General features: G+C 44.4%; 6 protein-coding genes, 1 long non-coding RNA gene, 1 other non-coding gene and 2 pseudogenes across 32 annotated transcripts; 6 read left to right on the top strand and 4 right to left on the bottom strand.

Moving 5' to 3' along the window:
• Positions 1-55,064: 55,064 nt before the first annotated feature.
• On the top strand, positions 55,065-156,701 carry USP47 (ubiquitin specific peptidase 47). Of its 2 annotated transcripts, XM_070425287.1 has the most exons (29): positions 55,065-55,289; positions 80,104-80,163; positions 90,697-90,900; positions 94,279-94,392; positions 96,105-96,243; positions 100,942-101,038; positions 105,529-105,674; positions 106,461-106,540; positions 109,318-109,467; positions 125,137-125,232; positions 125,310-125,462; positions 128,075-128,242; positions 130,316-130,447; positions 130,892-130,968; positions 131,510-131,565; positions 133,714-133,826; positions 134,558-134,662; positions 136,641-136,848; positions 138,936-139,051; positions 141,484-141,603; positions 143,357-144,134; positions 145,687-145,862; positions 146,195-146,275; positions 147,832-147,947; positions 148,306-148,424; positions 150,483-150,613; positions 152,599-152,646; positions 152,732-152,862; positions 153,636-156,701. In XM_070425287.1, exons 1-29 carry the CDS (start codon positions 55,251-55,253, stop codon positions 153,808-153,810), a joined length of 4,128 nt encoding a protein of 1,375 aa, XP_070281388.1. In that variant the 5' UTR covers positions 55,065-55,250; the 3' UTR covers positions 153,811-156,701. The 2 variants fall into 2 exon arrangements, with proteins under 2 accessions (XP_070281388.1, XP_070281389.1); XM_070425288.1 differs by lacking the exon at positions 80,104-80,163.
• Positions 156,702-159,710: 3,009 nt separating this feature from the next.
• Positions 159,711-204,308, bottom strand: DKK3 (dickkopf WNT signaling pathway inhibitor 3). The gene is made up of 8 exons (XM_070425285.1): positions 204,202-204,308; positions 203,415-203,656; positions 198,342-198,479; positions 197,324-197,407; positions 163,930-164,022; positions 163,058-163,202; positions 162,147-162,303; positions 159,711-161,157 (listed from the first exon to the last, which is right to left on the bottom strand). Exons 2-8 carry the CDS (start codon positions 203,622-203,624, stop codon positions 160,938-160,940), a joined length of 1,047 nt encoding a protein of 348 aa, XP_070281386.1. The 5' UTR covers positions 203,625-203,656; positions 204,202-204,308; the 3' UTR covers positions 159,711-160,937.
• A 58,837-nt stretch (positions 204,309-263,145) lies between these two features.
• On the top strand, positions 263,146-470,926 carry MICAL2 (microtubule associated monooxygenase, calponin and LIM domain containing 2). 10 transcript variants are annotated; one of them, XM_070425264.1, is made up of 37 exons: positions 263,146-263,272; positions 282,021-282,134; positions 291,496-291,566; positions 314,365-314,705; positions 351,473-351,680; positions 355,220-355,336; positions 356,897-356,998; positions 358,720-358,875; positions 361,551-361,651; positions 366,220-366,477; positions 367,675-367,790; positions 368,572-368,698; positions 369,304-369,394; positions 370,431-370,578; positions 371,562-371,761; positions 372,153-372,259; positions 379,376-379,447; positions 382,845-382,994; positions 384,751-384,873; positions 386,002-386,208; positions 386,434-386,535; positions 387,905-388,030; positions 396,854-396,961; positions 398,033-398,219; positions 399,490-399,578; positions 401,133-401,235; positions 411,986-412,169; positions 413,546-413,733; positions 418,516-418,590; positions 423,298-423,452; positions 424,667-425,936; positions 439,471-439,577; positions 443,570-443,662; positions 446,557-446,650; positions 461,133-461,235; positions 463,830-463,903; positions 466,910-470,926. In XM_070425264.1, the coding sequence occupies exons 4-37, from the start codon at positions 314,442-314,444 to the stop codon at positions 467,092-467,094; spliced, it is 5,790 nt and encodes a 1,929-aa protein (XP_070281365.1). In that variant the 5' UTR covers positions 263,146-263,272; positions 282,021-282,134; positions 291,496-291,566; positions 314,365-314,441; the 3' UTR covers positions 467,095-470,926. The 10 variants fall into 10 exon arrangements, with proteins under 10 accessions (XP_070281365.1, XP_070281364.1, XP_070281367.1 ...); XM_070425262.1 differs by lacking the exon at positions 263,146-263,272 and adding an exon at positions 281,120-281,574; XM_070425263.1 differs by lacking the exon at positions 282,021-282,134.
• On the bottom strand, positions 295,929-721,695 carry LOC139017202 (uncharacterized). 3 transcript variants are annotated; one of them, XR_011472833.1, is made up of 5 exons: positions 720,304-720,440; positions 714,916-715,161; positions 648,328-648,417; positions 642,885-645,842; positions 295,929-295,959 (listed from the first exon to the last, which is right to left on the bottom strand). It is a non-coding gene; the product is annotated as an uncharacterized lncRNA (long non-coding RNA). The 3 variants fall into 3 exon arrangements; XR_011472831.1 differs by lacking the exon at positions 295,929-295,959 and adding an exon at positions 721,192-721,437 and having other exon boundaries at positions 645,177-645,842; positions 720,304-720,375; XR_011472832.1 differs by lacking the exons at positions 295,929-295,959; positions 720,304-720,440 and adding an exon at positions 721,583-721,695 and having other exon boundaries at positions 645,177-645,842.
• Positions 400,769-400,892, bottom strand: LOC139019118 (small nucleolar RNA SNORA28). The gene has a single exon (XR_011473018.1). It is a non-coding gene; the product is annotated as a small nucleolar RNA SNORA28 (small nucleolar RNA).
• On the top strand, positions 479,618-621,473 carry PARVA (parvin alpha). 2 transcript variants are annotated; one of them, XM_070425258.1, is made up of 13 exons: positions 479,618-479,861; positions 573,964-574,053; positions 574,135-574,205; positions 575,664-575,766; positions 592,184-592,324; positions 596,336-596,451; positions 599,729-599,787; positions 601,907-601,926; positions 603,210-603,271; positions 603,960-604,028; positions 608,867-608,968; positions 609,707-609,779; positions 619,445-621,473. In XM_070425258.1, exons 1-13 carry the CDS (start codon positions 479,726-479,728, stop codon positions 619,519-619,521), a joined length of 1,119 nt encoding a protein of 372 aa, XP_070281359.1. In that variant the 5' UTR covers positions 479,618-479,725; the 3' UTR covers positions 619,522-621,473. The 2 variants fall into 2 exon arrangements, with proteins under 2 accessions (XP_070281359.1, XP_070281360.1); XM_070425259.1 differs by lacking the exon at positions 479,618-479,861 and adding an exon at positions 555,053-555,188.
• On the top strand, positions 720,803-985,925 carry TEAD1 (TEA domain transcription factor 1). 12 transcript variants are annotated; one of them, XM_070425278.1, is made up of 14 exons: positions 720,803-721,219; positions 801,171-801,426; positions 902,705-902,769; positions 905,173-905,235; positions 905,325-905,387; positions 918,370-918,381; positions 919,193-919,327; positions 920,667-920,713; positions 921,525-921,586; positions 922,502-922,626; positions 935,566-935,739; positions 955,815-955,955; positions 962,379-962,531; positions 968,362-976,116. In XM_070425278.1, the coding sequence occupies exons 2-14, from the start codon at positions 801,270-801,272 to the stop codon at positions 968,473-968,475; spliced, it is 1,311 nt and encodes a 436-aa protein (XP_070281379.1). In that variant the 5' UTR covers positions 720,803-721,219; positions 801,171-801,269; the 3' UTR covers positions 968,476-976,116. The 12 variants fall into 12 exon arrangements, with proteins under 12 accessions (XP_070281379.1, XP_070281382.1, XP_070281384.1 ...); XM_070425275.1 differs by lacking the exons at positions 720,803-721,219; positions 968,362-976,116 and adding exons at positions 721,742-721,981; positions 985,081-985,925; XM_070425271.1 differs by lacking the exon at positions 720,803-721,219 and adding an exon at positions 721,745-721,981.
• Positions 976,557-978,152, bottom strand: LOC139017610 (large ribosomal subunit protein P1 pseudogene; annotated as a pseudogene).
• Positions 985,926-1,008,436: 22,511 nt separating the features above from the next.
• Positions 1,008,437-1,015,633, top strand: RASSF10 (Ras association domain family member 10). Its single transcript, XM_070428292.1, has one exon. It carries the CDS (start codon positions 1,008,623-1,008,625, stop codon positions 1,010,135-1,010,137), a length of 1,515 nt encoding a protein of 504 aa, XP_070284393.1. The 5' UTR covers positions 1,008,437-1,008,622; the 3' UTR covers positions 1,010,138-1,015,633.
• Positions 1,015,634-1,094,970: 79,337 nt separating this feature from the next.
• On the top strand, positions 1,094,971-1,101,340 carry LOC139018368 (L-lactate dehydrogenase A chain-like; annotated as a pseudogene).
• The last annotated feature ends 52,093 nt before the right edge of the window (positions 1,101,341-1,153,433 follow it).

Below are 1,153,433 nucleotides of genomic sequence, written 5' to 3'. Positions count from 1 at the left end.
CTGTTTCTCTTACCCTATTTAAGGGTAAGACTTTGGTCCAGACTTTCCCAATTCCCTCTTTTTACCCCCTGTCTAATTCCACCCTACTTATATATCCTACTTCCAATCTACTGCTCTAAATCCTTATACACCTATTCTTTATCCTTCTTCACTTTCCAACCATTTTTTTTCTCTCTTATCTTTCTATTGTTTTCTTGATTGTCGAATATATTGGGCTTTTTTTTTTTTTTTTTTTTTTTTTTTTTTTTTAATTTGTTTGTTTGTTTTGTTTTGTGTTTTTTCTTCTTTTTTAGGACTGGTTGTGAGGTTGTTTTTCTTTTTCTTTTTCTTTTTCTTTTTTTTTTTCTGCTGGTTTTTCCCTTCCCTCCCCCACCCCACCCCAGTTATTTTTGTGCTTCTGTTTTCCCTTACCCCTCTGGATATTATTGGTGGTTTGTAGTTTGCATTCATCTCCAGGGATCTGTTGCTGGAATTTGTTGAGATTAGTGGCAGTTCTATTGGAGTTTGCTCCTCATACGGGGAGTCTCTTCCCCACTTCTACTTCATTCTCTTTTTTCGCTCTCTTTTTTTCCCCCCTCTTTTTTCCCAATTCTGTTTTTGCACTCCTTTTTTGTTTGTTTTTTTCTTATTTTTCTTTTCTGTTCTCTCTTTTATCTTCTTCTCTTCTTTCTCCCTTATCCCCTAATTCTCTTAATTCGGGTGGTCACCTTTATTTGGAGTTATTAATATTGTGAATATACTTGTGTTCAGTGCCTGGTACGTTGTGCCTTGCTCTGTTGTATTTTGTGCCTTTAAATCAACGCAGCAGATCCAAGCAACAGCAGCCCCCTGATCACCGCAGCCTCCTGATCACCACAGCCTCCTGATCACCACACCCTCTGTCTGTGGAACAGCAACTGTACGTGAAGCCTCCCCCCACCAGCCAGAAGAGCCAACACAGCTGTGAACAACACCCACCAGAGGAGCTGCTGCCAACTGGAAAGCAGCTGCTACCGCAACCGTCTGAGCAGCAACCACAACCCAAGGAGCCCCTGCCACCCAGGGAGCAGCCACTGAACATCTCAACATCTACATATGTCAGCGAGATCAAACATGGGTAGGCAAAGAAACCCCCAAAGGAAAGAAAAGGAGGACTCGCCAGAAAAGCAGCTAAGTGAGACAGAGATATGCAACATGACGGAAAAAGAATTCAGAATAAGGTTCCTAGAGTACATGCACCACATGTTCAAGAAGCAAGAAGAAACAGATGAAAAACTCAACTACTTATGCAAGAAGCTAGAAGAAACAGATGAAAAAATCAACAACTTAAGTAAGTCCCAAGAAGAAATGAAGAGTGACATAGCTTCAATAAAAAACTCCATTGAAAGTATCAACAGTAGACTGGGAGAAGCAGAGGACCGAATTAGTGAATTAGAAGACAAGGAAGCAAAACACACTCAAACTGTACGGCAAATGGAGAAAAAAATTAAAAGACAGGAGGAGAGCCTAAGGGAGCTTTGGGACAACATGAAACGAAACAACATACGAATAATAGGGGTGCCAGAACAACAGAAAGATGAACATGGATTAGAAAACCTATTCGAAGAAATAATATCAGAAAACTTCCCTGAGGTGGGGAAGAAAAAAGTCACACAAGCCCAGAGAGTCCCAAACAAGGTGAACCCGAAAAGACCCACACCAAGACACATCATAATTACCATGGCAAATGTTCAGGATAAAGAGAGAATCTTACAGGCTGCAAGAGAGAGACGGAAAGTAACATACAAGGGATCTCCCATTAGATTATCAAATGATTTCTCAACAGAAACACATCAGGCCAGAAAAGAATGGACGGAAATCTACAAAGTGATGCAAAGCAAAGGACTGAATCCAAGAATACTCTATCCAGCAAGGCTATCATTCAAAATTGAAGGGGAAATAAGAAGCTTCACAGACAAAAAAGGGCTAAGGGAGTTTATCACCACCAAGCCAGCCATGCAAGAAATGCTAAAGGGACTGGTGTAAAAAGAAGAAATATCAAGCTCAGAAAGAAAACAGCCACACACACACACACAAAAAGAAATGGCTACAAACAAATACCTTTCAATAATAACTTTAAATGTAAATGGACTAAATGCTCCAACCAAAAGACATCGAGTGGCTGAATGGATAAAAAAACATGACCCATACATCTGCTGTCTACAAGAGACCCACCTCATTAGAAGGGACTCACACAGACTGAAAGTGAAGGGATGGAAAAATATCTTTCACGCAAATGGAAAGGAAAAGAAAGCTGGGGTAGCAATACTTATATCTGACAAAGTACATCTCAAAGTGAAGGCCATAACCAGAGATAAGGAAGGCCACTTCATAATACTAAAGGGATCAATACAACAAGAAGATATAACCCTGGTAAACATATATGCACCCAATGCAGGAGCACCCACATACATAAGAAAACTTCTGGAAGAAATCAGGGGAGAGATCGACAACAATACAATCATAGTAGGGGACTTTAATACACCACTGACATCACTGGATAAATCCGCTAGACAAAAACTCAGCAAAGAAACAGCAATCCTAAATGACTCACTAGATCAGATGGACTTAATTGACATCTTCAGAACACTTCACCCCACAGCTGCGGAATATACATTCCTCTCAGGTGCTCATGGGACATATTCAAAAATAGACCACATATTGGGTCACAAGCAAAGTCTCCACAAATTCAAGAAGATTGAAATCATAAAAAGCTTCTTCACAGACCACGATGGCATAATGTTAGAAATAAACTACAATAAAAACAACCCAAAATACTCAAACACTTGGAAGCTGAATAGCATGTTATTAAATATTGATTGGGTTACCGATGACATCAAAGAAGAAATTAAAAACATCCTGGACACTAATGACAATGAAAACACAACAATCCAAAACCTCTGGGACACAATGAAAGCAGTCCTGAGAGGGAAGTTTATAGCTCTACAGGCCTATCTCAAAAAACAAGAAAAAATGGTAGTCAATCATCTAACTCTACAACTCAAAGAATTAGAAAGAGAGCAACAAGAAAACCCCAGAGTGAGCAGAAGGAAGGAGATAATAAAGATTAGAGCAGAAATCAATGAAATAGAGACCAAAAAAACAATACAGAAAATCAATGAAACCAAGAGCTGGTTCTTTGAAAGGATAAACAAGATTGACAAACCCCTAGCCAGGCTCACCAAGAAGCAAAGAGAGAGGTCCCAAATAAACCAAATCAGAAATGATAGAGGCGAAATAACAACAGACCCCACAGAAATACAAATGATTGTTAAACAATACTACGAGCAACTCTACTCCAACAAACTGGACAACCTGGAGGAAATGGACAAATTCCTAGAAAAATACAACATTCCAAAACTCAATCAGGAAGAATCTAAAAACCTCAATAGGCCAATAACTATGGAAGAAATTGAAGCAGTCATCAGAAAGCTTCCAGCAAACAAAAGCCCAGGGCCAGACGGCTTCACAGGGGAGTTCTACCAAACATTCAAGGAAGAACTAAAACCTACCCTCCTCAGACTACTACAAAAAATTCAAGAGGAAGGAACGCTTCCAAGCTCATTCTATGAAGCCAGCATCACCCTAATACCAAAACCAGGTAAAGACATCACAATGAAAGAGAATTACAGGCCAATATCCCTCATGAACATAGATGCCAAAATCCTCAACAAAATCTTAGCAAATCGGATCCAGCAGTACATCAGAAGGATCATACACCATGACCAAGTAGGATTCATCCCAGAGATGCAAGGATGGTACAACATCCGTAAATCAATAAATGTGATACATCACATAAACAAATTGAAAGAAAAAAACCACATGGTCATATCAATTGATGCAGAAAAAGCATTCGACAAAATCCAACACCCATTTTTGATAAAAACTCTCAGAAAGGTGGGAATAGAAGGATCATACCTCAACATAATAAAAGCCATATATGACAGGCCCACAGCCAACATCATACTCAATGGACAAAAACTAACACCATTTCCCCTAAGAACAGGAACAAGACAGGGATGCCCACTCTCACCACTCCTGTTCAACATAGTACTGGAAGTATTAGCCATTGCAATTAGGCAAGAAGAAGGAATAAAAGGCATCCAAATTGGAAAAGAGGAAGTAAAACTGTCCTTATTTGCAGATGACATGATATTATACATACAAAACCCTAGAGACTCCATCAAAAAGCTACTAGACTTAATACATGAATTTGGCAATGTAGCAGGATACAAAATTAACCCCAAGAAATCTGAGGCATTTCTATACACCAACAGTGAACTTTCAGAAAGGGAGATCAGAAAAACAATCCCATTTACCATCGCACCAAAAAAATTAAGATACCTAGGAATAAACTTAACTAAAGAGGTTAAAGACCTCTACTCAGAAAACTACAGGACGTTGAAAAAAGAGATAGAGGAAGACATAAACAGATGGAAGAACATACCATGTTCTTGGATTGGTAGAATCAACATCATTAAAATGTCCATACTACCCAAAGCAATCTATACATTCAACGCACTTCCCATTAAAATACCAATGGCCTTCTTCAAAGATCTAGAACGAACTCTCCAAAAATTCATCTGGAATAAAAAAAGACCCCGAATAGCTGCAACGATCCTGAGAAAGAACAAAGTAGGTGGGATCTCAATGCCAGATATCAAGCTGTATTACAAAGCCACTGTTCTCAAAACTGCCTGGTACTGGCACAAGAACAGACATATAGATCAGTGGAATAGAATAGAGAGTCCAGAAATTAGCCCGAACCGATATTCTCAATTAATTTTTGACAAAGGAGGCATGAACATACAATGGAGCCAAGATAGTCTCTTCAATAAATGGTGTTGGGAAAATTGGACAGACATATGCAAGAAAATGAAACTAGACCACCAACTTACACCATACACAAGAATAAACTCAAAATGGATAAAGGACTTAAATGTACGACAGGAAACCATAAAAATTCTAGAAGAATACAAAGGCAACAAAATCTCAGACATATGCCAAAACAATTTCTTCACTGATACAGCTCCTAGGGCAGTTGAAACTAAAGAGAAACTGAACAAATGGGACTACATCAAAATAAAAAGCTTCTGCACAGCAAAAGAAACCATCAACAAAACAACAAGAAAACCCACCTCGTGGGAAAACATATTTGCCAACGTCATATCTGATAAGGGCTTAATCTCCAAAATTTATAGGGAACTCATACAACTTAACAAAAAGAAGATAAACAATCCAATCAAAAAATGGGCAAAGGATCTAAATAGACACCTTTCAAAAGAGGACATTCAGAAAGCCAAGAGACATATGAAAACATGCTCAAAGTCACTAATCATCCGAGAGATGCAAATCAAAACAACAATGAGGTACCATCTCACACCTGTCAGAATGGCCATCATCAACAAATCAACAAACGACAAGTGCTGGAGAGGATGTGGAGAAAAAGGAACACTTGTGCACTGCTGGTGGGAATGCAGACTGGTGCAGCCACTATGGAAGGCAGTATGGAGGTTCCTCAAAAAATTGGAAATGGAACTCCCATTTGACCCTGTGATCCCACTACTAGGAATATATCCCAAGAAACCAGAAACACCAATCAGAAAGGATATATGCACCCAGATGTTCATAGCAGCACAATTCACCATAGCTAAGATCTGGAAACAGCCTAAGTGCCCATCAGTAGATGAATGGATTAGAAAACTGTGGTACATCTACACGATGGAATACTATGCTGCTGTTAAAAAGAAGGAACTCCTACCATTTGCAACATCATGGATGGAACTGGAGAGCATTATGCTAAGTGAAACAAGCCAGTCAATGAAGGAAAAATACCACATGATCTCACTCATTCATGGATAATAAAGACCATTACAAACTTTTGAACAATAATAGATACAGAGGCAGAGCTGCCTCAAACTGATTGTCAAACTGCAGTGGGAAGGCCAGAGAGAGTTGGGGGGCAGGAGGGAGGGGAGTAAGAGATCAACCGAAGGACTTGTATGCATGCATATAAGCATAACTAATGGACATAAGACACTGGGGGGTAAGGGAGGGTAGTGGTTTGTCAAGGGCGGGGGGGGGGGGGGAAGGATACTTATGTAATACCCTTTGTAATACTTTAAGAGGAAAATAAAAAAAAAAAAAAAAAAAAAAAAAAAAAAAAAAAAAGAATTCAGTTCTGTGGGCATTTATTGTGGACAAGCCTGGAGATTCAGATGTAGCAGGAGATTCCTCATCCTATTACAGGTCCAACTAGGTAGGATGCCTCAGGTTGCACTCTAACAACAATAGCATAAATTCCATGACAATATCCTCCTGGAAATGTGCCTAGGCATCCCTAGAGCTTAGGAAAAGTCCAGACTTCCTTGGTTCTGCCTCACTGTTCCGACTTCCTGGAAGGGCACTGGTGGTTGAGCAGAAGTTCCTTTTGTGGAGCTACCTTCAAACCACAAAAGTGGCTTCAAGTTCTCAGCTCCAGTAGCAGCTCTGCATTTTAGGGTGTGTCCCCTCCACTGGAAGCTAACCTAAAGGGCCCAGCAGGACCCTCAGGCTAACCCTTTCCCCATCTCCCAGCATGGCATGGGTATGGAAGCCATAATGGAAGAAAGCTCTATCCTTTGGGCACAGGGGGAGCCTGAAGGGTTGGCAGAGGAGAACCTCCAGAGGGGCCAAGTGCTATCAAAGTGCAAAGTGCCCCTCCCTTGAAGCAGGCTGGAACTCAGAGGCGAAGATGGGTCTTCTGCTCCCATGTCCAAACACAGCCCTCACACAGCACGTCTTTCTGCTTGAAGACCAGCTCAGGAATGTGCTGATCTGGGATGGGTTCTGGGGACCCCCACCTCTTGGACCAAGAATCGCCATCCTCTTCCCTCTTGGGGCTTATCTTCAAGAACTGAACAGCTTTTATTTTGAATTCTCATGCATAGGATTTTGTTATGTCCTTTTCCCTCAACCACACTACATCTCCTCTTTTAAGAAAATTTTTTTGTTGATGTTAATCCTCAGCCGAGGATATTTTTCCATTGATTTTTAGAGAGAGTGGAAAGGAGGGGAGAGACACAGAGAGAGAAACATTGATGTGAGAGAGACACATCAACTGGTTGCCTCCTGCCAGGGCCAGGGACTGTGCTTGCAACCAAGGTATGTACCCTTGACTAGAATTGAACCCTGGACTCTTCAGTGCATAGGACAATGCTGTATATACTGAGCCAACCCGGCTAGGGCAAGAAAAGTCTATTTTTAATGATTCCAAGGGCCCTTGCCTTTCTCAGAGAGATCCTCCAAAGAATTCCACTGACACTTCTCTAAGGAATGCCAGCCCCAGGAAATCACAGGTGGCTTTCTGCATCCCTTCCACTAAAGAAGAGGGAAAAATGCACAAATTCAATCTCTAGTAGGCCACCCCTCCAGGAGGGACTCCAAACTCCTGAGATAATTCTGATGCCAGCTTTGCCCGCCCCCCCCCCCCCAAAAAAAATCATAGTCTGTTGGAGGAATCTCACATGGGAAGTAATACTCTTATATGACAGGACAGACTAAGTGCTAAATACAGGGTTTAAAAAAAAAAAAACCCTCATTAATTTTGACTCAGTGGATTAGGGAGAGTTTCTCAGAGGAAGTATTTGATCTGGCTCTTTGAGGATAAGAAGGGTTTAGTAGATGGATAATAAGGGAAATGGCATTCCAGAATGAGGGTACAAAATGAGCCAGCCAAAGAAGCTTGAAAATGCAAGTTTTTGTAATCCTATATAATAAAAGCTAATATGCAAATAGACCAAACAGCAGAACAATCGAACAACCAAACAACCAAACAACCGGTAGCTATGATGTGCGCTGACCACCAGGAGGCGCACAGGGAATATGATGGGCTTCAGCAGCAGGCGGCAGAGTGCAGAACATGGCAGGCATTGGCCGCGGTGGGAGGTGGAGGTGAGTTGGGGCACCAGACCAAGGCGGGGCACCGATCGCTGTTATCAGTCGAGCCTCTGGTGGTTACTGAAAATTCTTTGCTCCTGTGCACCACGGTCCTGCCCAGCGCTCACAACTGCTGCCTGTGCTGGCCCTGTTCGTACCTGCTGCCAGCGCCGGAGCCACTGCTCACACCTGCTGCTGGCACCCGGTGCTGTCAGCGGGTGTGAGCAGCAGCTGACAGCTCCGGTTGCCCCTGAGGACTTCTCCACCTCCCCCTGCTCCTGAGGAGTGATCGGGGCAGCAGCCGCCGCTCACACTCACTGCTGGTGCCGGCCCCAATCACTCCACTCCATCAGCAGGTGCGAGCAGGGCCAGCACCATCAGCACATGGGAGCAGCAGCAGACAGGGAACCAGGGGTCACAACAGGAGGGTTGGGTGGGGGGCACGGAGGATGGGCCGAGACCTGCCCCTCACAGCCCACAGTTCCTTTCAAGGTGCACAAATTCATGCACTGGGCCCCTAGTTAAAATATAAATTAAAAACATTTTTAAAAATAAAATGCAAGTTTTAATTAAGGAAGAATGAGAGATCTGGTATTAATAAAGAACAGAGTTCATACCAGCAGATTAAGACATAAAGCTAAGTGCTGTGGCAAGGAGTTGGGTCTCCATTGTGGGGGGTTGGAAAAGCAGCACTGCCGGTTTCCCAAGAGAGGAGTGACCCAACCTTCCTTAGATGAATGAGCTTTAGGAGGACCACGGCTCATCCATGTGAAGGTCGGAGAAATTACCAACAGGCCACCAGCTCGGAAGCTATTGCTACCTGCCCAGAAATGAGAGACAAAACCAGGGTAAGGGTAGTAGGAAGCCAAAAGAGAAATGGCTCAGAGAGAATCAGTAGTTTCCGCAACTGACTAGCTAAGGTATCAGTGTCTGGGTATATGTTTGATCTCCTCGCCAGAGTGCAAGCCCCTTGACGGCAGGAACCACATCTTACTCATCTTCATATCCTTATTGTTTAACACAAGTGGCTCTCATCAAAGAAGTCTTAACCTGGAGGCTTTAGGTTGGTTTCAAGAGAGTCTGTAAGTCCTCCCTAAATTATATGCAAAATGTTGTGCCTGTACATACTAGTACGTGCACCTTCCTGTTGAAGAGAGTCTATGTCTTTTATCACATCCTCAAAGAGCTCTGTGAGGTAGATTAAGAACAACAAAAAAAAAATGGTTAAGAGCAACTACTCTAGAAATACATCACCTTCATAAATGTTTCTGACTCTCGGTTTCTATTTTCATTCCTTCTCTAAGTACCAACTTCCTATTATAAAAAAAGACAAGGTCAAAAACATTAGCTGGGTGCTGTGAGCATTATTACATCTTATTTGTAGTAAAAACTCAACATATAAATTCAGTTTTGAGTCTAAGTTCTGCTGGAACTCTGAAAGACATTTTTCCTGCCCATGCCTGACCTCATTCTCTGGTAATGCACACCTATTCAGAGCCTACTAAGAGCCAGTGCTTCTGTGAGGAGCTGATTCCATTCTAATTAGGACATAAGCCTCCGCAGCAGTGCCTTTGAAGAAGCACCTCCAGAGAAGGCCCACTTCCACCTTTCAATCACAGCCAGATAATTAGGGGGGGCGGGGGGGCTCTCACCTGCCGCCCACTCCATTTCTATGTGGATGGCGGGGGACAGATTGGCATTTCTGGGTGTCTGACACTTTCACCAAACATTGAGATCATGTCCAAACCCAGGCTGAAGAAGGAGTGTGCCACTTGTGCATGCCAGAGCGGTCAGGGGGTCACAGCTTGGATGCCAAACCATTAGACTGTCTGTGATATCCCAGTGGCTTATGGGACTACACAACAGGTTTTAGCAGTGGGACTGGACTGCAGAATCTGGAGCATGTGTTCTCTAGCAGAGGAAAATAGCCTCTGATCTCAAGAAAATATGCAGTTGAGATGGAAAGATAAGATACACACACACACACAAAGAAAAAAGAACCTACTTGACAAGGGTACAGGACGTGCATGCTCAGTGCAAGGTAAATTACTTAGATAAGGGAAAGAGGTTACAGGAATTCAGACAAAGAGCTGCTGCTGTGTAAGGCAGTGCATAAAAGAAGGGGCATGAAAGGGGGCAAAGGCAGGGGACCAGCATGCTCTGCGCCACACACTCTCACATTTAATTTCATTTCTTTTCCTCTAACAATTACGGGGTGCATGCTATGTGCCCCATACTTGTATCCTCTGTTAATCTTCACAACCATATATAATGTAGGGGTTATTATTCTCACTTCATGAGTAAGGACTGAAGCTCCAAAAGACTAAATAGCTTTCCTAGGACCCCAGCTATTAAGTGGCTGAGCCAGAACTAAAACCCAGGTCTGCCTGACTTCAAATATTAAATTCTTTTTATACCACACAGTATCCCTAAAAAGTTAGTAGGATAATGTGGATGCACCTCAATAGCTTTATGCTAGGTGAAAGCAGACAGTTGCAAAAAAGTCACATATTGTGGAACTCCATTTATATGAAATATCCAGAATGATGAATTTATTGAGACAGAAACCTAGTGGCTGCCAGGGACGTGGAGGAGAGGGGAATTTCAAGAGAATTCCTTCAGCATATTTGACAAACAGTGAGGTGCCTGAGTCAACATAATAAGCCAACATTTCCTTCTTGATTCAAGTGAAGAATTTGAATAAAGGTGTGAATCTCTCCTAGTTGAGAGTGAGAGTTCCCTGGCACAGACACCTGTGTTTATTAATCACAATAGAAGGAGCTGCCCAAGATGGTCCAAAATGCCTCTGGAAGTATTTAGGAGGGGTGAGGGCCACCCCTGCTATGGGTCCTCTAAATTCAAAAGCCACAAAATTCTGTTTGATCTTTCTCAAATGACTCTACAGGTCCATAAAATATCTTTTTTGTGGTCATTTTTTGTTTGCTTAGGAGCAACTCTGAATTTCTGAGGCTTTGAATATATGGAATAATCTCTTAGCTAATGAGTTTGATTCTTGCATCCAGCCTAGCCAGCCACCTCGCATCCCATCTCAACTGGGCTTTGTTCTTGGCATTGATGGGGGAGAAATTCTCATGAAGGGTGTGAAGGGTCACTAAGATATTTAATTTGGCTGTACTGCCTTTTATGTGGGCAATTATAGGCAACATGAAAATGGGAACTTACCAAGGCCTCAGGGCATACCCCAGGCAACGGTCTGTCATCCAAGCAGCACTAATTCTGGGCACATACCTTATTTTAGAGCTTCGGTTCTCCTTTCAGGCTCTTTGGGAAATGTTTACCTTCACTTGGAGCTACTCTCAGAAGTACCTGTACTATTGACAGTGGCTTCTGTTTTCCTGGACTTTCACACAGCAAACTGACACTTTAAAACACTTGGGGACTTTCTGGAAACAAGAAGGAGGCGGCGAGTGTGAGTGAGCTCTCCTGTGTCTGGTCTACCTTCCCCATCACCACTGTTTCTCAGGGAGCCCTGGCAGAGAGAATATGGTTGGCCTGGTGGGCTTGCAGCTGTTTCCTCCCACTGCATGGGCTCTGTTCCTAGAAGGTGTCCACTGAGTGAGCCTGGGATGTAAGAATCAAACTCTTCAGCTGCCCATTCATACCCATTATTGGGGTCACAGAAGTGCCCAAGGTGTGCTTCCTAGGGATCAGCTCAGAGTTCTGCATGAGACCAACTGTGATATAGAAAGTCACATTCTGTATAGAATCCAGTAAGGGTTTGATGGAGGGTCCAATCAGCAGCACACATAGAATTCACCCTGTGCCTAGCATGGCCCTAGTCAGGTGCTCTATATACAATGACTGCCGTGGGTCCACTGAGGTATAATGTGCTGTACAGTGAGATGACCTCACATCCCAAACATGATATCTGGTCAACAGCTCTATGCCATGTTCTGCAACATTCCCCTTGAAGTGCTCTGAGCTGTGCCCCGTGAGAGGTCTAATTGTCTAGTACCCAACAAGTGCCCATTTGATGACCTGCATGGCACCCAATGAATGGCCTTCAAAACCAGAGAGTGATACAACTAGGAATCTTTTCTCCTGCCCACAACCCCTAGGCAATTCCCTGGGACTGCTCCTGTCTGGCATCCTATGAATCCATCCCATGGCCAGTCTCTCCACAGACCCTGGGGTCTTTTAAAAGCCTCATAAAATCATTTTATCAAAACAAGAAACTTCTTCCAAACCTAAAAACAGTCAAGAAAATATAAAACCCCAAATACAAGGTAATAAACTTTTGAGATTTACATTGTTTTTTAAATAACATGCAATAAATACTCATAAAACAAAACAATAACAAGCAAATAGTATAGAAATCTATTAAATATAAAGTGAAATCCTTGCTCCTTCCCATCTCTCATCCATCTTTCTTTCTGGTATTAGTCACTGTTCATTTGGTTTGTATCCTTCAAATATGTCCCAGGTATGTTCAGATATATTACTCAAACATAAGTATAATATGCACATAATATTTTACACATATAGGATAATACTGATTCATTCTTCTGAAGCAAGCTTTTTTCATATAATGTGGTCACCTTTTTTCCATGTCCGTACATATGTCTTTACTTCATCATCTTTGACTACTGTTTTTTATTCCAAAGTACAAACATACTATTACTTATTTACCCAGCCTTCTGTTGATGTCATTTAGATCATTTTCACTGTTTCACTGCCACAAGCAACATGGCAACTAACATCCTTTAAATTTTTATAATATTGCAAAATTACCCTCCAAAAAGATAACATCTATACTTCTTAGTGACAAACACAAATCTTTCCATCGTTTCTGAAAAGCCATCAATCAACTCCACTTTAAAATTCCAGGAATTAGGAGGTTCACAATGCAAATTTCAGGTTCAGAATGGGAGCGCCCATCCTCATCGGGCTTGGGTGTAGTTCCCGTGTCTTGCTGCATGTGAACTGGAATCCAGTCCTTGGCACTCTCCCTCAGCCCAGGTGTCCGACACCTCCCAGCAATAAAGACCGTCCTCAGTGTACAAGAAGCAGGCTTGGCTCAATGCTTCCACTGCCCACACACAGGCCTGTCTCTGGAGAGCCTATAAGTGATGGGAGCTCCCTAAGTGTGCACAAAGCCAGAGCCAGAGTCATCACTAATTCCTTAGAACTCTTGCTGTCTGCCTGACAGGCCTCTCTCCCGGTCTCTGGCTCTCCCTTCAGTTCCCCACTTGGAATGGAGCACAACTGATGAAGACTCTGCCCCTGTCTCCTTGTTCCTCTCTGCCCTGCTCCCAGCCCTGCTTCCTCTAGCTCAGCCCTGCCTTGGCCCCAGCATCTCCACCACCAATAGTTATGGTGACAGTCTTGAGATGCCCACTGCCTTCTCACTGTTCTACTTGTTGTCTGGACTGGCTCAGAATCCACTGCATCCTCTAGAATCAGGGATTTGGACAATTGACCACTCTGACTTATCACAGTTGCCCAGGCCTCTCTCTACCAGACTATTCTCCCCTTTCTCCTGCAGTGCCAGGACCTCTTCTCACATTTCACTCATTCATTTAATGGAGATTTATTATATGCTATGCACATTTTCTATCAAATTGCAAAATTCCTGAAATAAATTACGTGTGCATCAGGCTCTGTATTTCCATTGCAATATGGATGACAAGTTATTGAAATTTTATGAATACATTACTATTGACTAGATATAGTTCAGTCCTTTTTCTGAAAGAGGTACACTCCTACACAGTTACCATTATAGTACTCTATCCCATCCCACCGATATTGTATAATAACAGCCAACATGTATTAGGTACTCAGCAAGTATTGGTCTCAATGTGTGCATGTGTTAATAATGCTCACCACAACAACACTGCGAGATAAATACTATTGTCATCGCTATTTTATCTTTTTCACTGCCACAAGCAACATGGTGAGGATTTGAGGCTAAATAATTTACCTAAATTCCCCTAAGCTGTAATTAGCTCAGCCAGTAACCAAACCTAGGTATCTGCTACCTAAGCCTACACTCCTAATGGTTCTACCCCTCCATTGCAGTTTTCTGCACCAGATCCTCAGGCAGAAGCCAAAAATATTTATCAGTGGCAGCTTTGGGGAAGCCTGAAAGATGAAGGGTCTAGGATAGTGGTCAGCAAACTGCGGCTCGTGAGCCACATGCGGCTCTTTGGCCCCTTGAGTGTGGCTCTTCCTAAGCCTTAGGAGTACCCTAATTAAGTTAATAACAATGTACCTACCTATATAGTTTAAGTTTAAAAAATTTGGCTCTCAAAAGAAATTTCAATCATTGTACTGTTGATATTTGGCTCTGTTGACTAATGAGTTTGCCGACCACTGGTCTAGGACCTAAAGTGAGAGTAACAGCTCTGGCTCTGGCCAATGGAACCCCTTAACAGGCTCCATGACCTACGGGCAGTGGGCAGCCTATGTCTAGCATGTTCCAGTGATGTGATGAGAGAGATAGGAGGCCAGTGCTGAGGACACAGAGCTCTCCATTCTGCCCTGCTGCTAGGAGTCCTACTGATGAGAAGGAGCCATTTAGACTTATTCCTCTTTCAACCCCAGTCATCTCCACGCTTATCTTCATGGTGGTTAAGAGCTCACTGTGAGAATTAAAGGCAATGACTCTGTGATCAGAGTGTCTGAATCCATCCAAATCTTGGCTCTACTACTTCAGAGATGGGTGACCCTGGGATAAGTTACTAAACATGTCTGTGCTTCAATTTCCTAGTGCATAGTATGGCAGAAATAATGGTATCATTCTCAAAGAGTTTGAAAATTTATATAATAGAATTCATACAAAGTATTTAAAAATACCAATAAATGTGAACTATTTTAATATCATCGGAAAGGCTGGCTTACCATGTTGGAGCAGCTGAAGCAGTGAACAGAAACCACAACAAAAAGATTTGTTCTTGTATAGGTGCTATTCAAGGTGCATTCAGAGTGGGGAAACATGGAAGTAGAATGTCACTTTAAGTGGAAATGACTGTATTGGCTGCTAGGGTTTATCTAATCTCTGTGCCCACCTCTAGAGCTCCTCTGCATAAAAGAGGACTAGCTCTGTTCACATACAGATCTCTGGGGACTCCAGGAAAGCACAAACTAGGGGAGCAGGAAGAAACGCCTGATGTCACCCAGTCCATCCCCTGCTTTACAGAGAAGAATGAGTTTCTTGCACAAGGTCATATATGAAGAGAAGAATAGTCTTGAATCTGCTCTCTACCCAACACTGCCTGAGCTGGAAGAAATCATAAGCTCTGCTGATGAATCTAACTTATTTAGCAAGTCATTTAACAGATTTAAGCCATTTGTGCAAAATCATGAGATTTATCATTTTTCATCAAACATGATCTGATGCAGTATGAAAAATAACCAAAGGTAGTAGGTCTGTCATGCAAACATCTTACAGCCTTAATTTCCAAACAACTGGAATGAAGGCCAGCCCCTCACATTGGTCACAAGAAGCATTGAACTTCTTAGATAACTTATCTTGGAACAATCTATACTAATAATAGAGGAATATGCAAATTGTCTTGGATGCCATCACAGTAACAGTAACAACTGAACAGCAGGCTGCATGGGGCGGCAAGGCCAGCAGGGTGGTTAGTGAGGGACGACCAAATGACTGAACAGCAGGCTGCGTGGGGCGACCAGGCCAGTGGGCGGGGGGCAGTTGGGGGCAACCAGGCTGGCGGGGGGCAGTTGGGGGCAACCAGGCTGGCATGGGAGGCAGTAAGGGGTGACCAGGCCAGAGGTGAGGGGGGGCAGTAGGGGCGATCAGGCTGGCAGGCAGAGGCAGTTAGGGGCGATCAGGCTGGCAGGGGGGCAGTTAGGGGCGATCTGACAGACAGGCAGATGAGTAATTAGGAGCCAGTGGTCCCGGATTGTGAGAGGGATGTCCGAGGGTTCCTGGATTGGAGAAGGTGCAGGCTGGGCTGAGGGGACCCCCCCCCCCGCACAAATTTCGTGCACTGGGCCTCTAGTAAGAAATAAAGGAAATGGTAATCTGTTCTTGTCACATGAATTGCTATATAAAAAAAGGGGGAAAAAAGACATTAAATTTCCACATCAGTTTTGCAAACTGTAAGCCTAGTGTTCCTCCATAATAGCAAGCATCTTCTCTCAAACACCAGCTCTGGGGAACAACCACCTAAATGGCATCTGGGTAAATGTCCTCTGCTATGTCCTCTTTCTGTCCCAGAATACAGTCCAAGTTTCTCGAAAACATTAGTCAGACAAAGCACTAATGGAATTGAGACAGCAAGGCTGGTAAAGACAGGTATGACTCCATGCAAAGAGTCTTCTAAAACTCAATTTCCTCATCTTTAAACTGGGAGAAATAGTTGGCTATATCCCAGGTTGTGAGAATAAACAAGAAGAGTGTTGAGAAAAGGAACAGTACAGTGTGTATGGCAAATAATTTTCTTCCCTCTGAAACGGATCTGGGGTCATCTGTTCCTTCTCATATTCATACACAAATAAGGAAGAAATTCAGGGTATCATAGGCCCTAACAGGCCAATTCTTGTTCTAATGCTGCCACCTGCTGCTGGACAGCCAACATCCCCTGCTGCTATTTCAAGTGGATGCACTGAAATAAACAGGGTGTACTAGGCAAATCCCTCCCCAGGATACTTCCCATCATCTTCATCCTTCAGGTCTGGACCAAGGGCACACCTGACTTACCTGATCCTGGGGATACAGCCTAATTTCCTTGGCAAGAGGGACTTTTCAGACAGAAGACGTTTTCCTCCTAGGTCACATTTTCCAGCATTGGGACCATGAGGACAGTGCTGGGCTGAACTGCACCAGAGGAAAAAGTGGTATGCATCCTGCAGACATGTTTTACTGAAACTACATAATATTGGCCCATACTATGCTTCATAAAATTCAAATTACCTACCAATGCCTAAATATCAGGTTTCACCTTGAAAGTGTGGATTTTCAGATTATTGAAAAATCTAAAGATATGGCAACATGTGACCCACATTTCTTCATGACAGCAGTTAGCTAGAGCTGTGAGTAGTAAAAGTCCCTTTAGCCTGAGCAGGCCTTCTCCAGTCTAACACTACCAATCCCTGCTGGATCTTCCCCTTGGCCTGCCTCACTTAGTAAGATTACCACTGACCCAGGCTCGACACAAATTGCTGTCTCCCTAAATCCCAACCACAAAGTCTAAAAGAGGGTAGGATGGCAAAATAAAGTATTAACACCTTCAAATAATAATAATAATAATTAGTAATTACCAAGCATTTAGTCTGTGTCAGGCACAAAGAAAACATTTTGACCCTAACTTCTGACCTCAAAGATATTTTCATTTTATTGTGCATTTAGATCTTTCATCTTTGCTCCATGTATGTGCTTTGTTCTCTGGGACAAAAGAATATAAAATCAGTAACACATCTAATTCATAACAAGTATTACTTGCAGAAATAATCTATACAAAGTAAAACTTGCAATGGCAAAATCTTCAAATAGTAAAATGTTATTTTAAAATGACAAAAGAGCCCTAGCTGGTTTAGCTCAGTGGATAAAGAGTTAGCCTGTGGACTAAAGGGTCCCGGGTTCAATTCTGGTCAGGGGCATATACCCATGTTGCAGGCTCCATCCCCAGTGTAGGGCATGCAGGAGGCAGCCAATCAATGGTTCTCTCTCATCATTGATGTTTCGATCTCTCTCTCCCTTACTCTCTGAAATCAATCAATCAATAAATAAATAAATAATGACAAAAGAATCACATCTTTAGGTAGTACTGAATACAGCAAAATTTGAACTCAAAAATTTATGTTAAAAAAAAACACAGAATCTTCACAAAATTTTGATCTGATAGTTTGGCCCAAAAGAATTGTACTTGTTAAAAATAATAGCAAAAGGGAAAACTCACAATAGTAAAGTTATAATTAGTCAAGCTTCATAGGGAAAAATGCTAATTAGTTGAGTCTGTCAAAAATTGTATATGGAAAGTAGATATTAATTTAAAAAATTAGTAAAATAAAAATTTTAATTGGGAAAAGAAGGAAATGTGTTGTGTAGAAAATTATTAAAGAAACTATATTGGTTTTACTAACTGCACTTCTCTCAATCCCACAAAAAACCCATGTCGATTGCCTAGCATGTATCCTTCCATATATTTCTCCATGTTTGTCATATAAAAAGTGAACCATATTACAAACAATTCCAAGCATCTTGTTTTTCTCATTTACCAATATCTTACAGAAATTCTTTCAAATTAGAATGGGTTCATTTGTATAAAAGAACGTCCATGAGAGAGATTACTAGGTTAAAGGAAAAATATTTGTTTAAAAGAATAGTTTACTGATTTTTTTTATTTTTTTATTTTTTAGAGACAGAGGAAGGGAGAGAGAAAAAGAACAGGAGAGCAAAACATCAGTTGGATGCCTCCTATTGATTGAACCCAAAACCTGGGCATGTGGCCTGACCAGAATACAACCAGCAACTTTTCCATGCATGGGACGCTGCTCAATGGACTGATTTTTTAAAAAGTTACCAGGTTTGCCAAACCGGTTTGGCTCAGTGGATACAGCGTCGGCCTGCGGACTGGAGGGTCCTGGGTTTGGTTCCGGTCAAGGGCATGTGCCTTGGTTGCTGGCCCGTCCCCAGTGAGAGGTGTGCAGGAGGCAGCTGGTCGATGTTTCTCTCTCATCGATGTTTCTAGCTCTCTATCCCTCTCCCTTCCTCTCCATGAAAAATCAATAAAATATATTTAAAATAATAATAATAAATAAATAAATAAAAAGTTACCGGGGTTCTTTCTAAAAAAACTGAAGTAATTCACATTTCCTTTGGCAAAGTATGCAAATACCTCTTTATCTGTATCTATACTTTGTATAGATTATTTCTGCAAGTAATATTTGTTACGAATTAGATATGTTACTGATTTTACATGTTTTGGCCCAGTTGATATTACTGCTTCTTTCCACCAGCCTGGTAGAGGTTATGATTAAGTATTACTTTAATTTGCATTTATCTAACTTGTGATAAATTTGGGCACCTTTTAATATGTTTACTGGCAACTACATTTGCTCTTTCAGAAAATGACTGTTTATATGACGTGGCCATTTTTTATTGGGTAGTTGTCTTTGTTTGACATTTGTAAAGAATTCTTGGTATATTTTCTTCACAAATCTTCTCACCTGCATTACCATTATGTTTTCCAAATTAGTTATTTGTTTATTAACCTTGCCTATATCCTTGCCATACAAGAATCTGAATTTTTGTATAGTTAAATATGATTAAACTTAAGGCTAAAAGGGTCTCTCCCAATCCTTCCCAATTCTTAGAAAATCTAGAAATACAGTTTTCCAAATATTCTTGCAAGATACTATTGTTTAATTTTTATATTTAATTTTTATATCTATCTTAAATTTATTCTAAATATACATAATATAGGGGGTCCAAATTTTTCTTCCAAATTTTACATCCTTTTCCCACTGAATTAAACTACCAACTTTCTAATATAGAAGATGCTTATATATTCCAGGATGCATTTCCAGAGTCTTTATTCTATTCTATTAATCTAGTTACCTAGTCCTATACCAATATAATATTTATAGTATGCTCTGACATTTGTAAACCCTCTCTCACTGGTCTTTATGTCATATTTTTCAGAGCTATTTGGGGCACTTATTCTTCTATATAAACTTTAATATCATTTTATAAAATTCTTCCTGCTCCAAGATCCCTAGGATCCTAATAAGAATTTATTTCAATTTATATATTAATTTGAAAGAATTTACTATTTTAACATTAAGTCATACAAACACATGGTATTTGTTTATATCTTGTTTTATGCTCTTCTATAAGACGTATGACTTCTAATGAATTATTTGCTTCATATAATCTTCTACCTTTCTTGTTAAATTTCTTTGTTTCATAAATTTGTTATTAAGTACCTATAAACATTTCCATTTGTACCTGTTTATTTATATAATAGATAAAAATTTGCTAATTTTTGTATATTTATCTTGCAACTAGACACCTAGCCAAATTATCTTATTAACTTTAAGAAGGTTTTTACTACAGCTTCCTGGATTTTCTATGTATATAATAATATAGTCAGAAAAAGAGATTATTTTTCTTCTCTTTCCCAGTATTTTTTTTACCAATTATTTTACTTATTATATTTGCACAAACTTTCAAGACATTAAATAATAATGGTGATAATAGGCATTTCTGATGAGAATAGGCATTCCTGTTTAGTTTTTGGTTTAAATCAAAATGGTTTACTATTGTTTGTTTTTGGAAAATAATATTTATTTTACTCAGAGTTTTTATTAGGAATAGTTGCTAAATTTAATCAAATATCTTTTAATTGATATTAATTTTCCCCTTTAATTTATTAATGGATTATGTTGCTTAATTTCCATTATTGAATTTTAATTTGTGTTCTTGGAATAAACTGTGTTTGTTTTACTACTCTTAGATAAATTACTAGGATCTATTTGCTGATATTTTGCTTAGAAATTTTACATCTATATTCCTATGTGATGATTGTCTATGATCTACACTAGTTTATAAAACATTTGAGCTATCTATTCTTTAAAAATGAGGGGAAAACTGTTATAAATCTGTCTAGTCCTGTTGTCTTTTTCAATCATAGCTTTTTAATCGCTTTTTCAACATCTTGAATAGTAATTGGTAAACTCATATTTTCCACTTCAGCTTATTTCTTTTGGGGATTGATATTTTTGTGGAAAATTAACTGTCATTTCTGTTGTCAAATGTATTGCCATAGAGGTACATGTTGTACTGCTTACAATTATTTTAATCCCTAGCATTTCCAATTTTATAAACTTTTTGCTCTTCCTCTGTTTCAGTAATTGAACCAGAGTTTGAACTCTAGTCTTTCTGCCTCCAGCCCCAGTCTTCATGCCGCTGTTCCATACAATACCCTTAGAGGTTAGTTAAGGCTGAATCTGTAAATGTAAATCTTTTCAACTGATCAGAATGAAAAGATTACTACAGATTTTTTGCAAAACTTAAATTATTCTAATTTTTGCTTAAAATAGCTATCTTGGCATAAGCAGAATCAGCAATAATATATTCATGCTTGGTAAAATCTTGGGGAATTTGAATTATCTTCAGTTAAAAAGCAGACTCAGTGTTTCCTTATCCTAAAACTGGTTTTTGACCAGCACCAATAATTTCCATGGAAGAAAGCAAAACTCTCTTTATCTGAGGCTATGAATGAGATTTAATTCTTGAAAATGGTATTCAAATTAACATGAGATTTCATTCAGTTTAATGAAATACTACCTAATTAGGAATAAGCTTTACTATTATCTCTAGAGACACACTAATATCATTTAAAAGAACTTATGGTAGAGAAAGTTGTATGTATATTTATAATTTTGTTCCCTTCTGAATATGAAAGACTATTTAATTAAGATTATTACTATCTTTAAAGCTTTTTCTCAAAGGAAATATTTTTCATTCTAAGCTACAAATCTTCTTTGGGAAAAAATATATTTTAAAAGAAATCCTGAAATTCTACAAGTTGTACCCAAAGGAGGGCTCTCTTTTTCCCTCCCTCATATTTCTATAATATAACATTAATTAGGGTTGCCTAAATATGTTTGCTTGCTTTCTTTGTGACAAGTTTTTAACAATTTTTTTCATAAGCAAACTGGAGAGAGAAACCAATTTTCCATACACTTCAGGCAAAAAAAAAACAAAAGAGTATAGGGCCTGGTAGGAGGTACAGAAAATTCCATCCATTGGACTTAGATATGGACATAAATTATTGCTCATCTATCCAGTTTGCTTTGTCATCAATATAAACATCTTTTCTGTCTTCGTGGTCAATATACTCCAATTTGTCCCCTGCTCTTCTGTTTTCCTTCCCTCTCAGAGTCCCACTATCTTACTTCTCTTGTTCTGTGCATAATCTGATCTCTGCTGAAACTGTTCATCCAAAGGCCACCTTCCTCGTTATGAGCTGAACTGTGTCCCCACAAAATTCCTATGTTGAGGTCCTAACCCCCAGTACCTCATTACATGATCTTATTTAGAAATATGGTTGTCGAAGATTTCATTAGTTAAGATGAAGTCATACTGGAGTAGGATGGACCCCTAATTGAATATGACTTGTGACTTTATAAAAAGGGGACATTTGGACACAGAGATGTACACAGGGAGAATACCATGTGATGACAAAGACAGCGATTGGGGTGCCATGGCTACAAGCCAAGGGATGCTAAGACTGCCCGCAAATCACCAGCAGCCAGGGGAGAGGCATGGAAAAGACTCTTCCTCGTATCCTCAGAAGGAACCAACCCTGCCAATACCTTGATCTTCTCGGCTCCAGAATTGTGAGATAATAGGTTTCTATTGTTTACCGTTTGTGGTACTCTGTTATGGAAGCCCTAGCAAACTAATATATTCCCCTTTCAAATCTCATGGTATTTTCTCTATGCTCATTAACTTCTTACTTCAAGTGATAATAGTAGCCACCAATCCTTGTTGGACATCTCCCTCTTCTCTGAACTCACTTTACATTTTATTTATATTTGTCTTGAATCATCACTTTCCCCTCTATTTTGGTTATTGAGCTACATGTCTTATATCCCCTACCAAGACTGTGAGTTCCTGGGGGGCAGGAACCATGATTCATCTTAGAATTTGCCACATCATTTAATACAGTATCCAACATATGGTAGGTGTTCAGTAGGTATTTGTTGGCTTTAACTTTTAAAGTCTCTAAGTAAATTAATGCAGTAGCCAAGCTGCCTATTAGACTATTTGAAATCCTCAGAGCTCAAAGCAACTAAACTTTGAACGTAGATTCAAATCACCAAAATCACCAGGAGACCTGGCTCACTTGGGTCCCACTCTGATCCAGTAAAGGTTGTCATTATGCACAGCAATCCTGCATCCCCCCACCCCCCACACCCATGGAGCACACTAGGCTAAAGAATCCCACTCACACCAAAGCCCTTCTCCATCATTCCCACCCCACCCTGGGAGGTCAGAACACGTCATTACCCTTCTTTATGCCTCAGTTTACAAGATGCTAGGTAGATGCCTAAACCTCTTGCAGTGATAACAAGATAACTGGAGCCAAAATACTTTGAACTTGACAAGTCCCTTTCACCCTGTTGCAATGACTATTCCCAAGCCACCACTAGGAGGCTCCGGCAGGACCCTGAAACTTCAAAGAGTAAAATAGGAGCAAAACTTCAAATTCTTGATTTCCAATCCCAAAACATGGGAATTCAGGGCAATCCCAACTGACCATTCACCTGTGTGTATAGCCACGAGGCATCCAAAAACCTAATGAGAAACAAGTCCATATCTTGTCCCTACATATGTGCGATTCCTGGTGTGATAGTAAGATTTCCAGGCAAGACAGTGAAGGAACTAAATCAGAGGATCAAAGAATTGCAGCTAATAGTTTGAATTTTTAACCGGATCAGGTTACTTTCCCCCAGGGCAAGCAGGTCAAGGAACTACCAGAAATTCTATACTAGCTCCATGATATTATTATTTATTGTTGTTGTTAATACTAACATTGCTAATAAAGATAGGTGCAATTTGTTGAACACATGCTATATGCCAGGCGTTGTAGTGGATTGTCTGTATATGATATCATTTGACTCTCATGCTGCTTCTATGAAAAATTATGATTATTAGGAAACTAAGATTCAGAAAAAATAAGGAATGTTCCAAGGTCACAGAGCTTCTCAGTGATAGGCATTCCAAGGCAGAGTAGAAAGTAAAAGCAAAGACATGAAAATGAGGTAAAGCAAGATACTCACAGGGACCTACAAGCAGTTGGGTGTTCCTGGAGAATAGAGCATGAAAAAGAAAGAGCATAAAAGAAGGAGGAGTTGCCCTTATATGCCAAGTTAGGCAAATGACTTTATCTTGCAGGTTAGTTGGGAGCTTTTGAAGAGTTTTAAGCAGGAAAGTGACCCATCAGACCTGTATTTTGGAAACTGATTGGAGAGGACAAGATGAAAGGCAGAGAGACCAGTTGGAAAACTGTAGAAGTAATACTGGAAAAACGACATCTTTGTGCCTACTCCATCTCTTTGATGATGGAGGGGACGCACTGGAACAGAGAAACACTTAGAAGATAACATCAGCAGATCTTGGAATGAAATATTGCATAAGGTTTTAGCTGATGACATCTCCAACCTCTTCCACTGTGCCTCAGGCTCACATATCCAATGTCTTGTAGATGACACATGAGTATTATGTCAAATGATGCAGGGGAAACAGGAATAAACAAAAGAAGATTTCTGATCGCCCCCTTTCGGGACAGACAATGCCAAATAAATAACGAATGAGTGGTGAGAGAAACCTCTTAGAGGAGATGCCATTTCAGCTTGCTAAGGCCATGTGAAGCTCAGTAGAAGGAATTGTCTTATTGGGTTGGAAGATTCCAGAGCAGTTCAAATGCAACAGAATGGCAGAGGAGAAAAATAAACAGACTAATGTCAGAGAGTTAGACAGTGACCAGATCACATAGGACTTTGTAAGTAACTTTTTCAAAAAAAAACTTAGATTTTATTTGAAGGGTCATGGGAAGCTGGTGGAAGGTTTTACTCAAGGGAGTGATCTGACCTAATTTAAGTAGCTAAGTGATCACTCTGACTTCTATATGGAAAATGTAGGCAGGGAAGTGTGAAAGTAGGGAAACTTTTATAGAGAAAAAGGAATGATTGAGGATATGTTGTGATAGGTTAAATGTGGAAGGTGAGGAAGAAAAGACTCAAGGATGAGGACTTTTAGGCTTGGGCAAAAAAGGATGGGGAAGACTGTGGAGGAGCAGTTTGGCTGTGGAAAATCAGGAGCTTTGCTTTGGACATGTTGAGTTTGAGATGCCCATGAGAGACCTAAGGGAATATGCCACATAGACCATTGGCAAATATAAGTCTGGAACTCAGGATAGAGCCTGAAGACAGAAATGTACACTTCAGAATGGCCAGCCTGCAGATGGAATCCAAAGCCACAGAGCTGGATGAGCTGTCTCGGTGAAAAAGAGCAGAGCCAGGAACTAAGCTCAGAGACACTCACATGTTTAGAAGTCAGAAAACAAGAGGAAGTGCTCAGGAAGGAGCTTGAGATGGAGCAGCCAAAAGCGAGAAAAAGCCAAAAAGACTGTGGTGTCCCCAAAACTAGTAGAAGAAAGTGGCCAAGAAAGGACAAGGGACCTCTTATAACAATTCAAGTTATAAGAGGACTGAGACCTGATCATGGGATTTTACAAGAAGGACACATTTGAAAAGAGATCTCATCTCAGGAGAATGATAGGGACAAAGATCAGTTAGATCAAATGAAAGGAAGAAATGAAGTAAGGAAATGGCCTCAATATCCGTAGAAGAAAAATCACATGGTTGTTATTTCACTAAAGGCTCTTTAGGAATATTAGTATCACGCTCGCTAGCTTTTTAAGATGAATTTATTTTTGTCTGAATACATTCTATCTTGTCTCTTTTTTTTTTTTTTTTTTTGCAACTTGACACCAACACATTTTTCCCTTCTGGCTATCATTGCTAAGAACTATGATCATGATACCTGAGACTTCTTTTTCTTTTTTGTTTTGCTTTGTTTTGTTTTGTTTTTTTCCTGAGACTTCATTCTGTCTGGTATAAGACCCACACTCTCCAAGACAGTTTTAGGCATCATCTGAACTCCACCACTAGCATCCAACATGTTACAAAATAGACTCCCAGACCCTATTAGCCATAATCTGCTGCTTCCAGTCAAACTCAAATCCAGAGGCTGTTCATCCAAATCTACTTTCTCTCTTTCTGAAGAGCAAGGAGGTAGTTATGGCTGAAGAACAAACAAACAAACAAACAAACAAACAAATAAACATAAAAAAAATATCTGAGTAGCCTTCTCTTATGTGTCCACATATCTTCTGGTTCTCTTAAAAATTTTTATTTTACTTTTCTCTCTTAGAAGATTTTAAGTTGTTCCAAGTGAGGTGGCTGTACTCTTGACCTGTTTCTCCACTTAAAGATCTCTGCCTGATTTCTGCAGAATCATAAAATGGTGACTCCCTTCCCCACCCCGATCCCTGACGTGATCAAGAATTGCTAAGGACAAATGACTACAGTGACCACTGTAACTACTGAGGACAAAACCCAATTTTTTTAAAAAATGTCTTTTGAGTTAGAAAACTCTCTGGACTGTGATCAAAACTGCTGCCTATTTTTTTCAGGGTTTGAAAGCCCCCTTATCTTTCGGGCTCTCTGCCCAAAATTCATCTTGTGAGTTACATGTTTCCAATTCCAGCACAGATGGACTGGTTGACAAAGGAAGCTCTGTGCTGTGAGAACAGCTGGTTATTGCGGGGAGGGCAACTCCTCCTACAAGGCCAACAATGATTTCCACGTGGTCCTTTCTGCTTTTTGAAATCTGCTAGAGTCCTATCATCAAAAGAGTATTAAGGCCGTTTTAAAATCTTCATTGCAATTATCTCTAGAAGTACTAGCTACCCGGTGCTCACTTTCTTCCTCTTTGATAGACCAGAGCACATAAACATTTACACAGCTCTCCGGCCTTGTCTTGGTTTCACTTTTCTGGGCGAGGAGAGAAGGTTTCTGTAAAACCTTTTGAAAGTCATATCCGACAATGAGACTTGGCTAAGACTTTTAAAATACGTTTTCTCTTCTTTAGTTTCCTGTCAATAATTGCTAAGAATGAAGATGAGAAAGATGTAATCCTGATACATATAGTCTTTGGTGGGTTTGATAGTGCCTAGATCAGCGGTTCTCAACCTGTGGGTCGCGACTCTTTCACAGGGGTCGCCTAAGACCATCCTGCATATCAGATATTTACATTATGATTCATAACAGTAGCAACATTACAGTTATGAAGTAGCAACGAAAATAATTTTATGGTGGAGTCACAACATGAGGAACTGTATTTAAAGGGCCAGAAGGTTGAGAACCACTGGCCTAGACCCTTTTTGTCATATTTAAAATGTTTATTTTTAGAAGTTTTATTCTTTTTATAATACAAGGCATCGGAAATGTTTCAGATTTTTTTTTTTAACTCACATTTTCTGAAGATAATTTTTCTTCATTTTCTTTGCAGTTGAAGCATATTTTAATGATCCATGGGAACCTTCCATTTCTTATTGGATGTTCTGGTCTTATATTTTCTTTAATAATGACTTGCTCTAAATTTTCCTTTATAGCCAACAGAGTTTTCACACTGGTGCTCATCTGGTTACAACTGATGATACTTAAAATACAACAAACAACAGTAAGTTTCATTCATCCAAATAATAAACATTTATGTGGTTTTCCCATGCACACGGACCTACACTAGATGTTATCTATGGCCATACTTCAAGGGGGCTTGTTGGAGAAGGGCAGATACAGGTCCTTGAAAAAAAAAATCAAGCTACTATATGAGCAAGTATATAATAGATGGTCAGACAGAAAAGGGTTATTTCTAAAAGTAAATCTGTAATATTAACACATAGTACACATTGCAATAATTTGATTGCAATATAAATAGTATTGGATATGTGTAGCAACACTGTAAGACAGTGGTTCTCAACCTTACGGCCCTTTAAATACAGTTCCTCATGTTGTGACTCAACCGTAAAATTATTTTTGTTGCTACTTCATAACTGTAATGTTGCTACTGTTATGAATCGTAGTGTAAATATCTGATATGCAGGATGGTCTTAGGCGACCCCTGTGAAAGGGTCGTTCAACTGCCAAAGGGGTCGCGACCCACAGGTTGAGAACCGCTGCTGTAAGGTGGTTCAGCTGTAACCTAGTGACTTGATGTGCTTTAGGTACAAATGGTTACTTCCCTCATTATTTGCTCCCCAAACAAGTACAGGCTGAGATTTTGATTTTTAAGCAGAAAAAAAAGTTTCTGTTGCCAATTTACTAACTTACTGAGGTTTGAAGAAGAGACTATTCCCATTTGATAAAAGTGTATCAAAGTGGTGTGTGATGTTTTGAGTAAGAAAGCAAAGGATGGATGATGAAACTTCACCTGGGGACCATGCCTCTAGGAGAAAAGCCATTTTAAAACTATAGGCACATCAGGTCACCAGGAGTTAAAGGTGCCAATTTATAACGACAGCTTTATCTGTCTAATAACATATCATAAAACCAACGCAGCCATGTTCTGCTGGTAAGGTACTAGTAAATATCTACATAAACTTCCTCCTACGAATCGCATATTATCTTTCATAGTAATTTACACTTGTACGGTATGTTTATATTTTCAAAATGCTTTCACATCCCATACCAATCAACGAAAAAGAGTGTTATTTGGTCTGCCAGATGCAGCTACAATGTAAAATGAGAGGGAAAATGTCTGGACCATTAGGCAGCAGCTACAGGCAGTACAGCTTTGTCTTTGGCACATTGTATTATGTGAAGATAAACCGCAGACTCTGAAGCTGGGATCCAATGAAAACAAAATCAAATAAGGCTGACAAAACTAACTAAAAGATGAGGCCAGAGAAGCACTTGGGGTATGTGAATCAGACCTCTATGCACGAACCTACACAATAACAGGAAAGGAATAGAAATAGAACACAAGTCTACATTCCACTGATTAATTTAAACTGCTTGTCATTTCATCTTTAAACCTGCCACTCCAACTTATCAGGGTTGACACCAAGCAAATAGAGTGTGGTTTACAGAGAGGACCTAGTAGGACGGAGAGAGAATAAGCTATGCATCAACATGCTCACTAAGCCACATGGCACCTCTCCATACAAAAGTGAACAAAACTGATCCCAGGAAAAAAATTAAAAACCTGTGAAGTGGGCTAAAGCAGCCTTCCTTTAGGAGTGTTTCCCCTTTCTTGGACTCTTTCTCACCTTGCCTACTACCCTCCTATTTACAGTTCTTTAGTCCCCCCACCTGAACCCCAACCATTCATACTCCCCAACAACCCCCCACTCCCAGGGCTTGGAAATAGGAAAAGGTCTTCAGTGACTCAGCTGAGGTCAGATTGTCTTAACCAAAATTTACCAAATAGAATCAGATCTCTGGAAGTAACCTTAGAAGTCTTTTTTTCTCTAATTCTTCACCGTCTGCATCAGTTCTCCTAGAATAATCCCACACATGGAATCCAACCTCTGAGTCAACACCTCCATTGATTGTAAATCAAGGCCTCCTGGGGCAGCCCATTCTATTTCTGGATGGTTCTAATCATAAAAAGTTTCTCAGTCATGTTAGCCAAAATTAGCCCCCTACGTTTTCTCCTCACGGAACATAAAACAAGTCCTTCTCCTCCTGGCAGCCTTTTATTTGTTTGAAGGCAGCTGTCACCTCCCCACTGAGTACTATGTCCCTGCAGTTCAAATATGCCCGACTGCTCCTCATATGACATGACTTATAGGCTCTTAACCATCTTGCTCACCCTCTCTTGGACGTGTTGCAGTTCAATAAAGTCCTGTTAACAGCATCGCCCAGAATGGAACAAAATATTGCAAGAATGGCCCAAGACAGAACAAAAACCACTGTCTACTGTTAAAAGAATTGCAGGCAACAAGGATCATATGAACAAGAGAAGGGTTTCTATTGTTGTTATCAGAGGGTGGTGTGTGTGTGTGTGTGTTTGTGTGTGTGTGTGTGTTGTGTTTTGTTTTTTGCAGGGGTGGAGATGGGAGAGAGAGTTCACCATGCTTTTCATTCTGTGATTCTGGAATTAAATTTAAAAACACAAATGAGAATGGGCTAAGTGTAAGGCTCACTGTTAGGGACTTTTGGAGAAACAAATGAGTGAGACACAGCCCTGAAAGGGTCCACATACTCCTGTCCAGCCCTTGCCGTGTCACCTTCATGAGGATCACAGTCACAGGGCTCTTTGATGAGGTGTGCTTGCATTAGTCAGCCATGTTAGAGCACTTGGTTGGGGATAGGGGACCCCCCCCAGGAAGATGTGCTTGACCTGGCCCCAGAACAGCTGTTCAGGTCTGTGCCCTGGAACCGCAGAAGTATCTCATATGCTTGCACCCTTGATCCACTGACAGCCCCACCACAGCAGCCTGGCTCTTGTACAGGCTGCACCCTATTCCCAGTGTGAGAGCCTTCCCTGCTTCTCCAAACATAGCCTCCTCCGCCTTCCTCCTCTACACATTTAGTATCCCTTCTCCCAGACCCTGAGGACTCTACACATCTAGTATCCCTTCTCTCAGACCCTGAGGACTCTAAAAGAAAAGGTGGGCCGCACAGTACCTTCTGACTGGGAGCTCCTGAACACAGGGCTTGTCTATCCACCGTGGTGTCCACAGCACCTTTTATGCTCTTGGACGCAACTGTTGGCTGCGGAACGAATGGGACGAGTGCAGTCACCACCTGTGAGTAAGGAAACACAAATGGAGGCTATTAAGGTACTTCAGCCTGCCTTTTATAGAATAACAAAGCTTAAAAGTCCTGGAGATCATTAATTCTACAGTGGACAAAATGAGGGAAACCCAGGAAGTTAACTGACTCAAAAGTAACAGAGAGACCCTAGTGACAGAGCATGGACTACCCCTTTTTTTCAATCACAGTTGACATGGACTATCTTGATTCTGGCTCAGGGCCCCTTTTGCTGAAGGACATCTTTAACATCGAAACACTTTCTGTGCATTTAAAAAAGGGCCTGAGAGCTCCTGGAGGGTGTGGCTGGGTGGTTGAGCATCAACCTATGAACCAGAAGGTCACGGTTCAGTTCCGGTCAGGGCACATGCCTGGGTTGTGGGCTCGATCCCCAGTAGGGGGCGTACAGGAGGCAGCCCATCAGTGGTTCTCTCTCATCATGGATGTTTCTATCTCTCTATCTCTCCTTTCTTCTCTGAAATCAATGAAAATATATTTTTTTAAAAATTAAAAGGACCTGAGAGTGTAGGTGACTATCTTTTCCTCTTAATCTCTCTCTCTCTCTATATATATATAAAAGACTAATATGCTAAGTGTCCCTCCGACTGTCCAACCGGTTGCTATGACATGCACTGACTATCAGGGGACAGACACTCAATGCAGGAACTGCTGTGACGCGCACTGGCCTTTTACAAAGAAATGGCACCACGGACCTGGCACTGACAAAGCAATACTCGGCTTCCCCCAAGTGGGACACAGGCCCCGCCACCACCCCAAAGTGACACCCCACCAAATCACAGCCAGTGCTGCCAAGACCCCCATGGCACAAAATGCAGCCCACAGCCCAGCCCAGCCTGGAAACAGTGGTAATGACATCACGTAGCAACGCCTGGCTTCCTCTCCCTAGCAACTAGCCTCCTTGCAGTTTCTTCAGCCCAGAAACACAACTTATTTTATAGCCAGGTGGAAACATTTTACAGTTTAACCAAATGTCTGTGAAACATTTTCCCATGCCTCATCTCATTTGATCCTCAGAAGTCCTGGAGTAGGTAGATAGGAGACTCGGTGGAAACCTATTTTGTTTTCATTAGCCAGAAAAGGGAGATTTAGAAAGTTTAGAAACTTGACCCGACTGAAAAGAAGTAAGAAATGGTGGAACTTGAAAATGGCTTCAGGTTTTCTCACTGCACAGAATATAGTCAAACACTGCTACAGTTCTCCCTTCATGATCTACAATAATAATCTGCATGTTGATATTTACTGCTGTGTTGCTGACAATTACCTGAAAGAGAAGTTGAGGTGCTTCACTGGGCTGGAAAAAGTTTAGCTAAATCAGAAAGCAGGTCTAATTAAGCAAGTTTATATATAAAGCTCTCACTGGCACCAATCGCACGCATGTGTTTCCATCTGTCATTGTTGATCGTGAATTTGGTTGGCACTTCTATTATAAAGAAGGGGCAAATGGCTATATTAATATATTTCTTCTAATTAACTTCCTTTCAATGTGCACTAATTCGTGCACTGGGCCTCTAGTATTTTAATAAAGAAATTTCCTGCAAACTAAATTCCCGCCATAGTTAGTATACAGTAAAAACTATTCCCTAATTGCTAACTGAGTATGAAAGGCTGCACCAGAGCGCAGGCCTCCCTCCCACCTCCCTCCCGAAGAGGGCAGGACTCCAGCTCAGAGCCTGGCTGGGATTTTCTGCTCTTGGGATCTTTGCATGGTCTGGGCTTGCCAGCCAGGACAAGGGGAGGGGGTAGGGGGGAGGAGTTGGGTGGGCCTCTGTCCTGCTTACCCAGCTGCTTTCCCGGGAGAAAGGAGCCCACACGCCCAGGAAAAAACTTTCAAGCTCTGGAGCTCGCTAGAGCCCACGGTCAGGGAAGCTGCCTCGTGCTGGGCCTTTGGTCCTGCCCCCAAAGGGGGCGGTGTCCCCTTGCTAGGCCTCGCCCTTTCTCCAGGCCCCACCCACAATTCCCTTATTCATCCTGCTATCTGCTCTTCCTGCTATCCCTTACCCCTTCCTCCCACCCCACTTTCCCTTGCTGCCCCGAACCCCCACCCCAGGTACACCACACTTCCTTCCCTCTCTTCCAGCCTCCAAGCCCAGTGAAAACTGACTCAGAGACCCCCACCGTTCGTGAGTAATGCCCTAAAAGTTCTTGATTTGAGTCCCTTAGGATAAGACATTCGTATTTCCCAGGAGTGGGCAATTAAATATAATAACATGAGCTAACAGAGAACCTACTAGATACCAGTCTTTGCTCTAAGTTACCAATATTGTGCCCATTTTACAAATTGGGAGACTGAGCCACAGGATGGTTAAAAAGTTTAAGATCTTGGCTACAACAGTAAATGGTATGTCCATACAACAGAATAGTACTGAACAATCAAAAGGAACAAACTACTGCCCTACCCGGTTTGGTTCAATGGATAGAACCTCAGCTGGCAGACTAAAGGGTTGCAGGTTCAATTTCTGTCAAGGGCACGTACCTCGGTACACTCAATCTCAAAAACATGAATCTCAAAAACATCATGCTAAGGGAAAAGAGCATACTCAATAATTTCATTAATATGAAATTCTAAAAAAGGCAAAACAAAAGCAGAAATGGAACAGGGAGGACTATTTTGGGGTGATAGAAGGTGTTCTAAAACTTTGATGGTGGTTGCACAACTGTGTACTTTTATCCAAACTCATCACACTGTAACCCTTAAATTGGGTGATTTTTGTGGTATGTTAAGTATACTCAAAAACTCAAAAAAAAATTTTTTTAAAAAGGACAAAAGAGAACCTTGGATAGCACAAGGATGAACAGACAAAGTACAAACAGGGAAAGGGGGGAGTAGTAGTTAGGTGTGAGAACTAAGAAAGAAAGACAGCACAGAAGCCAGGGGAGAAATGAGTGCCTGGTGCATTGTAGGCGTCACATAAATTCTTGTTGAATGAACGAACAGCAGTGTCCAGAGGCAGGAAGTAGTCAACATTTCACAGTGAGGTTGGGGAGGATGAGAGCTCTGAAGAGGCCCCTGGGAATTGACTGGAAAATTGGGGGAGCAGCCTCCAGAGGAAAAGTCCCCTGGTTTTCTCAGCTTCAGTGTTCTGAGACCTTCCAGGAGTGAGATGGAGCTCTGTGTGCTAGCGACAGATGATCTTCCCTAGAGTTGTCAATCATAATACAATTGTAAACAAAAACAATGGAATGTTGGGCTTGTGGTTTTCCTGTTTATAAAACCCATCCTAGTTTTTAAATGATTAAAAATGCTTATTTAATAGGGTTCAATTATATGAAAATATTTTGAAATATTTTTAATGCTGCTTGGCCAATGGCTTGAAAAGGAAGTTAATGATGATCTCTCTCATATCCTGATCTTTTGAGAGACAGGCTCCAGGCCTTAGAAGAGTGACAGTCATAGAAGACGTCCTCTGCAGTGTGAAGTTTCTGACACTGGCTTATGGATATGATTAGCAGTGTGCTGTGGTATTCAGCGAAGCCTGGCCACAGGGTAGGCTCTCCAAACCTTTTGCTCTGGCTGGCAGGGCCTGAGTTACAACAACTGATGGAAGAAGGTGTTTACCGTCAGCTAAGGGCCGGTGGGCTGATTAATGGTCTCAGCATGAAGCTTTGGGCCTCCAACCCAGATCATTAGCTCCCAGAAAATGCCCAGCCTCTGGAGGTCATGGTTATTATTACAAACTAATAAATACATGACAACATAAAACAGAGGAAATGGTCTTGTTATGTGCTGATGGTATTTAAAAACTAAGCTACGTATTTCCATGAGTAGAGCCCTGTTTGTAGCATAAATCCTGCCTTCGCTTCCACAAAGCAGGAGCAGAGACCATTAGAAGGGTTATACTTCACCATTAATGTTGCATTAAATTTTAACCACTGTAGTCATGGTTAAGGAGATATTTTTATTATAATCTGCATTTTCAGGATCTTGCAACTTAACTTAGTTCAACACTCAAAATTAATTATACTCATATTGTTTTTTTACTCAAAGGATATGGATGTCTTCAGTTTGATAAAACTTAGTCCTTACGGTTATTTAAGTTAGAAAAAATATAATTCTCAGACAGAGTAATACACAGTATATGGGAAAAATATTAAGCCCCCATAGGAAGAAAGCATTATTCAGCCACTATTTCTTTGTTTTAAGTACAATATGTTCCAGTGAAAAATATAGTACCACTCTATAAACTGACAGTATGTAAAAAAGGAAATCAAAAACCCATGGTTACATTGTCTACTTCTTTAATCATCTGGGAAAAAATACGATTTGGCTAATACAAAGAGACAAATACATAATGGGGAAAACAATCAAGGGCGGGGGAGGGCAGATTGCAGCTGTTCTAATAATAGGGGCCACTTTAGTTACTGGGATAGGGCCAGGGATCTGGGCTCCCTGGTACTAAGGCCCAGAGGGAAACTTGATAACCTGACATAATTGCCATCAGAAGGTAGAAAATGTGTGTGAGATCCTCCGGGAAAACAAACTGTTAAAGTTTAGGGTCCTGTTAGACTTGAATCATGTCTCATTTGCTTTGGCCATTAGACTGTGGCTCCTTAGTAACATTTTGCTATAAACTGAATTGTGTTTCCCCCTGAAATTAATATGTTGAAGCCCTAACCTCGAATGGGACTATATCTGGATAGGGTCTTTAGGAGGTAATTAAGGTTAAATGAGGTCATAAGGCTGAGGCCTAATCCCAAATGACTATAGCCTTGTAAGAAGAGGAAGAGATCAATTTCATAAGCACATTTAAAATCACCTATAGGTACCTTTTTTTGGAGAACTGTCTTTTATTACCAAGCTAGAGGCCCAGTGCATGAAATTTGAGCCAAGGGACCCCACTGGTGCCCGATCAGGGCTGGGGAGGGACATGGGAGGTTGGCCAGCTAGGGAGGGATGGCAGGAGGGCTCCAGGGTGTGTCCAGCCCATCTTGCTCAGTCCAATTGGCCGGACTCCAACAGCAAGCTAACCTACAGGTCAGAGAATCTGCTCCCTGGTGGTCAGTGCACGTCATAGCAAGTGGTTGAGTGGCCTTAGCATATCATTAACATATTACGCTTTGATTGGTTGAATGGCCAACCGGACGACCGGGAACTTAGCATATTAGGCTTTTATTATATGGGAGTGAGTGTGCATTTTGTTAGTTTTTGAAGATTCCAATTGTGATTAAAATTTCATTTGATTGATAATACTATCATTTTAAATAAACAGAGTCAAACATGAATAAATCAAAACAACCACTTGGTTCCATTTTGATGAAATCTGAAAGCTGCAATTTAGCTGAATACCTTCAAAAGACAAGGTCAAGATGAATGTTGTGCTGATTAGAAATATTCATCTTCTATAAATATCAAAACTGTCCAGTATTTCAAGATGAAAATGAGATGATGTTCTTTGAAAACGGAAAGCATTCCACCCCCTACCAAAGCTGACTCCTGATCGCTAAGCATGAGTGAATAACAAAGGCCTCCTACCATCTATTCATTAATTAATCAATTGACATTTACTAGTAATTTCCAAGGTAGTGATTTAAAGAATCTGCTCAGAGCCAGAGTTGCCTAGGTTTAAATCTCCACTCCATCACTTACTAGAGTTCTGATCCTGTGTATTAGCCAGCATACGTTATGTTTGCTATGGTGTCTAGACCATTTGAGCTTTTATAATAAAAATGCCATGGACTGGGTGGCTTATAAACAACAAACATTTATCTCTCATAGTCCTGGCGGCTGGGAAGTCCAAGATCAAGGTACCAGCAGATTCAGTGTCTGGGGAGAGCCTGCTTCCTGGTTTCATAGACCATAGATGGCTGGCTGTCTTATTGCTGTAGTCACATGGCAGAGGGCTCTCTTTTATAAGGGCACCAATGCCATTCATGTGTGCTCGACTCTCATGACCTCATCACCCCCGAAAGGCCCACTTCCAAATGCATCACATTGGGGATGAGGTTTCAATATATGAATTTTGAGGGGAATACAGATATCTAGTCTATAGCATATAATAACAAATCAAAACCGAAATCTTAGTGGCTTAAAACACCAAGGTTTATTTCTCACTCATGATACATTTCCATCATGAGGGAGAGGGAGTTGTTCTCACATAATCACTCAGAAATCCAGGGTGATGGAGATCCAGCTCCTTGTAGCTGTGGATGCACTTCAGCTTGTTGAGCACTGCAGGGTCTCATGTCAGCAGTTAAATGCTTTAGTGAGAAGGGATACATGTCCATTCTACTTCTAGTGTATTGATCATTATCAGTCGCAAGGCCATCTAACTAGAAGAGGGTGGGGAAAATGATCCTCCCACATGCTTAGAAAGAGAGGAGACTGCCCGGTCGGTGTGGTTCAGTGGTTGGGCATTGACCTTTGAACAAGGAGGTCACAGTTTGATTCTGAATCAGGCCATATGCCTTGGTTGCGAGCTCTATCCCCAGTGTGGGTCATGCAAGAGGCAGCAGATCAATGATTCTCTCATCATTGATGTTTCTATCTCTCTTCCTTTCTCTTCTTCTCTGCAATATATATATATATATTGAGAGAGAAAGAGAGAGAGAGAGAGAGAGAGAGAGAGAGAGAACGAACACAGGAAGGGTGAGCACTGAAAGCCTCTATGATATCTTGGGCAAATTCGTTAACTTCTTCGTGGTTCCACTTCTTCATTTGTAGATTGAAGATATTAATAGTGTCTATCATGAAAAGTTCTCATGAGGATTAAGCTAATGTGCATAAAGTACTTTGAACTGTTTTTAGCACCTAATATCCAATGAATGCTATTATTATGTACCAGTTATTGTGCTAAGCAGTAGGTACAAAATGGGGAATTAAACAGTTCTCTCCACCCTGGGAGTTCACACATTAGCAGCAAATAGAGACATATAAGTAATAATTCTTCAGGAAATCTGATTAATATCACTCTGGAAAATTATGTTAGTTCTGATGACTCAGTAATGCAGGAAGACAGGGCAGTATGAGAAGGTGGAACATGGGCTATGGAACCAGGCATTTCTTGGTTTGACTCTTGGCTCTGCCACTTACTGGCTGTGACATGGGCAGATGATTCTCTCTCAGCCTCAGTATCCTTCTCTGTAAAACAGGAACTTAAAAACATTCTCCTGCAGTTAGTTGTGAGGTTAAATGTGAAGCAGGTAGCATAATGTGCAACATGTAGTTTGATGAATAGACGTTATTATTTTGAATATATTCTTAAATATTCTAGACAAAACCTCTTTCTGCTGTTCTATTCATTTCAAGCCAATAAACATGCATAAAGCACCTTTCCTCACTGAGTGCCACCCATACTCACTGGGGAATAGAAAACATAGCTAGCTTATCTATTTAAGGTCACATCAGTTTAAAGTTAAAACTGATCTCTCTTAGCGTTTTTCTACCTCCCTGTCCCTCTCCCTTCATCTCTCTTTAAAATCAATAAAAACATAGTTTTTAGAAAGTGGGGAGGAACTTAATAAGGTTCAGAAAGTTCCTATTTAGAAAGGGTTACAGAGTTTATATTGGGACAATAAAATGTATGCAGAAACAAAAGGGTGTTAGGATGAGGCCTAAAACTTAAAATTCTGGGTTGTTGGATATATATACATTTTTTATTTTATATGAAATGTAATAGTTTATAGATTATACATTTATTTCACAGTGTATTCAAAAGGTACCCTTAAAAATGGTACCCTCCAGAACTCAGAGATGTTCTGATCATACTAGTACTCCTGTTGCATATTGGGCTACACAGATTGGGCTACTAGCTTAGTTAATTTGCTTGGAAAATAATGGAAGTAGTTAGAGAATGTGTTTATGTTACATAATTTAAATTTTACCTACACATTTAATGCTATTTTGTTTCTTCTTCCTTATTCCTGACAGAAAAAGGACATATAACAATGGAAACCATTGGTTTCCAGGGAAGCCAGACACAGACACGGACACAGCTGCTGGAGAGAAAAATCTCTAGCTGTCTTCATTTCCGTCAACTTTCTGGAATCAGATTCTTTCCTGGCTCTTGAGAAGATCTGAATAGTGAAAGATGAGCGGTGGCCATCTGGTACTTCTGGGGAAGTGCCATTGGATCGTGAAGAAAGCTCTGGGCTAGGAGTTAGGAAAGAGGAGTGCTAACTCCAGTGACAGACCTGGCTCCTTGGATGGCCTTGAGTAGATTACTTGAACAATTTGGACCTTGGTTTTTCAGCTGTGGAACTTGGACTAAATTTGGTCTGTAGTCACCATAATACTCATACCAGGATTCAAAGAGAGACTATGAAGCTTCATTCATTAATTCATTTGACAAATGAGAACCCCCTATGTGTCAAGTATTTTTGTAGGCATCAGGCTCACAACAGTGAAAAAAACAACAACAAACATCCTCCTGGAATTTATATTCTCCTGTCTGTAGTGGCTCGATACAAATCCTGGGTCACTGAGAACAGCATCTATATATATATAAAAAGCCAGCGACCAGAACGCCATAATGATCAGAATGACCGGTTGCTATGACGCCCACTGTGGCCAGTGAACCGGCCAGATCGGGGGGTGGGGCCGGCTGGCCAACTTCCCACGGCCTCTCCCCGCAGCCAGTTCCACCCCCAATTGGCTCCCCCCCTCCAATCAGGGGCGGGGCCAGCTGGCCCACCACCCATAGCCCCCCCCCATGGCCAGCCCCTCCCCCAGTCAGCCCCCACCACCCCAATTGGCCTGAGGCCCCTCCCTCCAGCCAGCTCCAACCCTGATCAGCCCCCCTACACTAATAGGAGGTAGGGCTGGCCAGCCCACTGCCCACAGCCCCTCCCCATGGCTGGGGGCAGAGCCCACCGGCTAATCAGCCGACCCAGCCCTGATCAGCCCCGATTGGGGTGGGGAAGGCCTCCAACCTCCCACCGTCTTCTCCTCTTGACAGGCCTGGCCCCAATCTGCCCCAATTGGGGCCGGGCCGGCTGGACCCCCAACCTGTGCACGAATTCATGCACTGGGCCTCTAGTCTTTAATAAACAGTAAAAGAAGGGTTGTTGTTTGTTTGTTTGTTGTTTAGCATTAATGAAGTAAAGTTTGTTCTTTTAATACTTATCCGGGCACCATCTCCTTCCTCCAGAAGCCATTCCTTTAAAAACTCAAGTAAGGCTAATTAGCTCCTTCTGTAAATTATTGCATTTTGTGCTATGAGATTTATTCATAAAGTGTATGTATTTTTACATATTAATAGACATAAATAAATAATTCATATTGAAATTCTATGTTGGTGTTAGTCATCACAATCAGATTATGAACTCCTTGCAGAAGTCACCACTTACCCTCAGGCCCATAGCACAGTGCTGGGCCCCTGTAGGTACTGGGTGAATACTTACTTGCCTGCAGCTGAGCTTTGGGAAAATGCGGGATCTGAAATCCCATGGCCTCACTGACTTGACCAGGAAAAGCTTTCTGAGCAGGATTGCCTACAGCTAAAATTCCACTCATGAGCTCTTGCCAGGTTTCCTTTCCTCTGCCTGTCCTTTCATGTCCCTGCATTTGTTTCCCAGCCCAAGGCTTCCTCTTGCTAGCGTCCTGCTTCCACAGCTGTCAGCTCTCCAAGGCTGTGGAGCTATTCTCAGCGGTGTGTCCCCTAGCACATAGGCACCCAGAGTGGGTGGGCACATCACAGGGAATTCCCTAGAAATCAACTGAGATGTGGGAAGAAAATGTTAGAATACAAACCCACTGAGGTGTGAGAAGAAAATATTAGAATACACATACGCATTTATTTGCCTTTTATTTTTTAAAAAAGAAAACCGAGAATTTACTAACATTTTATGTGTGGATTGACATCAGCACTCTCACTCAGCATGCCTGTCTGATGGCCTCTTGGCCAATACTGTACCCAGGAAACTTGAAGGGAAGGGGAGCTCCCACAGCAAAGAGAGGGTCACTGAGGGTTCAGTGGGGTAGATTTACAGATTACGTTATCTGGTTTGCCCTCAGAAAACAGAAAAGTGGCTTTAAAAGATTCCTACAAAAAACAACAGTGGACTATAATGCCAAAGATAGCAAATACTTACATAGCATGTAGTGCACACCAGGCACTGTCCTAAATGCTTCGTCTCTAGTAGTTCATTTAGCCTTCACAAAACCCTGTGAGGGTGGTACTGTTTTTATTCTCATTTTAAACATGAGAGTTTGAGTAAGTTGCCGGCCAATGGCAGAGCCTCAATTCACCTCAGACAGTGCTCTTAACCACAATATGATCCTCCTTTATAAGCACAAGGAAGCGAGAAAATGCAGGGCAAATACCTTTCCTCCTCCTGGTACAACTCAGGCACCTTAGGAAGCTAAAAGGCTGACCAGTGTGACAGTAAAACAAATTTCTATGAAACTACAAGAAGGTATTTGAAATGTGGGTTTACATTCACTATCCTTAATGGTGAACTTTGCCTTAAGTTGTTTCTTATGTCTGAGGATATTAGCCAATATTAGTAGGACATGTATTGAATTTATAAATAAATGAACCAACATACACTGGTGCTTTATTAAATAAGCACCAGGTCAAAAACAATTGGAGACCACTGCCCTAGAGATGAACAGATAAACAACTTTCTATGAGTGTCGGGAAACTTGTACTCCAAATTGTTTATAGTGGTTATTTCCTGGGAATGAGATTGTGCACACAAAAGAATTTTAAGATTAAATTCCCACTTATACTCTAGAGTTAAATAATGTTAGGATTTCCCACATTATAGAAGAAAAGTTTAAAGAACAACATGTATTCCTATGTCTCTACCAACATCCCCAAAGTGCCTCACTTCTCAGCACAGCATTTAGCTTCTTCCATGATGTTTGTGATCCTCTTCGCTAGTTCTCAAAATGTCCCCGTTGCTTTGCCTTCCAGGAATTTCTTCTCACTGGTGTCTCTATTGGGCTGTCCCCACTCAGTTCAGTCTTTGGCCATAGCCTTGGGCATGTGACTCAAACTGAGCCAATCACAAATAAAGGTGTTCATTTTTCTCACTGTAACACATCGTACAAATCATCTGAGGTCAAATGCCTTGTCCTGACAGACCCTATTTCTCTACACACTCAGGACTTTATGCACATATCTACTATATCTTTTCAACAGATTTATTTTAGTTATGGATATGGCTGCCACCTGTGATTGTGCAAGTTGTGCAAGGCATGCGGGTGCCCAGCTAAGTGTGAGTGGAGGCTGAAGTCTAGTCTAAGCACTGCTCATCAAGCCGTGACCCCCTGGAGTGGCCTTTCCCAATTCACACATTGGATAGCACTGTTCTAACTAGATTGTAAGCTCCCTAAGAGTAGAGAACATACTTGTTCATCATCAGGCACAGTTCCTGGCAGCATGCCTTGTCAGAAGACTCTCAATAAATTTCCGTTGAATTGCATTTCAGAGTACATTTGCAGACAGAAAACTCTTACATGCTCCATCGTTTAAATCTTCTCTATTCAGTTAGGCAAGAAATTAGTGGCCACACTGACTTTATGCTCTCTTAAACATCTATCACCTCATCAAACACCTTATGGATAGTCAGTGGAAATTAATTTATTATGATAAGCGACCCTAGCTCATTTTCCATTCTTTCCATCACATTTTTGTATCTACTTTATGATCCACTTTCTCAGTTTTATTTATTGTAGTTTAGCTTCCAAAGAGCCTTGTAAGATTGTAGTGCTCACACATAATAAATTTTGAATTTGTAGTAAAATTAATGAGACATTGAGTGTGGCTAAGAATTTATGATTCCTCATAAATACCAGTGTCATATATACAAAGAATTCAATGTTGATTACTGACAAAAATTATGATGATGATTGAGGTTCAAAACATATTCTGCTACTGATAAGTAAATGAGGTTGAAGCTTCTGTGTTGTTGTTTTTTTAAATAGGAAAAAGGCCTATTGCTATGCATGTAGAAAAGTCTATCAACAACTAACATAAGTTGCAATTTTATTTTTTTTTACCAGAGACTGATGAAAACTAATGAGAAAATATTCCTTTACTTATTTGTCCAAGTCTGGGAAAGGTTTTGATAGACCAATTTAGATGATAACATGCAAAGGAAACTGCCTGATTTATATAAAGATGGAAGATGAGGAAGAGGGGGGAAAATAACAACTACTATTTATCTTTTTAAAGAAAAAGTTCACTTTTGGAATACTTAGAGAGTGATTGATCATCTCCCACAAAAGAGCACCTATAAAGATTAAATAACTAAGTATATAAAAAATGATCATAAGTGGTAATATTTAGTCTAGTGAAAATCATCAAGTAATTTAAAGACCCGTTTGAACATTTAAAAGTAAGGGGTCAAGAAGTAAAAGTCATTTTGCTGAAGTTTTAAAAGAAGGCCAGAGACTTTGAATCATCCAACTTCATTAAAAATTAAAAGTGAAAAAAAAATTAAAAGTGATTAGTCTCTTTCACTGAAAATAAATTATACTGATCACATAACCATTAGGAAGTTAAAATATATTCTATGGAAATATATTCTATATGTTAAAATGTATTCTATAGCATCTATAGAGGCAAACAAGAACTTACCTATGGTAAAAGATTCTGGAGGCAGACTGGGTTCGAATCCTAGCTCCACCATTTCTTAGCCTTGTGACCCTGGCAATTTACTTAACTTCCTTATTCTTGTTTTTTTTTTTCTGAAAAATGTGGATACCAATTGTACCCAACTCAGAATGTTATTGTGGGAAGTAATGAGATATTATGTGTAAAGTATTATCACAGGACCTGGGCCATAGTCAATATTCAATAAAAATTTACAATTGTTATTAGATATATAAGAGATATTATAGAGAATATAAGGCAGAAAGTAAAAAACCATAAAAGTTTTCAAATATTGAGCATCTACAATGTGTCAGTCATCATGTTAGTCAATTTCTGTACCTTATTTTTTAAATGAGTTGTTTTAAAATTATATAAAAGGCACACATGGTCCCTGGTAAAAGAATGAAAAGAATACAGCATGGTTTAATGTGAAAGTAAAAAATAAAAGATCCCAGCTAACATCAACATTGACATTGACAATCTCTGCTCCAAGGAATATGGAGATAACCACTATAAATTTTCTTTTTTGTGATACTAGAGTCCTGATGCATGAAAATTTGTGCAAGAGTAGGCCTTCCTTCTCCCCCCTCCCCCCCCCCCCCCCCCCCCCCCCCCAGGCTGCTGGCAACAGCTTCCCTCCAGCTGCCGGCAGGCACCTGAGACTTGGGCTGGCTTTCCTCTGGCCCCGGCTTCATCAGGAAGGATGTCTAGAATGATGTCTGGTCTAATTAGCATATTACCCTTTTATTATTATAGATAACCCCCAAATGCTATATATACTACTCACCACCTAGTTTTTTTTTTCATTTACTATGTTTAGTTTTCTTTTCATATTACTTTAAGAAGTAAACTTCATTTTGGAATATTTTGGATTTATAGAAAGTTGTAATATGAATTTACATGAAATATGTATATGAACATATTATATAACCAAGGCACATTTGTCAAAAATAAGAAATTAACATTGGCATATTAATATTAACTAAACTATGAACTTTATTCAGATTTCACCAGTTTTTCTGCTAATGTCCTTTTTCTGTTCCAGGATCTAAGCCAGCATGCCATGGTGCATTTAGTCCATGTTAGTTTTTATGTTCCCACCTCACTCTACTTTTAACAACTGCATGGTATTATGGATGTACCATAATTTACATAATCCTACTGATAAATTTTCATGTTGTTTCTAGTTTTTGGTTATTACCAACTATATATATATATATATATATATATATATATATATATATATAAAATAGAGAAATATGCTAATTAACCAGGATGCCATAACACAGTGGTTCTCAACCTTCCTAATGCTGTGACCATTTAATACAGTTCCTCATGTTGTGGTGACCCCCAATTTCATTGTTACAAATTGAACATAATTAAAGCATAGTGATTAATCACAAAAACAATATGTAATTATATATGTGTTTTCCAATGGTCTTAGGTGACCTCTGTGAAAGGATCGTTCGACCCCAAAGGGGTCGCGACCCACAGGTTGAGAACCACTGCCATAACAGGTCGACTGGACAGGAGGTTGCAGGTGCAGTGTCGGGGGCAGGGTGGCAGGGGCCTCCACGTGCCTGTGCTGGGGGAGGGCCTGATCAGCAGCCGCTGCAGCTGCTTCAAGGGCCCAAGAAGGAGGCAGGGCTGGACTGGAGGGTGGGTAGCGACGCACGATTTCGAATCATGCGCTGGGCTCCTAGTATTATAATAAACATCATTATATGTGTATCTTTGTTCATTTGTGCTTGTAGTATAATTTTAGAATTAAAACTACTGGGTCAAAAGATATGTGCATTTTATGTATAATTTTGATATACATAGTGCCATATTTCCTTCAAAAAAGTTTACACTAATTCATAAAATTTAAATAAGCCATTTCCCCATAAGTCTTGCTAATTTGAGAGAGAAAATGGCATGTTGTTTCCATTTGCAGTTCTTTAATGAAAAATAATGTAAAGCATCTTTTCAGATATTTATTGGCAATTTATATTTCATTTTTTATGAAGTTCCAATTTATCTCTTTTTAGTATTCCTCTATTGGTTGTGCGTCTCTTTCTTATTGATTTATAAGAGCTCTTTTATATTAAGGAAATTGGCCATTTGTCATATTTCTTGCAAATATCCTTCCAGCTGAAATTTTATCTTTTGAGTTTATATTAATATTTTGCTAGACACAATCTAAGTTTCTTATTGTTTTATTATTTTTATTGATTAATTTTTAGAGCAAGAAAGGAAGGGGGAGAGAGAGAGAAACATTAATTTTGTTTTTATACTTGTTTATTCATTCATTCATTCGTTTCTTCTGCAACTTTGGAGTTTAGCGAGGATGCTCTAACCAACTGAGCTATACAGCCAGAGCCTAAAATTTTTAAATTACCATCTTATTCTTTACACTTCTGGTTCTTGTTTTTGTTCCATGACAATATTATTATAAAATATTCACCTTTGTATACATTATTTCTCATCCTCACAATTCTATAAAGTAATATTCCAATGAATGCTTGATAGGTAGGAATATTGAGATCTCTTCAAACACCAAATTTATAAATACTACTTTATTGCAAAGATCTTACATAATCATTTAAAAAGATTAACACCATGACTCCAACTTTGTTTTATTGGACTGATCATTATTTTGGACCTTGAAATTTGAGTGTTTGCAGAACCCTAGAGAAGGCTAGGATGAATCATGACCAATTTGCCTTTGGTTGCCCAATGCTCTGATAATTGTGTTTCCTCCTTCTATACGCTTGCTAAGGCATTCTCTGTGATGTGAGCCTCTTTTTGTGTTGAACACATTGACCTATACAACCTTTTTTAAAATGAATTTCTTCAACTCAGAAAGAGGCAAGCACATCTGTAGCAATGATTTTTATTTTTTTAGTTTATGTCAATAGAAAAATGCTATGTCAGGTCCTTGAACCAATCTTTCTTTGTGGTCAAAGTGGGTTGAGAACTCCACTAATGTCCTCCCTCTATTGCTTCATAAACATATTTGTACATGTTCCTAGGTTTCTCCTGAATTTCATTTTCTAAGTATCATGTTTCCTGTTCTTATTTTTACACCAATAGCCATCTTTTTAATATTTACTAGGTTTCTACTCAATCGATGACGTTTTTGGTAGTGGTCGAAGCACTCACTGAAATAGTTTCTTGAATGGATTTCTCTTGTTTCCTTATTGATGGTGTATTTTCTGTTACAAATATAAGCCATTAACTAATTTTACATTCTACTCTAACTTAACCAAAGAGCTTATCTCATGGCTAAGATCAGTAACTTTATTAATTTCTTCAATCTCAGTGTTAATAGTTGAATTTCTTTTCAGAGCCATTTTCAAAAAAGAAAATATTAAGCATTTTTAGGGAGATACTATGTAAGTGGAGAAGAGTAGGCACCAATGAAACAATCAAAGTGTAGTTGTTGGGGTGATTAACAAGAGTTATTAATTAGCTGAATGACCATGGGGGAACCTGGGAGGGGTATATGTGTCCTCTCTAGCTTAGCAACTTTCCTGCAAATTTAACATATCTAAAATAAAAAGTGTATTTAAGCCCTATCCAGTTTGGCTCAGTGGATAGAGCATCAGCATGCAGACCGAAGGTTCCTGGGTTTGATTTCGGTCAAGGGCACTTACCTCGGTTGCTGGCTCTTCCCCAGCCCAGGGTCTGGTCCGGGTATGTGCAGTGCAGGAGGCAACCAATCGATGTGTCTCTCTCACACGATGCTGCTCTCTTTCCCTCTCTCTTCCACTCTCTCTAAAATCAATGGAAAAATATCCTTGAGTGAGGATTTTTTAAAAAGTGTATTTAAAAATGTCCATGGTAATAAAAGTGCTTCTTTTATTTTAACTAGTTTATTTACTCAACAAATATTTAAAAGAACCTGCTATATGCCAGGTATTGTTAGGTCTGCATAGTGCAGCTCAGTCTAGCGCTGGGATAATTATAGCCAGTATATGTTGATTGTTTAATATTTGCTAGGCAGTGTGCTGCTGACATCAAAGGTTCCATATCAATTTCCTTAATGTAAGATGGGGCTAGTGGTAGTAGCTATGCATAGAGTTGAGAGAATTGAATAAGATAATACGTGTAAAGCACATAGAACAGGGCTGGAGACTATATATATATATATATATATATATATATATATATATATATAAATAAATAAAATATCTTTTTTTTTTTTTTACACTTCTGGGTTTTATTTGGTGAGATTATAACTGTTAAGGTTTTGTCATTATTATTTTCTTTACTATTTAATATAATTTTACAAAGTGGGGCTATTATTATCTTCATTTTATGGATAAGAAAAGTAAAGCTTAGTGAATTTATGAGATCTATCCAAGAAAAGCCATACAGTTAATAATAACAGAGGTAGAATTCAAATTTAAGTAACCAATTTTCAGCTATTTCAGCTATACAGTCTCCTGCATTTTGGCTAATATATACAGTTTAAACTTCCTCTTTAGCACAATTATTTAGGGCTAACAATCATGAACTTTTCTGCTCAAAACTGCAAATGTAAAATTGGTAAATGCCAAGGGTCTACTTTAATACCCCTATTTTCTAGTTGAGAAAAAAAGAGGTTCAGAGCTTGGATCTCAAAACAGGTCAGTCAGGCTCCAAAGCCACATCACACTTTATTAAAACACTGGAGGCCCAGTGCACAAAATTTGTTCATAGGTAGGGTCCCTAGCAGCTGCCGGCTGCCAGCCGGGGCTTTCCTTCATTCTGCGCCACCCCCTGGTGGTCAGCATACATCATAGCGAGCAATTAAACTCCCGGTTGGTCAAACTCCTGGGGGGACACTTTGCATATTATATATATAGATAGTCATGGTCAAAATTTATATTCGCATTAATGAAATACCATTTAACATTGTTACTAATAGTTACAGTTATAGTGGTGAATATTATTACCAGCTCTTTAAATTGTACAATATGACTGACTACATGGCTTTTTAAAGATAGTTGAATATATAGAAACTAGAGGCCTGGTGCACACAATTCATGCACAGGTAGGGTCCCTAGGCGTGGCCAGTGATCAGGGCCGATCTGGGAATGATGGCAGGGCGATCAGGGGCCCCTCCATGGCACCTGCCTTGACAGGCCTGGTACTGCCCACTCGCTGGCCCCAACCCCCGCCATTGCTGCCAGTTGCCTCCCCCTTCAGGGCGACCAGTGCAGTGATTGAGGGGCCCCCGCTGGCACCCGCCTTGGCTGACCTGGGACCTTTGGGCTGAGGACAGCTCCTGCATTGAGCATCTGCCCCCTGGTGGTCAGTGCATGTCATAGTGACTGGTCGTTCTGCAGTTCATTAATTTGCATATTAGGCTTTTATTATATAGGATATTTCACAAAGAATGTTTTTTCTAAGAACAAAGGGTCTTAAAATACAGAATAAAAGAAAGAAGTACTTTTATTAACATGAACATTTTAAAATACACATTTTATTGTATATAAGTTTTAGATTTGCAGAAAAGCTGCTAAGATAGAACAGAGTACCCCTCCTGGGTTCCTCCATTGTCAACATCTTACATGACCATCTACAGTTGTCAAAACTAAGAAGCTGACATTGAAACATTATTAGTAAGCAAATTACAGATTTTATTTGGATTTTACCAGTTTTTCCATTAATGTTCTCTTTTTGTTTCAGTATCCAATTCAGTATACCACATGGCATTTACTTTCCATGTCTTCCCAGTTTCCTCTTGTCAGTGACAATTTCTCTTTCATTGTTTTGTTTGTTTGTTTGTTGCTGTTGTTGTTTTAGCTTAACTGTCTTGAAGAATAATAGCCAGGTATCCCATAGAACAGTGGTTCTCAACCTGTGGGTCGCGACCCCTTTGGGGGTTGAACGACCCTTTCATAGGGGTCGCCTAAGATCATTGGAAAACACATATATAATTACATATTGTTTTTGTGATTAATCATTATGCTTTAATTATGTTCAATTTGTAACAATGAAAATACATCCTGCATATCAGATATTTACATTATGATTCATAACAGTAGCAAAATTACAGTTATGAAGTAGCAACAAAAATAATTTTATGGCTGGGGGTCACCACAACATGAGGAACTGTATTAAAGGGTCGTGGCATTAGGAAGGTTGAGAACCACTGCCATAGAATGTTTCCCAATCTGGTTTTATGTAATGTATTTTTCATGTTTTGATTGGAGTTATATTGTGAACATTTTAAAGTGAAGTGAAAAAGAAAAAGAATCCAAAATAATTTATAAGGAAAAGCAACAAACCTCTGATCTACACCAGTACTAGCATTTTTAAAACGGGAATCTCACCTTAAAAAGGTCATTAATTTAAAAAAAATTTATTAAGCATCTACTATGTGCCAGGCACTGTTCTTTATTCAACAAATATTTAAAAGAACCTGCTATATGCCAGGTATTGTTAGGTCTGCATAGTGCAGCTCAGTCTAGTGCTGGGATAATTATAGCCAGTATATGTTGATTATTTAATATTTGTTTAATAGGCACAGAGCATATACATTAATGACAATCAGCTTAGACTGAATGTCTATGGAAGTCCTCTCTGAAGTGGTAACATTTGAGAGGCCCAAATGACAAGATGGAACTAGAAAAGAACAACTAGAAAAGAGCAATCAAGATATAGTGGGTGGGTCATTGTTGTAAAAGGAAGAGTGATAGATAAGATGAACAAGCTAGACAGGCTAGATTACATTGGATTTTACAGGCCATGGTTAGGAATATGGGTTTTAAAAAGATGCTGTATGGAGTGTGAATTGTTGGAGGATAATAGTAGAAGCCAGGAGCCCAGTTAGGAAACAATTGCATTATAATATTTCTAGAGGCCCAATGCACGGAATTTGTGCAAAGGGCTTGGCCCTTGCAGCCCCGGCTTTGTCTGGAAGGTTGTCCGGGTGGTCATTCGGCCATTCGGTCGATTTGCATATTATGCTTTTATTATTATAAACTAGTAGCCTGGTGCACAAAATTCGTGCACATTGAAAGGGAATTAAATAGAGGAACGTAATTTGGACTCACTATCTAATATCAATAATATGTGAGTGTGAGGCAGTCGGCATTTCTGAAATTCAATGACATGAATTTTAGCTATTACTTTGCCAAATAAATGGAATTTACAGATATCATTTAAAAGAGCATTCAGCTTCATATTAAAAACTCTGGCTACCAAGTCAGGTCTGTTTTCAACTTTTTGCCAGCATTGTAGATTGTTTGCAATATCTGCCCAATTGGGGTTGCACGTCATGGTTATGAATAAATCGGGCTTGCCATACCTCATTACAATTGCCATAGCATCCTGATATTGCTGCTGCATATTTCTGGGACTACCCTCAGAAGATGATGGAAGTATTATCATCTTACCAATCGGCACATTGTCCTTTTCAGATCTAGATTTGAGATAATCCATCAAACCACTATATTTTTCAACTCTCAACTTAGATTGGTTTGCTTTGATGAAATTTATCTGATTGGCCTCCATTTTTTAATAGGAATCCATGAAAAACTGTTGAGTTAATTTTCCTGCATTTAAAATAGGATTAAACCTGTCCCGCATAGAGAGATGAAATCCATAATACTGCATTTGTGTGACTCGTGTCCTTACATTTTGTCTAGTATTATTGTCTATTATACTGTTGTCTCTGAGTCTAAATGCAATATCTGTTCCCCAGCCTTTTTCACCATGTGGAAAAAGAATAGGATCTGTCATCACATCTAATGTAGAAAACAGAATATTGATTTGTTTCATGTTAGTGGCATTTGGATTATTGGGATCTGGTTTACAATGAATGAGCAAGTCCCTTTCAAAAGGAGGTACTCTATCTTCGTTTCTGAATATGACAGCAACCTCGGTTACATGGGGAGAATTATATCTACCTGGGTCACTGTTATGCTCGTATTTAATCGCCATTGTTACATCTGTGGGAGCAATACCTTTTGCTGCTGCTTCAGATTGGGCTTCCTTTTCTACCTCAAGTAGCATCTTGTACGATTTTGTTAATTCATTTATTTCATGCATGAGGTTGTTGATGTTGATCATGAGTCTTTCTGAGCAACCCTGGTTTTCTGGCATTGCTAATCTTTTCTTGTAGCTTCGGCTGTATCCAAAATATAGAGTTGACCAAACTTCCAAGAAACACCATCTGAAGGATGTAAAGTTCCAGTACGATGATAAACTTGTCCGTATATTGTAAAACAGTATGGCCCATATCCTGATGGCGATGCAATATTTGCACCCATGGAAGCAAAAGCAAAAGAACTATTTATGGAACGAATATTTTCCATGAAATTTTTACTGTCAGAATCTTCGTTTGTCATTAATCTTTTTAAATATGCCGGGTAATCTGGAAAATGTATATCATTTGGACAGACTTTCCCTTTGCCACAACATTGAGTAAATTTCCCATCGGATGGTTTTTCATTCGAGAAATTTAGTGATAGGCAAAATTCACATTGAACAGTCATTCCACCACAACTATGCTCGAGGATTGCATCCTCATGTACTCCATTTTTGCTGAGAAGGCAGTTCCTACCGGTATTGGTAGCACTTGTTGATGACTGTTCTCTCGACATATTCTGTCATTACCACTGCCTTCTTTCAACTTTAAAGGCACGCTGGTCTTTAGGTATTTTCTGTCGATAACGCCGGTGTTTTTTGGCATCAGAGCCGCATTTTTCCAGTAGTTGGTGTTCAGATACATCTGTCACAGGTGCCGCCTTCTTTCAAGATCAGACGCACGCTGCTCTGCAGACACTTTCTGTTGATAACACCGGCATCTTTCGGCTGCTGAGCAACGTTGTATCAACACTTGTTCTTTAGACATAGTCCCACCTCTCTACTGTCCGGTCTGAGATGCAGGTGAATGAGAGTCCTGTCTATCAGGCCGCTGAGAGCTGTCTGACCAATGGCTGATTCTGGCTGATTCTGTGGGGGTGGGATTTCCTCCTCCCTGCTGTCAGTTTCCACAGCTGTGATGAGGAAGCTGGGGTGACAGAGGGAGTTGTGCCCTCCAAGCCGCCTTCTCTCTCTTGCTCTGTTCAGCAGTCTCTTGCTCAGCAGTCTCCTGCTCTGCCAAGCCCCCCAAACCTCCTGCTCTCTGCCGGCAAAGTCCCGGGAGTCCGCAGGTGTGACTAGGCGCTGGCCTCTGTGCCTCCCGACAGGCGAAAGTCCCAGGAGCCCATGGCCGCAGCCGCCTCCTGGGGCCCTTGAAACCTGTGTATGCAAATTAAATGCCATCTTTGTCGGGTAATTTGCATAGTCACTCGGATTGGCTGGTAGGCGTGGCTTTGTGGGCATGGCTTGAGTGTAGTGGAGGGATGGTTAATTTGCATGTTTCTCTCTTATTATATAGGATAGGCAAGATAAGCTGATTACTAGAATGTGATGGGCAGCAGTGGACATAAAGAAAAGTGGTTGGATTGGAATATATTTCAGAGGAGGAAGCAACAGCACTTATTAATAAGTTGAATATAAGATGAAAATTCTCTACTTTTTGCCTTGATAAACTAGATTGCACCATCCATTTAGTTTATCAAGGTGTGGGAGGCTTGAAATTCAAATGTTTTGCTCAGGTCAACTTAAATTTGAGGTATTTAGAGTAATAAAAAAGGTCGATGAATATATGAGTTTGGAGTCTATGGGAGAGGTCAGGGTTGGAGTCGAAATACAACTATAAAATAAACACACATATATGTAGTATCAGTAACTTCATTTACTAGGGAGAGTAACCATACACCTCTATTTGTTCATTTATTTCTTAATCAGTTAATGCAGTCATATTCTCTTTCCAGAAATACTTACTGTATACCCATCAACCTATCAGAGTCTAGTACAGTTATGCCACTGGCCTCTAAAGAGAAGAGTGTGTAACTAGAGAATGTGGATCATGGGAAGAAAATATTATTACTTTTAAAAAATATAGTGGATCATGGGAAGGAAATATTATAACTTTTAAAAATATTTATATTTTTCTAAGAACAAAAATAAAATATTTTACAAATATTTAATATATAGACTTACACTGGCATCTCATTATTAGAGTGAAAAGTGCAAATTATGCAATGTAGAGAATAATTCAGGCATTTCTTTATTTTATTTCCTTTCAATATATTGTGATATATTCCAGTTTATGTGTTCTGGGCTAAGCAGATTTCCCAATTACATTATTATTTCATTGAACTAACCCCCACTAAAATGAAAGTAGCTAAAAAAGATTTTGGGAAAGAAAACATAAGTTGGAGATCATAATGCAAGCATAAGCAAAAATGACAAGAATAGAGATGACATGTCTACTTCTAGCATGAGCTCTAAAGAAGTCATCTTATTAAGTAGTGGAGATGACATTTTGAAATCAGAAATTTGGAAACATTTCATTACGTGACTTTGATGCAAAAATAATGTATGTCTTCTACCCAAGGCTGGAACTACCATGAGACAAGTGAGGCATTCACCTTGGGTGTACAATTTAAGGGAGCCCCCAAAACGCAGTAATCAAGATGACCATTTAAAAAAGTCAAAATTAATGCAAAAATCTATGATGAACAAAATATCAAAATTTTATAGACAAGATTAGCACCTTAAAAAAAGCATACATGTACACTAAAACTTGTAGACAGAATTTTCTAGCCTATTTAAAAATCCTCCGAGCAATGATTCCAGAGAGTTTTGAACCCATTTGTTAAGAATATAAAAATGCAACATCTTCTGGCTGACAACAGGGAAAACAGAGAGTTACTAGTTTAATGTCTACAAAAACTTTCCACGATTGGTGGATGGAAGTGATAAAAATGGAAACGCATTAGGAAGAGCGGCTAAGGGTAAAGATGTACTTCTTCCATTAGGATCTACTTATCTTTGTGAGTTATCTTTTTCAGCTTATGATGGCCATTAAAATGAAGAACAGAAATAACCTGAAGATTGAATCAGACATTTTAATAACTTTCACAAGATATTAAAGATTTTTACAAACATTGAACCCTAGTCCATCATATTGCTTTCACTAGATATTTTTACTGAGAGTAACAAGGCTTTTTCTACCATTCATCTAAAAATAACTCTTACAGTTACTTTAAATGTTTGTTTCATCTTTATCTTATCCTTTTTAAATTAAAAAAATCATACCCAACAGGACGTGCATGTGACTTACATGAGTATATAGGCTTTTTTTTTTTTTTTTTTTTCCTATTTGGTAATAGAGTGCAATCAAAAACAGTTTGGAGGAGCACGGGTAGAGGTAGGAAATGCTGTGGGTGTTGGGAACGAGGCAGGCTCATATCTCCGCGTGCTGTCCAGTCATTGTATCCACGGGGGTCTTCATGACGGACATCCCAGTCTTCATAAAGAAAGTTTTTTTTTTTAAAGTTAAATCTATTGGGGTGACATTGGTTAGTAAAAGGAAAGTTTTGAGGAATGAGTAGGATTTGGAAAAATAACTATGGCACCATGCTTACTGCTAGAGGAGAGGCAAGTCCTCTAAAAACATTTTAAAAGCGGATCATAGGCTCGAACCGCAGCCCTACTCCCTGCAGCCATTTCAGCCCCAGGCGTGAACCTGTTGCAGAAGGAAGTAGCTTTAAAGGCTGCAGGGGATTGCGGCTGCAATGGAGGGGTGTGTGTGAGTGTGTGTGTGTGAGTGTGTGTGGGTGACACCACTGCTCTGAGGCCGGGGCTGTGGCCTCCCCAAACGGGAGCCGGCCCCTTGTCCCTCCAGCCTGGCCGTCGGGAGGGTGGGGAGAGGGGAGAGAAAACAGCCCTTTCTGCTTCGGGCCGCGTTGAAGGCGGGGTGTCGGGAGGTAACCCGGGGTGCTTTCTCTTCCCGGCCGAGGCCAGGGCGCGTGCCGAGGGGGTGACGTCCAGGCGCTTTCCTCTCCCGCCAGGACAGCAGCATCGGCGGTGCGATCGGGGAAGGAAGGGGCGTTGGGCGCCAGGGTCTCCCCGGTGGGGCAGGGAGGTCGGGGAGCCGGGGAGCGCTCGGACTCGGAGGAGGCCTGGTCCCTCCTCCGCCGGCAGAGGGAGCGCCGAGGTGGACGGCCCGGAACCCCGCTCAGGAAAAAGCGTCTGCATGGCCGCGCCACCAATTCGGTGCCCCTCGGGGCTGGGGAAGACCTGAAGTCATCAAACACAGGCGACAGCTGCCTCATCACCGCGGGCGCCAGGCTCGCAGCCCGACGGCCCGAATTCTCGCGAGAGCGGCCGCCGCCATTTTTCCATTGATAGCCGCGGGCTGGGGGAGGGGCCGACAGCTACGGCGACGGCGGCGGCAGCCGAGCGGCGGGTCGGTCTCTGCGCGCTGGTGTCAGGCCCAGGCTGAGGCCTCCGCGGTGGCAGGAGCGCGGGCGGCGGAGAGCATGACTGCCGCCGCCGTTCTCTCCTGAGCCGCCGCACCTCCCCACTCCCCCGGCAGGGCGGAGCGGAGCGGCCGGAGTCTGAGCGATGGTGCCCGGAGAGGAGAACCAACTGGTCCCGAAAGAGGTGAGGGGCCGCCCAGCGCAGGAGGCTACTAGGCCCGAGGCCTGCGGCCGCTGGAGGTAGCGCAGGCCCGGGCGAGGGGCGGGCTGCGGGCGCAGCCGGTGTGCAGGCCCAGCTCGGGTGCGGGCCCGGGTGTGGGGCCTGGAGGAGGTGTTGGGGGGGAGGCGGCGGCGGCCGCGGGGTGCCTGGGGGCGGGAGGGGGGCGGCGAGCAGTTGGGAGACCGGACTGGATCCCGGGGGCCGAGGAAGTAGAGACCTCCCTCCCCCCCCCCCCCCCCCCCCCCCCGCCCTGCGGGGTGTGGGGCTGGACACAGAAAGGAGCGAACCGGGAGGAGTCCGGTCCCGCTTTGGGGGAGAGGGTGGCCTTTGAAGTACTTACGGAACCTGTCGAGCCAAGGTCGTTAATTTCAAAGAAAAAAAAAAAATTGTGGAGCAGTTGTCGACGGCCCCGCCGGGGTGGCGGTGCTTCTGGTTTTGACAGTGGCGGTGGGTCACTTTCCGGGCTTGTGAAAGCGACACCCGACCCGAGGCGGGTGGGAGGGCGGCGTGAGCCGGAGACTTGCAGGAGCTGCTGTTGCTCGGCGGCGCGGTTGGCGGTCTACGCGGGGCCTGGGAGGCGCGTGGGGAAGTCGGAGACGGGACCGCGCGGGAAGGTGGAAGAGCTCGCTCCCCACCACCCTGTGCTATGGAGAGCGGAGCCCCTGTTGGTTAAGTTGGGCTGTGTGTGCCCGTTGGGGTGACTTCTTAAATTCTTAAAAGCGGGTGATGTGAGAAGCCTCGAGTTCTTGGCTGCTCTTGAATCGTAGAAAATGTAATGCACTGGCCAGGGAGTTTCAACATAGGAATAGTATCTCTTGTTGGCTTTATTCATGTTTTCTGCATATACCAACGTGTGTTTTTTTAACTGGTTCCACGTCAGCCTACTGCTGTGGGTGTTTCTTGCTCATATACTTACGTAGAGGCAGGTGTCTGTTGAAATGAAGTTGCTCCGCAGTAGGGTCTTGGTATTTATGAGTAACCATTAAATTGTGTGTGTGTTTTTTGTTGTTGCCTTTTTTAGTTGCTTTGTAGCAATTTGTTGCCACTTAAAGCAGGCCCTGGTGATCATTGAAATTATGTATCTAGGACAGAAATATTTTTTCCTAATTTTGTGAACATTAGCAAATATAATATAAGTGGAACTCTGCTTTAGAAAAGCCAACATTAAATTTATTTCCCTAATAATGTGATGTATAGAAAACATGAAAACTGATACTGTAATGCATTTTTTCCCCCTTTTGGATTTTAAAGGTTAAAAAATGCCTCTCCTTTAAGACTAACTCTCTTACTGAGGCTTGAAGTTTACCCCAACTTTTTTTCTACTTTTTCTGGACCATACGCCTTTATTTTCTGTTCCCTACACTCATCTTCAGTCTTTTCTTTTACCGTGGCTCATCTCATGATTTCTGGAAGCATGCACAGTACTCTCAGATCTTAAGACTGTCACTTGAACTCCTTGCCTTTTTTTAGCTAGCTAACTAGTTCTTTCTTTTTTTGATGGCCATATTCCTTGAATCCTTCCTTCCTTCCTTCCTTCCTTCCTTCCTTCCTTCCTTCCTTCCTTCCTTCCTTCCTTTTTGCATTTGATACTTAAAAAGAATACATTCCTTGATTTTAGTAAACTGTACTTTTTCTGGTCTCTTTTTCTACCTGTTTGTCCTGTCTGCCCACTCATTTAGTCAATGCCTTTCTCTTCTATTCTGTGTCCTTAATTATCACTTTCGTCTGGTGTTTATCATCTCCTCTCTGATCCTTTTTAAGTAGGAGTAGAATCATACAGTGCTAAAGCTGAGAGAGCACAGTGATCGTCCAGTAACTTACACCCCTTCCTTCACTTCACAGATGAGAAAATTAGGGCCAGAGGATTGAGAATGACTTGTTCAGGGTCACATAATGAGTAAATGACAGAAGTAGGGCTAGAACAGACAATCCCTTTGATTACACTCTATTTTACAGGTCCCGCCAAGTATCAAAGAAGCTCTATAAGAATAGTTTGTAGCTCTCTTAAATACAGTTACTATGTGAAAATAACAAAATTTAAAAATGTCTTTCTTTTGTTCTAATGGCGAATTAGAGAATTTTTGTTGTTGTTAGTTTTTATAGAGAACCTCTGACCCCTACTAGATTTAGATTTTGGTTAAGTGTGTGCATTCATGCATGTTGAATGAGTAATATATTATTCTGGTCCCTGAAGCTCAAGGACAAATGTACCTAAGGGTTGCTGAAGAAGACAGCTTAGTGTAGTACAGGGCTTGACAAACTGCTTGACACGGGTCAAATCCAGCACACAGTCTGTTTTTGTATGGCCCCTGTGTTAAGAATGATTCTTACATTTTAAAATTGTTGAAACAATCAAAAGAATACTCTGTGACATATGGAAATACATGAAATTCAAATTTCAGTATTAGTAATTCAGGTTGTTTTTTTTTTGTTTTTTTTGGAATGTAGCCATGATACTCCCTCCCCTCCCCCCTCCCCTCCTCCCAAGTACTAGTATTTACCATTGTCTATGGCTACAACAGAGCCGAATAGTTGTTACAGTTGCAGTATGCAGGATAAATTTGAAACTACTTAGCTTGATATTCAAGGCCTAGTACCTAGTACAGTTTGATTCTGGCCACAACCTGCCCTTTCAGCTTAGCTCTTCTCCCATGAAACAAGTTTTTAATGCAGCCAAACAGGTTTCTAACATGCTTTTCATTTCTCTCTCTGCTATTCTCTCTTTCCTACTTCTCTCTACCTGTTCAGAACTTTCAAACACATTTTTCCCTCCACAAGTACCTCAGATCTTTAGTCTAAAAAGCTTTTTCTGAACATTTTAACCTTAGGGTTTCTCCTTCTTAGAAGATCTTTGTATGTGAATAGAATTAATTTGGCAATGAACAAATAATGCTTTGTGATGTCTGTTATGGTCTCAAACTGTAATATACATTTTATATATTGTTATGCATTTCTTGGCAGCAGAGATCTTTGTATGTTTCTCTCTGTTGTCTTGTACTTATTATAGGTCTAGGACAGTGCCCTTCCTGGAGCAGGTATTCAGTAATGTTCATTGATGTGGTTACAGAGTTGTATGGAAACTTAAAATTCTAATTGATTACTCCTGCTTGGATGTTTTCCACAGAGTCCTTGGCAAGCTGTTTTCCATCCTTTGCTTGAATACCTTCATGACTAATCTCTCACAATATCTTTGGCTTAGAAGAAATCTCTTAAGTTTTTGAATTGAGAGAAGTCTTGATCTCTATTGTGGCCATCTTTTGATAGTTGCCTCTGGACAAGAGAGAAATCTTTAGTCATTTTCCATAGGATGCCTTCTACTCGTTGATGAAGGTGGAGGATGAGAGCAGGAGGGCAAACCCTCTCTGTTCTACAGTCTGAGCATCTCAGTTCTTGAATTGTTTCTCAGTTGCTCTCTTTTAGACATATTCAGTGTTTTTAGTATTCCTCCTAAATTATTGTGCACAGAGAAGAGCAGAGAGAGTGTGGTCTGTTCATTGTGGTTAACAATAAAGTTTTTCACCTCATTTTTTCGCTCTACTATATATCTTTGAATTGTTGTATATTGACACAGGCTTTGAGATCTCTTGCTTTTAATATCTTCACAATTTGTATTTATTGCTTTGTTGTTTTTATTCTGTTTCCTTATATGGATTTATGACAATATTTATTTAGTATTCATTGTGCATATTATTATACTTTGCCATATAGGGAAAATTTAGAAGTATCTTTTTTTGTTGTTGTTGTTAATCCTCACCTAAGGATATTTTTCCATTGATTTTTAGAGAGAGTGGAAGGGAGGGAGAGAGATAGACATATTGATTGGTTGCCTCCTGCAACCTTGACAGGGGATGGGGGGTGCAACCTTGATGGGCCTACCCTCTACCCACTGACCCAAACCAGCCAGGGTGCTTAAGTATCTTATAGTATAACTAGAGGCCCAATACACAAAATCCGTGCAAGGGTAGGTCTTCATAGCCCCGGCTGCTGGGGCTCTTGCAGCCAGCCCCCAGCTCCAGCTGCTGGGGCCCTTGCAGCCCAGGCTGCCTCCTGCCCCCCCCCCCCCCCCCCCCCAACACACACATACACACCCGCCTTGGCCTGGTGCTGCCCTCATCCACCACCACACACCCTGGGTTCCACGGAGGACACCCTGATCGATCGCCCCACAAAGGGTGGCCTGGGTCTCCCTCTTTGGGCGATCGAGGAGCCCCGCCCCCCCACACACACACATTGATCACCCCGGCTGGTGGCCGGGGCTGCCCTCTGGGGGGCCATCATGAGGCAATGGCCGGGCCCTGACGAATTGCATCGCACCTGCCTTGGCTGGCCTGGCACCAGTGGGTGTCATAGCGTGGTCGTCCGGACAGTTGTTCCACTGTTCTACCCTTCAGTTGATTTGCATATTATGCTTTTATTATTATAGCTTAGGGATAAGGTGAATATTTACTAATGCTTTTAAAATAATACTTTTCACTGCAACACTTAAAGTGGTGTCTAAGGAGTATATAAATGTAGAGAAGATGGAAAAATGAAAGAAAAAGAATTGCAGTTCCATATCTCAGTGTTGCTTTTTCTGCTTCTCTTTTCCATGTAATAAACAAAACTTCTGCCTGGAACTAATGATAATGGTAGTAATAACCAATATTTACTAAGCATTTATTATATATCAGATACTATTGTATGTGCTTTGTATGTATTAAACCATTTGAGCTTCATAGCGACCTCACAACTATATATGGGCCATTGATATTGAAAGCCCCCCAAAATCATTGAAACAACTTGTTTTTCATCTCTGTTGTGTGGTTTTGTTTTTATAAAATCATCAATATCTATTCTGGAGCATGTCAAATAAATGTTGTTTTAATATTATTTCTCCTAATTAAATCACTTGAGAAAATGTACTGCAGTAGTCATTGTTTTTGGTGGTTCTTTTAAAATTAGTCTTTTTTCTTAAATTTGGGGTATTGATTCTCCTTTATAGTAAGAGGCAAGTATGTGAGGAAATACTAATTAGTGGTTTACATAAATTGAAGTGTTTAATATAAGTCATTAGTATTTCACTTATCATTGTCAATACTTATTTAATAAAGTGAACAAAACTGAATGCAGAGTTGTATATGATTCCAATTTGTCATGGAAAAAATAAACTCTTTAGGGTTATATGCATTGAAAAATTTAGAAGGAATACTCTAAAATATTAACAATTGCTGTTTCTAGATATCTGGATTATTGGGCTATCTATAATAATAAAAGGGTAATATGCTAATTAGACCAGACATCCTTCCAGATGTCCTTCCGGACAATCTTCCCCGGACGAAGCTGGGGCTGCCAGGGAATCCTGGATCCTGGGTGTCTGCCGGCGGCCCGAGGGAAGCCAGTGCCAGCAGCTGGGGGAAGGAAGGTCTACTCTTGCACGAATTTCATGCATTGGGCCTCTAGTATTTATATATTTCAATAGTGAGCCATGTACATTACTAAAAAGAGGAAATTTAGATGATCTGATTGTAGTTTTTGACTTAGTTATTTATATAGAATTATTTATATAGAAATGTATTGCTTAGTGTGGGTAATATTAATCTCATCTATCTTTTCTCCCTGTACTCACATCGTCCTCCAACATAATTCTTTCTTTGTATTCTCTTATTCATTTAGTGTCATCATCATCTATTTATTTGCTTACATTAGGAGCATTGTTTTGACTCCTCCTTTTTCCTTTTTCACATATATACTATAGGTGGTTCATCACTTGGAAAATATCTCTTGTACCCTTACCTTTCGATCCATGGCTCTGAGTCTATCTCTTTTCTCACTCAAATGTAGCTCTTGTAATGGTCTCTCTGCTTCCAAGCTCTTCTCTTTCCTACCCATCCTTCTCACAACTGCCATAATTATTTTCTAAAACAGATGACATTAAGATTTACCTGTTTTAAAGTTTATATTTAGTACCCTCCATTGGAAATTGAACAATGGGTGCTATTTATACACACTACCATGTGCCAGACACTATACTAAACAGTTTACATATAGTATCTCATTAAATTTCTGTAACAGCCTTTTGAAATAGCTACTTTTCACTATTTGTGGATAAAGACAGTAAGGCTTAGAGAGGTTAAGTAACTTGCTTAAAGTTGTATAGTTGTTTAATTTTAAGTTCATGTGGCCTTAACCAGTTGGAAAGTCTATATTCTAGTCTTGATTGATTTCTTTAATTTAATTTTTATCAAAGTTACACATGCACACATTTAAAAGTTGAAAGGATCTATAGGACTAAACAAAAACTATAACTCTCTGCACATTCTTTTTCCACTCTATTTCAGGCTCTCCAGAAGCAACTACTTTCAACTCATGCTTTTGATATTTAGCTCCATATCTTAAAATAGCATGCTAATAGTTTTCTTTCTTGATTTTTCATTTTAAGGGACTATTTACTGACTTCCCACAGAGGAAGAAATGGTTTACCACTATCTTCACCCACACAAAGACACACTTCTCAACCCTCTCAATATTGTCATATTCAAATTGTTTGGATACATCAGTACTCACAGTTTATATCAATGAGACTTTCAACTACTCATAGTTGAGCCATGTAGTTTACTGTGATTGTTTTCCCTGAGTTAATATTTTTATAAATTTGCTTTTGTTTAGTTTTTTAGATATATATTAATTTAGCCAAGTGATTCTCAACTGGAGGCAACATAGAGGACACTTGGCAATGTTAGGTAGGTGGAGGGAGGGCAGAGTGTGCTACTGATATGTAGTGAGCAGAAGCCAGCCATGCTGCCAAATATCATTCTACACGGCACAGGACAGCCCCCCACAACTAAGAATTATGTGCCCCAAAATGTCATTAGTGTTATGGTTGAGAAATCCTCGTTTAATCCTAACTCTCTTCTCAAGTGTATAAAATTCTGTACTACGTCCAGACCTACCAGTTTTTTGTTTGAATTTCCTTGAATTCCTGCTGTTGCCTCTACTGTCATCTTATCTTCTCAGGTCTCTCTTGTTTTGGAGCTGCTGGTTCTATATCTGATGTCTTCATCTTTCTTTGCTTACCTTCTCATTTTTTGAAGGACCACTTTCAATAACTTTCTGGATGGGATATAATTTTTTCAAGACTTCACATGTCTGAAAATGTTGTTTCTATCCCCTTGCTTTATAAAGTGTTTGGCTGGGCAGAGAATTCTCCATCAGAAATAATTTTCTCTCAGAAATTTGAAAACATTGATTCATTGTCTTTTTTTTTTCTCTCTCTCTCAGTGTTGCAGTTGGGATATCAGATGTCTAAAAATTCTTTTTCACTAAACTTTTTTTTTTTCTGGAAGCTTGGATAATCTTTTTACTTAGAGTTATGAAATTTCTGTAGTATGTGCCTTGGAATAGGTCTGTTTTTAATCCATTCCTGCTGGGTTCAGGGTAATATTATCCAATCTTGAATGTATGTCATCAGTTCCGAGAAATTTCCTTAAATAATTTTTTTCCCCTTTGTTTTCTGTGCTCTCTCTTGAATCTCTATTGTTTAGGTGTTAGGCCTACAGAGTGGTTCCTCTAATTTTGACTGTTTTCATCTATTTTCCATTTCTTTCTCTTTTTCCTCCCTGTCTTCTGGGAAATTGTTCTCAACTTTATCTTGCAGTTCTACTAATGTTTTATTTCTGCTATCAAGTTTAATTTTCAAGCACTATTTTTTTTCTGGAAATAGTTTTAAATTATATCCTATTTTTGTTTTATGGTGCAATGTCTTCTCTTTCTGAGGAAATTATTGGTAGTTTTCTTTTCTGCATAGTCTCTCTTTTCTCCAAATTTCCTTCTGTTTGATTGCTTTGAGTTTTGTCTTCCTGTTGGGGGCTTTCCTTGGATGTTTGGTGATCCTTGGAAGTCAACATTTATTTAAGAGAGTACCTTAAAAAGCTGAATGGACACAGACAACAGTATGGTGGTTGCCAGAGTAAAGGGGGGGGCCTAATATAGGTAAAGGGGGTCAAATATATGGTGAAGGAAGAAGATTTGACTTTGGGTATTGGGTACGCAATGTAATATACAGGTGGTATACCATAGACTTGTACACTTGAAACCTACATAATCTTATTAACCAACTAGAGGCCCAGGGCATGAATTTGTGCATGGGTGAGGTCTGGCCAGCCTGCCCCGATTGGGGCTAATCGGGCCGGGCCGGCTGAGGGAGGAGATGCAGGAGGTTGCTGGCCAGCCCTGCCCCCAATCAGGATTGGGGGGGCCAACCAGGGGCGGGACCAGCGCGGGGAGCGGCTGCAGGCGGTTGGCTGGCTGGCCTTGCCCCCTAGTTGAACTCCTAGTCGAACTCCCGGTGGAAGCGACAATTTGTATATTAGGCTTTTATTATATAGGATGTCACCCCCAAAAATTTAATTGGAAAAAAAAAAAAGCTGAATGGAAGTTATGCCAGTAGGTGATTATGGTTTCCCCTGTAGGTTGATATGTCTGGATAATTTCCTTGCAGACTCCCAATGACATATCTTTTCTCTTGTGCTGGATTGATTTCACAGAAAAGGTGTTTGATCTTTTGCCCAAAGGGAAAAAGCTTGGGATCTGAGTAGGAAAAGGGTATGTGGGTTTCATCATAAAGTATGCAAGTACACTTTTATTTAATTTCCTCAGTGTTCAGTATAGCCCTCCTCAAATTCAGTTGAACCTGGTGTCCTCTAGTCCAGAGATACCCTCTTTTATGCTCTCCAGAGATTGCTCAGTCTTTTGCCAGGGAGGGTCCAAGAGTAGAAGAGAGGATCTGGGGTTATTTTAAGCAGACTGCAGTCTGTTCTAGTTTGAACTCCACCCTTATCCCAGCATATCTGAAACTGCCATTCTTGAGCCGTTTAGGTTATTTTTTTCTTTTTAATTTTTTTATGGAAGAGTGGCAAGAAGAATACAGCATTCCCATATACCCTTCACCAAGCTGGTTCTTCTGTTATAACATCTTATAAAAAGTAAGAGATTAACCTTACTATAATACTATTAACTCTACTACAAAATTTATTCAGATTTTATTAGTTCTTCCACTAATTTGTTGTTGTTCCAAGATCCAAATTCAGGATCCCACATCAAATCAGGTTAGTTTCCCTTTATCTGTGACCATTTCTTAGTTTTTTTTTCCTTTTCATGACCTTGACACTTTTGAACAATACTGGTCAGTTATTTTGTAGAATGACCCTCAATTTGTATTTGTCTAGTTTGTATTCGTGATTAGATTGAGGTTATGAATTAAAGAGGGATATCATAGACGTGTCCTTCTCCGTACACCATTCGGAGATGGTGGGGAGATATGATGCTGATATGGACTACTGGGGATGTTAACCTTGATCACTTGGTTAATTAAGGTAGTGTCTGCTAGATTTCTCCATTGTAAAGTTACTATTTTCCTCTTTACTAAATACTTTGAGACCATGCAGATATCCTGTTTCTGCTTAAATTTATGCCCATTAATTTTAGCATCCTTATTACTGTTGTATTCTAGTAGCGATTTTTATTTCCCTCATTATTTCTACAATAATTAATTGGAATTCTGTGAGGAAGAGTTGTCCTTTCTCCCCCGTTGATTATTTATATCAGTATAGACTTAACAGGTATTTATTTTATTCTTTGGATTGTAACACAATACTGTTGTTATTATTATTTTCTCAAACTGTTTCAATCTTGACCAAGGGGAGCTCTTTCTGATTGGCATCTGTGGTCATTCTTTCTTTTTGAGCACTCCTTACAAGTGTTACCAAATGATGCTTCAGCCCATCTTTTATTTTCCCTGCCTCAACCCTGGAACCTACCACATTTCCAAGGAATTTAGTGGTATTTTGGTATAAATGTAAAGTGATAAAACCAGGTGTCTTTGGTTTTCCTCTAGGCTAGTAATGTAGGATTCAGCTTTCTCGCGTATAACAGTCATTATCACCTGTTCTGCTTTCCAGCTTCTAAAATTGTTTCTGGTTTATGATATTTTAAAGAATTTCTTTACTCTTATTTCAGAGATATTTGGAGAAGTTTCAGAGCTAAATGCTTATATTCAATCTATCCTCTTTAACCAGAAATTCCTAACTTAATGTTTTGATGTCCTGCCCCAAGCTAATTTTGTTTTAGATACATTTGACTACATTAGTTACTGTTTCCAGATGTGCTATATGCCTTCATTTGTCACTGCTGCTCCCTTGCCCTGTGTGAATAATAGGAATTTGTTTTTATTATCCAATTTTTAAACAGGTAAACTTTGATTTTACATGAAAACTACTACTTAAGTACGTAAGTACATTCTTAGGATTCTTGCCTCTTTTTTATTTTCCACTTTTTGGATTAGTCACATGAATTTTTTGTATCTTAGTGCCCAGGTACTGTAATTTTTTTGCCAAAATGAAGGGGAGAGGGTTAGTACATTTCTAGAATACTAGTGTACTATCGTAGCCCAAATTGGAAAGGAAAGACTATATCAAAAATAGGGGGTTGTGAAAACATAGCATTAAATATAGATTTAAATACCTATTGTAAATTAAGGTTCTAGAAGATAACTACTTTTAAAATTGATTCATTGGGCCCTGACCAGTTTGGCTCAGTGGATAGAGCGTCGGCCTGTGGACTGAAGGGTCCCAGGTTCAATTCCGGTCAAGGGCATGTACCTTGGTTTCGGGCACATCCCCAGTAGGGGGTGTGCAGGAGGCAGCTCATCGATGTTTCTAACTTCCTATCTCTTTCTCTTCCTCTCTGTAAAAAATCAATAAAATATATTAAAAAAATAATAAAACTAATTCATTGGTATTAAGGACCTTCTTCAGTTCAGGCATCATGTTTAGGTGTCATGAAATCCAGAGGCATGTTCTTCTGTGAGATTTATTACACACATTTTAAAGTGTTTTGCCCAGGTATTGCTGGCTTAATTAGTTTTGTACAAATATTCTGCATTGTGGCAAAATGATTGTGTTTGGCAGTGATGGCAAATGATTGCAAAATGATGTGATCTTTTACATCAAGATTCTTAAAGAGCACATATATTTTTGAACTTATTTTCATTAGTGTAGTGTGAGTAAACAGCTATCTGCTCTCTGCTCTACTGCATCTTCCATTTACTTTGATTGTAGGTGTGGGAGCAATAATAATTGCCCTATTCTTTTGTTTAATGGAGCTAAACCGAACCAGGCATATTTAAAGTAACCATGGATATGAATATTTTCATTTACATAAAACTGTTGCTACAACCCATTTTTGAGAGAGTACTGTTTTTATGAAAATGACTAAAATAAATGTATTGAATATTGATGATTTTTAAAAAACCATACTCTTAAAAGTTCTCTTACTTTTACAAGAAACCTTTCCTGATGCTCCTCTTTCAACCTGATCATATTTTCCTAGCCTTGAAATATACCACTGTACTTTTTGGCATTTAAAAAATTATGCCCCTTTATTATAAGTTACTTGTTACTTATGTGAATGCCTTTATTAGATAAGAAGCTATTCAAAATCAGGACAGCCAGAGTACCTGGGTTCAAATACCAGTTTTGTGACCTTGGGCAAGTTACTTCTCAGGACCTTAGTTAAATGAGATACTAGTAACTACCTCCTAGGGTGGTTGGGAAAATTAAATGAGTTAATACATGTAAAGTGTCTTCCACATAATAAGCACTCCATACATGTTAGCTCCTCATTACTGTGACTACCTTCATTACTGTTATTACCTTTGTGGGGCTTCAGAATGAGTCACCCAAGATGTGCCTCTGTGGGATGAGAATTGTTTTGAGCTAATGGCAACTTTAGCTGCAGGCTCAAAAGAAATTTCTGTCCCTCCCTTAACTACCTATAAGAACTTGAATTAGGGCCCTTGCCCATAATAAGGGATTATCAGAAATAACCTCTTATGACCTATCTGTAGGATAGGGCAAACTACTAATTACTGAACATGTGCTCTCCCTTCAACTACCTTCTGAAGTCTCAAGATGCTTTACCTCATTCCTAGATCAGAATGTGATATATACCCATTTTCCCTTTCTGTCTTTGAACCTGTTATTCATGTGGTCTCTGAGTCTCTCATGTACGTGGGGTTCCCATATATACGTATGTATTAAATTTGGCTCTTTTTCTCTTGCTAATCTGTTTCATGTCTATTTGATTATTAGACCAACCGAAAGAACCTAAGGAAAATTTCTTCTTGTCTCACACCTTTATTCTACCAGTATATTCTCCCTAGAGAACAGCACAATGTGCTCTACATTGTTATCCAATAAATATTTATTGATTAAATGAAAATGAAGTCATAATGAGACATTTGTAATTAACCTAGTTATGAATAACAGGAAAGGAGCAAAGGGAAGGCCAAATATTATAGGATGTCATTTGGGTAGCTTTGTCAGGAAGCTGCAGCTTCACACTCCCTAGGGAGCCACCGGTCCATTCCCCCGCAGACTGCTAGGGGAAGGGACTGGACAGGAGGGAGAATAGACACATGGCCAGTAAAGATGGGGTGACATAGGGAAATTGCTTGCTATCATTCACACCTAAGAACAGAGGTCATTAGCCAGATTGGACATGGCTACTGCAAGCACAGGGAGATTTGGGATACTTAATTCCCTGAACAAAGAAGTATGCTCTCTTGGCTCTTGGCATGTTGTGCTTGACTCCTGGCTTGCAGGGCTCTCTCATAGACCCAGCCATGTGGATCCACACATACCATGGACTAATGGACTACAACTAGCCTGATGCTGAACTGGACCCGGCTGCAACATGGAACGGAAACTCTGGACACTGGCTTTGCTTTTAGCTTTACTGAATCCCCAGCTGCCCTTCTTCCAGGACACTTCAGAAACACAGACATACAATTCCAGGCAAATAAAAATCTTTCATCCTCATGTGCAAGTCTCAGAAAATTCTTTTTCTTAAAAATATTGTAAGGACTCCACCCCTAACACTCAGTGGGGTAGATAATATCTCAACTTCCTGATAATAATTTTTTAGTTATTAAATATGCTAGTTGAAGTTACAGTTCCAATTATGACCTTTCAGTTAAACATCGTTATGTGCATAGCACAAATCCTAAACAGTTGGCTTAATTTAGGGGATTCCGTGAGAAAGTAACATTTAACTAGGTCCCAAAGATGACTTGATTGCCATGTAAAAAAGGAGGTCAGTCCTGGCCAGATGGTTCATTTGGTTGGAGTGTCCATTCCCTGTCAGGGCACATACCTGGGTTGCGGGTTCGATCCACGGACGGGGCACTTATGGGAGGAAACCAGTGGATGTTTTCAGTGTTTCTCTCTCTCTCTCTCTCTCTCTCTCTCTCTCGCTCTCGCTCTCGTTCTCATATTAATAAACATATCTTTGGGTGAGGATAAAAAAAAGGTCAGAGGTTTTAGTTAGAAGGAATAACATTTAAAACAAAATTTGTAATGCATTTTAAGAAGTAGCGAAAGTTTAGTGCAGATGCTTAGGGTGCTGGGATTGAGTGAGAAGATAGTTCTGGCATATTGTGTCTCAAAACTCTGAAGGATTTGTATACCTATAAGGAGTTCAGATTTTTATTATGTAAACATTAGGGGGCAAGGAAATGTTTTTTTCCTCCCCTTAAACAAGTTAACAATTTGTTTATAATTGTTATAAAGTTTAATTGCTGAAATTTGTTCATTGAAACATTTTACTTACATGAATGTTTTATGTCCTAAATTAATATTAAAAATTTACACACAAATGAAAATGGGAGAAGTGGGTATTTGCTAATACTTTATTCTCTCACCTATTTTTCTTTTTTATTTGCAGTCATATAATTAGGTACTTTTTGTTTTTTAAGAATAAAATTTTCCATCATAATTCACCTTAATCTCATTCTCCACATGTGAGTTGTGCTGGCAGGATATCATTTGGCATAATTGTTACATATTTGATATGGATAACATATAGGTCAGAGTCCAACTAAATAGGCCTTATTTGCCTTCTTTAGTGCCAGTAGCTGCACTCTGGGAGTGCAGATCTGTTTGAAAGTCCCAAGCAATTTCTCACACTTGATGCTAGAAGGGAAGCTTTTGCAAGCGAGAAATTCAGTGTACTTAGGATTTTTATTGACAGCCATAGTTTTAAGCTTGTCACCATGTGGTTCCTTCACCTTTTCAGAGTGACTTTTAAAGCTGGTTGCTTTCTGAGTGATTTTCTGCTGATCTTTTTGCAGGCATTCATCTTGGAGGAGCCATAATAGAGAGACCTCCCTTTTTACCCCCTCTTCTTTTTGACAGAAGCTCAGTAGGCTAGAGGTGGCACCGGTGCTATAAAAGGATGACTCTGGTGGTGGCTGCAGCAGAGGCAGCATCTGAAAACACCACAAGGAATGTTTTTAATTAGGGATTAATGAAATCTTCCCAAGGATATTCCCAATGCTCCAAGTAAAATTGACTTTAATATTTAACTAAGAGGAGCTCTTGATTTCAACTAGTTCCAGGCTGGATTAGAAAGTGGAATTTTTGTATGACTCATGAAAGATATGTATTGCTTTAGTAAATATAAATAAACTACAAATTTATATACATTTCTTTCATTTTATAGATATTAAATGTCTACCCTTTTATGTGGTTAGGTATTTTAATTTGATTTCCTTTAATTTTAGGTTTGCACCAAATTGTATAAAATATTATTTTCTTTATAGTACTTTGAGGTATTGAAAGGGAATTGGTAAAAAAAATAAATAAATAAATACCTAACAATGAAATTTCTTATTAAAAGACATTAAAGCAATAGTAATTGCTTTAATTTTGACATTTTTAAATTCATGTGTCTTGAAATATTTACCATACACATAATATAAATATAATTTTAAGAATTCTAAGAAAAATAGACATGATCCAAAAAATGTATCTACAATTCAGCAATATGATTTAACACTGGAAAGGTAGTAGTAAGGTATTATAGTCCCCTTATTTTTAAGTGAGGCAATCATCCTATATAATAAAAGGGTAATATGCAAATTGGCCCTAATGGCAGAATGATTGCTGGACCAGTCACTATGAGGTGCATTGACCACCTCTCAGTTCCTTTCCCTGGCCGGCAGGCTCTGATTGCCTGATGGCAAATGGGGACCCGGGGGTGGGTGGTGGGGGATGCAGGTGGTGCCAGGCCAAGGCCCCTGCCCCGCCGGTCGCCCCATACACACAGGATGACCTGTGGCGGGGGCAGGGCCAGCGAGCGGGCAGGAACAGCTGGCCTCTTGGTCCTTTCCCCCCCCGGCCATCAGGCACTGATCACCCAATGGCAAAAGGGGAACCGGGGGTGGGTGGCGACAGGGGGCGGGGCCAGCTGCAGGCAGCTGGGGAAGATGGCCCTGATCGCAGGCCAAGCCTAGGGACTGTACCCGCACACGAATTTCGTGCGCTGGGCCTCTAGTAGACTATAAAAGTATTTTAACTTAAGGTCTCAGGTAGTGAAAGCTAGAATGAAGAAGAAGGTGGCTGGAGCATCATCCTGTACACCAAAAAGTTGCAGGTTTGATCTTGGTTGGGGTGAGTACATGAGGCAAATGATCAATGTTTCTCTCAAAGAGCCTACCAAAATTACAGCAACTGATCATGTTTCTCTCTCTCCCCCTCTTTCCCTCTCATTCTTTCTCCCTCCTTGATCTCTCCCCCTTCATCTCTCTAAAATCCTTGGGTGAGTCAACTTTACTAAGGTATAATTTATAGACAGTAAAATTTGCCCTTTTAAGGAGAACAGTTTTATGAATTTTGACAAATTTATACATTGTAGCCCTGGCCAAGTGGCTCAATTGATTGGAGCATCATACCATGGTCCAGAAGGTTGTGAGTTCAATTCCTGGTCATGGCATGACTTAGTTGTGGGTTCAGTCCCCAAGTAGGGGAGGCAACTGATCAATGTTTCTCTCTCTCATTGATCTCATTGATGTTTCTCTCTCTCTCTCTCTCTCTCTCTCTCTCCTTCTCAAAATCAGAAACATTCTTGGGGGAGGATTAGAAAAACAAACAAACTTAATCATTGTATAACCATAGCCACAATCAAGATACAGAATATCTCCATCACTTTAAAAAAGTTTTCTCATGACCCTTGTAGTCAACTCATTCCTTTACATCCAGCCCTTGCAACCACTGATGTGTTTTCTGCCCTCATATTTTGCCTTTTCCAGAATATTATATAACTGGAATTCATATAGTATGTAGCATTTTGAGTCTGACTTCTTTCAACTGGCATAAAACAGAGTCATCTATGTTATTGCATATATCATCCGTCTTTTTATTGCTGAATGCCACAATTTGTTTATCCGTTCACCAGCTGATAGACATTTGGGTTGTTTACAATTTTTGGTGATTCTGAATAAAGCTGCTACAGATATTTGTGTATAGTTTTTTGGGTGGCCATGTCTTCATATGGTAAATGAATGTTTAACTTTGTAAGAAACTGCCGAACTCTTTTCTGAGGTAGCTGTACCATTTTGCACTCCAGTCATTAGTTTATGAGCATTGTTGTTACTGTACATTGTTGGTACTTGGCAATGTAAGGTGTGTGTTTTTTCAGTTTAGTTTAACTTTTAATGATCTAATTAGGATGTAATGATATCTCTTTGTGGTTTTAATTTGCACTTCTCTAAAGCCTAATGATATAGAGCATCTTTTTGTGTGCTTAAGGTTTTTTTATTAAGCCTGATTAAAAAACATACCTTATGAAAGTATTACATGGTTGAAGTTTTGCTAGGAAAAGATAGGAGAGAAAAGTGCCTATTCTCAAGGAGTTTATGATTTCCATAGGGAAAACTGGTAATTATTTAAAAGGTAATGTGGCGATAATTTTGGTAGGCTCTTTGAGAGAGAGGTTTACATATTAACTGGTTTGGTTGAAAGGACAATGGTTTGGGAATCAGAAAATGCATTAGTTTGACTTTGCCCTAGTCAGCTGTGGGCAAACTACGGATCCGGCCGTTTGAAATGAATAAAACTAAAAAAAAAAAGACCGTACCCTTTTATGTAATGATGTTTACTTTGAATTTATATTAGTTCACACAAACACTCCATCCATGCTTTTGTTCCGGCCCTCCGGTCCAGTTTAAGAACCCATTATGGCCCTGGAGTCAAAAAGTTTGCCCACCCATGGTTGCTCAGTCTTTCTGGGCCTTTCTTTTTTTATTTCTTTCATCTGTGTAATAAGGGAGCTAGACCATGGTGATAAAGTATGAGGTGTGTCCCTAAATTATAAATCTACATAAACTTTTTAGTAGTAGTTTTTTCTCTACATTTTTGGTAGTAGGTTTTTAAACTTGTGAGAAGGCCATGGCAAGTGCAATCAGAAAACAAATTAGGTATGTGCAGATTTTTCATCTGATGAAATTTATATTATCCAAAAACGATTATCTTTTGAAATTTTAAATAATATAAAGTATATATAAATATAATATGTATGTATAAACATAGTTGAGGATTGTAGATTTCTTAAATCTGTTATAAGGATAGTAACTGATAATTATATAATAATACCTTTTATATGGTATTATATTATACTTTATGGAGCATTTCAAGTTACTCTTTTGTTCTTCAAAAAATCTCTTTGTGATGCCTGAGAGTCACAGATAAGTGACTTGCATAGGATTACACAGCAAAAAAAAAGTAGCCAGCCACCTTAACCTGAGAGTTCTTAGTCTAGATCTTTTGCCTCTGCAGTATATTGCTCTTTATACTGTAGCTTACTCCAATAGGAAATAAAGTCTTTAAATAGTTTTAAATAACCTTAACATTTTTAGTTGTATAATTTCATGTTTAGAGTATTATAAGAAAGTGATATTCTTATATTTAAATTATTATCCATGCTTCTAAATAAAGAGCATGGTTACAGCTTCTTTGATTTAGTAATAATGAAGAACATTCAAGACCTTTAAACAAATCAGAAGAAAACTTAACTGTAATGAAATATAAACATAACGGGAATAGTAAAGAGCATATTATTTCTCTTCCTGAGAGCAGTTTGTTTAGTTTCTAAGTTTAGACACCTACAGTACATTATTAGTGGGTTACCCTTTACCAGTAGTAAAACTACTACTATTAAAAAGAATAAGACAAAAGTGGGAAGAGTGTTAAGATAGAAATGAGAGGAAAACATTGTTTACAATTTTAATGCCACAAATATGTCAACATTATAAAGTCACTTATTTCTTTGAGTGGTCTTTCAGGCCCACCCCCTTTCACCTTTTCTTCTAGGACTTGGATTACACAAGTGTTAGATCCCTTTTTTATAGTCTTACAGGTGCTTGAGAATTTTTTTTTATACTTTTATAGGTGCTTGAGATGGGTTCTTTTAAACTTGTTTTTTTTTCCTTTATTGTTCAGATAAAGATTTCTATTGTTCTTATCTTCAGGGTCACTGGTTCTTTTCCCTGTCATCTTCATTCTGCTGTTGAGCCCACTAGTGAGTTTTAGTTTTTGTATTTTAGCTGATACTTTTTGCTGAGACTTTTTAAAAATTATTTCATGTGTGTTCATAGTTGCTTGTTGAATGTTTTTATGATGGCCATTTTAAACTCCTTATCAGATAGTTTCAACATTTACATCATCTCTGTGTTGGCATCTGTTGGTTATCTTTTCTTCTCCAAGTTGAGATTTTCTTGGTTCTTGGTCTGACACATGATTTTGTATTATATTCTGTACTTTTTGGGTATTATGATAAGACTCTGGATCTTTTTAAAAAATATATTTTTATTCATTTTAGAGAGAAAGGGGGAGGGAGAGATAGAAACATCAATGGTAAGATAGAATAATTAATCAGCTGCCTCCTGCACACTCCTCACTGGGTATCGAGCCCACAACTTGGGCATGTGCCCTGACTAGGAATCGAACTGTGACCTCCTGATTCATAGGTCGACCCTCAACCACTGAGCCACTCTAGCTGGGCTAAATGTGTGCTGACTCTGGATCTTATTTAAATCTTTTTTTAAGAGACCTCCTCTGATACCATGTCAACGGGTAAGAGGTGGTACTCCTTTGTTACTTGGAAGTTGGAGTGGGAGTCCAGTTCCTCATTCCACCTTTATTTACAATCTGGGATGAGAGGGGGTGCCTTTTTATTGCTGGGTAGCATTGAAGTTCATGTTCCCTTTAAGCTTCTGTGGACACCTGCTGGATTGGGAGTGGGTGAGGCACTTTGTTATCCCCATGTGACCTCCAGTGATGGAGAAGTGAGGAAGCTTCCTTACCACTGGGCTGTAATGAAAGTCCTTGCTGCCCATTAGGTCTTCTTTGATACCACTCTGGTCAGGGGAAAGGGAGTGCCTTGTTACAACCAGCTGACGTTGGAAATCTAAGACTTCTCTCTCAGACTTTGATGATGAAAGTGTTGGCAGGGCAACAGTTTTTTGGTTTTTTTTTCTGTGATGTTTGGCTGTAGTATATGGTGGTTAGTGTCTAAAAGTCTTCTGTTTTATAAGGCTACCCTTTCCTGATACTTTAGCTAGGGAAGGGAACTCTTTTCTTGGGGCTTTTTTAGTGTGTGCCCTCTGACCAGAATGTATTAGGCAAAAAATAAAAAAGGGAATTAACCATCATGTCCTTCATTCCTTGGGGCTCTAGCCAGTCTGCTTTCTCTTCACATTTCATAGTTGTATTTAGCAGGAGGAATAGGGAGAAGTACATCTACCCCCTCTTCCAGAAAATGAAATATTAGATATTTTAAAGAGTAGAATATTGTGTCTGGCTCTCAGCCTATAAGTGACAGTAATTCTTTTTTAACCACTACCTAAATTAGTGCTCTTTTCTTTTTAATTTCCTTTTAAGAGGCTTTTACCCTTCCTTGTTCCCTGTATTTTTCCAAGTTTATATTACCTGAAGCAAAGGAATCCTAGAAGTTGAAGTTTATTGCCTTCCTTATTTTAGGTATTCTTTGTTTCTTTAATTATATTTTTATGTAGTAACCTCAAATTGCCTAAAATCTATATATCTGCTAATGTTACCTGATCTTGATTATACTAGTTTCTATTGTTTTCTGTAGACACATCATTCTGCGTGCTGTACACACTAAGAGTGTAGTTCTTGAACTTTCCCCAGATCAAATTACTTTCATTTTCTTACTGTGCACTTAGTTGTTTTGTTTCTCTTGATAGGGTAAGAGTGGACTAACACTTAAAATTTTTTACTTTATATATGTTAACTAAATTTACAAGTTTCTTTTTTGTGATTTACATTTAAATTGTAAAAACAAATACATGTGCAGTGCCAAACATTTGGAAGTCCCAGAAAAACATAAAGAGGGAAAAAAATTACTTCTAATTCTATCCTTGAAAGACAATACTGTAAACATTTTGATGCAATTCTTTTATTCTGTACATGTGTCCTTCTCTTTCCCAATAGATTCCCTGCCCCCCCTCCTCCCAATCTGAGGATATTTTTCCATTGATTTTTCTTTTAAAGAGAATGGAAGGGAGGGAAGGGGCCAGAGAGAGGAAAGCATCAATTGGTTGTCTCCCTCAAGAGCACTCAGGTGCCCTGACTGGAGCCAAATCTACAACCCAGATACCTGCCCTTGACCATGCCCTTGATTAAACTCATGACCCTTCAGTGCTCGGGCCAATGCTTTACCATTGAGCCACACCAGCCAGGGCCCTATACAGACTTTTTTAAAGGCTACTAATTTTGTGTTGTAAGGTTTCTGATGCCCTGTGTATTAATGAGATTCTTTGCCCCCCAAACCTCCCCACTCTGGCTGGTGGAAACTGAAGTGAGTTCCAGGGATTCTTTCCTGTGGTTCTTCCCCTGCCTCATATAGTTTCTTTACATGCATATGCTGTTGAGTACTCAGCTGAATATTCAGAAAAGATCTCTGAAGTTTGCTGTTCGTGCAGCTTTCTTCTCTCTAGTATTCTGCCCTATAAATTCTAGCTGAATTGGCCTCCTTGAACTCCCCACCTCATCTCTTCAACTCAGGGAGTTTGCTGCATTGGACTCTACCTGGCTTCTCCCTCCCAGCACTGCAGCCTGGAAGGTGCTTTTCACAGGGATCACTGTCTTGTGTTGGCTGTTGTTGAATATTTGAAAACTATTTCTTTATATATTTTATCTAGATTTTTAGTTGTTTAAGGTGGGGAGGGTAAGTCTAGTAGTCTGATACTTCATCTTGGTTCACGATGCAAGTTTTTTTGGAGATAGACAATAAATAAGTAAAATGCAAACAAGTATTTCAGGTCGTTATAAGTACTGTGTAGAAACCTGAAGCAAGGGAGGGAAATGAAGATTACCAAGAGGATTGTTGTTGTTTTATCCTCACCCTAGGATGTTTATTGATTTTAGCGAGAAAGGGTGAGGGGTAAGAGAGAGAGAAAGAGAAACATTGATGTGAGAGAGAAACCTCGATCAGTTGGCCCTTGTACATGTCCTTAATAGGGATTGAACCCGCAATCTAAGTTTGTGCCCTGATCAGGAATCCATCCTGCAACCTTTTTGGAGTGGGGGACGGCGCTCTAACTGAGTCACCCAACCAATGCACCAAGAGGATTGTAATTTTATATAGGATGGTGAGAAGACTAGATTGAGAAATTGACTATTATTCTGATTATCTTGTGTTATATAACAGTTTGCCCCCGAACTTAGTGAATTTTGTTCACAGATGTTAATTTAAGCAAAGCGGGACTAGGGGAGCTTGTTTCTGCTCTGCTAGGTGTCAGCTGGGGCAGCTGAAGGGCTGGGGCTGGAATCATCTAAATCAAGCATGTCAAACTCACGGCCCGTGGTCCACATGTGGCCCACAACGAATGTTTTTTTTAAAAGAGCAGTTTATTTATTTATTTTAAAATATATTTTATTGATTTTTTTACAGAGAGGAAGGGAGAGGGATAGAGAGTTAGAAACATCAATGAGCGAGAAACATCGATCAGCTGCCTCCTGCACGCCCCCTACTGGGGATATGCCCGCAGCCAAGGCACATGCCCTTGACCAGAATCGAACCTGGGACCAATGAGTCCGCAGGCCGATGCTCTATCCACTGAGCCAAACCGGTTAGGGCCACAACGAATATTTTTGCAGCCCAGCCAATATTATGGTATGTAAGAAACGTTTTAATAAAAATTTGTAACTTATTTTTTTACAATATCCTTTATACATAATTATTAATAAACTACGACTTTCACTAATGACTGATTACTATAATCGTGTTGCATTCATTTCCTTTCCGCGCCTTCTGCGCAGGTGCACCATTTCTCTCCACTAATACTAGCACCAAATATTTTAGCAGCTGATTGCCAGATCATTAGTCGTGTACTGACTTGTTTGGTGTGCGCAACAGGAAATATTTTGGAGAACAAGAAAGATAGGTTTATTTGCATTACGCTTATTATTTCGTGCAGTTATTCAGTTAATGTTCAAGAAAAAATGTTAATTTTTATTAAATTGTTCTATTCTTTTATGTTAACAATTACTCATTTATTTCAGCCTTTGTATTCAGCATATCTCTATCTAAATAAAGCTACATTTCTATGAACATTGAAGCTTTTGTTTTTTTGCAGCCCACATAAACTTAAACCTTGTTTATTTGGCCCATGTTAGCCTTTGAGTTTGACATGCTTGATCTAAACGTTTTCTCACGCACATAAATGGTGGCTGATGCTATTTGCCAGCTGTGATCTCATTTGGGCTGTGGCTGGAACATCTACACATGACCTTTCCATGTGGCTACCTGGCTCCCATACAGCATAGTGGCCAGGTTCTCATCACTATGTGAGATGAGATGATGGATATTAACTAAAATTATTGTGATAATAATAATACAATGTTGTATGTCAATTATCTATATATATAAAGAGCCAGGGTCTATAACATCCAAAAGGACCAAATGGATGACTGAATACTGGAAGTCAGTTCTGTGGATCAGGCCTGGAGAGAGGCCTGGAGAGAGAAGCAGGGTCTGATCCACAGCCTCCATGGCAGCTGTGGATCAGCCCTTGCCTCTCTCTTTCTCTCCGGGCCTCGCCTCTCTTTCTCTCCGGGCCTCACCAGAGATAGGTGCAGAGATGCTGACTGGCATAGAAACCGACCAATCAGAAACAAGTCTGGGTGAACTGCGAGGAGCCAATGGCTGCCTAGGACAGTGATGGCGAACCTTTTGAGCTCGGCGTGTCAGCATTTTGAAAAACCCTAACTTAACTCTGGTGCCGTGTCACATATAGAAATTTTTTAGTATTTACAACCATAGTAAAACAAAGACTTATATATTTGATATTTATTTTATATATTTAAATGCCATTTAACAAAGAAAAATCAACCAAAAAAATGAGTTCGTGTGTCACCTCTGACACGCGTGTCATAGGTTCGCCATCACTGGCCTAGGAGGTGGAGCTTTTGACGCTGACTGGCATAGAAACTGACCAATCAGAACCTAATCTGGGTGAACTACAAGGAGTCAATGGCTGCTTAGGAGGTGGAGCTTTTGACGCTGACTGGCATAGAAACCGACAAATCAGAACCTAATCTGGGTGAACTGCAAAGGCAGAACCTAAGGTGGGGGCTGAGGAGGGGTTTTAAGGGCAGCAGCTGTTTGGTGTAAGGTGTAAGAAAGCGTTTCAATTTTTAAATGACCTCTTTGGCAGTATAGTGCATATGGCTGGCTATCAGTCCAGATATAGGGATTATGTATTTTTGTCTGCCACGAGCATCTCCTCCTGCTGAAAAAGGCTTCTCCCCACCCCATTTAAGCAATCCTATCCTATATAACCTATCTATACTAATAAAAGGGTAATATGCTAATTAGACCGGGTTGACCGGCCATCTTCCAGACGTCCTACTTTCTTCCAGACAAAGCCATGGTGGTGGGGGCTGAGGCAAAGGCAGGGGTGATCAGGCTGGCAGGGGAGGGCAGTTGGGGGTGAGATCAGGCTGGCAGGGGTTTAGGGGCAATCAGGCCAGCAGGGGAGGGCAGTTGGGGGTGAGATCAGGCCGGCAGGGGAGCGCAGTTGGGGGCAACCAGGCCGGCAGGGAGGGCAGCTGGGGGTGAGATCAGGCCATCAGGGGAGGGCAGTTAGGGGTGATCAGGCAGGTAGAGGCAGTTAGGGGCGATCAGGCCAGCAGGGGAGGGCAGTTAGGGGTGATCAGACAGGCAGGCAGGTGAGCGGTTAGGAGCCAGTGGTCCCAGATTGCGAGAGGGATGTCCGATTGCCAGTTTAGGCCCAATCCTTATGGGCCTAAACTGACAATCGGACATCCCTCAAAGGGTGGGCTGAGGGAACCCCCCTGTACACGAATTTCATTCACTGGGCCACTAGTATCTCAATAAAACTGGGGAAAATATTATGTGACAGAACATTTTATTTATTCACAATTTTTAAGCTACTGCTCTTTGTTGAAATGTGGTTGTTTTCCATGTTATCCTTTACAGTGATAGCACAGATTTTCAGTAACCTTATAAGAGTAATTGAGCCCTAGCTGGTTTGGCTCAGTGGATAGAGTGTCGGCCTGTGGATTGAAGGGCCTGGGTTTGATTCTGGTTCAGGGCACATGCCTGGGTTCTGGGCTCGATCCCCAGTAGGGGTTGTGCAGGAGGCAGCCAATCAATGATTCTCTCACATCATTGATATTTCTCTCTTTCCCTCTCCATTCCTCTCTGAAATGAATAAAAGTATATTTTTTTAAAAATTAATTGAGGCCTAAGGTAAAAATTACAAATATAATTTCTGAATAAAATTCTAGATGATGTGATATTTTTAATATGTATTTTGTTTGCAAAAAAATGTCTTTAGGTTAATTGTTCTCATTTCACTGTCTTACCTCTGTATTTTAAAGAAATAATTTGTGATTCATTTGTTCTCTGTATATCATAGGATGTGTTTTGGAGATGCAGACAAAATATCTTTGATGAAATGAAGAAGAAATTTTTACAGGTAGACTGCTGATGTAATTGCTTTAGTGTGATAATCAGCAGAGCATGTAACAGCATGTTAGTATTTTTATTTAATAACAAGGCATGTGTTGAGTTTTATGCTTGTTTTAACTATTTTACTTCTACCCAATTTTAATAATAAGAAAGTCACCTTAAATGAATGTGTGTCTGTCCCTTCTTTTCTAACAAGTGAATGAGGGGGGAAACTGATATAAAAACCACAAGATCCCTTTGTTTTGACTTTTGGGTATATTGTCTCTTTTAGTACAGGCATATTTATTTTCTGAAATATTAATGCTTCTGGAATTAAATTATTTAATAATTTACTGAGTCAAAATCCAGAAATCTTATTTGAAGAATTATGTAAACTGTTAACTTTCTGGAAGCCCATTATACACTTCAAACCTAAACTTTCCTGTGCTATAGCATCCCATTTTAACCTTTACTTAATACATTTTTCTCAGGTCTCTAGCTTTAAGTTTTTCCCCCCTAGTGTTCTTCCTCTGTCCTCTCCAAGTGACCTGTGGCAAGAGACCACTTAGCAACACATCATATTACATCAGAGTTTGCTGAGATGGTTGGAGTGGAGTGGTGTGGAGGGAGGAACTTAAAATAATTTTGTTTTGTGGTTTATTTTGCCATATATGTTAGGATCCCCATTACTACCCCAGGAATTGTCACTTGTTAAAGTAAAAATGCACAGTCTGAGTGAGCCCACTGAATTGAATAAATTTCAATCAGCAGAAGTGTTCACACCATCAATTCTCTTTTTTTAATGTACTACAATGTATTAAACGTGATCTGTGGATATCCAGAAGGGTATTGTGTTAAGGCCTAATTTCTTAGCTCATAGCAGCTCCTTTGTCAAGAAGTAGATAAAATCGACTTGAGTATATGTGTATTTTTTAGTTTGCAACAACAATGCTATATTATTTGTAATAACATTAAAAGGAAGAAAGTTTTGAGAGAGAATAGATTATTAAATTTGTAGGTAAAGAGGTTCCTTCTTAATTTTTTTCTGTTAGAAAAATCTGAATCTTGATAACTTAGAATTTTATTTGATACTAAGTAATGCTGTTTATTTAATATGTGGATACATTTATTTTAATTTTTTCTATCACTATTTATATCCCCTATATCCTCCTCTGCCTTCACCCATCCCTCCCCTCCCAATCGCCACACCATTGTTCATGTCCATGAGTTCTTCCTCTTTTTTTTTTTTTTTTATATATTTTATTGATTTTTTTTTTACAGAGAGGAAGGGAGAGAGATAGAGAGTTAGAAACATCGATGAGAGAGAAACATCGACCAGCTGCCTCCTGCACATCTCCTACTGGGGATGTGCCCGCAACCCAGGTACATGCCCCCGACCGGAATCGAACCCGGGACCCTCCAGTCCGCAGGCCGACGCTCCATCCACTGAGCCAAACCGGTTTCGGCATGAGTTCTTCCTCTTTTTTCCCCAATCCCTTCATCCCTTAAATCAGTGGTTCTCAACCTTCTGGCCCTTTAAATACAGTTTCTCATGTTGTGACCCCCAACCATAAAATTATTTTCGTTGCTACTTCATAACTGTAATTTTCCTACTGTTATGAGTTGTAAATATCTGATATGCAGGATGGTCTTAGGCGACCTCTGTGGAAGGGTCGTTCAACCCCAAGGGGGTCGCGACCCACAGGTTGAGAACTGCTGCAAAGTGTTTTCTACATGCTAATGCCATTCTGAATATATACCATGAATTATACACCTTGTTTTGTGTTTTTCAAAATAAACACCTAGGAAGTATTTTTTTGTGAAACAAAAATTTTGATGTTAACATCAGAGAATTCAGATTTGAAATTAAAACTGTTAAGAATGCCAAGGAGCCTAAATGACTCAAGACACAAACAAGCATGCCTTCAGCAGTCTATGAGATTTTTTAGAACTATCTGTGTCAAACACTTGTAGATGTTCCTAGCAGTAAACCTATCTTTGGAAGAAAAATAAGTTTTCAATGAAAAAATCCCAATATTTTTCAGGGATTCTTTCTTCAGACTTTTCTAGGAAGTCTAGCTTTGTTTCTGCAATGAGCATAGAGACAGAACACTCTCTTAGTGTTAATATAACTGTTATGTTTTATCCCTTTTTTTGTACTTGGCTAGATTTCCTGTGTAGAAAACTTTGTGCCCCTCAAAAGCTCACCTAAATATAATTAAACTAGAGGCCCGATGCACGAAGTTTGTGCAAAAGTAGGCCTTCCTTCCCTCTGGCACCTGGGACCCAGGCTTCCCTCGCAGCCCCAGCTTTGTCTGGAAGGTAGTCCAAAAGGACGTCCGGTCTAATTAGCATATTATGCTTTTATTGTTATAGACTAGAGGCCCGGTGCACAAAAATTTGTGCACTGGGGGGGAGGGGCGTCCCTCAGCCCGGCCTGTGCCCTCTCGCAGTCTGGGACCCCTCGGGAGATAATGACCTGCTGGCTTAGGCCCGCTCCCGGGTGGCAGAGGGCAGGCCCAATCCCTAGGTGCAGCCCCTGGTCGGGCTCAGAGCAGGGCCGATTGGGGAGTTGGGGCGCCACCCCTTGTCATCCACAGAGCAGGGTGGATCGGGAGGTTGCGATGCCACCCCTAGTCACGCTCAGGGTAGGGCCGATTGGGGGGTTGGGGCACCGCCCCCTGTCACACTCAAGGCAGGGTCGATAGGGAGGTTGCGGCGCCACCCCCTGTCATGCACAGAGCAAGGTCGATCAGGGGGTTGAGGAGCTCCCCCTGTCACGCACAGAGTAGGGCCGATAGGGGAGTTGGGGCACCACCTCCTGTCACACACAGAGCAGGGTGGATCAGGGGGTTGGGGCGCCGCCACTGTCACTCAGGGCAGGGCCGATGGGGAGGTTATGGCTCTACCCCGTTACACACAGAGCAGGGCCCATGGGGGGGGCGGGTTGGGGCGCCACACCCTGTCACACACAGAGCCGCAGGGCGATCAGGAGGCTGGGGAGCTCCCCCCTATCAGGCACAGAGCAGGGCTGATCAGGGGGTTGGGGCACCTTTCCCTGTCACGAACAGAGCAGGGCGGATAGGGAGGTTGTGGCCCCGCCCCCTGTCACACGCAGAGCCGCAGGGCGATCAGGGGGTTTGGGCGCTGCCCCCTGTCACGCTGATCCCAGTGCTGGGAGGCCTCGCTGCTCCGCTGATCCTGGTGCTGTGAGACATATTACCCTTTTACTATATAGGATAGAGGCCTGGTGCACGGGTGGGGCTGGCAGGTTTGCCCTGAAGGGTGTCCTGGATCAGGGTGGGGGTCCCCACTGGGGTGCCTGGCCAGTCTGGGTGAGGGGATGATGGCTGTTTGCAGCTGGTCACACCCCGTTCAGGGTGGGGGTCCCCACTGGGGTGCCTGGCCAGTCTGGGTGAGGGGATGATGGCTGTTTGCAGCTGGTCACACCCCGTTCAGGGTGGGGGTCCTCACTGGGGTGCCTGGCCAGTCTGGGTGAGGGGATGATGGCTGTTTGCAGCTGGTCACACCCCGTTCAGGGTGGGGGTCCCCACTGGGGTGCCTGGCCAGTCTGGGTGAGGGGCTGAGGGCCGTTTTCAGGCTGGCGGGTGACTGAAGCTCCCAACCTCTCCTTTTTTTCTTTTCTTTTTTTTTATTCTGGGCCAGCTTTAGATCTGAGGCTTGGCTCCAGCTCTGAGGCCTCCGCTGCTGAAAGCAGGTATCTGGTTTGTTTCGGTTCTATAATTGTAACACTGTTGCGGTCCTGCTCACTCCAGCTCTGAGATCCCGGCTGGCTGAAAGCAGGGATCTGCGTTTGTTCTATAATTGAAACAATGTTGCGGTCCTGCTGGCTGAAGCCCGGCTAGCTGAAAACAGGTTTCTGGGGTTTTGTTTAGCTTCTATATTTGTAACAATGTTTCTTAAACTGCAAGCTCAGAGGCCGGCAAGGCAGGCGGGGAACGTTGGCTTTCTCCGTCACTGAAGCAGGCAAGCCTCCTGTTCGCTTCACGCTCCCTGGCTGCCGGCCACCATCTTGGTAGGCAGTTAATTTGCATATCGCCCTGATTAGCCAATGGGAAGGGTAGCGGAGGTACGGCTAATTACCATGTTTCTCTATTATTAGATAGGACTAGAGGCCCGGTGCACAAAAATTTGTGCACTCGGGGCGGGGGGGAGAAGGGGTCCCTCAGCCCATCCTGTGCCCTCTCGCAGTCTGGGACCCCTCGGGAGATAATGACCTGCTGGCTTAGGCCTGCACCCGGGTGGCAGAGGGCAGGCCCAATCCCTAGGTGCAGCCCCTGGTCGGGCTCAGAGCAGGGCCGATTGGGGAGTTGGGGCGCTGCCCCCTGTCATGCACAGAGCAGGGCGGATCAGGAGGTTGTGATGCCACCCCTAGTCACACTCAGGGTACAGCCGATTGGGGGGTTGGGGCACCGCCCCCTATCACACTCAAGGCAGGGTCGATAGGGAGGTTGCGGCGCCACCCCCTGTCACGCACAGAGCAGGTCCGATCGGGGTTGGGGCGTTGCCCCCTGTCATGCACAGAGCAGGGCCCATCAGGGGGGTTGGGGCTCCATACCCTGTCACACACAGAGCAGGGCCGATCAGGGGGTTGAGGAGCTCCCCCCTGTCACGCACAGACCCGGGCCGATCAGGGGGTTGAGGAGCTCCCCTCTGTCACTCACAGAGTAGGGCCGATAGGGAAGTTGGGGCACCGCCCCCTGTCACACACAGAGCAGGGCGGATCAGGGGGGTTGGGGCTCCGTACCCTGTCACACACAGAGCGGGGCCCATCAGGGGGTTGAGGAGCTCCCCGCTGTCACTCACAGAGTAGGGCCGATAGGAGAGTTGGGGCACCGCCCACTGTCACACACAGAGCAGGGCGGATCAGGGGGTTGGGGCGCCGCCACTGTCACACTCAGGGCAGGGCCGATGGGGAGGTTATGGCTCTACCCCGTCACACAGAGCAGGGCCCTGGGGGGGGAGTTGGGGCGCTGCACCCTGTCACACACACAGAGGGCCGATCAGGGGGTTGGGGCGCCACCACTGTCACACTCAGGGCAGGGCCAATGGGGAGGTTATGGCTCTACCCCGTCACACACAGAGCAGGGCCCGTGGGGGAGGTGGGTTTGGGGCGCCGCCCTCTATCACCCACAGAGCAGGGCCAATCAGGGGGTGGGGCACTGCACCCTGTCACACACAGAGCAGGGCCGATCAGGGGGTTAGGGCTCTGCACCCTGTCACACACAGCCACAGGGCGATCAGGGTGTGGGGAGCTCCCCCCTCTCAGGCACAGAGCAGGGCTGATCAGGGGGTTGGGGCGCCTTCCCCTGTCACGAACAGAGCAGGGCGGATAGGGAGGTTGTGGCCCCGCCCCCTGTCACACACAGAGCCGCAGGGCAATCAGGGGGTTTGGGCGCTGCCCCCTGTCACGCTGATCTTGGTTCCGGGAGGCCTCGACGCTCCGCTGATCCCGGTGCCGGGAGGCATATTACCTTTTTACTATATGGAATAGAGGCCTGGTGCACGGGTGGGGGCTGGCTGGTTTGCCCTGAAGGGTGTCCTGGATCAGGGTGGGGGTCCCCACTGGGGTGCCTGGCCAGTCTGGCTGAGGGGCTGAGGGCCGTTTTCAGGCTGGCGGGTGACTGAAGCTCCCAACGGCTCCTTTTTTCTTTTTCTTTTTCTTTTTTTTTATTCTGGGCCAGTTTAGCTCCGAGGCTTCGGCTGCTGAAAGCAGGTTTCTGGCCTTTGTTTACCTTCTGTATTTGATACAATGTTGCGGTCCGGCTAGCTGAATCTCGGCTCACTAAAGCAGGTTTCTGGGGTTTTGTTTAGCTTCTATATTTGCAACATAGTTGCTTAGAGTTGCAGCTGAGAGGCGGGCAAGTCAGGCGGGGAACGTTGGAGTCCGCAGTCACTGGAGCAAGCAAGCCTCCCTGTTCGCTTCTGTGCATGGCTGTTGGCCGCCATCTTGGCTGGCAGTTAATTTGCATATCGCCCTGATTAGCCAATAGGAAGGGTAGCGGATGTAGGGCTAATTACCTTGTTTCTCTTTTATTAGATAGGAGGTTTTCCCTAATGGAGCATTCTTTAGATTTTTCTAAAACTTGGCACTTATTTTTCTCTTGTCTGTTTCCTCTTATTCATCATAGAACTCTTTTGACTCAAAAATTGTGCTTCCTTTCATAAATTATGTTCTGTCCTCAGATATCTTATTTTAATATTGGCTTTAGTGCTTAAATGGCCACCGTCCTCCTTAACCCCCTTAATAACATCACCGTCACCACCCTTCCCAACTAGAGCTTGCCTGTGCTTAAATATATATAGGTGCGTTTTTGTTATCTACTGCTATGGAATGGCTTACCCCAAAATTTAGTGCTTGAAACAACTAGTTTATTTGCTCACAATCCTATGAGATTGGATTTGAGCAAAGGCTCAGCTGGTCAGTTACTTTACTTTACATGTTGAGATAATTACTTGGCTCCATTTGGCTGGTGGCTGGCTTTGGATGGAATATACAAGAAGGCTTTTTTCACATATCAGACACCTCAGTGCTTCACTAACTGGCCACTTTCTCTATGTGTGGATTGTTAGGGCTTCCTCACAGCATGGTGGTTCCAGGCTAACTGGATTTCTTTTGTGGTGACTGGCTTAGAAGAGGAAATGTTCCTAGAAGTTCAAAAGCAGAAGCTGCTGCTTTCTTTAGGTCCCGCACAGTATTACTTCTGTCACATTCTGTTGGTCCTAGCTGGTCACAAGGCCAGCTCATATGCATGGGAAGAGGAGAAAGAAAAAAACGAAAAAGAATGGCAAAAATTTTTTAGCTATCTCTTAATTCACATCAAGATGGCAGTACTTCTTCCCCCTCCTCCATGGCAGTACTTCTTCCCCCTCCTCCCCTCCTTAAGTAGGATCAATCAGGGTTAGAACTCCAAAGAAATTAAGAAGAAAGCTACTTTATTTTTCTAATTCTAAAAAATGCCATTTTACATTTAAATGTTTTTTAAATCAGCATGTATAATATAATATAGAGTTGTTTAAAAGCTATTATAAAATTATTGGTATACTTTATTGATGATATCCTATAATTGAAAAAAATTTTTATCAGTTACCAAATTGGGAGGTAGGGATTGGGAACTGTGATTAGTGTTGGCAATAGTAATATAAAAAATTTAGATGCAATTCATGAATGTTAACCACATATTAAATTAAATTAGTAATAAACAATGGGCCAGAAGGTTGGGTATAAAATCATATAATTTACAAGTGACTATATTAGAGCTTTAAAGAAGAGCAGAGAGTTTTGTTTGTTTAAATTATCCTAGAATTGAATTTAAGAATAAAATATGATTGACTCAAAAATTCTGCGGCCGAAACCGGTTTGGCTCAGTGGATAGAGCGTCGGCCTGCGGACTGAAAGGTCCCAGGTTCGATTCCGGTCAAGGGCATGTACTTGGGTTTCGGGCACATCCCCAGTAGGAGATGTGCAGGAGGTGGCTGGTCGATGTTTCTCTCTCATCGATGTTTCTAACTCTCTATCTCTCTCCCTTCCTCTCTGTAAAAAATCAATAAAATATATTTAAAAAAAAATTCTGCTTGTAGGAATTTTAAGGAAACAGAAGTACACAAAGTGTTATGTAGATATTCATCACAAAATTATCTCTAAAAGTGTAATAAAGTCCAGCCTAAGAGTCAGTAAAATGGAATTGATGGAACAAATTATTAATTCATGTAATAAAATATTATTCAGCTATTATAATGATGAGTTTAAAATTTTTGATCAGGAAAGATTACATGATATATTTATAAGTAAAGAAAGAAATTACAAAGTAGCATTTATATTCTAACCAGTGTTTGTGTTTATAAAGCGTAGGAGTGTGTGTGTGTGTGTGTGTGTGTGTGTGTGTGTAGGAAAACTATTTCTAGGATATACACCAAAACGTTAATAATTATCTCTTGTGTTATGGGATTAACAGGTGATTTTCACTTTTTCCTTTAAACTCTTTATATTTTTTAAAAAATGGAGCAAAATTACTTATATGCAATGAATAGAAAGGAGCTTTTGTCATTAAAAAGAATAAAAGGCATACATGGGATTAAATTTTGTTTACTATTGTACATTTATGTCTTCAGATAAGATTCATTTGGGGATAATTTCCCCATATTTTTGGGGTGAAAGGTGAGGAGGCTGGAGTGCCCGTACCTTGTGCTCACGTATTTAGGGGGAAAACTAGGAACTATTCGTTCCTAGTCTGGCTATTTGATGTTGCCACATCACCATTCTTAATGCTGTGTCAGCACTTCTGATTTCTGAATTCTTAGGGTCATCTTCCTTGGATGATCAACTCCAACTTATCTGAAGCTTTAAAAATCTGGCCACCATATATTTTATACCTTGAAAACTTGAACCTACTTCTGAAGTATACTATTGAAACTGTAAAAGTGGACCTTTATAGTTGAAATTTAGTTGCTCACTCTTTTATTGTAAACCAGTTTTTTAAAAGGTCCACTTTGTGGTTCTCAGTTTTGGATTGAAATGTGTAAAATAATTCATTACATGTTCAATATGACACCTTAAGTTTATAAGTAAAGCTTTTTTCCTTTCTGAGAAGTATATTAGTAATGCTTTTTTTTGTTTATTTATAGAAATGTATTGTTCTTTTCCCTTTTAAATGGGTTATTGTTGGTAATTATTTTGATGTGTCTGAAATATATCATTAGCCAATCTGTTTTAAACATTGTACTTATTTTATAACAACTTATTTTTGTTCTGAAATAATTGGATTAAACTTAACTTCAGTAATCTTTTGCAAACCCAAAATTATATATGGCAGAACAAATAATTGTATCATCCCATCGAACAAGCAAACAAACCTTGTGGCTATTCTCTCTTTGATACTAGCCAATGATAATAATAGTTCTTATATAAAAACTTGAGGACCAGTGCACGGATTTGTGCACCGGTGGGCTCCCTCATCCTGGCCTGCGCCCTCTCGCAATCCGACATCCCCTGAGGGATGTAGTAGTGTGTGAAGCAGCAGGCGGCCAGGGAGGAGCCTGAGCCTGGGCTGGACGCCTTGTTGCTCCTGCACATCCAAGCCCTGCTGCGCCTGCTGCTGCGGAGGCAGGAGAGGCTTGTGCCACCACAGCTGCACTTGCCAGCGGTAAACCCTGCATCTGGCACCCATTGGTCAGCTGAGAGGCACTCCTGCTGTGGGAGCGCACTGACCACCAGGGAGCAGCCCATGTGTTGAGCGTCTGCCCCTTGGTGGTCAGTGCGTGTTATAGTGATCAGTCGACTAGTCGTTCAGTCATTTGGTTTATATATATAGATGGATAATATAGAAGTAACAAGAGGTTATATTGTAAAAAGGAAGAAAATAAATAAGTTCTTGCATACAGTACCAGTTTGTACAGTTCATAATTCTGAAAAGCCTGTCATGGGGATAGTGGGAGGTCCTCCAGTTAAATAACTGCTGCATTTTACTTTGATGGAAAGCACAATATTTACATAATCAAATTTGCATATTAAAATACTATTCTGGATTGACGGAGGATGACATTGGAAAAGTTAAATTTCTCAGGAAGCTATTGCCATCATCTCAGTGTAAGATTCTGATTGCAAGCAGAAATAAAGAGAAAGAATAAAAATTTGGTGATAGTGTGAAGTGAAGAGGAGGAAGAATACAAGAAAAATGTTCAGCTCTTTGGTTTCACCAGATCAGTGAAGGTGCCATTCATTGACTTGGGCATTTTAGGAGAGGAGAGAAAGAACTTCTTCCACAAGTATCCAATATAGCCTATTAGCCTGTGGAAAATGGTAAAGAAAATCAGTGTTCTTCAATAGCTTGAGGGGGACATAGCTTCTTTGAGAAAATGTCCTTTAAATTCTTTGTCTTGATAATTACTGAGAAATGAGGAAGGAGAATTCTTGACCTTAACTTTCTTCATTGGTAATTAAAAAAATGTTTTTCTTGCTTTTTAAAACTTCTCCCTCTGCTGGCTGATTTGTTTGGATAAGCTTGTCAGCTCCCAATACATTGATAATGGACTTTTTGGACATCTGGTCTATGGGTACAGTATCATAAAGGTCTGGAGGCCTGGTTGCCTATGTCCCTTAGTTATGGATTTTGCAATCTTAAACAATCCTCACTGCATTTCTACACAGTTCCCCTTACTATTTCTTCAGGAGACCTACACATGTTTGATTTGACTAGCAAGGTAATGAAACATTTTTAAAGATCAGATTTTTGTTATTTTCAATTGAAAATTGCTTAAGTATACTGTCTTCATAGTTTGTGGACCACTGATTTATATCCTTAAAAGGTAAAAGCAAATTTCTACAAGAATGACTGTTTATTTTAAAAGATGCCCCAGTTTTTCCAAAACAAACAAATATGGTGCTTTATATATTTGACATATCCATTAGATTGTTTCAGACATAAAATAGTAATACTAGAACAAACAAAATAATATTTGTGGAATTTTTAAAAAACATTTAATCATAGAAAAATTAGGCTATAAAGATAAATAATATTTGTGTGTGCTTTTTAAATTTCAGATAGAAAATGCTGCTGAAGAACCTAGAGTCTTATGTATAATACAAGATATTACTAATTCAAAGACAGTGAATGAACGGATCACTTTAAATTTACCAGCTTCTACTCCACTCAGAAAGCTCTTTGAAGATGTAGCCAACAAAGTAGGCTACATAAATGGAACCTTTGATTTGGTGTGGGGAAATGGAATCAATACTGCTGATATGGTAAAACCCTAGACTTAACGCATCTTCTTTTAAGTGGCTAATAATATTATCATAATTATTTTGTTGTTATAAATGACTATATTTAATCCTGGAGCCCTTTTTAATATAAGCAAAACTATAATATTAAGAGCCTATGTGCCACTCAATACTTGTATCCCTCTTCATCTCTTTGCCTTCATTCTGGATTCAGTATTTGCTTATCCTAAAGTTAGCACCATCAGTTTTTTATTCATGTAAGATGACTATCATATTGTGTCAACTACAGAACACTTTCAATATTTACTGAATGGAATGATGTTCCTTTTGTATTTTTTAATGAAAAACATGATATAAAATTATGTATTTTATAATCTAATTTTTGGAAAAGAAGAAAAGAGTGTATATAGAAAGAGAAATGACTGAAAGGATATACACACCAATGTTAACAGATTATTATGTACCAGATAGAGTGATAGGCCCCTTTTCTGGAAGTTTGGTGGTAACATGATGTCTACTTCAAGGTTCTCACAGTCCAGTTGTAAAGACAGATGTATCAACAAATAATTACACTAACGTGTTTTAAATACTATGTTATAAATTTGCCATGAATACAAAGAGGAGGCATTGATCAGTTTTGCATGGAGAGTGTAAATGAGACTATGGAGTTGGCTCTAACTGCACCATTAGAATGGTATTCTAAATAATCTTTTTTATTTCCTATCTCTCAGTCCAAATTCATTCTGCATACTACTTTGAGAATTATCTTTAGTTATTTTAAATTCTAGCACTCGTGTCACCTTTCGGTTTAGAAATCTTCAGTGACTGTTCACTGTCTGCCATTAAAAATCAGACTCCCTAGGTTAGCATTCAAGACAAGCTACGGTTGGTCCTTTAAGTCTTTGTAATCTTAACTCCAAAATAATGAACTAATTTATTTTCTTAACACAATTTTCCATGTCCATGTTTTTGTTTATATTACCTCTTTTCGTCCTATGCTATTGCCACTCTTAAGTTTTCCAGGAAATACCTGTAAGGGCAAATGAAATTAAATGTGTCTCCTGTTGGTATTTGGAGGGCATAGTTTTGATTGGCTTCATAGAAGAATACAAGGTATTTGATGTTACCTTTAAAATTCATGATATTTTGCTTTCTATTCTGTAATATATTTGTTTTTTTTAAATACAGAACTAATATTTTAACTTAGTCAAATTTTTCTTCTGAAATTGGTAGTCCTGCAAAGTATACAAAGAGAAATAATATTTAATCTAAAACTCGGAATACTCCATTAACCATGTAACTTCTAGTGTTGCCTCTTTTTCAGTTTCAAGCAGTGATGGGGAACCTTTTTGGGCCTAGGGCCATTTGGATATTTATAACATCATTTGAGGGCCAAACAAAATTATCAACTTAAAAATTAGCCTGCTGTATTTGATCCAACATTTAATGCCTAATGCCTTGACGGGGCCATACCAAATGATTTCTCACGCCTTATACGGCCCTTGAGCTGGACGTTCCCCACTGCTGGTTTAAAGGATAGTCTATACTGTCATATATGCCTACCCAAGCCCTGTTTGTATTTCACATTTAAGAAGAAGCCTTACTTGATGTTTCCTCATGCAACTTTAAAAGTAATATCTTTCTCTTTTTCCTCCTATTCCATATTTTCTTCTGCTGTGCCACTTATTAGTCTCTTCTTATTGTAGGTGTTATTCATTTGTGTCCTTCCATTTGGTAGAATGTATTTTGATGGCTAGGATCTCATAGTATTAATTTTGTATCCTCTATAGGTATTCCCCTTAGGTACTCAAAAAGTGTTTATTAAATTAACATCTACATAGCTTCATATAGCTCTGAGTCAGAATTACTATTTTCTTTCTTCAGCTATGGCTGATCTTAAGTACTCAATTTATATATTTGCCTACTCTACAGTTCTACAAGTAAACTTTCACCTGTTTACTGCACAATGCTAGATGTATGCTTCTCTGAAAACCTAGCCCATTTAGCTACTCACCATTTTGTACACATAGACACATTTATTGAGGTAAAACCCCTATATATTCGAGCTATATCATCTGATCTTTTATTCCCTGCCAGGGAATGTAAGGGACCCAAAGATACCTTTCCTCTTTCTATGTGGCTTCTCTTAGCTTCAGGTTTTCTATCTCCTGTTTTTCTCAATGATTTCTAGAGCCAAAGATAAGAAATAGATTATATAGTTTATTTTATTTCCTTAACATTTATTTTGCACTCACTAGGTACCTATACACTAGGCTCTATAGGTTCTAACACTAGGCTCTATACAAATATAATCTTACTTAATCCTTACAACCATTTTAAAAGGTAGGTGGTGGTATAGCTTCATATTACAGCTGAGGCAGCTGAGTGTTGGGGAAGTGAACTAACTTTAACTTGCCCGAAGTCACATAAATATCAAGTGGAAAAATCACTTAAGTTAATTTTTTTGTCCTTAACATACCTGTACTTTTATAAAATGTTACTTTCCTAAAAAATAAAGGCTTTTCCATAAAATAAGTCCTTCTAAGGAAACATTTCCATGTCTTTAAAACATTAAAAAACATTTCTTACTATAACAAAAATGTTTTAAGACAAAAGAATAGAGTGTTCATTTCATCATTCATTTTTCTTAGCAATGGACTGGAGTGTGTGTGGGTGAGCAGGGCTTAGAGCATGTTGAGCTCCATCTCTCATTCACTATCTAGAGTGAATTACAATGACAGCTGGGATTGAAATTGCCCCAACAGATAAAAGAGTTAGGTGTTTAATTTTCAAAGGAGTGATTACTTTTATCCTCCTGGGATCCTTTGGATCCTGGCAGTGGGCTTAAAATAGGTATCATTTACTAAGAGAGGATTTTCCTTAAAGGGGCTATCAAAAAGTGCCCATTTTATTATACTACATAATTATTTTGGGTTGTTTAGTGTGTTGCTTATCTGGGAATTCTAAATAATTCATATATAAAAACATGATTTTTAGTTTTTTAGTTATATAAAATTGTCTTTAGTTAATTTTCATGAAAATCCATTAAATACTATATTGCATCCATTTTAGAGAACATAAAGCACAAATGTTTTTAATTCTTTCTTTGTGTAATACTTTACATTAGTTCTTAACTTTTTCTCTTTTCAGTTTTTTAGACATTGGGAATGGGAGCATCTGGGATACCTAGTTAGTATATGCACTGTCACTGGGCTTGGCCATTCCAATACATGAGTAAATGAGTTAATTCCAAGTATAGATTGGTGGAATTCACCAGAACCTTTAAAAAAATTAGTCGAGCCAATAATTGTAGATATGTGTCCATTTGCATATTACATGTTTTGTTTTATTATTGTAATTAATGTTTTTCATAATCTGAGATATTTTACTTTATGTCCATAGGCTCCACTAGATCATACCAGTGACAAGTCTCTTCTTGATGCTAATTTTGAGCCAGGAAAGAAGAATTTTCTACATTTGACAGATAAAGATGGTGAACAGCCTCAAATAATGCTGGTAAACTATTTAGAAAGCCCTCTATTCATGATTTTTGTGCACTGTCACCTACTGCTTGGGAAGCAATTTTCCAAAAGGAAGAGGAGAGATATGTTTTATAATTTATGTATAATAAATTACTTTTCTATTTTATGTTGGTTTGTTATAAGTGTATATGTTCACATGGTTACACTGGACATCCATAGCACTATTGTTTGTCTGTTTAGTCTGTTGCCATGCTGGAAACACAGGTTACCATCTTCAAGACCACCAGGACATCAGGGACAGGGGTAGGTCTAGGATAAGTTAAAATGCTGCAAAGATCGCCTACTGTATTTCAGTGGCCTTTCCTCTGGTTAAGCATTCGCTTGATTGCTGTAAATCTTTGACAGTTTTGCTCCAGGTTTGTTGGTAATTTGGAGAAGGACAGACCCTCAGAATTCTCTACTGTCCCATTTTTGCTCCCATTCCTTGCCGCCTTTGGGAGAATGACTAGTTTGTAAATTATTTTATATATTTCTATTCTTTTAGTGTTTACTCCAATTCATATTTTGATATGATTTTCTGTCTGATCTAATAGCCTTAGAGACGATCCCAGTAACTCCAATTTGAGGAGAAAACCTGGTGTGATTTAACTGCTATTTTATGGACTAAAGAAAGGAAGGCTCCAAGAGTTTATGGACTTTTTCAGAAACCTTCTCTTTAACGAAACTTTCTTTAGGAAAAGTTCTGTTTGATGCTTTTCACTTAGAAGTCTATTATGAATTAGAATGCTTCTCTAGATAGTAGGTAATAATTAAACATAGAGCAGCCATACTGAAGCAATATCAGAATGTGCTCTCGCCAAAACCGGTTTGGCTCAGTGGATAGAGCGTCGGCCTGCGGACTGAAGGGTCCCGGGTTCGATTCCGGTCAAGGGCATTTACCTGGGTTGTGGGCACATCCCCAGTAGGAGATGTGCAGGAGGCAGCTGATCGATGTTTCTCTCTCATCGATGTTTCTGACTCTCTATCTCTCTCCCTTTCTCTCTGTAAAAAATCAATAAAATATATTTAAAAAAAAAAAGAATGTGCTCTCTAATCTGCTTTAATGTCATTATTTGTTTTTATGACATTGTGAGATTTTGATTAGTCCAACATTGAAATGAACTAAAAAATTTAGGAACCTCTGGATTCACAATTTAAGAATTCATATATTAAAATGCATAGTAATTACTCTTCAGCTTTGTCTTAATTGTTTGTGCTGTTTTTATTTATTTTTTTTTATCCTTTTTGACTTTTTTCTCATTAATGGGAGATTTCTTGTTGGAGAGAGTAGGAAACTTCATTTCATTCAATACTTACTGAGTATCCTCTACCTGCGAGGTCTACTTGGCAAGGTTGATGTAAAAATTAACGATGGACTCTGTCATCAAGGAGTTTACAACTGTACTTTTGCTTTATTAGTACCAAAAATGTCTCCTCTTTCTCATGTAATTGAAAGAGAATTAAAGAAAATTGGGAAAGTAAGAACTTTGGAAGGAGACATGAGCAACTCTCCAAAGTGTTTTCTAAAAAGCATCTTCCAAACCTCCCTACAGGAAAGTTGAGGGTATACACTCCTTTAAATGTCTTGGTGGTAAAAATAATAGTAAGGCCTCATCTTTTTCCTTTGCCTCAGCAGTTAGTACATCTTTTCTTTATTGTTTTAGCCACTTCTGCCATTTAGTAAATACTGATTATGCTGTATTTTAGGAGGATTCCAGTACTGGGGACGACAATGTGCATGACAGACTTATAGGTCCACTTCCAAGAGAAGGTTCTGTGGGCTCGACCAGTGATTATGTCAGCCAAAGCTACTCCTATTCATCCATTTTGAATAAATCAGAAACTGGTAAGCTTCATCGTTGTATTTTCATGAAATACAGGGCATTTCAAGAGCAGTCTCAAGCCTAATCCCCTCATTTTATGGATTAGAAAACAGAGACCCAGAGTAAGATCAGTAGTTAACAGAAGCAAAGTTAGAACAAGAATGTAGTTTCCCTTTTCCTCAACCCATTGTTGTTTTTACTGTTTTGTTATTGCCACTATTTAGTAATAAAGTAAAAAAAATATTGAGTTTGTATTTTGAAGGAAGATTTATTTTTGGTAAGTTCGTATTCAAATTTAATCTTAAATTTTTGATACTGACTTGCTCTGTAAAGGAATGTCTCTGCTATCTTTTGGACTGGAATAGACTACAGGGGATACATCCATTTTGATGCAGATAAACCAGGCTTATTTTACTAGATCTATTCGAGGCCCCGTGCACGAATTCGTGCACTGGTGGGGTCTGGCCGGCCCCACCCTGGATCAGGGAGGGAGCTGGGGGTGAGGCCAGCCTGGGGGAGGGACCGCGGGCAGTTGGTGGACCTACCCTGCCCCCTAGTGAAACTCTAGGTCAAACTCTCGGTCGAGAGGACAATTTGCATATTAGCCTTTTATTATATAGGATTATGTCATCTTTCATTTTAACCTAATAATATATTTGACATTGATCATGTAAGTTTAAAATTCTGTTCACTTTTTCCCAAACATGATTAAACCTAGATTTTTAACTTTTTAAAATTTATTGGCTATGAAATTGCTTTTTTTATACCAAGGCTATTCCTTTATATATAATTGGTTAATTGCCTAAAAATGTAATTTAAATACTTTTGCATCATTGCATCTTACAATAAAACTTTGCGTAGATAATATTATTCATATTGAAAGAAATGGAAACTAGAGTACAGAAAAGCCTTTCATTTTGCAGCTAGTTAATGCTAGGTATGGCTTTTGAACCTTTCGTCTTAGAACTTCAAAATAGAGATGGTTTTAAGTATTACATACAAATATTTGGTATAAAAAGAAAACTTTAGAGTTACATTGCACATTTTGTTTGAATGGGATTGGTAACCTTCCATTTACTGTATTTTTAGTTAAGATGTAGACTAATTTTCTCAGCGCTAACTATTTGTGTAGGCTAGATGGTGTATTTGTTCTGGAAATTGCAGCAAAAGCTGGACTTAGGACCATTTATATCAGTAGGACTTTTGCAGTAAACTACCAAGAATAAAAGGGAATGCAGAATTATCTTGTGTTTCAGACAATAGAAGACAATAAAGCTGTTTCTCTTTATACTGTTTACTAGAGGCCCGGTTCGTGCACTTGGGAGGATCCCTCAGCCTGGCCTGCACCCTCTCCCAGTCTGGGAGCCATCATTCAAACATCCTTAGTGCTGCCGCGGAGGCAGGAGAGGCTACCGCCACCACCACTGTGCTCCCCAGCCATGAGCCTGGCTTCTGGCTGAGTGGCGCTCCCCCTGTGGGAACGCACTGACCACCAGGGGCCGGCTCCTGCATTGAGCGTCTGCCCCCTGGTGGTCAGTGCACATCATAGTGACTGGTCATTCTGCTGTTTGGTTGATTTGCATGTTATCCTTTTATTATATAGGATAATAGTGATTCTCCAATTTTTAGTTCTTACATAATCATTTGGGATGGGATACTTGTTAAAAATGTAGGTTTCAAAGCAATGCTGATTTAGCTGCTCTGGAGCAGGCTGGATAAATTGCATTTTGCACCAGTGGGGTCCCTTGGCCTGGCCTGCGGGATTGGGCCGAAACCGGCTCTCCAAAATCCCCTGAGGGGTCCCAGACTGTGAGAGGGTGCAGGTCAGGCTGAGGGACCCCAACAGTACACGATCGAGGCCGGGGAGGGACGCGGGAGGTTGGCCAACCGGGGAGGGACTGCGGGAGGACTCCAGGGCATGTTTGGCCCCTCTTGCTCAGTCCCGATTGGCTGGATCCCAGCAGCATGCTAACCTACCGGTTGGAGCATCTGCCCCCTGGTGGTCAGTACACATCATAGCGACTGGTTGACCAATCGACTGTCTGTCCCCTGGTGATCAGTGCACATCATAGTGAGCAGTTGAGCGGCCTTAGCATATCATTAGCATATTATGCTTTGATGGGTTGAATGGATGACTGGACACTTAGCATATTAGGCTTTTATTATATAGGATGGCTTTTTGATGCCCATAAATTCTGAAAGACTAAAACATACTTTAAAAATGTTTTCTCTCTGATTATACAAATGTAATACAGATTCATTTTCACACTGTAAAATGGTCTATACTGGCAGTCAGACATCCCCCAAGGGGTCCCAGATTGGAGAGGGTGCAGGCTGGGCTAAGGGACAGGCCCCCCCCCCCCCCCCCCCCCCCGCACAAATTTCGTGCACCTGGCCTCTAATACAAAATAATATTAAATGTAAACTAATTGAAAAATAACATTTAAATTAAAAACACTTATTTTGTTGAATTTCCATTTTCCTTAAGAAATTACTGTAAATCTTGTCACCATGTATAAAATGTATTGATTGGATAATGCTCTTATGATTTCAACTTAGGACTCTAGGAACACATTTCTCTATAACGCAGTGGGCTTGGGAACTTAACATATTCTTTCCTGTCTTCTTTGCCTACCAACTCTTCTTTCGTAGCTAGCCACTGTAAATAGAAAATGATTGGGGGATGGGAAGGTATGAATTCTGAGGAATGAAGAGTGGATTGAAGGCTGAGATGGCCCCATAGGTGATTAGAAATTATGTGACTGGTTATGTTTCATTATTTAAATGCGTATCTGTCTTTGGGCAGTTACTTTAATGGTTCTTTCATCTACTCCAGGAGTATGCCTGTTTGATTTCTACTTTATTACCTATTGGTTCTGTTCAGGATTTCTTTCCGCATGTGTCCTCTAAAAAATTGCATATGTTCTTATATTCTTTCCCCTTACTGGCTTATACTTAACAATATTCACAACTATTTCAAGTATAAGACCCACTTGATGATAGTTGTCATTTGAAGTTTATTGATTTAGACAATGCATACTGAGAAAAGATTTATATTAATTCAGTAGCACTTTTAACTTGTCTCACTAAAATCTTCATATTTTAAGAAAATAGTAGTACATTCATGTGAGACATTGTTCATTCTGTTTAAATGGTGTTAAGTCAAGTACAAACAACCATAGGTTTTTATATTATTTTATTGCTAATGGCAAAATAATGAGTGATGGCAAAAGTGAATTGCTATTACTTCCTCCTTCCCTTAACCCCCCTCCTCTACCACCTCCCTTTTTTTTTTAAGCCCAGGGAAGGGAAACAAAATCAACATAAATGATACATGATTGGTCTGTAGGTACACAAAGGATAGTAGTAGTTTTAAAGGGGTAGGTACAGTGGTTATCCTTGACTGTTGAGGAATTGGGCAAAGGAGACAGAGAAAAGGAAAAATCCTAGACAGCCTTAGCTGAGAAGTTAGAAATTTCTAATTGTTAGAAAATTGAAAAGGTAATTTGAAAAGCTTTAGTGAACACTTTCAGCATCTTTTGAGAAAGGATTTGTTTCTTTTGAGACAATCAAGTCATTCAGTATTAACTTGAAGTAAATAAATGTAGTTAATAAGCAAGGTGTTTTCCACATTTTGCTCAAATAATGAGGTATAACTAAAATGATGAGACAGATTTTTTATGTTGTTGCTTATGTGTATCTCATCAATGGCCTGTAGTCTACTTCAAGAGAGAAGTTACAAAAATGTTCTCAACAGTGGTGGCCATATCTAATCTATAATAATAAAAGCATAATATGCTAATTAGACTGGACGTCCTTCTGGACCACTTTGCAGACAAAGCCGGAGCTGCAAGGGAAGCCCAGGTCCTGGGTGCCTGCTGGCTGCTGGAGGGAAGCCCAGATCCCGGGTGCCAGAGGGAAGCAGGTGCTAGCAGCTGGGGGAAGGAAGGCCTACTCTTGCATGAATGTTGTGCACTGGGCCTCTAGTTAGATATATAAAGCTAAATACTTTTATTTTTTTGAAAAGCACTTGTGAATATTTAATGAACTCCCTCAATGTGGCTTCAAGCTAACAGGACACAATCCTCACCAGCTTAAATTTTAAGTTCATATAAGTTTCTCCTTTTTTCTTTCCCTCTTCTCCCTCCCTCTGATCTTTCCTACTTCCATCTCTTACTTCTCTTCTTACTCTTTGCATAGCAATGCTGATCTATAGAGTCTCATACTTTATGGGCATGTTAAAATAAAGGAAGTCATTCTGAGTTTTATATAATGAGTTTATCTCATATGTTATTAATTCCTGGTAGAAATTGGGTTATAGGGCCTGATGACAGAGATAACTGGTTCAGTTCAGTCTTCCTACATTGGGCGTGTGTGATAAAGTGAATATGTTTGTACTTTTCCATTTTAAACCACAACTTTTAGATTATTTTTATGTCAATTAAACATAATATTAAACATATTTCTCTTAAAATTTTATTAAATGCTACATAATATCCATGTATATCTCTGGACATATAAAAAAATATCCTGACTTTCTGAGAAGCAAGGTTTGCATAGTGCACATATTTCTTAGGTGCTGTTGAAAGAATGGAAATAATTTCCAACTAAGTAACCTTAACCTCTCCAAGTATAATGTGGATTAAATTCTTATTAAGTTCTTTTTGTTATTTTTTAAATATAAATGCTGACTAATGTATATTTGTGTTTTCTTTTTAAAGGTTATGTGGGATTAGTAAACCAGGCAATGACTTGCTATTTGAATAGCCTTTTGCAAACACTTTTTATGACTCCTGAATTTAGGAATGCCTTATATAAGTAAGTATTTTAAAAATTCTATAACTAAAACTGATTAGAAATTAAAATATAGTTTTTAATGAATAAAATCAAATTTATCTTCTTACAGTTACTTGTAAAGTTTGGGACATTTTTCACTTCATAAAACACATCAGAATAATATATAAGAAAAGCGTTGTAGGAGAGATTGGCATATGAAAAACTTGTGAGGAGTGAGAATCAGAAGTTCATAGACGGCAAAGGATACAATTGATGAGATTTACATTTGGGATAAATTATTGTTTATAAGCTTCCCTTTATAGCTTTAACACGTTTATGAAGAAATATGTTATCATCTTTTTGAGATAATCTGAATATGTAAACCACTTCTTCTTTCCCTCACTTCTCAATTAAGAAGCAAAGTTATAGTTTTAAACTTATAAACTTTGTTTCTAATTAAGATATAAAGCAACTGTTCTGTGTTTTCTGTTTGTGTGTTTTTTTAAAAGACTGTATGTATATCAGATATTTTAAAATGCTTTATGAAGGCAGTCCATATGTAAGTAAACCCTAAAGTCATGCATTTATTTTTATGAATGCCTATGATAATACATTTAATACATCCTCACCGCATATGTTTTCTTTAAGTTACACATAACTTTTATTTTTTCAAAGACATTTTAAAGTACAAATAAACTGACTTCTTTCCATTTTCATGTTACTTTTGAGTAACATCTTTTAAATTATTATAAATATATATTTAAAGTATTTTGGGAACTTTTAATATTGGGCATATTGTTCAAACAACATTATTTTACCGCTGCATTCATGTGTAAGCTCAATTTACTTATAAAAGTTGACATTTTTTTTCATTCAGCAAGTATTTGTTACCCAGTAGTGTCTATATGATAGGCACTTGGTGGATAGAAATGGAGTTAGAAATAAGGTCTTTGTTCTTGAGTAAGTGACAGATTGCTTTACAAAAGCAACATGTGTATGTATGAAATAGTTTAAATAACATTTAAGAATAGCTAAGTACCATGAGAGTTTAGTGATCAGGGTGATTAAGGAAACTTGGAGAAATGGCTTAATGTAGAAAGTGGAATTTGGGGTCATGAAGGTAGGTATGGTTTAACCAGGTTGGGAAGATCAGAGACAGGTGGGGGGACTTTCGAGAGTAAAAATGAGTAATAATAAGTGTTTTCTGAATGTTAGTTGTTATTAGTTTGCATCAGACACTGTGCTGGGCACTTTACATATAGATTAATTTAATTCTTATGGTAACTGTATGAATTTCACAATGTTATTATCCACATTTTACGAAGGAGGTAACTAAAGGCACAGAGAGGTTAAGTACTTTGCCAGAGGCCACAATGCTAGAAGTACACACCCAGTAGATAGCAGAATCCCTTCCCTATTCTGCCTGTACTGTAGCTGATGCCAGTAAGGATAATATGCGGTAGGAGTCTTCTAGAGGTAGCATAATTGGAGTTTTGTCAGAGTACTAAAAGTTGCGGTTAAGATATGGAGTCGAGCCTGCCATTCAAACTAGAACATACTAAACAGTCTGGTGATGTGCCTGCTTTGGCACGTAGTGCATAGAATGGGGATTCCAGGAGATTAACCACGACTCCTAATCCTTGAAAGTGGTCTGTAAATATATAGCATGGTGGAGAAGACTAAGAGCATAGCCAGGTCTACTCATTCAACAAATATATATTGAGTACGTACTGTGTATTAAACACTGAAATGACAGTGGTGAATAAGACAAAGTCCCTCCCTTCAAGCTACCATAAGTCAGCTTATATAAATGAGTTCTTTTGCATAGTCATATATGTCATGAAGAAAATAAAGCAGGGCTATGTGGATAGAGTAACTGTCAGGAGGTGGGGTAGTAAGGGAATACTAAGGAACTACAATGTGACTAGACTTCACAGGAGCCAGTCCGGTGAAGATCTGAAAGAAGAGCATTCAACACAGAACTGCAAGTGCAAAGGCCTTTTAGAAACACAAATCCATTGTGACTGGAACCCAGTGGTGAGGGGGGGCAGTGAGACATAAGGTTAAATAGGAAGGCCAAATGCCATGGGGATTGTGAGAATAGAGTGATGTTTATTGTCGGTTGGGAAACAAAGCCTGAGAGCCTGATGATGTTTGATAATGTAGAACCAAAGAAAGGATGACTCTAAAAAGGCTGGACCTTGCTGCATTACAGACAGGGTAGCACTAGCATGAACAGATAGGGTTCTGTTTCTTTATTTTCCTCACTTGTTATATGATAGCCAACAGAGACTCTACCACTTTAGATGTTGAGGCATATAACTGATGCATTAAATACATTGTTTTAGGAAAGCTTATATATTGCAGCATGCAGAATTGATTTGAAAGATTGGGAACCCTGAAGGAATCTGTTATTAAACCAGACATGGATAGCTGAAACCGGTTTGGCTCAGTGGATAGAGCATCGGCCTGCGGACTGAAAGGTCCCAGGTTCGATTCCGGTCAAGGGCATGTACCTGGGTTGCGGGCACATCCCCAGTAGGAGATGTGCAGGAGGCAGCTGATCGATGTTTCTCTCTCATCGATGTTTCTAACTCTCTATCTCTCTCCCTTCCTCTCTGTAAAAAAATCAATAAAATATATTTTTAAAAAATAAATAAATAAATAAACCAGACATGGATAAATGAGGGTCAAAATGAAGTTGGTGGCAGTGGGTATTTCATATTGAAAACTGATATGACTTAGTCACAAATTTTATTTAGGAGTAAAGGAAAAGGAAGAATCAAATATGGCACCAAAATTTCTAATTTAGGTGACAAGAGTAACAATAAGTACCAATGAGATGAAAAAACTTTTTAAGGCCCGGCCAGGGTGGCTCAGTGATTGAATGTTGACCCATGAACCAAGAGATCACTGGTTGGATTCCCAGTCAGGGCATATGCCTGGGTTTTGGGCTCGATCCCCAGTAGGTGAAGTGCAGGAGGCAGCCGATTGATATTTCTCATCAATGTTTCTATCTCTCCCTCTCCCTTTCTCTCTCAAATCAATAAAAACATATTTAAAAAACAAACAAACACCTTTTTAAGGTATTTATACCAGGCCTAAAGAACAGGTGAGAATTCAGTTGTATATTACAGTAATTCCTCCCCACTAAGTGAATTTCCCTAGCAAGAAATTTAAGCATTCTGTATTTTGACTTCATTGTTTTTTTACAGCTACTAGGGGAATTTTAGATCCCATAATGTCAAGTATAAATCCCTTCTATTGAGAAAAAGAATAAAAGAGCGCTAGGGTTTGAATATACAAAAGTGGATAATGACTTGAGGTGTTTGCAAGGAAGCTTTGAGAAGAAAAAAGTTAAATGTATTCCACTGACACCTTCCAAACAGAAGGGAGCTTCTGTGTGTAAAAAAAGGAACAGGACTCAAAACTGCAATTTCTTAGCCCTAAATAAGCAAAGTATTGAATACTTTAACAGAAGGACATACCAAAAGAAGAAGAAAAAGAGAAAGATTTTTAGTATATATATAACTTGCATTACAGGAAAGTAAATGTTGCATCCTGCTCTGAAACTAAGAAAGTTCTAGTGAGGAAGTGGGAAGTAATAATATTATTGCCAGCTGAAGAGAAAGAGAATCATTAATATATCCTTATTTAATTTTGTCTTTGGCATTGTATTTTATTGTATATAAATTATTTTAAGGACTTTTGTGGCTACATTACAAACTTTAATCCCACCAAATTTTATTTTTTCAATGAGCTCTTAAATTCTTTGATTAGGAATTTGCTTCTTATTGAGACAGTCCTTGTAGTTAGGGCTAAAGTAATGTTTATCAGAAGTATATTGAGGATAAATACCAAATCTGGATTACTTTATCTTAATTTTTAAAACATTTTATTAAGGAAAATTTCAGACATTAAAAAATAGTGGAATGTTATTATGAATGTAACTGTACCTATCATCAGTTTTGAATGTTATCAACTCATGATCAATTTTTTTATTCTGTAATCCTCCACTCTAATTTTTTGGAAGCTCACCCCTATCATATCACCTAAATTATAAAAATCTGTTCAAATAGATTGATAAGTCCCTTAATCTATTTTTAGTCCCTTTCTATCTTTTCCCCCCCTTATAATTCATTTCTTGAAAATATATATTCATTTGTCCTGTAATTTCAACAGTTTGGATTTTGATGGTTGAATGCCATAGTGTCATTTAATTATTGTTCTATTCCCTGTATTTTTTGTGAATTAATAATTAGAACAAAAGTCTTGATTAAATTTAACAATTACTTTTAAATGTGCTTTGTCTTTCATTCATATTGCTTTCTAATGTCTTTTTTCTTACTAATGTCTAAATTTCCTCTGAATTTTATGAATTCTTGAAAGACTAGTATTTCATTAGATATTAATGGCTTCAGTTAATATCCATGGTCTATATATGATCTTACATTACTGTGATGTTAATATTAATTATGCTTTAACAAATAAAAATATTTTATAAATAATTTTTAATCATTTCTTTTCAATAGGTGGGAGTTTGAAGAATCTGAAGAAGATCCAGTGACCAGTATACCATACCAACTACAAAGGCTTTTTGTTTTGTTGCAAACCAGCAAAAAGAGAGCAATTGAAACGACAGATGTTACAAGGAGCTTTGGATGGGATAGTAGTGAGGGTACTAATTCTCTTGTAATGATAAATATTTCTAATATTCAAAGGAATTCTGGCAGGCAGTATTATAAACAAATAGCAAAATAACACAAATTAAGAACTTAATCAACTTTACCTTAAACATTTTCACTCTTTTTGCTGGGATTTAAAAATAACTTATTTTAAAATTTAAGTTCTGAGGGATAAATTTTTTATTATGTATTTTTTAAAATCCTCACTCCAGGAGTGAGAATATTTTTTCCATTGATTTTTAGAGTAGAGCGGAGGAAGGGGTAGGGGGGGGAGAGAAACTTTCATGTGAAAGAGACACATCGATTGGTTGCCCCTAATGGGGCAGGGGTTTGAATCTGCTAACGAGGTACTTGCCGTGACTGGAAATTGAACCCCTCGACCCTTTGGTCCTCGGACCGATGCTCTTAACTGAGCAAGATAGGTCAGGGCTAAACTTTTTATTAATTAAAAATTTCCTCTAAAATACACTTGGTTATACTCTATGTGTATTTAAACTAAAATTTTTTAAATTTGTCATCTTAGATTTTTCTTAACTCTATAGTAAAAAAAAAAAAGAATAGCAAATATTACACATAGCACCATAAAGCATATGTTATCTGTAAATGTTGAGATCTCTTCATTCTTTACTGTAATTGCTTTTTCATCACTATAATGTGTATTTTTTTAGCAGTTTGTGTAGACTTTTCCATGTTTCTGACAAATTTGTCTTTAAACAACAAATTAGCATTTTATTACACTAAATATATTGCTATTTTAATTAAATTTTGTCTTAAAATAGCTTGGCAGCAGCATGATGTACAAGAACTGTGCAGAGTCATGTTTGATGCTTTGGAACAGAAATGGAAACAAACAGAACAGGTAATTCATCTCTCTCAAGTTGAGGGGAGTGTTTTCTAATAAATTATTCATTACCATAAAGGGATTTTTATTCCATTGAAATGTTTTGGCTTGCTCATAGTTCAGTTGTGAAAATACTAAATGGGGAATTGAAAATACTAGGTTCTCAGTTGGCCATTAACTGAGAACCTAATAAAAAATAATAAAAATTCTCATTAAACCACTGTAGATCTCAGTTTCCTCATCTTTATAATAATGAAGTTGGGCTCTATTCTCTAGTAGAAGGTTTCTTTTTAGCTAAAAACTACATAATTCTTTTTTTTAAAAAATATATTTTATTGATTTTTTACAGAGAGGAAGGGAGAGAGATAGAGAGTTAGAAACATCGATGAGAGAGAAACATCGATCAGCTGCCTCCTGCACACCCCCTACTGGGGATGTGCCCGAAACCCAGGTACATGCCCTTGACCAGAATCGAACCTGGGACCCTTCAGTCCGCAGGCCGACGCTCTATCCACTGAGCCAAACCGGTTTCGGCAAAACTACATAATTCTTATGTATGTGAGTGTGGGGTGTGTGTGTGTGTGTGTGTGTGTGTGTGTGTGTGTGTGTGTATGCATACATGCATGCATACATACATGTGGTATGCATGATTTAAGGAGATGATTTTTTAAAAATATATTGATTTTTTATAGAGGAGAAGAGAGGGATAGAGAGTTAGAAACACTGATGAGAGAGAAACATCAATTAGCTGTCTCTTGCACACCCCCCACTGGGGATGTGCCCGAAACCAAGGTACATGCCCTTGACCGGAATCCAACCTGGGACCCTTGAGTCCACAGGCCGATGCTCTATCCACTGAGCCAAACTGGTTAGGGCAAGGAGACGATTTTTGAACAGTATTTTCAGATATTCATTAAGTACAACTTGTAATCTGTAGCACGTTACAAAATATATTCATCAAGCGTTACCTTATTTTTGACCATAGTCATATGCTTTTGACATTTAGGATCCTTGTTGTTCTGACCCTATTTTTCTTATCCACTGGAAGGAGGAATGGGTTAGAAGAATGAAAAAACCTTAGATATGTCATTGGGATAAGGAGTAAGGCTGAACTGATGGGACTGAGGACTCAGCACAGAGGATTTATACTGGGTGCAGTGATAGAGGATCATAGAGAATCTGGACAACAGCCTGGAGGGTCTGTTTTCTCATTGAAACTATTATGGTGGCTTAGGCCAGAGGTTTTAAACTAGATTGTGATCCCCTCATGGTTTATGAAATCAGCTTAGTAAATATACACCAGCACTTAAAAACAAAACAAAAAGGAATAGAATGGAAAATAAGAGAGCATCACATAAGTAAGGGTAAGTATTGTTGTTATGTAACTTTTGTTACAGTTATATTACTGGGTTGCAATGAAAATTACTTTCTTTCTGTGGGTTGCTATTGAAACTGTTTGAAAAACACTAGATTGAACCACTGCAGAATTATAGAGAAGACAAAATCAAATATGACTGGGACAGGAGAATGAAGAAAACTTCATTAAATATTAGAGTAGACAATGAAGGTGGATCCTAGTTTGAAGGCTTATTAAGTCCTAGATATTAGAAGAGATTTAAATTTATGAGAGGTAAACTATAATGTGCTTTCTTCTTAAGAGATTTGAAAATATGTTAAGTTTATTTAGTGATCTAGTTTCTCTAAACAGTCCTGTGGGGTTGTATTTTAATAATTTATATAGATGATATTAGTGGCCTTTTTTTTTCTTCATTAGTCTGAAGTTACCCTTCTTCTTATTACATCCCTCTATGGGTTAACACTTTTATTAAGGGCAGCTGGGGCATTCCTGCTCAGTTCCAAAGTTTGGGTACAAGAATTTTGAGGCAAGATATTCACATGGAGGGGTTCCTTACTTAGGGAGTTATGTGCCTTCTTTGGGCCAGGCAAGAGATCCATTATTTTAGGTGAGGATATTTTAAGGGAGATGGAATTTAAGATTTTAAAAAAATTTCTGTACATTAAAAGAAAATTATAACCTCCTTAAAAATAATTTTATATATGTTACTGAAAGTTAAAAAGTTTTGTTTGTGCTAGCAGATATTATTTTAAAAATATGAATATATTATTGTGAGAGTGGTGATATGCATATGTAAAGCTATAAAAACAGCCAGTTATTTAATTGTGTAATTATCAATGTACCTAAAGTGATAGATTAGGATATATTTTCAGCCTAATGAAAAGATATGACACTTAATAGTATAATAAATTGGTAACTGATTACAACAGAACATTGTTTAATGATGGGGTTTTTAATCTTCTATATATGTAAAAGGCTAATAGGCAAAGGGTCCCCTCGGGAGTTCGACTGGGAGACCAGGAGTTTGATTGCTTGCGGACCACCAGGGGGTGGCGTGGTACGAAGAAAGGCCCTGGCTGGCAGCCAGGGAAGGGAGGCCCCGGCCATCAGCAATCATCTCTGATCGCCAGGCAGTCCTAAGGACCCTACTCGTGCACGAATTTCGTGCGCCAGGCCTCTAGTATATGATAATTGAAATAGGTAATTTTTGTACATGATTTTTAAATTAGTGTTAATCTAATTTTGATTTTTAGTTGATTTTTATCAAGCCTTGACTTTTTTTCAATAGAATTTTAGACAAATCTTAAAGCTTTCTGAAACTTCAGTAAGAATGAATATCCTTTTGAAATTCGTATTTATAAGCATGAATTGTGTTTTCACATTTTAAAAAAAATTAGTTTTAAGGAACACTTTAAAATGTAAATGTTCTTATTTTTAGGCTGATCTTATAAACGAACTATATCAAGGCAAGCTGAAGGACTACGTGAGATGTCTGGAATGTGGTTATGAGGGCTGGAGAATCGACACATATCTTGATATTCCATTGGTCATCCGACCTTATGGGTCCAGCCAAGCATTTGCTAGTGTGGTGTGTACCTTTCCGCTGACTGCTTGTGTATCATACACAGAATACATAATAGCACAGTGGTATAATCTTTCATAAGGTAAGTATCATCCTAGATACACCTTCTTGGGTTGTTAATCATTCCTGCATTTAAACTAGCAAGATCTAGAAGATTTTTGACCCTTCAGTGAGTCCTAATAGTGCATGTATACATGTATATGAGGGAAAGTAAGTGCATATGTACTGCCTCATGGCTCAGTGTTTTATTCTTTCTGATAGTTGACTAGATTATTTCACTTTATTTATTTTTTTTACCTCTAAACAATCTGTTCCATAAATGCTATTTTGTGACCTTTTGTTGCATTGAGAAGTACATTTTGTTTTGGGGACATTTTGTTCCATATACTTTTAAAATTGGAAAAATAACCTTTGGTTTAATGATAAGCAGAGGCCACATTTTTAAAGGAGCATTCCTATGCTAAAATTTAATTTAAATCTATGCATTTAAGAAGCACAGATAATTTGAAGAATCAGAACTATATATGGTTAGTTTATTTATATATTGAGTATGTAAGTGGGAGATTAAGATTTCTTAGTCTTCCTGTTAACCATTTCTTAATTGCATTTTGTTATTATTATTGCATTTTATCCTTATGTGTGTTTACTTATGTGAAAGGAGAGTCACAGAAGGAGTTACGTTGATATTTAAAATGAGAGAATTCTGAAACATTTATTTAGAACCTATTATGAGCCAGGAGAAACTTTCTAATACATCTGAAAAAGAATTTCGTCATGATGTTGTTTGGGCCTTATTTATGCTAACAAACTGATAGTGGCTCGTAGCTAAAATAAGTGTTTTTAAAGCTAGTTCATACTTTATCTAAAATAGTGCTACATGTGTGGTTTAGTCCTCTGGTCTCTAGGAAAATTGATACCCTTTGCTGTTTTCTTCTACTTTTATATGGCTATCAGAAAATGATCAGCAAGACGTTACAGAATTTTATGAGTGGAATCCAAAGTAAAAGACCTTTCCTGGATAGTGGCAGATCAGGTCTTCTTTCTTTCCTCCACTGTTTTTTAGTTTACTTCCTGAGTAGATTTGAAAAATTTTGTGCCCTTTGTAAACTACCATTTTAGGTATGTGAGATTGGCTGTGGTTTGAGTTACTAGTTTTGTTTTTCATTTTTGTTTTGCTTTTTCTTTATTTTGGCAGTTTACGTTAGAAGTGACATACTGAAAAACCATTGGAAATTAGTTAGCACTTGTCTTTCAATGGTTTATTTTCCTAACTCATTTTTAAATATTGGCATTTCTTGAGCAAAATATACTAGGGAAATATTTGGTAGGCCCAAGTGATATAGAATATTTCTTCTAATTTGTTTACAAAAGTATTTTTTAAAAGGGATTTTTCACGTATACATTTAGTTCAGTTTTTTGATATATTCTGAGGAAGCTAGTTTTATTTGTCTTTTGCAGTGTTGAGTATTCAGCAAATATAATTGCTTAGCAATTTTTTTGTCATGCTTTATTTACCTACTGAATTGCCATCACCACTCTCAAGTACATTATAGACACAGCAGAGGAGCTATTTGGAGAATATTTTTGAAGGAGTGTAAAAAGTCACATTTCTAAGTGGAATTCTCCAAAGGTAGTATCCTCCCTTAAAACACAGATGGTGGTGGTGGTGATTCAGTGGGAACTGGAAGCTACAGCTATGAGGCAGTATGTGAGCAGGTTTATAACACACATGCGCTAATAGGGCTTGCAGAAGGCAACTTAAAACTTCCTAGACTTTGCTGGAATCTCTTGAGGGAAATAACAGCAGGTGAAACTACCCAAGATAGGGGTTCTAAGGAGGATACTACCTTCAGAGAACTTTAGTTAGAGGTAAGTGACTTCCCATTATTTTCTGAATTCAAAACTTACAACCTATACTTCTTAATCCACAGAAATCATCACACAGCATCTAAAATAATTTTTATATCACTGTTTGCCATTGTGTATTTTGTTAAGTTTATATGTTTAAAAAGAATTATATAAATGTGGATTGTAAAAATCTAGTTAAAAGAAGTGTAAAATCTCATTAAGGCTATATATAATATTTGGCCTTAATTTGAATTGAACTCTTAAATTTATTTTGTAACTTTTAATTTTGGATTCTTTTTTTTGGTGTATATATATATATATATATATATATACACACACACACACACACACACACACACATACAGACAAATACAATCACACATACATACATAGACACACACACAACATTGACAGTTATATGTTCTGTTTATAGTATGTTCTGTTCATATCAGTGAGGTTGAATAACACCTAATGTTTAATTTCAGACAGTTACATTTGAGGTTCTGTTAAAATAGAAGCTTTTAACTTTTAATCATCTAAAACATGGACTTGTGTTATCTCCATGTTCAAATAAATTATTTGAGAATAATGTTTAAGATTAAAATATGAATAAAATTAACATGTAGCTAATTTATCCTTACGATATCTATGATTAATTTTTATGGGAGTTTTCAGCATGATTGATAGACTTATTTCTAATAAGTATGAGAAATTGCCTCCAATTAAAAAAACTTTTCATCATAATATTTTCCTTGTTGAATTATATTTTAGTTATTATAACTATGATACTTATGAAATTTCTGGTCTTCATTTTACCTGGCCAAGTAGGGCATCAGTATTTAAGGGTTCTCTGACATTCTCTATCTCTCAGATTGAATTTGTTCAATACTAGTCTCCCACTGGATTTAATAGATGTTTGGGAGATCTTTGATTAAATTTGGGAAACTCAGTAACTATAATCCTTTTTGTGAAGTTCATGGTACAAATTTTTTTTTAAATGTCCCGAGAATTCCTGTAATAGGGAAATTTGTTTAACTGTATTTAACCTAGCCTTGTCTTTCTCTGTGGGACATATGTTAATATTTCAAAGGACACTTAGATTCTGAGGAATAGATTTTGGGAAGCACTGCATTAGATTAAGGTGATTTAAGGACTATTTCTACTTTGTCACATTAACATTTATGTCCTTGGGATGTTGACGGAGTGTGAGAATGCTAAAATACATGTTTCAATTTCCTATTGTTTTATATATTTTACTAGAGGCCTGATGCACGAAATTCGTGCAAGGGGCTCAGCCCTCACAGTCACAGCGGCTTGTCTTGGCCCTTGCAGCCCCAGCTTTGTCCAGAAGGTCGTCCGGAAGGATGTCCGGCTGTCCGGTCTAATTAGCATATTACCCTTTTATTGTTATAGATTCTTACTCCTAAAAAATTAGCATCAGCAGAAATGTTGTTTGTATTAGTATTTTTAAAAAATTTGTTCTTAATGATTTTTTTAGATCATCGGAACCTTTTATTTTTCACTGATTAGAGCTGTCTATATTAAAACCAGTCTTTCTGAATGTTATGATCAAAGAAATCTTGAATCTGCATATTGCCAGGCACATTTCAGAATGTATTATAAGGAGATAGTCTAGAATACATAATACATTATGATGATACATAAAAATTAGATACATAATTTTTATTGGTTAATTGTGAAAGCCTGTTTCACAAACTAAATAAAAATGATAGCGCCTCATATGTTTGACATTAACAGGGGAGGTGCTTTTCATTTTTAACAGTAAAATTTTAGACACTATATTTTAAGGGTATCTTTTGTCATTTAACATATTTATTGAGTTGCCTACTCTGACAGGCACTGTTCTAGGTCATTTCCTATTAAGATACTTTTATTCTATTTTTGGGTAAGTATATTTAAATATCTGTTTATTATAACAATATGTATTCAAAAGTCTGAAATGGGTTTAGCTGTACAGTTCCATATAGTGTCTTTGGAAAGATCAGATTATGTAAAAGAGGTTTTGTTTCATAAGTAAATATAGTTTAATGAGCTTTAAAAATATTTTTTAATTGATTTCAGAATGGAATGGAGAGGGAGAGATAGAAACATCATTGATGAGAGAGAATCATTGATTGGCTGCTTCCTGTATGCCCCCCACTGGGGATCAAGCCCACAAGCCGGGCATATGCCCTGACTGGGTTCATAAGTTGACACTCAACCACCGAGCCCAGAGCCGGGCATATGCCCTGACTGGGTTCATAAGTTGACACTCAACCACCGAGCCACATGGGCTGGGCTAACGATTATTTTTAAGTTTTGAATGATTGTTAAATTTATAACTTTAAAATTGTTAAATTTATAAGTATTCATAAAATCATAAGCATTTCAAGTGTTTACACAAGTTTATATCATAAGACATACACCCTGATTTAACAGGTGATTTGAACATTGTTATATGGCTGGCTCAGTGGTCCAACTTTGTAAGCATTACATAAAGAAAAATCTCTTCCATAGACTACCCTCATTTTTCCAGGAATTTGGTTGGATTAGAGAGAACCAATTTAAAAAGTGGGGCTTCTGCTTTCAGGAAAATGGAATAGATGTACAATTTCTTATTCCTTCCGTAAAACAACTGAAAATCTTGAACGTTATATACAAAACAAACATAAGAAGTCTCTGAAAGGTGGAGAAGAGGCATAAAGACTAGTGGACTGAAGGAATGACATGGGGTGAGTTCCTTGGGTTTTCTTTTTGCCTACTTTATCTCAGACTTGAAGATGAAGAAGTTGGCAATCTGGAAACAACAGGCACAGACTAAAAAGCCTACTCTATCAAAAGGCCAGGAAAAGGACAGCCTAGTAAGGCACAAAATGTTTATACAATAACGGCTCTGCTCCAGCCAAGCACCATGGAAATACTTTGTTCCCCAACTCATGCCAGCTGGTATGGATCCTCAACTTCTACCCTCATCAAGTTATAACAAAGTTCTCCAACTCTGTACCAAGGTGACATCAGAGAAGACTGAGTAGCTAGCCAGAAGTTTCATTTATGCTGGGCAGTAAGGAACCTTCCCACTGCTATTCTCCCTTTCCCCTGGCTCACTGTCACTAGAGACCGCATGGAGAGCCTGCCTTTAACTCCCATCTGACAGTAAGGAAGTGCTTCTTTCCCTCCCCACTGGATTGATACCTCATGGAGGAGAATCAGAACTTCCACCCTCCTCCCGTAGTAAGAAGCTTAGTCCCCTCACAAGGTGATATCAGCAGAGGCCTATTGAGCAGCCAGAATCAGTACCCTTGCCGTTTAGTAGTGAGGAGCTCCTCTTCAACTCAGGTATCAACAGAGGCCAAGTGGGAAACCTACACTTCTACTTCCACCTGGCAGTAATGAGACAGGGACCTTTTCCCCAGCTGGAGCAGTGTCAAAGGGATCAGCTAAATCAGAAGATTTTAATGGGGTCTAGAATCAATAGACAAAAAACAAAACAAAACAAAACACTGAAATGACAGACGTTAGAATTATCTGACAAATATTTTAAAGCAACTATTATAGAAATACTTCAATGAGAGATTCCAAACCCACTTGAAACAAATGAGGAAATAGTCTCAGGGAAGAAGTAGCGGATATAAAGAAAAATAAAATAGGAATTTAGAGCTGAAAAATGTAATAACAATTAAAAAAAACTCAACAGATATACTCAACAGCAGAATGGAGGAGACAATGGAAAGTATTAGTGAACTCACTTGAAGACAGAACAATAGAAATTGCCCAATCTAAACAGCAGAGTGAAATAGACCGAGGGGGAAAAGTTCCTCAGAGACCCATGGGAAAATAGTAAAAGATCTAACATTTGCGTCACTGGAGTCCTGGAAGGAGAGAAAAAAGAAGGCAACACTGAAAATATTCAGAGAAATAATCAATGAAAACTTCCCAAATTTGGCAAAAGGGATAACTCTACAGATCCAAGAAGCTGAACAAACGCCAGATAGGATAAGCCAGAAAAATTCTACATCAACTCAAATTGTAGTCATACTTAATAAAAACTAAAGACAAAGAAAATATCTTGAAAACAGCAAGTGAGAAAAGGCACCTTATAGGGGAAAGCTACTTTTGATTTTTTCAAAGTACATTTGTCATAAAAAACTATGGAGGCCCGAGGGAAGTGGCACATTTTTCATGTGGGTGTTGAAAGAAAGAACTGTCAAGTAGTCTTATACCCAAATTCTTCAGGGAAATCAAGATATTCTTGGATGAACAAACACTATAAGAGAATTTGTCAGCAGCAGACCCAACTTTAAAGAATGGCTAAAGAAATTTCTCTAAACAGGGAATGATTAAAAAGTAGTATCTTGGAACATTAGGATGAAAAAAACATGATAAGTAAAAATCTGGGTAAATAAAATCAGCTTTCCTCCTCCTCCTGAGTTTCCTAAATTATGTTGGATGGTTCAATCAAAATTATCACACTGTCTGATATGATTCTAAATATATAGAGAGGAAATGTTTGAGATAATTTTATTATAAATGGAAGAGGATGAGAAGACATAAAGGGAAGTAAGGTTTTTGTACTTCACTTGAACTGGGAAAAGGATGGCACCAGTAGGCATTATGTGTATATAATATAATACCTAGAGCAACCACTGAAAAGAAGATATGTTCAAAACAGTATGATAAAATAGAATTCAAAAAATGTGCAAGTAATCCTCCGGAAGGGAGGAGAAACAAAACAAAAAAACAACACCTAAAATAGCAAACTTAGTTGTGTATAAATGTTCTAACTATACCAACTAAAAGGTAGAGATCAGCCCTAACCGGTTTGGCTCAGTGGACAGAGCGTCGGCCTGCGGACTCAAGGGTCCCAGGTTCGATTCCAATCAAGGGCATGTACCTTGGTTGCAGGCACATACCCAGTAGGGAGTGTGCAGGAGGAAGCTGATCAATGTTTCTCTCTCATTGATGTTTCTAACTCTATCTCTCTCCCTTCCTCTCTGTAAAAAATCAATAAAATATATTTTTTTTAAAAGGTAGAGATCAGCATTTTAGCTTAAAAAACAGCAACAACATGACCCAGTAATATGCTGTCTACAAAAACGTCTCTTAAAGTACATTGATATAGGTAAGAGAGGGGCATTATGTAATGATAAAATGGCCAATTCATCAAGAAGACAGCAGTCCTAAATGTGTATGGACCAAATAATAGAGTTGCAAAACATAGGAAGTAAAAACTGCCCAAACTAAAAGGAGAAATTGACATAGCTACAATTGTCAGTGCACCTTTCTCAATAATTGATAGGTAGACCCTCTAGACAGAAAATTAGCAAAGATATAGAACTCAACAACACCATCAACCAACAGAATTTAATAGATATTAAGAAAATGCTGCACTCAACAATAGCAGAGTCTTACCTTGGTGCTAAACTAGACAAAAACAGTTAAAAAATAAAAAATTATGACCAGGCTAGTGTCCTTAAGGCATATAGATGGGATAATCCTTAGCAAAATATTAGCAGATAGAATTAAATAATACATTCCAGGTATTCTGGGCTGATCAGTATTTTTTTAAATCAATGAGTTACTCTACCAAAAGGAAAATTTACATGATCACATCAATTGACTCAGAAAAAGCACTTGATAAAATACAATAAACACTCATGATAAAAACTCAGAAAACTAGAAGTAAGGTAATTTTTACAACTTGATAAAGAACATATTTTTAAAAAACCTATAGCTAACACAATACTTCATGGTAAATGACTGTTTTCCCTCTAGAATGCCAAGGATGTCTGTTCTCAGCACTCTTATTCAATACTAGAAGCCTGATGCACGAAATTCATGCAACGGCTCAGCCCTCACAGCAACCCCCCCCCCCCCCCACTTCGTCCAGAAGATCTTCCAGATGGTCGTTCTGCTTTTTGGTCTAATTAGCATATTAGCTCTTTATTATATAGGATAGTATTGGAAGTCTTAGCCAACACAATAAGGCAAGAAGAGGAAATGAAAGGCATGCCAATTAAAGGGAGATATGAAATTGCCCCCAACCCTGTTTTAGATAACATATTTTATATAAAAATATCATGGATATAATTGAATTTAGCAGGGTAGCAGGTGATAAGATAAAGCTACAAAAATCAATTGTATTTCAAAATACTAGCAAAGAATATGTAAAAGTGAAATTAAAAACACAGTACCATTTACAGTTATGGAAAAAGATCTTAGGTGTGAATCCAACAAAATATATACTGTGACCTATGTGTTAGAAACTACAAACTCTGAGGAGAATCTATATAAAAGTCTAAGCGACTGGTCACCTGGCCGACTGGCTGGTAGCTATAATGCGCAGTACCACCAGGGGACAGATGCTCCAACTGGTAGCTATGATGCGCACTGACCACCAGGGGGCAGACGCTTAATGCAGGAGCTGCAGAGCTGCGGTGACTTGGCAGCTGTGTTTCTCGGCGGGTGACACACCCAGAACGAGAGGAGGGAGCCCAATTCCAGGGTGCGTCATCTGAGAACCGCCCTCTCAGAATCTGGGACCCCTCAGGGGATGTAGGAGAGCCAGTTTCAGCCTTATCCCCACAGGCCAGGCCAAGGCACCCCACTGGTGCACAAATTTGTGCACCGGGTCTCTAGTGTTTAAATAAATGGAGAGACATACTGTGCTAATTGATTGGAAGATTCAGCATAGTAAAGATATTTATTCTCTCCCAAATTATATAGTTTTAGTGCAATTCCTTTCAAAATTTTTGCTGATATACATAAGTTCACTCTAAAATTTATGTAGGAGGCAAAGAACTAAAATAGCTCAAATTTTGGAAAAAGAAGAATAAGGTTGGAGAAATCAATCTACGTGATTTCAAGACATATAGTGATATTAATCAAGGCTGTGTGATATTGGTGGAGGGATACACAAATGGATTAGTGGAACAGAAGGGAAAACAAACATTCAACAAATAGACCTATTTGATTTTTGAGAAAGACACAAAAGTAATTAAATGGAGGAACGATGATCTTTTCAATATATGGTGTTGGAACAATTGGGCATCTGTATGTACAAAAATTAACTTAAAATGGATCATAGACTTAAACATAAAGTGTAAAGATATAACCTTAGAAATATAATTAGGAAAGAAGTCTTCCAGATCTAAGGTTAAGCAATGAGTTATTAGATTTGATATCAAAAGTACAATCCACAAAGGGAAAAATTGAGAAGTTGGAACTCCTCACAGTTACAAATTTGGTCCTTGACAGCCATTCAAAGAGAATAAGAATAGAAGCTACAGACTGGGAGAATATACTTGCAAACCAAATATCTGACAGAGAATTAATAGGATATATAAAGACGTCTCCAAACACAATAGTAAGAAAGATACCCCAAACAATTCATTTAGTCAGTTGAAAAAAAGACAAAACATTTCATCAAAGAGGATATACAGATGTAAGGAAAAGATGTTCCTATCACTAGGGAAATACAAATTCAAACTACAATGAGGATATCATTACCTACCTACAGATGGCTAAAATAAAAAACAATGACAGCACTAAAAGCTGGTGATAGTGTGGACAAACTGGATCACTCATTTTTGGTGGGAATGTGAAATGTTACAGATATCTTCATATAAAACGAAACTTGTAATTACTATGAACTCTAGCAGTTGTACTCTTGGTTACTTATCCCAGGGAAATGAAGTTATGTTCACACAAAAACCTGTACACAAATGTTCGTAGCATCTTTATGTTAATATTCCAAAGCTGAAATCAGCCCAAATGTCCTTCATCAGGTGAGTGATTAACAAACTTGTACATACAGATCATAGAATACTACTCAGCAATAAAAAGGAATAAATTATGGATACACACAAAATCTTGAATGAATTTCCATGGAATTATGCTGGGGGGGGGGGGCCGATCTCAAAGGTTACATATGATATGATTCCATTCATATAATATTTTTGGTGTGACAAAATTTTAAAACTGGAGGACAGCTTAATCATTGCCAGAGCTTATAGATTTGGTGGGGTCAGCAGATGGATGGGTAGATGGTTACTATAAAAAGGCAACCTAAGGCATCCTTGTGGTGTAGGAACTGTTCAGTCTCTTGACTGGTGATGGCTACATGATCCAATACAGGTGATAAAACTGTAGAACTTAATATGCACACAAATACAGACAAATGACTATACCAAAACTGGGGAAATCTGAATAAGATAGGTAGAGGTATCAATGTCAATATCCTGGTTGTGATATACTATAGTTTTGTAAAATGTTACCATTGGAGGAAACTGGGCAGAGTCTATAAGGTTTCTGTCTGTATTATTTCTTATAATTGTACATGAATCTACAGTTACCTCAAAAATTGTAATTAAAATAAGTGGATGGCTTAGGTTAAAAGTATTTGGAGTCCTTTCCCTAGTTAAAACACATGTGTTTATTAAAGTATATATTCTGGGAAGATAGTTGAATTTATTTGCTGCTGTATATCAGTATCCCAAAATTGCTAAGTATATCAAAATCCGAAAATAGTTATCAGTTGTGGTTCTTAATTATCTTTGTCAATTTGAAAAATAGAATATCACATTTTAATGCCCATATCTCCATTCAAAATAAAATAGGCATTAAATGATGGAGAAAGAATTTTATATATGGGTTAAGAGTAAAGAGAAAACTGATAATTTATAGACAGTACCATTATATCTTTTGATTGCACTGTGCCTATATTTTCTGCATTAAATACAAAATTGTGATAACTGATATTTTTATTTGGAGAAATAAGGACACAAGAGTTATCTGTGTTCTGAATTGTGAAAATACAGTATTAAAAAACGCAAAATTACATTTTGTATACTATATAAGTTCTAGAAAGTAAAACTATTATCTTCACTATGGAATGAAGAAAAACAATCATAATGCTAGTTTTGATGATGCATCAATTTAACATACTCAAGATAACAGCTGATGGTAAGCAGTACTGTGTGTGTGTGTGTGCACGCGCGCGCGCGTGTGCGTGTGTGTGTGTGTGTGTGTGTGTGTGTGTTTGACTAATGGTACAAAGTTTATAATATTTTCTATTTTGTGATCCATGACTCATTTTTACTATCTAAAATATAGCTTGGCATGATTTTTAGTTATCTTGTACATCACATTAAGTGGAGGTAAATGTATACAGCTATATTAGCCCATCATTTATGTATCATTTACACAAAATTATTTGTTGAATGGATGGATAAATTGAAGCTAATTTTTATAATTGACTAATCTTGATTATAATTATCATGGTGACAACTTGTTAAAAAGCTAGGGTAAGGAAGCTGCAGAAACTTATTAATATAGAAACAAAAGTTACTAATAAGCTTTAACTGGTTTCTCAGTCTGAAGGATAATAATGGCTACCTCCACACATCCTTCCCCAAAATCATAGAAGGTATGAGTTAATTAGGTTTCATTTGTATTTCTTTGGCAATAGTGGGAGAAAGAATATCATGAACTTCAAATTACCTGTAAGTAGCAAGATAATCACCCAGTCCCAATAGAATTTCCACTGCTGCTGCAGTCTATGTGGAGAGTGTACAGTGGGAAGCTTTAGAGACTGTATGAAACGGAGGAGAGGGGATTGAAGGACTTAGGTAAAACATACAAAATCCGCTCAAAAAGAGAAAGTACAACAGTATGTGCCAACATAGACTGGACTTAGTAGTTTTTAGCATCAGCTACAGGGAATGAATTTTAGAATGAGCAGGATTAGAAGTGGCAGCCTTGGAGGAATTTTGCTTTTGGGGAAAGAGATAAACAGAGAAGAGCTGATGGCTCCAATCCATAGCAAGTGAAGAGAAGATAAGAAATAAAAGAATTAAGGTTCCTACAAAATGAAAGAAGACACCAACCTCTCCTCCCATTACCAATTCAAGAAACTGCACTTTACTGTATTGACAAAAGAAAGTACTCTTAACCTAATGAATGCTGTCCACACAATGACTAGGAGAAAAAAAAGCCACTAAACACTTTTAGAAGAAAACAGAAAATGTTTATTATCAGCTTATGAAAATCTATCCGCCGCCCCCAAAAAAAGCCCTTGGGAAAATAGCCACAAAGCAGAATAATACAAAGTAGAACAGTACTCTAGACTAAATTAAATATTTCAAACAAGCAAAACAGCCTGGTATCCAAAAATTTAAGGAGAGAAATAGATTTTTAAAAAGACATGAAATGCAATGAATATTGACCAAATTCAGGAAAGAAATTGAAGAAATGACAACACTGTTAGAAATGAAAAATAAATTTATAAAGTACTCGAAAGAATGAAAAGGAATAAAAATCTAAAGGACATCAAATGAAAATGAGATAGAAAAAAAAGAAGGACCTCAGAGAAAATTGTAAGAGAAAACCAGCAAAGGAGGTGTCCAATATAACAATCTGGAGAATAAAAACACGGTGAAACAAAACTTATAAACTATATCCCAGGAAAGCTTTCTGGGTTAAGGGAAATTTAAACCTGCCTTTTGACCCACCATTTATCTGAACACATTGGCTTTGAATAATCAACTCTGGACAAATAAAGTGTTAAATTTTAAGGATATATTGGACTGGCATCATACTTCTGAAGAGCAACCATTCAAATCGTGGCAACAGAATAGCAATTTCAAAAAACTCAATTACAAGCCAAGGAGTCAATATCCAGCCAAGTATTCCTTCAATTATGGGGATACAAAACCAATTTTGAACATGGAAGAACTCATTGAATGTTATAATCATGAGCCTTTCCTGTGGAATTTATTAGAGAATGAGCTCCATCTAACCAAGGGACCACTGGGGAAGCTTCAGCAAAAGGGCTGAGCATTTGATTTATTGAATTGTAGAATTAAGGACTAATTAAAAATGTAGAAATAAGGACGAAATTTTAAAAGGATGGGGACTGGGTAGAAAAATGGTATGAAATGTTGTTAGACAAAGTATACAGAATGCCATTCTTAAAAAAGGGGAGAGAAAGGGAAAGATCATAGACTGTTGAATAGGTGGAAACACAAGAGTACCACATATTACTGGCAGACTAGACACTACAAGTGTAAGTAAGAAAAAAGGGAAAATAAAATTAAGGGTAATAACAAAAGTATAATGCACTACAAAAAATATAGCTAACCTCCCTAAATACCAAAAGAAATTGTAAAAACAGCACAGAAAACATACATAAAGGAACACAGTAAATTTACTTAATACAGTAATTATAAAATAGTGAAATGAAACGAAACATCAGTCATATCAAATATGAATGGACTTAAATGGCCTATTAAAAAGATTTTCAAGTTGCTCATAAAAGCAAACATTGACATTTGATTTAAGCAAGAATGCATTAGTGGGTGCTAAATCTAGGGTGAAAAGTTTAAGGCTCAGGATTTGTGCCTGGTCTCCAAGAGTTGTCTTACAGATTTCTTATTAGTTTCAAGTGGAAAAAAATAACTAGTGGACAAAATGGACAACACTCTGACATTGATTGAAATTCATAATATTGCCAATAAGGATAGGGACATGGCCTGGGACTGTGATACCCTTAAAAGGACATATCCTTACTTAGTAGTCTAGAAAGGGATGCATAATCTGAATCTAATCATGAGGAACATCAGAGAAACCCAAACTGCGGAACATTTTATAAAAAAACTGGCCTCTAAAACAAATATTAATGTCATGAAAGAAAAGCTTTAAGACTATTCCAGAAAAAAAGGAATCTGAAGAGGCAGTTAGCCACATGCAATTTGTGATCCTGGATTCCATTCTGTACTGGAAGCAGAGAAATTCTATTAGGATAATTGATAGAATTGGAATGTGGACGGACAAAAGCACTTTATCATAGTTTTCTGAGTTTGAGAACTAAGAATATTCTTGTTCTTAAAAAGTCACGTTGAAGTATTAAGAGGAAAAGCATGATATGTGAACCTACTCTCAAATGGTAGTGAAAAATATATATGTGGGTGGGATGAAAGCCTGGACAATCTGAGTAAATAGTTACTGGGAATTTTCTATTCTTTAAACTTTTCTCTGAATTTAAATTTTAAAAAAAGATAAGCTTTAGGTATAAACTATAAGGCAGAGAACAATATACACATACCTTAGCCAATACACACAATACATACCTTAGTTTAGTTTAGTACGGTAGAATTTGAGTGAGATAATTTTTCACTCTCCCTCCACCCCTTATCCCCCTACCCCTGCTCTGATTTTTTTATTTTTAGATATTGAGTGTTTTACCAATTCAAATGACCTCTATTTGGAAAACAACAAATTTGATGTCATTCTATGTTAAGCTATGTTTGTAATACTCAAAGGTTCTTTTATTCTCATGTTTTTATAAAATTTGCCTTTTTATGCTTAAAATATGCTTTAGAGAAAAAAATCATTTTCTAAATGTGTTCTTTCTTATGACTTCCAGTAAAATGCTTGGTCATGTTTCAGAACCCTGTCCCCCACCTCCCAGCTGTGGTCTTCCTTGTGTTTTTGAGAACAACTAGAAGATAAATGAAGTTAGAAGCATTTTGAATATGTTTTCATAGCCTTGATCTTATTCCAAAATGAGCTAGATCAAACAATATGTGGATAGTAGTTTTATAAGCTCTGCCAGCTATTTTAAACTAAATTCATTTTGCCAGATCAAGCTCCTTTATCTGTCCTTTGAAGAACACCAAATATTTGAAAACACTTCATCTTAATAATTCCACTTTTTCTTTATGTGTAATAAATATGTATTGTCAGTAGTTCTGATGTCATATGAAATTTGAGGTTATGCAGTCTTATGTGTTGTATTAACTAAAATTCATTTTTTGATTGTGAAAAATTATTGATTAAAAATTAATTTAATGCCCAAAAATTCTTCAGCAGTATTCATACTACGTTTCTTACTTCTGTCTTAAGGCTGTATGGAGAAAAGAGAACCACCTGGTACACTAGGTGAACAGCCCAGGAGCTCTCATACACTTTCAAACGGAGCAGTATCTGACATGCAGTGAGAAGATTGCACAATGGTTTTCAGCCTTCACACTAGTGCAGTGGTGGATTACTGATTGACTCAAAATATAGTGATTCAGATTATTATTATTACATTTTTTAAGTGTATGGGTAGTGTCAAATATTCAGAGTCCTGTGTTATTTACTGTAAGTTTAAAAATGTCTCATAAGAATATTGAAATGATACGTATAACTGCTTTTCTAAGAAGTATGTAGTTACTTTTTTTGTTGTTAATCCTCATCCGAGGATATTTTTTCCATTGATTTTTTTAGAGAGTGGATGGATGGGAGGGAGGGAGGGAGAGAGAGAGAGACAGACAGACATTGATGTGAGAGAAACACATCAATTGGTTGCCTTCTCCATGTGCCCCCAACCAGGGTAGGGATCGAAACTACAACCTTCTGGTGCTCAGGCTGATACTCTAACCACTGAGCCACTGGCCAGAGCTGGTTTACTTTTTAATCTAAAGACTGAGGATTTTTATTAGATTATTTAGGCAAACACCAAAATGTAAGGACAATAACAATTAGGTAGAAATGACTAACTGATGTGCAGTGCTAGGAAAGGCAGATCTCATACAGAATGAAATAAGAATTTATATTATTTCTCAGTTTTTATAATGATAACATTTTGTTGATTTTATTTTCCTTTTTGCATTTTGAGTTCCTAATTTTCTAGCCATTCTACTTATAAGTGTTTTGGTAATTGCACTGTTGTTGTTGTTTTTCCTTGTTTGGGGGGGGTGGTGGTTGCACTGTTTTTATATTCAGGATTTTGTCGTTAGTATTATAACATCATTAAGTAATTATGAAACAATTTTTTTTTCTAATTAGGAAGAAGCATTGCATGCATTTATTCAGCCAGAGATCCTGGATGGCCCAAATCAATATTTTTGTGAACGTTGTAAGAAGAAGTGTGATGCACGAAAGGTAGATGTCATGTAGAAATTAATACTTAATTACCTGAGATAACGGTCAATATTTAATATGTCCCCTTTTCTTTTTAGGGTCTTCGGTTTTTGCATTTCCCTTATCTGCTGACCTTACAATTGAAAAGGTTTGATTTTGATTATACAACCATGCACAGGATTAAATTGAATGATCGGATGACATTTCCTGAAGAGCTGGATATGAGTACATTTATTGATGTAGAAGATGAGGTAAGTATTATATTTTCTTGTTATGTTTTTCATTAATCCATTTGGTTAGTCATGTTTAAAAGAGCTATTTGGAATAACTTAACACTGATGTTCAGACTATTTTCTTGATGGAAGCCTTTCCTTATTTTCTAATGCCAAGTCTATAAAAACAACTAACTTTGTATAAGCTTTTCCTGTCCACCATAAATTATATTTCTAATATTCTTGCTTGATCAAAGTAACTTATAATATCATTTGAAAAAACAAGAAGACCTAAAACTCTGAAATTATTTCTTTAATTGGAGAGATAATCTTATGTTTCATAACTTTCTTAGTTATTGAAAAAAACAATTTAGAGGTGAGCTGCATTTGTGGTACATAAAAAACACAGAACAAGTATATATGAATGAATAAACAAGGAAACTAAATAGGATGGCCTTAATTTCTTATTTGTCTTAATGCCTTTTTCAGGGTTAAGGGTTCTGGGTTATTCTCATTTAAGGTTTGCTTGCTCTTAAATTGGCTAGATTAGGAAGCTAGAAAAGGAAGGTATTTTGTCTCTTTTCCTTTTCTAATTAGTTTTTTTTAATTAAAACTTTATTTAAATAGTTTGAGAATGGGACTTTGAACTACACAGGTAAAGCTCTTCAATTTCTTCCACTCATTGACCTCGAATTCTCTGATTTCTTTCTCCTTATCTAGTAAAAGATTCATGTTGTCTCACTACATTTTTTTTAAATCCATCTTTTGTTTTTTCCAAATACGACCATTTTATTAAAAACTTTTATTTACTAATTTGAGAGAGAAACATTGATTTGTTGTTCCACTCAGTTCATTGGTTGATTCTTGTATGTGCCCCAACCAGGTATCTAACCCACAACCAGGCATATTGTGATGGTGCTCCAACCAACTGATCTACCCAGCCAGGGCTGTCCCACTATATTTTTTTTGTAAACTCTTAATATTTCATTATGAGGAATATTTACAATTACTTAACATAGTTGTAAGAGTGATAAATCTTTATTCTCAAAACTGTCATGAAGCATGTTTTTTCTGATTGGAACTGATTACTGTAATTATAAAAATATCTTTCCCCAGAAGCTCAAAAATAATTTTAAACATTCATCAAATTGTATTGAGTGCTGTTAAAAACTAAGAGGCAGTGTGGCACAAAAGAGCAACCTTTCTGAGCCTCACTTTCCTTGTCTGTAAAGTAAGGCTAATAAGTGAGAAGAAAGCACCTTTGATAAAGTAAATATTCATTGAATGATACCTATGACCAAATAACATTTTGAAAGATTCAATTTAAAATAATATCTCAAGCACTTGTGCTTAAGCTAGGAAATCTACTCAGAGTATACCAAACTTTCAATGGAGGTGTAATCATTGTAGGATTCCTACTCAGAGATCATTATTACTTTGGTCTTCTGCATGTTCCTAATATATTTCTTAAAAGGGAATTTTTTTTCCCAAGGGAAGAAAACCTATATATAAAGTTTGACAGGAACTTTTAGGAAGTTCGAAGTCCATTTCTTGGGAGAAGAAAAGAGATGTTCTGGCTTAGGTAAAGGAGTTTCAGGAATGATCTCTTTTGACTTAGTATAGAGTTCTAATGTTGGTTTTCACCTCCATTTTTCCTTGAACCAACTAAAGGGATGAAGACTATGTTAGATGCAGCAAAGTTCTTGGCAAAATTGGTGCTTATTTTATACTAGTGGCCTGATGCACGATATTCGTGCAAGAGTAGGCCTTTCTTCCCCTGGCTGCTGGCACTAGCTTCCCTCTGGCACCCGGGACCCGGGCTTCCCTCCAGCCGCTGGCAGGCACCCGGGACCTGGGCTTCCCTCACAGCCCTGGCTTCATCCGGAAGGTGGTCCGGTCTAATTAACATATTACACTTTTATTATTATAGATTGCTTGGTTAATTCAAGAACTTCTATGCGATACCTTAGAGAAGAATTCTTAAGTTATTTAAATAAAAATATTTTTAGGTATGTATATAAAATATTAAAGGAAAGGGGTAAAAATTGAGGATTTCTAAGAAGTAGATTCTTCCATTTAAATATGCATGAAAGGGATTTAAAAATCATAAAAGCAGGGAAAAGTATGATTTGCTCTTGTTACATTTCCACCTCCTATACACTAGAGTATAAAATTCTTGAGGATAGAAACAATGTCTGGTTTTTCTTTCTAATTGTCTAGTACAATACCTAGCACAATGATATGGAACTTTCTGTTCAATAAAAGAGATGATAATCTTTGGGAATTTGAAAACAGAAGAAGCTCGTTTTGGAGTTTAGGTTCTCTGCTTTTATTGATTTTGGTGAAAAAATTTTTTATTGTTACTTTACAACTATAAACATAAAAAGACTTTACTAGAATTCTGAATTACTAATTTGTTGAATTAGAATTTTAAGGACATTAATATAAATGCTTTTAAAATACACTTTTTTGTTCATTTTATTTTTTTGTCTCACTTTTTAAGAAAAACTAAATTTACTTAAAGTAAAATAAGTATTTATTAACAGTATATTAAATTATGTGAAAAAGCAGCATGTAGAAAAAAGTTTTACTTGACTATATATTTTTCCTTTATTTAGTTTGCTATTGTAAGATAATTATGTTTTATTAAGAAATCTCCTCAGACTGAAAGTTGCACTGACAGTGGAGCAGAAAACGAAGGCAGTTGTCACAGTGATCAAATGAGCAATGATTTCTCCAATGATGATGGTGTTGATGAAGGGATCTGCCTTGAAAACAATAGTGGAACTGAAAAGATTTCAAAACCTGGTCTTGAAAAGGTGCCTTTTATAGTTTGCGGTTTTTAGTTGAAAGAGAGAATACTGTAATCTCTGAGGTGATATATACTATATATATGTAAAATATGGTAGCTGTGTGACTGAGAAAGTTCTCTTTAAACGAAGTTTAATTTTTGAAAAGACTTTTTAAGGTGTTCATTTTTTTATGCATTTATGTGGTTATAGTTAAATTTGTGAAAAACTTACAGTGGGAGCATTGATTTCTGGGAGGCTAAACTGTGATTATGTAAGTAAGGTGGGTGATGCTGTGGAAAGGGTCCTAGTAATCAGGACTTCTGTCTGGAAAGTTGCAGCAAGCCTCTACATCTTACATCTTCAGACTTTTCTCATATAGCAAAATGAAAACATTAGGTCTTTTGATTTTTAAAATTCGGGTAGTGGAACCCTTTATCAAACAATAATAGAACTGATCTTTTTAAGGTGGGGGAAAGACAAAGCCCTCAGTCTCCTTCCTCTTCCCACCCCCACCTCCATGATAGCCCTTAAGGTACTTCAAAAATATTATAGTTCCATGGGTTATAATTTTAAAATGGAAAAGCTGAATAATCTCTAGTTTAGAATTTTTTTGTCACTGTGTATGTGATTTTTAATCAAACATTTCTTTCACAGTCATATAATCTGCTTTATTGAGGAGAGAATTACAGATCAAATATCTTAGGCATGGTGTGAATATGAATCACTGGCATGAAGACTGGTCACTAACGCAGTCTTAGAGTCATGTATATTATATATATAGTTTTTTAGGCAGTATTTGAGAATGGAGTTTCACTTGCATAAATTTATTTTTAGATGAAGACCTATATTCTCACCACCATTACCCTTTACCTTTTAAACTTACCTATTTCTTTCAGGACAGATAGATGAAATGAATAATGTAGAGGACACATTATAATTTAGTACAAAGAACATTACATTCAAGCAAGGGTTGGCACACTGTGGCTTTAGAGCAAAAAAACCCTGTTCCTGTTTTTCTGCATAGACAATTATGTCTTTCTCTTTTTTTCCTTGTCTTATTAAAACAGGTAGGACTTCCCTTACAGTGTTGCATAGGAGTGGTGGCAAATGACATGCTAGCCTTGTTCCTAGTCTCACGAGGAACATGTTCAGTCTCTCATCTTTAATTATGGTATTAGCTAGAGGTGATTTGTAGATGTTCTTTATCAATTTAAGGAGGTTCCCCTCTTCCTGTTTATTGAGAGTTTTTTATCATGATGGGTATTGGATTTTTGTCAAATGCTATTTCTGGGTCAGTTGATATGATCATGTAATTTCCCTTCTTTGATGTGGATTACATAGATCAGCGAGTTTCAAACGATGTGCTGCAAGAATTTTCAAAACATGTGTTGCCTGACTAGTCAGGGACACTCACCTCTTTTCCCTTAGATTGTCAAATAAAAACAGCCAACACAACAATAGCTGTCTGGTGTGAATGAATCAACATCATACTTTTTTTTTGTCAGATTGGCAAAAAATATATTTTTGGTGTGCCACAGAATTTTAGTAATTAGTTTATGTATGCCATGAGATGGAAAAGGTTGAAAATTGCTGACATAGATTGATTTTCTAATGTTGAACAGCTTTGCATACCTTAGAGCTATCAAATCAGTAATCACTGTATCATAGATATTACATAAATACATTAGATGTTCCAAATCATTATATCCTTCAGCTCCTCTATAAAGGAAATTGAATCTTATTTGAATAAAAAAGTTATTTGAAATTTCTTGATCTTGACTCCGCATATTAGAATAGTGTTTTATTTGGCACTTCCAAAATTTCAGATTGTTTTCTTTTTTACATAAATGAATTATATTTCTATATGCATAGTTTCAGAGATTTTAGTATAATTAAAATATGAAGGAATACACTGAGTGAAGCTTGTGTGTATAAAATTATATGGTGAATTGCCATTTTAATTATCTTAGAGGAACATTAACCTACAATAAATATATAGGACAACTAACATGTTACTTCACTATGTATTAATAGAGAATAGGAAATATACAAATAAGTGTTTTTCCTCTTCTTGAGTTACCTTTATTTTTTTCCTCTTAGAATTCCTTGATCTATGAGCTCTTCTCCGTTATGGTTCATTCAGGGAGTGCTGCTGGTGGTCACTATTATGCTTGTATAAAGTCATTCAGTGATGATCAGTGGTACAGCTTCAATGATCAACATGTCAGCAGGGTAAGGAGGGGTTTTTTGAGATTATTATTCTAAAAGACGAGCAGGGATGTTTCTATCAATCTCTGGGTTTCTTGAAATGGGAGACTAGATGTGTACAGTGAAGCATTTTAAGACACAGCAAATAATATTTTGTTTTTGCTCTCAGTAAATTTCTTGCTTTGTTAATTGTTGTTATTTCTTGGTTTTGTTTCTTTGGGGCTTGCTCAGTGTTTCCAGAGATAGATTCCCAATTTTCCTCTTGTCATGAGCCTTCATGTGGGCTGTTTGAGAGCACTAGAACTAAGTGGTCACTAGCAGCTGCTGATTATGATTAAACTTTGTGAATTGGTACATGTGGTCCATTTAACTCTGAGGTTAAAAATTTATATATTGGGTTACATATTGCCATAAAGGTAGTGGTATTATAAATTTTACCAAAAAGTTAATAATGTGACAACTTTTTAGATAACACAAGAGGACATTAAGAAAACACATGGTGGATCTTCAGGAAGCAGAGGGTATTACTCCAGTGCTTTTGCAAGGTAAATAACTTTGTAATTTTTAGTGTCTATAAATTAACAACAGCTTCTCAATATTTTTCACCATTAAGAAAGTTTAACCCAGTGGTGGGCCAAATCCAGTTTATTTCCAGTTTTTGGAAATGAAGTTTTATTGAAACATCACCGTATCATTTGCTTAAATATTTTATGTTGATCTTATCCCACTACCTCAGCAGAGTTAGGTAATTGCAACACAGATCATACTTTTATTATCTGGTCCTTGCCAGAAGAAGTTTGCTGACTCCTGACTTAATTATAGTAATCATTCTAGGACACAGGTTTTTTTTGAAGACTTTACTGTGTTACCAAGAGGAGGTATGGAATCTCCTCATAAATGTATTAGTAAAAGCAAAGTAGATTTTTTTTCTAGAATGTTTTAAATTTGAACCTATTCGAGAACAGTTTCATGATTTTTAATTGTTTGAAACAACAAAAAATATTTTAAATAAATATTTGATGCTAGGAAATGGAGTCTTTACAATCTACTTTTTGTTCCTATTAATCTTTTTTGTATTTCTACTAGCTCCACAAATGCATATATGCTGATATATAGACTGAAGGATCCAACAAGAAATGCAAGTATGTTAACATACATTAATTTGCTTTTAATCTGTAGTATTATTCGATATTAATCTGTAGGATAAACTAATTTCTTAAGCAAGTTTTCAAACCCAGATAACCACTTTTAACTGATAGGATAATTAAGTTTTTTTATGCATGGAAGAATTAATTATAAAGACTATTGTGAGATAATACCAGCTGGTAAAAACATGTGGGGAAAAAATGTATTGTTTTTGTTTTTGTTTTTTACTACATTAAGAGGCAAAACTTACTCTGCATGGAAGAAACCAGGTATTTATTTGCAGTAAGATTGTATTATACGGAGTTTGGTTTAGTGATGATAACCTCCAGACCTGTGTAGCAGTCATAACTCAGCAGCTGCATGTCCCAGACCAAGTTATTTATCTTTTCTAAGTCTTATTTTCCACATCTGTAGAATGGGAATAATTGTATTTTATAAGGTTGTATAAAAAATTAAATGAGATAACATATTTTAAGCATTTAACATCATGTCTGGTACATAGTAAAAACTCAAATGTAGCTATTTTTTTCTTTTATAATTTTAGGGGGTATTTCATAGCTATATGCTTTGCATGGGGACCATAGATGAAGTAAACTTCTCACTTACCACTCTAGAAAGATTCTTAAAAACTAGAGTTAAATGTCTTTGCTGTTTGCTTAAAAAGCAAGTAAAGTTTTACTAGTCTAGTGTGCCTCCTTTATATTTTAATTTTATTAAGAATTCCCCCAAATAATCCTGTATACAAAGCATGTGGGGTTGTCTTTTTTTTTTTCTTTTTTGTAATTATTACTTTGAAAAATTACAGTTCCTCATTTTTCTTGCTAACTTTTACTCTGCTAAAGCAGTATGCAAATAGGTAGAGATATATCTTTGTACATGAACATAGTTATATACATAGATGATATGTTTGCTTATATTCTTTTTGTAATTAAAATAGCATATTCACTCCCATTAATTTTAACATTTTTCTTTATTTAGAAACTTCCGTGCCATGAGTAAATCTATTTTCAGCAGTATAATGTTTTATTTGCATTTTTTAAACCCTCATTAAATTCTGAATTCAGTTGGTTCAAGACTTAGGACTTATTCATCTTTTCACCAACAGTATAATCCAGGGTCTATCATATAGTGGCTTTTCAATAATTTACTGTAGGATTAATGAAAAGAAAGGAAATTATAACAAGAAATCATTTCAGAACAAATATTTCTGAGTAGAAGTAATCATTCAGTGTAACCCAAAAAGTAACTGTCCAGTCTACCTGGAGGCAGAGCCAGGATTGTGGTTCATGTGTCTCTTTAGCACCCAGCATTCCAGATATTTTCAATAGAGCAATAAATAACAGCTTTCCTTTATTCACTCCCGGGCTCTAGGTTTGTGATGAAGCACCAGGGGGCGCTATATGTATGATCTGGAATATTTTTAGAATTAGAGCTCATTTCGAAGAGCAGTAGATTTTTATTTTCCACAGAGGCATGATTTTTAAGATATAAATTGTTCTAATTTATTGCTTAATAATCATTGGCTTTATTAAGTAGTGTCATAGTCTCATAATGTCACTTTTAATACTTTGAGTTACATATGAAATTCTTTGATTAGAAGGCAGCTAAAAAACTGCTTTGAGAACAAAGGAATGATAATTGTATTAGGGAATAATATACAAATAAATAGTATTTGTAGTAGTAGAAGCAGCAATAGCATTTATTACATTTTATTATATCCTGGATAATAATAAGTTAGGTGCTAGCAATATGCTGAAGAAACCAGGGTCTGGAGAAGTGCTTACACAGGGTCACATAATTTATGGTGATAATACAATTTAAAATCAGAAATAGTTTTATTTCCAAGTTTCAGAGAAGCTTTTTTATTTTAAAAATCTTAATCTACATAGAGTTGGCCTGGAGCCAAATGCTATTATGGATAAATATATGACTTTTTAAAATATGAGATGTAACCATGTGTTATTAACTACCTCTTTACCCTTGTCTAGAAGAAGCTCATGTTTCAAGTTGAGAGATTCATGTAATTGAGATATATTTTGATGAGAGTGATAGAATTATATACAATGGAAAACTAGTAGAACAAAATTAAATAAAGGAAGCTCAATTTCAGTGGCACTGTCTTACCCTGTTTTAATTATTAATAGAATTTCTAGAAGTAGATGAATATCCAGAACATATTAAAAATTTGGTGCAGAGAGAGAGAGAATTGGAAGAACAAGAAAAGAGGCAACGAGAAATCGAGCGTAACACATGCAAGGTTAGATTTTATAATTTTATTTTTAATTAAAAAGTGCTATTGCAGTTTGCTTAACTGCAATTCTCATAGCTAACTAATTGGGTTGATTCTGTAGACAACTATGCTATCATGATCATTAAGGAGTATAACCAACCATATTACTAAAGTAAGATAAGATTTTAGGTTATACATTAAAAAAAAACAATAACGTAGTAATAATACTTAGTGCTGGTGAGGTTACAATAAGATGAGCATTGTCACATTCTGCTACAAGAAGAATAAATTTGTAAAACTTTTCTGCATAGATATTGAGTGGAATTTATCAAATCTTAATGTAAATTTATATTATTTTATATATAATTCTCTTAAGGAAATAATACCTAATAAGATAATTGCAGATGCTGTAGAATTGTGACCTCAAGGATATTGATCACAGTATTTTCAAAACTAGGGAAAAATTGGAAACAACCTGAATGTATATCAGTAAGGGAATGATTATGTATAATATGATAGTATATGCTTAAAAAGAAACATATACTTGTTAAAATTAATGTCTTTCAATTTTTAATAATATTAAATATAATCACTATCAGTTATTAAGTGAGAAAAAGAGACACCAGAGAGAATGATCCCAATGTATGTTTTTTTTAAAAAATTGTAGTTTTTTACTATTAGGAAAAAATGCTATCTAAAAAAGAATTAAGCTTTGACTCATGACCTGCTGAGTTATGATGGTATTTTACAATTTCTAGATAAAACTGTTCTGTTTGCATCCTGTGAAACAAGTCATGATGGAAAATAAATTGGAGGTTCATAAGGATAAGACATTAAAAGAAGCAGTAGAAATGGCTTACAAGGTAAGTTTAATTGTACTGTTAGCATTTAATTATTGATATCTTAGATAATAGTGTTAACATATTTTCCAAAATTTTTATTATAGTCAATAGTAGTATAAGCACTTGCAATCACACTGGTAGTCCATTTAAATCTTTGAAACATAGTTGTTTTTGAGAAAGTCTCACAAAAATATTTATTTATTCTTTACATGATTTTGAGTCCATCTAGAGTTTAGAATGTTAACTTTTTTAAAACAAAAAATGTCTTTAAAATATATTAGTGCATAGGTTGTATGATTTGAGGGATAATGAAATGTGATTATTTAAAAACTAGAGGCCCAGTACATGAAACTCGTGCCCTCAGCGGGGAGAGTCCCTCAGCCTGGCCTGCGATCTCTCGAAATCCGGGAGCCCTCAGGGAAGTGAGCCTAAGCCATCAGTTGAACATCCTTAGTGCTGCCACAGAGGCAGGAGAGGCTCCCACCACCACCACTGCCACTGCTCTTGCCAGCCATGAGACCGGCTTCTGGCTGACCAGCACTCCCCCTGTGAGATGGGCCAAAACTGGCTCTCCGACATCCCCCGATGGGTCCCGGATTGTGAGAGGGTGCAGGCCAGGCCGAGGGATCCCACCAGTACACAATCGGGGCTGAGAAGAGATGCGGGGGTTTGGCCAGCCAGGGAGGAACCACAGGAGGGCTCCAGGGCGTGTCCAGCCTGTCTCGCTCAGTCCCAATCGGCTGGACCCCAGCAGCAAGCTACCTACCAGTGGAGCGTCTGCTCCCTGCTGGTCAGTGCACGGCATAGCGACTGGTCTACCAGTCAAATGTCTGCCCCCCTGATGGTCAGTGCATGTCATAGTGAACGGTTGAGCAGCCTTAGCATATCATTAGCATATTAGCCTTGATTGGTTGAACGGCCAACTGGTCAACCAGACATTTAGCATATTAGGCTTTTATTATATAGGACTAGAGGCCCGATGCACAAATTCGTGCACCAGTGGGTAGTCCCTCTGCCTGGCCTGCAGGATCAGGCCGAAACCAGCTCTCTGACATCCCCCAAGGGGTCCCGGATTGCGAGAGGGCACAATCCAGGCCGAGGGACCCCGCCAGTGCATGATTGGGGATGCAGGAGGTTGGCCAGCTGGGGAGGGACCTTAGGAGGGCTCCAGGGCGTCTCCGGCCCATCTAGCTCAGTCCCTCCCTGCTGGCCCTCAGCAGCAAGCTAACCTGGTCAGAGCACCTGCCCCCTGGTGGTCAGTGAATGTCATAGCAAGCGGTTGAGCGGCCTTAGCATATCATTAGTATATTACACTTTGATTGGTTGAACAACCAACAGGTTGACCAGACATTTAGCATATTAGGCTTTTATTATATAGGACTGGAGGCCCAGTGCACGAAATTTGTGCACTCGGCGGGGGTGGGGGGTGGTCCTTCAGCCTGGCCTGCACCCTCTAACAGTCCAGGTGCCCTGCGATTGATCGCCCTGCAGAGGGAGGCTCCCCCACCGCTGCTGGGCGGTGGCCTGGGCCTCCCTCTGCGGGGCGATGGTGGGGCCCCCCAGACCGATCGCATTACACCTGCCTTGGCAGTCAGTGCTGGGTTGCTGTAGCGCCCACAGCAGTGGCAGTCAGTGCTAGGTCACTGTGGCAACCGCAGTCAGTGCTGGTTTGCCATGGCGCCCGTGACCCAGGAGGGACCGAGAGGTCAGCAGTTCAGCCTGCCCAGTCCCCGCCCACCTGAGCCTGCTGCACACACAGCCTGGCATTTGGTCGTCCGTTTGGTCGTTTTGGAGGTTACGGACCCTGGCTCGCTATATATTAGGATAGTGTTTAACTTGTGTCTTTAACTTTGATTTCTTTGAGCTTTGATGCAAGTCACAAACATGGATTTTATTGTCTGTTAGGACCTATTAAGAGATGTTGTAAAAGAGAGCTGTAAATGTGAGTATAATTACACATCAGACTAAAATATTTTTTTGGGGGGGCGGTTTCTTTTAGATGATGGATTTGGAAGAGGTAATACCTGTGGATTGTTGTCGCCTTGTTAAATATGATGAGTTTCATGATTATCTTGAAAGATCATATGAAGGGGAAGAAGACACACCAATGGGACTTCTACTAGGTGGAGTCAAGTCAACATATATGTTTGATCTGCTGTTGGAGACAAGAAAACCTGATCAAGTTTTTCAATCTTATAAACCTGGGGGTAAGGAATTTTGCAGTATTTTGAGTAGTACTGGACTTAAATTTTTCATAAAGTTTTTTGTTTATAGAAATAAATTTAATTTTTTATGTTCTTAAAAATATTTTATATGTTCTTAAAATAAATGAGATAGGTTGGGAAGTAGTCAGCATAAAGCGAGGGATTAAATTATTGATTGCTTTCAAGAAGATAGACACAAAATTAAAAAAAAAAAAATTAAACTTCTGGTTTACTGTGTCCAGTGGGATTTTTCTTTTTCAGTATTGAATAGTCCTCCCTTCCCCCATCCCTATTTACCAAGAAGACCCTGGACCAAAAAATGTTTATTTCCATAAAGTCTTACAGGTAGAGTGTTTTTTAGAGTCTCCTTGAAAAGGTGGTTTCATAATCAATCATTGTCAACATTTTTTTAAATATATTTTTATTGATTTCAGAGCGGAAGGGAGAGAGAGAGAGATAGAAACATCAATGATGAGAAAGCATCATTCATCGGCTGTCTCCTACATGCCCCCTACTGAGGATCAAGCTAGCAACCTGGGCATGTGCCCTGACCAGGAATTGAACCTAGACCTCCTTAGGTTGGCGGTCAACCACTGAGCCACACCAGCTGGGCACTGCCAACATGTTTTATTTTTCTCCATCCTCGTCATTTCTGCAAGTCCCGGGGACTTCAGTGCTCAACCTCTGAGCCACACTGGCCAGGCTAGCTAATTGCCTTTATCTATAGATATAGGTGTAGATATAGATATAGATATAGATATAGGTATAGGTATAGGTATAGGTATAGATATAGATATAGATATAGATATAGATATAGATAGATATAGGTATAGATATAGAAGCCTAAGTGACCGAACGACCTGTCGCTATGATGCGCATTGACCACCAGGGGGCAGACACTCAAAGCAGGAGCTGCCCTCTGGTGGTCAGTGTGCTCCTACAGCCAACCTCCAGCGGCCCCTCCCCCTGGCCAACTTCCCACAGCCCTAATCAGCCTGATCACCAGCCAGACTGAGGGACCCCACCCGTGCACGAATTCGTGCACTGGGCCTCTAGTTCATTAATAATCAAGACTTCAGAATATTTTATCAGATTTAGATTAGCAACATGGGAAAAATTGAGGATTGACATAAACTACATACAAGAGATTAAATCACTTAAGCTAGAGAATAACTATCTTAAATGTACTGTTTGAAGATCATTTATTTTTCTGATGATTAAAAGTTTAGTTATATGTGATCTGAAAACAGAAGCAGAGAAGATGGGATTAAATTGTAATATGAAGCCGAAACCGGTTTGGCTCAGTGGATAGAGCGTCGGCCTGCAGACTGAAAGGTCCCAGGTTCGATTCCGGTCAAGGGCATGTACCTGGGTTTCGGGCACATCCCCAGTAGGAGATGTGCAGGAGGCAGCTGGTTGATGTTTCTCTCTCATCGATGTTTCTAACTCTCTATCTCTCTCCCTTCCTCTCTGTAAAAAATCAATAAAAATATATTTTAAAAAAATTGTAATATGAAGAATTTAAGTGAAAAAAAAACTTTTAAACCAAAACAGTTTTTCTGTAGGACTTTTTCATAGGATATAGAAAATACTATTTGATTATAGACAAGGTCTTGAATGGTTTAATGAAGGTTGTTCACAGCAAGTAGGTCTGCTGTGTCCCCTTTACTATTTGTTTTGCATTTTCTAGTTATTTATATTTATTTAGTGTTGTGGTTTGGGTCTGTATTTTGGAATTTTGGGTATATACTTTACTTAATAAATTTGACAGTGTTGTTATGTTTTATAAGGAAACAAAGCATGTATTTTTAAAAACCACATTTTTACTTTTGTCATTTTTTAAAAGAGATCTAGAACTTTTATTAGGCTCTTTTCTATATCTTTTTATATGTTTGCTTGTAAAGTGACAAATTGTGAAAGAAGTTTTAACATGTGTTATACATGTATAACATTTACATCTACCATTTTGATAACTAGAACAAATGTTATCTTTACCATCTATTAGAAACATAGTAAAAATTCATTATTCATGTGAAATACATTTTTAAAAATAACCTCCACTTATGTTTTATTTTTTCCAAATGTGACAGAAGTGATGGTGAAAGTTCATGTTGTTGATCTAAAGGCAGAATGTGTAGCTGCACCTGTCACTGTTCGTGCTTACTTAAATCAAACAGTTACAGAGTTCAAACAACTTATTTCAAAGGTAAGTTTTAAAATTGGTTAGTGACTGTTGTTGAGTGCTTGCTCTGTACAGAGCACTTTGTGATATAGTTATGAGTAAGATATAGGAATCAGTATTTACTTTAGGGAACCAGTATTTATAGCTAGGAGACAACTATAGTTAGGACAGAGGGACACTTCAAATAGAAAAAACAGATTGACCAAAGTATCGAGGTAAGAAAGTGTGAGGCAAGTATGTAAACAATGACATGTGTGTTTGGATGGATCATTGTAAAATACATGCCTAAAAATGTAAGTTCAGTTATTTCATGCAGGGTTTTTATTTTTTAATTTTTTAAATATATATATATATTTTTTAATTAAATCTTTATGGTTCAGATTATTACAGTTGTTCCTCTTTTTTCCCCCATAGCTCCCCTCAACCCGGTTCCCACCCCACCCTCTGCCCTTACTTTCCCCACTGTCCTCATCCATAGGTGTACGATTTTTATTCAGTCTCTTCCTGCACCCCCCCACACCCCTCTCAAGTCTCCTGTACTCTATCGACCACTGAGCACACAAACACGGGCAAAATTTTGCAGGGTTTCTAAACTCCAAGTTAAGATCCCTTGGTGTAGTGGAAATTGTATAGCAGTCACAAGTGAAGAAGTTGAGTTCAGTTTTCAGTCATTCATCTTATATTAACCTTGTCTTTTATTTCACCTAGGGTTTCTTTTAACAGGTTGTTGTAAATGTTAATTAAACAAACAAGTGCTTTGTGAAAAAAAATTGTAAAGTTATATATAAAAGCTGGATTTTAAATATTATGTTAAAAAAACAATGACTTCTAACATTTTGTCAGAGTAACAAAGAAAACCAATCATATTGTAAAGCCATATTTAATTATTAAATTGCTCATAAAAGACTACATTACTGTAATTGCTCTGTATTATAGTTTAATCTAAAGTATAAGTACTGAAGTAGAATACAAAAGAAACACACAACATTCCTTTTCCTTAAGAAGCTAATAATTTGCTGGGGAAAAATATGTTTATAGAGGATAAAGCAGTCATAAAACATTGTGCCAAGAAATACAGTGTTTAAACTAGACTGCCTAAGAATTGTTAGCATTTGTTGTATTGAAAACCAGTTATATTTTTTTAAATGTAAATTATTTTGATCTGTTCATTTTATGTGAGATTCATAAAATAACATCAAAAATTAAGGATATGGAATTCTAAAATAACTTTAAATTTTACCTAATTTATTAAATCTCATTTTACACAGAAAAAAATTGATTTAGTAAAACTATTAACTATTCACAGAATAGAAAAGAACCCATCAAAAGTCAAGAAGTCGAACAAGCCATAGCTGGTTTGGCTCAGTGGATAGAGCTTTGGCTTGTGGACTGAAGGGTCCCAGGTTCCATTCCAGTCAAGGGCACATGCCCGGGTTGCAGGCTCAATCCCCAGTAGGGGGCGTGCAGGAGGCAGCCAATCAATGATTCTCTCTCTTCATTGATGTTTCTCTCTCTCTCCCTCTCCCTTCCTTGCCGGGAACCAGTTCCAGCATGTCATAATTTCAAGAGTTTCATCAAAAGGTTGATGAGACTTGGGAACTCAACAGGGTTGAGTCATACATAGTCACCTGTTGGGAATGGCTAAAGGCATTTCCCCAAACCTGAATAGGAAACTGATTGTGGCTGCCAGACAGTTAAAGGACATCTTAATCTACATGTTATTGCCTCCTACTGGCCAAACAACTGAACAGCCATAGGCTAATTCCCCCAAACTGACAATGTTTCTGTACCTTTTGAAACCTTACCCTTTGAAGTGTATTATCTCCACCTTGCCTTAGGACAAATTGTGTTAATAAAAGCAAGGGTCCTAGACAAGGAGGGAGTCTTCAGTTCCTTTAGCTGAAGGTCCTCTGACCCCCAATGCCTTTCAAAATTATATTTCGTCTCTGGACTCTTTATTAGTCTCTGGATTCCTATGTCATCTACGCACAGCGCCTTTTCCAGATTCCTGAACCCTTCTTGATGCTGGGATAAGAACCCTGGCACTTCCTGTCTGAAATCAATAAAAATATATTTAAAAAAAAAAAGTTAAACAAAAAAGGTGTTGAATTTACATCAGCTCTCAAAGAGTCAGTTATTTTATTTCTTGGGAATCAATTTTCTTTATTTACTTAGAGTTTGAGAGAAATAGAATTTTTAGTGAAAAATCATTAACCTTTAAAATAGTTTCAGAGCATGCATTTATAAGGTATCCTTTGTTCTCCTAATTTATAGACTAATTAATGGATGAGACTAGTAATTTTCCATAGATTCTTTTAAAAGATGGTAATATCTACCAAGATTATTTTTCTCGTAATTTTTTTCTGCTGTTTTTAAGAACTCAGCATTGTCTTGTTTTCTCATATTTATAGTTAAGCAGAAAGAGTATTTTTTTAATTAAATTGCTTTCATTATAGGCTATCCATTTACCTGCTGAAACAATGAGAATAGTTCTGGAACGCAGCTACAATGATTTGCGTCTTCTCACTGTGCCTAGTAAAACCCTGAAGGCCGAAGGTTTTTTTAGAAGTAACAAGGTACCTCTTATTTTTTCATTATTATTTTTTATACTGGTAATAGCAAATGAAATTAAGTTTTAATATTATAAGCTCAACCTCTAGTGATATCCTTTGTAGTCAGGTCAGATCTGACTTCTTTCTGTCCTTTGAATTAGTCTTGCTGATTCTCCTTTTTGCCTCGATCATGAGCTTCGCCCACCTGGAATGTTCTTTCTCTTCTCCCTACACTTTTTCAAGCCCCCGATTATTTCTGCCTCTTTGATGAAGCCTTCATGACTATTTTTGTCCACAATGATTATGTCCTCTGAATTTTATTCATTCTTGAGCTTCTCCCATAAAGTAGTACATACTTCATTGTGAAAGTCAGAGGCATGCCTAGTATAGAGAAAATAATCATATTGGCTTCACTCTTTGCTTACTCATTTATCTCTGTTAAAAATGAGAAAGTTCATATTGATGCTTTTGTTTCATCTCTTGATGTCACTCTGCATTTCATTATTTATCATTTTTCCTATGTATTTGTTTCTAATGCCATTGGTTTTCTCTGGATAAATTGTATTCAAGTTTCCTTGTTTGTCATTTTTATTTATCACCTTTTTCAGGCTCATTTTTCTTGATTTTTTTTTATCTCATTTAACCATTTTTAGTATTATTGATTAACCCAATTGTAATTCTTATTTACCTGTATTTTCTTTTAATACTTTTGTGTGGTGTATTTGTGTGTAACATTAAAAGTTCTAATCTACCTTAATATTGGTTTAGGGTAAGGAGTGGGAGAGATCTATTTTTCTTTTCTTTAAATGGTTAACTGTTAGTCCTGATGTGTAACATTTATTGAGTAATAGTTATATTTTTATGCAAAACTCAAAACACTATTCATAATTGCCAATTTATATATGTGCATTTCATTTTCTAAGCTTTACTATGGAAAATTTCAAGCATACATAAAAGTAGAGAGAATAGTGTAATGAACCCCAGGTACTCATCATCTAGCTTCTATAATTATCAATTTTCATTTCATCTATATTCAACTACCTACTTCTTCCAGATTATTTAAAAAATATCTCTAGCATCATATCATTTCACCTAAGTAATCCAAACATATATCTTTAAAAGATGAGAACTCTTTTTAAAAACATAACTATAATTACATTATTACACCTAAAAAATTAACAGAAATGTCTTAATATCAACCAATATATATCTAGTAAGTATTCAAATTTCCCTGATTATCTTATAGCAATTTTTTTTCAATAGGATTTGTCTGTTCAAATCAGGATTCAAATAAAGTTCATAATATCTCTCTCAAGTCTATTTTTATTGTTTCCTTGCAATTAATTTGCTATAGAATCAAATCATTTGTCGATTAGATTTTTTTTCTGTAATCTGGATTTTGGCCTTGCATTCCCAAGATATCTTGATACATGTTCCTCTATCTATATTCATGCTAAGCTTTGATTTCCTAAAGAGCAAGATATGGATACAGAAATTTCCTGAAAATGGACAACCCAATAAATAAGATACCTGCATGTGTGTGTCCATCTCTTAGCACAGTTTTATAGCTAATTGTAAATACATATGAACAATATTTATTTTGTATAATCCCAAAAACCATGCATATGTCTTTTAGAAGCATTATCATCCCAAAATGTATCACTTATTATGTATGCACTGTCTGGTATTGACATGATATGATGAATGAGAATGTCACTAAAATTAATGATGCATTATAACTAATGATGCAGTATAACTCTTTTGACTTACTATTTAGGTGTTTGTTGAAAGTTCTGAAACTTTGGATTACCAGATGGCCTTTACCGATTCTCATTTGTGGAAACTCCTGGATCGGCATGCAAATACAATCAGATTATTTGTTTTGCTACCTGAGCAATCCCCAGGATCTTATTCCAAAAGGACAGCATACCAGAAAGCGGGGGGTGATTCTGGTAATGTGGATGATGATTGTGAAAGAGTCAAAGGACCTGTGGGGAACCTAAAGTCTGTGGAAGCTATTCTAGAAGAAAGCACTGAGAAACTCAAAAGCTTGTCACTGCAGCAGCAGCAAGATGGAGATAATGGGGACAGCAGCAAAAGTACTGAGACGAGTGACTTTGAAAACATTGAATCACCTCTTAATGAGAGAGACTCTTCTACATCGGTGGATAATAGAGAACTCGAACAGCATCTTCAGACGTCTGATCCTGAAAATTTTCAGTCTGAAGAACGATCAGACTCGGATGTGAATAATGACCGGAGTACAAGTTCAGTGGACAGTGATATTCTTAGCTCTAGTCATAGCAGTGACACTTTGTGCAATGCAGATAATGCTCAAATCCCTTTGGCTAATGGACTTGACACTCATAGCATCACGAGTAGTAGAAGAACTAAAGCAAATGAAGGAAAAAAAGAGACATGGGATACAGCAGAAGAAGACTCTGGAACTGATAGTGAATATGACGAAAGTGGCAAGAGTAGGGGAGAAATACAGTACATGTATTTCAAAGCGGAACCGTATGCTACAGATGAAGGTTCTGGGGAAGGACATAAATGTATGTACTTAAAAAGGAAAAAGATCCTTTAAACAGTATCAGTTTATACTCAGTGTATTTAAACTTTTAGTTTAAAAAATCAGCTAAGAGTTAGGTACTTTGTTCTAAGACCACCTGTAACTTCCTGGATTATAAGACTATTCCTATCACCTTAGTTTTCACTTTCGATGCAGTTATAGTGAACAGGGAACAGCATTCTTAGACCTGTGAAACACATTAGACCTTTGACAGTAATGATGTCAGAACTCTGGTAAGATGTTATTTTTAAAAAAGAATATTTTAAAATGGAAATAACTATGATAAAAATACTAAATAAAGCATTATGAAATAGTTTACAAAGTAAATAATATACAAAAAAATAAAAAGGACACTTTAGAAAATGCTTTACTCAAATGTACTCAATGCCCAGAAAAATGTTTGTTTCTCTTCCTTTCCTCCATCCCCCAATGCAAACAACTCCCCTCCAACACCCTAAATGGTACATAACTAATTGAAAAAGTCAGAGAAAGGAAAGGTGCTTTTGTTTTTTTAACTAAGTAAGTCCAAATAACACTGGAAACATGACATTTACACATACAACTTGCAGAAACTGAAGTGAGAAAATGTGAATTGGTGGGCCTAAATGGAGACAGAGAAACTCTATTATAATAATGCTTTAAATTTCTATGGAGTTTTTTTCCTCTCGTAAGGCTCATTGACTTACATTATTTCATTTAGTTCTCATTAGCTGCATAAAATTGATGTAGATGCTTTTCACTGATGAGGAAACTGGCTCAAATAGGTTAAATAGTTTGCCTGAAGTCACAGAGCTAGTAGGTCACACTACTGGGATCAAATTCGGGTTTTCTGATTGTAAGCCTAGTGTGTCTTCTACCACCTCGTAACTACTACCACTGCTCCTTACTTTCCTAACGTCATAGTAAAAAAATTAGCCAGTAGCTACTGTGCTTTTTTACCATTTTCAACCCTGCAAGAGCATTGGTGAAATTAAAACTAGTTTCTCTTTAGGCAAAGGTTAGAAATTGTGGGGAAGCACGGGAGAGGCAGTTACTATATATCTGGCACTGTGCTCAAAGCATGATAACGATACTACCTCATTGAATTCACTGTAAAGCTATGAGGTAGGTACTATTATCATCTATTATTATCTTTATTTTTCAAATGAAGAAATGGTGGTACGGAGGCTGACAGCTTGCTCCATATCAAGGAAGCAGAAGAGATAGGGTTGGAACCCAGCCAGAGCCCACACTTTACTGTGTAGAACTAGAAATATGCCTATTTGGAAAGAATTCCTGGACATGTGTGTTGGATTCAACAGCTGAAATAAGCACTTAAATATATCAGAACATTTAAAGCTGTCAGATTAACCTATCATATACTCAGTGTCCATGTATTTTATCCATCTAATGTTTTATATTAGCTAAAAGTCAAATAATTGAAAAGGGTGCTTTTTCCTGCTTACAGTACAATAAAAAGTATACGATCTGTTCTATTTGTATCCTGAGAGGTTACTTTTACAGTTTTGTTTATGTTTTGTTTTTTGTGTGCTTAGGGTTGATGGTGCATGTTGATAAAAGAATTACCCTGGCTGCTTTCAAACAACATTTAGAGCCCTTTGTTGGAGTTTTGTCCTCTCACTTCAAGGTCTTTCGAGTATATGCCAGCAATCAAGAGTTTGAGAGCGTCCGACTGAATGAGACACTTTCATCATTTTCAGAGGACAATAAGGTTGATTAAAATAATTTTCAATAATAAGAGTATTTTAAATGATAGAAAAGAAAACATCTTGTACTACATCCAAGTAAGGTGAACTAGACACCCTAAATGGATAATTTGATGTTTAGTGGTTATTTGTTGTTGGGTGCTTTTTCATTCATCTAAATGTTAAATATTAACTGTGTCAGTTACTGTTCTAGGTGCTGGGGAATCAGAGGTAAAAGATATATCTGTTCTCAGAGCCCATTATCTAGAGAATTTGGGAAAACAAGCTAAACAGTGGGTGAGAATGGATTGTTTGTTCTGCTGAGAAAGTACATCTAAAACATGTTTTTAATTTATAGATTACAATTAGACTGGGGAGAGCACTTAAAAAAGGAGAATACAGAGTTAAAGTGTACCAGCTCCTGGTCAATGAACAAGAGGTAAGTAATACACTTAAGAGCAAGATAAGGTCACTTTTATTAGTTATTAAAAACATACAATGCAGAAATTTTATTACTAGTCATTTCTTTTTATCTCTCTAAAGCAGAAGCGGGCAGACTTTTTCTAGGATGTCTTTTAGTTGTGCAGGCCATACTGCCTCTGTCGTAGCTACTCAGTTCTGCCATTGTAGCACGAAAGCAGACATAGACTATATGTAAAACCAATGCAAGTGGCTCTGTCCCACTAAATTTTTTTTTTTTTAATATATTTTATTGATTTTTCACAGAGAGGAAGGGAGAGAGATAGTCAGAAACATCGATGAGAGAGAAACATCGACCAGCTGCCTCCTGCACATCCCCCACTGGGGATGTGCCCGCAACCCAGGCACATGCCCTTGACCGGAATCGAACCCGGGACCCTTCAGTCCTTAGGCCGACGCCCCATCCACTGAGCCAAACCGGCTTCGGCCCACTAAAATTTTTTTTATAAAAGCAGGCAGGGGATGAATGTTGCTGTCAGGTCATTTTTTTGTTGTGCCTCTGCTCTGAAGTGTTGCTACGAACGTTGGAGTGAGGCAAAAATTTCCTGCTTTTCAAAGAGTATTTTGTTTTCTGGGAATGCTTGTATAATGCTACAGGTGGATAGCACTTTACCTGTAGAGTTTATAGGTTCTTTTTGTGTTCAGAGCATCATTTTATATTTAACAAGCATTGACCTAGTATTTATTATGCACTCTAAGGGCTTACAAGTATTAACAAGTATTAAATCTTTTAAGTCTGTAACCACTATATGTTATTCCCATATTATAGATGAAGAAATAGAGGCAGAGAAGTTGAGTAACTTGCAAAAAGTCATAAAACTTGCAAGTGGTGGATTAAGGTTCTAACCAGGCTATGTTTTTAGGGAGTAATCAATAAAATATTTTAGTTCCTATAATACATAACCAGAAAAATAAGGCAAAGATCCTATTTTCATGATGTTTATATCTTATTGGGGACCTAGACAAATGTGAAAAATACATAAGAGGATAAATTTTTCATGAAATAACTTTATTCATTCAACAAACATTTTATTGGGCACCAACCATATCTCTTACATGTGATCCATTACAATCATTTTGACTTATATGTTTCTTCCAAATTCGGGTCTTGTGGATATTATATGTCTCTTTTGAGACAATTAATGAATGTTACTTGGAGAATTAGTATGTATTTCTCTTATTTTAGTCCATAAAGTGATTCTTTTTACATTCAAAATTATCATCACTTTAATACAAAAAGGGAAATATGAATTTGTTATTTTAATCTTTACAGTGACTTAGTGAGGAAGATACTGTCCCCAGTTTTATAGATGAGAACTCTGAGACACAGGAATATTAAGTAAATTTACTCAAGATAACTAAGTTAATAACTAGTGGAGCCAAGATTTGAACCTAGGAAGATATCTTAGACACCTAAACTGAGGCCCATAATTGTCACAGTATAAAGTGTAAATAAAATGTCTTGTTAATCTTATTTTAATGTATAACTCAAGCTCTAATTATTTATGTTTCTAGCCATGCAAGTTTCTGCTAGATGCTGTGTTTGCTAAAGGAATGACTGTACGGCAATCAAAAGAGGAATTAATTCCTCAACTCAGGGAGCAATGTGGTTTAGAGCTCAGTATTGACAGGTAAAGTAAAAACACAGTGTAATTAGTGACTTGAAGAAAGAACGTGTGTCAAATTATATGGATTGGTGTGATTTTCTAAAATTAGAAGAATTAAAAATTCCTATAGTATTCAGAATTTTAGCACTGCAAATTAGTTTAATAGAACTAAGCAAAAGTGCTAGAGTTGTATTTAAATTTCCTCTGTAGAATACTACTAAATCTGAAGTATTGGGAGCATTTTATTTTATTTTCCCCAAATTTTAATAAATAACCATTTGACTTAAGCATAATTAATTTTCCTTGATGTCAGATTTATGTCATTTTTTAAAATTAAGAATTTCAAATTATAGTACTTTAAAATGTCTTATCACATTTGTAGGTTTCGTCTAAGGAAAAAAACATGGAAGAATCCTGGCACTGTCTTTTTGGATTACCATATATATGAAGAAGATATTAATATTTCCAGCAACTGGGAGGTTTTCCTTGAAGTTCTTGATGGTATTACCAATATTTTTGTGGGGGGAAAATCACTTGGAAATACTCTATAATTAATAGAAGGCTATAGTTTTTTTAATCAAATAATGAGTTCTTCTATCTTTTCTCTAGCTCCCATTTGCCTTTTAAATGTTCCCTTTGTACTCTGATTTTTTAAAATATTCCTTCTTACAGGGAAGTTGCAATTCCAAGATCGTATTTTTAGTACTTTTTATAGAAAATGTTAAAAATATTTTCTTAGCCATGTTTGTTATTTAGTTTCTTTTTTCGTTATGGCTTATTTTGTTTTGATAATTCATCAGAGATTTAGAGGAAAATGACCTGTTTCCTAGGCTTTCTTAATAAAGTACCACAAAGGGGGTGGTTTAAACAACAGAAATGTACTGCCTCCCAGTTTTGGAGGCTGGAAGTCCGAGATCAAGGTGTCAGTAGCGTTGGTTCTTTCTGAGGGCGAATTTGTTCCATGCTTCTTTCCTAGCTTATGGCTATTTGCTGGTAGTCTTTGGTGTTCCTTGCCTTGTAGATGTATCATTCTCATCTCTGCCTTCGTCTTCACATGATGTTCTCCCTGTGGGCTTATTTATCTCTACCAAAATTTCCCTATAGTATAAAGACACTAGTCACTTTAAGGCTTACACTAATGATCTGAATTTAACTTGATTACCTCTGTAATGACCCTAGTTCCAAATAAGGTCACATTCTGAGATACTGGGGTATTAAGACTTCGGTAAGTATTTGGGAGGGGGGCCAATTCAACCCATAACAGTTACCTAGAGGAGGTACTTATGTTTGTCATACCTCCTGGTGTTATCAACATTGGTATATTTAAAGTATTATTTTTCAGAGGAAGTAGTGGGAGGAAAGTTGGCTTTTAGGAGATTATATCAAGAGAAGCAACGGGTTTTCTATATATATTCTTTTGTGACTTCGCTATCACTTAGAAAGATTTTAATTTCCTTTGTTTTCCCATAGAAATTAAAATATAAGTTCTGAATGTTTCTATATATGATTGTGATAGTTTTCAGAAGGCTCAGTAATACTAACACTTCACCTATTTCAGGTCTAATTTGGTTTAAATTTTAATGGTTGAAATTTTGATTAAATGACAAGTTATGGGGAGATCAGGAAAAATCAGGATACTGTATGCTGTTGCGTGTAAGGAAGTGTTTCAGGATGTTATTTCTTCTCTGAGTGTCTGGGGCCTTAGAGAATAATTTCCGTGTCTGGGTAGGCCAGGAAGAGATCATGAAGAATGCAGAAGTCACCCTTCCTAGGAAGGATTGATTATGTATTAGCAAAGATGGGTTAGCCAGAAAATGTTACTGAACGGTGGGTGCCTGCATCAGTATCATTCCAATATATATTTTAGCATCAAATAGTTGGGTAAGAAGTAAGTCGTAGAATTAAATCTAAGAAGCATTTATTGACCTGTAATTTGCCACGCATTGCTAATCCTTGGTGCTACAAAAATGAATAAGCAACTAGTGATTGCCTTCCAGATGTACATAGTCTGTGGGTGAACCAGAACTTGAAACCTGTAATTCCAAAATGATAGGTACTAAGGACCAAATCAATACAATTTGTTCTTATATGTACAGAGAGAAAGGTAACAATTGAGGTGGGTTTTGAGAAAACGGTAAATTTTGGGGGTATAAATTTAAAGAGAAGAAGTAATGACAGCTTGAGTAAATAAAGGAGGTAGAGTGAAGATGATGTGATTACGATTTCAGATTGTGGATAGTAGCCAATAGAGAAGCAAAGATCGGAGAACCAGAGAAGAGAGTAATTGGTAGAGCAGTGCTCAGCAGGAGTCAGGAGAGAATGGAATTAGGAATACTGGTGGAACCAGAGCTTGCAGAAGAGTTAGGAATTATCTTCTGAGACTGGAGGGGAGAATAAATATTTCATTCTCAAACACTCCTGGGGATAATTGGTTTCTTTTATGCCCACTTTGTAAGAGTAACACTTGAAGTAAATCCTTTTGTTTAGTCAGGCATAGGAAAAGTCAAATTAGAAACTCTAGAGAAAATACTGTGCTAGCCTAATCTTGTACGTTCATAGGGGTGGAGAAGATGAAATCCATGTCACAGCTTGCAGTTTTGTCAAGACGGTGGAGGCCCTCTGAGATGAAGTTGGATCCCTTCCAGGAGGTTGTGTTGGAAAGCAGTAGTGTTGATGAGTTGCGAGAGAAGGTAAGTTCATTTTTAACAAAATGAGTTAGTATACATTTTGTATTTTCTCTATATTGCCTAAGAGGTATCCTAGGAAGTGAATGCCAGATACTGACACAGCAACCTTTCTTTCTTTGTCTCTGTCACATTTTATGACACCTTGAATCACACATTCTAGTTGTTTCTTAAGGCTCCCGATGCCTTGAAAAATAACATTGGCTTCTGACCATTCAGAAATGGACCCTCACTTTCTGTTATTTCTATCAACTTTGTCCTAAGTCAGTGGTTCTCAACCTTCTGGCCCTTTAAATACAGTTCCTCATGTTGTGACCCAACCATAAAATTATTTTTGTTGCTACTTCATAACTGTAATGTTGCTACTGTTATGAATCGTAATGTAAATATCTGATATGCAGGATGGTCTTAGGCAATGCCTGTGAAAATGTCGTTCGACCGCTAAAGGGGTCTCGACCCACAGGTTGAGAACCGCTGTCCTAAGTAGTTAGGATTAGTTAGAAATTACCAGAGTAAATTGCTGTATGTATTAAAAAAAAAAAAAAAAAAGAAAAGAAAAAGAAGAGGGAGGTAAAATTTGGTAGAGAATCTAGATGAAAGTCTCTTTTGAATGTAATTTATTTTTTTATATCTATTTTTATTGATTTCAGAGAGGGAGAGAGAGATAGAAACATCAATGATGAAAGAGAATCATTGATTGGCTGCCTCCTGCACACCCCATACTGGGGATCAAGCCTGCAATCCAGGCATCTGCCCTGACTGGGAATTGAACTGTGACCTCCTAGTTCACAGGTTGATGCTCAACCAGTCATGCAGCCAGGCTGAATTTTTTATTTTAAAGGTGAGAGTTCTAAGGATCTCTGGGAAAAGAGTGAATTATTTAGAAGCAATACTAGGACAACTGGCATTTGGGGGAAAAAATGATTTTGATACTTTACACTAAACACAAAAGTAAATCATAAATGTATTAAATTTATATTAAAAAGTTAATAAAGTGATAAATATACCAGATGAAAATATTTTTATAATCCTGGAGAGGGAAAGATATTTATAAGCATAATACAAAAAGCTAAAAAAAAAAAAAGATATATAAAAGTTAAATCTTCTGCACAGCCAAAAAAATTTTTTAAACAACTGATAAACAAAGTTAAAATATAAGAAAGGAAAAAAATATTTGAAACATAATATATGAAACATTATGTTCATAATTTATAAGGAGCCCACTACATTAATAAGAAAAAGATGAATAATCTAATTTTAAAATGGCAAAGTACATGAATAGGCAATTTGTTGAAGAAATACAAATTAAAACAACAGCATTTTCACTTCTTATAATTGATGAAAATTTAGAAAGTCGGTGAATACCTAAAGTCATCAAGGTAACAGGAAATATTGTACACCTTTGATAAGTGGTTAAATTGACATAATTTTTTTCACGGTTCAGTTGGGCATGATCAACATTCCACATGTGCAGTTCCACATCTAAGAATTCAGTTCAAAAATATTTGTAGAAATAGGTCAGGATATTCATGGAAGTGTATAGTATAGCAGTGTAACTGGGAAAAATTTAAAATAGGCTCAATGTCCACGTCAGTTGGAAATAAAATAGTTCAACTGTTGACGAGAATGCGATTATTCCATATCCTATTCTTATAATAGAATAATTGTTCTTATAAAGTAAATGTATTATATAGATATGTTTTATAAATAAAGTTTTACGTATTAGAAATTTTTTTTTATATAGTTTATATATGCAAAGGAAAAGGCCTAGAAGGAATATGCTAAATTTATATTTCTAGGACATGGCATTTGCAGAGCAGATAGACAAAATAATTTCACTTTCTCCTTTTTTTCTAATTTTTTTATATCACATGTATATTACTTTTTTTGAAAAAAATCCAGCTATTTCTATGTTTGTTGGATGAAAGGAAAATAACTTTTTAAAGTAAATTTATATTTTAAATGAACTCATATGATGTTTTCTTTTATAGCTTTGTGAAATCAGTGGAATTCCTTTGGAAGATATTGAATTTGCTAAGGTAAAGCCCTGAGAATGTTTGCATTGGGTGACTAGTTGGCATTAAACATGGTTAATGGCCTGGTTTGTTCCTTCATTCTCCTTAGGGTAGAGGAACCTTTCCCTGCGATATTTCTGTCCTTGATATTCATCAGGATTTGGATTGGAATCCTAAAGTTTCTACCCTGAATGTCTGGCCTCTTTATATCTGCGATGATGGTGCAGTCATATTTTATAGGTAACATGCACAATGTTTTTGTTATTTCTAGTGATATAACATTTTTGTTTTGCATAAATGTCATTTATAGAAATATAATGAGAGAGCCACACATTTCATTTTTGAAATTTTTCTAGTTGCCATATTTTAAAAAATAAAAAGAAACAGATGAAATTAATTTTAATAAAATATTTTTAACCCTGTATGTCCAAAATATTATGATTACAACATGTAATCAATATAAAGTCATTTGTGAGGTATTTTATGCTGTTTTCTTGTAGTAAGTCTTAGAAATACTGTGTATATGCTATACTTCCAGCACATTTTAATTTTGATCAGGCACATCTACAAGCAATCAATAGGTACATGTGCTTATTAGCTGACATGTTGGACAACACAGATGTAGAGGACAAAGGAGTCATTGGAGCTTGGCAGATACAGGTTTAAATTTAGCTTTGTTATTTATCTAACTCCTCATCTGTAAAGTGGTGACAGATTTTATGAGAATTAGAACTATTATTACATTTTTGAAAACTGGCACAGTGCTTGTTATTAAATAGATGTTCAGAAATGATAGCTTTTATTCTAATAACATGGAAATTGTGCCAGTTTTAGAAGTGAGTGCTATACTAATAAACACATTAGAAATCTACAACATCTTAGTATATGAGATTAATTTCATTGGTGACAGCAGATTTCACTTTCTCACTAAGGAGCATTATAGTATTCAAGCATAAATTAATAGAGGCAGGTGGCTATACTGGCCTAATGTGTCACTAATATTTTAAATGTAGGGATAAAACAGAAGAATTAATGGAGTTGACAGATGAGCAAAGAAATGAACTGATGAAAAAAGAAAGCAGTCGACTCCAGAAGACGGGACATCGAGTAACATACTCACCTCGGAAAGAGAAAGCACTAAAAATATATCTGGATGGAGCACCAAATAAAGATCTGACTCAAGACTGACTCTGCTAGTGTAGCATTTTCCCTGGGGGATTTGGTTTTAATTAGATGGTTCACTGCTACTGTGTAGTGCCATTATGGCAGGACATGGTTAGGGGTAACCCCGTGACACCAGCACTGATTGGACTGCCCTTCACCAATCAGAAGCTCAGTGCCCAGTGGGCCACTGTTTTGACTTGGAATCATGTTGTGCACTATAGTCAAATGTACTGTAAAGTGAAAAGGGATGTGCAAAAAAATAAAAACAAAAACAAAACCTGCTACTAGAAAAGGGGAAAGGGGAATGAGTAAATGTCTTTTTGCGGACAAATGTGCACATAGCTGCTAGTAAAACTAGCCTCAAACAGGATGCTCATAGCTTAATAATAAAAGCTGTGCAAAGGCCATGAATGAATGAATTTTCTGTTTATTTCACTGATACACACATTACCTCATTGACAATTTGTAAGTAAATTCAACGTGTGTTGACTCTTGGAAAGCAGCAAAAATAGCTGAAGAAGGAAATTCTTAGAACCAGCCGTAACCCAGTAAAGAATTGTGAAGTTGTGTTTTCTTGTTTCATTTTTTGCGAAGTATAAAGAACATTATTCTGGAACACCAAAACATTTCCCTTAGACTGCTCCCAGCAGATGGCAGCTCAAATTGCTGAATATTGTAATTATAACTGTACTTAAGTTATGGATGTAGACAATACATTTCACTCGTTCATTCAGCATGTAAATATAATTGATCCTATTGAGTTATCCTAATTGCAGTTCACCTATTTCCCGTGGTTGTTCTTTTCACATGTCATTCATGATGTACATTTGTGTACATTGAGAAGTATAGCAGTCTGTAAATGTACTCCTCGGTGAGGTTCCTCAGTGCTGGGTCCCATACGGTTGTATTTGCCCTTGTTAATGAGGTTTTTCTGTTCAGTGGCTTCAGTTTTATTTCTTTTTGTACATTACTTTTGAAAATATACTTCAAGTTTGAATCTTCCAGAACCCTTGTAAATCCCACTTTAATTTTTGGAGTTGATTTGTAGTTACACGTAGTTTGACTTTGGGGAAATGTCTTAACATCGTGTTGAATAAACTTGCTAGCAAGTCAGGTCATAGCACAGGCTGATGCAGTCAACATGATTTCATTGCAGAGTCGATTAGAGTTGGCAAGTTTTTGCTTTGCTAAATACAACTATTCAGTGAACACAATTATACGTACATTTTGAAAATGCCATCTAATTTATAAAAATCAATAAAAAGGTTTTGGTAAAACTTTTTCATGCCAGATGCTGTTTACAACAATGAACATGCCAATAAAACATTTGTTCATTCTGTTGTGTTATTTTAGTCATTCAACTTTTATGGATGAAGAATCTGGGTTAAGAATAGATTTGTTTTCTTTAAATATAACATTTTGTAATGTGTACTGAATAATTATCTCATTTCTATGATAAGGTATGTTTACAGTAAAGTTCCCATAAGAGATGAAAAGATGTTAATATTTAACTTTGGAGGATCCTGTCAATATCTGCAGTTTGAATATAATGACTTAATATAATATAGCTTAAAAGTCTCTTGGCATCCACAAGGATAAAAATCTTTTCTAAGGTATTTTTCTGGCTAATTTTTATTCCGTATAAACTATATAGCATTCTGATTACTTTGAAGTAGTGTTCCGGGTTTGCATTATTGGAATTGACAGTTGTCTCACAGGAAAACTGGGAATGTGGTGGTGAGTTGTCTCTCAGGATCACGGACTTTCTTTGGTCCATACAGGCCTGCTTACTTTGGACATGGGGTTAATAAATGGGGTTTCTGATTTCAGGGACTGACTGGAGCAGGGGAGACTGATTTGTAAACAAAACTGACTGTGAGCTTGTTTGATTTGGTTTCGTTTAGTGTTCCTAAAAGAGTAAATGGTAAAATTCTTCTCATTCTGTGCCTTCTGCCCTGATTTTTTATTTGTGTTTGCTACTTTTAATTGCAGGCATATCACAAATACCAAGAGTAAAGAAAATTTCATTATAGAAAATTTCTTTTTCAGTGCCCAATAGAGTGAAAACACAATGTTGCACTTAGTAATTTCAATAAAGGGGGTGGTAAACTTTTCAAAATGAACTTGGGATAGGAACAGTAATTTGTGTAAGGGTATAAGGGAGATAAACGTGTGTCACACCCGCCCCCCCCCCCCCCGCCCCCCCCATTCAAACGATCAAGTGAGCACCTCTGTAGCCAAGAGGCAGAGCATTAACTGTGGACCAACTGCCCACGCCGGGCAGGTCTGGAGCCTGGTTCGCCTGCTGAGTCTCCTGAGGCTGAGACAGGTCACAGGCAGTAAACTGACCCTGCTTCCACAGGCCACACTGAGGTTTCAAAGCACTTTTACTGTGCGGCAGATGGGTTTGTGTCAGCCAGGACGCCCGTGAGAACCAGGCACCGACATTTCTGAGGCAGATGTTGAAGGCGAGGGGTACATTCTGGCCAAAGGAGGAAAAGCTATGGTTTCAGGACCATGCTGTGGTTATCTGCTCTGTACAGAAGTTTGCTAAAAGTCCACTTCAGAAACTATGGAAGTGAAAAGACGATGGGATAAAAATGGTGAGTGAAGGAGGATCTACAATAGAATTCTACAATAGAATGTTCGGTGATCTCTTTTGTACTGTAATGGAAAATACTTTAAAATTCTGAGAGAGCAGGATGAACCTGTGCCACAGCTAGAAAATGGTCAAGTAGCTATTGGTTACCAGGCTGCACTGTTAGGAATGGCTTTGCGACACATCTCTAGGCCAAGAGAGAAGGAGAGAGCTACAGGCTTACAGTGTGGCCTGAGTTAAATGAGTGCACTAAATCGAAGTGACCTGTGAATGTATGGAATACAATAAAGTCTTTTATTCTGGTTCATTTGGCTACTGAAGTTCTCCCTCTGAATTTTGTTCTGCATCGAGACCCTACCCAGCTTTTTTGTGCTTATGACTTGCAAATTGTAGTCTAGAGTGCATGTAATAGAGGCGAATCTGAATTAGCAAGTTTTTTGTTTGCTAAATAAAACTCCATCTAAACAATTCTGTGTAGTTTTTGAAAAACAAATCAATACTTTAGTCACTAGCCAACAGGCCATAAATTCTTAAATGCAAAATAGTGTGTGTGTATAGTCTTGGGGGGGAGGGGGTGGTGTTTAAATCAGGTTTATAAAGGAGTTTGTTGTCCAAATAAAGCTTGTAACCAACTAGACTTAAGAGTACATGAAATCATGTCCCTTCAGTGTCATTCACCTGGGGAAGCAAGGTGCTGTGGTCATGTGGTTAGGTACAGTTTTCATTTTCAAAACTTGGCTTTGAGAAACACTCGAGAATACTGGACACAACCAAGAATGTATTAAAGCAAGTGTGAGCATTTAGAAAAGAATGCAGCAGTCAGTAGGGGCGAGCAAGGAGGGCAGACAACACTGGGGCAGAATGCTCGCTCCCTCCTGTCTGCAAGAGACCCTGGCCTTCCGACTGGACATGGCTGAGGAGTCACCCCTCCCCAGAGAATTACTAGTGGGCCCTGTGGCCTGGCCTGAGAGGTGGGGACCATACTCATGTGCTTTCCCTGCTCCCAGCCTGCTCCTTCCCCTGTCCAGAGGGCTCTTAGTTTTCTGCCTCTGATAATGCTGAAGGAACCCGTTTAATTAAGGAGTATCAACTTGAGATACAAATATGCAGTGTAACTGCCAGCCCTGTGTGCTCTGTCAAATGCAGTTTCCCACTGAAGTTGCTGTCATCCAGCTTAGTGCAGTCCTGTAACTTTTAAGTCACTTGGCATTATTAAAACAATCTGATCTTAGTAGTCATTCGATTTAAAGCACCCCCACCACCAAGCACAGCGCCCCTCCTTGGAGCCCCCTGCTTGGAGAGGAAAGGAGGGGGGCCAGTGCTCCGCTCCTGCACCAACTCAGACAGGAGGAGGGTAAAGACATCCCCTCACACTGCGGCCTCCTCTTGGTCATAGTGAGGATCCTGTCTATTCATTCACTGTGAAGAGGTGCTCAGCAGGTCCTACCAGACAAGGACTCAATTCCAAACAGCACTGGAGTTTATGAAACGACTTGCCAACCTCCTGCAGGCACGAGGCCTTCCTGTGAAATATGTACTATTTGTCCCATGCTGCCCTGGTCCTCACTGAGCCTTTCACCCTTATTCCATCTTCCATCCCTCCCTCTCGGGATGAGTGCTCTTAGAGTCTCTCATTTTTGCCTCTGTTCCACTCTGCGTAGCTGCTCCAGCACGCCACCTCTCGCCCCTGGTGCTGCTCTGGTCAAGTGGCAAGTCAGGACCTGCAGCTTCTGCACTGCCACCCCCACTCTCCCCCAATGTGTCAGTAGCTCCTGTACACATTTCGTGCTTCTCTTGAGTTTAGCTAAAGGAAGAAGTCTAATTCCCCTCCTTCTTGGGAGTTTGAGGGAAATAGCCTGTTTTTGACACACTAACTCCCCCAGCAGGGATTTCTTACCCCCTTTCCGGTCTATCCACAGCACAGTTGTGCTGCTGCTGAAATGCACCTCAGCAAGACCTGCATAGAGGGACCTGCTCCACAGCTGTTGGCCTCTGAACTTCGAAACCCAGTCTAGCAATCAAAGTCATCTCAGAATAATCGAGTTACGTTTCTAAAGGCGATAGACCACAGGAACACTTAATGCCCCTTTTCTGATCCCACCCCACACCACAGGATTCTCTTTTTTAAAAATATATTTTTATTGATTTCAGAGAGGAAGGGAGAGGGAGAGAGAGAAATGATGAGAGAGAATCACTGATCGGCTGCCTCCTGTATGCCCAAAACTGGGGATCAAGCCTGCAACCCGGGCATGTGCCCTGACCTGGAATCAAACCATGACCTGGTTCATAGGTTGATGCTCAACCACTGAGCCACTCAGGCCAGGCCCCTTGCTTCTCTAACTCTCATCTTTCTGCCCTGTATCCCTTTCTACTAACTGTGTCAAAAACCTAAAGAACCAGGCTCATGAGGCAGGAAAAGCCAGACAGGAGGGGGAAAGAGAAGGAGAAGGAACTAAACAGAAAGAACCCGCGGCCACTGTTTCTGTCCCATCACACTCCTCCTGCTCATTCTGCGGCCTTGTGGGTGAACAGGCCAGCATTCTCGTCTTCGAGGAAAGTCAGGACAGAGACAGAGCCTGCTCCTCACACCCAAACATGGCATTTTCCAGTCTTGCTTTTAACAGAGCCGTACACTGGGCTTGGAGACGTGGGTGGGTTGGGTTCACAAAGCTGTAATTTGTTCCCCTTTTGTTCATCATGCCAGTATCTCCTACATCAGTTAGGAATGCTTTGGGCTTCCAATAACAGAAAAAAATAACAGCACCTTTATAATAACCTTGGTGGTTCATTCAAAATGGACTCTAGATGTGGCTGATAGCAGGAGTGGCTGACGTGGTCCAATGCCATCCAGGACCCGGTCATCCCCCTGTGGTAGACAGAATATAGGCAGCCTGCCACCCAGATGACCTTAATACACAGTAGCTTTATTATTACAGTCCGTGTGATGGCCCAGAGCTGTTTGATTAAGGAACGCTACCAAGAAACGGGACATACACACTCCATGTACTCTTTCAGAAGACAGTGCAACGTTGACACTCTTACAACTCACTCCCATCCCCGAATGGTTAACATTCCTAAAATATTTTGATGCCGAAAGAGGTGTGCTTCAGTTGTCTGGAAAGTGTACTTACCTGGAAGAGATGCAGGTCATTTCTGTTTGTTTTTTTTTTTTTCTGGCTGAAAGGGTTTTTATATTTACTCAAAGTCAAAAGGAAAAAAGTCCAAGAACTACAAAAGAAGAGTTTAAGTGATTTATGTTTGATTTCTAAATGCAACATATGTGTGTATACATCCCTTAAAACTCAAAGAAAGCATGCTTATACAATCAGGTGCAACTTTAAAATTTAATAACTCTGGATGGATACATGGTGGAAACAGTCCATGACACCTGAAGAGATGGTCTGTGGCCAGCACGCAGTTCAGTGCTCGGTCGGGGTATTGCAGCCGTGTTTCCCAGAGCCGTGCCTGTTTTCATTTTCTCCATGTGGTTGGTAATGGCCTGCAGTTGCTGGTAAGTGATTTTGCAAATTTCATTTATAATCCTGGCCCCACAATTACCCAAGTATTGTTTCTGGCAAGTTAACTTAAATTAAATATTATGCTCTGATCGTGTACCTTCAGAGTGACTAATGTAACTAACTGCCACAGGGGACAGTGGCAATACCTCCTGTCTGGTAGAGATGTAGGAGCTAGTTTGACCTCCCTTCCAGATGTGCCTCAGAAAAAGAAAACTTTCATTTTTCGTCTTTGCCGGGGGTACTTGTGGTGGCACCGGGGCTGGTGGGGAGCAGTGGGGGAGCACTGGGCTTGGGGTCACACTGGGTGAAACCCTGCTATGCTTTTCACAAGCTGTGTGACGTGGGCAAGCAGCTTGACATCTCTGAGCCTCTAAGATGCTGACGGTTGGGGAGAACGACGCCCCCTTCGCCGGGCTGTGGTGACAGCAGGACCGGATTGTGGAGGTGAAACTGCTTACCTGGCACAGAGGTAGGAGCTGAGTGGCCGCTAAAAAGCTGAATGCGTGTTACTGGGAGGACCACAGGACGGTTCCCCCGAAGGCACAGCGTACCTGTGCCCATGTGAAGAACTGCGTGAGAGTTTCATTTGTTCATTTTTTGCCAGGTTTATGTTTGCTAAACAGGGCACTCTTCTCCACGTGTATAAGCATCAACATTTCCCAAAAACTCGTCATGAGGAAATTCTGCATCCTTTTCTATCCCCTCCTTGGGGGCGGGGGGGGTCATAGAACCAAATGGCATGTGCCATCTGCCAACCAGCGGCGGCAAAGCGGCCACCAACTGGACCTGTTTAGCAGCCCTGTCCCGCCTTCACCCGCACCCGGTGCTCCCCCAGGCAGCAGAACTGAGATGCGTGGGGTGCATTGTGGGGAGCTGGACAAGTGCGCGGCACCTCATCTTGTTTCAAGCCAGAGGGATAATGTTCTGGGAAGAGGCCATGGAAAAAAGCCTGGTGAGCCAACACCTAGAGGACACAGCTGGGGAAATAAATTAGCTACTTCTATTGCACGTCTACCCGCAGGACAGGCCTGGCTCTAAATCTCATCTCCCTCCAGCAGCTCAGCGGCGGCATCGGGCTCCCCGAGAGCCATTTCCACCGACAGGCTCCTCTCCAGGTCCTCCAGCTCCCGGCGCACCTCCTCAATGAAGCTGCCGTCTCCGTAATCGCCGGGGGCCTCTCTGGGCACCAGGCTCTTTCCATCCTCCTCGTGGCCCCCCACGAAGGTCGGCTTGCACACGTAGACCAGGCTGTGGCTGGGGAGAGAGGGCTGTGGCTCAGCCAAGGGCCCTGTCTCCCCAGGGGCACAGCCGGCTCTCAACTCGGGGAGCCTGGGCCTGAGACAAAGGCCTCCTCATACCCCCCAGTCTCCTCACCTACAGGACCCCTCCTCTAGCATCTCTTCAACAGCCTGAACCGCCTGCCAACATCTTGCCTTAGAAAAGATTGCTGAGGGCGCTCACTTTCGGAGAATGTCCTCGAGGGGCAGCCCCCACCTTCAGGGGCAGGGCTGGCTTCCTGCCACTGACTCTCGGGCTCAGCATCCCAGGGGCAGGCCCTGAGGACAGGGGCGTCTGAGAGTTTACAGCCCCCACCCCTGCCTCCCCCCGATCTGTGCCTCCAGGCAGGCGCAGCCCCTGACAGTGGAACAGGGCCTAACCACCTCCTCTGCTGGGCCTGGGGGAGCCCTGGGCCTGTGGGCAGGGAGGGGGTGTCTGCCCAGCCACCCAGGCCTCTGCTGGGAGAGAAGCTGGGTAACAGATGCTGAGAGGCCTGGGAGAAGCGCACTGAGGAACAGCCATGCTGCAGCCCTGGTGCTTCTTGGTCTCTCAGAGCCTCCAACAACGCTTGATGCCCCCCCCCCCCCCCCCACCTTGGGGCGGGGCAGGCCCTCCTAATTCTCTGCAGGCGCCTGCTCAGCTTGTCCTTTGTCTAATGGGCCTGGGTTCCCCTCAGCCCTCAGCACTCTTCCCTCCACACCCTCTTCCCAGGCCACCCACTTCCGAGGCTTCAGCCACCATCTCTAGATGCACCCCAATGCTGTACCCCTCCTCCCCAGCCACACCTTCTCCTCAGCCCCAGTTCTATCCATCTGACCACTACTGATCCCTCCATCAAGAAGACCAAGGACACTTCACATCAAACCTATCCTAAATGGAACCCACTTTCCCCTGCTCCTGCATCTTCAGTGGGTGGCACCTCATCCCCTCTTGGCCCCTGACAAGACGGACAGGTGGGGCCTCACCTGTGAGGCTGGCAGAGGAGGCCACTGGCGCACGGGCAGCGGTCCAAAGCTCCGTCGGGCTCCAGCTCCCAGGTGATGAGGTCCAGGAGCCGGCTGGCAGGGTCATGGCAGAGCTCACCCTCCACGGGCAGGGGTGTGCACACGGGGAACAGCAGGCCTAGAACCAGCCAAAAGTCCCCTGCGCCCCAGCACCAAGGCAGGCACCAGGGGAGGGAGAAATGGGGTGCAGCCTCCCACTTTCCACCCTCAACCCCCATGTGGAGGTTAGGCTTGAAGAAGTGGAAAGAGAAGAAATAAGATGGCAGCAGGGGCTCAAGAGAGAATGAGCTGGGAAGGCTGGAGCAGTTCAGGAGGACTGCCTGGAAGAGGTGGGCTTGTGCTGGGCTTTGAAGCCAAAGGTCGGGAGAAATTAACAGTGGAAGAAAGGTGTTCGAGGCTGGGGCTCAGCACCAAAAAAAGCCTGGGGTTGGGCTCAGGCTGGGGCAGTGAGGCTCCCAAACGGGCCAAGTAGTGCAGAGAAAAGGAGGACGGCTCAGCTGGTGCTGGCCAAGGCTTGGAAGGTGGACCGGGGAGTCTAATTAAAGTGACAGGACAGGGGTGGCTGCTGCTCCCAGAGGAGTATTATCCAGAAAGCCGTTCCTGAGGAAAACTGCAGGAGCAGCAGGTACCAGGTGGACCAGGGGATGGGGAAGGTGCCCAGGGCGAGGTTTTCAGAAACGCTTGCAGGAGGGGAGAAGGCCTGCGCTCACCTCACCGGGGAGGGGCAGTGAGCATGGAAGCCATGGAAGAGGGGGCCGGTCAGTTCACAGGACACAGGACTGGAGCCAGCGCTACCTCAGGCTGGGGACTGAGGGGGAGGGGGCGCTGGGGCTGGGACAGTGCTCAGCCTGACCCAGAGGGGAGCCACCCACCTCTCTGGAAGGCACAGCACAGCCCGGGCTGGCAGTCCCTCTGGTTGTCACAGATGGTCCCGTTGCTGCCTTTGGTGGCCGTCTCGGTGCAGTGACCCCAGACACAGAGCTGGTCTCCACAGCACTCACTGTCCCGGGTGCAGACCTGCAGGGAGGTGGGGAAGCACACAGCCCGGCTCACTGACCCGGAGAGCCCAGCCTGTGGCCGTCCAGCGGGAAAGCCTGGAGACACTCAGGTGAGCTAACCGCATGGCCCCACTGTACAGAGGAGGAAACTGAGGTCCCCGGTCGGGGAGGAGCAGAGGTGAGGGGTCAGCACACTGGGAAATGGCCCTGGGGGAGGCACGAACTCCCTCCCAGCCTGAGGTCTTGCCTTTTGCAGGAAGTAGCGTGTCTTTGTGGTTGTGCCCTGCCTCCTTCTCATTAGGTCCGAGGGTCAGGAAGGAGGTGGCTTAGGGCCGCAGGTGCAGGCAGCACTGTGAGTCTGATAACCTGATCAGATTAAGGCCCAGGCCCGGGAGGGCCAGGTGAGTGGTCAGGCATGTGGGTGCCGTGGGCCTGGATCCCACGTGGGGATGCAATTAGAGAGCAGAGCTGGTTCCCCACAGCTGTGCTCAATGATGGCGCCCAGCGGGACAGCAGGGAGGGAACGCCGCTCCAACCGTGGTGGGTGGAAAACAGAGGGCTGCCTGTTGTCCAGGAGGCCGGGTCTGCAGATGGCCTCCTGGTCACTCCAGGAGTCAGCCCACGGCACGCTGTGGCGGGGACCCGGTGGAGCTCCAGGAGAACGGGGGACAGAGGGCTTTTCCCCGGGGCTCTTTTCTGGGCCCCACGACGCTGGTGCTGCAGCCCGGAGGCCTCTGGGCACTCACTGTCTGGTGGTCCCGGCACGGCTGGCAGGTGTACTGGAAGCTGGCAAACTGGCAGTACTTGCGGGACCCGCAGTCCTCGTCAATGATGCACTCCTGGGGGGCCGAAGGGGGGGGCAGCTTCATCAGGAAAGGCCGGTCAGCAAGCCCACCTCACCCAGGAAGAGAAAGCCCCACTCATCCCCCCGCCTCAGCTCTCAGGCTCAGGCCCAGAGACAGGCTCCAGCGCCCCTCAGGCTGGCGGGCCTCACCCACACAGCACGGCTAGGCTCCTGGCCTCTGGGACGCCACACCCAGCTCAACAATCGTCTCTGTGTGCAGCCTCCGCACACACATCAGGCTGGGGAGCTCGGAGACCCAGGGCCATGCTTCTGCTCTGAGCAGATGGATTTCATAAAAGGAGTTAATGAGTTGCAGGCCCTGGTGGCGGCCCAGGAGGAGCTGGAGTTCATCAGGGCCTTGCTGACTGAGAAGGAAAAGGGTGGCCACAGGGAGCCCACATCAGGGTCCTGGGTCTGGGGCTCACCAGGGCAGCTGCCAGCTTCCAGAGGGGGGGCACGGCTTGTGTTCTCTTCCCCACCCCCACCCCACCCGCCCAGGCGCTTGCTCATGGCTGCCAGCCCCACTTGGCTGGAGAAATGGAGAGAAGGAAGGAAGGGACTCTGTCCAGCACCAAGGCCCAGAGAGGGAGGTCACGGGAGGGTCACATTGTCCTGCCAGTCACTGGTCACTGGGCTGTGTCAGCGCAGGCCTGGGCCCTGGCAGCCGCAGAGGAAAGAAGGGCAGGAGTGGGGAGGCCATGACAAGAGCCACCACCGAGGACCGTCACCCCGGCCAGCAGGCGGGGCTCGCCCAGCGGGCAGCAGTGGGGATTACTGTTTCCACACTATGCTCTGAAAGGGGAGGCTCAGAGAGGCCAACAGGCCCCAGGATCGTACAGTCGGTTCAGGGTAGGGGACTCGCTCCACCACTAGCCCTTGGGAGACCGGGCTCGGGGCTCCAGATGCAGCCTCAGAGACTGTGGAGGAGAAAGATCCGCCTGCGGCAGGGACTCTGGGCCCCAGCAAACCTTCTGCAGGTCCTGAGGGGAGGGCATACACGGGGAAGAGGCCAACTCGGAGGCCATGTACAAGTCACCACCGGCACAGGCCCCGGGGTCCCCAGGGCCTCCAGAAGAAGCAGGGGTTGACACCCAGCATAATTGAAAAGCAATTTCAATCTTTACTGTAAGTTCTTTTAAAATGTCAGAGGAGAGCACGTTGCCTGCCTCCGCAAAATGACCAAACATTGCTCTTCTCTGCGTCTCCCCAGTGTCTGACTCATCCCTGTTCCCATGCCAGCAACCCTAACATGTCAGCGTGCCACCGGCACTGTTTTCCCGCATGAGAAAACTGAGGCTCGAGTGGGGGTGGGGGTGGGGGTGGGGGTGGGGGTGAGAGGGCTGCCGGAGTCAGAAGCTGAGCTGGGGCTGGACATTCCCGCTGTCTGACCCCAGAGCCCAGGTGGCCTGAGAAGCCAGCTGGGCTGTACATAAACCTCCAGACGAGCCTTGTCTCAGCCACCACGCTCCCTAGACAGAGACTCAAGCCGGCCAGTTCAGCGGAAGCGTCCTGACCTTTCCCCCCAGGGAGAACAGCTAGGGATGCGGGGGGGGGGGGGAGGGCAGGGCACAGGCATCAGCGTCCTCTCTGACCCCAGCCACAGTTGAAGCACTGGGGTGATATGAGAAGGTCCTTGCCCTCAAGGAATTTATCATTCCTTTTTTTTTTTTTTAAGGCAACCCCATAGAAAAGGAGCCAGAGGGTATAACAGACAACTCCCAGGAGCAAAGTCGCTTTGCCTCCCCACACAGATGTTTGACCTCACCAATAATCAAGAAAATGCAACCGCCAAGAGCTTTCACTTACAATGAAAACAGAAAGGCTGGTGGTCTCTGTGGTTGAGGAAGACCACCCTCCCCAAATGCCCACATCCCACTCCCTGGAACCTGCGGACCCGTCACGTTACATAGCAGGGGGGCATGAAAGTCACAGGCGGAATGGAGGCTGCTAATCAGCGGGCCTGATGATAAGGAGAGGCGCCTGGATTACCCAGGTGTGCCAGTGTAAGCTAAGGGGCTGTGAAGATGGAAAAGGGGCAGAAACGGGGTGAAGCCACGGGGGAGGACTCCCCCAGCCATCCTGACGCCGCTGGCTTAGAAGATGGACCAGAACCACAGGCCAGGGAACAGACTCCCCTGCCGACACGGAGTTCAGTCCAGCGAGACTCCTGCCGGCCCTCTGACCCACAGAACCGTAAGATAACAAATTCCTGTTGTGAACTATGGTAAGCTGTGCAGGGGCAATAGGAAACTGATGTGATAGCCGATACTGGTAGGGATTTGAGGAAGTGGGCAGCGCCAGACACTTTGGGGATCTTAAACTTTAGCTGGATGTGTTTTTGCAGGCAATTCATCAAGACCTGTCACACATTTAAATGCTTGTCCGCTGTGACCCAGTACTTTCCCTTCCAGGTGACCATCCTCGGAACCTCTGTCCACATGTACACATACCTGAGTCCAGGGATGTTAAAGGCTACACTGTGATAGTATTTCTAGTCCAGAAGTAATGGAAATGCCCTACAAGAGGGGGCTGATTAAACTGCTGTGTGGTTATTTCATGGGAAATTGCCACCAGACAGACATGAAAAAGATGGAGGTGGTTCTTTGCTGTGGAGAGCGGCTACAGTGTTTGGACAGGTTCCAGCCTTGGACTGATGAGAAGGCACAGTCCTCTCATGGCCACGTGCAAGTCCCAGCTTGGAGGGCAGAGCTCTCCCAGCACAATTATAGCCAAAAGCTGTAGCTGTAAGCTTGCACCTATGGTCCAAACACGTGGCCCCACGTGTCTGAGTGATGTGGGCTTGATAGAGTCCAGGTGCATGTAGTTGAGTAGGATCAGAAACCCATGAGAATGTTGTAAACATCTTGACCACGCCCTTACTTTGCCTTGTGGAATGTAGGTATAAAATAAAGACACAGCTTGTAGTCAGTGGCGCTGTTGCTAGCTCTCCATTAGACAGGACAGCGTCCCACCCAGACCCAGCTTTTATTCTCTTGCCTGTCTTTTCTCAATCCTTCACCACCCCCACTCAGGCTCACCGAACCTGGCTGAGCTGGCTCGGCACATAAGGCGCCCAATGTGGGACTGAGTATGCCATGGCCGTGCCGGCTCGCCACACTTTGCATTGTGATGTTTACATCAGTAAGTAAAAGCTAGTGGGAGAACCATGAAATCCCATTTTGTGAAGCAGAATAATAACATATATGATACGTGCCTGTGCCTAGCACAGCGCCTGGTATATAGGGGCAGATACGTGTTGAATGGGTAAAACCCTTCCTTGTACGTTATTGTGGCGAACAGGCTAACAGAATGCTGATCATTAGCAATGATTGGGGGACCAAAGCAAAAAACACACACCTTCCATTAATTTGGCTTCTCATTTCCCAAGAATCCTGTCAACACAGAATTTTCACTACATGCTTCCTCTTCCAGATCTCTAATTAAAAAAGATATGAGCTAGGACTTCCCAGCACCAATCCCTGTGAGAGTTTACAACCCTCCATCAAGAAAAGCACACATTCATCCTTAGGAATACGTTCCCTTCCCTGAGCTGGCTCCTATGCATGACAGAGCATTCCCTGCAAAGCCCTGGTGAAGCAATTTTTTTTCTAGCTATGGAAATTTTTTTGGCCTGGAACTTTGCCAAAGACTTTTGAAAAATTGAAAACACCGAAGCTACTGGTTTCCTTTGCTGACGTGGTTTTGCTGCCTACAAGGGCTGGTAGGTGAGTTCAGCGTGACTTCCCTTGAGAGAGTTCAGAGCTTTTGTTCTAATAGTCTGCGGCCTGTTTACTGTGGATGCGCGTTCCCAGCATCCCCTACCAAAGCTCTTTAAGAATTGTGATCATACGGCAAACCTTGGAACTCCAAAGCATGACCCTAGAGGCCAGGAGGGCACGATCTGCGAATCCTGGTTTTGCCACTGAATAGCCATGTGGCGTCAGTGCTCTATGAATGGTGGCCATAGCAACAGCAGCTGTGCATCTTTTACACCCACCCAATGCCTGATTCCCCCGGGGAGCCCCCTGCAAAAAGACAGGTCCAAACAACCGGCTAGTGTTTCCACCGGCAACCCTCCAGCTCCCACCCTGCCCTCACTTGCGGGTTTCACATCTAGTCCTGACTTATCTGCATGCAGAGTGTGTCTGGATCCAGCAGCCTGCATGCCCAAGGAGTAAAGTGCCTGGGGCAGAGGGGCCTCTTGTTGTATGAGGACCAGGTTTTCCATACAGTAAGGTTGTTAGTTTGGGGTCTCTCCTGAGGACCCCTTACTTACACTTAGGGGCAGGGTCCCATCTTTCCTGGTGTCAGAGACCTGGGAACAGGTCAGGTCCTCCCTCCTGAAATAGAACTGAAAGGGTGGGAGGGGAGGACGTGGGTACCTCCCCCCCCCCCCCCCCCCCGCCCGCCCCCCGCACCAAGCAGAGCTGAGAAATACTGGATTTTCTTCTTTTCAGTAATCTCAGTTTTTCCTATCTGTGCTCAAGCGTTACACTCACATGTGGGCCGATGTCTTAAGGAGCCTCAGCACCCAACTGGGCACAGGGTGTCTGAGAAGGTGAGCCCTGAAGTAGGAGGCTGTGCAGATTCTGGGTTTGGGGTACCTGTTGGACCACTAGGACTAGAAGGGGGACTCCATGCTCCACCAAGGTGAAATTAAAGGCACTCACAAGGGCAGAAGGTAGGGTCACCTGAGTGCCCTGGAGCAGGAAGAGGAGGTGCCATGCTGGGCCCCTGCCCTTCAGAGCCCACGACAGCAACCCATGGCCTCCAGAGAGTCCTGGCACGCAGGGCGACCAGGGCTGCCACTCGGCACAAGTTCTCCTTAATTCCTCTCCACATGGGTCTTATTATCCACACGTCACAGATGGGGATGCTGAGGTTTAAGGTGTAGGGTCTGTCCAGAGTCAAGCCAGTGGGTCTGACCCTAAAGACAGGCTTTTCCCCCCTCTTCCTGGAAGTTCATTTCCTCTCCCTTTAGCACTAATCTGTCTCCTCAGGGGACAGGACTAGCCTGAGACAATGCCCTGGGCCCCACACATCCCCGGAGACGGCAGGCAGGAACTCAGGGCCAAGGCCACAGCCCTGGACGTCTGGGTCTCAACGTCACTTGTGAGCTGGCTCCAGCAGCTCCTCTCTGGTCCCTGTTCTCCAGTCACTTCCTGTCTGTCTGGCTGTCTGTCCCGCTCCTCCCTCCCATCCTGGGGGGAAGTCTGACGTCTGAGGCTGGCCGGGACTGAAGCCATTGGAGGACCGGTCTTTGTTGTCCGGGGAGAGCGCTATATTTAGAAAGCTCTGGCTGGAGCTGCCGGCACTCTGTTCAGATGCCGTGGGACGGGGGCTGGCGGGAGAGTTGGCAGAATGCTGGGCCTGGAAATGGCTCTGGTGCTTGGACACTCTCATGAAATAGTGGAAAATGGCAAAGGAGCTGTTCTGTATCTTTGTTTTTCCCGTTCGGAGTTTATCAGAGGAGAGCAGCTCCAAGGAGGCAGGAATTCAGAGGGAAGCAAGCAGCGCCTGACCCCGAGAGGCCGTCCTCGCGTGTAGGTGTGGGCAGGTGGGGCCCAGCCTCTCTGAAGCCCATAGGCTACCACGCTTCCCTCTCACACTGGCCACGGGCACTTTGCCACATGCCTCAGGAATCCCAGACATTCTTGTGCTCATGAGCCCAAAGGAGGAGCCACGTGGTGGACCTTCCAGGGCCGGGCCGTCCATAGTCTCCTCTCGAGCCCAAGGCTTCAGGGGAAGGAGGGAGGCCTCAGGGCTGTGCCCACTGCAGCTGAGGCCGGGAGGGCCGCCGTGAAGGTTCAGAGAGGACCTGCTGAGTGTCTGACCCCATCTCCCCCAGCATGTGCTTTGCACACAGTCGCCATCACTCAAAGAATAAAGAAGGAATGAATGGACGAATAGATGAACTCTTGACCAAGCTCCGTTTTGCAGATAAGGAAATTGAAGCTCAGAGCCCAAGGTCACTGATGGAGTTTAAGAAACAAAGAGTTAGAACAACACAGAGCAGGGTAAGGATTAAAAAAGGATAGAGAAGCTGTATAGCCTCAGAGGCCAACCCAAAAACACTGCCACCCAGAGGCTGAGCCACAAACTGACTCTTAGGGGAATACAAATTAAGGCAGACTGGATCACAAATACGGCCTGCTTTAAAATCAGGACTGTGATTTACAACACGGAGGAACAGTGTAATGCAGGCAAATTCAACACTCTCCTAAATACCTGGCAGGACTAAGGCGAACCAGGCTGAAGAGTAGAAGAACCAAAAGACCATCACTACTGCAAATTTTTTCTTTTTCTTTTTCTTTTTAATTTTTTCACCTTTTTACTAAGAAACCAATTTTTTTTCTCTTTTTCTTCTTTTTCCATCACCTGATTTTACCCTTTCAACTACCACATTTTTATTTTTAACCAGTATTATTACTGCTACCATTTTACCATTTTTTAAAGTGCCATTTTATTTTCTCTTTATTTTTTGGGGGGATTAGTGTTCTCCATTCTATTTTCATCGTTCCTTTAGCATTAATTTTCCCTATCTCAATTTCACCTCTTTGCTAAAACCCTCTTCTTTACTTTTCCCCTTTTGGTGTCCTGTTTCTCTTACCCTATTCCTGCTCCAGACTTTCCCAATTCCCTCTTTTTACCCCCTGTCTAATTCCACCCTACTTATATATCCTATTTCCAATCTACTGCTCTAAATCCTTATACACCTATTCTTTATCCTTCTTCACTTTCCAAACATTTTTTTCTCTCTTATCTTTCTATTGTTTTTTTGATTGTTGAATATATTGGGCTTTTTTTTTTTTTTTTTTTTATTTTATTTGCTTGTTTGTTTTGTTTTGTGTTTTTTCTTCTTTTTTAGGACTGGTTGTGAGGTTGTTTTTCTTTTTCTTTTTTTTTTTTTTTCTGCTGGTTTTTCCCTTCCCTCCCCCACCCCACCCCGGTTATTTTTGTGCTTCTGTTTTCCCTTACCCCTCTGGATATTATTGGTGGTTTGTAGTTTGCATTCATCTCCAGGGATCTGTTGCTAGAATTTGTTGAGATTAGTGGCAGTTCTATTGGAGTTTGCTCCTCATACCAATAGTCTCTTCCCCGCTTCTACTTCATTCTCTTTTTTCGCTCTCTTTTTTTCCCCCCTCTTTTTTCCCAACTCTATTTTTGCACTCCTTTTTTGTTTGTTTTTTTCTTATTTTTCTTTTCTGTTCTCTCTTTTATCTTCTTCTCTTCTTTCTCCCTTATCCCCTAATTCTCTTAATTCGGGTGGTCACCTTTATTTGGGGTTATTAATATTGTGAATATACTTGTGTTCAGTGCCTGGTACGTTGTGCCTTGCTCTGTTGTATTTTGTGCCTTTAAATCAACGCAGCAGATCCAAGCAACAGCAGCCCCCTGATCACCACAGCCTCCTGATCACCACAGCCTCCTGATCACCACACCCTCTGTCTGTGGAACAGCAGCTGTACGTGAAGCCTCCCCCCACCAGCCAGAAGAGCCAACACAGCTGTGAACAACACCCACCAGAGGAGCTGCTGCCAACTGGAAAGCAGCTGCTACCGCAACCATCTGAGCAGCAACCACAACCCAAGGAGCTCCTGCCACCCAGGGAGCAGCCACTGAACATCTCAACATCTACATATGTCAGCGAGATCAAACATGGGTAGGCAAAGAAACCCCCAAAGGAAAGAAAAGGAGGACTCGCCAGAAAAGCAGCTAAGTGAGACAGAGATATGCAACATGACGGAAAAAGAATTCAGAATAAGGTTCCTAGAGTACATGCACCAGATGTTCAAGAAGCAAGAAGAAACAGATGAAAAACTCAACTACTTATGCAAGAAGCTAGAAGAAACAGATGAAAAAATCAACAACTTAAGTAAGTCCCAAGAAGAAATGAAGAGTGACATAGCTTCAATAAAAAACTCCATTGAAAGTATCAACAGTAGACTGGGAGAAGCGGAGGACCGAATTAGTGAATTAGAAGATAAGGAAGCAAAACACACTCAAACTGTACGGCAAATGGAGAAAAAAATTAAAAGACAGGAGGAGAGCCTAAGGGAGCTTTGGGACAACATGAAACGAAACAACATACGAATAATAGGGGTGCCAGAACAACAGAAAGATGAACATGGATTAGAAAACCTATTCGAAGAAATAATATCAGAAAACTTCCCTGAGGTGGGGAAGAAAAAAGTCACACAAGCCCAGAGAGTCCCAAACAAGGTGAACCCGAAAAGACCCACACCAAGACACATCATAATTACCATGGCAAATGTTCAGGATAAAGAGAGAATCTTACAGGCTGCAAGAGAGAGACGGAAAGTAACATACAAGGGATCTCCCATTAGATTATCTAATGATTTCTCAACAGAAACACATCAGGCCAGAAAAGAATGGACGGAAATCTACAAAGTGATGCAAAGCAAAGGACTGAATCCAAGAATACTCTATCCAGCAAGGCTATCATTCAAAATTGAAGGGGAAATAAGAAGCTTCACAGACAAAAAAGGGCTAAGGGAGTTTATCACCACCAAGCCAGCCATGCAAGAAATGCTAAAGGGACTGGTGTAAAAAGAATAAATATCAAGCTCAGAAAGAAAACAGCCACACACACACACACAAAAAGAAATGGCTACAAACAAGTACCTTTCAATAATAACTTTAAATGTAAATGGACTAAATGCTCCAACCAAAAGACATCGAGTGGCTGAATGGATAAAAAAACATGACCCATACATCTGCTGTCTACAAGAGACCCACCTCATTAGCAGGGACTCACACAGACTGAAAGTGAAGGGATGGAAAAATATCTTTCACGCAAATGGAAAGGAAAAGAAAGCTGGGGTAGCAATACTTATATCTGACAAAATACATCTCAAAGTAAAGGCCATAACCAGAGATAAGGAAGGCCACTTCATAATACTAAAGGGATCAATACAACAAGAAGATATAACCCTGGTAAACATATATGCACCCAATGCAGGAGCACCCACATACATAAGAAAACTTCTGGAAGATATCAGGGGAGAGATCGACAACAATACAATCATAGTAGGGGACTTTAATACACCACTGACATCACTGGATAAATCCGCTAGACAAAAACTCAGCAAAGAAACAGCAATCCTAAATGACTCACTAGATCAGATGGACTTAATTGACATCTTCAGAACACTTCACCCCACAGCTGCAGAATATACATTCCTCTCAGGTGCTCATGGGACATATTCAAAAATAGACCACATATTGGGTCACAAGCAAAGTCTCCACAAATTCAAGAAGATTGAAATCATAAAAAGCTTCTTCGCAGACCACGATGGCATAATGTTAGAAATAAACTACAATAAAAACAACCCAAAATACTCAAACACTTGGAAGCTGAATAGCATGTTATTAAATATTGATTGGGTTACCGATGACATCAAAGAAGAAATTAAAAACATCCTGGACACTAATGACAATGAAAACACAACAATCCAAAACCTCTGGGACACAATGAAAGCAGTCCTGAGAGGAAAGTTTATAGCTCTACAGGCCTATCTCAAAAAACAAGAAAAAATGGTAGTCAATCATCTAACTCTACAACTCAAAGAATTAGAAAGAGAGCAACAAGAAAACCCCAGAGTGAGCAGAAGGAAGGAGATAATAAAGATTAGAGCAGAAATCAATGAAATAGAGACCAAAAAAACAATACAGAAAATCAATGAAACCAAGAGCTGGTTCTTTGAAAGGATAAACAAGATTGACAAACCCCTAGCCAGGCTCACCAAGAAGCAAAGAGAGAGGTCCCAAATAAACCAAATCAGAAATGATAGAGGCGAAATAACAACAGACCCCACAGAAATACAAATGATTGTTAAACAATACTACGGGCAACTCTACTCCAACAAACTAGACAACCTGGAGGAAATGGACAAATTCCTAGAAAAATACAACATTCCAAAACTCAATCAGGAAGAATCTAAAAACCTCAATAGGCCAATAACTATGGAAGAAATTGAAGCAGTCATCAGAAAGCTTCCAGCAAACAAAAGCCCAGGGCCAGACGGCTTCACAGGGGAGTTCTACCAAACATTCAAGGAAGAACTAAAACCTACCCTCCTCAGACTACTACAAAAAATTCAAGAGGAAGGAACGCTTCCAAGCTCATTCTATGAAGCCAGCATCACCCTAATACCAAAACCAGGTAAAGACATCACAATGAAAGAGAATTACAGGCCAATATCCCTCATGAACATAGATGCCAAAATCCTCAACAAAATCTTAGCAAATCGGATCCAGCAGTACATCAGAAGGATCATACACCATGACCAAGTAGGATTTATCCCAGAGATGCAAGGATGGTACAACATCCGTAAATCAATAAATGTGATACATCACATAAACAAATTGAAAGAAAAAAACCACATGGTCATATCAATTGATGCAGAAAAAGCATTCGACAAAATCCAACACCCATTTTTGATAAAAACTCTCAGAAAGGTGGGAATAGAAGGATCATACCTCAACATAATAAAAGCCATATATGACAGGCCCACAGCCAACATCATACTCAATGGACAAAAACTAACACCATTTCCCCTAAGAACAGGAACAAGACAGGGATGCCCACTCTCACCACACCTGTTCAACATAGTACTGGAAGTATTAGCCATTGCAATTAGGCAAGAAGAAGAAATAAAAGGCATCCAAATTGGAAAAGAGGAAGTAAAACTGTCCTTATTTGCAGATGACATGATATTATACATACAAAACCCTAGAGACTCCATCAAAAAACTACTAGACTTAATACATGAATTTGGCAATGTAGCAGGATACAAAATTAACCCCAAGAAATCTGAGGCATTTCTATACACCAATAGTGAACTTTCAGAAAGGGAGATCAGAAAAACAATCCCATTTACCATCGCACCAAAAAAATTAAGATACCTAGGAATAAACTTAACTAAAGAGGTTAAAGACCTCTACTCAGAAAACTACAGGACGTTGAAAAAAGAGATAGAGGAAGACATAAACAGATGGAAGAACATACCATGTTCTTGGATTGGTAGAATCAACATCATTAAAATGTCCATACTACCCAAAGCAATCTATACATTCAACGCACTTCCCATTAAAATACCAATGGCCTTCTTCAAAGATCTAGAACGAACTCTCCAAAAATTCATCTGGAATAAAAAAAGACCCCGAATAGCTGCAACGATCCTGAGAAAGAACAAAGTAGGTGGGATCTCAATGCCAGATATCAAGCTGTATTACAAAGCCACTGTTCTCAAAACTGCCTGGTACTGGCACAAGAACAGACATATAGATCAGTGGAATAGAATAGAGAGTCCAGAAATTAGCCCGAACCAATATGCTCAATTAATTTTTGACAAAGGTGGCATGAACATACAATGGAGCCAAGATAGTCTCTTCAATAAATGGTGTTGGGAAAATTGGACAGACATATGCAAGAAAATGAAACTAGACCACCAACTTACACCATACACAAGAATAAACTCAAAATGGATAAAGGACTTAAATGTACGACAGGAAACCATAAAAATTCTAGAAGAATACAAAGGCAACAAAATCTCAGACATATGCCAAAACAATTTCTTCACTGATACAGCTCCTAGGGCAGTTGAAACTAAAGAGAAAATGAACAAATGGGACTACATCAAAATAAAAAGCTTCTGCACAGCAAAAGAAACCATCAACAAAACAACAAGAAAACCCACCTCGTGGGAAAACATATTTGCCAACGTCATATCTGATAAGGGCTTAATCTCCAAAATTTATAGGGAACTCATACAACTTAACAAAAAGAAGATAAACAATCCAATCAAAAAATGGGCAAAGGATCTAAATAGACACCTTTCAAAAGAGGACATTCAGAAAGCCAAGAGACATATGAAAACATGCTCAAAGTCACTAATCATCCGAGAGATGCAAATCAAAACAACAATGAGGTACCATCTCACACCTGTCAGAATGGCCATCATCAACAAATCAACAAACGACAAGTGCTGGAGAGGATGTGGAGAAAAAGGAACACTTGTGCACTGCTGGTGGGAATGCAGACTGGTGCAGCCACTATGGAAGGCAGTATGGAGGTTCCTCAAAAAATTGGAAATGGAACTCCCATTTGACCCTGTGATCCCACTTCTAGGAATATATCCCAAGAAACCAGAAACACCAATCAGAAAGGATATATGCACCCAGATGTTCATAGCAGCACAATTCACCATAGCTAAGATCTGGAAACAGCCTAAGTGCCCATCAGTCGATGAATGGATTAGAAAACTGTGGTACATCTACACGATGGAATACTATGCTGCTGTTAAAAAGAAGGAACTCCTACCATTTGCAACATCATGGATGGAACTGGAGAGCATTATGCTAAGTGAAACAAGCCAGTCAATGAAGGAAAAATACCACATGATCTCACTCATTCATGGATAATAAAGACCATTACAAACTTTTGAACAATAATAGATACAGAGGCAGAGCTGCCTCAAACTGATTGTCAAACTGCAGTGGGAAGGCCAGAGAGAGTTGGGGGGCAGGAGGGAGGGGAGTAAGAGATCAACCGAAGGACTTGTATGCATGCATATAAGCATAACTAATGGACATAAGACACTGAGGGGTAAGGGAGGGTAGGGGTTTGTCAAGGGTGGGGGGGGAAAAAGGACACTTATGTAATACCCTTTGTAATACTTTAAGCGAAAAAAAAAAATAAAAATAAATAAAAAAAAAAAAAAAAAAAAAGAAACAAAGAGTTAAACCCAAGTCCATCGGACCCCCAAGCCTAGGCTCGCTCCTTCCACTGCACCCTGTTGCCTCCAAATACAAATGTGACCACATCAAACTACAGAGCTTGTGCACAGGGAAGAAACCAGCTTCAAACGAAAAGGGAGCCCACTGTATGGGGGAACATATTTGCCAATGCAACATCTGATTAAGGGGTTAATTTCCAAAATATATTAAGTTCTCATATAACTCAACAAAAGGAACACAAACAACCCAATAAAAAAAAATGGGCAGAGGACCTGAACAGACACTTCTACAAAGAGGACATACAAATGGCCAAGAGACATATGAAAAAATGCTCAACATCACTAATCAGAGAGATGCAAATTAAAATGACAATGAGGTATCACCTCACACCTGTCAGAATGGCTGCCATCAACAAATCAACAAATGACAAGTGCTGGTGAGGAAGAGGAGAAAAGGGAACCTTAGTGCACTGCTGCCAGGAATGCTGACTAGTGCAGCCACTATGGAAAATAGTGTGAAGTTTCCTCAAAAAATTAAAAATGGAACTGCCATTTGACCTAGTGATCCCACTTCTAGGAATATATCCTAAGAAACCAGAAACACCAATCAGAAAGAATATATGCACCCCTATGGTCATAGCAGCACAATTTACAATAGCTAAGATCTGGAAGCAGCCCAAATGCCCATCAGCAGATGAGTGGATAAAAAAGCAGTTGTACATATACACAATGGAATACTGTGCAGCTGTAAAAAAGAAGGATCTCTTACCCTTTGACACAGCATGGAGGGACCTGGAGACTATTATGCTAAGTGAAATAAGCCAGTCAGAGAAAGACACGTATCACATGATCTCACTTATATATGGAATCTAATGAACAAAATTAATTGATCCAGAGACATTGAAGCATGCCACAGACTGACGAATTTCAGAGGGAAGGGGGTGGGGTGAGTAGAGATTAACCGAGGTGAGCAAGACAAGCCCCATATTATAGACAAGGAAAGCCAGGCAGTGACATGAAGTCACTTACCAAGGCCTTGGGTAAGAATTAGCAGAGCCAGCACTTGCCAAACCCACCCAGTGCTCTATGGAGATAAGGGCAACCCTGGGAGCTGGCGGCTGGGGGCCCAGGAGGGGGCAGGAGGGGGCTGTGTGAGATAGGAGGCCTCTGGGGATGGCCGGAGAAGGGGGCTGTTAGTTCTGCCTCTGCGGGAGGGCAGGGTCCCCGAGGCTGAGCTCTGGACCAACGTGCCTTGAGGGTTAAGAGCGGTGCTGAGGGAGAAGAGCAGGAAGTCTCCCCTTCATCCACAAATCAAGTGGGGTTCTCAGGTTCCCTGAGTCCTTGTTGACCTTAAAAGCAGGCCAGTGGCAGGAACCTATAGAACACAGGTCTGCCTTGCTCACAGCAGGGCGCCCCGGTCCCTCCTGGAGGCTGCACTGGAACCTTTCCACCAGCTCAGGGCAGGCAGGGCCCCGAGCCTCACCACGGGCTCTGGCCTGACCCACGATGCAGAGCCCGCCCTATGGAAAAACCCAGGCAGGAGCCAGGCGCTGGTGCCAGCTATTCTTATCCTGAAGTCCGGTGTCTGCACAAGCCCGTGTCTCCTGGGGCTGCTCCAGCCAGTTCTTCCTCCCCAGTCCCTCAGCCCTGAGAGAGGAGAACGCGTCCTCCAGCCGCTGGGCATCCAGGTGTGGAGACCGCTCCCTCCCACCCCCTCAGCGCCAGGATCATTGGAGAAACAGCCCTGGAGTTCCCTCTCCTCCTGCTTCCGCCCCCGCCCCCCTACACAGCCCCCAGGTCCCACCCCTGGGGCCCCCTCTCCACCAGCCTCCTGGGGAGACCTTCAGGGATGGAGGGGGGTGCTCCGGAACAGGGCCTGTTCGCTCCTCAGGGACCCTGTCGGCTGCCAGGCCACACTCACAGGCCTTCCCCACACTCTTCTAGTCTCAGTGACGCTGCCGTTGGCAAACTTACACCACATTTAATTCCAAAGGAAACGTCTCATGTGCCCAAGGCCTTTCTAACCAGATGAGTGCTATGGCCCCTCCTGAGTTAGCGCAGTGGAGGGAGGGCGCCCTCCCTACTCTCCCCCCACCAATGTGTCCAGGGCTTTAGGTCTGCAGGGCTCCCACGCCCCATTCCAAAGGCACAGAGTGGGGGACCACTGGCCTGAGTCTGTGGTTCACCAGGCACCCAGTTAGCGCTGCATACTCAGAAGAGAGCTGCTGTTCCCGTCATCAAGAACCTGACAGGAACTTTGGGTCTGAAAGCACCAACAGTGTCCTGCAGCACCTCACCACGTGGTGCGAAGAGGCCGGGCTCAGGACACCAGCCTCTCTCCCTCTCCACCGGGCTCCCTGCTGCAGCCTGCTGACTCACATCCCTCACCGTAATTGTTCTGCAAGCTGCTCCTGCCCAGGGCCCTGAGGTTAGACTAATCTGATCAACACCTAATGGGAGGAGACAGGCTGCCCTCCAGGCCTGGAGAAGGGGCAGACTGTGTCTGTGGCCCTGGCATAATAAAGCCATGTGACCAGGTGGCATGAGTGAAAAACCAGGTGTGTCCTCAGGTGGCCTGGGAGAGGGCCTGCGGTTCCATCACTGGGGCGCTCTCTGCTCTGCCTGTACCCGGAACCCAGGAACTGCACTCACAGCATCCACCGCCCAAGGCTCAATTCTCACTCAGATCCCGCAGGCGCCCAACCTGGCTCCAAACTTGGCACACAGAGCCCTTCAGGGCCAGTCTCCAACCTGCTTCCAAGTCTGATTTCCTGACCCACCCCAGGACCCAATCCCGGTCCCTGCTTCTAGAACAGCGGTTCTCAACCTGTGGGTCGCGACCCCTTTGGGGGTCGAACGACCCTTTCACAGGGGTCGCCTAAGACCATCGGAAAACACATATATAATTACATATTGTTTTTGTGATTAATCACTATGCTTTAATTATGTTCAATCTGTAACGATGAAATTGGGGGTCACCACAACATGAGGAACTGTATTAAAGGGTCGTGGCATTAGGAAGGTTGAGAACCTCTATCTAGAATGCCCTCGGATTCCTCTTTAAGGAGCAGCACAAATGTCTCCTCCTCCGTGAAGCCCTCCCTGACTCTCCCCACTGGGCAACAGGCACCTGTCTCCTTGGTGCCCTCAGTATCCTCCCCTGTAAAAGGTGGGTGAAAATTAGAACACGTTTAGGCTCGAAGGACCAACAGCTGCCCCTAAGACTTGTCAGGACTCACTGGGAAAGCCGTGATTCAGGTTGGGGGCATGATTCTCTCAGCAATCTCGGGCAGTCGCAGGGCGAGGAGGCCAACTCTACATCCCTCTGCTTAGTCGCCATTTAGCTCAGTGGCTGATCTCATGAATTCCTTCGTCTCCACCTTGGCCCTCTCTGGCTTTGCCCACTCTACTGTCTCCTTGGCCTTCTGGCTGCTCTTCAGGCCAAGCAGGTTTGATGCCATTTTCCTTGGCCAGACAACTCTGCCCTCGCTGTTCAAGGGCCTGGCAGGGCTGGCATTCCTGTGAAGCCAAGTGATTTGTTGTAAAGTCTCAGTCCTCGCTGCTGGAGGTGTCCCTGTGGTTCTGACTGGTGTCTGAGGAAGAGGCCTCCCCCAACCCCAGCCTTGACCCCATGGGGAGGGTCTTTATGCATTTTCTCTTTTAAAACAAATGTTCTGGGCAGTGAATGGCGGGCATCAGAAGCAACATCTGGGGGTGAGGGCGGGCCCTCCTGGCTGTGCTGCATCTGAGGAGCCACGAGCCCCCCTTGACTCCAATGCATCAGGGCCTGGAAGGAGATACTGGACTTGTGACCAGCCCTCCTGAGGGAGAGGGTGGGTCTCCAAGGGGAGCAGGGTGTGGGGTGTCACTATGACAGGTCTCCTAGGAGACAACTCCAGGAAGTCCTGACAGGAATGTCTATGGGAAGGCAGGTCTTGGCTCTTATTTCTCACAAGCTTTTTGTCGCTGGTCCAAAGGGCTTCTCTGCTTTACCCCTTCTGACCTCTCATCCACAAACTCAGCCACCTCAGGAGCATCTCCGCCGACTCCTCCTCCTCTTCTAGTTTGGGGCTGAAATAGCTGCCTGGCTCACTTCTCCATCCGCATCCTGCATCCCCTCTGCCTCCAGGCTCTGCCACTTTCTCCAACACAAACAACCAGAATCGGAGCCCCCCTCGGTGCAGCATCTGCTCCAGACAAACAGCGTTTGGCCTTGGAGGACAGCAGAGCCGTTGCCATGGCAGCAGTGTCTGGATCTTTATGCTTCCAGACCAGGAAACCATGGCCTGTTACAGGCTAGGACAGTGGTCGGCAAACTCATTAATCAACAGCGCCAAATATCAACATTACAACGATTGAAATCTCGTTTGAGAGCCAAATTTTTTAAACTTAAACTATATAGGCAGGTACATTGTTATTAACTTAATTAGGTACTCCTAAGGCTTAGGAAGAGCCACACTCAAGGGGCCAAAGAGCCGCATGTGGTTCGAGAGCCGCAGTTTGCTGACCACGGGGCTAGGACGATGCTCCCATGACTATGGTGAGTGGGGTCCAATCAGGGCCTTGTGGGGTAGCCACAGCTTTGCTAGAAATCTCCTTACTTCTAGCAAAGTAATTAACAGCAATAAACTTAGTCACATTCACATCATTTACCTGTACCCAACAAGCCTGGCATTGTGCACACGATTGGCTGTGTGACTCCTTCATTCCTTCAAGGGAAAGAATAATGCAGAAGACGAAGGGTAGAGGGAAGGTAGGTTTCAGGGTTAGGGTACAAGTGTCTGCTCATGTTTTTCAGTAATTACAAACGGCTCCTGAGAATGTTCTGCTCAGCTAGATTGGGGTATATTCAGGACCCTTCCTCAGTCACTGGGGATGGAGTTTCTCCACATCTACCCAGTTTCTTGTTAACTCTTTCCTTTGAGTCAGTGAGCTGACGTGGCCTAACCCAACCTCTTCAAATTGTTTTTCCTTTGCCTTGGCAAGAAAAAGTAATAAATATACCAGTCCCTCCTTACTCTTCCCACTTAGAGATGGTGCCTATGCAAGACCTAATGTCTCAGAGTTGGATATTCTGAGACTCAGTCCGTCGGCCCACATACTGGGGAGAACTGGGGAGTGACGAACCTGGATCTTTCTTCTCTTCTTTTTCCATCCCATGCGCTTGGGCCTGGGCTCTTCGGTGGAGCAGGTGAAGTCTTCACTGAGGAAGAATAGGCTTTGGGGGTGTGGCATGTGGTCCTTCCTGACACATCAAAGACCTCCAGCTGGATGTCTTGTCTGTGTCCTCAAGCCAGGCCACTGGCAAATAGGCCTCAGAGTGAGAGGAGGTCAGGAGACACCTCAGAAGGCACCTTCAGACTCCCAAGCTGCAGCCAAGGCCTCGCCTTCCCTTCCCTAACCTACACTAGAGCCCTAAGCGGCAGGAGGCCAGAGGCTTCCCACCTGGGCCACTCGGGCGTCCCACAGCAGATCTGAGACCACATGCGCACCCTGCCTCTGAATGGATGCTGACCCCAGCATTGCTGGTAACCAGATGTGTCTTCATCATCCTCAGGACTCAAACCACCTGAATTGGAGGCTGGCATTACCTGGGAACATTGGGGTTCTAGCCCCATCTACAAGGATGGGGATTGCACTCCAGGGAATGCAACAGACAGATTCCCTCTGCCCGAGAGGCCATGTCTAAACCTGAATGAGCAAGAGGCCCCAGTGTGGGTAATGGCCACTCGCCTTTGTTTAAACCAGGGGTCTTAATCTTTCTTGTGTCATGGACTCCTATGGCAGCTACCTGGGGGCTATAGGCCACTGCTCAGAGTAATGCATTTAGATGAATAAAAGAAGACACAAGATTACAGAGGAAAAGGATTACACTGAAATACAGTTATCAAAATATTTTGAGATACAGTGGGGTTTCTTCTTTGTTTTGTTTTTCCCTATCTTCACCTGAGGATATGTTTATTGGTTTGAGAGAGGAAGGGAGAGAGAGACAGATAAACATCAATTGAGAAATATTGGTCGGCTGCCTTGTGCCCCGACCGGAGATCAAACCACAACCTAGGGATGCACTTTGACCGGGAATAGAACCCACAACTTTTTGGTGCACGGGATGATGCTCCAACCAATGGAGCCACCTGGCCAGGGCAAGATACAGTGTTTCATGGGCTTCTTTACTCACACTCGGAATAGTAAGATCTACTAGCAGGTCTGACAACGATCTTAACTTCTAAGTAGTGATGAGCATAAATGCTATTGAAGGACACTGGCAGCCACAGGAAGAGAATGTGAAGCTCTCCGTGATTGCTCCTGGGAACAAAGGCACTGCTAGGAGCACTGCGGACTGCTGCCTATGTTGAAGATTGGAGGAAGTGCTGCTTTAAAGTAAGTCAGGGAAACAAGGGTGCGTTTTTTCCCCCATCGCTCTATCCAGGGTAAGAAGGTGGCTGTAAGGCATATCCAAAGTCAGGAGCCACTGCTTCAGTGCCTGCAATTTATCACCCTCTTTTAAAAATACATCTCAAAGAATTCCTCCAATTTCCTTAAAAAAAAAAATAGGAAAAGAAGAAAGTTTAAATCAACACAAAGTTGTTTTCCCCTTCGCAGAAAAAAGCCACCTTCCCAGCCCACTGCCAGGCCGCTGGGTGGGAGGGCCCGCTGGCATTCGCCCTGCGCCTTGAAGGGACTTCCAACCCCCTCCGTCCTGGCCTCCTTCCTGCCCTTGGCAGTAATTCCTTCTCTCCCCCCAGCGCTACCCACAAAGTTCTACCACAGTGAGGACTAACAAGGGGGCTTGTGGGATTGTTCAACCTTTCAAGTTGAACCGTGTATGTTAATGAGCCTGAACAAAGCCTTAATATGTTTTAGGCACGAATAACACGCTTTGGCCTCATTTCACTCACAGGCAGCCACGTCTTATTTGCTTCACCTTGGAGAGATGGCAGGGAACACGGAAGGCTCCGGCTGCGTGCAGTGGTGGAGGGAAGGTGGTGTGGGCACACGAGACACCCCAGACACCTTGGAGCCACCCACCGTCTCCATGGCCCCGGTGCTGCCGCTGAAGTGCCAGCACCGAGAACCCACCCACACCACCCGGTCTGCTCCAGCTCTCCAAGCCCAGGCCCAGGCCACGGCTGCAGAAAGGACCCACTCGCCCCACGGTGAGCTCCCCAAGTTTGCTTCCCTCCTCGGTTCTCCCTACTGGCCGAGCCTGGGTAAGTCATTTAATAACATCGGGCTGCTCATCTGTAAGATAGGGATGATCAAACCCAACCAGTGCTGTTGCCAGGAAGGTGATAGGTGTGTTCATATACCATGGCATCTGCCGGAAGTCAGGGACCTTCGGTGACTTTCCCGTCTGACCCCGGGTAAGGTTGTGTTACACAGCGGGAGTCTGTGCTTTGGAGTCAGACAGACTTGTTTCCAAATCCCAACTCTGCTCCTTGCTAGCTGTGCGAGCTTGGCAAGTCACTCTGTGCTTCCTTTTATTTAAAGTGGGGCTAGTGCCCCCTGGTTGATGTGGGTTTGGTAAGAGTTGAGGAAATGAGCTTATCCTATATAATAAAAGGCTAATATGCAAATCGGACCGGTCACTATGATGTGCGCTGACCACCAGGGGGCAGATGCTCAATGCATGAGCTGCCCCCCCCCCACCCCCCCGTGGTCAGTGCGCTCCCACAGGGGGAGTGCTGCTCAGCCAGAAGCCGGGCTCACACCTGGCGAGCACAGCTGTGGTGCGGGAGCCTCTCCTGCCTCCATGGCAGCACTAAGGATGTCCAACCGCCGGCGGGTGCCTAAGCTGTCAGTGGGACATCCCCCCCGAGGGCTTCTGGACTGCAAGAGGGCGCAGGCCAGGCTGAGGGACCTCCCCCGCAAGTGCACAAATCTCATGTACCGAGCCTCTAGTATGAAATAATCACACTGTACCTTGCTCATAGTAGGTGCTCAATGAATATTAGTTCTCTTTCCTTCCTCTCACCCTTTAAATCCTAGCAAGACTGTCACGGGGAGGGCGCAGCTCCACCTAGACAGGCCTTTCTGCTGCAGGGTGTGTGTTCCCTCTGGGAAAGGAGGTCCCATAGACATCAAGGGGGAAAACGGGGCCCCAGAAGCATAGAAAAAGCAAAAGGGTGCTGGGTGGGAACTTGTGCAGGTGGGGTTGAGCCTAAGTCCTGTGGCTCAGGGTTTGAAAAATCTGCTGGCCCCTGCCCACCTCTAGCTACCCCCTGGGGGACCTGCTGGCCTGAGGCATGGGCCCTCTCCCATTGTCCAGTCAGGATGTGTTCCATCCTGACCCCTACTCACACGAGGTGGTGGGCTCTCTCTGCCTTTTGCACCTGCTCCCTCTTCAGGGAGGCCCTGAATTATGAGACTATGGAAAATGTGGGCTGTTTCCCCGTGGCTGTATTTGCCACATCACATCACTGAAATGTGTCAGTGGCCAACTTCTTCAGATACGAGCACAGCCACCCACTTAAAATACTCCTCCCCAGTGGCTCAGAATGTCCCTCTTAGTGGCAGCAGGTCTCATAGCTGATCACTAGCGACAGCAAAAGTGGGTGAGAGATTCCACAGTTTCCTAACCACCCCCCTCTGATACCCTCTCCCGGTGACCCCTAGGGGCTCTGCCATCCCTGGGAGGAAATAGCCCCTGTGTTTCTTGGTTTTTCATTGGGAGAATTTGGAGCGGGGGGGGGGGGGGGGGGTGACTTGATATAAATGACAGGAACAGAACCAGGTGCTGGAAGGTTCATGGTAGCATCTTTAAAACCACTCAGGATTATGGCTATAAACTTTCATGACTTTTTCTCTCAGAAATATATCTTTTTATTGAAAAGGCCAAAATTTATATCTGGGTTCATATTCCAGTTCTTCTATTTAACATCTATCATGGCTTTAACTTCCCTAAATTCCAGTGTCCTCATCTGTCAAGTATTTACCTCTCAGTATTATAAGGATCAAAAAATAAAACACATAAAAGCACCCGGTATGCATCCCAAGAAATGGTAGGTGCTCATTAACATAGACCAGCGATTTTCAATTGGAAGAATTTTTAAAATATGCAATAACTGACTATTTAGTCAGGGGCACTGGCCACTTTCCCCTTAGATTGTCAAAATGACAACAGCCAACACAAGAGCCGTCAGGGATGAATGCCCTGCCTTGAACCATAAATACTAGTATATAGGTCATATAACTGGTCATGTTGCATCTTATTGGTCATGTTGCATAATAAAGTTGTGTCTGACTGCTTAATTCTTGGTACTAGAAAAAATACATATATATGATTTTTTTAAAAAGTCACTTTGAAGCAAAAAAGATAATTACTATTATTTTTTGCAATTCAATCAAAATTATACCTATTTTTTTTAATCACACTGGCAAAATATATATTTTTCGGTGTGCCACAGAATTTTAGTAATTAGTTTAGTTTATGTGTGTGCCATGAAATGAATAAGGTTGCAAATCACTGATGTAGATAAATGAACGAATGAGAGAAAAACACAGAGAAAATCCCTTTTCAAGCAAATAAAACTCATCTTCATACTTGCAGCTCTTTGCTGAATCTTATCTTCAAGTATTTGTGCTTCTGTTTATATTCCCCAAGTCTCTCCTTGGTCATACAGTTTTCATCCATAAATTTGTTCATTCAATACTGAGCACCTACCCCATGTCAACACATTAGTCCCTGCCTTCCCAGGGCGCACAGTCTTCTAGACACTTCTCCTGGCCTCCACGTTACGAACTTCTGATTCTGCTCCCTGGGCCTCAGAATACCCTTCTCCATTGGTCTTCATCATTTCTCAGCATCAGGCAGAACATCTTCCCTGGCACTAACCTTAAGAGATGTCGCAGAGACGGTGGCACCTACACCCTGCTTCCTGAACAGGAAACTCCAAGTCCACAGCATATTAAATACTGAAATGAACTGGACATGGGGTCCCAATAGCTATGATTTGGAGAAAATTATATGCTTAACCATCTGTTTTCTCATCTGTAAAATGAGAGGTCTGGGGTGAAGCAGGGCTAAGAAATGGGTCTCAGGTAGAGTGCTCTTCCAGTTGGTTACCTGCTGGAAGTGTTGTGTTATCTCGAGTTCTGAGACTCTATCTGGGATGATCAGGAGAGAACTGCCATTGATTAGTGCTGTCTGCCATAGGCATGGCAGTGGGTGGGTGGCAGTGTGTGTGTCACATGTTTTTGTCCCTGATCTACGGGAGCTCAAAGAACCCTGTGAATTCTGCCCTTTATAATTCTGTGACTCAGTGAAATTGCTTTCCTTTATCTTTGGCAGGAGGCCTGTCTTAACACACAACATCTTCATGGATGGTCTAGCACCTTAGCCACCATCACCTGAGAAACTTTCTCAGTAACCTTACAACAAAATATGCATATTTACTGATGGGTCACATTCACAATCAATAAATGACTGCCTCCTGCCCTCAAAGGTCCAGGAAATTAGGTCAGAAAGGAGAATTTACATTTATTGAGCACCTATTCAGTGCCCGGTACCTTCCACACATTGTCACTTATTTCTAAAACATCGGCCTTGGGTCAGTCACGAAATCCTCCTGAAACAGAGCAGGAGCCAGTGCTCAGAGCCGTGAATGAAGCTGCCCACGGAGCAGAGACTCCAACCTGTGCACTTCGGACCCCAGATCTCACTGCACCGTGCTCCCTGAAACATACCCAGACGTCTCGTTTATTCTTTCTCTCCCAGGAGGTGGAGGGGGAAAATGAAACCGACAGCAGGTCTAGACAGAGCAATGAGATCTGGGCAAACATTTAGATGACTCAGTCCCTATCCATCATTTTACCTACTTTGGGATGGGACCAATGCAGGCATTCCTGCCTGATTTAGGAGGCCAGCTTAGCTCATCAGATCTGGGGCATGACTGCAAATTCTGTGAGAGCATTAAACATGCCCCACTGCATCCCAAACCCCATCCTGATCTAGTCCCCTTCCCCTGACCCTGACTTTGACCCCAGAGGAGGAGCGTGAATGACCAAGGCCTCCACTGGCACTGGCCTCTGGCCCTCCTCCCAAGAAGCCCTCCCTACCTCTGGTGGGAATTTAAAAACCACCACCACCACCACCACAAACCGTTTCCCTTGAGCCCCCCACCTGAGCCCTCAGGGGTCTGCAGAGCCTCACAGGCATGTGGGAGGCCTTTGGATTCTCCTAGGAGACCATGGTGGGGCAGGGGTTATAAGGGAGGGGTAGAGCAGGACATAGAATCTTAATGATCAAAAAAAAAATCACATCTTTGGATCTCAGAGATGAATCTCCCAGGTGCAGCCTGAGCCTGTGTACACTAACCCCAGTTTTCAGCACGTTGGCTAGAGGCTGGGTGTAGGCGAGAACTTCTGATTAGTGGTGTCAGTTATACCTCAAAGACACCCTGAGACTATGACTGCCACCTGCAGAGGCAGCCCCTGGGACCGGTGCTGAGAAAGCACTGCTTTGACCAAAGGCAGCAGAGCCCGGGGATTTTCATACAGCCCTTCAGTGTGGGTCCTCAAGTCCCCTCATGCCTACAGTCATGGAAACCAGAGGTTAAAAAGATGTCCCACCTCATGCTCCACTGGTGGGAACATCCAATGGTGCTGTCACTGTGAGACAGTCTGGCAGTTCCTCAAAAAATTGCCCAGCAATAACATTTCTGGGTATATACCCAAAAGAATTGCAATCAGGAACTCAGAGAGATATTTATACATCCGTGTTCATAGCAGTGCCATTCACAATAGCCAAGATGTGGAAACAACCCAAGTGTCCATTGATGGATGAATGGAAACAAAATGTAGTATAGATATGTATATGTATATGTATGTGTGTGTGTGTGTGTGTATCTATAATAATAAAAGCATAATATGCTAATTAGACCAGATAGCCCAACGAGGACAGCCAAACGATCTTCCGACGACCTTCCAGACAAAGCTGGGGCTGTGAGGGCTGAGCCCCTTGCACGAATTTCATACGAATTTCATGCATCGGGCCTCTAGTATATATGCTTATTTATACACACACAATGGAATATTGTTCAGCTTTAAAAAGGAGGGAGATTCTGACACATGCTACACCATGGTTGAGCCCTTGTGCTAAGTAAAATAAGCCAGTCACAAAAGACAAATACTGTAAGAGTCCATTCACATGAGGTACCTAGAGTAGTCATAGTCATTGAGACAGAAAGGAGAAGGGGGTTGCCAGGGGCGAGGAGTGGGGAAGGGAGGCAGTAAAGAGTTATGGTTTCATGAGTTCAGTATTTCAGTTAGTTCTGCAAGATGAAAAGAGATTGATTAACAACAATGGGAATGTACTGTACTTACTACTGAACTATATACTTAAAAGTGGTTGGGATGGTAAATTTTACATTATAAATATTTTATCACAACTTTTAAAAACATTTCTTTAAGAGCATGGCTGCCATGCCGGTTATGTGAGGGAAACCTGGTCAGATCCAGGCACGGTGCCTGGCACGGAGCAAGGGCCCAGGAATGGCAGTGATTATCTTCATCATCATCTGTTACTATTATTGCCATTATTACTGAGCCCTTAATCACATCGCTGATGGTTGGTCCAAACAGTTAACCAGAATGACCCTGGAAAGGAGAATGAGGCAGCTTTGGAGAGGGGGCGGTTAACTCGGTCACTTTCTGAGTCACAGTGACCACATGAGGGAACACTGTGGTCCTTGCCATTATTTTACAAACAAAACAAGATGGTCTCGCAAGCTCTGTGAGTTTTCAGAATGATGCCAAAGGTCAAGGAAGGGCGGGACCACGTGTCTCACAGCCAGATGCCAAGGCCGCATTCGCGTGCTGCCCAGGCTGGTCTGGAAGGGTCCCCAGGTTCTGAGAGCAGCGGACAGCCACAGACCCGCACAGGATGCTCCTCAACCCCGGCTCCTCAGGCACCACAGACACAGCTTGTTCTGCAGCCGTCAGCCTAATGAGACTTCAAGTTCAATCACTGTCACTCCTCTGGCGGCCTACTGGCACTACACAAACGCAGAGTGCTCTGTTTCTAACTAAAAGGTTCCCAGTTCCAAGCCCCGAAGCCAGGCCTTTCGAAGGGCACAAAGGACTCAGCAGGATTAAGCAAAACTCCGTCCCCACCAATGTATCTGCCATCCAAACCATGTCGTCCTGGCTCTCTCCCCTGGGGGCCGCTGTGTGGAGCCTCAGTGCCCTATGCATATGGTACGGGGCGTGTTAAAGCTCTTCAGATGCACGGGATGTGTTCCTAACGCAGCATGTGCTTCTAACTCCTTGGCTGGGCTCTCAAAGCCCTTCCTGAGCTAATCCCTGCCTCTCCCAGCCTCACCTGCTGCCCCCTCAGGCATGCTCCCACCCCTGGGATCCTAAACTGCAGTGTTCCTCAAACATATTCTTATTTCCACGTGCTTCCTTGACTTTGAGCAAAAAAGCCTTCTGCAAGGAATGCTCTTCCTCTTCACCATCGAGAATTCCCAGACATCATTCAAGATAAAGCTTAATTGCCACCTCTTCCAGGAAGCCTGCCAAAACAGGGTCTGTGGGTTTACTTGCAAAGGGACACGTGAGCCTTCCACAGTTTCATGGATGCCAGCAGAAGACATGAACTCCTGGGTCGGGGACACAGGACTTGACAGCACAGAAGCAGCAGGAGCTTTGTGTTTTCAACAGTTCCCCTGCCCCCAACCCCACCGTGGGGCCCAGGTGGATGCTGTGCCCGAAGTGGGGGTGCATCACAGCTGAGGAATGTCAAGCTTAGAGAACCCAGGTTGTTTCCAGTGGACCCCAGGCAAAGGACAGCTCTCTCTGCCTTCCTTCCAAGGCTGCTTGATGTATGATGGTCGGGAACAAAAGGGCAGTGTATGCCTCTGCTTATAAAATGAGCAGAAGCAGCAGAGACCTAAAGGATCATCTCCCAACAAGTCTTCCCTGGCCACCGGGTCATGCACCCGCCACGCCCTGTATCGCCTCTGCCTAAGGAATCACATTGGAATGGTCTGGTTTTGGGTGCACCACTAGCCTGGATGCTCTCTGCTGTCAGGGACTGTCTCTTACATTTATCTGCCATTCATGCAGTAAGTGCTCAATGGATGTGCAAATCAATGCATGCGTGGAGTAATTAATCCTGGGAATTTTGACAGCCATAGTTTGGGGTAATCGAATGATAACAATGACACTGATTGACTGCTTACTCTTGCATCCTAGGCCCTGTGTGGTGCTTTTCACCTGGATTATTTTACTTTATCCTCATGACAACACTGTATGGAAGGTCCTTTTTTTTTTTTTTTAACCCCACTGTACATATGAGGAAACAAAGGTCTTAGAGCAGTTAAGGAACGTAATCAGTCACATGGCTCATGAATATTGAGCTGCACCTTGATCTTACCGGCCTGTAAACTTAGCCACCCTACTGAGTGCTTCTTCGACCAGGAGGCATCTAAGCACGTGTGTGGGGTGTTTGTGGAGGTCAGGGGAGAAGGAAGGAGGAAGTCTGTCTTTTGTGTTTACAGGGGTGGAGGCAGGAGCCTGCATGTCACCGTCACCTACTCCTGGTGTGACTCACAGCCCATCAGCCACCTCACATGGACACAGGAACTTCACACCTTCCTAATCTGCCCCACACGGGGACAGATGGCATTCGGTCTTGGGAACAGCCTGGAATGCCAAGCTGCCCTTTCACCATGAGAAAGGGAGGAAGGGGTGAGATGAATCTGTGGAGAATTCTATCTTTGCTACAACTTACGATTCTCCAACCAGCTATTCCCCTGGACCTTACTAATAATCACAGAAATAGAAATAAAAAGAAGATATAAAGAATCACCCACTGTAACACCCACTGTAGGGGAGGGTTGGTGAAATAGTCTCAGAAATTGTTGCTAAGCGTAAAATTACTGGTATTACTCAATGGCTGAGTGTTGACCTATGAACCAGGAGATCATAGTTCGATTCATGGTCAGGGCACATGCCCAGGTTTTGGGTTAGACCCCCAGGGTGGGGTGTGCAGGAGGCAGCTGACCGATAATTCTCTCTCATCATTGATGTTTCTATCTCTCCCTCCCCCTTCCTCTCTAAATTAAGTAAAAATATATTTTTTTTTAAAAGAGTGAAATTACTGTAACATTTCTAGAGGAAAATTTGGCAGCATCTCTCAAAAATTTAGATATACAGCCTTTGACTCAGCAATTTAATTTCCAGGATCGGCACAAAAGAAATACCTACAAAATTGTTCAAAAAGGACAGACAGGTAGATAGATAGATGTTTATAGCAAAACTGTAAATAATTCACAAGCTCTTTTTAAAACATTAAAAAAGTGTAGACAACTATCAAGGAAAAAACCTCAGCAAATTTCAATTCCTCCAGATATACTGCTACTAATGATTTAGTATATATTTTGCCAAACTTTTTATGCAAACTTTTTTCTAAAAATGAAATATTTTTATATACTGTATATATAAGGTATATTTTACGTACTTAATATAGTATAGATACTGCTTAGCAATTGCTCTTTTTTCACTTAACATTTTTCAAGACATCCTGTTATACCAACTTATATGAGACTCATTGATTAACTTCACAATATTTTTATTTGGATGTGGAATTATGTATATTTAATGAGTTCCTTCTTTTTTAAATATATATATATATATATATATATATATATATATATATATATTATTGATTTCAGAGAGGGAGGGAGAGAGAGATAGAAACATCAATAATGAGAGAGAATCATTGATGGGCTGCCTCCTGCACGCCCCCTACTGAGGATTGAGCCCACATCCCGGGAACAGATCCCTGACCTGGTTCCTGGGTCGATGCTCAACCACTGAGCCATGCTGGCAGGGGATGAGTTCCTTCTTGGAGGAGATGGAGGTTGAGGAGAGTCCACTTTAATAGAGCCAGGTTATAGCTCAAAAGAAATGCCTACATCTACTTATTGTTTGGAGATTGTTTGTTCATCTCTCAGAATGATCCAGAGCTCTTCAATTTCCCTATAATTTTTTCCTACTGGATTAGGCATGAGGGCCTTATACCTGGCCAGATATCACAAAGTCAAATATAAATCTATAAACACAGATGTACCCAAATGTCTGGTGATAGGACTGTGGAGATGCACATTCAACCTAAGACTACACCATCACTCTCATCACTCTTAGAACCACTAGTCTGTTGTTCTCTGTAGAAACCAGCATACACCCTGCCAACCAGAGGCCCATCCTGGCATTTGCCAGCACCGATTCTCTTGTCATTCATATGGTCCACTCTTTCTTCTGTTTGTGTCCCTAGCACCCAAACAAGGACAGCAGGCGAGTCAACCCTGTGGCTAGGAACACGGAGCTCCAGGTGAAGTGCAATACTCCGAGGGGGAGGCAGAGCTCTGGAGAGCCTAGCCCAAGGCTTCGAACATCAGTGGAGGGAGCCCGTGGAGTCCTTAACCATACCCTCAGCTGCTATGCCCATTCATTCTTTTGACAGTAGGTTGCTGGGAACCAGGGGAGAAACCAATTAGAACCCAGTTTTAAATACTTTTCAATACTAATGAGCCCTACACAAAGAGCTTTTATAAACGTTGCCTAACTACATTCTCACTCAATTCTGGGAACCGGGAATTATTAGCCCCTTTCATAAATGAAGAAGCAGACTCATAATGGACAGAGCTTGTAAGGGTGAGGGCAGGGTTTTGACTGAGTTTCTCTAATAGGCCCAGGCCCTCCCCGATAGCATTTCTGTTAAACCCCCAGTGACTTGTCATCATGGCGTCCTCTGACACTCTATTAAGTTGATAACAACTCCAGCTTCAGAAATCAGGGCATAGAAGCAAACAAAGCCAGCACCCCACCTGGCTGGGGGCGGCTCGGAGCGTGGAAGAACCTGAGGTCTCACGGAAACGGCTGTCATTCAACACCCTTGCTCCTCCCACACTCCTGGACTTTGAGGGGACAGGATACTGCTCATGGGAAACCAACAAACAAGTCCTGAGACGTTCAGCCACAGTTTACCTCCTACTCCGCCCAGCTTCAGAACAAATGACAGACCGCATTATTGCAGCAGAGAAGACATTTGGTTCACACTTGCAGAGAATTCCACTGTCACCGTCCACTGTGCACTGGGTGGAGTCAAAAAGGCCCTGTAACGCCCATCATGCTGTGGGACAAGGAGGTCTCAGGGGTCACTCAAATTGCTACTATCTACATGATTTTGGTAGTGAAATTTGTCTCCCTGGAACCTTGAAAGTCTTGACCAAGATCTTGGGAGTTGGTTGTAATAGAATGGAACCCATAGGTTCAAATGAGGTATGTTCAGCTGGAAAAACAAGTGGACCTACGGTCCTATGTCATATTCTAACGCAAACATAGAAAAGGCAACAAATGTGAGCGACGTGCTAAGGTCGGTAGCTGTGAGCTGTATTTTAATGAGAGGACGTGTCCCTTCAAAATGGTGCCTTGGCTAATTGGACCGGATTCTTCATCTCTGGGGACACGGTGCTATAAATAAAAGTTTCCCATTGATGCATAATGGCTCGTCCGCGCTCCAGCTCTCCTCCTAACCTCACCCTGCACGAAAGCAGCACCACATCAGTCAGCCGCCCACTGGCCCATGAAGGGAGACAGGCGAGGGCCCCGCACAAAAGCCCCACAGAAAGATGTCGGGCCACATCGCCATCGCCAGTGCACTCGGGCGAAATAACAAGCCGCATGTCCTTTTCCCCTCTCGCGTTTGAATGTAAAAACAGACCAATACCGTGCACGTACTGTGCTAAGTTTTCTAGACAGGCATATAGTATGACTGTCTGTAACTTTCCACGGGCCTCCTCGGGTTACCATACATATTCATACACATACCAGCATTTGAAGAAAGGAAAATGGGGGTGGGGGTGGGGGGTGGAGGCTGGTGGTAGTGCTTGGTGATTATTTTTAATTGAATTCATCTGGGAATTTTAAATGCTGGAAATTTAGCCCCTGTTTGCAGTAACTGAATAATGGGACAGCGTATGATTTTCGTCCTTTTGAAAGGCAAATCTCCCTTTTCCATTTAAAAGGAAGTTTCTTCAGGGTGGAATGCATTTCAGAGCCAACTGTAGAAATCATTAAGTTATGAAACGATGGGGTGGGACAGTGGTGACAATATCGACCCTTCGCACTCCTTTGAAGGAGTCTCGTGTTTACAGCTTCCCCCTCGAGACAGGATCTTCGTGTCTCTGCAAAGTTGATGCTGAGCCCCCCGTTCCATTGTGTTAGGACCACGGGGACCCAGGAACCAGAGAGCAGCTGAATGGAAGGATGCCGTGGGCATCTGAAACTAGATCTTGCTTCTCTGACTTTCAGCAAGCCACTCTGGCAATGAATGAGGCTCTGTGGTCCAGATGTCCCTGTGTCTGCACATGACATCCCTGTCACAGGCGGCTTGAAAAGTCTATTCTCTGGAGACCCGTCGGGTTCTCCAGAAACTGGCCAGTCAAGCATCAGCTGCCCAGGTCTCCCTTCTTGCCGATCAAATGGGAATTTATTCTCATAGAGAAACTCAGTGAGTTAATACGCCAAGGGCCTGAGCCCAAATCTAGAAAAACTTGGTGAGTCTCTACCTTCTGGGTTTGGGGATCTATTTCTCCCTGCCAACCTCCTGCACCCTCAGGACCACAGGGGTCCAATCACGCACTGCACAAGGGTGCCACACAAACGTCCAGCCTCACACGGTGGACATGGGAGATGGCAACAAAGGCGTGGAGATTCTGGGCCCCCAGCTGAGCCTGAAGTAAGGACACATGGACGCACAAAGCCATGCACACTCGGGAAAGCCGGCACAAACTCACTGGGAGCAGCACTCACGTACAGGCTCTCTACCCAAGCACACTCTTGGCATCTTTGAGATCTTGTCTCTCACCGGCTCACCATGATCAGAGCCTCGGTTCCCCCATCACAGGGCTCAAAACCTGACGTAGTCGCCTCACAGGGCACCTGGGCCTCCAGCAGGTGCCGATGTGCTCATAGCCAGGGCGGCTGCCCTCTGGGGAGCTCCCTGGAGCAAACCTCTATCATTGTGCAATCATTTGCCCTTTTTTATTTTTTAACTTGAGGACAATGCTTTTTTTTTCTAATTCACAGCCCAGTGAGTTCTGTTTCCCCTGCTCCTTCCATTCCATGGCTTCTGTACAGGCCCTCCTTCCCTCATGGGGCCCCACACGGAGACTTAAATCTGGAATATCCTAAAGCTTTTTCCTCCACACCCTACAGCTGTTTGTTTTTTTTGTTTGGCTTCCCTCTCTCTCTTCCCACCTTTGAGAACTGCACTCTCTTCCCTCCTGACCTTAGTGCATCCTGTCTTCTTGTTTCTAAGACTTCTGTACTCTCCGAGTCGGGAGAGCTGGTGAAAATCACTGCTTCACTTGAAGCTGGGGGAACCGAGGTGACCCAGCTTGTAAGTGACAAAGTCATGCTTCTGGGCTTCACCGCCTGAGTTCCTTTCATTTCACCACACAGCTTGCCCCCACCCCAACCCCCAGGTCCCTTGAATGGTGGGTCACTGGCACCAACTGGACCCCCCTCCCCCACCTCCCAGACTGCAGTACATGTCTGAGCTCTGTGCCCAAATCAAAGAAGCACCCATCGACACCAACCATGTCAACGCCACCTCCCTAACTATTATGAACACACCAGTTCTCTCCTGGGGATAAGGCCAAAAGAGGCAGGGGAAATCCTTGATCCCCCCCGGAAGGCCAGGAATGCGTCGCGCACCTCAAAAAGGGAAAGATCTCATAGTCCGGAAGTTTGCATAAGGCACCTGGGTACAGAGAGGCTGGTCCTTACTGTCTCCACAAAGGGGGCACACTTCACTGTGGCCCATGCCTCAAGGCAGTGCCTTGTCCGTGCCTCATCAGGCATCTGCATCTTAAGCCAGCCACTTCTCTGAGAAGATAACCGCAGATGAGTCACTGTTGGCCTGGGAGTCTGGAGACCAGTGACTCCAATTGGGTCTTCCTTTTGTGAAATGATGCCCCTTCCAACTGCAGGACCCTGTAATTCTATTGAAAATGCCTTTGGACTAAACAACAGGCACCTCAGTAGCAGGCATATCAGGAGTGGCCAGAGCATGAAGCCTGGAGTAGGAGGACACCCTTTTCCCCTTAGGCCACTGGGTTCCACCTAAGGTTTTCTTGCTCTCAAACTGCCTGATCAGGGCTGACATTATACAAGGCATGGGCCAGGCCACAAGCGCTCAGATGCCCAGGTCTTATGAACAGAGTCTCTAATCAATGCACCCAGTACTTCCTTATTCCCCTTTCAAGGCTGAGATGGAGCCATCAAATGACAACTGAATTTAATTTCTCTGTTATTTCTGATGCAAAGTGCAGGAATGTAGAGCCTGTACTGTAACCAGAATGCATAGGTCTGGTCAGGAATTAGATGACCTTGGCCAAAAGGAGGCAGGAAAAGTGCCTGAAAGTGCCTGCCTCCTGCCCATGGTCTGGAGCCTGGGTCACCTGTGGTAGGTACACCAAGATGCGTGTGCCTTGGGGTGTGAGCGCAGGGGAGGGGACGACTCACGTGGTTCCTTCTGCCGCCTTCCTCTCCCACAGACGTGATCACTGTCTCTGAGAAGATGGTTTGTACAGTCTGGTTGTTGGTGATCTACAGTAGAACAGGCGCAGTGAGTGTGACACAGAAGGAACTCTAGGCCAATTCCACAACTTTTTTTCTTTCTTCTGTTTTCTGAAGCAGGGGCGTCCAGCCAAGCGGACAGACTGGCCCTCCCCCTTCCCTTCCCCTCAGATGAGCAGCCTGTCCTCTGAGCAGTGACCATCGGTGTCACAGAGTCTGCCTCACACGGCTGCTATGTGGAGGGATGAGGTGGTCTGTGTAAAGCACTCAACACAGAGCCTGTCGCCCAGCAAATATTCAATGTTCGCCATGTTTATCGTTCTTGGGGCTCATCACTTGAAACTCAAGGCAGACTTTCTTTTCAACGGCTACAGGTCTGGGTGTCTAATGGAATGTCTTTCATGAGAAGCAAGCAGGTTTTAGCTACAGCTGCCCCGCTCCTGATTAGGCAGCACTCAGATAAACTGAATTAGAGTCTCTGGGGAGGCGCCTTATGCATCACTAGTTCGTAAAGCTCCCAGGTGATTACATGTGCAGCCACGTGTGAGAATGAGATCAAAGCTCCGGAGAGCTCTAAAAACTACCCAATATCAGTGATATAAAACCTCCGAGGATCAGGCTGGGGTTGGGAAGTGTGACAGGCTCCCAGGTAATCCTGATGCACTACCTGAGGATTTAAAACTAGTAGTATATACCTTGCCCTACAGAGGATTATAGTAAATTAGGGAAAAAGATGACATACGTGTGAATCTATTAAGTAGAAGTCCAAGAAAGTCCATGTTTGAGTACCAAAACATGAATAAAAGACAAGGAGTGATAAGAAAATTAAGTACTAAATACTTAATGATAAGTAAAAATTATTTGTATTTTTGGCTTATGTGTCAAATATGTAAAGAAAACCTTAGGGCTTGGATGGGACTGGGCGCTATAGAAAGGAGAAGGCGCTGGCCAGGAACGCCCGTACCTTGTGAATTTCCCGGTGCACATGGATGGTGGTATTGCCAACCTTGGTTTCCATGTTGGTCTCATTGTGATAGCTGGGAGGTAAGTTTGCCAGGTTCACTTCTGACGACGTTTTAGCAGCAGCTTCTTCTGCCTCCATCTATTAAACCAAAGGATTAAATGAGCACATTTTTTCCCCTCTTGATACAAGTCAGAGTCGATTAGGGAAAAAGAACCATGGAGATGTAGAGTACAGCATAGGAAACAGTCAATAACATGTACATGCTGATATTCCTATTTCATTAATGTGATCAAGGAGGGTCAGGACATTTAAAAATTGAAAGGAATTCTGATAGTCAATAATCCTATATAATAAAAGGATAATATGCAAATTGACCCTAACAGGGGAACAACTGGTTGCTATGATATGCACTGACCACTAGGGGGCAGATGCTCAATGCAGGAGCTACCCCTGGTGGTCAGTGTGCTTCCACTGGGGGAGTGCTACTCAGCCAGAAGCCGGCTCTGCAGCAGTGCTAAGGATGCTTAGGCCCATGGGGAGCGGGCCTAAGCCGGCAGGTGGACATCCCCCGAGGGCTCCAAGGCTGCCAGATCCCCCGGGGACCAGGCCTAAGCCATCAGTCAGATATCCCCCAAGGGGTCCCGGACTTCGAGAGGGCTCAGGCTAGGCTGAGGGACACCCCTGAGTGCATGAATTTTCGTGCACCGGGTCTCTAGTATTGTAATAACTATGTATGGTGCCAGGTGGGCACTGGAAATATCAAGGGGTCCCTCTGTAAAGTAAATGATTGTCTAACCACTATGCTGTACACCTGAAACTAATACAAAATAGAATTGACTGTAAACTGTAATTGAAAGAAACTTTTTTAAAGAAAAATGAACCACTTCTCTTTTCCTCTTTGCAATTACAAATAATGGTAATAATGATAGGTGCCTTTAGCTGAGTACCCACTAGGAGAAGACCCTTCAGTCCGCAGGCCGTCGCTCTATCCACTGAGCAAAACCGGCTAGGGCAGCTTTCTCTTTCTCTGTAAAATGAGGGATGATCCTATCTTGCTGAGCAGATGTAAAAATTAGGATCACAAAATCCAAGTGCCTGGTCCAGTATTTGCCATCAAGCAAAGGGGTAATAAATAGCTACTTTCACAATACTGCCCTTTAGGAAAGCAGTTTTAGAAGCTTTCCAGGGAATGTTTGGGTAGAAGTGGAGAGAGCAGGTATCTCGCATGTGTTTGAAGAGTTTGCTAACAAATGGAGGAAAATGGAATGAAGATAGGAAACAGGCCCTGGCTGGTGTTGTTAAGTGGTTAGAGTGTCGGCCCGTGCACTGAAGGGTCTTGAGCAGAGGTCCTCAAACTTTTTAAACAGGGGGCCAGTTAACTGTCCCTCAGACTGTTGGAGGTCCAGACTATAGTTTAAAAAAAAACTATGAACAAATTCCTATGCACACTGCACCTATCTTATTTTGAAGTAAAAAAACAAAACAGGAACAAATACAATATTTGTATTTGCATGTGGCCCTCGGCCGTAGTTTGAGGACCCCTGGTCTTGAGTTTGATCCTCAGTCAAGGGTAAGCACCTGGGTTGCAGGTTGATACACAGTCTCGGTCAGGGTCTGTGCAGGAGGCAACCAATGGATGTGTCTCACATCGATGTTTCTCTCTCTCCCCCTTCCTCCCTTACACTCTCTCTAAAATATCAATGGGAAAAATATCCTTGGGTGAGGATTAACAACAACAAAGGATAGGAGACAGAATGGGCAAAAAAAAAGGATTTCATTTTCTTGTAAGAGAGAGAGGCTGGCATGTTTAGTGATAGAAAAGATAGAGCTTGCAATGTGTACAAGACTTCAGATGCTACAGAGGCGATTCCCCACAAGGAGACGGAATGTTTTCATATTTTAAAAATTCTCATGGGAATCCGAATCCTCCAGCTTGGTTTTCAAATAATTGACAAGTTACCAAGTCTAGAGTTTGCTTTGGGCTGAGCAGATAGTCTTTTCATAAAACTGCTCTCTCAACCAGTGGTTATTTCAACAGAATGAGCTAACCGTTCTTTAATGGCACCACAAACTAAAAGTACAGTTTACAATGGAAATTTCAACCACAACTATTACTGCCACTAGCAAGGAAAACTTAGGCCTGAAGCAATAGGACTTGTTTCATAGAGGAGGAATGTGAATGTTGTTTAAAATGGCATTTATGGTTGGTTGAATCTGTGTCTGTTAAAAGGGTACAGAAGGAAAAACTGGAGAGAGAAATCCAGGTTTGGTATTGGGTCCTTCCTAGGAACATTCTAAAATATGCCCGTTACAGACAAGGCAATGAGAGTGTGCAGGTAGGGAGTAGAGTAGTTTTATCCTCAAAATACATGTATCAGTAATATATAGAATAATAAGACAGAAAAATAGGAATGGCCTGGATTAAAGCATTGGAAGATTTGATTCCCCCAATAATGATATGATGAGTAGAGTTAGCTTCATCTTCCCCCCTTGGAGAAATCAACAGCTTGAGTCAGCTGGAGTATTTTAAATGGCAGGAAGTTCTCAGCAGATTCATGATGCAACTACGTAAACAGTTAATACATCTGGCCCAGTCCTTTGGTTCTTACCCTGGACAACAAGTAAACAGCAACTGTCCAGTGTTTATGAGATTTAAGGGGCCCTCGGGCAAGCTCTTTAAAAATAAATTAACATCAATAGCCACAATCTATTGAGAATCTATTATATATTGGCCATGGTGGTTCTTTATTTTTATTCATACTAGTACTATTAATATGATTATAACAAAAGCCATTATTTATTGGTAATGAACAATCTCCCTTAATCCTTACAACAGCCTCATCAGGACTGACACATTATACCAATTATACCTTTTAAAAACATATATTTTTATTGATTTCAGAGAGGAAGGGAGAGTGGGAGAGAGAGATAGAAATATCAATGATGAGAGAGAATCATTGATTGGCTGCCTCCTGCACACCCCCTACTGGGGATTGAGCCCACAACCTGGGCATATGCCCTGACTGGGAATCTAACCAGACCTCCTGGTTCATAGTTCAATACTCAATCACTGAGCCACACTGGCCAGGCCAATTATACTTAAACCCATTTTATATGGTCAGATAACTTCCTTTACTGCATCCTCTCATTTAAGTCTCTCCTTTATCCTAAGGGGGACATTTCCTCCATTCAGAGCCTGGATGCTGTCACCAGGAAGTGGCAGAGCTGGAGTCGAATGAAGGAAGGTTGGTCCCCACAGCCTGTTCTCCTGACACTAGGTGTTCAACCTCTCTCTCAACCTGTCCCCACTGCTAGTGAGGACACTCTTTAGGGAACAACCACTGAGTGGGTAGCAGTGGCAGCCAATGTCTCCCCTGGTGGCAAACTTCAGTTAGCCCATCTGCACAAGTCAGACAGAGCCACGGCCAGAGGGAGGAAGGTTGGCGTGCAGGCAGAGCCAACGTGGACAATTCCCTCAGAGTGGATCCTGCCATTAAGGTCCCGCTGAGCCCCGAACTGGTCTGATCAATGAAGAGCCTGCAGAGGCCCTGCTGCTCCCCCCTCTCCCTCACCAGGAGCTACCATCGGAGGACCACGCTGCACGGACAGGTTCACATTGAATAAAGACATTGGTGACCTAGTCAGCTTCACTGAGGATCCATGTGCAGGAGGGAAAGTTCTAGAATCCAGAGAAGGAAACCAGAAGAATCACGAGCTCGATTTAATTTGAAGGTGCAGCATTAGGAGACAGTGGGGCCTTAGGTGACTCCCCTCCCGCTTTAGTTGTTCAATGTCATGATTCTTGTGCTTTCATAGGAAACAGATGGTCCATGGGCTTAGGAACCTGGGCCATGCAGTGAATGTTCAGGTACTGATGCCCGTGCAACTGCCCCCCAATCCAGTGTCCCCCTCCCTGAAAACTCCAGGTTGACTGTTATGGAAGGAAGGGGATATATCCCCTAACTACACAGGGTGGGTGGAGAAAGCAACCTCTCCTGATGGATCAGAGCCAGCTCCGGAGGCTTTGCCCAAATGGATGTGAAGACACCTGACCCATCAGCCTGGACATCTGGTCTGTTGCTAACTCCTTCTCTCCAAAGACAGGCTGCAGCCAGAGCTGGGCCCGACAACAGTGACTGTGCCCGCCCACCCCAGGAACCAGGGATCGCTTCCCACACCTGTGCCAGGAGAGTTGGGCCAGCTGCACCTCCTGGCCTGGCAGCCCTGGCAGTATGGTGTCCCCACCACAGAGGATGCCAATCATAGTGTTTGGACCTGGGAGGTGATGGAAGAAAGAACCCAGGCAGTTTTGCCTAGGTACCTGATAGCTGATACAACTGCTACATATTATATACCAGGTGCCCACACAGATCCTGGCATTTAATGACCACAGGAAACTGAGGCACAGAATATTAAGGGATTTGTCCAATGTCACCCTGCTAGTGAGAGGCAGAAGAGGACCTGGAGCCCAGGACTGACTCCAAAACACGCTTGGGGTGGAGGGGGGTTACTTTTCCCATTCCCTCTCCTCCTCCTACCACCACCCTCTGGTAAGTCTCACTGCTGGGCTCAGGATTCCAACGTCCCTTCTCTGACCCCATGGCACTGGGGGAAGCCCAGACAGACGACTAGGAAAGCTCAGGCTCTTGGTCCCCACATGGCATCCTCGCTGTGTCTCGGTAAGATGACAGGCTCAAAGCCCAATGGACAGCTGGAACCTGAGATGCCAGGAGCTTCCTGGGCCTCTCAGCAAAACCGCGAGGTTGGAATACCAGGGGCCTGGCAAGCCCCCGTGACAACAGGGGGAGGGGCAGCCTGCCAACAGGTGGGTGGGTCCAGCCGGAGGCTCCCCGGCACAGGCTCAGATCCCGGTCTTCTGGTCAAAAGGCAGACGAGGTGGGAGTTGGGATCACCCAGAGCTGCCTCCAGATTACTCCGAATCTGCCGCTGGCCCTTCCCGGCGCCTGGGCGGAACCGAGGACCCTGGCTAGCGCTCCGAGCCTGCTTCCTCCCGCCGTCCAGTCTCCCCAGCCCCGGGTCCTGCGCTTCCCAGAGCCCTCCGGGCGCACCCACCTCCTCCACCGCGCTGCGCAGTTTGTGTTGCGTGTCCTCCATCAGTTCCTCCACCTCGCGGAACATCTCGTTGAGGGTGGCCTCCTCCTGCGGGTAGCTTAGAGCCGGGCCAGGCTCGACCGGAGCCGAAGTCGGAGTCGGAGCCGGCACGGGGGCTGTGGGGATCGCTGCCAGCAGCAGGCACAGCAGGGTGCCCCAGGGCCGCCCCATCGCCACTCTGCGCCCAGCGCCGCTGCCTCCGCCTGTGTCCAGGAACCGCTGTCAGAGTGCGCCCACCCCCTCGCCAGCCTCACCGCCCCGCCCCACCGCCCCGCACCGAGTCCCGGCCCGCCCCCGGCGCCCCTCTTCCCCGCCTCCCCCCCTCCCCTGGAACGAAACGAGTCCCCCCGGGATGCAGCTCCCTCGGAACCAGACGCAACCCCCGAATCCAGCCCAGCGCCCCAGTGCGCGGATCCCCGCCGTATTCCTACCTCCGTTCTCACGCACAGGCTGCGCTCTGTCCCCGCCCTTAGAGATGGCCCCCTCCCCAAGCACCAGAACCCGGGTCCCCTAGGCTAGCGGCCCCCAGCTCACCCCACCTCCTGGGTTCAGCGGGCTCGAGCCCTGCTCTCCTTGACCAGGTCAGAGCGCAGCTCTAGTGCGGCCACCGCAACCCTACCCCAGTCCCACTTAGGTGGTCGGCGCGCAACTCCCCTCTGGGTCGAACCCGAGTCCAGAGCCTGGCCCCTCTCCCACCCAGGCGAGCCAAGAGAAGCCATCCCCATCCTCGCCGCTGCCCCGCACCCACCCGACTGGACAGAGCTGTGCTCCGGACGGGACCTGCCAGGCCTCGCCGGAGGCCGCCGCTGGGCTGCGGGAGCTGGAGCGGCGCGGTGGGCGGGCCGGGTGCTGGAGCGCCGTGGGGATGCCGCAGCGCTGGTACCGAGGGAGCCCCAAGCGCCCCGCCCGCCAGGCCCCGCCCCCGGGGAGGGGCCGCGCCCAGCCCTTCGCCATTGGCCAGCTCGGCGCCGGCGAACCCTCGCCCCAGGCCGGCCTCCCCTGCCTCCGCGGTCCACGCTGTTGGAGGCATCGCCTTCCCTGAATCCCAGGGGCCCCGCGGCATCCCAGTCCATTGTCATCTCTGGCCTGGATTCTGGCCACAGCGTAACGCAGGGGCACGGACAAGAGGTGTTCCTGCGTCCCACCTGGCCCCCTCCCAGCCATCCTCCACTCAGCATGCAGCCCTGCAGGGTGAAATCCCAGCCCCTCAGTGTGGTGTTCAGGGCCCATCAAAGGCTGACCTTTATCAGGCTGCCATGGTTGATTCCGTACTCCAGCCAAGACAACCCACTTGTAGCTCCCGGAATAGGTCAGGAGAGTGCCAGCAGGCCTGTTGAGGAGGGCAGAGTGGTTAATGCCAGTCAGCCGCAGCCAGGCTGCCCCGTGAATCCCAGCTCTGCTCTTTGAGACCTCCTCTATCTGGCCAAGTTACCAGGTCTGTCTGCGCTCCAGTGCGCGCCAATGTCAGATGGAGGTTATAGTTGTAAGTGTATCTCATGGTTAACAAGCATGCTGCGTGTGGGAGTCGTGCGGCCCCTGTGGGTTGTGCGTTGGCTGTCATAATGGGAACAGAACTGACTTATTCACAGCAGTCTCCCCAGGACCTAGAACAGGTGGCAATCGCTATTTTTTTTTTAATTATATGAGTGCCTAGAACAGAGATTACTCACACATTTTTTGAAAATATATTTTTATTGATTTCAGAGAGGAAGGGAGAGATAGAAAAATCAATGATGAGAGGGAATCTTTGATTGGCTGCCTCCTGTATGCTCCACTCCCTACTGGGGACCGAGCCCACAACCCGGGCATGTGCCCTTGACTGGAATCGAACCCGGGACCCTTGAGTCCACAGGCCAACGCTCTATACACTGAGCCAAACAGACTAGGGCTTCACACATTTTTTTTTTAATAAACAAGTGTTTTATGTGTCAAACCTCCTCCTATTTCTTCCTATTACTCTTTCTGTCTGGACATTGCCCCAGCACCAAGTGCTTCCCCACTGCAGCCCTGCCTTGTCATGATCTACCTGGTCACTGGCCCATTTCCCCTGCTCCCTCTACCCCCCACCCCCAGGAGCCAGGAGCTTGCTCCCTTTTCCATTACCAGAGCCATTATACACACTTGGTCCCTGAGAAACGGATGGGCTTTATAACAACAGGTATTGATATATCAATACAGCAACACCATTACTGAGCACTCATGATGTGCCAGGAACAGGCATAACTCATGTAATTCTTAACCTTTGAGGTTGGTAGTACTATTTCTATTCCCATTTTGCAAATAAGGGCACTTTCCTAAGGCCGCATAGCTGGTAAGTGATTGAACTGGGCTTTGAACCTAGGAATCTGGCTCCAGGGCCTTTACCCTTCACTGTCAAATTCCTCTGCTATAAACCTGGCTGGGAGGTGTTGTGTGTAAAGATGCTGACTGAAGCAGGAAAATGGATAGCCTGGGATTTCTACAGACAACACAATACAGCAGTTAAAGTAATGAACAATATTTCTAGGCAACAACATAGATAAATCTCAAGGAAACATAATGCGGAGTGGAAAAAGGCAATTTGCAAAGTGATATGTACAGAATGCTATTTGTGCATATTTTGAAAACACAGAACAACAGTACATATTGTTTATGGATGGTACAAATATAGTAAAAAAAAAAAAAAAATCCAGAAATGTGCAGGCTGCCTCTGAGGTGGAAAGCAGGGGAAAAGATGGGGACCATCTTCAGTTGCATTTATAACTTTATTTCTCTTTAAGAGAGTGTGTGGACAAGTTCTGTAGCAAACATGTCCAAATAGTCACATCTGTTTAATCATCACAGTTGAGTAGTTACATGTGGGTTTATGGGTGTGTCTGTTGTATTGTTTCCGGTGTATTTAAAATAGTCTGTGAAAACACTGAAACAAAACAAAGTGCAAAAGGCAAGCTCCCCACCCCCCACTCACAAAACAAAACAAAAAACCTCTTATGGCCAAGCAGACTTTCCTTAGGTCTGTTCTTGACAGAAGGGCTCACCTCCCAAAGGCCCAGCAGTGGCCTCCATCGCGGTGAGGTGAGAGGCAGGAGTGGGAGGGCCCACACAAGGCTCAGGTGGAGGGCATTCCCCTTCATGAAAGGCCCTCTGTCTGCTTGAATGGTTGGGAGCTTTCCTCCTGGGTGGATGGAAGCTGGAGCCAGTTAATGGCTCTGGGCAGCAGATAAGGCTTATCTGTTCCCTTCCCAGGGGAGGGAACAGTACACAAACAAGGCAACCTCAGAAATCCAGAACTTCTGGGCACTCAGTCGGGATAGGTGACTAGTATGCACTGATTTTTTTTTTTTTTTAACATTTTAACCATTCAGAATAATTAATTAGACCAGGGGAGGTTTGCTTACACATTTCTCTCTTTTTTCTTTCCCTTCCATCTTAAATAGACTCAACTAAACATAACTTGGGAAAATGTGAAGAGTAGGCTGAAAGATAACACACCTGCACAGCTATTTGATATCTGTGTTCCCTGCCAGAGTGCAAGCCATGTGAGATTGCACGGGATGCGGGATGCTTGTCCCTGCGACCATCTGCAGTCCAGCCGGGGCTTGCAGAGAGTTAGCGTTCGATGAGGAGATGCTGAATGAATGAGGAGACTGCCAGAGGCGGGGATCCTGGCCCACAAGGAATCTATAGTCTATGAAAAAACAGAGAAGTAAGCAGGCAATGCCAGGACAGTAAGATGGAGGAAAAGACAGAGAGAAACTGGCGATAAAGGAAAACAACAACAACAACAAATGGGTGAGGAAGTACAAATGGCCAGTTATAAAAATAGTCACCGGGATGTAAGTACAGCACAGGAAATATAGTCAATATATCAGTAACAACTATGTGTGGTATCAGGTGGGGACTAGACCCCCCACCCCCCGCCCAGCCCCGGGCGATCACCTGATAAGGTATGTAAATGTCTAGCCACTATGTTGTACACCTGAAACTAATATAATATCGTATGTCAATTGTAGTTGAAAATAAATTAAAAATAAATACATAAATAAAATAAAGTAACAAAAGCTAACTCTTTCCAGAGCATCCATGGGAGTTGTCCATCCCTGGGGCCATGAGCCTGGGGGGAGTGGGGCATTGTGTGGTGCCCACATGGATGACCTACCGCTCAGTCTGTTTACATGGACTAGATTGGAGATTGGCTTCTTTCTTGACTCGTCAGATTCTTTCTTGGATTTTGAGACTGGAGCCACCATTCAGTTGCTTGAGGACAGAAGTCAATATGGAGAAAGTCAGAGAGAGAGAGGGAATGAGGGGGATGGGACATTCAGAGAAGTGAGATTCCGGGAGCCTGAGAGGGGGAGGGATGGGGCAGTGACGGGGTGGGAGGTGGGGGATTGGGGGGGCGGGCGGAGAGCAGCTGCCTCGCTCACTCCATGGGGTCATTCTGGTTCTTGGTTGTAGTCTTTTGTGAAGCTGAGACCCAGCTGCACCGTCTGCCCTTAGACTCTGGGAGATGCTTTTGGACTCTTCCCTTTCTGCCGGAGCTGGGTTTAGTAACTTTCTCTTACTGGCAACCAAACTGTCTGGGGTGGGGCCGCCTGTATTTTAACAAGGCGATCCTTTTCAAGGAAGGTTTGCCTTAGAGAAGATGACTGCCGCGCTCTGAGTCCCATGGATTAGAAACAGAGGGCCACAGATCCCGTGGGCAGGGAAATGCCAGCCAAGGCCCTCCTCCCCGCTGCCAGAGGGCCCCTGACCCCCCAGTGCCAGCCCCCGATTTCACTGAGCCTTCCCAGGTCCTGCCTGGAACGGGTGATTGTTCTGATGAAACTGGTGCCAAGATTTTTCTGAATGGAAACTCCATCTGGCTTTGGAAAGAGTGTTCACGTGGATTCAGGGTTTCCATGAGTAACAGCCACTGAATATCCAAAACACACACGGACTTTGCCAAGTTTCCGTGGGTGGGTGAACAAAAGCGACCCAGAGGACCGTATTCCTGACCATCACCCTGGGAACACGGCTCAGGAGGGATGAGCCCTGATCCTGGCTGTCTTGCTTTTTTTAAAAAAAAAAAACCAGCAGGTGGATTCATGCTCTGCACTGCATATGCCTGCATGTGTGTCGGCAGTGGAGGAGGATGACTAAGGAGCAAGAGAATTTTGGTGGATCCAGTGCCAAAAGAGGGAAAGCACAAAATTGACATTTTAGGCAACTGTGGAGGAAGAATGTCCAGAAATGTGTTTCTACCCAGTCCTCTCCGTGGCTGGGGGGACAGCATGCCGGGGCCGTCACAGAGTCTCCCGTGAAGCTCTGTCAACACTGCTGACGCCTGGGTGTCCTTTGAAGATGCTGACTCAGTCAGTGTGAGGTGGGGCCCAGCAGGCTACACTTTGGAGTGGTCCTTGCTGAGGATTCTGTTCTCATCAGGTCTCAACTACAGGCTCTCCTCCCACCCCAACAGGCTCCCCGCCCATCTGCGGACCCGTGTGGTCAGGCCGCAGAGCTTCTTTCCCAGGATGTGGTTGGAAGCAGCTGGAGGAGTGGAAAGAAGGCTGAATGGAGCCCCACAGTCCTGGGTTTAGGTTCTGGCTCTGATCCTGACGGCCAGGGCCTGAATAGGCCAGGGTTCTCTAGCTTACGGGCATGTTAGTGCCCGAGCCGCAGGGCCCCGAGCCCACACCTGCTATCGCCAGGAAGATAATCTGGGAAGTCCTGCAGGGATGTGTTTGTGAATCTGAGGTTTCCAGTCACCTTCACCACCATGATCGCCAAGGCAGTGGTGTCATCCTGGTGAGAATGAACGAAGATGCAATAAGTAGTGTTTCCAACTGCCTGACAGGGTGTTTCCAGTGAAGCAGGGTGCTGTTGGCTTCTGCTATGTTAAGATCCAATGTTCAGCAATAGGAAGGAATGAGTTACTTACACAAATGACAAAGCAGATGCATCTCTAGTGCATTATTTTAAGTGAAAAAAGCCAGACTCAAAAGACTATATGCTGATTCCATATACTAGTGTGTATATATATGATGTTCTAGAAAAGGCAAAACACTAGGGACTGCAAACAGACCATTGGTTGCCAGAGGCTGGGATGGGGGAGGGGTTGACTGTAAAGGGGCACAGGAACATTTGGGGGATTCTATGCCTTGGCTGTGGTGATAGACAGAGGGTGTTGATATACATTCATTAAAACTCACAGAACTATGTACTGAATTTAATGTATGTAAGGAAATTACAACCAGATTCAAAGACAATGGGGTAAAAAAAAAAGAGGTTATGCAGCTTGCCCAAGGTCAGAGCCAGGGATTCCAGCAGGTGTCTTGAACTCCTGGATCCAGACTTTGAATTGTTCTGCAATCTGGCCGCTCACAACCTCAGGCAGCTCCACAGGGGGAAGGAAGTGGGTCTCTGTCCGTGGCCAGGGACTTCAGCCAAAGAAGGCAGCAGTGGGGACACTGTGGTGTGGGGGAAAAACTGTTTTCTAGTCCTGTTTTTGTTATCTTCCAGATTTCTTGGATAAGCTCATTTATCTCTCTAAACCAGGGGTCCTCAAACTATGGCCCACGGGCCACATGCAAATACCAATATTGTATTTGTTCCCGTTTTGTTTTTTTACTTCAAAATAAGATATGTGCAGTGTGCATAGGAATTTGTTCATAGTTTTTTTTAAAACTATAGTCCGGCCCTCCAACAGTCTGAGGGACAGTGAACTGGCCCCCTGTTTAAAAAGTTTGAGGACCCTTGCTCTATACCATCGTTTTCCCATTTTTTAAATAATTTCTTTTTTATTGAAAGAGAGCACTAACAGCCAACCTTACGAAAGAAGTCCTCCTTGGGAGGAACCGCAGTGTCATTGTCAAGGGCAGGGGCCCTGGAGCAGCCCCCGCCCTGAGCGACTCTCCGACCAGGTGACTGGGACAAGTCTCTCCACTTCTTTGAGCCCCACTTTGTTCATCTCTAAAGGAGGACAGGAACGGCATCTACCCATGGCAAGTCTGACAAAAAAAAAAAAAAAAAAAGGTTCATTAAGGCCCTCAGCAAAGAGCCTGGCCTGCAGTGAGCATCAATGAGTGCTAGCTATTAAGATACTATCATCCTCCACACCATTACCAGGCCTGGGCAACAAGGTTCTTGAAAAGGGAGCAGGAAACAGAGCTCCCTTTGTGTGTGCTCAGCGGGCGCTCCAGGGAAGGAAGGCAGAGTGAGGGAGAGCCCACAGTAATTTCGCTTAGACCACGAAGGGTTATGGGGCGTCGTGGGGCAGGCAGCGCTTTTCTGGTTGCGCAGGCAGACCTTTTATCTGTCTTGGCGCACAGTGTCGCCAGGACGGCCAGGTCAGAAGAAGTTCACATCATAAACACGCTCCCATCCAAGCCCAGGTCCCCTTGGGGAGGCTCTCACATCTTAGGCTCCTTTTCTTTTCCCGCTCAGGGTCTGCACGTTCCTTTCTGCCATGTGAAGTCCATCCAGCCCTCTGGTCAAATGTTTGCAAGATTCAAAGGAGGGGCGTGTCCAAAGTCCTCTTACAAGACTTCCTACTTAGGAACAATTTGGATAGACACTGCTAACATTGTGTCTTATTTATATTCCTCTGGCTCTTCCTTCTCGACCCGAAGCAGACACGTGGAGTGGGTCTATTTGCTTAGTATTCTCTGCAAGACAATCACCCCTTGCTAGCTTGCTATGCTGCTTTGAAAATTCACCCCGCTGGCCCTGGGCTGCCCACTGTCAGGCAGCACAACCAGCTCCCATCACCTTTCCAGCCCGTGGCTCTCACACATGAGCCAGCATTGGAGTCACCTGGGGACAGGGGGCGTTGGGTGTTAAACACAGGCTCCTAGACTTTGCATCTCTAATGATTTCCTAGGGGAAAACATACACACAATTTCCTAGGTGATGCCAACGCTATCTGTTCAAAACCAAATAAAATTGAAGTGTTTTCCAAATTTTACATTCTACTTTCTGCCAGCAGCTATCACCAAACATTCTCGATTGGGTTTAAATGATAGAATCAAGAGAGGAGAGACTGGCCCAGCCAGCATGGCTCAGGGGTTGAGCGTCGACCTATGAACCAGGAGATCAAAGTTCAATTCCCGGTCAGGGCACACACTCGGGTTGCAAGCTAGTGGGTGGTGTGCAGGAGGCAGCCAATCAATGATTCTCTCTCATCATTGATATTTCTATCTCGCTCTCCTCCCTTTCTGTCTGAAATCAATAAAAACATTTTTTTTTTAAAGAGAGGAGAGACTGGTGAAATATTTGTGCAAGAAAATGGAGAATTGAAGAGGGGCCCAGAAGCCAGGTGGACAAAGAAAGGTGTTTATAGAATACAACTGATATTCACACCGCAGAGCTGGGGGAAAAAAAAAAAGCAGGCTGACTGTGACATCCAAGGTGAGGTGAGGTCAGAAAGAGGGAGATGATAAAAAGTGAGCAGATTAGAAACAGGTTTGGATGTGGTACCTGACACAGGTTAGGGCAAGCAGGGCAGACCCATATCTAAACAGGGCAAATGGGTGCTGGAGAGCAGCCTGCTTTAATGAGCTGATGGCTGGATACATCCTAAGTGGGAAGCTGATGGATGGTTCAAGGAAGAGAGGGAGGGAGGGAGGGAGAGAGAGAGAGAGAGAGAGAGAGAGAGAGAGAGAGACAGAGAGAATGAATTTCTAGAGCTAGGATTTAAAACTAAATGTAATCAAAGTCATAAGGACCCCTTGGCTTCAGAGGGGAAAAAGCATAGTTTTTATTTTTATAGGGAAAAAAAGAGAAAGCATTTAGTTTTGCCAATCTTCACTGTACATTAAACTAAAACAGAAACAGTGACCTTTTTTTCCATATGGAACTAATTTTTCTTGTGCATGTGGAACCCACAATCAAGAGGAGATTTTACTCAAAATTCAGGTGAGCCCTGGCCAGTGTGGCTCAGTTGGTTGGAGAGCCTTTCTGTGCCCTGAGATGTCGCTGAGGTTCCATCCCCAGTGGAGGTGGAGGAGTGTAAGGTTTCTCTCATGCGTCGATGTTTCTCCCTCTCTCCTCCCTTTCCCTTCTCTCTCTTAAAAAAAAAATCAGCAAAAACATATCCTCCAGTGAGGATTTTTAAAAATTCAGGTCATGTGTAGTGGCCATAGTTATTAATTTGGGCCAGTATTTCTCAATACTGAATAGCGCATTAAAATTTTCTGGGAAGCTTTTAAACTACCAATCTCTGGTCCTCACATAAGAAATTCTGCTGCAATCAATTCTTGGGCCTAGAGTTGTAGTTACTTTCACTTTTTTTTTTCTTTGTGGAAAAAGTTTCCCAACAATTGTCCCTTTCCACATTTTTACAAACAAGCTTAACCTTGTAATACCTTTAAACAGGTACTTCCAGTCCATGACTTGAATCCTCATAGAAAGGCCAGATATCACTTAACCCTCATTGAGAATAAGAATAAGATTTATGTATTAGAGTGAGAGCCCGGCCGGTGTGGCTCAGTGGCTGAGTCTCAGCCTATGAACCAGGAGGTCATGGTTCGATTCCAGTCAGGGCACAGGCCCAGGTTGTGGGCTTGATCCCCAGTAGGGGCCATGCAGGAGGCAGCCAAGCAATGATTCTCTCTCTCTTTCCCTTTCCCTTTCTCTCTGAAATCGATTTTATATACATATAAATAAATAAAAGAATGAGATAAGTCACAACACTTTGTTGAAGAAAGATCTGCTTTAGGGTTGGATGTTTTCCCCACTGTTTATCCAGTGGTTCTCAACCTTCTGGCCCTTTAAATACAGTTCCTCATGTTGTGACCCAACCATAAAATTATTTTCGTTGCTACTTCATAACTGTAATGTTGCTGTTGTTATGAATCGTAATGTAAATAGCTGATATGCAGGATGGTCTTAGGCGACCCCTGTGAAAGGGTCGTTCAACCGCCAAAGGGGTCGCGACCCACAGGTTGAGAACCGCTGGTTTATACTGAGTAAGAAACCATTATAATTATGATGGTGGAACAGTCTCTTCTCATACATGTTGTTTTTCTCTTTTGGCAGAGGTGCAAAATGAATGTTGACTTATTCTTATCTCTGAACTGATTTAAAAAGTAGGGGTGGGGAGGGCAACTAGATATCAAGCTATTGGGGGTTGGGAGGCTTTGGAGTACATTGCTTTGGTTCAGGGGTAACCTTAGGAACTGGGAGACTGGCTCAGCCTCGCAGGTGAGGGCAGGGGCTTCCACTTAGAAGAGCAGGCCTGGGAGAGGGGGAGAGGGGGAGGTGTTACAGAGACAGGAAACCAGGAGTCTGACATCCACTATTTTCCTGGGCACCAGGCTCAAACCTCAGTCCCTGGCTGGCACGGCCCCTCAGCTCCAGCCCACTCCCACCGTGTCTAGTCCAGGCCTGTGCTCATTATCTGCACATGAACTTTTCAAAAGGCCTCCCAGCCTCCACTCACACCATCCTTGGGTCCATTCTTTAATCCAACACCCTTTAATGCAAGTGTGACTTTACATTTTCTAGTAGTAAAATTTAAGTAAAAAGAAACAGCCCCGGCCAGTGTTGCCAGATGGATAGAGTGCCGGCCTTTGAATTGAAGGGTCTCAGATTTGATTCTTGTCAAGGGCACAAACCTAAGTTGCAGATTCCCTGTCCCTTTGGGGTGCATGTGGAAGGCAACCAATTGATGCAGCTCTCTCACATCGATGTTTCTCTCTCTCCTCTCCCCCCTTCACTCCCTCTCTTCCACTTTCTCTAATATCAATGAAAAAAATATCTTCCAGTGAAGATTAACAAAAGTAAAAAAAATAATAATAATAAATATTAAATTAAAAAGGTACCAAAAAATTTAATAATATAGTTTATTTAACCTAATACAGACAAAATACTATTGTTGCAATATGTAACCAATACAGGGGGAAGCAAAGGTAGGTTTGCAGTTGTTTGTATGGAAAATAATACAATAACCAATAAATAATAACACAAGAATAAACTGTTTCTTGTACTCACAACTGTAAGCCTACTTTTGCCCACCCCTGTATAGAACTCACCAATGAGATATTTTACGTACTTTGTTTTCATACTGAGTCTTGACATTCTGAGGTATTTTCAGCACGTCTCAGTTTGAACTAGCCACCTTCCTAGTGCTCAGCAGCCACAGGAGGCTGGTGGCTGCCCCGTTGGACAACAGTCATAATCAGCCACAGAAATGATCGTTCAGCAATTCATAAGCAATCTTTTCATTTAGGCCTTAAAGCTTACTTCTATGGGACATAAAAATATTGTGTGCCCTTTGACACACTAATTCCAGTTTCTAATATCTTAGCCTTCAGAAAAAAAGTGTATGAATCAGCACGTTCACTATCACTTTGTTCCGACTGATGGAACAGTCTGGGTTCGGAGGTCAAAATGTCTGGGTTCGAATCCTGGCTTTGCCACATGATAGCTACATGAACAACTTATTAAACCCTTACCCCCCTTTTCCCCATCGACAGTAGAACCTACACCAGTGGGCTGTTTACCAAGATGAAGTGGAATTATCCACATGAAGTGCTTCTCCTAGTTCCTGGCCCATAGTAGGTGCTCAGTAAATCTTAGCTATCATTATCCTTCCCTACAAAGAAAAAAAATCTGACAATAGAAACCTCTAGCAACAGGGAAATGATTTACTGAATTATGGTACCTTCATATGGTTTAAGTACCTGATTGCAGGAACCATGTTTAACTCTGTATTATACAACAGGCAGCATGGTGCCTGGTACAGGGTAAGCACCCAGGAAGTATTTGAAGGATGAATGCAAAGTCTTTAGAATCAATGAAACTGCTCATAATGTGTTAATATGGAAAGACTGTAGGAAAATATGTACAATAGGATTCCATTTTTGTAGGGGGAAAAGGATGCCTGGTGAGTGTGAAGAGGTTGTGCGGGATTACGTAACCATGAGTAAAAGGTCATATTGTACTTAGGTGCTTGTCTTGTCCCATCCATCTGGCGAGCTCCGCGACCCGGCTTACTCATCCTGCCTCCCCACTCACCCAACACTTGTTCTTGAACAGGTTAGCGTGAGTCGCTGCTGGACTGAATTGATAATGATTGCTTCTCCTGTCCCCACCTACACTATGAGTCAGTACTTGTTCAAGATCACACAGCTCCTTTTAAATGTTCTCATTTTAAATCGAAGTCCTGAAATATTGTATCATTCAATATGCTCTCTGACTTCTCTGTTCTATCCCCTCAGGGCCTAAGGCACAGTGACCCTTGGTAGGCGGGTAGAAAATATTAGCTACATGAATGATCTGAACATTAAAAATGTGGCAGGAGCCCAGCCCTGCATGAAGCTGCCTTTTTCTGGAAGGAACTGTTCAGACAGGAAGAAAGATCAGCACAGCCCTGTGTGCGGCGAGCTCCCCTCCTCTCGAGACATCTCCCAAAGCTTTCTGTCTGGTGGATTATGGAAATGGCATTAACATGTGCAGAATCTTAATTTCTCATCTCAGGAGCCAAATATATCTATTGACGTGTCTATGTCTCATCTATTTAATCATTCAATGGATATTTAGAGGCTTACAACATACTGGCTAATATGCCTGGCCTTGAAAATTAAAAAAAAATGAGGAAGGCAGGGTTCTATTCTTTTTATTTTTTAATGTATTTATTTTTAATCCTTACTGGAGGATGTTTTTTTCCATTGACTTTTAGAGAGTGAGAGCGAGGGTGAGAGTGAGAGCTACATCGACATGAGAGAGACACTTTGTTTGCCTCCTGCATGCACCCTGACCGGGACCAGGGATCAAACCTGCAACCCAGGTATAAGCCCTTGATCAGGAATCGAACCCGAGACCCTTCGGTGTGTGAGCCAACACTGTAACCTTGGAGCCACACCAGTCAGGGCAGCAGGGTTCCATTTTTAAGGAGCAGAGTCTCTTGTTCTCACTTTTATATTTTAGTCAGCTTGAGAACCGATACCTAACAACCTCCTCCTTTAAAAAAACTTTCCCCCCACCAAGTGTAGAATAAATCCAACTCCAGACCATTGTGTAGAATTGTCACAAGAGTCCTGGGTGCTAATCATTTCCTCTATTTTTTTTGACGCTCATCCACTGTGCTCAAAAGCAAGTCAGGTCAGTTCTCTGTGCCTTGGTTTCTCCACCCATCCCTGGGTCATTTCCTTGTCCTTCCTGTCCCTTGGGGGTCATTATGAGGGACATGGAGGCGGAAAGGGCTTGAAGCAAACAGCTGGGTGGGGTGTCATGCATTCCCTTCATTCTGCCCTGGGTGGTCACCGTCATCTGAAGACAGTCTGGATATAAGTCAGAGAAAACTGAATGGCATTTATTTTTCAGTGAAAACACCTGCCTTTGGGTCTTAGCTTGAAAACAAAAGCATGTGAAAGTGCCTGTGTGATTTTGAATAGGTCATTCCTCCTTTCTGAGCCTCAGTTTCCCCTACTACGAAGTACTGGTAAGACAGTGGGACCAGACTGATGGTTTGCAACGTTTGCTCCAGAAACTATTCTCTGGAAGATGCTTCTACCCTCACATCTGCCACGGAAGCATCCATAATTTTCTTTTTTTTTAAAAATATATTTTATTGATTTTTTACAGAGAGGAAGGGAGAGGGATAGAGAGTTAGAAACATCGATGAGAGAGAAACATCGATCAGCTGCCTCCTGCACATCTCCTACTGGGGATGTGCCCGCAACCCAGGTACATGCCCTTGACCGGAATCGAACCTGGGACCTTTCAGTCGCCAGGCCGACGCTCTATCCACTGAGCCAAACCGGTTTTGGCCATAATTTTCTTAAAAGTCCCTTTATTCTACATACTTGGCTTCAATGTCAGATTTTCTTTTGAATAAAAATTCCTGGAGCTAAAACAAAACAAAAAAAAAAGAAAAATAAAACCCCATGCTAAATAATTGGTAACATCTCTCTGGCTCTGACAGCCACGCTCACACACACACACACACGTGGACCCGAGTGCTATCTGCTTGATGCGTGTGCATGCCTCTTGTATGCGTTAGGTGTGCGGGAGGGCCTCTGGGTACAGAATTCCTTTGTAGAGGAGGACGGAGCGTGAGTTTGTAGCCTGCCTGACTTATTTTAAATGTGCACTCGGAGATGACCCGTTTTCATAGCAGAATTCCTGAGCCTGAATAGCCTTTGGCAGCTGAAAGTTGAAAGAATTTCAACAGCTGGTCCAGGGAAAACTTCCAAATGCTGGAAAGTTAGAGATGCAGGTGTGAGAGGTCGCTGGAGGGTGGAAACAGCACCACCTTGTGGTTCCCATGGTCACTTTCCTGAGCCAGGCCTGGGTGGCCCCAGAGCTAAGGGTAGGTCCCTCAAGGGTTGCACTCCTGGAACTGCAGATTCTGACTTTGCTGGAAAGGGGCTCTCTGAGACTACAGCTTGGGTTCGAGGCCAGGTCCCTGCCTGGCAGCAGGCCCAGCTGCCTTCCCTGAAAGCTGCCACACGGCTGAAGCCCGTGAAGGCTACCGGGGCCGGAGTGCGGTTGTTGGGAAGTTCGCTGTCGCTGGTGGGACAGTGTTTGGATCCGGAAGAAGAGCTCAGAGTCTGATAGGACATGGGACAAATTGCACAATGGACATGGCTGAGGCCAAGTGGGAACACTGTCGACCAGGAGGCAGAGAGAGAGGATGGGGAGGCATCATCCTGTCCAGAAGCTCAAAGCATGCGAGAACTCCCCCGCTCACCTTGACCTCACCCTGACCCCAATCAGGGCCTTGAATGAAGCCTCCTGCTCTGCACCTCACTCACTGTGCTCCCATCCTCCGCACAGGGGTGCTGGGAGGGTAAAACGGACCTAAGAGAACTAGCCCAGTGCCTGGCGCAGGGGAAGTCCTCAGAGGTTCCCTGTCTGTCCCGGCCGGCCCTCTCCCACTCCGTGGACTAGACATCGGGGTGACAGTGCACTGGCCCAGCCAGCGTCGGACCCCGCCAGGTGCAGCGCTGTCCGATGCAAATAGAACACCAGCCACAGCTGCGAACCACTCAGTTAATTTCACATTTTCTAGTAGCCACACTAAAGCAAAAAGAAACAGGTGAAATAACTTTTAATGTTTTTTAGTTAACCCAATCTATCCAATAGCTTGTCATTTCAACATGTAAATGAAATAAAAGTCAGTAAAAAGATATTTTACAGCCTTTTTTTCTGTGCCATGTCCTTGATGTTGTGTATTTCATTCTTGCAGCACGCCGCCCCCCGAGGAGGTCTGGAGATGCTCCTGTCACAAAGTTACCAATGTTCCCCATGGCTCAGTGCACGGCACTCCCTAAGGTGGGTCTCATTGTCCTTTTCTACGAAACCTGGGGCTGGACTGCTGACTGCCGGTGTTTCTTCCTGGAGGGCAGTTTTATGGCCACAAAATGAGTGCCAACCCTACCCTGCCCTGCCCTGCCCTGCCCTGGCTCCCTCCCTCCCCGTTGATAGGAGGCTCCGCTGAGAGCTCGCTGATACCCAGGAGGTGCTTTTGACTTGTTTGTTGACTGGCGACGGGATCAGCTCAGCTTCCTGAGCCTTGCCAGGAGCCGTCCTGACTTGTGCACCAGAAGGTTCCAGCACTAATGATGCTGCTGATTTTGCAGCTCCCAGAAAAGTTTCCCGACTCACTGGGGGGGTCTCTTCCCTCTTTCCGGGGCTTGGGAAGCCCCTGGGAAGAAGCCTGAGGTAAGCCCCTCTGACTTTGGAGCTAGACAGAGCTCCAGGCTCCCCCTCGACACCAGCACCCGGCAGAGGCCTCCCTCTGTGCTGCGGAGAAGCTGTGTGAGGCTGAAGCCTGAACAAGAGACCCAGACCCCATAGGCCCCTGCTTCAGCCGGCATCTAACCCTCCATGTGGGCCTCACACCCTCGGTTCTCCCACTGAGAGAACTGGAGACTCCTCTTAAGAAGGCCCATTCATCCTTCGCATGTAACTGGAGGCTGGCCTGACAGCCCTGGCCCACACACCTCCTGGGCAGGGGGCATTTCCTAGAGCAAAACATCTCCGTACCTCACTCCTTTCCTATACTTTTGGACCCAGACCAGTTAAGAGGGAGTCGATGGAGACCACCAGTCAACCCCTGCAGTGTACCAATGGGGAAACTGAGGCCCAGAGAGGAATGTCGCCAGGACACGAAGCTAGTCAGTGGCGGAGTCTCTCACCTCCATTTTGGGGCTCTTCCCTCACCTCCCCCCCCCTCCTCAGAACCAAACCATGCCATCCAGAGGCCCTGTGTCCATCCACTGCATCTGCTGGCCACGCAGATCTGTCATGGGTAGCCATGGGCAAAACCCTCAAACTCAGAAGCCCCTGAGGGTCTGACCCTGGGGGTTTGCTCGGTGGGGTGGGGATGACAAAAAAATAAGGCCCTGGGTGAGTTGGACTTTGCTGCCCCCTCCTCACCCCAGTGGCTTCAGCTCCAGCCCCTTCCCCACATGCATCCTTCACTTTCTGGGGCCCTGAGCCACTTCACTTCCCCAGTGGGCCACCCTCTTTCTCATCTCCAGGACGTGGTCTCCCAGCTGCTCCCTCCTCTGAAAACTCCTCTCTTTCCCCTGTCAATGTGTGGCCAGCTCTTCTCACCCTCAGAGACCAGCCCGGGCATCGCCCTGCTTCCTACAGTCACCCCACGACAGCCACCACCGAGATTGGGAAACCGGACGCAAAATGGGTCTGGGCCACCTGTCACTACTTGAGCCAAATTAAATTAAGCAGAGACAAGGTTGAGTCATATATGAGCATTTATTCCAATAATGCTGGCAGAATGGAGAGAGCAGCAGGTCATCTGGTAAATTTTGCTCTAACACCTTCTGCTAGCTGGCTGATTATATAGAAATAAGGAAGAAGGGCTGTGTGCAAGGGGGAAGGGGGGCAGGATAAGTAAGGGCTGCAGGGTCCGTGGTCTGTGTGTCTCTTTCCAGGATCTTGAAGTCCAATAACAAGGTAGTTAATTTCCTATGATGTTAAAACCCGGCTCAGCCCGTTTCTGGGACTGCAGAATGGTCAGCGTTCCCGAGGCAAACTCCCAGAGGGGGTCAGGGTCCAGGCACAGCAACCAAATCAAAGCGTGTCCTGTCCTTGGTCTGTTCTCAAGTTGTATTTTGTTTTCTGAGTAATGGACCCATCTGGGCTCTGAGGCATTTTGTCTTTTTACAGCCCTGTTTTGTTTCTGTGACACATCCTCCAGTTTCCCAGGGCCTGTAATAAAACCTCTTTGCTGTAGTTACAAAGTTTAATAATCATTACATAACTGTGGTCCTGTTCCTATGACATGCCCTCCCCCTATCAGTTTCTGCCTGGACACCCAGGGCCCGGCAGTTTCATGATGGAGGTGTGAGTGAGATCCTGGATTCTGCAGGGATGGAGCTGACCCAACGGCTGTGCCCCAGTTGTGCCTCGGCAACCAGCCAGGCATTCCCCTTCTGCCCCACCTGGCGGGGCGTGGGAGGTCTGAGAGCGCCCATGGCCAGCACTGTCCAGGCCTCCCTTCCTCCAGGCAAGTTTGTATGCACTGGCACTCTGCACAGTGCCCAGCAGGTGGCGCCAAAGTGCTGCCAAGAAGAATGGCCTGCGGAAGCCTGGGTCCCTTCCTCTCTGGGCACCTGGGCTCTCCTCTCACAGGGCCAGAGGGGGCCTTGGGTTTGGTTGCTGTGATCAGGGTCCTGCTTTCCAAGTATGGGGCTGCAGGCTGCGTGACCGTGAAGGCCAGGAAGGCTCCGTTCATTACCGCTGCCCTGGGCTCAGTGAGGCTGGGCTCTGAGTCACCCAGACCTGTCCAGGGCCCGGCCCTGACTGTGTGGGGAACGGATGCCACGTAAGGACTGACAAGGTCCCGCACACTTCCTATGCTGGGATTTTTCATAATCACAATGATTTCAGTGTCCTGGGCTTAGGGGCTAGAGCTGGCAGGGAACTTGGTCATCACTAAGCGCTGGTGTGCCTGGAATGGATTACAAGTTTATTATAATACTAGAGGCTCAATGCACGAAATTCGTGCAAGAGTAGGCCTTTCTTTCCCTGGCTGCCGGCAACGGCTTCCCTCTGGCACCCGGGACCCGGGCTTCCCTCGCAGCCCCGGCTTCGTCCAGAAGGTTGTCTGGAAGGACGTCCAAAAGGACGTCTGGTCTAATTAGCATATTATGCTTTTATTATTATGGATTGACCCCTGGGGAGTCTGAGTGGGGCCAGAAAGGCAGGACTCTTTGAGCCAGGTGCCCGGACTAACAAGCAGCCTTGTTCATTGTATATTATTATTTTCTGTATTTGCTCAGCATGGACATGGTTAGGAAGTTGTTATCTAGGGCTGTACTGTCCAATACGGTAGCCACTAGCCAGAGGTGGCCATTTAAATTTAAATTAATGAGAATAAAATGGAAAACCCAGGCCATTCATTCCACTAGCCACATTTCAGGTGGCTACGGTGTCCCCTGGCCGCATGTGGCTGGTGGTGACCATATTGGACAGCACAGGAATGAACATTCCCATCGTTGCAGGAAGTTCTGTGGGACAGCACTGACCTAGTGCTGACTTGGACTTCTGCTGGATAGGCTGTGCTTTAGAATTTCAGAAAGTTCTGACTCTCTAGCACACCGTCTTCCACTGATATGGCTGCGGCAAGGTCATTAAGAAGTACAGTTGAGCCCTAACCGGTTTGGCTCAGTGGATAGAGTGTCGGCCTGCAGACTCAAGGGTCCCAGGTTCAGTTCTGGTCAGGGGCATGTACCTTGGTTTCGGGCACATCCCCAGTAGGGGGTGTGCAGGAGGCGGCTGATCGATGTTTCTCTCTCATCGATGTTTCTAACTCTCTATCCCTCTCCCTTCTTCTCTGTAAAAAATCAATAAAATATTTTTTTTTTAAGAAAAGAAGTACAGTTGACAGGCTGAGGATTAAACCCTGACCTTGCCATTTACTAGCTCTGTGGCCCAGGAGAAGTCCCTTAGCCTCTCTCTGCCTCCATTTTTCTCATCTATGAAATGGGGATAATATCACTCATCTCCCAGTTAGTGCGAGGATTAAATGAGTTAGGGCAGGTGAGTCACCACACACACCTGGCATGCAATTTATGGCCTGACCACCCCCAACCCCGGCTTTGGCTTCTTGCATCCACTCACCCACAGGCCCTTATCTCTTGTTTGTACTCTGTCCAACCTGTGTTGAGTTCCACAGCTTATTCAAGGAGAGCACAGGACTTGACTCTTGCCTAGAAGGAGATTGCAATCTAGGTGGGAGGGCGAGATAAGTGCCGTGAAGCAACCTGAAAACAGTTCTTAGGTAATGCACAGGGCAGTGTGTCATCCAGTGATACAGGCCCCACGGATAAGGCAGATAAGGCGTTTTTGTGGAGTGGGAGGTTTATCTGAGAAGGCCTCATGGTGCGGGGGGGGGGGGGGGGGGGGGGGGCGGGGGTGGGTGGGCGGTGAGAACAGAACTGGTCTGAAAGGCAGCACAGGGTGTGGGCTGGCAGAGCGGACGGCAGGGAAGCAGCAGTGGGGAATGGTGCTGTGCAGGGGAGTAGCGGGAGCAAAGGCAGGCTCAGAGGCTGGTGAGGGAGGGAGCGGCCTGGCTAATGCACAGCGAAGGACAGCCTGGCTGAGGTTGTTCTGGAGACACCAGGAGGGTTTGCTAAGAAAATCACTCAGCTCCCAGAAGGCAGGCCGAGGGGCGTGAGTGTGATGAAGCAGGTGGTTCCCAGGCATGGGGGGCCTTGAGCATTGATCCTGAAGTCAAGGTAGCCTTAGCAAGACAGGAGCGCAAGTGGCTGGACCCCAACATGGTAACCAGAAGTGATCCTCAGTTGGTCTGTACAACAAGTCCATGTCTAATGGGACTGGGCAGTGGGTGGGCGCCGAGAGGAAACAGGATGGAGGAGATGCATTTACAGCATCTCAAGTCTGAACCCCAGCACCTGACTCAGGACGAGGGCTGACACTGGAGGCAGCAGTGAGGAGAGGAAGAAGGTGTCTACAGAGAGGACTGGGTGTGCAAAATCATCAGGCAGAATGCCCATCCCCCAGGCCCATGCCTGTATACACACAGATACACACAGTATACATATGTAACCCTCCCAATTTACATATAAACACTAATCATACCCAGAGACCCTTAAGGAAACATGCATATGCACATGCATGCACACATTAACACGCACACGTATATACACATGCTCTCCCCCAACCCAGCCTATCCTTCTAGGGCTGGAGCTGGGGCTGGGGTTGGGTTTACAGCAACCAAGCCAGGAGGCGTCTGTCCTGCCTGGGCCCTGAGTGCGTTTCTGCTGGAAGCTTCTCCAGGCTTTACTTGTAAACACTATTTATTTTGGAAAGCAACATCCCTGTTTTCAAATAAAAAGTTGGGACATGTGGTATTGGATTTCCCTGACCTGACATTGACCTAGAAAAATGTGTTGGCAGGAACAGACAGTGTGATGCCCCACTGTGCTGGCAGGCTCAGGCAAGCTTCACTCTTCTTGGCTTTGATCCCAAAGGTTAAGATGCAAACAAGAAGGGACAGTGCCATCTCCCTGCCTGAGCAGCACTTTCCCTGTAGAGCAGGAGGGACGCCGAGGCCCAGGCTTGGGCGCTGCCTATAGGCCTGTACGCCTTGAAGAGCAGGCTGGCAGGGAATCAGGCCGCTAGGGAGGGGCTGTGGAAGGACAGCCCATCATGGGAACAGTGACAGGGACCAGCATGCGGAGAGCAAGGACAACCAGCACATGCAAGGCATGCCTGGGGCCCAGCTATAACGGTCCCCAGAGTTGTCATCGAGGAAATGGGCAATGCAACTTCAGCTCTGGGCGAGGTCTGAAGCAGGCTCCTGTCCCCAGGAGGAGGACGGGCTTTCAGAAGGCAGAGCTGTCCAGCCCAGCTGCAGGTGAAGGTCACGGTCTACTACAGGCCTGCTGGGGGCCTGGGCACTAGTTGTATAGAGAAGGAGCAGAACCAGAGAGCAGGGTCTGAGGCAGGAGCCTGCCTCATGGTGGGAACATGAGCACTCATGGTCTCCTGGAGGGCACTGAGTCCTGGTTCTATTGGCAATGAAGGAAATTCAAGAAGCAATATGCAGGCCGTTGCCCCAGTCACCAAGCCGCCGGATGCATCAGAATTCGTCAGCTAAGTGCACCACTTAATTCCGTACCTAAGATCAGCATTTGCATTCCGACCACCTTCCTCCCGGCCTCTCATGAGGATGAAATGAGATCAGAAATGTAACGTACCCGTCCAGGGCAGGAGACACAATTCGTGCTCAATAAATTTGAGATCAGATCCCAGCTTCACCACTCACTGTGTATCCTGGGCAGGCAACTCCTCTGTGCCTTCATTTCTTCAGCGGTAGCATGTGGATAATCACAAAATTAAACTCATAGAACAGATGGGGATTAAATGAATTAATAATGTACATAAAGCACTTTGAACAGTGCCTGGCACTTAATAAGCACGATTACTGTTTACTATAATATTAAATATTATCCTTAATGATTTATTCATGTATTCATTATCTTATTTATTCAACAACTCTTTCTTGAAGGCCTACTATGTGCCAGACACTGGGAATACAGCAGTGAACAAGACATAATAGGTAGAATGATGAACCCCTACCACCACCAAAGACGTCCATGATCTAATCTGCAGAACCAGTAAATATGTTATGTTACATGGCAAGGAGGAATTAAGATTGTTAATCAGCTGACCAGAAGGCAGGGAGATTATCTTGGATGACCTGGTGGCTCAGTGGAATCAGGAGGGTCCCGCTCAACAGAGGAGGGAGGCAGGAGAGCAGTCAGAGAGGACCTGTGATGGGGAAGCAGAGGTCTGAGTGATGTGCGTGCTGGCTTTGGAGATGGAAGGGAGCCGCGGGCCAAGGAATGTGGTCGGCCGGTAGAAGCCGGAAAACCCAAGGAAACGAAATCTCCCCTGGAGCCTCTAGAAGGAATGCAGCCCTGCCCTTGACTTTAGCCCAGTGAAACTTTTGACCTTCAGAGCCGTAGGATAATACATGTGTGTTGTTTCAAGCCACTAAGTTTGTGGGAATGTGTTGTAGCTGCAAGAAAATACTAATGGTAGCTCTTCCTCATGGAGCTCATGTTCTTATAGGGGGGGATAGAAAACAAGGAAGTAAATAAAATAGTGGTGTTTGGGATGGGTGTGTCCTCTCCTTCCCATGGGGTGCTGAGCACAGAGGTAGTAGCATGAAGCAGGGGGCAGGATAGTCTGGCTGGAGCTTGTCGGTCTGCTGGCCCCCTGAGCCATGGGCACGCCCACTTCTCATGCTCCTGGCTGCTCTGTCCCAATGCTCCCAGGCTCTGGTCTGATGCACAGCTGAGGCTCCTGGCCCCTGGGCTGGGGAGGGGCAGGGATGCAGGATCTGGTCCAGGAGTGGGTGGGGCCTGCTGCCAGAAGACTGATACAAGGTGCATGTCCCCCAGATGCCTGCTGGTGGGGAGGAGGGAGGAGATGGGAACATGTGATCTGTCAGAGACAGTCAGGAGTGAAAGCCAAGGCCAGGTGGCCGCCTCTGGGAGAATCTCTCTGGGTTTCTGTAATTACAAGCTCTTGATTGAGCATAATAAGGAGCACCAAGAATCCTCCCATCAGGAGGCCATAAAACACCACTTGGGCTTGGCTTTCATCTTGCCCGGCTGCTTACAAAGCCATCCTCTTTCATCTACAAGGACTTTAATTGGCAGGTCTGAGCCCAGAGAACTACCTGGTGGCTGAGGCCGGGTTGGATTCTGCCTCCCCAGCCCCTCCCTACTCAAGTCACGGAAGTCTCTGCTCCTTCCCCCGGCTTACACTGAGCAGGGCCAGGTCTGAGGAGCTGAAGCCCACCACCAGGTGGGGGTCTCCCACCGGGCATGCAGCTCGTAGACTTGAATGAATGATGCCTTGCAGCTCATGTTCAGGAATTCAGGTTGTGCACTACCCCAAGGCACATCGAAGGGGCATCGTCTACATCAGTGATGGCGAACCTTTTGAGCTCGGCGTGTCAGCATTTTGAAAAACCCTAACTTAACTCTGGTGCCGTGTCACATGTAGAAATTTTTTGATATTTGCAACCATAGTAAAACAAAGACTTATATTTTTGATATTTATTTTATATATTTAAATGCCATTTAACAAAGAAAAATCAACCAAAAAAATGAGTTCACGTGTCACCTCTGATACACATGTCATAGGTGCACCATCACTGGTCTACATGATAAATGCACACCAATTTGTGTGAGAGCACGCTGGGTGGCCCAGAGATTCTGAGACTCCAGGTAAGTCCCAGAGAGCCATCTTAGCTTAAGCTCACAGTGGCACTCTGGCCTGTGCATAGATTCTACACGCACACCTGCGTCTGTCCCGTCCGTACTCCCCCTGCCCTTTTTGATCTTGCCTCCTGATGTCCTTTAATGCCTGATTCCCAGGCACCTGAGACTTTGAACCTGGCATAGTTGACTCACCTGTGTGTGTGTGGGGTGGGGGGGGGGGGGGGGGGGGGAGGGAGCGCTGGTGGAGGAGGGAGAGTGGAGCTCAGAGCATGTGCTACTGGCCATGAATGTGCCCATGTGGTGTGTGGATGTGCCTAGCCTTTTAGACACAATCTTTAATAACACGTTGCCCCCAAATTAACACCTGAGACAAAAAAGTTGAATGCATGTAGTTCATTTGCAAGGTGACCCCAGGAAATGCTGATGGGCAAAGAGGGGAATGAGAAAGGGAAGGAAAGAAAGCTGAAAAGGGTGATTGATCCAGCAAGTTACCATTGTAGGCAACTGGAGCCTAACTTCACCAGGGACGCTGGGAAATGGTGTAGACCAGGTCCCTCCTGCGGGCCAGGGAGCTGGGGAGTTTATCCACCACCTCCCACCCTCATTGGCTGCAGCTGCTCCTGGGGGCGTGGCTTCCCAGCACTTCCTGTCTGTCCTGCACTTGCAGCCAGAACAGGCTCCAGTGGCCAGAGAAAGCCCTGAGGGGGAGTCCCAGGGCTGTACCCCTCACTGAAGAAACCACAGCCTCTCCTCTGACCCGGATAGGAGGGACCTGCCGTGCTTTTCTTTCTGCAAACATTTCCCCCCCAGATTTTAAAATGAATACATGCTTTTGGGGGGGGGTGGGATTAGAAAAGGTAATGAAGGACAAAGAAGAAAACAGAAATTACTTATAAAACCACCAGCAGTTTACTATTTATAGGTGTCCATGAGAAAAACAATCCTATATTCATATATGTACCTGGTTATGTTATATATATATATATATACACACATACACATACAGTCACAGAACAAATTTAACTAGTTTTAAAAATGAATATTTATATATAGACTCTTTTTCCTCTTGGGGAAATCTGGCCATAAGAGCAACTTTATACTCTATCCTAGGCATTTCCCCAGGTTATGAAAACTTCTTTGTAAATGCCATTTTTAATGGCTGCATACTATTCTATCAAGTGGATCACCACTTGGTAATCATTTGTTATTTATTACTAAGCATTCATGTTTTTTTTCTATTTACTCATTAACTTAAAAAACACTATTATGAGCATACTTGATGTAAGTCTGTGTACATTTCTGATTATGCCCCTGGCATGAAATTACTGGGTCCAAGGTTATGAATATAACTTTTCATAGCTTTATTGAGGTATAATTTACACAACATAAAATTTGCCCATTGTAAGTATATAATTCGGTGATTTTTAATAAGTTCATATGGTCATGCAACCATCCCCGCGCACAGTTTTAGAACATCTTTGTCACCCCCAAAATTTTCCTCTTGTTTATTTGTTGTCAAACTCATTCCCACTCCAGCCCCAGACACTATTGACCTACTTTCTGTCTCCATAAATTTGCCTTTCCCGGACACTTGCTATAAGCAGAATCATATACTACTAAAGGCCTGGTACACGACATTCATGCACTGGGCAGGGGTCCCTCAGCTGGGTCTGTGCCCTCTCGCAGTCTGGGACTCCTTGCAGGGACCGGACTTAAACCAGCAGGCAGACATCCCCCAAGGGGTCTTAGCGCTGCCTCGGAGGCGGAGAGGCTCCGCCACTGCCGCTGAGCTTGCCAGCTGTGAGGTGGGCTTCTGGCTGAGCGGTGCTCCCCCTGTGGGAGCACACTGACCATCAGGGGGTAGCTCCTGCATTGAGTGGCTGTCCCCTGTTGGTCAGTGCGTGTAATAAGGACCGATTGTTCCCCCGTTCAGTTGATTTGCATATTAGAGTTTTATTATATAGGATGTACTCTTTTCTTTGTAGCTTCTTTCAACTATGGTACTGTTTTTGTGGTCCAGTGATGTTGTAGCAAGAATCAGACTTTATTCCTTTTTATGGCTGAGTAACATCTTATTGTATGGACATACTACATTTTGTTTATCCATTCATCTGTCCATGGAAATTTGGATTGTTTTCAGTTTTTGCCTATTAAGAACAATACTGCTATGAGTATTTGCCTATAGATCTTTGTGTGGACATGTTTTCATTTTCTCTAGGAGTGGGTCATATGGTAAATTTATATTTAATTTTGTAAGAAACCACCAAAGTGTTTTCCAAAGTGGCTGCACCATTTTACATTTGCACTAGCAATGTATGAAGGTTACACTTTTTTTTACATCCTCACCAATACTTAATGTTTGTTGAAGAGCAAAAGTTTTGAATTTGGATAATGTCTAATTTATCTTTTTTTGAATCACTCTTTTTGGTGAGTTGTTTAAGAAAGCTCTGCCCAACATAAGGTCATAATTATTTTCTTCTTTGTTTTCCCCTAAAAGTTGTTTTGAAATAATTTGGAAATGACATTTATTTGTTTTTTCATTTTGAATATAATCTATGGTAATATAAAACAACTAGAGGCCCAGTGCATGACATCTGTGCCCTCCGGGGTGGGGGGGAGGGCGAGAGGGAGGTCCCCTCAGTCTGGCCTGTGCCCTTTAACAGTCCAGGAGCCCTCGGGAGATGTCCAATTGATGGCTTAGGCCTGCTCCCTATGAGCTGCAGTTGGACATCCTTAGCGCTGCCACGGAGGCAGGAGAGGCTCCCGCCACCACCACTGCGCTCGCCAGCCATGAGCTCAGCTTGTGGCTGAGCGGCGCTCCCCCTGTGGGAGTGCACTGACCACCAGGGGGCAGCTCCTGCATTGAGCGTCTGCCCCCTGGTGGTCAGTGTGTGTCATAGTGACCAGTTCTGCCGTTTGGTCGATTTGCATATTACCCTTTTATTATATAGGACTAGAAAATACAGATGAGCAAAAGGAAGAAAACACAGGTCACTCATAATCCCACTACCCAGAGATAAGCCACTGTTAATGCTTTGTTACTTATGTCTGTATTGATTATTTATTGCTGCCTAACAACTTGTCCCCAAAACATAATGCCTTAAACAACACACACTTATCATCTCAGAGTTTCTGTGGGTCAGGAATCTGGGAGCACTTTTCTAGGTGCCTGGTCTCAGGATCACCCACCAGGCTGTGACCAAGTGTCAGAGGGGCCACAGTCACCTCAGGGCTGGACGGGAAGAAAACGCCTTTCCAGGCTCACCCTGTGGCCTCTGGCAGCCTCGGGTCCTTGCTGGCTGTCGATTGGGGACATCAATTTCTTGTCATCTGGGCCTCTCCATGGGGCAACTTGCAACATGGCTTCCCTGAGAGCGGGAGGAGAGAGGGTGCCAAAACAGAAGCCACAGTCTTTTTGTAACCTAGTGGAAGTGACATTCCATCTTCTCTGCCCTGTTCTAGTCATAGAGGCGAGTCGTGAGGCTCAGCTGCTCTCAAGGGGAGGGGATCACACAAGGAGGTGGGGGCCACTGGGGACCAGCTCAGAAGGTTGCCACAATGTCCTTGCTTATTTTCCGTTTTGCCTATGAACCAGGTAGTGGGCCTTTACCTGTGGAACACACAGATGCAGGGCCCCTTTCTAGATCCTAGGTCAGTGGTTCTCAACCTTCCTAATGCCGTGACCCTTTAATACAGTTCCTCATGTTGTGGTGACGCCCAATTTCATGGTTACAAATTGAACATAATTAAAGCATAGTGATTAATCACAAAAACAATATGTAATTATATATGTGTTTTCCTATAGTCTTAGGCGACCCCTGTGAAAGGGTCGTTCGACCCCCAAAGGGGTCGCGACCCACAGGTTGAGAACCGCTGTCCTAGATGCTACTGGGTCAGAAGCTCCGTGGGTGGGAACTACGTCTCTCTGTAAGTCTTTTAAATACTCCACGGGTCATTCTAACGGGAGCCAGAGTGGAGAGTCACTGGCAAATAGAAATGTAAGTGGACACTTCCTCACATGGTTACAGCTGTGCCTATTACTTAGCAGTGTATTTTCCCCTCGGTCTTGAACACAAATACGCCCTCAGGTCCCAGTGTGGGGCTGCTGTCTGTCCCCCTACTCCAACGGGAGACGTGTTCAAGAGTCACGTTGCAGGCAGAGCCCCGGCCACCGGGCCTGGCAGTCGCTGCCTTCAGTTCTGGGGGCTTTGGAGGAGCCAAGCAGGTGGTGGAGGCTGCTGGCCCCGGGTTTGGCTCCAGAGCAACAGCGCTGACATCCATCCATCAGTCAGAGGACACTTTTAGATGCAAGGCTGCTGGCGTGGGGACTTTATGAGAACAGGAATCCCTGGCTGTGAAATTGCTGGCATTTCATGATGTGAGAAGAGATTTACAAGCTCCATGCCGCGCTGGGCTCTAAACCCAGCGCCAGCAGTTATACAATCAGGCCTGTGAGGCAGGCAGGACGCACAGAAGTGTCAGGTGGCAGGCAGGGGGAGCCACCATCCCACTGTGCCTGGGACCCCCGCCCCAGCCATGCACCCATGGGGGCTTGGTTCAAGGTGTCTTCAGCCATACCCACCCTCTGGGGAGGAGTCACCTGACAGTCGTTAGTGAACAAATTGGCGAGGAGTGTCGTGTGAGATCGTAGAGCAGAAGGGATTTCAGAGGCCCCTACCTGATGCTCCCTTCACACCTTTCTTGCTAAGAGGCCATTCTGCTTCTTCTTGGTATTCCGCCCCCCCCCCCCCCCCCCCCCCCACGTATCCAGAGGAGACCCCGGCATGTGCTCTCCCATAACCTTTTGATTTATTTATTTTTGCATAACCCTGTGCCCTGCCTCCTTGGTGGAATGCTCTGAGGAGCCCCGGGGGAACCACACGCAGGGGCTTGATGAACCAGCAGGGCCCAGGTGGGCAAGGCTGGTGGCTGCCTTGGGGCCTCTGGCTCACATCAGCCACTGCTCCGGCCTGAGTCCCAGTCGCCCCCAGTCCCTAAGATGGGCCTGGATTCTATTTTGCAGGTGACAAGAAGGGATGAACTTTTATTCATCCATTCACTCCCTCAGGTAACACATTTTCTGGGTCCCTGCGGCCAGGCCCTGTGCTGGTTCCTCCTCCGATCCTTCCCTCTTCTCTAAGGAATTTGTGGAAATTCTGAATAAAATATTCGCTAATAATAGAAAAAAATAAATGCCTCAGAAAAGGCAATTGTGTATAAATGCTATTTAATTTTCAAAAATTTACAAATAATAAAGTCTCAAAATTAGTGTTTTGTAGAAAAGTCCCCATTCTTACCAATCTCCAGTCTAATAAAGTGCCCCCACGTCATTTTTCAGTGAAGTCCATGCACTTCAGGATTATTCTGGAAATCGCTGTGGCTTGACATATTTTATAGGGAAGAGGTGAGGGGAAAGGGGCTTGGGTGACAACTTTATTAAAGTAAAAAACATAATGTTTTTGTTTTTGTTTTTTTCATTCGTGGAACCCTGGTTGGGCTGCTGGGACTCCAGTAACTATCAGTGTCACTTAGAAAGAAAAGGAGCCATAGAATCACACAGCGTCACAAACACACAATGAACAAACACGTACCAGGCTGGTTGCTTGGCGACTTAGGTACACCAGCATCTGCCGTCCCAGGGAAGAGGAGCCCCATTCTGTGCAGGCGGCCAGGTGAGTATGGGAGGGGCCTATTCTGGCAGGTGAACCACTGGGTTTGGGGAGTGGATGAGGACCCTCTCTACCACCAGTCACCGCCTGACACCCAGAATTCTCACTGCCATCCACCCGCTGCTCACCTGGTCCATCACTGGCGAAGGAATTGTTCACTACCACAGGCCCACCAGCTTGTCAGTTCTCACTAGTGTCTGAGTCTCCCCACGTCCACCCTGGGCAGTTGCACAGTGATGACCCTGGGCAGCTTATGGCAGCCACTGTGGCGTGAATGATGAGTGACTCGGTGTTCTGAGGGCCCGGGCTGTTCCAGGAAGGTCTGTGTCACTGGGCTGGTGAAATCTGAGGCCCCAAAGGCGGTGAAGGTGGGAGCACCTTGTGCCCGCCGCCCTGTGCCTGCGGTGAGCGCACGCCATGTACCCTGGCTTTGTAGCTCCTTTTCACCCCCTGGTCACATTTATAGCTCTAACTGTGCCACTGGGGGCAACAGAGCCTCCCTCCCCTGGTCTATTTCTGTCAGAGCCGAGTCCCGAGGAAACAGATGGGCAGCTGTGAACAGCCTGCCGGTGCCACGGAGCCCTCTCAGCAGGTGTCTGAGCTCATGGGCTGTGGCTCTGGCAGCACCACACTGGAATGCCAGCTCTGCCATGACAGGCATGGCCGGGAGCTCCTGGGGCTCATGTTCCAATATTGCTAAGACCCAACCCCCATCTCTAAACTGGAGAGGAAATGTACCTGAACTCTATGTAAAGGGCAGAGCGTAGAGCTTGGTGCAGATGTGTGCGTGGTCATGAGGGTGTCCTTCTTCCCCCAGCGGGGCCTTGCGGTGTGGGCTGCCCAGCCCAGCCTGGGAGAAGCTGCCTTCTACTCAGCCCTGCCTCCACAGCGGGGCCACTTCTCAGTCTTGCCTGGCCTGCTTGTTGTCTGGGCTCTCAGAACCGCCTACTTCTTTTGATGCCGAAGGGAACAGGGGCTCCTCAGGACTCACCTTCCACCCAATCCTGATGAAGAATAGAACCTGCAACCTTGGCACATCTGACCAACTGAGCTTCCTGGCCTAAGCAGTTTGTATGGGGCAGGCCTGCAAGTGGGGCCCATCACTTCTGCTTACACCTCATTGGCCAGAACTCAGTTGCATGGTTGTCACACCTGAATGCAAAGACAATAAGCATGTGTCTAGTAAGAAGAGAAGATGAATATGGGCAAGGAGCAGTAGTTTCTGCTACAAAAATAACCTTACCCACATGTGAGCTCTTTCAAAGAGCTTGTGGTAGGCAGAATGACGGCCTCCCAGAGATATACATCCTAATCCTCAGGACCTGTGATTATGTCACCTTACATGCAAAAAGGACTTTTCGGATGTGATTGAGACCCTTGAGTTGGGGTAATTTTCCTGGGTAATCTGGATGGGCCCAATCTAATCACAAGAGTCCTTATAAGCAGAAGAAGGAGGCAGGAGAATCAGAGAGTTTTGATGATGCTACACTGGTGGCTTTGATAATGGGGGAAGGGACCATGAGACAAGAAATGCAGGCAGCTTCTAGAAGCCAGGAAAGGCAAGGGAATATATTCTCTCCCAGACCCTCCAGAAGGAATGCAGACACCTAGATATTATCCCTGTGAAAGATTTCAGGCTTCCAATCTCCAGGACTGTAAGATAATTCATTTGTGTTGCTTTAAGCCACTAAGTTTGTGGCAATTTGTTACTGAACCAGAGGAAATGAATGCAGAGCTCATTCTACTTTGTATCCCTACTACGTGCCTGACCCACAATAGGTTCATATAATAGGTGCATTTTCACATGGAATTTGAGGGGGAGCAAAGCAAACCTGTAAATAGGAACTAAAATCATTAAGGAAGGTGGGCTGTTTCCTAAAGGTAGGGATAGTATTGTCATGGAGCCAAGGTAAGGGTGGGACTGAACTTCCAAAAAGAAGGAGCCTTAGGAGATGGTGGCCTAGAAGCAGCAGAAAAAGAAGCAAGCCTGTTCTTTTCCTCGTCACCCGTTGACTCCAGCAGGCGGGGATGGAGTGGTGGTGTCAGGGGAGCCCAGCTTCCGTTCTGGGGATGAAGCTAAGGAGCATAAGAGTGAAAGGCTCGCCAAGGGCGTGGTAGAAGGGTTAGCGGTTAGGTGTTCAAGCTCAGCAGTCAGACTGCTAGGGCTCAAAGTCTGACCTCACTTCCCTTCCTATTATCCAGTTCAGTAACCTTAGGTGTCGTATTACTGTCACCATACCAACCCATAGTGGTGTAGAACAACCATGGCATTATGCTCATGCATTTTGTTGGTTGGACAGGATGCAGTAAAGATAACTTATCTCTGAACTGTGATTTCTGGGGCTTTGGGTTGAGGTGGAATATCTGAAGGCTGGGATGACTCAACAACTAGGGACTAGAGTCATCTTGAGTTTGATGTGGGCAGGTTGTCTGTCAGCTGGGCCCTCAGGTGGAGTTGTCAGCCTGAACGCCCACAGGTAGCATGGGGACCTTATGTGGAAGCTGAGTGCTTCAACGGCAAGTGCCTGCGATCATAAAGTAGAGCCTCTGTTTTTTTTGTGGCTCAGCTCAGAAGTCAGGCAGTGTTTCTTCTGCTGCATTCTGTTAGTTTGCAATCAATCATAAGCCCACCCAGATCCAAGAGGGGAATTAGATTCTGCCACTTGGTGTGAAGTGGTAAGGTTCTAATAGATTTACCAGACAGCAGATACTGTTGCAGCCATCTTTGAAAAATACAATCCGCAGCATTTGGTGATTTCATTACTTTCCCTGAGATTTGGTTTCTTTCTTTCTTTCTTTCTTTCTTTCTTTCTTTCTTTCTTTCTTTCTTTCTTTCTTTCTTTCTTTCTTCCTTCCTTCCTTTCTTTCTTTTTCTTTCTTTCTAGATTTGGTTTCTTTAGCAGGAAGGTAGTGGTGATAACTATAATATTCTCATGTGGGTAAATGCATCTAAAAGAGCCTTTGGCACCGTGCCTGGCATGTGGCAATGTCACAAGTACTCCTAAGAGAGCAGGGACAAGGTCAGTTGTTTGTCATGATTGCTTCCATAGTGCCTGCCACGGGGCCTGGCATATGAATGAGCCCGAGAGTATTGTGCCAGATTAGGGATTTCCAATCAGTTTATCAGGTAGCTATGGCTGTGTAACAAACCACTCCCAACATTTAGAAGCTTAAAAAAATAGCCATTTTACTTGCTTGTGGTTCTGTGGGTCAACAATTCAGGCTGGGCTCCGCTCAGTGGATCTTCTGCTGGATCATTCATGTGGCTATAGTTATGGGCAGTTCACTAGGGCTGAATGATCCAAGATGGCTTTACTCACACCTGTCCGTGAGTGCTGGCTGTCAGCTGGAGTGCCTCAGTGCTCCTGCATGTGGCTTTTGTAGCAGGCTCAAGCCCAGGCCCATCTCCATCATGGTCTCAGGGTTCCAACTGCAGCCCAAAGAGCAAGCCCTAATTCACAAGTGCTTCTGAAGCTTCTGGCTAATTCCCATTGGCCAATGCAGGTGACACGGCCAAGTCCGGATTCATAGGATGGAGAAATAAATTCCGCATCTTGATGGGAGGAGCAGCATAGTCACATTGCAAAGTGTGCAGGCTGGGGGGAATTATTGCAGCCATCTTTGCAAACAGTCTAGTACAGTCAGTACTGAGATGCAGAAAAGAGGTTGGGAGGAGGCTGAAGGCCCAAGTACCACAAGGGAGGTGGGCAGGGAAAGTGCTGAGCAGAAGTGACAGTCGATCCACACATGGTGCCAAAGGCTCTTTTAGATGCATTTACCCACATGAGAATATTATAGTTATCACCACTGCCTTCCTGCTAAAGAAACCAAATCTAGAAAGAAAGAAAGAAAGAAAGAAAGAAAGAAAGAAAGAAAGAAAGAAAGAAAGAAAGAAAGAAAGAAACCAAATCTCAGGGAAAGTAATGAAATCGGCAAATGCTGCGGATTGTATTTTTCAATGATGGCTGCAACAGCATCTGCTGTCTGGTAAATCTATTAGAACCTTACCACTGCTGCCTTAAACCACGGGGAAATGTATCATCTCACATAACAGAACATGCACGGACTGGGCACACTCCAGCTTCGCTGAGATGGTAGCTCAACAAGGTCAGCATTGAGGACATCCTCTGTTTGCCCCTGCAAATCTACTTCTACTCCTGCCCCGCTCTTGGCCCTGGGGGCTGACCTGTGTGGACCACGACAATGGCCTCCCTTGGATTCTGGTCTCTGGTTGGTTTTAGCTAATGGGGAACACTGGCAGGAGGTCAAAAGAGAACAGTGAGGTGGGATCTTCACTCTCACTGTGGAGTCATCCCAACCAAAGGCCACCGCTCCTTGCAGAGTTAGCTTTGCATGACTCACAGCCACTGCTCCTTTCCCTCACCCCTCCTGCCGAACAGCCCCAGTGGTGTAACATTATGCTTTATAATTTTACTACCCACTTCTCAAGCCTTAGTGAGTAGCTCCTTCATTTAACACCCCTCAAATTATCCTCATCGAGTGTGCCTTCTCTTCCCGCTGGGTCCCTGGATGATTCAGTTCTCCTACTCAAAACCCTCAAGGGTTCCCACAGCCTTTAAAATACAGTCTAAATTGGTGATCTTGGGATTGAAGGTCCTTCATTATTTAGCCACATGTACCTTTCCAGCCTGATTCTTGCCTTCACTTACTCTAGAATCAAATTAGAAGAAGTCATTTACCCTCAGAGTCCACTGTTCCTTATGCTCCAGTCGCCTCTTTCTCAGCCTCAGGGAAATGTGGCTCTCTTCTAAGGCCCAAGACAAAGGTACCAGAGGTCTACCCCAGCGCCTAGGATAGGATCAACTCTCAGTGATTATATAGTGAACGAATCAAGAGATTCTTGAGAACCTCGCACCTTTCTTCCAGATCCAATGTTCTGCAAAGACATGTGTGTGGATGCACATGACTTAATGCTTGAGAAGGATTTCATACTAATGTAAAACCCAGCACAATTCAGTCTTCTTCCCTCCGTTTTGGGGAGAGGTGACCAGGGGACAGTGAGGAGGCTCCGAAGCACAAATCAGCACGGGGTTGTATAACCCTCATCAAAGCTTGGGAAGAATGAGGACATCATCCCCAGCAGCATGTCTCTGATGATCCCTGGATGAATCACCACGGAAAAAAGAGAAAGATGTTCTAGGACACAGATGTGGGATCAGTAGGAAACTCTTTCCCTTTAGGGCATTCTCGCTCAGTAAGTATTCCCTGCTGTGAGCCTCCTCAGCGCCTAGGCAATGGTGAGGGTGGGGATGGGGGCAATGAGGCTCAGCATAGCCAGCCTATTGGGGAGGCTACCTGGCGCCAGGTAGCTGAGGTATCTCCTCTGGGGCCAGGGCAGCGAGGGAGGAGGCCAGAGGGCCTGGAATGCTTTGGGTCCCCCCTCATTTAGGTGGGCAGCTGACAGCATTCTCTAATCCTCCTTTACCCTGGATCTGGCTGCTGAGGAAGTAAGTTTGTGGGATGTGCCTAAGAAAGTCTGACTAGTGGGTCCCTGTGGGAAGAAGGGAGGCGTGTGGCGGTGCTAGGGAAGGGGATTTAGCTTTTTTCCGCTTTATACCTTTCTGCAATGAATAACATGCGGGGGTGTTATTTTTTGAAAAAGGCCAAAGAAGTGATCTCATCAGTGGAATTTTAAGCCAATTGGTTTTTACTTTTCTTTATTAAATAAATAAATGTTAAAAAGCAATGTAGCTACTGTACCTCTAAGATTTCCCAGATACTCTGTCCCTTTGCTCTCATACACCATGCAAATGTCCCAGAAATTCTGACTGTATGTGGAACCTAAATTTCCTGATCTACCTGGACATAGTGCCCAATCTCAATTCAGACCCCCGTCCCCAGTTTCTAGTAAAGAAAATATATTCAAAATTTTCATGTCTAGTAAGAACATTTATCTTTTTCCTTTCCTCTCTGAGAGCACCCTCCCAGATGCTCAGAATAGTAATACATTGTTGTTTTTTTTTCAGGAATCTGAGGATACAAACATGCCTTTATAGTAATGTGCAAGCCTGCCAATCCACACACTTAGGGAAGTGGTTTACTAGGCTCTAGGGACACTCTGGGGTACCCACTGGATCCAGACATAGGGGTCACTTCCTGGGTTGTCCTTAGTTATAGATCCTGCTGAGGCCAGGCCTCTGCCAGGGCCACTGATTTCCATTCCTGTTCCAGAATTTTCTTTTCTATGGCCCGTCATCTTACTACTTCTTAAAAAAATTACACACACACACACACACACACACACACACACATAACTTTATTTTTATTGCTGACACTATTACAGATGTCCCCATCTCCCTGCCCCCATACACACATACCTTTGTCCACCTCCAACCAGTCCCAGCCCCCTTCTCTCTGGCCATCACCACAATGTTATCTGTGTCCATGGGTTTTGCATATATGTTCTTTGGATACTCTCTTCACTTTCTTTCATCCAGTCCCCTCCACCATCTTACCACTTTTCAGCAACTACTGACTCTCCTACAGCAGAGGCGAGCTAGTCCATTGATAGTCCATTAGAGCTTCTGGATCAAGCTTCTCCTGAAGGCAGACCAATCCTTTTATTTTGTTACAAGCCAATAAATTCCACTTTTTGTTTAAGAGTAGTCAAGTTGTTTTTGCTGTATCTGTAGTTTCATAAGTAATAGGCTATGCTGAAGGCAGTCCTGGGTCTGCCCCAAGTCTCTGGGCTTAGTGGGGATCTTTAGGTCTCCTCCTCCCTGCTGGTTCCAGGATTCCAGAAGGAACCATCATGCCTCGGGTCCCAGACATGACAGTTCCATCCTGCCACCAGCCCTGCGCAAGCCCCTGCCCTGTATAATCTCCTCTGACTCCTTGTCTACTGGGCGGGGTCCCACTACCCTTCAGATGTCAACTAACCTTCAGAGGACAATTGCCCACCATGTCCCTGACTAGTTTAGTCTGGTGAGCCTGAGCTGGGGAGTCCTGGGCTCACCATGGGGAGTGAGGCAGTGAGACAGGGGAAAAAGCAAAGGTGCACATGGATTGATTTCTCAACAGATGTTCTTCTCCTGGGCTCCCTCTGTGGGGCCGGCAGTTCTGAGCCCGTGGTCTCCTTTCCTCCATTGTGCCCCAGGGAGAGAGAGGGCAAGGGGCAGTGCAACCACGTGGAAGCCATCGGCTCTTATTTTGTAAAGGTGAAGGCATGTATATCCTATGACCCAGCATTCCACTTCCGAGAATAAACCCTGGAGAAACACATGCCTACATACATACCGAGAACGCTCATTGCAGTGTTGCTCATAATAGTCAAAACCTGGAACCAATCCAAATGTTTATCAACAGAAGCATGCATTCATAAACATGGCATATCCATGCAGTGGAATACTGTACGGCTATAAAAAAAAAGAACACACTACAGCTACACACGGCAACATGGATGAATCTCATAAACATAACTGAACCGAAGAAGCCAGACACACAAAACCCTCAAAACGCTTTATTCAGATAAAGCTCAAAACAGACAAAGTAAAACTATTTTCTTGAGGGAAGCAAACTTGGGTGGTAAAACTAAAAGAAAAGGAAGTAGATACTATAAAAGTCTAAAGGAAAGGGAGAGTATGGTGAGGTAGGGACATGCAGGGGATTCAGAGTATGAACAATATTTCATTTATTGATATAAGTGCTGAGTATATGGATGTTTGCTTTATAGTCAGTTCTTAGAAGGTATAATGTTCTATGTACTTTTCTGCATGTGTGTGAATTTTCATCATTTAAAAATATGGAAGAGGGAGGGGGCCTCATTTTAACAGGAGCTTGCATGAGGCTCTCACCCTCTGGTGCTCTCTGCTTCGAAGTCTACCCTGTGGTCCCAGAGGAGAGATGTCCATGCTTGGTCCTCAGGTCCCGGCCCAGCTCCTGGATCACCCATCCCTTGTGAGTCAGTCCCAAGGCCTTAAGCACTGGCAGAAGCAACCTTATCCTTGACTCAGCCTGACTCAACCCTCCCTGATTGCATCTCCTGGGCTCTTGTGCTCCCAAGGATGTAATTGAGCATGTTCTGTGGGGAGACAGTCTAATAAATTTCCTAGGACGGAAGCAGAATGGAAATCAAGATAGTGTGCCAGGTTGCCGGTGTGCATCACAGCTCAGGGTTTGCTCTGATATGCGTGGGCCCAGGCTGGTGCCGGCATGCATGACTCACGGTCCGCTCCCTCCTCCTCCAACCCTCTCCCCCCTCCTCCTCCAACCCTCTCCCCCTTCCTCTGCTCAGGACACTGGTGTGTATGCCAGCTCTCTGAGCTAGATAGGAGGGTTGTGTTCAGATCAGGCACTCTCGCACCAAGACTGTTTCTGAGTGTTTGGGATGTTTGTTTCCACAGCACTTGGCAGGCAGCCTGGCATAAAGCAGGTGCTCAGGGACCGGCTGGTATTAGGTGGTCCTTTGCCTGACACTGGACTGAGAAGGCCATGACCCTAGAGTGAGCTGTCTCTGAAACCCTTGGGAGCTTTGTTTGAGGCACATGAATCCTTGGGTCTGAGGCTTGGGGAGTGATGAGGCTACGGTGGGAAAGATCTTAGTCCGGGGCTGCTGGCCACCTGATGACTTGCTGTGCAAACAGAAGCTCACACTTCCCTCTACCTTTCCCTCCTTTGTCCCCAGCAAGGTGGAAACCTGGCTCTCAACTCCTTCACCAGGGATTCGTAGACACTGTTCAAAGCAGTCAAGGTGGCCAGGGGCCCAGCATCCTGCCTCCTGCTTGCCCCCTCCCCACAGGGACCCACCCTGAGATGTTGATGGACTGCTGAAGATTTCCAGCAATGGATACATTCACCCTGTCCATGAACATTCACCCCAGTCCAAGGCATGCGTTTCAGGCGAGGGAACTCCATGAACAAAGGCACAGAAAGGTGCAGGAAATAGAAGGCTTGGTAATGACCCCCTCACCCACTCACTTGCCTGAGGTCTCCTTTTCCTCCCCTGGGCCTCAGAGGTCATTGCTCCCTGGGCCTGTGGATACAGAAGCTCAGCTCAGATCAGGGGCCTTCCCTTCAGATGAAGCTGGTTAATTCCTGGGACCAAATACCCTTGATGAGACCTGGGCAGCTTCGGTGGGGTAAAAGGGAGGGATGTAGGGATGGGCAGGAGGGAAAGTCAGAAGGAGCATCTATCACTGACTTCAAATAGAAGCCTCTTTGTGGTGCAATGAAATCACCGTATATGGCTTGCAGGAAGTTCTCTGCAAGGAGCTGCATGCAAATAGGTCACCAAGTCATGGCAAAAATATGCAGCCAAATGGAGGTGCCTGTCTCCAAGGGCTAAGTAAACTCCAGGAAGCCATCAGGTCTCAGGGCTTCATGCCAGAGGACAGAGGACATGAGATGCTCCCTCTGCCTCGCTGCCCAGCCTCCTGCCTCCTGCTTGTCCCCTCCCCACCGGGACCCACCCTGAGTCTGAGCAGCATCCCTGTTCCCTGTTGCCGAGATCAGGCTGGGACTCGGAGATTGCTGAGACACTTTCTGGTGACTAATGCAGTACTTGAACAGGAAACAGACTGAAAAGGGCTTAGGAGGAGCTATAAATAGCCCATGTCCCAAAAAAACGAACTTGGAAAGAAATGGAATTAACACACTGGGAGGAGAACAAGAGGATCACAGGCTCTAAGCAAGAAGACCAGCCACTTCTCCTTGGAAACGAGCGTTCCTTCCTGATGGAGAGCCATCTGCCCTTGTAGGAGTCAACTCTACCACGTGTACCCTGCTCCACCCTAGGGCTGACCAGCCAGCTCAGCTAACATCATGCCCTTGAATTGTCTGTGGTTCTGGGGATCAAGTCTTGTAAGGTTCATGTGAGGGTATGTGTGTGTGTGTGTGTGTGTGTGTGTGTCTGGGGATCATTGAGACTCCGGGCTCAAGGACTATGAGTGGTCTCCTTGTTGGAGGAAGTAGAGAATTGAAAAAGTGTTAGAATATCCTGCTACTTGCGTCAGTGCCCCCCCCCCCCCGTCCCGATCCACCACGCTACAGCATTCCTCTCCTGTGTTGAACACAGTGAAAGGAAGGGAAAGTAAAGTAGGAGAACTAGCCTTAGATTGAATGACAGGTCAGCAGACCGATGTTCTAATACCAGCCAAGAGCTCCTTTGCTGAGTAACTTGGAGTAGACACGCAACTTCACTAAAGACTGCTTTTCTACACAATGGAGGGGTTGGTCTAGTTCAATGGAGTTTAACTCTTTTTCTTTTATTTTTTTCAAAGCTGCATAACATTTCTCCAAAGGAAGTCATAAGAGAGAGCAGAGCTGCCCTAGGTAGGGTGGGGACCTCGCACTTATACACACCACTTCCCTCCTGGGAGCCACGGAGAAGCCACCACACAAGGGCAGGGCTTCACAGAGCACCATTTAAGACCACTAGACTCCAGTGGGCTGGTCATTTCAAAGCTCCTCCTTGTGGTCCCTTTTCTCCTCACTCCGTGTACAGGCTAGTAAGTGGAAATAATGAAAAGTTACATTGAGCGATGGAGATTTAACTAAAGATGTCAGTCAGAACAAGAAGAGGGATTTAAATCTCCCACGTCCCAGAAGATTTCCTAATATCCTCATTAGTTATTGGGATAGACTGAGTGCACAAGCAGCCACACTTCTCCACCCCTCCCAGCATCCACACCCTCTGTAATGTGACTTTGTACCTCTTCCCACCAAGAGATAGAATCCATTTCCCTGCCCTTTGAATACATGCTGGCCTTGAAATTTGCTTTGAATGATACTTAGCGGAAGTGATGGTGTGCCATTTCCAGACTTAGGTCTTCAGAAGCCTGTGTCTTCTACTCTGTCAACCCCCTGCTATTGCCATGAGAACAGCCAGGGGCAGCCTGCTGGGGAATGAGAGGTCATATAGAGAGATCTGAGCTGTCCAGCTGAGGCCACCCCAGACCAGCCAGACCATCACTAACCTGCCAACTGATTGAAAACACATGAGCAACTAGACTAGACTCATGAGAAATAATATATGGTGGTTGTTACCAGCAATAGCTAGCTGGGGTAGTCTATTTCTGTTCCAGGTAGCTATTGCTGAGTAACAACCACCCCCAAATTAGTGGCTTATAACAATTTATTATATACTAATGTATTATGATCTCCCATGGTTCTGTGCATTGATTGGTCTCAGCTGGGCAATTCCCACTTGGAGTCTTTCATATGATTACAGTCAGATGTCAACTGGGGCTGCAAACACATGAAGGTCCAACCAGTCTAGGCGTCTGAGATGGCTCGTGCAGATGGCTGGTGCTTGTTGCTGACTGCCATCTTGAGGCTCAGCTGGGGCTGTTGACTTTTCTGTGTGTGTCATGGCTTCTCATAACACAGCTTCTGGGTTCCAAGAGGCAGGAAAAGGAAGCTACAGGGCTAATGAAGGGCTATGCTAGCTCTAGTATGGCATCACTGTCTCCACATTTTATTGGTCAAAATAGTCACAATATCCTCCCAGATTCAAGAGGGTAAAGAAATAGATACCATCTCTTGGTGGAGAAATGGCAAGATCATGTTTCAAAAGAGAATGTAGGGTGGGAGATATTGCCGGGACCATCTTTGGGAAATAAACTCTACCACAGCAGCACACATCATTGTGGCAAAGGATAACAGAGACACACACTTTTGGTTCCCATGACCCCTCCTTCCCTGCAGCCCTGCTTTTGGTCTGTCCTCTCTAGCTGCTCTTATAATCACACAGGGTTTGGTAAAAGCCAAGCAATTGGAGAGGAAGCCCTGCAGGGCCCTGCTGGGCCTGTCAGCTCCTCTGGGCTCAGTGGGATCACTGCCTGCCAAGGGCCAGCAGGGGAGGAAGTGGTCCACCTGGTATGGATTAGCTGGTACTCAGATTCCTCTTTTTCATTTTTCTAAGGGTTCTTCAGTATGGGAATGAGGAAATGCAATTGTCTAATTTCAGAAGTAAACAGATAGAGTCAACTCCAGTCAAGTGCTTTGTCAATACCAGCTGCCGTGGAGGGTAAAGTCAGATGAATAACAGGTTCAAGTTGAGTTTACCACTTCATTATGCATACAGTGACGGTGCCGGTGTCAGTCTCTGCTCACCCCAGCAGGCCTACCTGCAGGTCAGGTCTTAAACCATCCTGTGTAGCTCTGCCCAGGCCCATGACCCAGCAGAGGGAAGCCAGGCCTGACCATAGTGGGAACCCCATCCGTGCAGTGGGAGAGGGAGGAATTAGATCTCCTTGGGCTCCTGCCTATCTTCTCAGCACCTGCCTTTTTCCAGCCCAATCTGAGTGGTGAGCTTCTGCTCCAGTTCTCACAGCTTCCCCAGGAACAGGGAGTCTCCTGGGCCCCATTTGGCTGGGATTCTAAGGTATTGCTAACTCTCCCATCTTTTCTCCTGTAAGCCAGATCCTGTTCCTGAATCTAAAATGACTTCCTGTTTCAAACAGGAAGTTTCAAACAGAAAGTCCCTCCAGCAGCAAGATGCTGCTGCCCACCTGAGGACAAGTAATCTTGGCAAATGCCAGAGACTCTTCCTGTCAGAGCCCCACCCACATGCCCAGGAGCCCCTACCAGGTCCAAAGCCAGCCAAATCCCTGGAGAACCTGGCCCCAGCTACTCCTGTCCCAGCAGGCCTTGCAGCGGAGCCTAGGCGGGTCAGGACAGGAAGCTGGTGGATGCCTCCCACACTGACTTGGGTTTTGGCTTGCTTTGGCATCAGCATCCTGTCTGCCCTGTTTCCTATTGGGGGGAAACTGGACTGGTTTGTAATTCAGCCCATACCCCAGAGAGCCTGGAGGAAGCGAAGGCCTCAGAAACTCCTTCAGCCGCCATCAGAAACAGGAGGAGTTCTGGGGAGCTGGGAGTCGGAAAAAGGGAGGTGAAAGTGAAGTCCCCAGTCCCGAGTGGTTCTTTCCTGGCTGGGGTAATGCCCCAGCAATGTGACATGTCATGGGTAGCTCACCTGAGCATCTGTGCTCACAGGAGTGCCAGCCCCTCCCTGCACTGGCCTCCCCAGACCCACAGCTAAGCCCTCTGTACGTGCACACCCATCCCGTCCATCCATCCAGAGGTGGGGATGATCTCTGAACATCCTGCAAATCAAGCAAAAGGGAATGATTTCCACTGTAATACATGCATATAATAGACTATTTGAACAGAAAAAAATTTCCAGAGTTCCACCCCTAGAGAGAAATAATTTTTATATTCTGGAGATTTGTTTGAATGTTTAACCAAATTCTGCTCATCGGACCATCTCTGGTGCACCCTATGGTCTTTAGCTGAGTCCCTCTCCCAGGCAACAGAGGTCATGAGGTTGCTATGGCTTTCCTGTCCCCATCACAAAGGGCAGGGCTATCTCAGGGTTCTCCCCTCCACCCGCCAGACTTCAAAGAACTGTGCCTCCCCCTTCAGAGGATCCTCATCTGTGAAAGTCTGACCTCCTTCTCCCTTTCCTCCAAGGGACAAACAGCAGCATTCTGGCAAGACTGTTGTCATGGGGTTTCTAGACTCACAGGACGCCAAGATGTGACTCTGGGAAAGGGAAGAGAAGTTCTGGAGCCTTCAACTCCACCAGCCTTCTCTCCTCACTCTCACCTTCCTCCTTCCGCTTCTTTCTTCCATTGCTTCTCCCTGCCCCTCTTTCTCCTCTCTCCCTTTCCTTCCTCCCTCCCAGCCTCCCCCCTTCCATAACAGGCAGTGTGGGTACTGGCACTGGACCTGAATTCCACAGCCACAGGTAGATAGACCTCTGCTCATTTGGTCATTGACTGTCTGTGTGACCTTGGTTGGATGAGTCACTAGCTCCCTGAACCTTGGTTTCTCATCTCAAAATGCAAATGGTAATGTCACTGCAGTGAGGACAAAATCTCAATAAGAATTTTTCTATCAGTGCCTAACACACGATAGATACTTAATGGATGTTAACTGACTCTAATCTGCATTAGGCAAGCACCTACTATGTGCGGGTGCAAAGGTCCAGAAGGGAGCAAGGCAGAGACCCTTAAGCCTCTCTTGTAATCTTTTTATAGTATAATGATTTGTTTCCACAAAAAATATGGGGAACCAGAGATCTTCCACTGCCAGACATTCAGGGACCAGATTTCAAGGGCTTCTGTACACTTAGAAACAGAGAAGCTTGGTGGCTGGAATGAAAAGCCAAAACCAGATCCTGCAGCATAGTATGTCTCCATTCAGTCTACTCAGCTAATTGGTTGGCCTATGATCTGACCCTTTCTCCAGGGGGAAGCGATCTCTAAAATGGCAGGACGTTACATGCCTGATGTGCCTGCACTTCCGTTTATGGAAGACAGCAAGTTCGGAGCCCCACGCAGGCCTGTGAAGTCCCTCGGAGCCACCAATGTTGGGCTGTCATGGTGTCCCAGCAAATGCCTGTCTGCCTGGAGAGGTTTGGTTTGGTTTCACTGTGCACGCCACAGGTTGGGAAAGAAGCTGAGAGCCCCGGCTTGGAGGACCTGTTTTGGGGACTAGCAGTGCCTGCCTCGGTGGGATTAGGAAGTGGGAGCTTGCTTGCCATCCTCCAATTAGCAGAACTTTTGCAACCAGTTTAAACAGCCTGCCTTCATTTCCTGCTGGCTTGGCTCTGCTCACACCCACTGATAGCTTTCTCAGATGCTCTTTACTCTCTGATCAGGGGTTGGTTCCTTTGGAATGATGCTCTGGGGTTCATTGTCAGGTCCTACACAAAAGGAAAACAGAATAGACAGACGAAGGGCTTAACCTGGTTCGTGGATTGGAAGACTCAGTACCATAAATATGAGAATTCAGCTTAAATTAATATATAATTTAATAAAATGCCTATCAAAATCTCAATAAGAATTGTTCTAGACCTTTACGAGCAGATTCTAAAATTTACGTGGAAGAGAGAAGGCCAAAGAATGGCTTCACTGACTTTGAAGAACAAGGAGGGGGGAGTAACCCTTGCAGCCATTAAGGCCTATTGCGGAGCCATTGATAGGAAGGGGTTAGTGTAGGAACAGGCAGATAGACCAGTGGGATACAACAGAGGGCCCAGAAGAAGACCAACATGTATCTGAATTCCTGGTAAAGGACAGAGGTGACATTAATAAGGAAAGGAGAGACCATTCAGTAAACAGTGTTGTGTATTCATTGTCCACGTGGAAAAGTTAAAATTCAAGGTGGAACACGCATGGCAGTAAAATGTTGAGACTTTTTGGAAGAGAATGTAAATGTAAGAGACTATATTTATGAAATCGGGTTAGGAAAATATTTTTTTTTCCTAACAATAATAGCAAACCTACGGGACATAAAGGAAACAAAAATGTGCCTATGTTGAGATGAAAACTTTTGTTCCAAACAAGACACAATAAACCAATAAAGAAGACTAGTCGTGGACTATACCCAGATTATATGAAGAACTCCTGTAATCAACGAGGAATAGGCCACCCAGTAAAATATAGAACAAAGGGTATGAATTGGAAATTCACAAATAAATGGCACCCGAATGTCCAGTAAGCCCAAGAAGCTTCACCTCCACAGTTGTTGGGGAAACGCAAATTAAAGTCACAATGGAAGATGGTTTTATCTCCATCAGATTGGCAAGACTTTCAAAGTCCGACGGTACCGGCTGTGAAAGGCAGTGCTGCGTGCTGGATTAACAGCGCTGATGAGAGGAAATGGGTACCATCACTTTGTAGACAATGTGTTTTACTAGCTAGTGAACCCGAAAATGAAGATTCCCTAAGACCCAGAAATACCAATTCTAAATCTATAGGATAAACTCTCTTACTTGTCTGCAAGGAGACATACACAAGGATGTTTAAATGTCTGCCAACAGGAAAATGAGCAAATAAAATGTGGAATATCCACCTAATAGAATGCTATTCAACAGTCAAAACAGCCCAGCCGGCGTGGCTAGGTGGTTGAGGTCGACCTTTGAACCAGGAAATCATGAGTTTGATTCCTGGTCAGGGCATATGCCTGGGTTTCAGGCTCCATCCCCAGTGTGGGACATGCAGGAGGCAGCTGATCAATGATTCTCTTTCAGCACTGATGTTTCTATTTCTCTCTCCCTTCCTCTCTGAAATAAAAAAATAAAAATAAAAAAACCAGTCAAAACAAATTAGCATATTCTCATGATTAAATCTCAAATACCAACATGGGTAAATCTCAAGAACACATTAAGGGGGAAAACAAATTGTGATTTCATACACATAGTATGAATCTCTATCAAGTTAATGTTTCAAAATATGAAAAAAGTACAAAACATTGTTTCGAAACATATGCCTATGTAGTCAAAGTGCAAAAACGTACATCCGTCTGAAAAATATCAAATTCATAAGGAAAGAGACTGGGTCCCTTTGGGGTACGGAGCATGCATTAACTGTAACTTATCTTTAAAAAAGAAAAAGAAAAACATCTGAAGCAAGTATGGCAAAATGACAAGATGCGTTAAACTGTATGGTGGGTACATGAGTGTTTGATGTTGAATACTTTGTTTCCTTATGTTTGAAATTAAAAAACAAAAACAAAAACAAATGTGCCTGGTCGCTGGGATTCCTCCAAATGCATGGCTATGGCTTGGGAAAGCAAAGGGCAGAATGCTTTGCCCTTATATTTATATCCAGCAATTTTTCTGGGTATTGTGCCTCTCTTAACACGCATCTCACCTACGACATTCGATGACTTCACAAGCATTGCTTCAGCACCAGCTAAGTGCCACGCACTGAGGAAACCAAATAATTAGGGTCTGTCCCTCCCCGATATGGTGTTGTAGGCTATTAGAGGAGACAGACAGGTACATACTCTGATAAACGCTAAAACTAAAAATGTGTGGGCTAGCACCGTGGGAGGGAGCCATTCATTCTGCCAAGGGGGTGGGTACAGAAAAAGCAAGGCGGTGGGCCAGGAAGGTTGCCTGGGAGTTTGGAAGACACTGAGAATGAGGAGAGTATGGCATAGCTAAAGAAAACACGGCATGCGCGCCTGTTGTGTGATGGGGCTGAAGAGCAGCACCCTGTTTGGATCCACGCTTCAGAAACATCCCCCGGAAGGGGTAGAAAAAAATGAACAAAGGCAGGGAAACTGGCTGGGAAGCTGTTGAAAGTGTTTCAATGAGAGGTGATGAAACCTGAACTACAACACAGTGATTTGGGTTGTAGTTTCCCTGCAAAACTGCAAATTAACTGAGTGTAGGGAAATGGTTTAATCAGGTTTTGTTGATCTCTGTGTACCCACTGAGCCTCCAGGTGTACCCTGCACTACTGGGAGCTCCAGGCACGTATGGTGATGGAAGGGAGGGAGAGAGGGAGCAGGCAGGCCCCAGGTCCACTCCCGCCTTTTACAGATAAGAACTGAGAGCTGGAACGGGGCAGTGGTACTTTTAAGAAAGTCCTTAGCTGGATGCTTACTGCCTCTTAAACAGCAAAGAGTCCTGCAAACCCTCTGCTAACAAATATATAAGCACATAGGTTTTTAAAGACAAAGCCTGACCAGGTGAAGTTCCGTTACAGCGAATCCCATTATAAATCTGCATTCTTCATAAGGAAGTGCTTTCTCTTCCCCTTAGGCGGAAAGAGTTCCTTTAAAACAACCAAATTCTCTGAGATGAATAATACAAAACAATAGCCCTTCACTGGGCCTCGGTCCAAGTAACAGGCCCTATTCAGGTGGCTCTTGTGTGCTGTTGGCTCTGTGGGCAGGGCCAGCCCAGCCTGAGGACTTTTGTTCTGCCACCATGCAGTAATGGGCTCTCCACCCCTACATAGTAAACTTCCAGCCACCTGAACAAAATTCACCTAAATCAGCAGACCGCACGCACGCACGCACGTAAAGCAAAACAAGCTCTGTACCCATCCTCTCTGGGATTCCCTGTCCCAGGGAGACCGTCCCCTCTGGTCCATGGCTCCCTCTCCTGCCTCCATCTCTAGCAGGTGTTGAATCTGCCCCGCTTGACACTTCAGTGGCTCTTCTGTCAGCAGGTAAGCAAGGCTTTCAGCCTGAAGATGACAACACCAGAGACCACCCCCCAGCCTGCCTCTTCCCTCTGTGTGTCCTCTTCCAGTCACATGAGATTTTGCAAGGAGCAGTTGGTATTCATCGTCTGCCCTGCCTCACCTCCCATTCATCTCTTAGCCAACCCGGGGGTTCTATGCTTAATATTCATCTGGGAAGGAAGGATGGAAGGAAGGAAGAAAGGAAGGTAGGAAGAGGCTAATATTTTTTGTGCTTATTATGTACCAAGAAATGTTTTAAGAATTGTGCACGTGTTAACTTAAGAAATCTAGACATCAGTGTGACGTAAGTGCTTGTTATTTGCAAGTTCCAGGTGAGGAAAGGAGGCACTGAGCAGCTGAGTGCTGCCTGAGTCACACTGAACCAGGATTTGGGCAGGGGCAGTCTCATTGGTTCTCAGCCTTGGCTGCACAGTAGAATCACCTGGGAATCTTTTTAAAATCCTGATTTCTGGGCCTCATCCTCCGGAAATTCTGTTTCTTTGTTACTAATGTGGCCCCAACCCATAACAAAGAAACAGAATTTCTGGAGGATGAGGCCCAGAAGTCAGGATTTTAAAAAGATTTCCAGTTGATTCTAATGTGCAGCCAAGGTTGAGAACCACTGGTCTAGAGCCTGAGCATTCTCATACTTTGTACAAGGTGCCTGGAAGGAAAAAATGTACAAGAAGATGGCATGGCCTGTCTCATTCATTCATTCATTCATTCATTCATTCATTCATTGCCTACTGGTGGCTTATCATGTGCAGGGCAGAGGGATAAAGACATGAATCTTCCATTAAAATGCTCAGAATCCCAAGAGGGAGGCAGGGCAATAATATGGTGTGAAAAGAGGTCTGGGAAGTTGGTGGGCGGGGAGCTGGGCAGCCCAGAAAAAGCTGCTTGGTTTGCTTACAGCAGTGGTTCCCAGTCTTCACTCTGCATTGGAATCACCTGAGATCTTAGATACTGCTGATGCCTACCTCCCACCCCCAGATGTTATGACTTAATTGGCACTGGGAGTTTTCAAAGCTCCTCAGGTGATTCTAATGTTTGGCTTAATTTGGGGAACACTGCCTTAAATGATAATGAGCAGGGAGTTTAGTTTGCAAGTAACACAAACCCAACTCAAACTGTCTTAAGGGGGGAAAAAGTGTGTGGGAAGGAATGCATTTTGGGGTAGGGTTTGACCCAGGTCTCAAAAGATGTCATCAGGGTGAGGTTTTCTTCATGTCCAGTGCAAAGCTCAGATAAAAGCCCAGAATTGTGTTTCACTGGCTCTGACTTGGGCCTGAACCAATTACTGAGGCCAGAGGGATGGAGACTGGCACATCTGATTGGCTCAGCTGGGTCATGTGCCCCACTTCTGGGGCCAGTAATTGGAGGCGAAAGCCTGTGGAGGAGAATGGAGGAGGGTTTGTGAAGGGTCCTGGTATGTCTGGGGGCCGAGGGTGAGGGGCAGTCAGGCCAATTGGGGTGAAGGTGAGGAGTCTGTTTTCTAGGAGATGGAGATATTTAAATAGGAGAACAACATGGCCACTTTTGTGTTTTAAGAATATAACTCCAGCAGTTATGGAAAGGTCATATATGACTAAAAAGAAATGATTATTGCAACTGTTGAGAGAAGAGATGTTAGGACCTGAACTAAGAGAGGGCCCATAAGGTGGACAGGAGGCAGAAGACTTGAGATGTTTCTGAATTACATTGATAAGGTTTCTTATCCAGTTGGAAATAAAAATTTAGAAAAAGAGGAACCATGGACAACAGGAAAATTTCTAGTTTGGGAAGTTTGGTTGTTGGTATGCCACTCGAGAGGTTAGGAATATAGATCATTAAATGGGTTGTGGACAATTTGGCTTGGCCATGTTGAATTTGCCGTGTCTTGAGGACATCCAGGAGTCCAATGGGCAGGTGAACATTTGAATCTGGAATTCAGGAGGGAGCTGGAAGTCACCGTGTTCCTGTGGTAGCTGAAGCAGGGGCGATGGATGAGATCCCACAGGAGAGACGTGAAGGGAGAAGAGCCTTGAGGAGCGCTTACCAGGACTAGAGACTGAGGTGGGGCGTCCAGAGAGGGAGGACAGATGGCTTTGGAATCAAAGGAAAGAAGGTTTCAAGCAGGGGGAGTGATCCACAGCCTCACGTGGTACAAAATCATTAAGGAGGATGAAAGCTGGAAATACAACATGGATTTGACAACAGGGAGTTCCCTGTTACCCTAAAAAGCCAAGCTATAGTGTTTATGGGCAGTGAGCCTGGGGGATGCAAATAGACCAAGCATGGACCCACCACTCTTCAACAAGTTTGCTAATGAGACGGTTAGGGCAGTGGCTCAAGGAGATGTGCGGTATGGGAAATGGGAACACGGGCACCTTCCCACTATATTCCCTGTGGGAATATAGTGAAGGCCACCTGTGAGCAGGCTGTGGGACCTTGGGAACCTGGCCACAACCCCATCTCAGAAAGGCCAAAGAGAAACTGTTTCTAGATGTGATTGTAAATAGCTAGTGTACGGATCTTACACAGCTTTTGCACGGCACGCCCGCCTCCCCCTGCATGCCCTGTTTTTCTCTGTTTTCTGTACTCTATAAAACCGTGTGTTGGCAAAGTCTGGGTGGAGGTAAAACAATAGCACTGCCCGGTGTCGCCTGTCCACAGGCCGAGGGGGACTTAGTGGCAGCTGGTGCAGTGGTGAACTCTGGGGGCACCTAAGTCCTAATAAACCCATGTCTTTCACAGCCAGTCCTCCAGGTTATTTCTTTGGAATCCACCAACAATACACTGAGGTTTTCTGGGACCTCAGTCACATGTGTCAAATCATTTTTACACACATTTGTTTTGTAGTTTTTTTTGTTTTTATTTGTTTCCTTTTTAAAATTTGACTTGGTTTGTTTGATGAGAGACAGTTGACCAAGCTGTCAGGAAAAAACTAAGAGAGGAAGGCTGAAGAGAAAGTGATTTTCCACAGAGATTAAAAGCAGATTAGTGGTTGCCAGGAGCTGGACAAGGGAATGGAGAGTGACGACCTAATGGGTGTGGGATTTCCTTTTGAGCTGATAAAAATATTCTGGCCCTAGCTGGTTTGGCTCAGTGGATAGAGCATCGCCCTGTGGACTGAAGGGTCCCAGGTTCGATTCTGATCAAGGGCACATGCCTGGGTTATGGGCTCGATCCCCAGTGTGGGGTGTGTAGGAGGCAGCCGATCAATGATTCGCTCTCTTCATTGATGTTTCTATCTCTCTCTCCTTCTCCTTTCCCCTCTGAAATCTATCTACCTATGTATCTATATCTATCTATGTATCTCTCTCTCTCTCTCTCTCTCTCTCTCTCTATATATATATATATATATATAAATTCTGGAACTAGGTATATTGATAGTTGCATGATAGTGTGAATTGATTTAATGCTACTGCGTTTTACACCTTGAAATGGTTGAAACAATGAACTTTTTATGTGTATTTTAAGTTCAGAGAGACTAATTAATTTAAGCTCACACAGCTAGATTTGAGATTCCAAGCTGATTTAACTACAAAGCTCATGCATGCTCTTAACTCCTCTCTCATATTGCCTTAATGGTTTCATAGGTGCGTGTATTGATAATGTGAGAAGATCCATACCCACCCAGCTATGGGTGCTACAAATCTCAGGGTGATGAAATTATCTATATATTTTTATATTCTTTTTGATTTGGGCATAGCTTTGATTAAAATAGGGTAAAGCCTATTTTCAATATACAGAAGGAAAGCATTTGAGAGGTATGGTCCTCTCTGGAGGAGATGTTATAGGTGTGTGAGAAACCACCAGAGAGGATGCGAACCTTCACAGGTGAGTGCAGAGGGTGGAAGGAGCATGAACCGAGGCAGGAGGAAGACTTCTTAGGGTGGTGACTTAGAACACAGTCTGAAAGGAAACGCATGGAAAAGAAGAGGGAGGGTCTTTGGAGGGGAACAGCAGGCATGATGCCCTGGAGCCAGGAGAGATGGGGGAGGAAATGGGAGAGATAGGCTGGATGCAGTGGGGCGATGCTTCACGGCCCCTCTTCCCTGGGCCTCCCTGTGCCCCTCTCCGGGGGTCCTCTCCCCTCCTCTGCCCTGAGTGAACCACACAACATAAATTCGCTTTGGTGCATGCTGTCCACAGGGCAGCCACAGCCTTGTTCTACGACACTTCCCTCGGTCCTCAGGGAAATAGAAAACCTCGAGGGCTGGCCTCTCAGGCATTCTTAGAAGGCCACTGCGGCCATGCCTTCCCGCTTTGTCCTGGGATCCTGTGACTCTCGGGCACCAACCCAGAGCAGCCCTCACTCAATCACTTCTTTGATTTTTCTCCCAGGTGGACTGTCAGGGAGTGTTGGCCAGTGGGAGGGTGCTGACTGCTGAACTGTGCAGATACAACTATTGCATTTCTTTCTGCCAGAAGTCAGATTTCTTTTCAGATATGCCTGCACAGAGAGGGATCAGTCCCATTCAGTGGAGACGTGGCCTAAGCCAGTTTGCCTCATGGGTGACTTGCCCGATGACCGACAATTTATTCCCTTTTGACAGTGTTTTCACATCTTTTGAGATATGTCCATCTCTTTTTTTGCCACGTCCCTGGCATCTTAAACATTTTAAACTGATGTGTCTCAGAGTCTTTCCTAATCCTAATAAGTATTTACTACATGTTCAGTACTTTTATAGTTGATGAGATATGTGTCTCTGATAGGTTTCAGACTGACTAAGTGACAAGAGCTTAGGCACAGCAGGCTTTGAGTTTTATTTCTGCCAGTTACTAAGACGTGGTATTTAACCTCCCAGATCTTTGGTTTCTGCAAGTGTGGTGGTTAATCTTATGTCAACTTGACCAGGCCACAGGATGCCCAGGTATTTGGTTAAACATGATTTCTGGGTGTGTCTGTGACGGTGTTTGTGGATGTGATTAGTGTTTGAATCTGTAGACCAAGTCAAGCAGATGGCCCTCCCCAGGCGGTTGGAAGTCACCCAATCCTTTGAGTGGTTAAATAGGTCAAAAAGGCAGAAGAAGAGAGAATTCACTCTCTCCGCCTGCCTGCTTCAGTGAACATTGGTCTCCTTCCCTGGGCCTGGGGCTCACAGGAGTGGAAGGAGGAGCACCTGTTCGAGCTGGGGGAGGCTGGGTCTAGGTGCCTGGCACTTGCCTCACACCAGCAACATGCGTGCACAACAGCGGTGCCAGAGCCCTGCACTGACCTTCTGAGTGCACAGCCCACGGTCACTGCCACCTTTCTAATCCCATGCAAATGCCCCTTGTGGCCAGCGCTAACATGGCAGCATCCAGGAAAGGGGGTTCTGGGAAATCCAGTTCTAGCTCAGTAAGTTGCTACAATACAGAACCACTGCACTCACAGGTAGGGGGGAAAGCAACTAACATGTAATCGGGGCCAATAATATGCCTTCTCGTATGTTCCCTCGTCTGATCTTATGCTCTCTTCTCACAAAGTAGGGTTATTATCTCCCTCGCCTGGCTTGCGCAAAATCACCCTGTTAGGGAGAGCAGAGGCTGAAACCCAGGTTGTACAGGAACTTCACCCATGAAGGCGATGTGGGCTCCTCTGCAGGGCCTCCAGCTCCATCCCCGAAAAAGTCCGATGCTCCTGCAGACCCCACTCACCTGACTGGGGGAGAATGCCGCCTTCTGAATGGATTAGAGGTTGGGCACTGGGTGGTCTCTTGACACCTAAGCTGCCTCTAGGGCAAAGATTTGAATAGAAAAGCAGTTGGACAGGAATTTAATTTTAATTAAAATGTATTTATCTGCTACAAAATGCACGGCACTTAGAGAAAAGCTTAATGGGGTAGGGGTAGGGGGAGTGGGAAGTCAACAATAGAAGAGGAGGTCAGGATAACTTTCTGAGAGGGGAAAGCATACATTCCTTCTTTGAGTTCCCATGGGCCCGTATCTGCAGCTCTGGTCCAGGCTCCTTGGAGAACAGTGGGTGGGGGGAGGGGTGTGTGTGGATGTGAAGGAGCCATTTACTAACCCTGACAAGCTCGGAGGGGGCCTACATGGCAGTCTTATAAACTCAGAGACCTAGAGTCACCAAGTAGTAGGATCTAAAATGAAAACTTCTTAACTAAAAGCAGTTCCTGGTGGGTAGGCATTGCCTAGGGCAGTGTTTTTCCCTAACAAAGCTCAGTCTTCACCTTAACTGAGCCCTTCTGTTTGCATCTAGGATAACATACCTGATAAACATGCCTTTGCATTAGCAAAGGTTCCCCCCTCCCCCCACCCCTCAAAACAAAATCAGGCCCAGAGCTGAAACCACAAATCCTCTCATTGTTATTGAGTGAACAGTTGACTGTTAACTATCCTGCACCCACCTAAGAAAAAGAAGTATATGTCTATCATTTTACTTTTTATCTAACCTCAAAGGTTTCCCCACTTTGCTTTCTCCTGTTTCCCTAATCTATCACCAATGAATTTCATGTAACCCAATTATGCTTCCTCTTTTGATTGTAATGTATAAAATATGATGCAAAGCTGCCATTTTCTGGAGCATTTTATCCATTGAGGTTTTGCTTCCCAGCGATTTGTCGTCAGTTTGGCTTAAACGCATAAAATTTCTCTACAGGTTTGAACGTTTCTTACGTTGACAGCGGCACAAACTCCTTGCTTAGCAGATTGTTTGTTTTTAAGCAGGTTCCTCTCTTTTTCCTCCAACAAACATTTACTGAACCCTCCTATATGCTGGGGACTATGCAAGCAATGCACATTGATGATGAAGGTCAGGGGCTCAGGTGAGCTGACCCTACTGTTTTAGGATGGGTCCCCCCAGAAGTAGACTCTGAGATAAGAATTTGGGTGCAAGCAGTTTATTTGGGAAGAAATCTCACGAAGCGCAGCCTGGGACTGGGGATGTGTGACGGAGAAGTGACCGAGGGACCCAATAGAGCAGTGATGGCGAACCTATGACACGCGTGTCAGAGGTGACACACAAACTCATTTTTTTGGTTGATTTTTCTTTGTTAAATGGCATTTAAATATATAAAATAAATATCAAAAATATAAATCTTTGTTTTACTATGGTTGCAAAGATAAAAAAATTTCTATATGTGACACGGCACCAGAGTTAAGTTAGGGTTTTTCAAAATGCTGACACGCCGAGCTCAAAAGGTTCGCCATCACTGCAATAGAGGGTAGGTTGATGAGCAGGTTACTGCTGGGGGCACCTGGGGCTCAATCCTGCTGGGGATCTTTGGGACAGACAGAGAGATGGCACACACCTCCAAGATACCCTCCTGCGTGGCAAGACATTTGGGGCATGAATCCACCAACTCTTGCCCACCCTTGTTTGAAGGTTGCTCCAGTATCTCCGATACTCTGGCCGGCCCTGTGCATCATCTGAGCTGCTGGAGCTAGAGAAAACCCGCAGGCAGAGAGTCACAGGTGCCTGCAATAAAGAGCCAGGGGCACGTATGGACACCAGGGCATCTGCTATTCCTCCCCAACATATAGTCATCTCTCCCTCCTCCTCCCGTCCTAACCGCTCTCAACTTTCATTCAGGTGTGCACCTCTCTGCCCTGCGGCCCGTGAGTCTCAGAAGAAGCTGAGCCCACCCCCGGTCCAGGCAGGGGCCCTGACAGGCATGGCCAATCAGCACATTCCGGTCCTCTGGCTGTGGCGGGGGTTCAGGCAGGCATTGAGCCAACCCGTTCAGAGTGGATCTTGAGACTCCTGCTTGGAATGCTTGATCAGATACGTTCTCTTTTGGGTCAGGTAGCTTGTGGCAGCAAGAGCTCTTAGCAGTGGCTACATCGAGGAAAACCAGCCTGAAGACAAAGCCAACACAGAGGAGGGCGGAGCCAAGGGCATCGCAGAGAAAGAGAACTGGGGCTTCTACTTCTATCTAGACTCTTTCTCTTCTGCTACAGTCTGGTCTCCTCCATTGTGCATGGAGCACGTTACCTGGAAGCCCCGACTCCTATGGAAAGAGAGAGCTTCTCTCACAGGTGTAGCTACACGCTGATCCCGAAGAAGGAATCTGCTTGGACCATATGCATGTCTGTTGGACCCATCACCACTGGGTGATATGGTTGGTTGGCCGGCCAGGGAGCAATGCCCAGTCATAAGTGAGGAGGGTGTAAAGATCACATTTGGAGTCAGCCAGTTAGATTCACCCCCCCCCCCCCCCCCCCCCCCCGCCACCCGGCCATATGCTGGCTCCTGGGAGACTTTGGGCCAGTGACTTCACTTCTCCAAGACTCCATTTTCTCATCATTAAGGTGTGGGTGATGATAGTATGCACCTCAAAGTGTGGTTGAGAGATATACACACAAGGTCAGTAGTGGAAGTGGCCATGTCCCTAACCTGGAGTTGATCAAATAATGCCTCTTATGAACTCTAGTTTGTTTTTATTTTTTTTCTTAAATCCTCAACCAAGGATATTTTTCCCCATTGATTTTTAGAGAGAGAGTGGAAGGAAGGGAGGGAATGAAAGAGAGAGAGAAAGAGAGAGAGAGAGAGAGAGAGAGAGAGAGAGAGAGAGATTGTTTGCCTCCTGCATGCACCTCTTCCAGGACTGGGAATGGAACCTTCAACCCAGATACTTGCCCTTGACTGGGAATTGAACCTGTGACCCTTCGGTGCATGGGCTGACACTCTAACCATTAAACAACACCAGATAGGGCTCAGACCCCTATTTTTTTAATTCAAAAACTCTTCTATATCATTTACTATGTCCCAGTCACTGTTCTATGCATATATCTCCCTCTTGCTATGCCGGTATCACAGGTGAGGAACCTTCTGCACAGAGAGGTTAAGTCACTTGCCCAAGGTGACCCAGTAAATGGCAGAGCTGGGATTCAAACTCAGGCATCTTGACTTCAGAATCTGTGCTACTAATTACTCCGTCATGATGTCTCTTAGAATAACTGCACTGTACATATTTGCGGGGTGGATACATGATGGATAGACAGACAGATGAGCTTGAGTGAGTCCCCTCCACTGGCTATCACAGAGAAGAGTACCCCTGGCCTTGCCCCTAGACAGCTGCTCTGAGGAGGGTTCAGGAGCTGGTTCCCTAGCTCCATTCAGTTACCGCAATGGGTTCTGGAATGGGCTTCAGGTTTGCATAAGCAAGAGTCTGCCTAGGTTGCAGATGTGGCCCAGTCTGCCGTGAGGGTGCAGTGTTTTTTGTGGCATCGTTTAGTCTCTTGCATCTAGAATTATGCCCTTGGATTTGACAGTTAGCTTTGAGTGTGTGTGTGTGTGTGTGTGTGTGTGTGTGTGTGCATGCGTACATGTGCGTGCATCTCACCAGGCTATTTGAAGCGGGGGCTAGAGTTCCTTCATGACCCTGTGTCTCCTCCTCTCCGCTTCTGCACACCCACTCTCTGCGTCTCTCTCTTTGCTCTGGTTGGCACATCACCTCCTGCCTGTAACCTCAGCTCTCCAGCACTGACTTTCCCATCACTGCTGCCAACACGCCCACATTCCCCAAAGTGCTGTGGTGCCTCTGAGGGTATTACTGATTTCGACAGGTGCCCTTTCTTCCCCCAACTGCCCCTGGAAAGCCCACTGTGAGTGTGGTAGGCCTGGAAAGTTCCTAGAGACCTTTTCTGTCTTATTCACAAAAAATAGTGCATTCCGGGCCTATCCGGCTATCAGACTGGAACGAGGCCCCGGGGATCTCGCTTCTCACACATTCCTGAGTGTTTTGGGGAGGTACCACTGTTCCTACTTCCTGGCTTAGAAAGTCCTTCTCCCAAGATAATTCCCAAGGTGGCCTGGGGCCAGTCAGCGAGGTCACTGGACTCTGTGGCTACCAGCCTCTCTTCATTCTGAGAGCCCAGAGCCCTTGGACAGCAGCTTGAGGAGGAAGCTGGTGGGAACCGCTCACTGTTTTACCCCTTCCTGGTGGAACGTCTGCATGTGAGGAAGAGGTCCCAGGGCATGGGCCCCTTTTCACTTGGAGGGAGTGAGGCACAGGTGGCAACTCTTTTCCCTGCCAACCAAACACTGTGAGAAGCACCCTGGCTTCTCTACAGAACATCTTCGCATCAAGAATCCACTTAGTTCAACGTTTACCTTCCTTTAAGTAAAGTGCTGGGCTGCAGATAAAAGGAAGCCAAGCCCAACACCCCATGCGTCCCTCCTGGAACATCGTGAGGTGGGTAACCAGCGTTGATGATAAAGATTTCATCCCCCCCTCCCCCCAACCCGGAGTTCTTTTCCTGGGGAGGAGCGCAGAGTGGCATCGAAGCCCGTTGCTTCCAGCCTAAGATGAAGATATTTTTAGGGATGAATCTGTGCCTTCCTTCTCTCCCTCCTCCCCTCCCTCTGATGCGAATGCGGCCATCTGCACCTCCCAGACAACCTTCACAGGCATACATTCACCATCCTAGAAGAGTGGGCTGGGGAAGAGGTTGTTATTAAGTATAGACTCCTGAGTCGTGGCATAAGGACGCGGAGTTTGCCTGGCATGCTAGGAGTGGGGCAGAGGCGCTGGGAACCTGGAGCCCATTCCTGTACTCTGTGGTCCTCGCAAGTGCCTTCCCGTTTCTGGGGCTCCATTTATTGTTATTTCTTTAATCTATTAAGTGAAGGGCCTAGGTATTTTCTCTAAGGTCTGCTCTCACATTGCATGATCTCAGTTGTATAAATTCCCACAGTCAGAGACCAGCAGGATATCCTAGGGTTACTGCTTTGTCCAGAGGCGGGGCCTTTGGGACCTCCTGTCTCCAGGCCTCTCCACCCACAGGGAAATGGCCAGGAAGGTGGCTTGTGTGTGGTGGCGACAGGTTCTGACCACTGGCTCCAAGGTCCCAAGGCGTATCTCCCTCTATGCAGTTATTTCCCCATCACCTCCCAGCTTGCCCTACATCTATAGAAAAGCTCACCTCTCAGCCCTGAGACCCACCCAGCAAGGGTCTTTCTGACCTGAGCCCCCTGAGTTAAAAATATTGGGAGTGGAATGACAGAAAGAGGCAGAGGTCCTAGGAACCCACTGATACATATGAGTTTTTGAGCTGTTAGAACTTCTGTGCTGAGCAGTGCTATCTCTACAAAATTTGGTTGGGTCACAGTGTTCCTAGAATAGTCTTAAATTTGTTTAATTTGGAGAACATTGTGCTATAGACAAGGTGGTGGGGGTTATAAAAACTAAAAGTAATATAAAAAATACAGCTAGCTCCATAGCACCATGTACTTCTGATTATTTATCAGCTGCATTATAGGTTATAGGAACACAGGAACCACATCCAGCTCACAGTAGCATTTGTGCAATGAATGAATAACCTGTCTGCATTTCCATCGCCAACATGCTTATCTCAGGCCCAGGCCAGAAGCAAGAGGCTTTGTATCCCGTGAGGCCTTGTGCTGGGGGCAGAGGTAACACTTTCCTACAGCTCCTCTCTGTCTCAGCTTTCCTCTATCACTCTGTAAATAAGGCAGGGCCATGCCCATCTCAACTCCTGTCTCTGACAGTGCCCAGCCCTGAGCTCAATAGTTGTCTGGGCAGCTCAGGCCCCAGAGTGTTTCTTTCAGAAATAGACCTGGCCTGCCCAGCACTCTAGAGGTATGGGCAGGGCTGTAGAGGGCCCAATGGCACCACGGTGAGACATACAAATGGTGGAGTCAGATAGCTCCTGGCTCAAATCCAGAACCTGATACTTGTTAACTTGTGCCCTTGACAAGTTACTGTACTTTACCCCATCTCAGTTTCCACATCGGTAAAAGGGGATGATAAGAATGCATGCCTTACAAACCCATTGTCAGGATTAAGTGAGCCCCAAAGGCCTGGAATAGAATCACTTGGTAAGGAATCGAAAAAAATATGCGCCCCAGGTTTGATAAAGGCAAACTGCTCTGTGTGTACTTGCCCTGCAAGGGCACATAGTCTTTCCACAGGGTGGTCTGGTGCTATGAAAATTCCAGCAGCCTGGAGTCACAGTACCTTCTCCTGCCCAAAGTCTGCCTGTTCTTCTTCCCACGGCATCAGCTCAGTTCCAAGAACATTTATTGATGCCTACACTGGGCCAAGCCTGTGATGAGCCCTACTCCCAGAGGTGAGTAAGACATGACTTCTGCCCATGGGAGCCTTGCTTCATGAATCACTGCAAGGTGTTTGCTGTATTTACAGTGTGCAAAGTTGCTTTACACCCCTCATAGGCCCCACACCATCTGCACTGTCCTTCCTGTGAACGATGCTCCTGGAGCTGTGGGAGTATGGGCAACCCCGGAAGGGGCAGAGCAGAGATTAAGGTAGCCACTTGATGGCCAAGAGAAGAGGGTTCTTAAGTAGTATAGGTGGTCTGCACCCCCCCCCTCCCCCGCCCCGCTTCCCACCAGCGTTATTCTAAGCAAAGGCAGTCAAGTGAGGGGAAGAACCTATCAGCTAGCAAGCAGGGCGTTCGCTGAAGCCCACAGTGGTCAAGAAGGAAAGCAAGGAGGAGGCCCACAGCCATTCCCCAAGTCCAAAAGGGGACGATGTCGCTTGCTTTCCAGCTGCCTAGGCTAAGGAGCATGAGGCCAGCTCTTGCCTCTCCCTTGACAGTAGAACACCAGCACCTGTGCTTTCATTTCGCAGCATCTCTACACCCCGCCCACATCGGACTCTCCACTGGTCTCAAACCTGTGCAGGTCCGGGTGGGAGCGCCGGTCGGCCGCTCCCTGAGCACCGGCCCAGCTGCAGCCCACGTGCGCCCACAGCTGCCGCGGTGACAGCTGGCCCCACAGGGGCGGAGACGGCCGGGAGCGGGGTGGGGAGTGGGGGGCGGGGCTGGGCTCCGCGCCGCCCTGCTATTGGTCGCAGCCCTCGGGCCGCGGGCGGGGCCGCGCCCCCGGCTGCCTTGTCATAGGCCGCAGCGCCGATGGGGCGGCTCCCAGCCCAGTCGGCCGCGAGGCGCTGAACCGCTGGCGCTCGCCGGGCTAAGCCTGCGCGGGGCGTCTTGCTCGCTCCCAGCTTCGCGGGCGGCCTGCGAGTCCTGACCGCTGCGCCGGAGGCCGAGGTGAAGGCAGGAGCTGGCCCTTGGCTCCGTGGCCAGCAAGGCTGTCGGTAAGGCGGACGGCGCACGGCTCCGAGGTGGGCGGGCGGACAGGCGCGGCGCGGGGGACCGTGCCAGCCGAGCCTGGACTCGGAGTCCTCGCCGGCGCCCGGGAGGGTCAGGTGCGGCCGCAGCATCTCCTGCCTCAGACCCACTGGGCAGCGGGCGAGCAGGTGGCGCTGCCCAGGAGGCCGGGGCTGCACCGACCCCTCTCTGAACGGCTTAGAACGAAATAAAAGCCTCCCATCGTGCCCGGAACTACCTCTTACTCTGCTCGCCAACACCCAAACCCGGCCATTCTAAGCCTAGCAAAACCCCAGCCGTCAACACGGAGTGGGCGCAATGCGCCGGCGGTGTTGACTGCCACTCGGGCGGGCGGAAGATTATCCGCAAACTCAGCTTCCCACGATTTGGGCTCCGCGCCTTTCACGCTCTCCCCTGGCTTTTCACTGTCTCCCCGCCGCCCCCCACCCCCGCCAAAGTTCCCCTCCCTCCTTAACAACAGGAAGTTAAGTTGGGCCAAATGTCAGTGGCCCCGCCGCCTGCGGGCTAGGACCGGGTCTGGGGCCATGGCGTGGCCCAAGGGGCCGCGGCGCTGTCGTCCCCAGCAGCCGGCGCTCACCCCAGGCCCAGGAGGACCCCCGCGCGCGTCCGCGGCGCCCGCCTGGCCTGCCCTTGGGGAGATGCAGGGTCTTGCCCGCAGCCTCAGCCGCCGCTGACCTGGTTTCCAGGCTGGAGTCCGCGGGGTTAACTTTATCCTGGGCTCGTCTCGTGGCCAAGCTGGGAAGGGCTTTTGCTGGACGGGGAAGAGGCGTGTTGAAACCAGAGTAAACGTGTGCCTCCCTCCACATTGTTTATTCTGAAGCCTCGGTTCTGAAAGCCAAAAAGCTTTCATTCCGAGGTGCGTTCGGCTCGGCGGGGGCCCTTCGGCTGCACGCGGCCCCTCTTGCTGTCTGTCAGTCTTGCCTGCCCACTGCAGTCCTCAGTGGTTCAGGTGAAGGGCGAAGTCACTAATCGGCCCCTTTCTGGGGAGGTCCCTGGGGAATGAAGCCAGGGGCGGGTTGGCCCTCGAATGTTTGCATGTAGGGGGGCAGGGCAGTGCCCTGGCACCTGCACCAGCTCTGCTCCCGTCCCCTTCCCCGGGGAAGTGAGCCCAACAAGTGGACCTCAATCCTCCAGGGCAGCTCACCTGATGCTCCGGAGACTAATTGCAGCAAAAATGGACCTTTAGGCAGACAGAAGAAAGATTTATTAAGTCCTGGCTGGGAGACAGGCCCTGCCCTGTGGTGCTTGGTGCAGTCAATTTCATGATTACTCTCCAAAAACTCAGAGTTTTACCCTCCTCATCTTAGAGATGGGGAAACAGCCTCAGGTAGGGTGAGTGCTCATGGTCACACAGAAAGCGGCCGAGCCAGGATTCAAACCCAGCTTAGCTTTGCCAGAGCGAAGACTAGTGCTCTTGTTGTTGCCCCGTGTCTGTGGAAGGTGGGCGCCCTGCTGCATGGCCATACTGTGTGCTGACTGGAGGCTCCCGGCCTCTGAAAAGGTTCTGCCAGCGATTCAGGGGATGCTTCTTTGGTGAAGCACTTGAACTGACTCGGGTTAGCCCAGATGGTTCAGCCTGCAGATGCCTTTGCCCACCCTGTCCTCCAGTCAAGGGTGAGGGCTGGTGTTTGTCATGCTGTGATGGGAAGGGATTGACTGGTGTTCGGAGCTATCTGGGGGCAAAGCTTGCCTATGCCATGGACGGGTCTCACCTCTGAGAGTTGGCTTCTGGGATGGTCTAAGAGAATTGTGTTAGCTGAAATAACCTCTACCTTAGGACTGATTCTAGTTTTGTTTTTATTTTTATTTTTTTTTGGGGGGGGGGAGGGCAGGTGTTGGAGTATACCAGTTATGGTTATAAGGTGATTGAGAGTTACAATCTGAACAGACCTTCATAAAAAATGACATCACTTTTTATTTCTATCTCCTTCCTTCTTTAGGGCTAGGGCTCTGGCTTGCTGCTTATCTCTCTTTTAAAAGAAAGTCATGATTAGCTTACTACCAACCAGTTACACTTTATTTATTTATTTATTTATTTTATATCTCCAGGGAGGGGCCTGAAACTAAGAGCGTGTGTGTGTGTGTATGTGTGTGTATGTATGTATTAGGGGTGGTGACCTTGTGAAAGGCTTTTTATTTTTTAAAATATATTTGTATTGTTTTTAGAGAGGGAGAGGGAGAGAGAGAGAGAAACATCAATGTGAGAGAGAATCATTGATTGACTGCCTCCTGCATGCCCCCTACTGGGGATTGAACCCACAACCCAAGCATGTGACCTTGGTCAGAATGAAACCTGGGACCCTTCAGTCTGCAGGCCAACGCTCTATCCACTGAGCCAAACCGGCTAGGGCATGAAAGGCTTTTTAAAATTTTAATTACAGTTGACATACAATGTTATATTAGTTTCAGGTGTACAACATAGCGATTAGACATTAATATACCTTATAGAGTGATCACCCCAATGAGTCTAGTACCTACCTGACACCATACATAGTTATTGCAATATTATTGACTATATTCCCTTTGCTGTACTTTTTAAATAACATGGCTATTTTAATAACCCAAACAGTTACACTTTAGCATACATCAGCTTAGGGACTAAGGCTGGTTGTAGCTCTGGTCATTGGAAGCCCATTCCCTGCAGCTGTAAGGAGCAGAGGAACAGGTTCAGGCAATCCCTCTCTGCCTAGGATTGGCTTGTGTTTCTGTTCTCTCCACCATGTCTACACCCCCATCTGGGTGTGCCTCCCAGTCATGGGCCTGGCCCTTTTACCCCCTGCCACTGAAGGGTAGAGGTTCTGCCATCTTGGTGGAGAGACTGGACCCTGGAGAGAGGGGTGGGATATGGGTGAAAGAAGGTTTGGACTGAACATTGCTAATCTGTGAAGTCCTCCCCAAGCTAAGGGCCACTGGTGTTTAGAGAGTCAAGAAATGGAATACTGTTCATTGTGCTGGGACTTTTTATCCTTTATGTCATTAGATCCTCACATTAGCCCTTGGAAGAAGTAAGTAGGGTTATTCCCATTTTGCAGATGAGGAAACTGAGACTCAGAAAGGTTAAAACTTGCTCCTATCACACAAGCTAGTGAGCAACCAAGCTAGGATTCTGGCCTGGTCTGTTTGAGAGAGGCCTGTGCGGTGAATTAAACACTAAAGGGAAGCAGGAACACTTTGTGGCATCCTCTGGGTCCATCCTCTGGGTCCATCCTCTGGGGCCATCCTCTGTGGCCATCCTCTGGGGCCATCCTCTGAACTTGGAGGTTTGGTGAGTACAGCTCCCCTGCTGTGCTTACTGTTTCCCACCTTATATTGTCAGTCCGCACTTTACATTGTTGATGAGTTCTGCGACCTTACGTGAAATGATATATAATGAAGCCAACTTACCATAGGCTAATTGATATAAGTGACAGTTAGGTTTCTCCGTCATCCCATCAACGTTATAATGAGCTAACTTTTAATGAAACGACATTATTCAAGGACCTGCTGCAATTATTTGTGAATGTGTCATTAAAGATACTCATAAACTTGGCAGGTTTATTTTCTGGTTCTCACTAATCCCCTTTGCTCTGTATTCCCTCAGTGTTTATGCGTGTCTTTATTAGGATATCCACCATAAGGTATTGCAGTCCTCTATTTAAAGATGTTATGAATATTTTCAAACAGAAAAATGGAGAGAATAGTACAATGATCCCCATATGAACATTACCCAGCTTCAACAGTCATCAAGATTTCAAGATTATGCCAAGCTGGCGCCCCCCCCCCCCCCCATCTCCCCTCCCTTTCTCTCCTTCCCTTTCCTCTTTTTTTTTCTTCCCCTGTTCTTTCTTCCTGAGGTATTTTACAACAAATCTTTGATATCATGTCATTTTGCCCCTAAATAATCTAGTGTATATCTATTTTAGAAAAAACAACCTCTTTCATACCACATTGCCATTATTGCATGTAATAGAATTAGCGGTAATTCTTTGGTCTCACCTGTCCGTACTCAGATTTCCTTGGTTGTTTGAATCAGGATCCAGACAAAGTGTGTGCTGCATTTGGTTGTTAGTCCCTTTATGCCTATTTTAACCTGGAGCAGCCCCCACCCCCCTTTTAGTCAGCATTAGGCTTTGCTCTAAGTGCCCATCTCCTCCACTGGACAGTGAACCTCTTGTGAGTGGAGTTGGCTTCTCTGCCATGCGGATCCCCAGCACCCTGTCTGAATGGGGCAGAGGCTGCCTGAGCATCTATCTGCCCAGTTGTGTCCGAGCCACTCAGGAAGTGCGTTTCGAATGAATGAACCCCGTCATGGTTTTGTGTGGCTGCCTGTGTTTAGATAAGCGGTTAAAAAAAAAAAAGATGACTTGCTTGCATGTGGACTTTCCTCAGCATACATCAGTCTGTAAACATCCTGAAACAATAAAATGATTTGCTGTGCTCACCCGAGCCCTTCTGGTTTGTGGTGGGGAGCCCAGGCAGCCACATTTGTGCCCTGATCAGCAATGAGGTCATTTCCGCCTGAGCTATGAATCCTGACTTACTCAGCCACAGGGATTACCACGGCCTGACCCAGGCCCTTGGCATTTGAGCTGCGGGGAGAAGGCTGTCCACTTCTCTCTTTGTCCTCTCTCTGGACGGCACTCCTTCCCTGGTGCCTTCAGGAGCCATCTCTAACCTGCCTCACACCTGGGCGAGTTGTGCGGCCTTTCTCAAATCATTCCGCACCTGCAACCAGCAGGTCATGACAGAAAATGAACGCCTGACCTTTCAGTGTGTCGTCAGAATTTGAGGCGAAGAGATAGTACCAACGCTGGCACCCTTGTGGGAGTACTAATGAAGGGGACCAGAGGCTCAAGAGGGGAGGGAAAGGTGTGCTTCCTCCCCTTGATACTGAGCTTCACACCTCATTCCCTGGGTTCCAGCCCTCAAGGTGCTTCTGACCCACCCACCAGGACCTGTGTCTGCAGGCTGCCCTCAAATGAAGAGGTTCTTTTTCTCTTCCCCCTCCTCCTCCTCGTCCTCCTCCTCCTCCTTCTCCTCTTCATCATTTTTCTCAACAGTAGACAGTCTTTCCCACTAGGCAGAAGTAGAACAAAATGTTTTGTCTTTCTCTCTGGATGGCAAGGCTAGAGTTGGACTGAACATTGACCAAGCCTTGGAAGAAATGCAAACGTGTGGTATGTGTGGGTGCATACATACCACACACCTGCATAGATGCATGCACCTTACCCCCACACAGCTTGTCATTCTCTGAGAGTCTGGGTAATTCCCCCCCCCACCCCACCCCTTTATCTTTTACTTCTCCAGTACTTTTCCAAAATTTTTATAATAAAAATATTTTATTTTTCTAATGGAAAACCCAAATACTTGTGTGTGTGTGTTTCTCTTTTAAAAAATAGACCTTCCTTCAACTGATTTGGATGGTAGACAAAATTATACATGCATTTGGCACAACTTATAGTGTGGATGAGGTCACATAGCCATTGGAATTTTGATATTTACTTACTTTATTGTGTGATATTATTTTAAAGAACATCACTGGCCTTCCTAAAAGTTAGGAAGTAAACAAAGCTGCGGCGTAGGAGATGGGAAGCTATGATACCCATGAGGCCTCACCCTCTCTCCCGTTCTACTTCCTCCCTTTTCTTCCCGAGAATTTCATGTTATTTCCCCAACATGAAATTGCTCTAACATTAGGCTCCTGATTCTGATTTCTTTTTTTATTCAGGGAGGCTGAGATTCAGAGGAAGACAGTATGACATGCTGTGTTAAGACAAGGCTGGCAGGACCAAGCTTCCGGCTCTGAGGGCCCACCCTCTCCTCTTGGGCAAGTGCCTGAGAGCCAACCAGCCAGGTCACCTCACTTTGGGGGGCTCTGACCCCTCCCTCCACCATGTTTTGTTTTCTTCCCTGCGTCCTCCCCAGAGGTAGAAAATATGGCTGTGCTGGGCTGATAAGGCTCCTCCTTTCTAAAGCGCAGACCATCTGGTCTCGGGAACTCAGAGCTGGCGGGGTTGATAGGAGACGTGGGCCCTCCGGTCACAACCAAACCTCGTTGCATCACCATGGAGTCTGGCGTTTGAGACGTTTCCTTTCTCTGTCAGCTACTGAGCAAGCGTCTACCCCTGTGTCCCAGATGAAGAGCCTTTCATAGATATCAGGTGTGGTATCATTTCTTAATTGCAGCTGCTCTGTACCCATCCATGCATCTAAATATTACTACAGTTCATCTCAGAAAAACCTGCCCATCTCCATGGCAGCTCACAGGGAGTGGTGCGGGTAGATGCTGCTGATGGTCTTAGGGTTGGAATTTTTAGTGTGTTCCTTTAAAAATTTATTTATTTATTTGAGAGAGAGAGAGAGAGAGAGAGAGAGAGAGAGAGAGAGATTTGTTGTATCACTTATTTATGCATTCATTGGTTGATTCTTGTATGTGGCCTAACCAGGGATGGAACCTGCAACCTTGACATATCGGGACGATGCTCTAGCCAGCTCGGCTTCCTGGCCAGGGCTTTTAGTGTGTTCTTTATTTGCACTTGTGTTTCTCTTCTCTGAGAGTCGGGGTAATTCCCCACCCTAACCCCCTCCTCCCAAGGGCTGTGTAGCATTTGCATTTCTTCCAAGGCTTGGTCAAAATTCTCTCTGGGGAATCCAGAGGTAAAGGCAGGCCCAAGAACAGGGCCTTGTTTCCTGCTGGTTTGGGACTTAGGTTTTGCTCCTTCCTGGGCAGTCAGGGATGTCCAGTGCAGATGCCCGTTCTGCTGGCTGCAGGAGGAGCGTGGCAAGGAGCTGGACGACGGCTCCTGGTCCCTGAGCTGCCAGAACAGCAGGCCTCGGGAACATTTGCAGGCCTGAGCTTCTGACACACCCAGTCCAGAGGCCCAGGAGACAGGAGTGGGAGTCCAGGGACATCCCGTTCTGGCCTTGCCATGTGGTGTCAATGTGTTAAGATATGGCAACGACTGTTTTGCTCTCATGACTCTGAATGTCTGGCCTTGGCTACTTATTTGAGTTCTGATTGTATCTGATAAAGACTTGCAGGATTTCAGGGTTTAGCCTGTGCTTGGGGCCAGGAAGATGAGGTGTAGTGGCAGGAGAAGAAGTGCCTGGAAGAAATGTAGTTGGGACTTTTGGTCACTAAGGAGAGTTGCTCCCTGGAGCAGAGTAGGCACAAGGTCTGCCGGGAGCACTCTGTTGGACAGCTGTTGTCCCCAGAGAAGCAGAATGAGGGGCTGAGGTATGTTATGCAGGGTTCATGGTTGCTATGAAGTCGGGGTGCTGACACCCACTATCAGGACAGCCGGGCTTTTGCACAACTTGATGTGAAGGTGATAAGAGTCAGGAGCTCCCTGCTTGGAGGAGGGAGGAATCTGACAGCCGGATGAAAGGGAAAACAGAATAGAGGAATAAGCAGGGGGTCTGGAGGGCCTCTTTCCAGACCCTCAGGGAGAGGAGTCATTCTCTTTCCTCAGAAAATGTCCTGGGGGGCTCCTGCAACCAGATTGGGCCTCGGGGACTGTGGGGTCCATGCTGGGAGAGCTCAGCCATCTGCCTGGAGTTGCAGCACATTCCTGTTGTGAAGGAAGGAAGAGGCTCTGGATGCAGTCTCAGACTTCCTCTCGATTCCACGCTTGCTGCAGCCAGGAGACCCAAACATTCCTGCTTGGTCCAGGTTTTCACCTCCAGCTTGGGTGGGTCTGTTTACTTATATCTGACATTTGGACTCTCTTAAAAAATGACTCACCTACCTCCACACACAGATGCATGGTACTCACCTCACACACCTGCATAGATGCATGCACCTTACCCCCACACAGCTGCATAGATGCATGGTACTCACCCATGCACAGCTGCATAGATGCATATTACTCACCCCACACACCTGCATAGATGCATGGTATTCCCCAACACACAGTTGCATAGATGCTTGGTACTCACCCTCACACAGCTGCATAGATGGTTGGTACTTACCCCACACACCTGCATAGATGCATAATACTCACCCCACATACCTGCATAGATGCATGGTACTCACCCATGCACAGCTGAATAGATGCATGGTACTCACCCACACACAGCTGCATGGATGCAGGTACTCACCCCACACACCTGCATTGATGCATGGTACTCACCCATACACACCTGCATAGATGCATGGTACTCACCCACACACACCTGCATTGATGCTTGGTACTCACCCATACACACCTGCATAGATGCATGGTACTCACCCCACACACCTGCATAGATGCATGGTACTCACCCACACACACCTGCATTGATGCATGGTACTCACCCACACACACCTGCATTGATGCATGGTACTCACCCACACACACCTGCACTGATGCATATTACTCACCCACACACACAATACACTGATGCATGTAAAGAAGTCACTAAATACAAAGGGAATTCAATGAAAAGTAAATGTTCTTTCTTCCCATGTCCTCCAGCCCTCAGTCCTCTTCCTCAAGTGGCATCTGGTGTCCCATTCTGCTGTGGATGCTTCCAGAATGAGTTGAGACATATCTTTATACCTGTGTTCCCCTTTGTGCCTCTTCAGGCCTCCTGGGGAACAATCAGGATGTGAAACAACAGGGCCCACAGGGCTGCTGAGAATCAGCATTTGCTTGAATTAGCCAAAGCTCAATCATCACCCTGCTTTGTCACTGCTCCCCTTTGGGAACATCCTTGCGTTAGATTTGTGGGGGTAGAGAGTCTGGGTCTGAGGAAAACCTCAGAGGAATGTTCTGGATGCATGTGACAGAGGCAGAAGCAAAGAAACCAATGTGCTGAGAGAGACCTGGCTTCACATCCAAGCCGAGTTGCCTTGGGCAAGTCAGTGAACCCTGGTATTTCAGTCTGTAAAAAGGAGGTGTTTATACCGATCTCAAGTGCAGAGATGAAATTAAAATATTTGTGAAGTGCCCGGTTTACGTAGGCACTGCAAAACATCAGTGGTTTTTGTCTTGTCTTTCCCTACGTCTAAAGAGTGACCCATTTTCAGAATAAATGACATTGGCATGGAATCCTCTGGATGACTTCCCGGAAGTCCTCTCAGGGGGTCCCTAAGCTTTATTCCCTTGCGGAAGGCAGCCAGTCCTCCATTTTCTACCAAGTTTAACTCTTCCCCATCACCTCCTCCTGCTTGTGGGGAGCCCAGCCTCCATCCTCCTCAGCCTCTCAATACCACCTCCTTCTCTATCCCTCTGTCCTCCCAACCCCCAGCCGCATTGGTGAGCAGGATGCTGTGGCCACTTGGGGAGGACTCTGGGCTGTTTACAGCCGTCTCTGGGGTGTTTATGTTGTAATCTCTTCGGAAGCTCCTAGCAGATGTCTGTTTATTGCTGCAACTTCATTTTTATCTTCAGCATGAAAGAAGAGAGGAGCTGTTTCTCAAAACCTTTCTTTGGCATGGCCACACAATACAGCCTAGACTGCCTCCCCGAGTTTCATTCTTCATCATTCTTGCTCTCTACCCATTCTGAAGCCCTTCAGATCCGGCAGAGAGACCTTTTATGTCCTGATTTTAGGGCAGCACTTAAATTTGGCAGGCAGTTGTAATCTCTTAAAAAGGTAGGTCAGAGAAGCAAACGCAACCAGCTGACTTGTCTTTTTCTGGGCTGGGACAGATGGTGTGAATGAGAGTAGCATTTCTGTGTCCATAGAAACCAACACCTTCCCCCACGTCTGCCCCTTCCCTCCACCCTGCATGCTGCCTGCTGATTGGCTGGGAGATCTTTAGCGGTTCCTTTCCCTTTGGACTCAGGGAGGCTCAAGGTAAGGAGGGAGTGGAACAAGGGTAGTTGCAAACGTGCTGACCTCCCGGGAGTGAGGAAGAGGTGAGGCCCTGAGCCACAGAATCTTGATGTCAGATTGGAAGGGGCCTCCGGGGTCCTCCAGATCTCACTCCTGCACCTTGTTGTACTGTACCTACAGGGAAACTGAGGCTCAGGGTGTTCTTGATACTGAGCAGAGGCCTGGGAGGTGCAGTGCCTTGTTCAAGGTCACCCAGCCAGGTCTCAGTCAGGTCTTTTCTCCATCTACCATTTCTGCCCTGCCAGGACCCTGTGATCCGTCTCCAGCTGCTCTGTCTGCAGTTCTGAAGGACAGAGCCCACCCCCTAAACCCCTTTCTAACTGCTCTCCCATTCTTTGAATTTAGGGTGTATACACTTGTAGCACTTGGTTTGTACAACAATTTGGTGCAAGGTCTTTCCTTATCGAAAATACCATCCCCAGAGCCTTGGGGTCTGAAATTCCTATCTTTGTTTTTAGCCATTGTTTCCAGAGGGCCTTTTAAAATATATATACTTTAACTAGGAAGGACAACACATAATAGTGTATTTCTGACTGTCTGTCAGCTGAGAGCTGAACCCTGAGAGAATGGGGGATGCGTTCTCTGGGAATAGGTGGAGGAGGGCATGAGAAAAACTTGTAAATAGGGCGCTGTCAGGGCAGGCATGGAGTACCATGGCCAAGGCTCCTTAGCTCACAATGCACAATGTCCATGCTGGGGGCCTGTGATGAATGGCAGGAACAGAGTTAATCTAACGCACAGAGGGAGGTGCATTGGACGAGCTCACTGATGCCTGCATTTCAAGGCAGAGTATGCAATGTGCTTTGGAGAGTTGCATAGTGTGGGGAATCAGGGGAGACTTCCTGGAGGAGGTGGCACTTGGTCATTGAAATGAGCCTAGAGGATGGAAGGACTTCCATAGGCACAGATGGGCAGAGGTACAGCACAAAGAGATGTGGGAAAGTGAGGTAGGTTCAGGGTGCCACATGGTGAAAACATGGGTCTGCCTAGGGAACCTGTGGGAGCTGAGGCTGGAATCAGGCCAGCCCTGAGTGCTGGGTGGGGACACGGCCCTAACACAGCAGGCAGTGGGAAGTCATTGGAGATGGGTGGTCAGAGCTGTCCTTCAGGCAGATCAGCTTGTGGGGGAGTCAGGGTGAGGGATCTGTCAGGAGGTCTGCATTGCCCTCCATGCTTTGGATGTGTCCATCGACCAGACAGCAGCTGTTGATCGGGACCAAGGAGGGAGTGGGGAATAGGGGCTGGGCATGGGGGTCAGGTAAGGCTGGGTCCCAGTAAGGCCTCATCTGTGTGCTGGTTTTGCCTGCAGCCCTCTGTGTGAGGAGGGTCAGAATGGGCAGTCCTGTATTTCAGTTTAGAAGGAGGACAGACCACTTGGAACTCCTCAGTTAGGGTCTTAGAAGATGGGACATCTGTCCCTTTCTGTGCCAACAAGGGTGCCTGCTCTGAGCTCTGGCAACTCTGTCCTCTGTAGAAAATGGTTACTGCCCCGCCATTCATCATCTTGCTACAGGCTGAGCCTTCCTCGATGATCATTCCCCTTCCTCAAGGTCAGTTTGAGGGGAATGAATAGGGCAGTGATGGCGAACCTTTTGAGCTCGGTGTGTCAGCATTTTGAAAAACCCTAACTTAACTCTGGTGCCATGTCACATATAGAAATTTTTTGATCTTTGCAACCATAGTAAAACAAAGACTTATATTTTTGATATTTATTTTATATATTTAAATAAAACATTTAACAAAGAAAAATCAACCAAAAAAATGAGTTTGTGTGTCACCTCTGACACGCGTGTCATAGGTTCGCCATCACTGGAACAGGGAGTCAGGTGCTGAGCCGCAGTGGGGGTGGGTACCCATGGATCAAGAGCAGGAGTTACCTGCCTGCATGTGGATGAGACACCCACCAAAGCTAGGACGGGACAGGAATCCAGGGGCCTCCCTCTTCCTTTGTCAGAATCGGTTCTGCAGGCACCAGATGCTCCAAGCATTGTGGGCCATGATCTGAAATGACGGATTCTCCCGTCTGTGGTCTCATAAGTACCCGAGTATCTCCTGCAGGGGGTCCTGCCCTGGGTCTCTGGCGCACACGTGGAGTTCATGTCCCCTAGGAGGAGACTTGAGCTTACCGGTGGACTGGGCTGGACTTGATGTCACCAGGCAGCTGGAACACATTGCAGGGGTCGAGCGTGTCTGTCTCCCAGCGTTTTCCCCAGCCCTGTGGACACCTTGGCCCTGGGGAGGGCCCAAAACCTGAGCTCAGCTTCCGCTTGCACCAGTGTGAACCTGGCAGGTGGGAGGCATGGCAACCTGGTACGCTTGCGGCTCTGACATTTGAGCAGGGCTGCTGGCACCTGTTCTCTGCCATAGATGCCTCAGAAATACCCTTGCTTTCTGTGAGGGAATAAATTGCTCCTGCAAGCAGCAAATGTCATGAGTATAGTGCCTGTGGGAGCTGTGTGTGTGTGTGTGCGTGTGCGTGTTGCGGGGCGGGGTGGTTACTGCAACAGCTTTTGTCTTTGTTCTCCTAGCATCAGTTCTACCAAAATGAGACCAAGTTAGTTCACTGAGTGACTGATCAAGTGAACGCTCCATTCATTCTGCCAGTCAGGACTTCTGGCGTTTCTTGTATTTGCAGCCCATTATGGCTCAGAGTCACTAGGAAAGCTTGGGCAAGCCGCTTCTTTTCTCTAAGCCTCGAGTTTCTGTTCTGTGGCCTCAAGTTTATCTCACAGGGTGTCAGTGAGGATTGAATGGGGCAATGGGCTTAGCACCCCCGACGCAGGGCCTGGCACAGAGGTGGCCTCTTCCACTCTGGCCCTTTCCCGAATTGGCCCACAGGAGGCTCAGAGCACAGATGTGGGCAGGGTTCCTCTCAAGCTCCCGTTGGGCACTGTTCCCTAAATGGCTTTTACCCTTAACCAGTGACTTTTAAGAGAATGTCTCAGTCAAAGCACCTGTGTGTGCAGCCGAGAAAACACGATGCCTTTCTCTTCGTGAGAGGTCCTCTCAGCCAGACCTTGGAGCTGCAGGGCCGTGCCAGCCTGGGCTTGCACATGGGGGTGGGGGGGCCTTCCATCTTTGGACGGCTCCTCCTGTCACCTCCCTGATGGCTCCCCATGGCTTCTGGCATTTGGTTCCAGTGTTTCCTCCTTGAAGCCACCGAGACTGAGTCTAATTTCTCCTCCACATGACAGCTCTTTGGACACTGTTTTTAAAAATCAAATCTCTGATACCATCAGTTAGAAGCTGTACCATTATTTTATTTGTAAGAAAGAAAAAGTGCTTCCAATTCAGTTGTGCAACCATGCCTTGTTATCACTTAACATGTTTATTTTGTATTTACCGAAAGCGTTCTTTTAGAGCTTAGACCTACGTCGGTGGTTCTCAACCTGTGGGTCGCTACCCCTTTGGCGGTCGAATGACCCTTTCACAGGGGTCACCTAAGACCATCCTGCATATCAGATATTTACATTACGATTCATAAGAGTAGCAACATTACAGTTATGAAGTAGCAACGACAATAATTTTATGGTTGGGTCACAACATGAGGAGCTGTATTTAAAGGGCCAGAAGGTTGAGAACCACTGACCTACGTCTTCATTCCATATCACTCTTGCATGTACATAAAAAAGGAAAATAAATTGGTTACGGCATTTCTTAAAACTTTTTCACTTTCAGAACCCAAGTCTTCCAAATCACTTTTTGACCCAGAGTCACCCATGTGTGTTTTGTACATTCTTATGTTCTGGTGAAGTAGTGATGTCTGTCTTAATCTCTATTGTCTCTGGATTTTTTTCTAACTTCTGGTGCTCATTCTGTAAGTTTCGATGGTGTTGCTTTCTTTACTTTTATCAGAAGGTATCCAAGGAGGGTTTTATAGTCAGCAGCCGGGACTCACATTCCTTCCTGACATCCTTAAATGCTTGGCCTCCTGAAGTGTGGAAGGCGGCAGTTGTCTAGATTTGTCAACAGTCAAATTTCCACACGACAATGGAAATGAGGCAATGACAACTGCGCCACAGCTGCATCCGGGCCCCGAGGGATTGTTAGGGGTCGGGGGGATTGTGCGATACAGTCTGCTTTCAGACATTTTATCACTGAAAAAAGTTGCATCTTCTCATTAGTGAAACATAATATTTAAAGACAGCCCTTTTGTTCTCTCTTGAGTCTTCTTTCAGATTAACAACCTATGATGTAGGCTCGCTTGGGTCTTTTGACCTTTCCTTGGTTCTCCTCTGAACAAAATCCAGTTTGTTCATATTCTAATACAGCGAGGGCAATACCCAGACCATATATGGTATTTGTGGTGTGACCACAGCAGAGGAAGGGAGCTGTCACCTCCCTAGTTTAGGTCATTCTACTCCTCTTAATGCAGCCCAAGATTGCATCAGCTTTTCTGGCAGCCACACCACCCCATTTTTGCTGACATTATTGCTGACCAGATCTATTTAGCACGTGGTGTTGTTGGGAAGCTGCTTCTCCCCTGGCCTAGAATGTGTGTGGCTTTAGAATTTAAAGGCAGAGCCTCTGTTTTGTTCACACCTGACTCAGAACAGCCATGCCTGTTGAATGTCAAGTTGTTCACTTCAGTGCAGCCCTGTTCTGTTGAGCTCCTTCAGGATCCTATTTGTGTGCCTTCCATAGCATCACCCACGTCACTGATAGAATGCTTATCTGGAGCGAGGCCTCTGGCATGCTGCTCGTGTCCTCTCCTCAGGTGACGTGATCTTTGATCGGCTTACTTTTGGAAAGGTAGTCCCCTTGCCTAAGTCTCGGCCCTTTTGCTTTTCTGACCTGTGACTGGACGCCTTCTTATATCTAGGTGTGCCAGTTCCCATGGACCACCAAGCGTCCTATCACAGAATGAGGTGATGTCCTTGACCCCACATGCTCTGTTCCCAGAGGCTCTGCAGCTGCTTTCAGGCACCCCTGCTACCCCGCAGGGATTCGGTAGACACTTCAGTCACACCTGCAGGGTTCCACACCCTGGACCAGGACACCTGGTCACTGAAAATATCTAAATCTCCTTTTTAAAAAACCAAGCCCCTCCCCCACCTCAGCTTCCGGTCTCCTCTCCATGTTGGATCTTTACTTGTCAGTCTAAGAATAGCTCTTTTTTTAAACCAATGTCACCACAATAAATTTAACATTTTTTTAAAAATGTATCTCTCTCTTTTTTTTTTAAATATGTATTTTATTGATTTTTTACAGAGAGAAGGGGAGAGGGATAGAGAGTCAGAAACATGGTGAGAGAGAAACATCAATCAGCTGCCTCCTGCACACCTCCCACTGGGGATGTGCCCGCAACCAAGGCACATGCCCCTGACCGGCATTGAACCTGGGACCCTTGAGTCCACAGGCGGACGCTCTATCCACTGAGCCAAACCGGTCAGGGCAAAAATGTATCTCTTTTTGACAAAGGCCACGATGCACCCAGAGTGGGAGCTGAGGCCCAACTTCCCAGGATCCTTTATGCCTCTAGACCACTTGGATCAAGACAACCCCCCACCCCAAACCTTCCTTCTCCCTGGGGCCTGGGGTGCAGCCTCAGCACCCAGGGCTTGCCTCTTCCGGTGGACACTCTGGGGTGGGCCCTGCATCACTGTCTCGGGCTTCCTTGGCTATGCATCCTTCTCCTGGGGATGAGACTGCTCTCTAACAAGGCTTTCCTGTGCAACCACGTGGCTCCTATTCTGTGCCACCTACAGAGCAGTTACATGAGCCAGGACTGGGGTAAGGGCTTTGTAAACATGAACTCATTCAATCCTTGGGCCAACCCCATGAGGTAGATATTGTCATTATTCCCACTTACCAATGAGGGAATTAAGGCTCAGAGGGTTTAATTGACTTGCTCAAAATTTCATAGCTGGGATGGGGAAAAGGGTGAATTAGAATCTAGTCAGTTTGCCCCTGAGTCCAACTCTGAATCATTATGGTCAGTTGCCCACTTCCTGAACTTCCTTCTCCGTCCCCTTCTTCTCTTCCTCCTCCTCTTGCCTCTCCATCCCATCCCCCTGCTCCTCACTCCCCCCTCTCCCTCCCAAGTGTATAACTAGAATTGCATTTCAGAGTCTGAATCATTTATTTTCTCAGTCTCAGGTCCCAGAGCCCTTCTATTCCCCCAGCCATCTGAGTCTGTTTTCTTAGAGCCTCAGGCACCCACTTCCCCTTCTTTGATCTCACAAACTTCAGAGGAAATGATTGCTTGTCCTCCACAGTTCCTGTGTCTCCTGGTCACTACCCATCGGCCATAACCCATAGCCATGGGAATTAGGTTAGTTGTTCCGTTTTTAGGGACGCATCCTCTGTCTTCTGGAAGATGAAATGCTCAGCAAGGCCAGTCGGAGCTTTCAGCCCGCGGGGCTTCCACCGCTGTCAAGGGTGGGTGATCCCCCCAGCCCCCGCCCCCAACCACCAGAGCTCTTCTCTGGTTGGCCTGGCATCTGGGTCAGCAGCAGGCCAGTGGTGTCCATGGTGGCTTGACTTTTGCACCTCAGTTCTCTCTTCACACACGTGTTCTCCAGAATTATTCCCTTGTCTTTGTTTCATGGGCTTGCCACACAGACACACATCTTTTTTGTTATGTAGGCACTCCGTCTCCCTCTCAATTCCAAGTCCAATTCTTTATTTTTTAGTTTTTAAAAAATATTTTTATTGATTTTAGAGACAGGGGAAGGGAAAGGGAGAAAGAAACGTCTATGTGAGAGAGAAACATCAATCGGTTGCCTCCTGTATGCACCCTGACTGGGGACTGAACCCGCAACCTGGGCTTATGCCCTGACCAGGAATCGAACCAGTGACCTTTTGGTGCATGGGATGATGCTCAGCCAGCTGAACCACACTGGCCAGGGCTCAAGTCCATTTTTGTTGTTGTTGTTAATCCTCACCCGAGGATATTTTTTTCTATTGATTTTTAGAGACTGGAAAGGAGTGAGAATGGAAAGAGAGAGGAACTTTAAAGTGACAGAGACACATTGATTGGTTGCTTCCTGCATGCACTCAGTCAGGGCTGGGGACCGAACTTGCAGCCAGGTATGTGCCCTTGACCAGGAATTGAACCCATGGCCCTTTGGTGCCAGGCAATGCTCTAACTGCCAACCCACAACAGATAGGACCCAAGTCCATTTTATAAGAGGATAAAAGCGGGTCGCCGAGAAATGTGTATATGTAAAGAAAAGAATCCGTATTTATATTTGCATGTATATGCGTAAACATCATCAGGGACAAGACACAGCAACTGATACTAGTGGTTGCCTGTTTCAGAGTTGGGACTGACTAGGGAGACGGGGCCAAGATAGGGGTACAAATTTCCTATGTACTTCTGTGCTTTTTGATTTTTGAGTCATGTGAATTCATTTTCCTATTCCGAATTTTAAAAAGCATAGATCATCTGGGAGTCCGGACTGTTGAACTGTGGAAGGAGTAGGACTCACCTGGCTGAGTCATCGCTCTGCCTCCTGCTGCCACCTGGACCTCAGTTCTCAGGCATGCACAGGCCTAGGCGCAGCCTACTTACCGTGCAGTGCGGACACAGGAGACCCTCCTCTGGTGGCTGCATGGCCGCACACAGGGAGGGTCTGCAGTGAACAGGCCTCCTCCCTCCTCCCTGGTTCACCTCTCTGAAGCTCAGCAGTAACTTGAGGTTTTGCTACCTTTGGTGGTAATCTCAATTTACTGAGAGCTGGTGCACCTAAAACTTACACCATGGTTTTTTCCCCCTCTGTTGAACTCCAGTATTTAAGGAAATTGAAGCACTCTGAACGTCTGGGTTTGCCTGGAACTGTGTACTTTTCTTTTCCAGACCTGTAGGACTTGACAGGTCATTTCTCTCCCAGTCATACTCACCTGCTCAGCACAGGGAGTGCCCTTAGAATGGGCCTAACACCCTTTGAAAACACAAGCCCATGACTGGGTTTGCAGATACCCGAGGTCAGAGCAGGCCCTGAAGGAAAAATTCAGGGAATTGGGAGAGCCAGTTCAGGTACCCATAATTGAGGAAGTGACCTGCTTAGGAAGGTGACTTGTTTACCTTGGGCAGTTCATTGAGAAGCACAGGTATATTGAGCACCTACTGTGTGTCCTAGGCCCTGTGCTGTGGGAAGGACAATGTGGCTAAGGCTCAGCCTTTCCTCCCTAAGTGTTCACAGTATACTTGGGAAAACAAGACACACGTGTTTTAAAAAAATAACAGGAGATTTTGGTAATAGTTCAGTTCATAGAAGGCAAGTCACATGGTAGTTCATGACTAATTTCCATATGACTGGTGGAGACACCTTCGGGTGTGGGGGGTGTTTTCTAGGGGCTGAAGAGGACCTGGAAAGCTGCCTAGTGGAGGAGGAGGAGGAGGAGGAAGAAGAGGGGAAGGAAAAGGAGGGGAAGGAGGCACATTTGATCTGGATCTCGAAGGAAAGATGAAGGGCCGATGGATAAGTAGGAGGAAGAAGAGAGCATTCTAGTGGGCGTCAAGGTCAGGAGGAATGGGAAATGGCCTGGTTTGAAGGTGGGTGGAGGGAGCTGAGGTTGGGCAGATGAATTTAGGACTGATGCAGATAGCTTTCAATATGACAGAGAGCCGGAGATTGTGTGTGTGTGTGTGTGTGTGTGTGTGTGTGTGTGTGTGTATGTGTGTATGTGTATGTGTATGTGTATGTGTAAGTTCAGAACAGAGGTGGGAGGATAAGGGCCCAGGGTCTCATAGGGAACTCTTGTAAATCCTAGGGAGGGTGGACAAGAAGAGGTTTGGCCTCCAGACATTTTAATCTGGGCATCTCAGCTTGTCCTCCCGAGATGTCCTCAGGAGCAAAGAGGGAGGCCGGAGGCATGCTAGCCCTTCCCCCATCGTTGTACTGTTTGGACATTTTCTTCTTGGGCATTTTAAATGCCTATTCATTCATTCATTCATTCATTCTGCAGATGTTTATGATTCTTACTGGGTGTCAGAACCTGTTCTGCGTAGCTGTGGTTACAGCAGGGGAAAAAAACCCCAGGGTGAAATCCCTTGCCACATGGAGGGGAGACAGTAAACGGGTAAGTGAAGCGTATGAGGCCAGGCGATAAGGGGTGGGTGAAGAACACTGCTGCGGGGAAGACAGGCTGTGCTGGGTGGGGCGGAGGGTGGCAGTTGGGGGGAGGGCTGTAATTTTCAATAGGCTGGTCAGGAACAGCCTCCCTGACTCACCCTGTTGCTGGGACTGGTAAGCCAGCAAGTCTGGGGCCATAAGAAAGGGGGCCAGGCCAGGCAGGGCAGGGACCTCGAGTCCCCAGGGGATCCTCTTCGACCCACTGGGTCTCAGCTCGAGGCAGCAGGGAGCCTTTGAGTGTTCTTGAGCAGAGGAGCACCATGTCTGGGAAGATGTCCCTAGTAACTCTGTGGAGGATAGACCATAGGGGATGAGGCTAAGGTCCCAGGAGGAGATGACCAGGGCTTTGAAAAGTCCACTGATTTGGCACTTCCTGCCTGGGCATGGTGGGGCAGGGCGAGGAAGCAAAAGTAGTGGGGCATGGTGAGGGTGAGAGCAGGTAGGGGCAGAAAGGGAATGGAAGCAGGGCTTAGGCTGGACGGGTGACAGCACACTGGAGTTCTTAGAATTTGGCGCTTGGGGGTGGTTTACACATAGTTGCCGTGAGTTTTCTCTCATTGGTTTAGTGTAGTGTAGTGCTTAAGAATGTGGGCTCTGGGTTTGAATCCTGCCTAAGTGACCTTGGGCAAGTTACTGAACCTCTGTGCCTCAAGCTCTGCATCTGTAAAATGGGTGGTAGAATAATAATTACCTTACAGGCATGTATTTGAGAGGGTGAGATAGGTTGCTGAATGTAGAATACTGAATGTAGTAAGTGCCTGTTGAGTATTAGCTTGTTCGACCGTCTGCTCTCTCTCCACATATATGTGTGTGTGTATGCGAATAAAATTAATGTGTTGGACATATCCTTTCTGTTGTCCCGAAGCTAAGTCAAAGGAAGAGAATGATGCTTTTAAGGATGAAATGAGGTAATGGATTTGGCTTAGTGGCAGATGAATACTAGTTAAAAGTACTACTATTACCACCAGATATTCTCATGAAGAAAATGATTGAAGAGTGGAAATGCTCTGTAAGGTCATCGGATTCATTCATTATTTATCGAGCCGATGGTGTGCCAGGTGCTGCACTAGACATGTTATTTCCTTTCATCTTTGCAACAATTGCCCGAGATAAGCCGTTAACCACATCTCACAATGAGGAAGCTGAGGCTCAGAGAGGCTAAGATTTGTCCGAGGTCACAGAGCCCATAAGTAGCAGAGCAGGGATTTGAGGGGTTTTTTTCCCTTTAACACTAACTACCTTTTATAATAAGAACAATTATTCCATGGATGTTCTGTTATGTAAATGTACATCCACGTTTAGGTTCTTACGTCAGTCTCCCTGGGTATTGGTGCCCACACGGAGCCTTGAGAGTTAGAGGCATGGCCAACCTTCAGGATGGACAAGGGGCAGTGTCAGGGAGTGGCAGGGCCCAGAGTCAGCAGCCCATGGGAGGAAGAGGCCCGGGTGAGTCAGTGCCTTCCCTCAGTGACTCATCCCGCAGGCCTTATCAGAGCCTTTCAGCCAGACAGAGTCGGTCAGAGACCTATCTTGGTTGACCCAGCCCCTGAAGTGCTGGAGGAGCAGAGCCTGATGGGTTCAAATCCCAGCTCTACCACTTCCCAGGTGTGTAAGGCCAACACAGGAGTGAATTTCTTTGTGCCTCAGTTTTGTCATCTGTGAACCCATTCATAGGGCTTCATGAGAATTAAATGAGATGCGCCATGTAAATACTTAGAACTGCCTAGCCCATAGCAAGCACTCAGAGTTATTATTATGCTAACAGTCATTACGCATAATATTATTATAAAAGCCTGCCCTGACCTCGGAGACCAGAATAAAATGTCTCATCCTCTGCATAATTCCTCCCGTAACACATGTGGTTTTGCCTTATTATGGAAATGTGGGTGGAGCTCTTTTCCCCTTACCAGACCAAGTGTTTGAGACCAGGGAATAAATAGGTCTCCATCAGGCGCTTTTTAAGTCCCTGGAGACTTGTGCCTTGTCCTAGAAGGTGTAGAAAGACCTTGGAGGCATGGAATGGATTCCTAGTTCTCCTTGTCCCTTCAAGCCACATTTTCTGACCTGTGTTCCCCACCTGCTAGGATTGTGGAAAATGCCTGCTGTTTCTAAGGGTGCTTGACAGCTTGCAAAACATGTCCTCATCCACATTTCGCTCTGTCCTCACAATCGTTGGTGTGGGCATTGGTTATTATCCCCATTTAGTAGCTAAGGAGGCTGAGGCTCTGTAGAATTAAGTAATTTGCCCACAGACTCACAGGTGGAAGGTAAGGAAACAGGTACCCCCCGTCGTCCATCCCAGGAAGCAGTGGTCTGGAGGCTCAGATTGGCCATCTGCCAAAGCCTTTTCATGATTTCCCCTTGTCCCTCTCCTGCCGAGGCTTGGGAGGAGCCCATGTCACCACCAGTTCTGCTTCTATCCTCCTCCCTCCTCCAGGTCCTGTTACTTCCAAGTTAGCAAACAACGGTGGGCTTGAACTGAGCCAATGATCCTGGTTGCCTAAACCATCGCCACTCAGTTTTCCCTTCTCTGCGGGTCTGAGGCCTAGCCTGGGACTGCACTCTGGGCTTGGTGGGGAGCTGAGGCAGGGGAGCTCTAGCATTTGGAGCAGTGCCTGACCCCAGCGGTGCCCTGGGGAACCTGCAGTCGGAGGTGGAGGAGGCTGGCATCCATGCCTTCACCCAGGAGGAGCCCAGAACCATGTCCAAGGTGCAAGGAGTTGCTGGGGGTGGGGGTGAGGGGCGTAGCAGAGACTGTGGGGTGTGGAGAGGTGGGGTGGGATGGTGGAGCACTTTCTCTCCAGGAGGCAAGCAGGCAAATGATCCTTCCAGCTAAGGACTAAACCACAGGCTCCAGGGCTTATCAAACTAGTTCCTTAAGCATAAGACTCTTCTGTGTAGTTCAGCTCAACAAGAGGTCATTTAGAAAATGTGTCCCGGCAGGTGTGAGGAATGAGACCTCAGGTGAGATAGGGACCTGGCTATGAAAGCTCATGTCCTAAGGCCTCATTTTTACTTTTATTTTCCCCTCTCCTGGAAACCTTGCATGCCAGGGTAATGGTGGCGATACTGTGTGCCTAGGGCAGCACGCAGCTTCCTGGCATCCTGGAGCTTGGGCTAGAATCTGCGGACGGGGAGCTGACCACTCTGCTCATTGAGTTGGGTTCTAAGCCTACTGTGGGGAGAGAGGGGGGATTGGGCCTTTCCAGTCATGGGTCTCAATTCCCTCCGTGGCTATTCTGTGACCAGAGGAGCAGACACAGTAGGGTCTCCAGGGTGTAGGTGAGAAAGATCCCAGGTGGAATGGCCCCCACGGTAATGGCTCAGGGGGCCCATTCCTCACTCAAGCCAGTCTCCCTTCTTCCTCCCACCAGCCTGGCCAGTCTCCACTGCTGTTCTCTGCCCACCTGCCGGGGCCACCCCTGCCTCCAGTTCTTTCTTTGTCTTTCCCAGCATGCAGTGCTTTCCTTCTCTTTTGCCTTTATCCATCCTTACCCCGCAAGACCGAGAACCAGCCCTTCCTGCTTCAGAAAGGCTTCCTAAACTCTCTCAGCCAAATGTCCCCTCTTCTCCATATGCCTCCTGGGTGGAGAGCCAGCAGCCCCCAGCTCCGCATTTACGTGTCATGTAGCGTGTTTTGAGCACCTACCAGACAGCAGGCAGTCGAGCAGAGACCAGAAGTGTGGAGTCGACGGGCCTGGGGGTACTTTCTAGCTCTGATTCGCACGAGCTGTGTGACTTTGGGGAGGTGCTTTGATTTCTCTGACTCTCAGCGCCCTCATTTGAACTGGAGGACCCCTGCCCTTCCCTCCCTCACAGGGAGGTTGTGAGGACCTGGTGAAATACTCCACGCAGTGCACTTAGCACGCAGTTCCTAGCTCATAGCAACACTAACACGCCAGCCATGACTGTCCTTGGACATGTACTCTCTGTCGAATCCACACCCTGGTTTTATAAGTGAGACAGCATCCCCCAAAGGGGAGCAGGGGCGCCTCGGAGCCTTGACCTGTCCAAGGTCTCAGCACTCTTCTCTCCACCACCTCTGCGCCCCAAGTCCAGGCTCCTGCTCCCCAGGAATTCTTCCCAGTCCCGGTCAGGACACATGGCAAATGCTTAGTGAATGGTCTTTCCTGGCTGGTTTACGGAGAACTATGTTGGGGCAGGATATGGGACCCCTGAGCATTCCATCCCTTTCAGATTTCAGACCGATCAGCTTGCCCACGGATCCCTGCCAGTGCGGTGCACACCACTGCCACACCAGGAGTGCTGGGCAGCGTGGCACCAGCTGCACCCCAGCCAGGGAGTGTGGTCCCAAATCCTTTCCCCAGGGGAAGCCAGCCAGTTCCTTTTCATGTCTTTATGTATTGTTAAGTAGCAGAGCATACAGTTATACAAAGACAAAGAGAAGCAAGGGAAATACCTGTCTGGATAATCCCCCACGACCGGGCGGCCTTGGCCTGAACCCCGTTGCTGGGAGACAAAGAGAAAAGCCACTAGCTGGCCCGTGGGCTCTGGACAGTGTGTGGCTCTGCGTGTGTCCTGCGGGGTTGGTGGGTGAGGCCTCTTTGGAATGGCTTCCTGCGCACCCCCGCCCCCACAGGTACAGCCCGCACCCTGCCAAGGGTGGCTGCTCTTGACATTACTGTGGTCAGGATGGTTTTCACAGCGTTTCAGGTCACTGTTTCCAATTTTTCTCCAGCAAATGTTGGAAGCTGCCACTTTCTTCTCCGGCTGAGTCTCTTTGTACGAGCTGAGGTTTGCGTCTGCAGGGTCCTCGCCGCATGGGTTGTTGAGTTTAGGCCTGTGCTGACCTGGGTGCAGCCCCCCTCCCCCCCAGTCCCCCTGGGGATGAGTGGAATAATGCGTGGGCTCCTTCTCCCCTTCACCCATGGCTAATGCTGCAGGAGATGGGGAGGTTTGGTTCTTTGTTTTTGTTGCCAGCCAGGTGTTTGTTTTTGTTTCTGTTTCTCTAAAACCCTTTAAAACACATCTGAAGGTAGAGCTCCTTTTCCTAAAGGGAATGGCAAGGGGCTGTTAGAAGACCTGGAGGTATGGGAATAGACCACCTTTGGGTGGTGGCCCAGAGGTGGGGAGAAAATGAGACAAAGCAAAGATAACAGTTTAGCTATGTGTCAGCCATTGTAGTTGTACTTGTTAAGTCAGAATCTTTTAGTAAAGCTGTGTAGAAATAAAAACAAACAAAAGCCCCCCCCCCCCCCAAAAAAAAAATCTCTTCATGGGATTCCGACAGGCATATCCAGTTAAAACGCATGGGTAAATGCCATCTCATTAGCATTGCACTGATGCTCTTGGAGCTTAAAATAGCCAATGTCCAGAGAAGGAAACATGCCCACAGATGCACTGTGGGTATCCACCGGCTGCCTGTCCCGTCAGGGCCTTAAGGCAGTCCCTTTCCTGAAGGCTGTCTCTAGGTGGGGTGGAGGGCCCATTGTAGATGAGGGGGCAGAGAACAGGTGACCTCAACATCCCCAAAACAGTACCCTCCCTGCTTAGTGGCCTGTGGCTGCAGACAGCTCCCAGCTGACCCCACATATCCCTCCACCCTCCCCAAGAGGACTAGGCCTCCACTATGATTTTTCAGATTGGATATTTTCCCAGCTTGGAGCACAGGCTCACCCTTTGTACCCATGAATATGCCCGAGGAGGAAAGAAACTCTGATGAACCTATCTTGAGTCCCATGACCACCTTTTTGTCTGGGGAGTAGAAGATGGGGTGAAATCTGTTGTCAGAACAAAGGGAGAAAGATACTAGTACTACTAATAAATAAGAATAATACTAACTTTATTAAAAATATATATTTTATTGATTTTTTACAGAGAGGGAGAGGGATACAGAGTTAGAAACATCGATGAGCGAAAAACATCAATCAGCTGCCTCCTGCACACCCCGTACTGGGGATGTGCCCGCAGCCAAGGTACATGCCCTTGACCGGAATCAAACCTGGGACCCTTGGGTCCGCAGGCCGACGCTCTATCCACTGAGCCAAACTGGTTAGGGCTAGAATAATACTAACTTTTATTGAGTGCTTATTTTGTGCCAGACATTCTAAGCTCTTTCTCTTTACCTATATAACTCATTAATCTTCAAATCAACACCATTTTACATACCAGGAAGATGAGGCACAGAGAGGTTAAGCAATTTTCCCAGGGCCACATAGCTCATAGGAGAGCTGGAATTGAACCCATGCAAAGGACTCCAGATGTGCTTGTAACCACCCACTCTGATGCAGACAATAACAACAGCTGTCAGCTGCAGGCACTTACTCTGAGCGACACACTGGGCTATGTCCTTTACAGCAGAGGTTCTCAACCTGTGGGTCGCGGCCCCTTTGGCGGTCGAACGACCCTTTCACAGGGGTCGCCTAAGACCATCCTGCATATCAGATATTTACATTACGATTCATAACAGTAGCAACATTACAGTTATGAAGTAGCAACGAAAATAATTTTATGGTTGGGTCACAACATGAGGAACTGTATTTAAAGGGCCAGAAGGTTGAGAACCACTGCTTTACAGCATTCTCTCATTCTGTCTTCAGAACAGCCCCATGAAGTAGGCACTAACATTATCCCTGCTTTCAGATAAGGGCTTGAGGCTCACGTAGATTATGTGGCTTGCCCAGGGGTCACCTGACTCATGCAATGTGACAGAGCTGGGATAGGAAGCCTGGTTTTCCTGAATCCAGGGCCTGAGCTCAGGACCACTTCAGTGGGTAGCCTTTATGTCAGACACTTACCTTGCTCTGTCAGAAGCTCCCCTGGTGACTGGGACGAAGGGCAGACCTGGCTCAGCATCTGCACCTCCATTCTCTGTCTGGGAGCTTGGAGTGTGGAGACCTCTGCTCGGTGCACGTTACTGAGGCTTTGTGGCTCTAAGCTGGGTGTGTTTCACACTAACTCACACCAGAGGGTCCTAAGTAAGTCTTCAGTGCATCTAAGCTCTGGATTTCTTCATTCCTCCATTCATCACATATTGACGGAGTGCCCAGTGTGGAGGCCCTGTTCCAAGTGCTTGGGGTCCCTCAGTGAAGACCTGGCCTCTATGGAGGTAGGCTTGGAAAACAGCAGAGGGGAAAGTTCCCGAATTGTTCTTAGGCTCCTCGAGATCCATGAGGCCACTCAAGCTCACAGGAGACCTTTCCTGCACCACCCAAGTCAGGCCCACAGGGGCCTGGAGACCTCATGCTCCTTTGCTTGGGACTTGCGTGATGGCAGGTCCAAGAGGAGACTTGTTTCTTCATTCTGATTAAAGACTTTGTGTCAGGGAGTGAGCGTAGGCATGGAGCCAGGCCAGCTCACCTGTGAGTCCCAGACTGCTGTGGGCAGTGCTGAGTGAGTCTCCAGGTAAGGCGACACTTGGCTGTACCTTGCTTCCGTTTCCCCCTCTATGACATGACTTTACTACCTGACTCATTGGGTTGCTGGGACAATTGTCTGAGATAGCAAATGATAACTACCCATGGATGAATCTCTCTCCTTCCTTTAAAGGACTAACTAATTTTTACAGATGTCTCTAAAAGTCAGGGCCCATGGAGGAGTCAGCTAGAAGGCATCCTCGGTGAGGAAATCACCCATTAGGTCAAGCTTCTCATTTTACAGACAAGGGAGCTGAGGCTCATGTAAGGGAGGAATGATGCTGGGCTCCAGGCCTTCTGACTTAGTGGAAATAAAGGCAGCTCAAAGCATGTTTGGCTATTGGTCAGAGAGAGGGTATGAGTTGGTACTCGGAGTGGCTAGATCACAGTGTGCCCAGGCCTGTGTGGGAATCTGACTGGTGGTCAGTCTTTGTAGGCTGGTCCAGAAGTGCCCACCTACACCCGCCATGCAGACAACACAAGCAGAACCTCGGAGAACCCCGCTTCCCTGCTTCTGGTCTCAGCAGCGTTCCTGGGTGGGCAGGGCCTTCTGTTCCTGAGATCTGGGGAGCATGGGAAGTTTCAAACCTGGGAAGACCAATGGTAGAAATCTCTGCCAGGATGTCCCGCTTCCCCACCCACTGTACCCAGAAGCTTCCCTTGAGAAGCAGATAAATGGAGACTCCAGCCTTTCTGACTTCTGGCTCCAGATGACTCTACAGGGCCCACAGCTCATGCTGATAGAATGTGGCCAAGGCGGGCGAGCCTGTTTGTCAGCTGCCACAGGCAGGGGAGGTGTGGCTTAATAATGATGATGATGATGACAGAGATGATGCCCAGGTGGCTGCTCTCGAAGCCTACCAGCACGCAGCTGTACTAGCACACCTCTTACCTGGTGGCGGGATCGACCACGAGCACGCGGTCCCAGTGCGGCCATGCCAGGGCCTTCTGCTCTGTTAGCCCCTGTCCCTGTCTGTGAGGAGCCACCGAGACAAAGTAGGTCTAGTCCCTAACAGTGCCCATCCCATGCTTGGCCGGTGCTCAGTCAGTAGTAGCTTCTCTCCCATGAATAGTCTGAGAATTCTGAACAGTGAGTCCCAACCCCCGGCTCTCAGTGCAGACCCGTGTGTATTAAAGAGAACACCTGTGTGTTTATGTGCACACGTAGGCCTACTGCCCTGCTGAACACGTGTGTGCGTCCAGGGAGGATGGGGATTGGCTTTTGGAGATCTCAACATGCACACCGGCATTCACTTCTGTCTTCGAGAGGCTGCCTCTTGTGCACAATTTAGAATGGTGAAAGTACATCTTCAGAAATGCCTGCGACACTGGGCTCCGTTTTCCAGACAGGTGCAGAGGCATGTTCTGCAGAAGCAGTAGATGTAATCAAATCATTTGGGTGGCCATCGGAAGCCAAAGTAATAATTTGGTTAGGAAGCCCAGCCACGGTCAGGTGGCCTACTTTTATAACTCCCTAGTGTATTTAGCATTTTGGTCCTTTCCATCTTAGGAAATGTAACACATTTCACTTTGGTGACTTGTGACGAGGTGTTTATATCAGCTTGATTTACTTTTGTCATGTCCTAAGCTTAGGAATCCTGGCATTTTTTGTTTTTACGGAAGTGCCTAATAAAGCGTTTTTCCCCAGACACACCTCCCTTTCTCTGCAAGCCTTTGTGTGGAGATGTGATAAGCCCATGGGGTGCCCAGACAGTGGCAGACAATAGCATTTGTGTGAGCATCTCACAATTCCTTTCTTCACATGCAAGATTGGGAGCACAGAGAGGAGCTCTCTGTCCATTTCCTCCTGTTGGGTAATGTGTTACTAAGGGGCAAAGTGCACAAGCATGCGGAGCCCTCTTGGCAGGGAGAAGATAGGAGGCTGTAACGTATGATAAAGTAACGTTCACTGTTGGGCTCTTGTTTTTAAAGGGACATGGCAATCTGTGCGGGACTCGTCCTGGGAGGGAGCCACTTGAGTCACTGCGATGTCTAAAAATCAGGTGAGTAAGCCACAGTGGTGGGTCTCCTTCACTGCACCACTGAGTAGCTCTTGCAGGGCTGGCTTCAGGCTTTGGAATGTGTCGGGGTGCTTACACTCTTTCTACAGGCCCAAGTGAATGTGAGCCCATTTGAAGAAACAATGGCTAGTGAAAGCTCTCTGTCTTTGCCTACAACCTGTGTACTCGGTACACAGTGTACAAGTGCAACCTCCCACTTGGTCAGAGGAGGGAGGGAGGCAGGATAGAGACTGAGATGTGTGTGAGGACCTGACGGACCTGTCTAACTCAGTGGTCTTTGGGTGGGTGGGGTCTCTGCCCCCTCTTTCCCGGAGGAAGACCAGCAGCCCAGCTGTCCCAACTCCAGCCCCAGCTCTGTCGATGCTTCCGTCTCTTTCTGGCTCCGATCGGTGCCAAGGCAAGAATCTGGCTGGGCAGCTTCTGCGGGAGTGCCTTCAGGGCACCGGAGACCATTTGTCCAAGATTTGAAAATGTGATTGCAGCATCTTCCTCTGCTTGGGTCTCATTCTGAGGAGAACCAACCTGTTTACATCTCTATGTGTTTTCTGCAGGTCCATGGAGGCTTAGGGTCTAGGACAGTGATGGCGAACCTATGACACGCGTGTCAGAGGTGACACGTGAACTCATTTTTTTGGTTGATTTTTCTTTGTTAAATGGCATTTAAATATATAAAATAAATATCAAAAATATAAATCTTTGTTTTACTATGGTTGCAAATATCAAAAAATTTCTATATGTGACACAGCACCAGACTTAAGTTAGGGTTTTTCAAAATGCTGACACGCCGAGCTCAAAAGGTTCACCATCACTGGTCTAGGAGGCTAAGGTATAGGCAGAAATCAATAATGGCATGTTTTTCACAGTCACCCTCATGCCCTGTTATTGTAAGAGCCTTCCCACTGTTCTCGCGGGCTCCTTCCTTGAAGACTTGCCTGACCAACATTCTGCTGTTGGCCTTCAAGGCCTCATCCAGTCAGACCTCAGCCTCATAGTCCAGCCTTGTTTTCTGCCTCCCCTCTTTGCCTTGGCTCCAGTCCACCTGCTCCTGGAATAGATCCCCACTTCTGGGACTCACTGTTCCCTCTGAGAAGCTTCCCTCACTCCCCAGGGCAAAATCGGCGTCTCTTCCTCCTCTACACTCCCATAGTGCTTTGTTCAGACCTCAGGCACATCACTGGCTGAGGTAAGGTTTGTTCACTTGTCCGTCTCACCCACCAGCTGTGAGAGCCTTGAGGGCAAACACCTGTCCTGCAGCCTGCCTGTCTGAGCTGGGCAGCCCCATCCCAGTGGTACAGTACGGGCCAGCTGTTAGTTGGCTCAAGGAGTTCAAAACCTGAGATTTCTTCAGGGCTTATGGCTAACAAAGTTCTACCTCAGTGTCTCATGAGAGCCTTGCCCCCTGGGAAGGGTAGTCACACCATTCTTATTTATTTTATAGACATGGAGACTGAGGTGTGCTCAGTCAGCTAACTTGCCCCAGGCGGAAGCCTAATATGGACCAGGACCCAGTCTCCTGTGGTCCAGGCTAGGGCAGTTTCTGTAATACCAAATTTTATAATTAGAGAGCACCCAAGAGATAATTTAGAGCAAACCCCTCATTACTGGATAGGGAAACTGAGGCCTGGCCTGAAAATACTTTCTCAAGATTACATAACCAGCCAGGGCCACATGGTGACTTGGAAGGCAGGCTCTGGACTTCTAGTCCAGCCTTCTCTCCACTTCTCCCTACACTGCCTCTACCTCCCTCTGTATACAGACACCAGAGACCATCTGGGGACTATCATTCTGCATCGACAGGAGGGTGAAGAACTTAATGAGTGCCCTGAGTTAGAGGGGATGTAGAGGAAGGAGAGAAGGGGCCGAGGGGAAATCCTCAGGGCCCCACTCAAGAGGCTAGCCCGGTGGGCGCTGCGGATCCATGGGGGTGAGGAGTCCATGGTGAGAATCCTGATCAGCAGAATGAGAGGGGTTGACTGGACCAACGGGAAAGCTGCTCTAGTAATTCTGATTCTTAGTATCTGAGCAAAGAGGTCCTGTTCAGGGACCTGAGCATCCCTCCTGTCTCCTGGAGAAACACAGAATGTTGAGTATGTCCACAGAGAAGGGTGGAGCAACAGACAGTGAATCCTGTCATGGTCTGAAATGTGGATGGGGAGGGAAGTGCATAAGTTTCTGGCTGGCTTATCCCTGTTGTGCCTAAGTGAATTTTCGTTTTGTTGTTTCTGATTGAACGCACTTCCAGTTGGTCTTCCATCCCCCTCCCCCTCCAACCCCTTGAATCTTGGGGCTCTCCTGGTCATTTGCTCAGTCCAGGTATGCTACTGGACCACGTAGGTGCTGGCTACCCTTTCCATTTTTATTCTGCCCCTTCTTGGGCATACAGACCGTGGGTCCGGGACTGACTGCAGGTTCTATCCCCACAGGCAGGTTGAAACATACAATTTGCCCAAATTACAGAGAATGTGATGTTTCCCTAATAGGTACCTTGGATTATTTTCCTAAACATGATCAGGTTGTAAACATCTAAACTTCTAGGGCAGGGAGAGTGTGTGGTGTTATATCATCATTGTTTATACCTTAGGTTTAAATTACAGTTTACATTTGTAAAAATTATTTCATCTCATAATAAGTAGATTTACTCCCATTTCACAGATGAGAAATTTGACTTAGGCTGTAACCTGCCCAGAAAAAGGGCTGAGATGGGACACCGTCCAGGCCTCCTGTTTATGAACTTGGTGCTCTTTCTACTCTAGTATGCTCCAACCATAGCTACGTACATAGAGGAGCTCAGTAAATATTTGTTGAATGAGTGAACTTTGGCTTTTCTTTTCTTTCCTTTTTTTTTTTTTGCCACACTTAACCATAAATGGATCCTCTTTGGCAGCAAAGGAACACTACTCTGTGAAGTATTTGAATTTCTTGCCACGATAAGGAACTGGTGAGTTCTCTTCTCACCCAGCCTCACCTCCCAGAACTGGGTCATGCACACTAAATAATTAATGCCTTGAATCTTTTACTCAGAGCTTTCTGCTCCTGGTGCTGAGATGATCCTCCAACAGGGATCTTTGAAAGGCAGATCCTATTGCTTGTTGTCATAAACCTTCAGATGACCCATCTAACTGCCCACAATGGATACTCTTGGCCTAATCAGGTCAGACATCCAGTGGGTTCATTTGATCCCCTCCTGCCTGTCTTCCCCACCAGCCTCCTCCAGCTGGAGGAAGAGGATCCTGTGGGTTATCTCAGATATTTAGGGTTTTGTAGGGACAGGAAGACCTATCTCTCCCTTCTCACTGACCTCTGAACTCCCCAAGATTTTTTGGCGAGGGCTGGAGAAAGAACAAGTGGACCATGCCAGGTTGGGAAGGAATGCATGGGGTAGGGGAGGCTGTTATCAAACTATCAGCTGGGCCTGCTCTTTCCCTAAGTGAGGCTTGGGTCATGTTGCGCAGAATCTGCAGGGGATCCAACCTAAATAGATTCTTGAGGTCAACGGAGTGGAGTGGAAAAAAAAGAGTCGGCTGAAACCAGAGAGCCATGTTCTAGTGTTGGTTGTTCACAGTTTAGCAGCATGACCTTGGGCCAGTCACTGAATTTTACCTGCCCTCAGATTTCTTATTAAGGAAATAAGGGGGGCATTGAGGGACGTGGCATTTAAAGGAGCCTCTTAGATTTCTGTGGTTGTCTGAGCTCACTCTGTCTGTCCTCTTGATTAGCGTGGTCTCCTCCTCCCTGTCTCCTCCTCCTCACGTGGCCAGAGCTTGCTTCCATAAGCACTTTTGTCCCGGTCTTTGTAGCTTTGCCACTTCTGCCCCACCCCTCAGATCAGCCAGTGTGCAGATAAGAACTGCCTTTGTTGCCCTGGTCTGCGCCCAGCAGCATGGGGGAAGGTTTAATGTTTGGATAGATTTGGATAGTGTTGGGGGCCTATGGTGTATGGATTGGAATAGGAGGGGAGTGGGGAAACTCCTTGGGTGGGAAGAAGCCAGCCAGGTGATTAGGGGTTGTTGGTATTGATGTGTGAATGTCCAAACCTGTAGAGAATTACCATAAAAATTTATTTGAGCCAAACAGAGGATACGCCTGGAAGCAAGATCTCAACAGATTGCGATAAATGCTTCCAGGAAATGACAGATTGCAGCTTCTTTTATGCATTTGGAATCATGGAGGGAACAGAAGCCATATTACACAAAGGTGGGAGAAAGCAAGGCGGGTGGGGGAGGGGGTGGGATTACAGGAGGGTTAAGAAAGATGATGCGCTCTCTTGCCGGTGGTTATGCTTTAGAAGGAGGGGTCTGAGAAGGGGCATTTCAAAGGTGTGTTGACTTGAATGCACAGAAACAGTGGACAGGGCTTGCTGAAGGCAAAGAGAAGCCTTTTACTAAAGAAGTTATATGCCCTATTAGGAATTTATAATCAGGTCACCCCTGTGAGGTTAATTTCTGTAGAACCCTTTTTTTTTTTTTTTTTTTTTTTTTTGTCCACATTGGTGTATCTATCCAAGCTCTTGATGCCCCAAGGTCCCTGGACTCTGAGTCACTTGACCAGAGGGTACTAGTTAAGTTCTTCAGAATATGGTCCCAAGTTTATCCTCTTCTTCCCTGGCCAGGCTTTGTGCTCAGGGATGACCAGACACTGGAGCAATGAAGGCCACAGTGTTGGTAGAGGCTGCGCAGTGAGAGCTAAAAGGTATCTCACAACTAACACAGAAAGGGAAGGAGTTGAGGAAGGTAGATCTGGCTCCAAGACTTATGATTAAAGCTGGAAGGAACTCATCTAATCTAACTCTCCTATTTTATGGGTGAGAAAACTGAGGCCCACAGATGTGACTTAACCAAACCATAAAGCAGGCTAGTGGTGGCCCTGAGGTGGTAATCAACCTCCCGATTCCCAGCCAGGGGAGCTGTAAACATCCCATGAAGTGGCGACAAGTTGCCTCCTCACGTGGGTTCAGCCACCACACTTTCCACTCCTCTCTTTGACCCTGAGCTTGATTGTCTTAGGTGTGAGCAGGGCCCCGACTACTCCCACCTCGTTGTTCACTGAGGCCTAATAAAAGTTGGGTGCAGCATCACAGAGAGGTCAGGCTTCTCATGGGCAGGCTGTTTGGCTTGTGCTTAGTGACTTAACACTGTTGAGTCAGCAGTATTCTGTTTTATGGCACGTCTTGTGGTGAAAGATTAATTCAAGACAGAAAGGTGAGGGCTGTGAGGGCCCAGCCTCTGAAGTAGTGGCCTCTTGTGGGTTTGCCATTAAGATAAAAATCTCCTTTGTTGCTAAGCAAGCCTTGTGCTGAGACTCTCATGCGGAGGGCCTGCATTGTGTGCCGCCCGCACTGTCCCTTGCTCTGAGAGAGGGCTCTCGGGTTAGAGGCCGGCCATCCCTTCGCTGTGTTGATGGCATGTGAACCAGACAGAAGTCACACACTTTTTCCAATAGGACTCCATTTGGCTCAGCATTTCCCACTGAGCTCAAGGGAAGGTGTCTTGAGCTCTTTCCAAAGGGCAAGCACTAGGTTTACATATTTTACCTTGCTTGTTCTTCACAGGAGCCCTCTGAGAGTTGGGCATGGATACTTATTGTAAAGAAGAGAGAACTGAGGCAGATACAGGTTAAAAACTTGTCCGTGTCCCACAAGATACAGGGTGTCTGACTCTAAAGAAGCGGTTCTCAACCTATGGGTCGCGACCCCTTTGGCGGTCGAACGACCCTTTCACAGGGGTTGCCTAAGACCATCCTGCATATCAGATATTTACATTACGATTCATAACAGTAGCAACATTACAGTTATGAAGTAGCAACGAAAATAATTTTATGGTTGGGTCACAACATGAGGAACTGTATTTAAAGGGCCAGAAGGCTGAGAACCACTGCTCTAAAGCCTTTTCTCATTGCACAGAGAAGGGAGGGCTGGGGCGAAGTGAGCCAGGCATTGATTGAGTCAGGAACCAATGGACTTTCAGGTGCCAGGCCCTGGGCTTGGTTGTGGAGCTTCAAAGGTGAAAAAGATCTAGTCCCCATAGAGAGACACACCAAGTGTTCGGGAAGCACTGAGAAGGGTGTGTCACAAGGGAACACGGCACCGAGCGGGTGCTGTGGGACTTGGGTATTGAAGGACGAATGGGAGGTTGCTAAGCCGAGAAGGAGACAGAGGGTCTTCCGAGCCGAAGGTATGGTGGTAGGAAGAGGCTGGATTCGGTATTTGGGAGTCAGGGGGAGTTATGTGCATGCTTTCCTCTCAGCAAGGGTAGAAGGAGTGGAACGTTCAGTTGAGAGACAAGCTGGGGTAGGAGGAGGAGGTTGGGAACCTGACAGAGTCCTTCTGAAATGCTGATCATGTGCCAGACCTTGAAAGAAACATCAATTGAGACCAGCACAGATTCTCCAGGTAGAATTCTCCAGGCACCTAACGTCCCTTTCCTGGGAGAAATGTGGGTGGGGCTCATTTTCAGACGGTTTGTGCTCCTCTTGCGTGCCCCCCCCGTACCAGTGGGAGTGTTTATTGATGAGGCTAAGGCATCGGAGTGGGACAGACCATGCTGCCAGGTCATGGTTAAAATGTCTTGGATTCCTCTTGCCAAATAAGCTGATAGCAGACACCCTTGTGAGTTCATGCGCAGACTATCTCTCCAGGGAGGGGCTTGCGTTCCAGACAGGGTCAGCTATAATTCTGTGGGAGTTGGGCGTGTGGGGTGAGAAGGCTACTTAAAAATAAAGACCAATGAAAAGATATAACTGTTTTTAAGGATAATATTTACAAGGCAAAAGTATCCGGGAAGTGAATTATGTGCAATAAGGGTGAGCCAGAATCTTTAAAAAGATCAACTCTTTAGAGTGGGAAGAGTAATAATGGTGAAGAGAGGAGCCCTCCAAAAAACTCTTCTCTCTCTCTCTCTCTCTCTCTCTCTCTCTCCCTTCTAAAGTATATTTTATTGATATTTATTTTATTTAGAGAGAGAGAGGAAGGGAGAGATAGAAACATCAATGATGAGAGAGAAACATCATCTATTGGCTGCCTCCAACAGGGGATCGAGCCCACAACCGGGCATATGCCGGGCATCGAACCAGAGGCCTCTTGGTTCCTGGCTCAATGCTCAACCACTGAGCTACACCAGCTGGGCTCGCTCTCTCTCTCTCTCTCTCTCCTTGAATGAACTCCTTGCCGAGGTCTGTCCCAGGGAATCAGTTTTGGAAACTGCACTCTGAGTTGGGCCTGTGCTTCATGGGAAGGAGGGCACAAAGAGCCGGACAGTGACTTAGAGTCAGAGGCTTTTAGGTCTTGCATCACAGTCCATCTCTTCCAGCCCCTGGCGTTCATTCCTTTTCGAGGAAAGAGAAAATCCTTCTGGGACAGCTGCTGCTTATTGTAGTGAGTGCATTTTTTTCAGAACGTAAGCCCAAGCTCCAAGAGGGGAGAGAGGCAGCATCTTCATTCGCCAACACAATGTTTTGCAGAGGGATGAATAGTGGAGACTGTCTCCCTAACCTTACAGGGAATTCACCAGCTCGCTCACACCTTGGGTGGCCATCTACCCCGTGGCTGCTTTTTTTGGAGGTTTGGGTCAGTGACGGGGGTTTTGACTCCCTGAATGGGGCAACGGCCAAGGCAGTGACCGGGTGTGCAGTGCTTGTCCAAGCATCTCTAAGCTCATGGAGCATGGCCTTTGAGTGAGGCCTGAAGAGCAGGGCATGCTTCTCCTCAGACCTCTGCTGCCTCCCACACAGGTCCACTGGCCCTCAGTGCCAGCCTCGCAGCCACTAACCACAGGCTAATGTCCAGGACGGCCCAGCCCCAGGCTCGTACGCCTAGTCCTGGAATGTGAAGTGCAACCTGTCAAGCCAGCAATCTCTCCAGAACTGAGTTCAGCAGAGGGGAATATTTTGGGGACTGGTTCTCCGGTGTCTTATCAGCAAGGCCTTTCTGTATTTACTGTCTGGAATCTTAATTGGCTTCATAGAGCTTTTGGGAAAACAGTTCCAAGAAACCTTAGTTCCTCTGGGCAACAAGGAAGTGGTTCAAACGGCCGTCTCTCTCTTCTGCTCAGCCCTCTGCACTGCCTCCAGGTAGCAACATGCTTGACTCGGGCAGAGATTCCCTAGGGCGGGTCCTGGTGAAGGGAAGGAAGCTTTCTCAGACCCACCTCACCTGGCGGTCTCTGGCCTGCTCATTCCCAAGTCGGAGCGGAGCACCTTGTCTGACACATGGAGATCAGAAGCTGGGGGACAAATAAGTGAGCAAATAAATAGCCAGCAGGGCCATCCTCCTGTTTCCTAGCAGAAGCAAAACGAAGTGAACAGGTGCCACGCTGAGCTGCCATGCGTGCTGTCCAGGACCTGCATGCACCCCAGGAAAGACCCTGGGGCCCTTGGTGCAGAGGGAGTTGCAGATCTCCTATCTCCTAGGTGGGGGCCCGAAGGGAGGGCCAGGCTATCTTTGATGCACATCCAGAAAGTCTCCTCCTCAAGACTGAGTCCTGTTTTGGGAGCTTAAAAGAAACACACATACACACACACACACACACACACACACACACACACACCAACATCAGCAAACCGCTGGGAATGTGGCCCCAGTGAAAACAGGGTGGAGTCCATTCTGCCGGCTACCCTGGCTTGCCCTGCTCACCCGCTCTTGGCTGAATGTCCCACCCTTGGCCATGTCTCTTGGGAACCTCCTGGTGGGTGTTCTTGCTTTGCCGTGCTGCTTCTCTGAGGAATAGGGGATTTTTACATTGAGGTCAGAAGTCTTGGCTTCCTAAGTGTGCTGACACTTGTAAAGGCTTTGAGCATGAGGCTTTTCTTACTCAAGCAGGACTCACCTGCCCGTGCAGGTGCACATAGCCGCTCATAAAGGCTGGATGCAGTTTACAGGCCCTTGTGTAGAGGCTGGGGTGAGGGGCGTGGCCGACTGGACTGCTGGCTGGGTGGGTGGACGGCTTAATGGGAGGAATGGATAAGCATCTCCCCTCCTGCCAGTGGCAACCCCCACGCAGAGGCCCATGGACTGTGGAGATTCAGGGGTATTATTTCCATTGCTAATAACATTAATGACACTATAAACAGCAAAGCCTGTATAATTTCATATCAGGAAATTAATCCTGAAATTAAAGGTCTATAATTCAAAGGATACACTTGGAAGTCGCCTAAGTGAACTCTAGAGGTGGTGCAATATAAGCTGTTCCATTCCTCCTGAAACAGATTTTTACCGGTAAACACTCATTCATTCAACCAACCAATACTAACTTCCTCCTAGGAGCACACACACACCAGCACTGAACTTATAAAGGTAAAAATCAGTAGACAACTTGTTAATGGGTGAATTGGCCAAAACAGGGACGTAGTACAAGAAGTTGAATTATTTGTATCTTAAATATTGATTGAGCTCCAACTGCTCACCCAGAACTGAGCTGAGTATTCAGGAAATAGGAAAGACAAGATACCGGACTTTTCCTTAAGTTTACATATAAGTTGTCCAGACAAGACTGATGCATAAAAAATGAGTTGGGTTCAAGGCTAAATGAAGTGCCAAATAGTCTGATCCATGTCCTGTTTGACCCCCCTGTTATAACTCTGCCTCCCTACCAGATGGTAATTTCTCAGAAGCTGCAGAGACAGAGTTTGTACACCTGGTACCTACCTGCTGTGCCTGGCAGCATCCTGGGTCCAATATAGGTCCTCAGTGAAAGCAATGAATGGAATTGAATGTGGTTAGTAACTTCCAAACCTGGCTGGGCCACGAATTCCCTGGGGAGTTAAAACAAAAACAAACATTTTCCTCTTGGCCCTCAGGCTGCAGAAATTTGGTTTGGGAGTGGGCCCAGGAACTTGTCTTTTTGGACACTTCCCGGTGCATCTGCTGTAGAGCCAGATTTGGTGACCTATGTCATAGATTCCAGGAGATAGATGAATGTATGGAGAGAAAAGGTCAGGAGGGATGTGGAAGCTTTGTGCCTGAGAACTCCAGCTCATTCCTTAAGATCCAGCTCAGGTGCCACTTCTATGAGCTGCTCTCCAGGCTGTAAGTCACCCCACCTCCCATCTCTGTGCCCACACGTCTTGGTACCCTACTGCAGTTCTTACCAAAAATTGTTAGTTGGAATTTGATTCCTTGAATAGACTGTGATGCTCATATGGGAGCCAGCACATAGTACGTCTTCAATTTACTATGGAGCCTGATTTTGCTTGAGAGGATGGGTGAAATTTGAATGGGGTAGAAGGGGGAAGACAGAGACTGGATGTGGAGCACTGAATGGCAGCCCCAGGGGATCCTGAATACCTTGGAGAATTGAACCTATCAAGGAAATAGGGGCTGCATGGGAGGCACCGATGAGCCCAATAAGGGAGTCCAGACTTCTGCTGTGGGATGGAGGGAGCCCTGAGGCTTTGTAAGCAGGGTGGAGGCGGTGCCTGAGACATGGGAAGTGGAGACTAGTTAGGAGGCTCCTGCGGCAATTCTTTTATTTTTTTAAAAAAATAATTATATTTATTTATGTTTTTAATTCTCACCCAAGGATATGCTTTTAATTATTTCATTGATGAGGGGAGAGAGAGAGAGAGAGAGAGAGAGAGAGAGAGAGAGAGAGAGAGAGACATTGAACCTGCAACCCTTTGGTGCACAGGATGACGCTCCAACCAACTGAGCACCACCAGCCAGGGCTCCTGCAGCAATTCTGGCGCTGGTTAGAGACAAAGGGCAGTCACAGTTCAAGCCACCACAAAGCCTGAATTTCATGCTGGTCTTGGTTAGATTTTACACACAAGCACAGCCATGAGCATCCACCTTTGCCAGAGAGGCACAGGTGCTAGGCCCTGGGACATGCAACCTCTAGCATCAGAAGGCTCACTGGCTGGTAAGGCAAAGCAGGCAGGCCCACAAAGTTGATCAATGCAATACTATGTATGAAGCCATCGTTAGTAGCTCCACAGAGTACAGTGTGGGAAAAGGGGGTGAGGGGAGGCCAAGGTGAGGCTTCAAAGAACAGTGCAGCCAAGAATACTGCCTAGCCAGGCGTCATTGCACTTCATCGCCACATAACCCAACAGGGTCAGAACTATTATTATCCCCATTTTATGGATGAGGAAACTGAGGTTCAAAGAGGTTAGGTAACTCGTCCAGGCTCACATACCTAGTAAGTGGTGGGTCAGGTTTGCAGCCAGTCTGTCTGACTCCAGAGGCCACACCAGGACCCCTGACACTCCAAGCCTTTGATGTTTCAGCTCTAAGGTCAACTAGGATTTCACCAAGTGAACATAGTCTAGCTGGGCATTCTAGACAGAGGGCACAGGGAGGGAGGCATGAAGGAGTTGGGTTTATCAGGGAACTGCGGCTGGCTCGGTAAGTCTAGAGTAGGAGGCGTCGGCGCAGTGGGGAGAGGGCAGAGGGCAGGCGGGAGAGCAGGGGAGGCGGGGATCATGGTGTGTCTTGTTTGCTTACTGAGATGTTTAGGCTCCACCCTGGAGATTGTCAGGGAGCTGTTGAAGGATTTGAAAGGGGAATGGAACCTGACCAAGTGTGCATTTTTGATATGAAGATCTGGCTGGCAGCAGCTCAAGGAGTAGGCTGGTGGATTGGAGGGCGGTGACCTGGAAGCAGGAAAGGCATGTATGAGATTTTGAGAGTTCCAGGTGAGAGCAAGAAGGAGGTAAGGGATGGGGCTGCTGAGGAGGCAGCACTGGTGACTGGCTGGCTCTGTGAGATGCGGGAAAGGGGCCAGAGAAAGTGACTCCACGGGTTTGGCTCAAGAATCGGGATGCAGATGGTGCTGTTCCCTGAGGTGGGGGTGTGGTTGAATTTGTGCACATTTTTAAGGAACAGGTTGGGGGGGAGGTAAATGGACTGTGTGTGTGAGTTCTACAGGAGAGTCAAGGAAATATGTCACTGGCAGTTGACATAAGGGCCTGGAATGTAGCAAGGAAATATATGTCAAGGGATAGCTTGGGGGTCATCCGGACATAGATGCTGGTTGAACTACAGGTGTGTTTAGGTCCTTGAGAGCGAGAGGAGGGTGAAGATCAGAACCTTGGGACACAGCAAAAGTTCAGGGGCAGGTGGAGAGAGACAAGTTTGCAAAAGCTGACAATAGGCAGAGACCAGAGCAAGATAAGGTCCTATAAGTGATGACTGGATTTAGCAACAGAGAGGGTTGCTGGTGACCTTGGGCATGGTGCCTGGGGTGGGCTATGTGTGTGAGTGGAAACGAGATTGTGGTGGATTGAAGGGTCAGTGGAGGTGAGAAAATGGATGGCAGAATAGACTCCTCCGTTGGGAAGCCAGGCTGTGAAGAGAAGGCGGGAGAGCGCCGTTTTGTTTTCTCCAGGCAAAGTGAATGTGGCTCTGACTGTGGTTGAATTTGTGCACATTTTTAAGAATGATTTCACTTGGTAAATTCACAAATCAGAAAGAAACTACACCTTTATCAGGCAATGAATCCCCCCCCCCCTTTTTATTTAATCCTCGCCCAAGGATATGTTTGTTGATTTTAGAGCGAGAGGAAAGGAGAGAGAGGGGAGCGTCAAATCAGGGATCGAATCACAGCCTAGGTATGTGCCCTGCCCAGGAATCGAACCCTCAACCTTTTGCGTCACCAACCAACTGCATCACCCGGCCAGGACCCCCATTTCTTAAATTTGAGAAATGTGGTCACTTGGCACAATTCTTCAAAATGGGGGTGCTTTTGGAAGACAGAGTCCATGAGACATAGCTGGGCTGTGAGTTCCCAGGTCCACTGTTCTGCAGCACTCCCGGCTCCTGGGTGTGGTGCTGTGTGCAGAGCGAGCAGGTGGCGGCGTTGAGAAATCCTTTTCCAATTCACTTTGCCATGACTTCTATACCTCCTCCCCAGCATCCCTCTCTACCCTCCAGACTAATTACTAGAGTTCAAGTCCCTGAGGCCTAATTTCAGCAAGTTGGGAGCTGTAGTGCCGTCCCATCCAAAGGTTCACCTGGGGAGTGCCTTTAGTGTGTGCTGCGCAAAGACTTGGTGGAAATACCAGTAAGCTCTTAGCTGTCTCGTGTCAGCATAAGGTAGCCCACGTAGAGAATGAGCCACCCTCGCCATCCATGTGAAAATGCACCAATTTCTGCAGTGGCCGAGCTGGTGCTATCTCGGGGCAGTGGGACTTGTCCCCAGAGCACTTAATGACACATCTGTGAGCCTGACCTGAGAGGCGCCTCTATTTAATCCTCACAGGACTCGCTGTTGTTTATGACTTGCTCAGGGAGTGCTCAGTGACTCAGAAGTCCACGTTCTTTCCATCACAGCACACAGGCTTCCAGGGACTCCCGCAGGGAGTTACTGAACCCCAGGAAGTGCCCTAGCCTCTTCGTCCTATTCTCCTGTCTTATTCCATTTTCAGATAGGGAAGGGATGTGCTTTCCCAGCCTGGGGTGTGTGTGTGTGTGTGTGTGTGTGTGGTGCTTAAGGTCAGGAGTGGACAAGTTTATTTCCGAGGGTCAACAACTTTTCCGAGATATCGAGGTCCTAAGCGAAGGGAAGAGAGAATAAGACAGAACTGGTGGTTTGGGATGTTAATCCCTGTGTGGTCAACCTTCTTCTTGGAGGGAGCTTTCCGACATAGGCCACATTGACATGCCCACGGTTCACCAACTGTGTCAGTTAATGTGGTGCTCCCTGCCTCACAGACACATCCTCGATTCTCAGTGACTCCACATACATTTAAGTGTATTTCTCACATATGTGACGTTCAGGTGTTCCTGGTCATAGAGGGCTTTCCTCCCAGGGGTCTGGCTCCTTTCTGCTCACGGCTTTGCCATCTTCAGCTTGTGGTTTCAAGGCTGCTGTGCCCTGGCAGAGTGGGAGGGGCAGAGAGGAGACCAGGGGAGGGTCTCATGGTTTGGCCCTAGAAGTGTTATAAGGTCGATTCCGCTCACATTCCATTACCTAGAACCTGGTCGTGGGGGATCACACAGCTGCAAAGAAGAGCCCAGTGTGTTAGCCTGTCTCTGCCACACCCACCAAGGCTTGAATGTCACCTCTCAGCTGAGCGTTATTGCTGTATTTAGTTGCCACCGTCCTCATCTGATTCTGCATCGCAATCTCATTACTCCAGATCCTAGCATTTTGAGTTTAATGAAAGAAAGGCAGGCGAGTCTCATGAATTAAAGGGTCTAGAGCAGAGACCAAGTCCTTGATGTGGTGTGCGCGGGAGCACTTGTATCCCGCCATCCACTTGGCGGGGGAGCAGGATGGGTATGGTGGTTTAGGGTGTGGCCTCTGAACTCTGGCTCTGGGGCTTCAAGTAACAGGTTCACCAGTTCTGGCCATGTGACCTGGGCGAGTTGCTACTTTTTCTAATTCTTTGAAAAAGGGGGATAATAGTATATAGCAATGCCTTGGTGTGTTACAAGGATTCACTTAATACGTATAAAGCTTTTAAACATTGCTTGAGACTTCATAGATGCTCATTAAATGTCAGTGATGATTATGTTCCCTGGGACGGAACAGCCATTCATTCATTTAGCACACACTACAGACAGAGGGCCTTGTGCTAGGAACTGGGAGGAGGGAAGTAAAAAGTAATTTCAACACAGAACTTGTAGTAGAGGTAAGTACAGGATGCTGCCTGTACCTATGAATTTGCTTATTCTGGGTACCTCCCACCATTCGTTTTGAGATAGGCTGGCCTCCTGGAGCTGTAAATTTCAAGTTCATAGTTTCCCTAGGCACCCACTGTGTGATCAAGATGATTTGGGGCACTTGCAGAATAGACTAAGTTTTGTGGGTAGGCTGGGCTCAGTGTGTGTGTTGAAATGTGTTATTTTGTCACCTCCTGGCCCATAACCTGGTATGCAGGTTTCTTTCTTGTGGGTTCACTGGCGAAGGGTATCGGCCTACAGCTGAGATTGGGTCAAAGGGGTCATCTTCCCGTTCACCGGCATGGCTCCCTGAAAAGGGGTCTGGCTCACTAGACTGGGGGGGCCTGTGGTCCGGAGAGCAGAGCAGCCTCGGGGGCCCATCCCTGACCTGCAAGAACTGGGAGGAGGGAAGTAAAAAGTTATGTGTGGCCAATCCATGGAGTTAGCACACGTCGGGGCTTCTTGCAGGGTGACCCTTTCTTTTCGGGAGAAGAGTAGCACTGCTGGTGTGGTGGGGCCACGCGGGCCGAGCCCCTCCCAGGCCCGAGGAAAAGACAGAAGCCCACCTCCTGTGCCGAGACCCTCACTTTAGTCAGGGAGAGAAGACCTCTGGCCTGGGAATGTGTATGGGGGAGAGGGCCATAAAAGTTTTGCATGCTTCTGATAGGAAATTTGGGAACTACAGAAAGGCATAAAGCTAAAAATAGAAATCATCTGAAATACCATTTCACACACATAACTGCTGCTCACGGTCAGCTCGTTCCGTTCTCCTGTGGATATTGCTTATGGAGCTGGGTCACATCGAGAGCCTGGAATGGTATCCTGCTTTTCCCTCTGCATCGGGGCATGAGCATTTTCCCTGGGTCAGATGTCTTTATAAATATTATTGCTAAAGGAGTGCCTAGTACTGGATTGTTTGGGTGCACCATAACTCATGAAGCTACGCCCTGTCGTTGACAGTTTTGGACTCTGGGAGCCTGAAAGAACCTCAGAGACTACAGGCCTGATTCCATTGAAGCTGCCCAGTGGTGCAGAGCAGGCCGGCCGGGCCGTTTCCATCCACATGGTTCACGCTGCCCCGTGACTAAGAGTGAGATGGAACCGGCTCATTTCACAGCACCCCCCTCGCTACCTGTGGAGTATTGGGGAGGTTACTAACCTCTGTAAACCTGCCTTCTCTTCTGTCAAACACTGGTGCTTAAAGGAGCTCATGGATGTAAAGGGTCTGGGACAGGGTGCGGCCCAGCAGGGCGGCTGTCAGTGTCCTCATGAGGGCGGTGAGAGAGACAAGCTGTCTCCTTACGCCCAGACCAGACTTCTGCCACCTCAGAGGCTTTGGCTCTCTGAGAAGCTTCTTTGAAGGGAGGCCTAGAGGAACAAGTGGAAATGTGGAGCACTGGCTAGATATCCTTATGGAAAATGTTTAAAATATGTGTGGACACACACATGCATATACACATGCACACATGCATGTACACATACACATGTTTATACACCCACACATAACTATATACATATATGCACACATGCATACCTATACACCACACACACATATGTACATATATGCATGTGTACACATGCATGCATGCACCTATATACATGCATGCGTATATATGCACACATGCGTGCCTGTACACACTGCAGACACACATACAAATATACACATGTATATACGCAAATACAAATATACACACATGCATATATACACATGCATATATATATATATATATATATGACAAACTTATACTTGCATTAAAGAAAGGCAAGATGGACAAGTTCTGGGATGATTTTATCCCCAGTGCCTTTCTTACAGACCAAAAATGAAGAGGGGGGCGGAGAGAGAGAGAGAGAGAGAGAGAGAGAGAGAGAGACTCTCCCTACCCCATTCCACTGATTTGTTGTGATGACTCCCTAGGACAGTGATGGTGAACCTATGACACGCGTGTCAGAGGTGACACACGAACTCATTTTTTTGGGTTGATTTTTCTTTGTTAAATGGCATTTAAATATATAAAATAAATATAAAAAATATAAGTCTTTGTTTTACTATGGTTGCAAATATCAAAAAATTTCTATATGTGACACGGCACCAGAGTTAAGTTAGGGTTTTTCAAAATGCTGACATGCTGAGCTCAAAAGGTTTGCCATCACTGGACTAGGATATGCAGGTGAAAGAGCCTGGCCTGTTGTGGGCCTCTGATGGTGTGGGCTTCCCTCCTGGCACTGTGACTGGTCAGCATGCAGGTCTCTGCCTCACTGCGGGGGCTGAAGGTGGTCTTAGGATCTGTTACTGTGAGTGATTCCATAAGGAATGGGTGGAGTTGAGGGAGGAGAATGTATGAGGTCGCTTTAAGCCAGCCCAATGGGGTCAAGTCACTGTTGAGAAAGAGGGAGGAGAGGGCTGGGGCTGGAAGGGCAAGGGCCACATGACCCTGGGTTCTCAGTGGAGGAACGGCACAGAGGCCCAGGCCTGCAGCAGAACCGGAGCCTCTTTCCTGAGTTCCCTACCCTGGGGCAGTGACAGAGAGCAGTGTAGACAGAAGGCAGTGCAGAGGCCCTTGCTGCAGGCTGGGAACCTGTGTGGGCTGTCACAGTTCATCTCTTGGACGTTTCATCAGCCTTCCTAGTGGGGCCCCAGCGGCATGTGCAGGGAGATTCTGCAGGTCTGTTCAGTGCACATGGAAGGGCTCTGACTGCCTGGGGTGGTCAGAGAGGAGCCGTTGGAGAGGCAGAGTGACCTCGCCGAGGCTGTCCTCTAGTCAGGGCGGCAAGGGTGGAGCAGCTGCCCCGGAGGCAGCGTGCTCTCCGTTGGGGTAGGTGACCAAGGAAAGGCAGGGATCCCTGGCTGGAAGGAGATTACAAGGAAAACAAGGGGGCCCTTTCAGGCCCTTCCCAGCCCTGGGAGTTACCCCTTTCGGTTCATGCCGGTTGCCACATGCCCTCATAGAAGGAAAGCCAGGCCTCCCTGGGTCAGCTGAGATGAGTCTTCCGATGCCACCTGTAACCAGGTGCCCTGCCCGTGCTGGGCCCTGCAGACACGCAGCGCGTGTGGTCATTGTTTCCCGCCGCCGGAGCTCTGATGAGCGCCTGCCTTATCTCAGGTGTTGATCCAGGGAGCCACGACTGAAGGTCTTCCGTGTTCAAGGCACAGAACCAGCGCTCCTAGTCCTTCCAGCCACTGTGTGAGCACATGGGGGGCAGCACCCTCCTTTCATTGCTCAGGAAACCGGCCCTGCCGGCGGCCTCTTGATGAGGTACACCTGGGAGGCGATACGCTGGAATGGGGAGTTTGTTAGTGTCAGTAGCAGAGGGGCTAGTTTTTAGATTGCATTGACCTGGAAATGTATCTTATCTGTAATCCTTGAGGGTGGGGTTGAGGGTTGAGCTTTTCTCCTGAGCCGAATTGCTGCTTTGTGGGAAGGTTCTGCCCAGGGTCTCTCCAGCCCTCATTCAGTTTTTATAGGGCTCCGCTGTTTACCCACCACCTACCTGGTCACACCATTTGATGTCATTTGGCAGGTGCTGAGGCCCAGGCGAGGAGAACGTGTGACAGTCCCAAATGTGAGCGCACTGGCAACTCTTCGGCCAGGAGGCTCTTTCTCTAACTTGAGAGGTGCTCGGGGACTCTGCATAAACCTGCACTTGTCTCCCAGATGCCATGAGCCAAGCCCATCACTAGTGTGTCACCGAGTTTTAGTTTGTAGCAGCCAGAGGCAGGGAAAGGAAGTTGCTCTGTGACTCATGAAGTCACATAGGCAGAACCACAAATAAGCAACTTCAGTTGGCAAAAACCAAATTGCTTCAAGGCTATTCTTGGAAACTAAAGCATCACATCTTGTTTCTTCCCAGAAAAATGCAGAAACCTTTCATATTTTGGGGGGTAGCTGGTTTTATTTATATTGCATATCAGACTCCCAAAAGGCAACAGCTGGGGGGTGGTTGACAAGAAAGACTTTAAACAAGAGCTATTTCCCAGGATCCTCTGGTTTAATTCATCCTTGACCTTCTCCTTTTGGGGAAGGAAAGGGGTAGCCTCCAAAAATATGACACTCCAGTTTCTGGAAGAAAAGGCTTGAAGCTTGGACACAAACTCCCAGAGCCCTTCTAAGTCAGCCTTTCTATTTCATTAATAAAACCACCTCGCACCAGGTATGTTTTCAGGTCGTTACCCAGACGTCCTTGTCTGTGTTTCCCCGCTGTATATATGGGGAACTTAAAACCCAGAAGTTAAGTTAGGTGTCCAAGGAGACACAGATAGGAAGTAGATTTGAACTGAATTGAAAGCCCACAGCCTGAATTTATACAGATATAAATTCAGAGAGGAATTTGTTTCAGAGAGGAAGGGAGAGGGAGAGAGAGAGAGAAACATCAATGATGAGAGAGAATCATTGATCAGCTGCCTCTGACACGCCCCCTACTGGGGACAGAGCCCACAACCCCAGCATGTGCCTTTGACTGGAATCAAACCCGGGACTCTTCAGTCTGCAGGCCGACCCTCCATCCACTGAGCCAAACCAGCTAGGGCTAAAGTTTTAAAGTATACAATTCCTCAATCTGGGAAGCTAGTCCTAGTGGTTATCAGTTGTGTTCCTTTTTCTCTTTCTTTTGGTTTGATAAGGTTAGGGCCTGTAAGAAATTCTTCTATTCAGTAATGAGTGCTGGTTATCATGTAGCCAGCAGGTGCTGAATACTTCACCTGCATGGTCTAAAGTAACCCTTACAGCCCTGTGAGTGAGTGAGTGTTACCCCTACTGTACACACAAGAACACAGGCTGAGATAGATTAGATAACACGCTACTGGTCACATGGCTAGCAGGAACATATGACCAGATCCACACCCGAGTTTGCCAGACTCTAAATATTCTGCTGTTCTTCTGTGAGAAAGCTACCCACAGGCGTATTAGTCATTGTTAGGGTCTTGGACTTAACTGGTTTTAAAGGTTGAGGCTGGACCCTTGAGATCAGGGAGGCAGGTCTGAGCCTGGTACGGGCTATGGGCTGTGGGGTACGGTCCAAGGCAGCGCTTATCTTCTGCTGTCTGGCTGTCTCCCTCCACCTCCCTTATCTCACTCCAGATAAGAGCTGGTTCCTCGAGCTCCCACGCCCACCCAGCGCCCTCAGCACCACCTTTGGCTCTGTCTACTGGAGGCCTAAGATTAAGCTGTGCATTATTCTTTTGTGGAGAGGAGAAGAGGCAGCTGGGGGTTGGGAGGAGACAGGTTCTTCCAGTTTGTAAATGATTCTCTGGCAGTCAGGTCTGGCTTGATACCTCTAAACACTTCACCATTTTAGACGAGGCGGAGTTGGCTACGTGCAGAACTGATTTACAGAACGATTTTTCAAACTGGTGAGTGAGTTCCCTGATGCAAACCCGCCCCATGTCATGGGCACAGCACACATTTCCACACCTACCGAGTGCCTCCCGGAGCCAGGCTCTGCTGTCCCTCGTGTATCCCGCCCTTCCCAGCAGCCCTGCAAGGTGCAGCTGTCACCTGTCTCTTACAAAAGAAGCCACCGAGGCTCAGAACTTCTGTGGCTTGTGCGAGGCCATGTGGGCAGTGAGGGGCCAGGCTGAGCTTTGGCCTCGGGCCTGGGGCTTTCTCTGCACCACCCGCTGATCCTCAGAAAGGACTGCAGGCTCCAAGTCCTTTTCTATTTGCCAGTCAGCGACTGCATTTTTTGTTCAGTGCTGGGCAGAGAAGTGGTTCCAAAGATAAAAGACTGAGGATATTAATACTCTCTGTAAAGCAAACGAGCCTTGCTCTCTGTTTATGCTCTCTGGGTGGCAAGTGTTGGACGGGGGAAAAGTTGAAACACAGTAGGAGGCAGCGTTTATGTGAGTGATGCCAAAGTGAGCATCTCGGACAATAAAGAAGGTGGGAGGGCATCTGTGAGGAACAAAACGCCGTACCAGTGCCAGGCATGCTCAGAGCCAGCTTTCCAAGTCTGCTGAATTTGCTGAGTTGCAGGGACCAGAGCAGCCAGGTACATTCTCAGGGAGGATGGAGGGCCGGCTGAGGAGTGGAACTTGGCGAGGCCTGGGTCAGGGAACGTGCTGTTCTCCCTTCAGCCAAGCAAGGTGCAAGCATGGTGCAGGAGCTCCTGGGGACAGAGGGCGGGCTCTTATTCTATTGCCGGTGCCCCCTCACCTGTCAGTATCTGGGAGTCTGGTGTCTGGAGAGCGTGTCTGTCCCCAGCAAGCTGCTCCCTGCAGGTGGAGCTCAGCCAGGCTGCCACACAGGATTCACGGGTGAGCTGTCTCCTTGCTCTCCCCTGCCTTCCTCACTGTCACCTGGGCAGCCACTTAGCTGCCTCCTTCTCCAGTCTACTCCCTGGCCGCTCATCTTCCCAAAAACTTCTCTCAGCCACTGCTCATGTCCTGTATCCCAGGGCTCACTGGAGAAGCCAGCCTCCTCCATGATCTGCCCTGGGCGTCCCCACTATCCCTGGTCACGCATCCTGAACTCCTAGCGAGTTGAACGTGCAGTCCATCTTGCAGCTGTCCTGGCTCTTTCCAAAGGCACACCTCTGTGCGGTGTTTGCATGGACCTAAACGTACACCCCCCAGTTTTCTAGTAAAAACTAGAAAGCATTTTGGCATTTCCCTCTCAGGGCTCCTCTGGCTCTGTTGGCCACCTCCTGCTCTGGGCTTGGGCGCACTGTGTTCATATTCTACAAGGGCTTGCCCATCGTCTTGTAATCAACTCTTTACGTGCCTGTCTCCCTCACTCTGTATTCCCAGCACATAGGGCAGGGGTGGGGAACCTTTTTTCTGCCAAGGGCCGTTTGGCTATTTATGACATCATTCTCGGGCCATACAAGATTACCAATTTAAAAATTAGCCAGCTATATTTGGTCAAACATTTAATTAACTCATCCCTAACGCCTTGGCAGGGCCAGACCAAATGATTTCGATGGCTTTATACAACCCACAGGCTGGATGTTCCCCACCCCTGTCCTAGGGTGATGCATGGCTCTTGCTAAGACACTAGTAATTGTTGCTGAATGAGTGAATAAAGGACTAAGGGAGAGGACAAACACCGGTCTCTCTCTGCTTTTAGTATTATAAAGCCAGCCTGCAGTCCGAATGCACCCATAATAGTGTTCCCATCTGGAGAGTGGGAAGCCGCCCAGCCTGAGGGCCTTGTCGCTGTGTTTGCTGACCTCCGCGCCAGGCCTCCGTCTGGGGGAGCTCAGTGTGCTGTATCCTCTCATGTACAGCCCCCTCCAGCCCTCTGGACAGCGGGGCAGGCCCCAGCTCCTCCCTGCTCGTCTCCATGCACTAGCTTTGGATTCTAGAAAAATAGCTGGTGCTTTGGAAAATCAGCTCTAACTTATTTTTGTTCCTTTGAAACTTAAATGACTTTCCCAAGAAATGCCTGAGGTTAGAGTGGTACAGAGAGAAAGGACGGTGGCCAAAACCCAGGCAAGCTATTTTTGTGATGCGAATGAACACCCATCGCATTTTTCCTCCCGTCAGCCCGAGCACTTGTTCCAAAGAGCTCACGGCTCGGGCTTACAAAGCACAGGCGCCTCTCTGCACAGGAGCGGACCCACGTGCCTCCCTGTCCTTCTCCGAGGGAGGTCGATGCTGTGAGCCCAGCAGACAGCAGGAACAGAGAGAAGTTGCTGTTGTCTGTATGGAGGAAAGAGCTGTCCTCTGGTAACCAACGAAAGAGACTTAAAGATTGATGTCTAACAACAGGTGACGTGGTCATGGGACCTCGGGAGGCATGTGCTTGGGTTTTGGGGGGGCTGTGTACTAATGTCGTGTGGCCAGGTGACATTGTATCAGACAACCAATTTGCAGCAGGAATTATAGAGTTTTAATGGTGATAAATCTAGAGTGCTTTTCTGTCTTTGTGTTGTTGTTGTTGTTGTTTTCCTTTGACTAGTTACTATTTCTAGAACCATCTGGCTCACAGCAAAATTGACCAGGTAATGTTGACACCAGCCAGCTATAGCTCGGAGCTATCTGGTTCTTGTCAGCCAGTGAGAGGAGTGGGGAGAGGGTGCCAGCAGGCAGCATTGCCAGGGTAGACAGTACGGTTGTACATTTTCTGTGGATTTTTATGTTTCGCATGAAGTACTCTGGTTAGCACCTTAAAGGAATTTCATTTGCTCCCCCAGCACTCATTCCTGTCCACCCTTGGAGCTCACCTCTGCCTCCGCCTACCTTTGCAGGTGTGACGTTCCTCCGGGTCCTTCATGGTGTCCTCCTCCATCTTCTCCACACCACTGCGCCACGCGGCTCCTGAAACATGGGGGAAAACGAGGACGAGAAGCAGAGCCAGGCCGGGCAGATTTTTGAGAACTTTGTCCAGGCTTCCACATGCAAAGGCACCCTCCAGGCCTTCAACATCCTCACTCGACACCTGGACCTAGACCCCCTGGACCACAGGAACTTTTATTCCAAGCTCAAGTCCAAAGTGACCTCCTGGAAGGCCAAAGCCCTGTGGCACAAACTGGACAAGCGTGGATCCCACAAGGAGTATAAGCGAGGGAAGTCATGCGTGAACACCAAGGTAAAGGGGACCGGCGTGCGGCATTTCTTACCCTTGTGGGGCGTGTGGACTGACTTGCTGAGAGGGTAGGAAGCTGTTGCCATTTGGACAGTCTAAGGTTCTCAACAGGTGTGGGTGTGGGTGTGTTTTATTGCCTTCTCAGTTGCAGGTTTTCTTTGCCCAAATGTATTCAGATTGAGAGTTTTCATCTTATCATGGTGGCTTAAACAACTCTTCTTGTGCCCTCTCCAAGGATGAGAAAATAAAGGCATACTTGGTATTATTCTACTTCTATGACTACTGCTAGTAGCTGCTATTTATTGGGCAACATCTGTGTGCTGGGCACTTAATGTACACGGTTTCATCGAACACCCACAGTAGTCCATTGGGTCATTTTAGAGATATAGACACTGAAAAGTCAATTATCTTGCCCAAGGTCACATAATTAGAAGGCAACCTTGATCTGATTCTAGAGCTTAAGCCCTAAATTCCATGGAGACGCATAATGAGAGAGTTGTGTTCCCCCGGGAGCAAACATTTTAGAAAGATGCCCTGACTTTAACTGGCTAAGAAATAGGTCTTTGGTCCTTACTGCCTTTTCCTCCCTCCCTCTTTCTCTTCTTCCCCAACCTCCCTACCTCCCCACCTCTCCCCCAGCATGCATTTCTCTGCTCTGGATCATGACTGTGGTTAACCCTCCACAAGCTGATTGCTTCCCCCACTGTTGGGCCATAACAGCATCTGTGAATGGGACTGACGAGCACATCCCATCTCAGGTAGCGCTGCAGTGCCCATCGATTCATGGACAGCCAGGAATCAAGACTTCCTGGCCGGGCCTTGGGGTCTGTCTGCCCTGGGTGCTGGTCCAGACTGGATGTTTAGGTTAAAAGTGAGCATGCTGTATTTAGACCTCACAGGAGATAGCGCAGCCAGAGCTCTTGGAATTCTAGTCGGTGCCAATCTCAGACAAGAGGATTGAACTCTCCATGGCGATCGGGACTGTTGTGTGTTTGTTTTGGTGATGAGGAGCCTTTGAGTCCACCGTGGGATACGGCTGCTTTCCCTTGCCCCTGGGGAGACAGCTGCCAAGCTCCTCTGAGGCTGGGACGCGCAGCTGTATGGGGCATGGGAAGAGCATTGCATCAGACCAAGCGCTTCAGCCCAGAGCACCCTAGCCACCCTGCCCATAACCTGCCAAGCTTCAGCCTTATACAGAGGAGATGGAAGTGTTAAAGAAAGGGAGGGGGAGAAAGGAGTGGGGCCTGTATCCTTGGTGCCAGCCCCGCCCAGCACCTCCCTTCCTAGTTGTTGTAACTTCGTTCATAGTTCACTGGACAAGTTCCTCAGACATAGAGGCAGGGGAAGCTTTTAGCTTCAAAAGCATTACCGTTCTCAGTACTTGCACATGGTGGCTTTCTGTTAAACAGGTGGCTCGATTGGTTGGAGCATCGTCCCATACACCAAAGGTTGTGGGTTCGATTCCTGGTCAGGGCACGTATCTAGGTTACATGTTTGATCCCCGGTCAGGGAGTGTACGGGAGGCAATCGATTGATGTTACTTCTCTCTTTCTCTCTCTTCCTCTCTCTAAATTATAAATAAAAATCATCCTCAGATGAGGAAAAAAAGAAAGGTGCCATAGAAGTTAGGTGGTTGGATTGCAATGTTCTCTGGGAAAATTTTCAGAGACCTTATTTTATCAGGAAATGCCTTGCTCCTTCTAGCTTTGGGGGGAATTCTGTTGGAGATCTGAAGACAGACCTTCAGAGGGAGTCAGCCAGCAGAGGGATAGAATGGAGGGCTGACCACCATGTAAATGTCCCTCTTTTAAAAATGACTAGCCGGTTGCCTCGCCTGTCTGGCCAGCCCCTATTTTACAAGCTTTGGTGCCTTGAAACAGAAGAGTCCTCACATCCAGTGGTTGGCAGGTCACCATTGGTGCCTGCGATACAAAGAGGAAGAACTAACATCTTTAGCGAGTGAGGCTGAGTACGAGTGATTCTCGCCCAGGAATTTTTACACCTTTCTTAGGAGGAGGAGCAAAGACATTACAAATGTGGGATAGCCCATCTCATAAAAACTACCTGAAGAGTAGAAAATACATTTGAAAATGAATTCTAAGTACAGTGTGACTGTGTGAGGCCACTCTAGCTGCACATTTCAGAAAGCCACCTCAAACTACCCTAAAGAACACAGGGAAAGCCGTAATTCGTATAAACAGGAAGGTCCAGACACTCCAAGTCTGTCCCACCCCCTCTCCTTCCATCTATCTTTGGATGTTTTGTTTTGCTTTGGCTCCATTCCTCCATCCTGCAAACAGATTTTTCCCATATTGGTAGGCTCTAGTTCAGTGGTTCTCAACCTTCTGGCCCTTTAAGTACAGTCCCTCATGTTGTGACCCAACCATAAAACTATTCTCGTTGCTACTTCATAACTGTAATGTTGCTACTGTTATGAATTGTAATGTAAATATCTGATATGCAGGATGGTCTTAGGCGACCCCTGTGAAAGGGTCGTTCGACCGCCAAAGGGGTCGCGACCCACAGGTTGAGAACCGCTGCTCTAGTTCATATCTTTATAGCACTGTGACACAAAAGGCTAAACCTTTCTCTCCCTGCTCAATATTGAAAAAAGTCCCAGGGAAGGATCCCTGTAGGCTCACCTCTGAGCCAGTTACTGTGGCCAACGCCAGGGGACCTGACTACTGTCTCTGGCAGCCCTTTCAAGCATCACTTGATTGACAGGTGGGAGGAGCAGGTCCTCAAGGACATGAGGGGAGAGACAGATAAACAACAGGTGTCCTTTGCAGTGCCTGTTTACTTGCAATCCGGTTGCCGGAGGGGCCCTTTCCATCATGGATTTACATGGATGGTGTGCTCAGCTCTAAGAGCCTGGCACTTATACTCTGCGCTCTGAGTCAAGCAAAACACAGAACACGGTCCTCCTGCTCTTCCGATGAGAACACGGTCTTGCTCACATGCCTCCTTCAGGGACCCTTTGCCTGAGCGTTAATTAGCCAAACAAGAAATGCTTGGCATTAACATGCATGTGGCTCGTCATGGGACACAGGTGTGTCGGGTCCCAGGCAAACAGCCAAGCTCCTGATTAGCCACAGGTAGAGTGGGAATGAACGAAATTCAGCCAGGACGCTGACCTTGCGCTGAAGTGGACACATTTCAGCCCCATCTGGAGTGGATCTGGGCTTTCGCGTTTCATAAGCATTTATCAGTCCCTACTATGTGCTAAGCACTATGCTGCTCCTTTCGTGCCAGCAGTGTGTGTGAGTGTGCATGCGTGTGGGGGTGTGTGCTGGTGGTGATCGTGGGGGGAGATCCGTGACCAGGATCTGTTTAGAGAAGAAGGTCTCAGGTGCCAGGGACAGGAAGAAGGACCTGCAAGGTCACTAAAGTGGCTTAGATGCTGGTTGCATACTCTAACTTGGGATCATTGTTTGTTATTAACTATTATTTACAAGGATTTTGCCAGTCACTTAATAATTCTTTCCCTGGGTGTGATCTGTTTGGATATGAACCTTGGAATGAACCAAGGATCAGGCCAAATGTACTCTTTAAGGTCTGCTATTGGCTCTGTATTAGGCAGTACCTGGATCAAATGCCACATCCAATTGTGTAATGTTCCCAGGGAAAATACCCAGAAGAAAATGCAATATGTAATTTAATATGGGAGTTACCATAACCACAAAATCGTGGAGTCTGGTCATTTATTTTATAAGTACCTTTTAAAACAATATGTTTTTTATTGATTTCAAAGAGAGGAAGGGAGAGGGAGAGAGAGAAAAATCAATGATGACAGAGAAACATTGATCAGCTGCCTCCTGCACGCCCCCTACTGAAGTTGGAGCCCGAAACTTGGGCATGTGCCCTGACCAGGAATCAAACTGTGACCTCCTGGTTCATAGGTTGATGCTCAACCACTGAGCCACACTGGCGGGGCAGTGTACCTTGAGGGAAGGAACTTGAGAGAATGCTGTGTACAGTCACTCTATTTGACACGTGACAAACTGGGCCCAGCAAGCTAAAACTGTTTGTCTGAAGCTAGTGGGTGGCATTGGCAGGACTTGGGCTCCATTTATTGGCTGGCTGGCTTATTTATTTATTTATTTATTTAGCTAGCTAGCTCATTTATTTGTTATATATTTCCCTTGCCCTGTACATTAGTAGGTGTTCAACAGGGGAGATGGTGTGAAAGACTAAGAAGTTCTTACTTGAACTTTCTATACAGGAGACAGAAATGCCATTATTTTTGTATTTGTTCACTTAATCATGTATGAGGCGAATAATTATTGAGCAGCTACTGTGTGCCAGGCACTTGTCTAGGCACCCATCAGCCACTTAGTATCTCTGTGGCCCTGAGAACTTACTTAAATCTCTGAACCTCAGTAGCATTCTCTGTAGAATGAAGAACTTTCTTCATGAAGTGACTGTGAAAATTAAAGAAGGTTAGGTTTTTGTTTTTTTTTAATATATTTTATTGATTTTTTTACAGAGAGGAAGGGAGAGGGATACAGAGTTAGAAACATCAATGAGAGAGAAACATCGATCAGCTGCCTTCTGCACACTCCCTACTGGGGATGTGCCCGCAACCCAGGTACATGCCCTTGACCGGAATCGAACCTGGGACCCTTGAGTCCACAGGCTGACGCTCTATCCACTGAGCCAAACCAGTTAGGGCAAGAAGGTTAGTTTTGTAAAGTGTTTTAGAATTGCTGCCTAGTACATACGTACTAGTAAGTGATCAGTACATGTTTAGCCATTATTACCATTAATATCCTAAGTGCTGTTAGAGAGGCGTGTACACAGTTCTACAGGAATCTGTGTGATTGGGGTAGTCTAGAATGCTTCCTGGAAGAGGTGGTATGATTTGAGGCTTGACAGGTAAATAGGAGTTTGGCATTGCTGGGGGAAGAGCTAGAGGGAACACAAGGCAGAGATGCAATCTAGGACGAGGTAGAGTGTTGCTCATGAAAAGGGAATGAAGATACCTGTGGGGAGAGGTGAGAGGGGGGGGAGCTGGAGAGAGCAGAATGGGCGGGTGGCAGGAGGAGACCAGAGAGAAAGGCCTCCTGGGGCCATGTGGTGAAGACAGGGTCCTGCAATCACACGGGAGATCTGGGGGACCATCGGGAATGAGCCCCGATTCCCAGTCCTGGGTTCTTTCCACAGGTCTCCCTGGGATGGCTCATTAACTATAGGTAACCTATTCAGGGGAGAAGCCATTTGTATATCATCGCCATAACAACATGCGTGAAGGAAATGAGTCATGGACTCTTTTGTCACCAGCAGTAATGGGGCCAACCTGTATAATGGAGACTCTTTCATTCACTCGTGAAAAGGAAATGTCTGCATTTTGTGAGCATCCAGTAGGGTCACCCCACACCTTTTGCTCCTGAACCTGACCCTTGCCCATTTTTGCCTCTGCAGTGGTTCCTCAGTGGGGGGTAGTCCAGACTGGGTCATGCATACAGCCCAACTCATTATGTGGTTTCTGAGCTACAGAGGGAGGTAGGGAGCTGGGTGGGAGGTTGGGAGGGTGAAGCTGGAGAGGAAGTCTGCTATCTTCTGGCCTACATAAGCCTATCTGACATTCCAGGCCTCTGAAATCACCCACTACAGCCCCCAAAGCTCCATGCACCGGCTGGGCCATATCAAGTACGGCTTTACCTAATATGGACACTTGCGAATAGAGCAGAGGATGGTCTCCAGGGTGTGAAATTCTGTTCCAGTTGAACAAGAATCTTAGATGAACTCTGCATTCGTCCACTTACCTGACAATGGACTCCTGGCACTGCTACCTTAGACACGGGCAAGCCTAGATTACCAGTCAGGCTGTGCTAATGATTACACCAGTCACCACAGCTCCACACGGAGTATGTGGGTGTGCATGAACGTGTGCGTTGGATATTATATTTGAACTTGAGTAAATTCAATTCTCAACAATATTAAACTGAATTGAAAAAAACTCTTTTTTTTATTGTCTTCATAGGAAGTGGTTAATCTGGGTTCACTGTAGTTCCTTTTATTAATACATTTATAAATAAAGACTTCTTTGTCCTTTTAGGAAAAAAAGAATTAGTTTCCTATAATTAAAAAGAGAAATGATGCTAATGATAGAAAAATAATTCAAGCAGGACAAGAAAATGTACTGTGGAAAGAAATGTCTTCCCCAGGTCCCCTCCCGGGAGGCAGCCAGGGTCCCATTTCCTGTGCCTTCCCTGGGAGCCTCTACATGGGTGTGTGTGTATGTGTGTGTATGTGTGTGTGTGTATGTGTGTGTGTGTGTGTGTGTGCGCGCGCGCATATGGATGCATGCATCCCCCTTATATTTAATGGATATTTCACACATATTTGTTGTGTATCTTGCTTTTTGTCACTCAAAATTATATGTTAGAGATTGTTTTGTATCAGGTTCATGGGCCACTAATCAATCCTTTTATTATTTTTTTTTAAAATATATATTTTATTGATTTTTTTACAGAGAGGAAGGGAGAGAGATAGAGAGTTAGAAACATCGATGAGAGAAAAACATTGATCAGCTGCCTCCTCCACACCTCCTACTGGGGATGTGCCCACAACCAAGGTACATGCCCTTGACTGGAATCAAACCTGGAACCTTTCAGTCCGCAGGCTGATGCTCTATCCACTGAGCCAAACCGGTTAGGGCATCCTTTTATTATTTTTAAGGCTTCCCATTTTATGGCTAGATCAGAATTTATTTAACTGCTTAGCTTGCTTCCAGTCTATTGCCACTTTAAACAGAGCTGCAGTATACTCCCTCATACGTGCTCTGTATGGACATGAGACCATAGATAGCTTGTGAGAATATCAGAGTCAAAGGTATGTCATACCTTTGACAGTATGATACTGACAGTATTCTAGGCATGGTCAAGCTCTGCCCCCAGAGGCTCTTCCTGTGGACACGCCCACCAATAGTGCCGGAGAAGGCTACGAAGAGCCCTTCTGTAAAAGGGAGCTACCAGTGTGGGATGTTGGCTACTTGGATTTCCTTGGTCTTGCCAAGGAGGCATTGGGATGGACACCCTCTGAGTCCTGGAGTCTGGCTGGTGGCCTTGAACAGAGCCACTGCGTGAAGAGCGGTCCAGCAGGAATATGGTAGGGATCTGCCAGCCTATGATCACAGTCACAGCAATTTTATTAGTGTTACCACCCAACATTTGCATAGTGCTTTGTAGTTGAAAAAATAGTTGCATACACATGGTTTCATTAAGAAGTTTACTTAGTGTAAACTTGGCCGGTAGCTCAGTGGTTAGAGTGTTGGCCCATGGCCCGAAGGGTCTTGGGTGTGATTTTGCATCAAGGGCATGTACCTGGGTTATGGGTTCGAATCCTGGTTGAGGCACAAGAGGGAGGCAACCATTTGATGTGTCTCACATTGATCTTTCTCCCTCCCTTCCACTAGCTCTAAAAAGAATCAATGGAAAAATACCCTTGGGTGAGGAACAACAATAACAGAAAAAGAAGTTTACTTTATCGGTGAAGATGAATGTTCTTTAAAAGAGGAACAAATACAAGTGTATACTTTGCTCTTCAAAATTTTATCAAAGAATGGGAGCTTAGAGCCCTGGCCCAGGGGGAATCTGTATTGTTTCTGGCTTAGCTAACTTGTTCTCTTTATGAGTGAGTTTAGTAAACATCACCATCTCCTCCAAGAAGCCCTTCCTGGCCTCCTCTCCACTTCCCCCTTCTTTATGCCATTCCTAGTCTGGGTTCCCAGAGTCTGGTCCTACCAGATGTCATTGATCAGTGTCCTTCATTGATTGCTTTTTTGGGGGGGCGGGGGGGGACGGGGTGTCTCTTTTACATTCACTGTAAGCAACCTGAAGACAGGGACCATGTCTGGCTCCTGGCTCATCCCTTAGTCTTGAGCACCCAGCACAGGGGTTGGCACAGGGAAGCTGTTCAGGGACTGGGTGAATGACCTCTGCAGCTCAAGAGCTGTACAAAGTGTGTCCTATATAACATCTGTAGTTCGTTCTGGAGCTGTACTGGGTGAGCCAGTACCGGCCAATCCCTTTGTTTCTGTATTTAAGCCTCTCTCCAAATTTGCATCTGAGCATCCTTTTCCTGTGGTGGGATGATGACCACAGCCTTGTCTGGGTCTTGACTTGCATCTGGCTACTGTGGTATTTACAAGGGGGACGGGGAAACCAGCCAGTAGGCCTGGGGGGCTGAAGGGCTGGGCCTTCTTTTTCTTGGAGAAAAAAAGAAAACCCTCTTGTAGTTCCTGGCCCACCCAGGGTTGCACAGGGCCTTTGGGAATCTCTGGCTAAAATTATCCAAATAAATGTGCACCAGGAGGCAGGGCAAAAGGAAACCATGAAGGCTTTGTGCTCTGGTTCCCAGACTGGGAGGAATCCCCTGGCTGCCCTCTTTCCTGGTCATCAGAGATTCTGGCTTTGCTTTTTTTTTTTATAATAACTATCTTGATGATCAGTGTATTCCATGGCCGGGAATTTTTCCACGTAGGGTTCATATATCTGCCTCCCTCCTGCTCAGGTGGATGGGGCGCCAGGCTAAGTTCAGCCCCCACCGCAGGGCAGGTCCAGGGCTGGTCACTGGGCCCAGCCCTTGGTTCGCTCTCCTCTCTGAGGGAAGTAACGGAGGTAACTCCGCTGTAAGTAGCTGATAGCTGACTGCAGAGACTTCAGTTAATGGGGGCTTATTTTTTTAACCAGACATCTGGCCAGAGATGGTGGCTGGAGGTTCCGTGGCTATGTTATTTGTAATTCTCTAGGCCAGTGCTGTCCAATAGAAATAGAATGCAAGCCACATGTGTAATTTTAAAATTTTTAGCAGTTACATTTAAAAAGTAAGTACAAAGAAATGGTGAAATTTATTTTAATAGTAGCTTGGCCAGCATGGCTCAGTGGTTAAGTGTCAACCTATGAGCGAGGAGGATAATATATTTTATTTAACCTAATATATCCACAATTCTATAATTTCAACATGTAGTTAATATAAAAATGGTTGAGATATTTTCCATTCCTTTTTTTAAAATTATTATTATCAAGTCTCTGAAATTCTGTGTTTTAACAGCTCATCCACTTCAGACCAGCCACATTTCAAATGCTCAAAAAGCCACCGTGACTAGTGGCTTTCGAATTGCAAAGTGCAGCTCTAGGCTTTCCCTCTTGCTTGTCACTCTGTCATCACAGGATGACATCCTTCTTCCTGCTTTTGAAGCAGCCATCACACCTGCCTGAGAGGCAGGAAGACAATGCTGCGTTCCCATGAACCCCCCTGAAGCAGGACCTCCATGGGGGCAGGGCTTTTTGTCTGTATATTCTTTGCTAATTTCCCAGCACCTGGGAGAATGTCTGATGCAGAGTAGGTATTTGTCTGCAGGTTGAGTTCTTCCAAAACAGTTGCTTAGAAAGTGTAGTGGAAGATATTCACCAGCAATCAATAGCCGTGAAAGGAATGGGGCGGGGGAGAAGCAGGACTGGACAGAAATCAAGCTGTATACAGAGAGAGCCAAATGCCTGCGGGTTCATGTAATTGGGTGTTTTGCTCCTTGGCCTTTCAGCAATACATTTTTTTAAGAGACAAGGGTAGGAGGCCTCACAAACTTCAGGTAACATAGGATGGTCCTCTCTGAGCTCTCCACAGAATTGGCGTATTTAACATATACACCAATACATATATTGTACTCTACAACATATGTAGTTATAGAAGTATATGCTTAAGGGAAGTTGTAAATATAGTATTTACATGTATTCTCTGATGTATCACATAGGAAATTATATTACACAAAAAGCTTTTCACCTTTAGCTTCTTTGCAGCTTCTTGGAAAGACAAACCAAGTATGTTCTAATTTCAGAGCCTATTCAGAACTTCCCCTGTATGTGACATGTCCTATGGCCACCTGGCATACCCCACACCTCCTCTCATGTATTATGAGAGGCAGAAGAGATACAAATACAGGGTAGCCGGCTATCACCAAGGGTTTGTTCATGGGAATTCACAGTGGGAAGGTTTTTACTCTCAGGTACTTTCTCCAGGGAGAGCTGTCTACATCTGAGGAACACACCTGGGATAATTCCTTCGTGTTCAAATCTGAAGAACAAGTCAGGAAAGTTTCATGGAGAAAGTACCCAGGGAGCTGGCACACCAATGTTTACTGTAGTAGGTTATTGCTTTCTCTGGCTTTAAGAATGTGGGCTCTGCCATATATATATATATATATATATATATATATATATATATATATATATATATATTTGCATTCCTGATATGTTTTTTATATAACATAAACTTTGCCATTTAAAAATTATTTTTTAATTAAATTTATTGGGGGTGACACCAGTTTATAGTCATATAGTTTTCAAGTGTGCAATTCTATAATACATCACCTCTATATTACATTGTGTGCTTACCTCCCCAAGTCAAAAATTTTCCATTTTTATTGTATAATTCAGGGACATTAATTACATTCACAGTGTTGTGCAACCATCACCATTTTCTATTTCTAAAATATTTCATTCCCCCAAACCAAACCTCTGTACCCATAAGCAATACTTTTCCATTCTTTCCTCTCCCCAGCACCTGTGACCTCTAATCTGCTTTCTGTTTTTATAAATTTTCCTATTGCAGATATTTCATATAAGCGGAATCACTTAGTGAGATGTTTTCAAGATTCACCCATGTGGCAGCATGTATCAGAACCTCATTCCTTTCTTTAAAAAAGTTTTAATTATATTTTTGATTATTTAAAAATACATAAAAATATCATCATTTCAACATGTAATCACTAAAATTATCAATAGGATATTTTACATATTTGTACTAGGCCTTTGAAATGTGGTGTGTATTTTACTCTATTAGCACATCTTAATTTGGATGCTAAATTTTACAAAAATACTTAATGTGCATGTATATTTCATAAAATTTACAGTTGAAAAAGTAGATTCACATATCCAAGTTATTCCAATCATACTTAAAAGTTTTCCAATAACCAATTGCATATAGGTTTTTTAAATTATGGTAAAATGTACATACCATAAAATTTATTATTTTAATGATTTTTAAGTGCATAGTTCAGTGGCATCAAATACATCCACATTGTTGTGCAACTTTCACCCCATCCATCTCTCAAACAGTTGTCATCATCCCAAACTGTATCCATTAAACAATAATCCCCCACTCTCCTTTCTCCCCAGTGCCTGGCAATCACTGTTCTACTTTCTGCATCTGGAATTTGACTAGTGTATGTGCCTTATATAAGTGGAATCAGATGTATTTGTCCTTTTGTGATTGGCTTATCACTTAGCATAATGTCTTCAAAGTTCATCCACGTTGTAGCATGTGTCAGTATTCCCTTCCTCTTTAAGGCTGAATAATAATTATGTATGTTTCACATTTTGTTTATCCATTCATTTGTTGGATATGGGTTGTTTCCATCTCTTGATTATTATGAGTAATGCTCCAATGACCACTGTCGAATAGATATCAGTTTGGGTTCCTGTTTTCAGTTATTTTGGGTATATACCTAGGAGTAGAATTGTTGAGTCATATGGTAATTCTGTGTGTAACTTTTTGAGGAACCACCATGCTGTTTCCACTTACTCTTATTTTTTATTTTATTGGATTTATGGTGGTGGCATTGACTAATAAAATTATATAGGTTTCAGGTATACAATTCTATAATACATCATCTGTATGTTGTATTGTGTGTTCACTACCCCAAGTCAAGTCTCCTTCCATCACCATTTATTCCTTTACCCTATTCTCCCTCCCCCAGTCCCCTCCCTCTGGTAATCACCATACTGTTGTGTGTGTCTATCAGTTTGTTTGTTTTTTTACTTAATCCCTTCACCTTTTTCATCCAGCCCCCGAACCCCACTCCCTCTGACAGCTGTCAGTCTGTTCTGTATCTATGAGTCCATTTCTATTATGTTTGTTAGTTTCTTTTGTTTGTTAGATTCCACATAGAAGTGAAATCATATGGTATTTGTCTTTCTCTGACTGGCTTATTTCACTTAGCGTAATACTTTCCAGGTCCATCCATGCTGTCACAAAAGGTAAGATTTCTTTCCTTTTTATGGCCAAGTAGTATTCCATCATGTAAATGTACCACAGCTTTTTGTCCACTCATCTACCGATGGGCCCTTGGGCTGCCTCCAAATCTTGGCTATTGTAAATAGCGCTGCAATGAACATAAGGGTACATATATTCTTACGAATTAGTGTTTCAGGTTTCTTTGGGTATATTTCCAGAAGTGGAATCGATGGGTCCACTCACTCTTTTAAATTGCCATCTCTAAATCATTGAGTATCTACTACATGCCGGGCACTGGGGATATATCAGTAAAAAGAAAATTAAAAAACGGACAAAAATTCTGCCTTCTTGGAGTTCATGTTTCTCTCAGTGAGAGACAGCGTAAACAAAGATGTGTGGCATGAGTATGTGTGAGCGTGCAGGTGCGCACAGGTGTGTGTGTGTGTGTGTGTGTGTGTGTGTGTGTGTGTAGTGGAAAGTGCTAGGGAGAAGATAACGCAAGGTAGGGGAGATGTGGGTGCCCTGAGCAGAGGTGGTTGCTGTTTTATGTTACACGTGCTGGAAAGGTGGTGACATGTGAGCAGAGGCCTAAAGGAAGTGAAGATGTGAGCGTGTGACTCTGAGGGAAAAAGAGCCTAAACAAAGGCAACAACACGGGCTCAGAGATGCTGACAAGCAAGTGTGCTCAGAGTGTTCTCAAAACAGCAAGGAGTCCGATGGGACTGGCAGGAGCCAGGTGTGGTGGGAAGAGAAGGGTCTAGGAAGGGAGTGGTGGGGAGGGGCAGGTCTGTGGGCCTTGAGAGCCCTGGAAGGACCGTTACTCTGAATGAGATATCAAGTCCCAGGAGGCTTTTGAGTGGAGAGCCTCGTGATAGGACTTCCTCATGGAAAGAATTGTGCAACCTCAGAGGTGAAAAAAGTCAAGGTAGACCGGAGTCTCTCCCTTCTGTGAATAACAGCCTTCTCAGGCCAAAGGAATTTATTGCATCCTGTGCTTGTCACGGCTTAGACGAGCTGCCGAGCTGCCCACTCTTTCCCCAGAGACCAGCCCTGCTGCCCAGGTTAGGGCAGACCTGGGCATTCTGATCTGGAAGGAAAAATCCTCCAGAATATACGTAGCCCTTAACACTACCCAAGGAGTATTATTTACTAGTTTACTCATTCACCCACTGATTTCGTGACTGCTGAGTGTCAGTTCGCTGGGCACGAGAGAGAAGGATGAAGGCAGCAGTGAAGACACCTATAATCATGGAGCTTTCTTCCTCTCTAGTCGGGACAGAATAGAAACACACAGAGATAATTTTGTTATGATCCCAAGAGAGACATTGTGTTGTAGATGTAGTGATACCGGGACCTGGAGGAGGGGCATTGGCTCCAGACAGGGTGTCAAGGAGCTGACATTTACACTGAGATCTACAGATGAGAAGCAGCCAGACAGCAAACAGCTGGTTGTTCAGAGAGGACAGCAAGTGCAAAGGGCCTGGGGTGGGAAAGCTCTCAGTTAGTTGGAAGAAGCAGCCAGGCAGCCCAGAGGGAGCTGGAGTGAAGTGAGCAAAGGGGAAAGCGATCCAGGAGGAGGTGGGGGCGGTGGCGGGACAGGAGGCAGAGCATCGAAGGGCCTTTCATGGGGTTCGCTGTAACAAGCTTAGGCTTTATTTTAAGAAGTCTCCTTGATTAGCAGCATCATTGTTTACTAAGTAGTGTGGCCTGGCCTCTTGGAGCCTCTGTTTCTTCATCTATGAAATGGGAATAATACTAATACTAACAGTTATTATCTCATAGGGCTGGGACAAAGGTTATATGTGAAATGCCCATAAAGCACTTAAAGTCCTGGCAGCTGTTAATGACCCCTTTCTCCTTCTTGAAACGATCCTCTTAGATTTGTGACATAAGGTTTTTGACCCATTTTTAAAAGCCGTCTGCGCCTCTTAGTGCTACCAGAACAGCCTCTTTAGAAAGCCCAGCCTGTTTTCTGTCTTAAGTTGTTGCCATCCTTTGTCTGCTTCTCTGCCCTTCAGCCTGTTCCTTTAAGGAGCCACCCTACTTCTCACGAAAACCAATATCATCACCACTGTTTCTTCTTTTCCTTCTCTACCAAATTCTCGGGGATGATCATCTCTATCCTCCTTGCTCCCATGGCTTCCTCTCCTCTTGTTCCCAACCTCTGTAACCTGGCTTCATTCTCACGGCGCCAGCAGAAATGCTTTCTTGGGGGTCTCTGGGGCCGTGGCGTGAACCCAGCCCATGTCTACCTTAGCATCCTCGTCCACGTGGTCGTTTTCAGACACTGGACATGGAGAGTCACCATCTCCTTGGAATCATTCTCCCTAGAGAGGCTCCTGGGGGTCGGCATGAGCCCTGGTCCTTGCAGGAGGGGAGCATGTGGGTTATGCTCCTTTGCAAGGAATTGTAAACCTGAGGCTTCACAGGTCTGACCTCTCCCAGTGAAATGTGGAAATGTTTTCACATTTTCTTGGCAGGAAGGTTTTCCGTGAAGAGCAGGTCATGGCCTCTCTGCTGATGCTGCTGAGCTGGGCGACAGGTGTGGGTGGCGTGGATTTATGATCCCTCCTCGTGCTGCAGGAGCCTCTGGTATTTTTCCCGTCAGATTGACTCCGGAGCTCCAGATCACACTGGATGGCTTTATGGTTCACTGGAGTCTGCATCACAATGGTAGAAAGCTTTTCTGCTCACAAAGCAGTTTTGCATTCAGTATCTCATTTGCTTCTCACCATAACTCTATGGGGTGAAAGGGCTGGCATTATCATCCCCACTTCACGGATGAGGAAACTGAGGCTTAACTGGGATAAAGGACTTGCCTGGAATTTCAAGGCAATAATTTCAGAAGTTTCAATAAATATCAGGACTTGCCTGGAACGTCGGCAATAAACTCAGGAATTCCACGACATAAAGGGAAGAATGCAAGAATGTTTAAAACCAGGGGTCTGAGGTTTTAGTGCCCAGGTGTTTGACTTTTGTTTGAGGACCTCGGTGTAGACAGCGGCTCTCAGAAAGATTTGAAATCCATTGTACCTCCAACCACACGATGTTTTCAATACTTAGTATTGGGTGTTAAGGATACAGGGAGGCTCAGACATTATTCTTACCTTTATTTTCAAAAGAAATGATGCCTGAAATATTTAAGGTGGACAACAGCATTACTTTGTATTTATGATTTTAGAACTTCATATTTCAGTATTTGCCAATGAGAGGTTCTCAGTTAATGTCCTGTTGCCATGAAGCTCTTGATGCATGTGGCATTTGAAATTTGGGGTGAAGCATGGCATTTTCAGCCTTATATCAGTGTCAGCATCTCATTTATTTTTTGTTTACACAGATTTAAAATAGGGAGTTTCAAATAAAATAGTTAACAGCTTGTTTTGCCATCTCTCCAACTACAATAATCCAGAAACTAAAATATATGCTAGGTAGATGTGTCTAACTTGCTTTAAGATTCAACTTTGAAACCAAAATGTTCAGATCTGCAAATTGAGGGTACCCACTTTCCTAAAGGTTTAAGTAAATTCTCCTTGTTGGGTATTCAGGGCAATGTTGGTCTGGTATGTTTAGAGGGTTTTTTGTTTTTTTTGTGTGTGTTTTTTTTGGGGGGGGGGGGTTGGTGATTGCATTTTCTTTAGAGCAGTTTTAGATTCACAGCAAAATTGAGGGGAAGGTACAGAGATTTCCCATACGCTACTGCCCCCACACATGCATAGCCTCCCCCATTCTCAACATCCCACACCAGAGAAGTACATTGATTACAACTGATGAACCTACATTGACCTCAGAATCCCCCCAAATCTGTAGTTTACCTTAGGATTCGCTCTTGGTGGTGTACATTCTGTGGGTTTGGACACAGGTATAATGACATGTATCCATCATCATAATGTCATACAGAGTATTTTCACTGCCCTAAAAGTCCTCTGTGCTCTGCCTATTCATCCCTCTCCTCCCTTCCCCAAACCAGCCAACCACTGATCTTTTCTTGTTCTCTCCATAGTCTTTTTACATTATTTTCTAGAATGTCATATAGTAAATAGTCTTTTCAGACTTACTTCTTTCACTTAGTAACATGCATTTAAGATTCCTCCATGTCTTTTCATGGCGTGGCAGTTCATTTCTGCTGAGGGCTGAATGATGTTCCATTGCCTGGATGTACCACAATTTATTTATCCGTTCACCAACTGAAGGACATTTGGTTGCTTCCAAGTTTTGGCAATTATGAATAAAGCTGCTCATGTGGGTTTTTGTGTGGACATAAGTTTTCAACTTTGGGGGGCAAAATGCCCAAGAGCCTGATTGCTAGAATGTGTGGTAAGAGTATGTTTAGTTTTGTCAGAAACCACCGGATTGTCTTCCGAAGGGGCTCTACCAGTTTGCGTTTCTTCCAGCAGTGAGTGAGCGGTCCTGTTGCTCCGCATCGAAGCCAGCGTTTGGTGTTGTCAGTGTTCTGGATGCTGGCCATTCTGTAGCTGTATCTCATTGTTACAGGGGTTTTTGTTTGGTTTTGGTGTTTGTTTTTATTAATTTTCAGGAGTCTGTGAACTCAGGTGGGGGAGCAGGGAATCTTTACTCTCACTAGACTCTAACTGACATGTAGCATTTCCCCCAATCATGAATGTAAGCAGCAAACCTACATGAGGAGTGCCTGTGGTTTGTCACCAATGGGAGTCAACGATATTTTCATTTATCCGGACAGTTGTTAGAGATATAGCTCTGGTATACACTCATTACTATTTGGAAATTATATAAGGTATTAAACCTGCAGTTAGACCTATTATCTAATATATTCTTAGATACGTTAAATGTTTTACCATTTTGTTTTATGCATTTAAATATATTATTCTGAGAAGGCATCCATAGGCTTCACCTGGTTTTCAAAGTGACCATGACATAGAAAGGGTCAAGGATCCCTGGTCTGACGAAATGGTTGGGAGCTAAGGGCCGGGAGCCGTCAGAGGTCTGCCTGTGTGTGGCCATGGGGCATGCTGGGAAGAGCCTGAGAAGGACCTGGGTCAAATCTCTGCTCCTGCACTTCCTAGTTTGTAACTCCAGGCCAATCACTTCAGTGGCTCGAGTCCCATTTCCTCAGCGGTAACGCAGCAGTGTTACAGCATACCTTTCAGGCTTTAACACCCAAAGAATCATTCCTGTCTCATAGGAAGTCCTCAAAAGCGTGAATTCCGCTCTCCCTTCCTCCCTGCTGTGGCGTGACATGAGAGGTTTTAGTCGATGGCCTCTCTGAGGTCTATCTTCTGTGTTGTATCTGTCTCTCATTTAATTAAGGCTAAATCTGACAGTCCATTGTCCCGGTCCAAGCTGGTGTTTAACACCCCTGGGACTGCCAGGGCCCCTCCCTGGAGCAGCAGTGAGAACCAGGGGCTCAGACCCTCTGGCCTTCACTGTCCACCGTGGCTTTCCCTGGCTCACCTCCAGGCTGAGCTCACGGGTTAGGAATGCGTAGGCCCATCTCCTGCTCCCCAAAGTGCCGGTGAGAGGGTCTGTGGTGGAACATGTTCTAAGAACAGTCCCTACCCTTCGCGTCTGGAGCAGCTGATAGCAGACCTGGGAAACCCATTCATCACGTCCTCAGTGGCCCTGCAGGCCGGCACCCACTCTCGCTGCTTCTCCATCTGTTGTTTCAAGCAGACTGTTCTTGGATGGAAACATGGAGTCTATTGTCTTGGTGGGAAGGTGCTAAAGTGACGGCAGGCTTCTTGTACAGGAAGTGAGGAGTAGGGGGGACGTGGCTGGATGCCATCATGAAACCATATCCTGCTCCTTTATTGTTTTCCTTAATTAAGCTGTGAATCAAAAGGGCTTTGTGGTCACTGGGTTCAGATGACATATATTGTAGTTTTGTTTTCCATTGTTTAACTGTCCTTGGAACCATATTCTAGCCCAACTCAATTCTCACAGTAGGTGAACACATACGGTATGTTCAACTGATGGCTGCACTATTTGTTAAAATGAGAGCTAGAGGCTCACCCCGTGGGCATCCGTTTGGAGGATAGCAGCAGAGGACCGTTGTTCATACTCAGCATGTCCTCCTCCCTGTCGCAGTCCTGACATAGATCCTCCACTCCAGCTCCGAGCCCAGCACGGACCCCGCCTCTGCTCTGCACAGGCCTATGCAGGAATGGAGTGGGAGGAAGCAAATGTTTCTCAGACTGAGATGAGCCAAGAGGGTTTGATGGCATGTCTTGTGTTTTCAACACCACTGGTAGGATGCTGGCAGGGAGCAGTTGAGGTGAGAGGGACCCTCTTGCCCCAGGACAAAGGAGAGTTAGATGTTCCACGGGTTCCACTGAGATAGACTGCCCTAAAGGCTCTCACTTTTTCATGCCAAGAAGTGGGTGATGGTGTGGATGTGGGGCAGTGCCTGAGAGCATAGTCTTTGAAGTCAGACCACCCTGGGTCTGCATCTCACTTAATGCTGTGTGACCTTTGGAATGTTACTTAACCTTTCTGTGCCTCAGTTCCCTCAGTTGTAAAATGGGGAAGATAATGATGCCCAACTAATTAGGTGAGTGTGAGACCTGAATAAATTAATATTGTAAAGCACTCAGAACAGTGCCTGACACACGTGGGTCATTATTACCGTTTGTCAGGGGAAACAGAATCTGAAGTGTGGCTCTTTATTCCTTGCCTGTCTCCTTCCCCATGAGCTGCTCCTTGCTAGCCTTCCCCCTAGGGATTAAGTACGGGATCTGCGTCCCAGGGGAGGGCTCCCGGCAGGCCCGAGCCACTGGGCATACCTGCCCACGGAGGCTGCAGCCTTGGTGCTCAGCTACTTCTCTCAGATTCCAGCTGGGAGAGGTTGCCTGGGGTAAGGGCTGGTCTCCGTCTGTCTTTGGGATACCTAGCTCCTGGTGTCCTGCCCTGTCGTCTGTCCCAGAGAATGTCTGACATTTGGATTTTGTGATGAAATGTCTGGGCTCTCTGAGGAGTTTCACAAATACATTCCAGACATTGTATTAAACCAAGCCCACTCCTGGGCCTTCCGTATTTGTCCTGACACAAGAATGAGCTTGGTGGGGGAATGAATTTAGGAACCCCCCACTTCCATGTGCCGGGGGAGGGGCACTGGGTGGAGTTTAACTTGGGCGTTGATAACATTGGTAGCTTAGCTTGCCACACTGGGCCCCGGGGTCTTTTCAGGGTTGATGCGGTTATTCCCATCTCTCAGCCTCCCAGGTAGGTGGGCCCCCCAAATCTCTCTGCCCTAGGCCTTCACATGGCAGGAAGAGAGGAAGGCAGACGTCCTGTGGCCCAGAGAGTTATCCAAAGGCTGAAGGCCAAAGGAGGGCTCCTCACCTGCCTCCCTCGAGTCCTCCTGCTTATATGACATGTTCTTGGTAAAGGGCTTAGAGCACTGACTCACTTTCATCAAATGCACACGCGTGCACACACATGCACCCACACACACACACATGCATGCACTCATGCGCGGTCATGATGGCCATGTCCTAATGTTCCAGATGCTGGCGATAAAGCAGCGAGCACTCGGTAATGGGTGGCTGCTAGAATAAAACCCATGGCTGTTGTTAGTGCCGGAGGGAATAGTGAAGAACTGTTCACACTTTACCAGTTCCAAGCACTTCCCCACCCAGAAGACCTGCCTTGCCGCATCCTCCGCCTCTGTTCTAAGCCACCCCTGTTCCTTCCAGAGGACAGCTCTGACTGGTCCCTGCTATGTTGCCAGGGGCTGGGGTCAGAGCCTCCTGGCAGCAATCTGATGTGTGTAGATATTACTGCTCATCCATGTACATTCCATGGATGAGCAAACTGACGCTGGGGGAGGCTAAGCCTGACTGCACTGCTCAGCTCTCCCAGGGCAGGCAGGAAGGATGTCCAGGCCCATGTATAGGGTATGGAAAAGGAGAAGCTCTAGTATCTCCGAGGCCGGGAGGAGACCGGGTGACACCCCTCTACCCTCCCATGCTTCCTCTAAACTGCCTCAAATTGAACCCCACCCACTGTCTGCAATCATATTTCCAAAATCCTGCCAGGGCCTTTGAAATCCTATACCTTCTTCAGCATATAGGGAACACCTCCCAGGCACATAGTAGGTGCTTAGCAGAGGAGTACTGGAGCTGGGAGTGGGTCCAGTTGCCCTGACAGGGGCCCAGTTCCTGGCGCTGGCTGGGGCTCCCGGTCCCCACTTGGTGTGGGAAGTGGAAGCTGCGGAGGAGTCTTTCTTCCTAGGAGTGAGTGGGGCAGGTTAACTGGAAACTGTGCAGAGAGGCAGAGAGCTCTCCAGCCTTAAAAAGAGGGTTTTGAAAAACAAACAAGACCTTGCCTGGCAGGGGTGAAGCAGAGGTTACTCATGGCTTTGGGGGGTGGGGGAGGGACTTAGTTGGTTAACAAACTACAGGAACTCGGTAAGTGAGCCTTAGTCCCTTTGAAAGTAGGTCCATAAGCTTGGGCGTTGATAACTGTCTGGAGGACAGTGTACTCTCTGCAGTGAGAGTAAATCTAATAATAGCAACTATCATTTGTAAAAAGGCTTTATGATTTAGAAAGCCCCTGTCACCTGCATTGTGTGTATGTGTGTGTGTGTGTGTGTGTGTGTGTGTGTGTGTATAAATACTGTGGGTAACCTCCCCCTTTAGGGTTATTATATTACACACACCGCACACACACTCCCCTCTTGCTTCGCCTGTTCCTTCCTCTCTAGGGAAGAGCACAGGTTGGCTTTCAGTCTCTGGGCCTCAGTTTACCCACTGGAGGATGGCAGCTCCTTTCAGGGGAAATGCTGCAAAGGCATGTGCCTCTCTCCCACTCAGGTGCCCAGTGGGAGTGTGAGTGGGAGCTGACTGCCTCTGAGCAGGGGGCAGTTGAGGAGGCCCAGCACAGGTGATGGGAACCCTTAACATCGGCTTAGGGGAGGTTCCCTCCCGGAGCTGCCGGCTGGGCTCGGAGAGTGGGACTTGCCTCTTCCTGGACCTGGCAGGAGAGATGAGGCCTCAAGGCCATGAGCAGGTGAGCTGTGCCCCCAGGCTGCCCTCTAAGCCTGGTCCTTCAGGCCATATGGCAGGCCCCTGGCTTACCACGGTGGACCTCTAAGTGGCGAGCAGTGTTTCATCTCTGAGGATCTGAGAGAGCACTGAGCCAGGCTCGGAGAGCAGAGGTGGACAGCACTTCCCTGCCTTCCACATGAGGCCGGAGCCCTGCTCCTCTGTCTCCATTGCCTCCTCTTCCTGCCCCATTGCTTTCCCTGTATCTTCTTCCTCTTAATCCCATAGAGCTGTTTGCTTTTTAATTGTAAAGGGTTTTCTGTTCCTTGTTCTTTAGATAAACATTGATTAGTTAACTGATTTCATATCAAAGGGGGCACCATCTCTACGTTTGATTTTTGCAATAAGTGCTTCAGTTAAGTTTTTTTTTAAAAAAGGAGTAATGCTTCCTGGCCCTAACCCTGCCTAGTGATGTGGTTCTGTGTCTCCATCTGCGGACAGTAATGCTCCTCGCAGGGTCGGACGAGTGAATAAATGAAGTCCAGGCAGCGGCTAGACCCCAGCCCTTCCATTTCAACTATCCAGAGATGTGTAGATTGCTGCTGAGTGGTCCCAGGCAGGGGCCTTGATTTTTCTGGAAATGACTCGAGATTGACTCAGACGCTGTGGTTCCGTGGGCTTTGTTTCAGCGGTTACCGGGCCTGGGATCAGCCCTGCGTCAGCAGCTGCTGGTAGGAGTGACTGGGTGTTTCCTCATTGTGGATGCGTTGCCTGTATCTGTGGGGCTCTCCCCTCTGCGCCTCCCTTGCTGGAGCCGGCGGCTGCTTTCCTGAAAGCCCCTGTAACTCCCCACCGCCTGCGTGGGTGGGCTGCCCAGGGCCCCTGCCCCGCTCTCTCTCTCTGGTTTCCCCTCCACCCTCCTTACCAGATGCCTTTCTTTACCGGTAGGGAGGGGCAGTTTTCAGAGGGGAAAGGAAAAGCTTCAACTGCCAGCAGCCCCAGAAGTTGTCTGACACCTTCTGGCCACGCTTCAGTGTTGCCTTTTGCTCCCCCGTCTTCATCTTCGCGGCTCATAAATGTGGGTGAGCCCTTCCTCCATCCTGGGCATCTGTGCTGTCCAGTATGGGAGCCACAAGCCACACCAAGATGCCCTGTAAGTGTAAAATACATGCCTGGTTTTGGAGATTCAGTATGAAAAATAATAGCATACCTACTCATTCATACTTCTTATAACGATTACATGTTGAAATGATAGTATTTTGGATAGATTGAATTAAATAACATTATATTATTAAAGTTAATTTTACCTTTTGTTGTTGTTGTTGTTTCACTTTATTTATTTATTTTTAATATATTTATTGATTGATTTCAGAGAGGAAGGGAGAGAGAGATAGAAACACCAATGATGAGAGAGAATCATGGATCAGCTGCCTCCTGCACACCCCCTACTGGGGATCAAGCCTGAAACCCAGGCATGTGCCCTTGACTGGAATCGAACCTGGGACCCTTCAGTCCGCAGGCTGATGCTCTATCCACTGAGCCAAGCCGGCTAGGGCTTTGTTGTTGTTTCACTTTAAAAAAAATGTGGCTACCAGAAAATTTAAAATTGTATGTGTGGCTCACATTATTATTCTGTTATAGTGGTTCTTTTTAAAAATATATTTTTATTGATTTTAGAGAGAAAGGAAGGGAGAGGCAGAGAGAGACAGAGAAACATCGATTTGCTATCTCCTGCACACCCCCTACTGGGGTTTGAGCCCACAACCCCGCCATGTGCCCTGACCAGGAACTGAACTGGCAACCTTTTGGCGCCTGGGACGGAAGATGCTCAACCAACTGAGTCACACTGGCCAGGGCTATTGTAGTGGTTCTTAACTGGGGGCAGTTTTGCCTCCCTTCCTCTCCGGGACCTTTGGCAATATATAGAGAGATTTTTTTATTGTTATGCTCAGGGGAGAAAGGAGTGCTATTAACATCTATTTAGGGGAGGCCAGGGATACTGCTAAACATCCTGTAATTCACAGGACAGTCCCTGCAACAAAAAGTGGCCCGGCCCAAAATGTCCACAGTGCCAACGCTGAGAAGCCAGGTTCTATTCTATACTCTCACTTTGGACTCTGTTCTCTCTTATAGGCAATGACTCCAAAATTGGAGGCCCTAGGGAAGCATGTCAAACTCAAAGGCTAAAACGGGCCAAATAAAGGAGGCATGCGGCCTGCTGGCAGAGAGTTTAACATGCTTGCCCTAGGGCATGGCATAAATGCCCAGAGGCAGGTTATTTCACATGTCAGAATCTCTATTTCCTCATCTGTAAAATGGGCACAATAATCCCTACTCTATAGATTTCTAGTTAGGATTAAATGATATTGACATATAGATGTGATACATAGAGACTCTACTAAATAGAAGTTACTATTATTGTTTTAAAAAAATCTCTGCCTTTTACTCTATTGGCTCTCTGGATCAACTCTTAGGATTTCTACATGTATTTCCAGATTTTCTCTGATAATCCAACACTCAACGTATTGAAAACTAAATTTATAATTTCACTCTTCCTCTCCCCTCCCACTCCCTAAATTTATTCTTTTTCTGACTTTCAGTCTTAGTACACAGTGGCAACACCCTTCCACTTAAGAATCAGAGTCAGTTTCACTTCCTGCTTCTACCCGCTCACTCAAATTTGTAATTCCTTGTGTGTTTCCTCCAACCCTCCTTTCCATTCCCAGCGAGTGGGACCTCTTCATCCAACCGGAGAGCTGCTTCCTTCCAGGTCCCGCCTCCCTCTTTTCTTTCCTGATCCCTCTATGTATCTGGTGGGTGAACTCCAGCTTGCTCAGGAATCTTCTTTCCTTCTCTCCCTCTCTTTCTCTCTCTCTTTTAGCTAAAGTGGGAGCACCTGTAGGCAGGAAACATGACATGTACTCTATTTCCCTAGCACCCAACATGATGCCTGGTGAGTGCTTTATGAATGAATGAACGAACAAATGAATGATCGATAGCCTTTTCTCCTTGGCTCATGGATAGGATCAGGGAGCTGGGATAGTGGTATCTAAATGCTTTATTTTCCCTTTAATAGTCCAGCAGCGCTTAAACCATGTCCTCACCTACCTCTTCCCCCATGCCCCTTACCGCCACTACCACCCCGTGTTTGAGCTGGGCAAGCAGTTTGTTTGCCCTGCCTGGAGGATTACAGCCATGATGTAACACACCTGGATCCCGGAAGTCCCACCGTCCATGTATGGGCTTCCTCAGCCCGCCCGAGGGGTGATGCGCAGCCGCATTCCGCAGGCCCAGGCCTGCCCCCCGAGAGCAGGTCCCGAGACGCCCAGGCATGTCTTCCTCTCAGCGGCAGAAAGAATTCCCATGCAGCTCCCAGCAGCCTCGAGGGGAGGCTTTCCAGAAACTTGCCCTTGAAGATGCTCTGATAAGGAAAACAGAACATGTTCTTTGGCAGGTTGTAATCACGGTTGGGCAGGATGGCGTAGGACTGGAGTCTCCCAATGTCTAGACAACTGTGATCTAGGCACAGTTTTGAAATATTTTAATTACAAGCCACTTCATAGTGTAAGGTGACCCACTTGGAAGTTACCAAGGGCTTATCGGCAAGAGTGCTCACTTCTTTTGTAGCAGCTGCAAGTGGAGTGAGAACTGTAATGAATGCACTGGTGAGAAAGGGCTCCCTGGCCTGGAGGGCGTGTGTGAGGCGCTAGAAGGGACTCCTTTTTCTCCTGTTACCTGTGAGGCCTTCAAGCTCCTCTGCTGGGGACCGTCCATATGTAAATACACTGGGGTCTTCTGGAGTGGCTGGTCCACATCTGGATTTGAGGCTCTCCTGTACAGCTGTCTTCTGTGGATTGGGTACCAGATGTGTATCCCACATTAAGGTGCTATGACGAAATGGAGTTTCCCCTGGCTTTGTGACATCTGAAGTTGTTTCCTCAACCTGAGCCCAGCTGTTTCATTGGAGAAAGATGAGAAAACTCCCGCCTTTATGCAACTTGGATTCCCTTCCTTCTCCCTCAAAACCTGTGCTTCAAAGCGAATTGTTTAACAAACAAGCTTGCATATAGGGGTGGGCAAAAGTGGCGCTACAGGTGTGAGTACACAAGACAGAGTTTATTTTTGTATTATTTATTAGTTATTGCATTATTTATATTGTTTGTCTTCTTGTTATTGCTATTATTTAGTATCCTTACTTATGAGTTATCTTTTAGGTAATGATGGCTGGTAATTTAACCTACTTTTGCCCATCCCCGTATATTAGATAATATCTTCCCTCTACTTTTAACAAGTCCTTAGGTACTTCACTGCCCATCAGCATTGCTAAGCAGACACAGATAACCTGTGTTCACACTAAATTGACACAATGCCAGGTAAAATGAAGTAAGAGTGGTGGTTAATAGCTTGGGGCCCAGAGTTGGACAGATCTGGGTGTGAAACTTAGCTCTGCCTCTTACCAGATGCCAGTCTTTGGACAGTGAGACCTTAACTTCAGTGTCTTCATCAGAAATAGGGAGATAAAAGTCACTATCTTGTAAGTTAGTTTTTGCCTCATTTAATGAGGTAATATGTGTAAGACCACAAGACAGTGCATCTTTTAAATAGTGGCTGTGATATTGCAGGACCTCTGAGTGCATCCTGTTTTGGGGTAAAGTAGGAGTTGATTGAATTCATGTATTCATTTGGCAGCCCACTCCTGTGGTCAGGGACTGTTCTGGTTCCTGGGGGTACAGCATGGATAAGGGAGGCAAGGCCCATCCTAGGTGGAACTCACCTTCTAGAGGAAAAGACTCACGTGAACTAGTTAACAAATGAAACAGATTTAGGGTCGCAACGAGCACTGCGTAGAAAATGAACAGGGGGTTATAATAGACTAAGTGGGGTGGAGCTGGGAAAGTATCTCTGAGTAACGTGATGTTCGAGCTGAGAACTGAATGGTGAGAAGGAGTTGAGTGCAAAGATCTGGGGGAGGAACATCTCAAGCAGCAGGAAGAGCAAGGCAATCATCAGACTTTGGGAGACATTGAAAATGGCCTCTGGGCTCCCATGAATACCTTCCTGGACCCCTTAAAGATGGAGGTTACAAGGGTCAGGCAGGATGATCTAAGCCAATAGTTGGGAAAAAGTCTAAAATATTTACTGTCTGACCCTTCACAGAAAAAGCATGCCAACCCCTAATCTAAAGTCCCTTCCAGGTCGGACAGCACGTGTACCCATGAGCTCCGGCACAGAGCTGGTGCAGGGCACAGCAGCCTGGCCATCTCCTGGGGCCCAGGCTCCAGTTGGGCTCCTTCACCATGATTAAGGATATCCTCATAAAAGGAGTATATCTTCCCTAAGGAATGCCAACCACGGCCTTTGAACTGGTGGGATCCCACCATCCACATCCCTGGATGGACTGGACCACGAGCTATTTGAGGTCAACATGCTGATTCCATTCCTGGGACTCCTTCTCAGGAAGAAGGGAGGGAGGAGAAGAGGCACTGATCATTGCTACCATTTACCGAATGCCCACCACTGGCTCTTTTATGAACAATTCTGCAGTTTATTGATGCTATCTCCATAGCAACCCTAGGGGAATGTGAGGTCTCTAACTTGAGTGTACTAGGCTGCTGTGCTCAAAGGCACACAGCTGGCAAATGGCCTTCGGACCTCAGAACCCCTCCCGTCACTTCACCAGCATCTGTGCGGTTCCTCAGTGGTGTTCTGAGGGCTGGTGTGTCTTTACCTTTTTGCATGCCTGGATTAAGCAGTTTAGAGCCCTAACCCATATTTATTCAGCACCTCCCATATGGGGCTAGAGACCCACTAGAAGTAGAAGATGAAAGAGGCTAGCATATTCTTACAGTGAATTCTTAGCATGCATACTTACCCACCACCTCCTCCGTAGGGAATACTCCGGGGCTCTTGGCAGGGTGGACCAGATATGGCTGTGGAGCGGCAGCTGTGTCCTTGTGCTCCGTGGGCTGGGCCCTCCGCCCAGCCCTGGGCTGGCTGCAGAATCAGCTGCTGGGCTCAGGTAAATAGTCTCTCCTTTGCTGACCTCAGAGCAATAGGAGTAGGTGAACGTGGAAGGAATGCTGGCCTTTCCCCAGATCTGTTCCTAGGCCCATCGTGGCCTTTCTGTAAAGGCCAGCCCAGGACGAGGTCAGCCTTGCCTGTGGCCCTGAGTGGATATGGGGTGAGTTGGCACCAGGAGAGGAGTCACAGTACCCATGAGAGAGAGGAAAGGGGCCAGAAAGGCCCTAACAGTTGGGAGAAGGGTGGCACAGAGGGCAACGTAGAAGAAAGAGCCGGATGCCAGAGGGAAGGGAGGGAAGGCAGCTGGCTGGTCGGCCTAGCCCTACTATAGCCCTCTGGACTAGAAGCGTCTTACCGATAAAAGTGCGCCGAGATGCCAGCACCAGAGCCCAGAGACCAAGAGCTCATAGGATCGACTGGAAGAAAGAGCACTGCTAGGGAGGAAAACTAACACTTTAAGACACAAAATATATGTAAATTTCACACCAAATAGTTTGTTTAAGATATGTGCATTCATTGTATGTACATTTTACCTTAAAAATAACTTAAACAAATATTGAACTCTAGTTAATGATATGCATCCTTAAGTGTTTGGAAAGAAATGTAATAATTCTTCAATTTAGTTGAAATATACCAAAAATTTAGATAAATTGATGAATGGGTAGAGGGATGGGTGGATGAACAGATAGATATGTGATAAAGCAAGAAGAGTAAAATCTAGTTATAGAATCTGGGTGGCGGGTATTTGGGTGGTCACTAAAATTCTTTCAGCTTTTCAGTATAGTATTTGAAAAGTTTTATAATAAAATATTGGGGAGGCCCTAACCGGTTTGTCTCAGTGGATAGAGCATCAGCCTGCGGACTGAAGGGTCCTAGGTTTGATCCTGGTTAAGGGCATGTACCTTGGTTGTGGGCACATCCCCAGTAGGGAGTGTGCAGGAGGCAGCTGATCAATGTTTCTCTCTCATCGATGTTTCTAAGTCTCTATCCCTCTCCCTCTCCCTTCCTCTCTGTAAAAAATCAATAAAATATATATTTTTAAAAGATTCAATATTACAAAAATAATAAAAAATAAATAAAATATTGGGGGAAATATTCTGAGGCTACTAGATTGAAAACGAAATAAAAAGCCCATGGTGAAAAAATATGCAAGTAGCTGCTAGAAATATTTATAAACATTTAAAATGTTGTTGTAGCTGGATGTTAATAGGAAGAAATATAAAACTAAGCCTGTAGAATTTTTACAGTATTTGAATATGTATATTTAGGGAAATAATGTCTTAGGCAGAGGACCAAGCAAGCGAAAGGCCCTGCGAGAGCTTAGTGAGGGCATTAGGCTGGAGTGTAGAGAGGGAGGGGAGAGGGAAGGGAGCTGAAGACATAGGGAATTGGAGGGCAAGGTCACGTAGGGCCTCGAGGCCATGATAAGGACTGATTTTGAGTCTCATGTGCCATGACGGTGACCAGATCTGAATTTAGAAGGACCGCTCTGGTTGCTGTGGGGGTGGACTGTGAGGGGACAAAGGTGGAAACAGAGAGACCAGGTAGGAGCCCTCAAATCAGGACAGGAGAGGGATGACATGTCTTGAATCAGGGTGGCAGCGTGGAGGAAGTAACGCTGATTGGATGCTGGATCCATTCTGAAAGTAGAGTCAACAGGATTTATTGGTGAATCGGTCGTGAGGTGAGGGGAAAGGACTCGAGGTTGATTCCAGAAAGTGGATGTGCATTTACTGAGATAGCAATGACTGGGAGGGGACCAGGGTTTTGGGGGGTGCAGTGAGGGTGGGGTGATCAAAGTTTGTGGATCTCTTTTTGGAGCTGCTAGGAATGACAGTGAGCTGTCAGGTATGAGTCTGGGAGTTTGGGGGCTGGGGATAACCTGCCTACAGATGACCTTCAAGCCGTGGATGTAAAGCAAAGGTCAAGAAGGGAAGAGGACCGAGATTGAGCCCAGGCACTCCCAAGTGCAGAGGTCAGGAAGAGGGGGACCAGCAAAGGCACCTGAGCATCTCTGGTCAACGCAGAGGGAAGAGATCCAAGAGAGTGGATCGCCTGTTTCCAATGCTGAGGAGCTGATGTCTTCACCTCTGTGTCTCTTCTCTCTTCTTACCATCTTTGTTATTGCTGTGGAAGCAGCTGTCCTAAACTAGTTTCATTCTACTCCAAATCCATAGTAGCCAAAGGGAGTCGGGGAGTTCAGACCCTCAGTCTGACATCCCGGCCCTCCATCATCTGGCTCCCTCCGAGAGAGGTTTTGTCCTCCCACCATTGCTCAGCACCATACTCACCTCAACTCACCAATCTCCCCATTCCCTCCAACCACCCCCTCCTTCTCAGCCTGAACCTCAGTGTGCCATTTCCTCTGTCTCTCCAAATCCCAGCTTTAATTCTCCACTCAGGGGCCATCTCCTGGATGGACCCTTTCTTGACCTAAGCCACCAACCTGTTCCTCCAGCCAATCCCTACAGTGGTCACAGGTGGTCCCAAACAATGCAGCAGCCATTGTCTTTGTTTTCCTTGGTCCCCAAAGGGACAGCTTCCCGAGCTGTGGGAACAGGAGCCTTCCCTGCATCCTCTATAGTCCCCCAACGTGGTCCCCCTGGTCCTCAGCATCTCAGTTGAGACAGGAGCATGTTACGACTCTAGCACATACTGTCCCCAGGAAACCTGGAGGAATTAACATAGGATTGGTATCTCAAGCATGAACTCTGGGATCAGAGGTTAGGGTCCCTGTTCTGGGACCGTGGTCAAATCATTTAACCTTCCCAAACTCAAGGTTTCTCATTTGCCAAATGGTGGCGAATCTGCCTAAGTCAGGATTAGTTCAGGGATGAAATGAGATGTGTTTCTTCTAGAGTGCTGAGCACAGTTTTTGTGCATCATAGTCAGACAGGCAGTGGTGGCTCTGACTTTTATTATGAATACTGTGGCTTTATGAACACTGTTACTACTACTGCTCTTCCCAGGAGGGGATGGAAGCCCAGGCACCAGCAAAGGTGGGATGGAGTTGGCACCGTTGATTACACACTCTGACATCTGAAGTGAAGGGACTTGTGGGTCTCTCCCCCTGGCACGGGGCTGGTCTGGGGGTGGCACCGTAGGTGGGGCGATGCTGTGCGGTGTGAGCAGCATCCAGAGGCAGGAGCAGAGCCCTGAGTGTGTACTTATACATTCCAAACCAGGGGCCTAAGTGTACCTAAGGCCAAGGGCAGAATGTTTGCCAGTAAGGCTCTCCATGAGATGCAGAGCCTGTGGTCACTGTGAGAGGTGGGCGGCAGCCAGGCTGGAAGGGAAGGCAGAGAGGCTGGAAAGGAAGGCAGAGAAGCTGGAAGGGAAGGCAGAGAGGCTGGAAGGGAAGGCGGAGAGGATGGAAGTGCTTCTGAGGAGTGTTACTGGAGAGCAGGCAGAGAGAGCAGGATACCTTTTCCCATTTCCTTCCTGTAACTGTCTGAGGTTAGTGAGGGGTGTGTAATGTTACTCAGGAATAACTGGGTGTGCTGAGATGCAGGGAGTCGGACGGGGCAGACATGTCAAATCGGATGAGAACAGCCCTTGAAGCACCACAAAGAGGCCCTTCCTGGCCACCCCCTGGCAGAGACTCCTCCATGGCTAGATGGCTAAACCTTAGGTGACTGCATCTCTCCTGATCCTCTCTCCGCACCGCACTCCTCCCCGTCCCCCCAACCCCCCCCCCCCCCCCCCCCTCATTAGCAGCATCCTGCAGAGTAGGGCTGTGAGGCCAGGCCCCAGGGCAAGCCCCTCATAATAGCATGTGGCTGGCCCCTTGGATATGAAAGCTCAGTCCTGTGATTCTGCACTGGGCTGTTTTGACTCGTGGTAACCCAGTAACAGTCAGGCCCTCTGCCTGGGTTAGATAAGCGGCATGTCCTGAAAGCCAGCAAGGCTGGAAACCACACCAGGAAGTGTGGTGGCACGTCCCTGGAACCAGAGCGATGCCGGGAGGTGGCCTGAGGGTCAGCAGGCTGGGAGGGCCACTGCTACCAGGGAGACGGCACATGCCTGACCCTGTGTCTCTTGGCTCGTCTTGCGGCCCGGGCACTGGAAAAGGCTTGCACTGACCATGCCCAAACCCACGACTGCCGTGGCACCTGCCAGAGCAGCTTCCCGGGACTTACATGGGCTCTAGCTCCATCCGCCTGCAAACTGCCACCCGGGGAGGCAGAGCAGGCTCAGCCCCGATGCGTACACGGGCTTAGACCTTCGTATGGAGGCCCCTGCGCGCAGCCTGAGCCCCAGCTGCATTCTGGAGGCCGCTCTGCACTCAGGAAAGGGAAGGACTAGAAAAGGCTTCACATCACTGACCCCACGCCCGAGGTCAGGCTTTACCGAGTGGTTCTGAGCACAGGCCTTGGACCCACACTGCCTGGGTTGGCATCCAAACTGGACCACTCACTGGTTCTGAGATCATGGAGAAGTTTCTGACACTCTTTTGTCTCTTTGTTTAACTCAAAAATGGGGATGAAGTGGGGACCTGGAGCCAGTGGCTTAACTTCCCCGTGCCTCAGTGTCCTCATTTGCAAAGTGGAGGTGATTGCGACAGGGCAGAGGCAGTGGAAAGATGGAATGCATAAAGGGATCAGGACTGTGCGTGGACAGTGGAAAGTGCTGGGCGGGCGCAGTACATTTAGACACGATAAGCTTCCTTTTCCGTGAGGTGCAGAGTCTGGGGGAGCCAGCTGGTGAACGCAGCCTGCATCTGCCTGCTGCCTCCACGTGCTGGCTTTCTGCGCACCCTCCCCGGAGTGTCCGCACACAGAGCTCCCCAGGAAATCAGAGGCAGAATTCAGAACCGGAAACCAAGTCTCCAGGCAGCTGGATAGCTAACCCCTGGCTTCGCCGCTGGCTCCCCTGTGACTCCTTCTGGGGACTGGATCCTGTTAGCATTCCTGGTGCAGTCCCAGCACACCCACCCACTGGTGGGCTGGGAGATGCACGTGTCACCAGGAAGTGGGTAGTGTTTGCGGGGTTCCTCTGGGATGGCACAGGCATCTGTGTGCGCTGGGGCCACCCCGGCCCTGGGCCTTGACTGTGGGCCAGTCCCCTCGTGCCCTCTTCCCGCCCCTCGATAATAGGAGGCCGACTTTTCCATGTGGTGTTTGTCTCTCCCTGCGAACGTGGAGGCCTAAGCCCTGCCAAACTTATCGGTACAATGGATTTCCTGCTGGTGTTGGATCGGCCCTGCTCCCCATTGGGTAATAAATTTATGTCGCCCGAGCGCACATATCTGCTGACGTCTGTGATGCTGGTGGCCTTGGCAGACCCCAGCTCCCCCCGCCTGGGTGGGAATCTGCAGACATAAACCCTGGCTGACGTGTACTGAGCGTCCCGGTTAGGCCTGGAGAGCCAGAACTGGCTGGGTGGTGAGGATGTGGGAAGGCCATTCATCTATCAACTGTTTATTGAGGCTCCTGTGTGCCCACCCCTGTGCTGGGCTCTGAGCAGACAGAGGATGCTCACGCTGACTTGGGAATCAGATGCAGATAATTATACCACGGGCAGCTTACTTCTGGGGTAGCACTAAGGACAGAGCCGGTGGGAGGAACGCACAGCCTAATTTGGGGCTGTGGGGTTGAGTTTTAATAAAAAGTTTTCTTTCCTGGCAGTAGTCCTCAGCAGGGATAGCCCGCTGGGCCCAGGAAAGGGGGACAGCTCCTTGGGGGTTGAAAGTATCAGAACCTTTGCATCCATGGTGTTTGGACCAGCCCAACATCCAGAGCACCCACTATGGGCACCCCCGGGATGCCCTCTTCTCTCCTGCTCCTCTGCCCAGGTGTGTAGCAGCGGGGGCATTTGGCCTCTCGTCAGAATTCCGAGTTCTCATGTTAATCATAACAAGCGTGTTCCAAGAGGGACTGGCCTGGCCCCTGCAGCCAGCCCTCTCTCCTGCCTTGGTACATCTGCACCAAATTTCCCCCCTGCAGATAAGTAGGCCCATTGGTATTTATTTTGACTTTAGATTGTGGTATGAGTGGTGTCTCTGCAATTTCAGGCCTGGAGTATATGCCGGGGCCCAGGGTGGTGGGAAAACTGAGCTTTCACGGATGGGATCCAGGTCTAGCGGGGGAGGGCGGGGCCAGAAGCAGTCCACCAGCGACTGTGTGCACGAAAAATGCACAGCAGCCCCCCAAGTGGTGGGAGGGGGTGTCCTGCCTTGTCCTGGGAGCAGTACTGGGTCAGGCATCCTGGATAGAAGGGTGCAGGAGGGCTCCCCTCCTTCTCCTCCTGCCCTTCCTCACCCCACATCCTCCCGCCCCCTCTCCATCTCTGGCCCTGGAGTGACAGAACTCGGCAAACAGGAAAAGATGCACTAACTGCAAAGAAATGCAGTGAATTCAAACCTAACCCAAAGCCAACCTCACAAGCGCTGGGGTTTGGAGTCTGGCTTTCGGAAGCCTGTCATGGTCTGGCTATGTCCGAGCGGAGCCCGAGGCGCTGGGGGCATGAGATAAGACGCGGAGCTGGCCTCAGGGGAGTTGGCTCTCGCCAGCCAGCTCCCACCAGAAAGGAAGCCCAGGGAGCTGCAGGCGCGCTGGAGGGAGTCCTATCTCAGCAGTGACTTCATTTCCCCCGGTGGGGCTTCCACAGACCCTAAGCCCCACGGGTTGGATCGTGGTGTGGGAGCTTTGATAGGCCTGTTTGCGCTTTCCCTTCGGGACGCTGCCGGCCCAGATGAGTGATAACTGGATGATGGAGTATTTGCCAGGGCAAGGGGAATGCGTTTTTGTAAGATAAGGTTGGATTCCCGGCAGAAGGGAAGTTTCCGAATGCCTCTGCAGTGTCCAGCTGCGAGGAGTGGGTGCAGCTCTCCTTCCCTGTCGCCCTGCTGTGGTATCCTGAGTTATTTACCCCCCCCCCCCCCCCCCACCCCCAGATGTATTCTTACCTCGAGAAGTTGCCCCAGGGCTGCCTGGGAGTAGGGCAGGGTGCTGTGTAGGGGTGTCTCTGATCCTCTCTGTCAGAATACTGCCCTTTTCTGCTGTTTTGTTTTTTGGTTTTTTAAACAGTATTGGTGCTCCTGATAAGATTTTGTTTGAATAAATGACTTGTGTCCCACATAACTAGCTAGGTCATTGTGTCTACCCTTCTCTCCAAAACGGCTGCAGCTTCCTTGGGGATTCTTGTTCAACATCACTGTGTCCATTAAGACCTAGCATGGGACTTGCACAGAATCCTCTTTGTCACCTCTGCCCACCGTGACCAGGCCTACAGGACCAAAGCCATGCCCCTACTCCTGTCATTTAAGACCTTCAGCCTCTGGCTCCAGACAAACTCTTCTTCTCCTCCCTTCCCCAAAGTATCCTTGTCTCCATCCATCTAGAACTTCTCTTTCTTTCCCTTTGAATGTTCTTTCTTCTTTTTATTCCTGGCAAACCAGAATCAGAACAGCATGGTGGGCTCTGGAGTGAGACCACCTGGATTTGAATCCTGGCTCTGCCCCTTTCAGTCTGTGATACCATGGGCCAAAGACTTAGCTGCTTTGTGCCTCAGTTCTTCCAGCTGTGCAATGGGGATGATAATAGTTCCTCTTAGATGTGTTGTGAGGATTGAGAGCAAAAACACATAAAGCACTTAAACCAGCGCCTGCACATAGCAAGTGCTCGACAAACATAGGCTGTGGTGGTGGAGTGATGATGATGATGATGATGATGATGAAGGAAGAGGAGGATAGAGAGGAGGAGATGATAGTGGGGTGATGTGATTTTAAAGACCTTCTCTGTGAAGTCTTTTCCAGCTTACCAGGTGGGATTAGCTTTTTCCCTTCTGGGCTCCAGATAGAACTAATTATTGATTTCTACCAGTGTGTGTCACACTTGACACCATATGCTTTTTTTCTCATATAATTATTTTGCCAAGATATAATTCACTTGCCATAACATATATAATTCAAAGCATACAGGTCAGTGGTTTTAGTATATTCACAAGTATGTTTGACCATCACTACGATCTAACCCCCATAAAAAGAAATCCTATACCCTTCAGCAGCCACTTCCCAATCTCCCCCCCTCCCCCCCAATTACCTTGCAACAACTAGTCTATTTTCTGTCTCTATTGATTTGCCTGTTCTGGACATTTCATATAAATGGACTCAGTATGTGTCCTTTTGTGTCTGTTTCTCCCCCCACTTAATATAATGTTTTCAAGGCTCATTCATATATCAGCACTTCATTCCTTTTTATAGCTGAATAATACTCTATGGCAGTGATGGTGAACCTTTTGAGCTCGGTGTGTCAGCATTTTGAAAAACCCTAACTTAACTCTGGTGCCGTGTCACATGTAGAAATTTTTTGATCTTTGCAACCATAGTAAAACAAAGACTTATATTTTTGATATTTATTTTATATATTTAAATGCCATTTAACAAAGAAAAATCAACCAAAAAAATGAGTTTGCAAGTCACCTCTGACACGCGTGTCATAGGTTCGCCATCACTGCTCTATGGTGAGGCTATAGCACATTTTGTTATGCATCAGCAAATGGACACTTGGGTTGTTTTGGCTGTTATGACTACTGCTGCTATGAACATTCATGTACAAGTTTTTGTGGGGGCATATGTTTTCATTTCTCTTCAGTACAAACCTAGAAGTAGAGTGGTCAGCTCATGTGGTAACTCTGTCTAACTTCGTGAGCAAAAGCCTAACTGTTCCAAAGCACCCGCACCTTTGTACATTCCCGCCAGCAGTGCGAGGGCTCCAGTTCCCCCAGCTCCTTGCCAACACTTGTTGTCTGTCTTCTTCATTACAGCCATCCCAGCGGGAATAAAGGGACATCTCAGTGTGGCTTTGATTTGCATTTCCTTGATGGCTAATGATGTGGAGCATCTTTTCATGTGCTTACCAGCCATTCATATATCTTCTTAAAGAAATGTCTATTCCAGCCGTGGGCAAACTACAGCTCGCGGGCCGGATCCGGCCCGTTTGAAATGAATAAAACTAAAAAAAAAAAAAAAAAAAGACCGTACCCTTTTATGTAATGATGTTTACTTTGAATTTATATTAGTTCACACAAACACTCCATCCATGCTTTTGTTCCGGCCCTCCGGTCCAGTTTAAGAACCCATTGTGGCCCTCGAGTCAAAAAGTTTGCCCACCCCTGGATCGTCTTCCCATTCGTTATCTGGGTTATTGGTCTTTTTATTGTTGAGCTGTAAAATTCTTTATGATAATAATTCCTTATCAGATATATGATTTGCAGATACTTTTTCCCACCTGTGGGTCATCTTTTCACTTTCTTCATAGTAGCCTTTAAAGCACAGAAGTTTTTAATTTTGATGAAGTCCAATTTATCTCTTTCTTCTTTTGTTGTTTATGCTCCTGGTATCACATTTAAGAAACCATTGCCTAAGCAAGGTCACAAAGATGTGCCATAAGCTTTTAAAAAGCAATCTTAGTTTTAATAACCCTACAAGGAGAGGGTAGCAGACCCATGTCACCAATGAAGAAACTAAGAGGTCAAATGCCAGAGCTGGGACGTAAGCCCAGTTCAGTCTGACTCTGAACCTCACGTATATCTAACCATGCCTCCCCCCAAGTCCCTTTACTTCTGCATCCCTCACTGGGCTTGGCACAGTGCCTGGTGCACAGCAGGTCCACGGGTGATGAACATTGGGTGGATGAATGGCAGGTCCTGACAGGCGCTTGTTTTGTCTGCACTTGCTGGTGGATTTGGGTGGATGGGGTTTGCTGCTGACCATGGGTTTGTGTCTACGATGCTAGAGTCACTGAATGTCTCTCTTCGCTCTCACCTCTGCAGTGTCTCATCGTTGGGGGAGGACCATGTGGTTTGCGCACGGCCATTGAACTTGCCTACTTGGGGGCCAAAGTGGTCGTGGTGGAGAAGAGGGACACCTTCTCCCGGAACAACGTACTGCACCTCTGGCCTTTCACCATCCATGACCTGCGGGGCCTGGGAGCCAAGAAGTTCTATGGGAAGTTCTGTGCTGGCTCCATCGACCACATCAGTGAGTGGCGACAATGGTGGCACCCCAGGAGGAGAGGGGGCTGACCTGGGGACACATCTCTGCATATTGAGGAGTCCCCAGAATGTTCCATCGTGCAAGTCCCTGGGAGCTCCACACATCCAACAGGCAGATATTTAGTGAAGGACCTGCTCCGTGCCTTGGGCCAGGCCCTGTGCTTGGCCCCCTAGGCTCTGAGCACCATGAGGTCAAGGACTATGGCATGTCTTGTTCACCAGAGTATCTCCAGAGCATAAAAGAGTGCTTGACACATAGTAGGTGCTCAATAAACTTCTGCTGAGTGAATGACTGGAATATGGAAAACTGAGGCAGAGGTACATAGCACACTCTGCACCGAAAGAGCTCTCCAAGGTTTTGTCATTAATGAAAAGTGCTTTAATAGAGGAGTCAGACTTGCTAGAGAAGTTCGGAAGAGGGAGCTACACAAAGCCATTAAATGGGCCAGGTTTTCAAGAGCCTTTTGGGCAAGAAGTATTGCCGGTTCTGGGGAACCCTGGTAGCTTTTAGGAGAGAGGAATGTCACCACTCCTCATACCAAGTTTTATTGCACTTTAACGAGAGGACATCATGATGATGTTCATTCAGAAAAGGAGGGGGAAGAGAGGACATGGGTTTCGGGGCCTGGGCCATCCCTGAATGCTTAGGTAGGGCGAGGTGGGAGCTGAGGCCCTTCTGCCCAGATGTTACTCATGCCTGGGTCTCGTGGGGCAAGATCTGTGCAGACGCACGTTGGGAGAGCAGCCTCCCTCCTCCCATAAAGGAAGGAGGTCTTTGGCCATTTTATATCTAGTCACTCATAAACGTTAGGGCGGTTCATACTATGGGGAGAGTTCAAGGTTTGAACAGATTTGACTCCAAAATCTGTCTTGCCCAGTTTTCCTGTGTGACTTGGGTCAAATTCCTTACCTTCTTCAAGCCCCAGTTTTGTCTCCCATAAATGTGATTAATGCCTGTCTACCAGGATTGCTGAGGATTAAATAAGGTCAAGTTTGTAATGTGCTTATCATTGTACCTGGTGCATAGTAGGTATTCAGGAAATGCTTAACATCTAATGATGTACAGTGAGCAAGAAGCAGCCAGGGTCCCCAAGTTTCAAAATTCAGAATTCAAAACATGGGTGGGAGGAGAATCCTGAAAACTATGTTTTTATGAGGACAAGAACTGATGGGAAATGGGTATGGGATTCAAGTGGGAATGCCTGGAGGGAATTATCAGCTACATGGGGTGTAATTTAGTCAGATGCAGGAGAACTTACCAGACGTGGCCCCGGAGTTTATTCCTGCTCTGAGATGAGAAAGTTCCATGAGTCCATTGGAAAGTAATTTGGATTTGCCCAGAAAGTTGCAGTGTCAGCTTTCAGGGTATTCCCTACCACCCATTGAAAGAATGTATGTTGGTTTCCACTTTACAACAACAGCATTGAGCACCGCTTTCTCATCAGACCTTCCCGAGAGGCAGAGCTGGCCACCAGCAGGCCTGGGAGGGCCCCGGGGCTGTCGGGCTGCCTTCTGGGCCAGCGGCCCCTCTCTGCTCCCAATTAACTCCTAGTCCTTGGGAATATCCCAGTGTGCGGGAGCACTGGCAGGACCGTGGAACTGAGACTCAGTGTGATCATTGTCAAGGGCAGCCCCAGTGCCTGTGAGAAGGGAGGCAGGTATAATTTATTGAGCACCTACTGTGTGCTGGAAACATATAGCCTACCATAAGGAGAGGCCAGGCCTGTTTCCAGGCCCAGCTGATCGGCTTCCTTGCAGACGGACCATAATCTCCAGCCCCAGCTGTATTCTGGACCTCAGCATTGCGCAGCTGTTCTCAACTTGTCCTGTGTCAGCATCTTCCTCCAGTTCCCACAGTGGCTGTTCCAAACCTCCACCACAGCCTCCTCATTCTTAGCAGCTGGCCTCCCTCCCATGCTCTGGGGAAGAGAAGCCACCAGCAGGCACTTCCCATTCCAGCCCCCTCTCCTTCCTCCTCTACCCGTGAACCTACTCCTTCTTTTCAACCCAATGTCAGAGGCAGAGCTGACCACCTCCTCTCCACACTGGTCCCTCTTGATTCCTTCTCCACTTTTCACCTGCCCCATCACTTAGTCTTCCCACTTCTCACCTCACACTGCCCCTCCTCTGTCCTTTGTTACTGCCCGTTACTTTTCTTTACTTCCAAGTATTTATTCTAGAAAGAGCTGTAGACTTCGTCTATACTCTCCATTCATGCCTCCTTGCATTCTAGTCTGATTTCTTCCCAACCACTGAGCTCATGAGATTTTCACCAAGGTCTCCAGAAGCTTCCTATCTCCCAAGTGCCCTGGCCTCCCATTGTCTCCATATTCCTTCATCTCTCCATGGGATGTGGTATTCTCGGTCCCTCCCCCTCTCTAGGCTTTCAGGACTGCAGCTCTGCCCCCAACCGCCATGCCCTGCCCCATCTGTGTACCCGTGTTTCCCCCATTAGAGGGGGTGTGTCCTATCTCCTGGACCTAGCATGGCACCTGGCTCATTGTAGATGTTCAGTAAATGCTAAATGAGCAAAGCCCACGAAATACAGAGGGACCCACAGAGAGTTTAAAACTGCACTCTACAGAAATATATTGGAGGCAACCATGTTTGTGATGAATAGTAGGGGACAAAGTAGAGAGACAGGGTGCCACATATTGGGGGTTTCAGATAAGAAGTCGAGAACGTAAGTCCAGCTTTTTTTGTTTGTTTGTTTGTTTGTTAATTCTCTCCTGAGGATATTTTTCCCATTGATTTTTCAGAGAGAATGGAAGAGAGGAGGGGGAGAGAGAGCGAGCGAGAGAGAAACATCGATGGTGAGAGAGACACATTGATTGGTTGCCTCTTGCACACACCCTGACTGGAGCTAGGGATTAAACCTGCAACCCATGAACATGCCCTTGACCAGGAATCAAACTTTTGACCCTTTGGTGCACAGGCCTATAATCTAACCACTGAGCACACTAGCCAAGGTATGAGCCCAGCTTTGTGGAGAGAATTCCCCACCTCACTCCTTACCCTGGATGGCTAGGAGCTTAGGTTTAGGTTCCCAAAGAATGAGCCAGTTGATGGCTGATTTTACTTGTGGCCTTTTACTCTCTCTCTCTCTCTCTACTGTTTTTTCATCTTTATCTTACTAAACCCAGAGCCCAGCTGAGGACGGAGGCAGGAGAGAGAGCCTCCATCATTACAGCATGATCTGACGGCTAGAGCACAGTCTTAGAATCAGACAGAGCTGGGTCCACATTCTAGTTTGGCTTCCATGTGACCCGGAGTGAGCAAGTCACTTAGCCTCGTTAACCCTCAATTTCTCATTGAGAAGATGAGAATAATTATCCTGAAGGGGCACTGTAAGGGTTAAATGAGAAGACACAGATACTTGACACATAATTAGCGCCCAGTAATGAGCATTACTGATACATTGCTATACTCAGAGATCACTGAGCAGTGATTATATAATGTTCTATATACAAGAGGCATCCAGGCATTGCTCCTTACAGCTCGTCTCTTTCCCTTCCTTTCTAACAGGTATTCGTCAGTTACAGCTCATCCTATTCAAGGTGGCCCTGATCTTGGGAGTTGAAATCCATGTGAATGTGGAGTTTGTGAAGGTTCTGGAGCCTCCCGAAGATCAAGAAAACCACAGTACAGTATAACTTTCCTCTTCTGTCTGGAAATGAGACATTGCAAAATGGAAATTACATTTGTAGCTCTCAATAATTCTTTTTTTGGAGCTTTTTTACATAATTTCATCAATGGCTATTTTACCTTTTTTGACCATTGCTATCACTTTAGGTTTGCTCTTCAGCTGTCAGGGGATATAGTATTAAGCCACAAAACCTGTAATTTGATTATCCTGCCACTTTGACAAAGGAAGTCCAATCAGGAGTAGGCTAGAATACAGATTTGGTTGTCTGATCAAGTTCATTCACATGCTCTTCAAGCTGTTTGTGTACACACAGATATGAGGATACACTTGATGTCCCTGCATGGTAGTATTAAAGTCCAGTAAAGAATGTGAAGTTTCTAGAGCAAGTATGAAATACATGTTCAAAATATTATATGGTATATAATATTTTTAAGCTTTTTAAAAATATATATATATATTATTGACTTTTTACAGAGAGGAAGGGAGAGGGATAGACAGTTAGAAACATCGATCAGCTGCTTCCTGCACACCCCCAACTGGGGATGTGCCCGCAACCAAGGCACATAACCTTGACCAGAATCGAACCTGGGACCCTTCAGTCCGCAGGCCGACGCTCTATCCACTGAGCCAAACTGGTTAGGGCGTATTATTTTAAGCTTTATTGAAGTATAATTTATAAATCATAAAATTCACCCATTGTAGTTATGTCTTATTTAGCAACCCCTCCTTTTTTAGGGTTTGTATGTAAATTCTGATGCTATATGTACACTATGATCAGAGGGTTTGTTCATGACGCCTTTGCATCATCCTTATTATCAAAATCTTCTCCTGCCTGGGCAGGGCTTTCAGTTCTGAGGCAGATCGTGTCAGAAACCTCACAGTTTCACACACGGCTACAACTCTGACTTCTCCTGTCTTAGCCGGAATATTGAGAACTTAGGGGAAGTGTTATTTGGCTTTTGTCGCTGGGCATCCATTAAACTCTGAGACCCATGTGCTGTTCATCTTCCCCAGACCTCCCGTGGATATTAAATTCTGATTATGGGTAGCCATCAAGGTTTCACTTGAATATGGTTTCATAAAAGACTGTGTGCTGCACAATGGAACATTTTGAGCATAATAAAGTAGGAAGTCAAACTGGTTTCATTACACCCTGCACATCCTTTTGGGTCTCTTTCGCAATGGAAGGGCCCTGAGGAACCTGGGGACTACGAAGAGAACATGGGAGAATCTGTTGAAAAATATAAGGTCCAAGTGAGACTGGTTTGAGAATCATTGAGGATAGACTCCCAGCCTTTACCTGTAGAGACCAGTAAAACCAGGCATGGGGTTGGCGCTGCTGGTTAACTTCATCTTGGACTGAACTGACACTAAAGCCAGAAGGACTCCAGATTCCAGTGTGAATCTGGACAGCGCTGGGTCTTTCCTGTGGAGGCTCTGTCTGGGGTGCCTACACCAGGTGGCATTGTCCCTTTCTCATGGCCAACACAGAGGGGGTATAATCACTCTTCCCGCTACTCTCTGTGCCAACTCATCTCCTTTTTCTGTCCTGGTAGAAATTGGCTGGCGGGCAGAATTTCTCCCTGCTGACCACTCCCTGTCGGAGTTCGAGTTCGATGTCATCATCGGTGCCGATGGCCGCAGGAACACACTGGAAGGTGAAGACTCTTCTTTTTGGCACCAAGGATGGGGAGAGAAATGGGAGGGGGTGTATCCGGAAGGAGGTGGAGAAGAGGGGGTGAGGTGACAGGTGCCAAAGCTGGAGGGGGTCTTGATAGAAGGGCAGACCACCCTGTCGTGCCTGAGGTGAGTGTCTAGATAGCAGCCATTTAATTCTCTCTGAACCTTGGTTTTTCCATCTGTAAAATGTGGAAAATCCAACCCCATTAGAGCATCGTTATAAGGGCTGGGGAAGGACTCCTATGTACAAATGCTTTGTAAAGGTTAAATGCCATGAAAATTAAAAGAAAAAAATCAACCCCCCTTTATTGAGCACCTGCCAACGTTCAAGCCGTGGTGCTAAGCACTTTCCTACTTACTTCATCTCAGAAAAGCATTTGTATACTATTAATGGCATCAGTTTGCTGTTGAGGATAATGCTCCAGAGGAGGAGCCCTGCTATTCTCATGACTTTTAAGCACATTCAGTGCTGGACAGGAAGACGAGTTTTGCCCAAACTGTCAGGGTGCAAAACTGCTTCTCTGAGTTGTAAACTTGGGAGCACATGTTTTCTTGGGTTAGGACCTGGTTAGGTTGAGAGAGGAGCCGCACTGCCAGGAAATGCCTCCAGGCACCTCCACCCCGGCCCCAAGACTAACTGGTACACAGGTTGTACTCACTGGCACTAACTGTACTAGTTTGAGACCAGGGGTTGTGGGTGAATCTTCCTAGGTGGCATCTCTTTGAGGAGCACAGGTCTGCTTTTCGAGCTTGCCCGGCTCGAGGGCTGCAGACAGCAGACGTCTGACTGCGGAGGCACCTTCTCTGAGGATGGAACACACTCCCCGACATAGGGCTCATCCGAGAGAATTCAGGGTGTGAGATTGGCCCGCCGAGGTCCTTCCCACCTGCTGTGGGAACAGTGCTGTTCCTCTCTCTCCACCTCATACCTGTTCCCCTGCAATCAATAACCAATATCTGATAAGGAATTTTAAAGCTGCCAACCTGGATATTGTGCTGTTAGAGTTTATAATGGTGTGAGGAAACTCAGTTTGAATATTTGAAAATTCGGGATTCATGCTTAGCTTGCGTGTAGTTTGGCATTTCGTGAACTTGAAGGGTGGGCTGGGGAGGACGAGCCATTTGAGCAACTTGGGACCAAGAAGGCAGGCCAGAGCAGAGTCTCTGAATCAGCACTATTAACATTTTGGGCAGATAATTCTTCATCATGGGTGTCCCCAAGGCATTATAGGATGCTTAGCAACATCCCTGGCCTCTACCCACTTGACACCAAGTGGTACCCCCAGTTGTGGCAACCAGAAATGTCTCAACACTTTGCCAAATGCCCTCTGGTGGGGACAAAATCACCCCCCATTAAGAAATATTAGACTAGAGAAAAATGGCCATTTCTGACCATTTTTGACAAAGTTCTAATGGAGAATGACTCAAAGGAGTGGGTGTACAGTAGAAACCCAAGAGTTTTAGTCAAAGGGATTTTTGACAGAGAGGTTTGGGAATCAGCATGAGGCTTGCTGATATGGTGAGGGGCTGTGGGGGCGTTCCCACAGCTGGCTGAAGACAAAGGTCCTGTCCAGCGAGTCTGCTGGGACCGTGAGTTTCGCTGACCGATGGACGTCGGAGGGCAGCTTTCTCAGTCATCTTTTCCAGCTTTCACACCAAGTCCAGAAGAAAGACCCACTCCTTCCCTTTCCCTCCGCAGGGTTCAGGAGAAAAGAGTTCCGTGGGAAGTTGGCTATCGCAATCACCGCCAACTTCATAAACAGAAACAGCACTGCCGAGGCCAAGGTGGAGGAGATCAGTGGCGTGGCCTTCATCTTCAATCAGAAGTTCTTCCAGGACCTTAAGGAAGAAACAGGTGAGACTGTCACCTTTCTCCAAACCAGGCACTGTCACTTCCCCGAGGAGCCACTGCCTTCCCCAGCTCTTGGGACTGGAATACTCACTCTGATTGAGTGGAAACAGGGATTTCTCCTTAATAACGGGCAGGATTCCTTCCAGGACAAGAGGGATTCTTGAGGGAAAGTTCTAGATGTTGTATGTGACTATAGATACCTACTTATTTACTCAGGAAACATTTACGGAATGCCCATCATGTCCTGGGATTGAATATTGTGGGATATAAAGCCAAAGGCTGACACGGTCCCCACCCGAAGCAGCAACTGTCCAGGGAGGGACCCCACGTTACCCCTCCTAATGCAGCCCGGTCGGGCTGTGCGGAGATCAGTGTGAAATTCAGGGAGCGCTCTGAGTGGGGAGCCAGTCACCTGGGGGTGGTCCCTGCAGAAGCCCAGGTGCCTTTGTGCAGTGTGCCAGCTGCCCTTCCTCCCAGGGGTCCAGGATGCCCAGGGAGCTTGACACTTCCTGGGGCCTTGAGGAACGTATTCATTTACTTACTTGACAAATATGCATTGAATGCCTACGAGGTACCAGACGGTGTTCAAGGGTGTGAGACAGAGAAGTGGACCAAACAAAACCCACTCTTGGAGCTCAGGTACCATCGAAGGAGACTGTCAGTAAACAAATGACGCCGCAGGTGGTCTGTAAGGAGGGGGGGGGGAAATAAAGCAGGCCGAGGGGAAGGTGAGGCATGAAACGCCCACCCCCGATTAAGACATTTCCAGATTTTTTTCCTTATTAACCTAATTTAAAAATCTCTCTCCCCTTGAAAAGGCAGTGCAACAACAATGGTAAATCTTTACACTAAAAATACTAGTAAATCATCCACACCCAGCACCCCCTGGCCAGGGATGCTCCTCATTTTCAATGCTGCTTCTCAGTGACCTTCCTCCTGCATCCCTACCTTTTCCGTGGACCTAGCTCCCTGATAGTGCCAATGCTCTTTGTTATTCTGCTTTTCTCATTCAGCCTCACACGTTAAATACTGTCCCTGTGGCCGCCTAGTCGTCCTGATGGTCAGCTTTGGCAGAATAGCTCATTCAGTGGATGTATTGTCACTGCTTAATTGTTTACTCCATCGGGTGACAAGCTGGCTGGCCACATGTTTCTGTCTTGCCTTTGAGCACAGCATCATTTAAATATCTTTCAATGGCTGAAGAAAAATCAAAGGGAAACTGTTTTGAGAAAAATTGAAAGTTATATGAAATTCAAGTTTCAATGTCTAAAAATAAAGGTCTATGGAACCCAGCCCCCACCCCATGTGGTTACCTCGTTGCCGGTGCTGCTTCACCAGGAGGGGCCGGGCACAGACCGGAGGGCCCACAAGGCCCAAAGTGTTTACTCTCTGGCTCTTCACAGAAAAAGCCTGCTGACTTCTGATTTAGACCTCTCAGTGACTCACTGTCGCAGCTAAAACTGCTTCTGCGGGATTGTTTGTTAAGCTAGTTTTCTAGGAACGGGGTTTGTTACTGCGCCAGACTCGGCCTCCCCTGGCCCCCGTGATGTGTGCCCACTGCATGACCCTCTGAAGTTCAGCACGGTTGCATTATTTTATTTAAAAAAAAAGGATTTCCTTCCCGCAGATTATGTCCCTTTGAATGATTTAAGAATTCTCCAACCCTCCCTTCCCCTCAAAACCCAGGAAAATAAATACTTAAATAAACCACCAACTATGAATTCTGACAGGACATGGGGTGTGTTTTTCCTCACGTCTGAACGAGCTTCCTTTAAACTCTGCTGTGGTCGTCACCTTTGGCCATTGTTTCACAACTCTGCCCCTCGCACACTGATAGCGCTGAGTTTCCTCTGATTCTCCGGGGGGCCCTCTGCCTTGACGGCTGTTTCCTATTTAGCAGTAATAACGGGGTTCCTATGGTTACCCAGCACGCCTCTGTGTCAACTGCGGATAATTGCCATGCGTCTGCTCCTCTCTGTCCCTTGGAGGGAGCCACGCCAGTGCTTCTCAAAGGTGAATCCAGTCGCCCCCGCGGCTTCTGATTCCGCAGGCCGGGCGGTGCCCTGGTCATTGGCGTTTCTAATACGTTCTCGGAGGCTCCTGGCTGGGGTCCCCACTTTGAGAAGCACTGAGCTAAGCTATCCTCTCATTTGTCTTAAACGCAGAAACCTAGTCTATAAAGCAGCGGTTCTCAACCTGTGGGTCGTGACCCCTTTGGCGGTCGAACGACCCTTTCACAGGGGTCGCCTAAGACCATCCTGCACATCAGATATTTACATTACGATTCATAACAGTAGCAACATTACAGTTATGAAGTAGTAACGAAAATAATTTTATGGTTGGGTCACAACATGAGGAACTGTATTTAAAGGGCCAGAAGGTTGAGAACCTCTGCTATAAAGCGTCTTTGCAATGGGTGGAAAGTGAAAAAAAGATACAACCCGGCCCTCTCACCTGAGTTGCTCCTGCCCCTGCACCTGGATTTCCACACAGAGCCAGGAAATGGTGGAAACCTCACGTAGCTGTGTTCGCTTGGGTAAATTCTGGCACTTGCCATGTCTTTAAAATGTATCTAGTGTGAACAGGCTGCAGGTAAACATGCAGGCAACGCGGAGCTCCTGGCACACTGGGCACCGAGCACGCACTGGGACTGAGCGCACACTCGCTTCTCTTTTCAGGGATCGATCTGGAGAACATCGTTTACTACAAGGACTGCACCCACTATTTTGTCATGACCGCCAAGAAGCAGAGCCTGCTCGACAAAGGGGTCATCATCAACGTACGTCTCTCTGGGCTGTTACGTCCTGCCTTTCCCTTTGTGCCCGGGCTGGCTGCATCGGCCAGTGTAGGAGCAGCCATGGTCCTGCCAGGAACTGAAGAAGGGGGGAGGGGAAGGGACCCCCCCCACCACTTTCCTTCTCCTTGGTGTTGCAAGAACAGCCCACACCAATGCATGCAGAGGCGTTTCTGCAGAGAACTGGGGCGGGGTTGGGGCGAGGAAGGCAGGGGCGGGGGGGCTGAGTCCTTAACCCGGGTGTTAGTGTGGGTCTTTGCCCCCTGAGAGATCACCTGAGTCTTCTTCTCCCCCACATCTCCTTCAGCCTTGCCCTCTTTTCTGGGAGGGCACAGTCATTGGAGGCAGATGGGGGCTTCTTGTCCAAGTGCGACAGAGAGATACTATCACTGTGAATTTCATGCTGTAGCCTCCTTGTCGTGGAAGGGGAAAAGCTCTTGTAGTAAAAAAAAAACAAAAAAACAAAAAAAAACTTGAGTTGAGCCCTGCCTGGTGTGGTTAAGTGGTTAGAGTGTCGGCCTGCATACTGGAGGGTCGCCAGTTCAATTCTCGGTCAAGGGCACATACCTGACTGCAGGTCTGATTCCCGCCCTCATGCAGGAGGCAACCAGTCAATGTGTCTCTCAAATTGATGTTTCTCTCTCTCCCTCCTCCCTTCCACTCTCTCTAAAATCAGTGGGAAAAATATCCTCACTCTGCAGGTGAGGATTAAAACATTGAGTTGAATCTTGGCTCTGCCACCTGTTAACTCAGGGCGGCGACTAGGCTGCCTAATCTTTCCGAACCTCAGTCTTCTCGTGTGCAGAGGAGGAGTAATAGTTTCTGTCTGAAAGGGTGGTTTGGGAGAGCACCTTTAAAGATGTACACCGAGCACCTGGCACCGCTCCTAGCACACAGCGGATTGCAAGTTCCCTCCACACCTTCTCCGCCTGCTTTGGCACCTGTTTTTTTGTCCTGCTGGCTTCCTGGCGTCTGCTTCTCGCCTCCATGTTTTCCTGCCTAAACAGAGGGCAGGGCTGGGAGGAAGAAGCATAGAGTGGTGAGCCCTGGGCTGGACACGACTTTGATCAGGTGTTCAATCTCTCCTGAGCCCCTGACCCTGCCGCTCCTACCACAGCCTCGAGATAAGTATCTCAGTCCAGGGTCAGCCTGCTCTCCGTGCAGGCCTACAGCCGAGCAGCATGGTGACCATTCACTGCCACTTGTCCCTATCTTCTCGCCAGCCTGAGCTGGCAGCGGCCAGATGGCACTCATAACCAGCCCTCCCCTGGGGCCAATGCCCCAAGCAGGAGGGTGGGGACCTGGCAAAGGGACGGACCCCCAGGAGGCACTGGGATGACAGTCCACCTGGTCCAGCTGCTGGGAGGACCCAGGGGGCCTTGCAGGGCAGGAGGTCACATTGCTCAGTGGTTGGATGAGAACCTAAGTTGCCGGAAAGGAGGTGTGAATGAGGGAGTGGGTTGAATGAAGTCAGCTGAGCACCTCTGGTGGGAGCAATGGCTCAACATGGGGTGCCCCCTGCTGCCCTGGGGGGAGGCAAGGCGGTCTCCCCTTCTTTCCTCTGCTCCCAAAGTTGCCACCTCTGTCGGGATGCCTGTGTCAGATAGTGAAGGACTATTTGGGCCAGGGGTGCAGGTGCAATGGGTACTTTTGTGGGGGAGGGGTGCCTGTGTCAGCCCATCCCTGGGGCATTAGGCAAAGTGTGACTTGCGTTTCCTGGGTCCCTGGCTGAGCACTCCAGCCTCTGGATGCTGAGCTTCCCTCAGGTTACCCCAGGGCACTGTTCCAGGCCATGACATGTTGTTCATGGCGACTCGATTCCTTGGTGTCTGAGCCCCTCCACCTCCCATCTCAGGCTCTCTCCATCGTGGCTCACTCTGGTCCCACATATTGTAACTATGGAGGAGCTGGGAGCAGACCCAAGCCCGTGCTTGTCCTCACCCAGGCCTTTCCTCCCCGCCAGAGACTCTGGGAGCATCTGCTGAGCTGTGCTGAGGGGCCTGTAGGTATAAGACATGGACTCTTACCTAGAAATTGGCTGGACATGGGAGAACTGGACACCCATTCGGTTCAGGAACGCTGGCTCCAGTCTCCAGGGTCTAGCTAAGCTCTACAGTATTTGCATAAGCTGGGAGCCAAACCTTGTGTCCTGAGCCACTTGAATTAACATAAATCTCTTGCTCCTGAAGGAATGGCAAGTCCTCCCCACGTGGGTCAGCATCCTCCCACAGGCACACAGGAGGTGCCGAGAACAGGCTCACTGAATGACTGATTGACCTGCTTCCCCTTCTCTTCCTGCTCATCTCTGGGCTGCTTTCTACAGCTACTGAAGGGAGAGGAACGTTTCTCCTCGAGAAACCATGCCTCCTGGCTCCCAGCTGTGCCCACCTAGCTCTCCCCCACAGGGAGGGGCCCACCCCCCGGACCCTGCCTCTGCTGGCCCTCCCACACGCAGGCAAGGATTCCGGGATGCAGCGGGCTTGGTCTCACCATGACGGGAGCATGGTGGCCAGGTGTGCGAGGTGGATGCCCATCACAGCTGGTCTCCCGAGCCTGAGTCCACCCTCATTTGAAGCACTGGACAGGCCTTGCCCGGCCTTCGCTTCTGGACTCCAGCCTCTTTCTAGCTCACCATGTGGGGTGACCGTTCTTCCGTTTGTATTACCCACCTTTGCTCGTTTTTGCTGCTTCCCTCTGCTGCCCCACCTGTCTGTCTAGCACTCAGCCTCGCTTCAGTTCCCTAGGCCTGTGGAAAATGGGGCCCAATTTCATCCCCCTGCTTTTATCGGAATTCAGAACTACTTCCCCATGCCTGCCCACTTTCCCCAGAGCCTCAGTCCCACTTTTTTCTTTCTTGTCCTTGTTTCTACCCCCTCCCTAAAGTTCTCCTTCTGCCATCCACTCACTCACCTGCGACCTCCTGCCCTGCAAGGCCCCTGGCTCCTTCCAGCAGCCCCGGGCCAGAGGGGCTGTCATCCCAGTGCCTCCTGGGGGTCCGTCCTTTGCCAGGTCCCCACCATCCTGCTTGGGGCATTGGCCCAGACATTGCACGTTGTCACACCCACTTGTCGCCTGGTCCACCTCCAGGTGCTTGCAGCATGTCTTAAAGAGGTGGCTTTCTGAGACCCATCTGTTGATGTTTCCCTGTCTCCTTTCCACTCCTGCAAGGGAAGGAAGTGACCATGTAAGTGTAGGAACAGGTCTGAGAAGGAAAATCAAATAGCTGACGCTCCAGCCTGGACACGGTGACCTAACAAAGCGCTCTTGGTCCAAGGCCAACTGGGGGGACGTGGTGTGAGTGTGGAAATAGTAGAATTCCCGGGACGAGGTATTTGAAGGCATGGCTATGGGGAGAATGGGCCCGGTAGGTCACTCTGTTTGTAGATGAGACTGTGCCTTCTTTGTAAAAGCTCTTGCTGGTGCCTTGGGTGGGTCCAGGCTGCACTCCCCACAGGCTGCATTCTGTGTCATGGTTACTGAGGAAAGGAATTCCCACTCATTGAGCCCTTCCCACGTGCCTGCGTCAGGCTGGGGGTTCCACACGGTCTCATTCAGTCCTCACACGGCTCTGTGAACTGAATTTGTTATCCCCATTTTACAAGTAAGAAAATGGAAAGTCCGAAGAGTTTACTAACTTACCCACATTTACTCCGTCGGTACACAGCAGAGGTGGGACTTAACCTGTTGCTTTCAAAAACCCAAGGCCTGTGTCGGTCTAATACACACTAGTCCCTGCCCCGCCTCCCCCAGGGATGTGCACCTTCTGTGTCACCTTTTGGGAAAGATGGTCTTTTAGTTTCTTTAGCCACAGGATGAGCAGATTAGACTTGGGAGACAGCTCTCCTGCAGGTCCCTCCAGAATGGGTATCCTGGTCCTCTAGGCTCAGATTCTCCACCCGCTGGCAGGAAGTATAGCAGTTAATACTGTGAGAGCAGGGCCCTGAGCAGCCTTCAGCCTGTTGAGAAAAGGGGAAATGAATTTTGGAGAGCAAGTCTGAGTGATGGCAAACACCCATTTCTTTTCTGGTCTCGTTTGACCACTAAACACAGCACATCTGGACCATATGAGCTTAGCTTAGTTCATTGTACACTCACTCTTTCTCACTCTTCTCTCTTTTAATTTCACTGAAGTTATCAGGAGAACCAGCCATATGAAAGATGCTGCTGTGTTTGCTGCAAGACCATTAGTATGTACAGTGTCCATTACAACACCATGTTCTCTGTTGGAACCCCTACGTGAGACTGTTCTTTTGGAACTTAGTGCCAGGAAAAAATTACCTCCCTGAGGAATTCCAATGCTGTTTTCTTTCTGATAAGGGGAGAACTGTGATATATCTCATTTCCCTTTTGCCTTGGATGCTTAATCACAACTCCGTTAACCCTCACAGCTGGCCGATTTGGTTCCTCTTTCTTCCCTTGGCCCTGATTTTCTTTGTCTGCTTGGACTAGTCTCCCTGTGCAGACCCCTTCCAAGCCCTTCTGCGAGGGAGGGGGTGCCAGGCCTGGCCCTTGGAGGGGCAGGCGGCCGCACTGTGCTTCTGTTCTCCCCGCAGGACTACATTGACACGGAGATGCTGCTGTGCGCAGAGAACGTGAACCAGGACCACCTGCTCTCCTACGCCCGAGAGGCTGCGGACTTCGCCACCAACTACCAGCTGCCATCCTTAGACTTCGCCATGAACCACTATGAGCAGCCGGACGTGGCAATGTTCGACTTCACCTGCATGTACGCCTCGGAGAACGCGGCCCTGGTGCGCGAGCGGCAGAACCACCAGCTGCTCGTGGCCCTGGTGGGCGACAGCTTGCTTGAGGTACTGCCGGCATGTGGGGCCCCCTCACTCCTGCCTGAAGAGAGACCCCCCGTTTATGTTTGCCCGGCAGCCTCTGCTGTCACACAGCCGGGGAGGGCAGGCCCTCGGCCAGTCGGGACTCCACCAAGCCCAGCGTGGCCTCAGATCCAGCCCTTCCACTAAATCCAGGGGAGCCCATGTGTCTGTATCGGCCAGAGAGCTTTCTCCTCCTCCTGGGGTGCTTCTGGGCTGACCTCTTTGCGGAAGTACAAACTCAGGGGGCCTGGTCTGGACTTCAGGGCGTCCTTCTCAGAGCATGTGGACCCTCAGCTGGGCCAAGATCCCTTCCTCATGTGGGTGGGTCTTTGTGGCCTTGCAACATTGAGGTCACGTAGGATGCAAGAGAGGCATGTGGGCCCAAAGCCCCGGTTCTGTCCGTGACCTCCCTGCTCAGAAGGCTTCCCAGAAAATCCGCAAACACTAGGATCCTCAGGTTACATAAATGCTTTCAGAAGGGCTCTGTTTTTATCCGTAAGGGAACCACTAACCAAAATGTGTTTATGTATTTAACCCAAGGTGAGCATCAAATTCCCAACTGTGCTGTGGGTGTGCACGGGACAGTCTGGTTAGAAGGGAGTTTGATGACTCACCCCTTGCTCACCATGGTGTGTGGACTACAACCTAAGCTCCTTGGTTAAGCACTCAGCACCTCACCCCACACCCACTTCTCAGTGATTACTCTGCTCCATAATCACCGCTGAACCCACACCACACGGACCCTTCACCCATCAGGCTCTGCCATTTCCAGCCACCAAGACTTTGCCCGCTATCTCCCCCCATCCCCGCTGCTCCTGAATGGATTAAATCTGAATCCTATGCATCCTTTCAGTCAGCATAAATGCATCTTTTATGAAACATTCCCCATCCCCCCCCCCCCCCCCCCAGGGTGGGAGTTTGCCTCTGCCTTTTTTGAGCCCCAAAGCGGTTTTGCTGTTCCTGTGTCCTAGGCCCCTGTACCTAGGGCTTGGGTTGTGGATATTTGTATTTGTGGTGAATCTTAGGGGCTGTCCAGTAACCTCTCCCACCCCACCCCTACCCCCTGCACCCAGCACCCCCAGAGCCTTGCCTGGGTCTGGCAATGGGAGAGTGCTGGATGGAACTGGATAGCAGGCTGGGAGTTGTTAGAATCACCCTAAATTTCCATTTTTTTTTTTGCAGCCCTTTTGGCCCATGGGCACAGGCTGTGCCCGCGGCTTCCTGGCAGCCTTTGACACGGCCTGGATGGTGAAGAGCTGGGACCAGGGCGCTCCTCCGCTGGAGCTGCTGGCTGAGAGGTGAGTGTGTGGGCCGGGCTCCCGGCTGGGGCAGGAAGGGAGCACAGCTGGCTGCTCGGTGGCACCTGGATGAAGCCTCGGTCCCCTCCCATCTGCCTTCCCACACGTAGCTTGATCATCGGGGTCCCCAAGGAAACGTTCTCCATCACGATCTACCTCCTTCAGTGACTTTCTCTGGGGCCAGGACCGTAGGTCCTCAATGCCAAAGAAATTTTCATCCAGGGTAGCCCTGAAGTTGGGGTTCCAGCACTGCTCAGTTGCCCGGGACCCGGAAGAGGTTTGGGGAAGTTTCCATGGGAGCGCTGAGTGCCCCACCCTGTTGGGGGCTGGTTCTCTGATCCCCCAGGAGAGCCTGGGCTTCCTCCCAGACCCCTGCTGTTGGCCACGTGGCTGTGACAGCTGGTGGCCTGGGAGCAGTAAGGACTGGTGGGTGGGGACAGGCTTTGGCTGGTCTTGGGTGTGGTGGCCTGTGGTCATGGGGGATAGGCCCCAGAGGCCATGTGGCTGAGTGGCGGTTATAACAAAACCACAGGTCCCTGTGCTGCCAGCTCTGCCTGGGGGAGGTGCCAGCTTTCCCACCTCCCGGGCTCCTTCCTGCCTCCTCTGCACCCCTTGAACCTCCCCCACTTTGCAGGTCTCAAGAACCACGAGGGTCAGGCTTTGCAGGGAAGGGTTATACAAACACATCTAAGAAGCCCTTGAGAGCTGGAGAGGGTGGGGGTGGCGACCAAAGCCTCAGGCTTCAAGAGCAATCCTGACCCCATGCCCTGCCTCCCTCCAGAGAAAGTCTTTACCGGCTGTTACCTCAAACGACCCCAGAGAACATCAACAAGAACTTTGAGCAGTACACGCTGGACCCTGGCACGCGGTACCCAAACCTCAACTCCCACTGTGTGCGGCCCCATCAGGTGAGTTCTTCCCTGGGATCTCGTCTGAGCCCCCTGCACTGAGTGGTGGGAAGAAGGGGTCACCTGAAATCTCATCCCTGGGACCAAGGCCACCAAGGCCTCTGGGCCCTACGGTGACTCTCGGGGAGTCACAAGAGTAATGTGGAGTCAGCACCTCTGTGGCCCACCGGAGAGAAGTAGAACACATGTAAGTGGACGTCCACATTTGTACATATATTTACACACGTTTGTCACCATGCACACCATGTTGCTAAGCATACCTCCCTCAGTCTACTTGGTGAATTTGAGTCCTTTTCAGCATCATCTTAGAGTCCTCTTATTCTCTCCCATTGACTCAGAGCCTCTCAGTCAATAGCTCCAACAGTGGCGTGCATTTTAAGTTAGCCCGTGACCTATATTTACACTTGAGTGCTTCCACATCTGTGTGGATAATTGCGGCCTGTCGCTCTGTATCTCAGGTGGCCTGCATCCCCTCGCTGAGGGTCCAGCGGGAGAGGAAAGGAGTGGCCGATAGATACTAAGTCAAGAAGGTCAGGTGCCGAGGCCCTGAGACTGGAATGTGGGGGAAGACTGGTGGGCAGCTGCGTGTTCTCTCTTGCTTGTAGGTGAAGCATTTGTACATCACTAAGGAGCTGCACCACTCCCCCCTCAAGAGGCTGGGCTCCATGAGGAGATCCGTGGGCCTCTCCAGGCGGGGTAAGCCGCCCTCCCGGGTCCCTTGGGAGGGGCTTTGCAGGGAGGAGGCTGCCCGGGGGCATAGAGGACCTGGGTGGCCTTGGCCAGGCTCCTCTCCTCTGCTCTTCAGTTTCCCCTTCTGTGACACCGGGACAGTGACGCCCTATGTTATAACCACCATCAAGGCGTTCGTATGTGCTGCACGCTTGGCACATTACAGTGAACTGCGGAATTACTTCCCTAGGACCTGCTCTCTTTCTCCCTTCATTTCCAGTCTGGGGTCTGCCTCCCCAGCTGGACAACAGGCTCCATGTGCTCCACTCTTTTCCTGGTCATCCAGGGCCTGGCACAGTCCTGGGGGGCAGGGATGATACAGGAATAACTCCCAGCACCCATCAGGCTTTGCTCAGGTCACCGTCCTGCTTAAAGGCCCCTCTGGCCTCCGGTCACCCGCCCAGACCTTGTGTCCTCCCTGCTTTTGGGCTCACTCAGCCTTACCAGCCACCCCCCTTCCCTCCAGCACCACGTGCCCCGCTGCTGCCGCCCGTCATCAGCCATGCTACACACGGGGACGGGTTTTCTTGGTCTTTCCACGGCGCAGTCCTTTCTGTCTTCCTGCAGCGCCTTCTTCTGTCTGATGAATTGCTAGACACTTTTTAAGAAGCAGCTCACATGTACCCTCTTTGTGCCTCTCTGTGGCGAGTCCCGGCCCTGGCAGATGCCGGGCAACCCCGCTCACATGCTCCCCGGCACCCTGCTTCTCCATCATTACAGCACCTCATCATTGTCACCCGCATACGTGTCTGCTTCCCCACTGGACAAGATGCTGGCCGAGTCCGCATCGTCCCGCCTCTGTGTTCCAGAGGGTCTTGGGGACCTGCTATAGGAGAGCATGCTTCCTGCCCCAGCAGCCTGCCCTCCCGCCATGCTCTCCACAGGGCCCCTTGCCTTGGTGCTATTCCCCATGTTCCCAGCCATGGTGGCAGTCAGAGAGCGGTCCCCAGGGGTCCCTGAGATTTCCCCAGAGCACCTCACTGTCTGTCTCCCGTTACTGCAGAGTCAGACATCCGGCCCAGCAAGCTCTTAACCTGGTGCCAGCAGCAGACCGAGGGCTACCAGCACGTCAACGTCACTGACCTGACCACGTCCTGGCGGAGTGGCCTGGCCCTGTGTGCCATCATCCACCGCTTCCGGCCTGAGCTGATGTGAGTCTGGGGCCCAGCTGGGCCTGCCAAGCTCTTCACTGCCCACGGGGACCCTGGAGACGAGGGGAACCAGGACTGTTCAGCTAGAGGCAGAATCTTCAGAACTTGGTTCAAAATATCTCTCTGCATATTTTTGATTTGAGTTTTTCCTTAAGCTTGTTTTGTTTCCCCTTTGCACTGATGAATCTGCCCACAACTCCTTTGATCTGTGCTCCTAATATGTGACTCAGGCTCAGTGGTTACCCGTCTCCCGCCCCTCCATTTCCACACGTGGGAAAGTTGAGCATTCCCACCATGGAGCTCTACCCTTAGGCAGGAATGATGGGCAAGACCTAATTCTGGGGGGAAATGTGACGGTTTACAGCCCAAATAATTAGAGCTGAGACCCAAATTGACTAGCTGTGTACCATTGGGCAAGGCGCGTGGCTTCTCTGAGTTTGCTTCTTCATTTATAAGTTGGGAAACATGTCAGGTTCATTAGGGAGATGGAATTATGTGAGTACCTCGTGATGTTGAAAGCACAATGCATCGATTGAGGTTGTGTTTAAATCACTGTGTGCGGTGTAACCTCACGCCCACGAGCAAAGGCATCCAAAGGGCTGAAAGGAAACCTGCCAAGGCGTTATCGATTGGTACCTTTAGGACGTGAGGTTGCCTTGAGAAGGGGGTGACTCTCACTTATCACTTTACAGGTTATAAATCACTTGATCCTTTTTTGACAAGAAGCCCATGTTAGTTTTGTAACAAAAAGAAAACAAACGTGAGGGAACTATCTACAGGCAAAGTAGCTCATGCATTTCCCAAAGTGGCGTACACCATCTTGGGACAGCCGTGACATTCTCGTGGCCCAAATCTGGACAGTGTTAGCTTCTTGTGACTGAGCTTCCTGGGGAGCGGGGTCAGGGTGTGATTCGGGACCCGCTCCTTCACTCCCCCCACCTCTGCCTCCTCTCCCTGAGTTTCACCTCGTTTTGATTCTCCAGCAACTTTGACTCCCTGAACGAAGATGATGCCGTGGAGAACAACCAGCTGGCGTTTGACGTGGCCGAGCGAGAGTTTGGCATCCCCCCAGTGACCACGGGCAAAGAGATGGCGTCAGCGCAGGAGCCCGACAAGCTCAGCATGGTCATGTACCTGTCCAAATTCTACGAGCTCTTCCGGGGCACCCCGCTGAGGCCTGTGGGTAAGCACCTGCTTCGGACCACACTTCGCTCTGCCCTGGAGCCAGCTCTGCCCTGTGCCGTCTCCGGCTGCCCTTCACCCTGGTGTCTTCTGTTCTGGGCTGACCCATGCCTTCCCTTTGGCTTTGAGGCCAAACAGGGGTGGGTCCCACACACCCAGACCCGTGTGTGTAAGTGGGTCTGTGTGTAGGTGATGCGTGACGCCAGGATTCTGGTCTGCCCCCGGTGTTGGCGGTCTCTGGTGGGGCTGCACAGCTCCCTTCCCAGGCCATTCACATCTTTAGTTGGGGGGAGAAAAATTATTTTGGAGGGACCTTATAGCAGTGACACCCCTGAACCCTTGGGTAGCTGTGGCAGGACCCAAATCTCAGCCATACTTTTACTTCCTAACAGACTCTTGGGGCAAAAACTACGGAGAAAATGATGACTTGGGCGTGGCCAAATCATCCCTTCCTCACAACTATCTCAACCTCACGTTTCCCAGGAAGAGGACTCCACGAGTAAGTTGAGGCTTGGCTTTCCTTTAACTGCTTTTTGCACATGGATGGCTGGGGGGTTGGAGAATGTCCTGCTCTGGGTCTGTGTCTGCTGATAAATCACACAGGAGACGTGAGCAAAACTCAGGTTAGTAACTGAGTGTTTTGGAAGCTCCCCGGGCACTTCGCTGACTTAGAAGCGGTTACAGGAAGTTCCGGGTGGATCAGCGTGGCCTCCTCGGTGGGGAGGAGAGGCAGCATCTCACTTGTTGAGCAGTTTATTTAGATCAGGAACACAGGGGCCATTGAGTGGCAGGGCGGTGATGCTACAGTTACACATCCTGTTCTATTCTTTTTATTTTTATTCATTCAACGAATGTCCGTTGGGCCCTACAGTATGCCCACATGAGGGCTGAACTTTTTGTTAGTTTTTAACGAGGAGAGGACATGCACAAAAATGACTACGATAGGCTCCTTACCTTTGAAGAGCTCAGCGCCCAACAAAGAGGTTCCCGAGCTTCCCTGACCTACGGCACCTGGCCTGTCTCAATACTTTTTTCACGGTGCCCCTCGATCTAAAGGAGTTCCATTTATTCAGTAGTTAAGTTCAAATATCTTATAAGGGCATTTTGCAAGGTCTACGGCAGACTTCACCATGCTTCCCTAGAAAATCCAAATACCCTGCGGCTCCTCTACGAGTTGACTGTGGTGCCACAGGGTGCCGTGGTACCCGGTTTGGGAATGATGGGCCTAATGAGAAATAATTGTATCTGAGTGACGGCATCTCTGGGGAAGGGGTAATACAAGTCGTCTTGCTTATTGTGCTCATTGTACAGATTTTAAAAAGGGGGCCCAGAGGTGTTAGGTGGCATGTCCTGGCCCAGGGATTGCCCTGGCTCTCAGCGCACGGGGAGCCTCCCTCGCTTGGCAGAGGGTGCAGGCCTCTGCCTGTCTCAGCCTCTCGCAGTTGCTGACAGTCATGCCATGCCCTGCCTCCCCTCCACCCAGGGTGTGGCCTCCCTCCTTTCTCTCAGCTGCTAGAACAGTGGTCACTTTTTCCACTGAGACCTGCTCTCCCTGGAATGTCGCAAGCAGTTGTTGGGCTAGCTGCATTGGATACTCAGCGCTCCCACACGCCCTGTCTACTGGGAGGGGTGGGTGAGCCAAGCGAGGGCTGGGGAGGAAGGTGCGCAGGTTTGCCAGGGTTTTCAGCAGAGCTCTGTCTGCTCTGCACCCCAGGGCGCCCCATTCAGAAGCTCAGTGTGAGGGCTGCATCGCCACCACATGTCCCGTGAGTGAAAGCTGTCCTCTGGATACCAGCCATAGGCGTGCTCCCGCCAGGCCAGTCACGTTTCCTCTGAAGCCCAAGGACCCCACTCTGGGCTGCCCCATCCAGGCAGCCAACGCAGCCTTTCCACAAGCCCTCTGGGCCAAGCGTTCACCACCTTTCTCCGTTCACCGGTTTCTCCCACCACATAGCCCACAACTGAAACAGCAGAAGGGGCTGGATTGGAGTTTAAACCTTCACTCACCACACCTCTGTTTATAGAGTGACTGAATGGAAAGGGCCTGGCCAGGAGGTGGGAATGGTCAAAAGTCAGCAGTCAGCAAGGCCAGCCGGGCCCCTGACGGCTGCTGGGCCCTCGCTCCATGTTCTGCTGGCTCTGCTAGGAAATGCAGGGGAGCAGGTATGAACCATGGCCGGGCTCCTCCAGCATGTGTCGTGGGCTGCCCATGGGAGGGCAAGTTAGTAAGGCCCCTCCCCTCCCTTCCCCTCCCCAGCTGCCAGAGGAGCACTGAGATATGGGAACGCAACAGCTCACGCACATTCACAACGTGGCATCTTAATCTGAAGAGAGTTCATTGCTTCTCAGTTGAGCCAGTCTTAAAAGCCTCTCTCCCTCCAGTTTTCACTGTTGGTGTTACATTTTTTTTCTCATCCCCAAATCTGCTAATGTCACAATCCCAGCAAGACGGACCAATATTAGGCAAAATAAGACTTTTCCTCCCCGCGGACTTTGTCGACATTTAGAAGGAGTAACTTTCCATCCACCCGCCACGAGGTGGTCCCTCGGTGAGTGGGAGCTATGGGGCTGCTCGATGAGCTCTGAGGACCGGCGGGTCCAGGCCTGTGGGAAGAAGAGCCTGAGATTCTCTTTTCCTTTTACTACCCCTGGGGTCTGCTTCTGCAGATCTGCCTCTCATCCCGTAAGCATCGAAAGCCTCAGGGCAAGCGACAGTTCCGGGGGACTCCAGGGCTCTTGTCACCACGCACTGCAGATGACCTGAACATATGTGGTCTCTGTCCTCTCTCTCCTAGGCCTGCCACATGTGGGTAATGCCTGTATTGACGGCCACTTCAGCCATTACATGCGTCACATGTGACATATGCACGCAGGGGGCCTGATCTTTTCCCCATTCTGAGCCCACTCCTTGGAGGACAGCACAGCCCAGAGGCTGTCACTTGTCCATGAAAAGCCCATCCCAGAAGCCGGGTTAGTGGCCCTGGGATGCAGATCCTGCTCAGCTGGCTGATTCTGACCCAGGTCCTCCTCCAGCACTGGTCCCCGGTAGAGTGGCGTGCACATGACCTGTGGGGGGCCTGAGTCAGCCTCCCAGCACTCCTCTCCATGAGTCTTCTGCACAAATACTCTGCTAAGAGCCAGGGGTTGCTAGGGAAGAAAGTGCTTCCTGCCCTGGCCGGTCTTACTCAGTGGTTAGAGCGTTGGCCCGAAGACTGAAGAGCAGCAGGTTCGATTCCAGTCAAGGGCACATACCTCAGTTGCAGGCTCAATCCCCGGCCCTGGTTGGGGTAAATGTGGGAAGCAACCAATTGATGTGTCTGTCTCACATCAACGTTTCTCTCTGTCTCTCCCCCCAACCCTCGCCCCTTCCTTCCACTGTCTCTAAAGAATCAATGGAAAAAATATCCTCTGGAGAGGATTAACAAAAAAAAATTTTTGTAAATGTGCTTCCTCCTTCCATCTATTCAACACACATTTACTGATGCCTAGTTTATGTTGAGTTCTCCCCTTGGAGCTGGGGTAGAGCAGTGAACAAGACAAGCAGGACCCTGACCAGGGGAGCTCGCCTTCTAGAGGGGCTTCTGCAGTTCCTCTCACTGCCCTTCCCCAACTCCTCTCCCAGAACCACCCACCCAGCAGCCAAAGCTCCCGGCGAGCTGCCTAGTACTTCTCAGTTGAGAGATTGAAGAAGGTTCGGGAGAGTCCAGAGGACCAGGTCCCGATGCTGCCCGCCCCCGCCCCCCGCTCTCCCCCTCCAGCACCTGTGGTTTTCAGGCAGAACTCTCCTGCCCTCTGTGCACCCACAGCCAGAGGTTCTGAGCTGGTTTGCAGCATGGCAGTGCACGTTGAGGCCAGGCAGACACGGCTTTAGGTCTGCTGGGGATTCATGTGCTTAAACCTCTTAGGAAGTTCCTGGGCTTGTCTGCAAGATGATCATAATAACGAGCATTGCATTGCTGTGAAGACATGGTCAACAAATGCGCGCTGCAGGTCTGACACAGTCTTTGGCACGCGGAAGGGGCAGGTCATGCCCTTTGCAAGTACTGATTAAGTAAAGATGCTCGTCTTCTGAACAGATGAGTGACACTAGTTGGATTGAACCAGGGGTGGGCAAACTTTTTGACTCGAGGGCCACAATGGGTTCTTAAACTGGACCGGAGGGCTGGAACAAAAGCATGGATGGAGTGTTTGTGTGAACTAATATAAATTCAAAGTAAACATCATTACATAAAAGGGTATGGTATTTTTTTTTTTAATTTTATTCATTTCAAACAACAGGCCAGATCCGGCCCTCGGGCCGTAGTTTGCCCACGGCTGGATTGAACCGTGGGTTCAGAACTGCAACCATGGGCGATGTAGCACTTAGAGCATTGGGAACAGTTTCCTGTGTATCGCATTCGCCCCTCGAGTCGCCTTCTAAGGGAGGCGGGGAATGTGTCCTCATCCCAGCGAGATGCGGAAACTTGGATGTAGGGAGGTTAAATTGCAATGCCATGTAGGTGGTGGATGTCAAAGTCAGAATTAGAATTCTAATGTCTGCTAACTAGCATTAACCTCAGTGACGGCGTCTAACACACAGCACTTCATGTTGTAAGAAATGTTTTACATAAATGACTTTATTGATCCTTACACCAGTTATGACAGTGAAATATCCTATAGTGAGGAAACTGAAGTCAGAGAGGTTAGGTGATTCCTGTAAGGTCACACAGCCAGGAAGTAATTCATGTCAGAACTCGAACCCTTGTTTCCTTTCTACGCTGCCATTGAAGAAGAACAGACTCTCTTGGCAGTGTCACTGGCCATCTTTCTAAATCTTATGGCAACCACCCTTCTCAACCAGGTCATTTGCCTGCAATGGCCAGTCTCTCTTCCTGTGGCCCAGATCTTAATTTCTCCACAATTAGGTTATACTAACTAACTAAATACAAAGCTTGTTTACTTTGGGCTAAATTCACATTAAGTCAGGCAATATGGGAACATGGTGATTTTGTGCTGATCAAATAAATGATCAGATTGGGAGATATATGCCTAATTTTTGTTTTTTTAGTGGAGATACCAATTAGTTTAATAAGTGATTTTTGGTGTGCAGAATCTTACAAGTCACTAGGACATCATGATTTAAAAAAAAAATGTTCAAGTGAAAGGGATGAAAAATATTAATAGGAAAAGAAAGTGAGTTACTGGTTTATTCTCACATTCTGTCTGACTGGCACAATAAGTATTTTCTTTCTCCTTGCAACCCAATTCTTTGTAGAATAAAATAGAGCCCAAGGAGATGGGGGTGCTGGGGCAACTTTAGTTCCCAAATAGAGATATACAAATAAGAAAAAAAAATACATAAACGTCTAGGTTTGCGTTTTCTCCACCGTTTAGTTTTAACCTAGCTCTTCATTGCTCACCTCTCCACACAGACCACGGTTTACTGTCCCGTGGCTCAGGCTGAAGCAGAGGTGCTTTCTGTGGGCCTGCAGCTAGCCCTGGCTTTGGACCTAGACAGGCTCTGGTTGTTGGAACAGTCACACCCACGGCTGTTGAATGCAAAAGAGAGAATAACATGTGTTGTTCTTTGAGGGAAAAGCCAAGTCTTCATTTAAGGTGGAAACAAACAAAAAACAATAGAAAACCCGAAGATGCTGCACCGTGTGTTCCTGCCGGGTGGGCAGGACATCTTGTGCTTCCACAGGCTGCAGACCCAGGCCAGCGAGGCATTCACGGGCTGCGGAGCTCGGGCCAGGCAGCCTGTGCCTCTAAGACCCAACGCTGTTGCAAATAGGTCATCTGTTTCTCTTGGTGTTTGCCCAAGCGTTGGGCCTGAAATAATTTCCAGTCACAGAATAATGAGTTATTGGGAACTGAGGAGAATGTGGGAAGGGACGGCAGGGCCCTTTGATCTGTCGGGGTTTTTGTTTTTTGTTTTTGTTTTTTTGATGCCTGGGTCAAATTTTTAAACAAATATTAATGGCTAAGCTCTGGTTGATCTCGTCTTTGAAAATATTAAAGGTCCTGGTAAATACGGGGAGGGGTCAGGGGTCAGGGGGAGTGTAAGAACTCGGGAAGCAGGTGCTTTCTGTTGGAAGCCAGTGAGCACACAGCAGACCGTGCTAGGGACTTCAGCGGTAGTATTGTTGCTGTTGCTATTATGTGGTATATTAGCATCTATTGTAATAACAACCAAAAGTATTAGTGCTGTTCCAGAACAACTGGGAGGTAAAAGAATCCTCTTGTGATTGGGCAAGTTTAGGGTGTGTAGGGGTGATGGGGTGGTACCCCTGGGTTGGAGGGGAGAGAGTGGCCAGCCGCCCTGGCTGCTGCATCCCAAGTGGAACCAAGGCCAGGATTTGATTTGGGCCTGCTGTGGAGGGCCCTCTGAGGGCGAGGAGGCTCCCTGTAAGAGGGAGACATAGTTGTGGGGTGATTCCATGGTCCTCAGGGGGCTGGCCATTTGGAGAAGGCCCCAGCTAGAGACTGTGGTAGAGAGGTAGGTTTAACTTCATTGTCAAGAATGGACTCATGCTGAAACCTGTTTGGCTCAGTGGATAGAGCATCGGCCTGCGGACTGAAAGGTCCCAGGTTCGATTCCCGTCAAGGGCATGTACCTGGGTAGCGGGCACATCCCCAGTAGGAGATGTGCAGGAGGCAGCTGATTGGTATTTCTCTCTTATCGATGTTTCTTACTCTCTATCTCTCTCCCTTCCTCTCTGTAAAAAATCAATAAAATAAAATAAAAAAAAGAATGGACTCATCCTGCAGTGTGCAGGGGAAGAACTAAGTCAGCCCTCACACCCAGCCCAGCCCAGCCCATAGCAGCAGCACAACCTGTGCAGTTCCACTCATTCCTTTGAGGCTCCAGCCTGACAGCGGGTGCCCGTGGGTGGTCCTCGCGGAGGTGATGTGATGGGCGTGGGTAGTGTGCGTTTCTCTGGGTGTCTCTGGGTGTAAATGTCCAGATTCGGGCAGCAGAAAGTAGGCTGTAAAAGGCTATTGGTAGGGCAACCACGTAATTTATTGTCTAAACCAGATGCTTTTGAGTGTGAAAGGAGGCACTATAACGATGCCGGGGACAAAAAGCGATGAATCACACAGTCCTGGGCATACCGGCTGTACACTCGCCGTAGGGTTCAAAGTCTGGTGCTCCTTTGAAGTTAAACGACCTCGCACTGGTAGCTGGGGTGGTGTCTGAGTGGCCGTCACATCCCTGGGCAGCTGCTCTGAGCCCCAAGAATCCTGCCCTTGAGGTGAGCCAGCGTCAGCCCCTTGTCAGAGGTGGTCTCATAGGCAGCACCGGAGGGGCTTCAGCAGGCCTGGAGGCCACTGCCTGAGACCGAGGTCGCATTCACCGCGGGGACGATCCCTGCCCTGTCACAGGGCGTCTGTGCTTTGGGATGTTTCAGCTGGATTTGGGGATGTGATTCCCACCCCTTCTGACAGAAACTGGCTCCCCAGGTGGAGCAAGGCCCCAGCCCCTGCGCCCGAACAGAGCTCTGGGTAAAGGGTGAGGTATGTCCGTCTGTCTCCTGGGCAGGCAGGACGGCGGGCCCAGTGCTGGTTCAGGGCTGTCAGTGGATCCGAGGTCCTTGATGGTCCTGAGCTCACGGTGCTCTCTTGGCCTTTGCAGGTGGACAACCAAACGGAGGAGAATAACGACATGAACAAACGGAGGCGGAGAGGCTTCAACAGCCTGCACGAGGTTCGTGTGCACAGCATCGGTTTCAACAGAGGCCGGCGGCCTGACAGCCCGTGGCCACAGGCCCAGCCGCCCTGGCCCTCCTTGCTCTCCTCTCTCTGGAGCTGCTCAGTCCCAGGCTTGACTTGGTGGAAAAACAGTCGGGTTCTGGTCCTCGCTCCACTAGTTACTAGCAATGTGACCTTAAGAAACAGAGCCAGCCAGGGTGGGGCTCACGTCTGTAAAATACAAATGATACATTTGAAATGTATGAAACCTGGCAGGATTTTTAAAGATTATATAAGATGCTATGCAACATGCGGGGCCTGACCTATGGCACCTATGCTGATCAATATGTAATCACTATCAAAAGTGAGCAGTGAAGAGGCACCAGCTGTCCGGCTTTTCTCCCAGTCATTGTACCTTTCGTGTTTTGTGTTTTCTGCACTTTGAGTCTTAAAGGCCACTGTCCCAGTGCCCGCAAGTGCCACCTTCTGGTGACAGGAGAACATTACAGGCTACTTTGTCAAAACCAGGCACCAGTCTCTCTCCTGCTACTGAAAAATTGATCAGCAGAAAAAGAGGGTATCAGTTCCGCTTCCCCAGGCAGCTCTTTAAAGAGACCTGAGATATGCCTTCACTTGAAAAGGCCGTTCAAGTCCCAGCAAAGCAAGCCCAGGTGTTGTCAGTGAACTGCAGGAGGCCAGCGCTAGCTGATGCCACGATTATGACAGAGGCACGTTGGGGCGTTTGTATAACACATTAAACCCGGGTTATAGGGCTTAGAAAAGACTTCCATCTGAAATGTGTATATTTATGACATTGTGTACATGTCTGTGACTTGCTTCATGGGGAAGCCTTGACCGGGATCAGCACCCTGGTCCTCACAGCTGAACTTTGTAACAAATAGAGCCACCAGGCCCACCATGGGAGAGAGGGGCGCTGCCTATGGCTCAGCCCGTTTTCTGGGACGCTCGAAGGGAAGCGCTGATAAGGCCTGCAGTTCCATTCATGTTTTAAAATGTGCTCAAACTCGTATTATCCACTGAGTTCAAATCACCCTTGTCTGAACCCTTACTAGAATTTCTTTGGGGGAATCCCTTTAAGAACTACTGCTTCCTCGTCTCTTGGTGCTGCTGTGAGCCAGAGCCTGCGAACCGGGAGATGATTGAGAGGAGGAAGCAGAGGCTGAGTGACAGGAGGAGAGATGTCCATTTCCCTGGTCACGGTGTTGGCTCTCGCCTGTGTGCCTGGAATTTGCTTTGGCCTCCACCTAAGGAGCGGCCCTTGCACGCACTTTGTCTCGGGTGGGAGTCTGCTCCTGCCTCTCACGTGGGCCTTATTTGAGGGGCCGTTTGTGCTCTTTCTGTTGGCGGCAGCGCAGGCGTGGAGTGTGGAAAGAAATCGGTTGCACCTGTCCCTTCTGAGATGGCTCTGGGCTGTTTTCTGAGCCCAGCTCTTTTTCCTTCCAAGTCAAATTTACCCAAACCATAATTCTTTCTCAATTCTCACTAAGTGTGGGCCCAGAACCGACAGCGTCAGCATCACCTGGCAGCTGGTTACAAATGCAGAGTCTCCGGGCCCACCCCGGACCAACTGAGCCCAAACCTGCTTTTGAAGGAGCCCCTGGTGATTCACGTCTGGGAAGTGCTGTCGGCATGACCCACTGTCCCGGTGACGTTGGCCTTGTACAAACAGTGACCTCCCCAGTGAACTCACCTGCTCTGCACGCCAGGCTGGGTGGCTGTGCAGCCACACTTCCCACTTTGAAGTGCGGAGTGACTCCGGTTGGTGTTTGTCCAGCACTTCAGGGTGGCTACACAGACAAGGTTTCCCACGGGGCTGCGGCTCTTAGGGGTCTGTTAGAAAAACAACGGACTGTGGCTTGCTGCTTCCCCGGAATTTCTTTATTGTCCTGAGAATATCTGCCCCAGAGATTTGTTGTCTCCTGGGAAAGCAGACTGCCCACTGGACATACCAGTGCCATTTTCACCCCGAGGCCTGTGGGGGCAGATCCTATGGGAAGGGGAGACGGACATTCCGTGAAAACTGGTAATTTTCCAAGTTTCCTTTGTAGCAGATGAGCTAAAGAAGCCTTACATGGGACTCCATTTTAAAAATATGTGTATTTTTATTGATTTCAGAGAGGAAGGGAGAGGGAGAGAAAGAGAAACATCAATGATGAGAGAGGATCACTGATCGGCTGCCTCCTGCAAGCCCCCCACTGGGGACCGAGCCTGAAACCCGGCCATGTGCCCTGACCGGGAATCAAACCATGACCTCCTGGTTCATAGGTTGATGCTCAACCACTGAGCCACGCCTGTTGGGCTGGAACTCTATTTTATAAAACAGCATAATCAAAAGAACACAGCCAATGTCTCACCCGTCATTAGTCACGTTGGTATCATGTACCCTGGTATAAAGCATCGAGAGGAGCCCTTCACCTCCCTGGCTTCCTTCTCCAAAATCCATAACCCGGCCTAACCACGAGGAAGATCAGAGCACCCGGATTAAGGGACTTTGCACACAGAGCTGACCCATCCCCTTTGAAACTGTCAAAGTCGTAAAAGACAAAGACAGATGGAGAAACTGTACAGAGAGGAGAGAACTAAGGAGAAATCATGACTTAATTCAATGTAGGATCCTGGGTTGTATCCTGGAACCAAACAAGGAAGCGTGTGGAAAAACTGGCATAGTCCAAATCGAGTCTGTAGTTCATGGCAGCACGCCGGAGTGGATTTCTTAGTTACGGTGACAGTATCAGGATTGTTCCCGATGTTACCATTACAAGCAGCTGGGTGAAGGCTATGCAGGAACCATCTGTGCTATCTTTGTCGTTTTTCCATAAATCCAAAATTATTTCACAATTAAACGTTGTTTTTAAATGGTAGCACCAAGAGAGCGGGGCAGGTTGGAGTTGGGAATGGGTGCTGAGGAGGAGGAAGATGCCCAAAACCTGTGCCTGACGGACACCCTTCTTGCTCCCTTCACACGCGCACGCGCGCGCACACACACACACACACACACACACACGCTGTTCACCTCTTGGGAGCCACAGGATGTATTTTGAAAATGATTTTGCTCACTGCTTCATTATTATATTTGATTGTGTGTGTGTGTGTGACAACCATGTGAAATGGGTTATGCTCCCATTTTACAGATGCAGAAACTTTAGGGAAGTTCATTGCCAAGGTCACTGGGCTGGGAAATGAAAGAGTCAGGATGCAAACCCTAACTCTCGGGCTCCCAAGCCTGGCTGTGCCCGTCCTTGGGCATCGCCTGCTGCTTGTGCCTCACTTCCTGAGTTCATGGAGGGTCTCCTTCTTCAGGAAATTAGTCCCCTGTCCTCAGCTCCCAGGCCCCCTCCCTGATATCTGGGTTCTGGGACCCAACCACCAATGCACTGATTTGGATTTTGCAGCGGCCAGCCTTTTCCAGCCGGAGTTTGGGCTCCAGTCAAGAGGGCAGCGTCAGTAAAGAAGGTGGGAATCAGAACAAAGTCAAGTCCATGGCAAGTCAGCTGCTGGCCAAGTTCGAGGAGAGCTCTCGGAACCCTTCGCTCCTGAAGCAGGTGAGTCCCATCACTTGCTCACTGGACCGGCCTTCTTGGTGACCAGAACTGAGAAGCCGGCAGAAATGTTCCGGCTAGGGATGGATTTCAGGTATGCCAGCCACGCCTGGCTCAAGCAAGCCTTCTTCTAGACCAGGAGTCAGCAGGATTTTCTAAAAGGGGCCAGGTAGCCAATACTTTAGGCTTCAGGGGCCACCTGATCTCTCTTGCAGCTACTCAGCTCTGCCATTGTCGCATAGAAGCAGCCGTAGACAATACCTCAACAAATGTGCATGCATGTGTTCCAATAAAACTTTATTTACAAAACAGGCTGCAGGCCCGATTTGGCCAGAGGCCCACAGTTTGCCACACCTGTTGTGCATGAGAGAAGAATCCTTTCCCTAGTTTGGTTTTACTTTGCAACCATGACTTGGTTTGTGGCCATTGATGAGATGTACAGTAGGAGGAAGCTTTAGAGCAGCGGTTCTCAACCTGTGGGTCGCGACCCCTTTGGGGATCGAACGACCCTTTCACAGGGGTCGCCTAAGACCATCAGAAAACACATATATAATTACATATTGTTTTTGTGATTAATTACTATGCTTTAATTATGTTCAATTTGTAAACATGAAAATATATCCTGCATATCAGATATTTACATTACGATTCATAACAGTAGCAAAATTACAGTTATGAAGTAGCAACGAAAATAATTTTATGGTTGGGGGTCACCACAACATGAGGAACTGTATTAAAGGGTCGAGGCATTAGGAAGGTTGAGAACCACTGCTTTAGAGTGTTGGCTGCCTGGGAGAGCACCAAGTCCTTGGTGAGAAGACCCACCCAACCAAGGGGAAACTGAGTCACGGGTCTTAGCTCCCTGTGGGCCTGCAGCAATAGGGACCAACTTCCCAAGTGTTGTGGTGCCTCTCCCTACTCCCTCGGTCAGGTTGGCAGGGCTGAGTGTCTGACCAGGGTCAGGGTGAGGCTGACGGCAGGCAAAGCTGAGGTCGGGGAGCAGGCCGAGCTGACCTCTCCTGGACTCTGGCTTGGGGTCTGCGCTGCATGGCTCAGTTGGCTCCCCCGAAGGCCTCTGGGAGGCCACTGCCACATCACCAAAGCTTGGGGGTTGGTCTTTCTTTGGAGAATACCTGTCCCGCGACAGATGAGGCTCCTCTCAGGAGGAGGGCAGACTCTAGGTTAATTCAGCTTTTAGGTGATCATAGAGGTCCCCCTGGCCTTGAGGTGGACCATGCTCCTCCAGACAAATGGACCTTCCCAGGAAGCCAGGCTTTCATAGAAGGGGGTCATGTCCTGAGACTTCCTACTCTAACGTTTTGTCTCAGTTGCCCCTCTGCAGGCTGGGTCCCTCGCAGCCCTCAGTGTTGCTGGAGCTTCTCCCATAAGGTTCCTGTCCCCTGGTAGGCGGGAAGCTCTTCCATTTCCAGGAGGCTCTGGGGCCGGCCACCCCGGCTGGGTATGGGCTCTGGCAGGGCCTGTCCAGTGTCCGGGTCTGAGCCAACAGCAAGGCCTCCCTGAATTCACACCTTGCCCCTGAGGAGAGGACTCCGGGACTTGCTGTCGGCCTGCGCAGAGAACCAGGGCTCCGGGTTCCTGGCGGGGGCCCCGCCGGACTTCAGCCCAGGGCATGCTCGCTCTCTCTGTACCTGAAAACTCTCGCTCCCTGCCTCCCTTCCTGTCCTCCTCTCAGTCTGACTCAGCCTTTTCCTTCGTGTTTCCTGCGGCTGCTATCCTGGACTCCCCGTACTCCTCCCAGGAATGCCATGTCTCGGGGATAGGTAAGCCTGTCCTTCGCTCATCCTCTGACCCTCCTGCTCACTCTCGCTGTCTCCAGCCGGAAGAGCCCACGGCCAGCCCACCGCCTCCTCTGAAAAGGCAGGTAGGGCTCCTTCCAGTGGATGGGGTCTTGGTGAAGCCAGAGGGGCCCCTGATGCAGAGGGGAGGGCTCAGTCGGCCTCTGCGCACCCAAGTAGGGCTGATCATAGGTTTCTCTGGGAAGGCAGGCACAACATGCGGTCCTTCAGCCAGTCGCGGGTATCAGCTGACCAACCACGGTGCTTCTGGTGCGCTGTTTGCCTGGGGACACAGACCGCACCACCTGGTCTGCTGTCTGTTTTGTCAGATGCCCCAGAACACAGCTTTAGCTGCAGACCACATACATAGGCTGACGTGTAAAGGGATGAGAAAGTGGCAGTGATGGTGGAATGAGCGTAGGTGGCCCCTTGGCTGCACGCCTTGAAGGGGGAAGGCTGAGGTGTGGCTCAGGCCTCCTGGCGCCCGAGTAGACAAGGCCCCGCGTGGTGCGCAGACGCAGTGGCAGCCGGACACTGTGGCTTTCCCCAGCCAGCATCTCTGGGTTTGGAATTTGCACAGACTCACTGTTTTGACCACAGCATTCAGAGATGGCTGGTCAGCATGAGACGTGTGTGCTGCTTCTGGGCAGTGGAGGTGGAATGAGGTCAGTGTGGGTATGAAGCAGAGATGTCGTCTTAGTGTATAAGAATTACCTAAAGAACAATTATTTTTTCAATTAAAAAAAATGGGTACTTAAAAATACCAATATCTGGTGCCCATCCCAAGACCAATTAAATTAGAACCAATGCAAGTCAGGCCCAGTCTTGGGTAGTTTGTTAAAGGGCCCCGGTGGCTGCAGTGTGAGTCTGGGATTGAGAACATGGGTTGTACAGGTTTTGATTTGGTGGGTCTGGAAGGAGGCCCAATAATCATGTTAAGGAGGATGTCAGATTTATATAATGTTATTAACCAATGTTATCTCAATAAATTAAGTTAAAAAGGAAATGTAAAAAAATAACAATAAAGAAAGCAAAGGAGAGATCAAGTGATTCTGATGCAGATGGTAGACCATCAGCACCTGAGGTTAGTTTGGAATCTTACTCAAGGTGACACCTAGTGCGCCCTGGGCCCCTGGTCCTCCTGGGGGTCCTCATGTTGGGGGGCGATGCAAGGGCCCTAGTAGGGAAGGAAGCTTGATTTGTCTTCTCTCCAGCTCCCCTCTGTGGTTGTGACGGGGCATGTGCTCCGAGAGATAAATCAAGTGTCCACCGGTGGCGAGTGCCCGAGCCGGCCCCGCAGAGCCCGAGCCCAGTCTGACCTGCAGCTGGGGGGGCGAGAAGAAAACCCTGCCTGCCAGGGGGCGCTGGCCCTGTCGGGGGTGCTGCGGCGGCTGCAGCTAGTGGAGGAGAAGATTCTCCAGGTGAAAGCCTCGCCCTGGGCCCTGCCTCTGCCCGGGTCCGGGGTGCCCTCCGTTCCCCTTCTTCCTCTGCCTGCCCAGGGTGGGTTCCTTCTCTGCCTGTTCGTGCCCTGTCCCCCGTCCTATGTGTGGGGAGTGAGACAAGCCTGCCTGACTGCCCCCTGTCCCCCTCCATTCCAGGCTCTGTCACTCTCTCTTTTTCTTTCTCCTTTCTCGCCTTGGCTGCAGAAGAGGGCTCAGAACTTGGCCAACAGGGAATTTCACCAAAAGAACATTAAGGAGAAGGCAGCTCACCTGGCCTCCATGTTTGGACATGGGGACTTCCCACAGGTAAATGGGGTTCAGAGCCCCAGGAGCCCGTGAAGCAGCCGCGACTCAGTCTCTGGAGCTCCGTGTCCTCCTCCCCACGGCTTTTATAGCAGGAGGCACGATTCATCTGTCAAGCCGCTAAAGAGTTCAAGGTGCTGTCTTAAAAAGATGCAAATAAGAACACTCAAAATAGGTAGATAAGTCAGAACAAAGGGAAAACCAAGAGAGAAAAGTGAGCTCAGATCAAAGGCAAACGTTACTGAACAGAAACACGGGCTGTTAGACACAAAGAGGAAAAGCTGCTCAGTTGCAAGAATCACATGACAGCGCCTTTAAGGTGAAAGCAGCCCAGTTGCTCATGATGTTTGGGGGCCGGATGGAGAATCTCGCCGTGGCCTTGATCAGGGAAACACTGAGGAAGAGGTCAGCCCCACTCCGTAACCTGTACTCTGCTCCCCCAAAAGGCAGTGTGGTGCCAAGGAGAATGGCTTTGCCTTAGAATACAAAGCACAACCCTCCCTGACACCCTCCCCCCGCCCCCCCCAAGAGCCAGGCACTTATTTAGAAACTTGCAGAAAAGAAGAACGTGTGCAGGCAAGGAGATGAAAGAACTGATATGAGGTCCCACAGCGCCTGTATGTGTGAGGCGCTCTCTTGCAGCAAACCTGGTCTCTAGAACATTCCTGTCTGCTGCTCTCACTCAGTCTCCTCCAGACCTGAGTCCTCTGCTACTCGGCAGAGTCACTGGCCTGGGAAGGAGGCTTTGCATTTATTTAGCTCAGTGGTTCTCAACCTTCTGGCCCTTTAAATGCAGTTCCTCATGTTGTGACCCAACCATAAAATTATTCTCGTTGCTACTTCATAACTGTAATGTTGCTACTGTTATGAATCGTAATGTAAATATCTGATATGCAGGATGGTCTTAGGCGACCCCTGTGAAAGGGTCGTTTGACCGCCAAAGGGGTCACGACCCACTGGTTGAGAACCGCTAATTTAGCTCATGTTTAGGTGGCACAGGTGTCTGCAGCTGCAGAGGCCATCTGCCCCGAAGTAGCCCAGGATTCTCCTTCCCTAAGCTTGCATCTGCCACTTTATACCAAGCTCCGGAGTGAGGGCCTGGGGACTTCGCTGGTGTCTGTGGCAGACACAGGCAGGAGCAGGATGGACCTGCTCCAGCTGTTACAGTGTGACAAGGGAGTTGGAGCAGAAAATGTAGCCAGGAGCCAGACAGCCCTGCCAGGTTCCAAAGACAGAGGCCTCTGCTTGGTCCCGAGAGGCCGGCCTGCATGTCCCTTCCCCTCCTCGCATGCAGAGGCATGGGCTGCACCCAGGCGAGCATACTGTGCCTTCCCCGGGGATAATCACTTTCCTCTGTTTCTGTTCTGTGCAGAATAAACTGCTCTCTAAAGGCCTGTCTCCTACTCAGCCTCCATCTTCTCCCTCCTGCCTTCCATCTCCTGATCCAGCTGCCGCTTCCTCTCCATCGGCTGTTGACTCTGTTTCTCCTGCCAGAAAGGTAGTTGTCCCGAACAATTAGCTCCCCCACTCCCTGCGTGTTCTGAGATGCCCTGCTCTGCTCGGCCCGCACAGCCAGCTGAGCTTGGCCTGGCTGAGGTGGAAATCTGTAAGATACTTTCCAACGGTCCCGGGTTTGGTTCTGGTTTTGTGTTGGACCCAGCAACAGAGCAGAAACAGGCAGCACTCAAAAGCTCGTCTAGCACCGCTCATTCATCCAGCAAGCTTTAGCTGGACACACACCGTATGCCAGCCACTGTGTCAGGTGCTGAGGAGGTAAACAGGAGGTTTCTCTTACTACAGTTTAGATGGCAAAACAGCACATCAGCCTAGACATAAGTAACTTTTTGCCATATGAAATTGCTGCTATTTGGCTATTTTTGACCTAACAAAATGGCAGTTTTATGTGGTGAACCCAGTATAATACTATACATTAATTCTGTGAGAGGCATAAAGGGCAAGGTTGTAGGAACTCAGAGGGGAGAGGCCTGGCAGGACTCGCAGGAGGGAGCATGGGGCTGAGTGTTGAGGGTTATAAGGAGGGTTTGCTGAGAGAAGTGAGGGGAGGGTGTTTTAGGAAGGGCCCGGCATGTGCAACAGCAGGCAGACAGGACTTCATGGATGGAGGGTCAGGATTCTGGTGAGACTTGCACTTGGGGATAAAAGTATTCTTAGGGGTGCAGAGAGTGAGTATGAAAGCGAGCCCACTCTTCTCTCGTTAAGGAATTGCATTGGGTCCTCTTCCAACGAGCCACTGAAGGCTCTTCTCCATGTTCTAGAACAGGGGTGGGCAAACTTTTTGACTTGAGGGCCACAGTGGGTTCTTAAACTGGACCGGAGGGCCGGAACAAAAGCATGGATGGAGTGTTTGTGTGAACTAATATAAATTCAAAGTAAACATCATTACATAAAAGGGTACGGTCTTTTTTTTTTTTAGTTTTATTCATTTCAAACGGGCCGGATCCGGCCCGCGGGCCGTAGTTTGTCCACGGCTGTTCTAGAAGGTGGCAGTGCAGAGGTTGGCTTGGAGGGAGGGAGAAGGAGGTGGGGAGCTACCTCTGTTTAAATTGATCATGAAATGCACCGTGAGCAACTGTTAAATATGGGCTCTGGGCACTTTTCGTGTTTCCCCTTGTCCTCCTGATACCTAATACGCTGAGAACACGCCCAGGCTGGGAGGGAGAGGGGCAGCCTCCCGAGAAGCGTGGCCGTGGAATGAATGAGCCTGGAAACGGACATGAGGCCATAGTGCGTGGCAGTGGCTTTGGAGTCTCTTCCCCACAGACTGTGCTCCTCTGAACACATCCAGTCTGTCTAGTGGCCGCCTGGGCTGAGCTCAGCCGGCGGGGCTGCCTGTCCCCCATCAGAGTTACTACTCATTTGCCTCTAGCTGTTAGCTGATGCACAAACCAGCCCCCTGCTGCTGCATTAGTGGGAAATTAGGAATTGCCTCCTCGTGTGTAGCTGGGGGCTAGGCCCCCTTTCACCCCACCACTGTGGGAAGAAGGGTGCAGATACCGTCTCTAAGAAAGGAGCGAGCAAGGAATCTTATCAGCCAGCCACCGCCCCCCCCCCCCCCCCAGACCCCCCGCCAAAGTCCCCATCGTGGTGTGACACATCCCTGGAATGGAGAAACACACTTTCTGTCTTCAAGTCCACTGAAAATAGCCAAGGCTGCCCAGCCAGTGTGGCTCAGTGGTTGAGTGTCAACCTATGAACCAGAGGTCACAGTTCAATTCCCAGTCAGGGTCCATGCCGGGGTTGCGGGCTCGATCCCCAGTGTTGGGTGTGCAGGAGGCAGCCGATCAATGATTCTCTCTTATCATTGATGTTTCTGTCTCTCTCTCCCTCTCCTTTCCTCCCTGAAATCAATACAAATATATTTTTAAAAAAAGAAGAAGAAGAAAATAGCCAAGGCTGAGATGCCCACATTTGTCCCAGGTCAGCCTTTGATCAGCTGTTTGACCTTAAGTCTCCTCACCTGTCTGGGCCTCCATTCTCTCATCAGCAAGAGCATGATTCCTGGCTCACGTGATGGTGAACTGTATGGGTGGAGACTGGCATTTTTGTCACCAACCTCACCAAAAGGCTTCAGAGTAGCCTTTTTGCCCTTCCCTGGGGAGTGCTTCCTGCTGTGGAAAAAGGTCACCCTCACCCTTGACAGGATGATAAAGGTGAGGGCACTTGTGCGTAGACAGGCAGTGGCCCATGCTCGGGGCTGGGCGGTGGGCCCACGCCTTGCTTGTCTCTGGCCCAGCCCCTCTCTGGCTGGTCCTGGTCAAGGCCTCTGTTGCCCCTGCTTTTCTTTTGACCTCAGGATGGCCTGGCTTGCTCGCTGCCCTGTCAGGGCTGAGGGCAGAGCCACCACACCTCCCAGCTTTCCCTGACGTGGTTTCCCATAGGTATTAGTTCTCTAGGTGGCGGCAAAAGGCAGCTGCCTGGGTGCATGTGGGGCGTCCAGGTGCGACAGACGCTTCTTGTCAGTGGGATTGTCTCCTGTCTCAGCATCCTCACAGCATCACAGAAGGCCCCGGCCGCCGCTTCCCCAATGGCTCTTCAAACAGCATCGCACGGATGGCACTCAGCGAGTCAGTGAGGAAGCATTCACTCATTAGACAAATATTTGTTGAGTGACAGCTTGGTGTCAGCATCTCAGGCTCTTGGGATGCGCATCAGTGGGCAGGAGTTATGTCCCTGCCCTGATGGGACTTGCCGCCTAGTAGGGGGAGTAACCAACAATAATATGATACAGAAGTAAGTTATGCCATATGTCAGAAGATAAGATGATACTTCCTATGGAAAATTAGCAGATAGCAGGGACTTGGCGTGTAGCAATTTTAATGGGGTAACAGGAGGTTCTTCCTGAGAAAGTGGGAACCGAGCAGAAGCCACAGATCAGAAAACGGAGAGGAGACGCGTGCCCAGGGGTCCTGGCCTCATCCTGGGGTTCCCTCCTCTGCACCACACAGGCCCAGTGCGAATGGAGGGAGGGCTGCAAATGGGGTGGACTTTGGGATGGCCAACCCCCGGCCCCCTGGCTACCACCTCTAGAGCTTTCGTTCTTTGTTCCTTTGTTCCTTGTTTCTCCCTGGTTTTTCTTTTTTCTTACCCCATCTCCTAAGCCAGCCTTGGCCATCAAACGATGGTGTAACTGGGCTATTTTAATAGCGTCCACCTTATGTGCCTTTCACAGAAGCGTGGCTGGGAATGATTGGGGAGCTCTCAGAAAGGGCCACCCTGGGACCCCGGGCAAGTCACTTGCCCTCTCTGTGCTTTCGTTTCTCCATTTGCAAAAAGCACCCAGGTTGCACCTGACACCCACAGAGCCCTCCAGCTCTCACCGTAAAGCCATTGTAGGCACTTAGGAGAGAATGTTGCCAGCTGTACGGCCAACTTCCCCCCCTCAACTTCCCTCCCTCTCTTACGACGCCCCACCAATGACTCGGCAATGGGCTGTGCACATGCAGAATCCGGCAGAGTGAGGTCTCCTCGTAGAAGAGATGCCTGCCCCTTACAGTAGGTGACAGTTCGGGGACAAACAACGTCATTCAGTTGGCGGGGCTCAGGGAGCCTCCCTCCTGAGAGCCGGGGGCCTTGTAGCTTCTTCCAACAGATTTCGGGCTTCTCTCATGGCCCAGTGACCCAAGTCTGCCTCCATTCAGGGAAGCTGGGGTAAGGGAAGTGCATATGGGAACGGTCGCTAGTCCTTGGCCACTCCTGGCCGGCCGCCTGTCCCTGCCCCTACCCAAGGCCCCACACTGCAACTCTGTGGATCCGGGAATATCACCTCCTCGTGGGAGCAGACTTAGCCGGACTTGCCATGAGGAGCATATGTTACTCATGGGGGGAGAAACCTGGGCTACCGACTGCCTTCAGACTACACAAACCCACCCTCTCAGACTGATGTTCTGCCTTAAATTTCAGAGTGATACTGCTGGGGTTTTTTTATTTGTTTAGTTTTGGCCTGAAGAGTTTCAGAGAATCTTGAGGGCTTCTCATTTAGGGCCCAGATTCTTACCCCGGAATCTTGTCTTTCTAGACCAGTGGTTCTCAACCTTCTGGCCCTTTAAATACAGTTCCTCATGTTGTGACCCAACCATAAAATTATTCTCGTTGCTACTTCATAACTGTAATGTTGCTACTGTTATGAATCGTAATATAAATATCTGATATGCAGGATGGTCTTAGACGACCCCTGTGATGGGTCGTTCAACTGCCAAAGGGGTCACGACCCACAGGTTGAGAACCGCTGTTCTAGACCTAGACTATGGAATCACTTCCAGTCTTATGCCCTCAGCACCACCAGACTCATCCATCCCATCAAACCAGCTCACCTGCAGCGTGTCAGCCCCCCTCATCCATTAGTTAACTTCTTCATTTCAGAAGGGCAGCCACCGCCCATCAGGCTTCTGCCCCGGCTCCTAGCCATGTGCCCTCTGCTGAGCTATTGTTACGAACAAGGTAGCGGCTGAGTGTTTGCTCAGCTGAGCAAGAGGGACAGGAGACTGTGGTTAGTCCTCCTGGGTCGGAGAGCAGTGTGCATTGCAAAGGGAGCTTTCTCTCCCCTCCTGGATGTTTGCTTTAAAACTGGATTTGCAGGGTTTACTCTAGAGCTTTGCATGCTCGAGGGAAGCTGGGCAGTCGTGGGCGGCAACCTGCCTTGGTCTCATCTGACACTGGGTAGATCTCAAGGCTGCCTCCAACCTCACTGTCCTTCTCTCTGTCCCAGGGACACACTAGGCAGCTTGTTGGACGTGTCCTACGTGCAACCCAGCTGGGGCGGTTTTACTGTGTAGCGTGCTGGTGGCAGGGAGGCAGGATGCTGTAGGTAGAAGGATATGGGCTTGGAGTCAGAGCACCGATTCCTGCGTGGCCTGGGACAGCGGACCACTCAGCGCCTTAGTTCCCTAACCTGTAGTGCGGAGATGACAGCGGCTACTCCTCAGGGTCACTGGAATAATGCAGTGACCTTGCCTGCGGTAAAAATGCCTGAAGCAGTAAATGTGCTCTTTCCCGAGTGGAGGAGAATTCTAGAAGAAAGCTCACTTACCTAAAATGCATGCCGGGTCCTCTCTGAAGGCAAAGGAGTCACCTTCGGGTTTCCGTTTCCATCCTAGCCACTTGGGAACAGTGTGGCCGCATGGAGTTAGGAACTCCCAGAGCCTCAGCTGCCCATGGCTGTAAGACCCACCTCGCAGGCCATGAGAGTTAAATGCATGTGATGAAGAGCATGGTGCCGGGCACCAGAGTCAAAGGCGCAGATATGGGCTCCCACTAGGGGGTAGGGGTGGGACGGGGGTCACTGTCATAGCCCCAAAGGCCTGCCTGTGTCTCAGCTCTGAGCATGTGATATCCTGACCCCTTCGGGCAAGGGGGGTCTCATCTTGCCCTCCCTTCCCCTTCCCTTCCCCTGGCATGTAGCTGAGGACTCGGGTCCACCAGCCTGTTCCCTGCTGCTTCCAGGCAGGAACTCCTCAGTGAGGAACGTCCTTGCCCAGCAGGCCCAGGAGAGGTCCTCAGGCCCTGCCTGTGGAAACCTCCCCTCTTGTGGGCCCCCCGCTCCGAGGCCCTGGGAGCATCCCTCTCACCCAGCCTGACCCGTGTGGGCTCTCTGAGGCTCACCGCAGGCCCGGTGGACACAGGTGGCCCAGCTCTGCGGAGGAGCACAGCCTGGACACCTGGTATTCGTGGCTGAGTTCGAGGTCCAAGGGGGGGACATTAGCATTGTTTGGAGACAAAAGGGCCCAGGAGCCTGCTTCCTCCTTCGTTCAGCGCTTCCCCTCCATGCCAGGGGTGTAGAGGTGAATAAGACGGGGCCATGACGTCAGGGAATGCAAACCACAGGGGAGGTAGGCCGGCTGGGAGCAGGTGAGAAAGGCTCCAACAGCCAGCAGCGACCACCCTATTCCGAGCTGGGAGTGATGGGACTGCTTTAGGAATGTCTGCTGTGGAGATCTAGCCATCATCTGCAGCCTCCGGCGATGGTGCTTGCAGCAGTAATTACATCACCGTTAGAATCTGGGCTGAGAAAAGCCAGCCGCTCATCCTTGGTGAGCCCCTTTGTTCTCACTCGTGCAGAGCCCTGTGCCACCGTCTAAGGAGGAGAAACGTCCCAGAGCGCAGACATGTGAAGCTGCACCGATGGTGGTGCTTTGGACTCACTAACTTGGCAGATGCCAAGTGCTCTTGGGAGCCGAGTGCCACACGAGGCACAGCCGCTGTCACCGAGTGGGAAGTGGATACAACTGGGAGGAAGGGGCCTCTCTGATCAGGTCGACCTTCACCCTGACAGCCCCTGGCCAGGTGACTGGACGGTGCCCTGTGCTGGTAGAACCACTGAGCAGGCTCACGGCTACACAGATGTGTTTGGGGCACAGCCCTCTGCGTGCTTCCTTAATTGCTCCCTAAGTCAGGATTACACGGAAGCTCAGCGATGCAAAGTGCTTATTAGCTAAGTGGTTAATAAGGCCTCATTAGGGACTTGTAGCTAAAGCCCCAGAAAGTACAGTCTCGGTCTCTGCTAACTCAGGGGAGGCAATGACTGCACGTGGGTATCCCGGCATCACCGTGGTGCCGTTCTGGAGAAGCACACGGAGCCAGTCCCCACGCTGGGCCAGTGGACATGGCCACGCCAGGGCAGTGTGGAGGGACAGGGGGGTAAATCTGGCCTTTCCCTCTTTATTCTGATACAAAACCAGAAAGTTCTTCATATTCTGCAGCCCCCAGCTGAGGGGCCCGTGTTGGGGGCCTGGCAGGGGATGGAGCATCAGGCAAACAGTAGCATGTGGTCCTCAGCCAGTGCACCTGAGCGTTCCTTGAAAGCAGGAGCCAAGGGTCTTGGCATTAGTGACAATTGCAGAGCGTGTGCTTGAAAGCAGAATCCTAACTAATCTCTCCCAGGCCGGGCCAGCGCCGGGGGGGTGGGGGTGGGGGGGGCAGACCAGCCTGGCAGCTGCTGCTCCTGAGAGGGGCAGGCTTTGTAAAGTCGAGGGACCAGGGACATTCTCCACAATCCCTCACAACCACAAACATGGTCTGGGGCAATGGGTCCAACGTTGCTGTTAGGTTGGGGTTCCTTTGGTGAGAAGGAGGGTGAGTGTCACTCCTCCAGCCGGTTCGGCAGCCCCTCCCGCTCATTCCCTTGCAACGCCTGTGCTTTGGCTGGAAACCGAGGAGTAGGTCTCAGGTTCTGAGCATGGGCATCGCTGCCAGGAGGTGGGGAGCGGGGGAGCCTGCCGCCCTGTGCTTTGCTGTTGCCCAGAGCAGTCTGGATATAGATTGAGGGCGTCCATCACCCACACACAGGTCCCTGCTATGTGCTCCCCCAATGGCCATCGGCCTGTGCCTGTAGGCCTTCAGCCTAAATCGCAGCTCTCTCTGGCCACATCTGCCAGAAGCTGGATTCGGAGGATGGGGAGGGTCTGAGCCCCCTCCTGCAGGGTCACGGGGTCAGGAATCTCATACTGCGCACGTTCGCTGCCCTGCAGAGGAGACTGCGGCATTCCTGGGTGGCCTTTCTGAGCCGGTGGGGAGAGGGGACCAGCTGTGTGTGCTGGGTGTGTGGATGAGTGTGCCCTGTCTACTTGTGCTGCCAGCTCCCACCCTTCCTGGCTCCTCCACACACTGGGGTGGTCCAGGCACTCGGAGGCAGCCATGGGCCATCATGCCCACAGGAGCCCAAGCACTCACCACCCATCAGGCAGTGATCCCCGGGGCCCACGTGGAGTGGCTGCCTCCCCTACTCTGGGCTGGTCTTGCCCGGCCCTGGCCCCAGGGCCTCTGGGCATGCTGCCTGGAGCCCACAGTGAAGCTCCTCATCCGGAGCCCTCCACCTGCCCCAGGAGCTGGCTCCACTCCCAGGCCAGCCCCTGCTTTGACTGTCAGGGTGAACTGTGGTCCTGGCCTGGAGGGGCTCTGGTCAGGCACAGCCATCGCTCCCTGGGGACATGGAGCTGCAGGGCTGGCTGCTGTCTGCCTCCGGAGTCAGAGGAAGCCGGGAGGGAGGAGTCAGGTGCATATTGGCCCAGCCCCTGCTAAGCACCAGGCACTTTGCCCCATGTCTCTCAGTTCTTACCACAGACCCATGAGGCAGGCACGATTCTCCCCATTTTATTCAACTTGAAAACTGAGCTCAGCAGTGGTGATGCGGGGCCCTCCCCTTCCCCCAGGTCTGTGGGGGCTCCGTGCTCACTGAGCAACAGCGGACAACCCTCCAAGGGGGAGGGTTTCTGTAGGAGAGTAGCTGCGGTTCAGCTGTCTGTCTGTCTGTCTGTCTGTCTGTGAGGTCTCAGTTCCTGAGCTCTTGGTCTCCCTTGCTCAGCTTCTGTGCCTCACAGGCTTTTGGAGGCTCCGGTGACACAGGTGCAAACATGCCTTTGGGTGGAAAGCAGGCCAAGCAGCCCGAGTCGTCCCAGCCGCGGAGGAGACAGGCGTAGGGAGGAACCTGGGTGGCGGTGGGAGTCAGGCGACAGGAACAGCGTCCTGGATCTTCCGTTTATTTGCTAAGTGGCCTTGGATAGATCCCTCCTCTCTCTGGACTTGTTCACCCCATCTCTGCACTGAGTAGTAACTCCTGAAGGCCCTGCACCCCCAGTGGGTGTAGTCGCCAGGCTCCCCGGGGGTCACAGGGTTCCGTTTCTGTCCTTCGCTCCATCTGCAGGGTGCCTGCGGCCCGCTCCGGCCCGGCCTGCCTGTCGCAGGACACCGGGTGCTGTTTGCATGTGGGTGTGGCGCCCTTTTCCACATACAGCCTGTTCCTGGTTTCCTTCTCGGTGCTAACCGGCCTTGCCTTGTCTCTGTCTCCTCTACCTCTGCTCGCGGGTAGCTGACGGTAGGGAAAGTGTCCAGCGGAATAGGGGCTGCAGCCGAAGTCCTGGTCAATCTGTACATGAATGATCACAGACCTAAGGCCCAGGCCACCTCTCCAGACCTGGTAAGAACGCACACCCCCCCAGCTTCCCCCGCAGACTCCGGCCCTGGCCTCCCGGGGAGGGCACCCAGGACCCAGAGAGGGGGGCATGGCCCTCTCCAAGGTGCCCCTTCTCGTGGACAGAGGGGTCGGGAATGGCAGATCAGAGCAGAGGTAGAAGGAGGCTGCATATCCTTGAAGACAAACTACCCGGGCAACCTTGGGGGTCGTTTCCCAAGGCCGAGCACCTTCCCTGCTGCCGGGGAGCTCAGCAAAAGGCCCGGCGAGGCCTCCACATGGTCGGACATCCCTTTCTGTCAATGTTTAGTGTCCAAGTAGCCCTTTTGCGTTAGGTTGAGAATCCAGTGGTGGAAACACATCCCTTTTAATTCTCCCTTTCTCCAAAGGATGGCCACTCACGGCCATCACCAGAGATTTGAGTTGACAGTCCCTTTTGCTTCCTTTCAGCACATTCCCTAGAATCGCCCAGGGGCACCCCTGCGCTCCCCTCCCCCACCCCCTTGCATTTAGGAGTCCTACTGGAGCCTGGTGGCTGTGGGGCACAGCCTCTCCCTTTTCTGCAGTTCTCTTGAACAGTTTTTTTTTTTTTTTGAACAGTTTTGATGCCACAACTTTCCCTGCCTGACTTAAGTCGCTGCAGGGGACAAAAGATGTAGAAAACATTCCTTCAGTGACCGCACTCTACAGCCGACAACGCGTAACCCTGGGGCAGGCTCCTGGAGAGGGTGTCACTGGGCAGGCATATCTGTGGAAGATGCCCACACCTAGACCAGGAGACATCACCCCCTCCCGAAACCCGGGCAGCCGGGCTGGGGGACAGGCCCCCCCGCCCCCCCGGGCCCGCCTGTGGCCGGCCAGCCTGGTATACAATGAACAGCAGCCCCTGCAGCTTTGTGGGCTGTGTGGGGAGCATTTCTTCCCACTCACTCTTTGCTGCAGCGTCTGCAGTGACGTGAGCAGCAGACAGGAGCCACGACGTCCCCATGATCATGCTGGAGTTTCTAACAACCGGGGCCTCGCATCCCACAGCTCCTAACACCCTGCTCTTCTCTCTGATGCCCTGTGCCCCCCCAGGAAACGACACGAAAGGCCTTTCCCCTGAACCTGGGCGGCAGCGACACCTGTTACTTCTGCAAGAAGCGCGTGTACGTGATGGAGCGGCTGAGCGCCGAGGGCCACTTCTTCCACAGAGAGTGTTTCCGCTGCAGCGTCTGCGCCACCACCCTGCGCCTGGCCGCCTACGCCTTCGACGGCGATGAAGGTAACCAACCGCCTTCCCCCAGGGCCGGCACCGTGGGCTCCTGTCCCTCTGGAGGCTCCGGGACACCCAGCAACTCCCAGGGAGCTCAGTGTCATCGGGAAGGCTGTTCAGGGAGCCTGGGGGTCCTCTGGACAGAGAGGCCACCGGCAGGGGGCAGGGGCTCCTGAGGGAGAGGCAGCGCCCACACCTGGTGGGCACTGGCCCTGAGGGCACCTGCCGAGTGCCGCCAGCTCTGTGTGCGTTTTCTCGTTGGGTCTCACCACCTTCCATCTCCCCTGTGTGAGGGAGACAGGTGCTCAGCAGCACACTGCTCATGTAATAAGGGTTCCAGAGATGACGGCACATGGGTGGGAGTAGTATTTGTAAAGTATGCATTGGGAAAATAATCACAGTAGTAACATCCGTTCTGATGAGGAGCTGGTCAGAGGTCACGGAGGAAGGAATTGCACTCATTGGGATAGGGGTCATTTTCTAATTTTCAGCCTTGGGTATTTGCACGGTCAGGTAGGATGAGAGGCAGCGTAGCACCGTGCTGTGACTTTAGACCCTCAAACTCAAGTGCCAGGTTCAAATCTAGACTGTGGCACGTACTAGCCCTGTAACCTTGGGCCCGTTCCCTGACCTCCTGGTCCCTCAATTTCCTCTCTGTAAAATCAGGATAATAATAGTACCTAGCACATGAGGTTGTTGTAAGGGTTGGTGAGTTAATTCTCGGGGAGCATTGAGAATAGTGCCTGCTATACTGTGAGTCCTACCAAAGTTTTCCCTGTCATTATCATTCTTCCCGTCACTGTTGTCACTGATGTAACAGTGAGCAAAGAAGGCTTTTCTGGAAAGCGCCCCAGGTCGTGGGCAGCGGCCGGGGGCCCAGTGTGTGTCTCACCCGGGCTTTTCCTCCCCATCTCCGCCGCCACCTGTTCCCAGCCTTTCCCACCCCGGGGTCCCAGAAAGGAGGAGGAGCTAGAAGGAGTGTTGCTGTCCATTTTGCTGCCTCACCACCGGTCCTGGGAAGAGACTTGGCCTTCGTTTGGTTTGGGGATTAGCTGAGGGGTTCAGCCTCATCCCTCTTCCTGGGCCTCGAATCAGTACCACTTTAAGACAGGACACAGAAACCCCTTCCCGAGAGGGAGCTGCCCTGGGTTTGTTCCCATGACTGGCATTGTCTGATCTGGACAGTGGCATGGCATGCACTTGGCTCAGGTCCACTGTGGCTCTGGCTTACAGGGGGAAAAGCACACAAAAACCTGTGTGTGTGCGTTTCTTTCTACAGGCAAGTTTTTCTGCAAGCCTCATTTCATTCACTGTAAAGCCAATAGTCAGCAGCGGAAGAGACGGGCAGATCTGAAGCAACAAAGAGAGGTACGTTTTGCCTTGAAACAGGGAAGGGCTCTGGATAGGAGGGGTTTTCAAGGGTTCCTCCACGTTAGGCCAACATCTCTGGCCCTAGAAGGACTGAGACTCGTAGATGCGGAAGAGGGCTCTGCGCCCTGCTGTGAAAGTCCCTTTGCCTCAGTCTGTTCAGAAGATCTCTGAGGTGTATCCCCCTGTACTCCACCCCCTCCACCCCCCCACCCCCCGTGCCAACTCCCAGGTGCGTGGCTGTGCTGGCCTCTCGGGAGAAGCCCAGAGAGCTTTCCCGTGTGCCAGGGATGGGGCTATCTGCTCAGCCGTGCAAAACTTACCCATTGTCTCCCCATGGTCTTGGGCCCTGTCTTCTCCACCTACCCCCCCCCCCCCCCCCCCCCCCGCCAAACCACAGGGCGCGGTTTTGTAGGGATGCCTAGTAGGGGGCCAACCTTTGCTAGGTTTCCAAGTCCTTTCCCTCAGCCCTGGGATGTCAGCAACGTGATGAGTGACGGGCTTGTTCTAGTGCCCCCTCTGGCAGCTCTTAGCAAATACCTCCATGGCTTGAGTCATACCACCGCCAGCCCAGAGCCACCACTGACTGCCAGCTTTTTTCTGATTACACGTTAATCTAGGCTCAATGTAGAAAAAAATGGATAAATAAATTAGATACATAAAGAAGGAAGGTTAAAGCGCCCACTGCCACTCTATCCTGAGAAAACCGTGATTTTGTGACAAGCATTTCCTTCCAGACTTCTTCCTCTGTGCATGGATGGTAACTGGTCAGAATCCTACCGCTACAGTTTTATCTTTCTTTTCTCGCTAACACTGTATCAAGAACAGTTTCCCATGTCATTACAACTTCTTTAGGAGCATAAAAATTGGGTGCCTATAAAACATGGTCAATAATGTATTTAATGACTCCCATATTGTTGAATGTTCATATTGTTTAATATCTTTACCTTATAAATATTTTTATAGTGAGCATCTTTGTACGTGCATACTTATCCATATTGCAAATTATTCACTTAGGGCAGATCATTAGAAATGTGATTGGAGAAATGTGTGTTGTAAAGGATCGTGAGCCCCGTGATCAATTGTCCCCCAGGAAAGATGTGCCCATGTTCAGCCTCCCTGGGCAGTGCATGGGCGATGAGATTTGAGGCTGGTTCTGCCAAGTTCTACTAAAGATATAGATATATTACACCGTCTACGTCTATATAACCATTTGTCTTGTAGAGAAGAGAGCACCGGAATCGGTTAGACTTGGTTGCTATAGTAAGCTCAAATTTTTTAAAATATATTTTTATTGATTTCAGAGAGGAAGGGAGAGGGAGAGAGATAGAAACATCAATGATAAGAGAGAATCATTGATCGGCTGCCTCCTGCACGTCCCACACCAAAGATCGAGCCCGCTACCCAGGCATGTGCCCTTGGCCGGAATCCAACCGTGACCTCCTGGTTCATAGGTCGAAGCTCAAGTTCTATTTTTATTGGTCTCTTGGTCTGCTTTGCCAGAGGGGTCCTGTGAGCATCATGAACTCACTGCCTCTCTTTTATCTTTCTCAGGATGAGGGAATGTGGCCGGAGCACGAAGCCCCTCGGCAAGAACCTCCCACGGAAAGCTCTTGCGCAGCCGCTGCCCTGGGCCCCCCAACAGGCAGCCCCCCAGGTATCACCACTTCCTCCTTTAGGAAGGCGCTAAGCTGGCCTCTCAGGCTGCCCTGGAGCCTGCTTAACTGGATTCGGGGACTCCTGCGCGCCCTCGGCCAGCATTTCAGGGACAATGCTTACAACTACTGCTTCACCTATGAGCTCCTGAGCCTCGGGCTGCCTCTCCTGTGGGTGTTCTCCGAGGTCCTGGCTTCCATGTACCGGGAGTCCGAGGAGTCCCTGGAGAGCATCCGCGACTGGGTGCTCGGGCACTTCCCCGGCAAGCTCTCCTGACGGGCGCTGCCCCCAGGGCCTCCCCGTTTCCAGGGTAGATGGCCACGTGTTTGCAAAAGCCAAAGAGCTGGCCGCCTGCGCCGGCCTTGTCAGGGTGCTGGGGCCAGCGCGACATGAAGGATGTTTTTTATAGATTTGCATTTCTTTTATACCAAAGCGAGCTGTATTTCTAGGTTTACATTTCAATATTTACCTTTTAATAATCCAAGAACAAGCTTTTTTTTTTTTTTTTTTTTTTTTTACAATGTGTGTTGAGATTTCGAAACACGGGTTTGAAGTTTATAACTGGTATGACAAACCCCTTCCACACCGTCAGTTGTAGTCATAGTCACTGCCTGCCACGTGAACGATTTGGGCTTTTCTATCAACAAAAATGAGTGTGCCATCTCCTGACCAGTGCCTCTCGATTTATGTACCCGGGTGCCACTTGTCAAGGCGGGGGAAGGGGGAGGGCAATTTTTTGCAACGTGGAAGCATACTCATTTTAGAAGAAAAGAGTAGGAGAACAGAGTAGAATTACGCGTACAAAGCGCATGGCAGCGTGTAGCTGGCTGTTATATGTCCTCCCTCTGAGACTGTGTTGCTCCCTTGTTTTGATGTAAAATGGTAGCTTAAAGTTTCCCCCACCTCCCATCCCAAACTACAGCCAAGTGAGAGAGAACTGTGGGGTTTAGCACAGATTGCTACAAACAAGCCTTTTCCCCTCCCACTGCCGAGCACTGCAGCGAGGCCCATTGGCACCTGACCCCACAGAGCCCCACGAGCCGACGCCGCTGCTGAAGGGGCTATGTCAGCAGGCGGCCTGGACCGGGAGCCCCCCCACCCCCCGACCCCCGGGGCTCCCTATCAGGTCCCCAGCCCAGGCTGTCGTCTGAGCCAAGGCCTCTCAGGGTCCTTCATGGTCAGGCTGAGGGAGAATCTGCCCTCTCCTGTCACGTCCTTTGGGACTAAGGGCATCTGTTAGCACCTCAGGGCAATATTTCTGGGCAGCGTGGCCTACCCAGTGAGCACTGCTCACAGACATGCTGGCAGCTTAACCACCTGAGCCAGCAACCCGGCCATGTGCATATTTGATCAAAGCAACCCGAAACCATTTATTCTTCACACTGTCCTAGGAAAGGAACGCCTAAGACCTCCAGAGGGAAGGTCCCTGTGTCTTGACTGGCAGGGAAGGCTGGGAGTGGAAGCTGTTTATTGACTGATGCAAAGAAATATGTCCTATTAGGGGCAAAACCAAGCACTGGCCTACCTGCATTCTTCCCTCTGGGCTTCCAGAGGAGGCCTAAGCTGCCCCCACCCCACTCTGCCTGGACATGCACAGCTGCTGGGTCTGGTGGAACAATGGAGAGGCTGACAGAAAAAGGCCTCGGCCCTGCTCAGTGTAGCTAGAGTTGCTGAGCCGGACACATCTCCACGCACTTGTCACCCAAGAGATCTCCACTAGGCCACGTGGGGACAGAGCCTGGTGAGGGTTGGAGCCGGAGCTCCTGAGCACTTGGAAATGGCACATTTCTGCAGGGTGAGGAGGGGGAAGGCATTTCTGCAAACACTTCCCTGAAGTCCTTGGGTTAAACAGGGGATGGCTGTGGCCACGCCCGTGGGGACCGACACCTCAGTCCTTGTTGGGCCTGTTCTCAGTCCAATGACTTGCATTGTGTTTTCCCCAAATTGTGCTGGGATTGTAATGTTCAGCATGGCGGGAGGAGCCCTCGAGTCATTGTATGTCTGATTCCAGAAAGTAGGCTGTCCAGGTCCCGGTGTGAACACAGGCTCTGCTGTGTCACTGTCCCCTGTCACTGTCAGCACAGGGCAGGCTGAGGAGCTCTGTGCGGGCTCCAGGAGCCACAGTGAGCATCTCTGAGAAGGTCAGGAATGGCCCTAAAGGGATGGGTTTGAATTCCTCTGGTGAGACACGGTGTGCCTGTCAGAAGCCTGAGATGTTTGTATGCTCTGCGACTTTGAACCTTCCTGGTGGGCAGCACCAAACACACAGTGGATCCTGGGCAAGTGGGGAGGGGGCTCTAAACCTCCACAATGGGTTTAAGAGCGACTGTGGGACCCTGGAGTAAAACCAGGGCCCAGAGGACTTCGGGGCCGGGGATGCAGATGCAAACCACACGTGCCCACTGCGGCCGCGAAGGGGCGGTTCACCACCAGGAAGGTTCCCCTGTCCGGAGCGAGCCGTGACGCGTGTGGGGACGTGTCCCCGTTTTAAATGATGGCCTTGTTTTCAATTCCCACGTCTCCTCTTGTTGTCGGTCGTTTTCCTCTTCCCCCCAAAACTAAATTCTCGTTTCTGTCTCTCTCTTTCCCACCTTGCACTGTGGTCATCAGTTCCTTTCAGCCTTCCAGTGCTGCACCCACTTCTTGGCTGACCCACTTCTGCTCTGAGGTGACTGGTTTCCTTGCGGATTTTCCGAGAGTGGGACTGACTAACCCCTACGCCGCTTTCCGCACCCGTCCTCCCACCGCGGTCCTGGCAGTGCTCACTGCAAGTGTCTTGCGTACTAACGACGCCTCGGGTGGCATGGCGGGCGAACAGCGTGGGGTGGTGTTCAGCGCCAAAGCTGTTTCCCATTCCACTGACCGGGGAGCCGGCCGCCCGGCCCCGCCAGGTGCATGCCCGCCTGCCGCCGTCCCTCTGTGGCTTGCGCGCATGCTTTGCCGGTTGCACTGACAAAGCCAGGCCGCTTACCTTCCTGGGAGGGTTAGCTCTGACTGGGAGATAGTGCCGTAGGGGGTGCTCTGTCACCTCTGAAAAGAACACCTCTGTCTAGGAGCCTCTGAGAAACCTTGTACATAAACTGGTTCTAATATGAAGATCATGGATGCCACTGATCAAAACCAGAGGCGACTCTTTTTGGAGGGATTAGAGCAGTACTCCCAGCTTCCTCACCTCCTCCGTCCAGGCTCTGCACTGGGACCACACATGGCAGTTTCCCTAGCACGCCCCTTCCCGGCTGTAGCCTACCCCACAGATGTTAAGTTTTGCCGTGGCTCTCCTTCCCTCCCGTGGCTCACAAAGCCGCAGAGGAGGAAGAGGAGGCAGAAGCTGCCCCGAGAGCCATCATGTCCCCGGCCAGGGATGGCCTTGAGAAAGGACTCAGTCCAGCCCCAGGCCTGCAGCGGCCAGGCTCAGTGCCCCCCAGGCCTGCTCAAAGCTGCTCTCTCTGCTGACTCGTTACCTGGAGCAGCAGCACCAAGTGCCAGGGACCGTAGGCCAGGCCTCAGGGCTCAGGCTGCATGCGGCGTCTGTCCTGCACGCGGCCCAGACACGCTGACCCAGGGCCTGGCTGCCCTGCCCTGCCCTGCATGCTGCATTCCTCACTGCACCCGTGCAGCTCCCAGCCAGTGCGAAGTCATTGCTCTCTCTTATCTTCTCTTGCAGAGTCTCCCTCTCTTTATAGAATGTCAACCAAAGACCGCCCTCCCCTCCCCTCCCAGCCCCCTCGTCAGCTAGCCTGCCCCCTCCCCCCAGCGCATGTTTGTGACCCTCCGAGGTCATCTCCAGTGCCACACCGAACCCTGTATTTTGCACACAGCGAACAATGTTTAGCTTTATTTATGGTATATGATGCTGTAAATGAAAATAAATATGGTTCTTTATAAAGCTCCTTGTTTCCTCTCTTCTTTGCCATGGAAGCTGCTCAAACCTGGAACACAGGCATTAATTTAGGGGGCCGGTCTTCCCTAAACTGCTGGTGGGACCTGCTCGTGTGGTGACGTGGGACTCTCTGGGGCTGCGCTGGGCACTCTGAACGTAAATATTACCCGGGGGTAATATTTGGAAAAAGTCACCCATGCTCCTGGGCCCGGCTTTGGGATCTCCTTCTTGAAAACTCATGGCACTTTTCTGCTCTAGATGCCGGACGTAGCTGGTGAGGGTCCGTGTCACCTCAGCTGTTGGGAGCAGACTGGCTTAGCAGCTGCGGGCACCCACTTCCCCACACATCCGAGCCTCAGACCTGACGGAGCGCTTTACTCAGGACCCGTGTGCCAACGTAGGTTCCTATAGAACAGAGGCTGCTCTCGGCAGTTTGACGCTGAGTCAGCTCAGCGATGGGTGAAAGGTCAGAAGGAAGGAGCAGACGCTGGTTTAAGGATGGCGGTGAGCATGGCAGGTGTGCTCATCCAGGCGAAGGGCCACCTGTGATCCTAAGACACCTGTCCTGCCCCCGAGGCTCAGTGAGTCAGAGTCTCAGGCTACAAGCTCTGCTCACAGGGCCACTCTGAGGACAGCACCACGACAGGCGCTGGTCCGACTCTAGGCTGTCCTTAAAGGAAGGGCTTCGAGTCCCACCTGCCTTCAGACGCCTGGTCCCCAGCCTCCTCAGGGTGGGAGGCCTGCCGTTGCCAGGCTGCAGAGAGCTGAGCTTCTGACACTGGCGTGAAACTCATCTGTGAATCCACGGCCTGCGTACTTCCCAAGGGGCATTTCTGGGGCCCTGGGCCTCTAGCCCAGCTGCAGATGCCTGAAGCTGCCTTCAGAGCGGCCTGGGGTCGTGACCGAGGTGAGATCCTCTTACCCAGGTGAGATCCTCTGCCCTTCTCCCGAAAGAAAGACGTTAGGGACTGAAGTCAGGAGCTGGGTTGGGAAGTAACTCATTCCTTTAGTCATGTATCTGTTGGAGTGTTTGTCTAGGCATAGGCTAGGTCCTAGCACCGTGGCAGTGAGCCACACAAAGCCCCTGCCTCTCCCTGCACCTTGGAATGTGTGTGCCTCGGGCTTGTGTACTGGACTTGATTTGTTTGGTTCATTTGTACCTGCACGCGAATGTTTACTCCACTGACACCGAGCATCTTTGGCGTGCTGGGAACACAGCAGGGCATGAAGCAGACAAAGGGCCTCACTCTCATGGACCAGAGAGTTTGCCTTTGATTTTTTTTTTTTATTTGACGTTGGGTTAAAGCAACGTTTTCCAAAAGGTGGCAATGGAATACTAGCTCCAAGAGGTGCTTCGTGAATAAAGGGTTCCACAGGCACCAAGTTTGAAAAATGTTTTATACTGGTCGTGCCAGTCCTCCCTCACCTTAGAGATCCACAGGTTTATTAGCACGTTCAGGCCTCTGAGGAGCTCTCTGGTGAAGAAGTTCACTTCACTTCGTTCAGGTGGGCTCTCCCATGCCTACTTAAGGAGTGTTTTCGTTTGGGGGCGTTTTTGTTTTGCATATTACACTTTACATAAGTGTTTAGTAGAGTATTCGTTCTACCTGAGACATTAGATTAAAGACTTGACATCAAAATAAGTAAAATAAGAGAATTAAATAGACTTGAGTATTGATTAGATCTTGGGGTGGTAACTTTCTAAGCTTTAAAACCATAGACAAAAAATTACATAGGAAAAACATGACACAAATCTGACGATATCCACTTTTAAAACTCAACATCCTATATAATAAAAGGGTAATATGCAAATTGACCCTAACAGTGGACTGACCAGGAACGACAGGTCGCTGTGACGCGCACTGACCACCAGGGGGCAGACGCTCAATGCAGGAGTGGCCCCCTGGCAGTCAGTGAGCTTCCACAGGGGGAGCACTGCTCAGCCAGAAGCCGGCTCATGGCTGGTCAGCACAGCGGAGGTGGTGGGAACCTCTCCCGCCTCCGCAGCAGTGCTAAGGATGTCACACTAACGGGGAGCAGGCCTAAGCCGTTAGTCAGACATCCCCCAAGGGCTCCAGGGCTGCCAGAGGGATGTCTGACTGCCAGCTTAGGCCCAATCCCCTGGGGCACAGGCCTAAGCTGACAGGTGGGCATCCCCTGAGGGGTCCTGGAGTGCGAGAGGCTGAGGAACCCCCCCCCCAAGTGCACGAATTTTCATGCACTGAGCCTCTAGTATAACAATAAAAATGAAAATCTTTAATAGGCAGTCAGAGGGAGAAAGCATTCTGAGTTAGATGTGATGACAAAGAAGCACATTGCTACAGCAGTTAACAAAGTTCATGCAAACCAGGCACCAGGCACCCAGCAAAGTCGTCACTGATCAGTTAGTATTTGCTGATTAAAAACCCCATGATAAATGGGCAATGGCCATGCAGAGACCACTCACACACAAGCAGGTTAAAAAGCTAATGCTAGAAAGAAAAAGACATTTAAAAGAATGTGAACAAATTATGCTGTACTCACAGAATTGGTAAAGAAAAAAGTAAAATAGATTGTAAAAGAAAAAAATGTATGGACTTAGTAACTAGCATTGAGTACAAATCCATGGGGCAGTCTTTTCTGGAAAGCAACATGGCAACAATTATTAAGATCCATAAAAGGGCCCTGACCTCTCAGCCCACGAACCCTACCCCAGGGGACTGGTCCTAAAGGAATAACCCAGCCGAAGAAACAGACCTCCATGCAACCGGCATAGTAAGTAGCGCAAGTGGGCCAAGCAGAGTGGGTGGGCTGTTCTCCTGGGTTTCTGTGAACTCATTCACGTTTCCCGCTTTTCCTTTAATCCCTGACATTAGTAAAGGAAGCAGCTGCTTCTCTTCCCGCCCCAGGCCAGCTGTGATTGACAGCGTTCCCTCGCTGCCAGGCACAGGGCCAAGCACTTCATGTGCAGCATCTCGTAAACGCTCCCTCCTCCTGGCAACCTCCGGGCTGGTGCTGATATTCACGAAGTTCGCTGATGCCAGGGAGGTGAACTAGAGCAGGATCTTCAACTGTAAGGGAACAGAGCGTCCCGGGGACCCCGGCCAGGAGCCAGGTGCTGCTCCAGGGCAGCCTGGCTCACGGGAACAGCCTGGACTTTGACTTCAGCCCTTGGTGCTGACTCAGTGGCATGGGGTTTTGTGAAGGTAGCAGCGGTGAGCAGCCTGATAGGGCGTGCAGGGCAGCACGACCTCTCGTGCTGAGTTCCAGATCGCATTTCCCTGGTTTTGTGCAGCAGGCAATGTCCCGAGGGAGACTTTCTGCGGGTGTTGTAATCAGCAGGGGCTGGGAGCACCCGACGGGGCATCAGGTGGGGGGACTAAATAGAGGTCCCAACACACACTGGAGACAGCATCCACTTTTCTCTAGTTTTCTGGTCTCCCAGCCTCCCTTCAGATACCCAGCCTCAGCTCCGGGGCCCCATCCCTCCCGCCAGCTGCCAGCAGGAGTTTTAGTTTTGCGATGGCCTCAGCTCGATATGGTCTGGCCCCTGTAACTCGGACCTGCTCTCCTCCTGCTCTCTCACACATGTAGTCCCACTGGACTCCTCTCTGTCTTAGAGCCTCTGTACTGTCTGTTCCCTCTGCCAGGAACACCCTTCCCAGCATCCATATGGCGGATCCTGCCCATTAGTCAAATCTTTGTTCCCATATCTCACTCCCAGTGAAAGCTGCCTTTAACACGGCTCCCCGCACCCTCAGTTCCTGACCCGCCTTTCCTGATGAGGCAGCTTTTCCATAGCTCTATCACCTCTGACCTATTATGTAATTCACTTATTGATTGTGTATATTGTTTGTTTATTTTTCCCCCTTGCTAGAACGTAAGCTCCGTAAGGGCTGGGATTTTTGTTTCTTTGAGCCACTCATAACCCCAACAGGTGGCACAGTGCTTGGCACATAGTGGCCCCGATGGATATTTGTAGGGTTAATAAAGGAATGGCAGGCCTGCCTCCTGGCCTGGACCTCAGACTGGGCACCTGCAGCAGGAGGTCTTGTTGGCGTTGGTTCACAGCTCGGGAGGAAGAGCCTGGAGATTATCGTGACATTGCCTGTCTGCCACCTCCACAGAGTGTCTTTGATTGATTGGGAGAAGGGGGCATTGATTTTGCTTCTACTTCACCTTCTAAGGGGCATGAGCTTGTTTTCTAATCTGTAAAATGGGAATAATAACGATACACAGGAGAACATGCCTCCCTGGGCTTGGGGGAGAGTGGCAGGGTCCTGGGGTTGGGTAGAAACAGGAACAATTTCACCAGCAGAACCGGGACAAGGGCCCTCACCCTGACTCTGCAGCTGGGCCCCGGGACCCGGCTGGGAGTGATGTGCGCAGACAGATGTTCCCCGGGACACCGCCTGGCTCTGCCTCTGCAGTCTCTCTTTCACCAGGAGCAGGCGTCCGGCCAGAGCACTGAGCGGAGACTGAGGTGCTCGGCTCTGAGCAGGCCTGCTTCCTCGGGGAGGCCCAGGGCAGCTGGCCCGGGAGCGGCTGGGTTGTTCTCAGCCCCCACCCCACCTGCCTCCTTCCCTGGCAGCCCCCAGCCCTACAGTAGCCCTGGATTCTCCCTGTGACTGTGACAAAGAGCAGCCAGGCCTGGGGCAGGCGGCACAGGGGAGCAGACCCCAGCCCCTGGTCCCTCACCTGGGGCTACTCCGTGTCCCAGCAGTGGTCCTGGCTGAGTTACTCTCTGGACTGGGCGTTCTTCCACTCACGCGATGAAAGTGACAATCCTGTCCTTTCAGGTTGCCAGGATGTGGGGGTGATGGACGTAGAGCGTTGACAGGCACATGGGCACTGGGTGATGACTTGCGTTGCTGTGTCATTGCCGTTAGGTGACCTCTGTCCCAGCACCAGTGCCCCAGAACCGGCACTCCTGGTGTGTGCGTGTGGACAGGGCCCCAGGAGTGAAGAGAGGGGTCTGGAAGTAAGGCTTGAGGAGCGGCACTGAACCCCAGAGACCCGCTGGGGACCAGGCTGGGGAAGGGGCAAAAGGAGGGGAAGGGTGTGTCCCCCTTTGTGGCCTTTTGCCTGGGCAAGGTGGTGCTCCGAGGAGGCACCAGCTTCTTGTCCACAGTCTCCGCCTCCCAGCGTCCACCCCCAACCCTCCACTGGCATCTGGGCTCTGCTGTGAGAGAGGCTGTTCATGTCCCCATCCGTTCAGCAGCCCAGGAAGCCACTGTGAGCCCTCACCCTGTTGGACCTTCAGCCCTTTGCAAAGTCAAAGCTCCCTGGGAGGAAGAAGGAGAGAAGCAGATGCATGGGCTGCTCCTCGCAGGGTTGGCTGGGGCCTTGGGTCTAGATCAGGGGTGGGCAAACTTTTTGACTCGAGGGCCACAATGGGTTCTTAAACTGGACCGGAGGGCCGGAACAAAAGCATGGATGGAGTGTTTGTGTGAACTGATATAAATTTAAAGTAAACATCATTACATAAAAGGGTACGGTCTTTTTTTTTTTAGTTTTATTCATTTCAAACGGGCTGGATCCGGCCCGCGGGCCGTAGTTTGCCCACGGCTGGTCTAGATAGAGCCTCTGCGGCCTGGCCAGGGTGCCTCTGCCTGCCGCCGCCCACCCGCCAGGCTGCTCTCCACCCCTCACCCTCCTCCTCTCCAGTTGCACGTTCTCAGCCTGGAGGTCCCCTCGCTGGTCTCTCTCCTCCTCAGGGGTCTGCAGCCCAACTTCGCATCTTTCTATGATGCAAACCTGACTCGGTCAGTCCCATCTTCCGGGTCTGCAATGGCCACCCTTAGAGTCACAGGCTCCTCGCCCTGCCATTCAAGGCCTGCTTTGGTTGAAGCAGTGCCATTGTTTCCCACTGGCTTCTCTGGCAGCCTGTCCTCCAGCCGCATGGACTCACGGTCTGCCCCCTGAGAAGGCAGTGCTTCCCACGTAGTAGCTTTGCTCACAGAAGCCCGCCCCTGCAGCGCCCCTGTCTCCCCCTGTGTGTGCCGAGCCCTCCCAGCCCCCAGCGTCGAGAAAAGGGTGCCTCCCACACAGGCTTCACTGCATGGAAGCCAGGTCTCCCTGCCCTCCCACCTTGTCTCGGCTCCACGCTTAGACGGTCTACTGACAATGTGAGCACAGAGCTTTGCGAACATGCCTCTCTCCCCTGTGAAACAGGAAGCGAGCCTTGAAGGCAGAGGCCATGGCTGCTTTATCTCCAGCTCTCCACCGTGGGCCTGGCTCTAGAAGTATTTGTACCTGCAGCTCACAGGCACACGTACCTGCACTTGGATGTAAGCCAGGCACAGTGTCGGGTCTCTGCTGCAGTAATTCTGTGTAACAAGCCTCCACACTCCCAGTGCCTGTAGCATCTCTTTCTCTTGCCCATGGGCCTCGGGGCTGGGTGGGTGGGTCTGGGGGCGCTGACTGCGTGGCTCTGCTTCAGGCTGCAGGTCTAGGGGTGGCCTGGAATTGGCCAGGCCCCAGGCCACAGGTTGGCTCCAGGTCTGTGTCGTGTGCCCGCAATTGGGGACCAAGGTGTACGGGCCAGTGGTTATCTGGAACAAGCTCTTCTTATGGCAGATGAGCAGGAGTGAGAGTGTAAGCAGGCAGTATTTAAAACACAAAGCTGTTTAAAGCCACCAGTCACATTGCATCTCCTAACTTCCACTGGTCAAAGCAAGCCTCCTGGTCAACCGGGCAGGGAGGCCCACCCACCTACTCTAGTGAGACACACTGCAAGGTCACAGAACAAAGCACAGCTCTGTTGCAGGGAAGGAGGGAAGAACCAGGCACACATTAGCCCTGCCAGCAGCCTGCCCAGCCTCTGCAGGGGGAGCAGGGGCCTGCAGGGCTGTCTGTGCCTCTGTCTCTCTAGACCCTCTTCTCTCCACAGATGAGCCAATCTCCCCCAAGAAGCCCAAGAGTGTCCCGGAGCTGGAGCCCGGTGATGTGGAAGGCGAAGCCACCTGTCCCCTGCCCTCCGAGTGGACCTCCGTGAGGATCAGCCCCGGGGAGGGCGCGGCTGGGCAGGACGTGCTGGCTGTGCGTGTCCTGGTCACCAGTGACGACGACAGCAGGTATGCTCAGGCCGCTGCAGGATGAGGGCAGGATGGGTCGGGAGGGAGACCGTATTCAGAAGCTGGTCTCCTCTCTGTTTACATGCAGTATGACCTCTCTGTGCCTGCATGTTTTCATCTGTAAAATGGGGGCAATCAAAGTCAGATCAAAGAATTAATAGGTAAATTATGCAGAACAGCTCAAACTAGCATAAGTGACAAAGGCAACTACGTTGGTTCATCTGCTGGAGCAGGCACAGTTGGAGCCAGGGACTCCAAGAGCTGCTCTACACATTGGATTTCAGCATCCACAGAGAGGCCATCTCCCTGGGCGGGCCTCCTGGCTAGGCAGGCCTCCAGGGGGCACCACCCACATTACATGCCCACCTCTGGGCTAACTGGTGAACAGGACTGGGAGGCCATGACCGGTGGGCTTGTGCAGTCTGGCGGATAGACAGTCTACCATAGCCTGCAGATGGACGAGGGGCAGTGCCCTAAGGAGAAGAAGCCACTGGGTGTCTCTATAGACAGTAAATGCATATATTTACTAACATGTCCCAGCCCAAGGGGTTGCACTTTCTCACCCCGGGACCTGCCTGGGCTGTCCTCCATCTGAGGACACCTGCTTCCACTCCTCTGCCATGTGACTTCCTGCTGGTCCTGTAAGACCCAGGTTCAATACTGCCACTCCCCACCCCAGGCAGTCTTTCCCATCCCCCACCCATTCCCAGGGGAGCAAGCAGTTCAAGTCTGAAGGTTCAGGACAAACTCATTTTGCCCAGAGAGCTTAGCAGCCATGCCCAGGATGGGTGAGGGTGAGGGGTCCAGCCTCCAAGCCAGTACTTCATTGCACGTTGGCTGGGCTAATTCTCCTGCTCGGACCCACACCTGTGCCTGTGTTCACTGCTAAGGCTGCCATGGAGCAGCGCAGCCTGGGTAGCTCAAATGACCGAGATTTACTCTCTCTGTCCCAGAGGCTGGGGGTCTGAGGTCCAGGTGTTGTCAGGGTTGCTCCTTCTGAGGGTGTGTGTGGGAAGGATCCAGGCTCCTCTCCTTAGTTTATATGCAGATGATGATCCTGCTCTGGGGACATTTTCCTACTGCGCCTGTCTGGGTCCTAATGCCCTCCTCTTGTAAAGGATACCAGTCCCATCGCATTAAGACCCAGCCTAATGGCCTCATTTTAACTTAATTACCTGTTTAAAGACCCTTCCTCTTCCTCTAAATGCAGTCGCGTTCTGAGGTGCTAGGGGTTAGGACTTAATATGAATTTTGGGGAGCACAGTTCAGCCCATAACAAAGTCTGAGGCTGGAGGCAGTGGTGGGCAGGGCGCAGTGTGGGTTTGGGGGTGACTGGCCGGGCTCCCTGATCACCCACTCTCTCTCCCCTCCCCCAGCTCTGATGCCGAGTTGAACTGCAGCAGCCGCAGCAGCGAGGCCTCCAGCACGGAGCCCTGTGAGGAGAGACCCCAGCAGCCGGACCCCCCACCCCTGCAGGAGCCCCTCAGCCGCCACAGCTCCCTGAGGGAGCCCCTGAGCAGGGCGGCCTCTGCACAGGGCCCCGAGGAGCCCAGAGCTCTGCACGGTGAGCAGAGAGCCTGCCTGCCTGGGGACAGGCTTGCTGGGTCCTGGGGCAGGGGGAGGGAGCAGAGAGCCCCACGGCCAGTTTCACCTGCGGAGGACCCTGTGACAGGAGATACGACCCGCAGGCTCAGAGGCGGTGGGGCTGGGACTTGAGGGGGCTGAGTGCACGTGCGGGTGACCCAGGCCCACCTCCTTTGTCATGGGAATCTCAAAAGGAAGGGGCAGGGGCCCAGCTGTCTTTGTGTGTCACAGGCAGGCAGAGATGGGAGGCCCCGGGCCCTCCTGCCTGGAGTAGTCTCCTTCTGCCTCCTGTGCATCTCCTCAGGGGACCACCCCGCCCCCCCCCCCCCCCCCCCTAAGGAAGAGAGGTGGCTCCGCTGCTGTTGGACCCCATGCAGTCCCAGGTAGCACGGCCTCCCTCAGCTACTTGGGGGCAGCACAGGGCCAGGGCCATGCTGGGGCTTGAGGCGGTAGCAAAACAGCCTACATAAGAATAATAATAGAGGCACTTTCACCGAGTGCCTGGAAGGCAGGGGTTTCCCACACACGGCCCCACTCATCCTCAGATGGCCCTGGAGGTGATATGAAGCCCAGTGAACAGGTGAGCAGATGGCCTGACTGCCTCCTGGTCTCCCAGCTAGTGAGCGGTGCAGCCCAATGCTGGGCGCCTCTACACCCTAAGAAGAAGGTGTCCTTAGAAGCCCAGCTTGTTGCAGTAAAGGTGGCCTGGAATGAGTGGTTTGATTCCACCAACAGCAAAGGGAGTCCTCTGGTAGAAAGAACAGGTGAATAGAAACTTGCCACCCGAGGGACCAACGGCCTTGGCGGCCCTGGGAGAGCAGGAGCTCTATTTGCCTTGCCCTGCTCTCTGGTGGCTGCGAGCAGAATTGCACCGGAACCTAGAAATACTCTCCTAGGGGATGGTTTCCCAGGAACCACCATGAAAGTGGTGGATCAGAAAGACCAAGGCCGAGGCCACAATCCTGGAAACTCTGAGGTTTCCCTCCCATGTGAGCTTGTTTCTAAAAAGGACACATTTGCTAAGAACCATTTGTGATGCTGTCCAGAAAGGCTTAGCCCCTGCTGAGCAACGAGTGCTGTGCTCTGCCAGCTGGGTGCAGCCTGCCTCTGTCTGGGTACTGCCTGGCCTAGGTCGGCCCCTGTGTCTCCCTGGGCTCCAGCCTCCTCATCAATAAATACAAAACCTGCCCTAGCTGGTTTGGCTCAGTGGGTAGAGCGTCGGCCTGCGGACTGAAAGGTTCTGGGTTCGATTCCGGCCAAGGGCACATACCCGGGTTGCGGGCTCAATCCCCAGTAGGGAGTGTGCAGGAGGAAGCCGATCCATGATGACTTCTCATCACTGATGTTTCTATCTCTCTCTCCCTCTCCCTTCCTCTCTGAAATCAATTAAAAAATATATATTAAGAAAAAATTTACATGGACATGAGAACTACAAGAATTTCCCTCTCCCTTAAAAAAAATATGAAGCCTGCTTGCCTCTCCCTCTTTCCCTCCAGTTCTCCTCTCTCCTCAGTTACCAGGGGATTTTAGGCAACTTACCAGAAAGATGTGACACGAGATTTTCTGTTTATATACATGCGAGATAAAACCGCAAGATCAGGGTTAACAGAACCAGATGAGGGGGTCGAGACCCCAGAGAGGAAGGTCATGGTCCTAAACAGTTGCTCTCGTGGAATCATAAATTTGATTCTGAATTTCCTGGCTGCCTGAGTTAAGAAGGAAATAGATAATTTTTATTCTCATTGTTCATGAGGGGAAAAAAATATATTGGTTTGCCGCAGCAGCGGGTCTCAGAGCAGGTCCCACTTTCTCTAATGCTTCACCCTTCAGACATTTTCCAGCTCATGTCAAATAGATGATACCGGGAGGTGCATTAGATCATGCCTGGAACAATGGCTCTGCAAAACATGCAGCCACAGTTTTCCCGAGGCTGTTTCACTCCGCCTCCCTGGCTGGCAGGCAAGGGCAGGGCTCCGCAGGAGCGGTTCTCCCAGGGGAGTGGTTGAGAGAACAAGGTAGTGTGGCCGAAGCATTTTGTTTCTGACAATCCAGTTTAATTCCAGGATAAAGTGTAGAGTAGACAGAGACGTGGCTAGACTGCATGACTTGCGAGCAATCTTCTGTCGATTTCGTCTTCATCCATCCTGGTTTTGATCGTCGCTGGGCAAACCACATTGGCATGTGATTTGTGTTGCTGGTTGTGGTGAGTCTATCGCGTTTTCAGATATTGTAGCGTTGACATCGTGTGGTGGGTGTTGAGGGAGCTTTATTAATCCCACTCTCACCTGGATATATGGTTTGGAGGTGAGCCAGGGAAACGCTGGACAAGACCAGGCGGAGCTTTACAAAGAACCCTGGGGTGTACGCCACACTGCTCATAGCGGCATTATTCACAGTCGCCAAAAGGGAGACGTGGGCCCACTGCCCATCCGCAGGTGAATGGAGAAACCAAGTGTGCTATAGCCACACCATGAAACGTCATTCAGCCTGAATACCATGCGACAACATGAAGGAATATTGAAGTCATTACACTCAGTGAAATAAGCCAGACACAGAAAGACAAGCATTGTACGAGTTACACGTCTATGTGGTGCCAAGATGAGTCAAATTCATAGACAGAAAGGAGAATGGTGCCTGCCAGGGGCCGGAAAGAGGGTGGGTGGGGAATTGTTGTTTTTAATGGGTAAAAGTCTGCAGTTTGGGACAAGGAACAAGTTCTGGAGGTGGGTGGTGGGGATGGCGGCACAACAATATGCATGTCCTCAACGCCACTGAAGTCTACCCTTAAAAATGACAAAAACGACGGACAATGTATCCAGATTATTGTCATTGTTCATCTACAAACGCAAAACATAATCACTTTAAAGTACCTTGGCAGGGTATGGAGGGTGACTCTTCTATAACAGCTTTATGTTCCTGATGATTTAAGAAAAGATAAAGCTGGATCTCCCATGTTACTGTCACAAAATTAAGATCAGTATTTAAAAGTGGAAAAGTATTAAAATATGAAGGATAAAAAGTGGCAAACATGGTTGTGTTATGTGGTAGACACTTTACCGCACATCGGGACGCCCTCAGCTCACAGGGAACCTGCTGCCTCCTCAGGGTTCTGGCCGGGAGCACACGCCGGAGGATGGTTTGAAAGGGAACTTAAGCCCCGCGTTACTGAGGCCGCAGAAGACGCTCAGTGCCGTTCCCCTAAAACACCTGGTGTCGTCGTCCTCACAACCCTGGCTTCAAAGGCACCTTTCTGGCCTCCCACCTCCAGAGGCTGAGATTCAGTGGGTCTCGAGTGGGGCCCACTGCCTGCGTTTTATGTCAGCGCCCCAGATGCTCCCGCGCGGAGGGCCGAGCCCAACACAGAGCCACTGAGCCAGCGGGTCCGGCTCCTCTGTTTCTTGAGCGGTTTCCCCGTGAGCTGACTGAGAGGTTGACTGTGGTCAGCAGGACGAGGCTGTGCCAGAGGCCTGCTCGCTCCTTGTGCGAAGCTCCCAGCCTCGGAAACGCTGACCTGCACTTGGTGAGAGGAAGTGGACCCAGGCTGCAGGCAGACTGCTCATCCTATAACCAGGAGATGGGGAGACTGCACCCCGAGCCTGTGCACACAGGCCCCCTCAAACCCACGGGCGGGGTGTGAAAACAGGCCTGTGAGATGGGGGCCCGCCATGCGGAGGAGCAGGCTCACAGGGTCTCCACGTGGAGTGAGGGCGGGAGGGTGCCCAGCACGGAGGGCTGTTCCGAAGGAAGGAAGCCCCCAGGCAGCGGCTGACACCTGTGCTGTGCAGCCCGGCTGGTGCGTGTCCACACCCAGCTCAGCACTGGCAGGAAGTGTGAGTGGAACCCAGGACTTTCGACACAGAGAGGGCTGTGCCCGCCAGGCCTTGGGCTCAGAGAGGCCCGCATTCAAGCCTTCCCCACGCTCCTCACATACCCCCATCACTCCCACGGCCTTTCTTCCATGCCTCCTGGTCCCACCTGTGTGTGCATCCGGCAGGCATCACCCCATTCTTTCTCTCAAGGCTGTGATGGAACCGCCCCAGGGACCCGGTGGCCACATCTGCGGGGCCCCATGTGCGATTTCTCTTCTGCAGGTGACGTTCATTGTGCTCAGCTAATCCTCAAGGCCCAGCCGGGCAGAGGGTCCTCAGGGCACAATCCACAGCCTCCTGAAGTGTTTCCATTGGAACCCAGGCCAAGAGGATGTTCATGGCAATGGGTTGCCAGAGGTTCAGTTAGAACTGCCTCCCAGAGGGTTCGCAGGGCTCTGCGGGGCAGGGGAGCGGACAGAGCTCCTGCAGCTTCCAGGCTGCATTGCAGTGTGCGCGTGGGCCACTGATGTGAGACTTCAGCTCTGAGGAGCTGCTCTGCTAAAAACAAATGCGTGCCTGTGTGTGTATACGGGCATGTGTGTGTATGTGTATACATGTAGGCATGTAAACATGTACACATAGGTATGCTTATTAATGAGGGCCATTTGGAATGATGGCTCCTAATCTGAGGCATTTTCTAAAAGGTGGCAGGACCTGTCCTATAGCAGAGTCTCCATAAGTATCTGGTGAATGAATGAATGAGAAACTGGAGGTGTGTGTTGGGACAGGAGGGTGCAGTCAGAGGGAACGAAGGGGCTCAGTCGATTATGATCATCAGCCAATTCACTTTTGGTAAATGGACCATAGGAGAACCCCCCCCCCTTTTTTTTTAACCTGTTTAACAGACTCTTCCTCCCTTCCCACCTTCCCTGCCTTTCTTTTTTCCACTACAGCTCTGCAGCGGGCCAACAGCCTTCAGTCCCCAACTCTCAGCAAATACCAGAGCTGGAGAAGAAAGTGCCAGTCAAGTGAGTCACGGGCTCTCTGGGGCTGGGTGGGGGTGGGATGGGGGCAAGGGGTGTGAGAATTCTCTGACTAATTCTCAGGGGCAGCTGTCCTCATTCCTTACACAACCTCTGACCTGGCCTCCTGGATGTGAGCGGCAAGGAAAGAAATAGAAGGTTGCCCCTATTTCCGCTGCTGACCCGAGGAAGCATTTCCTGAGGGATTTGGGACCCCCTTCCCGCTTGGCTCCCCAGTCCAGAGTCATAGAGCCTGAGGACTCAGTTACACGTGGAAGGGGCCTTATCGCATCAGCTCCAAACTTTTTGAGACAGCGATGAGGGTACTGGGGCCCTGGAGTTGGGCTGGGGGCATCAGCTGAAGTTCATGCAGTCAGGGGCAACGCAATGAGGGAAGCCAGGCATGCACACATGTCCTGTCCTTTTTCTGGGCAGCCTGTGGTCCACACATCCCAGGGAAGAGCATGGTGAGTGAGGACCAGGGCCTGTGGTGGATGCCAATGCAGCGGGATCCCACTAGGGGGCGCAGTGACCACACACAATTGCAAGGCATCCCAGGGCTGCAGCTATTACAGAACTGGGATTCCCTCTCCGAGCCTGAGAGAGGGGCAGGAACTCTTCTGATTCCAAGTTCATCGCTGCTTTCCACCTCTCCCTGCCCCGACACACCCTCTCTGGGCCTTGCTCTTGGAGAGATGGACCCTGGAAAGCCTTGAGTTAGACAAGGGTTTCTAAAAAAGAAACGTTGTTGTAGTTGGAACACAGTGCTCATTTTGTTGACTCCTTCCTTCTGAGTCAGTGCCGACTCCTGGCCAGTGAGTCATTCTCCCGGCAGCCCCCGGCCCTGCAGCCTCTCCCTTGGGTCAGGCTAGGACATGGGTGCCGCTGGAGCTGGGTCAGGGCTGCACACCTGGGCAGGGCACTTCACCTGGGACAACCCAAAATAACTCTTGAATCAACCCACAGCCCCAGGCAGTGAGTGTGAGGGGAAGGAGCCAGTTAATGTTTACGGAAGACCTGGGCCAGGCCTTTCCCACAAGTCATCGCATTTACTCCCCCAGCACAACCCGTCTCTGTCCTGGGACTTCTGCTTCCATGGCTGGGTCCCTTTGGGTGAAGATTGCATCCCAGTGCTTCCCGTCAACTGTACTGAGTGCCTCCAATGAAGGGGATTATCCTTGCCCTCAAGAAGTTCCCAGTCTGGCCTGAGAGCTGGGAGTCTGGTGGGGGGCCCTCCCAGCAGGGCCAGGCTGCTGGAGGAGACACAGCCTGGAGACCTCAGCCCTGTCTTTAGTGATCCCAGGAATAGCAGGTACAGGTAACGCTGATTTGAGAGCAGGCCTGGAGTTCAAACCATTTCTATGGTTCTAGTGCCTATCATGAATCTGGCCCAAAGGAGGCACCAAGTCCTTCCTTGCTGAATGAATGAATGAATGAATGAATGAACGAACTTCTGAACAAACTTATGAGTGAAGAGTGAACAAATGAATGACCAAACCAGGGAACAAGCAGGCTGGACCCAGGGCAGGAACAGATGAAGCACATGGGTTTAGGCCTGTTCAGGCTGCCACGCCTAGAGGGCGCTCCAAGGCTTTGGGAGAATTTGAGCCGTGGCCTGAGTTCAAAATTCTGGGTAGCTGCACCCTGCGGTCCCAGTCTTTTTAAAAATCCCCAGAGCCAAAAGCCACTCGAGCTATCTTTTTGGTCATTTTCATTTTGCCCAAGAGGAAACACCAATGGGCAAGGCTGGTGCTATAGTAGGAGCAGAGTATGGGGCACCACCTCCACTGCCCACTCAATGCCGCGAAAAGGCTGGTTCTCTGTGATTGCCCTCAGCACCCATCCCCCCCACCCACCCACCCCCGCTGGCCATGTTCACCAGAATGACCACTGGGATCAAGGAGAAAGGTCACCAATGCCAGAGGGCCCAGAGGAGAGGCCCTGGTCCAGGTGGGATGTGGGGCTGTAATCCAGGCTCATCAACCCCCTTTGCAAGGGGCCTGCACAGGGCAGGGCAGCCCGGCCTTGGCTATGCCAGGTGTTAATGAGTTGAGGAGGAGGCGTTGTGGGGTCCATGAGGGTGTGCAGCCCCCTCTGGGAAGGGTTAGCATTCGGCGGTGTCTTTATTGGACACCACCTGTGTGCGTGGGGAGAGGGATGGAATTCCTAGTTCTGTGTGATTTTTGCATCCTACTCTAGGTATCTCTTTTTATCTCGTTTTATTCCTTCAGCCTCCCCTGACGCAGCAGTAGATTTCTTGAGGAAACTGGGGGTTAAGAGACTTGCTCAGTGTCCGGCAGCTGGTGTGGATGTAAAGGAAGTGTGGTTCCAGGCTCCCCTTTACCATCTTCTGAGGGAACCCAAAGACATCAGCCACCCGGGGCAGTGTATTCCCTGTCACCTTCAGCTCTGCTCTGGCCTCACCTTCCTCTCCCGCACAGCAACCCCCGCCCCCTGAGCAGCAGCTGGAATGGCGGGTGCTCTGTTCACCCCACCTCGTCCAGCCCTCCCCACATTCTCCTGCAGACAGTGTGTGCATCGAGAGTCCCCACTAGCTGGGATGAGGGTGGGGATTAGAGGAAGGAAAAAAAGAGGAAGCAGCTCCCAGGTCATGACCTTGTGAACCCCAAGGCCTTCCTGGCAACCAAGCCAAGGTGTCCCTGGCTCTGTGTCAGAAGGTCCCGGGAGAGCTCCCCGGGGGAACAAAAAGGCAGTGTGTTGAGCTGAGGGGACTTTGAGACAAGTTGGGGAGTTTGAGTCAGGAGGTGGCAGAGAGAGGAGAATGAGGGGGCGAGGAAGAGGAGGAGAAGGAATTTGGCAGGAATTTGGCAAGCTGGGCCCAGGAAACAAGGCAACAACTGACTCACAACTTTTGCCTTTTTAGGCTCGAACCATCTAACTGTGGGCTGGGATGGAGGTCCATGGGCTGAGATGGGGGGTTGGGTAAGAGGCCAGCGGCCTCCCCCGCAGCAGCTCCTGGCAGCCGGCGGTCTTCCTCCCCAGCAGCTCTGTCCCGCCACCTCAGCTCTGTTCCCCTGAGTTACCTTCCTCCTGACGCGTTCTGGAGGCTTCCCTTTGGGAACTCGCTGACCATGCGTGTGTGCTGGCCACCTTCTCCGCACCCGGGCCTGGGATGCGGCTCTGACAGGCTTGCAGTTGCGTGTGAGGGGAGCAAGAGGGAATGCTGAACCCCATGTGGGCCGCTGTGAAAACGGGTCTCAAAGGAATGCTTCTTCGCTCAGGGCTTGGGTTCGGCCTGGTCTGGGTGGGTCCCAGAGGAGGAGCCTCTTCCCCAAAACTTTGGAGAAACCGAGGCCCGGAGGATTGTGCTGAGTTAGGAAGCGAGCTGAAATCTAAGGCTAGACACCTGGAGGGTCAGCAGGAGCCGGCAGGAGTGGGTAGTGAGACAGTGGTCCTGGGAGGGTCTGAGGGAGAGCTGGCCCGGCCCACAGGTCAGACGCTGAGTGGGCAAGTCAGAAACAGAGCACGGATTTTCTGAGCCCCTTTGAGGGTATATTACTGAGATGGCTCAATATGGAAGCAAAATGCTTGCCATTTTAGATTTCAGGTTCCTAGGGTGTGTGTGTGTGTGTGTGTGTGTGTGTGTGTGTATGAGTTTAGGTGTGCGTGTGGGTGTGAGTGTGAGTGTGTGTGTGATTGTGTGTGAGTGCGTGTGAGTGTGTGTGTGCGTGTGTGTGAGTGTATGTGTGTGCGTGTGTGTGCGTGAGTGTGTGTGTGAGTGCATGTGAGTTTGGGTGTGTGTGTGTGAGTGTGTGTGTGTGATTGTGTGTGGGGGTGTGTGTGTGTGTGAGTGCACGTGTGTATGTGTGAGTGTAGGTGAGTGTGTGTGTGTGTGCGCGCGTGAGAGAGTGGGGGGGTGCGTGTGTGAGTGTGTGTGTGCGAGTGTGTGTGTGCACGTGTGTGAGTGTGTGTGCATGTATGTATGAGTGTGTGTGCGTGTGTGCGTGCGTGTGAGCATGTGTGCACTCATGAGAGATGGTGAGAGAGAACAGGATTGACCTCACAGGCCACAACTGTCAAGATTCTGCTGTCACTGTCCTAATTGACTTCAGCTCCCACAGTCAGAGTGAGGCTGGGCCTCGGCCGCACTCCTTCCTCATGTTGCTCTGAGCGTGTCCCCTGCAAGGATCGTCCCTGACCAACAGGAGCTTGGCACGAACCTCACTCCATATGCTTCAAATGAGCTGATGCTCACGATAACCTCCCCGCTTGTGTTCTCTTAAAACCTCGGGCTGACCATGGCCTCCGAGGGCCGCCGGCGCACAGGGAGCAGGAGGAGCGGCCGCATTAGCAGTGGCGCCTGCCCTGTCTGTGCCCGGCTGACGGTCCGCAGCGCGTGGGCAGAGGCCTCGGGCGGGTTGTTGGCTGAGCCCCAGCCTCCAGCCACGTGGCTTTAGGGGAACCTTGGCGGCCGTGTCCGCTTCTAAGAAACACCGGGCTTCCTGTCTCACCACGCGGGAGCATCCTCACGTGGGTGGGAAGCACATGGTTCTCAGGCCCCACCCTTCCCCCACAGGCGCTGCCACCTCTGCACCGTCCCTCCTCCCCCGTCCGTGGCATCGGGCCCAAATCCACCTCTGACATCCTCCTCCCTCTGCATTTACAGGGTCGGGCGTCACTTACAGCCTCTCTGTCCCTGAGGTAGTGAGGCCGTGGCCCCTCTGTAAGCAGAGCGCATTCTTTCCTCGGCAGGTTCCATGCCGGTGAACAGCGAGAGAACTGTGCCGCCGCCCAGGGAAGCGTCCCCTTCCGTTTCTCCTTCCTCCCTGTCTTCTGCCTCATCCTCCCCCGCGTCCTCCCCAGGCAGTGTCCCTGGCAGTGCTCTGGGGGGTTCCCCTCTACCTCAGGTAAGCACCCCTCAGCGCCCCCCCACCCCGCCCCAGTGGGAGAGGGAGCTGCCTCTACTCCTCCCACTTCCACACTCAGCACCATCAGGCACCCCGCGCAGAGCCAGGGCCCAGAGATGCTCTGCCAAGAGCCCATTCCGGCCCCCTCCCAAGTCCCTTCCATAGAAGCTCACCTGCTACTTCTCAGCCCCTGCCCCCTGCCCCTTCCAGCACAGCCACTGGCTCGCTCACGCAGCAGGCTTTACGGGGTGTGGCACCTGGGCTGGGCTGTGGGGCACAGAGATGCTAGGACACATGCTGGGCCCTGGAGGTCCCCCCAGGGGCCGAGGAGCCGGCAGCTGGGGGGCAGGCGCAGAGCCTGGGGTGCCTCGGGGAGGAGCTGAGTACCTTGGAGGCAACATTTCCCTGGACTCGAACATGACGTCACCGAAAACACAGGTTTGGACTCATTCCTTCACCAGGAGTTCGTGTGACAGGCCTCTTGACCTGCAGACCCCTCTCCAGGCCCGGGGACCAGAGAGCACGGGACAGCCGGGCCCATGCGCTTGCAGGGCTGCTCTCTGGGCCCTGCCCTCCTGGTCCCCCTGTGGGCTCCCTTTGCCACGGGTCCTGCCCTACCTGCTGGCAACGGTCCTTTCGCAGCCGCGCAGGCAGGAGTCAGGCTTAGAAAAGGCACTGGAAAGTCCTCACGGCCATCCTGCCCCACAGGCCTCCCTCCCTCCCGCCCCCCTCCTCCCCAAGGGTAGCTCTCCCCTTCCTTCAGGAGGCGTCATGCGAAGGAAGAAGCCTTGGTTTCGGGTAGTTGGAGGAACACACCTGTGGGTGGAGGTGCCGGTTAGTAGGGACATGACTCACGTGGGGCCTGACCACCCTACCATCACGGAGGAGGAGCTGGCCTCACCTCTGTGCCTGACCGCCCTACCATCACGGGCCCAGGAGCTGGCCAATGCCAGTGCCTTACCTTTGGCTTCCTACCCACCTGACCCAAGACCCAGAAAAGCCTTCGGCCCATGCTGACACGGAGGCTCCAGGCAGACCCCAGCAGGCCCCAGGGTAGCCATCTGAGTGAAGAGCTGCCCTCAGAAATCAGTCATTCCAGGCAGAATTCTTTTCGACTGGAGACAGGGAGGGAGGGGGCTATAGACGGAGGTGTGCCTTCCGCATCTAGCTACATGCTGGCAATTTTGAAATCATGGCTATGTTTTGCCCCGCAGGTCTCAAGAGGTCATTTCAGTCCTTCCACCCCAATCTTCCTGAGGCGAGCCAGGGCCCATGGAGCACCCAGTGAAATCCCTCTCTACCTGCCGCATGGCCAGGTGCTGGAGCGAACAGAGTTCTGCCTGGTGAGGCCCGGTGGAGAGGGCCTCGCCAGCCCCGGGACCCCCAGCCCTGCAGCGATGGCTCCCAATGGCTGTCAGGACACCAGCGGCACCCACAGAGGCCCACACCCCATTGGAGGGATGGGCAGGTGCTCGCCAGACCAAGAGCTGTCTCCTGGGGCTGCGGGGGGCTCGGGAGAAGGGCAAATGGGCTCCCAGACCCAGACGGGAGAGGAGGGTGGGTCCGAGCTGGCAGAGGGGAAGAAGCTGGGCTTGAAGAAGCTGGCCCTCACCCAGGAGCAGAAGAGCAAGTTGCTGGATTGGAATGACTTCAACCCCCAGAGCTCGCGCCTGGAAGCTGGGCCACAACTTTGCCAGAAAAGCGCCGAGAATGGTAGAGGAGGCCGAGTGCTGAAGCCAGTCCGCCCCTTGGTGCTCCCTCGGGCGGCGAGAGAGACCCTGCCAGCTCAGGCAGAGGCTCCGGAGAAGAGGGGGACCCCCGCTGGAAGGACTCCAGAGGAGCGAAGCGTGGCTCCACCCAGGTCCCCGCTGAGACTCATTGCCAATGCCCTCCGAAGGTCCCTCCTGGAGCCCCTCCTCTCCAACTCCGAAGGCGGGAGGAAGGCCTGGGCCAAGCCAGAATCCAGGGCTTTGCCCACCAGCCAGCCGCAAGCCTGCACGCGCTCCTTCAGCCTTCGGAAACCCAGCGGCAATAAAGACTGGGACCAGCAGTCTCCTGGGAGAGACATGGCCAGCAGGGCCTCGGCCTTCTTCTCCCTGGGCACCCAGCCTGTCAGGGCTGCCCAGCCCTCCACCCCTGGCCTTCCCGACCCTGCCCTCCGCACCCACAGTTTGCCCAACCGGCCCTCCAAGATATTTCCTGGATTGGCGTCCCCACCCTGCAGCAAGATGGAAGATGTCCCCAAACTCCTGGAGAAAGTGAGTTTGCAAGAGACCTTTCCGGATGCTTCTAGGACTCCAAAGAGGAAAATCGCACTCTTTTCCTCCCTCAGACTCAGAGACAAATCTTCTGAGGGCTCTCTCCAAGAATCCAGGCAAAGAAAGGACTTCCGTGACCTCTTTAGCATCCCCAAGGGGAAGGTGCAGCCTGTGGACAGCGCGCGGCTGGGGCAGAGGGCCCCGCCTCCTCCAGAGCGAGATGCAAGTAAGTGACACACGTCCACAGCTCATGGCGGGCAGTTAGTTAACATTATTGGGTTCATAAACAGCATCTTTCACCTCGTCTTGCTCCTCAAATTAAAGGCTGACAAAAGTAGGAAACTGGAATTTGAAAAATTTGAAAAAATATGAAACAATTAGATTTGAAATTATGTTATAGGAAGTTTTGAAAGAGAGAGTTAACCAGAAATCCACCACGTTCCCCTTATTGTCCATCTATGCATATTTTTTACTAAGTTGGACATAAAATTTTGTGCCTTTTTAAATTAAACATTATATTATAGGTATTAAGCCAATTGCCTCACCGTCTACATAAATGTGATTTAATGGCTATAAAATATTCTATCTAGTGGTTATGTTATTTAATGAACTGGTTCTTTATGGTTTAAATTATAGATATATATGTATGTATAAATTATATATATGAACATATTTATATTTTATATATGGTCTTGGGTGGACATTTTTATGCATATAGCTTTTTCTTTCCTTTGAATTACTTTTTTAGGATAGGTTCCAAGAAATGGGATTTTTGGATGAAAATGTGAATACTTTTAAGATTCTCCACTTACACTGACAAATTGCTCTTTAAAAAGAGGACCTATGGGTAAAGGATGCATGGGATCTCTCTGTGTTATTTCTTACAACTGTGGGTTGTAAATTTCAATTAAAACATGGGAAAGGTACCAATTTATATTCCTCCACTAATGTATGAAAGTACCTTTTCACCACACTCTGCATCGAGTATTACATATTTTAAATATTGCTATTTTACTGGTCTAAAAATGGTGCTTCAAAATACTATTGAATGTAAACTCTAACTGAAAAAAGTTTTTTTCTTAATGGTGCCTTTTAAACTTGTATTTCTTCTTATTACTAGCTTAAACATGTTTATTTATATTTGGTTACCGATTGAAACTTAAGCTTTTTAGATTTAAATCTATTTATAATTTTTCAAATTATAAAATTAATTAATACATTAAATAATCTGATTAATTCAACAATATAGAAATAGCTTTAAAACAAAAACAGTACTGTATTCTCTCATCCCCTCCTCCTCAACAAAGTTTTGGTGTATATCTTTGAGACAGTTTAAACATTCACATGGTTTCGGTTTTTGTTGTTGATATTTGTTTGATTGCTTTAAACAAACTGATTCTACTATCCCTGTTGTTGAGCAACTTTGTTTTTCTTTATTTTTTTTGATGTTTTATTTTCTTATTTAACTCTTATTTGGGAACTTAGGTTTTCAAGCAAAAAATTATGTCTCTGTGAGATGCCTTAGTCAAAAAGCTATATAGAGAGTGTCCCCCCCCCCAAAAAAAATGCACTTTGAATAATTATAAAGGCATTTCATTTTCAAAATTGAGCTAGCAGCTATTAAAGTGTGTGCACATTTTTTGAGACACCCTGTAGATTAACAAGAGAGTTCCTTTTCAGCCAAGCTCAGATGTAAGCATGGACAGACTGAAATATAACTGCACCCTTTTATCCCATCACAAACTTTAATGTGTTGTGCATTTCTGTGTAGATAATACACAAAATCCACATGGCTCAAAATAGCGGGCACAGAATGTCCTTTCTCCCTCCCCTGTCCTGGAGCCATGAGATCCTACCACTGGTGACAGATGTTATTACAGGCTCTTGGGCTTCCTTTCAGGTGAAATTTATAAACACACAAGCAAATGTACATATTATGTTCTTTTCCCCCACAAATAGTAGCATACTGGCATATTGGACACACTTTTTTTATACTTTTGGTTTTATTGTGGAGGTCATTCCATATTAGTACATAAAGAGCTTTGTTTTATAGCTACACGGTATTCCATTGTGCACATGCAGCATAATTGATGGAGCCAGTCCCCCATGATGGAAAGTTTAAGTCATTTCAAGACTTTTGCTATTGCAAACAGGGCACAATATTTAAGAACTTAGGTCATCTGGCACATGCGTGAGTTTATCTGCAGGATAAATTCCTAGAAATGGAAATGTTGGAACAAGGACATGTGAATTGAGAATTTTGATCTTGCCAAATTGTCCTCCATCAAAGGGGTGTTGGAGTGTGAGAGTGCTGTTTCTATACTGGCACTAAACGGGTTATTACCCAATCCCCCACCTTTTTTTTTTTTTTTTTTAATCTTTACCAATCTAATTGAGCATCTTTTCATAGTCATTTATATTTCCTTTTCTGTGAACTATTGTTTCTGTTCTTTATCTAGTTTTCTGTTGGGTTGTTGGTATTTTTCTTAAAAGGATATGTAGGGACTCTGGTAGATAGAAAATTTAGCCTTTTGAATTATAAATACTTTTCCCAGTTTCTTGTTAGTGTTTAACTTTGTTTATGGTGGTTTTGTCATATAAAATTTTTATTTTTATCTAGTAGTTGTAAGCAATTTCTCACTTTCTGGCTTCTGGGCTATATATAATAGTTCAGAAAAAGCTTCATCCAAGTTTACAGAGGAATTTTCTTACAGTTTCTTTTAGTCTCTTGTTTTTAAAATTTTTTTACATTTAAATATTTACATTTTCTTCCTAGTATACCAGTAAAATATGAGACAAAGATCCAACCTTATTTTTTTTATATGTCTCCCTGGTTATCTTAAAATAATTTAGTGAATAATTCATCTTTTTCCTCTCTTCTGTGAGATGACATCTTTATCATATATCAAATCCCTGTACTTGGACTGATTTCCACGCTATTTATTATATTTTATTGAGTTGTCTGTTATGTGTCAGTACCACACTGTTTTAATTAATTTAATGTGTGCATATATATATATATATATATCTGTGTATTATACTATCAGGTAGAAAGAGTATTCCATTATTGATCTTCTCTTTTAAACATTGTCTGGCTCTTCTTGCTTGTTCTGTATTCTATATGAATTTAGCATCAGTTTGTCTATCTTTTCCACCAAAAAAAATCCTACAAGTACTTGTATGGATTGAGTTAAGTTTACAAACTAACTTGAAAGAATTTACAACCTTATGATATGAATTGACTTTTTTTATTTGTTCATATCTTTTATTGTGATTCTCAGGGACATTCTGAACTTTATGTCAAATAGCTTTTGGATATTTATTGTTAAGTTTATTGTTACATATTTAGATATTAGATGTTTAGTTTTTGTTGCTATTGTAAATAAGATATTTCCATTTTATTTTGCTACTCTTGGTTGTGTATATGAAAGTTGTTGATTTCTGTATAGTTTTGTACCTATCCATTTTACTGAGTTATCTTTGCTTGTAGAAATCTTACAGTGAGTTCTGGGTCCTCCCCAAAATATACAATCATAACATGTGCAAATAATGATAATTTTACTGCTTGTTTTAGAAGTTCTGTACCTCTAATTTATTGTTTCCTTAGTTTCTTTGGTTCCCAGAATCTCCAGAAACAATATTAAATAAAAATTGTGATAATGGCCCAGCCAGTGTTGCTCAGTGGTTGAGCGTCGTCCCATGAACCAGGAGGTCACAGTTCAATTCCCAGTCAGGACACATGCCTGGGTTGTGGGCTCGATCCCCAGTAGGGAACCTATAGGAGGCAGCCAATTGATGATTCTCTCTCACCATTGATGTTTCTATCTCCCTCTCCCTTTCTCTGAAATGAATAAAAACATATTTTTTTAAAAAATAGTGGTAATGGTTTCCTTATTACATTCCTAACTTTGAGAAGGCATCTCATTAATGAAAATAATGTTTTCCCATTTAAGCATTATGTTGGCTCCTGGATTGACCCAGATATATTTAATCAATTCAAGGAAATAACCAACTAATCATATTTTATTAAAAGTACAGTTGACCCTTGAATAATGTTTGAACTCCATAGGTTCACTTATATGCAGATTTTTTGTTAATTGACCCAAGCAGTTCAAACCTGTGTTGTTCAAGAGTCAACTGGTGAATGGGAATTCAAAAATTTGGAGGACCTACTTAAGTTATGTGCCAAATTTCCACAGCATAGGTAGGTGGTGGGTGCCTCTAACAGGGTTAACTCTAGTTTTCATCTCAAATGGATGTTGAATTTTAGCAAATATTATTTTAGTACCTTTTGAAATGATTGTGTAAATTTGTTCTTTTTAGTTGAATTACTATGATTTATATAATACATTAAATTGCTGAAATAAATATCACTTAGTCATGATGTTTTATTATTTTAATATATTTTTTGTTCAGTTTCCTAATATTTTAAGATTTTGCATCAAATTCATAGGTAAGATTAGCCTTTAGTTCATAACTCTATAACAGTGGTTCTCAACCTTCCTAATGCTGTTCCTCATGTTGGGGTGATCCCCAACCATAAAATTATTTTCATTGCTACTTCATAACTGTAATTTTGCTACTGTTATAAATCGTAATGTAAGTATCTGATATGCAGGATGTATTTTCATTGTTACAAATTGAACATAATTAAAGCATAGTGATTAATCACAAAAACAATATGTAATTATATATGCATTTTCCGATGGTCTTAGGCGACCCCTGTGAAAGGATCGTTCGACCCCAAAGGGGTCACGACCCACAGGTTGAGAACTGCTGCTCTATAATTTCTGTATATGCTGATTATAATAAGTTGGGGTAAATGTGTTTTCCTGATTTAGTTATGGACAGCCACATTTGTTTATATTCACCAGGAAATCGTGTCATTTTTTTGGCTTGGAACAGAATGGGAATATAGAGAATGGAATTAACCTAAGGTTGACCAGCTCTAGAAATGGTGCCTGGGTCCATCTCATAAGAAATCTTTGTGCCGCCGGAACCGGTTTGGCTCAGTGGATAGAGCATCAGCCTGAGGACTGAAGGGTCCCAGGTTCGATTCCAGTCAGGGGCATGTACCTGGGTTGCGGGCACATCCCCAGTGGGGGATGTGCAGGAGGCAGCTGATTGATGTTTCTCTCTCATCGATGTTTCTGGCTCTCTATCTCTCTCCCTTCCTCTCTGTGAAAAATCAATAAAATATTTTTTAAAAAAAAGAAATCTTTGTGTTTCTCCCAGATGATTTTAGGTCAGTAACATAGTAATAATAAGATTTTATCTACCCTATTAGATTAAACTCATTAGTTTCCTTCTTTTTCTCCACCCTTGACCAACACACACACAGACTTGGCTCTCTCCACATTTAACTTGTATACTTCCATGCAATGGAGAGAAAAAATAGTACTCAAATAGAAAGTGAGAAACTATCAAAAGTCATTCAAATTGAAGTACCTTGAATTATGATCCCTTGACTAAGAGCCAGCTGAAATTTAATTTTTTGTATTTCTACAACACAACCTTCTATTCATATCCTATATAATAGAAGGCTAATATGCAAATCAACCGAACGGCAGAATGGCTAGTTGCTATGACGTGCACTGACCACCAGAAGGCAGACGCTCGATTCAGAAGCTGCCCCCTGGTGGTCAGTGCGCTCCCATAGGGGGAGCGCTGCTCAGCCAGAAGCTGGGCTCACGGCTGGTGAGTGCAGCGGCGGTTGTGGGAGCCTCTCCCGCCTCCACAGCAGCACTAAGGATATCCAACTGATGGCTTAGGCCCGCTTCCCGTGGGACATCCCCCGAGGTGCAGGCCTGGCTGAGGGAGCCCACCGAATGCACAAATTTCGTGTACCGGGCCTCTAGTTATACATAAACTCAGAGTATTTAAATGATTTAAGGATATAAACTGATTTCAAGTACTTACCAGTGCCTATTTTATACAATTTTAATGCTAATTATTAATTTTGTGTATAATTAAAAGAAGGCATGCTGAGAACCTCCCTTTTTTATTTTTGCATTAACTTTTTTACTGCAGTATAACATACATACAATAAAGTACACAAATATTACGTACACAAATGATGAATTTTTACAAAGTGTACATTTGTGTAATCACCTCAGAGATCAAGATACAGAATATTGCCAGCACTCAGAAGCCTTACTCATGCTTCTTCCCAAATACAGATGCCACCAAATAAAAGCACTTATCATCTGACTTATATGATCACAGATCACTTCCGTAGTTTTTTGACTTGATAAAAATCGAATCAGTCAGTGTTGGGGTAGGCAAAATTCTTCCCATCCTGGTGGACTTGCCCAGTATAACCTTGTCCTCTTGAGTATGATGGGAATGTAAAACTGATAGATTTCACTCCCATGATTAGGTTATGGGATTTTGCAAATGTAATAGGAGTTCCAAACCAATTGAATTTGAGCTAATCAAAAGGGAGATTACTGTGGGTAGGCCTAACCTAATCTGGCGAGCTGTTAACAAGGACAGAACCATTCCTGAAGTCAGATGTTCGAAGCGTGAGAAAGACATGATCCTGCTGGCTTCACAGAAGTAAACTGTCATGTTGTGAACGGGAGGCCTCCAGGAGCTCAGCCCGACCTCCAGCTGACAGCCAGCAAGAAAGCAGGGTCTGTGTGCTGCACCAGGAGGAGCTGAATCCTGTAACAGCCGGAAGGAGCTGGAAGAGAACCCTGAGCTGCAGAAGAGAAGCCAGCCCAGCAGACACCTGATTGCAGCGCTGTGAGAGGCTGACAGATGACCCCGTTGAGCTGTGCCTGCGCTTTTGACCTGCACAACTGTGCAATAATAAATGGGTGCTATTGTAAGCTGCTAATAGTGTGTTTATTGCTTCTGCAACACTAGAAAACTAAGACAAGTATCCACTCTTTTGTACATGACTTCTTTCATTAAACATTATGTGTATGCGTCGTGTGTGTGCGTGTGCGTGTGTGTGTGTGATTTATCCATATAGTTATACAAAGCAGTGGTTCATTATTTTTCATTGCTACATTTTTATTTTCTTGTATGAATATGCCACAATTTATTTGTGCATTCTGTTGGTGGGTTCTTAATTAGGCTCTTTTCACGTCTTTTTATTTCGAGTAATACAGCTTTGAGCCCTCATACATATCCTTTCTGTGAGCTATTGTCAAAGATAAACAAAGCCAGATACTAGTTAAAGTAGTAGGGCAGATGTTAATTAGTAATATACTATTGCAATGGGAAGAGAGTCTAGCATGAACTGAACTCAGCTTTGATTTTTTTTAAAGGAGGATTTTATTTCATTATTATTTTTTAAATATATGTTTTTATTGATTTCAAAGAGAGAAAAAGAGGAGAAGAGAGAGAATAAAGCATCAATGAGAGAGAAACATGGATTGGCTGCCTCCTGCATGCCCCACACCAGGGATTGAGCTGCAACCCCTGAGCATGTGCCCTGACCGGAAAACGAACTGGTGATCTCATGGTTCATGGGTCGATGCTCAGCCACTGAGCCACACAGGCTGGGCTCAGCTTTGATTTTTACAGAGAAGGCATAGTTTTTTATAGGGAGAATGAGTGAGTAGGGAGAGGGGCCAAGCAGGGACTCAGCAGAGTCAGGGAAGTTAAAAAAGTTATAAAGGGTGGGTCAGTATAAATGCTGACTGTGCCGGCTGTGTCTGTTAGCTGCTTATTACTGAAGTTGGGATTCTGTCCTCCCACAGAGACTGGGAGGCAGAGGCCCTATGCTTCCTGATGATTGCATTTTAAAGGAATGGCTTTCAGGTTCTTGAGAAAGACACTCCTGAGTGGTAGGAGACATACATTATCTCAAAGTGACAGAGTGAGGATTTTCAAGCATAAGCCCTTTTTAGTAAACGCTAAGAAAGGGTGGGTCGCCAGGGGCCTGTCCAAAGGTGTTGGCTAGAACAGTAAATTCTTTTGTCAGCCTTGAGTTTTCTCAAGTACTTTCAGCAGGGCTGGGCTCATCCTAGGGATGCAGCCTTGAGCTGTCAGAAACTATGTTAGTGTTTAAGTCTTTTAATGTAGGAGGGAGTGAGTGGGCTAAATAACTTATATTGAGGGTCTGTAGTTTTTATAAGCCAAGGTGAAGGTTGAGTCAAGAAAGGCGCTCAGAGGAGCTTGGCTAGTTTGTTCAAAGACAGAAGCTTTGTTAGTACAGGGATGGGCAAAAGTAGGGTTACTGTTCTCATGGAAAATAATAATACAAGAATCAACTCTGTGTTTTGCATACTCACAACTGTAAACCTACTTTTGCCTGCCCTGTATCTACCTGGGAGAGGAATTAGTAGGTCATGGAGTAGGCATGTGTGGTTTGCTGTAGAAGACACTGTCAGATCATTTTCCAATGACTGTCCCTATGTATATCCCCTCCAGCAGGAAACCAGAACTCTGTGTATTTTGTGTTCTCTCATTTGCTTGTTTTTATCCTCACCTGAGAACATGTTTATTGATTTGAGAGAGAGGGGAAAAAAACTTTGATGTGAGAAATATCAAATGGTTGCCTCTCATTCACATCCTGACCAGGAATCAAACCCGTAACCTAGGTATGTGCCCAACCAGGAATCAAACCCACAATCTTTTTTGGTGTATGGGGCAATGCTCCAACCAACAGAGCCACACCCACCCAGGGCTAATGAATTTAAATTTAAAAACTGAAGCAGTATAAAATGTTTTCTAATTAAATGTATTAAACACAACTTTTCCTTTTGATAGAATTATGTTTCACTTTAACCTAGCTTACTATGAGCTTTTATTATGAACTAGAGGCCCAGCGCATGAAATTCATGCACGGATATGATCCCTAGGCCTGGCCTGTGATCAGGGCCATATTCCTTGGCTGCCCACAGCCAGCCCTGCCCCCTGCCGCCACCCACCCCTGGTTCCCTTTTCACCATCGGGTGATTGGTGCCAGACAGGGGGGAAGGAACTGAGAGGTCAGCTGGGAGCGAGTGTGTTTTGCAGGCCAGCCACACCCCCGGTTGGGGTGAGGGTCCTAGCTGGGGGAGGGGCCAGCCTGGGCAAAGGGCCCCAGGCAGTTTTCAGGCCAGCCATGACCCCACTGGGGTAGGGGTCCCCACTGGGGGGTGAGGCCAGCCCCTCGCGGTGTTCTGGTCTCTTGTCATTCCTGTCGTGATGCTGGCTTTTTATATATATAGTAATGATAAATTTAATCAAATGCTTTTTCTACCTCTATTGAGATAATCATATTATTTTACTTTAATCAATAATGTGTTGAATTATATTGATTACATTTTTATATAGATTTGGAAATGTTAAATCATTACTGAGTTGTTGGGGTAAACCCAACTTGGTCATCATTTATAATCCTTTATGTATCACTGTGTCAGATTTGCTAATTGTTTTTTGTAGTTTTACACATATGCTCATGAGAGATATTGGTCTGAATTTTTTCCTTCTTGTAATATCTTGTCAAGTTCTTTAATAAAACTTAGGCTAGCTTCATAACACAAGTTGTGAAGTGTTCTGTTTTTCTCTATTCTCTCAAAGAGTTTTTCTTTTTAACATTGGTATTATTTCTTCTTTAAACATTTGGACATAAATGAAGTCATCTAGCCTAGAATTTTTTGGAGGGTGGTTTCTAAGTATGGATTCGGTTTCTCTAATAGGTATAATTACTCAGATTGTCTTACTTCTTATGTCAGTTTTGGTAAATCATGTTTTTCAATAAATTTGTCCATTTTATCTAAATTTTGAAATTTATTGTCATAAAATAGTTACTATAGGATTATTTTTATTTAAAATATTGGTCACTTGTATTTCTTTCTCTTTTTTCTTAGCCATTCTTCTTAAGTGGTTATCAATTTTATTTGTCTTTTTAAAGAAACAAAATTTTTCCATTTTATTTCTGCTTTGTCTATATTGTCTTTCATAATCTCTTCTTGATTTTTTTCCTTTTAGTTTCTTTAGGCTCAATTGGTAGTTCTTTTTCTAGCTTCTTGAAATAGAGCTTAGAGCATTAATTCTCAAGTGATTAATTCTAATCACTGTGTTAGCTGCATCTAGTTCTTTTGTTATGCCATTTTTAATCATCAGTTTAAATTTACTTTTAGTTCTTCTTTGATCTATAGGATGCTAGAAAAGCATTGCTTCACCTGAGCTTTCCCGTCTGGCAATCTCATTTTGAAAATTTCTGGTGTTATTTTCTATTACTGATTCCTAGCTTAATCTCACTGCTGTCAGAATACATACTATGTATGATTTCAGGCCTTTGAATTTTGTTGATTCTTACTTTATGGCTTGGCATAGCACCAACTTAGTAAATGTTCCATGGGCTCTAGAAAAGAAAAATGTGTATTCTCTAGTTCTTGGGGAGTGTTGTTCTACAAATGTATTAGTAGTGTTTGCTCAATATCCTTACAGGTTGTCAACTATTTTTCTAACCAACTGGTTATAAACAGGGGTTCACCACACCCGCCTCCTTTGGTTAAATAATTTGCTGGGATGGCACAGAACTCAGAAACACTTATACTTGCCCTGGCTGGTTTGGCTCAGTGGATAGGGCATCAACCTGCAGACTGAAGAGTCCCATGTTTGATTCTGGTCAAGGGCACATGTCTGGCTTGTGGGCTCGATTCCCAATAGGGGGCTTGCAAGAGGCAGCCAATCAATGATTCTCTCTCATCTCATCATTGATGTTTCTATCTCATCTCTCCCTCTCCCTTCCTCTCTGAAATCAATAAAAATATATTTTTAAAAAACAACACTTGCCAAAACCGGTTTGGCTCTGTGGATAGAGCGTCGACCTGTGGACTGAAGGGTCCCAGGTTCAATTCCGGTCAAGGGCATATACCTTGGTTGCGGGCACATCCCCAGTAGGAGGTGTGCAGGAGGCAGCTGGTTGATGTTTCTCTCTCATCGATGTTTCTAACTCTTTATCCCTCTCCCTTCCTCTCTGTAAAAAATCAATAAAAATATTTAAAAAAAAAAACACAACACTTACCCTTACCAGTTTATTATAAAGTATATAGTATAGGCTACCAATGAACAGCCTGATGAAGAATTACAGAGGGTGCAGTCAGGAAGGGTCCCTGTGGAATGGGGTGCCACACCCTGTAAGCATGAGGATGGGCGAGGGTTTGGGTGAGGGTTAGGATTAGGCTGCTAGATTTTGTGACTATTACAGTGCACAGAGAGTCTAGGTTTTGTTTCTTCATTTGAAGAATATTAAGTAGGCAGTAAAGAATGTATGGAAAGCCAGTAAAGTACTTGCATATCAATTTATTTCTCCCAAGGCTTGTTTTGAAGCGTCTTCGGGTGAGTCTGTAATAACCTTTACTAATGGCCCTGGCTGGGGGTGGGGGGACGTGAACATTTCCCAGTCCTGCAAAAGCTTTCGATATTATTTAGCCTGTAACTCCCCAGCGGCTTTTTGCCCAGCCTCATGCAGTTTCTCTCTGTGCATCTACGTATTCAGCAATACACTAAAGGGCCCTCTGTGCTTATCCCTGAAGCTCTTTTTCTGCACAGCTCCCGCCTCTCCAGGACTCTCCCTCACACATTCCAGCTGCCCAGCCCTCTCAAACGCTCATCTCCGTCTTTTCAACCCAATGAATCACCTGTGCTTGGCTAAGGTTTTTCCTATCTGCGCTGTGATCTGGAAAAAAAAGTGCCCCAGGGCAGAGGAAGCATTTGTGATCTAGAGCTTAACTCATTTGCTTCTGTTCTCACCTGTATCACAGTTCTGCACGTCCCACTGTCCAGCACCTGGAAACAGCTGCTTCATATACTTTGACTTCTAGAGCTTCATGGTGGGGGATCAATCCCGGAATGAGTTGCCCCGTTATAGCCAGAGTGAAACTCTGCAAATGACAAGTGAATGCCTAGAATGATGGTTCTATGAAGGAAGAGCATAAAGGGGAAGCGATGCAGAGGCACCTGTATAACTTGATGTAACTTTGCCAGAAGTTTAAGAAATGCATTCTGTTTGGGAACATTTCCTCCTCGATTTCAAAATGAAATTCAATGGGAATATTAAATTTGTTTTTAAGAGTTAAAAAACGTTGCATCCTTAGGTTACTATACATTTTCAACTAAGTGAAGGCGAATCGGGCAGTTTTACTAATGTTGCAGTATTGTTCATTTCGATCAATGAATGGTGAAGCATCAGCTATTGCCGATGCCAATAACATTTACCGAAGTGCCTCCAGTGAACCAGGCACTGTGTTAGACTCTTCACGTTGATCATTTTTAACCTTGTAATTCAAATCTGCAAGTTAGAAAATCCCGATCACCCAGCATGCAGGGAGGTGAAAGAATTCCTCAGGTGCAGGCGCTCAGACCGAATTACCCAGGGGTGATTTATGGCTGCGGCTGGGGAACAGTCTCAGCTCACCACTGCCACTGCCTCCTCCCATTGTTGCGCTGCTCCCCGAGTCATCTTCACCTGAGCTTTCCCAGCTGGCCAATGAAAGTGGAGAGCAGTTAACTCCCTCCCCAGAGAGGCTGTGTTATTATATACATGTCCTGCACTATTTTGCTTTGAATAACAGCATATGTAAATGTGCTCCTGGAGGATAAACTTATTTTTATTTTTTAAAACTTGGCCGCTCCCGCTGGGGTAGATAGTTGAACATTATGGAGAGGAAAAGGCAGTTTGGAGGGAATGTTTAGTCGGCTTGGGTTTGCCTCTCCACCTTCCTTTCTGCCCAGCCCGTATTTCCATTCAGATGGAAGCTGCCACGGCAGAGTAAAAATTAGTACATTTCCTATCACGGAGTCCTAGCGGGTCCTGCTATTCAGTGTCCAGAGTGCGTCCATCCAGATATTAATCATGAACTCTGCTTCCGGTGGATGTGGAGGGGCAGATGTTCTTGCTGAGAAGAATAAACGCCTCCCGTGGCACCTGGAAGACTTGATCGCACATGGTTCCCAGCCAGGTCCCAAAGAGACTCTGGTGGACACGGGCATTGGCTGCCTCTAACCATCTACCTTTTGCTCGGAGTTGGCCATACTGCTCCCCCGCCCCTCCCCGACTTCGGCTCTCCCGTGGGCCCTGCGTTGCTGAGCCCTACCTATCTTACAAGGCCTTTCCTGGCATTTGAATCATCACTTCAGTGATGTGATAATATCTGCACGTTAGGAAAATAGAAGTGGCATTTGTTTAGCCATAATTAATGAAATATTTATGTTGCATGAGACTATGTGATAAAACCTTCGGCTTAGAGTCCTTTTGCTTCTGATTACATTTGGGATTTTTTTTTTCTGTGACCAGACATTCTGACGCCAGCTCTTTTACACTGAGCAGATGTCATGTAGTAAAAATGGGTACCAGATGCTGTGAGCCGCAGAAAGGCGATTTGTTTAAGGGCTGGCTCTGACTTTCGTTGCATGCAATTACTCCGCAGAACAAACCTTACACACAAGCATTTAGGTAACTCAGCTAACTTCGGGCGAGTATTTTAATAATAGATTTCATCTCTGAACGCATTCAGGCAACCCACGGTATAAATGGTGCTTAAGGAATTAATTGATTTCTGCATAATACCTTTATTTTCGACGCGAAGAAAGAGCTGCAAAGCTCTTGGCAGGGACCCAGAAGTGTAATTAACGTGGAGGGCCAACTTTTCAGTTGCCCTTAGGTACTGCCTCCGCCTGCTCATGGCAGGTGCAGTGAGGGGAGGGCAGGGAGGGAGGGAAGCGGGGCAGAGGGGAGGGGGGGGAGGCATCTTTGGGTCACGAAGTAAGAAGAGAAGCTGGGAGTTCAGTGAGTTCTTGTGTTCTCCTTTCAGGTCCCAAGCACGTCCCCATCAGGGCGCAGGTGACAGGGGCTGCCTCTTCTGCCACCTCCTCCTCGGCAGATGAGGAATTTGATCCCCAGCTTTCCTTGCGGTCAAAGGTAACCACACTTGGCAAACCAAAGGGGGCCTTGGCTGGGGGGGCTGTTTACCCTGCAGACGTCAGGCCCAATGTGGGCTCCAGCTGCAGCGGGTTCATTAGAAGGATCACATTTCCTTGCATCTGACAGCACACGGCTCTTTCTACCTGGGGTACCCCAAGAATCATCTCTATTTTCTGTTGTTGACTTTTATAGGCTTGCCTTTCTCAGAGATGTAAAACTGGGGAGGGGAAAGAAAACAGACGTATTTCCTTGAAACCATTTGGTGACTACAGCTCTTAAAAGTGGGTTTAATTTGTGGTCCCAGAAACTAACTATTGGAAAAATTACAGCAAGAGGATGCGTATTTCCCGGGGGAAGGGGGGGGGGGGGGCCCGGGGAGCACAGCTTCATTTAAGCAGCACCCGAGGCAGACTGCGTAGGAAGTGTTATGTTTATTCCAATTAGACATGTGGAAAGAAAGGAACCACGCGGTTGCAGGTAAGTATGGATGCTCTGAGGGCCCCCGCTGTGGAAGGGACCAGTCGCTGGCCGGCTGGGGAGATGGCAGTCCTCCTTGCTTAATGAACGTTAATATTCCTAGAGAACACTTTTAAACACCTCCCATCCCCACAGACTTAAAAAGTACAAACACTGTTCTGTCTCCCCAAATGCCCCATATGTCACCCCACAGACCCACGCACCCCAGGACCACGGCTCGCTGTTGTTGCCATCCACGGGGCCAGAGCAGTTTCACAGGCGCAGTGCAATGCTCTGTTCATGTTTACTTTTGGGAGAGAGAGGATCTGAGGAGAAAGGGAGAGAACCAGATTTATTTATTTAGACTCAACTTTTCCATATCTGGCACTAGGCACTTTGGCATCATCTCAAGTCACTCAGGGGATCCAGCTCCACAAGGCCTCGGCTGGAGCAAGTCAGGAGGGGGCTGGGACATGGCATAGTGTGAGAGATGAGAGAGAGAGAGAGAGAGAGAGAGAGAGAGAGAGAGAGAGAGAGAGAGAGAATATGTATGGACTCTTAATTTTGCAACTTGGAGCATCTCTGATTAGTTTGTTACTCAACACAAATGAATTCTATGTGTGTGTTGCTTTCTGGGGTTTCCTTTTCCTCTTTTTGAGTGATCCAGAGTGTACTTCTGTATTCAAATGAGGCAGAGGCCGCAGTGTCAGCCATCCTGACACTCTTACGTTGGAGAAAAGAATGGAGTGGGCCCAACACATCAAAATAGCGAGACCATGATATGTAGGGCAAGCCTTGCAGGTAGCTGCTGGTCCTCCTGCTGCCCCAGAACAGTGCCAGTCCTCACCTGCCTGCTTCACCTGCTTCTGATGTGGCTGCTCTTACAGGAAGGAAAGCTGGCCAAGGACTCCCCAAGGGCTCACAGTGAAGGAACAAGAGAAGTCCTCCCCCTCTGTCTCCCTCCCCCTCCCCCCCCCCGCTCCCCCCCGCCCCCCCCCCCCCCGCCAATATATTTTTATTGATTTCAGAGTAGAAGGGAGAGGGAGAGAGAGATAGAAACATCAATGATGAGAATTATTGATCAGCTGCCTCTTGCACACCTTCTACTGGGGATTGAGCCCACAGCCCAGGCATGTACCCTGACCAGGAATTGAACTGTGACCTCCTGGTGCATAGGTCGACACTCAGTCATTGAGCCACACTGGCCAGGCACCCCCCTCTGGTGTTTTATGTCTTCTGTCCCATACAGGTGTGTCCCCGGATATGTGGCACAGAGTCCATCAGCTCAAATGAAGCTTTGCCTAGGAAACTGGAGACAGGATATGCACACTCCACCTCCTCCCTTTGCTCTGCCCTGAAACCAATGCCTGGATCCCAGAGACTGGGACCGGCAGCTGTCCTCGTCCCGCCAGAGTTCTCCTTTCTCTGTCCTTTATCTTCTTCTTCTTTAGCTCTTAGTCTCTTCCTTTTCCTCTCTGCATCCTCATCACCATCACCGAGGCTGTAAGAACTGTGCCTGGCTTATCATGAGATTCCCCGGGTGTTAACGAATCATCCTCATTTCTATGTCAATATTTTTTCATAAATAGCAGTAAAGGACCTCCTTTCCTCTTCTAGGTTATACTTTGCAGATTCTTGGTAAAGCCCTGGGGTTTGGCAGCTCTGCTGCTGGGAAGGGCTAAGACGGTGTGATGCTGCCGAAGCTTCTTTCCTTGAAATTGTATGAAATGGCCTTAATTCAGAAGAAGACTGCCATTTCTACAAAGCAGGAGTCCTTGATGTGCCTACACAGTATTTGGCACAGGAAAGGCAGAACAGACTATATGAAAATATGGATGCTGGACTCAGGTGACCCGGGCTTGCCTCCTGGCTCTACCAATTACTAATTGTGTGTCATCTTGGGCAAGTTATTTAACGTCTCTGAGTTTTGATTTTTTTTAATCTATAGAATAAGTCTCATTTGAGGGATAATTAAGATGATACATGTGAAGTAATTAGTACAGTGTCTTGCACATAACACTCAATCAATGGTGGGATTTGTTATGTAGGTTAGTAGGTTGTAAGCTCAAGAGATGTTTGTTGAGTAAATGCACCAACTCTGCATAGAATGAGTGGGAAAGTCTCTGGATAACAATTACCAGTGATCTCCTCCCCAGCCTTTTCAGTAAGGTCCTGGCTGCCTAACAGAGGGGTTCCCCCACCCCAATGTCCCAGAACCTCTGTTCAGAGAGATTGACAGTCAATCAGGAAGTTACCCCCTAGAAATAGAGATTATATGATAAGGAATAAGTTTGAGTTCTCAGAGCCAAAGTTTCCTTCCAACATGCATATACACATATAATAGCTGAAAAATCATATTTAGTAAAACATTATAATCATGCTAATGTATAATATAATAATATGCTAATAATAAAACAAATCATAGTATGTACTGAATTTCTATACTATATCTTTTCAAGTATTCTGCAAAGGGCTTGACCTGCCTTATCTCATTTATTCCTTATTACACCCCTACAAGGTAGGTATTAAATTGTTCTTATCACTGAAGAGGATGCTGACATGCAGAGTGTATGACATGCTACACTCACACAGCTCGTCAGGAACTAATGCCAGCTCTGCAGGCTCCCCGGCACAAGGCCCCCCATCATCCTCTGCTGTTTCTCCAACCAGAATGTCTCCTGAACTTTCCATGTGTGGAGCTGGCCACACCACTACTTCCCCTTCCTCTGCTGTCTGAAACCTGGAAATGGCACCATCACGAGCCAGACATCTAATTAAAATGCATCAGTTTTGAATGTTCTGTATTTTTCAAGCCCAGGCACACAAAGAACCCAGTGACATTCATGATGCGTTTGTGTAGCTAAATGAAGTAGGGAAGAGAAGCAATCTTATGCCTCTCTCCAGCCAAGAAAACTTTTCATTTCATTTAGATATGCTCCTCTATTCCCGGGTTTAATTGGGCAATGTAGACCCAACCTGAGGACTATTTAAAGTTGTTAACTGGTTTTCAGGTAGTATACTTTGTGTGTGAGTGAGTGTGTGTGTGTGTGTGTGTGTCCCAGACTCATCATCCCTGGGCCTTATGGTAGTGCCTATAGAGAGTGTAATTCTTGTATGATTTCTTCCTTCAACTGAACCAAGTCAGTGCTCTATAAAGCCACTCCCAAATACACACACACACACACACACACACACACACACACACACACACATTTCCCAACCCAGCACCTACTAGCCACATGTGGCTATTTATATTTACATATAAATCATTAAAATGAAATAAAATTCAAAATTCAATTTCTTAATCCCATAGCCTCATTTCAGGCATCCAAAAGCCACATGTGGCTGGTGGCTTCCAGATTTAGGCAGCACAGATACAGAGCATTCCCACCAGTGCAGAGGTTCTTGGACATCACTGTTCTAGAAGCTAATCGGTGGTTTGGTTGCAGGGGGCAGAAGCCTATGACAGTGTTTTGTCAGTTTCAACCCATTTTCTCAAACATATATTTTTTCTTCTCTGTTGGTTTTTATAGGAGAGGAAGACACTTAGAAGAAGAAGGAAGTTGGAGAAAGCAACAAAACAACTGGTTAAGCAAGAAGAATTAAAAAGACTTCATAAAGCTCAGGTCAGGAAAACTTGATATGAGTGAGTGGGCCTGGGACCCTGGGAATCGGAAAGCCCTCGGAAGTCAGGATTGCAGTGGGGAGGTGGGCTGGAGAAAGGTCAGTTCCTCTTCTCAGAGCGACCAGGTTCCTGGCCCTTCTAAAGGCTCTGGCTCAAACCCTTGTGGGACTCTGGGGCCTGGAGAGCCCTGGTGTTAACCTGGCCCACCCCCAGCAGCCTTTCCATCTGCAGACACATTTCCAGCAAAGGGAGCCTGAAATGACAGCCAACACATGGCCGGGGCCTTGACTGCCACATAGCAGTCTGTGTGGATACACCTTCCCTCAATTTGCTGCCAGTGTCTCTGCTGAACTGACAGCTATTAGGAGCTGTCTCTGTTGCAAAATCAGTTGAACAACATAAGCACCCAGCATTCTGATATAGGCTTCCCGGCCCACTGCAAACATTTCTTCCCAAATCGACCTGCCCATCTCTGTCACAGAGCGGCAAAATGAAGCAGACAGGCAAGGCATCCTCCCTCTCCCTGAGGCCCTCAAAGCTAGCCTTCAAGAACAGTTAGGTTTTAGGACAAAAGGACTTCGAATGGCCTCTCATATTAATCCATTGTACCCTTACATTCCTCTCTCCAGTTATTCCCTTTATCTGGCCATGTAGTCCTGGAAGTTGTGTCTTACAAGAAGGAGATCATTTAGTCCAACCTCTTTTACTCTTGACTTGAGAGCTGCCCCTGTCACCCGATGGACAGGGAAAATTCCCATCAGCTTCTTCTGTCCACTCTCAGCTTCTAAAACAGGTTTCTTTGAAACATACCAACTTTCCCTTCTGAGAACAAGATACGTCTTTATGATATGGACTGGCAAGCTCAGCAGTTTCCCCTTATAGTTTCACTCCAGGCAATAGGTGGCAATAGTAGAAGAATTACAATGGCCCTTAGAGTCTTAATTTGCTTTCCTTTTTAATCTTTGAGATTTTCATCCTTAGTGTCCAAAGAATGACCACTATATTAGCCAGAGTGGGTGGCTTAAACAACAGAAATTCATCTCACACAGTTCTCAAGGCTGGAAATCCAAGCTCAAGGTGCCTTCAGGGTGGCTTTCTGGTGAGGACTCTCTTCCTGGCTTGTAGACAGCTGCCTTGCTGTAGCCTCACATGGCCTTTATTTTCTGTGCACATGTAGAGAAAGAGATCAATCTCTGGTATCTCTTCTTCTGATAAGGATGCCAGATCCATCAGATTAGGGCCCCACCTTCTTGACTTCTTTTAATCTCATTTATCTCCTTTAAGGCCCTGTCTCCAAATATAGTCACTTTGGGAGTTAGAACTTCAACGTATGAATGGGGGTGAGGGGGCCTCCACTTACTCCATAATAAGCACATAGCCATAATCACAAAGTAATCAGTAATAAAGTTATTTAAATGTTTTCTTTCCTTTTGCAATTCTACACCATGCCAGCAAGAGACCGATTTATAAAGATATAATTATCTTTAAAAGAGAGACAGAGAGGAAGGGGGCATGAAATTACAAGTTGTTTAAGATATAATTCCCATCTATTTCAGATTTTATGTTTGGGGCTTAAATACTCTTCGTTGGCACAAGAGGAGCCAGGTGGCTGCTCAGGCCTCTTCAGGGGATTGGAGGTGCTTTGGAAATTGTACCCCTAAATCTAGGGGAGACTTAGAAAGACTCAGAGTTAAGGAGGAAAGGGGGTGAGACAATGTTGGAGTGAGATACAGGAGAAAGAACACACACATACTACCTGCCCCAACAGCTGCTGGGTCCTTAAACATACCTGGTCTTCCAGGAGCCAAATCTGTTCTACCAGGAGCTGTGCCTTTGGCAGCATGGTATCTGAAAACAGAGAAAACGAAGGGATGAGCAAAATGGACATAGGACAGGCTCTCCCCTCATTTTCCTTCCTAATAATACACAGGAGAGAAAGACCTAGTAGGGAAAGTAAACATGAAAATGCAAACCCACTCATGACCCCAAATCTTTCAAGGTGCCAATGCTGAGTCTAAGCCAATGTTGTCCCTTAACAGTGGCCAGCAAACTGCGGCTCGCGAGCCACATGCGGCTCTTTGGCCCCTTGAGTGTGGCTCTTCCACAAAATACCACGTGCGGGCGCGCATGTACAGTGCGATTAAAACTTCGTGGCCCATGCACAGAAGTTGGTATTTTGTGGAAGAGCCACACTCAAGGGGCCAAAGAGCCGCATGTGGCTCTCGAGCCGCAGTTTGCCAACCACTGCCTTAGCAGGATAAACATCTGGTGTCTCAATAACCTGCTGGTAACAAAGCTACCATACACTTCCACAGTAAAAGGCCCCGGGCATAGGCCCGGCCCCACGGGGCAGTGAAGGAGTAGGTACAGTCTGTAGCTGAGAAAGGAACTCCCATACCCAGGAGTTGGCCCGGGTCTCCTGCTCCAGATCAATTCCTTGGAGGGACCTGCCGGTTCTTCTCGGGAAAGTGGACTGTGAGCGTGCTCTGTGTTTGCCCCCAGAGCTCCTGTCTTACTCAGAGTTGTGGTTCTTCGTGACCATAGTCAGAGGCTGAGGCTCCAAGGAGTCCAGGAGCCGGGAGGACTGCCCACCTGGCCCAGCAGCCTCTGCCTGAGCGCTCGTCTGTGTGATTAGCTGGTCAAGGGGGACTATTTTAGCATCTACTTGGAGGCAAAGTGAGCTGACACACAGACTCCTCGCTTTATGTCTCCATGCTACAGAAGGGAAATGTCACGTTCTAGTTGTTTGTGAATTCGGAGGTCCTGACGCAGTTAATCAAGGAGGTGACACCGCATGGGGAAGGGCTTCTTCCTCTTGGAAAGGCAGTGGCAGGATTGGCCCCTCTTGTGACTCTGTGCGAGGGTCCCCTGTGACATAAACCCCTGGCATTGCAGGCCATCCAGAGGCAGCTGGAGGAGGTGGAGGAGCGGCAGAGGGCCTCCGAGATCCAGGGCGTGAGGCTGGAGAAGGCACTGAGAGGAGAAGCAGGTAGGCATCCCATCAGATCCACAGCAGCAGCCCCATCGTGGCTGTGGTCTGAGAACAGTGCTGGCCTCACCGTCTGGGCAAAACAGGGAAACTTGTCATCCTCTGGATCTGCCAATATCGACACAATGCGAAATCTACAGCTGCTTCACACTTTCATTGTCAACCTGACCGTTGGAAATTCCTAGGAGCACTGGTAGGCCTGTGGGCCTTGTCCCTGGGTTTCTGCTCTGCCCAGTTATCTGCTACTGTGAATGTTCTTTGCAATTCAGGGATTAGCATAGATTTGGGAGAACAGTTTGGGCATTCAAGCAATGTTGGTAGTGATTCAAAGCCTGGACTTTAGTAAAAATCCTGGTTTCTCCCTTTACTCACTGTATGACCTTAGACCAGCCACATTTTAAATTTTTACAATTTAAATCTCTCCTCTAAAATGGAGATAATAGTGGTTTCCAACCTTATAGAGCTGATGTAAACATTAAAGAAGAAATTTTACATATATTCATGTATATGGATATGTATAAATATCTCTCTGTATATATGTGTATATATACATTTATATATGTATAGACACATACATTTACATTTATACACACATATACATACACATTTACATATATATGTAAATGTGTATGTATGTATATATAAAAATTAGCACACTGCCTGGCACAGGTAAAGCACTAAATGGTAGCTATTCTACCGATAGCTTCACACTCTCAGATCCGAACAGAATTCATCTGGTGAAGCCCTGTTATTGCTGGACATGAGGACAGTGGGTCTATAATGATGACTATGACACAGTTTCTGCCTTTGAGAGCTTTACAGTCCACTGAAGGACACAGACCTGTAGAGAAATAAACCACAATACAGGAGGACCAGTGCTGTGGTAGGGACAAGCATCAGGGTGCATGGGCACAGGAGCAAGAGGTTCCTAACTGATCCTGGGAGAGGGATGGTCAGGCTAGGCTTCCCGGGAGGGGTGGCCTGTCAAGATGAGAACCAGAGGAGGAAGGAGTTAACCAGTGAGGCGAGGAGACTGTTCTGGCAGAGGGAGCAGCACCTGCAAAGGCCAGATGTGCAAAGACGTGAAATGCCTTAACGAAAGAGGGGCCGGGAAGGGTTCTGGGGTGAGGGATGACTTAAAGAAATCCACTTGTTTTTCAAAACCACCCAGCATCTGTGTGGGTAGTGAATTGAGGGGGCCCTTAGGGTTTGTGGGAAGTATTGTCTCTCTAGCTTTGTGACATGATGTCTTTAGCCTTTTATATTTTGGATATAAAGTGTGAAAAACCAAATGCTGGAAACACATCTCTCTCTGTGTAACCATGAAAATGTGTTACTGGTTAAACAACAGAGTGAAAGGTTAGGGTTTCAATTCTCTTAAAACTTCAGTTATTTGAGAGTGATGATACTAGCAAGGGCAGACCCAGATTTTGTGAGGCCTGAAGCTCATACAAAGTCATGCCCGCAAAATTGTGAGGGCTGCTCCCCCATCCAAGTGAGGGGCCCTGGGTTCCAGCTTTAGTATTAGCTGTATGGCTCACATGTCTTTGGTTAACAGGGAAACGCTGGAGTCAGAGTTTAACCCCTCTGTGCCTCAGTTTCCTTATTTGTAAAGTAAGAGTGATACTTTTATCTGTTTCTTGGATTTGTGGTGAGGATCGGCTAAAACAATTAATGTGGAAGCCCTAGCATAGGGCCTGACTATGGGATGGATGGCATAATTTATTAATAAATATTTGTTCTTATTCTTACTAAAACACCCTATGCATGTCCTTGTAAAGAAAACCCAAATCCACTCATCAGAAGTAGGTTTCATTACTAAAATGATACCCATTTCCTGCTGCTTGGAGTGAGAGTCACTGCCCGTCTGGTGCTTTTCTTTAGGAATCCACTGATTTCAGTGAGAGCCTTAGAAATGAACGGGATAAACCAGCAAAGCTAGGGCATGCTTCCGTTTGCTGGGGAGGCACTGTGGCGTGGGGGGGGGGGGGGGGGGGGCAGGGAGAATTATAGGCATCAGAGAGCACAGGGTTCAAATTCTGTTCCATTGCATTTAGGCTGTGTAGTCCTAGGAAAATCACTTAACCCCTCTGGTCCCATATTGCTTATCTGAAAAATGGAGCCAATAGTCTCCACATTACCAGGTCGTTTTGAGAATTAAGGGCCTTGGTGGGCAAAGTGTCTCCCAGAGTGTGGGCAATACATGCTACTTGACAGTACTTTACAAAATATTGATATCCACATACATACACTTTTAAAGAACTCACTCTCTCTCTATTCGTCACTGCTTGAGATTTATATTCTAGAAACCAATATTTTCACACTTGTGAACATCTCCCCGTTTTGAGTTATCAGCTAAAGAAACCCTGATGCTTGTGGTGTTGTCCAAGGTATGCTAACCTGGCCAGAAGATGATTCCATTCCTTCTCTTGATATCTTTGGTAATTTAATCCCCCTGTTCAGTTTATGGGCCTTTTCCTCCTTGATTGTCTTTGTGTGGGTGACAGATGCAAACCAACCAGGAGCTAAAGACTAAAAGAGTCAAGGCAGGGAGCGCAGCCCCACAGGAAGCCATATGGGAGATTTGCAGACCAGGCATCAAAATTAATACACCCTTAACTTATAATAACATTTGTGCAATAATAATGTTTCTTTACAGTTTAATATTCTATTCAGCCCCTTTAAGAGATTGCCCTGGTGCTTAATGAATGGCCGATGCTTATTAGGTTAAGTTGTATTTGAGCTGGCCTGTGTTGGTCTGGTTCAAGTAATGTAATGGGAATTATTTAATAGGTATTATTAGGATAATTAGAAAATGATCACAGTTAGGCAATAATATTGAGCTATAAAGGTTGTGAATAACCAAATTTAGAGACAGGCCTGAAAACATGAGTAGTCTGCGACAGTTACGCAAGTCTCCTCTAATGATTATGTGCTCCCGCCTGAAAGGGTCTTTTGTTCCTAGGAGTTATTCATTAGTCAGGCATTGAATTAGAGGAACATGCGGGGGTGCAGGATGGAGGGCAATGGTGACTGAAGAGCAAAATGAGGCTTTGATGAGCTCCTAATTGTCCTGCAACAATTCCTGCTTTCTCTTTTCCCCAACAGTCAGAAATACGCTTCCCCACCCCCGGGAAGGGGTTTTCCCCTCTTTGTCAAGGAGGGGAAAACAACGAGAAACAAAAATCTAAGAATCCACCCAGAACACAAGTCATTATGTTCTGTAGAATGTGTGTGCGTGTGTGTGTGTGCGTGTGTGTGCGCGTGTGCGTGTGCATGTGTGTGTGCGCATGTGTTATAGATGGGTGTCCTTGACAAAGGGGATGGATTCCCCTGGTGGTCCTGGCTGCCCAGAGTAAAGGACCAGGACACTCATGTCCTGACTGCCCTAGGCCCCACCTTCTGTAAGGAGGCCAACCTCAGCTTTGCCAGCCACTCAGGTTCTTCTTAATCAAGGCCCTGCTACCTACGGGCTTGTTGGTTGTCAGCACAGTGGTCAGTGTTATGCGCTGGGGTCATGGACTACCCCAATTTAGCAAGAGACCATCATTCACATTTAGATGGTCTGGATGACAGAATTTGTTCTTTCTTTCGGTGCCTAGGGACAGGTGAAATCTGGTGAAAACCGCCAGTGACTTGGAAGAAGAAAGGATATATCCCCAAGAGAGGTGGATGGGAATTAGTCCTCCCTTTTAAGCTTACCAGCTTCTGGGAAGGCTTACCAGCTGGTTGTCTGCATTGAGCTTCTTGCCCTTTTTTCTTTTCCTTTTTTTTTTTTTTTTGTCAGATGACTTTTCCATCATATAGAGGGGTTTGCAAAGGAACATCAGGATTGCCAGGCTGCCAGCAGGTGGCAGTAGGCACACACATTATGATGAGAAAATGGAATGAAAACCTAGCCAGGAAGAGGGAAGTAGTTTGGCGTATACTCTGTGGTTTTTTTCTTGACTGTGGCTGAGGAACAGAAAGAATAATAATTTCTTGGGTAATGTAAGGGTGAAGTGTCCTGAAAAGAACAGAAATACTAGAGTCAGTTGCTCCTGTGTTTGAATCCTGATGCCGTTCATAGAGAGTGGCAAGGAATAATAAGATTCCAAAGTAGATGGCTAAAGAAGAAAGGAATTTGGGTTGGTTTGCCACAACTCTATGATTCAATTAAAGTAGGACACTCCTGAGTTTGGATCCCAAAGTGATCATCATATGACAATTACCTCTTTGTGAAACTTTCTTATCTGTAAAATGGACTAATGATACCAACCTTGTAGGGTTGGTATAAAGAAAAGACTAAATGAAATAATATTAGTAAAGCACCTAAAAGAATTGCCTGGTAGGTAATAGGTATTCAAAAAAGTTAAGTCCTACTTTTTCTTTTCTTTCTTTCCTTTCTCTTTTTTCCCCTTCATACCTTCACCTCTTTCATCTAACCTCTCTCCCTCTGACCACTCTCAGTCTATGCTCTGTACCTGCAAGTCTGTTTTCTATTTTGTTTGTTAGTTTATTTTATTCATTAGAGTGAAATCATATGGTACTTGTTTTTCTCTGATGGGCGTATTTCATTTAGCATAATACTCTCCAGGTCCATCCATGCTGTCGCAAAAAGGTAAGGTTCCTTCTTTTTCATGGCTGAGTAGTACTCCCTTGAGTAAATGTACCACAGCTTTTGTATCCACTTATCTACTGATAGGCACATGGGCTGCTTCCAAATAGCACTGCAATGAACATACATCCTCTTTCCTTTCATGTTCATATCATTATAAAACATAGCTGGATGGTCAACAATTTCTCATATTGTATTTAGTTATTTGTTCAATTGTTCACATTCCTTTTAAAACTATACTCCCTAGAAGACATTTAAACTAGTTTCCATAAAAATATATAATACATGAATTTCCCATGCCTGGTCCATATTAGGATCTCAATGTAGACCCATGCTATTACCCCAAAAAACCAATTCAGTAAACGCAGTTTAGCCAAGAGAAGCAAACACTGAGGTTCGAAGGCATGCCTCTCCGACTGCGTGCCATAGTTTGGGGATAGATTTCAGGGGATGGACATCTGTCAGGTAACTTTCCACAGCGACTTGTTCCCTACCTGTACTGAAAGGCAGTGAGTCCGAGGCCTGCCTGCCATCACAGTTGCCTGGCTGCTGTGCTCTCCAAGGCCAGCAGAGCAGGGGGCGTGGGGACCAAGATCCTTCTGTGATCCTGGAGGGGTCTGTATGGAGACAGGGTGGACAGGGTTGCCTGAAGCTCAGGCAACATTATTTCATCACATAATGCAATGGAGTGTGGTCAGGAAAGAACTCCAACCACATCGAGAATGGCCAGGAATAACAAGACTCCAAAGCTGATGGGGAAGCAAGCAAGGCGTCTGGATGGGTTGCCACAGCTCTGCTGCTATGATCCATAGAATGAACTTTGCAACCCTCAGGTTTGAAAAGCACTGTCATAATGATTTTACCTGGAAAAATATTTTAAAGCCCATAACCAGATGGCTGCCTGAGCCGCAGATACAGAAGGGAGTTCCTAAGAGCCATAAAGCAGCAGAATGGTGGACGAGATCCTAAAAAAGCCCATTCACTACAAGCATCCTTTTAAAAACATTGCAATGCTCTCGAGTAAGTGAGATAAATCTCCCAGGGCCAAGAAGAAGAAAGAAGAAGGTATTGCTGAAACTTACATGTGCCAGGAAAGAAGCAAGCACAAAAACAGAAACCCGGGTGGTCTTGGGGGGAAATATCCCTTGCTTAGTGTCTAAGCCTTGGAACTAACAAGAAGGTAAGGAGCTGACCTTAAGGTTCCCACACTAAGCCAAGTCTCTAGCTCGGCCAGACCAAGTATAGATCCTCTAAAGAAACCATGCCTCAGTTTAGGCTATCGGGATCCCATCTGACAGATTAAGTTCAATAAACTATGAGCTTATAATAATAATAATTCTTAAAATTACCCAAAACACAAAGAAGTGAGTCACTGAGAATGAGAGTCAGCAAAAACAATACAATTCCAATGGCCAAGAACTTCAACTACATTAATTATTAAACATGGACTATACTATGTCTATGTGTAAAATATTTAAAGAATTAGCAAATTGCATTCAAAAATGAGCAAGCAGAAAAACACTGTAAAAGTAAACAGTCAACACCACCTTAACCTTCACCAGCCATAACCATAATCAAACTTAACATTCCTGCTATGATGTATAAGAAAGATATCTTGTTGCTAAAATAGCTCTAAGTTGGGAGTTGAATGACTAGAAGTAAAGTGTTCTAGGCTCCTTATATTGTTTAAAAGGAGGTTAAGGTGTTAAATTTAGACTTTGCTAAGGTATTAGAAATGCCTATTTACATTTTAAGTATAATCACTGAAAGAAGAGAAATAAAATGAGTAACTTCCAAATCAGTTGGGGGAAACAGAAGGAGAAAAAAATAATCAAACAAAAATTCTAATTCAGTTCTAAATAGCAATAAAAAAGCCTAGAAAAAAAGATGACAAGATAGCATCAAGGAAGATGGAAGAAATAAGCCCAAACACTCAGTCATATTAATGACAATGAACAAAACAACACCCAATTATATTCTGTTTAGCAGACACGTATAAAGCACAAAAAGTTTTAAAGTAAAAGGATGGCAAAATATATACTAGCTTAATAAAGCTGGAGTAATTATATTAGAAGCAGTAAAACAGCCTTTAGTGCCAAAACCATGATTAGGAATAAACAGAATCACCACATAATTTAAAAATAATCAACTCCCCAAGAAGATAAGACAGTTATGTTTTTTTGTTTTTGGGGTGTGTGTGTGTGTGTGTGTGTGTGTGTGTGTGTGTGTGTGTGTGTTTTGTTGTGGGTTTTTTGTTGTTGTTAATCTCCACCTGAGGATATTTTTCATTGATTTTTAGAGAGAGTGGGAGGGAGGGGGAGAGAAAGAGAGAGACACACACACATCGATAGAGGTTTCCTCCCACATGCTGTGGCCGGGGCCAAAGATCGAGCCTGCAACCGAGGTACATGCCCTTGACTAGAATCGAACCCACAACTCTTCATTCCACAAGCCGATGCTCTAACCACTGCTCTATGTATTGACTTGACTGTATATATTGACTTGACTGTAATAGGCTCAAAATATATAAAGCCAAAAAATGATGAACCCACAGGGAAAATGTTCTACTCTCATGGCAGGAGAATTTAGTACATCTCTCAAGTAATGATAGTCAAGCAGACAAAACATTAGTATAAATTTGAATAATGCAATAATAACCTTGATTTAATGGTCACTTATAAAACCCTGCACCTCCAAATTACAGAATGTATATTTTTTGCAATTTCACATGGTGATTTACAAATATTGACCATAAGTTCACAAAGTTAGTCTCAGGGAATCTATATTATACAGACTCTGTTCTATACTACAATGTAATTAACTTAGAAATCAATAGCCAAAAGATATTTTTTAAACCACACAGTTAGAAAGCAAAAATATACATTTCTCATCAATCAAATAAAAAATGGATATTTAAAAAATACTTGGAAATTTAAATATACTAAATAAGAAAAAGAAAGCAATAGATCAGGGAATGTGGTTATTAGAGGTACGGCCTTAAATACTTTTATTAAAAAAGAAGAAAGGCTGAGAAGTAATGAGCCAAGTGTTCAACTTAATTTAGAAAAAGGAAAATAAAATAAACCTAAAGAAAGAAAATTATATATATATGAGCAAAAGTAAATGATATAGAGAATAAAGATAAAATCAAGAGGATCAAGCAAGCCAAATATTGGCTCTTTAAAAAGACTACAGAGATTCTCTTAAATTGATTTAAAAAATAAGAAGACAGAAATAAATAAATTAGGAATGAAAAGGGCAGACATAACCCCAGTATAGTAAAGATTTAAAAAGATAAAAGAATAGAATGAACAAATGAACATGTAATCTAATTTCAAAATTTGCAATCTAAGGGTGATTCAACAATCACCATATTAACAAATTAAAGAGGAAAACCATATGGTCTTTTTAATAGAAGAAGAAAACATCATTTGACAAAAACTAATACTCATTTGGGATAAAAACTTCTAGCAAAAAGGCATACAACAAGATAGAACATTCTTAATTTGAAAGATACCATCCAAAACCATAAAGCAAGCATCATTGTTGAATGGTAAAATATTAGAAATGTTTCTTTAAAAATCGGCAATAAGAGAAGGGTGCCTACCATCATCTCTTCTATTCAACACTGTACAGGAGACCCTAGCCAGCAGAGGAAGACAAGGGAAAAATGTCCTATGGCTTGGAAGGGAAGAAACATTTTTTTCTGTTTTTATTTTTCAGATGATAAAATTACTCACATGGAAAACCCAAAAGAATGTACACATAAATTATTAAAAATAAGATTCTATATGATGGTGATTAAATATAAGATCAAAATTTAAAAAGGGATTGCATTTCTATATCTCAGCATCAAGCAGTTAGAAAATGCAATAACAAAGAAGATATCACTAATATTAGCAAAAAAAATACCTAAGATTCAATCCAACAAAAAATGTGCACCTTTATGAAGCCCATGTCAGTACTTTTCAGAAAGCCACCTGAAGGCCTGAACATCCGTGAAAACCCAACGTGAGCCTGCTGTAGCATTGCAGGTCACAGGAAAGAGGTGAATCAGGGACCACTGGCTCCACGTACAGGAAAAATGAAATTGAGTCTTACCTTACATCATACAAGCAAACGTTTCATACAAGTTAAAGACTTTAATATGAATAATTAAACTGAAAAGTTAATAAGAATCAAGTTGGAATATAACGCTATAAAGGAAAAGACAATCCACTAATTTGGAAAATATATTGGCAACAAATATAACCAAAAAAATCAATATTCTAGAATATGTAAAGAACTTTTATAAATCAGTAAGAAATAGGCAAACAACTCAATGTAAAGATAAGCAAATTATATAAATATACATTTCACAGTAAAATATTCATGAATAATTAGGAATATGCAAATTAAGACTACAATGAGAAACTATTTTAAACTATTGAATTATCAACACTTGTAAAAATGTGACAATACTAAGTATTTGGTAAGGACAGAACAAAATGACCTTTTATTCAATGTTGGTGGAAATGAAAAGAGTCACAACTCTTTGGAAAACAATTTGGCCTCGTGCTGTGGAGCTGAACATTTGCATACCTTACTAAGAATTTCATTCCTGAGTGTGTATTTCAAAGATACACTTGCCTACATGGGCCAGAAAACTCGAACAAGAACCTTTCACTGCAGCATCATTTACAATAGCAAAACACTAAGAATGACCTTGACATCCATTAATAGGGAAATGGGTCAATTGTGGCATAGCTAGCCCTGGCATATACAACCGAAGACTGTATACACAACAGGGAAAATGAATGGCAACATGGATGCATTTTAGAAACATAATATGGAATTTTAAAACAAGCATGTTTTAAAAGACTACATATACTAGTATAACATCATTTCAATAAAATTCTAAAGCAAGAAAAACTTTATTTATAATGAATAGATATGTAGCCAAAAGCAAAACAAAACAAACATACAAAAAAGTGTTTAAAAAGGAAGGACACTAGATCTTTTGTTTTTTAACTGCAGCCTCTGGCTCCCGGAATGGAATTGAGGGCTTCCTTCCAGCATCCTGGCTTGGTCAAGACTGAACCAGGCCACACCCACAGTGCAGTGTTCTGGATCGTCACCAACATGTGTAAGGCACCTGTGGGAGGTCAGGATACCAGGAGCGCTGGGTACAGAAAGCCTGGCTAGAGATTTAAATGAAATAGGCTGGGATGAGCACAGGAGCTAAGAGCCGACCAGAGGCCAGCAAGGAGAGGCAGAGGCTGCACCCCAGCCATTCCGGGGGAGACGCCTGCACAGTGACACAGGGTTCTGGCTGCAATTACGCTACTGCCCTTCATGCCCAGATCATCGTGAGGATGTGGAAGACACAGAAGTGCAGCAAACACCAGACGAGGATTCTCACAGATTCTATGGAGGCAGGAAATCACGTCTGAAGAATCAGAGAGTTGAAAATCAGGCAGCATTTAAACAAGACCCAACCTGGAAAAAATGACACGCCAGCACACAGTCAGAGAAGTATTCAGCATTACCAACAAAAGAAAATGGTTAAAAACCCATGACTTTAAAGACTAGATTGTTCGTGTATTGTTATTATTCACTGGGGAAAAGTTACTGACCATAAGTGCCAGTCCCTCTACTGGAAGCAGGGACGAAGTGTTGTCCAGCTAGGTGACTTGAACTTGAATGTGGAGGGTAATCAGCCAACTTCAGTAGGGAGTAACCAAACTTGCTTTGTAGTTTTTAGAGCTCACTTAGGGAAAAGTGGGTCAATTTAAATAACTCCAGATCTAGCTGGTTTGGCTCAGTGGATAGAGCATTGGCCTGTGGACCGAAGGGCCTCAGGTTCAATTGTCAAAAGCACATGTCTGGGTTGCGGGCTTGATCCCCATTGTAGGGTGTGCAGGAGGCAGCTGATCAGTGATTCTCTCTCATCATTGATGTTCCTATCTCTCTCTCCCTCTCCCTTCCTCTCTGAAATCAATAAAAATATATTTTGAAAGCACAAAATATAACTCCATTAAAAAAAGTTGTGTTGAGTTTTGATTACTTTGCTCCACCCGAGCAAGTGGAAACCTTGCAGTCTGTCTAGGAAAAGGCTTGATATGAGTACAGTACACGTGAGCGAATGAAGACCAGCCGGTGGTAGAGGAGGCAGTCAGGGGTAGGTGGCCGAGCTATCTACACAGAGCCAGGGCTGCGCACCCTCCGGCAGCACCATTCCAGCTGCGCCCTGGTTCCCAGACACAGGCCTCGCACCCCTGCCTTAGGCTTCCAGTCCCACAGCAGCCACAGATGGAGACGTGCCTGAGCCAATGATCCCTGCAGGCAGAGCACTGGCATCCTCCCGAGCAGGTGCTGATGAGCCAGCAGCCTTCTGACCTCATTTACATGGGGCCAAAAATAATAAAAATTTGTTAAGAGTTTTTATTAACCTCAAGTGAAGTCACAAGGCAAAGTTTAGGCATGTATAACCAAGTCAGGGATTGCACTCTAGCTGACTTTTAAAGGTGAACTGAAAACAACCCACAGGAAACTATATAGAAGTCGACACTGGAAGAAACAGCAGGTACTACCAGCAATGGGACAGTTTATTGGCTGTTTACTATGTGCCAACCCCCATGGTAAGCACTTTACATGCATCATCTCACCTAATCCCCATAACTAATTAGGAGGCAGGTACTACGATCATCCCTGTTTTTCACCGGAAGACACAGAGGGGGAGAGATGTGAGGCTGCTTGCCCAAGGTCACACATTGGGTAAGTGGCTGAGCCAGGTCCGCTGGATCTTCAAGCCCAGGCCCTCTGCCACTTCGCTCCGCTGCATCGGCAGTGAGGGCAACGCTGGTCCAGGCTTCACCAGGACCCATAGGAAGTTTTCTGATGGGAGGCAGTGAGTCGATGGAGATCGTGGAGCAAAGTCTCGGTGCATCCTTAGAGTCGAGAGCAAGGCCAGTATGGGCAAGGCCCAATCCTCTGGACCCGAGTCTTTGGAAAGGCAGATTTCCTGGGAATCTGCACATGAGTCCACATTCGAAGATCCCTTAGAGGGGTTTTTGACTACGGAGGAAAGGAAGCCTCTGAAGAAATGAACTGTAGGCTATAAAATTACAAATTACTCCATTGGAAAAAAAATTAAATTGATTCAGTTTAACCTGTGTTTGTGGAGAACAGCACCAATAGAAATCAGTGGAGCCCTAGCCAGTTTTGCTCAGTGGATAGAGTATCGGCCTGTGGCCTGAAGAGTCCTGGGTTCAATTCTGGTCAAGGGCATGTACCTTGATTACAGGTTCCCCCGAACCTGGTCGGGGTGTGTGCAGGAGGCAACCAATCAATGTGTCTCTCTCACATTGATGTTTCTCTCTGTCCCTCCCTCTCCCTTCCACACTCTCTAAAAAATCAATGGAAAAATACCCTCGGGTGAGGATTAACATATATATATTAACCAAAAAAAAAAAAAAAGAAATTAGTGGGACTGCACAGGGGACTCTCTAGTGGGCCAGATTTTAGAAGGACACATAAGGAAGATTGGAAAAGGGACATGAAATCCAGGATAAAAGTCTGGCTGGAGCCTGAGGGTATAATGCAGCAAAGAGGCTGAATCTGAAAAGCAACAACAAAAAATACACTGAAGACGGCAAAATAGCGCTGTTTCTTTTGGATTGGGAACAAGGAGAGAACAGATCCTGTGCTGAGGCAGATGGTATCATGTCACACGATGGGGAAAAGCAGGATTCTCAACTCTCAGCTTTCCTGTTTTCTTTATCGAGGCAAATGGTCCTCAATCTAGAAATGTTAAACAACCATCTAGAAGAGGAAATTGAATCTGGACAGGTGAGAAAAAAGGGAGAGCAATGAACTCAGATTTCTAAGTCCCGGTGTAAGATGATACATACATAGAGGCTTGGATGTGGCATTATTCAATCAGAATTTGTTGAATGAACCGTATTAACCCTCTGGTGTTGAAAACACTTGCAGATGTAACCTCAGTCTTTGAAAACTCAGGAAGCCTTGCAGAGCCAAAAGACCTAGAGATGAGCACATTTTCTACTTTCCACCTGGGAAAGAAACATGAATTCTGATCCCTGTCAAAATTCTAGGTAGGATCATTTTTAAAATTGTGACTATTTAGAAAGACATTTAGAGATTACTAAGGAACCACTGGTGTTTACTAAGAAGCCATGAAAAACAAATGTCATGTCCTTTTCTGAGTGGAGTTGCAAGGTGCCGATGGACATGGCCCACATTGGGAAGCTTGATTTCAGGAAATGACTGTTACCAAAGTTTCCTATCAGACAAGACATAGGAATGTGGGCTGGATGATACCAATTGGATGCATTGAGAGTCTATAGAAGGTTGAGAACGGTCCCTTGATGGGTTGCCTATCACTGTATCCCAAGTACGTAAGGCACTACCCAACACCTATTTCATAAATGAATGAATGAATGAATGAATGAATTCAGCAGAAGTTAAGAGCTGCATTGTAGCACCAGTTTGCACATTAACTAAATATATAATTTAGAGCATTGCATATACATCTCTCTGGACCCCATTTTCCTTATTAACAAAAGGAGACAGTGAGATAAGGGAATTCATCTTTAAAAATATATTTTTATTGATTTCAGAGAGGGAGAGAGAGAGACAGAAACATCAATTATGAGAGAGAATCATTGATCAGCTGCCTCCTGAACACCCCACACTGGGGATTGAGCCTGCAATCCAGGCATGCACCCTGACCAGGAATCAAACTGCAACCTCCTGGTTCAAAGGGTCAATGCTTAATCATAATCTAAGTTATAAGAATATATGGCTATAAAGATTGTAATCTAAGTTATAAGATTATATGGATATAACTTTTTCTCTATGAATCTCAAAGCTAATAACATTATTCATTTGCCTTTTCTTTTGCCAAAAATCTAAATGCCAATTACCACTCCTTTATGACCAAATGTGGTATGAGCTTCTCTGCCCCATGAAGGAAGCCACACCCCACCTGGGCACTCAGTGGGCATTTGATGTTGGAGGAGAAGGAGACAGTAACCAGTGTGGTGAGCTGGCACGGCCATGGCATACTCAGCCCCAGGGCGCCTTATGTGCCATGCCAGCTCAGCCTGGTTCAGTGACCCTGAGTTGGGGTGGTGAAAGGCTTAGAAAAGACAGACAAGAGAATGAAAGCTGGGTCTCGGTGGGACGCTGCTCCTCTGATGGACAGCGCCTGCACCCACAAGCCGTGTCTTTATTTTATAGCAGATGCCACGAGGCAAAGTAAGGGTGTGATCAAGATGTTTACAACATTCTCGTGGGTTTCAATCCCACTCAACTACATGCACCTATCAAGCCCACATCACTCGGGCACGTGGGGCCACGTGTTCTGACCATAGGTTCAAGCTTACAACTATAGCTCTTGGCTATAATTGTGCTGAGTGGGCTCTGCCCTCCAAGCTGGGACTTGCACGTGGCAATGAGAGGACTGTGCCCTCTCCTCAGTCCAAGGCTTGAACCTGTCCAAAACACTGTAGCCGCGCCCCACAAACCAGCAGGGTTATCCGGGTTTTCTTCGGAGAAGGATGTGATGCACAAACATATAGAAGTTGTACTGAGAACATATAAGTAGGCAGAAAGGTCATTTGTGACAGGACATTATCAAGGGTATATGACCTTGGAACTGAAGTATTCATGTCCTAAATGTGAAAGGAGACCTCCCCTAGAGCATTCACAGGTGGGTTTTATTTTTCATGTCCCTGACCTGGAGGCATCAACAGGCCATCGGGGGACTGCTGCCTGCTGAGCTCTTTTTGCTACAAACATGGTCCACTAAAGCAGCTCCAAAACAGTTTGATCAGGTGGAGAGAAGCGCCAATCTGACCCATTTGTCGTTGATTTCTTAAGCAGATTCAGGCACACAGGATGAAGCACAGCTTTTGCAGGAATGGTTTAAGCTGGTTCTGGAGAAGAATAAATTAATGCGATATGAGTCGGAGCTACTGATCATGTAAGTAAGGCAACACGGATAGCAGCGAGGCCTAAACGCAACTCGGGGCGGGAGTGGGGTGGCTCACCGTCCTAGGTGGCAGTCCTGGGGTTTTTTTCTTCTTGTGCATGCAGAATTGTGATTGAGGCAAATTGATACTTGATGTCTTGCATATCATGCTGGCATTAGTGCAGAGAATCTTCAGTTATCTATTCTGTCTGTGAAGTCCTGTAGCTAAAATAGATTTCAGGTAATGGGGCTGGAGCTGGGGGGCATTTGGAAAAAGTATTTTCAACCCATCCCTGCGGCCCAGGCCAAAGGGACCCACCTGCAAACACACACCTGCAACGGGGAAGCATGTCTCTGGCCTCTGAGCGTGAACCACAAGAGAGGCTTGGCGAGAGCAGCCTGGGCACTTCCTACGGCCTTAGCGGGTTGAAGGGCTGAGATGTCTGGCTGTCTTCTCTAAATAAGGGCCGGCAGCCTGGTTTGAGGATCAGAAAGTAGAGATGGGCCAGGCCGGTATGGCTCAGGGGTTGAGCGTTGATCTATGAACCAGGAGGTAACAGTTTGATTCCCAGTCAGGGCACATGCCTAGGTTGCAGGCTCCATCCCTGGTGTGGAGGGTGCAGGAGGCAGCCAGTCAATGATTCTCTCTCATCAGTGATGTCTCTCTCTCTCTCTCTCTCTCTCTCTCTCTCTCTCTCTCTCCCCCTTCCTCTCAGAAATAAATAAAAAATATTCTTAAACAGCTTTTTTAAAAAAGAAAGTAGAGATGGATATCAACACACTCTGACAAAGTTGAAGATCTCTACCTGTCACCATTCTGGAGAGAGAGTAACATTAATGTAAAGCAATTAAGTGCCACATGTTGTACTGGGTGCTTTCACTTATGCTGTTTCCTTTTATTTTCACCCCAATCCTGAGAGGTAATTGGAGGAGGGGGGAGCTATCTTTTAAGATTCCTGATACATTCTGTTCCTCTCCCTTGGCTGGGTTCTGGACCAGGTGAGAAATAAGACTACCAAGCCACTAGATGAAACTTCAAAAGATCACCTTTATTTATTTATTTATTTTTTTAATTTTTCGCTTAAAGTATTACAAAGGGTATTACATAAGTGTCCTTTTTTCCCCCCCGCCCTTGACAAACCCCTACCCTCCCTTACCCCCCAGTGTCTTATGTCCATTAGTTATGCTTATATGCATGCATACAAGTCCTTCGGTTGATCTCTTACTCCCCTCCCTCCTGCCCCCCAACTCTCTCTGGCCTTCCCACTGCAGTTTGACAATCAGTTTGAGGCAGCTCTGCCTCTGTATCTATTATTGTTCAAAAGTTTGTAATGGTCTTTATTATCCATGAATGAGTGAGAAAAAGATCACCTTTATTACTGATAATGGCTTGGCCAAATATGAGAGCCCAGGTGAGCTTGCTATCTGTATTACTTTCCTAGGGCCAAAGTAACTAATTACCGCAAACTTACAACAACAGAAATGTATTCCCTCACTGCTCTGGAAGAGGAAAGTCTGACTCAAGATGTTAGCAGGGCTGTGCTCCCTCTGCCTGTCTAATCTCTTGGCTTGTGGCTGCATCACTCCACTCTCTGCCTCTGTCTTCACGTGGCCTTCTCTGGGTGTCTGTGTTGTCCTCTTCATTTGTAAGGATACTTGTCAGTGGACTTAGGGTCCACTGGGATAATCCAGAATATTCTCATCTCAAGGTCCTTAACTTAACTACATATATTACATCTGCCAAAACGTTTTTCAAATAAGGTCACATTCACTGGTTCCAGGGGTTAGGACGTGGACATATCTTTTGGGGGCCATTTTTCAACCCATGACATGAACCAAACTCCAGAATTAGACATGCTTACCTATATAGTCACAAAAATATGATGGACCCACCTCTTTTTTAATGTATACTTTTTATTTTATTGATTTGAGAGGAAGGGATAGGGATAGAGAAATAGAAACATCGATGAGAGTGAGAGGGAAACATCAATTTGTTGTTCCACTTATCAATGCATTCATTGGTTGATTCTTGTATGTGCCCTGACTAGGGGTTGAACCCACAACCTTGGTGTATCCGGACAACGCTCTAACCAACTGAGCTACCTGCCCAGGGCCCACTGACTCTTCTTTCCCCAGCTCCTACAACCAGATGGCTGTCTGAGTTTTGTTGCCTCCACCTGGATGAAATGTCTCCTGTTTCTGCTTTCTCCCTTTCCTGTCCACCACAATCAGAGTTGGGAGCAGTTATAGGTGATCCTTGAAGTCATGTTACCCTCAAAAGAGGGTAAGATTGTCCTTGCTTCCCCCTGGACTATTCTAGACATTTCCTCATGACCCTTCAGTAAAGGGTCGCCTGCATGACCTTCCTAAAGCCCACGGAGGTCGCATCGCACCCTTCAGTCCCTCCCACCATCTCCTGAGCCCAGCACATCTCAGCAACCCTCTCGGCACCTTCAGTGACTGGCAGCAGCAAAACGTCCAGTTTAGAGATAGTCCAGCTTTAAGAGGGAAGAAGAATGCAGTAGTTACTGTCAGTGGGCTTATTTGTCAGTGCGTCTACACAAATCTCTAGTATTTATAAGGTTTGAATGCTCTCTCATCCGCAGGGCCCAAGAGCTAGAATTAGAAGATCATCAAAGCAGACTGGAGCAGAAATTAAGAGAGAAAATGCTCAAGGAGGGTGAGTACGGTCCTTGTTAAAGACAATTCCCCTCAGAAAGACACCTGAGCAGAGCATGCTGCAAATCTCAGAGGGGAGGGCCCCCTTCCTGGGAGACAGAGGGGAGCACAAAGCCAGCCTTCCCTCTGCCCACCCCCCGCACGCAGCACAGCAGTCCCCATCCGGCTTCATTCACTCAGGCTGGGAGAGCAGCACTTTGCTCCACCCCAAGTGTGAATAGGAACAAAGCCATTTATTCACACATATGTTCCCTTACCCATTCATTCCTTTAGCAAATATTTATGGAGGATCCAGTGTGTGACTGGCACATGGAGGCGATCCACTGTGACCTGTGGTCTCTCTGTGGAGACCAACACCCCGTCCAGGAATTGTGGTACAGTGAGATGAGCGCCACGACACAGGGTTTGGGGACCACTTAGGGGGCGGTAAAGGAAACATCCTTCCCAAGCATGGCCGGGCCAGGACATCGTATGTGAGGAAATTATTTTCACCACGAAGGACAGAGAATTGAAGTAAACGCAAGTGACACGATATACTGATTTATACATTCATTGACTCCAGGCATCTGGGCACGTTCACTCTATTTTGCACTGTGTGCTTGTGGGGCCCGACCCATGCATGGCTTTCTTACCATAGATCTAAAAGAACAAGTCAAATAATTCCTTTATACCTCATGGACAGAACATTGCGCCTACCTATGGGTACAGGGCAAGCACTTAGTAACTATTAGACATCATCATGAATATTTTTATTTCAGTATTTCACCCCCATTTTACAGATTAGAAGTCTGAGTCTGAGAACTTAACAAGCATGCTCAAGATAAATGATAGGGCTGAAATTAAAGAACAGATCACCACAGACTCAGGGTCTCCTGTTAGTATTGACTTGTAGACTGTTTCTTTATAGCAAGAGTTCTATTTCTAACAATATCTTTACAGAGCTGCACTCTATGGGACAGATGAAAGTGGTATACATCGCCTTGGATTGTCAGAAAGGGCTTAAATGAAGCCAAAATTGAGAGAAATTTAAAATTTTTACTGAGTTGATTATCAAATAAGGAGCACTGAACTGGAATATACTTAATTAACAAACCATAGTGTAAAACTGAGGTCTGATTCACACATCTGATACCGATTTTAATTCACTCTGTTTCAGGTATGGTCAAATAAATACCACCAAAGACTCCATTAGCCAACCTTCAATTCTTTTTTAAAACAATTCTTACTGAGGACTGATGGTCATACATTTTCTCACCCCTCTCGGGTATTCAAAAAAAAATATGCAGCTTCTTCATTTTGTCTGTACCTGAGTTCATCTCCCACAGAAGCTTCATCCCACTAATTAGCAAGAAGAAAAAAAAGAACTTTATATCTCCTTCTCTGGTAAACTTAGTCTGATACAATATTTTAAACAGTTCCTGTAGGAAATGCTCAGTCTCTTTGGGATGAAAATGGTCGATCTTGCAGATGGCCACCCCTTCCTTCTGCTTTTCTCCCCAAGGTGCCTGCCAGGTAATGGGGAGAGGCCGGTTTGGGTGAGTTTTGGGCGTTAGGAACCTGGGTGGGTTGCACTGGGTCATGAATTCCCCTCGCAGCTGCCCGCTGTCATCGGGCTGCCACTCTCTCTGCCAGCATTTGCAGCTAAGGTGTGTGGCTGGCTAATCCACAGCCTGCCCTGGTCTGGGCGAGCTTGGAGCCTCAGGGTGTTCCCTGGCTCACCAGCCTCTCAGAGCAGCCTCCCTTCAGCTTGGCCAAGGTTCACCACTTTGGGGCCACTTCACCCTCATCCTGGGGGGAGCCCAGGGGCCAGCTCCCTTTGGCAGCTCTGGGGCAAGTGAGCACTTCTAGGCTCCACACATGCCACACACATTAGATCAAGATTGGGGGAGTCACACTCACTCCCTACTTCGCTGCCCAACCACAAAGCACTGCCTGTGTATACATAGGGTGCCCTCTGGCTGGCTCTTCCCAGCGTTCCAAACAAGACATGAGGCAAAGTCCTTGGGCCTCCAGTGTTCCCATCAAATGATACATTTCCTGCCCCCTTGGGGGTTCTAAGGTAACAGAATGGAGAGACTGGAACACAGGCAGAGTTCTCACCGGCCCATAAAACATGGACTGAGAAGGGAATGGTGCTTCTTTATCTCCCTGTTGTCATCTATACCTTCGTCCTGGCCCAACCCAGAACCAAGCCTGATGTGAGGGAAGACGGCCCTTCTCCGCTCTGGGACGGGGCTCACCTGGCTCCTGATGTATTAAACGGAAGGGGCTACAGGAATGTATGAAGTCTCCCAAGGCAATGATCTGGCTGACAAGACTTAAATTTGGCTTTAAAGTCCTGTTTTGAATGTCAGAAAGGCATGACTGCAGTACCTGTCTCTTACCCTTTCCCTGTAACAATATTATCTCCCCCAGGCAAATGGCTATTTCAGGCTATGTAGGAAGCGGGTCACGTGCTCCGAAAGGCTAAGGGGAAGAGCAGTCACATCCTCCTATTGGCCAGCTGTGCCTCACTGTGCTTCCGCCTGGTCTCTACCCAAAGGGCTACGGTTCGTCATTAGCTACAAATTGAAAAAGGATTCCCATAATTGAAGCACTGGCCACGGGTGCAGACAGTCTGCTTAGAAACTCTGCTTGCTGTAGCTCAGACATGTTTAGGGAGAACAGACATTTTGTTGTTTGTGGATATTTTTTTGTGCAGAAGAGGGGAGGGGGAGGCCTTGGTAGGGCTTGGCTGGTATTAACTTCTTTTTCTCACAAAGGGGTTCTCCCCGTCACTTTATATATAGTCTCAAGTTGGAAAGTGAGCTGCCCGCAGCACAAAGCACCCACCTTTCTAATCTGTGGCTTCGAGGGCAGTTCCCTGGTGTTCAATTCTTTTCCTTGTTTTCTCCATGGAAATTAAAGGGCAGCACAAGTCCAGGACAATCAAGAATGCAGAGGCCAGGAGCTCTCCTGGGGCCAAATCTTACCTGAGATCCGATGTTTGTTTTTTCTCTTTCTTTAGAGAGCCAGAAAGATGAGAACGATCTAAATGAGGAGCGAGAAATATTCGCTGAGATGATGCAAGTGATTGAGCAGAGGGACCGACTTGTGGATTCCTTAGAGGAACAGCGCATCAGGGAAAAGGCTGAAGACCAGCGCTTTGAAAGCTTCATATTCTCCAGGGGCTGTCAGCTGAGCAGGACGTGAGCAGGGCCCTCGCCCTGGGAGCCAGCCAAGGACTGGATCCTGCCCCGCACGCCTCACACACTCCTACTTCCTGTGGCAGCATTTGTCAGACCTGCGACTTGAGTTATACCATACGGCAATATGTTTTCAAAAATTGAAATTCTCTCACGTGCTACAGCTGCCCCAGATCCTTCCAGAGATTATAGTGAAGAAAATACAAAGACGCTTTTGAAATGGGCAGTCAACCTCAGCAGATCTCTCTGACTGGAGGTGACCTTGGCAGGTGACCAGCATTGTTTACCCTAGAAGATGACACAGATGGACTTTCCTTCTGCTTTTTACCATGTATCTGCCCAGTGCATTGAGTTGCACATCTTAAGATTTTTTAAGAAGCTGCCTTTTCATGAATATATCCATATTTGCCCTTTTTTCTCTCTTTTTGCATGGATGACTGGTTCCCAAATGTCAGAAGGAGGCAGCAGTAGTTTAAAGATTAGGTTAATATTTAAATTGTGTTTCCATCGAAAGAGGAGAAACCTTGAGATTACTGATTACATAAAGCAAATAACTCACAGAGCAGGTGTTAATTCAATCCAGGGTGGATTTAATTTACCAGGTGTATTTATAAGCCTTGATATAATACACATAAGCAATGAGAGTTTAATAGAACATTTGAACCTTACTTTTATTTAAAAAGAAAGGAAATAAAACTTTAACTTTGTACTAGCAGGATCACTAGTTTTCACCAAGTACTATTGGCTTCAAAAGGCTTTTTATTCTCAAAGCACTGTCCTTATGGTCCCTGGGACATACTGGAAAGCGTTTTTAGAAAATGGATATTTTTTTTAAAAAAAACTGTTGGGAATAGCAAAGGGAAACGCCTTCATTTGTTGATAAAACTATGGGTGAGATTGGTGCTGCCATAAAAATGCACACACTGGTGATCCAAGGCAAGGTACCTGTCCCAGTGGTGGTCTTCTTGGGTCCGAAACAGAGAAGTGGCTCTGAGACGCCGCCAGGGTTGCCCAGGAACCTATGGGACAAGGTCAGAACCACTTCTGACTTCAAGGTGCAGCTGAGTGCAGTGACCCCATTTACCGAATCCCAAGCTGGGTCATGGATTCCGTAATGACATTTTCAATGTACTGTACAAGGAAAGCTGAGAGATGGAGTTTGTGCACTGATGTAGAATTCCTGGGATATTTTGATGGTTCATATGGAACCAAAGAAAAGATTTCAAATGGTAATCTGTTGTCATAAAGTATTTGATTGTTCTCCCTCGATGGGATTCTTTGAAGATTCACTCTGTCATTGACAAGAGGCGGACTGGAGAACCCTTTGTTGCTGTATGTTTGGCCTTTCTCGTTTCTGCAAGTGTTTAAATGTGTCATTGGACAAAAGGTGCTTTGCAATAGTCAGCTCTGACTGGAGACCTAACTTCCCTCAATTTGAGTTGAGCCACGAACCACTTCTGTTTGAGATGCTGTCTATATACATGGACCTGGCCAACCGACAAGCCAGAAATAAGAAGTATAACTGGATTTCCTGAGTCAGCCAATGTTTTGAGTCATATTAAAACACATTGTTTCCATGGTATATCAAACTCCTAACGTTGTAGGGTTTTCCCCCCTTCTCCTTTCTTTCAGAATCAAGTCTTTTAGTGCCTGAATTCTAATATTAGGAAACATGGATAGGCACCTATCTACCTATCTATTTATCTATGAAAACTGTGTCTCTTATGGCTATTTATCTATTTTATTTATTTGGTGGAAATTGCTAATATGATTTCCTCATAATTCTGGTTTTCCTATAATTTGGAGAAGACCTATTTTCACTAAGATGTTGGTACATAAGCTATTTAATATACTAGTACAAATAGCTCAGATGTTTGGGGCAGAGAGTTATGTAGTATTAAAGATTTATGGAGCTAGTCAAACTAATATTTCCAGCCACCAGGCATTTGGAGGTAAGACTATGGATGTGCAAGAATATTAACTATTTTAAGAAGGAGATATATAACTTCAGTTTTCATTCTAGAATGTGTAGACATATTCAAGCCCAGACTTTTCTGTCAGTTATATACAAGTGCACTTTGGATACTTGCATACATTTGACAGATGATGCTCAAATGTATAGTGTCTGGGTTGTCATTGTACAAAAGAATTAACTGCCACTTATTTAAATTTGTTCTATTTCCATCTAAAAGAAAGATTCTCCTAAGAAGGCCAAGAAAAAAAGGTAGTTCTTGGCTCTAGTATTCTGTTAATAGATGAGAGAAGCAATTTGTTCACTTTTTCTTCCAAAGACTGTACTCTGTGGTTTAAGACTCTGTCTTATCTGGCCAAGTTAAAGCATAAATCTCATCCTTGCACTGGCCTTCCGTTTTACCAGTACAGAGAAACTATTTCAGTAATCATTCCCAAAAGGACGCAAACATTGTGGCTGTTAAAGTATTTTAAGTGATTCCATTTCTTATTCACAATAGAGACCGTTCTTAGACCCTCAAAATGTATAATAGTGTACATTTTGAAGACAGTTTCTTTGTATGCAGTATGAGTAAGGTTATGATGAAAACAGACACGGCCCTCACTGTCCCCTGAAAGATCACTTGTGATCAAAGCTAAGCAATGTAGGACTCTGAGTGAGACGCAAAGCCCCAGCCAGCCTCAGGTCCTGTTTCATAGTCTCACACAGCTTCTAAGCTAAACCAAAGGCTCATGATAGTCTTTTTTAAAAAATATATGTATATTTTTTCATTAATTTCAGAGAGAAAGGGAGAGATAGAAACATCAATGATGAGAGAATCATTGATCAGCTGCTTCCTACCAGACATTGAACCTGCAAACCAGGCATGTACCCCGACCGGGAATCGAACCATGACCTCCTGGTTCATAGGTCAATGCTCAACTGAGCCACACTGGCTGAACTCATGATAGTCTTAAGTTCAGAATTTTTCGTAAGATGGACCAAGAGGATGGTTCTTAAGCTTGCTCTCCCAAACCACTCGTTTATTTATCTATTTGTTTAAGAAACATTCTCCAAATACCCATCGGGGTTCTGCTGCCTTGTGCTAGGTGCCGGGATACAGAAAGAATATTTTTCCTCCACTCTGCCCACACACAAAATAATACAAACATAAACAAGTACCATTCCCAAATAAATACAAAGATACAGAACTATTTTTTATTAAAAGCATCAACCTATTCTACTCACATTCATCTTAAGCATAAAGACTTGCAGCCCCAACTCTTGTAGCGCTGCTTTGGCAATAAAAACACAAATAAGTTCGTGTTTCTAAAACTGTGAAAAATAATATCAGGATCTACTCTCTCGTTTAAACCTTGATTTGGCTGTGTTAGGCAGCTCGGAGTCAATCAATGCTGAGATGCAGCATGTTAATTGCAGCTGAGAAAGGAAGTGGCAGGTGTTTCCACCTCTGAGGCGCGGCGCTGAAATGGATGTTTTCTGCATCCTGGAGGCCGACAAGTCAGCAATGTCTGTCTTCCAGGAAGCAGATCTGCAGGCTCTTCCTTGCAAACTGAAAATGGCAGCATGTCCCCACCCGGGTGGCTGATCAGAGAACTCCCCCAGCAGGTCAGCGGTGGCAGGGGGCAGCTTGGGCTGCCTCATGAGCAGAGAGAGTGGCGGGCGACTGGATGTGGGGAGCTGCAATGTGGGAGTTTATTGTAATAGGAAGGTTCACGCACAGGGGAGCGCGTGCTGTTTCACCTACTGTTTATCTTCTAGCCTCGCTGCTGAGGAGCTTGTAAAAGATTAATTTGCTCCCACAATTGGGAACTATTCGTGTGGATTGAAATGTGTTACATATGCACTGACTGCTGTAAATACTGAAACGGACCAAAAATAAATGGTTTTGTGTCTGAGGAACAGAAACATTTCCATGCGGGCTCGGTCTGGCACCTCAGAGGGCAGTGTCCATTTCCCTTTCTTCTCAGTGAAAGGACCCGGGCTAAGCTTTGATTTCGTGTGGGAGTCGGTGAGTGAACGCTGGACGTTAGATTCCCACTGGGGCACCTGGAAAGACTTACCTGACCAGCAAATTGGAGTGGAATGGAGGGAGAGAAGGCTCACCTCAGGTGTATTCGCTCAACAAAGAGAGCTATTCTCAGAGCCGGGGAGGTGGGGGAAGGGAACCTAGCCTAGCTCCACCTCCCTGCTGCTCCTCCCTCCTTACCTGGGGAGCCTGGTTTTATATTGCATTCACTCAACAGGAACGCTCCCTTCTGCACAGCACTGGCCTTCCACGCACTCTTTTAGGACTGAGATTCTGTTGTGTTGTTATTTTGTTCTTTTAAAAATATATATATATATTTTATTGATTTCAGACTGGTAGGGAGAGGAAGAGAGAGAGAGAAACATCAATGATGAGAGAAAATCACTGGTCGGCTGCCTCCTGCATGCCCCACACTGGGGATCGAGCCCACAACCCGGGAATCCCGTGCCCTGACTGGGACTTGAACTGTGACCTCTGGTTCATAGGTCCACGCTCAACCACTGAGCCATGCTGGTCGGGCTGTGGTTTTTGTTTGTTTGTTTGTTTTTGTTTTTAATCCAGGTGCATGCAAATTCACGAAATGTGAGTATGTAATACACCAGAATGGCCACATCAGCTTAAGGAAGTGGTCAGTCCCATCATTTCACTCTACGTTCCCCATTGTTTGAAAGCTTTTGTCTGCTGATAGAATATGTGAAATGATTCACTTTTTTCCTATTGAATATCCACCAAAAGTAAACATAACTGAGACGAGAGCTCCTGTTTTGCAAGCGCTAACATGCCCAGGGAAAGCGCCAAGGAAGGGCCAGCCACCTCTGATGGCGCTTTGTGAGTTTTCCTTGGGCCCCTGCTGGGGCACATGTGCCCTCCTCTTGCTCACCAGCCAGGAGCTCTTGGCCTTTCGCTGACCCTTAGCTGCAACTCACCATCCCTCAGCCCTCAGGGCACACTTGATATTTCATGCTCACTCCCTCTCCCAGCTCGTTTCTGGAAATACAAAAAGGTCTGGAAATACAAAAAGGAAAGCCAATGCTGCCCTGGCTCCTTGGGGAGCCCTCAGCCCCTGATGCTGGTAACGGGGCCTGGGAATGCAGCTCACCTCCGGGCCAAGTGCTGTCGGCTGCATGGATTATTCCCTTTAATCCTGAAAGGAAAACCCTTCAGATCAACATTCCCCCATTGTGAGAAGTGCAACTGAGTCTGGGCCCAGGTGTTGGCCTCTAGGCCACCAGGCTGTGTGGCTCGCCCTGTGTCCCTGCCTGGACTTGGGCCTTGTGCTGACCTGTTCCTTCTCTTCCTGTCCTAGATCGGTTCCCATTGCCACCCTCCCCAACACCCCAATGCAAAGCCCTGCTCGGAGGAAACCTGGGATTAGAAGCCGAAGCTGCCACTTTGCAGCATTTTATGTTAACCTTCTGCACTGCCTCTTATACACTCTCACGTGGAAAAGATTGTTAGAACAGGTAAATTACCTACCCTCCAGCACCCCTCACAAAAACCTTTCCAGAAACATGACACTCCAGGAAGGTGCACCCTATGCATCCAGATGACCAAGTACCCCTGACACACTGCCATGCACCCTCTCAGGACACTTTTTTTTTTGCCTCAAATTAGAAGCATGGCATCATATAACCAAGTCCCCAGACCCAAGGGTAGGGAACCAAGAGCACAGGGCTGAGGGGATGGGAGAGAAAGGACTGAGAGTGTGTTGGGGACCAGCTGACAGTGAGGTAGCTTCTGCAGGCCCTTCGAGGTGGAGGGAGGGGTGAGCAGCGAGGGTGGGGAGCAGGATGGTAATAACTGGGAAACAGCATTCACGGTCCCCTGTGAATCTGGTCCTGGGGCCGCAGCTCCAAATGCAGTGGAGCACAGGAATTCAGTTCCCTCTCTTCCCAGAATAATGGAAAGTGTTTCCATAAGAATTTGGGAGAAGTGAGTGTGTGCATAGAGTAGTCCCAAACATGTAAGTATGTGTTTTGAAAACTAATCAATAGCTTAAGAAAAAAAATCAACTAGTTAATCATTCTAAGAGTCACTAGTTCAGGGCTCCACCGCTCACTGGATGATCTGAGCAGCTCAGTTGTGCTTCAGGGTCTTCGTCTGTGAAGGGGGGCTGGTCCTCCTACCCCCTCCCTCCCAGGTTCCTCAAAAGAGTCACTCTGCTGTACACAGGTTCCAATTTTAGAACGGGAATGGCTAGAACATAACTTTGTGATTGGAATGACCATGGTGAACCTCAAACTATTCCAATTCCAACAGCAGAAACAAACAAAAAAACTTCAAATCTCAGCAGAATGAGTAAGAATGGGCAGCTTCCACATGAGGAGATAGAAGCAGGACACTGGGCCAGGAAACACGGCTTCCCAGGGCAGTGTCGCCTCCCTTTTGGACTCTCTCTCTCTCTGAACCGGCTTCTGTGAACCCAATGCCCAGTGTCTTGCAGACCCCTTTGGCCAGTGGTTCTCAGATTCACCCTGAAGACACCATCTGGCCCTGGTGATCTGGTTGCTTCTCGTTAGATGTACTACTTCTGGCCTTCCTCCCTAAGAGAACACATAGGAGGGAGGCATCCCCTTGATATCTCCCCAGCCAAGATGGAGCGAGACTTTGCCCCTCCAGGCCGCACAAATCTGGAGGTGGGTGTGGATGGAAGGTGGGTTACAACCGTGAAAACAAAGACCTTTCACACTGGTCTGGGGAGGGAAAAGGGAGACCTTGGAAGTAATCTCAGTGGCCTATGACATGGGCCTCACACCAACAGCATCGGGGGACCCCAGGCACTCCTGCCTGGCTGCATCTGAAGCAGCTGACAACTCCTTTCTATCCTGAAAAGCTTTGTCCTGCCGCTCTGCCTCCAGAGCGTCTTCATTCCTCTGCTAGACCACGCCAGTAGGAACCCCTGATCTCAGAGTTTCACCTCCGTGTGTAACGCACCCAACTCTCACGCCCAGGTGAGGAAAACCCCCTACTAACGTCTACAGTTCATTACAGGACGTCTGAGGATAGGTAAGCAGGTCGCCTGTCTCAAAGAACTTGAGACACTTGCCCCCAGGGCTGATTCAGAGGCCATTTGAATGGCATCATCCTGTGTGATCTTCAAAAACAATCCCACCTTCAGGTCGCTATGTCATAGGCTGAGGTGGTTCAACTTCCCCTGCCCCTGCCTTCTCTGCCCACCAAGAGAAGCCCTTGCCCCCTTCCCGCTGCCTTCTGGATGCCTTAGTCCAGGCAAGCAGGACTTCTGAAGGACACGCTGACTGGCAGCCTGGCTTTGAAAGGCCACTGCTAATATCCCAGAGTTCCCAAGGGCGGGGGGGGGGGGGGGGGGCGTGCAAAAAGAATTCTCACTTAAGACTCTCACTTCAGAGCCATCTTATCTCTCATGCATCCTTTTCATCCCGAGGAGCACACCTTGCTTTCAGTGATCAAAGGGGTGCCCAAGAGGCTCTGGCTGGCTTCTCCCCACCCCCTGGCCAACCCCCGCTGCTTTGATGTGGTTAAACAACCTCCATTTATTGATTGGGATCCAGACCCTTTGTAAAACCCTCTTCATGATCTGCAGGGGCTCCTGTTTTCTTCCTTAGATGGTGTATTCATTTCCAGGGTGGCTGTCACAAAGTACACAAACTAGGCGGCTGAAAACAACAGACATTTATTATCTCACAGTTCTGGAGGCTAGAAGTACAAAACGAAGGTGTCTGCTGGGCACTGCTTCTTCCCCAGCCTCTAGAGGATAGTCACTTGCCTCCTCCAGCTTCTGGTAGCCCCGGGCATTCCTGTCACTCCAGTGGCCACCAACTTTCTTCTTCTCCTAAGGACACTGGTCTTACTGGATTCGGTGCCCATCCTACGCCAGTATGACCTAACCCGCTATTTTAACCTTCCTCTTCTGAAAGTGGCAGATGCCCCCAGGAATTGAACAGTGACCTCTTGGTTCATGGGTCAACACTCAACCACTGAGCCACACTGGCCAGGCTTAAAAATTAAACAGTTTTGTTATACATTTATAAATTTTTATTGAAGTACACTATACATACAGAAAATTGCTCTAATTATTACATGCACACTCAATGAATTTTCAAAGTGGATCTTCCTATGGAACCAGTACCTGTCCATCAAGATAGAGAACATGAGCAGCTCCTGTAGCCTCCCTCATGCCTCCCACCCCTCCACCTATTCTCATCACTACCGTCCCAGGGCTGATCATTATCCTGACTTCACACTAGCCTGTCTTCGTGAACTTTCTACAAAGAGAATGATAGAGTATATGTCCTTTGTGTCTGCTCTTTTCCCACTCAACATTATCTTGTGAGATACATTCCTATTGTTGCTTGTAGTTGCCAATCGTTCGTTCTCATCACTATAATACTCCATTGTGTGACTATCACAATTTATTTATGATTTAACTGTTAATAGTGGTGCTGTGAACTTTCTAGAATGTGTATCTGGGTGCACAAATGTACTCGTTTTTATTGGGTGTAACCTGGATTGTAATTGTTGGTCATATGGAACTGCCTGGGTTCCCTTCACTGACGATGGAAATGAAAGTACAGAAAGGGCAGAGATTTGTCCACGGTCACCAGCTCCTGAGCCAGGACTGGAACCTGGGATTAGTATCTCCTGATACACGCCTGGGCCTAGATTTCAAAAACAGAGTAAACTAGAGACTCAGCAGAGTCTCACTCAATGCACATTAACTTAGGAGTTGTCCTTATCAGCTAAGCCTTGGGTAAGATGAGACTGATGACCAAGCATGAGAAAGGCAGCTGACCATTGGTGCCATCACTGTAAATACCAATTTACGGGAGAAAGCTGGTGTGGGCCCCTCTACATCTTACCGAAGAACAGTGTGCGATGTGTGTCCCTGATTAAAATACAGTGGGGCCTTGACTTACGAGTGTCCCCTGTCTCTCGGCAGATTTTTTGCATTGAGTTGATAGAGTAATTTGAGTTAATGAGCTCCTTAACGAGCTTGGTCTCGGAACGAATTAAACTCGTAAGTAAAGGCCCCACTATAGGTTTCAACTCAGCCTACTTCAGGGCCAGGCCCTGTGCAAGGCAATTCTCCCATATACTATCTCATTTAATCTCCTGAATAAAAAAGCAGATCACCTCACATCCATAAGGAATCTAAAAGCATAATATCAAAAGAGAGTATTTAAACTGTAAGCAAACTGGAGCAGTTTAGAACATTGCTTTTCAAATAATCTATGGTGAAGAACCAATCCATCATAGACCACTATTTTTGTAAAATATAATAAAAAATTAATTATTAGAAAAGTAAAATAAGACATGCAAAATATAAGCTTCCAATTTTTATTATTAAATTAAACTGATATAAAATTATATTGTTAAATTATACAAGTTTTTATTTTAAAAAATATTTATATTTTTATTAGTTTCAGAGAGGAAGGAAAAGGGAGAGGTAAAAACATCAATGATGAGAGAGAATCATTGATGGGCTGCCTCCTGCACGCCCCACACTGGGAATTGAGCCCACAACCTGGACATGTGCCCTGACCAGGAATTGAACCTTGACCTTCTGGTTCATAGGTTGATGTTCAACCACTGAGCCACACTGGCCAGGCTAAAAGTTTCTAAACACTCTCGGTTTCTACATTTATACCATTGAGGACCAATAACACAGTTTGCAGAAAAATACTGGTTTTCAGACTACACTTTGAGTAGCACTGACTCATAATTTACCACCCATTCCACCTGGGCCTCTCGAGAGGGATTAATAATTACCTTACTCAGAGGCAGAAAGGTTTGAATAACGGGACACCTGCATAACACTGGGCCCTGGAAGCCATTCACTGTCCACATTAACGAGACTTCACCATCCCCTGTCTTTACCACAGACTTTATTCCACAGAATACATAAAAGATAAAAGTGACACATAACTACATAACCTTATTGTTATTTTCAAGAACTTACCTTCGAATCTCAAGGAAACAAACAGAAAACCCTTAAACTTTTCAATAGTTTGCATTGAAAAGACTATTTAACCTCGAAGACTCTTTGAAAGTCCTGGCTTGTGACCACTGATCCTGAACTATTTTATCGCGATCCTTAGTGAAAATGAACGAAGCACCGCCTACAGGAAAGACCTGCCTAAAACCAGATTCCAAAACCTTGCAATGATCCCGACTTTGCCCCGCTCTTCTCAGCCCAAGATGTTACTAAGCTGTGAAGGCAGGGCCCTCCTTACCGCCGTGTACAATAAACTCAGGTTTGCCTTCTCCACAGCTTGTTTTGCTGGTATTTTCTGGGAGCCAGCATTCAACAATCAGGACTTTCCTTTGTTTGTTCCGCCTTTTAATCTTGCCCAGTGACTTCAACTTTAATGTGCATAAAAATTGCCAAAGAGGGCTGTGTACGCAAAAGCACGCATGCGCAATTTGAGAGATCTACATGTGTAATTCTGACTGTGCCATATTTAGGACCTAAGCCCTGCACAAGGTATCAGCAATTGGTAAAGAATAGAGCACCAGGGAATGTTAGAGCTGAAAGTGGTTTTAGGTGCCCAAACATGAGCACGTGGATACAAATCACCTGGTGTAATTCCTGTTCAAAAAATGCCCATCTCTTGGCTTTATCTCAGATGTACTCAACCAGAATTTCTAGAGATGGGGCCTGAGAATGTTTGCAACAAGCTTCCTAAGGGACTGTGATGCACAATCAGGTTGGAGAGCCTCTCTTCTCTTCCATTTTGTAGATGAAGAAATAGAGCCTCGGGACGGGAGTAAACGTGCCCAAGAGCACATAGCTATTGAGCTGTGCTTCTCATGATTCCTTGACAAAGTTCCCAGGGCTGGAGACCAGATTTTGGAGATGTCCTCATGTATCTAATATCCTGAACAAGTAGGATAATGATGTAATCAAAACAATTCTATGTTGCTTCTCAACATCTTTTTGCAATTTATCAGGGTGGTGGGTGGGGGATGGGAGGGGGGCGTAATCTTCCCCTGCTCTGGGCGAAAGTTCTAGCAGTCCTCATGACTTCTCTGCTTCCTGAAAGAGGCATGAGCTCAAGTATAATTTTCAAAAAATTGGACTTTTCAGCAAAGATCAAATGAACACATATTCTGCTTAATCTATTGATCATCTTGTTAGTTACATTTTTGTTCTCAGAAATTGCAGCTTATTAGTTTCCTCATTAGCTCAGGTGAAAGGTGGCTGAACTATTAAAAAAGTTGAAGAACATGTCCTCGGAGTGACACACAGCTGGCCGCGGAGGGCAAGTAGGCACGGGGAAGGGGTTCAAGTTCCAGGCAGCTACTCGCCACGGTCTTTCTTTATTCAGACCACTAGTCTTCTTGAGACCACTACTTTGCTCCATTCTTTTGGTATCTGCTCATCAGCATGTGGCTAAAAATGGACACCCAATCTTAAGTCTGCGGGATCATCACTAACTTCTCAACTTCTGACAAGTCTAAACTAATTCAGGTTCTTGATTAAGACCATCTTATTGGCCGCTCTCCAGTCAAGCATTAGCAGCTCTTTGGGTCAGGTCACTCAGCTGTAGCTATTTGGAGGAAACATAGTTGCTAAGGGGCTGTGTGAGTGTGAGTGTGTGTGTGTGTGTGTGTGTGTGTGTTTGTGAAAGAGACAGACAGAAGAGCCCAAGTGAGAACTTAAAGCGGCAAGCTCAATAAAACGTGCCCTTTAATCATTTCCCGCATGAGTCCTTGAAACATTATGTCAAGGGCACCCTGTTATCCCAAATGAGTCTGGTTGTCATTCTGTTGATTTTACTTAGGTGGGATAAGTTGGGGTTTTTTTTTTGTTTTTTTTTTTTGGGGGGGGGGGAGGTCATTGTCTCACAGGATGCCATGATTGTACCTTCCCATTCATGTTTACACCAACATTTGGGATCCTCCTTTGCACAAGCCATTGAACTGCTAGAAGCAGGAATGTCTCTAAGAATAAGAAGCCTGGGCCCTGTGCTTATGAACTTCAAACCTCTCCGTTTGGGATATGGAGTGAAGAGGGGGTAGGATGTGCCCACTTACGGCACAGCTGTGGCTAAGTGCAGGAACAGTCAGATGTGCCCAGTTGGTGGGGCCTAAACACATTTTGGTTCGCTCGATTTCTTTCCACACCCCCTTTTGGGCACAAGACATGGGCCTATTAACTGCAGAGGTAGAAATGCTGGGGTAAAGCAAGCACCTCACCAAGCAGCTGAGTCAAGACCCTGGGAGACAGAGTAACAGGTGGGTTAAGTTCAGCAACCAGTGAACCGTGCATTTGTGCAAGGATCTGTGCTGGGTGCAGAGCCAGGGGAAATGAGGCTTTCAGGCTCCAGCGCTCCCAGGCTGGAGGGTCACTCACACACAAACATAGACAAGGCTGCACATCCTCCAAGGAGCAGATTTGGGGCATCCTCCCAGCTTTGGGCAGCCTAAGGGCGCAGAGAGCAGGCCTGCCTGGAGCGAGGGCCCGAGCGCACAGCTCCTCGCAGGGCGGAGGGCGGCGCGAGGGAGGGAGAGAGGGAAGGGAAAGGCGAGCGTGAGCTGCCTTAAATGCTTGGAATAATTCCGCTTCCGTTTGGAAAGCCGCAGCCTCAGTCCCGCCGCGCCCGCCCAGCGCCAGCTCCGCGTCCCGACCGGCCCGCGGCTGTCCGCTCCACCGCCATGGCCTCCTCCCCGCAAAAGTCGCCCTCGGTCCCCAAGTCCCCCACTCCCAAGTCGCCCCCATCCCGGAAGAAAGATGACTCCTTCTTGGGGAAACTCGGCGGGACTCTGGCCCGGAGGAAGAAAGCCAAAGAGGGTGAGTGGGGCGCGGCCGCAGGAGCGGCGGGGGCTGGGGTCCGCGGGGTTGGGGCTCCGGCCGGGCGGGGGCGCGCCGCGTGTGCCCGGCGGAGAGAGGGGCGCGGCGACGCGTGCGCGCGCTTCCCGGGCTGGTCGTGGCGGGCCAGGCGCGCCCCGCGGTCTGCGCCATCGTCCTGCGGGTGGTCGCCCGGGCGCTGCGCTCCAGGCCCCGGAGGCGCGGGGTGGAGCAGCCGGGCCTGAGACCAGGCAACGCCGGCTCTGGGCCAGGGCCAGGGCCAGGGCCAGGGCCGCGTGGCCGGAGGGCCCAGGATGGCCGGCCCGCCAGCCAGGAGGCGGTGTCTGCCTACATGTAGGCCCCAGGTCCCCGCCCTCTAGGCGCCCGAATGCTGGCATTTCTCAACTTTCTGCTGAAACTTTTCTGGGCGCCTTCACTCTCACTTTTTGCCTTTCGTTGGTCTTTGAAATCAGGTTGTTTGTTGAAGTCCAGGTGCAGCGTTGGTCTCTCTGGATCTTGCCCATCCCCAGGGCCCAGTGGGGTTCTATTAATGAGGAGGTCAAGATCAAATGTTTGCTGAATGAATGAGTGAAACGCTGGCGTTCCAGGCGGTCCCCCAGGGTGAGGCGCACACACTTAGCATCATGGCCATGACCCTTCTGTGAACTCAGGAGTTGAGAGCTCTTGCAAAAACCATTTCCTTTTCCCACCCGGGTGAACTGAAGCGCTTATTTTTTTTCCGGGACAATTTGCCTTTGCCTGTAAAATATTTTGTCTCATGGGCAGAACTCGCATCTTGGCTTTTGATTTGAAAAATGAAGTGACAGTTCTGAAGAAGCTAGTGATAGATGTGCAGGTAGAAGTTGCTTGGTTAAGTTTTTTTTTTCATAGGCTGCTCAGTGGTGTGGGAATAACCCCTTTGAAGGCTGTGCTACTAAGATGTAAAGAAAGTTTCATGTTCCTGAGTAACTTTAAAGCGTAAAAAAGAGCCCTGGCTGGTTTGGCTCAGTGAATAGAGCGTCAGCCTGCGGACTGAAAGGTCCCAGGTTCGAATTTGACCAAGGGCACATGCCAGGGTTGTGGGCTCGATCCCCAGTAGGGGACGAGCAGGAGGCAGCCAATCAATGATTCTCATCATTGATGTTTCTATCTCTTTCTCCCTCTCCCTTCCTCTCTGAAATCAGTAAAAATATTTTTTAAAACTAAAGCATAAAAAAGAACTTCACTGTTGAGAATTATCCAAGTTGACACTGGGGGCTGGACTTCCATTCTTTATCTTTAAGTGAGAAACTGCAAAACATCCCCCCAAATGTTCTCCCCTATTTGGTTATTTTCGTAAACCATTGAGTATAGTGTGCAGTTGGTAGCAAATCATGAGATCCTGACTTGGCAAGTCTTTTTCTAGACTTCCCTTCTTTTTCCTGCAGTATTCCTGAGAGGGACTCTCTAGCTTAAGACTGGGCAAGTCAGAATTTCTGGAGCTCATGTCCTCCCAGGAGGGCTCGCCCCACCTCTGCCAACCAACTCTTTAGAAAAGTTTACTTCGCAGTAAAAGTAACAACTTGGTCTCTGTATTCATGGAGCCAGGAGAATGAGTCTGATGGTGGCCCTTCACTTTATCAGGTGGACTAGCCTATGTCCCCTCACCAAGCCAAACATTTCTGTTCCTATAGGTCAGTGGTCGGCAAACTCATTAGTCAACAGAGCCAAATATCAATGGTACAACGATTGAAATTTCTTTTGAGAGCCATATTTTTTAAACTTAAACTATATAGGTAGGTACATTGTTATTAACTTAATTAGGGCACTCCTAAGGCTTAGGAAGAGCCACACTCAAGGGGCCAAAGAGCCGCAGTTTGCCGACCACTGCTATAGGTGATCCTCACAGACAAGATTTTATGGCTTGCTGCCATCCTACCTCTTCTATTTCACTCAGGGTCCCCACAGGAAACAGAAGGTCAACTTAGTTGGGACTTCGAAAATAATGTAGGGAGGGACCATTCACAGAGGTGTTTGCAGGGTTAAGGGAACCCAGAGGGATGATGAGGAATCCAGGGACCAGCAGCAGATGGGGATGGGGGACTGTGACCACCCCTAGCCCCGAAGGGATGAGGGGAGCACACCAGAACCCACTGAGAGCTGGAGCTCTGGAAGGGGAGCTGCCTGCCAGGAAATGCAGCTGCAGAGGGACACAGCCACTGTCAGAAACGGGGAGGGGTTGGAGCAGGGAGACGGGCACAAGCGAGCTCTGCATGTTCTCTCTCTTCTCGCCCTGAATCTCTCGCTGGTCCTTCGGATTGGCTGGGCCGAGTGGGAAGTCACCAGAACAAGGGATTCTGGGTGATGTAGGGGTCAGAGCAGTGTGGACAACAGATCATGGGGGGGGGTGCGGGGGAGGGCAATGGAGAATAACAGACCCTCTCAAATGAGCTGCCCAGAAGTCAACGTAGTACAGTATGTAGACCAGTGCAGCCTGCCTTGGCTGTCACCTCCTTGGTTCTAGTGTGGACATCGCGTTCTATGAAGGCAGCCAAGGCTGCTCTTACTCACTTGGCCACCTACATCACACTGTTAATCGCTCATGGAGATTATCAGCTGAAAGACATCTTTATGTCTGTTGCTCCTAAATCATTCCCTTCCCCATCTCAGGTTTACTCCATTGGGTTTTGTTAAACCAAGTGCAAGGTCCTTTTAATCCTTGTTACACGTAACTGTTAAGTCCTGATTCTGTCATCCAGGCTGTTAGCTAATCCAGGCAGTGTAAATGGGTACGTTGAAGAGCGCATGCTTTTCCTAAAAGGGCCAGCCCGCACCAGCTCCAGCTGCTTGCTGTTGAGCCCAGCCAAAGAAGGCAGTGGGGAGGGTTTGAAATGACCTGCACTTGGTGAGGGTGTGCTGGTCTCCGTGATCAGTGCTTGACCTTGCTAGTCGCGAATAGCCATCACTCCCGTAACAGCACGGTCAGATCTTGCTCCGATCATGCCTAATCTCACAGCTCTGTGCTGTGCAGAAACTGCCTTCTTCCACTTTACCTCTAGTGTTCTAAAACCTCCCTCCCTTCACGATTCCTCAAGATCATGATGTCGGTCTAGCCACAAATTATTTCAGTGCTTTGGCATAGAATTTTCCTGGCCCAAGGACTATCATTCATTTGATATCTGTTGTGCCCCACTGTAGTACACAAAGACTGGAAGGACATAATACATGTTAGTTAGCAATTAAAGTCAATAGTTTTATATAAAAACTAGTGACCCAGTGCGCCAATTCCTGCACATTGAAAGGAAATTAATTAGAAGGTGGCCGGCGGTGCGGGACTGGCTGAGATGGGCCAGACACACCCTGGAGCCAACCTCCCACGGTCCCTCCCCGGGTGTCTGCGGAGTGAGTGGGGTCCCTCCAGCAGGCGGGGTCCCTCAGCCTGGCCTGCGGGGGTCAGGCCAAAACCGGCTCTCTGATATCTCCTGAGGGGTCCCGGAGTGTGAGAGGGCACTCTGCAAAGTTGCTGTTGTACAGGGTGTGGAATGCGAAAGCAAGTGTGTAGTAAACCAGATTCAGGGCGACAGTGCCCCAGCAACAACATAACCCACAGCCAAAAGTGGAATTGCTAGGCCACATGAGGAATTGGGCTCCCTACTCTCTGGTTTTGGGATGCATCACCAGAGAACCGAGAACCGCTGCTGCCAAGTCACTGCAGCTTGGCAGCTCCTGCGTTGAGCGTCTGCCCCCTGGTGGTCAGTGTGTGTCATAGCCAGATGGTAGGAGGGGCGCTTAGCATATTAGCCTTTCATATATATAGATGTGCCTTCCTAAGAGTACTTTCTAGCATAATCATAGAATGATTATAAGTCTCATAAGAATACATTGAAACTAGTCATCAATCCAGTGTTTTCATAAGGAAAAAAAATAGCATTCGAGAGGCAAGAGATAATAGAAGTTAAAAGTATGGCCTTTGGGATTAGCCAATTTTCGGTTTGATTTCTGCTCTTACTCCTTATTTATTGCTATAATTTAGGACAAGTGTCTTAATCCCTCAAAGCCTTTGTTTCTTCATCTATAAAATGAGAATGAAAATTCCTTCCTTACATGGAGGTTGTGAGGTTAAATGAGATAAATATGCATAACATGGCACAAATAATAGTTGTTAAAATTTACAGCTCAATTTCACAGTCTTTTTTTTTTTTTTTTTTAATTTCACAGTCTTTACATGTTGACATAGTCTTTTCATTATGGACTGTAGACGATTTCATAGGTTCTGCAAATAGCCTGGTAGCCCATGACTGTATGAAGCCCATGTAAGAATTGTTTGGGTTCCTTTGGAAATTAGGGATCTTTTCTTGCAAGTCAGATCCTTCTATTTCCAAAATGTCACATTTCAGCACTTAAAACACCTGGGCCCCTTCCAGTGAGTTGTAGCTCACTAGAGCAGCTGTCGCCAGAGTGGTCCGTGAAGTCTGAAAGGTTGGCGACTGCTGGTTTAAGGAAACAGAGGCTTTTGGTTTTCTCTGTGGATCTTCTCTTTGGGGTTCCCAGTCCCCATTGATGCCAGATATGCCCGCGTGTGGAAGTTCTTAGACTAGCCTTTCAGAGTCCACTTGCCAAGGGGCTACTTTTCACCTTGCTTCTTCCAGCTCTGTCCCCAAGACTTGCTCTTCCCATGAACACCATCTTGAATGTATTTGCCAGCTGAAGGTGCCCTACGTTGGGTCAGCAGTTATGGTTATTCCTATCATTTACCCAGTTATTATTTCTCAGAGATTTCATTTTGTCTAGAGTCTGAAGTGTTTATAAGGGCTTTAATTAAATAATTTTTCTAACAATCCTAGGACTTACCACTCTGGTTCTTGTTGGCTGTCCAGTAAGACTGGGGAAATTCCCAAACTCTGCCACAGATTTATGGCTTCTGGAGTGAGCAGGACCCTCGGCATGGCTGAGCCATCCTTCTCTCCGAATCAGCTTGCGTTCTCATTTTCTGAAGTGCCTCCTCGTACCTTCACCACGCAAGCTCTTCCCCAGACTTTGAGATAGAAAACTGAGTACCAGGTGTGAGCTTATTCAGTTTTCCTTCAGCACCCCCCGCCCAACCCCCTTGTCTATACCTCTCCTTTCACGCTCCCTTCCTGCCCTATCCCTTCCATGGCTGTCCCCTTCCCCTTGCTCATGGGGCCATTCATTTCCCCTTTCTCCCAGACTTGGCATAGCTAGATACCCTTTTCTCATAGCCTCAGTCCTTTTCATGCTGCCCTGTTCTCCTAACATTCTGTAAATATGCCTGAGTCTTTCCCATTTGAAGAAAATATCCTGATACTGGTTTCTTCTTAAGCTACTCACCAGAGGTCTTGAAAGCATTGTATGTACTGGCTTTCTTTTTCTTATTTCCTAGTCGCTTCCCGATTCACTATTCCCAGTCTTTCAGTAGTTATTTGAGAGACAGACTTGTGCCAGGCACTGTGCTGAGTGCTAGGATATGGCGGGGGGCGGGGGGGGGGGTGGTGTTGGCGGGGAGCAGGAAATAGACAAAGATCCCTGCCCTCACGAAGCTTATATTCTAGTAGAGGAGACAGATAATAAAGAGAGAATCATAAAATATGTGTATTTTGTATGAGTGATGGTAAGTGCTATAGAGTGAAATAATGCAGGAAAAGGGAAAACAGAGTGGTATGGGATGAGGAGGTGGTTGGTAACTTTAAATAGGACTACTAGAGAAGGCCTCATTGAGAAGGGTATATTTGAGTCAAGACCTGAAGGAAGTGATAAGAGAGCCATAGGTGTATCTTGGAGAAGAGCATTGCAGGTGGAGCAATTGGCAAATTCAAAGGCCCTGGGGCTGGGGTGTACCTGGGGTGTTGAGAGCCAACAAGAAAGTCACTGTAGCCAGAGGAGAAAGTGAACACAACTTTGGAAGTAGGTGTGGTTTCAGGGGTAATTAGTAAGGGTGGAGCAGGATATATAGGATCCTGGAGGCCATTGTAAGACAAGGGCCTTTAGTCAGAGTGAGATGGGGAGGTTTGGGAAGGTTTTTCGCAGGAATGACATGAGCACCCTTCTATTTTAACAGGATCACTGGTGCTAAGTGATGGAGGGGGCAGGGAGGTGAGTTAGGAGGCTGCTGAAATGATCCAGGTGAGAGACAGTGGTGGCCTAGAGCTGAGTGGTAGCAGTAGGCGGGTGAGCATAGGATTCTGGATATAGTTTGAAGACATAGCGGATAGGACTTACTGAAAGATTGGATAGAAGAGGAGAGTAGAATCAAGAGGACTCCAAGGTTTGGGTTTGAACAGCTGACAAGATGGAACTGACCTGAACTGCGGTGGAGAATTCTGCAGAAGAGCAGGTTTGGGGAGAAAGGAACAGCTCAGTTTGGGCCGCTGTTTAGTCAGAGGTGCTTCTGCACTTCCCAGTGTTGATGTTGAGTTCACATTTGGTTCTCGGAGTCTAGTTCAGGGGAGAGGTCTGGGCTGGAGACACATCGGGGAGTGGATGCATTTAAAGCCTGAGAATGAATGGGATCCTCCAGGAGGGGAGCCTGGAGGTCCAAGGACTGAGCCCAACGGTTTTCCAACTTTTATAAGTTGGGAGATGAGACGGAACCAGCAAGAGAGATTGCAAAGGAGTGGCCAGTGTGAGATGCGGAAAACGGAGAGTGCGGGTCCTGGAGGCAGCTGGAGAGTCCGTTCTGTTCCCTCTCTTTAGGTGGCTCTGGCCGAGGTCTCCAAAGTCAGTCTCTTTTCAACATGATTCCACTTGTGTTCTTGGTGGCATTTGACGTTTTTCAACTTTGTCTTCCTCAGAATGATCTTGTCCCTTGACCTTATCCACCCTGCATTGGCTCCCTGTGTCTCCGTGCCTCTTGCTCGGACTTCTTCTCAGGCTTTTCTTCTCTGTTTGCCCCTCAGCAGCACTTCCTGGGGTCCTGACTTCACCCGTTTTGCTCTGTGACTTTGTCTCCTGTGGATTATCTCATCTACTCTCCTAGCTCCAGGGACCATCGACCCACTGAGGATTCTCAAATCCAGATCTTCACCTGTAGTCTGGCTGCATCTTTCCACCGTCTCCTGGATGTGTCGGAGGCTCCTCAAACTCAGCACGCCCTCAGTGGAGTTATTTGCCCCACTGGCCCAAGTCTGCTTCTCCTCCTCCACCCCACCAGCCGCCCAAGGTTGCAATGTTGTGGGCATCCTCTATTTCAGAGCTCAGTGACTGTTTCTTAAAGGGCAAATAATAAGTACGTATTTAAGACCTTGCCGGGCTTCTGGCCTCTACTCAGCTCTGCCCTCGTTGCCATGGACCATAGCATGGTTGCATTCCAACAAAACTTTAGTTATGGACGCTGACATTTTAATTTCAGATAATTTTCGTGTGTCACAAAATATTCTTGTTCTTTTTTAGCCATTTAAAAATATGAAACCCATTCTTCGCCTTCGGCTGAACACAAAGTAGATGGCAGGCTGGCAATGGCCCGTGGACAGTAGTTTGCCCAACCCTGCTTCCTTTCCCCCCCACATCCAATTATTTCTCATTCTACCTTCTAAAGATCACTGCCTTATTTAAGGCCCAAGAAGTGCTCTTTGTCTTTGAGGTTGTTTGTTTATTTTTTTAAAATTTACTATCTTTCCACTCCACTAGTCTCCCTATCTCTGGCCCTTTTTTTATTCAGTCCATTCAGTCCATCTTTCATTCTTTTGCCAATATGTTGTTTTTTTAAACACAAAGATAATATCTCCCCAGTACGGACTTCTTAGGAAGGCATTCAAGACCGTCACAATTGCTGGTTAGTCTAGTCTCTTTTATCTTCCTTTTAAGAAACCTCTATTTTAACCATGCCAAGCCACTTTTTAAAAATAGATTTTTAAATTGATGTTTAGAGAGAGAGGAGGAGAGAAGGAGAGAGAAACGTTGATGTGAAAGCAACATTGATCAGCTGCCTCTAGCACACCCCCTCCTGCGGACCGAGCCCACCACAGCCCTGGCATGTGCCCTGCCTGGGAATAGAACCGGCAACCTCTCAGTGCACAGGACGATGCCCAAACAACTGAGCCACACTGGCCAGGTCACCAAACCACTCTTTATTTCCCAAACACATCATGCATGTTCTTCCAACATATCTCAACCTTTACACATGCTGTTCTATATTCTGGAATGACCACCTTCCCTTCCCTATGCAACAAACTCCTATTCAGCCATTAAGACCCAACTTAGATATCCCTTTCCGTTTGATTCCATCTATAGCTCCCCCAGGAAGAGTGAGACGCTTTCTTCTCTGTGGCCCACACCACCTTGTCTGTACCTCTGTGGCAGCACTGGACACCTTGCCTTGCAGCCATTAGTGTGTGTGTGTGTGTGTGTGATGGTGAAATCCCTCCTCCTGTAGTCCCCCACCTCCTGTAATATTGAACACATAACGGTACTGGAATTTCTATGGAATGAGTTTCCCCATAGTTCCCTTGGTGAAAATAGCCCACCACTAACTGGTTGTGTAATCTTAGACAAGTCCCTTCCCTCGCCCATTACTAACACCGGGGATTAGGCTAAAGAACCCCGTAGGGCCCTCCCCTCTGGTATTCTGTGATTTCTGCACTCTCATTTCGCCCGGCTTCTCTCAGATGCAGTTTTATTGTCTGGGTAGGGTGGTCTGGGAATGACATCATCACAAAGACCTCTTTCTTCCCTCCACTAATGAAGGCACCTCTGTGTCGGAGGAGGAGATGGAAACCAGGATAAGTGGGCCCCGGCCCAAGGACACCGCCATATTAGGAGTCGGTCTCCTTGTCTCATGGAATATCTCTATTTGGTTAACAAGTGCAGTTCGTAATTGCGTTTTAGCCATTAGGACGGGAGCAGGGTTGGGATCCTCATGTAAACGTTTGTAAGCATCAGAACCCTCCACTCGCTGTCAGGGAATAAAAGAACACACTTGGGGAAAACTCTACAACAATTTCAAAACCAGAAGACTTTTAAAAACTGAAATTAAAATAAAATACTTCAAAAAAAATGTTGTAAACCTCCCGTTCAGTTTTCAGTTTGTTCTGTAGCCTGAAGTCAGTAAGAAGTCCAAGTGATTTCTTTGCCTGAGGCCCGGGCCCCTGGACAGGGAGGCTTTCTCTGCCTAGTCCCTGGTCCTCATCCTCCCCTTCATTTCCCTGTAGGCTCCAGGAGGACAGGCGCGTGTGGGCTGCTCACATTGGAACCCCGAGTGCCCAGCACAGCACCCGGTGCCCTCAAAATGCTTCTTAACTAACCGCCTGCACCATCAGTGGCGGTTTTATGACGACCAAGGGAGTTCCCAGGTTACTCCAAATTGTGTTCTAACCTCGGATGATGTTTCTAGTCCCCTGATTCCTTCCATCAGGGCTCAACTGCCCTAGGGGGGCAAGGAAAGGGGGCGCGGGTGTGTGTCTTTTATAAAACTGCCTCCTTCCTAGTCCTGGAATCACTTTATTCTTTTTTTTTTTAAATATAGTTTATTGATTTTTTACAGAGAGGAAGGGAGAGGGATAGAGAGTTAGAAACATCTATGAGAGAGAAACATCAGTTGCCTCCTGCACACCTCCTACTGGGGATGTGCCCACAACCAAGGTACGTACATGCCCTTGACCAGAATCGAACCTGGGGCCTTTCAGTCCGCAGGCCGACGCTCTATCCACTGAGCCAAACCGATTAGGGCTCACTTTATTCTTTGTGAGAAGACATTATGACTTAGCCCTGTTGTTTGACAAACACACGTAGGCCCCCGAGACCAGAGGTTCGGGTCCTAGAATCTGATTGTGCACGGGCAGCCCTGAGCCTGCAGGAGGCCCACTGGTCCAGGGTGGTGAGGAGAGGAGCCTTGAGGCCGGTGTTCTTTGTTTCCATCCAGGAAAGCTTGCTTTGCAGAATGGTGTTGCAGGTATTCACGTTCCAGTGCTTAAATGAAGGGCCGCGGTGAAATCGCCTCTCTGCGAGGTTTGGCGGAGACAAGAGGAAGGTGCAGGCTGCAGCTCGCGTCGGCTTCAGTTCCTCCCACCTGCAAAGTGAAGGAAATCTGGAAGTCAGAGCCAGGCCTCTGTCATTGCTCCTCAGCAGGAGAGCTCCGCCTCTGAGCTCTCTCCCCACTTCACGAAAAAGAACCCACGGAAAAGACAGGACAGAACAGAATGGCTGGCTGCCGCGCCTTCGCTGAGCTCTGCCTCGCTCTGTTCATTGCAGCTGCCTCAGTTTTATTCAGGCCTGGGACAGATGTTTGCGTGGCGGGTGTGGGTCACTAGAGGACATCTACAATCCGGTTCTCCTAGCGTCAACGAAGTGAAAGTTCTATTTGCTTGCAGCGTACCAGCTGCCAAAGCCTTAGAAAAGCCAAACTTTGTGACTAGGTCACTGTCTTCCCTTCGAACCAGCGTTAGGGGAAGGTTAAGCCGTGGGTGGAAGAAGCAGTGAACTTAGAAGTATTCCAAGCGACTGCACACTCCCCTGGGGAGAGAAGAATGAACCAAATCACTTAGCATCTCTTTTATTTTTAATGAAAACTTTTTTTCTTTCCCATTATAAAATTAGCCTATGCTTATGGGATTTATGGGAAAATTGAAAGAGAAAACAATCTTGCAAAGTACCAACTCCCAAAGGCACTCACTACTAGAATTTTTATTTCTTTCTATTCTTTGTCTTCATTATAACTTTTTTCTTTTTTATAATTGCGAGTATGCCATGTATATTAGATAAGTATTCTGTATCACTTTTCATTTATTATAAGGTAACTATTTTTCATGTGACTATAAATGTTATCAAATATACTTTTAATAGGTGCATAATATTCCACTGAGTGAATGCCCTATTGTTTACTTCACCATTTCTTTTGGTCCATTTATTTTTTCTTAGATATAATGCTGCCTAAAGTGTTTTTATGGTTTTTTTTTAAATTCAGAATAATTTCCTTGCATGGAGCCCCAGAAGTGCAGTTATAGGGCCACAGGCTGACAACTGGCTTGCTTACTGTTAATACTTTGTAATTGATAATTAGGGAAAAATGACTGCTTTGGGTCTGGGTGGTCTTCCTGGTAGATTGTTTGAAAGTAAGACCAACATTGTTAGACTCGAAGTTTCTGTTTGCTCCTGGCTGGCAGGACCAAGTCACCCAAGGGGTGGGGTGGGTGGGGTGGGAGGCGAGGCCTCAGGGGGGTGCAGGTTTCCACTCTGGCCAGTAACATGTTTAAAGTCAGCTCTGGTACAGGCAGGTCTTTATTTCAGAACACTATCCTATGGCCATCCTCCCAGCTATATAAGGCTCCATGTCTCACACGCAGTGCCTGCTTTTCCTTATAACAGGGCCCAAGGTGTGGCTGCCGAGGGAATGGTCATCCTTGGAGCTTTTTTGAGAGTCACAGCCACCACCACCTGTCGCGCTGGAGTGGGACCTAGAGGAGGTTTGCTCAAGAAGTCCCTCCTTCCTTTGATCACTTTCTCCCACCTCCCAATTTCCGAATTCTTGGATTTGCCCCACAGCTTGGTAACCACAGACAGTGGGCTAAGTGCTACATGGGACACATTTAGGTTCAGAGGGTTGGAGGGACCCTTAGGGGACAGACAATGTTCTTGGAGCCAAAGGAAGAACCCCGGGCTGACCGGAGAAAGGGCAGGCTTAGGGAGCCTTCTGAGTTTCAGTTGGATTTTAACCGAGTGGGCTGGGCTGATGCCTTGGGGCTCAGTTTCCTCTACCAGCATTGGAGTGAATAGGCAGGTGTCTTATTTCATCTCCTAAGAATGGATCTGAGCCAGTTGGAGCCTGTAATCATCACCCAGCCCCCCAGGGAGTATTTCTGGGGAGTCACCCATGCAGGCAGACGCCCTCCCCGGAGTGATGTGTCCAGGGCATTCATTTTCATCGTTGAATCATACACATTCCCTTCACTCACTCCCTTATCTCTTCTGACATCTAGAGAAACCGCCCCTTGGTTCCCCTGTGAGAAACACAGCCTGACACTGAGGAGCCAAGAAGGGTGTTCCTCATGAAAACGCGGCAGGTCTCCTGGGTGAGGATGATGCTGGACCGCAGAGGGGCGAGGCTACCGGCCTGTTCTACTCCCTCAGTGACATAAACCCAGGTGGCAGGACTCCCAGGGACACCCGGGGGCAGGCTGTGCACTTGTTTCTTTCTGAGGTGCAGTCATCGGTTGAATAATCAATCTGCCGTTTGCAGGATTACACTGACTTCTCAATTCAAAAACAATTATTTCTAAAGCAGTTTTTGTCTTGGCCAACGTGGCTTTGGCTGTGGGGCAGGCTGGGAATCCCTGTGTGTGTGGGCGGGGGGCGGGCAGGGGAGGATGAGTCTGGAAGAGGGTCTGCAACCCCAATCACCAGCTTAGGGGCAGGGCACTCCAGGTCAGTCGAGGTGGGCACTGAGGTGGCAGGGACTCTTGGCATCTCCTGGGTGCCTGAGTCCTGAACCAGCGAGGCTCCTCCGAGTCCAGGGCAGGTCTCAGATTCAGAACCCTGGGGACAAAGGCTGGCAGCACTCAGCAGGCATGCCAGGATCCGAGCTGAGCAGGTGAGGGGCAGGGGCAGGCCACAGTATTGGGGTGGACTCAGGATTCACCGTCCACACAGAGTGGACGCCAATGCTCACATGGGAGCCTCGGTCTTGCCTCCCTCACCTCATCCCCCTCCACCCCAGGCTTGGAAATAAACTTTCCTCTCCGCGGGGAGGGGTTTCCCTGTTTACCATAAGGCGGAGTTCTGCCTGCTCCCAGCCTGCTGCTGCAGACCTGCAGGGGGCAGGTAGCTAGTCATGGCAGCCGGGAGAAGCAAGGGCAGCAGGAACCAGCCGTTGGATGCTGTTTGCAGAACATGGAGGGAGGGTAATACAATTCCACTGAAAGCACCTCGGGATACAGGCCTCTTGCAAGAAGTAGCAACTGGCTCTTGGCTGAGGGTTGCAAGGCTTCTCTTGGGGGGCTCAGTAGCTCCTCCAGCACCTCACGGGCCTGAAGAACAGAGCGACCCCTTTTCTTGCCTTTCCTCCATGCCTGTCATTATGGTGAATTGCAAGGCGCCCATGATGACCATGGAGAGGTAGATTGATTTGTTCCTTCTGATTGTCGCTGTGCTGAACTTGGCCCGGGCGATGGGCGCCCAGATTTCACACCTTATAATGGTTCTGCCAGGGCTGGATGTTAGCACAATTGGGACTTGACACTTCAATAAATCAGAGACATCCCGCCGTGGAGATCAAAGTTCAGAATTGCTTGAATTGATGTTAGAGCAGGTGGGAAACCGGAGTCCAGGGCCATGAATCAGATGGAGAGTAATTGTCTTCAGTTTGTAGGGCCTGAAATGCCAGCTTTTCAAATGATATGACATCAATTTAAGTAATTTGGGCTCCCTGTTACCTAGCTCTCTCAGTATTACTGATTCTGGGAAGTGTGATTCATGGTCCAGCTTATGCTCCTTGTGGGGGAAAAAACCAACACAACCTTGCTTGTATCTCTGGTGTCAGACGGCTGTGTTTGTGCAGGGTTGGCGTCGATGGTGGCCGGCTTTCATGGGCGTGTGGGTGACGACTTCCTGTCCTACCTGGATGTGCTGGTGAGTCCCCAAGCCACACTTCCAGCCAGGACCTCTCTCCTGAGCGTCAGACTCATTAGCAGGTGTGTGATGGCGCTGTCCCTCGCACACAGAGCTGAACACAGGGCACGAGGCTTCTGACGAGGTGGCTGCTCACGCCCCGAGGAAAGATCTGATCCATAAGGAGGAGTGTACACTTTTCAAAAACGTATTGTAACTTTATTGAGATACAGTTCACTCATTTAAACAGAATCATTCAATGATTTTTTTTTTTAGTATATTCCCCCAGTCATGCAACCATTAGCCAATTTTAGAACATTTTTATCACCCCGAAAAGAAACTCTGTGCCCTTTAGCAGTCATTCCACCTCCTGTCCCCATTCCCTGACCCCCAAGTAACCACTAATCTATATTCTTTTTAAAAAATATCTTTTTATTGATTTCACAGAGGAAGGGAGAGAGAAAGAGAGATAGAAACATCAATGATGAGAGAGAATCATTGATCGACTGCCTCCTGCACACCCCCTACTGGTGAGCGAGCCCGCAACCCCGGGCATGTGCCCTTGGCCGGCATTGAACCCGAGACCTTCAGCCCGCAGGCCAACACTCTATCCACTGAGCCAAACCAGCCAGAGTTCTATTCTATTTCTGCAGATTTGCCTATTCTGGACATTGCATATAAATGGAATCTTATGTAAAGGGCTTCTTTCACTTAGCTTAGTATTTTTTAAGTTTCATCCATGCTGTAGCATGTATCAGTACTTCACTCCTTTTTATGATGGAAAAATATTCCATTAGATGAACATACCACATTTGGTTTATCCCTTCATCAGTTGATGGACATTTGGATTGTCTGCACCTTTGGGCTATTAAGAATAACAATGTGGCTATTAAGAATTTTCATGGACACGTTTTTGTGTGAGCATATGTTTTCACTTCTCTTGGGTAGATACCTAGGGGTGGCATTGCCGAGCCACATGATAGCTCCAGGTTTGCTGTTTCGAAGAGCTGTCAGGCTGTTTTCCACAGTGGCCGCACCATCTCGCATTCCCGCCAGCAGTGTCTGAGGGCTCCACCGTCTCCCTGTCCTCAGCGGCACTTGCTGTTCTCTTTTTGATTAAAACCATCCCAGTGGGTGTGAAGTGTGGTTCTCATTTGCGACTCCCTGATGGCTAATGATATGGAGCATCTTTTTGTGTGCTTTTTGGCCATTTGTAGATCCTCTTGGCATTGGTTTTTCAAACCCATAGAGTTCAGGGCACATCTCCTCAGTTCTGAGCATGGACGGAACGCTGGCCGCTAACTCAGAGAGGTGCAGCCGAGGAAGTCTCATCCTCCCATCTTTTTAACATTGGCGGGGAGCACCGGAGACAAGCTGCATCTTGTATTAGATGCATTTTGTTCTGAGGAATGACTGTGTTCCTGAAATATTTCCTGTTAAGCAAATCATCATAATCAGATTGTGCAATGGGCTTTCATTATTAAATTGGAAACTGTTTGGCTGGAATACAATTTTAGCCCCAAATTGTTAAAAAAGAAAGAAAGAAAGAAATCACACCAGGAAAATAATAATGATTTAAAACTTGTACGTTTAAGTGAAATGTGGGAATTCTTAATGATAAGATATGACTTTTCAAATAATAATAGTGCCCTAGCCGATTTGGCTCGGTGGATAGAACATCGGCCTGCAGACTGAAGGGTCCCAGGTTCGATTCCAGTCAAGGGCACGTGCCTGGGTTGTGGGCTCGATCTCCAGTGGGGGGCGTGCAGGAGGCAGCCAATCAGTGATTCTCATCATTGATGTTTCTATCTCTCCCTCTTCCTTCCTTTCTGAAATCAATAAAAATATTAAAAAAATAATAGTAAAACCAATAATAGTAATGGCATCAGAGATGAGCACTTGGGCTGTGCTGTTATGGGCCAGGCAATGTGTAGCTTTATTTATGTTAACCCATTTAATCTTCCTAACTACCCCATGAAATAGGTATTATTAGCATCTTTGCCCCTTTCCAGATGAGGAAAGTAGAGGACAGAGACACCAGGTAATGTGCCCAAGGTCAAGGATAATGTACTAGTTAAGGTAACACTAGCTGCCATAACAGATAAGCCCCCAATTCTCAGATGCTTAACATAATAAAATGTGTATTTCTTGCTTATAGCAGGACCCAGTGGCATCTCTTGATTGGATTGCCTTCCACTTGGTCATTCAGGGATCTAGGCTGTTGTCAAGACTGTTCAGCAGTTTATGTTTTTTCACATACCTGTTCATCTTGAGTACCTTTCACATATGGATTTATCTCATTTTTTTAAACAACCTTATGCCCTGCCTGTTGTGCCATCATAAAATTAACCAATTCCCTATCAATTTCATCTTATGGCACTGCCTTCCTCTAGGTTCTCTGAGTCCTCACCAATCAGCCGGTGGGTGACAAAAAGAACAAAACTGCAGTGGGAGGGTTTTATGGGCCAGGTGTAGACATGATGGGTATCACTCCTGCCCACTCACCACTGCAGAACTCAGTTATGTGGCCACACCTACGTGCAAGAGAGGCCAAGAAACATAGTACAGTTGTCTGCCCAGAGGGGAATGAATGAGTTTTTGCAAATACATCCGTCGTTCTGCCATTACTCTCAAGTGGAAGACATGGGATTTGAACCTAGGCAGTCTGGCTCCAGAGATTTGCTCTTAACTAGCACATTCTATCACCTCACTGTGAACAGTGACTCAAAGTCTGAGAAAAATGTGGAGAGTTGCACAGGTTTTTTTCTCAGTTTTCTTCCCACATGTAACTGTGCCTGGTGGCCTGAATGCTGTGCCTGGGAATTTTGTCGAAGTCACCGATTTCAGAAAAGAATAGCCATGAGAACTAATGTTGACTGAGTGTTCACTGTGTGCCCGACACTGTTCTAAGCTTTTAACATGTTCTGTTTCATTTGATTTTCACAATAAACCCATGAGAGAGGGAATTTTTATTATTCCCATTTTCCAGATGAGGAAACTGAGGCAGAGAGCTTGGTTATGTGTCCCTGGGCCTGGAGCACCTCATGTGAAGCTGGTGTGCTGGGTGGGGACGGAAGGAAAGAGGAGGTAGGAAAGCCACCCAACATACAATTCACAGCTGAGCCAGAATCTTGTTTGGAGTCAAATAGATCCCGGAAGTCATTTATGAGACAACCAGGAAAATGTAAACACTCGCCGGAGATTTCGACGACATTCAGGAGTCACTGTTAACTTGTAGGCTGTGAGAACGGCAGTGTGGTTATATTAAAAAGGAAGAAACCCTTATCTGTTCTAAATATATACTGCAGTGTTTATGGATGACATGATGCCATGTCTAGGGCTGGCCTCGAGTGTCACAGTAGAGTGGTTGAGGTGTCGATGGGCACAAGTGGCCACAAGTTGCTTATTGCTATAGAATGATGGTGGGTACATGGAGGATTGCTGTGGTACTAGCCTCTCTACTTTGGGGCATATTTGAAACTTGCTGTAATTATAATAAAAGAGAAGACTTGAATGACTTAGACCAGGGGTCCTCAAACTACGGCCCGCGGGCCACATGCAAATACAAATATTGTATTTGTTCCCGTTTTGTTTTTTTTACTTCAAAATAAGATATGTGCAGTGTGCGTAGGAATTTGTTCATGGTTTTTTTTTTTTAAACTATAGTCTGGCCCTCCAGCGGTCTGAGGGACAGTGAACTGGCCCCCTGTTTAAAAAGTTAGAGGACCCCTGATTTAGACTTTAATGAATAGTCTGTCTGTAGCTGCCCAGATAGTACGTGAAGTAACGTGGGTGGGCTCGGAGCACAGACGTGTTTGCTGAAGAACAGCTGAGCAGCCTGGGATAAAGTTTTGTGAAGCAGGCCTTCGGGGACTCTGTTTGGAGCCGTGGGCCAGTCTTTGAATTCTGATTCTGAGCCGTCCCTGAAGGCAGCATTGAGAAGAACTGAGCTCCTGGAAATGAGCCTGGGGCCTCCAAAAGGCAGCAGCACAGGCCTCCTGAGTGAGGGAGACACCAGGCCAAAGTCTGGGCTCTGCCCGGGCCAAATGGCCTCAGCTCAGGCTAGTTGTGCAACCCGTGATGAATATCATGCTGAAAGGTACGGCGCGGCCCCAGGCCCCAGCTGCACTTTAATTAAACAGTGAAAATCCGTCAAAGACTTGGCCTCCTTAGCGGGCCAGTTCTCCTGAGTCCCAGGTGAAGCCAGCTCTGGGCTGGCCACGGGCCAGCAGGAAGGTGGGCTGCAGGCCCTCCCGAGTCCCTGCCTAAAATCAACAGCCAGTGCGCGGCAGCCCAGCTTCCGACCCAATGCAAATGAAGCGTGGCATTTGGAGATGGTATTAAGTGTCCTAAATCAATATTCTAGAGACAGGACCAGAACAATTAAAAACCCTGGTTATTTCCTCCCCAGATTATTGGAGTATATATGAGTATAAGTTTTTAAATTTACTTTTAAAACTCAGCAGCTTGAGAAAGAGGAGGTCTGCTTGAGGATGCTCTAAGCACAGTTTATTCCATCCTCAGCATCTTTTCCCGTTTTTACACATATCCAACATATGTCCAGCACCTGGGGCTTTCGTATATGATGTCACATTTAATCCCTACAAGTAACCCTAGGAGGTCGTCATCCCCATTTTACAGATGAGGAAACTGAGGCTCAGAGAGGTGAAGTGACTTGCCCAAGGTCTCTCAGCTACTAAGTGGCACAGGGATTTGAATCAGTTTCTAAATACTAAAGTCCAATGCTTTGCCTGCTGTAACCCAGCTGACTTTTCTGAATAGTGTTTATTTTTCATTCATCAGTAATAATTAACAATGATGACAAAACAGAACAATAGTAACTGTTTAATAATTTACCTTTTTCCCTAGTCTTAAAAGGTATTGGCAGTTTTTCTAATCTGTCGCTTTGTTTAATAAACATTTATTTAGAGGAAGCCTGGTAGGGGGCGGTTTCTGGGTTCTGGAGCTCACCAGACTGCCTGGTCCTACCACACACTGGCTGTGTGGCTTGGGACAAGTTCTTCAGTCTTTCTGAGCCCGTTTCCTTATATGTGAAATGGGATGCTACTAAGACCGCCTCAGAGGGTTGTCATGGAGATGAAAGGAATTCATCCTTGCAAAGTGCTTAAAGGAGGACCTGGTCCTCAGTGGGCATTCTATAAATAGGACTTTAGTATTTAGAAACTGATTCAAATCCTTGTGCCACTTAGTAGCTGAGAGACCTTGGGCAAGTCACTTCACCTCTCTGAGCCCCAGTTTCCTCATCTGTAAAATGGGGATGACGACCTCCTGGAGTTACTTGTAGGGATTAAATGTGACACTGCCGAGGTCCTGGAGGAAGAGCTGTGTCTTGCTGTCAGGGGACCTACCTCTTATGTTTAGTCAGCTGATAGCATTACCTCTATTTTAGTTAAACTAGCTAAAGATCTTTATGTTTATGTAAAAATTTTAAAGAGACCAGAGATATAAACTGAAAAGTAAGGGCCTGTTTCTACTTTTGTATTCTCGGGCTACAGAGATAATAGTGTAATCTATTATAATAGCAATGATAACAGTAATAATAGAATGCATAATAATATAATGATAGCATAGTATCAAAAATGTTCTATTTTGCAAGTATATGTACTTGTTTTGTTTTTGTACAACTGGAGTATCATTGTCAAGACTGTTCAGCAGTTTATGTTTTTTCACATACCTGTTCATCTTGAGTATCTTTCACATAGGGATTTATCTCTTTTTTTTTTAAACAACCTTATGCCCTGCCTGTTGTGCCATCATAAAATTAACCAATTCCCTATCAACAAACATTTCAGAGTTTGGAAGTGTTTTGCTATTCAAAACAATACTGCACTAAGCATGCTTGCAAACAGATAAAACATTTCTATACCTGTTTATCTGTACAACAAATTCTTAGAGGTGGAATTTCTGAGTCAAAAGTTAGGTTTGAATTTTGTTGGATATCACCAAATTGCTCTCCAAAAAGGAAATGCGAGGGAAGAAAACCGCCTACCCACACTTTAAAACTCGCATTTCTTGCTAAGAATTCAGTCTTGAAAAGAGAGGGTGGAAACTAAAAGTTACCCCGATCTCTCGTTCTATTGGAAATACTTTTCCTTAGCCACAAACTTGTAGGCATCGAATTCTCAGGCCTCTGGTAGAGACAGAATGTTCTGGATTTCAAGGCGAAAACCCTGTGTATTCTTAACTGTCTGTCTGCCCACTCCCAGGCCCCTGTTCTCTGAAGGAAGAACTCTTGTTTTCTCCCTTCAGCTTTCAGGGTAAATGGTTGGAGATCCCACACTTTTCTGGAATAGACACTCTTTGCTGCAGAGTCCTGACTTCTCACTGGTAGAGAAGGTCCCAAGAGAGGATCCCCAAGCAGATGTCTGAGGCAGCCTCGCTGAGTGATCCGCCAGCCCAGCGTAGGCCTCACCCCCTCCCTGAACTCCTCCAGGCCCGGAAACAGCTGGGTCCTGGCGGTGTCTGTCCTTCTGCCTCCAGTCCCTTTGACAGGGAGAGATGGGACCTGGTAACAGACTGACTTCCTTTTAGGGATGACTGTTCCACCAACCCCAGCCAACCAGGAGCAGAAAACCCAGTGACGAAGATGATAAATTGTGTCCAGGACCAGGGGAAGGGGGGAGGAATGGAATGACTCATGAACCCCTATATCCTCCGGTTACATTCCAAGAGCTGTTTTCCTTGGGGCTTAAGTCATCTCTAAGAGCAATACCCGGCCAGGCTGCGCTGCAGAGGAAGGCCAGCTGATGTTTGCTGGCCTGGCTGGAAACGAATCCTGGAATTTTCTTTTGGCCAAATCTTTTGAAGAGGCTGGTGACCCTGGCTGCCCCTGGGAACAAGACAGTACATTTCTGCTCTCGGGGGGGGGGGGGGGGGGGGTGAGGTCTGGCCTCTTGGGACCCCTGTGCTCCTATGCCTAGCCTTGCCCTAGAGAGAAACAGACCTAATAGCCTGGTGACCCTGGGCAAGTCATGTCATTTTTCTGGACCTCAGTTTTCCCCTCTGCAAAATGGGGGTGAAGAAAACTTATTACCAATCTCTAGGATTGTTAATAATTAGAGTTAATTCATGTCAAGTGCTTAGCATGGAACCTGGCACACAGAAAGCACTTCATATTACTTGCTGTTATAACTGTTACTTTTACCATTCCTCTCAACCCATTTTGCAAATAAAAAATTGCGACGTGTCTGGCTGTGGCTCTCACCCTTGCCCATGATTTGTAATGATGCTAGCGAACATTTTTATACAGTTTACTGTGTTCCAGGGTTTTATATATGTTGACTCATTTAATCCTGCCAAATCCTTTCAGCAGCTATGTGATAAGGTCTATGATTACCCCCATTTTATGCATGAATAAACCGAGGCACAGAGAGGTTGAGCAACCAGCCCACGATTCAAACCCAGATTCTCAGCTCTAGAATCTATTTCCCTAACCATTACGCCACCCCACCTCTCAGTATATGTTTCTACGTTTCCACAGGAAAGTTTCCCAAAGAGTTTTCCTCTTTTTGCTTGAGTTAAAATAAATAAAAGATGTTGGCTTTTCTTATTATAGAAAAATAGGATTATTAAAAAATTGGAAAATAAAGAGGAAGATAGAAGTTTTTATCTACAGTGTTACCACCTAGATCGGTGGTCTAGATGAAGGGCCAGTTTTTTTTTATTTCTAATCCTTTGTGGACTATGGTGTCCTACTGTGTGTGAATACTACACAGCTCATGTAACCTGTACCTCTCCACTCAAATGTACTGCACTCAAGCTGGACTATGCCCTGTTCAACTACACAATTCCATGGACATGTACTTGGATGTCACAGCAATATCAAATTGCTAAAAGTTTCTAAATGCATACTATCCAATTATTTTGATAGGTAACACAGTTCACAGGTGGGGGATGGCTGTGAATCATACTGAGTAGCACCGGCCTAGACAAACACTGTTTATATTTTAACATACTTATTTCCAGCATTTTCCTGTTTTTATTTTTGGTCTATATACACATTTCTTTTTTCTCACTACACTTTCCATTACAATGTTACTATAAATAATTCTTGAGTGTAATCTTTAATGACTATAATATAATAATAATATTCCATCTGGAAGATGTACCATAGATACCAACCTATTGCCTCTATCATGGAGTTCCGTATTTTCCAGCTTTTTGCCCCGATAAAAATACTATGGTAAACAGTTTTAGTATAATTAGTTTTCCGTATTTAATATTATTTCCATAGGGTAGATTGCCTAGAATGAAATTACTGGGTTAAACAATATGAAGCCTTTTAAATTTCTTGATAGATATTACCAAATTTCTAAAAGGGATGGACCAATATATGCTCCCAGCAGTAGTCTGAGAGTTCCTGTTTAACTACATCCTCTTCTACATTCATTATTATAATTTAATTAATGGAAACAGCCTTAATTGTTTTTGATTTATTTGATTACGGGGAGGTTGAACATTTTCCATGCATGTAGCCACATTTATATTTCCTCTTTTGCTTTATACTCAGTTGGACACTAGAATAAAATTATCTTACTTTGAACAGATGTCAAACTACTTTAGATTGAAAGCCAAGTAAATCCATACATGCAGTCTGCATATTGACGTGTGGTATCTCCATTGTCTAGGTCCTTCCCCTTTTCTCTGCTGCTGCACTAGGGAATGCTTTTATGTGACCTTGATGGTCCTCAGCTTTAGCAATACCCACCTAAATTTGTACCAGATACTGTGCAGCAGTAATGTATGTAGCAAGTGTATGGGACTGTGATGGTTCAAATGTTTGTGTCCCCTCAAAATTCATATGTTGAAATCTTGCCCCCCACCCCCACCCCCTGCCCAAGTGATGGTATTAGGAGCCAGGACCTTTGGGAGGTGATTTGGGGAAGATTGGTGCCCTTATGAAACAGGCTTCAGAGAGAGAGCCCTTGCCCCCTTCCACCATGTGAGGACATAGCAACAGGGTGCTGGCTAGGGACCAGGGAGAGGGTCCTCACCTGACATACAGGTGGTGCCTTGAGCTTCTAGCCTCGGAGCTGTGCGAAATACATTTGTGTGCTTTATAAGCCGCCATGGTATTTTGTTATAGCAGCCCAAACGTTTTAAGACAGTGACATTTCTTGAGTATTTTCAATTATTTCTCTTTTTTTACCCCCCCCCCCTTTCTCATTGTGTGTGTGTGTGTGTGTGTGTGTGTGTACGATTTGAGCCTATTATGTAAGTGTTATAGTGTTATATGCCAGCTTGGATTAATCAATTCTGGAAACTACAGATCCATTGGAATTTCTGACGTGTTTTGTTAATTATGGGGAAAGTAGGAAGCATTTCGAAATCTGGATGATTGTAGGAAATTCTAGATGCCTGAACACAAATATTTACCGTATTCCTGTGTGCTGTATGCTACTCTAGCAGTGTGGGCAAAGTGAGGGCTACAGAGGGATGAGGGAAGTTTGGGCTGAAGTCTGGCACCAAATGTTGACCTATATTTCCTTTAAAAGGGTTTCTTGAGGACTTGTTCGCTCTTTAATAACAGTGGGAGATATTTATCAACAAGACAATGATTTCTCAGCCCCAAAGTGCGCCCTTTCAAAATATATGCCAGTGGCAGGGTGTAGCGGTGGGGGTGGGACAGTGACTCCCACCTTGACAAGCCTCGGGTCCCCTCCCTGGCAATGCAAAAGGCCATCATTGGAACATATAGTGACTTTATAGGCTCGTAATTATAACTAGCTACAATATGTGGGCACTAGGGAATTTAGAATGAACGTCTATCTAATTTTATATTTGGGAAAGCTGTTAATCAGTGTCCACAAGAAAAAGCACACTATGTTCAAATTAGTTTGGACAAAGCTGGGTTAAAGAGGCTTCTCTTCCTGATTTTAAAGCTTACTATGCTCTCTGACTTTCCAAAGCAGCTGGCAAAGCGAGATACAGTGTATACTTTTTCTAACGTCTTTGCCTACAGGATCTTATTCTTTAAGAAGTTTCTACTAACCTCTTGCAAAGAGTGTTCTGCAGCACACACTAGACCCGTGGTCGGCAAACTGCGGCTCGAGAGCCACATGCGGCTCTTTGGCCCCTTGAGTGTGGCTCTTCCTAAGCCTTAGGAGTGCCCTAATTAAGTTAATAACAATGTACCTACCTATATGGTTTAAGTTTAAAAAATTTGGCTCTCAAAAGAAATTCCAATCGTTGTACTATTGATATTTGGCTCTGTTGACTAATGAGTTTGCCGACCACTGCCCTAGACCATGGGAAATGCTGGAGCCAGCCCAGCTTCTGTGGCTTTGATGCTCACGTGGGGCATGAATCTTCTGAAGCTGGGGGCCATCGTGCTGAGGTATGGACTCGTCAGAGAAATGGGAGTAATGGCCCATAGTTTATACGGGTTGGTTTTTGAAATGCAATAATTTACCACCAGCTCTCCTTTCTGCCAGTGGTAGACCAGTAACCTTGGGGAGCAATGCGACTGGGAAACCATGACCACAAGTCAATCTTAAATGGCACTACACATGTTTCTCCCTCTTATAACGTGGGAGACAGCCCAGGAAGTGAAGACCTTTTCCACAACTGAGGTTGGGGCGGGGGGGGTGGGGGGGGGGCAGTAGTGCACAGGAGTGAAGTAGAGTGTAGACACGGGAGTACACCTGCCTGCGTCAAATCCAGGCACTGCCATTTAATTAGCTGTGTGGCTGTGGGCAGTTAGTCAACCCATCATGATTCTCAAGTTCCCCAACTACAGACTAAGGACCATAATGTCACCCATAGGGTTGATGTAGGGACTACAATAGCTGTAAAGTGCTCACAGTTTCCTATATTCGTTGAAGTCCTGGCAGGAACAGCGGGCACACTCCATGGAGTAATTGAAGAGAGTATTGAAGGGGCCTTGGCAAAAGTGTGGGAGGGGGTGAAGGAAACCAAGGATGGTGAAGCGCCCCAGGGCTGACAACAGCAGGGAACAGTTACCACCCTTGGGCCTTAAGAGGCAAAGGAAAGGGGTACTGACCAGCAGCTGGGGAGAAAGCTGTCAGTGAAGATCCATTGCCAGCTCCTGGCCCAGCAGGGAGGGAGTCAGGAACTCAGCACCCTGACCGCATCCATTGGCCAAAGCATGGTGGAGTGTGGAGGTGGAGTGGCAGTGGACACCCAGCTCCAATAGTAAGGGCTCAGGACATGTGAACTGACTTTGATGGTGCTATGCAGCTAATTCCCATTTTTCCCCTTGGTCACAGGACATTCTACAGCATTTCTCTTTCTTACTATCGCATCACTTTTGGTGAAAAATTGAATATTTTCTTAACCTCATTGTGATGTAGTTTCTTACTCGCTTTACAGAAGCCGGGCATACTACCGGTACCTTTCTTATGATGTGAGACAATGAGTTAATACGTGTCAGACACACAGGACAGTGTCTGGCATGTAACAAGCTCTCCATAAGTGTAAAGCCATGAGCTAGTTCCCTGCCTCGTAGCTTCAGAGATGTCGACTGGTACGTTCTGCTTTGTTGCAGATAATACATCTAAGAAGGAGCTGATTTTCCTCCTGGGTCTGGCCTTCTATCTGAAGGTTTCATACCTTTCTGAGTTTGTGATTCAACTATTGAGTCTCCAGTCTGGGCCTCAATTCCGTCCCAGAAACCCAAATACATTTTCTGATGTTTACGGTAATTTTTTGTAATGTACTTGGCATAGTTGAGAAGGTTTTTGTTGTTGTTGTTGTTGTTTTTAAATCCCTTTCTCTAACCTGTGGTTAGCGCTGCCCATTAAATCTTTGTGCTAAAACACGTCATCAGCCCCACTAGCACATGTCTCTGCTCCTCCCTCCCTCCCCGCAGAGGCCAATGTGGGGCCACTCTAAGTCCTGTCTACTTTTCTCCCTTTTGTTTCTCTGTCTCTCTTCCAAGGCTTCAGTGTGGAATTTCTACTCACTCTGCCTTTTCCTTTACCCCCTTATCCCATCCCCTGCCACTTCTATTAATCATAATGGTGGGAGGAGGGGGAGGAGGAATCCTCTTGTTTCTCCAATTTTGCCATGAGCAGCCGAGCCCTTGGCTTTGAGGTCACCAGGATGGGGAGCAGTGTCCTGATGCATCTTCTAGTGGGTGAAGGAACACCACCTAGCCCTCAGGGGGGCTGATTCCCCGAGAGCTCCCCAGGCTGGTGATAGGAGCCCCCTGTCTTCCCAGTGCCCAGCTGGCTCTGAACATTCCAACTGTGTCTGAGGGATCCTGTTGTGCTGACACCCAGCCAGGATCAGCCAAATACCTGAAGTATGTGTTTCACATGTATGCAGTGGGGCTGGGGAGAAACTGATATGTATATAAATACAGCTAATAGGGCTGTTTCTTTATATTCAAAATAAGGGATTACCAGTGTTTCATGTGAGTTTCTGAACTAAGCAAAGTTTTGGAAAAGATAGCAAAGGAGTTAAAATTTAGTTACTCCAATACATGACTTATTCTCACTAAATAGCTCTAATGTCTAGAGTTAGTTTGGTTACTCAGCTGACCTGGACCTCCTGACTTCAGGTTCCTGTCAGCTGACTGGCTTCAGGGTTGGTGGCGTGGCCCCTAGTTATACCTTCAAACGTGTTGTATGTTTGGCGTGCAAACATGTTCCTCCAAACTACTTTTCAGAGAGAGGGAATTGTGCCTCTTCTATCCCTCCCCACCAAGTGTGCTGTCATCTTTGGCAGAAGTGAGACCAGTTATGGAAGAAGCAGCTTGTGGAAACCCGAGTTCACTGGTGCTGTATTTCCAGCTATTGAGGAGCCTTTCTTATAACTTACACCTCAGGCAACTGCCCAGATGGCTCACCATTTAATCAATCAATCTCTCTCTCTCTCTCTCTCTCTCTCTCTCTTCTAATTAGTGGATAATACTTAGATAGGAGACTTACCAGGACCTCAGCTAAGGCCTATAAGTAGTATGTTTATTCATTTGTTCAGCAAACACTGGGCATTGTTCCAGCCTAATTACTGTTGGATCTTGGGATCGCATGTCACAGCATGATATTCTTGGGCACCAGTGCGTGGGGGTAAAGGGATCATGATTTGGGGAGATCAGCCCGTTTGTTGGGGGAATGCTGGTATATAATAGGGTTCACTTCTCTGGGGATGTCAAGGAGGGTGTCAGGGCCCCAGGAAAAGTTTCAGTCCTAAAGGAATTGGAAGTTACTCTCAGCCTGGGAAGGCCCAGGAGGGAGAAAGGGGGGACGCCCTTTGTGCTGGAGTCTAATCCAAGAACTTGAAGGTGCCAGCAGTGGGCATGGCTTTTGTATCCTGATTCTTCTGCACTGGGGCCATCCCTTCATGGGCATGGGGTGGCAGCTGGCCAGTGCCTTGTGCCAATAATTAGGTGGGGACTCAGGAGGCTGCTGAGAGTGTAAAGTGCTGAATTTGGCCAGTTTGAGGCAGCGAGGGTGGCCCTGCTAGCTGCCAGCTGTGGAGCTTGAGTCATTAGGGGCCCCTGGCGGGCGTGCTTGGGGTATGTGACAGAGCCGAGAGCTCTTTTTGGTCCTGGGACCTGGTCCTCACCATCCTCATCTTTCTTAGAGTTTTATGAGCTGCTGTCTGAAGTCACTGAGGAAGGCTGTGAAAGGCTAGGCAGAAGACCACTGTAATGTAATTGCCTTGGTTCTCACAGGGTCCATAGGGGAACATTAATGAAAAGCACTCATATATGCCTAGTGTTATGGTTTACAAAGGAAGAAATTTGGGCTGTGTCAGCTCCCAGCTGAGTATCTATGTACAAACCACTTAAACCCTCTTAGACTCTGTTTCCTCATGTATAAGAGAAGGATGATAAAAGTCACTGACTTGCCCACCCAGTGGGTTTTTCATTCAAGAGAGTGAAGGAAGGGCAGAATGGAACACACACATGCAAAAGCAGGGCTGGGACCCGTCTGGAGGAAAGGCCAGGAACACAGGTTTTGACTTGAGTGGCAGGTGAGATGGTAAAGAAAGGTGTTCTGTTCGCCAGGTTGCCTCCAATTGTAATGTGTACCTTTTAGTGGTTATTGGAATTGCTTTGCTGAATTGAAATGGTACTGTAATGGTATTTTCCCTGATTACAAATTTAACACATGCTGATAGGGAAAAAAATAGAAAAAAAAAAAGAATAAAGAAAAACAAGTCTTTTCACTGTTAGCATTTGAATGTTTTCTTCTCATTATGTATATATCTAATATCTGATTGATTAATTAATTACATTGAAAAGGCTTGGGTCCCTTAATTAAATATATATTATGCATATACAGATGGTCCCTGACTTACAATTTTTCAACTTTACAGTGGTGTGAAAGTGATACTCTTTCAGTAGAAGCCGGACCTTGAATTTTGAGTACTGATCTTTCCTGGGCGGTGACATGTGCTAGGAAACTCTGTGTGATGCTGGGCATTTGGTCTGAATGTTTGTGCCCTCCCAAAATCCATCTGTTGAATTCCTAATGCCTAATGTGATGGTATTTGTAGGTGGGGCCTTTGGGAGGTACTTCAGTTATGAAGCAGAACCCTCAGGAATAGGGTTTCTGAGAGATCCCAAGCCTCTTTCACCATATGAGGATACAGGAAGAGGGGCCAGCTATGGATGAGGGGAAGAGGGCTTTCCATGCTGGTGCCTTGGTCTTGGACTTCCAGTCTCCAGGGCTGTGAGAAATAAATTTCTGTTGCTTATAAGCCAAGTCTGTGGGATTTTGGTATCGCTGCCCTAATGGACTAAGACCGTGGTCGGCAAACCGCGGCTCGCAAGCCACATTCGGCTCTTTGGCCCCTTGAGTGTGGCTCTTCCACAAAATACCACGTGCGGGCACGCATGTACAGTGCGATTGAAACTTCGTGGCCCATGCACAGAAGTTGGTATTTTGCGGAAGAGCCGGTATTTTGTGGAAGAGCCACACTCAAGGGGCCAAAGAGCCGCATGTGGCTTGTGAGCCGCGGTTTGCCGAGCCGCAGTTTGCTGACCACTGGACTAAGACATACCAAAAGTATATAGCGATAACTGTTTTACTTCACTCTCGTCAAAGCTGGGCATTATTTTGGTTTTCATATTTTGTTCATTTGCTAGCCCAAAAATGAGATTCTATTGGTATTTTCTTATTATTTTATAACAAATTGATTGAATAGGCTGACTTCCATAGGAGTTCAATCAGGAAAGAGGTACCCCCTCACCTTTCCCCCACCCCAAGCACCGCCTTAAAACATGCTGTGTGCCATCTTAGGTGAGTCACACAACTTTCTTGTCTCTTCCAAAACAGTCTCATTTAGGTAATCATGACTCACTTTAAAAGAAGGTCTAGTCTAGTCTAAATCAAGACTTCAGTTTCCTGTCCAATTCCACCGTCTTCCCCTCCTCCTGGCTCAGCCCTATGACTCAGGCACCTGCAGTGGGGCCGGGGGAGTAGTGGGCCTGCTGTGGTCTTTCATTCTTTCTCTACTTCTTCCTCCTGTTTCTCTTATATATGGCTGGGGCAGGAAGGAATGTGATGAGAAGGACAAAAGTCTTCCAGTATTGGTGCCATTGTTATAATACTCTCCAGATCATTGCTGCCTTGCTGGCTCATTGCTAATGCGCCATATTTGGTTCTTTAGAGGCTCTGCAGGAATTTTTGGAGAGTTCTTCAGTGTGGTGAGCTTGGTTGGATTTCAGTGTCTAGAATCCACGATGCAATGACCATCTCATCACATATTAAAATAAAGGCATTCTGGCCCGGCTGGTGTGGCTCAGTGGTTGAACGTCGACCTATGAACCAGAAAGTCAGGGTTTGATTCCTGGTTAGGGCACATACCTGGGTTGTGGGCTCCATCCCCGGTGTGGGGCATGCAGGAGGCAGCCGGTCAGTGATTCTCTCTCATCATTTATATTTCTATCTCTCCCTCTCCTTTCCTCTCTGAAATCAATAAAAACATATTTAGAAAATAATAATGGCACTCCAGACTGTTATTGCCATTGCTCATAGAAAAACACAATGACATCTGTTTAAGTTCCCCAGAAATGACAGCAAAGTGGACTAAATTCTATTGTGTAAAACGTGTGTATCTGATTATTGGAATATGGAAAGATCTGTTTCTTTGGAGGTTGGAACCATCCTTTTTCTTTCTTAAGGTACATATCTGAAACCTTCATTCTACCTTGGATGGCTTCAGGAAAAATAGTGTATAAGTAGCTTCTACAGCAGGGATTCTAGGTAGAACTGGGGAAAGGCCATAGACATATCAGTTGTTATTCTTTGGAGTTGAAGCATAGAGGAGATAAGCCATGGAGGGATATTTTTTAATGTTTTATTTAAAACTAGAGGCCCAGTGCACGAAATTCATACACTGGGGGGTGGGGTTCCCTCAGCCCAGCCTGCCCCTCTCACAGTCCGGGAGCCCTCAGTGGATGTCATACTGATGGCCACAGTCTGGCAGCAGAGGCTCGGAGCAGGTGTCTTGTGTGTGTGTGTGTGTGTGTGTGTGTGTGTGTATGTCCTCTGGGGGCCTGCCCCCAGCCGCATTGGAGGCTCAGAGCAGGCGCTGTGTGTGTGTGAGTGTGTGTGTGTGTGTGTGTGTGTGTGTGTGTCTGCTGGGGGCCTGCCCCCAGCCACACCGTGGAGGCTCGGAGCAGGTGCCCCTCTGTGTTGATCTCTCAGGCTCCTGGCCTCCACTGCGTGTTTTTCTCTCCCTTGAGCTGTGGCCAGGGTGGGGTGCTGCCTGCAGACTGCGCTTTCCTGCTCATAGATCAAAGGATCAGTGCAGAGACCAGGGGCAGGCCCTGCTGGGTGCTGCCTGTGGGGAACTTTCCTGCTCTGGGATCGGCCATGGCGATCCCAGGAGCAGGCTCACCTGAGGGTGGGCCGCCCTCCGCACTTGCCTGCTCCGGGATCGCCATGGGGTCCCAGCTGGCAGCGAGGCTTAGGCGGCACACGGGAGTCCCGGATGGGGGTGGGGCTTAAGCAGTATGGGGCTTAGGCGGTACACGGGGGTCCCGGCTGGGGTGGGGCTTAGGTGACACGATCACGCCGCCTAAGCCCGGCCGCACAGGGCCGCACACGGGGCCCAGATGGCGTCTGGAGCTGGCCAGCCCTGCCTGCAGTATGCAAATTTGCATATGGCGCTGATTAGCCAATGGGAAGCGTAGCGAAGGTACGGTCAATTACCCTTTTTGTCTTTTATTAGATAGGATAAGCTTAGTGAATCAAAATTCCTTTCCAGCTAGCTTTTCAAGCTGTTTTCTAAAATCAGGGAACTGTAAGTATTCCCTTTGGGGGTTGGGAGAAGAGGGGGCTGCTTAGGCTCCAGTTACAGGTCACAATTCCAAATTTTTCTCCTCTGGTCACTTCTGGTAACCACTCCTCCCTCCCCCCGAGGTGTTCCCTGCTGCCTCAGTGATCACCACCACAGAGGGAAGAAGTCGGGCATGCTCATGGCCTGGAAATGTTGGGTTCTCTCTGCATCACCCTCAGAGTATCATCCCTCAGTTCTCTCATAGCCCTTAGCACGAGGGCAGTGCTTAACCCACTTTGTGAACTTAGCCATATCACTTTACTTCCTCATTTACATTATTCAGATTTCACTTAATTAATATGTATTTAGTGCCTACTATGTGCTAAGCCCTATTTTATGAGTTGGGGATACAAAACAGAATAGGATAGAGATCAGAATAATGAGGCGAGGCCAGCTATGTCCTAGTAAAGATATTGGGGATGAATGTTCAGAAAGAGGGGTCAGCAAGTGCCACCACAGAAGTTCAAGGAACTGAAAGGGGGCCCACATGGTTGACGCATGGAGGTTATGGGGAGGCTGGGGGGAAATGGGGCTGGGTGTTGGGCCAAGGCAGATTCCATGGGACCTCACTGGACCATCCGAAGGCTGTGAGGTTTTCCTAAGGACATATGGAAATCCATTGGGGGATTTTAGCCCATGAGTAACATGGTCTGGTTTATTAACAATGACTGTCTCATTGAACATTAACTACTGTTAAATAAGAATATGTATATAAGGTGTCTAGTGGTTAGCCTGGTACATAACAAGTGCTTAATAGGTAGTAATTATTCTTTTCATATTTTGGAGACAGAATGGTTAACTCCTATAGTTTGACCTTAAAAGATAAAATTTGTAATAAACTGAATAATGGCGCCTATGTCCTAATCCCTAGAACCCAGACATAGGTTCCCTTACATTGCAAGGTGAAAATGGCATTAAGGTTGCTAATCAACTGACCTTAAAATAGGGGGAGTTTGAAAGGGGCTCAGTGTAATCACAGGGATCCTTAAAAGTGAAAGAGGGTGGCAGAAAAGAGCCAGAAGGGGGCATGACCATGGACGAGAGAGATGCATCACTACTTTGGAGATGGTGTAAGGAGCTACAAATCAAGAAATGCACGTGGCCACTAGGAGCTGGCAAAGGCCAGGAAATGGATTCTCCCCTGGAGCCTCTAGAAGGGAATGCAGCCCTGCCAACAACTCAGTTTTACCCCAGTGAACCCCATTTTGACGCCTGACCACCAGAATTATGAGATCATAAATTTGGGTTGTTTAAAGCCAATAAATATGTGGTAACTTGTTACAGCAGCCCTAGGAAAGGAATACAAGGATTCTGCACCAAATAGTCTAAACTTCACTATAACCCATGAATTTTAAAATCCTGTTAGTTCACCACCTATGAGTCAGTGCCTACTACTACATGCTAAGCTACATAAAATAGCATTGGTGTTTTGGGGCAGCTGACAGGCTAGGAGACTTCTGCAACCTCTAGGGCAGTGGTCGGCAAACTCATTAGTCAACAGAGCCAAATATCAACAGTACAACGATTGAAATTTCTTTTGAGAGCCAAATTTTTTAAACTTAAACCATATAGGTAGATACATTGTTATTAACTTAATTAGGGTACTCCTGAGGCTTAGAAGAGCCACACTCAAGGGGCCAAAAAGCCGCATGTTTGCCGACCACGGCTCTAGGGGTACCAAATTCTGTATGTGCCTCCAGATGGCCTCTCGAGCACACCGGTGAAGTGAGTCATGCTTTTCATTGATCTGGAGGGCAGAAGAAGCCACAGAAGTACTGGGCTCTCAGCTCCAGTACCCTCTGGCTGGGTGACACAGGGATGCAGGTTGGGTTGGGATCATTGCCTTGTGATGGCCTTGGACCCTACCTAACATGCCCCAATTTGCCCTTTCCCAGGATTAGGGCCCAGCTCACAGGAAGCACTCCCTCAAGACTTGGCCCCTCCCCTGGCAGGGGCTCCCAGCCAGAGACTCCATCGCTTGGGCTCAGTGTATTTTCCCTGTCCTAAGCATGGGTCCTGTCTGTGGAGCTGGCCGACAGGGAGCTCCACGGGGTAGGCCCTGGCCAGGCACGCATTTAGGGGCTCAGCAATGCCCGTGGTTTGATGGTCTGGGCTGGATACGAAAGGTTCTGTGCCAGGGCTTGTGCTTCATCCTTTTAGGGAAGTTGATTCTCTCTGGTCGCTCCTCCTCCTTTGGGAGATGTGGCTAGAAAGTCCCAGCCGCAGAGGCCAGTGCCTGGGCCAGTCCGTCCTTCACACCGCGGCTGCCAGATGTTCACTACAACACTCAGCTCTGACCTAGTCCCTCCTCCTACCCGCTCCACCGATAGCTGTGCTTTCAAATGTTCAAAAGAAAAAAAAATCATGATGGAACCTTCTTTGTCAGTGAAATATCCATATATAATGAAAGTCAGGAGGCAATAAAGTAGAATTCAGTCATTAAGGATCTGGACCCAGGCATCAGACAGACCTGGAATCAAATCCAGGCTCTGCCCGTTGTCTAACTGCTCTGTGCCTCACTTCCCTCATCAGTGAAATGGGGGCGCTGACAGTCCCTAGTTCATGGGACTGTTGTGGAGATCAAATGTGAGTAGATAGATAGGTAGAATACTTTGAGTGCCTAGCTCGGCATAGTTACTTAATAAATATTGGCATTGTTACTAGAGTGTAAATTGATTTTTAAGTTCTCATTTATAATATTAATTATCATAAAGCCCCTCAGGGACAATAGTTTGACTGTTTGGATGAACACAGAATTTTTTAAAATAAATTTTATTTTTTTGAACAATTTTAGATTTACAGAAAAATTGTGAGGATGGTACAGAGAGTTCCCATCTTACATGAGAATGGCACATTTGTTACAATGAATGAGCCAAGATCGCTACATAAGCATTAACTAAGGTTGGTACTTTTTCAGGTTTCCTTCGTTTTTACCTACTAATGCCCTTTTCCTATTCCAGGATTCTGTTCAGTACAGCATATTCCATTTAGTTGTCACATCCCCTTAGGCTCCGCTTGGCTGTGAAAGTTCTCAGACATTCCTTGTTTTTGATGACCTTGTTGGTTTTCAGGAGCCCTGGTATTTGGGAGAATGCCTCTCTGCTGGAGTTTGTGTGATGTTTTTCTCCTGGTTGGACTGGAGTTGAATGCAGAAATTTGGAGTCAGTGGATCATGAGTGGCTGCCACACTTTTCTCTCGGCCTCAGCATCCATGAAATGAGAATCACATGTCTGCGGGAAGCCTCAGCCCAGTTTGGAAAGTTACAATGGAGAAGGTGAAGTCCACGCTCCGTAGTGTGGCCTTCTCAGCCCATCCTGCCCACTTCACCAGCCGCCTTGCCTCGCTGTGAGCCCCTCAGCTTCTCCACAGACTCTGAATAAGTCTGGGCTTTGGGACATATCGATCGTTCTACCTGTAATACCTTCCTTCCTTCATTTCTCTGCCCGGCTTCGTCTTGGTCTCCAGGAAGATCTAAGCTCCTCCTCCCTGATGCCTTTCCCACTTTCCCTAAGGAGACCAGCGCTGTCCCCAAGGTTCCCACAAAACTCGGCAAATCTCTTTGTGTTTTCCTTTGGGGGCCACATCTCTGCTTCTTTCTCTAGGCTGGAAGCTTCTTGAGAACAAGGACAGGCCCAGCATCTTCTCTGTATTCTCATGCCCGTGTGGGGCCTGGCACACAGTAGGTGTTAGGAAACACTTAGTGAATGACTGTGAGTTAGAGAGACGTGCTGTTCCTATACCAACCTTAACGCAGAGCACCTTGTCCTCAGAACATGGGTGCCCCAGTGGAGGATGGATGACAGTGACAAGTCCTCGGTGGGACCTTTTAAAGCCTCTTCTCCCTGCCCCAAAGGGGTGTGAGAATGTGGCGTGAACATGCGAAGGGCCACCAGGGGGCTCCAGGAAGCAGTTCATGGCCCAGCCCCACAGGAAGGCTCAGGGGTGGCCTTTGCAGCAAGCCTTGGGTTCTGCAGAATCGACAGAGAAAGTGTGTCAAAAGAGAGGTCTGTTTTGCTACTAATGTGCCAGGCTGTAGCAAGGACAGGACGTACCAGCCTGTTCTGAAAACACGTACAGGCCCCGGACGGTCTCTTTCCCCCAGAGGTCTATGCCTGGAGAAATGGGGACAAAAGATACTGACAGCCAAGAAATAGTATTTGCAGGAGCAAATGATCTCGTGAGAGCCACCATCAGGCCTTCACTCTGTTCAGGTTTCTCATCTTCTGCCTCCCCTTCAGTGTCAGTAATTCTCTGTGGATTGAGAACCCTTAATGGATATTCTGAAAGCCAAGATTATAATTTGCCTTTGGGCACCCAGGGAGAATTAGAGCAGCATAATCCCTGCCCATTCAATGACAGAGCTATTCGCTCTGTTTCATAGATGAGGAAACTGAGGCTCAGGCACATTCAGCGGTCACCAACCTTTCGGACCTCACAGACCACCAGGGCTCGGTCTGAGGACCACTGCTTGGCGACCGCTGCTAAAGTGACTTGTCAAGGCTGAAAAATCAAATTCTTTCTGGCTTCAAGGCCTGATCTCTTGTCAATCACCCAAGCATACCTACCCCAAAAGGATCTAAAATAGTTGCCAATCATAAAACATGACTGTGCCACAGGGGAAAGGAAGAGGTAATCACATAAGAAAGAATCGTATGGCATTACAAGTAGATTGATCCATCATTAATAATCATGACAGAAAGAATGATAATATCTTACTCTTCAGGGGTCATGAGCTTCCTAGCATTTGTGATAGACAAATGAAAATACAGAGGGAATATCTGCTAGGATTTAATACTGTCTTTATTCAGAACACTCTTATAATTTACTTTAAAAGCCAAGTTAAGCCCTGGCTGGTGTGGCGTGGTTGGCTGGAGCGTCTCCCTGTGCACCTAAGAGTCTTGGTCAGAACCCGGATTGTGGGTTTGATTCCAGTATGGGAGGTGACCGATAGATGTTTCTCTCCCTCTCTCTCTTTCTCTCTTGCTCTCCCTCCTTCTCCTTCTCTCCCTGTCCTCCTCCCTTCTTCTCTCTCTCAGATCAATGAAAACATATCCTTAAATGAGGACTTAAAAAAAAAAAAGGCAAAGTTAAGATGGAACCTCAAAACTTGCACATTTTTAGAGGCGGATTCCTTCTAAGCGTTTTGACCCAGCCACACATGATCCTCCTGCACCCTCCTCTGTGTGCACCCCCCACGTGTGATGGTGGTCAGGTGAGGAACCTATCAGGCACCAGGCACCTGCCACTGGCCACTCCCTGTCCCGAAGGCTCTCTCCCCACCATTTCTAAGGATGAGAATGCTAAACAGTAGAGCTCAGCACCAAACTTGGAGAACACTCGAGCCCCCAGCTGAAAGACATTAATCGTCCATGGACAGCTTTCTTAAACAGGAGAGAGTGTAACTAGAGCAAAGCCATTTCTGCACAAAGCCACGACTAAAGAGGATGTGCAGAAACCCCTTGGTCTCTTGTCCCCCACAATAGCCGAAGTCCCTCTAGAAGCCGCCATGGATCTCAGACCTGGTGTGCTCTGTGCCCGTGGCTGGGCCCTGGGGATCTACGGGCACATGGCGGCCACGCCTGGCACATCCTGGGCAAGTTCACTTCGCCGCGCTCCAGGACACACACATGCCAGCCCAGAGCTCTTAATTATTTTTCTTTGTCAAACCTTTGTCAGCAACTTCATCCCCGAAGAAGTGGCTTATTTTCCCTTTGGCAGTGTTTGCGACCCTAGTAAATAAGAGATAATTACATTCCAGTTTTAAAATTAAAACAAAAAAGCTGGAGCTGCCAATGAGTTACATTTTGCAGCAGCCACTTCCCCAAAGATTCAGCACACTCAGTCGGCTATGTTGCATGCAGACTCTGAGGCGTTTGAGTGGTTAAATGTTGATTTTCAGGGGCCTGAAACTTCTCTTTTGCTTCAAGTTAGTACTAAATAGTGCTTCAGATTCTTTCCTGTTTAGCACCTCTGGAAAAATGTAAGGCTCTAAAACCTCAGTTAAAATGTAGACATTCAAGAATTGCAAGATTAAATGAGAGAATGTAAGAGCGCTAGGAGATGTTTTTATTGCATAATGTTCTTTCTGTGTGTGTAGTGCTCTGATTGGCAAAGGGAGAAACGATCTGGACTTAAGGCTGCCGCTGAGAATTCCATTTATTTATTTATTTATTTATTTATTTATTGGTTTGTTTAGAAAGTGAAAATGTATTCAAATGAGTCCTTACAAACATTTGATCTTGTTTTCATGAGAAATGAAAGGCATTGGGAAAAACAATTTGAAGAAATGGGATTAGATACTTAATGTTGTTTGGCTGGTGAACCGATCTGTGGGGCAGGAGAGGAGTTCTAGGGGGTGTGGCGGCCCTTGATGGATGTTAGCAAAACTCTCATGAGTGGGCCTGGTGGAAGCTGGCGGAGCCTTGCTGCATGAAGGCTTTGGGGAGGAGAAGACGCCTTCCCGAGGTGTCAGAGGAACTAATACCACAGACGAAGGGGCCTTGTTCTTTTCAGAACGTAAGGCTGGACACAGGCGCCCGCTGGGCACTGGCAGGCTGGCTTAAGTCCTTGCTTTTCCCCCACATCCCCCACCCCACCCCCACCCTCTTGGTGAACTGATGTGCCAAGGGCAGTGGGGCAGCGTTGAGGACTTGGGACTTGGAAAGAGAGATTACTGACAAGTGCGCTGCTGGCTGTACCCACACTGATGGGCGTCTGGGCGCTGGAAATCTGTGAATACCCCATGGGAGCAAAGATGGAGTGAGAAACTTGAAACTAGGATTCCAACATGGCAGAGTGAGAAGAGGGTCAAGTTTTGTGTGTGATATGCTAAACTTTCTCCTATTTATTTCTGTAAATCATAGAAGAGCCATATTTTGGCAACCCTGCCTTTAAGACATACCGACCACTTTGATTATTAAGTGGCATTGCCCTCCCCGCCCCCAGGTGTGCTTTGATAACCCGGCAGCACCCCCTGATGTCATCAATGCTTAGATTTATTTGGAAGGACGAGGAGAGTTTTAGTCAATGAGAAGCAACCACCGGTGTTTACTCTCAAGGGGAATCAGTCTTACATCATCTGATCCTAAGACATTAGCGGGACTGCAATATGTCGTATCCCAGGTCTTAATTTGAGGCATAGATGTAGAGTAATTCCATTTTGAAATATGGTGGTAGTAAAATCCAGCATTAACATGAGCAGTCAATAATTCAAACTTTTATTTGCTCTGATATCAAAGGGATATCTTTTTGCTCCCATCAGCCCTGGGGGGAAAAAGAAAGATTTAACGTTTTGCTGGTAATAGTACGTTTTCAGCCCAATTTAATTTTTTTCTTAAAGAAAAAACTTTGGGCCCTAGCCGGCTTGGCTCAGTGGATAGAGCATCAGCCTGTGGACTGAAGGGTCCCAGGTTCGATTCCGGCCAAGGGCACATGCCTGGGTTGTAGGCTCCATCCCCAGTGTGGGGTGTGCAGGAGGCAGCCAATCAATGATTCTCTCTCATCATTGATGTTTCTATCTCTCTCCTTCTCCCTTCCTCTCTGAAATCAATAAAGAAATATATTTTTTTAAAAAAACTTTGGGGGGAAAAAAAGAAAGAAAGAGCTTTGTAATCGATTTGTTTGGCCTCTGAAATCCACAAGACTCCTGCATAGCTCTCTGGATCTCTGTGAGAAGACTGGCCTTTCCCACGGAGCTGTTGGTATTCATCTGGGCATGTCTTATTAGGAGCAGACACGTGAAAACTTAGGAGAACTGTTTATAATCTTCCTTCATTTGCCTTTTCAATATCTTTTTTTAAAAACATTGATTTCAGAGAGGAAGGGGAGAAAGAGAGAGAGGAAGAGGGAAAGGGAGAGAGAGAGGACGAGGGAGAGAGAGAGAGAGAAAGATCAATGATGAGAGAGAATCATTGATTGGCTGCCTCCTACACGCCCCCTAATGGGGATTGAGCCCACAATCCGGGTATGTGCCCTTGACTGGAATCGAACCTGGGATCCTTCAGTCCCTAGGCTGACAATCTGTCCACTGAGCCAAACCAGCTAGGGCTGCCTTTTTAATATCTTAATGCCATGGTGAACTATCAAAGAGGTCTGGAGAGGAATGATGGAGGGGGGCGTGCTCCCCGTTGGTGAAACTGACTAATCAGCCTCTGTGACTAGCTTTTAGGAAAATTTTCATCTGTCGAATAATTTTGACCATTATGAACATAAGTGGCTTTGTCACCAGTTAACAGGCAGATGGAGCATGTGTTTCACATTATTAATTCGAGGCAGCATAAGGGCTGGTAGAAACAACTTTGAAGAAAGCAGAAGTCCATGCGACCCCATCTTGCTTGCAATTCCCCGGCCAAAGGCAGTGTTCAAGTGGTCCAGGGTTGTGGCATAGCCCCTTCTGATGGGAGTGCTGTGGGACATGAACCTTGCCAAAAACGAATGCATCATTTACAGGAAATAAAGAGGAGGATGAGTCAGTAGACTTCAAAGCGAGCCCATTTCCCGAGAACTTAAATAATGAATACCAAAAACTGAAGATTTCACAGACAGCTTATACAGCGCTGTGCAGCTGCAGCCTTTCCCCAGCTCGGAAGGAGGAGGAGATAAGGAGGAAGGAAGAAAAGAAGGGGAAACAAAGAAGGGAGGGAAGGGAAAAGAAAGGAGGGAAGCAATTTTGAAAAGAAAGGAGAGGAAGCAGGGAGGGAGGAGAGAAGGAAGGAAGGAGGGAGCAGAGAGGAAAGAAGGGAAGGGCAGAGAGCTGGAGGGGCAGATGATGAGGTTGCTATCAGAAGGTGGGTAGTGAAGTCTCATTCCGCACAAATATATTTTATGTGGCAAGTACCCTGGTACATCTGTCATGTGGCTCTCTGTTTAGCAGATTACACTAAAGTCAAAATAAAACTGTGTATCTTTTAAATGCCACTGAGTCATTTATGAGCTCATAGACAAGGGGTTTAAGGAGTTTTGTTTTGGAACTACTTATGATGAAGAACTGTGTTTGAGAAAACCGAGGGCTGGTTCAGATTATAAGCACAGAGCAAAGGTCTGTCACTTGAAGGAAACTTGTATATCATTGAAATAGCCTCGTTAGGGAGATTTATGCATATCGCAAAAAAACATTGTGAGCCAGCAGTTCCACTTTTAGGAGTTTACTCTTAAGAACTAATTGGATAAGGGTGTACTAGTAAACCGTGTGTAGATAACAGCATTGTTCATACTCGTATAAACCTTGAAATAAAGTATGTGTCTAATGAGAAGAGATGGGTTAAATAAGTTGTGGTATAAAATATAATAATATACTATAAGGTTATTAAAATATAATGCAGCTTTATATGATTGGCATGAATGATTTTCACAGTACATTAATGGACCCTTTCGAAGAGCATTTATACATATTATAGATGTAGATATGTAAAAATACATATCTTTATATATGCATTGAACAAAAGTCTGGAAATATATACCTAACGTGTTAGCGGTGATTAAATTTGGGAGGTACAGTTTGGAGTGATGTTAATTTTTCTGTCTGTGCTCTCATTTTCTACCCTGATATGTATTACTTGCCTAATATAAAATAAAACACTTTGTAGGAGAGGAGGATTTTTCACTCTGAGAGAGGATTTATTTAAGTTTTTTCTCCACAGAGAAGGATTCAAGTTAAGTTTGTGTTTACAGAGCCCCTCCCAACATCGGGAAGGGGAAAAATAAAAATCTTTCCCAAATGTCAAAATCCTGCTTCTGGATCTTTTTGCTTCAAGGGTCAGTCCTTCCTTCTTGCTTATAGTCTGACCTGAGATTTCCGGGCGGGTTGGAGCCAGCAGAGCCCCTTCGAGATTGGTCAGCTCTGGAGTGGGGGTTGGGAGGGCAGGCACATCAGGCCTGCTGGCGCCTTTCCTCTGGATTGGAGACCCCACCACTACCAGGTTCTGATGGGAAGTAACCACAGGTCACCCAAGGCCAGCTTGGGTGTTTTAAAAGACATAGTGGGGTCGGGAGGAGAAGTCATTTATTTCAAAGAAAACAAGCCCCAGAATGCAAGTCATTGGAAGGTTCCACATCCCTCTGGACCCTGAAGAAAATCAGAAACTGAATTCCTGCCCATTCTCAGAAATTCTCCAAGGAAATTGGCATGAGCCCAATGAGCGTCCAAGGTGGGAGTGCAGGCCACCTACCTGGGCTTTTGTGTTTCCTGATAGATGCTCCCGGTCTCTGGCTGGGTGGCGTGGGCATTGTCCCCTCAGTCTGGGTGTGGTGAGGTGCCCTGCAGGCCCTGACTACAGGCCTCCCCTCTGGATCTTGCTCTCCCATCTGCTTGCGGGCCCTGGTGACCTCTGGGAACAGCTTCCCACTTTTGTCTTGTGTTCTCTTTGTTGGGTCCAGCTGGTCTCATCCCTGGGGCAGGATGGGTGTGGGAGGAGGACGAAGACAGTTGGGATTCTTTAGCTGGTGGGTTGTTGGCCTGGAGCTGAGCCAAGCTTCTCAGCCATCCCTACCACAGCCTCCCCCGCCCCTGGTTCATGATTGGGACATAAGCTCCAGTTCTGACTTGATCAGGAGCCAGCATGATGATTGCTTACTTCTGTGTAAGGCAACTGGATCTCATTGGAGCCAAATTTAATCTTTATCCTGCCACCCACTGGCTTTGCGACTCAGGCAGATCACTTAACCTCTCTGAGCCTCTATTTCCTCATCTGTAAAATTTCAGCTTTGAGTTTCTCCTGGGTATCTCCCATATATACATGAGGTATACATTTTATTAAATTTGTTTTTCTCCTGTTATTCTATCTTTTATTACAGGAGGGGTCCGAGCAAAGAACCTAGAAGGGTAGAGAGAATGTTCTTTTCCTCCCCTACAGTGGGGAGTAATTATTTAAAAAATTTAATTTCTATAAGCAAAACATGTAAGAATTATGAATATGATTTTATAAAAAAAATTTCTATTTGATTCCATAATACATATTTACATTTCAATTTACATTTTAGTGCACATTTGCTCCCCAAACAGAAATCTAATACATGCCATTTGCATATTAGCAAATCACGTTTTTTCTCACATAATTAATTGAAATTGAAAAACATTTCAAATGGGAAAAATAAAGGCCTATATTATATGAATGTCTAAGATGTGCAATAAAATTTACTTAAAATTTATAATGTGATATTTAATATAAAATAAAATTTCTGCCGAAACCGGTTTGGCTCAGTGGATAGAGCGTCGGCCTGCGGACTGAAAGGTCCCAGGTTCGATTCCGGTCAAGGGCATGTACCTGGGTTGCGGGCACATCCCCAGTGGGAGATGTGCAGGAGGCGGCTGATCGATGTTTCTCTCTCATCAATGTTTCTAACTCTCTATCTCTCTCCCTTCCTCTCTGTAAAAAATCAATAAAATAGATTTAAAAAATAAAATAAAATTTCTGCTTTAGTGGGTGTGGTGGGGGATGTTGAAGAATAAATTCCATGACATAGGAAAGTGCTTCAAATAATAATAACAATTATATTATTATTGCTGTGATAACTGACATTTACTGACCAGTACTTTGTGCTAGGCACTCCTATAAAACTTTAGGTATAATAATTTACTTAATCATCACAGTGGCAAACGAATCCCAGTTACAGATAAGGAAATTGAACCAATGGAGAGCTTGAATAACTTGCCTAAGTTAGTAAGTGAACTGGTGAAGTAACCAGGCTATGCCAAAGGAGTTCTTTTTTTTTCAATTGTGGCAAAATACACGTAACAATATTTACCATCTTAACCATGTTTACGTGTGCAGCTCAGTAATGTTACACACATTCACATTGTTGTGCAACTAATCTCCAGAAATCTTCTCTTCTTACAAAACTGAAACTCTATACCCATTAAGCAAGAACTCTCCATCCCCCTTCCCCCAGACCCTGGAAACCACCCTGCTACTTTCTGTCCCTGTGGATTTGACTATTCTCGGTACCTTGTGACCAGCTTAGTTCACTTAGCATACTGGCCTCAAGGTTTACCCACGCTGTATGTAGCATGTAGCAGAATTTAGTTTTTTTTTTAAGGCTCAGTCCATCACATGTATATGCCATGTTTTGTTTATCCATCCATCTGTCAGTGGACATCTGAGTTGCTTCCACCTTTTGGCTATTATGAATAATGTTATTATGATCATAGGTGTATCTATTCAAGTTGATGCTTTCAATTCTGCTGGGTATCTATTCAGAAGTGGAATTGCTAGATCATGATAATTCTATTTCTTTTAATTTTTTGAGGAACCATTATACTGTTTCCACTTAGCTACTGTACCATGTTACAGTCCCACCAGCTGTGTACAACTGTTCCAGTTTTTCCACATCCTGCCAATACCTGTTGTTTTCTGTGATTTTTATATAGTAGCCATCCCAATGGGTGTGAGGTGGTAACCTCATTTGTGGTTTTCATTTGCATTTCCCTAAAGATTAGTGACTTAAGCATTTAATGTGCTTATTGGCCGTTTGTTTATCTTCTTTGAAGAAATGTTTTTTGTCCATATTTTAATCAGGTTGTGTGTGGTTTTTTGTTGTTGATGTTGAATTGTAGGAATTCTTTATATATCCTTGTTATTAACTCCTTATCAGCTATATGGTTTGCAAATATTTTCTCCCATTCCATGGGTTGCCTTTTCACTCTGTTGATTGTGTTCTTTGATGCACCATCATCAACAGATTAAAATTTAAATTTTGACATAGTCCAGTTTATCTGTTTTTGCTTTTGTCGTCATATTCAACTAAGGGGTTCTTTTGGAGTCATCTGTAGTTAAGGTCAGATGAGGAAAGATCAAGTTCTACCCATTTTGTGTGGAAAGTAAGACTTGAAGACAGAAGCAGCCTCTCCTCACGGTACTGAGAGTGCAGAGAGACTTGATAAAAAAGAAGAGAAAGTATTACTAAGGGGAGGCAATTTGGGATTGGCTCACAGCCCAAAATTGAGAAAAATAAGCTGAAGAGTACTGTATTACCAGACACTACTTGAGGCAGAAAAAAGAAAGAGTTCTAAAGGGCTGAGAGCCAGAACGTCCAAATAAGAGTAAACAATTAGGAGAAGATGGGGAAATGATGGGCCTTTGACGATCTAAGGGGGAGAAACGTGGTGTGCATTAGGGAAGGAATTATTGGGTTGAAATTTAAGAGAAGTTGATAAATCCTCCTGGCTGGGGAAATGAGAGGTTCTACTTACAAGTAAAATTTATTTTGCAGTGGTTTAGGAGAAAAAGCAGGATGGGGAGGAAGCTGAGGCTGCTAATTAAGATAGAAAGAGAGAGAGAGGGCTTTTCAGAGACCCAAGGAAATGACTGCAGAGCTAAATTCTTAGTCCCTTTCAGCCTTCCCTGTAAGGGGTTCCAGGGACAATGAATGGGCACAGCCAGAGTAGGCAAGGGGACAGGAGGAATGGGAGCGCTGAAGAGCACGCAAAGAAATATCTGAAGCCCATGAATACCCTTTGGTTCCTGTTATTATTATTATTATTTTTAAATGGGCAGATCCACACCTTGGCAGGAAAAAACCTTGGTCACAATTGCTGCTACAAACCCCTGAAGGGCAGGGGAAGTCTAAATGTCTGAGGCAAGCAGACTTCAAACAGCAGCAGCATCTTCATGCAGGAGGAAGTGCAGCGAGGAAGAGCTCTGTGCCGGGAGTCGGAGCCCTGTGAGGTGAATTTATTCTGCTTTAGTGGTTTCTCACGTCTGCATCTGGAAAACAAAGGTTGTGGCTAGTCGGTCTTTCTTCAGAGGCAAAGAGTTTTATTCACATGAAGTAAGGTAATGGAGGTTTATTTTTCGGATGCACATTGACAAGAAATCTGAAAAAGTAGCCCAGCTGGCATGGCTCAGTGGTTGAGCATCGACCTATGAACCTGGAGGTTGAACCAGGGTCAATTCCTGGTCAGGGTACGTGCCCAGGTTGTAGGCTCGATCCCCAGTGGGGAACCGCAGGAGGCAGCCGATAGATGATTCTCTCTCATCGTTGATGTTTCTATCTCTCTCTCCCTCTTCATTCCTCTCTGAAGTCAATAAAAAATAAAAAAATATATATTTTAAAAAAAGAAGTTTAAGTCTCCCATTAAAAGAAAGAAAAGAAAAGAAAAAAAGAAATCTGAAAAGACCACTTGCTGATCAGCCTCCACATGACAATTGGACCTCATGAAGCAAGGAACATGGAGGGTGTTCAGAACCTAAGGCAGCAAGAGAGGCCGTGGAGGTAGAAGTTACTGGATTTTCAGTTTGGTGTGTTGCCACTAAAGTGACTTTGTTTTGTTTTCTTGCTACCGGATGGCTTCCTGAGCCTCCACTCCAGACCTTTCCTCTCCATCCTTGCTTCTGTTTACCCATCTAACTCACTTGAAGGAAGGATTGTTCTGGGGAACTCAGATCCAGAGCTCAAGACTTCTTCTTAGTGGATGATGAGGAGAATGTGGTAGCTAACACGTATGGAGTGCCTACCATGTTCCAGGCACTATGCTAAGCACTTCACAGGTCTTAAATCACTCAGTCTTCTTACCAATCTTACAGGGCAAGGACCATTATTATTCCGTTTATTGAAGGAAAATCAAGCCCAGTAAAGCAATTCGCTCATGGTCAGACTGCTAGTAAGTGGCATAACCAGCGTTCAGATCCAGACAGTAGGCTCCAGAGCCTGTGCCCTTCATACTACCCTACTGCCTCCCAGCAAAGATGGAAGGAGTTAGCTGCCAGAGGTCTTAAATTCTTGTTTCCTTCCATGCTCATGCAAGCAGCTGTCAAACATCTGTTCATCTCAACCTGTTTAGGACTTTTAAAAAAATATTTTTTTTAAGTCTGTACCATCTTTGAGAGGTGGTGCCATCCTGAGTTTGCTGTGTGTTATATCTTGATGGACTCAGGTCCTTGCCATTATGGATTGTTTGACGTGGAATGGGTGAGGAGGTGGGCTGACAAGAGGGGCCACTGAGGATCTGACCTAACTACAAAGAGTGGCACAGATGAGGACACCCAGGCATGGTAACAGGGATTTACAGACATCTCAGCCCTAAATGGAAGTTTGCATTACTAGTATATCCTATTAAGAACTCTAGAATTCAGGTTGTTATTGGTGGTGGCCAGTGAGCCATGAGAATCAATGAGCTTTCCTAGAGAGAATATACAATGTGGTTACTTCCAGCTTCACTTATCAGGTTGTCTCGCTGAGTTTAGTAAATACCAGATGAATCTCCCAAAAAGATTTTTTTCCCCTTTAATCTGGCCCTTTAAAATCTACCTTTACAATAATTGCAGGATAGTTTTGATGAAATGGACTTTACATGGTTTTAGGATGTTCACCAGGGCATATCTCAGCTGCCCACCAGTGATATCAAACTGCCCGGACAGGTAGGCTAGGCTGGTGATGATCGCAAGGACAATGACAAATGGAGCTCTCGGCAATGCTCGAGTTGTGGAGTTTTTAGTCCTTGATGTGTTTTGGTGGGAAACAACGACTTAAATTCTTCAACTGGAATTGTACAAACATAATTTGTATATTCCATTCCTTAATCCACAAAATATAGGGAAAAGCCAAAAGGACGCATTTGAAAAATATTGGGGCTGATCAAATCTTTTTCTGATTATGTTCTTTTGAAGTCAAACTATCTAAGCTCTAGAAATATTGGAACGGGTCAGGCCTGGAGTATTCCTGATTGAGTAGTTCAAGATCTATTGGTAGAATTCAAAGTCTTACCAGGTGGCGGTGCAAGCCAGATGCTGAGGCTTTAACCTGACTTATCCCTGCATTTAAAGGGTTTTCTAGCCAAGTAAGGGCTTTGATCCACAATCACCTTTTGTGTATAATATAAAATGTTTGCAGTGTGCTTCCATTTAGCATTCTTACACTTTTTAAAAACTTAAAATTGTTCCATATTTTCTACCCATAGATCTACTCACATGATCACTTACAGTTCTTAATAACTTCATAAGATCCCATGTAATTGCTATACAGAATTTACTTAACCTGTTCCCCTGTGGTTGGTCATTTAAAACCAATTCAATTTTGGTTCTTATTGATATGCTGTTGGAAATGTTTATGTTGCTTACATTGCTTACTGTTCTTTCATTCCATTTCTTTCTTTCTTTCTTTCTTTTTGAGTGTTTCTTTGGGAAGATACTCCCAAAGAGGAATTAAAGATCAAAATGTTTTGCAGTTCTTGTTCCATATTGTTGGACAGCCTACAGAAACAATGGAGTAATTCACAGTGCCCCACAATGGTTGAGTATGCTTGGTCTCCACAGCTCTGCCAATATTGGCCTACCATTGTATCGTATATTGTTTTCAGATAGGTATACAGTTATTTTGATTTTTTTTTAAATTATCAGTGAAACTGCACATCTTCCCATATGTTGGTCTATCAGGTACATTTCCCAGTGAGCATGGTGTCACAGGGTTGCCACTTACTAATGTTCCTTCTTGCTCCCTCTTTTTCCTTTTTTCTCTTTAGCCATCTGTCAAATATGGTTTCATTACTGATGATAATATGTTTATATCACAATATAAAACCTCATTCCTATTTTGGATTATAAATATTTATTCATTATATTTATCATAATTTAAAGCTTTCTTTTGCCCTCTTGGTTTTGTTACCGTTTATGTAGGAGGCTTTAAATAGACTTTAAAATATTTCAACCTACCTTCCTCCAGTCTTATAATAATTCTGTTTTGTTTTTCAATTGTCATGAATGTATCTCTTTCGACAGCAGAGGTAAATACACTATCCTTTTCTTTTAAATGTATTGTTTGTTTAATTAGTTCATTGACCAAGTTGGCAAGTATTATCCTATTTAATTAGTTATGGATATAATATACTTTTTTTTCATATCAATACCAGATTGTTCCACCAGCATTTACTAAGTGGGGAGTCCTTCGTTCAGTACTATGATTCCCAGTTTGTGTTTGTTTGCTGTATCCTGAGGACTTTTGAGTGCATAAATCCATCTCTGGAATCACTATTTTATTAGTCTTTGTCCTGGCCTTGAGCCAGCAAAATTCAGTTTTGATGAAGATCACTTTATAATATAACCCTAAATTTGTTTATTGTATCCTCTTTCAATCTTCTTTGGTATTATTATGTATTTATTTTTTCTTATTAATTTTGTTAGTGATTCATTATCCTAGACCGTTTCTAGCAGGAGTTTAATTGTTCTTATGTTTATCTATTCTTTTGTTTTCTGGACTAATGTTCCTGATATTACTCTAAGATTTCTAAATCAGGAGCAATGGATGTAACTTGGTTTATTTAGAATTTATTTTCCCATTGTGATTTTATAATTTTTACTTCACTAGATATTTATCTTGAGATATACTATAAATTATCAAAGGTATTTGTTTTTTTTCTCTTAGAAGAGGGAACAGCCGTATTTTCATTGCCTTTTCTAGTTTATATCATTGACATGCATTTGTTTGATCTTGCATTGTCTACTTACACTATTATGTCATACACACACACACACAATGGTATTTCTATTTCCTCCCTCCCTATATTTATTCTCTATTTCTTTTTCATCTTGTCCTGCAATGTTTTCTATTACCTCCAATAAGAGTGCTACAGGAGAGGAGCATCCTTAGCTTCTGCCTGTGTTTGGAAAGGGAAGCCTCTGTAGTGGGCTGTTTATTCACCATGATAGCTACTATCCGCTCAGTGCTATTTAAATTAAAAATGAAGTTTTCCGGTCATATTAGCCACATTTAAGAGCTCAATAGCCACACCTGAGTAGTCGCTACTGTACTGGACAATGCAGAAATAAATATTTCCATCGTTGCAGAAAGTGTTAATGGGTAGCCCTAACCTAGGAGTTCCACATTAAAAATAATATTGAAACTCTCAGATTTAAATCTATAGTCTTTTTTTATCTTAAGGAATAAATCTCTTCCTATTTCAGAGAGTTCTTATAAAGAGTTAATGTTGAATGTTAATGATGGCCTTTTCAGCATCCATCAAAAATAATTCTTGTATTTAAAAATAGATTTATTGCCGAAACCGGTTTGGCTCAGTGGATGGAGCGTCGGCCTGCGGACTGAAAGGTCCCAGGTTCGATTCCGGTCAAGGGCATGTACCTGGGTTGCGGGCACATCCCCGGTGGGGGATGTGCAGGAGGCAGCTGATCGATGTTTCTCTCTCATCAATGTTTCTAACTCTCTATCTCTCTCCCTTCCTCTCTGTAAAAAATCAATAAAATATATTTAAAAAAAATAAAAAAATAAAAATAAAAATAAAAAATAGATTTATTTTCTGTCAAAGTGTTGAACTATCCTAATAATTTCCCCATGCAGTGCTAGCTCTGTCTTTGTAGGCTAGATTATACTTATTTGTTTTTGAAACATTTCCCCTTTCTGTTTGTAGGATATAATTTATGATTTATTAAACTATATTCCTGAATAAGATAGTCCTATAATTCACCTCTCTCTCTCTCTCTCTCTCTCTCTGTTGTCCTTATTAGGTGTTTTAAATCAAGATCTATTTACTTCCTAATATGAATTAGATAACATACAACCTTGTCTACATTTTGAGACCTTTCATGTAACTAGTATTGGAAATTTGGAGATGTTTCCCTGAGAATCCATTACGGGATTCTTTTCAAAATGTATGGAAAAGACAGAACTTTCCTAGCAGTTCCTTGACATGAGTCTATACATGTTTTTAAATTTTTATTCAACATAATTAGCTCATAATTGCACTGTTGAATGAAAACTTCCTGTAAAACACTAGACAGCGTGCTGGATGACAAGATGAGTGTGTTATTGGCCAGAAAGAATGAAGGTTTTCATATCCCCTCCTCACTGGATTCTTCAAGGCTTTCTCCACCCCTCAATTTCCCAACATGAATCACCAGGTCAGTCTTCTCATCCTCCCCACCCCAATATCTTGACCTTATCCTCTTCCCAACCTCCAGTTTTCCTCTTTACCACTCATTCATTCTGAGGATCCACCCAAAGTTCCCATCTTTGTGATTTTTCCTGATTGGTTTCTCTCTGATCTCATCTTAATGTATTCCTTGAGCGTGTCACATTTCTTTTGGCAAAGAACTATTCACAGTCTTGTCATATTGTCTAATATCTTCTGTGTTATTATGTACATCTCATATGTCTGATATCCCTGTGGGGTGGGAGTGGAAGGAGAATTTAGGCTTTCTATTTCTTTTCTTTAGTTCTAAGAATGTGGCATACATTAAGAGATATTCTTTGAATAAGTGTGTTTACAAATGAATGATGCTTTATTGCCAGGCAAAGTCAGTAAGATCTGTGGCCAAGGGCAGGTTTTATTAGCTTTAGTAAACTAGTGTAACCTATTTGGACAAGAAGGCAAAAGAGTTTCCATGAAGGACCATATTCATCTTCCAAGTTTGTTAATTCAGCCACTCATTCCCACTCATTCAAGAGATAACTATTTTTTAAAATATATTTTTATTGATTCAGAGAGGAAGAGAGAGGGAGAGATAGAAACATCAATGATGAGAGAGAATCATTGATCGGCTGCCTCCTGAACACCCGCTACTGGGGATCGAGCCTGCAACTGGGCATGTGCCCTTGACCAGAATCGAACCCAGGACCCTTCAGTCCACAGGCTGTTGCTCTATCTACTGAGCCAAACGATCTAGGGCAAGAGATAACTATTGTGCAAGCTGATATCCCATGTGCAAGCTGATACAGGATTAAACAAAATAAACATGGTCCTGGCTTCATGGTCTTCTAGTAAGAGAGCTTGGTACTCAACAAGTAAACCAACAAATAAATATATAATTACAAATTGTGCTAATTGCTGTAAAGGAAAGAGAAGGATATGGACAATTTAAGTTAGTCTGGGTGGTCAGGCAGGGCCTCAGTCAGATTAGAAAGTGACATTTAAGCTGAGAACTGAAGGATGGGTCAGTGGCCAAGTGAAGCCAGGCAGAGGGAATAGCATGTGCAAAGGCCTGAGGTATGAAAGAGCTCAGTGGGTATGAGGAACAACCAAAGGCCGGGTGTGACCGGAGCATGGTAAATAAGAGGGAAATTGACATGGGTTGTGGCAGGTCCAGATCCAAAGGGCATTATGGCCCAGGGTTGGGTATTTGGGTTTTAAGCAATCTGATATACATTTTCAGAGATTTTTCTAAGCTAATATGTGCCTATTACTGCTCCAAGGAATATATTTAATATTGAGAATATTCATATGACATAGGTACTTTTAATATGCCCATTTCCCAGTTGAGAAAACCAAGGCCCAGAAATGTGTGCTTGGGGTCACATAGCATGTTTTGAAGAAGCCAATATATAATCAGGCTGCCTTGAGCCTCGAGCCCAAGCTCTGACCACTGGGTGGCCTTGCCATAAGGTCACTTGGCTCTTGTGTGGCTGATGGGGTTGGGCAGTGCGGGAGCAGGCAGATAAATCAGGGGGCTCTTTCAGCAGTTCAGGTGAGAGGTCATAGCTACAAGTGGTGCTATATGACCAATATTTTATGGTCAGGGCAAGGAGAGAGACAAGCAAACTTGATTTAACATAATCATAACAAATATATATGATTTATTTAGACTTTTAGAAAAGCCTTTGAAATCTTGTTTTAAAGAATTCAGAATTTAGAAAAGAAACAAAGCAATCAGCAGAAGCACAGCATGAAAAGGAAATAAAAATTGGATCAGAAATGAAGCACAAATCACACTAATAAAACAAGTGGCTTTTTGTTTTAATTGATACAGTGGAAAGAAAAAAAAATAAGTGAGAAAGGAAATATGACAATTATTATAAAAGAAATGTGTCATTTGTATGGCATTTATAACTCCTTGCTGAATTAGCTACCCAAGCTGAATCAGATAATTGTTTAACTAGAGTGAGATCATGAAATTAGTTAAAAAATGTATCGTCATGAAATCTGATACGAGATCCACTGCCCTCCGTGGGGCCTAGTTTTTCCTTTCTTCCCGCTGCCTGCTGAAGTCTGACCAGTCTTCATGACCCTGTTCAAATCCTTTCCTAAAATAGAAAAACAAAGCCATCCACGTGAAGACATGACTGTTTTCGCCCAAATCAGCAGTGACCAGCAGTGCAGAGGGCCTTGCCGGAGTGGAAGCAAAGGCTCCGCCACCTTCAGCCTTTACTGTGGAAGGCAGCAGGGGTGGGTTTAATCTGCTTTAGAAATGTTTTCTCCCACAAAAGACACATGTTTAAAAAGCAAGTTTTGGAGCATAAAGGCATAAAAATTATCTAGAGACTTTCACTATGTGGGTTACCACGTGGCTGAAGTTAGAACGAAACATCTGTGGGCGAATGTAGGTTGTAAGCTTTTAGGTAAAACCTTCCTATAGAGCTGCCATGTTATGAACTTGTATTCTCTTGAGAAAAGGTGAAGGACAGTGGTTAGAAGTCAGTTCCCATCAGGTTCTCCAATGGGGCTGCAAGGAAACCTGTTGGGATTTGCAGTGAGCAGGACTGTGTCCAGACTAGCTGTGGGCCCCAGAAGCTCAGATAGCGATGAGGGTAGGAGAGAGCGGATCTCCAATGTGGCTGCCAGTTCCCTTCTCCTGCCCATCTTCTCCAAGCCTCCCTCATCCTGGGAGATGTCTCCCAACACTCGGGACAGGGCTCACTACCAGCTGTGGGACCTCCCTTAAAATGTGAGCAGCCCCTTTAAATGGTACCAAGTACTTTCCATGAGGGGACTGGGAAATTAGCAGAGTGATGGCGGAAGGTGAGCAGAGAATTTGGGCCAAGGTGGAGTCTTAAGCCGTATTTGCTAGGCATGGCTATATCACCACAAATCTCAGGAAAGCAGTCTCGCTTTCATATATTGGGTTCAAGCTCTCCAGGTTATTTTCCATATGGAGTCCCTCATATGAAAGGAAGTAAGGCAAGGAAGGAAAGCAGAAGGAAGAAGAGAAGAAACCGAGAGGATGGATCGCTAGAGGCTAATACTAAGACATTCCATCTTTCACTCATGCACACGTGCGTGCATCCAACATTACTAAGCCAGGACAGAGCAGGGTCCTGAGAACTGAGATGACCTAGGTACAGTCAAGGTACCTCCTTTGACAGTCAGCCACATGTTCAGATACTGGTATATGACTAGCTATTACATGCAAAGACCCAGGCACAGTGTCTGGCACATATTTGGTACTGAGCAAACCCTGGTTGTCATCATATCGCCATCACTAGGCTGTGAGATCCTTGAGGACAGATGAGCTGTTTATGCATCTTGGAATCCCTGGATTGGCAGTGTCTAGTGCAGAGGTCAGAGTTCTTGAACGTACTTTGACCCATTGAATAACTGAATGAATACATTTTTGAGCACTCACTCCATGCAGGCATCTTTAAAAGGCATGGAGCCCAGCCAGCATGTCTCAATGGTTGAGTGTCGACCTATGAATCAGGAGGTCACGGTTCGATTCCTGGTCAGGGTACATGCCTGGGTTGTGGGCTCGATCCCCAATGGGGGTGGGGGGTGTACATGAGGCAGCCTGTAAATGATTCTCTCTCATCATTGATGTTTCTCTCTCTCTCCATCTCCCTTCCTCTCTGAAATCAATAAAAAAAAAAAATATTTAAAACAATCTTGAAAAGGCATAGAGAAAGCTCCTGAGCCCAACCTTTGTCCTAAAGTGGGATGGGGCATAAATAAAAAGCACTGTAAATTAAAAAGCCAATATAGGGGCAGCATTTGTTAAGTGCCAAGTGAACAAAGATAGAAGGAGCTTCAGGAATTTGGGGGAGGAGGAAATTCTGTGGGTTGGTAGGGAGAGTGTGACAGGTACTAATCCAGAATCTTTTAACATCAGGTTCAGGATGTTAAAAGAAGTGCTAACCCTTTAACCCTTTGGCAGTGGGAATGGGAAGAATAAACCCCTCCCCAAGACAGGAGTTTGCAGACACCCTCATTCAGTGTGCGCTGGTAAATCTTCAACAACCGGTTCTCCAGAAAAAAAAGTATGTGAATGAATGCATATATAAATTTAAATTTTACTGACAAAAGATCAGTAGCACACAATTCACTACTGATAATAAAATATCCAATACTCTTTCTTATAAATTCCATGAGCCTATTGATTCTCACAGAGTGTTTTCGTTGAGCTCTTGTATCTATAGCTAACCTGTGGTTGCAGTTCCTCAATGAGATGATTTGACTAGTAAAATTTTATCCCAATCCACTAACTCTTTTCCAATACATGTCTTATCCTCAAATCTGATATGTGATTCACTGAACTATTTCTCACCCTTGTGCATATTATATTCCTTAAACTGAAATGTCTTTCAGCTTCAGCACTAAGTATGTCAGAACTTATTCACCAGTGACATGAACACTTTCTTTGCTGAATCAGATAATAGTTTTCAAATATGGGGAGAGTATTTTCCTCTTTTTTTTAAATGCTATTTGCAATGTAATGACTCACTTTTAAGTTTAATCTGTGTTATTGACAATCTTAACTCTGGGTAGTCAACAAAACAAATCAAGTCACCTTTGTTTTTAAACATAATTCATTTACTGATAATTATAAGTTTATGTTTTAAATTTTAATAATGGTTATCTTTACCAACTGGCTTAATGAATTCCTAAAAATTTAATGGAGAGCTGGTAGGAGCCAGCTTCAACACACCCATTGTCCTTATTCCTAATTTGTATAAAACTCTCTTCTTTTGGGCAAGGAGCTCTGTACTTTTTGTCACCTTGCCCCTCCCAGACATACAGCTCTTAGTTGCTCACGCAGCCTCTGGCAGAAAATCTCATTTCTTTCCTGATACCAACCATGCCGTGGGGAGTTTGGTGTAAATTGCATTACTCACCATAATTGTGATGTTTGGTGTAGTCCCTAATAACTTTACATTTCACACTTATTTCCATTATATCTTAAAACCAGAAAGCAGGATCTTGTGTGGCCATGACAGAGGGTGGATATAAGCCAGCACTTGGCTGGCTGTCAGTTACCGTAGTTACCCCCTGGGATCTGCAAAGCTCCCTCCGCACTGCTCCTGAAGAACCCAAACCTGCCTAACAGGCTGGAGAAGCTGCTTGTCTCTCAACCAGAACAAAGAGACACAATCCGTCCTATCAAAAGCACAAACTTTTATCAGCGAAGCAAACAAAACAAGCTCCCCTGGCTCCACCCTCTTGTCGGTTTCCTTTCTGAAGCAATATCCCTTTCACAACAGATGTGAAAAATCTGCCAAGTGAGAGGCAAGAATAACCTGTCTGCCCCATTCCCTGGGCTGACCGAGGGCAGTTAAGTTTTGCACTGGTTGGTAAATAGCTGGTCCCCCAACCCCACCAGTGCCCCCCACCTCTGCAGGCAACCTGGGCCCTCCCCAATCCTGCAACAAGTGCACCTCCAGACCTGCTCCAACATCAGACGACAGTGCCCAGATGTTGCCCATTGTTAAGTATTTTGACTATCACTCCTGCCTTCATCCTCATAATCATAAGGTTTGAGCACAAAATGCCCTGTGCCTTCACTCCCACCTCCAGATCCAAGCCAGAAGGCTCAGGCGCACCGTCTGGCTGGGGGATCCATCTTGTTTTTAATAGTGAAAAGCTCAGCAGCTTAGAATCAAGCAAGGGTCTTCAGAATCCAAGGCTCTTTCTGTAATGTGTCTGCCCTGCATTTCCAGTCCTTGGCTGGTTCCCACGTGGCTTTGCTCATTTATCCCCACATCCCAGTTCCTTTAAAACCCTATGTGCTCTCATCCACCCCGACAGAGCCCCCTGTCCCATGCTAGGGCCTCACCATCTAGAGTTACACCTTCCAAATGCTGACTTTTGCCCACCTGAGCCTCGTCATGCCTTGTCCAGCCACTCCATGCCCTACCTCACACTCTTCTGGCTTTCCTGACTCGTGCTCCTCCTGTTGTGCTATCAGCGCTTAGTCACAGTGCCTCCCTTGCCCATGGGGACTTTTTCTCATCTGCTCTGGGTTCCAAACCTGAGCACTCATCCGAACCCAACAGTTGTTGGGAATTCCCAGCGTCCCCCGTTCTGGCTAAGCCCTGGTTCACACAGAGGTAAGGCCACTGGTTTACATTGGGGTCTCCCTGTCCATTTGACCAGAACTGTAAAAGAAATGGAACCTATTTCTCCAAAGGGAAAGGGCTCTGCAAAGGACCTATCATGTGATCAATGTCCAATCATCAAATCATAATAAAATAATTTTTTCAGCTACATGAACTTTTTTCTACTTTCCTTTGGGTTGTGTAATCACTACTACAATTAAGTAATGATGAAATTGTGGGGGTTTTCCTAATTTTTTCATGCCTGTTGCTTTCAAAACATTTCTCACAGGGTTTAAGAACTCATATTAAAAGTGAATTCCAATAAAAGGCCTATTAATTAAATTATTCAGCCTGGTTCAGGAGCTCTTTTTTAAAAATAATGTGCATGTTTAGGACAGGAGGGGTTTCCCGTTGTCATTTCAGGAGATAAATGTGTTGAGAAATGGAGAGAGTATAAATAGACGTGAGTGTCATTTTATCTAATTGAAGATGAATGCTGGATTTGGGGCCCTGGAGTAGAATCGAGTCCTGGTTCTAACTTGCCTTGAAAGAGATTTATGATCATGGGATATGAAGTGTTGTCTCCCAAGGCCTCTCTGGTGACCATTAACTCCTTCAGCTCGGCGCTCTGCATCCAGAAGGGGCATCTCGCAAGGTGGATGGGGGAAGAAGGAAGGATGTAGCGGTGTGTTTGCCCTGCTGTATTCAGGCCTCTGGAATGTAAAGTGGTTTGAAAGCTACGAGCCATATGTGTATATTATGCCAACTGGCCTTCCCTGGGGCTTTGATGTCTTCTCTTTTTCTATTAGTATCATTGAGATTTTCCAGAATGTTTTTAAAAAGGGGAATTAGTAGTAGTTCTCGCACGGTTGGTTTGAGACATTGTTGAAGCCTGGCATAGCCATTGCATTGAGCTTGTTTTTTACCTTGACTTCTGCAAACCTTTTCCCAGAGAACTGGCAGCTTAGGTCTGATCTGTGGCTACACACAGAGGACTCGGTGGCTGGAAGTGGGGGCTCTGTTGTGGCCGTGATACTGTAAGAGGCTTCCCTGGGGTGTTAAGTGGAATTGTTTGGATGGTTTTAGTACCCTTAGAGGTGGCTGGGGAGAGCCGAGTTCTTAATGACTGACCTAAAGCATAGAATGCACTTGAACCTCTTGGTCAATCGCTGAATTCCTTCTGCAGGTGGAAATGTTGCTCCTTCCAAGGGAGGCCAAGTCTCATTTTTGTGATGACCTTACCCGTTTGAAACTTTCCCGGAATCTCTTATCATTAGCTAGCTCCCCGCCCAAAGATGAAAAACACCATCTGATTTCCAGTTTTCCCATCTCTTATTTGAGTTTGCAACTTTCTTGAATAACAGATGGCCAGAAAATGTGTAAGCCCAAATAAAAGCAAAGCCCGGGCTTCGCTGTGTCTTCACTGGTGTCAGTTGCATTTTAAAATTAAAATGATCAAATGGTCCCCTGGCTTTACGTAGGAGAAATAGAAACGAAGGAAACAACCCCAGCACTTGGGAGTATTTTAGTTTGGGTTGTGTGAAGGGCCTTTTCTTTCTATTTTTTTTTAAAGCTTTTAATGTTTCCTTTTAAAGAGAAAGAAGAGAAAAGGCATTTTTGCAAGTTGCTCATTCACAAAGCTCGCAGCGTTTCACCGGCAGCCAGCCTAGATAGAACATGAGAGCTGGCAGAGGCCTTTGAGGTCCTCGTTTTAATTGACTTGAAAAGGGAGGAAAAGGTTCTGGAGGAAAAGACCAAAGGAGGGCCTGGTCTTTCCCAGTTTGGCATCTTTCTTACCTCAAGGAGTTAAAAGTCAGGGGCTGAGCCTGATCAACCAGATGGTCTTTAACAGTAACATGGTTCATATTGTTTAGATTATCCTGTTGCAAGTACCGGGCCTCGTTTACCTTTTATGGAATAAAGTGTGGAAAATTGACCACAGATGTAAGTAACCAAGAATGACGGGGAAGCTGTTGTTACCAGGCCTCCGCTCTTCTCTCTAACACGCCTGATCCCACAGATAAAAATAAAGAGAGAAGTGGGAGGCAGGGGAGAGACAGCCTGCCTTACCTCGATGGCCCAGTCTGAGCGCCATTGGCTCTGCGCCTTACAGTTTCCTAAACCCACGGTTGGCCTCAAGACTCATGTGCAGGCTACCCTCAAATTCAGCTTTTCCAAATGCCCTCCAGTTAAAATATCAGACCACGTAAGCAGTTTTTCCATCCTGTTTTGAAAGGCGGGGGGGGGGGGGGGGGTGCGGGGGGAGGCCAACAGGCTGACATGGAGCAATTTTGCAGCTCTCCATTCCCTGAAGGAGAGGAGTGAGTGGCGTTTTGCTGCCTGAGGAGCACCGATAAATTCTGCCTTCCCGTTGCTTTGATTGCTATCTCAGCTGCAGGCTGGGCCAGATTAATTAGAACTGGGCCCTGGTTATTTCTGAGAGTGTATTTCTGAGTTTAGAAAAGAGTTGACTACCCACAGTGGGCCCGGTGTAGAAAGGAGCTTGTTGAGACAGGCCAGTGCTTTCCTTTACAGCATGCTTTTTGGGATTATAAAGTCATTTATGCCTTTGTAATCCTTCCGAGGAATATTCTGCAACCAGGGTTTTATGAAGTCCCTTTGTTTTCACTCGCTTACGCTTCTCCACTTTCCTCAGTTCTGCGCACCATTGCCAAGGCCACGCTGACTTTGGCCTCTCATCCTGCTTTGTGGCACTTGCTGCCTTGGCCTGTGGCTATAACCACAGTCAGGTGACCAGACTTCTGCTTGCAGGTCTGCTGGAGGCAGTGAGGCCCCAAATTGCCCGCACCCGCAGGCTGCTCCAGGCCTCTGGGAATCGAACGCCATTTCTCAGAGTGGTCTCCTGGGCTGCCTTCCCTTTATGTGGGGCCTGACAGGAGATGGGGCCCACTCCTCTGGTCCCATGTATTTTCTGTCTTATTCCCATCAAATCCAGCTCCCCTTTCTCCTGCCAGCCTCCTCTACTCATCCCTTCCACCAGGCTCCCTGTCTGGAGTCCTGGCTTCTACTATCAAGAAACTCCCCAATATTGGACCTCCTGACCCATTCCGCACACATTTTCCCGGACACCTGGGCATCGTTGTCTCCAGGGCATCGCTTTTCCCCATGCTTACCTGGTTTTCAGTTCACTATCCCCCATGATCCCTTTGAAACCTCTCCTTTTAAGTTGAGGTGCCTGGTTAGCTCACTCCCATCTGTTACCAACCCCTGGATGCTTCTTTGCACTCCCTGAGGACTTGGGCACTTGGAGTTGTCCCACTCCTCCCCGTGAGCTCAACAACCTCCCTCCTGACCAGTCCAGGGGCCATGTAAGTCCTGTCTTCTCTGCTGCCATGGCTGTTCCATCCACTCCTCCACGGGACGCTGCTCCCATGCTCATGTCCATTCAAAATTCCTGTCCCTGATCACAACCTTCCATTTCCCCATCTCTACTACTTTCTCATTTCCAGGAAGATGTGCTCATCAATCTCTAGCTCCTTACCCTCTGTTTCCCCAGATCCTCAATCCCCTCCCATCCGGCCTGGCGGTCAGTTTTGCATTATTTCAGCCACAAGCTCCAGCATCCTTGGTTTCCCCCAATCCACCCCCACACCTTTTGTTCTTTCATTTCTCCACTGCGCAGACCAGCCCAAATGAACTTGCAAGGCCTTCTTCCTGAGCCTGACGGGCCTGCTAAGAGCTGCAGAGTTAATCACTTAATCTGCCTAAGTGACTAGGGACAAACCCCTGGCTTCTAATATTATGCTCAGTGCCACCCCCATCCCTTCTCAGTCAGCTCTCCTTCTTCTCTTTTTCAGCACATGTCTTGAAAACTCATCTCTAGCGCTGCTTTTTCGATTCCACTCATGTATCAAACTGCAGTCTGGCTCCTTCGTCCATTGAAATTGTTCCAACGAAGGCTACCTGTGACCTCTCAGTTTCCAAATTTTCTTTCTCCATCTCACGTGATCTCTCGTCAACTCTCTGCTTCTTGGAGCACTCCTCTTCCTCAGCTGTGATAGTTATCTCTCAAGGTCCCCCCCCTCCCCGAACACGTTCCATTTTCCCCACTGGCTCTTCCTTTTCTTTCTACTTAAAAATTATTACTCTCTGAGTTCCTATCCTCTGTCTCCTCCCCTCTCATTCTAGCCAAGACCCTGATCCTACAATGTGTGTGTGTGTGGGGGGGGGGGGGGGGGGGGAACAAAGTGGATTGACCATATCAAAGGCCACTTCTGAAAACATCTCCCTCATTCAACACAGATGGGAAGCCAAACACCACAGATGACTGATGGTGCTTAACAGTCTGTTTCTGAGATGATGGGCATGAGTCCCAGGACTGCAAAGTGTTCGTTGGGTGGTGGTAGCAAGTGACAGTGCCCATGGGCTCTGAATGGGCAAGCCCATGGCCTTGGCAGAAGGTTTGAGCTGCATGTTGGGTGTTCAGATTCTCACAGGTTCAATGAATAGGCCGTTCCTAGGACCTGGCTGTACAGTAGAAACAGTGCAGGGTTTAGGGTCAGACATTCTATTCTGGATCTTGCTCTCCTCTTACCCTGTGTGTGACCTTGGGCAATTGACTTCTCTCCTGGCTGTGTCTCAGTATTTTCAAACACAAAATAGATAACATTATCTTCCTCTTTGGAGGATTAGGGATAATGTACATATTAGGAAGATGTTATTTGCTAGACTTAATTCAGTGCGATAATTGAGCTGAACGGTGATATTCTCTTAGGCTAACCATAAACCTGACACATCTGGCAACTCACCAAAAATTACTTTAATAATCTCTTTTATGGAACTAGCATCAAGAGTGGAGAAGAGAATGAGCAGAACTGGCCCTGCTCTCAGGTTGATTGTCATGCACAGCACATTCAGAGCCCGTTCAGTAACAATCTCTCATCCAGGTGTCAGAGATATTCAGGAGATGGAGCGATCGGTGTGGGCTGGAGTAGCTGGGACAAATGGCCTCGGAGAACCTTTGCTTGCCTGGGATAAAAATGTCATGTTAGTACAAAGCGAGTCATGAGTGATAGAGTCACGGGCTTCTGTTAGGTGGGGGAATTAAAATTGATGCCAAAGGCCCTAGAGAGCCATTGACTATTTTAGAGTGAAGACATGGTGAAACAGGGTTTTAGAAAGGTTGGTTTAGCTTCCTCATGTATAAGACATTTTCGATTGGAAGGATGGGGCCCTGGAGGACATTAGACAGGCTGTTGCAGGAACCAGATCTAAAAAAGTGCAGGGATCTCATGAAAATGAAAGAGAAGCTCTTCTTGCAGTAAAACATACACTATATAAATTTCACATAAATTCTAACCATTTTTAAGCACACAATTCAGTGGCATTTAAGGACATTGATGTTGTTTTACCACTACCACCTAAGGAGAAATTTGTAGCAATTGGCCATTGCAGTGACATATGAGCACGTGATCGGTGTGCTTGTATTTTGTATGCTTGTTATTTGAACATTTCTAGTCACTTATTTTATTACATATTACCAAGTATCAGTTTGCAATGACTTGGAAATTTAAACGAAGAAACTGGTCCTTTTCTTCAGATTGCTTGAGGAGCTCTCTGCTGGGGGAATGAGAAAATATGGGGTCTCTGGGAAGGAAGAGGTGAGGGATAGCACAGTTCTCCTCTCTCCTGTTCTGCCAGGCAAGACCTTCAAAGTTCTGCTCTTTCTCTTCCCTACTCCCCCCAACTCCTTCATTCCCAAAGCTCCACTCCTCTTCCCTACCTCTTCCCAAACTCCTAAGCCTCACCAGAGGTTAACCAGTCTTCATGTTGCCCCTGTTCTGTGGACATACCTCTGTTGCTGCCATCATGGCACTGTCTGAACTGGCCATCTTGATGGTTTCCCCAATAGAATATGAGCTCTGTGAGGGGAGACCATGGCATTTCATCTTATGTCCACATTGTCCTGCACACAGTAGGTGCTCAGTAAAGGTTTGTTCACATGCATAGAACTGAATTTAGAGAACAGATTTAGAGGGTGGATACAGAGATGATCATATGGGGCGGGGCCGGGGGGTGGAGATAAAGAGCATCAAGTCTTCTTAGGGAAGGAGGAGGCCTTTTACCTGCTCTGAGTAAGACGTGTGGGGAAGACATGGAGGCTGAAGCACAGACACAGAGCTGGGCAGCCTGTGTGGGGAGTGTTCTGGGGAAGCAAAGGGAGAGGAAAAGGAAAAGACAGCAGATGGTCTCTGCTTCCCTTTCACTCTTAGACCTGTACTCCTGCTTAAGCATTCACCATGATTTCTTCATCAATATCCAGTCACCAAATGTATGTAAACCTTGCCACTCATTCAAGAAATCCCACTAAGGGCCCACTTTGTGCCCAGCTTTGTGCTACAGACTTTGCTTACATTATCTCTAATCCCTGAACACCCTTTCAAGATAGGCGTTATTGTCTCCATTTATAGAAAAGGCATAAACGAAGGTAGCTAGTCAGTGGCAGAATCAACTGTGGAACCCAGGACTTGAAACCCTCCTGCCTTGCACAGTGTCACAAGGTGGGTGCTTAATAAATGTTTGTTGCATCAATTTCATGAGAACTTGGACCAGAATGGGAAGACGGAGGAAAGAAAAGGCAGTTTGGGGTTAGGGATTAGCTCAGCCAGTTCAGAGGAAGATTAAGGAAGATTAGGGTTAGGGTAGACAGCATGCAGCCTAGACTTGCTCATATCTCCCAGAAAGAGAGGCTGCATGAGTAAGACTGTGTGTAGGATACAGAGTGGACAGGTTTGGGAATGGCTGAGGAGACCTCGATGCTAGTTCTGATCTCAGGGGCACTTGATAAACAGTAATTCTTTGGAGTCTGTATTCTAATTTCTGAGCTGAATGTGACCTCGTGCATCTTCTCTCTTGGGACACAAGGAGGAGGAAGAGGAATGGGCCCATAGCTGCTGGCTGTGTTGATTCTTCTTTAAATCTACATGCAGGAGAGATGTAAGGAGGGCCCAGCTGTCTCTGTGGGAAGAGCCCTTGGTACAGACACCCTCACTGCATCACCAGTGACCCATCACTGCCTGTGGACTTCACTCCTTTCATTTAGTCCTCAGGCTTCCACTCTAGCAGGTGGTTCAAACACAACTGAATTAACCAATGTTGGTCTTGGCTATAATGGGGGCATGAAGTAAATGTCTAACAGAATGCCCCCATCACCCCCTTCTTTGGAAGTTATGGCACCCAGAGGCCCAGCCAAAGGAGCAAGCCAGCTCTCGTTTGGATCTTTGACCCAAGAGCAGCCAATTCATGTCACTGCCTGTAGTCAGCTCTCTAAATGTTGTCCATAGTCCACACCACGGCCTACAGGCCATACTTGTGCTGGCTCTTCCTCATTTCCTGTCATCCTCCTCTTGCTTCCTCTCTTCTAGCTCCTCAGGTCTCCTTGTTCCTTCACTTTCCAAGTAAATTTCCATCCCAAAGCCTTTCGCTTTCTGTGTCCTCTTCCTGAATGTTCCTTCTGCCATGTACTTGCATATCTGGCTCCAGGTATCTGTATTAGTTTTCTCTTACTGCATAACAAATTATTACAGACTTAGCAGCTTCCAGCAGTACCCACTTGGTATCTCACAGTTTTGAAGGTGAGAAGTCCCTATGGGCTGGGTTCCTCAGCTCAGGGTCTCACAAGACTGAAATCAAAGTATTGGTGGTACTGACTTCTTATCTGGAGGCCCTGGGGAAGAATTCACTTCCAAACTCATTCACTTGCTGGCGATCTTCAGTTCTTGAAGTTGTAGGACTGAGGTTCCTATTTCCTTGCTGGCTTTTGGCAGGGACAGCCCTCAGCTGTGAGAGGCCACTCTCAGCTCCTTGCCATACGGTTTGTCCATGTCAGCCACACATCGAGTCCCTCCCACAGCTCTCTGACTTCCTTTTCTCCTACCTTCGGGAGAAAAACTCTTCTTTTAAAGGGCTCATGGGAATAGGTCAGGTTCACCTGGATAATCTCCTATTAACTCAAAATTAACTAGCAGTGACCTTAATGACTTCTGCAGAATCCCTATTGCCTTGTAACCTAACAGCATCCCAGCATAAGATCGAATCATACAGTTCTAGCTTTAGGATAGAAAATCGTAAGGGACCATTTTAGAATTCTGCCTACCACAGAATTCTGCCTACCACAAAATCTCCCTTAATTAATTCCTTTGAGAAGTGGGACTAGAAGGGGGCGGGGGGTGGTGGCGGGGGCTGTTGCTTGCAACTGAAGAGCAATGGCCATAACCCACAGAGGCCTAGCCTTGGGGAATAGAGGAGAGGGGGCTGCAGTTATAAACTTTGTCTTCGTGACCTCTGCTAAATTGTGGTTCTTTGTTTTTCCTCTGGAATAGAGTTCAGAATATAGAGATGTGAAAGATTAGACCATCTGCCATATTTCAGATGCCAAAAATAATGAAAATAACTCCTTGCCTCTAAACTGTATGGACGAAAACTTTTTTAAAAAATGTTTTTCCTTACAGATCACTCTCCAAGTGAGATCATTGGTGATCCTGAGCCTTTTCCCATGACTTAATTGATGAGGAGAGGACCTCCCAGCTAAATCTCACAGAATAGTTCTGAGGTAATTGGCTTAAGGCCTCCAGGCTCTTGTTGAAATCAGTGATTTTGGTTAATCAGCACCATGAAGCTGAAAAGCTATTCGGTGTGTGTATTTTCATCCTGAGGTATTATCAAGAAATTCCAAATAGAAGGGCATAAACGATGGTTTCGGAATGAAAAAATAATTTTTTTAGAAAGCAAAATGCAAGACAAACTCTGTTTCCTACAGATGTAAATCAGAGCAAGTTTTATAGCCTTTGGTGACTCAGAGAGAGGTCACTGACCAAATCTGCTGATGGAGGCAGGATGAAACAAAAACGGTTACATTTTTATGATCCCCATCCCCCCACTCCCACTGATGTTAGCTCTTCCATGTGCCCGATGTAACACAATTTTCCAGAACACTGTAGGAAGTCAGAGATATGGAATTACTATCCAGTTCACTGCCTGGCATCAAAAAATGTATAGTAGTAATTGAGTGTCAAAGCATAGCATGTGGCGAGTTGGGGGAAATTGAGAGGGGAAGCGTACTATGTGGAAAATTGCTGGCAGGTTGAAAGATGGTGAGAGTAGGATCCGAGAGGCTCCGAGTTGGAGGAGGCCTCACCCCTCATACCCTCCTAGTCCTGCCCTTATTTGATGCATGGACCAACTCAATAGTACAGGACAGGAGGTCATCAGTGCAGCTTGATCTTCCTTCATTGGGCTGAGTGAGAAGAAACAAGGAAGCAGTAACTAGGAGTGAAGAGGGGTCCTAGACCTCGGGCCGTGCCTGGTGCTGCTGCTGGGGGACCCGGCACTTTTGAGCCTCAGTGTGGATTGGAGACCATGATATCCAGTTAGCAGGATTGTTACAGAATTAAATAAAATGCATGTGCAAACTTTGCAAATCATTAAGCAATTGTAAGTTATTAGTGCTAGTAGTAGGAAGGCATTGAGACTCTTACCTAGGATGATGGATGGTCAGTGCCTGAAGACAAGGGACATGGAGCCAAAGACAGGTATAGAAGTACAGGGAAAGACATTGTGTTTTCAGGGCAATAAATGTAACACTAAGAGCTTGAAGCTGCTTTTAAAAGAGTGGAGAGGATAGTCACTGTGTAATGCAGAAGTCTCAGGCCCAAGGCAGGAAACCCACACTACTTAGGTGTGCACAGGCGCACCAGTTGAGCTCTGCATCATACAGCCAGAGAGCAGAGCTCTTAGAAGCTACTCACCAGGCTCCCTGAGAAACTAGATGCCAAGCCTGAGTCTGAGGACCCAGGGGGACAAGAGCCTGCCCTGAAGCTTCATAAGAGTGGAAGGCAGAGGCTGCCACAGCCCTAAATGAAATGGAGGCAGTGTCTATCGGCATTGGGAAGCTGTATCCAAGTGCTTCGTGATGCTTGTTGACTTAACTTCTTAAAGCATCCATCTCTGCTTCCTCTCGTGGGTGACTCTACTTTCCCTCCTGCAGATACCGGATTCCAAGATGGAAAGTTGAACTCTCGACTTTTGTATATTCAGATTAAGTATATTCATTCATTTCTGTGTTCAACAAGCCTTTACTGATGATACCTGCTGTCACTCAACCCTGTTCTATGGTTCCCCTAGAATTCCCCTGGCGATTCAGAGACGCAGCCTAATGGGAGTCAGATAGGAGCACATTGGTGTTGGGATGGAAGCAAGTGTAGCATAATTTTTGCTTTCCCTACCCCAGGCCCTCAGCCAACAGTGATTTCATAAAGTCACCATTGCTGCTGATTCCTGTCCCTAAGACCGTGCTTCTGGACTTGCTTTCTCTCCTCCTCCTCCTCCAGGCTCTAGATTGAGCCCTGCTTCCCCTCCAAAGCCTTACCAAAACACATGCATGTGCGTCACCACTTCCTTGTTGTCTGTGCCCCAAGTTACTGTCTCATCACCTCATTCCTGTTTGCTTTGTCTTTTACAGCATGGTTGGGTGGTCCTGAGCCTGGCTCAGTGGGTGCTTGATTGAACCTAGAGGCTATCACTTCTGGGGCTGTGTGACAGCTACAAGGAGACAGGTCTAACTTTCCTGCTTTCCCTTTGCTCGTGGGTTCTCCATAGAGTGGGCACATCAGTGTTGCCCCCAAGTGGTGTGGACTTAGCAGAAGTGGAATCTAAGTTATTAATGGGAACATAAGAGTAAGGCATCAGGCAGTGCTGTGGCTAAGGGGTGGGCTAGTAGAAAGAGGAGGCCTTGTGAGGTACTCCACAAGCACCATAGAGTCAATGTCCAAGGGCCAAGAAGAAATGAGTTGCCCAGCCAGTGTGGCTCAGTGGTTGAGCGTCGACCCATGAACCAGAGGGTCATGGTTTGATTCCCAGTCAGGGCACATGCTTGGGTTGTGGGCTGAATCCCCAGTGGGGGTGTGCAGGAGGCAGCTGATCGATAATTCTCTCATCGATGTATTTATCTCTCTCTCCCTCTCCCTTCCTTTCTCTTAAATCAGTAATAATAATAACAAAGGTGTGGGGGACCAGGAATAATTAGCTCAGACAATTATCACCTAGTGTTTACTATGACTGAACCATTTTTATGTATAATAACACTCAGCCCAGTGTATCTTAAAGGCATTATATAGTCTCTGGGATTCTGGTTGCCACTGAAGAAAGAAGCCACTGGCTGTTGCCCTGTAGATGAACCATTGCCTGGGAAGAAAAAGCTGCTGGGATAGGGTAGTACCAGGACAGGAAATTCAGGATTTCAAGTTAGATTGCAGTGCCTAGTAGTATATTGGGGTCAAGCAGTTCTGCAGGTAATGGGTATGTTGGAGAAGTCCTGTCTTCCAAGGAAGGGACTGGCCAAGTTGTCATATGGGCTTCGGTCTAGGGGAGGGCTCTACTTCCAGTGTTCCAAGTTGGTGCACAGAGCCGACTTAGTGATGGGGTCGGGAGAAACCACCTGTGATTGCACGTGTTCTTGTTCACTAAGGCAGCCTGGATCCTGGTGTATGGTCAGGTCCCTGCACATTCAAACTGTGTAACTTGAAAATAGTTTAATAAAGGGTATATTTAAAAGAGGTAAGCTAAATACACTCCATCCTTGGGCTGGTCACCCTGGGGGGCTGTTACCACTCCTAGATCTGAGGGTTATTGAATTCCAAACATAGACACAGTGGTGTGAGGAGGGCCCCGCAATCGACAGCCTTTGGTCCTGGTTGACTCCACAGCAAGGGAATCAGGAAATCAGTGCCCCAAGCTTCTCTCTCTCTCTCTTTGGTCCTCTTGGGGACACTTCCCATTGGTCTAACTTAAACTGAAGGCAGAAGGCCAGGGTGCTCATTGGTGTAGCCACTCCGGTGCAGGGAGCAGGGTGCGGAAGGCAGAGATGGATGTGGAGGAGTGAGCACTGGGCTTTTGCAACATAATTAATTCTGGACCCTTTCTTCTGGTGAGACTGACTACTGATATCCTGCCTGCCCTAATGGGCTTGGGCTCAGGACTCTGGTAAGGTGAGCCTTAAGATAAAAAAAAAAAAAAAAATCTCTGTTGCTTAGAGCTGACAGGAGCTGAGAAAAGCAGGGTCTGGGACTGTACCTTTAAAATAACAGCTTGCTCCATGCATACGGAGGCCATATGTCCTCAATTTCCCAGGACAGTCTCAATTTCAAATATTCTGTCCCATTTTGCCCATAAGAATACTGGCACTTGGATCACATGTTCTAATTTTTGATTCAAAAAATATGGTTGCTGTATCCCTATACCACAGCAAATGCCAGATGGCTTAAAGAGCTAATGTTTTTAATGGTATACTTATCCCAATTGTTGAGAAAAGACAATTTTCTGACTATTGAAGCAATTGAAGAAATTATCAGTGACAAGTTTGATGGGTTCAATTACATTTAAAATAACCCACTTTTTTTTTAATACGAAGAAAATCAACAAAACTAAAAGGTAAAAAGAAAGGCAACAGCTTAGGGAAATAGTTGCAATAAACATAACAGCTAAGAACTTAATATCCAGACACTTTGGGAGTTTTATATAAATCTTAAAGATTTCATTGGACAGATGGTCAAAGGATATGAGTAGATAATTCACACAAGAGAAACATTCACTGTAAACAAATCCCAGGGAGGTAATTGAATACATTCAAGTTAAAACAACTATGGGTTATCATATCACACCTATTACATTATCAAAAATAAATCAAAGTGTAAAATATAACATGGGCAGGGCTTTGTGGAAACAGATATATTCATACATTGCAGAAGGCACTATAAATTATCTTTTTTTTCTCCTAGAGAACAGAGTGATGATATGTCACAAAGTGATCCTTGCCCAGCTGGTATGGCTCAGTGGTTGAGCGTCGACCCATGAACTAGGAGGTCACAGTTCAAATCCCAGTCAGGACACATGCCCGAGTTTCAGGCTTGATCCCTGGTAGGGGACATGCAGGTGCCAGTTGATCAATGATTCTCTCTCATTATTGGTGTTTCTATTCCTCTCTCCCTCTCCCTTTCTCTCTCTGAAATCAATAAAAACATATTTAAACAAACAAACAACAACAGAAAAAGCAATCCTTTACTTTGACCCAATAATTCCACTTTTGGAAATTTCCCAAGGAAAGGAATAGATATAAATATAGTTTTACCTGCAGTGAAACAACCCAAATTACCAACAATTGTGTGACTTCCATACATTATAACAGTCAAGGATAAATAAGTATTATCATTAAAATATCAAATATGTCCACTTTGTAAGTGTTAGGGAAGATATATTTTGAAATGTTAAGTGACAAAAATACTCTATGGCAGTAATGATTGTGGTCATGTAAAAACTAGTTTTGTCTAATTATAAGGATCAATAAGAGTCTAAATGGTACAGTTCATCGGTTTCCTATGGTAAAAATGTGTTCTGTGGTTTCTGCTTCGTTGTTGCGTTATTGTTGACTTCAGACATTATTCATGTAGCCCAGTTTTATAAAATGAGAAAGTAAGAACATGCCTCTAACTGCCTACGGTGTGTAGATTGTCTCAGGGCTGAATGCTGGATGCTTTACCTCCATATGGGATGGGCGGTTACTTCGGTACAGCATTGTATTCACCAGCTGGGGAACCCTCTGTCTCCTCTCTCCTAAATGTGCCCCATGAATGCCCAGGCACCTGCTTCTAACAGGTGATAAGGTTCCATGTGCTACTCAAATCCTCAACTGTAGCAGCTTATACTCGTGTGAAATGGCTTCATTTCCAAATACTAAGGATCAGTCTAGTTATACCCCTCCCACAACTGCAGGGAGAAGCCGATACAATCTCTAGTGTATATTTTGTGTGGTATTTTTAAAGCTTCAAATGCTAATCTGTTAAAAAAAAAAATAGGAGGTGGAGAGGGGGAGAGTTCATTGCGCAAATGTGAAACTTGCAAATACCTTGCCCCGGATCTGTCCTGTAACTGTGCAGCCATTGAGGACGGGTGTGCACCGACTCTGGGCTCTGGCACACCTCATGTGCCCAGCAAGGTGCCAGGGGCCGGAGTATACTGCCAAGCCCCAGCCCTGCAGACAGGGTCCTAGGCGGCTTGGGTGCATTGGCTTCGTCTGGGAAATCCAGGTCCCACTGGCATCTTGCTCCCTGGGGCAGCAGCTCCCAAAAAGGCATATACTAAGCACTTGCACGCAGATTCTTTGAGCGTGTCTGTGGAATTGCACGCTTCATTTTCTGTGTGACCTTGAGCACAGCCCTGGACACCTGAATTCTCACGGTAGAAAACACCTGGGAGAGGAGCCTGAGGACAGTGTGTGTGAGCGCTCTGCGTTCAGTCATTAGCTCTGGAAGTAGATACCATGTATGTTACTAAAAATGTATAATAGGCAAACACAGAAAGAAAGGCTAGAAACCCTGTAGGGTTCCAGTTACCCATCATAGAGACCATGCCCGCTGTTGGGGAATGAACACAAGTTGTTTGTGTGGGGTTTTTCCTTAAAAAATACACGTAATACACATTTATAATCGTACAGTCCTGTAGGTTAGAAGTCTGACATGGGACTCGCTGCACTTAAGTCAGTATCTCACCAGGGCTGTGTGTCTTGCTGGCGGCTCTTGGGGAGGATCCAGTCTCACCTTTTCCATCCTTTTCTGGAGGCTGTCAGCACTGCTTTGCTTGGGGCCCCTTTCTTTCTCCATCTTCTCAACCAGCAGCATCTCCTCTCTCTCCGACTCTGACTCACCTCCTTCACTTACAAGTCCCCTTGTGATGACGTTGAGCCCAACTGGATAATCCAGGATACTCGTCCCCCATTTTAGGATCCTTAACTTAGTCACATCTGCAAAATCCATGGTGCTATGTGAGACGACATGGTCACAGGTCCTGGAAAGTAAGATATGGACATCTTTGAGGGGCCATTATTCTGTCTACTACAGCTGTGGTTCTAAATCCCCTTTTCTCCCATTTATTTTATTTTTCAATTAAAGTTGACATACAATATTATATTAGTTTGAGGTGCACAACGTAGTGATCAGACATATAACTTACAAAGTGATCAACTCGATAAGTCTAGTTAGTACCCACCTGACACCATATGTAGTTGTTACGATATTATTCACTATATTCCTTAAGCTGTGCTTTACGTCCCAGGACTGTATTCTAACTGCCAATTTGTACTTCTTCATCTCCTCGCCTCTGTCAAGTACTGGGATGAAACGCTGTATTAGGGTCAAGTGATGATGCTGTTGAGAGTCCAAGACAACCTCAGGTCAAGTTGGATCCTGGACACTGAGGAGGTCCGAGTTAAAGATGAGGGTCTGATGGTTCCAATCATGGGGATGGCATGGGGTGCGGCATCTGGGGATCAGGGTGGGCAAGACATTGCCCCTCGTGAAAGCAGACTCATATGCTGCCTCTTGGTTAAAATTTGGAGTCATCTCCACAGATGTCAGTTGGGCGTTGCTCCAGAGTTCTCTAGGAGTGACCCAAAAGGTTCCCTTTCCTGCTCCCTTCGCTCCCCAACCCAGCTTCTCTAAATCAGTGCGGGGTGAAATTTAGCCAAGAAACTGTATCAGAATTTTGGTGAGAGGAGGGAACGATATGTAATGGAAAATTATATTCAGTATATTATAGCTGCTTTAATTTAGGTTTAGTGATGATGTTTAACTTGCTTTGAAATGTCAGATCTCAATAAAGTAATGTTTATGTTTAGCAAAAGAGCCATAGATTCAGAATCGTCATGAATACCATTTATGGCCTGTCTTCTAAGCAGCCTCCCCTGGCTCTGTTGAGGGACTCCCCTCATTGGCTCACTGTTGTTCCTTTCCCTAGGACTGACCGCAGATTCCAGCTCTGCATTGTCTCTCTTCCAGTGGATACGTTATAATTTCCAGCTAGACCCATAGTTCTCTGTGGAGGCATTTTGCCCCACCTCCACCCTCCTGGGGGCGCATTAAGCAATGTCTGGAGACATTTGTATTGTCATGATTGAGGGTGGATGCTCTTCACGTTCAGTGGGTAGAGGCCTGGGATACCACTAAACACGCTGCGATTCACAGGACGGCTCCCACAACAAAGACTTAACCCAGTCCGAAGCATCAACAGTGCCTCTGTTGAGAAGTCCTAGGCTAGATTGTAAGCATATTATGAGCTGACGTGCTGTCTTAAGATTCTGGCACAATAATTATCACCACTAGCAACTAACATTTATCACACTCTTACTGTGTGCCAGGCATTGTTCCAAACACTTTCTACATATTATTAACGCATTTCATCTTTTTCTTTAGGAATTATTGTCATCCCATTTCACAGGTGGGAAACCTGGAACATGAGAAAGTTATGTACAATTGTTCAAGGTCACACAGCTAGTACCTGGTAGAGCCGTTCATTAGTAGTAAGGATAGTAATAGTCATCATGGTCACATTTTCATTGATTTGTATTCATCCAAAAGCTTTATCGAGATTGACTCATTTCATGTTTGCCATGCCTTGTGGAATAAATATTCTTTAATATTAACCCATTTCAGATATGTAGACACTAGGACTCGGTAGAGCTTGCCTTGTAGCTATACATCGGTGTGTGTCTTAAGCTGGTGCCTGTCTCCTCCAGGGACTGTAACTCTAAGAATGCAAGGACTTTGCTGCTCTCTTGCTCCCCTTAGTGACTCCACTATTCAGCTTAGGGTGTGACAATGGTGCACACCCCGAAAGGGATTAAGGGACCAGGGAATGAATGAAGTGGCCGGGTTTTAGATGCCCGTGGGTGGATCTATTGAGGCCTACCGGTGCCTCAGCATCTGTGCCGTGATTTTCTGCTCTCCTGTGGTTCCTTCCCTCCACTGGACCTTGAAGCTGCTCTGTGAAAGGATCTGGTCCTTTTCACCACACAGGCTCCAAAAAGTGATGGGGACAGGTTGAGAGCATCTGCTCTCTGGCCTCTCTTGAGCTTTGTCAAAACAAGCAGAGCGTGCCTAGCTGGCGTGGCTCAGTGTTTGAGCATCAACCTATGAACCAGGAGGTCACAGTTCAATTCCAGTTAAGGGCACATGCCCGGGTTGCGATCTTGGTCCCCAATGTGGGGCTGGAAGGAGGCAGCTGATCAATAATTCTCTCCCATCATTGATGTTTCTCTCCCTCTCCCTTCCTCTCTGAAATCAATAAAAATATATTAAAAACAAAACAAAAACGAAAAAACAAGCAGGTCATGATTGTTTACAGCAGCTAAAAAATTGTGACCTGTTACACCCCAGCTTTTAAAAAATATACATTTTTATTGATTTCAGGGAGGACGGGAGAGAGAGAGATAGAAACATCAATGATGAGAGAGAATCATTGATCGGCTGCCTCCTGCACGCCCCACATTGGGGACCAAGATCGCAACCCGGGCATGTGCCCTTAACTGGAATTGAACCTGGGACCCTTCAGTCCGCAGGCCGGTGCTCTATCCACTGAGCCAAACCAGCCAGGCTACACTCCAGCTTTTGGGGCACCTTTGGAAGTCTTTACGACCTGCTCTCAGAGGAGGGATGGTCTTCCTTGCGGCTGGATGCTCATGTCCCTACCTAATGAAATTTGATGACATGTGAGGCTAGGTAGAGATACTTTCTTCCTTCTGATATCTGGATATTTTCAGAACTTAGATAATTCTATCCTATTTACATCAAACATGCAGGTAACTCTAGACTTTTATATCTGTATTATTTCTGGGGAGGTGTAATATGATTAGGAATGACAGTAATTGACATTACATGCTTAATTAAATTTCCTTTGCTGTGAATCAAAACCTTTTAGCCCAGTCCTGCAGTGCTATTTCTAGACTTCTCTTTTACATGCTCTGATGTGGTGGGTAGCAAGTATGACATAAATTCACTTTTATAAATTCTGCATCCCATAGACTAAATGAGATAATGTGTGCAAGGTCAACTTAATGCCAGCCACATAATAATTAGTAATAAAAAAAACTGTGAGCTGAATTTGCATACTTTGTGCCTTTTAGGTATTAGCTATTTGAAGGATATGGTGTTTCTTACATGATAAGTATAAAGCTGATAATTATGAAAAGGCCCCGTTATGGGTAGCATAGTAATTACATTCCAGATTTCTCCTGATTTTGAGTGGTCCATAGGGCCTTAGAGTAGTACCTTATTCAAAAAGGGGAAAGCACCCAAGATAGCCTCTTGCTACCACCTCCTCACGCCCCCCCCCCCCCAAATCCCAGCAACAACAATAAAAACCTCATCTGCCAGCCTGCTAGAGGGGACTGAAAAGGAGGGTTTTGGGTCAGTTCCTTGAGTCTAACCCCCCCACCCTTCATTCGGGTACACAAAGCACCCGTAGCCATTGGCAGGTGTCTGATGCTCCTGGCTCTTGAGCATCCTTGAGTCCCTCTGCAGCCCTGTCTCCCAACCTGATCCGCACAGTGGTCTTTGGGGTCAGATGGAGTAGGAGGAACCCCCTGCTTCATTGGCCATGGTGCCTCCTTCCAGCCCAGAGACCTTCCCTAGGACTGACTCTCAGCAGGGCTATCTTCCTCCCCCCGCCCCTCCCCCCGCCACCCGGGGCGGGGTGATTTGGGCACAGGGTCCTGGAGGACTGACCACAGTGGTGGGCATCCCTGCCAAGTTCCCCAAGATCCGGCATCTCGGGAACCAGTCCTGGGACTGACTCCGCAGGGATGTTCCACCAGAACGCAGATGAACTGGTCCCAGTGTCTGAGGAAGCAGCCCAGCTGCTGCTGGGTCACATCCCTGCTTTCACTGCCAACGAAACAGGCACAGTACCAGGTCCTGCCTCCCGCTGAGAGGACATTGCATTCAGCCAACCAGCCAATAAACCCAAAGGGCCAACATTACAAATATTCAAATTGTTTGCTTCCCATCCTTAACACATACTTAAGATTATGAATTCATGCCTATAGTGTGCGTGTAGATGCCCTCACATTTTCATTAGCTGTGAGTTTAGGTCATCTCTCCAGAACGGACAGGTTCCCGCAACAACTGAGCAAAGGCTTGAGGGCGTGCTGTGGCTACGTTATGTCCAGAGCTGCCTGGGGTCACATAGCTGTGCCCACAGCTGGCGTCTGCCTAAGGAGGTGCTCATGACCTTGAGGCTGTGGGTGGACTAAGAAATGCCACGTCCTCCCGGATGACACTCACTTCTCATCAGCCCCCAGCAGTTGACTCCTTGCACCCCTGCCCAGCTCTGACGGTGACTCTAGGTGTATACCCAGACTCGGCAGCAACAGGCAGGCGCTCTAGACTTCCAGTTGCCAAGAGGAACGAGGCAGACTCCTGCTTGCTTTGCAGCAGGTCTAGGAGTCTCATGTGGCATCATATTAAATTATATAGGCAGCCACTTGTTCTCGGCCGATGCACTGAGCTGACAGTTGTATCGAGCAGGCAGCGTTCTCCTCAGGACACCGTTGAAAGATCCTATAGCTCTGCAGCCCTCCCGACCTCTGAAAATTAGCCTGAAAGCAGAGGGGTGTGGCGGCTGGCCGCACGGAGAGGTCAGCTGTGGGCACAAGGTACCATGACTGTGGCTGACATCCTAGACCATGGGCTGCGGGGCACTTTGCCCTAAAGGTAGGTCAGAGCCTGGACCAAGTTGGGCATGCTACCATGGGGGGGATTCTCTGCTGGGAGTGCCCGGGCCAGCTCCTGGCTCATCTCTGGTGTTTGGGCTTCTGAGGTGGTAGGTGCCCCCTCCTCTTGCCTCTGAAGGTTTTTTAATATCAAGCTGACCTGCATTAGCCTAGCTCTGTTGTTAGAGACAGATATGGAGGGAAAGTGTGTGTGTGTGTGTGTGTGTGTGTGTGTGTGTGTGTGTAAGATGTTTAGGGGTAGAGGGAGGAGATGAGGATGAAGAAATCAAGGGATGAAGGACTTAAGAAAGAACAACTCTCCCTGACTTTACTGCTTGCTGTCTTGTTCCTGGTGAATCTACGTGTTCGTTCTGAAAGTGTAGAAAGCAGCTTTTGGCCTCTGTGAGCGATTAGCCTGCTAAATGCTTTTCCTAAGACCTAACAGCCAGCTCTATCCCATGCTGGAGCCGAGAGGGTGTTGTAATTCTCATTAGTGACAGCAGTATGAACAGGACAAATAGCTCACTTTAAGAGCTCATAGTCAGTAACGCCTAATGGGCCTTCCCAATTCCCCCCCGATTGTTTGGAATAAATACATTAAGACAGGATCTGAAATGGGTTTGATTGATGTCCATGCAAGTTCTTGGCAAGATTTTCGACTCCATTTTCACCCAGATTAAACATGGTTTGAAAATTCACATGTTTGGGTTTATGGCTGGGCTGCAATGCCTCCCCATGGATTTTGACAGGTTAAAGGTCACATCAGTTTGGGCTCCTTGGTCCAAGTTCTGAGAAGACTGCCGTTAATAAAGGAGTAGAAAGGCTAGACGTGAGCAACTTTCAGGCATATAGGCGCCTGAGGGATGGCCTTGGTGAGTTCTGCTGGCTCCCCTGAAGATGTGGAGGGGAGACCTGGCTCCTCCCTGGGGTCCGCAGTGCTTTCATCACAGATTAACAGCCCACTCCCAGTTGATGAATGAATACACCCCAAATTCATTCGTTTGCACTCTCTGAGAAAGCATTCATCTGGAGGGTCCCAGCCAGAGAGAATAGCAATTCTTGGGGGAAATGAGGAGACTTTGAGGGATCCAGGGGGTTTGACCCCTGGAAGGCTCCTAAGCAGAGCTGGTGTTTGCCCTTTGGTGATGGAGGTGGTGGGTGGAGCAGAAGCCGAGGAAAGGAAGGTGCTGAGAGGGTCCTGGCTGCTGCTGATAAGCATTTCATTATTTTATTTACATCTCTGTGGAGACCAAGGGAGAGCAGTGTTTTCCCCAATATTTCCTAGTTACTTACATATCTCTTTCTTTGGATAAATTGCCACTTAATTTATTTTAGTAACGTGCCTTAGGGGCTTTGATAGACTTATGGATTTTTATAATGAAGTCATTATATGTTAAGGCTATTAATCTAGGCTTGCCACATGGGTTGCTTTGTTTTTTCCAGATGGACCTTGTTCTTTCTTGCTTGCCCGGATCTGTCTCCTTATTTTACAAAACAAGCTTGTGGTTTTCTTCTGCTCCCCACATCCAGAATCTAGTTGTGAAGTACCATGAAAGGAAAACTCACAACTACAAGAACCTCTTCCTATATACAATGTCTAACGTATACAAAAGCAGAAAAAATAGCGTAACACACCCTCAGTCAACCCTCGCCCACTTCAACACAACGATTAATCCGTGGCCGATCTTGTTTCATGTATCCGCCCCATCTGACCCTCAGCCTCTGCCAGTACATTCTTTTGCAGTGAATTCCAGACATATTATTTCAGTATATGTATTTTAGTTATAGCTCTTAAAGATATGGGTTCTTTTTAAAAACACAATTTTATGACATGCAGACAAAATTTAATCATTCCTTAACATCTTCAGCTATTCTGTCTCATAAATTTGATGGGTTCATTTATTATTTTTGCAGTTGGTTGGAAACAAGATCAAACTAAGGCCTGGGCGTTGCAACTGGTTGACATTCTCTCAGATCTCTTTTATTCCTCGAGAAATATTTATGGAAGAAACCTACAGAGTTTCCCACAGTCTAGATTTTGCTAGCTGTACATTGATGGTGTCAGATAATAAGTCCCTCTCACCCCTGAAAAAATTGGTAGGTAGATCTAGCCCTGATGGTGTTGTTTTATTTGGGGGTGGGGGGCAAGGGAGGCATTATATCTGATTGTCTGTCTCTCATTATGAGAAGCCGTTGGTGATCGTTGCCTGGATATGTTAATTCATTAGGGTTTTCAAATGGTTAAATTCCAATTCATTTGTTTCATTGTTACATATTATCTAAAATGCTTTCTAAAGATAAACTTTCCTCAATAAGTATTTGGTCAGCCACAGGTACATTTGATTGAGAAAGATAGGCTAAATGTTAGATTATTTCCCCTTTATTCACCCAGTTTTCAAAATGGGTGGTTTTCTTAGCATCCTCCAGAGGTGACTACTGAGGTGGTGGTGTTGTTTTTTTCTAGTATCATTATTAACTCATGGATTTAAATGTATCTGCTGTGTTTCAAGATATTGCAGTTATTGTCCTTATTGGTGCTCAAAGTTTTCTGGTTTTGACCAATGGAAACCTTTTTGATAGGACCCTACCTAGTAGAAATTCGTAATTTACTGGTTTCTGGCAATAAGCTGTTCCAGGCTCATCTAATATATTTTCTGCCTCCGATCTAGAATCAGCCATTTCTCCAAGGAGCCCTGCTTCCTTTAAGTGGGAAATGGCATTATAATTTAGGGTCCACAATCCAGGTGCTATGGATATTGAGCACCACTTTTTCCCGCCTCTGAAAATTCTTCTAAACCAGTCACCACTCTCAACAGCACCACCGCCCATCGAAACCACCACTGCCATCACCCCCACTGCCATCGCCATTCCACCTTCCAGTCTCCATAGCAACTATAATATAGTCCTCCAACCTGCCTGGGTACTTTCAGAATGCCACTTGCTCCAAAATGTCCTGCTTGGTAAAGCATTTCATTAGTCTTTTACTTTTCTCTCTTTTCATCGTCTTGTCTCTTGTCATCTGTTTGAAACCCAAGACAAGGGGATAGATCATAATTTCTTAACGTCTCCTCCAACTTTGTTTTAGAGCTCTGTTGGCTTGCCAAAGTCATTCTTGTTTCATTAGATCATCTCTGAGCAGTCCCTCCCTCCCCGGGTGCTGATACGCATGACTCAGGCACACATCGGGAAGCGTGGGGAAGGGTAGACTGACAGATACTGAAGCTGACTTAGGCTTGTCCTCCTAGGCTGGGCAGTGTGTGTGATGTGATCAGCGCTTCATTATAAACCTGGGAGCTAAGTATTATGATTTCCACTCTAGGGGGGAAGGAAAGTCAAATAGGAGGTAGGGCTGGGATTCATCCAAAATCTCCCTTGGATTGGCCAGAGCCCAGGCCAGCCCAGACAGCCTTATCTGGAGTAGGTCCCATCCCAGGAAGACTTCCCGCTTAGAGGAGTCCACTAGGGAACCTTTGCCCAGCCATCCGCCAAACGTGCAGAGCCCTGCTTTTCTTATCCTTCAGTGGCTTTCAGGATGAAATCCACACTTTGTGTGTTCTGGCCCTCGGCTTAACTCTGACACCCCACAGACACATTACTCTACCACAATCTTCTTGAAAGCGTGCCTGTTCTCACATCTCAAGATCTTTTGTACCAGTATGTCTTTCTCCCTCTGCACCTGGTGAACTACTCTTTTAAGAGGCAAAGGAAAGTATCTCCTCTGAGAAGTCCTCCCAGATTTCCACTTCCTGAAGAGTTAAGTGACACTGCTTTGGCTTCCACAGGGTACTCTGCTGTACACTGGGGCTGGGTCTCATTCATCCCTTTGACCCCAGGACCCAGGACCCGGCCTGGCCCAGGAAAGTTGCTCGGGAATGCTGTTGAATGCATACTTAAGCAAATGAGTGAGCGTGTGTGTGGTACCAGCTACTGCACACCTGCTCACATGGTAAAATGTTATCTTCTTTGAAATAGTCTGCCCAGTTTCTGGTGGCCTCTGTCACTCTCTGCTCCTGTTGTGCCTTTTTTTGTCCATAAGTTAAATTATATTCTGGGCCTGAAAGACGCAATGGGAATGAGGCCCCAACGCATTGCCTTGCACATAGTCAAGACTCAGTAATTATCCGGGGAATGGAATCAAATGGGAGACTGTAGAAAGGCAGCTACAGTCAAGTGTCAGGCTTGCAATCAGCGGGACGCCAGACAGGCAGTTAAAGCATCTCTGATTTACTACAATTTCTTTAATAGGTTCTCAGTACAGATTTGCTGTCAACATGGCTTGTTGGTTTTAGAAAAACAAAAACAGGGAGCTGCAGTGGCTCTTGCGGGGCACGATTGACAACGTGTTGCCATGGCTAGTGTGATATTTCCCGAGTTCCCATGATGGGACAGGACTCGGTCATTGCGCTGAGGATATGTAAATTGCAAGCAAAAATGCTTGCAACGAAACGTCCCAGACCCCCATGCTCAGAACCCGAATGTGTCAGTGCTTTCTGTGCTCTCCTTGGCTGCCTCCAGTCCCTTATCCTTCTCTTCCTGAAGCCCAGACCTGCCCGCGTTTGATGCCTGGCTCTGCTCCGGAAGGTAGAGAGGTTTGTTGGCTGTGTGGCATGCTCAGGGGCCAGCACTGCCACGCCATTCATCGATCCAGTAAGGGAGCATCAAGCACGTGTTGTGGGGCGGGTACTGCCGTGCAGAGGTGGGCAAAGCCTCAGTCCTCTTGGAGCTCTCAGAATAATGGAGGAGACAGGTGTTCTTCAGATAGGCACACAGATGTACTAGTATATTGACAGGCGGGAGTAAGTGAGATAGAGAGAGGAACAGAGACCTAGCCACAAAAGGGCCTGGCACCACCTTCTCCATGAATCCCTCCCTGGCCCCTTCTGGCAGCGCAAGGCTAGCTGCGGCTCTCTCGTCACTGGAGCCAGGCCTGTGTTGGCCCTCAGCCCACTGGGACTCTGGGTGTATGTGACTTATTTCCCAGGGCAAGGGTTAGTTCTTTCCTAGAATAGTGCATGGCATACAGCAGGTGCTCAATCAGTGCTCAAGGGTGGGAGGAAGGGAGTGAGCATATTTTACAAGTCCCCATCCCATCAGATGCAGGAGGCTTGGACTTCTTGAGACACTGTGATCATGATGGCGCGGTGATGACCTGGTCCCAAAGCTTCGGCTCTGTCCCCGAGAAGCAGGCGTCTCTGATCCGGAAGGTTGTAGATGACAAGGAATGAACGGAAACCCTCCACCCAGGGCCTCGCCTGTGGCTCGAGCTCAGCACAGGTCACCTCCCTTCCCCTGGCCTCAGAAATTGTGCTCTCATGGAAGCAACCTGCCCACTCACCCCTCCCTGAGGTCCTCTTAGACTGCACCTGAGCAAGTCAGGAGCGAGACTCACATCCTGCTCATCTCCACGTCTCCAGCCTGGGCACGTCAGAGTCAGGACTGAGCAGATGTTTGTTTTGACTGGCACTGACCTAGGGTCATAATGTGAAGAACAGGATTCTGCAGGCCATCCATTCTTGTTTGCTTCTTCTGTGGTGAAGAAGACTATGTTCCCCTCCCAGATTGGTTGCTATCTATGCCTTAACTCCCACCTGCTCTCCTGGGATTTCTCTCCTAGGGGGCGTAGGAGGCAGGGTCCTGGTGCCCCTGAATCTCTAGGTGAACAGCAGATGTGTTTGTACCGCATGTCACACTCCCCGGCCACCTCTTGTTTCAGCCCAGCTATGGTAAACAGTTTGGTGTGCACAGGAGGCTGCCACCTGAACCTGGTGCTTCTACTTCACCGTGGCTCTGGCTTCCAAAGCCCTCTCAGCTGTTACCCAGGGAAGCCTGTGGGAACCTCAACTAACGGGGAGATCTCCTGGGGAAATCACACAGTTCCTCAGAGAGCCCACATGGCGTCTGAGGCTCAGTGGCCCATAGGTGACCAGCCCAGTGACATGCACCCCCTTCATTGGCTTTTCCTATATCTTTGTCACTCACTGTCGCTTCCCCTCCCCTTTTCCCTGGGATTTCTTCTGCTTTCAAAGGACTCCAAACTAAGATACCAGGGAAAGGAGATGGCTGTTAGAATTATCTTCTAGGAAACTTTTCAGGGGCATTTTTAAAACTTTCTAGACTATAGCTTTCTCATCCATGAAAGAGAGACGGTCCTGTGGCCTGACTCTAGTCCCCAGGGGCCCCACATTCTGCACTAGCTGGTCCCATGGCCTGGGCTCTCACTCACCCTTCATAGCTGGCTGATGACTCAACCTTCCAGACGCAGCCGCCTCCCCCCAAGACTGGAAACCACCTAAATGTCCCCGCGTTATGGAACGGTTAAGTAGCATATGTGTGTACCTTCAGGAGAGATTGAGGAAGCCGTTTAAAGTGATATTTTTGATGGCATAAGGAAAGCTAATGAGATTATATAATACAATAAAAGTAGGCCATCTATATAATAAAAGCCTAAGCTACCATTATGGCGGAATGACCAGAACGACCAGTCGCTATGATGCACACTGACCACCAGGGGGCAGACGCTCAATAGAGGAGCTGCCCCCTGGTGGTCAGTACACTCCCACAGAGGGAATGCCACTTAGCCAGAAGCCAGGCTCATGGCTAGCAAGCGCAGCAGCGGTGGTGGGAGCCTCTCCTGCCTCCTGCCTCTGCAGCAGTGCTAAGGAGCAGCGAGTCGAGCAGCAAGGAGCAACAAGCAGGCATGCAGTAAGGAGCAAGGGGTTCTGGACATCCCCCAAGGGGTCCCAGACTGTGAGAGGGTGCAAGCTGGGCTGAGGGGACACCCCTCCCCTGCCACCAGTGCATGAATTTCGTGCACCAGGCCTCTAGCACTATATAATACAATAAAAGTAGGCCATACATGTACCCAGTATGTTAGTGTGTGTGTGTGTGTGTGCATATGCACATATGTGTATAAAATAGAAAAGCTTGTAAGAAAATACAGTATGTTAACATTTTATCTCTAAACAATAGGAAATATTTTTTCTTCATTTTTTTTATATTTTCTCTTTTTTTAATATGTTGGTTTTTGTTTTTTCTTGATTTCAGAAAGGAAGGGAGAGAGAGAGGGAGAGAGAAACATCAATGACAAGAGAGAATCACCGATCAGCTGACTCCTGTATACCCCACACTGGGCATTAAGACCCGAACCCGGGCATGTGCCCTGACCTGGAATCAAACCATGACCTCCTGGTTCATGGATCAATGCTCAACCACATAGCCACACTGGCCGGGCAGTTTTTAATATTTTCAAGGTTCTTTTAAATGAGCATATTTTTCTTTTTCAGTCAGAAAGAAATCAATCCATTATTTTATAATTTATTTTATATTTTTGTTAATCCTCACCCGAGGATATTTTTTCCAGTGATTTTTAGAGAGAGTGGAAGGGAGCAACAGAGGAGGGTGTGGGAGATGCTGAGGCCACCAGAGGGTTAGTGGCGCCCCAGGGACTCTGTACAGCTTCTGCACCTCACTTGCTTTTACCTTTGGATATCACCTGCATCAACTTCTTCATTTCATTCCCTGTGGCTCTTTGACCTTCATGTCTACATCATTATTTCTTCACCCTGAACAGCCTGTCATCTATTTTGCAGTGTTCCAGTGCTGCCTAAAGAGTGCCACATCAAGTACTAGTCCCTCTGTTGCTCCCTCCATCCTGGAGGGGCACTCTGCTCTCAGGACTTGGGTGGAAGTGCTTATATTGCATTGTATTTTGTGCACTCGTCTTTCCCCTCCCCTCCCTTCAACATCTTCCGAGCTTATGGAGTGTTTATCATGTGCCTGACACTGTGCAGGGCTCTGAGGGCCACCACAGGTAGCTGCCCTTCAGGAGCCTCCTGACCCCAGAAAGGAAGGACTTCTTTATCTTCGTAGTCAGAGCTCCTGGCCCACCCCCTGTCACCTGAGGTGTCCATCCATGTTTATGAATGAAAGACAGAAGTAGAGCCAGTTCTACACAGGCTGTCCTGGGTCGCTCATTGTACCCACTTTTCATGTGTAATTAGCCAGCATATCAGATCAAGTTCTGTGGTCTCCATGACTGTTCCAAGTGCTCAGGGGGCATGCAGGCACACAGATGCACATGCATGCCCAACCGTTTGGCGTTTTCTGCTGTCAACTCCCAGGATGGCACATCCACATCACCTGCTTAAGGAGGAGCAGACCTTTAAAACCAAGGAAACGGCCCAGCCAGTGTTGCTCAGTGGTTGAGCACCGACCTATGAACCAGGAGGTTATGGTTCGTTTCCCGGTCAGGGCACATGCCTGGGTTGCAGGCTGGATCCCCGGTGTGGAGCATGTAGGTGGCAGCCGATCAATGATTCTCTCTCATCATTGATAATTCTATTTCTCCTCCCTTCCTCTCTGAAATAAATAAAAATATTTTTTAAAAAAATAAAAACAAGGAAACAGTTTTGGTTCCCACTTTAAAGAGATAATGGGACATGGCATAGCAAAAGCCAAAGAAGAGTGATGTGCTTGGTGATGGACCCTCTGTGCTGTGCAGTGTTTTAGTTAAACTCCCATGGCTTCCTTGAGACCTCTAGCAATGCTCCACTTCAGACTGTTTTGACTGCTCAGAGAGCCAATGGTGCATCCATCTCCCTCCATGCTTACTTTCAATTGGAGGGCAGCTGAATTACATGTTCGGCTGAACAATGAATAAACGTTAAGGAGCCATTTGCTTGGCAGCCTTCCAATTCTACGGAGACTATAAAGCTGACCAAGAGAAAGACGCTCATGGAAACGATAAGACTGAGAACTGTAGATCCTCCTGTCAGCTCCCATCACAACACCAGCCTCTAAATTCCCTTTGTTTGGCTGCACTCCAAGGGCCGGATGTCAGACCCTGGTGACTAAACAGCTGTGTCAAGTAGAGCGGAGTACGGTGAGACCCTGACAGTCCTCTGAGGCCACCACGAGCTGGCTCCCACGTTTCCCTGATGCTCTATATTATGGCTGCTAAAACAAGTATCCTTTTAGTTAAAAGTAATAAAACTCTGGGTTTAAAGGCTGGGATGGAGAGGGTTGGGATTTTGCATTTCTGTTGGCAATCTCACACAGAGAAAAAGTGAACCCACGTGTTGTAGGCAAGAGTGAGTACTGAGAACAGAACCTGTCCCACTAACCAGGAAAGCTGTTAAAGGCAGAATAATGGTCCCCAAATATGTCCAGGTCCCAATCCCTGGAATCTGTGACTATGTTAACTTACATGGGTTAAATTTTGGTTGCTTATCAGCTAACTCTAAAATAGGGAAACTGTCCTGGATTATTCAGGTGGCCCAGGGTACTTAAAAGTGGAAGAGGAGGTCAGAGTAATGCAATGTGAAAAGGATTTGACACCCTCCCCTACCTCATTACTGGCTTGAAGATAAAGGAAGGGGCTACAAGCCAAGGAGTACAGGTGGCCTTTAAAAGCTAGAAAAGGCAAAAAAATGAATCATCCCCTGGAGCCTGCAGAAAGGAGCATAGCCCTGCCAACACCTTCATTTAGCCCAGTGAGACCCACGTAGGACTTTTAACCTATAGAACCATAAGGATAATAAATCTGTGTTGTTTCAAGCCACCAAGTGTGTGGTAATTTGTTACTACAGCAATAGAAAACTAACACAAAAACCCATCAGGGACCATGAATAGACATTGTTTCCTGAGCAGTTACAGAGAAAATCATTACAGAGGCCTCTGTATCTTCAGTGATTCTTGTACTAGTGGGACAAACCCCCTCTTGGGAAAGCAGAAATGACCCTGCCAGACAGGCATCCTTAAGTTCTGAGAAAGCTCTGTCTTCTCATCTCAGCCCTGGAGTCAAACAAAAAAAACCATGCACTTCTTCCTGGAAACCTGGCTTCTCACTTGGACATGAGTACAGCTTGCACTGTAGGGACTTTAAATGGTCTTCGTGCTTTGCCTCTTGTACGAACGCTTCCATAGGGCCCAGCTAATGTTGAATAAATTACCACTTTCTCCTAGTCATGGGAAGGAACATGTGTGTCCCATAAAGTCATGTGTTTCCCCCAGTGAACACTATATTTGGTTGGAAAAAATAGAAAATTTGGGTTGGTTTTTAAAAAGAATAGACTATTTTTGTAATAGTTTTAGATTTACAGGATGGTACAGATGCCCTACACCGGTTTTCCTCTTATTAACATCTTCCATTAGTGTGGTACATTTGCTATACAGCCCATGAACCAGTATTGATATATTATTGACTGAATTCCATAGTTTATTCAGATTTCTTTAGTGTTTTTGGTGTGTGTGTGTGTGTGTGTGTGTGTTTACCTTTTTCTGTTCCAGCATCCCATGTTACACTTGGCTGTGACATTTTCTCAGACTTCCCTTGTTTGTGATGATCTTGAAAGCTTTGAGGAGTACTAAGCAAGTATTTCTTAGGCTGTCCCTCCACTGGAACTTGTCTGATGCTTTTCTCATGATTAGGGTAAGGAAGAAAGAGCACAGAAGTAAGTGCTGTATTCAACATATCACATCAAATCTCATGATTTATGATTGTGGTGTTGTCAGGTTTCTCCACTGTAAAATTTCTGTTGTCCCTCTTTCATATTGTTCTCTGTGGAAGGAAGCCACTATGCAAAACCCGCATTTGAGGAGTGTGGGGTCATGTTCTCCTTCTTAGAGGGCACAGGATCTACATAAATTATTTGGAACTCTACAAAGGAGATATCCCCTATCCCCCATTTATTCATTTAATTGGTCATTTATATCTGTATGGATTCATATTTATTTTGTGGTTTGGGTTATAATCCAATACTTTATTTTGTTGCTTAAATCATTTCAGCTTCTCTACTTTCTGCTTCCAGACTCATCTTGAATATTTCCTGTATATTTTCTCTCCACTTCTAGAATAAGCCATTTTTCTAAGGAGTCCTGGTCCCTTTTATTGGAGAATGGTACTAGGAACTAAGATCTGGGTACTGGGTGTGTTCATTCCTGCTGGAGTGTCATTCCTTTTAGACCCTTTCAGCTGACAGCATGGAAATATATGTGTGCACTAACCTATATATATATATATATATATATATATATATATATACACGTCTTTCAATATTTCAATATGTAATCATCTGTATCTATATTAAGTTAAACATGAGTTCTTATTGATGTCTCCAACTCTAATCCATTACTACATGGATCATCCTAGCCTTCTCCCCTTGCTTCTCTGTAACCTCCCTCTCCAACAGTGAGAAACCTGGTTTCTACCATCTACCAACCAGTTAACTAGAGTGCAGTGCTTATGTGCTGTTCCTTTTGTCTTTGGTCAGACTCCACTCATTTCCAGTAATGCTTATTTGCCATCTATACATCTTCTCTGGTGACATGTTTGTTCAAAGCTTTTGCCCATTTTGTCATTGAGGTGTTTTCTTACTGTTCAGTTTTTAGAGTGTTTGTGTATTTTGCATACAAGTCTTTTTATCAGATACGTGTTTTGTAAATATTTTCTCCTAGTCTATGGCTAGTCTTCTTATTCTCCTAACAATATCTTTTGCAGGGTAGAAATGTTAATGAAGTCCAGCTTACCAACTTTTCTATCATGGATTGTCTTTTTGATGTTGTAGGTAAAAACTCATTGCCAGACCCTAAATAACATAGATTTCTCCTATGCTTTTTTTCCTAGAAATGTTTTAATACTTATACTTAGGTCTGTGACCATTTTGATTTAAATTTTATGAAAAGTGTATGGTTTCTGTCTAGATTAATTTTCTTTCAGATGGACTCCCAATTGTTCTAGCACCATATATTGATAAGACTATTCTTTCTGCATTGAGTTGCCTTTGCTCCTTTGTCAAAGATCAGTTGAATATATTTGTATGGGTTTATTTCTGGGTTCCCTTTTCTGCTTCATTTATCCTTGTGTCTCTTCATTCACCAGTGCTATCTCTAAATAACTGTAGCTTTACAGTAAGTCTTGAAGTCTGTTAGTGTCAGTCCTCCAACTTTGATATTCTTCAATATTGTGTTGACTACTCTGGGTCTTTTGCCTGTTTGTGTAAACTTTAGAATCAGTTTGTCAATATCCAAAAATATCAAATGTGATTTTGACTGGGGTTCCACTGACTCTATAGGTGAGGTTGACTAGAATTAACATCCTAATATTACCATATGCCTTCCAATCCATGAATACAGAATGTCTCTCCACTTATCTAGATCTTCTTTGATTTTTTCATCAGAGTTTTATAATTTCCTGCTATAATTATCCCTGTTTATATTTTGTGTTAGATTTATATCTAATTATTGCATTTGTTGGTGCTACCATAAATGAAATTGTTTTTAATTTCTAATTCCAATTATTCATTTCTGGTGCATAGGAAAACAATTGACTTTTGTATATTAACATTGTATCCTGCAACCTTGCTGTAATTACTTATTACTTATAGGAGTTTGGGTTTTTTGTTCCGTTTTGTTTTGGTCAATTCTTTGGGATTTTCTTTGTAGACAATCATTTAATCCACAAACAAAAATGGTTTTAAATCTTCCGTCCCAATCTTTTATTTTCTTCTCTTGCATTATTATACTAGCTAGAATTTTTTTTTTGTATTTTTAATTTTTTTGTTAATCCTCACCCAAGGGTATTTTTCCATTGATTTTTAGAGAGAGTAGAAGGGAGGGTGAGAGAGAGAAATACCACGTGAAAGAGACAAATCGATTGGTTGCCTCCCGCACACGCCCCAACCAGAACTGGGGATTGAGCCTGTAACCCAAAGTGTGTGCCCTTGACTGGAATCGAACCAGGGACCCTTCAGTTTGCTGGCCAATACTCTTATCCACTGAACTATACAGGCTAGGGCCTAGCTAGAATTTTAGTATGATTTTTCATGAGCATGGTGAGCGGAGATATCTTTGCTTTGCTTCCAATATTAGGGGTAAGCATCCAGTTTCTCACTGTTTATTATGATGTTAATAAAAACTGTAGGTTTTTTAAAAATATACATAGATGTTCTTTCTGGTTGATTTTTCCCATGAAGAAAAACTGTTGGGATTTGCTTACCAGACAATGTAGTTGTCCCTAGCTGCCAAGATCTTCTGGGACCCGGGGGGGGGGGGGTGAGGGGGGGGCCCTTGAGCCATTTAGAAATTAAGTGAGCTTTTAGTAGCTTTCTAGAGGACCAGAAATAAATCATCTGAATCCTGATAAGGATCTAGAGCAGACTACATATCTCACTGGGGCCCACTTGCCCTGAAGGAGAAAAAACATCCCAGCTATTCTCTTGCCCTCCCTTGGTATGTTGTTTGTTTTGTCTATAGACACAGGGAGCACGGTTCAAGAGTGCTGGGGAACAGATGAATTCAAAACCCTTGACACTCTGGACCCCACCTACTTATTTGCCCCTCTGTTCCTTACCGTCCTATTTCCTCCCTACATTCCCAGTGTTCAGACATAATCACCACTCTTTTTAACACTTGCCCTGTTTGTGCACACTTCTTTTTTCACACATGATGTGCCTCTTGTGGGGCATCTGTGTCAGATGAAAATTGACATTTTTCCAAGTTCAATTCAAATATCCCCCTTCCTGGGAATCCATCCTGGTCTTCCCCATCCAGCATTAGCCAGCCTTGTTCCTCCGGAACTCCCACAGCCCTCCTGTCTCTCACCCCTGAGTGCAGTGTCCTGCATGCTGTGTTTATGTGCCTGCTTCTCCCACCTGTGAGCAGCTTGAGGCAGGCCCATGCCAGATCCTTACACCCTTATCCCCCTTGCTGGCACAGGGTCTGCTTTAGAGGAGGGTGCCCAGAAATGTTTATTGGTTGAATGAATGAAATTACTGGCCTTGCATAAATGGACCCTTCCATACTTTTAGGAATCTGTCCATTCTTCTCTCCATCCTTGATTTCTGCCTGGTGTTCTTTGAGTTCCTCTTGTTTCTGGAGTGTGAGAGATGCCTACAGCTGTTCTGTTTTTCATGGAAAAAAAAGGAAAGGGAAATTATCATTCACTGCAGACCTACTGTGTTCATCCATCCACTTTATCATCCTGGTATCTCATAAATCAGTTAGGGAGTTTAGGATCTAGTTACCAGAAAACGCCAACTCAACTGGCTTAAACAATAAGGGAACTTACATACTTCTTCTAACAAGACATACAGCTAGGGTGGCTTTAGAGATGGTGGCTTAACTGTATCAAGAAAAACCCCTTCTTTCTATCTTTCTTCTCCGCCAACTTTAACTTAATGAGTTTTCCTTTGGGCTGACTCACCTCATGGCTACAAATTGGCTGCAGCAAATCCAGGCTTACCATCCTGATGCAATACTGGTTAGGAGAAAGATACTTTCTCTCCCTTGGGCCTCTCTGTAAAGTGGAGGGAAAAAATTCTAGAAGCTTCTAGAAACTTCCTCTCAAAGCTTATTTACCAGAATTTTGCGGTCACAAGACAATGCTTGAGCTATCACTGCTGAGGGAATTAAGATGATCGTGATCAGTATAAACCAACCAGGATCTCACCTAGAGGCATAGGAGGGAGGGGTAGATGCTGAAACAACACGAGTGTTCTTTCAGCAGGGGGGAAAAATAAAATAAATATTGAGGAGGAAACCAGCAGTGTCAACTACACCGTTTTTCATAGTGAATTAGTTTATGCCGAATTTCAGGGAGGTTCAGTCACTTACATACCGTCCCGCAGCTGATAAAAATAGAAGTCGGATTCAAATCTAGCTCTTTAAAACTCCAAAGCCCATCTATGTACTTTTTTCTGCTGCGCAGCTGGACCCAGAGTCAAACTTCACTTCCCAGAAAAGCCCAAGCCCCCTTCCTCGTGGTGAGCGCCTCAGGAGTGGAGGCAATCGCCCTGCTCTCCCCAGCCGACCTTCCGCTGGGCATTTAATCTGTTTATTAAGTTATGACTAATGGTGCTGCGAGACACCGAGGGCTGCACATTCAGACCTAGTTTTAGATTGTTAGAGGAGGTTCAGGGGATAAACATCATGTTCATATTCTGTGCCGAGAAAATTCAATTGCAGCTCTTTCTCTTTCAGAGCGCGGGATTGGCGAGGGGCGTCTGCTGGGTCCTGCTTGGGTTTAATAGAAATGAAACCTCCAAGGCAGGCGGGCTGTTTTGGGAAAGTGGCCGCTAATGCGGCCCCTTGGGGCGGGGGCCAGGCCTGAACCGGGCAGTTTGCATATTCACTTTTACAAACAGTTGGCTCCGAGTCAGCAGTTAATGGGATGGGAATGATGTTCCTGTACCGAATCATTTCCTGAAAAAAACATTTCCAGTTGCAAACATATCTCAGCCTTTCTTCTTGCGTTTGTTTTGTCTCTGGGAGTGAATTAAAGAGTCAGGGCAGAGGGGAGCGTTTCTGACGGGGGATTTTTATCTGAAATCATTTTTAACAATGATCTCCAAGTAAAAGAGATCCCGTTCAGACCGACCTTTTATTGCATTTCTGGGCACACTTTAGAGGTATAGATGTCTCCATTTTCACCAAGTGGCTCTGGCTGTACAACAGTTTTGGGACACATGCGGCTTTTCTCTCCTTCTAAAACCTAAGCTGGAAATGCTGGCCCAGGAATGTGCACACGTGCACACATGTACACACAGGCACACATACACACATGCACACACCGGGTCAGGCCAAAAATTTTGTAGGTTTTTCCTGAGGACAAGCTGGAATCCTTTTTGTATCCTATCTACTGCTTTGGCAAATTATGCTTCAACCCATAACCTGGGCAATTGAAGGGTGGTCTTAATTTACAGTTTTGATTATTCATTTATTCAACAAGTAGTTCTTGAATGCTCACTGCACATGAGGTATTGTTTTAAGTAATAAGAATAACATATATTTACATAGATCTTACCAGATACCCAGAGAGTCTAGTAAATATGTTACATATATTAACTCATTTAGTCTTCTCAACAACCCTATGGGGTAGGCAATCTTATCATTCTTGTTTTTCTGATAAGGAAACTCAGTATAAGAGGTTGATGAACTTGCCCAAGGTCACATACAGTTGCTAGTAAGTGATCTTGGATTTTAACCTAGGGAGTCTGGCTTCTCTTTGGGGAATCTAACAGTGGGCAAAAGAGAAAAAGTGCCAGGCTTCCCACAGCTTATCTTCTGATGGGAGAGGTAGCTAACAGATCTGTAACTAATAATGATTTCAGGTCATATTGAGAGCTTGAAGCAAATAAAACATGAGCGGGAGGCAGTGGGCTAGTCAGAGGGTTTTCTAGGTCTTAGGAGTTGGAGTTTTCTTTTGAGTATGACAGGAAGTCTTAAAGCAGGAGAGTGTCTGGCCCTATTTACCTCTTTATGTATCATTCTGACTGTGTAATTGGAAGTAGATGGGGTAGGGCTGAGGGGGGGATATGCATTAGAAAGCAGTAGACCTGTGGTGGTTCTGGTTGTCCAGGTGAGAGATAAGGATGGCCTGAACCAGGATGATGGTGGTGGTGCTGGTGAGCACCAGTTGGAATTGGGTCCTGGTTTGGAGGTGGAGCCCATAAAACAGCGGTTCTCAACCTGTGGGTCGCAACCCCTTTGGCGGTCGAACGACCCTTTCACAGGGGTCACCTAAGACCATCCTGCATATCAAATATTTACATTACGATTCATAACAGTAGCAACATTACAGTTATGAAGTAGCAATGAAAATAATTTTATGGTTGGGTCACAACATGAGGAACTGTACTTAAAGGGCCAGAAGGTTGAGAACCACTGCAAAACTTGCCAATGTATTAGACGCAAAAGGTGAGGGGGGAAATGTTGTTACAGATGACTCTTTTTTTGGCTTAAACCATTGTATACATGCTGGGGCTACTTACTGAGGAGGGTAAGAGCAGGGGAAGAACAGTGTTGTGGAGGTGGGGGTGAGGTTATTGAAAATCAGAGTTCTGTCTGGGATGGCTAAATTTGAGACCTCTGCTAATAGAAAAAAGAAGACATCCAGTAAGCTTGTGGCTCAGGGTCAGGCCTAGGCAGGAGATTTAAATGCAGACATCAGCATTTAGATGTATGGGATCATCTAGGACATTGCTGTCCACTCCTGTGATGATGGAAATCTACATCTGTGCTATTCAGTATGGTCATCACCAGCTCCATGTGGGCCATTGAGCACTTTAAATGTGATAGGTACAACTAAGAGATTCAATTAAAAAATTATTTTTATTCATTTCAGAGAGGAAGGGAGAGGGAGAGAGAAATAAGAAATATCAATGATGAGAGAGAATCCTTGATCAGCTGCCTCCTACATGCCCCACACTGAGGATTGAGCCCACAACCTGGGCATGTCCCCTGACCAGGACCTCCTGGTTCATAGGCCAATACTCAACCACTGAGCCACGCCAACCGGGCAAAGAAACTAAATTTTTAATTCATCTGCATTGAAAGAGCCGCATGTGGCCAACCCCTCCCATATTGGACAGCACAAACCTGGGGAAGAATGTAGGTAGAGAAGGTCCTGGCCAGTAACAAGCCGTTTCTTCCCTGTCCAGTAGGTGCAGCCTCTCACCCGCATAAAGCGTGACTTTATTTTCACTTCCCATTCTCGCACAGCAGTGCTTATTAAGTGATGGAAATCTTGCTGCTTTGTGAGAAACAGCCTAGAAAAGAAGCAAACTGCCAGTCCTGGGGGGAATAGAAGATATTATAGAAGTCTACGGAAACAGTTCTCTAGAAAGCAAATACAACCCTTTACCTATAGAATCACTTCGGTCTTGAAGGTACCGCTTATATTTTTCATCATGTTTTATGGGGGAGACTTTTATAGGGTAATGGGTGTCTGTGAATTTGGAGATTCAAGATGGTGACTGGCTGATATCCCACATAAATGTCAAGGCCCCACGGCCACGGGATGAAATGCCAGCTTTATAATGCAAGTTAGTCTCTTTGGGGTAGAGTGCCTTTGTTAGGCAATCTCGTTCTCCATCCAACTGCAACCATCAGTGAGTTTGCTAATATGAAAGAACTCTTTGTAAGTGGCTGCCTTGTGCTCAAGAGTTCTTGCAAGTGCATACTGGCAATCGGTGAGGCCAGAGTCAATAAAAAATAAAATAAAATGGAAAGATGGGACATGGCTTCTATTAAGGCTGATTGCAGCTGCCATATTAGTTCTTGAAGAACCTTTTGCTGACCGACACTTTGAGAGATAATGTGTTTTTGTGTGTGTGGTTGATTGGTAAAAAGTAATTATCCAAACTGGAATTGAATAGAGAGGTGAGAGGATTTAAGTCACTGATTTTAGGAGAGATGGATCCTAGGGCCCTCAGCTCCTTAGAGCTTGAAGGGGTAAGACCAGAGCCTAGGGAAGAGGCTGGACTGAGACTTTCTCATAGCAACTGGAAGGGGTGAAGTAGGACAATCAGAAAAATACTTGGAGATGCCAAATCAGGAGAGAAGGTTGAGCCGAGGATGGAGATGGCGTACAGCATAAAGGCAGCCTTCACGTGGTGATCTCCTTCATCCAGTCAACAGGTATCAGGCTCCCACAGCAAGCCCTCTGAAGGAGGGGCGGCAGGACACCAAAGGCAGACACTTAAGAAAGACTTCCCTGCCCACCTCGCCTTCACTTATTCTGAGATTGTTTCTGAGAGGAGGCAGAGACCTCCCAACTTCCTCCAAGGAAAGGGAAGGGGGTGACAGCTGGACAATTTGAGCTATGAGGGACAATTCAGTCCTTTTAGCAAGGAGAGCTGGGGGATTGACTGCAGGCTGAGGCACCGCTGTGACCAAACCTTTGTGGTTTTGTTTGTCAATATCAATATCCAACACGTTTGTCAGATCCACCCCCCTGTCGCCGGCGGCTGTGACATGACTGTGCTTTCTTCTCCTTACAGTGTCCGAGCTTCAGGAGGAGGGCATGAACGCCATCAACCTGCCCCTCAGCCCCATCCCCTTCGAGCTGGACCCGGAGGACACCATGCTGGGTAACTGGGTCTCTTGTTCTCTGGGGTAGCCTGATGCCTCCCAGTGGAGCCACCCGCACTGACCCCCTTTTCTTTTTAAAGAGGAGAATGAAGTGCGAACAATGGTGGATCCAAACTCGCGCAGCGACCCCAAACTCCAAGAACTGATGAAGGTAAGAAGACATCAGGGCTCCAGTTGTCTCCCAGACACAACAGGTGTCTATAGACCACCCACCCCGCGTAGGCACCACGTGAGCCACTGCTGGGAGAATAAAGTCACGTCAGTGCCTGCCTGTAGGCAGCTCATGGTCCAGTAAGTGGACATCGAAGATTTAACAGAAGTGGGACAAATACCCAATGAGTCATGCTGATAATGAGGATCAGAGAAGCTAGTGCAAATAAGCTCACATTTGCCAGGGTCTTAGTCCACACACTCCTTTCACTGCTTTTATTAAGGACCCTCAAAAGCTCCTTGTGAAGTAGGAATTAGTTGTCAGCCCCCATTTCACAGAGGAGAAAACTGAGTCTCAGAGAAGCCAACTGGTTTATGGTCACAGCTGAGTGGGAGGAGATGTAATGCAAACAGAAATATATGGTATTAAATGAAATACTGTGCCTAACATTTGGCATGTAGGCACCCCTCAAAATGTTCATTTCATTCCCCCTTCCAATTTCCCATCCCATATTTTTCTTCTTCAACTTCTCCAACTTTCAGTTGAAACAAGACCAATAGGCACTGGGTGCCAGAGTGGTTCATTCAAACTGCAAATCTGAACATATTTTCCCGCTCAAAAACCTGTCTGCAGTTTCCCAACTGCAGGTTGAAGCTCACACTCCTGGGGTGGTATTTGGGGTCTCCATTGCTCTAGCTGCCCCTTCAACCTTAGACTGTCCCCTGCCTGGCCACACATGGACACCAGACCTGCTCCTGGTGGCCCCCCATACACGCCATGCTTGCTTCCAGCTCACCCACTGCCCTGCCTTTGCTTATGCAGTCCCCTTTAACCAGACACCTCTACTTCCTCTTCAGATTACGGTCAAAGTGGGTTCATGTCCTCCAGGATGCCTCCTATAAACCCTAGTGTTGTTGCTCAGCCCCTCTGGGTGCTGCTATGGTCTCTACATTTGGTTCTGTCATTGTAGTCACCCTATGACACTTCTCTGTCTCCTTCACTATATATGGAGTTTCTTGGAGTTAGATTGATTGTTCCATCATTGTACCCTCAGGATCCATCACAGACTGTGACATACAGGGGGCATTAATAAATGCTGGGTGGGTGATGGAGAGAGAGAAGTGAGGAACACACAGAGGGCCATAGTTAGTGGGTAAAGCTGGGTTTCAACTCCAAAGCCCATACTTGGCTCAGTACAAAGCCACACAGCCGAACACTGACTGTTGCTTGCCATTAGGGTAAGGAGCACTGGTATCACCAGCACTGGAAGGGCTTACACCCGAGAATTAGCAGGGCCATTGTGGCTCACCCTTGCGGCTGCTTGTCCACATATTGGGTTGTGTGAATAGCTCTGCTGCTTTCAAGACCAGAAGTTCATTTAAATTGTATGTGTCCAGGATAAGAAAGCTCGTCTATAAGAAAATACCTTATGGCTCTTCTCTTATTTTTTCTCTCTAGGTATTAATTGACTGGATTAATGACGTGCTGGTTGGAGAAAGAATCATTGTGAAAGACCTGGCTGAAGATTTATATGACGGACAAGTCCTGCAGAAGCTGTTTGGTAAGAGGAGAGTTGACTGTTGCGGTGGATCTTTAATAGCAGGCGGATGGACCCCCTACTCCTGGTTAGAAGGAGTTGTTCTCAGTTCCCAGTGGTTCACCTGCAATGGAATAGGAATGTGTACAGTGTGGAATAACAGACCAGTGGAGCTTTTAGATGTCTCCTCAAAATCGGTTTTACATGAATGAATGGCAAAGGGAGGCTCAATGACCAGATGGGGCTGCTGCCTCCCCCTCTCTGCCCCCCCAGCAGTCAAGGTCCTCCACTGAGTAGATGAAAAGATTTCACTATATACTGGAAAACATGCCTCACCCTCTCCACAAAACTGCATTTGTGGCCTCTGTAGATATATTCACGTGTGTCTGGGTGTGTGTATGTGTTTATATACCTCTGTCACCTATGAGTGGGTGTGTCCAGCACATGTGTATGGACCTTTGTGATCTATGGGTCTGTGTGTGTGCCTCTGTGACTTATGGGTGTGTGTGTGTGTCCCTGTGCGTGCCCTTCTCTAGGTTGGGTGCAAGTGTGTGGGACTACGTGCCTGTGTGATCAGTTTCAGTGTCTGTCACCTCTGTGAAGGTGTGTATCCCTGTATAGGTTCATGGCTATTCATGTGAAAATTTAAGGCCGTGGGAGAGGGAAAGGAGAATTCAGGGGTGATCTTAGTGTTGAAAAGACAAATTGAACTTGAATGTATTTGGACTTCCCCTCACTGTTCTCCATTTTTTTCTCTTGTCCAAACCTCTGCCCTGAGTTCTAGACTTTCATGCTTAATTGTCCACCAGACACCTGCACACATGGTTCTCTTCCACCTCAGAGATTTGGACAAGAGAAAATAATTATTAAATTAGAGTTGTACATTTGGGGGAAGAATACCACCGAAGTGATGTTTCCTTCTCATTGTATCATATCAGGGAGGACATGATGTTAACATCATATTATTAGTGGTGTTCACCTTAATCATTTGATTAAAATGGTGTCTGCCAGATTTCTTCACTAAAACGTTACTATTTTTCTCTTCGTAATTAATTTATTTGGGAGGAGATAGGTTAAGACTTGCACAGATCTTGTTTCTTTTTAAACTTCTTTCACTAATTTCAATTGGTGGAGCAGGCCTGCCTCAATTAATACTGTGATGGTCTAGTGAGGATTTTCTGTTTTCCTTATTCCTTCTACATTTATTAGTTGGAATTCTTATGTAAGGAAACACTGTCCTCTATTCCCCAGTTACTTATTTATGTCAGTGTGGACACAAGGATGCTTATTTTATTTTATTTTATTTTTTTTTAAAATATATTTTATTGAATTTTCCACAGAGAAGAAGGGAGAGGGACAGAGACCTAGAAACATCGATGAGAGAGATCGATCAGCTGCCTCCTGCACAGCCCCCAGTAGGGACGTGCCCGCAACCCAGGTACATGCCCCTGACCGGAATCGAACCTGGGACCCTTGAGTCCGCAGGCCGACGCTCAATCCACTGAGCCAAACCGGTTCGGCAAGGATGCTTATTTTATACTACACATTATAATCCAATACCATCGTTATTCATTTTTGCTGATATACTTCCAGTTTTGACCGTTGGGGGCTCTTTCAGGTTGGCTCCTGCACACTTTCGACATGCTGCCTCCTTTTTTTTTTCTTAGCACTTTCTGGCATCATAAGATATACCAGGCTCATCTTCTGTTTTTCTTACTCTGGCCCTGGAATCAACCACTTCTCCAAGAAGCCCTGATTTCTTTTATTAGATATGTATTTAGAAATCAACATCTGGGCATATTAGTGAGAGGTGGCTTTTTTTAAGTACAGTTGATATACAGAATTATTAGTTTCAGGTGTCCAGTATATGAGGTGATCATCCCATCTGAAATCTAGTACCCACCTACACCATACTGTGATTACAATACTAGAGGCCCGGTGCATGAAATTTGTGCACAGGAACGGGGGTCCTCAGCCCGGCCTGCACCCTCTCCAATCCAGGACCCCTCGGGGGATGTCTGACTGCCGGTTTAGGCCCGATCCCGCAGTCCAGGCCTAGGGACCCCACTGGGCCGGCCACAGCTGCAGGCGCCTGGGACCACGGGCAGCTTCGACCAGGTCTGGCTTTGTTAGGAAGGACGTCCGGTCTAATTAACATATTACCCTTTTATTAGTATAGATTATTGACTCTATTCCCTAGGCTGTACCGTTTATTTCTGTAACTGCCAATTTGTACTTCTTAATCCCTTTCACCTTTTTGACCCAAACTCTCTTCCATAGGGCAACCACCAATTTGTTCTCTGAGTCTGCTTCTATTTTCATTTTGTTTTTAGATTTTCACATATAAGTGAAATCATATGGTGCTTGTCTTTCTCTAAATTATTTCACTTTCCTTAATACCCTCTAGGTCCATCCATGTTGTCACAAATGTAAGATTTCATGCTTTTTTATAACTGAGTAATATTCCATTGGACATACATATATATTTTTTGGAATAGTTTGTGAAGGATAGGTATTAATTCTTCTTTGGATGTTTGTTAAAATTCACTTGTGAAGCCGTCTGATCCAGGTCTTTTGTTTTTTGGGAGTTTTTTAAATTACTGATTGGATTTTGTTATTAATTATCAGTCTGTTCAGATTGTTTCTTTCTGATTCAGTCTTGGAAGCTTGTGTGTTTCTAGGATTTATCAATTTCTTTCAAATTGTCCAATTTGTTGGCATATTTGTTCATAGTATTATAATTCTTTGTATTTCTGTGGTGTTAGTTGTCACTACTCCTCTTATTTCTGGTCTCATCTATTTGGGCCCTCTCTCCTTTCTTCTTTATGAGTCTGGCTAAAAGTTAATCAGTTGTGTTTATCTTTTCAATGAACCAGCTCTTGGTTTGATTGATCTTTTCTGTTGTTTCTTCAGACTATTTTGTTTCTTTCTACTTTGATCTTTATTTTTTCTTTACTTCCATTCATTTTGGGCTTTGTTATTTTTCTAGTGCCTTTTGGTGTAAGATTAGTTTGTTAATTCAAGATTTTTATTGTTTCTTTAGGTAGGTCTTCATTGCTATGAATTTCCTTCTTAGAACTGATTTCTCTATGTCCCATAGATTTTGGGTGGTTGTGTGTTTTCATTTTAATTTGTCTCAAGATATTTTTTTGATTTTCCCCTCCTTGATTTCATTGTAATTGATTTCTAGTTCCATGTTATTGTAATAGGAGAGGATGTTTGCTATGACTTTAAATTTATTAAATTTATTGAGACATTTTGTGTCCTAACATGTGGTCTGTCCTGGAAAATGTTCCATATGCACTTGAAAAGAATGTATATTCTGCTGTTTTTGGTTGAAATGTTCTAAAAATACCAATTATGTACATCTGGTCTAATGTGTCATTAAGTCCACTGTTTCTTTTTGATTTTCTATCTGGATTATGTATCCATTGATGTCAATAGGGTGTTAAAGTCCCCTCTATTACTGTGGATGTCTCCCTTTATATCTGTCAATATTTGCTTTATACATTTAGGTGCTCCTACATTGGGTGCGTAAATGTTTATAAGAGTTTTATCCTCTTGTTGGATTAATCCCATTCTCATTATGAAATGCCCTTTTTTGTCTATTGTTACAGCCTTTGGTTTAAAGTCCATTTTACTTCATATAAGTATTGTTGCCCCAGCTTTTTTTCATTTATGTTTGCATGAAATGTATTTTTGCATCCCTTTACTTTCAGTCTGTGTCTGCTTTTAATTTAAAGTGGGTCTCTTGTAGGCAGCATATGTACAGGTCTTGTTTCTCTATCCATTCAGCCACCTGTGTCTTTTGATTGGAGCATTTAGTACATTTACATTTAAAGTGATTATTGATAGGTATGTACTTATTGCCACTTTTGTAGTTCTCTTTTCCTTTCTTATGGTCTTGTATGACTTTCTATAGTGTTATGTTTAGATTCCTTTCTCTTTATTTCTTAATTATATCATTTTGGTTGTTAGTTACCATGTGCTTCCCATATACCACACTATGTTTACAGCAGTCTATTTTAAGTTGATGGTTGCTTTAGTCCGAACACATTCTAAAATCACTACAATTTTTACTCACGCCCTCCATATTTGTTTTCGTCATTCTTTTTTATTTCTTTTGTTTGTGGGCAGCCCTTACTTTATTTTTGTAATTACAAATGATCTTTCTGCTTTTGTTTTTTAATCTTTGTACTAGCTTTAGCCATTGCTTTTACCGTTTGCCTGTCAGTGGGAATATTTTTCTCTCTGCTTCTTAAAGAAGTCCCTTTGTTTATGGTGATGAACTCTTAAGTTATTCTTTTCTGATAAAGTCTTTATCTCGCCTTTGATTTTAAATGATAGCCTAGTTATCTTGGTTTTAGGTGTTTTCCTTTCATCCCTTTGAATATTTCATGCCATTTCCTTTTGGCCTACAGTTTCTGTTGAGAAATCAGCTGACAGTCTCATGGGAGTTCCCTTGTATGTTACTATTTGCCTCTTGCTACTTGTAAGATGCAATCTTTATCTTTGACCTTTGGCATTTTAACTATAATGTGTCTTGATGTAGGCCTCTTTGGGTTCATCTTGTTCAGGGCTCTGTGCCTCCTGGACTAGTAGGTCTATTTTGTTCATTAGGTTGGGGAAATTTTCAGTCATTATTTCTTCAAATAGGTTTTGAATCCCTTGCACTCTCCCTTCTCCTTCTGGTAACCCTATGATGTTATCCCAAAGGTCCTTAAACTGTCCTCATTTAAAAAAAAAATTTGCTTTTGGTTGTTTCCCACTATCTTTTCTTACAAAGTGCTGATTTGATCCTCTGCTTCATCGAATCTGCTGTTGATTCCACCTAATGCATTCTTCATTTTTAAGTGCTACTTTTTATATTTTCTATCTCTTTTTGAAGTTCTCACTAAGTTCATCTATTTTTTCCCTAAATGCATTGAACATTTTTTTTTTTATAACTAGTGTTTTATGTATTAGGTAGATAGCTACATCTCCTATCTTGGAAGAGTGGCTTTATGTAGTAGGTGTCCAGTGGGACATAGTATTTCTTGTCTCCTGATCCAGGTGCTCCAAGGTATCCCTTGTGTGGGTTGTGTGTGCCCTCCTGCCATATTTCAGCCTTTATTGACATTGGCACCTCAGTGTGGTTGATCCTCAGGCTGACAGGCTAATAGTGCTGACTATAGTGGCTGAGCTGATGTGCGGGAGGCTGACCCCACAGAGCAGGAGTCACTTTAGCAGGGCTCTTGTGCCAAGCTAATCTGCCCTTTAGGTGTGTCGTTTGTGGAGCTGGTTGGGTGTTGCTATGATGCAGTCTAAAGCCAGCCACCAGGTCTGTTGGTTCTGGAGCCTCTTGGGAGGGGCTCCATTGCAGGTCAAGGTCAGCCGCTGCTTGTGCTGCGCTTAAGGCCACCGAGTAGGAGCTACAAAGTGATTTTGGTTGGTTATCACATGTGCCGGCCTTGCAGGAACTTTGGAGAGGCTATGCTCCAAACCGAGGCTGGTTGCCACTTATACTCGGCTTGGGACACTTCGGTGGGCACTACCAAGTGAGATGAGGCCAACCGCCACTTGTGCTGAGTTTGTGGTCACGTAGTTGCCAATACTGGCCGCCACTTATGCCAGACTTCAGGCCATCTGATAGGAGTTACAAGGAATTACAGTACAATTTGAGACTAGTTGCTGCCTGTGCGGAGCCTGAGGTCACTTATCAAGAGGTAAAGGGCATTCTGAGGCCAACAGCTGCTTGTTTGGGGTTTGTGGAGCTTTGAGAGTATTTAGGAAAGACCACAGCATGAACAGAGGCAGGCCACTTGTGTGGAAGAGCCACTGGAAGAGGTTCGGGTCCAGCACAAGAATTGGAGGTGGGGAGCAGGGTGTCAGGGATTCACCTGGGTAGGACAAATGGTGTTAGCCAGATTTGGCACCAGCCAGCACTTCTGCCCCTGGAGAGAGCCTCCCTGGCCCCTCCAGCCCTCATCCAATTTAGTTCCTCCCTATATGTTTCTGGCACTCTTTGAGCCATTGCCCCTGTGCTGGAGCCCAGAGAATTTGTGAGCAAGTGAGTCCTTATGGGGCTGGGCACCCCTCACGGGGACCTCTGCAGCTGAGATATCCCTCTCAATTCTTAGTCATCATGACTGTAAAACCTGTCTTTTTAGATGGTTGTCCTATAATTTAGTTGTAATTTTGATGTGGGAGGAGGCAAGCACAGTGATAAGTCATGGTGACAGCATGTACCCATGACAGGATGCAGTGAAAGGGGCACATCCACTCTGTGGGCTTCCTCACCAAAACCCGTAGCACCGGTCTTTCCACAAGAAAAACCCAGTACTCCTCAAAACTGTCGAGGTCATGAAAAACTATCACAGATCAGGAGACTGAGGAGACAGTGATGAGTAGATGTTACCAATTGGTAAAACTGGATTCAGGATGTGCAGGATTGTCTGAACTATCATTGTAGTTCTTCTGTATACCTTACGAGCTTTCCAAAATGAAAAGTTTATTGACAGAAAGAAGGTGAGCCCGCATCATAGAGGACCTTGAACTAAGAACTTTAGACTATTTTCAGTGGCTTGTAAGCAAAGTGACAAGATCAGAAATGGGGCTTTAAGAAGATCAGACTGGAGGGTTGCTTAGACCCAATGGAGGAAATTCCAGCAGAGTGTCTCCTTGTGAGGTAATTATGGTATCAAATTATAGGAGGGTGGCAGTACAGGTGGGAAAAGCTTTAAGAGAACTAGTAATGTGGGGAATGAGCAGCATCTTATTAAAGGGCTTTGATCATATTGGTTTTGAGAGTTGCTTTCTTACACCCTAAAGTACTTCAGCCGAAGTAGCAGCTCTGCTAAAACTAAACGAGGAATGAAGAGAGAAAGACACAAGCTCTGAGTTCAAATCTTGTTTCTATTAAAATATTTCTCTGCAGCAAAGATCAGGAGATTGCCTAGGCAACCTTGTAGCTGAGTTGTCTAATACAGTACCTAGTCACATGTAGCTATTAAAAATAATTAAAATTTAAAGTGCATTTACTTAGTCACACCAGCTACATTTCAAGAGCTCAGTAGCCAAATGTGTCTAGAGGCTACCATATTGGGTAGTGCAGAAATGAACATTTCCATCATAACAGTACATTCTTTTGAACAGCACTGCTCTGAGGTCTTCCTATAACAGTCGTTGATTCTAGGAGAGTTGAAGATAATGCTTACTGCTATTCTTAAACTGGTGGAGGCATTTTGTGGATTATGAAAAACTCAAAAGCTGAATGAAAGTCATTATTCTATTTATACGTAGCAGAGAAGCTCTCTACAATGTCTTACTAAGTAAAAAGAGAGCATGGTGTAGAACTGTGAGTATAGTATGTCACTGTGTGTGTTAAAGGACACATCTAATGCTCGAGTATGTAGGACTACCTCTGGTTAATAGTCACAATAAGTTTTCTCGGTAGAATGAGACTAGGGCACTTGGGATGACAATGTGGAGAGGAGACTTAATTTTCACAGCTTGAATTTTTTTCATGTTTGTATATTATCAATCTTATAAAAAGTGGTAGAGTACATATGTAAATTTCAGTAGCAAAACTGAATTCATTTGATAGATGTCAAATAATACATGATACATTTCAACAGCTATCCCAAGGAAAACAGGAAGAAAAGGAAACTACCTAAATATGATAAAGACCAGTATATATAGCCTAACAGTGAACATATTAAATAGTGAAATATCAAAGAAATTGTATTAGAAACAAGTCAGAAATGTTGGCTATCACCACCATAATAAGTTTTTTTGACAATATAATAGTTAATATAATGACAGGAAAATTTTCTGTTCAATATGATGGCTAAATGTTCAAATCAAATCCTCTTGGTATTGCACACTTTAAAAACATATTTTTGTATTGCACGGCTAAAATGGTGTGGGAAGGAAGTTCTCCTAATGCCAAATATAATGAAGTATAAATCCAATGAGATAAGTGTTAATTCCTAATGGCTTATAGCCTGAGGTTTAATGGGTCACACATACAGGATCAAGAGACAAAGCCTGTATAGAGTCTGAGCAGGAAAGGGGTTTGGATAAGAAACCCATTAATAAAGGTTCTCTGAAGGGCAATACTTTCAGTGGGTCAACTAGAAATCTGGTCCCACAGAGAGACAGTAAGGGTAAATGTCTCTCAGACTTGGATATGAGCGGAACAGGAAAAAAAGTCTGAACTTGATAATTCCTTATCAAATCTCTGATTCACACTAATTATTTGCATTTAAAAGTCCTACGCTGAAAATGTAGTTAACATGTGGCCCAGTTTTAGTGCTCCGCAAGGCAAAAGCAAAATATATCCTTTTAGAGAAATGAATTTTAAAACAAGGTCACAAAGAACTCCCAGAGATAAAATTCCAGGGAAAATGAGCCCACAATCAGAAATCACCAAACCCAGGAGAAGCAAGCTATAATGAGCAGGTATCAACAGAAACAGTAAACTGTAGGTCCATCCTACCATTGCTATACATATTAACAACTGGCCAGTTATGGAACATTAAGTATGTTTAATATGTTAAAATAAAAGTTTTAAAAGGCTATTGAAAGGATGATTAAGGAACAGGAACTATCAAAATTGGATAGGACAAATCTGAATGAAACAAATGGAATGTCTAGAGATGAAAAAAAAAATGTAATAATGAAATGAGAAACCTCAGTGGATACACAGCTAAAGAAGGAATTGGATAAACTAGAAGATGGCACTAAAGAAATCACCTAGAATGCAATATATAGAGACAACAGTGCAAAAAACAGAATTAAAGACAGATTTTTTTTTTTAAAAGAAGATGCAACATATGGCTAGTTGGAATTCTAGTAGTAGAAGAGAAAGATATTAGAGTATAGGCAATATTTAAAGACATAACAACTGAGAATTTTCTAAAACTGATGAAAGACATGAACTCCCAGATTCAGGAAGCTCTGGGAATCCCAAACAAGATAAAGAATAAGAAATATATACCTACATACTTCATAATGAAACCTAGAAACACTGAAGATAGATTACCTATAAAAGAACAATGTACTGAGTGCTGTCTTTCATCAGGAACAAAAGCCAAAAAAAAAATATTGAAATGAAATCTTCAAGTGCAGAAAAAAATTGTCAACTTACAGGTTTATACCCAGGGGGAAAAAAAGCTTTTAAAAATGAAGATAAAAATAAATTCATTTTAAATCAACTAAAATGGAAAAGGTTTACTTACCAACAGAACTTCACTCCAGGAAGAAAGAAAATGAATCTAAAAGGAAGATCTGAAATGCAACCAAAAATGATGAGCAAAGATTACCATGGTGGGTAGATTGAAGCAATAATTGAACAAATATAAAACAACCACAATAATGTCTAATTTATTCATTTAAAAAATTAAGATAGAATCAGAATACTACAAAATTATAGTGCTGAAGTTAGAGTGACATTGGAGTTAGTGTGCTGAGGTCCTTGTATTATTTAGTACTAGAAGCCTGATGCACGAAAATTCATGCAAGAGTAGGCCTTCCTTCCCCTGGCTGCCAGCACCGGCTTTCCTCCAGCACCCGGGACCCGGGATGCTTTCCTCCTCCAGCCACCCGCAGGCACCCGGGACCTGGGCTGGCTTCCCTCGGGCCGCCCACAGGCACCTGGGACCAGGGCTAGCTTCCCTCAAACCCCGCTTCGTCAGGAAGGACGTCCGGAAGATGTCCAGTCTAATTAGCATATTACCCTTTTATTATTATAGATATTGATAAAGATGCTGATTAACTAAAGATACCGATTAATTTAAGATTCTATTACATTAAATGCACGTGATAAATTTTCTAAGGTAGCCGCTAAAATAAACATGTGTGTAACCTCCATACTAGTAATGCGGAGAAAATTAAATGAAAAGGAATAGAAACTCTAATCCAAGGACGTAAGGGAAAGTAAAGGATCAGAAAAGCAGTATAATAAAAGTGAATCCAAGTATAGTGGTAAACCCATCAATGTAAATCGACTTTATCCATTTAAAAAAGATTGTCAGACTAGATAACAAAACAAAATTTTGTTATATACTATCTACATTTACAAGACAAAGGTTGAAATAAAAACTGTGGAAATAATTATATATGTTAGATGATTACTAATTAAAAGAAAGCTGGGGTAGCTATTTTTAGATCAGACAAAATACGTAGATTTTAAGGCCAAAAGCATTACTACAGAGAATCTCTACATATTGATTGAGACTAAAGTTACCAGAAAAATAAGACATTTTAAATCTAAATGCACTTTTGTGAATCAAATGTATAAAAATTCAAAATGACAGCCCTAGCTGGTTGCTCGCTCAATGGTTAGAGCATCAGCCTGTGGAATGAAGGGTCAGGGGTTCAATTCCAGTCAAGGGCATGTACCTCAGTTGCAGGCTTGATCCCTGGTCCCTATTGGGGTTCATGTGGGTTGATGGGTCTCTCTCACTCCTTTACATTCTCTCTAAAAAAAATCAATGGGAAAATATCCTCTGGTGAGCATTAACAGAAAACAAATAAAAAATCAAAAATGACAGTCAGAATTACAAGAACTTGACAAATCTATCACAGTGGTAGATTTTTTAAACATATTTCTCTTAACACACTAACAAAAAAGTTCATAAGGATAGAAAAGATTTGGACACTATAATTAACTAGCTATACCTCAAAACCGCAGTATTCTTATTCTTTTCAACTGCACATGGAAGACTTACAAAATTTGACTGTGTCCACAAAGTAAGTCTCAACAAATTATTACACAGACCAAGTTTTCTGACCATGATACATAAAAAAAATTTAACCCTCCCCATATAATTGGAAACACAAATATATAACTTAGGACTCACTCATACTAAAAAAAGGATGTATTCTACTTCTTTGAGAGGTGGTTACATTAATATAATAAGAATTATATGGCAACATTTTCACTAGGACATCTCAGTTCTTCTACCATTCAGAGTAATTGAGTTTTTCTTCCTTGTATTGATACTTCAGAACTTTTGAATAATGCTGTTTCATTTTTTGCTAACTTCAAAAACAACTGAAAGAATCACAAAATAATTCTACTTGAGAAAATTTTCTAAAAAGCAAAATCATGCCTACTACTTTACAACAAGTTAAACTAATGATGAACAATTTTCAGAACTATGGCAACATATGAGAGACAATTTCCTGGAGGACTCAAATTTCTGCAACAGAAAATTTCCATAGTGCTAGCTAAAATTTGCCTAATAAAGAACAAAAGAGGAAAACAAGTTTTCTTTAACTCCTTAGCAACAGGGAGTGAGTTTTATTATTTAACTATAGGACTATTTGAGTGGATCTCTTAAATTTTGAGAGTTGAATATTTTTAAAAGGGGCTAGGAATAGCAGAAAAGGTTCTCATGTAAATCTTTTAAAATGTCATAAAATTGAAATAAGTGATATAAGCTTACAAAGTAGAGATGACTGCGTTTTGACTTATTTACATGCCCCTCCAACCCCCCAAAGGCTAAAAATTCAGATAAACAATAGAACTATTAAGGGGATTTGGTGAGATGACTGTATTCAAGGAGAAAATCTGTAAGGTAAGGCAACAATTTTTCTATCAGCAATAATCATTTGGTAACACACACACACACACACACACACACACACACACACACACGAGATGTTTATTGAAACTTGATTACCAATTGGGAAAAGTAGGATATAACTTGACAGGGGAATGGTTGAATAAAAAAGGTTAATAGTCCTATAAAAGAATGAATTATATTGATATCTATCAATGTAGAAAGATACCCATGATACATGTTTGAGTGAGATATATCATATCTATATATATATAAAAGCCTAAGCGACCAGTCAACTGGTCGCTATGACACGCACTGACCACCAGGGGGCAGACACTCAATGCAAGAGCTGTCCCCTGGTGGTCAGTGTACTCCCACAGCCAACCCCCCCCAGCTGGCCAACCTCCCCCAGTCCCTCCCCTCAGCCACTGGCCCCGATCAGGACTGGGCAAGATGGCCCTGATCAGCTCCAATTGCTGGCCAGGCCGAGGGACCCCACCCATGCACGAATTCATGTACCAGGCCTCTAGTAGAGACATAAAGAGGCTGAAAAGACTATAGTAGAGACTGATAAAGCTGAGAACTGGTTTGTTTGTTTTTTAACCCTTTGAGTGCCAACCAATATCCTAGGAACTATGCTAAAATTGCCAAGGCATTTTTGCTGATGTTACAGCAGTTTAGGAAAAAAATTATGAATCGCAAGTAAATGAAGTTACATATTCAAAAACTTAAGGAAACCTTTACTATATTGACATATTTAGCAATATCATCATCCCTAATAAAAGCAGACTTAGAACTGGACGCCATTTCGAAGCTTTGATAGCGCTCCCAGCACTTTTGGCGAAAGACAGGAGGAGCGTGATCACGCTCCCCAGCACTCTAGGGGTTAAGGTAAACAAAATTGTCAAATCTTTAGCTAGACTCACTAGAGGGGCAGGGTGGGGGTGGGGGGGGCAAATAAAATCAGACATTACAGCTGACACCGCAGGTACAAAGGATCATAAGACACTACCACAATGAGCCCTGCCTGGTGTGGCTCAGTTGATTGGAGCATATCCTGTACACCAAAAGGTCACAGGTTTGGTTCCTACTCAGGGCACATACCCAGGTTGCAGGTTTGATCCCAGGTCAGGGTGCCTATAGGAGGCAACCAATGAGCTTTCTCTCCCTAAAATCAATAAAAACATATCCTCAAGTGAGGAATTTTAAAAATCACACAAAGAGATATCACCTCACACCTGTTATAATGAAAGACAAGAATTATGTGTTGGCAAAGATATGAAGTAAAGGGAACCCTGTGTACTGTTGGTGGGAATGTAAATTGGTGCAGCCGTTGTGGAAAAATATATGGAGGTTTCTCAAAAAATTAAAAATAGAACTACCATATGATCCAGCAATTTCAATTCTGGGTATTTATTTATCTAAAGAAAACAAAACCACTAATTCCAAAAGATAGATGCACCCCCGTGTTCCTTGAAGCATTACTGACAATAGCCAAGCTATGGAAACAATGTGTCTATCAATGGATGAGCAGATATAAAGAAAATGTGATTTATGTATGTAATGAAATTTGGCCATAGAAAAGAATAAAATTCTGAAATTTGCAAGAACATGGATGGACCTTGAGGGCATTATGCTAGGTGAAATAATTCAGACAGACAAATACCATATGATCTCACTCATTCTATATAATAAAAGTCTAATATGCAAATTGACCAGTCGCTATGATGTGCACTGACCACCAGGGGGCAGATGCTCAACGCAGGAGCTTCCCCCCGGTGGTCAGTGTGCTCCCACAGGGGGAGTGCCCCTCAGCCAGAAGCTGGGCTCATGGCTGGCAAGTGCAGCGGCAGTGGCGGGAGCCTCTCCTGCCTCCACCGCAGGAGGGCGGTAAGGAGCAAGGGGTCCCAGACTGTGCGAGGGCGCAGGCTGGGCTGAGGACCCCCCCCCCCCCCAAGTGCACGAATTTCATGCACCGGGCCTCTAGTATGTCAAATAAAAGAAAAACAGCAAAGAACAGATTGGTGATTGCCAGAGACAGGGACATGGAGGGTAAAGGGGGTAAAAAAAAAAAAAAAGCAAACACACAAGCAAACAAAAAAGAGTTATACCTGCCCTAACTGGTTTTGCTCAGTGGATAGAGCGCCGGCCTGCGGACTGAGGGGTCCCAGGCTCGATTCTGGTCAAGGGCATGTACCTTGGTTGCGGGCACATCCCCAGTAGGGGGTGTGCAGGAGGCAGCTGATTGATGTTTCTCTCTCGATGTTTCTAACTCTCTATTCCTCTCCCTTCCTCTCTGTAAAAAAAATCAATAAAATATTTTTTTAAAAAGTTATACCTGTATATATTGACATAGAAAAATACTCATGTCCTTGAGTGACAAAACGGGTAGTAGAAAAATGTACACACTGTAATCTCACTTCATTAATGAGAGAGAACTCTGAGTTCTCTGTGTATTATGAACATGAAGCGATATACCTAAAACTGTTAATTAGGGTTACCTCAAGTTAGCCTCTCCTCAAGTCCACATAATGCCAACGCTAAAATAAAATATCCAACCATAAAATTAAAGGCAAAAAGGAAAACCCAAAGCATAATTACTAAAGAGGAAAAAAAGGACCACGGAATTGCATTTTCTAAAAAATTAGGAATGCAAAAGAAAGAAAGCTTTAAAAGTTCCTCTGAATAAACAATGCCAGATGCTTAAAGAAAAAAAATCTTTAGGAAAAATGCATTGTAATTTTAGTGTCAGACTACTTAAAAATATTGGTGGAACCAGAGAAACAATGACTGTCCTAGTATGTACTGTGTAAAATCCAAGTTTTTAGAAATGACAACAGAATGGACCAATAGTGCAAAAAGAGAGAGAGAGAGAGGGAGAGAGAAGAGGGAAGAGGGAAGAGGGAAGAGGGAAGGAAGGAAGGAAGGAAGGAAGGAAGGAAGGAAGGAAGGAAGGAAGGAAGGAAGGAAGAAAGGGAGGGAGGAAGGGAGGAAGGAAGGAAAGTGATTGACCTAGGAAACAGACTCAGAGACCTAAGCTATTCACTCCAAGAAGTCCAAAGCCGGCAGGCTATAAATATGGAAAGTCATAGGCAATCGTATAATACAATAAGGCTAGCTACACAGTGGCTCTCATGCTGCCACTCCTCCCCTCTGGCCTCCCAGCCCACTCCCAGGACAGTGTCGCCTTTCTATCCCAGCAGTCCTTCCCTCTGAGCCAAGATAAGGTTCACAGGTTTCCTTAACCTAGCACTTCGGGCAGCCTCTACCAAACTCCCCACACTGCAGCGGCAATGGAAGATGAAAACTACCTGTCGTTTCTTCAGTAGAAGAGGATCCAAGATAGGAATTCACAGCCTAAAAACGGAAAAGGCTCATGGGGCCTTTTCCAGGTGTAACATTCAAGAGGAAGACATTTACATGCAGACTTGCTAAATCCCTGAACTTTAGAAATAAAGGATGATGGCTTTGGGCAACTACAGAGGAAGTTAATATTTCAGGCCATCAGAGATAAGAATAGCTGGCGAGCATCCTATTAAAGCACTGAAAAGAATTAAATGCACTGGACCTGCAGGAATTCTCCAGGGCAACCTCATCATTACCCAAGGGGCATTTGACTGGGATCAGCTAGAGCTGCTTGAAAATAAAATAAGTTAGCAATAGGGGAATCATTGATGTATGGTAAAGTTTAATTACTTTGTATGACAGCCTCTAAAAATGAGGGGAAAAGATACTTTAAAGACGTTTCAGAGTGTCAGTTCTATTAATCCTGAATGAGGTGTGGAGGGCGACTTGGATGGATCTAATAGCAGACGATGTATTTCTTGTTAGAGAGTCTAAAGTTCTTTCTAATAGACAAGCATAAGAATTTAGACAAATAAAGGCAAAGCACAATCTAATTATTTTAAGTATTAAGCGGTTATATCATTGCAAACAATAACCATTGATTTTAAAACATACCATTATATAAGTACCACCCAAAAAGAGAAAAAAGAAAAACCCTACGCAAGGCTTCGTTACTGCTTAGAATTTTTATTTTCTGTTTTGAAACTGCTCTTGTCGGCTTATTGAGGCATGGGAGTGGCCACACAAGCAGAGCTACGACCAAGCGCACACATGTAGGTGCGTGAAAACTCACATCTTCTACCTGCCTGACTGCACTTGTAGAGTGCCATCAATTTTAAGACACAACCTGATTTCAGGGTTGTTAAAATCTTAAAAAAAAAAAAAAAAAAAAAAAAAAAGTGTGCCTTAGAATTGATGAACTAGGACATGCCAAATAAGTAACTTTCCAGGAGGGTTTTAAAGGAAAGAAGGTACTTAACACAGATAACTATGGCTCAGCGTGACACATATTATACTACGGGGATGTACAAAACGTCCTGAATAAGGATTTGCCCAGGGGACGCACAGAGGGCTTTCCAGGGAGGGCACAAAGATGTCCTTGGAGAAGGCAGAATGGAAAAGAGGAGGGAGAACCCCCAGAATGATAGGAAAAAAGAGCTCAAATATGACGGACTGGGTTAAAGGCCCCACTTCTAAGGTCCTGGGCTCTTATAATTTGGGGATTCAAGGTTTTCACCTACTGGCCCCACCAGAGCCACTGTCAGACGAGGAGGGGAGAGCAGTGTTCCTCATCTACAGGCATATCAGGGATCCTGTGGGTTTGGTTCCAGATCCCTGCAATAAAATGAGTCATCATCTTTTTGCTGGGGCTGGCCTTCAATTTGTAAACAACACAACGTCTCTGAAGAGCAATAAAGCAAAGTGCAATAAAACGAGGTATGCATGTGTATGTTGAGCGAGCGAGTGAATGTGTGAGGGCATGCATATGAGTTGGGGTTGTCTGTGGCCAAAGATCACAGCTGTTCTCTTTTCCTGTGTCGCCCCAGAGAAACTGGAGAGTGAGAAGCTGAACGTGGCCGAGGTCACCCAGTCAGAGATTGCGCAGAAGCAAAAGCTGCAGACTGTCCTGGAGAAGATCAACGAAACCTTGAAACTTCCTCCCAGAAGCATCAAGTGGAATGTGGACTGTGAGTGTTACCAAGAGAAAGGGCTCTGGTGAATGATACCTGTGGTCTGTACTGTGAGGTTTCCCCAAGAAGCCAGCCAGGAAGCTGGCCGGCCCTGTGTGGGTGCAGGCCCATTCATCTTACTGAGGAGGGACACATCTCCCACACAGAGGACTCTCTGGGACAAGTGATGTCAAAATCCAGGGTGCCTTTTCTGTAGGAGCTCATGTAAGATGGGGAGAGGAAGGACACTCGTGTTCATTGAGCTACTTCCGTGTCCCAGCACGACCTTCTGAGAACACTCTTCTAGGGGCTTCAGGAAGCAGAGATCCCTAAGTGCAGGCAGCTGAGAAGCCGGGGTGGGGGTGGGGGTGGGGTGGGGGTGGGTAAGGGCATGGCTCTAGAACAATACCCACAGCCTTCCTCTCCATCACTCATTTTCCAGAAGGAAAGATATGGCTGACATTGTAGGCACTGTAACAGGATTTTTCAGTTCAGGTTTCACAGCTAGATAGGTCAAGGATCTCAGAGAGTATGAACCATTCATTCTTCTGCTGCCTCAAGGGCCTAGATGTCTAATATGGACTTAATGAGTCTTTATCAGAACCAACATTCAATCAGCAAATCGGTGACTCCAGAGTGACGTTATTTCCTGTGGGGAGTCCAGAGTTGTTTAGTTGCTTGCAATAGATAAAAGTGTGCATTTAGATTGATAACGATTTAGATTGTGTTGTTTGCCTTTGTTTTAAGTATTAAAGGGTTCAATACTATATCTTAGTGAACCCAATTATAAAACCTAAAATGGACACATCTTCACCCCCTCCCCACCTCCCCACCCCTATAAAAACACCTTTCAAACTTAGCAAAGAAAAAGGAATCTTCACCTCTCAGCGTAGAGACCCAGTAACTGCCAGTGAGAATCTCTTCAGCAGGTTTCTAACATCTGACATTGGAGACGAGACACCAAGTACCTCCTTCAGCATAATTACACCTTTGCTCGCACAGTGTGAAAAGCCGCCTCGCACAGCTCAGGGAACAGGGCATCCTCTGCCAGGGAGACATGGGAGGGTGGAGGGGGAGGCCGTGGCTCTGGGCCCTAGATGCTGTCTGCGCTGTGTCCCGGGCGTGCTAATAGTGTTCAGTGGAGAAGGAAGGGAGGAAAAAGGAAGCTTGATCACTGGTTTGAGAAAGGTACCTGCATTTTGGAAATCCACAACAGTCATAAGCATTGAAGCATAAAGTAATAAGCATCGAAGTCCTCTCATCAAGACCCCTGCTTAGTTTTTTGGGTTGTTTTTTTTTAATCCTATTTCCCACTCCTTTGAATACGGACCATCTCCACGTACCCTTCCAAACAAAACACTTTCTCACTTACGAGGGAACCCACCTGGGGAAAGGCTCGGATGGAAGAAGGGGATTTTTAAAAGCCACACGAGGACCACCATCATGTTCACTGTCATTTCTCACAGGGAAATGTGCATGAGTGAAATAGTCGCTCACACTGCCACTCTCGTCTGGCTATTTTCACCTTCGCCCCTTACTCTCCACATCAACGCATATTTTTACTTGATGAAGTCAGGTGCATCAGGTGTTTTGTTATTTTCACTTAGTAGTAAGTCAGACACAGTTTCTGTATTCCCATGTGGTCTTCAGAGTTACCGTTTCTGATAGCCGCTCTGTCTCACGGGGTAGACATCCCCTAGGTAACCTGAGCCCTTCGGCGTGGATCCTTTCAGGACGTTTGGCAGCCTATTGCTGAATGTCTTAGGTTGTGTCTCTTTTTGCTTTTCTTGAATTAGTCCCGTCACAGATTCCCAGAAGGGAGATAAATAACTAGGTGGGAGGGAATAATTATTTCCATGGCTAGCTCCCTAGGATGCCTCGGGGCTTCAAGAACTGCTGGGCCTGTTTACAAGCAGCCCTGGTTTCTTCCGTGAGGAATGTGGCAGGCACAGCCCTGGGGGAAGCTCCGTCCCTCCCGTTATCTTTCCTGGTACTTTGAGGACATTGTGTCATCTTTCCAGGCAGGATAAAGGGGGTGAGGAGAAGCACCTGTGGGGGGGGGGAGGGGGGCTGCAATTAGGACTCAGGGACCAGAGCAGCTGTCCTTTTTTCACCTGTTTTGTCTAATGGCTTTTAGAAAAAGGGTTTCTCTGCTTAATAATAATAAAATTGCAAACCACTGGTCTAAACGTACCTTTTGCTAGTGGACAGTGTTTTCTAGATAGATTACACAATAATGAACATCTTTGTACATGTAGTGTGTGTGTGTGTGAGAGAGAGAGAAACTGTATAATTATTTCTTGTGAAAAAAAAAAGTCCCCAAACAGAGCATCCATTGAAAGGGTCTGGCATCGGCATGGTGCTCATGACATTGCTGTCTGTGTTGCTCACCAGACAGTCACGATGACACACACTGTCACCAGTGTGCAAGAACAAGCTTTTGGGCTACAGCTTTTCTAGCATTGTGTTTTGTGGTTAAAAGGGAGAAAGGTAGCAAATGTCCTACAACCCTGGGTGACTAGACTGAGGGTGTGGCAGTTCTGATCACGTGAGTGAGCACACCACCTCCGGAGCCTCCTTTGAGGCGGTTAGGACGGGTGACACTTTTGACAATGCTCAGAAGCTCAGAACTGAAAACTTCTGGAAGGTGGAGTTAGAAGCAGATCTTAGCTGTTTGCTGCTTGATGGTGGTGTTGAGCTGCTGTTCGCTGTCCATGGAAAGCCTTGTGATAACAAGAAGCTCTAATGCGTTCCCAAGGAATGTCTGAATCACTTCCTTTTTTTGGTGATTTCTCAAGGCTTCTGTAGAGCAGACTCATCAATCCTAGCCCAGACAGAAGGACACCCTAACGCTGGACCCAGGTCATGCTAAGTACGCAAAATGGGCATTTTCCTATTCTTGCCTTACATGACCCCTGTAATGAAGAACCGTGAGGCTGGTAGGACTGTGAAGACAGGTAGAGTATCTGGTGGATCTTCCCTTTCATGAGAAACAAAGGAGAGAAAGTGGTTTAATTGCCTAGATGCCAGGCACTTTCTCAAATGATAATAAAAAATATCAACCATTCCTGGGCATCTGCTACGGGCTAGGAGCTTTGCTTACATCATCTCTGGAAATGCCTTACACCGATATTTCTGCACAGGCACAGCTATCCCCATTGTGAAGATGAGCAGACTGAGGCTCCGAGTCCTTGAGTGGCCTCCCAGAGGTCTTGTCGGCAGTAAATAAATGGTAGAGCTGTCAAGTCAGAACTCAAGCTCCAGTCTGCCCAACCGTGTGTGCACCCTATTACATCACCGTCCTTTTCTCCTCAGATCTACTGAGAAAACTATAACCCAATAGTTGCCCAGATTTCTCCAGTATAAATGGCTTAGCATCCAGCACATTGCTCTGTAGCAACAGAAGCCAGCTGGTCCTGAACACTTCCTCCCAGCTATTCCCCAAGGGGCACTGCCTACACTGACCATACCTGACACTCAAGAGAGCAACAAAGCCCTTTCGATATCTGTCATGCTTTCCTCCAAGGATCTAGAGCCCTCATCAAAGGGGAAGGGGTCCAGCGTTCCTGACTCGGTGTCCATGTATTGAGAGCCTGCTTTGGGTAGAGCCTTGGGACAAGGGTAGTGGTGATCATCCAAAGGGCTCACAGTCAAGTGAGAAGGGAAGGAGGGTGCAAAGCAGACATGCCCATGGTTGTTAAAATAGAGTGAACAAAGACATGGAGGTGGTGGAGAGCTGATCTGAACTTAGCATTCAGCCACTATCAGGGTCTCTATGGGAGCCTTGGATCAAAGCAGAGGGCACGGCCTTGGAAATCCAGCAACGGCATGATCTAAGAAGCTAGCGCCTTGGGACCTGGCCAAGAATGAGGCGGCCCAGGGTGAGGCTTGCGATGACCAAGGGTGTCCCCTGATCCTCGGGGGTGGGATTACAGGGGCAGTGGATGTGATACATTTCGAATATCTGCTTGTGTCTGCCTAGAACCTAGAAGAAGATTCTCTAATTGTTTACATCATCTTTTATTTCAGCTGTTCATGCCAAGAGCCTGGTAGCCATCCTGCACCTGTTGGTTGCTCTGTCCCAGTATTTCAGGGCCCCAATCCGACTGCCAGACCATGTTTCCATCCAAGTGGTTGTGGTCCAGGTAAGACAGATACCATGCGTGCAAAGGGTGGGAGAGTGTGTGCTTGTATATGGAATGCCTTAGGTGGGCAAGTACCTAGGGTTTGCGTGTTTTTGTCAGGAGGGTGTCTGTGTAATGTATATTTGAGGGTGTATGGTGTGTATGTTTGTGAGGTGTGTCTAAAAGGATAAGGAGGAAAGAGGTGTGTGTGTGTGTGTGTATGTGTGCATGCACACCCTGTAAGCCATAGAGAATCATCTTTTGGGTAAACAGTGGTTCACAGGTATGGGGAGGAGACAGACGTGAGGGGACGTGTGCATGTGTATGCGTGTGTTTGAGAGACCTGACTGGCCAGGCCTGGATTGAGGACACTGCCCCTTTTCACCCGCCCCGAGCAGCACAGCTGGGCTTTCAAGTCATCTTTTCCAGATCGTTGGATGGAATTTCCATTCACATGGCTGTGTAATTTCCACAATGAGGGTGTGCACTCTCCCTGTGACTATCTCATTCTACCCCTAACCCCATTAGATACTCAAATTCAATTTTATTTTCCAACTTTATGCCATTTAGCAAAAGGTCATTTGGTTTGCTTGTTTCTGTTCTTTTCCAAATAAACATGCTGCAAGGGAAGACTCCCCTTATAAGCAGCTCCCAGAGTATCCAGGGATCTGGAATAGAGAATGATATGGCAGTTCTGCGTCCAGTGGTGAGGAAGAGCCTGGAGGGCTGGTGAGCTTTGCTGCGCCAGGCCAGGCCAGTTTCCAGGACAAAAAGGTCTTTGAGCTGAGCTTTCAGGGATCAGATGTGAAAGGAAGAGGACTTGGGGGTGCTCAGTTGTGCCCTAATGAAAAAGTATTTCTTTTACACCTTCTGGGTACTGAACTTGCTACACATCAAGGGGGTATAATAGGACTATGACGCCTTGGCCCCGCCCAGAGATAAACAGCAGAGAGGGCTATCAGGGGCCCACAGCCAATGCGAACGTGTGTGGTGCAGACATTAAGTGCAGGTGACTGAAAGGGACTAATTGGCCTCATTTATTGAGCACTCAACTGTGTCAAGCATGGTGCTGAGCATTTTCTGTCTGCTGTGGGTACGTGGCCAGCCCAGGCTTCCTGATCCAAGCATCTTCCTAGTGAATCCAGGCCATCTCTCTATTATGTTATTTTTACCCGTCAATAATGTGTGAATCCGTTTCATTACGTTTTTTTAAAACTATGATTCAAGATCTGAGCAGGAGAAGGGGGGCTCCTATTTTGAAACAGTGGTCACGGCAAGCCCATGCCTCTTGCCTTATTTTGAGCTCAATTATGGGCCATCTGAAGGCTGTTGTTGGTTTAATTTGTCCTGTAGGCAGCCTCGTTAGCATGAGGGAGAAAAGAGGACACGTTACATAAAATGGCATCAATGCACGTCAGGTTTTACGGGGTGTTTTGCTTTATCAAGCTAAACAGGCACAGAAGCAGGACTCGGAATTGGCTGTGAGTCACTGAACAACAGAGAGCTCTTTGGGGAACAGACAGTGGATCGAGGTGAATCAGGACACGGTGTGAGGGGTCATTTAACCCAGATTTCTTTTCCATTGTGTACAAAGGCATTTAATTATGTGTGATGTGTGGCTCAGGTTTTATATCTGTGAATGGCCTCACAAGACAAGGACACAGATTCCATCGGCCCCCCGTGAAAATGTTACCTATGTTAAAAGTGTATTTGGGAAAGTTCTGATTTATCCTCATCGGGTCTCCTTTCAGTGATGTTTACTTCCTCTTTTGCTTTGCTAGTCCATTCTTCTTCATCTCCTTCAGATATACTCTTTACCCAGCTTTAGCTTTCCTTCTGTCAGAGTCTTTTGCAAGGACCCTAGATTCTGTGGCTATTGAGAATGTGAAGAGAAGGTTCTGAAAGTTTTGGCAGGAGGGTCAAGAAGGCAGGTTTCAACAGACACCAGTGCCAGAAGGTCCTTGTGGACACTCACCTCAGCCTTTGAGGAAGATGAATTTGCTGTGACAACTGATTTCCACGCCCAGACCACCCTCCCAGGGCCTCTGACTATGCAATGAATCTCCCTGCACAAAATACCATGTGCGGGCGCTCACGTACAGTGCGATTGAAACTTCGTGGCCCATGCGCAGAAGTCGGTATTTTGTGGAAGAGCCACACTCAAGGGGCCAAAGAGCCACATGTGGCTCGAGAGCCGCAGTTTGCCGACCACTGGCTTAGGCCATTCCTCCCGGGGGAATGACCTCTCTTCTGTGCCCTTTGAGTGCCAGGTTAAGAACCCCTCCCCTTGGACGGTTTCCCTGACCATCCCCCGCTGAACGTGTCTGCCTTTGTCCTGCATTCAGCACTTTCTCTCTGCATAGGGTGACCATGTGATTTATTACCCAAGACACTTTTGAGAGCAAAAGGGATCCTACCAATAACTGACCTGGGTCATCAGGCAAAACCCTGTTTGGGGAAAACCATTCTCACATACCTGCTTCATCTATGACATTTTACTCTTTAAGTTCCTCAAGTATTTGCTCTAAGTCCAACTCAAGGACTTGTCCATAGAAGGTACTAATTAGGGGATTGTACTTAGAAGGCACTGATCAGTGAAACAAAGAAGAGAGGATGAAGTGATGGGAGGGGGTGGAATAGATGTCAGATAGATGGATAGGTAGGTAGGTGGGTGGATGGATGGATGGATAGGTGGATGGATGGATGGATGGATGGATGGATGGATGGGCTGGGTGGGCCTCCAAATTACTTAACCTTTGCTCAGAGAGTAAGCTAATTACCTGAGGACTGTACTGGTTATTTGAAAGCTCCTGTATTTATCCATTAAAAAGAAGGAAAAACAAATAAACTCTCCCTCTATTTGAATTCTCCAAGCTGGCCTGGGTTCCTCCACCCCAGCCCCCCAGCTGAATGTGTTTCTCAGCTTTCCTCTGTGGCCCCAGCTGGAGGGCAGACACACCCTGGCCTTCATTTCCATTTGGTTTACTGTGGATTACTCCAGGAGGCAAACAGTTTGCTTCCAACAGAATGTCTTCCAATAAAGAAAGAAAAGATTCACCATCCAAGAAACAGCCTACTTGTTTGGACTAAACACGAGCTGCACTGAAGTACGAATGGTACGGTCCAGGCCCGGGAAGCCAGGGGCCTTGTTTCACTTCTGGAAGCCTCTCAACTCCAGACTCACTTTCTTAAACACCAGTAACGTTCTCAGTATCAGGAATGCTAATCAGTATTTTGTATTTTTCTAAAGCATATTTTTCTCTCCTCCTCCCAACCCTTCTCCCCACCCCCGTTTCAGAAACGAGAAGGAATCCTCCAGTCTCGGCAAATCCAAGAGGAAATAACTGGTAACACAGAGTATGTCAACACCATTGTTGCCAGCGATTCTGTAATGGAACACAGATGTTTCTCCGAAATTCGTCCATTTGCTGATATTTAGTTTTCATTTATTGGGATTGCAAGAGGGATTATACTTCAGCCAATGATTATAGCTTAGCCTTTTCCATGCATTCAAAACATGCCTCTCAATGCTTAAGGTACAAACTTGGGTGGGGAAGTGGGGAGAGAGAATTAGCAGTGATTGAAAAATTCTAATTTTGTGGCACTCCGGGAAAAAAGTGTGCCCCCAAAAGCCAACCAGCATGAAATCGTCATGCCATAAACACGGACTTGAATTTAAATCATTAGCCTTCAAAAGGACGTTTTTCTTCCTTTTCTGAATCTGATTGATTTGGTCACATGCCATGACCCAGAAAGCCCCTCTCTGCCTTAGAGGGGTGTTTTTGTTGTTTTCACTCACTTTAAGAAATTGGAATATCAAAACATGTAAGAGGTTTGCCGTGGGGAAGACAAGTTTGGGTCTTAAGCAGAAAGAGCAGGAAGGACCGTGTGTGGGTTTGAGATCCCTGGGCAGGCCTGAGCCCTGGCCACATGCGAGGCCGGGCAAAGTTCGTTTTATGCATCCCCTGGCTCCATCTCTCCTCTGTCCTCCCTTGAACAAGAAGAACGAAGTGAAAAGAGCCGAGACCTCTAAGCCAGCCTCACTTGAGTTCAAATCCAGACTCTGCCACTTTACTCACCTGTTAGTCTCTTAACCTCTCTGACCTCAGTGTCTTCATCTCTGAAGTGGGGAGCATTTTGCTAACCACAGAGTGTGAGGATTTAATGTGGGAAGAGCTCGGCCTTCCCTTTCCCGTGTCCTTCATTGCTGACTTTTCTGGCTTTTCCCCATCACAGCTGACCCACACCAGCCAAGCCTTGCCCAATCTCTAGGAAACTCACTGCCCCTCCCCCATTGTGGCTGACGGAGGTCCAGAGTGCTGTGGACCACACTATGCATGTGCCTTAAAAGGGCCCAGGATAGGCCAGAGATGTGGGGAGGCCCTTCCCCAGATGCCCAGTTGATGGCCTGCCTCCGCGCCACTCCAGGGTCCAGTCCTGGCAGCCGAGGGGGCAGCTGATGTACAAGGCACACTGATTCTTGGCCTTGATTCTGTGAGGGGCAGGCTGAAAGCTGCCCTGACAGGCCTGCCGGGAGGAGAATTCCTTACCGTCCCGCCCCCACCTCCCCTAACCTCTGCTTGTCCGTGGAAAAGAGGAAAATGTGTCTGAGAAGATCCTGTGAGAAGCTCCCAAATCAGGGAACATGAAGCTTCAGTTTTCAGAGCAATCTCTCAGCTGCCCCTGTGCTTTCTATGATCCCTTTCTGCCATCTTGCCACATAGACAAACAAGGATTCAAACTTCTAATCATTTGACGATACACTCTAGTCTCTGAAGCATTTTTGTATCTGTCGATGTTCATAATACACACGTGAAGCAATGATTATACCTTCTAAAACCCCACAGCCCGAAGATGGAGAAGGAGATTATCACTGGTCCGTCCAGCAGTTAACTCCAAGTTCATTGTTCTTTACAGTGCATTACCCACAAGTCATCGTGTAATGGGTGATAGAAGCACAGTTGGAATAAACTAATGAGACCCACTAATGTATTAAGAAAAAAATATATTGAGCATTTACCTATATACCAGGAATTGTGCTAAAATCTTTCCACTTATTAAATTATGTAATGCTCACAACATGCTATCCTCATTTTAGAGATAAGGGACCTGGTGCCCAGAGAGGTTCGGTAGCTTGCTCAAGGTCACACAGCACACAAATGGCTCTGTTGGATTTAAACCTAAGTAGTCCATCTTTAATGCTTGTGTTCTTAGTTCTCTGCTGCTTCACTGCTAAAAGTCCAGTTCCAGTTCCTGCCCTCTTTAAGAAAAACCTATCCTGGAGCAAGGTGAGGTGTAGCTTGATGGGTATCACAGGATGTATAGGGGAGAGAAGAACTTGACCTCCCCAGGCTAATGCCCACAGCACCCTGGGCAGGGAACTTACTAAGTGTAGAATGCCAAGAGAGCTTTGGGGCTTTTCAATCAAGGGCGAGGAGAGAAGATTCACACTGTTTTCTTTCTCCTTTTCCTACAGGGCTCTCTCCGGAAGGCATGGTGAGTTGCGTAAGATTGTCCGTTGGTGCTGGTGGCTTCCACGGGGGCCTAGTGAATTCTGCAGCAGCTGGGAACCATAGGCACTCAGCTTGCGTCCTGCAGTGTCTGCACCAGCCTGGTGACAGAGCTGCGTGGTAGGGAGGGTCTGCTTACGGGTGGGAAGAGGAAAACTAACCACAGTTGCACAGTCCTTTCGCAAGTAACCAGACCACTGACATTGCTGGGCCTCTGGATGGGTCCTGGGCAGTCTTGCTCTAAGCGTATGGTGAGAGTAAAGAAAGGAGGTGTATCTACATGCTTGGACTGTCTCCTCCCTGCCCAGCCCTTCTGGAAGCTGCTGCTTTCTCTTTCCTTTTCATAGCTCCTGTCTCTCCCATCTCCCACAACTTTGGGCTTGTTCACAAAATCTGTGAATGTCAGAGGTCACAATCACCTTCCTGGAAGTCTCGGATTTGCCCATCGGTGCAAGAGTAGGGAGATACAGACCCGGGACCACCAACCTTCCCTGCCCCAGGTTTCCCTCCATTATTTCACTTCCCAGTTCAGAGAATGTGGGGAGGCGGGGGCTGGGGGGAGCAGCTAGGAGAGACCTGCAGGGGGCATGGCTTTGCTACTTCCTATGATCCTGTATTTGCTGTGCATATTTTGAACGATTCCAGTAATGCTAAAACAACTCAGATCAGTAGACATATCAGTCTACTGAGCACTTGCACATACTTTCCCATCTTTCATCTCATAACACACCTGGGAGGTTCATTTCTCAGATGGCATTTTAGAAGAGGAAACTGAGGCACAAAGCACCGAAGTGACTAGGTCACTCAAGAGGAGGAGCTCGCATCCTGTCCGGGGGCTCTGGTTCCCAACCTGTGTATTGATGCACGCGTGCTGCCAGGATGGTTGTCCGGGTGTCCTAGTTTTGATCGCTAGGGGGTGAAGTGATTTGATATTTGATATAAAAGCTTCCGAAACACTTTGGAGCCATGACTAAATTATAATGTAATGAACACAAAGACTGAAGAGAAATGACAAGTCCCCAGTTAAAGTGCCTAACAGAGCCCCCCAGTCCTGGCCCAAAACAGGTTTGACACAGAGGGTGGACACACACACAGCTCCTTAGGTGAGCATAACCCAAATCTCTGCCCTAAACCCAGCTTCTAGAGTTCCCCGCGCAGCCTCAGACCCCGGAAAGTTTCCATCTGTACCTGACCATGTGGCCAGGACCTGGGGTGGGCTTCCCACCAGGAATCAGCTGTGTCCTTCATCGACATTTCCCTCTTTTTCAGAACGTGATGCCTTCGACACCTTGTTCGACCATGCACCCGATAAGCTCAACGTGGTGAAAAAGGTGGGAAAGGGGTGCCTGGGAGGGAAGCAGGAAAGATGGGGGAGGGGGGTAGCAAAACATTTTAGGAAACATCATCCCTGTAGCTCGCAAGCTTCCTAAAACTGGTTTTATCGCCAAATCTCTGCAAACATGGGCTTTCCTGCTTGATGTCCATTTTTCCTGTCTTGTTCTCACTGGAGACCTTATCCAGTCCCTTTCTTCTCCCATCAGGATGATGGCGTCTCTCAGGGGGTTCTGAGACTACTATGAGCACCCTTTGTTCCCACCCTTACTCAACCTCCAGCCGTCCCTGCCTCCACACAGGCACAGCACCTGCACCTAGAAAGGGACTGGAAGGAGGGACCCAGTGGGGTCATTTCTTCTCTGGCCTCCTGACCCTGGGGTCAGACCCTCCGCCTCTCACTCTCAGGACTCCTAGCTCCTCTCACAGTTTGAGTCACATAGTGTCCAAATATTTGAAAGCCTCCTTTCCTATGAACTCCAGGGGCTTTGCAGAAAAGCCTCCCAGGCTGCTCACTCATCCTCACTCAGCTCGGCACAGGGATCCTAGGCCCAGTGCTCTCAGCAGGGCCTCATCACATGTGGTCACCCTGGTCCTTGTCCTCACGGTGGAGTCACTGAGGTGGCCCCGAGGGCCTGGCACTGGTGAGAGCCTCCATCTCAAAGACGCCTGTGCTTCTTTTTTTAGACTCTCATCACTTTTGTGAACAAGCACCTGAATAAACTGAACCTGGAGGTCACAGAACTGGAAACCCAGGTGGGTGACAGCCCCAAAGGGAGCGTGGGGGGCCAGGCCCTGCTCAACAGCTACCATTCCAAGTGCCCCATCCCTGCACGGCCAGGAGGGCTTTCCACACTGACCCTCAAGCTTTCCCAGGAGGGAGGGGATTCTATTCCTGTTTGGACTTTATCTGAATTTACTTTGAAAAATTGCAAGATTATTATCATGAATATCTAAACACTCTTCACCTACATACACCAATTATTAATATTTGACCACATTTGGGGTTTCTTTTTTCTCTCTCTCCACCTAAGCACTTCAGCATACATCTCTTAATAACAAGTACATTCTCTTAGATAACAACATCCACTGATCAAATTCTGGTAATTTTAACATTGGTAGAATACATCGTTTAGGTTAAACCATATGCAATTGCTGATATTTGACTACTTTTTAAAAAATATATATATTTTATTGATTTTTTACAGAGAGGAAGGGAGAGAGATAGAGTTAGAAACATCGATGAGAGAGAAACATCGATCAGCCGCCTCCTGCACACCTCCCACTGGGGATGTGCCCGCAACCCAGGTACATGCCCTTGACCGGAATCGAACTTGGGATCCTTCAGTCCGCAGGCCGACGCTCTATCCACTGATCCAAACCAGTTACGGCTTGACTACTTTTGACAATGTCACATTTCAAAGAAACACTCTATATTCCAATTTTTCCAGTCTCCCTAATATTCTCACATGCAGGCCTAACCGGTTTGGCTCAGTCGATAGCGTTTGCCTGCGGACTCAAGGGTCCCAGGTTCGATTCCGGTCAAGGGCATGTACCTTGGTTGCAGGCACATCCCCAGTAGGGAGCGTGCAGGAGGCAGCTGATCGATGCTTCTCTCTCATCGATGTTTCTAACTCTCTATCCTTTTCCCTTCCTCTCTGTAAAAAATCAATAAAATATATTTAAAAAATATTCTCACATGCAGTATTTAGTTGTCATGTTTCTTTAGTGTCTTGTTATAGAACAGATCCTCAGCCTTTCTTTACATGACGTCATTTTTGAAGAGTGCAGGCTATTTGGTTCATAGAATGTCTCTAAATGTCCCTCCTTACAATTAGATTCAGGTTATGCATTTTCAGTAACAATACCAGCTGAGTAATGGTGTCTTCTCAGCCACTTTTGTCCAGCAGTCCATGACTGGTGACAGTAACTTTGATCACAGGGGTAAGCTGGTGTCCACCAGACCTCCCTACTGCTAAGGTCCTCTCCCTCCTTTATAAGTAATAACTAATCTTTAGTGGGAGATACTTTAAGGCTGTGTAATGTATTGTTTCCCAACCTCCTTTCATTTGTGATGACTTTCTAAAATGAGGTTTTCTTTTGAGCCCATGGACATCTCTTGTTGTTTCTAAAAGCAATTCCTGGCCCAGCCAGTGTGGCTCAGTGGTTGAGCATCAACCTATGAACCAGGGGGTCAGGGCATATGCCTGGGTTGCGGGCTTGGGCAGGCAGGAGACAGCCAATCAATGATTCTCTCTCGTCATTGATGTTTCTGTCTCTCCCCTTCTCCCTTCCTCTCTGAAATCAATAAAAATATTTTTAAAATAAATACATGCCCTAACTGGTTTGGCTCAGTGGATAGAGCGTCAGCCTGCGGACTCAAGAGTCCCAGGTTCGATTCTGGTCAAGGGCATGTACCTTGGTTGCGGGCACATCCCCAGTAGGGAGTGTGCAGGAGGCAGCTGATCGATGTTTCTCACTCATCGATGTTTCTAACTCTCTATCCCTCTCCCTTCCTCTCTGTAAAAAAATCAATAAAATATATTTTAAAAAAATAAATAAAATAAAATAAATACATAATAAATAAAAGCAATTCCAGGTCTGTGCCTGAGTACTGTCTGAGTGTGTCTGGACTCTGTGGAACGAGTTTACATGCTCTTTGGGGAGTTAGGGAACACTCTGGAAAAGTGATATTTCCTCGAATGAGCTAGAATGAGCTCTGGGATTTTTCCTAAGTTTGCATGAATAGGTTGTGCTATGAAAGGGAGTCTCTGGTGAGTGTGTTTGGTGTTCGTCTGCGGGTTTTACCGTCGAGTCATCAGAAAGAGCAGTCAGGGTGGCAGCTGTCTATGTCAGTGGCGCTCAGAGCTGTGAGTAACCCCGACCCTAACCCAAGGTCCTCCCCTGAGTTGATAGATTGGAATTTTTTATTCTCAGCCTATTCCAGCCACAGCCAGAATGAGGCCCAGTTAACTATTTCCATGGGCAGGCCTTGATTCTAACATGGATGCTGGGTCTGCTCTTGCATTGTCCACCTCTGGGGTGACCTAGGATTGAGTCATGCTCAGGCCCTACCCACCTGATGGATGGAAGCAGGCAGGAAGCTGCACCTCAGCCAAGTTCATGCAGGGTCGTATGCCCATAACAAAGGCGAAGCACAGGCCCACCAGCCAGCCACCTGGCAGATCTCTGACTCGGGCCCAGCTCACATTCCAGGCAATTCAGTCTACTTTTTTTTTTTTTTTTTAAGTTTCCTAAGATGATTCCAAGAACTTTGGCCTCTTGTGAACTCTAGCAACTGTTGTTTATGCCCACAAACCTTTGGTGGCCCCACTTCCTTTGAAAGGTTCTAGGATACCAGATACTCACCCGACCTCTCTACCTTTGCTCAGGCCCCTCTCCATACCTAGAACACCTCCTCCTTCCACATTTCCCTCATTCCACAGGCCTCCACTCCTCCACAAGCCTGCCCCAGTGCCCAGCACACACTCATCTTGCCCTTCCTTGAGCAGAATACCTGAATCCCTCTGCTTAGCCTAGGAATCGATGGTCCCTCAGACCAGGTTCCCAGCCCAGGTTCCCAGACTCTACTGTCCTAGATGGAAAGGTAGGGCTCTAAGCCTCTTGTCCTGGCCCTCAGCACACAGTTGTACTTTGCCAGTAAGTTGTGTCCTGATTGCTTTGTTGTTTTCCCAGATAGTAAGCAATACGGTACATCTTCACTTCACATCATCAATAGGGTCTTAGAAACCATCACTCAAAGCAAAATGACATATAACTAAACCAATTTTCCCATAGGCTAGTTGATATAACCAAGTTCCTACAGCGTATTTTTGGTCACAAAAATGTCACCAAAGTTCTAAATAAAGACCCCCCTCCCCAACTTTTCTAATATTAAACATTGAAATAAATGTGAGTTCTGCATACATTTAAGAAATATTCATAAAAATAAGTAAGAATTCTTTTCCAATCTGCTTGCTCCAGTTCAGGGTCACAGGTGGCTAGAGCCTATCCCTGCAGCTCAGGGCACAAAGCAGGACCCAGCCCTGGACAAGACGCCCTTCCACCCACAGTCACGCAGACCGGGACACTGTAGACACGCCAATTCATCTGATGTGCACATCTCTGGGATGTGGGAGGAAACCCGAGTACCTGGAAGAAACCATGCAGACATGGGGAGAGCATGCCAACTTCACACAGACAGTGGCCACAGCTGAAAGTCAATTTTTTTCTCATCAACCTTATAATGTAATGATGTTATTCAAGGACCTGCTATAGTTAAATATTTATTAAGTTTTGCTTACACATCAAGCAGTACTCTAGGCACTTTATACCTATTAACTGGTTTAGTCCTCATGATAACCCTATTAAATAGAAACTATACTTCGATCATCCCCATTTTACCAATGAGAAAAATGAGGTACAGAGAAGTTATGTAACTTGCTTAAATCACACAGCCAGTAAGTGGTAGAGCTGGAGGCCTAGCTGCAGAGCCCAACTTTGTAATAGCCACACGGTGCTGCCTCTTAAGCAATGATACAGTGAGAAAGGAGAATGACAAGGCCTGTATGACACTAGAGTTCTTTGTTCACAAAGTACTTCATCCTAGTAGCCTCATGCCATTGGCCTTGGACATCCCCTTGTCCTCCTCCTTCTGCCCCACCCTAGCTAATTCCTGCTCATCCCTCCAGTCTCCATTCAGGCAGCGCCTCCTCTAGAAGCCTTCCCTATTGCCTTCAGTGGGAGAGAGTGACTCTGTCACACAAGCCAACCTGCTTCCCTCCATCAGAGCAGCTGCTGCATTTTCTCCACATCAGTCTCCCTATTGGGCTGTGAGTTCCTCTAGGGAAGGGGCCACACCTGGCCCATAACTGTGGTCCATGTGCTGGATCAGGGATTAAAACAGAGGTCCTCAAACTTTTTAAACAGGGGGCCAGTTCACTGTCCCTCAGACATTTCACACATGCGCACTGCGGGCCCGGGACGAGTCGGCTGCTAAGCAGGACAGGCAGCGGTGGCAAAAACACCCGGTGGGACAGATAAATGTTTTCGGCGGGCCACATGTGGCCCGCGGGCCATAGTTTGAAGACCCCTGGCTTAGAACATGACCAGTGCTCAATAAATGCTGGATCATGCTTGGCTGGTGTGGCTCAGTGGTTGTGCATCAACCTATGAACCAGAAGGTCACGGTTCAATTCCTGGTAAGGGCATATGCCTGGGTTGCAGGCTTGATCCCAATGTGGGGCATGCAGGAGGCAGCCAATCAATGATTCTCTCATCATTGATGTTTCTATCTCTCCCTTCCTCTCTGAAGTCAATAAATATATATATATATATATATATATATATATATATATATGTTAAAAAGATTTTAAAATATATATTTAGAAAAAGAAATCCTTATTATAAAAATATTTAAAAATAAATAAATGCTGGATCAACTGAGATCAGGACCATGGATGCTGTCTCCAGTGTTGGACCAGCCAGATATGGAACAGGCCAGACATGTTGACATAGAAGCTGACGAGCCCTCTGGATGGGGCTTGCCTGGGGACTCAAGGACCCAGTGCCTTCACCTGGCTCTCTTTCTCCAGTTTGCAGATGGGGTGTACCTGGTGCTACTCATGGGGCTCCTGGAGGGCTACTTTGTGCCCCTGCACAGCTTCTTCCTGACCCCGGACAGCTTTGAACAGAAGGTAAGGAGAAGCAATGTGGAGTGAGGCCTTAACCCACATGCTCTGACTCATCCACCTACAGCTATGCTGGGGCATCTGGGGAAAAGGCAGCGGCTTCCTGTCTACCCATGGTCTTCAGTGGTTGGTTGGGGGGCCCATTCTGATGAGCACTGAACTGGAAAGGAGCTACCTGAAGACCACAGAGCACCTGACCACTTTCTCTTCACCCACCCCCACCATAGCCTGGCCTTGGTCCCCTAGTCATATGCTCCATCCAGGTATCACTGGCCAGTCTCATCTCTCCCAGAAGTGACAAGGCTGGTCGTACCTGAATACCCACACTCAGCCTCATTCCAATGACTCATAAGCTGCTACAGCCTGCGTGTTAGACAAGGGGCATTTGATCCATGGCAGAAAGCCTTCTCTGCTTCTTGTGCATATGTCTTGCTCTCTGATTCTTTCAACTGAGAGCACTAATGTGCCTGAGTTGAAAATCCTGGTAGTTACACAGGAACACAGTAGAACAGAACGAGGATTTTGAACATCTCCAGCACTGCTCACCAAGAGTAGGCTGGGATAGGCCAGCCCACTCTCCACATGGCCTGCCCATTTTGGTAACCTCGCTTCTCCTTCAAATTAGGGCATTTTAGCTCAGCCTTTGTCCCTCTAGCTCCATCACTTCCTAGGGGCAGATCCCAGGACCCACAAGGGCCCAGGAATGAGTGTGCAATAACATAGGCACTGCATTTCTCTTTCCAGGTCTTAAACGTCTCCTTTGCCTTTGAGCTCATGCAAGATGGAGGGTTGGAAAAGCCAAAACCTCGGCCAGAAGGTACTTTGCTCTTTTCCTGGGTTTGTGACAAGATGATGAGACCCTCTTCCTGTACATGAGTGTTGGGGACACAGGGCAAGGCTCATGATTGAGAACAGAAGGACGAGTTTATTTTCAGAAGTCTTCTCTACCATTTTTAGGGGAAGGTGTGACAGGGCAAAGCTGCCCAGTCCTGGAAATCCTTTGTGAGCTGCTAATCACATGGCCCTGGGAAGAAAAAATCTGAACTCTCATGCATGGGATCACAGGGATAAGGGCCCAAGCAGACACAGTACAGAGCAGAGGTGCTGCTGCAGAAACTGCCCTGTGCCCAGTTTCCAGGTTCTTCGGTCCCTGGACAGGGTACTGACCTGCCAAATTGCTGTATTCCAGGTCAGGCAGGGAAAGTTGTGGGAGTCATTGCTGGCAGCTCTGCTCTGAGCATAATTGCCTTTCCTTCCCTGTGCCTACTCCAAACTGTCCAAGGATGATTTGTCGGGTTTGGATTGAAAGTGTAAGAGTTTAAAAAAAAAAACAACACAAAAACAAAAGGCACAAATAACAAAATGCTCCATTAGCCCTTCTGTGCTGGCGCTTGGAGCTATGTGTGCATTTGTGCATGTAGGAGTTCTTCTTAGTACGGATGTTTATTTCCTGAAACTTACTGACTGAAATATTTCATTTTACCAGCACTACCAAGGTTTACCAGCACTATCATCAGTGCTTGGATGGGGGAGGAGGGGACTATTCAACGCTGTGTTGAAGATAGTTTTCTGTTTATGTCAATTTGGAATATTAAGAATGCCATAAGTGGGCCCTTTTGCTTGACTTTCCTGGGTGTTGAAAGGCAAGTTAACAACTAGGGATTGTGTACTTTCTCTCCCCATTGTTGCCTCTGCTCTGAATTCTTCCACCCAAACCTCCACATAGGAGTGGTCCTTCACTGACTGTCCAGTGGGCCTAGACCCCCATGCCAAGAGAGGTAGGCTATCCTGACCTCAATGTACTTGAGGCCACTCAGGGGAGAAAAGAGATGTACCCAGTCACCAGAACAAAAGGACAATGGTGATAATTGCCATGAAAGAGATAAAATTAACAAGTTGTGAGAACTGAAGGAGTGGTGCTCACCGTTCTCTGGGGTGGAGGATGGTTTGATAAACATGGTGGTAGTTGGGCTAAACCATAAGGATCAGGTAGGATTTTTGTTTGGAGATTAGATAGAGGGGTGGCAGGTTCAACTAGAGGCTGACCTTGACCTGCACTGGTTCCCCTTCTAAGGACCCCCAGAACCAACACAATTGGTGGGTGGCTTCAGACCACCCCAGAACACCACCCAACCAGCTCGGCAAACGACACACCCAATTGGCAGGCTTGGCTGCATCAAAGCCCTAAAGTGACTCTTGCTCTGTGGGTCCGTCCCAGCACAACAGCTCATCTGGAATAGTCACAACCAGCTCTCACAACCAGTCAGCCTGAGGGCCAGTCCTACTGACCGATGTGCCAACAGCAATCATGGATCACCTACTACAGGAGGGCACATACAAAACACACAAGGGACTCCACTGGAGCAGCTCAGGTAACCAGGCAGACAGACTGCACTTTTGGGCCCCACAGGACACAAGCAGTCTACCAGATGCAGACTTTAAAACAGTGGTTATAAGGATGCTCAATGATCTTAGGGGGAAAAAAATAGATTAACTCAGTAAGGACTTTAATAAAGACATAGAAAACATAAAAAAGAACCAGTTGGAAATTAAGAATAAAATAACTGAAATAAAATATACATTAGAAGCAATCAATAACAGATTAGATGAAGAAGAGGATTGAATAAGTGATCTGTGAGACGAAGCAGCAGAAAACACCCATTGTAGTACCAAAAAGAAAAAGAATTTTAAAAAATTAGGATAGTTTAAGGGACCTGAGGGACAACATCAAGCATACAGGGGGCCTGAGGTACAACATCAAGCAAACATTTGGATCACAAGGGTACCAGAAGGGCAAGAGAGAGAACAAAGAACTAAAAAATTCCCTAACCTGGCAAAGGAAATAGACATACAAATCAAAGAAGTGCAGAGAGTCCCAAATAAGATGACCCCAAAGAGGTCCACACCAAGACACATCATAATTAAAATGCCAAAGGTTATAGTCAAAGATTGCATCCTAAAAATAGCAAGAGAAAAGCAGTTAATTACATAAAAGGGAACTCCCATAAGACTGTCAGCTGATTTCTCAACAGAAACTTTGCAGGCCAAAAGGAATGGCAAGAAATAGTTACAAAAGGCAAAGACATACAACCAAGAATGCTCTACCTAGTAAGGCTATCATTTAGAATCAAAGGAGAAATAAGAATTTTCCAGACAAGGAAAAGCTAAAAGAGTTCATCACCACTAAATCAGTATTACAACAAATTTTACAAGAAATGTTAAAGGGACTTCTTTAAGAAGAGAAAAAATGATCAAAAACATAAATAAGAAAATACAGGAAAGAAAAAATTCTCACTGATAAAAGCAAACATACTAAATAAAAGTGGTGGATCACCAACTATAAAGCTAGTACAAAAGTTAAAAGGGAAAGTAGTAAGATCATGTGTAAATCTATGAGTTATACAAGAAATTAGGCATACAGGGAGAGATCAATAATAATATAATATAGTAATGGATAGAACATCCAAACAGAAAAATCAACAAGGAAAGAGTGGCCTTAAAAGACACATCAGATCAGATGGATTTAATTGATTTTTCTAGAACATTTCTCCTCAGAGCAGCAAAATATACATTATTTTCGAGTGTATGTGGTGGGACATTTTTCAGGATAGGTCACATTAGGCCATAAATCAAATTTCAATAAATTTAAGAAGATTGAAATCATAACAAGTATTTTTTCTGATCACAGTGGTATTAATCTAAAATCAATTATAAAAAGAAAATTGAAAAACACACAAACACATAGAGGTTAAGTAACATGATGCTAAACAATGAATGGGTTACCAATGAAATGAAGGAAGAAATCAAAAGATACATTGAAACAAATGAAAACCTAACATCCTAAAAATCTGTGGGACACAACCAGAGCAGTTCTAAGAGAGAAATTCATAACAATATAGGCCTATTTCAAGAAACAGGAAAAATCTCAAACAATCTATCCTTTTAGCTAAAGGAACTAGAGAAAAGAAAAATAATGGCCAAAATGAGTTGAAGGAAGGAAATAAAAAAAGGTGAGAGTGGAAATAAATGAAATTAGTCCAATAGAACAATAGAAAATATCAATGAAACCAAGAGCTGGTTCATTGAAAAAATAAAATTGATAAACCTGTAGCGAGACTCCAAGAATAAAGGAGAAGGACTGAATAAAATACAATTAGAAATGAAAAAGGAGAAGTGACAACTGACACAACAAAAATACAAAGGAAGATCATATACGATGATCAAGTGGGATTTATTCCCAGGGTGCAAGGTTGGTTCAAATTCTGCAAATCAATTAATGTGATACAACCCATAAACAAAATGAAAAATACAAATCATATGACTATATCAACAGAGACAGAAAAAGCACATGACAAAATCCAAAATCCATTTATGATGAAAACTTTTAGTAATGTGGGGATAAATGGAACATACCTCAACATAATAAAGGCTATATATGACAAACCCACAGCTAACATTATATTCCACAGTTAAAAGCTGAAAGCTTTCTCTTTAAGATCAGGATGTCCACTTTCTCTACTTTTATTGAACATAGTATTGGAATTCCTAGCCACAGCAATTAGACAAGAAAAAGAAATAAAAGGCATCCAGAATCTAAAGGAAGAAGTAAAACAGTCATTACTTGCATATGACATGATACTATATAGAGAAAACCCTAAAGATTAAACATACACACAAAATACTGTTTAAACTAAATGAATTCAATAAAGTGACAGAATACAAAATTAATATTCAGAAACCAGTTTAATTTTTATACACCAATAATGAACTATCAGAATGAGAAATTAGTAAAACCATCCCATTTACAATTGCCTTCAAAAGAATAAAATACCTTAAGTATAAATTTAATCAAGGAGGTAAATGACCTGTATTCTGAAAATTATAAGACATTGACGATAGAAAGTTAAGAATCTATACATATAAAGAGGTAATATGCTAATTGACTGTTACAGTGTCCTAGTAATGACCAATTTGCATATTGATGCGGGTGCAGCACGGGGTGGGTGGCTGGAGCCAAGTTCCCGGGGGTCTGAGGAGAGTGCCTGACAGGAGCCTGGACTACAAAGAAGGAAGAGGAAGTGGCCATGGGGAGCTCTTCCAATCCCCCTGTACGGACACCCTACCCCAGCCCCTGCACCCCCGGGGAACGGGGAAGCTGACTGGACGAGGAGAAGACCCAGCCTCGGGGGTAACTGCAGCCCACACCTCCGACTCCCAATCTCTTACCCCGCCAGGGTGCCCACAACAATAGCACGCCAGCAACCACCCATCAGCGCCCCCAAGGCACCCGAGGCCCGAGGCCCACCACTGCTGGGCCCCCTCTGCTGAGGCCGGGCATGCCTCTCTTCCCTACAACTCCAGACCCAGGTGGAGGAAGGCCTGAGCAGCCCCCCAGGGTCAGACCCTTCCCCCCACAGCAGCAGCACCATCTCCACATTGGAAGCACGCTGAACCTCGCTGGGAGTGCAGCTAAACCAGCACTCCTAGCCCACCTGGCTCCACCCTGGCCCGGCCCCCACCCCGCTCCAGGAGATTGGAGCCCTGCCCTGAGCAGGTACAGCTGCCAAACAGCCACGTACAATTTAAAGAATGGCACCAAGTGGGAAGGTTTGACAGTTACTCCTCCTTCAGCCTTGCCGCCCCCTAGGGCCCCCCTAATGCTCTGGTCCCCGCCAGAGCCTCCAGGGATGACCACCGCTACAGGGTTGCTGGCCAGAGCCCACCTCTCCAAGGCCTGTGGAACCCTCTGCAAAGCTTCCATAACTACAGTCCTAGGAAATAATCATGCCCTCCTCCACTAATCAGCACGTGCTACCTGTGAGGGTACCTGTGGGCTTAAAAACTTACTTGATGAAACATTTCTAGGTTTATTAGCTCAGAACCTCCTCATGACAACCCAGTGAGGTAGGCGGAGAAGAGATTACAATTCCCATGGTATATGCATATGTATTCAGAAATGAAGCTCAGAAAGGAAAAGTGTCAAGCCCAGTGGTTCCCAAGGTGTAGCACACACCCCACAGGGGGGCAATTTGATTTTAAGTGGGGGTAATTCCAGAATGAGTTAACAGTGAATTTTTGCATTTCTTATGGTTCTAGGGGGGCTCATCTACAGCATATCCTACATAATAAAAGGCTAATATGCAAATGACCAAATGATGGAATGACCAGTCACTATGATGCGTACTGACCACCAGGGGGCAGACATTCGATGCAGGAGCTGCCCCCTGGTGGTCAGTGTGTTCCCACAGGGGGAGTGCCGCTCAGCCAGAAGCCAGGCTCACTGCTGGCGAGCACAGGGGCAGTGGTGGGAGCCTCTCCTGCCTCTGTGTCAATGCTAAGGATGTCCACCTGATGGCTTAGGCCCACTAAGCCATTAGTCAGACATCCCCCCAGGGCTCCTGGACTGCTAGAGGGCACAGGCCAGGCTGAGGGACCCTCCCCGACAAGTGCATGAATTTCGTGCACCAAGCCTCTAGTATGCAAATAAATGGAAGGAAATACCATGCTCATGGACAGGAAGAATTAACATTGTTAAAATGTCCTTACTACCCACAGCACTCTCCAGATTCAGTGTAATCTCTATCAAAATAACAATGCCATTTTTCACAGAACTAGAACAAATACTCCTAATATGTATATGAAACCACAAAAGACCCCGAACAGTTAAAGCAATATTGAGAAAGAAGAACCAAGTTGGAAATGCTACCTGATTTCAAACTATACTATAAGGCTATAGTAATCAAAATAGAATGCTACTGGTATAAAAAACACATAGATCAATGGAATAGAATAGAGATCCCAGAAATAACCCCACATCGATATGGTCAATTAATCTATGGCAGTGGAGGCAAGAATATACAGTTTTTTTCAATAACTGGTCCTGGGAAAACAGGATAGATACATGCAACAAAATGAAACTAGACCTCTTTTTTACACGATACAAGAATAAACTCGAAATGGATTAAAAACGTAAATGTAAGACCTGAAACCATACAACTCCTAGAGGAAAACATGGGCAGCACTCTCTTAGCAATATTTTTTTGATATGTCTCCTCAGGCAAGGGAAGCAAAAGAAAAAAATAAACAACTAGGACTACATCACACTAAATAGTTTTTTTCACAGTGAAGGAGACCAGTGACAAAATGAAAAGACTGTGTCCCTCTAGAGCAGGGGTTGGAAACATCGGCCCGCAGGCTGTATAAGGCCTGAGAAATCACGTGGTCTGACCCTTCCAAGGCATTAGGGGTGAGTTAATTAAATGTTTGACCAAACATAGCAGGCTCATTTTTTAGTTGATAAATTTGTATGCCCTTGAATGATGTTATAAATATCCAAATGGCCCTTGGCAGATAAAAGTTTCCCCACCTCTGTTGTTAAGTGTCTCTTCCTGGGAAGGCCACTCTAGTATCCTAATGGCATTAGGAATGGTCCCCGAGTAGACTGTACCCAGTTGGTGAGCACCCTTTCTCTGGGTAGGAGAGAGATAGTAGGAGAGCTGTGGTCGGCATGTCTGCTTCTGTTTTCTCGAGCTTCTTCATACGAAACTTCCTAGTGACAGATTAGAAGTACTCATTCTGATACTTCGGTGTTTAGGCATTTATTTCCCTCCAGACAGACAAGTTTCCCCAACATCAATTAACCTATAGGGATATTTCAGCACATCCATGACAAGTCTCGTACAATTACTGAACTGTTTAATATGAAACTTCCTGCCCAATGGGAATGGAGAAACACATCTGTTTTATTTGTTGTTACACTGGGCATCACGCCCATGCTGAGAATTTCCAGTGCGGAAAGGAGAACTGAACCAGTGTTTGATGAAATTGTACCTGGTGAGAGATGTACCCAGCACTCCCTATGCATTCGTGCTCCTCCCTGGACAGGGAGATTCGTCAGTGAATGCTACAGACTTTACGAAACGCGCCAATGTGGGTAATTCTTTTAGGGTGTTTCAGAATCAAATAGGGCCCTAGCCAGTTTGGCTCAGTGGATAGAGCATCAGCCTGCAGACCAAGAGGTCCCAGGTTCGATTCTGGCCAAGGGCGCGTACCTCGGTTGCAAGCTCCTCTCCCACACCCCGGCCCTGGTTGGGGTGCACGCAGGAGGCAACCAATCCATGTGTCTCTCTCACATTGGTATTTCTCTGTCTTTCCCTTTTTCTTCCACTCTCCCAAAATCAGTGGGAAAATATCCTCAGGTGAGGATTAAAAACAAAAATAAAAATCAATGGAAAAATATCTTCCAGTAGGATTAATTTTTTTTAAAAAAATCAAATAGGCGGCGGTGGAGGCATTTTTCATGGCAAAGTGGTTTCAAGGTCAGGAAAACACATCCTCTGCCAGGCTGTTTGACACTCAGCCCTGTCGTACCCTGAAGTCCCCTGGAAACTTGGGGTTTGCATCTCAGAGGACTTTTGCTGCCCAAGCTTCACAACCGTTTCGTTCTCTGGAAACACAAGCCTCCCCAGAGGCTGAACAGTCCAGCTAGAGTGGATAGAAAGGATTGGAGAGGGCAAGAGGCTTTGAGGAGCCTGTTCCATGGCTCCAGTACCACCCAACCTTCCCCTTCGCACTCACTCCCTTGGTAAGCTCACTTTTTCTCCTCTCTGCCTTTCTAGCAGTTTCTACCTGGGGTAACTTCCTGTCCTTGGACTTGAGTGGAATTTAAGAAACACAACACCAAGCCATCAGGGGAGGACAAGAATCAGCCCCAGGGCATAGGACTGACTGGGCATGAACGAGGCTCAGCCACTGGGCAGGGCCCCAGGTTGAGGCTCAGATAGATGCATGAACAAGGTGGGAGCAGACAGGGAGGCTGTCAGGCCTGAGAGCTCCTGGTCTATCAACAGGAGAACTTGGAGCCAATTCCAAGCCCAGCTGGGGTGGGAGAGGGTCCGTCTGCAACTGGGATAAGGCCCAGTAGAGGCATACAGGAGGGTGTCTAGGGGTGGAGAGGAGCCCTGAGGAGGTTCCCCAGATCCTTGGTATGTCGCCCTGTGGCTGCTCATCATTGCAGGGCCTGGGGCCTGGGTGCACCTGGCTGTGGCAACCACATGGGCAAGGGTTCCTAAGGCTAAGGTCCGGGAACCATTGTCCAGCCCTACAGACCCACTGGACTCTGTTCTTCCTGGTCTTGGAAGACCCCTCACCCTAGATGAGGGCGTTGCTAGAGTGCTGACATCTCCCCCACCTTCGAATCCCAAAGCATTTATTGTTTTCTCTGATATCATTTACCTCATCTGACCTTCTGCACAGTCAGATGTCTTTTTAATCATTTTTACTGTGAAACCATCACAACTACAGAAAGGTGCATAAGATATAAATGTTCAGATTAGTGAGATATTACCCAGAGAGCCACCATGCAACCACCCCCAGCTCAGGGAGAGGAGCCCTCCCAGCTCCAAGAGTTCCCGCCAAGTTGCCCTTTTGGAACATAATCCTCTTCTTCCTCCCTGAAGATAGCCACTCTGCTGATTTTTACAGGCTTTTGTCTTTTTATTTTATTTTATTTGCATTTTCTTACAATTTTATTGCCTTAGGATGCATTCCTGAACAGTAGGCAGAGTTCCTTTCTTCACGTATGTTTTCCTACTCTGGTTATTGGGAGGAAGGCCCTCCCAGGGAGAGAGTGCAGGGGCCTTGGTGGGGGAGGAGGGGAGACAGGGGCCTGCAGAGGGTTAGAGGGACAGCCAGGGGAGGAAGTGACCACTAAATAAAAGGGAGGGAGGGAGGGAGGGAACGGAGGAAATAGTTGTATAAAAGCTTGGGAACTCACGGAGGAACTCTCCTGAAAATACAGCCCTACTCCCAGCCTCAAACCCAGCTGCCTGGCTCTCTCCTTAATCTGAAACTGTCTGTCCCCTGAGACATAAACTTACTGAGTACTCGCTGCCTGGGCTTCTGTGTCCTCCAGGGCCCTCCCTTCCTGAGGGAGAGGCAGCTTAGTCCTAACTCCCCACCTCTCCCCACTGTAGCCTCAGACTCTCCCCTCCTTCCTACCACTCATGGCTGGTTCTGCGGCGAGGCCCCCCCCCCCCCCCCCCCACCAAGGAACAGGTGCGATTTAGGGGAAAGTCAGGGTCAGAGAAGCACCCCTCCCACCTGGAGATGCTGAGTCCAGGGTGAACGCTACATGCGCTGGGGTCTGCTTCATTTTACAGAGAGGCCATGCCCCAGGCTCAGCACCGCTGCCCTGCACTGCTCCCCGGCTCTGAATTCTCGCCGAACACTCCAAAACCCATCCTTCCACACCCACCGACCTCTGGTGGTCTCCTGGGGGTTGCTCCTGTCTCCCAGCGGGACAGGGAGCTCTTCTGGAGCACAGCATGACATCCTGTGGCTGCGGGGGCATCCACGCAGGACCGTGTGGGCAAATGCGGTGGGTGGTGGATGGGAGAGGTTAACAGATGCCAACTTTGGGTCACGTGCCCCCCCCCACACACACACACACAAAGTGTTACATATTTTTTGTTCTCTACGCAGACATTGTCAACTGTGACCTGAAATCCACGCTGCGAGTGTTGTACAACCTCTTCACCAAGTACCGGAACGTGGACTGAGGGGCAGACCGCACCGTCCTCCGAACCACCTTAACCTGCTTATTCCTGCCTCCCGCTCTGTGCCATCCCACAAAGTCCAGCCACAACCCAGAAATCATGGGACCTGAATTAGGAAGGAAACGATCAGAAACTCTGGGCTGACCCACACCTCCCCGGCCCTAGGTCGGAGCCAGCAGTGGCCTCAGAAGACTGTCCCCATCCTGGTGCTGGATCCAGATTTCCCTCAGTGTCACTTGGGAACCAGCTTAGGTCCAGGAGACACCCCCCACCCCCACAGAAGATGAAAATAGAGATAATAGTTACCATGTAATGGGTGTAAACTCTGTGCCAGACATCACACTAAGTGCTCTGATATACTCAAACTCATTAGTTCTCGTGACTTCCGCTGAAGCAGGTGTTATACACCCCTTTCCCAGATGAGGAAAAGGCTCAGAGAGGTAAAGAGACTTGCCAGACCTTGGCGTTTGTTTTTCCTCTTTGAACAACACACGTATTTGTTAATAACTAGCCGATTACATCAACGTTCTTTGCCTGTCCTATGGTTGTACGTGTATGTGTGCACGCACACCCACAAAGAAGACAGGCGCCCACTGACCTCGCCGCCAAGCAGGCCAGGAGGGCTTAGTGATTCACACTCAAATTGGCAAATTTAATCCAATTAATAGTGTATGTGTGGCAGGAATCATGTCCCTCAGCTCCTTTGTACAAATGAAAATTACTCTTAATTCCTTCAGATTTGTAATAACCCCATGCTCTGGTTTCAGGGTGACATTTGGGAAGGATTCTGTTTAAAATTAATGGAGTGGCACATTTCACAACCTTTTTGCTTGATTGCATGTAATGGAAGTGCCCCATATTTTACTGCAAAGTAAGTACTCAATTCATTATCATTAGGCAAATGTACAATATATGCCGGCACCACCAAGAGCTGGGCATAGACCCACGTGAGCATGGCTTGGGAAGTAGGGCTCTTCACCAGGGACCCTTGAACTTTAAAGAAAGGAACTCCTCTTTGCCTTCTAATTGATCATTTAGACCATTCCCGGCTAAGTCTGCCCACATGCAATTACCGGCTAATTCAGGCGAGGAAAAATGTAAGCCATTCAGACCCAAGCCGAGCCCTTTCCGTGCGTGGGCTACTGGCGGGCTTATGGGGACTTGCATCCCCGCTCTGTGAACCCAGCTTGGAAACACAAGGCTCTCTCTAGTTGTCCCAGACTGCCGGGGCCTGTGCGAATAAGAAAGGGGCTAAAGTAGGGGTGACTAGGAGGACAGAAGCATGAGGGGCGGGGGAGTATTTGCACACTTCACAATAAGGAAGTACCCTCAGACGAGAGACAGGGCTTGTGGGGTTTACAGTCTTCGTAAACTGGCCAAGGCCTTGGGATAATTAGTAACTCTTACTGGTCTATCTTCATTGTAGAATCTTCCCAAATATGCCAGATGGGCCCAGCCTGTGTGCCCGCCTCCAGAAGTCTGTGCCCATTGCACAAAGCCCTCTTCTAGTCTGAGGAATTCATTTTGATCCCCGTCTACGCCACCCAGAGCTGGGCCTCTCATATTGTCCAAAGCATTTCCTTCCAGCTCCTAAACATTTCCTCCTCTGCGGTCCATCTGCAGTGGCTCAGAACCCATACAATTTACAGATAATACATATTCCTTTGGATATTGTGCTCTAAGAAAGCATTGTTAATCAGCATAATGAGCACTTAAGGTGCAAAGACAATGTACTCTTGTGTCAATTGATGTGGAAGGATACAATTATTTTTTACATAAGTAGTGAAATGTTATGTTTTTCATTAGGAAATACTAAATAGTGTAATATTTGTGTGTTCTCTTTTGAATTCCTGATAGCAAATCAATGAAAGTCGTTGCTTTGTCTCCTTGAGCCGTACTAAATATTGGGTAAAATAAGAGCAATGAATACATTTAAACCTGCTTTGCTTTCTGAATTTTCTCCCTTGGTTTGTCTTTTATTTTCCTATATTCAAGCTGCAAATGCACAGTGTAAGGAGTGTCCTTATTAAGAGCACTCCTTTTTGTGTTTTACACACACACGGCACACTTGGGAAGTTTAATCACAGGTCTAATTTATCAGCATATTGTTTCAAGACTGAGGCCTTAGACTCAGTCCAGAATCCCAGGGCCTGGGCCTGCTTTTATCATCCTGTTATCTCCTTTAGAGGTTTTCCTCTAAATTCTCCTGCTCAATACAGGGCCATGGTTTTGAAGGGGGAAAAGGCACCAGAACAATAAATAAACCAAACTTAACCTTTGTCTCTAAAAAAAATAATAACCTGAGACAAAAAAAAAAATGTAGTCTCTATAGGCTCACTCTTTTTCTTTTCTAAATTTAAATTCATTGGTATTTTTAATAGTTAATATATAAATGGTACAAAATTCAAGAAGCATGAATGAATATCCCTGCCCCCAGCAGCCAATCCTCCCTAGAGGTTACTATTTTGATCCATTTCTTATATTTCCTTCCAGAGATAATCCAGCCATAAAAGCATCAACATACATATAAGATTGTTGAGGATTTTAAAAAATATAAATAGCATATTATATATTTTGTCAGGCTCGTTGCTTTTTCCACTTAGTGTTATATGTTGGAGATTATTTTACACTGAGTATGAAAACCTTTTACATTTTAAAGATGAGACTCTGAGCACTCTGTACACCCAAAGGCCCATCTCTGGTCCGCTTGAGTGAGGAGATGAAAGCCTTACCCAAAGGTGGTGATGCTACGTCGGTAGTGACTTCGAAAGTCGGAGACTGAGTCCTACCGGGTGGGGAATAGGTCTCACAGGACATATTACCGGAGACATTCCCATGTGCCCTGAGCTGATTTTTTGTCAGTCTCCCTTTGGATTATTATGGTGAGTGGTGTGCAGTTTGATTACGCTTTCATTTGTACATCATTACGAGGGCTGCTAATGTGAAATCGACTAAGTACCCTACCGTGTTCTGCTGCAAGCCCAGCAGCCACATGCTGCTCCTCTGTCAGTCAGGAGGCTCCGGTTTCACATGTGCAGGCACAGAGCTGACATTTGCAAAATCTGGGAGAAGGGCTCTTTAACAGCACATCATCAGCGTTGCCCGTGTTGGTTGCAATTTGCAATTGCTACTCTCGGTACTTTTTAATTATGAAATACTGTTAGCTATATCATTATCAATTTATTTTGTTGTGGGTTGCCTGGTTAACCCTACAAAGTGTACTGAAGCCTATTTGCATCAACAGTGTCCTGGGGCTATAATTTTCCAATAACTAGGCTCTCAGACATGTATACATTGTGGTTCAAATATGAATTATCCATACTCCAGTGCTAGAGCAAAGGCATACATAATCCTCTCCCCCCAAATTATCACCAATTTATTTTTCCACTGGAAAATGAAACTAGACAAAGTTGGTAGGTCAGGCAGTTAGGTCCTAAGTAGAGGCTGACCAAGAGGAATTTGAGACCCACTGCCTTTAACACAGTCCCACCTCAGGAACCCTACCTACATAAAATATGCTAGATATGCAAAAGGGATATGTCCTAAAATCTTCACTAATGTTAATATTACATACAGTGTCCCCCCGTGAAATTCACTTAGGTCTACTGGAAGATTCATTAAGAGTTTCTGTGGATACAGAAAACAAAAGAACTGCATTGAGATGCAAGTACTGGGTAGGAGATGGACTCACTCACCAGCTAAGGGACCTGCATCTACACACCGGCTTCCCAAGATTTTTGCAGGTTCAGGTCTCAGCAAAAGACAAGTTAGTGTGTATGAATGAGTCATTGTCATAACTACAAAGACTATATCTGCCAGACTGTTACTATGTTTTTCCTTCTCTTTTATACCCCAGCTAGCTCCAATATTTTTCAGAATTTGCTCACACTCCTGCTTTACTATGGTGCTGACTGCATATGTGCCTATGTGTTCACAACCACAAGGCACCGTGAGGGTGCTCGATGCAGGATGAGCAGCCCCCACACCATGCCTGACAACCTTCCTCCCTTCCCAGGGAAGAAGCCACCACCAGTGAAGCATCTCAAAGTACATTCTGTGGGTTGTTAATAGATGTTTAGTGTAAAAAATGTCATAATTCAAATAAGTTTGGGAAACAAGGTAAAGAAATTTAAATTCACTTTCTACAGTGTTGGTTTTCATTTTTACTTTTTTTTTTCTAATCGGAGCCCATCTCAGAGTTCCCTACACTATTGTGCATTGTAACTCTCTAAGGCAGTGGTTCTTAACCTTCTGGCCCTTTAAATACAGTTCCTCATGTTGTGACCCAACCATAAAATTATTTTCGTTGCTACTTCATAACTAATGTTGCTACTGTTATGAATCATAATGTAAATATCTGATATGCAGGATGGTCTTAGGCAACCCCTGTGAAAGAGTCGTTCTACCGCCAAAGGGGTCGCGACCCACAGGTTGAGAACCGCTGCTCTAAGGGGAGGCAGAATAGGGCACGTCCCTATCATGTTGACCATGGGTCCTATTTGCCTCCTGAGAAATTGGCAGGATGGTATCTTGGAACTCATCCATTCATTTAGCCATATAGTCAACAAGCATGTGCTGAGGGTCTACAACGTGTTAGGTGGGCTGTGTCCAGTGGCAAGTGAGGTGAAGGCACACTCATATAGCTCAATCTAATGGGAAAGACGCATGAAAAATAATCACAAATCAGTGGCACAGAAATGTCTTAGTTAACTCTTCAATAGGTTCTTGGAAACTGCAACTTTAAATGAAACAACAAAATGAAACCAATTTTACCATTGACTAACTGGTATATACAAGAATTAAGTTCCTACAGCATATTTCTGGTCACAAAAACATCAACAAACTTCTAAGTAAAGACGCCAAACACTTCAAGTATTAAACATGAAAATGAATCTAAGAAAAGAAACCAAAATCCTCAGAGAAAACCCACTCAGACACGGAAGGACATGCCAACTTCACACAGAGAGTGGCCCCGGCCAGGAATCAATTTTTTCCCCTTATCAACATTAGAATGAAACAAAGTTAAATAAAACAATGTTATTCAAGAACCTGCTCTACTTATACCTTGTGATGACCAGTGTGGATAAGTACAAAATCTATGAAAGAGATCTGATTTGGATTTTGAAGTCAAGAGAGGTCTCTGAAAGAGAGGGGGGGGGGGGGTCTCTGGTAAAGTCGCATTTTAAAGTGACACCTGGATCGTTGAGCTACTCAGGTGAAGAGCTTGCCTTTTAAGGGAGCAGTACAGATGAGGATCCCAATTTAGGAGAAGATTGGGTCCCTGGCAGAAAGCCAGGATGGCTAGACTACAAAGGGGGAGAGGGATGGAGAGGTATCAGAGGATTGCAGATTTTATCACAAGAAAAATGGGAAGCAATATATGTTAAAAAGCTTTCTGAACCATGTGCACTCATATGTGGGATATAAAATTGAAAGCCACAAATGAACAAACGAGATAAACAAACAAAACTCATAGGCACACACAACAGTATGGTGGTTACCAGAGAGAAGGAGGTCAAATATATGGCAACAGAAGATTTGACTTTAGGTGGTGGGCACACAAAGCAATATACAGATGATGTATCCTAGAATTGTACACTTGAGACCTATACAATTTTATTAACCAATGTCACCTCAATAACATTTAATTTTTAAAAATACTAAAAAAAAAAAAAAAAAAAAAAAGCCTCGGCCACTGTACTAGAAAACTTTGGAAAAAGCTATGTCGGCACTATTGAGTTCTGAGACACCCCGTCCCATGCCTCTGCCCACCCCCAAGCTGGACTCAAACATGGGCTGGAAGTCTGGGTTTGCTTTAAAAGGCAGTGCCTGCTGGGCAGTCCTAACCCTCCACTTCCCTGGGGCTGCTGGGAGGGCAGGAGCTCCTACACCACTTCTAGCCTCTCCACATTGTGGTCCTCTGGGAAGAGCTAAGGGAACCTGAAGCAAAGGAAAAGAGAAGACTGGCAGCCAGAATGCTGATCCCTGGGGACCACTGCTTCCAACCTTCTCACCATGAAGGACTTCTGCTGTTTTATCCCTCTGTGGGTTTCATGGGAGGGGGTTGGAGAGGACAGGAATGCTGTCATCGAACCTGGGGAAGAGGGCAAGGTATAGGCTTCCTGGAGGTAGAATAATAATTTCATTCTCCCATAATCAGACTGAATTATTGTCATCATGCCTGCCACATTATAAAGCCCACCACAAGTGGATCACTTATGCTTCACAGTTAGAGTCTTGAGAAACAGCTTTCATAGGAAGGTCTGTTATTTTCATTGTGAGTTTTGGAACGACAGAACTATCCCTGGATCATCCAGTTGGAAACCAGTCCAGTGAGCACCTGCCCCAGAAAGATGTCTCTGCAGCAGGCTGTGTCCTGAGCCATCCATATTCTTGTCTTGACCCCCAAGCATGTCAAACTTGTGGCCGGCGGGGAGTCTGACATGCTTGCTTAGGCCTTCTGCACACATGTGGGCACCAGTTTGGATGCTGGCATTTAAAAGGGCACTTAGGAAATTCTGAGAAGCCCCAATGATTAAGATAAATGATGTTTTATCAGTGAAACGGACTTTTCATTTCTTGTTATCGATTTTCATGTTTTCACATCCTCAGATACGATTTGTTAGCCCAAGGCGGCATTCCAGGACACACAAACGTTATTAAGGCAACTGCTTTAAAGAGTGCCATGTCTTATTGAGGTGGACAGGACAATAGATATTGAATCTGCTACACGTGTGCTCGGTATGGGAGCTAGGGTTGGCACGGCATGACTCTCGGGCTCTTATATGTCTTCCTGGAAACCCTGACAATGGCCGCACCACCTGCTTGTAGAAACAGTCCCTGCCTTTGCAAACATTTGCCCGGGTTTCTGAAAAGCAGCTCCCGGAAGGAAGCCTTCTGCCGCTCGAGTTTCGAGTTTATTCCATCTTTCCTTATTTGTCACGATGTTGGAAAATATAAACTCTCATGGGACTGGGGACATTTTGGCTTAAAATAATCAGGACAACTAGGGGGTGGAGGGAGGTAGATGAGGATAAAGGCAGATAAATGGCGACAGAAGGAGACTTGACTTTGGTGGTGAACACACAATACAATATACAGATGACGTATTATTGTACACCTGAAACCTATATAATCTTATTAACCAATCCCCCCCCCCATTAAATTCAATTTTTTTAAAAAGATGGTCACCAGTGAGCATGCACTGAGCTAGGTCTGAGGCCATAGACCCTTCATCTCCTCCACATTTGGAGTCTGGTTGATGTGGTGCACTTGGGGGTGGGAGGTACATCCTCCGTGCAGCTCCTGAGCCTGTACCTCCTACATCATTGGCTCTCCCAGCTAATTCCAATAGCATCCTATCCTGTATTGGAAATGATCATTATCTGTGAGAGACCAAGCTCACCAACAACCACTCTAAACCGAGGACCTGCCAGATTAGTTTATAAAATTCACCTTTGCACACATCTTCATATTCAGATTAAATGACTTTCTGATATGCACACCTTCAGTGTGATTTGTCAGTAAGACACAGAGCTTTTTCTCTTGTTCTTTTCATGATGACTCCAACCCCCGCATGAAGTGTACTCCCCCATGGTGGCACGGGCCTGCCCTAGCATCAATGGCTGGGACACCGAACACCATGGGACAAGAAGAATCCTCATCAACATATTGGGTGGGGCCCCAAACTGTGCACGATCAGAATGCAGCCCAGTCAGGGAATGTTTGTGGAAAGCCTGTTCTGGGTTCAGCCCCATTCTATGCACAAAATGGGATCAGCAAGTGCAGGGGCCCTTCTCAAATGGATTCTTCCATCCTAATGGGGGTGGACAGAGGCAGCTCATTTGAAATAATTCAGTGACATGAGATAATGCCAGACACCTTTGAAGGTCTCTGTTAGATTCTCCCAGAAAGTACCGTAGCCCCAGCTGCCTGTAAACTTCAGGGACGTTTGCCTCCAGATCAGCAACTTCATGTTCCATGCAGATTTGGTGCTTCACAAACCTCACAACTCACCCTAAAGCCAAATGGAGACTTAGGGTCATTTTTCTAGTCTAGCGTTGCTGGGAAATCACTGCCTTTGTTCCACAGATTCCAACCAGTCACCAAGAGCCCCAAAGTCCAGTCTGGGCTCTACTGCCAGCCATTGGACTCTGTCTTCACACTCAACGTATTCTTGCTTCTCCAAATCACCTTTTGGTCAATCCTATTAGTAGATGTCTCTACTCCTGTTCCCAAGCACTGGATTGCTGCAGAAAATCACAGGATGGACACATACACACACACCAGCTAACTACTCAGTCATCCTTCAATTGCCAGTGAGTGCTCCCTAACTCCTGCAAATCATCTCTCACGGATTGTCTTCATCTCCACAAATACCTATTCCCTATCTTCTCACTATATCCCTCCTCCCTCTTTCTCTAACCCGAGTCTTTACCTCTTCTTTCACCATGAAATCAACGTGTGTCATGTTCTTTCCATAGCATCTCAACATCTCTTCTCACTGCCTCTCACTTCTTCCTGCATAAATTCCCAGGCTGCCCCTTCCTCCACCCGCCTCCTCTAGGACTGGTTCCCTCCTCTAGCATCTGATATTCCACTTCAAATCATGCAAATTTCTAGGATGAAAAAAGACTTGCCCTTGAGCCAGTTCTCCCTGCAGTCCATCTTCTGCCCTGGCTCCCTTTTTCCTTAAGACACTCTCCTGGAAGTGTACAGCTCCATGCCAATTCCATTTTCTTCCTTTCTCTTTTCTTTTGTGGACCCCCACCCCCACCCCAGCCCACCTCTGGTTTTCTAGAAACTGAAATTGTTCTCTGAGTGGTCAGCATCTACTGGGCTGGCCTCCTTCCAGCAGAATTATTGCATTCTTCTGCTTCTCTCCCAGCTCTGGCTGCTGCTCTGTGTGTTCCTAGGTGGCCTCTTTTCCTCTCTCCAGTCCTTAAATGTGAATGCTCCCTGGGGACGTCCTTCATACTTCTCTCCTTACATCTCTCCTGGGCTTCTACCACCACCTGGTCTCCCTCCAGCCCCAACACCTCCCTCATCCAGATGAGCATGTCGTTTTACATCTCTTCCTGAATAAGCTACCTCAAGTCCAACTTGGCACACCCCAAACTGAATTCTTCTCCTTTCCATACCCGCTCCTTCTTTTTTTTTTTTTTTTAATATATTTTATTGATTTTTTACAGAGAGGAAGGGAGAGAGATAGAGAGTTAGAAACATCAATGAGAGAGAAACATTGACCAGCTGCCTCCTGCACACCTCCTACTGGAGATGTGCCTGCAACCAAGGTACATGCCCTTGACCGGAATCGAACCCGGGAACTTTCAGTCCGCAGGCCGATGCTCTATCCACTGAGCCAAACCGGTTACGGCCCCGCTCCTTCTTTAGGCAGCCTTTGTCTCATCCAGAGAAGCCATAACCTTCCCAGGTGCCCTTCCTTTCAGATGCATTTTATGAATTTTCAGGGATTTCTGAATTTTCTGCTCCCCGTCTCTGAACTCCCCCTCCAACACAGCCAATCAGTTCTATTGATTGCTTCTTCATGAACCACCGGCTTTGCTTTGATCCCAGTTCTTCAGGCCGCCAATGATTCCCCTATTTAGACCTCAACCTCTCATGCCTAGATAGTGCAATGACCCCTTAACTCATTTCCCTTTGGGTTAAACCATTCTACCCATGTTCCCTGCTTAAATTTCTTGAAACGCAGCTCAGAAAATCTCACACACTCCCCACCTCAAATAATGCAAACAGTGGTGCTAATTGAGCACTTACCCTGTGCACTTTACACAAATCATCTAACTTAATCCTCTCAACAACCCTACACGGCAGGTACCATTTTCATCTTCATTTTACATATGCAAAACTGAAGGCACAGAGAGATTTAGTGACTTAACACAGGTTACCGTACATACTTCGGAAGTGTCAGAGCTCAGCTTTGCGCTCAGGCAGCCCAGCTCCAGTTCAGGTCCTTATACAGTGAACTCAGTCTTTCTCACAACCTTAGTGGCTTCCACTGTCCACAGACCAGAATCCCTTTGTCTGCTCAAGGCCACTAGAATCCAGTTCTGTTCTGCCTGACCAATCGCTGACTCTGCATCCAGACAGACAACGTCTGTTTGCCAGAGAACCTTTGCTTCCTGCCAGCAGTTGCTCTCCTTTGCCTTGTTTTTAAGTGGAATTCCTGACACAATCAGGCTCTGACTGAGAATGTTGTCATTCATTCATTTCTTCTTCTTTAGTTCAATAAATATTTAAACATTTCCTATGGTGCCAATCACTGTGCTAGGTCCAAGAGAATACCGCAGAGAACACACAAACACGGCCTCGTCCCCACGTGTGAACACTCTAGTGACTTCAAGCCCTGCTACCTTCCTCTGACCCCAGGTCAGACTCCACATGGGCCTGGGCCGCATCTCCTCCCATGCTGCTTCCTCTTGGTCTTGACCCCTTCCAGCACAAACCCTGCTAGGATCCTGCTAAGCCGCTTGCCTGTGGGATCAGACCCCCTTTGGTTGTGTCATACGTAACCCATGCTTGTAAGGGCTCAAATGCTCCCTCTCAGGAAAGCTCAGCTCCAAGCCCCTTTCTGACTCAGGGATGAGCTCCAGCAGTAAAGGAAACTATGGTTGGACTCTAACCACGTACCAGAACAGGCTGGGCTCCTACAGACACCTCAGCAACCCTTCAGGGAGGTGCTGCTATTATCCTTCTTTTACAGAAGAGAAAACAGAGGTCCAAAGAAGCTCCAGGTGGGACTCAGAGGTCTTGGTCCTCTCCACAGCTCCCTGCTGCCTCCGTGTCCCTATCATCCTGACTACCCCACGGGCTGGAGACAGGAGTCAAGAGCATGTTAATGGGGTTTGACTGCAAAGTGGATCAGTGTTTCTTTGAACATCTCAAATACTGTGTTCCTTCTTGCCTTTCTTTCTTAGGCCTTTCTATTCAGTTGGTTGGTAGAAGGGGAGTGGTAGGGCTTTCCTTAACCGACCACAGGAAACTGAAATAGAATGAAGAAACATTTAACAAAACTCCAAAGATGTTCTTTTGAGGAAATGTTCTGTGTCTTTTCCTGTCAAACATTTGGTTATTTGGGGTGCTCTGGGAAGAAGTGCAGGTATGAACACCTGAAGAAGCCTCACTTCCTCTCCAGCAAAGAAATGGCCTGTCGTCCTGGACTGGGGACTCAGGGGGCTGTCCAGCTCTGGGCAGAAAGCAGGAGATGGACTGAGCACAGCTATGTGGCTGGAGGCCTACATGGGCTAGGGGCTGGAACAGCTGACCCCTGCTGACCAGGGAAAGCAGCCAGAACTGCTGAGATTTCAAAGGGGAGGCGGGAGGTGAGCGAAGGACTCCAGCAGGTAGAGCGAAGCCCAGGCAGCAAGCAAAGCTTGAGATTGGGGAGGTGCCACCATTCACAGGGGGCTGACTGGTCTGAATAGGCCCAGAAAGGGGACTGGCCAGACCAGCCTTTAGAGCCCACTGGGAAATTGTGGTGCAGGGCAGGGGTTGAGGCAGGAGGCCTGTGAGCTGGATAAGAACCAGGGAAGAGGGTGCTGCCATCAAAGTGCCCAGGTGCTCCAGGTAGACTCTGGGTCATTAATAACCAAATCTTTCCAGGGCTTCTGAGCGCTGCCTGCCCATGAATCCTACCTCTCCAATCTTCCTCCCCTACCACCCTCAACTCCCAGTCAGGGTGTTGGCACCTGTGTCTGCAACTGGGGGCATCAGTGGACGCAGTCATGGGGAACCAAAGAAACATGATGACAGCAATCCTGACTCAAGGTCCAGGCCCAGCCCAGCCCCTGACTGAGGACACGCGGCTTCGACATGGCCTGTGCCCAGATGGGAATGGTCTCCACTGAGGGTCTCTTTCCTCCACGCAAGACCCAGGGTTACTCACATTGGTCTCTGCACAAATGCTGTTTGAAAAGTTAGAGGTGCCATATTGATGCATATTGACAATAGCTCAATGAGATCATATTTCAAAATGGCTTTCCCGGGAGGAGAAAGCAAGCCACACACAGCAATGATCTTTTCTTAGATTTTCTTAATGTGTCAGAGTCAGGTTACACCCCCAGGACAGTCCAAGAGAAGAGGGCACACGTACATTTTTTAAGGTACAGTCAGGACCCCTGAGAACTTCTATTTAGAGGAAAGGATCTGGGTTCAAGTGCTGGCACTTGCTGTGTTACTGGGCACGCCACTTTATCTCTCTGAGCCTCTTTGTCATAGCGAGATGTAAGAGGGGCTTGTCACGTGTTGAGCACTGGGCATGGTTCTGCTTGCCTGACTCAGATGGTGTCCCCTTCCCACCCCACCCTGTGCAGGCCTCCCTTCTGAAACCGCTCTAACCACACTAGTGACCATCCCAGACCACGCACCCTGGTCTATAACCCAGCCTTGTCAAGAGGGCTGAACCAGAGTGTGGCTGTGGACATTCAGTGAAACTGACAGCTCCATGGCAGATTGGAATTCTTATTGTTGTTGTTATTCCTATAAGCGTTAAGACCAGGGTTAGCGAATAGCCTCATGCTTACTCTGCTCCTCATATACTCACAGCAGACATTACTAATCAATCCAGCCCAGTGATGTCTGCAGTGGAGTGGGAGGGAAGCAGGAACAGAGAAAGGAAAGCTATTTGTCACTGTGTCACTGCACAGGATTTATAGCTTAGGATACCAATACAAGGCTCAAATAAGTGCCCAATAATGCTCATCACTGGCCCTGGTTAGGCCCAAGACCCACTTCTGGGCCCATTAGCTGCAATGGGGTAGGGAAAGGAGGCAGGATCAGAAGGTAGTAGCTACCATACAAACACAAGGGAAGGAAACACTGGCTATAGTAAGGCAGGTTTTTCTGCTCAGGTGGAGCCATTGTTCTCTAGAAAAGCCCTACCCTAGGCCCTGCAGGCAATAACAAGCGCGTGGGAGATGAGCGAGCAAACAAACCCACAGAGCTTAAGTGGCCATGGCCACGATGACCCTCTAGAAAGGGCAAGAAGCGCGAATCTGGCCTTTGTGCTGCACCTTTGGGCAGGCAAGGTTCCCAACACCCACACATTGTCCAGCCAGCCTCACAGAGGCCCACGACCCTGCAGCCAGACAGTGGCCCCGGAAGGAAGGCGAGGCCCAGGGAGCCCTTGGCCAGGCTCTGAGAGCCCAGAAGCAACCACAATGAAATCCAGAAGGCTCTTCAGAGCAGCCTGCAGTTTGGGAACAATCCTGCGAAGTCATAAATACTTCAAATTCCTCAGCTTTTGCCTTCAGGGTTTCTGGCAGCCCCAGGCAGAGGGCGAGTGTTCAGGGACAGACACTGATTCTCCTTGGCTGGGGAAGGTCAGACCAGGTCAGACCAGGCCAGCCCGAGAAGCCAGCAGACCAGCCTCTCCTCCAGAAGAGTCCAGAGATGGAACGGCATTCATTCCTCCCCGCTCCCCTGCCCCACCCTCAGCCAAGGAAGCTGCCAGATCCCAGCCGACATGACCTCTTCTGGGGATCAATCACTAGTCTGTGTGGACACAAAGCCAGTACCTTGCTTCCGTCCAGGATGTCCCTGAAGGGCCGTCCCAGCCTCAGAGCTCCAGGCCAGGGTGTGGAGGCAGCCCTGCAGCCGCCTCACAGTTCAGCTTCTCTCCCTGCCGATCCTGCTCCTACATAAATATTGCCCCACTGATCTATCCTCCCAACAGGTGTATCTTGTTCCCTCACAGGTGTTCCTGCCATGGCTCCCCTGTATGCAAACAAACCTCCATCAGAGCCTGTTGCGCAGGAACCCCACCTGCGCCCACTTGGAAAGACTCACAGGGTCTCAGTGCTGAGAATCATGGTATCCAGCCCTGCCAGCTCACAGGGGAGACAGGCTGCCAAGGCCGCGGAGCTGACTGGTGGCGGAGCTGGCCCTAGGGGCTGTGGACCCCGATGCCCTCCACTTTTGTGGAACAATATTAAAATTGCCGAAATGTGTGAGCACCTACTTTGTATGTATCTCCCCCAATCTTCACCACAACCCTCTGAGGGAGGTGTAATTACGTTCACATGTTACAGGTGGGAGAAATGAGTTGCCCAGGTGACACAGCTTAGAATGGTTGGAGGCAAATTCCAGCCCAGGCCTGCGTGACCCCTGAGCCTGGAATCCTTGCACTGGCCACCGTGCTTCTGGCATTTTGGTTGGGGAAGATGAGGCCTTTGGATTGTTTATGACATCTACCAGACGTCTGAGGAAGGATTCCTGGGGAAGTCCCCTGTGGGAGAGGCCTGTGCTCCCAGGCGCAGCCCCTGGGTAGAATTGCTCTTTTTGCAGATCAAGTTCCCACATTCCTCAGGGCAGCCCAGGAATGCCAGAGGTTGTCCAGTCAAGATCTCAACTCAATGCTCTGACACTCCCCAGGGATGTCCCCAAAGGTGACAGGAATGTGTCACACTCATGCTCTCTGCACTGACTGAGTCCGAATTGCTGACTCACGGAGGAGGCAGTAGGGGCCTTCCAGGAGGAGGTAAATGGTGGAGATAGGAGTATAAAAGCCTCCTGATACACCAGCCAGGAGAGAGAAGGAAGGGGTACCTCCCCAGAGGCGAGAAAGAGGAATGGCGGAAAACCAGGAAGGCAGGCCTACCAGTCCCCAGGGGCCCCTTTGCACTGCACTCACATGAGCACATACACCCCAGGACCCCGTGCACCTCAAGCAATGAGGCTTCTACCTGCAAGTTCAGTCTCCTTCAGGCCCTGAGCCCACCGGGGACTCTCCTGCCCAGTGGCCGAGTCTTAGAGGCTGTGGATCTGAGCAGCGGTCTCTTGCTGTTCCCCCAGCACACCTGAGTTTCTGCCTCAGTTTCCCTGCCTGGCACTCTTATTTCCCAAAGGAATCATTGCTGATCATGAGTCCAGATTGCTTGACTGAGGTTCTGACATCATGCCCAGCCTTGGCTTCCTGCTTTCCTTCTCCAGGGCCGGGGGTGTGGAATGGGGAGGGGGGTAACCAGCATTTGTGCTCCGAACATGGCCACTGGTTGTGGTTCTCCTTAAAGGGACAGAGTTCCCAGATCTCATCCACTGTTGATGGCAGAGGCCAGGGGATCAGGTGCCCATCCATGGAGGGTAGTTGGAGGGCGGCAGCACTCAATGGTTTGTGAAGCTCAGACAAGGTTTGGATGGGGTGGACCTGGGGGGAGACAGTCCATAGGGAGACATGGAGTCCACTATCCAACATCAGGCAGCAGGGGGTGGTTCTGGTCACCTGCCCAGCTAGTGACCAGGAGCTTGGCAGCTTGGAAGCTTCAGGGAAATCCCTGGAATTCAGCAATGAGCCCCAGGCCAAGAAGTCCTCAAGGGCTGGGCTCTGAGGGCAGCTGAAGGACTACACTGCACCTGGACCAGCAGGGACAGCCCTGGAGAAGGTGGGGTCAGCCAGAACAAAAAGTGCAGGGTCTGGACCTGGGGTATTTATACATTCAGCAATATTGGCCTCATAAAAGCCAAGAAGAAGTCCCTCAAAGTGACCCCGGGTGGGCAATGCTGTGCCCAGGAATGTGTGCAAGGGACAAGCTGTACAGGTGCTCAGTCTTGGACAGAAGAGTTTGGGCCGGAAAGCAGGGCAGCCCAAGTGGCACCATGAGGTTCATCATCAGACAAGGAGCCCTGAGACCGGTGTTCAAGACCCAGCTCCACCCCAATCCCCCTGCATGCCCGAGTTGCCGAGAGACCTTGGGAAAGTCACTTCACCTGTCAGGTGAGTCTCTGTAGGAAATGGAGGGCCTGATCTAAAGGAATGAAAAAGATGAACATGGGACTGTTCATGTGGATGAGCATTTAACAAAGGGATTCTTTTCAAAGTTGGGGGCAGGGCTGAGGGAAGCCATGAGGGATGCCGATGCACTGGAGAGCAGCAGTACTGGGCAGCTGGTACCGTGCCAGGGACCCAATAAGATCTAGAGCTACAAGAAAGGGCCGCCAAATAGGAGCCAGGGCTTTCGGTGAGGAATTGACTCACTACTGCCTCCCTGAGACCAGGCAGCGAGGGAACAGGGGGATGAACACCCCCTCTTTCTCCTCAGGCTCTCCCTCCATCTCCTGCCAGTGGCTCCTGGGCGCAGAGACTGATGGAGAGAGAAAGTTAGGAAGCAGGGGGAGGAGAGAGAATACCCAGCACACCCTCTCTGAAGACATTTCCTCATCCCCAAACGAAGGAAGCAATCTCTGTCCTGCTCATCTTTACAAGGAGGCTGAGGGTCAGGCAGGAGGTTCCAGCTCCAGAGGAGAGGGACTGGGTGGCTTCTGAAGTCCCTTCCAGGTCTCAGAGTCCAGGATGCTCAGCAAATAGGATCACCAGAAAGAAGGGCTTCCTGGGCAGGGCACCTGGGGCCGAAGAGGAAAGTCTGGGCAGCTTGAGAGAGCCAGCCTGGAGACAGCAGAGTTCAAGTGTGAATTTAAGTGGTGGCCGCAGGATCCGAACTAACGTCCTTAGGAGACAAGGGGTATACGGGAAAGGTGTGGCTAAAAGGCCCAGGTTCAAATTCTGCCTCTGCCATGTATTAGCTAGGGAAAGAAAGGCATTCAATCCTCTGTCAAAACGGGATACCCGCTCACAGGCTTGTTGTAAGGATTAAACACAGGAGATGATGTGTCAGGGCCTGGCATACCACGTGTTCCCATTAAGCAGGGCTCTTTCCTTTCTTAGAGACACAGAACCTGGAGAGAAATGACACGCACTTAGTGAGACATGAAAATACTTGCAAAATGAAAAAGCAAGTGAGCTCAGGGAGATGGGTTGCCTAGAAAACAAGTCCCCTTCAATAAGGGCTGGGAAGGTCCCCAAGAAACCCAGAAGTGCTGTAAGAAAAGTCACATGAGACCATAGAGTGACCCGGAGTGAACGTCCAGGGGTGACTCAGCCACGGGGCAGAGCAGGACTGTCACTGGTCCAAAGCACGTACCAGCCGAAGCCCTCGGTCTCCCTGCCTGCTCAGCAAGGCTCAGAGAGAGTGTGTACGACTTCATAGGGCGCCTGGTGGCTTCCCAGTGCCTGGTGGCCGGGATAGGCAGGTAGGGCCAACCCTCAAGCGGGTGCTCTCCCTGGGTGAGGGGCTGGCTTCTCGCGAGCTGCCGAGGGACGTGAATTGGATGCAGAGCCAGCCGTCCTGGGTTCAGTGCCAGCTCTGCCACCACCTGCAGCTTCTCTTTGAGTCTCCTCTCACCTGTGAAGGAGGAAGATAACCCCCACTGTAAAGGGTTTCCATGAGGACTCAGAACGTGGATAAGCGCATGCACCCAAGGGTGCAAACAGCAGTGCTGCCTGCTCACAGCTCCCCCCAGGGCTGAGGAGTCACAGGAGAGAAATGACTTCCCATCAAAGGCAGAGGAAGGGCTAACTCACCAGCGCCGCAGCAGGAGGGAGCGTGTGCTGATTGGGACTGAGAACACAGACATCCAGTTCCCCAAACTCTGAGCGCTGCAGTCCTGGGGGTTTGGAGTGGTACTAGCAGGGCCGGCTGATTGGACAGAAGTGACCTCCATGGGAGCTAACTCACCAAGACGGTGCTCAGAGCAAACTCAATCACTGCCGATCCCGACACCGCCCTGCAGGTCCGCGGGAGAGCCATCCCGGTGAAAACTCGGTAGTGAGACCCAAGGCCGGGAATGACAGAAGCTGGAAGGAGGGGAGTCTTGCCTGAGTCCTGCAGAGATAACTCCCCCTGCAACTCTCAGACCCCGCCCCACCCGTGGTGCACTGGGAGGCAGTACAAACTGGGTACTGTTCTCACTGCTGAGTGTGGGGTCAGTCATTCCCAGCAAATCTTTCTGTAATCCTTTCAGGAGCTCCGGGTGTTGGTGATGAGGGTAGCCAAACTAGGTAGACTCTGTCTATAAGCTTAATGATATTACTTTACAGAACCGGCCAACCAAAGAAACTCCCGACTTCCTATTCTTTGTTAGAGAAAAAATATGAGATCTTAGGGCCCGGCCAGTGTAGCTCAGTAGTTGGGCGTTGACCTATGAACCAGGAGGTCACGGTTCGATTCCTAGTCAGGGCACATGCCCAGGTTGCAGGCTGGATCCCCAGTGTGGGGCATGCAGGAGGCAGCCGATCCATGATTATCTCTTTCTTTCTCTCTGAAATCAATAAAAAATATATTTTTTTAATGCCATCTTAGGTAGATGGGTTCCTTTCTGAATGTGCTTCCTGGGCACCGGCTCCCAGCACACTCTGGCCCCATGCCAGCACTTGGTAAGTGTTCACGCTGTCATTCTTGCATGGGATGCTCTGCCATTCAGACCTAGAAAGACTGACACTCGCAGTCTAATATTTGGGCCTAACCCATTGGAGATGGACTCAGAGCCTAGGATTCTCCGAAAATAAAATCACCAGAAAGGACTGAGCAGGGTACCAGGGGCAGAAAAGTCTGGGGAAGCTCGCAGAGCCAGCCTGGAGACACAGACAAAGCAGCCTGGATCTAGGCCCAGCACATCTGAAAGGAGAGGTTAAGCGTTCCCGACCCAGGATCTCCCAGGATCTCCAGAACTCAGCCCTGTAGTGGGACGGGCCAGTCCGGGCCTTCCTCTGTCTGTGGACTCCTGGTCCCATGTCCTGGGCTCTATCCCTCCTAGCCTGGCTGTCTGGACCCAGTTGACAAGGGTGACAGTTCTTCCTGCAGTTCCTGCACATCATAGCTGCTCCAGATGCTAGACCAGGCCGCAGGGGGCGGGGGGGCCGGGGGGGGGGGGGCGGGGTAGGGGCACGATTCTTGCTCTTTAAATGGCTATCCCGGAACCTGTAAACAGGTCTATGTGGGAACAGATGGCACAGAGGAGGGTGTGTTTTGAAAGAGGTATGGGAGCTGGGTTGTGAAGGACCTGGAATGCCAAGCTAAGAGACTGTCTTTGTCCTGCATTCAGGAACCAGGAAGGGTCTCTAGGTTTTCTAAGCCTGAAAGCATTAAAATCAGGCGTGACTATGCAAAGGAAGGGAAAGAAGGGCGCTGTCTGCTCCATGAGCCTCCAGCCCCCTCGCCGCCAGAGCAGCCCCAATGGGCACATCAGCTCCTCTGAGCCCAAGTCCAGGTGCTAGGCTGGCTTTGTCCTGCCCTCTCTCGCTCACTCTACCCTGGGTTCCTTCCTCTTCTTGCCAGCATGACAAGGGATTTGGAGGGTCATACTGAAGGCCCAGAAGTCTCCCAGACTTCACAGTGCAGCACTGACTTGGAGACAGGTGGGTTGGGTTCTAGAACCAAAGTTCCTTTCCTTGAACAGGTCATGACCCCCTCGAAGCTGGGCTCTGTTTCTCTAAAATAGCTTTGCTCACTCGGCCAGCGTGGCTCAGTGGTTGAGTGTCAACCTATGAACCAGAAGATCATGGTTCGATTCCCAGTCAGGGCACATGCTCAGGTTGCAGGCTCGATCCCCAGTGGGGGGCATGCAGGAGGCAGCCGATCAGTGATTCTTCTCTCTCATCATTAATGTTTCTCTCTCTCTCTCTCTCTTTCTCTCTCTCTCTCTCCCCTCTTCCTTCTTCTCTGAAATCAACAAAAATATTTTTAAAAAATAAAATAAAATAGCTTGCTCAATGCTGTGAGAATGCAATGAGATCGCCAGTGTGGAGGCTGCTAGTGTGTGGCCGGAGGACCCACAGAGAGGTCAGTGAATGCTTGCAGGATGTGAACCTGGCTAGCAGCTCAGGCTGGGTTCTGCAGGAGGAAGCCCCAGCCAGACCCAGCCCAGCAGGAAAAATGTTCCCTAACTGAGAAAGCTCCGCAGGGGTCACCAGTATTCCAAGGCCATGTCAGGCAGTGCTCTGACCCCTCTGCTGCCCCCTGGGTGGGAGGGGCTGGGCTCCTCTGCCAGGGTTTACAGGCTATTAATAGTTCGCGGCTGCAGGGCTGCAGGCCACTGTCCAAGGGGCTCCTCTTTTTCCCTCTGCTCTCGGCCACATTGCTCTTTGTAACCACTTAGAAAGAGTTGTGTTGTTTGAGAAAGCTGGCGAGGAAGCGGGCATGAAATCTTTCCCTCGAGAGGACCACCACTTCCCCCACATTGTGGGTTTCCCAGCCCAACAGTGTATTTCATCTCCCTGCTTCTAGTCAGGGAAATGAAAGCCTTTTCTGCTCTGCGTTTCAGGGTTTTCTTTAAAACAGCCGTTCTCAACCTGGGGGTCGCGACCCCTTTGGTGGTTCTCAACCTGTGGGTCGCGACCCCTTTGGGGGTCGAACGACCCTTTCACAGGGATCACCTAAGACCATCCTGCATATCAGATATTTACATTACGATTCATAACAGTAGCAACATTACAGTTATGAAGTAGCAACAAAAATAATTTTATGGTTGGGTCACAACATGAGGAACTGTACTTAAAGGGCCAGAAGGTTGAGAACCACTGCTTTAGAGCAATTGTCTCAAAGTAGGAGTTCACATTGTCAGGCACTTTGGCGGTTTCTCATGAAATCCTGATCCCGAGATAGAGGCTACTTTCAGCCCCCTTTTGCAGGTAAGAAGACTGAGGTTATAAGGGCTTATGTGATTCCGCCAGAACTGCAGGGCTGGCCATGGGATCCCCAGGAGCAACCTCGGGGCTTCTGCTTCCAGGGCCTGCACTTCCTTCCCAGTGCCCTCGTGTCCCCAAGGAACTCCTTCCCCTGGCTTCTCAGAGCTCCTCTCCCAAGTGCACAGGAGTAGAGAATTCCAGAGTTTGAAAGGAACTCCCGAAGTTCCCACACCAGGCAGGAATGCAGACCTTTGTTACAAGATTCCGGGCAGATGGACATTCTATTTCCAGACGAGAAGTGAGGGGAACCAACCTGAACTAGCCCCTGGAGAAGTGCATCATCTGGGCTGCCTTCACTCACAACAAGGCACTTAAGTTCTGACTTGACTGGCCTAGACAGTAAGGAAAATCCATCTAGTGACAAGAATTCCAGGGCTGATGAATTCAGCGGCTCCATGATGTCACCAAGGACCCAGGTTCTTTCCAGCACTCGGCTCTGCCATTCTCCGGGGCGGGGCGGGGGGGAGGGGGCGGGGGGGGGGGGGGGGAAGAAGCAGGGTTTGGTTTGGTTTTCTTTTGTTTCTCCCTGTGTCTCCTTCCTCTTTTTTTAAGCAAAAAAAGCTTTCTTGGCATCCTCCTTGGCCAGGACTGAGACCAATCACAGGCAAAGAGAATGAGATCAGCGGGATGACTGGCCTGGAACAGTGAGGATTTACCGTATGATGTCTCCCTGGGGCACAGAGCCCTCAGTACAACCAGAGACCTATCAGCAAGAAAAAAGGGGAGAATGTCTGGGGGGAGCTGACCTACTATCTCTGTTCCTGACAGACACTATTTTCTCTGACTTACAGGTGAAAAAAAAACATGGAGACTGAGAACTAAATGACTGGACTCCTCATCTGTTGGACTTGACCCAGCATCTCACTCTCTTCTATAATCCCAAGAGTATCTAGAACAATGCGCTCCATATAGCTGGCACCAAACAAACCAGCTCAGTGTAATGCAACCAATGTCTAGGGGTTGCCTACTATGTGCCAAGCAGTTTGTAGGGTGCTGGGGGTACAAAGAAGAGCTTACAATCTGGTACCTTTGGTTATTATTATTATACTTTATTGCTGCTGCTATTACATAGCACACATGATGTGCTAGGCATCTGGGAGTATATAATGTTCATGTCAAGATTCAGTTTTGTTGTGTTTTGTTTTTTGTGTCCCATTTGGCAGACAAGAAAGTGACACTGATGGGCGAGAAGTAACTTGCCCAAAGTCTCCTGCCTCATGGGTGTCAGACCCAAACTCAGAGCCCACCCTGTCTCAATCCTCTTCTCTGTGCCTCTCACTCTACTGAATATGCTAGTTACCAATTAAACACAAAACATATAACGTTAAGCTAGTATGTGGATGTGTAGGTCTCAAAAGTTATTGTCATAAGATTAATTTTTGTTCATCTCTCCTTATCTTTTTCGCTCTACTTAGTGGGGGCTGCCCTTGCCTGCCCAAGAGATACAAAGTTGAGCAGTTTCATTGTTTTCTTCTGGCCTTTGATGCCTCACACGAAGTTTTCAACAAAATAATCCAAAGACTGAAATGTCTCCCCTCCTCAGCTGGAGATAATGCCGGGGGGCGGAGGGGGGGAACGGGGGGGGGGGGGGAGAACCCACAATCAGGGAAGCGAAACACTCCTTTTCTCTTCATTTTTAGATACATTTTCCTCGGGTCAGCGTCCTGGGTGAGTCCTTTCTGGAATCCAGCAGTTCCTCCATTCTGAACGTCAGGCCTTTGTTACCACCAGCCTTCTGGTAGCTCCGGGCCTTCTGGAGCTGCTTCAGGATGATCCCAAGAATATGCCCCAGGTGAAAATGAGAGACATGTCTTTCTCGATCCATCGTATGGTTCAGGATCCCACTGGCTCCACGAGAATTCTGCTCCTGCACCAGCACAAGCTGTGGCTGCTGCTGCGGTGCACTCTGCTCAGGTCCATCCTCCTCCCCTGGCTGAGGTTGCTTTGTGTCCTACAACAGGCCTGCTGCCAGCCTCGTGGGAGCCTGGAATCCAAGGGACAGGCAGCAAGATACCCATCTAGCCCAGAAAGCCTGTTTTGTTCTTATTGATTTTAGAGAGAGAGGAAGGGAGAGGGATAGAGAGATAGAGACATCGATGATGAGAGAGAAACATTGATCGGCTACCTCCTGTACGCCCCCTACCGGGGATCGAGCCTGCAACCTGGGCATGTGCCCTGACCGGGAATGTGACCTCCCGGTTCAAAGGTTGACACTCAAAAACAGGCAGGGCCAGGAAGCCTGTTTTAAAGGCATGTTAAGAAATTCAATAAAATCCCTACAGGAACCCCAATGAGTCCCACTGCAGGCTTCGCAGAGCCCTGGGTCACCATGTCTGGAACTGAACCCCTCGAGCACGTGCTACTCCTACATCAAAGGCTCTCAAGAAGCCTTCTCGTCTCCCTTCGGCAAAGAGCGATGGGAACCTTCTCAGAGGACCTCAGTCACTGTGCTAGTTGCTGGACGTTCCCAAATCAGCACTTTCTGGTGACATCTGGTCAACAACTTTGTGGACATAAACATCCAAACCTGCAGAATTTTTATGAGTTTATTTGAGTCAAAACTGACGACAATTGCTGGGAAGAAAGACTTAAAATGCTCCAGAGAATATAAATGTGCTGTTTCTTTTATGCATTTGGAATTAAGGAGGGAACTTAAGGAAGATTATATGAGGGTGGGAGAAAGCAAGGTAGGGTTCAAATACAGGATAGCTGACAAGATGATATGCTCTTTTGAGAGTGGTCATGCTTTAGAAGGAGGGGACTGAAAAGAGGCATTTCAAAGGTATGTTAACCCAGATGCACAGAAACAATGGACAGAGCTTGCTAAAGCCTTTTCTCAAAACATATATGCCTGGGGTGTGACTACCGACTATGACCTGCTCAGTTGGGAATTTATGATCAGGTCACCCTGTGAGGTTACCTTCCATAGAACCCCCTTTTCATCTACAACCTCCCACTGGGTTCCCAGGGTCCGAAAGGGCTTCAGAGGTTGGGCTCAGGGTGAGTACACTCTACTCACCCACCTCTCCCTTCTCTAATCCGGGTCTCAGTTTCCTCCCTTTTGTTCACCTCAGTTTTTCTTATCACAGTCTCTCTTCCAGGACTCTATCTAAGGCCTTCTTGCTTATGGCCAGGGCCAAAGCACAGCGAGAACAAGCAGAGGCCTGAGACTCAGGCTAGGGCCAGGTTCAAACACCAGCTGGGGGTCAAGGAAGAGACTCAACCTTCCTGAGACCCACCATGCTCTTTTGGAAAACAGGAATAACAGATTCTGCTTCATAGTGCTGTTGGTGGATTAAATGAGATCTTTTGTGTAGGAAGCCTGAAGGACAGCCTGGCATATTGTAGGATACACAATCCATGTCAGTCAGTGTCACACCAGGTGGCCTACCTAAACCCTCACTGGTGCTCCATAGAGGTTTCCTGGATTAACCTGAAATAAACATTTTCCACATTTCTGGGCTGCACTGGAAGGGTTTCCTCCACCACCCCTGTCTCAGTTAAAAAAAGAAAAAATCAGAAGCTTGAAAGCTGAGGAAGGACTGGAGAGAGGCAGTGAAGTCAGCCGGATGCTAGAAGCCCAGATTGCCTTTGGCTCAGTCTAGATTTGAGGGAAACCTGGAATTACTGCGATTTCATCACAGCAGCTGGTCCAAGATAAACCTGCCAGAACTGCTCGAAGGCCAGATCTGGATCGCAGCGATAGCCGGAGCCCGCTGAGAAGCAAGGAGAAACTATTTATCTGACATTTTTTCAACCCCAACCAAGAATTTTCTTTGGCTCAAGATGTCCTTGGGACCGGTTTTCATTTGCATGGAGCTCATTTAAGGATCTGCGTGCACGTCTGATGGAGGAGACTTCTTAGAAAGACTTCCATCCCCTGCCGCCTGTTCACGTGGGCCTTTCTCGTGATTCAGAAATAAGGATTCATCCAGGAAGGCTAATCCCCAGGTTTCAGTTGTGCTTGGATTGTGCCAGAACCTCACGTATAGGTTCTCTCTGACTCAATTCCACACACAGCTAGTGCAGGCCTGGGCATCCGCAAAGATGGCCACCAAGGAACACTTGTCCTCCTTCCAAATTGGCAGGCTTCATCTAATTGAACCCATGTTAACCGATGTGGCACATTTTAATACATTTCACTGTTTCAAGCTGAGGCAGCAAATTGGAGTGCAAATCTTCTTAACAGCTGCTTCTAGAGGGGCTGTCTGGAATCTCTGTATCCTTGACTCTTTGGTGCCAACCACAGGAAAATGTGTCCATTTATTATAGATCTTGGAAGGGTTGTTGTATGACAGTCATGTCTGAACTAGAATGCCACCATTCTTTTTCTTTATTGAATTTACTAGGGTGACACTGGTTAATAAAATTATATAGGTTTCAGGTGAATGCTACCATTCTTATATTATTTTTTAAATAATGTAATATATTTTCATTGACTTCAGAGAGGAAGGGGGAGAGAGAGAGAGAGAGAGAGAGAGAGAGAGAGAGAGAGAGAGAAACATCAATGATGAGAGAGAATCATTGATCGGCTGCCTCCCACACACCCCCTACTAGGAATCAAGCCTGTAACCTGGGCACATGCCCGGACCGGGAGTCAAACCGTGACCTCCTGGTTCATATTTACTCAACCACTAAGCCATGCCAGCTGGGAAGTTCTTGTAATATTATTATGCAGACATTGCACTTTTCTAGTAGGTAGCATTTGAGGAATAGTATGAATATTCCAGGAATAGAATAGTGAGATGTATTTTGAGAAAACAATCCAGAATCGGGTCATCATTCTCTGCTTCCAACCAGTCACTTTGTTCCAATGATGTTGCCTGGAGCTGCCTTTGGTTTAATTATCCTTAGTCAAAGCTGAGCACAAGGAGGGTGTTTGCTGCATTGTTGTTATGGCCAAAGATTAGAAACAAATGTTAACCAATAGGAGCCTGGCTAAATCAATTATGATACATCCAGTCAATTGAACGCCATGTAATCATTCAAAAATGAAAGTGATGCAGCAGGAACCAATGTATTGTTATGAACCTATCTCCAAGAAATATAATTAAATCTGTAAATATACAAGATCCTGGTCATACCAGTTATCTCCGGGGAGAAAAATGAGCAGCAAGAGGAGCAAGGGAAGAAAGAAGTTTTCATTTCCATCGCCTAATGTTTGTACACTTTGAATTTTGTACCTTGTATTACCCACATACACATAATAAAACGTTTGATTTTTTCCCAAAAGTGCATTCAGAGTCTAATTCCCCAAAAGAGATGGCTGAACTAGCTATGTAAATCAAACAATTATAATCACAGGAACACTCATCGGCTGAGCAACGGCTCTGTATCAGTCTCTGCAATGGCTAGTTACTACACATTTTATCTGCTTTTCTCCTCAAAGTAATCCTATGAAGTCAGTTTTACCATCTTCATTTTAGACATGAGGACACTGTGACTCAAAGAGTTTAGGAAAGTTGCCTGAGGTTACACAACCCGCACAGGCTAAACTGGGATTCAAACCTAGGTTGGGCTAACTTTTTCCACCGGCCCCAGGGGGCCTCCTTCATCAAACATGCAATGAGATTGCATCTCTCTCCTCACTCTATACCCTGGGCCTGGCAGAGTGCTTGGCACCCGGGTGGTGTCTAATACATGCTGAAAGAATGATCAACAGAAAGCAAACCAGTGAGAGCAAGACTTGGCCAGTAATTCCCTAAAAGGATTTTTACATGTTTGAGCGTCTTGGAATTACTTGGAAGACAACAACCTTCATTTGGATGGCTGTATTCTGCTGCGTTTGCTAAAAAAAAAAAAAAAAAAAAAAAAAAATTAGTCACATTGTTTTTAGTCACACCTCACAAAGCCTCATTACTTCAAAATGCCTTTCTGGTGGAGGGTGATTTCACAATAAGGAAAATCAGAGAATGTGGTTTTCATTTGGCTACCTTTAAAAATAGCTGTTTTTCAGATGGGATCATATGAATAAATGCATACTTCTCTTTGGTTTTATCTTTTGTTTTTCTGCATGATTGTTGGAAAAGTTCAACAAGCTTGACCATTCATTTCAGGGTGAATTTGGGACCCAAACAGTTAAACAACCAGCCCATTTGGCTTCCTTGCTGCCTCCCAGCCAAGGAGATGAATGGAATGTTCATGAGGTCGCTTGGCAGGCGTCCACATTCCTATGGGAACGTTGCAGCAGCGAGAGCTTTGGGACACTAAGAGGCAAATGTGTGGGAGTCGTGGGGCAAATTGCAAATGATCCAACGTCTCGGAAAAATGTGTGGAGCGCTGTTGGCCTGAGGATGCTTTGCAGAGGACCAGCGAGGTCTCTGCCCTTGCTCAGAGGCAGGAACTGGCACTGTCCGTTCTTCCCTACAGCTGCCCAGGCCTTGGATTCCACGGACCACTTGCAGCACCGTCGGGATGGGAGTTCATTACAAGAATCTCATCAAGGAGTCCCACTTCTTCAGCTGATCTTTATGCTCCTTCCTCTTCTCTGATACTCAAGAAAATGACTTCCGAGGGATTTTCCCAACCCCCTCCTCCTCTCATCTCCCCCACCTGCAGCTTTTTCTGGTCTTCCCCAGGAAAGAGAACTCCAACCCAATGCATTTTCATTTTCCTCAAGTACTTCCTTGTGTTGTTTAAAATGTACTCTCTAGAGATCAGGTGAATTCACTAGAATCCTGCATTCCCTCCAGTTTTTCAAAAAGACTACTTCTGATCAAGGATGATGGTGGAAAATGGATTCTCTGTTTAAAATTAGAAACCGTGATAGTCACATTTTTCCCTAAAGAGAAGCTCATACAAATTTCTTGTCACCAAGCTAAAAAAAAAAGGTTTCAGCTTCAAGCTGTCGGAGCACAGATGTCTGTGTGTACCCCAAATATCTCTTGTGCCAGTAATACTGAGAGATGTTCCCTATGTGAAGAGGGAGCCCTGTGCTCTGACTTCCTGTTCCACTCGGTGGCATTGGTACCAGGGAATGGTGAGCACTTGGGAAGAGTTCTCTGCAATGTTGACGTAAGAAACGTCCAAACCTGTAGAGTTTTCATAAGTTTGAGCCAAGCTGACGACATATGCCAGGGAGCAGGATCTCAAATGCTCTGGTGATAAACATTTTGCAGTTCTTTTATGCATTTGGAATTAAGGAGAGAATTTACAGAAGGTTACGTGAAGGTGGGAGAAAGCAAAGTGGGATTGGACTACAGGATACTTAAGACTATTTGCTCCCTTGAGGGTGGTTATGTTTTAGAAGGAGGCCTCTGAAAAAAGGCATTTCAGAGGTGTGGTCACCTAGATCAGCGGTTCTCAACCTGTGGGTCGCGACCCCTTTGGGGGTCGAACGACCCTTTCACAGGGGTCTCCTAAGACCATCAGAAAACACATATATAATTACATATTGTTTTTGTGATTAATCACTATGCTTTAATTATGTTCAATTTGTAACAATGAAATTGGGGGTCACTACAACATGAGGAACTGTATTAAAGGGTCGCGGCATTAGGAAGGTTGAGAACCACTGACCTAGATGCACAGAAATAATAGATAGGGCTTGCTTAAGACAAGGATAAGCCTTTTACTAAAAAGTTATATGCCTGGGGAGTGACTATTCACCATGACCTGCCCGATAGGAATTTATGATTTATTACAGCACCACTTATTCATCCACAGTGGTAACTCGGTGGTTAAGACTATTGTATCCTAGCACCATTAGGCTAGGATATGGAGGGAATGGAGACACTGGGAGCTATGGAGTTGAATCGTCTCTCTTTGTTTTATCTTCTCCCCAAGTGTTTGCAAAAAGATAATCATCCCCAAAGGCTGAGAGATGAACCAGGTCACTGGTTTTGTTAGTGGGGCCCTATCTAACTAATGCTCCTGAAGGCAAAACTAGCAGTCCCTCCCAAGGCCAGCAAGCCAGGCTAAGAAGCTTACAAGGCAGGGACTACTTGGAGAGAATTGTTTAAGGAACAGTTGTTTCTAGGGAGGGAAATGGCATCCTGGCTTTGTTGGTACCACAGGGCATCAAAACCTTAGAAGACTTTAAAACCAGAATGAAAAGAATAAAGGGAATGGGATGGCATGGAAATGACACAATAATGAGCTATAGTGATGAAGTCATCTGCCCAGCCCACAACTGCCTTCCAGAGACGCCTGCATTCTGTTGGCTGCAAAAGTAGCATTATCTGAACATATGCCCTGCTCCCTGACCCCCACTAATTGACCCAAACTGAACAAATCAGATCCTCCCAGGAGTTTAGATGCTGTTGTCTCTTGACCTGGTTGGTCACTTGAATTGAAGAGATGTAATTTGGCAGCAATGGGGTAGCCATCTTTTGTCCTGTTGATCGAGAGGCCTGAAACCATTTCTGTAGAGAGAAAAAGAGAGGAATGAACCGACCAGGTGAACAGAAACAGAGAGAGAGAGACCACATGGGGCCAGACTGTCTCTGAAGGACCCTGACCCAGGCTCCTAAGGGCATCTATGCTCAGAACTGGTCATATCCTTGGATTTTGCAACACCCACCTATTCTGCATGGATGAAATAGAGGATTGCATGGAAAGCAACCTCACAGGGTGATCTGATCATAAATTTCTAAGTGGGCAGATCAGAGTAGGTAGTCACTCCCTAGATATGTAACTTTTTAGTAAAAGTTTATCTTTGCCTTAAGCAAGCCCTCTCCACTGTTTCTGTGCATCTAGGTTAACACACTTTTAAAATAAGCCACAACCACCCAGCTGGTGTGGCTCAGTGGTTGAACTTCGACCTATGAAGCAGGAAGTCATAGTAAGATTCTCAGTCAGGGCACATGCCCAGGTGCAGGCTCCATCCCCAGTAGCGGGTATGCAGGAGGCAGCTGATCCATGATTTTTTTCTCATCATTGATGTTTCTATCTCTCTTCCCCCCTCTCCTTCCTTTCCAAAGTCAATAAAAATATATTTTAAAAAATTAAAATAAAGTAAGCCACAACCACCATCAAGAGGGCACACAGTCTTGTTCAGTATCCTGCAATCCCATCTCTTTCCCACCTCCATGTAATCTTCCTTATGTCGCCTCCTTAATTTCAAAGCTAATATATGAGTGAGATTCTGTTACTTCAACTAAAGAACATTGGCTAAAACAGAAGCATAGGAAGATCCACAGGCCAAAGGAAGAACAGAAGGACAAAAACAAACATATCCTGGAAAACTCTTTCAAAAAGAGAAATGAGGGGGAAAGTATGCTTAGCAGATTTTATAACCATTTTAAAATAAAGTTTCATGTGGTCTCGGTACATGAATTCACAGACTGACCAATAAAACAAAATAAGAAATGAGCCTTTAGTGTATGATAAAGGTGACATCTCAGTGAGAAAAGGTGAGCTATTCAGAGACAGTGTTGGGGCAGTTAATAGCATCTTGAAAAACCATAGTCGATTCTCATTAGCAGTAGTTGTGTTCTATAAAGATGCTGCAAACACTGACTTAGTGAAGACTGAACCATTTTTACTAAGGAGAAATACAGGGTTAGGTTTCTGTACGTCTCTGGTCACATTATCAACAACTGACCAACACATTCCTTGTTTTACGTGTGTTTCTGTGTAAAGACAACTTAATATACATGGTTGACTCATTAACACTCACTCATGGCCAACAGCACTGTAACCCACGCCTGAACAAAGCTTATCTAACATATTTTCTCCAAAAGCACATCATAGCTTTCTTGTTCTGGAGAACATTAGATAGCATTTTAGCACCATACTTAGGGATCATTTTTAAACAGCAAAATCACCAACAAACTGCATGGAAATGCAAAAAATGTGGTATTAAATAGGCCATGAAAAGGACACTTGTTTATCGTACTAGAGCTGAAGCAAGAAGGCAGAACAACCCCAGCTGGGAACAGGCATGTGTCAGGCAACTCAAATTTTCATCACTCCTGTATGTCTGCAAGTGACAGCAAAGACTCTGCAAGTATTGATTTGGGGTTACAAATAAATCTTAGCAAGTGGGTGAATTGCAAATACAGAATCTGTGAATAATGAGAGAGACTGTAGTTAGATCCATATCTCATATTGTAAACTAGGATAAATCCCCAAAGGTCCAAATCTTGAAATGTAAAGTAAAATAGTCACCAAATAGTGGATAAAATAGAGGGGAATTTTCTTTATGACTTTGGAATGAAAAAGACCTCTAATTGAAACACAAACTTGAAAAGCCACAAGTAAAGATTGTTAAATGTGACTGCAGTAAAAACACAAAACAAAGACGTACTGCAAGACAAAAAAGAACTACTATACCCAAAGTCAAATTTAACTTATTAAATAATCAAAATAGCAAAAGATAAATGACAAATCAAGAAAATATATGAAATTCATAGGAAAGCAGGAGGCTAACCTTCCCACATTATAAAATGTCCTAGACACAGACAAGAAAAACTAAACTCCAATAAAAAAATTAAAAAGAATATAAAAAATTAAAAATTTATAAACAACTCATAAAACATGAAAAGATGCTCAACTTCATTTATAATAAAAGCAATGTACCTTAAAGCTATACTTAGCTATTATTTCTCACATATCAGACTAGCAAAAATACAAAGGACTTTGGAATGGTGTGATGTTGCCGCTTTAAGGGAACATGTATTTTCATATATTTCTTTTGGGAGTTCTAATTGGCACAACCTGTATAGAGAACAAATTGCCAATCATTTTCACAACTCAAGTGGATATAACCTTTGACCCAGGAATTTATTCTAGGAATTCATCCTATACTTAGGCACATGCAAAATGACTGTGATGTGCAGGATGTACAGGATTATTTGCTTCAATGTTGGCATTAGCCAAAGAGAAGAATGTCAATAACATAAGGGTAAAATATACGATGGTCATTAATACAGGTATAGTAATGAAAACTGCCACTATAAAAACACATGAAAAAGCTCTTTATGGTAACACAAAAAGATCACCAAGGTATATTGTTAAGTGAAGAGCAAGATGCAGAAAAATATTTTTTGCCCCTGGTGTGAAAGAGGGAAAGGAAAAAATAATTGTGTGCACTGGCTTTCATTTGCATAAAAGTTTAATGAAAGAATTACTAAGAAACTAATAGTGGTTACTTATTGTGGGAACTGAGCAAATATAGGAATAAAGTAAGAAGGAGATTGTTTTAGGATTCCTGATATTTGACCTTTGGGAATGTATTCTATATTCAGAAAAAGAAATAGAAAATGTTACTTAAAATGGAAGCTGGAGTGATTGAATTGTAAGATGAAGGAACATTATATTTTTATCAACACAAAACCAGAAAGACAATTAGAAACTTCAGGAAGAAAACAAACGAACAAAAACTATATAAGAAAGTCCTGGTCCAAACTAGAAGCAAACTAAGATTCACCATGATTTCTGTAAATGGTATGCTGTACGCAAAGTGAATCCATTTAACCTCCATGCTTAGGGCAGTGTTAGTCAGAACCCATCTATTCTCTGGGCCCCAGATTCTTGAGCAGTCAATTCAGGTCAGTGGGTGCCGATTTAAATTCAACAACCTGTTATTTCCCTTGATGAAACTAAGATAAAAGGTAATCAAAAGGGAAGTTGTCATGACTAGAAAAACCACTACTTGGCCAACCATCATGTCTTTTTGTAAAATTATGAAACTAACCATTAAAATGAAAACTAAATCTAACTTAATTTTTTTTCCTTTAAAACTCACACACTTCTCTATCTAACATATAATAACCCAAAAATCCAACCTCACTTTGGTTTTTTACCAGTCCCACCAGACTGTGGGAAGACAAGGATGATTCAAAAAGTCCAATGCAATACTATAACTCTCTTTATGAAAAGCTCCCTGGCCAACACCAACATTGTCTAGCTTCTCTTTGCAGTCAGACTGGGATAAGAGAAGAGTTGTGTGCCAGAGAATTCCATCTTATTATCTCTTGACTCTTCCTGGAGTTCCAAGAGTTGCCATCAGATTCGTTCTGCTCCACCCAGACAGCCTCTGGGAGTTCCCTAAGTACAGCGGGAGCCTTCGTTTGTGGGTACATGGATGTGATCATGACATTTCATCATGGAGCAGACTTGGAGCAGGGGTCAGCAAACGACAGCCCATGGACCAAATATGGACCACTGCCCTTTTTGTAAATAAAATTTAATTGGAATACTGCCACACCCACTCATTTATGTATTGTTTATAGCTGCTTTCCTGTATAACAGCAGAGCTGAGTAGTTGCAGCAAGAGAACATATGGCCTACAAAGCCAGAAATATTTACTGTTTAGCTCTTTACAGAAACATCTTCAGAACCCTGCTCAAGAGTGTCCAGGCCTGGCATCCAGCTGATTCCCACTGACAAAAGCAGACAGGCATGAGAGCACATACAGCCTGAATCACCACTAAGGATCCTGCTTCGGAGATGTAGACGTAGATAAAATTACCAATATCATCATATACAAGTATATTTGTGTATTTGTATGTATAGGTGTAACACATACATATATGTATATGTGTATGTATGTATGTATAGTAGCACACTCTTACTACAAAACAGCAGTAAGATCAGGAACAAGAAGTTCATTCAAAGAGACTATAATAATCTTAGCCTTACTCTTCTCTCAAGAATCCAATGTATTCTACATACTAAGGGAAGCAGCAGGGTTTAATGGAAGGCGTAGACAATTAAAATCAGCTCTCTCACACTCTGGTTCCTGAGCTCCACTCTCCTTCTCTGGACCATGGGGATACTATTTCCTTTCTTAAAGGGAGGATCATGAGACACCACATGCAAAGTGCCCTGCACATAGTCAGCACCTAGTAAATGGTGATTATTAGTTTTGCTATCCCTATCCTCATCTGCCTGGATCCCACTCTTCCTCTCTTGCTTTTTTCATTCCACAGTCCCATTACTCAACCACCGTTTCCTTTCATTACTGGCAATATCTTTATTAATACCCTTTTTCTTATCTGTATTTAGGTACTTATTTACTTATTTTATTTTTTATTGATTTCAGAGAGGAAGGGAGAGGGAGAGAGTGATAGAAACATCAATGATGAGAGAAAATTATTGATTGGCTGCCTTCTCCATGCTCCCCACTGGGGATCGAGCCTGCAACCCAGGCATGTTCTCTGACCAGGAATCAACTGTGACCTCCTGGTTCATAGGTCGACGCTTAACCACTAAGCCACACTGGTTAGGCTAGATACTTATTTTTTAACTTCAAATTATTGAAGCCTCATTAAGTTGCCACTAACTAGTAATCAAAAAGAAAACATGTAATATATACACCCTTAAAGTTAACATGATAAGAAATAAATCCTAGTAATGAAGAGGAAACTGAAAATCAGAACAATCAATATGGCAACTGACTCGGAAGGTCCTGGCAGGAAGGAAGAGGTGCTGGTTTCAGTAATCTAGGGACTTGGATTTCAACAACCATGTGCCTTGTTCTGAGCTGTTTTTGTCATACTGCTAATATGACTAGGTGAGCCTGGCTGGCGTGGCTCAGTGGTTGAGCATCGACCTATGAACTAGGAGGTCACAGTTCGATTCCCAGTCAGGGCACATGCCCGAGTTGCAGGCTCCATCTGAGTGTGGGGCATGCAGAAGGCAGTCAATGATACTCTCTCATCATTAATATGTCTATCTCTCTCTTCTTCTCCCTTCCTCTCTAAAATCAATTAAAAATACATTTAAAAAAAGAATACATGGTAATATGATGTGGACACACACACTGGAATATTATTCAGCTATGAGAAAGAAGGAAATCCTGCCACTTGCAACAACTTGTATAGACCCTGAGGGCATTATACTAAGTGAAACAAGCCAGGCAGAGAAAGACAAATAATACCTGGTATCACTTATAAGTGCATCTTTTAAAAAAAGTGAAACTCATAGAAACAGAGAGTAGAAAAGTGGTTGCCAGAGGCTGGGGATGGGGAAAATAGGGAGAGGTTGGTGAAATGGTACATTCAACAATAAAATGAATAAAGTCTGAGGATCTAATGTAAAACATGGTTACTATACTTGACAACACTGCATCATATAGAAACTAGAGGCCCAGTGCACGAATTCATGCATGGGTGGGGTCCCTCAGAGAGTGGAGATAATGGGGGCCATCTCACCCAGTCCCCATCAGGCTGGTTGGGGCTGGCCGGCCGGGGAGAGGGACCCCGGGAGGTTGGCTGTGGTAGCGCACTGACCACCAGGGGGCAGCTCCTGAGTTGAGCACCTGCCCCCTGGTGGTCAGTGCGCATCATAGCGACCAGTCGAACAGTCATTCAGTCGACAGGTAGTAACAGTTGCTTAGGCTTTTATATATATATATATATATATATATATATATATATATATATGCTGAGAGTAGAACTTAAATGTTCTCATATATATGTGTATATACAGATGTGTGTGTGTGTGTGTGTGTGTGTGTTAATTAACTAGACGATGGGAATCCCTTCACAACATATATACATACATCAAATAACCATAACGTACCCTGTGAATATCTTACAATTTTATCAAATATTTCTCAATTAAACTGAGAAAAAAACCAATATGTAACATGTGGGGAAATAAAGATAATATGCCAGAAACATGGCAAGTGTGAAGATAACAGACATCTTTAAACTGCTAAAAGAAAATAAACTTTCAGCCTAGAATTCTATATGCAGCAAAAATTTCATTTAAAAATGGAGGTAAAATAGATTTTTTTTCAATACTCAAATCCTGAAAGAATTCACCACCAGCAGACCCACACTAACAGAAATATTAAAATCAGTCCTTAGACAAAAGTAAGAAGACATCAGGTGAAAATATGGATCTACAAAAAAAAAAAAAAGAAGAAGAAGAAGGAGAACTACATTAAGGAAGAAAGGGCACTGCATATGGTAACTACATAGGCAAATATGTAAGATTTTTCTCTTATTATATAAATGCCTGTAAAGGTAATTGACTAAATAAAAGCAATAACTAGGTAATGTAAGTTTTTTTAACATATGTAAAAGTAAAGCATATGACAACAGTACAAAGTTTAGGTGGAAAGTAATGGAAGCAAACTATTGAAAAGTTCTTATACTATATACAAAGTGGTAGAATATCACTTGAAAGTAGAACATAGTAAGTTAAAGGTGCATATTATAAACTCTAACATAGGAGATAAAATTAAATCACAACATATATTCAATTAATCTGAAAGAATTTACAAAGAGAGAGAATAGGAAACAAAGAATAGGTGAGACATATAGGAAATGTGCCCTTGATTGGAATCAAACCTGGGACCCTTCAGTCCGCAGGCCAACGCTCTATCCACTGAGCCAAACCAGGTAGGGCTTCACATAAGGTTGTTGTTGTTTTTTTAAATTTCATTCAGAGTTATTAGCTGTAATCTGTGGAAAATATAGGCTGTAGTGGACTTACTCTATTTTGACTAGCACTGGAAGTCACAAATACATTTTTAAAATATAAATAAATAAGTTCTTCCCAGCTGACATGGCTCAGTGGTTGAGGGTCAACCTATGAACCAGGAGGTCACAGTTTGATTTGCGGTTAGGGTACATGCCTGGGTTGCGGGCTCGATCCTCAGTAGCGGGTGTGCAGGAGGCAGCCGATCAATGATTCTCTCTCATCATTGATGTATCTCTCTCTCTCTCTCTCTCTCTCTCTCTCTCTTCCTTCCTCTCTAAAATTAATAAAAATACATTTAAAAAATAAGTTTTTAAGGCAGGTAAAGATTTATCTTAGAGATTCAAGGAAAGTATAATATTGGTACAAAAGATTGATCAGCATAATCATTACATAAAGAAATCAAAGGAGAAAAACTGTATCATTTGTCAAGATGTTCAAGACTACAAAAATATTAAGAAGCCTAGCTGAGAGAGCCATCTTGATTATCTCTTAAGTCTCTGAATTCTAGTTGTATAAGATCAGCATTTCATTTGTCCTCTTAATTACATAAACCAGTATATTTCTCTTTTTTCCTTTAGCTAATTTGAGTTGGAATGTTGTCATTTTCAATACCTATGAACTAATCCAAGCATCAACAGAAAAACTATTTTTTTAAAAGTTATTCAATAAGTTAATCACATACAAAATAAGTATCTTTAAAGTCAGTAGAGAACCTTCCTACATTGCTGGTGAGAACATAAAATAGTGTAGCCCCTTTGGAAAAACAATTTGGCAGTTCCTCAAAAAGTTAAACATAAAATTACCATACAACCCAGCAATTCCACTCCTACCTATCTACCGAAGAGAAATAAAACCATATGTCCACAAGACTTAGCGCGAATGTTCATAGTAGCATTATTCATAATAGTCCAAAACTGAAACAATCTAAATGTCCATCACTGTTGAATGGACAGATCATAGATGAACCTTGAAAAACATTATGCTAAGTGAAAGAAAGCCAGACACAAGAGATGATATAGTGTATGATTCATTTATGTAAATTGTCCGGAAAATGTATAGAGACAGAAGGTAGGATAGTGAATACCTGGGGCTGGAAATGAGAACTGGATTAACTCTAAATAGAGAAGCAAGATCTTATTAGATGAGGAAAAATAAACCAAAATTAATTTATGGTGATAGTTGCACTACTCAGTAACATTACTCAAAATTATTGAAATGCACATTTGAATGGGTGAATTCTATGACACTGTAAAATTTATTTCAGTAAAGCTGCTAAAAATTAAAAATAAAACTAGTAGAGTACTGATATATAAAAAATAATTAAGTAAAATATATGATAGAAGAAAACATCCTATCCACTATCATACAAAAGTATAAATTATCTAGGAATAATGGCACAATAAATGTTTGGAACTTGTTGGAAGCCACAAAATTCTACTAAGAACATTAGATATTGAATGAATAGAGAGAGATATCTTGTTTTTTGAAAGTAAATTTTACCATCATAATTTTTTCCTAATGTAAACCATAAATTAAATGTATTCACAATAAAAATCTCACAGGAATTTTTTTAGAAGAAGGAACTTAAAAAATGATTCTTAACTTCATATGAAATTATAAACATGTGAAAATAGCCAGGAAAATCCTTATTTAAAAAAAAAGAACAAGAAATGGGAACATGTCCTACAATATGTTATTATCAAAGCTACCATTCTTAAAATAGAAGAGTAGAATTTATAGATCTATCAATAGAGCAGGAAAAAAGTTAGTAAATTAGCAAATAAATATGAAAATTTAATATATTATAAATCAAATGTCAAAGCAAAGGAAGAAAAGATGGAATATTCAATACATGGTGCTTGGACTGGTGTCAAGTCATTTGGAAAAGCATGAAGTGTGATTCTGACCTCACTTCAGATGCCAAAATAAAATCCAGATGGATGCTATTTTTATAATAGCTGAGTAGAGGAGACTTTTCTAAGCATTTCACAAAGATTGCTGTCTATAACTGAAAAGATGATACATTGGATTGCATTTTAGCTAATGGTATTTGAGAGCTCACTCGGTACCAGGCACTTTTCTAAGCATTTTACACTTAGTAACATAGTTAACCCCCACACAACAACCCTGTGATGTAGGTACTAGTAGCAGCCACCCCATAAACCGACCTATTTTATGTAAGTCCTCAGAGCCTTTCAGCATCACCTGTCTCCTGGACTCTTAGCCATCTGCTCAGCTTCACCCACCACCTCAGCCAAGGGCTTTATGCAGGCCCTTGTAGTTCTGCTGCCTCGGGCTGGGCAGACACTTACTGGAAGTCTATGACTCCTCCCACAATCTCCAGACTCAGATGAAATGCCCTTCCATAGGGTTTGAGATCTAGCTGCCCAAAACTGCCCCAAAGTCTGATAATGCAATTCAGAAATGAGGGAAAGTTAATCTATGGGGCAAACAATGCTAACTCTCAAGAAAAGACAGGATGCTGGAGGATAAAATCCCTCACCCTATTCCTCCCTATTGACTTGTCATTCGGCCTATATGCAGGCATCTTACCTGGCTGAGTGACTCACCTGCTGAGCCACAGGATATGTCATGAGAAAGGGGGAGGGGTAGTAAGATGCTAGCTTGCATTGCTTCCCATACCTCCCTGCCTCATTTCCCATTTCATTCATTTTTGTTACCCTCTCATATAGAGCATTAACACTTAGTCTTGTCCCTGTCTCTGTTTATTAGGGAATCTAGAGCAAGACGTCCCTTTTTTCTCATGAGAAAAACTCACAGAGAGGTAAAATAACTTGCCAAAGATTGTCCAGCTAGTTCTTCATGAAGCTTGGCTTTGAACCCAAGGAAATTCATTAATCTTATACAGTATAACTACAAAACAACAAACTACAAAAAATGAGCAAATGTCATCCTTACTGTTGTTAAACTATGGAACAGTATTTGGGGATATGGAATAAGAGAAGACTATACACCATTACTATCTCTATTCAGAATCATACTAAAAATCCTAGACTATGCATTATGGCAAGGAAAATAAAAAAACAAAAGAAAAAGAATTGATATTACTCACAGGTATTATTATTGTATCTGTAGAAAAAATTTAAATATAAAAATTATTAGAATTATTACTGAATACAAAGATAATATATAAACCTCAATTATATCTATAATAATAAAAGTGTAATATGTTAATTAGACCGGACATCCTTTTGGATGACCTTCCGGATGAAGCCAGGGCTGCGAGGGCAGAGGCAGCTGCCGCAGTGGGCGGGGATCAAGGCAGAGGAGGTGGCCGCTATGGCAGCTGGGGGCTGAGGCAGAGGCAAATTTCATGCATCGGGCCTCTAGTTTATTTATAAATATTTATAATTTATATGTATAAATACTTAAATATAATAACATTTATATTTTATATATATATATATGTACATATATATATATATATAAATTCAAATATTGCAACAAAACATAAATATTGCTTTAATAGCATAAGAAATACTCAGGAATAAATCTTACAGCAAATGTGCAAAACAATCCAAAAACCATAAAACATATTGAGAGAAATTAATAAGGACTATTCCAAAATGGAAAAACATATCCTACCAATGAATTATAAGACTCAATGTTATAATAATGTCATTTTTTTTTTTTTTTTTTTTTTTTAGGGAAGGGAAGAGAGAGAGAAACATCAATGTGAAAGAGAGACACATCGATTGGTTGCCTCCTGCACATGCCCTGACAAGGGCTGGGGATTGAGCCTGCAACCAAGGTACATGCCCTTGACCAAAATCGAACCTGGGACCCTTCAGTTCACAGGCTGACACTCTATTCACTGAGCCAAACCAGCCAGTGCATATACGGTCATTTCTTTTTAAATTACCTATAGATTCAATTCAATCTTAAAGTACCAGCAATTTTTTGTTTGGGAGGGGTATGTGTGTGTGTGAGAGAGAGATAAATGTATGTAAAGGGTCAAGAATAACCAAAATACCCTGGCAGAAGAACAAATGGAGAACTTGCTCTAACAGATGTTAAGCTACAGGAAATTCAATACAGTGTTGACACAAAGGTTGACAAATAATGAAAGAGAATAGAACCCAATATGAAACTCACTCATCAGGAAATAGGCCATAAATAAAAAACACACTATGGGACCCTTCACACTATGCCTAAAATTAATTCTAAGTAGATTAAAGATGAAATGAGAAAGATAAAACTATAGAAATAACCATAGAGAAAAAGGTAGATAAGTTTGACTTCATTAAAACTTCAGTTAATCAAAGGAACCATAAAGAGAGGGGAAAAAACAAGCCACAAATCAGGAGAAGCTATTTGTGACATGTATAACTGGCAAGGTTATAGTACTTAGAATACTATATCTCTTGTTTCTAAAGCACACAGTTTTACACATTTTACCATCATGGATATTTGGGTGCATATCAGGATCAATGACAAGTTATAATTTAACTGATAATGTTCTTTTTTCTGAATGTAACAAAATAGTAGTGCATTTTAAAATCAATAGCATCTTAGAATAGAGTGGAGATCATGGCCCCTAGTCCTGGGCCAGGCAGGCAATCATCTCACCTGACTGAGCAGGACTGAGGTGAACTCTCCCCTCCCTGTGACTTTTGGGTCAGATGCACTCATTAGTTCTTTTGTCAGAGCATGAAGGACCACATCCTTTGCCCTGCCGCTTTCTCTGTCACTATCCCATCGCTATCTATTGCACTGTTCCCAGAACTCTATCATTTCTACCAGAGTGATAGTACAAGATTGTCTTTATCAACAGTACAACTGGAAGAAATTACTTCTTAGACTTTGGCATATGATCTTCTCCTCAGCTTTCAGTGTTTGTCTTTTTGCCTATTTTCATAATATCAGATAATATATTGGGCCCTGCTAATCTGCTGCCATAACAACAACAATAAAGGCTGGCATTTGTTGAGTGTTTATTATGCGCCAGGCAACAACAACACTTTATTATAGGTGTTGGAGGCAACCTCCCTTCCTCTGGTTTCCTGTTTTCATGTGGAAGGATCTCCATGAGTGTAAAACCCTTGGCCTCTTGCTCACATCCTCATTCTCTCTGGGGAGGGTCACTCACTTCATTGGTTGGTTGGAAAGAAGAAACTAGATGTGCTTGGCTCAGTCATAGCTAGAACCACTCCTTGATTTTGGTCTGCTCGCCGAGTCTCACAGTAAGCACAGTGGAGCAGATCTGCCCCAGGAGAGACACTTGTGGTTTGTATTTCTGCCTGTGCCCAGGGAGGATGTTAATGTTGGGGTACAAGAATAGGAAGCCATCATTTCCAAGTATTTAAGTTTTCTAATACAGTTTTACTAGTAAAGTGACATTTCGATATCCATCTATCCAATTTCTGCCCTTTCAATTAGTTCAAACTTATATGAGGAAGTTGGGAAAATTATTTGTTGATCCTTCAAAATCCCCAAAGGAGGTATCATGAGTATCTCCAGTTCAAAGGGAGTCAACAACTTACCCAAGTTCTGCCTAGCTCTAGAACAACAAAAACTTCATCATGATGCAAGCTAATCCCTGCAACTCCACTGCTCCTCACGAAAGATCTTCACAAAACCTCATCACACCTGTAAGTCTCAGTGATGGCACCATCTGAGGAAAACCCACCCTATCCTTCAAGACTCTTCAGTGGAGCCGTTCCCAATTCTAACAGAGCTGGTGAGTCCATCCTCTGTGCTCTCTGTAGAACCTTATGTTGGAGAGTGAAGGTTTATTCAGTTTCTGATTTATTCATTCGTTCATCTCTCTAACCTTAGTATCTAGCCTCAGAGGTGCTAGTTCAATTTTTGTTAAATTATACTCATGGAAACAGATTAACATGTAACAAATTCTCCAATGCAACCACTGTAAGCACAAGATCAACACAGATTCCAGGGTGGATTTAATTGCACTCTAGTGTTATTTATGCTACAGGGCTTCCCTTTGTCCCATTTAGTCTTGGGGGAGGTTATTCTTGTTTTCTTTTTGTTTGTTTGTTTGTTTATTTGTTTAAGTTCCTTCTTTTCTTGCCCTTAGGAGTTGTGCTGGGAGGCAGTAAATTAGGGGTATATATGATGTCCATTAGCATTGTTTTGCAGTGGTTCTCAACCTTGGCTGCACATTAGAATCACCTGGGAATCTTTTTAAAATCCTGATTTCTGGGCCTCATCCTCCAGAAATTCTGTTTCTTTGTTACTAATGTTGTGGCCCCACCCCATAACAAAGAAACAGAATTATTGGAGGATAAGGCCCAGAAATCAGGATTTTAAAAAGATTCACAGGTGATTCTAATGTGCAGCCAAGGTTGAGAACCACTGCTTTATTGCATCTGGTTTAATCTCATCCTGAATTGCTACAAGCAACCAAAATAATTACAAAATTAACATAACATGACATCAATAAGCACCTATTGTGAGCCATATGATTTACACATATTAACTCTAACCATCAAAAGAAGCTTGTGAGATAAGTATTATTATCTCCATTTTACAAATGAGGAAACCAAGGCTATGCAAGATGAAGCTGTTAGCCCACTGCCCACACCAGTAAGTGGCGGAGCAGAAATGGAATCAGAGCTGCTGGCTCCAGAGCGGGGTCTCTTTCCTTTATTCAGTGCCCTCTGGAACATATAGCAGCTGTTGTGACGATTAGAAACGACAATGGGTGGGAAAGTGCTAGGAAAACTCCATGGAGAACTAAGCATGCAAGAGATTATGAAGACTCGTTGAGAGCTTTGGCAAGGGCACTGTGATAATGGCCCTGGGGAGGGGGAACAAATTGATCTGGCTGGAGTTTAGGGACATTTCCTGTTATGTAATTGCTCTGAATGCAATATTTCTGAAGCAGTGGAGATGCAGACCCTCCTTTCTTTGTGAAACCGTTCTCATCTCTGGGAACAAAGACAGAAGAGGTTAGTTTGGTTTAAACCAGTTATTTTCTTTCAAGACAAAGGAAACGGTGGGGGAGGAGTGGCAATGTTGTCCACTTGCTCTTGGATTCTAGGCATTGATTGATTCCGGACCCTACTCAGAGTGAGAGCAGTAACTTACAACACATGCTAAACGTTTTTCCACTTAAAATGCATTTCAAAAATACAATAGGTCTGCATGTTTATTCTGAAATACAGCACAACAGAATGCACAGATTGTTACATATGTTCTGAATGTTTCACCAGACTCCAGAGGCAGAGAAAGGCCTTTGTTCTCTCCTTCACCCAGCAAACATTTATCGAATGATTTCTATATGTCAGGCATTATGCTAGCCACTGAAGAACAAGACAGGGTCCCTGTTGTCAAAAAACTAAGACTAGAGTAGGAGAGACAGACCTATAATCTAATTTTTAAACATTATGTAAGTGCAATAATAGGAGTACATGCAAGATAAAAAAAAAAGTTGAATAATACGAATGTACTAGAGGCCCAGTGCACGAATTTGTGCACAGGTGGGGTCCCTCTGGGTGGCCTGCGGGGATTGGGCTGAAACTCACAGTCCAATGCCACCTGCAGCTCCTACCTGCCAGTTGCACTCATCCTGGCCCCACTACACACGCCATAGGCTTGTGCCCAATCAGTCCTGATTGAGAGAGGCTCGTGCTGCCACAGCAGTGCTCACCAGCTGTGAGCCCTGAGTCTGGTGCCCTCCCGAGGGGAGTGGCCTGTGGGATGAAACCAGCTCTCCAACATTCCCCGAGGGGTCCCAGATTGCATGAGGGTGCAGGCCAGGCCCAGGGACCCCACAGGTGCACAATGAGGCTGGGGGTGGGCCACGGGGGGGGGGGGGGGGGGGGGGGGGCTCTAGGGTGTGTCCGGCCCATCTCGCTCAGTCCCGATTGGCCGGACCCCAGCAGCAAGCTAACCTACTAGTCAGAGTGTCTGCCCCCTGATGGTCACTGCATGTCATAGCGAGCAATTGAGCAGCCTTAGCATATCATTAGCATATTATGCTTTGATTGGTTGAACAGTCAACCTGTCACTGGATGACTGGACACTTAGCATATTAGACTTTCATTATATAAAATGGTATCATAGGGTGCTAGGCATATCAAGATGATTACTACATAAGTTATATAAATGTTTAGTCACTATGCTGTACACCTGACTGATATAATATTGTACGACAACTGTAACTAAAAAATTTATTTAATTTTTAAAATATGTTTTTATTGCTTTTTTAGAGATGGAGGGAGAGAGAAAAACATTGATCAGTTGCCTCCTATAGGCACCTCAACAGGGACCGAATCTGCAACCTGGGCATGTGCCCTGACTGGGAATCAAACTGGTGACCTTTTGGTGCATGGGATGACACTCAATCAACTGAGCCACATCAGCCATGGCTAAAAATTATTTTTTTTTTAATTGAATGAGAGAAATTCTTTCCACCAGTGGAGACTCCTTCTAAGAAGAGATGATGATGTCTGAGCTGACTTTTGATGACCAAATAGAAATATTAAGCCCAACCCCTACTGTGTGCACTGTTCTTCACTCTCCACCTATAACTGGTGCTTAGAAACACAAAAAAATATGTAGAACACTTAATATTTATGCAGGATGCAAAGAAAAATAAGACATAGTTCTATCAACCAAATATATCAAAACAGATTATATATTAGAATAGGCCAAATGTAAACTCTGAATCAACAGGCAAAGAATGGGGGTCAATGATCTAGTCTCCCACCTTAAGGAGCTAGAAAAAGTAAAGTAAATTAAACCAAGTTATGTAGAAGGAGAAAAATAGTAAAACCAAGAGCAGAATGCAATAAAATGAAAAACAGATAAACAGTAGAAAAAACAATCTAAGTAAAAACTATTGATACGATGAATAGAATGAAAAAAACTCAAGTTAGACATTACAAGAATAAAAGAGAGTAGTCACAAAGTGCCAATTCAGGAATGAAAAGGGAAACATCATTATAGATATTGCAGATACTAAAAGGACAATAAGGAAATACTATGAGTAACATAATGTCAACAAATTTGACAACTTAGATGAAATGAACAAATTCCCTAAAAGAATATAACTTACCAAAACTGACTCAAGAAGAAATAGAAAATCTGAATAGACCTATTTTATCAAATAAAGTGAAGTTGTAATTAAGCACTGCTATAGACTGAATATTTGTTCTCCAATTCATAAGTTAAAGCCTGATCTCAATGTGATGGTATTTGGAGGAGGGGCCTTTGGGAAGTTACTGGGTCATGAGGGTGAAGTCCTCACGAATGACATTAGTGCCCTGAAAAGGGACTGAAGAGACCAGAGTTCTCCTTTTCTGCCATGTGAGGACAAAGTAAAGACGGTCATCCATGAACCAGGAAGCAGACCCTCACCAGACACCAAATCTGTCACCACCTTGATCTTGGATTTCCCAGCCTTCAAAACTGTGAAAAATAAATATTGGTTGTGTAAGTCATCCAGTTTATGGTATTTTTATTATAGCAGCTGCACAGTCTAAAATAAACACATTCACACAAAGAAATCTCTGTGGCTAGATGGCTTCCTTGGTCAATTCTACATTCAATACTCAAATATTTCAAGAAGGAAAATACAAATTCTATACAAGCTCTTCAAAAAATAGAAAATCAGGCCAGCATTCTGTTACCAAAACCTGACAAAAAAGTTACAAGAAAAGAAAACTACAGACCGCTATCCTTTATGAACCTGGATACAAAATCCTTCAAAACCAACTAGTGCCCAGCCTGCGTGGCTCAGTGGTTGAGCATTGACTTATGAACCAGGAGGTCATGGCATATGCCTGGTCAGAGCAAATGCCCAAGTTGCAGGCTTGATCCCCCTAGTGGGGGTTGTGAAGGAGGCAGCCAATCAATGATTTTGTTGCATCATTGATGTTTCTATCTCTCCCTCTCTCTTCCTTTCTGAAATCAATAAAAATATATTTTAAAAAAGAAAACTAATTAGCAAATTATATCCAGGAATATTTTTAAAGGATAGCAAATTATAATCAATAGGGTTTATTCCTGGATTTCAAGCTTGGCTCTATATTTGTTAGTCAATTGATATAATTTATCATATTAAAAGACTGTGGTGCATTTGAATAGATATAAGGAAAGTATCTGACAAACTTCAACATCCATTGATGATAAAAGTTCTTAGCAGACTGGGCATAGAAGAGAACTTCTTCAGCCTGATTAACAGTATCTATATTTTAAAGGGAAAAAAAAACAACCAAACCTACACAGTATCTAACAGTATTCTTAAAGGTGAAAGACTGGATATAGTCCCCTATAAAATTCAGAACAAGGAAACATTATAGTAGAGGTTGTAGACAATGCAAAAAAGGAGGGGAAGGGGAAAGTAAGGGCATATAGTTTGGAAAGAAAGAAGTAAAACTATCTTTATCCCCAATGACATGATTGCATACCTAGAAAATCTTAAAGTCTTGCTACTAGAACTAATAAATAACTAATTTATTAATTATAATTAAATTAATAAATTAGTTATTTATTAGTTGTTCTACATTAAACCAAGTTATGTAGAAGGAGAAAAATAGTATGTTTAACATGGTTGAAGGTCACAAAATTAACATACAAACATCAACTGCATCCCTATATATTAGCAACAAAAAATTGGAAAAGCAATTAAACATTGTTTATAATAACATGCAAAATGACAAAACTACTAAGGAATAAATCTAATGAAATTGTAAAAGACCTGTAAAATGGAAATTAAAATATTGCTGAGAGAAATAAAGAAAGTCTAAATAAATTAAGAGATATATCATGTTTATTGATTGGAAAATTCAATATTGTTAATATATCAGTTCTCCTCAAATCAATTTATAGCTTTAATTCGATCCCTATCAAAATCTGAGCAGAGTGGTTTTGACGTTGATAAGCTTATTCCAAAATTTAAAAAGGACATAGAATAGCCAAAACAATTTTGAAAAAAACTAAGTTGAAGGATTTACACTACTTGATTTCAATATTTACTACCAAGCTATAATCATCAATAAAGTATGGTATTATAAGAACAAACCTATAAATAAAAGAAACAGAATTGATAGTCCAGAATTAGGCCCCATATTATTTTTTAACAAAGTTGCCAAGATAAATCTATGAAGAAAGAATAGTGTTTCCAACAAATGGTGTTGGAACAAGTGAATATGCATGTGGAAAAACATGACCTAAACCCTTACCTCAAGCATACACAAAAATTAAAAAAACTACCATAAGTATAACAAAGAGATTAAAACTGTGAACACCTTAAACATGAGAAACAAGAAAATCTTTACAAGCTTGGGGCCATCAAAGATTTATTTGATAATAAAGACACACAAAAAAGTATCAAGCACAAGAGAAGAAAATAATAAACTGAACTTAAAACTAAAAACTCCTTCTCTTTTACAGACACCATTTTTAAAATTAAAAGTCAAGTTTCAGACACACAAATGTAAGTTTAGTTATATATTCATCCTTACATATGTATACATGTGTGTGAATATATATAGATACAGAAATGCACGCTCACATGCACACACACACACACACACACACACATACACCTACACTCGCATCTGACAAGAATCTGTATCAGAATATATTTTAAAAACTACTCCTACAACTCATTCAGAAAAAGACCAATGACCCAGTTTTATAAAATGAACAGTTTTAAACAGCTACTTTACAAAAGAGAATATATGTCTAGCCAATAAACATGCGAAAAGTATGTTCAACATGACTAATCTTCAGAGGTATGCAAATATAAACCATGAGAAGCCATTACACATGAGCTAGAATGTAAAAAACAGACAATACTAAGTGTTGAGAAGGATAAAAACAACTGAAATGCCAACAGTGCTGGTGGGAATGTAAAATGGTACCACTTTGAAACCAGTTTGGCAGTTTCTTAAAAAGCTAAGCATTTTGCATACAGCTCAGAAATTTAATTCACAGGGATTTGCCTAAGAGAAATAAAAACATGTCAAAGAAAGAAGTGTACACAATGTTCACAGAAACATTTTTTATAATAGTAAAACACTGAAAGCCACTCAAATGTGTATCAAGAGGAATGGTGAATAAATAAGCAAATTGTTGTATATTGACACAATGGAGTACTACTCAGGAATTAAAAATGAAACAAACTAGTGACATATGCAACAATATACAGGGGTGGGCAAAAGTAGGTTTACATAACACAAATAAAGAATACAATAATTAATTAATAGCAATACAAGAATAAACTCTGTCTCATGTACTCACAACTGTAACCCTCCGTTTGCCCACCCCTGTAGATATATCTCAAAATCATTATGCTGAGCAAAAGAGTAAAGACCTAAAAGTATACATATTGTATGATTCTATTTACATGAAGTTCTAGAAAAGGCAAGGCTAATTCTAGTGAGAGAAAGCAGATGAGTAGTACCTGGGCTAGGGTGAAATTGACCACAATGGGACCCAATGGAACTTTGAAGATAATGAAAATATTTTACATTTTGATTGTGGTGGTGGTTACAAGGGTGTATATATTTGTCAAAACTAATCACACCACACACTTAAAATAAAAAAATGTTTTTAACAAGAAGGAAGAATGGTACAAGAGATAGATCACAGACTGGCAGTCAGATAGATTGGGTTCAAATCTCAGCTCTTGAATCCCAGAGATGTGACCCTGGACAGGTCACTTTACCTCTCAGATACTCAGTTTCCTCATCTATTTAGTGGGAGTATTGATGTCTATATCACATAGCTGTGGTAAAGAATAAATTTATATATATATATAGATATAGATATAGATATTGATATTTTTTCAGAATATGATACTTAATAGCACTCCAATAATGTTAGTCCTATTTAACTTCCGCCAAAGTGATGAAAGAACTGAAAGGCTGTGGCATTTCTTTGAAATGTTTAGCCAGCCCTTTGGACCCAAACAGTCCAGAAGTAATTAAGGCTCCGAGTCACAGATCAGGCCAGCAGACACTACTTTCTGCCCTGGATAAAAGACAAAACACAGGAATGTGTGGCTTGGCAGTGGTTCTTAGGTAAAAAGAAGGCGTGCAGAACGAACCATCAGGAGGAAGATGGGTAAGAAGCAGGGACAGAAGGTACAAGTAAAACTGTGGTAATAAGGCCTTTCTTCTCTGCTGTGATTCCAAGTTTTTTCTCCAGTTCTATGATTGCTGGTGTCTGTAGGAAACAAACAATTTCAGTGTTCAGGGAAGGGTAGCCCGGTGGAAAGAAAACAGCCTTTGAAGTTCCCCGCCTTGGGCTTGAATGCCAACATTTCCATCCCATGGGTGTGTGATCCTTGGCAGCAGAGGTATAGGGTCTGTGACTCGCAGTCTCCTCATTTCAAAGCCCGGATAATAGAAGATTCTTAAACTTTATAGGGTGTCCTGGGGGTTAAATAGCACAGGCTCCCACCAAAGTCTCTTTGAGACAGGAGTTTGTGTAAATGGGTGACCAAGAGCAGGCCAAGGGGCACAGAGCTGGGGAGCTGGTCACCCAGGAGCAGGTCCAGATTAAACAGGATTGTTCCCTCCTTCAGTTGGCCGGGCACAAAGACCCTAAGGGAAGTGGCTACTGAGGACTTCCATGGGCTCATAAAGGCTTTATCCTCCTGCACCCTGGTCTTCAGCCACTCCTCCTGGAGGGCCTCAGCTTCATCCTCCACCACTGTTTACCCTTTTAGCCTTGGAATCCCAGAGCAGACTGGGAGTGTGCACTCCCCCTGGGGGAGTATTGCATCACAGCTGGGTACATTCTGTGAAGTGTTTGTCTTGCCTGGGCTTAGTAAATGACCCCTCTCCTGTAGGCGCCAAGGCTTCCTGGCCCAGTTGGCACTGGGCACGTCCCATAGCGGCCGCTAGGGGGAGCCTGGGCCGGAGCTCTGGGAAATTTGACCACGGTTGACGTCTTTGTTTTAGTAGGAAATCTTGGGGTGGCCTTAGGTTAACGCCAGTGAGGATCTCATTCTAAATAAACCAGTGTTCAGAGAATGCTTGATAAAGGAAAATTGTCCGACACTAAAGGAAGAAAGAACTAGAGGACATCTCCACACTCCCCTTCACTGGCTGAGAGGCTAGTCTGTGTCTTCCCCAGGTGTCCTTTTAAATAGTCATTTCAGGAGTTATAGAGTGGCAGGAACAAGGGTCAGAAGTCATGGTATCCAGGCTGTTCTGGATTCTCCCTAGTTATGATAACTTGGTCATATCTCTACTTTTCTGAGCCTTTGGTTACTAATAACGTCTATTACCATTCATTGGCTCTGTTCCATGTGTCACGCTGCTAAAAATAATCTCATTTAGTCCTCACAACAATTATATGAAGGAAGTTTTTGTTATCCCCATTGTATAAATTAAAAACCTGAGGCATAAGAAGTAGCCTGTCTGAGGTTTTAATCCAGTAGAGTTGTTGAGATCTTTCTGACTCAAGTTGATGCTGAGGCAGTCTACTATTTCCAGAATACTCTCACTTTTCAAATGAGCCTCAACAACAATAATAATCCCTTTGTCACACATTTTAAATTTCAAACTTTAAAGTTAATCTAATAATTATTTATAGCTGAGATTTATATTCAAGATTATACTCAAGGTCATAGAAAGACCTGTGTTTTAGGGTCTATGAATCACCTCCACAAAGAGATGTGCAGAAGGGTCTGGAACCACAATGTGGATCCTGAGCGTGACAAGGGCCTGATCAGAGCCCAGCTCTGGAGCACACACAATGGCACCGCCTTTTCCCCATGACTGCTCCCCTCTGGCACAGGCTTATGGAACAACCCATCTCTCCCCGGCCACTTCACTGCCCTTGGGCAGAGGTCTCCAGTCCTCTAACCAAGAGTCTGATGGAACAGTCCCCTCAGTTATGTAGGCTCAAAGTAGCCCACTGCTGGCTTTATTTTTCTTTTGAAATTCAGTGCATCTTCCTGGAAACATAACCTTTCCATTTATCCAAAACCTTCCTCCTTTCTCCTCTTCACCTCAGCCCACAAAGCTGCAAGGCTTATAAGAACTAAAACTTGGAGCAACTTGAATGTCCCTCCACAGAGGACTTTGATTAAATAAGTTAGGCTACCTCCTTCTTCTGTTCATTAGTCACGTTAAATTCTATTATACATGCAGTTGAAATAAATATAATTCAAACTGTCTGAGGCCAAAGTAGAGGCTTATTGGCCCATGTACTTGAAAGGCTCAAAGATATATGGCTTGAGGTCCAATGAGATCCAGGTATTCAAACAATGTCAGGAACATGCCTCTTTCTGAACCTTGTCTCTGCTTTCTTCTGCATAGACTTCATTCTCAGGCAGCAAAGATAGTAAACAGCAGCTCAGGCTTTTATCTCACAGAATTCACCACCCCACAAGGTAAAGAGACTCTCATGCAATAGTTTAAACTTTGGCTGCCCTTTTTTGTGAGTGTTGTTGTTGTTAATCCTCACTCAAGGATATTTTTCCTTTTTTTTTTAAAGAGATAGTGTAAGGAAGGGAAGAGACACACACGGAGAGAGAAACATTGATGTGAGAGAGACACATCAATTGGCTGCCCATTTTCGGACAAACCTTAGTGATTCAGACCAGACCAAATCTTAATCAAGAGACAGATATAAGAAAAAGGCTAGACCATTAAACTTCTAAAAGTAAACATGATAAAATCTTTACAGCCTTGGAATAGGCAAATATTTTGGATAAATGGAAAGGTTATGTTTCCAGGAAGATGAACTGAATTTCAAAAGAAAAATAAAGAAAAATAAAACACACACACACACACATCATAACAGGGGGAAATATTATAAACTGGACTTAATCAAAGTTAAAAAAACTGTTAAAGACACCATTTGAAATGAAAAGACAAGACTCAGACTGAGAGAAAATAATAGATGTCCCTTAAACTGTAAAATAATTTTACCACTTAAAAATAAGTGACATGGCCGAAACCGGTTTGGCTCAGTGGATAGAGCGTCGGCCTGCGGACTGAAGGGTCCCTGGTTTGATTCCGGTCAGGGGCATGTACCTGGTTGCGGGCACATCTCCAGTGGGAGATGTGCAGGAGGCAGCTGGTCGATGTTTCTCTCTCATCGATGTTTCTAACTCTCTCTCTCCCTTCCTCTCTGTAAAAAATTAATAAAATATATTAAAAAAAAATAAGTGACATGTATCACTATGCAAAGATTTGGGGGGAGAGAGATTTGTTTTATACACTACTATGTTTCTAGCACCTAAAATAGTGCACAATCAATATTTGTTGAGTGAATGAATCATAAAAATATGTTATTACATTAAAAATAATGCTCTGTACAGATTGATCTCATTTATGTAAGAAAAGTATATTGTATATATGTGGAAATACATATACTATGTTTGCATTGCATCTGTAAAGAGAAAGGTGGGCTTTACTTTTCACTCTTTCTACTCATGTACATGTGGGAGATTTTACAAAGAAAAATAGTAACAATCACAAGGCAATCTTATTTCAGGGCCTGGCCTTGAAGTCCTCAGGCCCTGCCTTGCCGGCAGTAGAGGAACCATACTAGTGGTTCTGGGAATGACTCCAGACTCTGCCTCCCAAGCCCACTTTAAAGTTATACTCATGATTGATTTATCAGGTTTTAGTGTAATTTGTGCACAACTGAGCTTCTCCCTTTTGACCCAGCTCCTTTGAATTGACAAATTGTGCAGCTTTTAATTTGCCTTTCCTGCAAAATGCTGTCTCTCTAGTCATTTCCTCAGACCATCCAATTCAGCTCCTGTATGAATGATGCTCCAACCTGCTATTGATTCAGGTTCCCCAGACACTATATCCTGATCCAGGAAATGTCCTAGCTCTTCCTCTGGGGGGAAAACTTTACAAAATGCCTTCAAGTCACTGGAATTATGTATGACATAAAGTGTAAGGAAAAACTACTGTATGTTTAACATAGTCACTGTTTTCACAGAATTGAGCAGGACAAAGTTTCTTTATTCTCCCATTTTAAAGAAAGGGCAGAACTGAACTCCCTAGTTCACACAACTATTGAGTGGCTCTGGTTTAAATGAAAGTCTCTCTGGCTAAAATGTATTCTCTCTTGTTCAACCAGACCAAGTTGATAGTGGGGAATATGCACAGATAGCGGGACCCTGCTTATCCCCAAGTCTCCCCATGTAAATTTGGAAGTACAGAACTCTCCTAAAGCCTGAAGGAAGTTTTTACTCTAATCTTATTGCGCCTGCGTATATGCCACAGATGACGTGGCTCTGAGAGATGGACATTCCTCTGCCTGGAATGTGTCCCTGGTTGGCCTTAGGAAAACGTTTAGGTCTGGGAAGAGAAGAAGCTGATTATCCAAGAGAGCTTGATGATTTTCCCACTTACCCAAGGCAAGAGGAGTGGTTTCTCAGGATATACAAAGATTTTGGCACTTTCAAAAGTGCTACAAAGAAAACAAGTCAAGAGGTTTTTCAAAAGTGACTTAATGAAGAGTATGCTCATAATGTCCTCCCATTCAATATCCTCTAGTAAAAATACCCTAGCCTCAGTGCAAAAGTGGCAGCTTCATACACTGTGTGACCAGGTCCCTTGACCCCAGTTGATTGGGCCAGATATTGAGCTAGTCCGACTCTAGCCCCTGGCTGACATGACCTCAACTCAGAAAACAACTCAAGGAAGTGGGGAAGCAACATCCTGAATACTGAAGAAATAAATGACAAGTGATCAGACTGGATGGTGAGACTTCCCAGAACACTGGAAGCCAGGCACATACCCCTGCTCAAGAGAAAGGACCTACATATGTGGACATTTTAATGTCCTTTCAAGGAAATGGCAGATTACCCCTAATCGGCGAAGTCTGCTAACAACCTCTCTCTCTCTCTCTCTCTCTCTCTCTCTCTCTCTCACACACACACACCCCTCCAATCAGCATTTAGTGCCTTGTTGGAGAAATATATATTTTATTCTGGCCTGTGTGACTCGATGGTTGAGCATCCACCTATGATGCTCAACTATGTTCCTATCTCCACCCAGTTCATCCTCCTGGTTAGGAGGTCACTATTCGATTCCTAGTCAGGGCACATGTCTGGGTTGTGAGCTTGATCCCCAGTAGGGGGTGTGGAGCAGCAGGCAGCAGATTGATGATTCTCTCTCATTACTGATGTTTCTATCTCCCTCTCCCTTCCTCTTTCTGAAATAAATAAAAAATATTTTTAAAAAGAAATATATATATTAAAAAACAAAGCTCAACTGACGTTGAAGAAAACTTATGTTTTCACATAACAGATTGAGACAAAATGAAGAATCAGGAGGGGAAAAAAAGAATGAAGGAAAGTAATGTAGAGAACTTAGAAACAATTCAGGAAATGAATAAACTTTTAAAAAATTATAATACACTCAAGAAAATGACAGGTAAGCCCTGACCAAGTAGGTCAGTTGGTTAGAGTATCATCTAGATATGCCAAGGTTGGGGGGTTTGGTTCCTGGTCAGGGTCCATACAAGAATCAACCAATGAATACATAGATAAGTGGAACAACAAATTGATGTCTCCCTCTATAAGTTCAATAAATAAAAGAATACAAATAAACTTTTAAAAGTGGCAGGTGAGGTTATTGAGTAATAAGAGACTAGATATTAAAACCACTCTTATGCTGAGAATACCTATAAAAGTTTAATTAAAAAAATTAAACCTACTTAGAGACACTGAAGCACCGGAAAGATAGTGAAGCGTTGCTGGACCAAGATGGAGAAGACAGAAATATGGGACCATCAAGGAACCTGGACCCCTTTAACCTAGAGACACCTATCAACTCCAGAATTGTCTTAAAAACATCACAAGTTCATTGTCTCACAGTTCTGCAGGCCAAAACTCCAAAACCAGTTTCATTGGGACAAAAATCAAGATGCCAGCAGCACCACATTCCTTGCGAAAGCTCTAGGAGAGAATCTATTCCAGCTTCTGGAGGCTGTTGCCATTCTTGGATAGTGGTGACATCACTCCAGTCTTCAAGGTCAGCATCTTCAAATCTCTTTCTGCTCCATCTTCCTATGACCTTCACCCTGTTGTGCCTATGTCAAACATTCCTCTGCCTCTCTTAAAATAATACCTGTACACCCCCCAAAATAAAATAAAAAATAAAAAAACCTATGGTGGTATTTTGGGTCCATCCTGAAAATCCAGGACAATCTCCTTACCTCAAGATCCTTAACCTATTCACATCTTAAAAGACTTATCCAAATAAGGTCACATTTACAGGTTTCAAGAATTAGGACCCAACATCATTGGCGGGACATTTTTCAGCCTATCAGAAGTATATAAAAAAATCAAATATCTATTAATAAATATAAGGAAAGATGCTTAAGATCTTGACAATGAAAACCACAAAACATTACTGAGAGAAATTAAAATAAATGTAAATAAATGGAAGGATGTATTATTTTCATGAATGGAAGATAATATTATAAGGATACCAATAGTGTCCAAATTGATCTGTAAATTGCATGCAATTCTGATCAAAGTGTCAGCCATGTTTTATTGGTGGAATTGACAAGCTTTTCTAACAATGATATAAAAATGCAAAAGCTGAGAAGACTCATAATAAACTTGAAAAAAGAACAAAGTTGTAGGAATTAAACAACTAGGTATCAATAAAAAGTTAAAAATATAAGTGACGCTATATGACAATTGCATTCCAAAGCAGCATGTTTTAATCGTTAATGTGTACAAGGGGACCAGATAAGCATAAACTTACATTATACGTTTTCTACTCACTGTATTCCCCCTCCCCTACTTTCTAGAATAAGCACGTTCATTGCAGTGAGGGTTTTTGTTTGTAATAAATGAAAAAAGTAATTGCCCAGGAAATATTTGCTGAATTGGCTTTCATAAACTAGTCTTGGCAATTTTTAAAATAACAAATATCGCATCAACCAGAGGAGTAATACCTTCCCATACATGTCCATTGGTGATTTTGGGAAATGATCAGTGATCATATACTGAACTTGGATATTAAATATTGAATATTGGATGAGTCAGTTTTCTATGAAGGCTTTTCCCCAATTAAATGATCTGCAGACCAAGAAGACAGTGGGATCAATTCTGTACTTGGCTGATATCTAGGAAGCACATGGTTCATTCTGTAATTCCCTCAGGTTAGGTGTGTATTGTACATCAGGACCTTTTTATCTAGACAAATAGCCCTAGGACCTCACTCCATTGTGCTTCAGCAAACAGTACTAAGCCAGTGATCTAAAATCAGCTGCCTATACAAATAATGGCTCCATTGGACCTTATCTTTCTATTGTGGCTCCTAAAATTAGTATTTCTTTCTGATATAATGAAAGAAATTGTCTCCATTGCTTGCAAAAAGCAAAGCCTGATATTACAGCACGATTACTTTCAGAATACATTGAATACTGTATTGTCCAGCAATAATTATAATGTTAAAGAGCTTTCAGTCTGCAAGATAGGAAGAAGTCCTGTCAATTAGATAATAGTCAACAAACCAATAACCAAACAGTACTGGTGAATTAAACATAATTAGCCTTATATATTTAAAAAGTATTCAGAGGCAAAGTCAGGTCCTCTCTGGGAAGATGTTAAGATGGCCAAATGCAGCTATACGTCACCTCTGCATCTAAGCCCGGCTTTGGCCTAATGGAGAGCATAATGTTTAAGAGCAGGCAGCATGGTGCTTTTCACTGTCCTTTGTTTCCACTATAGTAAGCCTAGTTCAGGCCCTTCTCACTTAACATTTGTGTCTCAGTTCAGTCAAGCTGCTATAACAAAAAACCACAGACTGGGTGGTTTCTAAACTAGAGAAATCTGTTTCTCACAGTTGTGGAGACTGGATGTTTGAGACCACATGGTCAGGTTCTTTGTCTGGTGAGGGTCCACTTTGTGCGTCCTAAACAACATCTTTTCATGGTATTCCTCACATAGCAGAAGGAACTAGAGAGCTCTGTGGGGTCTATTGATAAGAGCACTAATCCCGTTCATGAGGGTTCCACCTTCAGGACCCTAAGCACGTTCCAAAGATTTCACCTACTAATACCGATACATTAAACATTAGGTTTCAACATATGAATTGGGGGTGGGAGGGACACACAGATATTCAGTCTATAGTACTATGTTCCTATCTCCACCCAGTTCATCTACCCACATGGGGCACACTACAATCAAATTATCTTTTTAAAAACAACAACTAAAGAGTCATCATTTACAACCTGGTATTCCTTGCATCAGTTCGGACCGGTTAGGTTATAGTGAGGCAGTGAACATCTCCAGGTCTTAGGGGCTTAACATAACAAAAGGTTACTTCCTGATTATGCTGCATGCTCAGTGCTGATTGGCTATGGAACTGTATTCTCTGTAGACACTTGGACCTGGTGGAAGAAGGCTGTAATAGGTCATAATACCCACAGCTGAAGGAAGTAAGGGAACATGGCAAATCACTCACCGACACTTAGATCTTCTGCCTGAAAGTGACATCCGTGATACCCACTCACATTTCTCTAGCTGAGGCAAGTCATGTGGCTATGCCTGACTTCAAAAGGGGTCAGGGAAATGCTAACTAACCTACCATGTGCCTGCAGAGAGAAATAGAACACTGTGACCAGCCCAATAACTTCTACTTCTATAACTGAAGAATTTAAATGAGAGAAATATACATCCTTCTGGGAAAAAAGGGTGAGGACCATTGAAGTATCTTGTAAATGTTTTTAAACTTACAATAAAAAAGCAATTACTTCAGCACACCACATTGTGCTATTATACATATTAAATTTAACTAAGGATTTCATATAATTAATCTCCTATTATCGAAGTTTTCTCTCTGAAAATTTTATTTTATTTTATTTTATTTTTTTAAATATATTTTATTGATTTTTTACAGAGAGGAAGGGAGAGAGATAGAGAGTTAGAAACATCGATGAGAGAGAAACATCGATCAGCCGCCTCCTGCACATCCCCCACTGGGGATGTGCCTGCAACCCAGGTACATGCCCTTGACCGGAATCGAACCCGGGACCCCTCAATCCGCAGGCTGACGCTCTATCCACTGAGCCAAACCGGTTTCGGCCTCTCTGAAAATTTTAAAGTGTCTCTCAGTAGTTTCAGTGTTATCTTAATTTTGCTTAGTATATATGAAGTATGTGAAATACACAAATATAGCATATATGAAAAGGCACTTTTCTATGATTTTGTATTCCAGCTTGGATCCTGTTCTATTTTTAACTCCTCAAAACAATTGAAAATCTATATGTTCTCAATTAGACATACTCACATTCTAGAACAGCGGTCGCCAACCAGTGGTTCACGGACCACTGGTGGTCCGGGAGGTCCGAAAGGTTGGCGACCGCTGTTCTAGAATATTATATATAACTTTATCTTTAATAACTTAAATTATACAGAAAAGATATTTGTGATAGGAAAGAAATATCTGGAGTAGTTTGTTGTTATTATTTCACCTCTCCTCAAAATCTTTAAAATTTTCCATTACCTATCTGTTCAGATTCAAATTTTAATATTTAGTTTGGCTAAGATGGCTAGCTCTCTACCAAAAATTTAAAAATTCCCCTTTCCCTTTCCAGAGTGTGAAGTTGTCACTGGGAAATAGCTGCTTAGCTCTTCTTGCAGCCAAGTATAGCTAATGAGATTTAAGCAGGAGTTATTTTTTTTTTCTGATATTATTACATAGAAAACACTTGTAAAGCACACAATATGTGCCAGGTACAGATAGGTGTTGGACAAACATTAACTCATTTACTGCACATAACAGTCCTGTAAGGTAAGTTCTATTATTGACCCCATTTTACAGATAAAGAAACTGAAGTTCAGACTAGTTGAGTAATACAGATGTGCACAGCTAATAAGTCACAAAGATGGGACTCCAGCCCAGGTAATCCAATTCCAGAGTTTATACTTTTAACCACTTGCTTCCTCTTGGGCCAAGAACTTTAACACCTTTTGTACCGCATAGAAATCTCTAAGACATATGCCAGAGACCGCACATTTTTGGGCAAACTGCACGTTATTTAAATCATCATAACTACAGATCATAATGCACTTTAGGTGTTGTTTTTCAATAATTATAACATTTTTATTCACAAAAACAATTAAACAATTAAAGTTCCTAGTACTTTTTTAACGTATGGTACTGTGTAAAACATTTTCTAAGAGCACCAGGAACTTGAAGACGAAGACTATTCAAATGATCAAAATACAATGTAACTGCAATGCTTTATGGGTTCGTGCAATTATATAGTTTTTCGTAGATTGACCTGCAAGGTTTCCACCAATGAGATCGCATCATTCGATGTGGACAAGACAGTGTGTTGACATCTAAGGTCCATAACAGATGGCGCATGAAAAACGAGAAAACTCGTGAGCGGTCCTTAACAGATGGCGCACAAAACACGAGAAAGCTCGTGAGCAGTACGAAAGGTGTTAAAAAGCAAGCAGGGCTTCTCCATCTTCGCTGTTGTAGCCCCAGGAGGTAACAGAGCCACACAATTATAGGATCCTGGTTTTCTGATTAGCCACAGGGAAGCAAGTTACCAGTGACCAGGAACTCCCACACTGGATTACCACATAAAGGAGAAATAAACTTCTGTTGAACCAAGACTGAAAGCCTTGTTTTGTTACAGCATCGAGTGTTTCCCCCAACTGACATACAGGGCAACCAGGACCCACCACAGTTTATCTTGGTGCAGAGTCAAGAGGCCTAGATTGTAGCTCCAGCACAGCCTTTGACTTAATATATGACCTTAAGGAAGCACTTCTTCCCTCAAGGCCTCATTTGAAAGGTTAAGGGGTTGGATTAGAATCTAATCCAACCAGTGGTTCTCAACCTTCTGGCCCTTTAAATACAGTGCCTCATGTTGTGACCCAACCATAAAATTATTTTCGTTGCTACTTCATAACTGTAATGTTGCTATGTTATGAATCGTAATGTAAATATCTGATATGCAGGACGGTCTTAGGCGACCCCTGTGAAAAGGTCGTTCGACCGCCAAAGGGGTCTCGACCCACAGGTTGAGAACCGCTAGATTAGATCAACATTTTGCAACTTGTATTTCATGGAACATCCTATTTTAATTATGTTGCTTGAATCTTCTTGAAAACAGGCCAAGTAATGCAGGGAAAATTTAGATACTACAACTACAACCCCCTTTGGAAAGTCATAGTAGTATTCACTTTATGAACATCCTTATATAAAAACTTTAACACTATTTACCAGATAGATTTGGCCACAAAACCTCTTTTTTTTTTTTAATTGGGAGACATTTGATAATATTTAGAGGGTGACTATAGTTAATAATACCATATTAAATATTTGAACATTGCTAATCAAGTAAATCTTAGTTCTCATCACAAGGAAAAGAGATTTTGTAACTATATATTGTTATGGATGCTACCTAGACTTATTGTGGTGACCATTTCACCATACATACAAATACCAAATCATCATTGCAGACCTGAAACTAATACAATGTTATATGTCAATTGTGTCAATAAAAAATACTTAGAGGGATACCAGTGTACTAAGAAATACAGTTTGGGGAACAGTGAACTAGAATCCTGATACTATTCCAAGTTCTAAAACTGCCGTGCACATCTGTCTACCTTACCAGATTTCACACACACCTTCTAGCAGGTCACCTCCCCATTGCTGCACAAATGCAGCATCCATCTTGACTTAGAACTGGGAACCTCTTCCCTGTTTCCTGAGGCTGGAATGGCCCCCATCTCCTCTGCATTGCAAATCTGTCCTACCCTTCAGGCTCAACTCAACTCCGTGTCTGGTCCATGAAGGCCCCACAGTGTGATCTAGCACGCACCTTACTTCTCTCTTAGTCAACACACATTAAACTGCCTGGGCCCTCCATAGACATTTTAGGCTTGGACTCCCCTGAAAAGTCTCTTGAAAGAGGGCATTTACAGGACAAGAGATAACTGGAAGGTGAGTTCCTCGAGCTATTTTGACATGCAGTGCTTGAAGAGAGACAAAATAGTCACAAACAAGAAAGATGTGTATGGACTCAAAGGAGGAGAAATGAGAGAACAAGATTTGTGGTTCTTAGCCAAAGGAATCTATGAAGCTCAAAGAGTGAGATGCAGTTCCAAAGACAGTCTGTAAACAAGAAGAGGTTGTGTGTTTGTACTCTCTTATAAGTAGTTGCTACAAGATGTGTTATTCTGTTTAAACCAGGCTGAACATGCATTGACTGCAAGGGATTGGCTATGTACTCAGTTTACCTACTCTACACTATGATGGCATCTTCTTTGGCACTTTGGGATCAGATAACCAGCATAAACCCCTTGGTGCCAGTTATAGTTCATGTTTTGATCCACCAAAGCCCAAAATAAAGTTCTGTTTTTAATGAACTAGTGTCAAAAGATATTTTGTTAATTTTGCAAGAATAAAAATATACCTTAGGAAGGACTACTTATGAGGAAGCAAGATGAGTTTGTACCTGAAAGAAGTTGCAATATATATATATATATATATATATATATATATATATATATAATATTTGATCTACTTGGTTAGATTTGGGTTTTAGAAATATCTCTCACACTTGGTGTGGAGGATAGATGAGACCTTGAGATTGGAGGTAAAGACCACTTAAGAACCAGTTGAGGTTTTTCTCCAGGTGGGAAATGGGAAAGACAATGAGATTTTGACTAAGGCAGAGGAGGGAAAAGGAGAGAACAGAAAAGAGAGGTATTCAGGCTATCAGATTTAGGAAGGAATGGAGAAGGAGACAGAGAAGGAAGAATACAAGTATTGGAAGAGGAAGAAAGAAGAAGGGAGAGGGGAGGAAAAGAGAGGTTGAAGATGATTCTCAGCTCTCTATTAAATTGGGTGGATCTTAGGATTCTCAGAGGACTCTTCCATTTTTCCCGTATTACCTATCTGCAGAGCCACCTGAGTGGCAGCTGAGAAGGTGAGTTCTCTCTCCCCATGTTATTCTGTAAAATTGCCTCAATCTATACCTCCAACAGAGCCAGTATATTCATTTTTTATTATTCCAAGTCTGGTTTGGTAATTGGAAGTACATAAAGCAGAGGGGACCTTCAAAAGGCTTGAAGAGGCACATCCAGGACAGACTTGGACTGAATTATAAATTTATTTGACTTTAGCTTCTCATCCAGTCCGTGAGGCACCTCTCCTCACCTGCCTCATTTCTCACCTTACCTCACCACAAGCTTCTCCATCAAGGAGCTAAGTCACCGTGAAAAAGGTTCTGTGGAGAATTTGGGGTAATGGTAGAAAAGAGACTGACTCCATAGACTTTGGAGTCTGATTGATCTGGATCTGAACCTAAACTCTTGGACACAAGAACCCAGGCTTCAAAAGAAAGGACTGGACTGAAAATGATTGAGTCCCAGAGGTCCTAGGGAAGCCATGGAATTTGAGATTGCCCAAGGAGAGCAAAGGAAAAATGGGAACTCTTTCTGCATCTATTTGCTTTGGACCCATCATGTTCAATAAGGCAATGCGAGAGCTTTATCAGTGTGCAGACCCCTTCACTGAGCAGGAATATCCATCATGCATCCCTTTCTAGTCTGTCATACTGTCACTATCCCATTGGTGAGAGATTGGGAAAAAAGAATGAAGGAAATAAAAAGAGCCCAAGAGACCTATGGGACACCATCAAGTGTGTGTTCCAATATGCCAGTATTCATTATGGGTGTTTCAGAAGGAGGGAAAAGAAAGGGATAGAAAGAATCTTTTTTAAATTGCCCCAAACTTCCCAAATGTGATGAAAACACATTAATATATATCTCCAACAAATTCCAGTACAGTCAAAGAGATCTATCCTTAGATACATCATAATCACACTGTTAAAAGACAAAAACGGAGGAAATTTTGAAAACAAAAAAACAATGCATCCCTTATAAGGAATCTTCAATAAAATTAATAGCTTATTTCTCATCAGAAACTATGGAAGCCAGAAGGCAGTGGGATAACATATTCAAAGTGATAAAAGAAAAAGATTCATCCAAGAATTCTGTTTGTAGCAAAACTATGCTTTAAAAATGAAGGAGAGCCCTAGTCAGGTAGCTCAGTTGGTTGAAGCATTGTCCCCATGCACCAAGGTTGTGGGTTCAATCACTAGCAAGGGCACATGCAGGGATCAACCAATGAATGTGTGAATAAATGGAACAACAAATCAAAGTTTCTCTCTTTCCTTTCCTCTCTCTCTAAAACAAAAAAAATCAATAAATAAAAAAAATGAAGGAGAAATTAAGACACTCTAATACAAGCAAGTCAAACTCAAAGGCTAACACGGGCCAAATAAACAAGGGTTAAGTTTATGTGGGCTGCAAAAAACAAAAGCTTCAATTTTCATAGAAACGTAGGTTTATTTTGATAGAGACATGCTGAATACAAAGGGTGAAATAAATGAGTAATTGTTAACATAAAAAAATAGAACATTTTAAGAAAAATTAATATTTTTTTCTTGAACATTAACTTACCAGACACCAAATAACTGCACAAATTAATAAGTGTAATGCAAATAAAGCTATTTTTCTTGTTTTCCGAAAGGGAAATATTTCCTGTTGCACACACCAAACAAGTCAGTCTAAGACTAAGGTCGTGGAAATCAGCTGCTAAAATATTTGCTGCTAGTTTTGGTGGAGAGAAATGGTGTGCCTGTGTGTAAGATACGTAAGGGAAATGAATGCAACACAATTATAGTAATCAGTCATTAGAAAACGTTGTAGTTTGTTATTAATAATCCTATATAATAAAACCCTAATATGCAAATTGACTAAACAGTGGAACAACCAGTCGCTTTGACCACCAGGGGGCAGACGTTCAATGTAGGAGCTGTTCCCTGGTGGTCAATGTGCTCCCACAGGGGGAGTGCTGCCCAGCCAGAAGCCAGGCTCATGGCTGGCGAGAGCAGCGGCAGTGGCAGGAGCCTCTCCTGCCTCTGCTGTAGGCGGGTGGTAAGTAACGAGGGGCCCCGGACTGCGAGAGGGTACAGGCCAGGCTGAGGGACACCCCTACCAGTGCACAAATGTCATGCACTGTGCCTCTAGTTTTGTATAACAAGATATTGTAAAAATTGAGTTATGAAGTTTGTATTAAAACGTTTCTTACATACTGTTATATTGACTGGGCTGCAAAAATATTTGTTGTGGGCCGCATGCAGCCCGCGGGCCACGAGTTTGACATGCTTGCTCTAATATAAACACTTGGAGTGCGGGTGAATTTCCCACCAAAATATAAGATGGCTCTGTCTTTTGGTTTTGTTCCATCCACCAAAAGGGTGGATTACAAACAAATATTTGGTAATACGCAGTTACAATCGGCCCGAGTTTACACGTTTCCCGCACTCCACCGCAAATCTATATGAACCGAGTTAAAGCCGGCTCCTGCGGAGTACGCGCAATTCACGCGAGCCGACTTAACTCGTTTCCCGCACTCCAAGTGTAAACAAGACTGAGAGAATTTGTTACTGAAAGACCTGCTGTACAAAAAAATGAATAAGAGAGTTCTTCAAACTGATGGAAATCAAAATTTCTATCAATGGATGAATGGGTAAATAAAATGTGATGTAACCATACAATGAGTTACTACTGATAAATGGAATAAAAATGACTAAAATAAGGATTTATGCTACTACATAGCTGAACCTTGATGCATTACACTAAGTGAAAGAAGCCAGACACAAAAGGCCACATACTGTATGATTCTGTATCTATAAAGTGTCCAGAAAGGGCAAATTCATAGAAATACAAAGCGGATCAGTGATTTCCAGGTGTGAGAAAGGGAGTAATGAGGAGTGACTGCTAATGAGTATGGAGATTCTCTCTGAGGTGATGAAATACTTTGGAATTAGAGAGTTATATAGTGGTGAAGATCACTCTCCTTTGTAAATATACTAAAAACAACAACAACAACAACCCACTGGTATGTGAATTCTGTCTCACTAAAAAAATAACAGACGGCATGCGCACCCCTTGGAGAGAATCACAGTAATATGACTTAGGGCCAGGTAGCTCCCTTTGGGACATCATTTCCTCATTTGGCCACTGGACACAATACCATCATCCCTGCAAGCTTGTGGCCAACTCAGTATATTTGTGGTCCTAAGTTCAGTGTCCTTCATCCTGATAGTGCCCTTAGTTGAATCTAAATCCTCCTTGTGCTCCATCAAATCTATCTTCATCCAAGCCACCAAATGTTTCTCAGTTCTTTGGTTTGATTTGCTGTTTTATTCGTCTTTTCCATTCCAGAAAGCCCTGGGCAGGGAGAAAAAGTAACATCCACTGAGGATGTATGGTGTTCCATGTTCTGGTCTAAAGTACCACATTTAATTTAGACCTCAACACAATGCTCTGGGCTAGGCATGTTTATTTCCACTTTAAAGGAAAGGAAACGGAGGCTCAACTTTGAGAATTCTCTCTAAATTATGCCATTGAGAAGAGTGGGTATGTTAGATTTCAATGGGCCTCAGTTCAAAACTGCTTCTTAGAAAATTTTATGGGATCTCCCATAAGTTTCCTCAGCCTTCTGAACTTCAGTTTCCTCATCTATAAGTCAGGGGCAATAGAAGAACCTTCTTTTAATGGACTAGTTTTGAAAATTAAGTGAGATACAGAAGATACACTTAGCACAGACCCTGAAATTCATGTTAGCTATTGTTACACTTATGCGAAGGTGATTGGTGGCTAAATTTGGGTTAGGAGCTGGAGTGGTGGCATTCTAAAGCTTTCTCTCCCACTTCCCCAAGTTGCCTCTTCTCCTCTCTATCCCTGTCCAAGCTTCCTTATCAATTGACATGTAGAGTAAGTGGTGAAATGCAAGTCAGCAGGGAGCAGGTCCAAGAACAAATTATCAAAAGGCATACACATCCAGTTTCCCTCACACTTGTCAATCCCAGCATTTCCTTCATTTCTCCGTGTGCGCACGCACACACACACACGCACACACACACACACACACTGCCACACACATACACACATACAAAGCTTTCTTGCTATTTCTGAGTAACCAGCCCTAATAGCTTCATAGGAAAATGGATGCGGCTTGATCCAGAGTTTCAGCCCTCAAAAGGGACAGCCCTCAAAAGTCTCACTCCCTTGACTTTTCATAACTCCAAAACACAATCACAAAGCTTGCTCAAGCCTCCCCACTCCCTCTGTGTCTTCTTGTAAACCGGCTTCTGGCCTCTCCCAGCCACATCTGGTCTCAGTGGAATGTGCTTATCAGTCTTACTCCAGGGGAATGAGGTCAAACAGCCTGGTGCCCTGGTGGCTGAGGCAGCTTGGACAAGCTTGTGACGTGTCATCAACAAGTGGGCTGACACAAGATTTCTATTTTTTATCTTCTGGCAACTTCAATCAGATTCAGAATTCTTCCCCACATGTACCCACCCTTTTCTTTTTCCGCCTCAGTCCTACTTTCTTTTCTGATCAGTCTGTTAGCAAACATTGAGCATGAGCTCTCACTATGATCATTACTGACTGTTATTATAGCTCACTCACTGGTCCAGTTGGGCACCTTGGTACAGCTCAGCAAAAGGACTTGCATTCCTGGGAAACAGCACAGAGTGAGGAAGAGGGCTTCGGTGTTGGACAGACCTCACTATGAACCCAGCTTTCTTCGCAGAGAATTTGAGTAAGGTCCTTCACGTAAACCTGTTTTCTTGTTTGTAAAAGGCAGCTAGCTCTTGGTATCCATTTAAACAGGATTTTGGTGAGAAATAAATGAAGTGATATAATAGATACCATGGTAATTAGTAACATTGTTGTGGCTCTCATTTGCCAAGAACTACCTGATAGCCCATTTTCAAGCATGCTTTGCATGCAAATTGTTACATGGTTGTTAAAAAATTAATTCTGGGTTGCCTAAATCTCAAAAGTAGACACACCCTTTATACAGACACTCAACTTACAGAACTTGAATCTAAAGAAATAATCATGGATGTGGCATAAAGATTTAGCCACACTATGCCCTGGCCGGGTAGCTCAGTTGGTTAGAGCATCGTCCCGACACGCCAAGATTGCAGGTTCAGTCTCTAGTCAGGGCAATACGAGAAGCAACAAATGAATGCATAAATAAGTGGAACAACAAATTTCTCTTCCCTTCCCTTCCCTCCTCTCCTCTCCTCTCCTCTCCTCTCTCTCTCTCTCTCTCTCTCTCTCAGCAATTTAGCAATTAAAAAAAAAATATTTAGCTACAAAAATGACCATTATTGAAAAACTGAAAAAAAACTAAAACATGAAAAATGAGTTTTTATGTAGACAATTGAACTCTAATTCAGTGGACATCTAGTAGCCCTTTAAATGTGGTAAAAGAATGGGAATGACACAGAAAGATGTTTACAATGTGTAGAGTTGAATGTATATTTTAAGTTGTAAAAAGCTGTTGCAAAATAACATATAGAACATGGTACTGATTTGATTTGAAGGATGGGCTAGACAGGACATCTGAGTGCATAGAGAAAAGGCTAATCACTAAAATGTTCAATGTGAGTAGTCTTGCTGTAATTTTTTTTCTATTCTACACTTGTTAAAATTTTGATAACAAAAATATTTAGGAATAAAGTAAATTTTTTCTGATAAATTTTATTGAAGCAGAATATACATACTGAAAAGTTGTACAAATCCTAGTACAGTTTGATGAATTTTGTTAAAAGTGAACACACCTGTGTAATTCTCACTCAGATTATAAAACTTACCAGCACCCCAGAAGCCACCCTTTTGCCCAGTTCCAGCCATTACCCCCCAAAAGATCACCACTATTAGATTTCTAACAGTGTAGACTAGTTTTGTCTGATTTTAAGCCCGTAACAATTAGAATTATGTTATTACTTGCTTTTGGCATTATAAGTAGCGCTGCTAGGAACATTCTTATTCTGTCTTTAATGAACTATGTACACATGGAATTGCTAGTCATAGAAAAGGTAAAGGTATATGTACAGTTTCGTCGATACTATCAAAGTTTTCCAAAATAGTTGTCCTAATATGCACTTCCACTAACAGGTGAGAATTCTGGTGACTCAACTCCAGTTACTTGTCAACCTTTGGTATTGTCTGGTGTTTTCCTTTTGGCCATTTTTAGTGGCATCACATTGGGGTTTTAATTTATATTTCCCAAATACAGTGAAGTTTAATACCTTTTCAAGTGTTTATTAGCCATTTGGACACTGCTTTTTGTGAAATGCCTATTCAAGTCCTTTGTGCATTTTTTATTGGGTTACCTGCTTTTTTCTTACTGACTTGTGAGAATTCATATATTCTGTATACAAGTCATATCAGATGCATGTACTGCAAGTATCTTTTCCCATGGTGTGCACTTGATTTTTTTCCCCAAGCTCTTAATGATGTCTTTTGATAAAAGAAGGTCTGAATGTCAATGTCCTACAGGTCAACAGGATCCTGGCTATGTCCACTGCAAAGTGAGCACCTGATTGTGTCACTTAACACGCCACCCGGAGGCCGGGAAGGTAAACCCATACTCAGAATAAGTACTTATCTCTGTGAGGATGACGGATGGGCCAATAGCACTATTACCCCGCACGGTACTACTTTTGTTATTCGGGCTCCTTGAGAAAGAGATGCCAAGATGGGATTAAATGTGCAACGATGTTCATTTAGGAAAACATAAAAGGAGCTATAAAATCCTGGGGAGCCATCAGACTACAGATGCAGTAGATCCCAAGTGAGAAAGTTTGGGGAAAAGCATCCTATACTGCCATGCAGTCTGTGGGAGATTCCACAGGACCGCTGGGGAGTCTCTGAGCCAAAGTCAGTTGTCTGAGTTGTCCCACCTCACCCAGGAATGGATCTGCCTTGGTATATGTGCCACACTCGGTCACTGCTGGGAGCAGCCCGTAGGAAGTAGGGTCTCAGTGCAAAGACAGTGATGAATTCAGAGCACAGAAGCAGGGCCCTTGGTCACGACACTCCCCTTAGCTACAGTTCTGCCAGGTTTTCTCACCAAGACGGGGAATATGCAGGGAGGAGAAAGTTGTAAATGGGGAAGCTGGCTAATAGGTTCACTTTCTGGAAACACTGAGTTTTATAACATTGTTTCCGCTGAGATATCTGGCGACGGCAAAATATTCAGGTGTAAAATTCAAGAGTGGGTTTAGGTTGCTTAGGACATCAGTGGGTGACCCCTTGAAGGGCTCTGTGAGAAAAGGAATCTCACAAAGGAGACAGAACAGTACGAGGGAGGCCTGGGATTTCAGTGACTTCCTGTTCTTTTTGCATAAATAGCTTAGCTGAGGAGGTGGAGAGCGGAAACACCGAGAGAAAGAGGCCTTGTGTGGTAGACCCTCGGGCCATTCCCAGACTTAGGGCCCCTCATTACTGAAACACTTCGCTGCTATGGCAGTCCAAGATGGCTGACACATTTCAGCTACATTGGTCTCAGCAGAACAAATTGTTTTTCCCACCTTGAAACTGAATGTGGCCCAAAGTACCTTGTATCATAATTTCAACAAGAAATTTTAGAGGGAAGCCAATGTGCATTCATTATGCACGTGAGTGAGCCTGCACACATGCTTGTACACACACACACACACACACACACACACACACGGCAAAGGATGTGAGCAGTCAGATGTGGTCAATCACAGAATTCACGCTCCACAATCTAGGAGAGAGCACGTGGGTCCATGAGTCAGGGTTAAACACCATAGCGACCAAGTTAATGAAGCTTGCCGAGTCAGGCAGCAATTTCTGCTTAATGGGGCCCTTAGGTCTCAATAATTGCTTTGAAATTCACACATCAGCATGCAGTTCTCATAACTAAGGAAGCCAGAAATCCAAGGGTGAGGGCAGAACGGACCGCCTTGCCTATGCCCATTCAAGATGCAAAAAGGACCCAGGGTTCTGCCTCCTTCTCAGCACCTGTAAATGTGCATATGAATCTCTCTTTATCATTCTGTCCACCTCCAATGCTCACCTCCAGGAGTTTCACAGTAGATTGGTTTGGTGTGTGAACCTGGGCAAGACGTGGATCTTGAATTAAAATTCTGTATTTGATAACAGAGCTATTACTGACCAACTAGAAAAAGGTATCCCTTCCTCAAGACACGTTTCTTCTATATGTCTCAAAATTGTCACAAGATACTAATTTTGTTAAACAATTTATAGGTATCTTCTAGAAAAATTGCTGTAATAAATACACAAATTAATAACGTCTACTTTATTAGTGGAAGATGTGGTAGTATATAACCTAAACAACAGTACATGGCAGCCACCTCAGCTCAGTACCCAGGAATTGTCCTTCTTCTGCCCTTTTCTACACGGTTGAATTTAATACTGCATTTATCTGGCTGCTATTTGTTAGGAAAACAGCTATTCCAATGGGCCAGGTTTATGCCAGGGATTTTACAGCTGTAGGCACTCATGATCTTTCTAGAATGACAGGCACAGCCCTTGGGACAGAGAGGAGGCAAAGACTTCCTGCATGGGAGACACTCAAGAAACCTCAGCAACCTTGGAGAGTAAAGCAGCAGGAGTTAGGATGTGTTCCAAGCAGCCTACAGCACTGTGCCCCAGATGTTCGCAGCCTGGAACCTTCTCTGTGCCCGGCTTTCCCCCTTGGCCATTGTTTTTCTGGCTCCTCCCAACCCTCCTCACTCCACTTCTTACTCCTGGGGTCCCTCTGCAGCAGCAAATGCGGCTGCTTAAACAGAGAGGTCATTGATTGGGGAACAGTGGAACTCAGCAATGAGAACAAGAGCTCTGCTTTGCTCTGCAGGGCCAGTGAGTGGGCTGTGCCCAGCCTGGCCAGAGAGTGTCCAGCGACAGATGCCTCTCACAGATCAGAAGCCCCAGGCACAGTGTTGGAAACTACTCCAGAAGTCTGGATCAGAGCTTTAATTATTTTTTTTTCTGTTTAAAAGTAGTACAAAACCATTATGGAAAAATACCAAAAAGAATAAAGAAGAAAATAAAATTTTCTTAATCTCATTAACCAGAAATAAGTTGTGTGGTTTTTTTTTAATTATTTCTGGCTACAGAAATAATACATATAACCATTCTGAAATATATATATATATATATATATATATATAAAATATTAAGAAAATTTTAAATTTACCAGTTGTGTAATCACAACTGTCGAGAACACTAATTTTTTTAAGGTGCCTTACAAAAACTGGCAAACCCCTTTTCATATAAGTTTCATTAATGTACATTCTTACCTGCAGTACCCATCTCACCCTCTTCCTTCACCAAAGTGAGTATTATCATTTAAAAAAACAAAAAACTTGCTAATCTAAAAGACGAAAAAACTGCCTCAAACTACCAACATTGCTTTTGAAAAGCATCCTCGCGGAGAAATCTAACTGAAGCTGTAGCTGTCTCCCGGCATGATTATGGATTCAGTAGGGGACCTCCGGCCTCTGGCGTCATCACAGATTTCTACTGTCACCTGAAATGAATTTAGCTTGGAATACAGCATAAGAAAAGGCAGCTGTTAGGGTTGTGAGGACCATGGACGCTGGGATCCTACTGGTCAAAGCTTTGGCCACAGTGGATGCCAGATTTCTGGGGCAGCTCTGATTACACATATTCTGGTCATCATCCCACAGGCACACGCATGCTTGTCAGACCTTGTGTCCCCAAATGGGGTGTAGCAAATGTGGCCGCAAATCTCATCACACATGCATTTCCTAGGCACACAGTCCCTAGCCAGGAGCAGCAGGGCCAGCAACGGAGGACAATCAATATGTTCCGATGAATCGAAGGGTGTCTAGAACCAGAGCCTTGTCTGCTAGTTGAGAGGCAAGTGCCTCCTGAAGGAAGATCCCAGGACTGTGAATTTCCCCTTCCTGGAGGTTTGGAATTCTCCAGGGCTCAGGAGCCTCTTTGATAAGGCCTCACACCAAGAGAGAGTTCATGTGATATTTAAGCTGCAGGCCTCCCTTTCTGCCCAGCACTCAGGCTCCTGCCCTCTTATCTGACATTTCCTCCCATTCCTGCCCTGGACATTCTCATGGGCTCATAGCCCGCCCTTTGCTTGCTGGCCCTGCTTCCAGCATGTGACAGGCTCTCTAGTTCCCTGCCTGCCTTTCTCACTCCAACCTGATAGATTTCAGGCCTTCCCTTGGGCCTTTGGGAATTAATATAAGTAGGAAAACACCAGCTTTCTTCCCACACCTCAGTGAACACCACACCTAACTTGAACCCTTTAGGCCAAGGCCCACCAGAGGCCCTTCAGTAAAGGCTCAGCTTTTCTAAGACAATGGCTGTATGTCAGTCCCTTGCAAATCATACATGTAGTGACCACATTGTCCAAACAAAGTCAATCGGGACATTAAGGGGGGTATCTCTGATTGTACTATTTTGGAAAGTAGTATTTTTTTTTTTACAAGGGTAAGAAATTATTTAGCAAGTTGCTTTTAGTGGGGGAGGATCACTTACAAATAAGATATAAGAAAAAAAATCTCAAAATATTAATCTGTATCTTTCTGGGAGCTTCTTGACCTTTTGCTTAATCAGCAAAGTCATCCATGTTGCCTTAAGAAGTAAAGGTTTTGAGGGGATGTGTTCATAGAGCATTAAATATTAACCCTTATAAGTGATGGTACCAAAGATGGCTCCATTACCTACCCCTCCCCGAAATGCACACACACTAAACGTCATTAGCTTTTCCCTAGTCCCTTCAAATGGAAACAAACTTTAAATGAAAATTGAACTAACTGTGCAAACTCAGCTTCTAGATAAGTCTAAGTCCCCATTTCCCAACAAGATTGCATCCTCTCTAGAAATCCCCTCACTGCCATAGGTCCCCATTGACCCAAAGCAGGAGCACAGGATTGTACTGTTTGGTGATTCTATTTTCAAAATGGGCCGACTGTGGCAGGTAGTAGGTCCTCTGTATTTGTTGGATTGAAATGAACCTTTGTGCAGTGTCTTGGTTCTACCTGCATTTGCCTCATAAAACCAATGAATCTTCCAAAAAAAAACAAACAAATAAACAAACAAAATCCTTCAAATATCTGAAGAAACTACCAAGTTTTAGTTAAGTGTTCTCCAATCTAAAATTTCCAATCCCTTCAAATGTGATTCATGTGATATTCATCTGTTTATTCATTCATTCATTCAACTATTTATTCATTCATTTGATAATTACCCACTCTGGGTCAAGCACTATGATAATCAACAAAGATTCAGCATGTACCATAGGTGATAGAGAAATATGATTTGTTACAATGGAGTTGGCTTCAACATTTCATTAAATAATAATTTTAAGTGGAAATAGAACAAAAAGATCAAGAAAACTCAGAGAGCCCAATGAAAGTATTCCCTTTTGGTGTCTGAGTATTTGTATGGGTTGTTTTGAAATTCAGAGCCAGTTCATTCTTTTTTAATTATCATTATTATTTTTTTATTTATTTTTATTTTTTATTTTAGAGTCAGTTCATTCTGTCTTTAAGTCACTTGCTTGGGATATAGATCTAGTTCCACATTGGCTGTGGCAATAGTACGTATGGAGGTGACATCCCAACGCCTAGAAAGTCCGGTAAAGGGAGATACACATACTGAAGATAACATGCTGCACATTCCCCACTGAATACTCTTATGAGGCATTCTGTGGCAATACTTGTGATGATTAAACCAACAGGAAAGCAATAAAAATTCAATACGAAATTTATTTTTTCTCATTTTGTTAGTCCTCAAGGACAAGCAGGTATTGTTCATTCCTCATTCAAAAACCATTTTGGGGGGGTTATTTAGAAAAAGATTTTTAAAAAGTATTGGTGACATTTGCAGAGATTCTGAAAGGGACTTCTGGGCATTGTCAAAGCACTCAGCATTAAACTACTTCTTTTAATTATGAGTAATTTTGCGTTGAGTACACAGTTTCTCTTTTCTTGATACAGGTATACTACCAATAATATTTACACACTGATTGGCATGAGCATGGCCATTTGGGGGGCTGTGAGTCAAATGGAACCAAATTATTACTGAGGAATTTTCCAGAGATAACTGGGCAAGAGCTAGAAAACAATGAAAGGAACTCAACGAGTTCACAGGTATGTCATGGAACTAAAACAATTACCTATGCGCAGGAAAAGAAAAGAAAAGAGGAATTTATTAAATGCCTAGTTGTGCCAATAAACAAGACTGACATGTTTTCATAATTTTACATGAAACGGAAGAAGGGGATGGAGAGGAGACATGCGTCAGCCCATTTCCTGTGTTGGCCTACACAAGTTCCTCTCAGCCAGGTATCTTGTTTGATTTCAGAGATCTTGGAAATGGAGGGAAGAGGGAAGCTCTCGTTCTTCTGGAGATACCAGAAGAAGCATCCTACCACTGTCTCTTTGAGTAAAGGGTGCTTGAATTGTGCATCCAAACTCCAAAAGTAGCTATATGCCTTGACCAAAACATAATTGTCTTAGAATAACTGCATAAATATTGAAGAGATGAAAAGTTAAAAATATTAGCAACCACTGTATTATTCCTCCAGGATAATCCAGCATTATTTTCCATGTGTAAAGGCTCTGCAGTGGATCAATCTATTGGTCAAGTCTGTGTTGAGTTCTTTGGGAATGCACAATAGAAACCAATTCCCCAGAGAGCTTACAATCAAATAGAAAGATTAATAAAAAATAAAAAAGTACAAATTGATTATTACAGAATAGTTATGAAAATATAAAGTGTACCATAGGGAATATAGTCAGTAATATCTCAATAAAGACAATATAAATAAATAAGTAAATAAGTAAATAAATAAATAAATAAATATAAACAAACTTCTGAAGAGCAAAGGGAAAGAGGAAAATATAAGCAAATAAAGGGCAAAAAGGCACATTATCCTCAAAGAAAAACAAAACAAAACTCAACTGCCTTTTCAGCAGAAATTATGGAAGACACAAAGGCAGTGAACGATATCCTCATAATTTTGAAATTTTAAAGAAATTTGCCAACTTAGAATTATATCCCTCAAAATTAAGGTAAACATTGTTCACTAAACAAAAGCTGACAAGTTTTGTCACTAGAGACTTGCACTACAAAAAAAACCTCAAGGGAATTCTTCAGACTGAATATAAATGACCCTAGATTGAACCATGAAACTAAAGGAAGAAAGAAAGACCACGGGAAAGGATCGATATGTAGATAATATAAATGATATTTACTGTTTAGAAAAATAATAAAATAATGTAACCATAAGTACTAATAAATATATGACAACAATAACATAAAAATGAGGAGATGAATGTAATTAAACTGTGTAAATTTATTGCATTGTTCAGAAAATGGCAAAAATATTAATTTAAGATAGACTTTAATAAATCAAGGGATATATTGTTACTTATTTGGTAACTACTAATTGAATACTAAAAGAATATATGACTCAAAAGCTAATAGAAGAAAAAGGGTAAAAATTAAAATATTCTATTGATCCCAAAAGGGGCAACGAAGGAGCAATAAATAAACAAAAAAATAGACTAGACAAATAGAAAATAAATAGAATATGGTAGACTTAAAGTTAATTATATTACTAAGTATATACATTAAATATAAATTTAAAAGACTGTAGCTAAAAGATTAATATTAAAAGACTGGATTTTTCAAGGGCCAAATATAAGTTGTTTATATAAAAACACTTTTAACTATAAAGGTAAGGTATATTAAAAGAAAAAAATGACATAAGATGAAAATGCTAATCCAAAGAAAGCTGATACATATAAATACATATTGTACATATGTATAGACAGAAATGTAGATATAGACATATCCTAATATATAAAAACCCAGGGTCTGTAACATCCAAAATGACCGAAGGCTCGACCCACCGGAAGTCAGTCCTGCAGCCATGGCAACCCAGCACTGACTGCCACCGCTGCAGGTGCGGCGACCCAGCACTGATTCCAAGGGGGCTGTGGATCAGGCCTGAAGAGAGGCCTGGAGAGAGAAGCAGGGTCTGATCTGTAGCCTCCATGGCAGCTGTTGATCAGCCCTTGCCTCTCTCTTCTCTCCGGGACTGGCCAGAAGCTGCGCCTCTCTTTCTCTACAGGCCTCCACAGGGGCTGCTAATCAGCCCCAACGCTCTGATCAGGCCCAGAGATAGGCCTGAAGACGTTGACTGGCATAGTAACTGACCAATCAGAACCAAATCTGGGTGAAGTGCCAGGAGCCAATGGCTGCCTAGGAGGCGGAGCTTTTGACACTGACTGACATAGAAACTGACCAATCAGAACCAAATCTGGGTGAACTGCGAGGAGCCAATGGCTGCCTAGGAGGCGGAGCTTTTGATGCTGACTGGCATAGAAACTGACCAATCAGAACCAAATCTTGGTGAACTGCGAGGAGCCAATGGCTGCCTAGGAGGTGGAGCTTCTGATGCTGACTGGAATAGAAACTGACCAATCAGAACCTAATCTGGGTGAACTGCGAAGGCAGAACCTAAGGTGGGGGCTGAGGAGGGATTTTAAGAGCAAGAGCTGTTTGGTGTAAGGTGTAAGAAAGCGGTTCAATTTTTTAATGACCGGTTTGGCAATATAGTGAATATGGCTGGCTATCAGTCCAGATATAGGGATTATATATTTTTGTCTGCCAAGAGCATCTTCTCCTGCTGAAAAAGGCTTTCCTCCCAATTTAAGCAATTCTATCCTATATAATCTATCTATACTAATAAAAGCGTAATATGCTAATTAGACTGGGTCAACCAGCCATCTTTTGGACGTCTGACTTCCTTCTGGACAAAGCCATGGTGGTGAGGGCTGAGGCAGAGGCAGTTAGGGGCGATCAGTCTGGCAGGGGAGGGCAGATGGGGGCAAGATCAGGCCGGCAGGGGAGGGCCGTTGGGGGCAATCAGGCTGGCAGGGGAGAGCAATTGGGGACAAGATCAGGCCATCAAGGGAGGGCCACTGGGGGCGAGATCAGGCTGGCAGGGGAGGGTAGTTGGGGTCAACCAGGCTGGCAGGGGAGGACAGTTAGGGGTGATCAGGCAGGCAGGCAGAGGCAGTTAGGGGTGATCAGGCAGGCAGGCAGAGAGGTTAGGGGTGATCAGGCAGGCAGGCAGAGGCAGTTAGGGGAGATCAGGCAAGGAGACGAGCCGTTAGGAGCCAGTGGTCCCAGATTGTGAGAGGGATGTCTGACTGCTGGTTTAGGTCCGATCCCTGTGGATCTCCCAAGGGGTCCCCGATTAGAGAGGGTGCAGGCTGGGCTGAGGGACACCCCCCCCCCCCCGCCCCCAAGCACGAATTTCGTGCACTGGGCCACTAGTAGATATCATAAAATAGGACTCTAAAGAAAAATATTACTAAAGGTAAAGAGGAAATTTCCTACATAAAAAAGAAAGCAGGAGGATTAAATTACTCTAAAACATGCACACACCTAATAACACAGTTTCAGAATATTTAAAGCAAAAGTTAATAGAACTAAAAGGAGAACTACACACATCCACAATTACAGTTGAAAATTTTAACAAGTATCTTTTAAGAAGTCATAGAACAGCAGACAAAATCTCAGTAAGGATATAAAAGATTTGAAATGTACTATTAACCACCTTGACCTTATAAACATTTATAGAATAGCGCACTGAATAGCTGCACAATGGGCATTATTTTCAAATTCTGATGGAGCATACACCCAAACAGACGACATGGCGAGTAATAAAGCAAGTCTGAACACATTTCAAAAAATTGAAGTAATATGGAATAGTGCTTCTCAAACTTTAGCCAGCATAGATATTAACCAGGATCTTGACCAAATGTACATTTTGAATTTCCATCAAACTCCCAAATAATGATGGGGTAGGACTCATGAACCACACTTTGAATAGCAAGAATATAGATTATATTCACTGAAAAGAGTCAATATAGAATTTAACTCAAATTTTCAAAAGATAATTAGAAAATGCCCAGAGATCTGAAAATTAAGCACTCACTTAAAGAGCCCATGGATCAGAAATTATGATAAACATCTAAAAATATTTTGAACTAAATTACAGCAAAATAACACTACATACAGAAAATTATAGGTAACAACTAAGCACTGACTAGAGAGAATTTTAAAATGTATGTATTACCAAAAAAAAAGGTTGAAAATAAATTATGAACTTCCAACTTTTGGGGCTAGTAAAACAACAGGAAAATCAACCCAAATAAAGTAGAAATAAATAAATAATAAAGATAAGAGCAGAAATTAATAAAATGGGAAGCAAACATATAGTAGAGACACATAGCAAAGTCTAAAGTTCTTTAAAATTTTTAAGTCAATGAATACATAGAAAGATTAATGAAAAAATTAGAAAGAGCACAAACTATAAATTTTAAGAATTCTACAGATCCTACAATACAAAGATGTTAGGAATGACTTTATAGCAATTAATTTGAAAACTATAGTACAATGAAGAACTTCCTGTACAAAATTGAAATGAGAAATAGACATTTTGAACAGTTCCATATCTATAAAAATTATATTTGTAATTTTAAAACATTCTCCAGAGAAAACCCCAGGTGTAAATGTTTTCACTCTTAAATTCTTCTAAATACATAGTAAAGAAATATTACTCATTTTCTAAAAATTCCTGGAGATCATTAAAATGTGAGTATACTTCTCAACTCATTTAATGAGTCAGCATAATCTTGATACCAAAATCTGAAAAGGACATTACAAGAAAGGAAAATTATATATCACTATCTCTCAGAAATTAAATAATAATTCTACACAAAATAATAACAAATTGAATTCAGGGATATGTAAAAAGGATAATCATAAAATAGGATCAACTGGACTTGTTCCAGAAATGCAAGTGTATTAGTTATCTGTTATTGCATAATAAATGACCTCAATACTTAATGGTTGAAATAAATGTCTTTATTATCTCACTAGAGGCCTGGTGCACAAAATTTGTGCACAGGAGGGGTGTCCCTCAGCCTGCACCCTCTCCAATCTGGGACCCCTTGGGCGTCCCTCTGCAGTTGGACATCCCTCTCACAATCTGGGACCACTTGCTCCTAACCGCTTGCCTGCCTGCCTGTCTGATTGCCCCTAACTGCTTCTGCCTGCCAGCCTGATCACCCCCTAACCACTCCCCTGCTGGCCTGATTGATGCCTAACTGCCCTCCCCTGCTGGCCTGATGCCCCCCAACTGCCCTCCTGTGCTATGACCCGCCTCCTCCGCATGAGGCAGCGAAGACTCCGGGACTGGCCTCCTCCGCACTACGCAGAGCCATGGGACCCCCAGACCTCACTGCGCGGAGCAGCCACTGGGTCCCACCTCCGCTGTGCACGTGGCCATCTTGTGACGGCCATCTTGTGACAATGTGAGGGCGTGATGCCACCTAGGCTATTATTAGTATAGATAGTTACTGTGGCTCAGAAGTTTAAGGATTGCACAGATGCATAGATTTGGATCTCAGAGTTTCTCATAAGGTTGCGGTCAAGATGTCAGTGGAGGTTTGATGGAGACCAGATAATCTTCTTCAAAGACGGCTTGTTTATATGGTTGTTGGCAAGAGGCCTTAGTTCCTTGTCATGTGCGAAAGGACACGAAAAAGGCCCCATATTTCATGATTCCATTTATATAGAACTTCTAGAACTAACAAAATTATACATACAGAAAACATTACAGAGGTTGCCTACAGTCTATAATAAGAATAGAAATGAAGAGCAAAGGAGAACAAGGGAACTTTTTGGGTGAAAGTTTGTGGTAATAGTCACACAGCAGGGAACATTCTACAACTCCTCAAACTGTATATTTGAAATGGGTGAATTTGAGATATGTAAATTGTGCTTCAATAAATGTGTTAAAAAACCAATCAATATAATTCACCACATTAAGAAAATAAATGAGAATTATAGCAGTTGTCTCAATAGATGCAGAAAAAGTATTGGATAAAATTTAACACCTATAAATGATACAATCTCATAGCAGATTAGGAATAGAAAAAAATGTCCTTAATTGGATAAAGAAGTTATTGAGAGAGAGAAAGAGAAGTAAAGCTAAAATCAAAAAACACTAACACCAAATATTGTTGAGGATATGCAGCATTTGGAACTCATATATTGCTAGTGGTAATGGACAACACCATTTCCACTCTTATAAACTGTTTTGAAGTTTCTTATATAGATTTAATCTATAACCAACAGTTCCTGTCCTAGGTATTATCCCAACAGCAACTAAAACTTAGATCCACAAAAGGATTTGTATGGGAATGTTTATAGTAACTTTATTTATTATACCCCCAAAACTAGAGAGAGCTTAAATCTTCATCAAATAAGAGAATAAACAGAAATTTATGGTATAGTGAACATATTTTGCTGAACAAGTAATCCAAACACAAAAGAACATGTGCTCTACAATTCCATGTATGTGAAATTTCAGAACAGGCAAAACTGAAACCATGACAGAAATCAGAATAATGGTTGCCTCTATGCTGTGCATAGTGACTAAAAAGAGGCAAGATAAAATTTGGAGGGGGGGGGGGCGTTATAAAATGTTTTCAATCTTTATTAGGGAATTGGATATATGAGTATATTAAAATTCATTTAATTATATATTTAAGATGTGTACATTTTTCTCTATATAAATTTTACTTTGATTTAAAAGGCTTTAAAAACATTTTATTTAAACATTTGTTACATTCCTCAATCATAATCAAAAGTAAATTAATTTACCTCTTCATATAAGTGGTCTGAGGTGACCTGAAAATAGCTCACTATTCACTTGATCCAGAAAACCCCACAAATCATGCAAATCAAGAGTTTCAAATCTTTGTGTTAAGAACACTTGTTAAACTGCCCAGGAAATCAAGGGTATGCATATCTGAAAAACCACCAAGTAGCTGAAGGATGTCACTTTAAAGAAGCAATGTGTACCATTCCATTGTTATAATGGTGAAGTTGTGTGCCAGGCCAAACAGTGGGGCTGGATGCAAGGTTGATGGTCGGCCCATAAAGAGTGCTCAAGTTTTGCTACACATGCTTAACAATGCAGAGAATAATGCTGAACTTAAGGGTGTAGATGTAGATTCTCTGGTCATTGAGCTCATCCAAGTGAACAAAGCTCCCAAGATACATTGCAGAACTTACAGAGCTCATGGGCAGACTGACCCACAGATGTACTCTACCGGCTACATTGAGAGGATCCTTACTGAAAAAGGAGCAGATTATTCCTCAAGCAGAAGAAGAGTTTGCACAGAAGATAAAGATGTCCCAGAAGAAACTGAAGAAACAAAAACTTATGGTCCAAGAGTAAATTCAACATCAAATAAATACTAATAAAAGTGAAAGCAGAATGTTAGTTGTCTTTATTAGTAAATACTATATTTCAAGTGTCCTCACAAGTAGGTCTTTAAATACACACACACACACACACACACACACACACATATATATATATAATATATATATTTTTTTTTTCCAGAGAGGGAGAGAGAGATAGAAACATCAATGATGAGAATCATTGATCAGCTGCCTCCTGTACGCCCCTTACTGGGGATCAAGCCCAAAACCCAGGCATGTACCCTTGACCTGAATCGAACCTGGGACCCTTTAGTCTGCAGGCAGAAGCTCTATCCACTGAGCAAAACCAGCTAAGGCACAAGCAGGTCTTAATAACATTTGTGGGGGTAAAAAATATTTGAAAAAATTGATTCTGAATTTGCACATGAAACACACACACACACACACACACACACACACACCAAAAAAATTTATAGTTGAAATCCTACTCGAAAGTGAAATAGTGAATGTTTTCCCACTGGTTTCAGAAATAAGGTGCCACTTTTATATAGTTTTGTACTGGAGATTCTGCCCAAAAGCAAGAAAAACCAATACACATAAATAGTAGTAAAGAAGAAAAAAAGTAAAGTTGTTTTAATTCATAAAAACATGATTGAGCACATAGAAAATAAAAAAGAATCTACAGAAAAATTACTGAACTTATTAATTTAGCAAGTTGCTATATACAAAGTCAATGTCAAAAACAATTTTATTTTACATCCCAATAAATATTTAGAAAATAAAATTAAAGAAGTAATACCATTTGCAAACAAAAGCATCAAAGACAGAATAAATCTAATGAAAGATATTTAAGAACTCTACATATAATATATTGCTGAGAAGAATTTAAAACATATAAATAGATTTAATATTCAAAACTTAATTTATGTAATCTATCTTATTAACAGGTCAATAAAGAAAAAACACAATATCAAAATAATTGCTACAAAAACAAACATTTGACAAAATTCACTTCCTTTGTGTATAAAAACACTGAGCAAATTAGAAATAAAGGGGACCTTCCTCATCTTGATAAAGAGCACCTATAAGAAACTGTATACTTAATATCATACTTGATTGGCTGCCTCCTGCACGTCCCCTAATGGGGATCAAGCCCGCAACCCAGACATGTGCCCTTGATCAGAATCAAACCTGGGACCCTTCAGTCCACAGGCTGATGCTCTATCCACTAAACCAAACCAGCTAGGGCTGAATGCTTTCCCTCTAAATTCAAGAACAAGACAAGAATATTCACTCTTACTGTTCTTGTTCAACATAGTACTGGAAGGGCTAGTCAGCACAATAAGGCAATAAAAGGCACTCAACTTGGAAAGGAAGAAATAAAACTGTCCCCATTTTCAGATGACATGATGATCTACACAGAAAATCCAAAGGAATCTTCACAAAAAGTCAACCTCCTAAAATTAATAAGTGAGCTCATCAAGGCCACGGGATGCAAGATCAACACACAAAAATCAATTGTATTTCTATAGACGAGAAATGAACAAATAAAAATGAAATTACAAACAGCATTGCCCTAGCTGGTTTGGCTCAGTGGAGAGAGCGTCAGCCTGCAGACTGAAGGGTCCCAGGTTCGATTCTGGTCAAGGTCACATGCCAGGGTTGCGGGCTCGATCCCCAGTAGGGGGTGTGCAGCAGGCAGCTGATCAATGATTTTCTCTCATCATTATTGTTTCTACCTCTCTCTCCCTCTTCCTTCCTCTCTGAAATCAATAAAAAACAAACAAATAAAAACAGCATCAATTACAATGACTCAGAAGGAAAATATAATAAATTGAAGCTCATTACATATTTCCTATCAAATCACAACACTGAGTGAGTGAAAATGCAAGCCACAGGAATGGAAAAGATATGTGCAGTATATATATATCCTTCAAAGGAATCCTCTATAGAATCTATAACATAATCTGGGAAATCACTAAGTAAAAGTTTAAATGACTTCCATAAAAAATGAATTAAAATGTAAACAAGCTCACAAAAGACGATGACCAAATTTCTAGTAAATGAATGAAAAGTTGTACAGAATCATCAATAATCTGATAAATGAAAATTAAAACCATAATCAGATATTACTATACTCCTCTCCAAAAAAGACAGTGAATACAAGTGTTAATACTAATGTGGAGTAACTGGAATGCTCATACATTACTGAGGAAGTTTAAATTTGTACAACCCCTACGGAAAGCTGTTTGAAAGAAAGTGTCCATTAAATCTGAATAAAGTTAGACTCCAGGACCTAGCAATTCAATCCCTGAGCATATATCCAACAGAAACAATTGCTAATTGCTCATATCCATCAAAAGCATGCCCAAGAATATTCAAAGCAAGATTATTCAAAATATCCCCAAACCACAAAGCATGTTAATGTATATCGACGGTGAAATAGATAAATAAATTCTGGTTTTCTATACAATGGAATTCTACATAGCAATGAAAACACACTAATTATTGCTTAATGCAGTAAAATGGATAAGTCTTTGAGACATAATGCTGATCTAACAAACAGACACAAAAGAGGAAATCTTGTAAGGTTCCATACTTGTGACACTTAAGAACAGGCAAAAATAATCAATAATGATTGACATCAGTATAGTGGTTACATTTTGAGGGTATTGAGAGAGAAGGAGTATAAAATATACTTCTGAAGTACTAATAATATTCTATATTCTGAGCCAAGTGGTCTTTAGAAAGGCTATGTATAGGTAAACCTTCATTTTAGCTGTAAAATTAAGATTCTGTGTACTTTATGGTATATGTTACAATTCAATAGGAAAAAAATCCCTCACACACTAATCTACATATATCTATAGTAATTGAAACCATGTAGCATTTGTGTAAGAATACATCAACAGATCAGTGTTCTATGATAAAGAACTCAGAAATAGATTCACAAATAGGGAAATTAATATTATAAAGTGACATTAACATACCAGTAGGTAACACAAGAACTATTTAACTATGTGTTATTGGGACAGAAAGTGGTTGTTTGGGAAAAAATTAACTTGAGTACTTGCTTTACACACGAGATGAATTTTGGATAGATCAAATATTTAAATATAAAAACTAAAACTACATATATTAAGGGTAGGGCAAAAGTAGGCTTATAGTTGTGAGTATATGAAACACAGAGTTTATTATTGTATTACTATATTATTTTCCATATAAACAACTATAAACCTACTTTGCCCCGCCCTGTATATGTATATAATTATAAACTATAATATATAAAACTACATATTGTTATATACACACACACACACATATACAGGGTGGGACAAAAGTAGGTTTATAGTTGCTCATATGGAAAACAATACAATAATACATAAATAAATAATAATACAAGAATAAACTCTTGCCCTAGCCAGTTTGGTTCAGTGGATAGAGCGTTGGCCTGCAGACTGAAGAGTCCTGAATTCGATTCTGGTCAAGGGCATGTACCTTGGTTACAGGCTCTAGGGCATGTGCAGGAGGCAACCAATTGTTTTTCTCACATCGATATTTCTCTCTGTCTTTCCCTCTCTGTTTCATTCTCTCTAAAAATCAATGGAAAAATACCTTCAGGTGAGGATTTAAAACAAAAAAGTTGAAAAACAGATCCTATATAATAAAAGCCTAATATGCAAATTGCCCCTCGACCGGGAGTTTGACCAGGGGGCGGGGCTGGCAGCAGCGGCAGCAGCAGGCAGCTGGGGGCAAGGAGGCGCCTCAGCCTGCAGCCGGCAGCTGCTAGCAACCCTACCCGTGCACGAATTCCATGCACTGGGCCTCTAGTATATAATAAAATAATTTTAAAAAGGAATAAACTCTTTTGTGTACTCGTAACTGTAAACCTACTTTTGCTCCACCCTGCATGTATATGTGTGTATGTGTGTGTGTATGTGTGTGTGTGTGTATATAGGATAGTGTCATATACACCTATCATGATGTATATGATACACCTTATATGATATTGTCATCCAGTATCTTAACTGTATATGATATACCTTATATAATATTGTCATCCAGTATCTTAATTGTAGTCAGTATTCCTTCACAAATTGGGCAATATACTGAATATACTGTGTGTGTGTGTGTATGTATGTATGTGTATGTATATATGTATATATATATATATCCCATGTTCAAAGGCTGTTAAATTGCGTTGTTTACCCGTATCTTTAGAAAAAATCACTTCTACTGTCGTGGTAAACAACCTGCTTCCCCATTTATAATGGTCTGGCCCTCTAGCAACATCAGCACGAAATTATAGCTAATTTGCCTACAAACGTCAGGTGGTCATAATAATCTGGCCAAGCTGTATTTTTAAATGTTATGCAATGTTTGCTTAGAGTTACTGACATATTTATAAATATGTTCATCATTCCTTCATGCTCCTCAGATTTCCATATGGGTTCATTTTCCTTTTGGCTAAGGTACGTCCCTTAAAAGGTCCTTTAGTGAATGTCTGTGATCTCATATTTGTATCTGTCTGAAGTTTTTAATAATTTCTAACCCATATAATATTTATACATGGTTTAGAATTGTAGTTTAGTTTCTCTCAGCACAATGAAGATGGTATTCTACCGTCTTCTAGCTTCCATCAGATGGCTGTTGAGAAGTCAGAGAGCAATCAGTGTTGCTCCTTGATAGGTGATGTGTCTTTGGTCTCTGGATGCTTTAAATATCTTATCTCTTTTCCTTTGGTGTTCTTCAGTTATGTGATGATGTGTTTAGATATGGCTTTTGTTTTTATTTATCCTGCTTGGGATTTATTCGAATTCCTGAATTTAAAGATGTGTGTTTCAACACTTCCGGAAAATTATGTTAAGAAGTTGAATATTGTTTTCCTATTTTCTTTATTATCTGTTTTTAAATAGTTTTATTGATATGTAATTTATACACCATAAAGCTCATTTGTATAAAGTGTTTAGTTCCATGGTTTTTAGTATATTTGGAGTTGTGCATTTTGACTATAGTCTAATTTTAAAACACTTTACCTCCCCAACCCCCAAAGAATCTTTGTACCTATTAGCAGTCACTTCCCATTTCTATCCCACCTGTTCCTGTGTTGTCTTAGGAAATCACTAATTTGCTTTCTTTTCCTATAGATCTGCCTATTTGGACATTTCACATAAATAGAATCCTACAATATGTGATCATTTGTTAGTGGCTTATTTCACTTGCCATAATTTTTATTATTATTTTTATTTATTTCAGAGAAGGGAGAGGGAGAGATAGAAACATCTATGAGAATCATTGATTGGTTGCCTCTTGTACGCCCCCTACTGGGGAGTGAGCCTGCAACCCAGGCATGTGCCCTGACCAGGAATCAGACTGAGACCTCCTGGTTCATAGGTTGATGCTCAACCACTGAGCCACATTGACTGGGCCACTTGCCATATATTTTTAAGATTCATTCATACTAGTATTGTAGTATATAGCTGTACTTTCTTTCTATTGCCAGATACTAGTACAGCGGGGCCTTGACTTACGAGTTTAATTCGTTCCGAGACCGAGCTCGTTAAGGAGCTTGTTAACTCAAATTACTCTATCAACTCAATGCAAAAAATCGGCCGAGAGACAGCTGGTATCTCAAAAAACTCGTTGGTCGGGGCACTCGTAAGTCAAGGCCCCACTGTAATATTCTATTTTATGGATATACCACATTTTATTCATCCATTCTTCATTTGGGTTGTTTCCACTTTTTAGCTGTTGTGAATATGCTGCTGTGAACATTTGTGTGTTGATGTAGGTTTACATTTCTATTGTGTAAATAATGAACAGTGAAATTTTAGGTCATATGCTAACTGTATGTTTAAGATTTTGAGGAATTGTCAAACTGTTTTCCAAAGTCACTGTATCATTTACATTCCCATCAGTAATGTGTGAGGGTTCCAATTTTCCCACCCCCATTATCTCTTTTAGGAGCTATCACTAGACATATTCTAGACCTTCTCACTACTGGGATGCCCATTGTGACATTCTTTTGAGTTTATAAAGCTATTGTAATGATCATAACTTGCATGTCTTTTTCCATACAAACAACTGTAAACTTACTTTTGCCCACCCCTGTATATCTACCATCTATACTAATAAAAGCCTAGGTGGTCCTCGCACCCTTGTGCGACATTGTCACAAGATGGCCGCCATAAGATGGCCACACGCACAGCGGAGGTGGGGCCCAGTGGCTGCTCCGTGGAGGAGGCAGGTCCCTGCAGGGGAAGGCAGTTGTGGGCGATCAGGCCAGCAGGGGATGGCAGTTGTGGGTGATCAGGCCAGCAGGAGAGCAGTTAGCCATCAATCAGGCCAGCAGGGGAATGATTAGGGGGCGATCAGGCTAGCAGGCAGAAGCGGTTAGGGGCAATCAGGCAGGTGAGCAGTTAGAAGCCAGTGGTCCTGGATTGTGAGAGGGTGCAGGCAGGGTTGAAGAATACCCCCCACCCCCTGTGAATGAATTTTGTGCACCGGGCTTCTAGTATCTTATAACCTCTCATATTGTCAGTCTCTTTATATTCCATATAAATACATTCAATCTATCATCCAGTTCACTAATTCTGTCTTCAGTGGTAGAATCTATCTTCAGTGGCGGAATCCATTTTTCAAAGGTTTCTTTTCTTTTTCTTTTTTTACTTTCAATTACTAAAAATGTAATTTTGATAATTTCTATGTAAATGTTTCTCAGTTTCTGTCAAATTATTCATACTCATTACTTACGCTTGTCTTATATTTATTTAAACATATTGTATTAGTCATCTCAGACTGCCATAACAAAATACCACAGACTGGATGGCTTAAACCACAGAAATGTATTTTCTCATAGTCCAGAGGCTGGAAGTCCAAGATCAGGATACCAGAATGGTCAGGTTCTTGGTGAGAGCTCTCTTCCTGGCTTCCAGATGGCACCTCCCCAGAGAGTCCTCAGATGGTGGAGAGAAGGCAAGCTCTCTGGGTCTTTTCTCATAGGCACTAATCCAGTCAGGGCACCATCTTTTTTTTTTTTTTAAATATATTTTATTGATTTTTTTACAGAGAGGAAGGGAGAGGGATAGAGAGTTAGAAACATTGATGAGAGAGAAACATTAATCAGCTGCCTCCTGCACACCCCCTACTGGGGATGTGCCGGCAACCAAGGTACATGCCCCCGACCGGAATCGAACCTGGGACCCTTGAGTCCACAGGCTGACACTCTATCACCGACCCATCTTTATGACTTCATTTAACCCTATTACTTCCTTACTCCAAATACTGTCACATTGGGGCTTGAACCTATACTAGTAAGTTCTAGGGAGACCCAATTCAGTCCATAGCACATATTAAACTTAGTTACGTCCAAGTCTGTATCTTATACTAGTAGTCTAGCATCTGCATGCATAAAGGCTTTATTCTGACTTCTGGTTTTTTTGTTTGTTTGTTTTTCTGCTGGTTCTCACAGATGATGCCTTGCCTCTTAGTATGTTTTGTGATTTTGTTTTACAGTGAGTTGTTCATTTTTGTTTGAATTTCATCTGTAGGAATTCTAGAAGGCCTGGATTGAGTTTGAATTTGTTCAGGGAAGATTTACATTTGTACCTCTTGGCCAACTAGAGGCCTCACACCAGGAGATCACTTTAAATAACATTATCAGCTTGCATTTTTCTTTTCACAAAATTCTGTAAATCCATGTGACGTTCAGTTTGTGGTTACAGATTTTCATATGATTCTTTTTGCAACATCCAGTACCAACAAGACATGCATGCATGTTTTTCTTGCTGTCTCCTTTACTCCAGTGAAATTGTTTTTCTGACTCATCTTCCACTGAGGATTGGGTCCCAGCTTTGTGGAAGGGTCTCACATTTGATTCCTTGTTTTTGTAATCCCCAGATTTGCCTTCTGTTTGGCATGCCCCACATAGCGTATTAAGGTAAGTGCTCCAGTGTTGGCTGAAAATCTCAGAGAAAAAGGCAAATGTAGAGGTTGCTTGTCTCCCAAGGTTCATGATTGTACTTTGGGCTCTGTGAATTCTTTATGGTCCTTCCAGTTCAGAGAGACTTTTAGAATGGTGTGTGTACACACACACACACACACACACACATACATATATGCTTTAACTGACATTCTTACCATTTAATTAGAAAAGTATGGTGAATTATTAGACTAATGGTCCCCAATGAAGTATACCTCCGTGTTGGTGCTCCTTTGCAATGTAACCTTGCTACTCTAGCTCCTTCTATCTAAAAGTGAGGTCTGTTTCCCCACTCCTTGATCTGGGCTGGGCTGTGACTTGCTTTGACAATAGAATGTGGTGTAGGTGACGTTGGCTTTTGCTTTTCTTGAACATTTCCACCATCACGTGAAGAAGTCCTAGATGGAAGATCACATGAGGAGAGAGGTGGAGCCATTGAAGCCACCTGAGCTGAGACCTCAGACATGTGAGAGAGGACGTATGAGAATGGCTATTCTCCACCCAACCCGCCAACTGAAAGCAGCCACGTGAGTGAGCTCAGGTGAGACAAGCAGAATCTCTCAGCCAGTTGTGAGAGATAATAAATTATTTTTGTTTTAAGCCACTACATTTGGGGGTGGTTTGTTACACACCAATAGGAAACTGATACAAAGGGTCATTTGGGATATCTAATCTCCCATATTGCTGGAAAAGGATGTTCCCAGTGTGGAAGGTGGGAACCTAAAAGGAGTAAAGAGGGCATCCATGTTGGGAGGAGGAAGGAAGTGGTGAAACAGAAATTATTTACAGTAAGGGGATTGATGAAATCATATATTAAGAATAATGGGAGAACCTTTCTAGACCAAATCTCTTTGCCTGACCCCTTCCAGCCCCCAGCCCATGATCCCTCCAGGCAACATCCTGCTTCTCCTTTTGCTCCCAGTGGCTGCTGCTCAGATAACTCCACATTCCTGTTCAGGATGTGGGCCCCTCCCCCTGCCACTACCGGCAGGCCCTGTAGCTGCTGATGCTGTGGTGTCTCTGCTAATCGTGGTGGTGGCGTTTATGTGTGCCACCCATGTGACACGCCCATCCAAGAAGATGGCAAAGTCTACATCAACACGCCTGGCAAGGGCTGACCCCGGTAACTGGGACCTCTGACTTCTGACCCTCTCATCCTGGATTGTGTGGGGTGGCACAGGAAACCTACTCAATAAAGCAACTGAAATACCTCTAAAAAAATAAAAAAAGAATAATGGGAGTTAATTTTCTCACTATTGGGAAAGGGAGTTATAAATATGGAAACAAGAAAACTAATATCCAAGGACATTTCCCTGGAAATGTCCATGGTTGTAAATATATATACAAGAGAGAAATATAGAAGTTATGTATAAGTATATAAATATGTCACCTAAATCTTCCTATTAAGATATACTTAATAGGACTTTAAAAAAATATATATTTTATTGATTTTTTACAGAGAGGAAGGGAGAGGGATAGAGAGTTAGAAACATCGATGAGAGAGAAACATCGACACCCCCCACTGGGGATGTGCCCGCAACCAAGGTACATGCCCTTGACCGGAATCGAACCTGGGACCTTTCAGTCCGTAGGCCGACGCTCTATCCACTGAGTCAAACAGGTTAGAAGATATACTTAATAGGAAGTATAGCACCCCAAAAGCAATGAGCATACCTAACATCCAGATCTTGACTTCTAAAAACCATTCTTCACTAAAAGAAATCATGTCTCTTTGGTGAAATGGCTAATTACAAGCTCTGGCCAAGGAAAATATCAGATGTGTTGGGAACATTTTTTCAGTGTTAGAAAGTTGCAAATTGCACATAAAATGATAGAAATGTGTCAAAAGGACATAGAAACTAGTTGAAGGGGCTCTAACTAGCCAAATATGGCATGATTTGATCATCAAAAAATAATGATAATGGGTTATAATTCATTTAATAAAATAGGAGTCCAAGCATCTATATAGATTTTTTAAAAAATTAATGAATAAAGTGAAAGTTTGGTAAGACACAGTATAGTTACATGGTATCAAAGTTACTCCCCACAAAGTATTAATTACATACACAGACAAATAAGAGTGATTTTACATGGAGAAGCATGGCAGACACCACCTTAATCAAGCGATCTAACTTTTCATCAGCAATAAGGTAACAAATTAAAATAATACATGATGTATAGAATGCAATCAGAACACAGCTTAAGCACTGTGGTGTGCCTGCCAAAGATGGGTAGCTTGTATCTAACCATGAGGAAGCAAACAGATTTCTATTAGTTAGCTATTGCTATGCAAAAAATTACCCCCAAACTTTGAGGATTAAAATAGCATTTATTAGGGTAAAGGGAATCAAATATATGGTGATGGAAGGAGATTTGACTTTGGGTGGTAAACCCACAATACAATATACAGATGATGTGTTATGGAATTGTATACCTGAAACATAATTTGATTAGCCAATGCCCCCCCCCCCCCGCCAAATAAATGAATTTAAAAATTAAAAAAGTAGCAGTATTTATTATCTTTCACAGTTTCTGTGGCTCAGGAATTTGGGATCAGCTTGAATGGGCAGCTCTGGCTGTGCCTGAGGTTGCAGGAAAGCCCACTTTCAAAGTGGCTTACCCTCATGGCTGGCAAGTTGATGTGGCTGCTAATGAAGTGCTTTAGCTTTATCTCCACATGGGCTTTGCTACAAGGCTATTTGAGTGTCCTCATGATGCAATGGTTGCCTTCCCCCAGTACGAGCAATGCAAGAGATGAAGGCAGAAGCTGCAATGTCTTTTATGACCTAGCCCAGTGATGGCGAACCTTTTGAGCTCGGCGTGTCAGCATTTTGAAAAACCCTAACTTAACTCTGGTGCCGTGTCACATACAGAAATTTTTTGATACTTGCAACCATAGTAAAACAAAGATTTATATTTTTGATATTTATTTTATATATTTAAATGCCATTTATCAAAGAAAAATCAACCAAAAAAATGAGTTCGCGTGTCACTTCTGACACGCGTGTCATAGGTTCGCCATCACTGAGTCCTAGCTAGACACATACCGTCACTTCTTCACTAGTCTCCTGGCCACGTCACTTCTGGTTCCGAGTGGGAGGGGACTACACCGAAGGGTGTGAATACCAGGAGAAGAGAATCATTGCCAACCATCTTGGAGTTTAGCTACCACAAACCCCAATTAAGGGACAAAATTGCTGACCTGTGATTTTCCAAAGCATTAAAATCACGAAAGTTAAGCAAATGCTGACGTACTGACTCATATTAAAGGTGACTAAAGAGACATAACTAAATACAACACATAATTTGGGACTGGATCCTTTGCTATAAAGGCCACTATTAGGTAATTGAGGAAACCTGAATGAGGTTAGAGGCTCAGAGGTCAGTGTTAATTTCCTAATTAAAATGGCTGTACAGGCTGTAAGGCACACCTCACTTTATTGTGCTTTGCTTTATTGCGCTTCACAGATGTTGTGTTTTTTACAAACTGAAGGCGAGACTCTCTACCAGCAGAAAGATTCTGACGTGCTCTGTTGCGACACTTGCTTTATTGAGGAGGTCTGGAACCAAACCTGCAATTTCTCCAAGGTATGCATGTATACTGAAATTTTCTTATTTGAAGGAAAGACACAATAAAAATTTGGGAGTGATAGGGTATCGGGTCTCAACGTCCTCTCATTTTTTCTGAATATCTCAGATGTTGGAAGAAAAACACACATAGCTTTAAACCCAAAGAAATAATTTAAACTACTTAAAAACACAGATACTTAGGGGTTTTGATATTACAATTCCATAACCCACATTATTTTAACGGGCCTTTTTTTAAAAAGTCACTGTACCTTAAAACTTGAGAAGCACAGAAAAAGCCAAAGGAAATATCTATAGCATTCTGGCATGTAGCTTTCTGGTCCTTGTTCTGTGCATACATGTATATTCACAAATCCTTTTCAAAAAAAAATTATAAATATGATATCCTGTTGTTTAGATCTTTATCATAAACCTTTCCTTAGGTCAATAATGTTCTTCTACAGTGTAAAGAGAGATCACTTACCCGCTTTCATACATCAAGTCAACAATGAGGCTGAGGTCCAGGACAAGGTTTGCCTGCCTCCAAAGCCTGTATCTTTTCTCCCTGTACCAACTCCACTCCCTGCCCCAAGCAGGAACACACACACACACACACACACAGAGCACAATTTTTTTTAACCACCAAAATGTACCAACAATGACAACAACGCTTGCCAGCTCTGCAGCTTTTCCTAGTTCCCAGCACGTTCATACCCATAGCTCCAGGATCTTCCAAAGAGGTATATTACGTCTTAATGTGCCACCTTCATCCTCAGGTCATTTACATAGCAAATAGCTGTGACAGTCTCCATTTCAGAATATTCTTTCCAGGAGGCTTATTTAAAAGAGTACTGCCTGGTTTACTCCTGGCCCCTCCAAAAGTGATGATGGGATATGTCAGTGAATGAGTCAATCCACCAATATTTGAATATCCACTGTGCACAAGATTCTGCATCTAAGAGCTCCTAGGAGTGGAAAGATATGCATGCTCATTCCTTTCCAGGAAGCACCCTGAAATTCAGCTAGGGAAAGAAGATAACTATCCACACACAATACATAGTAGCCCCAGGTGGTCTGTGCTCAGTGTGGGAGTCAGAGAAATATAATGGGCTTTCATTACCAGAAAGACTTCATCGAGAAGGAGCCACTTGAGCTCAGCCCCCAAAGATGCAGGGGATGTGCATGGAGCAAGTATTTCTGGCAAAAGAAATGGTATTAATAAAGATGCAGGCACAGGAATGTTTTAGACGTGTGGTGGCTGGTGAAGAGATGTGCGGTTAGATGACAAAGAGAAAGATGGGTAAGAAGTTAGGTCAGAAACCGACTGTGGAGAGACTTGAATGCCTTATCCAGAACAAGTTTTATTGAATGGGAAGCAACTGATTTGGATGAGAGCCAGGACCTACGTGGGGAATGAGGATGTAGAGCCTTTCTGCAGACAGCTCCCCAAAGGCAACTGGTAGGGAAGTGAAGGGGAAGATGGGATGGTGGCCCCTAAAGGGTCAATTAAAGTTGTTAATATCGTTGGGCAAACTGTGCATACCTGAAGGCTGAAGAGAGTGCTGGTGGAGAGAAAGATGGAATATGATGGAGAGAGAGAATAATGAGCAAAGCAAGTTCTCCAGGGAGGTGAAGGGACATAGAATCTGGAAGACATGTTGATGGAGAAGTTGGGGGAGGGGTGCCATTGAGAAGGAGGGAAATTGCATACTATGATACGGTAGAGACAGCAACCAGCCTGAGTATAGAGATGGAATGGTTTGAAGCAGAGAGGGGTAAGACATGTGTTGTTCCAGGCTAGGGTAGACTCAGTGGGTTCGGGACAGCAGGCAAGGAGAGGTCTGGTCTGGAGAGTGATGTGATTGTTTAAAATGAGGTTGAAAGGTGAAGGGATTGAGAAGTACTAGTTGGTAGTTTCAAAAGAGGCACAGGGATGTAAGAGAAAGCACAGGAAATATAGTCAACGATGTTGTGGTGACTACCTAGGGCGCCAGGCAGGCACTTGAGTTGCTAGAGGGAACACTATGCAAAGTATATGAATGTCTATCTGCTGGGATGTACATCTGAAACTAATACGAAATAGTGTTGAATGCAAACTGTAATACAAAAATAAAATACAACGAAGCTGATGGCTCGGGATAGATGGAGAAGCAGGAAGCCTGATGAGAGACCACAGATTTCCAGAGGCAAATCCATGCCCAGAGCCCCAGGATTAGTGACCTTATCCTACAAGTGTGAGTTGGGGCTCTCCTTGTGGTGGATACATTCCTCCAGCCCTCAGTTTTTTCTTTTCCCATGGACTTGGAATTCTCCGGAGCTAGGATTACCTTGGTTCTCTGGCAGCACTGTGCAGAATTTCCTGTGATGATATCAATGTTCTCTATTTGCACTTCCCCACATGGTAGCCACTGGCTACATGGTGGCTTCTGAGAACCTGAAATGTGGCTAACATCCCCGAGGAACTGATTTGTAAAATTTTATGTTAATTAATGTAAATAGCCACACATGACTAAAGGTCCCCTCATTGGACAGAGCAGCTATTGAATGGCCACTTTCTCCTTAGTGAGGAAGGAGATGAGACCTTCTACAGGAGTGGAGGAATGCAATAGGCCAGGTAGAGATTTGGCCATTTACTGAGAGGTACTAGTTCTCTCAGTGACAACTCTGGTTGATCCTCCCAACAATAAGCTTGTAGTTTCAGAAACTTCACATTCTCTCCTTTTTGCTCTTGATAAGCACACTCACACAGATCAATTATTTTGGAGAATGATTTTTTTTTCCACGACTATAATCTGAGTGTTTTCTTACCGTAGTGACAGTCCTGCCCTTAAATCCATACACCTGGGAAGCCGAGTGAGCTCCCCCAAGTCTTCTTGATGAGGAAGTGTGAGGACACAGGAGGCTCTTTACTCAGGCCAAAGTAGCTTCTGTGCTTCTTTTTCGGTCACAGGGAGGACATCTGGAGTCCTAGAAGTAGCTCTGGCTTAGTATCAGTGAGACCTTGATTCAATCTTTGGTCCTTGAGGAAGTTGTCCAGTCATTTCAACTCCACATCTATAAAATGGAAAGAATGATACCTACTGAAATAAGCTGTTGCCTGTGTTGTGACACATAATTAATAACTTATTTATATATTTATTCCACATTGGTTACCAGCTAATGTGCTAGGTTCTGGGAATAAAATGGTAGGCAAAGGAGATATGATTCCTGTTCCACTAGCTTATTTCACTAGCATATGTTCTGGTGTGGGAAGGTAGGCATTAATCAAGTACACACGGACATATATACTATGTATTACATGCTATATCTTTATAATATAATTATGTTACCTAAAATTTCAGTCTGTGACAGGTCCAGGAAGGGAGAGTATAGCTGATTTTTTAAATGTCTGCAGATCTTGTGACACTTTCCTTCTAAAAGTTAGAATCTAATTCCCCTCACTTCTAACAAAGAGAAGAGGGTGAAAGTGATGCTATATGGCTTCTGAGGCTAGTTAAGAAAAAGAATAAGGCTGTCCCCCTCCCTCTCCCTTTCTCAATGCTTGGCTTCGAATCCAAGTGACCATGTTGTGAAGAAGCCCAAGCCCAAGAAATATGAAGAGGTCCAAGTACAAAGAAACAGGGTCCTATGACCATCACGACACCAACTTGCCAGCCATAGGAGTGAAGAGTCTTGAAGTGGGAACTCCAGTCCCAGTCAAACCTTCAGGTACCTGCCTTCCTGGCTGACATCTGACTACAACCTCATGAGAGACCGACCAAGAGCCAGGACCACCTGACCCACAGGAATCATGAGAGGTAATACATGATTATTACTGTCTAAGACAGTAAGCTTGGGAGATATTTGTTATCCAGCATTAGATAACTAGTACAATAGAAAACCATGTGGTAAAGTCTGAGGATCAGGGAAAAAAAAACCTCACTGGATGAAATAACATTTGAGCTAATAACAGGACAAGAGGAAGGAATTAGACAAAGAGGAGGGGAAAAGTATTCCAAGGAGCTATGCTAACACAAACAAGGGCCTTGTGGGCAAATGATAAATTTGAGGAACTAAAATTTATCCTGTGGGCTAGGAACACCCAGTTGAAAGGGAGAGATGCAAGATGGCTGAAAAGGCAGGGAGAGGTTGGCCCATGCAGGCCCTTAGATGAACTTTTCCTATATGGAGTAGACCACTCTGGAAGGGTATTCAGCAGGTAGGGATGTATCAAGCCTGACATTAGGTTTCTGGTGCTTCCCCCAGATATATGGAAAACACATGACAAGGATCATATTCATAGTGGAAGATCACAGTTTTGGACAGGTTGCTTGACATAATTTTTGAGATACCAGGTTATACTGGCAAGCAGGGAATTAGATATATGTGTCTGGAGTTCCAAGGAGAGCTATGGATTGCATGTGCATGTCTGAAAGACAACAGCAAATAAATGGTAATCAAAACCAATGGAGTCAAGTAGTTGGCATCAGCTGGAGACTGGACAGCATCGAGAACAGAAGAAAACCTAGGATCCAGAACTGTAATACTTAACAGCTAACTAGAGGAAAATGGGTTGGCAAAGGGAAATGAGAGTGAGCATCCAGAGAACGAGGAGTAAAACGAAAAGATTGTGCCAGGAAGAGAGGGAGAATGTTTCAGGGAGGTGATGGTCAACAATGTTGAACGATCCAAGGTAGGTTGGATAAAAGGCCCATTGAGCTAGCTATTCTGAGTCATGAAGGCTGGAGGGACACCTGTTTTGATAAAATAAGTGGTGGAGGCAGAAGACCAATTGAAGAGGGTTGAGGAATAGTGGGAGTTAAAGAAATGGAGGTAATGAGGTCAATTCCTTTCAAAAGTTTATCTGCGAAAGGGAGGAGCAAGGACAGTAGCTAGGGATGAGGTTAAAGCAATAGGTTATTTGTTGTTGTCATTTTTAAGATGGGAAAGAGACTTCTGTATGTTTAAATGCTCATGAAGAGGATCCAGTATAGAGTGAGGTTGAAGATCTAGAAGAGTGGAAATGATGTATACTAAAAGATTGTGAAAATGTTTGAGGGGATAGGATTCAGAAGCAGGTCAAGCCCCGGGCACATGGGAGGCATTTGATATTGGCAACTCTCTGCACAATTTATTTCTAATGTTTAAAAATGGTGAAATATAACAGACATATAGAAAGAAGTGCTTGGAACAAATATGTAGCTTAATGAATCATTATGGTGGACACCATGTAGCCACAGAAAAACATAACATTGCCAGCACTCCACAAGCCCTCACTCACTTTCCCCTTCCTGGTCACAACATTCTATCCCTACTGATAACCACCACCCCGGATTTCTTGGTAACTTCATGTTCTTCTATCTAGTTTTTACCCCCTTCATTCTAGTTTTGCCACCGAAATATACATCTCTAAATAATGCTGTTAAATTTTACTTGTTTTTAAACTTTATATAAACACAACTATACTACATGGATTCTTTTATTTATTGCTTCTTTCACTCGATATATTTTTAGGATTCATCCATGTTGCTGTATAAAGTTATACTTCCTTCATTTTCAACACTGTATAGTATTCCATTGTGTGATTATATCACAATTCATTTTTCCCTTGCTACCATGAGTGGACATTTGGTTTGCTGGGAGTTATTATAAAAATGCCACAGAGAATATTCTTGTATGAGTGTCCTGGTGCACATGTACCTGCGTTTCCTCTGGCTGCATTCCTAAGAGGAACTTCTGGGGCATAGAGTATGCTTACCTTCAACTTCACTAGCTAATACCAAGCTTTTCCAAAGTGGTCATACCCTCTGGATTCCTCATAAGAAAAGGTGCTCAACTTCATTAGAAACGAGACACACTGTATCATTATTATTAACAGATCTTGTCCTACAAAGCATTATATTCCTGCGCCAGGTGCTTCCGTAGGGTAAGTTCTAACCCAGCAATTTTCAACCCCTTTCATCTCATGGCACACATAAACTTATGACTAAAATCCTGTGGCACACCCAAAAATACATTTTTTTTTGCCGATCTGACAAAAAATAGGTATAATTTTGACTCATCCACACCAGACAGCTATCGTTGTTTGCGTTGGCTGTTGTAATTTTTAAATTTTATTTGGCAATCTAAGAGTAAAGAGGCCGGTGCCCCTGCTTAAATAGTCAGGTATTGCAAGTTTTAAAAATTCTTGCAGCACCCTGGTTGAAAATTGCTTTTCTAACCCACGGGCTCTCCTTTCTACCTTAAAGCCCACTCAGAGTTTCTATCTCAGCATGAGTTACCATGAAGTGGATCACTGTGTCTCTAATGTGTTACAAGTTAGTTTCTTCCTTCCTAATACTTGGCAGTAACAAACTGTCTTGTATCATAAGTGACACAAATCAATTGTTACACCTCAGGGTTCACTGCCACCTTGGCAGATGGTTGGTCTTTAGCATTCTGTGTAGTACTTACTATATTTGGGCGGTTGAATGGAAGGTTAAGAGCATACAGTTTGGAGCTGGACTGCCTGGGTTTGAATCCTCACTCACAAGAGTTATTCCTATTGATGTGTAGGTCCTGGGAAGTGTATACTTAGCTGAATGAGACCCAACCCATTTTCTAGTGGCTCAGATATGGGGGCATCATCCCAGTACACTGGTACAAGTAGTGTGTCTGGTGCAAGGAGCTTTGAGGGTCCTAGGGAGGAAATATCTAACTGAACAGTCTTCCTGGAAAACAAAACAAAAAACGCATGCAGAGGGGAGGAATTGGAGAAAATTCTGGTCAGGAAGTCACAGTACATCACGAAGAGCTTTGAATCCCAGGCCCAGGAATTTTTCTGTAATTCAGTAAGGAATAGGAGACCTTGTATTGCCAGGTGGCTGTGAGATAGGAGCTATATTCTGAAAGGCACCCAGGTGCACTGGGCCAACAAATGGTGGTTTAGAAACCCTATTGTTTGGCTGCCGCTATCATCAGACTCTATCAGGTGCTTTTGTAAGATGAGCATAGTTGGAGAGATATGTCTAGGACAGTTTTAATGCCAAATTATGTTTTTACAATTTCCAAAAACCAGTGCTAAGGTGGCTAGGGTCATTATTGTGAACCTCATTACATTACCTTATTATTTCATACAAACTAGAAATAAAATGCATTAGTACCTGACCATGGTGGTGGATAGCCACACAGATTAGAAAATTGAACAGGAATACAGGTACATGCAAATGAGTACAAGTAAAATGGAAAATTTAAGGTGGATTATATCAATGTCAACATCCTGATTGTGATTTTGGAAGACATTACCACGGGGGAGAACTGGGCAAAGTGAACTATTTCTTGGTGTTATTTTTATTTATTTTTTTTACAATTGCATGTTAATTTTCTCAACAGAAATTTCAAGGAAAATATGCACTAGTAAAATTTATGTTTTGTAGCATGAGAGTCACATTCCCCTTCTTCTAGTTATCTATATATAGGGATTACTGAGGCACATAAATTAGACACCATTATTTACCTTCAGGCACCAACTGGAAAGAAGAGGAAAGTGCCTAGAAGGGATGAGGCCACCAGTACAGGAACTGCTTTACTATTTTGATTTAAGAGAAACTGCAGATTACAATGACCCCGAATTTTTGACAGTTCTGCCACAGTGAGTCAACTTCACCCAGCTGTTTTCTGATATACCCACTGGGTCTACTATGTCACTTCTGGGTTCTTACCACCAAAGGTAGGATTAAAATAATTCTGGGGAGGGGGCAGGAGTGGGAAGGAGGGGCTCAGTGGGTGGGTGGGGGGCTGGAGGAAGGGGACATCTGTTATACTTTCAACAATAAAGATAAATTAAAAAAATAAAAATCACGACACAAAAATATAATTCTCTTATTATGGAAGTGAAGCTTACCTACCAAAAAACAAACTAACAAAAATATGGAGTGAAGTTTCCGGATATAGCATTTTATAACTTAAGGAGTTTTTAACCTGAGCCATTACTTTAGAAAAGTACAACCCACAGCAACGAGTGCACTGAATTTCTTGAGTGGCTTGGAGAAGACCGTGCTCACAGGGCCAGGGTTATTATGAACTTTGTCACGATCACTTCTCTGCTATGCTAAAGGTTTCCTTTCCCAAGGGCAGGGCCCACTTGGACTTGAAAGAGAGCCTCGAACTTTTACAAAGTGAAAGAAAGGAGAGGAAGGAATGGCCGGCTTGGGAATCCGGCCCCGGGAAGGCATCCACCTTAATTTCCAGAAGAGACCTCTCACTCCTCCAGACTTGCAGATGTTCACGACGCCAGGAGCTCCCTCGGCGCTGCGGTGGGAAACCGAGGCAGGGCTGACGCGGCGCGCGCAGCTCAGCCGGCCGCCCGCCCCACGGGGAGAACCCAGGCTTCCAGCGTTCTCCGCGCGGACGCACACTCCCCCGGCCGCCCTCCTCCCGCCCGCCCGCCCCGCCCAGCTCGGGACAAAGCCCGGAGCCCGCGCCGGGAGGCGGCAGGGCGGCTCCCGCGCGCGCCACGCTCCCCCGTGGGCGCAGGACTCCGCCCCGTCGCCCCTCGGAGGGGGGAGCCCGCGCCCCAACATTGAGGCGGCCCCGCCAGGCCCGCCCCGATTCCCCATGACGTCACCGGCGGCGGCAGGCCCCGCCTTCGGCCCCGGGCGGCAGGCCGCATGACGTCACCGAGGCCCCACCCCTCCGGAGCGAGTTCGGTCCTGGCGTTCATTTCATTCCTGTCCTCATTCCGAACATTCTTAGCATCGCTCGCGCCGCTCCTCGCCGCCCGAGCCGAGCCGAGCCTCTGCAGCCGCCGCCGCGGCCCCGCCGCCCGCCGCGGGCGCCCACCAAGCACTTTGCAGACTCGCTTCCACCCTGCGGGCCAGTCCGCGCGGCGGGGCCCGGGCCCGGGGCGGCCGCGTCCAGGGACAGGCCATGCAGTGAAGCCCCCCCACCCCGTCCACCTTTGCCCGGAGCCGCGGGCAGCGGACCAGTGCGCCCAGACGGCCCCGGGGCCGGAGCGGTGCTAAGCAGGGGGTGGGGTGGTCCAGCCCGGGGACCAGGAGCCGGGGAGGGAGACGGGCACCGAGCTGAGGGCGGGAGAAGCGGCTCCGAAGTTTGCCTCGGACTCACCGGGCGCGGCGGCGGCTCCCTTCGCGAGGTAAGTTGGCGCGCGGGGCTGATGCTGGGTGCGAGGGGCGCGCGGGGCGCCGCGGGGTGGGTGGCCCGTGGCCCGTCCCTTTCCGGCTGCTCTTTCACTCCGGGCTCTGCTTTGTGTGAGACTGACGGGCGAGCGGGCACGCGGAGGGCCGGGCCGGGCCCCCTCGCCCGCCTTCCCGCGCCCCTTTCCAGGTGAGCTGCCCGGCGCCGCCGCGCGACTTGCCGGGACGCCAAGTTGGGCCGCGCGCTGCGGAGCCCGCGCGGCAACAGGCGGCCCCCGCTGGCGGCCCTGGAGGAGCCGGGCCGGCCGCGCCGCGCCCCCCGCGCCCCCCTCTCCCGCCCGCACGCGCGCACACGCACATACCCTCACATCCTCGGGCCGTTTTCACGTTTTTCCCGGTGAAGTCAGAAGTTCGAGGGAGCGCGGGCGGGGAGAGCCGCCTGGGAGCCCGAAGCCGGCCCGACCCCCCCGACCCCCTCCCCCGACAGCCTCCCGGGCCGCCCCCAGTCGTTGGGGCCCCCAGAGGCCGGCCCAGGGTCTGCGCCGACTTGTGCTGCTGGCGGGGGTTTCGCTCCTTCTCCAAGATGAAAGCAGGCACGGTCGTCTTTGCCGCTTCTCCAGGACTGTTGCCGCCGCCGCTCCTTCATTGCACATTCAAGTGGAAAATTTTCAGGAGTCAGCAGAAACATTGTGTCCAAAAAAGACTGAGTCGCAGTTACCACCAAACCCTGGAGGAGACTCTCCCTGGAAAACTTCCCTTCGGTAGGAAATACTGGGGGATTTGTTTGTTTATTGGAAGAGAAATGATCCCCAGGAGGGAAGAAAATCAGGGTGTACTTCTAGTCTTTGTTCGTAGCAGCAACACTTGTTTTCAAAAGTCCAGAGGCCCGCTTTAAAGAAAGTTCAACTTCTGTGAGTTTCCTTTTTTAAAAGTATATTTTTTTTTAAAAAAAAACGGAGGCAACATTTTAAATGAGTTGAAAACAATAGAGGGCTCACACCTCCCTATTCTCCTCCCACGAAAGAAATAAAATCCAGATCACAATTTTCCTTGCTTTCAAATTCTTTCTTTTTAAAGGTTTATTTAAAGTTGAGTGGTGTCACCGGATAAAAAATATTTGTGAAACAATGAAATACCAGCCACCAGCATTTCTCAGAAGGCTTGTTAACTTCTCAGAGGCAAGTGGCTGCCTGTGATTTGTAGAAATGAAAATTGACCTCAGTAAGCACTGGAAACTTAGAGACAGATGATGTTGCAGCAGCGGGTAATGTAAAAAGGCCATGTTTTAAAAACACTGCCTTGGAGGAAGCCCAGGTCCTGGGACAGAAAGATCTGCAAAACCTATCAGATATGAAAATAGTGTAAAGAATTAAAATGCTACAGATTATTGCAAAGGAGCGGAACACGGTCAGTTCAGGACAACCACACGTTTCTTCCTCCCTTCCTTTCACTGGGATGTTTCTGGAAGTTTAGGTGGTCTGCTCATTTGTGGTGTGCTGGGTGCCTGCAGGTGGTTGCCTGAGTAGACAGATCCCTTCAGGAAGACCTGGTCTCCCTTCATGGTCAGTGTGGGGAGTGGTTCCTTTTCTGAGTCTGCCATGGATCTTGCTTGTGTCTTATCCACGGGGGGCTCCTCGGCTAGGGTACTCTGGAGGCAGTGGTTGGGAACAGCCTTCAGGTTGTGCCCAGTGCTGCTTCACCCTTCCACAGTTGGGTCTGTGCCCTTCTGTAAATAGGATCTTTGGGCCCAATCACATTTGAATGCTTATACGGGGCCAGACTTAGATCCAACTTTGGTAAGAATCTTTCCTCTTTAGAAGGAAACGGTAGAACTAATTACAGAGTGACTCAGGAAAGACAAATGGATTAGTTGAACCTTTGTCAACATCGAGGTTTTGAATTGTTGATAATTTTTTTTTCCGGGGAAAGGCTTATTTTTCTAATCTCACTATTTCCATAAATGGTCACAGATATTTTTGTTTAGCGTTTCTTTGTATGTGTAACTCTGCTGAACTCTCAGGTTTCAGGTTTTAAACAGAGTTTACAATTCTTTTATTTGTTGTTGGCATAAAAAAATGGACTGATAAGCAGTATCCATTACTGGTTCTTGCTGGTGGTATGAAAGTGCCAAGGCAGACCATTTTATTTTTACTTAAATGATAACTATTATTTGATCCACAGTTTTAGGGGGAATATTAGAATATCTTTTCTTTTCTTTCTTTTTTTTTACAACTTTGAAGCAAAACCAGTATGACATTTTGCCCTGACACTGAGAGGAAAAAATATATTATAGGTAAGAATCTTTGTTTAGAGTCCTCCTCTGTGTGATCTTTTGTAAGGTAGCAAATAGAACTCCAGAGAATATGCCTGAGAGATTATTAGAGATTTTTTTTTCTTTTCCCAAAACATAAACCAGGACTCACCATGACATATACTTAATAAAATTTAATTTAAAGAGGAGGGCAACCTAGCTTAGTTTGAGCCAGATTGAAATGAATTTCTCACCGAGAGGTGCTTTCTTGCATTGTGGTACAATGTGTGTGTGCTCCGCAGCAGTGAACTAATTAAACATAAGGGAGAGTTGGGATGGGGGTACAGCCTGGGGGAAGCCAGCTTTCTCCTCTGTTCCCCTTTTCTCTACCCCTCTTTTGCTTTACACAGCATGGATTCTATATTCATACACTCACTTTGGGGACTGGCATCCCTTTTATTTAGAAAAAGGACAAGCAGGTCATAAGGAAAACCAGTGTTCTGTGTTTTTGTTGCTTGCACTTCAGTCATTTGTAAACAATTTTGAATTGTGCTGGCTCTGACAATACAGAACAACAAGTATAAGAGGGCATTTCTTAAGGGGGAAATTTGGAAAGTATATAACTTGCAGTGTTCTGTCATCTGTGTCTAGATCATATTTATTGTCACATTTCAGTAAAAAAAATGTGTACAGGGACAGTTAGAGAATGTAGGTCCCAAACGTTGTTTATATAGGTCTCTGAAGAAATGAGCTGTGCCATTAACAATATTTTAAGATCTGTTGCTGCAGAAATGGATGGATATCTCTCACACACAGGGGTTGTAAAAGAGCCTGCACACTTGTGGGATTACTCTTCTCTAATCTCATGTGTTGTTACCTGTTAATTGTGAGCATAATTATACTCAAATGAAAATTGTTGTGTTTTATCACTCAGAAGGTTGGTGCAAATAACTGCATGTATGATCTAGTGTACATAAGATGACCATGTTTACACACAGATAGCAGGTAGATAACACTTTTAAAGCTTGTATTTTAGGCACCTCGTCTTGTTTCTAATAAAGAGATTACAAAAGGAAAAAAAAATATGTTGCTCAGTGAAAGCTATGCTTAGAGGTTGGTTCTGTTTAGTTATAAAATTTTGGGGGCCTGTTTTCTCCTAAGACTGAAGAATGCTGGCCAGAGCAAGTGTCCAGCTTTCTCTGTCGAACCGTAGGAAAATCAGAGCCCACCTTTCTGTTGATAAATTCGGGCATGACAGTTTCCCCCTTAGAGTTCAGTGACTGGAACAGCAGAGTACTGATGTTCTACTTCTGAACTCAGTAAGGGAAGTGTAGTATTGTAAGCTTTTTGCCCTTCGACACACTTAGACTTCCCTGCTTAGCTCTTGTGGACTCACCGATGGCTGGAATAATCTTTTAGAGCTGTGTGGTGCTTTTTCTTTTTATCTGTTGGAGACACAGATTACCCTGGGCATTGAAATTAGATCCCAATCATGTTTGAACAGTATCAGTGATGTATTTTATTCTTCCATATTCACAAAGGTGATAACATCAAGTAATACAGGTTCATGCTAAGCACTTACTGTTTCAGGGTTGGGCTTTTTGGCAAATACCAAGTTAGGGACCCCCCCCCCTTGTATTATGATTACTGGATTTTTTTTAAATGAAATCTGGGAGGTTTGGGGGCTTTCCCTATTCTGGGGTAGTTTTTTGAATGCTTGAATATTTGGACCTAAATATCTGGAGTGTTTTTGTGTGGGTTTTTATGTTGTTTTATTTCAAAGCTCTTAACTGTTGAAGAGTCCTTAATCTGTAACATACTCATCACCAGCTTCTTTGACCTTATCCCATATTTACACTCACCGTTGAAATTCAGCCATTTCTTCAGATACATTTGGACTGCGTAGTGGTACAGAATAAGAGAATTTTAAAATATGTATTTTTTTTATTTTAGTCAGAGCAAACGGGTGTGCTGAAGGGGGTAGGTTTTCAGAATGGTTTTCCTTAAAGGGTGGCTCACTCTCAGCGCTTAAGTTCTTTTGTTCACTGACTTTTTGCATGGTTGGGAGGATTCTCAAAAAATAGTTTCCATAGTCTGGGAGTCCTGGCTAACTGTGAAACCACTGGTCTCTCTTCTGATTGGATTGGGCGGGGGGTTGTTCTAAGAGGCTGTCTTTTCTGCTTTTGTGGCCGACCAAAGGAAGGCTCCATGCTGGCTGTATTATGGGCCCCTCTCTCCTCCCCCAGTTTTTTTAAAAAATCAATATTTACTACCCTGATGCAGTGCTTTCTGCCTTTTTTTTTCACATTAGTTTAAAAACTAATTAATTAAAGCTCTGTCCTAGGATTTCATTAGTAGTTTTAGTTTAAGGGACAGGGTCCAACACTGGAAAATGGGTTTCAGAGAAAAATCCAGCTTATTGATGAATAAGTTAAGTCACTGTTGTCTCCAGTGGGAAATCTGTGGTTGCTTTTAGGCATCTGACAGGTTTAGATGTATGTGTTAAGTGACTGAAACACTATTGACTGGGAATATACAACAATGACGAGTGCTGTTGTTTTTACTGATATATAAACTGAAAAACTGCTGCTAATGGTGGGAAATGTTAATTATGTGAGAACATATTGAACTTATATTCTCTGGCATGAACTTTTAAAAAAAATGCATGAACTGCACTGCTTTTTTTTTATAGGCACAGCTTTCTAATTATCATAATTCAGTTCAGCTCAGCTCTTGGACAGAGTTCAAGTGCAATCTCAATTTAACTTGAAAGGAGTTGTGTGTTTTTTTAAAACTGAGAATGTTTAAGAAAATTTGAAAAGTTCATCCAAGAATGTTGTCTGCTTAGGTGTGGGAGATTTGGGGGATGAAATGAGTGCCTTTCTGTAATAGTTAACTAGATCTGAATATTAGGAAACACTGTTTTTTCTTTTTAGCTTTGCACCTATCCAGACCTGCATCTTGTGCATTTTTGCATCACCAGATGTTATGTGTTCTGAGCTCTAACTGAAAACCAGTGTCTTTGCCTAATAGATAGTAAACTAAGAAATGAATAGTTTATTACTATGAAGGATATCATGTCTGCAAAGATAGGAACCTTTTTTAGAGAGAGTAGAAAGTAGAAAGAAATGCAGAAATCTTATGAATTCATTTGACAGAGCCACCATTAATCTTTTATACCAACCAAGCCTTTAGAAGCTGATCTCCTTATCTGGTGTCTTTACACTTTGACTTGATGGCATTTTGTAAAGGGAGTCGTCTTTGACAGCATTCATTCCAGTGTCCAATGTCCTTTAGGTTTCCTATGATCTTACTGTCTTTTCAAAGAAAAAAAAAGTTAATGAAGCCCAGGCCCCAAATCCTCTGTGGAATCGATTTTAAGTGGAAGAAAGAACAAGGCTGGACCGTCCTACTCTCCAACTCTCTCGTCTGGCCTCACTTCTACTGCTAGAATGCAAAGGGAGCCCGCGGAAACCAAATGACTTCATTTGCTCTGGCACTTCAGAGCCGAATTCACTTCCATGGTGGTGAAATAAAAGGAGCCAAGTGTTTTAAATAGCCACTCCCCAAGGCCCGCCCGCCCCAGTGTTTTGAGAAAAGCTCATTGTCTGCTTGCAGCCCTAGCCGGGAGCCTGCTTACCTCCCCCTCCCCCACCAGGCAGCTCCAGTTCTGAAGTTGACATCTGGTTTTCTCTCTGTTCACCTGATGTGTACCCATTCACGCGCACACATGAAGTGTGCCTGCGTGTGTCTGCAGGGAACACCTATTTTTGACATTGAATATATGTGTGTGTTTGAAGTCTCTCCTGGGATAGGGGGAGGCCCAGAGTTAATAGCACAAAATAAAATGTAAACACAGTAGCCGCCTGCATGCCACTGCTGCTGGGCTTCTGTCCGATGGTGCTTTCTGGGTAGGCGTGCCTATTGTTGCAGCAGCAACAGGCGGCAGAAGTTGGGGCACCATATGGCGGATGTGGGCCTCAGATAAGCTGTCTGGTAATTTAGCTTATCAATAGCATTTTGATATGCTTCATTTTCAGATCACCCATCACCATGGCCGGGGGTGTCATGGGGGCCAGCTGATTCCAAAAACTATTGAAGCCATTGTGAGCAATGCTTCCTTTGGTGGAATCTCTTTCAGCCCTTTCTCCCTCTCTGCCTTTTCATCTGAAAGCCTTTGGGAGACAATGGTGGTTAGAGTGGGAAAGGGCACCATCAGCTAGGGGAACCATCAGTCCCTAGCCCCCACCCTGTCTTGAAATCTGGGACACTTAGAAGAACTCATCAGGTATTTTCATTGAGTGGAAAACAGAAAACAAACTACTTAGTTGCATTTCATACTGGTAGAGCCAAGAAGTTCCCATAATTCAAAATTTGCTTTTGTTTTAAATACTGGAGAGATAAGGCTGATATTGTTCTTATTTTGATAAAACATTTCTAGTTTTGCTGTGCATTAAAAATATGTCCCCCATTTTCTTTTACCTTTGAATTTTATCTTAATCATAATATGTAAAAATGATTAGCATCTACGTAACTGGATATCAGAGGATGTGTTATCTGTGATTTGGAGGCAAGAGTCAGCTTCCTTCCTGACTAGGGATTGTTAAACATGGAAATGTTTCTAGAAACCTCAACTCAGAGGCCAGGTGAAGCTAAAGCAAAACTAAAATCTGTTCCACTATGAATAGAGGGAGGGGGGCAGGTGGGTGACAACTCTTGATTAAGTTGCCAGAGCCAACTCAGATGTTTTGCACATAGTAGGTGGCTCTGTGGAAATTTGATGATGTACATGACCATGTGCTTATCAGCAAATATTGGGTGTCCCTGGTATGTGCCAGGCGCTGGAGGAGCCAGGGTAAGACCGTCTGCCCTTTCCCAACCCACCCTCCCTGCACATTGTCTTTCAACTTAACAGGCCCCTCACCTTTCCCAGATTTTGACTTGGGGTTAGTAATTGACAGTACCTGGGTCTTTTTACATGGCTAATTCAGGATGGTTCTGACTCAAACCCAGGGCAGCCTCGCTCTGCTCCTGCCCCCGGATCCTCTGCCACACCAGTGGTTCCCACCTGACGCTGTGCTTGGCAGCCACCACGGAGCTCTCAACAGCCTGGCCATCCCCCCTGAAGACTTAGGAGGGCTGCGGGAGGCGCAATGTTTCCGTTTTTCTAAGAGAACCTATTGTGGTGTTCACCTCTGATTGGGAACCATTGCTCCTAGGTACTCTAATTTTTTTGTTAATCCTCACCCGAGGATGTTTTCCATTGATTTTTTTAGAGTGAAAGGGGTGGGGAGAGACAGAGAGAGAAGAAGCATCAATGTGAGGGAGACACATCAATTGGTTCCCCCCCACCCCCTGCACATGCCCAGGGATCGAGCCTGCAACCCAGGTAACGTGCCCTTGACTGGAATTGAACCCTGGATCCTTCAGTTTGAGGTGCAACGCTCTACCCATTGAGCCAAACCGGCTAGGGTGATACTCTAATTTTTATCCTTAGATTGAATCAGATAAAATGTGGCCATCCCTCCTAACTCTTGAGTTGGGATTTTCCTCCCCCCTATATTTGTGAGGCGATGTACCAAAGAACATATACTGAATCTTTTGTTTTTATTTATTTTTAATTTACCTTTATTGTTGAAAGTATCACAGATGTCCCCTCCCCCTTTTTCTTTTTGGGGCAGAGGAGACAGGAAGAGATTAACCAAAGAACTTATATGCATGCATATACTGAATGTTTATGGAATTCACAAAGATGTTCTTGGTTGATTTTAAAGCTACAACTGCACAAAAATGAGGTCGCAATTGTGAGAAGCAATAAAATGTGTAGAGCCACCTTTTTTGTGCTCAGCTTTCATCTGTTACCCCTTGGGAGTGTAGCAGTTGTTTCCAGATGTGATAATAGAGGCCTGTGTCAGGCTTGCTGGGGAAGGGTTTAAAGACTAATTCTTACCTGGCTGCTTGTAGAGGTGTTTTTATTGTTTGAGTAGTGGGGATGCTGTCTCAGCTGCTCTCTGAGCTCCTTAGATGGTATCCCTTGACACTGCAGAGTGAGGTGGTAGGATGGGTGATCCTGACAGCAGCCCAGAGATGAACCCGCTGCTGATAAACCATATGTGGCTTTTCATTCTTTCTTTTTTCTTTCCTCCACCTTTGGATTCCTTGAAATCCAGATGCTCCCAGTTCTGCATATTACTTCTACTTGCCCCTGGACATTTAAACATTTACAGGTGCTCCTGTGTGCCAGGGTTTTGGTGATAAGTAAAAGATGGCCAATGAATGGTGATCAGTAAGATTTACAGGAAGAAAAACAGGCATGTAAAGAGATCATCACAGTCCAGTGGAGAAACAGTATATCCCATGTTCCATGAGTTCCAAGATGCAAACTTTTCCCGTATTTGAACATATCCTTCAATTCTGACTGACCAGGCCATGGTCACCATCCATGAAGTGGTTGCACATGCTCATCAAAGCTTGTAGAACAAATGCAGAATGCTTTTGTCATGGGGCGATAGTGTGTGGAGCAGCATGGATATTTGTCTCCTTGAGAAGTTGTTTTAGGTATGTCTTATCCAGTTTATTTTGCTTATACTTTCCTCTTTATGTCTGCACAAGATTGACATACTTAAAAGGTTTAAGTATGCATAAAATATGATTTATAAGTGATACAGAAATACTCTGGGATGGTTTGTTTTGCAACAACATTAATATATATATATATATATATATATATATGTATGTATGTATGTATATTTTATTAATCCTCACCTGAGGATATTTTTCCATTGATTTTTAGAAAGAGTGGAAGGGAGGGGGAAAGACAGAGAGAGAAACATCAATGTGAGAGAGACTCATTAATAGGTTGCCACCACACGTGCCCTGACCAGGGCCAGGGATTGAGCCTGCAACCGATGTATGTGCCCTTGACCAGAATTGAACCCGAAACCCTTCAGTTTGCAGGCCAACGCTTTATCCACTGAGCCAAACTGGGTAGGTGCAACAATATTTTTAAAAAAATAGGTTTTATTGATTTTAGAGAGAGAGAGAGGAAGGGACAGGGACAGAGAGATAGAAACACCCATGAGAGAGAAACATCACTGATGGGCTATCTCCTGCACATCCCCTACTGGAGATGGAGCTAGCAACCTGGACATATGCCCTGACTGGGAATCGAACCAGTTACCTCTTGGTTCATGGGTCGAGGCTCAACCACTGAGCACACCGGCTGGGCACCTTATTCGGACTCTTGGCTCAGCCACTTACTAGTTCTGTGGCCTCGGTCAAATTACATTGGACCTCCTTTCTCGAACTTAATTCCTTCTGGAAGGCTGTTCGAGAAGTGATTTGCTCAAAAACGGAATCATTTTTTCCCCATTAGAAATAATATACATTGAATTAATCCATCCCAGACCCCCAAATGATTCTCTGTTTTAACCTTTCTTATATACAATACATGTCTAATGTACTGTTTATAAATAAACACTTCTTTTCTTAAATATATCAAACCACCCCATACTAGCCTTAAACAAATTTTTCATATATCACTACCTCAGAAATACTACTTTTTCTTTATCCAGTCAACAGTTTTTCTACCTATTCAAGTGCCTGTGATTGTTGTTTTGTGAACACTTTCACACCCTTAGCAACATTAACACTCTTTATGTTTTAAAATTGTGCTAATCATCAATTTCACCAGCAATAAAAGCATTCTCTCCTTTGTTGCCTGTGAGACACCTTCTGTCATGCTGAGGTATCAGCATGAAAGGGTTGTCAGGCTGAAAACTGAAGTTTTGGCTTGACAACCAAGACATTTTTTTTTTTCCTGTGGACAACTTGGTTGAGAACTGAATTGTTCGAAATGGGAGACGTTCAAGAATCGAGGTTTGACTGTACCTCCTCTCTCAGCCTCGGTGTCCCCATTTGGAAATCCCGATAGAATGCCTCCTGTATGCCTGACATTTAGTAAGTGTTCAGTAAATGACAAATTCAGATATTATCTTGCCTACCACATCTTCACAGATTTCCTGCCAGGTCAGCCTGGACAGGGATTCTGGAGGAACACCCAGGGCTGAGGCGGAGTTACTTAGAAGAACCGAGGTCTCAGGCAAATGGACTGAAATCCAGGGGAGGCTGGTGCATCCCATAAAGTCCTGGACCATTAATCACTTTGAACCACACTTCCCCTGTTGATAAAGTGGAGGAAATCCATCAGTAAATACATCATATTTGAGGTCATTCTTTGCCAAATCGTAGTACGAATCAAATGGAAATGCTTCTGAAAAAGTGGGTTTGATGTACCTTCATCTACGCAAAAGGAAACCGTTTTCTTAGGTTCTTACTTAGGAACCGTGCTCCTAACTTTGGGATTGGGTTCTAAAAGTTCTTCTCTAAGGTGGTTGAAAGGAACACTTTACAGAGAAATTGTGCTTAGAGCCCTGGGCCTGCTGGCAGCACCCTTGAGGAGTTCCTTTCTGTTGGTGGTGTGAGGGCATTAAGCTTCAAGTGGGAGAGAGAACTAGAGGCAGAGAGGAGCCACCTCACCTTTAGAGAGAGTGGAAGGGAGGGGCGAGACAGAGAGAAACACCCACGTGAGAGAGACACATCCTTTGGTTGCATCCCACAGGCGCCCCGACAAGGGCCAGGGATCAAGCCTGCAACCGAGAATCGAACCCGGGCCAAAGCTCTATCTGTCCACTGAGCCAAACCGGCTATGGCTCCTGCACTTCTTAATACCTGCTTAGTGCAAGCTGCTCCTTCACTTGTCTGTGCCCTCAGTTTCGTCATCTGGAAAATGGGGATGACGTTATCTATCTAGAAGCGTTGTGGTAAAGTTTAGTTAAAAGCTAGCTCATTGTGGCTGCTATTAAAACCCCCAGCCACCCTGCTCCTCCAAGTAGGTACTCCAAGCTCAGGAATTAAGTCTTTGCTTTGCCACTCCCAGCAGGCTCTTTGCTTTGGGTCTTAAACATAATTTACATAATAATTAACACTTTTATGCGAATGGTAGCCCCGCCCTTTGCCAATGTATTTGCATATGTAAGAGCATGTTTGTTAATCTAAGATGAGTGTCTACTTGGGTTAGTACCCTGGGTAGAGTGGGTAGAGACCTACTTTTTCACTTGGAAGCCTTAAGTGGGCTGTAGGTCTGCTTAGATCCCCAGCTACACTTCAGTGTGGGTCAGCGTCCCCTCCTTTGTCGACCCGGGCCACTCCCTGCTATTGCTTTGAGTACTTAAGATGGTTCTGAGCCAGGGCTGGAGAACACATCTATTGTCTCTTAACACAATATGTAGAACTAATGTGGTTTCCCAGTCTTTAAGTTAAAAATTACTGAGGAATGAGTGAACTTGTTGGGGGTAGGGGTTTTTGGAGGCAGCTAGCTGAAGAAGGAAGAAAGGTTGATTTAAAATATATATGTAAAATGGGAGCTTTTTTTTTCTTTACAAAGAATGATTCTAATGGTGTGGAATGACTCTCTCCTTAGTGATAGATGTTGACTGTGCTAACCACCCGTGTAGCTTTTACTTTAAACCAACGGTTCTCAACCTGTGAGTCGCGACCCCTTTGGGGGTCAAATGACCCTTTCACAGGGGTTGCCTAAATACATCTTGCATATCAGATATTTACATTAAGATTCATAACAGTAGCAAAATTACAGTTATGAAGTAGCAACGAAAATAATTTTATGGTTGGGGGTCACCACAACATGAGGAACTGTATAAAGGGTCGCGGCATTAGGAAGGTTGAGAACCACTGCTTTAAACAGTCCAAAAACTAAAGTCATGAAGAACAAACTAGATCATGAGACCACAAGTCAACTATTGAATCTGATTTATAAACTGATTTAAGATGGGGGCAAAAGGAAACTCAGAGTCAGGTTAATTTATACCTCACATTTCAGGCTGCGCTCTGCCCGGCTTTTTCTTAATTTCAACTTGGTCTTTCTGGTTCCTCTGTCCTCCCACCAGATGCTGTCTCCCTCATAATGTCTGTTTGTGGCATTTTTTATCCATTTGCATTTTCGAAAGGGTTGTCTTTACTGTTCCTTGTGGCTGTGTAGAGGCTTGCCTGGAACAGGCCTGGCTTAGGCTTCTTGTCTCGGCGTAATCCTTAATAATTAGCGCCCCCCTTTACTCTCAAATGTCCGGTCGACGGTAAACTACATGGTCATTCTACTAATAGGAAACTGTTGAGGAAACTGGCTGGCTCCCTTTAATTAAGCAGAATGGAGAGAAAATCCGGGCAGGAGGCCTTTGTAGTGGCCTGGTGTTGAGCTCTTGACAGTATTATTCTTGAAGGAGTGTCCCATGCTGTTGTGAGCCTGGAGCTACAACAGAAGGGAATTTCAGAGAACAACTTGTCCTATAAACATGTGCTAGTTTCAACCGAATTGTTCAGAATCCTCAGCTATTCTGAGGATCAATTCCTAACGTATGAAAAAAATATTTTTTTTCTCATCATTCATAGGAATGATTCAGCATCGGTTCATTTCCTTTTTGACTAGCAAAGTGTAATTTAGGAAGCTTTTCCCAGTGGAATTTTGAAAGGTTTGTAATTGGAATTTGGGGCATTTCTGATGATGATGTTGAACCTGTGGTCTCAGCGCTCTTGACTGTCTTTGGTTTCAAACTCGCTTATCTGTGTTCTTTGGGAGACTGTGTAAAGATGCCCGATGGTGTGCCTGAATACATACGGCAGGGGAAATGGAGTGGGATTTTAGGAATTAAAGAAATTTTATTACTTTGCCTAAAACCAAACGTAATTGTAACAGCATGCCTCAGTTCCAGGTGGATCTCTTGATACCACTATGTATTGAGTTATTTTATCCATGGTTTAAGCAATAAACCATGGGAAAGTGTTGCTGATACAGTGGCATCTGGGCTTTGCTGTTGAGCGCCTGGAGAACTGTTTCCTTGTTGGGGCAGTTCATTTGGGAGAAGGCCTTTGAAAGTCCTCTAGGGACTGGGATCTAGGTCCTCCACTTCCAACGGTGGGGAAGCAAGGCTTTGTTGGACAGCCTCTGCTATTGGCTTTCCCTGGGACTTTGGGCAAATTGTTTGAAAATCTTTGGTTTCCCTTTCTGGGAAAATGATACTTATGGGCCATCTGCCCCTCTAGCCTGCTTTTGAGCTGAGTTTTAGATTAAAGAGATAAAATGTGAGTGCCTTAGGCAGAAAAGTCTTGGAGAATTACCTTGTTATCTGAGTCATCCCATCCACCACCCTGCACTATCCTCCCCAAACTAGATATTGTGGAGGAGGTGCAAGTCTTCTGAGTTCACGCCATAACTTTTCTTTTAGTGGCACTAATTCCTTGGGCCACTCTGGGAGAGTTTGGATAAGAAAGGAAGGCTTATAGGTCATATTCTGCCTTATGCCCATTCTTCAGCATTACCTTTTTTTTTTGGAACCTAAGAGCTCCATTTTTAGTTGAAGAAAGTGAAGCTCAGAGAGGTTTAGTAATCTGCCCCAGGTCCCACAGCCTGTGTGACAGGGCCAGATTTAAAGCCAGTTCCTAGATTGTGTGACTTCACAGCTGCCAGGCTAACAGAAGTCTGTTTATTAAGTCACCTCGGTTTTATTGTGTCATTGAATGGATTTAAGATTGATTATGACATTGAAACAAAGGTAGACTTCCCCTCACTTGGAGTATCTGTCCAGAAAAGGCCAAGTACACAAAGGTACACAAAGCACAAAAAGCACAAAGTATTTTGTGTTCTTGGTGACCCATTTTACTCTATCTTCAGAACAAACATGTGGCTAAGGTTCTAAAACTCTGGGTGTGACTCAGTCAAGCTTTTCCCACTCTAGTCATTCATCTTCCTGAGAAGGGGCAAGATTCACCTTTCCCTTTTGGGTTCAGATGTCAAAGACTGTAATACCCTTCACCTCTCAGATTGGTTGTACTAGCCATTGAAAATGTGAGGGTGCCGAAACCGGTTTGGCTCAGTGGATAGAGCGTCGGCCTGTGGACTGAAAGGTCCCAGGTTCGATTCCGGTCAAGGGCATGTACCTGGGTTGCGGGCACATCCCCAGTGGGAGATGTGCAGGAGGCAGCTGATCGATGTTTCTCTCTCATCGATGTTTCTAACTATCTCTCCCGTCCTCTCTGTAAAAAATCAATAAAATATATTAAAAAAAAAAAAAAGAAAATGTGAGGGTAAGCCTACTACTAATGAGGGGGCTGGGTTGATCCAGGCTGCTTTATAGGGGTGTGTGTGTGTGTGTGTGTGTGTGTGTGTAGGGGTTGGGGGCTGATGTGGTTTTGAAGCTTGGAACTGGACCTACCAGTTTATCTGGTTTTTCTTTGGAATGTGCTCTGTTGGCAGGCTGTCAGAATAAGTTAGCCCCCTCTACCTCCAGGAAGGTTTGGATATGGAAATGACTCACGCTGCGGGTAGGGTTTAGGCATATGACCTTGACTTCACTCCATGATAGTGGGAGTGCTGGGAACCTAAGAGATGGGGTGAATTTCTGTCCTTGCCACCCAGGTGTCTTGGGCTCTGTCTTAGGCTGTGATATGTGATGGGCAGTGGTAGGGGCGCCGGGTAGAAAGGAGTTAACTGCTTCCTCAGAGCCCTTGATAATCAGGCCTCTAAAAAAAGGCATTAGGGGCTTTGAAATGGGATTGCTAATGGGGTTGACATCACGGTGGCTGGTGTTTCGTGGAAGGCAGTGGGCTGGTTGCTACTGTCTTTTCTTCTGTCCACCCAGCTCTGGTCACTCTGGGACTTGTGCCCGCGTATTCCCCTCCTTCTCAGGACGGGTCCCTTTCTTAGACTTTCTCCACTGACTTTCTGCTATTGGCCATTTTGGTGTTGACCTAACTTTGTATAGTTCTCTAGTGCTTGATATATTTAGTAAAGTAGCCTGAAAGCATGGCTTTGAAGTCAGACCTGAGTTCTGCTTATTGGCTGTGATAGCAGGTAAAATATTTTAATCTCTTTGGGACTCCATTTCCTCATCTGAAAAATGAAGAAAATAATAATACCTCCAGAGTGTGAGTTTAAAGTGAAATGTGAGGAAATATGGTAAGTGGCCCACAGTGAGTATCTCTGTTTGCTCCCCCAACCCGCATTCTGAAGTCTCCTGCTTCCTCTGCCCTTTGTTTCTCCATCCAAGATCCTGAGGGTTTGTCCCAACTAGACTGGACTAGCCTGACAGGAGCTCCTTTATTTGCTTTTTTCCATCTTTCTCCTTTGGGTTCAGTTTTAAGCTGGATTTCCTGCTCTGTTATTTTTCTCCCTTTTCCTTCAGACTATTTTTGCCTTCATGTTTTTACACACACAGTTGTACGCGTGCCCTCCACTTTTCATACTTTCTCCTCCGCTCTTATCACTTTGAGATTTTAGAGCCTGCCTCTGCAGCTCCCCGAGTTTCACCAAAAATGGTCATCAGTAAAGCGGCACTTCTCAACCCTGCTCTCTTTAACACTGGAGAGCATTGGCTCTTTTGGATTATAGCATTACCAGCCCTCTTAAAAGTTGCTACTATTTTGAAAAGACAGAACTCATTCTGTTTCTCATAAATTTGTGGAGTCACCCACATTCCACCCACTTGTCTGTTTGTCCTTGAGGATCCTCTTTAATTTTTCTGAACCTCAGTATCCTTACCTGTAAAATGGACATAGCATTGTCTTCCTTGTGGGTTAACTGAGGGCCAGCACATGCCTGGCAGAGAGCAAGTGTCCCATAAATGTTAGCTGCTGATGTGATTATGATTGCGATTACCGTTCCCCAGCAGCCATGAATTTGAGTGCCAAATGCCTCTTCCCATAGCATCTTTCTCTCTCTTTGAAGGAGGGGGCCAGGATTGCTGTCTACTTTTAATTTTAGGTTTTCACAAGTTTTATTATGGAAAAATTCAGCACAGTAGAGGGTAATGAGCCCCCATGGGACCACCATCACTTAGCAGTCGTCATAAAATCATGGCTATTATTGTTTCTTCTAAACCCCATCTCCTCTCCCAAATGTAATACCACTTCATCTGTAATTTTTTTTGGTACGTATTTTTAAAAATATGATTCTTAAAAAAACAACCACCACCAAGTACAATATCATAGGAACATTTTAATAATTCCTTAATATCAAATACCTAGTTGCTGTTAAAATTTCTTTGATTGTCTCATAAATGTTTTCCCACAGTTGGTTTGTTCAGTTCAGGTTCCAGACAAGATCAACAGGTTATATTTGGTTAATATGTTTCTTAAAAATCTTTTAAGGCCTCTCCTCTTGCCTTTTTTTTTTCTTTCTTGCAGTTGATTTGTTATTTAAAAAGCCTCATTGTTTCTCTTGTAGAGTTTTCCTCATTTTGAATTTTGCAGTTGCATTCCCATGTCCTGTTTATCATATTCTATCTTCTGAATTTCCTATAAATGGGGATTTAGATCTAGAAGCTTGATCTGATTCAGGTTATTTATTTATTTATTTTTTTGGACAGGAATATTTTATAACTAGCGTTCCACCAGGAGGCCCCTAATGTGTAGTTGCCTCATCTTTGTGATATTAGCAGTCATTGATTTATGATTTCTGCTTATGTCTTTTATTTCCTATGTGTCACTTGTAATATTCCAATTCTCTCATTCCTTTTTCATTTATTAGCTAGAATACTCTTTTTATTGTTATTTTTTCCACCTTATAATTCTGTTTTTGAAGCCTCACAGATTTGTACAGATAATCAAAATGAAAGAGGATAGGCTACATTTGAGGAAAAGAAGAGGCTAAGGCTCATTAAGCTTATGCTTGGTCTTAATCCTTGCCATAGTTCTGGTGGTAGATATTTCTATGATCTCTATTTTCCAGGTAAGGCTGGAGGAGAGAAGTGGCTTGTTCAAGATTATAGGTCAGAGATTCTGTTTCTTCCAACTTTGGTCCACCCTAGTGGTCACTAGAGATGAGAGCTAAAAGCTGCACAAAGATGAGACCCATCCAAGGTTTGCAGCCTGGTCATAGCCTTAAGCCATGGCAAGAGTCGTCCCTCTTCTCTGCCACCAGACACCATGCTCCTACAGCCGGCTCTCCTCTTTACCACTTCTGGGTGTTCAAGTACCTGGCTTTATCAGTTAGGTTAAGCTAAAGTAGGATCCACTGTCTTATTCACTACTGTCCCCAGGACCAAGCACCATGATGAGTGAATCCTACTGTGATTGGCTGCCTCCTAAGTGATGTCCCTCTCTAAGTATTTAAGCCTGAGTACAATACAATCCAAGTACTTAATGGTGGATATTAAATAAAAAAGAGGAACGGGAAAGGGATAAAGAACAGATACATTAACTAAAAGGGGGAAATTAATACCAGAATTTCAGAGCAGAGCTGCACTGCAATCAAGAATTTCTTGAGGGGCTCTGTGCTCGGCAGTTCCTCAAGTCTAGGAGAAGACAAGAGCCTAAGGCTCCCTCCAGAAAAAATAAGTGACCTTTACTCAGCAGCTGGGAGTGACCTTTACTGCAGACCAACTGGCTGCCTGGATCCAACTATGGAATCTTTTGTCAGTTTTACCGTAAGATCAGATGCTCTTTTGTAGGCTGCCTCTTCCCATGAGCTGGTGGGCACCTGAAGCCTATGGTTTGATTCTCACTCTCACCTCATTACAAAAAGATGAGTGTGTGTGACAGTGGATTATGTGGACAGTGTAAACTTCAGATAGAAATTGGAAATAAGGGATCTGGCTTGCCTCAATGCGAGGAAAAACACCATAAAACCAGAATCACACTTAAAGTACATGGTTGAGAAATCCAAAGTGTAAAATCCATGACCTGCCATTATTACATCAACATTAAAAAAAAAAGATCATTTAAACAAAAAGTTTGATATTTACAACTGAGAATAAAAATACAGGATTTATAAATACATAAATATTCATGAATACTTTTACAATGATAGCTCCTGGGAGAATGAGACCTTTTAAAATGCCACTTTCATTCCAGCTACCTCTTTCCTACATGTTGGTAATACCAGGGGTCTTAAGAGAGCTTCTGTGGTCAAAGCTACATTCATCCTGGCCTCCCTACTGGCCTGTAGCTGATAATGAAAATGTGATGCATCTTCTGCCTTAGCTTTGATGCTTTTTCATTAATTCACTTCTGGTAGTAAACGGCAGGTTTTCCACTCCAATTCCGTCAGCCATTTCCATCACTTTATCTAAAAAGTCTTCGTTATAACTGCAACCCAGGAAGAGGTGGTTGGCCCAGACCAGAGGGACAGCAGCTGGTCCAGGCGGCACAGGATGAATTCTAAGCGGGCCTTCCATTTAAACAAGGGGTAGACAAGCATCACTAAAGTCTTCTGTGAAGCCTAAGTTATCATGAGGTTTGGCCTTTGAGGTGGGAGTCAAACCATGAACTGTCCATGGGGAATTCTTCAATTTGGCCTTTTTCTTAAGAGAGAAAAGGACAAGATGACAAGCACAGGCATGGAAGTGGCAAACGAGAGTCAACCGGGCCAGCATGAAACAAGTGTGCCACCTGCCTGACTACTGCAACAGGGGTTAGAACAAGCATAATGTATCTGTTGTAATGTTGCTATTAGACTTGCTTTTAGTAATTCCTGTCTTTGCACACTTGTTTCCTTGCACACTTTCTCTTAAGAAAAAGGCCAAATTGAAGAATTCCCCATGGACAGTTCATGGTTTGACTCCCACCTCAAAGGCCAAACCTCATGATAACTTAGGCTTCACAGAAGACTTTAGTGATGCTTGTTCTACCCCTTGTTTAAATAACCAGAAGGTGAGAAATTTCTTATTACCTCTCGGAGCCATGCAGACGGCAAAGTGTAGTTTGATGACATTGTTGGGGTCATTTGCACACATCTGTTTGAGTAAATACTTAAGTGTTATACCTTCCTCTCCTGAAGTGTTTAAAATAGAGTATATTTAATTTTCTAGTCATTTGAAGAATTTATCACTAATACATTATTTTTATTAGCTAATTAAAAATATTTTTATTGGCTTTAGAGAGGAAGAGAGAGGGAGAGAGATAGAAATATTGATTGGCTGCCTCCTGCACGTCTCTCACTGGGGATCGAGCCCATAACACAGGCATGTGCCCTGACTGGAAGCAAACCGTGATCTTCTGGTTCATAGGTTGACCCTCAACAACTGAGCCACTGTGGTCGGGCAGCTAAAATTTTTTTTAAAGGTCTATAGTTTTATTTGTGCCGTGGAGTCTTACAGGAAACACAGCTGTTATGCTGTTGTGGGTATACAATAAAATGCCTATAAGTCTAAAATGAGTATTTTTTGTTTAACAAGTCTGCTATTAGACTTACTTTTAGTAATTCCTGTCTTTGCTTCTTGGATATTGTTTTACGCCCATGTTGGTGCATCCCAGAATATGCACTTAGGCAAAACCCAAAAAACAGCAACAACGAAAAACTCATTTTAAAGATAAGCTGCTGCAATACTTTGTTCAGAGGTCCTGTTCAGGCCTGGGGTTTCCACTTCAGTAATACTTTTTGTTGTCGGTGGAGGTGAAACAAAGCCCTATGCATTCACAGTCCACCCAGTACAGCCTCACAACAGAATGAGTGAATAGTCCTGAAATTATCATCATTCATGACATCCCTGAGAAGTTCATTAGTGTCCTGGACTGTGAAATTTTGCGCCCCTCCCATGGCCCTTAGACTTAAAAAAAAAATTATTTTTTTTAAGGCAGTTAGCTTCATTTAACGGTTCCTCTGTATTAAGGAAAGTACAATATTGTGGGGGTTTATTCCCTCCCTTTTTCTTGGTGGGCACAGAGGGTGAGGAGCCTGTAATTCACAGACTGGCCTCTGTGCCCCGAGGTAAACTTGATTTCACAAAGGGAATTTTCATTGTGGTCCTGTGGCTCCCTAGCAGAGTGGAGGCTTCAGGAGGCATGTGGTAAAAACTACCAAGGAAAAGGCTGGACTGGAGCCACTGACGTCATGTCAGTAAATCAGTTGAGGAGCCCAGCCTAGCAGCGCCTGCCAGCCAGCCCTGCACTTTGGCCCTGCCTGGTCAACTGTTCTCATTGCTTCCTCCACCCCCACCTCCCAACCAGCCTACATTTTTTGTTTTCTTTACCCTCTTTCCCTCTGTGCCACTGGGCTTATGTTGAAACCTGTCAACACTTTGAAAGCCCCCCCCCCCCCCCCAAAAAAAAAAACCACACAAAACTGGGCCTATGCCAAATGTCCTATATTAGGGGGCAGGAAAGACCCAAGGATCAGCGGATGAGGGAGGATTGAAAACTTCCCCCCCCCTGACTTCTTATTGATGAATGAATTCATGGGGACATTAGCTCCTGACTTTGTACTCTTAGAGAGCTTTGCTCTTCAGGACTCTGTGTGAGTGTGTGTGTGTGTGTGTGTGTGTGTGTGTATGTGTATTCGTGTGAGCATGTAGGTGGGGGAGAGGGGAGAAGAATGGTCTGAAGATGAGTGGAAATAACCGAATTGCAGTCTTCCTTAGAGGATGAGTTAAGAGAATGAGTTCCACTGCCAGCCCTTTATTGTCCATTACTCATTAGCGGGTTAACCCTGCACTCTCTCTGGTTTGCAGCTATAGCAGTTAAATCTGGAGCTACACGCTTCTTTACATCTTGGGTATTTAGAGTCACAACCCCAGATGCTCCTGAATTAAAATATTGCTGTGCTAAATCTATTTTTACATCTAGGGGAATGACATCTAAAAATAAGCCTTATCCCACCTGTTATCCACTGTTGGGAAGTTTGGACGCTGTCAAGTCACAGCCCACGGATTAGGCTTTTGCTCATGGCTTCCCATGTGATAGTCACATTCCACTCTTCCTGCCCCTGGTGTGATGTTTTCATTGTTTCATTAACTCTTGTCCTCCTGTTTATTGTGCTTGTGACTGTTCATTTGCAAATAAGAGTGAAGCACAGGTTCAGATTGGTTTTGAAGTTCTTGAGCTGCCGGGTCAGAAACATATTAAAAGCAGTATCTTATCCATGAATCATTAGATGAGTCAGTTCCTGAAACCACTACAAGCCTCATAGTTCTTGGCTACAAGCAAAAGCAGGAAATCCAGGCTTCAATAACTTCCTTTCCCAGTGCTGGCTCTAGTCTCGTTGGTGGTTAGGTTCTGCTGCCTGCATTTGTAAGCTGTAGGAAGATGTATGTCTGAGGAACAAAGGCACTCGAGTCAATTTACTGAAACTGGTTATAATTTGTGGTCTTGATCTGAATGTCAGGCTACACTGGCATGCCCTGGTCTGCTGAGCAGCCCTGCACAACTCAGCCAGGGAAGGTGGCAGGCTGCGTCTGCCGAAAGGCTCCAGCAGACGCATGGCAACATTTCAAGGAGCTTTAGTGTTCCAGTGAATCTTCAAACTTGTGGGCAGGCAAGCTGACATTAGGCAGAGAGCTCTGGAGTCCATATGTATAGCTAAAGTGTCAACTCCTTTTGTTTTGTTCACCCAGTTGAGAAACAGAGAGAAAGGAAGGGAGGGGAGGGAGGAGGGAAGGGGAGAGGAGAGAGCACAAGCTTGTGCCAGCCGCCTGAGCTCTGGTCTGTCTCTTGCTTTTGCTCACAATTTATTTCCTTATACACAGGGTCTTTGTCGGGGCTGGGGGTTGGGGGGGGGGGGGGTGGTCCTTTTGCAGTGTTTCAGTCTGGTCCTACCAACTTCAAAATCAACTTGATAACTGTTCTATTAAATATTTTTAAAAGTAAGGGAGAAACATGAAGTGGTTGTCTCCCAGTGTAATGGATCTGCTGCAACTTAGATTTATTCTTCTCTTTTTTGAGCAGCTTCCACTTGTCTGAGTTCCTAAGTTGGAGCAGACACGGGTTGGGGTCCCTGTCTGTGCGGGGTAGGTGCTCACTGCTGCTTTCTGTTTTGTTTGTGAGTTTATGGACTTTTTTGATGTTAAAAAAGTAAAATCAAGTGTGATGTGTTTTCACGTATTGGCTAACTCTTCTGTTCCTGCATCAATTGGTATTGGCTAGCTGAGGGATTTGAGAAAATGAGACTGAAACTAGACTTTTTTTTCCACTATAGGTTTATGAGGAATCATTGGAAGTTCTGATAAAAGTCTAAAAATAGACTGGGTGGACTAGGAAAAAGAAGGAAACAAAATGAAATGATGATGCCCTAGCTGGTTTGGCTCAATGAATAGAGCGTTGGCCTGCGAACTGAAGGGTACCAGGTTTGATTCCAGTCAAGGGCACATACCCGGGTTGCGGCCTCCATCCCCAGTAGAGGGCATGCAGGAGGCAGCCAATCAGTGATTCTGTCTCATCATTGATGTTTCTATCTCTCTCTCTCCCTCTCCCTTCTTCTCTGAAATCAGTAAAAATATATTTAAAAAAAATGAAATGGTGAGGAGTCATACATTGATGCTGTCTTTTAAATTGAGCTTGTTTCCAATTCATAGTCAGCTCAGAAAGGTCAGAAAGGTCAAATTCTACCTCAGCCTTTATAAAAGATAAAATAAAAGCAAATGCAAAAGTTTGCCTGCCTCTTTAATGAAGCACGGCTGATTCAGAGCACAGCCGGGCTGGTGAGTGCCACTTTGTTCTTACTTGTCATTTGTGTTTTGTGTTTGGGTAATTCTCTGTTCAACTTCAGTCTGGCCTGAAAGGTTCTGATAAGCTTTTGAGAAAGTTGGGCTCAGTTGACTTTAGGCAGCGGTTCTCAACTTGTGGGTCGAGACCCCTTTGGCGGTCGAACGACCCTTTCACAGGGGTCGCCTAAGACTATCCTGCATATCAGATATTTACATTATGATTCATAACAGTAGCAACATTACAGTTATGAAGTAGCAACGAAAATAATTGTATGGTTGGGTCACAACATGAGGAACTGTATTTAAAGGGCCAGAAGGTTGAGAACCACTGCTTTAGAGGTTTGTCTGAGAGTCATAATATCTGACCCCAGTTTTCCAGATTTAAGGCTTTTACCAAAAATCCCTTTGCCTGGTTGAGTTTGTTAGGAAATCACTGGAAATATATTCCTCTTATTAATGTGTGGAGAGTTATTGTCTAAACTTGGAAGAGACGTTTCTTTTTGCTGAGAGATACAAACCCAATTATTTTTATTTGTCCTGCATTGATCTGAGAATTAACTTCTCTTTAATGCAGATTTTAGGCTGGGACTACAGACTGAATCTTGAATTGCTTATCGTCTCTGGACCAAGTTGTTCAGGGCCAGGGATTGATTCCTTAATTAAAATCAATGTAAATGGATTTGTAAGCCTCCTGTAACAGATATCTTATTAGCAACTGCACAGAGCAGCCCATGATCTGTGAGGAATGTGTTTGTTGCCCTAGGTCCGTGGTCGACAAACTGCGGCTCGCGAGCCACATGCGGCTCTTTGGCCCCTTGAGTGTGGCTCTTCCACAAAATACCACAAAATACCACGTGCGGGCGCGCACGGACAGTGCGATTGAAACTTCGTGGCCCATGTGCAGAAGTCAGTATTTTGTGGAAGAGCCACACTCAAGGGGCCAAAGAGCCCCATGTGGCTCGAGAGCCGCAGTTTGCCGACCACTGCCCTAGGTGAAAGAAACTGCGACTGATGGACTCCTTGGGGCCACTTTATGAAAAGCCCAGTGGCTTTTGTAAGGAAGGACCTTTGCTTAATTTAATCTTTACACAGAATAGAATAGATTCTACCTGTGGAAAACGATCTTCGTACAACTGCCTTGAGGGCTTCAGTTCTCTCTGTGTGTGTTGTGTGTGTCTCCACCATGGCTGCCTCTCTCCCCCATCCTTGAATTCATGATCTTAAGGACGTTTTCATGAATTGTCCCGGTCTTGCTCATTTCCAGGCAAAAGGATGAACCAGAAATAAATTCCTATTTGATAACAACAAAATGCTTTTTTTCCCTCCAACCGGAGCAACCAAGAAGTAAGCTACAAAGACGACATTTATCTGTTATTTGAGGATCTGGCTGAATACAGCTGTGCTTCCTTGGAGTGATGATAAGAAGTCAAGATGATACCTTTGGAAAGCCTTGTGGCTTTAACAAAGGTTGGAGTTTATCAAGCTGCCATTTGTACTGTTATTTTTTTTGTAATTGTGCTGGACAGGTAAATATCCTCTATGGTTAGACCAGCTCACCCACCTTCTCTCTGATGTTTGGATCAAAGGGGCACATCTGACCCAGCTGAGTTAAACTCTGTCTCCTGAATATTTTGGGATTGAGACAGCAATCCTAGTTTGTCTTTGATGCTCACACTGTAGTTCAGGGAAAAGCTACCCGGGGAGTAGATGTTTGACCCACGGGTACAGAGAAGCGTGGACACAACCAGCTTTGCAGAGAGAAAAGAACAAAGCAGTTGTGCAGAGGAGGAGGTGAGAGACCTTGGGAATAGTTTCATTTCCTGATGGTTTTCCATTTCCTGGTTTCCATTTCCCATCAGAGCTGGCTGCAGTTCCCAATTCAGGGGTCTTCTGATAGACCTCTTGGCCTTATAATGAACCTTACCCCCCCCCCCCCCCCCCCTTAGGTTATTGGGAGTGGGTTTCTGTTAATTGAAACCAAATGGTCTCTGGACAACCCGTTTGCTGGGAAATATGCCTGTGTGGTGTTCTGGAGGGGCCCACTCTCTGAAGGCAGCACGCTCCCTGTGGTAGTATCTGGAGTCTGTGTGGTTGGCTGTGCAGGGCTGCTGTCCTGCCCCTGTTGTCTACTATGGATTTAGTCCGAGGGAACATCATGAGGATGCTTAGCTAACTGGACCCTTCACCTGTGGCCGACTCTAGGACATTTCAAGGCCTGGCTTAGGCCTTTCTGCTACTTGGTACGCCCTGTGGAGTTAGGTTATGGGGTGCTTAATTCTAACGTGGCAGGTGAGGAATTTTCCTAGTCATACCCCCTGGACACGGAGGAGTTCTGGTTGGCTGAGCACCTGGGAAGAGGGAAGCTAGGTGTGTCATTAGATATGAGAGTCCTGCCTGGTGGCGCCACCTCCTTCTCCCCTCCTGTCCCTGTGCAGTGCGGAAGGCGTGCTCTCAGTGGCCCTTGGCAGATGCTTCCCAAGGATAGATCCAGTGTGTCTGTTGGGCACGTGCTTCAAACTTCCTTTGCCAGGGAATCTTCCAAATTCAGTGGATTTTATTAGCAAATGGATTAAATAGCAAATACCTCTCTTGAGGAGACCAATTAAGATGTGTGCCTGTGCGGATGGAAACAAAACGCCTACTTCCTCCACTGTTCCCCAGATTTGGAAGGTGGGGGAGACAGGACAGTGTACATTTTAGGTGCGACCTAACACTTAGAAATGGAGTAGAAGTTGTTTAAGAAGTTAGAATTTGTTTTGCAAATGCACATTTGTTATGTATATAAGTAGACATAACGCAGCTTTCGTTTGTTGGCATGTTCTACAAATTTGAAGCCCTTTTTAGTTTAGGCTGGATATGAAATGTTATGGTCTACCTGTTTTCAATCATGAAGTTTAGTTTGTATATTTAGAAAATGGAAACCTGGAGAAACCTGTTTTCCTTGAATTGAGAAGGCATGGGAAGGGGAATGATGTACAAAGTTATTGTGATGTCAGTGTGAGTGGTTCGGAATTGTGTGTGTTTGCAGACGTCACATACCTAATAAATAATTAATGTTCCTGTGATGCTTTCCAGTTTACACATATTTCTTCCAATAGGTTAACTTGATTGTGCCTCACAACAACCTGGGTATTGTAAATGAGGAAGTGGAGTCTAAGAGGTTAGGAGGCTTACCTGGGATCACACAGCCAGTAGTGGTTGAACAGTAACCAAGCCTGAGCCCTCACAGGGATGTCGGATGTAGGAGGTCCCTTAACCATGCTCCTCGTCCTCCTGTGCTATGCTCTCTCCCTTTTGTCAGCCTTTGTAGTGGGAGGAGATTGTTAGGACAAGGCTGCAGAAAGGTGACTTGGGGGTGGGAGCAGAGGGCAGGTGGGATCTGGGTATGGGAAAGGAATGGTTTAAAACTACAAGTTTAGACAGGCCTCTGCGGCATTCAGAGCACAGCAAGAGCAGGAAGGAACTCAGACCGTCTTCTCCACTGGATTTCACATCAGGCTGAATATCTTTGTTACACAGGGCATTTTTTTTTAAAAAAAAATATTGCTTCCCACTGTTCACCCTTGATCTAAATCACAGTGGCCCAAGGTGACGCTTTGGTGGGTTTCCTTCTGAAACCTTTTCAGGTGATTTTTGAAGTTATCTGAGGCCTCTTCAGTTCTAGCTTCAGTTCTAGCTTCTTCTCTGTAGAGAAGTTCTATAACATTTAGCTACATGACATCACTTGGGGGCTGGTTAGAAATGCAGAATCTGAGACCCCACTCCAGGCCTGCTGAGTTAGAAGTCTCATTTTAACCAGATTCTGGGTGAACAGTATGCACGTTAAAATTTGAGAATTCCCTGCTAATAATCTCTCAGGGAAACTTCAGGGGACTGTAGGATGGGGTAATCCCACACATTCTTTCTAGGTTTGTCATGACCTTTTGATTTTCCTTGTTATTTATATAACTTTTCCAGGCACAAATTAAATTTAAATCAGATTTATCAACTCTTATGGTTTCAAGGTTTTTTTAATTTTATTTTATTATTTGCATGCAAAGGACTATCTTACTTATTGCAAAAGAGTCTTCTATTTAAAAAGAAAAAGAAGTCATAAAATACTTCACTTAGTTGAATATGTCAAGAATTTATCTGGTATGTTATAAAGAGTGAGGTGGGGATACAGATATTTTTACCTAATGCTTAGCTTGTCCCAGCTATTCATTGAATCTTTTCTCCTTGAACCCATACATTAAGTTCATATATGTTTCACTATCTACCTGGATCTTTAATTATCATAGCTCTGTGAAGGGTTTTAATATATAATTCAGTTACTTATTTCGCATCACCCTTTTAAAGAATTTTCCCCCTGGTTTTTCCCCACAAGTTTACCTATCTATTTAATTTTAGAAACACTTTTGTCTATTTTAAAACTTTTTCTGAAACTGTGTTTATTGGGGTTTCATTTAATTTACAAATTAATTTAGCATCACTCTTTTAAAAAATATTTTTCTCTTTTCTAAGTTTATATATATATATAAAATATAAGTTATTTAGAACACTTTTCAGTAACAGTCATACCGGCCTTTGTAACAGATATTTTGAAAGTTACAAGAATATATCTTCTGTAGGGTTTCCTCTTCAAAGAGACTCTCCCTGGCATAACCATCCCATCCAGTAGGTGCCTGTCTTCCCCTCTGCCTCCCCACCCAGCTGCTTGTCATTCAGAATCCCTGCATCCTGTTCATTTATTTCCCTCCATAAAATGAATAAATGAATAAACTGTATTGATTACCTGCCTTACTTGCTAGATTGTAAGCCCCATGAGGGAAGGCTCCATGTCTGTTTTCTTTGCTAGTATAATTGCTCAGTGTTGAGAAAGTCCCTGGAGTTGGTGCTTACTACATATTTGTTGCATGAGCTGGAATGAATGAAATCCCACTTGTTGAAGATTAGCTTCATGTAGAGTTATCTGGACGCAGCCCACTGTTTGAGAAATTATTCAAATAGAGTAAAGTGAATATGTGATCTTTTGGGGGAAGCATTAGTTATCTGCCATTGAGTCAAGCACAGGCCTGGGAGTGTTTTATTCTAGGAAAGTTGGCCCAGTGGTATATGAATTCATTATGAAGAGTGGAGATTGATTGCGACCAATATCTAGCGCAGGCCTTGCCACCTAGCAGGTCCTGGTGAATGATGCTCTGATTCAGATTCCCCCACTTTGGGTTTAGCAGCATCTCCCTTTCAGGTCATTCTATTTATGTCAATTCTCTTTTAAACCAGGGAAAACAAAATACTGCTGCAAAGAACCTCGGACCTTTTTTCTATTATTAAAAATTTCTTAGATAAATGAGCATCACTCATTAAACCCTTTCATTTTAGGTACAAATACCCAACGTGTGAGCTCCTTGTGGACAGGAGCAGAATCGTCATTCAGTTTTACAATTCTGACATCCAGGTGCTTGACAAATGCTCAAGTAGTGAGAGGATCCAAACTGTAAACACACAATATATTTTTAAATTATTAAACAAAAAAGTGCCATTTTATCTGTGGAGTGTGGTGGAAATAAGTTTTGCATATATTTTAGTTTCTGCTAATGTTCTTAAAGGCCACACTTTTCTTCCCATGATGGAAGAATTTATAGAAATTATATTTCTTTTCTTTTTTTATCCTCACCCAAGTATATGTTTATAGATTTGAGAGAGAGAGGAAGGGAAGGGAAGAGAGAGAGAAAGGGAGAATGGGAGGGAGGGAAGGAAGGAAGAGAGGGAGAAAAGGGAAGGATGGGAGGGAGAGCAAGACAGCCCAGCCAGTGTGGCTCAATGGTTGAGTGTTGACCTATGAACCAGGAGGTCACAGTTAGATTCTTAGTCAGGTCAGGGCACATGCCTGGGTTGTGGGCTCAATCCCCAGTGGGGCATGCAGGAGGCAGCCAATTAATGATTCTTTCTCATCATTGATGTTTCTCTCTCTCTCCCTCTCCCTTCCTGTCTGAAATCAATAAAAATATTTAAAAATTAAAAAAAGAGAGAAACATCGATGTGAGGGAGAAACATGGATATATTGCTTCCTGTACACACTCAACGAGGAACAGAACCAACGTCCTTTTTTGGTGCCTGTGATGCTGCTCCAACCAACTGAGCCACTGGGCCTGGGCAGAAATTGTATTTCTTGATGCATTTATTTTCCCTCAGAAAAGAAGTGTGGGCTATTTGAATGGAGTTGGTCAATCATTTAAAACCCGCTGCTTTCGCTCCTTAGTTTATGATTTCAGGTTTATATTTAGAATAAATTGAAACTCCAGGAGTGTTTGAGGTCTTGAACATATTTAGTGCCAAGGGGCTTGGTTTTGTGGACGATTAATTCGGTTGACTGTTTCTTCAATAAAGTAGCTCCACGGCATGATTCTGAAGTCATCTCCTGAGCCCCTCCGGATGGTCGTGAGAGAGACCTCGCGGGAAGGACAAAGCCAGGAGTCTGTCCCTAGCATAGGCTCCTGCCTTAGGGTTGAGCTTTTGAGCAAAACCATAGCAGGCCCCCACTGGTGACTCTGTTGTCCCTGTGAGTCTGCGCTTGCTGCTTTGTGTGTACAGTGTACACTATTTGAAGGGAGTGTGTAAGCCCGTTGTGTTTTCTTTAATAAAACTGCGTTTATCCTTGTGTGGACAGATTGTATTCTTAGAGTCTACATTCTTAGAGAACACTAGGGACTGTTTGCTTAGATCTTTTTTTTCTTTCATTAAATAAAGGCTTCCTTTGGTTTATCAACTTAAAAACTGTTGAAAGTCAGACGGGAAAGTTGGTTGAAAGGAGAAGGCACGATTCTTGTGTGGTTAGAAGTTAGTGACCGTATTTTGGAGTGATAAGGCCTTTTACTTTTTCAGAACCTGTATCAAACAGAACTCTCAAACAAAACACAAACTAAGATCTCACACCTAAATTAGCCCTCCCCCCCACTTTTTTTTTAAATCTGGGAAATCAGGTTTTTGGAAAACCAAACAAGGAAGGCTTGAATAAATGAGGTGCTGTTTTGTTGAACGTCTTTTTGAGTATGGGGGAGAGTTGCGTGATTAGAGCGGGTTGTGCCTATGGGTTCTCACTGTCTTTGGGTGCCAAAGATGGGCTGAAATTTCAGTGTATGTGCCAGCGCCTGTGTTGGGTGGTGGGGGTTCAGAGAAGAATGAGGACTCCAGGCTCTTTTAAGGACCTTCAAGGAGCCTCCGGCTAGTGGGAGAGATAATTGTGTTAAGGAGACCATTCCCGTCTGTGGTGGTGAATGATGTGAGGAGGTGCATGGGGTCTACCAGAGAAGAGACTTGGGCTGGGGTCCTGATTTCCTACTGAATGTAAAATAAAGAAAACTTTCCCCAGCCGGTTTGGCTCAGTGGATAGAGTGTTGGCTTGTAGACTGAAGGGTCCCAGGTTCGATTCCAGTCAAGGGCATATACATCGGGTGCAGGCTCAATCCCTAGCCTTGGTCCTGGTTTGAGCGCATGTGGGAGGCAACCAATCGATGTGTCTCTCTCACATTGATGTGTCTCTCTTTCTGTTTCTCCTCCTCCCTTCCACTCTCTAAAAATCAATGGAAAAAATATCCTTGGGTGCAGATTAACAAAAAGGAAGGACGGGCGGACGGAAGGAAGGAAGGAAGGAAGGAAGGAAGGAAGGAAGGTTGGTTACATGGGGAATACAAGCTGCTGATTTTTATTGTTTCCTTGACGGCATAGGCTGCACTTAACATAAAAACTGAGTTTCTAAAAGAAATCTTAACCAAGGAGTGACAAGATAATGTAGGGCATGTAAACAAACATTTGGTTACAGTGGAAGGCAAATGCTGGGGGCTGCCTGCTTCAGGGCCTGCTTTCTGCTCCCCAGCCCTCTCTGGCTGGCTCCAGACTCTTCTTTTGATCTGTTCACAGGCTTTACGGCTGGAGAGCTGGAGGAGGTAGAGTCAGCGGGTGTTCTTTTTCTCTGCACATCAAACTTTATCTCTGGTGTGCCCTGGAATGGTGACTCCTGCTGTCCCTATTGGGGGCTGCCTCCTGGTCTGCCCCTTGAACCAGACCCTTGAGGGGTGCTATCCTCAGTGCCGTGCCAGCCTCAGGTGTCCGTGTTCCTGGGCTGGCATCAGCCTGCAGCTGTGCAGGGTGAGAATGTGGAACTGACCCTCAACGTTCCTATCTGGGAAGGTTACAGGTGGACAAGGTTAACTTGGGTTTCCTCTCTCTCCTGGGGCTCACTCCCCAGGCTGATCCCTTGTCACAACTCTTTCTTGCTTTGTGCCTTTTTTCTGTAAAGTGGTTTGTGTCTTAATGCCTGTGGCCAAGTTCGCACAACAATGCCAAAAGGAGAAAGGGTACGATTGTTAGCCCCATTATAGAGATGGAAGACTGAGGCTCAGAAAAGTGTGCTTGGATGTGCAGGGAGCAGAGTCCAGCGAGTTCGGTTGCTGAGCGGCACCACGCCCCCCGCCCTCCCCCCCAGCAGCGCTACCTTTTTCCCAGGCTGCAAGCCTCAGGGAAACATCTTTTCTTCCCAGTTTTCAGATCCCTCAAATCGGTTGCTTCCTTTCCATTCCCCCTGCAGCTGCTACCATCTTCCCTTGTCTGAACTACTCCAGTCCTCCCTCAGATAATCTGCCAACCTCAGTGAGTCTCATCTGGTTAATTAAGTTGCTGCATCATTATAACCATCATTATCTAACAATATGTTGATAGCAGTTCTTATGGGTAGCATTATTCTTACTGCTTTGCAATTCATTTAATTTTCACAATAATTCTGTGAAGTAGGTTTAGGATTATCGTCCCCACTTAATAAATGAGGAAGTGGAGGCACAGAGACATTAAATACCTTGACCACAGTTTTACATAGCTGTCAGCACTGGGATACAAACCCAGACCGGCTCTTATTCCCTACACCTGATCCCAAACTCTCATTCCTCAAAAGCCTCCCAGTCCCTACATGCTTCATCCCCAACCAGCGTATGCATTCCCTCCGCCTGGAGTAGGAGACCCCGCAGTGTGGCCTCAGTGTATCTCTCTAGCCTGGTGCCCTGTTAGGTATCCTTCCTACAAACTGGGTTCCCGGCATTTTCTCAATGTGTTGTACTCCCAGGAAAGCTGCTTTTAGCAGAGGAGGAGACCTTTGGGTCTTGGCTCTGCCACCGATGATGTGCGTGACCTTGTGCAAGTCACCCAGGCTCGCTGAGCCTGGATTCCTCTGCCCAGCCCGTGGGGATAATGGCCCCTCGCACACTGGTTTTCTCCGCAGCTGCCTCCTTCAGGACGTCTTCTCGCAGTCTGCTCTTCCTTCACCAGAAGGGGGTCTTCACTCCCTTTGGCCCGTCAATGTCTTCATGCCACTTTCACCGTCCAGCATGTTTAAGTCCAGCGTGTTTAACTGTCCTTTGTAGGTGTCCTTTCTTCCTCCTAAACTGTAAGCTCTTTCAGGGTATGGGCTGCGGCTTGTACAACTTTATATTCTCCATAGTGCTTTCCCTATAATAGGCATTCAGAATACACTAGTATCTGGGGAGGGGATGACTTTGGGGCCACTGGGATTCATTTGTTGCGTTCCTCGGAGAGCTGGGTGAGCGGTGCCAGCATGAGTTGACCTGCAAGAGCAGCCATCGATTGCACGGGTTCTGGCTTCTGCTTTTTATTAAATTCTTTCCTGTTATAGCTGGAGATCCCTCCCCTCCTTTTCAAACCCAGGCTCGTGGGGTAGTGCAAATTTGCACAGTTATCCTCTAAGCAAATTGGCTAAAACTGCAAATCCCCTGGAAGCAGAGTGGCCCTGGACATGCTGTTAAAAAAACGGCATGGGTTTCATTTTAGAGAGTAGAAAAGAGTTATGTTGGAAGAACTCGACTTCTGCCAAGTCAGAGACACGTCTTGTTATACTTATCTTCTATTACGGCTGAGTCGGCATTGTGGTGGTTGGTTTTGGGAGCTCCCTTCCATGTACCTAGACGAGAGGAAGACGATGTGTGTGTGTTGGATGGGCCTCCTGACAAGTTCAGGGAGAATGCAGTGTGACCACTCAGTTTGGAATTTTGCTGAAGGAGCCACTCTTCCTTGCTCTGAGACGTTACAGATGATTGAGGTGTCTGATACCAGGTGACCCCAATCATAATGAACTCCCAATGAGAAAGTCTTGGTCTTCTCTTCCAACCTCCTGGCCAGCCACTCCCACCCAGTATTCCCCAGTTTCAATCACGCTCAACCATCTCTCTGCCTCTGTGCCTTCTCCTCCACCTGCACTTACTTGGGATACACTCTTGCCAGTGTGAGCTCTTCTTCTAAAGAGAAGAATGTCCATTATTTCACAGCAGCTTAGTTACGATACTGTAACTACGCCTTCCTTCTTTCCCTCAGTCCCCCATACTGTAACTCAACATTAGCATTAATCACTTCGTCTTCTACATCTTGAACTTACCTCATTCTCTCCGTCTGAGTGCCCGGAGGGAGTAACTGTATCTCAGCCTTGTATTCTACCTAGTACAGAGAAGCTCAGAGTGTGTGTGCATAAGTAAAAGTATTTGGAAGTGATAGTAATAGCTAACATTTCCAAATGCTGTAACTTTCATTAACAGGGGTGAGCCATGGTTCTGATGATGGTCACTATTTTTGGTATCTTTAAAGGCAGAACTCTCCAAAATAAAATATAATTAAGCGTATGCTGATGAAAACATATGCCATGTGTGTGCCCAGCTCTCCAGCCTTGCAATGTAAACATCCAATGGATATCTGTGGGATGACTGAATTAGTGAATGAGTGAGTGAGTGAGAGAATGAAAAAGCTTCTACCCTCTGGGAAGGAGAGAAGGTGTAGGGGGGGGGATGGACTAAACTTCTCCACTGCTCTTGAAAGCTGGGCTTCTTGCTTGGCTTGAGGGCCCAGGCAGGGGCTAAGCTGACAGAAGAATCCACATTTTTTCTTTCTTGTAATTTTCATTTTTGAGAACCAGCAGGTCTTCTGTATCTTCTCACATTTTCCTAGGCCCACCCAGAGCATTTACCCTGTTCTTCAGAATTTGAGAATTCTACCACCATGTTTTAATCTAACATGAGAAATGCTCTCATGACAAACCCAAATAGACAGCCAAAATGAGGAAACAAAGAAACAACCTCCAAATGAAAGAACTAGCGAATTCTCCAGAAGAAGAGATAAATGAAGCGGAGATAAGAAATTTATCTGAAAAATGCTCCCATGGCTTCAAAGGCCTCACTGCACCATCCTCTCTGAACCTGGCTGGTGTCATTGTAGAATGATGCAGTCCGGAGAAGAACCCGGCGCTCACCCTGCTTAGGGCAGGCTCCAAGCCTGGATACTCATGCCCTGGCGATCCCTCTCCGTAGAAGTGTGGACATTGCAATTGTCAGCATTTAGCTGGCATTTGTATGTGTGTATTCAAGCGAACATGAGAAAGACCCGTTGAAACACTGGACACATACAGAAGTGAAGAGAATTTTATCTTCTATTGTGAAGACGATGACAGTGAAAATTACCAAGATGTTGGTTTGTCTACCAGCTATTACCAGAAGCTGTGTCTTGTATATACAAAACCTGCTTATCGAACAGATAACCTTCAAAATGGTGCTATACATGTAACACACAATGTGTACATTATACTAAGATGTTTTACTCTTATGGGTTATCTGTGGTGATATGGATAATAATTCTTAGTTTACTTTTTTGTACTACAGGTTGTTGGCCATTCAAGAAAAGGTTGAGCTATAAATATTTCATATGAGGTGATAAATCTCTTTCCTACATGGGCTGGCAAAGGAAACTCCCTTATCTGAATCCCTCACATTTAGTCTGGTTGCCCTCACGTGTGTATCTTGCTGAAACTTTTAAAGTAAGTTGAATGACCACCATTAGGCAATACTGGCTTGTGTTCTCACCATGCTTATTTACAAGGGCTGGTAGAGTGTGAGTGATGAAGTTGAAACTCAGTTTCAACTTAATGTGGGAAACAAAATAAATTGGACTCTTGAAATTTTGCGTAAATATCTGTCACAGCCTGGTACTAAGTATCTGAGGATTTTTAGAGCTGACCTCATTGAATGTTGAATTATGTTCTAAGATACATTTTAACAGTGTTTTTCTCCAGAAATAAAAGCTTAAACTGACTGGCGAAACCACTCTTCGGGCAACTCTCTGAACATTTCCTAATAAGAAATGTTACCTATCTTTACAATTTTCCTACTGTCCTACCTTCAGGTGTCTGGATTAGTTTTATCGAGTAGATTCCCCAGGCTGAAAGTAAAAGGTTAAATACTTGTAGGTACCATTTGCAACTACATATGAATCAGGACTTTTCTGTATGTAGTAGTTAAAAGAGAAATGTATTAAATGCTTCACTGAGATTTAATATTATGTTCATGAGGACAGTCTTGTTATACTTACAAGAAGATACTATAACTTAAATAGTTAAGTTCTAATGGCACTTTTAACGTGTTTTATATATTGGGGTTACTAGTATAGATAAGATTTCCTTGGACGGAGGCTGGTTTTCCTGTGTAAAGAGATTTCTAAAGCTGACAGTGGAGCTCCGGGCTGCAGCCTGCTGTGGTCGAACTGGGCACTTGTCATTGCTCTCCTTTCCTTCCTGGTTCCTTCTGGGACTCTCAGGATCCTCTGGTGTGGCAGGATCAGATGGTGTACCCCCGATGCCTGTGTCCTGAAGTTCGTGAACACTCCAAGCTTGAGTGGGAGGCTCAGCCTGGCAGATGCCCTCAGAGATGGGTGGTCACTGTCGTATCCCCTCACACTCTCCATGGGGCCCTCTGTTCCTGAAGAAGAGAGGGTGTCAGCCCCATTTTGCACTGATGGGAAAACAGCTGGAAAAAAAAAAGGGGGCGTGTGATTGGCCCAAGGTCATCTGTTGACCTTGAACCCAGCACTCTCTTCACCTTGCGATGTTATCCTTGTAGATCTCAGTTGCTGTGCCTAGGAGGAGAGTGTTGTAAACCACATTGTTGGCTAGTTGGAGATTTTCCAGATGACTTAAGTAAGGGAAAGAAATAACAACATTTGCCGCACTTTTTTTTTCCTTTTTCTTTTAGCAGAAGCATAGAGCCAGCAGACGACTTGTTTACTTGTGGTGCTGTACTTGTATGACTAGATGTTTGTCTCACTTGCTGTGGGGGAAAGCAGTTGATGTGTTCTTTTGAAAGCACTGGACCCGAGACCTAGGATCACCCTTGCACTCCTCACACTTCTTGCATTTGGTGGCTGGCCAGTTGCCTGCTTCTGTGTGTCAAAAACAAAAGCCCTCCACCAAGGACGTGATAGGGCTATCTGTAAGCCATTTTAAGGCACATGACCAGATGTAAGGATGGCACTTGAAGTAGCTTCACAAAGTCTGTGCACCAGAACTTAACCACTTCACTCCCAGGCGACCTGCTCAACCTTAGCTACGTTACTCATCATGTATTCGCAGTTCTACTCTGCTTACTTTCTGCTTATCACGGCATAAACAGCTGGAGAGGGCCATTTATGGCTCTAAAATAGAGAGGTGGCATCTGCTAGAGAGTAGAGGAGGTGATAGCTGATGATGTGGGGAGAGATAAACACGAGAGTAGTTACATTTAAAAAGTATATTAACTGGGGTCCTTCAGCCCTCTTGCCCTGTTGTTTCGAGTGGTCCACACCGTTGTCTAGCACAGTGGGTTGCTGGGTGCGCATAATATGACTGTGATCTTTAAGTAGCATCCTGCTTCTGTCTGGTGAGCTCTGTGTAAAAAGACAGGGAAGAACTGTGGAAATAGCCTTCAGAAGTGAAACAAACATTTTGATGCTCATGGTGCTGATCAGTATTCATACTGAAAGAATATGAACAAAGAACAGTTTTCCCTAAGGGTACTGGTAACATGAAATCTTATGCTACACTGATTAGTGGCAGTGGGTTTTATTTTAAAGAACTTTTTTTTCTATTGCTAAAATATGTGCTCTTGGCCCTCGCTCTGATCTTGCGGTTTCCAAAGTCCCTTAGAGGACAAGCATGATGAGTGGGGATATACATCTCAGCTCCAGCGGCTGCTCCTCCGCAGGGGTCTGTCTTGCAGAAGCTACAGGCTCTCTGGATGTTGACAGGGGTCCTATGTGTGTCCTCTGTGCTTTGCGCTCTGAGTCCAGTGCTAAGGACCTCTCTGTGGAATAGTTTTCTTCACCTGAGGCCTGTGTAATTATTCATCCCCTAGTGCAGCCCACAGTTGACCCCGGTTAGGCTCTTGAACCCTGGACAAGTGTATAAATCTCTGCCTGTTTTCCTTGAAGAGGCGGAATTGGTAATGTGAGTATGGATGAGTTCCAAGGGCAGTTTTGTGAGTCAGAGACTTTATCTTGCTGAAGGTGTTAACTCCTTTGATCCAAAACACCCTTGATTGAGTTGAGGGTAGGGGGCAAATTTTACACACTACTGTTAGGAGTCTAAATTATATAGCTTTTTTGGAGGGCCTTTCTTTAAATATAGTTGTTATTGATTTCAGAGAGGATGGGGAGAGGGAGAGAGAGAGAGAGAAACATGAATGATGAGAGAGATTGGTTGCCTCCTGCATGCACCCTACTGGGGATTGAGCCTGTAACCTGGGCATGTGCCCTTGTCCAGAATGGAATGTGGGACCCTTCAGTCCACAGGACAATGCTCTATCCATTGAGCCAAACCAGCTAGGGCTGGAGGGCCTTTTGACAATAGGAATTTGAAATGATCAATGTGTGGTACTCTATGACCTGGTGGCTCTACTTCATGTAATTTATCCTAAGGGAAGAACAGTATAAATATGTACAAGGATGTTCCTCACCATATTCTTTAGTGTAGTGACAAACCGGGACTTTAAAACATTCATCAATAAAGGAATAGTTAAATAAAATTTAGTAAAACCGTATAGTGAATGTTATATAAACCAGTGGTCGCCAACCAGTGGTCTGAAAGGTTGGCGACTGCTGATATAAACAGTTGTTGAAAGTGATGAGGTCAGCTTCTGTTTTGTTATGAAAAGATGGCAAAGAAATTATGTGAGAAAGTTAGATTGTAGATCAGTATGTGTAGTATGATTCTATTTTCAATATACATGTATATAGAATGAGTATGTATTATAATTTTATGTGCATTAATTTTGAGGTGAGAATATACATGAAATGCTAATAGTGATCATTTATTTAGGATTTAGGATTATGTAAGGACCCTCCTTTTCTACCTCATACATTTTTGTATCGCTTGAACTGTTTATAAAGAAATGACCATAAAAATTAATTTTTAGAAAGCCAACAGGTAGAGATGGTGAGGTCATGTCAGAAGGTGGGATGAAGAAATAAGTAGTAGCATATGCAGGATTAGTGATCAGAAACAACAGAAATCCTGAGTAGAACAGGAGTTGGAAGAGCTTGGCGTCGTTATGAAGTAATATTTTGTTCATTTGATCCAGATTTGTCTAAAGCAGGGTCCTCAAACTACGGCCTGCGGGCCACATGTAAATACAAATGTTGTATTTGTTCCTGTTTTGTTTTTTACTTCAAAATAAGATATGTGCAGTGTGCATAGGAATTTGTTCATAGTTTTTTTTTAAACTATAGTCCGGCCCTCCAATGGTCTGAGGGACAGTGAACTGGCCCCCTGTTTAAAAAGTTTGAGGACCCCGGGTCTAAAGCCACCTCACTAGTCACCAGGGACCCCCTAAGACCAAACCCTGGGCTTTCCCAGCTCAGCTTTTCTCTACCCTCTGGGATACTGCATACCATGAGCCTCTCAGGAACCAACTAGACCAGCGGTTCTCAACCTGTGGGTCGCAACCCCTTTGGCAGTCGAACGACCCTTTCACAGGGGTTGCCTAAGACCATCCTGCATATCAGATATTTACATTACGATTCGTAACAGTAGCAACATTACAGTTATGAAGTAGCAACGAAAATAATTTTATGGTTGAGTCACAACATGAGGAACTGTATTTAAAGGGCCAGAAGGTTGAGAACCACTGAACTAGACCCTTAGCTCAGGGGTCTTGGCTGGTAGGGCTGAGGTCTAAAGGCTAGGCCCATTTTAGTCCTTTAGTGCCCCTTCCCCCACGTTGGGGTGTGTGTTTGTGTGATGCAGATTCCTATCTCCCTTTTTGTCCCCTAAAGATTGCAAACAGGTCCTTTATCTTCTCAAGTTTTACTGAGAATGACTGCAAGGGAACAGATAAGGAAGTAAAGGTAACAAAGGTAAAGTAGCAGAGACAGCAAGATAACAAATTAATAGTAACAATGGAGCAAATTTGGGGTCCTTCACAAGGTTCTGCTCCTACAAAGTTGTTGTCTGATTGCTGCAACAAGTTCCCTAAACTCATCTATCATTCTCCAAGGCTGAATGTGCCAAACCTGCCTCTCCTCTCAGCTCCCCTTCTCCAGGTCCCCTCGACTTCTTTTTCCATCAGGGTCCCAGAGCTAGGGCTACACGTGTAATTAAGGCACTCTGGGCTAAAAGTGGAGGGTCCATTTTCAGGTCCACTTGGGCAATTGGCATCTTTTGAGGGACATTGTGTAATAGCCCTATATAGGTTCAGTCTTCTTAAATTATTTCTTCATGCAATTTCCCTTAAAAATCCTTCCACCTCCTACTTACCTATCTGCTCATCCATTTTTTCTCTCACTGGCCCATCCATCCATCCATCCATCCATCCATCCATCCAATAACATCAGCTCCTTATTGGAGCAAATTGCTGTTTTTAGCCCTTAGATATAAAAATGTCAAGGTGCGCTCAGTTCTCGTTCTACCATTCTGACCATTCGCCTCTGGTCTCCTTCATTGCTGGCTCAGCTTCCTCCTGCGAGGCCTGGTCACTTTTTCAGTTGATGCTTGCATGTGGATGACTCCCATCCCAGCTCCCTACTTAGTTGCATTGTGGCCTTGGGCAAGTTACCCGAACTCTGTGTCACTGTCCTCATGTGGTAAAATGGGAATAATAATATAATTACCTCAAAGGTTATTTTGAAGATGAAATTAAATAATGCAGGTAAAGTACTTGGCACATTGGCTAGACTATATTAAGTGCTAAAATGTTACCACCACCACCACCATTATATTAACATTTCTGCCCCTGGGAAATATATTAATCCTGTGGGAGGTACTAGGAAAAAAGTACAATGAGAAGCCAGAAATAAATCTGGATGAGAATAAATCAAATCCAGTATGGTTGGGGTTGATTATCAAACATCAGAGGGCAATTGTGAATTGACAACAATCAAGGGGTACCATCTGGGAAGACAGTAATGGGGGGTACAGGGAGGAAGTGAGTCTTAAGTTGTACTTGGGTCTGAATGGACAAGGAAAACCATTAAGCTTGGACCTAAACTGAATTGGGAAGGTCTTTGGCCTTCTGTCTAGTTGGAGGCTTCTCAAGTTGGGGGCCAGACACGGCAGGTCTTTGAATGATATCATTTATAACATTGATGAGAAAAAAAAATTGACTCCCACTGGGGCCACTGTCTGTGTGGAGTTGACATGTTCTCCCCACGTCAACATGGGTTTTCTCTGGGTACCTCAGCTTCCTCCCACATCCCAAAGATGTGCATGTCAGATATATTGGTGTGTCAAGGGGAGGATGGGATGGTTGCATTCCTCTCACTTGCTCCTGGGGATGCTGTTTCTGGACGCTGCAGTAGACAAGCCCAGGGAGCCCATGGTGAATGTGAGCAGGGCTCCTAGAGACAGGACCTGCCGTGCAGGGTCTTCGCCAGAAAGGCTGGGCTCTAGGAGTCTGCATAATTTGGATTCTATGTAGGGTTGTCAGGTAAAATACAGGATGCCCAGTAAAATTTGAATATCAGAAAAATAATCAGTACTTTTTTTTTAGTATAAGTCTACTCCCTAACTTGAATTTTAGAGAAGCAATATTTGGGACAGACATATTACAAAATTATTCCTTGTTTATGTGGCATTCGAATGTAACTGGGCATCTTGTATTTTTATTTACTAAATCTGGCAACCCCAGCTCTAGGGGTTCCTGGATTAACTGAGGTGGTGAGGAAGATGGGAAAAAGGAGGGCACAGATAATCCTAGATCAGCTTTAAAAAAGAAAAATCGCCCTAGCTGGTTTTCTCAGTGGTTAGCGCATCGGCCCATGGACTGAAGGGTATCAGGTTCGATTCCAGGTCAAGGGCATATACCTTGGTCACAGGCTCCATCCCCGGCCCCAGTTGGGGAGCGTGTGGGAGACAACCAATCCATGTGTCTCTCTCACATCAATGTTTCTCTCTCTCTCTTCCCCTCCTTTCCCCTCTCTCTAAAAGTCAGTGGAAAAAATGTCCTCGGGTGAGGATTAACAACAACAGAAAGTCTTGACAAAGGAATATTGTGCTCACTTCCTAGTTCGCCCCACCCACCCTCCTTCCAAAACTGAGACTTTTCCACTAAGAAACTTCACAAAGAGGTCATAGCCTATTGGCTTCCTGTCCTGCTCTGGCTCTGCCTGTCAGCTTCCCGCTGAGGGCTGAAAGGAGCTCTAGCGAATGCTTTCTGCTCTGCCCTCATTTTCTGTTGCATTGGAGCCACAGGACGAGCAGAATCACTGGACCCCCAATCCAGCCTCATTTTTTCTCTCAGAAAAGGGGCATGTGCTGCTGAATCCTAGACACAAACGATTGATCAGGAAAGTGACCATTCGTATTTTCCTCCTGGACTTTATGTTTTGTCAGTGTCTTATTTCTAGCAATGTTGTGTGTGTGTGTGGTGTGTGTGTGTGTTTTGTTTTTTAATCCTCACCCAAGGATATGTTTTTGAGTATTTTTAGAGAGAGAAGAAGGGAGAGAAACATCTATCCCATACATGCCCCGACTGGGGATGGAACCACCACCTAGGTATGCACCCTAACTGGGAATCAAACCCTCAACCTTTTGGTATACATACAGGATGATGCTCCAACCAACCGAGTCACCTGGCCAGGCACTAGCAGTGCTTTTTTTTTTTTTTAATATATATTTTTATTGATTTCAGAGAGGAAGGAAAAGGGAGAGAGAGGTAGAAACATCAATGATGAGAGAGAATCACCAATCGGCTGCCTCCTGCATGCCCCCTCCTGGGGATCGAGCCCACATCCGGGGCATGTGCCCTTGGCCAGAATTGAACCTGGGACCCTTCATTCCATAGGCCACTGCTCTGTACACTGAGCCGAACCAGCCAGCGCTAGCAGTGCTTTTAAGTTAGGGGTCTGCACACTTTTTCTGTAAAAGGCCAGAGACTAGGTATTTTTGCAGACCTGGTCATCTTGGTCACCTCTACTTATCTCTGCTGGTGTGAAAGCAGCCACAGACAATAGACAAGATGCCAGTCAACAGGCATGGCTGTATTCCAATAACATTTTCTTTACAGACACTGAAGTGTGAATGCTATGTAATTTATATCCCTTTGATTATTTTCAACCATTTAAACATATACAAGCCATTCTTAGCTCGCAGGCCATACAAAAGCAGATGGCGGGCCAGGTTTGGCCTGGAAGCTAGTTTGTCAACCCTGTTTGGAGTCAGCAGCAGAGAACACTAGAGCTTGGCTCTCATTTCCCCACTTGGGCTGCATGGCTTCTTCCCCTGAGATCACAGCTTCTGCCACTACCAACTGAGCAACTGTGCCGGGATCTTAAGTATGGGTTTTTTGCCTTTCAGCTTCTTTCAATGCAGATACAAACCCACATTCCATAAGTTCGTGTGTGAATTTGTACGTCTCCCTTTGAGAATGAGCCATTAACAGTCAAAAGTGTGGCCACAGAGTATTACAATGAATGTAGTTTATACTGATCATAGGCTACAATATCAGGAGTCATTTTAGCCTAATAAATAAGTAAACAGCGGAACTGAATGTGGGACAATTATATGTCTGTGTTATAATGCTGTCTTCTACACACAGCTGTGTGTGTGTGTGTGTTACTGTGTTTCTAAATGGAAAGATCAGATTAGGTTTGACTTTCTGTCACCAGATGGGGTCTAGCTGCACCTGAAACATGGGTGAAGAGGCAGGGCCTTTCATTCCTGTGGGTCCTGACTGATGGAGGTTTTGCGTTTTATGGATATAAGATCTGCTGGGCGAGGTGGACAATGGAATTACACTTCCCACAGAAATCACTCCTGGACTGAGAATCAGGTTTGCACGTGTGCCCTGTAGCATTCCTTCTTGCTGAACACTGGGAGATGGGTGGTTATTAGGTTATGTCAAAGTGGTGTTTGCCTTAATACACGATCCTCCTGCAGTAACCCAATAACGGAAGGTGGAAGGAGGGAGGGAAAGAAGGTGGTGACCTGCACATTTCTGAAAGTTGGAAGCATCTGGAAGCTAAGGGGCTTCTTATGGTATCAACAGCGAGCAGTTAGAGTTCTGTTCCCCACTCCTCACCCCAGTTCCATGGCACATTTGAATCTACTAACCCTGGGACCTGGTACAAGGCAGGATAGTAGTCAAAAGAACAGCATCCAGGCTCAGACTTCCTGGCTCCCAGCTCATGCTTCCAGCTCTTTGCCTTTGGGAAAATTACTTAACCTTGCTGTTTACTGAACTGGACAATAGGGTAGTAACAGGAGTGTCTACCTTATAGGGCTATTGTACGAGTTAAATGAGTTAATGAATATAAAGTGCTTAGAACCCTGCCTGACTCAGATGCACCTTGACTGAGATAGAGGAGGAAGAAGTGGTTGTCTTGTGAGGTAGGGTAAGTAAAGGAAGCTCAGATAGTAATAGCTCAAAATAAGCTCATAACCCCACCCCTCCTCCCACTGTCTCTCAGACAGAGATGTGTGAACATCCCTGGGGAAGGTCACGGCTGATCTTCGTGAATAGTGGTTCAAGGACAGTGCTTGGCCCAGACATGACTTAAGGCTCACATGCTAGACCTGTCATTGGCTGTGGATGATCTTCAGCAGGTTCCTCACCTCTCAGAGCATGAAGTAGAAATAAGCGGTTACCCCACATCCCCTTCCCATGACTGTCTTGAAAGAAGACAGTTAAAGTGAAAGTGATTTGTAAGTATGAACATTTTGATTTCATGGAAGGGTATTATTTCTGAACCCAATTCCTTCCTCTTTTTTTTTTTCTCTTTAAATTACACTCTTGTCTTATCCCTGTAAGTCTCAAGTACAGTTCAAGACCAATCTATAGTCAGATGGTTTTTTGCATTTGTTTTATAGCAATCCTTTTTTTAAAGAGAAGTTTCATTAAATTTTAATAGCCTCCATCCTAATGTTACCTTAAGTATCTTCCTCTACCCTCATTTGGGCTGAATCGTACAAATTTTACTTCCATGTGCTTTACATGCGTCATATTCAATTAAGGGCAGTTTCCTATCTTTAAGAGTTTGCAAACTTTGTAGTGGGGTGTTCTTGGGGGTCCGAGGGTCTTCTGAACAACTGCTTCTAAGTCGTGGTTGCTTTCTGGGATTCCTAGGTCTTAGAGACCATTGCTTTAGTAGTGAAATTTCCAGGAATCAGGACAAGATTCACTGTCCTGGCCTGGGTCATCCTAGTCCACAAGCAGCAGCCCCTGTTCCACCCAGGCAGAGTAAAACAAGAGGAGTTTGGGGAGAAGAAGGTGCCTGGAAGGGGGATGGGGTCTTTGTGCCCAGGAGAGGAGGGACTGTGGTGGCATGTCCTTGTGCCACAGTGAGAGGTAAGGAAAGTACCTCCAAATATCACTCAACGTTGATGTAGGTAAGATGTAAGGTGCTGTCCCGTGAGCTCCCTGAGAGGGAGATGCTGCTGCTGACTCGGCCTCATGCCTTGTTTCGTGCAGGCAGCAGCAGTCCCTGGCCCTCCTATGCACCCCTCACCCTTTTCTATGCTGTGCCACTTGCTAAATTCCAGATTAAGCACCTCTCCATCTCATCCCCTTCCACTTTTTTGGTCAAAAGTCCAGACTAGGGACAAGGATCATTTTGCACTGAAAAGGACAGGCAGTGCTGAGATAAATCTTGGTGACCTTTTCAGAATTTAATCTGAGAGAAGTCCTGGGTGGGTGGGCTGGGGGTAATGGTTTAAATAGCAAAGAGCTTGACCAGCTGTACCGTCTTGAGTGCTGAGCTCTGAGATTTGGAAATTGTGCTTTGGGGAGTAAATAGTGAGGACATAGCCACCCAACAGGGGAGGGCAGGGCAGGAGGAACATGCCAGATAGCAGTCTAGAATGAAAATTCAAATGCTTCCCACTTTGCAAGCCAGGGTGGGTTGGTGGCTGGAACAGTCTGTGGTTTCCCTCATCTGCAAACTTTGTAAGGCATGACTGAGTCTTTGCATCCCCAGAGCCTATTTTCTCCATAAATAATTACTGAAGTGATTTGAATTATAGATTTCTTAGCTTTTGACTGAAAGGATCTTTGAAATCTAACTTCCTCCTTTTTCAGGGGCCCAGGCAGGCTAAGTGACCTTCCAGGTCTCAGCCAGTAATTGGCCAAGGTGGAGCGCCATCCCCTGCCTCACCGCTCAGTGAGGGGCATTTCTCATCATATCATGTTGCTCTTCTAATTAAATCGTGGATAATGTCTATGACATGCTTAATTTCTAATTAGATGATTTTATGGATCAATTTGCATTTAACGTTAAATCTAATGTGGAAATCATTAAAAAGTTAGATCCCTGGGGAGAGGAATAGGTACTTACTCCCTGCCTATTAAAAATAACAAGTATATGCCCTGTGTTAATACACGAACCTTTTTATGTGGAATGGGAAAATATTAGTAGAAAATGCAGAACCTATAGGAAGTCTGTGTGCTTGTGAATTGGGGAAATGTCTGGTGTTCAGATCAGGTTTTACGATGCTTGTAGTTACTATTGCAGCAGGTATCACTTACTGCAGTTTTACAGTGCGCCAGCCCTGTGGTCAGTCCTTTAAGGTTATTGTTTTATTTAATCCTTAGAATAACTCTAGGAGGTGAGTATTATTATCTCCACTTAGAGATAAGGAAACTAAGGCTGGGGAGATGAAGGTCTTGCGTGAGCAAGTGGTGAAGGCAGGATGTGATTCCAGGCCAGTTTGATTTCAGAGTTGACTCTGGACTAGACTGTGAGGTGCTCCCATGGGTGCTCAATAATTCTAACCAGTAAACTCTACAGTGGTCTGAGTGTTACATCTGTTGGATTCTAAAGTGTTTGCAGCTGACACTAATTTGGGGCAGCACCATTGTTTTAAGGAGGAAAGATGGGCCCTGAGGTGACCAGCTGAGGCTCTCTCACAGGGTCCAAAGGTGAAAGGGTCAATTCCTCAGCAGTGTGACTCCCTGTCCGTGACTTGTCTGAGGTTGGCTGGTGCCTCTTCTAGGAAGCCACTCAGCATGGTGGTTTTTTTTTGTGTGTTTTTTTTTTCCCATGTGTGTTTTCTTTGGACCGTGTATCCTTTAAGGGACATGATTTTAGATGTATATTTCTTTTATTCTTTTTATTTTTTATGTTTGACAACATGAAAACCAGTTCGCCCTAGTTGCTAGTAACTGGGAAAACCAGTTAGTCCTAGTTGTCAGTTACTAGTCCACTGGATGTAGTTGGGGTTTCCTTAAAGACACGGGTGTGAGGCACTGGGCCCAGTGCAGGTGCGCACTCAGCAAGGAAGCTCCCGCTTCTCCTTCCCTTCTGTAAGAACAGCGTCCATTTCTCGACAGGATCACTGGATCCAGGAGCACTTACATTTTTCTGGCTCTTGCTAGTGTTTTACTATTTATTTAGTCAACCACTGTTTACGAGTGAGAGCATCCCAGACCCTGTGACAGATGGATGATCTGTACCATCCACACCCCCATGTTAGGGAGTTTTTCCATAAGTGCAGGTAGGTAGACAGACAGACAGACAAGCAAACCAACAGTATAAATACTAAATACAGTCAGACCAGATACTGTCTACCAGCTCATTCATTCATTCACCCATTCTTTCACTGCATTTTGAGCACTATGCTATGCGTGGGGCATGTGAAATTGGATAACATCTGGTAGTCCAGGAATTATTTCATCGGAAATAAAAGTGAGCAACACAGATCTCTCTCTCTCTCTCTCTCTCTCTCTCCCTCGATCTCGATCTTTTCATCTTATGCATTTTAATTCTCTGGCGTTACATGCTCATTTGAGCAAGTACAAGCTTCTAAATATGTTTTTCCCATATCCAGCAGATTTGTGTGTGTGTGTGGCGGGGGGGGGGGGGAGATGCACACATGAGTTTGGGTGTTTCGATTTGGCAGATACTGGTGATTCTTAGGCCAGTGGTTTGCAAATATCCCTTCCTGTGCGTGAAAGTTGCCTGGGTGGCTGGTTACATTCAGATTCAGGTGCTACATTCCCAGATCCTCTGATTCACTGTGTCTGTGTTAGGGCCAGCCACCTGTGCTTTAAGCCTCAGTGCGAGTGAGTTGGATGCAAGTGGTCTGTGAACTACACATGGATCAGATTCACACAGTGCTGGGCCAGGGCTGCGGAGCGGAATAGTCTGGAGTCTCATCCAGTCTCTCATCTTGTTGTAGCCTCACACAGCCTTGGGTAGGTTGTCAGGCTTCTTCAAGCATTATTTTCCTCGTCAGCCTGCCTTGCTGGCCGAGAGATGTGGTAGGAGGGAGGCAGGCAAAGCACAGGAGAGAGAGACTCGTGCAATTGCCCCATGCACAAAGCTCACATATTGGTTTCTCGGGTTCCTGGTTTATTTTTTTGAATATGAGTATATGAATGCTGCATATACACATCGTGATTTCTCTTTATTTCACAAGATAAAAGGCTATAACCACATTAAAGGGAATGAAACAAAATTTAAAAAAAAAGTTTACCCATAAGCTCACCATCCTAACCAACTGTTTTCATTTTTCCTTTTAGCCCTTGTCTCTGTATGCAGGCATATTTCTATATAGCTGTAATCATATGTAGACTCAATTTTGTATTCTGCTCTTTTCAGTAAAACCTTAAATGTTTTCCAAATGGTTACATAGTCTTCAAGATTATTCTTAATGGTCTTACAATCTATCATCCCCACAGGCTAAATTTATTTACCCATTCATCTCTTTTTGGACATGTATCATTTTTTCTTACAGCTTTATGCTATTATTATAAATACTTGAAGATATGGTTTCATCCTCCTAATATTGAAGATTATTTCTTTAGGGTGAATTTCTAGGAGCAAGATTTCAGGGTTAAAGTGAAAAAACAAACAAACATTTTTTGGCTCTCGATGGATATTGCTAATTGGATTCTAAAAGGGTTGTACCAGATTACAATGCCACCAGCTGGGCAGGAAGGTACCAGTTTGAATATCTTGGCCTCCATTAGATATTGTAATTTTTACAAAGGTTTGGCTCCATGGTACCTCATTGTTTGATTGGCATTTCTTCAATTATGGTAAGCTTGAGCATGGCTTTATTATTATTATATTTTTAGATTTTATTTAATTTGTTTTGTTATAGGCGGGGCCTATCCATTTGAGGTCAGAACTAGAAATCTAGAATTTTTTAGATTTTGGATTTTACAGTTTAAAAAGAACAAACCAAACTAACAAAAACCAAACCTAAAGCCCATCTGTATAATAAATACTTTGGACATATTTCACGGTTGAATTAGCTGCTCATGATCTGCACTTCCTTGCAGGTCACCAGTTAATGGGGTGATATTTGGAGAGTAGAAGGGCTTTTCCTCTTCTTAAGAGTCCCCTCTTTTCCAAATGGTCACATAGTCTTTAAGATGATACCTCCATTTCCTTTCCCCCTGCTCTCCTGTAAGCACTGTTTTTGTCTCTTTGGCGATAAAATAATAGAAGGAACAGCTTTTCAGTCATGCTCCTTCAACTTACAAAACGTGGGCTGCCTAAATTGTGTACTCGTATGGGAAGAAGGATAAAGAAAATCACAGCATTGTAACAAATTGCCTTTGACCTCACTGTGGAAGCAAACGCCTCGTGTGTGGAATAGTAGAAAGGTGTGTTTGAGGGTGTAATCTTAGCTTGTGCTGAAGGGGAGTCCGACCTGTTTTTCAGGTTGGTCCTGAGTAACTGTGCTCCTTCTGGAATGCTTGCCATCCCCAGCATGACAGAGTGCTGATGACAAACTCTTTCACTCTGCTGTGCATACCAGGCCTCTTGCCCAGCTGGTTTGTTTATTTGCCAGGGGTCAGTGATGGAACCACCCTTCCTTTTGCAGCAGCACGCCCAGCATTTGATGGGCCATTCTTGCCCCCCAGGCACCCTTAGAATGATCACCTTCTCCCCTTCACTCACAAGGACCACAGAAGGGCTAAAGGACACCCACTTCCTTGGGCAGGAGACAGTTTCTTGAGCATACGGGCTCTCTCTCCAAATGGGTGCCTGTCAGGAGACTGATGTTGAATAGCAGGGTGTATGTATACACAAGAGAGTGGTCTCGGCTCAATTTCAGTTTAATTTGTTAGTGAATGGAGACGGGGCACATTCTCCTCTTCCGCACACCTCTTGGACTGTTGGCGACGTGGTACAATTAATTTATTTGTACTGTCTGTGGAGGCATATGCCAGCTAATGCAATGCAAGAGCTTTTATCTTTCTGTTTGTAATGAAGAGGGACAGGCTGCTGGCAAACAGACAGGGACTGCTGATGACTCATTCCAGACTGTAAAATGTTTTCTTCTGAAATCACAAAACGCACACTTGCACGCGGACATGCAAACCTAGTTTGAAATAGGCAGAACCAGTTTGGGAAAGTTCAGGCGCCTCTGAAACGCTGCAGGAGAAAGAAAGAAAAGGCAGGTGAAGCTGTTTCTCCAGCTTCCTGGCCTGACTGAGGGCAGGACCCCTTGCTCAGTGAGGGCCCTGCCTTCCTGGAACAGAAACTCCCTGTCCCGCCTCAGAAGGCTGGCTCCTTTGTGCTGTCTGTGCTTTGTACTCCAGTAGGCAGCCTTTTCCCTTGGCCTCCTCTCGGTGGGGGCAGAGGGCCAGACGCCAGGCTTACCTGGGGGAGCCTGCCCTTCTGGGCTGCTTTCTACCTGAGATCCTCTGGCCATGAATTCTGGGCCTGTTTAGTCCTGAGTGCACTGGGTTTCCTCTGGCCTTGACCGTGGCTGTATTGTAGGTTGGTTGCTCTGTTACCCCACTTTGATGTGCTTCAGAAGAAATAGATCATGAAGTAGTTAACAGTCCCTTAGTCCTTTATAGTATGTGAGGCATGCTGGCATTATAAGAACTCTGAGTTTGTTATATTGTTACCCCATTTGATGGATGAAGATAATGAGGTGCATAGAGTTAAGTGACGTGTTCATCATCAAGCAACGAGCTGGTAGAAAGGTAGTGGTGATGAAACCAGGACTTCGGAGTCTAAAACTGACTTTAAGGTCTTTTTATGACATTTGTTCATTAAGAACGACATTCAGCATTTTATGTGTGAGAAATGTATAAGTGATTCGCCAGGGCAGCTGTTCAGGAATGACGTGAGAGAGTATACATTTCTATATTCTATGAAATAGCAGGAGGGTCACAGGATACTTTCTGGACACCTACAAGCAATTTATCCTGGCCCATTTTGTACTGGTCCAGAAAATTCATGTGTTTATTACAAACTCAGAAGTGTTCTTTCCTGTGTCAGATGGTTGGTTGAGCTGGTTGTGCAACCAGGGCCGAATGTAAATGTCCTAGTTGGTTTGCTCCCTGGGTGTAAGTGACAGTAAGTGCATGGGCTTGTTGACTTTCAGAGCTGGAAGGAAACATGGAGATTTTACAGATGAGGAAACTATGGCCTAGAGAGGGAGAGATTTTTGTGTTAGGAAGAATTCCATTCATTTATCCAACCATCCATCCATGCATCTGGCAAATATTTACTAAGCCTCTGCTGGGTTGGGAGTAAGGCTTGAGCTATGAATGAAACAGACACAGCCCTGTGTTCAGGAGCATACAATAGTGGAGAACGTGGCGCAGAGGCACTTTGAGGTCAGTTTGCTGGGGCTGTGATGACTGGGGTCAGGGTACCCGGACACAGCGAGGGGGCACAGAGCGGGAGGAGGGTATGCATAGTCAGGCAAGCTTCCCTGGAGGAGTGGTACCTACTTGGGACTTGAAGGCTGGAGCTGAAAGTCATTCAAACATGTCAACTGCAAACGGAGGCCCCCCAGTTCTCATTCAATAGAAGTAGGTACCATGAAAAAGGCTCTATGTACTTAGAAACCAGCAGGCTTTAGGCTTTGTGAGACTCAAGCGTGTGTAAGAAGTGCTCACTTGAGACCCACGCTGTGCAGTATATGATGCCCACCAGCCACATGTGCTTTCGGTGCTCGGAAGGTGTCATCTGAAATTGAGTGACACCGTGAGCATGCAGTGAGCACTGGACTTTGAAGACTTAGTACAAAAATTGAATGTAAAGTACATCCTGAACAATTTTTTCTTTATATTGGTGACAGGTTGAAATGATAATATTTGGATGTGTTGGGTTAACACAAGAAGGTATTGACATGAATTTCACCGGTTTCTTTTTACTTTAACAAGGCTACTAGAATATGTATCATGACACATGTGGCTCACATTGCATTTCTGTTGGGCAGTGATGTTGGTGGCGAGAGAGGCCTAGAGAGGAAGCTGGGTAGGTGATGAGAGTACAGGGCTAGAGGGAAGAGGTGTGAAGTGTCCCAGGGGCACCCACTGTGGCAGGCCCTCTCTGGACTTCCCTGGCCTCTTCTCTGTTGTGGCATGAACAGTCTCACAGCTGGGGCTGAGGATGAAGTCAGAAGGCCCATGAAAAGCACATCCCATTATGAACTGTGGTTGCCCTTATAATAAACCATATATTTACTATACAGTATACTGATACTTTAAAAAGACAGATGCAAAAGTTGGCCCATTTCAGAATAAGAGGCTGGTGTGTGGCAAATGCATTTAGTACACAATGAATTACAGAGTGGGGGTGGGTCTGTGTGAGATGGTGTGGTTAAGAAAAATTCTATCTCTGTTGCTCTTGGCTTGCTCTGCACCAGGAATTCCCTCACCCCTCACCTTGGAGTTTGCATCCAGGCTCTCATAGTCCTCCTTCCTTGTTTTATCTGCAAAGGCCAGCAAGAGATTATTTCTTCTTTATCTTCAGGTATTTAATGTTGTATTCCTGAAATTCAAAATGTATGAAATGCTTAATGAGTGAATTGTCATTCTACCATCATTTACTGAAAACTTGTGTGTATCACATCTGCTGTGCTCCAAGGACCTTATGCTGAGCAGGACACAGGCCCTGCCCTCAAGATGCTCACTGTTGGGAATGAGACAGTTACCAGGCCCAGGTAGAGAACTGTGGGAGCTATGGAAGCATTCCTAATTGTGACTCAAAGGAAGACTTGATTAGAGATCACAGAGGAGGGAGCTAAGGGACAGTGATGCTGACGGAAGTATGCTTTCTTATAATTTCCGTTTGGACAGTGACATTGAGGAATTGTGTTTACCTAGGATCCTACCAGCCCTCAGGGGCTTCCAGCACAGTGGCAGTGGTTGATATTAATATTGCACTTGTATGTTCATTACACTTTTCACTGTCAGTTACAGACTCCGAAGGTAGTGCACATGGACCAAATAGCCCTCCCCAACTGGGAGGGACAGGGCTAATTGGAGGGCTCACAGAAGACCAGTGGGGCAGAGGTAGTGGGTAGGGCTCAGCAGGGGGTTTTGAGGGACATGAAGTAGCTGTGACCTGGCAGACAGTCACGTACTCATATCAGCGGGGAGATAGTATCTGATGCTCATCCCTTCAGGCTAGTCTTGTAATAGCGGCAGTAAATAAAACTGCTTCCAGTGTGTTCCCAGAATATCTCTTTCTGCAAAATATCTTCAAAGGGATGTTTGACTTGCAAGCATGTGGCTGATAAAATAAATACATTTTAAAAATGTAAACCTCTCCATGAGAGGTTTTAGTCTCTTCTCTCTCCAGGGAAAAATAAAGCCCTTCTTTAACCTCTTTTCTTCCTGAAGTGTAGAATTCCTGCCATGCTTTATAAGAAGTATTTTTGGAATGTAGCACCTGCAGAAATATAAAGGGGCTTTGCCCAAACCACTGGGCCAGGGCTACTGTGTGGGTGGTTTCTTGAGGGTTTCTGAAGAGATATCCATTCAGACACCTGCAAAACATTGGAGGAGCTGGCCCAGGATTGCAGCAGCCGGACTCAGAGGCTCTTAAATTGTTTTTGGCTGGATTGTGTGGGCAGGCAGCTGTAATAGACCATTCTCTCTAATATTAGAGAAGCCTTAGCATTTAATGACACCTGGCTAGAAGGGGGCTCGGTAGGAACTTCATATATATTGTTGAATGAGTGAACGACTAAATAAATGAGTGAATGAAAGACTGAGGCCCTTTCCTGGGCATTGGAGATCTTATGGGATGAGGGTGCCCTAGGTCTTTCCCTCACTTTTTGAGCGTTTCCTGTAGATCAGCTTCATCATTACCTTGTTAGCACTTGAATCACCTGAGGGTGCAGATTCTGGTTCAGTGGATCTGAGGAATCTACCAATAGTGCTGGTCCATAGGCTGCACTTTTAGTCGCAGGGATCTAATAGAGTGCAGTCATATCATTCATAAGTCTTGCAGGAATTCCCAGCAGTACTAAGGAATGTGGATAAAGATGAAAGCTTTGGTCCTAATCGCAGAAAAACGTGTAGTCGTAGTGAAAAGTCAAGAGTCATCCTTAGAAGCTGGAGGAAAAGCAATTCCTTGTTAAACTTTGAGGAGTGAGGAGTGGTCCAGGGACAGCTGAAGGAGTGAAGGGCTTTTTTGCAAAGGTAGTGCTTGAGCCACAGTATAGAAGCAAGGGGTCCTCGCATTGAAATTGTGTCTGGTTTCAACCCAGTGGGATCCCTACAGCCTCCCTCACAGTTAGCCATCCAGCTTCAGTGTTCCCATGTCAGGAATATATCATCTCTTGCTTGTGCTATATATAGTGCTACCATTAAAGATGCAGAAACTGAGGTTCCTGGAGTTTAAGTAACTCGTGTAAGTCTGTATTCTTTACAGGGGCACTGCAGGAATCCAATTTTTTTTTTTTTTTTTTTTTTTTTTTAGCTGCACTCCACTTGGCCCTGATTTGGTGAGAGAACAGAGACAGATCCTAAAAGCTTGATTGAGAATTTGAACTAATAGGAGAGAAGTAGAGGTGTTGTTGATTCTGGAGCAGGGAGGACAAGCTGTGTTGAAGGAATTGGAGTATGATTAAGTCATTTCTTGATGTCCTTGACAGGTTAAAACAAACGACTTGTCATGAACCCAGTTTTACCATAGGCTAATTGACATAAACAGGAGTTAAGTTTCTATGCCATCTCATCAACATTATAACACAGTGGTTCTCAACCTTGGCTGCACATTAGAATCACCTGTGAATCTTTTTAAAATCCTGATTTCTGGGCCTCATCCTCTGGAAATTCTGTTTCTTTGTTACTAATGTTGTGGCCCCACCCCATAACAAAGAAACAGAATTATTGGAGGATAAGGCCCAGAAATCAGGATTCTAAAAAGATTCACAGGTGATTCTAATGTGCAGCCAAGGTTGAGAACCACTGTTATAACAAAACTAGAGGCCCGTTGCAGGAAGATTCCTGCAAGAATAGGGCTTCCTGCAGCCGGAGCGAAGCAGAGAAGGGAGCTTCTCCCTTTTCCGCTGCCTCGGCTCCACTCCTGTGTCCACTGCCTCGGCTCCCTCCCTTCTCCACTGCTTCGCTCCCTTCTGCAGCACTTGGCTTCCTTCTACACTGTCTTCAGTTTTTGCTCCCACCTGCATATGCAAACTAACCGCAATCTTTGTTGGGTTAATTTGCATACTCGCTCTGATTGGCTGGTGGGCATAGCAGAGGGATGGTCACTTTGCATGTTTCTCTTTTATTAGTGTAGATGACATTGTTTGAGGACCTGCTCTATATACCTTAAAGGTCGTTTAGGAGAAGCTAGCCCTGTACTCCATGAAGGCTACTTGTAGAGTGTGTTTTCAGCCTTAATACATCCTAGAGGCACAGCTCTTTCGATGGGGATTTCACTATAACGAAGGGCTGTTTATTTCACTGGTAGACCTTTCTCTTATAGTGAGCTCGGTAGGGTCTCCTAGAATCTTTGCACATTAATCCTAAGCCTCCCTCACCTGCTGGAGCTACAGCGCAAACCTCTTTTCACATATTAGACCATTTAGGTTTATTCCTGTGAAAAATTAAAAATAATTTTTCTTACCAGATTTTCAATATGTGTTCATTATGAAACATTGAGAAAATATGGAGAAGCAAAATATAGAGAAGCAAAAGGGAAAATAACTATCAATAATTGCAGCCCTCATAGATAAGTAGTCTTCCAGACCATTTTCAATGCAGGTTTTGATATGTATTTGTCATTATTTTTACAAAATGAATTATATTGTTTGTGCATATTTTGTAATTTTCTTTTTCTGGTGAATAGAATTTCATTAATATCTTTCATTTCAGTAAATATTTGCTATTGGAATTGGTAACATATAATTTCATAATGGGATATGTAATTTGTTCCCTTTTGATATTTTGCCTATTTCCTCTCACTTTTTGGCAACTGTAAACCATGCTGTAATAAATATTCTTACAGGTTAATTTCAGTGCCTTCCTTGTTTAGGTAAACTGTATCTCTGTTACCTATTCCTAGGGACGGAATGGTAAGGCCCAAGACTAGTTTGACAATGACTCTCATGGCCTCTTAGGATGTGGCTTCACCCTCGTGTCTGCTCTCTGAAATACGCTCAGTTTTGACCAATCTTCCTGCCACGGTCTCTGGGATCCAGATCTCACTTTTCTTACTGTGAATTTAGCATTTCTAATCAGGGCAGCCTGATAGTACATTAGCTTTTTCAACGGCCTCATCACACTGAGTCATTGAGCTTGTGGGCAACCCAATCCCTTAAGACTTTCTCATGTGATCTCCTCTACTCTATACTTGTGAGTTGATTTTTTTCTTTTTGGACCTACGTGCATGACTTGACATTTATCCTTATTAAATTTCCACCTTGTTAAAGTCAGCCAGTCATCATATCCGTTGAGATAGTATCAGGAGCAGACTCGACTATCCTTCATAGTCACTATCCCAACTCCCAGTCACTGGCAAATTCCAGTGTCAAATGATTCAGCAGATCCCAGCAGGCATTTTCATCTCCATCGTCCTCACTAGTTTGTGGATTCTTTGACCGTATCCTGTTATTTCTCCTTAAAAACCCTGTTCCTACATCCATTTTATTATATGTGACCTAGCAGACACACAGAAAATGTTGCCATGGGAATATTTGTTTTGGTTTAACTCCAGGGATGGAGGCATGTTGGTGGTGGTATCACAGTGAGGAAGAGTATAGAGAAGTCTAGACTGGGTCTCTGGCTGAGGAGCTTATAATGAAGTCAAAGACACAATTTAAGTAACAGATAAGTAACTGAGGAAAGATAAGTTCAGACACTTTTCTGAGGTTGCACAAGGGTTGATTGTTTGGACTGAAGCTGATTGTTGAGATGGGTCTTGATGTCTTTCAGAAAGGCAGGCAGTAGAGGGATTTCTCGAGCACGGTCGGTGAATGCCCAAGACAGTAAAAATCTGAGTTGGGGACAAGAGAGATAGCAGTGGAAATGTTTTCTAGGAGAACTGATGCTAGAAAACCACCTATCCATTGTGTTGAGAATCGTGTTGAATTATGATCTCACAGAGGAGTCTGAGATAGAGAAAAAAAAGTTGCCCTTCCTTTTTCTTTTTTATTCATTGAGCTCCTGACTCATAAAGTTAATACCTGCTCACCATTGATGTTACCCTTATATCAGAGGGTGAACTGGAATCAGAACCTAGGAGCTCAGATTCTTCTCTTAGGGCAGTGGTCGGCAAACTGATTTAGTCAACAGAGCCAAATATCAACAGTACAACGATTGAAATTTCTTTTGAGAGCCAAATTTTTTAAACTTAAACTATATAGGTAGGTACATTGTTATTAACTTAATTAGGGAACTCCTAAGGCGTAGGAAGAGCCACACTCAAGGGGCCAAAGAGCCGCGTGCGGCTCGCGAGCTGCAGTTTGCCGACCACTGTCCTAGAGCTAGTACTCCCAGCCAGGGCTTCTCCATTGAGTGGGATCTTAGTTACTTGTGCAGGGTGAGCTTGCAGGCTTCAGCATTCCTCCTGCCTCCTTCTGTGTGCATGGTGGTGTCTGTCACACTTTCCTCAAATACAAGAAGCCTAGTTCGTATTTCCATGGAGGTGTATACCATAATGCATGCCTACTCAAATAACACACATGCATGTGTTGAATGTACATATATATGTAAACAGGTGCATTCATACCTACATAGAAATACGAAAAAACATGCCCATATATTGCTTTTAAATGAAAATGAAGGTCTAAGATGATATGAAAGCCTGGTTTTGTCTTTTGTGTTGATCAAGTGTTAATTTGCATCAATTATTTTAATTGAGAAAAGGAAATTCATGCAGGGAAATGGGGAGAAAATAACTCCGGCTAATTGTCAAGAATCTGAGGCAGTCCAGGAAAGAATGTATCCAGTAGAAATTGGGAACCTTTTAAGTGTCTGGCTCAGGAGTTTATTGTTGGTGTTTTTTTTTCATCCAGTTTAGAACTACTGATAGGTTCCATTCCAAGGCGTGGCCGTCTTCGCCTCTCTCATAGTCACAGGATTCTATTTTCCTCTCCCTCCCAATTCCCTTTTGGTTCATTCAGTCTAAGTCAGCATGGGGAGCAGGGGCTACTGCAGGGAGGATTAGAAAAGAGAGGAAGACGAGGAGGGGGGAAACAAGATCTTATCCTCCTGTGGTGGTTCATTGTCATCCCAGGTCCCTACCCCAGACAGAAGGTAGCAGTGGGTAGAAATAGGGCCAACTTTTTTGCAATTTCAGGCATTTCTGTGTATGTTATCTCATCACTATGCTAGGAGGGAGCACACAGGGACACTGAGGCATGGCCACATTAAATGCATTGCCTTGGTTCCCAGATACAAAGGGGTGGAGTGGGCATTAACCCAAGTGGTTTAACCCAGGCCTCTGTGTTGAAACCAGGCTCCCTACTGAACTCCAAGTCTCTTGGCAGCTCTCTGCCTGTCCTCCCTGCCTCCTAACCTGCTTCATATTTTTTTTGAGCACTACTATGTGCTATGTACTGTTCTAGATTCTGAGGTTATAGCTGTGACTAAGGCAGGACAGAGAGAGACCATGAGACGTGCATCCTCTGGCCCTGTCACCACTGCACTCCCCGTATTCCCAGCACATCTTTCTATACTTGCATTTCCCAGGATGTGTCAGCTTCTCACTGGACTGTGAGAAATTTGGGAGAGGAACATATTTGTTACTCATCTTTATCTCTCCAGCCCAGAGCCTGGCCTGAAGTTGGCTTCATGCCTGTCTAAGGCAAATGAACGAAAGCTGTTTTGTGTTGTATGACACCCAACTAAAGCGAATAATCCATGTATTGCTGCTGCTGTGTCCCAGTCAGCACTGCAGAAGTGGGCTTTGTGGGCTGGACTTCCCTTGGACATCAAGAGGAGTGAATAAGGCAGCCCCCCAAACACCGCGTCAGAATGTGTGAATTGTGGACAGAAATCTCCTTGGATGTGTTAATGTGATCTTGATAATTGTTTACTCTGGCAAATAGTTTGCCTCTCAGATTCCTCTCAGTAAATCAGTATCAATACATAATGTTCTGAAATTCCAAATGCATTCTTTTTTCATCCTCTCATTTACTATTTCCATTTAAAACTGGAATATGTTAACATGATTACAGCCTATTAAGACCAAAGAGCTTGATTTTTTTCCTAGCCTTTTGTTTCCCTTTTATACCATTGTTCTACCTGGAACAAAGTACTCAGGAAAGACAGGTTTGCATGGTAGCAATGTATCTTTAAAAAAAAAATGAATTCAACTTAAAGAAAGAAATGGAATTAGAATATTATTTGTATTTAAGATTTTAGATATTTTGTTGAACTCAAATAGTTACTTTTGTAAAATGGGATAGAAGTGATCACATCTCTCTTCCTTTGAAGAAAACAAATTTATCAATAAACGTTCTTTTTAAAAAAATATATTTTATTGATTTTTTACAGAGAGGAAGGGAGAGGGATAGAGAGCTAGAAACATTGATGAGAGAGACACAACCAAGGTACATGCCCTTGACCAGAACTGAACCTGGGATCTTTCAGTCCGCAGGCTGATGCTCTATCCACTGAGCCAAACCGGTTAGGGCTCAATAAACATTCTTAAACCTGTCTGTGAATCTCTGACTATTCACAGTAGGTTAGGTGTAGGTATAATCCTTAAAGCTTATTGAATGGTGCTTAAGCATGTTAATTAAATATAGACTTTTTATCAAATTTAATGGTCATATGGGATGTACTGATCCTTAATTTTTTGTTGTTTTTGGTCCTTACCAGAGGATATTTTTTCATTGATTTTTGAAGAGAGAGTGGAAGGGAGGGGGAGAGACAGAGAAAAATTGATGTGAGAGAGGCAAACATCAATTGGTTGCCTCCCGAATGCGCCCAACTGGGGCTGGAGATTGAGCCTGCAACCAAGATATGTGCCCTTGATTGGAATCAAACATGAGATCCTTCAGTCCAAGGGCCAGTGCTCTACCCACTGTGCAACCGGCTAGGGCCAGAACCTTAATTTTTTATTCTTATCCATTCACCAAAAAATATAGGTAAAGCAGAAAGGAAAAAAAGGATGTTTCTTTGAGATAGACAGGAAAATGAGACTTGCTTCTCTTTTAAATTAGTTGTTATACATGAAAATATACTTTCTTTTAAAATTTTACTTACAGTTTTTTTACTTTTATTTATTATTATTATTATTATTGTTAATCCTCACCTGAGGGTATTTTTTCCATTGGTTTTCAGAGAGAGAGTGGGAGGGAGGGATGGGAAGGGGAGAGAGAGAGAGAGAGAGAGAGAGAGAGAGAGAGAGAGAGAGAGAAATCAATGGGAGAGAGACACATGGATCAGTTGCCTCCCCCACCAGCCCCGCCAGGGAGCAGGGCATGAATCCACAACCCAGCTATATGCCCTTGACAGAGAATCGAACCCAAGACTCTTTTGTGCACTGTCTGATGCTCCAACCACTGAGCAGTACCAGCCAGGGCAAAATTATCTTACTTTTAAAATCAGCATCTTTTATTGTTTTGTCAGAAATAGTCTGCTTCTTTAGAAGCAAAAATGCTGTTAGTATGTATGTGTATATAATGTGGTCAATAATATTTTATGAGACTTTGTAAAGACTTAAGTTTTGGACAGTCTAGCCATGTGTAGGCCATAAGTCGGCTTGTTCTGGTAGACAGCTGAATGGAGTAGAAACAGAATCTTTCAATTGAGAGCTACCTACAAATCTGATTTCAGCTCCCTACTTATAGATGAGTAAACTGAGTCCCAGGTTGGAGGGGAAAAAAAGGAATTGTTCAAGGTTATACGATGTTTGTGTCTTACCAGCAGAAGTTGGTAAGATTGGGTGTTGATATATCTCTGGCTCCGTAATTCACATATGTTCCATAATAAGGATGGTTTGACTAAATAAACAAAAGATTAATGAAAAAAAAAAGTAATTATTATCTACATTTAAAAATGCTCTGAATTTCAACTTCCCTATCTCAGGTTCTCAAACATCTGTTATCTGTGATATTTCTTTGTGAATGGATGAAAATAAAAACCCAAGGTTCAGTCAAGGTCTGCTTATTCACAGAGGGTGCCCAGGCAACTCACAGCCAGGCACATGTCTTCAGTGTCATTTCAGCATTACCTGCTTGGAGCTTTAATTCAAATGTATGAATGTTCCATGTCTGGTCTGCCCTGAAGCTACATTGAAGCTATGCTAGGAGTCATTGTGCTCTTCAGCTGGGGTGCTATATACTCTGGCAGCTTGCTGCATTGTGGGGTTCAAGTGTGGATGAGCCTACTTTATGCTTGCCTCTTAGCATTACTCTTACAGTGTGCTCAGTAATTAGAAGAGAGAAATAAAGGATTTTGCAAAGTTTGTCCTCCTATGTGAAACATACACCAAGAGCAGACTTGGTGATGCATATAGCAGAACAGTTTTAGGGGTGATTAAAGTAATTTATATTGCAGAAACACTTACAAGGAGAAATGCTGTACACGGACTAGCTGCCTTAAAAGATGGACAATGAACTAGGCAGAGAACAGCAATTATCGCCTCTGCCTTCTGAGTTGACCTTTCAGTATCGATAAAGACCTAGCAGCCTTAAAGAATGTTTTCTAATTTTAGCCCAAAGGATAGGTGCTTGACAAATTGATCAAATTGCAATTTAAACTTTTCTTCCTGCAAAGAAGAAAATACTCCCTTGACCTCAAGCCGGTGTCAAGAGGTGATGAGTCTAACTCCTGCACTGCGCCTGGCACTGGAATCTCATCCCAGAATGTCAGAAAATGGGTGTCAATTGTGGAAATGACCTTGCTCACAAATCTCCTTTTTCTAATAGAGGTGGCTGTGGAAACCTGCTTGGGAATCCTCTGCAACTGGATCCTTTTCCTTTCTGTTTCAGGTTGGAAAAATCACTGGGCTGTGAGTTTAATTTGCCTCATTAATTACTTAAGACAAGCCTGCATATGAGCTCTGAAAATCAGAGCAGTATTCTAGCCCCTCCTTTTTTCTGGCTGTTAATTAAAAGATTCAGCCCGGCTGGTGTTGCTCAGTGGTTGAGTGTCAATCTATGAAATAGGCAATCACGGTTCAATTACCAGTCAGGGCACATGCCCGAGTTGCAGGCTCGATCTCCAGTGTGGGATGTGCAAGAGACAGCTAATCAATGATTCTCTCTCATCATTGATGTTTCTCTCTCTCTCTCTCTCTCTCTCTCTCTCTCTCTCTCTCTCTCTCCCTTCCTCTCTGAAATCAATAAAAATATATTTTAAAAAAAAGATTCAGTTCTTATTGGATGTGAAGGTGATGTGTGTTGTGCCAGGACACATCCAAGGAAGTTAAGGGGGCTGCCTTCATGGAGCTCGACACTGGGAGCTGGAAGTGCTGGCAGGCACTTACAACAGTATGGGAGCATGCAGCAGGGCACCCCATTAATCAGGTGGACACATGACCATGTTTCTAAAGATATAGCAAAATTGCATCTCTACCTAAGATAATTGTGATAAAGATTAGAAGAAATAATGAAAGTAGAGTCCTGAGCCCTGTGCCTCACACAGTAGTGTTGAATAAATGTTAGCTGTGAATATTATTTCCATTTACTCCTACAAGGTATTTTCTTAAACTTTTGCCATTGTATTTGATTTTAAGAGCCTAACATATTTTTATATCCATCAGTTAAAATTTTGCTGATTTGGCCAAGAAGCTGCAGCTCATCCTTCAGCTCCCACAGTGACTTGGAATTGGGAGTCAGTGCTTGCGGAATGGAGGTGTGGATGGGCATTGTCTTGGACTTGCTTCCAGCTGGGCCGTGATCCCAGCTGCTGAGCTGGACAGTGCTGTAATGTGTCCAGGCTAGCACCTTCTTGGTTTTCAAAGTCTGATTTTATAGGCCCCTTGTTTTTCCTTCTTCCCTTTTTCCTGGCTGGTGATCCAGCCCAGGCTTCCCCAGTAGAGAATGGACAAAAACATTTAGAGGAAATGAAACTCTGTTTCATTTATTCATGATCTGTTTGTTCCCACAAAATATAGTTTAACATAGCAAAGAGAACTAAGGTAGAAATCATGCTTGCAAGCACATAGCAATGTGTCCGGCCCCTAAGTGTTGCTTTTATTGGTATAATAGGTAAGCCAATACCAGGGTGGTCTGAGCATAGGTTAGGCTGTATTTGACTCTTATCCCTGGATTTTAGCATTTTGATATTTTTGTTTTAGCTTTCTGAGAATATAGTTGAAGATTCGAGAATTCCTCAATGTCTCCTGGGATTTAAGCAGATACTTTTATCCGTAGGGAACCAATATCACTGGTACTAGTACCAAGTCCATGAATCTTACGATGTTTATCACTGTGCTTTGTAGAGAGTAACTGGTGGGAGCAGCCCCCTGTTAGGCATCTTGGTAAGAGCTTCCTATTCATTGTCCATTTCAATTAAAAAAAAATTTAGGGAATTTAAGAAACAGTGCTGAAGTGATGGTAATTAAGATTTTAAGTGGTGGTCTCTGACTAGAGAGGGAGGATTAACAAGATTTAAAAAGCAAATCTTAAATTATCTGTGGACAGGGGTGGTATTTAAAATATTTAACAGGTGATATGGGCATTGACACAATGGAAACCACTGGAGGCTCCCGGTGTGCCAGGCACTTACTCTGTACTTGTTGGATAGTGAGGAGCTATGGGGACGGGCATTCGGTGGGCTTGGGCCACTGACTCTTTTATGTATATACTAGAGGCCCGGTGCATGAAAATTCATGCACTAGAGGGGAGGGGGGTACCTCAGCCCGGTCTGCCCCCTCTCACAGTCCAGGAGCCCTCAGGGACGGGAGGCGACCTGGTGATCTGGGGACGGCGACACCCCATCACACCTCTGCTGCTGCCACTGCCGGCAGCACAAGCCTCGGCCAGCCCTGGTTACCTGAGCCTTGGGCAGCCCTGGGCAGCTGGGGGCACAGGCTTGCCTGTGCCTCAGGCTGGCCCTGTGCGGCTGGGGGGCTGAGGGGACTGTGGGACTCCAGAGGCAGGTACGCGGCAAGGCTGGGCCCGCCTGGGGGCAGGCTTGGTCTTGCTGCATACCTGCCGCCCCAGCAGGGCTGAGGGGACTGGGCACCGCCATCTTGTGGCTGTGGGTGCCGCCATCTTTGAGGGCATGGCAGTCAATTAGCATATTCCCTCCTTATTGGCTGTGGGTGCCGCCATCTTTGCGATGGCGTGAGGGCCAATTAGCATATTCCCTCTTTATTAGATAGGACTAGAAGCCTGATGCACGACATTTGTGCAAGAGTCGGCCTTCCTTCCCCTGGCTGATGGCACTGGCTTCCCTCTGACACCTGGAACCTGGGTTTCCCTTGCAGCCCTGACTTCGTCCAGAAGGACATCTGGAAGGAAGTTCAGTCTAATTAGCATATTATGCTTTTATTATTATAGATATATTGATTTTAGAGAGAGGAAGGGAGAAAGAGAGAGAGAGACAGAGAGAGGAGAACCATCGATCAGTTGGGATTGAACTTGAAAACTGGGCATTTGCTCTGACAGAAATCGAACCCTGCACCTTTTGGTGTACGGAATGGTGCTCCAACCAACTGATCCACACTAGCCAAGGCTGGGCCGCTGACTCTTTACCAACTTGTATGGAAGTATTCTAATATTTTAATAACCAGTATGGCTATCCCAATGAGGTACTGGTTTGGGCAGTTTGGGGGTTGAGCAGCATTTGAATTGCCTTTGACAGGTGTTCAGAGCTGTTAGATGGAGTCCTTTATCTCAATGCCAACGGGCTTTTGTGTGCTAAGCCTGATGATCTCCCTGTAGGCGCTTGGAAAGTGTCACGTTAGAATTTAGGGTTGTCTGTTTGGAAAGCACTGAGACACATTCCTTTGTTCAGAAGGCACCTATAGTGTGGCAGTCAGAGTCTGTCTTCACCAGGTCCCCAGTCTACACCAGTGGCTTCAAATGTTTCCTGCCCTTGGGCTCCAGGAATCTGCCCTTAGGAAATGATTACGAGGATGTTGCACTAACAGTGAAAAGTTGGGGCAAAACCTAAATGTCCAGCCATAGGGAAATAGCCAAATAATGGTATATTCATGACACGGAATACTCTAACTCTTAAACATCACAAATACAAAGAAAACTTTAAGTCTCAGGAAAATGCTGAATGTGAAATGTTAGGTGGGCAATGAAAGAACCCCACACTATAGGGAATACAAAGAATAACTAAGTTGTTAGTGCAAGAAAATACATCAAAATGCATTTTTAGTACTGACTTTTGTTTGGTGGAAGACAGTGGGGAAAGTTTATTTTCTCCTGTGCATGTTTTCTATAGGCTCCACCTTTTGGGTTATCTAGGGCATTAACTTTATCATCAGAAGTGTTCCATAAATATTAAGTTTTGAAAATCCATTTTAAAGTTTTAAAAATTACTCTATAATCAGTTTCTGAGTATGTTGAATATAAACTTGGAGACACATTTGGGGGTTGTGTCTGTTGCCTCTCAGGAAGCTGCTGACTCCGTGGGGGTAAAAATAAGAGCCTAGGTCAGCCTCCTCATGCTTAGGTGGGGGCCCTCCAGGTTTCCATACTGCTGGGGTTCCGAGAGGCCCTAATGGGCTTGTTGAAAGGCTCTGCTTGGCTTCTTATTAATGTCTCTCCCTGAGCCGTGCTCTGCTCCGCTGGCTAACCTTGTCAGAAGGTTACCCATGGCTCTCCAGGGCTCTGCTAATTTTAAACCCAGCCGGCCAGTGTGGTGGCGTGGCATTGCGCTGCAGAGTCACGAACAGCTCCCTGGGAGACACGGCTGGGAAAGATGAGCTGAGTCCCGGTTTTTTATCTTCCTCCTGTAAGTGACCAGGCACGCTGAACAAGCAAAGAGAGCTGAGATAATAATGAGAGCTTTTATGGTAAAAATCAGGATTCTTAAAGATCTTTTAGCAATGGCAGTGCTGGTTGGTAATTGCACGGTGTGATGTGTCCGGCATGAATTGTGTGATTTCTGACAGCTCGAGGGGAAGAGAGGGGGCTCAGGTCCTCTCTTCTAGGAACTGGATGTTTTAAAAGACAGAATGAAAATGCCATTCGTTTGACTATTTATTTGGTATTCTACATTTACAGAACTCAAACTCCAGTGGTAATAGGTTCCTTCCTGAAGTTTGTATTGGTTTGATTGGGAGAGGGTTATTTCCTAAAAGGTAAACAAACAAATAACCCCCCAGATTCCGCCTCTTTGCATGTCTATCAGATGCTGGTGTGGCTATCACTAAAAATTGTCATTTTAGAGCCTTTAAAAAATATTTGCAATAGAATCCTGTTCAGAACACTGCTGTGCCTTATAATACTCGTAACCCTGATATTTTAAAATAAAACGTAAATCAGTAACTACAAAATAATGTGACATTGGGAAGCCTTTTCCCATCACAGTGTAGAGGACCTATTTAAAAAATAAGTATCTTTTTGGTTTGGGATTTTTTTTTTTTAACCTTCCTCCTTTTGAACACCTTCAGGCTGGGAATGGACTGTGCCTGTTAGAGTTAGCTCAGTCGTCCCCTGCCAGGGCATTCACAGTGGCTCTCACACATAGGGATTACAATGGGAAACCTAATCCACCAGGTGCATTAGGTGTTTACCTGCCCAGCCAAAGAAGGGCATCTTTTCTTGTAGCTGGGTCTGTACCCACCCTCTTGTAAAACAGTTGCTAGAAGCAAATTAAATAAGCGTAGTGTATGGAGTAAACCCAGATGAAAGCAGTGGATGGAGAATCAGTAACCTGCTAACTGGAGACAGTGGTTGAAGTTAACTTTATTTGAAGTGCCCAGGCTGGGTCAGACCACATCAAGCCAGCAGTCTTCCCACATGAGGGTAGCACGGGAGTGGACTTTGATTTCATTTTAGAAAAAATAAAAATGCATAAATGCTTTTTATTAGCCCCCCTCTCCCCGCAAAGGCCCGCCCCTTCTTCAATAGACTTAATTAGCTCTGTCTTGTTTGGATTTAGTTTTGAGAAAATTAAAGCTGAGTAATTATCAGGAATTTGTTGAATGGGAATACTTGTCAAAATCTTCATTGACCCAAATCTTTTATAGAGAGCATTAAATAAGCAAAGTACAAAACCCCCATTCCTCTCTTGTCCTAAAATAATGGTTTGAAAAGCACATTCAAAGTAGTTAAGTATAACATAAATATAAGCTGCTCTGGACTGGTTACTAAATGGATGAGTTATAAAGTACATTTCTTAAGACCCACTCCTCTGTGACTCAAATGTCTGCTTTCTTCTTCTTCTCCTGGGCTGCTTTATTTCTCTTCCCTTCTGCACTCGGCCTGCACACTCGGCCTGGTGTAGGTCCTCTGTTATTTTTGTGGTAACCTGACACTGCTCCTGACTGTGCCCCCTAAGTCCCTGGGGCGTGAACTGGCTGTGAGCTGAAAAGGCGGCTTGCTTCTGCTCCAGCTGCCCATATCCTGGGTAGAGCAGCTGCTGCCTCGGGGCTGTGATGCCACAGACTGGGGAGAGGGGGTGTGTGTCATCAGTAAAGACCTCCCATTGTGGCTCAATAGGTGGCAGGCCCTACCCTGAGGTGGGGGCCCTGCAGCTTTGGTGTTGAGGCTGGAGGCCAGCCAGTCAGGGTTTTGGAGACTGGAGGAAGGTTTTAGAGCCAGTGAGTTCTTTATTTTGGTCTAGAGTATGCCCCAGGCTGTCTTTGCGATTCCTTAGACAGGATGAATTTCTTAATAGTCATAACAATTGTATTAATATTTTACATTGAACTAAATTGAACAATTACTTGTTGAGCTGGAGTGGGCATGAGGTACAGAAATAAATGGCACAGAGTCCCTGCCTTCTGAAAATTTGCAGTACAGCAGGAAAGACCGATACATAAGTAGTAATCATTAATTACAGTTACATACATTTGTTCAACAGCTATTTGAGAACCTGTGCCAGGCACAGTTCTGAGATGTGTGTGCACACACATAACCACTAACCTGCAAGCATGCAGGTAAGTAATGTACATAATGACTGCCAATGATTGAGACACCTCATTTAATCTTTATAATAGGTAGGTAAAAATGATTATTTTTGTTTTGTTGATACACAGAGAGTAAGTGTATATACTGAACTGCTTTGCCATATAGACTCCAGTGAGGTCCCTGCAACTCTAGGGGTACCACTGAGAAAAATATTTAGCAAGCATTTGTTGAGTTCCGTCAATTTTCCTGGTATTGAGAGATGTTAAATGTAGGAATGTTAAGGAATTTACCAATTCGCTGTGAGACAGTATCTTACGAGAAATCCTGGGGAAGTGTACTAAGTGCGGTGTTGGAAGTTGGTTTGAGGTGCTATGGGGACACCATAGTGACTTGTCTGAGTGGAGACATCTGCTAAGGCTTCCCAGAGGAGAGGTTGCTGGCTTTGGTCTTGGAATGACTGTTCAGACATTCATCAGGCAGTGTTGCTGGTGAGAGAAGCTTCTGAGCAGAGGGACACAGGTGGCTGAAGGGGTGAAGCAGGTAGCCTGCTGTGTCTGCGCACCTTAGAGTGGTCACGTGGCTGAAATATAGGGGACTGGATGGGTGTATGAGGAGCAGGCTGAGATCAGGAGGTAAAGGCCATGGGTGCCCCATTATGCAGCTGGGTCCTAGAGTGGGGCAGGGGAGGGGGGCTGCTGAAAGATTTCAAATGAGTGTATGATAAAAGTCATATTTGTATTTTAGGAAAACTCTGGCTGAAGAATAGCATAGGAGAGTCTTGCAAAGAATGCATCTCCTAAGGATTCTGATTCAGTACTTCTGTTATCAGAGCTGAGGTTTATATGTGTCTTCCAGATGTACATCCAGGGTTGGGAACCTGGTGGAACCAGGTTGTCGGCAGTGTGGCGGTGTGGGGACTTAGGCGACATCCCAGCTCAGAAAGAAGTTGTGAGGCCCTGTCCGTGAGAGAGGAGCAAAGTTAGTGGGTTAGAGAGGAGTGGAAAGAATCTATTTGAGGGATGAAGGGATGAGTAAACATTCTTGGTGACAAGTTGCATCAGAAAGGATGGCAGAAGCCAGAAGCCTGGGATGATGGCCCAGCTTGGGTGCTGCTTCAGCCAGGTTCTCTGAGAGGAATCCCTCAGGAGGCTGTGGGATTGGTTTCCCTCACAGCCTGGAAGATGGTTTTTGGATTTTAATTGGTGCTTTTACAGACAGAGGCTTAGACACAGAGAAGTGACTTTGAAGGTGCCAGAACCCAGTATGCCATTTCTGTGAGGCACACTCACAGGCTGACTGTGAAGGTTTGGGTTTGTTTGCTTTGCCTTTGGGTCTTTTGGCCTCTCAAGTCGCATCCCTACCATTAGGCCAGTGGACTGAGAAAGAGGGAGGGCTTTAGAGGCTTTGTAGGTGTGATTGAAAACGGATTACATTTTAGAGAGAGGAATTGAGGGTTCCACCTTCCTCTACCAGTTTAGCAGAACCTGTAGAAGGAAGAGAAATGTATACCCTTCCCTCTTTTTTTTTCTCTCCTAAAGAGATGCCTTCTCTGTGTGTGTGGTGCATGCATGCATTGTGGAGCTGCAGAAGTGTTGATGGAATCAAGTTGTGGGCTTTTGACTTTTTTGCTTTATACATTTGCTGAGAGGTTTCAGGGGTGAGGAGGGAAGAGTCCGACCGTCTCCTTCAGAACACCCTGGGCCATGTAAAAGTGAAGGCAGAGTAAGGCCTGATTTCAGAATTGGCTGCCTCAACCTTTCTGTTTGTACCTCTCTGCCTGGGGGTCTTGTCCCACTGTGTGTCCTTGCAGTGCTTGTGGACCTCTCAGAGCTGGTGCTGTGCACACAGTAGGTATTCAAGTAATATTTGTTAATTGAATGAGTGTCTTATTGTCTAAAGTGGGGGACAACAGTTACTCAATTCTTTCGCCTCAGCCAGGTTCTTTCTCCTTCTGAAGTTGAACTAGGCATAAACCAGGGACCAGGACAGGGATGGAGGCCAGGGTGAGGCTCTCATCGGCCCCTGAATTTGCATCCCTCTCAGTTTAAGACCTGTTTTGCAGCTGCGCCCTCACTGTCATCATTAAATGGCAGATTGTATTTTTTATTGGAAGGGTGGGGACTCAATTGTATCAGTGAACATTGGGAACCAGAAGATATTTTTGAACATGCAATGTCATGTATTTTTGGTTAGTTGGTACATTTGCTTGTGTGGGCATGAGCTGGTGTTTGCACACAGTGTGATCATTGGCATTCCAGTCCCCATGCAGAATTTGGGATGAGAACACTGGCAGCACACAGCCCTCTTTAGGGACCAGGGAAATGGAGAGCACTTGAAAGCAAAGTCTGATGAGCATATTGGAAGAACTGAGTGACTGGGTACCTAGCGGAGTTAATCCTGTGGCTCTGGGCTGTTTAAACAAGCACACCTGTATAAACTGTCATTGTCTTTTGGTGAATTAAAACACCTTCTTAAATTTGAAATGCTTAGGGACATGCCACATTGCAACACTTGAATTTATCTAGAGAACTGGCCTTGGGACACTGAAAAGGCTTTTGATTAAAAAATTCTGATTCCAAATTTGTAAAATTATTTGTTCTTTACCCCCAATTTCTGTTGCCTTTGTATGAAACAGTACAGACCTTTTGTTATGCGGGCAGTCCCCTGCGATCTGGCGGAGCTTGCTTTTCCAACCTCTGCCCCAACCTTTCTGTTTTCTTGCTCTGCCCTTTCTTCACAACTTCCCCTCCATGGACATCTCTGAGCAGGCCTCTCAGTGCCCTTCTCCTAATCGGCCTGCTGCGTCCACTCAGGCTGTAAAACCGGCCTAAATGTCACCTCCCATGAGGCTGTTGTTGACTCACGACAGAATCCACTCCCGTTTCTGTGCTCAAATAGCACTTTTATTCCTCTTTTGACATCTTATATTCATGTACTTGTTCATTAATTCATTTACTTATGGACTCACTATTTAGACATCCGTTCGCTCATTATTTTGGGGGAACATTTACTATTTGCTAGACGTTCCGTTAAATGCCCAGGACAGAAAAATGATTAAAGGCATGGACCTCACATGGGTCTCACAAACCCACAAACAAGGGTGACAGACACATAAACAAGTCATTCCTATGCAATGAGTGAGCAAAAGTGCTACTGGCATTTAGGAAGGAGTTGGGGCTTACATCTTGAAGGATAATAACTTTGTCTTCTTGCTGGAAGGGTGCTCCTTGAGGGTAGGGAAGGTTACGCATTTACTCATCTCCATCTCTCTCTCTAGCACCTGACACCTGGGTGGGAGACATGGGAGAGGGAGATAATTATAAAACAAAAATAGTTTTCCTGTCTCATTTCAGAATGAATTTAAGGCAGCTTGCAAGGCTGTAAAATAGCATAAATTAAGAGTGGGGCAAAGAAGGAAGAAAAAGAAGGGAATAGAGGTAAGGACCTAAAGTGGATCTAGGAATGCAACCAAATTTGTCGACTAAAATAACCTCCGTGCTTTGCCTGAGGGTTCTGCCAGAGTGGCTCAATGCACCTTGATAGCCAGTGAGTAAAGAAAGTCAAGGCCTAGCTGGTTGGCCACAAGGTACAAACACATGGTGTTTGGTGTTTTATCACACTCTCCTTTTGCATTTTTATAAAGAGCAACCTATGTGATTTGATGAAGGACACCTCAACATCCTTGTAGAAAAACCAGTGACTAATTCACAGGTTGTTTTGTAGTATGCTAATGACATCACATAAAGCATAATTCAATAAAAGCAATTATTCAGAGCTCCTGGAATAAACTTTCTCTAAGGTAACTATGGAGTCGGAAGGGTACTGGATCAAACAAGTTAGTTCTGTTCTTATGCATTGTCCCACTTTTATCTAGTGTTAATGCCACATGCCACTGTCCTCAGTCCTAGAGGTCACACAAGCTCTATTTCTGCTCCCAAGGAGTTGTATGATCGTGTTTTGGGACTCAAGAAATACTATTGTATGATTTGGTTAGCATATAAGGATCTGTATGTTCAGATCCATTAGAAATGGATATTTAAAGGCATATAGGCCAGACCCAACACCCACCCTCACAAGTGATATTTCTGATGGTTGAGATGATGGAAAGGAACCAAGTGTGTAATGACAAATTGTGGTCTTGTTTACCCGAAGTTGACAGGAAACAGGAGTTCTTTCCTTCTGGGCAGGCTGGAGCTTAGGTTTTGGATCCTCTGATGCGAATGCTGATGAAATCCATGTGGATCAGTTGGATCTTTAGAGAGCAGTTGAAAGCCAGTGTATGTATTTAGTCAAAGAACCAAGGACTTGGCCCTCACAATTCAGCACTTTAAAATGCCATCTTGGTTCCAGTTTTCCGTATAGATTTGCTTACAACCTCATCCAAAGTAAATTGTGTATTTACCTGTTGCCTCTGTCTCCCACCATGCTGTCTAAATAATCCTGGGTAGATGGCCAGAATGAGAGAAGCATCCTAAGTCATAGAAGCTGGAAAACCATTTCTCTATGTAGCAGAATTAGAATTTTGCCAAAGGAGCTGCCTCTAGGCAGGTCAGATACTGGGATTCGGAGTCAGTCCAGAGTCAACATATCATTAAGTTGGCTGTCAACAGGCTGTGTAACATTGAGTGAGTCTCTACCGGCCTTCTGTAAGGAGGATGACACCCCAGGCATGACCCATGGATTTGCCACCCAGGGAACTAGCACTCTGATTGTCCCTGGCCATTTGTAGGCATTCCCTTGGGCATGGGGCTGAGATGGACCCTCTTGAAACGCTTGTCTTAAGGTTTGGCCAAAGGCAGTTTATGTATTTATCTCACTTTTTTTTTTTTTAAATATATTTTATTGATTTTTTACAGAGAGGAAGGGAGAGAGATAGAGAGTTAGAAACATCGATGAGAGAGAAACATCGATCAGCCGCCTCCTGCACATCTCCCACTGGGGATGTGCCCGCAACCCAGGTACATGCCCTTGACCAGAATCGAACCCGGGACCCTTGAGTCCGCAGGCCGACGCTCTATCCACTGAGCCAAACCGGTTTCGGCTTATCTCACATTTTGATATGTTTTGAAATATTAACTGTCTACTTTTGATTTTATATTTGTACTCATTGTCATTTAAAATGCTAAGGCATTGTGATAATGTGTTGAATCTTACCAACTAAGGAAGTTATAGTACCCATAATTTAGTGACTAAAGAGTATTATTTTCTTGGTATTTGTTTTCTTTGTTTCTGGTAAGCAGTATGATTGGTGAGTTTACCTCAAATGTATGTCCACACTACATACCTATTGGAATTGGGGAGTTAATTTTGTGGTTTTCTTTGACTGTTACACCTGTTACACCTGGGAAGGGGCTTACATGTTTTCCTCTCAAAATGTTTGCTGACAGCTACTCACTGCTAACTCTGGCATTTTTTCTCTTAGAGCAGCAAACAAACTTCTGTTTCCGGGTTTGAAATGTGTTTCCTGAGGTTAAATTGTCCACCTCCCAGGATCCATGACTTAACCTGCAAGTCATACCATCCAGCCCAAGCTCCCCTTATGAGTGCACTGTTTCAATGTCCAGTCTTCACTTTGGAATGGTCAGATGGGATAGACTGGCTGGACCTGAGTCTGTGGCTCTGTCATTTTGAAGGACTCTACTGATGAAGGAGAGCAGTGATTAGCTTGACTGGTGGTGTGGTGGGGGAAAGGAAGAGGCAGGAATTTCTGTTCTCAGAGGCTAACAGATTCATTAAGGGGATAGAGAGGTTATTCCCCTAAAGGCTGGTAATACAGAGCTGCATAGCATGAAATCAATCAAAGCCTTTCTTGAGCTGTCACCTGGGCAAGTGCTTAGGGCTGATGGAGCAGAGAATTAGAGCATCTCAGGAGGGCAATGCTAAGTCCTCTAATGGGTACCCAGCATCAGGAGCTTGGTGAAGAGGTATTGGCGTGTTGATGGATCCTGTTGATAGGGGAGTGATTTTTGAAAATGAGAAGGAGTAATTATCCACTCCTTCCTGCTGAAATTAGAGGGAGCCTGTTGACAATTGGAGTATATGACACCCAGGTTCACTGGCTGATATTGGCTCCACAGCAGATGTGGCCTCAATTCTCAGTGTCTGCATTCCCTAAAAGATCTGCTCTCTCATTGACAATGACTTACATTCTGTAGTTCTATCTCTCTGGAGGCTGCCTTCAATATTCAGGCTGCTGATCCTCGAATTTCTCAAGCCACTTGTTAGCAAGTTTGGCTAGTGTCTGAAATGGTAGGAAAATAATAACCTGCCCCATTTTACATATGCAGAAGCGATTAACCATCATTAGTGCCTGACATTCATCCCAGCTACTCAGGGAGGTGAGTCAGTATCATCACTATTCATTAGGAATTAATTAGACTGTGTTTGATGGTGTCAGTCGTGGACAAAGCTCAGCACTGCCTACATTCCTCCTTTTGAAATCCAGCCTACAGCTAGTGAGCAAGTAGTGTGAGTCTGATGTTCCTATGGGATGAGCATTCTCTCTGGAGAAATGACTCCTAGATTCAAAATCTGTTAAGTATATGACTTTAGTCAACCTCTGGACCTCATAAGGTGGGGATAATACCCAACAAGGGTAGTTCAATGATTAACTAAGAACCTCTAGGTCAGCGGTTCTCAACCTGTGGGTCGAAACCCCTTTGGGTGTCGAATGACCCTTTCACAGGGGTCGCCTAAGACCATCGGAAAATACATATATAATTACATATTGTTTTTGTGATTAATCACTATGCTTTAATTATGTTCAATTTGTAACAATGAAAATACATCCTGCATATCAGATATTTGCATTACGATTCATAACAGTAGCAAAATTACAGTTATGAAGTAGCAATGAAAATAATTTTATGGTTGGGGGTCACCACAACATGAGGAACTGTATTAAAGGGTCACAGCATTAGGAAGGTTGAGAACCACTGCTCTAGGTGAAAGCTTAGGATGCTTAGGAGCAGGATGAATTTGGATTTCGGGTACCAGTTCACTTTGGAAGTAAAGTTCCTTCATTCCTAGTCTTTTTGTTGGAGGTCAGCTTTCCTCTTATGAGAAAAACGTGTGCTTTTACTAAGATCACAGTGAACTTTGAACCATCAAATGCTTGGTTGAGTTGTCTCCTACAAATATTCCAACCATGTGATTCTCTTTCTTTAAACCCTAAAGTGGCCTCCACCTGTGCCTGCTTTCACCTTGTCCTGAGTGCTTAGAAATCTTTTTTCTTAGCTTTGCTCTCAGTGCAACTCCCTATATGTTGCCTTTTTCACTCACCTACTCTCTCAGATTTGCTTTGCTACCTTTTTAATTTATTATTATTTTTTACCTTTGTGAATTTCTTTTTTGGCCACCTCTTTAGTTTCTGGTCTTTATACCCTCACCAGTTTGCCTCCCTTATGGCTTTTCTTAAAGCTGTCATTTTTACTGGTGGCCAAAGGAAAGGGAAAGCAAAAATAAAATGTTGTATCTCCAAACTTACCATTCCACTCAAAATGTTTGTGTTAGAAGAAGCTTACCTGCTAGAGGACCCAAACCATATTTGTCCCTTTAACATGGACTATTGGTTGTCAGTAACCATGATTAATAAAGAAGAAATTGGCTCAGCCAACACTTGGTTATCCAAACTGTGTTAGACTTAAGTCTGTCTTCCTAATTTGGAGATTTCCTTTGGGCTCTTACTACTCATAAGAACCTTAGCCAGGGTCAGGGTGAAGCTTGATGATAAGTTTAGTCATGTTGTCACAGAATGTTCATGTTATCTGGTTGTTGGTTTGTACCTTCTTTCTTTTTTTGGAATATTTATTATGCCAGGTGCTGTGCTAGCATTGTGGATACTATGGTGATTTGAACAGTCCCTGCCCTCAGGGACACTGGAGTGTGAATGGGTGGGGGACAATAATAAGCCAACATACTGAGTTCTGTTAGTTGAGTCTATGGAACCACAAGGTGATGAATGACTAAGTTGGCCTCCTTCAGTGTTAATGATGGAAACTGAGGCACTCAGGGGCTACAAGTACCACATAGTTCTGGGTTACTCAGATAGAGACAGAGTCCTAACTACTCCTTTCCTTTTGCCTCAGAGAGTGTTAAGACATTGGCTAAGACAAAGCGTATGATTTTTTGTGTGACCTTCATGTTCAGTGGCATTTTATGAATCATGAGAGTTAGTTAAAACTAACCCTTTTATTTAACAGCTCTTAAATCACCCACAAGTGGGTGAGATGCTTGCATTATGAGGGATCCGCAGGAATTAAGATGGAGCAGCAGATTCCTGGGTCCTATGTCATATCCTTTGTTCATACGTTCCATGAATAGAGTTGGTGTCAGAAGCACCTGTATTTGACTCCCTCACCCCCTTCTGTTCTCAGCTCTTAAGTTAAAATGTGGATTGGTCAAATATACATATGATGTCATTCCGTTGTACTCATGTTGCTCTTTTTAGAGTGCCAGTGGGTAGTTGTAAAATAATGATCCATTTAGGAAGTGTGGCTGTTGGGCAGTTAGCAGGTCCCTGTTAACAGTTCTTTTTGGAGTTTATTATGGTGTGGCTAGGAAGAGTTTCAGAAAAAGAGGAACTTCTACAAAAGTGTTAATGATGGAAACTGAGGCACGTAGGGGCTACATGATATACAGTAGATTTTCAGCGACAAGAGTTCCCTTCTCTCCTTTTTGGCATTCATTTAGGTCTGGGATTGTTCCCTTGAACCAAACTTCCCAAAAAAATACGAAAATTATTGAACCTGTGAATATAAGTGTAGGTTTATATAAGTATTAGAAATAGAGGGGTTTGTTACAAATATAAATTTTTTATTTAGTCATCTAACGATCCTTTGTAACTTTATTTCCCAAAGGGAACCATTAGAAGAGCACCTTCATTTCTTCACCATCCCATTATCAGTAGGTATTTGGGCACTACAAGGCACATACCACTGTCTAGAGATAATGGACTTGAAAACAAATGAACATCTGGTCATGGTTTTATAGATGACAGAGCACCTTCACTCATTATCTTCACATCTTTACGACAGTCCTGTCAGATAGAGTCCCTCCACTCCTTAATGATTTTTCTATGTTGGGATTGTATTTATTATCTCCATTTTACAAATAAAATCTGATATTCTGAGAGATTAACTACTTCATTCTGGACTGCATGGCTAGTGTGTGAGCCAGGTTTGGAGTATAGATCAGTTTGAGCCTGAATATCATGCCCTACCCCCCCCGACACACACACAATTCTATGTTGTTCTTTATTTACTGAATTGTGTGAAAGTTAACTCCCTTGCTCAACGGAGGGATGAGGAGGTGGACATTAGTTCTACAGATACATAATTCACCTGATTAGATCTTATTATTTGTAATAAGCAGGTGCTTCTTGCTATGTATGTGGAAACCAGATAGATTGGGTGGGACTTAACCAATGCCACACATTTTTAGGACACTCCTAGTGTGTGGCTGATACTCTGAGCCACTAGATACAAGGACAGTTTCCAGGATGAGGTGGATTTTGAGCTGGTCTGGAAGGGACTTGAAGGATAGAATGCCAGAATGGTTATTTCAGTATCCAGTACGGGGAGCTTTTCTCAGCCAGCCCCAGTCTTGTGATTGGAAACTCTCTGCCCATACAGGGCCTCATCTTACAATTGGGTTGTAAAACCAAGGGCCTATATAACTCTGTGGATTATGTATCTGGTAGCTTCTGGGGTTTGTGTCCTGGCCCTTGTCCAGAGTAGGTAATTCCATCTTGCTGAGTTCCAGTTGACCAAATTGCAAGGGCCTGGACACAGAGTTCTTCCCTTTGCAGTAAATGAATAAAAACATGTGAGCATTTAGAACAGTGCCTGTGCTTACTAAGTGGGTGGATCAATTAATGCTAATACTGCATTCCCCAAACATCCAAGGGCTTGTGACTCCCAGCTTTAGAGGTAACTTCAAGGAACTGTCTACAAGACTCTGCTGTCTGTCTTTAAGGCAACCCACCCCTTTTTGAACAGCTCAACTAGCAGGAACTTTTTTCTCATGTTGAGCTGGAATCATCTTAGAACTTCCACAGAATGGGTCAACACCCTCTCCATGTGGCAGCCAGCTCTTCAGAGGATGCTCAGTGTCTAAGAACACTAAGCTTGCAATTATGATTCAAAAAAATCTTACCAGCTTTGAGCCATGTAGGCTAAAATAATGGGATTTATAAATAAACTCCTGTCTTTAGCTTCTAAACCAGTTGCACTAGAGAAGGGAATTCAGGAATAGGAATTGGAGTGTGGGAGCCTAGAGGTTTTGTGGATCCTAGTCAATCTCTGAGCATCATTTGTTGAGGGCCATGGACAAACTGGGATGCGTTCATGAGGGCTGAGCCAGGTATTATGTGAATTATGTCTAGTCTGGGACACAGTAGGGCTGCTCCTGTCACATATGCCATGTGCTCCTACCACATATAAATGGGTGTTTGGGTGGGAGATTTGCTTCTGCAAGGGATGGGTTAGTATAGAAGTTAACCTGTACATGGGTCTTAGCCTAGTAGATGGAAGAATTTCAATATGTCAGTGTGGAGGTAGTGGGTTCCTTGTCATTGGTGATGTCCATGTGTAGATTATATGACCAGTTGGGAAGTGTTAGAGAGGGGACTGCAAGCATTGGATTAGGGCAGTGTTGGGGAGTTTTGTCTGAAGACTCTGAGGCTCTCAGTTACATGGTGATGTTCTTTTTAGGCAAGTAAAGTTCCCCAGTCCCTTTGCCTGCCCTCACTGTCCTGGATTCTGTCCCTCTACCATAGCGGTTGCATGCTGAGTACATTACTGTTTTTCTTAAAATGTGGCTCTCTGAGCTGCCCAGAGCTCAAAGACTGGCCTTTGTTTTTTTTTATGTCTGTTGTTTTGTTTTGGGGGCGGCAGGGTGGGTTGGGGGAGGTTAGGCGGAGAGGTAGACAGCGGATTAGCCACTGCTCAAAGCATTCACTCGTATTCTCATAATTTCTCCAATAAACTGCTTTGGAGCTAGAACAGACTCTAGGGGAGCATACAGCTCAGCTTGAATTTTATAAGACTCTTAGATTAAAAAAAAAAGTAATAATTTTAGAATTCAAAAGGCCCACACTGCAGGCATTGCAGAGTTCATTTGGGGGTTAATCACAAAACCCTTTCTTGTGGCATAATTTATACCTCAACATTTGGCAGTTTTTAAAGTCCGGTGCCAATGTACACGTGTTGGTAAGAAGTAGTAAATATTTTGCTGACAAGTTCTTTGAATGATGGATCTGTGGCAGCATTTAAAGGCAGACAACCTGGGGGTTTCTTTTATCCAGGTGCTGCCAAATCTCAAAAGCTGTCAGGGTACCAAGCCAAAATCACCCACTAGTTATACCATTAATTGTGTAATGTTCTTGTGCCTCAGAGTTTCTGCACCTGGGATCTGTTGATATGCACTGGTAGGGGAGGGCAGAGGAAAGGGATACAACGGGGAGGGAGAAAGAAAGAAGACAGGCTGCTCCCTCTCAGGTAACTGCCCTGGAGCACGGAGCAGTCCCTGGTGCCTGGTGGGGCCAGCACCTGCTCCCCTTCTGGTTGCCTCTTTTGTAATGTTGTGTGGACTTGATGGGGGCAGAAGGCAGGGAATGGTAGGCCCACTAAGCTCTCTCTACTGTGACCCTGCCACCTCCCTTCTTCGATCAGTTGCCAGGAACAATTCTCCCCTTTGGGGGGAAGCCTTTGAATTAATGATCTGATGCCTTTTCAACAAAGGAATATTGATATGTTAGCGTGTGGACAGCAGGGGGTACCGGATTAGATCATTTTCACATGGGTGTTTGTGCCAGTTTGACATTCGTGTGGAAAGCTTATCCCTTTAAAACCAGAGGTTTCATGCATACTTTAAGGGGAATAAACCTTTGAGAAAGATTTCTTTTGGTTCTGTAACCTTCAGTGCTACAGAGAAAGAAATGAAAGTCTCCCCCACAGTTTTCTTATGATCAGGAATTCCGAGTAGGCTACCAGATGAAGTGCCCATGTAGGTGTAAACCATTTCTTTCTGTAAATGTGCTGGCCTCTTGTAGCTGTTGCAGGGAAGGCAGGAATGGGGACAACTTGGTCCCTGCTTCAAGGTTACAATCTAGAAGCTGAGAGTGGCAACATGACCTGACTGTTCAGGCTCAATGTCCCGCAGAGAAATGCTATGGACCGGCAGGTCCAAGTCAGCTGTCATAGTAGAGAGAGTTTTGTGATAACAAAATAATCTCCTTCCTCCTTCTACCCTGCCACCATCTCGCATCTGGGTGATCTCAGTGACAAATATTGGGATGATTTAACATTTCAGAGTTACCATGTTGGGCCACAGTGAGGCAGACATCTTTTGTTTTACTTTATTTTCTTTGAAACAAAATTGTTCTGCTATGGAGATTTGATTATTATTGAGCAGAGTGCTCCTGGTAGATAGGGGGCACTTAGTAAATGGTTTTGCATGGTTCGCTGTGAACTTGCAACTCAGAGTGAATACTATTCTTGGCTGAAAACTTTCTCTAATCTGCGAAGATTATACAGCTGTTGTCCACCATTACATTTCTGTATTGAGTGCCTAACATGAATACATAAAGAAAAAAAAGCCACTTGGATCTCAAAATTCCATATTCTCCGCTAGCAGTTATTCTCAAGCAGATCTGCCAACTGAAGAATGTGCAATGAAACTAGCAAAGAGCAGTATATTGGTGGTTACCTCATCCTTATCACACTATATTTTCATTTCTTTATTAGGTTTGTTTTCTTGAAAAGGCTCCAGGCTTCGGCTTGGAAAACCCAACCGCCAAAATTGAGCCCAGCAGCTGGAGCGGCAGCGAGAGCCCTGCCGAAAACATGGAAAGGATGAGTGACTCCGCAGATAAGCCAATTGACAACGATGCGGAAGGGGTCTGGAGTCCTGACATTGAGCAGAGCTTTCAGGAAGCCTTGGCTATCTATCCACCCTGTGGGAGGAGGAAAATCATCTTATCAGACGAAGGCAAGATGTATGGTAAGTGGTCTGGAATGCCTCTCTGAAACGCTGCAACCTGCTTTTGTATTGAAGGGTCATTGTAGCTAGCCTTCTACTTAGATCTGTTCATTATGTTGTGTTGATTGATCTTGGCAGAATTTTAGTTGGCCATCCAAGGGACTAAATCTCAACTCAAGAGGAGAATCAGTAAAGGACAGTTGGGAAATCATTCCCTGGGGGTTTCTTCTCCCTCTCCATGCTCAGTGACATTATATCAAAAGCTCTCTAGGTCCAGGTGGAACATAGATGGATGCAATGGCATTTGAGACACCAGGGTGGGGACTTGTTCTTCAGAACGCATGCCTAATGGAAGAAAGTGCAGCCGTTTACCTCCAGATAACTGAAATGGGGGCCTGCTGATGCCATATAGCTTAATTTTTTTTTTCCAGGAAGAGCTAGCAATCTAGATGTTTATATAGGAAAACTCATTTTGAAAAGTCAGCACTCTTTTCTTTTTAACATAACCCTGTATAGACTAGATAAAATATGTGTATGGCTTAATCAGATCCTTGAACCACCTGTTTGCAGCTTCATTGCTGGTTTGCAGCTGAATGGCAGACAGGGCATTAACCCCTCTCTCAGGCTATTCTCACCCATCTCCCCTTCTAGAAGGGATGCCAGGCAGTGTGTTCTGAAGGAAACCCCATGAGTGTCCAAGAGGACAAGACTGGTTGACCAGATGGCTTAGGATACCAAACTCTGGAGCTGGCCTGCTAGGGTTGGGCATTCCCCAGTCCTTCTGTTAATGCTTTTTTGGCTGCTTACCTTTTGGGAAGCAGATGGCAGGTGGTTGCTTGTATATTCTGCTTGTCTAATTGAGCACATTGAGTTGACAGAGTTTGCACTATAGCTGAGTCTAAAGAGATGCAAACAACCTAAACTCAAAGAGAACTGGCTTAGCAACCTACCTGAGGTTAACTTATCACAAGAGTGATTTATTTCTAAATAATTTGAAAGCTTTTCATAATAGGCTGTTGTACCTTTAATACTGTGCCTCCTCTATCAGGAGCCGTAGGAGGCTGCAACTCAAACTAGCACACACTGCTAAGGAGAAAGCAGATGGTGGTGCAGCTGCCACCAGCTGTGCCCCCACTCCGCCCTCCCTGTCTCCAACTTGGATGATGTAATGGAAACGAGGAAAATTTTGCTTTCTGCAACATTAGAGTCTCTAAGCCTGTTGTGTTCTCTCTCTCTCTCTTTCTCTCTCTCTCTCTCTCTCTCTCTCTCTCTCTCTCTCTCTCTCTCACACACACACACACACACACACACACACACACACATGGGTGGGGGGTAGAAATGGGAGAGAGAACCCAAACCTTCAGAATTTGTTTTATGCTCTCATGTAATCCTTTGTAGCCAGAGAAGCTTCATTGGGTCTGCTGAAATGGACCCAGGATGAAACATCACAGCTGCTGTGGGTAGAAAGTTTCAGGGCCTTTGATTTTCTGTGTGTTTGTATCTTTCCTGATCTATTCGTCCTAGGCCTGGCTGTTTGTTTTCAGGGTCTTATCTTCATACCTAAAAATGAAACCTCCCCATTTTAAAGGCAGAGAAAAGCACTTTAATCTTCAAGCCTTCTTTGAAACTGATTTTATTATGGGTAGTGAAGGTGGTTTCAGGCTACTTTACCTTATACAACTCCCATTTGTTTATCCAGAAATTGCTGTAACCTAAAATATTGGCCTACTATTGGAGATCCTGGTGGAGAATAACGACAGCCCTTTATTTGTCACAGGGAATACTGGGAAAGGCACTGTCCCTTTAGGTTTCAGGACTGAGGACATAATTCAAAGCAAAAGTTTATCTTTTCAACTTCAGTTTTGTTTTCTCCACTTGAGTGTATTTTTTTAGGTTACCAGCCATGGTAGATTTAACCACTTTGCTGATAACCTCATCATAATTACACTGTTTTGTGAAAATAATGGTGTAAGAGCGCTTGTTGGTAATTGGGTGTCAGGGGCAGCTGGTTAGGAAATAGAATGGTGAGAAGTTTTAGATTTGAGTCATCTACTGACAGTGAACTCAAACAAGCCTACCTTTGGTCTGCATCTCAGTTTTTCTCCCCTGTAAAAAAAAAAAAAGGGTAGAGTAGATGATGTCCATGGGTCCTTGGGACTTTGCCATTTTGTGATGCTGTGATTTTGTGACTTGTACCGCAGTCAGTTCATTGACCAACATGGTGCTAGTTGTGGGAGCACATCTTTAATACCCATGGTCGTCAGATTCTGAGGGCTTTTTGAGAGCACATGCTCTGTTTGGATAGTCCCCCCCCCACCCCAATGCAACCCCCCCCCCCACCACACACACACACACATACACACAAATCAGCCTTACATTTATTGACTGTGTTGGTGACCAACCTGACTTAAAAATGGGTCATCTTTTTGAGTGAGCAGCATTAGGGTTGTGTGTCCTGATATGGGGGTGCAGGAGATGCATTTGCTGCGGTGGTCCTGAAGTCACTGCACTCCATGCATCTGCCTTGGAGAGAAAACATCCCCCTGAACTTTGCTTCTACTGCTACTTCAGAAGGAAATAGCCATGGGAGATGGAACCTGGACCCCTTAAGAGGGGCTGCCCCAGGTGCCCTGGAGCTGCCTGTGACCTGCTCGTGACTTTGAGGACGAGTAAAGGTTGAGTTGGGAGCCTCCACAGTGAGGCCCCAGCCACTTGGGGATTGAGTCATGTGAGCACTGTGGGCCAGAGCTACTGTTCCTTGGCTTGCGGCCTGTTCCCCATCGTACCATAAGTGAATCAGGACACAAACCAGACCAGGAGTCGAGGTTTCTTAAGGTCCAGAGCGCATACTTTCTCTCTTAAGCATTTTGTAAATGAAAACATTGAAAGCATTTTGGATTCCATGGAGTAAAATCAAAATAATTTAATGCCTTTTAGTGGAATACCAAGTGTTTTTGACTTGAGGGGGTTATTCTGATATTTCTGAGCATTTGTAGAGTGCATTGTGATGTCACTAATCCTGAGCCATGGGAAAAGCAAGGTCAAGTGCAGCACTGATTTATTTTGGTAATGAAATTTCCTCTTTGGTTGGCAGTAGGGCAAATGCAATCTTATAGACAGAAAGAACCGAAAGCTCTCTTTATGATGAGGTTTGGGCCATCAAAAGGCTGACTTCCTTCTCTGCTCCCTTGTCTGGGGAAGCTGAGTCTTTATATGGTTGGTCCCCATGTGGACAGATTACTTCTGTCTTGGGCACCCTATGTGTAGACGGGTAATTAGGGATAATTAAGAAGAGGATGCATACTCATTCTCTCTTTTTCTCTGTGTTTTCCTTTCTGGTTGTACTTCTTTTAATTTTTATTGAATTTATTGGGGTGACATCTATATATATAAAGAAGTAATGTGCATATTAGGCCAGGACGCTGTAACGGTCACGATCAGCTCAGGAGGAGGGGCCAGGCACGGCCCAGAGCCTGAGAGAACTACACACAGGGGAGCAGCGTGGCCCCCAGCAGCCCCAGAGCAGAGGCCGGGGGTTGTGTCCAAGCCACTGCCGCCACCTGGCCCCAGCAGCTCTGGAGCGGGTTGTGTCCAAGCCGCCACCGCTGCCCAGCTCCAGCAGCCCCAGATCTGCCCGCAGAGGGAGGCCAGACTGCGGCTTAGGCCCGTTCCCCGTGGGGAGCGGGCCTACGCCGTCAGTAGGACATCCCCTGAGGGCTCCCAGACTGTGAGAGGGGGCAGGCTGGGCTGAGGGACCCCTTCCCCTCCTCCACTGGGCTTCTAGTTGGTTAATAAAATTATATAGGATTCAAGTGTACAATTCTGTAACACATCATCTATAAATTGTATTGTGTTCACTATCCCAAGTGAAGTCTCCTTCTGTCACCATTTATCTCCCCCTTTACCTTTCTATTTTGTCCCACCCCCCTTTCCCTCTGGTAATCACCATACTTGTCTGTGTCTATAAGAGTTTTTTTTGTTTCATTTTGTTTTGGTTTGTTTTTTTTGCTTAATCCCTTCACCTTTTTCACCCAGCACCCCCAACCCTCTCCACTCTGACAGCTGTCAGCCTAGTCTCTGTATCTATGAGTCTATTTTGTTTGTTTATTAGTTTTGTTCATTAGATTCCACATATAAGTGAAATCATATGGTATTTATCTTTCTCTGACTGGTTTATTTTATTTAGCATAACACTCTTCAAATCCATCCATGCTGTCACAGAAGATAAAGATTTCCTTTTTTATGGCTGGGTAGTATTCCATTGTGCAAATTACCACAGCTTTTTTTTTTTTTTTTTAACATGTCTTTATTGATTTTTAGAGAAAGAGGAAGGGAGAGGAATAGAGAAATAGAAACATCAATGAGAGAGAAACATCATCAAGTGGCTGCCTCCTACATGCCCTCCACTGGGGATCAGGCACACAACTCAGGCATGTGTTCTGACTTGGAATTGAATTGGTGACCTCTTGGTTCATGGGTCAATAATGCTCAACCACTGAGCCACACCGGTGGGGCTACCACAACTTTTTTATCCACTCATCTACTGATGGACACTTGGACTAGTTCTAAATTTTGGCTATTGTAAATAATGCTGCGGTAAACATAGGGGTGCATATATCTTTTGAATTCGTGTTTCAGGTTACTTCAGATATATTTCCAGAAGTGGGATTCCTGGGTCATAAGGCAGTTCCATTTTTAATTTTTTTAGGAACCTCCATACTGTTTCCCACAGTGGCTGCATCAGGAATGCCTGAGTGTGTGTCTGTGGCAACTGAAAACCCTGGTCTAGTTATGTAGTCACATATCTCCCATCATCAAACCACGGTAGGGACAGGAGATAACGTTCATTGATTGCTTGCTTTAGAGAAGGAAAAGTGTAGCACTTCAAATCTTGGACTTTGAAATTGATATGAATCCTGGCCCTGCCATTTGTTGATATCAGATGTTGGGCAAGTTGCTTTTCTTTTGTGTGCCTCCATTTCCTCCATTGCAAAAGGGATTTAAATAGAGCCTGTTTCAGTGGGTCAATATAAGAATGAAAACTAATTGTGATCTAGGACCTCCCCTACCACATTTGAGCAGTGTCTGGTATACAATGAGAGCTATACAAGTATTTATGAACTAAAAACAAGAGGTGTTCTCTGCCATGGACTGAATTAAAGGCTTTACATATAATTTCCATCTAATGCTCCCAACAACATTTCGAGGTGTGAGTTATGATCCCCACCTTGTAGATGAGGAAGCTGAGGCTAAGATGGGTAAAGTGGCTTGCAGGTGACCAGCATAAATGGTAGAGCTGGAAAGTTGCAAATCCAGGCCTGTCTGACTCCAAAACCTGGGCTCTTTCCACTGTGCTTTCATCCTTCCTTAGTGGAGGTCATTAAACATTAATTCAGCAAGTAGGTATTGAGCACCGCCTACATTTCAGCCCAGTGCTAGGGGTTGTCAACTGGACAGACATGGTCCCTGCCCTCGGGGAGCCATCACAAGTTCATTTGCAGGAAACACTGACCCGAGGTCAGGGCTGTGTGCCAGAGCTTTCTGGGAAGTCTGAGGGCCCTTTGAAGATGGTCACCTTCTACTTAGTCTTTTGCAGCCTATTCTTGGCCACTGATGTCCGAGGCACCTGGCCCAATGCTGGCAGGAAGAATGCTTCTCAACTAACACAGCAGGAGGATCCTGGATCACAAGGCTGGCCCTGATGGTGGCCAGGAAGCTGTCTGGAAGATGCTGGTGCCCTAGGATCCTGCTGGCAGGCTGGGCAGAATGATGGCTGGCCAGTGACTTTCTCCTTTTTCTTAGTGGGTGTCTTCAGGGTCCTTGCTTAGCACAGCTCCAGGGATGCCCCCTTTCTTGCTGGGATTCCAGGCCTACTGGTGAGCCCTAGAGAGCTGAGGTGTGAGGACTAGAGGAAGGCATCTCTGGGCCAGCCTTCTCCAATTGCTGCCCTGAGACCAGCCAGCCAGGGAAGCACAGAACTTGGAATTGCCCCTTTGCTTACTTCACACAAGCACAGGACATTAGGGAAGGGGGCCATTTTAGTGAGGTGATGGCAGAACAGACAAGGGACATCAGGTGTGAGTGTGCACTAGTTAATCAGTGTAGGCAAAGGGACAGACATCTGATCTGGAGAACTGGTCAAGGAAATGCAGGTTGTCCCTTTGTAAGACAGTGGGCTATCATGACGTAGCTTTGAGGACCAGGAAGGTGGTCTATGTCTGTGGAGGCCCTAGAGGTCCTGATACGGAAATGGCTGTACCATCTGAGTCCTGTAGGATCTCCAGGTCTTGAAAGTGTCCGTTGGGGCCTGAGATGAAGTTGTTCTTTCCATTTCTCTATCCGAATATCATGTGGCATCTTTGATTTCCTCTCTTGGTCTGACCTGTGTGTCAGGGCATTATTTCAAGTGAATTGGCCAAAAATATGAAGCACAAAGAACTGTACCCTTAGAACAGGTTGGAACCTCCGTAAGGCAGGGATCCCATCTGGCTTGTCTTGTGGGACATAGAAAGTGTCAGTAATGTTTCTTGAATATATGAATACATGAATCACTGGCTAAAACAAAAGAAGGTGAATAAATAAGCCTCTATACCCCAGGGCCTCTACTGTTGAAGGAACTGGCTAGAAAGAGAGGAATAAAAAGAGAAAGATGTTTGTATTTTAATGGTCTTTCCAGATTGGGAAGGAGGAAACCCTGGCTTTTGCTATGTGTGTTGGAAAAAGTTAGCTCAGGAGGTAGGAAAGATTTTTGCCCAAATAGGCACAGTAGTAGAGCAAGGGTTAATTCTGGAATCTTAAGCACAGATGAGTAATGAGGGATTTTGAAATAGTTTGGTTCCTGTGAGAAGAGCAAAGCCAACGTCATCAGCATTTTGATTGGGAAGTTGAGTGTGTGGGGACCATGCAGAGGTTTTTACACAAGGTGTGAGCCCTTGTGCAATCCAGGTTAAAAAAAAAAGAGCTAATTAGGATGGCTCAAGAATTGGTCATATGGGAGAAAGAGGAAAGGATGTTAAATTATTACCGAGTTATGCTTTCCAACAGCTTTGCTGGGGCAGTGGGTGAGCTCTGGGACTGAAGAAGACATGGGTTCATAAATCATTCATTGAGGGCCTGCACTGTGCTTTGACTGCAGTGGGGACAACAGATAAAAAATAATGAAAATAACTGACATGTTTGACCAGTTATATGTGCTAGGCATTTTCTCTTTGCTAGGCATTTTCTCTTTGCTTTAGAATGTGATGTCTGTTTGTTCCTCATAGCAATCCAATGACATAGATACTGTGATTATCCCCATTTTATAGCTAAGGAAGCTGAGGTGCACCAAGGTCAAGTTACTTTCTCAAGGTCACACAGTAAGTAAGTGGTGGAGCTGACATTTGAAACCAAGCCAGTCAGTACACTAACTATAATACTGACATTTAAGGAAGTATATTCTGTACCAGAGATATACACAGCTTAGTGGTAGGGCAACTCAAAGTGAGATTATTTATGATTGGGAAATGCACAAGTATGTATTTAAGAATGCAAGAGCATGGAAGAGAGACAAATGTATCTGAGCTAACTTTGAATTGGAAAAGGCCACTAAGTGTTGTTGTTGTTTTCTTTTTTAAACTTACTTTGCATATAGACCTGTTTGCAAATTTATAGAAAGTTGTGGATCTTTTCTGCAGACACATGTATATTTATGTATAGTTATAAGATGTTAGGTGCTTTCTGGAGCCCAGATTCAGACTTGTTACTTTGGATAGAGAGAGAAGGGAAAAGCATTCAAGCTTAAAGGAACAGTGTGAAAAAGGCACAGAGTTCAAAAGGGCACAGCTTTGGTGCTCTCAGAAATGAGCGTGTATGTGGAGGAGGAGGATAGATGAGCCTGGAAATGTGGGCTGCTACTGCATCCTGGAGGGCCTTGAATGCCTTCTCCTGGTGTCTGGTGCTCATTTGAGAACAGAGGGAAGGGAAACTATTACTTTTTTTTTTTTTTTTAAGGAGACAGCTGTGACTCAGCCTGTGTTTTACAAAGCCAGCTCTGAAAGCGGGAAGACAAGTTAGATGGCTATTGCAATAGTTCAGTGGGAGAAGATGAGACCTAACCACGGTATTGGCAGTGTTGGTGGGGGAAGTTTCAGAGATAGAGCCAATAGAACTGGCTGAGTGGATCTAGTTTGTGAAAGAGAAGGAGGAGTTGAAGATGATTTCAGGGTTCTGCTTCTGGGTAGTAGGGAGGATGGAGGGACTATTAAATGAAATGGGGAGTGGAGACAGGAGAAGCAGGTTTGTTGAGAGGAAAGGCGTGAAGAGTTGAGGTTTGTCATGTGCTTGAGGTACTGGGTCGCCATACAGATGAAGATGACCTGTTGAAGTTATAGTTTAGGGCTCACCATCAGAGAAGTGATCCCTGAAGCTGTGAGAGTGAGTGATATGGCCTGCGAAGGACAGGCTCACAGTGTCTCCTGATAAAACTGGCATAGATTTTAAATGGAGTGTCTGTAACCCTGAGAGAGTAAAGAGACTGCCTTTTTAAGAAGAAGGAAGACACATCAGTGGTTCCCAAGACCAACCATCGTCAGCAGAAGCTTTTGAGAAGCTTTAAAAAAAAAAAAAAGGAAAAAAAAAGGACAAAGCAGAATGGACGCAAACAAATTGAGTCAGACTCTGGGAGAATGTATGGTCTGGGAATCTCTATTTCTAAAAGCTTGGTGGGTAGTTTGGGCGATCCGCCCAGTTTGAGAGTCATTGGGTTAGAGTACAGCCTAGGTCCAAGCGAATAGGACCACATTTTTAGATTTAGAACAAATGAGCAGTGTGAGACTAACATTTGAAACAGTCTTTACAGGATTTGAGTACAGGAAATGAACTACATTATTCAGTGTATACCCCTTCTGTACCGAGAGGCAACATTACCATGTCCACTCTTTGAAGAGATTTGGCCACTTAGGGAAGGAGCCATGAGATGGTCATAAAAAGTTAAAGGAAGACATTTTAGAACAGAGTGGAGACTTGGCCATTTGGTTCGTAGGGCAGAAAATTTTATGAATCAAGGATATGTTTGATGGAAGAAAACCCAGGAGAAACTTCAAAAGGAGTAAGGTTTTGTGTGTGTGTGTGTGTGTGTGTGTGTGTGTGTGTGTGTGTTTATTCTGACGCATAATCATATGAGTAAAGGGTTCAGGGAGGGACTAATAATTGCTTTCTTCAGATGAGGACTAATGTCATGTAGGCCCAGGTGGGTCGAGGGCTTTTGAAAAATAGAGTAAGCTTAGTAGAGATTTGTGGGGAAATGGAATATCCATGGACAGGGTGAGTAAAAGAATTGCTGAGCAGTGCACCAATCTTATGCACATTTCCCTGATTCTACTTGCACTTGTGAATATGCGTGTGTGTGTGTGTATGTATGTGTGTGTGTGTGTGTAGTTCTAAACAATTATGTCACATGTGTAGGTTCAGGTATCCACTACCACAGTGAGGATATAGAACAGTCCCAACATCACAAGATCGTAACCATACCCACACTATCCTATTCCCTCCCACCCCCACCTTTTCCCTAACTCCTGGCAACCATTAATTGATGCTCTGTTTCTAAAGTGTCATTTAAAACATTTATAATAATAAAAGAGTAATATGCTAATTAGACCAGACGTCCTTCTTTCCAGACAAAGTCACAGTGGGTGGGGACCAAGGCCCTTGCATGAATTTCATGCATTGGGCCTCTACTGTTATATAATGGACTTATACAGTATGTAACCTTTTGGGATGGCTTTTTCCTTCCATTCAGCATAATTCCCTGGAGATTCATTCAGGTTGTTGAATATATCAATATTTGTTCCTTTTTATTGTTGGGTAGTAGTCCATTATATATATATATATATGTATATGTATATGTATATGTATATGTATATGTATACGTATACACACACACACACACACACACTCGCACACACGCACACTGCAGTGTGTTTAACCATTTACCTGGGCAAATGGGCTGATTCCACTTTTTGGCCATAAAATTAAGCTATTATAACCATTGATTTACAGATTTTGTGATAACATAACTTATTTCTGGGGGATAAATATCCAGGAGTACAGTTGCTAGGTCATATCATAGTTATGCCTTTAGTTTTTTATTAACTGCTCAACTGTTTTCCAGAGCAGCTGTACCATTTTATATTCTCACCTGCAATCTAGATTCTCTGCACCCTCATCAGCATTTGGTATTGTCACTGTTGTTTATTTTAGCCTTTCTGATTGCTGTGTGGTGATATCTCATGTGTTTTTAATGTAAATTTCCTTAATGACTAATGATGTGGAACATCTTTTCATGTGCTTATTTGCTACCTGTATATTCACTTCAGTGAAATGTCTGTTGGTGTCTTTTGTCTAATTTTCTAATTGGATTATTTATACTTCTACTGTTGAGCTTAGGGAGTTCTTTATTCTCACATATATAGTTTGCAGATATTTTCTCCTTGTCTGTTGCTTATCTTTTCATCTTCTTCACATGGGCTCCCATAGAGTAAAAGCTTTTCATATTTATGAGATCCAATTGATTAATTTTCCCTTTTATGGATTGTACTTTTGGTGTCAGGTCTAAGAACTCATTGCCTAGTCCTAGATTCTGCAGATTTTCTCTTATGTTTTATTCTAAGAGGTTCATAGTTTTCTTTTTTACATTTGAGCCTATGATCCATTTGGAATTAATTTTTGTTTAAGGTAGAGAGTGTAACTTTTGGGGGAGGGGAGCCCATTGGCATGGTTATGTGATATATATATAATCAGAGGATTAGGGTTTATTCATATTTTGACAGTTGTCAAGGCTTGGGACCTGAGGCACTACATTGCTAGTGAGTATATTGCTGCACCAGTCTAGGAGCGGAGAGGGACAAGGTGAAGCTGGAGGGGCTGGTAATTCATGGTGTGTGCTGCTCAGAGTCTTTGCAGTGTTTGGAGTAGGCAGCAGGACAGGAGGTTGTGGTCATGCACGGGAGAGGCAGCAGCTGAGATTAGAGGTGGGGAGGTTTCAGGTGATGAGTTTCGAGGTGTGGCCACAAATGTGGACAACTGATATGAACGTGGGCGATGGCCACTGGAGACGAGGAAGTAAAACACTGAGGCTCATCAGCATTGAGTTGATTAATCACTGATGTTGAAGTTCACCGTAGTCAAGTGTGAATTTGTAAATAAACATACCAAAGTAACTAGATGTTGGGGGAATTTCATTGTGGAGAATATGACCCCATGGATGTGAACAGAAAGAATTAGGTGTGTGTATGGGCCTCGTGAAAAGCAGGTGGCAGGGATAGAAGGAACACTGGGTCACAAAACAATTTCAACATTCCCTACCTCCCATTTCCCAAATGCTTTGGCTCGTCCCAAACTGCTATACCAATTTGGGAAGTATCTTTGGCAGCCATGTAAACTCTGCGTGTGTAGCATGGAGTGAGGAAATCAACATATTTCTCCCCACCTCTCAGTAGTGTTGAGAGAAAATACTACAATTTTATATGAGAAAGTGCTTTGCACTGAATTCTAAAAAGAATGCTTTTGTGAGGGTAAGCCCTTTGGGGGCATGCCTGTTGGAAAGGCAGGGAAGACTATTTGGGAGTTGTCACTTAGGGGGGAAGCTTCCCTGTCCGGGTAGAAAGGTGTTTGGTCAAGGGATGGATTGAACTGACCCCAACCCACATCCTTTCAGGGTTTCTGCCAAAGAAGGGGTTGGAGAGGGGAGATCGAGGGCCAGCTTGTCTGGGTCAGAGTCACAGATGATGACGGAGGGGACCTGTTGCCTGACAGAGAATCGGCTGGCCTCAGGACTGTGGCTCTCCCTGACATCCAAGGGGAGGAGGCAGTGGACAGACTCTGGCTCCGCAGCACAGCCCTGGATTCCAATACCATCTCTCTGTTCTTTTCCTGCTGACTTCCACTTCCAGAGCTTCAGCTCCACGCTCCCTGGTAGCTGTGGTCTTGCATTTCACTTGAAAGCTTGTCTCTAATTTCTTCTTGTTATTTACTTGCATCCCATTGCATTGATAGTGTTTAAAGTGGTCGTTTTAATAATAATAATAATTATAATGATTATTATGATGATGGTGTTCTGTTGACCTCTGCAGTAGAGGTGCTATCTTAGAGAACCTTCAACTTGATAAATTTAAACATATAGATGTATTGTGTGGTTAGGATCGTAGAAAAAAATCTGAAGGAATTTACAACATTGACAAAGTGGTTGCTGCAGGCATTGTAGGCAATTCATTCCTTTTCTGTTATATGTTTCTGTATTAATAAGAGTTTTTTATAGTGAACATATGTTACTTTTGGAATTGGAGGGGACAAATTATATTATGTTTATTTTTTCCCTCTGATTCTGAGTAAGGAGTACTCATTAAAGAAAAATGTGGAAAATACCGAGACTTAGAAGCAAACCATATTGCCCGGGTTCACTTTGGTGTGTTCACTAGGGGTTTATGGAGGAGGGGAGCTACCGCAGGGTCATGGTGGGCAGGAGGGTGGTGTTGGGGAGAAGTCCATGCCAGCGAGCTCTCTTGTCCACGTATGGGTCGCCCAGGCAGCGATCTTGGGGGACAGGTGGTCAGAGAGTGCTGGGGCTGGGAAGCAGGACAGGGTGTTCTTATTATAGGTTTTAGGACATCGGTCGGGAGTTCAACAGGTGCCCTGGCCAGTTGGATCTGTCAGTCAGCTGTCCAGACTAACAGTGGCATTATTCATGTATTATGGTAAAATGGGAATGGGAAAGAGAGAGGGGAAAGCATTGAAATCCATTTTTTCAATGTCCACATGCTCACAGGAAAGTGCCACACCAGAATTAACAGGGATTAACACGCCACATCTCTGCTGAGCTAGTATTTGTCATTTCACTTGTACTTATGAGGGTTGGGGGGCCTCTTTTTAAAAATGTTGGTAGGTTTTTTTGATGTCCATGTTAATCTCTGTAACAGATTTCTGGTGAGTAAGATTCCTGCCATTGACTTTGGGCAGAGGTGGGTGGCTTTCAGTGTATGAATATAATATGGAGACATTATGGGTGTGCAATAAATTTTTGTTTGATTATAATTAATTTGGTTTATTTGCTTGATATTTACCTGCTATGCATACATTGCAGATTATTTGGTCTGCTCACCTTCTCTTCTCTCAAATGCTTCACTTCTAGGTAAATAATAAAATCAAGTTGGTTCTTCAAAGCCCATATGGCTGTTTCTTTAAAGCCTCTTTCTGTATCAGTATACTTCCTTCTCCTTCTTAGCCTTTTAGAACACAGTCTGAAAGGTGTGACAATGAAACCTGCTGCCCAGGACATTAGTTTGTTTAAAAAATTTTTTAAATTGAATTACAGCTTTTCTTCACAGCCAGTGAAATTGGTCATTAGCTGAAAATTTCCATAGACATTGTTCCTTTTGCAAAGGCCAGGGGAACTTTTAGGCTACCTTAAAAGAAATGCTCTGGGGGAAATGTAATTGATCACCCCATAGCTTTGCAGCATCCAGGGTAATAGTTAACATATGTTAATAAGCTGAGTTGTGGGTTTTTCCCCCCAGCCATTTACAAAGGTCCTAATTACTCACTCCATGCCCGCCCTCTTCCCTGGGTCTGCCTCTGTGCTCTGTGATTTGCTTGCTATTGTGTTGAGACAGGCTTTGGCAACTGTCTCTTAGATGAATGGTTCTGTTACAAACACAGTAGCTTCCATGACAGCTTAGAAGAGATTGTTGTTTATGACTGCTTTTATTGAGAGAGGTTTGGTGCACATTAATGTCCCGATAAAGACATTTGTACCTATATTAGTAAAAGTAGCCACAGCCTTAAACATATTTGATTGTGAAGAAGGTATCGGGGCTGATGACATGCCATATGTGAGGTATCGGATTGCATGTTTATTCAACTGTTACTGCAATCTCTGTACTAGGATGTGCCTTTGTATTTGCTGTCTCACAGCAACACACAGAATGCAATGGCGATATGATCCTGATTATGAAAGATGCTATTTGGGTTACTTGGATAGTAAGCCACACGCATTAGGAAGCATTCTCTCAGTCCCCCATGTGTCCTGAGACAACCATGAACAGTTGTTAGGTGAAGGGAATTGCCAGGTGGGATGACGACAGCATTGGGATAAGAGCCTTTTGAGACGGCCAAATCTTTGTAAGGCTTGGACTAACCAGGGCAGGCTTTGTGACAGTAGAGGTGCTATCTTTTATAGTATTTCAGGTACTTAACGTTCTAAACACTTAACATCAACTCATTTAAACCTTGTCCCAAATCTTATAAATAGCTGTTATTATTCCCATATCACAGATGAGGAAACGAAGGCCCAGAAAGGTTATGTAAATTGCCCAGGGCCACACAACTAGTAATTTCTGGAGTCAGGATATGAACCCCCGCCATTTTGGCTCTGAACCATTTTCCATTGCCTCCTGGTTGTGACAGAACTGTAACCTGAGGGTCTCTAGACTCGATGTCTCTGTGTTGCTGCCTAGCTAGTATAGAAGAGAGTTTTTGGTTCCAAGTAAAGAATGTAAAAGGGAAAATGGGCTTCCTTGGTGTCTGGGACACTCTTCACTCTGTCTTCTGCCTGGTAAACTCCTACTGGCCCTTCAAGACCCTGGAAAAAATACCCCTTTTCTCTGAAGCCTACCCTTATCTCCATAGGTAGAGTTCGTTGCTCTCTCTTTTGTGTTTCCATCACACATTATTTAACCATCTGTCAAAATGCTCTTTAGGCTTTTTAAATGTATGTGTCTGTGTCTCTGTCCCCTTCAAAGGCAGTGCTGTGACTTTGGCATGTCTGTAGCTCCAGTCCTAGGCACAGTACCTGGCATACATTTGACCCTCAAAAAAAAAAAAAATGTTGAATTAGTGGAAGTTGCTAGTGAGAATAATTCCATCTTTTATCTCTAGAAGGTTTTCTTGCCCATATTCTTATCATTGTTGTCACATTTATAACATAATAATGAAATGATGCAACAATTACTATTTTATAGATAAGAAACTGAGGCACAGAGCTCAGTAAGTTTTCTGTTAGGACATTTTATTTTGAGGAACCTTCTGGTGAAGCAGAACTTAGGGTAGAACCAACAGCATCCCACTCCCATGTATATATTTTCTATTTTAGCCATATTGACCGTGTGCCTGACACATGAATGAGAACAGTTTATTTTAGTTTATAATTTTATGTCAGTATCACAGTGATTCTGCCCAAATGGGACATTCAGTGGCTATAAAGAATTGCTAAGCTCACTTTGGTTATTGTGGTGACTGAACTTACCATCCTCCCGTCCCTGATTTGATAAGCTTATTTGAGATGTCTCTAAATGGTGTGCAAGGCTGACTCTGGGTTTAGTGTTAGCTGTCTGAACATCTGATGATCCACCACTGTTTATTCCAAGATGACATTGTTGATCCTGAATGATTCATTTAAGTGGAAAAATGAACTAAGTATTATTGTGGGGTTCAGAAGATGTTAAGTTAAGGCAGATCACCATTTCTTTATGACTGGGTCACAAAATCTGGTTAGTGTAGATTTAACCTGCCGCTAATCTGTTTAGTGGCTGATTTATATGGGGGTTTATCAATTAGCCTATAGGAGTAAGTTCATCATGATGATTAAGGGCATAAGGTCAGGAGTGAGGTCTGTCTGAGTTTTAATCCTGACTCTGCCACTTGACTAGATGTATAACCATGGGAAAGTTAATATTCCTTAATCTCTATTTTCTCATCTGATAAATGGGGCTAATATTAGTACCCATCTCAAAAGTTGGATATGAGGATTGAATGAGATAATCCATTAAAATGCTTCACATGCCCAGCTCATTTTTTTGAGAGCAGTATTACCCTGACAGTGAAGCCTGAAAAAGACATCACCAAAAAACTATAGACCAAGATCTCTTACAAATATAGATGCAAAATTCTCAACAATATACTCACAGGCCAGATCCTGCAACATGAAAAGGATCACATACTATGACCAAGTGGTATCTGTCCCAGAAATGCAAGGTTAGTTTAAAATCTGAAATTAATTAATATAATATATCATATCAATAGAATTAGAGGGAAAAAAATCACATTATCATCCCAGTAGATGTAGAAAAAGTATTTGACAAAATCCAGTGCCTCTTCATGATATAAACACTCAACAAACCAGGAATAGAAGTTATCTGAAAAAGGTCACTTATGAAAAACCCACAGCTAACATTGTGCTTAGTAGTAAAAGACTGATTGCTTTCCTCCTAAGATCAGGAACAAGACAAGGATGTCTTCTTTCACTTTTTCTGTTCAACATTGATTTGGAGGGTCTAGCCAGAGCAATTAGTCAAGAAAATGAAACAAAAGGAATCTAGATTGGAAAGGAAGAAGTAAAACTATCTCTATTTGATCTTGTGTATAGGGAAAAAAACTATTCTTATTTAACCCCTCGAGTGCCGGGGAGCATGATCGTGCTCCTCCTGCCTTTCGCCAAAAGTGCTGGGAGTGCGATCGCGCTCCTCCTGCAGTGTCACTATTAGATGCTAGTAGTTCACTCTTTATTGACAGATGGCACCTAAGTGCAGATTACTTATGATGCCGAATGTTTTTAGTTCTAAAATTGACCACTGGCATTTATCTGCCTAATTTTTACAGGTACTACGATTTTATGAAGTTTACTCAGATTTTATAGCCCTAAAGCTTCAAAATGGCATCCAGTTCTAAGTCTGCTTTTATTAGTGATGATGATATTGCTAAATATGTCAATTCATGCTGTGAAGATGACAATTTTGTGGAAGATATTGGAGAAGGGTGTCCCTCTATTTTAACATTATATGTTTTGTTCAATTTTTTTTCTACTAGTATTTTATAATACAATCAGCAAACAATATATGTCAAAGATGAAAACAAATGTAGGTTTCCTTAAGTTTTTGGATATGTAACTTCATTTACTTGCGATTCATAATATTTTTCCTAAACTGCTGTAAAATCAGCAAAAATGCCTTGGCAATTTTAGCATAGTTCCTAGGATATTGGTTGGCACTCAAAGGGTTAATAGTTAAGTAAATCATTCAGAATTGCAGCAAGGTTGCAGGATACAAGACCAGTACAAAAAAATCAATTGTATTTCTATACATTAACAGTGGACAATCTGAAAATGAAATTAAGAAAACAATTACATTTGTAATAGCATGAAGAAGAACAACATACTAAAAAATAAATGTAACAAAAGAAATGTAAAACTTTTTCTCCATGAACTATAATATTGTTGAATGAATTTAAAAAGACCAAAATAAATTAAAAGATATTTTATATTCATGGATTAGAAAACCTAATATTGTGAATGTGGCAATAATTCCCAAATTGATTTACAAATGAGTCATAATTCCTAGCAAACCCCAGTTGACTTTGTGTGTGTGTGTGTACAAGTTGACAAGCCAATTCTAAAATTCATATGAAAATTCTGGGGACCCAAAATAGCCAAAAGAATCTTGAAAAAGAAGAACAAAGTTAGAGGATTCAACTCATACTTCCTGACTTCAAAACATTCTACAAAGCTAAAGAGTCTGAATCAAAATAGTGGAACTAGTGTAAAGTTAGACATATACATCATTGGAATAGAATCAAGAGTCTAGAAATAAAGCCTTAAACTTATAGTCAATTGATTTCCAACAAATGTGCCAAGATAATTCAGGGGGTGAGGGCGGCGTTATCTTTTCAACAAATGGTGCTGGGACTATTGGATATCCACATACAAAAAATGAAGTTGGACCCCTTTCTCACATACTACACCAGAATGAACTAAAAATGGATCATAGACATAAATGTAAGAGCTAAAATTGTAAAACTCTAGAAGAAAGGAATACGTCTTTCCAGCCTTGGGTTAGGCAAAGTCTTGTCGGCTATGACACCAAAAGTATAAGTAATGAACATAAAAATAGGTAAATTGATACTTTTTTAAAAATTACAAACTTTTATGCTTCAAGGGATACCATCAAGAAAATAAAAGACAAAAAGAAAAGAAAAAGACAACCCAGAAAATAGGGAAAAAAGTTTTATCAAATCTTAAATTTGACTAGGGACTTATATCAAGAATATATAAAGAACTCTTAGAACTCTAATAGGAAAACAAATAATCCAACTAAAAAGTAGGCAAAGCATCTGAACAGACTTTGTTTCAAAGAAGATATACAAGTGGCCAAATAAGCAAATGCTAAGATGCTCAGCATCATTAGGCATCAGGAAAATTCGAATTAAAGCCATTTCATGTCTGCTAGGATATGTAAAAAGACTACAGTCAAAAAGACTGACAATAGTAGGTATTGCTATGGATGTGGAGGGATGGGAACCCTCATACCTTACTGGTGGGAATATGAAATGACACAGCCACGCAGAAAAACAATCTCGCAGTTCCTCAGAATATTCAACATAGAATTATCATAAGACCAGACTGTTCTACTCCTAGGTATAAAACGAAGAGAAATGAAAATAGATGTCTCTACAAAAACATGTACATCATTATTCATAGAAGCATTATTCATAATAGTTGAAAAGTGTAAGCACTCCAAATGTCTATCAACTGATGACTGCATAAATAAAATGTGGTATATTCTTACAATAGATTATTATTATTTGGCATTAAAAAGGAATGAAGTACTAATACATACTATAACATGAACAACTCTTGAAAACATTATACTAACTGAAAGAAGACAGTCACAAGACTACATATAGTATGATTCCATTTATGTGAAATGCCCAGAATAAGCCATTCCTTAAAGACAGAAAATAGTTGAGTGATAACTTACAACTGGAGGGTTTGAGAGAAATTGGAGAGTAACTGATAATGGGTATGGGGTTGGTTTTGTATTGGGATGATTAATATGTTGTAAATTGGTTGTGGTGATGCTTATACAACTCTGTGACTAAATTTAAGAAATACTTTAAATGAGTGAATGAATTATGATATATGAATTACATATCAATAAAAATGATCTGTATCTATCTATCTATCTATCTATCTATCTACTTAGCATTCTATTAGGCCCATTGAAAGTAGTGAATAAATGTTAGCTAGCATTGTAATCATAACCCTCTTTATTAACTTTTATAGTAGTAAAGATGGAATGAGAGGAAAATACTGAGATAGTAGGTGAACATACCAATTAAGTCAGATACCAGGTGATAGAGAAGATGGAAGCTCTGGGCTAGGAGCTGAATGCTGATTGAGGAGAGCTAATGTAAAGGTTAACTGAGGTTATATCAAGTACCTGGTACCCAAGAATGTGAAGGAAATCTGAATTTAGTTGCCCTTAAAAAATGTGGTTGAACTTGGGTCTAGGGATCTAGATGTCACTAAACCAGATGTTTTTTACAAAAGAATAATCACCAGGGTTTTTGTCTGTAGGAGTCATTAAGCCAGGTGTGTGTGTGTGTGTGTGTGTGTGTGTGTGTGTGTGTTTTCTTTTCAAATCACAGTATGACACAAAGACCAGTGTTTTAGTTCTGGTGCTATATTTTTTTTCTAGGCAGTTTTGGAGAAACTGAGCTCCCACTATCAGCCCCAGGCAGACAGTTTTGTTCTTACAGCATGTATTTTGAGGTCCTGAATATTTGAACCCCTCAAAAGGAGAATGCCAGAGCCCAGCCCTCATACTCTGAAAGTGAGTCCTTGCAGAAGCTTTGCATCAGCTCCATGCTGGTGACCATCGGTTCCTCCTTTAGAGGTTGGAAGTCATGTGCCAACTATGGCGAATTTCTCTGCCAAGATGCATTAATTTGCTAATATATCTCACAGTATTTTTTCCAAGGATCTACCTATGTAGGGAATTTCCCATTTCAGTGTCGAGGAAAACCACGTGAGCTGCTTTTCAAAGGTTTAGGCCACACACTAGCACCTATGGTCACATGGTACTGAATGGTGGAGCCAGAACACAGGCCTAAATATCTGACTGCGAAGACCGTCCACTTTTAGTCTTCACCTAGGCTCAGGAGTGGAAAAAGTAGAGGAGGAAGAGGTTAAAGGCAGAAAAGTGTGATGATACACATGTATGTGCTCAGGATCAGTAAGGAGTCTGGGAGAGCTCAAGTATGGGTGCATAAAGGATGGATGCATTGGAGCGGCTTAGGAGCTCCCAAAGGTAGAATGAAAGACTATGTTGTAACAGTGACATTTGAACACTAGAGATCAAATATAAGTAGCATGTTCCCAGGGGCAGGGTGGAGTGGGAGTCCTTGTTTTTAGGCTATACTAGTACAACTAGTGTTTGAGGAGAATTATTCTGGAGGCCTGATAACACATAAGGAGGCTGAGATCGCTGCAGTACGCCTGGCAGAAGCGGAGGAGAGCTTGAATTAGGTCAGAGGCTGTGGGAGTGACCAGGAGGAGATGGAATGGGAAAGGTATTCTAGATCAGTATGTTAGTGATCAGGTATTCAGATGAGATACATCAGAGATTAAAAGGCTCTGTAGGGTTTGGGAAGGGAAGAGATAGTTTCATCTGTATGACAGCTGTGCATTTATAGAGAGAGGAAGTTGTATGGCAGAAAAGAACAGGTTTTAAGGGGTGGGACTGGAGTCATGAGTTTGAGTTGTACGGAGTTTGTAGGGCTTTAGGACTCTCCTTGGGGAAGGGATAGCAGGCACCTGGATATTCAGCATTCTAGGTTGAGAACAGTTTGGAAGGTAACATCTCTGGGTTTGGAGTTGAGACTTGGAAGTGGATGAGACTGTCCAGGAGACAGAGAGAGAGAAAAGGCAAAGAAAAAGGAACGCTAAGGGGAGAACTCACTTGAGACATTAAGAGCCAATATCTCAAACCTGAACTCATGCTTACGTGAACATCTTGGTAAGCATCTTGCATGCCACGTGACACCTTATAAGTGCTGGGGCCGGGGAGCCTGAATTCCTGCATTTTTACTATACTGAGTATGCCGGAATATTTAAGTTTGTCTCTTGGCCATGTGTTGATGGAAGCATGGATGCTTTTCTTGTAGGTTAATGGGGTGCTGAATGTCCTGGCATGTTCTACTCTGTGGCTCCCTAGGGTAAGTTAATGGGCCACACCATGATTCTAGTTTAGCTGCTTCCTTTTCCTTAAGCCAAATCTGGTCTGGGTCTGAAGTGTGATTTCCTTCCTTCCAGGCTCCCCAGGAGTGTTGCTGAGCTCCCTTCAGCAGTTGCAGTTGTAAAGCATCAGCCACCCTGTTAATTGTAGCTCCCACAGCTGAGAAGTGCGCACTCAGTGTGCAATGGATAAAAGTGACAAGCTGCCTGGAGCCCTTAGTGGTCATGTAGGTTTTGGGAGAGCTTGGGGGATCCAGCCCCCGTTCAAAATTTGCTTCAGCTTTTTCTATTGGGGTTGAGAAGACTGGAGAAAACCCAGAGATAGTAGACATGACTTGTCAGAAGAAGCAGGGCCTGCCCGCTCTGTGTCAGATCAAAGACTGACTTTTCAGTCATTTGACACCTAATGTGAGGATGCTTCTGAGCCAGGGCTGGGCTCCTGGTGGCCTGTGCCTGGGGACCGTGGGGAACGTGTGGGCCTGCATGTGCTCTGTGACAAGATCTCTGCCAGCTGCTCTCTTACAATTCAAAGCTGGAGGGATCTGGAAGGATCAGCCTGGCCTCCTCGGTTTTCATATTGGAAGCTGCTGCCCACAGATGCCCTTTTCCTGGTTCCAGTTCTGGGGGCAAGCCAGCCTGCCTTGATCTCAGCTGCTCCTGCACTGCTCTTTCCTCCTGTTTCATAGGTTTTGGACTCCAGGGTGCAGAGGTCATTCCCAGTTTGGCTTGTGACTGGGCTGACCATATACTTTAATGTTCAAACTAAGACATGTTGGAGAGTAAAATGGAGCAACAGCTAATAATAACATCAGGAAAACAGAACTAAACTGGGACCCTTTAGGCAAAGCAGAATATATTATCTTTCTACCTGAGCCTTCATTTTGGGCTCAATTTTTACCTCCACCCAGGTGGTCCTGTCCAACCAGGTTTTGCTTTCTAGAGTATGGCAGAACCATTCACGGTGCTACCTTCATTCAACAGATACTATTGAATGCCTACTCCATGTCAGATGCTGCTCTAGGCACTGAGTATACTGCAGTGAGCAGAAGCCGACAAGAGTTCCTGACCTCATGGAGCTCACAGCTAATGAGAGTGATAGACAGCAGGGAAGATAAATACATTAGATGGTGAAAGTGGCAAAGAGGAAAATAAGGCAGAGAAAGGGGAGACAGGGAGGGTGTATCGGGAGGGTTCACACCTGAAGTAGGTGAGGGGTTGAGGGAACAGGCCAGGCAGATGTTTGGGGAAGAGCGTTCCAGGCAGAGGATGGCATGCACATCAAAGCCCTGTGTGCCTGGTGTGTCTGAAGAATGTGAGGGCCAGTGTGGGCCAGAGGGGTGCCAGCAAGGGGGGTAGATGTGGGAGATGAGCCAGCTAGGTCATGGGCACAGAGCTTATAGAGCCCGGGAAGCCTCTGTAAGGATTTTGGCTTTCACTCTGAATGGTAGGCCATTGGAGGCTATAGAACAGGGTAGAGTGTGATCTGACCAGGTTTTTAAAAAGGCCCTGGCTGCTGGTGGAGAACAGACTGAAAGCCAGCCTGGTGTCCAGTTCTCCCACCCTATCCTCCGAGGTGGGCCATGGGGTATGAGACATACACGCCACTTGGAATCAAGTGATGGTGTTACCTGGACACTACACTTTATAGGGTCTTTTCTCCGAACTTTGTCTTTTCCATTTTAGTGAAATGTTCCTACTAAAGAAGTGGAGGAAGATGTTGTAATTACCTATTTATTTTTGCCAATCACTGTGTGATATGCCTGGTTTGAGGGAAAATTCCTTAAGGTTTGCTATTAAGCTTTAGAGAGAATAGTGGCTTGCTGGATAAACTTACACACTTGGAGTTTCAGAACCTTCAGCGGATCAATTTTTCTTAAAGTAGAAGGAAGTTATGGGGATTTTTTCTTTGGACTAATTTAAATTTAAATTATTGGAGAACTTGAAGAGTTTGAAAGCATGTCTCTCTCTTCCAATCTTTAAAAAGGAAAGAGTGAGCCGGCTATATAGTCTAGATCTTTCTCTGCTTCACCTGCATGAAGTTTTCTGATTTATTTATTTTTTTTTTTAGAAAGGTAACATTTTGCATTTACAATTAAACAATGTAAAAGTTAAGGGATATATGCATTTTATTTTTAAAATAATTATATTCTTCTGAGAAAACTAATGAGCCTCTAAAAGCTTGGCTTGTACAATTATTATAAATGTCAGCAAATTTTGATGATGAGAGCTATAATTCTAAAGGGGTGGCAAATATTTTTCAAAAATCTTTGACAAGCCTTTTGACTTAGAAATGACATACTTGTAAATTAGCTTTGATAATATTATGAATAAATATTTAAATTTTCACATATAGCCATAAAATTTATTTGAAAGTACACAGAAATGAAACACTTTAAAAAATGTATAGTGCATACATTCCAAATGTGAAAACTGTTTTGCCAGAGGTGTAAGGAATATATTAAGACTGAGTCAATATTTACAGTAAGATATAAACAGATTTTTTTTTGAGGAACTTTCTTGTGCTGGTTATATGCTGAGCGTGAAGAATACAGAATTGCAGAAGTGACCACTATATAAATGGTATATGTGCTAATGCATAGGTATGTACATTGTGTAGTTAAAAGGAGAGCATTTTAGATTCAGCCTATTCTAGACTAGTGATTTTTAGCTGTTTTATTAATCAGGGACTAAAACTCTGTGTAAACCACATTCATGTAATTGAGACCCCAACCATGATAAATTGAGATTTTTGCCAAGTCAGTTTAGAATTACAATGTAGAAGTATATTCGTTTTAGAGTTAGAATGATCTAACATTACCACCTCTACCTGTATGCCTTTGATTTCTCTAAGCTCTAGTTCCCTCTCTGTAAAATGGGGGTAGTGAAACTTACATTATGGGGTGTTCATGCCAATTAAATGAGGCGACATGTATCGGTTTCTCAGACAGTACTGGCACACGGTAAGCTCTGGTGAGTGGTAGCTCATGTCATTCTTGGCAGTGCTTTTATTACTTCCTGATTGAGACTAGTCAATTTATATTATTTGATGATTTCCAGGGATCCCCAAATTCAAGTTGTGAGTGTGCAGCTAACATCTTTTTTGATACCTTGAAAGAAGGGGAGTGGACAGGAGAGACTTTGGCTCAGAATAGGCGATAGGTAGGAACCCAAAATCCTGGTGAATGTGCTATTACACTTGACATCACCCTCCAGATGGCCATTCAGCAGGTTGATAATTAGCTTCAACAGACACAAGCCGAGAGTCTCCTGGGCTGCTTTCTGCAGCGTGGATATGTAGCCAGAGGAACATGTGGCATCAGGAGGTCTGAGCCTGCTTGGGTTGTGCAGCAGGGCTCAGCTGGGCTGGTGGAGGTATTGCCCTGAGTTGGGCCCGCCTGAGTCTCAGCTGGTGCACAGACACTGTCCCTGCCTAGCAGGCTCCGAGGAGCAGACGTGCCCCTGTTGGGGGCTGTGGCCTCCAGCTGCTTTGCAGTCAGAGCAGTTCAAGCCCCTGCTCTGCTATTTAAATCCATCATCACTGGCAACTGCTTCCAGCCTGTGCAGAGGAGTGTGTATGTGCTACAGGTTTCAGCTCATTACCTCTGTGGGGGTCTATCTGCTGGTGGGGTGAGCGAAAGGCCTGCACTGCGGCCTTCCTGTTCCAGTCCCAACCTTCCAGAGGCAGTAGCTGGGCCCAGTGTTTGGCTCTGCTGCCCCTGCAGTGCCTGCCCACCTCAGTGGACCTTTTTCCACAGCACAGCCAGAGCCTGGGGTTTTATTTTCTTCTGGTGTGATGGAGTGCTTGGACATCAAGGTTAAACAACTTTGGGCAAGTCAGTTTACCATTTGAGGTTTGTTTCCTCTATTAATAGACAGTGAACTTTTTAACATGTCATCTTTATCTCCATGTCCCTTGGACATAGTAGGTGCTCAGTAAGCAATAGATTAAATTTGAAAAAAATGGGGATATGTTGCCCACATTCCTGAGTAGTGTTGGGGAAGAAAGAACATTTTTGAGGACTAAGGTGAGGGCTCCTTTTATTTCCCTAGGATCTGCTCCTTCCATATCCCCAATATGAAAGAAACTCAGAACTTAAACAGAAGCACATTCAAACGTTTACTGACTTTGACAATGGATCTTAATAGACATCTCTTCAGAGGAGGTATATAAATAGCCAAAAAGCACATGAAAAAGGTGCTCAACATCATTATCCGTTAGGGAAATACAAGTTAAAACCATGGATTTCTGGTCAGACAGAAGATTCTGGCAGTAATGGGATATCTCTGGAAGGTGCTGATAAGGGCCTTTTCAGTTTCAGGAGTGAGCAGGTCCTCCTAGAGGTTTCTTGTGACTGAGATACCTGATCAGCAGGCTTTTTCCTGGCTCTGACCAGCAATTGGTTATAAGTGGGTGGGTGTGGGAATGGAACATCTTACATGTGTCTACAGTGTTGAGGAGTCAGTGATTATTAACCTTGAGGAGAGGGCCTCTTGACTGAGATTTGGGGCCAGTTTAAGCCAGTTCTCTAAGCAGTTATTTTCTTGCATTTGAGATACAAAATCATCCTACAATAAAATTATAATGGTGTAGGGGAAATGCTAGATGACTGGTAGGAAGGGCCCCCATGGGAGATCAGGCCGCAGGGTGACGGACGTCGGGCAAGTGCTCAGCACACTGCTCCAGGTGCACGGGGACACTTTGCGATCATTCACTGATTAGAGAGTTGTTTGGTGAGTACAGAAATAGGACAAAAGCCAGGGAGTGTTTTTAAAGGAGATTTCCATTAAGCTTTATTTGGTAGATAAATAGTTCCTTTTTGCTCCAAGGCATTTTCCCTCTATGCAACTATTGACCCCTCAAATGTTTGGGGGAGGAGCAGTTCTAAGGATATTACAAGAGTGACCAGAAAAGAGAAGGGGGAAAAAAGCTTAAATTGTATGTAGAGTACAATGACAAAAGTTTGGCCTAGACATAAAAATATAGCCAAATCTGAAAACTTGTTGCTTTTATCTTTATATTGCGCTCTTTGATGTAAGTGTGTTTATATTCATGCCCTTGTGATGGTCACTGAAACGGAAACGGAATTGCTCTCAGGACCCACTGCATTGCTCTATTAGAACAATGTCGTGGTTTTAGAACGTCAGGCCTGGATATGCACAGCCTAGCTTTTAACTGAGCAACTCTGGGCACATTTCTCAGCCGCTCTTTATCTTTAAATAGGGGCAGTTATATTGGACATGTGTGGTTGCTGTGAGGATATAAATGATATATATAGTAAAGCATAAATGCTCAAGTGTTATTTTTATTACCATATATAATTAATTATCTTATAGTGAAAATTACAATGGGGAATATTTAGATTTAAGACACATTTATTGTTTTTCTTCTGATTTTTAATGTTAGAAATAATTAAAAAGCATAAAAAGTGAAAATCAAATTCCATTCATCTGGAAATACTAATCGATTTAATATTTACATATCTGATCAGTTTTTTCTATACTTATATACGCTTTATTTTATGTAATTGAAAATTGGGGTCATAATTTAGATTTTTGCATATCATTGAAAATCTATAAAATTATTTTTAAAAATTACAAGAATTGTGTGTGTGTGTGTGTGTGTGTAATATAGTATTCAACCTGTTGCGCCCCCCCCCCCTTTTTTTATGCAATTGAAGCAGTGTTTCCCTTCCATAAGTAACAGTGAATGCCCTTGAATAGTATACCTGATTATTCTTTAGGACCAATTCCAGGAAGTAGAATGGCATGGTTAAAGTATAGACTATTTTCTTTAAGAGCTATGATAATATTGGCAAGTTACCTATGTCTACCCCACTAAAAAGTAATAAGAATGCTCATTTTCCCCAATCCATAATCAGTGCTGGGTGTTTACGTTTTTAAATACCTTTGCTATTTTGATAGGTAGAAAATATCTTATTGTTAATGTGATTTGTATTGATGTGGTTACAGGTGAGCCTAAATAATTATATATGTTTATTTTCTATTTCTTGCATACATTATCTATTTAGTATTTTCCTCACTTTTTTCATTAGAGTATTGTCTTAATAATTTGTAGAATGTTGAGCCTTTTCATGTATGTTACAGATATATTGAGCTTGGCATTATAGTTCTTTCTTTTTTATTTTTGAAAGCATTTTTAGATATTCACTGACATAGTAAGACTTTGTTGGGAAAAAGGCATACAGATTGTAGGATATGAACCCAAAGAGAACTATCCATAATGGCTTCTCATTGTTTCAGCCCCGTGATTGTCTGTGATGCAGTGGAGAGGTGGGGATCTTACTAAGAGGAGCACCAAACATCTGAAGCTCACTTCTTCATTCTGGTTTTATTGCAACTATTCAGAAGTCCTTCCTCACTGACAAAGTCAGGACATAGGATATTCCTGGAGGATATCCCAGGAATAAGTGCAATCCATTGCTTTGGAGAATCAGTTTTGGATCACTACGGAGGTTATTGGAAGCAAACACTTCACTCTTATGGCTCTGGAGTAAAATGGCCATGACCTTTGGTCTATCCCAGTGGTCGGCAAACTCATTAGTCAACAGAGCCAAATATCAACAGTACAACGATTGAAATTTCTTTTGAGAGCCAAATTCTTTAAACTTAAACTATATAGGTAGGTACATTGTTATTAATTTAACTAGGGTACTCCTAAGGCTTAGGAAGAGCCACACTCAAGGGGCCAAAGAGCCGCATGTGGCTCTCGAGCTGCAGTTTGCCGACCACGTGTCTATCCCAATCCATCTTAAATGTTGCTTTGGCCAAATCTGATGGTAAACAGCTATGGGATGATGGGGAGAGCTTGGAACCAATAGTTCAAATTCTACCTCTTTTACTTATCAGGTCTGTGACCCTGCACAGATTACATAGCGATGTTTAGCCTCAATTTTCTGGGTTTGCTGTGTTGATAAAATGAATAACATACGTGATGCACTTGGCATGTCCTAAACACCCAGTAAATGCTTGCCAATTGTTTTCTCATTGCACCAAACCACGTGCTTCTCCAGGCCCGATCTATGCCATATCTACCACTGTATCCGCATAGTAGCCCATTAGTGAGTATCTGATGCCCAAATGAATGGGGCTAAGCACAGCAGCTTAAATAAGTGCAGATTTACCCTGAAGAGTGAGAACTGACTTTTAAACATTCTTTGTATATTACTTTTATAAATAGATACAAAAGTATTAAAATACTTTATGGTGTTGGTGATTTTGGGTAATGAAGGTACACTGAATTGGGAGTGTCCTGCGTAATTTGGGGCCAGGCATCCTCCCCTTTCATATTGTGACAGGCCCTCTCTGGTTTAGGGCCAGGGCTGATGCAGTGGTGCAGAATGATCCTTTCCAGGTGGGCCCTGGAACCTTGAGTTTCCCCCTGTGCGGTCCTCACAGTGCCTGTCAGAACCTACTGGGCCAGAATGGGCTGCCGGGGCCCAGCCGGGCCTATAATTGTTCCCACTCAAGACAGAGCAGATCTGCTCCTGCGACCCACTGGGAGTGCCCAAGCAGGTGTGCAGACACATAATGGGCTCCGCGTGGTTGTAGCAGAGGCCAGGTGCCGGAACACGTCTCTGAGCAGTTACTTTTCCTTGAAAGGGGATGCTCATCGCCTGGTGCTTTCCCTAGTACTTCTGACAAGAGGAAATCTATCTTGTCAGCGGTGCTGGCACCTTCCCCTGTAGCCCAATTCTGGCAGCAACCCTGCAAGGGAGATGTTAGTGTGGCCTAGTATGAGTTTGCTAGAGCTGCGTAACAAGGGACCATAAACTGGGTGGCTTAAAATCATAGAAGTTTCTTGTCTCACAGTTTGGAGGCTATAAGTGTAAAATCAGGGTGTCTGCATGGCCCAGCTCTCTCGAGGCTCTAGGTAGAGTCTGTTTCACTTCTTCTAAGCTTTGGTGTCTCCCCGTCAGTACTTGGTTTTCCTTGTCTAGCAGCTGTATCACCTTAGTCTCTGCTTCTGTTGTCATGGCTGGAGGTACTTGTTTTTGCAAGAGTATCAAGAACCTTCAGTACTGAGATGGAAGATTCTATCTGCACAGAAACTGTGCAGGAAAGTTTATTTCAGGGAGTGCAGAATATCACAGCAAAGACAATCACTGTATTACTCTCTCCCCCACCCCCTGCCCCGACTTTACCTCTTAAAATACTCAGTAAAGGGCAGGAATGTAGTTATTGAGCTTGGGAGCTTGGGGGAGCGTGAAAGATAGTATGGAGCTATCACCTATCAGGCACTCAGTGTTTATTGAATTAAATTAAAACACACACACACACACACACACACACACCCCACATAGCTTGTCTCACTGACTTGTCATTTATAAGGAAGTCCTTGTGTTACTTGGGGGTACAAGGAAAAGTTGCTGAGGCAGAGGACTGCACAAGCACTTAAGCTGTGTAGTTATTCTTGACATATCAATAAACATGAATAAGTTATTGGAAGCTTTGAGCCTAAGGTGTGAATAACCCGTACCACCTACAGATTTATTTCCTGCAGTGGATTTTGTTGTGAGAGGAGGGACTGGTACTTTGGATGGTGACATCTTAGGTTTTAATCCTTCACCAAAATAGGCTTACAGAGGGAAGGTGATCATGTTCAGAACACCTTGTCCCCGCTGTTCCCACAAACTCTGTTTCATCAGCCCTCCTCCTCCCAGCTGATTTTTTGGAAAGTTCTAGAGTGTGGGGAAAGTGCTCATTTCAGCTTGGGGTCTTGCTTTAGCCTGCATTCAGTCCTGAGACCAGAGCGCTCAGATGGTGGGCACCTCCTCATGGACAGGTCTAGTGTTCTTTTCTCAGTCCTTGGAAGCCTTGACTTTTGTGCAGCATTCTGTATCCCTGATGCCCACCAACTCCTCCCCCCGCCCCCAATCCTGAAAGTCTCCCCTCCCTGAACTCCATGAGCAGTCCTTACATCTTGGATACTTACTGGATCTTCTATTCCTGGCCTTTTTTCCTCCTCTGGACTCTACTAAATGGTTATCTTCAAGGTTTTAGTCTCTTTCTCCTCTTTCTAGGAGTTCCCTCCACTCTGCAAAGGACTACCATTTTCCTTTCAGATGGATGCCCTTCTGTTTGCAAAACACTGCACACATTCAAAGTGGGTCCCACCTACTTCTCTTACTGGTTTACTGAATTCCTTTTTTTGTGTCCCATCTGCTTTTCAAGCCCCTTGTCTTTGACACTGCCTACCTAGTTAGCTCTACCATTGGATTAACCCTGTGGAATATTCTTTCAATCCTTGACTTCTGCATTCTCCTTTGGGACACTTTTCACATGTCCATTTTCCTCACCTTTCCCACCACCCAAATTCTAATTGACTGATACCTGAATAAACTTCTAACCATGATATATATGTCAGAATCATATATAGTTTTTGTCAACAATGGGCCTCATATGCGACGGTGATCTCATAAGATTATATGGAGTTGAATTTCATGTAAGAAACGGAACGATATCTGTGGGGCTTGACAATAGGTTCCTTCTCACTCACAGCACCTCAATTTTTAGTGCACGGATTATATCCCAATCAGCCACTGACCTGTTTCAGCTTAGAGGAGCCTCCCCCGCCCCCCGTCCTCCTGCCCCCCTCCCCGGCAGCACTACATATTCAAAGGGCACTATAGCCCTCCTAGATCTAGCCTTCCTTCAGAGTACATGACTGTGAAGTCTTTGTTGAGGATCTAAGATCCTGTACAAGGACATAGGTCCACAGGAGCTACCTTAACAGATACTAAACGCCACTGCCACTTTAGTAAGAGCTTTCTGTGTCAGGTTGTAATGATGTAAAAGAACAGATACGTTTTATTTCTTCCATCAGTTCAGTGTTAGAGAGAGCCCTTTGTGCCAGTAGGGTTAATGGAACTGAAAACAAATTTCCAAAGTCAAAGTATTGAGTGGTTAGTTCTATACCTTCTCTATGTTAAACACCCTCCTTTTTTAAAAAGAATACCACAAAAGTTTCTTAATCTGATGTGCAATAATTAAAGTCACATTGCCATGACAATCCCCTACGTTTCTTTATCTCACCATCTTGATTTCTTATTTCTTCCGATCCTCAGGCCGACTTTCACTTTTCTGACAGTCACTATACGGCCATCTGTGCCCTACCAGCTAGTTTCTCCTGTATTTCCCATCAGTCCAGCCCATGTACCTGTTCTAGGAGCAGTATTGAGAGCTTCAGGGTTCTATTTCTGACCCTCTTGGAAGAAAGGGGGTGGGGCTTGTGGGACAGTGTTTAGAAAGTCTACTGTAATGTCCCAGGCCTTCACATTCACCCACCACTCACTCACTGGCTCATCCAGAGCAACTTCCAGTCCTGCGAGCTCCAGAGTGCCCTATAGAGGTGTACCATTTTTTATTTTCTATGTCGCATTTTTACCATATCTTTTCTGTGTTTAGATATGGTTAGATGCACAAACACCACTGTGTTACAATTACCTAGAGTATTTAGTACAATAATAAGCTGTAGAGGCTTGTAGCCTAGGAGCAATTGATTATACTGTATAGTCTAGGTTTGTAGTAGGCTAGATCATCCAGGTTTGTGTAAGTGCACTCTGTGATGCTCACACAATGACAAAATTGCTTAAGGATGCATTTCTCAGGACATATCCTTGTCACTGTGCTTCTTATGACTGGTGTGTGTTTGTGTCTATGATCTTAAGGTTTTTTGTATAAAATATAAACTTTACTTATATTTCCACTTTTATCTCCCACTACTACCTTGGTGGCCTCAGCTCCAGCCACACTATTTTTTTTTTTGCTTCCCCCACAATTACCTTCTGCACCCACACTCTGTGTTTGGCAAATAGGAGGTTCCGAGAAAGTTTGCTGACTGCTGATTGGAGGGGATGCATGCCTGTCCTCTAAACATGCCGCCTCCCTCTGCCTATCCATGCTTTCCTGCCTTTGAAGATTCCTGGTTCCAGCTCCACTTCCACCAGGTCTTTCCTGACCACTCCATTCTGCTTTGATTTCTCTTTCTTTTCTTTTGACTCAAAGAGTACCCATCTCTCTGGCACCTTTTCATTAACTCCATTTTTATTTCACTTATATTGATTTTGAACTTGTAATATACTGGTGTTCTGTTTCCTCACTTAGATTGGAAACTCCCTAAGGGCAGGGCTTGATTGGTGTTATACTCTCTCTCTTTCAGTGTCTGCTTTACCGCTCCCCCTCCCCCCATGCACACATACAAAAAGAATTGCTCTGCACATGGTAGGAACTTGGTACCTTTGTATGGTTAAATAAATGGATGAAGAGAGTTGGAACCTGTGGTGGGTATATTTATTTAAATATGTAAAGCAAGAATGCCTACGGTGTGTTTGCCAAAAGTGTAAAGTTCTCATCTGTAATAAAAAACACACTTTGTATTTACACTTGAGTTTGGCACCAAATCAGCACTGGGTTCTCCCTCTTTGGTGCAAATGTTATAAAACCTTGAATGCACTGTTTCTGTGGAAGGAACATGAACTTTTGCAGAGGTGGTGATTAATGTCGGATGACTCAAGGTGGTGCCGTCCCACTTACGAGGAAGCAGGCATTGTTGATCTAGGTTCCGTCTGTGACTTGGTTTGCTTTTGCTCTCCTCCCTCCCCCTACCTCCCCACCTCAAAAAGAGAAAAATGTGACATTCTGCTTGTTGGTACCATATTAAAACGGAAAGATTTTAATGCATAATATCTATGTTTACTGATTCAAGGGAAGTTTGAGGTGTTCTATTAGGCTTCCCTCCCCTTTGGGGGCGCAAAAATCTGATTGAACGTATGTTGTGGAAAAGTGGGAAATACATATGTAATACCCTTTGTAATGCTTTAAGCAATAAAAAAAAAAAAAAGTGGGAAATACATATTATCCACTATTTGTTTTTTCCTTTATCTACCTAAATACCTAGCTATTAAATAAAAAAAAAAGTGCCAGGCATTTTTTTATAACAACCCCATGGCATGAATACTCTACTCTTGTCACCCTCATTTCACCAAGAAGGAATCTGGGCACAAAGATGTTTGAGGGGCTTGTTAACAACCATACTCCTAGTTCAGGGCAGCTTGTTTTTAAAAGGACTTAACAATTAGTAGTTTTCATATTTCTTTATCTCCAGTAATTATTCAGGAGACTATAAATGTCTGTTATTCCCAATCACATTCTATAGCTTTTATTCTCATCAATCATTCTGGTTCCTTTTTATGATCATGGCTATACTTGTACGTGTGTGTGTATGTGTGTGTGTGTGCAGGGGTGGGGGTGTCTGCATTTTAACACCTTCTTAAAAAGGCTCCTACACTGTTTTCCAGTTTATAAGTTCTTTTTAAGAGGCTATCTCCCTTAATCCAGCAACCCTGGTAAGAAGCGTTATTATTAAATCCCATTTATTAAATGCAATAAGTGGCTTAGAGAGGTTAGGAGATTGAACTGTGGCCTTTGCATGATTAGTATATTGGAATTTGAACCCAAGTCTTTGTAATCCTTAGCGCTTCCCTCAGGGTATTGAGAATGCAGTCTTTTTAAAGGAGGGGAGATTATTAGATGCCATGAAGAATTTTTTTTTCTACTTTGATAACTAAAGATTGAGAGTTTTACAGAGTTTTTCTTGTATCTTTGGACTTGGGCACTGCAAAGAAATAAAGTACATAATGCTAATAATTAAATACAGTTTGTAATAAGGGAGTGTTCTCAGTTTTACCTACACAGACCTACAAAACTGAGTGAGAGGTTTTTAAGGAGTGATTTGAGGCCAGAGAACCCATTTTTATGTAAATACCCAAGTCTGAAGATGATTGGCTCATGCACTTCCAGAGCTAAATAGTCTCCTCCAGGAAGATCCTGCAGTGTGAGTCAGAGCTCTGGGTTCCCATCCAGTTCCACCACTTAGCTCTGGGCTCTTGCATAAGTCACCCACGTGCTCTAACCCTCATTTCAGTGTAGCAGGCTTTCATGGAGCAGCGATGTGCCAGGCACTGTGATAGGTCCTCCAGATAGTTACTTAAATTAGATAAAGTCTCTGCTGCTGGAGAGCTGTCAGGCCAGTGGGGAAGACTGCCAGGAAACACAGTTAAGGTTCCTGTTGTGCTAGAGAGGCCCAGGGGGCTGATGAAGTGGTGGGAGGCAATAAGCCATGCAGCAGAGCTACCTGTCAATCAGGGAATGTTCCTTAACATGCCTAGTTAATACCAGCTTTCTTCCTCTTTCTATCCCTAACCCCACCTTCCTTTCCCTATCAGTAGCCCCCCTTGTCCCTGTACTCAGCTTATAGATGGGGGTATAGTAGGGACTGTGATGAAAGTGAATGCTGGCACTAAAAGGAAGTGCCTCGGCCATACTTTGCTCCTCTGTGAATACTGTGGTCAGGCATCTCTTTTCCCCTTCTGTTGTGCCCTGAGGACCACGTGCTTCTCCTAGCACAGGGCTAATCTCAGATTTCTAAGTATCCTGTGTGTATGTCTGTAACTCCCACTGTCCTAAGAACCCCTTGCAAATAGAGTCAGTTGCATCTTTCTATTCTCAGCATCAGCACTGTGCCTGGCACAAACTTGGTGGCTGAAAAATTCTGTTGAGTGTGTGGATGGATGGATGGATGGATGGATGGATGGATGGATGGGGATTGCTGGAAGGAGCAGAGGAAAGAGAGAAATGAGGTGAGATGCTCTTGGGCAGTGGCTGATAAAATGTAACCCAGGGACAGGCTCGTGCTGGAAGCCTTATTAAAAAGCTGCCACCTGCACAGTAAGAATTTAACTCCTTGGGTTTATCCCAGAAATGGCTTGATTTGACAATGAGGCCTAATACCTGCAGTTTGCACTGTAGTGAAAACTTCTCCAATTCTAGCTGGTGATTGGTGTGAATGGCCATCGTGGAGAGAAGTGGATTCTCGGAGGGGTGGAAAGGCTTCCAGCTCAGCCTAAAAGTTCTTCCTTTTATCTTTTCATGAATTTGGCTGCAGAGGCAGAAACTAGGGCTGCTAGCAGTTCTACCCCATTTTAAAGAAAAGCAGTAAATTAATGGAGGCTTTCTTTGATAGCTACACTATCTTGAGTACCTGCCACAAGCTAAGGACTGTAGTAAACACTTTAATTCACTGAATTCTCCTAGTAACTTTCTGACATAGGTGTTAGTGTCCTCATTTTACAGGCCTGCAAATGGAAGCTCCCAGAGGTCTCTATGGGACAGTTAGTGAAGAGCTGGAGCGACATTTGAAGCAAGCAAGGCCCGTTTGCTTCCAAAGCTCCTGCTCTTAATGGATTTCAGTGATGCCAGATGACTGGACTTGCTTGAAGATGTTTATGCACATTGTCACCACAGAGTGAAACTGAGAATCATATTGTTGTATTTCATTCAGAATCATAATGTGCTTTAATCCAGATTCTGCCTCAGGTAATGAAGGTGGGTGGCTCACAGGCTCTATTGATCGGTGCTTCTTACAAGCAAACAAAAAAAAAACACACCCACCCATTTGATTTTGTTCTGTGTAGGCAGAATGGATCACACCATAGCTTGGCTGAGTTTGACATTTACTTAATGTGGATATATTTAGTGTAAATTGAAATTAGGCAGACAGCTGGAATAGGCCCTCTGGGGTTGCCGTGGAGAAGGTAGAGGTAGTTAAGCTCAGCTCTCTTCCCCAATTTGAGCTTGAGCTTAAAATATTTCTGAATGAAATATAGATCTTTGGTTTTAACCGGCTGTAGCTCAAAGGTCAGTCCTTCAGCACAGAAGATTTCAGTCTCAGGGCACCAATTTTAACCTCCTAAGATGAGACCACATTCGAGGCAGCTGGGTCAGCATGGGATGGTGTCGCAGGAGAAAATTCATCAGTGATAAGTCAGATTACAATTAAGTTTTTTGTCATTTATTGAGTGTCCACAGTGCATGGGGCTTAGAAATATGGAATGATTATGGGGTTTGCTGTTTGTTTTTGAGAAATATCCCGTCACTTTTTTCCACATGAGGAAGAGAATCCTGAAGAAGGGGAGATTTATTTATTCCCCTTTGAACTTAAGAGTTTTATTTTGCTTTACTTAATAAAGCATGTAAAGTAAAATATATCATTTAAAACAAGTGTATGTTATTGTGTGTGTGTCCCTCACCCTCTTCCTCTAAGTACTGTATTTCAATTTTGGGCACGGAGGAAGATAATATTTATGAATGTGCCTGATAGGTGGTAGGTGTCGAGTTAGTGCCCATGAATCTTCATTTCCCTGTGCAGCTTGCTTCCCTGAGATGTATTGGTGGCCAGGTGCTATTCATCCAGGTCAAGATGAAGAAAATGCACTTTTGTCATTTCTTCAGGCATGTCGCAAACCTGGTCAGGTGTCAGGTATTCCAGATATGAGCGATGTGCCGATTGTGCAAGGCTTGAAGCATTGCTCACTCAGAGATACAGAGGCCTGCCTGCCCCGAGCCCTTTGTTCTCCTGGTTGAAAGCAGTTAATTAGCAACTGTCTCCATAGCAACTACCTCATAGTCCAAAAACATTGTCTAGTTTTTCAGTTTAGCTTATCACACTGTTTACCTGAAGGGCTTTTCACTGCTCTGAGTCTCATTTGAGTTGGCGGCGTGCCTGTTGGGGAAGTGAATTGTCAAGATAGAAAAAAACACCATGGTAGCAACAAGCCGGGGAGCCTTCTCTCTAACAGGGCCAACCTGATCTCTGGCTTCTGTGAAAACAAAAGTTGTGAAGGCCTAACATTTTTACCTGCATTTTTTTTTTTGTTTGCCAGAAAAGTGTCATTCTCTCCACCAAGCCCAGAATGATGAGAATTTTCCCCCCTTTCCCTGAGAGGCTTTCTAAGCTCTTTAATATTCCTGTTTATAGTACATTTCCATTATTAGTCATCTCAAAACCCCGGGTGCTCTCGGCTGCTGCTGTACATTCGAGGAAATTTTACTTCCCTGAGGGTCTTGGCATTTCTGAAGGCCCTTGGATGAAGGATTATGAGTCTGCATGTGAATTAGTCAGAGCAGCTTTGTTTTTAGTCATAATGAGCTCTTCTCCTCCTTACCTGTGGCTTAGATGGTTTAAATCGATGGTGTGTGAAAAAAAGACAACTTTGGATGGCTTCTTGGTAAATAGGAAGGGGAACTGTGGCTTTTCTTTAGCTGTGGAACAAAGATATAATTTTTGTGGCTGTCTTTGATTGCGTACCAATCGTATGGACCAGTCTGCTGGGACTTTTAGGAGCTTTAGCTCCCATCTGCAAAGGGAAGATCTATTATCTGTATTTTAAAGACAGGGAACCAGTGTTCTAAGGTATTGCTGCCTGCCCAGGATTGTGGAATGCCAACCCAGGTCTGTTGGCTTATAAGACACTGCTCTTCCCCAAAGTCAGGAAGCATGATGGATGCTGAGCCTTCTGTCAGGATTTGGTGGTGCAGTTTTGCCCATAGTTGGGGTTTTTGGTGAAGATGTCTGTAGCATTGCTTGGGGAGACCTCTGCCCAACATGCTGGTTAGAATCTGGTGGTGTACATGTGTAATCAGATCCCTCAGTTACATCTGGAAAAATCATGTTTCTGAGGTTTTCTTGGGTCCAGTGATAAGGTAGTTGAGTTTAATTTTTAGACACACGTAGGAGAGCTTATATACACACCTAAGTCGGTATTGTTCTCTTCAAGGCGTTAACCTGAAAAGACTGTGCTTATGAAATTCCCACTCTTCAAATCTTTTTAAAGGACCTTTGTGGGGGAAGGTGCTTTCTAAACTTGTGATGTGGCTTTGAATTCAATGCAACAGACAACTCTCAGGCACTTAACTCCTGTGACTGTGGGCTGAAAAGTATATCTTTTCCCAAGTGGCGATCAGTTGGACCCAGCATGGATTCAGAGAATAGCTCATACCAATCTAGCTTCTTTTTTTTTTTCTTTGAAAAATTTGTTAGACTCCTAGAGTGGAAAACTGCATTTGACATAGAAGTTAAACAAGACCTTTGATACAATTTTTAATCAAGTTTACTTTGTCAAAAATGGAGATGTATTCAGTGTGCTGAATGCAAGGACTATGATTCTGAAATGCAACTGGTTTAATGCCTAAGGGTGCTGAGCAGGTGGTAAAATGGGAGATTATTTCCTGGTGGCTACCACACTGTCTTGTGCTTTGGCCAACATCTGTATGACGTCCTGGTCAAGATAACACAGAAACCTGGAGAGGGTGAGCATCCTCGGTGGGGGCCTGATTCAGACTCCAAAACTCTGCCCATGCTGGAGGAATGAAGGTACCCAGAAGTCCCAGTGCAGACAGTAAACAGGTGACTTGGCAGGGCTAGGTGAGTTTTGTTGACTGTGACATTACGGTAGGTTATAAGAATGGCTTCTGCAGAATTGAATATAGTCTCAAACTGCGTTGACGGAAGAGAGGACGATCACCATATTAGACTGTGCTTGGAGTCAGGTGTTCTGTTTTCTTTCCGTTTTCCTCCCTCTTCTCCCTCTCTCCTATAGTGTGTGCCAGGTACCTTCATATGTATTGGGGATGCAAGGGTAGACTTAGGAAAACCCTCTTTAAAGAGAATGTGAAGATTGTGGAGTTTGTCCAGTGGAGAACAGTCCAGATAATAAAGAAAACAAGAAGCCACATGCTGCGCAAAATCACTGAAAGGACTAGGGGCTGTTTGGCCCAGATTATTAAAGATTCAGCAAAGACATGAGAAGTGCTGTACAATGACTAAAAGATGCTCATGTGTCAAGAGGAGCCAGATTTTTCCTGTAGTCCCTAGATATAATGGAAACAGATACATTTTTGGCTTATTTATAATAAGGCTATTTTCTACTAGACCCTACAAAGGTGGACTAGCTTCTGTTTTAGGATATAGTGAGAAGTATTCAAGCAAAGGTCAAATAACCATGTGGTGGCTTGCTAAACAGGTCAAACAATGAAATGAACCTTCTTTACAATTTCTAGTCATAAAACTTGTATCACAGACCAGGTATGTCATCTACCTAGGAGAGAAATGCCAGTAGTGAAGAAAGATATGTATCAGGATTAACATGTCTACTTTTTATTATTAATTTATCTCTTTTGAGATGCAGCTGAATGTGATCAATGTAGAGACATTAGAACCTTTGTATCTGTGGTTTATGAGATGGGCAATTTTTACTGCAGGAGATCCCACAGCAGGGGTCCAATTCCCTATAGTTATGTCGTAATATATATTACTAGAGGCCTGGTGCATGAAATTCATGCACGGGTAGGGTCCCTAGGCCTGGCTGGAGATCAGGGCCAATCAGTTGGGCGATCAGAGGGGGCCCCCTGCTGGCACCTGCCTTGGCTGGCCTGGGGCCTGCGGGCTGGGGGGCAGCTCCTGCATTGAGCATCTTCCCCCTGGTGGTCAGTGCATGTCATAGCAACTGGTCCACCAGTCATTCCACTGTTCATTCCACAGTTCGGTCGATTTGCATATTAGGCTTTTATTATATAGGATGGGTATCTCAATCCTCTTTGAGCCTAGAAGTAAAGAGTATGAAACATATACCCTAGCCATTGTAAAAGCATTACAACTATTATAAAAACTACCTCTGATGTAGAACCACTAAAGTTTGGATCTTAAGTCTACCCATATTGAATTTTTCCTTTTTATTTTAAAAATGCTTGATCCTAAAGATGGTACAAATTTCCATGAGTGATAGACATAATAGTGATTTTTTTTTTGCTTTTGATAGTTGTGTATCATAATTGTAAGACAACCGATAGAGTTGTAGGAATTGAGAATGTCTGCAAAATCAGGCATTGAGTGATAAATAAAGATTAGTAGTTACAGAAACTTGTTGAAGCATCGATTGATACACCTTGTACCTTCTGAAGAATTGATCTATTTAAATCAACTTAGTATCACAGCTCCATTTGTTGTTTCTCTATGTTGATTAGATAGTTTTATGGAGTTTCTTTTCTTATTTCACTAGGAATTTTACTGAGTGTTTTTTAATGCCTGAATCAATAGGCTGATTTATAAATTTGAGGTTCTGTGTGAACTTCTTAATTTGTCTATTTACAATGGCAGCACTTTTCATGTTTGAATATGGCCAGACCTGCCCCTAATATTTTTGGAGCCTGAAGCAAGAGTGTAAAGTGGAAACTCATATACTATATGTCTAAATATTTAAAAGTTATAAATCAAGGTAATAAACTGTTAAATAACTTTTTCTAACCTCCTACTTTGACAAATATATGTTCATAATAACCTGGAATCCCCTTCGAATTTAGGGACCTGTACCCTTCTCTTTCCATCCCTGGCTGCATCTCATGTGTGTATGGCTATGCCAGACAGCACAAGTAAACCCTTTCTACTCCCTACACCCCTAAACAGCTGCCCCTTCATCATTCCTAGCACCTAAGGGAGCTCACACCAGTGACACAAAGATCCTTTTGAGGACAGATCAGGGAAGTAGCCGCTACAGGCCCTGGAAGTGGAATGTGGTTCTTGAGCTGGGAATTCTGAAGACTCGGGTCTAAAAGGTCATGGGGGCCCTGAGAGAGCCGTCAACTTGACCCTCAAAGACTTCTCACCGGGGAAAGAGGAGTATGGCCAAAAGAGGACCAGAGCTGGGCCTTCGAAAGTCCAGGGTGCCAGTTCCGCCCTCTGGCCCAGGTCTAAGGACAGAACTGACTGGGTGAAAACCAATTTCTGAGTAGTTTCAACCAAGTAGTTGGGTTGACCTAAGTAACTTTGACATCTAAGCTTGTAAGTGATCTAAACACGCTGGTCTGAGAAATTGCCCTAAGAATTGCAGGTTGTGCTGAACAGTCAAACGAATTGGTAGATAGGCTCCCATGAATAAAATCTTAAAGCTGCTTGGAAAAAAAAAATTTACAAGATATAAGTAGTAACAAGAATCAAATATCATACATTTTTCTGGAGAAGGAGATTGCATTGCAGGTTATTTTAAAGCATGATGTGAAAACACTTAGCATAGCAGCACAGGTAGAAATGTTAGGCCAGTTTTTACAATAAAATCCCCAAATGTGAAAGCTCTCTGTTTTTGCAAAGGTATTTGGAAGTAACAATGTTTGCATGCATAAGTTGGTCAGAATGAGAGAACTTTTGGTCTCATATGTTTTTCAAGGCAACTTGTCAGCTTTTAGTGTGTTTTTTGCCACTGGGTCTAGTTCTGTTTCTGTCAACTCAAAACACAGTCTTTATGAAGACTAATTCCCCATAGGAATCCATACTATGTCTTTGTATATAAAACATGATTGAAGACAGTGTAGTATAGATAATGGTTTAGTGTGGTTAGATGGCTTCTGAAATTACCATCCTGGGTCTTGCTCTTAGTTCTGCCACTTCCTGGCTAACTGTGTGACCTTGAGCAAGTCAATTTATCTGTCTCTAAGTCAATTTTTTAAAAAAAAATCTTTAAAATGCATTGAATAATAGCACTTTGCTCTAAGGTGGCTGTAGGGTTAAAATATACAGATACAGAGTTTAGCACACAGTAAACGTTAATAATAGTTGATAGTTTAATAAATGGAAACTAATAACCACTTGTATGAGGAAGGTCTAAGGATTTATATAAAGGCAACATTTTGGTAAAAGAACCTTTCCTTGAAACCTTTGAAAACTCCAAAGGGCTGCAAGGCAAATAGCATTGAGGATGATTGGTCTTTTTCTGGAATTTACCTGTTAAAGTGAGGTAGGTAATGTTTTGAAGTGTTGGCAGTACCAGTCCTGGATAGGTACTGAGATCTCAGTGGTTCCCGTGATTGCTTTGTCCTTGCATCCCGTCCTAAATATCAGATTGTAGTCCTCACCCAACCACAAAGAACCCTAAGCAACCAGAGCTCTAGATGTGATTTATCACTTACCCACAAAGGATATGATTTTTCCTCTTTGAGTATAAAACGGAAGAGGATGACGGAAGAACTAGAGGTTTCTTTTTCTAAGTGAATACAGTGCACAGCCTCAGAAAACATGGGGAAAGGATGAGAGGGAAAATTATTTTTGTTTCTAAATGCACTATTCATCCCACTTCCCAAGTAACTTGTGGCTATCATTGTTTTTAGTGATTTATGCTCAAATAGTTTCCCTAGGGAATAACTAAATACTGGCCTTAAACATAGACAGGGGAATTATAGGTCATAACAGGCTCATAACATAGAACCTAGAGTGAGCTTGAGATTGGACATGGGAATGGGGCAGCAGATTTCTACCATTCCTGTGTCCTCAGCTCTGCCCTGGAACCTTCTCCAATGGGGATCGAATGCCCATGTGGTGCAGGAGTGTGACCTCTTTTCTGGAGTAGCTGCTACTTAATTGATTTCTAGCAGCCCCAGTGAATGCACCTCCTCTGCTCCTTCCTTATGGTTAAGCCAGTTTCCTCCTTTGTAAGAAGGGAGGCAAGTGCCCAACTTGCCAAGGTGCTCTAAGAATGAAGTATGAGGCACCTGGCATGGGATACCCAGAATGGGCCAACTTACTCTTTCTCATGTTTGTGGAAAGGTGGATGGTTTCACTGGCCACCAAGCCTCTCTTTGAGACACTATGGAGAAAGCAACAAGTGTGATTTACAGAATTTCCTGAACAGGCACAGTTTTAAATTTTCTACCTTTACTCATCCTCATACACATACTGTAATGTTATCAACTATGTTTTCTTTTTCATTCTTGGAGTTCCATTTTCTCCTCTGTCATTGGGGGAGAGGAATAGCTTCCACCTTATAAAGTGACTGTGAGGGTGGAATAATATAGGTAAAAGGCTGTATAACTCCAAAATAGGTAGTCATACTCATGAGAAGAGGAGGAAAGAGGCTGTGAATCCTATTTTGAACTGGAGGTTTTAATTCTGAGCCTATATTAAGAAAAAGAATGAGACCCATCTCAACGTAGAAACCAGAAGTGTCATTGAATATGGCATGAACACTGGCTTTCTTTCTTTCTTTTAATATATTTTATTGATTTTTTTTTTTTTTTACAGAGAGGAAGGGAGAGGGATAGAGAGTTAGAAACATCGATGAGAGAGAAACATCGATCAGCTGCCTCCTGCACACCCCCTACTGGGGATGTGCCCGCAGCCAAGGTACATGCCCCTGACCCAAATCGAACCTGGGACCCTTTAGTCTGCAGGCCGACACTCTATCCACATGAGCCAAACCGGTTAGGGCTGGCTTTCTTTCTTAATGAGGGTGATAAAGATTCGAGTTAAATCTTCCTGACCTCACAAGAGTGAGTGAATCTGGGAATTCAGAGGACCCCTGTGTTGGTCCCTCACAATCTAGCCCTGGCCCTACCAGCTCTCCCAGAGGTCAGTGTAACCTTGGGATTTTAGGTCTTCAGTTTCCCACTTCTTCGTAATGAACTCTTTACCATTCCCTTTACTGGGTGGCAGAGCCTTGAAGCCCACTCACATGAAGGCACATGGGGTCTGGAAGATTCAAACCCACTGCTTTGCCCACGGACATGGAGAGTGTTAGTGTGAGGCACAGTGTTGTGCTCATCACCAGCCCTCATTTTTGAACCCAGCTGAGTACCTAATGGACATTCATGAAGGGCCAGCTGGAGGAATGCCCCTGATGTGGTTGATGTCCTTGTGTGTATCCCCAGGTCTTTAAAGACCATATTTCTTGATCTGGCCACAGGACCCCTTTTCCCCATCAGTCTTAGACACAGCCTTTCTGCCCTCCAGTGATAGTGCTCTTCTTTGAAGCAGGCATAAGGTGTCGGTGCTGCCATGTAAGCCTAAGGAGGGGCTGCCAAAATCCAACTTCCTGTGTCTTACATTGGAGGCTTATGGGAAGCCACTAAGATCTTTAAAGGTGGAGATTTCTGTGTGCAGGAGAGGTTAACAAGATCCCTCTGCTCCAGCCCCAGCGCCAGCCATAGGAACTGGGCTTTACCTTGTAAGTCCTAGCCCTGTGCCTGACAAGTGGGCCATATTGTTTTGGAAAGACCCCTGAGGCATGAAGGAGTCTTCTTTAGACCAACAAGAACAAAAAAAGGAAGAAATAAAAACAAACAACAACTATTGTGTTAATCCTATGTAACTGCTAACCGGTGAAGGCTTTTTAGAAGTGAAGGAGTTTGGGAATTTAGATACAGACCTATGGAAGCTGGAGCATTTTCTCTGTTGGGGTTTAAGCCCAGAAAAATGGCCAGATTGAACTCAGACATTTTCCCATTCTCTCAAATTAGGGGTGTGTTGGGAGAACTCTAGGCTCTTTGCCCAAAGAAGAGCTGAGGAAGCTTTTGTCTTAACCATTCTGGCTGAGGCACACTTTCCTCCCTTTCCATGTTTCTCTCAGTCTTCTGAGTGTTTTTGTAGACTTGGGATTTCTGGTAATATTATGGTTCTGTGCTATCCTTCCCTGGGCCAGGCCACATCACCAGCAGTGAGTTGATGTCCAATGCTGCATCCTTCATGCTGATGAGTATGGCTGATAATGTCACTGTGATGATTTATAAGAAAAACATGTATTTGGTCCTGGCTGGCTTGCTCAATGGTTAGAGCATAGGCCCGTGCACCGAAGGGTCACAGGTCTGGCACATTGCTGGTCAAGGCACATACCTGGGTCGCAGGTTCGATCCGCTGCCCTCCTTGGGGTGCGTGCGTGAGGCAACCAATCAATGTATCTTTCTTACATCGATGCTTTTCTCTCTTGGTCGCTCTCTCTCTCCCTCCCTCCCTTTCACTCTCTCTAAAAGTCAATGGAAAAAATATACTTGGGTGAGGAATAACGAAAACTAATAGTAATAATGACCAAAATATATTTCATATATATATTTGGTCTTCTTCCACAGGACTCATAGCTCTCAAAACCCTTGGAATTTTGTACTTGTTGAGAGTGACAGTGGTCTCTTGCTATGTTAATGAAGTGACTTTTAGACCTCTCCTAAGGATGGGGGCTGGTTGGCAGGAGAACCAACAATGTTAGGTTGGAACTTTGTTTTACCCCCTCACCTCCGAGGAGGGGACAGAGCCTGGAGCTTGAAGCAATCACCAGTGGCCATGATTTAATCAACCCTGGCCATGTAGTGAATCCTCCATAAACACCCAAGAGAAAAGGGTTTGTATAGCTTCTGGATTGGTGAACGCATGGAGATTTGGGGAGAATAGTGTGCCTGGAGAGAGCATGGTAGCTCCATGCCTTTCCCTATAGCTTGCCCTATGTATCTCCTCCATCTGGCTATTCCCGAGTCACTAGTATATCCTTTGTAGTAAAGCTAGTAAGATGTTTCTCTGAGTTCTGTAGCCACTCTAGCAAATTAACCAAACTTAAAAAGGGGGTCATGGGAATCTGATTTATAGTCAGAAGTACGGGTAATAACCTAGACTTACAATTGACATCCTGAGTTGGAGGGGGTTGTTGGAACCTCCAATCTGTAGCCAGTAGACCAGAAGCACAGGTAACAACCTGGGCTTTCAACTGGTGTCTAAAGGTGTTGGGGGAGCAGCAATTTTGTGGGACTGATGTGGAATCTGATGCTATCTCCAAGTAGATAGTTGTCCAAGAATTGCTTGTTGGTGATGCAGAGAACCACCCCCTCCACACATTGGAATTTGTGTCTAGGAGTTTATTTAGTCACCATGGGAATTCATTATCAAGTTCTTCCCATAGCTTTTGGCCTAGAGGTCTCAGACAATTCTGTGCCTCTAAAGAAGCTGTTCCTTGACCCTGGCCCTGAGATAAATTCCTTTGGGATACCGATTCTTCCTCATCCAGTGGCTGCCTGCAGTTAATACTTCTTTCCTTGGACTAATTAGGTGGTTGCTTTTAACACAGCCTGTGAAGCTGGGAGTTATTTGTATGGAGATGACCAGAGGCTACTTAAATGCTCTATGACTGTAGAGGACATTTTTTGGAAGCCTGATTCTTATCAAAATCACACAGGTGATCCTTTCCCTTGTCTTTTATATAATTTGAGTGGGGTTGACCTCACTCACAACTACAGAAGTAGGCCATGATTAACCAAATAGGAGATGTCCATGGGGATTGGTTACCCAGTCAGAGCCAGTGAAGTAGATGAGATTTTTTTGTGTGTGGGGGGCTTATAGAAAAGAAAATCTTTATTTTGCTGAAGCTTTTTGATGAGAATCCCATGTCCTCTGGATGGTGTGGTGTGAGGTCCTGAGGTCTGTAACTATGGTAGCAGTTTTCTTTCATAAGGAACCTACACATTTACATGACTGGTCACTGGTTGGAACCAGTAGCTCACCTAATGGGAGGTAAAATTTGTGATGTCATCTGAGCTGCTGGAACAAGACTTTTTACTTACTAATAAATGAGCTGCTAAGCCCCCTCCCCCTGTCCTTTGCTTAAGAGCCAATTTTAATTGTTTCTTAGAACGTAGTAACCTGATAAAAAGACCCTTCCTATTGAGAATTTGTTGCAGAATTTCTAACAAGCTCTTTCCAAGTCTGTATCATGGCTGGATGTCAGCATCCATGGAGCCAGGGACCCTCTTTCCCTTCACCTGTGGTAGGTGGATCCAGAACATGGTCCTTCTTTCTGCTGAGGGCTAGGGCCAGAGAAGGGTGTCTGTGATCCCTGCAGAAAGGCAGCCTAAGGCCCGACTGGTGTGGCTAAGTGGTTGAGCATGGACCCATGAACCAGAGGGTCACAGTTCGATTCCTGGTCAGGACACATGCCTGAGTTGTGGAGGCAGCCGATCAATGATTCTTTCTCATTATTGATGTTTATATCCCTTTCTCCCACTCCCTTCCTCTCTGAAATCAATAAGAATATTAAACAAACAGCCCTAACCAGTTTGACTCAGTGGATGGAGCGTCGGCCTGCGGACTCAGGGGTCTCGGGTTCGATTCCAGTCAAGGGCATGTACCTTGGTTGCGGGCACATCCCCAGTGGGGAGTGTGCAGGAGGTGGCTGATCGATGTTTCTCTCTCATCGATGTTTCTGACTCTTATCCCTCTCCCTTCCTCTCTGTAAAGGATCAATAAAATATATATTTTTAAAAAGAATATTAAACAAACAAACAAATATATAGGTGGGGGGGGGGGGGGAGAAAATCTGCCCAAGGTGGGATCCAGAAACCCAGGGAACCAGGGAGGAACAGTGAGTTGGAAGAGATCACTGAGAGGTCTTGGACTGATAATAGGGAGCAGCCTTGCTCACAGTGGTAATCCATTAAGGATTCCAGGATGGATCTATGTCATTATAAATTTGTTTAAACCTATAAAACATACAACATCAAGGTGAGCCCTAATGTAAACAGATTTTGTATAATAATGTACCAATGTAGGTTCATGAATTGTAGCATACATACCACTCTGATAGGGGGTGTTGATAAAGGGGGAAGGGGCAGGCTAGAGATGTAGGTCCTCAGTTGTCATAGACTATGAGTGAGTATCGGAAGTTGGAGTGTGGGGGAAGTCCAAGTTTTGTAATATTGAGGAGTTTGGGGTGTTGTAGATGTAACTTCTCTTAAAGTGATCTCTGCCTTTTTTTTTTTTTTTTTTTAAGGAAATCAGTATTTTTAAAAAAATGTTTTTGTTGATTTTAGAGAGACAGGAAGGAAGGGGAAGAGAGAGATAGAAACATTGATGAGAGAGACATCAATTGGCTGCCTCCTGTACACCCCCTACTGGGGATCAGCCCACAACCCAGGCATGTGCCCTGACCAGTAATTGAACTGGGCACCTCTTGGTTCATGGGTCGATGCTCAACCACTGAGCCGAGCCACACCAGCCAGGCGGTCGATGCTTTTTTTGCATGGAAAAAACTCTTGCCCCTATGTTGAGAAGAACCACTTAAAGCCACTGTTTAGTTGGTTGTTGATAATGACACACACCTAAGATTGGACAGATAATCTCACACACAGCAGTCAGACAGCAGCCAGAGCTAACCACAGGGCCAGCCCATGCTCAGAAATACCATCTTTATGATGCACATGGGCTTTTGAGCTTGTGGCTTTGGACTTGTGGTTGTGGACTGAGAAAATTGTTTCCTGGGTTTACAAGGAAGGTAGAGGAATGACCCTCTTGCCACCACTTATTCAGTGATTGCTTTCTGGCATGGGCATTTGGGGATGGATGTAAGAGACAGGCAAAACTTCAGGGGTTTACAGAGGGGTGGTTGGATAGGCAGGGTGGAAGAATACATCTTAATACAGAGGGCTAATCCTACCTACTATTTTCTTATTATTAGAACCTCCAGAAGGTGGCAGTTAGAAGAGTACTTACTATGTGTTGGTCCCTGGGGAGATGGAAATGATGAAGGTTTTGTCTCAGCCTCATGTACAACAGATCTGTAATAAATATGATAAGTGATAATCAATGGACATTCACATTGGCACAAGTTTAAAAAAAATAAAAAAATTTAAACAATTCTGAATTACTACCAGTATCCATTCTTTTTTCAAATGATGTGTCTAATGTAAAATGTATGATGTTTATCAAGAGAAAAATTGATCTTGAAGATGCTGGAATTTATATTGAGTTCCCTTGGCAAGCATGCATTCTTTAAGTTCAGGACTAGAGAGAATCAGTCACATGCCTTCCCTGACTCACTCTCTTTGGGAAGGTGGTGGTTTAGCACACTTCTGGGTTCAGGAACAGTGAGCTAGAGAATCGCCCGCAAATGACTACACAGCAGATCATCTCTATACCCAGTGAGATTATGAACACAGACAACAATTTTGTACTAGAATAATACCTCTTTGAAGGCACCTGGGCAGGCTGGTAGCAGGTTCCTGGGATAAGGAAAGAGTTAGTGACCATGATGTTATGAATCAAGACTCACAGCCCATGGTCTGTCTGAGTGGGTGAGTGTTTATGGCAGAATCGATGGTGTCCGAATGCTCCTGAAGAACCAGTATCACTGGGCTCTGTTCGTTAGACATGGCCTGGGAAGAGCAACTAAGCCAGACAGCTAGGGATGGATGATCTGGAGCTGGAAGGAAGGGATTTAGACCTAGTAAGGATGTTCACTGAGCTGAGGGTGATAGAGCTGTAGAGGAGAGGGTGGGAGATGGAAGCTAGCAGGCTCCCTGAGAGTCCTGATAGCATCTTGTACCACTTTGATGCTTGAGAAATGGAAGGATGTCAGGAAAGGCTATTGGGTGTTTCTTTTCCCTATAAAGTTGTAGAAGTGCCGTCTTTCAATCAACCACTGGGGAGCTGCCTTTAAGAGAACTTCAAGTGAGCCAAATAAGGTGGTGAGAGGGAGGGAGGAATTGCCTAGGTGAAGTGAGCAGCAAGGGTCACATTCTGCCCTTTTGGCAGCCCATGTGGACTGTGTATCCCTGGTTTCAGCCTGGAAAGTAAAATTTCTTTGTGTGTGTGTGTGTGTGTGTGTGTGTCTGTCTGTGTGTGTGCGCTATTCTTTACAGTGGTTCTTTTGATAAACAGTGTAATGTTAAAGCCTGAACTGTGCTTTCATTTCTAGAAATGAAATATGAGGATCCCAGAGGCTTCTCTGTGAAATGAGAGCTGTTTGACTTTGTATGAACTGCTTAACTTCTCTGAGCTGCAAGATCACCTGGGATCTCCATGTGTTGTTTGGAATTAACTGGGGTGCTAGTGTCCCCTCTTCCTGCGGGTGGTGTCTTGAGTCACTGCCCAGAGTAGAGGAGAGAGGGTAGAGTCCAGCCTGGGTCCGCTCCCTTGGATGGGAGGTGCTGACCACAGGTCTGAGGCCCTGAAGAAGTACTAAAAGGAGGGTGTTTCTTCCCCTAATGGCATTACATTCAGTTCTTTTTAAAAAAAAAATAAATAAATCTTTATTGTTCAGATTATTACTACTATTCCTCTCCCCCCGCCATAGCTCCTCTCCACCGGGTTCCCACCCTACCCCCTGCTCTTACCGCCCCCCACTGTCCTCGTCCATAGGTGTACGATTTTTGTCCAGTCTCTTTCCGCACCCCCCATATCCCCTTCCCCCCGAGAATTGTCAGTTCACTCCCTTTCTATGCCCCTGATTCTATTCTATTCACCAGTTTATTCTGTTCGTCACATTTTTTTTATTCACTTGATTTTTAGATTCACTTGTTGATAGATATGTATTTGTTGTCACTTTGTTGTTGGTCCTTTTTCATAACCTTGAGGGTCTCACATATTTCTCGGAGGTTTCTAGAAGATTCTTGAGTAACCTTATAACCATGGTTTTGAACTCTATATCCATTAGAACTCTTTCCTCCATTTCTTTCATTTGTGACCTGTTTCTTTGTCTCCACATTTTGGCTGTTTCCCTGTGTTGATAGAGTGGCTTTGTGAGGTAGGTGTCCTATAGGGCCCTGTGGCTCAGCCTCCCTAATTACCTGAGGTGGACCCTCTTGGTGAAACCCTTTGTAGGCTGTGTGCACAGTCTTGTTGTAGTTAAGCCTTGATTGCTGTTGGTATCACTGGGAGGGATTGACCTCCAGACCAGTTGGCTGTGAGGACCAGTTGCGTCTACACTGGGAGAACTTCTGTGCTGGAGACACCTTTATGGGCAGGACTTGCTTCAGTGGGGCTTTGGTGCTCACTGAGTCTGCCCCCTGAGTGTGTCTCTTATGGATCTGAGGTGTTGTAATCTGGATGGTCTCACTCTGACCACTGGGTACACTGGCTCTTGGATATCCAAGGAGGTGCAAAGTCAGACACTGCCTGAGGCCACCCAGCAGGAGCTACAGAGGGATCTGCAGGTTCCCCCTTTTGTTTGGGGTTTGGAGGTGCCCAGATGAGGCACAGTTGTGAAGCAATGCAGGCTCCTGACGAGCCTTAGGCCTTCTTTTGGAAGCTCTGGGTCTCTCTGACCCAGCTGCAGTTTGACAGGATTTTAGGCGGAGAAAGGCCAGGCCATTGGTAAGCACAAGCCTCTGCGCACAGCTTGGGCAGGGTTGTAAATTGGGTGGGGCGGGGTCTCAGAGAATCACCAGGGCAGAGCAAACAGCAATGGTTGCCCGTGGCCTGCCCTGGATAGGTCCCTGGGTCTCTGTGTCCTGCAGCCCCGTGCAGGAACAATGACCGCTGCAAGCACCTCTGCGAGAAAGCCACCCTCATGGTTCCAGCCCGATGCCAGACAGTCCAGTTTCTCTCTGTATGAGTCTGAGTTCAGAGCAGTCGGGAGCTTGTATCAAAGACAACAGCGTACCCAGCTGCCAGCCCCTTTCACGCGCACACCTCCGTACCTCCGCTCTTCCGCACCTCTGCACCTCCTACCGGACTCAATTCGCTTTTCTATTTCCTTCTAGTTGTAGAATTTCCACTCAGCCAGCCTTCCTGTGGTTCTGGATGATATTCGTTTTGTCTTTTAGTTGTAGTTTTAATGTGGTTGTGTGTGGCAGCAAGTTCAGGTGTTTACCTATGCCGCCATCTTGGTTGTCCCTCCACATTCAGTTCATGACAGCTTGACACAAACAAACTGTTCTGGCAGCCATTTCTTACTCCCCTTTGCCTCCTGTGTGCAGCCTGCCAGTCTCGCTGGTCACCGGGCCTGACATGTGGAGAGGAGTGGAAAGCAGCCTCCTGACAGTGTATGTGATTGTTTGCTCTTTGTGGAAGGAGGGTGTCTGGCAGAGGCTGGAAACCACACTCTGGCTGTTGAGGCCTGTGTCGAGGCCGCAGGAGCACTGGGTGCATTGGGAGTGCATATGAGCTTCTGTCTTCAGAGGATGGTGCCCTGGGTCATTGTCCTGGGTTTGAGTGCTAGTTCCACTCTTGAAGAGAGAGTTTGTTTGCCTGTGAAACAGATGTATGTAGCCACGGGCACCTCTGAAGGCTGTAGGAACCAACATGGGAGTGGCTCTGGCCAGTACTGAAGCGGTTCAGTTGATACCCTTGAGACACACACACACACACACACACACACACACACACACACACACTCCCTTGAGCCCCTGCTGGCATGGCTAGAGAATGTTATGGAAGGGAGCCCTCTGCAGCTGGGACAGAGACCCTTAAGCACTTACCTCCATCCAGAATGCCAGAGCTCTCCCCCAACTTAGTGGAGAGGAAGTCCAGATCAGAAGTGATTCAGAAGTCAAATAAAGGCATAAAATAACCACACTTGAGACTCTTTTTTCATGTCATCTCATTTTAGCCCCCAGGAACAGGAAGGATGGAGAGGTTTAGGCAGGTTAGGAAATGTCTCACCCAGTGAAAGAGCGAGGAATTTTTATCTCGAATCCAACCACCCTCTGAGTGTCTCAAAACACTGTCTGTGTGCATCTGCCCGCCCCAGCCACCCACCGGTCCTCCACGTGGGCAAGGCATATGCTTTTTCCTTTCATTTCTTTCAGGAACAGGCACCCAGTGCAGAGCTGGGCCCCGTAATGGCTGCTGACTAAGTGCTTAATGGAGATGTTGCTGCTGATAAACCACAGTTGACAAGGGAAAGAAGCAAGTGAGCTGGCTGACATCAAAGCTGGTTTTTGTTTATAGATAAGAGTAGGTTTCACTCTGTGGGCTCCAGAGCCCCTGTCCCCAGATCTCAGAGGGGTGGTTCGCTTTAAAATGGAAACTGTCTCCCTCTCCCAGGGAACAGGGGACAGGCCTGCTGGGGCCAGGAAGTCTTCCTTCTTCCTTCCTTCTGAGACTGCCAGCCACTGCCCTCAGGTGCAATGGAGAACCTTGGGGGAGAGGGAGGGCTCCCAGCTGCCTCCGAAGTAAACAGTCTTGCTCCCACCCCAAATGTATCCACTTGGTGTTTGTTGCTCAAATTTTTTATTCATACTTGAACACACCATTTAAAATAATTTAGGAAATATGGATATTAAATAGAGGAATCTGTAGAAGAAAAGAGATCTTAGAAATGTAATGGACCTCTTAAGTTGCAAAAATATAAAACACACTTGTAAGTGTGTGTGGTATGTGTGTGTGTGCATTGACCTTCCTCCTCAATTAAAACCTAGCATGGATGTGATGTCATGCTCCTGGTAACAGGTGTGTTCCAGGTGAACAATTCAGCTAAATGTAACCAAGTAATAAGTAGTTTTGACAATTGGGTCATGATTGGACCAGCTTGCAATCTAGGCAGAAGCACAGGGATTTGACATTTTAGAGCAGGGGTAGGGAATGTCTGGCCCTCGGGCCATATAAGGCCTGCGAAATCATTTGGTCTGGCCCTGCCAAGGTATTAAGAGTGAGTTAATTAAATGTTTGACCCAACTACATGTTTTTAAGTTGATTTTGTATGGACTGTGAATGATGTTATAAATATCTAAATGGCCTTTGGCAGAAAAAAGGTTCCCTACCCCTGTTTTAGCTTTTCAGGAGTCCAGGCAGGGTTTAAGCTGAGCAAGCTGGTGACAACTCTGCTGCCCTCTCTTTCTTGGAGCCCTGATGGCCATTTATCCACTTTTGTGCCAGGCTTTTTTTTTTTTTAAATCAACCCAATACCATTGCTTCCATGTGGCACCTAGAGCTAGATGGAAGTCAGGCTGCTCACCATGCCCTCACCCTCTCTCATTCTAGTGCCTGTGTGACCACAGTCCACCTGGACCTCTGGAAAGCCCCTGTGGGGTTTTGGAAAGCATGCTTGCAATGGCTCTCTCACTTGTGGTCCAGTTTTCAGGACACTTGAGCCAAGGTTGTCAGTCGTTTGCTCCTGGGAACTTCTTTTCTTCTGCATGTCTGTTTTCCAGGGGATTTCAGGGTTGATTCAGCAGTTTAACTCATCCTGCCCCTTTTTTGGTATTCCTAGTGGTTTACAAGCCCCAAAGTAATAGAAAGCATTTGTTAATTAATTAGGGGCATTTCCATGTTGGGCCCCAATCCCAGAGATCAGGAAGATGGTTTTGGGGGTGACCCTTTTCTCCTGGTGAGGCTATGGATCGATGCAAGAAAGAGGATAAATTTAATTTGTGCACTCAAGCAAGATTCAAGGTTCTCAGAGTGGAAGGGAGAATTTATACCTTGTGGCTATTCATTTACCACATATTTTGTGCAAATCTCTGTTGCCAGAGAAAGAAGTATCAAGATGAATAAGATGTGGTTCTTGCTCTTGAGATGCTCACATTTATGGAGGAGACAAAGTTGGACACAGGTCACTACAGTATTAGTATGTGAAAGTAGAGAACCGAGAACTAACTGCTGAGCCCCTCCCTATTCAAGATGCCCTCTCTGAGAGCATGGCCGGAGGCCTGCTGGCTTGGAATATGGTTCGTTACCAGATCTGATGGAGGGTCTCCATCGTTGGTGGATGCACAACTAACGAGAAAAGTCTCTGAGTTCACCAGCTGCCCGACCAGCAGAACCTTCTACCAGGCACTCCTTTGGCTCACACAGGGCAGGAGATTTGTTTTTTAAGTCAACTGTTAATGTTCTTGGAATAAAAGGTACTTTGGGATAGGAGTAGTATAATCATTAATCTTTAGGCTATGGAAGATTAATCATTTAGAAATTAGCAAATTTTGCTTTTAAGGGAGGCCGGGGTAAACATATGGTGAACAGCAGAAGGGGTATGAATTGCCAACATTTGGGTTTTTTCCATTCTGTTTGCAAAGAGAGACTTCTATGGACATAATTCCCATCTTGTTGATATGTGTACCCTATTTTAGTCAGTTTGCCAGATTTAAACATTTTCCTTCTTTTGTGAGCAGTGTATGCACTCCATCTATAACATTTAATGTATTCAGTGCATGTGAGTGCCGGCCTCTTCAAAACTGTTGACTTCATCATCCCTGTGCTGTCTAGAAATGAGATCTTGATCTCCCCCTGCCCCCCGCCCAGATGAATTATAAAAAGCTTTTCATAGTAATATAATTGATCCACTGTTGGCCACACTTATAAAAAAAAATCAATGTAACGTGTTAATATTTCATGAGTACCCACGTTGCCAGCTCCTTGCAATGGGACCAAACTATAAAGAATGAGAAATGTTTCATAATAGCCCAGCGCATGGACAGTGTGCCAGGAAAGAGAGTTTGGGGTTGACTTGAAAGTTTGCAGTGCAACAGGGCCATTGAAAAACAATCCTCTGACTCATGTCAGATTGTTATAATTATTTAATGCCCACAATGCAGCCTTGTCCCCACGGATTTATACTGGAGAGGTTTCTTACCCACACATTGTGGTTATTAGCAGCAAAGAAAGCGGCGTTTGTTTATAGTGACATGGGGTGTATCTGTATGGCAAAGAAAACACTGCAGATTCTGTCTTCTTATGAAGGAGGCAGGAATTTGGCAGATGACCTGTAGGAAATTGGGAGACATGCTCTCATTACTTTTCATATATGTGGGTGGTTGCACCTAATAACCATTAGACACCTTTTATTTTTTAACCTTTGTCCTAAACTCATTGAGAATGAAATTGCATGCTTACTTTTCATCACACAGCTGATGCACTCCAGAGTGTATCTAGACTTAGAGTCGTCCTGCCTCCATTAAATTTGGGGTTGCAAACATTGTCTCTGGAACCACTGTTAACATTTGTATAAAGAGTGGTGCTTTTTGAACAGTTCTCACATGGCCAGATCTCATTAAGCTCTTCCTAAGGACGCAGGATTTTTTTTTTTCTTCTTTTTTTTTTGAGTTAAGGAATGAAAGTTGAGGAAGTAGTGCTTTGGGGCCTCTCTGGGGACAAGTCTGGTTTGGAGGTCCGTGGTGATGCTAATGACCCAGAGTCAGGGTGTCCAGCTGCTTGGGAGATGAAAACCCTTTAGGTCCAGGAGGGTCACTCAAGTCCAGCTCCCCAGAACTGCCCTTCTGTCTGTGCCTTCCTGGGCCCTCCCTTCTTCTCTGAGAGGGAACTCTCATAATTGCCTTTTCTGCCAAAGGGGATTCAATATCAATGAGTTTCTCAAGCTTAAAGGGCAACAGGAGACATTGAACCAGAGGAGTGTGAAATTGTCCCAAGGCACTCACAAGCTGGGGTGTGCAGATGCAATTTATAATTGCACCGGAAATACTTGTAACCTTCATCATGCTTAGTGGTGGAAATGAGAAAATCTGTGTGTTAGCTGAGGACTGACCTGGGACCCATAGGAAACAACTGGATCCTCTTAAGTTTTGCAAGAGAACTACAAATAGAAAGCAGACCCAGAAAATAGAGTTTAATGTAAATAGATTTTGAACCCCAAATTAACACTCATGCTTACTCATGGTATGTTCAGGGTTTTTTTTCCTCCTATTTCTTTCTTTTTTTTGTTAATCCTCACCTGAGAATATTTTTCCATTGATTTTTAGAGAGAGTGGAAGGGAGGGGGAGAGACACACACAGAGAGAAACATCGATATGAGAGAGACAGAGAGAGAGAGAAACATTGATGTGAAAGAGACACATCAGTTGGTTGCTTTCCACATGAGCCCCAACCAGGGTCAGAGGTCGAGCCTGCAACCAAGTATGTACCCTTGACTGGAATCAAACCCAGGACTCTTCAGTCTGCAGGCCCACGCTCTATCCACTGAGCCAAACTGGCTAGGGCTTTTATGCTATTTCTGGTTCAACGGGAAGTCTGGGAGATCTATAGAAATTCAGGGGCACTGTTGATGGTTTATGGAGCCTGGAGAACCTAAATTTTGGAAATAACTTGTTCTGGGAAACCTGAAAATATGTTGACTGAAATACAGATGTGGGGTATTGAGGGTGATAACAAATTATGAGCCAGTTAAGGGAAAGGTTTGCATTTCAGCATCTTCCTCTTGTACCAGGGGCAGAGGCTACATGGTCCATTATCGCTGGTAGGAAACCCTGAGGTGCTTTTGTAGAGGAGGTTACTTTTTTAATTTGAAAAAAACCTCTAGGTAAATATTCACTTTATAATCTTTTGTTTATGTCTTACACACTTTGATATGTGCCTCTTACATTTTACAGTATAAAAAATGTTTAAGAAGCAATCTTATTTTGCCATCTATTGGCCCAGTTTTAAACTAATTGAAATGATGGGTTAAAAACATGTTGTTATTGTTTCACAGACAACTAAGTGGCTTATTGATTTTCATATGATAAACAGACAAAAACTTTGTTTTCTTCCCCCAATTGTGAGCTCTTTGAGGGTAGGGACAGTTTCTCATACTTCCTGGGGTTGAGGTGGAGGAACTGAGTGAGCAGGAACTTGGTGGTTGGAGCTCAGGGCCTGTGCAGGCAGGAGAGAAAGTAGGAGGTGAAGGGGAGGGAGGGGGGGCGAGTGTTAGGTATAGGAGGGTACTGTGTGCCATACTGTGGAGTGTAATTTCCTCCATTAATGCAGAGCCAGATGGCAAATGGTACATTAGTTGGTATGACATGGTCCGGTTTGAATGAAATATGCTCAGGGCTCTTGCCCTACAGTAATTTTCTGCAACCCACAGGACACTGCTATTCTGAGGAATGGAGAGTGGCTTCATTCTTATGGCAACATCATGGCTGTATAGCCTAAGAGCATAGGCACCCCCTGCCCCCACCCACCCACGGGCCATCCAAAGCCATGTCTCTAACAGCACTTTGTCTCCTAAGAAGAAAGGCGTAGTTCTTCTTCCTTTCTTCCTCTTGTCCTCCTTCTCACCCAAACCGTGATCTCAGACCTTAGGAGTTACAAGTCAGTCATGTCATGGAGCTTCTATGAGATCAGTTGTCTACATTGGGGATGCAATCAAAATACCCTAAAAGAAGCCTTTGGAGTAGGAACTGCCAGGGTCATGAGACATGCTTGGGTCGAGAGAGGAAATGTGATTACATGAAGAAGAAAAAAAGTAGAATACAAAGTTGCGCCTATTTCACAATGATGGCTACTATTACAGGGGGCAAAGGCCAGAAGGGGACCCAGACCAATGAAAACCATTGGCTTGTAAGGGCTGTGGGATAGTGAGTGCTGGTTTCCCAAAATAAAATAAGTCCATTATGATAATGATTTTGGGTGGGGGCGGAGGGGGGGGGCACTGATGTACTTTAATTTAAAGAAATAAAATGTGAATAACATGGCAAGAGCAACTCAGAAAGTCAGGCTAGGAACCCAGGAAGATATACTGTACCAGTCTCTCCAAGGCTGATGGCAGAAAGGGCTTGGGGACAAGGGAAGTGTTTGCATCTGGTTAGGGGCTGGGTGCCTCTCTGAGTGCTTTGTTTAGTCTTTGCCTTGGCCTCTCTACTAGCCAGTCTGCCCTTAAACCAGGGGGAGCAAACTCCTGATGCTGTCCAGGGCTTCCAGAAGCAGAGGCCTGTTCCCAGTTTGTCCACTTCTCTGTTGCTGCCCAAAGCTGGATTCTATGTGGGCTGACTCTCTCAAGGCCCTGGTGTGATGAGCCGTTGAGTAGAGGTGTGTGAAGTAACACTCAGTGCTTTAGGAGCACAAGGCACCTTGAGCAGTGATTTGCTGTTTTTTATGTGAAAACAAGAATCTAGATTTTTGAGTTCTGGTCCCAGTTTCCTCATTTTCTTGCCCTGTGATCCTGGTTTATTCTTGAAACCTTTAGAAAATGTTAAAGCTGTATTCACCTGTGAGAGAATATTTTTACTCATCACTGCATCTTATCAGAATGCAGACATAGAGGGAAGTTAACCTCTTTAGTTTAAAGTTTAGTTTCTTCAGTAAAATGGGAACATAACTGAGGCCTTCACTGGGAGTTTCCTCAGTGTACAAATGGAATTGAGAACCTCATCTGTATGTTTGTGGAGTACTTAGACTGTGTTTGGGATGGAAGGTTGCCTCCTGTCTTGTGAGAAATCTGCATTGGATGGGGAGTGCTAGATTTGGAACAGTCATCTGCATCCTACAATAGGGTGGCCTCTGAATGGATGCCACCCATCCCATTTCATTCATAGCTTATCTCTTTGGATTCCATTTGGCCATGTGGGTTGGAATTGTAGTTATGAGTGGATTATTTTTCCATGGTGTGTCAGAACTGTGTCACTAAAGACATGAAGCTAGTAAATAGTGTGGGAATCCTAGCAGATGAGCTGGGAGCATTGATACTGTAAATTTTTACTCAAGGCTGAGTTCGATTCACATAACAGGAAATCCCTGTTTCATGTGGGAGAGGAGATAGCACAGCCCCAGGGAGACCAATGAGAATCCAAAGCCCTGGCTTCGGATCTGCTACACACTGGTCCTGTGATGTCCACCTAGTCTGCTCACCCCTTTGCAGCTCAGGTTTTTCATCCAATAAATGTAATTACAAAATAGTATCAAAAGAAAACAAGATAAGGTGTTTGCAGTTAACTTCTATCATAGGGAAAATACTTTTGGACATAAGAATCTTAATGGTTTCATATGTGTGCTATCTCAAGTCTGTTTGGGCTGCTATAACAAAACACCATAGTGTTTTATATACAACAGAAACTTATTTCTCACAGATATGGACGGTAGAAGTCCAAGGTCAAGGCACTGGCAGATTCGGTGTGTCTTGCAGAGGCCAGCTTTCTGGTTTAGAGTTGGCTGTCTTCTCTCTGTGTCTTCACAGGGCACAGGGCACAGGGAAGCACTATTATCTCTTCAGCTCCTCATAAGGGCACTGTTCTCATTCATGAGGACTCCACCCTCATGATAATCACCTCTCAAAGGCCCCACCTTCAAATACCATGACATTAAGGATTAGGGCTCACTGTATGAATTTGAGGGAGGGCACAAACATTTAGTTGTAGTATGTACATTGAGGAAACAATATTCATAAATTCTATCATCGTAACAATCTATACTAATAAAGCATAATATGCCAATCGACCCAATAGCCAAACAGCAGAATGACTGTCCGGACAACCTTCCAGACAACCTTCCGGACGAAGCTGGGTCTGCGAAGGCCTACTCTTGCACAAATTTCATGCATTGGGCCTCTAGTATTTTTATAACTTTACTAGAGGCCCGATGCACGAAATATGTGCAAGACTAGGGTCTTCCTTTCCCCAGCTGCTGGCACCGGCTTTCCTCCGGCACCTGAGACGTGGGCTTCCCTCCAGGACGTGGGCTTCCCTCCCGGACCTGGGCTTCCCTCACAGCTCCGGCTTCATCCAGAAGGTTGTCCGGATAAACATCCAGTCTAATTAGCATATTATGGTTTTATTATTATAGATATAGATAACCTTGTTTTGATTTTCACAATTAACATATGAGATAGGTACTATCATTTTCCTGTTTAATAGTTTGGGGAAACTGAGGGACCCTGGAAGTCAAGTCCCAAATCTAGTAAGTAGAAAAGCTGGGATTTGAACCCATGTAGTCTGGCTCCAGAATCCCTCCTCTTAACCACTCTACCAGTCTGTTCCAATAAATAAGCACAAATATGCTGGGAATAATATTCCCCACTGGATGGATTCTCATTCATTTGGCAACATGCAAAATGTGTGTGCCATACTGAAAGGAAACTAGGGTTGAGAAACGGAGCCCAAGATGAGGAGTTCTATGTTCAGTGGAACCTCAGTGCTCAGGGGATGCTTGGTGGTAGCTCTCCTTCTGAGCAGTGCCCAAGTTATATGTTGAGCCTCATGGAGACTGGCTGTTAATTCTTAGGGAACTCATGCTCTCTGGGACTTGAGGAACTGTGCCTTTGCATACCAGTGATATCACAGACCACAGTTCATACCGCTTTGCCTTGATCTAGATGCAGACATCATTCCTTTCTATACAATATATAAGTCTGCCCCCTGGCTTTTCCAGTGTTCTCACACACACACACACACACACACACACACACACACACCATCCCATTCTTACTGATTACAGCAAATGATGTGGAACTCTGAACTACCAGCTTTTCTGGAGGGTAAGGACTTTCCTCTTTTGACTCCATGGTGCTACAGACATCAAAAATGCTCAATTGAAGCCTGTTGAAAAGGTGAAAAATGGCTTTATAGAAAGTGCCCAGATCTGTTTTCATGTATTTTTTATCAACCTGTGTGGGACCGATAGCCAGATACTAATTGGCTGAGAATTGGTAAAGTGTGTCACTGTGCACACCTGAGTGGGCACATTCTCTCTCTTGACCTCCCTCTTCTGTCTTCCTCCCTCCCTCCCATTTATATCCTCTTCTGCTCTTTCTCTCTTTCTCTCCTCTCCTTCCTTCTTTGCACATCCTCCTCCTTTTTCTCCTTCTTTTCTCTTTAACCGCTCTGCCTCACCTGCAGAGGAACTGGAGGTCTAGTTTCTCACACACTGTGGTTCTCTATCTTTAAAAATAGAAGGAACCTCTCTCACAAGTGTAGAACAATTATTGAAATAATTATCTTGAAGGAACCATCGCATGCCCGGTGCACATACCCATAGCGAGGTGTAGGCATTGTAGAAGGCAGGTGGTGTGCTGTGTCTACCCTGTCACATCCTTCCCAGGTGAGAGCTCAGATAATTTATTCTAAGCTTTCCATCTTCAGCTTCTCCACAGGAGTCCAGTGGAAGATGGTAGGAAGGAGGCCTTGTCAGCAAAGTGTGTCTACTGGGAGGAAGACAAAGGAGGCATAGAGTTGGAGAAGGCCAATGCTGTTTTCAGGGACTGGGGCTCAGGGTTGTCCTGGTGCACATCCAGCCTGCTCTTCCCGGCTAAGCAGAGGCCCAAGAGCTTTCCCCAGCCATGCTGCCTTGCAGAATGGTGTGCAGTAGAGCTCTGCTAAAGGAACTTATAGGAACTTACATCCTCATTCTGACATCAATGTGGTTGCACAGATAAAATTAGCATCTGTATTAGTAACGCCCGACCCCAAGAACCACGCAATTATCTCATGATTTTATTTAATGACTGTGCTCTTTTCAAAGCTCGTTGGGGTAATAATCTTCAGAGCATGTCCTGATTACATGTTGTACAGGCTCCATAACAAGTGAACTAAAAGGGCAATTCAAATCTAGCTCCAATTTAATTTCTAGCTTTTTCATTTCAAGACAACATTCTTCGTAGGTAATTTGTCCAGCATTTTGTTTTACATATGTCAGTGTTTACTTTTTTTTATAGTTTCCGTTCCCCCCAGCACATCTCATCTTTGATGCGAGCAGTGAAGATGAGAGAGCAGCTGTCCTGGATCTCCTTCACCTTGTAAATCAGGTCATCTCTCAAGCTCTTTAGAAAATGTTTATTTATTTATTTATTTTTAAAATATATTTTTATTGATTTTTTACAGAGAGGAAAGGAGAGTGGTAGAGAGTTAGAAACATCGATGAGAGAGAAACATCGACCAGCTGCCTCCTGCACACCTCCTACTGGGGATGTGCCTGCAACCAAGGTATATGCCCTTGACCGGTATCGAACCTGGGACCCTTGAGTCCGCAGGCTGACGCTCTATCCACCGAGCCAAACCGGTTTTGGCAAGGAAATGTTTACTGTCTAATAAGACTGTGCAGGACTTGTGTGTAGAGCCTCAAGGTCCTTTCTAAATGGAAGGACAATTGCAGACACTTGTTAGCTGTGAGATCTTGGGCCGTCTACTTGACTTCTGAGCTCTGATATTCTTTTTTTTTTAAAATACATTTTATTGATTTTTTTTTTTTTTACAGAGAGGAAGGGAGAGAGATAGAGAGTTAGAAACATCGATGAGAGAGAAACATCGATCAGCTGCCTCCTGCACACTCCCTACTGGAGATGTGCCCGCAACCAAGGTACATGCCCTTGACCAGAATCGAACCCGGGACCTTTCAGTCCGCAGGCCGACGCTCTATCCACTGAGCCAAACTGGTTACGGCATCTCTGATATTCTTGCCTATGCAATGTTCCCACTTTATAGGCAAGGCCTGCTTCACAAAGTCTTGCTCAAGTGAGGTAATTCTGTGAGAAGTGTCTGGTCCATAGAGGCATTTGAAAGTCATTTTCTGGGTCTGTGTAGATGCCAGGTGTTCCCAGGTTGCTTCATAGTCAGGGATGCTGGGAACCTCCTAGGAAACCCTGACCTCTTCATGTTTTCTCTAGTTGAGAAGTACAGGAGGGAGGAGAGAGCAAGTACTTCTGTGACAGCTAATTTACATCCTTCAGACCACTGTGATAGTAGACCAAGCTACGTATGGGAAAGGTGCAAGGCCGGGGCATGCCACATTCATTGTGTAATACACTAGTATTAGGGGACAACATGAGATATGTCCGGTGTCAGACTTTCTTGTCCAAAACAGCGTTAGCAGAGCACAGGTGAAGGACACCTTTACTTGGCACTTATTATGTAACAGGCACAGGAGCCACAGGGGTGAGAGTGACAGTTGTTGGGAGGTGCAGGGGGTTTGTGAGACCTGGGGAAGGGAACTAAAGAGTAATTGTCCGTAAAATGTGGTAAATATGTAAATGGAGGTAAGCAAAGGGTTCTGGAGGAGAACCCAAGGGTTGCCAGTTTTCCTTCCAGCAGATGGAGGTCCGGCTGCCCCACCTGAAACAAATATTTACTTTATATTTTAGGGAAACTAATTTTGGCTTTTAACCTCTCTGAGATACTGAAAAAATGAGAACTTTGTAAAATTAGAAAAATATTTTTATGTTTGTGGGTTCTAGTTCTGCCCATACCTACTTTATTAATTTTCTTTCTCTGCCTAGATTTTAAATTCTTTGAGCGAGACATAGATTTTTTAATTTATTTTCTATGAAATCCTCACTTGTAATGTCTGGTTTGTTTATTCATTCATTCGTCTTACTAGATTTATTGCACTGTGCGATAGAATCCATAAATTACCAAGAACTAAATGTGCACTCTGGGCACTGAGTTCTACATACAGTAGGTATTCAGTTATTGCAGACTCGTCTAATAGTGTAAACAGTAGTCATTCGTGGCAGGTGCTATGTAGAGACTGGAAACTGTAGAGGATCAAATGTGAGGGTGAGTCAGGCTGGCAGTTGTGTCAAATATTTGGGTTCTGAACACCCATTTATGCCTCTTGTTGGGGCATCTACGTTTTCAACTTTCAGAGAAAACAAGGTCTTTGGAACCAGTGTGTTCTTTCAAACACTGCTGGATGCTGCCTGATTGTTTCCATTCTGGAACCAAGTTTTTTTTTCTTTCTTTTCTTTTTTTTAAAGAAGTCTGGCTGCTTTGTTAAGATAAGAGACTGTTGTGTGAAAATTGCTGACTGAGAGCTCCCATTGAAGGCTCCTTCCCTTCCAGACCCCTGCACAGTTCACTCCCCGCTGGCTCAAGTGGTGATGGGGGAGAGAGTTTGGGCCAGACTGCTGGAGCTTCCTTTCCCCCAGTCCTTCTCAGTCCTGGACTGTGGGGTGAGCAGGAGGTGGAGAGAGTTGGTGGGGCCAGGCCCAGAGCCATGCTCACCTGGAGGCTCTTCAGCAGCTGGCAGTGATGTCGCTGCCTCCTGGATTTGCTGCCCATTTGCCTTCCTTTATGTCACCTTCTCTCCACTTTACACAATCCTTACATGAGGATTTGTTTATGTATTTAGTTTTTAATCATTTTATATGTTTTATCTATTAGATGACATTTTTGGTTCTGTTCTTATTGTAAAACACTTTAAAGTTTGTATGTTCTTTATTTGTGTGTGAACAGTACTAGAAAATATGCAGCTCTGTTTTGTTAAGTCTTCAGGAAAGATAATAGCATGAGTAGAATACTTTGTGCAAATTATGAATGTGCCTTCCTCTCCTAAGATCTGGAACAAGGCAGAGGTGTTCACCCTTGTCACCTCTATTCAAAATTGTACTACAGGTTAAGACATTAAAGGCATCCTGATTGTAAAGGAAGAAGTAAAACTGTCTTTATTTGCAGGTGAATTGGGCCTGCATATAAAATATCTTAGGGAATACACACACACACACACACACACACACACATCACAAACCTATTACAACTAATAAGTTCAAACTTATGGCATATGAGATCAATATAAAAAAATCAATTGTATATACTAGCAAAAGAAATCTGAAAATGAAATTACGAAAACAATTTCATTAAGAATAGCATCAAAATAAAATTCTCAGGAATAAACTTCAAAAATAAATGTAAGATTTGCACACTGGAAACTGTAAAACATTTTTGAGAACAAGTAAAAATCTAAATAAATGGAGCGGTATTTCATGTTTGTAGATTGGAAGACTCAATATTGTTAATTCTTCCCAAATTGATTTATAGAATCCCTATAAAAAATCCCAGCATGCTTTTCTGGGTAGAAATTGTCAAGCTCTTCCTAACATTTATACAGAAATGCAGAGAACCCAGAATAAAGAAAAAAATTTTGAAGAAGAAGAAAATAGAGAATTATACTTTTGGGCTTCAAAACTTACTACAAAGCTATAGTAATTAAGATGGTGTGTTACTGGTGTAAAGATAGATCAATGGTACTGAGTTGAGAGTCTAGAAATACGCCATTACATTTATTGTCAATTGATTTTTCTGTAAAGGTGCCAAAGAAATTTAATAGAGAAAAGGTAGTCTTTTCACCAAATAGTGCTAGGACAATTGGATATCCACATGCCAAAAAATAAAATAAAATAAAAAATCTATTCAAACCCTTACCTCACACTATACACAGAAATTACTAACTCAAAATGGATTGTAGACCTAAATGTAAAAATTGATACTAATCATCTAGAAAAAAAGTATAGTAGAAAATCTTCATGACCTTGGGTTAAGCAAAGAGTTCTTAGATGTGAAACCAGAAGCACACCATGCCAAACTACTTTCCAGAAGGTTTAATAATTATTCACTTGAGATCATCTCATATACCCTTGCTAGCACTGATGATTGTCTTTTTACAATCTTGACTCACGCAGTGGGTGAGAAGTAAACACATTATTGAGCTATATTGTCTTGTTCATAGTAAGGTTGAATTTTTAAATTTGATTAGCCATTTGAAATATTACAACTTTTTGGGCTATTCTAGATCTGTGTCCTATCGTTTCCTAACCTACAAAACCTTTTGAGAGAAGATGTTTCCTTGAAGAACACAAGTCTGTAGGGCTTATTTGTTGAATTATACTTTTCTTGTCAACTGTGGGTCTAATAGGCATGACCATGGTAGATCCATTGTGTCTTTTGTCCTGCAAAAAAAAAAAATAGTGTGAGTGACAAAATTTCAAGAAATGAGCAGCAGAATAGGAAGTGGACACAGGCCAGACTATTACAGGAATCAGGTGTAATAAAAAATTGTGTTGGTTCAACTTGCTTGGGTCCCAATCATGGTTTACTTCTTACCAGCTGCGCAGACCGTAGGCCCGTTATTTAACTTCATCAATTCCTTAACTTCATCTGCAAAATGGACATAGGAAAATTACTTCTCTCTTAAGGTTGTTTTGAACATAAAATGAAATACTGTGTCTCATTTATTTCATCAAATTAAATAAGGTTTAGCACTGTATCTGGCTTATATTAACTCATTATTAATTAAAATTGTTATAGATTGGATTCAGGTACCTGGACTTGGAGCTTGGACCATTGAGCTTCCTGAAGGGGGTTCTTCCAGGCATTCCATGTAGTAGTCTCTTCTTTTTCAAGTACAGATCAATGGAAAGGTGGGGAGCAAGGTCTTTTTGTTACTCCAGACATGATTTCCTTTGGGGCTGCTCTGCTCCCCATGGTTTGAATTCATAGAGGAACTAAAGGACAGGAGGGAATTTCTCTCAACTCTCTGACTCCGAGAATACCTCTGGGTGCTGGTGAGATGCCACTCATCAATTCTGTTGTTATTGTTTTTAGAACTGTAAGCCTTCTGGATAGAATCCAGTGGATTATCTTGAGGCAGAAGAATTAAATGAGGTGAAGGAAAAGCATTTAGACTTTATTATTGCATTTATATAAAAGCGAACTTTGCCTGATCTTGCTTTAGCCCTAAATTTACATAGTTTGCCTCTATCTAGTCTGAGAGTGCTTTGCAGGCAGGAACTTTGCACCTTTTAATTCTCTGCATCTCCTAGGCACCTGCCTCACTGCTGAGCAAACAGTAAGCATTCAGGAAATTCCGGGAATGTGCCTGGTATTTTCTGAGTTTCCAAATAGATGAAGTTAAGGAATCATACTTCTGTCAAATGACAACCATACACATATTCTCATTTCGTACCCTCAACAATCTTTGGAGGGAGGATCAAAGAATGAGAGCACATACTATCCTTATTTTACAAGTAGAAAAATTAATAAGTAAATCACTTGCTAAAAATGATATCACTCTTAAGAGGGAGAGCAGAGACTTGCACTCAGTTCTGCTGACTCTAGCCCATAAAGTCATTCTGTTGCTTTCTACTGCTTACGTTGCAGATTGTCACATGCATCAGATATCATCATTTCAGTGGGTTTTGTCCCATGCAACCTACTTGCCTATTTTTAGGTTTGCAGGAAGAAGGAAAAAGTTTTGTCATCTTCAGTATGTTGGAGAATGAAAAAAAATCCTAGGAGCAAAGGTATTGACTCCTGGCCCTACCCACCCCAACTCTGAATAAACGGTTATGGTTTATGGATTCATATCGTATTTTGCCCTTTGTGCCAGGACAGCTCAAATGGATGCGTTTGTCACCACCCCTCCTCTTTTGGCAGGAGTTGTTGTCTCTCTAGCCAATGAAAAAATGAGTGAGAGAAAATGACATTTCCTGGTAATGCAAAGTAGCAGTTGGCGAAAAGTTAGAAGAGAAATTGTGTGTGTGTGTGTGTGTGTGTGTGTGTGTGTTCATGAATAAGAAATGGCCACAGTGGAGCCAGTTGTTGGTTTATTTGGCTGAAGAATGTATTTGCTTGCATTATGATTATCACTAAAGATCTTTAAAATCCCCAGCTTGACTCTGGAGGGCCACGGGGGGCTGCCTGCGCTGCTCCAGGATGGAGATCTCTTCCTGGTGGACACTTGATTTACAAGTGCACTAATTATTCATTCTTCCTCCTTGCAGCCTGCTGAAACAATCGCCCGGCTTGTTTGGTGCACAGTGTGGCGTCGGACAGCAGGCCTTTTTATGTAACTGATGGTGCTGTATGTTCATATTGTTCTTTATGTACTTATTTTATAGCTTATGCAGCAGACATTTGAGTCAATTAGCTTCTTGTCTTGCAAACTGGGCACTGCTGTTCTAGAACCAAGTGAGAAGGGTGTGTTCCAGGGCACCCAGGCGACCTCTCTCCTTTCTTTTTGTGCTGTGTGGGTTGGTTTCAAGTTACAGCATTTTTATTGGCTCTTCTTGGCTGAACCTTGGTTTCAAAAGCTGGCGTTTGGGAGTTGAGTTTCTTAAAGTCATAGCTTTTCTTTTTACAAAATTGAAGTCAAGCAGTACACACAGTGGTGTGATTTCTTTTTAACTGATATATGTCTTATAGTTCTTAGTAACCAAAGTACAAGTGAATGGTTTTTCTACTCAGAGTTCCTTCACTGATTACCAACACAGGCTTTCCTATATAGAATCCTTGTTTCTTCTTGCTTTGTTTTTGTCTGTATGATCTTACTCCTGCTTTATTTTTACACTTTGTCCTAATTGTTGCCTTGACCCTGTTTTGTTTTATTTTTTGAAAACTGCCTCAAATCTTTTTGGAAACAAGTTAGAGTATAAGTAAACTAGTTAAATTCTATTTCGAATATACCACAGACTATTTCTGTAGATGATAACATTTATGGAGCATAGATTAACTATTTTAAGCTTGTGAGGGTTTTTAAATATTGGGAAAAAATTTACCAAAAAAAAAAAAAAATGTCCTGCTTCCTCTTTTGTCTCCTTGACTGTGGTTTTAGCTCCCCAGCCTGATTAATGTTTTCAGAGATTGTGGACGTGGAGGCCCCCATGTCAGAAGAGATCCCCTAGAACAGTGGTTCCCAACCTTTTTTGGCCATGCCCCACCTAAGCATCTCTAAAATCCTGATCTCGCCCCTTCCCCATGACATATAATTCTTATTATCCAAAAAGTGAACTCTTATTCATGTGGAGGAAGCCTGAAAGGCCATTAATTTGTTCTAAACAAGCTTCCAAAGAACATGGCATCCATGAAAGAGAAAACTAAAAGAACGAAAGGACAGTTGAAGAACGAGGAAGAAATTCTCGTAAGAAATTGTTAAAATTGCCCTAACCAGTTTGGCTCAGTGGATAGAGCATCAGCCTGTGGACCGAAGGGTCCCAGGTTCGATTCCGGTGAAGGACATGCACCTTGGTTGCGGGCACATCCCCAGTAGGGGGTCTACAGGGGGCAGCTGATGGATGTTTCTCTGTCATCGATGTTTCTAACTATCCCTCTCCCTTCCTCTCTGTAAAAAACCAATAAAATATTATTTAAAAAAGAAATTGTTAATAATAATATGAAGTGATATGAAAAATAGCAAATAAAGTTTCAAAACATAGGGAACTAAAATGCATAAATATGTCACAACATATATTTATATACTGTATACGAGGCCCCTAGAACCATAAGAAATGCAAAAAATTCACTGTTAATAACTCATTCTCAAATTGCTCCCCTTAAAAATCAAATTGCCCCCCTGTGGGCTGTGTGCCCACGTTGCGTACCACTGCCCTAGACCAAAGTGCAGCAGGCAGGATTTTTATCCAGTGCATTTAGACCAATAGATTGTATGATTCTGCATGGCAGTGACTCATGTTTACTCTAAATTCTCAGAGCCTGCTGTGGTACTTGGCCCCAGATAGTTAGTCAGAAAATATTGAGAATGAATGAGCAAATGAGCCTACCCACGCAACCTCTCTCTCCCTCTGTATCAGCATCCCTTTAGCCTCACTGGTCCAGAGATCTTCACCCAGCCCATTTGGTTGTGCCATATAGCTGGGTGTGCCTTGAGGAGCAGCTGAATTCTCTAAAGCAGTTGGTGCCAACTATTGGTTAAAGCCCAAAACATTGCTTACCCTAATATTTGTCTTTAGAGGGAAAATCTAAACCAAACAAAAGGATCTTAAATTTGTTTCTTACTCTTGCTGACCTTGAACATTAATTATAGTGCTTATACTGATCCGCTAGCCAAATAGTTCTCATCCTTCATCCATTTATTGAGCATATTCTACATTCAAAGCTCCACTGTTAGCATAAGAGATGGAAAGGCATGAAGATGTGGAATGCTTCTGTGGACCCCTTTCTACCCCAGCTGTAGAGAATAGGGATAAACTTGGCTGTTTGCAGTATAATCATCATGAAAGCTACAAGAGTTAGAGTATATTGAGCATGTGCTATATCCTGAAGATAATGCCTGGTGCGTTAATTGGAACCGGCTATGTAATTAATGTGACAGGACATGTGTTAGCATCATAAGACTGTTGAGGCTTTCTTTCTTTCTCTACTAGAGGGCCCGATGCATGAAAAATGTGCAAGAGTAGGCCTTCCTTCCCCTGGCTGCTGGCACCGGCTTCCCTCCGGCACCCGGAACCTGGGCTTCCCTCCAGCCGCTGCCAGGCACCTGGGACCGGGGCTTCCCTCGCAGCCCCGGCTGCATCTGGAAGGTGGTCTGGTCTAATTAGCATATTACACTTTTATTATTACAGATAACCCTCACCACAAGACACGTAAGGCTTTTTAACTGAAGGGTTGGGCAGCAGAGAGTTAGTAGCTGTCCGTGAAACAGGACAAGTACGTTTCTAATTGGGAAGACCAGAGGTTTGCTGAGCTGGGCCTTGGAGGTGGAGAGATTAAGGGAGGACAGGTTCAAGGACATGGAGTCCAAGGGGGCATCAAAGAAAGGACCTTGTGGAGAGGCCCCTGTGTCATTAGGAAATAGAGGAGCTTAGCCTTGCTGAAATTGGAAGAGAGCATTGAGAGAGAGGTAGGTTGACAATGACCAAATAAAGAAAAAGAACATGTTGGAGACTGAGCTGTACCTCACCTCACTGTGCAGGTGAGGCCAGAGGACAGCCTGCAGAGATCCATAAGGGCTGCCAGTGGGGGTACCCTGATGGACAAAATGGAATGAACAAGGGCCCAGAGGTGGGAAGACCCTGCTGTGTCTTATGGGAGTCAGCTTACTCTTACACGCCTCTGCAAATCCCAAGGTGTTCAGTTCCTCCAGTGACTTCTTGAGCATTTCTTTAATAAAAAGAAATACCTACTGTGAATTCTAAGACATTACTTTTTTTTCTATTTTAATTTATAAGTCTCTTGGTGAAATCAGAACTCATCTTTGTTATTTCTCTACTTACGTTGTATTTATTATATTGTGTCTACTTATATTGTCTTGGCAGGAAGTGGGCAGCCTCCCTTTGGCTGGTATACTTTATTCATTGGGCTTCCTGGGCCATTTGCTATTGCCCTCCAGGGTTGATGCCACAACCCTGAGTGCTGGCCCCTAAGGAAAACTCAACCCAAACTTGGCCACCCATATGAGCAACCTAAGAATTGGCCTTTTCTCATCCTAGGCTGCTGAAGGGAAAGCTTCACCCAGTGGCTTATGGGCATGTAGATCTTTATATTCATGGCAGGGAGTAGTGCTCAAGTGTCAGGACCTCATCTCATCTGGGAGAGCTGCCTCCCTGTCCAACACAGCCCAGCCCCATTTGTTCCAGGGTGTCTGCTGCTTGTGTATGTTTAATAAATAGGACCTACAATGTGTTGTTTTTTTAAAAAATTAGCATGCATCTAATACACATAAATATATGTACACATAATATCTTTACACAATTATATGAATTATATGTATATTATATACTAATCTATATATATAAAAGGCTAAGCGATTGGCTGACCGGCTGACCAGCCAGTAGGTGTGATGTGCACTTACCACCAGGGGACAGACGCTCAACGCAGGAGTGGTTAGCGACAGCAACTTTGCAGAGTGCCCTCTCGCACTCCAGGACCCCTCAGGGGATGTTGGGCTGCTGGTTTTGGCCAGATCCCTGCAGTCCAGGCCAAGGGACCCCACCTGCTGGAGGGACCCTGCTCACTCTGCAGATGCCCTTTGAGCCCTGGTGCTGGTCCAGGGCATGTCTGGCCCATCTCACCCAGTTCCGCCCCACCAACCACCTTCTAATTAATTTCCTTTCAATGTGCATGAATCCATGCACTGGGCCTCTAGTTATAGTTATAATTAACATTTTATGCATGCATGCCCTAATTTTAGTTCCTATTTGTGGCCAGTGTAAAAGCAGAAAACAAGCCAGAAGTGTCAGGAGAGTGAGTGTGGCCCCCTCACTCTCACTGGGTCTCCTTCCCTCCACTGTCCTTTCTCTAGCTGAGCCTTCTGCCTCCTCCCTGTCATCTGACTTGGAGCCCCAGTGCTGGGGAAGGTGAGGGCCTCTCTTTCCTCCCATCCTCCTGTTGTATCGTCCAGTTCCCACCATTTAGTTTTACAAATGAAATATCTGGCACATGAAGCTCTCTCTGCCTGAAATCCCCCTCCCGCCAGCACCCTTTCAGTCACTAAATTTTCCTATCCCTCCTCATGAAGCCTGCCTTGTATGTTTTTCTGCCTCCTACCCCTTTCCAGCTTGTCCTGTCTAAATCTTGTCCTTCAGATCCTGTCTGAAATATCAGTCTTTCCGTGGGTTTTTTTCCTGCAGAGCCAGCCCTTCCCTTGGCCCCTCTGCCACCTGAAGACTTTCTCCATTCCCTGAATTCCCCCAGTGCCCTGAGCTGATCTTAGATCTGCCTTGTTTACCATTAATTGGGTGCTTATTCCCCTCAAACTCCTTGAGGGCTGGTGCTCTGCCTCATTATCTTCGTGTCTCAGAAATCTTGCTCTTAGACAGTCAAGAAATATTGGTTTGAATTAGTTTTTTATAGCTTCTGTAGAGGGTTTTTGTTTTGTTTTTTGTGTTATTTTTTAAGCAAAAGGAAATTTTGTAAAGTCTCGGTTTGTCTATGACTATTTCAGTTTGCTTTAAATGTTTAAGTTTCATATTGTACTCATTATTTACTTATTTCTTACTGAAATGTGCCACTTTATTTTAAATAGAAAGGGAATATTGGCCCTTCTAATTGATATGCCCGGCCAGAAATTTAAAGCTTCCAACAGGTGTAGGAGGTAGGAAACCTGCCCCGTTTTAGTGCCTGTGGCATAACTGATCCTCGAGCAGTGATGTGGCTTGCCCCGAGGCACAATGAAGAATCCAAAGATTGCAGATTCAGGTTCACATCTCTCCATCTTCTTCCACTGAACCACACTCCCCCCTCCCAGTAATGATTTAGCTGGTTACTATGTACACACAAAATGCATTAAGTTGAGAGTTTTATTTGTTTACAATGTCAAGCTCTGCTTGTACATCCTGGATCTTCATAATTTGGGGGGCATATGAAGGACTGTCTATCCCTTAATTAAAAGCAAGCAAATGAACAAAACGCGAGATGGAACATTGTCAGAGTTGGTCAATTCCATTAATCTAGACACTCAACAAGGGTTATAAATGCAATATTGATGGCCAGAAAAAAATAATCAGAAGTGTTTGGTAAATCATCCTCAAAGCCAGACTACTTATCAGTAGAACAAGAGAAAAGTAGTAATGTTCCCAAGGCTGTGTTTAATCTATATATTCTCGGCAAGACCTTATTTTCCCCCTCTTTCTGTTGAGTTTAAGGTTTCCTTCTGGTTCTTGCACTAATTGTTAATAACTATACCGTCGTCACAGCTCAAAACTTTCCTATCGACACTTCAATCGTTTTTAAAGATCTTGAATGTTCAACCTGCATAAAGCTAACCTTTTGCACTCTTAAAATTTAAGAACCCCTTGATTCTCAGTGAATGCCCCAGCTACTGGATCATGAAAGCATTACCTGGTGCCAAGGGCATGATGCAGTGCACTCATTCCTTTTTAACAAATAATAAGAAGTTTGACTTTTCATTTACACATCCTGCCAATTGCTAACAAGTTTCCATCTCGTTCAAACACCAGATTGATCCTAAGAAATTGAAAATATTGATTTAACCCTCTGTCTGATTTGTACTGCAGGCACCTGCTAGTGCAGTCTTAGCACATTACAATTGCTTGGCTGTAATTCCTCAGGGGACCACTAATAACTACCACATCTGTCTTTTCATCTTCCGAAATTATGCTAGCAGTTGTCCAAGTCAATTGTGATTCATTTGATACTGCTCTCCTTCAAGACATATTGCAACCAAATAGACTTGCTCACCAGTAATATATCTGATGACATAGTTAGTTCTCGTTAATTGACAGAATGATTCAGGCTTTTATGGATGGCATTAATTGGTCCCTTGTGTCCATGCAATAATTGACCAGACAGAAGAAGCAGCATTAGCTTTCACCCAGTCAGGAGAGTTTTGAGATGAGGTAAATGTAGTAAGGATGACAAAATGTCTGTATTTTTAATCAAGACTTTATCAATGAATTGGAAAAAAAAGGTTTAGGGGGGATGCAGATCATCTTAATTATGAACATTGCATTTTCTAGCCCACAGAGATGTGCTAAAATGCAAGTCTGCCTCCCCCTGGCCTTCCTGTGCAGAAATGTTGAAACACAGAGTATAAGTTGAATCTAATATATGCAAAGCAGGAGATTGCTGTACCTTAAATTAAGGTCATGAAAAAAAAAGAAATATACAGAGCTCTTTTTGACACACATCATTAGTAACCTAACAGACTAGGCACATAAAATCTGAAAATGTGGAAATTTCTCACCTCTTACTTAGAGAGTAGGTCACACCTCCAGAATGTTTGGGTAAGTTGTCTCATCTTCCTGAAACTTAAATTTACTCCTGTCGCTGTGCTGCTGAAAAAAGCTTTGGTTGGTTTCCTTTTTTGCACAGGGTGAAGATTCTCATGTACAAAAATGTTCACAACCTGTTACCACTGTTTATTCCCCTTACTCTTTTAGTTGCACAGAATTAGCTGGTAGTTCCAAGATCTAATACTATAGCTATTGTGAAATTCCCACTCTTTCTGGCACAAACCGGATGGGCAGCCTCCTCCATGGTGCTTACACACTTGGTTCCTGGTTTCCACATCTAGACTTTGAGCCAACCTTAGGCAAGGGCTGCATCCGTGTGCTTGACATCTGTAATTACCTAAGGACTTAATAAATATTTGTTGAATTGCATTGCAATCGTTTCATCTTGGAGAATGAGAATCTAAAGGTTTAATTCAAGAAAGATGACTTGGATAAAATTAGGTGTTAAGCAGTATGTCTCATAGCCAGTGTCAACAAGTGGCTGGCAACCAGCATTGGGAGATAATTACAGTTTGGTGTAAAACAAGCCATTTGAAGTGTGAAAGATAAATTACCCAGCTCACATTTGGAGAGGGAGGGGGGTGAGGTATGAGTTATGCAGAATAGGTTTTCTAGTGTGTGATTTAGAGACGAGTCATCCTTTTTAGGGCATCCGTTACTTAGGCTGGACAGTGGCTGGAACAGATCTTCACGGAAGCTTTGGACTTGGCGAACATCTGACATAGCCTCCTTTTAAGGGCAGTGCAGCCTGACTAACCAGGGCTCATATCGCAGCTCAGCTCTGCTGTTTAGTAGCTGTGTGCTTTGAGTGAGCCCTTTCACTGCTCGAAGGCTCAGCTTCCTCACCTGTAAACTGGGAATAATACCTGTCTTGTAGCACTTGTGTGATAATGAAGATAGATATTTGGGAAGTGTTGTTGCACAGTGGCTGGTACACAGTAGGTGCTCAATAAATGGTACCTGTTACTGATATAAAATACATTTTGATACTTCCTTCTCTGAGTTCAGAAAGGTGGAGATTAAATACAGTGTGTAGGTAGAGAAAATGCTTAACGGTTTGTGATTTTTTTTAGCCCTGTCTCTAGTTGCATGAGGCTGCCTTGGTCTCTGTGAGGTTATCTGTAGCTTCCACAGGACTCAGGACATCGCGTTATAGTCTAGAATGTAGCAGAGGGAGGCAGCAGCAATGTGCCAGCACACCAGCAGTGAATATATGTAGTATCAAATTATGTTTTTAGTGTGTTTATTTGTGGGGGTTTTTTTGTTTGTTTTTATCTTTTACTAGAAAGCAGCATACCTGCCATTGTGATAGACAATATTTGATTATCACTGGTTTGGGATAGATTCCTGGTGATGCCAATAGTTTATTACCCAATCTAGGTCTGGCATTTTATACTTACAGAACATTTTCATATTTGTAGAAGAGTAAATGTGTTTGGCAGTGAGATTACAAATGGTGACATTTATACAAACAAACTTTGGCTGCTGACTTATGACTGGCCTAGAAGTATGTATTAGTTTTCTGTAACCTGTAGGTTTAGAAATGAAGGGGGGAAATCTTCTCTGCAAAGAGGCAAACTCAGGAACCTCAGCCTGGGATAGATACTTGGGAAGTGTGGACTCGACTGACACAAATAGCTCCAAATGAAAAGGGTTGGGATGGAGTAGGTTTTTCAATTGTTGGATCGATGAATGAGGTAAAATTTATACAGACAAACCTTGACTGACTGAATGTCTTCATGCTGCTTTTAAATTAATTTTACTTGAAAGTAATAATAATCTGTGATAACAAGCAAAGGGCACTGAATATAGGGTAAATGAGGTCCATCACGTTCTCCTAACCCAGTGATGGCGAACCTTTTGAGCTCGGCGTGTCAGCATTTTGAAAAACCCTAACTTAACTCTGGTGCCGTGTCACATATAGAAATTTTTTGATATTTTCAACCATAGTAAAACAAAGATTTATATTTTTGATATTTATTTTATATATTTAAATGCCATTTAACAAAGAAAAATTAACCCAAAAAAAATGAGTTCACACGTCACCTCTGACACGCGTGTCATAGGTTTGCCATCACTGTCCTAACCCTTAACTGGGATCATTATATCAAGGGAATGTGAATTCAACTGGGAGTAGAGTGGGAGCTTAGTAACTTTTGAACCTATTGGACTTTCAGGGTAGAGCATGTGGGATCTGGAAAAAGAGGTAATAGCATTGTGAAAAGATGTAGAGATAGCAGGAGGATAATAGAAGAAAATCATTGGTTTCTGCTAGGTTGGGGGAGGCTAAAGTGGATGACGTCTCCCTCTTCCTTTTAGCATCTTGGAACACAGGCAGTCATTGGTTGCAGTCTTTCTCTTACAGTTGGATAGATTTTTGTGGACCAGTCTTGCGTTTCTGAGCTCACCAAGATTTGGTGGGCCAGCTGGAAATTAACTCTGCACATTGTCTCTCAGGGAAAGTTTATACCACCTTTCAGTTCCTGTCTACATGCTGTGGGAAACAACCCCTACAAATTTCTCTGCCTTAAGAGTTATTTTAAAAAATTTTCACCACGTTGTGGACATAGTGCCATACAGGTGGAAAGCCATTACCCATTTGTCATAGAAGAATGAGTAGGCCTATTTTTCTTTGACAAAGATTGCCTTTGAAAAATGTTGTATTATGAACTGCAGTTTCCTTAAATACAACTAACTCCACCTTAATGTGTGCTTCTTTTTTTATGTTCAGCAACTAAGCCCAAGTTAATTAATGGCTGTGCATCCCATAGCGACTCTTTCTCCAGCCAGGCACATACCCTAGTGCATAAAGACAGCCAACGTAATTAACTTACTTTCTATCCATAATTATCTTGAAATGAACTATTTATAATGTCCAAAAGTTGACACTGCAAGGGTATCCTAAAATCTGTCTGAGTAAAAGGGGCCAGCATGATTGGTTCCCCTCTCGTTCCCCCTCTTTGATTACTTAGCTATTAATATGAATAGTAGTCACTCCCATCGTGGTCTATGGCTGCTTGCCTAAAATGATTATTAATTTCAAGATTTCTTATTTGTTATTTCTTGTTTCAAGATATGGTGTTTGTTTTTGTGTATGTGTGTTTTTTTGTTTTGTTTTGTTTTGTTTTGTTTTTTCATTGAGCCCTTTACCCTGTGTGAGGCGCTGGGCCCTCAGGAGCAGACAGGACAAATGTGGCAACTATGACTTTAGTCTTTGGAAGCTACAGGCACATTGTGTTAGTTTGCTAGGGCTGCTATAACAGAAGACCACAGATTGGGTGACTTCAATAACACATTTTTTTCTCACAGTTCCGGAGACTAGAAGTTCAAGATTAAGGGATCAGCAGGTTGGTTTCTCCTGAGGCTTCTGTTCTAAGTTTACAGATGGTTCCCTTCTCACTGAGTGGCCCTGCTCTGTGCACTCCCATCCCTCGTGTCTCTTCCTCTTCTTCTTTGTTTTTTTTTATATACTTTATTGATTTTTTACAGAAAGGAAGGGAGAGGGATATAGAGTTAGAAACATCGATGAGAGAGAAACATCGATCAGCTGCCTCCTGCGCACCCCCTACTGGGGATATGCCCGCAACCAAGGTACATGCCCTTGACCAGAATCAAACCTGGGACCCTTCAGTCCGCAGGCCTACGCTCTATCCACTGAGCCAAACTGGTTAGGGCGACTGTCTTCCTTTTCTTATAAGGACACCAATCATATTTGATTAGGGCCTTGGTGGAGATGCAAATTGTCATAGAAGTAGGAATTTTTGGTCAGGCAGAAAGTGAGGGAAGAAATATCTTAGGCTACATGTTTGAAGGTCCAGAGGACATGAGGGAGAATGTCAGGGATAATTCAGTGTGACTGAATTTGGAAATATTTGCTTTCTTTCAGCCTTCAGTTCGGATGCATGTGCACATAAATTGTAGTCTGTAATAACATCAAGTCTATAAACTCAGTGCATTGTGTCCTTGGATCTGTGAGTGGTGTTCAGTGTGAAAATAGGATGAAATGCCTTTTACCTGTGGAGGGTCAGGGACTGACTGTGTAGGCTCCAATCCATATACCTGTGTTGCTGTTTGGGTTTCTCAGCTACCCTCTCCTTTACCACCTACAGGTGCTACTTCTGAGCAGGCGATTGTTTGACAGGTGGGCATAGAGGTGAGATGGATTGCCCAAATGAAAAGGAGGAGACTAAGGAAGGGGGGAAACCCCACCCATATACCTACCACCCAGAGCCAGCCTGTTAAGCATTTTTAATATTTCCTTCTTGTGCCTTTACTTTTATTTTACAAAGTGTGATCATCCTATGTTTTATCCTAATTTCTTAAAACATAAGCCTTTCCTAGTAAATATAATTTTAATGCCTTTTTAATGTTCTACTCAGAGAGAGTTTATTTAATAATTCCTTATTTTTAGTTGCTTAGTTTGTTTCTCTTTTTTTTCATCATTAAGATAACTGTGACCAAAACTCCAATATTCCATATTATACCCCTAAATTATTTTAGGAGCACAGGCTATTTTAATAATAAAATTGCTACCCCAAAGGGTTGAATCAATATGTCAATATATAACTACAGAACACTGTAGGTGCCCACCTGGGGCAGACCATCTATGCCGTGGTAGATGACTGTATGGGGTCAAGCAGGGAATCAGAACGACAGCTCTGCCACCTTTCATGTTTGAGCCCACACTGTGGGCTTGCTCCAAATTAGTCTTTTTACTTCCTCTTATCTTTGCCACATTCTCAATCTGGTTAAGAGAAGATACTTCCTTCTTTCTCTTCAGAGGAATTTCAGAATCTATGGGATTTTGAAAACAATACTATTACCCCATGACATACAGCATATTCCTGTCAATCCCAAGAACAGAATTTCTGGATTCTGGGTTAATATGAGACCTCCTTTTGTGAAACTTTAAATACATTCACGAAAAATGTGTGACGGACAGGATTTCACTGTTGAGGGGCACTTGGAACACTGCACAGCCCATGGATAATGTTGAATATGGACAAAGCTGTGTGGCGTCCACGAATATTTCAGGGCCTCTCATGCTTTAAGGGAACTAGTCTTGATATTTTGATTATGTAATTGTGATCAAAATAGACTCAGGGGCCATAATTCCAAATATATCCAGATAAGCTTTTTTAGTCTAATTAAGAAGAATTTTGGATTAAATCCTGTTGGAAGCGGAATTAAGGGCCCATCATATGCATTTACTAAATTTTGATGAGATGCACGTCAAAGGTAAATTTTAACATTTAAGAAAAAAGCTGTTAGGAAACCAAGGTTTATTGTATAGTGGTTCTGAAATGAGCACTGCCCCAGAGTCAGGAGTCCTCAGCCCTTCCCAGCTGTAAGTGCACCAGTGGTGTGGCCTTAGGCATGTCTTCTGGCTTCTCTTTGCTTTAATTTTCTCATCTGTAAAACAAATTTCAATTATTGGATGAAATTATCCCAGAAGTGTCTTCTAGAGCCAAACATTTCTGACTCTTCAAAACCTCTGAGAAAGTTTCTCTAAGTCCAGGCATTATGGCTACAAATATTTTGATTGTTTGCATGTTGGTTTTAGTGATAATATTTTGTAATTATGAGCTTTGGGTAGATGAGAAACCACACACATGGCATACAAGGATCTGTCAACAGAAAATCCGTGTGGCTCGAACTGGAGAAATGGAGTTATAAATTTATCTTGACAGAAAACATGTCATTACACAAGCAACTTGTGAAAGACCCTTGAGCATTGCTTTTCAGAGTCTTGGGAATATTCCCAAATAATGTGTTGTTGTTGTTTTTTTATATTTTTCTCCCAACTTTTTTTTTTTTTTAACTTAAATGTTAAGCTTTAGAAAGAAATATTAAACACACTGTGTATATTTCTAATCCATTCATTCAGTCAGCATTTATTGATCATCTATATACTAGGTGGTATCCTGGAGGCTGGGGGTAAAGGAAATGATAGGAAAAAGCCTCTGCCATCTAGTACCTCAAAGGCTAGTAGAGAAGGTGGTTGTGGAAACAAATGATCATAAAATGTGGCGGGGCTGTGAGAGCATGGAGAACGTAAGGAGCATGATCGGCGAATCACTAATTGTGGGTCATGGAAGGCTTTACTGAAAGAGGAATAGAAGTTTGCAGGTAGCAACAAGAGTTGGCAGTCTAGGTGTTGGGAACTGCATGTTAGAAAGCCTAGTGACATTTTGAGTAAGATCACTCTGGTTGTAACCTTAAGGAAGAGTTAGGGGGATGGATGATAAGAAAGCACTTCTGAGGCTACTTCAAAATATCAGAAAATGGTGAGGGCAAAGGCAGGGAGGGTAGAGGTGTGGATGGATGTGGGAGATGACTATTCATGCAGTTGAATGATGTTGTAAGGATTGCATAAAGGGAAGCTGTGCATTATTGTAGAGTCTGTAACTTGTGGGAGTTGGTTGGATCGTGCTTGAAACTCCCTGGCCATGGAGTGATCTTTGGATCTTCAAATGTGACATTCTTTGCTGATGTAGGAACCTGCTGCCCTTTTGGTGAAACTTTTAGAATCAATGACTAGAATTAAGATGTGATAGCCAGAGATGTGCTGGTAAATATTTTAAACCACAGACACATACATATGCCCACATATATGTGTTGATTAAAATTTTTGCTAATATAAAGCACAAATGTAGCACACAATTTACAAATGCTAGTAAAATAGACTATGCTTTTTATTGTAAATTCCATATAGTCGATTGATTCTCATTGCATAGGTTCACTGGTTTATTTTTTCCTGAACTCTTGTATTCATGGCCAAACTATGATTGCAGCTGACTAGAGATTGTATGTATCCTGCACCCCCAGCATTGGCATGTAGGTCTAAGAATGTGGGCCCTAGCGCTTCACCTCCCATACTCTACAAAAGGGCTGCTGGACACAAGCCCACACATTGTCAACACTCTCCTGGACCACACACCATTCTGCTTTGGGATTTTGTTTCCTTTCATTCCCCCACATCCTAGGTCAGTGTTCAGGCATATGAGACAGCTTAAGTCATGTAAATCCAAAAGGATCCATGATCTTTGGAATCCCTTTTGAGAACCTGTGTCACAGAACAAGAGTCCTCCTAAATCAAACTGATGGGTGGGTGGGCAGCACAAACAATCACAAGTACTTTTGCATGCTTATTATAGTATGTAATAGATGTGATCTAATGTGTACCAGGACATAGCCTCCTACTCTCGTCCTACTTGACCTCCTTTCTCCAGCAGTTGAAATGGTTGACTTTCTTAGCTCTCTTCTTTTAACTTTTATCTATCCTTGCCTTCCATATTATTACTGGACTAAGTACATCTCCCTTTTCTATTCTCAGCCTCCTCTACTGATTCATTTTTCTCTGCTCAACCCTCAATTCTCCCCAGCTCTCTTTTCCTTTTATACTTTGCCTGGGTGTGATTTGTTGCTCTCAGGGTTCAGTTACCAGCAATAGGTTGACTACTAGACCTATGTCTCCTGCTTAGCCCGAATCTCTTCATCTCCAACCCTGCACACCCAGCAGCTTCCTGGGTGGCTCCACATGACTCCTTTTGTGCCCTCAAATTTAAATACCCAAAATGAAACGTGTGTTTGTCATGGGATTGGGGAGTGCTATATATTTTAATAGGTGTATCCAGCTGTCTGCAGATCTCCTCAAGGATAGAGGGGCCCCATTTGCACCAGAGACCTCTAGAACTTTGTCATTAACTAGTCGTTCACTTTAGGGAAAGTTATTAACTTCGTTGAGCCTCAGTTTCCCCAAAGACCTAATACCTTTTAGCGCTATAAGGTATGATGCTACACACCTGAATCCTAGACCTGGGAATCAGGGTGCCCACAGAGGATCATTTATTTCATGAAAATAAAAATAAGTAAAAGTTGAGCGCTTAGAAAGACTGCTGCATTTTTTTTCTGAGGTAGGAAAATGAGATATAATCTTCATATTGTAGGAGTTTATATGTACACTAGTGGCCTAGTGCATGGATTCGTGCACATTGAAAGGAAATTAATTAGAAGAAATATTTTAATATCGGTATTCGCCCTTTCTCTATAATAAAATGTCAGAGATGAAAGAAAATTAGTAAAATGTATATGAAAATAATATATAAATTGATTAATAATAACAGCATGATATAACAACAAAAACATGATATAAAAAAAGACATGATATAAAACCAACATTGATAAAAACAATGACTGATAAATTTATTAAACTTATTCTTATATCTCCCTGTATACCACATTAAGAGTAAAAACACTTTCAGAGTGCTTGACTAATTTCCCTGGTGATGAAGTATTTACAACTTTAACTTTAACATCACACTCTCTTCAAACTTGAGAAAAAGCAACATATAACTGACCATGTCCGAAAATGGGTTCAGGTAGGAATATTCCTACTTTGTCTAGATTGGTGCCAGTGAGAGCTTTATATGTATTGCGCATGTACCAGTCAATGTTTATTTTTAAGTTGCCAGTGCACATCATATCTACCGGCAGGTCAGTCGGTCGGACAGACAGATGGTTGGTCACTTAGCCTTTTATATATATACGTGGTGGCTCATTATATGTGACCTCATGAGTGGAATAAACTTAGATCTGCAATGGCTTTCTGAGTTCTGGTAGATATTTGATTGCTCCCCTAGGAAAGTAACTTTATGGCTTTTGCAGAGAAAGTTGTACTGGAAAATTTACTTTCCCTGTCCTTCAGCTGGTTTGTCCCTGAGCCAGACCTCTCTGAAAATCGAAAAAGAATACTATTTTTTCTTCTCAAGTTATCAGTTGTAGCTATCAGGAATTTGTTACTGTCTGCTAAAGCCTTTTAGCATGAAAACATGCTAAAGACAGTACATGTGTAAGAGTGTTATGTGGGAAATTATATTATGGGGATGCAGAGGAGAACTTAAAACTAGACTATTCTTATGTGAAAGGGAAAAAAAGGAATGGAATTAAAAAGAAAAATCCTTAAAATGATGTAGCCCCCGTGGATCTTTTTTCCACTACTTCATCTCTTATACGCCGTGAGGTAGATAGATGTTAGCTGTGGGGACAGAAGTGCTGCCCCTGCCTTTCCTCAGGGCATACTCCGAGTCGTGCCTGTCATAACGGGTGCTCAGAAGCCACTGGCTGCAGAGTGTCTCTTTCCTCTTCTCTCTCAGCACAGCTCTTGAGATAGCGGAGATGGATGCTGGTTACGAACTGTGTTCCAGCCTTAGCATACAGATTGTACTTATCCTCCTTAATCATCTTTCCCCAAGTGAAACTGTACGGTGAATGTTAGGTTTGTGTTGTTCTTGGAGAGGCTGGCCCTTCTTGTAGCTACTTGCATTTGCTGGGAAGTATGCCATCTTCCTTTGGTTTGGACTGTGAAGACGGCTCTTTCAGTGTTCAGAGAGAAATAGAAGGTGGAGGATCAAAGGACACGGGTGCTTTCTGGAGTCCTCTGACTGTGTTTGGAAGAAATATAAAAGTAGATAGATCTCATCACAGTATTATAGCATTACAAGGTATTAGGCCTTTGGGACACTGAGGCTTGACAAAGTTAATAACTTTCCCTAAAGTGAGTGACTAGTTAAGGGCAGAATTCTAGAGTCTATGTTTTTCCACACTTCTCTGTTCATATGGAGGCGTCTGGAAAGGCCTGTTTTGAAAATGTTTGATGACTATGAAGTATAAACCTCAGGTTACATACGGTAAAGCAGTGTAGTCTGTGTTCTTCAGAATTCTGGTGAGCGGCTGATCCCAACCCCTCAAATCATTTCTGCAGAGCAAAGAAAACACAGTCAGACTAATGTTAATCATGGGAGCCTATAACAATGATCTATAACTTGTCATAACACATTATAATATTACAGAAATATATTTAACTCACAGAACAGTCTCAGGGGGCTCTTAACTCCCTTTAAAACCATGCTCCAAGCCTCTGTTGTAGCAAGATGGAGCTGCAGCGTTCTCTGACACTGCCAGGCCACTTTCATCCAAATCAGCCTAAGAAAATTCCTTTTGAAAACCCCTGCACAGTCTCCTCTGCTCAAAAGTATGTTTCCTTTTGTCGGCACCTGGAAACAGGAAGTTGAGATTTGAGGAGAAACCTTTGGTGGTTGTGCATTAAGCTTGCTGGAGACTTGGAGTCTCTGTTGCCACGGAAACCACACCGGCTGCCTTATTTATTAATGGCGGCTTGGTGAACTTCCAGAGGTACTCCTGCCCTGTCCTGCAAATCATTCTAGAGAAATGCAGGTTGACTTTTAAGATATTTCTCTGTCGTTTCTCAAGCATTCCCTCCTGAGTCCTCAGGAGCTCCAGAAAATTGCCCCTATGCAGTTTCAGAACCACTGATTTTTTTATCTGGCAAGCGTGTGTGAAGGCCATTTCCTCACTTTCATGCTTACTAGTAAATCATGTTTATGCTTGCCTGCCTTGTTCAATAAGTGACTTTTTATTGTATCGCCTTTAAGAGTTATATAGACTTAAAATAAAGCAAGAGGGGATGGAAAAATTAACTATTCAAATACATTGAAAACCTTGATAACTGGCCTTAAGGGAGTCATACGTTTCTAAGCCTTTCCTTAACTTTAAATATTCCAAACTTGGTTCTTTTTTTATCCAAAAGAAAAGGTTCATTTCTTTTCACTCCAGAAAGATACTTTCAGAAGATGTTTTAGACAAATGTTCTTTAAGTATAGTTTCACTAAACTAATTCTTCCCTGCCAGGCATATTAACAGTATTGGAAATTGCCTCCAGGAAAAAAAAAAATCTTTTTTTCCAGCTAATTGTTTATCTGGAAGGATGCAAATGGTGGTTTTAAGCCTTTAAGTCATCCATCATGCCTGGCAGCCTCTTTTGTCTCATTGTTGAGTTTGAGCCAAGTGAGACTCTTTCTTAGTCTTGGGAGGAAGGTACAGGGGTCTGGTTCTGCCAAATCTGTGTTCTCTGGGAGTCTGAGCCCTGATCTGAAGGAAGGTAATGTAGACAGACCCACAGGCCCCCTTGAATTGAGGACGATCATGGATCCTCATTTTCTGATGTCACATTAAAGTAAGAAGTAACAGTATTCAAAATAGAAGTTCAGGACTTGTTCCCTCAGTTCTTCCAGTGTCTGTGAATTGCTGTTAGTTTTTAAATGCATTTTTGTGGATGTAATAAAATACTGTTTATAGTCAGCTACAAAGTAAGTAATTACAATGCGGCGAATGAAATTCAATATAACTTTGTCGTGGTTTTTTGAATTTTAATTAAACCAGTTTTAGAGTAAATTATAAATGCCGCTGCTTTTGTTGTGACAAGTGACATTGACAAAATATTAATCTAATGGCTTGTTATTCATAGAAGCTCAATGTGTTCTCTAGTCTACAAGCTTTGGGTGTTTGTTTTGTTTTAATGTTCAGTGTATGTTTTTTAAAATCCAGAGAGAAGAATAAAGTTTTAAAACCACATGAAATAAGAACTCCATGTATGGAATATTCCATTGTTGATATCTTGCCAACCACAATTGTGCGTGTCTCATTTATGGCACTGAAACCTTTCTTTTTTTTTTTTAACCAGATGTCTCTGTGGTCACTTTTTTGGTATCGTGAAAACTGAAGCTGGGATAAATAACCAACTGTTGACTCCAGAATCTAATATTAAAGGAATAATCAATCTATGTTCCTATTAGATCATTTCCCTTTTATTTTACTTTGTACATTACCTTGTGGTATTGCTTAAATATGGTATTTTGTTGGTTGTGTTTCCCTTTTATAGCTAAATTATCCAAGTTATTTTCTTTGAGGATTCTTTTAACTTGAATTTTATATAATTATCTGTAAAGACTTTGTATCTCCTAAATATATTAGATATTCAAAAACTCTGGGGTTATTTTTGGTCAATTTATTTGCTTTCCCCCATCATGGTTTAAAACTTTTATTTGTTTTTACATTTTGGTGTTTAAAATGGATGTAAAAAAATTAATTACAAGGTCTTTACGTTACTCCTGCGTTTAGTTTTTAACAAGACAAATTTTACTCGAAGGGTTAAATCTTTATGTTCTGTTTCTCTCCTTTTACTCTTCAAAGCTGACCTAGAATCCAAAGGTTTAGAGTAAAATCAGTTTTACCCCATAGCTTTTTCTTTCAATGGATTAGAAATTCCCATTTGAAAAATAGAGCCAATTAGTACTCCCTGTATTGTGTGTGAGTGTGTGTGTGTGTGTGTGTGTTGCGGAGGGGGAGGGGGGTGATAAAATCACATTATTTATTCAATTTCCAAGTATGATTGTTGCCTGTATTTTTTACTCAGGGATTAAATTGTTGTCACCACCACCACCACCACCACCACTATCAGATTCTGGGGGGTAAGAGTAGAGAAGGTGCGAGACGGTTGTAGACATCCAAATATGACAGCAGAATAATCTCTGCAACAATATGGCAGTGGAGCATTTGCTGACTTCAGAATGCCAGATCAACCCCAATATTTTTTTCAGGGATGCTAAACCTCTTGTAACTGCTAAATTGGATTTGTCACTGAATGAAGTATCAGCTGCTGTTGGACAAGGCCATAAAAGCCAGCCGGCTGGCCCTTTGTAGGCAGGGCTTACCCAACGATTGATATGTTTTAGCACTTTGGGGATTATTGTGATTAAGAGGAAACCATTCTGAATGAGAGAGAAAAGGGGTAAGGACACACAGCCTGCAGCTGGTGAACAGCATGTGTTTGCTGCCGAGGAAGTCACTATTATGGCTTTCTCTGGGTTCCTGTTCTGATTGACGGGTATGAAATCTTTATATGATGAAGCAGTGTCCTTATTTCCTCCAGTGGCAACTTTCCCTGCAGGGCCATAGACATGTGGAATGTTGTGGGCTTGAGAATGCTGAATGCTTTTAAAGCACTCATGTGTGAGTGCCCGTACACACACACACACAGTGGCTAAATGCGTCAGTCCACACACACGAGTTAATTGAGTTAATGTGTAGGGATTTCAGTAATAACAAGTGTCCTATTTCATTTCCCAGACCCAAAGCTCTGTGCCATGAATTAAAAATGTACCTCCATGTAGTTTGTGTCTGAGTCGCTTGTATGTGTGGGCCAGCTAAATGGAATCTACGTAGCCCATGGATTTGTAAACTTGAGGACCTAGTTGAGGGTTTATTAAGTACAGGAACCTCACTGTCTTTTTAGAACAGGTTTGTTTTCAAGAACCACCTGCTCCCAGGAGTGGTAGAACTTCTGCATGGGTCTTACGCTGGCCAAGACAAGGCTGTCTCTGAGAGGCAGCTTGTGAAGGAGATTAGGGTTTGAAGTTGCCCAGTACTTGCAAATGCACATGGAATTGGTTGCTTCTCTGGCTGTCCCAGGAGACTGTGCCCAGTTCATGCTCAGAGGTTGCTCAGTATACCGCACAGGAAAGAGGCCAGTTTGCCAGGTCCTACAGAGTGTCTTTCCAAGCCTGTGAAAAGCACGAATCATCCAGCAGCAGAGCATGCTTACAGCTGGCCCTTTGCTAGCTTTGATCTGCGAATCAGGCCACACCATGAATGCCCTTATTGTCATGTTATGTGTACACAGTGTGTGAATTATTGAAAATAGGGAGGCCTGAGCCTCATCTGGTAGAGATTACAGTGCAGGCATGCTGGGCGAAGGTCTGTAATTGAAAATCCCCAGATGCTGTTTATTTGGCCTTTGTCACATGACCTGCTGCAGGAAGATTGCCTGAACAAAATGTTGCCTGCATGGAGAGTGGAGCCCACCCTCCCCCACCCCTAGAGCCTACACAGGCTCAGTCTGTACACAGCTTAAACACCTGCCCAGAGGGTTTTTAAAGGCTTAAAATAGATTCTCTCATAGCATTTAAATAGAGGGCATCTTGCTTGTTGGTTTAAACTGCTTAAGCGGTTGTTGTTGTTGTTGTTGACTTGTGGAATCTTTTATCCACACAAGGGTTTGCTGGATAATTTCACTCTGACATATCTTTGCAAAGCAACCTTCAGGGCTGGAGCCATGAAAAGATAAGTAGTTTGGGCTCTGCCTTTAAAAATGAAACTTAGGTGGTAGATGAAGCTACATCAACTCATCTGCATTTTACCCAGTTTGTTCTTATCTATTCTACCTATGAAAAAGTTGAGATATTTCTGAGAAAATTTGTTTTTCTCTGCTAAATATTGAATGTTATCCTCTATGTGGATGGTGGATTGGGCAAGATGTTAAATCCAAAATTGATGGAGGTCGCAAGAATTAAAAACAGAGTAGACTGAGGTAAGTTTGAAGAAGGGAAGGCATTATGTTTTCTAGGTTCTTTTCACTGGAAATAAAACAGCCACTCACCATTCTTTATTGCCACTCTCTATCTCATTTATGGTTATGGGTGCATCTTCCATTTCTAGGAGCTTAGGAAGAGGAAAGGTTCCATGAGTATTTCGGCATTTCATGAGATTCAACCAGGCTAGCGATTTTCAACTGGTGTGCAGCGGAATTTTTAAAATATGCAGTACCTGACTATTTAGTCAGGGGCAATGACCTCTTTTCCCTTAAATTGTCAAAGCCAACAGAACAGTAGCTGTCTGGTATGAATGAATCAAAATTATACACTATTTTTTGTCACAATGGCAAAAAATGTAATATATATTTTGGTGGGCTGCAGAAGTTTAGTAATGAGTTTATGTGTGCCATGAGATGAAAAAGGTTGAAAATCGCTGAACTAGGCAATGCGTTCCTTGAAGGCAGGAACTCTGTTGTATTGTTCTTTATATCCCATGTCTGCTTTTTCTGCTCTTCCTGTTCCTTCTTCTTCCCTCTCTTCCTGCCATGATGTCACTTATTCAAATATTTTTTCTTTCAAGAAGAGGCTAAAATCCACAGTAGCAGCATCCTTAAGTAGCATGGTCTCAATACAATGCCAGGATTTGGAGGATGGGGGACTATGGGAGCATGATGTGGACCCTGCCTTCAAGAAGCTCATAATTTGTCAAAGATGAGTATAAACTCTCCTGAGAAGAGTATAGCATGGCAGCCCCAGTGCTAGGTGTGTGTATGAAGTATGGTGAGCCAAAGGGGCAGGAGAGACCAACGGCCATGGAGTTGGGAAGTGCCATTTGAACTGGGTCTTGGCAACTCAAAAAACAGTGTTCAGCAAGAATGGAACCTTGAGGATAGGGAGTGGGGAGGGGCCAGCCATTCACTCAAAGGAAACAGTACCCAGCATGGCATTGGCGAGATTAACACATTGATTGGTTGCCTCCTGCACAAGCAGACCGGGGAGGAACCTGCAACCAAGTACGTGCCCTTGACTAGAATCGAACCCAGGGCCCTTTGGTCCACAGGCCAACACTCTATCCACTGAGCCAAACCAGCTAGGGCACATTTTTATTTTTTACAGGGACAAATATGGCATGTTATGGGTAATTTGAAATTTAAAAGGAGAATAAAAAGGGGTTGACTCTTCTGAATCTAAAACTCAACCAAGAGAGGTAATCTATTTGGTTTGCTTGATCACTGCCTACAGTAGGAAGCCCATTTCATAGCCAGTTAATGATTAGCCTGTGCGTAATTACCTTACTGATTTTGAGATCAATCTAATGTTGTCTGAGCAAGGCAACCATAGGAGGAAACCTCTCTGGATTTTACCTGACTCTTCTTTGATGTTACCTCTCATCCTCCTAATACTCTGCCTTTTATTACTTTTGCATGGCTTCTTGCCTCATTTCTCCTCCTAAACTGTAAACTACTTGAGGGTTGAGAATATGTATTTATTCTGGCATGTGTCTCCTGCAATGCTTAGCACAATGCCTTTTACATAGAAAATATTCAGTAGATGTTACTGAACAGGGAAGGAGGGAGTGTACTGGGGCCAGATTATGCAGGCCTTGAGTGCATAAAGAGGAGTTGAGGTTTTACCCTGTTTTGTAGGTAGTGATGCAGAACTTTAAAATGATGTATGTGCAATTTAAACCACTTCATGGGTAGGTTGTGCCCCTTTCTAAGATTTTGTTATCATGAAATAGTCATGATCTTGTGAGAAGCTCACTTACTATAGAGGCTATTTTCAGAGCAGTTGGTCTAAAATTAAGGAATAATGAGCTTGGAAGATAAAACTGGGCTCAAATTCCAACTCTACCACTTACTAATGTGGGATCTTGGGCAAATTTCTTAACTTCTTTGAACCTCAGGTTAAGCATTTATATGATGGGAATAAGGTGAGTGTGAAGGTTGAATAATATGTGTGTCTAAGCATAGTCCTCTGCATAGTGCTGATACACAGTAGGTATTGAGTACATGTAGTATCCAACTTTCCACTATCTCACTTCATCTCTACCTGCCACACAATATTATTTCATTTAGCTTAGCCCCAGAGTTCATATTCTCCAGTTTGTGTGCATTAAAAAAATGCCTTTTATGATTATAGAGTCCATATTATTTTTAAAAGAATTACTAAGTGCCTAGACACTTAGATTTCTCTTTAGCATGTTTTCTAAGCAGCAGGTAATCCTGTGTGAGTGTCATTTTGATTTAATACTTGCATAATTCACCTTTGCATAGCTGCTATTATAGTAGTTACAGAAGTTGACACTTAATTCTTCTAGTGATAGTTGTGTTTTTACACTAAGAACTAAATTCTGGAAATCCAGTGGGGGACATGCTGTTTAATGCATTGCCTCCAGCCTATTGAGAGAGATAATTTTATGATCTGCCACACACTATAAGAATTTTTGCCATACTTAGCTCTTGGCAAAAACCTAATTTCTGCTATTTTATTCAATGAAAAATCTGTTCTAAATTAAAAGGTTATTGTGGCAAGTAAGTAGCTTGCATGATGCCCTCTTAGTGTTAAGATATTACAATGAAGGGCTCCTTTTACTGGGAAATTGTGCTTATGGCAGTATCATTTTGAAAATTAGGATGATACAAAGATTGTGAGAATATTTTCAGTATATCATGGAAAAGATGCTCAATTTCAATAACATTGAAAGTAGAAGCATTGGAGATTTATACTGGACAACGTGGTACGTTGTCCTGGACAGAAACCTTGTATATCAGTTCAAGCAATGAAAACATGAACCAAGTGCAGTGACATTACATAATCGTTATAGGACCACTTTAAATCATCATGGGGGGCCACAACCTCCATCAGTTGTTGCTGATGCAAACAACAGCCCTGTAGGGTAGGTGATTTACCCCCATTTTACAAGTGAGAAAATAGAGGCCCAGAAAAATTAAGCAAGTTGACTTTTGTTCACATAGCTAATAAGTACAAGTCCATCTTCCCTGGAAAGAGCTAAGGCAATCATACATTTGAGTAAAAAACAAAACAACAAAACACACTGAAAACCAAGTCTGCAACATTGCCACCGTTAAAGATTCTCCATTAAAAACCAGCAGTTTTTAGTCCTTGGAATGTGTGGATTTCACACTTCTCTACCGTCAAATAATTAATAAATAAACAGAGTGTTCTTAACAGAGTTTTTCATTAACAAGGCTCTCCTGGGTTAATGTTGAGATTAGCATTTTTCTGGACCAGGTCCATGTTACCATGGCATGTGGAGGTCAGTGCGGGGAGAGAGGAGCGAGAAGGAAAAGAACATGTGTTGGTGTCACTTGGGCCAACTTAAAAGAGCAGAGGGAAGGTCTAGAAAATTGTGCTGCCTGTCACTGAAATAGTCATAACAGTATAAGGGAGTACACATTTCAGGTAGTATTACCAATGTTGTCCAATTTCTATTTCTAGCTCATTTTCCCCCTCATTTTTCTTCATGCAGAAAAGAAGAGCTCATTTATTCTCCACTTATTGAGTCTCTACTTCCTAAGTGCTAGATCTGGGGTTGCAGAGAACTAGATAGATCCTTTCCATGGAGCAGTTACTATTCTAAACAGGGAATGAATAGTCCCATAGATAAGTAACAGCAGTGCAGCCGCAGCAGGTGCATATGCTTGGCACATAAGGGTATAAAGGAAGAAATGGCTTGCTTAGTTTGGATGGCTCCCGGAAGACTTCAGGGAGGAATACTTCAGTTGGGGCTTACAGGGATGAGTAGGAGTTTGCAGGAAAGGACATTTAAGGACATAGAGGTATGGAAAAGCATAACAAAACTTGGAGAATTCTATGAAGCTCCTTGTACTAGAACAGAGGAGCTCTCTACAGGAATGGGCTGTTAGGCTTAGGCTTCAGGCTAAGGCGTTTATGTTTTTCTTATAGTGGTCAAGGAACTGTTAATGTAGGGAAGCAACCTAATCAGGTGTGGGCATGAAAGAAAAGATGAATGTTCACAAGATGAGTGAAAACTCCCCTGAGAACCTGTAGGGGGGATTAGACAGAAGAATAACAAGAAGAATTAAGTATTAAGGCTAGTAAGATTATTTGTTAGAGGATTCAAAGGTGATTGTGTAGCATCTCTCTGTTTCATAGAGAATAAGCCATTAGAAAAATATACTTTATTCCTCTCTCTTTCCCTTCTAGTAATAATGTCAATTAAAAAAAAAAGCTTCTATGCAATGTAGAGGGATTATGTTCAATACATAGCATTGGACATTTTTACTTGACCCCTTGTAGTCTAATGCAAATGTGTAGTTGGTAAGCTGTCCCAGTAAGATGAAGGGGAACACAGTGTTTTATGGGGCCATCACTTGATAATGTTATCAGCTAACACTGAGTGATAGGAACTCCAAGAAGGTGAGACTTGGGTTATTGCCAAGCATTTTGAAGGGTTGAGAGGAGTGAGTTCTGAATAACCAGGGGTTAACACAGCCGTCCTCTGTGTATTCTTGCTTCTAAAGCTGTTCCTTATAATCCCCTGGGTGAATGCAGACACAGGATATTTCAGGGACCTGCTACTATTTACCTCCTGAAGGCCATCAGTCCCTTTTGTAAACCTTTAGATCAGGAACATGCAGTGCCAACCCTGACAACCCAGAACAGGCTGCCTAGCCCATTCTGGTGATTTTCCACTTTGGTGCTGATTTTTGGTCAATGATTTATATTGGAGATTAACAGAGGCATTGGTGTCTAAACTTCCTCATTGGCAACATGCTAGGACTGGTTCCAGTGCCCTTTTTCCTGAACCTTTCTTTATCCCCAATCTTAGTTGTATACCCCCTCTCCCACCGTGGTTCTTCACCCCTCTCATTCACTCATTCATTCCATCAGGGTTTCTTTACTGAGGACCTGCTGTATTCTGGCACCCGGGGTACAATGATGATGAGCAAAGCCCAATCTATGGTCCGTGTCCCTATGGAGTGTCCTACCAGGTCGTGGGGAGCCAGGTATTCATCATGCAGTCCCTCAAATACATGGAATGAAGTAGCTGTGATGCAGGCTGTGAATGAGAGTTTTGGGGAGGATAGGGTGACTCGACACCATTCTCATGGGTGAGAGCCCTTCACAGGTATAAGCTCTTTGAAGGCAGAGATGGCCCCCTCACCCCCACCCCCACCCCCACCCCCGCCATAATTCTAGCATATTGTTCGTGCTTTTGTAGGTGCAGGTGGTGTTTGACTAGTGGGTGACTCGCCAGCTTTGGTAGCCCTTCTTTCTTTCCCAGTGTCGCTAGCGCAATGGCAGCAGCATGGAAGAAAAGGTTAATTATTAATTCCTCACTGGTTAGTTAATACAGACCCTGTACTGTCTCCTTTGGCCATATCCATAGATAGACAGTCCCCAGAGCTTCAGGACGGGTCATTGAACATCCCTCCGTAGACCTCTCCCTGAATGGTGACACTTGGTTCTCACAGTGTCTCCTGCATCTGTGCTTTTTTTTTTTTTTAATTGATTTCAGAGAGTAAGGGAGAGGGAAAGAGATAGAAACATCAATGATGAGAAAGCATCATTGATTGGCTGCCTCCTGCATGACCCCTACTGAGGATCGAGCCTGAAACCCAGGCATGTGCCCTTGACTGGAAAGGAATCCAGGACCCTTCAGTCTGTAGGCCGAGGCTCTACCCACTGAACCAAATAGGCTAGGGCCATCTGTGCTTTTTGGTTGTTGACTTTGATGTCCTAAGATGTTTCCTTTAGATGAGTCTCAGCTGAAACAAAAGGGTCCATGGCTAGAAGGAGTTTTAACACCATCTTGTAGAAATGAGCAAGTCGTTTGTAAACGACTCTGTCTGTGTGGGTGCTGCTGCTCTGTCCTCCAGAGGACAGAACCACGCTCCACGGTGCTGTCACTCATGGAAGGCATCTTTCTTTGCTTCTTTCCATGGGATCATCTGTTTTTCTTTTTTTACTTTATGTTGGTGATTCAGGATCAAACATTGGGGGGAGCAGAGAAAAGATGGGTGCCATCAGTTCTTGTTCCCAGTAACTGGATGATGTGGATGGAGCCGCCACACGTACTGAAATGATAGGCGTAAGGCAGGAAGGACACAAGCCAGCAGTGAAGAGGCCAAGGTCCAAGACTGCAGATGTTTAGGGATGGGGCAGGCATCTTCAGTGGGAAGGTTCATGAAGGACGAGGCATTTGAAAGGTGGACAGAATCCAGACACGCAGAAATGGGCAAGGGCAGTACAGACCGTGAAAGCAATTGTGTGCTCAGGTACAGAGCTCAGAAAGCTCAAGGTGTTAACAAGGAACATTCTAGTAGTCTACCAGTGCTATTAGGCTAACTCAGGGTTTGTGAAGACCCTATGGCGGCAACCATAGCATTGGTGCCCCTTTGATACAGCTTTGGTTTAGCAGCCGAGAGAAGCTTGAGTTTTCTTTCTGATTCTGAATCTTTTAGCATGGGAATCCTCACATATCCCTCCCAGTGAAGGGAAGGCCAGCAGAGAGTTCCTCCGACTTCCCCAGGTCCAGGCCAGTTCAGCCCTCTCCGGGTGTGAGTTGGCCTAAGACATGGCTGCAGCCAAGGAAGGGAGCGGTCCACTTGTTACTTCTTCCTTTGTGGCTCCCTGACTCTATTCAATTACAAAGTGGCTCTTAGGCTGTTAAAGCCCAGTGTCTCTGGGCTACAATTTCTAGCCACAGACCTTGCATTTGCTGTGCCTCAAACATGACCTTGAGGCCACATCCCATTACGCACACGGCCCACAACAACGTTAACCAGTCTTCTGTCTGAGTAAGGCAAGCACAGTGCAAACTCCAGGTCTTTCTGCAGAAATCTCTCTCTATTGCCCCTTTAAGCAGGAAATTTCACGGCAATCGGGTTGCAGGAGAAGCCGATGATGGGCTCAATTTCAACTGTGTTATGTTCTTTAGGAGAAAGGAAAAATAAAATAAAAACTGGATTGCAGCGCCTGGTGAAGATCATAGTATGAAAATGGCAGGTCAGGCCTTGTTTATCTTTGCTGCTGCCTGTGGGAAAAGCAAGGGCAGCTGCAGCTGTCAAATCTCAGACTTAAAGAAGTGTTAGGGTGTGCATTTCTGAAGGGAATTTTATGATTCAGAGAACCAGTAGTATAATGACACTGAGTGGTGAAGTGCGACATTGCCACTCAGCTCTATAAGCTATTACGGATTTATAGGAGATGAGTCCTGAATGCTGTGGGTGCCATGAGTGCAGAACCTGGAGACTCCTGAGCTCAGAAAGAAAATGCCGTGGTCGGGGAGCTTGAGGGGCAGCAGGCATGTGTTTGTGTGTGTGTGTGTGTGTGTGTGTGTGTGTGTGTGTGTTTTAATGTCCCAGTTTCCAGCTTATGTATATATATATTTTTTTAATATATTTTATTGATTTTTTACACAGAGGAAGGGAGAGGGAAAGAGAGTTAGAAACATCGATGAGAGAGAAACATGGACCAGCTACCTCCTGCACACCCCCCCACTGGGGATGTGCCCGCAACCAAGGTACATGCCTTTGACCAGAATCGAACCTGGGACCCTTGAGTCCGCAGGCCTATGCTCTATCGACTGAGCCAAACCGGTTAGGGCAAGCTTATGTATTTAAAGAAATGCTACTTCCTCTGTCTGAAAAGGTCTTTACCTGTTCCCCTCCATTCCACCTGTCAAAATCAGTCTTGTCGCTCTAGTTAGTGATATGCATGCTGAAGTATTTGGGGGAAGTGTTATGCCTGCCATTTATTTTGAAATGCAGTAGCAACATCAATAAAATAAGATGGCTTGGTAAAATACATACAGGAATCGAGAGATGGGAAAGATGTGATAAAACAGGTATAGAAAAAGTGAATGGTAGATTCTAGGTGGTGGCTATATAGTGATCACTGTAAAATTCATTCTGTAAAAAACTTTTCTGTATGTATGAAATTTTTCATAATAAAATGTTGGAGAAAATATAAACTATTCTTAAAGGCCTAGTTTATGGCCCACCACTTTGGGGAAGGCTTTCTAGATTCCCCGAGTTATTTGTGGCCAAGTACCCATGCATGCTACTAGATCCTCTTTCATGGCAATAGTTGTCATCTGACGTGTAGAGCTGATTTGCTCGTGTATCTTAGCCCTTGTGTGGGACAGTAAACTCTTTGTTGGCAGGCAGGCAGTCCTCTCTTTATATCCCTGATGCATCAGACAGGCATCATAGGCACAAAGTAGATGGTCCTCACATGACTGTAGGATTAGTTTAGGAATATCATGATTAACTTTAAAGTTAACTTTGTTGAAATTCATTTTTGTAATGTAAGGTTCACTGGATGAAGCACCACCATTTGTGTGTGTGTGTGTGTGTGTGTGTGTGTGTGTGTTTGGAAGAGAGAGAGAGAGAGAAATGAGGGTTCACATTTCCAGTATCCAACATCCTGATCATGGCTGCAAATAAGACGGTGCTTTGTGGACAAGAGACCCATTGCCAATTACACCTGTGGTGGCTGGTGCCACTGAGCTCCCTGTCCTTGGTAAGGGAATTCTGTAACTTAGTACCACGACTCAAATCCAGAGCTCTGGACTGTATGGATCCACTCCCTTTAGAGGGCCATTCTATAGAAAGAAAAATAGGTCTCAGGACGTCTTATCAGGATCACTGACAAGAATCCATTCAGAACCTAGTTGATTTTCCCAAAACATGTATAACCCCAAGCAGCCAAAAAAATATTCCACAATCATTTGGAATGGCATATTTGTTTCCTAACAGGTGAGCATATTTTAATTCTGGGAAGATTTAGAAATAAAAGTAAAAGATGTTAATAGAATCAAAGCTATAGTATTAATAGTTTTACTTAAAGAATATATGCATATTTGATATTTCAAGTTAATTATTTAAAATAAATTGCCCCTCCATAAAATAAAATAAATTGGCCCATTTAACAGGTTAGCCTGTATTTCTAAATTAAAATGTGCCAATGGGTAATTAATTTAGACTTGATTTGGGGTAGGGTTGAGGTCTTACTAGATTTGTAAGCAATATTGGAGTATTTAAGATAATTTATTAAGTTTTTAAGAGTTGTTTAAGAAAAGGTTTTATAAGTTGAATCACATAGTTCTAATATTGAAAAGAATTAAATTAAATACAGTTTTTTTAAATGTTTAAAGGAGTTTAGATTTATAAAATGGGCCAACCATTATTCGAATGGACCTTTGAAAGTGATTATAAAAATTATAATGTATGAGTTGAAGTTAAAATTTAAAAGTGATCTAGGTATTAAAGGTTTTTCTTTTTTTAAAAAAACACACAACTAAGCAAATGAAATATATATTTTTATTAACAGGTAAACCTAAATAGTGTTTTTCTGTGCACAAAGCCACCCTGATGGTCATTAAAAAATTCATATGAAATAAAGTGATTAACACTGCTTCAATCACAGTAGATACTTCATGTTAGTTGAATTTGAATTTTTAAAATTGTAAAAATAGCCCAGTCGGAGTTACTCAGTGGTTGAGCATTGACCTATGAACCAGGAGGTCACTATTTGATTCCAGGTCAGGGCACATGCCTGGGTTGTGGGCCTGATCCCCAGTAGGGAGCACGCAGGAGGAAGCTAATCAATGATTCTCTCTCATCATTGTTGCTTCTCTCTCTTCCTCTCCCTTCCTCTCTGAAATCAATAAAAATATATTTTTAAAAATTATAAAAATAAAAGTCTCTAGGAAAAAGAAAATTTGAATCAATGATATTCCTTAAGGAGGCAAGAAGAAACACATAAGAACCTCAAGTTAATTACTCTTTATGACTTGAAATATGGTCTAAAAGAAAAACATAGTTTTGAAGGGTTATTTTGTAAAGCATAAGGATGTGAGAGTTACAACAAGCATTCAGTGAAATGATGACGGTAGCATAGAGTTCTGCACAGTAGATACCTAGTGAGTGCCTATTGGAGAAGTACCAATTTTTAGAAATACTGTAATCAACATATGAGTTGATATTGTTTAACTCCAAGGGATGCCATTTGTGTAGACTCCAGATTCTATGCAAATGTGGCCATCCTAGATATTGACCTCATTCATTCAGCCAAGTGTTATAAGAAATTAAAAGTTAGTTGTATAGGTGATGTATCACATGTAACAAGTAATTCTCTCTGCGTTCACAGAGAATATGCTCGTGTGAGGCAGGAGACATTTTTGCCATCTGGATAAGGTTCAGATAAAATTACATGTAAAACGGAGCCCTGGATTTATTTCATCCTGGCCACTCAGACATCCTGGCCTCACTGTGCACCCTGTCCCTGAACAGAGTGCACAGTGAAGCCCCGAGCTGGAGCATGCTTGGCTCGTCCGCAGATATTGTCATTTAGGTCTGGCTTCTGGTAATTAGGCACTCCTAGCTGGGCTCTGCTGTCCGCGAGCCTTTGAGACAAATTGCAAAATCTGTACAACCATTGGAGAGATGGAGAAGTAGACCCGATGACACTACAAGGAGATATTGGTAGTTCTCAAAAGTTTGAAAGGGAATCCTTAGAGAAGCAATCCTCAAAACTGAATTTCCAAGTTCTTTTTCCGCAGTTCAGTTATAGAATCAGGATCTGAGAAGATCCTGACAGGCTGGAATGACAGGCTTAATCTAATGGGATGAAATCCAATAGGAACAAATCTCAGGTTCTGTATTTGGATCTGAAAATTGTAACTATGCTTAAAAGGACTGGCACAGGGTGGTAACCCATATGAAAGGAACGTAGGAGTTCAAATTGATGCAAGTTGGCAGTTTATCGTGGTCCCCCCAAATCAGAGGCAGTGCTGCATGAGCCGGTAGAGTATTTGGGACGAGTGAGGTGATGCACCCACTCTGATGTGGAGCTGTCCCAGCAGGAGCATCCCTGCAGTTCTGGGTTTTGAGGCTTTGCAAGGAAAATAGACAAAGGATGGTCACAGGATGTGTGTGGGGGGCAGTGCTGCAAAGCTTGTCACAGATAACAAAGGAACAGGGGAGGCTTGGCTTGGACACAACTCCAGGCAGACCTGAAAGCCGTCATTAATATCTGAAACTTAGTCATGTGCATCAGTGACTAGCCTTGATTCTTGTGAAGAGGAACAAGAAGAACCTGAGGAAGAAAGTTACAAGAAGCCACAGATAAGGAGGGTCCTTTTAATCTTAAAAGTTTTAAGATGAAATGGACCACTTCCTGAATTCTAGAAGCGCTGGCTTCGGCTAATAAGGACTTCGACTTTTAAGAGTGAGAGTGGATGACCCAGAGACACTTTCCAGCCCCAAACCTCCACGATTCCTTTGTCTTCTAGGGCTGACAGTGCATTGCACGGTCCTAGCACAAGCAGGTGGTGGACAGAGCCGCGCTTACAGGAATGTTCTAGACCAGTGGTTCTCAACCTGTGGTTCGCCAACCTGTGGGTCGCGACCCCTTTGGGGGTCGAACGACCCTTTCACAGGGGTCGCCTAAGACCATTGGAAAACACATATATAATTACATATTTTTGTGATTAATCACTATGCTTTAATTATGTTCAATTTGTAACAGTGAAAATACATTCTGCATATCAGATATTTATATTATGATTCATAACAGTAGCAAAATTGCAGTTATGAAGTAGCAACGAAAATAATTTAATGGTTGGGGGTCACCACAACATGAGGAACTGTATTAAAAGCTCCTGGCATTAGGAAGGTTGAGGACCACTGTTCTAGACAATGATGGGGGACAGTATTTAGAATTCTCAGACAAGATTCCCACAAGGACACTCTCTCATTGGTCTTCATTAGCGCTGCCAATTTTTTACTTTGCCAGGGGAGGTCTGGTGGACGTGGTCACTGCCTTTCAGCAAAGGCTGTGTTATTTCCTTGTTTGTTCTTTCTCAGCGGGAACAGAGCTTGGGGAGTAAGACCAAGTTCTTGCTCTCTTCGGGGAGTATGTCTGGGAAGTAAGACAGCAAGCACAAATTATACAACCAGCTATACAGTTATGATTATAGTTACAGTTTGAACCCATGTCTTGTAAGAGTGGGTTTTTATGTCATGTAGTATTACATTTCCCCACTCAGCTTTGGGGTTATACTTTCCTGTTATATCATAGTTCTTTGAAGTCAGGTAATCTGTTTGAAACTTCTCTCTCCTGGCGGGGTACTGATGGAAAGTCTTTGGGTATACTTTTAGACATTTTCTTCCCCCTACCCCGCCCCCCCCCCAAGCCCCAAAAAGAGATTATAAAGCCTTGAGGAGGTTGAGTCATTCTTTTTCATAGACACAGTCTTGTGTGTAGTTACTAGTACAGTGACTGCTTTTAGGGGGTGTCTGTTTTCATACTATTAACTTATCGTTGTAGGGTTTCTGTGGCCACAGCAGCTCATTCTCTTGTGGCTATAATTTAACTAGAGGTAACTACAAGTAGAAACTTGGGTGAGGAGGAATGGATATGAAAAATAAGACTAGAACAGACGGGGTTTGCGGATTCCCACACTAATGCTTGTATTTGTTGCTTATACAAGTGACCACCCATTTAGATGCAAGCATGAAAAGAAAAAGGTGCATTTTTAAAAAGCAAATTTCTATCCTCAACTGCTGATTGTAATTCAGAATTAATGCCCCTCATCTTATTTTCTCCTAGTAAGTATTTTTGCAAACAATAATGGCACTGTTTTATTTTCCTAGCATTAATAAACTTACAGCTGCAACAGATTCTGAATTATATTCTTAGCTTTCAGAGGCTTTTTAAAAAATTTTGTGATCCACCTTATTGTAAATTCTTCTTTCTTGCAGGTAGGAATGAATTGATAGCCAGATACATCAAACTCAGGACAGGGAAGACGAGGACCAGAAAACAGGTAAAATAACCTACCTGGAAATTGTGCATGTCAGCGAATGGCCCAAGGAGGCATTTTGGCTGCAGTGGCTGTCTGTGCTTCGGCTCCTAGGAGCCCCCATTTTGAGTTCCCTGTAAGGACGTCAGTGATGTTTAAATTGGTGTTTTAAATTGGCTCAGTTTTCACTGTTCATCATTTCAGTGACCCTTGACTATGTGGTCTTAAGAGCCCTTTTTATACATATGGGAAAATTTTACTAAGGACAGTATATAAAACTGCTCCTGCACTGTATTTTAAAAGTTCTGTTTCTTTCCCAAACTATGCATCTGCAAACACTACAAATGCTGCAGGTGCAAATATACTTGCAGGCCATGACATTTTGTGATTTTTGTGCATTGTAAAATCCTGGAACAACTACAATATTAGTCATCATTTCAATGAAAAAGTAACACTAGCAGCCATGAGTATTGGCCTGAATATGATACTGAATGATGTGCGTCCAGGGAACCGTTGCTCCTTAAGCTATGGCTTTGTGTTAGTAGCTGCTGTGACTGAAATGAAGTTACAACGTAAATGTATTTGTGCAGAGCAGTGTCAGGCATTTCCTCTGCCCTTTGTCAGGGCTCTGGCTCTCTTTTTTTCTGATGTAAAGCAGCCCAAATCTCTGACCCAGTTCAAAACTGGAATGGATGAGAAATTCCTGTTTAACCAAAAACAAAAAGAAAGAAAGGGGAAGGAGGGGGCGGGAAAAATCAAACATCTCATGGGTGAGTTGTTAACAGAAAAAATTTTTATTTTTTACTTTTTAATGTTGACTTATGCTGATGGATCTGTAGATTTTAAAAACTACCATGAAACCAGAAGGCAAGCTCAACTGTGGTCTCATTAAGCCTGAGCAGCAGATTCCAGTCCTCTGCTCAGTGACGAGTTGTTTTCATGAGTGTTGATGATGGGGGAGAGCTTTTCCCCAGGAATGCTACATGTGCCCCAGCCGGGGCCTGGCTGCTGAGTCAGCACAGAGGGAAGTGGCCTCCTGCCAGTGCTCAGGCCCAGGACATTGTCTGTTCTGTGGATGTTCCCCTGACAGTGTGCAGTGGTCCTCATTAAGTCCAAGTCCGAGAACCACATCAGACCAAAATTTGGTGGGAAACAAGTAAAAGCAGGAGCCGGATGGAGGTGTGAGGAGGATGGGGGAGTTCCTGCTTCTCCGTAAATTTTTTTAAAGGCAAAAATTGAAAAAAAATTAATTTAAACTCAAAGACAAAGTTAAAGATAAAAGGATCTTGTATTATCATAAATTCTGGGGGTTTTTTTAGAGTTGCTAGAGTGTTTGAAATAAAGTCATTGTCTCATAGTCTGAGTCGCTGAACTATTACATTGGAGGTTCTAAATTTTTGAAACAGACATAAACAGATAAGATCTAATTCCCAGCATGCGGAATGTGCTGGGCCTGGACCGTCTGCTGGTCCATGGGCTCTGGTCATGTGCCCGACCCCTTCACTGAGGGACTCTTCTAAATTTAACCAAGTCCCCTGGAAAGAGATGCAAATTTGTTTACGCAGTGGAATCATTGTGTCTCAGAAGCCAGGCTTGGCTTGGTTTCCACACCCAGGCATCCTGGGGATGTTTTGAGGCAGCAGTTGGTGATACCTCTCCAATGTGAATTTGTTGTTCAGCAAATCCGTGTGGTTTTCAACCCAGATTTTTAACAGGGTGGCTGGCTGGCTGTATTCACACTTTGCGCTTTGTAATAATATGCAAATCCACTTGGCGCCCAGTCAATACCCAAAAGAGTGGAAGGATTAAAGATATTTATAAGGGGGGAAATGCTCTGCTAACTGGGTCTTTCCATTTCACTTTGAGATCTAATTTACATGTCAGTATTATTTTAACATTTGCTACAGAATCCAGAGCTCTTAATGAGATCAGAATACAACCGACAGCTTCAGCTTTTTGATTGTGCAGAATGTGCTAATTTATGGATCGTCTCTTCTAAATTGAGAAAAAGGGATTTTCCCTCCCTATACTGAGAAGCTATAAATATTTTCATTTACCTCTACCCCCACCTTTTTAATTTTATAACGAAAACAACCCCACTCTCCCCCTCTCATCCCATGTCCGTGATTGCTCCCGGGTGAGAAAAACACTAGATAAGCCTGAACTTTCCTCCTGAATCAAGTCACTGCAGTGATGACCCAGTCTGAAAAGCTGAGAGCAGCGCTGGGGGCTTGGTGTCTGGCTGGGACTGTGTATTCCTAACTGCAGAGCTTTGTTGCGATGCAAATAACCTCCCCCCCCCCCCACCCCACCCCACCCCAAACCCTCCTAAGGAGTAGCAATTTTATATTTGATTTCCTTTTTTGTTTTTTGTTTTTTTGTTTTTTTTTTTTGTTTTGTTTCCCCTCATAAACCCGAACAATGTAGGTGTCTAGTCATATACAGGTCTTAGCAAGAAAGAAAGTTCGAGAAATTCAAGCCGCCATTAAGGTACGTCTGGCTTGCCCAGTTGTAGGGGGCTTTTCATCTCCATGGTTACAGGCTTTTCCTTTGTTTTCCTCCCTTCCCCTACCCTGCAGGTGTCTAGTCACATTCAGGTTCTTGCCAGAAGGAAATCTCGTGATTTTCATTCCAAGCTAAAGGTATGCGCTTTCCTGCTTTTTGGCTTGTGGTTGCTATGCATCTCACTTCCTGTTTTCCATGGTGACTGGTGAATGCCTGGTGCTGGGATTCTCGTAACCTAGTTTCCTCGCATGTGAGAGCTGTTTACATTTCTTTGTGTCTAATCTCTCTGTTTCTGAACTAGCCTCACATTAAGCCCAGTATGTGTGCGCGTGTGTGTCCCTAATAACAATGCAAATGCAGCAGAGAGCTGGTCTTGATAACTTTTCAGCACAAAAACCTGATTTTTTTTTTTAACCTTCAAATATCCAACCATGCAGCCCTGAGCTAGGAGAAGGAAAAAAAATCCAGGGACACAAAGTTGGTGTGGAAATTATAAACAAGAATCATTTCCACAGTGGTCATCATGAAATTACTTTTAATAAAATATTTAGAAATTAATTTGTGCTTTTGATGTATTTTCGAAAATACTCAGAAAAAAAAAAACCTTTTCATATAACTTTTTCATGTGTTCTTCCAACACAGAGTATTTTCTGCCAGATTTCTTCCACAATGCTTAATATTGTTTTCTAAGTTAAAAAAGAAATTTAAGGTGAGACCTTACAAAAAACATCTTAAAGATGGGAACACTCCTATCAAATCCATATTTGCAATTCCATTTATAATTGAGTTTACTGTAAAATGTTTTTACATGTGCCTCAGTTTCCGTCCCTTAAAAATATATTTCATAGCAAAAATGGTGTCATGGACAATATTTTAAATACAAGTTCTCCCTTCCAAAATTTGCAGTAAATCATGTGTGACGTTCACCACCTCCCACAATCCCATTTTAGAAATGCAGAGATTATAGTTTATATGGAGGAATTTTTATAATAAAAATGAATTTGTAGCTCATATTGTTGCCTTTCCCACATGCCATTTTTGGTTCTGTCCTGTTTTTTCCACACATTAAGTAAATTCATGTTTTCATTGTAAACCTAAAGAATAGCGTGTAATTTCACAGCACTGAGTGGTGAACGCTGGGACCCTTCCCAGAGTCCTCCAACTTTTTTTATGCAAACAAGTCTGGCTGTGGAATAGCGCTAGTTACCAGGAAGGAGCGTTTGGTGTGCCCTCTGCAGTGGGCAGCATGCTGGCTCGCTCGCACGTGTGGCTGACGGTGGCTGGCTTTTAGCTGCACTGGCTGAGCAGTTGGAAGACTAAGATAACTTCTTAGATCCTGCTTTTTAACCAAAGGTGCATTCCTCTCTATGTGGATGTAACTACCTCAGTATTTGCTCAGGTTCTGACTGTTTCTAGTTTCTCTGTGCTAACAGATTAATGGTGTACAAAGAGGTGTACCGACATCAATTTTGTGTTTCCATCTGAGATGTTATAAATTGCTCTATTTCTACGCTATCTGTGTGGTTCCTATGGACCCTCCGGGCACACAGCCCTAAACTGAAAACCCTGTAAGTGACGCATGACGCACTGCTGTTCAGAAGGGGTCCTGTGGGTGCTGGAAGCACTCCTTTTCTCACTTGATGATTTAAGAATCTTCCTCAATGGAAACAGTTTTGCCCTTGCCTTATACATATCATACACACAAACTTACAGTTGTATTTGTGTTTGTTCTTAAAAAATAAAAATAAAAAGACTTCCCCCACTTACAACCCTGGCCCGCTCCTGTGGGGCAGACACAAGGAGGCAGAGACAGAGGCAGTCGGGTAGCAACTGGCTCCAAATTTCAGCTCCAAGAACCACTTCCATCTTCCTGTAGTTTCTTTCCTTTCTCGCTACCACATTATTCTCAGAAAAATGGAGGCCTTTGTTCTTCCCATCAGCTAATACCAATTGTGTGTTCCAGGCATGGCGCTCATCACGGTGGGCAGCTAACAGCCAACCCCTTATTCACAGAGTGGGCCATGCAAAGGGGAATGTGAAATTAGGGCACTGCTGGATAAGTGTTAGCAGGAAGAGCCAAAATAAAATGTGGAGGGAATCCCAGGGACGAGCGGCCTGGAGGACGTGCTGCTGTTTGGGAGCTGAAAGGCAGGAGGCGGTGTGGCACAGAGCCTCTCCCGCATATTCTCCCGTTTGCCCGCACTACACAGAAAGTTCCAGCCATTATGCAGATTGAGGAGTATTTAGGAGACCAGGGATCCAGGAGTTTAATTGACTTGCCAAAAGCCAAGCCTAATAAATGTCAGAGTTAGAATTTGAACTCAGATCTTTCTGAATCCTACACCACTGCTCTTTCAGATAGGCTGTTACTCCTGGAGATGGGAGAATGTTTCCAAATCGATGGCTTCACATCAGCACACACTGTAGATAACCTGTCACCCCTCCCATCCCTTGGAGCTAGGCAGGCAGCCCTTGCTACCAGCCTTTCCTCAGCACCCATATTTTATTTTTAAAAAATATATTTTATTGATTTTTTTACCGAGAGGAAGGGAGAGGGATAGAGAGTTAGAAACATCCATGAGACAGAAGCATCGATCAGCTGCCTCTTGCACACCCCCTACTGGGGATGTGCCTGCAACCAAGGTACATGCCCTTGACCGGAATCGAACCTGGGACCCTGCAGTCCCCAGGCCAATGCTCTATCCAGTGAGCCAAATCAGCTAGGGCAGCACCCACATTTTAGAAGACGGCTTTTTGAGCTCTTGCTCAAAATGTGGACTTAATTTGTGATTGACACTGTGGTGATTGTCAGTAACCCAGGGTGATGTGATCGTAGCTGCGGTACTGCTGTGTCACCACTCTGAGGGCATTGGGACAGTTGAAGAGAATAAGGTTGTCACCTGCCTGCAGAGATGTGGCTGCTTTGACCTCCCAGGGGCATTATATATGAAAGATGCCCTCCTTAGCCTCCCTAGCAGTCATCCCCAGGACATGGGCTCAGGTCTTATGACCTTGTAGGAGTAGATCTCACCGCTCCATCTGTACTTGCTTGTTCAGCTTGGGAGTCACACACATTTGTGGGAGGCAGGGATGAGCATCCTTGCTGAGATCATTGTGGGGGTCAGGCTTATAGCCACATCTACTTGGCCTCCCACACTAACTAATGAGATAAAGTCTCTACTGAAAGTTGAAGTCATCCCCACCAACAACAAAGATAGCTTCTGGGCAGGCGCTGGGTAGCAGAAAGTATCCAGACTTAGAAGAGACGCTGTGCTTTGCCTGAGAAGATGTAGCAAGGCTTCCTGGAGACGGTGGCTGGTGACGGACCATCTCAGGACCTATCCTTGCAGTTCCTGCCTCAGCCAGGCTGCTCACTATTCTCCATGTGCTCAGAAGTCTAAGGATCTCTGTTCTCTGGGGTGGACCACGGCGTGTGGCCCTCCTGTGGAGACTGAAGCCAAACTCCATTTCCCTGCCCTCCTTTGGAGTTTGAATAAGTGGTTGGCTCTCACCTGGGGCCACTGCCAGCTATGGCTTCCCCATGAGCCACTTAACCTTATAGGCTCTTCACTTCCCGGGGAAGGGTGTAGTAGAATTTTTTTTTTTTTTAGTCTAGTGGTTTTGCAGACATTTTTAAGCAGCAATACTCATGTTTCAGATTGAAATTTTACTTGAAACCTTCAACATATAAAAGAATAAAGGCTGTTTTAATTGAAGCTCAGACTCTCTCATTCTCAGCCATGGCTTCTTTGGCTGTCCCATTGAATAAGGTTCGAAAAACCACAGTGCTTTAGGCAGAAGGAAGAAGAGGTGTCTGCCTCTCAGCTTTCCCTCCTAACCTTACAGAAGCTCACATGTCCCATTTAAGTATTTAGTTCTATGGTCTGTTCTGCCATATTCCTCCAAAGAAAACACCCAAGAAGAGAGTGGTCGTTCTCATGTCAGTTATGGATGAGTCATGCTCGCGACGCAGGTCTGTTGAGTGAGTTCCAAAGGTCAGTGTAGCAGCGGCTAACAGCACTGCTTCCCCAGTGCTCGTTTGTGAGCCACGTCCCTCTTTTTGTGTGTGGACTTTAATTCCAATTTTTATAACAAAATGTGTTATAGTAAAAGTTTCAGATTCTGTGTCGAGTCCAACTCTAAAAGCACAGAAGTGATGACTTAATTCAGTCCAGTCAACTTCTCATTGAGCACCCAGTGTGCTCTAGACTCCTTAACAGCGGTTCTCAACCTGTGGGTCGCGACCCTTTGGCGGTCGAACGACCCTTTCACAGGGGTCGCCTAAGACCATCCCGCATCTCAGATATTTACATTACGATTCATAACAGTAGCAACATTACAGTTATGAAGTAGCAACGAAAATAATTTTATGGTTGGGTCACAACATGAGGAACTGTATTTCAAGGGCCAGAAGGTTGAGAACCACTGTCTTAATAGAAGTTGGGCACAGAAAATTACAAGCAGAGTCTCTGTTCTTGAGGAACACTAAACTTTTCTGTTATTCTGGGGGAGAAGACAAGATTCCCAATAGATTATCCTCAGCTGGGGACAGGTGGGCTCTGCAGGAGAAATTTAAGAGTTGTGCAAAGACTGCATAGTGAGCAGGTGGTTAATCCTGAGGGTGTGGGAGACTAAAGAAAGCCTCGTGGAAGAGATGCCCTTAGAACTTAGCAAAGAGGAGGGCAGAACTTCCACTGAGATATGGGGGTGTTTGGGGAACCATGAGGAATACCATCTGGTTGGAGGCAATGGATGGGAAATGCCACCCGAGGAGCCTAACATTCCTGGAATCACCCCATGGAAAGTGAGGTTCATCTGTGGGCCATGGGGAGCAGGCGGGGAGGGGGGGGCGTGATTTTTACTAATTTAGGGGTTGCTGTAAAGACTGAGTGAGAGAGATGCATGGACCAGGGCCCACCACACACACACCCCTGGGGCCGAAGGGCACTCATCGGTCCTTATCATCCCCCTTGGCTGGCTCCTCATTCCAGTCCACTCGGACTGCTGTGTACACTTTCTTCCTCACTGTAGAATAAATTCTGTTTAAGAGTTCTATTCTTATTAAGTTGGAAAGGGTACACTGCATCTGTTCAATAGCAGCATTTGAAACTTAGGTTATTAAAGATTGGGTTCTCTTAAAATCATGGCAAGATACTAAAGGTGTGCATCAAAATTAACCATGAAGTTTTTGTTACTGCTAAATTTAAAATGTAACAAAAAGTTAAAAAGTGCGGAGAAGGCCATATTAAACATTCATGCTTGTACCATTGGAAAGGATCATTTTCATTTTGACATATTTTCAAAAGTTCTTTTTAAGTGAAATCAAACGGCAAAAAATTGTTCTTATGTTTTCTAATTCCCTTTACCCCGCCCTGATTTCCCAACAGATCTCAATCTCCCTCCACCCCCATTCCTCCACCAGTCTTGTCTTTTCCTTGCCATTTATTTTCCTGAGAAAAATCTAATGAAAACGGTCTCTTCTTCTTTGCCCCTGTCCTAAGATTAATCTAGATTGTTACCCACTATCTGCTATGAATTTGTGCTGAAGCCATTGGCACCAACATGAGATTTTTTCTCTACAATTTATAGCACCCTAAACCAAGATAGACTTGGCTGACAATTTGGCATCGCCTTAGACACAGACACAACCATAAGGGAGAGATGCAAGGGCAAGACAGTCCAGGAAATAGTGAAGTGGTCAGGGAGTGATGTGAGGAGACGAAGAGCTAGGAGCGGAGGGACTGGGCAGTAGGGAAAAGGGGCGAAGGGGTCAGCAGAGTGCCACTGAGACTCAAGAGCCAGCTAACATGGATAAAGAAATGCAAGGCGTTTATGACCAGCGTGCCAGAATTTTGGACATTAAACATATACTTTCAGATTCATTTTAATTTTTAAATTTTTTAAAAAACAAGTCAGAGTGCTAACTGCTGCTCACAAAGAGAGCTTATCATAAAGGGAGCCATTTCTCAGGGATGGGAGTAGCATATGTTTGGCCCCGGCCCAGACAAAAACCTTTTGACCCACCACTCTTCGGGTATTCGGTGGGTTCTAGGTGACCCACAGCTTTGTAGCTGGGCCTGGTTCTAGTTATAAAGGAGAAGATGGACCCATGCAGTCACACTCTGCAGGTGGCTTATCGGTCTGTGGAGCATGCATGTAGGAGCTCCAAGGATGATGACTGAGAGTTCACTCTTAGACCTTCTGTCACCAGCTGCATCCACAGCAGTGTCACCCACACCAGTTTCATTTATTGCCAGCATATCCGCCTCTCCCCTAGTTTAGCCCCTACTTCAGTTGAGCAGTGATTGGCAGCAGCCTGTCTGGGAGACTTACATGGTCGGAGGACAGGCCTGAAGCTTAGAAATTATTCTCTACCTTGAATTATTCCAGTCACCATTAATGTATCAAAAGATCATTACCTATGTTTTTAAGCTCCAGGGATTTATTATCCCAGCATGTAGAAAGAACACGAAAATATTCTCCATGCATTAGGCAGTCTTTTCTTTCCTACTCAGAGTTCCTACTTAAGAGTTTCCTGCTCTGAGTCTCTGTATACGGAGAGTTTGATTTTCCTGAGATCGTCCAGGCCCTGCCCAGAGACCTTTCCCCAACAGCCGCAGAAAGGCAGTCCTTTGTTTGCTGGCTTCAGAGGCTTGTGGGAGCCACTGCCAAGCTCTGCAGACCACCACATTGTGGACCATTGTCACCTTCCTGTAAAGCTGGACCAGGCCATTTCTGTTCTGGAGTGTGTTTTGATGAGTAGTAAGATGATGAGAAGTCTTCACTCTGCCCTAACCTTAGCAGGAATACATCGTAGGCAGTTGATGTATTTGTGTCAAGCTCCGGATGTGTATTAAAGAAAAGCCTGTCCTGTCTGGCATTGCATCATCCCAGTGCAGTAAAAAAAAGAGCCAAGTTTCTGTGATTGTGTCCAGTCGTTGGTGACTAATTTATGAGCTACGTGTGCTCCCCGAGGCCATTTTCTTCATTCTCACCCTGGTGGCCTTTGTGATTTGATTTCTGAACAGGCCATTCTTCCCAATCTGCCATTCCTTCCAATAAGCACAGAGCTTAAAGTTCAAAATTGTTGATTTAATTCTCTTGGGGAGTTCAAGAACTTCGCTGATGCATTGCTGCAGTCCACACTGCTGCATCCTGGTTGTACCACCACTGATTCCATCCAGTCCACAGGGAAGACACACCTCATTCACCCGCTGGAGCGCCCCATGGCCCCCTGAGCCGCTCTGCTCCATCAGGAGGCGGCTGTTAGCAGCGCACAAGGCAAAGGAAGCCTGGAACAGCCACGTCCTTTGTCTCAGCGCCAGCACCAAGATGCTTGGCCTTGTCACAGGATTTGGGAAATGATACATTGCCTTTCCTGGCATCTTCCAATCTTCTGGGAGTTCTTTTGCATTCATGACATGTCCCCTGCCTCCTCAACGATATTTTCATTACCTTGTTTTTAACTTAACCTAGTTAAGACGAAGATTGGAGACAGTTAATTTCTCATGCTTGGGTGCGATGGAATTAGAACCTCCCGTCAGCCATGTGGTGATGCAGAACGTAGCGTAAAAGAGGACTGAACACATTTATCTTTCCGTGTGAACTGAGCCAGGTCTGGATTTTCTTTTTAAGGGTGACAGGAACAGCCTCATTCTACATTCCTGTCCCTTCCGAGAGAAATCCCATTGGTAATTGGCCTCCAGTGTAGACAATGCCCTAGAATAGCAGTGGGCCCCAAGATTATGTCATGAGGGCCAGGACTCCTAAGCATTGCAGATCTGGAGCAGGATCAAGCTTGGATGGCTGATCACGTGGGCCCCATAGATTCCAAGTTCACTGAATGGCAAGGCTGCTAGCACTGTGCAGAGTGTTTGATGCAGTTCTCAGAGCAGTCCTGACAATGGGACTTAGAAAGGGGGAAGCAGAGGCTCTGAATGCCTAAATGACTTGCCCAGGGTCTGTCTGGCACCAAAGACCAAGCTCTTTGATTGATGTCACGGTGCCTCCCCAGAGAGAGCCAGTCAAGGGTGAGTGTCCTTTCCCTTGTCTTGAGGTGCTTTTGCACTGTCTCCCCTCAACTGAGCCCTTTTTTCATTGTGTCTGGATGTTTGGATTAAACAGAAAAGGTGAGTGTTGGGAGTTGGTCCTCATTCTGGAGCTAAACTTGAGCCAGCTGCCTGCTTAGGTTCCTCTGGCTTTTCCGGGAAGATTTACCCCTGGCCTCTTGCTGTCACCTCTGAAGGGAAAGGGGACTAATGTCAGAAGGGTGCCTTCTCTCCACACCCAGACCTGGCATTAGCTGATCTAAATCCCAGGCTTCCTGGGGGAGAATCATCAGGCATACCTACAAATCATCTGGATCCTCATCTACAATCCATAATGATGCTGAGCTCCATATCAGAATGAAAGGAAACACTTGACAATTATAAAATACTAAATATAGCTCAGTGCATTTAAAAATGAACAATAGTCAAAGCCTTGACACATTTTTCTTTGATGTGGATGGAGTCTTTGGCATTTGGAAGCACAATAAGATGAATTAATTGCTCCTCGTTACATGGGAAGTCAGGAGGGGTGTGAATGTGTCTTCTCTCCTCGGCATTGGCCGTTGCCTGACCGAAATAGCCCCTTTTGTATTTACTCCTGCTTCCTCTAATAATAAGCAAATTGGAGATCATGGCTGGGAGCATTCAAGTGCCCTTCATCCTTTCTCCAGAACTCTCAGAGAGTTTTGTGATGTTTATCTGCTCAGGGGCTACTGCTAATAATTGCAGAAGTCATGCGAATTCACAGAGTGCAAGATTAGAAACAGCATCTGCAAAATTACTTTTAGGGAAGTATTCTGTGTTTTATCTTTTTCTGCAAAAGTGATTTTGCAAGCAAATTGCTGTCTTTCCTCTCTTGCACTATATTTTTATATTGCTGGAAAAAGTATATTTGGAGGGAAACATTTAGTAGCTATCAAGAGTTTTTTAATCCATGGTCTTTTTTTTAACTGTATGCATTTTTCCTGTTAAAATGGTAGACTTCCATGTGAATAAATTAGATTGGAGTCCTTAAATTCTGAAATGATGGGCCCTGGATAAAGTGTTTGGAATATATTGGCCTAGAAGGCTGTTCATTAAAATTCCATATATGACAGCTATAAAATTGTACATGCAAGCCTGTGACCTTTGTACTTTATCTTTGTTTGTTTATGCTTAATGCCTATGAATTATGAGATAGTTGATTCCCCAGAAAAATAAGAAGCCGGAGAAGCAAAGGAGAGAGGAACTGATTAAAAGGAAAACGCTAGAAAGAAACTATCCAGAAACCAGTTCATAAAATGTCCTTGATTTTGGGGAGCACACCACTCCGATATGTGCATCTGTGATGCAGCTGCCTTCCCGTCATGTATATTACATGTAGACATTTTCGTACTTTCAACCATTAGAAGGAGGCAGTCAGCCGAACCCAGAATTGTAGCAGCAGCCTTGCTCTGCTTCGTGAAATATGAAAGTCTGTTTACTTAGTAACAATAACGATGTGAAAAGCTTGGGCTGAGGCGTTTCTGAGTGGCACAGCCTGCCAGACCCCATGTGACTGGGGTAGTGAGGCCATTGATACCGTGGGGTGCCAGAAGCTGGGCAGGGAGGGGAGAGAAGTGGGTCCTGAGACATGCACCCCAAGTTAGAGTGCTTTGTCTGCCCTCATTCTCAGGTCAGATGGGCCATTCGATCCTAGCAACCCATCAACAGTCTTAGGCCCATGTTGCCTGCTTCATAAACATTTTCCACAGTCCAGGTCACAGGCTTGACTTAGGGTTCAGTTGAAAAGGAAGAGTTACCTTTTTTTATTCCCCCAACACTCCGCTTTCTGTGGCCCCATTCTTTGTCATCTTAGGGATAGATGGGCTTAAAATCAGTAATAAGGCGTCAGTATGAAGTTGTCCAAGCTTTTTCCTAGGACACATTTGTCTTGTTCATGCATGCTCCTATGTACATCCACACTCTGAGGGTTTCCTGTAACCTCAGACATCATAGATGATAACTCAGTATTGACTTAAAACTGTATCAGTTTTTCAAGATACAGCAGTGTGCTCAGCTGTTGTAAATCTCATCCATGTCCCGGAACTGCTGGTGTGAAAACATTTTAGAATAAAATTAATATGGTGTACAAAGGTAGCATATATTTTTGAATTTACTGAAGCTCCAGTATTTGAGTAGATTAGCAACATACCCTCCCCCCTATAATCTAGGGAGATGAGTAGTAAGGATAGAGTAGAATGTTTAAAAGTCCAGGATATTAGACTAGAGTGACACAGAGAAGCAATTTACTCAGGCCTGACACTTACAGTTATCATTTCTTCAAAGCCAGGCCTGTATCTCTCGGCCGAAAATGACAATTTACAGATCCCTCCATGGAAATCTCTTCGCTTGGCATCCTTCCTTCCTCCCATTTCAGGATAAGTGGGTTTGCAGCCAGGCTCTCAGTTCTGATTTTCCCTGGTGGAGCTTATTATCTGCAGGGTTACTTTAGATTTTAAACAACAACAAAAATTTCATTCTTTTAGTTTTTAAATGTATATCATCTATAAAGGAGAGATGTTATGAAATTAAATGAGTAATCAGAGCGTTTCCACTACAAAAGGTAGGAAATCACTGGTATAGACATTGTAGTCCATTTGCAGAAAATTGCTTATTCTCAAGTAGGTAGGTCAAGTACAGAAATAACCTCTACTTGAGAAACAATTTCCTCTCCACACTTGGCTTTCTCTCTATTAGGATAGGCGGCCAAGCCCTGCCCAAATTTTAACATTCGGCTGTCTTTTCACTACCAGTTTTTTGGTTATATGCATTAAAGTGTATTTGCTTATGATGGAACTCACACTCACAGCTTCAATTGTATAACCAGAAGGACTTGAGAGAATAAAGTTTAAATCTTTATTTTGTAGACAAGGGGAGAGTATTAAGTGACTTGCCCAAGGTAATGCACCCCATTAACATGAGGCAGAGGCAGATAGAGAGCCAGGTCCCCGACTCCTCGGCCAGGATGCCTTTTCCTGGCACAGATCAACTTGGTGTGATGGAAGCATTTGAATTCGCTCTCCTGCTTTAGAACTTTTGTTTCATTCAGGTACCTCATGGCATGCTGGGTAATAAGACAGTCCCACTTTATTTACCTAAAGAAAAAGACCATGTTCTGAAGCTGTAACATAAACAGCAAAGCTGGTGACATTTCTCCTTTCCCGATTTCCCTGTTAAATAAGAAGTATCAAACTTTCCTCATGAACATTTTGAGGAACTTTTTAATCAGCCTAGCAAACTCGACTAGAATCAAGAGTGGGCTATGGAGATGTAGGGAGCTCACTTCCACTTGGACCTGGGCTTTCAGTGGGTGAGTCACTCCACCCAACTGTGCACAAACCCGCTCTGTGTTGGGGCGAGCAGAATAGCTCCTGTCATCAGCATTCCATAAACAGAACGCTCAGGTCGGAGAGAGCCCTGTGATGTACTTTTGGAATAGACCCAAGCCTACGGCTCTTTTGTAGTTTTTCCTGAATTTGCGTCAGCTAGACAAGCAGGAAGTCTGGGCTGCCATTTTCCCAGAAACCCTAGCCTGAGCCCTGGGGACGCTAAGGCTTGTTCCCTGTTGGGGAAGGCACCTGTGGGCATACCTATGCCATTACTTCAGTTTCAGAAATCACCTTGAGGGCGTTTATAACCTCTCATTAGGGATAAGTAGCATGGGGACTGGAGTCCAAATTGACTGTCCCAAAGAGAAACCAGTGAGTTTGTATTCTTGACAGAGAAGAGAGTAAGCATGACTAAAGCCATGTTTTCTGTTTGTTACCCACGGATCACCCTCTGAGAGGGTGATGGGGCAGGTAGCAGGTGAGCCACCCGGGGCCAGCTAAGAGCAGATTGCCTGGGGCTGAGATCAGTGTGTGTGTGAGGCTCAGTTTGGCTTTGGGGCATTTGTACACAGCCAGTCAGTTTATCATAAAATTCCACAGACTTCAAGATTTGTCTTTTTTCAGACATCTTAGTATCTGAAACGTTTCAGATTTTTAAAAATTACCAGAGGAATAGCTTTAGGTTAGGGCACTCAGCAGATAAATAAATGTAGCTACAATCTGAAGAAGAATGACACCTGACCAGAGTGGCAAAAGCCTCACTCTAGTCACCATGGTCCTTCCACTGGGGACCAGTAGCCCTGCAAGCTTGCAGGGTCCTCGTGTGTTATTCAGCTGCAGCACACGACCATACAGATGCTTATAATGACTGAGTGCATCCCCCAAGAGCTGTCCCATGAGCCTCATTATTTTTTCAGTTAAAAGCCAAAGAAACAGATAAAATATTATAAAAATTTATGCAAGTGTTAGGCTCTTTTTCAAGGGTTAATATAACCTTTGAAAACTCATATTCCTGGCAGTTATGGGGCAAAGTTGTGTCTATCCGACTTGGGGGACACCTAATTGGTCTTTCTTAGAAGCCCCTAGAAATTATCTTATAGGCTTTTATTTTTTTTTTTTTTTAACTTCTTTTGGCCTTGCCTTTGGCACCTCAGCATGTTTATTCACCCCTTTGGGTGAATCTGTGAACAGTGCAGCCACCTCTCTGCTGGTACTCTGTCTTACCCGAAGCTTGCCTTGGCCTTCATTCACTGTCTGAACTCTGAATGGCAGCTGCGGAGGGCGATCTTTTTATTTTGATGTCACCATTTTGTTTCCACTTTCATGGATTCTGGGGCCAGGTAGATTTATAGACTTCCTGCTAGCAGCCAGGGACCTTGACATGGTACCCAGCATGAAGCCCTGCCTGCATCCCTAGGGCCTGTCCCCCACCAGGGCTGTGGCCATTTCTCCCATCTGTGCTGGGGGAGCCACAGAACCAGCTTGGAGGAATGGGGGGTACTTTTTCATTGTTGTAGTTGTTGGTAATTGACCTTCTAGATAGTTATGTGGGTCATACATTCCTCCAAAAATGTGAAGAAAAAAACAACCCACATTCCTACCCATTTTATTATAACCCAGGTTTGTGTGTTTATATACATTTATATTTTTTAACTGAAGAAGAAAAATAACCCTGCCTTTGTACGCATTCTTTTTAACAAATTGTTTATTGTTGTATCCAGGTGACAAGCATGGTAAGTATTTTCACCAGTTGAGTATTCTGTATTTTAGCTGTGCTTGGCAGACTTTTTGGCTAGCTTTGTGTTATCAGCCTTGGCTTTCCTAGAGAAGACCCTCTTAGGAAAAGGAGAAAGTACTTACCTGATAGCATCCCCTGTGTCCTTGGCTACAGATGGAACCCATGTAGCCTTCTCGCGGTGGGATACCTGAGAGAGCATGCGCCCCGCCAGCATGCTGCTTGGCCCATCAGTCACCATCCTGCCCATCCTCCGCCCCCCCCCCCCCCACACCCCGCCCCACTGCTTCTGAGCCTCCCCGACCAGGCGTCTACCAGGGCTTCCAGGCCTCGCATGACTCCAGCAGCTCCTGGCACTGTGGCCCCTTGATAGCACACACAGTCAGGGCCTCCTGACGCTCTGGATGGCCCTATCCCAGATCCACCCTCCTCCCCTATCTATATGCTTGAGAGCAGGGCCCTTTTTTCCTTGAGTGTGCTAAGTAATTGGAGAAGTCTCCCTTTGGAAGCTGAAAAAATAAATACAGTGTTCACTCTTCTCAGAGGCTTCCCATTCTGTTGGAAAACAGATTAACAAAAAAATTTATTTTTTAAACCTTGCCACTGGGTGTTCTCAGTAAATGCTCTGAGTAGCAGTAGGCTCCGTGTGTTTTGGCCTTCTGGCTGTGTTTATTTATCCGTGCATGTTTGCTTTCCCGGCCTCTTTTGTGGCTCTGTATTTTAGTCCATGTGCTCGTGGCTGTGCCTGTGTGAACTGCCTAGTAGCCATGCGTTACGTATTAAGTCTGTGTATCACTGTCACCTTCAAGGATCAGACTGCCAAGGATAAGGCCCTTCAGCACATGGCCGCCATGTCCTCAGCCCAGATCGTCTCGGCCACTGCCATTCACAACAAGCTGGGGCTGCCTGGGATTCCACGCCCCACCTTCCCAGGGGCACCGGGGGTGAGTCACGGCTGCATCCAGAAACGATGGCCCTGGAGGCATGGGGACACCCTGGGCCAAAATGAAACTGACCACCTGGCACTTGTTATGATTTGGTCAGGTGTGAGAGAACCACCTTGTGGGGAACTGATGATGGGTGCAAAAAGGCGAAAGAAAGAAAGAAAGGGAGGGAACCAGGGAGTGAGAGAGAGATGGGGGAGTGGAGGGAGCCTTCGTCCCTGAAGACATAGAATCAAGTATCACTTTTCCCGTGCCCTCCTGGGCTGTGATCTGCCTCTTTTGCTCTTTTTCCTAGTCCCTGGTCTCTGTTCCTGTGTCCTCAGGGTCACTTTATGGCAGCTAGCCCCTAAAGCAGCGGTTCTCAACCTGTGGGTTTCGATCCCTTTGGGGGTCGAAAGACCCTTTCATAGGGGTCACCTAAGACCATCCTGCATATCAGATATTTACATTATGATTCATAACAGTAGCAACATTACAGTTATGAAGTAGCAACGAAAATAATTTTATGGTTGGGTCACAGCATGAGGAACTCTATTTAAAGGGCCAGAAGGTTGAGAACCACTGCCCTAAAGGAACAAAGAATTCTGTTAACATTTTCATTTTGTACCTACCAGGGACTGAGACACTAAATGTTATGGTCCCATTTAATCTTCATTATAATCCTTAATGCCTCTTATTGTTATTGCCATTTTACAGATGGGAAAACTGAGGTTACTTATAAACAAAACAAGAGTTTGGGAACATGATCATAATCACATGGATAATGGTGTCAGGACTCAAACCCAGGGCTCTCTGACTTCTTTTACATAGTGCTGCCTCCAGCAGGGAGTCAGCAGGTACCAAAAGCCCCAGGAAAACTCACAGCAAAGGAGGTGTCTGCACTGCTGTTTGGAGCTCCTGGCTGGCCTCTTGTTTTGAGCTTTGTCCTTTTCCTGGCTGGGCCTTCGGTGCTGTGAGCTGAGGCAGCAGCATGTTACACAGGGAGCATTCAGAATGGAGAGGGAAGAGAAGGGTGGGTGGGTGCAGGGGTAGAGCAGTCAGATGAAAATATTTGTGAAGGCCCTGCAATAGACACAGATCGCTGCCAGGTGTCGCTGCCTGTCCCTGCCAGTGGGGATTATCTGGAAGAGGAGCTAAAGGAGCCTTGGGTTGCTAGGCTGAGGACAAAGGCGGCAGTTTTCTGCCCAGCAGTGACCACACCTGCATTTAGGGAGGGTCATTGCACCTGGCGGATGATCTGAACCCACCGTCTTTAGCAGGGGTTGCAATGCACATGCATCCTGAACTGTGCTTTGAAGTGAACTCATAATCCTGAAGCCTCTTGCATTTTGCCTTCCAGTTCTGGCCGGGAATGATACAAACAGGGCAGCCAGGATCCTCGCAAGAGTAAGTCTGAGGAGGGGCCAGTATTGACTACAAGGGCCTAGGCACTGCCCACCCTGGATAGTGTTTTCCTGGGGCCAGACTGCCTCGAAGCTTGGAGGGGCGGGGAAAGGAGATTTAACCTGAGGTCACTGACATCATCCCTCATTGTTACCTGCTGAAGCCAATAGGAAAGAGACTGCTCAGGTCCTGGAGACATGTAAATACCTCACTTCCGCCTTAAGTTTAGTGGTCCTGTAGCTCAAAACAGGAAGAAGATTCCAATCCCTTCCTGGCTCTGAAGGGCAAAGCCTAGGGTCATCCTGAGAAAGTGCCTGCCCGAGGGAGGGCAGTGGGGTGATTCCATAGCCCATTCTGCCCTGGCTTTCCCTGTGGCATGGCGGCTAATAGAAAATCCCAATGATGCTTTGAGGGCCAGGGTAGCGAGCTCAGTAAACCAGCTCGTATATTCTCGAAAGAACTCGAGCTATTTGGCCTAGAGAAGGCGAGCATTCCCAAGCCATGCCTGGGATTGGTGACCACGAACCTCGGTCTCTGGAGGGATGAGATGTTCAGAGGCAGATGTCCAGCTCCTCCCACTGAACTGGTGTGAAGCTGGTGGTGGGTCCCCAGCAGCCTGCTGGCCCCTCAATTGTCGGGAGTAACCCTCTCAGTCTGGTGGAGCTCTGCCTGGCTGTGCCCCACTTGCAGGCAGGGAACCTAACACTGGAGAGAAACCCAGGCCGGGTTCCTAGCCCTGGGAGGCCGAGGCCAGGACTGAGGTGTAGCCACTGCGACAGGTGCCATTTCTAACTCTCCATCCTTCTGTCCCCAGTGTCAAGCCCTTCGTGCAGCAGGCCTACCCCATCCAGCCAGCAGTCTCAGCCCCCATTCCAGGTGAGTCTCTGAGGGCTCCCTCTCACTTTGTTCCCCAGCTGCATGTCCCCTCTGACTTGCAGAGCCATGGCTGCCCTCTCTGCACCCACATGTTTAAGGCCGGGGTTCGCCTGGATCTTAGGAGGGTAACAGGGGGTTCCTTTCCAGGTCCGCAATTCCTCTCAGTTACCTCAAGAGAGCTCTTCAGATGCATTTTTTTAAGGAAACAGGAAGCCTGGTCACTTTCACTCTGCTCCCTGGTCATCCTTGGAAGGGGAAGTTACTGTGGTTCCTTCCCCATCATTAACAGGCCGAATTGGGCAATCTAGGTCCTAAAGGCAGATGGGGTTCATTCACCCTTTCCTAGATAAGTAGGTTTCAATTCCTAGTACCCTTTCTTCAAAAGAGAGCTGCCATGGAAGGCCACACTAGAAAACCTGTATCTGCTCCCCCTACACACACGTGCATGTGAAATGAGCGGTGGAGCCGCTCTCCTCTACAGACCCCAGGCTTATGCCCTCTGCTCCAATACCACGGAGCACTCTGAGGGAATATTCCATGCTGCCGGTGGCTGCAGGCTTAAGAAAGGAGGCGGAGAAACACAAGAAGTGTCTGGCATGTGCCAACCTCACAGGAGATCTTTGTGAGCATTCATTCCATCTTGCCCTGGCCCCCAGCTCAGGCCCTTTGTCCAGGCGTAGGTGTCCTCAGGCCACAGCCCATAGCGTGAGTTGAAGTGGTCTTTACGGGGAGCCACACGCTTTATCAGGACACTGCCTCAGGGTCCTTGGTCAGAGTCTCACCCCGACATCACATGACACTGGTGTAGCCGGCCTTTCTTCCTGGGTCATCTGTTTGTAGGGCCCTGCCCCCGATTGGCCTGTGGCCCAAGGGGAGGCAAATGGCCAGGATTAAAGGTGATGATTGGTCTTTCAGGGTTTGAGCCTGCATCAGCCCCAGCTCCCTCGGTCCCTGCCTGGCAGGGTCGCTCCATTGGCACAACCAAACTTCGCCTGGTGGAATTCTCCGCTTTCCTCGAACCACAGCGAGACCCAGACTCGGTGAGTGTGCTCAGAGAGGTGTGCCTCAAATCCAGCATTTGCTGTCCATTTCCATTCCCCTTCACCATCATTTCCCCTGCCCTCATGCCTGACAGATAACCCGAGTGGATGTGGACCTGAAGGAATAGCCAGCCAGCTTTTCAATTAAGTAAAAGGTATTTCCATTGACAACTATGTTGAATTTAGAGCTGAACGTTTGCGGATGCATTGGACCTGACACTCCAGGGAACACTGGCGCTGAAGGGAACGGCCTTAATAGGCTCTTGCATTTGGTAAAATTTAACCTTTATTGAGCCTTGCCACATGACTGGTATTAAGCAAAGCTGTTTATATATACAGTTATATTTTACCCTCATCAAAACCTTATAAGGGTAGGTACTGTCTGAGAGATGACGAAACAGAAGTTAAGCAATTTCCCTGAAGTCACACTGTTAATAGTTGATGGATTAGAGATTCAAACTTATGTTTTTCAAACTCAAGCCTAAACATTTAGCCAGGATTCTACACTGCCTTTCCAAGATAGCAGCTGTTTTCTCACGATACCAGGTTGTTATCTTCTTAAGGAGAAGTAACAAGATGATACTTTAGCAATTGGACATAGAATGCATTGTAATATCATAAATACCAAGAAAGTTGGCATCAGGCCTCTATTCGATGTCCCCCTGCCCCCCCTTCGAGTGCTGCCATCCCTCCCTGCCAGGTCCATCATTTCCCATACATATGTGCGCCTGCCCCCAGGAAGCCCAAGGCCTGGTCTCACTCCCACTCCTTGGCTGTGAGGATGAGCACTGCATCTGCATGTGGGCGAGTCCAAGGCAAACACTGGAGAAATCGTGAGTTTGTCTTTGGGAATCTTCACCAACCCCTTCCTGTGCTCCCTATCGCACCCACCTTGCTGATCTCCAGGGCCACTGAAAGCCATGCTTTCCGTGTGTCTGCCGCCTTGCTGTCGTTCTGTTACCAGAAAAAGTGTCACGAGTGATTTCACCATCTGTTGTGAATAACTCAGATACTGAACACTCACGGGTGACCTCTCCTGGGAGGATTTGCACTTGAGCTCGGTGGAAAGCCTCTGGTGACAGGATGGGGGAGACACCCTGGGCAGAAGCTTCCACCAGCCATCACCACAGCAGAGGCTCAGGGGAACGCTGTGCAGCCACTGACATTTCTGTCTATGAGTTGTGAACTCTGGCAGCTGGGAGAAAAATAGAGCCTGCTCCAAAATTAGGGGAAAATGAAGGCGATGTAAGTAGGTCATTGGGCCTATTAAGGCAGGTATAGGAAAATAAGGTTATTGAAAACAGGGAAGAGAAAGCCAACTAGATCATTTTTTTCGTAGCTGAGTGGTTTTACAGGAAGGGTGATGGCAATGCCCTTTCCCTGATTGGCCTTTCCCTGATGAATGAAAAGGTTTGGCTTTGTAACTTCGACTCTAATTCATGACTTTAACGGTCCTGAAACAAACGGAAGGCCCGGTGCAAGTTAACATTCCTGGGCCTCTTGAAAAAGTAATTATATTTTAGGGGACCCAAGATGGGGACTGAGAGAAATTGGAATTCAGTCAACAAATACTTTTTAACACTCCGGTGTGGGGTGAATTTCCCGCCAAAATATAAGATGGCGCGGGCAATTATTGGCAATTATTTAGGTTTCCCGCGCAAAATCAGGGATTTTTATGATACCTATTACCCCAATGGGTATGAAACGGTTCGCATACGCAGGTAGGTATCTTTGTGAACGGCAAACAAACAAATATTTGGTAATACGCAGTTACAATGGGCCCGAGTTTACACGTTTCCCTCACTCCACCGCAAATCTATATGAACCGAGTTAAGACGGCTCCCGCGGAGTACGCGCAATTCACGCGAGCCGACTTAACTCGTTTCCCCCACTCCAAGTGTTAAACACTACATGCCAGCCCCTGATTTAGGTGTTAGAGATTCAACAGCAAAGGAAACAGCCCTTATTCTAGTGGAGCCTCCCTCCTAGGTAACAAGGTGACAAATAATTAAAGGTCCCCAAACAGATTTAACTCTGTGTTTGGAGATCTTTGTCTCCATGTAGGCATGCACACATTTCTTTCTGCTTCTCCATAATGGCTTAGGCTCATTGGAATCATGGGGTTATAGATAGTGCTGGCAAAAAGCCAATAAATAAATCAATGCGCTGGGTGCAGTGCTAACTGTTTTTCATTAGTGATTTCTTCTATCCTCATCGTAGCCCGATGAGGTAGGTAATTCTGTTCCGTTCTGTAGGAGAGGTTTGGAAAGATTGCTGTCTTCAGATAGTCAGTGGCTGTGGCCAGGTTTGAACCTTGCACTGTACTATTTTCCAGCAGTAGATAAGGCATGAACAAGAAAGCCAAAAGGAGAGCCTGGTTTGCCACTGTCCAGGGTGGCCTCCCTTAGTTACCACTGCTCTGGAAATTCACTCTTCATTCTAACACATAGTCTTCATTGCCACCACTGAAGACTTCTTCATGACTCTGCCACCCTTAGCATTGGCAGCACTCAGAGTAGTACCAGCAGTGGTACCATCTGTGGACATAGCCAACACTGTGCATTATCTTACTTAATCCTGTGATGTGCCCTTCCCAGTGTTAGGCAGCTAGCCGACATTGGAAATAGGATTCAGATCCAGGCCTGCTGATTCCACATCCTGAGATTATAACCAAAGAGTGTATGTTCCATGTGTACCTGTGGCCTGTTTTGTAGGCTATAGCTGGCTAGACTCTATAAACTAAAGGAAGAATAATCTGTGGGATGTGCGCCCCCTGCTGGCTCTGCATCAAGCATAAACCAGATGGCAGCGTTTCCTCAAGTTGGTTGTTTATATTGGTGGAGAACCAGCAAGTCAGTCCCTCTGTTACCTTTGGCTCCACTAGAAGCTAAGAGAAAAACAGCAGAGGGTTTAGAAAGGAAGATCGAAAAAATTAAGACTATATTAGAAGTGGTTAGTAGTGCTTGAAAATACACTTTTTACATGATTTCAGTGTTGCATATCAAAGGACTTCAAATGTTAAGTGTAAGATCCTCCATCGCCTGTAATCAGGGCCCAGTTCCTGGAGACTGAGTTAGGCAGCTGCTGATTGAGACTGCTGAAAACCTGATCTTGGTGAACTGTAAGCTGAATCCTGTGTGTGCATGGGGAGTGGTTTCCCTGATAAAGCCTAGTGGACTCCCTGTACCCCCACCCTGGGACACAGCAGGTTCCTCCAGCCCCCCACAGCTCAGCCACATCCTGCCCCACAGCTGGCAAACCCCTGCTGGTGCAGACTTCCCAGGCACCAGACTATGCTTAATGCTTGTCATGGTCTACATGCCAGAATAAGCAGGACCGTGTGCAGGAAGAGAGTGTGTGAGGGTTGAGTTAGGTAGAAGTTACACAGCCAGAGAAGGGAGAATTTTGGAATAGAGATGGAGGGACAAGGAGATTGTCTCTTTAGATTTTGAAAATGCACTGTCTTGCCAAAGAACAAGAAAGTTCCACGATGTGGTACGGTAACAAACCTGAACAGGGAAGGCACATCCAGCTCATAACAAACACCTTGACACATGATAGCAATGACATTAATCACCGCACCTGCTGAGCTGCGTTATAACCACTACGGCCAAGCATTTGACTTGGGAACTGGTCTTATGTCCGGTCTATCAGGGAAGGAACGGAGGCTCCGACGCATTAAGATACATTATCAAGATCCACTCTCAGGAAGTGGCTATGCCAAGGTTTGGCTCCACTCTATTCCTAACCACTTCACTGTGGTTTTGGAGAAATCAAAAAATTCTTCCAACATAAAAACAGCTGCCTTGCAAAGTATGAGCTTCCTAAATGCAGGCTGCATGTTAGCAGGGCCCTTCACATGTGGCGAGGGTCGGGCTGGCTTTTCTCTGAGCTCCTTTTCCAACCTGCAGTGTTGTGAGTCTTCTCTGGGTTTGGGGCAAGGCACGAGAGAGGCCAGGAATGTTTCCACTGGGTCCTTAGAGCATATCTCCTGTCATGCTCTTGTGATGACACGTTCGTACTGGTTGAATGAGAAAGCTGGTATCGGAATGCTTACCAGTGGTGTGAGATTTGGGGCAAATGATATCACGGCTCAGCCTGATTTCAGTTGGTACATCGGGCATACTAGGACCACTCTCATCATTGCTGTGACAATTACAGTTAGCAACATCCCTGGACTCCAGTGAGCACTCCACACATGGTTTTTGGAACCTGAATGTCTTTTAGAAATGTAGCAGGAAATTGGGCCAGACAGATGGAGGGATCTGGCTTGGGAAGATCTGCTCACCAGGTGTTTTGGACTCTATTGAAACTCAGATGGGAGCCAGAATATTTTTTTAATTATTATTTTTTTTTTTTAGTAGATAGTAAATTCATGTGGTCAAAAATCTATAAGCATAAAAGAATGGAAGGAGTCTTCACTACCTTCTAATTCCTATCCCATCCCAGGTAGGAATCACCTTTGCTAGTTTCTTGTATTTCCATAGATTTTTAATACATGGACAGCATAATATGGACATATTCTCACCCTCATTTTTAAAGAGAAGTTGTGATCTGATGTGTTTCAGGAAGATGACAGCTGTAGCAGGTCAGAGAATGGGCTGGGCGAGGAGATGGTGACAAGCACCAACCCCGGGCACAAGCAGTGACCCAGGGCATAGACATTGTGTCCATAACTCTAAAAGGTCTTAGGGGTTAATTAGCTGTGGAGGAAGAGGATGCTGGAAATGACCGATCTTTTGAGAGTGGGAATGTAGTATGATTTGAAAAGTCACAGAACAAGGAGGAAGCAGGTTAATCGCCTTTCCTCAAAAGAAACCTGTTGAAGGGGATATTGGAAACAGAGACGTTCAGCAAGTTTAAGTTAACAACAGCCCAACACTGGGCTCATAGATGACAGGGTTGATATTTGAACTTGGTCCTAATCCAGAGTCCAAAGTTTGAAAAATTGGGGAAGGTAGCAGCAATGACCAACATTGAGGGAGGTCTTTCCCACACATTCATCTCACAGAGAAGGATGCACCCCCTGGGGGAGTGCAGAGGACAAGGCTCATTACCGCTTCACAAGCGGCAGCCAGCGCAGGAAGGTGGGCAGGACATTTGGAGGAGGAGGAAAGTAAGGACATTTGACTCAGGTTCCACGGGAGGAGAGAATTCCTGGAGGGTCCCCAGGCTTGTGTGATGGCAGGTCCTCAGCCAGGAGGCAAGGGGTTTTGCTGGGGTGTCCTGGCCTCTTTACTTCTAAGTGGCTGGAAGAGCCTGAAGCATGGAACCTCCTGGTGTGAGGAGTAAGTCAGCAATCTTCACAGCCTGAGCGAACCCGAGGTCTCCCCTTCAGGGGAACCTGCACTGAAGTTCTGTAAATACATCCTACAGTGCACCTGATTCTTTCCCATAAAGGCTGTTGGTCAAATGTGGGCCCGAGCATGATTTAACCTTCCTCTCTGTACAGCTTCTTTCAAAGGCCTAAATTCACAGAGAGCTAAAAGTCTTTTGTTAGACCACAGACCCTGACTTTGCTTTGGAAAACGTGACCAGCTAAGGAAACAAGGCATTGAGGAGGCCTGGGGCAGAAAAAAGGGTGAATGGTTTGCATGGGATTCGATTGGAGAAATAAGGAAACAAGATCAAAAGCAAGGTTTAAGTTCCAGATTGCCAGGAGGGTCCTTGCCTGGGTCCTGGACAGGGTGGAGGAGGCCAAGGTTTCTCTGAAGAAGCTTCCAAGCCTGCAGTGGCTGCTGGGGCTGACACTACATCTCATTGTGGGGTTCTGCATTTATGGGAAACAGCTGTTTGGGCAAATCGGTTTCTGGTCCTTTAAAAAAGAAGTTCCTCTACCCCAGTTCATAGCTTGTGTGTGGATCTCATTAATAGTAAATCTGCAAGCCAGTATCTGTGCAGCTCCCTACAGCTCACACAGAACTGTCTTGTTTACTGTTTCGTTTGACCTTCACATTGACCCCCAGATATCAGCAGGCCAGGTGTCATCCCTATGTTCAGAGGAGGAAGCCAAGGCCCAGAAAGATTAAGGAACTTGCCTCAGGTCACACAGCTCAAAACCAACAGAGCCAGGATTCTACCCATGTGTTGTTAATGTCTGCATCCCATGCTTAGAATAAATGGTCAGAAAGCACACTTGCCCTGGAGGCTCTCAGAGGAAGGCCACAGCTGGTCTGATGGTTGGCTATGCCCAGTATATGTGCTTTTCCCAGAATTTTCTCATATATTTTACCAAGTGTGGTCTTCTAGTAGGGCATGGAAATGAAGTATCTTTCTGAGGTTGAGGTGATGGCTCCCTTGGGTACCGTGTGGTTTTGTCACCCTTTCCCGCATGACTGCCCAGCTGTTCTATGGGCTCATCCATGCACCTCTCGCAATAGCAGTAGATGGTTTACTTCCAGTGTCTGAGCTGCTCTGGGCACGCACTCGCTTTCTTCATTACCATTTGGGGATGAGGCAGTTGAAAGCATCTGGAAATCTGGGTTTTATAGACATTTCTCAGAGGCTCCAGCCAGGCTCCATCTGCTTTCCTTGGCAGGTCAGCCCCGCGCCCGCTTGCCTTCCTGGTTGTATCCCTGCGCTCAGCCAGTGGCCCTTACAGCTGCACTTCTGTGGGGAAGACACACCGCTTTCTACGCAAACAGCAGCCCCTCTAGAGAGATGGAGGTGGATGTGGGAAGTGGGGGTGAGGGCATGCATCCTGGTGTGCGATCTGGGAAGGAAGGACTTGCTTGCTCCTAGTTTCTTGTTTTCAATGTTTCTTTCTGGGAAGAGCACAGGGAGGGCATGAAGCAGCACCAGGGCCAGGTAACCAGACAGGGCTGGTGTCTCTGAGCAGTCAGCCCAGGATGGAGCCTGCTTGTGGCGGAGCCCAGGAGAGCCCCTCCTGTCCCCCAAAGGGCTGAGTATGTAGGTCACTTTCCTTGGCTGGCCCTGCAGCCACTCCATGGGGTCATCACAGGTTGCCCAGGCTGCTCTGGGAGTGTCTGGACAGGGAGTCCTGGCAGGAGCGTGACAGGAAGCAAATGGAGGTGATTTGTCCTTGTTCTGTTCCAACTTGTACATTATCATCCCTTGACATGAGTTATTTGTCTTAGTTTCTTTAAATTCCTAAGTGGATTATAATTTCTCTCTTGGTATTATTTGACAGCAGTCATTTTTCAAGGTTTTACTAACGTTCTTCAAATACTTGGAATTTTTGGGACAAGTTTATGAAAAGACCGCCATCTTCAGGTCAGATAGTGTACTGCAGCGCTGAGGCGTGTCCTAAGGAGCAGCCCAGATGCCAAGGAGTAGATTTATGGGGCTTTTCCTTCCTTTTCCACAAAAAGTGAACTGCCTCATCCTAGGTCTTTAGAGTAAAATGGATTGGCAATCCTTTACAAAAAGAGAGAAAAGAAAGAAGGACCCCAGTGGCCCCTGTGGGAGTTGTGTTGTTCTGGTTGTCTTGTCCGTGGTGATGGGTGCCCTCCCAGGCTGCCCCAGCCCCACTTGTGAGGACAGATTTTGCCCACTTCAGAGAGTGGGCTCTGATATGCCCGTGGGAAGTGTGGGGGCCAGATCCCCCCATGTGCACATCGCCCCCACCTCGGCCACTCTGCATTACAGTAGCTAATGGCAGTGTCCAAACAAGGAATCACCTTAATGGATCTGAAACTTACCTCTCTTAATTTCTGCTTTAAAGTTGAGTATTTCACTTCTGTTGCTGTCAGAGGGACAGCCTGACTTTCAGATGATCTCTTCCGAAGTAAAGAAGCATCATGATTATTTGGGGAAATGTAATAGCAATAAGTGACATGCTGGGCGCAGCATTATGTATTTTCCATGCGTTGTCTCACTTAATCCTTGTGGCACTCCTTCGAGGGAGTCCCGTTTTTGCCCCTGGTATCACGGAGGTGGAAAAGGCAGCAGAGCGGCTGGAGTTGCTCTCCCAGATGACTCAGCTGGACGCTGGTGCCAGCACCAGGGTTCAGACCAGATCCCCATCTGACTCCTCAACCTCCCTCAGCAGCAGAGAGAAAGAGAGCCAGGAACCAGGAGAGAAAGTGACCTCTCAGAACAGCTGTGAGGGCGGAGGAAAGCCGTTTGTGAAACCCCCAGGGCAGCTAAATAACCCTTTGCAAGTAACTTTGTTGAGTTTCTAGGATTACATTCACCTTTTCACTACATAAAACTGCTGTGAAAAAGAACTGGAGGGATTACAGCAGTAACAAGAGGAAATGAGCATTTCCCCAAGTTGAAAGAGAAATCCGTGTGTGAAGGTTGTGTCAGGTGCTGCTAAGCACCTGTCCAGTTGATCCAGGTAGGATTTTGCTGGTGTAACATCGTTCTTTTGGGGGAACCTTGCAGGCGACAGGGATCCATCTTCTGGCCAGTCGTCCTGAGAGGTTGAGCCTTAGGAAGGCTCTGTGATCTGACTAAGTTCCTTTCGGGTCCAGGGAATTTGTGGTCAGCTAGAATAAACAACCTGAAGCACGACTCTTAATGTTTTTGTTTCCCTTTATAGTCCTTTCCCTTCCTCAAAAAACTCTAGGTTGTTTCAAGGTAGTTTTTATTTAATTTAATATAGTACATATGCTTTATATATAAGCCAAATGGAGCCTCACTCGTGGTCTGAGGAAAATCAGCAGCCCCCTTCCCCAGGTCTTCCCACCGCACAGCCCTACTCCTCAGGGACAGCTGCTTACAGCCTTTTGGCCAGTTCTTCAGATCTCATCTCCATATTTCTAAATAACATGCTTATCCTGTATATCTCAGCCCATCGATTTTAGACATTTTCTGTTGACTTTTTACTGTGGAAGATCAGGACTTAGCTCTCCAAATTCAGCATATGACACCCCCGCCCGCCCCACCCCCCATCCCTCCCAGTGCAGTTATATCACAAGTTTTGGTTTAATGTTCAGTGCTTATATCACAAACCTGTGTCAGTTTTGTGCACGGCGTGGTTAATGTGTGATGTGTTAGAACCATTTCTTGATTGTAAAGCTTGTTATTTTAGGGTTTGTCATTTCTTCTTTTTTTTTGTTCAGTTTTTACATTACATGAATTCATCCTCACAATTTCTAACAGAATTCTCACACTCTTCTCCAGATGGTCACATAAGTCAGGGAATCTCTCAGGTCCACTTCCCCTTGGTGACATCCTTCCAGGGTCCCTCCAGCTCCTCATCCACTGGACCAGTCTCTGTCCAGGTCAGCGGCCCAGCTGTTGGCCAGCGAGTTCCTCTTCCTCTCTCCTGGGTCAGGGCCCCATCTCCCTCTATTTTGATTTACTCCATTTCATAGGAACGTATCCTCCTACAGCTAACTGAAAATGGTTACAAAGATTAATTTCCTGAAACCTTACAGATCTGAGAGTGTGTTATACTCTCACAGGTGATGGATGACTTGGTTTTCATCAGGCTTTTGCCTTAGAGATGTGAAACTTAACTCACATTTCCAAGGAGAATTCCACACAGGTTCTCTTTGCTAATGAGAATAAAGTCATCCATATTTTTTAAAAGCAGGTAAATGCTGACTTAGGTCATGTGACATGCAAGAGATGTTGACTGTCTTTAACCTCAGCCTTTTCTCTAGGAATCTTTGAGAACCCATGTTTACATGGGCAACACATAATTGACTATAGAGGCAGTAAGCTAGCTCTGTCTAGTCACTCTGTAGGGTCTGTGAAGAGAGGGACTTTGAAGTATTGGCTCATGGATTCCCTGTGCCTAGCACAGTGCTTAGCGTATATATTACCCCCAATACTTGGGGCTTTGGTTTGTTGTTGTTTTCAAATATTTGTTTTTTGCCTTACAGAATAGAATTACTCTTTTTTTGGTTTTGTCCCACCTTTAGTTTTGGGTAACCAGCCCTACTAGAAAGAAAATGGGATTTATTTGGGAGGGCGGGGGAGAGAGAGGGAAGGATGTGTCTACCCTGGCCTTCTTCCCTTCTAAGGAGAACTGGCAGGATGGGAAGTAGTAGGTAGAGCCTCATCAAATGGTTTGTAGAGTTCTAATTTCATTAAAACTTGAACCCACACCTATCAGATAGATTTTTTTTTTCTTTTCAGCCTCTGGATTTGGGGGCACAGGGACTCCTGACCTGCCCAGGTTGAGTTAGGGAGAGAGTGAGGTCTGTTTGTCTCACTGCTGTGGTCTCCAGGACACCTTCTTTAGTCCTTGGTATTCTTAGCAACAAAGTCACCTCTTGGCAGGAACAAAGCCACTCAGATGCCAACAGTCAGGGTTTGGTTTCAAGTCACCAGCCTTGGAGAGTCAGTGCCCGATTTCCTTTGGCAAAGACAGCCTGCCCCTTCTCAGTTCCTTTCAGCCACTTGGGCACAAAGGTAATTTCCTCAAAATAGAAACCTTTCAAGACTCTATCTGATGCATCTGTGAATCATTACGTTTCTCCCGAATTCTAATTTAACATCTTAGAATTTTGAAAACACTATTTAGCTTCTTTCATTTTTTTCACAAATCAACTTTCAAACCAAAAGTAGATCTGCATTAGAAGGGCCTGGGCATTTTCTTCTGGGAGACCGCGTGGTTGGTATTCGCACCAAGATGCATGAGTGACAGATCCAAGTTTTATTCTTAACTCCAGGACTAATCCCGGATGTGTGACCTCAGACAGGTCCGTTCATCTCTAAGCTTCTATTTCCTTATCTGTAAAATGACCTTAATAAAATCCATCTAACAATGTCATTGTGAGGGAAGGAGTACAGTACCTGAGACCACATTGCACATCTCCTTTTACCCACTGATGAGACTGGCAGCTCCTTAGCAGTTGTGCTTTATACGTTTCTGTGGGCTTTTACTAGTATTTGCTTGTAACTGAAAAGATGATGTGACCAAGAGCGTTAGAGAAAACCTACAGAAAGATCAGAGGCACTTGGCCCCACCGCATGCCTCACCTCCCTAACACAGCCACGGCTTTGACTTTATGTAAACATTTTTTCCTTTCTCTTCCCGCACAGGCACACTCTGTTCTTTCCCAGTAGCTTCCAGGTCTCAGTCCCACTAGAGAGTCTCCAGGTAACTGGAAGGAGCAGAGGCGGGGACCACGTCAGAGCTTGATAGGTTCCACTTGGTTTTTCATTTTAGCGGGTGCCTTTGAGGGATGTTGAAGCCTTGGTTAAGATAGCTCTCTGATGTTGATTGTGAGGGGTGCTTAGCCTTCTCCCAGAAGATGCCCGGCCCTGGCCACACTCCCCATATGTGCAACACTGTGGACCACTGTGGGGGGTTGGGCCTCTCACCCTTTGGCTTTGTGGCCAGAGATCCACGGCGTGGGCAGCAGGTCACAGATTTGAACCAGCACTTTCACAGGATATTTTTACAGGGTTGTGATCAAATGAGTTTGGGAAACTTTGGGTTATACAAAGTTAAAAAAATGTCCCTTTACTGCGGTGCTTTTAATATGCTAATATTCGCTGTGAATCTCAAAGAAGGAGGTTCTATTAAAAAATCGTAATAGCCAGCATTATTGAATGTCTATTGGATCTAGGAGTTGTAGTGTGCTCTGTATAAGCAGTCTCATTTAGATCCTACAGCCACCCTGTGGAGTAGATGCCATCACTCTCCCCATGTTAGACACTGGGGAAGCACTGCCCGGTGTCATAGCTGATTTGCAGTACTCTCGGTAGGCTGTCCTAACCAGTCCTTTTATTTGGGGCTTCTATGGGATCAGTACTCAGAAAGTCTCTACTTGGAGAAATACCAGTTTAAACTCAAAAAGTGAGTAGGGACTGCTAGGTGAAGAGAGACACAAGGTTTATCTTTGAACCCTATTAAGTTCTGAGCTCCCTGGAACCCATGCACCCCCAGATGTCTTTGTGTCCCATTAGGTGGGTCTTATGGCCTATACCTCAGGAAGGATGGGCAGGGAGGGTCTGAAGTAGAGCATCTAGGCAAGAGGTTCTTAAACTTAGGTGCATATTGGAATTTGCCTACCGAGCATTAAAGATCACTGATGTCTGGCCTCATTCTCAGGGATTCCAAATTAGTCTGGGTGGAGCCCAGGCATTGGTGATTTTTAAATGCTCCTTGGTAATTCTGCTGCAACCTGGGTGAGAACCATTGGTTTGGACATTCTCCTCTGGGGTCCAGTTTCCATATCTTATACCAAAGCAAGGCAAAGAAAGGGTTTCCTTTGTAAGTTAAATGTCTTCTTAGGTGTTTGGTGTTTTTGTTTCTTTTTTTGTGTGTGATTATGAATGACTGGTATTCCTTTGTTACCAACCTCTTGCTAACCTTATGCCATGAATCCTCTCCCCTGACCCTAATGTTGCACTGATAGCCACATATTGACTGGCCTTTATGCAGAAGTTTGAGATTGGTTACTAAGGGGACTGATGAGAAGAGGCTCAGCCCTCTCATTCCTGCTGGAAGAGGTAGGTAGGTACCAGAGCTCAGAAGGCTGCACCCATGCTGCTGCTAGGGGAGCTGGAGTGAGAAGTGCATTCTGGGTGATGATGTTAGGTAACTACACACATACTTTTTATTGGGCTTACACCATAAATAATAGGCTCCAAAAGGCGTCACTGTCATTTTCAGCTGAGTCTCGTGAAACTGGGTAATAGAATTGTTTTTTGGTTTGGTAGTTGGGTAATTTAAGCTTTGCTTACTTCTATGTCTACAAAAAGCCTTTCTTAGGCATTGGGAAAATACATACCCTTCTTAATAAAAGACAATGACTGTTTTACTATATTGTATACCTGGAACTAATATATTATTGTATGTCAACTTTAGTTTTAAAAAAATGATGATTGTTTTTGCCCTAAGTTATAATGACTTTTCTAACATCTTCATCTTTTCAAAGGTATGGACTCTCAGCTAATCAAGGCGTAATTCCGGGACTGTAAGACCACTTACTCTCTATCCAGTTCACGATGCATGTGTCCCGGGTTGTTCAAAGGGTTTGTAATGGGAATGTCTCTGTTGGTTTCTTGCAGTACAACAAACACCTCTTTGTGCACATTGGGCATGCCAACCATTCTTACAGTGACCCATTGCTCGAATCAGTGGACATTCGTCAGATTTATGACAAATTTCCTGAAAAGAAAGGTGGCTTAAAGGAACTGTTTGGCAAGGGCCCTCAAAATGCCTTCTTCCTCGTCAAATTCTGGGTGAGTAAGACCTTGCAGTGATTTCAGTGGCTTTTGTCTGAATGGTCAAGTCCCATGTGAGTGTGGAGCAGCACAGCTGGCCGTGGATGCACCTGACTGCATGTTCACCTGCACCTGCAGGATTGCCGTGGGTCATGGCTCGCACCTGTGTGCCGCCCTCACGCTGGACTTGTGCCCTGCTGCTTCTGCCAAACAGCAAGAGGCGGGCGGCCTCTTTGGGCTTCGGGGCTCACTCATGCAATGACAAGAGGCTTCCCTGATGGGTGGAATCAGGATGGAAAACATGGACCACTAGACCCTCTTTCTCTTTCTTCTCACTCCATTAAGCAAAGCAACCTGTAAATTCCACTGTCGCATAGGACCTGGGGCATAGTTGGGGCTGGGATGAAGATACAGTTGGCGGGCTTCAAGATCTTAGAAGTGCCTGAGAGAATACAAAATGGCTTTGCCCAGTATGTGCCTCATTTGTGCTTTAAAACATTAAGTGCAGATTCCACCAGCTGCTGGGGCTCCCTGATGTCCCACAGCCTCTGGGAGGCATTTTGCTCTTCCTCTTCCACGTCAAGCGGGGGCCAGGGCACTGCTGACGGATCCGAGACCTGAAAGCAGCATGAGTATAATGTGTGTGTATTGGGGGTCAGGGGGCATAGGAGACCAGATGACCTGCTAGTGCTGAGTGTTTATAAGTCCTCAGTCTTTAGAAAGAGAAAAAGACAACAGCTTCAAAGGTGTGCGCTCCTTAGCATGGCATCAGCGACCCTACGTGAGCTGGTTCCAGAGCGTTTCCCTTGCTCTGTCCTGTGCCCAGCCTCCGTGTGCATCTGTTGTACATTTCCCTTCTCCTCCTCCTCCATGGGGCCAGCTCCCTTTCCCTTTGGGATGGCGGCTCGTTTACTATCGCACCTTCCTCACTTAGGCAGACCATTGATTTTCCTTTTACTCCCACCACGTGTTGTGGGTAATCAGTTCCCATGCTGTGTCATAATTATGTGGATGTGTGCCCCACTCCTCGCCGGACCCCCGGCTGCCTCTGGGGGACCTTATTCGCAACAGTGGCAACCGCTTATTGAATACCCGCTGTGGGCTGGGGGCTGCACTAATGCTCTACATGCATCTCATCCAGTCCTCACGGTGTTTAGCGGAATTTGCTTCGTATTCAACTAAGACAAAGACTCGGAGATTATGAAGGACAGGCTACGTGCAGGGTGGGGACTTGGTCTTGAAATTGGATAAGTTTGACATTAGTGCCTCTGCTCTGTTCCCTGACTGCTTCGCGCCCTATGGATCCTGGCCACGGAGTTCAGCTGAGAACGACTCTCCATGTCACCAGTACAAGGGTCCAACACACACACAAAAAGCCCAACAAATGGGGAGACAAGTGGATGAATTAAGGAAAAATTTATGTTTTAAATTTCTTGGAGGGAAGTTTACATGTTACATTTAGTTTGTTTAGCTTCTGTTATCCTTGCATGGTAACTAGCTCTCGTTTTTCATGCTTTTGTATTAAATTTGAATTATAGAAATAGCCTTCTACTGATATTAATGTTCTTAGGGTGGGTAATATATGTGGATTACATGGACAAAAAAGGTCGTTTCTCCTTTTTAAATTGGTGGCTGCCACTTAGTGATGGTTGGAGGGTCACTTATATGATAACACAGAAGTTTTCTAAGAGTGGCCTGTGGGACCCCACAGGGGGTTCTTCAGTATTCTTGTAGTGGATTGACAAGGTCAAAATTATTTTCATTATGACAAGGAGACATTATTTGCCTTTTGCACTCTGCTGACATGCACACTCTGGTGGCTCGGAAGCAAGGGGGTATGCACACACAGTTAAAAAAAAAAAAAAAAGCCAGTCACACCAAGAATGTTCTTTATGAAGCTTACCCATCTGGAACCTAGAGTGCACATTGAAAAGGAATGCCGGGAGCCTGCCTTTCACGTCAAGGAAAACAGCTGACAATAAGTGCTACAAAAGATGAAATTTGAGCTTCCAAGTAAAAATAAGAATTTTGGAAAACTTGTATCTACCTCAGTGAACTTGACAGCTTTCTAGCCCTTAAAAGACTTTTTGATGAGGTCCACAGTCAGATTAACTAATGCAATTTTTTGATATTGTGCAAGACAAACCAGTGGGTGTTAATGTAGCAGAGTGTGTAAGTTTATTGACACGGTTTCAGATTCTGCACTTCAGCTAGCCTTTAAGAAACTATCACCTGTCCAGTTTAGTTGTCGTAAAGAAAAATGACCACAGTTATCTGATGAGCTTATTCAGATAGTCTTTCCTTTTCCAGTTACATATTTATGGAAGGCTGGAGTTTCTTCATGTCCCTCAGCCAAGGCAACATGTCCTGACAAATGAATGTAGAAGCAAGTATGGAAATCTAGGTATTTCCCATTAATTTACACATTAAATGGATTTGCAAAATATAAAACAACACTACCTTCTCACTAACTTTGTTTTAACTATAGGTATGCCTAGTTTCTTTTTTTTAAAAAAAAAAGTATGTTAACATGTAATGAGCTTATTTTTTTTAATTAGGTAATATTTTTTAAAAATTCTGTTTAAATTTCCAATACAGAAAATATAGATAGATGTAACCTATAGAAACAAGCTCTTTGAGATCCTCAGTAAAATTTAAGAGTCGGAAAGGGGTCCTGAGACCAGAAAGATGAAGAGTTCTTGTTGTGAAGCATATAAAAGAGACTGTTCTATCCAAGTGAATTAAAAGTCATCAGAAATTATAGGATATGATGCAAAGAAACCATTTTCAGTACTTTCAAATTAAACAGTATTGGTTTTTAATAATGTTTTTTATAATTAGCATGTTACTTGAATATAAAGTGGAATGGAAAGTGCTTAGCAAGTATGTTCTTGTTTTTGCTTCCAAACTTTCACCTGTTTTACTCGGGAGGTGATTTTAATAAATGCTTTCAGGGTTGGACCTCTTCAGTCATTCATGAATGCCCAAATGAGGTGGTCTAGATTGCAGATGTTTAGAGTGTGCTGGCTAGTATGAGACATGCAAATCTGACATAATTACTCCAAGATTAGATAGGAGTTTATTGAATTAAGATTTACAGAATTAAAATTGAGCACTTCTGTGAATATGATAGAAGATATTCCTTCTTAGGATAGTTAACAGTACTTAGCCTTTATAAAGAATTCAGTCATAACTGTTAAAATAAATGATGAAAGGCCATATGAATTAGGTTTACAATTTGCTGCAGTTTGAAATCTCATGGGCTTCCTCTAATGACTGAGAATGAATTATACTTGGAATATCTACTCTATCAGTAGGTGCTTCCAGTGAGCATTTTCTGTTTATTTTAGAGAGAGAGAGTAAAGGAGAGGAAAAGAGAGAGAGGGAAACATTGATGTGAGAGAGAAACACCCATCAGTTGCCTCCTGTACACGCCCTGATTGGGGTGCTGTGACCTGGGATCGAACCCGCAACCTGGGTATATGCCCTGACGTGGAATCGAACCCAGTGACCTTTTGGTGCATGGGCCTATGCGCCAGCCAAGCCACTCCAGCCAGAGCTATCCATTCTTATTTTATTAGGCATTAATAATATGGCTTAGAATATATATGTATGTGTATGTGTGTAAATAACCAAATTGCTTTCTAAAGTCATCAAGCAGTGAGTGAGTATTCCAGACATCTTCATCAGCCTTGTGTGGTATAATTTAAAAACAAAACAACTTTTCTATCGTCATTTTCTGTTCTTTGAATTCCTCTACATCTGCAGTTATTTTTTCTTTCTACTCAGTCTTTAATCCTTCATTCTCTATTCCCTCTATTCTAAGACGTTTACTTGTTACCATTTCAACAGTCCTAGAAGTGGGGTGCTCTGATAGTCAATATTATAAGCACCTTGCCTGCCCCTCCGAAGAAGAGTAAGTGGTGGTGGTTATTATTGCCTGCCCTTTGTGCCCCTCACCAATAGAGGGCATCTCATCATCTCCTTGTTTCCTTAGTTAAGTTATTTGTGCTATCGTACTATATACTACTAGTGAAATTTTAGCTTAAATTTGAGTTCCTAATTTTTATGTCTCAGAAAAATTACAGTTTGATGCAGCATTGAAATTATTATGATTGGGGATGAGTGTGGAAGCAGATTTATAATAAGTGAGGCCAACATTTTGTACTGGCAGAAAACCATCCTTTTTTTTCCTTATAAAACAATGATCAGGTGCTGTGTGGGCCCCCAAAAAGGAAGATGTCCACCCACAAATGGTCAGAGCCCAGCTTGGTTTCCGCATTGAGGTTCATGCAGATGGCTTGCCAGTGTGATGGCAGACACTGCAGCTAATTTAAGATAAAATACCAACTGTGTTGGTATTGATCATAGAATTCCCAGAGCTGGAAGAGGTGGGTGTGATTTGGTCATGCATCCTGAAAGACAAAAACCCAGCTTCAGCTTGAGCTGACTTGCAAAAGAAGTTCCTTTCCAGCCACATGTAGCTTACTTAAGGAAATAAATGAGAAATTATGGATTTAACCAAGTAAGAAATTCAGTGGAACTATTGTTTTTGAAGTAATTCTTCTCTCTGTCCAATGCTCAAGAGTGTCAAATTTTGAAACATTGGTGCAGAGAGAGCCATATACTACTAACAAGTTACTTATAACCCTTATGGCCAAAAGCTATTAAGAAGAACCATAGTCTGATAAAGGCTTAGTCGCAAATTTGATTGGACTAATAAGGAAATAATATGAAAATGAAATTGTATGGATGTATATCTTGTTACAAAACAAAATTTATATATATATATTTAATACAATGTTTCTTTTTTCTTTGAAATCATTATTAAAGTATGGGTATCTTAGAAACCAGGATATATATGTTACCCTGTGATTATTTATGCTATCTTTTTAAAATTCTTGGAATTATGAACATTCAGTATAAACAATTACCAATATATTTGTAGTCACTCAACTTAGTTTCTTAATATATTACTTTAGGGGAAGAAAAAGAAAGGCTAGTTTTACTAACCAAAGCAGATATGAGAAGATTTTATAAAACAGAGAAGGGGAAGTGAGCTATTTGGAAAGGGGCAGCCTTTAGAAGATGCTTTTATCTCGGTGGGAATGAAATCACATTGTTTGGACAAAATGACAAGCACTATAAATTAAAAACCAGGCTTTCTTTAAGCAGAAGAAATTGGTGCACAAGTCAACTGGCTGTATGGACGCCCGTCTGGAGTTTCAGCCTGGTCTAACTGGATTCTGCATGGCTTAGGTTGAATTGTAGACTTGAGTCTATCATTTGGAACCAAATGTCCCTGTTGCTATTCATGGGAAAGGAAGTTAGCAAAATGGAATAAATCTCTCGTGTTCTAAACCGTCGATAAGGAAAGGGCCTTTCTGTTCCAGTTTCCCATTTCTCTCTATTTCTGTTCCATCTCAAAAGGGTGTTAAGTTCTGAAAATGCGTGAGCAATATTAAGTGATGGAATGATGTATGTGGAAGGAAGGTTAGCTAGAAATACCACCATATTCAGAGGTACCTAGGGCTAATACATAATACATTCCCTTCAGATGGACTGTGATTATATGATTATCTTCACCAAGAGCCTGTTCTTTGAAAAATCATCTCTAGATAGGCAGGTTCTGATATTTCATGTGGAGGGACAGGGGAGCCAGTAAGCTTGCACACCCACCCATTTTGGTTTGACTTCATAAGAAAAATATGTGGAGCTTGGTTAGCACTTTCTGCAGTGACTGCTGTCTATTATTGGCTTCCTTCCTGTGTTCCCAGCCCCATGTTCTAAGCTGCTTCGCAGGCCTCCCCCAGGGAGCAGGGATCCTATGTATAGTATTTATTCAGCAGGGCAATATATGTGGTAGATTTTCCACAGCTCCTCCTCCCCTTGGCTGGAACGTTATTTTGTTCAACTAGAGAAATGGCTTCACACCGGGTACAATAACTGCCTCTTAGCCAGCTCTGATAGGGTGAGCAGATCTAGGAGGTACCTGGTAGTTTGTTAGGTAATCTTCCTCAAAAAATTTACTAAAGCCCTAACCGGTTTGGCTCAGTGGATAGAGCGTCGGCCTGGGGACTGAAGGGTCCCAGGTTCGATTCCGGTCAAGGGCATGTACCTTGGTTGCGGGCACATCCCCATTAGGGAGTGTGCAGGAGGCAGCTGATTGACGTTTCTCTCTCATCGATGTTTCTGGCTCTCTATCCCTCTCCCTTCCTCTCTGTAAAAAATCAATAAAAATATATTTTTTAAAAAATGTACTAAAGAGCAGGGAGGAGACTGCAAGAGACTCACACAAAAGCTGTACTAGGTGATGTCTGGAGTTGTTGGGTCCTTATGAAAATAACTATTTACATTAGTAATAAATACACACATCCCTAGTGGATCATTCAGCAAATGTTCAGTAACTCTGACTTTGCTCCTAGAGAGCTGGGCAGACAGACATAAGTAAGAGGCAGGCACACAAGCAGATAAACGACTGCACCGTGGGGTAGAAGCCCACATGAAAACGGGGGCACACAGAGAGAGGAGGAGCCCTTTGCGCCTAAGGACATTTCAGAAGGCCTCACGAAGACATGGCATTCGAGCTGAACCTTGAAAGAGTTGGGACAGTGGAAGGGGATGGGGAGGGGTTCTCAGGGGAAGTGGATGTTTGGACAGACACACCCCTCCTGGGTGTGGCAGAGGACCCTGTGGCCACAGAGCTCACAGAGCCTGGAGAGGTGAGAGCTGAGGGTGGGAACACTGATCCCCAGGCAGTTACTTTATTTGAAAGGATCCTTTCTGAATCCCCTGAAAACACAGCTAGAACTCCTAGGACCACCTGGAAAATGGGATTAGAAGCTCACTCTACTCCCCCCAATCCTTGAGCCTCAGACTCACCACGGTTACTTTTTTTTTTTTAACCTTGAACTCTTCAGGACGATGCAGAATCCAAATGGGGAGTTCCCTGGGCCTCATGGGAGAATCCATCTGACAGCTGTTCCTCTAATGCTTTCTGTCCTAGGTCATTTGGCTCAGTGATCGCTAACAAAGCTGAGGTCAGGGTTCATCCTTTTTTGTGTGGGGCTATTTCGCTTTGTTCCCTGCCATGGTTACCGGCAGAGATGCTCAGCCTAAGCCCCACCAAGAGCTGCTGCTCACAGAGGTCCAGGGGAAAGTAGATATACACGCCCGTGCACTTCCCAGCATTTGCCCTGTAGGTGGAGGCCTGGTTAGCTTCTCTCTGTAATTGGACCTCAAGAAAAGCCTGAGGAGGGAAGAGCTGAAGTGACACAGTCAGCATGGCTGTGGGTGGGAACACTGATCCCCAGGCAGTCACTTTGGAGACTTAATTTTGCCAGGAATAAGTGGATTATCTGGACATAATCATAACCCTCACCCCCCAGAGATCTTGGTCAACTCTCTAAATTTGGACTTAGCCCCTTGGTGATAAGTGAAATCCCTTCTCCCTTGGGTGGTATATCCTACCCACCCACTCATTTTAATTTTTTTTTTTTTGTATTTCAAAAGCAATACAAGCTTATTGTAAATAGTCCTAGCAGTTCAGAAGACTATAGAAGAAAAAGTGAGACGCCCTCCCCCCCCCCAGCCCTGTATCCTCCTGTACTTTCATATGCACCTACAAACATTGTAGACTCCATTGGTTTTTCCTTAAATGAGCTGCACTTCATTTTTTTTTCTAACTTAAGATATCTTAAGTATAAGATATTTTACAGCAATCAGACTTTGAGGGTAAGTCCCAATTCTTGTTATTCTTTTTAGTAAAGATGACTTGTTAGTAGAGTTGCCAGATTTAGCAAATAAAGATGCAGGCCACCCAGTTAAACTGGAATTTCAGGCAAACAGTGTATAATATTTCAGTGTATATATGTCCCATGCAATCTTTGGGACATACAGATACCCCAAAAAGTGATGTTTATCTAAAAATCAGATTGAACGTGGTGGCCTGTAGTTATTTGGCAACTCTGGGCTTAGTTGACTGATTTTACTGTTGTTTTATGTAAGACTTGCACAGGAACTCCAGACCAGGAAAAGGTCCTGTTTCTGGGTTTGGGAAGGGGGGTCCTGGGCCTGCGTTCACAGGCCTGATGCCTGTGGTGTGTGCAGGGCCAGCTCAGCTGGGCGCCCAGCGCTCATTAAGGCCTCCTTTGGAAAGAGCTGACCTGGGCAGCTGCTTCTCGCTTGGGCTGAGACCTTGGCTCTTTCATCTCAGCTACTGGGTGAAGCCACCAGTGGCAGTGACCTGAAGTGGTGTGGGTGATATTAATTGAATTTTTCCTTAATGAATGCTGGTATTTGTAGGAATTTGCAATGCAAACAGCCAGTCTTTCAAGCGGAGAGTATTGTAATTAGAGCAAGCTTTTAAGATTCTTTGAAGTCCTAAATGTTTATGAAATTCAAATAGGGGTGCCAATCTGCACAATAAAGGGGCTCTTGGTAGTGTTTTTAAAATCTTCTATTTTGTAGATGTAAATATATGCCATAATTAGTAGGAAGTAAGTTGAGGAGTGGGGGCTGAGTTTATTCCTATTATTCTTATTAAAAACAGCTGTGGCAGACCTACAGCTGCCGTCCTTTTGTGCTGGGCAGGGGGTACAAGGGCCCTAAGTGAACAGGTTCAAAGACTTGCTTCCCTACGGGCAGCTTCATGGTTCTCCCCAAGGGCAGGTTGCTTTGCTGGGGAATTCTCCCACAGCCATCCAGCTTCCCCCACCCCAATCTTCTGTTTGCAGATGTGGGCTGGCTCCCGAGGTCTTGGCCAGGGGCAGGGACGTGCAAAAGAGTGGGGCAGGAGGGTTTGGGAGCAGCCAGCTTCCTCAGAGGTGCCCCCTGCCAGATAATCCCCCTGTCAGCACTGGGTGGGGGAGCGGGGGCCAGGGGGACCGCTGCCTAACGCTCACTGCTCACAGCCCAGTGCAGAGTGATTGTCCTTTGGTGCCGTGGAGCAGCTGCCAGGCCCACTAGGTGCCCGGCCTGAGCCTCACCATGCAGCAGCCCTGGATGGCCGCCCACAACTGAGCCCAACTCCCAGTGCCTCCTGCCAAGGAGCCAGATGCTGCCATTGGAAAAAATTGCTTCACAATTTGAAATCTTGGTCCTTTGATCATTGCTCAGAGAGGATGAAGAGGAGAGGTTCAAAGTGGTGGTTTGAAAATGCCAGCATCTCCTTGAATCCATCAGTGCCTATTATACTCTCTCTTGTCAGGGACTATCCTCTTGATGTTTTCATTTTTGCAACCAAGTAATTCCTGCCCAGCCTCTCCAAGCCTTGGAGCGAAAGGGAGAGATGGGTGGGAAGGGATGGGAAGGGCGTGTCTGCCCACTGCTCCTTTCCTGACCCGGTGCCCCTGCCTTTGGGGTTTTCTGCTTCCTCTTTGTACCAGCAGTGAAGCCAGTGACAGAGTAGTGTCACCAGCCAAATACTGCTTCTGCATGAGCTTCACAATTCCCCCCTTCACTTGGCAACCTTAGTGCTCACTTTCTCTTACTTCAGCCCCCAGTAGCCAGGTTGCCAGGGGCCTGGGGTTTCACAGAGAGGAGGAGCTCTGCCTCCAGAACTCTGGATCCTGCATAACTGGGCTAGGCCTCATTTCTTCTCTCCCATGAAATGGGAAGGATCATTTTTGAATATGTAATTAAAAATTATAATTAAAATGACATTAAGTTTTTTTTTTAATTTCAAAAGCATGAAGTCAAATAGTGGAACAATCCGTGAGTAAATGGGCTTACTGCCTGAGAGGTAATAGAGAAGGGAACCCAATCCAAAGTCTTGCCTGGTGACTTGAATGCTTTAGCGACAGGAATAAAGTAATGAGTGTAAGAAGGGTGAGTTAGGGGAGAATCTGGGGAGACTGTTTCCTTGCTGTCTGACGCAGGCAGCTTTCTCTACCTGGCATTGTAAGCTGCTTCTCCTCACACCTTGTATTGTTTCCCAGGACTTGCCCACAAATACACACAGACGTTTTTAATTCATTCAACACACAACTTTAAGGGTTGCCTTTTTGATTTCCAGAAAGAATTCTAGAACATCTCTAATCGTATCCATGTGGGAAAGATGGTAATTTTTGAGCAGTTATGCCCAAAACTTAACACTTGTCATAAACTCACAAATCAGAAAAAACTACTGATTTTCCTGTTTGTAAAAAGTCAGTGTTGCACCTGTGCTGGTAAGTGTTGATTGGGCTCAGGCTGACTCTGTGGGGACAGTGTTTATCTTATGTATTGATCTCAAACCACCATTTACATTGGGTCCCACTTCTGTAGATGTGATTGAGGCTCTGTCTTCATCTCTGTCCTGGTCTATATTTTAAATCAATAAGGTAATAGGAATGGTTGTCAGTTTTATTAACAGCTGTCATTTGTGTAGCACATTACAGCTATGCATTGCCTCCTATCACCATGGTAGTCTTTGGAAGCAGGTCTTCTCTGTGGTTAAAAATGAGGACATGAGACTCAAAGAAGTGACTGCTGTCCATGCTGTAGTCAGATGCCTGAGATGAGGCAACAGCAGACGAAGCGTCAGAATCTGGACTAGATGGAAGAGAGGTCCAAAATCAGGATGGCGTCTAATAAAAATGAATGTAAAACTTGAATCCTGGGAAGCAGATAGGACCTGCACAACCTTGTGGATGAGAAGGGGGAAAGGAAAGGTGAGATTAAGGGGGAAATGAAAGAGAATTGCAGAGCCCTAGCTGGTTTGGTTCAGTGGATAGTGTTGGCCTGCAGACTGAAGGGTCCTGGGTTCGATTCCAGTCAAGGGCACATGCCTGGGTTGCGGGCTTGATCCCCAGTAGGGGGCGTGCAGGAGGCAGACAGTCAGTGATTCTCTCTCATCATTGATGTTTCTGTCTCTCTCTCCCTTCCCCTTCCTCCCTGAAATCAATAAAAATATATTTATAAAAAAAAAAAAGAGAGAATTGCAGAATTGTCTTGCAGGCATGTTCTTAGGTCTCATGATTCCAGACTGCAGAGCTCTAGGTAGAAGTTGCAGGAAAGCCAGTTGCAACTTAATGGGTGTGGTGAGTCATGCCCAAGTCCTTATCCATGATATTTGTGAATATATTACATTTCATGGAAAAGGAGAATCAAGGTTGCTAATCAACAGACTGGGAGAATATCTTGATCTGAGTGGGCACAATGTAATCACAAGGTTCCTTAAAAGCAGAAGAGGAAGGCAGAAGAAGGGATGTAGAAAGATGACAGCTGGCAGTGTGATGAAGACTCTGTCTGGTGTCACTGATTGTGAGGATGGGGAAGGGCTAAGAGACAAGGAATGTGGATGGCCTCTAAACGCTGCAAGAGGCAAGGAAAGAGGTCCTTCCCCAGAGCCTCCAGAAAAGAACGCAGCTCTGCCAGTACCTTGAGCTTAGCTTCATGAGACCCATGTTGGATGTCTGACCTACAGAAGTAGAAGGTCATGAGTTTGTGGTGTTTTAAGCAACAGAAAACCTAACACAACAGGAAAAAAGAACTGCCTAACAATTGGGTCTGTCTCCAGCACATAGTATTTTCTTTTTCTTTTTAAATATATTTTTATCAATTTCAGAGAGGAAGGGAGAGGGAGAGAGAGATAGAAACATCAATGATGAGAGAGACTCATTGATCGGCTGCCTCCTGCATTCCCCCCACTGGGGATCGAGCCCACAAACCTGGGCATGTGCCCTGACCTGGAATCAAACCATGACCTCCTGGTTCATAGGTCAATGCTCAACCACTAAGCCACGCAACGTATACCTTTTCCTGTATCTGAAGGTATTCAGCCAGAAGGCAGAGCAGGCCAGGATACTGTAGAACAGTGTTTCTCAACCTGTGGGTCGAGACCCCTTTGGCGGTCAAACGACCCTTTCACAGGGGTCGCCTAAGACCATCCTGCATATCAGATATTTACATTATGATTCATAACTGTAGCAACATTACAGTTATGAAGTAGCAACAAAAATAATTTTATAGTTGGGTCACAACATGAGGAACTGTATTTAAAGGGCCAGAAGGTTGAGAACCACTGCTGTAGAAGGATGTCTGTGTTGAGTGCTAGGAGTAAGCGTTGGTCTCTGAACCCAGAACATAGGCAGTCATCTCTGTTCTAATACAAAAATGGGAAAAGACCCCTTAGAAGGGCCTGTTTTCTTGTACTTGCCTGCCCCATCCAGCCATGGTTTCAAGTGTTTGGTTTGTTTGTTTTTTTAAACACTTCGGAACCTGGCCCATGACCAGCTACGTATTTCGGTCTGGCTATCTGTCCCCAAAGGATAGGATATGGTTTGACTTTGGAATTTGTTGGAAAGATAAATTTGCTGGTTTTAGCTGTTTCTTGGATTTTTGTATTCATTTGCTTTTAGAAAATACCCTGTGGTCAGAGAAAAGCCGATTAGGCAGAAACAGTCTGCATCTCTGATACCAGCACATTTTTTCTCATTTGCTTGCCTCCAGAACTCTCTGAGATGTTTGCCTGGAGTTTTCAGTAGGTTGGGTAATGAACACAGCTTGACTCCCAGACTCATTACAGAGTTTGCTTCCTTTGTTGTTGATTTAATGCAAGCATTCTTTCTTCGATTCTACCTTTGCTTCATGGGAGTTCAGTGACTGCATTTCTTTCTGGGATAATCGTAATATCATCAGCTGACAGGTAATTATCTTTCACATCAATACCTCCTCCTAGAAAATTCCTGAAGAGCAGCTGTGATATGGTTGGATGGCCACATGATTATTTTCCATGTTCAAGAGTAATCGCAAAGCAATTCTAACAGCAAATTGGTTATTTAAAAGGCTGGGGAGCCTTTTAAAATCTAACTTATTAAATTTACACTAATAATAAATATAAAGTTTTCTCCAACTGTTATTTTAAAAAAAGGTAAGGAAACTTAGAAACTTTCAGTCCTTCTTATTGAAAGCTGAAATACACGGTGCCCTACTGACCTAGCAGTTCCATTTGACACCCAACAAACATGCATACATATGTTCATCAAAAGCATATTTGAAAATGTTCAGAGTAGCACTCTTCATAATAAGTTCGCTATAGAAACATTGCAAATGTCCATCAGTAGTGGAATCATAGATCATGGTATTTTAATTCATTGGACACTCTTAGTTCCAAGGACAAATGAACTCCACACAGCATTATAGTGCTACTTGAAAATGGAAACTCAGAGACGAAAACACAAAAGCTGTTCACACTATAATGCTGAGTGAACTAAACACAGAAGACTCAACAGTTATTTAGGATTTTAAAAACTCATGTATAATGTTTTAGAATCAAGGTTGCCCTTGTGGAGTGAGTGCAGGGCTGATTGTGCTGGGTGGGAGGGGGGGTTGTGTGGGTGGGAATGGGGGATTACTTGGGGAAAGGATTCTGTTCTGTTTAATCTGGCTGCTGGTTCCATGGGTGTGTTCACTTTATGAAAATTAATTAAGCTGCAAGCTTGTGATTTGTCCATGTCTCTGAATATATGTTACACTTTCATTTTTTAAAAAGTTAATCATGATAACTTTAAAACTCATAATTTGTTGAGAAAGTTTCTGAGGGCAGGTTTTCATAATGTGTGTTCTTTCAGAATTTCATTTTTGATAATTCTTGTCATTATAACTACAGACCATTCATTCCCAATTAAAATGCATTGGCGTTATTTTGGTAATTCTAGGGGTAAAGCAAGGGTGAGATGGTGGGAGTGGTCCACCTCAGGTCCAGGCAGTAAGGAGGCTGATTGTCTGCAGAGAATGTTCAGATGCCAAAACCATTGTTCTCATTGTTATTATGACCATGTGTCCACAGTCTAAACAGTGCTATTGATAAAATACCCCTCACGCCCTAGTCAGTTTGGCTCAGTGGATAGAGCGTCGGACTGTGGACCGAAGAATCCCAGGTTCGATTCCGGTTAAGGGCACGTACCTGGTCAGGGCTCATGCAGGAGGCAACCAATCAATGTGTTTCTCTCACATCGGTGTTGCTCTCTGTCTTTCCCTCTCTCTGAAAATCAATGAAAAAAAAATGTATATTTATTTCTGTGTTTGCTTTAGATCTTAAGGGTTCAGGTTTGTTTACGTTGCAAATCTTTGGCTTGTCAAAAATAATGCCATAGAAATGAATAGAAAGAAAAATAGAGCATGAAAAAGAATATATATATATATATATATATATATATATATATCCATCCTTGGGTGAGGATTAAAAATAAATAAATAAATACCCCTAAAAAAAATAAAATCCTTTGTTGGCCTGAGCCCTAAACTAATTGGTGAAGTCAGTGTTGTGTTTTATTTCATATATACTTATACATATATAATATGCTTCAAATGAGCACCCTTGTATAACATTCATTATATCACTAATCCTTTAATAACACATGCAGACTCAGCCTCGTATTTATTTCTAGGGTAAGTTCTTAACAGTTCGGAATCATTTGAGCTGCAGTCTCCAGGAGAGGCTTCTTTGCGGGTTAAACAGTAGAGTCAGGAATGAGCAATGATGACACAGTAATTAGGAGGATGAAGAAACAGAACTCGAGTTACTTCATTTCTGTCATTCTCTGTTACTGCTTCTGGAGTTCTTGTGTTTAAAAATTACAACGAAACGGAGTGCTGATTATTTCTGAAAATAATTTTGTCCAGTAAAGGAAGGGGGTCTTAAAAATGATCCGTTCTAGTTGTCAGAACCTAATCAGTATGCCTGCTGTGGGGCAACTCCTATCACCAGTGCTACTTGAAAATGGAAACTCAGAGACGAAAACACAAAAGCTGTGAAAACTTTCAGCAATTTTACAAACATCAAATTAGGGTGGACACTATTCTGAACTTGGTTAACATTTTTACGTTGTATATACGGACAGATTACTATGTATATTTATTTCTATGTTTGCTTTAGATCTTAAGTGTCCAGGTTTGCTTACATTGCAAATCTTTGGCTTGTCAAAAATAATGCCATGGACATGAATAGAAAGAAAAACAGAGCGTGAAAAAGAAAAAAACACATTGTTCTAGGGAGTTGTGGTGTAATTCTTAAGACATCTCCCTCGTTGTTCAATCCCTGAACTGAATTAAGGTAGACAGTTTTTTGTTTTTTTAAAATAACCTAATTCCATTCCCTCTCCCATTGACTACTATACCCATTGCTTATTTCCATGTGCCTCTTCCACGCTCCACCCCTTACACCACAAACACCTAACTGCTTTTGACTACTCATCAGGTTTTCACAGCAGCTTGATTACAACAAAATTGCATGTTTGTTTAAATTACAATATTAGCTAGCAGTGCATTTATAGCACACTCTTTCAAAGCTGGGAACTTTTTAATGTTGAAAGGAGGGTGTTGGAGTCCTTACTCCTGAATCCTCCGCACTCTCCTGGACCCTGCTCGCTGTGCCAGTTGTTGGAATAAGTTCTTCCTTGATCCTGCTCACAGCGCCAATTGTGGGAGTACTTACTCCTTGATTCTGCTCAGCTATGTCAACTGTGGGGCCTCACTTCCCCTGCCAGGAACTAGACCTTTATGGATGCTGGGTAGTGGATGGAGAAGATGTGAGAAGTCATAGGCTCATAGGCGTGTAAGAGAGTCTTTATTACCGTCTAAGTAGCCATTGCTACTAAGTAGCCATCAGACAAAGCCTTTCTTCAAAGGAGCCTCACACAGTAGCCGCTGCGAACATAGCAGCCATTGCAAACACAGTAGTAAACGCAGGAGCCATACCAAGCAGCCACGCGATGGCTGGTCAGTAACACATCTTTACAGTAACTTAGAGAAAAGAGTCTTCTTTCCAAATAGCAACACCAGTCTTTGGGGTTATAGAAGGGCAGGCCTGCGTAGTACAGTTAGATAGCTGTGTCCTTGCTTTTGCACCTGCATATAGCAGATTCGCCTTGAACACTCTGAAAGGATTCCCACACTCAAATTGACCTTGAACATCCGGCGCACTCTAGACAGGGTTCCCACAGAAGGAAAGTAACAATAATTTGTGATGCACCTTTTCTGCTTCGCATAAACTCATCATTGCACCGTTGTCCGGAAGCATCCTAAATATTCATCAGTAGCACACTTATTAACGTATGGAACATCTGGGCAATGGAATAGTATAAAGCCATTAAAAGTGTGGCTGCTCATTTTTTTAATGGCTATTCTTTTTAATACTGATGTTCTGTGTCAGTACTGCATGAGTTCTAAGGTGTAGGTACAGATGTATTTTTAAAAAACAAGGTTTAGAAGAGTGCTACCGTTTTGGCACAAATGTTTTTACATTTTAAAATGCCAAAACTTGTTGGCACAATCTCCATCATAATACAGCCTTCCCTTGGTATTGGTGGGGGATTGGTTCCAGGAACCTCCACCGATACCAAACCCCACAAGAGCTCAAGTCCCTTATATAAAATGGTGGAGTGTTTGCATAGAACCCACACACATCCTCCCACATACCTTAAAGCATCTCTAGATTACTTAAAATACCTAATACAATGAAAGTGCTATGTAAGTAGTCATTAGGCTGTATTGTTGAGGGAATAATGACAAGAAAAGTCTGTTCATGTTCCGTGGGCCTGTGTAGTACACGTCTGCAACAGCAGAACTTGTTTTTTCGAATATGTTCAATCCACACTTGGTTGAATTGCAAATGCAGAAACCACGGATAGGGAGGGCCAACTGCAGTTAAGATCATAAACCCCACGCAGAAGATCACTGGTAATCCTGACACCACAAAACACCTGAGCCGCTTCTCAGAGCCACATGTTCTCCGCTGGAGGCAGAACAAGGCAGCGGCAGTTCTCAAAGGCCCACTCTCAGGGGCTGTGGAAAGCCGGGTGGTAACTCCAGTGTCAGGGCTCCAGGGTGCCTCAGATTGTCAGCACCTTTCTCCTCTGGAGGCTGGAGCCCAGGGAGATGCCGGGGTAGCTCAGGTGCAGTCTTAAGTTAGGGAATGAATTCTGTTCTTCCCTCCGCTAAGCAGCTCTTTCATGGAGCCAAATGGCAAGCCTTTGAATGTGAGAAAAATGCACACCTGGCTATTTTTTACTTATTTATCATTTAGGCCCCATATAATTCGAAAAAACTAAATGTGAGGGAGTGTTGCTAAATTTATGGATAATATAAAACCTGAAAAGTACCGTAAAAGCAGATTGGGATCCAGTAAAGCGGCTATACACTGGTTGTTAGCGATTCCAAGTTTCTGGGTAAGTTAATGACTGAAGTTGAGCACTGATTTTAGCTTTGCATTTCTTGGCACATGAGGTAAAAAGGGGAATATAAAGTATATGGTTTTTTTAATATGAAGCCAGAAAATAGGAAGTTTTGCCTACGGGAAAGGACATTTCCTGATACTCAAGAAGGAAATTCAAATACAGATCCTTATTAAAAACTAGTGACCTGGTGCACAAAATTTGTGCACATTAAAAGGGAATTAATTAGAGGAAATATTTTAATATTGCTATTTGCCCTTTCTCTATAATAGAAGTATCAGAGATGAGAGAAAATTAGTAAAATGTATATGAAAATCTTCCTCCTGTCAGAGTCTGGGGCATGCCATGGGAACCAGAGTCAAGAACCCAGGCATCTACGTGCACCTCAAAATTGCATGAGACCCAGACCCGGCCAGCCCCACCCCCATCAAGCCCCGCCAGGTGGGGAGCGCAGCCTCAGGTCCCTGCTGATTGCTCATTAAGGCTCGTTATGGGAACTCGGCCTCCACTGTGGGCGCAGCAATCTTGTGTTATGGAATCCCTGCCTCCGTTATGGGCGCATCCATCTTGACCGTTATGGTGTGGTGGTCAATTTACATATCCCCTCTTTATTAGATAAGATATGGAGAAATTGACTCGGGTCTTCATGGTGGTTAGTTAGTGCCTGTCGAGGTATTGAAACTAGCCAGTCACAATGTGCCAAACCTCTCAAAACATGTATCGTCTCATCTGTATGTCAGGTCTCATTGTCTGTGTCTCACCAGTCACCACAGTCGTCCAGCTCTCCTCTCTCATTCGACTGCTTAAGGCCTCCTGACAGACCTCTCCATTCACACTCACCCCCCGCCCCCAGCAACACCTTCTCCGGGCTGTGATCAGGGCTGACTTTAGAGGATGCAAGTCTGACTATACCCCATCATTGTCTCCATCCCATGTGCTTACAACTCCCACGTCCCTCTGGTTAGGATAAGACCCAAACCTTCCCACCTCCCCAGCCTCTTCTGCCACCCTTTCTCCCTTGCTGTCTATTCCAGCCTTTTTTCAGTCCTTGTTTCCCACCATGTGCCCTTGGAACATGGCCTCTCTCTCACCGCATGCTCTGCCTGCCTCAGCCAGCAGTTCTTCCTTTGGGTCTGAGCTGCATCATCCTCCGAGCCTCCCTGACTCCGAGGGCCCCGCTGCACTGTTGTTTGTTCTCCTGTCCCTCTGTGCCTCTCTCAAGAGTGCTTATCTCTGTTGATGTCCTCCCAACTAAACAGGAGTTGGCTCAGCTGTTGTTTTGTTGCTGTTAATCCTCATCCAAGGATATTTGTCCATTGATTTTTAGAGAGAGCGAAAGGGAGGGGGAGAGACAAAGAGAGAGACATCCATGTGAGAGAGACACATCAGTTGGCTGCCTCCCAAACGAGCCCCAACCAGAGCTAGGGATAGAGCCTGCAGCCGAGGTGCGGAAGCAAACCTGGGACCCTTCAGTCTGCGGACCAATGCTCTATCCACTGAACCAAACCGGTTAGGGCAGCTGTGCTCACTCTTTGACCCCAGCTTCACATCCCCTACCTGATGAGCAGTAGGGGGTCAGGAGATATTCAAGAGAAAGGAAACATCTATCAGTACCATCCATACATCTAGATGCGAGCCTCCCAGCCTCATCCTGAAGCACGGTTCTGATCACGTCGTTTCCTTGTGCCAAAATTTTCAAGAAGTCCCCATTTCCTGCAAGGTAAAATCCACACCCTTTATTTATCCCTCCACAGGCTGGGTCCATTGTATTTCTAAACTCGCACTTTTGACATGATACTGATTTTCTATCTAAATTATAACTATTTCATGTATGTATCTCCCACATAAGGTTGTAGTCAAGTCCTATATAGTATCTAGCATGAGCCTTACATAGTAGGTACTCATAAAAATGTGTTAAATGTATGGAGGCTTATGTTAAATAATAGCATCTTTGTAAGTGAGGGTTTAATGGCAACCAATTTCCCTCTAGATGCTTAATTTATAGTAAAGTTTCTGTCTTGTTTGTTTTTAAATATATATGTATTTATTTATTTCAGAGAGGAATGGAGAAGGAGAGAGAGATAGAAACATCAATGATGAGAGAGAATCATTGATTGGCTGCCTCTTGCACGCCCCCCACTGGGGATTGAGCCTGCAACCCAGGCATGTGCCCTTGACCGGAATCGAACCCGGGACCCTTCAGTTCGCAGGCCAACGCTCTAGCCATTGAACCAAACCGCCTAGGACCTGTTTTTAAATATGTAACAAATGGCCAGTCAGCTGTCAACTCTCCTGTTCTTTAAAATGTCTCTAAAGATGAGTGAATCTGAATTCAGTTCATATACGCTTGACCCTGGAACAACATGGGTTTGAACTGCACGGGTCCACTTATACACAGATTGGTTTCAACAAATGTTGTAATGTATTTTCTCTTCCTTATGATTCTTTATTTTTTTTCTCTAACTTACTTTATTGTAAGAATACAGTATATAATAAATATACAAAGTAAATGTTAATCGTTTATGTTGTCAGTAAGGCTTTTGGTCAATAGGAGGTATTCGTAAAGTTTGGGGGGAGTTAAAAGTTGTATGTGGATTTTCAACTGCAGGAGGCAGAGCCTCTAATTCCCATGTTGTTCAAGGGTCAACTATACATTTGTAAAGACCTCATGGATCTTCTCTTACAAGGATACAGCATTACTTTGATACAGAATGCCAGGAAGTAAAGCAAAATAGATTCATGTAGCTTGTCATTTCCAGGGAAGACCGCCCAAATTAGTACTCTCTTCCACAAAGTGACCAATGGGCCAGCGCACTCGTTTCCAGATGAGCATCACCTCCGCGCCTCCACTCAGGAGGTCGGACCGTGACCGCTATGGCTGGTTGCCATGACTCCTGCGATGAGAGCATAACTCTCACCTCCATTTCCTTCCAACAGGCCGATTTAAACTGCAATATTCAAGATGATGCCGGGGCTTTTTACTGTGTAACCAGTCAGTATGAGAGTTCTGAAAACATGACAGTCACCTGTTCCACCAAAGTTTGCTCCTTTGGGAAGCAAGTAGTAGAAAAAGTAGAGGTAAGTTGGCCTCTGTATCCTGGAACCTTCTTTCAGGGCCAGGCTATTGCTGTCCTTTAAATCTTTCTTGGGTAGAGTTTTACCCTTTTTTTTTTTTTTTTTTTTTTGAGTCTCTTCCTTCTGACCCATCCCCTCACCCCCATTACTTCTAAAAAGGCAAAATGGTTTGAAAGCAACTGAAAGAAGGCCAGGAGGAAGTCCCACGCCAGCCCTCTTGATTATTGAAGTTGGCCCTGCCTTCCCAGCCAGCAGTGTTTAGTCCCGCAGGAAAGCTCATTGGGGGTGGCCTGGTGTGGAAGCTGCCACCCATCAGACGAAGCCTTCCCACCCACCCCATGTCCAACGGCACTCCCAGGCACTGCGAGAAGAGCCACAGTGGTATGCGACTGATGGGCACTGGCCTTCTAAACCCCAATACCTTCCGTTTGGTGGTGTTGCTTTTGCCATTTCTACCCCTTTCATTTTATTTGTTTTAACCCATTGTGTGCCATACACGTCTGTAGATGCAAGTGGTGAACCTTCCCCACATGCTGTGCATGTCCATAAAAAAGAAATGTTTTCCCTAAGCAGCAGCTTTACAATCATTTTTTGTGAGAATTTTTCGCTGAAAATATTCAAGAACACCCAATTTATAAGATATTTATTTTTATAATAATCATTTCAAATTGATTTTTTAAATGAAATTGAAAATACTGTGGCGTGTGGGGATGGTTTCTGTTTTGGACGTGTGGCAGTTAACTGGTTAAGTCTATTCTAGTACAAACTGGGACTAAATACCTATTTTTGGTTTTGTAATTTTAAGCTTCCATTTCTTTGAAAAAAAATATATGTTTGGTTGCTTAGTATGAATGATATTTGTAGTTGACATTCCATTTAAGGTTTTTTTCAGTGTTTCTGCTCATCGCCCAATGGATCCATGTTCAGTGAGAAGCTTTTGTTTACAGCAGCCCTGGACCTCGAAGGTCCAGGAACCCACCTGACTGTGACAGAGACTTTGTGCTGAGGCGAGAAAAAGAGGGAGGGAGGGAGGGTGGTTCATTTAAGCTTAGGGGTCATGAGCTTTACTAAACTGGTGGTAGTGGGAACCCAGTAAGATATTTTGAGTGGAACTTAGAAACTGACTGCATATTTAAGATTAAAGAGGAGGAAAAGTCAAAGGTCATACACTTTATCCTCGGAAGGACGGTGTTTTCGAGAGGAAATAGGGCACGATTACCGACCGATGCAAGGCTGAAATTTGGGAGACAGGTAAAGACTGAAACTATTAATTGGGAAGTCTAAGCATGAAGGATAAAGATGGGAGTGGGGACTTAGCTGCAGAGAGAGAATAGCCAGAGCATAGAAATAAGGAGTCAGTTTGGGAGCAGCAGCCAGCCCTGCAGGGGCTGGAAGGGAGGCACAAACAAAGGAGCAGAGGGCAAAAATAGAGGAGGGAGGAGGAAGCCGAGTCAGGACCGTGTCTGGGAAGCTTGGGGAAGGGTGGGTGGGAAGGTGGCTATGTAATGAGCCAAATCCGGATGGCCTAGAACCTGCTCACCTCCATCTCCTCTGAGAAGGAGGAAGCAACGTTACCTGCCCGTGGTTGGGAACCTGGAAGGTCAGTGCTGGGCACTGCTACCCAATAGCCAGTTGTCAGGGCTTATCTGTAAGTGGGCATCTTGCCTCGACAGGTGCATGTGAGAAAAGGTGAACCAGACAAGTTAGTTTCCCAGATTTCAAATTATTCTTCATGTGTCCTCAGATGACACACCCAAAGCTCTCTCTTACTTAGTTCAGGGGCCAGGGAAAGGTTGCTTTTCACTGATGAAGTCTCAGGAATCTCCATGGAGAAGGTAGTATGAGTGTGGCAGGTGGAGTTTTATAATTAAACCTTTAACCCATTTAGAATGTATTTCTGTATTATGTGTGTAAGGGGAGTCTGCTTATATTTTCTTCCAAATAGATAGGTATCTGTTGAAAACCACTTATTAAATGATTCATCCTTTTCCAACTGAATGGATCTGTTCCCTTGATGTTACCACATAAACTGGGTGCTGTCTCTGGCATCTCTCTATTCTCTCCACCCTGTATCTCCACATGTCCCAATGCCACGCTTACTTCATTACAATGGCCTTGTGGTAGGTTCTGATATCTGCTGAGGAAGTTGGTTTCACCCATCTTCTTTTTATATATTTTCTAGGTTAGTAACCAGCATTCATTCTTCCAAGTAATGAGATTGTTTTAAAAATGTAAAGAGAAACAAAATCCTATTTGAGCAATCTAATTGTAATTGCATTTGATTTTGATATTATTTTGGGATAAATTGATATGTAATTGATATTCAATCTTTCCAATCAAGAGCCTATTTGTATTTCCATCTAATTTTATCTATTTTAATAAGAGTTTATAGTTTATTTTTTAAAAAATAATTAAATCTTTATTGTTCAGATTATTACATTTGTTCCTCTTTTTTCCCCCCATAACTCCCCTCCTCCCAGTTCCCACCCCACCCTCCGCCCTCACTCCCCACCCTCTGTCTTCATCCATAGGTGCATGATTTTTGTCCAGTCTCTTCCCGCATTTCCCACACCCCTTTCCCCCCCAAGCATAGTCGGTCCATTCCCTTTCTATGTCCCTGATTCTATTATAATCACCAGTTCATTCTGTACATCAGATTATTTATTCACTTGATTCTTAGATTCACTTGTTGATAGATGCATGTTTGTTGTTCATAATTTGTATCTTTACCTGTTTCTTCTTCTTCCTCTTCTTAAAGGATACCTTTCAGCATTTCATATAATACTGGTTTGGTGGTGATGAACTCCTTTAGCTTTTCCTTATCTGTGAAGCTCTTTATCTGACCTTCAATTCTGAATGATAGCTTTGCTGGATAAAGTACTTTCGGTTGTAGGTTCTTGGCATTCATCACTTTGAATATTTCTTGCCACTCCCTTCTGGCCTGCAAAGTTTCTGTTGAGAAATCAGCTGACAGTCGTATGGGTATTCCCTTGTAGGTAATTGAGTCTGTTTCTCTTGCTGCTTTTAAGATTCTCTCTTTGTCTTTTGCTCTTGGCATTTTAATTATGATGTGTCTTGGTGTGGTCCTCTTTGGATTCCTTTTGTTTGGGGTTCTCTGCACTACCTGGACTTGTAAATCTATTTCTTTCACCAAGTAGGGGAAGTTTTCTGCCATTATTTCTTCAAATAGGTTTTCAATATCTTGCTCTCTTTCTTCTTCTGGCACCCCTATAATTCTGATGTTGGTACGCTTGTAGCTGTCCCAGAGGCTCCTTACACTATCTTCACACTTTCGAATTCTTTTTTCATTTTGCTTTTCTGGTTGGGTGTTTTTTGCTTCTTCGCATTTCAAGTCTTTGACTTGATTCTTCCGCTCCTCTGGTCTGCTTTTGGGAGTCTGTATAATATTCTTTATTTCAGTCAGTGTATGCTTACTTTCTAGTTGGTCCTTTATCACACCATCAAGGGTCTCATTAGATTTCTTGTACATCTCATCAAGTTTATCGATAGCCTCTAGAAGCCTCTTGAGAGACCTCAAAAGTGTGGTTTTGAATTCTATATCCAGTAGCCTGCTTTCCTCCGGTTCTGTACTTTGTGGCCTGTTTCTTTGTCTTGGCATTTTTTTATGCTTCGCTGTGTCAATAGAGTGGCTTTCCGTGTCAAGTGTCCCAATTACCTGAGGTAGACACTCTTGGTGCACCCCCTTGTGGTCTCTGTGAGCAGTCTTGTTGTAGTCAAGCCTTGATTGTTGTAGGTAATTACTACTTGACCTCCAGGCCAACTGGCTGTGAGAATCAGCTGTGTTTGCAGTGGGAGAACTTCTGTCCTCTAGGGAGGTGCTAATCTAGCCTTTGCCTGAGGCTATCCGGCAAATGACTCTGTGCAGGGCTTGGGCAGGGCGGTTCCCACGGGATCAACAGGGCAGAGGAGGGAGCAGTTATGGCTGCTCTCAGTCCGTCCCCAGGGGCTCTGCCTCTCTGTCCCAGCAACCGCTGCAAACCTCAGAGGGACCGAAGCCAGACAGTCCCGCTTCTCCCGTTTGAGTCTGGGTCCCTAGAGACTCGCCCGGATCTGGAGCTCAGAGTCTGAGGCTCCCTCCGGATTGAAACAGACAACCGCGCCCTCAGCCACCAGCCCGCACTGCGCGCACTCCTCACCTTAGTATTTTACTTCAGCACTGCGCCTCCTCTGATTCTCGGTTCCTCCTAGTTGTAGAACTTCCACTCAGCCAGCCTTCCTGTGGTTCTGGATGATGTCCGTTCCGTCTTTTAGTTGTATTTTTGAAGTGGTTGTTTGAGGCAGCAAACTCCAGCGTTAACCTATGCCACCATCTTGGTTTCCTCCCAATCTATTCAAGAGTTTATAGTTTAGATATGTATAGATTTATTCCTTTCTGGATAGTATATATTTCTAAGGATTACAAAATTGGTTGAATACAATTTTCCATTTCTAGATTTTGATTACTAGAAGAGAGAAAAGCTCTTGGTTTTTATATATCTATTTTCTTTCAAAACATTTTGCCCCTCATTTATCTCTGGTCATTTTCCCCTAGATTCATGGGTTTTCTCTGTATATAATCTTATTGGCAGTTTTATTTTATCGCTTCTTTTCCAATTTTTATGTCAGTTTTTTAAATTATTATTTCCTCACCTTTTAGTTTGCTAAAACCTCCTACACAGTTGTAAAAAGAAATAATGATCTATAAGTAATAGTGTCCTTGTATAGTTCCTGATGTTAGTAGACATGTTTTGGGTGTTTTTCCATGTAGGATATTTATTCTTGGTTTTTATAAATGGTCTTTATTTTACATTTAAGTGGTTTCTTTCTATAATTATTTTATTTAGGGTTTTTTTTTTATTAGTAGTAGCTGCAATATTTTATCAAATGCCTTTTCAGCAACTCTAACTATATGATTTTTCTCCCATTTGTTGACATCACAAGTTAACACGCATCCTGTGTGTGCACCACCACAGCATTCCTGAAGGAAGTCCTACTTTGGTTACATCGATTCACTCTGTTTGCTGTTTTACATAGCATTTTTGCATCTTAGCCTGTGCTTTCTTTTTTTTATCTCTTTATCAAATTTCGGTATTGAATGTATATTAGTTTCATAAAATAAGTGGGACACCTCCCTTTTTCAATAACATTGAAAATAACTATTCTTTAAAGGTTACATGGAACTTGGCTGTGAAACCATCTGGTCTTTGTACCCTTTTCAGTGGTATATCTCTAAACAACTTCCTAGTCATTTCCACAGTCACCGACCAGTTGAAGTTTTCTACTTAAAAGGAATCAGTATTAGCAATTTGTATTTTGCTAGGAAGGCACCCTACCCTCTAGGTTTTCTCTGCTATTTTTGCTCTTGGAATTATGTGAAGTAACCTTATAAATCTTCTAACCTCACTGTAATTGTGGTTTTGTCTCTTTTCCTTTTTCTCCTTAAGCTTGTGAAGAGTTTATTTTATTTAGTCTCTTTTTTTTAAAGAACCAGTTTTTATATTTATTCTGTCTGCATTTTTAATTTTGATTATATTGATTTGCACTTTTATCTTTATTAATTTCCTACTCCTGGTTTCTTTTGCTTTTCCTGTGGTTTTGGTTTGCTGTGTGAGGTTGTAATTTTTTAAAGATGTGCATTTAGTTCTGAACTTGTTCATCTTTCATGATGAAGACATGAAGCTGCTTCATTAAGTTTCCTCCACTGGAGCTTCATTGCATCCCGTAGTTTTGATGTATTTTCCTTTTCATTACTCTTTGGATAGTTTGTAATTTTCTATTTAATTCCTTTTTGATCCAAGATTATCCAGGAGTGTGTTTCTTATTTCTGAGTGCTTCAGTGGGATCTTTCAACTGCATACACACAATTATTTCTTTTCTTTTCTTTTAAATTAAAGGCATAAATAACTAACAGTCAGGGGCTCATGGTGAGTGTGAAGCAGTTTTTCCTCAAGTAGTGAAATTAGCTGAATTGGCTGTTGGCCTGTGAGGCCTTATCACAGTAAAGAAGGACTGTCTTTGGGCTCTTTGAAGACTTGGGAAAGGCTGGTGCTGCTCTTACAGATCTCTGGGTAGAGAATCACAAAGTAGGTGGATATATTGCCTTCTGACCTTTGCTCAGAAGGACTTACACAACTCTTCTTTACAGCTATCATCTCTCCTTTCTTTTTTTTAATGAAACTGACATCATTACCAACTGCGCTAACAAAGCACCTTCCAATTTTTTATTTCCAGAAAAATAATGAATTCTGAGTCCGGCATTAAGTTTGGATACTGGATTTTTAAAAATTATGTAAATGACATAAATAGTACTGTGTATAGCAGACATTTCATGTTGAAAAAATACAATGCTTTTATAACCAGTAATACCTTTTTCATGTATTTTGAGGTCAAAAGTGTAAAAATGCTCAAATCCTTTTTCTCTCACAGACGGAGTATGCAAGGTTTGAGAATGGCCGATTTGTATACCGAATAAACCGCTCCCCGATGTGTGAATATATGATCAACTTCATCCACAAGCTCAAACACTTACCAGAGAAATATATGATGAATAGTGTTTTGGAAAACTTCACAATTTTATTGGTAACTGTTTTGTCTCTTCCCTGTTTTGGCAGACTCAGCCCTGAGGCTGGTGGGGAAAGACTGGGGTGGGGTGGGGGCGGGGGGAGCGGTTGGGGAAGGGGGCAGGCACCAGAGCCTGGGCCAAGGCAACTGACCAGGTTGTTGGGTTGGGACCCCGGTAGTCAATCAGCAGTTGAACCCACATATTCATAGGGTAAACCTGGCCTTGGTTTGGGCTCAAGTCTATAGAAGAGAAGGGGTCTCATCTGGTGGGGGTTTGTAATCTTGACAGAATTGGAATTCAGGAGGGTCATAAAAAGTGAGGGACCTAGGTTCTCAATTCTGGTTACACATTAGAAAGACCTGGAGAAAGACCTTGGTATCTAAATATCCTGATACAAAGACTGTAAACTGTGACCATTGAATCAGGATCTCTGCGGATAGGACCCAGGCATATGTATTCTTTTAGCATTCCCCAGGTAATTCCAGCATTAGCCATGTTTGAGTCTTGGCAGCAACATGAGGCAAAAAGCTGAGTTAGGAGGCTTGTAATTCGAACAAACCTTGCTTCGTTTCCTTCTAAGAAGTAACGTACATTAAGACAGCAAAATATGAGCTCTCAGTATTAGAAGGAATGTAAGTTAGACTAGAATGCCATAACCAGGAAGAGTTGGAAATATTCTCGAGAGGCTAAAATGTGTGATCAAAACTTAATGGGCAGCTAAAGGAAAAGGGAAAAAACGGTGCTCAGTGTCCACAATGGGAAAACTTTCTGGTTCCGCTGGGCAGTGCTGTGTGGGAGTTTTTCCCCCTTAATATTTAACTTTAAAACAAATTTCTCATGGAGTTTTCATTGGGGGACTTGGAAACGTTATTACAAATAGTGTTGTCCTCAAAATATACCTCTAAAATATATACAGTAATGGGTTTCATATGGCTCATTTAAAAAAATATAACATTCCTTAAACTGAAGGAAAAATGCCCAAACAAAACTTGGTGGGAAGAATTTTGCTGAAAGGGGCAGCAAGACAATGTTGTGGCCAAATGGCCTGCTTTGTGACTAGGATCAAGGACTAGAGCACTAAGAGCAGGAATTCTTTACTTGGGGTTTTTGGATTCACTCTGCCCATGGTTCTCAGGCACTGGTGTGCTGGTGGGAAATAAAAGGCTCTACCTCAACACCCCCCAAAAACCCTGATTGTAAATATGCCCTCCATGGGCAATTTCAAGCTACCAGTGGTTATCCAGCTAATGAAAGTCCTTAATATTTAACAATGACTTTCAGCAGCTAGTAGGAGCCAGTTCCCTCACACCAATGTAAAAAAATAAATAAAAAATTTAAAATGCTGAGGGGTAAGCCCTACCTCAAGGAATAACATCAGAATCTCCAGGTAGTTGTGCACAGAGGGTTGAAATCTCTGCTCTAAGGGACTGGCCAATGAGCCAATTTTCATTTATTCCACGGAGAGAACCTCAATGGACTCTTAAGTGCGTCCAGGTCCCTCTGAAATTTAGAAACTAGCAGTCTTGGGGGAAATTTGGAAAACGTGCTCTTTAGTAACTAGTCTTCATTGGTATTCTTTGGTGAACATTGAGCAGTTCAAGGTTTCAAGTGCTGGCAGGTCCTTGTCATATAGATACTCCCTTGTATTTAAGAACAGATCACCTTAGTGCTCAGCTGAGCAGAAGGTGAGTGTGGCGTCCTGCTATGGACATGCAATAGCCTCAGGAATTAACCACAACTCTCCGGGTAGTGGCCACTTCGCCTCTCTTGGAAGGAGTTTTAGCTGTTTTTTGAAAACCATGAAATGCTGTGTGATTCAGCATTTTAAAGAACATGTGCTCAGTCCCTAAAACCCTACCTCATGGAGCATAGCCAAGGACAATGTGCCTGGAAAAATTAAAAGCATCTATTACCCATAAAACCCATGTAACTGAATTAGTCATGCTCCCTTGGCACATGTGGCTTCACGCAGCATAGGCGGCTGGAGGACACACCATGTACAGTTTCAAAAGGTATCCTCAAGCAACTACGGAAATTCCTCCGATATGCAGAATGAGTGGCTATCAATAAATATCTGCTTGAATACTATTGTAGCTTTAGAAAAACTGAAAGTAAGCCAGCACTCCTGGGTTATGAGAACAGTCATCTCATTGATTACAGGAGCAAGAGTACCTTTCCGATTTTTCTCGGGGTCGGGGTAGGGTCATAGCCAGGGTGCCAGCTGCTGGACACGGTTGTCGGGGTTTTACTAGGTACCTTGGACACGAAACCTGTGTCAACAGGACCATTAGACCCGACGGCCTGGTGGGCTAGACTGTCTGATTTCATCAGGATTATTTGGGAATTGAGGTGAACCCGTAGATGCAGGCCTTAGAGACAGCATCTAGACAGACGGAGGAAGACGGCAGGTGAACCATAGGCCAAGTCTTCCTGTCTTCTTTTGAGGTTGTATTCAGAAATACAGGTGGCTAGAAAATTTTTTTTCTTTCTTCCTTTTGAATCTTAATCATGAAGCCTAAATAGGATGTATTCTTTCATAGAAAATTTGCAAGAAGGCAGGCTACATCACAGGTGTTCCAGGCACGTGTTAAACCTTTTGTAAATGTTACAAAATGAAATTCTCAGTGCAGATTTATGAGGTCATTTTTATTACCATTTTATGAATAAGGAATGTTAGGTCCACCTCAACACGTTAGGTCACAGAGCCAGTGATAGATATACACTAACACTTGAATTGATGGAAAGGACACTTTGCAGAATATTTCACAATCATGGAATCAGAAGACTTGGATTTAAGAGCCAGCTCTATTTTATGACCTGGGGCAGTGATGGTGAACCTATGACACGCGTGTCAGAGGTGACACGCGAACTCATTTTTTTGGTTGATTTTTCTTTGTTAAAGGGCATTTAAATATATAAAATAAATATCAAAAATATAAGTCTTTGTTTTACTATGGTTGCAAATATCAAAAAATTTCTATATGTGACACGGCACCAGAGTTAAGTTAGGGTTTTTCAAAATGCTGACACGCCGAGCTCAAAAGGTTCGCCATCACTGACCTGGGGTAAAGTCTCTCCACCTCAATTTCCTCCTCCTTTGACAACCAACATGCTGAAATCTGCACTCTCCACCTCAGGGGTTATTGAGGATGTTTTCATTCATTCAGCTGAACTCCAGAGAGATTGTACTAGCTGCTGGAATACAATGCAGATAAAACTCACACTGTCCCACAGTAAATCATGGCCTGGTGGAGAAAAGAGGCAGGTACATAATTGATTGCAATACAAGGTCATCATGGCTGTAGTTACACTTGAGAAACGGGCACTACGGAAGTACAGGATAGTTTACCTGAGCAGGTACCTGTAGTTGGGGTGAGGTGGGGAGTCCTCGGGAATGTTAAAAGATGGTGTTTAAGTTGCCTTGATGGATAAACAGACATTTTTCAGATTTACCAAGAAAAAAATGGCCATTTCATGGGTGCATAGTTAAGTGTCAGGTTCTAGGATTTGGTGAACCGGACAGGTGAGGCAGCCATCCTGGAGTCAGGTGAAGGAGGCAGGCATTTCCCAAGTAATCACCAAATGAATGTAAACTAAACAGTGGCTGATGGCTGCCCAGCTAGGTGCATGGTGCCAAGGAGGCACATATAGTTCTGGAGGTCACAGGCGGCTTCCCTAAGGAAGAAGCAGTTGAAAGATAGCTGCTGGATGAACAGGCAGAGGGTCGGGAAGGATACTGCAGAGAGGCAGGCAGGCGGCGCAGTTCGAACTGAAAATAGGGTCGTGTGGCTGAGAGGGAGGGGAGCACGGAGCAGTGAGCTGGCTGGGGAGGAAAGGCCAGACTGGGCAGGGGCTCCTCCACCTAGGAGGATGAGAACAGGTTTTCTCTTTATCCTAAAGTTCAAAGTTTGAAAGAGGTCATCAAGGTTTTTTTGTTTTGTTGAGAGAGAGAGAGAGAGAGCCATTGTTTGTTGTTCCACCTATATATGCATCCATTGGTTGATTCTTGAATGTGCCTAGAGTGCTCGAACCCGAAACCTGGGTGTATCGGGACAGTGCTCTAACCAACTGAGCCACCTGGCCAGGGTCACGTCAGGGTTAAGCAAGAGTGTGTTGTTGTCAGATTTCTGTTTCTTACGAGGGTTTTGCAGCTGCTGTGTGCCGATGGGTCTCGGCCGGGCAAGGGTGGCTCCTGGGGGAGGAGTCCAGGTGAGGTTGCTGGTACCTTGGTGGTGGAGAAGGGGATGGATTCAAGAACTATTCAGGAGTAAATGCAGCAGGACATGGCATTTGTTGGGTATGGTGACGAGGGAGAGAGAGGTTTCAAGAATGAAAGAACTACCTGCTTGCAGTATTTGATCTGTGAGGGAAGCAACAGGAATCAAGTCTAGAAAAGCATGTGGGAACCAGTATTGAAAAACATCTTTATTGCCCACAAAAAAACAAAAGTAGATAATCCGTTACTGTGTCAGTTGTCTAGAGCAGCATGATATGACGGCTAAGAAAAAGGTCTTCAGCATTAGAAGATCTGGATTCCTTAGTTGGCAATTGTGTGTCCTTAAATAGATTCCTTGTCTGTCAGAGGAGGAGAGATATAGCACCTGCTCATAGAATTCTGTTATATCACACGAGACAATACGTGTAAAGCATTTAATACGGAGTACATGTGTACTAAGTAGTTGATATATGTTGGCTATTATTATGTGACTTTTCATTCATCCAGCAAATATTTATTAAATGACTATTATGTGCCAAGTTATTTACTGGGGAATGTGGTCCCTGTTCTTCAAGAACTTACAGCCCACTGGATATGATGGGCATTTTTTAAAAATCATACAAATCGATATATACTTACAAATGGTATAGACTGCTGTGATAGGAAAATCACAAATCCTGTGAGACTTTATTCTTTAGTCAGGGACCATACACTTAGAGGCCTGAACCGTAAGGGAAACTAAGTGGGCGAGGCAGCCTGATACATACGGGGGAATGAGACCCACGGCAAACTGGATGAGACTCTCAAATTCATAATCTTGGAAAACACTGAGCTGGACTAACGAAACACTCATGTAACAGAGTCAGAGAAGCATTTTGAAGAGGAAAGTTGGGTTAGATTTGCTTTTAGAAAGCTTCTACTGAGAGTGGCATGGGGGATGGAGAGAGTGAGGAGAGGAGTGAGGTAGGGTCCAGTGGGGAGGGCTGCCATGATCTGGGCTAGAGGACTCAAGGTCTGAACCGGAGGCTGAGAGTGGGCGTGAGGAGGAGAGAGATGGGCATGAGCCACTCGACTCAAGAGGGGAGGCAGATATTCCAAAATACACTTTGAAAAGTAAAGCCTCCATAAATTAAAAGAAGGATCATTTGACATGATGCTACCACTGTTCTAGGCACTGCTAGTTAAAAGTGGCGAGCAAGGCACTCACGAAACATATCTATCATTGGCTATCGTGAGAGAAATTTAATAACAGTTTAGGAATAAGATAGGAGACAGTACTTAGGATAAATGACTGCCTCATGGGACAGGATTGTAGGAAATTGTTGTAAAGAAATCAACCTCCGCCCACCCCCTCGCCCCCAAAGCTCATACTAATTCTCTGGTCTCTCTGGGGCTCAGATTACGTGTGAGACCCTTTCTGTAAGGTCCTTCCTACGTACGGTAACCCGGATGGGTTTCAAATCCAACCCACAATATCCTGAATTCCTGCTAGAGGGGCAGCGTGAGGCTGTTGGACTTTAGACTGTTCCTCTCCAAGGAAATCAGAGTCATCACAGCACAGGTGGAATATGCTTTCATCCATGTGGTGTTTTTATTTATATATGTGTATATATACTTCTTTTTTTTAACAGGTGGTTACAAACAGGGATACACAAGAAACTCTCCTCTGCATGGCCTGTGTATTTGAAGTTTCAAATAGTGAACATGGAGCACAGCATCATATTTACAGGCTTGTAAAGGACTGAACATGGTTATTTATATATATAGATATCTGTATATACACACACACACATATGTGCACACACACACACACTCTCCATTTTCGAACGACTGACTGTAAACCTCCCCATGCAGGGGTGGTGCCCTGGCCCTGCGGTCACCCTACTTTTCTAAGTCCTGTTTGAGTGAAGTCATTTTTCCATGTGTTCATACTATCATCGTAGCTGTGAAGTTCTGGTACAGTTGTAAAAAGAGAAATCGAGTTGTTCCTCTGTGTCCCTCAGATCTGCAGCCCACAGTTCCTCGGGAAAGGTGAACCCTTGAACCCTAGAACCCGTCTCTGCCCACAGAGGCCTATTTCTAATTGTGGTAAAAAATATTCAGACAGAGCATTTGCCGTGGGACATTTACAGCCTTTATACAAATGTATTTAGTTCTTTTTTTTCCAACATAAAATTCTTGTTTTAAGATACAAGTAAAATTAATCTTTAAATATAAATGTAAATTTAGTATACAACACTAAGAATCTTTAGACTTATCTTTGTAACTAATTAGGGTGGAAGTTATGAAAGAATGTAATTCACTAAATTATTTTTTAAATGAAACTTTTATTTCATTTTGAAACCAAATGTTAAAATAATAGCCTTAAGAAATGCTTGGTAGAAATATCCTAATGAGAAAAATTTGTACTTTTTTCACAAGGTTAAAACTAATCTCCTAATCCATTAAACGCTTGAACAGGTATTACAAAGGAAGAAAACTTCACCCCTTATCCTTAACATATATAGTATATTTAAAAATATAAAATTGTATTGTTACTAATGTGATGATTGATTATTTAATGAAAAAGAAAAGATGGCTCTTTTTGCAATAAGTAGATAAATATTGAAAATCTAAACTTACAATGTTTATAGTCTTGTGTGTGCAGTTATATTTTATATGGACAGCCAAATTTTTTTATTAAGATGAGTATTTGAACCACTGAAATTTAATAACAAAAAATTTTAATTGGCATGAATACTGCACTGTGAGCTACAAAGTATAGAAAATCCTGTGGCTGGGAAAAAATTGCATCAACCAAACAAGGAAAAGGCTCATCAGTTTTAGCATCTCTGCTCCCCCAAAATTGGCAAGCATCCTCATTAGCCTGTGGATAAATTGTTTATTTCTGGTGATCCAATAGGCCTATTAACCTGCTATAACTATATGTATATGTATGTGTTTGTGAATACATATACATATATAGCTCTTCATCATGTATTTATTGCACACCTAGTTAGTGCCACTAAGTTTGCTAGGTGCTGATATGTATGTATATTTCAATCTGTCTCTATAGATCTAGATATATTCTCTAAGGACATCCATTTTCTTCTCTCTCAATAAGTCACAGTTCTTGTTTGACCGAGGTTTAAGAGGCCCACCTTATTTATCTCTGACCTTTCAAACAGGCTCATGTGGGAGGTTCTCTTCTCAGGAGAGATTCACCTGATCAACCCAGATATTCCAAAGCGTGGCCCAGGCAGACTTGGTGTGATGTAGCCACAAGCATCTCTTTCCACCGGGCTTCGCTGGTAAACACCAAGGACACACCCCCGACTTCCCAGAAGAAAGTGACATTTCTGTAAATGTTGGGAACATGCTAACACAACAGAATGTGAAATAAGTTTTCTAAGATGTGAAACATATCAAGACTTTTTCATCAAGCCAGAAAATAACAGCTTTGTTCTGCCCCATCAAGTAACTTATATACCCCTCCCTGTCTCTCTGTCCGCTCTGACCCTGCTTGCACACTGGTTAGGATCTGGTGGTCTTGAGCATGAGGGTGTGCCGGGCTGGTGACCAGCAGAACACTGGGCCACACCTGGCCTCTTCCAAACTCACCACTGGTTCACTGGAAGACCAGAGGAGAAAGTGCAAAACCTTCCCCATTGGGAGTGCACATTCCTTAAGGAAACCAGTAGGAGGGTGCCCATCTTCTCTCCAGAAAGAGACTGACGGCCTTTTGTCCCCTGCTTCCCAGTGGGCCCTTGAAGGATTGCCCCCGTTGTCTGCTCTTCCTTCGGGTCTTCAGCCCAAGCATTGAAACTTCTTCTGTTGGTCATCCATCCGAGGGATGTTGCTTTTGCTCCTGCCTCTTGTATTTTCCCTCAAGGAAACCCCCACTCTTAAAAGAGCAGACCCCAGAACTAAAGGCGTGCACATGTTGCACGTGGCTTAAAGCCAGGTCATCCCAGAGCTCCAGGGAGAGAGGTAGCAAAATGGACCCCAGGAGACCCCTAGAGCAATGATGGCAAACCTGACACGCGTGTCAGAGGTGACACGTGAACTCATTTTTTTGGTTGATTTTTTTTTGTTAAATGGCATTTAAATATATAAAATAAATATCAAAAATATAAGTCTTTGTTTTACTATGGTTGCAAATATCGAAAAAATTCTATATGTGACACAGCACCAGAGTTAAGTTAGGGTTTTTCAAAATGCTGACACGCCGAGCTCAAAAGGTTCGCCATCACTGATCTAGAGGGTAGTTCTATTGGCTGCAGAGAAGGGCATCCCTGGTCACCGACTCCGGGTCAGGCCAGGCCTCTGCTGCTTTACCACCAGGGTCCTCCTCCGAACCCTTTTGTAGTTGAATTTGGGGGGCTTACATAAACAATCCTGAGGCTTACTTGTTGCTCTTAAATCTTTCTGCTTATATCTTTTGCTCTGAGACGCTTTAAAGTTATTTCTTGTCTTATTCTTCTCAAGTTTTCTCCAGGGCAGATCTTTCCCTATCGTATCCACAGGACCGGTCACCCAAACCCTCGGCCCTCTCTCCATCTCTCCCAGATTAGACCCTGGGGTGGCATTTGTGTAAGATCTAATCTGAGTCTGTCTTTGGTCTTTTGCCCTTCATGGCCGTCCTCTCCCTCTGTTAGAAAGCTCGCTGCACCGCAAAGCAGTCTTTCCAGAGCGTGGCCCTCACTCCTCTCTCCCCTGGGGACTCTCTGCTGCCAGGTGTGATTCAGAGACATTGCGTGCTTTCTCTTTGGACAATTGGAGGCCAAATTGTCACTCCTAAGCAGGGGGTAGCTGAGGAACCAGCTGCTGGTCTGTTGCCATTCTTTTCCACCTACGAAAAATCATGACTTCTTCAAAAACATGTCCCAGGATTCCAGAATGTCCAAACTGCCCGAGACCAGTGTCAACCTCAACATTGTTGACGTTTCATACCAGGTAATCCTTTATCCTTTAATGTGCAGGGGTGTCCTGTGCATAGAGGAGGTGTTGCAGCACCCCTGGCCTCTGCTCAGTAGGTACCACTAGCACCTCTTCCCTAAGTTGTCACAACCAGAATGTCTTCAGCCATCACCAATGTCCCATGGGCACAGAGTCACCCCTAATTGAGAATCACTGCCCTAAACTTCACAGGTCCCACATACCATATTTTACCCTGCGATAATATCTCTCCTTGTGTCAGATGTCAGGAGGCAGGTAGAAATATTATACAAGTGACATTGTGTCCATGCTTCTTCCCGTTTCAGAACTTCTATTTCACACGTCTCTTTTACCACAAGCATTTATGCTTCTACTATTGGTCACCCATCTTAGGGATGTTGCTTCTGTCTCTTGCCTTCTTTCCCTCCTGCCGGGGGAAGCTGGGAACAGCTGGTCACGATCATCCCAGCAATCAAAGAGCATTTCTAATTTGATCTTCAATCCTTAGTTTACCGGATTTAAAAGACACACAGCTATTTTCATTATTTCTCATAAGCTTGTGGGTCTCATTATCAAACCTTCCATCGTTTGGGTAGATTTCCTCTGGTCTTTTGCTCTTCTGCCTGTTTGTATCTGCAGAAGCTTTGGGAACGTGTCTTTTCACCTTCAGGGATGGAGGAGAGGGGATCCATTCCGGGAGGGGGCTGATAGAAGTTCTTGTTTATTGAGCTAAAGGAGAGCACAGTCTACTCTCCTTCACTGTGTGGATGAGGAAGTTGAGGCTCAGCGTGGCCAGTGACAGGATAAGGGTGAGGCTGTCACACTCCTGCCACTTACTCCTCGGCCTCTTCTGGTGGAAGTTGTTCTTCTTTGGTGCTCATGCTTCAATGACCCCCACAGACGTGTGGACGGGGTCCCTTCAGAAGAGAGGGAGAGGAAGAAACCCGCTGCCAGAGCCACAGCATTGTCCCCAGGCGGCAGCTGCTTCCCATGTGGGCAGGTCAGACAAGACCCTGATGGGGTAGTCGGAGGTCACCACAAGCAGATAGGCAAGCTGATGAGCCTTTTTGCTTCCTCTGAGTTCAGTTCCCCTGCCACAGGCGCAAAGTTCCCATTTCTAAGCATCCCGGCAGCCAAGTCCCGCACTGAGGCCAGCTAAAGCGCAGGCCTGTTCCAAGCACTTGGTAGGCAAGTCCCCAGGCGACTTGAAAACCCAAGTCTTTAGGTTTCAATATTGTAGTGGCTTCAGCAGTTTGTTTTTGTATAACCATAAATTACTTCAGTCACGAGACGAAAGTCAATTTTACAAACCAGGTACATATCATTGGTATGATTTTGTATATGCTCTGGTACACTGCCCCTGTCCTAACGAAGGGAGAACCAGTCTCGTTGGTCCGTGTTCTCACCGGTGACCTTGAGAGGACATGTCTGCACCGCTCACGTCTTTATGTTGCTGTGTCTGCGGCAAAGCCCTCTCGTTTCTGAAAAGCCTTAAATCTTTGAGATGTCGCGTGGAGGGTGTGCAGTGCAAAAGGCTGCCTCGGAACTGTGAGCCCTTTTGTAAGCTGGAAGCATTTCTCTTACTACTGTTACTCTTTTTAGGAAGTTTTAAATTCAGAGCTGCCAAAGCGTTCCAGTAAGCAGTGCCTTAGTGATACATTAGTCGCGCCACCAGCCTTGTCTTACACCTGTTCTCAGTGCCCATTGACTAATTGGCCCCATGTTTAAAACAGAACAAGCAAAAATTGTTTCCCTTTTGTTTATTAAGCCCATTTTTCTCCAGTTCTACAAGAAACTGACTACTTGGTCTACAATCGGAAACTGAACGTAAGTCAGTCCTCTGACCAGACTCTCAAATGTAGATACCAAAACGAAAGGTTTTTGCAACTTCATAGTTGACTATGAAAAGCAAATTGTACTTTTTAATGTTGCCTTTTAAATTCACGACCAAATACTTAGCTATTTGTGAGTCTTCTGCACTCCAGCATGAAAGTGCCTTTGGTTTGAGATTCCAGCTTAGAAAAGTGCTGCCATAATAACGATCACTTGTAGAGAGACCAAAAATATATTGAGATCACCGTAATGCCTTTGGTTTACTGGGATGAGTAACCAGCCACAGGCCTCTGTCCGCAAGAGCACGACGTGGACCCCGCCCGCTGGGAGTCTGTCTGCCGTGGGAGAGCCCCTGCTACCGCCCACCAGGAGCACGCTGCTGCAGGAGCGACCCAGAAACTGCTGTGTTTGTGTGTGCCAATGACCCTGGTGTCATCTCCACTCGCCACCCAGCCCTGCACCCCCGTGAGGGAGCATCCACACCAGCAGCAGACTCTCGGCCAGCGGATAGATTCCGTGTTCCTTCTCTGCGGAGGCTTTCTTGTCCATTCAGACGACTGTGCGCACTTGTGTGTTTTACACAACGATACCATTTTGCAAGTTGGAAGCCTCAAACTGAGATGACAGTGCAGAACAAAAGTGAGTTAGGGTCATGACAAGTGAAGTGTTCTTAGGGCAAAAATATTGACTCCAAGTGTCTTGTCTGAGAAACTTCCAAAGAATTCACAATTCGGCGTTTTCAAAGAAGGTTCCAGCCCTCAAAGGGGCCGTATTGGCTTTTATCAAAACCTTGTGTACATTGGGAAAGCTGATAGAGGTGAGGAAGAGGAGGGAGAAGGACAAGAAGGCAAACACACTAGCCAAACAAGGAAAAAAGATGTTTTTTTATCAGTCTAGACTTAAAAATGACATCAGACGTCTTTGAAAGTTAGCCTCTGAACTCTCAATGCATGTGTTCCGTCTGTCTCTGCCTGGTGTCTTTAAGAATATACCCTCTCTGGGCTCCGAAATTTCAGGAGTGCTTTCTTTCCACCAAGTTGTGAGTATTTCTAGAAATTTCTACAAGGAGAAAATCAAATGAAAAGGAAAATTACTCACCACAGATTCTAGCTAGCTGCTTGAATTCAGGTCTCCCTGTCATTGTACTTACACCAACAGCCTGGAAGAAGTTAGTCAAATCCCCATTCCCTCTTCTCTTTTCAAGTGTCACTGCGCTTTGTTTGGCAATAGTTTTCTCTCAGAAACTCATTGCTTAGACTGTTCAGAATGAAGGTTTTGTGCTTAAAATGTATTGCATCGCAAGGGATAGTGTCACCGAAGTCATGCACCATTAAATAAGATGAAATATTTGTATTTATTGTCCAACTTCTTAAGCCGTAACTTGCTTAATTCTCTGTGAATCTGCATTTGCGTTGAGTCAATCACATGCCACACTACATGTTAGTATCTGAAACGGCATTCATGATCCCCCTCATTCATCCTTCAGTGGGGCCCGATTCCAGTGGGTCCCACCGGTCCGGTTGGCCCTCTTTCCTCTGGCTCCCGCCATGGGATCATTTCCCCTTCCCCTTTCTCCAAGAGAAGGTGGAAGAATCGAGGCATAAATCAATTGGAAACCAGTCTCTGATTTCCTTTCCTTTTTTTTGCATCAGCCATTTTTGTGTGATTAGTTTCACTGTGTAAATTAGGTACTAACTGCACTTCTTTAAAAACAATCTCCCTGTTACCTCCTTGAAAGATTCACTTCTGTAGGCCTTTCTTCAATAGGCTCATGACTGCAGATAAAGAAAAGCTAAAAACAAAACAGTACGTGCCTGAAAAACAACAACAAAAACATTTTTGTAACATTGAAAAAAAGAAACCTGAATAGCCTTTAATTCTTTAATATGCTTACATGTTATGTAAATCGGTTTTTGCCACGTGTGTTTGTTCACATTCTAAATGACTTAATGGGATTCTCACAGTCTGTGTCTTCATGTCACGTGTATAAAATGGGCTTGTGACGTAAGCGTTTCATCTGGTCAGTGGTCCCTTTGATATTGTACTGCTGCTGGGAGTGGGCTGTGGAACCTGCCTTCGGTGCTAAGGTTCCTCTTGGGGAGATCGAAGAGATTGGGGGGTGGGGGTGGGCAAATTCTCACACACATTTTCTTAACCTATTTGCAGAAACTCTGAAAAGGCGTTTGGTTAAACCTCTTGGCAGTACAGTATTCTCGTATTTGTTAATGTCTGTGTTTAGGTACTGGTACCTTTTTGTTTAAAAATGTTCTAAGTGTTGGCTTTAAAGTGAATTTATCTTTAGTATGATAGTTATATGAAAATTATAGGGTTTGTGTGCAGAGAATTTTTTTATAAAGTGCTTTGTAAAAAAAAAAAATGTATTCTAGCTTTCGCGGTACATATGTGTGATAACTTTAATATCCATGACAGTTAAGTGCAATTATTTCATCACTCTAAAAATGCTATTTTTGTGTCAGTTCCTGCAGGTGTTTTCATGTCTTTGCAAAGTGACACATTTTGATGCCTTCTTGATAAAGTGGTAGACATTTTGTAGCTTTCTAGAAACTTTGTATTCATACAGTATCAATGAAAAATAAAGAAAATGAAAGTGTGGGTCACCTTTTTTATCTGCAAAAGTGTATGTTGTTGAAAATGAACTATGCTTTCTGTGTTGTGGGTGCTCCTAGGAAGGATGGAGAGGAGAAGGTTGAGACCACGCGTCCTTGACAGTGCCCACCAGGCTCAGTATTGAGATGTCAGGTGTTACGTCTAGCCAGGTTTCTTTTTTAAAAGATATGTTTTTATTGATTTGAGAGAGAGAGAGAGAGGAAGGGAGAAGATAGAAACATCCACAAGAGAAACATCCATTGACTACCTCCTGCACACCCCCTAGTGGGGATCAGAGCCCACAACCCGGGCATGTGCCCTGACCAGGAAATGAACCATGATCTCTTGCTTCCTAGGTTGACACTCAACCCCTGAGCCATACTGGCTGGACTAGCCATGTTACTTTCTTTTTTTTTTTTTTTTTTTTGCAACAGAGGTCAGCTTTCATTGAATGTGTTACAAAAGAGGTTTAGTCAAAAAAAACAAAGCCTATGTCATCATCAGACTCCTCAGATTCTTCTTTCTTTGCTTCCACTTTTTTCTCAGCTGGGGCAGCAGCGGTGGAGGGGCAGGACCTCCTGCTGGGGCAGCACTAGCTGCAGGGGCAGGTCCACCAGCCCCTACATTGCAGATGAGACTCCCAATGTTGACATTGGCCAACAATGCCTTTGCAAATGTTGGCTGGAACGGTTCAACATTTACACCAGCTGCTTTAATGAAGGCATTGATCTTATCCTCTGTCACCGTCACTCCATCGTCATGTAGGATAAGGGCCGAGTAGATGCAGGTGAGCTACGAGCACCTTACCAGCAGCTGGGGAAAGGGGCTAGCCATGTTTCTTTAAAACATCTACAAGTCAGTCCATCTGTCTGCCTGTCTCTCGCGCTCTCTCTCTCTCTCTCTCTCTCGCTTCAATAAAATTGACATAAGTTTTGCAAAAGAGCTCATCTGTGGATCCCAGGAAACCCTGTCCCATGTTCCATGGTACCAGAGCAGGGCCTTGAAGAACCGAAAGGCACACCAGCTCAGCCATTGAACATTTGTTATTAGTTATTGTGAACCCAACTTGCTGGGCGTATGCCAGGAGCCAGGGGCAGAGCAGACGGTGGGGCACAGAGGTCAGTAAAGCATGGCTCTTGCCTGCCTGGTGCTTAATTCTCAGTAGTTGGGCTACATGTTACGCTGTAACCCCGGGCCCTGTCCTCAGCGTCACCATGGGATTTGTGATTCAGGCGTGTAACACACGTGTATAAGGACACCCTGGCTTTACTGAGTTTTGACTATATGCTGAGCAGTGGGCCAAGTGTATTGGTCTGAAGTGTGTATGTTGTTTCTTTCGATTTTCAGAATAGTCCCAATGACAGTGACATTACTACTCCCAAACTGAGGCTCTGAAAGGATAGGTCATCCGAAGTCATGACTAGAGAGTGGTGGAGCCTTCAGTAGGCCACCCTGACTCTTCAGCCTGGACTCCTGGCCCCTGCATTTGGGCTCACAAGACTGTGGAAGCAGGCTGGGGTGAAATCTGGATGGAGGAAGGGGACGACTTTCTTAAACAAAGATGACCTTGGGCTGTTGACAGTGGGACCAAATGTATCCTGGGATCCTAAAGGATCCTCAGGGGGTCTTGCTTCTCCCCATTTCTTTGAAATTTCAAGGGAAAGCCTGCCTCAAGTCCTGAGAGGCACTGATGGGAGTGGGAACAGAGAAGAAATAACATTCCAGCTCCTTTGAAGAGACACTTTCAGCAAGCCACTGTTTGAGAGGCATGCGGCTGTCCAGTGTGCTGCCTGGGGCAGAGGGAGGGGGCTGTGGAGCCTTTGGCTGAGGCCTTATTACAGGGAAGGCACCTTCGTACGCACTGGTCACCATTTCCTTTAACCCACATGCTGCCGAATAAAGAAATAATTTCCTATAAGGAAACTGAGGCCCAGAGTGGGGTCATAAAAGCTGGTAAGTGGCCAGAATTTAGAGCTGGTAGACTTCCTGCCTTGCCATCCTGGCTCCGGCGCTGGCTGCGTGGCACCTTCCCCTCCAGCTCCTCCGCTAAAGCACATGCTTCCATCCTTCGAAGGCATCCTTTGTTAGCACCCGTGGTTCCAGCCATCTGAGTTCAGCAAAGAGAGAGACAGCCTCGGTAAACTAACATCATTGAGAAGAGACACTGAAGGAGTGACGGGAAGGGTGCGTAAAGCCTTCTAGTGAAACTAGGGAACAGGCACCGTGGCGGGGAACCCTGGCCATTTCCTCCTGCCTCACTGCCACAGGGGACTAATAAGCACAACTCCTAACTTACTAAACGCCAAACTCGCTGTTGGGTAGTCAGTGAGCAACTGATACCCTCCCAGTAAAGCAGTGTTCTATAGGCCTGTGAAGCCACAGACTTCCTCAAGCTGCCTTGGAAAACATTTCCCTGTTTAATGCCCACGCGTCATGTTAGTGGTCGGCAAACCACAGCTCTCGAGCCACATGCGGCTCTTTGGCCCCTTGAGTGTGGCTCTTGCACAAAATACCACGTGCGGGCGCACACATACAGTGCAAAGTTGACTTAAAGCTTTAAATAAAGTTTACTAAGTTAATTTTAGGGAACGTTGTGGAGTGAAAGAAGATGTAGTGTCGAGGACTGAGGAAGGTATGTTGAGATGGTTTGGACATACAGAGAGGATGAACGAAAGGAGATAGACGAAACAAGTATACAAGACGAACGTGGATGGGAGAGTTGGAAGGGGTCGACCTCAGCGAATGTACCTCAATCAGATTGAGGATGTTTTTAGCAAAGGCCAGCCCGGAGTACCGTAATTAAGTTAATAACAATGTACCTACCTATATAGTTTAAGTTTAAAAAATTTGGCTCTCAACAGAAATTTCAGTCGTACTGTTGATATTTGGCTCTGTTGACTAATGAGTTTGCCGACCACTGGGGTAGGTGGTAACCAGCAAATAGGCTGCATTTTCTTCAAGCAACAGTCTCCCACTTGCTTTGGCTCCCAAGAAGCTCAGACTTAAAAGTTGTGCTCTGTACTTACAATAAGGATCAAACTAAAATATAAAGGCACAGGATGATCGAAAACAAAGGATAAAAACTAGATGTGCAAAACACCAAAAGCAAGCCCATGTAGCTATATTATTATTACACTAGTGTAGCTCAAGGAAGAAATCATTACTGGAGTTCATGAGGATTCCTTCAAAATAAGACAAGACCCCAAAAATGTAGGGCATAGATGATTTCAACAATGTGCTGTTCTAATTTACAAAATACAAAGTAATGAACCCAACAATTAGAGACTCTACATTGTTTTCAAGCACACATGGAATTTTTATATAATATTGACTGAGGCCCAGGGTCTGGAACTGTGGCCTGTGGGCTAAATCTGGTTGTTTTTATAAATAAAGTTTTATTGAAATAGCCACTACCATTTGCCTACTTATTGCCGTGGCTGTTTTCATGCTACAATAGCAGAGTTAATTAGTTGTAATAGACTCTATAGCCTACAAAATCTAAAATAATTACTACCTGGTCCTTTTTTTTTTTTAATTACTAAATCCCATCCTAAGCCAAAAGGCAAGGTCTTGCTTACAATAATCTTATGATACTGGGTTTCCCTTTCCCAGTGTGTAGATGTATAGAGACTCTGGCAAATGGCTGTAGGTCCTTTTGATGGCCTCCTGTGACAGAGTATCCTTCCCCAGGTGTCCCAGCCTCCCCTTTGATCAATGGGCTCTGGGTCTAAGAACAAACTTAGATCTGGGAAGGGTGAGTGATGGGTGGTGATTTTTTATTGCAGCAGCTGGTGTCTGTTCATCATATTTTATGATGAAAACAGCCAAGGGACATTTTTGATGGATACCCATCTATCTGGCTCCTGTCTCACCATAGTCTACTAGTTATCTCACAGATCCCTTGGTCGCCATTTCTTGCGACCCATCATGGTGACTGTTATTGTGCCTTTGACAGCTAACTGCTGCCACATTGCCTCTGCTCTTTCAGAATCCATCATTTCCATTCACACAAGAGAACCCAATTCCATGTCACTATGCCCTGCCATTAACCTTGGCTTGCGAGCCACCACAGAGTTTCTTAGCTGGTGCCCCATTCACTATTGTTTGAGTGAAGGAAGTGTCTTCTTGTTCTTCTAGGGCACATAGTCGGGAGGTGGGTCATCCCCGTAGCATTGCCTCTGAGCCTTCTGAGTCCTGCCTCAGTTTCCTGCCGAGGCCATGCCAGACCTCCACTTTATTTATTCTAGACCATCATTCCCTCCAAGCTTCCAGGAGCCATTTAGCAGCACATGGTCTGGCTGACACAGGATCAACCCCAGTTGTCTTTGCCTGGATATTAAATCCTGAGTTGTGAAGGTGTGTGTTTCTTGCCATTGAGTCAGCTCCGACTCCTGGTGACCCTGTGAATGAGCGATGTCCACATTGTCCTGTCCTCAACAGCCTTGCTCAGCTCCTGTGGGCTCATGCCTACAGCTTCTTTTATGGAGTCAATCCCTCTCATATTTGGTCTTCCTCTTTTTCTGCTGCTTTCTATTTTTCCCAGCATTATTATCTCTTCCGAAGAACCCTGCCTTCTCATGAAATGCCAGAAGTAGGACACTTTCCCCCCACCCTTCCAGAAAAGAAATATGCATGGCCAGTTAATGTATGAAAAGATACTTAACTCCATTAGTCAGCAGGGAAATGAAAGTTCAAAACCACAATGAGAGTTGCCCAACAGATGTAAAAATTTAAAATCTGATACTGCCAATGTGGGTAAGGATGTGGAGCATGGAGCTTTCATACTTGCTGGTGGAAGTAAATTGGCACAATCCCTTTAGAAAACAATCCAGAGTTACCTAAAAGGTGAACATATTTATAACCTATAACAACAAAATTTATACACAGGTTTATTTCTTGCACAGGTGCTCCAGGGACTTGTCCAGGAATGCTATGCCTCATTGGCCTGAACCAGCAACAAAAGAATTAAAATATAAATGGACTCATTTACATAACCATGATATGAGCAAAAGAACACTTGAAATATATACCAATGAGGCTGTGATTTTTTTTTCATTTCACTTTTTCTCCAACTTTATTGAGGTATAATTTATAATACAGTAAAATTCATTCTCAGTGCATAATTTGTCGAGTTCGGGCAATTGTAAGTAGTTACATAATTACACCAATAATCAAGATAGGGAACATATTCATCACCCCAAAAGTTTCCCATACCCCTTTGCACTTAATCCCCTCCCCTGACTTTCAACCTCAGCAAGCTCAGGTCTGCTTTCTGTGCCTGTGAGATTTAGCCTCTTGGAGAACTTAAGTAGAATCATGCAGCATAGTTCTTTGTATTTAATTCTTTTTACTTAGCATAACAGCTTTTCACTTGAGAATGGGTCCTCTTTTTCTGGCTCTTCATATACTAGGTAATTTTAGATTGAGTATATTATTCATGTTAATGTAGAGATTCTCTATTCTGATATTTTTCTCTAATGGGTTATTTCATTTCATTTTAGCAAACATTTTTCTTGACTGAACTCTTAACTCTCTTTCTTGGGTGGAGGCTCCAATCTCTTCCAGACCCTTTGGTCTTTAGCTGAGGTGCTGTGTGTCTGTTCGGGCCTGAGCAGATAGAATTTGGGGAACCCCTCTCTGGCTTCCTCCCTTCCAGGACTCCCTCACATCCCTTTGGCAGCTGTAGTCATCCTGGACTCAATGTTCTATTTTCATGGACTCAAAATATGGCATTTTCCCCAGCACCACCACTGGCCCATACAGTATGGCTGCACCTGACCCCTGGCTAAAAGCAGAAATGGGGCCTCATTTTCTGTAAATTCTCTCTCATGTCTGGAGAGCGACTTCCCACCAAAATCTACCTGCTTCTGTTCACTTCCCAGTGTTTCCATTTTTGTTACATCTATTCAGTAAAATCTTTTTTTAAAAAATATATTTTTATTGATTTCAGAGAGAAATGGAGAGGGAGATAGAAACATCAATGATGAGAGAGAATCATCGATTGGCTGCCTCCTGCACACCCCCCAGTGGGGATTGAGCCCACAACCCAGGCATGTGCCCTTGACCGGAATTGAACCTGGGATGCTTTAGTCCACAGGCCGATGCTCTATCCACGGAGCCAAACAAGCCAGGGCTATTCAGTAAAATCTTATTCACGTATTACTGTAAACAGAAGGCTAACTATGATGTTTTGAGGGCAAATATTAAGATGCTCAGTTTTTAACAGATTTTTAAAAAAATATATTTTTTATTCAGAGAGGAAGGGAGAGGGTGAAAGGGATAGAAACATCAATGATGAAAGAGAATCATTGATCAGCTGCCTCATGCATAACCCCTACTGGGGATCTAAGCCCACCACCCAGGCATATGTCCTGACTGGGAATCGAACTGGTGGCCTCCTGGTTCATAGGCCGATGCTCAACCACTGAGCAACGCCAGCCAGGCAAGATGCTCATATCTTTTTTAAGGTTTTAAGATCTTGTATGGCCTTCTCAAATTCTGCTGTGAAATCAATATGACATCTAGTGGCTTGGTAAAGCAAGTTAGGAGTGGCTTTAATCCGTTACATCTGGATTTGGGGCTTCCTATCTCTGGAGGTGGAGTGGAGGTCAGTGGTAACAACATTTTAATATTTGATGTTTAAGAAACATTTATTGGAAAGCAGTAACAACTAATAAAGATCTTGACTTCAATCTGCTCATTAACAAGCAAGCAAGCAAGAGGGAGGGAGGGAAAGAGATGAAAAGGGAAAGGAAGGAAAGAGGAAAGAAAGGGAAGAAAAAGGGGAAGAAGCATGCAGCGAAGAGAGGAAAGCAGAGTAGAGGAGGAGGGGTGATGGCGAGGACATTCCAGGAACAGGAAGCGACACGGATCCCAGAATTAGGAAGTAACCTGACAAAACAAGGAAAAGGGAGTAGCAGGAAATGTGGTTTGCTAAGTGGTCTGGCCTGAGAGAGACCCTTCATGTCATGGGGCAGAATTTAGCTTTTATCCACTAGGCCTCTGGCCATGTGAGTTTGTACTCATCAAGCGTGTCTCTGCTCAGACGCATTCCCTGCCTTCCACCCCCTCTGCAGTGCAGGGGACCCAACCCCTGTTGCTTGTCTTCTCCGGCCTCCTCGGTCAGCTGCTCCAATCAGCTGGGTGTGGCTCGAATCACTGGCAGGAGATTGAGGGTAGAAAGTCGGGAGGAGCCAGGGCTTTGCCCTCCATCTCTTTCCATTTCAGGAAGAGCAGGGGCTGTGTTTCCTTCATGGCTCTAGCTCCTATGTGAGGGATCCACAGGGTCCCAGCTTCTCCCAGAGATCTGGCCTGTGGATCTGGGAACACCACCTTATCCTTTCGCTCCTCATCCTAAAAGTGGGAGCGGCTTCCTGTTCCTGTTCATCTTGGGCTTTAGCTTCTCCCACCGTCAGGGTGAAACCATCTCCTTGCATCCAGAGCCCTTTGTTGGAAGCACTTGGAGTGCTTTCCATCTCCTCATTAATGCCTAAGACACCTCTTCACTGCTCTGGCTTCCCTGGGAAGGGCTTTTCCCCTAGGTACTCCTCGCACCTGCTCTATTCCTCGCCTCTGCGCATGGGGATGCACTGAATTGCCGGTGAGCGGGCGACAGCAATTGCTCCACATTCTCACTTGGGCACATCTCTCAGGGTGGGTGGAATTCGAGAGTGAAGTTTAGCACACTCTTTATTATAGGTCAGCGCTGTCCTTCAATATAGCTTGTTCTGTAACCAAATTGACCTTGGAATCTCCATCTGTCTAACTGCTGAGTCTGAATTGGTTCCCAGGACATGGCATGCTTTTCCTCCCCTCCCTCAAATTCCAACAGGAAGCAGGGGAGAGGTGAGATGTGTGCTGCTACTGCGTTATAGCAAAGGGAAACTGGTACCCCCGGTCTGGCATATTAGAAGAGGCCCTTTCCCCCACCTCCTCTCCCCAACCATGTCCTACTAACTCTCAGTTCCTCAGGGAACTATTGAGACTATGTGATAGGCCCAGAAGCCTAAAGTCAGGAGCAGGTAATAAGGACAAAAGGCCAGCTTCCTGCAGGCCACACCTGCGCTGCACAGAATTCTGCCCTCAGTAGTGCCCATCACTTGGTCTTAATATTCTCTTGTCACGACCTTGGAGTTCTTAAGAACTCCATTTTTCGCTGGACCCACCTCTCAGATTATGTAGCCGGTCCTGGTACTACCCCTTTCCTGGGGTACACCTTTCAGAATGGTTGGGTGAGTCCCAGGGTCCCAAGCTCTTTGGGATTTTAAGGCCAGCAGCATGGCCAAAGCATCAGGAGTTCTCCAGGTGGACAGCAGAGGGCAGCAAACTGACACTTAAGGGCTTCTCTCCCTGGAGCACTAGGGGTTCCAAGTAGACTTTGGGGAAAGTGTATGTTGGAGGAAGGTGGATGACCGAAGTAGGGGGCTGTTGGTTGCCTGCTGCTTTTTATCTTTGAAAACCAGAAGCTACCCTCCTGAGCCCCACCTCGGGCGAGGTGGCCTGCGGCACTGCTATTCCTGTGAAGCTGTCTGTCCGTGAGCAGGAGCGCTTCCTCAGCCCTGACAGCACACACCCCGGCAGGGACATGCGGCCACGTGCCCTCTGCTCCTGCTAAGGGCCAGGCCGATGGCACAGAGCCTCCCCTGGGGCCTGGGGGGCCTGCATGGATTGCCTCTAGTCCTTAGAGCACTTTGATGTAGCGTGGCCACCGTCACACAGCTAATAGTATGAAGTGAGAAAATGTGGGTTTGAACCCTGGTCTACCTACGTTCAACAAGGCCTGCTGCTCTTTCCATAAGTTCATTCCCCTCCACAAAAGAAAAAAACAGGAAAATACTTTTTTTTTTTTTGCTTCGCTTTGTCAGTATTATGCCCACCCTCTCCGGGCCCAGGAGAAGAAGAAAACTGGCACCCACCCAAGGCCTGTGCCCTGGGTTACATTCTCATCAGACAGAAAAAGGACTTTTTAAAACTTTTTTCCTTTTTACCAACAGCTCCTTCTGCTCTCCCTTGAAGCCTTACTGTACGGAGAAATGCAGCAGCGATTCAAACCCAATGACAGCTGTCTTTGGTGAGCTCTCCTTCGCCCCCAGTCATTTCATAAGCTCCATGGACATGGACTGCATTCAGGAGCCGCCTAGAGGACTTTTAACCTCCAAAGAGAGGCCCCCAGTGACACTGGTGTCAAAGGAAGACAGAGCTGACATGTTTCGAAGTCCATGGAAATGTAGTACAGAGATTGCAAATGCAAACGCATGCTGGAATGGGGCAGCCACCACAAACAAGAGAGGCGAGTCAGCTGTGACAGGCAGGGCACATCACCGATGGACATTCACGACTCCAGGGGCCAGCACTGTGCTCCTCAGCGGCGCCCGGTGCGCAGTGGGTGGACAGAGCCCTGTGCGTGGCTGTGCTCAGCACCTGAAGCAGGGCCCACAGCGTCAGGTGGGGACCGCACAGAGCCTCGCACTAGGCAGTGGCTGTGCTGAGGGCCCTAGCATCACCCGGCCTGGATTCCAACCCTGATCCCACCACGACTGACTGCCGGGGTCTTTGGGCCGTGCACTCCCCTTCTCTGAGCCTCCACTTCTTTATCGATCAGGGAGTGGTGACAACAGTTACCATGGTGGTGTGACAAGCCAATAGGAGGGTAGATGCCGTGTTGACCAGACTCACAAATGGAAACTCTTCGGTTATCCCATCCCCTCCACCCCCACCCCCAGGCTCAGCCAGGCTTCGAAAGCAGCTTTCTGCTCTCACCAAAGAGCTGCTTCCTTGTATGTTGAGATGCCATCTTCTGTGCGTGCTTTAGCTATCTATTTTAACTGAATAAACAACAACAAAATGAGGAAAATGCCCCTATGTTGTCCCACTGCCTTCTCCTTAGCCTTTCAGGTGAGGAGAGAACAGATCTGGCCCCTTATCTGGCAGAAATAGAAGGCCTCAGTCCTCACCTCCCCCCCCCCACCCCCCCCCACCCCCGCCCACCACCACCCTCCCCCCGTGCAAGCTGCGCAGGGATCTTGAGTTTAAGCGAGCACTTTTGCAACTCTAGCTGGGACGGGGTGCCAGCTAGCTTCCCAAAGGGTGGGAGCCCCCAAGGGAAGGACCCCACGCAACAAGCCCGCCAAGGACAAAGCCGGGACCCTCCCCTGCTGAGCTGGACTTGGGCCAAGAGGCCTTTTAGCAAAGGATTACGGTCCGGCTTGGATCCCCTGACTCCCTGCGGGACAGGATGCCGGTAAGGCCCCAGCTGGCAAGACCTCTTGTGGGGGCTCCTCCCAGAGAGAAAACCCCTCCTCTAACGCCCTCCGGTTTGAAGGAAATTTCTCTCTCCAGGACAGCCTTTCACCACTCCTTTCTTTGCACCTAACAAAGGAGAGAGAATCAAGGAGGTCGCACTTTTGGATTTCCCACACTCTGAATCCGAACTCCAGCACCTGGATCAGCACGGTGCTAGGCAGGGCCAGACGTGGGGGTGTGTATGGGCGGGGGGTGGGGGGGGGTGGATGTCAGGCAGCCCACCCAGCTCACCCACAACACTGGGCCTTGGCTGTGACCAGGATGCCCAATTCTGTCTAAATGTTCTTGGGATAGTAATTAAGCTGCACAGATTTTAAAAGTTGGAGCCAGATTTTAAAGGTGCTTCGTATGTTGTCTTACAACTAAACTAGAAAGAACTATATTTGTGGCTGTGGATACAGCTGTTTGTGAAGGGGGAGGGGCGGTAAGAAAATCAGATTGATCAAAGCAGTTACCACGTTGAAACTTTAGAAACTGCCTCCAGTCCTTCTTGGATTGAGGCTGGGTATGAAAATCAGGAGATAAATGCATGTGTAATTGAACCATTATCACAAAAATGTAGATCAGTGTCAAGATCAGGATCCGAGATAAGGACTTGGAGGGGTAATGCAGAGAGAGCCGAGGTGCAGGATCCGGAGGAGCTCAGGCTCAGGCGTTCTTTCTAGATTTGGAGGTGAGATATGTAAAGCACTGGGTTGGGTCTTGTGTGCCTTTACTCTCAAGGTATAATCTGTGAGTCCCTGTCTGGGTGGCCTGGAGCAGGCGGAGGAGACTGATAAGGTCAAAGCCATGATAGGAGGGGGACGTTGAGGGGACTGAATTTCCCCCCAGGGGAGCCTACTGTTCTCACCACTAGAAAAGGAGAACTTGAGAAGTTGACCTTTGACTCCCCCCTTCCTGCTCTTTCTCCTTCAGCCCCTCTCCCTCCCCCACAGCTCCCTGTGAAGCTCCCAGGGGGTTTGAGTGGCATTCTGCACAGCCCATTGCCCCGCCCCAGCTTTCTGCCTACAGGCTCAGGAGCCACCTCCAGTGGAAACTCAGGTCCTTCCTTCTGCCTCTTGCCTGGCTCCATGCACCCCCTCACCCACCTCTCATTTAAGCATCATTTCTTCTGTTGATAAATATTTTCCAATTCCACACGTACTCTTTGAAACTTGGACTTGTCCACAGAAGAGCCAAACTGGAGAATAACTGGTGATGGACCAACACAGGTGAGGTCCCTTCGCTGCCCTAACGTGCAGGCTTAACACCCTTGTTGCCACCTCACCCCACTGCAGGACTCACAGATACTTCTCTTCTTTTTTCTTTCCTCACCCGAGGATATTTTTCCATTGATTTTTAGAGAGAGGGTAAGACAGAGAGAAACATCGACATGAGAAAAACACATAGATTGGTTGCCTCCTGAACGGGCTCTGAGCCGGGGAGGATCCTGCAGCTGAGGTACATGCCCTTTATCGGAATTGAACCTGGGATCCTTTGGTCTGCAGGCCAATGCTCTATCCACTGAGCCCAACCAGCTAGGGCATAAGATACTTCTTAATGCCACCCCGAGGCCTGCAAACCCACAGAACTGACATTTATTGAGCACTTACTGTATGGGCCAGTCTGCAGCACCCCCAGAGTGTAGGATGTCTCTGAGTGTAGAACTTCAGTGTCATGCTCTCAGAGTACAGGACTTCAGGAAATAATATTAGAAGAGAAAAGCAATAATTCTACTAGAGGTGGGAGAGAGGGGCGCAGCCTCCAGCTATGGCTCTGGCTGCTTTGGAAGGGGAAGCTGCACTGAGCAGGAGTAGGCCCTGCAGAGTTCGCTGGAGGCTGTGGCCCATCATCCTTGGACCACCAGCCTTTCCTGAGGGGCTTCCACCTGAAGCCTGGGCTGTGGCACCTCCTCACTCCACTCTCTGATTCCATCCAACCTGCAGTGATGATCCAGAGAGTAGTTTACAAGCTGCCCCCCCTGACATGGGCTCCAGCAAGTCTTGGCGGGTGTCTGCTGGCATGGGGTGGGGGAGCAGCCCTCACGGGTGCAGCAGCCAAACACCTGCAGCCCTGCACTGTCCCCAGCCCTCCCTCTCCTGCAATCTCTCGCTGGATCTCCGGTTCCAGCTCAGATGCAGGGGAGGGAGATCAGACAGAAAATTCCAGGGGCTGGAAAGCCCTCCCACAAGGACATTCTCCCTACCCGCCTTCCCCCCCACCCCCTCAGTTTCCAATGAAGCAGAAATTTTAACTCTTCGGGGCAAATTTTCAAAGCCGAGCAACTACCTATTACACACATAAATCCTGTTATTTGTTAACAGCGTTTGAATGAGTAACTTGCTCCCATAGCTTTGAAAATGTATCTTTGAATAGGTGAGCAGGGCGATTAGAGATGAAAAGTGCCTAGGCAGTACCTTCCGCCGTGCCAGAGGCTGTTCCGAATGACATTCCAAGGCTGGCGAGAATAACTTTCTTTAGAAGAATGTAGGAGGGTGACTTAAAGGGGAGAGGGAACAGAGAGCATATCTGTGCGATGGGAACGATTTGGGGACCACCCACCCTGCTTGACCACTCTGCTGGTTGTACGGGGGACAGCTGTCACATGCTGCCCCTGGATTTTCTGGGCTGTTAGAGAAGCAGACCAAGGCTTTCAGGATAGAGCAGGGATGTCAACTGAAAGAAAAGGCTCCCTCTAAACCCACATTGCTCTTCAGAAGGCCTCCTTCCCATGGTAATGCCCAACAGCCTCTGCTACGCCCCCAGGGTAGAGCTGGCTGTAGAAACTACTCTGGAACACATGGGTGGTCTCTGGTGCCCATGGCCCTCTGGGATGGACACTTCCAAGAATCCTGCAGTCCTGCATCCAAGATGGGGATTGCAAAGCCGTCAATCAAAGAAAGATGCATCCTGCAATCCTCTGCGGGATGATTCTAAGCTGCAGCCAAGTTTGAGAGCTAGTGATGTCAAATGGTTGGGGTGATTCCGAGACTCTGGGTCCCCACGGGGAGAGAGGAGAAGGTTTATCAGCTTCCGGTTGGAAAAGGAAGTGTTCAAGCAGAGAAGGTTCAGAGTCCCCTTCCTTTCTTAGGACAATCAGAATGTCCTTCGGGATAGAAATATTGCCACTTCTTCCTTTCGAAAAGGGACTCTACAGCTTAAACAGCTTAACTGTTTTCTATTTGTAAACTTGACTTTGGATTGGATGTAAAACCTTTTAAAAGCTTTTTTAAAAAATAATTTAGAGAAATTTTAAGAATAGATACAATCTATATATACTCTTTATCCAGAAGCACTGATTGTTAATATTTTGTCATATTTGTTCATATTTATATATACACTGAGTGGCCCACGTTCAAAGGCTGTTAAATTGCATTGTTTATCTATATCTTCAGAAAAAAATCACTTCTACTGTTGTGGTAAACAACCTGCTTCCCTATTTATAATGGTCTGGCCCTCTAGCAACTTCAGCGCGAAATTATAGCTAATTTGCCTACAAACGTCAGGTGGTCATAATAATCTGGCCACTCACTGTATATATACATGCACACATACATACATAATATATGCACACACATATACATACTTATACATCTCTTTATATACACACATAAATAATTATATGTGCACACATTACACACATATGTGCATTATATATTTTTTCTCAACCATTTGAGTGTTGGTTGTATTTACCATGACTCTTCTCTATGTATAAGTATCCCTTTATCTTTAATACTCCACTGTGTCCTAAGAATAAAGATATTGCATTATATAAACATAGTAGTTATAAAATTCAGAAAATTTGACATGACTACAATACTAATATCTAATCTACAGTCCATATTCCAATATTTCAATTGTTTCAATAATAACTTTCATAGGTTTTCCCCTCTAATTCAGGGTCTAATCTAGAATCACACATTGCATTTGTTTACAGCTTAAACTTTCTGGTAGGGAAGGGAGATTTACATTAAAAAAATTTTTTTTTACTATATAACAATTAACATAAGGAAGATTGTCATCTGATTTTAAGCATATTTTTCGTTCTCAAAATTTATAAACCAACAGTTTTTTTTATTAAACATGTCCTCAAAAGTTAAAAATGAAATTTCTTTCTCATGATTTTTCAAACCTTTAGATCTTGAAGAACTCACACATGTTACCACATTTAACCTTTTCTCTCACAGCATAGATGTAGCCCTGCTGTTTAAGGGAAATCTCCCACAATAACTGTGATAGAGGAAAATTATCCCTGGCGGTGTCTTCTTAGGAGGTGGCCAAGAAATGCAGTTCAGTAAGTGAATGAACGTTCCCTTGCTTGGATTACTGCAATAGCCTCCTGTCTTGTTTCTTGCTTACCTTTCCCCCTCTTTGTTTTTTTTGGGTTGTTTTGTTTGTTTGTTTCTCAGCCCAGCAGCCAGAATGATCCTTTTAAAAACATAAAGTCAGAGTGTGAACCTGTTCACACTCCCAACAACTCATTGGCTTCCCAAATCATTCTGAGGAAGAGCCAGCCTACTATTCTGAACTACTTTCCTTTCATTGTTTTAGAGGACCATTTGACTGCTTGATGAGTTCTAATGTGTCTTTGTAACTTTAACCCTTGATCTCCAAGCAAGGTTGGATCTAAACTCAACCCCATAGGAGCCTGTTGGAGGACCTCAGGGGCTAGGACTCCACACCCTATTCCAAAGGGCCTGAAGTCTTTCTTCATTTCTAGCAAAAGCAAGGTGTTCTTTTTATGTCGAGAGCTCCTGGTGCATTGGAAGAAATGATTCGGTAAGAGGAAAGGGGAGTGTGTGAAGGAAGTGGAGGGAAGATGTGAGAAAGAAAGGAATGCTTGCAGTCAGAAAGAGGGGCCGACAAAATGCCCAAAGGTCTTTGGAAGCCTGTGAACTGCAGGGTTTTTCAGAGCCCAGGCACCATTTAAATCCAAGCTGTCATTATGACTACAAAGCTATTTACTTATTTCAATGGTATTATTTAATAGACTGAATCAAGCATTTTATGACTTAAAGTAACTTCAAAAATAAACTTTCGCTTCTCCGAGTCATTGAAGAAGGATCCAGAGTTCGTTTCTGTTCAATAGATCAAGGTAGTAAATCACATTTTCTACCAAAAGGAAATGTTTAGAGAATGCTGGGGGAGGGCTGGGTCTCTGAGAGGGAGGAGTGTGGGCTCTGTGCCCAGTTCTTCTTTCTGACCCTGTTCATAACCCTAAGAAGTCACCTCACCTTCTTGAAACCTCAGTTTCTCCCTTTGAAACAACTTTGGGCAAGTTGGATGATTAATAATGATGCAGTGTTAGCAAAGTGACTTTGAGGTCTTTGGATGAAAGACAACCTATAAACTGGGCTGAAGATTTACTGTCTTATTAAAAGAAGAGCAGCATATAGTATTCCACTAATAAACGTTGACAAAATAAACGTTCTCCATTCATTCTGGCAAGGACAGGCCATTCATCTATTGCAAGTATGATGAGAGAGGCTATGTTCCAAGGTCATAAGATGTTCCATTATTATTGTCCAGAAACATGTTTTGGTTCTATATCTATATCATCACCTGGAGTTATAACTAATAGTATCTGCCACCTAGAGTTAGAATGATCTAATAACTAATAATTAACAAAACAGGCTGGCATTATAGCTTTGTCCCTTGACTTGGGTATGAAAAGAATAACAAGGGTAGCCCTAGCCAGGTTAGCTCAGGGGATAGAGGAAAGGGTCCTGGGTTCGATTCTGGTCAAGGGCCCATACCTGGGTTGCAGGCTCCTGTCTGGCTTGGGCCCTGGTCAGGGCACGAGCAGGAGGAAACCAATTGATGTGTTTTTCTCACATCGATATTTCTCTATCTTTCCCTATCTCTTCCACTCTCTCTAAACATCAAAAGAAAAATATCCTCAGGTGAGGATTTAAAAAAAGAAGAATAACAAGGGTTGCTACCCCAAAAATTAAAACCAGAATTTTGGTAAAATAAGAAAAAGCTGTGAGAGAAATGTGGGACGGCGTGTGAGGATCACTTTGGCTGAGCATCCTGACAAATTAGACAGAAAGGCCCACATTGATCACAAAGGAAGGTTATGGAGAGATTTCAGGGGAGCTATTCATTCCTAATACCCAGGTTTCCCATCAACTCAGCCCATCTACAGAGGCTCAAACACCCCCTGCCCATGTCACCTGGGCATTGGGGGTGATTTTTCTGATTATGTGGAAAGAATTAAAGAATCTGAATCCAAGAGACAAACTGTGCTCTGTCACTAACTGGGCAACTTGGAGCAAACTATTTCCCGGCCTCAGATAGCTCATCTGTAACCTGCGGGCATTGAACTAATAATATAACTACCATTTACTGAGCACATACTAAGTACTAGGCCCTTTGCTATGCACTGCACGTGCCTTATCTTATTTCATCCTCAGAGCTCATTGCTATTACCTTCATTTAACAGCTGCAAATATAGCTCAAAGAGGTTCAAACTTATTTTATGCACAGGAATTTATTTGATGAATATTTATTATGCATCTACTATATACCAGTTGTCAAGAGTCAGGAGAGACATTTAGTGCTCATTCTTTTCTTCTTCTTCTTTTTTTAAAAATATTTATTGTCTAAAGTTTGACATATGTCTCCTTTTTCACAATCTGGGAGAGCCTCACAATGTAGGAGTCTATCTCAGTCGGCCCAGGCTGCTATAGCAAAATATCACAGGCTGGGCAGCTTAGGTAGCAGATTTATTTCTTACGGTTCTGGAGGCTGACGTCCAGGATTAGGGTGCCCGCCTGATCTGATTCTGGTGACAGACCTCTTCCGACTTAGCAGCAGCATTTGACACAGTTGACTCCTCACTCCTTCTTAAGATGCTTTCTTCACTTGGCTTCCAGAACTCTCCTTTCTCTTGGGTTCCCCCCCGCCCCCCCCCCCGCCCCCACTATCTCCTTGGTTGCTCTTTATCAGGCTGATATGCTAATATCTTCTCTCTTCAGAATTTTTGCAATATTCCAGGGATTAGACCTTGGACTTCTTTCCTCTGTCTACTCTCACTCCTGTTGTGATAATATTTATCACATTTATTTGAAGATTTTTCAGACCCTCTTTTATGCCTATGACTCCCCAACTTATTTCTTTGGTCTAAACTTCTCTTGTAGATCTCAAACTTGAGAAATAACCTGCCCCTTGATATCTCCACTGGATAGCTAATGGACACCCCAAGTCAACTTGTTCAGACACGCACCCCTGATCTTTTCACGGAAACCTGTTTTACTTGCAGCCTTCTCCTTCTTAGATGGTTGTAACTTTATCCTTCCCACTTCCTAAGCCAAAAACCTTGACTCGTTCTTTATTTTACTCTTGCTTGCATATTCCACATCCAATCCATTAGGAAACCCATCTGGCTTTACCTTTAAGATGTATCTAGAAACGGATCAATTCTCACCACTCCAACTGCCACCATCCTGGTCGGAACCATCATTAAATTAACTTGGGCATCTACTCTATGCTAGACTTTGTGCCAGATGCCAGGAATGTAGACAAATAGGACACAGTCCCTGCCCACAGAGAACGCCTAGTCCAGTGGGGAAGATGGAGGTGGAAGCAGGTAACTGTAATCCATTGTGGTAAGTGCAGTGACAGAGACATGGATGTTCAGAGGAGGAGGTACACTCTTTATGTCCCTCTCCAGTGTGGATGTTAAAGCTGCTCATTTTAGCCGCTTGAACTAAGCTGACCCACAATGTGCTAGGCATCCTAAAGTCAATTAAACAAGTCTCAGGTTCCATTCATTTGCTCATAACACTTAATACCTGTCTTTTTAAAATATATATATTTTTATTGATTTTAGAGAGGAAGCGGGGAAGGGAAGAGAGATAGAAACCTCAATGATAAGAGAGAATCACTGATTGGCTGCCTCCTGCACACCCCACACTGGGGATTGAGCCCACAACCCGGGCATGTGCTCTGACTGGGAGTCAAACCATGACCTCCTTGTTCATAGGTCAACTCTCAACCACTGACAGCCAGGCTGTCTTTTTACCTTTATCTCTGCCTCTTATGCTGTGTCATACTCTCACCCATAAGCTTAGAGGAAGAACTCAGAATTTCCCAGCATTTAAATTGGGTATATTTCCCAGGATACAGCTTACAGTGACCACCCCCGCCCCCCCCTTTCTCCTGGCAACTTTGGCTAATGGCTCACAGGACAGCTCTGGCCGGAAGGGCAGCCCCAGTTGCCTGGCTGGGATGGAGTCCACAGAGTGTGATAGTACGGTGTACCCTGATAATGTCTCAAATACCCACTGAATTGGTGCTTAATTAAAAACAACTGGCCTTGGCCATAGGCAAAATGTCTATTTATCCATCTTTTCCATTTGCTTTTCACTGAATACAACCTCGCTGGTTTCTCTGCTTTGCTCTATTCTCTCCTTGCCAATCTCATACCTGACTTCCATTTACATATTCCTAAACTTTCAAAGTCTGTTACCTACCCGATATAGCCCAAATCCATTAACATGCAAGGTCCTCCATACTTGGCCTCAACCTTCTCCCTCCTTACCTTCCAGCAACACTCTCCATGACCATGGCCTGTCTACCCATGGAGACCATAACATGTGTGTGCGCTCTCACCTCTGTGTCTCTTCTCATGCTCTCCTCTTTCTCAGGAATGTGCTTCTCCCCTTCTCCACTGAGACAGTATCTTCCATGCCTACCTGAAGTCTCTCCTCCCCCAGCTCCCTGTGGTCCCTCTGAGGTCACCTGTATCACCAGCAACCACTCATGTCCTTACTTCCTTGTAACATCTCTTGCCATGTAGTTGTTGCTTTATTTTCTACTATTTGTATTGTATTGGGCCTTTTGTTGGTTATGTCTTCTCCCTTTGGCTCTGCCATGAGCCCTTGCAGGGCTTAGTGGGAGAGCAGACCGTGGAGCCAGACAGACGTGGGTTTAATGCTAGTTCTCTCATTGACTAGATAAGTGACTTTAGGCAAGCCGAGATTGTCATGAGAATGAAACAAGACAACACATGAACCTGCTTAAGAGCACATGGCTCATAGTAGTTTCTCTCTTTTTGTGTCCCACGTGGGGCCTTGTACATAGCATGTTTTGCGAATGAATTATGAACAATTAGAGAACAGTCATAGAATAAAAGTCTATTTCTGCAATTTGCTTCTGCAAAAGAAAAAGGAAACGTAAGGAAATGTGCAGGGTCCACACATGGAGTAGAAGCTGAGAAAGGGAGTTTTAGTAGTATCTGATGTTTGGGCTGTCCTGGGGTGGAGTTGTCAAGTTTGAGTTTCATTACAGCCGATACCATTTAAGGGCACATTCTGGAAAAATTCTGCCCATTTGTGAAGGGCTCTGGGTAAGAAAAAAAAATCCTTTCTGAGAAATAGTAACCAGAAACTAATTGCAATTGACAGGTTTATACCCACAGGGATTTGTGGTTCAAATTTACACTATCCAAGTGGCAGGAGAATCCCCAGTAATTAGAAACATCTTCATCTGGTAACAAGGCTGGCAGAAGCAAATGCAAAACCTCTTTTAAGACACACAACCCAGGCTCGACAGAAATCCCATAGTTAAACACCGTCAAACACCAGCCCGCAATCCAAAACTATGAAACACACAGGGAAACAGTCTCACAGGAGACAGCAGAAATAAACACACAACAAAGCAGCAGAATTAGACCCCTATGCTACCAACGCTTCCAAAGGGGCATCCATCAGCCTAGGAAACGACCCATTAACAGTGTCAGACAATGCAGACAAATCCCAGCCTAGGAATGGCTTGTGTTCCCCAAGGTAACTTGAACATGTTATTCAGCCATCAGAATCTCACTTCCTTAGAAAGCAACGTATTAGATCACAAAAGCTTTTGGAATCCACATGTCAGAACCTCTTGCGGACACAGAGGCACAATTTCCAGCACATGTTTGTGCTCAATAAACATTAACTAAATGAATTTATAAATGAATGAACAAGGTAGCTAGATCTGACCCAAGTTCGAGCCCTGCAGAGCCTGGGAACAAGAGATGTAGAAGAAGGAGGAGAAACAGATTGTATTTCCTCTAAAGCACAAGTGCAACTGTCTGGAAAGCCTGTAAAAAGGTTCAATGTACATCAGGAACATCCATCTCCCTGGCACTTCTGGTCCCAAACCCAGGACTGCATGGACTGGTCAAGGCTGTGCTACTCCCAAGTGCTCCCCTGTCCTCTGCAGTGCTGGGGATCTTAGCGCCCTGTCCTTGGGAAAGCATGCAGACGTTAGGAACAGCCTAATACCCCCAGAGATGGTGCAGCTCTAAGGCATGCTTGTTCCCCCAAACGAGTCCATCATTGTCTGACAAAGTGACACGAATGCATTCCAGCCATGTGGCCTGGATGGAGCTGGAGCTGAAAACCTTTGCCCAGGCCCACTTTCCTAAGAGTTCACCTTTGAGGTCATCTTCATTCATTCAACAAATACTCACTGCCACTTCTGTTCACAGCCCTGGAGATGCAGGGATGAGCGAGAGTGAAAATAGCCATGCTCTCCAGGAGTTTTCATTTTTAGGAGAAGAGACAGGTAACAATAAAAACAAATATATGGACAAAATATAGGGTGTCCCCCTAAAAATGTACACACGCACTGAATAAATTAGAAAGGCAGTGTTTATTAAAATACACTTCATTTTCAAAAGTGAGCTATCAGCTGTTGAAGTGTGTATACATTTTTCCTGGGACACCCTGTGAATGCAAAGGATGATAAATGCTATTTTAAAAAACAGAAGAGGGAGAAGTGAGAGGGTCACGCATGTTTTATGTCTTCCTTACTGCCTGTGTTGAACCCAAAGTTTTTTTGGTGTGTGTGTATGTGTGTGTGTGTGTGTGTGTGTGTGTGTGTAAGTTACAGTTTCGTTTGACCTGCCTGTTTTTGTAGCTGGGTCCTCCAGGCCAGTGAAAGGGGAAGTGAGGATACAGAAGTGTCAAAATATTTGTGGAAATGTCTTTACCTTTAGTGATCATTGCTGTCACTCTATCTGACTCCTTTATGGTTCACTCACACATACTCAGGAAAATTCTTTCTCTTTGTGAGTTTTAAAGTTCTGCTTATGAATGGACGCTCTCTGCATCGCTGTTAATTCCAATATAGAAAGAGAAGTTTTCCCACGCGCAACCTTTCTAAATAAAGGCAGTGCTGGCGTGGCGATCAAGGCAATGAATAAGCAGTCACAAATAAGATGTGAGCTTGCATTCATTTCCGACAGCAGCAGCCTGGGCTTCTTCCTGTACACTGTTGACAGAGGAACTCGAGAAGGCAAAAACCTTTCAAATAACAAGGAGTCTCTGAAGTGCGGGAACAACATTCTGCAGGTGATGGATGAGCGACCCTTCTCCTCAGAGTCCTCAGGGAACTCTATCTGCCCACAGATCTCAGGCGCTGGAGCAACTAAAAGACACCTGAGGGTGCCTCCAGTCAGCCCCCTCTTGAGGATGATTGTTCTCCTGGGCAAGCTGCGGTGTGGCTGTGGCTCCTTATCCTCTCGGGGTGCCTGGCAGCCCTCAGGGTGCGGAAGCCTCAACTGAACCAAGAGCTCTTGTTGCAGCCTGAGCTGCTTCCCTCTTATCCTGATCTCAACAGTCCACAGATCTCAGCTTTGTGGAAGAAAAAGTCTTTTATACTTGAAAACTCATAGCGAGGCGAGCTTAAACTTTCCCCCTGTGCAGAAAGACACAGAGAGAGATCCTGTTTTCTAAAGGTTTTCCTTATAAATTTTTGATGCATTAATTCCAAGTCTTGTCCTCTATTTTGAAAATAAAAGGCAAATCAGTGGCCCTTGTGCCAAGACTTCTCTCTCTCTCTCTCTCTCTCTCTATACACACACACACACACACACACACACACGCACACACACATATACACACACATGCACACACACGCACGCTCTGTTGAACAGACAGATTTTTTGTGTGAATTCTACTTTATATATTGTACCCCTCTCCTCCCCCACATCCTTGCCCAGCTCCATGCTCTCACAGGATCCCACCAGAACTAGAGCAATAATCCCCCTAATAGGTATCCATCCCTATGGTCTCATATCTTATTTTGGGGAGAGAGGAAATGTGAACTGAATATCAGGTTTCAGTGACTTCTACTTTTTCTTAACTGCAGTATCATAAAAGGGATTGGGGTATGTAATAAACAAATTGTAATAGAGAGTAGCCAAAATTCAAGAACAAAGGAAAATGCGTAGCCTTTAGGTCTGATTTGATAAAAATCCTGCAATGGTCACCTTCAATGATAAATGAATGCTGTCAGAAACCATTCCGATTCAAACTTATATACATGTTAATTACATAGGTCTATTCTGAAATGACAGAAAGTAGAAATCATCTGTATTGACTTTTACACTACATTTTACACACGGAGAACGGCTCTAGCCCTCCTGGCATAATCATCCCACAGTTACTGTCTACCCTGATGCAGGGCAACTGTGCACGAATAAATAGTTACAATGCCTGTTAAAGAGTTAACCATGAATTTTCCAATAGACAGGATCATTGGGCAATTTTACATCTATACACACCATTAACTTGATTTTATTTGGTTCTCATCCACATTGTGGCAGGAAGCAGGGCGTCTTCCTTCATTGTTGCTCTGTGGAGGTCTCTGGCGTGGAAGCACCGCTGCTGGCTTACCCATTCATCCGTTGGAGGACATTTGTGTTGTTTCCAGTTTTTGGTGATTATCAGTAAAGCCAGTGTACTAGTACACATTTATGTGCAGGTTTTTTGTGTGAGCATAACTTTTCATTTATCTTGGCAAACACCTGTGAGTGGGTTTGCTGTGGGAGAGTTCCAATTTCTCCACATCCTTCCCAGCACATGGTACTGTCAGACTTGAAAACATTTTAAAGAAATTTTAGTCATTCCAAGAGATGTGTATCGGTATGGACTTGTGATTTTAGTTTGCATTTCTCTGATGACTAATGTTGCTGAGATTTTTATATGCTTGCTAGTAGCCCAGATCGGGGGAGCTGGCGGGAGCGAGCCGCAAGTGCCCGCTGGAGCTGGGAGGGACCCACAGGAGCCGGGAGGGACCTGTTCCGATTCCGATTCCAGAGGTGGGAGCGAGCCTCCGGCACCCGTAATGTGACACCATAATGGACAATTTGCATATTACCTCTTTTGTATATATAGATTTGCTTGCTGTCTATATTTTTTCTTTTGTGAAATGTCTTCAAATCTTTTGCTATTTTAAAAATTGGTTTTCCTTAGGTCATTAACAAAAATCTGTCTTCCTCACTGTCTTGGTCCATTTTTGTTATTGGTCAAAGCTCCTTATTACCTACAGGACAGAGTCCAAACATCTCAACAGTGGCATAAACAACACCCTCATAATTAGCCCCTGATAGCCTGCGTACCCCTTCCCTTCTGCTCCTAAACACACCCAATTAGTGCTTAGTAATAAGGGGAGTTAACATTTTATTCAAGGTTGCCAAACCCCTCACAAATATGCTCTAAATGACTAGGATAGTAGAAAGAAAAAGGCCTGGGACTTAGAAGACTATTCCTCCTAACTAACCATGTAGCATCGAAACAGGTCTCTTAGAAGCAACAAAAGCAACAGATTAGTTTCCTCATCTGTACGATGAAGGCACCGTTTGACATGGATCAATGATACATCAGTTAAAATGTTTTTGGTTCTATGGAAAAGCTGGCTCATATTAGCTTAAATTACAAAGGGAATTTATAGACTCTTGTAATTGGGGAGTCCAAAAAGATTTGAAAAACCTCAGGGGTGGTTCAAACAACTTAACCAGGAACCAATTTCCCCTTCACCATTTATTTCTTGGCTCTGCTTCCTCAGTGTGGCTTCATCTTACACAGACCTCAGCAGACCCTTTGCTACAAAACGACTTCCACCTGTTCCCTGGGGCTGTATGCCTCATTCAAGCAAATCTTAGTGCCAGTATTATTGGCCCAAGTTCTGAGATTGACCCTAACCACACCCTTTGAGGTCACATGTCCATCCCTGAACCAATCATTGTGAGAGAAGGGATAGAATGTGGTGATTGGCCTGGCCTATGTCATATGGTGCTAGGTCCAGTCCCACTGCTGAGGGTGGATTCAGCCTCCCCATAAATGCATTAATTCCCATGTGGAATTGGAACATTTGGGAAGCAGGAAGAAGAGAAAGAAAGATGCAGAGTCAAGCAACACATGTTTGCGGTCAGTGGATTTCAAACTTTTGGGGGTTGAAAAGAAAACCCAATATATAAGATATAAGTAAATGGAGCTTCATAGGCTGATACAGGAATTCGGGTTTAGAGCCCTGCCTTTTGTTGCTTCTAAGAGACTTGTTTAGAAACCTAGTTCTTCAGGAAACAAGAATACAAATAATATCTTTGAGTGTATCCAGCTCTATTCTTCACTATTGCTTAATAAGCAAATATCTATAGGACAACATGTGTTCATGCTGACTGTCCCAGGCACTTCCGCAGGCCTGGTGCTGTTTGGTTTGTATACAGCTTTATGAACTAGGTAGAATATTAATTTCATTAAGAATATGCTTTATAGTTACAGTTCTCAACACAAAGACTTATCAGTACCCCACTATCATTTTTCAAGCATACCAAAGCTTTCAACTATTTATCTACATTTTGGATAAAGACCAGAGCATTAAAGCCACAGATCAGCACAAATTGCTGACAACACTAATTGATGCGTGGAGCTGGGGAGAAAGGGCATGAAGGCAGGAGAGCCAGCGCTTTCTTCAAATGACCCGTGATCAGAAACTTGGTTTCCTGAAAGACCCAGGGAATTAACAAAATATTATATTTACTTTGAAGGTCATGTGGAAAGTATTTACACCTCTTTGAAAACGTTGATGTTTTCCTTAAGAAGAGCTTTGGCATAAAATCTGAAATACTTAAAAAAAATTATGATGTCAAATGGTGGGAAAATGTACAAAACAAAAAAATTCACCATCTTTACTAGTTTTAAGTGAACATTTTGGGGACAGGAAGTGCACTCACAGTGTTCTGCAACCACCACCACTGCCCATCTCCAACCATTTTATCTTGTAAAACTGAAACTCCATACCTATAAACAATAGCTCCTCATGCCCCCTCCCCCAAGCCCCTGGCAGCCACCATTCTACTTTCTGTCTCTATAATTATTCTAGGTACCTCATATAAGTGGAATCATACAGTATTTGTATTTTTACTAATTGGTTTATTCCACTTGGCATAATGTCCTTAAGATTCATCTATGTTGTAGCATGGGTAGCATGGACATTCCTTTTTAAGGCTGAATTATATGTATGTACCACATTTTATTTCTCCATTTATCTGTCAGTGGGCTACTGGGTGGCTTCCACTTTGGGGCTATTGTGAAGAATGCGGCCATAAACGTGAGTGTACAAATATTTCTCTGAGACCTTGCTTTCAAATTTGGGGTGTATATACCATACTGAGAAGTGGAATTGCTGAATCATATGGATGAAGTATTTTTTATGGTACAGCTTTGTTTTGTAAAACTCTTTAATATATATGTTAAAGAAGCAAATACTCAGGGATGAACAATTCGGTGATTTCATTTTCTAGTTTAACAATAGCTATCACAGAGAAAGCAACCGGACAAAACTTTTGCAAGATCAAGTGGCTTCTTTCCTATCCATGGAGATTTAAGCCCTTAAGGGTTTGATTGTGTTCTAGGTTTGCATTTGTGGAGGTCTCCCAATCGCAAAATCAAGTGTAAGGGAACCATAGTGTAACCCAGGTTTAGCTCAGAGCCTGGGCCTAAGAAAACAACGCCGCACTTCAGGAGTGAGACAAAGAGGAACTTCTTCAGCCAGCGGGGAGAGGCGCTGCCTTACCCAGATGTAACCTATTTCTGCTTATCTGGCCCACAGCCTTCCTTTCCAATCTGGACAGGACGCGATGACAATGGAAACAGGTCTCCGTTGCTTCCTCAGGGGGGAAAAGAACATCTCCTCATGAAGATGGCTTCAATACTTGTATCAAAGGTCCCATGTAATCAAATTTGACTTCAACTAGACAATATTTCTCAAAGAGAGTTGGCAAGGTCTTTGCAGTTTCGCCAGCTACGAAGACAGTCATGCTTTCAAACCAAGAAACGTGGTATTGAAACTTCTCCCAACTCAATCGACTTCACTGAAAAAAGAAAGCTAGCATTTTGCTCACATAAAATAGGAGTAACTCAAGTACAGGCCTCATATTGTGTCCTGGGTGGTGAGCAGCTGACACAATAATTTGGTGTTGGGGCAGTTAGAGAGAAAGAGTTTGTGTCTCTCTATAAAGAAGAAAGGCCACACTTTGGGTCAGAGCCATTCTACCCTGAACAAGCTGGGGAATGTTTCAGATGTGGCAACCAAGACACTGTCTCGTTCACACACTCATTAATAGTATCACCTTTCATTAATTGGGTAACAACAGATAATGAAAATTAATCAAACAAAACCCCTTTTGATATAGTCTTCAATGGTGATGTCATAGACCATTGAATAGAAGATGCTTTTTTCTCGAGAGACGGCTCTCTGACTGTAAGTGCTATACATTCCCAGGATGATTGTGAACCAGGAATTAGGTTGGTTTTGTTGGAAAAGACTAAGAACGCTAAATATCTTCCCGAGTGTCTTTCAGATGACTGAAGTCACTGCTACCTTAGACTCTCTTACCTAAACATTTCTATGTTATCACCTTGTAATCTAGGCTTCCACCAAAGACAAGATTTCAGAGGATAAAGAATGAACAGCTTATCCCTTACTCTGCCCTGTCCCTTCCCTTCCCCCTCTTCCCAGGGGCATCTCTTTCTCACCTGTCATATGTTGCCACCACCCTATTGTGTATGTATGTCATTTATATATCGTTACCACCCACCAGGGCTAAAGAGCATTCTTGCTAACAGCATTGATGTCTCTGGCTCTTTCCTCCTAGTGCATTTGGGTCAAACTGAAGTGTGCCTAACTAAGAATCCCCAGGGGAGACTGCTTTTTCTTTTTTTTTTAAATCCTCACTCGATGGTATGTTTTTATTGATTTTAGAGTAAGGGGGTGGGGGAAGGGAGAAACATTGATTGGTTGCCTCCAGTACATGCCCCAACCTGGGACCAATCCCGCAACCTAAGCATGTTCCCTGACCAGGAATTGAAACCACAACCTTTTGGTGTACGGGACGATGCTCCAACCAGCTGAGCCACCCAGCCAGGGCAGAAGAGACTGTTTTAAATGCAAATTCCAGGGACTCTGACTTATGAGGTTTAGAGCGGGTGCCCAGGAATCTGCATTTCAACAACACCACAAGCAATTCCCGGTAGGTGGCCTGCTGACCTCACTTTAAGAAGCAAGGTCTCGCCCTGGCCAGTTTGGCTCAGTGGATAGAGCGTTGGCCTGCAGACTCAAGGGTCCCAGGTTCGATTCCGGTCAAGGGCATGTACCTTTGTTGCAGGCACATCCTCAGTGCGGGGTGTGCAGGAGGCAGCTGATTGATGTTTCTCTCTCATCGATGTTTCTGACTCTCTATACCTCTCCCTTTCTCTCTGTAAAAAATCAATAAAATATATATATACATAAAAAAAAAGAAGCAAAGTCTCAAAAAAAAAAAATAAAGCAAGGTCTCAAGGATGACAGCCCAGCATCTCTGTCCCAGCTGGGAGCTCGGTTTGGTCAAGAATGATATGGATGAGTGTGGCAGTTTCCACGTTTTCCCCAAAGCATCTGAGAGCTACCAAATGTTTCCGTAAACACAATTGGCTGGGTTATTTTCTGTGGTTAATCATTATGAGGAACTGCTTCAGATCGTGAGGCCCTGTCACACTTCTGCACGGCTCAGTGTAATTAAGGGCGGAAGTTTCTGTTTTGGGTGTTCCACGCTGCCATGAACCGTGACCGACAGTTTGGAAGGTAGAAATTCCAGACCAGGTACCAGCTCCCACAGAGCTTTGCAACCTGGGAAACAGCCAATCCCTTCCCCTTGGCTTCAGTTTTCTCATGGGCAAGGGAACTAGGTCTTGCCTCTCATAGGTGTTAGGAAGATAAATGAAGAAAAAACCACAGTGTCAAATGAAGTGTCACTCTTGAAATCCAAAGTGAAGACTTACAGCAAATGTCTCTGTTGCCACTGTGAGAACTGGGTTGTCTTCTTAAAAGCTCACCCGCAAAAGCAAGAAAAGCTCCAGCGAGAAGCACATTCTTTAAACCAGGTACTCAACCAGACTCCTCCTCAGCTGGTAATGCATTTAACCTTCACAACCCTTTGAAATACAGAAATGGATTATAGACGTTCCCTCAGATGACAGGGAACAGAGATGCCACTTATCCTAGGCGGCGTCCGCAGAAGGGGAGGTCTAAAGGAGAACCAGAATTTAGTGATCCTAACCCACACCCTTTCCCTTTTGAAAATCATACACTATAATTGCATAATTAAGTAATATGTGCCTAAATCTGTCTTGTAAAATCATTGCAGATGAAGCTAACTTCCTCTGTGAGCCTCTCCCTCTGCAAATGCCTTATTCTTCCAGGAGGGATTCACTGCTTTTGATTTGGTGAATATTCTTCCACACCTTGCTCTATGCAGGCACACTGATATCTGTACCCCTAGAAAACATACAGTGTGACTTTATGAATATACTAGAGGCCCGGTGCACAAAATTCATGCACTTGGAGGGGTCCCTCAGCCTCGCCTGCGCCCTCTCGCAGTCTGGAGCCCTTGGGGGATGTCCAACTGATGGTTTAGGCCCACTCCCCATGGGGAGTGGGTCTAAGCTGTCAGTTGGACATCCTTAGCGCTGCCATGAGCCCAGCTCAGGGCTTCTGGCTGAGCAGCACTCCCCCTGTGGAAGTGCACTGACCACCAGGGGGGCAGCTCCTGCATTGAGCGTCTGCCTCCTGGTGGTCAGTGCATGTCATAGTGACTGGTTGTTCCTCTGTTCGGTCAATTTGCATATTAGCCTTTTATTATATAGGATGCTTTGTGTATATGTTTTTAAAGAGAGATGGGATCCCATCATACACAGCACTCTGAAACTTGCCTTTTGCACTGAACAATGCATCTTTGAGGTCTATTATTGCCTATATATATATAAATCTAATTTACTGGCTTTAAGTGCTGCTGAGACTTCAAATTGTGGATGTACCCCCGTCTATCAGCCATCCACTTATTGTTGAACTTTTTGATTGTATCCATTGTTTTGCTAAAACAAAAATGGGTTAGTGCACACCCCATTCGTGCTTTCTGAGCACACAGGTGTTTTCCTAAGGTAGATACTATAAAGTGAAATTGCTGAGATGTGGAGTATGCACATTTTTTATTTTTAGTAGACATTACCAAAGTAGATACATTGATTTACAACAGTGGTGTATGAGAGGATATATCCCCTCATCTTTGCCAATGATGTTATATATTTTTTAAATGCTGCCAATCTCCTGGCAGAAAAAGGGCATCTTGTTTCACTTAAATTTATATTTTCCTGATTTCTGGTCCAGTGAAGCATTATTTCATATTTCTTGGCTATTTGTTTCCTCTTTATCTACTCTTCACCCATTTTACATAGTGTTGCCTGATACTTTTTAAAACTAAATTTTGGAAGTTCTTTATACATCCCAAATCCTAATCTTTTGGTATTTATGCTGCAAATATTCCCTCCTGGGTTATTATTCGGCTTTTTAAAATTGTGTAGGATATCCTTGTGTATTTTTTCAGTAAGAAGGTTTACATTTTGAGCTGGACATATTTATTGATTCTTTCTTTTATGAATTTTGCATGTTTATGTCCTGTTTATGAATGCATCCCCCCAAGTTATAAATACATTTTTGTATATTTTCTCCTGTGATGAAGCTTGTGTATTTTTCTGGCTCAGGGCACTCACTGAACCTATGTGCTCTCCGTTAGGCATCAGGAATAGTAGATGAGAAAGGATACTACGCTCCTGTCTGGGAGGCAACCATTTGCACTTTGACTTTCAATTAGATCCAACTGCGGGGGGGGGGGGGGGGGGGGGGGCAGGGGGCGGGGGGGGGCATTTAGGAATGTTTCTTAGGCTGCCTGAGAGGAGTAGCTTAGGTCAGAGAGAACAGTGTGAACAAGGGGTGGCTGGAGTGTACAGGCTGAGAGTAAAGCTGACGTCAGATCTTGAGGGTGTACAAGCTCTGCTGGGAGGTTGGACTTGATTCAGGTCAAGGGGACGTACTTCAGTTTTAGGCTCGATCCTGTGCTGGAAGCAACCAGTAGATGTTGTTTCTCTCTCCCCCCTCCCTTTCCACTCTCTCTAAAAATAATGGGAAAATATTCTCAGATGAGGATTTTTTTTAAAAAAGTCAAAAATATAGCACATACAATGATGTGCAGTACATAATACTTGATAATAAACAACTGTGTGGCAGGTTTACATATTTACTATCCTATGCTTTTAATCATTATTTTGTAGTTTGCTCATTCTACTTATTTTAAAATATCCTCTGTAAAACAGTATACTGTGTAACATTTACAGCAGCATCATACATCTCGTGTTTACCAAGTCTCTTGTTGTATCATTTCCTCTTGTGCTTGATGTACTCTCATGTTGTTTTATAGATTTAGTGTATACCTACCAAGAAGGACTCCAGGTGGTTAATTGGGCTTAAACTCATAATCAGAGTCTAGCAGCCTTGGCTGACCAGGGCCTCTGACACATACTTCATTTCAGAGAAAAGCTGCAGACTGATCTGCAAGCCTTTTGCATTGTGTTCATGTCCGGCAAGCCCACCCTTATAAAGGTGTTCCTGGAATCATCTTTCAACCAATGGGCTGAGACCTGCCCTGTCCAATCAAAACTACACAGCTATAGCCTCATTTGCATCTTTACTGACCAATCAGAGCAACTCCACAATGACCAATCAGAACAGGTGTTTATGACCAATCAGGACAGTGCTATTTGGACCAATCAAACTAAGCACATTTGGATTCCTCGTTTGCATAAAAATGGACCAATCAGGAGCCAGGGCAGGCACTTTCTCTATATAAGCGGGCACCCCTAGTGGCCTCTGGGAGAGTATTTTCAGTTTCCATCAGAGGATACCGTTACCAGTTTTCGAACTGTTCACCTGAATGAAGTTTCTCCTTTTAGGGCACCTAAGATTGGGGACTGCTGTTGGAATTGGCTTGGGGCCAGCCACCTTTTGTCAACAACAATAATGTCCTAGGCCTTCATATTTGCTCACCTTTCACCTACTCACCCAGAGCAACTTAGTCCTGCATGCTCCATTAATGGTAAGTGCCCTATACAGGTGTATCATTTTAAAAGTATCTTTTATGCCTTATTTTTACTGTACCTTTCTATGTTTAGATACACAAATACCACTGTAACAATTACCTACAGTATTTAGTACAGTAACATGCTGTACAAGTTAGTAGCCTGGGGGCAATAGGCTATACAGCCCAGGTGTGTAGAAAGTCATGCAATCTAGGATGGTGTAAGTGCACTCTATGATGTTCCTACAACCACGGAATTGCCCAGTGAAGCATTTCTCAGACCATACCCCTGTCCTTCCTATGAATTACACTGTCCATCTTGTTCTCCTTAAATATGCGACTACTTTTAAAGCAGCATTTGGAGTTCTCAGCTGAAAGTCACCCAGTGCGGTTACAGAGTCTCTGCTAGAGGCACTGACTGCCTTGGTTTCCCTGTCTGCGCAAGGGGCATTCCTCAGATGGCGCTGCCAGGAGGGGCCAGAAGCCGTGTCTGGGAGGGCGGGAAAGTCACCTCAACATTTGTCGGGCGAGCCCTAGACACTAGGAGAGAAGCCGGTAGGCCGTGGGAAGACACAGAGCTGATCCCGCCTAGGCACGGGCTCCAGGCTCTGCAGCGGAGGGGACCCTCTCTCGAGCCCACGCGCAAATGAGCGGCGTGTTTGCAGAGGGGACCAAACCTCCTAACGCGAACAGCACGCTGCAGAGGGGCGGGTCTGGGCGCTGCGCCTCCCGGGATCGCGGCTCTCTGGGCACTGAGGGCGGGAGAGGGGAGGAGCCATGTGGGGAGGAGCAAAACCTGGAGGGAGGCCCCAGCAACCCTGGGCAGAGCCAAAGCGGTGGGAGCCCGATCCCGGGCACACTGCCCTGGGAGCAAGCGCCGTCCAGCCCATCCCAGCTGCAGCCTCTCCAGCCCACGCCCGCGCTTGCCCCGGTGCACAGCTGAGAAGGGTCCGTGCTGACGGGGGCGAGGGTCTCGGGCTCCTGTCCTATCCCAGAGCGGCCGGGCTGTCCGCCACCTGCGTCCAGGTTGTGCTATGGACCCTTCGGAGAAGAAGATATCGGTGTGGATCTGCCAGGAGGAGAAGTTGGTGTCCGGGCTCTCTCGTCGCACCACTTGCTCAGACGTGGTGCGAGTGCTGCTGGAAGACGGCTGGCGGCGGCGACGGAAGCAGCGGCGGGGCCGGCGGCGGGGGGCGGCGGCCAGCGACCCGCCAGGCCCGGGGGAGCTGCCGGAACCCCTGGACGAGGACGACGAGGACGACGAGGAGACGCTGCCGCCGGGCTTGCTTTGCGGGCCGCCGCAGTGCTACTGCATCGTGGAGAAGTGGCGCGGCTTTGAGCGCATCCTGCCCAACAAGACGCGCATCTTGCGCCTCTGGGCCGCCTGGGGCGACGAGCAGGAGAATGTGCGCTTCGTCCTGGTGCGCAGCGAGGCGTCGCTGCCCAACGCGGGTCCGCGCAGCGCCGAGGCGCGCGTGGTGCTCAGCCGGGAGCGCCCCTGCTCGGCCCGGGGCGTCCCGGCGCGGCCCAGCCTGGCCCTGACCCAGGAGAAGCAGCGGCGGGTGGTGCGCAAGGCTTTCCGCAAGCTGGCCAAGCTCAACCGCCGGCGCCAGCAGCAGCCGGCGTCGCCCTGTTCGTCCACTTCGTCGTCCACCGCCTCGTCCTGCTCGTCGTCGCCGCGGGCCGCGGACAGCGTGTCTGTGGAGCGTATGGAGACGCTGGTGCATCTGGTGCTTTCCCAGGACCACACCATCCGCCAGCAGGTGCAGCGGCTCCGAGAGCTGGACCGCGAAATCGATCGCTACGAAGCCAAGGTGCACCTGGACCGCATGCGGCGGCACGGAGTCAACTATGTGCAGGACACTTACTTGCTGGACGCAGGCATCGAGCTCGACGGGCCCAGCCCGGGAGAGGAGCCCGAGCCGGAGGCGGTGGCTATGGCGGCGGCGCCCCTGGACGGCCAGGGGCAGGCAGTGGCGCTGGAGGAGCTGGCCCAGCGCTGCGACGACCTATTGAAGCTGCAGGAGCAGCGGGCCCAGCAGGAGGAGTTGCTCGAGCGCCTCTCGGCCGAGATTCAGGAGGAGCTGAACCAGAGGTGGATGCGCCGGCGCCAGGAGGAGCTCGCGGCGCGGGAGGAGTCCCCGGAGCCCGATGGCAGCCTGGACGGCGAGCTGCTGCTGGAGCAGGAGCGAGTCAGGACGCAGCTCAGCACCAGCCTCTACATCGGGCTCCGGCTCAACACGGACCTGGAGGCCCTCAAGTCGGACTTGGATTACAGCCAGCAGCAGTGGGACAGCAAGGAGCGCGAGCTGCAGGGCCTCCTCCAGACTTTGCACACGTTGGAGTTGACGGTAGCACCTGAGGGGACTACCGGCTCTGGTGGACCCTCGCGGGAATCCCGGCCTCAGCCTGGCGCTGAGGTGTGGGTGGACCAGGCCCGCGGACTGGCCAAAAGCTGTCCTGGCAACGACGAGGACTCGGACACGGGGCTGAGCTCCATGCACAGCCAGGACTCAGACTCGGTGCCCGTGTGCGAGTCCCTTGTATAGGAGGGACACGTATGCTTTCCCCTTTCCTGTAGCAAGACCCGGCCAGGCCGGTCGGGACGTGAAACCAGGCTGCGGGTGGGCCCCGAGCCCCTGCGGGGCAGCAGGCCTCCGACTGGGCTGGGAAGGGCTCCGGAGGCCTGCCTGGTAGCGGCCTCCTGTGGCTGGGGCTGAGTGTGGAGGAGGGTGCAGGACCAGTGTCTCCAATCCAAGCTCTTTCAGGGAAAGCGGGGAGGGAGGAGGTGAGAACCCCTCACACTGGAACACAAACACCCCAGGGAAACTGACGTGGTCCGAGCCCATTTGCAAAAACAGAAAAAGGGGTGTTGTGGGCATTTCACCACTCTTCTGTAAGGGCAGGACTGATGGCAGCTAGAATTTTAGGTTGTAGCATAAAGTGCTTTTAAAAGAAACACTTGGATGAAAAGGAAATTCCTTGAATGTTAATTGTGACTCTGAACGTGTTAAAACTAGCCAAAGAGGACGCACTGGTGTTGGTCTCAGCCGTTCTTAACATCTTTTATAAAACCCATAGGCACTAAAATCCTGGCTGTTTACATTTCTGCAGATCTGGGAGTTATCCATCTGCTAAGCTGTTTGCCTGTTGTTTTCTTTCAAAGACTAAACTGTACCGAAGTCTAACCCCATGTTTCCTCCTAGTAAATACAGTGTTTGTTAGAATGGGATCCCTTTTCCAAAATAACTTTTTATTATTACAAAAACCAAACGTATCTCTCTTGAGATATAGGTTTCTGGCAGACATAATTCTTGGTTAAAATTTAATCTGGGTCTTTCAGGTTCGCTCCTGCAAAGGTTTGTGTGTTTCCCTTTCATTCATATTGCCATTTCATTAACTTAATCACTGTTATTTCAGGAAAAAAAATAAAAGGGAAGTTCCAGAATTCAAGTTAAGTACAACTAAACTTGCTGTTAAATGAGCACTCCCATTGAAACTAAGACTTGAAAGCAAAGATCGTTGTCAGTGTTGAGCTTTTGAACTGAGCTCTATGATCAAAACCAACCATGACCTTAACAGATTTCACCCAAACCCAAGTCTAACTTCAGTATTTTTGGTCAGGGAACAGTTACTTTTCCAAACTGAAATTGAGATAGTGTGAATGCCAGGATTTACTAGATCAGGCCTGAAAAAGATAAAATACAATCAAGCTAATAGTACATCTTGGGTGAACAAATGGATTAACAACAGCAGGTAGCCATAGATAAAAGCATATAAAAGTGAGCTAAAGACTTGAATTACTCTTGTCTGGCTCACGCCTTTGCACACGCCAGGAGATGCAAGTGCAACCTCTCTCTCGCTCGCTCGCTCGCTCCATAGCTGGAGACAGAGGCCTGGTGGGGACTTGGTGTAATTGTTCCAGTTATTTCAATGAAAACTTATCAGTTGTAGCTAGCTGCTGCCCTGTGGAAGGAGCCTGCTGGCAGTGTTCCCTCTGGAGTGCAGTACTTCTGAGGAATGTGGGATCTAATCTGTCCTGAGGAGGTGTTAACAATGGGGTGTGTGTGGTGCCAGCCTGGTGCAGAAGCCTGGTATCAACCTAACGCAGGAGTGGCTGGCTCCAGTTTCAACACTACATGTGAAGATAACTTAAGAGGTCTTGCTTTATAGAGAAGTTTCCTCCTTGGAGAGATTCTCTGTCTGCTTGTTGCCAGTGGGGGCCTGCTCACCTGACCTGAAGCCATTGGGGTGTCTCTTTTTGAGAGTCAGCATCACCCTACCTCCCAGTGCTATTACAACATGTGTGGATATTTTCAAATTTTTAAGTAAAAGGCCAGTTTCTTAATTGATGTTTTCAAAAGACATTAACTGGCATAATTATGGTTTTTTAGTTTTGTCTGATGCAGAAAACATCTATGTGTTTGGCTTCGAGCATGATTAAAATGAGGAAGGGACCAAAAAAAAAACCCACTATCCCTAGACAATCGTTTGGTCCCATAAACACAAAACAATGATAGCTTTTCTTTTGAGGCAAAGGTAAAATCCTCATTAGAGTGTGACAAACGCTACTTGTCTGAATGGTCTATGCTGGCAATGGGCTGACCTAGTGGTTTTAAAATTATTGTGCTTTTTTTTCCCCCCTCAGGGTGGTAGGGAAGTTGGACATTTATTAACTCAAAAGCGAGCGCAGAAGTTGGCAGAACAGGACTGCCTGGCAGAAAGGGGCTGTTTTCCTGTTCACTATTATTATTTTAAACTTTGATGGGCTGCTGACATCAGCAAATATGCCCGAAGCTTGTAAAGCAAATAAAGCCACATCACAGGGAGAAGGCCTGTGGGATTTTCTGGTGCCCTCTTTCCAGAACCTTCTGTCCTGGCCACCTGAAAATTTTTGCCTCTCCAGTCAACAATTCAGGCACCAAGCAGGCTTTGTTTTATACCAAAATGAAGTTCAGTCTGCCCTTCCCCGCCCCCATCCAAATCAATTATATCCGCAAAAGGCACTCTCTGTGTGGGTAGGAGAAAGGACAACAGGTGAGGGGAAAGGAAGGAGACTATAATAGTTCCTTTTACTAAGAGCTTTTGCAAGCCTGAGAAAGGTGAAATATAGATATAAAAAGCAAATCAATGCCTCTGCCTAGAAAGTGGCTAATGAATGCTAAACATTTAAAAAACTTCATTCCTTTTTTTTTTTTAATAATCATCATGGCATTAAGAATGGAAATGAAGGCTTTGAATGCATTGGCACCAGGATTTCAGTGCCCCTGGTAAAAGTAACCCCTCCTGCTCTTCTAACCTTACAAAAGTCCTGGGGAGGAGAGTAGGGAGCAGGCTCCTCCCAACCAGCCCCATCTTTTTTTGTAATTAATACAATTTATCGTATTTATTATCTTTAATTAGTCCATTCTTGGCCATCTGACCAAACCAAAAAGATTCCATCTGTCATTTCTGTTTACTTCCTTATGAAACAAGATAAAGACGAGGAGGAGGATTTGCTAATTAGAAAAGTTATATACTATGGTCCTCATGATGGACCTGAAAGTAACAAGTAAAAAGAAAGGAAAATCACTCAGAATCTTGTCACCAAAAGCTTATCACTACCGAAATTTGAGATACTTCCTTCCAGTTCTTTTGAATTGTGAATATTTCATATTTTGCTTATTTTTAAAAACAATATTCAGTATTAATGAGATTGTTTATATGCTTTTATGCTCAGGTTTTGACAGATTCCTTGTAAGTGGCTCCATCTATCTGTTGGATGTACCCCGGTGCATATCATTAGGTCATTCCTGGTATTTTTCATTATTATAAAATGACACTGTGATAAGCTGCTTTGTGCACATATCTGTTTCTCTAATTAGACCCCCTTTCAATGAGATAGCTTCCCAGAAAGAGAATTCCCAAAAAGTACAAATATTTAAAAACTTGACACTTAATTGCCAAATTGGTTGTCAAAAGATTTGTTCTAATTACAATCCTCTGTGTATGGCAATGCCTATTTTAGCACTCCTTAGCTTTCATTAGCTATTATATTTTGGTAAGAAAATATATTGACCAAAATGAATGAATGAATTCTTTGTGGTCCTAGGACGTCAGGGCTGGCAACCACAGACTTAAAATACCTTTACAATAGAAAGGGCAGCTCATCCTACCAGAAATGTTAAGAGGACAAGGCACCTTCTCTCCTTCCCATTTCCTTGCTTTCCCTGAGCACTGCTGGGTAATATCAATCCTGGCTCATATCAGAGCTGGCCCATCTCTCTGAGCAGGAGGGGCCAAAACGCCACACCAGCAAGATTAAGGGGGTTAACAAATAAAAGAACCAGACTTATAAAAAGAAAACATTATCTTTTTGTATCTTGAGTCTATCAGAAAAGGTTATGCTTAGAAGGTGATGTCATACAATGTATTTGATTTTGTGCTTCTCGCTTCCCACCCATATCACAAATGAAGCCAAAATGAAATCAATACACACAGTAAATAGCTATGATACTACACCTGAGCTCATTCTTAAATTCTTAAAAAGGGAAAATTTGGTCACAACAATTTGTGAAATTTTTGTTCTGGAAATGTTTGTGAAATGTGTCTTCGTAAACGGAAAGGACGAAGGATAGGGAGGAACTGTCTTGTTGAGTGCTTTCTAAATGCTAAATCCTGGTGCTTTTTCACGTGCATTGTCTCACATTCATCTCATGAGATAGAACTTTTGACCTCTGATTTTACTGATAAAGAAACCCACATCACCCTGTTGGTAAGTAGCAGACCCAGGATTCTGACCCTAGTCTAACTCCAAAACCTGTGCCCATTTTGCTATATCACACCAAGCGCATTATACCCACGAAGCGTTTGGCACACTCGGAAAAAAGATCTCACAGGCCCCAGAGTGTTGGCATTGGAATGGACTCAGAGGTCATCAAATCTTGTCCAAGTATTTCCACTCGTGCGGTGGAGGGATTTTCTCTGAATCGTAGAGGTAGTCACTGTCTTCCAGGTGAGGATTAGGGGAAAAAGGAGGAGAAATTCTTACATAAATACCTGGGCATCTGTCTGCGAGATGAAGTCTTTGTCAATGAAAAATATTCCTCACAAAAATTAATATCCTGTGCATCAGCATGAACGTTTCAACTGCAGGCCTCAAGGGTACAGGTACAGTCACAGCTGGAAGGTGGTATCAACAACCACAGCTGTGCTGGAGTTGTCCCCAGCGCTTCTAACCAGGCCTTGTTTCTAGTTGAGCCTCTGGGTACATGAGGATCATGGAAGGGTCAAGAGATGGAGTGCTGGGCTTTGTGTGGGCTCCCATGTCCGTGGAATTAGGCATGCACACCTGACTCAGGGTGTCTTTGGCCACGCTGACTCCGCTGCGCATGTGGAGGTGAAGCGCGGATTACTTTGAAGGACACTGTCCCGCCTCTACCTCTTTCATCCATTCCCATGAAAATTGTCCCTGTTTTCAAACACCTCCAGGATTCCCCACAGCTTTCAGGATAAAATTTACATTTCTTAGCAGGATTTAATAAGTTGCTGATTATCCAGCTCAAGGCCCCTCTCCCAAGTCCACTCTTCTCCCAACCTTAAGACCACCGAAGGAGTGGATTCTATTTCTTCATTCACATGACACTGCCTTCCTCCATTCATGGGAGGGCTCTTTTCTATCTTATTTTACTTCATGTTACCCTTCCTCTCCCATTCCCACTCCTAGTTCCCTCCTTACTCCTGCCATAGGCACCTATCCCAATGTGTTTAATCCATGAGCTTCCAAGCCGTTTTATATATTCAGGGCTGCCATGCTGCCCACCTCCTGGGGGCACTATTCGTGTTGTATTCTGGAACCATGCTCCAGAGGAAACTTTGAATGGGAACCCTGGAGTTGAGCAGTGTGCTGGCCTAATCCATTTGCTCAGGTATTACATGCATCCTTGAGAAGTAGAATAAAACTGTCTATGGGCTTATGCTTAATATACATGACATTCACTGGGCTAGAAAGCCCATTGTATTTATTTCTTTTTTTCACATGACAGTATGTTTGTGTGAGCACTCTGTATTGCAATATGTAAATCTAGTTAATTATTTTCTTATCTTATTTACACTTATTTATATATTCCTGGAACACCTATGGTGTTAGCAATTTCTTACTATCTCAAACAATGGATGATGGAGGGAACACCTGGGCTTTGAGCTTGTCAAGGTGGAGAAAGTCCATGATGTGGTTCTGGGAGTGGATGGCTAAAGAGAATGGGGGGAAGATCAAGGTCATCAAAGCTGGAAGGCCAACATCTACACGGATGTTGAAGCCTCTCATGGTGATTTCAGGAATTGGTATGGAGAGAGGAAACAGTCTGGGAGTGAAGGGACAGAGAGAGGTTAATCAATAGAAGCAATATTGTGACAACAGGGGAGGCTTGCATTGGAGCAGTGACTGGGAAGAGAGGTGAATGACCCTGTGACTCTGATCATGTCCCTCCCAGCTCAGCATACACCAAAAGTTCCCATTTCCCGCTGGAGAAAGTCCAAACATCTTAGCACATCCTGCACAATACATCTTAATAGCCTCACCGCCCATCTCCACTCCCTCTAGCATCATTGAACCACTTGAGTTTTCCTGTTCACACCTCTGTCCCTTTGCACATACCATTCCTTTCATCTTGAAGGATGTCTGTCCCTTCTTTATGGCTTAGTTCAAATGTCATACTTCCATAAACCCTTGCTCAAATGCTCATGCCAGTCATTCAGGGAACTGGTATTTATTGAGCATCTAGCATGAGCCAGCCTCTGAGGCACATACTCATTTGGTGCTTCCTCTGTGCCACCCCATTGAAGCTTTCCAGGTCTGTCAGCAGAGAGGAGACTGGCTCAGCGTCAGAGTTCCCAGACTTGACTCAATAATCACCAAACCTGAGAACCAGGCTCCATTGGAATTCCATCAACAGGAAGAGTTGGACAGGTTTCTTCTCATTTCCTTGCCTTAATTCCGACTCAGCAGCTTCTACAGCTATAAACAACAAAGGATATTTAATAAGTGAGATGCATTGGTCTGTGAAACAGTGTTCCTGATTCATTAGGAAGTTGTGGTCAGGTTTTATTGCAGTACGTGCTTCATATCTTGATTTCTGGGTACCTGTGTGCACAACTCTGTCTGTATCTGGGCACGAGGTGATTTTCACCAAGATTCATTTACTTTGCCGTAAGCAGAATGGAAATAACTGAGAGAATCTCTTGGCAGGGGTGGGGGGGGGGAGGGGGTGGTGGAGGGCATTCCTTTAGTGTAGAGATTACATATTGGGTGGCATAAGCACCCACTTAGAGGCCAACTTTTAGTCAACAAATATTTCTTAAGATGAGCACTGTGTTAGGTTCTGAGCTTGGCACTGCAGAACAAAGATAAGCCTGCTCCCAGCCCTCTGGGAGCATCAGAGCTGCTGCTGCTCTACCTGCAGCTGTGCTCTTTCCTTGCCCTCCTCTTAGCCTGGCCAATACAACTCATGTCTCAATTGTTAGCATAAGCCTCCCCTTTTCTGGAAAGCCTTCCATGGGCCTTGGTAGAGATGGTGAGTTTATTCAATACCAATTTTTTCTTCATCCTACGAATAAACTCTGGTTATAGTCTGGATAGCATTGTACATAGCTGGTAAACTGCATTTCCCAGTCTCCCTTACATTTAGGAGTGGCTATTAATATGTAAGAGGAGCCCTAACCGGTTTGGCTCAGTGGATAGAGCGTCGGCCTGCGGACTCAAGGGTCCCAGGTTCAATTCCAGTCAAAGGCACGTACCTTGGTTGCAGGCATGTCCCCAGTGGGGGGTGTGCAGGAGGCAGCTGATTGATGTTTCTAACTCTCTGTTCCTCTCCCTTCCTCTCTGTAAAAAAACAAACAATAAAGTATATTTTTTAAAAAAGATGTAAGAGGAAGAAGTTTTGTGAGAATTCTAGCTGACTTAGTTTTAAAAGGTGCCCCTATTTTCCCTCACTTCCCTTTTTCCTCTTTATTTTTGGATCCCAGATGTGATGGCTGGTGCTCTTGCAGCCATTTTGAACAATCTTGAAAATATAAGCCATTAAGAATGGCAGAGAAAAAAGAGGGAAGCTGGAAACTACTTCAAAAGCCTTGGACTGCCTACCTCTGGATTTCTTCATTTTAGATAAACAAATGAACCTTACATTAAGCCTGTTTTTACAATTGAAACTAATCCTAATCAGTACAACCCCCAGACTGCTTTACCCCCCTTTCCTGATTGACTTTTCTTCATAACACCACTATCGGGCATCTTTATTGGTATGTGTCTCCCATTACAACGTAAGCTCCATGACAATAGTGATTTCTCGTGGTCTAGAACAGTGCCTGGCACATAGTATATCCTCATTATAAAGTTGCATTGTCATTATTGTTATATATGCCCTCTGGCATAATCGTCATCATACCTGCCACCACACACTTAATGTCCATCTTCCCCACCACTCCTTTATAGGGAATGGAATGACCAGAAAGACCGGTCACTATGATGCGCACTGACCACCAGGGGAAGACGCTTGACACAGGAGCTGTCTCTTGGTGGTCAGTGTGCTCCCATGGGGAGCGCAGCTTAGCCAGAAGCCAGGCTCATGGCTGGGGAGTGCAGCAGTGGTGGCGGGAGCCTCTCCTGCCTGCAGCACTAAGGAGCAGGAAGCTGAGCAGTAAGGAGCAGCAAGCAGGCAGGCGGTAAGGACCTAGGGGTCCCGGACTGCTAGAGGGTACAGGCCAGTCTGAGGAACCTCCCCCCCATACCCAGTGCATGAATTTTGTGCACCGTGCCTCTAGTTGATCAATAAAACTACATCAAGTGGAACAACTTTTCTTTGCTAGAAACTAGGACAGGAGAAAGGCGCCTAAGGAAGGCAGGCTGCTTTCACAGGGGTAATCTTAGTGAGGGAAGCAGTCCAAGTAGGGGTGAAAGGTGAGAACTGGACAGTGTCTCTCAAGGAGCTAGAGGAAATGAAAAAGAAGGCCTCTTGGGAGTCTCCTGGATTGGAAATTTACCAAGCTTATGGAGAAAGATGGAGTGAGAAAAATGTCAGATGCTTGATCAGCCGTGGGCAAACTACGGCCCGCGGGCCGGATCCAGCCCGTTTGAAATGAATAAAACTAAAAAAAAAAAAAAGACCGTACCCTTTTATGTAATGATGTTTACTTTGAATTTATATTAGTTCACACAAACACTCCTTCCATGCTTTTGTTCCGGCCCTCCGGTCCAGTTTAAGAACCCATTGTGGCCCTCGAGTCAAAAAGTTTGCCCACCCCTGTGCTTGATGTACCCAGGTACTCATGAGAAATGAAATTGCTCTAAATGCTTGGAATTCCTAATCTTATTGGATTAGTTATCAAAAATATTGAAGACATACAAGTTATGAAGTCATTGTTGGAACTGAAATAGTGTGTCTGAGCACAGGATAGGGTACCGAAAAAGGATGAAGTAAGCCATGAGAATAATAGAAATTCTGTGGAAGACTTTTGACAGCCTGAGGCTCCAAAATTAAAGGTTCTGGATGAGTACAATTTCCCATTGTTATGGGGTGAATTATGCCCCCTGCAAAGATACGTTGAAGTCTTAACCCCTAGTACCTCAGAGGATCTTTCCATAGAACTGTCAGACAGAGCATGGCACCTTGATTTCAGACATGTAGCCTCCAGAACTGTAAGACAATAAATTGTCTGTTGTTTTAAATCACCCCATTTGTAGTACTTCGTTATGGCAGCCCTAAGAAACCAATGTTTCCATGAAGGAGGTAGGTCCAGCTGACCCCTGGTTACACAAATTCATTTAATTGAATTAAATTAGTGGAACTTCCTTTATAGTGAGTGATAGACAAAACATTGTGTCCCAGGGGCTATGGTAGCATGAAGTAAGTGGGCCTAATTCTGCCTGTGGATGTCAGGGTGGGCTTCATAAAGGGGGCATCATAGAGTTGAGTCTTAGTGAATGAGTAGATATATGTTCATTGAATAGTTAAAGAGGGAAGAAATTCCAGGTTAAAGGAACAGACTGGACAAGGACATGGGAAGAACTGGGTTATGAGTGTGTTCAGAATATGCTAATGATTTTATATGGCTGAGTGTAAGTTGCCAGCAAGAAAACAGTAGGAAAAATAGCATAGGATACACAGCAGGGTCAGGTTATGAAAGGTCTATATTTCTAGCTGAAGAGCTTTAGGCAGTGTCCTTTAGATATTACAGAGTCCTTGAAGGATTTTAGGTGCATATTTGTATTATTTCATCTGTGCTCTAGAAGACTAACCTGGTGGCAAAAAGGAGGATCTATTGGAAGGAGACTGTGCAGTAGTTGGAGGTTGATGATCATAACAACTTAATATTCGATTAGCATCTCACCATCTTTATCTATATTTATTTTCTAAGCTTTGTTAATGTTCTCCCAAAGCCTGAGAAATAGGCATTAATAATAATTATCCAAGTTTTAGAGTTGGGAAGCCCAAGAAACTTACAGTTTAGACCCATACATTCATCTCACGGAGACAAAAAAAAAAGGAGTGGTCAAATGCATGGACTCTGGTGCTGACTCTCACAATTTGGTTGGGCAATTTTATTTCCTAGCTGGGTGACCTTGAACAAGCGAGTTAATTCTAATCTCAGCCTCTTGATCCATGAAATGAAGATAAAGATAATAATTACTCTTTGAGTTGTTGCAAAGTTTAGATGAGTGTATAATGACTCAGAAAAGTGCTCATGACAAAACATGTGCTATCTGTTTGCTATTATTAAGAACTGTTTTGAGAGGTGTGATGGTTAATCTTTTGTGTCAACTTGACTAGATCACTGAGTACCCAGATATTTGGCTAAACCCTATTTCAGGGTGTCTCTGTAAGGGTGTTTCCTAATGAAATTAGCATTAAATTGGTTTTAGCAACAAAGCAATTTGCTCTCTCAAATATGGGTGGGCATCATCCAATCTATTTAAAGCCTGAATAGAACAAAAAATTGGAAGAAGGAAGAATTCATCTCTTGCTACATGATTGCTTCAGCTGGGACATTGAACTTGTTTTGTCCTCGGTGCTCCTGGTACTCAGGCTTTCAGACTTGGACTGAATTGCACCACTGGCTTTCCTGAGTCTCCAGCATCCAGACAGCAGATTGTAGGACTACTCAGACTCCATATAACACGAGCCAGTTCATACATATACATATACATATACATATACGTATATATAAAAGGCAAATATGCAAAGTGTCCCCTCGGGAGTTCAACCAGGAGACCAGAGTTTGATTGCTTGCTATGATGTGTGCTAACAACCAGGAGGTGGCGCAGAACATGGTGGGGGCCAGCGGTGGCAGGGCGCTGAGGGAGTGAGGGAAGGAGGAGGTGGTCTCACATGCTCTACAGACACTGCCGGCACCCTGCCCCACCCACTGCAAGAGCCGCTGCTTGTTCACAGGCCTTTTATGATATATATATATATATATATATATATATATATATATATATATATATCTCCATCCTACTTTTTCTGTTTATCTGGAGAACCCTGACTAATATGAGAGCATTTACAAAGGGCTCCAGAACTATAGTATCCCCTTGGGAGTAACATAGAGAAGGATGTTACTCCACCTGGAGGGATTTGGGAAAGCAGAGGAGATGGAACCTAATAGATGTATGTGAATGTGATGGGTGGCAAAGAGGAGGAAAGGCATTCCAGACAAAGGGGAACAGAACATGCAAAGAGATGAAGAAATGAGAACCATTGCATGTTAGGGGAAGGTGAAGAATGTGAAGCACAGGGTATGCGTGGAAGAGGGTGGTAAGAACATGATGTTAGCGCATGATGGGGCCCATTATGTTAGCATGATAGACTGGGGCCAGTTCTGAAGATCTTAGAGTTGGAGTGTGTAATATCATCAGATATGTCATGTCAAAAGACAGCTGTGGTGGCCATGTGTGGAGGAGAGAAATGTATATGGAAAGACCAGGGAGGAGGTAAACAATGACTTAGGGCCAGAACTAGGGCAGTGTTTGTAGACATAGAGGGGAAGAAACAGATGTGAGGCATTTATGATTTGGAACAGATAGAACTAGATGCCTAAATGTGGGTGGTGAGGAAATTAGAATTGAGGAGAAGTAAAAGATGACAGATACCGGTCATCTGGACAAAAAATTGAGAGAGGTGTTCAGACCTGGGAGTAAGATGAGTTGAGCTTTGAACATGCTGGCTGTGAGATACTGTTCAGACATCCAGATGGAGGTGCGCAAAAGGCAGTTGCGAAATGGGTTTGGAGTTTGGAAAACAAAGTGAAAGGGTGCTGCTGATTGGGGAGCTGTGACCATGGAAACAGCAGCTGGAGTGATTAAATTGGGAGGTCTTGCCCAGGCAGTATGTACACTGAGAAGAGGAGAAGGTATCAAATCTCACACAATAGGTCATGGCTTCTTAATTTGGCTCATTCACTAAAATCCACATCCGGAATGGGAATATGGAACTCAGCCAATATTTTCTTAACTTTCAATATGCAAGGGGAAAGAGCTGGGGATAAAATAGGTTTGGATTTTGACTATAGAGGTCCAGGAACCAAGGCACAAATGCCAAAGGGAATGAGTAGCAGTAAGTGATCATTGTAATAACATTTAGTAACACCTGGCATCTAGAGAGCACCTTTCTCCCAACAACTGGAATCTCTGCCCAGACACCATGAATCTTCACAGAGAGTTCAGGAGGTCTATACAAGCCAGGGGAGATGATATTAACTTCTGACACACACAAAAGAAATGGTTCAGAGAACACCAGAAAGTTCTTAAAGCTCAATGCCAGAGAGTGTTAACAGTCAGACAACCTGACTCCAAGCCCATCCTTGGGGCCATAGTCTGACCTGTCTCCTGGTCTGGATCTAACAACACAACCACATGCATTCCTGGCTTTGCCAATCCTAGATCTCAAATCCTGTTTCAAGCCAGACCAGACAGATGGGATGCATGTGTTCCGGAGAAGACTTGATTTTAACAGGGTGTTCCCTCGTGAAGAAAGAATAGAATTTAGAGTCAGACAAACATGACTTCAAGGGCCACCGCTGCTACTTCTAAGCTGTGTATAATGCTGGGCTATTTATTTTATATCTCTGGGCCTCAGTTTTCTCAACCTCGAAATGAAGATAACACTAGCTATTTCATGGTTGTGTGAAGATGCGTTCATTCAACAAGTATTTTTTGAGTATGTACATGTCAGGCATTGTTCTGATCTCTTGGGATATATCAGGAAACAAAAAAAAGATCCCTGATTGGGCTCTTACTTTCCTAGGCAGTGAAGGGTGGGAGGGAAGGAGAAGATAGATGATAAATAATGAAATAATGGAGGAGCAAGTTATCTAGTATGTTAGATGGTGATGAGTTGGGGGAAATGGAGAAATAAGGTATATCGGGAACTTGGCACACTGTCTGGCTGGCACACAGTAGGAACTCCTCAAGTGGGTGCTCCTGTTATCATAATGAAGGAAAGATGAGAGCCTGAGGCAGATGGACAGACTGTACATTTTTATGAAAATGTGTCTATCTCTTAAACTTCAATCAGGAGTAAGCAGAAAAGTTGCCAGAGAAGGATAAGGGTAGATGATTACAAAGTGGAAAAAAAAATCAACTTGAAATGCTTTTACGTGATGTGTAATTAGCTGCATCTATTCTAATGACCACTAATTAAGCTGTCTCTTGCAGGCTCCCAGAGAAAACCACTTGCCCAAACAGGTAGACTGAAATGTGCATTATAAGACCTCCAGCATTTAAGCTGAGTTTTATTTTTACCGTAGCTCACGGAGCAGCTTAGAAAGGTTAGCCTATTTTCTTCTACCAAGTATCCTTTACAAGTGATCATTTAAAATGCACATATATTTTTAGTTGTAGTTTTATTTTAAAATGAACATCACATCAATGACATTTTCTACATTTCATTCATGATGACTTCTTTGGTCTGCACGAAGGAGCTGTAGTCAGAGGGTTGGGTCATTTATTTATTAGTTTGGCTAACTAACATTTATGCAGTTAATAATAAAAACGAGAGTTCAAAATTCTTCAGTGTGGACCAGTTACCAGGTCAAGCTTTTAGGTGCTATGCCTATTTTAATTTTCTCAATGATCCTTAAAGGTAAATATATGTTAGATGATGCCACAGAAGTCTACAGAGATTAAGTAACTTCACAGGGTCGAATAACTAGGAAGAGGTGGAGGCAGAATTTGTACCCAGGTCTGACTGACTACTAGTGCTCATATTTGATCACTATTACATATGACAGACCTCATGCTAAATCAAGTAAGGTATGGCTCTGGCCTTGGAGAACCTAGTTACTCAATGGGAGAGACATATAAATAAACAAATAATTACAAGACAATATGTTATGTGCTAAATTAGACATAATAGATGTGCTCTGGGAACCCAGACAAAAAGAACTGCCTACTCAGATTGCATTGAGGAAATTTTCCAGAAGCAATGTGTAAGGTGGGTGTTAATGGATGAGTAGGAGTTTGTCGGAAAGCAAAGGGCAGGGATGAAGGAAAGAGCACATTGAGCAAGATTTCTCTGGCTCTAAAGCCCATGGTTTAAACTCTCTGCTAAACTAACTATCCCTATTCACCGCACAATTAATTAGATGTCCACGGAGTATTTTCTTGTACATTCAGGTCTTTAAGAGAGACAAAGAAGAAAAACAGAAACTGACTTAATATTAATAATCAACCTAAAGAATTCAGGTATTAGAATCACATGTTTTCCTTGAAGATATTTGCCCTGAGGATTTTGAAATGAGTCACTGATCGTGCCCTCTGACAGGCAGGGCACACAGACACTGCTCACAATGGGCTCCAACCCTGAAGCCCCTCTAGGCAAACCCTTCAGACGCACAAAGTTAGCAACAGGGTTGTACACTTACAAGAGGGTTAATGCAGAACTCTCAGCACAGGTGGCCAGTGGGAACGTGGTGAAAGTCACTTGCTTTCTGGACTTGTAGTTGTCTGCAGCAGGAGGGAAATGATTGCAGTGGCAACTGTTTACCTTGTCTCCCTGAGAAGATGGCTTATTATAGTCAAGTTTTTCTGTCCTATGAGAAGTGATGGTGTGTTTGCATTTCTGTTGCATCTCACCCATCACACAGCAGAGCTAGTTCGGATGTTCCTGTCCTAAGGGCTATAGGGCTATAATAAAACTGAAAGCCCTCGTGTAAACCTTGTAGCAATTGGGCTTGAGATAGAAACGCCAAACAAGGGAACTGATGTCTAATACCAGTCTGGGAACACAGTTGGTATTCTGTGCTAAATAAATAAAAATAAACAAACTAAACACATTTATTTGATCTTCCTGCCATGTGGATGTTTTAATTAAATGTATGGGTTATTTCTGATTACAAAACAAAAAACCAAGTGTTTGAAACAAGAAGAACAGCATTTGCAGTGGCCCTAGAGCAGCGGTTCTCAACCTGTAGGTCGCGACCCCTTTGACAGGGGTCGCCTAAGACCATTGGAAAACACATATATAATTACATATTGTTTTTGTGATTAATCACTATACTTTAATGAAATTGGGGGTCACCACAACATGAGGAACTGTATTAAAGGGTTGCGGCATTAGGAAGGTTGAGAACCACTGCCCTAGAGGGTGCATGATGCCCCCAGGGCAGTGGATGTTCTCAGAGTGCCTGGAGGGCAGAGATGGGGGGTGATGGGGCTGGACCAGGCAGTGGAAGGTCAGGGACCTAGACTTGTAATTAAGGAGTTGAGAACAATGGGAATATTGATGGGTTTTAGGTAGGGGATGATTTATGTCTTTACTGAACAGCACTCTGGCTGCTTCATAAATGGATTGTAGGGCAACAGTTGATGCCAGGAGAGCTGGTTGGGAACTCCTGCAAGGCCTCCAGTGAGGGACAGTGAACTGGAGAGGGGGTGAGAGGGGAGACAGCGGGGATGAGAGACTAGGCAGGTAGGATGGCAGGGCTTTCAGGAAAAGGAGAAATCATCACCAACTCCTGGGATTTTCACCTGAACTCAGATGGGGAACTGTAGAAGACAGGAATGTCTGGAAGGAAAGGTCAAGATGCTGGTTTTGAACCCAGTAGACTTTTTTATTGCTTGAGTAACATGCAGTAGAGATTTCTGGCCCAGGGGAAAGGTTTAGATATTAGCGTGGTATGTGTGTGTGTGTGTGTATCATTAAAAATAGATCATACTATACAGCAACCTGTCTTTTTATCTAAAATATTTATTCTACATATTTCTTTTCTTTTTTTAGTTTTTTTTATTGATTAAGGTATTACATATGTGTCCTTATCTCCCCATTACCCCCCAACCCCCGCACTCATGCCCTCACCCCCCTGTTGTCTATGTCCATTGGCTAGGCTTATATGAATGCATACGAGTCCTTTGGTTGATCTCTCCCCCTTACCCCCACCCTCCCCTACCTTCCCTCTGAGGTTTGATGGTCTGATCAATGCTTCTCTGTCTCTGGATCTGTTTTTGTTCATCAGTTTATGTTCATTATATTCCATAAACGAGTGAGATCATGTGATATTTATCTTTCTCTGACTGGCTTATTTCACTTAGCATAATGTAATGACCTATACAATTCCTTTATTTTTAATGGTTGCATGATATCTTATCATATAAATATGCCATTATTTTAATTAAAAATTTTAAATTCTAAAATATTTGAAAAACAGAAAATTACAGAACAGGTAACAGTGATCTGTGTACCCATCACCCAAGTTTAATAGATGTTACCATTTTGACATACTAGTTTCAGATCTCTTTATTCTGTATTTAAAGAAAAAATATTTCAAATACAATTAAGGTCCTGTTCCCACCCATCTCCTTCTCTTTCTTCACCTTTCATTCTCCTCCAGCGCTAATTATCCTGGAGTTGGCATGTGGGATTTTGGGGACATGTTTTTCTACTTCTAGACACATTTTTATTTCTGTAAATAAATATGTAATATTCTTTTATTTTAAAATTCATATAAATTGCTTCATACAGTTGGATGCCCTTTTGCAACCACTCTTTGCACTTAACATTATATATACGATATTTATCCATCTTAAACAAGTCTTCTATTAATGGACACTTTTATATCTAATCTATTATTTCAGCATGAATATAGGGCAGTTAACAAAAATACAATGCTGGGGACAGAGGCCTGACATGCTCTTCAACCAGGTGCCATGGTGAACACTGGTATGAAAACCACTACGTGTTTACATCCTGAGCCTAATTCTGGAACATCAGTCTTGGATAGTAACCTGCATACCCACATGCAGAGCAGGTGTTATGTAATGTTACATTCTGGTGAGAATGACCTCGAATCTGCTTTGTCATCACATCAGCTCAGAACAGGAACAAAGCTGTTGAATGAGAGGCAGGGAGACCAGGCTGTGTCCTCTGGGTTGGGTATTGATGAAGCTGCTTGCTCGCCTTGCCCCACTCTTCATCTTGGCCCTTTTAAAGCTTTCTTAATTGCTTAACTCTGGAGCCGACCAGCCAGTTCTTACATCAAACACTCATCCTACACCCACAGGATTTCTCCTCCTCCTCCTCTTTTTCTTTTTCTTTTTAATGTACACCCAGCACCTCCCACTTTAAAAAAAACCTTATGAATGCTTTCAGTCTCAAACAAAGCTTTATAGATTTGTTGGCAGGAAATCCAGAGTGGAATTTGCCATTAAATTGTAGTAAAGCAACTCTTCAAACAACATGTACTGAACAATCAAACACTTTTAAATGTCAGTGCCCAACAAAAGCATGCATTGTCCCTGGAGAACCCTGAGTGGCACTAACCCCAGAGTGGGAAGAGTTTACAAAAACGTAGCCTATTTCATTTCACAGGTTGTGTGCCGTGCAGAACTTCCCACAATCCATCAAAAGTAAGGCTTCCTGATAGCACGTTTCAAGTAGTTCCTAATGGGCAAGTTTTGCTCCTCTTAGGGAAAAGTGACAGCATTTTTCTTTGCAGTTCAGAAAGTTTTCATAATGACAGAGTCAAGTGGAAAGTACAATTTTGTTCCAACTCTCATACTTCTCGGCTTCTGAAATGAAGTAGCTAATATTTATTGAGCACTCATTAGGTGCCAGGGACGTTATCTCAATTAAACCCTACAGCAACCCAATGAGATAGGTATTGCCACTACCTTCATTCTCTTTCCAGATCAGAAAACTGGGGCATAGCAAACTTAGTGAACATGTTCAAGGTCATAGGGCTTCTAAGAGACGGAAGCAGGATTTAAGCTCAGGGAGTTGGGCTTCAAAGCTCATGTTGCTGTACTGATTTAGTGAATTCTTGAAAAGCTTCCACATTTTGAATATGACAGGAAAGAGGACTAATTGGTAATAAGCACCTACCAGGGGCCAATACTGTACACATGCTCTTTTTAAAGTCTCTCAACACCTTTTTTTTGAGCACTAGGTGTTATCTTCCCTAATTATGTACGAGGAGGTCGAGTCTCACCTGCACAGGGAAGACAAGTGGTTGGCTTAGAATCTGAACCCAAGTGCAGGAGAAAAAGCTAGACTGTCCTGCTCCCTAGAAAAGAACTGAGAGCTTTGGAGGTTCTCAATAAAGCTTTAGGTCTTATAGGTCTCTTTTGCTCCCTTTTTCTATTGCAAATGCCACACATATGATTCAGTGGGAGAGTGCCTAACTCTTAGAATTTGAAAATTTGTTTAAATAAAGTATTAGTTAATGACCCAGATGTAAGAACCTGCAAATAAATCAAAATGTCTTGTTTTAAATGGTTAAAAAACACCCAGCTGGTGGAAAAGGTCTGCTCTGACTGGTGATTTCCCCAATGCAACTCTTACTTCAGGTTCATTGCAGGTACACATGGCGTGTGGCTGTATGATAGATGTCAGATAGACAAGCATATGCAAAACCATCCTGCTCGCACCTGAACCCTACCACCCTAGCAATGGGGATTTTCATTTTCCTTAATTTGGATGTTCTTCAGAATTTTCTCATAAATCCCCAAAACAGACAAGTCTGGAGGCCTCCCAAAGAGTTATGTGGTGCATGAGCCAAAGTTACATAAGGTTAACAGCAAAACAGAAGAAAATCCATGTCAAACTAGGTGACTGGGGATGATGCAACTGGGGTGGCAGCCGTTGGCCTTTGGTGGCTGGTTGGGCTCCAGTGCAGGTGAAGAGGGAAGCAAACCTTCACCTTGGTTCTCTTAGGCCCCAGGGCAGTTGCCAAGGGAACTCGGTCAAGAGAACCCTGATCAACCCAACCTGTGGGGAAGGCCCTGACCCCTGGTGAGGACCAGGGTGACTCTCCACTGAGGAGGTTCCCGAGGCGGTGGGTGCGGCACTGAGGAGACCGCAGCCTCCTCTGTCAACACGCAGGGCGGATGTGTCATTTGTTGTTTCAGTCTCCAGGGCTGGCATGGCCTTCAAGAGAAATGGGGAAGGAGGGGCAGGTGGAGGAAAGAATTTGTTCCAGCTCCAGAGCTGGCTAGGAAATGTTGCTAGAAATGCAAACAGAGGGAGTTTTTGCAATAAAGAGGGCTTTCATCGCTTTTCAAAGGTGCATATGTGCATAATAAAAATACTCTGAGACATAAATGGCCCCGTGTGGAGTGTCCACTCTGCGTGGAAACAAGGCCCTCAGCGGCTCCCACTGCATTCACTTCTGAGGATACCTGGCACCAGGTGACTCCACAGAGCCTCTTTGAACGGACACAGAACCTCAGAATACACTTGACATCCTTTCTCTGAGGTGCTGGCACTAGTGGTGAGTTCCACTCCCCGTTTTCATTTATCCCACATGCAACAGTTCTCGAATTCCAGCAGAGAAGCCTTGTTGAGGGCTCAGAGCAGAGTGAGCACCATGGAAGGGTGAGGCATTTGAACAGCACATAAAAGCTGAGTTGACCCAATTCTAAAATTCTAATTTTGTCAAGTGCTGACTTGTCTCCCATTCACATGTAGCCGCATGGTACTTAAGACATAGATGTTTTAAAGCAACTGCATTTAGGACCCTTTCACTCCATGGAAGGTGAGATTTTTTTCCTTTTTGTTTTAAAATATATTTTATTGATTTTTTGCAGAGAGGAAGGGAGAGGGATAGAGAGTTAGAAACATCGATGAGAGAGAAACATCGATCAGCTGCCTCCTGCACACCCCCTACTGGGGATGTGCCTGCAACCAAGGTACATGCCCTTGACCGGAATCAAACCTGGGACCCTTCAGTCCGCAGGCCGACACTCTATCCACTGAGCCAAACTAGTTAGGGCAAGATTTTTTTCTTTTTAAATCTGACATACAAAACATGAAAAACAACTGCCCATTGAGTTATGAAGTCAAACTTTTCAGGGCTCAAAGAGGACTTGACCTGGGTGCCTTGTGGTTAGTAGAGAAAATGCCTCATTCCTTGCAAGCATTTGACATGCTACTAGAGAGAACAGGAGAGCTCACACTGACCAGGAGTTCTAGAAGGCTGCAGGCTCCCAGCAAGATGAAGCCTCAGGAGACAATATTGGCCCTTCCTGGCCCCCAGGCTGTGTCTTATACTAGTAAGAGTTTGTAGGACTGTGAACCTACACAAGTAGAAGGCACTTACAGGGTCAGACCAAGGCAGTTCACCCCACTGAGTTCTCTGAAAGGCAGGGAGAGTATTTTTTACTTATTTCTGTATCTCCTCAATAGGGTGGCTGGCAGATGGCAGGGAATCAGGTAATGGTTCCTAAGTGAATTAAAGAACACTCTTAATTTGGCTTTTGGTAACTAGCTTTGGTTGCTACAGCTCCGAGAAGGACAGGATAGCCACTTGAATCCACCGATCAACCTCAGCATCACAAGAGTAAGACAGGTAGCAGTCGCCTCTCCATGTGGTCCCCAGGGGCACACACAGCACCACCTCAAAGAATCTCTGCCGAAAGTCCTGAAGCAGATCAAATGTTTAAGGCCACCTTCCTGCTTACAAGAATCATGGGAGGAAAAAAAGGAATTTGAGGAGAAACCAAGATGGCGGCATAGGTAAATCCCGGAAATTGCTGCCTCCCACAACAACTTCAAAAATACAACTAAAAGACAAAACGGACATCATCCAGAACTACAGGAAGGCTGGCTGAGTGGAAATTCTACAACTAGAAGAAAAGAGAAAAGCACACTGAGACTCAGAGGAGGTGCGGAAGTAAAGTGCAGAGGTACAGAGGCATGCACGGAAAGGACTGGCAACTGAGGATGAGGTTGTTTTTTTCAATCGGGAGGGAGACACGCGCTCCTGCTCTGAACTCCAGTCCTGGGAAGTCTCTGGGGACCCAGATTCATACAGAGAGAAACTGGACTGTCTGGCATTGGTTGGAACTGGAGGGCGGCTTTCTCTCAGAGGTACTTGCAGCGATTACAGGGACACTGAGACTTGGGGCCTCTTAGGGTAGGACTGAGAATCAGCCATAGCTGTTTGCCCTGCCCTGTTGATTCCCTGAGACCCCACTCCACCCAAGCTGTGCACAGAGGCTTTCGCATATGAATGACCTAGCCCTTTGCAATCTAAAATTACCTAACAAACTGCAGCTGGGTCAGAGAGACCCAGAACTTCCAAAAGAAGGCCCAAGGCCCCACAGCAGCTTGTATTGCTTCACAGTTGGGCCTCATCTGGGCACCTCCAAACCCCAAACAAAGAAGAGGAATCTGCAGTTCTCTCCATAGCTCCTGCTAGGTAGCCTCAGGCAGAGGCTAAATTAGCACCTCTTTAGAGATCCAAGTGCCAGTGTACCCAGTGGTCAGAGTGGGACCATCCAGATTACAACTCCTCAGATCCATAAGGGACACACTCAGGGGAGAGACTCAGTGAGCACCAAAGCCCCACTGAAGAAAGTCTTGCCCCATAAGGGTGTCTTCAGCACAGAAGCTCTCCCACCATAGACATAGCTGATTCTCACAGCCAATTGGCCTGGAGGTCAATTCCTCCCAGTGATACCTACAACAATCAAGGCTTAACTACAACAAGACTGTGCACAAAGCCCACAAAGGGGTGCACCAAAAGTGTCCACCTCAGGTAATTGGGGAGGCTGAGCCACTGGGCCCTATAGGACACCTAGCACACAAAGCCACTCTACCAACACAGGGAAGCATACAAAATGCGGAGACAAAGAAACAGGTCACAAATGACAGAAATGGAGGAAAGCAAATGACTGGATATAGAGTTCAAAAGCACGGTTATAAGGTTTTTCAAGAATTTTCTAGAAACTGCCGATAAATTTAGTGAGACCCTGGAGGATATGAAAAAAGACCAACTAGAAATTAAGCATACACTGACTGAAATAAAGAATAATATACAGAGATCCAACAGCAGACAAGAGGATCCCAAGAATCAAGTCAAAGATTTGAAATACGAAGAAGCAAAAAAATACCCAACCAGAAAAGCAAAAAGAAAAAAGAATCCAAAAATATGAAGATAGTGTAAGGAGCTTCTGGGACAACTTCAAGCAAACCAATATCCGAATTATAGGGGTGCCAGAAAAAGAGAGAGAGCAAGATATTGAAAACCTATTGGAAGAAATAATGACAGAAAACTTCCCCTAGCTGGTGAAAGAAATAGACTTACAAATCCAGGATGCACAGAGAACCCCAAACAAAAGGAATCCAAAGAGGACCACACCAAGACACATCATAATTAAAATGCCAAGGGCAAAAGACAAAGAGAGAATCTTAAAAGCAGCAAGAGAAAGACAGTCAGTTACCTACAAGGGAGTACCCATACGACTGTCAACTGATTTCTCACAGAAACTATGCAGGCCACAAGGGAGTGGCAAGAAATATTCAAAGTGATGAATGCCAAGAACCTACAACCAAGATTACTTTATCCAGCAAAGCTATCATTCAGAATTGAAGGTCAGATAAAGAGCTTCACAGATAAGAAAAAGCTAAAGTAGTTCATCACCACCAAACCAGTATTATATAAAATGCTGAAAGGTATTCTTTAAGAAGAGGAAGAAGAAAAAGGTAAAGATAAAAATTATGAACAGCAAATATGTATCTATCAACAAGTGAATCTAAAAATCAAGTGAATAAAAAATCTGATGAACAGAGTAAACTGGTGATTATAATAGAACCAGGGGCATAGAAAGGGAGTGGACTGACAATTGTTGGGGGGGAAGGGGTGTGGGGGTCCAGGAAGAGACTGGACAAAAATCGTACACCAATGATGAGGACAGTGGGATGGGTAAGGGCAGAGGATGGGGTGGGAACTGGGTGGAGGAGAGCTATGGGGGGAAAAAAGAGGAACAACTGTAATAATCTGAACAATAAAGATTTAATTAAAAATAAATAAATAAAAAATAATAAAAGGAATTTGAAAAAAAAAAGAATCATGGGAGAGAGCAAGCAAGTTACATTTCATCATCAGGAAATAAAAAGACTAATCTAGAATGCAGGACTCTTTACAGGACAATGGGCCTGGTTCCCCTAAAGCATTGGCATGAAAAATTAAGGTAGGGGCTTGGGAAAGAGAAACTCTAAAGAGTTTTAAGAGACATAGCAACCAAATGCAGTGTATGGGTCTGGAATTATGACTCAAATATACCCATTGTTTTAAAAATAATAATCTTCTCCAGCGCCCCCCCATGCCACTAGCTCTTATTCTATCTCTCTGCTTTCCTTCATGGAAGCTCCTTGAAAGCTGTCCACACTACAAATGCTCTCTACTTCCTCACTTTCCATTCCTCTGACCCAGTGTAGTCTGCCCTCTGCCTTTCTTTCTCCAGTAAAGCTTATCCTTCCAAAGTCACAAATGGCCTCCATGCTTCTCCATCCATCCATCCATCCATCCATCCATGTGTGTGTTTGCACATAGTGTGTTTTACTTTTTCATTTTAAAAAATCATTTTTTATAAAGATAAATCATACTACTAAATATTGTTGCTACCCAGGCATTGAATAAACATTAGACTTAAAACCATCTTTACTGAGAAATAATTCACATACCATAAAATTCATCCATTTAAAGCATACAGTTTAATGATTTTTAGTCACAGAATCATGGAACCATCACCACAACTAAAGTTTAGACATTGTTATTGCCCCAAATAAACCCTTCATCCGTTAACACCCCCCTCCCCCTTTCCTAGTCCTAGGCAATCATTTATCTGCTTCTTGTCCTTATAGATGTACCTGTTCTGGCCATTTCATATAATGGAATCATATAGTATGTGGTCTTTTGTGACTAGCTTATTCCACTTAGAGAAATGTTTTTAAGGGTCACCCATGTTGCATGTATCAATGCTTCATTCTTTTCTACTGCCAAGTAATAACCCATTGTATGAACCACATTATATTTGTCTATTCATCAATTCATAGGCATTTGTCTATTATACACTTTTTGGCCATTATAAATAGTGCTGCTCTGGATATTCATGTACAAGCTTTTATATGGGCATATATTCACATTTCTCTTGAGTATATATGTAGCAATGGAATTGCTGAGTTACATGTTTTTCAAAGAAGCTGTACCATTTTACATTCTCTCAACCATGTATGAGGGTCCCAGTTTCTGTATCTCCTCCCGGACACTTGGTATTATCTTTCTTTGGTCTCTGGTCTTCCTTATCCGTGTTTTCTTTTCTATTCTTTGCTTTTTATGATATTGAAATTTTGGGAGAATTCAATCCTTTCCCCCTTTGAATGGTCTTCATTTTAGGTTTATTTGATGTTTCCTCATAATTAGAATCAAGTTATCTATTCTTGGACAGAACACTATATAAACTACATTGTGTCCTTCTCAGGGTGTCACATCTGAAACTCATGATGCCCATCTGTCCTTATTGGTGATGTTAATTTTGATTACTCAGTCAAGGTGTTGCTTGATTTCTCCACTCTATAATTATTATCTTTTATTCCTTGTAACTAATAAGCAATTTGTGGGAGAGACATTTTAAGATGGTTCAAATTTTCTGCTCTTAGTCAAAATTTCCTACTGGATTTAGCTTCCATCCATGGTTCCTGCCTAACTATCTTTATCATGATGGTTGCAAAATGAGTATTTTTCAACTACAGCCCTCCCTGCACATTTACCAGCTGGTCCTTGGCATTTTTCTGTAAGCTAGAGCCCTCCCTTCTCCATTTATTTATTTATCTAGTCTTTATTGGTAAGGAAGTACAAATTATTGTGTTTTCTTAATGCTTTATAATTCATTAACATACATAATTGTTTTGGCCAGTGGGAGTCTCTCTATTCTGGCTCCTGTGTCCTTGTGGCATGCCCCAATGGTTTAGTTATGCCCTTCCTCCTTCCCTCCCTTCCTCTCATTCCTTGCATAATAAGATGTTCTAGGCTCATTTTGTTCTTACCTGGCCTCAACCTGGAATTAGCCATTTCTCTGACAAGCCTGTTTTCTCTTAGTGGGGAATGTTCTTAGCCATAGGTGTGCTCATTAGGGGTGTATCTGTGTGCTTCTTGGCCCTTTTTGTAGAGAGACTTAGGGAATATACACACTATGCATACATATGTGCACATAAAGCATGCACATGCACACACATAGATGTTTTAGACATCATGAGTTTACACTGGTATCTCCATTTTCGTTCCATGGGATTCTTTCTTGCCTTTCCCAATCCATATTTTTTATTTTTTCTTATCACTTTTATGGAGGTACAATCAACAAACAAAACTGTAAGATATTTAAAGTGTACATTATGGTGACTTGACATATATATGCATTAGGAAAGGATTCCCACCATCTGGTTAATTAACACATCCATTACCTCATATGTTTATCAATTCATATTCTTCCATAGTGAAAACCTCAACATGAATATATTCACTCACTTCTCAAACCTGTAATACATACAGAATAGCTTCAGAATTGCTCCACCTGTGCCATTACAATAAAACTCTTAAAGTGAGTTTAGGACTTGTTTATAGTTCTTAAAATTCATAAAAGTTTTCATGAGTTATTAATGAGGAATCTGAAAATATCCTGGGGACTTGTAAACCCTTGATAAAAATCTGTTATGAGCCTGAAATACAAGTTCAGTTCTCAGTTTGGAGTTGGCCTTTTGGGTATTTTCTTTCCAGGGTGGGAAGGCAGCTGCAGTTTCCTGAGAGCCGCCTTTAATTGAGAACATGTTTGCAAATCCACCGTGTGGTCCCAGAATTCATTCCAGTAGGCATTTATGCTCAATATGTCTCCAAATTGGCTTTGTTGGAGCATGCCAACAGACAGCAGAACCACCAGCTACATTTTGTTAAGATAGATTGTGCCAAACTGATAATGGAAGCAGATCTATCTGACAGCCCAAGGGAACAACTCCTTGCTCTTGCAGGTGAGGCTGAAATCTGCCTGCCCTCTTTTCTCTTCAAAAAAACAGGAGAAGCATCAAAATTGTCTCAAACCAGTCCCAGGCCAATCAGGAGTTAAGCTCAGTTGCTGTCCTGTCTCCAACTCCTCGGCTATTGTTCCATGATTATTACGTTACTTTTTTTACTCATTACATTTATCATCAATCCCCCTATATTTGTTGACTTCTAGCCTTGACAGCAAGGATACTTAGCAATGAAGAAAAGACTCAGAGCTGTGGTCTAGAGGACAACCTCCCAAACCATATAAAACCTATTTTAATGGGGTAGAGAGTTTAGGGGTCCCATAAGGTCTTTTCCTCTTTTCTCACCATGTAATATACCAGTTAAGAGATAGGAGTCAAGTCAATGGAACTCAGCATCTCTTTATCACTGATACAATCCAGGCTGCAGTATGCAGTGGATGCTATATCTCACTGCCCAAACCTCCTTTAAGGCAGGAAGGACGCATTCCCCAGATGCAGGGAGTACTTCCAGGTCACCGACAGCTGCCAGCCCTCACTGGGGATTATCTTGGCTGAAGGTAACAGTCTCTCCCACGGTCATACCTCCCAGAGGCAGCCTGCATCCAGTGACTGATTCAACTTGGGAGTACAAAGACCTGGCCCGCTCTTTGCAATTTGGGACAGGTCTGTGGGGTTGCTAAGGCCTTTGTTGGGTCTGCATTGCTGCCCCAACCTCTCCCTCTTCCCAATCTGCTTTCTTCTGCTCCCTTTTACAGGCAACAATTTCAAGAGCACTCCCTTATAAATGTCCTCCATGTAATCTCAGAACTAGTCTTCCAAACCATCCAGCCTGGAATGTGTCCAGTCAGGGAAAGCATCCTGGAGGAGGTTCCATTTGACTGCGTTTTGGAACTAAACGTGAGACAGGCAAACAGAATATGTGATTCACTCCAGGGTTCAACATAAGTGAAGGCCCAGAGAACGTAAAGACTCAATTCAGATGTTCTGCAGACCTTCCCTGTCCCATCCAGGACTGACGTAGTACCTGAGGCAATCTTTGATGAATGAATTAATAATAGTGATGAGTGAGTTTTTTCCATTTATTTCAGATTATGGGTTGTGTTTGTTTATTTTTTACAACAAATCATTCATACCAAACAGGAATAATAATGCCAAGCACTATGCTAAACACTTTGTGTGTGTGTGTGTGTGTGTGTGTATATATACATATATATATATTCTCTTATTTAGTCCTCATAATGATCCTTTGAGGCTCATACTAGTGTTACTCTAATTTTATAGATAAAGAAAACTGAGGCTTAGCCTAGTTAAGAAATTTTCCTGGGGTCAAATGTCAAGTGATTCTCTTGGCCACACATACTACAGATTCCCTCGGACAAAGAACCATGTGGGAGAGTAGATGAGAGTTGCCAGAGTCCAGAGGGAGTGATGGCCTCTCTTGGGTGTCCACCAGGGCCTCAGAGCAGGGCTTGCCTCAGCGACTTGAGGCTGGGAGCCCCAGCCCAGATCCTAGCATGGCTTCTGCCTCTCCAACTTTTGAGAGTAGTATCAAACAGAAAGGGCTCCACTGCTGGTTAGAGAGCCATGGTTCTGAAGCTGTAGCCTCTGCTTAAACTAAGAGAAACTTGATGGACAAGTTTTTCTTGCCTTTGGTAAAGAAGGTGCCAGCATAAGGGCAATGCTTAGAGATCCTTCAGAGATGTTTTTTCAGGAAACAGTATGTGTTGAAGAAGGGATTGGAGCTGGCAAGATGTAAGGTGAAGCCTTTAAAAATAGAAGGCCTGTGTGTAGGTCATCCATGCAGATGGAATTTTGTGCAAACAATATAAATAAGCAAACAAAACAGAAGCAAACGCATAGATACAGAAAACAGACTGATGGTTGCCAGAGGAGAGGAGTGTTGGGGGGCTGGGTAAAAAAGGATGAAGGGATTGAGAAGTACAGATTGGTGTAATTATAAAACAGTCATGGGGATGTAAAGTACAGTATTGGAAATAATAGTCAATAATACTGTAATAACCCATGGATGGTGCCAGGTGGGTCCTGGAAATATCAGGGGGAACACTTTGCAAAGTATATGATTGTCTGAACACTATGCTGTACACCTGAAACTAATACAAAATAATATTGAATGTAAAATGCAATTTAAAAAAATTTTTTTAAAGATGCACCATGTCTCTTGGTTCTTTTGCTCATCTGTCTGATCATCCATTCAACAATATCTGTTGGTGCCAACTATATGACAGGCACAGTCAAGACACTGGGCCACAGCAGTGAATAAGATATTCAAGGTCCCAGCTCTCATGCAACTCGGGACAGGATAGACCCACCTGGGTCCCACTGTTCCTGGCCTGTCGACTTCTGGTTGGATAACGTGGCTGACTCCATTGCTTGCTCAAGGAATGGTACCTGGGGCTCTGCATGATCATGCTCAAAAACAGGCAGGGTGTCTCACTTGTCACTCCCACCACAACCTCCTTGTATTGGGAAGACTGGATTCCGTATTACCCTCCTAATGAAAAGGACTAATGCTGAAGCTATTAGCCTGGGCCTCATGGGTGAGAAGACTCTGCCACACTAGCCTTTATCCTCCTTTGTCCCACCCTTAGCAGGAGTGGTGAGATGGGCCCTGATTGCCTTCCATATGCATCAAAGACTACTTTGTGGCCAGTTCTCTAACACAGTCAGAGACCTGGGAACCTGCTGGGCTGGTGCCTGTCTGTGCTGAGTCCTTCAGGCCCTGCTCCATGTAGCAGGTTCTTCTTTCTCCACATCAAGGACTTCCTCTTAATTGGGCAAGTCTGCTAATCTAAGGCCCTCTGGTGAAGCAGCTGTGATTTAGAAGTAGCCCTGTACTCCAAAGCAGGAGGAAAGCATATTCTGATTTTAGGGTTGCCACCTTCTAGCAAGTCACTTGACTGCCCTGAATCCTTTTTTTCTGTAAGTCTAAGCATATCCCCAAGGTTGTTGTGAAGACTAAATGAGAGAATGTACAAGAAAGGCTTAGGCCTATTACAAACATTTACTAAACACTAGTTGGGTTTCAAATATTAATTGGATGGGAAGTCATCTCACATCAAAGGAGTAACTTTTTTGCTTGGCCCTGAGGGAATTAAAAGAAGTATTAAGCAACATCCCTGTCCTCAAGGAATTTTTCATAGAGTTGGATTGTACTTTTGTAGACTTTTCTGGTGATGTTGAATGCTCTGAATTGATAATAGGAAGCTGAGTGTGCATGTGTAGAAAGAATTACAGAACTAAGCAGAAAAAAAAACTATTGAGGGAGCAAGTGGTCAAATTACTAGTGTGGCACAGGCAGGATTTAGAGTAAAAACATGTGAATAATGGGTAGGGGGAGCATAGGCTCCTGGCCTGGGAGTTGTCCTCTTCCACCAGCATTGAAGAGGGCTGTGCTCAGCACTGATGAAAAACAGACATTCACTGACCTTTGGCAATAGGCACTTGACCAAGTGGGTTTTCATTGGAGAAGTTGTTGTACAAATAGATACTAAAAAGGGATGGACAGATTTGTGGAAGATGAAACTTTGCAGGTGGAAGGACAAAGAGCTTGCTGAGTATAATTGCTTCAGCCCAGATGCGATGAACCTTGGGCCCATGTGACCAGCCAGGGTCACGATGGAATGAGGCCCAGCATGGCATGCAGGAGGAGATCCATGGAGAATCACATGGATGATGAAAGAAGGGAATCTAGAGCAGAAGCAGGGAAGAGACTGCTCAAGTCACTATAGCTTGTCCTAGTGGGGAGGGACAGGTAGTAATCATCAGACTCATGAGGCTGTTTTAATCATATACTAGTTTTTTTCTGACTATAACAATATCTATGCTTAAGTAAACATTTTTGTAGCATGGATTGTCATATATTGTTTGGTCATTTCAAACATATTTTTGATGACATCACCCCTCACAGATATTGCCAAAGAGGGGAAGTGAATGGACAGGTCCCATCTCCATGGACATCACCTGGTGTCCTCCAGGAGTAGATTATCTGGCCATTAGAGGGTGGGGCTGACTGAAGGTGGAGAGTGGACACCTCTCCCTCAAGTGGAGAACAGAATAATTGTGGGAGGAATCCACCATCCGAGTAACTCCTTTAATTTCTTCCTATGTTTTCATACAGCTGTGGAAGCTTCAGTCAGCCCTGTTTGTGGGGGCCTTTGGAATGTGACCATCTGACCCCACAACAACTGACTGCTTGGGGTTTTAAAACATTGCTGAGACTTTTGACATGTGATTTCACGGTTCCTTTATTTCTGTGTGTCAGAGGCAGAATATTAACTTCACACTCTAACTTGGGTGCACTAAGAAGTCATACTTCATTGTTTTCCATATGTCATACAGCTTTCTTCCCAAGCCCACACCCAGCTGGTTAGCAAAAAGAAAATCTATGTGCTCACTTTCAAGCTTAATTCAACGAAACCCAAGATTAACATTTATTTAGATTAACCTCTCTTGGATAAAACTGCTCAGTCTCTCAGAAAATGTTTTCCCTTCATCTCTTTTGTTCCCAAAGATGTGTCCAGACATGTGTTTGAGGATTGGTTTATGCAACCTTGTGATCATGGGGAAGATTGAGTCTCTGTGGCTACCCCACACCCAATTCCTAGTGTCTCTGTGGGCTCATCCTGACCTGAGCTTTCTCGGGCATCAGACACTCTCTGATGAGACTCCCATTTGGCCTGAGTGAGTATTTCACTCAGTAGCCTTGGGCATTGAGATCCCTCACCCTTGGCATGGTGATCCTTCTGGCAAGTTCCTTTACTGGACTTTCAGGTATGTCTCTATGACCCTGGAAGCAAAGATGACTTAGGAAAGTTGAACCACAGGGCCTGCCTCTGTCTCACTACTGAGCCACTGTGTTGAGGAGTGGTCCCCCGGCTCAGTGTAAACAGCTTGGGAATTAGCTTTCTCCTCCATATCTTCCATGGGTTGCAGAACAGAGTGGTCAGGCTTCTTGGCTAACCTGGACTTATCCAACACATCTCCCCCTTGGCCTGCCAAACAAGAAACAACACAACCAACAGCCTTGTTCTCCTGCCTCCACTACTCCTTCTGCCTCCTACAATTTTCTGTGCTAGAAAGTGGAGGACTCGTCTTTTACTTCTGCTCCACTTCTTCTCTCAGAGAGTGCAACAGCTCCCATAGGCAAGGGTACCTTCTCTACCCATAAAAGCACTCTCTGAACCAGATCTTCCAGGCTGACCCCCAAACAGGGAGACCAAAGAATTTGGCAAACCATCTCTCAAAACAGTAGCCTTGGGTGCAAAGCTATTATCCTGCTGCCTAAATTGTGATTGCCAGAGCTAATTACTACCTTGGTAATTCTTTTTACATTCTTTCTGCCATAAAATCTAATCTTCCTGAGGCATTCTATGATAAAGGTCATGTACTTGGGAAGGTAAGGAAGAAAACAATTTTAAAGAATTCACAATATTAATTATTGTGCTATGAGGGAACCTCTAGCTGGGAAGTGTCTTTGCCCCTGTCAGCCTGATAAATCTTGGTCCCAGTCAAGGATGGATGACAATGGCTGTGGCTCATGATAGGAGATAGATTCCCTGAGTGGAAATACAAGAGGGAAAAGTACCGCACCCAAAGGAAGGGGGAAGAGGAAGCTTCAGGAAGCATAGCACACAAATAGCTGAAATAGGGCCTCATCAGATAAGAGCTACTCACTCCTCTCTACTCAAGAAATAGCCAGCTGACCAGCAGTCACCCTTCATCTAATAGGTATAGTTCAATGACATCTTAGCTAGACTTTCTTCTCCACCTCTCCCAACCTCAGCGTTCTCTAAATAGTTAGTTTCCTGTATTTGGATGGTTTCCACTGCCCTGCCTTCCAGAGTATCACCTGGATGAATGAGATACCCTCTCTTCTCTAGGAGGAATGTTTAAGGAATCGCATACTACTTGTTATTCATTAAACTTTCTGGCATGGTCCCAGGGAGAAGACTGAGATTTCGCAGAGTCCTGATTGCAGTTAAGTTCACAATTCAAGAGAGTCATATAATCCTTGCCTGCTTTCAATATTGGTAGCAAAGACTTGCAACTGGAGCCTGGAAGAAAGTACTGTCTGCTAGAAATATGCTCTCTCTTAAAGGAATATCTTGAGTGTGAACGTTAAGCACCATTCACTGGGACTTACTTTTTTATCTTCCCCATTTCCTCAGCGAGTCATTGTGTTATCAAGGGACACCATATCTCCTAGAAACAGGGACACCTAAGACTTCAAATCCAAAAGAAGGAATAACATCTACTAGTCCAATGAAAGATTTCTGAAATCACTAATTTAATACATATCTATTATGCACCTACTGTGTGCTAGGGACCATGCTCAGCATTGGAAATACAAGAATATGCAAGACACAGTTTTTGCTCTCATGGAGCTTATGGGCTAGTGGAAGAGGCAGCCACTTTCAAAAAAAAACCTCAAACAAATGTATAATTAAAAGTGGTGATAAATGCTGTGAAAGAAAATGCATGGTGTTGTGAGTAGGAAATGCTGACCTAACTTGAGGGTGTGTGGGATTGAAAAATTTGCCCAAGGAGAATGAGGTTTTAACTGAGATTGAGACGATGAAGGACTGATAGGTAACGGGGGAATTGTGGACAGGATACACAAAAGACCTGAAGTGAGACAAATGTGTCTTGTTTCAGGGACTGAATGAATGCTGGGGCTATGGGCTGAATTTTGTCTCTCAAACAAAGGTATGTTGAAAAAAAGATGTGTTGAACTCCTAATCCCTATACCTCAGATTATGACCTTATTTAGAAATAGGTTGTGGCAGATGCAATTAGTTAAGATGAGGTCACACTGGAGTGGAGTGGGACCCTAATCCAATGACTGGTGTCCTCACAAGAAAGCCACAGCAAGAGTGCCCTGTGATGATGGAGGATCGGAGTGATGCAGCTGTAACGGAGGAATGCCCAAGGTTGCCAGCACACCACCAAAAGCTAGGAAGAAGCAAGGAAGGATTCTCTTACAGTCCTCAGAGGAAGCATGGCCCTACCAACACCTTATTTGTGGACTTCTAGCCTCAGATCTCACCTGCACTGGGAAACAACTTGTTGTTTAAGCCACCCAGTCTGTGGAACTTTGTTAGCCTCCAGGAAACTAATAGAGCCAGTGCAGCTGAGGGGGGAAGGAGTGTGAGATGAGAAGGGAATGGTTGGAAGGGGCAAATATCTGGATTCAAGATTTTGGACTTTAGCCCAAAAGTAATGGGGCAGTATCGAGTTCTAAGTGGGAGGGTGACATTATTCAATTTACATTGTAAAAAGAGCACCACGAGTGCAGTGTACAGAAAGAGGAGAGAGGGAATGAGGGGTGTTGCAGATTGAGTTCCCAAGGAGGAGACACTGAGATAGAGCCTCAGCTGACAAGAGCTTAGCTGAATGCAGAGGAGCTCTGGAGTGTCATGGATCAGAGTTGTGCTGTACTGTGACACATTTAAACACAAAACTATGCTCAGATGTAGCAAGTAAACCAAGGAATGATAAGTAACCTTTGTAAAGTCACACGGTAAGAGAGAGGATCTGAGATTTGAACCCAGGTCTGTCTTTCGGTAAAGCCCAATCACCTGTCCATTTATACATTGAATCAATAAGTATTTATTGAGTCTCTACTATGTGCCAAGAACTGTGCTAGGTCATGTTATTGTGATGATATTATAATCCCTGGAAAGAGAAGCAAAAATGCAGCTTTTCATATTCAGATACAATTTCTTATTGAAGGATTGCAACAAGAAAAGCAAGACTTAGATGTTTTAGATGTAGTTTATAGTTTCTCGAAATGTATAATCTTTTCTATCCTCTATCTGTTCATACCCAACCTTTCTTCCAGATTTCTCTCAAACTCCCTTCTCCATTTCCTCTGGTTACAACTGGTCTCCATTTACTAACTCCCTTTGTCACACATTTCACACTTTATTAGCTCTTGCTGACTACTGATTGCCAACGACGAGGTATCCATTCTAGTATATATTATCTTGATCATTACTTGGGTGTGTGTGTGTGTGATTTTTTTTTTTTTCTAACAAGGCTGTAAGCACCTCAAGTAATGGAGAATTATTGAGGCTCAGAATTCTCTTATTGGAAGACTTCACAATGTTATTGCCTTACCAATAAGATTCCCATAGCCAAACTAAATAACGTAACTTTTTAAATACTTTTCAACCCAAAAATATCAAGCTCCCAAGGACATAAAATTGACAAGACATTTAAAAAGCATCTCACTTAATAATTTCAACAACCTATCAATATTTCTATCAGTAAGAATGAGCTTGGTTATGCTGTGATAACAAACAATCCCAAAATCTTACTGGCTTAAAACAACAAGGTCATTGGTTAGAAAGAGACCCGACTTTGGACCAAAATGGAATAATAGGGACTGGCTATATCCTGAAACAACAACAACAACAAAAGGCACAACTATAAAAAAACAAAATATATAAAATAAAAGTTTTGGAGACAATGATAGCAGACAATAAAATACAGAAATCCCTGAGATATGAGAAAGGTTATTTCTTTAGGTCAGTGAGGGCTCTGTTGCAATTCATGCTCACTTACTCAAACCACCCAGCTGGTGGAGACTTCACCTCTGGAACATCCCCAACCTTTTAGGTAAGAGAAATGAACAGTGGCAAATCTTGCACTAATTTAAAGGCTCCCATATTTTAAAGGCCCAACTCAACTGTATGGCCATGCTTGGAAATAAGGGAGAAGGGAAGTGCAGTCTGACCAAGTACCTGAAGAGGAGCAAGAAATATTCAGTGATGAGCACTAATGATGATCACAGTATTGTTATTATTATTATTATTAATAATATTTATCCCTTTTTACTTTTTAAGTAAAACTAAATCTCAGGTTTAATAACTTGTCCAAGGTCACACATTTTAGCCATTGAACATCTAGGATTTCTGCTGGAGTCCATCTGATAGTGGAGTCTATGCTATTTCCTCTCTACCACACTGCTTTTCTCTGAGCTGCTTTCCAGAAAGGATGTCCTGCATGTTCTTCAAGCTCTGACTAACCTCACTTAATTATTCCCAGTAGGGCTCTTAGCTTGCTAGTTTCCAACTTGTGATCCATTTCAGGTGTATCCTTTCCAGATATCATGTCCATTCATTGTTTATTTGTTATTTCAAAAAGGACCCACTATGTTTTCTTCAATAGAGCAGGTGTTTGCCATACCAAGATGAATAATACTTAGTTCTAACTTTTAAGGGTTTTATCTTCCAGTGGAGCAGCCAGGGAAAATAGCAAATAATTCCAAAGCAATGTAATAAACACTGTAATGAAGATCTGTCCAGTCAGTCTTTGCAAACAGGTTACCTCCCAAAAGAAGATGGAAATAGCACACATGAGAGCAGCCATCACTGGAAGTAACCCAGGCCAAGTCCGCAAGTAAAAGATTTCAGAGATTTGGGGGGACATACAAAATCAGCCAAGTTGCCTGAGCCTGGCAAGCATGAAATGCTTTGCAAATAAAAAAGCTGAAAGCTAAGCAATTTTATACTACTGTGTGGGGGAGGACTATTAACAGAAGGTAGACGATTTGTGATTTTTAAAAGGGAGTTATTACTGATGTTACTTTATCACATGAGATGTGGTGATTTCAATAGAAAAACATAGCCTGGGGGAATTGAGTCGGAGAGAACAATTAATTTGCTCCAGTTCACAGAAAAAGTAAACAGCAATGTTGGGATTTCCACCCAAGGCTGTCTTCCCCCCAAACCTACTAATAAATAGCTATACTAATATACATGGTGACGTTGCCACCTGCAGCTCAGTGAGGCCTCTGAGCCACCAGCCTGCAGTGACCTGCAGGCAAGAACATTGATGGCACTTTCAGGGGCCCCAGGAAGACTTTAATCTCAGGTGCACCAAACCCAGCTGCCATTCTGGACTGAAACTAAGATTGCATCTATATTAGCGTCTTTCAAGCTGCTGCCCTAAATCTCTGAAGATAAACATCACACAGAAATTTATGACTCTCCGTTTATCAGGGAGTCTTTTGAAATCTCCAATTTAGGGATGAATACGCTGGGTTGTGTGCCCCTTTCAGGCCCCACCCCACTCTTCTCTCAGCCCTCGGGCTGCCACATCAGTTTGTCAACAGTTAGGATGACAGAGTAGTTAGTCTTGCTGGAGTTATTTATTAGTATAGCTACAGCCTCATCAGATTGTGAGTTTCTGGAAGTCAGTGGCCAAGTGTCATGTATCTTTTAAAAAAATCCTCAAGCTTCCAGAAGAATCAAGAGGTGTTTTTTGTTTGTTTTTAATAAAATGCAGTCATATTAGTAAGGTGATCTGAGCCAATGGAGAACGATGTGATCATTTTGACAGCTTATAGGTAATGTCTTTAAAAAATCTCCCTACACAAATCTCATTGTAGCGAAAGGGAGAAGAAAAATGGAGAGAGACTCCACTTTGTGCCAAGATGGAATAATAGGGACTGGATATACCCCGAAACAACAACAACAACAAAAAGCACAACTATAAAAAGACAAGCTAGATCAAATAAATGTTTTGGAGACAAAGATAGCGGACAATAAAATACAGAAATCCCTGAGGTATGAGAAACAAACGTGGTGGGCCCAGTGCTTGCCAAGCTCACTGCCTTGAGAGAGTTTCCCAGCCATTGCTCAGCGAGGGGGAATCCGGGCAAAGCCCAGCAGACTTCCGGAGTTGAGGAGATGGTGTGAGAGAGCAGGGAGACTAGGGCAGCTAGAATATGCAGTACAGGGCAAAGCACCACAGAGGGGAGAGCTGCATAGAGAGAAAACTCCTCAGATCTGCAGAGAGCCCCACTCAAGTGTTAGCAAGACATGATCAGCATATATGTGTGAGAAAACTACCAAAAGTTGGAGAAAGAACCATTCAAAAATATTAAAGTTCCCAGTGCACACTTGGGACCAGGAATAGGCCTGTTCTCGTCAGCCAAAGAGGAAATATGTATAATTCATGGGTCATTGAGCATAACACTCTCAAAGATCTTGCCTCAGTAGTAAAGAATAATTATATCTAGTATTGCTCTGAACCCATCGTATGAATCATAAAAGCAAGACCTGAAAGGATCAAACTGTTTCCAAGAAACTAACTGTAATTTAGAACAAAGCTCAAGAATATTTATAGGAATATAAAAATATCCTACACCCAACATGATAAAACTCACAATGTCTGGCATGCAATAAAAAAACTTTCAGGAATGTAAAGAAGCAGGAAAACTTGACCCAAATGAGGAGAAAGGCAATCAGTCCAAACCAACCTACACTAATCTCTACTTATAGCTCTTCAATTATACTTTCCAAACATTAGGAGGCTTCATTCAGAATATGAGTTCAGGAAGCCTCTTGGGCCACAGCACAGCTGACATAGCAATGGCACCTACTCCTACAATAGGTAAACAATAGCCTGGACTATGACATTGAGCAACTGTGCAACACTATTGTCTGCAGAAGACTCCTGCCCTCCCACCCCCATCATCCATGCCCTGCTGGAGAAGTAACCCTGCCTATTTCCCTGAGTACCTTGACCCTCCTGACTCTGTAGGGTTCTCACTGAGTTCTTGCCACGGAATTCTGCAAGCTAAGAATACCCTCCCCTAGCCTCTCGGTTGGGTTGCCATCATCAAAAATCAAGAGAGTGCCCTGCAGTAACCCTTGTTCTCTGTGAGATGCCCCTGTGTGATAGTTAATTTTGCATGTCAACTTGACTGGACACGGTGATGTCCAGATAGTTGGTTCAACATTGCTTCTGGGTGTGTCTGCGAGGGTGTTTCTGGAAAAGACTAACATTGGACTCTGTAGACTGACTAAAGCAGATTGCCTTCCCAAGGTGAGTGGGTATCATCCAACTTCTGAAGGCCTGAACAAAAGGTGGAGGAAAGTTGTCTTTACTCTCTGTCCCACTCTCTGAGCTGAAACGTAGATCTTCTGCTAGCAGTGCTCCTGCTTCTCAGGCCTTCAGACTTGGGTTGGAATCTATACCATGGCTCTCTGGCTCAGGCCTTCAAACAACACCACTGATTTCCTGGACCCCCAGCTTGCAGACAGACATCCTGGGACCGCTCAGCCTCCATAATTGCATAAGCCAATACCTGATAATAAATCTTTCTGCCTGCCACCCTGAAATGCTGACCTCTTGAGCATGCTCCTCATGCTGCCTCCACATTCTCCCTGCCTGTCCTGACATTCCTATTAGTTCCTATGGCAGAGCAGGTCCTGAGATACTAAAATCATCTTGTAAACAGAAAGGATGCTCATTTTCTCCTCTGTCTATGGAGAAGTGACCTTTTTATATTACTCTGGTTCCATGAGGACCCTGAAAACAAACCCCTCTGAAAAAATGGGTCGTTTTAGTGGGATTTCCAGTTCCTATCATTCTTCATTCATTCCACAAATATTTACTGAGCATCTACTTTATGTCAGACCAATGTAAAATATTTGCAGGAGGACCAACTCTAAGGGAGAAAAAGGCCTGGGACTGAAATATTAAGAAATGAAGCAAGGCTGTTAGGTGTCCTGCATCTGTATCCAAGGGTCAAGCAAGGCTGGGACTGGATTCCTAGACTACCTTTCTCACCTTCCTCTTCCCACTTCCCACTTGAGAAGGCCTGTAGGGATGGTGGAGCTCTTTAAGAGGTGTGACAGGACCCCAGGGCCTTTGAACATACTGCCACCTCTGCCTGGAATGTTCCAGGCCCCCGGTTCTTCACCAGCCAGCTCCCATGCCTCTTTCTGCTCACCCCAACTGCCATCCTGCCAGCTTAAAAACCCCATCCTTTCCCCATTTCTTTCATAGTAAGAAGGCTTCAAATGGTTTATTCAGTTATTGTAACTTATTTAAAGTTGTAGTGATGCTACATTGATATTTTTTCCTGATTTGGAATTAGTGCTTGATATTTAGCATCAAAGTTTTATTTAAATAATGGACACATGTTTTTTTTTTTTAATTAAATCTTTATTGTTCAGATTATTACATTAGTTACTCTTTTTTCCCACCATAACTCCCCTCCACCCAGTTCCAACCCCACCCTCTGCCCTCACTCCCCACCCACTGTCCTCATCCATAGGTGCACGATTGTTGTCTAATCTCTTCACTCACCCCCACACCCCTTTCTCCCCCCCCCCCAAGAATAGTCAGTCCATTCCCTTTCTATGTCCCTGATTCTATTACAATCACCAGTTCATCAGATTATTTATTCACTTGATTTTTAGATTCACTTGTTGATAGATGTGTATTTGTTGTTCATAATTTGTATCTTTACCTTTTTCTTCTTCTTCCTCTTCTTATAGGATACCTTTCAGCATTTCATATAATACTGGTTTGGTGGTGATGAACTCCTTTAGCTTTTTCTTATCTGTGAAGCTCTTTATCTGGCCTTCACTTCTGAATGATAGCTTTGCTGGATAAAGTAGTCTTGGTTGTAGGTTCTTGGTATTCATCACTTTGAATATTTCTTGCCATTCCCTTCTGGCCTGCAAAGTTTCTGTTGAGAAATCAGCTGACAGTCGTATGGGTACTCCCTTGTAGGTAACTGATTTTCTTTCTCTTGCTGCTTTTAGGATTCTCTCTTTGTCTTTTGCTCTTGGCATTTTAATTATGATGTGTCTTGGTGTGGTCCTCTTTGGATTCCTTTTGTTTGGGGTTCTCTGCGCTTCCTGGACTTGGAAGTCTATTCCTTTCACCAGGTAGGGGAAGTTTTCTGTCATTATTTTTTCAAATAGGTTTTCAATATCTTGCTCTCTCTCATCTTCTGGCACCCCTATAATTCGGATGTTGGTACGCTTGAAGCTGTCCCAGAGGCTCCTTACACTATCTTCATATTTTCGGATTCTTTTTTCATTTTGCTTTTCCGGTTGGGTGTTTTTTGCTTCTTCGTATTTCAAATCTTTGACTTGATCCTTGCAACCCTCTGGTCTGCTGTTGGGAGTCTGTATAATATTCTTTATTTCAGTCAGTGTATGCTTAATTTCTAGTTGGTCCTTTATCACAACATCGAGGGTCTCATTAGATTTCTTGAGGATCTCACTACATTTATCGGCGGTCTTACCAGTCTTTTCGAGGGCTTCTAAACAGTTCTTTAAAGACCTTAAAAGTGTGGTTTTGAACTCTATATCCAACAGTTTGCTTTCCTCCAATTCTGTCGTTTGTGTCCTGTTTCTTTGTCTCGGCATTTTTTTATGCTTCGCTGTGTCGATAGAGTGCCTTTCTGTGCTAAGTGTCCCAATTACCTAAAGTAGACACTCTTGGTGCACCCCCTTGTGGGCTTTGTGCACAGTCTTGTTGTGGTTAAGCCTTGATTGTTGTAGTTATCACTGTGAGGAATTGACCTCCAGGACAATTGGCTGTGAGAATCAGCTGTGTCTGCGGTGGGAGAACTTCTGTGCTGGAGACACCCCTCTGGGGCTAGACTTGCTTCGATGGGGCTTTGGTGCTCACTGAGTCTGCCTCCTGAGTGTGTCTTTTATGGTTCCACGGAGCTTAAAGCTGGATGGTCCCACTCTGACCTCTGGGCTTCCTGGCTCCTGGATCTCTAGGGAGGTGCTAATCTAGCCTTTGCCTGAGGCTATCCAGCAAAAGCCTCCCTGCAGGGCTTGGGCAGGGCGGGTCCCACGGGATCAACAGGGCGGGATTAGCAATTATGGCTGCTCTCAGTCTTGCCCTCAGAGGCTCTGCTTCTCAGTGTCCCAGTAGTCGCTGCAAGCCCCACGGAGAGAAAGCTGCCCTAGGGTTCTGAGCGATGCCAGACAGTCCTGCTTCTCCCGTATGAGTCTGGGTCCTTAGAGACTCGCCCGGAACTGGAGCTCAGAGCCTGAGACTCCCTCCCGATTGAAAACAACCGCGCCCTCAGCCTCCAGCCCGCTCCACATGCACTCCGAACCTTAGTATTTTACTTCAGCACTGCGCCTCCTCTGAGCCTCGGTATGCTTTTCTCTTTCCTCCTAGTTGTAGAACATCCACTCAGCCAGCTTTCCTGTGGTTCTGGATGATGTCCGTTCCGTCTTTTAGTTGTATTTTTGAAGTGGTTGTTCGAGGCAGCAAACTCCCGTGTTTACCTATGCCGCCATCTTGGTTTCTCCTCGGAACTTCAGTCTAAATAATAGACACATGTTTTAAAAGCAGAGCACATTTAAGAAGTAGACCTTGTATGATTCCAAAAGCATAAAAAACAAGAGAAAAAATATGTTGTATCAAAATTTAAATATCAACATCAAGAAAGTGAAAAAATAACGCACAGAATGGGAGAAAATATTTGCAAATCAATACAGGCTGGGGCAAAAGTAGGTTTACAGTTGTGAGTAAATACAACACAGAGTTTATTCTTGTATCATTATTTATTAATTTGATATTATTTTCCATGTGAACAACTATAAACCTATTTTGCCCCACCCTGTATTTGATAAGAGACTTGTATCCAAAATACATAAAGAACTTCCCTTACTCATAATAAAAATGTAACTGACGCAATTTAAAAATGGGTGAATTGACAAATAGGTATGAAGAGACACTTCTCCAAATAAGATATGCAAGTGGCCAATAAGCACATGAAAAGATGCACAATATCACTAGCCATTAGGGAGCTACAAATGAAAACAACAGTGAGATATCACTCCACATCTACTAGGCTGACTATAATAAAAAAGACAGATGATAGCAAGTATTGGTGAGGGTGTGTGGAAACTGGAACACTTGTACATCATCGGTGGGAATGTAAAATGATGCAGCTGCTTTGAAAAACAGTTTGGCAGTTCCTCAAAATATTAAACATAGAGCTACCACGTGACCCAGCAATTCCACTCCTAGGTATAAACCTATGAGAAATCAAAACAGATGTCTATATAGAAACTTCTACACAAAATGTTCCACGGCAGCATTTTTTATGGTAGCCCAAAAGCATAAATAACCCAATATCTAATCAACTGGTGGTTGGATAAATAAAATGTGTTTTCTCTATGTAATAGAATAGTATTAGCAATAAAAGAAATGAAACACCAGGTGGATGAACTTTGGAAGCATTACACTAAGTGAATGAAGTCAGACTCAAAAGACCACATATTATAGATTTGGTGATGGTTATACAACCCTGCAAATGTACTACAAACACTGAGTTGTGTACTGTAAGTGGGTGAATTGTGTAGTGTGTGAATTTATATCTAAAAAACAAGTAGGCTAATGATCCAGAGTAGATCAATCAATATTATCAGAGCCTGCTGAGCGAAGTAATTTTCACTCAGATTCTGACAGAATAAGCAGGTAAGGCAGAGAAAACTTCCCAAATGGAAAAGTGTAGCAATAATATTAATAGTAATAGTCACATTGCTAACTGTAAAAATTAAGATTGATACGCTCTGTATGGTTAGCAAGGTGTTTTCACATTTATTTGATTAAATCCTTCCACTCACTTGAATCATATGAGGGAGGCATCATTACATCTGACACCCGAGGGAACTGAGGCTCAGAGAGTTTAGGGACAAGAGAGACCATCTGGGTAGTAAGTGCTGGGGCTGGAGGAGAGCTCTGGTCTACCTGCCCAAAATCTCATGACATTTCACTAAGCTTGAGAGGGCAAGGACCATGGTCTGTCTTATTACAGTGGTATCCCCAGTGCCTGGCTAGGTGAATGGATAAATGAACGAGTAGTAACCTGCCACTCTTTGGACTGTGTGACGAGGCACTGCAAAGTATGGCTCCAGCTCCTCCTAGAAAAAAGAGACCAAGCAGGACGAGTCAGAAGGTACACCCTATTTGCACAGTGTTGCTGGGTGCTGGACAGCAGCCCAGCCTCCGGAAGTTACAGTGATTTGAGCCCTTTACAGGTACAGGAAACAGGGCAAGAATATCTCAGAATGGAAGACTTCCCATTGCTGTGTCCCAGCCACACAAAGAAGGGATGCAACCAGGTAGTGTCCGTGTTCCCCCAGCATGGCTAGGCTGGGTTATTTAGATCTGAAACATACTTTGTTCCTTTGGTGATTCCATTTAGAAGGTCACATGGAACTGAATGACTTTTTCCTTCTTTGGGCTGCTAACCAAAGGGAAGGCCAGGGACAGTAGGTCTTATGAGATATTTGAGGGTAGAAGTAAGGGCCCAGACTTTGGAATGTGATAATATTGTGCTTAGAACTTTACATACCGGTATATCACCTAACTTATTCCTTCTCCTATCATTAACCCATTTTACACGTGCAGCAACCAGCTGACAAATGTCTTGATGAGGCAGTAACTGTGATGTGAACCTACATGTCACCCCAGTGCTCTGTGAGGAGTAGAGAGGGCAGAGTCTCGGGCTGGCCTGGCATGGAGGTCCCTTCCCTGGGGGAAGCTCATGTCCTCCTGGTTCTTGCCTGAAACTGGCTGAGGCAGGAAGTACAGGCCTCCTTGGCCAGAGTTCCTGCCTTCCCAGCTTAGATACGAGCTCCTCAAAGGCATGGCCACATCTGCCTGCTCTCTGGGCCTGCTGGCTCCTGGCATGGACCCAATCTGTTTGCCCTTTTCCTTGTGGAGTGTCCCAGATGCAAAGCAACACCATGATGGGTGTAAAGCTTGTCACAGTTGACAAGCCATTTTCTCATCCATGATTCTGGGGTCCTCCTGCAAACAAGCTCTCCATCAGCCCCGAGGCCAACACCTAGACCCAGGTCTGCATCTTCCTTCCACAACAGCTCTGTGCCTGTGCTCTTCACGGCCTGTCTCACCCTGTTTTCCACCCAGGAGCCAGAGAGGTTACTCTTAAAACTCTGCTCATATCTCCCCTTGCTGCCTTTTGGGCCATGTCAGCCCTTCCCAGGGCGTGAGCCCCTCCACGATCCCATCTTTGTGTCCTCAGACCCCCTTTTGTCCTCTCTCCAGGCCCCAGCTCCTCCCCCTGCTTGCCTGGCCACAGCTCCGGGAGTGACCCATGATGCCATGTGCCTGAGTCACCGGGGCAGGGGAAACTGGGACCTGGAGGCACTTTCATCCTCCCTGCACGTCATCCCCGTGCCCGCACAAGCACGCCTGTCTAGCCAGTGATATCACTGGCCTGAGTGCATGTGCAGCGCTCACACCGGGCTCCGAGGGGGGTCGGGGTGGAGATGATGAGCACCCGCCTGGTCTCACTTCAGAGAGAGAATTACGGCAGGAAGGCAGGTGAAGCAAGGCTTGGCCTGTGATTGGGGGCGCTGTCCTCAGGCCCTTCGTTTTCTAGCTGCCACAGGGCTCCCAAAACCTCCTGAGCAAAACATGAACGTGCAACTTTTGATAAATAATGTCACGAATAGTTAACATCACTTTTGTTAAATAAAATACTCACATGGCACTTTCTTCATGCACAGTTGTAAGCAACACACATGAATTTGCCTAATTGATCTGATGAATTATCCTCACAGCAATCCATTTCATAGACAAGAAGGCTGAGGGACAGAGTGGTTAAAGTTTTCCAAAGCAACACAGCTAGTCAGTAGTAAAGTCAAGAGTTGTCTCCTGGGTCTGTGCTCTTAACCTCTCTGCTATCTTGCCAGCTTGCTAGATTCAGTCCTGCCACCCTGCCACCCTGCCTGTGGGAGCATCATCCCCCTGTTGCCCCCTCACTCACTGGCGCCTGGAAGTATCTGCAGAATCTCTAGCCCCGGGTACACCCTCTCAGCCCCACCTCCCTGCACTGTCATTTAATATTTCACCGCTGTGAGACCTCATCCTATTTCTCAGTGGGTTTCATTAGTCCCACTCTGTGGGCAAGCAAACTGAAACTCGGATTACTACAAGGAGGCACACCTACGTCATTGCAGGATTAGAAACGGAGTCTGTCTGGAAACAGTGTTGTTCCCACTTCTCTAGAAGGAAGGCCCTGCTGAGGGCAAGCTGAGGCACCCTACCCACGGAGGCACGCAGAGCCTGGTGCGGGGCTCCGGAGAGAGCATGGGGCTGGACATGCCACTGGCAAGTCACCTGCCATGGGTGATGGTTGAGTCTAAAGAAGAGAGAGGAAGTAAAGGTGAGTTAAGAACTGAAAAGAGCAAGCCCTAGCCAGTTTGGCTCAGTGAATAGAGTGTTGGCCTGCGAACTGAAGTGTCCCAGGTTCGATTCTGGTCAAGGGTACATGCCCGGGTTTTGGGCTTGATCACCAGTAGGGGGCGTGTAGGAGGCAGCTGATCAATGATTCTCTCTCATCAATATTTCTATCTCTCTTTCTCTCCCTTCCTCTTTGAAATCAATAAAAATATATTTTAAAAATAAATTTTAAAAATGGAAAAGAGCAAAAGATGAGCCTTGGGGAAGGTCTATTCATAGGGGATAAGATAAAGAGAAGTGAGCAGACAGAGAAAAGTGACAGAAAAAAGAACCAAAGCAATAACTCCTACTGTATATCATTTTATAGCTCACAGTGAGTCTTCATGTTCCTTATCTCTTAACATACATACACGACATGCACACACCCCTACACATACACCCAACACAAACTCCAGACACCATTGTTGGAAGCTGGCTAAGAACTATTATTACTGCCAGTTTGCAAAGGTAAAAACTCAAAGAGGGTAAGGGACGTGCTTCAGAGGTGACAGTTAATAAACACCAGAACCAGTGAGGGAATCTCTGTATCCCACAGACACAGCCCCATCACCATGGAGGACATGGACGGAGCGGGCACAGGGAGGGGTTAGTGTCAAATCTGCACTGATTGAGGAGACACACTGGCCCATAGAAGCCTTTGGAGCAGGGTCAGTGGGAGAGGAGACCCAGTCGAGGTGGGGACTGGTGGAGGTGCAGGGGGCAGGGGGAGTGAGGAGGTGGAAGAAACCACTTTGCTTATTTGCAAACTCGGTGAGTGGGGTCAGGAGAACCAGGAGGCCTTTGTCTCTGTCTCCCTGTTTCCCATGGATTCTTTTCTGTTGCCAGGATTTGTCCTCTGCCCTTCGCCTCTTTTCCTTTCCTCTCTTTTTCCTTTTCCCCTGCCCAGCTATTTACATCTAAACATCTAGACATTTTTAGTGTTAAGTTTACTTATTGAATAAAGTTTTATGCAACTTGTTTTTAACTTTAAAAGAACATAGGAGAGCTGATATTTTTTCTCTAAAAAAGAAAGACTCTTCAAAAGGGAGGTTCTTTTAAAATACCCTCCTTGGTGAGTTTTATCGGTGAATCAGTGCCTCTCAAGAGAAAAGGCAGGCTCCTCATCTCTGTGAGGTGCCAGAGAAAGGAGAGCGTTTCTGGATGAGTCAGGAGAAGGGAGGCTGCTTTTCTCACTTTCTCTCCAAGCGAGACAGGCGCTTATGAGATCACCCAGCATGCCCAGCAAGGTGCTAAAAAATAATTGCCCTCGATGAAGACATACAAACAGATCATTCCACCTGGCAGGGAAACCTGAGTGTGTCGCCAGAACGTGCGGGCAAGACATTACTCCAGCTCTTCAGGTTCAAGGACACCCACGCTCTCACCCACCCCAAGCAGATGGGTGGGGAGCCCTACTGCTGCAGAGCCCACCCTCCTACAGCCCTGGGCCCCACACTCATTCTGGGAGCAGAAAAGGAAGTCAGTGGACACTGCCCTTCCCCCAAAATGACACTTATGATGGGTGGGTATTAGATGCCACCTGCTCCATGAGGAGTGGTCCAGGCGGAACTCTCACAGTTCTCAGGGGTATTTCAATCTCTCCTTTATCCCATACCTTGAAGGCTATGATGCCAAGCAGTTAGTCTCAATGGCTGTGATTTTGCTGCTGCAAGAAACCCCTTCGGGCGCTGACTGGTTTGGCTCAGTGGATAGAGCATCGGCCTGAAGACTGAAGGGTCCCAGGTTCGATTCCGGTCAAGGGCATGTACCTTGGTTTCGGGCACATCACCAGGAGGGGGTGTGCAGGAGGCAGCTGATTGATATTTCTCTCTCATCGATGTTTCTAACTCTCTATCCCTCTCCCTTCCTCTCTGTAAAAAATCAATAAAAACAATAAAAATATACATATATATACTTTTAAAAGAAACCCCTTCCGGTCACCTATACCCCAGTCACCGTGCATCTTGGAACCCATGTGGGGTTTCTGCACAAACTGGTTTCTATAGCCCGGTGTGGTTCCCATATGCTTGGAGGGAGGAATGGGTGCCACCTTCTCCCTCCCCCATCACTGCTGTAGTGTGCATGTTTACTGGCCTCTATCTCAAGTCCTTATGCCACTTCTGCCAATATTAATGAGTTAGTTACTTTCTTTACACAGCTGACAGAGAGATAAGAAATTCCCATCATCTGATGGGATGGCAGGTGCGGGGGGAGGGATGCCTAGGTTTGATTAGATTTCTTTCCTAAGACTAGATTCTTTCATCAGTAAATAATCCTGCTGACTTGCTTCCAAAAGTCCTGAGACAAAGATTGGCACTGTGGGGTGTGCTCACAGATGATGGCATGCCACCTGCTTCGGAGGGTCACTCAGGGGGCAGAAAGGGAGGCGGGCCCCAGCATCCAGGTCAGTGCACAGCTATAAAGGAAGGAAAATGGGCTGAGTTGTTAGAGTCTTGGGTCATACTCTAAAGGTGGGTGGAAGTGAAGAAAGAGGAAGGAGGGGAAGGAAGAGAAAAGGAAGGAGAGGGAGAGGAGCAGAGAAAGCAATACATTTTCTTCACCCTTTCCTGGATGTCTGTGTCTAGATTTGCTTTCTTAAAGATGCCCTGTCTACACATAGCCTTATGATGAGAGATGCAATACACACTGGGCATCTGTCGGTCCTGCCAATCTGCCCACAATATCTTTATTTCTGGCTCAAAACCTTCCTTAGTCAGATTCCCCTAGATTAGAAGCACATCCTGAGACAGCATTCTGCTAGGGGAGTAGAAAAATTTCACAGGCAAGGCAAGACATTTAATGAAATTGTGGCAACTGCAGCTTCATTCCTCTGACTGAGTTATCCTACTGGAGAAGCAGGGAATGGGTTCTTTAGCTTCTATTTCCCATTAGTCATTGATTTAAGAGCTATCCTGGGGGCGGGGGAAGGTGTTAATTCCTAGTACCTGACCCACTCCAGGTGTGCCCAGCGGCTGGAGGAAAACCCTAGGCACCAGGGCCAGGTGCTGCAGCTGAAGTAGGTTGGCATGCATGAGATGGAAAAGGTAGAGGCAATGTCGGAGTGACATCTACAGCCTTTGCCAAAGTGACTACAACATACAAGTGGCCTGAAAGTGAGCATAGAGTCCAAATACAGCCAGAAGAAGCAAGACCACAGAGCATCTTGGAGCCACTGAAGCAACCACTTGGAGCTTTTAGTCAGGGCTCAGGAACATCTTTGATTTTGAGAGTCCCTAGTATAACTGAGGCATACCAGTAAGTGAGAAAAAGGAAGAAAGAGACTAGAAGTGAATGGGGAGAACAAAGAAAGAAAGCAAAGCAAAAGTATGTAACCCGCAGGAAATAAGCATGAAGCATATCATCAGCAAAACTCCCACAAGACACGGAGTAGGCCACATTAAGGCTGTAGCTGGTAGACATTTTGGGAAGGTGACACAAGAAACAACTGTGGAGCAAGAGGTTTCTGAGCAGTTGGGGAAAGGATTCTGGGCAGTGTTCAGCCCAAGACATCTCTCTCTCTCCCTTTCTCTCACTCCCTCTCTCTCTCTGTCTCTCTCTCACTGGCTAAATCCAAGGAGATCTATTAAAGTCCATTATAAAGAGAGAGCTATACTTGCAGCCCATTTATGATGGTACAATTAGCAATTAAGAATAGAAATAGTTGCCCTAACCTGTTTGGCTCAGTGGATAGAGCGTCAGCCTGCGTACTCAAGGGTCCCAGGTTCGATTCTGGTCAAGGGCATGTACCTTGGTTGCGGGCACATCCCCAGTGGGGGATGTGCAGGAGGCAGCTGATCGATGTTTCTCTCTCATCGATGTTTCCAACTCTCTATCCTTCTCCCTTCCTCTCTGTAAAAAATCAATAAAATATATTAAAAAAAAAAAAAAGAATAGAAATAGTTAACCGGCTGGTGTGACTCAGTGGTTGAGCATTGACCTATGAACCAGGAGGTCACGGTTTGATTCCTGGTCAGGGCACATGCCTGGGTTGTGGGCTCAGTCCCCAGTAGAGCCCATGCAGGAGGGAGCCGATCCGTGATTCTCTCTCATCATTGATGTTTCTCTCTCTCCACCTCCCTTCCTCTCTGAAATTATATATAAAATATTAGAAATTGTCAGAGTAAGAATCCCAATTGGCTATGTGGTTGAGGAGTCCGAGCAGTAGCATCACAGCTCAGAGCAGTGCCCAGTGTGGCTGCTAGACTTGGATCATTGTGGGTCCCCATGTGTATCTGCAGACATGGCACAGCCAGCATATAATCATGGAGGTCCATCTGGCAGGCCACCACCTTTTCCTTCTTTTGGGGGCCCACACAGAGTTGGATTTGGTAACATAAAATGATATTAAATGAAACTCTTCCTATTGACCCAAAATTTCAGTGAGGAAGCTCTAAAGTCAAAGATATAGGTGAGAAGTACCCACTGCTCTAGAGGAAGGTGCTAAATCTATCCATGAAAGACTTCTCAGAGGTTAACAAAAATACGCCTAACAACCATGAACCTATCCAGGCTTATACAGAAAACCAGATGTTAAAGGGGGCTTTTTAGTAGAGTCCTTGAGGTAAGGCAGCGTCAGCTTAGCAGGGTGTGCTGTGACATTTCCCTTCCATCACCTCAAACCAAGAGAAGGGACACTGATAAGACTGAGATTGAAAAAGAAAAAAAGGACTAGTATATTTCAGTCCCAATCAGCTGCAAAAATTATGGGTCTATTTGAGAGAGTTTGGGGAGAAAGTGACATTTGTTCCCTTGGAGTTTGGAGGTATGTTTGAATAGAGAGATTCCCTGCCTTGTCCCTACTGAATTGGGAAGGCAGGAGCCTGGCTGAAGTCACCCACTAACACACAGCAAAGAGAGTGAGCAGAAAAAGACCAGCTTTAGTGTGAAAAGGAAGCATGGCTTTCCTTTGGGGTAAGCATACACTAGGGAAGATAATTAGGTTTGAAACATGGAGCTGGGACTTTCCAGAGAGGGTCACCTGTCAGTTTAGAGGTGACAGGAAAAGGCTGTAGGATGTGTTGTTGGGGAAAGTTGCTAAAAGGGTTGCAAAATGACCTCATCTCTTTCTGTCCTTCTGTCCTTCCGCTCTGTCTAGAACAGCAGTTCTCAGCCTCAGCTGTGTATTGGAATCACTGATGTTTAGTTGGTATTTCAAAAATACACCAGTGCAAGGTCTTACCCCCAACCCAGTTTCTGGAAGTGGGGTCTGGGCACTAGGTTGTTTTTTTTTTTACAAGCTCCTCTGGTGACTCTTATGTATAGTTAAGGTAGATTGAGAAGGCTATTAAGCAGAGGCCAAATATATCCAATTATCGTGGACAGTGGAGGCTAAGTGCTGTGGCCAGCATGGCTCCAGGCTAACATGTGTGGGCCTGGCCTTGTGAAGTGGAGAAATTAATTAATTCATCCATTCATCAGATATTTATTGACTGTCTGCAATGTGTGTGCTCTGTACTGTGGAAACAGCAGTGAACAAAACAAAACTCCATGCCCTTATGGAGCTTCCATTCTAGCAGAGAGGACTCTCCTGATTGGAAAACACAGTTGAGGCTCAAAGAAAGCCCTCTTGACTCTCAAGTAAGTGATTCTGGGGAGCACACATCAGCATACTAACAGGCTGTCTGGTTTTATGAAGCACATTCACTGCTGACCCACATCAGGCTATGATCATCTTGTGTCCAGGCTGATGTGGCCCCAAAGGCTCTGAGTGGTTGGAGAGCCCATGACATGGCATTCAGCCATGGTTCGTTCTCTTCTAGCCTCAATCCATGAAGGTTCATTGACCCAGTGCAGCACAGAGAAGATACATTGAAGCAAGTATGTTCAACTATGTGCATTGGGATGATACCCAGTTGTGGGATGATGTTGCTGATGATGATGGTGATGGTGATAATGAATGTCTCTGTTTTTAGTTTAGTTTAGTGTCTCACATGAGGAGTCTGAGGCAGAACCAGCCCTTGAACTCAAATCATCCAGTCCTATCCAGGCAGGGTCCTCTCCTGCTTCTCATTGTGGCAATAGTTATGCTGATCTTCTTGAGACCAGAAGGAGATTCTAGGAACCTGCTTTGTGTCCTTCTTTGCCCCAGGCTTAATGACTTGACAAATCCCTTCTACTTGTCTTCCCCCAGAGTAGGGGGAAGCACTGTGCTTTGAGAAGCCAGGATGAAGGCAACTTTGCCCCACAGGCCAAGACTAATTGCTTCTATCACCGCCTCCATCTGTGAAATGTGTTTTTGGTGGGAAGTGTAATTAGAGCCTCGTGAAGCCTTGGAGGGCTGATGAAGCTGGGGTAAGTGCTGAGAAGATAGCATCAATGTGGAACAACTCTTCTCAGCCCAGCCCTGCCCATGGGTCCTGAAAGTGTGGAACAGAGAGGGTGGAGGAGCAGCCTGGCTTTGGTGTGCTGTCATATCCACTTTGTCCTAGCACAGGAGAGCTAGGCTTGTGTCTGCCCTATTTACAGGAGGCTCCGTGTTGGGTGTTCCCATTCTCATTTCCTGGGTCCTCCCTCCTCTTCCATTTCATCCCTCTTCTCTTCCTTGGGTTGTGCTCATGTCTAGAGCTATTAGATTCAAGTTTTGAACATTTGCCCCTTTGTTGACCAAAAGGAGGTTGGACCCCCAGACCACTCTGTTCAGTATCAGGGAGCACAGACTCTGTCTTACCCACCTCAGAGCTTCGCAACCCGCCCCCCCCCCCCTTGGGTTCTGAGTACTAGTTGGGGACAGCATGCGCTGCATGGAGAAGGGAGCATCATTACAATTTTCAAGGGAGCAATAAGAAATATGTGATCACAAAGCTAAGCACCAAAAAATCAACAGGTGTCCTTTTAGTTATCTTTTATTGAGGCTTACTATGTGCCAGGCATTGTGCTAGGTGCCCCACATGTATTACCTCGTTTAATCCTCATAACAGACCTATGAGGTAGGTCTTATTTTCCAATTTTATACTTGATGAAACTGGGCTGTAGAAATTTTAATTTTATCAAGGTCACACCACTAGCAGGTGCTGGATTCTCCGAAGCCCATGTGTCTGAACTTGGAGAAACTGTCCTGATACAGAGACTCAGGAATCCAAATCCAAATGATTCTATCAAACCAAGGGTAACAGGGGAATATGGCAAATAGATAATTTTCTAATTCAGCCTGCGCAGTGAGCAGGAGCAGATCTAACCAGACAGGCCAAGGATATGCAAATGAACAGCAAGCAGCGGGAGGAGAAAGAGACCTCAGCCTTGAGGAGGAGGATTCAGAATCTAGGTTAGGAAGTGGGACCTCAGCCACTGGCTGAGATGCAGAGCAGGGCCCCTGGCCGAGGGAGGAGTATGGCCCTACATGGGAACTAAGGAGAGGAAATGGAGGCACAGGTCCGGTCTTTGTAGTTGGCCAACACAGGAAGAGGAGTGGGTGGCTGTGATGGGATTGGGTCTGAAGGATACATGGATGTCCAGAATGATCTCCAGTCCAGTCTGTTGGCATAAAAGGAGACCTGGAGCAGAGAACATGGGAGATGCCTGAGTCTGGACCCCAAATCCAAAGCTGACTTAGCAACTACATCCTAAGCAACACCAATTAGAGGGCTGGAGGCCACTGATGAACGTCCTGCTTTATTCTGGATGAACTCCTGAGCCGGGCTATATGGGGATGCCCAGCTCAAGAAGCTGGGAAGGGTAGGGTCAGGGCCAATAAGCAGGCTTATGCCTTCTGAGATCTCCGAAGAAAATTCCTCTGCAATCCTACCTCATCACTACCTAAATGATGAAGCCCCTCTGTTCTTGGCAGAACAGAAAGTATGATGGGAAACAACCTAAGCAATCTAGACTATCTCAGTTGACACAGAGAAGTCAAAGATTTTTTATTCTTATTGCTTTGTTGCCCGAGAATTGTAGACTTATGTTACAGTGGTTGATAATCCAAGAGGGATCAGCATAAAACAAGATAATAGTTCATAAATATTCAGCAGTTACTATAGGCCAATTCATGCTTCGGAAATTTAGTACAACTGGAAGCATATGCTTGCTGTTGCTTGCTATGCCAGGACAGCTGTGTGACACTGCTCCGTTCTAGCTCTCTCCTGGCTTTGGGTCCCTGTTCTCTCTGTGGACTGTGTTGGGGGACACATAATGACAATTCAAATGGGGTTTACTCCTCTTTGATTGAGAAGAGTCACTTCCTTTTTTGGAGCTGGAGCTAAAGACAGCTTCTCTCATTATACAGATCATGGCCCCTAACCCTTCCACTGAGGGCTTTCTCTAGACAGCTCCTCCACATCCCAGGGCTAGCTTCTCCCTCTTTAATAAGCTTCCCTCAGGACTGGTGGGGCACTCCTGCATGCCCAGCTGTTTGCCTCTGGGCTGCTTCAGAGGGCAGGTCACCTTTCTTGGCTGTCCTCTCTACCTGACATTCTCGGCCTAGTCTGGGCTTCCTCTCTTGTCCTCCTCTCCCTGTTGTCAAGGACCCAGAATGCTTCAGGTTCAGTGCAGGATGATAAGTATCAGAGAAAAATCACAAGACCTTCCAAGTGTCTTAAAGCCAGATCTTTTGGAATCCTCCTTCCTTCCCTTCATTCACTCCCTTATGCTGATTTCCCATCCCACAATCCCTCGAAACTTATGCAATATCCAGATTACTTCTTCAGGAAAATAACATCTGGCCACACCTTTTCCTCCCACACTCTCTTCCACCTACCTTGCTTCTTCCTCCTCCTCGGTGTCCTGATCACCCACACAAGTCCCCTCTGTAGGTTGGATGGAGGGCAAGTCGAAATACCCAGGCCAGGCAACTATGGGAATGAAATCTACAATCAGGAGCTAAAGAATGTGCAAGTCCAGGATTTTTGTTTTACAACTAATCACCCTTGGACTTGATTAGCTGTTTTGCTAATGCCAATATAATCAGCATAGTTAATTATAGACTATGCTATTCAGGTCAGAACACATGCAGGTAAGCAAGGTGTTGAGGCAATTGCTCTACCTGGGACCTGCTCCTGATTCCAAACAATCCAAAGCTTAGTCTAGTAGGAGTCCTACTGGACTACAGACTCCCTGCCTGGTCTTGGATGAGGTTGGGGGGTTCCTTCCTCTATCTGAGAGTCAGTCCACAACCACAGAGGTGACCTGTGGCACTGATGATATCCAAAGTGACTAGTAGAAGACCTAATACATATCATGACTCGACCCATTGGCTCCATAACTCAGCAGTCTTAGCAAAAATGCTCTGTAGTGATATTTGGGACCTTGTAAATCCTTCCTATTTTTGGTTTGGCCTTTCATAGGAAGCATGTGGTTAAAGAACATACAAGACCTGACGCAGGTCTTACATTGACGCCCTCAGATGCTTTGACTTATGTCAAAATTGAAGGGACTTTGGACTGCCTCCTAGTCAACCTGGTTCTTCCTTGACCCAATTTTAAATACTCTCAGCTACCCAACCTTTCTCTCTCTCTGTATCTCTCTCTCTTTCTTACACATATGCTCACACAGACACAGTCACATACACACATACTCACACTCATTCTTATGCACACATACACATTCACACACACTCACACGCACTCACATACACCCTAGATGACCTCCTCTCATCACCAGCACCACACTCCTCACAGATATTTTCTTTCTTCACAGTCTAAAAAAGATTGATTGCTTTGTAAATTATATTACATCTAACCACTATACTGTACACCTGGAACTAATATAAAGTAATATTGAATTTCAACTGTAGTTGAAAATAAATACTAAAAAAAAGAATGGACATCAACCTAAACATCTAAAATAAATAATAAAGATTGAGGAAAAACCTTATGACTCTTTTCCTCTTCTCATGTTTCCTGCCCTCCTCCCCCCACACACACTTTTTCTCCCCTCTTCCTCTCTACCCACCTAGTACTACAGCGATAGCAGAGAGGTGGAGTTGTATGGTGTGCCCAGATGAGAGCCAGAATGTTTGTGGACCCCATGTTTCCTCTAAAAGCACTTCCCCTCTACAACTACGCAAGCTCACCAAGCCTCAAAGAGCCCTGGGAATCGCCCCTTCTAGTGGACACCTCCCCTCCCCTTTTCCATCCCACCCTGGGTTGAGGGGCCCATTTTGCTGCTACAATAGCACTTGGCACATGTACCTACGGAAAAAATGGATCACTTAGGTTACAATTACTTATACATGTTGTGAGAGTTCCTCTAAGGAGGGTAATTGAATTTATAGGTCAGAAATCTGCTAGGAAGGCAGATAGAGTGGGAATGGGTGGGGAGGAAATTGGGGCAAGGGAGGGAGGATTGCTGAAGTGGAATGGCTGGGCGGCCGAGGTGAGGGAGTGTGCTTTGGCCTGTGGCCTGTGAGGCGTTGCCACCACTCCTTAGGAAGAAAGGGTGTAGAGAGTTTTCACTGCCTCAGGGATTCCTAGTGGCAGCTGGGTTTGCCCACTAAGTCCTGAGGCCCAGGAGCAGCCACCCTTGATCTGGACTTCCTTACATGCCCCTGACAACCCAGCTTCCTGCCCTGGGGGCCATCTCCTCTGCTACCAGGCTCTGCCAGGATGGCCCTTACCTCTCCAGGACTGACTGCTCAGGACCAAAGAAAGGGCAGCAGGTACGAAGCACAAAGCCAAGGTTAAGGTCTTACCCCTCTTAGGAACCTATCTGTCTTGTGCTAGAAACCCCATGGAGACATACTGCCCTAACTCAAAGGCTTAGCTCAGTGGGGAAAATTCCAGATTTGGAATCCACAAGCATTTATAGAGTACCACCAGCTCTGATATAAGCCCTGGGACTGAGAACTTCGTCACCATCATTTCATTTCAGCAAACCTATCAGGTAAGTCTAATTGTCCCCATTTTAACATGAATAGGCCCAAACCCAAAAACAATTTATAAGAATTATCTAAGAATTCAGCTATGGAAAGTGGGAGAGACAGAATTAAAGCTTGTGTCTATTTGACCCCATGTCAGAAGTTCCCATTGCGCCCCTTCCACACACCCCAGCTGTAGCTCTCCCCCCGCATGGCCAGGCCCCAGCTTCCAGCTACCATCTGCCTAAATCTAGGGCACTCTCAAGTGATGGAGGCTAAGGCTTGGGTTCAACTTCAGAAGTAAATGCAACACCCATTGCATGCTGGTCTCCTTTTTCTCTCATGTTTTGCTTCACATGATGCTTGAGACATCACTTTGATGGATCCATGCTATCTGGACTTTTCAAGGTGGGCATGCAGTGGTGAGCAGAGAGCACATAAAGCCAGCCTGCATTTTCCTAGCTAGTTAATTTTATTTCAGTATTGTTTTATGCAAGCTATACAAATATATTTTGATATATATTTTTATATATACATTTACATTTGTGTAAATAATGTATATGTATAATATATAACTATATATTTTATATAATTACTTTATATAAAATATATTATTTATAATATAATATATTATGGCAAAATTATACTATATTATTTACATATAAATATATAAGCAATATATATGTTTAAATATAAAAATATAATATATAAACAATATGTTATAATTGTGTATATTTATATACAAATATAAATGTACATATTTATCCAAATAAATATACAGGGAAGTAGACAGAAAAATGAACTTGACTATGGTAGGCAGAATTCTAAGATGTCCCCCCAAGATTTTCTGGCCCTGATGTATGTGCCCTGAACTCTGAATATATAAATTTTACTCTTGGGTTTAGATTATGTTACATGGCACAGTTGACCTTAAGACAGGGAGATTATCTAGGTGGGCCTAACATCATCACCTGAGTCCTTTAAAAGCAAAGCATTTTCTCTGGCTGTTGCAGAAGGATCTGTTGAAGAGATTCATAGCCAAAGAGGGATTCAATGTGTGGGGGATGGCGGCGCTCTTCATTGGGGAGTGGGGGAGGGTGTGACCTGGCAAGGGGCTGAGAGGGGCCTCTAGTAGCTAAGAGCAATAGCTGATCTACCGTTAGCAAGCCAGGAGGGACTTTAGTTTTACAACCACAAGGAACTGAATTCTGTTAACAACCAGGGGGAACCTGGGAAGAGATCTTTCCTCAGTCAAGCCTCTGGATGAGGACACAGACAGCTGACACCATCATTTCATGATGACACTGAACAGAGGACTTACCTAGAACGCGCCCAACTCCTCATCCATGGAAACTGTGAGATAATAAATGTGAGCTGTTTCAAAACACTACATTTCTGGTAATTTGTTATACAGAAATAGAAAAAATAATACATTGACTTTTTAGAATAAGAAATATTTCATATTAATTTTCGGTTTGCTGTGAGCTCTTTTAGTCCATTTTCTAGGACACTGTGGGATTTGATGTTTATGCCCCCTACAGAGAGAAACTTTAGGAGGAAAGTTTGAGAAGAGCTGGATTATAGATATGCATCTTACATAAATGTTTATTGAATGTCTGCTCTCCATCAGGTATTATGCTGTGGCTATAGTGACAAATAAGACAGGTGAATTTTTCTGCTTTCATAAAAGTTACAGTCTAGAAGAGAGGAGACTGATCATAAATAATGGAACAAATAAATGAACAGAATACTAGTATTTTCAGGATTGTTAGGTGCTGTGAAGATGATAAAGAGAGTGAAGTGAAAACATGACTGGCATGGGGCTGGATTGCTGGTTGTGACATTAGCTGGGTGGTAAGGGAAGGCCTTTGAGAGAATGGCATTTCAACTGAGACCTGAGTAATAAGAAGTAAAAAAAAAAAGGAGCCAGCCATGCAAAAAAATATCAGCTCCAGTTGTGAGCCTCCTCAAGGTGGTACTTTCAATCAGGAAGTTTAACATTTAGACAATATAGTTATACTAGTATAGCCCATATTCAGATTTTTCCCATGGTCCCAATAATGTCCTTTAGAACATTTTTTTAAATGTGGTATTTGGAGGTTAAATTTCTTTAATCTAGTATCGTTTCTCAGCCTTTCTTTGTCTTTTATGATGTATTTGGAGAATACAGGCTAGATTGTCCCTCGGTTTGGGTTTGTCTGATGTTTCCTCCTGATTAGGTCCAGGCTGCACATTCTGGGCAGGACTACTTCCTGAGTGATGTTGTGTTCTTTTTGGTAGATCTCATCAGGAGGCCTGTGATGTCAGTTTGCTCCATTATAAGTTCACATGCTGATTTGTACGTAATATTAAACCATAAAAACATCCTGTCACATAATATTGTTGGAAAACATACTTTTCCCATCTTGTAATTTTTAATCAAGAAGAGTGTTATCCAATAGATATATGTAAGCCATATATTAATTTTACATTCCCAGATAGTTACATTTAAAAAGTGAGAAAAATCAGGTCAAATTAATTTTATTTATGTTATTGTTGACAGTATTACAGATGTCTCCCATTTACCCCCATACCTCCCTCCACCCAGCCCCTATTCACCCCCCCAAAAGGTCTTCACTACCCTGTTGTTTGTGTCCATGAGTGGTCAAATTAATTTTAATAATATATTTTATTTAACCCAACACATCCAAAATATTATTATTTCAACATGCAATCAATATAAAAAATTGCCAAGGGAATGAGTTAAGTCCTTTTTTTTAAAATTTCAAAACTTCAATGTATGTTTTATGCCTGTAGCACATCCTAATTCAGACTAGCCCATGACAACTGTTCAGTAGCCACATGACATTAGCAGCTACCGTATTGGACAGCATAGGTCTAGATCATGCTTTTCAATGTAAGATAGATGTACCATAATTTGTCTAACCAACTCCCTATTGCTAAAAGTTACTATTATATTTTTTTTAATTTGCCATGATAAATAATGATGCAAAAAATTCTTGTACATAAATCTCCCTGTGCATCTAATTATCTTCTTAGTATTCTTTGGAATGGAATTGATTTATTAAGGTTACCAAACTTAACACAGTTTTGAAGCTCTTCATGTTGCCAAATTGCTTTCCAAAAAGGTTGTTCAAATTTTCATTTGTACAGCAATACATAAGATACCCATACTTTCATCATACAGGGCTTCATTAAAAGCACAACTGTCAATTTCATCGGTGAAAATTGGTATATTCTTGTTTCAACTTGTAACTTTTAATTTTAAATAACTATGTGCTTATTGGCCTTGGTGGTCCTGCCTTATCGAGTTACTATAGTTTTCCATAGATTTTACCCTTTAGTGTTAGTGAAAAAACACCCAATGTTCTTGAGCAGTATTGTAGCAGGCTCCATGGTAAAAAGTACTGAAGTTGAAATTGACCTTCTAATTTCAATAAAGGACAAGGAGCCCAGAGTGGCAGAAGCCATGTAGCAGCACTAAATTACCAGAGGCAAAGTTGGCATGGTTGCCATAATAGGCATCAAAGCTGATATCTTAATCAAAAGAGTCTGAACCAAGAAAATCCTAGGACATATAAGATGATTAGGCAGATGAGAGGAACTGCCATCTGGATGTCCTTCAACCCCCTCCCCAGTCATCCCCTTGCTTTCTCCGTGGGTTTATAAACACAGTCACCATTATTGCAAAGATGGAGGCTGTGATGGACTCAGCAAAATAGATTTACTCTTACCAAGGCTGCTGTTAAGTAGTCAACTGCCCAATAACTGTGACCAACTTTGAACTCCTAATATGATAGTCTACCCTAGAGGCAATTGGTTGCACTGGATTCCTTCTGTCATGGAGGATGTAGTGATCTGTCCTAAGTACACTTTATGTAGATGTGCTTTCCTCTTCACTGCATGATAACAACAGAGGGGAGAACTCTGTGAACTTAAAGCAAGTGAAGCTACCTTAAAACATGACCCATTCTAAAAGTTTAAGAATATTAATTTTGTATTAAAATGAACACCCCAAAATTACTGAGGTCAAATACAATACTAAGTTATTATAAGAAGAAAGAGAAGAACCAAGCTATCATCCTAACAGACAATGAAAGAATCCTAGAATGATGTGCCTACAGAAAAAAATCAAAACCATAACTTTCTATTTCAAAATTAGGTAAAAGGCATGAAAAAAACTATTCAAGACATTTAAAAAAAACTTATTCCCTCATGTTTGAGGTTTTTGAATAACACTAAAAAAAAATAAGTAAATAGAAGAAAAAATACTCTTAGAAATGAAAAATAAAGTAGAAGAAACAAAAAATGAATAACCAAAACAGGTAATTTTAAAAATCAAATTGAAATTAAGAGATATAAAAAGAATTAGAAAGTGGCAAATATTTGAAGACAGATTAAGAAGACTTAACATGAGATAATAGGAGTCTCTGAGTAAGAAAACAAGAGTACATAACAAATGCTAAAAATTACAATTCCATAAAACATTCCTTAAAAATATAAACATATTGAAAAGCACACCACATATAATAGAACAAACATCACCAAGATATATTCTAATAATTAGCGGCCTTTAAAGAAAAAGGAATTTCTTTTGGCATATAATAAAAACTGATGTTATCAGACTTTTCAACAGTAATGCTTTGTACCAGAAGAATATAAAGTAATCTATTTAAGACAGTCAAACAAAGAAAACGTTAGCTATATGTCTAAGAAGATCTAGGGCAGTTGGGGGGAGACTGGCCCCCCATAGTAACATTCTCCACATTCTCCAGTTTTGGAGTTCCCTAACAGCAGGTTCTTTGCCCTAAAGTAAACATCATTTAAAAGTCCCACCCAGGTACCCCAGGACTCCCAATCTTCTATTGTTTGAACTTTTGTGTGAATAGCTAATTAGGGACCACCACTGTGATAGTTACCTCTGCCTGTCCCTCCTGATCCTTCGCTACCCTTCCCCTCACCCCCACCCCGTCTGCTGTGTAACCAGGAGGTTGTCATGTGTGAGTTGCATCAGTGAGCTTCCTTGCCCTCCAGCTTCCTGTTGGGTAATGTCAATGGGAAATATTGGTAGGAGATGAGAGGAAGTGAGAACAATGACATCAGGCTATTTATTTCCCTGGATCCCTCTCTGTTGAATTGCTGTGGGTCCGCTATATTCCTCTAAGAGACCACAGCTCCTGCACACAGCTCTCCCTAAACAGCTACCTTCTGTGGCTTCCTGTAATGACTCCCTCCTCACACCCTTTCTGGCCTAGGGGAGGTAACAGTTCCAGCAGTTGCTGCCCCAAGGTGCTGCATTACCCTTCTCTGGTTTCCCTCAATCTTTCTCATACGTTAACAAATAATCTCTATATTAAACTGTCCTCGAGTCCTCAGCGTGAGTTTGTCAGCAGTTTCCTATGAGGATCCTGAATGATACACTCAGACAGTAAAGATCCTGACATGAAAAAGAAAGTCCAAGATTTATCAAAAAACTTACTTCAGAGGGAACACACACTTTAGAAAACAGAAGGAAACTTATTTTGAAAAAAACTCCAACTAGTATTGTTGGGGAAAAGATTGAGACAATATTACATCCAAAAAATAATTATTTTAAGAAACATGTAATGAAGGGAAAACATACCAGAGAGAAAGAGATTTTGGAAATAAAAAAAAAAAATCTTGGTTAGTAAAACAAAACAAAAATTAAGTTTAGATGATAAAGACCAGAAAAATGTCTTAAATGTAAGACAAAAGTATAGGAAATATGAAGGAAAACGAAAAAGACAGAGAGACTTGATTCAGATGGTCCAATGTCCAAGTAGTAGGAGTCTTAGACCAGAAAAAGCCAAGGGGGAGAGAATGAATATTAATTGAAATAAAACATGAACATTTTCCCAGTAGAAGAAAGTTATGAGACTCAGAATTGAAAGGCTCTATGAGCTCTGACAAGATGAAAACCAAAATACACACCTAAGACATAAAAACTTCTGAATAAATAAAGTTATAAAAGCACAAGGCTTCTCATCAGCAACAATGGATGCTAAGAGATAATGGTGTTAGCATTTGGTAAAAGCTGCTCATTATTTTGCAGAGGACAATACGATCCCCACCCCCTTTCAACAGCCTGAGAAAACTGATGGCAAAAACATACCAAAAAATTAACTTGCCATCTTTCCCCCACACACCTGCTCCTCTTCTGGAGGCCCCGCTTTCCATGTAGTTACCCAGGCCAGAGTCATTCAGACCCCCTCTCGCAGCTATCCCAAGAGACACCAATTCCTATAACTTCTACCTCCTCACAAGCTCTCCAACCAGATGCTTTTCTCCACTCCCGTTCAGCCTTTCTCCTCTGGAACATTGCAATGTAAGTGGTTCTTGCCTCCAGCCGCCCCTTTGGCAAGCCATTCTCAACTCTGCAACCAAAGTGAACTTTCTTAAAATCAAATATCACCGTGTTGCTCCCCTGCTCTCAAACTTTCAGTGGTTCTCTTCAGCCTGAAGATTTGGAATCTTCAGTTTAATTCACAAGACTCCTCGTGATCTGGCTCAGACCAGCCTCTGTAGCCTCTTTCTGCTACTTCACCCTTGACTCCTCCTTGCCAGAGCTCCTCGCAGTTTTCTGGACACTTCATGCTGTTTCATGCCTTGGTATGTTTACAAATTCAGCTTTCTCTTCTCTGTAAGCTCATTCTCTTGTGTCATTTAGGTAAACCCTTCAGAAGTCAACTAGAGCAGCACCTTGTCTATGAGACTTGCCTTGCTTTGATCCCTGCCCCTAGACCAGTGGTTCTCAACCTTCTGGCCCTTTAAATACAGTTCCTCAGGTTGTGTCCCAACCATAAAATTATTTTCGTTGCTACTTCATAACTATAATGTTGCTACTGTTATGAATCGTAATGTAAATATCTGATATGCAGGATGGTCTTAGGCGACCCCTGTGGAAGGGTTGTTTGACTGCCAAAGGGGTTGCGACCCACAGGTTGAGAACCGCTGCCCTAGGCAAAGCCCACAGTCTCCATCGGCCTGTGAAGGGAATTTGAGGGAAAAAGCAAAAACTTACTCAGTGTCTGCTATGTGGTGGGAACACAGAGTTTATGTAGCTTCCTTTAAAATTTTACCATTTGATAGGGGAACCAGAAAGGCAAAACATCATTTTATCAACATGGGATTGTTGAGATATATATTTGGCTATTGGAACACAGAGGTGAAAGCCAGGATAAATCAGAAAAAGTGTGAGGTTGAGCTGACCTTAAAAGGAGGCTTTGATAAATTTGGAACAGGAGGAGACTGGAGAGGTTGGCAGAGACTGTAAGACAGGGAAGTTAAGACTATGCTATCAGCAATCATTGTATTTATGACACCACTTTTCCTTCCATGCTCATGCAGACCTCCCAAATCAGTGACAGCAGCCCAAACACAGACTCTAGATTAGACTCATGCATACAAGTGATCCAGACAGTGACCTTTGATCACAGTTTCTTCATTAGATGAAGCTCACCAATATCCCTTATCAGATTTTCATTTAAGAATGGATCCGGCCCAGCCAGTATGGCTCAGTTGGAAAAGCATCGGCCCATGCACCAAGAGGTCACTGGTTCGATTCCCGGTCAGGGCCCATGACCTGGTTGTGGGTTTGATCCCCAGTAGGGGGTGTGCAGGAGGTAGCCAATCAATGATTCTCTCTCATCATTGATGTTTCTATCTCTTCCTTTCCCTTCCTTGCTGAAATCAATATAAAAAATATATTTTAAAAAATAAAAATGGATCCCTCTGCCCTTATCAGGTAGATCAGTTGGTTGGAACTTTGTCCTGTGCACCAAAAAGTTGCAGGTTGGATTCCCAGTCAGGGCCTATATCTAGGTTTCAATCTTCTGTCGGGGCATATACAGGAGGCAACCAATCAATGTTTCTCTCTCTCTCTCTCTCTCTCTCTCTCTCTCCCTCCCTCCTCTTCCTCTCTCTCTAAAAATCAATTAATAAGCAAAACATATTTTCAGGTGAGGATAAAAAAAAGAGTGGATCCTTCTGACAGCCATAATGAAGGGGAAGTCCTTCTAGTAAACCATGGCCTTTGGTTGGCCTCAGCCTTGAAACACTACCTTAAATATCTGAAATACTAATTGTAAAGAGCTGCCATGACAAAGGACCTACATATACACTTCTCCAAAAAAAACATACATATGAAAAGATGCTCACCATCACTAATCATCAGAGAAATTAAAACCACAATGAGATATCACCTCACACCTGTCAGAATGGCTATCATCAATAAACCAATAAATGTTGTCGAGGCTGTGGAGAAAAGGGAACCCTCATGCACTGCAAGGTGGGAATGCAGATTGGTGCATCTACTGTGGAAAGCAGTATGGAATTTCCTCAATAAGTTAAAAATGAAACTGCTATATGACCCAGCAATTCCACTCCTCAGAAACCCAAATACTAATTTGAAAAAATATATGCACCATTGCAGCATTATTTACAATAGCCAAGATTTGGAAGCAGCCCAAGTGTCCATCAGCAGATGAGTGGATAAAGAATTGTGGCACATTTACAGAGTGGAATAGTACTTGGCTGTTTAAAAAAAAAAAAAAAAAGGAAATCTTACCTTTGTGACAGCATGGATGGACCTGGAGACTATTATGCTAAGTGAAATAAACCAGTCAGAGAAAGACAAATACCATATAACTTCACGTATATGTGGACTCTAATGAACAGAATAAATACACGCACACAAAAATAGAAACAGACTCATAGATACAGATAATAGATTGACAGGTGTCAGAAGGGAGGACGGTTTAGGGGGCTGGGTGAAAAAGGTGAAGGGATTAAGCAAAAACAGACAAACAAACAAAACAACAACAACAACAGACTCAGACACAGACAACAGTATGGTGATTACCATAGGGAAAGGGAGATGGAGTCAGGTAGAAAAGGGTAAAGGGGGGATAAATGGTGACTTTGGGTGGTGAACACACAATACAACACACAGACGATGTATTATAGAATTGCACACTTGAAACCTATGTAATTGTATTAACCAATGTCACTCCATTAAAGTCAATAAAAATTTAAAAAAGGAAAATTTAAAAGCTGCCATGATAGTCACTGCAGATAAATGGTTGCTGCAGAAAGACTCTGAGCACAGTGGCCTGCAAGTGGATGGCCCCATCTCGTATTATGCCTCATGGCTGAGTCAGGCTCCACCAGAGACTTTCATGAGAACTTTGTGTCATCTCTGTCTCAAGATGGATTTATTTTTCTTATTTAGGATCAAGGAGGATCAGCATTATTCATTTTCCAAGTTACATGGGCTAATTTGCCATAGTCAAGCAAGTCAAGGGTGTAAAATGAATAACTGTTCAAAGGGAACCTAAGCTAAGCTACCAGTGGCCACTGGGACTTGTACAAAAGCTCAGAGGGCACATTCTTGCACATCCTGTGATATTTTTCTCAGCTTCCATCACACGCTCTTTCAGATACAATGAGAACGATTTCCTCCTGGTGTGACTTGCAAGGCAGCCTAAGGTTTCCCTTTCACTTCAGACATCAGAGCTGGTGCCCTCCAGGACCTCGACACTGTATAGAAATGTATTGATTCCAATACGTTCCTTTCTAACTTAGGTTTTTATTTTTAGACATCTGTCATTTTATTCATGGGATGTGTACATTAAGATAATTTGCCTTCCTAGAACGAGCAAGTCATTCCTTAAGGGTTACTGGCTACCAACATAACGTTGAATTTTTTTCTTACTAGTTGCCTCCAAATATCTATCCTTTTTCTCTTCTTCCTTAAATTAGGGGCCCACAGACTTTTTCTGCACAGGGCCAGTTCTTTGCTCACAGTAGCTCCAAACACTATGAAATGCCAATAAGCCTAATGCTATAAACTGACCTATATCCATCCCCCCCCCCCCCAAATTGATATGGGGAAGCCCTATTCCCCATTGTGACTGTCTCTAGAAATAGGGTCTTCAGGAGGTAATTAAATGAGTTATAAGGCTGGGGCCCTAAACAATAGGACTGTGGCCTTATAAAAGGAGGGATACCTCTCTACATTTATTTCCTTATTGTGAGAATATATAGGAGAATACTTAAAATAATTGGAAATTGAAACATATTTTTAATCAGGACACAAACACTAAAATCTGTGAAGGAAAAGACTGACATAATTGATTATGTATACTTAATACTCCACATGGCAGACTTCATCAAAATGAAGGTAGAAGCAGCACAAGGGAGAAAATATTTGTAAGGTACAAAGAGACCAATAGACTATCATCCATAGCCTTAAGGAGAGTCACAAATCAATAAGAAAGGAGAAAAATCTCCAACAGAAAAATGAGCAAAGGATATAGATAGGTACTTCACAGAAGAAAAATTATGATGGGCAATAAACATGATAATGTGATCAATTTCTCTGATAATCAAGAAAATGAACATGAAAACAATTTACCAAATTGGCAAAATTTTAATGATAACAATAACCATTTGAATGAGGAAGCAGGTGTTGGTGGGAATGTAATTGGCATGGTCTTGTTGGAAGACAACCTGCCAGCATCTACCCAAGTCTTAAAGGTGCTTATACTTGAAAGGGCATGTGTACTCAAGTTATCTATTCCAAAAAACACGTGCACACAATGTTCCATAGGAGTGTATTTGTATAAAGGTGGTTATTGTAGTATAGTTTGTCATGATAAAAAGATGAACATAACCTAAATATTAATTTTAAAATTCAGAGGAAAGAATAACTGATGGTACATTTAAATTATGAAATGCTGTGTGGCATTTTTAATAGAAATAATTATGACTTAAAATGGAAAAATATCCCACGTCCTATTATTAGGAGATACATGATAGATGATAGATAAATAGATATTAAAAAAACAAATAGATCATAGAAAATAAGTCAATTATATAAAAATAAATAGATTAGAAACAAATCTATTGTAAGACTTAGGTATCTTTTTACTATTTGAAATAGTAATGTATCTTGCAATTTCTAGCATGTCATAATTTAACTGGTAGTGTTTTCCTTTCTTAGATGTTCAGGGGGAAAAATGGTACTTTTAAAAATAGATGCATCTTAGAGTCAATACAGCGTAGGAAGATAGAAGATAGATAAATAGATAGAAGAGTAAAGGGATACGCACCAAAATGTAGCAGTGCTTACCTTTACTTCTATGTAATTCTGTATTGTTTGAACTTTTTACAGTGAGAAGGTATTCATGAACTAATTGTGTAATCATCTTTAGAATTGAGTTATCCTGTTTAATCTCTATTACTCTAAATACTGTCTTGTTTTCTTTCTGTTTGCATTTGCCTGACACATCCCTACTCCATCCTTTTATTTTCAACCTTCCAATATCATTTTCAGTCATCTTGAGTAAGCAGTCATTGGATTGCTCTGTTGTTTTTACTCCACCCTGAGTCTTTGCCTATTTTTAAAGGGATTTAAAAGTGTTGACATTTGTTGACATAACTGTTTTGCCTGGTGTTACTTCTGTCATCTTGCTTAATGCCTTACATTTTTCTTTGTGTACTTTCTATTTTGTCTTTTGGTATATGGATAGTATTTTGTCTGCTTTTATCTTCTGCAATGATTTGGAAACTAAACTTTCTGCCTTACATTATATGAGTGGTGACAAAATTATGAAGTAATCCTTAAATTCAAATATATCAGCCAGGGATTGTCAGAAAAACGACTGTCCAGGATTCTAGGAATTAAAGGTTTAATACAGAAGCTGGGCCAAAATTTGGAAGAGCAGGGTTTCAAAGGTCAGCCAATTTACCACCAAGATCTGAGCCAGAAGGTCTGAAGCAGGTGATTTTTGGGACTCACTGGAGAGCCAGATGAAGCCTCAGGATTGCCATTTTGGTAGTTACAATTGTCTCCGGAGAACAATGACTTCTCCTTCCAGAACATGCAGGGAAGGGAGTTCCTGGCTTCTCTGCAGCCACGATAGCAGGTTGATAATAGACAGCCAGAAGAGCATATTCGTTATTGAATTAAAAGTAAACATTAGCCTTTCACTTTTCTTTATAGGAAATGAGGAGTCAAGTGTCCTTCCTAGATACTTTTCACCATTTCCAGTAATTTTTTCCATCACCCACTGCACACATTTTTGTGAAGGGAAAGCCTAAGGAAGGTCAGTCTTTTGTTTCCTTTTTGTCAATAGCTTCTTTCTTTTTTTTAAGATTAAATCATTCTTTCTATTAAAACTCTTTTAGTTGTCAATGTTTTTGGAGCTGTTGATTATTTTGGATAAAACACATTGAATGCACATTCAATTAGATTGATTTTGTTTGTAAAGTCACGAATATTTTCATTTATTACTGCTTCAGTTTGCCATCCTCAATAGTACTAATTAATAAGATAGAACTGTTCTTCATCCTAGCTATTTTTAACTCTCATTTACATATCATTTTATTTTCTTCTGTTTTCTGGTATAATTTATTCAGGTTATCCTTTTCTTAATATACTTTTTCTGTAGTGTTATAGTTATTATTTTTCTAAACCCAAGATGGATGACAATGTGTGCTGCATTTTAAATTCTATGAAGTCACTTCTAATTTGGCCAATTGTATTTTCAATAAGCCTTATTCTTATCTCATAAGAGAATTTTACTAATAGTTACTGCAAACACAAGGCAAATCGTTTCTAAAAAATATTTTTATTTCCCACCAAAAAAAAAAAAAAACAATCTATAGCAGAGGCAGAAAAATCTACATTTTATTCTAGAATATTGGGCCTTTTTTTTTCCTTTTTTTATGTTAAAGTTGATTTTCATAGGCCTGTGTTTATTTCTCTCTCTCTTCAGTCATCCTTTTAAAGTGAGATATATTCAGGACGAGGCAGGAAACTTAAATATACTTCACCCAGCTCCAGGCTGGAAAGAGAGGACAGTAGGTTTTTGTTTAGTGAGTAAGCAGGCATCATATAGGAACCATATTTGTACATCTGACCTGCTTTGAAGACTTCTCAGACACTGTTAAAGACAGCTGCTTAAGGGAAAGTCTCTCTAGGAAGTACATAATTCATTAAGTGCTCACAAATCAAATGATGGCTTCTGTCCTAGAGTAGGAATGAAAATATCTAGACTGACGAGCTGGAAATCTGTGATACACTGTGGTGAGGAATTGCGAAAGCGCTCAGTGTTGACTGTGAGAGAGGCCAGATGTCAATTCTGCCCCAATGTTAAGGAGATTACTTCATTTTCTCCAGAATCTGGATAGTGCACACCTCTTGTCCACATACTGCAATGACAGGCTGGTGTAGATAGTCTCTAAATTCTGGGTCAAATATGAAAAAGATGTGATTACCTTGGAATAAATGGGTGGTTATTTGTGCTCCTGAAGATATGAAAGGAAAAAAAAATAAGACAAATAGGATTAAAGACAAAAGTGCAATCATTTCCAGGCAAAGACTGAGCCAAGAAAGGGGCCCAGGTCCTCCCCTTTACCCAGAGCACCCTTCAGCCTTGGCATCCTGTCCCTTGAATCAGAGTCATTGTCTGGCTCTAATGCAAACACTGGCTCCATTGTGATTCTGCAGAGGCAGCCCCACTTGCACTGCCTGGGGTTTCTTAGGGCTTATCCCATTGAGCTGTGACTCAGGCAGACAGCCAGGAGGCCCTCTATCCAGGGTGGAGATTTGTGCTGATTTATTGCACAAGAGATGCCAGGTAAGTCCCTTTGCTGTCCCGTGGGAAGTGTCAAGTCAGGGGCAAAGTGTGGGTGCTCCCTGATTGAATCCAGGGGTTTGGATCAGAACAGATGGTGGCCAGGACCTGCATGCTTATCTACATCTGCTTCTGAGATACTTGGATGGACCTTCAACTACCTGAAAAGTTCTAAAAAGAATTCTGTGTTCTGTTAATCAAGTGTCCTAAGGGGTTTTCATGAAATCTAGGGAATGGAGCAGCACTGTTTGAAATAGATGAGGTTCACAAGATGGTTTAGTTCAATGCTTCTTACACTCTCTGTATATTAAACTTACCTATGGGCCAGGTATTGAGCCTGAAACCGAGGTATGTGACCTTGACTGCTTGACTGGAATCGAGCCCAGGACCCTTCAGTTCGAGGGCTGACACTCTAATCACTGAGCCAAACTGGCTAGGGCAGAATCTGCATTTTTATGAGCATTCCCAGCTGATTCTAATGCAAGAGGGTCACACGACAAATCCCACTTAGAAAAACACTGATTTATGGGGGTGTTGGCAAAGTAAGCACTTGTATTAACCTGTTGCGATAAATGTCTGGGCCAAGAATGGGTTTCTCGGCAATTGCAGGAGGGAAGCTGTGTACATCCCCCTCCCACTGGGAGGTTGAGTGCTGCCTTACACCTAACAAGACTTCCTCAGCAAGCGGGGTTCTTGCAGACCCCAGTTATATGCATTGCTGCTCAGTGAAGCTATTCCAAGTCAAGGACAGTAGCAAGTAAAGGGTCAGACTGATAAACTCAACTGGGAAACCCCAGTGACAGTGAGAAATAGTGTATTGTGATATCAATCAGTGACTGTCTGTCCACATCTCCGCTGAGGAAACCTACCCCACCCACACCTCCTGATTTCCAGGTGGCCCTATTGAGTACCACATAAAGGTACATCCCTAACTGCATATGATTGGACCAAAGATGGGCACCTCAACCAAAGGCAGCCCATTCTCAGGTGAAATAGGACATGAACTGGCATGAAAGGGTGAACCAGGCCAATCAGATTACCTCTCCTGGGAATGTGAATTGGGAAACATGGAGAACCCAAACCAGTAATCAGTCAGTCATAGTTCATCAAAAGGTCATGTCATAGCAAGAAAGGCTGGAGGAGCTGTGATGAACCATGACAAAGGATGCTGGAGAAAGCAAAGCAGGTATGTGGAGAGAAACAGAATTTCAAGAAAATTTGAGAGATGAGAAAAAGGAAAAACTTGGTTAAGAGCCCCAGGTAAAAGCAGATTATAAATGCTCTCCAGCTCAAGGAACACATAGCTTTACTTGAGCAAGCTTGAGAGGATCTCCATTCCTGAAATACCCATAAACAATGGAATGGGTCCAACAGTAGTCTGAATCTTTATGCCCCGCTTCCCCAATTCATGCGCTGAAACCTAACTCCCAACATGATGGTATTAGGAGATAAGGCCTTTGGGGGGTGATTAGAGGCCTCATGAATGGGATTAGTGACCACATAAAACAGGCCTCAGGGAGCTATGTACCCCTCCCACTATGTGAGGACACACAGATATGGCCATCTATGACCCAGAAAGTGGGCTTTCACCAGACGCTAAATCTGCCATCACCTTGATCTTAGACTTTCTGCCTCCAAAACTGTTGTTTATAAGCCACCCAATTTATGGTACTTTGTTTTAACAGCCGAGATAGACTAAGACAAACATTTAATGAGCTCTTATTACATGCAAGGTACTTGCCAACTGTTTAGTGTATCCTTTTACATTTACAGTCACAATAGCACTACAATATACACATTAAATGCTTGTCTATTCTACCTTATCATCCTTACTTTAGAGAAAAGGAAGATGAATAGATTGTCCAGCTCTGCCCTGTCCAATATGGTAGCCACTAGTCACATGTAGCCCCGAAGCACTTAAAATGTGGTGCTGTAGGTATAAAATCCACACGAAAGTTTGAAATTTAGTACAAAAATTTAAATAAGAATGTAAACTATCTCACTACTTGTTTTTGATTGGTAACATGTTGAAAGGACGTATGTGATGTATCTAAATGTAATAGATCCTCTTTTACTTCTGCTCTTGGAAGCCACCACCATACTGTAAAGAAGTGGTAACTAGACTATTGAATGGACAAAGAGAGGGAGGGAGAGGTCATGTGGAGGATCACCAAAGAACCAGACGTATGAGAAGGCCTTCTAGTCCTTCCAGCATAGCCACACTGACCAGCTGAATGCAACCCAGCTGGTGTCCCAGCCAGTGCCATGTGGTACAAATAATTCAGTTAAACACAGACCAAATGGCAGAACCAAGAAAAATAGTACAGCTCTATTGTTTCAAGCTACTAAGTTTGGGGTAGTTTGTTGTTACATAGCAGTAACAGCAATAATTAAAGTGGGGTCTCTGTAGTCAACACCCTATAATAGACAGACCTTGGGGGTGATAACATGACCAAGGAGCTGAGAGTCTAAAGGGAGATATCACACACATGTATATAAAAGAACGTTTATAAGGGATATTGGAGCTGGGGTGGTATTTTAAGTTGAACATTGCAGAGGTTGTTGAGGAGCCTCACGGGGACTTCATACTGCTTGGAACTAGGGCCTTCTCAGCCCCAGGCCTGCTAGTGAAGCTCTCTCTGCTGGTTTACAACAGGTCCCAGGGGTGCACACTTGGCCTTTGAGTGGCAGCCTCCAACTATTGGATACTTTAAGGACCTTTCTTCCCCACCAGAGCCTGATAAGGAGGGAGGCAGCTGCTTCGGCTATCTCTCCTGGCACCCCTCAAAGGCAGTTCCACAGGTCTAACTGCTGTTCCCAACAGCAGCACAGCCAGGGGGAAAATGAGTTGCAAATATGGGGAAATAAAACAGATACTGGAATCTTACCAAGTTTCTATTCTCCACTGGGCCAGACTTCCTGATAAATTCCAAAATGTAGTAAATAAGAGCATGTGTGAGCCTATAACCTCTGCTTTCATTTTCAAAGATGATGCTCACCTCACCCTTCCTCTTCTCACTCTGTCTGTATCAAGGGTCCTGGGCCATTTTTTTCCATCATGGTTTCACTGCTGAAGGTGACGTCCAGGCACCTCTTTGTCTCAAGTTAGTCATTTGCATCTCTCTGGCCTTCATGACTGGGTGACACCAGAATTACGAGGCATTTGCCCCTTGTGGGCTCAGAGTCCCTCATTTACATTTCCCCACAATAGTGAACGACAGGCTGTTGAAATACAGTTGCCAAATTGCTAGTAATTGAGCCAGAAAGCCAACCCTTTAAGGTTCAGACTTGGAGCATTTCTGAGAGCTCTAAGCTGGTAGGCTTCAGTAGGCATCAGCACTGCAGACCAACATTGAAAGTAGAGGCGGAGTGAGGAAACCAAGAGCAACTCAACCTTGCCGAGGGCTGACGTTTTGCTGGCCACTTCCCACCCAGAGCTTCATCAGTAACCTAGGGAGAAAGGAGTTGGTAGTTAAAACCAAACCTACAAAGCAGAGTCATTGTTTAGATTCTACACAGAGTCAGTGCAAAAGACAAAAATCACATATGGTCACAATTATCCTTCAACTTCCTTTAATTCCTGTAAATAGAGTAGACATTGTTATGTGTTTACAACTCTGGGCAGTAATTCTTACAAACATTGGAAGTTGAAGACTGTTGAGTTACAATGAAAAAGAAGAGCAGAAATAAAGTATGTGTATGTGTAGTCTGTGTTCAAAGCACTTTATCTTTAAGATAACTGTGAAATCCCAAGCCACAGTTATTTTTTTTTTTCCAAACATCTCTAGTATGGCATGGGAGACAGATAGAGAATAGCAATAAAAAATCAACGCTCATGACAGTGAGACAACTGTTCTATATCTGACATGTATTACCTCATTCAATTTTTACTAAGATAGGAATCATTCCTATTTACAGAAGAGGAACTAAGATTGTGGAAATTATCTGAGATTTCTTATTAGAATACTAGAGGCCTGATGCACGAAATTTATGCAATAGTAGGCCTCCCTTCCCTCGGCTGCCAGCACCAGCTTCCCTCTGGCAGGCACTCAGAACTTGGGCTTTCCTCGCAGCCCCGACTTCGTCCAGAAGGATGTTCAGTCTAATTAACATATTACGCTTTTATTATAGATGACAGTGCTCTCAGGAGGAGGTGTTAAATGAGTTACTTGTGAAAGAAATGTAGGATTTAAATAAGGAACAGAGATATAGATGGGTAGGGATAGAGGGCACTGTGTAAGCAAAGGAATAGAGGATGGAAAATAACAGGACAGGCATAGGGAATGCTCTTTAGTGGCTGGGGCAAAAAGTGAGTGAGACCTGGCACAGAATCTAAGACTGGATAACAAGGTGTAATGGTTAATTTTATGTGTCATCTTGGCTGGGCCATGGGTACACAGATATTGGGTCAACATTTTTCTGGGTGTTTATGTGAGAGAGTTTTTGGATGAGATTAATATTTAAATCAGTGAACCTTGAGTAAAGCAGATTGCTCTCCCTAACATGGTTGGACCTCATCCTATCAGTTGAAGTCCTGAATAGAACAAAAAGACCAGCCTCCCCCAAGCAAGAGAGCCTGCCTTCAGATTTTGTCTGCAAGATCATCTCTTCCCTGTACTACAGGGGCAGCCCTCAGACTGAAATTAGAGCATCAGCTCCCCTAGATCTAGCCTGCCAATCTACCCTGTGGATATTGGACTAGCCAGCCTTCACAATCACCAGTTCCTTATAACAAATCTGTTTCTCTTTCTATACACATGCTATTGCTTCTACGTTTTAGAGCCAAAGCATGGGAGAATCATAGAACTTGAGATCTGGAAAGAACCCTTAGCCCACCTTCCTCATTAGAACAACAGATGAGAAAGACCGAGTCTTAAAGCGTTTCAGGGGCTTGTGAAGGACACACAACCTGTATATAGCAGAGATGGGAACTTGACACAGAACTCCCCTTCCAAAGTCTTTTTCGCTGCAGCATGCTATCTCCTTTCAGTCACACCCAGGATGCAGGTGGGCTTGGTGAGGGGACAGAGCTCTCCTGTGTGTTGCCCAACTACATTCTTTGCTTTCCTTCTCCACACACAGTGTACTATTGGTGTTGGCTCCAAACAGCCAGTGGCCATGCCACATGCCCAACTGTCACTACCCTGTGCTGTCAAGCATCTTACAGGTAGGCTATTCCCGAGAGCAGGCCGGGAGCCAAGTGCAGCAAGTGGGTCCCATTCTTCTCAGCCTGACCAGCACTGACTGCTTCCTCTCCTGACGTGATTTTAGGATTTCCCATTCTCCTCCCTACTGCATTTCCTGCTTAAAGTAACTTTTTTCCTAGGTCAATTCATCTGCTCTCTGATTCAGGCAAAACTAGAGAGGCAGAGAAAAATGAAAACTGGTCAGTTATTTTGGCCTATTATTTCCACTACAGAGACACCAAATAATTTCCTAATCCTGCACCTCACTCATTCTGCCCCCATCTCACGACCCTGAGTATTTTAGTTGTTTTGCTGCATTGTTTAAAGGATTCCTTAATCAAGTTCAAATTGACACCTCATTGACAGAAAACATGGTGTAGGCAGCAGTGTGGCCTTTGCATACTGACCACTCTGGACAAAAGTATGAGATATCTCCTCTGCATAGTCCACAGCTTGCCCCCCATCTATGCTTCCAATCTACTCATCTTCCTGGATGCAAATCATTTGCTTCAGTCAAACAGGTCCCTTCGTTGTTCGCTGAACTTGCCTTGTGTTTTTCCACTTTGGAACCTTTGAACCTTTGCCCCCACCACCTGCCCTGATGGAATGTCCTCTGATTCAGCCCAGCCAAATGCGATTCATTTCACCTTTATTCAACACCAACTGCAGGTCGGCACTGGGCCAGCACTTTCACATGTGTTATCTCCTCCTGCAAGGCCCAGCATAAATTTCTTCTTATCTGTGAAGCTTCTGTGGCTATCCCGACTGGAAGTGGTCACTTCCTCCTTTCTCTTACACTTATTGTCTGTACTACTCATTTGGCACTGAATACATCCTAGTACTTTATAATTAATCCTTCACTCACTCATTCATTTATTTAAACACGTATTTACTGAGTGACTATTATTTTCCGGACACCATGGTACGTGCTGGAGATATAGAGATGAGCAAGAGATAGACCTGAGATTTGTGGTTCAAGAACACTCTGGTTATAATAAGAATGGATCAAACCAGGGAGACTTTTGAGTTAGGGAGCTGTAAGGAGGCTGTGGCAGGAACCAGAGGCAGGAAAGAAGAGGGCAGTGACATCTGCCCCAGGGATGAGGAAACTACATTTGAGAAATACTTAGGTGATACTAAGAGCCCAGAGAGGGAGCCATGCAAGGCTGAATTCACATCTTCACTCTATCAGCCAGTTGGATGGTGTTAGGCAAATAATTTAAATTATATTAGTCTCATCTCCTTTATCTATAAAATGAGGATAATATTAGCCACTGCATTGGTCGGTTTCAGTATTATGTGAAATAGTGAGTGAAAATCTGTAGGCATATACCTAGCATCTAGAGAGCTACATCACGGTGATTGATGTAGGTGTCACTGACATTGGTGTCTTCTTTTGTCTGTCCCCTTCATTAATCTGTGAGATCCCTGAAAGCAGAGACTGCCTTACTCATAGTTTACCCTCATTTCCTACGACAGTGCCTGGCACATAGTATATCCTCAATCAGTGTTCGTTGAGCAAATTTACACTTACAATTCAGAGCCCAGCAAATTCTTTAAGATTCACTGCCTAATCCAGGATACAAATTTGACTAAATCAAAGGAACAGAGATTATTTTAATACAAGGTAGAACATAGGGTTCTCTAAAGCTTGATTCTGTATGTTTTCAATCATCGTTTCTCAACTCTCTCAGTTCCCCTCTCCTCTTCTCTGCTCTCCTCTTCAAGACTCTTCTCATCCCTTTCTACACCTTGGTCCCAGACAATCTCATTCACTCACATGACTTAAATCTATATGCTGATTGCTTTCTGAATGTATGTCTCCAATCCTGACCTCTCTTCTGAACTCCAGTTCAGTAAATCTAACTGCCTACTGGACATCTCTACTTTCAATGTTATCTCTATAATTATACCTCAGACATTTCCACTTTCACCTGCTATTCTTCCCACATGGCTCTTCTCATTGGGTGGAACTATCATCCAGTCAGATGTCCAAGCTTTAATCTGGGAGTAATCTTTAACACCTTCTCTCTCAGTCTCCATATCCAATAAAATGCCAGACCTCCAAAGCAGATCTACGATCTCTCACCACGCCTACTGCCACCACCATCTCTCACCTGGAGATGGGACAATCTCTTGGTAGCCACACTTATAGTCTTGCTTCTGTTTTTACATAGCAGCCGGAGGAGTAGTTAAAATTACATAGCAGACCACATTACTTTATTTATTTAGAAGTCTTTAATAGTTTCTATTGTACTTGGTAAAATTTTCAAAATGCTTACCATGACCTCACAGTCCTCTATGATTGGACTTCCTACTACCTTCACTTCCTCTGCTTCCTCACCATCTCCTTTCAGTTCTTCAAATACCCCAGCATTCTCTGGCCTTGTGGGCTTCATATCTATTGTTTTTCATGAAAGGCTCTTACCCCCACTCTTCACTTAGGTAAAAGATAATTTCAACTGATCCATCACATCTCAGTTTAAGTGTTTATTCCTCAAAGGGGCCTTTCCTGGTCTCTCCTTCTAAACTAGAGCTGCCTTTAAACCACACATAATGATTCTTTAATCCCTTAGAGCAATTACCACAATTTGCAATGTATACTTATTTGTGGGTATTTACTTGACACCCATCTCCACCCCAACACCCTTGTGCTCACACACGCACACTCTGTTACCCACCCCTGATTCTCTGGGACCCAGTGCAGAGCCTGGTGATAGAACATGTAGATTTCTGTTGAGTGAATGTGATAAAGGCTGTGAGAAAGAGACAGACCAGCTGCTAGGAGAGTTCAAAGGAGGTGGTGCAGAGAAGGCTTCAAGGAAGATAAGACATTTGGTGGCAGCTTTGAAAAATGGGTGGGATGGAACCGGCCAAGGTGAATGAGCCTGCAGGAGTGGATGGAGGGAGGAGCCAGGTGGATGGACAACCTCACTGCACAAACCCAGATGGTGCCTGAGAAATGATGAGTAACTGGGTTGTCCGGAATATAGGGCTTGGGAAGGGAAGGAGGGCTAGAAAGAGAATGACCAAAGCTGGACCTATTCTTAAATCCCCAGGAGGTGCTGGTGAGAACCCAGAGGCTTCCCCTGGACAAGGTGGCCCTTTCACAAATATGTTCCCTTTAATTAGCTCTCACTCAGGAGGTAGGGGCAATAGGGCCCAGCATCTTTCAGCTCCTGCTGCTTCCTGCCCCACCACAGCCCCGGGCACCTGGCTGGTAGGCTTCAGCCAATTCCTATTTGCAGTGGAAATTGAATGTTGCTTACGTTAATTGTGTAATATAGTTCCACATTAATAAACTTGGGGCTTGGGACAATTTATAGGGAAAAATTTAGGACAGTATTCAAACAATTCTTCCACAGGCATTTGACTCATTTGTATTATGTCCATCTAGATGTGGACCTTCACCATTGAGGCCTCTCTAAAAAATTTATTTCAGCTACACACATGACTTTCTGAGCTTTTTGAAAATACACACCTGGCTTCTCTATTCAAGAGATTACAATTTTTTTTTTTTTTTTTTATTGATTTCAGAGAGGAAGGGAGAGGGAGAGATAGAAACATCAATCGACTGCCTCCTGCACACCCCCCCATTGGGAATCGAGCCTGCAACCCAGGCATGTGCCCTGACCGGGAATCAACCAGCAACCTCTTGGTTCCTGGGTGGACGCTCAACCACAGAGCCACACCTGGCCGGAAGAGATTACAGTTTTAAAAAGGCATTAAGTGCTTTACCATTCACCCTGTTAGGTGCTTTCCACTGAGTTACCTCATTTATTCTTTACACTCACCCCACCAGGGAAGCACTAAGATTTATCTTCTAGATAAGGAAACCAAGCTCAGAGGGATGAAGTAACTTGTCCAAAGTCACACAGCTTGTAGGCGTGAAGCCTGCATTTACATTGATGTCTGTCTGGCTTATATCCTGTGTTCTCAGATATTTACGCTATGCGGCTTTTCAAAGACAAGGCATATTAACTGGGTTTGGAGGAACCATCATGATTACTTTTAAAAAATTTCTTTATTGATTAAGGTATTACATATGTGTCCTTAACCCCCCCCCCCCCCCCGCCCCCCGCCCCACTCATACCCTCGCCCCCCTGTCGTCTGTGTCCATTGGTTAGGCTTAAATGCATGCATACAAGTCCTTTGGCTGATCTCTCCCCCTTACCCCTACCCTCTTTAAATAGCATCTTTACTTTAAAATAATGACAGATTCACAGAAAGTTGCAAAAATATTGTACCCTTGCATAACTGTAACAGAATATCAAAATCAGGAAATTAGTCCAATTCAGAGTTTATTCAAATTCCACTAGTTTTAACACCAGGATTACTTTTTAAGTTAAATCAAGTTTTGGGGCAGGGCGGGGGAGGGCGGGAGGAATATAACAACTTTCTGAAAAGTCTTTTGGAGCCTCTTCTCCCGTGGACACTTGAAGTCCTGGGCTTCCTGAAACAGTGGGTCTGAAGAAGGGATAAATGATAGACACAGAGAGATCCATTTCTGCTGTATGGCCCCGAGGAAATGCTGTATTGCCGAGGGACCCCACTGGAACCTGCTGCTTTCACACGGAAAGGACGCCCAGCAGGGAAACCTAGGTGGACCTGCTGAGACTGTCTGAGTCTGGTTGTTTGGAGGCCTCTAAAACCCTTGGGGCTACCTAAGACCTGGCTCAGCCAAAATGCCTCTTTGTCCCTATTGTCTGTCTCCTGGCAGCTGATGATAAGTGATAAGCAAGAGAGATAAAACAGGTTTGGGGCTGTGAACCTGCCTGAATCACTGGCAGCCAACCAGGCCATTTTTTATCTGGAAAAACTCCCCCCAGGACAGCCCCTGCGAGTGTTTGGGAACCTGACGGGAACAATGGCGGGAAATGGAGGCCCAAGCTTGGGCTTTAGGGCTCTGCCACCCACACTCCTTCGCACTGTTATTCCTGGCGAAAAACAAGATTTTCTTTCGTTCAGACAGACTCTGTGGGAAGAGGTGCAAATGAGGTTTGGAAATTAAAAGGAAGTAGTATGATGACAAGGGAAGTTCAGTTGTTTTGCAAGCTTTAGAGATTTCGTTGCAAATGATTCTGAACATTGCTGCCCTGCGTACATAATGACTGTCATCCTGGTAACTGTGATAGCTCCTTGGCCACCAGGCCAAGTGTTGAAGCCACTTGGGGGTTAATTTCCTTGTCAAACTGCTTCACATCTGAATTTTAGAGACCCTGGAACAAATGAGAAGTCAGGCCTTACATTACGCAACTCCTTCAGTGTAGCCAGGAGGGCAATCGGGCTCTGGCTCCTGCCCATCTCTCCAGGTAAATCTAGCTACTCACCTTTAACGTTGTGAGACAAGGACATCTGGTTAGACTGATGTGGCGTGTTCTTGGTGGACTCATATTGGTTTCTAGAGATGACTGTTTTACCAAATGTTCAAAAGCTCTCTGTTATAGTTGCATTCCCCCCAGATTCAAAAATCCTAACCCTCACTGCCTAGAATGTGACCTTACCTGGAAATAGGGTCATTGTAGGAAAAATTGGTTAAGATGAGGTCATACTGGAGTAGAAAGGGCCCTGATCCATTATGACTGGGATCCTTATAAAAAGAAGACATTTGGACACATACATGCACACAGAGAAAACATCATGTGAAGATAAAGGCAGAGGTAGGGGTGATACTTCTCAAGGGATGTCAAAGCTGCCTGCAAACCATCAGAAGCTTGGGGAGAGGCCTGGAGCAGATTCTCCCTACAGCCCCCAGAAGGAACCAACCTGCTGACACCTTGATCTCAGACTTCTAGCCCCCAAACTATGAGGCAGTAAATTTCTGTTGTTTAAGCCACCCAGTTTGTGGTACTTGGTTACAGGAGCCCTAGCAAGCTCAGAAACTCTCTTAAAAATGTTGTTTCAGAGTCAGAGTTGATTTCAAGGTCACTCACTGATCCATGCTATGTGACATTCACCTTTTTCCACTTTTAATTTTGCAAGAGATATTACCATATTTATTATCCCAGCACTTCTTCCATTCTCAATAATGCCTATAAGCAAAGACCAACAAAACCATGACATAGTTGAAAGTGATTGTTGTTAAATTAGAACCAGTCCCCTCTTTTAAAAAAAAAAAAGTAAAGAAAAGAAAAAAGGAGAAGAACTAAAATCTAGCTGTGCCCAACTCGGGAGATATTTTCTATTGGCTCTTAGCCCAAATGGATGTGGAACAGGTGGTGGCAAAGCACTACTGTGTTCCCAGCAGGCACATTACACCTGCATTGGGCATAAATGGCTCCTTGTCCTTGGCTCTCAGATGCACAGAAAGGGGAGAGTCACACTAGAAACCCCAAGGAACAACTGTTGCTAGCAGAAGGATGACCTAAGAAAATGCAGGAAGCAGCATAAATATGATCCGAAGCCCTGCTGGAGAGAGGGCTTCTTTCACTGCATCCAACCCAACAGTGCTCTTCAGTCAGAGACAACCAGGACATCTGGGCTCCAGTGGGCCCCTGTGACCCATGGAACCCAATAGACTTGTCTCCCTGAACAAGGGGTCCTGGCCTTTCTGCCTCAGCCCCAAACCCTACTTGTTCTGGAGTGCTGGCTACTGTAGACATGAGCCTGTTCATCTTGAATATGCAGCTTGAACCCCATAGAAATATTTATGCTGCTTCCTGCATTTTCTTAGGTCATATTTATGCTGCTTCCTGCATTTTCTTAGATCATCCTTCTGCTAGCAACAGTTGTTCCTTGGGGTTTCTAGTGTGACTGTCCCCTTTCTGTGCATCTTCCTTGGTCTTTGCAAGATCCTCTGCTTTCCCTGCCTAAAGGTTAGTGGTTTTGTTACAGGTGCGAGGAAAGACGTGAGGGTGTGGGGGTAGGTATGGGGGCTTTTCTATGAAGCTGGGCCTGTACATTCCTCCTCCAGCTGCCCCTCAGCTGACCCATTTCCTAAAGGGTGCTGGAGACAGAAGACAGGGAGGATGCAAGGCGGTAGGGCAGGCCAGGGAGCTGCCTGATATTGAGTGCTCATCCAAGTGGAGATCTGGTCTCCATAAATGACACCACCCCTTTGGGCTGGATTCACTCATTGGCTCAACAGGGACCAGCTTAGTGGCACCCAGAATCCCTCTCTGTCTGGTTTCACACCCTCTCCACCTTCCCCATAGTCCCCCGATCTTTCAGTCTCTCTCCTGCCTGGCCACAGCTCCATTCAGGGAAGCTGTGGACCACATCTACAGACCTGTCTACCCAAGAAGAGGCTTAGGTCTTTCAGATTCTTCAGACTAGCATATTGACAAAACAAATCTTTTCTCTTGCTAATATTGACTGCCTTTCCTAGCTCAGCTCAGATGACTTGTTATGCCAACAAAGTCTATTTGTTTTAAACTGTCTCACAAGGAAACCCAGGCAGATGTGAAAAGGTAAGAAAACCCTGTCCTGCCAGAGGCAGAGCAGAGAAGAAAATCCGCTGCCCGACTGCACACTCTGAGGCAGAGAGGGACGGGCTAGGGATCTGGGTGGACACACTCTAGCGGCTGTGGCAGGGTCTTCCTGGACAGGAGCATAAAGAGTTAAGGAATTGCATTTGGACAAGCACTGCAGCCTGAAATCCAAGCTCCTGAGGTCTCTTTCAGAGTCCAGGGCCAGCGAAGTGTCTATTGTCAACAAATGCCACCAGCGGACCAATAGCAGCCAGAGTATGGTTCTGAGATAAGGGCCTCTGGATGTCACCAGGCAACAGGCACAAAGAAGGCTGGATGAACCGCCCAGCAGCCGATTATACCACCCCCACATCCCCCACATTCCCCCCACCCCCCTGCCCTGTAGCTCACACACCAGTGCAGCCAGGTGGGAGAGCCGCTTGGCCCCAAATTCCCTCAATATCAAATTACTATCAGTTTCTGGATTTGAAGGGAAAGGAGGTGGTGTGGAAAGGCTTTATTTGGAAACTTCAGTACAGTTTAGTTTGCTGCAAAGCTGGGCTGATGGCAAAGGTGAAATTTTTCAAGTAAAAAGGAAATGTTGCTGCAAACTACAGCAAGACTCATATACCTCTCCTGTTCCTGCTCTTGCAAGTCAAGAGATGGGCAGGACCCTAGGATCCCTTGCCCCTGGCCTCAGGGCTTTCCCCAGGGGGAGCCTTTGACAAATTTACTAAATTAGTCTCTAGATCAGCGATTTTCAACCTTTTCTCATCTAATGGCACACATAAGCTACTTACTAAAATTCTGCGGCACACCCAAATATATATATATTTTTGCTGATCTGACTAAAAAGGTATAATTTTTATTCATTCATGCCTGATGGCTATTGTGTTGGCTGTTATCATTTTTTTTGTTTGACAACCTAAAAGAAAAGAAGTCAGTGTCCTCGATTAAATAGTCAGGTATTGCATGTTTTAAAAAGCCTTACAGCACACTGGTTGAAAATCGCTGCTCTAGGTGAATGTAAAGTGAAAACTAAGGATGCTTGTTTCTCCTTCCTACCGAGTATGTTCCCTTTATGTCACAGAGCCAGAGGAATGAGCCATGCAGAGTTGAACAGTTTTACTTTATCATGCACTGATTCATCCAACACTTAGAGCTATGGCAGAGGCAAAGATGAATTGGAATTGCAAAGAAGAATTGGTCGTTTTTCCCACATAGTCTGACTTTTCCCAAAGGTTCACCATCTTATCCACCCTACATGCTGAAGACTCTCAAACCTATACTCCCAGACCAGCTCATACCTTCCTTCTCCTAAGTATCAGCCCAATATATCAAATAGTTTTCTAAACACCTTCTTGAGGATTTTTCACATGGCCAACAAATACAACATGCCCCAAGCTTAAGGCTTCATCTCTCTATCACCAAACTTGGCCCACCACATGAGCTCTTTGTCTTAGTGAGTGATACTACCTCTCCCAATTTGGGTTAAATTATGCCCCCCCCAAATTGATGTATTGATGTCCTCATTCCCAGTACCTCACAATGTCACCTTATTTAGAAACTAGAGGCCCGATGTACGAAATTCATGCAAGAGTAGGCCCTCGCAGTCCTCTCGGCCCCACCCTCCACCCACTGGTCATTCCTGAAGGTTATCCCGCCGTCAGGTCTAATTAGCATATTAGCTCTTTATTATGTAGGATAGGGTAGTTGCAGATATAATTAACTAAGATGAGGAATACAGTAGGCCTATCCCAATGATTTATGTCTTTATAAATAGGGAAAATTTTGACACAGACACGAGAAGAATGCCATGTGAAAGAGACATAGAGAACAAACAGCCGTCTATAAGCCAAGAAACTCCTGAGGGTACCAGAATCCAGGAGAGAGGCATGAAACAGATCCTCCCTAAAACCATTAGATGGTTGGTGCATGGCACCACCAACCCTTTGATTTCAGACTTCTGCCCTTCAGAACTATGCAGCAGTAAGTTCTGTTGTTCTAAGCCACCCAGGTTGTGACACTTGTTGCAGCAGCTCTAGGAAACTAACATAACCCCACTAAACATTGTCCAAGAAAGGAGCCAGGAAGCTTCCATTGAGTCCTTTCCTCCATCACCACCTCTACCCTCCACTTGTCCTATAAACCACCAAACTGTCCATTCTACCCGTGAGACACCTCTGCCAACAATGCATTTGTCCTCATTGTTGCTGCTACCCGTTGAAGCAGGCCATCATTATTTCACCAGAATCCTTCCTAACTTCTCTCCCTGCCTTTAATAGCACCTCCTGCCTCTCTGTTCCTCAAATTGCATCCAGAATCATCTTTTCACATGCAAATCTGAGATACCACTTCCCTGCTTAAAACCCTTCAGATGTCCTTCCTTGCTCTTAGGATGAAGTTTAGTCTTCCTGTAGAGCTCACAAGGCACACAATAACACAGCCCCTGGTCTCCTTTCTGTCCCTATTTCTTGCCAGTGTTATTCTCTAGCAATAATGAACTTCTTTCTCTTCCTTAAATGTACCACATGCTATCTGGCTGCCAACATTTATATATGTCTTTTTTAAAAATTTGTTTTTATTGATTTCAGAGAGGAAGGGAGAGGGAGAAAGAGATAGAAACATCAATGATGAGAGAGAATCATTGATTGGCTGCCTCCTGAATGCCCCCCCCATCCCCCCGCCCGCCCCAGAGATCGAGCCCACAATCCAGGCATGTGCCCTGACCTGGAATCAAACCCGGTTCTTAGGTTGATGCTCAACCACTGAGCAACACCAGCCAGGATTTTTTACTTATCAAATTGTATTGTGACTGCCTCTTTATCTATTAGCATCCCACCCAGATGGGAGGGAAGTAATCCGATCCATCTTGTTCATGGGTGTGTCTGCAGTGCTTGGCATGATGCCTGTGACACAGTAGGTGCCCAATAATTATTTGCTTATTGACTGACCAATTGACAAACTGACTGAAATATGATTCCTATCCACATGAGCTCAGTCTCAAGAGGAGACAGCGATGTGGACAAAAAAGTTCAGCGACACAGAAATAGGTCTCAATCTGACTCAGCTTGAGGTGGGGGGGTGGGCGGCAGCGGGGACAGACATTCCACAGAGGCAATGGCATTTAAGCTGGGCCTCAAAAAGATGAGTAGGAATTGGCCACAGCAGAGAAAGGGGGGAGGGGGGGTTAAGGAAACTCATTTTAAGCAAAGCTCCTTGCCATGGGTCAAGGAGCACAGTATGTTTGAGAAATGGTGGGAATACATGGTGTGCCCAGAATATGATGTGCAGATAGTTGGCTGATGTGGGCTGGAGTCAGACTATTAATTTTCCAAAGAACTTATTTTTGCATATAAACCTGTGACTTTTCCTGAACATCAAAGAGCAAAAAGCAACTTTATGATCCCTTTTTACAGTCAGGAAAGGGGAGACATACAGTCCAGAAAGCTTTTCTGTTGCTCAGGATGGTGCATGAATATCCATTTGCTCCTGAGGTTGAGACTTGTTACCGCTTCAGGGCCACCAGCTAAGCACCTACATTTCTGCTAAGGCTGAACATCTGGATAAAAACATCTGCACGCCCCCTCCTCCTGCCCCAAACCCTGACAATTCTCAAGAAAAACTGGTTGAGTGAGTGGTTGTCTAATTCTGTTCCAGGGTTCTCCAGGGTTCTCCAGGGAAGGCTTTCTCTGATTACTCCTTATCATTCTGAAATCTCTCCAGCCCTAACTTAATTCATTCCTCTTGTTAGTCTTTTCAGACATAAGGAATAATTTGTCTATATCCCCTGCATAAAATCACTGCCTATACTCCAAGGCAAGAATTTAACCACCCATTTGCCTTCTCCAAAGAAAACAAATTTGATTCCATAACTGTTTTCTTTTTTTTTAAATATATTTTATTGATTTTTTACAGAGAGGAAGGGAGAGAGATAGAAAGTTAGAAACATCGATGAGAGAGAAACATCGATCAGCTGCCTCCTGCACATCTCCCACTGGGGATGTGCCCACAACCCAGGTACATGCCCTTGACCGGAATCGAACCCGGGACCCTTGAGTCCGCAGGCCGACACTCTATCCACTGAGCCAAACCGGTTTCGGCTGTTTTCTTAATGAATACATTCTCTCTCCCACAACCTTAACTTCTTAAATCCATTTTCATCTCTCTCTCTCTCTTTCCCTGAATCCTTTGGTCCAAATGCATGGACTAGAACTGAAGAGGAAATGTAAAACCAAAATAGTCTTTCTTAAGATAGGTGAGGACTGGAGCAGCTGCCACCAAGTCCAGATCCAAGGCTATGTACCACCAATGCCTGCCTTCCATCTTTTCTGATTCCTTTTGATTCTAAGTCCGGTATAGCAATTTTCAAGGATCAGCTGATTGTGAATCTCCTTAAGGTAAAATAAAGCCCCCAGAATAAGATTACAGTAGTTGTGGTTGGTGCTGTTGGCATGGTCTGTGCAGCTAGTATCATAATGAAGGACTTGGCAGATGAACTTGTTCTTGTTAATGTCATGGAGGACAAATTGAAGGGAGAGATAACGGATGTCCAACAAGACAGCCTTTTCCTTAGAGCACCAAGAATTGACTCCAGCAAAGATTATAATGTAACTGTAAACTCCAAGCTGGTTATTATCACAGCTATCAACAAGAGAGAGAAAGCCGTCTTAATTTGGTTTAGTGTAACATGAGTATTTTTAAATTCATCATTCCTAATTTTGTAAAATACAGCCCCAAAATGCAATTTATTGTTTCCAATCCAGTGGATATCCTGACTTATGTGGCTTGAAAGATAAGTGGCTTTTCAAGAAAACCCAGGTTATTAGAAGTGGTTGCAATCTGGATTCAGCTGGGTTCCATTACCTAATGTGGGAGAGGCTGGGCGTTCACCCATTACACTGTCATGGGTAATCCTTGGGGAACATGGTGACTCTAGTGTCCTTGTGTGGAGTAGAGTGAATTTTGCTGGTGTCTCCATAAAGAATGCATCCTGATGCCCTGGCTGGTTTTTCTCAGTAATTAGTGCATCAGCCCATGAACCAAAGGGTCTCGGGTTCAATTCCCAGTCAAGGGCACGTACCTGGGTTGCAGGTTCAATCCCTGGCCGTGATCAGAAGGCAACCAATCGCAACTAGTAGATGTGTCTCTCACATTGATGTTTCTCTCTCTCCCTCCTTCCTCCCTACCACTCTCTAAAAATCAATGGGAAAAAATGTATTTGGGTGAGGATTAACAACATCAAAAAAAGAATCTGCACCCTGATTTAGGGACTGATGCAGACAAGGAACAGTGGAAAGAAGTTCACAAACAGGTCGTTGGCAGTGCTTATGAGGTGATCAAACTGAAAGACTACACATCCTGGGCCATTGGCCTATCTATAGCAGGCTTGGCAGAAAGTATAAAAAAGAATCTTAGGCAGGTGCATCTAATTTCCACCATGATTAAGGGTCTCTATGGAATGAAAGTAGTCTTCCTTAGTGTTCCTTTTATGTTGGGACAGAATGGAGTTTCAGATGTTGTGAAGGTGACTCTGACACCTGAGGAAGAGGCTCATTTGAAGAAGAGTGCAGACACACAGTAGAGGATCCAGAAAGAGCTACAACTTCACTGTCTAGGCTACAGCAGGATTTTAGTTGGAGATTGTGTATATTGTCCTTTTTCTCTGATCTGTGACTAAGAACATCAGTTTCCTAAAGATAGAGATAGTAATGGTTCATAAAACCCAGCATTTGCATCTTGATGCTGGAGGGTCCTTATCTTGTGTAGTCCTAAACTGGTTATTGTGAAATAGTTCCACCTCCTCAAAGGCACCATTGCCAATGTTGCTCACACTACAGTTGCCCTTCAAACTAGATGTGTGTTCACTGTGTGTTATATAACTTCTAGTTCCTTTACCCAACATGCCTAGTCCAACTTTTTTTTTTCTCCAATCACATCCTGGGATCCGATGTATAAGTCCAATACTGCATGTCTTGTGCATAATTGTTCCAAAGGATCTATTCTGTGTACTATATGTATCAGATTAGTGTACATTGCCATATAATGTAAAAAGAAAAGTCTACATATAAATAATGCAGTCAACTATCCAAGTGTCATACCAACTAAAACACCAAATCAAATAAACCTTAAACGGTGGGGGGAGAGGGAAGGTAGATGAGGGGTCCTTCGCAGAGCAAGGGCAGTCCCTTCAGTACAGGAATGCCCACATGGTCCCACACAATTCAAGGCCAACCCAGGGAAGCAGATGTCATCTCATTGGCTGGAGGAGGAGAGGACATCATCAATCAAAAGACCCATTGATTTCACAGAGTGACAGTTGGTCTCAAAAGCCCCCCGGAGGAGACAGACATGGCCACCCTGAAGACTGCTGGTTTGCATAGTGAGAAGCCTGAGGAGGAGTGCAGAGTTTAAAGGGAGACTTCCGTCACCCCAGCCCTCTCTAGCCAGCATTGTGTCAAAACATAGATGCATGAGTCTAAGCACAGTCACATATGCAGCTCAAGACCGAGGGATAGTGATGGACATCGATAGTCCAGAGCCACGAAGTAAGCTTTTGTGGTACAAGAGTGAGAGTACAAAATTCAGCATGTCAGTACTGTCAGGCAGCTTAGTCTCATGTGGAAGAAATATCATGCAATCTGGCAGAAGCTATTGGATAACCAGGCTGCTCTCTTGGATAGGGAACATCTTGTTGATCCCATACATGGGGTACAGGGTCAGACACAGACCCCAAGGGGAGAAACAAGGGCAAGACCCATGCAGATCCCATCTGAGATTGGGGGACTTGGACAGCACCAGAGAAGCCCTTAGAAATTTTTAAGGGAGTCACTCGAAAGTATGTTTGTGTGTGTAGGGTGAGGAGGGGGGACCTGGGCAGGGGCCTCTCTTACCTGGGTCTAAGAAAAGTACTGGCTTGAATTCAGGTTGGCCTGACTTCAAACCACTAATCCTGACCACTATAAAATATTGGGAGTCATACCAAACTTCTTTTTATAACAAAGCCAAGAATTAAAGCTTTAGATACAGATACAGATACGGGCAGACCCACTGTACTGCCCCATTCCTCCTTGTCCTATCAAATGTTCAAGCCCTGCCCTGCACCTACTCTTGACAACCTTGCCCTCTCAGTAGGATCTACCGCCTTCATTCTTCTGACCTTCCTCTTTCTTCCTCACTCTGCTGTGTGTGAGACAGTCCCAGAACTTGGAAGCTAGGCACGAGGTACTATCGCTTCCTGGTAGCACAGGGCTGGGAGGGGGAGCATATCAGGCAGACTTTGTGGAGCAAGTCAGAGTCAGGCAGAGACTGACTCTGGGGCAAGGCAGGACCTGGAAGAACAAATTGAAGATTAGGGTGATTTATGTGTTCATTTCTAGCCGTCAGTGGTGAGCTACTTTGAGGGAAAAGCCATGTCTTATATATTCTCTTATCCCTTTATGCCTTGAACAATGCCTGTCACTGTGTGTGCGTGCGCTGAATAAATGAAAAGATAAAAAGATGAATGACTGAAAGGTCCTGCCTTTGCCTGTTGAGATTGACTCAGAATTTAGGACAAGCTTGACCTTGTAGTTAGAACCATCTGCAGATCCAGCTGCAAGGAGTAGAGGAAGAGGAAGAGGAGGTGGATCTGAGATTAAATGTCTCCTTCTCCCACGCCCCAGAAGAATTTCATTGCAGGTTCCACTCCTTCGATAGTTGTGACTCAGTGCTGCCCTCGGGCAACCACCCTAGCCCCTCAATAACAACAGTGCTGCCCAGGGGCAACTCTGCCTCCCATCAGAGACACAAAAATCCCTGGGGTTTCCTTAGAATCTCACCCCTGCTGTCACATGGGTCATTTATGAACTTATGAAACATCCAGTGGGTCACTCTTACTTTTCGAAATAGTTCCCAAGGGAGTTCCACACCAACGATAGACGCATGCCCCCTGGTGAACCACTCCTGGGATCTATCAATTGCTGTTTGCAGTCACCCAAGAACCTTAGTTTCAGATAATTAGCAGCTCCCTGGGAATGCTTACCTTTGCGAAATACCGCATGCTCATTTGAGCATAAAGAAGCATAAAGAGGCTCCTGATAGGAATATCAAAATCGCCTTTGAATACCGGATAATTTATAGGTATGTTCATACCCTTCACTAAGCTCTAGGTGACAGCTTGGCATGCAATTAACAAAACAAAACAAAACCTGGCCTCTGATCTGCTGAAGAGCATATTGAATAGGCCTATATCACAGATGGTGGGTGACTCTTGGTGCCTTTCTGTGGAGAGCGGTCATGTGGAAGAGAGTCAGTGGAGAGAAGGCCCTGGAAATATGAAGGCAGCTCCTGAGCCAGCTGCGCTGGAAAAACAAGCTTCAAAAACCAAGGCTGGCGGGGACCAGACCCTGTAGCTGGGTGTGGGGGTGGCTAGGGCCTCACTCTATGAAGGCAGTTTCTCCTGGTTACAGGATTGCTGCTGTTGCTGTGCCCCTCCAACCCCACCCCTGCTCAGTGGTGCCAGCAAGCATACCTCAGGACGAACTGGCTATAGTGTATTCACTAAAGCAGGACTTGAGCCAATGATCATCATTACTTTTGTATCAAAATTCCAAACAGAATTCTAATGCTCATGTCCCTCCAGGCTTCCTTTTACATGTAGAAACTTCTGTATGCCATCTCTCTCACCCCAAGGTAATAAAACTCCATTGAAATAATAATAATAATAATGGCTAATATTAATTGTTCCCTTAAGTGTCAGAAACTACAGTGATCTTCCTAAAACACAAAGCTGATCATACCATTTTCCCACTCCTAACCCTTCACTGATGCTTCATCACCCATGGGCTATGCCCACACTCTCCACTTACATACATGTGTTCCATGATCCGCCTCAGCCTACCATTCTAGCTTTACTTCCTTTCAGTCCCCCTCCCCACCCTACCCCCCATACAGCCTCTGGTCTAGCCACACCAGCCACCCACCATTTCAGGAGCAAGCCTCATCCTATCAGGCCCCTTTCCTCTCCCTCTGCTTTCAGGGAGGCTTTTTCTTCTTTGGCAAATTTCTACTCCACCTTCACCATATAGCTCAGAAGTCACCTTCTCTATGGTGACCTCCCTCACTCTTCCAGGAGTTTCCTTTTCCATGCTCACCTACCAGTTTGTTTTCATCTTCATACAGTCCTACGCAAATGACTGTTTCCATATCTGACTCCTCCTATAGGCCGTAACTCCCCAAGACAGAAACTGGTGGACACATCTTTGTGTAACCGGGGTGCTGGCTGTCTCTGTGTCCTGCAGCTCCAGAATGCACACGTGCTGTCTGCACTCACCCTGAGCCCACTGAATGCCCAGTGCAGTAGCTCTCGAGGACCTGTGATCCACCTGGGAGCAATGCAGACTGTGTAGGAGCGATGCAGGGTGACTCACAGGGCACACCCCACCACAAACAACTGAAAACTGGTCATCAGTTGTCTTCCCATGAAATTTCCTCCTTGGCCATGCTATAACCAGGGGCTTTTCTCTCTCCCTCTCCCCCAAAGAGTACCCCATTGTGTTGGCTCATTTCTCCTCTATTTTTATGTATGCATATATAAATGTTGCTTTTATACGAATTGATTTTAAAAATGCAAACAGAACATAAGAGTGAAAACTAAAATTAAAGTACTGTATATCTTTTACACCCAGTTTCACTTTCCAGAAATGACTGCTTTCTTTACACTGTTTCTATTTTGAGTTCTGGTGGTTACCACCTAAACTTTAACTTCTATACTTAGATCTTATTTATCCATCGTAGACAATATCTACCGACTCCTCAATGAGAAATATGGTGAAATCAGCATACTTAATCCACTCCCATTTTCTTTTTCCATTCCCTCTCTCCTTTTCTTGATCTTTGTGATAGTCTTAATCTGTGTTCTTCTGGTAATTATCATTAAACTAGAGGCCCGGTGCACAGAAATTTGTGCACTCGGGGTGGATCCCTCAGCCCGGCCTGTACCCTCTCGTAGTCTGGGACCCCTTGGGGGTTGTCCACCTGCTGGCTTAGGCCTGCTCTCCAGGGGATCGGGCCTAAGCTGGCAGTCAGACATCCCTCTGCAGCCTGGGGCCCTCAGGGGATGTCCACTTGCCAGCAGGGAGCAGGCCTAAGCTTCAGTCAAACATCCTTAGCGCTGCTGAGGAGGTGGGAGAAACTCCCGCCACCACCGCTGTGCTGGCAGCCATCAGCCTGGCTTGTGGCTGAGCAGAGCTCCCCCTGTGGGAGCTCACTGACCACCAGGGGGCAGCTACTGCATTGAGCGTCTGCCCCCTGGTGGTCAGTGTGTATCATAGTGACCAGTCATTCCCAGTCGTTCTGTGTTAGGGTCAATTTGCATAATACCCTTTTATTATATAGGATAGAGGCCCGGTGCATGGGTGGGGGCTGACTGGTTTGTCCTGAAGGGTGTCCCAGATCAGGGTGGGGGTCCCGCTGGGGTGCCTGGCCAGCCTGGGTGAGGGGCTGAGGGCCATTTTCAGGCTGGCCACACTCCCTTCAGGGTGGGGGTCCCCACTCGAGTGCCTGGCCAGCCTGGGTGAGGGGCTGATGGCTGTTTTCAGGCTGGCCAAGCCCCCCAGTGGGGACTTTCACCCCATGGGAGTGTGGCCAGCCTGGGTGAGCATCTGAGGGCCGTTTTCAGGCTGCCCACAGCCCCTTCAGGGTGGGGGAATCCCGCTGGGGTGCCTGGCCAGCCTGGGTGAGGGGCTGATGGCCATTTTCAGGCTGGCCACACACCCCAGTGACCCAAGCTCCCAGCCTCTCCTTTTTTTTCTGGGATTTATTTATCTTCTATAATTGAAACTTTGTAGCCTTGAGCAGAGCCCAGGTCTGGCTGGAAGCCTGAGTTGCCCCTGGCAACCCAGGTTCCCAGCCCCTCCTTGAGCGAAGACCACGGCGGGGTGGAAGCAGGTATCTGGGATTTATCTTCTATAATTGAAACTTTGTAGCCTTGAGTGGAGCTGAGGGCCGGCCAGGGCAGGTGGGAAGCTTGGCTTCCTCCATTGCCAGGGGCAACCCAAGCCTCCTGCTCGCTCCAGCTCCATGGCCGCCACGCATCTTAGTTGGAATAATTTGCATACTCACTCCTGATTGGCTGGTGGACGTGGCTGGTGGGCATGGCTTGAGTGTAGCAGAGGATGGTTAATTTGCATGTTTCTCTTTTATTATATAGGACTAGAGGCCTGGTGCACAAAAATTTGTGCACTCGGGGGGGAGAGGGGGTCCCTCAGCCCGGCCTGTGCCCTCTCACAGTCTGGGACCCCTCAGGGGATGACCACCTGCTGGCTTAGGCCTGCTCCCCGGGGGGATTGGGCCTAAGATGGCAATCAGACATCCCTCTGGCAGCCCGGTAGCCCTCGGGGGATGTCCACTTGCCAGCAGGGAGCAGACCTAAGCTGCAGTCAGACATCCTTAGCGCTGCTGAGGAGGCAGGAGAGGCTCCCACCACCACTGCTGTACTGGCAGCCATCAGCCTGGCTTGTGGCTGAACAGAGCTCCTCCCATGTGAGAGCGCCCTGACCACCAGGGGGCAGCTCCTGCATTGAGCGTCTGCCCACTGGTGGTCAGTGTGTGTCATAGTGACCAGTCATCCCCAGTCCTTTTGCTGTTAGGGTCAGTTTGCATATTACCCTTTTACTATATAGGATAGAGGCCTGGTGCACGGGTGGGGGCCGGCTGGTTTGCCCTGAAGGGTGTCCCGGATCAGGGTGGGGGTCCCGCTTGGATGCCTGGCCAGCCTGGATGAGGGGATGATGACTATTTTCAGCTAGTCACACTCCCTTCAGGGTGGGGGTCCCCACTGGGGTGCCTGGCCAGTCTGGGTGAGGGGCTGAGGGCTGTTTTCAGGCTGGTGGGTGACTGATGCTCCTAACCTCTCCTTTTTTTCTTTTTTATTCTGGGATTTATCTACCTTCTATGGCTGTCACTGGAGCTGAGAGCCGGCTTTAGCTCTGAGGCTTGGCTCCAGCTCTGAGACCTCGGCTGCTGAAAGCAGGTATCTGGGATTTATTTACCTTCTATAATTGAAACATAGTTGCAGCTCCAGCTCTGAGGCCCGGCTGGCTGAAAGCAGGTTTCTGGGGTTTGTTTAGCTTCTATAATTGCAACATTGTTTCTTAGAGTGCAAGCTCAGAGCTGGGCGGCGGCAGGCGGGGAACCTTGGCTTCTTCCATCACTGGAGCAAGCAAGCCTCCTGTTCGCTTCAGCTGCCTGGCTGCCGACCGCTATCTTGGTTGGCAGTTAATTTGCATATCACCCTGATTAGCCAATGGGAAGCGTGTCAGAGGTATGGTTAATTACCATGTTTGTCTATTATTAGATAGGATAATACATTTAAGCTTCTATATCCTGATCCATCAAATTTATACATATTTATACACTTGCTCTCTATTAAATGCACTTCCAGTGTCATTCACTTTTGCCCTTATGTCATTCTATTTTTTTCAACTTATCATATTTTTTTTCCCCCTCCCCCCCCCCCCGCCCTGTTGAACTTATCATATTTTAACATGTCAAGGTATTCATAATATTTGAATGTTGTAGTACAATCATAATTGAGTTTTCTTGTCTATAGGTTGGTTTCTAAAGTAGAAAAATAATACACAGAATTCAAATAATATGACTATGTAACAATTACTCACAGTAAAACCAAGTGGTGTGGCTGGGTTATAAGAGGTTCTGGGACCATTTTGAATTTTACATCTTTTATCACCTTTAAAAATAATGGAAATTGGTCTGTTCAAGATTCTCTCTTCCTCTTCAATCTGTGTTAGTAATATGTACTATGCCAGGCCATCATCTTGTCTCTCTAAATTCTTGAATTTATTGTCCTAGGGTTGAATCTCCCTGTTTTGTTCTCTCTCACTCTCTCTCTCTTTTTACTCATTTAGGTTTCTTAAGGGCTTAGCTTTTTAAGGAAGCAGCTTTTAGGTTTATTTAAGCTTTTAAATAAGTGTTATAGTTACATTTTAATAAAATACATTTTAATAAACTAATATTTAATTAAGTTTCTTATTGCTTCACCAGTTCCTTAAGGCAAGTCCTTAGTTTCCTTACTTTTTAATCTTTCTTCGCTAATTGTGAGGATGTTATAGGCCATAAATTTCCCCTGAGGACTGCCTTTGCTGGGTCATTGGTTTTTAGCTTTGTGTTTCCCTTTGTTATTGCTTTTTAGCATAGAAATTTCTCTTTTGATTTCCTCATTGAGCCAAAGACTATCTAGGTGCATATTTCTTAATTCTTAAGTAAATATTTTCTTTCATCTTTTAATAATTTATTTTTAAAGGTATTAGATTATGATAAAAATTTTTGCTCCTCAAATTGCTACTTTTAAATATGTTGAAAGTTTTCTTTTTGGCTTTGGCAAGTGTTTTCTAATGTGTTTGCTGCAAGCAAATATAATCTTCAATAAATAAGATGGAAAAACAACCTTTATTATTCCCAGTATTGGGCAGAATAACTAGTAGGTGATGATTGTATGGCTCATTTGGGCAAGCAACATAGATGGAACTAATTTTCTTCTCAGTGAATGTGATGTCAGTTGATGGCAGCTCCATCCATGTTTGTTCTCAGCCAAGGACCTTGGAGTTTGCTGGACTCCTCTTTTTCTCTTACTTTCCAATTAGGCAATACTGTATATTTAAAAGATAGCCAGAGTCCAACCACATGTCATCACTTCCACTGCCATTACCCAGGTGCAAGCCCCATCCTCTCTCCCTACAATCAGTAGGCTCTTAACAGGTCTCCCTGGCTGCCACTCCCCGTACAGCAGCAATGGGATCCTCGTAACAGTATGGAGAGCATTTCCTCACCATAGTTTCCTTTTTCGCAGAGAAGGCCCTTGGTGGGTGGCTGGCCTTCTCCTGACAGGCTGGCCCAGCAGGGAAACTCGGGATGTGTGGGCAGCCACGCTGGAGAGGAGGAGGGGGGCTTGCCCCAGGTGTCTGCGTTGAGAGACTGCATTGGAGCACTCTGGAAACTCTCTGAAAGAACCAAGAGACACTTTGAGGGAAGCTATTTATTGACAATCCAGTTGCAGGGTTAATGCCATTATTATTTGGAAAAGGGAAGTGTGATTTTCTTGATAGCAGGTTTTTAAGGTAGGGATCATTTATATTACAGTGCATTTTGCAAAATGTTCTTGCCCAGATTCATCTTCAGGAATGAATGATTTACTTGCAGTGCTTTAGTGTGAACTTTCCTGTGTTGGCTGTTTGTTCCAGAGGAGAAGATAGTGACATTTTCTTCTCAGCCAGAAGCTCGCTGACGGAGCTTACAATATCACCATCTGACTGACGCAAATGTGTGGGTTCCTCTGAGCTGCGCACTTTGTAAACCAACCAAGGCTGGAGCCTTTGTTCCAGCTCTTCCAAACCGAGTCGGGGAGGCCTCCTGAGTTGGAGGATGGCCACTCTATTTCACTGGAAGAGCAGTTACCTGATACTGCACACACCGGGATGAACACAAGCAGCCTTTATCTGGGTTACCCGATCACAGTTCTATGCAACTTTCATTGCTGGCTTGGCTGCAAGAGACAGGAAGGGGTTTCCAAGGAAGCCTCAGGTATAACAACACTTTCCAGAGTCAACAGCCTTCCTAGCCAGGCACTGCCTTCCCTGTCATGAGCTGAGACCCATGTCATCTTTTACCTAAGGAACCTCACCCTGGGGTGTGTGTGTGTGTGTGTGTGTGTGTGTGAGTGTGTGTGTGTGTGTGTGTGAGAGAGAGAGAGAGAGAGAGAGAGAGAGAGAGAAAGAGAGAGAGAGAGAAATGTTCCCAGGATCTATATAGCTTGTCCTCATTTTTCACACCTCAAAAATATTTTGGAAAGGAACTTTTCTACAATGTGTCTTGGGCGGCTTCCTGTCCCCACTTCCCTGCACAAACACACAAGGGCTGCTTCTGTGCATAAAACAAAAATCATTTCAGAAAGCAGAGCTGAACAGGCCAGGAGCCTTGGCCCAGCGTCAGCAGCCTGCCTGTGTCAGGAGGGAGGGAGACCGCGTCTCTATTGAGCATTTTCAGTGAACCACTTTGCCTGTTTACTCATCCAAGCTTTGTCTTATCTTCTCCTTTATAGGATTTCACAGAGACTCAGAGTGGTTATGGAAAGGCTCATGGCCCCCTCCTTAGTCCAAATTCCTATTCCTCTGATCTGGATTCTTGCAATAGCTTTCTAAGGAACTTCTCCACTTGAAATCTTTTTACCCTAAAGCTAAAATGAAGTTTTCAAAGTGCATATCTGATCAGGTGGTGACTCATACATTACAACCACCACCCCAAGCCCCACTGTTACAACTCCTCCATTGTCATCCATGCGCTTGGCACAGGACTTCGTGCCCGATGGCAGTGGTCGGCAAACTGTGGCTCGTGAGCCATATGCGGCTCTTTGGCCCCTTGAGTGTGGCTCTTCCACAAAATACCACGCGCAGTATTTTAAATATGAGGAAAGCTTTTCTCAACAGGTTTCAGGAATTCAGAAACAGCAATACGACATTAGCCTTTGTTAAAAAACCTTTCAGTGCTACTGTAACAGAATTAAATTTTTCTCCCTGTGATATTGACATTGGCAACTTTGAAATGCAATTGCTGGATTTAAAAAACAAAGAACTGTGGAGCTCGAAATTTGAACGTCTTTGTGCTGATATAGAAATCTTGGAGAAAAACAAATGTGAACTTAGTTCACAGCACAAGTGGTCTGCTTTGCAAGACCTGGAGAAGGAAGATATGTTGACTTTTAACACCTGGAATAGTATTCCTGACTCATAATCAACTGAAAAAACTAGCGTTTGCTGTTCTTTCCTTATTCGGGTCTACATATTTATTCGAACAATCATTTTCAAGCATGAACCTTATCAAGAGTAAATTGAGAAGTCGTCTTATTGATGAGAACCTGGAATCGTGCCTAAAATTAAAAACAACAACATACAAACCTGACTTACCCAAACTTTCCAAGGAGATGCAAGGCCATTGTTCACATTAGTGTTTGTCAGTCATTGTCATGATTTAATTTTATGGATATTGTAAGGTAAATTGTAAGGAATTTAATTTTATCAATAAATAATATTGTTATTAAGTATGATATCAAGTTTTATTCAACGTACCTATAGTTTAACTAAGACTTAAAACGTTAAGTAAAATTTATTAAGTTAATTTTAGGGAACGTTGTGGAGTGAAAGAAGATGTAGTGTCAAGGATTGAGAAAGGTATGTTGAGATGGTTTGGACATATAGAGAGGATGAACAAAAGGAGATAGACGAAACAAGTATACAAGACGAGTGTGGATGGGAGAGTTGGAAGGGGTCGACCTCAGCGAACATACCTCAATCAGCTTGAGGGCGTTTTTAGCAAAGGCCAGCTTAAGAGTACCCTAATTAAGTTAATAACAATGTACCTACCTATATAGTTTAAGTTTAAAAAATTTAGCTCTCAAAAGAAATTTCAATCATTGTACTGTTGATATTTGGCTCTGTTGACTAATGAGTTTGTCGACCACTGCCCTATGGTAACCAATGCAGATTGCATGATCTGTCCCCTCCTCTCTCTTCAGCCTCACCTCATCCTCCTTTCCTTTTACCCTCTGGGCTTTAAACCAACTCTTTGTTCCATGTTTCTCTGGCACAAGACCTTCCCCCATTCTATTGCCCCCACCTCAGGAGCCACTGGGGGCCCTTCTCTCTGGCCCCATCCAGGCCTCAGTTCACTCCTGTTTGTCCTTCAGCTGACAGCTCCCCTGTCTCCTCCCCCAGGTAAGCCTGGACTTGCTCCCCAGCTCTGTTACACCCACTTAGAGGCCTGTGTGTGCTGCTTTCAGAGCACCTGCCACCATTTACAAAGAGCATTTTTATTTTATGAGCATTTGATTATCTTCTGACTTCCTTACCAGACTGGCATGGACTGGGTCTTTTGTTTTACTCAGCATTGTATTTTGGATGCCTCCCACAGTGCCCGGTCTAAGGTAGGCACTCCATACTCATTGTGTAAATATAACTGAACAGGAATGAATGAAATAAGACCTGAATGAATGGTAGGTCAGGATTTAAACATCATACTCTGTGCTCAACCATTGTCTACATCCCCTCTTCTAACCATTGGCCTCCTGAATTTAAAATCATTGGGTAAATGTCCTCCAACGTGCTCCTTTTCTCAGGATGGATAAACATGCAATTGCTCGTGTCTTTTCTAGCTGCTTAAAAATTTGCTGTTGATACCAAAACTTTTCCCTTGGATGCTTCCCTTTTTAGAAAGTTCACTTGTGAGCTTTGAATAGGGATGCTTTTTCCTGCTCCCACATCTCACTCCCTTCTGTGCCAGTGTTCAGGCTGAGAATAGCCTTCTCTGCCCTCCTGACCTAAGACTCAGCCTAAGGCGCATGTCACAACAGTTCTTCCCAGGGAGGCAGGGGATGGGAAGGGTGAGCCATTATGGAGCACAGGTGAGTGAGCACCCGTGAGTCGGAAAATTAAGACGCAGATCAACAAGAGAGCCACTGTCAGGGCACTGACTTCACTCTATGTTAAAGAAATCATGTGAGAGGTTGAGGGCTGGGGGAATGTGTGGTGGATTCCATCTTCAAGTTCTAGCAGTTTCCTTGAAAGCATTTAAAGCTTTAAGCCATTCTTTTTGCAGCTAGAGCACAGCCTTTTTGCAGCCAACCTAATCAACAATTACTCAGAATCTGCCATGGTTCAGAGGCTGTGCGAGGCCCTGGGGACACAGGGCTGAGCGGTGTGTACAGGCCTCCTTGTGCAGAGTAGAGGCCACACCAAGACGAGGGTGATAGCACATGGTATTAGAGAAAGGTGACTGCTGTAGAGACAGAGGGGAGGGAACACATAATGCTGTCAGTGGAGGGGGGAGTGTGGTGAGAGGCCAGAAATGTCTCTACATTTTAGTAACAGTTTAGTGGGTTTTTAAAGATAAAGAGATTTTCATCAGACAAGGCAGGAAAGGGTAACCCAAACCGAGGGGAGAGCTTGAGCCAAGTGCCGGGCTGGGAGCAGAGCGTGTTTTGGAAGAACAGTGGATATTTTTTATAGCTGAAGCATTGGGTGTGTATTACACAGAACGTGACTGTAATTTATAAACTGAGTCACTTTGGAAAGTCAAGCGGCATGCTATTAACAGTGATGGCGGGATGACAGTGTAAACCCAGACTATTCCAGGCAAATTGGACCATGTGGCTACCTAGCTAGAGGGGAGTGTGGCCATGACTGGACATTGGACTGGAATGTGAGTGGGACAGGGCTGGAAGGGCTGAAACCTGCTCAGGACCCAGAATTTGACCCTCAAGGCCTGGAAGTGTCACTGAAGGGTTTTAAGCAGGGTAGTGATATGAGGGTCTCCCACATTGCAGGAAGATCACTAGGGTAGCCATACTAAGGAGAGACTCAAGGTGTGCAGAAAAGAAACTAGGCTGCAAGCTTTACAAGGAGAAAGATCACATCCGTTTATTTGGAATTTATGTCCAACACCGTGGCTAGCACAATGGCAGGCATAGAGAAGGAGCTTAACAAAAATTTCAAATGCAAAGCCTTCTCTGACCTCTGTCTTTAACATTGCAACCCCTCTCCTACCCGTTATGACCAGTACTCCTTTTTCCCCTTCTCTCCATGGCTTATAACTCTCCAACATGCTGTGTGTGTGTGTGTGTGTCTGTGTCTGTGTGTGTGTGTGTGTGTGTGTGTGTGTATACACTCCTAGAATGCAAGCTCCACCAGGGCAGAGATTTTGATCTGTTTTGTTCACTGCCAGTTACCTGGTGCCTGGTGCAAGGAAGACACGCGATACATATTTGTTGAAGGAAAGGAGGAGGAAGGAGGAAGGAGAGATTTGTTTGGCGTCTCCGACAACTGTGCGGGTGTGAGAGACGAGGATCTGGAATGGGCAGTGTGGTAGAGACAAAGAGAGAGAACTTGAAACCAGACTTGTTTGCCCAGACCTTCCTCCTGGGATCACCTTGCACAGAGCCTCTTCACTTTGCAGTTCTTTCTGTAGCTGCCTGTGCTGGGATCTGCAGTGAGTCTGTGTGGAAGGAATCCCAGGCCCCCTGGCTGTAAATCATTAACATCTCCTCTGCCCTCTGTCAGACTGCTCAGCCAAGGTCACCGTCATTTCCTGCCCAGCCTGACTCCCAAGTGCTCATAGCTTACCCGCCAATGTTTGATGAAAGGATGGCATCGGCCACCTGAGCAAAGGGAAAGGAACATAAGTTCATACAGTTCGTTTCCAAGCACTTTTTTTTCAGTCCATGAGATTTAGGCCCCTTTTCTCTACAACTAGACAGCCCTCTCCAATGACTCTCTCCCCTCCCAGACCTGCTTTGAGGGCCTCTTCCTGAGCTGGTGGACCTCACGTCCAGCACGGCCCTCTTTCTCTCAGGCTCTTTCATATCTGCTTTGTGACTTGCTGTAGCTGAGCCTTAGCCTGCCCCCAAAGAAATTGGAAGATGCCGAAACCGGTTTGGCTCAGTGGATAGAGCGTCGGCCTGCGGACTGAGGGGTCCCAGGTTCGATTCCGGTCAAGGGCATGTACCTGGGTTGCGGGCACATCCCCAGTGGGAGATGTGCAGGAGGCAGCTAATTGATGTTTCTCTCTCATCGATGTTTCTAACTCTCTATCTCTCTCCTTTCCTCTCTGTAAAAAAATCAATAAAATATATTAAAAAGAAAAAAAAAAGAAATTGGATGAGTGGGCCTTGGTATCTTCCCTCAGGATACATTCAGCCCATGGCTAACCAACTTCCCAGACCCCAAAGAAGTAAGTGTGTAAGGCCTTCCTATCTGCTCAGGTCCCCATCTGGGCCAAGTGTCAGTTCCAAGGCTTCATGACAGTTTCTTCTGGGAACCCTATGGGCCATCCTTCCTGTCAACAAAACCCCTGGCGACCTGCCCAGGCCTGCCTGGACGTGCCGGGGATGGTGTGGCGGTAACAGATCGGTCTTCTCTGTCACAACCACATTCCACACTGTGCTGGCGCTGGGTGGGGACAGAGGAGTGGGCCGGGGGCTGTTGTGATTAGAATATAACACTTAGACCCTGCCATCTGGAAAGGGCTGCTGATAGGGACGACATGGAGACTGAGGACATCTGAGGACAGCAGTCAGCAGACCCAATGGAGCAGATGTAAGGGTCAGGGTGGAATTCTAAGGCAGGTCTGCCGCCAGCAGTGAGAAAGAAGCTAAGAGATTCCTGTGGTGGAATCCAAGAGTCTGGAAGCAGAGGCTGCAGAGGAGTTAAAAATGAAGAAGACAGATATACGCTTACATGCACATTTCTAAGAGTCAGCCTGTTGGGAAACGGGATCCACGAGCAAAGGCCAAGACTGAAGATGCACAGAAGGGCACAAGGAAGAAGTGATTATTTCAGTCCTAGACCCGGCCGCTGGCAACCCCTCTCACTCCATTTTCAGGAACACACTCAGTTCGGTTTCTGTTTAGGACCTGTGCTCACCTAGAGGTACCCACATATTTTCCCAGGTTTAACCTTCCATTGGAATTGGTTCTGATAGATGGAGTTCATGGCTCACTCATTGATTCACAAGCTTATTGGGTCCTCTGGCAGGTCCTGCGTTGGCCCTGAGATACTGCCCGTGGGACAAAAACACAGTCCCTGCCTTTCAGAAAGCTCCCAGGCCAGTGTGGGGGCTGGCTAGAGGATAGGGAATTACAACTCATCGTGATCAGTACTGTATTAAGGGCATGCTCTGGGGTCCATGGGAGCACATCTTGGGTTTGGCCCCTGATAGATTAGTGCATAAGCAATTTTTCAAGTAGTGCTCCCAGGAGAAATCAAAAAGACATTGGAGAAGCAGGACAGCATAGAGGAAGAGGCCCAAAAAGGGTGAGATTGGAGGCATAAGTCCCACTGAGAGTGGTTTCCAGCTGACCCCAAAGGGGAACTCTGCGGTATAAGCCAGGTCTCAGAGTTGCTTCCAACCAGAGGGAAGAACCTGGGCTTTCAGATTCCCCCGCTGCTGATCATTAGCTAGGGACTGCTGGGAGGACAGGCACATGCATCCCCAGACCCTACCATGCCACTGCCAGGGGGCCCAGGGCACCTCCCCTGGAGAAGAATCGCAGGTATAGGCTGTAAGAAACAAAAGCATTCTGAAAGGGAAACAGAGGGGTACAGAGAAATAGTAAAGGGATCCCAGGGATCTGATGGAGCATCGATGTCTGATACAGGCACCCAACCCAACTATATGGGCCAAGACAGACTTCCTGAGGAGGTCACACCACACCCAGGATGATGGATGGGAGTTATGCAGCCAGGGGTATGTGAGAGGCTTGAGGTGGGAAGTTGGTAGAGAAGAACTGCAGTGCAGGGAGCAAATGCCCTGTGATAACCACCTCCCTTGGGCGGCTACTTTTTTCAGGTGTTAAGCAATTTGTAATTACTAAGATAACAGCATTGAGATAACCATCTCTTCTTAAAAAATAAAACAAGAAACACATGCTATTACCTAGTTTCCTTGGGGGAGGGGGGGGAATGTTGTTGAGAACGATGTCTACTTCAACATATTTGTGAATTAAAACATAGAGAGAGACGTAAAATCAGAGAGAGCAGTTGCTCACTCCTAAGTGTGCATTCATGAGTCCTGCCTCCTCTCTGGTATACATATGATAGGTGTTTTGTTTTGTTTTCGGTCCCTTTTGTGTTAGGGTTCTCTAAAGAACCAATGAGATTAATATAGATTGTATATCATACATATGGTGTATGTACTACCTAAGGAATTGGCTCACGCAGTTATGGAAGCTGAGTTCTGCAGGGTGAGCCATCAAGCAGAGACCAGGAGAGCTGATGGTGTTGCTCAAGTCTGAAGGCTGGCAGCTCAAATCCCAGGAAGAGCAGATGTTTCAGTTTGAAGGCAGGAAAGAAAGAAAAAAATGAATGTCCCAGCTTGAAGGAGGTCAGACCAGAGAATGTTCTCTTTCTCAGAAGGTCAGATTTTTTGTTCTATTTAGGCCTTTAACTGATTGGATGAGGCCTACCTATATTGCCAATTCAAATGTTGTTCTCATCCCAAAACATCCTCACAGAAACATCCAGAATAATGTTTGATTAAGTCTGGGCACTCCAAGGCCCAGTCAAGACACGTAAAATTAAACATCACACCTTCCTAAAGAAATTCAAAGCCATTTGGGAGCCAGGGGAGTGGAATTTCTTTGGATGTGTAGGTCTTTCTTGAGGCTGCCAAACTTCCACTACATAGAAATTAGTAAGAAAAGTCCTTCTTCTTACCCTAATGATCAGACAGCTCATTCCCTGAGACATTTCGCTAATTGAGGCTTAACGGCATGACACTTCTCATTTTCCTTATTTTATTGTGTTTGAACTTTTAAAGAATAGTCAATTGCTCTGTAGTATGAATGGTAGACACAAGTTTTATCTGATTTTAATCCAAGAATGAGCCTTTCTTGAGCTTTTCAAATAGCCATTTATAGTTCCTTTAATCAAGGAAACCACACCGAATGATTAAGATTTCTCTATGATTCCAAAGCACCTCCCCCAAAAGAAAAGAAATATGCTCAGCTGTGAAAATGTGAAACCGAGCTGTGATTTTATATGCTAAGGAAACTTATCATCTAAGAGTCATTTTAAGGAAGTAATTAAAAGATACCCACCTTCATGTGACCCTGATATAAAGGGGGGGAAGTTCTACCATAACAGATATCAATCTAAGGAAAGCCCCAGACGATGCTCTCATGGTCACATCAGTGCAGCAGTGGGGTTGTAATTATGCTGTTGCTTTTCCATATGACTCTGTTGGAGTCAGATCGGGCAGTGACCATGCCCTCCCAGGATGGCAGCTGGACGTGAGCAGGTATTGAACTCTATAGTATTGAATGAGGGGCCAGAGCTTAGAGGAGGATTCTCAGATTCTATCTCGACTACCAAAGGGAAGAAGAGAATGAAAGCCTATAGAGGGATAAGTGAAGTCAATCCATCTTGCTCCCCTGAATCTTAACTGTGATGCCCCTGGATATGTGCAGACATAATTTAATAATGGTCAATGTTCACTTGCAGAAAGAGGAACTCCCCTGTATCTGGCTGGAAGGGCACTAGATTTACAGAATCAATGGCAGAACTGAAGAATCAGACTCTAGGTTGAGCCTCCAGGAATGACAACTAAAATCACACTGTGGATCTGGGTCTCAAGGGCTCTGCTGCTCCCCCCACGATCAGGAAGTCACTTCCACTAAAGTGGGAATATGCACCTGCTGGCTCCAGAACCATCATGCTCTAGCCACGACCTGCCCCAGCCAAATGGATGTGCTGTGAGCATGTCTCACCTATGGAATTAAGTCCTCCAATCAGTATAACAGCATCAGGGAGGGGGGACCTGAGTCACACTCAGAACCCGAGCTCTATAAGTGTGTGGGCTGTGTAGTGTTTAGCTTTCAGCCTCCTAGTGCAAAATGGCCCTCAGAAGAATTGAGCCCATGAAACAGTACAGGCTCCAGTGATGTGGTGTGCAGCTCAGGTCAGGTTGAGGGGCACGCACTTCACCTCTTTGATCGTCAGTTCTCTAATTGTAAAAATGTAGGTAAGACTTACCTTAAGAGTTAAATGAAAGCACATATTCAAAGTTTCTTTAATAATAAGTCCCATAAATGTTAGGTTCCCCTTAAACTTTGAAGGACTAGAAATCCAAGTTGTGACTAATGCATATCAATCAAATTGACTTCTTTTAGGTATGCCTGCGTAATAGTTATTTTAAGGTATAAATATCCAATGCAGCCAACACTGGCCGAGTTCATACTCTGTGCAAGGTGCTGCCCTAAACTCCACGGTGCTACACAGATGGGGGAGGTGTGCTTTGTGTTTCCCAGAGGCTGCTACTTATAGGAGGATGGCTTTGACTAGCTTGGGCAATAAGGAGACATTTTGGGGTCACATTACCTGGGGTCTGGAATTAGGGACCCAGGACACAGCTCCATCAGCACTCTATTACTCGGGTTCTCTCTCTCTCTTCTCTCTCTCTCTCTCTCTCTCTCTCTCTCTCTCTCTCTCTCCCCCCCCCCCCCCCATCTCTGCTTCTTTCTCCACGTCAACCTCATCCTCCAAAACTGACTTACTCTCTAAAGATTGACCTATGCTCCCCAAAGTTGTGGGCTCCTATCTTCCCTGCATTACCATCTGTGAACAATTCTTCTTAGCTCCAGTTCAAAAAATCCCAGGGAACTATTCTGATTGATCTGGTTTGGGTCATGTGCCCATTCCTGGACAACTTCTATGGCCAAGGAGGAGAAGGTCAGTCTGCCCTAAAACCATGTTGGAGTGAGGGGATCAAAGTGCTCCAAATGAAAAAGGACTATTTCTAGAAGAAGGAAGGAGTGCTGGTTGGACAGATTAATACACACTCATCATAGGGGACTTTGATTACTAAGGGACCACGTGCTATGGCCCGAGTAGGCAGCATCCAGGAAAGACAGTCATTCACAAGTTCAGAACGAAGAGAAAAACCCCTCAATGAGTGGACAAGCAGTTACAGAGGCCAAGCAACCAACCAGCCACCTATAATAAATCCCATGATAATTTCAAAAATGTCACAGAGAGGGAGGCATTGGTAACAAATAGCCCACATAGACTCAGGATCAGAACAAACAGGATTAACTATAGGTTGCAAAATTTGGGAAAAATTCAAGTTTTCTGAGGTTCAGTGGTCCCATCTATTAAATAAAAAATTCATACCTTCCTTGCTGGTATTGAGAAGATTAAACAAGGTAACATAGATAAAAGGACTAAAACAGTTTGCTTCCTCCTCCCCTGCCCCAAGCCAGTTGAGGAGTTTCTACGAATAATAAAGCAGAGTTTCTGGAATATGCAGGACTTGAAAAGTGCTTCGGGAGAAGTAATGCTTTCTTTCCCAACACCTGGTATGAAGGGGCAACACATGAGATGATTGATTTTTTTTCATTTATTACAAAGCTGGTTTGGCACCTCTGCCAGTTCTGTTTACACCCCTGTGGCAATTATCATCAGCACCACTCCCCTGGCACAGACGCAGAGGGCATTGTTCAATTAGTTATTGTTTGATGTGTGTGAATTCCGCCCTCACCAGTGACCTAGGGCACTTAATTTAACCTCTCTGAGCCTCCTTCTCCAAATTTGAAAAATGAGGTTAATAATGCTTTCTTCACAGAGCTGTTGGGAGGTTAAAGATAATGTACTAATGCACCTGGCACATATTAGTCCTAACACATTTCCCTGCTCATTTTCTTCTCTGCCCTAATCAGAGCACAGAGTCCACTAGAAATCTCTGCTCCACTAACATGAGAAGTTTGACTTTTGTTTTGCTAACAAGTCCAGCACGGGTACAGTACCTCTTTTGAGAGTTAGACACCTCTATGTAACATGAAGTCACAAATTCCCTGGCTTTTATTTTATTTTACTTTAATATGTTTTCCTGGTCCTGGCTTTTATGGCTACCCAGTAGGGATAGGTTTTTGCCTTGGATAATGGCACCAGCCACTATCTGGGATCGTGATCTAAACTCAGTGAAACTTGATGCTATTTCCTGTGGGCTCTGGCTATTTCCCTGGGAGATAGATGCTGGAGTCTGAGTTTGTCACCTAATCTGGATCCTGCGGTTTGGACTGTTGATTATCTCCTCGTAGAGGGCACTCCCTACTATTGCCACGGTCTTAGCCTGTCTTGTTCTAGCTTTGTTTCCCTCTCCACCAGCTGACCCCCCAGCTGAATCCCTAGCATTGCCTAGTGACTCACCTCTCCAGGTTTTAACAGTGAACTCTGCCTTTAGGTCAGGACTGGGCATCGACTAGGTTTTTCAATGACAGCTACAGTGAGTTTGCTAAATCAGTCTGTGTCCATACCAGTTGGACTGAATTCCCATCAGCATAGCCCAAGACTTCTTAAGGGGCCCTACGATAAGGTGTATTGTGTCAAGCCCGTTAACTATCTACCTTCTTAACTAAATAAAATGAACTTGAAAAATACAGACTACGGTTACGATGAACTAAAATGTCCAAGTTACTATTGTATGGGCTACAGACAAACCAGTTCTTCATTCTGTCTTATGATTTTGCTGTTATTGAATCCATGTAGTGGATCTATATTAATATTAGTTAAGTTTTAACTTAGCTTGTCTAGTGTTCATTTTAAACCTGTAGTCTATCATACAACATACTCTCTACCCTTCCCAGCTTTACATCACCTCTAGAGTTGATAAGCTGGTCATCAACCTTTGACAAAAGTACTAAGGAAAGTGTTGTATAGAGCAGGATCAACAGTGAAACATTATAACATGTCACCACATCAGTATTTTCTTGAGTATTTTCAACCAGCTGTTTGAAGCTCCCTATACCTAGCTCCCCTTTCTCCATCTGACTCAAAGTGTTTTGTGGACATCAAGATGTACTACATTTATGGCATTTTTCTAGTTTACACATCTAATAATTCTGCCCCAAATCACTTTGGTTCTTCGTTAACCCATGCTGCCTCCTAGTGACCACTGCACACACTGGATGTTCTAAAACATTACCAAGTGGTCAGCATTGGGAAATTCTGCTCCCAGTATTGTCCATAATAAAAGAAAAAGTCAGCAATAGCAGGCTTAATAGAAACTAGCCTTCCACCAAAAAAAAGTCTTTGTACCATGCTCTATACTTCGAAGAAAGGATTTGTAAGTCCTTCTTGTATGGCTGTTCTCCAAATATCCAATTCCGGCAAGCCCACCAATAGGGTGGGAGGGTGTCCTGATCATCACCCATAGATGTATCTGTGGAATACTAAACAATTTCCATTCTCGGAACATTTTCTATGAGCTAGACTCTGCTGAGTGATCTAAGAAAGTAAAATCCTGGTTCTCTTACAGACAGCAACAATCTTATGTCTCTTTTCCTCAGTTTCTATATCTAAAACAGAGATATTGCTATCAGCCTTAAAGACTTGTTACAAGGAGTAGAATAAGTTAAGCACCCAGCACAGGGACATGCATATAATAAGAGTTTGTTTTCCCCCCTCTCTTTTTTATTTTTAAAAATTCTTACCCTATTACTGATTCTACCTGGAGAAATACCTGTTATGAAAGAAAAACCAAATAATCATTTAGTGGCTAAAGGGATTTCAATAAAGTCCAGCATCCTATTCTTTGTTTTATTGATTTTAAAGAGAGAGGAAGGGAGAGGGAGAGAGAAAGAGAAACATCAATGTGAGAGAAACATCAATTGGCCACACCAGGGATCGAACCTGCAACCCCGGTATGTGCCTTGGCTGGGAATTGAACTGGTAACCCTTTGGTATACAAGATGATGCTCAAACAACTGAGCCACACTGGCCAGGGCTCCAGCATTCTAGTCTTAAGAATAGGAGGTAAGAACCAAAGAGCAGAAATAAGCAAATACTAGTCGACAAATGCAGTAATAGCAATAGAATCTTCTATATGCAAGGCACTTGGCAGGTTGCACAGACTTTACATATATTATTTCTTTTGATCCTCACAATAACCCTCTGAGGTGGGCAAGGAAGCAAGTATTATTCTTTCCAGTCTACAAATAATGAACCAAAGACACAAGGCTTTTAAAAGACTTAGCCAAGGTTATAGTGGAACTGTGCCTTAAACAAGCAAGTTTAGCACTTGAATAGATTGAGGTTATGTCCTCTGGGTAATAGTGTAATTGTCAGAGTCCTCTGGGGATCTCTGTGGAACCAGTTTCTTAGACATGTTCCACAAGACTTAGAAAGCACTATGAATGTTGACTCTCTCTGTCTTCAAATGAAACTAAGGTTAATTTTTAGCTGCAAATTCAATAGGTACAATTTATAGGGTGACTCCCAATTCTTGTGTGATTGAGCCACAATATCACAGTTAATGTATTTTTAGGAAAAACAATTCCACTTATGATAGAATAGTAAATTTGGGAGATATTTGATTATATAATGACTTTGATTTGAGAGTCAGGCCATCTGGATTCCAGTCCTGTCCTTCAGTAACTATGCATGTAAATTTGGGCAATTAATCTCTCTTAGTTTCAGTTTCCTCATTCATGAAATGGTGAATAATGCACAGAACTTTTTGTATTAAACAAGAAAATATATATAAAGACTCCTGCCTAGTGCCTGACACATAGCAGGTATTCAATAATTAATTGTTGGTATATTCCCCTGCTTCTCTTTTTTTTTCCATTCTTGTGAGTCTCAATTTCACCACTTACAAAATCAGAATAAGGGATTGATCAGTGGTTCTCAAAGTGTGTGTCCTACATGAATAGCAGCAGCACTACCTGGAACTTGTTAGAAAAGTTTGAGGTCCCATTCCAAACCTCCTGAATCAGAAACTCAGGACGGGGCTCAGAAATCCGTGTTCCAAACTCCATAGTCCCCAATGATCCCTACTTCCTGGAATTCACACCCTTGTAGTCCTGTCCTACCTTGAACTAGAATTGATCTGTCTGATGACTAAAATACCTCAGAAGTGAAGATAAGTCTCTTCCAAGATTAGATTACGAAATGCACTGTGGCTTTTGTCTTTGTTATTCTCTTGATCTTTCTGGGATCACTGGCCTTGGGAAAGCCAGCTGCCAGATTTGTAGGACATCCAGGCAGCTTTATGGAGATGCCTACGTGCGAATAAGGGAAGCATATCATCCAGCCCAATCAAGCCTTCAGATGACTGCAGTCCTAACAAACACCTTGATTGCAATCTCATCAGAGACTTTGAGCCAGAACTCTTCTGCTAAGCCACTCCTGACCCTCAGAAACTGTGAAACCATACACTTTTATTTTACGATGCTAAGTTTAGCATCGTAATGTAATAATTTGTTATACAGCAATAAGTAACTAATGCTCCAGCCCTCCTGGTGATTCTGATGCACACTGAAGTTTGAGTGCCACTGGGATAGATGATTCCTAAGCTTCTTTTCAGCTCAAAAATTTTGGAATTTTGTGGTCAATGTTGGGAATTGAAAAACAAACAAGAAGTGGCTCCTTATCCTTACACCAAACAAAAGAACATTGGCCTCTGGAGTACTGCCTGCATGCAGGCCTGGCCATTGAAATTCAAAGAGAACTGGGCAAACCTGGAGAAGTTCCAGAGATGGGCAGCTGAGAGAAGAGGAAGCCTAGAGCCTCTACCTTCCCGTGGATTCAAAGACAAACAGGACTCCATTGTTGGGAAAAGTTGGAAATGCCAAAGTCTCAAAATCACAGGGCACAAGGTCAAGACTGTGGACTTATTACCTCAAGATCAGGAAAAGCAGTGTTCATGGCAGCAAATGTAGTAGAAATGACCCAGACTCCAGAGTGAGATAGACTGGCTTCTGCTCCATAGAAGCCACTCCCTTGGGGAAAATGTTGCCATCTCCCTGAGTCTGGAGAAAGGGGCAAGATTATTTTCTTGGTGGCCCAAGGGTGAGAATTCACATCCATCTGCTTAAAGATCCTGCCCCTCAGCAGATGTTCAAGGAGTGGCAACTCTCCTTAGAAATGAATGCGAGGAAAGGTGGCCTTTGTGTGAGTGCCACTTCACACGTCATCTGTACTTTCGTATTGCTGGAGGCAGCCTAAGCTAAGCCTCCAACTGGAGTCAATCTGGGTTTATATGAATTGGTGAGTTGGTTTATAATTGGCTAAAAGGCAAATGACAGATGTTTGAGTAATGCTTTGTGTTTCAGAGGTTGACATCGCAGAGACTGAACATCCCAGCCTCAGGCACACTGTTTCTTGGTACCCTCCCACCACCCATCACCAGCATGGAGCAGAGCCCTGAAGGAATGGACCACTAGAGTGCCCAAAGGAGTGGGTGTAGGGGTGGGGAGGATGGGGCGATGGCACATCCAATACCAAGGATGAGTTTGCTGCTTCAAGCCTGCGTGTTTCCAGGGGTGTTTCAGACCGTGGCTTTTCTCTCTCTTTAAGCTTGGCTTGGAACTGAGGAGTAACTCCTCTGACCGCCTCCGCCCACTTTCCTGGGAGCCATTGTCCCTGAGTGCAAATTCCCTCTTGAACGTTACAAATGCCCATAGTTGCCTGGCTTCCCCTTCAGAAACCATGCAGATTACTTTAAGTGTTCAGCCCAGGGAGTAGATAATTCATCTCACCTTCCATTTGCTATCTGCCTTACAGCTGTGCCCCTGATGTGCCGTAGCTGTTTTCTGCCACAATGCTATTGTCTGGGCAGATATTCTCATCTGGTTACACCACTGTTGAAACTTGCCTGTAAAACGATGAGCCATTTGCGGCAGTGCCATAGCCAAGGGAATTAGTCGCTATTAAAATCATGTTCAAACCGGGCGTTGCCAAGGTGCTGACACTGGGGAAGCTGCCCAAGGGGCTTGGCTCCTTAACAAAGACTCAAAGATGGCAGGATCTCAGTGGGGTTTCTAAATCATGGGCGGACATACAATTTGAGGTTGAGAAGTCACCTGGAGACCACTCCAAAGCCCTTAGTGAGTGAAACCTCCTGGGTTTTAAAATATTTTAATCCACAAGAGCCAGAGGTAGCCTGAAGTGTGCAGGTAAAATAGGGAACCTCCAAGATGGGGACCGAGGGGAGGAAGAAGGTGAAGAAAAGCATGTCAATGACCCATTTTTCACCTGCTCCATTAAAGAGAACTGTTCATCAGCCCCTGACACTCACCCAAACAGCAATTAATAAACAAACTAGCAGGTTCCTGCTTGTAACTGAGAGTTGTACATGGTTGTAAAGTGAGCCGAGTGTACATGGTGGAGTGGTGTGTGTGATGTATCCCAGCAAGACATGCCCACACTTTTCATTTTTGTCAAGTCTGGATTGGCCTGACAGAGGGGCCGGTGGCATGAGTAATGTAAGCAGCCAAGGACCTGATATCTCTCCTGTTTCAGTTCAGGATGTATTTGAACGTTGGTCCTCAGCAGCAGGCTGATGCTTCCAGTGGCATTTTTCTTCAGCCGGTGTTGATGTTCATTTGATTCTCTGATCCCACCCAGGCTCACCTCTCCAGGTGGAGGGAGGGTGCAGCAGGACTGGAAGGATGAGAGAGTTGAAGCCCCGTAGCTAGAACAGTGGCCTTCCCACTTGTATTTTACTGTCACATCTTCCAGAAGAATTTTTTAAAACTATGCACCCTTTTGCAAATGTTTCAGTTGACATCCAAAATATTCCATCATTAGTTAAATAGTTGAAAATAATGTAATTTATGATACATTGTAAATATTAATTTTAAAAATAAAGCAGAAATGTAATTATTTTAATGTATCCAATAGAATGTAAATATCATAAACCTTAATTCTCATTATTATCTTTTAAAAAATACATATGCAGCCTTAGCCAGTTTGGCTCAGTGGATAGAGCGTCGGCCTGAGGACTGAAGGGTCCCAGGTTCAATTCTGGCCAAGGGCATACCTGAGTTGCAGGCTCGATCCCCAGTAGGGAGCATGCAGGAGGCAGCTGATCAATGATTCGCTCTCATCACTGATGTTTCTATCTCTCTATCCCTCTCCCTTCCTCCTTAAAATCAATTTAAAAATATATATTAAAAAAACAAAAAAATAAAAAAATACATATGCAAATCTTTTAATGTCTAATATTTGACATTGTGACTTTTCTTCCATTCCATTTCATACTGCATTTTAGCCTAATTGTTTTAATTTATAATTTTTACTGATTACTTAATACTTCTCCTGCAACAAAACTAAGTGTGTAAATTGAAGATTTTAATGAAGTCACCTGGAGACCACAGTGAAAAGTGGACTTTTCCTGTGAAAATCAAATAATCTGTTTGTAGTAGCAAATAAAAAAGGAGTCTAAATCAGTGTTCAGAATAATATAAAACACTTCATACCTCTTACATGTTATTTTTACTCAAAAATAATGTTTTTGAAGGGAGACAAACATGAAGTTTATCATCTCCTTTTCTTGAAATACACAATATGAAAATGAGACAAGGATTAAGACCAAATCAATATGAGTTCTCTTCAAGCTCTTTTCCTTTACTGAAAAGGGAGAGAATGTGGAGAAGGCACACAACTCCTAGATTAATCTTTCCCAGCATGGTTTTTAGGAAGGTTGAGTATTCTAAGTCTAGTGGAGAGAGAGAGAGAGAGAGAGAGAGAGAGAGAGAGAGAGAGAGAGAGAGAGAGAAAAGAAGAAGAAGAAGAAGAAGAAGAAGAAGAAGAAGAAGAAGAAGGAGGAGGAGGGGGAGGGGGGAGGGGGGAGGGGGAGGGGGAGGGGGAGGGGGAGGGGGAGGGAGTTTTGCCCTGCATTCATTGGTTATAAAGGAAATGAGGCCTGGCTGCTTTGGTTACTTCTCACCAGTACTCACTCTCTGCTGTATTCTTTAACAGGCTCTCCTGTCAGAAGAAAGATTTTCTTTGCTAATATTTGGGGGGATGATTGAGAGAGGTGGTTAAATGAAAATTATTATCCCCCTACCATAGTATATCTGAAGTTATAAGATCCCAGTGTGTAACAAAATCTACTTTTCTAAAGCATCACTTTCTCTTAATGGAAATGCATATTAGGCAGAAGAAACGCCCAATAACAAAGCAATGGGGCCTTGATTAAAGGAGGCTTAATAAATACCAATATTTCAAACTTCACTCCAAGGCAAAGCCCAATATGGGTATTTATGGGGAAAAGGAGTTACAGGTGCCCCTTTTGTAAAGTAAGAGAAGGGCAGTTTTGATCTCTGTGCAAATGCTGAAAAAATAACAAAAAAACCTCAAACCTAAATGCCTGCATGAACATTCTTACAGCAAAAGTATGGCTTCCTTCTCATCATGTTTCACTTGTATCTGTTGAACTGAATGTGGATACATCTGATTGACAGAGCTTAAATGTCATGCAGAAAAACCCTGGCTGTATGGGGTCTAGCAAATAGAAGGGCCTTTTCCTGTCCAGTTTCTGCATTATCAGAAAGCATCTAGAAGACGATTGAAATTAATATTGAGCAATCTGATCTGTGATATCCACACAACTGGAAAAGCCCACAAAGAGTTGGCTAGGCTTGAAAGATGGAAAACTTAGACAAACCCCTCAAACTCACAAGACAAGCTGAATTTATCGTCTCCACTCCTGTCACCAAAACTCCTAAGCATGTACCCAACCTTGTTTCTTCTCCTGGGTTTCCTGTCTCAGTGAAGGCCCCAGCATTCACCCAAGAAATTGGAATATCCACATTTGTTGTTTCCCTCTCCTCCCACCCCAGCCCACTAATTCTCCCTCCCTGGTATCTTTCAGATATGTTCCCTTCCCTCTTTCTTCATGGTCAGTGTCTTGTTTAAGACCTTCATCCTCTCTTACCTGGACATGTGTACTTAATCTCTAACATGCCTCCCTCAACCAGTCTCTGGCCTCTATATCGATGATGCTAAAGTAATGCTATAACAATATAAATTGGGACTTCCTATCTCCTTGAGCAATAATGCTCAACCCTTGCCAAACATTAGAGTCACCTGGGGAGCTTTTAAGGTCCCCATGCCCATGCCACTCCACAGACCAATTAAATTGGAATCCCTGTGTGGGACCCAGACATCGATATTTTTTAAACTCCCCCATTAATGTGTGGTCAAAGTTGAGAACTGCTGTTGCATGCAAGAGGCTATTCTCAATCTAGTTTCAAAACCATAGGCTGTTACTTCCCACACCTAAGCTTCAGACACACCAACTATTTCTTGGTCCTCCAAGCATGTCCTGCCTCTCGCCTCTCTGACTTGGTATATGGCATGCTCCTGCCACTGCCTGTAATTCCCTTCCTACCCTCTTGACCTAGAAACTCCTACATGTTCATGAATATACTATTCCACTGAAGCTATGCTCTCTACTCTTTGTACCTTCCATCATGACAGTACTTTTCCACACTGTAATAATTGATTTATTTGCATGGTCACCTTCCTCATTAGAACCCTGGGCTTATTGAAAACAGAAAACTGACCCCTGTCTGTGTCTCCAATGCCTAGCCCAGTGGTCGGCAAACTGCGGCTCGTGAGCCACATGCGGCTCTTTGGCCCCTTGAGTGTGGCCACGAAGTTTCAATCACACTGTGCGTGCGCACCCGCACGTGATATTTTGTGGAAGAGCCACACTCAAGGGTCTGCCGTTTGCCAACCACTGGCCTAGCCCATTTCAGTTGACTCTCCAGCACACATGTGCTGAATGAATGAGTAAATGAATTAATGAATCAATGAGGCATATGAAGCAGTTGACTTCATGTGGTTCACCCACTCCTCCAATTCACTATCCTATACTAAGTATGTTAATTAAGGAAAAGGCCCACACCCAAGTTTTCTCTATCAAATATTCCCATTTGCATCTCTGGAGATCCAGAGGAACATTAAAAGTAATGAAAACCATATAGGACTGATGGGATATTAATAACCAAGTCCTTCTCTTTAGGGTAAGGGAAATGCTTTTATTTTGGTCATATTTGGATGCTCAAATACTCAACTCTTTTTAAAATTATTACTATTTGGAAATCCTCATCTGGGTCCATTATATCAGAATGCATGCCTCTAGATATCAGGGCTTTTGTTAATAATTACAGAGAATTCTCAGTCTCTCCACCTGCAATTATTCAAGCATCTTCATCCTGTAACTCAATAACTCTGACCATTCTGTTGCACATTCCCTACTGACATTTCTCTGCAATGCTGAGAGCTAAGTATGTTTTTCTCTCCAAAATTGACGGCCTTCACGTTCTTTCTCTCTTTCTTGTGCTTTCTCCCTCTTACTCTTGCTTTTCACCCACCCCACCTCAACTTTTCCCTGAGCGCTCCATCCTCTCCCTCTACCTTTCTTTCCAGAAGAAGTCAGAGGTCAGATGGCAGGGTGAGCATCACTTGCAAAATTTCCTCAACTTGCAGAAATCATTTATCCCAATTTTTGCCTTTACACTTACCTCCTCTCATCTATGGGAATTATGTTTCAAGACCCCCAGAGGATGCCTCTACCTGGATGAGAGCCTCCAGATAGATCCCGGGCTTCAAACTACTACTCTGTTCAGCCTCTTTATCGCTCAACTCCACTTTCCTCTGTGTTCATTATCAGGCATGTTCTCTCTACATGGAGGGCCCTGTCAGCTAACATACTGCTAGCATAGCTGTTTCAATGGTAACAAAAGAAAAAAAAAGGCCCGTTTTCCAACTGTTTCTAGGCAGGAAACAACTACAGGTGTCTAATACTGTATCTAGACTAACGGGAGCTATCTGAATGTAATACGGTCCAGGCAGAACCAGGATCAGGCTAGGGTAGAATATAGGAGCTGGGAACCACAGGGCCAGAGGTGGAAAATATGAGAAACACATGCTGCCAACACTTCCTCACCCACAGCAGACATAACTAATCAATCCTGACCCTCTAAACTGTGGCGCCCTGGAATCCTTTCAACACAAGCTCTACTGGTGAGTAGTTGAACCCTATTTGCCATCTGTGCATTAAACTCTCTATTCAGCCAGTAGAGTTTCAGCACATACTAAGTATGTAATATATATTGATTTAACAAAACAAAATCAAAACTACATTTGGCCCAAGGAGTGAACTTAGTAATGATGACGTGGATGAAAAGAGGCCACATGCTAACCTGACTAGCTCAGGGAAGGCCTATGTGGCAGCCTTGCAAACTCAGAGACCTAAAGTAAGCCCAAAGGATGGTCTTAAATTAAAACTTTTTAAACTAAAAAGCAATTTATAGTGGGTAGTCATGTCCGAGGCCGGTATCTTCCCTGACAAAGGTTAATCTTTACCGGAACTGAGTCTATTGTCTTTTTGCATCTACAATAACATATCGTTGGAATGTCCAAGTAATTTTCTTTTACCGAACCCGTCAAAACCACTCTACGGAGACCACAAATCCCTTCATTGTTATTGAGTTAAGTTATTGACTGCTAACTATCCTGCACCCATCTAAGTAAAAGAAGTATGTGTCTATCATTTTATCTTTTATCCAATCCCAGAGGTTTCCTCGCTTTGCTTTTTCCCACCTCTCTAATCTATCACTAACGGGTTTCATGTAACCCACTTACATCTCCTCTTTTGATTGTAATGTATAAACCTAGGTGCAAAACTGCCGTTCTCCAGAGCATTATCTCAATTCGTTGAGATTCTGCTTCCCAGCAACTGTCAATAGTTTGGCTCAAATAAACTCACAAAAAAATCCTTCACAGGTTTGAATGTTTCTTACATTAACAATGGAGTGCCCACCATTAGGAACCCGACGTCAAAGCACTTTCATGGAATTAGAGGTGGGTGCAGTGCCCAAAGCCAGGAAACCACAGAGGGCCATGTGGGGAGTCACGTGGACTGCTGCCACAGCCAACTGGTCTCCCTGTCTCTCATCTTGACCCTTTCCCCCTTCTGACAATGCCTTCTCCATGCCACAGCCATTAATCACGACCTTGTTTGAAACCTTTTATCTCCCACTGCTTTTAGGATAAAGACTGAGCCAAGGCTGCCAGGCTCAGTCCCTGACTCTCTCACTAGACTTACTTCCCCTTGTGACTTCACCAAGCTGAGGTACTCTTACATATGCTATCTCATCTCATCGTCACCGTCAACTATGAACAAGTCTTGTAAGTACAATGTTAAAGGTGAGAAAGTCTCACCTGATCTTCAAGTTGATTGTGTTAATTAGCCAAAGTCACGGAACTGCCAACTTTCTCCAGTGGAATTTTAATCCATTCCTTTCTGGTTTGAAATCTGTATTCAGGAATAGCTAAGGCATTTATGGTTAATTTAGCTTTGCATATCAGACACTTTCTTTTCTTTTTACTAAAGCAGCAAAACAAAACTGACTATTCACCCACTGGAACTCATTCATTCAAAGAGAGAATGAGACACACACACACACACACACACACACACACACACACACACACTGACTTAGCTGTTTGGTTCATTTCCAGCCCATTGTGTCGGCACCATGTAGACAGAGCTTTCTGGTGTGTGTAAGTAGAGCTAACTTCCCAAAGAAGAGACTGTCCAAAGTACTGTTTTTCTTTTTTAATTTTATTTTACTTTTTCTTTTCTGTTCACATTTATTCAAATCTTGTGATGAGAAGAGGGAATTCCAAGAAAGGGTCCCATTGATGAGTCACCCCTTTCTGAGTGGGGATAGAATACACATAACTGAGTTTCACCCTCATTGCCAACCCAACCCCCCATAGTGCTGGTAAGCGTGAGATTTTGCTCCAACTGCAAAGGGAGCCCTCTCCTGTCAGACCTGAGCTGCATTGGGAATGTAAAGGCCCAGGGCTGAAAGCCTTTCATGATACTCCGGAGCTGGAGTCTCTTTGGCCCTGACTGACAAGAGCATCCACACACCAGAGGGCAGCGCCTTCTCCCTGGCACCGCCATTTGGCTCAGCTGCAAAGACGAAAGAACCAAGCCTCAAAGGACGTACAGTGTTCCCCTGTGGGACGGAAGCCCACGCTGACCACATGAAAAGTACCATTTCTTTCTGCCAGGCAGTCCACTGGCTCTGCAGGCTGGAACCTGATGCTGCAGCTAGAGGCTGCACGTTGGACTGGAGCGCAGCAGAAAGGGTATGGAGCACTTCCTTAGCATTCACCACCATGCTGGCGGGCTCCAAAGATAAACAGTGCACCCATTCCCAGAAGGAGTTGGGGTTTGTTGCAACATCTCACAGCCATTAATCTCAGGGGAAAGTTGCAGCAGTTCTTCCAGTTTCCTCCTCTCAGAGCAGGCATGCTTGCTTTTATAAATGCAAAGTGACTAATACGTAAACTTTGCACACCTGCATGGGGCTGTCACTTAGGTGATTTTCCCCAGGCTCCTTGAGGGGGCTGTTTTTATCTGTGCTGGGAAGGGTCTGATTGAAAGGAAAAAGCTTCAGCCCTAGCTGGTTTGGCTCAGTGGATAGAGCGTTGGCCTGCAGACTGAAGGGTCCCAGGTTCGATTCCGGTCAAGGGCATGTACCTTAGTTGCGGGCACATCCCCAGTAGGGAGTGTGCAGGAGGCAGCTGATCGATGTTTCTCACTCATCGATGTTTCTAACTCTCTATCCCTCTCTCTTCCTCTCTGTAAAAAATCAATAAAATATTTTTTTTAAAAAAAAGGAAAGGAAAAAGCTTCAGCTATCACTGCAAAAGTCAGTCTGCCTCTGAGAGTCTTTCTTTTTTATTTAATTTTATTTTAAAATTTATTTTTTAGAGAAAGTGCAAAGGAGAGGGAGAGAGAGAGAAACATCCATCAGCTGCCTCCTGCACACCCTCTGCTGGGGATCGAGTCTGAAACCCAGGCGTGTGCCCTCACTAGGAATTGAACCCTCAACCTTTTGGTGCATGGGGCCACACTCAACCAACTGAGCCATACCAGCCAGGGCTCTGAGAGTCTTTCTTAAAGGTCAGTCACAGCAGAAGTGAGCCTGGCAGAGAAGGTGTGTCCAGACACCAGGGCTCTGGACCTCACTGCCAAGGAATTACACCAGGTTTTTGAGTCAACCATGGCTTATCCTGCCCTGTGGTTGACAAAACACCAGCTGTGGACATCTGGAATGTCGCCAGAGCAAGAGAACTACAAAGGAGGCCAGACACTGTCATGAACTTGAGCCTTGAGAAGCTTGTGCAAAGAAAGAATGGGTGACCTGAACACTCTCATTCTCTAAAGCAGGGGCACCTCCTGGCCTTCCAATTCTGGCTGTGAGCATGAGGAATCCAAATTCCACCTGAGTCCATCCTTCCCATGATAATACTCTAAGTTTAAATGGTCTATAAAAAGGTTTACTCGACAATGAGGAAACCCATCTAAGTATGTAAGGATCACCATTTATACAAACCTCTGTATATATCACATTTCAATTCTCGGGGAGGGGAAGGGACCTACAAGCAGGTCTTGTACAAATCCAAGTCATCTACACTAATAAAAGAGAAACATGGTAATTAGCGTACGACCGCTACCCTTTTCATTGGCTAATCAGTGAGTATATGCAAATTAACTGTCAGCCAAGATGGCGGCCGGCAGCCAGGAAGCTGATGCGAACAGGGAGGCCTGCTTCCTTCAGTGACAGAGAACTCCAACTTCCCCGCTGGCCTCTGAGCTTCAGTTGGAAACATAGTAACATTTATAGAAGATAAACAAAAGCCCAGAAACCTCCTGCCAGTCAGCCGGGATCTCAGAGCTGGAGTGGCAACATTGTTTCGAATACAGAAAACAAAGGCCAGAAACCTGCTTTCAGCCGAGCCTCAGAGAGAAAGCCGGCTCTCAGCTCCAGTGACAGCCATAGAAGGTAAATAAATGCCAGAATTAAAAAAAAAGAAGAAAAGGAGAGGTTTGGAGCTCCAGTCGCCCGCCAGCCTGAAAACGGCCCTCAGCCCCTCACCCAGACTGGCCAGGCACCCCAGTGGGGACCCCCACCCTGAAGCAACAAGATGGCGGCTAATTTGCATACTGAAGGCAGGCGGCAGCAGGCAAGGCTGTCTGCGGTCTGGGACCCGGATCTGTGACCCTGCCGGGCGGGATCAGCGGAGCCGCGAGGCCTCCCGGCACCGGGATCAGCGTGACAGGGGGCAGTGCCCAAACCCCCTGATTGCCCTGTGGCTCTGTGTGTGACAGGGGGCAGCGCCCCAACCCCCTGATCAGCCCTGCGGCTCTGTGGGTGATAGAGGGCGGCGCCCCCACCCCCCCTCACGGGCCCTGCTCTATGTGAGACGAGGTAGAGCCATACCTCCCCATCGGCCCTGCCCTGAGTGTGACAATGGCGGCGCCCCAACCTCCTGATCGGCCCTGCTCTGTGTGTGACAGGGTGTGGCGCCCCAACTCCCCCCCCCCCCCACGGACCCTGCTCTGTGTGTGACAGGGGGTGGTGCCCCAACTCCCCTATTGGCCCTACTCTGTGCGTGACAGGGGGGAGCTCCTCAACCCCCTGATTGGCCCTGCTCTGTGCATGACAGGGGGTGGTGCCCCAACTCCCCTATTGGCCCTGCTCTGTGGGTAACAGGGGGGAGCTCCTCAACCCCCTGATCGGCCCTGCTCTGTGCGTGACAGGGGGGAGCTCCCCAAACCCCTGATGGTCCCTGCTCTGTGTGTGACAGGGGGCAGCGCCCCAACCCCCTGATCGGCCCTGCTCTGTGCGTGGCAGGGTGTGGTGCCGCAACCTCCCCATCGACCCTGCCTTGAGTGTGACGGGGCAGTGCCCCAACCCCCCAATCGGCCCTACCCTGAACGTGACTAGGGGTGGCATCGCAACCTCCCCATCCACTCTGCTCTGTGCATGACAGGGGGCGGCGCCCCAACTCCCCAATCGGCCCTGCTCTGAGCCCGACCAGGGGCTGCACCTAGGGATTGGGCCTGCCCTCTGCCACCCGGGAGCAGGCCTAAGCCAGCAGGTGGTTATCTCCCGAGGGGTCCCAGACTGCGAGAGGGCACAGGCCGGGCTGAGGGACCCCCTCTCCTCCCTCCCCCCCCCCCCCCGAGTGCACAAATTTTTGTGCACCGGGCCTCTAGTCTATATATATAAAACCCTAATATGCAAATAGACCAAATGGCAGACCAACCGAACAACTGAGCAACTGGTCGCTATGATGTGCGCTGACCACCAGGGTGTGCATGCAGAACATGGCAGGCGTCGGCCATGGCAGGATGGTGGAGCTGATGAGTAGGGGCGCCAGACCAAGGTGGGGCACCAGTCGCTGTCATCAGGGCAAGCCTCTGGTGGTTACTGAAAATTCTTTGCTCCTGCACACCGTGGTCCTGCCCGGTGTTCACACCCGCTGCTGGTGCCCGATGCCAGTCCCAATCACTCAGCATTGTCAGCAGGTGTGAGCAGCAGCTGCTTGCCCGATTGCCCCTGAGGGCTTCTCCACCTCCCCATGCTCCTGAGGGGTGATAGGGGCAGCAGCTGCTGCTCGCACCTGCTGCTGGCGCCAGCCCCAATTGCTTGGTGCCATCAGCGGGTGCAAGCGGGGCCGGCACCATCAGTGCATGGGAGAGGTGGCAGCGGGAGCGGAGCTGCTGGCAGACAGGGGACCAGGGGCAGCAGGAGGAGCTGGGTGGGGGCACTGAGGATGGGCCAAGACCTGCCTCTGTGCCCACCACAACCTCGTGGCCCACAGTTCCTTTCAAGGTGCACGAATTCATGCATTGGGCTCCTAGTATATATATAAGGCATCATCCATATAGAACACAGTGTGACTAGTGTCCCACTGCTCTGCAAGCAGAAAAAATATTCTTGATTCACAAAAGTAAAAACTGGGGCTCAGAGGATGACCTGAACATGGGCACATGGGTAAAGTAAGGACTAAAATTATCTTTGATCTGACTCTTTGCCCACTGATCTTTCTATTTGACCTTAACCCTTCCCCGCGTCCCTGGACTTCAGTGGGTTTTCCAATATCTAAGGCCTTCCAAAGGCTGTGATTCAGTCACTAGGACTAAAGAGATGGTTAGAAGAATTCAGAACCTTAAAACAAAGCCCACACCAGTAGCTGAGGCTCCAAGCTGCCGAGTTGCCCAATTTCCTTAACCTCACTAGGAGCGCAGCCAGGCTGTATGCCAGGAGTGTGAGCTGAGAACACACACCCATGGAGCTAAGAGGACTCTGGGCAGAAAAATCTTACCTGTGTGGAAATGCTATTTGTTAAGAAGCTCATGCCAAGCAAATGCCCCTAGAAAAATCCTTTAAAATGTAGTCCTCATCAATGACAACACCAACAGAAAAGCCCAGCATATTCACATAGCATATTCTGGCTTTCAATGTTCTCTTACATATATATTCCACATTTTATAGATAGGGAAAGAAATATCCTCAAAAGCATGAAGTCACTTTGCCCAATGTTGCACAAGTGATTATTGCATTTTCATTGAAAGATTTTTGTGATGTGCTCAGAAAAAGAGAGAGAGAGAAAAATAACAACAAAAAAAGAGAATAATGCCATTTGCCTCAGTTTGCCAAGTTTTATGCTATGTACTAGGGATACCAAGAAGCATAAAATGCAGTCTTGCCCTTAGTTGGTTGCAGTAGACTTGGTAAATTTAGACACATGCATAACAAATTCTAGAATTTTGAGGAAAAAACCTGTCATGTCAATAAAAGTAAAAATATCCTCTTCAATCCAGCAAACCCACTCCTACAAATCTATCCCATAGAAATAAAGTGGCCAGTATCTTGGAATAGATACATAAGGATCTTTAATGCAGTGTTGCAGAAGTGCATAGGTAAGATGAATGCCCATCATAAGAAGATACAATATTTGGAATTTGCTTCAAAATATTTCAAGGGGGTGGAGACAATGAAGTGGATGGGGCGGGGAGGGGAGGGGCACAGAACCAAACCAAAGTAGGCCCTGAATTGGTTGTCATGAAAACTGGGTAATGGGATCTATTATTCTAGTCTTCCTACATTTGCATATGCTTAAAAATGTCCACAATAAAAACATTTAAATGAGCACCTATCAATAGAATGGTTGACTAAGCAATGGTATGTCCTCACCATAGAATACATGCAGCCATATAAAGAATGAATTGAAGCTATACCAACCTGTATATCTGGACTTGGAGGAACTTCCATAAGGTGTTTTAAGCAAGAAAATCAGGCACGTATGTAATACTGATTTCATTCTTGTGAACGAGCAAAAATGCTCTGCATTTTATGTATGTATGTGGATTTGAATATGATTATATGTGTTATAAGAATGTAGAATAAATACCAGATGGACCTGGATTATGGGGCCACAGTAGTCATAGGGTTATGTGGATAAAAGAAGAGGAAGAAAGAGACAGAGGGAGTCAACTAAAAAAGAAAAACCAACTAACAAATATAACATCTGCTCCCACTGACAGTGCATTGTGTCATTTTTTTTACTCTATTTTGCTGGTTCCTCTGCCTTCAGAATCACCTACAAACTCTTCACTAAAACATTCACTGCTCCTTGTCAGAGAAGGGCAGGAGGAACTTTGGCTTTCTTCCGTTAGTCCTCAAAAGCCCAAATCTCCTAGATCTCTGTCTCTTCTCTCAATCTTTGCCTGGGATCTGTGGCTAGAATTCCTGTGGTTGCCTTAAGAAAACCGTTTTCATTTTTAATGCTACAAAATTTTACTGTGTGCCTTGTACATTCTAGGACTGGGCTGCTCTTACCTAAATTATATATGGCTCTTCTTGTGTCTGTCTCCCAGTAACTGGGGACTGGCCAGGGAAAAGTCTGTGAATGTAAGAAGACAGAGGAGACCAAAGAGTATTGAGACAATCACTAGATTCCAGTAGAGTTGGAACTATGGGAGGAGGTCTAGCTCAAGACCACCTCCAACCTGCAGTGTAAGGTTTGGCATTTGATGAGTGAGTTTGAAGTAGAAATTGGACATAGGGAAGTTGGCATCCAAAGAAATTGACACAATGCACTCTTGGCCTATACAGTGCCCATTGATCTATTGCAACAGATTGCTACAATCATTAGCACATGTCAGCAAATATTTACACAAATGAACCTTAAGGGTTTCTTGATGGTTAAGGGAAGAAGGATTGAGATGACTAAAAAGGAGGTGATAATTGTGGGAGCTTTCTTCTGGCAAAGACTTAAAGAGTGCTGGGCTCCCAAGAAGCTGTTAACCTTTACAGAGGCATTGAGGATGTTTTCTCTGAAGGTGGAGAGGAGGGCAAGATGTCTGGGGTAGTGGGCCCTGGGTTTCTCAGGCAAAAAGGAGTGTGTGGGCAAGCTTATTCTGAATGTGCCTCCCCCCATCACCTTTGCTGGGCTGGGGCATTCTCTGTTGGGAGGTCCACGGGCTTTTGGAAATGGGAGAGTGGGTGGTCTTCGGGGAGAAACAGAAGGATGGCCAGGAATTCCTGCAGGACCAGAAATGTCCTCACTTCTTTCTTCCTATCTACCCTCTTCCTTGGCAATATCGTCAAAGGTAAAGATGGGGGAGTGTTTTCACCTATTTTAGTTTCAGGGACACCATCCTGTGGTGTCTTGTCCCATCATCAAGTACTGACTGGGCCCCTTGCCAGGTTCTGGTGGGGAGACTGGAGACGTTCTGCTTGCTCTGGGAGCTCTTCATCTGCTTGCAGTACATCTTCTCTTAGGATTTCAGGAATGAAAGCCTTTTGAATGTATTTGCTTCTATAAAATGATAGAGACAAAATTCAAACTGATACACACAAAACTAATAAGGTTTGTTATATGAAATACTAAACAATTATTTTTCTTTATATACTTTCAAAAAGATTCACTTTAAAAGAGGTGGATTTTTTTGTCTTAAAGTAAATTTGTCATTGCATTAAACTAGAAATGAATTTGGGGGAAAAAGAAAGTTCTGATTTCAAATAGAAATTCAAAGAGTAGTTGATGATGGTGATGATGATGACGATATAGTAAACATGACTAGAAAACTCTGTGAAATGGTGCTGTTATTATTCCCACTTTGTAGATGTAGAAAGGAAGGTGAAGTGATTTATCTTAGATCAAATTGGCTAGGTAAGTGGTGGAACCAAGATTCTAATTCCAACTTTCCTGATTCTAAGCCAAAATGCTTACTCATTTGTGATAAATTGTTTGGTATAATGTTATTTATATAAAGAAATATAAGGCAGGATACAAAATTATATATAGGGTACAATATCAGTAGTGAAAAATATATACATATGAAAAAACTAGAAAGAAATATAGTCCCTGGATCATAGATTCTGGGTGATTTTTATATTTTCACTAAAGGCCCGATGCATGAAATTCATGCAAGAGTAGGCCTTCCTTCCCCAGGCTGCCAGCACCAGCTTTCCTCCAGCCGCCAGCAGGCACCTGGGCCCCGGGAGTAGTCAGAAAGCAGTAAAAATAGGATTAACAAATCCTGGTTTCCCAATATGCTCTCTGGGAATGTGGACAGTACTTTATGGGTACTTTAAAAAGTGCAGAGTACTGAGAATTTCATCTCCTATGTTCTAGGTATTTTAATTCTAAGAAGGTATTCTAACTCTACATTTGATTTTTTTAAACATCCTGGTTAATATGTGAACTCATATTGAATTTATGTTCAGTAAAAACCTAGGCTTTTTCCACATGTACTGCTGAAAAAAACAAGATTCCCTTATGCTCTTTTTCTTCACATTTATTTATTACATTTAAAATGTTTTTTTGTTATATACAACCTTATTAGTTGTACAAAATACAATTCCACTTTAAAAAAATTTTGAATCTTAATTTGTTTAGCATTTAAAATAGCTGCATATTTAGTGATTTTAAAATAGCTGCATACTTAATGATTTTTAACTTTCTACATAGTCATCAAAGTCATCAATTAAAATACAGGACGGGGGCTAACACTGAGTCATGTGGAGGTTGCTTGATCCTCCCCCATGTGGGACAGTAATTCACATATCAGCTCCCTTTTTGTGTAATGAGTCAACAGTAATGAGCTCTTCTGAGTGTATTATCAACCAATCCATATTTACTTCCAGATATTCCCATAATAATCTCAAAATATTAAGAGAGTTCTCTCAAATGTGTTGTTGAAATCAAGGTAAACCATCTCTACAGTATCCACTTATTCGCCAACCTCTTAACCTGCTTAGAAAAGGAAATTATTACACCCATGACATAAATTCTTCATTTATTCAACAAGGTGTATTGAGGGTCTCCTATGCGACACATTGTGCAGACCCTGGGGATAGAAGAGTGAAGCTTGCAGTGGGGTAAGGTGTCGGCAGGAGATCCAGTTGGAAACTGGATTCCCCACAGGGGCAGGTGTCAGGATGAGGTCTCTGCCCCTGGGGTTCTAAGCCTGGAGCTTCCTGACCCAGAGGCAGCTAGTAGCTGTCTTTGTCCCAGTGCTCCCACTGGCTGAAAGCTTTCTCCCAACCTGCCTCTGCGTCTGCATCCATAACACTTCTTCTGGGTGGGCAGGCAGGCTGAAGGCTCTCCTTTCTACTCAGGATCCACATCGCCCTCTCCTCCAGGCCCCTGTTGCTCAGTCCGTGTCTAGGAGACTGGCAGCTTCCTTGGCAGCCTACATGGCACTTTGTCTCAGGAAGCATATAATTAACGTTGTTTATCTGAAAGAAGGAAAAGCACTTGGGCTTCTATGAAGTTCTATGAATCTGCTTTCTGAGAGACCAGGGTACAAATCTTTCCCTTCCCAGCATGTACCTCCACGGTAGGCACAAAAACTAAGCCTTCCCCAAGCCTTTCCCTTCCTGGTTAATTGGCTACCCATCCAGTTTATCAGGGAAAGAAAAGTGACAGTGGAGACATCCTTGATTTTTCTCTTTTAAAAATTTTTTAAAATATATTTTATTGATTTTTTTACAGAGAGGAAGGGAGATAGAGAGTTAGAAACATCGATCAGCTGCCTCCTGCATACCCGCCACTGGGGATGTGCCGCAACCCAGGTACATGCCCTTGACCGGAATCGAACCTGGGACCTTTCAGTCCGCAGACCGACACTCTATCCACTGAGCCAAACCGATTTCAGCAATTTTTCTCTTTTTAGTACCTGCCACATTCAATTCTCCAACATTCTCCCTCCAAATATCCTGAGCCTGATTATTTCTTAACATTCCTCTTGCTGCCAGCATCCTTTCTCTCTTAGTCTCTGTAAGAGCCTCCATCGTGGTCTCCCCACTTCCACTTCCCCCCAACCCCTCCATTCTCTGCTCAGCAGCCAGAGTGGCCCTTTATAAACATCTACTAGCTCAGGGCCTCTGCTGCTCAAACTCTCCACTACTTCCCTGAAACCCTTACAATGAAATCTCAACTCCTTTTTATGGTATAATTTATTTGGGGTCATTCCAGGAGGAAAAAGTTGTGCCATTTCATTTCATGTCACAAATGCCACTGAACTTAACAGCAGAGGACAATGAGTTCCATGAGCTGTGCTAACTGGGAGATGGGGCTAGTTTTCCTGTCGCCTGAATCTGATGAGAGGGAGGTGTTATATCCCTGGCGTTTTGGACCTTCATCTAGGTGGCACACACAGCAACCCCCTGCTTGCACATCCCCTTGCCTGAGGTTGAGATACCTGTTGGACGCTCGGGCTGCTGACTTGACTGGGATCTCACTGTGAGCTTGTGAGCTGACAATGGGGTTCGGCTGAGAAATGGGCTTTACTGCATTGGATGGTCCCTAGAGCTGAGTGGCTTAAAACAGTAAAAATTTTTGTCTCACACTTAAAGAGTCTGAAAGGGAAAGGTCAAAGTGTCAGCAGTTTTCTTCTGAGGCTGTGGGGGAACCTGTTCCCTGCCTCTCTCCTTGCTGCTGGTGTTGGCTGGCAATTTTTTGGCATGTTTTTGGTTTACATTTGACCATCCATCACCCAGGTCTCTGCTTTCATGTTACCTGGTGGGGTCTCTGTGTAGCAATGCCTTCAAATTCCCCCTTTTTGTAAGAATCATTCGTACTCTTTTCTGTCCACTGGCTCTCATACATGAGAGAAAGAGAACCCACAGGATGCACCAGACAGGACACCCAGTAATCCTTTCTTTCTTTCCTTTTTTAAAATTTCAAAGCATTTCAACAACTTTTCTTGACAGAAGCTAATCTTGAACAACAAAACCTTCTTGCTTTTTGCCGCTTTCCAAACAAAGAAATCATCAGCAAAACTAAACTCATAAAGCTCCCATTTATGAAGCTGTTAAAAATAAATGTCAAAATCAGGCCAGCATCTCAAGTGAAGGAACAAAAATAATTAAAAAGGTGGGGATACCTGGCCACCGTAGCTTAGTGGTTGAGTGTCAACCTATGAACCAGGAAGTCACAGCTCCATTCCCAGTCAGGACATATGCCTGGGTTGTGGGCTTAATCCCTAGTGTAGGACGTGCCGGAGGCAGCTGATCAATGATTCTCTCTCATCATTGATGTTTCTATCTCTCTCCCCCTCTCCCTTCCTCTCTGAAATAAAAAAATTATTATTTAATAAATGTGGGGACATATTGAGAAAAAAACAACTCTATAGACATCTGCTGATGTCAGAATCCCTGCTGGTAGTCAACCTCTCTTTTAAAAAACCACAGCAAAAAGACAGCCTTACTCCTCGTCATCTCATGAATCTCACCCACTCCCATGCTCCTGAAGTCAGAATCAGCCCATGAAGAAGAACCTTGTCTTTGTCCCCCTCTAGGGTTTCCTCTGGCCTAACTCTTTCCACACTGTAACTTAAGAGTTTATGTCTGTCTCCTTCCTGTAGCTGTGAGTTCCAGGAAGGCAGATGCTGTGTCATGCGCATTTCTGTATCCATTGCATCTGGCTTAATGTCCTGTAAACCTCTTTTTATTGAATCAAGTTGAATTGAACTGTACTAAATTCCTCTTTTAGGTCCCAGCCTATAAGAATCAGTTGCACTGCTAAAGTGGCCCAGCCCTTTAGCTTCGTTGCAAACTCAGCTTTCTTTCAATTACTATCACTTAACAGGCAATTATATAACACAGCTCAACCAGAGAAGGGCCAATTGTTCCCCTTTGACTACACTGCCGCGTATAAGTTTGGAAAGCCACAGAGGTACCATTTAGTGGAACAAAGGCCTGCACAATTAATCTTATTTCCAACTACTAATTACGTATTAGTGCTAAATAACAATCCTCTCTTCTCCTTTGTTATAAGTGGGTACTGGATCTTTAGTGCCTCTATAGAGGTCACCCTTCCCATCACAGAGGCTGAAAACTTTGTGGGAAAGAAACCCACAAATGGATGGGGTAGAGTCCTTATAGTCTAATAATTGCCAACATTTGCAAAGTACTTCGTGGTTTGCAAAGTACTCATACACATCCTCTTGTTAATTCCTACAGTCTTTCTGGGAGAGGTAGATCATCATTCCCATTTTGAACAGGAGGATAATGTAGGTCAAGGAGGTGAAGCTAATTGGATAGAGACCGGGTCTAGACCCAGATCATCCAACTCCAGAACAAATGATCTTACCCCTACCTCACTCTTCTCTGAGGAGGATGAAAACAGAGATACTTAGAGTCATAGACACTCACGGTAAAAATGTATCGGATAAGCTCTTTATTTTGGATACTGTTGAGTGAAAAAAGTCTATGGGATATTTTCCTTATCTAATGTTCTTTTCATGTTATCTACGGAAAAGCGAAATGGGAAAGAACACAAGTTCTGAAGTCAGATAGTCAGGTAGGCTCACTCCACATTTATTAGCTGTATGCCCTTGGACAAGTCCCTTAATCACTCTTTGCCTCAGTTTCTTCCTCTGTGGAATAGGGATGGTAAATAGTTTCCATATTGAAGGATCTGTAAGATCTCAATGAGTTAACACGTATAGTGCATTTAAAATGCCTTACATAGCCCTAACCAGTTTGGCTCAGTGGATAGAACGTCGGCCTACGGTCTGAAAGGTCCCAGGTTCGATTCCGGTCAAGGGCATGTACCTTGGTTGCGGGCACATCCCCAGTGGGAGGTGTGCAGGAGGCAGCTGATCGATGTTTCTCTCTCATCGATGTTTCTAACTCTCTATCCCTCTCCCTTCCTCTCTGTAAAAAATCAATAAAATATATATATTTTAAAAAATGCCTTACATATAATAACCTAGCAAATGTCAGTTGACATTAGATATTGCCCTTATACCAAATAAGCAATATGATAGAAATTACAATAACACAATAAGAATGGCTCATTCACATATATGACATTTCTTCTGTAAATCCCCCAACCATCATCAAGCATCAGTCAATATAAACAAATTTAAATAAAGTAAATGGTTAGAAATATTTACAATTTCTGTTTGAGAGAATGGAGAGGTGGCATGTTTGACTAGAACCTTAACATGTCCCAATAACAGAACTGGGACTAAAGGTAAAAGACCCTTTCTTCATGAATGTTTTTAAGAAAATGTAAAAATACTATCCTCCTGTATTGCCCTCAAAGAGAAGCTGTGGTGTCCATTTATCATTTGTATCTTGTAATCCTCCCCCTTCTCTCCAGCTAGAGACCATATGTCAGGGTGTACACGTGTTTTAACTCAGCCAGATGGGCAAGGCATACGGGTGGTAATCACTTCCCTCCCTCAACAATGCCCCATTTTTTCATTTGTCCAGCAATCATGGATTAAAGATGAGTCTTGTCTCCCCAACAGGTGGTACCTGTGATCACATGACCATATCAGATCAACCTCCAAAATCAGGCAGATAAACAGTCTACCCAGCATTTCTAGTCTAAATGTTCATCAGCTGTGTGTGCAAGAGGGTAGGGCAGGTGTGGTCTTTACCCTCTGTCCTTTGACTTGGTATTTCTGTGTTTGGTATCTGTTGACAGAGTCAATGAGACAGTTTCGGGAACGTCAACCTAAATTAGATCATGATAGGTCTGACATTCAAGGATTTGTCTGTTTCCACGTGGAACAATGACATGGTCCCATTGCTCCTCATTACTTTCATGGAGGCACTTGGCACTCAGCAGTGTGATTGGGTGCTTATTATGTCAGGCATTTTAAATATAATTTCAATTTCAACACTATTTGTCATAGAACAAAAGTAAAAACAAACTGAGAAAGAGTTAGATAACAGGTAAATGAGAATATATCTTGATGGAATAGTGGTTAGCCATTAAAATAAAAAGTGCCTAGTAAAACTACAGTGTTTGCCTTTGGCTGGTGATCTTTCTACTTTGTTTATATATTCAATATTTTAAAAAATAATGAGTACATATTTTCTTTATACTTAAAAGCTGTATTTTTAATATAAAATATTTTTAAATTCAGAAAACATTTTGAGTGCTAACCATATGCTATGTGATATGCTAGGAAAATTGCAGACTGATAGAACTGGATAGCTTATGTTTTCCAAGGATAATATCAATGATTGACAATGAACCCTTTGCAGAAGTTAAGGGGGGAAATCATCAGGACTCAAAGAGAAGAATAAGCCAAAGATATGGTCAGGCCATTCATAAAAGAAGAAATAATCCTCAAATTCACATAGGGAAAAAATTTCCATCTTTAGTAACCTGAGATGCCAATTTTAAGAGACTAGAGGTACCATTTTTTTTTTCATTTCTAAGTTACTGGAAATGCCAAGCAGTGCTATCACATAATACTGTACAGAGCAGGTGCAGCTGGTTCCCACGGAAACCGAGGATGGCGGTGTCAACTGGAACACGTTTACACTTCAGAGCCTCTTCAGATTTCCACAAATATTTACTAAATGCCCCCTTATTCTTCGTCATGGAATGGAATTTGCATCCACTATCATTCCAATCATTAACTAAATAAATGTATCTGATCTCCAGTCCAGCAAGTTGACTTTCCATATTCCACATGCTTCCTGTCACAAACTTGATGCAATGATGCAATCTGAAATGATGTCAAGAGAGTTTGGCATCTTTTATTTCCTCAATTTCTCATCAAATCTACAGCAGGCAGGAAGGTGGTCAGAGAATTCCGTCAAAAATGCCCTACCATAATCTGGGGACTGGGCACACACGTCATGGTGACTAAAGTTGTCAGTTAAACATTGCCCAATACCTCCTTTGAAATTCTTGCAAAACTGGAAAGCCCCAGTTTCTGTGAAGAAATTAAAAGTAGTGATAGAGGCATCTTTCAGCCAAAGCACTTAAGAAAGTCATTTCTGGAATTTGGGCTTTCCTCTTAGATGATGATTTGAGACATCTTTCAAATAACTTTGTAAATTCTGCCCTCTACTGTTCATCATTGTAAATGCAGCCGATAGCCATAGATTTCTTTTGTTACATGAGCTCCTATAATATGTTTTTACTGAGTAGCTTCAAATTTGACAGGCAATGAGTAGATGCTTTACATGCTTGACCCACTGAATACTTATTACAGCCGTGTGAGATAAGTAAAGTGCTATTATTCTTATTTCACATTCAAGGGAAAATGCTCAGAGAGGTTATGTATCCTTGCTGAGGACACACAGCTGATAAGAAAAGTTCCTGAATTGTAACTCTGGTCTATGGAATGCTAAACCTCATGTGTTGTTTTTTTACTTTTATTTTTTTTATTTTTATTTTTTAATATATTTTATTGATTTTTTACAGAGAGGAAGGGAGAGAGATAGAGAGTTAGAAACATCGATGAGCGAGAAACATCGATCAGCTGCCTCCTGCACAACCCCCACTGGGGATGTGCCCACAACCCAGGTACATGCCCTTGACCGGAATCGAACCCGGGACCCTTGAGTCCGCAGGCCAACGCTCTATCCACTGAGCCAAACTGGTTTCGGCTAATGTGTTGTTTTTTTTAAATGTCACATTGCCTCCAACTTGGTTATAATCTTACAATTTATTAAGCAGATAGATACATTCATATACTTACTGATATCCATGATCATTTCAGAGAGCCATTTCAGACATATTCAAACACAAAATTGATCACAACCCATACTAAGGAGAAGACAACCATTCAAATGCTAACTCAAGGAAGTGTTCAAATGATGTGAACGTGCTTTCTAGTAACATATACTTCTCCCTGGTCAAGTGCACGGTCAGGCCACAGCATCTAAGGGCTCCCAAAGAAATGCATTTCAGGGCTAGTGCCATTTCTGAGGATTATATGGCTCCACAGGGTGTGGATGCTTAAGTACGGGGAACTGGTATTACTGGAGGAGTTCAGCACAGCAGCGGAAGACCAAAACCAAGCAATCTCACTCCAGGCGATTTGTTTCCAGCTGCTGCTAGATTGTCAAAGGAGAACCGGAGACATCTGACAGAATGACTTCCAGGCCACCGCTCTGCACAGGGAGGGGGTAACCATTTGACTGATGTGTGCCTGCCACTGAGAGTCCAGTGGGTTCCCCAAATTATTTACTCCAGTCCCACTGGGCTGCCAAACAGAGCAGCGGGGAGGTCTCCTCAAAAGGGAAGGAGAGAGTGAAGAGCAGGGGCAGCTTTTATGCAATGTAGGAACTACGAGGTTCCTGCTTTGCATTGGTGTAAAATGGGGACCTTTTATTTGCCAAGGGCCATTTGAATATTTATAACATCATTCATGGGCCACATAAAATTATCAACTTAAAAATCAGCCTGCTATATTTGGTCAAACATTTGATTAACTTACCCCTACTGCCTTGGCAGGGCGAGACCGGATGATTTCACAGTCCTTATACCGCCCCTAGGCCGATGTTCCCCACCCCTGGTTAAAAGAGCACATGGATTACATGCGTTCGCCTAGTAAAGAAGGACATCTCATTGTCTTTGGTACGTCTAGGCCTGGAGGAATAAGGGAAGGAGGAGGGTCCCAGGACCCAGAGACAATAGCTGCAGAAAAGGCACATTGGACTGGAGCTCTGCAGCCCAGGGACATAACCAGTTCATGTTTGTTTGTTTGCTAAACTTCTTCCTGTTTGGTTCTGCTCAGGGAAGCCTCCACTTTTAGAGCCTGATATGTCTGTTGAGGTGTGTCCCTAAAAGAAAGAATTTTCACCATTCATGAATTTCTGCCATCTTTGTAGGTTAACAAGCTCAAACTGCAGCAATATTTCTTTTTCTTTCCACACAGGTATAAAGTTCTTAACACGATGACTAGCACATAATAAATATCTAATAAATAAGGAAGGAAGACTTGAGATCAGAAAACTGGAAAAATAAGACTAAAGATCTGGAGCCAGGTGCAGCCACCATGGAAACAGTAAGTGAAATAAGTCAGACAAAGATAACTACTGTGTACGCTCATATATGGACTCTAAAACAAGCAAGCAAACAAAAAACACACCAAACTCATAGAAAAAAAGATCAGACTTGTGATTACCAGAGGTGGGGAAAGGAGGAATTACAGCAATGGTTCTCAACCTTCCTAATGCCGCGACCCTTTAATACAGTTCCTCATGTTGTGGTGACCCCCAATTTCATTGTTACAAATTGAACATAATTAAAGCATAGTGATTAATCACAAAACTATGTAATTATATATGTGTTTTCCGATGGTCTTGGGCGACCCCTGTGAAAGGGTCGTTCGACCCCCAAAGGGGTCGCGACCCACAGGTTGAGAACCGCTGAATTAGAGAAAGATGGTTCAAAGGTACAAACCGCGGTTACAAGCTAAGGACCAGGGATGTGATGTACCACACAAAGACTATAGCTAACACTGCTGTATGGTACATGCAAAAGTTGTTAGAGAGTAACTACTAAGAGTTCTCATCACAAGAATTTTCTTTCTCTTTTTCTTTTAATTGTATCTATATGAGAAGATGGTTGTTAGCTGAACCTATTTGCTATCATTTCACAATATATGTAAATCAAACCATCATGCTATACACCTTCAACTTATATAGTGATGAATGTCGATTCTTTCTCAATAAAATAAATAAATAAATAAAAAGAAGAAGATCTGAAGCTTAAGAATGGAAGGAACCAGGCTATAAAGGGGAGGGGCTAGTAAGCAATATTACTAGTCTCCACCGCCCCTGAAATCCAGGAAAAAGTAAAAAGTGACTCCTTTTGTCCCTCTTCCTGTGGTGACTGGGGGAGAGGAGGTCTCAGGAACTGTGTGACTCTGCAGCTAGTGCTTAAAACTGCCTGAACCTGGAAAGGCACATTCTATGTGCATTACTTTGCATGCACAGTGTGTGCAAGCAACAGCGTTCCACATCTCCCCCTGCCCAGCCCTCCCTGTTCTCAGGCTTGATTGGCTAAACTGGGGAAAAGACTCTGGGAGGGATCTGCTAGTGCACACCAGCATCCAGAGTCCCCTCTGCCTCCCGAGCCTGCGCCTGAACTATGCTTCCCTTGCAGTTAAGTGGCGACTTGTGACTTGGGCTCTGGACAATGGAATACAAGCAGAAGTGATGGAGACCACTTACACATCTGACCCATAAAAACGCCCCGATGTGATACAGTGGTCACTCCTTAATCACGGGGGATGCATTCTACGACCCCCAGTGGATGTCTGAATCCATGGATAGTACTGAACCTCTGTATACTATGTTTTTCCTATACACACATACCTATGATAAAGTTTAGTTTGTAAATTTGGTACAGTAAGAGAACACCAACAATAAGTAATGATAAACAAGTATAACAATATGCCATAATAAAAGTTATGTGAATGTGGTTTCTCACTCTCTTATCTTTTTTTTAAAAGTTTATAGTTTATTAATCCTCTCATGAAAAATCTGCACAACCATCACAGATAAAGTCACCGAAGAATCTTTACTCCTCTTTTTTGCCAGCACCAACATTGGCCTTTGCAGTTCCCTGACTTTCTTCATTCTGTTCTTGCGTTCCTTTCTCTGTTTTCTTGATGTCGTCTTCTTCTCATATAGGCCATGTCTTGCAAGTCTGTTTGGGTTCGTTTTTCTTTGCGTAATCCAAGGAATCATAAATCATGCCAAAGCCAGTGGTCTTGCCACCACCAAAGTGTGTTCTGAATCCAAACACAAAGATGACATCAGGTGTGGTCTTATACATTTTGGCTAGTTTTTCCCGGATTTCTGTTTTGGGTACTGTTGCCTTCCCAGGGTGAAGGACATCAATGACCATTTGCTTCCGCTGAAGTAGTCTGTTGGTCATGAACTTCCTGGTCTGGATAGTTACCGTGTCATTCATGATGAAGGTTGATCTTCAAGCAGCCAGGGAGGAAAAGAGAGCCACTCTTCCTTGGCCAATCATATCAACGCCTCTCTCAAAATATCTCATTGTGCTGCATCGCCCTCCTTGCGATGATGTGAGATGACAAAATGCCTATGGGATGTGATGGAGGTGAATGAATGACAGAGGCATGGAGACGTACGTAGCCTTAGGCGACTGATGATAACAGAACAAGCTCTTTAGGCCTCTCTCTGGCCTATCCCAGTGGTCAGCAAACTCAGTCAACAGAGCCAAATATCAACAGTACAACGATTGAAATTTCTTTTGAGAACCAAATTTTTTAAACTTAAACTAAATAGGTAGATACATTGTTATTAATTTAATTAGGGTACTCCTAAGGCTTAGGAAGAGACACACTCAAGGGGCCAAAGAGCCACATGTGGCTTGCGAGCCACAGTTTGCCGACCACGGGCCTATCCGAATGGCAAGCATCACTATTCTCAGGCTTTGAGGCCATGATTAAATAAAATAAGAGTTTTTTTAACACAAGCACTGCAGTACGGGGCACAGTCAACCTGACATCCCAGTCGGCTTCTAGGCGACCAGAGAGGACAGGTCTCGCGTGGTTACGCCGGGCAATGAGATGTTCCCATCCTCGGCCCCACGGAGCAGGACTCGCGAGATTTCCTCGCGCTCCTCAGAGCAGTGCGCAACTTCAAGCTCACTGTTTGTTTCTGGAATTTTCCGTGTAATCTTTTTGAACTGCGGCTGAGCACAGGTAACTGAGTCGGCAGAAGGTACAACGTGAAAGAAGGGGGGCCCGCCACACCCACTCGCTGTCTCCATCTGCGGCTGCGCCTGAGGCCTGAGAGCCTCGGTGGTCGGCCCGCCGCCCGCCACCCGGTAAGAAACACGGGAGTGCAGCAGGTTTCAAGGCGGGCTCCGTGGCGCCGCCGCCAGCCTGCCCTGACGGACTCGGAGACGGGTTACCCGGTGTCTTTCCTGATCGTGGGGTCCTCTCCCGCTCTCTCGGCCGGCTCTCCTCACACAGCTGTTGGGGGCCAGCGTCTCCCTGCCCGGGTCAGCTCCACTCGGCAGAACCCCAGGATGGCTGATGGCGTCTCCCTTTCCCTTCCGACCCGTCGACCCGTCGGAGTGGAAACCGAGGGGTTCGGTGCGATGAGCGGGGGACTCCTTCCGGGGTGGCAGTTAGACTTCCTGGCCAGCACTTCTCCTCGGGGCCCTTCTCCCGAGGAGACCGACGGGCAGAGCTACGGGATGTTCTGCTCGCTGGGGCTTTACCCGCAGTAACAATGGTTAGGACCTGCCTCGGGATCCAGCCCCGGGTGAAAGGCTAGGAAGCTAAGAGCAAGTGAATCAAGTACATACTTTGAAGTAACTAAAGATGACAGTCAGGACGTCTCTATAGCAAGATGTGGATTTCATTAATGTGCTGTGAAGTGCAAAGAGAAAACTATAAAAATGTGTGTTCACAATAGTTCGCACCATGGAAAATTACATCTGCAGTGGGTAAGGCCAGCAGGCAACAAGAAAAACCGATTTGTCAAGATGCTTAAAATATGGCTGTGCTTTTCCTTTCATTTCGCAACTGTGAATGCATCTACAGCGCTCTTTATGCATAAAATGAAATTCAGCTTTTTTTCCTAGATGGTATTAGTTATGGGTTACATGAGGTGATTATCAAATCAAAGCACTTCATGGGGCATAGTTTCCTAGTGGGCACTTCTATCTTTAAAAACTGTTTTAAATTGATAGGAAGCACAGGTATTGTATATATTTTGAGATGTGTTCTCTCTGTTTTTACTTTCTGGAACTCAAGAACAGCCAGAAGTAAGACTCGAGGATCATCAATGTGCCTGGACTGCTTCAGTGGACATTCAGCAATTCAGGAAAAAGTCAAAGTTCTAAGCCAAGCATTTTCTGCTGGCTGGGAAAGTAGAAATACCTTGCTAGGTCTTTTAAGCAGAAGGGGTTTAATCTAGGATATTCTATACTGACTGCACAATTTAAAGGGGCTGGAGGAGCAAAAGTCCGGGGAAGCCATGGCTGCTGGCTCCCGGGCTCACTTCCAGGTCTCAGGGCAGGAAGTCACAGCAGCCAGAGGAAGCGAGCCAGCTCACGCTGCCTGAGCCAGGGCTGCTGGTTCACCCGGGACAGTGCAGACCTCTCCGCTGCCTCCATCTGCCAAAGCCACACATCTGCTCCCCTCAGCTGAGGAGCCAGACAGTGGTGTCCACCTGTTCGCCACATTCCAAATCCTGTGCAGGTATCTCTGATTCTCACACGGAACCCTGGCAAGGGAATGCTGGGATATCCCAGTCCCCATGCAGGCTTCCAGCCCTCACAGTTTGAGGGAGAGTAGATAAGACAGGGAATGGTGTTGAGCTACCAGTAGACAGTCTACCATTACTGTCTTGGCTGTAGGAAGAACTCATCTCCAACCTCTCCAGCTACTGTTTTCCTAGCGTAGTTCAAGGAAAGCTTTCTTTATATATATATATATATTTTTTTTTTCTTTATTGATTTCAGAGAGGAAAGGAGAAGGAGAGAGAGAGAGAGATAGAAACATCAATGATGAGAGAGAATCATTGATTGGCTGCGTCCTGCACACCCCATACTGGAGATCAAGCCCGCAACCCAGGCATGTACCCTTGGCTGGAATCGAACCTGAGACCCTTCAGTCCGCAGGCCAATGCTCTATCCACTGAGCCAAGCCAGCCAGGCCATGGGAAAGCTTTCTTGACATTCGGTACCTGACAATGAGAACCGTTTACTTGGATCCAGGTCTCAGACAGGGACTATGGTATCCCCTTTCATTTGCTTCCCCTCCTATGAGTGCAAGGGTAGGGACTGACATGCTTTGGAGACTTCTCATGCAGAAAAGAGTGGCTACAAAGGTAGACTTCTCTCCGTACCCATCCTGGCTGGCCAGTCATGACAGGATCACTGCCATCAACTCCGGACTTGAATGGAAAAGCAGGGATATGCCTCTTAGGCCGTTGAGAAATGCCAACCACAGTGACCCCACTCCTGGCTTAATTTGAACAATTGGCTGTCCCTTTGAACTTGCACTTTTTAAAATCAGAAATGGGATGGGATATGTCAGCTGAGTCAGTGCACAGCACAGGTTGTACATGGTGATGTGGGCCACCACCCCAAATTGTCCGTTTATCTTTTATCACTTATGAGAAATACTCTGATGCAACAAAAGCACCATAGCTAATACTCCTGGGAGTTTCCTTGTGCCAGGCCAGTGCTAATTATTTTACCTCTGATTTATCTAATTACTTTTGGAAACAGCCCTAAGGTGGGCACTATCGTTAAACCTGTTTGAGAAAATGGAGACTTTAGCAATTTGTCTAAGATCCTACAGCAAGTGGCAGAAAAGCCACTTTGGAGCTTCTTCTAGTTGGTGCCACAGGCTTTGATTTTTTTTGCTCCCCCACTTGGCCTGATGGGGCATTCCAGAGTAATTCATGGGGCTCAGTTTCCTGGTGGGTATTTACATTTTTCAAAGAATCTTTAAATTGATAGGAAGCAAAGGTATATATATATTTGGACAGGAAGATCTCTTCTTTCCGTTTTATTTCCTGGAAATAAAGAACAGTTTTGGGTCACTGGGCCAGAAATAAGACTCAAGGATAATTAATTTGCCTAGGCTACTTCAGTGAACACTCGATAATGCAGGAAAAAAACAAAGTTTCAAGTCAAGCATTTTCTACTCGTCAGGAAGTCAGTGTTCACTGACACTATCCAATAATACACTCAGGAAAAGATTAATGATAGGCCACCAGCAATGAGATGCATTTGTGTGTGTTGTGAGGAATGGGTAATTCATAAATGCACTGTATCTTAATCTGGACTAGGAGCTCCAGGAAGTAGACAAGAACTTAGCCTCCAAGCAGCCAAGGCTAAGCACTAAGACCATTGTGATAAATTTCATGCCCTTGAGTCCATCCAGACAACAACATTTGAGAGGGAGTCCTAGTGGGCTGGAAAGGGAGGTGTCGGGTCATGGAGTTTCATCAACCCAATCCTTGATGCCCAACACCTCCCATTGCCCACTCAGGCTCCATCACGAGGGTGCGTGCGGTGCCGCTGTATTCCCTTGCTCCTCTCCTCTCTTCACCCACGTGCACACACATCTGTACCCTCTCAGCCTTGAAGGGGGCCTGCCCCAGATCTTGGAATAGAGGACCCTGCATTGCACAGGTCTGGGAGATGACATTCACATCCCAGTCATGCAGTCCGAAGCCTGGCCCTGCCAGTGTAGGTTCATTCAGTGAGGCATTCAGACCAGCAGCCACACACAGAGGCATCTGTCCTCAGTTTCTGAGACAGTTCATCATGGATGGGTTCATTGTCCTTCCCAGAACTGCACTCACAGAGCAGACAATTCCATTCAAGAAAGAACGCCATGGAGGAATTGCTGACTGATTCAGTGTTCCTGGAGAAATGATGAGAGCACCTCTCATTGGTGTTCCCCCGCTAATCAGAAGTGGAAGAACAAAAAGTTGCATCCTCAGGCACAGCTGGGTCCATGGTCCCCATGGGATGGCCTATGTCAGTGGTCGGCAAACTCATTAGTCAACAGAGCCAAATATCAACAGTACGATTGAAATTTCTTTTGAGAGCCGAATTTTTTAAACTTAAACTATATAGGTAGGTACATTGTTATTAACTTAATTAGGGTACTCCTAAGCTGGCCTTTGCTAAAAACATCCTCAATCTGATTGAGGTACGTTCACTGAGGTCAACCCCTTCCAACTCTCCCATCCACACTCGTCTTGTATACTTGCTTCATCTATCTCCTTTCTTTCATCCTCTCTATATGTCCAAACCATCTCAACATACCTTTCTCAATCCTCGACACTACATCTTCTTTCACTCCACAAGATTCCCTAAAATTAACTTAATAAACTTTACTTTTGTCAACTGTGCGCGATTTGCGGACACGACTAGCACTAACCACTGCACAACGAGACTGCTAACTGACTGGCTTACTCAACTCCATGAATCACGCCCCCCCCCCCCCCCCCCCCCCCCGCCGCGCTGTGTATCCCACGGCCCGCCTGCACCCAGACCGACTGACACCCCCCACTTCTTCTAACGCCACTTCTTCAAAATAGACTTGCCCAGGCCGAAAACCGACTTCTGCACACAGGCCAGGAAGTTTCAATCGCACTGTACGTGCATGCCCGCACGTGGTATTTTGTGGAAGAGCCACACTCAAGGGGCCAAAGAGCCGCATGTGGCTCGCGAGCCGCGGTTTGCCGACCACTGGCCTATGTCTTTCCCTCCCAGGTCAGTGATAGGCCGGAAATAGCAGTGGCTCTGCCCCACCTGACAACATGAGGCCTTTCCTACCTCAGAGGTCTCAAAGCTGAGCCATGTCCCCAGGACACAGCCTCAGAAGGGGAATCAGTGCTGTTCCCAGTAGAGGCAACTCCTGGCTGCCTTGGGGTGAGATGCATAACTTGATGGGGCAAAACCAGTATTAGGTTCTGTGCCTACAGAGGGTTGCCCCAAAGACCAGACCAAGTGGTATTTTTCGTGCCAAGAGTCCAGAAGCAGAACATCTTTACAGAAGATATGGGTCTGAGTATCAGAGCAAGGAAAAGAAATGAATCATGGGGTAAGAAGACAGGGATTTGGAGCAAGATGGGGAGCAGACGTAGGGCAAACAGGAGGTTCAGGCCTGTCTATAGCTGAGAGCAGGCAGGGAGTGCTTCTAAGAGGGGTGAGTTCTGCGCTGCACGGCCAGGCCTGGCCATGGGAGAGGTATGTGGGTGCAGAAACTTGCCTTTTCAGTCTCCTCCCTCACCCCTCCCTGCGTGCAGCCTGCGCTCCAGTCTGAACACACATGCTCACTCCTGCTTCCCCGTCCCCCTCTCTAAGTGCCTTTGCCTTGTCTTCCTGCTCAGCTGGCTCCAGCTCTGTGAAGTGTTTCCTTACTACCCCTGCCCCTGCTCTGTCCCTAGAATACCATCCACAGACCTCATTACAGCAGCTATCACATTGCTGTAATTATTTTAAATGCCTGTCTGCTGCTAATCTGCGAGCTCCCTGGGGCAAGGGC

Source organism: Myotis yumanensis, unplaced genomic scaffold, assembly GCF_028538775.1.
Source record: "Myotis yumanensis isolate MYYU_CA2020_CCGP unplaced genomic scaffold, mMyoYum1.0.hap1 SCAF_10, whole genome shotgun sequence".
Classification (NCBI taxonomy): domain Eukaryota; kingdom Metazoa; phylum Chordata; class Mammalia; order Chiroptera; family Vespertilionidae; genus Myotis; species Myotis yumanensis.
This window is presented reverse-complemented; position numbering and strand designations above follow the sequence as displayed.

Coding starts and splice junctions, on each gene's coding strand:
- MICAL2 (XM_070425266.1), top strand. CDS start 314,442: ATGGGGGAAAACGAGGACGAGAAGCAGAGCCAGGCCGGGCAGATTTTT. Junction 351,681..355,219: donor TGGCTCCATCGACCACATCA/GTGAGTGGCGAC, acceptor CCTTTCTAACAG/GTATTCGTCAGTTACAGCTC. Junction 461,236..463,829: donor GAGTCGGAGCTACTGATCAT/GTAAGTAAGGCA, acceptor TCTCATCCGCAG/GGCCCAAGAGCTAGAATTAG.
- TEAD1 (XM_070425278.1), top strand. CDS start 801,270: ATGGAAAGGATGAGTGACTCCGCAGATAAGCCAATTGACAACGATGCG. Junction 905,236..905,324: donor AAATTCAAGCCGCCATTAAG/GTACGTCTGGCT, acceptor CCTACCCTGCAG/GTGTCTAGTCACATTCAGGT. Junction 955,956..962,378: donor AAGTAGTAGAAAAAGTAGAG/GTAAGTTGGCCT, acceptor TTTCTCTCACAG/ACGGAGTATGCAAGGTTTGA.
- RASSF10 (XM_070428292.1), top strand. CDS start 1,008,623: ATGGACCCTTCGGAGAAGAAGATATCGGTGTGGATCTGCCAGGAGGAG.
- USP47 (XM_070425287.1), top strand. CDS start 55,251: ATGGTGCCCGGAGAGGAGAACCAACTGGTCCCGAAAGAG. Junction 134,663..136,640: donor CAGTAGAAATGGCTTACAAG/GTAAGTTTAATT, acceptor GGTTTCTTTTAG/ATGATGGATTTGGAAGAGGT. Junction 141,604..143,356: donor GTTTTTTTAGAAGTAACAAG/GTACCTCTTATT, acceptor CTTACTATTTAG/GTGTTTGTTGAAAGTTCTGA.
- PARVA (XM_070425258.1), top strand. CDS start 479,726: ATGGCCTCCTCCCCGCAAAAGTCGCCCTCGGTCCCCAAGTCCCCCACT. Junction 574,054..574,134: donor CCCGGAGGACACCATGCTGG/GTAACTGGGTCT, acceptor TTCTTTTTAAAG/AGGAGAATGAAGTGCGAACA. Junction 601,927..603,209: donor GGCTCTCTCCGGAAGGCATG/GTGAGTTGCGTA, acceptor CCTCTTTTTCAG/AACGTGATGCCTTCGACACC.
- DKK3 (XM_070425285.1), bottom strand. CDS start 203,624: ATGGGGCGGCCCTGGGGCACCCTGCTGTGCCTGCTGCTGGCAGCGATC. Junction 197,408..198,341: donor TGCACCGGGAAATTCACAAG/GTACGGGCGTTC, acceptor GTTCTACTGTAG/ATCACCAACAACCAGACTGT. Junction 161,158..162,146: donor CTCCTCTGCCAGCCTCACAG/GTGAGGCCCCAC, acceptor CTCTCTCCCCAG/CCACAGCCTGGTCTACGTGT.